Source organism: Schistocerca cancellata, chromosome 1, assembly GCF_023864275.1.
Source record: "Schistocerca cancellata isolate TAMUIC-IGC-003103 chromosome 1, iqSchCanc2.1, whole genome shotgun sequence".
In the NCBI taxonomy this organism is placed as follows: domain Eukaryota; kingdom Metazoa; phylum Arthropoda; class Insecta; order Orthoptera; family Acrididae; genus Schistocerca; species Schistocerca cancellata.
In genome coordinates, this window is record NC_064626.1 from 826938498 (window position 1) to 828052723 (window position 1114226).

Consider the following 1114226-nt stretch of genomic DNA (forward strand, 5'->3'; position numbering starts at 1 on the left):
GGACGAATTCTTTGTGCACAATTCCCTTCGTATCAAAGGAAACGATGATCATGCTCTTCACTTTGCTCTTCATTTGTCTCGCTTTTTTGGGTCATGGAGAGCCAGGGCTCTTCCACTGGACACACGCGTACGGCTTGTGCTCTGTCCACCAAATACTTGTTGAATCATTGCAAGGGTCTCCGTAGTACTTTTCCCGAGATTCGCACAGAATTTGATACACACGCGCTGTTCTGTTCGCGGATCCATCGTAAAATCGCCACACACCAAACACAGAGTATTACGGAAATCACTGTGGATGGCAGCACCAGTCCCGAAAATTTTGGATTCCACCTCGTATATATACGTGTGTGTGTGTGTGTGTGTGTGTGTGTGTGTGTGTGTGTGTGTGTGTATAAAATACAAATGCATATACACAGTTTCGTTTAAAGTTGTTGCTAGCTTAGCTAATGATAATGAATGAAGTACATAATAGGTTGTGAATGTATATTAAATTGAAATTAAAAGTGTATTCAATGGAAGTAACAAGAGACAGCAGTTTCGCTTGGATACGATGTGACTGTTCTTCCCTTTATATCTTCTGCGTGCATGGTTACATCTGCTACATATGTTGTCTTGACAGTGGTAATACTTAATTTAATGATTGATTAGTTGGGTTATAACGTGTTTCCGAACTTAAGGTAAGAGTGGAGATTGGGAGTTGATTTAAAAGGTCATCAGGTGCGAGGGCTCGGTAAAACCTCTAGCCAGTCACACCTGATGCAGCGAAAGAAGAAGAAACGTCAAATCTTCAGATAGTATTACACGCTACGAAATGGTATAAAAACAGCTACATAGAGAGCTTCATTTTCAGATTGATTCGATGTAGTGTTGTAAAAACCTCGCTTACTTTTTGTATGTTTGTATCTTTAGCTTGTTTTCACTTCCTGTGTGTGATACAACATCCGATTCCGTGTCGTCTACTATGTAGAGATGATCTGTCCGATGCTGAGACTGTCTTACTCTAGCGTACGGTCTCTCCTGTTTGTATGCCGCATATAGTGCTCGCGATACATCGTCTACGACGTTCTGTATAGAGTTCCAATCGTCTTGTCTACATATTAACTGTCCTATGTCTTAGTTTCCTAAAATCGGTGTTATGTGTTCTAGGGCACCGCAGGTGAGCACTGTGTGTTCTGTGCCATTCTCACCACAGGCACAAGTGTGAGTCTGTTTTAGACCAAACCTGCGGACATGCACAGGATACGGGCCATGGCCCGTGAGAAAGTCCAACACGCCGCGTGTTTGATTTATGTGCGTAAGTTCATCCGATCTTGTACACTGGGGAAGAAATGGTAGACTCGTCTTCCCGTATCAAATGTGTCACATTCTGTCTGCCATGTATCAGTTCTCCACTTGTTTAAAGTCCGTTTGTCGGTTAGGCTATGTCTTGTCCAGTTATTACTCTTATTTTGTCTCGTCTTCCCCTCTTCAGCAAATGGGCAGCTGCTCTGTGGCGAAATGTAATACCTACAGGGAAAACTGCCAGTACCACGCACAGTGACTCAGTCGAGGTCGTGGCGAAATCCTGTGAGAGGACGCACGTCTGGCCGCGCCTCGCAATGGTTTTATCTGTACCTAAGCATAATCGATGTACCAAAGTACTAGCTGCAAAACAAGTTATTGATTCAAAGAGTGCTATGTAACATATCCTCATTGTCTGAGGGGGTAGTATGTATCTTACAGTGTTCAGTCTTGCAAGTTTATGGATGAGTTTCGTCGCTTTGTTAATAGTCAGTCTAGCATGTTCGTTAAAGCGTAAATGTTCGTCAATATTAATGCCAAGATATCTTGTCATAGGTTTCCTTTTTATAGATATGCTGTTCATAATTGGATTTCTTTTCAGTGTGCCTTTGAGAAGTAGGTAAACAGTTTTGTTTGTTGCTGTTTGAGTTTGTTTTTCGTGCACCATTCACCGGTGATCGTGAGGAGCCCCATGGATTTACTCTCTAATTGGGATCTGGAATCTGCAGATACTATGACCATAAGGTCATCAGCGTACTCAACCACCCCGTTTGCCATGTAGTTGTCTTCTAGTGCATTCAGTAGTTGTTCAATGGCTATGTCCCAGAAAATCATTCCGCATATGGATCCTTGCGGACAACCCTGTGTTACCCTCTTTATAATCTTTTGGCGACCAGTATATAATATTTCTAAGTTTTGCAAACAGCTCCGGCCACCAAACGTTGTCGAAAGCACCAGCTATGTCAATTAGGATTGCTACTATGTATTTGTCATGTATTGACTGTTTCATTTCTACTGTCCTATTTACTGCGTGGTCGATGGATTTGTGTGGTCGAAAACCTAAATAATGTGGTCTAAGACCGAAGAGCTGCCGGTGCGACTGAAGTCTGTCGCACGGCAGTCTCTCCTGCACCTTGTCTAGAATGCTAATGAGACATATTGGTCTGTATGTCTTAGGTCGCCGGCCGCGGTGGTCTCGCGGTTCTAGGCGCGCAGTCCGGAACCGCGCGACTGCTACGGTCGCAGGTTCGAATCCTGCCTCGGGCATGGATGTGCAGTCCGGAACCGCGCGATTGCTACGGTCGCAGGTTCGAATCCTGCCTCGGGCATGGATGTGTGTGATGTCCTTAGGTTAGTTAGGTTTAAGTAGTTCTAAGTTCTAGGGGACTGATGACCACAGCTGTTAAGTCCCATAGTGCTCAGAGCCATTTGAACCATTTTGTCTTAGGTCAGTCGGGTCTTTGTCCTCCGCTTTCTTGATTATAGCTGCATTTGCCATCTTCCGTATATTCGGTATTCGTCCTTCTAGTAGAGAATCATTCAGTAAGTCCATCAGGTATGGTATACGATAAGTGGAGCAACTTGTTTGATGGTTTCGGGTTGGACGCCATCGGGGCCTGGAACCTTCTTGTCTTTATTTTATGTATTGCCAGCGCAACTTCCTCACGAGCAAAGGGGTGATACCTTTATTTTCGTATTCGTCATACAATAGTTTGCGAAAAGCGGTGTGAAGTTGGTTGTCCTGAGCATGGTCATCGTCAGGAAGCAATTTGTTGAGGAGATAGTTTGTTGTGCATCTCCAGCCTCTTTTGGTAATACCAGCTGCTTTCTTAAGTGTTGATAATACTGTAGAAGTCTTTATAAGTTCAGTCTGCAGTTTAAACGGCTCCCCCCAGACGTTGTTCTGCAAGTTTGTCCTAACATATGTGTCCCAGTGGTCTGTCCTGGTCTTATGTGGTTCGTCTTTGTATTGTGTTTTAGCGTCACGATAATGTTGAAGTCTAATTTCTCTTTCCTGTGCTGTCTTTGATTTTTGGTAATGTCGTTATCACTAGTGTCTTTTCTTAATCTTGTTTATAGTGCTGACCATGGTGCCCTTTCTTTGGGTGCAGGTATTGCTGTAGCTTGTGCTCGCTGTAAGATGTTTGTAAGAACGTGAGCTCTGTAATCTATGCTTCCTGGGGTGACACACCGAGGAAACTGTCCAATCACATGCCTTAGTTGTTTCCAGTTTGCTTTGCGTAGCAGCGACTTTGGGCGTTGCAGTGTGTCTGAGTCTGTGTTTGTTTTAGTGTGTATAATCAATGCGTTATGATCACTGAGTACTCTCTTACTGAGCACATGCCAGTTTGTTGCCTGTATTAAGGGTGAGCTGTTTTCCAGAGAAATATCTGTGTTGCTGCCTACTCCACTATTTACATGGTCAGTTGGCGGCTGGCCTAGTTTGTTTAAAACAAAAAGATTACATTCGTTTATAACGACTATTATTTTACCTCTTGCGTCCGCTCTGTCAGAGTACCAGAGGGTTGACCTAGTATTTACGTCAGTTAACATAAGTAGGCGTCTTCCATTTTCAAATCGAGCAATTTCTTTTATTACTTCAGCAAAAGGCTCTACATCAAATGAGTACTGAGCGTAGATCGATGAGACTATCAATGTTTCCCTGCTTGAAATTATTTAGTCTGTAACCATATGTTGTGTGCATAATTGTGTTGTTTGTGTTACTGTAACGTATTTTTTACTACAATTATTGCAGCCTTGGCCTTGTTCATGCCTTTGATTTGCTTATACTGCCTCGGCATGCCTGGAATTCTTCCATCTCGTGTGTTCGGTTCTTTTTAGACCTATATGCTCAGCTGGCCGATGTGGCCGAGCGGTTCTAGGCTCTTCAGTCTGGAACTGCGTGACCGCTGCGGTCGCAGGTTCGAATCCTGCCTCAGGCATGGATGTGTGTGATGTCCTTAGGTTAGTTAGGTTTAAGTAGTTCTAAGTTCTAGGGGACTGATGACCTCAGAAGTTAAGTCCCATTGTGCTCAGAGCCATTTTGAACAATATGCTCACGCGTACCTCGTTCACCAGCCTACCAAGTTCTGCGGCCGCCGTCGTGTTACCCACGCAGTTTAGTTGCAAGACTTTCGCTATGGAAATTTAGTAAAAACAAAGAACCTCGGCCTGCTCTGGTTGTAATCTAGGTACACGCGTCGATGCGCCCTTACCAGGTCCTTGTAGACATTGTCAATGTTAACGTCTTCATTTTTTCGTTCACATGATTTACGTAAAAGATTTCAGAGTTCGAGTTTATCAGTTAGTAGGTTTTCGGGTAATAGAATCATTCTGTCTGTTTGTTCAGTCGTGTGGTAGCATATAATGTCGTCCAATGGGTGATTCAGTCTTGTTGCCGGTCTTAGTGCAGTTTGAAAAACTCCTTTATTTTCTAGTCGACTTAGGTGCAAGTTCTCTTCGATGTCATTTAGTCTATTTTGTTTCTTACTTCATGGTTTTGTAACTCTGTTTGATGCACTGTGTCGCGGTGTTTATCTAGTTTCCGGTTTTGGGTGATGTGATGTCTCATCAGTTGAAGATTGTTGTGATTTTTTATTCCGAGCTTTTTGTGTGTACATGTTGTTTTTAGTATCCATATGGTGTGTGGTCACTTTTTGTTGTTAACTGTTTCTTGCAACCGAGTTTTCTTTTCGTGCTTATTGTCACTGTAGACGAATCGTAGAGTTTACATGGAGGGTTTACATTTTGATGCGTCATATTCATATTTTTCTAAAGTTGTTGTTTCATTATATGGTAACCTTGAAAGTATCTAACCAAAATTGTATCCTTTTTTATTTGTGAAAGCATCATTGATAAGAGTATTCTAAATTAATTATTCAACAAACCTGCATCTGACTGCGTCTGTGAACTTGTTTCTTGCACTCCTCCACTTTGCCAGAAATGCAACATGTATTTGACTCAGCTATCAAGTTTAAGAGAATAATGCCATTTGTGCAATGGCATTAAGGTGGTACTGGAAAATTAACTTTTGGCCCTGGTGTTTTCTTAATGAAATTATATCTTTACTTGAATAATGCCAGTTGTGCAATGGCATAAAATTATTTATTTGAAATAACTTTGCTCTGATAACGTTAGTTATATCAAAATCGATTTCAAACCATGAACTGCACATATATGTTGCATAGAGGCCTCATTTTCTTTACATACTTTCATTGGTGGGGAACTTTACTACTCATTTTCATATTAAATACAAGCAAAGGATGTGGATCGTTATTCAGGCTGTTAGATTTAAACACAATGTTGATCTCAATATATATATATATATATATATATATATATATATATATATATATATATATATATATTGTTAAAATCTTCAGTCATACACAAAACCTACCATTTCCAACATTTTTGTAGCACGAATCACTCTTACAAAAAATTTTAGAAAAACGTTTACTGTGTCAAACCTTGGACATACAAATCCTAACTCTGAACATTATCTAACAAAAACCAATTTGAAATCATATCTTCTCTCATTTACGTGCGCAGCGAGCGCGACTCCTACATTAAAGCTGTCTGCACACGTCTACTTCCTCCAGGCACCCACCTGCAACTCCCAGGTTTTTTATTGCACGCGCTCGGCTCTTAACCATCAAAGATCCTCCAACTCAAAGATATTATACTCGTTCCACCTTGCGGTTGGCAACTACCGACTTTATTTTCTGGATCTACCCTGATCAGACCTTAGCACTTACCTTTCAACCTATCCCCTGCCGAGGGAAGAATTCCCCACAAACCAAACAACTGAGGGAAGAATTACTCTGCGTTTATGTTGTGTCGGTGCGTCCGGATATACTGGTGTTATGCTTTTGTCATTATCCTGTTCTGGATGGGTTTGACAGTGTCTCGGACGTCTGTTGTCATTGTTATATACTTCTGCTAAGCGGTGTGTGTTGCGTTTAACGACTGTATCATGATCCTATTCTTTGTGGGCATGACGTACCTTGGATGTGTATCGTCATTTTTATGTTAACGTCTTCTTTACTCAGGGCTTTCTCTTCCAGTTCTTCTACTCGAAGAAAGGTCGCCGTTTGGAACGTTGCCCACAGGGAAAGTTCGTGTTTGATGTGCCTCGGCACACAGTAGTCATCCAATGACAGTTAACATACATTACTAGATATGCGCAAGGCTGCTTCTTTACCTTCTACACTCCTGGAAATTGAAATAAGAACACCGTGAATTCATTGTCCCAGGAAGGGGAAACTTTATTGACACATTCCTGGGGTCAGATACATCACATGATCACACTGACAGAACCACAGGCACATAGACACAGGCAACAGAGCATGCACAATGTCGGCACTAGTACAGTGTATATCCACCTTTCGCAGCAATGCAGGCTGCTATTCTCCCATGGAGACGATCGTAGAGATGCTGGATGTAGTCCTGTGGAACGGCTTGCCATGCCATTTCCACCTGGCGTCTCAGCTGGACCAGCGTTCGTGCTGGACGTGCAGACCGCGTGAGACGACGCTTCATCCAGTCCCAAACATGCTCAATGGGGGACAGATCCGGAGATCTTGCTGGCCAGGGTAGTTGACTTACACCTTCTAGAGCACGTTGGGTGGCACGGGATACATGCGGACGTGCATTGTCCTGTTGGAACAGCAAGTTCCCTTGCCGGTCTAGGAATGGTAGAACGATGGGTTCGATGACGGTTTGGATGTACCGTGCACTATTCAGTGTCCCCTCGACGATCACCAGTGGTGTACGGCCAGTGTAGGAGATCGCTCCCCACACCATGATGCCGGGTGTTGGCCCTGTGTGCCTCGGTCGTATGCAGTCCTGATTGTGGCGCTCACCTGCACGGCGCCAAACACGCATACGACCATCATTGGCACCAAGGCAGAAGCGACTCTCATCGCTGAAGACGACACGTCTCCATTCGTCCCTCCATTGACGCCTGTCGCGACACCACTGGAGGCGGGCTGCACGATGTTGGGGCGTGAGCGGAAGACGGCCTAACGGTGTGCGGGACCGTAGCCCAGCTTCATGGAGACGGTTGCGAATGGTCCTCGCCGATACCCCAGGAGCAACAGTGTCCCTAATTTGCTGGGAAGTGGCGGTGCGGTCCCCTACGGCACTGCGTAGGATCCTACGGTCTTGGCGTGCATCCGTGCGTCGCTGCGGTCCGGTCCCAGGTCGACGGGCACGTGCACCTTCCGCCGACCACTGGTGACAACATCGATGTACTGTGGAGACCTCACGCCCCACGTGCTGAGCAATTCGGCGGTACGTCCACCCGGCCTCCCGCATGCCCACTATACGCCCTCGCTCAAAGTCCGTCAACTGCACATACGGTTCACGTCCACGCTGTCGCGGCATGCTACCAGTGTTAAAGACTGCGATGGAGCTCCGTATGCCACGGCAAACTGGCTGACACTGACGGCGGCGGTGCACAAATGCTGCGCAGCTAGCGCCATTCGACGGCCAACACCGCGGTTCCTGGTGTGTCCGCTGTGCCGTGCGTGTGATCATTGCTTGTACAGCCCTCTCGCAGTGTCCGGAGCAAGTATGGTGGGTCTGACACACCGGTGTCAATGTGTTCTTTTTTCCATTTCCGGGAGTGTACAATAATACTCATCTTCCAGAGTCCCTACCAGAGCAGACTGCCGACACGCGCAGACTACCGTCGACTACTGCCGACTCACGCTGACTACTCTCGACTACTGCCGACTAGCGACAAGCAACAACTAACTAAATACTGCTCTCTGGTCAGAGACTCTCCTAAGTCTTGCCTGTTGCAGGCAGCGCATATAGCGCATACCTCTTACAAGGTCTATAACTGTTTCTCGGTGGATGATTTGTCTTAGCATACAGCATTACTGTTTGTGATGTTTGTTTATTACAACAAACCAACTTAATTTATTGTGTTGCTCATGTACCTAGCAGTTTCCCAGTTTCATGCATTCACAGGTGTGAATTTAAGAGCATTGGCAACACACTTTATTGTACTTAACGTTTATATTTCACAATTTTTTCCTCACCTCTTGTCAGAAAACTATCGACGAAGTTCCACACACTGCACATGATCACCAGACGACACAATTCCGCAGCTGTGATATTCGTATTCTTAAGCGACCTTGTCAAATGTTATCTTACGTCGCCTTCCGGTCACGCCCTTATTGAATTTGCCTCCTTGTCTCGCGTGTCATCTAACATACTTCGCATTCTGTCGCCCGGCTTAAGACCAAACATAAAATTGCTTCACTGGTGTCTCCTTGCATTATGGCGTCTCGCACATTTATATTAAATTACTTACCGCACTACTTCTGTCGTTGCACACAATACGGTTACATCGAATGATTCAGACGACTGTGACTTTCCGTCTGGAAATATAAGAATGGTTATAACCTTTATTTTAGCAAGGACTTTAATATTAACAGAATGAAAATAGTTGGGTTGCTAGCCTCCCTGCATCAACTGTTCTCTTAAATGTTTCCAGTTCCTCCTTGAGTAATGACAAAATAGCCACATTATCTAGTTCACTGAACAAGTTAATACACTGAATTGACAAGTCATGGGATACCGATACGCACCTGGCAGTAGTATCGAATACGCAACGTATAAAAGTCCAGTGCATTAGCGGAGCTGTCATTTTCACTCAGGCGATTCTCGTGAAAAGTTTTCCGAAGTGATTACTGCCGAGCGACGGGAAATAACAGACTTTGAATTTGTATCGGTGGTGGGAGCTAGACGCATGGGACATCCCGTTTCGGAAACCGTTAGAGAATCCACTATTCCGGGACCCACAGTGTCAAGAGTGTACCGAGAATACCAAATTTCAGGCATTACCTGTCACCAAGGACAACTCAGTGGCCGACTGCCTTCACTTAACGACCGAGAGCAGCGACGTTTGTGTAGAGTTTTCAGCGCTAATAGACAAGCAACACTGCGTAAAATAAGTGCATAAATTAATATGGGGCTTATGACGAACATATCCTTCAGTACCCCCCCATGAACCATGGACCTTGCCGTTGGTGGGGAGGCTTGCATGCCTCAGCGATACAGATAGCCGTACCGTAGGTACAACCACAACGGAGGGGTATCTGTTGAGAGGCCAGACAAACGTGTGGTTCCTGAAGAGGGGCAGCAGCCTTTTCAGTAGTTGCAAGGGCAACAGTCTGGATGATTGACTGATCTGGCCTTGTAACAATAACCAAAACGGCCTTGCTGAGCTGGTACTGCAAACGGCTGAAAGCAAGGGGAAACTACGGCCGTAATTTTTCCCGAGGGCATGCAGCTTTACTGTATGATTAAATGATGATGGCATCCTCTTGGGTAAAATATTCCGGAGGAAAAATAGTCCTCCATTCGGATCTCCGGGCGGGAACTACTCAAGAGGATGTCGTTATCAGGAGAAAGAAAACTGGCGTCATACGGATCGGAGCGTGGAATGTCAGATCCCTTAATCAGGCAGGTAGGTTAGAAAATTTAAAAAGGAAAATGGATAGGTTAAAGTTAGATATAGTGGGAATTAGTGAAGTTCGGTGGCAGGATGAACAAGACTTTTGGTCGGGCGAATACAGGGTTATAAATACAAAGTCAAATAGGGGTTATGGAGGAGTAAGTTTAATAATGAACAAAAAAATAGGAATGCGGGTAAGCTACTGCAAACAGCATAGTGAACGCATTATTGTGGCCAAGATAGATACGAAGCCCACACCTACTACAGTAGTACAAGTTTATATGCCAACTAGCTCTGCAGATGATGAAGAAATTGAAGAAATGTATGATGAAATTAAAGAAATTATTCAGATAGTGAAGGGAGACGAAAATTTAATAGTCATGGGTGACTGGAATTCGAGTGTAGGAAAAGGGAGAGAAGGAAACGTAGTAGGTGAATATGGATTGGGGCTAAGAAATGAAAGAGGAAGCTGCCTCGTAGAATTTTGCACAGAGCACAACTTAATCATAGCTAACAATTGGTTCAAGAATCATGATAGAAGGTTGTATACATGGAAGAACCCTGGAGATACTGAAAGGTATCAGATAGATCATATAATGGTAAGACAGAGATTTAGGAACCAGGTTTTAAATTGTAAGAATTTCCAGGGGCAGATGTGGACTCTGACCACAATCTATTGGTTATGAACTATAGATTAAAACTGAAGAAACTGCAAAAAGGTGGGAATTTTAGGAGATGGGACCTGGATAAACTGAAAGAACCAGAGGTTGTACAGAGTTTCAGGGAGAGCATAAGGGAACAATTGACAGGAATGAGGGAAAGAAATACAGTAGAAGAAGAATGGGTAGCTCTGAGGGATGAAGTAGTGAAGGCAGCAGAGGATCAAGTAGGTAAAAAGACGAGGGCTAGTAGAAGTCCCTGGGTAACAGAAGAAATATTGAATTTAATTGATGAAAGGAGAAAATATAAAAATGCAGTAAATGAAGCAGGCTAAAAGGAATACAAACGACTCAAAAATGAGATCGACAGGAAGTGCAAAATGGCTAAGCAGGGATGGCTAGAGGACAAATGTAAGGATGTAGAGGCTTATCTCACTAGGGGTAAGATAGATACTGCCTACAGGAAAATTAAAGAGACCTTTGGAGATAAGAGAACCACTTGTATGAACATCAAGAGCTCAGATGGAAACCCAGTTCTAAGCAAAGAAGGGAAAGCAGAAAGGTGGAAGGAGTATATAGAGGGTCTATAGAAGGGCGATGTACTTGAGGACAATATTACGGAAATGGAAGAGGATGTAGATGAAGATGAAATGGGAGATACGATACTGCGTGAAGAGTTTGACAGAGCACTGAAAGACCTGAGTGAAACAAGGCCCCCGGAGTAGACAACATTCCATTGGAACTACTGACGGCCTTGGGAGAGCCAGTCCTGTCAAAACTCTACCATCTGGAGAGCAGGATGTATGAAACAGGCGAAATACCCTCAGGCTTCAAGAAGAATATAATAATTCCAGTCCCAAAGAAAGCAGGTGTTGACAGATGTGAAAATTACCGAACAATCAGTTTAATAAGCCACAGCTGCAAAATACTAACACGAATTCTTTACAGACGAATGGAAAAACTAGTAGAAGCCGACCTCGGGGAAGATCAGTTTGGATTCCGTAGAAATACTGGAACACGTGAGGCAATACTGACCTTACGACTTATCTTAGAAGAAAGATTAAGGAAAGGCAAACCTACGTTTCTAGCATTTGTAGACTTAGAGAAAGCTTTTGACAATGTTGACTGGAATACTCTCTTTCAAATTCTAAATGTGGCAGGGGTAAAATACAGGGAGCGAAAGGCTATTTACAATTTGTACAGAAACCAGATGGCAGTTATGAGTCGAGGGACATGAAAGGGAAGCAGTGGTTGGGAATGGAGTAAGACAGGGTTGTAGCCTTTCCCCGATGTTATTCAATCTGTATATTGAGCAAGCAGTAAAGGAAACAAAAGAAAAATTCGGAGTAGGTATTAAAATCCATGGAGAAGAAATGAAAACTTCTGATGACATTGTAATTCTGTCACAGACAGCAAAGGACTTGGAAGAGCAGTTGAACGGAATGGATGGTGTCTTGAAGGGAGGATATAAGATGAACATCAACAAAAGCAAAACGAGGATAATGGAATGTAGTCGAATTAAGTCTGGGTGATGTTGAGGGTATTAGATTAGGAAATGAGACACTTAAAGTTGTAAAGGAGTTTTGCTAATTGGGGAGCAAAATAACTGATGATGGTCGAAGTAGAGAGGATATAAAATGTAAACTGGCAATGGCAAGGAAAGCGTTTCTGAAGAAGGGAAATTTGTTAACATCGAGTATAGATTTCAGTGTCAGGAAGTCATTTCTGAAAGTATTTGTATGGAGTGTAGCCATGTATGGAAGTGAAACATGGACGGTAAATAGTTTGGACAAGAAGTGAATAGAAGCTTTCGAAATGTGGTGCTACAGAAGAATGCTGAAGGTTAGATGGGTAGATCACGTAACTAATGAGGAAGTATTGAATAGGATTGGGGAGAGGAGAAGTTTGTGGCACAACTTGATCAGAAGAAGGGATCGGTTGGTAGGACATGTTCTGAGGCATCAAGGGATCACCAATTTAGTACTGGAGGGCAGCGTGGAGGGTATAAATCGTAGGGGGAGACCAAGAGATGAATACACTAAGCAGATTCAGAAGGATGTAGGCTGCAGTAGGTACTGGGAGATGAAGAAGCTTGCACAGGGTAGAGTAGCGTGGAGAGCTGCTACAAACCAGTCTCTGGACTGAAGACCACAACAACAACAACATCCTTCAGTACAGCTGCGAAATTTGGCATCAGTGGGCTATGTCAGGAGACGAGCGATGCGAGTCCCTTTACTAACAGCACGGCACGGCTTTCAGCGCCTCTCCTGGGATCGTGACCATTTCGACTGGACGCTAGACGACTGAAAAACCGTGGCCCGGACAGATGAGTTCCGATTTCGTTTGGTAAGAGCTGATGGTAGGGTCCGAGTATGGCGCAGACCCCACGAAGCCATGGACCCTGGTTGTCACCAAGTCACTGTGCAAGCTGGTGGTTGCTCCATATTGGTGTGGGCTGTGTTTACATTTACTGGTCTAGTTGAACCGATCATTTACTGAAAATGTCCGGCTTCTTGGAGACCAATTGTAGCCACTCAACGACGGAATTTTTATGGGTGATTGAATTATGGGGCATAATAGAGAGGTCAGTTCGTGCAGAAGTCCTGCACCGGCAAAACTTCTGCAATCATGGACGGCTATTGAGGTAGCCTAGCTGAATATTTCTGCAGGGGACTTCCAGCTACCTGTTGAGTCCAGGCCACGTTGTGTTGCTGCACTACGCCGGGCAAAAGGAATTCCGAGACGGTTTTAGGAAGTGTCCCGTGACTTTCGACAACTTAGTTTATTATTTTAGTTGTACGTTACTAATCACTACCTAATTGTCGCTGATACCAGATTTAACGTGGGTAGTTTCGAAAAGGTTAGGTCTGTTTGCTGCCATTGGATCTAATACATTCCCGCCATGAATGAGGTTTTGAAATACCTGTTTTAAATAGTTTTCAGAGAAAGAATTTGGTGCTGTCTTGCCGGATGCCTTGTCACGCCTGTCAACAAAACTGTAACCAACCTAACTCCTTTTTGAATGATTACAGTGCTCTTTCCCGATGAGGATGCGCTGCTGTCATACATAATATCGAATTGGGGTGAGCCGATAGAAGGATCCAGTTATGAGTTTGTGCCATCTCGAGTGGCACAGTTGATTTTCTCGCTTCCACAGAGTCATATTGTATGGCGTGTCATGCAATGGCCGCGAAAGGGCACACGGCACGGACACAGGATTGTCGTGAGGGCCGATTCCGCCGAGCTTCTAGCAAGGGCAGTAGTAGCTAAGTTGCAGCAAGTGGAACTAACATTATCTTTCGGAGGTCAGCGCCGCAGCCGCGACGCATCGTCAGAGACCGCATGAAGTGTCCGTAACTGCGGGATGGGCCTGAGGATGTTGGAGTAGGTCGCTCCACGGAGGCGAACGAGCGAGTTCTGGGCGGAGATGAGAGTGAGGGACTCGAGTAGCTGGCATGTTGCGGTTCTGTCAACTGTGTCTCATTACGGTCCGCGAGGGCGTGCCCGCCGTGTAGTGTGGCAGGCTGGTGGAGCAGTTGGTGTTCTTTCCTGGCCAGACGGACAGCGATCCCAGACAAGGAGGATAAAGTGCTTCTGTATACAGAGAGGAGCAATAACCGAGTGCTTTTGCAGCTGATGGTAGCATTCTGGTGCTTTTGTGGTTGTTACATTGCTGTGTGGTATACGACTGGTGCATTGGGTGCGTTTGCCAAACAGAAATTCAGTACAGAAGTCCATAGGAGTCGTTAGACAAGTTGTGGTTGTTTATTGATGGCTCACAAGAGTGTGAATGTGTGCACTGTGAATGAGGGCAGTTCAATTTGTGAACCATATGGTTCAAATGGTTCAAATGGCTCTGAGCACTATGGGACTTAACATCTATGGTCATCAGTCCCCTAGAACTTAGAACTACTTACACCTAACTAACCTAAGGACATCACACAACACCCAGTCATCACGAGGCAGGGAAAATTCCTGACCCCGCCGGGAATCGAACCCGGGAACCCGGGCGCGGGAAGCGAGAACGCTACCGCACGACCACGAGCTGCGGACTGTGAACCACATGTCACATGTGTGATAAATTGTATTAATCCTAAAGGGTTTGTTTGAACTATATTGTGAACGTGACTCAGTTGTTGACAAAGTTATGCTGAGAATTACCTTTGCTACTTCTTTTATGTGAATGTGTTATTACATCAGAATTGATTAAGATATATGCATAGATAGTTTGGTAGAGAGTTGTCTGTAGTTTCCTGTGACAGGTATCTGGTGGTGGTGGTGGTGGTAGTGGTGGTGGTAGATCAATCTGTAGTCGTGTGTTATAATCGCACTTGTATTTTACTGCTGATGTTGTCTCAAATATTTATATAGTTTATGGCCTAGGACTAAACATTGTAAACTGTTAATGTTGTTGTCTGGATGTGGATGTTAGGCAAATGCTGCATTTTAATTTTTCAAAGTAATGGAAAACGTTTTGTTGTACTGATTATGTGGAGCCCTCTTTAAGAATCTTGTACTGAAATATCCTGTTTTATTTTTTAAAGTACATCATTTTCGCAGTTGACTGTAGAAATTATTTCTTTAGCAATTGTAGTTATTTTGCTTCAGACCACGTCAAACTTTAAAATCGTCAGAGTGACGATTTTGTTCTATTGAAAATGTATCTAAGTTCTCTTTTTACAAATATTTTGTTATTAAATAAAATAATTGCTAAATTGAGGCCCTCATCTGCACAACCAGAAGCCTAAACCCTATTCCACATTAAACCTACATTACAAGTTTATGTCTGATATTAAGTCTTACCAAATCTTTATTGCAAGTGGGACAGATATCTATCTGAGGATTTGAGTTTCTTATCTATTAGCATGAACACACAATCTCTATTTCCTATTAGCCTGTCAATTAGAGAGGTATAATATAGAATCAGTGACAGCATGTAATTACTTTGATAATATTCTGTCTCAAATTTCGCCATAGCAGGTGGATGAATGAACAGTCACGATGTATCAAAATACTGTAACGGTTTTCACTCTGTCTATTAGTATGTTATTATGCGCTCAAGTTACACTCCTAGAAATTGAAATAAGAACACCGTGAATTCATTGTCCCAGGAAGGGGAAACTTTATTGACACATTCCTGGGGTCAGATACATCACATGATCACACTGACAGAACCACAGGCACAAAGACACAGGCAACAGAGCATGCACAATGTCGGCACTAGTACAGTGTATATCCACCTTTCGCAGCAATGCAGGCTGCTATTCTCCCATGGAGACGATCGTAGAGATGCTGGATGTAGTCCTGTGGAACGGCTTGCCATGCCATTTCCACCTGGCGCCTCAGTTGGACCAGCGTTCGTGCTGGACGTGCAGACCGCGTGAGACGACGCTTCATCCAGTCCCAAACATGCTCAATGGGGGACAGATCCGGAGATATTGCTGGCCAGGGTAGTTGACTTACACCTTCTAGAGCACGTTGGGTGGCACGGGATACATGCGGACGTGCATTGTCCTATTGGAACAGCAAGTTCCCTTGCCGGTCTAGGAATGGTAGAACGATGGGTTCGATGACGGTTTGGATGTACCGTGCACTATTCAGTGTCCCCTCGACGATCACCAGTGGTGTACGGCCAGTGTAGGAGATCGCTCCCCACACCATGATGCCGGGTGTTGGCCCTGTGTGCCTCGGTCGTATGCAGTCCTGATTGTGGCGCTCACCTGCACGGCGCCAAACACGCATACGACCATCATTGGCACCAAGGCAGAAGCGACTCTCATCGCTGAAGACGACACGTCTCCATTCGTCCCTCCATTCACGCCTGTCGCGACACCACTGGAGGCGGGCTGCACGATGTTGGGGCGTGAGCGGAAGACGGCCTAACGGTGTGCGGGACCGTAGCCCAGCTTCATGGAGACGGTTGCGAATGATCCTCGCCGATACCCCAGGAGCAACAGTGTCCCTAATTTGCTGGGAAGTGGCGGTGCGGTCCCCTACGGCACTGCGTAGGATCCTACGGTCTTGGCGTGCATCCGTGCGTCGCTGCGGTCCGGTCCCAGGTCGACGGGCACGTGCACCTTCCGCCGACCACTGGCGACAACATCGATGTACTGTGGAGACCTCACGCCCCACGTGTTGAGCAATTCGGCGATACGTCCACCCGGCCTCCCGCATGCCCACTATACGCCCTCGCTCAAAGTCCGTCAACTGCACATACGGTTCACGTCCACGCTGTCGCGGCATGCTACCAGTGTTAAAGACTGCGATGGAGCTCCGTATGCCACGGCAAACTGGCTGACACTGACGGCGGCGGTGCACAAATGCTGCGCAGCTAGCGCCATTCGACGGCCAACACCGCGGTTCCTGGTGTGTCCGCTGTGCCGTGCGTGTGATCATTGCTTGTACAGCCCTCTCGCAGTGTCCGGAGCAAGTATGGTGGGTCTGACACACCGGTGCCAATGTGTTCTTTTTTCCATTTCCAGGAGTGTATTTCTTTATTTTCGAGAAACAGTTGTTTTCTGGATATATAATACTTGCGAATGACCTATCAGGTTGAAATTGACCTGTGTTGTAACTGAATTGAACAAAACTTTTGCAGAAAAAGACATAAACATCTGAGGTGCAAACGATAACCTGTAATGAATTCATGAGCGCAGTAATACTTGTAGATCTGTACACGGAATATATCAGTCGCATTACACTTCGAATGTGGATAGTACGATCTTCTCTTACTTCTATTCTTTATTTGTTGTTTTAACAAGAATTTCCGCTGTTTTCTAAATTTAAGGTTAGTCGATACATCCTGTAAATTCTATATTTCTTTCAATGTGACATGGTATATATATGATATCAAATATCTGTATCTAACAGCCTTCTGTAAATATGGGTCATCAGCAGCTTCAGATTTCTCGAAGAAAGTTTTTGTCCTGCGTAGGATGTTTTTGTTTTTCAAAAGAACGCTTTGTGTTTTTCTTTTTCTGTCTTTTGCTATTAGCTAATTTTGCCATCTTTGGCGTTTTACAGCTAGCAGGCAGTTTCAGATTAGGTGCTTATTTAAAGAAAAAAAAAAAAACCCTACACAGAACAATGACTTCTTTCAACAGAGCTACAGCTACGTTCTACAGCCTTTTTTTTATTACAGAATTTGGCCAACTATAGACCAATTCAGAGAGAGGTAATTTTTTTTTTCTTGTTATCTTCCCAGAACGTCTTTGTGCGTTTGCAGATGGTGTGACTCTATTCATTTGACATCACCCTCCTAGATTGCGAATTGGACAGGAAATTTTGTAGTGTTGATCAGTAGCCTGAAATTTACCCTGTTCTTCTGCGACATTAATGTTTCTCAAGTTCTTCCTTGTCTCGTGCAGCCATCCCATTGTGTTTTTTAATTTGGAAAAAATTTTCTTCGTTAGCCTATAGTCATTCATTCCGTAAATACGATCGTAAAACTTTAATCTCCTCTTTCTTATTGTGTCTGTGATTGTTTCTATGTTTCTGTACAGATCTTCATTTCTCCTCTTCGTCCAGTTATTATTTTTGTTCTGTTGTGGTCCTAAAATTTTTTGAGTATTTTCCTTTATTTCTTTTCCAGTTCTTCTTCCTCACCGTTTCTATTCACTGTTAGGTATTCAGATCCATAAAGTGCTTTCGGTTTAATTACTGTTGCATAGGTTTTAATTAGTAGAAAGACTAACTGAGTTCTGTAACAAGTTTCAGCTAGTAATAGCGAATACCCTGTTCAAGAATCACAAGAGGAGGAGGTATACTTGGAAAAAGCCGGGAGATACGGGAAGATTTCAATTAGATTACATCATGGTCAGACAGAGATTCCGAAATCAGATACTGGATTGTAAGGCGTACCCAGGAGCAGATATAGACTCGAATCACAATATAGTAGGGATGAAGAGTAGGCTGAAGTTCAAGACATTACTCAGGAAGAATCAATACGCAAAGAAGTGGGATACGGAAGTACTAAGGAATGTCGAGATACGTTTGAAGTTCTCTAACGATATAGATACAGCAATAAGGAATAGCGCAATAGGCAGTACAGTTGAAGAGGAATGGATATCTCTAAAAAGGGCCATCACAGAAGTTGGGAAGGAAAACATAGGTACAAAGAAGGTAGCTGCGAAGAAACCACGGGTAACAGAAGAAATACTTCAGTTGATTGATGAAAGGAAGAAGTACAAACATGTTCCGGGAAAACCAGGAATACAGAAATACAAGTCGCTGAGGAATGAAATAAATAGGAAGTGCAGGGAAGCTAAGACGTAATGGCTGCAGGAAAAATGTGAAGACATCGAAAAAGATATGATTGTCGGAAGGACAGACTCAGCATACAGGAAAGTCAAAACAACCTTTGGTGACATTAAAAGCAACAGTGGTAACATTAAGAGTGCAACGGGAATTCCACTGTTAAATGCAGGGGAGAGAGAAGATAGGTGGAAAGAATGCATTGAAAGCCTCAATGAGGGTGAAGATTTGTCTCATGTGTTAGAAGAAGAAACAGGAGTCGACTTTGAAGAGATAGGGGATCCAGTATTAAAATCGGAATTTAAAAGAGCTTTGGAGGACTTACGGTCAAATAAGGCAGAAGGGATAGATAACATTCCATCAGAATTTCTAAAATCATTGGGGGAAGTGACAACAAAACGACTATTCACGTTGGTGTGTAGAATATATGAGTCTGGCGATATACCATCTGACTTTCGGAAAAGCATCATCCACACAATTCCGAAGACGGCAAGAGCTGACAAGTGCGAGAATTATCGCACAATCAGCTTAACAGCCCATGCATCGAAGCTGCTTACAAGAATAATATACAGAAGAATGGAAAAGAAAATTGAGAATGCGCTAGGTGACGATCAGTTTGGCTTTAGGAAAAGTAAAGGGACGAGAGAGGCAATTCTGACGTTACGGCTAATAATGGAAGCAAGGCTAAAGAAAAATCAAGACACTTTCATAGGATTTGTCGACTTGGAAAAAGCGTTCGGCCATATAACATGGTGCAAGCTGTTCGAGATTCTGATAAAAGTAGGGGTAAGCTATAGGGAGAGACGGGTCATATACAATACGTACAACAACCAAGAGGGAATAATAGGAGTGGACTATCAAGAACGAAGTGCTCGTATTAAGAAGGGTGTAAGACAAGGCTGTAGCCTTTCGCCCCTACTCTTCAATCTGTACATCGAGGAAGCAATCATGGAAATAAAAGAAAGGTTCAGGAGTGGAATTAAAATACAAGGTGAAAGGATATCAATGATACGATTCGCTGATGACATTGCTATCCTGAGTGAAAGTGAAGAAGAATTAAATGATCTGCTGAACGGAATGAACAGTCTAATGAGTACACAGTATGGTTTGAGAGTAAATCGGAGAAAGACGAAGGTAATGAGAAGTAGTAGAAATGAGAACAGCTGGAAACTTAACATCAGGATTGATGGTCACGAAGTCAATGAAGTTAAGGAATTCTGCTACCTAGGCAGTAAAATAACCAATGACGGACGGAGCAAGGAGGACATCAAAAGCAGACTCGCTATGGCAATAAAGGCATTTATGGCCAAGAGAAGTCTACTAATATCAAATACCGGCCGTAATTTGAGGAAGAAATTTCTGAGGATGTACGTCTGGAGTACAGCATTGTATGGTAGTGAAACATGCACTGTGGGAAAACCGGAACAGAAGAGAATCGAAGCATTTGAGATGTGGTGCTATAGACGAATGTTGAAAATTAGGTGGACTGATAAGGTAAGGAATGAGGAGGTTCTACGCAGAATCGGAGAGGAAAGGAATATGTGGAAAACACTGATAAGGAGAAGGGACAGGATGATAGGACATCTGCAAAGACATGAGGGAATGACTTCCATGGTACTAGAGGGAGTTGTAGAGGGCAAAAACTGTAGAGGAAGACAGAGATTGGAATACGTCAAGCAAATAATTGAGGACGTAGGTTGCAAGTGCTACTCTGAGATGAAGAGGTTAGCACAGGAAAGGAATTCGTGGCGGGCCGCATCAAACCAGTCAGTAGACTGATGACCACAAAAAAAAGGGTTTAATTTTTGCCTGGAATGACACTGGTCTTCCGTTATATCGGTTTTGGGTGAATTTGTATGCTAATTCCATTTTATTTGATCTTTCATTATTTGTGGTGTTATCTAACCTATTTGATTGTATGCATTCTCCCAAACACTTAAACTTATCAGCTCTTATGATGTTTTCGTGTTGTTTGTATATATTTTTCGCTGTTATGTTTATGTTCAGTTTATTCCGTTTTCTCTAATGATATTAGTAATCCGGTCTTAGCTGTAATTTCGTGACGTTTCCCCATAATTGTCTCCTCATATGATTCTTCCTTAGAAATTACTGCAATATCGTCAGCAAAAGCGAGACATTTCACCTCAGATCTTCCTCTTCCTTGTCCTAGATAGATTCCTTCGATGTTTTTCTCTCGTAATTCTTTATCCAACTCTGTCATGACCCTGTCTAAGACCATGTTGAAGAGTGTCGGTGAGAGCCCACCGCCCTGACGAAAAAATGGTTCAAATGGCTCTGAGCACTATGGAACTCAACATCTGACGTCATCAGCCCCTAGAACTTAGAACTACTTAAACCTAAGGACACCACACACGTCCATGCCCGAGGCAGGATTCGAGCCTGCGAGCGTAGCGGTTGCGCGGTTCCAGACTGAAGCTCCTAGAACTGCTCGGCCACATCGGCCGGCTTGCCCTGACGAACACCTGTGTTAATTCTGATGTGTTCAGAAGCTTCTCCTAGAAATTCAACTTTTGAAGTTGTCTCTGTAAGTGTGTGTTCGATCAATTTTCTGATGGTTTTGTCGATACCTACTTTGTCTACAGAATAATATGCTTTTTTTGAAAACAAGGTTCCGCATTGTTCTGATCCTGAGAATAGTTTTCAAGTTAAAAATTTGCTCTGGGCACGAGCTATTCTTTCTGAAACCTGCTTGGTACCCACCAATTGTGTGTTCTGCTTGTTCTTTTATCTTATTCAGTGAGGCTTCGGATATAATTTTGTATGTGAGTGGAAGCAGAGATGTTCCTCGCGTAATTGTTAGTACCTGTCCTGTCACCTTTCTTATGTAGCGCATGGATTATGGTCTGCTTCCAGTCGTCCGATATTCTTCCTTTCTCCCAGCAATATTTAATGACCTCACAAATAGTTGCAGCTGCCCGCTTCCTTCCCAGTTTCTCTTTCTCAGCAAATAACCATCTCCACCTGGCGCTCTGTTGCTATTCAGTTGGCCGATGTATTGTTCAGTATGTTGCAGTGACGGTTCTTCTGAAGGTGGGTTTTCCGTTTGAGGCTGTCTGAAAGTTAGGCGTTGTGTTGGTTCCTTGCAGTTTAGAAGATTTTTGAAGTATTTTGTGAGTAATTCACAGTTGTCTTTGTCGTTGGTAATCAGTTTGGCTGTTGAATCTCCTAAGTGTAGACTCATCGGCTTGTAACCTCTTATCTCTTCTTTGAAAACTTTTAAGAAGTCCCTAGTGTTGTTCTGTCTGAAATTTGTATCTATTTCCTCTAATCTTTTTTTTTGCCATATTTCTGTTTCTCTGTTCGAATAATTTTTATGTCCGTTCCTTCTGGTGTAGGGCAATATGTTCCAGTCTTATTAACACATAAGCGTAGAACTGAAAGAAATCAAGAAGACTGAAGTGAAACTGAACGAAAAAATCCACCACCACAGGACAACGGTAATAGTTTTGGAACTGCTGAAGACTGCTTACCGTGCAGTCCTCTACATCTCTTCATCTCTGCGCTAAGCTACGGCCAAATGATCCTGCTGGGCTCAGCAGCACTCGTGTCTTTATGTCACAATTTGGGTCCCGATGTCTAATATGGGCAATTTAAACAATTTCGTTCTTGATTTGACCATATATCAGTAATTAGCCTACTCATCACTATCCCATTCCGACTCTTCAACACCATAGCTGTCCAATGAGCTTCCATCTTCGTTTCCGTGTTGAGTTCGTCTCCAGATTGTTCTGCTGCTGCTACTCTTTTTGTACGGATATGCACCAGATATATGTGATCTTGATCTTCTTGGTTACCAGGTACATTTCCAAGTTCTCCCTACGTTCCCCATTGTCAAACTGGTAATACAGTGCTCTTGATATTCTATTAGCAACAGAACTAAATTAACCTCAACCCTTCAGTATCTTGATCAATTGTGTCCAGGTTCAAATCATCCCGTGCGTTCTCCCTTTCTGGTACGTGTAAATCATATTGTGGGCAGCTCCATTTCTCCTCAGTCCAAGAGAGCTGTTGTCCATCCCCCTATTTCGTGTATGTAGAGGGTAAGGATCATGTCCAGTAATTAACTGTATTGTTCCCTTATTTGGGCCGTCCAGACGCGATTGTAATCTGCCTTTGACAGTTCGGAAAAAGCTATACACAAGCTTCCGGGTGGATCTACCGTTCCGATCACGCTGCGTTTCGTCTGATGTCCAGGTCTGGAATTGTATTTTGTTATTGACATTTACACCGACAGTCAGTTGCACGCAGTCCTGTCTGCCTCAGCTTAATATCATGCGGCTCTACATCATACTTGAATGCCGATTGGGCAGATCCCCAGTACTACCAGTATAGCTTCAGTAGGTGGTGCACGAAAGGCCTTGGTAAACCTGAAGAGTATGCTCCTCTGTGCTCGTCTAAGGATGGATCTGCAGTTCTCCAGTCGCAGCCGTTGCTCATATAGCGCACCTATATGCGAAGCCAACTACGACACTGAAGATAGCGTTGCGAGACGCCTTAACCGTACGCGGCAGCTTATAATGCATGGTACTGGCTCGCACAAATATGTGTCTAATTTTTACTACGTTTTCTGTGAGTAACTTAATGTATCTCATAAAATTTCTCCTTTCATGCAACTGGACCTCCAGATATCTGCTGACCTTACTGTGTGATATGGAAGTGTTACCAATTTTAATCGTGATTTTTCTTGTTTGAGGTAGATGAATAGTCTGTAAGTAGCTGTGTGTGCTACTATGCCTAATTGAGTATTCGAACACCACCGCTGAATCAGCTCGAGTTCACCATCGGCCCTTTCCTCCATCTGTAACCGAGAGTCCGCAGATACCATTGGCAGGACGGCAGCTGCATGTGTTGTTTAGTACTTAGTGTAAAAAAGATTTAACCAGCACCTATTTTTAAGATAAGACTGAATGAATAGTTTGAAGCAACAGGGCACCATTTAATCAATCGCTTAATGAGGTAATGGCCAAACACCGACAAATGTAGCTATTTTACTTGAAATAGAACACCACTGATTATGAAACTGCTTGTGTGGTTGTCCGTGTGTCGAAATAAAAGACGGAAATAGGAAATCATACCAATATTCCTACCCCATTCAGCTACCGAAATTAAAACGTATTAATATTCTAAAATATCGTAATATATAATGATTCTTCAATCTTGAACTCTGAAATTAACGTTTTGATCAGTACCTTCTTCCTGAGTTACATGGAGACTGATAAGGATCGACGTAAGACCATGGACGGCAACAAACGAGGATGCACATTATACAACCACGCAGAAATTTATCAAGTTCTTCCTACGTGCTCTACTTAAGGAGACAACAGTGTACAATGTGGAAGCCATCCTAATTACGGAAGCAGTAAAATAAAGTAGATCTTATGTACAAAGCAGCATGGTGACATTCACAGAGTCCCTAAATACACTGAAGAGCCTAAAAGAAATGTTTTAAAAATGAAAAAGATGTGTTATCTATATTTATAGACATTGTTAAAGAAGTTGTAGCAAATAAGAAAGCGCGAATAGCATTTTGGTAACCAAACAGTAGACAGCTTAGACAAAATCCTAAATGGTTGACTACCTTACCAAGAAATGCTGAGTTTAATCAATGAAAGAACGAGAAACGACCGGCAGACGCAATATGATCAGAACAAGATTCCAAAAGCCTACAGCATATTTTATGTTGCACATTATTAAATCCTTGGTTTAACTATTGCAATAAAAGTAGACAATTCATAATATTGTTAACGCTCATGCACGTAAACCATGGACAATTGCCAACAAACCTGTTCCGAATAAGACTCAAGGAATCTCCATCGTAAGATTTACACAAGGAGGGAGACGACTTGAACCACCTACTATTTTTGTGGACGAGATACAAGACAGAACAAAATTCTTTTTATCATAGCATTTATTAAATTAGAGGATCCTCTTCTTACACCGACTGGAATGTTGCTGTCGAGCTAAAGGTGTGAAACAGTGTTAAATGTGATGTCACGCACTTAAATATATGTCACTTATCTAGGTCTACTGTGCACATGATGCATGATTTATTACGGTATAATTACTTTCTAATTACTTTTTTTACAATTACTTTAGACCGGTGCAAAACATTCAACCGAAGATGGCTGAATCGTTGTCAGTCGAAATATCGTGGCAAGTAGTCGCCATTACCTGTCTACAATCCCGAAGCTTTGTGGAATACTTTAAAGCAGCTTCTAGTGACGTCGTGTTTCATTTAATTATATCCTTTTTGTAAACTGCAGATTACGGTGTGCTCAATAGAATAGCCATTAAGACAATATGGGAATAAAGTTAAATGGGACACATTTTCTAGATGTTAAGCAAATTATTATTTATTTGATGAGGAACCGGGTTTTTTCTTCTTAAGCCATCATGAGCTCACCGCATACAAGGAGAACACGGCAAGCGTCATAACCTGATCTCCCAGAAACTTCACACTGTGGAAGAGGGCTCAAAATTAGCTAACACGTGTCTAGGCTTATCCATTCTGAGAAAACGACAGTCAAAGTTCTCGAGGTACTTTATGTGTCTTTTAGCAATTAAATAGTTCAACTTCAGCGGTGGCACAACGGTTAGCGTCGCGACTTCACACTTCTGCGCCCCGTGTTCGAAACCTGATTATTATTTTTTTTCTTGATTTACCTACCCACGTCAGTAGGAGATTACTATAGGAATTTTTCCCAATGTATATTGAAATAACTTTGTCCTTATTCGTCTATGAATTCTATATCTGATGAATGAATGAAAAAAACAAAAATGAATGAGGATTATTTGATATTGCTTTCGGTGGGATTCCTGTAGCGTATCTTGATTCATAATCAACTGTAACCGCCAGTATTAGGAATAGTGATCTGTTATGCGTGGTTTGCCGCGAAAGTATTGCCAAAGCATGAATCTTCAGCACTATTAACGAAGTTTCTTTCCCGAGTGAGATTCATACGAAGAAATATCACTGTGGCAAACTTGTCTTTGCGCGATGCTCGAGGTGTGTTCGAAATTTCTGTGTTTAGAATATTTCTAAGATTGGTATCATCCAAGAGAATGCACCTAATATTCTCGAAGAATAAACATAAGAATAAAATATAAAAATTAATAAGACTTGCTGTAAGAATGAAATATAAGAAAAATGGAACTTAAAAAGATTATAACACCTGAAAACACCCACATACATATGTATTGCGCTATAAATGTATGATATTGTGAAGATCAGTTGTAATTTTATAGCTAATATAACGCACTTGGGGTCCGTAACTTGATGAGAAACATTCGTGTAGTAATCTTCGGTGGACATGGGTAAAAAAATGGATGATAAAATAAAATTAAAGGCAATAATCGGGTTTCGAACATGGGGCGCAAAAGTGAGAGGTCACGACGCCGGCCACTGTGCCACCATTTCAACTGAAAAAAGGCATCTAAATCACGATGAAAAATTTGACCGTTGTTTTCTCAGAGATGGTCGAGTATCTCTATAGATAAGCTGAAACACGTTTTCGCTTATTTTTGACTCCTCTTCCAAGTTTCTGAGAAATGGGGTGATGGAACTTCTTGTTCTTCTCTTGAGTGTCGCAACTACGGATAAAATGACTGATTTACACAGGTATGTTTGTCTCTTTTTGCAGTACCTGGGAGGCTGTTAGGGTCCGTTTTCTTGCAGCTTAACTGCACGAGCAGTCTCTACGACTTCGTTGTGCAACACAATTCGAATAAACAGAATTTCAAAGAAGTAATCTCAAGTTAACCAAATCAAAAACCTGAACAACTTTTTTTCTCTGCCATAAAGATGGGTATTTAGAACATTGTAATTGCACAAGCCAAAGTCAGTGCCCAATGCCATAGCCAGTGCGTCGAGTCCGAGCCTGGGCTCTGCGCATAGCAGATCTACGACTTCTGTTGACAGAAGCACCCTTCGTCAATGGGCCACTTCCACACCAGGCTGTTTACCGCGAGTCAACGACCAATGGCCAGAATACTGACAAGCCTTTTGGGAGTTTCTGTGTCATTAAGAATGTTCGGCGACACGAAGGTATAGCACTAATATTCCTTCGGCACGGACAGCAGCCAGACGGCCGTATTTGTAACTCCTGAGGCCAGCGAGTCATTATCCGGAGAGGTGGGTCATGTTATGACGCCCAACCTGTGCTGTACGCTGCCTTGAAGTCAACACCGTAACTGTGATCCCGCCGCCACGACCGAGTCTCGAACCTCCGACTACTGCCTGACTGCCCAACCACTTGGCAGCTCTGCACACAGCCGTCCGGGATTTTGCTGTCTCCTCACGGGTCGAGGCACGTGAGAAGGAACGCCCAGCTCCGTCCAGTTGGGGTCCGTCAATGCCAGACGCAGCACCGCAGCTAATTAATGGTTTAGGGTTGGCCTCCCTGGCGCAGCAATGCCGGCTGTTGCGTCACTGGGACACCGGGCCACAAAGTAAGAAGTCTTTATTTGGCTGCCGCGGGCTGCCAAGCCGAGGCAAGTGCCGTACTCGATGCCGCCGCAGCAGCAGCTAGCGGTGGGTGGCATTAGCCGAGTCAGCACACTGCCTCGCAGCCGCAATGCGTACGACTCAGTGCCGCTCGCAGCGCCTGCCGCGCCAACCTTGGAACATCACTGGATAACTCCAGGCCGCAGACACGACGAGGGCGCGTACATGTTATTGTCCGAGCCCAGTGGAATAATAAAGAAATGCTATGTTCTCAGACGTTTTTGTTGCAGCCACCCTCTTCCGACTGTTCCCCCCTCAACAACATACGAACCCAGGAGGTGGAAGTGGAATGCCTCCCGACAAACACGAAGGCGTCTCCCGTCATCCAGCACCGCTCATTGCACCCTCGACCCGCTACAATACACTGCTTGAAAACTACTAAGGAACAGAGACATAGTTGGACAGGAATAATCAAAAACAGTGATGGACGAAATGGAATACAGTACATAAATAATAAATATAGAGCGGTATATTTATAACTAAAAATGGTACAAATTTCACGACATGAGAAAGCAGGATAACAGGATTTTAAGAAAATATTTAGTTACATTAAAAAAAATTATAGAAAATTTTTTGAAAATTGGCATTCCAATTCTCGGTTAGATGTAAAGAAGTATTTGCTACGGGACGAAAGTTGCTATGGAACTATCTCCACAAGAACGCAAAAGGCATAATTAACCAAAAATTTGGACTCCAGCCATCAGAATTGCTTTTTGGTTAGAAATACATTCAGAGAAGACCATGCTTATATGGCCTTAATTAGTATGAAGAGCTTAGTTGTTGCAGTTTGTGTACAACATAAAAATTCGATTAAATAAAATAAAAATCTCTGCAGGCCACACAGTCTACGTGACCGAAGGTGCAGGCGCGAAGCTAGTCCGCAATAAATTATTGTGTGGTGTTATCTTCATGCTGTGGATCGTGTTACAGCAGAGAAACGTGAATTGTAAAATTGTTTGTGCCATAGCTGACGAAGAAATAGTAAAGTCAGCAATCTAACATTGTGCATGAAAGTGAATATTCCCAGCACACTGGTCGTTTAAGGAGACGACAAAATAAACATTTCTGTTCTTAAACTAGCAGGACGAAAATAATTCTACCAATTTTCCTTATCAGTCAGTCGACCGAAATCCAAATTCAGAAACCAAATACCACACATTTTTAAAACTATCTCCTTCATAGGAGTTGGACTCCAACAAAGCTTCTAGAACACAGCGTCCAACCCTTACCTAATATCCATTCTGAAATGTACCATTCAACACAGATTTCAACACCATAGTTCCCGAAACGTAGAATTATAGGGCAGCACTTGACTCTGCCCTGAACTCAATAGTTTCTGATAGAAAAAAAGAGAGAAAATCTGTCTGCTATCATAAGAGATTTCTCAGCACTTGCAAAGAGTATCACTGAATGGGCAGTTAGCAAATTCTCCTAGTTAACAATCCAGCCATCCCAGTCGAACCCTATAACTGAAGTTCTTCTTCAGTTGTGAAAGCCGTACTAATGGCGCGAACAACAGCTGCAAATACACTACTGGCCATTAAAATTGCTACACCACGAAGATGACGTGCTACAGACTCAAAATTTAACCCACCGGAAGAAGATGCTGTGATATGCAAATGATTAGCTTTTCAGAGCATCCACACAAAGTTGTCGCCGGTGACGACACCAACAACGTGCTGTCATGAGGAAAGTTTCCAACCGATTTCTCATACACAAACAGCAGTTGACCGGCGTTGCCTGGCGAAACGTTGTTGTGATGCCTCGTGTAACGAGGAGAAATGCGCACCATCACGTTTCCGACTTTCATACAGGTCGGATTGTAGCATATCGCGATTGCGGTTTATCGTATCGCGATATTGCTACTCGCGTTGGTCGAGATCCAATGACTGTTAGCAGAATATGGAATCGCTGGGTTCAGGAGGGTAATACGGAACGCCGTGCTGGATCCCAACGGCCTCGTATCACTAGCAGTCAAGATGACAGGCATCTTATCCGCATGGCTGTAACGGATCGTGCAGCCACGTCTCGATCCCTGAGTCAACAGATGGGGACCTTTGCAAGACAACAACCATCTGGACGAACAGTTCGACGATGTTTGCAGCAGCATGGACTATCTGCTCGGAGACCATGGCTGCGGTTACCTGCATCACAGACAGGAGCGCCTGCCATGGTGTACTCAGCGACCAACCTGAGTGCACGAATGGCAAAACGTCATTTTCTCGGATGAATCCAGGTTCTGTTTACAGCATCATGATGTTTGCATCCGTGTTTGGCGACATCGCGGTGAACGCACATTGGAAGCGTGTATTCGTCATCGCCATACTGGCGTATCACCCGGTGTGATGGTATGGGGTGCCAATGGTTACACGTCTCGGTCACCTCTTGTTCGCATTGACGGCTCTTTGAACAGTGGACGTTACATTTCAGATGTGTTACGACCCGTGGCTCTACCCTTCATCCCTGCGAAACCCTACATTTCAGCAGGACAATGCACGACCGCATGTTACAAGTCCTGTACGTGCCTTTCTGGATACAGAAAATGTTCGACTGCTGCCCTGGGCAGCACATTCTCTAGATCTCTCACCAATTGAAAACGTCTGTTCAATGGTGGCCGAGCAACTGGCTCGTCACAATACGCCAGTCACTACTCTTGATGAACTGTGGTATCGTGTTGAAGCTGCATGGGCAGCTGTACCTGTACACGCCATCCAAGCTCTGTTTGACTTAATGCCCAGGCGTATCAAGGCCGTTATTACGGCCAGAGGTGGTTGTTCTGGGTACAAATTTCTCAGGATCTATGCAGGCAAATTGCGTGAAAATGTAATCACATGTCAGTTCTAGTGTAATATATTTGTCCTATGAATACCCGTTTATCATTTGCATTTCTTCTTGGTGTAGCAATTTTAATGGTCAGGGTAGTGTAGTACCAAACCTGTGATACATCGTACAATTAAGGGTAGTTCAAGGAAATAAAAACAGCTATCAATCTTATACAACCGACGCCGTGTGAAACAAGAAAGTAGTTTACAGGAACGTTGTGTACATTTTACGGCCCAAGATATTCAATCACTCAAGGCTAGAGTTGCGCTCTACCAAAACAACGGTTCAGTGGTTTTGGTACCTTACATAAATGAGTAAAAATGGTGGGATTACCAGCAGTATTGGTAGCATCGATAGAGAAAGAAATCTAAATGAATATATGAGGGAGGAACTGGGAGCCGACGACTTCTCTTTGTTTGTTTTACACACAATTAGATCCTGCACATCTTTCAGTGTTAATGCAATGTGTATTTATATTCTTACAAAATGTAAATTACATTTTATAATTAATAAAAATTAGTAGCTAGCGTAACTTCTGCGCTTTTGTATAATCAAAGCAATTACTTTTGATGCACGTACAGCTTATATGCACAAGCATAAAATATATACAGAACTATTTCTGTTATTTTGTACTCGATAGAACGTTCATCATGATCGAAGACAAGAGTTTCCTGTTAATACTGACAGGTGTGAAAGTTGTTTATGAATAACAGAAACATATTCTGTATAAGTCCAACGAAGTATTGAAATTGTTTTTTATGCTTTTGTTTTGTCTTTTTTATTTTACCTTTTTTAAGGAAATAGCGTTTTCTAGTGCTATTTGATAAATCTGTATTATTGTTTTTATTTTTCCTGAAGATTCCATGAACTACTTCATATAAACTAACAATTTTGGAATAAAACCTGAATTAAATATTGACAATTTCAATTTTGCTGTAAATACTGTTTATTTTTAAGTAACAGTCAGGAGGATAACTATGTAGAACGAAAACGTTCTGCAGGTTACGTAACCCATTATATACAGGGTGTTACAAAAAGGTATGGCCAAACTTTCAGGAAACATTCCTCACACACAAAGAAAGAAAATATGTTATGTGGACATGTGTCCGGAAACGCTTACTTTCCACGTTAGAGCTCATTTTATTACTTCTCTTCAAATCACATAAATCATGGAATGGAAACACACAGCAACAGAACGTACCAGCGTGACTTCAAACACTTTGTTACAGGAAATGTTCAAAATGTCCTCCGTTAGCGAGAACATGCATCCACCCTCCGTCGCATGGAATCCCTGATGCGCTGATGCAGCCCTGGAGAATGGCGTATTGTATCACAGCCGTCCACAATACGAGCACGAATAGTCTCTACATTTGGTACCGGGGTTGAGCAGACAAGAGCTTTCAAATGCCCCCATAAATGAAAGTCAAGAGGGTTGAGGTCAGGAGAGCGTGGAGGCCATGGAATTGGTCCGCCTCTACCAATCCATCGGTCACCGAACCTTTTGTTGAGAAGCGTATGAACACTTCGACTGAAATGTGCAGAAGCTCCATCGTGCATGAACCACATGTTGTGTCGTACTTGTAAAGGCACATGTTCTAGCAGCACAGGTAGAGTATCCCGTATAATGAGCTCTAACATGGAAATTAAGCGTTTCAAATGGTTCAAATGGCTCTGAGCACTATGGGACTTAACATCTATGGTCATCAGTCCCCTAGAACTTAGAACTACTTAAACCTAACTAACCTAAGGACATCACACACATCCATGCCCGAGGCAGGATTCGAACCTGCGACCGTAGCAGTCGCGCAGCTCCGGACTGAGCGTAGGAATTACACCACCTGGTGTTCAGGTACCGTCGTTGCTATCTTAACCGACCAACGCTACTAAGAAAACTACCGTCTGTGCCTCCTTATGATAGTATACGGTAGCCTACGCGTGCCAGAATATCGTATTGTCTCGAATTAACGATACCAGTACACTGGTTTATGCCCTATGTTTCTCAGAAAATGCGACGCTCCGAATCTGCGACATCTAGCGGTCCCAGGCCTGCTTATGTAAGCAACGCATTGATTTACGCATCGCTGCTAAACAAACATTTTTCACAGCCACGCCTTCCGGTAGCAAGAGTTTATCACAGCAGTCGACGCCTGCCTGGAACCAGTAGAGGCTGTCTCTGCTAGCGATCGAAGCTATAATGTACACACACCAGTGCTGTGCACGCTCGTTTGATTCTGAAAGAGACGTGTCTGCTTCCTCTCCCTCCCCTCTCACAATATCCGTTTGCAACTCAGTCACGATCAGGAACTCCTCCCTACTGCACCTGGCTGTAACCCAGCCATGGGTGGTACCGCAGTTCCCACCAACGTAACAAGCACCGTCACCCACTGCAGAATAAATGCTACCATGGGTAGCATTTTCTTAGACTATTCACGTTGAGCTTCAGTTGGTACGCTGAGTCCCTCAACGGACTCTCCATACTCGAAGAGAAAGCGTTACGTTTCATTTTAATCAACTCTGGAAATCGGCGCTAATACTCGCCCTCTGCATATACGCTTCTGTAATCCGCAGCAACGTACATTACCTTCCGTTTGCAAAGGAACACTGGGTTTAACAGCGCTGTTTCATTTCAGTAAAGCACTTGTCTGACGTCAACGCTATTTGAAGATCACATCCTTTTACATATAGCTCGGGACATCAGTAAGCGAATACTATGCAGGCCAATTTTCGTTACAGTGGCAACAAGAAGCAACTTTGTTATGACTACCTGATTTCAAGATTGGAGTTGCTTTTGGTTGTTGATTTCAATGCCTGTCTTCGTTATATATCATGATTTCACAACGTAGTACGTCGTCCACGCGAATAGTTGTTACTTCTGCGTGAGCAGTGACCAGATTTTACGAAGAGTTTCTTCTCATTCCTCTCCTTCGTTTCACAACAGTCGAACATATCGTGCCAGCCATCGTTATCGATAACAATCGATAATATTCTAATACGTCTCAGCACTTTCAAAACAGCTGTAGAACAAACTGAGGGTATCTTTTAGCTCTGATTAATTACAGAATAGGAGTTACTCATACAGGTGTAGATACAGGGGTTGGACAAAAATATGGAAACCCGTGAGAAATGCTTGCCTGAAAATCAATGCAGATGGTAGCCAAGGCCGGCCGTTGTGGCCGATCGGTTCTAGGCGCTTCAGTCCGGAATCGCGTTGCTGCTACGGTCGCAGGTTCGAATCCTGCCTCGGGCATGGATGTGTGTGATGTCCTTAGGTTAGGTTTAAGTAGTTCTAAGTCTAGGGGACTGATGGCCTGAGATGTTAGGTTCCATAGTGCTTAGAGCCATTTGAACGATTTTTTATGCTAGCCAAGCCCTTAAATGATGGTGTTGTATTTGACGATAGCGGCACCTGTGCTATGACCTCAGTACATTACATGTGTCAGTCGTGGTCAGAAAATAGTTGTGAGTGCATTATGTCAGAGTTAAGTACATTCGAAAGCGGGCAAATTGTTGGTGCTTTCTTAACCAAGGGAGCCGAAGTGGTTGGTGCTTCAAGTGTCACCATATCGACGAGTTGTACCGCACACAAGGAAAGCGGAAAACCATCCTCTAAGTTATAGTGCTGACGAAATAGTGTGTTGAGTGATCGTGACAGACGCTCATTGAAAAGCACTATGATAAAAAATAAGAGGAAGACAGCTGCAAAGGCCACTGCAGAAGGGAATGTCACACTCGTGAGCCCTGTCAGTACCAGAACAACACGAAGCGATCTCCGTAAGCCGCGACTTTCAGTGCGATCAGGAATTCGAAAATCACCCATTAGTGATGCAAATGTCCATAACAGGACATGGTGCCGAATCCATAAAAGCTGGACTATGGAGCAAGGGAAGCAAGTCGTTTGGTCGAGTAAGTCTTGTTCCACACTCAACTTCTGGTTGAGTTTAGGAGCCAAAAGTGAAATACGGTGGGTGTTCGTTGATTTGGGAAGCTATATCATGGTATTCCATGGGTCTCATGGGTACTCTGCATGGTCGAATTACTGCCAAGGATTGTGTAACCAGTTTGATTTACCAAGTCCACCTCACGGTACGATGTTTATTCCCAGTGGTGACGCTGTACTCCATGACGACAGGGCCCCTGTTCACACAGCTCCAGGACTACTTTTGTGAGCTCGACAATGAATTGTCACATCGCCCCTGGCCACCACAATCACGAGATCTCAGTATTGTTGAGCCTTTGCAGTGTACTTTGAAGAGAAAGGCGAGTCATCGCTATCCAGTCCCTTCATCGTTTTCTGATCTTGCTACTATTTTGCAGGACTAATGGAGTAAGATTCCCTTGAAAACCATACAGTACCGTATTTATCCATACCGAGACGGCTGGAAGCTGTTTGGAATATCAGCAGTTCTCTCAGACTATAACAGGATGGTAATTTGTTGTTGGTTGTTGGTGTTTCCACATTTTTGGCCAACCACCATAGCTGTCACACAGTTCGCCATCAGTTTGCTTTGCATATTAAACTAATTCCCGATTTTCTTTTCTCAGAACCTTTCAGTGACTAAACGGTTGGCTGCTCTCTATCTGAACCGCTGAGTACAAGTTATGGCTACGCGGACTGGCCGCGCGGTTAGAGGCGCCATGTCACTGATTGTGGGGCCGCTCCCGGGCATGGGTATGTATGCTGTTCTTAGCATAAGTTAGTTTAAGTAGTGTGTAAGTCTAGGGACCAATGACCTCAGCAGTCTGGTATTTTAGCAATTCCCACACATTTACAAGTTATGTCGAGAGGAAAGTTCTGTTAATTGGCTGTCTTATGTTGTTAGATGTACGGTATTAATGATACTCAGTTCTCTTGTGTAAATAAATCCGAAATATACCCAAGAAGCATATTTACATGAGTAGAATCGGTGGCATTACAGAAAGTGAACGTTAAAAAATGTCAATTTAGCATTTACATGCGTCAGTTTTTTCGGTGGGACATGTATCCGTATTTTCAGTTGTACACATGCAACAAGTAAGTGATTATCATCGTGTCACTAGCTCTTTACCGTCAAATTCGCATGACTGTACTTTGTTCCAAGTCTGCATTTGATGCTAATATGTTATACCTGATGATAGACGAACCCACTTTTTTTTTCTTACTAGTTTTAGCTTTTATTTATACCTTGTGTATCCCTATAGTATTCTCGGTGCCAAGTTCCATTAAAGTTCTACTTTTCATAAACTAGCCCGGAATTTGACTAACAGCTACGAACCTTATAATTAGCATCCTACCTGTTCTATTCGTAATTTTTGTACGTTAAATTTAATCAGTTATTTTGTTCTTAAATAGTGTTTTATAGACGTTGTGAATATCTGCGTTAGTAATTCTTGGAAAATAAAGCCGGACGGTGTGGCGCTTCTAGGCGCTTCAGTCTGGAACCGGGTGACCGCTACGGTCGCAGGTTCGAATCCTGCCTCAGGCATGGATGTGTGTGATGTCCTTAGGTTAGTTAGGTTTAAGTAGTTCTAAGTTCTAGGGGACTGATGACCACATATGTTAAGTCCCATAGTGCTCAGAGCCATTTTAGAAACTAAACCTACCTCTGCCACCACGTTTTCAATCCTTCTCGAAAACTGGAAGCATTATTAACAAAAGGCATTGTGGCAGAGATGGAATTTTATGTACCACACTTAAACAATGGTGGTGAAAATTCCTGTCAGGTCTTGCTCTCTCTAACTTTTGCTACCCTATAGCCTCGCTGTTTTTGCCCTCACTTCTTTTCGTGAATACTCTGCCCCTCGGGGTGCCAATATAATTCGTTTATTGTACGGAATCATTTTATTAAGGTCATTTAGTTTTAAAATTCTTTCCACTAGTAAACTAGCGTCATAACTAACATCTGTGAAGAAGTACTGTTGATTAAGCACGCAGTATTTAACGTCGTTAAACCTGTTTAACGTTAACTCTGAAACATTAAAAAAAGCCTGTAAATTGTGAATATTCAGTTTCCTCGTACTCACTAGTGTTTCTAAGATTATAGTATAGTGTAGAAGTCAGCGAAGCCGCGCGGGATTAGCCGAGCGGTCTCAGGCACTGAGTCATGGACCGTGCGGCTGGTGCCGGCGGAGGTTCGAGTCTTCCCTCGGGCATGGGTGTGTGTTTGTCCTTAGGATAATTTAGGTTAAGTGGTGTGTAAGCTTAGGGACTGATGACCTTATCAGTTAAGTTCCATAAGATTTCACACACATTTGAAAATTTTTTGAAGTCAGCGATGCCTCTCGCTTTGGTTACTAATCGCACACTACTACGAAAAACTCTCCTGTGGTAACTTTGAGGATTTGCAAGATGAAGTATGAAAACAAGTTTCGACAGTCCAGTCGATGCAGTGGAAAGATATAACTTATCAAGTTCAGTCCATGGAATGCTGTCAGGGATGCAACTATGATGATACCGCACTCTTATAGTTACCGCAGTTTACAGTACTTGAACCTGTGGCAAAGAGTTTAGTAGCCGCACGTTACGAATCTATTTAATGTAGTGGAGGATTTGTTACACTACCTAGTCACTGCAGCTAAATTATAGTTGGTTGTTGTAAGTAACGTATTCAAATGCAACGTTTTCAACCAATAAAATGAAAGCTGCAGAAATGTAATTAAGTTCAACAATAATTAGTTATTAATAGAGCTGACTTTAGTTTATGGTCGTTATGTTTCACAATATTACTTGATACTTTGAAGAGTTTACACCACCGAAACAAACATCTTTCCACCACGTACGTGAATTAAGAATCATATGTCGCTTCAATAAATAACAGGTCAGTGTATTATTTTAAGAGAAACGTAACATTGTTCAACAGTCTTTACTCTTAACAATATGTGGCCGATGAATAGGTGCCGGTTGACACTACTTTCACAATACGTGTATGACAGCAGTATTTGGTGGAGTCATGGGTTATTTTCACAAGACCTGTAACAGCAAAACCGTGTGTACGTCATATTTATACACGTAAGTCTTGACAAATGCCCGGTACAGGTTGAAGTGTGGGTAAAAACATAGGCTACAGTACCAGTACATCAAAATATCTTTTCCCTGGGGTTTTGCGAAAGTTCGCCTTGGACAAATTCTCATGTTCGATTGGCCACATCAGAGTATTCGTCTCAAATCTAATCACTTGTTGTCCACATTTGTTGCTCTTGAGTAACGTCCTCTTCTCATGCTACAAATAAATACACACTGGCAAAATATTGTTCCGTCTATAAGTATTCAATGGTGACAAAATTTTCGTTCCAATGTTCCAATGAGTCAAACATTATGCTCCTCAAACTGATTCATTGTACAAAATCAAAGCCTCTGCAGACCAAATGGAAGAACCCTTAAACTACAAAGGCATTATGGGATGCCTGCCTTAGACATTTTCTGGCGAAACACTTTCCAGTGTTTCGTTTTTCTCATACTGAATAATTACATTTTCCTCGCCATAAATATTCTTAATGGTTTGGTGCACCCTGTCACGATTTCCTCTCCTGTGTCTCTTTGGCTCGGAGTAACACATCCAACGTCGTTAATTTTATGCTGTATTCATTTCACTCTGTTTGCCTGCACAATTTTTGTCCTATGTAGCTCCCTCTACCACCATGAAAGTTAGTCCCTGACATCTTTCACAAAAGCCATTTCACTTTTGTTTCCTTGTACTCCTCATTGATTTCATTTCCAACTGACATGTTGCTGCATTCCTTGCTTTCTCTGTTTTTTTTTTCTGTTTGATCCTTCCTGAATGAAATTCTGTTGCCTCCAATTTCTTCGAAGTTACCTTTCTTATGCCTCTGTGTCTGTCCAGTTTCTGTGACTAACCTTTTTACGCATGTCCACTCTACTCAAGTGAACAGCAGTAGGCACCTCAGGAGAAGTAGCCATTAAATTTCGGTCGTGCAGCTGTATAAATTCTTTTCTCATAATATTTTGGCCGTTCACCTTTCGGGAATCTTCAGAGTGATCAGGCAGATGTAGGTTATCAGTAGGCATACGGGCACATACCAATTTTGTGAGCTATATTCAAGATCATGATGTAACTCCATAGTCGTCAAATGACATAAAATTGGAGGGAAACCCCTGTCAGTCAATGGGACCAACAAGGATCGACCACCTCCTGCACTCCATCTTTTATAACTGCGACATTTGAGCAGTTGAGCAGCGCAGAGACAGGATCAGCCTGCGTCTGTTTGTTAGTAACACATTACGTTACATCACGTCACTTGAGTTGTACTCGTTAATAACAATTTAATATTACGTCATTCGAGGCACCAACACAGACCACACCCTGGCATATATATATATATATATATATATATATATATATATATATATATATATATATATATATATATGTACTCTCATCTTTCCACAGTTTTACATGTTTTCATATTTTCCAAATTTTAAGTATGTTTCAGCCATTTTCGTATTTTCAAATTTTTCACACCTTTACGTATGTTTTCAGATTTCTCGTATTTTATGCAATTACGCAGTTTCTGACATCGGGCTAACGTCATGATGCTTTCAGGCAACCACGATGCAGTATGTGCTTGAATTAGTTATCACTGCTATGGAACCACCCCTCCCCAACTCCATCTCTTACAACTGGGGCAGACTGAAGCTGGGCAGCACGGAGGAAAGCGTTTAGGCTGTGTCTATTGTTAATTACAAATTACGCTAAGTCGTGTCACTCGAGGTCTATTTGTACTCTCATTTTTTCATATTTTCCACAGTTGTATAGATTTTACCCAGTTACTTGTGTGCTGCCCCGACGTCAACATCGCTTAGCGTCAACGTCATGACGTATCGCAGCATGATGTCGCGTCACATCACGATAACGTCGCATCGCGACGTCTCAACTTCATGATGCTTAAATAATGACGTCACGTCATATAAATGACTTCATAGCAAATTCTATAAGCACTACCAATTTCTAACCGAAGATGCTTTGTGTACAGGGAACACCACACTGACAGACCAAACCCTCCCAAACCATCACTAATTTAATACGTTTTGTGACATCATAGTAATTCTGATGCTTCCAAACAAAGATACAGCATTACACACCTAGAGAGGTGACCAATAACTGCAAAGACGTTTACCAGTGAGCCAGTTATTACCCTTTTTTTAAGGATGAAACAACATTTCTTGTGAGTACACTTCCTCTTCTATAATTCAGTAATTTCTTCACTTGTTTTCTGCTTCTCCATCCCATCAGTCAATGCTGAGTCTTGTGTCTTAAAGACTGGGGGCCATTGGCAACTTACAGTTTTACTACTTTTACCAGGAATCAGTCACAAAATGATGTCACTGAAATGTACTATTCAAAAAATGCTTAAAATACAGGATGTACATGAAGTAAAGGAACACTTTCAATTATTTATTACACAAGAACCAAAAATTGTACAGATATCATACATATGTCATTTTCAAGAGAACCCACGAAAGTTTTTTTTTCATGTGTACCGCCACAGCGTAGTTTGGTAATTTTCCGATAGTCAGAGCTAGTCGCAAACATGGCGAGTTCAAGTGCGGAGCGAGCTTTCTGTGTGGTGGAATTCGACAAAAAGAAGTGTGCTACAGCTGTTCAACGGACGTTTAGAACCAAGTACGATAAGAAGACACCCACAAAGAAGGCCATTTACCACTGGCACAACAAATTCGTTACGACGGGGTGCTTGTGCCCGGCAAAGGAAAGTAGACATCCCAGTGTGAGTGAAGGGAATGTGGAGTGCGCACGAGAAACATTCGATTACCGTAACGACGTCTGCCGGGTCACTCATGGTTCACATATCGAATGTTTGTAAAACTTTCAGAGTTTCTCTTCAAAATGCAGGATGTATGATATCTCTACAATGTTTAGTTCTTGTGCAATAAATAATTGAAAGTGTTCATGCACTTTATGTACACCCAGTGTTTTAATGCAGGCAAGCATACCATTAGCCAAGTAACTTAGTCGTTGGGCTACACTCCTGTTCGTACTATTAAACTCTAATTAATAATACGCATCAGAATTTTGCAATAATTTTATTCTTCCAAGCAGATGATATAGTTTCTATAAATATGTAAGAAAATCTAGATAAAGCGATATATCTATTACAAGTTGATTGGAATCATGCTGAAGCAATTTGGTTCCCTCGTTGCAGTACTAGCTAGACAGAGCTCGCAGCCATCGCAGCGGCCACTGCTGTCCCGCCGCCTTATTGTCATGTTCTTTTGGTGGCGCCCTCCCGGCCAGGTAGAGGGTCGAACGTCTAGACGCTGTCGTAGTCGAGTGTGCCGTCTACGTAGGCGCTGCTGAAGCGCGCATGCCGCTCCGTGTCCACGGCCTGCGCCTTCACCGCTGCGTCTTCCTTCATGGCGTCGCGCCACGCCAGCTGAAACCGTACCAAGTAATTAACTGGAGGTACTTGCAGATGCGACTACTACGAGTTATCGGCAACTATTGCAAATGAGATTCTAAAAGCTAAGCATTATGGACGATGAAATATTGTATTGTGTGTTACATAATTCTAATCGTTGAATATAATCCTGAGAGAAAATACAGAATTTAACGTAGTGAATCAAATGCTATTTTAGTTCATTTTTTAACATCTGCTAGGCATTCTCAAAATCACAAATTAAGGCAAAATATACGAGCGGTGTTCGGTAAGTACCGCAACAAATTTTTTCTCTGCCAATTTCGTTTGAAAAACTTTGGTATTTGCTGTGGGACATTTCTTGCTTCAGCCCTTATAGTTTCGTGAAGTTCCGATAGCTGGCGGCGCTATATGTAACCTTCAAAATGGCTTCTATTACGGAGGTGCGTTCCAAGCAGAGGACTATCATTGTGTTTCTTTTGGTGGAAAACCAGAGCATCACAGATATTCAGCGGCAGTTGCTAAATGTTTCCGGAGATCAGACAATGAACAAAAGCACAGCTAGTCGTTGAGCAAGGCGTCTCATCATCGCAAACAAGGTCGCACAAACTTGTCCCATGTCCCGTGTACCGGCCGGCCGCACACAGGTGTGACTCCTGCAGAGATGGAACGTGAGGTGATTGGCCTATCATTAACGCCTCTCTCCTCGACTGGAGGTCTGTTGGTAGTGCTAACTGTGGTGTCACCGCCAGACACCACACTGGCTAGATGGTAGCCTTTAAATCGGCCGCGGTCCGTTAGTATACGTCGGACCCGCGTGTCGCCACTATCAGTGATTGCAGACCGAGTGCCGCCACACGGCAGGTCTAGAGAGACTTCCTAGCACTCGCCCCAGTTGTACAACCGACTTTGCTAGCGATGGTTCTCTGACAAAATACGCTCTCATTTGCCGAGACGATAGTTAGCATAGCCTTCAGCTACGTCATTTGCTATGACCTAGCAAGGCGCCATTACCAGTTACTATTGATACTGAGTCATGTACAGTCAAGAGCGACGCTCATCATTAATGGATTAAAGTTAAGTATTCCACCAGCTACGTCCGTTTTCCTTGTCCTGTTCCAGACCTCACGTCAGCCTGCGTGAGCTAAAACGCGTGCCTTTCGGCTTCCTCTCATACCCGGTGTTGGCTCTCCTGCCAACCCACAACACTAACACTAACACGTCCACTTGTTAGGGTACTCGGACGTGTGTGCCTTCTGGGTTTCTCGCCGCCTAACTAAAGAGCGTAAAGAGCAACGTGGGATCATCTGTGCGGAATAATTGCTTATGCGTTACTAGGCTATGACTGTCAAATGTCGTCACAGACGATGAAACATGGGTTCATCACTTCGAATCGGAAAAGATGGCAACCCATGGAGCGGCGCCACACCGTCTCTCCTCTGAAGAAAAAAAATTAAAAGCCACAGTCTCGGCCGCTAAAGTCATGGCGACGATCTTTTGGGACTCTGAAGGGATTATTCTGTTTGATGTTCCCTCATAGTGCAACGATCAATTAGCCCAGTGTACTAACCTCGGGAAACTGAAGGAACTACTTCAGTTCGCCACAAAAACAGACGAACGTCTCTTTCTCCGTTAGTACGCAAGGCCTCACGTAAGTCTGCGTACCCGAGAGCAGCCCACGAAACCTCATTGAACTGTTCTTCCTCATCCACTCTGCAGCCCGGATCTCGCACCTTCAGACTTCCACCTGTCTGGCACATTGAAGGATGCTCTCCATGGGAAGCAATACGTGGATGATGTGGAGGTTATTGATGCAGCCAGGCGTTGGTTCCGCCGTCGAGTAGTGGAGTGGTAAGACGCGGCGATGCAGGCCCTCCAGTAACATGTGAGACTGTCACATTTACCGGAGACTGCATTGAAGAATAGAATTTCGTAGTCAAAAGAGGGGAGGGGGGGGGGCGAATTGTATGGTATATTGGAGTTCTGAATAAAACCTGCTTTCAGAAAAATTTTTGCATTACTTGTGCAACGCCCCTCTTAGTTACAGACAAAGTAAGTGTACTAGGTAGTTTTTTTTTGTGGTTTTAGGGCGCACAACTTCAATGGTCATTAGCGCCCTGACTACTCTAAGAATGCACCGCGAGGCACAAGTTGACAACAACAACTAAAAGGGAAAACACGATAAAAGAGACTGACAGGCATAGGATTAAAAAACAACATCATCAAATGTCCTTAGCGAGATTCGTCAAACTGATAAAACAAAGAACACGAGCAGCTGCTCGTGGGTCATCCGCTAAAATTGCATCGAAAGTATTAGGCAGTTTAAGATCGAGGCGCAGTTGGTTAAGATCTGGACAGGACATTAAAATGTGTCTAACCGTCAGCAAGTGCCCACATGGGCAGAACGGCGCAGGCGCAGCCGTCAGCAGATGGCGATGGCTGAACCGGCAGTGTCCAATTCGTAACCTTGCTAAAACGACCTCCTCCCGCCGAGAAGGGCGTGAGGAGGACGTCCAAGCCACGGGAAGAGGTTTTAAGGCCCGAAGCTTGTTGTCGGTAAGTGCAGCCCAATCGCCATGCCACAGCGACACAACGCGCCGACAAATGACCCTGCTAAAATCGGACGAAGGGACACAACAAGAAGCTGTCCGAGGCTGGAGGACCGCAGCCTTGGCCGCGGCATCTGCAGCTTCGTTCCCAGGGATACCGACATGGCCAGGAACCCACATAAAGCTAACCGGCGGACCGACGTCCACCAGCCGCTGAAGAGAGCGTTGGATCCGGTGTACGAAAGGGTGAACCGGGTACGGATCACTGAGGCTCTGGATGGCGCTCAGGGAGTCGGAGCAGATGACATAAGCAGAATGTCGGTGGCGGCAGATGTAAAGAACAGCCTGGTAGAGGGCAAAGAGCTCAGCTGTGAAGACCGAACAATGGTCATGGAGCCGGTATTTGAAACTTTGTGCCCTGACAATAAAGGAACACCCGACCCCGTCAGTGGTCTTAGAGCCATCTGTATAAATGAAAGTCATGTTGATGAACTTCGAACGAAGTTCCAAAAAACGGGAGTGGTAGACCGAACCGGGGGTGACCTCTTTTGGGAGCGAGCTGAGGTCAAGGTGAACGCGGACCTGAGCCTGGAGCCAAGGTGGCGTGCGGCTCTCGCCCACTCGAAAGGTTGCAGGGAGTGAAAAATTAAGGTGTTGAAGGAGGCGACGAAAGCGAACTCCAGGGGGTAGCAGGGCAGAGACATACAACCCGTATTGAAGGTCAAGAGAGTCGTCAAAAAAGGAACGATAAGACGGATGGTCGGGCATTGACAGTAGCCGACAGGCATACCGACAAAGCAGTATATCGCGCCGGTAAGTGAGTGGCAATTCGCCAGCGTCAGCATGAAGACTCTCTACGGGACTGGTATAAAATGCTCCGATCGCAAGTCGTAAACCCCGATGTTGTATGGAGTTGAGGCGGCGTAAGATGGATGGCCGTGCAGAGGAGTATACGAAGCTCCCATAATCCAGCTTGGAGCGGACGATCGACCGATATAGACGAAGTAGGACGGTTCGATCCGCTCCCCACGACATACCACTGAGAACACGGAGGACATTTAAAGAACGGGTACAACGGGCGGCCAAATATGACACATGTGGAGACCAGCTAAGTTTCCTGTCAAAGGTAAGGCCTAAAAATTTGGTGGTCTCCACGATTGGGAGAGCAACGGGACCAAGTCGTAAGGACGGTGCGAGAAACTCTTTGTAGCGCCAGAAGTTAATACAGACCGTCTTCTCGGCAGAAAAACGGAAGCCATTGGCGACACTCCAGGAGTAAAGACGGTCAAGAGAACGCTGAAGACAGCGCTCCAGGACACGTGTACGCTGCGCGCTGCAATAGATGGTAAAATCGTCCACAAAAAGGGAGCCTGATACATCAGCTGGGAGGCAATCCATTATTGGATTGATCGCGATGGCGAAGAGAGCGACGCTCAAAACTGAGCCCTGTGGCACCCCATTCTCCTGGCGAAAGGTGTCGGACAGGACAGAACCCACACGTACCCTGAACTGTCGATCCATTAAGAAGGAACGAATAAAAAGAGGGAGGCGACCGCGAAGGCCCCATGTATGCATGGTGCGGAGAATGCCCGCCCTCCAACAGGTGTCGTAAGCCTTCTCCAAATCAAAGAACACAGCCGCGGTCGGGCGCTTCCGCAAGAAGTTATTCATAATGAAGGTAGACAAGGTAACCAGATGGTCAACAGCAGAGCGGCGCCTACGAAATCCACATTGGACATTGGTAAGTAGGCTTCGAGACTCGAGCAGCCAAACCAATCGAGAGTTAACCATTCGCTCCATCACTTTACAGACACAGCTGGTAAGTGAGATAGGTCGATAACTGGAAGGCAAGTGCTTGTCCTTCCCCGGCTTAGGAATCGGGACAACAATAGACTCGCGCCTGCATGCGGGAACATGTCCCTCAATCCAGATGCGATTGTATGTATGAAGAAGAAAACCTTTACCCGCAGGAGAAAGGTTCTTCAGCATCTGAATATGAATAGAATCAGGCCCTGGAGCGGAGGACCGTGATCGGCCAAGTGCGGTTTCGAGTTCCCGCATGGTGAATGGGGCATTATAACTTTCACAATTCGAGGAGCAAAAGTCAGGTGGCCTAGCCTCCTCTGCCTGTTTGCGGGGGAGGAAGGCAGGGTGGTAATGAGCGGAGCTCGAAACCTCGGCGAAAAAGCGGCCGAAGGCATTGGAGACAGCCTCAGGGGCCACAAGGACTTCATTCGCGATCTTCAAGCCAGAAACTGGGGAGTGGACCTTAGTGCCAGATAGCCGGCGCAGGCTACCCCAGACAACAGAAGGAGTAAAACTGTTGAAGGTGCTTGTGAAAGCAGCCCAGCTAGCTTTCTTGCTTTCTTTGATAATACGACGACACTGAGCACGTAATCGTTTATAATTGATACAATTCGCCACTGTAGGGTGGCGTTTAAATGTGCGTAAAGCACGTCGACGAGCACGTAAAGCGTCTCTACATGCTGCGGTCCACCAGGGGACCGGTACGCGACGTGGAGAAGAAGTAGGATGAGGGATGGAATATTCAGCAGCAGCAAGAATGACTTCCGTGAGGTGTGCGACCTGACGATCACAGCTTGGGAAGGTTTGATCCTGAAAGGTCGCCCTGGAAGAGAAGAGCCCCCAGTCTGCCTTGGAGATGGTCCAACTAGAGGAGCACGGAGAGGGGGTATGCTGCAGGAGATGGATAACACACGGGAAGTGGTCGCTCGAATATGTATCAGAAAGTGCATACCACTCAAACCGGCGTGCAAGTTGGGGAGTACATATGGAGAGGTCTAAATGGGAATAGGTATGAGATGTGTCCGAAAGAAAAGTAGGGGCGCCAGTATTGAGGCAGACAAGATTGAGCTGGTTGAAAAGGTCTGCGAACAAGGAGCCCCTCGGGCAGGAGGCTGGAGAACCCCAAAGGGGATGGTGGGCATTGAAGTCTCCAGTTAACAAAAACGGTGCAGGTAGCTGAGCAATGAGTTGCATCATGTCTGCCCTGGTAACGGCAGAGGACGATGGAGTGTAAACGGTACAAAAGGAAAACGTAAAAGTGGGGAGAGTAATGCGGATGGCAACTGCCTGCAGGCCGGTGTGCAACGTGATGGGATCGTAGTAAATATCATCCCGGACCAGCAACATAACCCCTCCATGAGCTGGGATACCGACCACAGGGGGTAGGTCAAAATGCACAGAGGTGTAGTGTGCCAAGGCAATGTGATCGCATGGGCGTAGCTTCGTTTCCTGGAGGGCTACGACGAGCGGACGATGCAAGCGGAGCAGCAACTTCAAGTCCTCTCAGTTGGAGCGAATGCTGCGAATATTCCAGTGAATAAGTGCCATCGTAAGAAAAGGAAGAGGAGAGAAGGGGTCACCTCGAAGGCCGCTTAGGGCCTGGCTTCGAGCGAGCACTGCCGCCGCTATCAGTAGGCGGACAGTCATCGTCCATGGGGTCTATAGGGTCATCGGCCATCTCGGGAGGATGGCCGGGAGGGGGAGCTTCCTCCGCCGGTGAACGGCCAGATATACGGCTACCGGCGGTGCGGCCAGGCGAAACGGATGACGGCCTGGGGCGGCAACCGCTGGGTGGCGCAGGAGAAGAAATGCGCCGTGGCGGAGAAGAACTGTGCTTCCTATGCGCCTTTTTGGAAGGACGTTTGGTGGAAGTACCGGTCGAAGGCTGGGAGGTCGAGGGACGGAGGAAGTCTGCACGGGATGGTTCCTTCTTGAAGGACCGTGCATCTGACTTCGGGGTCTTCGACTTAGCAGAAGCTGAGGAAGTGGCTGGTGTCTGGTGTGATGGAAGGAAGAGGAGACGTCGACCGCGCGATCTTAGCACTGGCCGAACGGACGACCGTGGTGCTGAAGGTCAGATCGCATGTCTGGGTTGCTACCTCCCGGGTAGTCCGAGGAGAGGCGAGGACAGTACTTTATTTCCCCGCTGGGAGCAGCGTGGGCTTCCTACTAGCCAATAGCTTGCGAGCAGCCGAGGTGGACACTTTCTCTATGACCCGAATTTCTTGGATGCAACGTTCGTCCTTATAGACAGGACAGTCGCGGGAGGATGCGGCATGGTCACCCTGACAGTTCACACAACGAGGAGACGGAGGTGGACAGTCACCCTCATGGGCATCCCTGCCACAAGTGACACATTTAGCCGCATTGGAACAAGACTGTCGAGTGTGATTGAAACGCTGACACTGGTAGCAGCGCGTAGGTGTCGGGACATAGGGGCGAACAGAAATAACCTCGTAGCCTGCCTTGATGCGCGATGGCAGCTTAACACTATCGAAGGTCAAGAAAAGTGTCCGGGTCGGTACAAGGTCATTGTTGACCTTTTTCATGACCCGATGGACAGCCGTCACGCCCTGCTCAGCGAGGAAAGATTGAAGCTCCTCGTCAGTCAATCCGTCGAGGGAGCTAGTATAGACTACACCACGAGCCGAATTCAAAGTTCGGTGGGCCTCCACCCGGACAGGGAACGTGTACAGGAGGGTGGCCCGAAGCAGTTTTTGTGCCTGAAAGGCACTCTCTGTTTCTAGTAATAAGGTGCCGTTACGCAACCTGGTACAAGATTTGACAGATCCGGCTATGGCATCAACGCCCTTCTGAATAACAAAAGGGTTGACAGAGGAAAAATCCTTTCCGTCCTCAGTGCGAGAAACTACGAGGAACTGTGGGGCAGGCGGTAGTACTTTTGTCACTGTTGGCTGGTCACGTTTCCGTTTTTGGGTCGAAGTCGAGACAGATGGAGTAGAATCAATTGCGGAGGAATCCCCCATGATTGCCAGCGTCTCCGATGGCGCGCTCCTTCCTTGTGGGGACCCTCTCAGAGGGCACTCCCGCCTTAGGTGAATGTTTACACCTCAGGTCACACCTCCCGAGAAACAGACGGAGGGACCAATCGGCATGGTCAGAAGGTATCAGCTCAGGCAATCACCCCTCCCCGGGCCTGGCCTTTACCAGGGGGTACGCGCGTGCCTTACATGTCTACCCAGGGCGGGGACTTACGCGTTACCCCGTCACCGGCTACGCGTGCGAACGCGTGGGTCGGCCTTGAGACACGCACAGGGAGGAAGGAAGAGGAGGAAAAAGAAGAGAGAGAGGGAGAAAGAGGACAGACTGTCTCAAACGCCAAGGCGGAGACCAGAGAAGGCAAGGAGAAGAAGGCAATGAGAAGGCAAGGAGAGAAAGGCAATGAGAAGGCAAGGAGAGAAAGGCAATGAGAAGGCAAGGAGAGAAAGGCAATGAGAAGGCAAGGAGAGAAAGGCAATGAGAAGGCAAGGAGAGAAAGGCAATGAGAAGGCAAGGAGAGAAAGGCAATGAGAAGGCAAGGAGAGAAAGGCAATGAGAAGGCAAGGAGAGAAAGGCAATGAGAAGGCAAGGAGAGAAAGGCAATGAGAAGGCAAGGAGAGAAAGGCAATGAGAAGGCAAGGAGAGAAAGGCAATGAGAAGGCAAGGAGAGAAAGGCAATGAGAAGGCAAGGAGAGAAAGGCAATGAGAAGGCAAGGAGAGAAAGGCAATGAGAAGGCAAGGAGAGAAAGGCAATGAGAAGGCAAGGAGAGAAAGGCAATGAGAAGGCAAGGAGAGAAAGGCAATGAGAAGGCAAGGAGAGAAAGGCAATGAGAAGGCAAGGAGAGAAAGGCAATGAGAAGGCAAGGAGAGAAAGGCAATGAGAAGGCAAGGAGAGAAAGGCAATGAGAAGGCAAGGAGAGAAAGGCAATGAGAAGGCAAGGAGAAAAAGGCAATGAGAAGGCAAGGAGAAAAAGGCAATGAGAAGGCAAGGAGAAAAAGGCAATGAGAAGGCAAGGAGAAAAAGGCAATGAGAAGGCAAGGAGAAAAAGGCAATGAGAAGGCAAGGAGAAAAAGGCAATGAGAAGGCAAGGAGAAAAAGGCAATGAGAAGGCAAGGAGAAAAAGGCAATGAGAAGGCAAGGAGAAAAAGGCAATGAGAAGGCAAGGAGAAAAAGGCAATGAGAAGGCAAGGAGAAAAAGGCAATGAGAAGGCAAGGAGAAAAAGGCAATGAGAAGGCAAGGAGAAAAAGGCAATGAGAAGGCAAGGAGAAAAAGGCAATGAGAAGGCAAGGAGAAAAAGGCAATGAGAAGGCAATGAGAAAAAGGCAATGAGAAGGCAATGAGAAAAAGGCAATGAGAAGGCAAGGAGAAAAAGGCAATGAGAAGGCAAGGAGAAAAACGCAATGAGAAGGCAAGGAGAAAAACGCAATGAGAAGGCAAGGAGAAAAACGCAATGAGAAGGCAAGGAGAAAAACGCAATGAGAAGGCAAGGAGAAAAACGCAATGAGAAGGCAAGGAGAAAAACGCAATGAGAAGGCAAGGAGAAAAACGCAATGAGAAGGCAAGGAGAAAAAGGCAAGGAGAAAAAGGCAATGAGAAGGCAAGGAGAAGTCAAGGGAAAGAGTAAGGAAGACAGTGAGGTGGAGAATAGCAAAGAAAGGAACCAACAAAAGGAAGGAAGAAACGAGAAGTGAAAAACCAAAAGGACCACGATTATAGGTCGTGGAACCGTCCGTCTCCGGACGCAGGCGCTAACTACCCCCGTGAGGGGGATGGACTCCTTTTAGTCGCCTCTTACGACAGGCAGGAATACCTCGGGCCTATTCTAATCCCCGGACCCGCAGGGGGGTACTAGGTAGTGAGACAGTATTGCATGCATGCATGCATTCAGTGGCTGATTACGTAGTCAAGTGCTACGGGAGGGGAGGTGTCTATACAATATGCCAGAATCAGGCTTTGAACTTATCGCAAAGATAAGTCATTCCACACAACTAAAAAATGACTCTTAGCACTATGGAACTTATCTGAGGTAATCAGTCCCCTAGACTTAGAGCTACTTAAACCTAACTAACCTAAGGACATCACACACATCCACGCCCGAGGCAGGATTCGAGCCTGCGACCATAGCAGCAGCGCGGTTCCAGACAAGCGCCTACAGCCGCTCGGTCACAGCGGCCGGCCACACAGCTATTTGGGACACAAATGTATGGTGCTTCTTTGCGTTTGTTAAATTTTAGTGCACAGCACGTAAGGCTATGACAGACCGCCCGGTTAGCCCGGCGGTCTAACGCACTGCTTTCTGGGCGGTAAGGTTTGCCGGTCCCCGGCACGAATCCGCCCGGCGGATTAGCGTCCAGGGCCGGTGTGCCGGCCAGTCTGTGGATTGTTTTTAAGGCGGTTTTCCATCTGCCTCGGTGAATGCGGGCTAGTTCAGATTATTCCGCCTCAGTAACACTAAGTCAGCGATTGCTGCGGAAACACTTTCTCCACGTACGCGTACGCCATCATTACTCTACCAGGCTACACTCGTCTAGGGTGAGACGTTCCCGAGGGGGTCCACTGGGGGCCACGCCGTGCAATAATCCTGGGTTCGGTGTGGGGCGGCGGTGGGGTGAGTGGACTGCTGTAGCCTGTTTGGTTGTGAACCGCTGAGGGCTATGACGGGGGCGAAGCCTATCAGTTTCTGGGTCCCCAGTTCCATACCAAACAATGCAGTACAAGGCTGTGATGATTCGCGTTGTCCTATTTTTCATTCGATCCTTATTGCCAGCACGTACGACCTGAGATGGACTCTGTACCAGGACAGTATTCCATCATATATCGTACAAGCGCAATAGCTTTCCAAGGAACCTCGTACGCAAACAAAGTACAGTAAACTAGTGTCCTACAAACAAAGTAAAGTCTTGCATTTGTGTTGTATTCCAACTCTACCTAATCTGTATTCCTTAAAATATCCGGATTAACAGACTGTGGTCGATGTATGAAACTTTCTCCCAATGTTTCTCTTCAGACTCTATGAAGATGCCTCCAGCTGTCGGAGAGGAAGCTTCAGGAGAAAGTTCTGTACATCGACCATAGCCTATCAGCCCGGAAGCCTTAAGTGACGTCAGTACCAGCCGTGATAGCTTACGTTGTACGATCTATCTAATCTACACTAAACTTTCTACAACTGGTATTTTCATAACGTGTATCTCTAGTTGCGTTCCATTCATGCCTTTTAAGTCACCGACATCTTTGTGTCTCACGAGAAGTTTTACTTCATACTTCTTACATTGGTAAGTACTTTTGTATCTTTGTTGCAGGAGATCTGTCGGTATCCGACTCGATATTATTGAAATTCTCCACAGATAACTCACACATATGCCAGAGTTATGTAATTTCAACTAACAGTATCTGTTAAGCCACTAACAAATCAGCAGCAGAAAGTCTTATCACAGTTAACTGGGGAGCACTAACTTTTTAATTATGAATGCGCCTTCGCCCATGAAAATGGGCGGCGATCCGCCTATTTAACTCCTCAAACAAGTTGAAAACCTGTCTATATATCACGTGCAAAGCTTCCTTAGTAAGCCTCCATGCAGACACTGTATTACCCTGTTAGAAAATCATATTTGATCAATTAACTATACACTGCCCTGAATTAGTCGGTGGTGAACTTTCTTCCAAATCTATACACCCAGAATAAGTACGGGGATCCACCTCATTCTCCCCCTCCCTCATTTTGTTGCTACGATTATCGCCTGCCACAGTGACTGTTCATGCACATCTCAGGTACTAGGTAGAAATGCATCATCAAAAAGAGCTAAGATGGGATATTCTAATGACGACAGGAAGGATTCTTAACAGAATTTGTAAGAAGATAGCATCACTATACAATCTCAGGTCTTCTCGTATTATCTAAAAGAATTCCATTTTGGCAGCGTATCAGCTTCTCTCAGTAGTTTTAGTTAATTTATGAAGATATGCTTTGTAACGAAAGTGTGCTTCTCTCCCCTCTCCTCCCCCCCCCCCGTCCCAAAACGCAGACACGCGCACGCAAACGCGCACGCAAACACACACACACACAAACAAACACACACACACACACAAACAAACACACACACACACACAAACAAACACACACACACACACAAACAAACACACACACACACACACAAACAAACACACACACACACACACAAACAAACACACACACACACACACAAACAAACACACACACACACACAAACAAACACACACACACACACAAACAAACACACACACACACACAAACAAACACACACAAACACACACAAACACACACAAACACACACAAACACACACAAACACACACAAACACACACAAACACACACAAACACACACAAACACACACAAACACACACAAACACACACAAACACACACAAACACACACAAACACACACAAACACACACAAACACACACAAACCGCGCGCGAAGAATATCACGTCTGTGTGTCAAATGGATTGAATGGTTCAGAAGGACGGCTGTTGCGAAAATTAGTACTAAAGTTCATTTAAATTGGTGAGCATTTGTGAAACTCCTACCCGTTTGTCTGCTTAAACGGATGAGATGTTATTAGCTTTCTTATGCAGTAACGTACGTTATTAGAATCTGACGAAGTATGCGAGGGCCTAGAGAATACTATATTGCAAAAGTCATGTGACATGCTGGCTACACATCTTTCGAGAGTCGCAGAATCTATCACATCTGGAAAGATTGCTCAGTTACGTTATTTACAATAGTTCGAGGAAGTGGACAAACGGCAACAGAGCTTGCTATGAGTAAGTGAAACGAAAATATGGAATATTTCAAGTATTAAGCTGCTGGTTTAACATGTTGTGCCACTGTTTATTCGATTTAGAGCTTGCAGAAAACACTAACAGCTTTCTCGATGAGAACTGCTTGGAAATAACGACTGCGGGCACGGTGGCCACTAGTTTGCCGCATGATTTACGGAGGAGACTCGAGGTTTCAGCATACAGGATAAACTGAATGAAGCAGTGCCATTGCGCAAGCTGTCCAGACCTTCAGTTCAATGAGAGTTGTGTGCGAGTGTTTAACAGGGAGCGAGGGTGCCGCAAGTTGAGGCCAACAAAGTTTATTAGATTCAGCCGCTTTACGTGCTGATAGCGCAGATGGGGCCCATGCCCCTCTTCTCCCCCAACCCATCTGTCACTTTAGGTCGCGCGTCTGCGTTCACGAAACAGTTTCGTGTTTCAGCCAGGTGCTGCAATATCCTCTTTAATTCTGCTTCCCTCATTTTCTCCCTACGATCTTTTGGTCCAAAGCTATCAACAGTTGAAACCATTTTATAAAATTAAAGGTAGACCATTGTACAGCTTTTCGCTACGGTTTGTTGCTTCCGTAACTGCAGTAGCAAAGCGTTTCCTCGAGTCTGCCGAATTGCATACCTAAGCCCCCATCCGCTGACATCTTAGCCATACTTCACGGACCTATGAAATGGTTACTGAACATGCTCTCTATGGAGCCTATTAAGCCTCTCAAGACTCTTCTAAATCGTTCTCACTAACAGAAGCGTACCATTTTACTTTTAGTACGTAACAGTCACACAAGTTATTACGTATAGTAGTCATTTCAGAATTACCTTTTCTTACTAAGAAAAACTTATGAACATTTGTTACAGGCCCTTTCTGGGTTCTCCAGTATTGTCACGCCGCTGTTTCAAATACTTTTACATCAACGTACATTCTGGTTAGAAGGTACCAACACTTACAGAAACTGATAAACGGTAGAAGATAACACTACAGCATAATAAAGTGGGATTTCAGTGCGAGAGAGGAGCGAAAATTAAAGAAATATTCTTTCGTGGAAGACTTTGTATATAGTGAAAATGTCATACAGTAGTGAAGTTTGCCGTGAAAAACGACTTATTTGTGCCACATTCTTTCAGAAGAGTATATACAGAAAATAGACTGGCTTAAATGTAGATAAACGACGAACGGAAGAACTAAACGGAGCAAGCTTGAAAGTCGATTGAATATCATTGTAATCAGATTGTTCCATGAATATACAGAATAGAAAATAGTAGAAATTAACAGTGAAGTCATGAAAACAGCTGAATGAAATGGTAATACAAGAAATAATATCCGCCACAAACTGTTAGGTTGCCTACATAATATATATATATATATATATATATATATATATATATATATATATATAGTGAAATTGAGTTTCTGTATTTACAGTAACTCAGAAGAAGCAAAAAAGAAATTAAAAAGTTTAAATATCTATTGACAATATTTCTGAAAAGTAACTTTCCGAAGAGTCTGATGGTCTATCTCTTTGTTACTGGTCCTGGCTTATGAAATTCAGAAGCGGACTTTTAGCGCGAAAAGCGTTCAACATCTGAGGGCTACTCAGCGAGCAATACAGAGATGCAATTTTGAGAATTACTAGCAGTGACATGAAAACAGACAGGAATGGAGTTCCTATTACCCATCAAGGCGAACATGTTAATCGGCCGTAACGAGAATTAACTAGTTTAAGTCACTAGGTCACATTCCAGTTCAAATAGTGCGTGATTTTTCCTCACAGTACGAGTGCAGAAGGTGATGACGGAAAATACCTTCCTCTAGGGCCGCGACAGTAACTTTTCCTACAAGGTGTTGGACAAAGCTATGGAACCACCACGAACACCACACATTACCATGTCTAATACGATTAAGGAACACAGTATTCAAATCAACTTCAAGTCGTATTGGAATGGATAAATACAGTACCTATACTATTTTCTACAGTATTTCATACCATTCTTCCTCCAAATTAGAACAAGTTCAGGTAACGATGAAAGTGGATATCAATCATCCTCGTGCCCACAAAACAAGACCTGGGCGATACGAACTGTGATATCAGGGGCTCTATCGTCTTCGAATACAGCCTCATAATTTGGGAGCAAATGATGTTCATACGATGGCCCTGATCAGCCAAAACTTTGACAGTAATACAGCCTTACAAAGTAGCCATGGGTTCCATGGTATATGATAATATGACTGCCCAAATCACAAACACGAGCCATCTTGTACTCTTTGAACGTAAACTCTGCCATAAGGTGTAATCAGTGTAAAACAGGACACATCCAACCGCAACACTTCCCTCCATTACTCCTTAGACCTGGTTTTTTGGCTTCAGGACCACTTCCTTCGTGTTTTGGTGTTGACAGGGTTTTGCGAGTGCGACATTCAGTTTGCAGTGACTTTTGCAGCTATTGTCCTTATTTTTCCTCACAGTTCTCTTTAGTGTATGACTATCACTCAACAAGAAACACTTCGACTATCTTTGTTGCAAAAGTACGTACATGAGCACGAATTTTTTGCCACGATCGATTTCAGTTGGCTCAGACATCAGGCGCTCACGACCACGCGGAACACTGCTATGACCATGACTGACACTTGCGACGTATTGAGAACATCGCACACGTGCCGCTCGTGGTCAAATACAACAGTGCGACCTGGAGGTTTCGCTAGCATCTGTTTCGTTGATTGAGTGGGGGAGGAGGTCCAGACATTGAGGTCAGCGGTCCTACGAACTAAGGTAGCAGAAACCAAGCGAGGAACACCATACAGTCCAGTCAAGGTGTACGATAAACGGGCAAACAAAATGGTAAAAGGTACATTGGGGCAGCAGGAAGAGAAAAGGAGAGAGTGGGTGGTTAATAAGGAGAGCAGGGACATGGCAAAAACGCTGCAGATGTCGTGCCACCAGCACCGATCCTTCCTGATAACACGCACTACACGCCTGTAGGGACAACACCAGGGGCAAGAAGACAAGAAAAGGGAAAACAAAGACACAAAAGACCCAACAAAACGTAGGGGGAAAAATGGAGCGGGAAGAACCCAGCTGGTGTGGAGGCAAGACCAAGGCCTCCGCCGGGAGAGGCAGAGAGAAGGGCACCATGTGGTAGGAGTCTCCCTGCTGCAATACGTTTATCGTACACGAGGCTAGCCTCCCCACAGGTGGCCCACAATTGAGCAAAAGGGGTTTTATATAGAGTCGAAAATCCACATGTGGAGGGGTCACGAAGAACATTGGGGTAGGTGGCGGCCCACCACCAAGATAATCATCAATTTCATTAACTGAGATACTTTGGTGGCTGAGAACCCAAAGGAAATGAAATAAGTACCATCGACAAGATCAGCAAGAAGCTCGTAGATGCCACAGACCAAGAGGTAGTAGGACAGACAGTGATAGCCTGAAGGCCACCCATTAAGTAGTTATACTCTGCTGGAGTGTTTCGGAAACGAATCCCAGTTTTATTATTCTGTTTCCATTTGGTTATATCACGGTCACAACTTTCAAAAATTCCTTGCAGGGGTATAACGTTAGCAACGATTGCCATTGAAGATGGTCGGTGGTAGCGTTACACACACTCACATGCACTAAAACTAGTTAGGACGGAAGAGAGCTAATGAAATTAAAACACAGAAAACAAGACACAGAAGAACTAAAACAAAAGCACAGGGAAATGTGACTGGCTGATCACTTACAAAAATCTAGGGTGAGCCAACCATGCTTTCACACATTAAGAAAATTACCCTAAAATCTGGTTAAAAACGTTGGACAATTCACAAAACTTTAAAACCCTAACCACATTCGTTTGATCATTACATAAATTAGACGGCAAATACAACGCAGTCTGCTGCTCGGCAAATAAAATGCAGCACAATAAAATGAGGCGCACCGTGATCTCCACGCCACAAGCACCACGCATCAAATGCCTCTCGCCGGCATAAGAATCCATGTGTGATAGGGCTGTGGCTGTGCGAAGAAGAGTAAGAAGGACCTCGTCCCACCAACGTGGCTGGAAGTAAGTGCTCCACTGCCGAGTTGTGGGCTTAATGACACAGAGCTTGTTATTGGCCACTGCCAGCCACTCGTCTTCCAATCGGCACGTGACTCTGTACCTCAACAGCGAGGTGACAGCATGCAGGGGGACAGCACACTGATGTACCAGAGGCTCACGACACGCCTCCTTGGCTGCTCGATCCGCCCTTTCATTCCCCGCTATTCCAATGTGCCCAGGTACCCAGCAGAAAGACACCACCTTCCCCATTCATTTTGGTTGGAGGGCATCCTGGATATCCTGGGTTACTTTATCTGCTGGGTACGAACGGTCGAGACAGTAAAGGGTGCTCAGAGAATCTGAGCAGACGAGAAATCTAGCACCGGGACAAAGTTACCTGCTCCAGTGCTCGCAAGACCACATGTAATTCTGCGTCAAACGTGGTAAATTCTGGAGACAGTCTGACCTTGAGGACAATCCGGGAAAACGACGGAGCAACGAACAGAGTCCACCTGCTTAGACCCATTCGTAAAGACAGCTACATGGTCGTGGTACTCATAAAATGTCAGAATATCGCATTAAAAATACAAGCACGAGTGCTACCTCTCCTCCACTGCACCAAATCACTCTGGGCCTCTCCAGCAACCAGGGCGGCAGGCAGTTAAAACCCTGGATTTGGGATCGTATTGGCTCCACACCGAGTGACTCCAGCACACACTGCACGTGAAGCCCAAATGGCAGTGTGGCTCGTGGACAATTGGAAAAAAGGCGTTCCAGAGGTGGACGAGCAACAGTATGGTGTGCGGGTGAAGTTGCAGCTGTGAGGAACTTACATGCCTGACGCACCAAGAGGAGCTGGCACCGGATGGTAAGAGGCGGTTACCCACCTCAGCACAGATGCTAGGTGAGAGACTTGTCCGATAAGCAACGGTGGCCAGCCGAATCCTCACGATGGACAACGCCAATGATACACTAATAAGACGGCCTCGCTGACCCATACACCGTGCAACCATAATCCAGCTGCGAATGCACAAAAGCCCGATAAAACTGAAGGAGACTCGCCCTGTCCGCTCCCCAAGACCTGTGCCTAAGGCACTTTATGATCAGTGCCTTCAGGGTTCTGGGTTTCATGTCTCGCAGGTGTGGTAAACACGACAATCTAAAGTCAATAATGAGGCACAAGAACTCACGAGAGGAGGAACAGGAAACAGCAAAATCGTCTACACATAAGGAGCGCTGTACAGAACTCCTTACTGTAGATGTGATACTGTTGATGGCTATCACAAAGAGGGAAACACTTAAAACACTGCCCCGAGGAACACCATTCTACTGCTCAAATCGATCAGACAGCGTGTCACCAACTCAGGTCCTAAAAAACCGCTGAGACAGGAAAGACCAACTGATGGCCTTTGTAGTCTGTTCCCTTCAACGCCACAAACCAACCACAAAAACCCAGGAAATACCATATGAAGGGGGGGGGGGGGGGGTATGGCCACGAAAGTCCCATGATGCAGTTGTGTGAGAATATAGTGTCTCCAAGTAGTATCATATGTCTTACTTATATCTAAGAATATGCCGATACAGTGCTGCATACGGAGGAACGACTGCTGAATAGCCGTCTCTAGGAGGTCAGATTGTCGACAATGGGCCGAAATCTTCGGAATCCACACTCACAATGGCTAAGGATTTGCCTGTTCTAACGACCAGACCAGACGACGGTTAAACATTCGCTCCAGGGCCTTTCCTACACTGCTCGTTAAGGCAATACTCTGATAACTGCTGGTACATGCTGTCCTTTCCTGGTCTGAGGAGAGGGATCAGAATTGCCTCCCTCCACGACTTGGGGAAGTTACCTGTCTGCCACATTAGATTAAAACATTCGAGGAGAATTTTCTTTGATGAAACTGGCAAATGTCTAAACATGCAGTACCGGATTTGGTCGTGACTGGTTGCAATGTCACGAATCTCAGTCAGTGTCGATTAGAACTCCCAAATGGAGAGTTTTAGACCTCAGAACCTTTGGACCTGAAGTCGAACTTTTCCCTCTCTACAGTCGCATGACTGCGACGAAATGCCAGATCCTGGCTTACATTGTCAATAGTTTGTGCAACATGTTTGTCCAGCTTCTGTGCAGTGTCTGTGGGTTGTTTGGAGGCACCCCTGTTTCAGCACTGCTACTATCGATAAACGGCTGTATTTACTGGAAATCCTCCAGATCGCTTTTCGTACTTTTATAGAAGTGGAACGATTGATGGGGTCGAGGAGCGCTCTTTTCTTACTCTCCATAATGACGCGTCGAGACTTGGCCCTCACGACTAAAAGCCCTAAGATTGTCTGCTGTCGGTCGGCATTTAAAGTGTCTAAGAGGTGCACGCCTCTCCCAGATTGCAGAATGGCACCCATCTCTCCACCAAGGTACTGGTCACCTCCTAGGATGACCTGGGGACTGTGGGATGGAGAAGTCAGCGGCATGATGTAGTTCACCCACCCTTGGACGCTGTTGCAGTGTTCGAACAGAGCCAGCTGGCTGAAACGCATCCAGTTAGCCCTGCTGAACATCCATTTTGGGGGCTTAACTCCAAGTGCTGAGCCATATACGAGGTGAAGGAGTATTGGGAAATGGTCACTGGAATGAATAATCTCGCACAGAACAGAGTTGGCGAGGGTTGGAGAACAGAAAGAGGTTGATGGCTGAGAATGACCTAGCAGCAGTAGAGAAATGTGTGAGTACCCATGTTGAGGATGCACAGCTCGTGAGACGTCACGGTGCCCTCCGAAACACGACCCTGAGGGCAAGTATTGATCAAGCCCCACAGGACATGATGGGCATTGAAGTCTCCCAAGAGGAGTAATGATCATGGGAGTTTTGAGAGCCTCCGAGTCTAGTACATCTTGCAGAGGTAGATACAGTGAGCAAACAGGGATCCTTCGACACGCATGAATTTGAACTGCATCTGCTTGCAAGTCAATAGCCAATGGGAGAACAGGGGAGTGGTGCATATTAGTGTGAAACGCTGTGACACCTCCCTTGGTCCATTCCTCGATAGGTCATCCTTGTATAGCGTATATCCCTGTAGCGCAGGGACATCTGTATCTTTAAAAACACGTTTTTGTAAAGAATATAGCAAGAGACATGCTTGTGCTAGGAGTTTCAGTTCCTCCACTTGAGTCCTGAACCTACTCATGTTCCACTGTAGTACTGAAGCCATGTCACTGGTGTGGTTTTAATTTACCTGTATCTTTGCACTGGGGACATGTATCACTTTGAGAGCAAGGGGGAGTGGAGAGGCTACCTGGATCCAAGGCATCTAGCTCCATGATATCCTCATCGGTCAGACGGGAAGCAATGACGTCTGACAGCGCTCAGGACAGCTTTTGACCTGAATGTTTTAAGCCTTTCCCTGCACTCTGTCCTTTCGAGGATGAGGGGGAGAGGGCGCTGAGAGGCACTCAGCTGTTCTTATACCTTCTGGATACTCGCTGTGGAACTGTTGTTGGTCTTTCCTGGTGCAGCTGCTTGGATTGCTCTGTCCTTACTATTTTTCCCTTGACATGTACATGTATAAATACAGGTACCTGTGGTGAATACAGTCACACTAGGCTTCGTCTGTGTCGAAGTGTCCGCCTTGGAAATAGGTTTATGCACCATGGAAGAATCTGAGGTGGCGAAGACAGGGGATTTCGTCGCCTTATATTCTTTTTTGGCTGCAGCATAGGGGATCTCCCTGGTAGCTTTTATTTCCTGTATTTTGCATCTGTCAGCAAAAACAGGGCAGTCTTGGCTCCAGACTGGGTGGTTCCAGAGCAGCTGATGCAGGTCAACTGAGATGGGGAGTGAGTCCCAGCGTCTTGAGCAGCTTTTACGCAGTTCCCACATATTGTTTCGCCTACACAATGCATGGTTGTATGGCCGAAACGCTGGCATTTCTAGCACCACATTGGGTTTGGAATGTAAGGCCGAAAAGTAAGTCGAAGGAACCCGACCTTAGATACTCAGGCAGTCTCTGAGAATTGAATGTGACAATGGAAGGTGCAGTCTTTTCAGTTTCTCCATTATTCCTGCGCGTTTGTTGCTTCACATCTACTATTCCCTGGGATGCTCATTCTTGCTTCAGTTCTGTTATGTCCATGTCCATGATATCTCGGTATGTGACAATGCCCTTAGCGGAGTTGAGAGAGGTGTTCATTTCAACAATGATACCATAGTCACTCAATTTCTGGGATTTCTGAAGGCCTACCTACTTTGACCTGTTGGTTTCTACCAACTATGAGCCTTTATACAATCGTTTTATAGATTTTAATGTTCCAACAAGGCATTCCAAACCCTTATGGATATAAAAGGGGTACTTTTTCAAATGTCCCCTCCTTCCTCTATCACCAGAAATACTTTGTTATTCATGACTACTTGACCCCTGTTACTCCAGCCCAAAGTATTATGAGAAGGAATAGCCCCTCTCTTTTGAATGAATGTGTGTGAGGTGGTCACTGGCAATGAAATCCGCGACCCCTGTGTTACTAGCCAAGAACGCTAACCACTACAACACTTGGTCAGTTTACAAATGTTATTGCAATAGTAGCTCTTACTACTGTGACATTAGGTCCGTCCTCTTTTAGAATACTGCTGTGCGGTGTGGGATCCTTACCAGATAGGACTGGCGGAGTACATCAAAAAAGTTCAAAGAAGGGCAGCACGTTTTGTATTATCGCGAAATATTGGAGAGAGAATCGCTTAAATAATTCTGGATTTGGGCTGAATATCATTAAAAGAATGGCATTTTTCGTTGCGACGGAATCTTCTCACGAAATTCCAATCACCAACTTTCTCCTCCGAATGCGAAAATATTTTGTTGACACCTACCTACATAGGGAGAAACGATCACCACTATAAAATAAGGGAAATCAAAGCTCGTACGGAAAGATATAGGAGTTAGTTCTTTCTGCGCGCTATACGAGATTGGAATAATAGATAATTGTAATGGTGGTTCGATGAACCCTCTGGCAGGCACTTAAATATGATTTGCAGAGTAGATGTAGATGAAGAGACCAGACATGCCGTATGTCACACCAAAACATACGTCAAGACTACTGGAGTAGAGATACTTTGACAACGAGTAAACTGTAAATACAACAAATTCAATCAACGTAGCTTTGAATAAAGACACACTATCATCATGGCAAATGGGAGCTACCAGTGAAGCGTCTTGAACAGCCGATGTGAGTTTTACCATACATTTTTTTGTCGTAAATGGACATCCGCTCACGTATGAAAACGAAGATAGCTGAATAGATGTCGCTTTTGTCAAGGTTCTCTAAATGTCTTACAGCTTAAAAGCTGTTATTCTCAATGCCACCAGACATATGCCCAACTTTATGGGTTCTTAATGGTTTGTTAGATAGTGAAATGTAATATGAAGGACAGTGTACCGTATCTATCCAACTCTTACATATCTTCCATGAGAAGTGAACTGTCGGCCGTTGTGGCCGAGCGGTTCTAGGCGCTTCAGTCGGGACTGATGACCTCAGATGTTAAGTCCCACACTGCTTAGAGCCATTTGAACCATTTGAATTTGACAAGGTTACTGGTTGGTGGTTGTTTGCTACAGCAGACACTTGATGTTAGATACTCACGAGTTTTGGGAACTTGTCCTTGGGGAAGTTCATCTCCTGCTTGTTGATGATGCTGGGCACCTTGGCACGCTCTGCCCACGGCCAGATCATGTAATCCAACATACCAGGCTGGGTGCCTGCAATAAGACAATCATTGTTTCTGTTTCATCACCTTACGATCTCTTACACCTTAACTTCAGACCACTACTCATGCTACTTATACAAGGAAAACAGAAATAAGCTATAAAATCCGAACGAAGACTAATAGAGGCACGCTGTTTAAAAAATATCAATAAATCCAATTTTTATGTCCACCAAGCTAATAATTTTATCTGCATTACAGATACACAAAACAAAATGCATAGCCTACGCACATGAGAAAAAACGAAGAAATACAGATGGCCCTTCTGCAACAATTAGATGGGATGAAGGCAGTCTTAACCATCCTATCTGTTCGGCTGCGTTAATCATTTCAAAAATCCTTTCACGAAGTGATGATGAGAGCGTGTACTGACCTCCGAAAAAGGTGTTACCGCCAGCAGCCAGCTCGTCTTCGAAAGGCTGCAGAGCAGCCACGATCTCCTCCAGGTAGTCTCCCAGCGGACGCTTCTCCTTGTCATAAACTGCTTCGTGGAAGATCTTCGTTACCTGCAAATAAAAGTCTACATTATAACAAGCAGAGGATTCAACAGAAAAATGTATAGAGCACTGGGATCTATATGTAATATTGCAGATTTTGCACGAATCATCATACAAGCGCTCTTTCAGGTTTGTAAAATAGCTTTTGTCGTGCACTTCACAGTGGTTTACAGAAAACAGATATAGTTGTCACGAGAAATTTTGGTTTATAAGATCTGTTTGTAATGTATGTGGTGCAAATAAACGAGGCATTAAAGAAAATTTCTATTGGTTGGTGGGTTAAGAGACTTAACAGCGAGACAGTCAGTCCCACAGCCAAGAGTTCATCTGAAGACGTCTGATCGATTTATGAAAGTACGTGGTGATAAGATCGAGGCACTGAAAACAATAGTAGCACCAGAGCTGAGGATTGGATTGCTGCAGTTATGCGGACTAAACTATGAAGTCATCAGTCCATTCTAGATGTGTCAACCCATGGAGAGTCCTCAGAGTAAGGACACAGGAGAAATTCTGACGAACCCTATTGTAACATTCAATAAAATCCAGAGAGAATCAAGTACAAGTGAGAGAGGGATAAGAGGATAAAGGCGGGAGAGTTCTGCTCAGAAAGCAGCTGGAGGCTCTGGGACACACGTGACGGAAGATGGACACACTTCATCCGACCAATGTTTCCTCACGCTCTAGTATTAGATAAACTAGTAATGCAGGAAACTTTGTAAAATCTCAGCAAATAAACCAACGGCGATGTGAGAGGAAGCCAACAGACATAAAAGAGTAAGTATAGTTAAAGGAAGGTGGAAAGGATGGGGGCCAGGCCAGACCATTGAACAAGAGCAGCCTTTGCCTCCTGAGTTGGATCGGGTGAGAGTTCACCCCTCTAGTCCCTCAAGTGGCTGATGAGGCCAAGGTGCCCTATCTCTTGAGTAAAACGTAAAACCAGATCAGCTGTTCTGCCACCTTCCACTAGCACCAGGGCAGCGAGTCAGACAGTTCTAGTTTTTGCTTTTGCTGTAGGATGGCCGAAATAGGGCACTCCAGTAGGATGTAGGCCTGTCAGACTGGTACCAAACCAACACTGGAATGGATCCTCACATAATAGAATGTGGCCATAGGTTAGCCTTAAGTTGCCAATGTGGAGTCAGCAGAGAACGGTAGCTTCCCTTTGAGAAGCAGGGAGGGTGGACTGGTACATGGGTGATGTAGCCTTTATTGCTGACAGTTTCTTTGAAGAAACCAGGGCACACCAATATGTGTTCCAAGCCTCCAACAAGCAATGGCATAAAGCTGCCATTGATCTGGTTCTGGTACCGCCATCTTCAAAGTCAGAATACTGGTAGCCCACTTTGCCAACCAGTCAGCAAATTTTTTTAATTCTTTCCCTGGGATCTCAATGTGACCTTGTGTCGTGACGAAGACAGGCAACCCCCAGCTTTATGGAAGTCAGAAAGGAGCTCTTGGATGGTCATGACCAAGGATCTCAAGGGTAGTACTGGTTGATCGACTAAAGACTACTACTGATTAAGAACGTCTTTCTGCTGCAGTGACAAACATGATTGAGGGCTCGACTGATGGGCACCAGTTCTGCAGTAATTTTACTGTATACATTCGGTAGAGAACGTTGTTCATTGCATCCTGCATGTGTGTAGACATAACTGGTTCGTCCATTGACCAAAGAGCTGTCAGAGTATCACTTCCAAACCCATAAATGCATCAATGATGGTCAGCAACAGGCGGCGAAAAACAGTGACATGAAAAGAATCTTTCAGTCCAAAGGATACATTGAGATAGATCTGAGGAATGGGTACATAGCATAGGAGCATACATGAGTGGTTCCTGACGAGAGGCGACTGAAGAAGTTTTAGTTCAGAGCAAAGACACTGCATCTGAGCTGTGATAGTGACTCCAATTCTGGGCTGCTGTTTCAGGAAAAAGTTGCCCAGATGGGGAGCGATGGGGGTGGGGGCAGCAACTGTGTATCACAGAATTCAGCAGCATTTCTTGGCATCCTTTCTGTAGTGATGGGAACCCAGCCTATGTGAGTTGTTCACAGGGTTGGTCTGAGAGCCACTGTTTCAAGCCAGACAAGTAGTATGGAGTCCATTGCTGAACTATGTGCTGGACTACCATAATCAAAACTGGACATGATGAAAGCTTTTTACAGCTGCAGATATGTAGAGTGGTGTGCACCCCAGCTGCTGTTACTGAGGCAGTGGAGAGTATTAAGATGTAACCAACACATTCATGTAAGCTGGCCAATAAGGGAAAACCCTGTCAACTAGACAGATGACAGATTCCAAAAAGCGATAAGGCTCCACCACATTGAGGAACTGGTCATCAAGATAGAGTTACGGCTGTAGTTGACAGTACAAAAGCAACAGAAATACATGATGCATGTCTTGGTGGCTGGAAACAGGAAACCATGGGTAAGAGCCTAGGACTGCACCTTTCATATGGCGCCTTGCGGTCAGCATTCAGTAACATCCACGCTAGCAGAGCAATAGCAAATGCAAAAATCGCCAGCATACGGGGAAGGTGACACTGTAGACCTGCAGTTGCAGCTATACCACTGACAGCCATTAGAGAAAGGGGCACAATCAATAGAGCCCTGGAGGACCTCATTGTCTTGTATACAGATAAGTATTGTTGGAAGTACTAAATCTGAAAGTATGGTGTGACAGTAAGTTCCACACAACTGGGAGTGGGACCCAGAGACCCTAATCTCATAGGGTAACGAGAATGTTATGATGCCACAAGGTGTCATAAGCCTTTTGCAGGTCAAAGCTGACTGGATAGTAGATTCCAGGCACACCAAGTTGTCAGTAGTGGAATGATCCTGGGACAGACAATAACAATGTTGGTAATACACTTTTAGGTGTTTGAGCATTTGGGTGTGGATGCGATCTGGCGCTGGAGTAACATCAGGGCAAAGGGCTAGGACCACTGAGGAATTCCCACTCAAATGGTTGACCATATGGCTCTAGGTGATGTGTAGTGAAAGGTAAGTGAATTCACTCCACTCTTTTTGAGGACATCAAATGTAGGCTGACAGTTCTCAGACATACAGGCTAGAGCAAAATGCAGAGAAAAGCATTTGGCGAGAACATCTGGTTCAATGTAGACAATTCCATTCAGGGAAACACCAGTAAGATCTCTGGGGGACTTGTGCCCTTAGAGGCATCGAACCTTTCTACCCCCTCCTTTTGCGGTTTGGGCAAAGTGAAATGGTAGCAGCACACTGTTCATAATGTTATTGTTTTTGTCATTTTATTAGGTAACAAACCTTGGCACACAGTCATTAAAAGACAATAAGGTGATCCATTGATGGATGTGATTTACAGCAATGGTGAGCCCATCTTTAATGCCCACGGTGATTTCTGATCAAGTTAATGTCTTCCAATGGACATATCCCAAGAAATACGGAATCGCTAAGTCTGCTGTCAATACAATGGCTGCAATTATGCTCTGGGCAGCTACAGTGTTACTTGCTCATGGCGGAAAGCTAAGGGCAATGGCAGAGGCAAAGGCATCCTTGTCAGCAATGTTGAGAGGCCATCCAGGTTGACACCCAGGCGAGTGATACTGATGAGCGACAGGAATATAGGAAAATTAATGCCAGACAGGTCGTCACGGACTCTCCACGTGGGTATAGGAACAAGACCAGGGCTGCAAATGTGAAGACCAATGACCAAGTAATACTAATACGCACATTCAACTGTGTGGGCCCCAGTATTCAACAGAAAAGATCAAGCTCTTTTAGCACATTTTCAGTAGCGTTACTATGAGCAGTGGTCGTAGTACCACCCCAGAAAGGGTTGTGGGCATTTAAGTCACCCGAACTGGGAAAGGTTGGGCGAGATGGGAAATCCATGCAGAAATGCTGTGTGAAACTTCACTATCAGGAGGGAGACACACATTACAGACCGTAAAATGCAGAAACATCCTCACACAGACTGCCTCAGTCTCCAAAGTCATACAAAGTGGCGTGTGTTCACTGTAAACAGAGTTCAAAATGTATGTATAAATTCTGACTAACGCTCTGTCAGTGTCAAGACGAATATTAAAATAGTCCCAATAGCTGTGGAGAGTGAGGTCCGCAATGCTGGGAACCAAGTTTTCTTGAGAGCAATGTAGGAATCAGGGGAAACTCAGGGGGTAGCTCAGCCAGATGGTGGAAAAAACCGCTACAGTTCCACTGGAGGATCATGCTATCACTATCCTATGGGAATGTGAAGGGACCAAATATGTGGGTCATACAGTAGGATCTTCCAGTTGCAAGGGTATGACATCAATACACATCAGTTCTGAATAACGTCGTGTAGGGCGATCTGGTGCCACAGGGGCCACTGACAGCTGTACCTGAGGTATTGAGGTAGTATGTGTGGGGGTACAGTATCACAGGGACCATCTGTACCTCCGTCTTTGAGATATCTGCTCCTTGGATATTTTTATGTTTGTGATTGTCTGCCCTAGTTTGAGGAACATGAAGCTCTATGAACAGCACCCTGTGGCTACTTCAGTCACTTAATAGTATTTGATTTCAGATCAACCAAATCCTGGTAGGTGAGCATCCTGAATTAACCCTTTGTGGTAAGGAGATGCTAGAGGAGGAGTTGCATCTCTGGTAGCGAGTTGGGCTCGACATCCATAGCTGTCAGCAGGTGGGAAGTTAATGCTCCCAAAGTGCGTGTCAGGGAAACAATAGAAGGGGGCTCCCCAAACAGCGGAGTGGATGTAGTCAGCTGGCCCGAAGAGAACAATGTGGAAGGCATGAAGGGCGAGGGTAGCACTAATGGTGAGGGTGACATATCCATAGTGAATGTCATTGTCATTGTCACTTATAAATTGTGAAAACGACCATATTTCTTCTTGGCCTCGTGATACACTAGTTAGTCAAGAGATTTGTATAGAGGAACCGAAGGAGCGTTGGTGTGCGAGTGACATACTCAACCCCTACAGATGGGGCTTGTGTTACATTATCAAGACATGTTCTCAGACCTCGTGTGTTTGAAGCATCACATGAGAGGGGTAACGTAAGGTTTCAGAACGTATTGATGCGCCATCACCTTGACCTTTTTAGGCAGCAAGCCGCCTTCGAAGACCAGAATGAAGACACCAGTATCAACCTTATTGTCATCTGGTCCACACTGGACACAGAATGCACATCACGATGCTTCACAGTGACACTACAAAAAGAGGTCTTAGTGGAATATGGTACCCTGTACAATGCTGAGACTTATGGGGGAGAGGGGTGATGGTTGCAGAATTGTCCCACAGCTTCTTACAGGCGAGCAACATCCGCAGCTGAGCAGATGATGCCGTTCTAATCAGAACGGAAAAAGTTCATTTCAAAAATCGCTGCTGCTACTGCCTCAAACCCGTCCTCAAGGTGCTCAACAAAGAATACTGGCTCTTTGGTAAAAGAGGAGCATCCGTCAGTCCAAGAGCAAACTAAGTATTGTGGGGAGTATTTTACTCCTTGCCTCCTAGCTCAACATTCCTTCCAAGGCATTGTTGGGGAAGGAAATGTTATGGGTTCATATCCCTCCATATTACAGTTTTCCTTTGCTTCAGAAGAGACTGCTCAACTTCATTTCCCTTTAATCCGACTTGCTGCCACCTACTCCAATTAGCTGTTCTCCCCACAGGTGCCACCCAGCCACAGTAAACACAATCTGGCTGGTCAAATGTTGCCTGTGTCCACATGTCCAAGCCACGATGGGCATATGTGAAGAGTTTCCAGCTCAGGAAACAATAATGCGATCCCTGCGTGGTCATGGGGTTACAACCCTGCAGGTACTTTACGACACGCCCGCACACGCACACTCAAAACGAGAATGCAAAGATAGAAAGATACTACGTGTAGAACGAACACGGTGTTGGGCGATCTTCCTTGCACGATCTGTAATTCTGTAAAACTTGGAAATTAGGTCAAACAACAATGGGGATCATATCGCTTATTTCTTCGGCAATGCAGCAGAAGTTTCGCTAGGGAGCCTGCACGCATTCTCCGTACAGTTCCGATCTCCATGCTATTTCCGTATTTTTGGAGCTCTGGACATTCGTTGCCATCCATTTGCTTCCAACGAAAAGGCTCACGCTTGGGTATGATCATGGTTACGTAAGCAAGTGCAAACGTTTCTCCATGAGCATATCTTGCCTCACAGCGGGAACGAATGTTAACCGTTATGGCGATTACTTCTGAAATAAACAGTTTACTTTTCTTTGCGTGTGTCGTTTTTATTTAACGATCCCTTATACAGTGGAAGAACGACACTGCACACTTACTGGAAACGCCCCTACAAACAGTACGCCACCATGACAGACTTTCTGATAATTTAGGATGAAAAGGAGAAATTAGATTTTAGCGTCCCGTCGGGAACTTCTTAAATGGAGACTGCGCAAACTCATGAGCCAAGCGTAGTAAAGGGTAGCGGCCCTGTCTCTCACAGGAACCACCCTCGATTTTGTCTGCAGCTATTGAGAGAACCCGCGGAAAATCCAGAATCTGGATGGACAGAACCGCCCCTTACTCTCCTCCTCCCCCTCCTCCTCCTCCTCCTCCTCCTCCTCCTCCTCATGTACCCTAGTGTAGTATTTTAGCCTTTTCACCAACGCGGTCGGTCGTGTCAAAGGATACCCTTGCTCTTTCGTCTCCAGCGTAGAGGAATACATTTTCCAACAGCGCTACAACAATTTTCGATGGTAATAGCTCGCCGAAGCTGGGAATATGAACATGTTTGTGATTATTTACGATCCTGACGGCTCAAAATATGGCTAGCTCTACGAAGACTCAGCAGCGACAGCATTCTGAGTCGAGTGAAATATAGCTACATTTACTGTTTACAGTGGGTATTTCGCCGCCAGCGACGCGTTAAGGTGAATGCAAACTAATTTCGCTCGCAGCGTCGCGTGATATGAAGTTCCACCACCAAGCGAAAACTTCAAATGGGTGAACTTTGCTTCTCATACGCGCAGTTCTTAACTGAAACAGGCTCGTTAAATAGCTTCGAAGTTTTCAGCTTCCTATGGAAAAGCTATACTATCTCGTGAAAACTTCTCCAGCGAAGTATTACCGTTAAGCAACACTTACATCGTCACGCATTGGCACCAAGCGCCGAGAGTAAAGAAAGATATCTACGTGCTGCACACTTGAAACACTTGCTGCATCCTTAACGCATTCTACGACGCCTAAATGAAACGTGGAACCTCCAATGACTTGAGATCATAAAAAGCATGTAATTAACACGTGGGTTTTCCGACATTTAAAAGTACGAACGTGTATTTGAATTACCACAGAAGCTTGAAAAGCATTTACTCTGCCTTAAGGTTTCTGGATTATTTACACTACTGGCCATTAAAATTGCTGCACCACGAAGATGACGTACTACAGACGCGAAATTTAACTGACAGGAAAAAGATGCTGTGATGTGCAAATGATAAGCTTTTCAGAGCATTACCACAACGTTGGCGCCGGTGGCGACAACTACAACAAGCTGACATGAGGAAAGTTTCCAAGCGATTTCTCACACACAAACAGCAGTTGACCGGCGTTGCCTGGCGAAACGTAGTTGTGATACCTCGTGTAAGAAGGAGAAATGCGTACCATCACGTTTCCGACTTTGATAAAGGTCAGATTGTAGCCTATCACGATTGCGGTTTATCGTATCGCGACATTGCTGCTCGCGTTGGTCGAGATCCAATGAGTGTTAGCAGAATATGGAATCGGTGGGTTCAGGAGGGTAATACGGAACGCCGTGCTGGATCCCAACGGCCTCTTATCACTAGCAGTCGAGATGACAGGCATCTTATCCGCATGGCAGTAGCGGATCGTGCAGCCACGTCTCGATCCCTGAGTCAACAGATGGGGACGTTTGCAAGACGACAACCATCTGCACGAACGGTTACTCTTTACGCTGCATCACAGACAGGAGCGCCTGCCATGGTGTACTCAACGACGAACCTGGGTGCACGAATGGCAAAACGTCATTTTTTCGGATGAAGCTAGGTTCTGTTTACAGAATCATGATGGTCGCATCCGTGTTTGGCGACATCGCGGTGAACTCACATTGGAAGCGTGTATTCGTCATCGCCATACTGGCTTATCACCCGTCGTGATGGTATGGGGTGCCATTGGTTACACGTCTCGGTCACCATTTGTTCACATTGACGGCACATTGAATAGTGGACGTTACATTTCAGATGTGTTACGACCCGTGGCTCTACCCTTCATTCGATCCCTGCGAAACCCTACATTTCAGCAGCATGATGCAGGACCGCATGTAGCAGGTCCTGTACGGGCCTTTCTGGATACAGAAAATGTTCGACTGCTGCCCTGGCCAGCACATTCTCCAGGTCTCTCACAAATTGAAAACGTCTGGTCAATGGTGGCCGAGAAACTGGCTCGTCACAATACGCTAGTCACTACTTCTGATGAACTGAGGTATCGTGTTGAAGCTAGATGGGCAGCTGTACTCGTTCACGCCATCCAAGCTCTGTTTGACTCAATGCCCAGGGCTATCAAGGCCGTTATTACGGCCAGTGGTGGTGGTTCTGGGTACTGATTTCTCAGGATTTATGCACCCAAACTGCGTGAAAATGTAATCACATGTCAGTTCTAGTATAATATATTAGTCCGATGAATACCCGTGTATCATCTGCATTTCTTCTTGGTGTAGCAATTTTAATGGCCAGTAGTGTGTATCATGTAAAGACGAACACCGGTTTGTTAGAACAAGCCAGTGAATTATTATTCTGGTTCAGAGCGTACCGACTGAAAATGACCGAATAACAGACGGTAACAATGTGCCTCTATAAGCTTTTCCACATTGCGCAATGCGCTGGGGGGTAACAGGTGCCGTTTCAATTGTCAGAAAAATTTGGTAGCTACATGGTGAAATACTTTTCCCGCACACATCGTTAAGGTTACTGCATTCTACTGCTCACGGCTAGCAGCGTTACAGAAGCCCGTAAGAGAAAAGTAAGAAGACTAAATCATTTTCTTTCCCCAGAACTCTGTTCCCCGAATTTAAATCCGCCCGACGCGGCTTTCCTGAGTTCATAAAACACAATGATCGCAATAATTGTGGGATAGAACGAAAACTCATTGCTATTACTCTTCACATTAAAAGTGCTGTATCTTCACTTGTGTCTTAATATTATTGACAAAGGTAAGGTCTGACGCTCAACCAGTGAACGGTTCTTGGCCTGACTGCAGGCTTCAGTACAATCTTTCGTTCGCCGTAGCACTTGGAGGGGAAATTAGCGAGCCCATTGCCCTGACCATGATTTAGCCTGGGAAACATCCCGGTTATACAATTTAATAGTAGGTCGAGTGGACTTGAGGCCGTCTTGGAGAGACTAACGAGAAGTGGTAAAACATAAGCAAGAATGCGCTGACTGTCGTTTATTTCTGCATTCCTTCAAGGGAGTTTAGCTGGCAGGATACAACAGCGTACTGCCTATTCGTCCGCGCGACCGAATACACGCAGGTGAGGGAGAATGGGGCAACACTTGCTTTCAATAGTGCCAGATCGATGCAGTGCGGTTAATTTGAGTAAAGCTATCCAAGACGTGTACTCTGTTCGATACATCGATTGTCCGGAACGTTAATTACGCGGCTAGAAATGCCAGTGTCAGAATAATGGAGGAGATTTGTGCGTCACAACGTCAGGACTAACGCATGGCATCAGAAATAGCCTACCAGTTTGACACCGGATGCTAGAATTGAAATTTCTGTGGTGAGTTGCAAAACAAAGAAAAACACCTCTGCTTAATAGCCATCAAACGACTATGCAGCACAAATGTTGCCATGGTGAACATAGATCAGCAATGACTGGAAGAGGATGAAATGCGTTGCATTAGCTACTTTGCCGGCCGCGGTGGTCTAGCGGTTGCAGGTGCTCAGTACGGAACCGCGCGACTGCTACGGTCGCAGGTTCGAATCCTGCCTCGGGCATGGATGTGTGTGATGTCCTTAGGTTAGTTAGGTTTTAGTTGTTCTAAGTTCTAGGGGACTGATGACCACAGATGTTAAGTCCCATTGTGCTCAGAGCCATTTGAACCATTAGCTACGTTTTCTACTGCGAGATGTTGCTATGTTATGATTGTAACGTCAAAGCTCGGCATTGATCGCCTTCATTAGTCTCCGAAAACGCTTTACAGGCGAACATTTTTTGGATATTGTAGGTCGCTAGGCCACAGCAGTAGTGCAGACAGACATTGTCCAACTTCTGATAAATATTTTTGAGAAAGTGCGGCTTTATGAACATGTAGATGTAATTCAACACACTCCACGAAATCAGATGCTCCGAACTTTATGGAGAATATGTGTCATACGTAACACAGTGAACGATGAACTAATAGGGTATGCTCTCGAAATGGGCAATTTTTCTCTGTATTGTGACAGTGACATGGTTCAGTTCTTTATAAACAATATCGAAATTACAGCTACAGCCAGAATTCTTATTTAACAGCATGTAATTGCACAAAAAACTGTATAAAAGCTGGAAAAATGTAGTGAATGTGGTTTCCAATTACTGTATAAGGTGTCCGAAGCGTGTGGAAAGTAGTACGGTAGGAATCCATCAGATACTTCATATTAGTGACGTAACCTGTGTTTACTCAATAGGAGTTAGGAAACTTCCTTATTCAAGTAAGAGGGGAGCTGTTCTCGCGAAACAGCCATTTTGATCGTTCGCTTCTCACGAGACGACAGAATAATAAGAACACCAGACGCAATTACCTTCCTCTGTTTATTCTACAGGAGCATGAAGACACAGTTCTGGACAATATATGTGGAGGTGACATGTACGCCGAGCGGTCTAAGGCGCTGCAGTCATGGACTGTGCGGATGGTCCCGGCGGGTTCGAGTCCTCCCTCTGGCATGGGTGTGTGTGTGTGTGTGTGTGTGTGTGTGTGTGTGTGTGTGTGTGTGTGTGTGTGTGTGTGTCAAAATGGTTCAAATGACTAATTTGTATGGGACATAACATCTGATGTTATCAGTCCCCTAGACTTAAAACTTCGTAAACCTAACGAACCTAAGGACATCACAAATATCCATGCCCGAGGCAGGATTCGAACCTGCGACCGTAGCGGTCACGCGGTTCCAGACTGTAGCGCCTAGAACCGCTCTGACCACTCCGGCCGGCTCAGGATTCACAACTGCAGTTTACCTCTGACTGGCATGTAGTGTTCCGAGTTTTAGTGCTGAGATAATGGATTTCACCGAGACGACCACAGGGAAGCCTTTACTGATTCTCAACGGGAATCGGTATATGGAGGACTATACAAGCAAAAGAAACTCGCGTTGTGTAAACATTAAAAGAATAAATGCAAAGGAAGACTATACACAGAAAATTACAGTTTTAGGGTAAAGTAGCAACGTTTGCATTCCAGATGAAGCAGCAACTTAAGAGCGGAAACGTTTTGTCAGCGCAAAGAAGCGGGCAAACGAAACAGACTCTTACAATTAGTTTAAGTAAAAGTAGGGTAGTTCTTCAGCCGAGTCTTCTTGAGGAAGTGCAGTGGTACAGATATCTAATTCTAATCCAATGACTATTTCCTCGAATCTTGCTGATTGTGCTGTACAGCACCTCTGCGTCCCGTAAATTTATATATAGTCAACAGACAAAATAATTTATTTCCAACGACTGGCTGCCAATTGTTTCGCTTCAGTTTTCCTGGATATCTTGCAACTTGTTTACCCCAGTTTGAATTTATGCCAAGTCCAGAGTACATATGGTTCCGTTTGATCGTGATACCAATCTAAAATTATCGGTGGCATTTCTCAGTGTGCCACAGCTCCTTACGCAGCCCGTATTTCTAACATTTCTTAGATGTATTTTTAATTCGAATACAGCCAATTCGTCTCCGGACCTAAGAGTAAACATTCAAAAGATGTGAAATAGCCATTGAAGTTTTTCAAATCAAAGTTTTAGGGTGGAGTCACCCTTTAAAATGGAGAGTACGTGTTGTTGGTTGAGTTAGGAACTTCAAAGCGGTCAGACACATGAACACGAACGTTTCAGTGCGGGATGCTAGTCTATACGTTTCTGCTCAAAAATGTTCAAATGTGTGCGAAATGTTATGGGACTTAACTGCTAAGGTCATCAGTCCCTAAGCTTACTCACTACTTAACCTAAATTATCCTAAGGACAAACACACACACACACACACACACACACACACACACACACACACACACACACACACACACACACACACACACACACCTGACGGACGACTCTAACCTCCGCCTGGCACTACCTATCTGTGCGATGGTGTTTTGATACTCAGTGTTCTATAAACGTGCTTCAAAACCTTTATGACAACGAAAAGATTCAGTTAACAACGTTACAATAGATTCCATGCAAAAGAATAGACATGTACACTTTGAAGAATAGTGTAAAGCCGATATGAAAAAAGTGTTCATCATATGATAGCAGGGGAATAATGTCTATAATTTTCCCAACATTTTCACTATCAAAATACATTTTTGTTTTCAGGAGGATTACTCGAGCTTGTCTTAGAATACTCGGGAAGTGGCACCAGACATTCATTCTTTAGTGAAAAACAAAATAATATTCATTGACATTGTGTTTTTATGTTTAATGTTTGAATAAAAGTAAATATAAATTTTCCAATTTAAATTTCGTCCTAAAACGGCAATCATCGTAAGACTGCCACAGTCGTAAGAAATGCCACGTTTCTCACTTAGCAGCCCTTCGGTCTTTGGAACATCTAAATATTAAGAGAGATTAATTTCATTGTCAGTTCTCATATTGAATTTCATAGTCGATTCTCACTAATAGAACAGTCGTAAGAATAAATTTGGCACGAAACTCATTAATGAGCCACACTGAAGCGATACATGCTGTGCAGTGGGCACGAGCCATCTCGTACGAGCGGCTGTGCTGAACTGCTAAACGTATTAGTTTCCCTGCACCTGAGAAAAACCGGTAATTCCAGCAAGAGCCCCAGGGCACGTGCAAATGCCACTCCATGCAAGTTTCTCAACCCGATCAACATGGCACTGTTGAAGTTGGTGGTGGTAATACACTATTTACATGGCATGGACAAGGGCCCTAGTCCACCTGAACCGATATTGACTGGAAACAGTTATTCCAGGCTAGTTAGAGACCACTTACGGCCACAAACGGACTTCATGTTCTCAAACACGAAGCAGGCCACAGTTGTTTGTGATTGGTATGAAGGACATTCTGGATGATCCGAGCGAATGTTTTGGTCACCCAAATTTCCCGACATGAATCGCATCGAACGCTTATGGACGTAATCGAGAGATTTGTTCGGGCACAAAATCTTGCTCCGGCAATACTTTCGCAATTAAATACGGCCACAGAGCCAGCGTGGCTTAATATTTCTGCAGGGGAATTCCAACGACTTGGTGAGCCCACGCCTCATCGAGCTGCTGCACACCGCTGGGCAAAAGGAGGTCCGACAGAATATTAGGTAATGTCCTGTCGCTTTTAACTTCAGTGTAATTCTAATGCTAAGAAATAAACTGCAGCTGTCTACTGTATCGTGAACTAAAAATTGTCAATGTGTCGAACCACTATAAGTTACAAAAGGTATGCATCACTATCTGTTGCGTGCTTGGACAGCCAACCCAGGTTAGCCGAGTCAAACGGTGAATACAAGCGTCGCGTTGTAATTTTTCGAATTTTTAAGACTTCTGCTCGTGCACGTACCCGTAAGAAAGATTGTTAGAAGTTTTGGAAAATCGTTCTTGCGCGCACTATCTGCACAGCATGATATGTTTCAGCCTGTGAATGAGAAGAGCTCACCTTGCCAAAGTCATCGATGAGCTTCTTGTGGCGCGCCTTGGTGTCTGCGTCGGCCGGCCAGAGTGGTGGCTCGGGGAACTTTCCGTCCAGGAAGTCGGCGATGTCCAGCGACTCGATGACGATCTGGCCGCCGCCGGCGTCGAGCGCGGGCACCTTGCCCTGCGGCTGCACCGAGGTGAGCCAGTCGGGCTTGTCCAGCAGGTTGATGTTGACGATGTCGAAGGGCACGCCCTTGGCCGCCAGCGCCAGCCTGGCGCGGTGGGAGTACGGGCAGAACGCCATCGAGTACAGCCGCAGCTTCCCGCCTTCCGGCGGCGCCGGTTGCGCGTCACCTATCGACGAGTCTTACTTGACATACAGGTCTACCACTAAACCTTTTTACTACATCGAGTAACATTTGTTAATATTCTCCTTTACATGCCACAGTTCAAGATAAAACTGCTTCTCGTTTCTTTTTACAGGCTTTCGTAAAAATCCGAACAAAGGCTTAACTCCATTTCTCACTCCCACTATGAACTGCAATCGTGCTACTCGACCCTTAGAATCATAGATCACACTTTTACTCCTGGTGGGAAATACCACGTGACAATTAATGCACAATAATTTCTGACATACAAATTATCGTTATATGAACATTATCAAAAAATGGTTCAAATGGCTCTAAGCACTATGGGACTTAACATCTGAGGTCATCAGTCCCCTAAACTTAGAACTGATTGAACCTAACTAAGAAGATCACACACATCAATTCCCGAGGCAGGATTCGAACCTGCGACCGTACCAGCAGCGCGGTTCCAGACTGAAGCGCCTAGAACCGCTCGGCCACAGGGGCCAGTGAGGAACATTATCACTAACAACAATTTATGTAACGAAAATGAATTCGTAAGAATTTCACATCTGTGCGAAAAGAAATATCCGAACAAATATGAAAAGAATTTACACTCGAAATAAAGAACGGTTGGTGAATCTGAGAATAACGTCTGGTGAGAGTAGATAATTACGTATTACCTGCACCTGGTAAGGTACAACTGGCCAGATTTAATTCAACTTTTAACAGGTCGTGTAGCTCTCTTGCTGCCATCATCCCATAACTGACAACGACTTTAACGCTGATTCAGGTCTCTACGTAACAAGGATCGAATTGTTAAAAAACTTATGCCTTTCGGACATGTCCTGTCGTTAGAATACCAGTAACAAACTTCACAGAAAGTGATATTAAAATTATGCATTATGCATTATAAATATAAAAAGACCGCTGCTTGAATTGAATTTCTTCACTACAATCAGCCTACTTCGACTATAATTGCCATTATCAAGATCTAATGGTTTTTTTACTTATTTCACACAGGTGGGTACTGTCGCTTATTGTACCGGGTACTGTGTTTTTAGGCTGTATCTCTTATTAAATTGGTTTCTGTGACTGACTATTTTAGGGAATTTGTGTCAGTTTGTTGGTCCTTTTCACATCACTGGATGATGTCTAATGTTCTGTCAGAAATTCGTTGACATACGAGTATAAACCCAAATATGTTGGACAGCATCTGCTGATGTGAGAAAGGACCAACAAGATACCGCAAGTTCGCTAAAATACAAACAGTCAGACAGCAATTTAATAAGCGACAGTAGCCACCGAAGCGACATGGACGCAAAGTACAAGACTCACAATGGCAATTATAGCCGAAATAAGCTTATTGCGATAAATAAATTCAATTGAAGCACCGGATATTGTTTCATATTCAAAATGTCGTTTCAAGTCATATCACGATGCGGACCCAGAAGAACGTAAATTCACAGAAATTATCGAGTCAAGTGGTATCTCTACGACCTCTTTGAGCACCGATGTTATTAAAGTTAGCACGTGATAATATACTTTGTGTTAAGGTAGTTTCTGGTATTCTGACTAAGAGCCTTGCCCGAAACGCATCAATGAAGTTATATAACAAGTGGGCCTTTACTGTTTAGCGTCCTGAAGCGTGCTCAGCTAACTTCCGCTTTTAATTGCTGCACATCCAACGGAGTGCGTTCAGTTCCAGCTTCCACAGTATGAATTTAAGAGAAACTGCCTACTCTGCAATTTGAAAGCAACGTTTTCCAGCAGATTTACTTTCATTTCCTTAACTTTTCTAATGGTGTTATTCTCATTAAATCAGTTGCACAGATTCATTGATTACGTGTTTATTACACATTCCTGTAAAGTGAGTAACTTAATATTTTTTCTAGTCTTCAACCGAATCATACAATCGTTTAGACAGTATTTCAGCGGTCCATCTTACCACCATTTTCAGGTGAAAACGCTCTTCAGTAATATCGCCGGAAGTGATTCGTACCGCGGATGACCAATAGCGCGTGCCCCGTAACTATTCGTAGGTAATTATCTAAGACGACCTTATTACAATGAGTCCTCACGTCTGCTTTCAGGAAAGAGCCTTTATTTCATCATCACACTGCCATTGCATTTTCAATACGTAGTTTTCACTTTTCTTGTTACATTGGAGGCTTTTCGAAACAAATTCTGTTCTTTTCATTTCGTGTGTACATCAGATCTCTACTGACAGTTAATAGAGAATCATATCCAGGTACGCAGCTGATACTATTTGATAATTTCCTTCGGAACACCTACCAGATCCAGCTTCCGCCGATAAAAGACTACTCTTACAATAAAGTTGCTGCCTGCCATTGTAAATATGACAGTTTTCGATTAAAACGGATAAAAATGCTGTTCTAGGCACTGTTTCTCACTTAAATGTCCCTTTACTACTCCCAGTGAAAGATAGTTAACTGTTATTCACAGTATCTTTCAGCCCAGTCGACACATGTTAATCTTGTGTGGATAAAGCGTCAGGTACTCTACTACTACGCCGCTGCCGCCGCCGCCGCCTACTGTTACTACCTATCTCTCGCTACCTGAAGACTTGTGTAAGATGGACAATGAAGGCTACCTGCTACCACTCAGCTACGTTAATATTAATGTATCACGGAAGTATAGTGGAGGGGGTTGGCAGGAGCAGTTCTTAATGTACAGTATATCTTCTGTCACAGATGTGGCGAGTAATTCTTTAATTCCCTTAGTTCATTGAAAATACGTATAAAATGGCGTTAGTAGATCATTTACAATTAGCCTATTTGCCTTCGTGTATTCTTAATTTTATAAATTAGAGCGTTGATTTTTTTACCCTTTGCTTACCAGAAATAATTAAAATTGGACGATAGTAGAGGTCACCAACGTAACTACCACCCAAAGAGGGAGAGCGAAGAAAAGCAAACCATTATGGTACTTACTATCACTTTGGGGTATAATCACAGGTCTCCACTGTCAATTTTCCAGAACATTTTTCTTGGAGAACAGTGGGTTTTTTGCATTACTTTATGAACATGAACAGCCACGACCGCAAGTAACTTTTATGAGGTTATTGGTTTCGGTCTGATTTAGATTATCTTCACACTATGTTGGTAGACGGTGGCTACGACTCCACGAGCGCTAACTGCTCAGTGTTCGTGGAGTCGAAGCGCCTGCTCCGTTCACCGCCACCGTCTACCAACATGATGTGAGGTCTGAAGATGGTCTCAATCAGACCGAAACCGGTAACCTCATAAAAAAAAGAAGTTTCTTGCAGTTGTGACTTCATGTTCAACTGGCAATGTCAAAACATAGCTATTAATATTTCGCTTCCAGCAAAATTCATTGTTTTTCACCGGTCTGTGCTATTCAAGTCACATACGCTAATAAGGTTGCGAAGGTACTACTTCACCTACGCAATACTAGTTTTATAGAGCAGACAGCAAATTTTACGAAATTAAGTTTTTCGAAACCAAACGCGTCCACGCGTAAGACGCACAGTTAAATATACCTCCATTCTGCTATGGGACGAAGTAGAGTTGGTCCAATCGATTCCTACAGAGTGTTTTTAAAAATAAAACTGCACCTCCGCCACGAGATCAGACATCTGTCTCTTTCACGGAACGCCGGAAATGAAGTGCCACGCCCGCGACAAACGTCAAGTCGATACGGCTGCTGGTGTACCACTTTGAGCGAAACTACAGCACGCCGCAAGGAAGGTGTTCTCGGCACGAGAATTTACAGTGACTGAAATGGAAACCCTTACAACACGAATACCTTGACCGACAACTAACAGACGCTCTCATACGTTAGGGCCATGGGATGTTTATTAAATTTTCTTTGCTGTGTGAGCTTATTTTCAGTATAGAATGAATCATTTCTACGGATGAGTGGTGAGAGTCCGTGATGACTATTTGTTTTGTCTAAACTTACTGGAACTTTTCAGCTACAGATAGGAACATAGCATGTTCAGAAGATGTGCAGCATTTCCGAGGGATAGAAGATGCTGTCAAACGTCAGGTCTATTTTAGGGTCACGATTTCTTTTCAACCAATCACTAGGCGAGCTGGTAGAATGGCTTAAACATTTCGGTAGTAGACTCGCGACTATAAGTGTTGCGAAAATAGACATTTTTTCCTACGCTGTCGGTTGCCAGGAATCTCGTTTCGGTATCAGAAAAGCGGTATGAAACATCGAGATACCTACTTTAAATTGGACGTCTTACACGTAAGACTGACTCACCTCTAAAAAACATTACCTGTATGTCTATAGTACTAGCACCAATATGACAATAGAGATGCCGTGCGCTTAACGTCTAGTTTCTAGGCACAGTTACGTTTCCCTGTGGCCAATCTTTCTGTCTAGATTACATGCACAGCCACTCTAACCAATTCGCAGTGCACGTCAGACGATACTTTCTGTACCATGTATTCGTGTTTCTATGGGTTCCGGATAGGTTCCAGATGCGGAAGAACGTCAGCTGAAACACCAGTGTGTGCGCGTTGTAATTAGCAAAACCTTATCCTCGCGGGCCCTACGGGAGCGATACGTGGCTGGTCCTTTTCATGACTGCTTTTATCTACTCATCGACCTTGAAAAATTTATGTTATAAATGTTGTTTCATATTTGAAATCAATTTACGTCTTGGAAATTTTCAGACCTTGAGAAAGATCCAGTCTATTGCATTAGGAACATAAGAGCATTGTACCAACAGATCGCATGGACTGTCGGGTGTAGTGCAATGGTATTAGTCGTGACGAGAAAGACTCCGAGCAAAAATACGAGTATACCAGGAACATTAGGTATGGGTCCTTCCTGAACCACACGACGGGAACAGCGTAGAATTTTAGATGGGATCTCCCAATAGACGGATGACGACAGCTGAAATCCGCGCAGATGTTACAAGCGGAGTGTCACCACGTGTCTTTGGGAACATGTAACTAGATGTTGGGCTGAACTCTCAAGTTTCCATGCTTCTAATCACTGACACGATACCACACACAATAGAACTGCATGGTGTTGGGAGAATTAACTGTGATGTCTGGAATGGGACCCACTGGATATGACAACTAGAGTGACTGTTCAAGGAAGGGTGAATGCGCCACGGTATGTGGTAAGAATGGTAAACTGTCATACTCTAGGTCAAGCATACCCCAAAGCATATTCCATAACAAAAATGCTAGACCCTATACTGCATTTTACACCACATACGCCTTGAGGACTGACCACCTCAGTCCCCTGATTTGGTTGGTTGGCTGATGGGGGGGAGGGGGAGGGGAGGGGGTGGGGGGGAGGGGGAGGAGGAGGAGAAGGATCGAACAACGAGGTCATCAGTTACAGCCAAGAGAGTCAACTATTCAACAGAGTGCGACACCCAAAATAGAAAATTGGGAGTGGCAGAAAGGAGGCAAGTGATTAGAACAGAGTAAAAAAGAAGAAAAATTGCCGTGGTCAAGGAGGTAGGGTAGGGAATTCCCAGACCTAGCATATGGGGGGAGATGCTGCAACTTTAAACAGCATGTCCTTGGTCTGTAGGTATATTAGAAACTTGTGGCCGAGAATAAAAACCACTTCACAGAGGAAGTGGAGAACCAGTTCAATCATCCAAGAATCGTCCAGCAATATTAGAGGCAATAAGATTGGAAGCCTATACTTAGCATGAAGGGCCAAAAGGAGGGAGCGTTCCACCAAGACATGAGCAACTGTGTATGACATATCACAACCCCAATGTGGAGGTGGCTCGTTACATAAAAGGAAACTGTGGGTTAATCTAATATGAAAGATGCAGATACGACATAGTAATGTGTACACGAGAAGTAGAAGGAAAAGCACCATGCCACATTACTCTTCTTGATTGTGCAGAGTTTGTTAGGTGGAGCAGTAACCCATCGAATGCCATTCCATTTCCGAGCGAGCACAGATCTCACGCGCACTCTCAAATCTGCACCTGCAGTCGGCAAAGTTAACAGGGAGTGAGTAAGTGCTACTGTAGCCAAATGACTAGCCAGTTCATTTCTGGGATACTCACATGACTTGGAACCCACATGAAGAGTGAAGCGGAGAATATGACGAAGGTTAGTGAGAAGATCGTAAATAGCAGAAACCAAAGAGTGGCAAGAATAGCATTGGTTGTTAGCCTGGAGCCTGCTCATTGACTCTGTACATACTAAAACACGCCGGACGCGGTGGCCGTGCGGTTCTGGCGCTGCAGTCCGGAACCGCGAGACTGCTACGGTCGCAGGTTCGAATCCTGCCTCGGGCATGGGTGTGTGTGATGTCCTTAGGTTAGTTAGGTTTAAGTAGTTCTAAGTTCTAGGGGACTTATGACCTAAGATGTTGAGTCCCATAGTGCTCAGAGCCAAGCCATACTAAAACACGGTCAAGGGAGACCCACTTAATAAAATGGACGGGTCTGCTAACAGCTGTCAAATCTGCTGCAAACACACTACATGTACCCAGCAGCGAGTGGCGTTCCATATCAGGAGGAAATGTAAAAGTATGTCCTGTCTGATTCACAGTTTTAGAGCTATTGATGTAGAAGATGGTAACACCCTGGAACTCTAATTGCACATACGAGACGCTGAAAGGTCATAGGGGGGAAAGACTTTAGGACCTTGAGGAATCAAACCTTGGCAAAGAACGGTCCATGGCCTATGCATCAGCTAAGGGGGAGCGCATGAGAAAACATGGGGAGCATGGTCCATGGAGTGATGACTGATCTTGGCAGAAGAAAGCAAGGCACGTGCCAACTTATAATCCAACCTGGTACCAGGAAGACAACACCTCTCATAGGCAAAGAAAATGGTACATGTGGAGTGACCAGGGAATTTTCCAATGGCGATTGCATGAGACCAACAGTTGATACTATAGAATATGAAGAGGGAAGATCCCTGGTTTGGAAAGGAGACGTCTACTGGACTAGTCCAGCAAACACCAGTGGCCAGATGCACTCCACGAATGAGGACTGGGTGTAGCAATTTAGAGCTGAAGCAGCCACCAAGCCATAAACCTGGCAACAGTAGTGCAATTGGGACAAAACCGGGACCCACTGAAGCATTAAGCTTCTGCATGCAGATAATCTTCAACTGGCGAATATGGAGCAGTCAAGTCAGCTTTTATCAAAAAGGGGTAAAAAAAAAGACTGCTACAACATCCAGGTGCTGGATACCTAAGAGATCCAGATCAAGATGGACTATGGTATGACCGCACAATGCATCCCCCACGTTTTTTTTGAGAGAAAAATCAAACCTTGGGTAACAGGCCATGCAGAGGCCCGTCACATAGCGCATTGGAGCTGGTGTTCTGCAGAAGCTACCAAGTGGCAGTTGTACCAAATGCAAAAATTGACAACATACCATGCAGGGATGATCAGTAGTTCAGCAGTCACTAGGTCACTGGTGATGAGTGTGACATTCAACCTAGAATGCAGTGGGACACTCCTGCTGGCCCTTTTGGGAGGTGACAAGCGCCAACTGACCCAGAAAAACTAGCAGTATAAAAACTGATTAATAGTAAGTAGTAAGAGTCCTCAAAAACCCCAGTCATGGAGGGTAAGAAAAATTTAATGGTACAAAGTGGTGTCCTATGCCTCACGGATGTCAAGAAGATAGGCTATTTCTGAAGGATGACACTGTGTCTATCAGATGCGGTTTTCAAGCTAAATAGTCGGCTGTGCACAGTCCCTCCCTCCTGGGGAAAGGAATCATGGTGCACAGGTGTGTCATGAAACCCCATGTCCCACTGCCTATGAAGCACTTCAAATGTTCACACTTCAGGCATATGTCATCATGCTGCACGACAGACCCAAGATGCAGCAATTGTGGATGATCACTCCGCAAAGGCAGTCCTCGTGAACATTCAGAATTTGTGTATAACTGCGAGGATCATCACCTCCACGGTCGCCAGTTGGGCCAGTTTTCAAGAAAGAACAGAAGATCCACGAATTCAAATCTATCGACTGTGTGTTGGATACTGATGCATGGAACGAAAATGAACATCTACATCCTGTGGATATGATTAGCAATTACACTAACATCTCGACCTTTGCCCCTCCTACCTTAACCCTCCCAAACATAGATCTATCACCCTCCTCTCCTGTGGTTCCTGTGATATGTTCTTTAGAAGCTACTTTCCACACCCAGCCAGGGTCCACCGGTGAGGGCTCTCCCGAAATTACTGAACGAGCAACCCCCCCACCAATCCCCCCACCCCCAAATGGATGCCTGACACTCAAGTATCTGAAGGAGCCACAGCCTCTGGGTCCTAGCACTCAGTGCAGATTGCTCTTGAATGAATCTTTCCTGCCAAAGTGTGAGGCAGGAGGAGGCAGGAAGAGGCCGACAGGATGGTGATAATCAAGAAGAATTGGGACAGCTTCTCTGGTGCCCATAAAGGAGCCAGATCTCCGCATGCAGTCAGATTCTGCAGTAATCCTGTGGTCTGACAAACACTTATGGCCCCTTCACAGCTAACCTGACCACGAGTCACGTGATTATTTAATTGAACTGTAATTGGTACTGCAATCACCTACCTAAACTTCAATACCTTCTTTCCTCTTTCACACTTTGCATTGCTCTCCACGAACCACACTTCATTGATGACCATTCTTCAATACACCGTAGCTATTTCGCGTCCAGTCAGAACCATGCTGGTCCCGAAGAAGCATCTGGAGGGATCCATACAATGGTTCATAAAGACGTCTTCAGGGAATGGATTTCCCTTCATACATCACTGGAGGTAATAGTGCGGATGTCCCCCTCAGCAATTACTGTTTGCAGCATTTACATACCTTCGAATTGACCTGCTTCTCAGAGACCATGATCTGTCTCCTCAGTTGTGGTTCTCCTACCCACTTCATTTCCTCCTATGGGACCTTTCCAGTAAGTCATTTAATTATCTCTTCCCCAGTCTTTTGCCTTTGCTACATTGGTCACCACATGACAAGTCTACGCAGTAGTGACCACTTTCTGGTGATTCTGTCGTTTCCTTCCCACCACCAGACAGAGCCAACTGGCCTTTTTATGCCTCTGCTGTTACATTCCCCACCTCTCTGTTGGCCTGTATTGATGAAGTTGTGCAATGTGCCAGACATGATCGTCCATACCACTGGAAATAAGATTCCCTTCCTATTGATCCCCTCTGTCGCTGGTGCTTTTGGGGGGGGGGGGGCACCATAGACATTGCAACAGCTATCCGGGATTGCCAGTGAGCGCTGCAACAATTGAAACGACATCCTTCGCAGATCAACCTGATCACTTAAGCGACTTCATACTAAGGCTCGCCATTTAATCAAACATAGTACGAAGAGAAACTGGAAGTGCTATGTCCCCTCTCTGGTGATATATGCCTCTTCGTATCAATTGTGGATCAAGCTAGGTGGTCTTATGGATTGCCAATGGTCAACAGCTGTTCTAGGTCTTGTCTCGCAGGGTAGTCTTCGTATAGATTCCTGCCGAACACCTTGTGATTCACTGTGTCTTCACCGTTCCGTTACTATCTGGCTACCTTTCTACTGTAGAAGCAGCGCTTTCAGGGCATCCCCATTCCCTCCAAGGTCTATCTCTTCATGAACCCTTCACTGATATACTTTATGCATGTCTGAAAACGTATACGTTGTCACAGGAATTTCATGTGAAGCTCATCTGTTTGGCGCATGAGATTTCAGTGGAAGATAAGCTCATTAACTATGTTTAAAGTTTGTGTGGGGGCAATGGTTGCAGGTATATCACCTAGATGATCACGTGACTGAAGAGCTGTAGTAAGGCAGCTTACAAAGGTTTAATTAGTAATGAACCACTTCACATTTTCTCCAAGAACAGCTTCCGCAAACTTAATGATTTTCGACAAAGAATAATGGCTCTTTCCAGGAAGTGTCCCCATCAGTTTGAATTCAGACCAAGTATTGGGTGAAGTATTCCGCTCCCATACGCCTGGCTAGTCTCTTCTCACAACATAGCCACATATATTGTGGAATTCTCTCTGCATTGTAACAGTCTTTCACATCTGAAGCGACTGCTGGGACCTTGTGGCCACCACAGAAGAAAGTTTAATTTGCTTCATGTGCAAATCTTCCGCTATGGTGTCACTCCAAACAGGGGCTCTCCCACTGGCGCCACCCAGCCATAGCAATGGTTACCTGGCCAGTGAACCATGACCCGGAATCCCCTTACACCAGCCATGATGGGCACATACTACTTCGCTTTTTGAATTGATAACTTTATCAAAGAAACAATCTTCACCATATGGTCGACTTAAAAATTCAATACGCGTGGTCAGGAAATTACCAACGAGAACTTACCTGACGACACCCTCCTACCCCCCCCCCCCCGCCCCTCCCCCATACACACAAACGGAATCGCTGCCATAATGGGTTTTGGGCGTAGTACATCTGCAAGAAGCGAAGGGTGCAGAGAGAGGAAAGCACAAGAGGTAGAAAATACGCAACTTTCTCTGCCGTATCTGCTCTTCTGACCAGTTTGGAAAAGGAGTACAAACTCAGAGCCAAGAAGGGGGCCATGGCAGAGAAGAAGAAAAGATAGGAGGATCGACTTGCAACGCGGAAAGGGCAGCAGTGCTGCGAAGGCTGGGGCCCCGCCGTGGCCAAGCACCTACTACTTCCTACCAGCAACCTTCATAAACTGACAGTGTTTTTTTCGGGCATGACAACATATTCATCAAGTTGATATTCTTGACAGGTTGAATCCCTGTTACAACAAATACAACAGTGTATTTTGCCTGTGGGGAATCACGCCTCATTGATTATCGGTATTAATTCAGACTACAATGAAGTTTAATCATTTAATACGCCTTATGTGAAAATCATCTCCACGAAGTTTGATAAACACTATACTGGAGCTACATCGTTGTCACACCTTACATTTCCGTCACTTTATTTTCACTTTTTCTGTAGAGGCTGCCAACCCGATGCAGCACCTCAGTCAACCTTCATTAATCAATATATTTCTACTCGAGCATCTGATTTTCCTTTACCTTAATGTTCGTATTCAACAGTGAGCCGAGTAGCGTCAGACGAAGAGCAGTGGCTTGTTTTAATGTAGCTGCTTGTCTCTTTACACACATACATGGAGTAACCTACAAGTAATTTCCAGAATTATCTGAGTAACCTAGCATTAGTTACGGTTTGTTGTTAGTAGACCGCAGTGAATAAGACTACAGTGGCTGCTTCTCCCTGTTAATGCGTAACTTTTTCTACACTCCTGGAGGCTCTTCTTCATAATGTGACTAGCGACGCAGCTGGGCTTTGCTTGGGAGCATGAAGTGTCTGCGGCCACAAGACATGACTAGTGTAGTTGATTTGTTTGGGGTCACGAATAAAATGCAGAGAACAACGTTAAGTAAGTGAATATCGTCACTTTAATGTGACAAACTACTGCGTGCCACGAAAATTGTCTGAAGGCATGAATGTCATTTGTTCCATATTGAATATTGGAGAGGCCTCTTATGACAATGACAGTGGTACACCGTGATCTAAGTAGTGAATATTTGCGTGTGCGTGTACTTTCTACGTATGCAGCTCGTGTTACAGCACTCTTCTTGTAAAGCTTAACACACACTTGTGCATTGTTGAGACTGATTGCCACTGCTCTTCGTCGTTGAGTCTTTATGGTTTCTTCGCTGTGCCACAAAAATAAGCGTATCCACGTGTAAGTTTGATTCAAGAAAAGCAGAAAGCTGAAAGCTGAGTTATCTGATGCGCTGCTGGAAGAACATATGGTACGTTAACAAAGCGAAGTTGCTGAGGTATTTTCTTGGAAAGCGTTTTACTTAAAGCATAAAAATAAAACACCAAATGCTTCAAGATTGGGATCGTTTTCGCTAGGCAGTTAGTCTGGAACGATCTGAATTAGATGTCACTTAGGTGACTTGCATGTCCCTAACCAGTTACTAAAACGGTAAAAAGGGGGCTGCTGCCCGACGTTGAAATAAAACCACGTTTCATTTCTGGTGAATCTGATGATCTTTGAGAGGTGAATGATACGTTAAAAGGCACACTGAAAAAAAGACTTGTGCGTGATACGATCCTGGAGCCTTTCGGTTTCAAGCCAAATGCTCTACCAGTAGACCACGAAACCACATAGTTTGTTAACGCTTTCTGACGTTTAGGCACTGTTGTTCGTTGGGTGGCAATGGGATCGTTTCCACAACTTTTATTCATCACAATTCAGACAATTTGTACGAAACTGTTTATAAATTATATACAAAAACCTTCCTCGCGGATCATTGACTCCATTAGTGATAACCGGATCAAAATGCTTACAGTAGTTCCTAAGATAAGCCTGCACTTACCGACGAACGTTAGGAGGTAAAAAGAACCTTCTGCCAAATGCTTAAATGTTGATTGTGGAGTAGTCATGTAGACGTAGAATTGAGAAAATTAAGCTTTACATCACATGAAGTATTATCGGCACTTACGATCATCATGTGTCTTAAGTCATTTATTTATTTCCTTTAGGTTCTTCGCATACTCAATTCTTATTGTGATGCACGCTAACAATATGGTCGTTTAAATTACAATGGCAAGGTGCAAGTTTCTCGGCGCGATCAGTATTAATAAACTTTGGTCGGATCGAAATTCATTTCGTTTCTATTGTTTCTGAAAAACTCTAGTGACTTATTTACATAGCCATCTTAATAAATTACTACCTGCAACGCTTCTTTTGTTTGCTGTAACTGCCGGCCGGTGTGGCCGTGCGGTTAAAGGCGCTTCAGTCTGGAACCACGTGACCGCTACGGTCGCAGGTTCGAATCCTGCCTCGGGCATGGATGTGTGTGATGTCCTTAGTTAGGTTTAAGTAGTTCTAAGTTCTAGGGGACTTATGACCACAGATGTTGAGTCCCATAGTGCTCAGAGCCATTTGAACCATTTTTTCTGCTGTAACTACACTCCTGGAAATGGAAAAATGAACACATTGACACCGGTGTGTCAGACCCACCATACTTGCTCCGGACACTGCGAGAGGGCTGTACAAGCAATGATCACACGCACGGCACAGCGGACACACCAGGAACCGCGGTGTTGGCCGTCGAATGGCGCTAGCTGCGCAGCATTTGTGCACCGCCGCCGTCAGTGTCAACCAGTTTGCCGTGGCATACGGAGCTCCATCGCAGTCTTTAACACTGGTAGCATGCCGCGACAGCGTGGACGTGAACCGTATGTGCAGTTGACGGACTTTGAGCGAGGGCGTATAGTGGGCATGCGCGAGGCCGGGTGGACGTACCGCCGAATTGCTCAACACGTGGGGCGTGAGGTCTCCACAGTACATCGATGTTGTCGCCAGTGGTCGGCGGAAGGTGCACGTGCCCGTCGACCTGGGACCGGACCGCAGCGACGCACGGATGCACGCCAAGACCGTAGGATCCTACGCAGTGACGTAGGGGACCGCACCGCCACTTCCCAGCAAATTAGGGACACTGTTGCTCCTGGGGTATCGGCGAGGACCATTCGCAACCGTCTCCATGAAGCTGGGCTACGGTCCCGCACACCGTTAGGCCGTCTTCCGCTCACGCCCCAACATCGTGCAGCCCGCCTCCAGTGGTGTCGCGACAGGCGTGAATGGAGGGACGAATGGAGACGTGTCGTCTTCAGCGATGAGAGTCGCTTCTGCCTTGGTGCCAATGATGGTCGTATGCGTGTTTGGCGCCGTGCAGGTGAGCGCCACAATCAGGACTGCATACGACCGAGGCACACAGGGCCAACACCCGGCATCATGGTGTGGGGAGCGATCTCCTACACTGGCCGTACACCACTGGTGATCGTCGAGGGGACACAATAGTGCACGGTACATCCAAACCGTCATCGAACCCATCGTTGTACCATTCCTAGACCGGCAAGGGAACTTGCTGTTCCAACAGGACAATGCACGTCCGCATGTATCCCGTGCCACCCAACGTGCTCTAGAAGGTGTAAGTCAACTACCCTGGCCAGCAAGATCTCCGGATCTGTCCCCCATTGAGCATGTTTGGGACTGGATGAAGCGTCGTCTCACGCGGTCTGCACGTCCAGCACGAACGCTGGTCCAACTGAGGCGCCAGGTGGAAATGGCATGGCAAGCCGTTCCACAGGACTACATCTAGCATCTGTACGATCGTCTCCATGGGAGAATAGCAGCCTGCATTGCTGCGTAAGGTGGATATACACTACTAGTGCCGACATTGTGCATGCTCTGTTGCCTGTGTCTATGTGCCTGTGGTTCTGTCAGTGTGATCATGTGATGTATCTGACCCCAGGAATGTGTCAATAAAGTATCCCCTTCCTGGGACAATGAATTCACGGTGTTCTTATTTCAATTTCCAGAAGTGTAGTAGTGCTTTATTCTCCTTGAGTACTATATTTGTCTGAGATCATTTAACTCTTGTGAAAATTTGCATTGTGTCTGGTTTGTGTGTGTTTCTCGATTAGTCTATTTTATTACCTATTTCACCTTTATTGTAATTATTTAACTATGTCATGTCCAATTTTAGTTTTAACAATTACTTATTTACTGTTATTCTTATTTGCTTTAGGTGCAACGTTACGTTTTAGGCCCTTGTTTAGAAGGTTTTGCTCAGCATCATTGAAATTTATAGATGCTGAATTGGTAATTTTATCAAAGAAATAATCTTCACGAGATGATGGAATTTAAAAAACAAAATGCACCTCCAAAATTTCATAGAACTACTGTAATTTGAGAGGATATAAGTAATAATTGAAAGAAAATCCTTAATTTGCCATTAACAACATCTTTAGACCTAAATAATTAAATGTCTAACAGTATAAAATTATTTGTCCTGTGAAGTATCTTTTTACAGTAACTCCAGAAGTTTGTTGATCTGTACACACATCATGCTCTTTGGCACATCGAATCAGCAACCAATGTAAACAAATGTATCCGCCATCTTATTTAGTTCAGTCCAGTATGCAGTATCGATTGTAAAAGGAGCTCTAACATTTATCTTATGTGGCGAAGGGCTTCTCATTAAGTAAGTACAATGTATAGAGAACATGTAAGTATGAAAATATGTAATCACAAGAATTTTGTTATATTTTAGGACACAAATGCAAAACTCGCAGAAAAGTCAACGCTACCATCTGATGATGGGATCAAGCCCGAAACTCCAAATGGTACACTATTTCAAAAGAACTTATGGCCTCTGCATTATTTATCGTCTTATTCTCTAACCAAAATGTGTGGAATATGTATCTTTGCTTCATTTATACTGTTTTCGCAGAGATAACTGATTTTGGCTGACAGTTACCCCATATAAACCATGCAGTACCTCTGAAGGTTCCTTTTTCGGTTTCCTCATCAGCAGAAGCCAGTAATGTAATGATAAAAGAAACACACACACACACGCACACACGATCTTAAACTAGTCATTTTGTATCTGAAAAATTATGACAGAAAATTTTTAGGAATTGTTGAGTATCATCCCTGACATCTCCTGGGTGGAATAAACTTTATTCACTGAAGCCATAACGTTATTTGATTTGTGGGAGGGTACGCTCACTTCCTTGAGTTGGGTCAAGCTATCGATTGCGGGGGGGCGATGGGTGCGGCGCGACCATCGGAAACGAGCAGGCTGTGGGAGGGGGAGAGGGAGGGGAGGGGATGGCGAGAAAGAAAGGGAGGTAGGGGGAGCGCGGCAGGACTGTCACCAGCTAGTGCGACAACTGTCTTATTCTGTAACAAATGTTTCCTTGGACTGGCTGCCAGAGATTCACTTTAGGTGCACTGCGAAGAAAGAGACGCATTATTTCTCCAAGCTGCGAATTAATTTTAATGTTTATCTGATCAAAAAGCGAGGAGTAAACAGTAAGTTAACTGTCAACAAAAACCCTGACTTTCTCTCCTAGGTGGAAGAGCTTTCACCTAAGGTAAGCACTGGAGGCAACGAATATACGTTCGTCTGTTATTCTTTCATTACTTGCTGCCTATATTGTGCCTCCGTGCCATCTTAGAAAATGTAATACAAATAAATTTGCCTCCGAGTTAGCATACGCAACGATGGAAGTCAGCCGCTATGTTACTTAAGCAGTTTAAAGCCGAGTAACTGAAGTTATTAAGATCGCTTGAAATATTTTTAGGGAAGTATTTTCTCAATTTCACGCAAGTTTCTTGACATCGTCACCAGTTTCCCACACTGATCAGTTCGCCAGCTTGATCTGCAGTCTCCCAATGGTATCCCACGTTCTAGCGAACTGCGTGCATGTTACAGTAACGTTCTTCCTTGAAAGCAGGCAAGAGAAGGTCGCTTGGCTCCATAAGATGCTCTTTCTCCTCCTCAGAACTTTCACGCTTCTCAGAGTATGAGATGAGAGTCAGTGCAGCTTGCAATGACGAATTACTTTTAAAGCAGAGAACAACATTCTGACCTCTTACAAGACCTTTACAATTCAGAAGCGCACAACGTAATTCCTATAATATTTTCAGTGTGGTTTTGATGTTGTAACTGCTTTATTTTCACTGATGGACGTTTTAAATTACTGACTTCTTACTATATTATTAACTTTATGTTTCTAATGGCAGTTGCTATATTCTGTTTCTAATACCTTGCTTGAGTTTTGTCTGAAGTTTCTGCGATCGGCTGCCGCGGCTGTGATTGAAAGCAGGCCACACGAGCCGTCCCTTATCAACAGGTGGTGTCGCGGAGTGCTTCATTCCAAGCTCCGATGGAAAGCCCCAAAGCGATGCTTGTAGGCATCAACAAACTATAGAAAGTTTATTAACTATTCCTGATACTCCGTGCTTCCACACGAACAACTTTTAATCAGCGTCTGTACGATATTTTATCCTTATCCAAGTTGTGTGTGTGTGTGTGTGTGTGTGTGTGTGTGTGTGTGTGTAGGGGAGGAGGAGAGATTTAGAATCATAACTGCACAAAGAAGTCGTTTCTATTTGCACCAATCGCTTTCTCCCCATCAAGAAGTGGTTCTCTTTAAAATGTATCTACAAGTAAATTGTAAGCGTATGTGAACCGTCCTTGCCGCTGTGTATGGTCGATAGTATCTTTTATCTCTAAACACCGTCAACATTGCAGCCTTTCACAATTTCCACTGTATTTCCTCTACATTTCTGCACCAAAAATTCTGCATTTTTCCCTTGGTCCAGATTTGACGTACATACATTGATCAGCCAAAATAGTTACCACTGCCCGTTGCGAAACTGAATGCCACCTAATGCACATGGCCAGAAATGCGTTCCGAAAGACGTACATTCACTTTGAAATGGAAATAAAAGATCTCTAACGCAAGTTTAGTTACTTAAAGTACATATGATAACACATCAGGCACTGTATTGCACAGGTATGTCGAATTACTCGTAAATATCCTGTATAAAGGTGGGGGCCATACAGGACAGCCGAGCAAGGGCAGCCGTGAGTCCTCTGGACCACAGCACGTGAGGGGTGTCCTCCAACCCCTCAGGTGATCAATGAGGTAGCATATCAGGAAGTTTAAGATAACGCCACAAAGCAGCCAAATTTGGGCTGTCTAGCAGGATGTGAGCCACCTTTAGGCAGGCACCACACTGGCAGTAAGGTGGGTTCTCATGTCAGAATGTGGTCGTGGGTCAGACAAATATGTCGAGTGGATAGACAAAGGACAGTAGATTCCCTGCAATAAGTGCAAAGGGATGTCTGCCCCACAGTTGCGGTCGTCTTTATTGCCTTCAGGGTTATTTTAGGTAATTCACGGTGGGCCAGCCCAAGTTCCAGATCTCCAAAAAATTGATGGCGGAGACTCAACTGAAGATCTAATTTTGGGACCCCCATGTAAAACTGGCATCCTTGTAACCAACTACGCCAACAGATTTGCACCTTAATTCCCTGAGATCGCTCCATGTTCAGGGGTATAAACAAGGATGACCAGCTTTCCAGCTTGATGGCTGTCAGAAAAATTCCTGTAGAGTCGTGACTAATGTGTGACGAGAGTAGCATGGTCTATAACTCAAGGCTGTTCAGGGAGTCGCTGCATGGCTAAGGCCTCGTTTGGTGGCCAATTCTACAGTGAAGGCACCACACATTCAGCAACGAGAGAGTGGTTCACTGCACCGCGTGCGCGTGTGGTGGGCATATGTGATTGCTCCTTGAGTAAGAGGTGACAATGGTGAAGTCTGAGTTCAGAGCAGACACTTTAGTCTACCTGCATTTGTGATCCCTGTTCTTGGTCTCTGTTGTGGAAAGTGTCTTCCTATTAGGAGAAAAGGCACAGTATTCATGATGTAAAAATGCCTTTAACCATGTTTGGACTATTGTGCGGAGTTAGTCACCGGAATAGTGCCAGACTGACAAGCAAGCAATGCACATGACTGGTCCAGGGATGCCCTTTAAATCAAAATTGACCCACTCCTCGTTTTGGAGATGGCTGCAGCTTCCCTAAACTTGTCCTCTGTATTCTCTACAAAGAATAAAATCTTTGTGGCCAAAAAGGCATAACCATCTGTCCATGTATTCCTCCCACGTCATAGCCAGAGAAGGAAATATTTTCGGGTCGTATTTGCTTCTGAAGGGACAGCTGAGGCCGTACGACCGGCTAGAGAAACCATCCGCCATGGTGCCACTCATTCTGATCAGCTGCTCTCCCCGTGGGCCTCACACAGTCTCAGGAATAGTTATCTGGCAAATAGTACATTGCTCAGATTTAGCGTGCCCCAGTCACGATGGGTATGTACTCCTCAGCATACATGAGGCGGTTTCAGCTGAGTCACCAACAGTGCGATCCCTGTGTGGTTAGGGAACTACCACCATGCTGGTACTTAAAGTAGGAAAGTAGTGTTGCGAAGGGTGGGGCCCCGTGGTAGCCAAGAAAATACAAGAGTTGTGAGCCTTCTGGGCGCTATGAAAGCCCTGAACGACTCTCTAAGATCCATCTCAGGTTCAGTAACGCGTGTTAAAGTTTTTTGATGTATGTTATCGTATATTTAAAGAATAGGAGCAAGTAAATAGATTCGTTCATCCTTTTTTATTGAAAGACTCACTGTACCATACTTACTGATAACCACAATAATTTCGAATACATTCAGAAACAGTTTTTTTACAGATACGACCCTGCAAGTTCTCCTTGGCGGCGAATTTTCAACAAAAACCTAGAAATGTCTACCACTGTGACAGTACCAATAATGTTTTCAGCACTCATGAAAATTATCTAAAAATAAAATGACAGTATATTGAAAATGTGAGTGGCGTGAAAAGAAAATATTTTGTGAACATCCAAAGCACGTCGACAGTGAGACGTTTGAGTTACAAGAAGGCTGTTGCAAGGCACGTACACCATAAAGCGCCCTTCCTGCTGTCTTCTGCAGGAGGCGGTGCCACCTGCCCGGAAGCCTTCTCCGTGCGTCTCATAAATCATACAACGTCAATCGTTTTGTGGCCCGGTCATGTCCACCACGGACTTCTTATTTCTCCAACTCAAGCAGTAGTGTTACATACATAGAGATCCATAGCGTCAGATACATATACAACCCCAATGTGTTAAGTTTCAAGATCTGTCGAGCAGTTGAAAGTTCTCGTCTAGACCAAACACTGCAATTTCCATTTTTCAGCGGCAATAGGGACATCTTCGCATAAGCCATATATATTCCACCATGGCGCCATTAAATATTGGTCTTTCATCGTATATATGTCGTAGCCCTCGACATGGGAAACCTCCAGCGGGTTCAAATCCTCGGGCAACTTTGACATTGCCAAATCATTCAGGAGGGAAACCTGTCTGGGAGTGTTTCCTCTGCTTGTGCCAGCATTTCCTTTGTTACGAACGCGACGTCGACCGAGCAGTAAACTGTCATGTTCACTTCATATCGCTGTAGAAGCCTTTTTCTTCGTCTCCCAGCATTCAGCCAGATTTCAGGGAAGCGGGACACAACTGCATTCCAAATTAAGTGTGAGGCACATTCCACTGAAACATAAAACTAGCTGTCCGCAGGGTAAGATTAAGATTCCAATGTTCCGCCGTCTCTAGGGAGTCTATCTCTCTATCTCTCTATCTCTCTATCTCTCTATCTCTATCTCTCTATCTATCTCTATCTCTCTATCTATCTCTATCTCTCTATCTATCTCTATCTCTCTATCTATATCTATCTCTATCTCTATCTCTATCTCTATCTCTATCTCTATCTCTATCTCTATCTCTATCTATCTATATCTCTATCTATCTCTCTCTATCTATCTATCACATTCTTTCAATTATTTTCCCCACTTTTTATGGCGTGATTGTGTTGCAATGGTATTTAATACACTGAGTTACAGCACCTCTGCATGCAAATTCCGTACGATGGTGGAATGGTCCCATTTTATCAGATCTGCCATTGAGGAGTAATGCGTTTAAACGCATCAAACCCCGAAGATCGTCCTGGACGTGAAGAGTCACTAACGTCAAAACCATCGTCTTCAAAACGAGGAAACTATTTCCTTATTTCCTTCCCGTGCTCTGTCCAATGGTAAATGTTTCTGCCTGCCCCCGCTGCTGTCACCTCTATTGAAAAACGGAAGACTACGTCGGAAATGTTCCAATTTCCCTGTTTGGCACACCATTTCCTAGCGTCCACAGCTCCACTGTCTCCATATGGCAAAATGACAGTACGTAGACTCACAGCAACAGTGAACTAAATCCATAGCAACCGGAATACCAACATGCAAAACAAACGCTACGAAATTATGCACCAACCTAATATAATAAGGTATGAATAATCAGTCCTGGGCCTCGTTACATGCTTGATAAGTTCGCAGCGATGACCGTCCAACCTTACCTGGCACCGAGTTGATAAAATTCATATCGTGAAAGGCTCAACCATTCAATCCGCTATATTCTAGTGCTAACTGGACTAATGTACACGGCAATCGTTGACATGACCTCAAAGAAAATGTAGGGCTATTAATTTAGGCGAAAGCGCTCACAGCACAAGTCCTGCTTCACTTATCTGATGTTCGTCAAAGTCGACAGTTAGCTGTGTCACTCTTCCTTCCCCTTCACCTCTCTTGCTACAGCGATGATTGCAACTCTTTGGTGAGCACGCAATTGACAACGTATACTTCGTCTTCTGTGTCGCTAGTCCTGTCTGTGTATGGCACGTGGACCTCCTCAGGGGCGCAGCCATAAAGTTCCGCTCTCGGTACTGGCCAGCGCCGTCAGTCTTATTACTGCAACCTCTGGGAACGCTTGGGTGACCACTGTTCAGTGCCGCTGGAACGTTGTTTATCGGAGGGAACGGAAGTCTTAGCGTAACCGACAGGTGCGAGGAAGTACAAATATCGACGTTTAAAGACTTTAAACAAGAATGAAAATCTCAAGCAATATTACGAGCCGACGGAGAAGGACGCCTGTTAATAAAGTCACTAGTGGGCATCTCTGGGGAACCTGCCGCACCACAGTTTTATAAAGCTTGCCAGCAAGTCTGTCAGATGGACCTTTGTATGTCTAGCAGTTCCTAGTATCAACGCGGTCTCAGATCTGAATAAAATACTCCCAGCCGAATAGGTGTACCTTAAGGCAGGAAAAATACCTAACATGGAGTTTGAATATATATTCTAGTTAGGAATTCCTATGATGTAAGAGAACACTATTTAAAACGCGCAACGGTTCACGAAAATTAAAATTTTTTCATAACATTCTACATAAACAAAGGTAGGTAAGGTAAACTTTCGCTTTGTCAAACCCGTTAAGTGACTAAGAAATGACAAACCTAATGTAAAGTATAAAGCTGTAAGTGTTGAGCGTCAGAATTGAGCTGCACTTAATACGTAATTCAAGTGAGGGCATCATGACGTGAAAATTTACACACGGCAGGCACGAATCCAACAGAACTGCTGAAAGATGAGTTACCTTGGTATGTGATAAAGAGCTAGAATGACTGAACTGGCGAATGTGTGTTGCCTTTAAGTAGACCATTGTTACCGAAGCATCTGAAGAGGCTTCGTTCGGCAGAAAGTAAGGCTTCTTATCCCAAATTGTCCAAGGTTCTTTAAATTCCAGAGGCTTGGCCCTACTACCTTGCCATATAAAGGCGGTGAAAAGCAGATAAGTCATAAATTATATGATTGCTACCATCACGGTGCCTTAAGCGCACAGGTAAGCATCCAGTCTGCAGCTTGAATTGCCCTAAGTTTACTGAAGAAAAGAAATCCCTTAAAATTATATAAGGCGCTTATCATATGCTGAAGCACAGAAGGCCATGCAGCCTCCTACCTTTAAAACCTCATACGCGTCCGCACTTATGAACCAGCTACAGTGCAAAATCTCATGCTGGCACCATCACTTGTAAGCAAAAGTGCATGTGCAGGGTTGCATCTGTAAAGTTCCGTACTTAACGCCAACTCGATTAAGGCGACTCAAGGTACCCAACATTCGCTCACTGCTGGAAAAGAAGCGAGTGGTAATAGCGTCACTCAAGTTACAACTATACCGCTCATCACATTAGGGGGACGCTGCAGTCTCAAGTTAACCAAGTATTACGAAAGAACCAAAGCTACGGAAGTAGCTAACTCAAACAGCTTCCGAAATCGACGTAGATGTGCCAGTAACAGAACCCTCCATTCCTCCTCTCTTCTACTGATTCCTTGCCAGATGTAGCAAGAAAACCCCCTTTGAAAGATAGCACTTATTTCATTGCAATTTGGGTACACGACTCTTACAGAGGAGCTACACTACTAACAAAACTTGTCTGTATGTATACAGGAGACCCACTTCAAGCCCTCAGATTCCCGAAAGTTACGAGTTTTATAGGAAGGATGACCTTATTGGTCAAACGGTCAAGGATGGAATTGCCATGTTTCTCAGTGACTCATGCCAGTTCTCGCCTGTCTCCCAGAGCACCCCGTCTACAAGCTTCAACTATCAACTCAGGTTCCGCATGCAATCAGCGTACTGTATCTGTGCCCCCTCACAAAAACGTCGCCAAAACGTTCTTGCAATCTATGTTCAAAAAATCCCCCCGACTCATCTTGTTGACGCCTAAGTACTCCATTAGCTTCCGGGCTCGTCCAGCACCTGGCCTAGAGGTGTAGTTTTACAGAATTTACTTCTATCTCAACACACTGACAAAATATATCAGCAACACTTTGGGGTCTGTCAGACCTATCCTTGTTAGCAGTGTCTGAACGATGGCAGCCAAAAAGCTTGCTTCGTAAGGTTAACTGGACTACGTCTCGCCAGACGACTGACAGATTTCAAAAGTGGGTGATCCATATGCCAGAGGTCATTCGCAAAACCATTGTTTCATCCATTCCGAAAACAGCTGCGCTGTGAAAATTCGGATGCAGTCCATCTGGAGAAAAGCTAGGAGGGCTTCAGATAGAAATAGCTAAAGCCAGGGATATTTTTAAGTATAGCAAATAGGGATTATGGCACGAGTTCCTGTGCCGTACAAACCGTTTCACATCTACAAAAGCGGAGGAATCAATTTGCAGGAATTCAGAGGGGTCGAATTGCAACACCATTCCCCCTTTGAATTATCGAACAAACGCAAGGCTGGCTGACAGTGTTTAGTATATCTGGGATTGTAAAACAGTTAAGATCCTTGGGAGTCAGGAAGGCATCTGGCCCAGACGGTATTCTTGTAAGATTATACGCTGACTACGCTACAAATATAGGACCATTCTTATCCATCATCTATCAGATCATTGGAACAGCGGGAAGTTCCACGGGACTGGAAGAAGGCCCAGGTCGTAGAAATCTATAAAAATGATAGAAAATCAGATGCACATAATTACCGGCCAATTTCAGTGACATCCATTTGTTGTAGAATCATGGAACATATTGTGTGTTCAGACACAATGACCTTTCTAGAGTGAGAAGCTCATCTGCAGAAACCAGCACGGTTTTAGGAAAAAAACGTTCATGCGAGAGACAGCTGGTCCTCTTTGTGCATGATATACAACAGGCTCTAGATACCGGCTCCCAGGCTGATGCCATATTTCTCGACTTTCGAAAGGCGTTCGAATCAGTTCCGCGCTGTCGCTTGCTCCAAGAAGTGCGCACTTACGGTCTATACGATGACATATGCGGTTGGATAGAAAGTTTTCTAACAGACAGAGCAGTATGTGGTCCTGAATGGGGAGACTTCAACAGAAACAAGCGTAACTTCAGGTCTGCCCAGGGCAGCGTAATACGTCCGCTGCTTTTTACGATTTACATAAACGATCTGGTTAATGGTATTGACAGCGGCATTAGACTGTTTGCCGATGATGCTTTAGTCTACAGGAAATTAGTATCACACGAAAGTTGTGAACAAATCAATGAGAATTTGCAGAAAAATGCGTGGTGTAATGACAGGCAGTTATCTCTCAATGTTAGTACGTGTAACCTACTGCATACAACAATGCGAAAATCCCCATTAATGTACGAGTACAAAATAAATGACCGGTCTGTGGAAGCGGTAACATTCGTCAAGTATCTGGTGTGTGACTATTCGAAATGATATCAAATGGAGTTATCAGATTACACAAGTAATGGGTAATGCGAACTCTTGATTGCGGTTTATTGGTAGAATCCTGAAGTGATGCAGTCCTTAACAAAGGAAATTGCTTAAAACACTTTAATTCGTCCAGTCTTAGAGTACTGTTCGTCTGTATGGGACCCTTACCAGTTGGGTCTCATTCAAGAGAGGAGATTCGTGACTGGTACATTTAGCAATTACGAGAGCGTTACAAACCTCATAGAAATTTTTTAAAGAGGGATACACTTGCAGATTACGACGCGCTAAACGGAAGGGACTGCTCACTCAATTCCAAAATCCGATCTTTGCCGAGGATGTAGAGCATATATTATTACCACCAACTTTCAAATTGTGCAATGATCACTATTCAAAGATAAGGGAAATTGGAGCTCGTACTGAGGCGTTCAGACAGTTTTTCCCTCGTGCGATCCGCGAGTGGAACAGAGGGGGGAAACATGACTTTGGCGCGAATTGTGCCCTCCGCCACACACCGCTTGGTGGCCAGCTGATTATATATGTAGATGTGGAATTTCTGTAGCTAATAATAGTATTTATTCCAGAACAAGTAGCCCAGAAAAATCGCAGTAAATTCTTGCAAATAAGCTCAGCCAGCAAATATTCCATTTTCTGACTACATTGTGAAGCCGCAAAGATGATGCTCGACTTTATCCCAAGCAGAAATGTTTACAGCAGTTAAAATTGTAAGTCTGGAAGTAACTGTGCTCACCTGGGACAGAAGACTTGGTATAGCACGCTACATCCCAGTTTGTGGCGAAAAGAAACTCCCCTTGAGCTTGTCAAAGAAATTTCGCATTGCGGTAGCTACGTCTACACGTGGGGGGAAGCCATCTAAGTACCATATTTAACATACATTACGCTTCCTAGGTGGGAAGACTAACGCCCCGTTAACCGTCGTCGTGTCTGGGTTCTGGAAGTCGAGTCGAGTAGGCGGTCCAGTCCACCTGAACGCTCTTATCTCAACGACCGAAAGAAACGACATGAAAATGGGAAGAACGAGTAGTTAAACAAGAAGCAACGATCAATAAAGGCCAGTATTTGACCTTGGTGTACGTCCTCCCAACCAGAGAGACAGAAGGAAAATCTTACACTAGGTCACCGACTTATGATCCACACCCACTTTCTTAGAGGACTCAGTACTTGCCAAGTCACTTGTCTATACACCATAGTTACCAAGTGCGTTTATTTCCTAAAAATACCGTAACCACTACGGTTGCCGAGTATGTGTCTGAAATACTAGTATTTACCTAAAAGATCTAGAATTGCCAAAAATTGTAATGTTTAGCCGAGCCTCTTCCTTAATTTGTTAAGAGGGCTATTTTTGTGTGGAACAGTTACGGATTCATCCATTTCTTATCAAGCGATCAGCCAATATGCACCCCGTACATGATCCGTAACTAGAAATTCAGGTTTCGGAAAACATTACATATATTATGTGTGACTGGTCGTGGTAAGCACGAGTTTGTTTATACAGTGTCCGGCATGTTAGCAGATATTTTGATTTTCCGGCCCACATACGGTGTTTCCCAATGCTCAATATCTAGGGTATGACAGCAACAATCAGTCGAAGCAAACGAAGTCAACTAAACATGGACTCAAAATGCATACCTTCAGAGCTGTGAGCACTTTCAGTAGAATCGGAGTTTCACGGTAGTGAAGAAGAAGTACTCATAGTTTTTAGGTATTCATTTTAGAGCTCGTGTTTACTAGACTTCTTTTTGCTTCGAATAATCGTTCTTACAGTATCCCTGTTCAGTTAATGCCTTTACCGTTCAATGCAAATAGTAAATCAAGGAGCAACGATGAGAAGTAGAGATCTGTGGAATAAAGTATAATGCTGCTGTTTTGCAGTCTCCGTTATTCTTCCCGAGACATTCACACTTCCTCGGAGGGATAGAGAGTTGAGAGTTGGAAAGGACATTACAAATACAGCAAGAATCTTGGTAGCTGTAGTGGAGTTTATTGTATCCCTTAACCTACGCAAGCGCAAGGGCTGTCCCATTTTCACATGATGAGTCAATGTTCGCAGGATGGAGTGATAGTATTCCCAGAAATTAAGGCTGTCTAACATGCGAGACGGTCCCTGTACTGTGATGAACAATGTTCCTCATCAACGTTAAGATCTGCTACAGCTTTAAAAGTTTATTTCCTAAAAGAAACGCACCTGGTTTTGAAACCAGTGTCCCATTTTCAAGTCCATATAAAACGTGAGCACTTAATCTAAACAGAGGTTAAAATAGTTCCTCCTCTAACCGTAACTAGAAGGTACTCTCTGATGAACTCAGTGACTTACAATTCACACGCTGTTTGAAACTGCGAAGATTCGTGAGATATTGCTACTGATTGCCCGATAAATTGCAAACGTAATCTGTTTATAGTATTCTAAACATTCCTTCTTCGAAATTAAAATAGGTTATCGATAATCTCTTCGACATGTGGCCATTTGGAACTGAACACTCAGCTGTAGAAAAAACAAAGAATTTCATAGGCGCCTTTGTAAGAAGCTAATATATTTATGATGATTCAGGATACTCTAAGGAAACCAAAATTAGGATAGCAGGGCTGTGATTTTAATCTCTTCCTCAAGAACGGAAGTACGATGTTTTATCCATGTCTTACCAATGTCGCCATATCCCTTTCCCAGAGCATATTTATTTTAGGAGGATATGTCGTAAAACTGTGACCGTATTTCAGACACCTCATCTAAGTGTATCACACGAATAGATTCTCTAGTCAGAGAAAGCAACTTAGAGTCATTTTCAACTGGAGCTGTACCTTTTATTCTCAGATGGCTGATAGTTCTCATTAAGACACACAAAATCTGCACACAAAATAGCTCTCTGAAGTCGTCTATATACTGCGGAATATGACAAACGTTCGAGATGAAAGGTTTGCGTTAGTAGTAGGTGATGGACGACGTGCAGGTGCTAGACTTTAGCTCTTTGCTATTGATGGATGAGTTACTCAGTGTAACACTGTTGGACGCGTAGTAGAAAGTGACTGGGCGTGGCACATTCATTATCTTAACGGGTACATATCTATTACGTTAGACGGGTTTGACGTACGTCGTGAAATGCTGAAATGGGAACTGGAAGCCGTAGTGAATTAATTTATTAACAGGGAGGCATTACACACACACGCTGTGCTACTGAAGTAGCAAATCACTGAATTTAACATCTGAAACATTTTTGGGTAGATAGGTCACATTTCGTTGGTCAGTGAAAATAAAAGACGAAGAATGACCACTTCAATTTGGAGTGGCATGTACACTGTTTTAAAACATGACGTGAACTCCGTGTCCTAGAATTATATTAATTCTGACCCTTGTCTGTGATAGTCTTGCTGAGCTGCGTGGTAGCGTGCTAAGATATTAAGAGTCCAGCTTTCACATTGACATAGATTTGGCAGAATAGACAGCGAATTTTGCCTGACAATACATCTATTTCTATTAGAAGGAAAAACTTTGTTTTTCCACTTTTCATTCAGGCGACTGGTTTGATGGAGCACTCCAAGCTATTGTATTCCGTGGGAGTTTATTCGTATCTTCATAACTACAACAACCTACAAGAATTTCAACTTTCTTATAGTATTAGAGCCCTTTACTGCAATTTTTACCCCCACGCTTCCTTCCGTTGGCAAATGCCTCAGGAAAGTTTAGCCTCTGAAGGCTCTTTGGCACGTAACACCATTCGTAGCCCATAGTCTGACAGCAAAACCTTACAAACCATTGAGTTGCAATAATTCGCATTAGGACCTAAGGCATTCAGTACGTATCAGCTGCAACACTCCTTTCTGCCTCTAAGACGCTGCAATATTTAGTGTTCCACGCGTTTCTTGGTAAAATAATTGAAAGTGCATGCAGTTTCATAGCATTTTTTTAAATGGCATGACAGTTTCCAGTGTAGTCTGGTTTGCTGTCTATAAAGCAGCGAAAATATTTTACAGTGAAAAATCATTCAGCCATGTCCAAGACGGTTTACGTAATGCAGATGTGACAATCGATTACAGTATGAAACTGTGCATTTCAAACTGTTGTATAATGATGGATTTTGGGAAAGAAATTGGCTGGCACGATTCCGTACCGGAATAGCACAGCCGTCATTTTTCTTTTCAGAAAATTTTGGTTAAGCAAGAATAAATTTGAGTGTTTGAAGAATACTTGCGAGTACGAGTGTAATCAGAAGCAACTAACTTGAGGACAATAACTCAGATAAATTTAATAGATCATTTTCAGCTCTGAGCCTATGCGACTTAACATCTGACGTCATCAGTCCCCTAGAACTTTGAACTACTTAAACCTAACTAACCTAAGGACATCACACATCCATGCCCGAGGCAGGATTCGAACCTGGTAAGTAAAATTTTGTCTTGAGGACCACCTTAGAAATGAGTTATTAGAAATAGCAGCGCTAATTTTAAGGTTTATATGGAGCTGGATAATTTATTGCTGTCAGTTTTAAGTAATGCGGACGTAAATGTCTAATACATTATGTCGGACAAAATCCCCTTTTCCTCCCCTTTCTGAGAGGCGAGGAGCCATTCACTAAAGGCACTGCAATTCTAACGCACGAAGGGCGACTGCTACTCTGGGGTAATCGCTGGCAGGTCGCGTCAACTCCAACGCCATGGACGTGAACAGCAGCGCGGCGCGGCACGGCTCTAGTATAAGCTGAATCGCCGCTGACGTCACACAGTGGTCGGGCAACAAGTGTCGTCCACCACAACGAGAGGCAAAAAATAAAAAAGAGCTGTGCGAACTGGGGCGTCGGCGCCGGCGCCCGGAAAGGCTCCGGTCTAGTCCCACGGCCTGCCTCAGGCGCCTTCAGCACAAACACTAGCTCGCGACCAGCTGCCACTCGCGGACTCCTATTTCTTTCTCCGACTTCGTGCTCTGAGCTCACTGAGACCTATACCAGGGGGCTATTTATACATTGTCGTGTATGCTCCGTAAGTCACTGTATAGTGACAGGCGAAGCATACGTCTCGTACAAATAATCAGACACTTTCAGTCGTCTTTCATTTCAATACGGAGCGAAGGAATTTGCACCGCCTTTGAGCACTGATCTCTTTCTTCACCCTTCAACGAGATAGACGAGAGCAGTGGATGTATGGCACGTCTAGCACTTTTAGTTTACGCATGAGATTTTCATAACTCTGCTTTCTTCAAGACAATACCGATAAAGTTCGTTAAACATCTGTCACAAATTCCCAAGGGCTAGCGCGACCTATCACGATCCTATAACCGCGTCTCTTGTTTCGTTCGATGTCTGCTTCGTGACTATTTGATAAGGCCCCCAGACAATGGAGCAGTACTCACGAAAACTTCATACTGGCCTCTTGTCTACGGTTTCCTCCTGTTCCATAATCCTTCAAAAAACCATTCTTCCATTCTCGCATCTACTACTGATTACACCTTATTTCATCTCTACTCGTAATACTACCCTTCTACACTTAAACGATGGGATGCACTCCAGACGTTTACAACTAAAATATTAAGGTGATTTTATTGGCGCTTTTAACAATATTGTTTTCATTTATCAACCTTTAAAGAGATTAAATTCATAACACGGTTAAAATAGTTTGTCCTTCCGAATGTCATTAGAATCAACCACCGTCAATACTTTCTTGTATACAATACGGCACTGTCACTGATTGTCAGTAGTGTTGACCCAGAGTCCACTCTACATCTGGCGTAACCACTTAGTTTTCCAGCTAAACGATTCTTTAGTTGTGGGTGTAGTCTAAAGGTACCTGGAATCTGTATGGGCAAATTTCTAAATCCAATGCTCCTATAAGCAAAGCACCTTTCGGGGAAGAACACTGTTCTAGTTTATGACTAGTTTCCATGTAGTCCAGAATATTAGTGTGCTATTGTTCAGTTACTACTAGAAATTTTAGGGAAATCAATAAGAATCTTTTCAATATAACGCTGATCGTAACATTTACATTACATTAACCAACTTTGCCGACAGTCCTAAATTTAAAAAAAGTACTCTCAGATACTGTGATTCCGGTTTTGTTGCTAAAGTTAAATCATACTTTTACACTTTAATACGATCGTCCAAAACTATTGTGTGCTGTTTGTGGAGGTTTTCATTTCTGTTTGTGGATCTGAGACCTATTTCACATGAATCGCATTCAGTTAAAGTCCGAACACATTTAAGTTTACGTGCCTATTTGTTAACTGCTGAAAATAATAGCCTTCTTATGAAGCTTCACCAACAGTGGATGAATTTCCTACTTTACACAGCCGCATAAATGTAAGACTACGTAGAAATCTGAACAATGTTATTCCCAAAAATAAAAAAATTCTGGATGTGAGAAGCATCTCCATCGTCGTAGAATGTTATCTTGTGATCGTAAAACCCGTGAAAACGTATTATTTCGCACAGGCAGATGCTCATTTACATTTTCATGAAAGGAACTGATTAAAAATGTATGTTAGCAAGGAATTAGCACTCAGCCAGAATGTTAACTTTTTATTACATTACAATAATACCTTTTCCCGTTTTCAATTCCAGGAGTTATTCCTTCACATAGTGTCCTTGGAAATAGATGCTTAGTATGACCCAATTTAAATGACAATTTGCGACAGTGGACCTGTTTTTCGTTTGCTTATAGTTCCATGCAGTGGATGTAACAAGTAGTTTGAAGAAAATACTGTGAACCAACTGCTTCAATTTTGCCAAGTACGTATATTGCATTATTTAATGTACGCCACAGTGGACACAACCAGGGAACAATTAATGCAACTAACCGCTCCAAAAATACAGCTATATGTTGTACTAACGTACAACGCGAAGATATCCATACACCGGGCGACTAGATGGTTGGAAGATTCACTGACACCGTGCAATAGTCTAAAACTGATGAAGCAGAACTACACTGCTGACCATTAAAACTTCAACAGAAGGCGTGACTTATAAACGTTCTCTTGGTATGAAAGGTATTACAAGGGCGGTTCAATGATGCGCCATTTTTTTCGGCCTATTTCGGTTGAAAAAATGCGGAATTTGCTGTAGAACATCGAATACTCCCATTTCAGGTCTTGTTTGGTGAAGTTCCGGTAGGTGGCGACGCTATACGTAGCCTTCAAAAGAGCGTTTGTAACGGATGTTCGTTCCAGGCAGAGAGCTGTCGTTGAGTTTCTTTTGGCGGAAAATCAGATCATCGCAGATATTAGTAGGCGATTGCAGAATGTCTACTGAGACTTGGCAGTGATCAAAACCACTTAGTCGATGGGCGAGGCGTCTTTCATCGCAACAAGGTCGCACAACCTGTCCTATCTCCTGTGTGCCGCTCAGCCGCACAAAGCTGCGATTCCTGCAGTGTTGGAACGTGAAGACACTCATTCGAGTTGATCATCGACTCTTAAGTCCGCTCCCGGTAGCTGAGTGGTCAGCGCGACAGAATGTCAATCCTAAGGGCCCAGGTTTGATTCCCGGCTGGGTCGCAGATTTTCTCCGCTCGGGGACTGGATGTTGTCCTAATCATTTCATCCTCATTGACGAGCAAGTAGCCGAAATGGCGTCAAATCTAAAGACTTGCACCCGGCGAACGGTCTACCAGACGGGAGGCCCTAGTCACATGACATTTACAGTTATCTGACGTATCACACACACCTCGCTGCTCAATTGGGCGACTGTTGATGGTACTGACACTCACCAGCTAGAGTACCCCAAGATGTGTGTCCGGTGGGTACCTCGCCGCCTAACAAGACCATAAAGAGCAACGAATGGCCATCTGTGTGGAGTTTCTTACGAGTTACGAGACTTATCGTGGCAATTTTTTTGTCTAACATCGTCACAGGCGATGAAACATGGGTTCATAACTTCGAACTGGAAACAAAACGGCAATCCATTGCGTGGCGCCACACCACCTCTCCGAAGAGAAAGCTGAAAGCCGCACTTTCAGCCGGTAAAGACATGGCGACCGTCTCCTTGGACTCTGAACGGGTTGTTGTGTTTGAAGTCCAGCCTCATGGCGCAACGATAAACTCCGAAGTGTATTGTGCTATGCTAGGGAAATTGAAGAAACTATTTCTCCATGGAAATGCAAACCAATTTCATGACAACGCAAGGCGTCACAAGCCTGAACACCCGAGAGGAGTCCACATAACTTCATTGGACTGTTGTTCCTCATCCATCCTAAAGCTCTCGCTTCTTCCAGCTTCCATCCGTTTGGCCCAATGAAGGATGCACTTCACTGGAAGCAGTATGTGGATGATGAGGTTATTGTGCAACACGATGTTGGCTCCAACGTCGGCCAGTAGAGCGGTAGCATATGCGCATACAGGCCCTCCCAGTGAGGTTGTAAGTAGGCTGTTTAGGTTTTTATGTTGGTAACGACACGTAGCGCTCTGTATGAAAATCGGTGATTGCGCTGTGGCTCGTTGTTTGAATATTCGGTTGTGTAGTGATGAGCAGCTGGATGTGAACAGCGGGTAGTGTTGCAGTGAGCCACCAGCAGTGGTGGATGTGGGGAGAAATGCCAGAGTTAAGCGGACGATCTGGACGCGTGTCCATCAGAAAAACGAAACTTGTTTAATTGGAGATTATATATATATATATATATATATATATATATATATATATATATATATATATATATATATATATATATACTCTAGTACCTCCACGTACAATGACTACAGTGAGCCAACCATTACCATGATCAAAAGTATCATTAATGTCGATACTAAAATTAAGTCTACAACCACAGAAAACACAAGGTCCGTCGACAAGTGCAGTAGCAGCAACACTTAACTGGAATGCGGTTCTTCTTGTCTCCCGCTGTTGTGGCGAACTATGTTCTCAATGGTTTTATAAACTGTGTGCTTAGAACGGCGACGAAATCTCCTGTAAGGCATCGTGGCGGCGTTCAGTGCAGTTGCCTGTGCAGGAGCAGCGCGAATGAGCCTCTGCGCGGCTTTCGCTCGCTTATATAGTATTTGCTGTAGCTTGGACTTAGAACGAAGTATACAAAAACAGACAGTGTATAAAACGATCGAGAACATCGAGTTCGCCACAACAGCTGTAGACAAGAAGAACCGCAAACCAGTTAAGAGTGTTGCTGCTACTGCACTTGTCGACGGACCTTGTGTTTTCTGTGGTTGTGGACTTAATTTCAGTATTGACATTAATGATACTTTTTCTCATGGTAATGGTTGGCTCACTGTAGCCATTGTACGTGGAGGTACAGGAGTGCCTAACGTACCTGGACTTTAAAGCTTCGTTGATAGAGACATTATTGCCTATCGTACCTACCATATGGCAGAACTTGCAAATAAAGACTTTGGTAAATCAGCTTATATGTCTACTTCAGCATTGTCTGTATACTCGTAATAAGAGAAAAATATCTGTAAATGAGTGTATTCATTTGGGTTAAAGGTAAAGGAGTATGTGAATATGTGAAGTTTGTTGGTGACTGTACTTTGTATTTTCATATATATATATATATATATATATATATATATATATATATATATATATATATATAAGTAAATACATTGTTCTATAACAAAATCTCATTTGCAAACTATGCCTATTAGTAGTTAGTGCCTTCAGTGGTTAGAATCTTATTTAGCTGGCAGTATTGGCGCTCGCTGTATTGCAGTAGTTCGAGTAACGAAGATTTTTGTGATTCACGAAAGGGATAGGTTATTTTTAGTCTGTCATTCTTTTGTAGGGATTACTGAGAGTCAGATTGCGTTGCGCTAAAAATAGTGTCAGTTCAGTGATGACCAGAATAAGTAAAGAGAAAACTGAATACGTTGAGTTTTGCTCAGCTGTTTGAAAATCAAATAACGAAGAAGTTTACCAGCAGTGTCATTCATAATTTTTCAAGGGGGTCGTTTCAAGGTGGCTTAAGGCCGTCACATTGAATCTAGATTATCTTTAATAGAACGAACCAGCTTTCAGAAAATAAAAATTGTTGCATTACTTGTTAAACTCCCCCTCATACATGCTTGCATATGTGCATGATTAGCTTTTCAGTGCAACATGAATTAGGTAAGAGTAATGCTATATGCATTCCGTATGTAAGGAAATATTACACAGTAAGTTTATGATTCAGAAATCGTGTTATGTATCGTGTGAGAAGAAACTTCGACCAGTATATTCCAGCATTCAACAGTGAGATTCCATCAAGACTGATTAATCGGTCGGCGACGTTCCTGCTCCCATTGGTCAGGAACTCGGGATCCCACGACTGACATGCGAATATGGAGGAACACATTAAGGAGGGAGGGCATGGAGAGTTTTTTTTTTTTTGTGGTTTTAGGGCGCACAACTTCAATGGTCATTAGCGCCCTGACTACTCTAAGAATGCACCGCGAGGCACAAGTTGACAACAACAACTAAAAGGGAAAACACGATAAAAGAGACTGACAGGCATAGGATTAAAAAACAACATCATCAAATGTCCTTAGCGAGGTTCGTCAAACTGATAAAACAAAGAACACGAGCAGCTGCTCGTGGGTCATCCGCTAAAATTGCATCGAAAGTATTAGGCAGTTTAAGATCGAGGCGCAGTTGGTTAAGATCTGGACAGGACATTAAAATGTGTCTAACCGTCAGCAAGTGCCCACATGGGCAGAACGGCGCAGGCGCAGCCGTCAGCAGATGGCGATGGCTGAACCGGCAGTGTCCAATTCGTAACCTTGCTAAAACGACCTCCTCCCGCCGAGAAGGGCGTGAGGAGGACGTCCAAGCCACGGGAAGAGGTTTTAAGGCCCGAAGCTTGTTGTCGGTAAGTGCAGCCCAATCGGCATGCCACAGCGACACAACGCGCCGACAAATGACCCTGCTAAAATCGGACGAAGGGACACAACAAGAAGCTGTCCGAGGCTGGAGGACCGCAGCCTTGGCCGCGGCATCTGCAGCTTCGTTCCCAGGGATACCGACATGGCCAGGAACCCACATAAAGCTAACCGGCGGACCGACGTCCACCAGCCGCTGAAGAGAGCGTTGGATCCGGTGTACGAAAGGGTGAACCGGGTACGGATCACTGAGGCTCTGGATGGCGCTCAGAGAATCTGAGCAGATGACATAAGCAGAATGTCGGTGGCGGCAGATGTAAAGAACAGCCTGGTAGAGGGCAAAGAGCTCAGCTGTGAAGACCGAACAATGGTCATGGAGCCGGTATTTGAAACTTTGTGCCCTGACAATAAAGGAACACCCGACCCCGTCATTGGTCTTAGAGCCATCTGTATAAATGAAAGTCATGTTGATGAACTTCGAACGAAGTTCCAAAAAACGGGAGTGGTAGACCGAACCGGGGGTGACCTCTTTTGGGAGCGAGCTGAGGTCAAGGTGAACGCGGACCTGAGCCTGGAGCCAAGGTGGCGTGCGGCTCTCGCCCACTCGAAAGGTTGCAGGGAGTGAAAAATTAAGGTGTTGAAGGAGGCGACGAAAGCGAACTCCAGGGGGTAGCAGGGCAGAGACATACAACCCGTATTGAAGGTCAAGAGAGTCGTCAAAAAAGGAACGATAAGACGGATGGTCGGGCATTGACAGTAGCCGACAGGCATACCGACAAAGCAGTATATTGCGCCGGTAAGTGAGTGGCAATTCGCCAGCGTCAGCATGAAGACTCTCTACGGGACTGGTATAAAATGCTCCGATCGCAAGTCGTAAACCCCGATGTTGTATGGAGTTGAGGCGGCGTAAGATGGATGGCCGTGCAGAGGAGTATACGAAGCTCCCATAATCCAGCTTGGAGCGGACGATCGACCGATATAGACGAAGTAGGACGGTTCGATCCGCTCCCCACGACATACCACTGAGAACACGGAGGACATTTAAAGAACGGGTACAACGGGCGGCCAAATATGACACATGTGGAGACCAGCTAAGTTTCCTGTCAAAGGTAAGGCCTAAAAATTTGGTGGTCTCCACGATTGGGAGAGCAACGGGACCAAGTCGTAAGGACGGTGGGAGAAACTCTTTGTAGCGCCAGAAGTTAATACAGACCGTCTTCTCGGCAGAAAAACGGAAGCCATTGGCGACACTCCAGGAGTAAAGACGGTCAAGAGAACGCTGAAGACAGCGCTCCAGGACACGTGTACACTGCGCGCTGCAATAGATGGTAAAATCGTCCACGAAAAGGGAGCCTGATACATCAGCTGGGAGGCAATCCATTATTGGATTGATCGCGATGGCGAACAGAGCGACGCTCAAAACTGAGCCCTGTGGCACCCCATTCTCCTGGCGAAAGGTGTCGGACAGGACAGAACCCACACGTACCCTGAACTGTCGATCCATTAAAAAGGAACGAATAAAAAGAGGGAGGCGACCGCGAAGGCCCCATGTATGCATGGTGCGGAGAATGCCCGCCCTCCAACAGGTGTCGTAAGCCTTCTCCAAATCAAAGAACACAGCCGCGGTCGGGCGCTTCCGCAAGAAGTTATTCATAATGAAGGTCGACAAGGTAACCAGATGGTCAACAGCAGAGCGGCGCCTACGAAATCCACATTGGACATTGGTAAGTAGGCTTCGAGACTCGAGCAGCCAAACCAATCGAGAGTTAACCATTCGCTCCATCACTTTACAGACACAGCTGGTAAGTGAGATAGGTCGATAACTGGAAGGCAAGTGCTTGTCCTTCCCCGGCTTAGGAATCGGGACAACAATAGACTCGCGCCAGCATGCGGGAACATGTCCCTCAATCCAGATGCGATTGTATGTATGAAGAAGAAAACCTTTCCCCGCAGGAGAAAGGTTCTTCAGCATCTGAATATGAATAGAATCAGGCCCTGGAGCGGAGGACCATGATCGGCCAAGTGCGGTTTCGAGTTCCCGCATGGTGAATGGGGCATTATAACTTTCACAATTCGAGGAGCAAAAGTCAGGTGGCCTAGCCTCCTCTGCCTGTTTGCGGGGGAGGAAGGCAGGGTGGTAATGAGCGGAGCTCGAAACCTCGGCGAAAAAGCGGCCGAAGGCATTGGAGACAGCCTCAGGGGCCACAAGGACTTCATTCGCGACCTTCAAGCCAGAAACTGGGGAGTGGACCTTAGTGCCAGATAGCCGGCGCAGGCTACCCCAGACAACAGAAGAAGGAGTAAAACTGTTGAAGGTGCTTGTGAAAGCAGCCCAGCTGGCTTTCTTGCTTTCTTTAATAATACGACGACACTGAGCACGTAAACGTTTATAATTAATACAATTCGCCACTGTAGGGTGGCGTTTAAAGGTGCGTAAAGCACGTCGACGAGCACGTAAAGCGTCTCTACATGCTGCGGTCCACCAGGGGACCGGTACGCGACGTGGAGAAGAAGTAGGGTGAGGGATGGAATATTCAGCAGCAGCGAGAATGACTTCCGTGAGGTGTGCGACCTGACGATCGCAGCTTGTGAAGGTTTGATCCTGAAAGGTCGCCCTGGAAGAAAAGAGCCCCCAGTCTGCCTTGGAGATGGTCCAACTAGAGGAGCACGGAGAGGGAGTATGCTGCAGGAGATGGATAACACACGGGAAGTGGTCGCTCGAATATGTATCAGCAAGTGCATACCACTCAAACCGGCGTGCAAGTTGGGGAGTACATATGGAGAGGTCTAAATGGGAATAGGTATGAGATGTGTCCGAAAGAAAAGTAGGGGCGCCAGTATTGAGGCAGACAAGATTGAGCTGGTTGAAAAGGTCTGCGAACAAGGAGCCCCTCGGGCAGGAGGCTGGAGAACCCCAAAGGGGATGGTGGGCATTGAAGTCTCCAGTTAACAAAAACGGTGCAGGTAGCTGAGCAATAAGTTGCATCATGTCTGCCCTGGTAACGGCAGAGGACGATGGAGTGTAAACGGTACAAAAGGAAAACGTAAAAGTGGGGAGAGTAATGCGGATGGCAACTGCCTGCAGGCCGGTGTGCAACGTGATGGGATCGTAGTAAATATCATCCCGGACCAGCAACATAACCCCTCCATGAGCTGGGATACCTACCACAGGGGGTAGGTCAAAACGCACAGAGGTGTAGTGTGCCAAGGCAATGTGATCGCATGGGCGTAGCTTCGTTTCCTGGAGGGCTACGACGAGCGGACGATGCAAGCGGAGCAGCAACTTCAAGTCCTCTCGGTTGGAGCGAATGCTGCGAATATTCCAGTGAATAAGTGCCATCGTAAGAAAAGGAAGAGGAGAGAAGGGGTCACCTCGAAGGCCGCTTAGGGCCTGGCTTCGAGCGAGCACTGCCGCCGCTATCAGTAGGCGGACAGTCATCGTCCATGGGGTCTATAGGGTCATCGGCCATCTCGGGAGGATGGCCGGGAGGGGGAGCTTCCTCCGCCGGTGAACGACCAGATATACGGCTACCGGCGGTGCGGCCAGGCGAAACGGATGACGGCCTGGGGCGGCAACCGCTGGGTGGCGCAGGAGAAGAAATGCGCCGTGGCGGAGAAGGAGAACTATGCTTCCTATGCGCTTTTTTGGAAGGACGTTTGGTGGAAGTACCGGTCGAAGGCTGGGAGGTTGAGGGACGGAGGAAGTCTGCGCGGGATGGTTCCTTCTTGAAGGACCGTGCATCTGACTTCGGGGTCTTCGACTTAGCAGAAGCTGAGGAAGTGGCTGGTGTCTGTGGTGTGATGGGAGGAAGAGGAGACGTCGACCGCGCGATCTTAGCACTGGCCGAACGGACGACCGTGGTGCTGAAGGTCAGATCGCATGTCTGGGTTGCTACCTCCCGGGTAGTCCGAGGAGAGGCGAGGACAGTACTATATTTCCCCGCTGGGAGCAGCGTGGGCTTCCTACTAGCCAATAGCTTGCGAGCAGCCGAGGTGGACACTTTCTCTTTGACCCGAATTTCTTGGATGCAACGTTCGTCCTTATAGACAGGACAGTCGCGGGAGGATGCGGCATGGTCACCCTGACAGTTCACACAACGAGGAGACGGAGGTGGACAGTCACCCTCATGGGCATCCCTGCCACAAGTGACACATTTAGCCGCATTGGAACAAGACTGTCGAGTGTGATTGAAACGCTGACACTGGTAGCAGCGCGTAGGTGTCGGGACATAGGGGCGAACAGAAATAACCTCGTAGCCTGCCTTGATGCGCGATGGCAGCTTAACACTATCGAAGGTCAAGAAAAGTGTCCGGGTCGGTACAAGGTCGTTGTTGACCTTTTTCATGACCCGATGGACAGCCGTCACGCCCTGCTCAGCGAGGAAAGATTGAAGCTCCTCGTCAGTCAATCCGTCGAGGGAGCTAGTATAGACTACACCACGAGACGAATTCAAAGTTCGGTGGGCCTCCACCCGGACAGGGAACGTGTACAGGAGGGTGGCCCGAAGCAGTTTTTGTGCCTGAAAGGCACTCTCAGTTTCTAGTAATAAGGTGCCGTTACGCAACCTGGTACAAGATTTGACAGATCCGGCTATGGCATCAACGCCCTTCTGAATAACAAAAGGGTTGACAGAGGAAAAATCCTTTCCGTCCTCAGTGCGAGAAACTACGAGGAACTGTGGGGCAGGCGGTAGTACTTTTGTCACTGTTGGCTGGTCACGTTTCCGTTTTTGGGTCGAAGTCGAGACAGATGGAGTAGAATCCATTGCGGAGGAATCCCCCATGATTGCCAGCGTCTCCGATGGCGCGCTCCTTCCTTGTGGGGACCCTCTCAGAGGGCACTCCCGCCTTAGGTGAATGTTTACACCTCAGGTCACACCTCCCGAGAAACAGACGGAGGGACCAATCGGCATGGTCAGAAGGTATCAGCTCAGGCAATCACCCCTCCCCGGGCCTGGCCTTTACCAGGGGGTACGCGCGTGCCTTACATGTCTACCCAGGGCGGGGACTTACGCGTTACCCCGTCACCGGCTACGCGTGCGAACGCGTGGGTCGGCCTTCAGACACGCACAGGGAGGAAGGAAGAGGAGGAAAAAGAAGAGAGAGAGGGAGAAAGAGGACAGACTGTCTCAAACGCCAATTCGGAGACCAGAGAAGGCAAGGAGAAGAAGGCAATGAGAAGGCAAGGAGAAAAAGGCAATGAGAAGGCAAGGAGAAAAAGGCAATGAGAAGGCAAGGAGAGAAAGGCAATGAGAAGGCAAGGAGAGAAAGGCAATGAGAAGGCAAGGAGAGAAAGGCAATGAGAAGGCAAGGAGAGAAAGGCAATGAGAAGGCAAGGAGAAGTCAAGGGAAAGAGAAAGGCAATGAGAAGGCAAGGAGAGAAAGGCAATGAGAAGGCAAGGAGAAGTCAAGGGAAAGAGTAAGGAAGACAGTGAGGTGGAGAATAGCAAAGAAAGGAACCAACAAAAGGAAGGAAGAAACGAGAAGTGAAAAACCAAAAAGACCACGATTATAGGTCGTGGAACCGTCCGTCTCCGGACGCAGGCGCTAACTACCCCCGTGAGGGGGATGGACTCCTTTTAGTCGCCTCTTACGACAGGCAGGAATACCTCGGGCCTATTCTAATCCCCGGACCTGCAGGGGGGGGGGGCATGGAGAGTGAACGGCCCCCATCGCCTAGCGCCCGAGAGGACATTATCTGCTAGACAGAGCAGGATAATACAGCCACGTGACATACCTTGGGTCAGGAAATGAGCTCGTTTGCAGCAAGATATGCACATGGACAATGCAATGTCGTCTGGAGCATCACAGACTGTCAACAGTGAACTTCGTTGCGGCTTACCTCGACGTGACAGCAGAGAGAGGCGTCGATGACTAACGTAAGTTCGTCGCTAAGTTCTCTTTTCAGACAAGCTCCCGTTCTGTGTAGAGCATCACGATGGATGCATCTGTGTGGAGACTTCGAGGAGAATGTATTTTACCAGACTGCATTCGTCAGCATCAATATATCCAGGACCTGTCGTGATGAAATGGGGTGTCATTAGGTATACAACGGTTGGGAAAGCAGGCGCAACATCTGACGTATTAAGGTAGGGGGCTGCATCTATCCTCAATACTTCCGCGACATTTTTCAACAAGATACCTCAAGAGCGCATATTGCCCACAGCAAAGATGTTTGACTGGAGCCGTGGTCAGAACGTTCTCCAGATCTCTCCTGTGGAAGACCACTGGCCATATGTTTCCGAGAGTCTGGCACGCCACCACTCACCAGCCACTACCACTGAACTATGCGAGAGAGCTGAAGCAGCATGAAAGAGCGTACCTGTATCTCTTACAGGCTCAGATCGATTCCGTGCTTAGACAGGTTAGTCAACGGTTGCAGCCTGAGGTGGTAGCCCTGTGTTCTAAATGTCGTGGCCTGTATTTCCTTAGATCACCTACAAATTTTAATCGTATTCTTTCTACTCAACTACATTCGCATAATGAGTTATACTTCGATATTTACTGGCTTTCCTGGTTTTCTGCTTTTAATGTACAGCAATACGCTACGTTGAAACTTTTTCCATATACATCTACATCTTCATTATAGTCTGCACGCCACCTTAAAGTGTGTGGCTAGCACTAGGTAGGTACGTGTTTAATTATACATAGTTCTGTTACACTTAGTTGTAATTTAAATACTGCGCCGTGCGGAATATAAGTCAACACAAAAGAGGCCATATACAACAATGCAAACGCTGTTCGGTACATAAACCTATTCAAAATATGCTTTGCTTTAGAACCCACTGCCATTTCTCTGGCATCATTCACAACCTGCATCGCCAAGATAAAAACGTTCTTTCGTTTCACCCTACTTTGGGGTACGTTAAAAATCAATTTTTAATGTTCATTGCCTTTGTGTTGACCTAGTAATGTTCCTTCCTTTTTCAGAGATTTGGATTGTTCGTTTGGTTTCCATTTTGACTTTGGACCTCTCTTGCCTTTTTTTTTAAGTCCATGAGCATATTTTCTGTGATTGGAGTTCTTAAGTCCTCCGTTTACTTAAATCAGTTCGGTTGATTTTTTGTTGTGGAGGTCGTCAATTTTTTTTGTTAATCTGGATTCATTTTGAGGCCGTGTCACAAAATCAATTCTTTTCCTCATTGTGTCAGTTTTTCGTTATTTTGGTAAAGGATTGCATTTTTGATGTGAATTTGTTTTTTGGGATCAGACCAACGATTTTTCTTAGCATCTTCCTTTCTTTGCTCTCCAGCCTTTTAACCGGGCCTTGACTGGTAATGGAAAATGTTTCGGCTGCATGCAGGTCTTCCCATTTGATTACTTATTTTTGCATTCCATGACAGACTTCTTGCTATGTGTGTTTTGTTGAATGCCAGTTCAAGTTTATTTCTTCTACACTATTACCTTTTTCTCCAGAGTATTTCAACTCATCCAGTCTCCAAGATATTAGAAGTCTTTGGCGATCTCAATTTTTTCCTCTCAACTTTCCCAAGGAATCCTGAGACCTATTTTTTCAGTCTATTTTTGTAGTTAGAGGGTCTGTTCTTTAGCTTCTCCATAGGTGTGAGCTAGTAGGCCCATATCAACTGAAAAGGCCTAGACAATTGGCTTTGATGGCATTGGGTTTTGTTTCTAGTCTGATTCCACTATGGATCTGTGTTCCACTCTGACTACTTTTTTTGGTGCAGAGTTAAATAGTTTTTGATAGAGTCGATGTTCTTGCCATACACCAGTTTTTATCTCTGAAGGGTCGAAGCTCTCCCATGAATGATATGTATTCGTACGGCTTTCTCTGATTTAGTTGTTGGTTTTGCTGTCTAGGCTTAATTCTTTTAGTATAGAGATACCTGGTATATTGAATCATATGCTTTCTGAGTGTCATTGAGAGTGAAACATATGATTTTGCTCTTGATTTTTGGTATGACAAGAGGTTTTTGAGGTTTAGGATATATTCTGGACAGGATTTTCCTTTCCTGGAACCCAGTTGGTCTTCTCCAAGTTGATGGTCTAATTGAGGTTTACTAGGACTTCAGGGAATAATCTTTTATGTTATGTCTCAGTGAGATCCCTCTGTAGTGGCTGGCGGTCTGTTTTGGGCCCTTTCTTATGGAGTCAGTAGATGAGAGCCGTCTTCAGTTCAGCTGAAAATATTCAGCTTGTCCATATTTGTTCAAAGAGGTTTCTGAGAGAGTCATTGGTATTTCTGTTGATATTTTTCATAAGTTCAGCTGTGAGTTGATTTTCTCCTAAGGTTTTATAGGTTTTGAGATTTGAAATGACTAGTTCCTCAGCGTAGGATGGATCAGAGTTAATGTTGGCTATTGTTGAGTTCTTAAAGTCAGTATTTCCATAGTTTCTTCGTGGTTGAGGAGATTTCTAAAATATTCTGCCGATTTTTTCAGTTATCCCTGTTATGTCAGTATTTCTGTTTTTATCTTGGAGCTGTAGTCGGTGGTCCGTATTTGGTTTTTTTGTGTTTTTGATGTTTTCTCTTATCTACGAGAGGAATTGGTCTTGTTGGGCTTTTTATTCTTTTTTCACTAATTTTCTTCTGTTTAAGAAGTTGTCATGTTCATTTTAGTGCCCAGACTGGGAAGCATAAGAAATATAAAAAAGTTGGCAACCAACCAGCATTTAACAGAACTAACCAAAATGACATTAGATTGATAGAATTATACCAAGTACACAACATGGACCTTAATTCGACACCCTTTAAGAAGCTATCTCGAACATGGAAAACATGGGTCTCACTAAAGCCACATCTAAGTGAATTCCAACTTGATTAAGTGGCAATCGAACTTAAGTTCCACAAAGAAATACAAATTATCAAAGTCCTCAGAGGAGACAACCTAGATACTAATAACTAGATTTCTAAAATAAAATCACCCCAAAAAGGAAAAACGGAACCAACAACCCCAAAAGAAGAAACCAGGCAGGTTTTTTGGCTTTGGTTATCGGAGCTAATTGTTCGGACTTACTTATTAGGCTTTCTTTTATTTACCCTAGTTTTGGTTTTGCATGGCTTTAGCTGCGATGGGAAACTCCTTGGAGGTTATCTTTCTTGGATTAGGAAAGATAATAACCTCCAAGGAGTTTCCCATTGCAACGAAAGCCATGCAAAACCAAAACTGGGGTAAATAAAAGAAAGCCTAATAAATCCGAACAATTAGCTCCGATAACCAAAGCCAAAAAACATGGCTGGTAGGCAAAGAATGTGACACTAAGCTAAGAAAAGCACGGTAGCAGTGGTAGTTACAGAAAAATTAACTTTATTTGCAGGAACAGCGTCTCCTACGTTAACACTCAGCACTGCCTGCTTCCAAAAGAGGAACGTCTCTTGTGACTCGCCAACAGTTCGGAATAGCCCTGATAACCCCTCTTCGTGCCCAGTAGAAGTGCGTGGTACTTAAACGTCTCTCCCGTACGACCCCTGCCACTTACCACTGCTGGGAGAAACGGGGCGCGCCGCCGCCACCTGCAGTACGCAGCGCTTAACGTCTGGCCACCGCCCTACTGACTGCTAATGGCAGGCTGTGAAGGCGGCAAGCACCTGACCGTCGCCGTCGCCGCCACCGCCACCACGGGAAGCCATACGCCTTGCGTTATGACGGCTGTCCTCGCACAAATCGCGTTCCTTACGACTGACTGGCAGAACGCATCGGCGATGCGCACAAATAATCGCTAAGCAGTTTCGAAAATACTTTGCATTAGTTTTTAAAGGTTTGCGGAGCATCCAGGAGCAAGTTGAGATGTTGAGTGAGTCTTACTCAGGATGCACCAGAGCAGCAGTATTACCCGCGAGATGGTATATCACACATTCCTGGTCTTGCACACACTTTCAATAGCTCAGAAACGCTACTATCTTTTCAGCACCTAGACTCCACAAGTCACTTTATGATGTGTGGTATAGTGTACTTTGTATACCAATTTCATTTTCCCTTTCCAGTCGCGAATGGTGCCTGAAAGAATGACTGCCAGTAATCTCCCTAATTTTCCCTTCGTCTTTTCGTGAAATATACTTAAGAGGAAGAAATATTAGTTGACACTCCTAGGTACATACTCTCTCCGAACTTTAACTAAGGCACTTAGTAATGCTCTATGTCTCTCTGCCACTAGAGTTATGTGACGCTTTCTCGCTCACTGAACGAAAACTACACATGCTGCTCTTCTGTGAATGTTCACGTGTGTCCTCTCTGCTAAAATACCCAGACTAACGAGTAATACTTCATTATCTGTCAGACTAACGTTCTGTCAGTAACCGCCTTCGTGGATTGACTACATATTCTAATGAATTTACTCTCTGCGGAACTTTCGCATTGTTAACAAATGTTCGATTCCGTATAAATTCAGGGAAGAGTCTGGTTCATTTTCTTTCTTAAACTATATATTTTCTCATTCATAGATATTTCTGAACATTTTTGATTACCAAAAGCCATGTCTGTCAATGTTTTTCTTTCGTTATTCATATCAATATATTTCATAGATACTATGTTTGACCATGAAACTCAAATGATCTGAAAACAAATTTTCAGTGAATATTAATTGTGAAGTCTCAGCTTTCATACAAATTTTCTGTCTGCATTTGTAATTACTCTAATTTTACTATCAATAGCGAAATCGATTTTATAAAATAACAGCAAGCCTCTTTCGTATTGTCGAAATTTAAACCTCTTCATTAATCATTAAGCTTGTAAATGCTCTATTTTCAGAAAATGGCATACATGTTAAATCTGAAAAAACATGTGTTTCTTGAGACAGTCATGCTAGCATTAATTTGGACTATTCACTGTTCTAGAAGGTGCTGGACGCTGGAATCTTAATATGTAATGTATTTTTGGCATCAAGCGCATCACAGTTGCGCAAGAGTTGGATGAGATTATGTCAGGTAGCGTTAGAGCATTTGTAGAGTGTGATAAATGTTTGACGGATTATGTTCTTTGTATGCTGCAAGCACGTTCGACAATGTGCTTTTGAAGAGGAGTTTATTATGCAATTATAATATGTGTTCAAGAACATGCAAATATTAGAAGAAATGGTTAACAGCAACAATGTTCCAGCGACTTGTCACTTAAATGAACCCTGGACGAACTCTTTTCAGTGCGTTATACATGAACAAAGGAAGCAGCTCTGAGAAGCCAACTTTAGAAGATAAGAAATATTTATCTACAAATATGATGCACTCTCTTACAAATAATTTAAACATTTTGTAAACTGAAATAATTCGACAACGTAAGAATAAATATTCTAAACGTTCGTAATAGATTGACACCTAATTAATGGATAGCATTATAACGTACTACGGATTGTACAAAGGAATCTCTGGTACCCACCTCAGCTATGATTTGTTTCATGTGGCCGTTCCACTTTAAATCACTCCACACATATTCTCAGATCTCATGGATATGCCTGTTCCCAGCGGATGTTCGGCAACTGTGTAATCCTAAAACAACGGATCTTTCCGCCTCATACGGTATTTTATGGTAAACGTAAGTTCACAATCCCTAAGTCAAGTAACGATCCTTTGCAGGTCTCTTTCTTGCTTCGATTTTCCAGCGTTGAGGCTGCTATACATAATACGCAACATTTGCGTTCTCTTAGGCTCAGCACACAAAACATTTGCTACTCTAAGAGTTACCGCGTAATCCCGTGTAACACCGCCATTAGCCTTGATTATGTCTTCAGCTCAGCGAGTAATACATTCCACAAATGTCTTCAGGTATTCCATTTTCACCTTAACCGAATATTGAAGATTACATGCCGTACAGCTATCAAATTTCGGGGGTGCTTACTGCTACACTTCACTAGTTTTTACAGATAGTTCAGACGCTAACAGATTGAAGTCAGGTGATTTACCTCTCCACTCCAAGTGCCTGATGTTTACCAGATCATGAAGGTCTCCGTGCAGGGCTATGAACACATTTTTGAAGAGAGTAGTGTCCACAGCCTACTACTCAGTATGTGGAAGGAAGGTCAACACTCCGTCACCGAGAATGTTTAAATATTGTTATTTGACATGGTCAGACTAGATGTAAGTGATTTGTGTTTACTGGAAGCCCTGACGACGACATCGGTTGATCTTCCGCCTGGTACGATATGGGCATTTCATTTGCAGCTGCCGTGTGTCATGAGCTATCTACGTTGTTCACGTTTATATGTGGAACTTACTTGTTAATTGACTTACACGGTGAATTCGACAGTCTCGTACAGCCAATATTATACATTGTTCTGGTGGTACACCTTGAAAACAATAGTGTCAGTTGTCTTCTCGCTACTCCCATTTGGAGAATGATTGTTATGCGTGGCGGCAACGGTCTCATGAACTTTGGTAAGGACTAATCTCAACGTATACTTCCCAGTTCTGTATTCATGCACTAGCTGATAACCCCAGCGTTGCCCGGGTATTTATAGCTGTACCCGAAACTTCGTACGAGTGCATTTTTTCTTTACTTATAAAGGTTCTTTGTGTACAACGTTTGAAGTAGTACGATTGGGGACATGAACGAAGAGCTTGTTTGCATCACTAACATGGGAGGGAGCCACATAAAGCTTACCGTGCGAAAGGCAACCGACACTAGGGTTCACGCCTGCAACACAAGGTATGTGGCCTTGGGCCTTACGGTCATGCCGCAACAAGCTCAGCGGGAATTTCACACGTTTAAAGTGAAATGGTAAATTGTTAGAAATAAGCAGGATCCGGCGTACAAACCCTGGCTCGTCTACCTCACTTCCCGTCAAAAGTTCCGCTTCTATGATATGTTGAAGGTAAGTCACTTTAAGACACTGCGAGTGAAGGGTCCTGAGGAACGATATACTGCATGATGCTCTTCATTAGACTTCCGTTGCGCCTCGCTTTCGAAAGGAGTTTCCAAAGAGCGAGTTAAAGCCTGCTGTTCTCGAGCCACAGCAATTCTCAGCTTATAATTTTCATTTGACTTTAAACCACACAGTCCTCAGTCTCTCGCCTCAGTATTTATTCAGAAAGACTACCGTTTTCAAGCCATTTTCATTGTAAGCAAATCGAAATCAAAATTTAAGAGTTGTTACCGAAATAAAAGCAAACTTAAAAAATCAGTTTTTCTAGCAAAGAATATATTTAAAAACCTATCTGAAGAAACTTGTTAAGCTTTTAAGGGTAAGACTGCAGCGCTTAACTTTTTCAGTGACCTGAACCTCCGAACACACTTCTGTCACTCAAAGACTAAAAACGCCATCTATTGGTTCTTTGGTGTATTACGCAGTGATGATCAAACATCCGAAACACCAAGCTGAGTATATGGCTTTAGATAAGACTTTAAATCTAAATTCCTTTTTCCGTGATCTCATTTTGATGAAATAAAGCCTATACATTTTCTCAAGCAATGCTCAAATTACAGATGGAAACACATGAAAATTCGTCTAGTGATTTTTTAGATAAGCGTGTTCGAACAGACGACAATTTTGATCTTATCAGAATGAATATAGATACCAGCGTGATTCAAATATGTCTTAAGCAATTTTGCATCATTTATCAGATTGTATAATAAGCAATACGGCTTAAAATGATGAGTGTTCCCCGCCCCCCCCCCCCCCCCACCCCAATTAGTGATTGACATTGAACAGTTGTGGTACGTGCGATGAAATTATTTTATACTAACAGTTTATACATTATTATTTTCTTATACCCAATATTCTATTTATTATATATCTGAAGATGGATAATTTAGCTGAAACTAGTTATCAATAAAGAAATTATACTTTAGATCTTGACTGGAAGGATTTATCTGAATCCACAATTTTCAATGCTTAAATAAGCGTCCTGAACCATGTACACAGTAATTTGAACGAGTCGGGCCAAGCTATACTACGAAAAAGAAAAACACTACACGCGTCTAATCAGCTACTGTGTAATTTCTCTACGTGACCCATTGAAGACTTGCAGCTTTATCTGCTTCTGCCAGTAATGGCCTCATGCTAAGTACTGGACTTCAAATGTCCGTTCCATACTGTTTCCCTCGCAGCGTTCACTCAAACTGATGTAGATGCACTTTCACTCACTGATAGGCTTCCTAGTTTGAAAGCGATTTCACTCAAGGCGCAACAGTGACTGCCCTTGTCGACAATGGTATAAAAAAAATGAACACTGGAACCGCCTCTGGTCTGCCCTACACACTCCACACAGGTTGACCGCCTCGTCGGGTCGTCCGTGCACTAGCCGTTGCAGCATTCGGAAAGAGGCAAAATTGTGATTAAGCGGACCATCCTCTCAGCTACTGCCCAGATTAGCTGTCTGGAACACCCTAATGTCATGCAGCTTTATGACACACCGTGAGCAATGGTCTTTTCATGGGTACCCCACTCCACGTCTGTAGAAATGCAATACCCTTCGCAATGTTCGCTCGGAAAGTGGTTGAGATGAAACTGTGCGTGACAGCCGTCTCGAGACGCTTTCGGTAGGGTATTTTTACGACCACCCATTTTCCTCAATGTCACATGGCTGCGAGTGGTACACCAATCTTGTGGATACTCTGAAGTCCGTATTTAAACACCAAAACATCCACTGAGGTCATTCATTCACACGGTGGCCATTAGTATGTCTAAACATAATAGCTCCCTTATAATTCTGTCGCGGCCCCATGCCAATCCATCTCACTTCGGTTATCCGTTACAAACCACTAGTACGTTCCGACCACTACTGCAATGACTCATCTCAACAGGAGGGTCACACAGTCTGCTACCAGTTCTGCACAACCCACAGCCCTCCATAGTGGGCTACCTGTGTGCTCTTACAGGGAAGCGACCAATATTTGGTCCAGCGGCCTTACATATAATTCAACGAGACAGCTATGGTGCTGTCAGTCCATTCTGTCTACTAGTCAAGCACTTACGTCCACACATTAGTCAAGCATTTACTTCCACATACCTGTGCGATTCGAGTAGACTGAGTATACTAGAATTTTTTCAGCTTTTTTGTGATGTACTGAACAGACGGAAAAGTAATTTAAGTCACCTCTCTGATATTGTCATCTGGTCACTTCGGTGATTCTCCTGTGGCTGGAAAAAGTGTCTTTTTGAAAGCACATACTAGACGTTATTTTCCGTACAACGCATTTATTTTCAATTAAGAATTGAAGCGGAGAAAACCTTTTACATACCAGTGCTCTGGAGTGATCTTGGTTTGGCAATTTTAAAATATTAGCAACTCCTCATACTGGACAACTTTCGATATTTTTACATTAGCGCAGTTTTTCAGGTTGGCTGCGGACATCGAAGGGTTCACATATTTCAGACTACTCTAGGGTGACATTCACGAATTTCAACGCTAACAACTTAATACGTCAATAATAAAGTTTCGACTTCAGCAGGACACTCCTATGCCCCCGCCTTCTCACGCCCCGAAACGATAGCTTTTGATCAAGGAGCTAGTTAGTTAAAATGAATACCACAAAACTGATCACATGTAAGACGGATACCAAACAGATCCGTAGGAAGAATCTTCGGCAAATTTAGTTCACCCACGAAGGAAGTAGCATGCAAAACCCTCGTTCGACTACTACTTTAATACTGCTCCGCATTATGGGGTCCGGTATTGATAGAGGACATAGGAGATCCAAAGAAGAGCAGTGCGTTTCTTTACATTTTCATTCGTAAGCGCGAAAGCGTCACCGAGATACGAGTCATCTCCAGCGGCAGACGGTGCGAGACGTTCTGCATCACATCGGTGTTTACTGTGAAAGTCTCGAGAGCGTACATTCCTAGAAGGGTCAACTGATGTATTGTTTGCCCCTACGTATATCTCGCGGGAAGACCATGAAGATAAAATTAGAGGCACTCGACCTCACACGAAGCCTTACCGGCAATCGTTCGGCCAGCGAACCAAACGTGATTGGTACAGGAATAGGGACTGTGGTATACGAAGTACCTTCCGCCGAACACTGTGGTGTGCGATTCCTAATATGGCTCAGCGACCGACCACAACTGCAGAAGGCATACAACAACGCTATCTCCTTCAGTTAACAGTTTGAGTGACTTGCTAAGTAGGCCCATGTCGATTGTGACAGTCATCTGCGATTACTTTGTAAAGCATGTATTGCCATTTTGATGTCTTATTAAGATCAGGTACTTTCAGTGCAGCCTCTATAGGTCAGGCTTGAGAATGAACCAGTTGGTTCGAAACGAGTCTCAACATATGTACTGCAACTACGACAGATTAGTTAAAGAACGCTTCATGAAATATAAAAAATGCTGGTCCTGTATCAATAAAACTAAGATAGCGAAAAAAAGGAATATAAAGACACTTCGTTTAATAGCCCAAAGAGTTTTCTGTGACTCCACGAACATGGCATAATCTACAGTAAAACATTTGCTTACCTCGTAATACATCAACTATTCTCGAGCAAGCAGTCATCATGCGATTGTCTAACAGCGAACGCTTCATTTCCAGTTAGAAAATGGAGTAACATCACAGCTGCGCCAGGCAAACACTTTGGTGCGGGAAATTGAACTACTTTACTGTTACTTTCGTCCCCATACCCCATTTTTGAAATATCTCGTCAGATTATTTTCCGTAGGCGCCAACGCCAATGCCTGAATTTACAGTTTATATCCACAAGAGCCAAAAACAATTGAAAAATTTTATAACTAACGAAACAGCGATCCACCCTACTTTGGTGCTCTTATGCGAACGTGTTTTCCATAGCTGTTTTGATGGTATGCTCTACTTATGCCAATTCTCCTATGTATCCGAAATCTGATTCAGTAGATGATTGCTTCAAAATAGAAAGCAGTTTTACTGTTAATCTTCAGTATGTATCAATTGTTGATACGTAAGATTGTGGTATACGATATTCAAACTTTTTACCCACAGCTTCAACCGTGAACGCTCATGACGTATTTCGCATATATTTAACGTATTTCACATACATTCGTACGCATATTTCTCCTGTATGTGTAGCGGGCTGCGCAGCATACATACATAAATCCTTGTTCCATAGATCATAAATACGACATTTCGTAATGATGTGGAACGTCTCACTTTAACATAAGTTTTATTTACACAAATTGTTTTTTCTTTTTTCTTATTTTTTATTACAGTTACTACTGCATATTTCTTCATAGGCTCAGTGTTTATGTCTTATCTCCTGAACTGTGTCGTACAATGTGAGTCTGCAGGTACATTCAGCGAAATGTGGATGTTGGCTGCAATATATGTCGTCAGTTTAGTATTAGAGAACTAATTAACTAAAACGTCATGTCTGATGCGGCAGTTTTAGTGCATCAACGGCGAAAATTTACTGAGTGGTAAATTTTCCTTTCGCCATTTAGTGAGGGGTGTCACAAGGAGAAAATTTCAAATCTTTACAGAACTATCAAAGTCTGTTGCAAGTGACTGTTCTCATTCACAAATTTTGGATGAATAAAGTTTAGTATTTGCGGGTTGTTGGCTACATTACTTTTTCACCTCCATCCCCACCCTTTTTGTAGTTAGCTGGTCCTTAATGCCACAGCGCTTCTTCCGGACAGAACGTGATATAAGAAAGCTGTGACAAAGTCAAATACGGGGCCCAGCGACCATTTTAGTAAACATGCGTAGATCTGTAGTTAAGCTGGCTAGGTCGCATGAATAGTCGTGCAGCTGGTGAAGAATGACCATCACCAAGTATGCGTGACGCGTTTCGGAATTATTTCCATCTTCAGAAATGCAAGTGCAAAGGTAGCCCAAGGACAAGAGCGTTACTAGTTTACGTAGTATTAGATGACACTACTCATGATTTGTATACCAAGTTTACTTAAAACTGATCGTGTAGTTTAGCAGGGGATGTGGAACATACATTTTATGACATATCTAGATAGAGGTACCCCCAGCTTTCGTCTTTTACTTGTATATAACAATAGCACAGCTTCCTCTTCCCGTAGAAACGGAATAATCGCGGTAGAGTTACCAGACATCTTAAGTCGCGTAGTTCTTACAAGCGACTGCACTACTTGTGTCGCCGCGTACAACGCACCGACAGCGTTGCTGCCCGTCTTCTGGAGTTGTGATCGGTCGCTGTCGCCGTGTTCGAAATCGCACCGCACCTTGCATATGTCTTGCTGAGTACAGACGGAGATGCCGCGGCCCTACACGGTGGGCAGGGCTGCCCAGCTGCCCTGTGGCTGACAGCTCTGTGCAAGGCGTCAATTAATGCCCGACCTCCGCAACCGCTGGCGGCGCTAACGCGACAGCCACAGAGGACGTCGCAACCGCTCCGCCAGCTAAATGCCGCTCAAGGACAGGGACAGAGGGATCACAAAAAAAATCCTCGGCGAATGACTCACGAGCTTCAGTGAGATCCACTCAATTACTCGTTTGTCACGTTGTTACTATAAATTTTGGGGAAGGCGAAAGTTGAGTAACCAAAAGATTTGTCAAAAGTTACGAGTGACCGAACTGCCGGGTATTGTCCCTCCACTGACCTGACAATACTAATTTAACAGCGGACTGCATTGTATCAAGTTATTTCACACCTAATTGTTTCGCTAAAAAATTTTGTTCCCTCTTCTGAACGCAATTTGCTCTTATCCTAGCAAAATTGGTCGCACTATGGCGTCACACTGAAGATATTTTTCAACCACTGCGTGCGGTCGGGCGATTCTCCCAATGTTTCTACTGTAAATGTACCGATAAAATCAAACTTCATATACCTTGGAAGAGCCCCATGGTGGCAGGAAAACTCCAGTTACCAGTTTCTATGTTCGTCCATCCATCATACGTATATTAGCGTGCGTAAATAAGAAGACTTCGGGCCTGCAAATTGCAGAGATCTGGCTCTAGTCCGACTATAGCACATTACGTATATTTCATGTAGAAATGAAACTTACGAACTGCATTTTCGCTGGCATGCTACAAATGGTTCAAATGGCTCTGAGCATTATCGGACTTTTTCTGAGGTCATCGGTCCCCTAGAACTTAGAACTACTTAAACCTAACTAACCTAAGGACATCACACACATGCCCGAGGCAGGATTCTAACCTGTGGCCGTAGCGGTCACGCGGTTCCAGATTGTAGCGCCTAGAACCGCTCGGCCACCCCGGCCGGCTGGTATGCTACATAAATAATACTATAGTATTAGCTTTTTCGTCATATTTGTAACACCCAGTAATCAGCGAGGCAAGCCAATATAAATATATTTATGTTTGTGTTGCTTTTTATTAAACGTATCGATTTGTAACCTCCATTCTAAGAGTCATGTCGAAAGGTATACAGCAAACTTCAATGAGTATACTTCATTTCATCAGCAGGTAGTGGTAAAATTTTGATAATTTAGTACTCTTGTGTACGCTCTGAAATAAGATTCAGTCAGATAGTAGGAACAGCACTAAAGATTAAGTGAAATTTCAAATAAAATAAGAAAGTCTCGAGTGACGTTAAGAACTGAAAGACTTCATATAAATTAAAGAAATAAGCCAGCACATCTCTTATGTACTACGGCGAATACAAGTAGTGAATGTTTGCTTTGCTCCTATGGAAAACGCAAGGCTAGCTAAGGAAGCGGAACTTCCTAATGCAAGACTGGTCAGTCGTAAAATTCCAAAATTGAATAGCTAAATAACTATTTTCACGCCAGACTAAGTCTAAAGCTATCATTGAGTTTTAGCTATGCACTTACTGTCTTATTCGTTAATAAATTAGAGCAATCCAGTGGGAAAAGACCAAGTTTCTGCCTTTGTCAAGTTTCCTCCAAGTCCACGAAACTGGCAGCTCCGCGCAGTCTTACCTGCTGCTGCGGGAAATACCCAACTTCCAGACAACAGCTGCACATCCTACAGCCGATGGCCACCTGTCAGGACTCCTACTTCAGTACCTCCAGAGCTGTCCACGACAGAGTAGCGTCGACGTTGATGCTTCGACCTTGTGCGTAGTACGCGCGGTACTTAAATGGTGTTCAAGAATAAACTATCTACAAGTTTTCCGAACTGAAAAATTCCTAGAAGTTCGGATTATCTGAGTCAAGCTATATCTACACGTTGCATGATGACTACGCCGGTTTACAACATTTCGTTCTCGATATCTGGGAAACAGATCACAGACGACGAAAATAAATTAGAAAATAAGCAGTTTCCTGCCAGAAACCAACTCCACCCTAATAACTACATAAATAAATCTATACTATTATTGTAAGAAATCTCACAACTTATTTCTGCCGAATGTGTAATGTGAACTCACGCCAGCTTAGAAACACTGATAAGTGTGAGGAAAAACATGAGTTACTGTTCACTTTTGCGCTGTAGTTCCCATCAGAACCCAAGTAATCAGACGGAAAACTTCGGCGGCCAGCGTACTCACCCTTCTTGAGGTGCTTGGTGCTCATGCTCGGTGCGTCCTCGTCGGCCAGGTGCGTCGGACGATCTGCAGTGGGGTCCGCTTGCAGCTGCGACTAGCTCCACGCCACGCCGCCGCCTTCCGTTGTTATCGACCTTGGGCCGACCGGAGCGCCACTGGCGGCAAACTGCCGACGCACGGCACGCGGGTCGGCGGAGGCCTGCCGCGAGAAAATCCGCCGTGTTCCGCCGGTACCGATTTCCGTTCGCATTCAGCGACTTCGTGCCGCTGCTGCCAGTGTTGCTTCACACCACACTTTCTAGCGGCTCAACAGTACGACGACCTGCCAGAGACGTGCAATACGCCTGCAGCGAGAGGCTACACCATGGAGAGGAAATTGGTCTTTTTTTCTCCTGTTTCACCTTGGTCTCTTTGTATTCGCAGGCTCCGAACACAGAATCACACTGTCTTGCGTGCAAGTGCGGTAGTAAATACTCATGCAGCCTCACAGCAGTGATTTTCTCTTGTCGATGAACACATATCTATTCCTTGGCATTTACATTCCTCATGAAGCTTTTCATATACGTTACGAATACGAAAAATATTTCTATTTTTGTAGGGCAGCAATGTTTTTATTAAGCATTTGATGATGTGAACATTCTGACACATATCTGAGGTACTCCGCTGTGGCAATTAAGAAAAATAAAAGCTTATCTACGTCTACATCTACATCCATATTCCGCAAGCCACCTGACGGTGTGTGGCGGCGGGTACTTTGAGTACCTCTATCGGTTCTCCCTACTATTCCAGTCTCGTATTGTTCGTGGAAGGAAGGATTGTCGCTATGCTTCTGTGTGGGCTCTAATCTCTCTGATTTTATCCTCATGGTCTCTTCGCGAGATATACGTAGGAGGGAGCAATATAGTGCTTGACTCTTCCGTGAAGGTATGTTCTCGAAACTTTAACAAAAGCCCGTACCGAGCTACTGAGCGTCTCTGCTGCAGAGTCTTCCACTGGAGTTTATCTATCATCTCCGTAATGCTTTCGCGATTACTAAATGATCCTGTAACGAAGCGCGCTGCTCTCCGTTGGATCTTCTCTATATCTTCTGTCAACCCTCTGGTACGGATCCCACACTGCTGAGCAGTATTCAAGCAGTGGGCGAACAAGCGTACTGTAACCTACTTCCTTTGTTTTCGGATTGCATTTCCTTAGGATTCTTCCAATGAATCTCAGTCTGGCATTGGCTTTACCGACGATCAACTTTATATGATCATTCCATTTTAAATCACTCCTAATGAGTACTCCCAGATAATTTATGGAATTTACTGCTTCCAGTTGCTGACCTGCTATTTTGTAACTAAATGATAAGAGAACTATCTTTCTATGTATTCGCAGCACATTACACTTGTCTACATTGAGATTCAATTGCCATTTCCTGCACCATGCGTCAGTCCTCCTGCATTTTAGTACAATTTTCCATTGTTACAACCTCTCGATACACCGCAGCATCATCTGCAAAAAGCCTCAGTGAACTTCCGATGTCATCCACAAGGTCATTTATGTATATTGTGAATAGCAACGGTCCTACGACACTCCCCTGCGGCACACCTGAAATCACTCTTACTTCGGAAGACTTCTCTCCATTGAGAATGACATGCTGCGTTCTGTTATCTAAGAACTCTTCAATCCAATCACACAATTGGTCTCATAATCCATATGCTCTTACTTTGTTCATTAAACGACTGTGGGGAACTGTATCGAACGCCTTGCGGAAATCAAGAAACACGGCATCTACCTGTGAACCCGTGTCTATGGCCCTGTAAGTCTCGTGGACGAATAGCGCGAGCTGGGTTTCACATGACCGTCTTTTTCGAAACCCATCCTGATTCCAACAGAGTAGATTTCTAGTCTCCAGAAAAGTCATTATACTCGAACACAATACGTGTTCCAAAATTCTACAACTGATCGACGTTAGAGATATAGGTCTATAGTTCTGCACATCTGTTCGACGTCCCTTCTTGAAAACGGGGATGACCTGTGCCCTTTTCCAATCCTTTGGAACGCTACGCTCTTCTAGAGACCTATGGTACACCGCTGCAAGAAGGGGGGCAAGTTCCTTCGCGTACTGTGTAAAATCGAACTGGTATCCCATCAGGTCCAGCGGCCTTTCCCCTTTTGAGCGATTTTAGTTGTTTCTCTATCCCTCTGTCGTCTATTTCGATATCTACCATTTTGTCATCTGTGCGACAATCTAGAGAAGGAACTACAGTGCAGTCTTCCTCTGTGAAACAGCTTTGGAAAAAGACATTTAGTATTTCGGCCTTTAGTCTGTCATCCTCTGTTTCAGTACCATTTTGGTCACAGAGTGTCTGGACATTTTGTTTTGATCCACCTACCGCTTTGACATAAGACCAAAATTTCTTAGGATTTTCTGCCAAGTCAGTACATAGAACTTTACTTTCGAATTCATTGAACGCCTCTCGCATAGCCCTCCTCACACTACATTTCGCTTCGCGTAATTTTTGTTTGTCTGCAAGGCTTTGGCTATGTTTATGTTTGCTGTGAAGTTCCCTTTGCTTCCGCAGCAGTTTCCTAACTCGGTTGTTGTACCACGGTGGCTCTTACGATCTTGCTTGGCACATACTCATCTAACGCATGTTGTACGATGGTTTTGAACTTTGTCCACTGATGCTCAACACTATCTGTACTTGAGACAAAACTTTTGTGTTGAGCCGTCAGGTACTCTGTAATCTGCTTTTTGTCACTTTTGCTAAACAGAAAAATCTTCCTACCTTTTTTAAAATTTCTATTTACTGCTGAAATCATCGATGCAGTAACCGCTTTATGATCGCTGATTCCCTGTTCTGCGTTAACTGTTTCAAATAGTTCGGGTCTGTTTGTCACCAGAAGGTCTAATATGTTATCGCCACGAGTCGGTTCTCTGTTTAACTGCTCAAGGTAGTGTTCAGATAAAGCACTTAAAAAATTTCACTGGATTCTTTGTCCCTGCCACCCGTTATGAACGTTTGAGTCTCCCAGTCTATATCCGGCAAATTAAAATCTCCACCCAGAACTACAACATGGTGGGGAAATCTACTCGTAATATTTTCCAAATTATCCTTCAGGTGCTCAGCCACAACAACTGCTGAGCCAGGCGGCCTATAGAAACATCCAATTACCATGTCTGAGCCTGCTTTAACCGTGACCTTGACCCAAAATATTTCACGTTTCGGATCTCCGTCAATTTCCTTCGATACTATTACACTTCTTATCGCTATAAACACGCCTCCCCCTTCACTGTCCAGCCTGTCTCTGCGGTATAAATTCCAATCTGAGTTCAGGATTTCATTACTGTTTACGTCTGGTTTCAGCCAACTTTCTGTCCCTAGTGCTATATGGGCGTTGTGACCGTTTATTAATGAGAGCAGTTCTGGGACCTTTCTATAGACGCTCCTGCAGTTTACTATTAGCACATTAATATTTTATTCCCTGTTGCATATTGCCTACTCCTACCTTGCATTGTTAGTTGGGATACCCTGAGACGTAGCTTCACTTGCGTATTAGGATAGGATTTCCTTCTTCCACGCGGAGTCGCCCTTCCTACGCGGTATTGAGAGTCTTTTTTTTTTTTGTAGTGTATCTATTAAGTGTAGATAATGGGTGTCAGTGTAAGAGCCTAGCCAGAATCTGAGTTGGGAAGGAGGGGCGGAAGGCAATGACATGATTAAGATGGTGGAAGCATTCGACTGTGTTGATCTTAGTTTTCCCACTATCAAACTTTAAAAATGTACATAGGAGTAATATCTGGACAATCCTCCAGATCACATTCTTGAGCTGCAAAATCAAATGCCACTTGAATCACATTCTTGAATTCTTCAAGATGTGTGGGAGTGTTGTGCCCAGCTGCTTGTCAGGAATGTTTAAGCATAGGCTTATACGATGTTTATGAATAACGAAACTCATTTTCAATGTGAAAATTCTATTTCCTAATTTAATGTCTAAGTCACTGCGGAGAATCCATATACTCTCTTATTCCTCATGCACATATATTTTATATTGCCAGAAGAGATATACATCTAAAGGCTATTACATTTTGTTGTTTTTGGTGGAATGAATATGCAGTCAGTGTCTTTACCAGCAAATGCATCATTTACTATTGTCGTAGCCTTGTGAACACTTCATGAATAACAAAGTATTTTATACTTCTGATTATTTGCGACATTGTCATTAACGACTTTCACGGAAAAGAATTTTAAATGGTTTTTTGACATTTTCCTGCTTTCTCTAGCTTCCAAATGTATGTATGGTGGAAGATTGTCTTCAGTCGCCTTTTTAACGTTCAGGCCGAAAGTTTTTTCCTGAATACAAATATACAGTCCCTTTGTTAGGTGTCCATTTACGCCGGCCGAGGCGGCCGAGCGTTTCTAGGCGCTACAGTCTGGAACCGCGCGACCGCTACGGTCGCAGGTTCGAATCCTGCCTCGAGCATGAATGTGTGTGATGTCCTTAGGTTAGTTAGGTTTAAGTAGTTTTAAGTTCTAGGGGACTGATGACCTCAGAAGTTAAGTCCCATAGTTCTCAGAGCCATTTGTCCATTCACTGAAATTCCAACATCTATCATAGAACTATGACACGTATTGTGTACAGACTGGACGGAGGCAACTGTTGATTTTTATCCTTTTTTAGACTGTATCGCACCAGAAGTTAGTTGATAATTAAATCCACTCTGATCAGTGTTTCAAATGCAGTGTGGCTGTGTCCGGAAACTTACAGAGTTCTGATTTAGTTCTTTGTGAATGCTGGCCTCAGACTGGCGAATATCTTGGACTTTCTACATCTCTGGTTCTCATGAAAACAGTGATGTGTCTATCGCACATTCTGTATTCTTTCTTGAGACGTGCTATCAAATCTTCAGGACATTAAACGGTGTGTGCCCAATTTCTGTTACTTTTTACATTGCCTAAAATCTGTTGCTAGTAATGGATAAATTTTCTTTCATTCCTTGCTATGTGAAACTGGGAGGAATGTGTTGTTTTATCTCCTATTCTTTGATTGCTTTCTTCATTTCAAAAGGATGATCATTACGCCTTTTTCTTCACATAATCAAATTTTACTGTGATGTTCAATGTGCTTTTTGTAGTTGGATGTCTTCCTACTAATGAGCTGCACGTCGTAATTTTTTCTTGGAGATGTACGACAATCATCGTTAATCTGTTTCAAGACGTTCTCCCGAAAAATTTTTTAAATACCAACACTACTCGATTTATTTTCTGCTGAAGGTTTACAGTCAGCAAAACTATTAGCTTGTCTTTGAGGACTATCATTTCCGCCACTGCCATTGGCTCTAGAATATTCAACACTTTTAATCGAGTTATCGTCTATAGTCGTTTTCTTCATCCGCCATCCTACCCAATGTAACTTCAGTTGATCATTCAAATGAATATTAATGTTCTGAATAATGAGCTCCAACAAAAACATTGCGAAAGTGTCATTATCCTGCCCTACACCGTCTTCCGTTAGATAACGCCTTAACTTGGATGTCACAATATTTAAAGCGTTGCAAACGTTAATAGTTTCATGTAAACGTAGGCTTCCGCGGCCATTGTCACAGTCAATAAAAAAAATTTTCTGGGGTTGGGACCGCATTGTCAATATGTAAAACTACCGACCTTTCGGTCACTGTTGCAAGTGACCTTCTTCAGGATGTTTTACAGGGACCGAAATGTCGGCAGTTTTACATATTGATAATGCGGTCACAAACCCAGAAAACTTTTATTGACTTCTAATTGTTTCATTCGTTTTTTGCTGTGTATGTATGACAATACTGCCGCACGTATACTAAACACGTCACCTACTTGCTGAAGTTACTGAATGACTGGCGTGTTAACCCCCCTCCCCTCCTTCAACACTCCAAGTGCCGTTGTGTACCAACCAAAAGCAACACAGTCATGTGCTGTCGCAGGCGTGGCTAGAAATTTGAGATGGTTCTGTGTACAAATATTTAACTACAAATTCCTATTCGAGCCAGGAGACGTCCCTTGTTAGCACAGGATACATAGAAGCACTTTCACACTATTTCTTGACCGTTGCACTCTTTAGTAGCACTTGAGAAGCAAGAGCACCTAAATCTTTCCTTTACGTGTTCTGATTTGTTGTATACTATTACGATTTCGCGTTCGAAGATGAAACTTGCTGAATTAAATTTCGTGAAATGATCTCGCCGCAACGAAAAACGATTCATGGTCCAGTCAACCAAGGAAAATTAGGGGAAAAATTCATGTAGTCTCAGACCTTTGTACAGTGGTGGGAGGAAGGGGGGAGGGAAGTGTCATGAACAACATACTGAAAGTCCCTAATTGCAGGTACTGAAGGTGGAGGTGGGGGCTTCACTTATGTTGAAATATCTGAAGTTCCATAACTTCTGGGGGATCCTACTGCACAAGGAAACCACTTAAGCCTCTTCAGATGCTGGGAGAGCTGAGGCTGGTGTAATGCGTTTGATATCACTCATGCTGCGAAAAGTACTTCACCTAGTGATAGAGGAGACAATGACGTCCCCACTGCCGTATAAATATTGGTAGCATGTTACACTTGGGACAGTCTGTTCAGAGTGGTAAACAGTTGACATCTCCAGCAATAGCTCACTTAACAACAGCAAACATGTACTCATTTAACTAACTGAAAATAACTCTACCGTGCAAACACTTGTTCAGTGAAATAATTTTGTCTACTCACATAAGAGAACTGGAAAAAAAATCCTAAGGTGATATAGTCAGTCCGTAACCTAAAAAGTGAGCAGTGCTTGTTGAGGTAGGCAGCCTTTCTTGGAAGAACACTACATTCCCCGTAAGGATGACTAAGAATCAGTTTCCTTCTAGCAGGATGCAAAGATTTATATAGATTCTATTCATATGCATTTCTTGCGTTAGTATTTTTAGTAACTTACATCTGTATTCCACGTAGTATTAACGTTTTGTGGAAAATAAACATCCCCCATAGCACGTCGGCGCACTGCGTCGCCAGTGATTCATAGGCTACTCAGCAGTGTAACTTTATGAAACACACTGTAGTGGCTTCTTGTGGCGCGGTGGGGCACATAGTGGCGAATCATCTGCTCCCTCGTTAGTTTGCAGATCTATGAAGGAAGGAATTGCATGACCACATTCCGGCGATCTACCTTCCTTCGCTCTTCTACCTACCATCCTCGTGCCCCTTCACCCAGTTATACCCTCAGAACACAATTTATTCCTTAATATGTCTCTACTACAATTAGATGTGTTCTTAACCCATTTTATTTAATAATAAACATGAATTCTATACAATTAAGAAAGTATTTTAAGTAACCTGCGATAATCCCATCGTTTGCAACGCGGAAACTATTAGTTCTAGAGAAAGAAATAAATAGCGCCTTTTTTGTTGGAAATTTAATGTCGTTTTACTGGGAAAAATTTTACTAGAAGCCGCAGTTTTCGAGTTCTTCAAGAAAAACGTAAGAAAGTGATCTTTAAATGCCGCCCCCCCCCCCTCGTTGCCCCGCCACGGCAACGATCAGACCCCATAGGAGGGTATTTTTAGTATGTCGTTCATGGTACTCCCCCCCCCACCCTCACCACTGTACAAAAATTTCGTTGTATGGGCTATATTATATCGATCACATTCTGTCCCCTCTTTCGCTATGATACAAAACGAATTGCTCTTCCTTGAACTTTTTCAATGCCCTCCGTCAATCCTATCTGGCGAGGATCTCACACAACAATACTGCAGAAATTTTTACGGGAGCAGGGAGATGGGGAGAGGGGGGAAAGTATCTAAAAACTGCCATGCTTTATATAAATAAGTTGGTCAGTTTAGAGACAGAGGGGGGGGGGGGGCGGCAGGGCAGGGAGCGGTGCAAGTGCCCCCTCTCGTCCTACTTAGGGGCGCCAATCCGGTAAGCAGAATGCGGACAGGCGTAGTGTAGGCAGTCTCGTAGTAGATTTGTTGCACCTTCTAAGTGCTCAGCCGACAAAACGCAGGCTTTCGTTCGCCTTCTCCATAAAATTTTCTGCGTGATGGTTCCAGTTTCAGTTGCTAATAAATGTAATGACTAGGTATTTAGTACAATGGATAACCTTTAAATTCGTATGACTGATCGTGCAACCAAAATTTAACGGAATTTTTTTGGTGTTCACATTTTTTATTGTTCAGGGTGAATTGCCACTCCTCGACGTAACTCTATGCTTCTCAAAATTTCTGAGTTTTTTTTTGCGACCCACTTTACAGTTGATAGTTGATGGAGGAAGTTATATAGTATGCTAGAAAGATCCCACCCTTTCTTTCTCAATTTGCAGATCGTAGGTGAGGGGGAATGGGAAGAGGAGGAGGGAGGAGATTAATGTTTAACGTCCCGTGTATAACAATTCGGGAAAGATGGGAAAGGGAACCGACCGTGCCCTCTCAAAGGAATCATCCTGGCAGTTTCCTGAAGCGATTTAAGAAAATCATGGAAAACCTAAATCTGGATGGCCGGACGCGGGTTTGAACCGTCGTGCTCCCGAATTCGAGTCAAGTGCGGAAAGGGAAGAGAGAGAGAACGATTATTGCTGTCAATATGCGTAGGACGTTACTTCTCGTATCTCACCGTCATTTTTGTTACGCTAAACGAACAAGCGAGGAAATTATACTTTTTTGCTTTACATCTCAAGGTTGTCCGCTATATTTTAAGTAGTATTACTCCCCAATGGTGTTTGTTGATCTGTGACACTCTCTCGGTAACAAATCGAACCACTAATGAATGACGAAGCTCTGCTGGAATCTTCTCCATCCCATGCGTTAATCCGATTTGGTGACAGTACCGGATCAAAGAACAATACTCAACAATAGATCGGTTAATTACTCTTTATTACTTTTATTCCAGTGAGGCATAGTCCGACGTCTGCCCCTCACGTCTAAATTTATGGAGCCCACACATATTAAGCTGCTCCTGATACACACTCGTAGGTATAGTACCGTTATGGCTGGCTGTGTGATTAATCGACCGTTTAGTGAAACTATCTCGATTCTTTTCGTCTGTTTACTAACGTGACGTGTTCGTTATGTACCTTGAGCGTAAGCTGCTAACCTTCGCATGAGTCGCTCATCATTTGTGAGTGCCTCTGCTTTTCATAGCAACTTCCTAACTTCGTCGCCTTACTATATACAACTACGTCGATTCCGTAGAAAGCAAGAGAACCAGTCATTATACGTCAGCTTATTTTTTCACTGAGAAATATGTTGCTAAAATTTGTTCCGAAGATCCAGCAAAAATATTCTGTGAACGTATTTCTACCTGAAAATCTAACTCTGACGCATTTGTGTTCCGTAGCATAAAAGTGTTGTAAAATTCAGTTGGTGTTGCACTACATTAGCAATTTTTTTTTAACGAACTCACCACTCAAATTCTTAGAATGTGTCCTTTTACCTACTGTTTCCTTCTGTGATATTAATGACTGTTAATGATAAAAAAGTCTCACAGTGATCAGCCGACCGTCCATATACAAATGAAACGAGATCAGTCATATTCAAACCAAATGCTAGCCTTTTTTTTTTTTTTATACGAAGTGAAGGAGCTACTTCATGCTTAGAAGTTCCACGTCGAAAGTTGCCGAATCACATTGAGGCCGTTATCGGGTTTATTCCTGTCCCGGAATGCCACAAGGGGTGCAATGAAAAACAAGCCGACGCAACAAAAACATACCAGTCGAGAAATTACGTTTCTTTCAGTTTGTCGCTTCACTGCTCCTTGCAGCAGGCTGTGAAGTTGTCGTTCCAGACATTTCTCGCTTCCGTGGAATGCTAAATAACTAGCTTGTGTGTTTTACTTTATCTTGTACAGTAAGCTCGCTTGATTTTTCCACCTGTTCTGCTCCGCCTCTGAGGTTCTCTAAAAGGTCTTCTATGTCTTTAATTTCCTTTAGAATTCCGTTTTCCTTGTCCAGCGCACTTCTGTCGACGAAATTCAACAATTTCAGTGCTTACTGCGACGTCAAAACAAATTACGAAGAGAATATTCATCAGCCCTCACGCCCACCTCCATAAGTGGGTGGTCAGCGGGGCACAATGCTATGCGGGAGGCCTGGGTTCGATTCCCGGCCGGGTCGGATATTTTCTCCGCTCGGGGACTGGGTGTTGTGTTCATCATCATTGGCATGCAAATCGCCGAAACGGCGTCAAATATAAAGACCTGCACCAGGCGAGCGATCTATCCAACGGGAGGCCCGAGCCACACGCTCATTTCGTCAGACTCACATATGACACACAAAGTCTCCCAAGAGTACGTGTACCATTTTTCCTTGGGTATTGTGCATTTTTTATCCTAATGGATTGGGTATCTGAGAACTGCTTGGGCATATAGCGAAATTTAGAATGCATGGCAGTATGAGCTTTGGTACTTACCCCATTACTGCAGTGAGGCTGAGAACGAAGCACCAGTTACGGTTACTAAACTCCTTACTTCTCTGCTGCAGTGGGATGGAGAATGAGGCAACAATTTCGGTTATCGAACACCTTTGGCTTTTCCAATAAATCAAGTACCCTGCACTGATCAGAAGAGGTGGTGAGCTTCTGAGTGACACAAATATTGCACTGCATCCTTTATGCATAGTACGATTTTCTGAAGATAATATGAAACACAAAGGACGTTCATAGCGAAGATACACTCGTAAATTATTAGAATTAGTGCTGGACAAAGCTGTCTCATTAGCTATATTAAACTATGGTGGATAGAATTCTACCGGAGAACCGCTAGACTGTTCAGATATGTTTGTTGAGAAGTTTGATGTGAAAACCTCCTGCTACAACCGCCCAATACCAAATAATTTAGCACTGGTGTGCTAGACAAGCAATACCACGGCAACAACGACTGGGCGGATTTTGATATGAGGGTTATTTCACATACATAGCAATGTGTAACCTACAGATAATATAATGTAACAACCTTCAGTCAAATCGTATATACTTTTATTACAGTGTTGATCAGTATCAGTAACTACAAAAAAGCACTCCGTTTTCAGGCCACAAGTGGCCCATCGGGGCCATCCGACCGCCGTGTCATCCTCAGTTGAGGATGCGGATAGGAGGGGCGTGTGGTCAGGGCACCGCTCTCCTGGTCGTTCTGATGGTTTCCTTTGACCGTGATACTACAAAGAAGGTTTCTTAAAGATGATGAAGTCAATTGCCTTGATAAGAGTATAGCAACACTTCTATAGTTTGGATTCCGATACAAGCGCCTGCCAACCAGGATCTAGAAAAATTAGCCTCTTCATATGATACGATATGAACTTGATAACCTGCATCATATCTATTGTGTTGGCAGAAGAGTCAACACCGTGTTGCTAGAGGAGGCCGAAATGCACGCCTTTAAGCTCACGCAGGCTGGCGTGAGATCTGGAAAATGACAATGTAATTAATATAGCCAATAAGGTACGTTGCTGCTGGAATACTTAAATTTAATCCATAATTGGAGAACATCGCTCTTTTTGATACATTATATAATCTCAATATAAACTGGTAATGGCGCCTTGCTAGGTCATAGCAAATGACGTAGCTCAAGGCTATGCTAACTATCGTCTCGGCAAATGAGAGCGTATTGGTCAGTGTAGCCCCAAGTCGGCTGTACAACTGGGGCGAGTGCTAGGACGTCTCTCTAGACTTGCCATGTGGTGGCGCTCGGTCTGCAATCACTGACAGTGGCGACACGCGGGTCCGACGTATACTAGCGGACCGCGGCCGATTTAAAGGCTACCACCTAGCAAGTGTGGTGTCTGGCGGTGACACCACAATATCTAGCGATTGAGCTGCTGATTTACATAATCAGCAAAATCGATCTAACGTTACTCAAACATTACATCATCATATGCAAAGTTTACAGCCGCCACTTAACTTTTAGATGGTGAGTTCAGATAGTGAGATCAGATGGTTAAGTCTACCGCCGACCGGTGTGGGCGAGCTGTTCTAGGCGCTTCAGTCTGGAAGTGCGCAACCACAAAGGTCGCAGGTTCGAATCCTGCCTCGGGCATGGATGTGTGTGATGTCCTTAGTATAGTTAGTTTTAAGTAGTTGTAAGTTCTATGGGACTGATGACCTCAGAAGTTAAGTCCCATAGTCCTCAGAGCCATTTTAACCTTTTATAGTCTACCATCTATTGGCGAAAGCTCTTCCAAAATGTGTTCGAGGCGATTTGTAACAATCGTTTTATGGTTGTCTTCCACCATTATGTCAAAAATTACTATGGGCATTGTGTCCTGTACATCAAACTTGGATAACATAAACGTCGAAGATGACGTGTAGTGTATCACCTCCATCTAACAAGCGCTGTATGAGGAGTCGAGGAGTCACTGTGCCTATTCAACGTTAAAGCGCCCTGTGAGATAATATTAAGGAATTTGAAAGGATTATCTTGAAAATGAAGCTTTTGCAGTGCACATTGCTACTACAGCGATGTGTTTGTGAAAGATAAGGGCCTTGGTAGAACCGCAAAAATTCTAAAGGTGGCAAGGAATTAGGAGATGTAACTGTGTGAAGTGACGAAAGACCTTCCCCACGTTTTGGTGACACACTGCAGAAAGTGGTAAGACTGAGCATTCCTTCGTATATTAAAACAGTGGAGTGGTTGAATGAGTTACTTTGTGCAGTATATTTCTCTCACTCTAGAGAGTCTGGCTTCACTAATGGGTTCCTTAGTACTTACAGTCGCTTGTCGATTAGCAAAAATTTGAAAAATTCGATTAATCTCGTTTTCATTTATTCTACAGTGACGATTGAACACTTGTGAGACACTCTTAATACGTGAAAAAACACCATTCTACATTTCCCAGTGACATATCCAGAAAAATCACCTGATGGGATGGTCTGGAACACCACTGCATGTCGTGAGTATTTTAGTTAATACAAAATAAGAGCAACCACTAGATCGTAAATTATGTGCTGTTGACTGTGGTGTTCTTTTTATTTTGTAGTGATGTGCTGTACTTCAAAACAATATCACGCATGGTAAGAAATGCTTGCTACTCCTTGGTAGACATATGCTGATGCTTCACTTGGCACATGCTCCATTGATAAAGCCTGTGAGTTCTCTATCGTGACGCGCCTACTGTAGCCAGCGCAAACGAACATTGAACTAGACAGAAACTGTCTGATACGCAGTTTCTCAGAGACAATTTTCGATTTGGTTGGTTTGACTGATGAGATGAATAGAGGCTTTATTGATGCACCATGTAATTTAATACATCACTCTTTTTATACATGTCATATTGTATTACCGTCTCATAAAGCGAGCTCACTGTATCACTGTAGGCGGTATATGGACTAAGTTACAATATTATTATTCCAACATTCCTCCATTATGTAACTTTCATGGAAGAGCTATATTTCTGTGAGAGTGAATATTTGGCAGAATTACAAATATAAAGTGATGAGATTCAATAATTGTTAATTATTATTATTCACTATTCCTTGGGAAGTTCCCAGGAGAGGGGCCGAATTGTCGACTTTCTGCGAAGATGTTTGAAAAGGAATGTGATAAGTCCTAATCACTCAGAAGATTTTATCTTCAGTTATTAACTTACTTAAGGAACATATATTATAGTGGATGGATAACTCCTTGTGGGAAAAACTGTTACCTATTTGGAAGATATGGTGAAATGACATCCAATCCCATACACTTCCCAGCTGATTCATTATACCTTCAAGAAACGAATGATTTGAAATGAATTGAAATTGGTTTCTGAGCCATGCCACAAAAGCCGATACAGGGCAGTATTTTTGTGCTAATAGTAAATACATTTTTGCTCAATCGCTAGTTTTAGATATGTATTTGAGTAGTAAATCAATGATAGTTCTGGTGAACCTTCAAAAATCGTTTAAAATATTAAATTATAACAGTTAATTTTTAGGTTCTTAACACTTTTCAGAAATCGGTTAAAATATTAAATTAAAATAGTTAAATTTTAGGTTCTTGACAAAATATTGTTTAAAAGGTCAATTTGGAAATGTAGTCAAAATTTTAAATGCAATAGCTTCCCAACACAGGCTATTTTAACAGTCATTTGGATCAAAGATTTATAATAATGAAACAAATACGATGTTGTAGAATTTCCATTCCAAGTTTAATAAATTTATTCAGAATTTATAATTCTTTTATTTTACAATAACCATGTGTAAAGTACTTATTCCATCTTTTAATATATATTTTTTATCATCATCAGAACTTTAAACAATTTTATTACATTCAATAGTATATAATTCATATTAGAAAGATCTAATAAAATTCATTTTTCTATATTACTTTATTTTGTCATTTCAACAATTTTTGACTCCTGATAGTAATTTCATTCTGTATTACAGATTTCTTCATTCCTTTACATTTTTATATTCCTTACCATCTACTCTATGAGCATGCACTGTTGACCATAAACTACCATTTTATAATATAATGTTTCCACTATATTCATTTTCCCTAAGACTTTTTAGTGTACTTGTGGAATTTCATAAATACTGTTTTTTGTATATCACTTGTGTCAAATCTGATTATTATCAATTTCATGACTTCATAAAAATTTTCAGTTCTTATATCATAAACAAGAGAATCTGTACCCATCTCACATAAAACAATATTTCCACTGTGTTTTGGTTTCACAGTATTATAATGATAACTGTATATTTTTATTTTCAAAATATCTGAAATATTCACTCCAATATAAACTGTTTTATTGAACTGTGATGGTGTTCTTTTCAAATGAATGGCTGCTAGATGTCCATAAAATGTCACTTTATATTCATAGTTTGGTATATTTTTCTGAATCTGTTATTGTTTTACTATTCTGTCTATTTATAATATTTTCCATGGTTTTACCAAAAACGGAATTATTTTTTTAGAGTTACATAAGAGTTTTTAAAAAGTTTTGTCAAAATCTTCAGCTACATTTTTCTTGTTTCTGCATTAAAATCAGTGTATATTTTACCCAATCTGATTTGTTAAATGCTAAAATTCTACAGACTTTTCTTAATTTTAATCCAAGATTTAGACACCATTTAAGATTCCTATAATCCAAAACATACTTTCTTTATTATAAAACCACCTTTGGGTGGTTGAGATAAGTCCTTGTGTAAACTGTGCAGTTCAGTTGAGTATTTTAGTCAACCTATAAAATAAAATCATATTTATAATCATCTGGTGTTTTGAGTGTTTTTTCAATATTGCAGTTTTCCAGATCTAGCTGTTTAAAATATTTAATCAATAAAAATTAAGAAATATGCCAATTATATAAAATATTCTCATTCAAATGTGTTACATGATGTGATTCATTTCCTGAAAGAATATTTATCATATATTCATTATTAGCTTCAGTGTACCTTTTGATACTTTGAGATTTCCCCTTGAATTCCTTTTTCAATAAATAAAATCATGTCATAATCGTTTAATAAATCATATTCAATTTTAGTCATTTTGAATGTGGTACCCCAAGATAAACCTGGGGCAGTAAAATACCAAGGTGGATCGAGTTCGTAAGATTTAATGCAACTATCTCTAAAATTTTAGAAAACATGCAGAAATATAAAAAAAACAGATATTTTATACATTTTTGATTATTCTTCTAAATTTTTTATACTGAATTTTCCCAAAACTAATTTTGCATGATTATAATCTTCATCAGAAATTGTTAAGTCTTGGATAAAAACATTCTTTTTTAGGTAATTTTGTTTCTTTTAATGTTCCTTTAGAATCCATACATTTATAAGGATAAACATGTTTTTTTAATTATTAAATCTAATGGCTTACCTTTGAAACAACTTGATGTTTCTTTAATTTGTTTTTCTATTATTAGATGAAAATTTATCAAAACTTGAAGCCATAAATTTAAAAGCATCTAAAAATGTTAAAGTTCATCCATCTTCAACTGCTTTATTAGAGAAAATATATTTGCTCTTTATTTAGAATAGCATTAACTTCTTTATAATCTATTGCAAATACTTTGATTAACAAATGAACATTATAATTTGTTAAATTATGAATACAGACTTTAAAGAAAAAGGGTTTTTGTAATGAAGATTACAATCTTCATGAACTCTGTGTCAATGTTTTCCTCTAAAGTGTTAGTGATCGATTACTATTTCTTTGACAATGGTAAATTTTTCTCCAGATTTCTGAAACAGGTTTCTGAGTTTTTATTATTTATTTAATCTTCTTTAGTAATTAGTAGAGGTAAATTTTATTCATATCATGATTTATTTCACTCAATACTCTTTTTAACATTTCAACAACTTTTTGCAGCAAAATCTTTGTCAACAAACGCAACAGATAGTTCATAATTATCATTAGAAGATTTTATATAATAACTGAAATAATGGTAAATGCTTTTGATGTTTATTTATATGTCTTTTCAGGTTTTGGTTGACAAGTGCTAGCATTATATAATAAACAAACAAAATCGGTTTAAAATACATAAGGTACATATAATGACTGATTATAATTTTTAAATTTCACTTTTTACCCTTTTTTAGCATTTTGATTTTTACTTCTACATGTTTTTTACAATCATTTTCGTGATTCTCTAATTTGTGTAGCGAATAAAAAAATTCTATACATCTTGTTTATAGACTAATTAAACTAGATACATTTTCTGCCAACCACAATGTGAATTATTTTCATCTCAAATTAAAAGAAGGTTAACACGTTTTTTTATTTGTTTTGTGTGATAAAGATACTATTGAATAAATTTTTCACCATAATCATACAGAATAATGGAAACATTTGCTTCCTTTGGAATATCTGTTAACAGAACAGGAAAATTTAATTTTTCCCTTTCAGAAATTTCATCTAGTTCTAAGAATAACTTTTTATTTACTCTTTCTGAAGCATGTTTTACTGGATATTAAGCTGATTTTACTGAATATAGAAAACGTTTTTGGTCGGTATTTCTAGTATTAGTTAAAACATTTTGTCCTTCATTTCATTTAGTAAACTGATATTAGAAGAACCATAAATGGGATAGTGTCTGTCAACACTTAATTCTAAATTATTTGTAAAAGCGAAAGATCAACCAGATTTTTTCCTTTCTATTTCTTCTATTTCAGTTAATAGTTTATTCGTTGATCATTGACAATAATCTTCTCAGTTTGTTGCTTTTAATAAAACTTTGTGTGTTGTTTCAAAAGTAAATTCTTGAATTTCATTTTGTCTTTTAAAACTACAATGAAATTTCATACTAACTTTAATCGATCATCTTCATATTAAAATAATCTTAATTTAGTGATTACTTCTTCTTTAATGTGATTACAAATTCTTGTGAGTCAAAAATATTTTCTGTATTATTAAGTTTATAAATTATTATTCATAACTGAATAATGGTTAATTTGTTTAGTTGTTTTAATTCATCATTGTCAAAATTTAGAAGGTCATAACCTGGATTTTTTTGTTAAATCATTTGATATTATCCACAAGGTGTAATTTTATTTTTCAGTCCATTATCATTATTATTAGTATTATCTTCAGGATGTACCATTAATCTATCCTCAGTTTTTTCCATGCAGTCCATTAATCCCTGTATACTGAGGTCAGAAAAAATTTTTAAATTTCTTGTTTTAAAAATGCTTCAAACTTCTTTTACAGTTTTACTCTTCTATCGAGTCTCTTATCCTTTATAAGAACTCTGGGTTTGAAATCATCATTTTCCGTTTTACTTGTATAAAAAAATTAGTTTTCTAAAAATTACAACATTAACAGTTGAAATCTACATTTCAATTTTTTCCTATGACTTACAAAAAATTAGATTCTAAAAAATTAAAATGTTCACATGTTGAGTTCATATGTAAAAATGAACAAAGTTAATGTCATTAAATGCTCACACTTAATATTCTGCATCCTGAATCGCAAATTAAACTGTTTTTAACATACATAATTATATATGCAAGTGCAACATTTGGTATGTTTTCAATAAAAGACGCACATAATTTCATCATTGCCTTTTGTGAAGTTAAAACGTTCATTCATCCAGTCATATTTATTACATAGGCAGGATAATTTTCAATAAAATTGAAAGAGCTTACATTAGCATCGTTATTTAATTGTCTTACTATTTTAAAATTTCGCAAAGCATCATTAGCTTTTAAAAAGTTATTTTGTGGATCAAGATTCCACAATTCATGAGGAAAAACTGAGTTTCTTCCATTTTTAATGTAGATATATTATAATTTAATATGATCGAATAAAGAAGAAACAAGTGACCAATTATTTTTCATATACTTATAATTAATAATAGGAATAATGAAGCATATACTTGTGAAATTTTTAAGAAAGTACCTTATAAACATTCAAAATATACTCACAACTGCACTAAAAAAGGACAAAAATGTGTCAATCATCATAAACATAAAGATAAAACAATCAAAAAGTTGAATGTTGTGTGGAAAACTTGTTTGTAAAATGTATTTCAAAACACATCAAAAATTAGGTTACCATGAAAAAATGTTAAATACTGAACACATTTTAACGAATTTTTCAAAAACACTCTCTTAAGTCAAATGCCAGTTAAAACAGTCTTCAGATTGTGTAAAGATCCGTTAAAACTTAATATTTTAACCGATTTGCGAAATGAGCCTTAAGACAATCTTTTGTCTAGAACCTAATATTTAACTTTTAACAGTTAATATTTTAACCAATTTTTGAAAAATCTCAAGAACCTAAAATTTAACTAATAAAATTTAATATTTGAATCGATATTTAAATGTCTGCCAGAACTATTATTCGTTTTATTTGTGAGGCTGCTACAATGAAATAATAGTTTCCACCATTCTCTTGCTTGTTGAAAATTTGCTAGTAAAAAGTTGAGAGTTTCAAAGGAAGTATCAGCAACAACTGACTGAAAAATTGGAGTGAAATAAGCAGAAGATAAATGTGTGACTTTGAGAGTTGCAATAGTGAGGACAGCAGATGATCAAATAGGTAAAAAGAAGGTCCTGTTAGTAATCTTTGAATATCAGAGGAGATACTGAAATTAATTGACAGAAAAAGAAAACATAAAATTGCAGCCAATGAAGAAATCAAAGGGTAATACAAATGTCTGATTGTAAAGACTGAGTGAAAGTACAAAACTGTTAAACAGAAATGGTTAGAGTACAAATATAAGTCTTAGGTAAAGGTAGATACTGAAAATTTTAAGATTTTCCCAGCGAACTGACTGTTCAAACAAACTTCCTGGCAGATTAAAACTGTGTGCCGGGCCAAGACTCGAACTCGGGACCTTTGCCATTCACGGGCAAGTGCTCTAAGCATAAACGTCCTCTGTTCCGCAATATATAGTGCACTGTAATTATGCTGTGCATGCGTCGCAAATTTGATAGATCGACCACACTGCCCACCGGCAGCGCCCTCCCTGGTGGAATAGCGGAACTCAGTCGCCCTCTGCTTTGATGTTTGCAGCGGCCGTCGGTGCACTCTGTCGTCTTCGATTTGAGCAAATGGTGGAGATGATTGGATTCCATGCACCGTCCACCTGGAAGCCGCTGTCACAGTTCAACAGATTTTCCGCCAGGCGTATTTCTACAGATTCTTTAATAATGGAGTCCCAGAAAGATGTTGCTGTGGATAAAATCATTGTTTTCTCATATTCCATTGAATGTCCAGTGGAAATACAATGTTCAGCAACAGCGGACTTGCTTGGTTGCAAAGGACGGATGTACGTTGATTCACGGTGTGTGTGGTTTGACCTATATAAGCCATACCACATTGGCATGGTATCTTGTAAATTCCGACGTTTCGTAGTAACAGATTGTCCTTTAATGAACCCACAAGGTCCGTAATCTTCTATGGTGGGTAGAAAACCACTTTTACCTGAAATTTTCAGAGGATTCTTGCTATTTTAAACAAAGTGTTGCAACGAAAGTAAGAAAAGCAAAAGATTGTTCCGGCATATTCTCCTCTTTATTCACTTGCTGCTTCCTAGTTTTAACTGTTAGTGCCATGTTAATCTACCAGATAGAATACCCATTTTCGCTGAATACTGTCTTTAGATGTGCGAGTTCTTGAGGTAAGCTATCTAGGTCTGAGACAGTATGAGCTCTATGAAAAAGTGTTTTAAGCACTCTCATGGATTGCGACGGATGATGGCCACTGATGCTTGCAGGTACAAATCAGTATGAGTGGGCTTCCGATAAACTGATTGCCCTAGAGTACCATCATTCTTCCTTCGAACCAGGACATCCAAGAAGGGTAAACAACCTTCTCTATTTACATTGTGAACCAGATGTTACTATGAATGGAGTTGCAGTGATGTATAAACTCCATTAACTTGTCTTCTCAATGGGGCCACACTATGAATGTATCATCCACATACCTCCAAAAAACTGTTGGTTTCAGGGCAGCTGAGTCAAACGCTCTCCCCTCAAAATCCTCCATAAAAAGGTTGGCCACCAAGGGAGACAGGGGGCTACCCATGGTGACACCGTCAGTCTGTTCAAAATTGTCTTGATTAAACATAAAATAAGTTGAGAAAAGAGCGTGCCTATACAAAGCAGTGACATCAACAGGAAAGATGTTACCAATCAGTATCAAAGAATCTGCAACAGGAAGTTTTGTAAAAAGTGAGACCACATCAAAATTTACTAGAAGGTCTACACTGCTAAGACGAAGAGCCCCCAGTCCATTGATAAAATCGACTGAGTTTCGTATGTGATGTGAGCACTTGCCCACAAAAGGTCTCAGCAAAGAAGCGAAATGTTTTGCTACATAATATGAAGAAGCTAAAATGTTGCTCACTATTGGATGCAGAGGAAGACCCTCTTTATGAACCTTTGGAAGACCATACAGTCTTAGAGGTACACAACCATGTGGTCTTAACCTCTTGATGGTCTCTTGCGGTAAGGAGGGGGGAATCTAATAGTGCTGAAGTTTTCCATTGCACATGTCCTGTCGGATCGTAATCAATCGCCCTATAGGTAGAGTCACTTAGCAGACCACACATCTTATCTTTATACACAACACAAGGTAACAAAAAAGTTGCATTACCTTTGTCAGCTTTCACATTTAAATTTTCGGTTAGCAATAATTTTGACTTGTTACTTGAAAATAGAGAATAGCCTCAACCATTTTTTAACATAGCAGAGTGAAGAAGATTCGTAGGAACGACTGTAAGGCTAGGTCGCTAGAAAAGTCGACTAGAAAGAAAAGAATTCTGTTTCTAGCGGTAGCTGTCAGAAGACGGGTATAGACCAAATGCTTCAGGAAGATCTAGGGGTAGAATACCAGGTTATAAGTATAAAGAAACCTAGCGCCAAGCTTAGCCAATGGACAGAGAACATAGGGGCTTGATGCAGATATTTTGATGAAGGAGATCAGGTACTTACAGTAGGAGGAGCGAGAAACAGCTTGGCTAACAACTTTAAATGTAGCATTTAAGGTGACTGGAGGAAATAGGAGCAGCAACAGCACACACCAATAAGGGTACGTCACGGTTTTGCAGTGCTATGACCAACTCTGGGTCAACACATCTTGTTAGTCCTGTTACCAAAGAGCTGAGAGAGTTGTTTTTGACCAAAACAAAGTATGCCTTGAATATGTGGAAAATTCTTAAGTGATAGACACTATGTGCCTCTCTCTGCACCCTGTAACCACAGGGGTGGGGAAGGTAAATATCAGACTAGCATCATTTTCGTGTAAGGATGGAGAAAGAAGTAGTTGCAAAACATATGTGAAATTTGGACAAGAAGTCAAAAATATTGAACATATAATTTTTGTGTTGATCAGAGCCTAGCAGCATGTTTGTGAGTTGCTGCAGAATATTTCTCTTCTGGTCCAAACTTTCACCAATTCATAGAAAACCCAAATGCATTATTGAGCTATGTCACACTTCAGAAAATTGTTGAAGATTTAAATGTAAATCTCTTAAAAGATATGGACAGGAAAAATGAACTAAAATCATTATTTGGACACATCAGCCTAAGTTCAATAGTCAGTTTTCCATACCATGTGCAGTAAGATAGTAGGACACTGATTGACGACATTTTTATATATATAGTGCTCAGGCTGAAACAATTTTCACTCAATTCCTAATACACTACCCGATCATAATACACACTTAATGGAAATGAACCATATAGCGCCTTACGGCTCCAAGGCAGGTTCACACAAAGCAGTATAGGTTATTAACGAGAACAGGATATAATGTTCTATGAGTAAGGTAAAAGAGGTGGTAGGATGTGGTAGAAATATAGAAAGAGACATTACTGTCAAATTCAATTTATTCTACAATAAATTTATGTCAATATTTGAAAGTGACCCATTACAAAAAAAAACAAAAAACAAAAAAAACAAGTAAGCTGTGGTTAACTAAAGGAATTAAAATTACATGTAAAGAAAGAAGTGACATTTTGGTGAAGGCCATAATAAGTCACGATCTGACAATACTTGCAAACTTCAGAAAATATTATGTTAAGGAAGATCTTTAAAATATCAATAATCCTGACAAAATTAAAATGTGTATAGTAAGTTTAAAACTATATAGAATATTATCTGAGGGGACATGTGGCAGCCAGACAGTATTCAATATACCATAACAGTTCAAGTAAATGACAATGTTGTGACTGATAATTCACGAGTTATGAGTAGTTTTGACAAATACTTTCTAAAAGTAGCAGCAACAATGGGATTAAGTGGTTCAATTAAAGATACAAGAGAATATATTAAAAACCTCATTCCTCAAAACTTCGAGTAACTAGAACAGCCTTGCCACAGTGGAAAGACCCTTTCCTGTCAGAGCACCTACGTTAAGCACTGTCGGGCTTGGCTAGCACTTGGATGGGTTACTGTCTTGGCATTCCGCACGCTGTTGACAGGTGGGATGGGCTCAGCCTGCTGTGGCCAATTGAGGAGCTACTTGATCGAGAAGTAGTGGCACCAGTTACGAAAACTGACTACGGCCTCAATAGTGGTGTGCTGACCACATGCCCTCTCTATCCACATCCAGTGATGCCTAAGGGCTGAGGATGACATGGTGGCCAGTCACTACTGTTGGGCCTTCAAGACCTCTTGGGACAGTGGAAATGAGAAGTAGCATCATCATCCTTCACTGAAATTAACACAGTTACAAAAATTCTAAAAAACGAAAGCTCATGTGGGGTTGACCGCATTTCAAACAGAATTCTGGAAAGTTGTTGCAACTCAATAAGTAATGCCTTCAGTGATAGTTCATCACTGGTACAGAGTATATTTCCAGATAGTTAAATATATGCAGTTCTTAAACCTCTTTATAAGAAAGGTGAGAAGAAAGACTTAAACAATTATCGTCCAGTTTCCTTACTGCCATCTTTATCCAAAACGTTGGAAAAAGCAGTGTACTGAGGAGTAGTCTCACACTTAAGAAGAAACGATTTACTTAGCATATTACAGTTTGTATTTCAGAAGTTTTGGTCATCTAAGAACGCTTTTTACACATTCACTCATCAAACAGTAAAAGCTCTAAATAATAGGGCCTATATCACCAGCTGATATTTCTTTGCGATCTTTCCAAAGCGTTTTATTGGATAGGTCACTTTACTATCTAAGAAAAAATCACGTTTTATAAAACTGACGTCTTTGTGCACACCTATTTTGAATCATACTTGACAAACAGAATGCAAAACGTTGTTGTTGTTGTTGTTGTTGTTGTGGTCTTCAGTCCTGAGACTGGTTTGATGCAGCTCTCCATGCTACTCTATCCTGCGCAAGCTTCTTCATCTCCCAGTACCTACTGCAACCTACATCGTTCTGAATCTGCTTACTGTATTCATCTCTTGGTCTCCCCCTACGATTTTTACCCTCCACGCTGCCCTCCAATACTAAATTGGTGATCCCTTGATGCCTCAGAACATGTCCTACCAAACGATCCCTTCTTCTGGTCAAGTTGTGCCACAAACTCCTCTTCTCCCCAATCCTATTCAGTACCTCCTCATTAGTTATGTGATCTACCCATCTAATCTTCAGCATTCTTCTGTAGCACCACATTTCGAAAGCTTCTATTCTCTTCTTGTCCAAACTATTTATCGTCCATGTTTCACTTCCATACATGGTTACACTCCATACAAATACTTTCAGAAATGACTTCCTGACACTTAAATCTATACTCGATGTTAACAAATTTCTCTTCTTCAGAAACGCTTTCCTTGCCATTGCCAGTCTACATTTTATATCCTCTCTACATCGACCATCATCAGTTATTTTGCTCCCCAAATAGCAAAACTCCTTTACTACTTTAAGTGTCTCATTTCCTAATCTAATACCCTCAACACCACCCGACTTAATTCGACTACATTCCATTATCCTCGTTTTGCTTTTGTTGATGTTCATCTTATATCCTCCTTTCAAGACACCATCCATTCCGTGCAACTGCTCTTCCAAGTCCTTTGCTGTCTCTGACAGAATTAAAATGTCATCGGCGAACCTCAAAGTTTTTATTTCTTCTCCATGGATTTTAATACCTACTCCGAATTTTTCTTTTGTTTCCTTTACTGCTTGCTCAATATACAGATTGAATAACATCGGGTAGAGGCTACAACCCTGTCTTACTCCCTTCCCAACCACTGCTTCCCTTTCATGTCCCTCGACTCTTATAACTGCCATCTGGTTTCTGTACAAATTGTAAATAGCCTTTCGCTCCCTGTATTTTACCCCTGTCACCTTTAGAATTTGAAAGAGAGTATTCCAGTCAACATTGTCAAACGCTTTCTCTAAGTCTACAAATGCTAGAAACGTAGGTTTGCCTTTCCTTAATCTTTCTTCCAAGATAAGTTGTAAGGTCAGTATTGCCTCACGTGTTTCAGTATTTCTACGGAATCCAAACTGATCTTCCCCGAGGTCGGCTTCTACTAGTTTTTCCATTCGTCTGTAAAGAATTCGTGTTAGTATTTTGCAGCTGTGGCTTATTAAACTGATAGTTCGGTAATTTTCACATCTGTCAACACCTGCTTTCTTTGGGATTGGAATTATTATATTCTTCTTGAAGTCTGAGGGTATTTCGCCTGTCTCATACATCTTGCTCACCAGATGGTAGAGTTTTGTCAGGACTGGCTCTCCCAAGGCCGTCAGTAGTTCCAATGGAATGTTGTCTACTCCGGGGGCCTTGTTTCGACTCAGGTCTTTCAGTGCTCTGTCAAACTCTTCACGCAGTATCGTATCTCCCATTTCATCTTCATCTACATCCTCTTCCATTTCCATAATATTGTCCTCAAGTACATCGCCCTTGTATAGACCCTCTATATACTCCTTCCACCTTTCGGCTTTCCCTTCTTTGCTTAGAACTGGGTTTCCATCTGAGCTCTTGATGTTCATACAAGTGGTTCTCTTATCTCCAAAGGTCTCTTTAATTTTCCTGTAGGCAGTATCTATCTTACCCCTAGTGAGATAAGCCTCTACATCCTTACATTTGTCCTCTAGCCATCCCTGCTTAGCCATTTTGCACTTCCTGTCGATCTCATTTTTGAGACGTTTGTATTCCTTTTTGCCTGCTTCATTTACACCATTTTAATATTTTCTCCTTTCATCAATTAAATTCAGTATTTCTTCTGTTACCCAAGGATTTCTACTAGCCCTCGTCTTTTTACCTACTTGATCCTCTGCTGCCTTCACTACTTCATCCCTCAAAGCTACCCATTCTTCTTCTACTGTATTTCTTTCCCCCATTCCTGTCAATTGTTCCCTTATGCTCTCCCTGAAACTCTGTACAACCTCTGGTTCTTTCAGTTTATCCAGGTCCCATCTCCTTAAATTCCCACCTTTTTGCAGTTTCTTCAGTTTTAATCTACAGGTCATAACCAATAGATTGTGGTCAGAGTCCACATCTGCCCCTGGAAATGTCTTACAATTTAAAACCTGGTTCCTAAATCTCTGTCTTACCATTATATAATCTATCTGATACCTTTTAGTATCTCCAGGGTTCTTCCATGTATACAACCTTCTATCATGATTCTTAAACCAAGTGTTAGCTATGATTAAGTTGCGCTCTGTGCAAAATTCTACCAGGCGGCTTCCTCTTTCATTTCTTAGCCCCAATACATATTCACCTACTACGTTTCCTTCTCTCCCTTTTCCTACACTCGAATTCCAGTCACCCATGGCTATCAAATTTTCGTCTCCCTTCACTATCTGAATAATTTCTTTTATTTCATCTTACATTTCTTCAATGTCTTCGTCATCTGCAGAGCTAGTTGGCATATAAACTTGTACTACTGTAGTAGGTGTGGGCTTCGTATCTATCTTGGCCACAATAATGCGTTCACTATGCTGTTTGTAGTAGCTTACCCGCGTTCCTATTTTCCTATTCATTATTAAACCTACTCCTGCATTACCCCTATTTGACTTTGTGTTTATAACCCTGTAGTCACCTGACCAGAAGTCTTGTTCCTCCTGCCACCGAACTTCACTAATTCCCACTATATCTAACTTTAACCTATCCATTTCCCTTTTTAAATTTTCTAGGGTAATCCGTGCAGTTGTGTGAACCGCTGTGACGTGGTGGCTTAGTGGCTAACACACCTGTCTATAAGCGGGAGTCCCAGGTCCGGTTCCTGGCCTTGGTACAAATTTTCGCTTGCCGCTTCAATCTATACATACATAAATAAAATATCCGTATGACACCAGTAAAATCTCTGAAGTTGTGTCATTTCATTTGTACAAGTACCTGCTCCTGGGTTTCAGAATGGATCTCCCATTTACGTTCCGTGCTGAGGTGCTATTCCACAATCGCTGTGCCAAAGTGGCTTACTGCCTCAAAAGCACCTGCATAGCAAGCGGGAGATCAAAGTTCGATTTCCGGTCTTGGTACAAGTTTCCACTTGTCGCTTCAGGCTGTATACATAAAATCATATCTTTATGAGACCAGTAAATTCTCTGAAATCGTGTCATTTCACATTACATTCAGTTCTGTAAACAAATAGTGACACCAACACTAACAACTGATGAGCACATGATCACAGGTCAGTAAACACAGTAGAATACTCCAAATTTTTGGGTGTACACTTAGATGAAAGCTTGAACTGGAAGCACCTTCCAGTTCAAGCTAGAGTGTTACATTTTCTCTTTGTCTAAGGAATTCCTGACAGGCCTCATCAAATAGTCAGAAGCTGATGACACAAAAATATGCTAATCTTGGAAACAAACGAAATAACCTACTGACATATTATGTATGTTTCCACTCAATAACGTCTTATAGAATATTTTCCTGGATTAACTCATCACTTAGAAACTGTTGACTGCACAAAGGACAGCAGCCAGAATAATGTATGCTGTTCGCCCATGGAGGTCTTCAAGAAGTTAGCCAGTTTAACTGCGCCATCGCAGTACATATATACGCTAACGAAATTTGTCATAAGCAATCCATCACAATTTAAGAACAACAGTGAGCCAATACCTGCAACACTACAAGGAAAATCACCTTTATTACTCAGTAGCTCAGACAGGAGTTAAATATGCAGCAACAGAAACTCATAATCATTTGCCCAATAACGTAAAATATCTGTCATATAAGAAAGCAAATTTTAAATCTAGAGGTCGTTTCTCCTAGACACCACTTCCTGTTTCATGTAGGAATTTCTGTTTAAAAACTGGTGGCTTGAAAAAGGCGCGCATTTGTTTTTAAATGTAGTCGCACAAGTAGGACGAAAAAAGTATATTTTCTTTCATTATAAGACTCATCATGTATGCATAACCTGTAAACTAACAACATTTCGATAAAAGAATCGTTCGAATGATCTATAGAACGTGTAAGAAACTAACTAACTGAGAAGGATGTAATAATTTCAGTTCAACGACAACAACAAAAAACAAGTGCTGCAAGGGTCAATGTTACCGAACTATCGCTCAGTAACAATGACTGGAAAATACTTACTCGAATTATTTACAGAAGATTAGAAAACAGATAGAATGCAGTCTCAGGGAAGGTAAGTACTTTTGGGTTCTGGAGAATTGTTTGAAGACGTGAAGTAATATTGACCCTAAGACTTATATTAGAAGACAAGGTAAAAAAGGTAAGCCTACGTTTATAGCTTTTATGGCCTTAATTGAAGCTTCTGACAATGTTGATGGGAGTACAGTCTTTTAAATTCTGAAGCCAGCAGTGGTCTTGTACAATACAGGTAGCGGAAGGTTATTGTACAGAATCCAGACTGTAGTTATAACAGTCGAAGAGCATGAAAGTGAAGCAACGGTTGAGAGGGGCGGGAGACAGGGTTGTAGCCTATTCCTAAAGTTATTCAATCTGCACGCTGAGCAGGAAGACGAATAAAAATTTGGAGAAGGAATTACATTTCAAGGACAAGAAATAAAAATATTGAGGTCGACATTGTAATTCTGTCGGAGACTGTAAAGGACTTCTAAGAGTAGCTGAACGGAATGGACACTGTCTTAAAAGGAGGATATAAGATGAACATCAACAAAAGCAAAACAAGGATACTGCAATGTTGTGGAATTAGATCACCCGACGCTGAGGAAATTAGAATAGGAAATGATGCACTAAAAGTAGTTGACGAGTTTTGGTACGTGGACAGTAAAATAACTAATCATTGCCAAAACAGAGAGGATATAAAATGTGTGAGTGGCAGAGACAAGAAAAACATTTCGCAGGAAGAGAAATCTGTTAATATCGAGTATTAAGTATTAGGAAGTCTTTTCTGAAGGCATTTGTCTGGAATGTAGCCATGTATGGCAGTGAAAGATGGGCAATAAGACGTTCAGACAAGAAGAGAATAGCAGCGTTTGAAATGTGGTGCCACAGAAGAATGCTGAGGACTCGATGGGTAGATCGCTTCAATATTGACAAATTACTGAATAGAAATGAGGAGAAAAGAAATTTGACTAAAAGAACGTACCAGCTGATAGGACACATTCTGAGGCATCAAGCAATCATCATTTTAGTATTACAGAGAAGTGTGTCTGGGTGTGGGGGGGAGGGGGTAAAAATTGTGGAGGGATACTAAGAGATTAACACAGTAAATGAGTTCAAATAGCTGAGGGCTGCAGTAGTTATCCGGAGATGAGTAGCGTGGAGAGCAACGTTAAAACAGTCTTCGGACTGAATACATAAATTACAACAGAAACTGCGTAACGATTATGACAGGTACACCACAAGAATGATGTAACTCATATCGCCGACGTAGTTTTGAATATGTGTACGGAAAATTAACCTCGCGCATGTACCACGGTTTGACGGAAATCTCCGGGTACTCTTTTGTGTTGCTTTGCATTTCTCTATATTTAATGGGTTACCGTCCCATGTAAAATACTTATTTTAAACAATATCGACTATACCATTTTGTGCTCTCACTCTGAGATTAATTAACATTTATCTGCAGTTGTAACGGCTAAACACTTGTCCTAAGACTGCCATAACAACTCGTTAAAGAGTTTACATTTCATACCGAAGCGTATTTCTTAGGTGTCCAGAAGAAGTTACACAGAAATAAACAGTCTGAAAACATTTTTTGTTTCACTCACATTTACAGTACACGCGTTTCTTTCGACTATAAGTTTAAATATTTCTGTTTAATATTAATACGGGGACAAGGGAAAATTTCTGGGTCTCGTACGTCATAGTGCAAGTAGGCTGTTTATGTTTTCTTATTGGCATCGTTACGTAGCGCTCTGTATGAAAATCACTGGCTGTGCTGTGTGCAGTCAGTGGCTGGTTGGCATTGTTGTAATACTCGCCATTGTAGTGTTGGGCAGCTGGATGTGAACAGCGCATAGCGTTGCGCAGTTGGAGGTGAGCCGCCAGCAGTGGTGGATGGGGGGAGAGAGATGGCGGAGTTTTGAAATTTGTTATACTGGATATTATGAACTGCTATATATATTATGACTATTAAGGTAAGTACATTGTTTGTTCTCTATCAAAATCTTTCATTTGCTAACTATACCTATTAGTAGTTAGTGCCTTCCGTAGTTTGAATCTTTTATTTAGCTGGCAGTAGTGGCGCTCGCTGTATTGCTGTAGCTTGAGTAACGAAGATTTTTGTGAGGTAAGTGATTTGTGAAAGGTATAGGTTAATGTTAGTCAGGGCCATTCTTTTGTAGGGATTTTTGAAAGATTGCGTTGCGCTAAAAATATTGTGTGTCACTTTAGTGAATGTTTGAGTACGTTCAGTTTTGCTCAGCTGTTTGAAAAGCAAATAGTGTAAGAGGTTTATCAGCACAGTAATTTAGAAATTGTTCTAAGGGGACGTTTCAATAGGTCTCCTTGAGGAAGATTGCAGCACAGCGGTCGAAGCTCCGACTTTTGGAGCATAAGTTTGGAGTGGATTATAATGTGGCCTAATCATGTAGAAGATTTTACCTTCAGGAATCGAATATGAAAGTCTCATGTTATTGACTCTCATACATTTGATACCTCCATTTTCGCCATAGTTTCCCCTTACGTCATTTCCCTTTATACGAAGTGTTTCCAATGAATAGATTGGACTCGAACCGTTTTCCAGTGACAAATTTCTTTAGAAGTGGAAGGATTGGGAAATCAAATCGTATCTCCTGTGGCGAATAACGTGGATGTTCCGACATTTCTCCAATTGGCAAAGCACCTTTATTAGCAGGTGCATAGTCCTGATGAAAGATGGAAGGATGTTGATTTTTTTCATAGCGGCGTTTAGTTCTGATGGTCAGTAAGAAGCATTTTCCAAGTATTTCTTTTTTTTTTTCATTTGCTGGAAGTTAATGGGATTCTATTGCATGCAGGGACCGCTTGCCATAAAATTTGCGGTATAACGGTTCGACTTCGCTTTTGTTGGCGCACAGCCGCGGACTTTTGTTTTAAATCTCATTTTGTTCGTTACTGGTCGTTGTATTTGTTCGTGGCGGACGTCTCATGATGCTTGTTCAGGTTTATCGTTGATTCATTCGGTCAGTGTTTGAGAAAAAAAAAATTACAGACGGCACCTATCCCTCCTACCCAGCACGCTGAACTAGTCTTCCATTCACTGCTTTGACTTGAGCTCCGTTTCTGGTTAGAAGTGATGGACCCGCCACATATCCGCCATAAGAAAGGGGCGCACAAGGCGAGTAGACTTTTTTTACGTTTCAAATATTGCTTAATAATTCGTTTTCGCAATTTCTTCCGAATATAATCACCAAACACGAAAACCATTTTTTTTGTCTTAGTTCTTCATATAAAACTCTCCCTAAAAGCCAACAACCTCAGCTATGTCACTAATCTTTAATCACCTACATCACATTATCGAATACTGCGCAATTGTGTTTGAAGTATTCGATAGGAGGAGAGCCACGTTTGAATTCACAGGATCATTTATTTTGGTATTTAATCTGAACGAATCATACACTCAATATAAAAAAAATATCAGGTTCATGCTTGCGTTATATTACTCCACAAGATGACACAACGGAGTAACCAAGGTTTTTTTTTTTTTTTAAATCAACGCTATTTTCTTCCCACATTGACAAATTATCTCTTACTTCTCACTTTATCTTGTCCCTTTGACTTTATGATCGCCGAAATGAGGTTTTGTGTCACACCTTATACGTTTGTGTAGATCCGTAGCCGGTAGCTTTGGGATGGTTATCTGGGCGAATGTGTAGACGACGGTTGCAGCTCTGCATGCCAATTGGATAGAGTAGTCAGAAGTCAGTAACAGAGCTAGTTGAGTGGCTGGAGTGTCTCAATAGATTGTATGAAGGTCCCTTGTGTGCAGAACGAGATGATGAATGGAGCACCGGCGCAGACTAAGAGATGCCGCTGCTTGCACGTTTAGGGTCCATCAGTCCTCGTCCCAGATGACCTGCAAGTGCATTAAGTACGTGTCCCCTTCACGGAATAGCCAGCCACGTGCAGTTTCAATAGTGTACTCACAATAAGGTCCAAAGTCTCGGACAAATATACCACGGAAATTTCATTTTTGGCGCTACCCACAACGTCATGTGAATGACATGTGGGCGTCATCATTTTGCCCCCTAACAGACGTGACACAAATATGAAAAATAAAGAACAAATTTTACGAAGGCCTACCACACCGCCTGAGCTGGAGTAAAATTTGGTTATGACTTGTGAAAAGTGTATTGTGAGAGATAAATAGCAAGAGGATTCCGTCTGTCGACAAAATACGGCCGAAGTGGAATTTCACACACCATACAGAAAAGAGAGAAAGTGAAAACAGAAAAGAGATAAGCGGAAGACAGAGGCTGTAGAGAGAACAATAGGAAAAAACAGAATGAAATAAAAACAGGCAGATAATAAAGTATCGACAAATCGTCTAGCAAAATGTACAGCGATAATGTATCTCAAAATTAGATACGCAACTCTATGAGAATATGTGTAGCTTCTAAAAATTCCACAGTTACTTGTTACAGTAACTCCTTGTTCAATGGAGAATGACATTGCCACATTTACTCACTAAATATACAAGCTTTAGACAAATTTAATATTCCTTGTGATCTTTCTACAGAATATTATTGAAGATGTTACATATCCCAGGAGAGCTTAATTTTTTACAAATAGCTGGTTTAAATATGATTTAACAAAAAGAATGGTGAGTAATTCAGACGAAACGGGCATGAGATAAAACTACAGTAAGTGGGGAGAAATCACAAAGGAAGCTTTACAGAGTTAAATTTTGGATCCACTGGTGTCTTCTTGCGTATAAAAATAACCTTACATTTTACAAGCAGATTAAGTGCATTTTGCTGATAACATAATCAGTCATATTAGAAAGACAACAGAAGAAACGGAGGAGAAGGAAGTTAGGACGTACATCCACTTCCCAAATATATTTAGCAATTTTCCATTTAACCAGACTGAATCACGGCAACACTTGGCAGAGTACCACTAGTAATATATGAAAATGGAAATGTTTCCTTATAAATGGCCACCAACTAAGATGACGACTAGTATCAGCGCATAATCAACTTTACAAACGGGCACACAGAATCACATAGAATAACTAAAACAGGAAAGCGCCTCTGTAAAATATGTACACTCTACTACTGTCTCCATCCACCCTCTAGTAAACTAAGCCTAAAGGACATCACAGCTACAAAATACTGACTACTAATAGACATAGAAAATTCTGCACAACACACATTATCTTATCATTAATATACAATGATGGAATCACGTCTCTCCACGTACTGTAAAACAGAATTCTCATACACACCACGCCCCTGCTGTGTAATCGATTATCCTGCTTCGTTCACCATGGTCAAGGCCATAGGCCTCTTCCATATTCAAAGCAAATCCATCTTTTTCTTAGTCATCGTATAGATCTTGTACAGAAAGTTCTAAAATTTAAGACTTTAAAGCTAACAAACTAAGACATAAGATCAAAGATTTGGATACAGGCTAGAAATCAGAAGATTCTTCTTCTTCTTCCGTGTCCGAATGCACCAATTATATTTTCCCTTCCCAGTAATTATCAACGTAGATTGCTTTGTCATTGACTTTCAAAATATCATCTTTAGTGCATGTTATAGACATATCTGGGCAGATCAGTAGTTGGTCCAAGTCCTGTATTGCTCCGCATTCACACCTGTCGCCATCACTGTAACCCCATTTAAATAAGTTTGATTTGCACCCAGTTACTCCAGTGCGCAGCCGGTTTAATGACCTCCAAGTTGTAAAAGGTAGTTGAAATCCTGCAGGTCCCTCCTCAAGTAGTTCCATTGTGGAGTGTGGCACCATTTCTTCCCAGAGAGATAGCCGCCTTGCGGCGGGCTTGGTGGCGAGCTCTTCAGTAGTTTCAATGAAACTCCTGCGGGATTTCAGCCGGATACGTTGTTTTCGGTGCATATGCATCGGGTGTCGAGGATCATTCTTTTGTTTTGATCTTTCGATCTCGGCGGCTACTTGTCTGCGGATAGTGGGTGGTGCTATGCCTATGATGGGGTAAATGATGTCTGTGGGAGTTGGTCTGAGGCATCCTGTGGCAATACGTACAGTTTCGTTTACGGCGACGTCAACTTGCTTAGTGTGAGCAGAGTTCCTCCAAACTGGCGCCGCATATTCCGCTGCTGAGATACTCAGCACCAGACCCGTGGTGCGCAAAACATGTGGTTGAGCTCCCCACGATGAACCTGTTAGCTTCCGCAGTATGTTGTTCCTGGCACAGACCTTTTTTTTAGTGTTGTGGCAGTGCTGCTTAAAAGTAAGTGCTCTGTCCAATGTTACTCCCAGGTATTTTGGGCTGTTTGTATGTTTCAGCTCTTCCCCTTGCCACATGACTCGGAGTTTCCGTTTGGCTTGTTTGTTCCTAAGATGGAAGGCGGATACTTGAGATTTACTAGGGTTTGGTTTGAGATTATTGCCGTCGTAATAGGTAGCATGTTCTGTTAAGGCTCCTGTGAGATTCTCCTCCACTTGTTCAAAGGTTTTATCCTGTGTGGCCACTGCTGCATCATCAGCATATATGAACATCCGTGTCTGGCGGCTGATGGGAAGATCATTGGTATAGATGTTAAATAATATTGGAGCCAAGACACTACCCTGTGCAAGTCCATTTCTCTGTGTCCTCCATCGGCTGTTTTTAGATTGTAAGGTTACATAGTAGCGTCTGTTTTGTAGCAGACATTGCACGAACATAGAAAGGGTGTAGTCCTTAGTGACATTATACACTTTCTGGGTAAGCAACTTATGGTTAACTGTGTCATATGCAGCACTGAGATCCAGGAATGCGACCCCAGTTACTTCTCCTCTCTGATAGCCGTCTTCGATGTACTGTGTGAGATTAAGGATTTGGCCACAGCATGATTTTCCTGGTCGGAATCCAGCTTGTTCGTTAATGAGGGCTTTGTCCACATAATCAGCTATGCGTTTGAGGACCATTCGCTCCAGCACTTTAAATAAATGACAAAGCAGTGACACAGGCCGGAAATTTTTAGCTTCAGCTGGGTCTTTCCCTGGTTTTAGTAACGCAATAACCCGAGCTTTCCTCCACAGTTTAGGAATTTGCATTGTTGTAATACAGTTATTCATTAGCTCTAGGATCCATGCTTGTACTCCCGGTCCAAAATGTTTAATTTGCTCAGATCTCAGATCGTCGAGGCCAGCGGCCTTATTGTTTTTCAAATCATTGATGGCATCTTGTAGCTCCTGAATGAAGAACGGGCGAGCTAGGAAGCTAATCTCCTCGTTCAATTTTCTTTTAATTTTGCCATTCCTGATCTTCCTTTTAGTTTTTCCGGTCATGAGTAGTTGGTGAGCTATCTGATCAGGTGTAACTTCCCTGTAGTTTGGTTGTGGTTCTGTTGGGTCGTTGTTGAGACTTTTGACCAGTTTCCATGCCTTCCTACTGCTGTGCTTCATGTCCGTCTCTTGTAGGAGGTTGCACCACTTTTCCTTTCTCGCTTCGGAGATACCAGACATCAGTACCTCACCTGCCTGGATCGTTTCCTCTGAGAAGGGGTCCTTATTGTACAGTTCTTCATACTTTTTCAGAGCTTCCTTGCTGCTACCGTTTAGTCCAGCGATATACTGGGTGCGGCACCCTCTAGGTATGCGCCGTCGAGAGATTTTCTTGACAAGGTCTATGAAAGTTTCATATGATTGTATCTCTGGTTTAATTTCCAAGATCTCCTTATCAAGGTCCTCTGTAAAAAGTTCCCAATGAGCTTTTTTGAAATTGAAGCGTCTCTTAAAGGGCATTACATCTGATTTGATTACTGCAGTAATGCAGCAAGTTATTGCTCTGTGTTGCGATCTTGGAATTGGGTCCTCGATTTGCTTTACAGTTTGCAGGGATACCTTTTCGGAGACAAAGATGTTATCTGGATTATATCCTCGTTTCCATCTTCCGCTGTTAAATGATGCAGGCAACTTTGGGTCATGTATCAATTTCAGCTTAGCCTGGTCTGCCCAGGTCTCCAGCATTTCGCCATCGTCATTTGTCTCTTTATAACCGCATGCGAGACCGTGACAGTTAAAATCTCCTAGTACAACTTTAATGTTTTTTGAATGGAAATTTCCAGGCTCCGTAAATTTGAACCTCGCACTGGGTGGTTTGTACACGGATGTTACAGTACATGAATGTAGCTCAATAGTTAAAATTTCTATATTTTCTTCGCAGGTCAGAGCACAGGAGCATAGGTCTAAGTTCGGTTTCACAAATATAGCACTTCCGTACTTTTCGTGTGGTCTCTCGAGAACTAATTTCATGCCCTGTATTTTTGGTCTATGGCTAGTTGGTGCTCTGTGTGTTTCTTGTAACACTAAAATGTCACAGTTGTTTCGTTTGCACACGTCAGATAATAAAATTTCTTGATTTACAGATAAGCCTTCAATATTGCAGGAAGTTGTCACTAGTGATGGTCTTGATAAAGGCCTTCTTTGAGTCTCTTTGGAGAGTTGTTTTGTCATCTTTGGTTTTGGCGCTCCGGTGTTTGCAGGATTGGCCGACTAGGTCGTTTCCAGGGGACGCCCGATTGCTTGTTGTTCGAGTGGTGAACGCAATCTTCGTGGAGGCTCCTGCAGTGTCCCCCAATCAGAAGATCAAGTGTAATCGTTAAGGTGGCTCATATATCTACAAAGAAAGCCAGATTCGGGACTACGAAAACAAGATTAATGCGGTAATTCATTTGACAAAAAGCCCTCATAGCTTCACTGTGCTCCAATACCATCATCACAGACACAAGCTGACTTCAGCTATATAGGTGCACACTGCACCACTGTAATTTACTCAGCCAAATACTAGCAATGCCTGCCACTAACATAATTGGCTCAGAAAAGCACACTTTGTGCTCGGGACTGTTTAGCGGTAAATAATTTCTCCACTGTTTCTCCTCTCTGGCTGTGAGCTGCCATGTTTGTGTTGGTGTTAGACTACCAGATCTTATCATTCGCACCTTTGTACCTTTTCATATTTATGGTATGTAATGTACTGCAGATAATTAACGATCATATCACGGGTACTAGACATAATAATTAGATGTCCTCAGGTTACCAGCGTTTGCCTCATCCTTTGGTAAAATAAATAGTAAAATTTTGCTGCAGAGTATGGACTCTTATCATTCCCAGATCCCTGCATCCTATCTCAACGGTAACAGAACGAGGCTTTTTGGTAGGCGGGTAGTTTGCACACATTCTTAAAGAGCAACTGTAGTTTTTGGTAAAGTTCTGCTCGTTTTACAGAGTATATGCTCATGTGAACAACAAGTGTTCTACGACTGATGCATTTGAGGTAAGTCTTTACTTTTCGAGTGAAATATTTGTAATGAATCGGATGAGGGCAGCGTCGATGAGTTACGTCAGCACTTACGTGCTGCATTAAGTCGTTCTGCAAACACAACTGTGGGGATGGTTGGGGATGTAAGTGCCGCCTACTTTGCTTTCTGGACATTGCTTTCTGATGTATAGTAAAATGTTACTGTTAGTTGCAACTCTCCATCCGACAGTGCTCTTAAATCATGTCGCTAACAGGGTTTGTGATTTGCATGTGGTAAATGGGGAACAAAAGTTGTTGCTGGACATTCAAGCATTTCAAGAGGGAGTTCCGTTATTCTAACAATAAATTGTTTTTCTCAGTGGGTAAGCAGAGGACGAAGCAATTAACACTGGTTGCGAACAGAATCTAAATAGGATTGAGGGGCCGAATAAGAACATTGCTGCGTGTAAGGAATTTAGTGAACTAATATATCCATTGATCACAGTCATTCAGAATATTAACCGGATATCAATTGAAAACACTAGCCAAATTTTGGAATTACTGTGGTTAACTGTTAGATTGCAAAAACTGGCTGATGTATCACAAATTATGCATGGCACAGTATTCCAAGTTGACTCCCTAGGTGGGTCCTGAAAGAGAATTCTCTTAGAAAATCTAAGGATTCGTAGACAAACGAAACTCTTTGAACGCAATTTTTACAGGTTTCAGGTGGTGACTGAATCTTTAGCGGATTATATTGATAGATTGGTAGTGTAAGTCTGGCAATTATAGCGCTCTGCTTGGACATTTCTGGAGACGAGACTGCCGTTGACATTTTAGAAGGGACTGCGAATAGAAGAATTATCGGAGGTGTTGTTTAGATCTAAGGCGCACATAATTCCTGATTCAGATAAAATGGTTGTTGGCACTGAGAATTTCCGATTCTGTGATGAAAAGGGGGGTGTTGGGGGGCAGAAAGCCTTATAGAACGAGGAGCTTGCCACAGGGTACATGTTTCCGCTGTGGTAATGTGGGTCATATTGCTAAGGATTGTATGAAGTCGCGAGACTGGCGGCTAAGTTGTTGATGCCGCCGAGTTGCGCCGAGGCACGTTAGCCGCATTTTGCAGCCGAATGGCTGTCGTAGAAGAAGAAGTAAAAAGGAAGAAAAATAGAAAGGAAGGGTTGGCGCTTGACTCCGTCGTCGCACCCCCCTCGTCTAGTGGCGCGATGGCACGGCTGTCGCGCGCGCGCCCCAACAGGCCAATAAGGGCAACGTCACCGACCGGCCGCCGTGTCATCCTCAGCCCAGAGGCGTCACTGGATGCGGATTTGGAGGGGCATGCGGTCAGTATACCGCTCTCTCGGCTGTATGTCAGTTTACGACCGGAGCCGCTACTTCTCAATCAAGTAGCTCTTCAATTTGCCTCACAAGGGATGAGTGCACCCCGCTTGCCAACAGGGTTCGGCAGACAGGATGGTCACCTATCCAATAGCTAGCCCAGCCCGGCACGCTTAACATAGGTGACCTGACGGAAACCGGTGTTAACCATTGCGGCAAGTCCGTTGGCTCGTAGGGTGTGTGCCGTTGATAAAGTGCGTATCTCTTTTGTTTGCACAGCCCTCAGTTCGGAACCGGATTTTGCTTCTCTGGTTTCCCGTAATAATGTTTCTCTAAGTGATTACTGCTAGTGTTGTAGGTATCGTCAGGTGGTGAAATTTTCTACTTTGCAGAGCGTTTGCAGGAACTGCAGTACTGTTTCAGGTAATTTATGCAATGTTGCACATCAGTTTCGTATTAAATTCAGAATTGGAGACTTCAGACTTCATGAGACCTTTAAAATTTAATTTCGCCGAAGTATTTTTTGGCTGTGATTCTTTGCGTGCTGCTCACTGTGTATTGTATTCCAGACCGAAAAGAGATATGGATTACGTAGTCATATCGGGATAGCTCGTGTATTCAGTGTTTGGCTGGTGATACTAAATGCGACGTAGGTCACTTAGCTGAAATGGAGGCCAGGTGGTTATTACGTTGGCTAGATGAGTTTCCTGACGTCTTAACGGACGTATTAGGTGTTACCAACAAGATGCAATACAGCTTCAACTAACTAATCAGTTTGCGGTCTGGAGACTGTAACGGCTTTCGCTATAAAAGTTGCATAACTTACATAACATCATAAATTAGCTTTTAGACGATGGCATTATTAGACCTTCTGTCCAGTTATTGGAGATTTTAAATCGTTTTTATGTTAAATTGTATGTTTTAATCATTGCGGCTTTTAAATAAATTTCAATGCTAAATGAATTAGTGGCGCTTTTAAATATTTATTTGGGTGGTAGATTATCACATCTTTTCATTGGCGCCTTTAAACCTTTTTTTATAGCATTTGACGTATTGTAGATAATTTAAAAATCATTTCACGTGTGTTTAGCTTGACAATTAAATGTTCTGAAGTTAACAGCATGTGCCTCAAGTCTGTGATAAAATAAATTGTAAGATTTATCTGCTGAGTTTATACTCAGTCGCTTATCATTCCCAGATCCCTGCATCTTAACCATCTGAAACTGATTACTACCCATGTTTCACTTCTGTACAAGACAATACACCACACATATACTTTGAGGACGGACTTACTAACACTAAAATTTATATTCGATGTTAACAAAAACCTCTTGTTAGGGAATGCTTTACTTGCTAGAACCATACTGCACTTTATATCCTCTCTACTTTGGCAGCTCATACTGCAAAATTCATCGACTATTTTTAGTCACTTATTTCCTAGTCTAATTTCCCCAGCATCGTGACGGAACGAAACTCACAGACGTACAGGTAATTTCATGAGTACCAACAATGAAATAATAAAGGACGATTCGTGTTCACAGAATACACTGAAGCGCCAAAGAAACTGGTATAGGAAAGGGAATTCAATTATAGAGATAGGTAAACAGACAGAACATGCTGCGGTCGGCAACGCTTACATAAGAAAACAAGTGTCTGGCGCAGTTGTTAGATCAGTTACTGCTGCTACAATGGCAGTTTATCACGATTTAAATGAGTTTGAACGAGGTGTTATAGTCGGCACACGAGCGATGGGATATAGCATCTCCGAGGTAGCGATGATGTGGGGATTTTCCCGTACGATCATATCACTAGTGTAGCGTGAATACCAGGAATCCGGTAAAACATTAAATGTCTGAATCGCTGCGGCCGGAAAGAGATCCTGCAAGAACGGGACCAACGACGATTGATCGTTCAACGTGACAGAAGTGCAACCCTTTCGCAAATTGCTGCAGATTTTAATGCTGAACCATCAACAACTGTCTGCGTGCGAACCATTCAACGAAACACCATCGATATGGGCTTTCAGAGCCGGAGGCCCACTCGCGTACCCTTGATTACTGCACTACACAAAGGTTTACGCATCGCCTGGGCCCATCAAAACCGACACTGGACTGCTGATGACTGGAAACATGTTGCCTGGTCGGACGAGTCTCGTTTCAAATTGTATCGAGCGGATAGACGTGGAGACAATGTCGTGAATCCATGGACCCTTCATGTCAGCGGGGGACTGTTCAAGCTGGTGGAGGCTCTGTAACGATGTGGGCTGTGTGCAGTTGGAGTGATTTGAGACCCATGATACGTATAGATACGACTCTGACAAGTGACACGTACGTAATCATCCTGTCTGATAACCTTCATCCATTCACGTCCACTGTGCATTCCGAAAGACTTGGGCAATTCCAGCAGTACAGTGCGACACCCCAAACGTCTAGAATTGCTACAGAGTTGTTCCAGGAACACTCTTCTGAGTTTAAATACTTCCGCTGGCCAGCAGACTCCCCAGACATGAACCATGAACCTTATTTAGCGTATCTGGGATGCCTTGCAAAGTGCTGTTCAGAAGAGATCAACGTAATTTTAGTTTAGCCGTATATTCACTTTCACTTTTAATTTAGTTCTTTTTAGGGGGTCAAATATTGTCATGGGGCAATCCCATTTCTGAGATGTTTCTGGATATCGATCGATAATGTGGTACAGATCTGACACTTTTCAGAAATGTAGGAAAATGGAAACCAGTTAACTTCTTTGCACGTGGCAAGACATTGTGTTTGAAGAAAGCATTTTTTTTTTTTGCATGGGTGGTGTTTTTTGAACCCGTGGAAGTTCGAGGTAAGTTCCTTTTTCTTGGTGATTCACACGATGTTCGAGTTTAGAATATGTCCTAGGATCCTGTAAGAGACAGACTTCATATACATTTGCTAGTGTTACGAGTATTCATCCTTTCGCCCATTTGTCTAAACAGGAACGACGTGTTCCCTTTTCCCTCTACTGAACTCTTTGTTGCGAGGGACTAGCTCAGTTAAGCCGATGTAAAATCAAATAGGTAAGAGTAGGAACATGGTGCTTTTTTCCCTTTGCAGGAGTTTCTTACTGCTTCACACTGCAGCAGCACTCATATTGGAATTTGTACGGCAGTCAGACAGTACCACGATGGTAGGATCCCCATGCATGAATGCTTTTGGAAATGCAGAATTTAATAGTTTGGCTTCCGCCCTACTGTCGGAGTTTCAACACGGAAGTGATGTTAGAGACTCTGGATGGAAGGTTTCGATTCATTGGTTGGATTATGTAGCACTATAAGCCGTTGGTTTTAAGGACACAAAAGTCGCCGCAATGGTGTCCAGTTGAAAGGCTTGCTCCAGGCCTTGGTGCCACATGACATTTTCTTATAGATGATAACATTTTCCGAAAACTCTTTCGATAACAAGTGACTATAAAAATTGTTGTTGACTTACGGGGAGTTAGAATGGAATTTTTTTTCACATTTTCAGATTTTTATCTCATAAAATTTGCAATTTTCCGAATAAAATGACATATATATCACTTATAAACTCACATGCGAAGTATTTTATTTTATTTTTTTAAATATAATCTACACCGGTTGAAAATGTAAAATTTTTTACGTGCCTTACTCAGTATCTAATAAAATGGGTAATTTTTTATATAGAAGGCTGTGGATTGCTGTGTTATAAAGGTTAAATTACTTGTTCGTGTTGGCAGCACTATCAAAAAGAGTATCGTATCGTTTCATAGTAAAAACACGCGTTGAATGTCGAAGTGCTAACGTTTCTCCGAGGGAAAGTGACTAACAGATTCGTGAATTTCTCAAAAAGTAAAGTATGACGTCAAAACGAAGTGTTTTTAAGAAACGTGGGTTTCATGGTAATAGATTGTCGAATAAAGGGAAACATTTTGTTCGACATGTGGCGTGTGAAGTTACAGACAATGAAATACAGGCAGACTCGTCAGTATCCAGAGAAACACCGATTAGTGCTTCGAAAATTAAAATAAATCCTTGTGATACACAGTTTTCTCAAAACGAAACTGATGTAAATGGTAGGTTAGGTTATATTCTGATAGATTTACACCTCCTAAAAAGGGTGTTAGGTAAATGTGTGTGTTGTAAAATATGTGGAGGGCCAGTTAATTTACGTGAAGCCAGTGAGGTATCAAATGGACTAGCCAGGACACTTATCATTAATTCTGCCAGTTGTAAATATACTCATTAATTTTGGAATTCTGATAAGAGTAAAGACAATTATTTTGAAGTAAATGTTAGGTTGTTTTATGGATTGAGAGCTATTTGCAAAGGACATACTGCAGCAGATACAACGTGTGCTATGATGAATATGCCACGCCCCTCTTGTAAAATCGACAATTATGCCGAATTTATTGGAGCTGCTGTGGAATCTGTTGCATATGAGTCAATAAGGGGTGCTGCAAACAAAGCTGTTGAAATAAATGACATACCAGTAGCTTTTGATGGCACTTGGCAAATGTGTGGCTACAGTTCTAAGAATTCTGTTGCTACAGTGACCAGTGTGGATACTGGAAAGGTAATAGATTTCCAGATTTTAGCCAAACATTGTTATAAGTGAAAATCAGGGAATGGAGAAGGGCATGTCTGTGACAGAAATTATGAAGGAACAAGTGTTGGTATGGAGACCTCAGTAGCTATTGAAGTTTTTAGTCGATCTGTGAACAAAAGGAGAGTGTGTTGCACTAAGTTCTTAGGTGACAGAGACTCAAAAGCATGTAACAGTGTAGTAGTTGCTCAGCCTTATGATGAGAAGATTATCACAAAACTGGAATGTGTTGGTCATTTCCAGTAGAGGATTGGCACCAGGTTGAGAAAGTTGAAACAAAGTTTGAGATACAAGAAACTTTCTGATGGTAAAACCATAAGAGGCAGGCTGACAGACAAAATGATTGATGAACTACAGCAGTACTATGGGATGGCCATTAGAAATAATACTAAGGATTTGTAGAAAATGAAGCAGGCAGTACGGGCTACCTTCTTACACAGACTGTCAACTGATGAAAAACCAGTACACCACCTTTGTCCTCCTGGAACTGATTCTTGGTACAATTACTGTAATGCCCAGTACTCAAACATTTATACAGCCATAAACATTCCATTCCAGCAGCAGTCATGGATATCGTAAAACCCATTTACAGAGACCTGGCAAATCCTGAATTACTGAAGAATTGTCTGCATGGTCAGACTCAAAATCCCAATGAGTCGTTGAACAATCTTATATCGACTCGCTTACCAAAAAAAGTTGTTGTTTGAATGAAGACACTTAAGTGGAGCGTCAGTGATGCTGTTATTGCTTTTAATGATGGCAACATTGGTAGACTGAAAGTGCTACAGCATATGAGAATTAATCCTGGAGCAAACTGCATCAGAGAACTTGAACAGATGGACAAAGTTCTCATTCATAAAGCAGAGTATGCAGCACAGTTGGCCACTAAGGAGTCCAGAAAGAAGAAAAAAACACGAAAAAAGATCAAGAAGATGATATACAGTATAGATGAGGGTGCTTCTGAGTGACTAAAAATAAAAAATTAAACATATATTAAGTGAGTTACAGTCTTTTGAAACTTTAGAAGCCGTTCCCGAAAATTTAGATTTTCTGTTGCATTTTTCCTCAAGCCACAGAAAGTACTTCGAGCAGAGTATTCAGATTTTGAGTGAGTAATAACGTACATATCCTGAGCCTACTGAACTAAAAGAAGAACGTAATGTTAGGTATAATTAAAATTATTTAGGATAATGTACCAAAAAAGTACACAAAATTTTAACCATGTAATTAAAAAATTGTATTTTCGAAAGCAGTGGCTGAAATTCAATTATTCTATTTCAGTAGATTCAAAACATAGAGTTTAATGTCCTGTAAAAGTTCCTTGTCAATGGCTACAGTGGTTCCTGAAACACAGGGAAACCAAGTCACTAAATTTAACATTGTCAGGATAGGGCATTCCAACTCCCTTTAACGTATTGGTCTCCATAGATATGTATAAGTTGCTTTATGTTTTCTGTATCACATTCTCAGTAATTTCACTGGAAGCGAGGGATTTTTGATTTCGAAGCAGTAACCGAATGGCAGCTGTAAATCAGAATGGATCCTACAGCCTTTCAATACCTTACCTGATGTGTAGTTATTTGTGACTAATAAAGGGTATGAACCTTGTCCATTTGAACAGAGATCTTTTACCTTTGTCAGATCTGGACTAAATGTTCTCAATTTATTTTTCAATTCATATGTACTTCCTTGCATTTGTTTTTCTCTCATTACAGGATTCATATACTTGAGTTACTCCTCATGACTATTTTTGCCCCCTCAGGGGACTAGGCATTCATTTGCTCGGTACGGGCTTGGCGAACCCGGGGTCCCTGAGCTGTGGACTGGTGTGCGCCGCCAGTCCTCTGACACCGTAAGCTCTGGGCAAGCTGTAGCGACCACCGTGTGGCGCAACGCTGGAACGTTGTGTGCCGCAGGGACCGGGGATCTTGGCTTGATTGCCTGGATCGCGATGATGGTACATACCTCTATAAAAAAAAAAACCTTCAATCTTAAGGTGTGCTGCGCGCCGTTTAGATGCATGGCTGTTGAGGTGGGACAGTCTCTAGCGGGCAACCTCTGGGGCACCTGCCGCACCTCAGTTGTACAAGGCTTACCCAGGCATGCGGGGCTCTGTCTGGGCGGACGTTTAGTTCCCTAGCTGCTCGTGGGACGCACATGGCAACCACGTATTTCCCTTCACTAACTTCGCAATCAGTAAAGCGCATGAGGGAGGCTTGTCCTCCAGATACGCAGATAGAACAGAGTCATAAATGACAAGGTTTTCATCGTGATTAAGAGGAAGGAGGGCTCATTTGAAAAACGTGTCTCCTTTCTATATACATAAAGGTTTAGAAGGACTCGCAGGTACACTGAAATCTATCAAACGCCTGAGGAATAGTACCCTGTTGACACTACTAAGGCAAAGCAAGTGGAGCTGCTTCGAAAGTCAACCAAGTTAGGCGAGTATGATATTACTGTCGAGTTGCACAATTCCCTCAACTCCAGTAAAGGCGTTGTCACCTGCCGTGATTTGATGGATATCGAGGTAGAAGAGCTGAAGCAAGAAAGGGCAACACAGGGGATTGTAGACGCGGAACAGCGGACACGTAGGAATAATGGAGTTGTTGAGAAATCTGCCACCTTCATTATGACTTTCAATTCGCCTGTCTTGCCTGAATACGTTGCCATGTTTCAAATGTCAACGATTTGGCCATACAACGATGAGTTGTGGGAGTGAACCGACCTGCGGTATATGTGGCAAGGCAGCTCATGAAGCTGGGACCAACTGCACATCTCCAGCGCTGTGTATCAACTGCTCTGGAAGCCATCCCGTCTGGAGCAAAGACTGCCCCATCTTTGAGGAGGAAAGAAAAATTCAGGAGATAAAGATGACAAAGAGGATACCTCATGTGGAAGCCAAAAAAGAGTATAAGGCGACAAACCCCCCTGTCTTTGCCACATCCTATGCCTCCTTGGTGCAAAAAAGTGCGTCAAAAGTAGACGCTTCGACGCAGACCATGTCCAGCGTAGCAGTATCCTCCACCAATACCTGTACCTGCGTTTGTACCTGCCAGAGCACAACCAATAAAGACATAGCTATTCAGGCTGCTCCGACTGAACCAAATGCTGTTGCAGAGAAAGCTACAGTGAAGACTTCGAAGGCCCTCCAGAACCCGAGTGCCTCTCCACTTCCCCCATCCCTGGCTTCCACCAAGAAAAAGGGACGAGGGAAAGGGACACGACGTTTGGCGTCAAACCTGCCAAAGGCACCTCGGATGTCGTCATGGCATCCCTGACTGATGAGGAGGAAATCGTCATGGAGTTTGATACCTCTTCCCCAGAACCTGGTAGCCCCTCTGCAGCCACTCGCTCCACAATTGTCTCACCAGCGCGGCGCAAAGACAGGGGGAAATCTAAACCGAAACGCTGATATGGCTCCCATACTTCAGTGGAATCTGACTGGAATCAGAACTCGCTTTGAAGAATTGCGACTGTTAGTACAGGAAAACCCCTTTTGCATCTCTTTGCAAGAGGCACATTTTAAAGAGAATGACACGCCTGTACTTACACGATATCACTTGTACAGGAAAGACGACCTGACTGGTAATAGAGCGTAGGGTGGGGTGGCAGTGTTTATTAAGGACACATTCCACTCCTCATCTGTGCCCTTAACCACAACGCTACAAGTGGTTGCAGCTCGGATCCTGGCCCACGTTAATGTCACAGTGTGCTCCTTGTATTTACCACCCGCTGAGCTCATTGACAGTGCCTCGCACAGCTCATTGATCAGCTACCCCGTCTCTTTTTCATTTTAGGCGATTTTAATGCTCATAATGCATTATGGGGTTCAAACAAAATCTGCCCCAGAGGCCAGATGATTGAGCAGTTGATCAGGACTTCCGACATCATACTGCTGAACACAGGTCAGGCCACACATTTTAGCACCGCTTCAGGTTCGTCCTCTGCTATAGACCTCTCTATTTGTTCGCCTGTGCTTGCGGACAGTGGGTCGTAGACGACGACCTTCATGGCAGCGACCATTATCCTATCTGGCTCCATTTGCCAGTTAAATGAGTCGTGTCGCAAAGCCGCCGAAATGGTTGTTCCGGAAGAGAAACTGGACGCTCTACAGGCAGTTGGCTGTTTTTGAACAGTGTGAAGATGCCCAGGATTGGGTGGACCACATTACGGCGGTGATGCACAATGCCGCTGATGTATCCATACCAAAGTAAAAGGGAACACTTGTGAGGCAGCCTGTACCTTGGTGGAATGACGACTGTCGTACCCCAATCAGAGACAGAAGGGCGGCTTTGAGAAGATTCCATCGGTGCCCTACTGATGCGAATCTGGCAACTTTCCGAATAGCACGGGCGCGGGCGAGAAGAATCGTTAGAGAGAGTAAACGGAGGTCTTGGCGAGAGTTCCTGAACTCCATCAATAGGTCCACATCTTCAAGCAAAGCATGGGAAGCAATTAGGAGGATCTCGAGGCGATACTCTCGACCGCCAATAGCGGCTATACGTGAGCAGGGGTATCTCCTAACATCTCCAAGAGACATCGCCCGGGCAATGACAGAATCATTTCAAACACTTGCGGCCGATTCTAGTCAGAACCCATAATTTCATCGCTATCGGGGTACACAGGAGCGGGCTGGTTTTGATTTCCATTCAAACAACACTGAGGAATACAACCAGGCTTTCTCTTTGTGGGAGTTGGACTCTGCACTGTCAGTATCTCGGGATACGGCACCTGGTCCAGACCTGATATCGTATAGCATGCTGCAGCAGTTGGATCTGCGGTCAAAGGAAGTCCTCCTTCAACTTTTTAATGAAATTTGGAAGACAGCCGACTTTCCCAGTTCGTGGAAAGAATAGATTTTAATTCCACTTTTAAAACCAGGGAAGGATCGGACCGATCCCAGTAGTTATCGTAGCGTTAGTCTCACGAGCTGCGTAGGAAAGACATTTGAGCGCATGGTCAATAGGCGCCTGGTGTGGGTTCTCGAATCAAGATCCTTACTTACCCGCTGCTAGTGTGGGTTCAGGAGGTATCATTCCACCCTAGATAACCTGATCCTACTCGAAACAGCGATACAAGATGCTTTCCTACGTAATCAACGCCTTATCGGGGTTTTATTCGACCTGGAGAAGGCATACGATACTACCTGGAGGCATAACATTTTGCGGCAGGTTTCCGTGGGCGTTTACCCAGTCATCAGATCCTTTCTGTCGGAATGGTATTTTAGGTATACGGTTGGGAATGTCCTGTCTGGCCGTTTTAAGCAGGAGAACGGTGTCCCTCAAGGAAGTGTCCTCAGTGTGACCGCTTTCGCAATTGCAATCAATAGTGTTGCGTCCACGGTACGACGGCCCGTACTGTGCTCCTTGTTTGTGGACGATTTCTCCATTTTCTGTGCGTCTTCCTCCCTTACAACTGCTACACGCCAATTACAGCTGACGATCCTGCGATTGGAGGAATGGTCTAAGACCACAGGCTTTAAATTCTCTTTGGAGAAGACCGTTTGTGTAGGTTTTATCCGTTTCCGTTCTCTTTTTAACCTCCCTGTTTTAAAACTAGGAGACACAGTTCTCACCTTTATGGAAAAAGTGAAATATCTCGGGCTTATTTTTGATGAGAAGCTCACACGGTTGCCACACCTAAAGGATCTAAAGGTCCTCTGTTTCAAGGCTTTAAACGTCCTTAAATGCGTCAGTCATAGGTCATGGGGCGCTGACAGGGCACGTCTGCTCCAACTTTATAAGGCCTTTGTGCGACCTCGACTGGAATACGGATGTCAAGCTTATGGATCTGCAAGACCTCCGTACCTCAAAATGTTGGATGTGATTCACCATGAGGGTCTTAGGCTTTCAACGAGGGCTTATCGCACGAGTCCAGTTGCTAGTCTATGTGTCGAGGCTGGAGAGCCTCCGCTGTCCATTCGGCGTCTTCTCCTCGTGATACGGCAAGCATACAGGGCCAAGTCCACTCCTCTTTCGTTGGCGTCCAACACCTTTTCACAGCCGGCACTGGAACGTCTCTTCCGTCACCGTCCGAAGGCAACAAAGCCGTTTGGCATCCGTGCAAAGGAGAGTCTCGAGTCAGTACACCTGGAGGGCATTAAGGTCCTCCACCAGGGATGGAGTAGGGGATCTCCCTGGCTACTACAAAGGCCAAGATTACTTCTTGATCTGGCTGCTTACAAGAAGTATTGTACCCCGGACCATCTTTTTAAAATTAAATTTACTGAGATTTTAGACCGCCATTCAGATTTTATTACTGTTTACATAGATGGGTCTAAACAGGGGGATTTTATGGGCTGCTCTGCTGTGTTTCCCGATACTGTCCGTAGGATAGGGCTCCCAGAGCAGTTCTCAGTTTACTATGCAGAACTGTTTGCCATTCTGCAAGCATTAGAGCATATGCGATGACATCATGGCACGAAATTCATCATCTGCTCCGATTCACAAAGTGCTCTACACGCTCATGAACAGATGTACCCAGCAGATCGGATGGTGCAAGAAGTGCAGGACGCACTCCTGCTCTTGCAAAAGCAGGATAAGGATGTAATTTTCTGCTGGGATCCAGGGCACATAGGGATTCCTGGAAATGAACTTGCAGACGCGGCTGCCAAGGAGGCTTGCTCCATCCCACTTCCTGCTCGCTGTTCCGTCCCTCTGCAAGCCATAACATCATTCGTGACTCGGAAGGTCATGCGTTGGTGGGAGGCTCAGCGGCTGGAAGTGAGGGATAATGAGTTGTGAGCGGTGAAGGATTCTGTCCAACCGTGGCTCACCTTCCGACAACGACGAGCTGAGGAAGTAGCCCTTACACGGCTTAGATTAGGACATTGTCCTTTGACACATGGTTTTCTGTTGCGTCGTGAGGAGCTGAGGAAGTAGCCCTTACACGGCTTAGATTAGGACATTGTCCTTTGACACATGGTTTTCTGTTGCGTCGTGAGGAGCCACCAACGTGTCAGACATGTGGGACACAGCTGTCCGTGCGGCATATTTTAACTGCGTGTGTTTTATATGTGGGTTTGAGGGACGATTTCAGTTTCCAACCAGACCTGCCCTCTGTTTTAACTAATAATGTCGCTAGAGTTTTACGTTTTTGTGTGATGTCTGGACTTCTTCCCAAAATATTGGGATTGAGATCTTAATGTGCTGAAAGTGGTTTGGTCACCCATTATTTTTAAGTGGTCACTCAGCCACCGTTTATCATTTTTACCTGTTTTTTACTGCTATTTTATTTTTAGTTTTATCTACTTGTTTTGATGTGCTGTGTCCAATCTTGCAATTTGAACATTTCCAATTCTCGCAAAGATCGGCTCTGAATTGATCCTTGTTTAACATATCTTGGCTGCACTCGTCAACATTTCTTTTGGGAACTGGCGCTGATAACCTTGTTGTTGTGTGCCCTAAAATACTAATCATCATCATGACTATTTTTGCCACATTTCTTTATGTCCCTTTCCTGTCTGTCTGACCAGTACAAATTTTCGATTTATTTTATCTCTGAAATAGATGACAATCCAATATGCTTGCTTTCTAATCAGTTCGTTCAGCAAGAAAGCGGTTGGAATGCCTGACATGTAGGCTGTCCTGCACGACCACAGCGTGGATAGTATTGGAAAGCATTTTAGCAGTATACTTGCAGACTGACATGGCTGAGCAGAGAGAAGGCGAGGTTGAGATGGATAGTGGGAGGGAGGTAGGATAGGGTGTACATAAACATGTGAGGAGGAGATGGACAGAGATACAGGTGGAGGAGGAGATGTGTGAAATATATGTGATGTACAAGGGTGAATCCATGATTATAAGGCTATCACTGAAATAAGTATCTTATAAAGAACATAAATTAATTTTGCTTTGCTCTTTATTTTTTTAGGAAAATAAAAGCTAAACAAATTTATATATAATATTATTAAGTATAACACTATTCTATTTCAGGTATTATCAGGAGAAAGACTCAGTGAAATATAACTGGTATTTAACAAGCGTTTTCTTATAGTCTAATCGTTATGTTTAAAATCCATTGAAAATTTCGCACCCACAAGATAATGAAACAAAATATTTACATAAATAACAATTTTTAATACACCACATTTTCAAATATGCCTAAAAGTACATAATAATTTCTCCTAGCTCCAAACAGTTTCCCAACCACATACAGATAGCCGGCCGGAGAGACCGAGCGCTTCTAGGCGCTGCAGTCTGGAACCGCGTGACCGCTCTGGTCGCAGGTCCGAATCCTGGGCATGGATGTGCACGACCACAGCGTGGATAGTACTGGAAAGCATTTTAGCAGTATACTTGCAGACTGGCATGGCTGAGCAGAGAGGGGGCGAGGTTGAGATGGATAGTGGAAGGGAGATAGGATGTGTGTGATATCCTTAGGTTAGTTACGTTTAAGTAGTTCTAAGTTCTAAGGGACTTATGACCTCAGAAGTTACGTCCCATAGTGCTCAGAGCCATTTGAACCATATACAGACAGTCCTGAAAATTTGTGATAATGACTTTTTAATAGCAATAAAAGTACTTGTAACACTTACAACGAAAAAACTTGTGGCAAGTGCAAAACTGATTAATATCTCAATAGCTCACCTCCTTACTATTATTTGCTACATACCCCACACGTTTTTCAAGTTAAATTTTACAAGTATTTTCATAGCTAACAGTAAGTCCTTTGTAGAGTAAGTTTGTGATTATTGTAGTCAGGTTTTCAACATCTTCTTATTGTAGTAGCGGAACTTAGAAAAAGGAAAATTTCACGATGAGTGAGAAGTGTGGGCTTTGCCGTAGTTTCGTGAGTAGTGGATTGCGGTGTGAGACTTGTTCGAAGTATTTTCACTGGGGGGGAATGCAGTGGGGAAGCCAGTGGGCATTCTGATGAGATCCTCTCCTGGAACTGCAGGTTATGTAGCAAGAGTAAGTTGATAGAGGAGCAGGAGCGTAAGATCTGTGCCCTTCAGGTGCAGTTGAAAAACGAACAGGAGGAGCTAGATATGATGAGGAGGGAGAAGGGGGTTGGGGAATGGGAGCTGGCTGTTGGCAAGAGATCTGCTAGGAGAAGAAGATTTTCAGATAGTTTTACTATTGGTGTTTACAATAGATATGACCAACTGTCAGAGTCCAGTGGAGAGGAATCTCTAGTAGCTGTAGATGTAGGAAGTATGCAGCAGACCTCAGTAGTTACTGTGCCTAGAACAGTTGCAAAGTCGAAGAGGAAGAAGAAGGTTCTGCTGTCAGGTAGTTCTCATGGCAGAGGTGTAGGCCAGCAGTTGCAGGAAGTGCTGGGGAGTGAGTACCAGGTCACCAGCATTGTGAAGCCTAATGCAGGGTTGGCTCAGGTGACTGTTAACATAGGGGGAGTTATGTAGGGATTTTACTAAAGAGGATCAGGTAGTGATTGTGGGTGGGGCTGGTAATAGTATTGATAGGGATGGGGAGTATAACATAGAAGGTGACCTGGAAAAGATAGCCACTCAGACTGGCAACACGAATGTGCATTTCGTGGAACTGTTTCAGCGTCACGATCGGCCTCATCTTAATACAGCCGTCAGGCGTAATAACATGAGACTTCGGGGTGCGCTGATGACAGAAAGCATGGGTCACATTTCAGTGGTGTCGGTGGAGTCTATCAGCTGGACGGGTTTCACTAGACACGGCCTGCACCTCAACAGGTATGGGAAGGGGAGGTTGGCAAAGCTTATAGGTGACAACTTAGGTGGGGTTGGTGAGATCACTCATGGGAAAATTCCTGCGGTAGTGGGTGTTAGAGCTGCACCTTTTTTAGATTGAAGTCAGCTGATAGGTATTCCTGCTTAAGGGAAGTCTCTCTAACAAGGGAATCACTTTTGACAAAGCTTAGGTATCCGAGTAATGAGGGAAAGTATATTTCATCAAAATATTCAAGGTATTGGAGATAAAGTTAGTGAACTGCTTATAGATGTTGACTCTGAAATTATTGGTATATCTGAACACTTCTTAAATAAGGAGATAATTCAGAGGCTTCCTTTACCAGGATACAGGTTGGCTGGCTGCTTTTCGAGGAGCTCTTTGCGGTGTGGGGGAGTAGCCATGTATGTGAAAAACGGCATCGCATTTGAGTCAATTGATGTTTCAAAGTACTACACTGAAAAGGTGTTTGAATGTTGTGCAGGTGTGGTTAAATTTAACGGAGCTAAACTTGTAACTGTTGTTATTTATAGATCCCCAGACTCCGATTTCACAACATTTTTGCTAAAGCTAGAGGAGGTTCTTGGTTCACTTTATAGGAAATACAAAAAGTAAGTTGTATGTGGTGACTTCAATATTAATTGTATAAGTGATTGTGCAAGGAAGAGGATGCTGGTAAACCTCTTTAATTCATATAATCTTATGCAAACCGTATTCTTTCCAACGAGAGTGCACGGGAACAGTAGAACAACCATAGACAACATTTTTGTTCATTCCTCATTACTAGAAGGGCATTCTGTTAACAAAAAGGTGAATGGCCTTTCAGATCATGATGCGCAAATTTTAACTTTAAAAGATTTTTATGCTGCAACACGTGTTAAATATAGTCATCAGCTGTTCAGGAAAGCTGATCCAGTTGCTGTAGAGACCTTTGTAAACCTTATAAAGGAACAAGAGTGGCAAGATGTTTATAGCGCTCATACTGTAGACGATAAATATAATGCTTTTCTCAAGACTTTTCTCATGCTCTTTGAAAGTTGCTTTCCGTTAGAACGTTTAAAACAGGGTACTAGCACAAACAGGCAGCCTGGGTGGCTGACTAGAGGGATAAGAATATCTTGTAGAACAAAGTGGCAATTTCAAAACGTTAGAAACAGTCAAAATCTAAATGCAGTAGCCCTTTACAAACAGTATTGTAAGGTGCTTAAAAATTTTATTAGGAAGGCAAAAAGTATGTGGTATGCAGATAGAATACCTAAGTCTCAGGATAAAATTAAAACCATATGGTCAGTCGTAAAGGAAGTTGCTGGTCTGCAGAGACAGGTCGAGGATATAGAATCAGTGCGTAGTGGAAAGGTCCGTGTTACTGGTAAGTCGCATATATGTACAGTATTTAAAAATCACTTTCTGAATATAGCAGGTGCAGTAAATAGAAACCTAGTCCCAACAGGGAATCATATAGCGCTCTTAGAAAAAAGTGTTCCGAGACTGTAACCTGAAATGCTCCTCCATGATACTGACAAGAGGGAGATTGAGTTAATAATTAAATCACTAAAGACCAAGAAGTCTCATGAATATGACGGGGTATCTAGCAGAATACTGAAGTATTGTTCTATGTATGTTAGCCCAGTTCTCAGCCATATCTGTAACTTTTCCTTTAGGAGTGGTCGGTTTCCTGTCCGATTAAAGTACTCGGTAGTGAACCCACTTTATAAAAAGGGAGACATTGGTAATGTTGACAATTTTAGACCTATTTCTATGCCATCGGTGTTTGCTAAAGTTATCGAGAAGGTTGTATATTCAAGGTTACTGGAGAATTTAAATTCACATAATTTGCTGTCAAATGTTCAGTTTGGTTTTAGAAATGGTTTAACAACTAAAAATGCTATATTCTCTTTTCTCTGTGAGGTTTAGGACGGATTAAATAAAAGGTTGCGAACGCTAGGTGTTTTCTTTGATTTAACGAAGGCTTTTGACTGTGTTGACCACAAAATATCATTGCAGAAGTTGGACCATTATGGAGTAAGGGAATTAGCTTACAATTGGTTCGCCTCTTACTTTAAGAACAGAAAGCAGAGGGTAATTCACCTCAATATTGAGAGTGGAAGTGATGTTCAGTCCCAATGGGGCACTGTTAAGTGGGGCGTTCCCCAAGGGTCGGTGCTGGGGCCACTGCTGTTTCTTATCTATATAAATGATATGCCTTCTAGTATTACAGGTGATTCAAAAATATTTCTGTTTGCTGATGACACCAGCTTGATAGTGAAGGATCTTGAGTGTAATATTGAAACAATAACAAATAATGTAGTTCATGAAATAAGTTCGTGTCTTGTGGAAAATAATTTGATGCTAAATCACAGTAAAACTCAGTTTTTACAGTTTCTAACTCACAATGCTGTTTCTTATTTATATAAATGATATGCCTTCTAGTATTACAGGTGATTCAAAAATATTTCTGTTTGCTGATGACACCAGCTTGATAATGAAGGATCTTGTGTGTAATATTGAAACAGTAACAAATAATGTAGTTCATGAAATAAGTTCGTGGCTTGTGGAAAACAATCACAGTACGACTCAGTTTTTACAGTTTCTAACTCACAATTCAACAAGAACCGATATTTTGATCAGACAGAATGGGCATATTATAAGCGAGACGGAACAGTTCAAATTCCTAGGCTTTCGGATAGATAGTAAGCTGTTGTGGAAAGCCCATGTCCAGGATCTTGTTCGGAAGCTAAATGCTGCTTTATTTACCATTAGAACAGTATCTGAAATAAGTGACACTTCAACACGAAAAGTAGTCTACTTCGCATATTTTCATATGCTTATGTCGTATGGTATTATTTTTTGGGGTAATTCTTCTGATTCAAAAAGGGTATTTTTGGCTGTTCGGGCTACATGTGGTGTAAGTTCGAGAACCTCTTGTCGACCCCTATTCAAAAATCTGGGAATTCTGACATTGCCCTCACAGTATATATTTTCTTTAATGTCGTTTGTTGTTAGCAATATTAGCCTATTCCCAAGAGTTAGCAGCTTTCACTCAGTTAATACTAGGCAGAAATCAAATCTGCATGTAGAATGCACTTCCTTGACTCTTGTGCAGAAAGGAGTGCAGTATTCTGCTGCATCCATTTACAATAAGCTACCACAAGAACTCAAAAATCTTAGCAGTATCCCAAACTCTTTTAAGTCTAAACTGAAGAGTTTCCTCATGGCTCACTGTCGAGGAGCTCCTGGAAGAGCTAAAAAATTAAGCAAATTCCAGTGTTACATTGTTGATTTTCTTCATTTAAACTTACGACTTGTCACCTGAATATGTTTTTTTTTTTATATTTCATTTTATCTGTTTCTAATATCGTGTTATAATTTCATGTATTGACTCGTTCCATGACCATGGAGACTTCTCCTTAATTTGTCCCACGGAACAATAAATAAATAAATAAATAAATAATAAAAGTCACAATTAAAACTTCTTGGGAATGTTTGTATGGGATCAGGAATCTGTAATGGACTAGGATAAATTATTTTATACTTTTTAGTCTAATGTATAAACGTGTTATATTAAACATTTGTTCTTAATTAAGTACTTATTTTTGGCATCCAGAGTGGTTAACGTCTTTACCTTAGCTTTTGAGAAAAACAGATCCTCAATACTATTCCATATTTAACGTACCATAATGCACTCTGAATTGGCATAAACAGTGTTTTACATTTAACTACCCATTCTTTATACCCATATATCGAAAACCATATTTATATTACGTAATATGGTTAGTGAATGTCGACTTGAACCGGTAAGACATTGCAGAAGTTAGTATTTTTATCTCCACACTGTTTGGAAATAGTAAGTCCCCTACCAAGTATATACTCTGAGAACAAAGATACGTGACAGTTTGATAACTGTAACTTCGGTTTGACTCAGATTCCATGAATATATTCCCAGTTCGAAAATACTAAACTTTCTTGGGTCTGAGAAGCTTATGTCCACGAATCACCATGATTTTAGAAAGCATCGCTCGTGCGAAACTCAGCTTGCCCTTTTCTCACATGATATACTGCGAACTACGGATGAAGGGCAACAGGCAGATTCCATATTTCTACAATTCCGGAAAGCATTTGACTCGGTGCTCCACTGCGGGCAGTTAACGAAGGCACGAACATATCGAATAAGTTCGAAGATACGCGAGTGGCTGTCGAAGACTTCTTAAGTAATAGAACCTACTACGTTGTCCCCAACGGCAAGTGTTCATCAGTGACAAGGTATCGTCAGGAGTGCCCCAGAGAAGTGTAATAGGACCGCTGTTGTACTCTGTATACACAGATGATTTGGTGGACAGTGTGAGCAGCAATCTGCGGTTGTTTGCTGATGATGCTGTGGTGTACGGTAAGTTGTCGAAGTTGAGTGACTGTAGGAAGTTACTACATGACGACTTAGACAAAATTTGTGGCTGGTGTTATGAATAGCAGCTAGCCCTCAATGTGGAAAAATGTAAGTTAATGCGGATGAGTAGGAAGAACAAAACTGTAATGTTAGGATAGAGTGTTACTAGCGTCCTGCTGCACACAACCAAGTTGTTTAAATATCTTGGCATAACGTTGCAAAGCAATATGAAATGAAACGAGAGTGCGAAAACTGTGGTAGAGAAGGCGAATGGTGGCCTACGATTTATTGGGAGAATTTAGGAAAGAGTGATTCACCTGTAAGTGTGACTGTATATAGGACACTGGTGCGACCTATTCTTGAGTTCTGCTCGGGTGTTTGGGATCCGTACCAGGACGGATCGAAGAAAGACATTGGAGAAATTTAGAGGTGGGCTGCTAGATTTGTCACTGGTACGCCTGAAAGACACGTTTTACGGAGATGCTTCGGGAACTCAAATGGGAAGGCGACGTTCTTGTCGGGAAAACTATTGAGAAAATTTAAAGAACCGGTATTTGAAGCTGACTGCCAAACTATTCTACAGCCAGAATGAGATCTTCACTCTGCAGCGGAGTGTGCGCTGATATTAAACTTTCTGGCAGATTAAAACTGTGTGCCGGACAGAGACTCGAACTCGGGACCTTTGCCTTTCGCGGGCAAGTGCTCTACCATCTGAGTTACCCAAGCACGACTCACGCCCCGTCCTCATAGCTTTACTTCTGCCGGTGTCTCGTCTCCTGCCTTCCAAACTTCACAGAAGCTCTCCTGCGAACCTGGCAGAACTAGCACTCCTGGAAGAAAGGATATTGCGGAGGCATGGCTTAGCCATAGCCTGGGGGATGTTCCCAGAATGAGATTTTCACTCTGCGGCGGAGTGTGCGCTGATATCAAACTTCCTGGCAGATTAAAACTGTGTGCCAGACCGAGATCGAACTCGGCACCTTTGCCTTTCGCGGGCAGCCACCAACATACATTTGGCGTAAGGACTGAGAAGATAAGGTACAAGAAATTAGGGTCCATATGGAGGCATATAGATAGTCGTTTTTTCGTCGCTCTGTTTGTGAGCGGAACAGGAAAGGAAATGAATAGTAGTAGTACAGGGTATGCTCCGCCACTCACCGTACGATGGCGAAATATCTGTGTAGATGCAGATGTATATGTAGATGTAGAGGGGCAATCTAGTTAGTGGCATGGAAGATACTGAGTTATTGTATGGGAGCCTACTCAAAGGGGACGTACTGTTGACTTTGTGACGCTATTCGTCATTTACTATTAAATGGGCATGTTCAAAGGAAGCCTGTTTCGGTAAGTTTGTAATGACCAGAACTTTATTTATTATGTGGGCCTGCTCAAAGAAAGCTTGTGCCTGATACTAAGGTTATCGGTGGTAATGCAGCACATAGTGTTTATGTCTAGGAGTTCTATAGATTTTCCAGTATCAAAGTGTGTACTACTTGGTGAATATGGCGCTAATGTTGAATGAGTTAGTGAAATGGTAAATAATTAATGTAATGAAAGTGTTAGAAATGAAATTTGTCCTGAGGTAAACATGCATTCTGGAGGTGGAAATCAGTAGTATTTGGATAGATCAGAGGCAGATTAGAGTAGGTTACAAAAAAAAATAAAAAAATTAAGTAAATGTATCAGTGATGTAATGTGTTTTATTTATTGTTTATGTGCACAATTGTAAGGATGGATTATTATGTACCTTGGATATATGTAATTGTTATTTTTGGGGTTTGTTCAGTAAAACAAAGGAACTATATATATATATATATATATATATATATATATATATATATATATATATATATATATATGCTGAATATCAGATTTGTTGTATACAAGAAGATTCTGATGATGGTATTGTATGAGCGAGTATACTTGGATGTATGAAGGATGCTTATGTGGGGCGATGTATTGTTCTTAGTATGGCAAGGAAAGTTGCACCCAGGCTTGAGGCTGTTGCGTGGGGGTGGTGGTGGTTGCAAAGTGGCCAAAATTCAAGTGTTGTCTTAATAAGGGAAAATATTTGTGTCATTTGATAAAAAATAAAAAATTAAAACTTATGAGTTTAAAAAAACGTATGCAATGACCTGGAACTTTGGGCATCTGCTGAAAAAAATAGTAGATAATTTATGTGTTTAAATAAAATGTTTATCAGTTGTGAAGTCTGTGGATGCAATTAGAGTCTAAGAATGATTCATTAGGAATCTGCATTTGTTTGAAGTTTGTCTGTCCACTTTGCCCTGTGCTTTAAGATCTTTCAATTGTGAGCCAATGTAGTGGACACATGGTAAACCAGGGAGGGTTTTAGTAGCCTGATCATTGGGAAGCCATGGGGTCACAGTTACAGGCAACTGCTGATTTGGTCATTTGTTTGACGGTTGTCAGGACATGGCTTGGCTGATGAGGAGTACATTGCACTGGTAGCTGTACTTCAGTATGACTGAGGTGATCTGATCATGCAGAGATGGAGCTGGGACTCAAGGAGGAGGCCCATGCTGTGGAAGCAACTGGAAGACAGCAGTGAGGGCAAGACCAGTGAAGTGATATGTAAAGAAACAGAGAATTGAAGATAGGCAATTCTGTTCAAACTGATTTGATTTATGCACAGAAATAAAAGTTACAATTGAAAATTATAGACATGTTTAAAATGTAGACATCACTTATAGTCTTGATGTATAATTACTTTGTATTTCAATGCCGAGTTGTTCACCACATGAAGTCCTATTTACGTTGCGGCAGAGTTTTGTTTCAATTCACATTTGTTTATGTAGTACTATGGGCATGAAAATCTTGGTGCTGCTTCATGCAGCCATTACAGAGATAATGTGTTGATGAAGTGGGGATTTTGTAAGATAACGGGGTGAAGGGGGGAGGGGGAGGGGCAATGTCACATGATAATACACATCACAGTTGCGGTACATCTGCTGGAACATGTGTGTTGTGGAAAATTTCACCAAAAATTTTCTGATGAAAAAGATAAGTGATTTAGAAAAAATAGGTGCCAAGACAACTCATCCACAAAGAAACAGCTCTACTTAAATCCATATAAGATTTGACTGCGTTTTGGAAGAGTAGTTAGAAATTGATATTAAAAACAAAAAATAAAATTTAAATAACGCATTGTAGAAACGGAAATTGTAAATAAGTAAGACACTTCCAGAATGAGATTTTCACTCTGCAGCGGAGTGTGCGCTGATATGAAACTTCCTGGCAGATTAAAACTGTGTGCCCGACCGAGACTCGAACTCGGGACCTTTGCCTTTCGCGGGCAAGTGCTCTACCATCTGAGCTACCGAAGCACGACTCACGCCCGGTCTCACAGCTTTACTTCTGCCAGTATCTCGTCTCCTACCTTCCAAACTTTACAGAAGCTCTCCTGCGAACCTTGCAGAACTAGCACTCCTGAAAGAAAGGATATTGCGGAGACATGGCTTAGCCACAGCCTGGGGGATGTTTCCAGAATGAGATTTTCACTCTGCAGCGGAGTGTGCGCTGATATGAAACTTCCTGGCAGATTAAAACTGTGTGCCCGACCGAGACTCGAACTCGGGACCTTTGCCTTTCGCGGGCAAGCGCTCTACCATCTGAGCTACCGAAGCACGACTCACGCCCGGTCCTCACAGCTTTACTTCTGCCAGTATCTCGTCTCCTACCTTCCAAACTTTACAGAAGCTCTCCTGCGAACCTTGCAGAACTAGCACTCCTGAAAGAAAGGATATTGCGGAGACACGGCTTAGCCACAGCCTGGGGGATGTTTCCAGAATGAGATTTTCACTCTGCAGCGGAGTGTGCGCTGATATGAAACTTCCTGGCAGATTAAAACTGTGTGCCCGACCGAGACTCGAACTCGGGACCTTTGCCTTTCGCGGGCAAGCGCTCTACCATCTGAGCTACCGAAGCACGACTCACGCCCGGTCCTCACAGCTTTACTTCTGCCAGTATCTCGTCTCCTACCTTCCAAACTTTACAGAAGCTCTCCTGCGAACCTTGCAGAACTAGCACTCCTGAAAGAAAGGATATTGCGGAGACATGGCTTAGCCACAGCCTGGGGGATGTTTCCAGAATGAGATTTTCACTCTGCAGCGGAGTGTGCGCTGATATGAAACTTCCTGGCAGATTAAAACTGTGTGCCCAACCGAGACTCGAACTCGGGACCTTTGCCTTTCGCGGGCAAGCGCTCTACCATCTGAGCTACCGAAGCACGACTCACGCCCGGTCCTCACAGCTTTACTTCTGCCAGTATCTCGTCTCCTACCTTCCAAACTTTACAGAAGCTCTCCTGCGAACCTTGCAGAACTAGCACTCCTGAAAGAAAGGATATTGCGGAGACACGGCTTAGCCACAGCCTGGGGGATGTTTCCAGAATGAGATTTTCACTCTGCAGCGGAGTGTGCGCTGATATGAAACTTCCTGGCAGATTAAAACTGTGTGCCCGACCGAGACTCGAACTCGGGACCTTTGCCTTTCGCGGGCAAGCGCTCTACCATCTGAGCTACCGAAGCACGACTCACGCCCGGTCCTCACAGCTTTACTTCTGCCAGTATCTCGTCTCCTACCTTCCAAACTTTACAGAAGCTCTCCTGCGAACCTTGCAGAACTAGCACTCCTGAAAGAAAGGATATTGCGGAGACATGGCTTAGCCACAGCCTGGGGGATGTTTCCAGAATGAGATTTTCACTCTGCAGCGGAGTGTGCGCTGATATGAAACTTCCTGGCAGATTAAAACTGTGTGCCCGACCGAGACTCGAACTCTGCTTCTGTAAAGTTTGGAAGGTAGGAGACGAGATACTGGCAGAAGTAAAGCTGTGAGGACCGGGCGTGAGTCGTGCTTCGGTAGCTCAGATGGTAGAGCGCTTGCCCGCGAAAGGCAAAGGTCCCGAGTTCGAGTCTCGGTCGGGCACACAGTTTTAATCTGCCAGGAAGTTTCAAGTAAGACACTTGACTAGTGTACGTGGATTAAGGCGATTAACTATTTAAAAAGAGTGAATTTTATAACAATTATGAATTAAAGAATATTTAAAATTTTGTGATCAATAGTTTTAATGAATATGATTCAAATGTTAACATAAATGATTGCAACCAAATGTGGTTGGCTGCAGATAGAACTTTGACTAGAGTAGTTGTATGTGACTCGCGAAGCTGGAAGCACGCAAGCATGTTTTCGTGTCTTTTGCCGGTGGATGCTGGTCGTGTAAAGTCGTTTAGATGGCGAAGTGTCGCTTGGGTACATCAGCTGAGTACGTCATTTTGGAAGTCTGTTTTAGCATTGGGACAGAAATACACTGAAGAGTCAAAGTAACTGGTCCACGCCCTAATATTGTGTAGGGCTCCCGCGAGCACACAGAGCTGCCGCAACACAACGTGGCATGGACTCGACTAATGTCTGAAGTAGTGCTGGGGAGAACTGACACCATGAATCCTGCAGGGCTGTCCATAAATCCGTAAGAGTGCAAGGAGGTGGAGATCTATTCTGAACAGCACGTTGGAATGCATCCCAGATATGCTCAATAATGTTCCAGCACGTTACGAGGCATTCCTGATATGTTCAATAATGTTCATGCCTGGGGAGTTTGGTGGCTAGCGGACTCAGACTCAGAAGACGTGCGGCTGCCCCCGTCGGAGGTTCGAGTCCTCCCTCGGGCACGAGTGTGTGTGTTGTCCATAGTGTAAGTTAGATTAAGTAGTGTGTAGGCTTAGGAACTGATGACCTCAGCAGTTTGGTCCCATAAGACCTTACCACAAATTTCCAAACTCAGAAGAGTGTTCCTGGAGCCACTCTGTAGTTATTTTGGAAATGTGAGGTGTCGCAATGTCCTGCTGGAATTTTCCGAGTCCGTCGGAATGCACATGGACATTAATGGATGGAAGTGATCAGATAGGTTGCTTAAGTACGTTTCACCTGTCAGAGTCGTATCTAGACGTATCATGGGTAGCCGGCCGCGGTGGTCTAGCGGTTCTAGGCGCTCAGTCCGGAACCGCGCGACTGCTACGGTCGCAGGTTCGAATCCTGCCTCGGGCATGGATGTGTGTGATGTCCTTAGGTTAGTTAGGTTTAAGTAGTTCTAAGTACTAGGGGACTGATGGCCACAGATGTTAAGTCCCATAGTGCTCAGAGCCATTTTGTATCATGGGTCCCATATCACTCGAACTGCACATGCCCCACACCATTTCAGAGCCTCCACTAGCTTGAACAGTCCCCTGCTGACATAAAGTGTCAATGGACTCACTAAGTTGTCTCAAAAATACCCGTACATGTCCATCCGCTCGACACAATTTCAAATGAGTCATCGACAGTCCAGGTCGGTGTTGACGGCCCAGGCGAGGCGTAAAGCTTTGTGTCGTGCAATCATCAAGCGTTCACGAGTGGGATTTCGGCTCCGAAAACCCATATCAATCATGTTTCGTCGAATGGTTAGCACGCTTATACTTGCTGACGGCCCAGCATTGATATTTGAAGCAATTTGCGGGAAGGTTGCACTTCTGTCACGTTGAAGGATTCTCTTCAGTCGTCGTTGGATCCGTTCTCGAAGGATCTTTCTCCGGCCGCAGCGATGTCGGAGATATGATGTTTTACCGTGTTCGTGACATTGACGATACGCTCGTGAAATGGTCATAGGCGAAAATACCAACATCATCGCTACCTAAGAGATGCTGTGTCCCATCGCTCGTGAGCCGACTATGAGACCACAGGCAGCAGTAACCGATCTAAAAACTGCGCCAGACACTTGTTGCCTTATACGGGCGTTGCCGACCGCAGCGCCGTATTCTGCCTGTTTAGCTGTCTCCGTATTTGAATACGCATGTCTATACCAGTTCCTTTGGCGGTTCAGTGTATTTCAATGCTGCTAAAATACCAGTACCTGGCTGTCTATTGAGAAATACGTAACGTCTTTTTGGATTCGCATATACGTAATTTGTCACCAAATTGCTTTCCAAACACTGGCAGACACGTGACCGATTCAGTTTGTCCTTGGAATAATGATGTATTGACAAATCTTCGAATTTGAACTACTGTCATTAAATCAAGTGTTTTCGAAAGTGTTAATGTTTTTGTTTTCGTAATTCACTGACATTCATTTGGCACTTCATAAATTAATAATGTGCACATAAGGGCGTAGATGCAACCGCTCCCCTCAGTAGACGAGGCATCTGCTAATTTTAGGTTGTTCACTTGCCCTTCGGTGGGAAAGAAGCATTGATTGTTGTTATCTGAGTTTGATAGGTACGACAGGTGTTTATTAGTGTACGGTACTTCCCCGGTACGTTCTAATCTGTGTATTTATGTGTAAATAACACATCTCTGTATACTCTGGCATTGCCAAAATGTTCTCCTCCTGATACATCCTCCCTGCCCACTGCTTTAAGCGGGGAAAGGGGAAACTCAGAATACAAGTGATGTCAGGAATAATTCCGCCAACAACTCGTAAATTGTTGTTTACTCAAACACAATTGGTTTCGAGGCACAAATCCGCATCGTCAGGTGCAACCTACATAGGAAAGAACAATGTACAGTGTCACCACTTAGTGCATATTGAAATTAATAAAGGATGTCTAAAAAATACAATATTAAAATGTCATAAGCAATCCATTGCTGATAGACAAAATTTACTATTCAGTGAGCACTATGGCGAACGAAAGAAAACGAAGGTGTACTCCGTTCATTTAGGACAAGCTGCTGATATGTGAAACTTATAGTTACATAGCACTGTTTCACAATCTGTCTGCATCTAAAAAGAAAAAAGAAAAGCATTTTATATTGAGAGGAAGCTAAAAAAATTTTATGACTGGATTGGCGATAAAAAATTATCGCCACTAACATCATTAGTCGTGGCACTATGCCAATTACTGTAGGGGATGTATCAGGTGTCTTACCGGTGTGACGCCAGGGTAAACCGATGTTGGGAAAAGTGAAAGCGGCCAGCACGAGCGATTAAGAAAGACTAGCTGGCTGACGGAATGGAAGCTATCCATGTGGACAGTGTGACGTCATATACTTATCACTAGGAGCGCTGGGTCGCTACTTCTAATAGCAAGAATAATGCAGTATTTTATTACGTACTATACGCACTATCACCTAATCGTACAAACAATAAACATTAGCAAAAATACTATGGTACTTTAATTCTAATTAACAGCATACGCACGCGATGAAAGGCACAGCATGACAAGCCCTTCAAAAAATACTTACAAAAAAGAAAAAAGGCTATATTTTGATTATATTAGGGGAAGTAGAAATTTTTGGATATAAAAAGGAAAACGAACAGTTCACGTTAAATGATTAATTAACAGCTATAAATAGTTTCTGACAAAATAGAAGTGCCGGCCGCTGTGGCCGAGCGGTTCTAGGCGCCTCAGCCCGGAACCGCGCTGCTGCTACGGTCGCAGGTTCGAATCCTGCCTCGGGTATGGATGTGTGTGATGTCCTTAGATTAGTTAGGTTCAAGTACTAAGTCTAGGGGACTTATGACCTCAAATGTTAAGTCCCATACTGCTTAGAGCCATTTTAACCATTTTTGAACAATATACAAGTTTCCTTGTCTAAAAATACGTGATCCTGAGAGATGAGATTTTTTTTACCGGAACTGGCAAAGGAGCGAAAGACGCGTTTTTAAACAAAATGAAATATTGAGAAAACAGTAGGTTCTATGAATCGGGGTCATAGTGATTACCATAATCCTACGAGACCATTCCAAAGCAGACGATTCAGTTCCTCAAATACAAGGAAATAAACAAATAAAACGGTCGAGGAAAGATAGCTCTCCCGCAGGCATACATCGCCACTCTGTTGTGGCACGACCACCCGCCGTCCCACGGCTCCACTTCATTGAAGTCATTTCAACCCTCACCATACACTGTCCCTGTGTGGGTGGCCTGCAGCTAAAGTCCTGCCCTATCGCCAGTCAGTGACTAAAGATCAGTCGATCCTGAAAGAGTTTCTGAGCGCCCGTAAAGGGATCGAGTGCGTAACCGCCGCACAGAGTGGCGGCCGACGGTTAACGCAGAGACAGGGAGGGCACAGAGCACCGCAATTACGGCGGCCGCGGTGCAGGGCGGTGCCCCCTGGTCGATAGTGGCGCGTTCTGTCGGCAGTACCGGCGGTGGCATCTCGCTCTTTCCCCACAGCTGCTGGCGGCACGTGTTTTACTGAGTAAGGTCAAAGTCTCATTATCGTTTTATTTAGTCTGTCTCAGGAGCTCAATTGCGATACTCAAACCAGACAAAAGGATGTGGAACCTGAGTTCAATCTTAAGTTGTGGGTAAATATGATTCAGTACGTCTCATGAGGAATGTTCTTCCGTTTCCAACAACATTTTTACTGTTGCGTGACAGCTTGCAATTATCCTTGAAATGCATCTTTGTCATTTCTACTTTGGCTGATTTCTTGTCAGTCGTTATAATTTCCTTGCACACATTTCTCATGAGAATCAGTTTCGGGAGAGCACTAAAGTTTCAAAAATAGCTGCTCTTCACACGCGGTCCCACGTAACCTTTTACTTATCGTTGCTAGTTAGTTAAATGTTCGCTAGTCACTTGATGGTTCAGGATCTGACCAACCAACTGTCAGGGACGCTGTCCACACACGGACGGTATTTCTCTTTTAAACCAGTTGTTTGAGCCATGCATGTGGGACGTCCGTTGTTTTCTGGGAATGAATAGCATCTATTGTACATAAATTACATTACGTTCAGTTAGTTAGTTAGTTAGTTGGTTGCGTGTTCCATTGATCAGTCGCGGTATTCAAGAATTCATCTACGGTATATAGGGGGTTGTCAAGGAGATATGATTTCAGTTTATTTTTGAAGCTATTACTGCTGTCTGTCAGACATTTTATTTCATCTGGTAATTTGTCGAAAATTTTTATAGCAGAATTTTTTACCCCTTTCTGTGCCAAAGATAGGTTGAGTAAAGGATAGTGTAAGTCTTTCATTTTTCTGGTACTATAATCATGAATGTCACTGTTGTTTTCAAACTAGTCCATGTTGTTGAGAACAAATTTCATTAGTGAGAAAATGTACTGTGAGGCTGTTATAAGAATTCCCCATCTTTTAATAAATTAGCAACAGATATTCAAGCAGCCTGAGCTGATTTTCTCAACATGCTCGCTGTTATGGCTTACATCAACATCCAACATTCTCGGGCATACGAGCATTCTGTACCATAGCTGGTGACATGTACATCACACACTTTACATACCACACAAGTCAAGGAAAATCAATATTAGTGGGCTCAAATAGCAGTCGCATATCCGTGAACGTTGTGGGTAGCAGCCGGGGAGGGGGGTAGGGTCAGTTCAATCTCCGCTGCGTTTATAGCATTCCATAAGCCACACGTGACCGCTGGAGGATGTTAAATGGCGATAAACTCAAGGAGGTCAGCATTTGTGTTGTGGGCCACTACCGTTTTGGCAAGCCGAAGTTTCCTGAGTTGGGTACTGATCAGCACTTTTATAAAAGCAATGTCGGGGCACGCTTCAAAAACCACCGGTATGTTTGGTAGTTGAGCGTTGCCTGTTGCAAGCAGCTGGGTTCTATCCTCGTTGTGCGGGACGAGGGGGGGCATCTGTAGTGAGATAAAAAATAGTTCAGATGGTTCTAAGCACTATGGGACTTAACATCTGAGGTCATCAGTCCCCTAGACCTACTTAAACCTAAGGACATCACACACATCCATGCCCGAAGCAGGATTCGAACCTGCGATCGTAGCAGCAGCACGATTCCAGACTGAAGCACCTAGAACCGCTCGGCCACAACGGCCGGCGTAGTGAGATAGTTATATCAGGTATTTTCAGGCTGGAGGTATGTGTGGATAGACTTTTATTTTAGTAGCTTCTCGGGGAAACGAAAGAATCTCACCAACTCAAAAACACTGCCTGACAAAAAATGTGAAGCACCCAAGAAGAAATGGTGGGATGTCAATGTGATGTGTGGCTTTGTAAATGATTAGAATTGCGATTCTTTATGACAGGTTGAACAGTCTCCAGAGAGCATTACTGTTGTTCGTGATTAACGCTCTGCCAGACCTGGTAGCGTATATGAGGGGCAAAAACTTCATCAGATATTACATGATCACTGTCAAGGACACGGGTATGCTGCGTACTTGTGTGAACAGCATTATCAGCAACTGACAGTGAAAGGGGTCTCCATTTAGCAGGCAGGCCAGTTAGTGCTGTACTGGGGTTTGTGGGGTATTCTGTCGGTAGTACCAGCGGTGGCCTCTCGCTCTTTCCCCACAGCTGCTGACGGCATGTGTTTTACTGAATAAGATCGAAGTCTCGTTTTCGTTTTATTTAGTCTGTCTCAGGAGCAGAATTGTAGTGATTGACGGAACTCTGATGCTACAATGGTACATCAAGGGAGTCCTTCGTCCTCATGTGTTACATCTCATGTGACAGTATTGTGACGCCATTTTTCAGCAGGAAAGTGTTCACCCACACATGGCATGTGTCTTTGTGAACTGTTTGCGTGATGCTGAGATAGTCCCATGGTCAGGAAGATCCTCAGTCCTGTCACCTATAGAACAGGTGTGGGACCAGCTCGGACGTGAACTCTGGTCCCAGCGCCAGTATCCTGGATGTCAAGGAGTACTTACAACAGTTGTAGACCTGCTTGCCTCACAATAGTTTATAACAGCTATGTGGCACTCTTACCAACGGAATCGGTGCATGCATCGATGCCAGAGGGGGTACAGTGGCATACTGGTAAGTGGGCTCATACTTCTAAGCTCACTATAAATTTGACTCGATTTTGTAATCACTGCAATAACATCGCATAGCCACTCAATCGGTGTAGTTTCATTTCGTTTCCTCCTTCCATTATGGGTGCTTCATTTTCTGTATCAGGCAGTGTAAGTCATGTACAGGTGGCTTCGATATGTTATCGGCTCTCTTGCAACACAGAGACCAGGCATGTATCTCCATGATGACACAGCATCACAGTTAGAAAAAAAATGTAGTTGCAAAACGCGTCCAGCTGTTCAGAACGTGTTTATAACTGTCAAAGAACTGAAGGTATATCTCAGATATTCTCTTTACTTTATACTCAGCAATTGCTTGAGAGTATTGCTAGATTAAATTCTGTAAATACGCTGCCAAATGAAAACTCATTGAAACAGTGGCAGTTCCTAAATAAATTTACTTACTGTTAATACCCAAAGTGAATATACATAATTCTTAAAAGCACAGTGCTCTGAACATCTAATCACAAGTCTTTCTATATAGTGAGGTGACAAAAGTCATTGCATACCTCCTAACATTGTGTCGGTCCTCCTTTTGCCCAACGTAGTGCAGTAAGTCGACATGGCGTGGACTCAACAAGTCATTGGAAGTCCCCTGCAGTAATATTGAGCCACGCTGCCTCTATACCCGATCATAATTGCGAAAGTGTTGTTGGTGCGAGATATTGTCCCATAAATGTTCCATGGGTTTCATGCCGGTCGATCTGAACGGCCAAATCACTCGCTCGTATTGTCCAGAATGTTCTTCAAACGAATTGCGAACAATTGTTGGCTGGTAACATGACGCATTGTCATCCATAAAAATTTCCGTCGTTGTTTGGGAACATGAAGCCCATGAATGACTGCAAATGGTCTCCAAGTAGCCCATCATAACCATTCCCTGTCAGTGATCGATGCAGTTAGATAGAGGACACAGTCTATTCCATGTAAACGAAGCCCGCACCATTGTGCAGCCACCACCAGCTTGCAGAGTGCCTTGTTCACAGTGCAATGGCTTCGTGAGGTCTGATGGTAGGGTTCGGGACCCTACCATCAGCTTTTGCCAACCGAAATCGGGACTCATCAGGCCAGATCACGGTTTTCCAGTCGCCCAGGATCCAACCGATATGGTCACGAGCCCAGGAAAAATGCAGCAGGCTATGTTATATTGCTAGCAAAGGCACTAGCGTCGATTGTCTGCAGTAACAGCCCATTAACGCCATATTTTGCCGCCCTGTCCTAACGGATACGTCCGTCGTACGTCCAACATTGATTTCCGCGGTTATTTCACACACTGCTGCTCGTCTGCCAACACTGACAACTCTGCGCAAACACCGTTGTTCTCGATCGTTAAGTGAAGGCTGTCGGCCCCAGCGTTGTCCATGGGGAGAAGTAGTGCCGGAAACTTGGTACTTTCGTTACATTCTTGACACTGTGGATTTTACAATACTGATTTCCCTAACGATTTCCGAATCGAATGTCCCAAGCATCTAGCAATCAGTCTGTTAATTACCGTCGTGCGGCCGTAAACACGTCGGAAACATTTTTTGCGAATCATACAAGTACAAATGACTGCCTCCATCAATATTCTACCCTTTTATACATTGTGTATGCGATACTACGACCACCTGTATGTGTGCATATCACTGTCCCATTACTTTTGTCGCCCCAGTGTAGCATCAGTCACTGTCAATTCAATGGAGGATGACAATATGATCTAAGGATGAAAGCCGAGATAGTGTCTCAATTTAAACACAGCCAAGTGACTCAACAGCATACTTAGGTAAATAAGTGAGGGTATGTTAATAAGTGTATGCAACATTTTTGTAAGTGTCTTTATGTTACCAAGTGTGGTGGCGCAGTGATTAACGCACTAGACTCGCATTCGGGAGGACGACTGTTCAAACCCGCGTCCTGCCATCCAGATTTAGGTTTGCCGTGATTTCCTTAAATCGCTTGCGGCAAATATAGTTATGGTTCCTTTGAAAGAGCATGGCCGATTTTCTTCCCCATCTCTGACAGAATCAGAGCTTGCGCTCCGTCGCTAATGACCTCGATGTCTTTCCTGCTTCCTTTTGTCTTTATGTTTGCCCAGCCGCTAGATGACGTCGTTGCCTTCGCCTATGGTAGGTTGCAGTATTGTCATATCAGTCCGATTTGCGCTGTTGCGAGTAAATGTGGTGGCACCACTCTCTGCACTATAGAAGACCATCGTTTTCTGTGGCCTCAAAGACCTACGTGGAGCAGCAATTTATAGAAGGTTTTCAGCACAATATGGGGACAGTGTTTTATCGCAGCGAAGTATTTACCAATGAACTGAACAGTTCAGAAATGGTGAGACGAGTGTGACGGATGAGGAAAGAATGGGGTGTTCAACTACAGCCACAGCTGATGACAGTACCGCACAAGTCCGTGTCCTACATCTGAATAACAGGCAAGTGTCTGTTGATAATATGGGAAATCATGTGCAGACTACACTGAGATGACAAAAGTCACGGGATAGCAATATGCACATATACTCATTGAGGTATTACCTTGTCCACGAGGTACAAAATGGCAGTTCATTCGCGGAGCTGTCATTTGCCCTCAGCTGAGTCATATGAAAAAGTTTCCGACGTAATAACGGCCGCAAGACGGAATTTACCTACTCTAAAGGTGGAATGGTAGTTGGGGTTAGACGCATGGGATGTTCCATTTCGGAAATTGTTAGGGAATTCAGTATTCCGAGATCCACAGTGGCAAGAGTGTCCTGGGAACACCAAAACACAGGCGTTACCTCTCACCAAGGACAACGCAGTGGCCGACAGCCTCCACTTACCGACCGAGAGCAGCAATGTTTGCGTAGAGTTGTCGGAGCTATCAGACGAGCAACACTGCAATAACTGCAGAAATCAATGTGCGACGTACGACGAACGTATCCATTAGGACAGTGTAGCGAAATGTGGCGTAAATGGGCTACAGCAGCTGACGACCGACGCGAGTACCTTTGATAACAGCACGACGTTGTCTGCAGCACCTCTCCTGGGATCGTGACCGTATCGATTGGCCCCTAAACGACTGAAAAACCGTGGTGTGGTTAGATAAATTCCTATTTCAGTTGGTAAGGGCTGATGATAAGGTTCGAGTGTGAAGCAGACCCCATGAAGCCAAGAGTCCAAGTTGTCAACAAGGCACTGTGCAAGCTGGTGATGACTCCATAACGGTTTTCGCTGTGTTTACGTGGATCACTGACTGCAAATGGTATTGCTCAACATTTGGAGACCATTTTCAGCCATTCTTGAACTTCATGTTCTCAAACAACGATAAAGTTTGTATGGATGACAGTGCGCCTTGTCACCGGGCCACAATTGTTTGCGATTGGTTTGAAGAACATTCTGAACATTTCGAGCAAATGATATGGTCACCCTTATCGCCCAGTTAGAATCCCGTTGAACATTTGTGGGATATGATCGAAAGGTCAGTTTGTGCACAAAATCCTGCACCAGTAATAGTTTCGCAATTATGGACGGCTATAGGGGCAGCATGCCTCAGTATTTCTACACAGGACTTCCAACGACTTGTTGAGTCGAAGCCACGTCTAGTTGCTGCATTTCGCCAGACAAAAGAAGGTCCGGCACGTTATTAGGAGGTATCTCATGACTTTGTCACCTCCGAGTATGTACGGTCCACAGCATGGAATGGAAGCACCCAGAATTTCCAGGAAAAACGCAATTCAAGAGACAACCTTCTACAGGAAAAGTGTTGGTCACAGTTTTTTGGGATCAGAAGAACGAATTCTGGAATATTCCGCGGAAAATACGTCGACAGTAAGCAGGGAAGGTGTCATACATGTACGCCATTAACAATCTGAAGCCTGCAGTTTGCCGTAAATGCAGAGGTCCATTGTCGGAAGCCGTTCTTTTGTTACTTGACAATTTGCGTCCACACATCGCCACCCACATTGTTCGAACACTTCAGACTCTTGAGTTCCGGGGTGTTGGAGCATCCTGCATGCAGTGCCTCGTCGGATTACCATCTGTTTGGTCCATTTAAAGATGCTTTAAGAGATGTAGATTCAGCTCCGATCAATTGATGAAGGAAGCGGTGCATACGTGGCTTGCAGCGCGATCTAAAAAAAATTTTTTTCACAGTGTATCAGGAAGCTTGTGCAACGATACATCAGGCGCATTGAAAAGCATTGTGACTATCTTAAATAATGATATAAATAAAAATTGTATGTTCTTATAATCTCTATATGCACTGAAGAGCCAAAGAAACTGGTACACCTGCCTAGTATCGTGTAGGGCCCCCGCGAGCACGCAGAAGTGCCGCAACACGACGTGGCATGGATTCGACTAATGTCTGAATTAGTGCTGGAAGGAACTGATACCATGAATTGTGCAGGGCTGTCCGTAAATCCGTAAGAATACGAAGGGGCGGAGATCTCCTCTGAACAGCACGTTGCAAGGCATCCCAGATATGCTCAGTAACATTCATGTCTTGGGAGTTAGGTGGTCAGCGGAAGTTTTAAACTCAGAAGAGTCTTCCTGGAGCCACTCTGTAGCAGTTCTGGACGTGTGGGGTGTCGCATTGTCCTCCTGGAATTGCCCAAGCCTGTAGGAACTCAGGATGGACATGAATGAATGCAAGTGATCAGACAGTGTGTTCGAGTATAATGACTTTTCTGGAGACTAGAAATCTACTCTGTAGGAATCAGCATGGGTTTCAAAAAAGACGGTCATGTGAAACCCAGCTAGCGCTATTCGTCCACCAGACTCAGAGGGCCATAGACACGGATTCACAGGTAGATGCCGTGTTTCTTGACTTCCGCAAGGCGTTCGATACAGTTCCCCACAGTCGTTTAATGAACAAAGTAAGAGCATATGGACTATCAGACCAATTGTGTGATTGGATTGAGGAGTTCCTAGTTAACAAGACGCAGCATGTCATTCTCAATGGAGAGAAGTCTTCCGAAGTAAGAGTGATTTCAGGTGTGCCGCAGGGGAGTGTCATAGGACCGTTGCTATTCACAATATACATAAATGACCTGGTGGATGACATCGGAAGTTCACTGAGGCTTTTTGCAGATGATACTGTGGTGTATCGAGAGGTTGTAACAATGGAAAATTGTACTGAAATGCAGGAGGAATTGACGCATGGTGCAGGGAATGGCAATTGAATCTCAATGTAGACAAGTGTAATGTGCTGCGAATACATAGAAAGTAAGATCCTTTATCATTTAGCTACAAAATAGCAGGTCAACAACTGGAAGCAGTTAATTCCATAAATTATCTGGGAGTACGCATTAGGAGTGATTTAAAATGGAATGATCATATTAAGTTGATCGTCGGTAAAGCTAATGCCAGACTGAGATTCATTGGAAGAATCCTAAGGAAATGCAATCCGAAAACAAAGGAAGTAGGTTACAGTACGCTTGTTCGGCTACTGCTTGAATACTGCTCAGCAGTGTGGGATCCGTACCAGATAGGGTTGATAGAAGATATAGAGAAGATCCAACGGAGAGCAGCGCGCTTCGTTACAGGATCATTTAGTAATCGTGAAAGCGTTACGGAGATGATAGATAAACTCCAGTCGAAGACTCCGCAGGAGAGACGCTCAGTAGCTCGGTACGGGCTTTTGTCAAAGTTTCGAGAACATACCTTCACCGAAGAGTCAAGCAGTATATTGCTCCCTCCTACGTATATCTCGCGAAGAGACCATGAGGATAAAATCAGAGAGATTAGAGCCCACACAGAGGCATACCGACAATTCTTCTTTCCACGAACAATACGAGACTGGAGTAGAAGGGAGAACCGATAGAGGTACTCAAGGTACCCTCCGCCACACACCGTCAGGTGGCTTGCGGAGTATGGATGTAGATGTAGATGTAGACAGGATGCTTACGTTCGTGCCACCTATCAGAGTCCTATCTAGATGCATTAGGGGTTCCATATCACTCCAACTCCGCACGCCTCACACCATTACAGAGGCTCCACCAGCTTCGACATACCCTGCCGACGTGCAAGGTCCATGGATTGATGAATTTGTCTCCACACCTTTACACCTCCATCCGCTCAATACAATTTGAAACGAGACTCGTCCGACTAGCCAACGTGTTTTCAGTCATCAACAGACCAATGTCAGTGCTGACAGGCCCAGGCGAGGGGTAAAGATTTGTGTCGTGCAGTCATCAAGGGTACACGAGTGGACCTTCGGCTCGGAAAGCCCATGTCGATGATGTTACGGTGAATGATTCGCACACCGACACTTGTTGAAGGATCTTTTTCCGGCCGCAGCGATGTCAGAAATTTGATGTTTTACCGGATTCCTGGAATTCACGATACACTTTTGAAATGGTCGTACGGGAAAATCCTCGCTTTATCGCTACCTCGAAAATGCTGTGTCGCATCGCTCGTGTGCCGACTATAACACCACGTTCGAACTCACTTAAATCTTGATAATCTGCCACTGTAGCAAATTCGGAAATTTGTGGTAAGTTCCTATGGGACCAAACTGCTGAGGTCATCGATCCCTAGGCTTACACACTACGTAACCTAACTTCAACTAACTTACGCTAAGGACAACACACACACACACACACACACACACACACACATGCCCGAGGGAGGACTCGAACCTCCGATGGGAGTAGTCGTGCGAACTGTGACTAGGCGCCTCCTTTATTGAATTTCGATTCCCCACCAGAGGGAGGGCGGGCTGACAGCAGCTTAATATGCCGCTCTACAGCGAGTTAAAAAACATAATGAGAAGATTACAAACCATAGAAAACAGGCATTAAACGGTGACTTTTTAAAAAAAAACTATAAAATGATGGAAAGTTGTGGAAAGTTAAAATAGAAAAACAAGGGGCTGACGATGCTAATGAAGACACACAGTAAGTAGACAGGCACCATTCAAAAAACACGACGACAGTCTGGTTTCTGTTCGTAAAAGATAAAAAACGCACCAAGCGACAGTATTGTTTCTGTTCGCAACAATTAAAAAAGGGAACGCACAACAATGAACACTCACTTAAACATTGCACTATAGAGTCGTCATGAAGATAACACACCACAGTCTAAGGCAGATTGGGGGGGTGGGGGGCTTAGGGCCCGGACAAATGAGTGGAAAAAAGGGGAAGGGTCGATGGAGGGAGAGGACACATAAAAAGGGGGGTAGGGCGGAATCTAGAAGGAGTGGGGAAGGCAGAGGAGGGGAAAGCGAAAGGACTTGGGGGACAGAATGGAGTCACAGAGAGGGTAGGCGGGGACGCCACTGTAGCACACACTTGTTGTTTTACATAAGCGTTGCCGACTACAGTACCGTATTCTGCCTGTTTACAAATCTCTGTATATGAATACGCGTGCCTATTTCAGTTTCTTTGACGCTTCAGTGTATGAATGGCAATGTCCTGACTGACGGACTGACTCATCATTGCCCAGCCTAAACCGCTTGGATAGAAGCTTGAAATTTGGAAAAAGTGTGGATCCTATGCTGTAGGCGTCGTTTAAGAAGGGATTTTTCAAAATTACAAGCCTACAGTAGGGAAACAGGAGATGAAGGGTCTTTTTTTTAATGTCGTTATTAAGGCAATTTTAAAGCTAAACTTATGAAAATGGGCATTTGGTTCTCGGTCAGAAATAAAGAAATAAATGTTTCAGGATTTTTGACAATTCAACCCTTATGAAGGTGAAATGGGGGATGACAATTTTTATGGAAGTATTTCACTGTGCAAGCATTTTGAAGCTTAATCTATGAAAATTTGTATTTGGCTTCTCAGTTAGAAATAAAACATACATATGTCATGGTTTTTTTGGAAATTCAACCCCTAAGGTGATGAAATAGGGGGTAAAATGTTTTATAAAAATATTACATAGCTAAAGCATTTTTAAACTTAGTCTTTGAAAACTGGTGTTTGGCTTCTCAGTTAGAGATGAAAAAATACTGCTTTCAGTATTTCTTGAAATTCAGTCCCTAAGGGTGTGTAATAGAGGATGAAAATTGTTTATGAAAATATTTCGTTACATTAAAAAAAATTAAAGCTAAATTTATGAAATTTGGTATTTTACCTCACGATTAGATACAAGGAAGTATTTGTTAGGGGATGAAAGTGGCTATGGAAATATCTCCACAAGAAAGCAAAAGACATGATTAACAAATCTTTGGGCTCCAGCTACCAGAATCGCTGATTGGTCATAAGAACATTCGGAAAAGACCATGCTTTCATCGCCTTAATTGCTGTGAAATGCTTAGAAGGTGGTGCAATTTGTGAACAACACAAAAATTCAACTAAATAAAAACAAGAAAAATCTCTGCAGGCCATACAATTCCTTGCGAGTGAAACAGCGGCCGCTAAGCTACTAAATTATAAAAACCGATTGTACGTACTTATTGACTAACCTCGTACATGCAGCCGTAAAGGCAAAACTAACATTGATTCATTAGTTGCCTCCAGTCAATTGTCTAAGGTGCTTGAAGTGCAAGCTATATGGACATACTCATTGTGGCCTGGAAGCCCACCTTCTACATCTTTTCCAATAAAAATCAAATTCCGTAGAGAAGCAACAACAAATCAAAGGTTCAAATCCATCAGACCATATTACACTGTTCGCGCCTGCTGGGTTAGGTGAGCACTTTTTAGTATAAACTATAGACAAAAGTACCCAAAAGTGCCCCCCATTTTGTTTTTATTTTTTTAAATATATAACATCTGAAATTTACGCTTTATAAGCATTCTATATGTACTTCATTTAGCTGTCAACTTGTTTAAATGAAATTTTTAACAGTTTGAAATAATTTTCTTACTCTAAAAAAATTACAAAAAAGCTTATATTTTTTATTTTTGGAAAATTGGTGCCTAATTCGGACCCCCTTTTAAAATATTTTAATAGCAATGAAAATGAGTCACAGAGATGTCACAGTGAAATAAAACACAATTAAGGTTAGAAGTATTGCTTTACTCAAACCAAGTACGTATTTTTAGGTATCAAAAATTACAAAATGAAACAAAAATCGAACAGTTTATACATTGCGTTTAGCGGCAGAAATCACAAATGTAATCGTCTTTTTCGGCCCCTGCACACCCTGTCTGTGCTCACAAGCTGCACATCAGGCGCATGACCCACAACTCTCCTTTTGTGTCCTCCGAAAACTTCCCGGAACAGAAGATGCACTCAGTGTCTTCATCACCTTGGGAAGGCGTAACTCCTGGAATGACCTCTAATTCAGACGTTCCACTAGAGTTGCTGGCATGTTGATCTTCATTGCTGTATTTATCGTCTTCTTTCTTGAAACGAAGTCACTTTTTTACTGGTGCTTTTACTTTTCCTGGAGACGTGACTGATACGGAACCGTGACCGCAACCACGTCTGCCTTTTTGTCCTTGAACACGTCTCTTTTGGTTTGTAGCTTCTTTTTCTTCTTTAGCTTTCTGAGTTTCAACCAGTTGTGTTTTGTAGGGTGATTAAGTGATCACAGTAGAACTATAACCTTTTCGTTCCCTAATAGATATCCGCTTTTTGATATGCGAGACCGGAAATATGTCGAATGGACTTTTTTTGGTAGACGAGCTAAATTTTGGTGATGCACCACGTGGTGTTGGAGTCAACCCCTGATCTGCCAAAGATGTTGATCGCTTATTTGGACTGAATGGCTCGGGCTGAGCTGCTAAAGATGCCGATGGCTTGTTTAGATCGAATGGCTCTGCCTGGTTTGACAAACAAGTTGACGGATTGTCTGATATCAACGGTAGTCTCTTAGCGGTTTCATAAAAAGAGGTTGTTTGCTTTTTGTTTGCTTCGTCAATGAACTGAGAAAAGCGTCTTTTTCAAGGGGTATATCCCTGTAACTTTAAAACCATTGATAGGAATTTGAGCTGTTTGACATCTGACATAAGCTATGCCAAAATAGCTCCATGATGTCATAAGCACAGAGGGCCGCTGATTTTGTCTCGGCCACTGCCTGACTCCTTCGCTGTATTAGACTTTCAAAGGACTCATAAACGTCCTATACAACGGCTGCAATTTATGCGAGTTATGAGGAGGCAATGACACTATGGTAACATGGTTTGCTCTCGCCAGATCAATTAAGTCAATGTTCTGTGTATGGCTGAACTGCCCATCCACGACCAGTAGCACAGGCTTTTGCGTTGTAGGATTGGTGTTTTCGATGAAGTGTTGGAACCATTGAGTGAATAGATTGGTTTGGATCCAACCAGAAGGATTCACTGCAAATAGTGTACCTGGAAGAGCCCCTTTCTTCAACTGGTCACTCATATTTTTGCGCGGAAAAATTACCAGAGGAGGTACAAGTGAACCAGCAGCATTCATACAGCAGGCTATAGTTGTAAGAGCTCCTCTTTCTGCTGATGTTAAAGCAGCTATTTGTTTTTTCCCTTCAGGCCGATAACTTTCGCAACTTTGGATTGCACGACAGTGATCACGCTTTCGTCCACATTATAGATTTTGTCTGGGGTGAACTTTCCTTTGCCAGCCGGGGTGGCCGAGCGGTTCTAGGCGCTACAGTCTGGAACCGCACGGCCGCTACGGTCGCAGGTTCGAATCCTGCCTCGGGCATGGATTTTTGTGTTGTCCTTAGGTTAGTTAGGTTCAAGCAGTTCTAAGTTCTAGGGGACTGATGACCTCAGAAGTTAAGTCCCATAGTGCTCAGAGCCATTTGAACCATTTTTTTGAACTTCGCTTTATCGTAAACTTTCTCTAGAAGTTTGTAGAACTCGTGTGTATTTTCTTTTGTGAAACCAAAGGCCCTGCTGTAAGATGTACCAGTAGGTTTCCTCTCTGATAATTTAGCATGATGACGTTTTAAAAAAATCTAACCCACTTTCTTCCAGCGATGTCATTATTAAAAGGATGTTCAAGGGCATTGTTTTCTGCCAGCTGAACAGCCCTTTTCCTCAGGTCACTACGAGTAAGCCGGAAAAACGAAGCCTCCATTGCAAGACAATAATTCACAAGTTCATCTTCAAGGGTACTGCCTAAAACTGTACGTCTGCCCCTTTTAACATTTGCTGCTTCCTGTGGAGTGCCGTATTTCATGTTAGATAATCTCATTAGCGTAGTTTTCGGGACATTATACTGCTTACATGCTTTTTTCTAGCCCATCTTTTTACTTCTAATAGCATCTATAGTCTCTTTCATGTTGGTTCGACTCCACCCTTTCTGATTCGTTTTCAGCATTTTATTCTCTTGGATTCTGGAACAAAAATCCAAAAGAATACATTGAAAAATAAGGAGTCCGATTTGGGAACCAGAAGGGCGTTAGACTTGAGGCATCCATACTATCAGATTTATAGTTAAAATAACTTTTTAGATAAACGTCAAAATAACATAACTTAGATATAAAAATGATCCCCAATCCTTCCCATTAAAGAATGTGTATAGATATTATTACTCACCTTAGAGTATCCTAACGAAAAGCAGCAATAAGTAGCACTGTCTCAAAACTTTAATTTCATGAAAAACACGTGTTGTCATCTGAGCAAGCGGCAGCTTGAGCGGATGTCGCGAGCGCTCCATTACATAGTGGCACAAGCCTAAGCTAATGTTTAGAGGGACTTCAACAGAGTTCAGCACAATGCAGAGTCTCGAGCCCTAGGGGTCCGCTTTGGGGCCGGGGTCAGCATTTAGATACTTTCCTCTAGAAGTTTCCATGAAGGCACCAGGAAGTCCCCTTTCCACCTTTCTAGTAAGCATAGCGAGTTCTTTAACTAGGTGTTGTTAGAGATCAGCAAGTAATTTCAGCCTCAGTTTATATGCCATACAACAATACACTTCCACACACCGCTGCCAGAGGCTTAAACCTAAGTAAATCAAATAAAAAATGGTTCAAATGGCTCTGAGCACTATACGACTTAAGGTGCTCCGGAAAGGCTCAAAATCATGAAAAGTTCAATTTTTACTTTTTTGCGTTTTCTGAATCTGCAGACTATTACCTTTTAATAGATATATAATTTATTCAATTCCGAAGACTACAACTATTTTTAAATTTTTTTGAAATGTGTTCTACATGGGCGTGACCCACTGTGGCGCTGTTAAACTGCTGTCAAATGGTGTTATTAATAACGTCCGTGTTCATCAGGTACATTTTAGTGATGTGAGATAAAGTATGTGTTGTGGCTAACCTGTGATGGTTCAATATATATCGCTGGTGTGATTGTCGATTGTTTCATGTTTATTTACTCTGTCGTTATCTCGAAAATATCCGTAATTAATTCTGTTTCTTGAGTCTCTGTTTTGTTGAAGTATAATAATGAGTAAAAGTAAAGTTATTAGAAATCCTCTGAAGGCTCTTAAGAAAAGGAGAAATGTTTAAATAATAACATTCTAACATGGTACGAGCGATGCTTGCTTTAGACAAGGAACGCCTTCGGCCTGCAGACAGGGCTGTAAAGAGTCTAGAAATACAAGCAAGAGTAAACAGGAGGAGGAACAAGAGGAAGCTGGAGGAGGAGTTTGCAGAGGATGAAGATAATCCATCCTATGGACCTGGAATGCACTAAAAAGTTAATCCAATCTTTGTCACTCGATTCCCAAAACTTTTATTTTCTCATACTAATTACATGTTTTCTAAGGATCTTCCAAACATTTTTGTTTCAAACTTTCAGTAAATGTTACACAGTACCTTCTGCATAATTTAACACAGCCTTTTTCCAAAAAGCTGTATATTTTTGAATACATAAACAAAAAATTGCAAAAAAATGTTGTGAATTTTCATTACAATTGAAAAAAAATCATCTTTAATAACTGAACTAAAATTTTGTAAAATCCCTGTGTTAAGTTGTAGCCCATATTCCAATAAATAATCTGTAAAAAGTTCAACTTCCTACCTCAAATACTTTGTGAGGAAAGATGTAATTTATAAGCGTTATTTTAACATTGCAAGTATAGGGCGTCCCGGAGCCCCTTAACTTCTGAGGTCATGCCGGCCGATGTGGCCGAGCGGTTCTAGGCGCTACAGTCTGGAACCGCGCGGCCGCTACGGTCGCAGATTCGAATCCTGCCTCGGGCATGGATGTGGGTGATGTCCTTAGGTTAGTTATGTTTAAGTAGTTCTAAGTTCTAGGGGACTGATGACCTCAGAAGTTTAGTCCCATAGTGCTCAGAGCCATTTGAACCATTCTGCCATTTGAACCATTCCTGCCCGAGGCAGCATTCGAACCTGCGACCGTAGCGATCGCTCGGTTCCAGACTGTAGCGCCTAGAACCGCACGGCCACTCCGGCCGGCAAACCTAAGTAAATCCTCCAGGCCGGTAGGTTCATGCAGACGGCGCTATGAGGCTCAGTGTCACTCGCATTACGGGTCGTTTCATTAATATCTTCACGGTGGCTCGAGTGCTATGTATCCTCAACAACGGTGGCAACACCCATTCGACCATTACTTCAGAATCAGCCTCTGCCACAGATCTCTCGATCTACTCTTCAGATCTCGCAGATACTGATGATTTTCATTTCAGTGAGCACTTTCCAGTGTAGATACATCCACTAGACAGAGCAGTCGCAGAAAGAAAGCCGCTAATCTGGACGATCAGGAGAGATAAATGGACCGTCAAGACAAGGACCAAGTAGGTTGTTCACATCACAACTGTAATCCATTGTGCTCTTGTCTCATCCAGCCAAAAGTCCTCAGTTCTTTTTTGAAGTAATACACTGGTGTGCAGAACGAAAGTAATTTCCACATGATGTATCATTGCCAAGTAACATGGCTCAAAGAAACTTGGACTATACATAGGAAGAACTGCTGTAGTTTAGCACAGAAAAAATACTCAATGACACGCACGCAAATGACACTTTTATTCCAAGACAATAATTACCGCGAATTATGATGGTCCCCTGCAACGTGTTCCTATGTTGGCTACAAGACTGGTGAGGAGTTATTGCGGTAGTGCCTTCCATTCCTCCACCAGCGCTGTTGACAACTGTTGGATGTTCGTTGGTCGTTGGTGGCTGAAGTATGTCACCGCAGCGCAAGTCGAGGCAACAGGCGGGCCGTTCCATTCATCAACTATCTTCTCGTTCCAAGAGCTCTTTCACCTGTGCCGTTCGATATAGTCGTGCATTTTCATCCACAAAAATGAAGTCGGAGCCCAGTTTACCTCTGAAAAGAAGCACTTGGACTGTCACAATAACATTGACCTTTATGTGTACCGTGTTCAAAGATTTGGACGTCAATTCACCCATACAACGTTAGGTTTCCCAACACCATAGCATGTGGAATATCAAAACTATCATGTTAGACAACGGTCCAGCATGTATTACGCACCCTCATATATCAAGAGGTGGGAACACGTGTTGCCTAAATCGTTATGGTATTTGTGGCTCACATGAATTAACAAGATGGCTAAATTGACGTGTGTTTGAACAACATTGCAAAAAATAACTTTCCTGACAGTTTCACATGGTTGTATGAAGGTTCTGTGCGCTGTGATCAAGTGGAGGGACACTATGTGGAACACCTGAAGAAGTATACTGCCATCTTTACGTTTCTCTATTTCCTTTTAATCCTGTCTCGAAACTTCTTGCACTGACAGGGCAAGAAATTCAATTTCTCGGACAATACGAGTCCGGATCTACGACATTCTTTTTCTTTTTTTTTTTTCTAGGGGCCACACAAGAACAGAACTCGATGAATTTCGTGATTCATATAACGTACATAAAATGACAGTGGAAGCTAATGTTAATGCTGATTTTACAGCCACCCCGACCGATCTAATATCGAAAAGTAATACGAATGCCACGCTGAAAATTGTGTCCATATCGAAATGTATAGCAAATGTTTTCAATCAATGTTTAAAAAAAAAAAAAAAAAAATTTACGCATTTTCAGTAGCAAGTTATTATGGCGCTAATTCTGCCATTTTTCTTCGAAAGTCGTGAACTAGTCATCATAAGTAGTTTGACGTCGCGGCTCTAAACATTTTCGCATCAGTTTGCTGCCTGCGGCAGACTCGCTAGGGAGACTGTTTGGTGTGTCGGCGACTTCAGAGGGCCGTGTGTTTGTTGACACTTCAGCTCCCGCAGCCGTCCTTGCGGTACGAGAGGAGGAGACCCGAATTCCCAAAGGACGCCACCGACATCAAACTGAGAGGCCTGCCGAGTTTAATACTTCAAACAAAGAATGCTAAAAACACGAGTCAGGGAGAAGTTTTGTAAGGGTGAAAATGGTTTTAAAATCTTCCACGTCACAAAAACAAAACAAAACGTGTGTGAGTCTGTACCTTTTCATCTGCAAAGATTCCGTTTGAATGTAAAGACAAAACCATTTAATCGGAAAATTGTCAAGAAATTATGTTGCAGTTGTCAAAGCAAATGTTTCTTCAAGGAAAAAAAAGAAAACGCCAGACTAACTGAAAAAAATGGCAAACATAAAACCAAAGAATCATCACCACTCTAAAGTAACGTGTACGCTTACTAATTTAAATCCTCTACTGGCTCGCTACCATCCTCTATAGTCAGCCTCGCCTTGTAGTTAGACGGTTTGAATCGAAGTGGTGAAAAAAAAATCAGTTGTATTTGTGCAAGAGAGACGATGCACAAAAATCCTGACGGCAAAACTTTGTGTTAATGTCTGTAACATCACCACACCGATGTATAAAGGTAATAGATGTTTTTTTCTGTAAGTCCTATATTCTTGTACAATTATCATACATGTTATTGGAATTACGAACACCACTTAACAACTTTTCAACTTGTAGACGTACTTTGCTATATTTGTTACGATTTTTCCTGCTTCATGTCAGAAGACGTGGCCTTTCTTCTTTTTTTTCCTTCGGAGACATGTAAAACAAAGAGCACGGCATAGTATCGGCGCCGGCCGGTGTGGCCGAGCGGTTCTAGGCGCTTCAGTCTGGAACCGTGCGAGCGCTACGCTCGCAGGTTCGAAGCCTGCCTCGGGCATGGATGTGTGTGATGTCCTTAGGTTAGTTAGTTTTAAGTAGTCCTAAGTTCTAGGAGACTGATGACCTCAGATGTTAAGTCCCATAGTGCTCAGAGCATCAACGTTGCAGATTTTGTGAGGGTAACTGGAACCTACTGCCACTCGCATAATGAAATACTATTAGCAAAACGTAAGAATGGAAGGGGACAATCAGGTGATGTAGGCTGTTAAGCGATAATAGCTAATTAATAGAATTAAGTAGCGCTGAGCTAGAGTCGCCACTACGGTGGATCCATACGACTTTAGTTCGCGACGTCCGATACTATCATAGTAGCAGCGTCGTAAATTCTAAGACAAAACAGAGGTAGGTACAGCATACGCAACATTTCAGCTTTAAAGTACTAACAATATTCACGTTTTGTGTAACTATCTGTCTCGCGACAACACCAATCGTTATTACCTAGACTTCGATGGGCAAGGCTTGTCCGGTGTAAACCATAAGCGGCTACGAATACTTCGTGCGAAGTACCCTCATCACAGCTAGCTAACAACGTCTCTATGCATTGAAGCATAGTTGTTCCTTTCATATATGCAGGGCATCGCGGTCATGGAATTCAGCGTAGCCACCTTCCAACTTAATCGTTGACTCTTTTTCTCTGCAGGCAAAGAAGTTGGATTTTAAGATGCAGATATTTATACACTTCCTATACGGAATGGTTCATGAAATACATAGTGGTCATTGATAGTTCTGTGGGGTCGTCTGATCCCTTACATCTGAACTTGGGCTTCACCGGCTGTATATTCAGTCTACCGACGCTTTCTCACTTCTATACTGGCGTTAACTGAAGGATTTTAGGCATTGGTTGGGCATATCACAGAAATGCTATCGGTCTCTCATTACAATATTACCATTCCTTAAGATTGCACTGGGATGACGAAAAGTCATCGGATAGCGATGTGCACAAGTACAGATGGCGGTAGTACTGGTACACAAGGTATAAAAGCGCGGTGCGTCAAGGTTCAAATGGCTCTGAGCACTATGCGACTTAACTTCTGAGGTCATCAGTCGCCTAGAACTTAGAACTAATTAAACCTAACTAACCTAAGGACATCACACACATCCATGCCGGAGGCAGGCTTCGAACCTGCGACCGTGGCGGTCACGCGGTTCCAGACTGAAGCGCCTTTAACCGCACGGCCACACCGGCCGCCGTGCGTCAAGGGAGCTGTCATCTGAACACAGGTGATCCATGTGAAAAGTTTTCCGACGTGATTATGGCCGTTCGGTTGGCATTAACAGACTTTGAACGCGGAATGGTGGTTGGAGCTAGACGCATGGGTTATTCCATTATGGAAACCGTTAGGGAATTCATATTCCGAGATCCACAGTGTCAAGAGTGTGCCGAGAATACCACATTTCAGACATTATCTCTCACCACGGACAACGCAGTGGCCGGCGACCTTCACTTAACGACCGTGACTAGCGGTGTCTGCGTAAAGTTGTAAGTGCTAACAGACATGCAACATCACTTGAAATAATCGCAGAAATCAATGTGGGACGTATGACGAACGTATCCGTTAGGTCAGGGTGGCAAAATTTGGCGTTACAGGGCTATGGCTGCAGACGACCTACGCGAGTGCCATTCCTAACGGCGCGACATCAACCGCAATGACTCTCCTGCCCACGTGACCATATCAGTTGGGTCCTAGATTCTGGAAAACAGTGAACCGATGAGATGAGTCCAGATTTCAGTTGGTAAGAGCTGGTGGTGAGACTCGAGTGTGTCGCAGACCCCAAGATGCCATGGACCCATGGTGTCGACAAGGCACTGAGCAAGCTGGTGGTGGTTCCAAAATGGTATGTGCTGTATTTACTTGGAATGGAGTGAGTCTTCCGGTCCAAGTGAACCAATCATTAACTGGTTGCAGCAAACAACGATGGAATTTTTGTAGATGAGAAGACGTCATGTCATCGAGCCACAATTGTTCGCGATTGGTTTGAAGAGCATTCTGGAAAATTCGAGCGAAGGATTTGGCCACCCAGATCGCCTGACACTAATCACATCGCATATATATGGAACATAATCTAGAGGTCAATTCATGTACAACATCTTGCATGGGCAACATTTTCAAAAAATTATGAATGGCTTTAGAGACAGTATGGCTCAATATTTCTGCAGGGGACTTCCAGAGACTTGTTGTGCCCATGCCATGTCGATTCCCTGCATTATGCCGAGCAAAAGGAGGTCCGACACGATATTAGGAGGCGTTTCACGACGTCTGTCATCTCTGTATATACGGTAAGTGAACAGAAAGCCTACACAGTATTAGCTTTCACATCGTAAATCAATGATCCAGTGGTTTATCCCTTAATACAACTATGGCAGTATCCACTCATAAATATTTGTTTTACGCAAACAAAATCGTTATATACTCAGAACTTTTTCTTTTTTTCCCTAGCGTTTATCCCGTTCAGTAAGAAATTTCCTTTTTCTGGATTTGTCAAATCATATTGTTATTTAACTTTCTGCCCGGATGCCCTTCTTGACACCACAGTCGTCAAGAAAACCTAAAGAAAGGATAGTCGTGTGCGCTATTTGTCTGCGAATCGCGTAAACTTTGTTACATGTGTTATCCAATTTTTAATCGTTTCTGTGTTATAATATCTGAAGTGCAATTTGGGGTCCGGCCCTGCATTTGCCTAGACGAGCTTGGGTAACCTCTTGAAAACCACAATGCCGGTGCTCGGGCCCACCGTCGTTAATCCGCCGCGCTCATTCTTCTGGCAGTTGTGATAACCATTGTGTTCGTATGGCGTAGTGATCAGGACACCTGCCTATTGAACAGGAGACCCAGGTTCGAATCTCGGTCCGGTACAAATTTTCAACTTTCCCCATCGATGTAAATCAGTGCCTACTAGCGGCTGATGTCTTCAATACCTTTGTGTGCTGATTCATAGTGGCTGCAGGATCACGATGGTGTCTATTCTTTTGGACATGCCCGAAGGAACAGACACCACGTACGCAGGATTATACGATTCCTTCGCCCTAAATTTCAAGAACGTCCCGAGACATCGAGAAAAATCTTGACGAAAAATTGGATTCTACCTCTATTAAATCCCTGGATTGAAGTCGTCTGTCTAGGTCCTCTTTGACTATCGTGTCGCTAGAACTCTATATCACACAGTTCTGATGCAAAAAATTACAAACATAGTCAGTCCAAACTGTTTCGAGAGTAGATTAATAAAAAACAGGAAAACCTTAAAATGAAGGTTTCGGTGTTTCGCATAATCTCCGTCCACTTGAGTATAGAGCACAGAAAGTTCATAACACGATGTGGAACTGTCAGAAAAGTCTTTCTTTACGACGTTGTTCAGCTCACGTGTCACAGTGTCTTGAGTGTCGGCTGTGTCGTCAAAGCGGTGACCCATCGTGGCTTTTCTGCACTTTATCGTTTCGTGAAAGGTTCGTATTCATGTCAAGTCTCGTCATCCGTGACGATTTTTTTTCAAGAAAAGAATTGTCCGCATTTGTATTTTAATCAAGTCAGGGCACGCGTTCGCGCCTCGTTGTTTTTGGTCGGGGGTCAAAGTGTTTGGTATAAACTTGGCACACTCCTCTACTTCAAAACGTTCTGGTGAATGTCTTGAAATTTCATTTAGAGATGTTGCTCCATTGCGATTTGTAATTCAAGAATGTTGACACACTACGGCTTCATGACAATACTTAACACTGCCTGCTTACAACTGATCTCGAATGCACATCTGTTGTTTGTAGTTGTTAGTACAAGCTGCCACCGTAGTTACTGCACTGACGTCGCTTGTACGCCAGGATTAAAATCAGTGTTGGAACTTTTTGGACACAAACTGTAAAAGCAAGTTAGCCTCAACTTAAGTGAACACAACTGATTAATACACTGGATCTACAAGTGGAAGAACTAGCCACAGTTGTAGCAATAATTTGCCGGAAGAAGATGAATCAACGGAACATTCGTCGTCATTGGTATAGGACATATGCCAATACCGTTCTTAATAATGATCATAGGACAAAAGATCACTAAAGGAAATTTGCTTTGGAATTTGGGACCTTATTTTCCACCTGAATTTGAAGACTTCTTTGGGGACCGAAAAACTCCTCTGCAGAAATCACAATAGGTTTCACAGCCATCGATCGTTTAAAATGTGGCTTATTTTCCTCGTTCTCGAGATACAGAAGGGTGTAATTAGCAGAACTGATGTTAGTACCTGGTTTTCTTACTCCCAGGAAGTCTTCGATACTGTTCTACACCCTGAACTAGTAAACAAAATACGTGAGGCGGATCGTAGACTGTCTAGCAAACATAAATTCAGTATGTAATTTTAGTCGTTATATGTGCAAGTACATCGCAGAGACTACACAGAAGATTCTGTGATTAGCTGATAGCTTCATGTCGAAAATCGTGATCTGTAACACACCGTTTCGCTTGACGAGGTACGTAGTTGTGCACAACATACACTCCTGGAAATTGAAATAAGAACACCGTGAATTCATTGTCCCAGGAAGGGGAAACTTTATTGACACATTCCTGGGGTCAGATACATCACATGATCACACTGACAGAACCACAGGCACATAGACACAGGCAACAGAGCATGCACAATGTCGGCACTAGTACAGTGTATATCCACCTTTCGCAGCAATGCAGGCTGTTATTCTCCCATGGAGACGATCGTAGAGATGCTGGATGTAGTCCTGTGGAACGGCTTACCATGCCATTTCCACCTGGCGCCTCAGTTGGACCAGCGTTCGTGCTGGACGTGCAGACTGCGTGAGACGACGCTTAATCCAGTCCCAAACATGCTCAATGGGGGACAGATCCGGAGATCTTGCTGGCCAGGGTAGTTGACTTACACCTTCTAGAGCACGTTGGGTGGCACGGGATACATGCGGACGTGCATCGTCCTGTTGGAACAGCAAGTTCCCTTGCCGGTCTAGGAATGGTAGAACGATGGGTTCGATGACGGTTTGGATGTACCGTGCACTATTCAGTGTCCCCTCGACGATCACCAGTGGTGTACGGCCAGTGTAGGAGATCGCTCCCCACACCATGATGCCGGGTGTTGGCCCTGTGTGCCTCGGTCGTATGCAGTCCTGATTGTGGCGCTCACCTGCACGGCGCCAAACACGCATACCACCATCATTGGCACCAAGGCAGAAGCGACTCTCATCGCTGAAGACGACACGTCTCCATTCGTCCCTCCATTCACGCCTGTCGCGACACCACTGGAGGCGGGCTGCACGATGTTGGGGCGTGAGCGGAAGACGGCCTAACGGTGTGCGGGACCGTAGCCCAGCTTCATGGAGACGGTTGCGAATGGTCCTCGCCGATACCCCAGGAGCAACAGTGTCCCTAATTTGCTGGGAAGTGGCGGTGCGGTCCCCTACGGCACTGCGTAGGATCCTACGGTCTTGGCGTGCATCCGTGCGTCGCTGCGGTCCGGTCCCAGGTCGACGGGCACGTGCACCTTCCGCCGACCACTGGCGACAACATCGATGTACTGTGGAGACCTCACGCCCCACGTGTTGAGCAATTCGGCGGTACGTCCACCTGGCCTCCCGCATGCCCACTATACGCCCTCGCTCAAAGTCCGTCAACTGCACATACGGTTCACGTCCACGCTGTCGCGGCATGCTACCAGTGTTAAAGACTGCGATGGAGCTCCGTATGCCACGGCAAACTGGCTGACACTAACGGCGGCGGTGCACAAATGCTGCGCAGCTAGCGCCATTCGACGGCCAACACCGCGGTTCCTGGTGTGTCCGCTGTGCCGTGCGTGTGATCATTGCTTGTACAGCCCTCTCGCAGTGTCCGGAGCAAGTATGGTGGGTCTGACACACCGGTGTCAATGTGTTCTTTTTTCCATTTCCAGGAGTGTATATAAATCCAGTATACTGACAAATGCAGTCAAATGGTATCGCATTTCATGTCAGTAGTACAGTCTATAACAAGATATCAACGATTCAGATGATAGAGTGTAGAACTCAGTATAAAGGCAATTAGCTTCGTGTGGTGTTAGTGTGAGCGTATGTTCCTTTACTGCACATAGGAAACAGACAGCATTAGTGAAAGTGCATGTTGTGTACATAAACTACGATTTTGACAAGGCAACGCAGAAAAAATCATGAGATGAAAAAGCAAAAATCAGCGCGTGCAAGAAAATGGGACACACTAATCACCAAATTCCCAAGAAATTGAACAGTTCAAGTACTGCGATTGATAATTTCGTTACATTGAGTGCACGACGTGGACAGAACGAAAAATACCGCTACGGAGAAAATTATTTGAGCTATCGAAGCCGTTCCTTCTGTGCAAAGCAAGGGCAATAAACTGTTACTCTTCTTAACATGTAGCTAATTTATAGTTGTCAGTAACTGCCAGAAGTGTATGACCGTTTTGTCAAATAACAAATATCTTGCATTCACGAAATGAAAAGAAGTTTAATTAAGATAGGCCGGATGGATTCCAAATTACTGACGTGATCTGAGAAAAGAGCAGCATGTAAGAATGAGCAGAGATTTTGGTGGTGGAAGTATTTTGATTTGGGTAAGTTTCTGTGCGAAAAGTTTATAACGCTTTTCATGGCTGAGCACTAGAATGCACTCTAACATGTACATGGAGACGCTATGGACAGAATTGATTAGAATGTATGAGGACCTAGGGAACGAAAGCATAATATTTCAACAAGATAATTCGTGTCTCTAAGTTTCTGCAACAACCGAAATGTGGTTTGAGGATAAAGATATCGATGTCTTGTCCTGGCCTGCACGTATCCCGGAGAAGAACCCCATCGAAAACTTTTTGGGAATACTTGACAGGAGTGTTTTTCGCAATGGAAAGCAATTCGAGGCCGTATGCGTGCTGAAAAGTGCGACATTATAGAAGTAGATGACAATTTCACTGACGGAACTGCAAGCCCTAATAAAATCAATGCCTAAAAGAATTTTTGAGGTAATTAGGAAGATCGGAGATTGGATGAAGTACCGACATTGCGGAAACACAATACAGTGAGTGCCTTTATATCAATTCCCATCCAGGAAATGCCACCACCTTATTTCGTTACTCGTGTTATGAAAGAACCTATTTAATTCCGTCATGATTGTTTGTATCTTACATGTATCTACTATTTTCGTAATAAATTCGATGTAGTATGCTAGAGACATTGTACTGTTATTTTCATAGGAACCCTGCCTTTACACTGATTTTCATACTGTAATCAGCAACATTCTCGGAGTTAACTACGGTGCTGATGAGAGTACGATGCTGCTGCCATGGTGGATGTAATAATTCAGCGTATCGCCATACCAGTTTGTAACAGGACTGGTACAAATCGGTTCTCTATCTGCATCAGTTCAATTATATTTTATTTCATATACGAAGTGCGCAAGTGGGTAGTACTGGCTGCTGGGTGGTGGCTGAAAGGGTTCTCACGCTGAACTGCGGATTCCGGGATATCCCGTGTCAGCACGGAGACTTTATTCAAGTTGGCTGACAATTCTGGGATGGTTTCTGCTCGGGGCATTCTGAAGTTGCGGTTAATCCCAGACGCATGGCCGCAATGGTACATTAGCCCTCAAGTGCTAAAATGTCACCCTTAAATGTGTGAGAGGAAGGAAACATTTTAATTATCACTTTCGCTTGGTGAGAGTAAAATGTATAGTTTCTTTAGTTCTATCTATAATTGGGCAGTAGTACTAGTGAATTCTCAATCATACCATTGGAGCATTTAATAGTTAGGGCCTCCACCATTCATAAGAATGAAGATGAGTGAAAACTAGAAATGTCAATCACGGTTAGTTAATGTTCACATAATAACTTAGCTGCTCCACATGATGAGATACTCAACTTTGATATCCTCGGGGGTTGTTGCTTCATAAAGTCCCAGCGTTCGACGATGCTATCGTACGAATTTTTAAATAAAACACAGAGTATATCGCTTTTCTCGTTTTGTATTATGACCGATTAACAGAGCTATGATTTCAAATAATTATAATAAATAAAGCTAGTAGCTTTTCAGAAATAGGCGAGAAGTAAATTTTCAAGAATATCGGTGCAATATGGCTGCACAGTTCATATCACGAAATTTCAAAACTTGATTATTAACAAATGGTTTACTACCCTTAGTTGCTTATTTAAATCAGATAATTTATTGATGTGAAATTAGATCTGAGACAGTAAACTCACTTGAACTAATTTTTTAAAGAGTCGTTTACTACTGGAACTGGATATACACATAATAGTAGAAAGTACATAAAGTTAAAAATTCGAGCTAAATTGACCTCTTCAGAGAATGTTAACAAGAGGAAGGAATTTCAAATAGGGATGTGAAGGTAGTCCCATTTCCAGAAGGGGATATCGTGGCCAATAAATGCCATACGATAATTTCAAACTCCTCAAGAGATTTTACTAACCAAAGGTTAGTGAGATGCTCTTCTGCAATCCTGAAGGTGGAATGTAGACAATTTGGTAAAAGAATTACAGTTCAGTACCCAGAAGTAAACTATCAGATATAGTTGAATAAAAGTCTCTCGGTGTACATGTACACCGAAAGGCTTTTATTCAAGAAACACGTCGCGAAAGACTTCGCAGCCATATCAGATATAGTTGTAAAAATCAAAAATAGTGAGATACAGATGGTGTGAAGCACTAAAACATTAAATCATTAAATTATATAAGAGAAATCATGGGTAATATGTGTAACACCCAAAACATCAAAATTATAGTTAATAGTGTGTAACACTCTAGAGACAAACAATCGGAAATGCAAAAATTTACAGTGGTATGAGGTATCAATTACCACAAAACATTCTAAAAGCGTATGAGGTTCCCCTAAGGTGTGAATCAAAACAGAATCCAAAACATGTACCATAAGATTCCTGTCTAAGTAAGACAAGATTCATTTTTACATTCATCTGGAAATTTCATTTTTCTTTGTAAGCTATTTCTTCTGGTGGGATCTCCACCCTCTACAGTCCAATGTGGTACTTCAGGCAACACTGTTGTTTCAGTACCTGAAACCACATACTGTATAAGCTTCCATCCTAATGGATGACATCACATGCAATAAGCAAAAGTACTTGTCATTTATGTACATTTTGATATCGATTTACTATTTGAATTATTTTTCACTTCATAAAGTAGTTCTTGAAATGGTCATTTCACCACAATACTAGACAATACATGTAGTAAAATAATGTACAATGAAGAGCCAAAGGAACTGGCACACCTGCCTAATATCGTGTAGGGCCCCAGCGAGCACGCAAAAGTGCCCCAACACGAAGAGGCGTGGACACGACTAATATCTGAAGTAGTAATGGAGGGAAGTGACACCATGAATCCTACAGCGCTGTCCATAAATCCGTACGAGTACGAGGGGGTGGAGATCTCTTCTGAACAGCACGTTGCAGGGCATCCCAGATATGCTCAATAACGTTCGTGTCTTGGGTGTCTGATGGCCAGCGAAAGTGTTTAAACTCAGAAGAGTGTTCCTGGAGCCACTTTGTAGTAATTCTGGACGTGTGGGGTATCACATTGTCCTACTGGAATTGTCCAAGTTCGTCGGAATGCACAATGGATATGAATGGATACAGGTAATCAGACGGGATGCTTACGTACATGTCACCTGGCAAAGTCGTATCTAGACAGATCAGGGGTCCCATATCACTCCAACTCCGCATGCCCTACCACATTACAGAGCCTCCACCAGCTTGAACAGTCCCCTGCTGATATGCAGGACCCATGGATCATGAGGTTGTCTCCATACCTGTACACGTCCATCCGCTCGATAAAATTTGAAACGAGACTCGTCTGACCAGGCAACATGTTTCCAGTCATCAGCAGTCCAATGTCGGGGTTGACAGGCCCAGCCGAGGTGTAAAGCTTTGTGTCGTGCAGTCATAAAGGGTACACGGCTCCGAAAGCCCATATCGATCATGTTTCGTTGAATGTTTCGCACGCTGGCACTTGTTGATGGCCCAGCATTGAAATCTGAAGCAATTTGAGGAAGGATTGCACTTCTGTCACAATAAACGATTCAATTCAGTAGTCGTTAGTTCCATTCTTGTAGGATCTTTTTCTGACCGCAGCGATATCGGAGATATGATGTTTTACCTGATTCCTGATATTCACGGTACACTCGTGAAATGGTCGTATGGGAAAATCCCCACTTCATCACTACTTCGGAGATGCTGTGTCCCACCGCTCGTGCGCCGACTATACCACCACGTTCAAACTCACTTAAATCTTGATAGCCTGTCATTGTAGCAGCAGTAACCGATCTAACAACTGCGCCAGAGAATTGTTGTCCTATACAGGCGTTACCGACTGCAGTGCTGTATTCCGACTGTTTACATATATCTGTATTTGAATACCCATGCCTATACCAGTTTCTTTGGCGCTACAGTATATATGTTTAAGAAAGAGTACCAAAATATTGACTTCAGTAAGCATAATCATCATAATATACATCACATTAGTATCCTAAAGAGCCGCGCGGAGTGGCCGCGCGGTTACAGGCGCAATGTCACGGATTGCGCGGCCCCTCCCGCCGGAGATTCGAGTCGTCCCTCGGGCATGGGTGTGTGTGTGTTGTTCTTAGCATAAGTTATTTTAAGTAGTGTGTAAGTCAAGGGACCGATGATCTCAGCAGTTTGGTCCCTTAGAATTTCACACACATTTGAACATTTGAATATCCTAAAATTGGGTAGTTTCCTCCTCCTGTATATAAAGAATATCAAAGGCAGTAGACAATTCTAGTATGAAACCAAACCAAATAGGTAGACCAACATTAACCTCACAACGGTTCAAACAGGAAACTCTCATGAGACAAAACACTTACTCAACCTGACACCTAAGTAACATCTCAAAATGTGACATTAACCCAACAATACAGGTATGTGTAAGTTCAAAAATCATATGTAATTACTGAGTATCAAGTGTTTTGGACAAAATCATCTTTTTGTTATATGAGTACAATCTCAGTGTATGTATAATCATCTTCAATCTGCATCACAAGACCCACACCATCACAGCGTCACCTTCAAGTTTCTTGCAATATATAATTTTTTAAAAGAAAAGCTGTATGTCATAGCAATAAAGAACTTTAAATTCTAAATTTTGCAAATAGTACTTGGGATCCAGTAAGTTCATATATATTATGGTACAAAAAGTGTGAGTTCCTTGACCTAATCTTGCCCAAGTGTTTCACTCAATTAGCATGTGATTAATCAGTTACTTAGTTAAACAAGGAAAAACCATCATAGAGAGTATTCACAATATTAACGAACTTTAAGTATTAGCACTTAGCCTAAATCTGTCATGTAAAATCAGGTAAATATATACAATTCAAAGGTAATCAAGTTGCAGATTTGTTTCCTCGACCACACCTGAAATCACAGGTTGAAGTCAACATACGACACATATAATGAGAAGGATTTCAATGTCAGAAACATAAGCATAAAGAAAAGAACTAAACCGGTTTGGTGATCATTACATGAATGATGCAGTATAAAAGACAGAATAAAACTTACGGCATGTTGTGAGAGCACAAAAACAGAAAGCAGATTCCCCATATATTTCCCTGAATACCACCATTTACATCAATGAAGGTGATAACCAGTTACTGGTTTTGCCATTCAGCAACAAACAACAGCTTAAAACAAACTACCATAATAGGATGTATGATATAAGATAGACATGGAAATACAACATGAAGATTAAACAAACGAACCCTAACATGCTAGTGAAAATTATAAACAAATTTAAGTAGTCTGTGTGTTTACACTAGAAGAAAACCAAATTCTAGACATCAAAAATGGTAAGATTGAACATCCAATTCCAGACCATTATCACAATCGTAATACATAGCATAAGAAATTATTTGTTGTCATCCAAGGAGAAAACAGAAGGATGTGATTTAAGTAAATTATCTGTCATCACACTAGGACATACCAGAATTCAAACTAGTAAATTTTCTGTTGTAACACAAGGAAAAGAATAAAGATACAGTTTAGATAAATTATCTGTTGTCACAGTAGGGCAAATGAAAGCTTCAAACCAAAAAGATCAAGTCAAAGAATAATTAGGTACATTTTCTGTTGTCACGCTAAGACAATGCAGAAAACAATTATGCTTATCTCTCTATCATCATGCTAGGACAATGAAATAAACCATTAAGTAAATTTCTCTGTTGTCACACTAGGACAATGCAGAAATCTGCAAAGCATAAAAGTCAAGTCAGAGAATAATTAGAAAAATTTTCTGTTATCACACTAGAACAATGAAGAAAGCAATTATGTAAATTCTTCTGTCATCACGCTAGGACAGTGCAGCAAGCTGACATCTCATCTCTAGTAAACTTGTCTGATTGTTTATCCTCGTCAATAACAAGTTTATGAAAATTCCGATCAGTTGTATCATTACTTCACAAATCATCTGCATAGCCTCTTTCTATCTCAATGTCAAAACCATATAGTTTTATTAGCAGATGTGTCACCAGCTCTTAAGCGTGATCTAGTAAAACCAGAAAAATATCTAGAAGCATTAGAAGAATTTACTCTGAACTTAACACAGTATAATGTTATATCGTCTTTCAATTTACAGTCCTTGCCTACCAATATCTCATCATTCAGATCATTGACTATCAGGGATCCTTGCTCTAAAAGTGCACTGTCAATATGAAATGTGATTAAAGCTTGTTTGTTTACAACTTTACTAAACTTACCTATAGCATCTTTGACTCTAACTCCCATTATAGGAAAATCAATGTACTTAGAACACTGCTTAACTCTATTCCTGATTTTTTAGAAATAACAGAAATTGCACTACCTGTGTCTGTTAAACAGTAACCACACCAATCACCAACTGTGATTTTGATGTGTGAACTACCACATAAATCCTGGTGTTTATTAATATTAGTTTCTCTACACAAATCATCCTCTATATCTTGAAAATATAAATCATTCTGCAAATGGTTGTCATTATCATTAGATAATTAAATAGGACAAAGTGGTATCCATGTGCTTGATTGGACTTACAAATTGGACTTGAATAGGTGTACTCACTAGTGTTGCAAGTAAAACCTGGATGAGAATGATCAATAAACTAACTATCTGAACTGAAGCCTAACTCATCTTTGCCAGCATTTCTGAAATGCTCAATAATCCTCTTATTTACCTCACAATGCTGTGTTCTAATGTCCTGGCATTTAAGCAAAATATAATTATTGTCGACTGGAACAAATTGACTCTCCTGTGCCTCACCTCTGGCCCAGCCATGATCAATTACTTCAACATAGACCATACCGTCCATCTCTTCTAACACCACTCACCTGGGTATCACACAGTTTCACCACTACTGACTCGAGATAAGTCTCGCCCTCCTCATCACAATTAGCCACAAAAGTCCCCTGCTCAGAGTACATTAAAATACCAGTAACAATGTAATCACTATCAACATCTATATCTTCCACAGAACATTCAGAGCTAAACAATTTTACTAAAACAACTTCTTACAACATCCCAAAACTTACTTTCAAAATTAGTTGCTTTGACAGGGTAGTCACTTTCCTACTCTATATATGCGTGCACGCCTAACTTGGCGTGAATAACATCTTCAACGTTCTCCATACGCAATCAGCCTTATCGTTTACTGTTTGACTTTCAAGGGCAGCCGACTCACATAAATGACTAAGTTTTGAAAAGGAGTTCGCTTCTTGTTTCTGCGCAGCCTGAATTTTCCTTTCTATTATCTTAACAATGTCATTTAGATTAACAATACTCTTTTTACGTCATCGTTTTGACTTGTAGGTTCATCCTTTAAATCATTGTACTGAATTGTAAGCTTGTGATACAGGAGTTCAGATAAACTTTCTTAAAAACCTGAGGCCTGTTCATTTGGAGAAAATCCTTAGGGATGTGATGCCTCGGATGACTGTTGCAGGTTTGGTTTTGACAATTGAGGACGTTGAGTATATGAAACCTCTCCAACTGTATCGAGATATTCTGTGCTTGCCATATCTGAAGTTAGTATTGGGCACAAAACACGAAAATAAACGACATAACCAGATTATCATCATACGCAAATTCACAAATGGTTCAGATGGCTCTGAGCACTATGGGACTCAACTGCTGAGGTCATAAGTCCCCTAGAACATAGAACTACTTAAACCTAACTAACCTAAGGACACCACACACATCCATGCCCGAGGCAGGATTCGAACCTGTGACCGTAGCGGTCGCGCGGTTCCGGACTGTAGCGCCTAGAACCGCTTGGCCACTCCGGCCAGCTCGCAAATTCACAAGCATCATGCCTATCAACACTCATACGACAAAAGAAAATTGGAAAGATGATAATATGAGGAAAAGTAATTTTAAAATTCAGAAATTGTACTCATCTCAAATGTGGTCCAACGACGAGTTGTCACACCACACTTTCTGTCTCATCCCAACTGTTGTCCAATAACCGATTGTCACAAGTCACAATTAGACTCTGAAATGTAGTGCAAAAATTAGTACACAGACTTACACGTATCCCATCTCAAGAACTGGATATTAAAATGCCATCCTTAAATGTGTGAGAGGATGGAAGTATTTAAGTTACCATTGACGCTGAGTGAGAATAAAATATACAGTTTCTGTAGTTCTGTTTATAATTGGATAGTGGAGCAACTTAATAGTTTGGGATAGCACCATTCACAAGTATGAAGACTAGTAGAAACTAAAAAATTTCAGTCACAGTTAATAAAATTCCACATAATAACTTAACTGCTCTATATGATGAGATACTCAACTTTGATATCCGTGGGGGTTGTTGCTTCATTAAGTCCCAGTGTTCGACGTTGCCGACGTACTAATTTTTAAATGAAACAGAGTATATCACTTTTCTTATTTCCTATTATGACCGATATGGATGCAAATTGATGATGTATACATTTTTTTGTCTGACTGCTTCCAAAAGAGTGTCACCCAAACAGTTCCTGAAAGACAATAAGGCAGACTCACTGACTGGCTGGCTCTCTCACTGACCCCGACAGTCTCTTACTCCCTTACTGCCTGAGTGGCCCATGCGCCACGTTCTTCTATATAAAACTAAACAATTGAATACAATGTTAAATGTAAGATGTACAAAATAACAATTAAATGATTTTAGTTGCTTACTTCAAAAATGGGCCACGTATTGGCCTTCATTTCTGATATTCATTTTGGAAAAGTTTGCTTAATTTCCTATACAACTTCAATGAATTTTACAGTAAAACAATTTAAATTACATTTTAATTAATTATAAACAAATCACTTTCAATAAAATATTGTTAAGGGTATTTTGGACAGCTATCAAGTAGAGCTATCATTTTAAATAATCATAATGAATAAATGTCGTAGCTTTTCAGAAACGAGGGAGAAGTAAATTTTCAAGAATATGTGGTGCAACACGGCTGCACAGTTCATATCATGAAATTTCAAAGTAGGATTATTAACGAATGGCCTTTTCCCTTAGTTGCTAATTTAAATCGGGTAACATATTAATGTGAAATTTAATATGAGATAGTAAACTCATTTGTACTAATTTTTTAAAGGGCAGTTTACTAATAGAACTGGATGATGGTCATAACAGTGTAAAGTACAGAAAGTTAAATATTCGGGATAAATTTACTTCTTCAGAGGATGTTGAGATGAGGAAGGAATTTCATCAGGGACGCGAAGGTAGTGCCATTTCAGTGCCCACCTGAGATGGAGCAAGCATCTTTTCAGCGTTGTCTGTCAACAAGATTCCTGCCTTTTTGTTCCTATGAAACTTGAGAAATTTAGCTCCATCTCAACGGTATTTCTGTTTGGCCAATCGTGTGTTCAGCCTCCGGTTATAGACATTATGCGTGTACCACATTCTCCAGTTGTGGAAAATTGTTCAAACTCGGTACCAACCTAGTGTTCACGAGTTGTGACATATTCGCAATAAGATTCCAGAGCGATCCAGGAAATTTTTATTTTATTACAAATCCAGTCACAAAACATCGAAGTTTATAAATCAGATAATTAATTTTCGTCAACGATTGTCACCTCCAGATCTGAGTAAATCCAATATACTACGTAATTCGTGTCTTGAGTGTGTAGATGTTACAGTCATATTAATCAGCCATACAAGCCTCGACGCATAATATTTTTATGTAGTACCAAGGACGTCATTACACCCTACTTGTTGACGCTTTAAAGATACGAAATATGCCAAACCGAGTAATTTGTTTCTGCACATTTTTGTACACAATGTCAAGCAATCTTTTGCTTCGTTCCCCTCTATCCTCAAGCTTCGAGGCTCATTTGCGTTCGTCACTATGGCTGCAACCATTGCTGTCGCGGCTCTAACAGAGTTTGTGCTATGACGGAGTCGTTCCTGGCTGGTTCCAAGGCAGGTGGGCCAGAAATGTATTGTCCTTATTGGTGGATGCAGCATTCTTCTGCCGAGAAATTTCGAAAGTGAAGAACTGCACATGGACCCGCCCAATACGCTAAAAACATAGCCTGAGGCGACTCGCCTCCCACATAATGGACTTTTTACGATTTGTTTCTTCCGGCAGTGATATTTTTACACAGGGCACTGTGCGCTGGTAGGCGATTTCCAAAAATGGAGGTGGAGTGAAGGAAAATTTTCCATCCCACTGTCATGAAAGCTACGACATAGATGTCCTGGTAAAGACAGCTAAGATATCTAGGTCACTGAGCGCTTTCGAAAATTTGTTAAGAGGAGACTGCAAATTGGTAGTTAACTGCACAAGGCTCTAATATAGGGCCATTACCCCGTCATTCGGAACGGTGCGAGCAGGGGAACAGATGGCTGGAGAATGATTGTTAGGCAGTCCGTAATGGGAAAATATAACAAGATAAAAAAATTACACTAATTGCGCTCATTGGATGGCGATGTTTTTTCGAACGAGACTCTGAGCAAAGCAAGCACCGGAGACGCGTACTCTGATTATTCTCTTGGCAGATTTCAGTCCAGTAGCAGCTTTCTCGTGGAAGAACTCATTCGAAAAGCAGCTTTTCTCTCTGGTGGCGGACTTCAGCTCTGGCAGAACATGGCTCTTGGACGGCAGACTTTGAAGTAGAGAGACAGAGTTCACTTGCAGAGCAAACATTCACCTGCAACGCTGAATATTCGCGCCCACGTGCACATAAAGCTGAAAATATCCAGTAGTATCGGGTGGTTATGGCAGAACGGAGTTAAATATTTGCTGGCGTTTAAGTAAATTTACGCTGCGTTTTCATGAGATTAAGAGAACAGTCGTGTTGCGGCACGACCTTGCAGTCACTGGTTTCATTTCGAAGTTATGTTGTAGGCTACGGTGTTAATAAGTCAGGAACTTGATTTCCAAAATCCCTGTTTCCCTTTTAAAGCATTTCTCCTTACAGTATTTAACTCCACCTCCCATCAATTGGGATTTAATTATTTTACTTGCAATTAGTATGCAAGGTAATTTCGGGTTGTTAACTATTTTTGTATTAAAATGAAAAACAATGGCGGCAACGTTAAAAGAAACTGGAGCTTCTTTCATTAAATGACTGACTTATTCTGAACTTCTACGAAAGTTAATGCAATGTCTTCTGAAACTAGCAACGGCCCACAGTTTTGGCTTGGATAACAAATCATTTGGTAAAATTTGTTACTGACCGTAAATTGAAATGTGTTTTCTTGTGGAAATTAGTATTAAGCTGGCTATCGGACTCCGTATTATTAAAATGATTGTAGGTTTTACCGTACTTCACAAACAAAAGATTACGGCGCATCAAATGGCACACACAAACAATAATGAGCAAAAGAAATGCTTCCGTATTCAAGAAACACACGGAATTATGAATCTGTAAAGGAAGGAAAAGACTGTAAATGAAATATGGTTAAAGTATAACAGTATATTTAACGAAATAAAAGTTAGCTTACACTATTCCACACAGCAAATATCTGTTGCCTAATGTTTAAAGCAACAGATCCTGTACATGAAACATGCGACATTCAAATTCACGCACTTGATATACTGACTTTTAATAACTGTTCCAGTTCCATATAATTAAGTAACAGTCCAAGAAAAATCTCCTGTGATCATTTCATCAAATCCGCGGAATTAATCGCGTAACATGAATCAAGCTAACCAAGAGAGACAAGCACAATGGCACAAGAGTAGAGTGTAAAAATAAAAGAGCAGAGTAAAGGAGAGAGGTGCCCTTGTTGCACTCTATTTACACTAATTACACATTATAGTGTTTGTATGGGTATCGATATGTAATCCAGCAGTGTCTGGCATAGTGACAATACTTTGAGTAAATTTCGCACAAAAGTTTGGGACGTTATATGTCTCATTGTTCATTGTGACTTAGTTTCATTTTCTCATTTTTTTATAGAAGTGGCATTCAAATGAAACCCGGTCACCAGTGTAAAGTAACGGTAGTGATTTTATTAACTCAAAAATGTTGTTATACACAGTACACACACTCAAAAATAGTCGCCAAAACTGTAGGAGAATATATCCCATTGCGACACTAGCCAGTAGATTCCATCCTTGAAGAAACTAGTGGGTTGCTGTCGGAACCAGCCCTGGACCCAGTCACACACTTCATCGTCCTTTGCGAATCGATGTCCGCGAATAGCTTGTTTTAGAGGTGCAAACACATGAAAGTCACACGGTGTAAGGTCAAGACTGTACGGTAGATGTTCCAGCGTTTCCCACCGAAACTTCTGCAATGTCGTCTTCACTGCATTGGCCGTATGTGGGAGGGCATTATCATGTAGGAGTGTAACGCCATTGGACAACATGCCTTGACGTATAGACTTGATGGCTCGTTCTATGGTTCTGTGAAGAGGCTTCATAACGCTGGGCCCTTGTGGCCAAAAAAGAAAGACATCGTGACCTTGCCAGAACCGGTGTGCACGGCCTTTGATTTCTTTGGAGGTGGTGAAGTCGCATGTTTCCACTGCTTGCTCTGACGCTTGCTTTCCGGTTCAAAATGGTGACAGCATGTTTCGGCCCTGTGACAATGCACGACAGAAATGTAAGGATATTGTTATTTTACTACGTTTGATATGGTGACTGTGCTTTTGTTTAAAAAGTAGTTCCGTTTCTTTATGATGTTATGAACACACAAGTTCCCCATTGAACACCCCATCCTATCAGTAAGATATTGTACGGCATGTTCATTGCAAAATTATGTCATGTTTTAATCAACTCAAATATATAGATGAGGTTTTGCCATAATATTTTATGGTTGGTTTTTATGCCTGCCACAATACAATGTTTTTGCACTGTTTAATGTCTTTGTCATGACTTCTTCCTGAGCACCACATTTTATCTGACCCACATCAAAATGACCATAAGGTTGAAATTGCAATAGTGAATTTTTGATAAACGTACAGTCAACGTTGAACATGAAATCTGTAAAAGAATTTTGCGATGCTGTGATCGCACAGCAAATACAATTCTGTAAAATTACGACATTTCCTCCATTCAGTGCGACTTCCAAAAATAAGGGGCCATTTGGTTTGTCGCCTGTGGTATCACAAGAAATGTTAACAGACAAAGGATGCTGATGACCATCTTCACGTATCTGGAGCAAGGTTGTCACACTCTAATAATGCATGTTATGGCGATTAACATCGCCATGGTTGGTTGGTTGGTCGAAATAAGTTGTCAGAAACTAAGGAAGATACAAACAAACAGTTCAGTTTTATCGATGGGAAGGGAAAACGGGAAAACAAAGAAGCAAAAGGAGTATCAGATGAGCAGGAAGAATAAAGAACAGGACGCGGATGAAGGGGGAGCGGGGGGGGGGGGGGGGGGGGAGCAGGGAGCGCCCAAGAGGAGGTACATGCATTGCATGGGGCCCCAGCACCGCGGTTGATCCATCCTGATTCCACATCGTACCATGATCGTGACACAACACCGGGGGAAGAAGACAAAAGAAAATGGGAAACGAAATGTCAAAAATGGCTCGGCAAAACATAGGGAAAATGGGGGCAGGGAAACATGACCAGCATGCAGGCAAGGCCAAAGGCTTCCCAAATCAATTGTAATGCTAACTGAGAGACTCCAGTTCCAGCTGGAAATTCAGGTACTTAAGTCTGGGAGGACAAACCACTTTTACAATGAAAATCAAGGACAGACATAACCATGTGAGTGTCGTCCACTAACATCTGGGACAAGAAAGATGGGAAGGTGTAGTTAGCACAAACGGTGAAAAGGAGAGGGCAGTCCAGCAAAATATGGATCGCAGTGAGTGCTCCTACCCCCCCCCCCCCCCTCCCGCCACAACTACGAAGGGGTGGTGGCTCATTACAGAGTAAAAAAACCATGGGTCAGCCTGGTATGGCTGAAGATACCAGAGGATGGTTGATTCCTGCCAGGAGCGGCAGAGGGAAGAACACCACATGGTGAAAGTCCCCCTGATTGCACAAAGTTCATTAGACACGGTGTAGCCCTGCAAGAGTCAGCCCACGATTGAGAAAAAACAAATTTCATGTAAAGCTCCAAATATGCCCCCACGAAGGGTCACAGAAGAGGGGATTAGGTGACTGCTACCCCAGCCAGATAATTGGCAAGCTCATTACCTGACATACTCACGTCACTGTGAACCCAAAAAAGAAATCAACTTAACAAGCAGAACAGTCAATATGAGCGAGAAGGTTGGGGATGGTAGAGAGCAAGGGGTGGCGGGGAAAACACAGGGAAATCGGCTGAAGGCCACTCATCACGTCCATACACAACAAAACTCGGGTGAGGGATGACTGATTAATAAAGCAAGGACGCAATAGGTGGGCCTCAGTTCCGTCGTAAACACTCTAAATGTGGCAGGGAAGAGATGATCTTCAGTGCCAACAGAAGATGTGAAGGCATATTGCATGTGATCAGCGGATTTAGAGCCATCAGTGTAAAAATCAGTAGCATCCCAAAACTCCCGAGGGCAGAACAAACAATGGAACACCATCAGGGGGATGGTGGCTTTCGCACACAGGAAGAGCTGCATCTAATTTCGGACCCAAGGAACTAACCAGAAGGGGAGGGGCGTTTTGAAGAGAACGTAGGAACGAGACAAAGAGGGAAGATGGAAATAATGGTGGAGAGAAGTGAGGCGGGGCCCAACCATAAACCTATCAGAGTGTAGTCATCGGGCAGGCGACATCTCAAAGCCACGAAAAGAATAGAATAGGAGGAGTAAGCAGGGTGAGAGTGGACAGCGATGGCATAAGAAACCAGGAACTGGGACCGCTGAACCGAAAGGTGGGTTTACCAGCGTAAGTAGACTATCGACAGGGCTAGTCCGTAAGGCGGTGGTGGCGAAATGGATACCACATTTATGGACTCGATCCAAGAGGAGCATTGCGGAAGGGGTAGCTGAGCCATAAACTTGACAACCATAGTCCAGACAGAACTAAAGTCCGATAAAGGCAGAGAAGAGTCGAAAAAGCTATGGCCCATGAGGTGTGGGGAAGGTAGCGAAGGACATTAAATTTACAGAAATAGCCAACTTTCAGAAGCGGTTTTTAGGCAACCAAGTAAGCTTGTTGTCAAAAAGACCCAAGAGTCGGAATGGGCCAGAGGCCACCTAGTGAGAACTAGCCCAGATACAGAGCAGAAATGAGCAACAGCCACAATTCCATTAATAGTTATGAGGAAAAGATGGACACTTGATACAGAGCCCTGTGTAATGCCGTTCTCCTGGGCCTGAAGAGAGCTGAGAATGGTGCCAGCCTGAACACTGAACAACCAGCGTGACAGGAACTGGTGAATAAAAATCTGGAGGTGCCCCAAAGTTGCCACTCATGGAATATAAGTACGATTTGATGACGCCAAGTCATCTCATAGGCCTTACAAATATCGAAGAAATCTTTAGCAAAATGGTGGAGCTGAGAAAAGGCCTGCCAAACTATAGTTTCCAGAAGATGGTCGACTGGAGACTGTCCCTCACGAAAGCTCCACTGGTAAGGAGATCCCGGGATTCAAGGACCCAACAGAGCCGACAGCCACCATCTGTTCATATAATTTTCAGGGGATGTTGGTCAGATAGAACAGCTGATTGTCTTGGCGACAAACAGACCTGATCTTTTGAGGAAGTTAATCTACAAGAAGGTATTAGCGACCATAATGGCGTTGTGCCTCCTATGACAGTAGAAGCTGAAAAAAAAAGCGCAGAGATTTCTTGTTTGGGAAAGCAAATAAAAGTATCATTTATGAATATCTTCACAGTCAGCTCCAAGCATTCACCGCGGTACACAAAGGTATTGAGCATATTTGGTCCGAATTTAAAAGTATTGTCCACCACATGCTAGAGAAATATGTGCCTAGCAAATATATAGGGGAGGGAAAGGATCCACCTGGGTTCAGAAAACATATTAGAAAGTTGCTGAGAAAACAAAGAATTTGCACGGTCATTTTAAACGTACTCACTGCCCCACTGACAAACAGAAATTATGCGAAATGAAAGCAGCTGTCAAAAAGTCAATGAGGGATTCTTATAACGAATTTGAAAGCAATATTTTATCTATAGATTCTAAAAATAACCCCAAACAAATTTGATCGTACGTAAAATCTATGAACTCTACAAATAATTCAATACCTTCTCTTGCTGACAGTACGGGTAATGTAACGGATGATGATAAACGGAAGGCCGAAATTCTAAACCTAGCTTTCGTTTACGGTAGAGGGCTGCATCACCATTTCCCATTTCAATTATCGAACAAATGCAAGGATGGCTGACATAGTGTTTAGTGTGTCTGGGATTGTAAAACAGAGGATATTCTTAGACGCCAGGAAGGCATGTGGCCCAGACGGTATCCCCGTAAGATTATATGTTGAATATGCTACAAATATAGCACCATTCTTATCCATCACCTATCAGAGATCATTGGAACAACGGAAAGCTTCACGGAACTGGAAGAAGACCCAGTCCATAGCGATCTATAAAAAGAGGAGAAAATCGTATGCACATCGATTTGTTGTAGAATCATAGAACATATTTTGTGCTCAGACATATGACCTTTAGGACTCTGAGAAGCTCATCTGCAGAAACCAACATGGTTTTAGGAAACAGCGGTCATTCCGGGCACAGCTGGCCCTCTTTGCGCATGATGTACAACAGGCTCTAGATACCGGTTCCCAGGCTGATGCCATATTTCTCGACTTTCGAAAAGCGTTCGACTCAGTTCCGCACTGCCGCTTGCTCCAAGAAGTGCGTGCTTACGATCTATACGATGACATATGGGGTTGGATAGAATATTTTTTAACAGACAGAGAGCAGTATGTTGTCCTGAATGGGGAGATTTCAACAAAAACAAGCGTAACATCTGGTGTGCCCCAGGGCAGCGTAATAGGTCCGTTGCTTTTTACGATTTACATAAACGATCTGGTTGATGGTAATGACAGAGGCATTAGACTGTTTGCCGATGATTCTGTAGTCTACAGGAAAGTAGTATCACACGAAAGTTGTGAACAAATCAATGAGAATTTGCAGAAAATAAATGCGTGGTGTAATGACTGGCAGTTATTTCTCAATATTAGTAAGTGTAACCTACTGCGTATAACTAGGCGAAAATCCCCATTAAAGCACGAGTACAAAATAAATGCCAAGTCTTTGTAAACAGTAACATCCGTCAAGTATCTGGCTATGACTACTCGAAATGATCTCAAATGGAACGACCAGGTTGCACAAGTAACGGATAAGGCGAGCTCTAGATTGCGGTTTATTGGTAGAATCCTGAAGCGATCCTTCAACAAAAGAAAATGCTTACAATACTTTAGTTCGTCCAGTCTTAGAGTATTGTTCGTCTGTATGGGACCGTTACCAGTTGGGTCTGATTCAAGAGATTGAGAAGGTCCAAAGAAGAGCGGCAAGGTTCGTGACTGGTACATTTGGCCATCGCGAGAGCGTTACATACCTCATAGAAAGTTTGAAGTGGGACACACTTGCAGATAGACGACGTGCTAAACGGAAGGGGCTGCTCACTAAAATCTGATCTTTGCCGAGACTGTAGAGCATATATTATTACCACCAACTTTCAACTCGCGCAATGATCACCATTCAAAGATAAGGGAAATTAGAGCTCGTACTGAGGCGTTCAGATAGTCGTTTTTCCCTCACTCGATCTGCGAGTGGAACAGAGGGGGGGGGGGGGGGGGAATGAGTTTTGGCGCGAATAGCGCCCTCTACCACACACCGCTTGGTGGCTAGCGGAGTATATATGTAGATGTAGATGTACATATCGAGGGACGATTGTTCCTTACTGAGCTTAAGAAGAGGGACCACAATACTGCCCCTCCATTAAGAGGGGATACGCCTTGGAGTCAAATACAGTTAAACATCTGGAGATGAAGTGTTGAAGCAATTGGTTATGGATGGACTTGGAGATGGGCTGAATCATGAGAAGGAGTTAGGGCCAAAAGAAGTTCCCATTCAGTAAAAGGTTCATTGAAGGATTCTTCCTGACAAGGGGTACAAAATAAATGGGAAGCTTCAACCTGCTGTTTCCAAAGGAGGAATGTGGCTGCATAGAAGACTGACGCCAATGCTGTCGTTAAATGAGTGACAAGGTGATTCGCAAGAACCAACGAAGCTGTACAAAGACCACCTGGAAGGGCAAGGTCCATTGTGGAAAACAGCCATTGGCAACCTTGGAGGATACAGAGCATAGTCAACACCAATGACGAAGAAACAGAAGAACCTAGGGAGCAGACAAAGCATTCCAAGTATACCCACTTGCTTGATTAAGTAATGGACTTTGGCGTGAAGACGTTTAAAGATAATAAGACTGGCGGAGAACGAGTGCTGCTTAAGGCATCGTAAGGTGTGATAACAATCACAGATCGCAATGAAAACGGCCATGCTCCACCATAGGACTGGCCCATGGTGAATGGGGCCCAACCAGACACGTCACGGAGAACTCAATCAATATATATGTCCTGACAATGAGAGGATAAATCCGACCTAGTGAGTATATAGAGGCGAATGAGCACTATGGAAGTTCCAGTAGGGTAACCTGGCCATTGGGTAGTGGGAACGGGGTGTGAGAATCAATAGTAAGTGATCAAAATCGCAGAGTTCTTAGCGCAGTGAGCAGTGTAAGGAAAGCAGAAGAGGAGGGGAAGTAAACGAAAGATCAATGGCAGAGAAAGTGACAAAGTGGCACTAAAATGGGTAGGAAAACCATCATTAAGAATGCACAGGATATGGTTGGCAGAAGACTGGTCTATGAGTAAAGCCCAACTAGATGAAAAAGCACTGCCAGACAAGGGGCGATGAGCATTAAAATCTCCAAGCAAGAGGAAGGGAGAGAGGAGTTGCTGAAGGAGGGCAGTTAGGACAGCAGGTGTAGCTGGCCTGTCAGAAAGGAGATAGAGATTGCAAACCGTAACCATAGAATCCAAATGGTCTCGAACAGCAACTGTTTGAACTGTGGTACAAGGGGGGATGCTTTTGGTAACAAAATCGTTGAGTGATCATCAGTAAAACGTGATTCCTGGAGAATGTCGAAGCTGCGGTGTAAATGGAAATAAGGGAAGCACCAGAAGGAGAAGGTAGTGTTCATTACAGTTCTACTGAATAAGTACAAATGAAGATTCAAATGAGAGACGAATGGGCCAAAACCAGTCACACCCCCGGATCAATGTCCATCACCAACAAAGACAGGGTGACATACACAAACAAAAGGTCAGACTCAGGTTGCAATGGGGAGTTATCAGCCTGGTGGCACTGGAGGGACTTGTTACAGGACTTATGTATCATCGTCTTCTCGTTTGTAAGTCAAGGAGAGCAGGGCCTCGAGAGAGAGCAGACTTCAGCGAGATTTGGAACTGAGAAAGAGCAGACGAGTTTTGTGCACATGAACTGCATGCCCTGTTACGAACTTGTGTCAGGAGGCCTCCAGTCTGAGAAACACTGAAGGGAGGGGTCCCAGTGGGGACCCCGTCACTGGAGGACACTGAAGAAGTGGGACACTTCTCTGGCCATGAAGGGAGAGGAGAACTCAGAGAGGAGGGCGTGGGAACTGTAGGGGAGAGGGAGGAAGAGGTGAAAGTTGGCCCAGAGTAAGGATAAGGGAGAAGGGAGAAAGGACATAACAGAGGCAAAGTTAGATGTCATAGACACATGGTGAAGATGTCATATTTCTGATAAGCCTCAGTGAAAGACAAATGATCAAGGGTCTTTTACTACTGTACCTTGTTTCCCTTCCTATAAACCTGGCAGTCCGTGGAGCATGGAGAGTGATGATCATGTCAGTTAACACACACATGGGGGCTGGAACACTGGGACTCCCCATATGGAGTGGGTGTCCACATTCATTGCGTAAGGGGTCCTCTGGACAGCAGGAATATGTGCCTGAAATCCAAACAACGAAGACTCCTCATGGGTAGTGAGATACATGGCTTCACTTCACATCGATAAACCATTACCTTGACCAGCCCCTTAAATGTCAGAATAAAGGCGTTGGCATTGATCTGATTGTTCTTACAGCCTTTCTGGACACCAAAACAAAATAAACGCCCCACTGTTCCTGATTGGCCCAGTGTTCCTCATCAGTTGAAGAACGAGGGCACTATGAAAGATGACTCCCTGAACAACATTCAAAGACTGGTATGAGTAATGGACAGTGGGATGTCATTAAGATTATTACTGGTACGAAGGGCTGCAGATCGGGTAGCAGAAGGAGTTTTAATCAACAATGAACCGAAATGAATCTTACTCAGAGAGTCCACTTTCTCAAACCTGTTTTCAGCAGCTTCCCCTAAAAATAACGGCTTGGTGGTGATAAAAGTGTCTGCATCAGTCCTGGTACAGATCAGTCCTGGTACACACCAGGCGATGGGGAAGGGTTTTACCCCATGCCAGGGAGCCTGGCCCTCCCCTTAATGTATAACCGAGGAAGGGAAGGCTGCAGGGTCATAAGCAGCAGCATTAATAAGAAGATGCCCATAGAAGAATGGACAGATTCTTGAAGGTTAATGCATCTCATAAGCAAAGCGTCTGCCCTGATGCCACTCGCTCACATCAAAGGATTTCCTGTGGTTGCTATACAGCCACAGAAACGACCACCTGGCACAGTGGCTGTTTCTGGGAGTTCTGGTGCGCCAATATGACAAGCAACCACTCCTTGGCATACACGGGGAGGCAACAGTTCAGATATCAGAAGTGTGATCGCTGTGTTGTCAGGGGTCTCAACCTAAAGGGTACATAATGATCCCACCACATGGACTGGATAATGTGCTGGTTACGTAGTGTTAAATGACAACAGCTTCAAGGAAAAGATGGAAGAGACGGTAAGGCCACGCGCTGAAGATACAAAGTAAGGTGTTCTTCCCCAATTGGCACACACTAGGGAAAGAAAATTCAGAAGACGAGTTCAAACCCTAAAGGGGGATCAAAGACGCCGATAAGTAAAGATTAAAAACAAAAAGCAACAGAAAAAAAACCGGAAGGTATACCAGAAACCAGAAGCATATCCAGGCCGACGTAAGCAAGGACACTGACAGATTAGTAGGAGGGGAACGAGGGGAAGGAGCAAGGACCTGGAGGGAGAGGCACGGGAAAGGAAATGTAGCTCGGAGAGTAAGAAAGGGCCATACTATCTCTGGGATCCACGTGCGCCAGGCACAAACTCTCGAAATAGCGGTGAGCCCCTTGGTGCAGGGACATGGTTCGTAAAAGTTGACTCGTTGGAGAACATTACTCCATTACTCTACAAAAGAATTGTGAATTGTTGGTCTCTTCGTAACTGCATGAGTATCCCATTTACAAAACAACATTAGATTTTGAAAATCATCTCCATGAAGTTCTTGATGCATTAAGATATGGTATTTGTGAAATGCTTCGGTCGCCCGAACACTTGTGTGAACAATTCGAGACTGGTGAAATATTTATCGGGTATTTGTATGTGGATTATGGGCCCCTCCAACTAGTACCACAATATCATTACTGCAGTTCCCAGTTGCTCTACGTGTTCTCTGCTCTACGCGTTCTTTTGTTAGACATCATACTTTCTTTGGTAATAAATTGTTTTACCATACGATAAATAGTCATAACAGATCGTGGCCTATAGGCGACATAAAGAGCAACACCAGTGTCCAAATTTCTTGCAGCCTCGTTATAAATTTAAATTCTACATGGTGGTCCATTGATCGTGACCAGGCCAAATATCTCACGAAATAAGCGTAAAACGAAAAAACTACAAAGAACGAAACTTGTCTAGCTTGAAGGGGGAAACCAGATGGCGTTATGGTTGGCCCGCTAGATGGCACTGCCATAGCGAAAAAAATGAATCCAACTAAAACATTCATATTTCTTTACGTACTACACGAATATGTAATAAAAAATGGGGCTTCCTATTTTTAAAAACGCAGTTGATATCCGTTTGACCTATGTCAGCGCCATCTAGCGCACCAACCACAGCGCCATCTGGTTTCCCCCTTCAAGCTAGACGAGTTTCGTTCTTTGTAGTTTTTTCGTTTGATGCTTATTTCGGGAGATATTTGGGCCGGTCACTGTCAATGGACCACCCTGTATATTTCTTCTATAGGCAAAACATCCATTTCTTCAAAATAATGTGACAGAAAATGCTCGCAAAATAGAAAATCAAATAAATTTCCTAAATAATGGAAGGGCATCTAGATCCATGAAATACCGGTGAAAGAGTACAAGCATTGTAGAATAGAACTTGATCCTCTTCTAGCAGCAGTTCATCGTAGATGTCTAGGGCACCAAAGGATAACTAACGATTGGCAAAAAAGCACAGGTGAATCTAGTTTTGAAGAGGAGCCATTATCGGACAAATGTGCATAATTATAGGCCTGTTACCATCGAAATACACTTATTACAGAATTATCCGACACGTTTTATGCTCGCACTTTATGACCTGTTTAGAGAATGAAAATCTCTTTTACATAAATCGACACATGTGTCACAAATAGAGAGCTTATACAGCGTGGATAAAAATTGTGTCACGAAATTTTAACCTGGATAGCTGATTCCAGTAGGAACCAAAATTACTAGTGTTGTGTAGGTCGACAACGCACCATTTTTAAACTACGGGAACTTGGCACCACGCTCTCCGATTGGCCGTGTGATTGCCCTGTTGCCATTCGTCAGTTGAAGGGCAACGCTATGGTTGTCGGTTCACACATACAAATGTCTCTCGCCCAGTCACTGCCCCAACGTGATACGCACATGTGTCGAATAGGTCTTGCTGTTTGTCTCCACCTCACATCAGAGGCCTTCACACGTAAGCTTCGCTTCGGAGCACACACATGTCACCTGAAATTTAGTCATACAGTAAGCATGGCGGCACAGAATTCGTATGAAGAACAACGAGATATGGTTTTTGTTTATGAACTAGCCGATGGTAATTGGCATGAAGCTCGACGGTTGTATGAGGAACGGTACCCAGCAAGACGCCACCCACACCCACAAACGTTCACAGCAATTCACCGGCGACTTGGCGAAACAGGCTCGTTATCGGGATATCGTGGTGATGCTAGAAGAACCCGAACACGATGGGATGCTGCATTTGAAGAGACTGTTCTCGAGCGCTTCGAGGAAGCACCTATGACAAGTAATCGAGCGACTGGACACGACATGAGAGTCACTCATCAGTTAGTCTGGGAGGTTTTGAGCGATGACGGCCAGCATCCATTTAGTTTCTACCCTGTCCAACATCTAAATCCTGTGGCGCGCTATGAACACAGGCTAGGGTTTTGCCGGTGGTTTCTGAGACATGTTGCACGAGATCCCGTCTTCCCCGCCATTGTGTTGTTTACCGGCGAGTGCACCTTCTACCGGGATGGCCTTTACAACACTCGAAACGTTCATTACAGGGCAAGGGGAAATTCTCACGTCACGTACGCCACGGACACCAGGAACAATTTTTGCCCAACATTTGGTCAGGTATTGTGGGTGACCATCTGACTGGGCCGGTCCGTCTACCTCCTCGACTTGCCGGGGCAAATTACCTTCACTTTTTGCAAGAAACTCTACGCAGCCTGCTGGAAAATGCATGTGGTTGCAGCATGATGGAGCCCCCGCACATAACAGTCGTGCTGTGCGCGGATATTTAAATGAACTCTTCTACTACCTGGTAACTGGCAAAGGTGCTCGTAGGACACGGCCCCCGCGATCACCAGACCTCAAGCCAACGGGCTTTTTCCTGTGGGGGTTCTTTAACGTTCTAGTTCACCCACCAGGACGCGAATCACCTAGAAACGGAGAGGAATTAATGGATCGCATTCAACATACCGCCAATCACATCAGGGCAATGCCAGGAAACTTTAAAAGAGTTCGGCAAAACACCGTTCGACGTTACCAACCTTATGTTGCGTCAGAGGGTCGCCAGTTCGAGCACCTGCTTTAAGTAAACAATGTCTTAGCTACAGAAAAGGCCGTTTTCAGGGCCGACAAAGTTTGTAAAAGAATTTCTGTACGCGAACTAACAGCTGTAGATGGGTTTGCTCTCAGTACGTCGTATTATGAAACTGCAGTTCAAATGCCTCTGAGCACTATGGGACTTAATATCTGAGGTCATCAGTCCCCTAGAACTTAGAACTACTTAAACCTAACTAACCTAAGAACATCACACACATCCATGCCCGAGGTAGGATTCGAATCTGCCGCCGTAGCGGTCGCGCCTAGAACCGCTCGGCCACACCGGCTGGCTGAAACTGTGTCGCGACCCCAGCGGATTCGACCCCAGCTCCCTCAGCTGGCGCACTACTGCCGAGCGTGCGGACCGCCTTGGATACATCGCGATCTCCGGCAGGCAAAACACTGCGTTGTCCAGAGCATCCGACAACAGGACAATCCTGCGGCCAATCGGACGCGTGGTGCCAAGTTTCCAGAGTTTAAAAATTGTACGACGTCGACCTGCACGACATTAGTAATTTTGGTTCCTACTGGCATCAGCTATCCAGGGTTAAAATTTCGCGGCACAATTTTTCTTCACTCTGTGTAACTCAGCTCGCTCTGTTCATCTACGAGATACAAAACGCCGCAGGTAACGTCTCCTAGATTGATGCGCGTTTCCTTGGTTTTCAGGACGCAATTGATGCAGTTCCTCATTCACTTTTAGTGAACACAATACGGCATTAAAGAGTTCGGGGCTAAATTTGTGTCTGCATTCAGAGCCTCCTTGCAGAGAGAACTCAACACGTTCTTCTGAACATGATAACATCGATAGATATGTAGGCTCTTTCGGTGTCAGCCCAAGGCAGGTAAGGTCGCTGCTGTGTACTTTATATATAAGTGATCTAGTCGGTAATGTCCTACGCTCCGTGAGGCTTTTCGTCCAGGATTTTGTTATCTGCTGGGAGCTTGCAACTCTAGAAACTGTATTGAAATGGGGGAACACCTATAGAGGATCGACGATTGGTCAAGGTACTGTCTACTTACCATAAATTTCAATAAAAATATAATGCATTGCCCATATGTAGCAGAAGAGACCCAGCATTGTTCGATTACACGATTAGCGATACATCACTAGAAAAGTAAAAACCGTAGAATATTTAAGAACAAGCGTCCGAAATGCGCTTATGTTGCTGACATTCAATGAGAGGATCTTAAGAAAAGAATTGGCTTTCAAAACTTTTGAGCACTACTCATCCATCTGTGATCTGCATCAGGTCGGACTAATGGAAGAGATAGAGAGAATCTCACGAAGAACGGCGAGTACCTTTTGGTTGGCGCGAGGTCGTAACGTAGATGCTCAACAAACTTCAGTGACAGGCGGTACTGTTGAGATACCGAGAGGGTACGACGCAGCAAGAGACAAGCAACGTATTTCCTCTAACACTATCGCGGGAGAGGATTACGCCGAGGAAATGAGAAAATTTAGAGCCCATATTCAGACTTTGTGACAGCCGTTTGGCTCACGCGCCATTCGCGAATGGAACTAGGATGGGCGGAAACCATAGAGGTGCCGGAAGAAACGACGCAGCTTGCGGTGTACAGAGGAATCTGTAGATTTTTGTCATTCAATATACATTTTCTTGACTTAAAAATAAATAATCGTTATACATACGGACAAACGGACTAGATTTCGCTGATTAACGCTTGTTGTGTATAGCTACATACATCTGGACTTGCTTGTCTCTAGCGTAGCATTTGGGTCGGAGTGCAACACCGAACAGTGACTTGGGCCCCATATGTTCCTTTACGGAGGAATTCTAATTGTATATTTACTCTGAGATTAAACGTGAATAGCTACAGCAATTTTTCGATTCCAGTCAAATTACTTGACAGTGAAAGACGATTTTTTACCCTGAGTGTGATTCTACTTTGATTCCAATGTTTTGCGTTTATATTATTACCTACAGAGTTTCCTTGATGACAGTAAAAACTGTCGGGTATTATACGGAAGGGAAAACGTATCAGTTTGAGATAAGAACCCTTGTCCGGATAGTAAAAGTTCAAGTAGGCAAATTTTTTGCAGTAATTTGATTATACTGTTCAGCTTGCATAAGCTCCCTCATTCATAACAGTTGTTCGAGTTGGTGTCCCTCCAACTGCTATAGTACATGACGCCGTAGCAAAAAACTGTGTGACACCTTTTCGTAAAATTCCACGTTGTTTTAGCAATGTAACGTACAGAAAGAAACTTTCCCAGGAGATTCACTGCTGTCTCGGTAGATATCTCGTGGACATTACTTTTCATGTGACCCCACAAGTCGAAATCAAGTCGGTCAGTCCAGATCAACGTACTGGCTGCAAAACAGAGCCTTCTCATCGCATCGACCTTTCTGGAAAGTCTGACGTAGGTATCTACGAGAAAGTCGTGCAAATTGAGCTCATGTGCCGATGGTCGAACCACATACGTCCACTGAGATTTTCCAACGATGTTGTGCTTATGTCTCTCAACGGCACAATGTACACTGGTGCATAATACAGCTACAAATCTGATGGTGGATCACCACTGTAGCTTGTGAATTCTTTATGAATCATGACCCACATACATGGTGAAGAAAATTTCCCCCTCTCCAGCTTCACAGAGCGATTCCTTGCATTATAGCAATGGAAAAATCTGTGTAATAAAATTTCTTCCTGTGAATATATTTGTGAGAAAATGTCATTATTGAAGTCGCACGTGTGGCCTGTATATTCACTTGACACGTTAGCCAGTTAACGGAGTTGACAGAATGTGGAGATTATAAGTCTTGGTTCCAGTTACAGACGTATTTGTTATTGTTTGCTAATTTTAATCTATGTCATATGGTACATGGTTGCTTAATCATTATACAGGAATTACGGCAGGTCTTGCAAAAAACGCGCGCCATCACTAAACACTAACGCAGAATTAACTATACTCCTCGTTTTTATTATTCCATTTTTAAATACATATTCAACTTAAAGCTTTTACTCTTTTACGTTATTACGCACCATACTTTCCAAATTTTCCGATTCATTGATATCATTGCTTCGCCGATTCCCGAAAGTAAAGATCTCCGACACCAGCACCCACATTTTCGTTGTTCTTCCAGACGTGTCTCCTCCAACTATGGCGCCTTGTTTAGTGAAGTCAACAAATTCCGGTACCTCGGCTAGCTAATATCAGAAGGTCCCTCTGGACGACGAAAGAACCTTGAGAACTGGCAAGACGGCGAATCCTTTCAGGAAGTTGATCACCGTGGCCACAAAAATACTCCTCTACCAAGCACATGCGCTGAGGACCCTCTTGTATAGTTCTGAGACTGGACATCATACGCCATACTAGAACGCAAGCTCAACACCTTTCACCTGCGGCGCTTACGAAACATTCTAGGCGTATTACGGAAGGACCATGTGATGAGATGACCCTGAATACTGTGCAGGTACCGACTGTCAGTGCCACTTTAAATAACTTCACCTGCGGTGCCTATAATACTTACATAGTGTAGACTGCTCCCGTCTTCCCCAAGGCATAGTGAAAAACCGCTTGCTAAGACATATCCTGGAAGACCTGCATTGAATTTTAAAGCCTGCTCAAAGTGGGATATTAAGTGTGTGAGAAAAGTGACGGGACTGATCTTTTATCTATCAAAGTATTTACTTTTTTTCAATCAACAATATTGTCCCCTTCAAAGCAGTTCCCTTCGGCGGCTGCACACCGTCAGAGTTGTTGTTCCCAGTCTTGGTAGCACAACTGAAGGGCTTGAACTGGTACGGCCTTTAACGTAAGAGGTCCATGACTAAGGAATATATTGCTAGCGCACTCGAGCAGATGTAACTTCGATAGATTGCTCACACGCTGCCTGCAAGCTACAATAGAATCGCAAACCAGAGAGTAGTGTCGGCAGAAGTAGTAGTAGCTCGCAGTCGGGCGGTTGGGTCAGTTCGCTCGTACAGAGCAGTTGTCGAGTTGTATAGCTCACAGAGAGCACTTGTGTTCTGGAGTTCGGACAATGCAGTCTAGTAGTGGTGTTTTGTAGCTCGAGAAAGGCAGTATAGGTATGGAATTGCCAAGGCCGCTCGTGGAGAACGATGGCGGTGCCTGAGCGATGTGGTATAAGGTAAAAGCAAAATATTATTGTTCTTTATTGCCGCGCGTATATGTTAAGTGCTACAACTGATCTTTGTACTGTTGTTATATAAAATTAATTGTTGGTAAGGCGGGTGCCAGGCTGAGATTCATTGGGAGAGTCCTTAGAAAATGTAGTCCATCAACAAAGGAGGTGGCTTAGAAAACACTCGTTCGACCTATACTTGAGTATTGCTCGTCAGTGTGGGATCCGTACCAGGTCGGGTTGACGGAGGAGATAGAGAAGATCCAAAGAAGAGGGGCGCGTTTCGTCACAGGGTTATTTGGTAAGCGTGATAGCGTTACGGAGACGTTTAGCAAACTCAAGTGGCAGAGTCTGCAAGAGAGGCGCTCTGCATCGCGGTGTAGCGTGCTGTCCAGGTTTCGAGAGGGTTCGTTTCTGGATGAGGTATCGAATATATTGCTTCCTCCTGTTTATAACTCTCGAGGAGATCACGAATGTAAAATTAGACAGATTCGAGCGCGCACGGAGGCTTTCCGGCAGTCGTTCTTCCCGCGAACCATACGCGACTGGAACAGGAAAGGGAGGTAATGCAGTGGGACGTAAAGTGCCCTCCGCCACACACCGTTGGGTGACTTGCGGAGTATAAATGAAGATGTAGATGTAGAAGGTCCCATGTAAATATTTTCAAAAATCTTTCAATAATAATCTTTCTTATAAAGATAACTTTTGACAGTCATTCATCTGAAAATCAGTTTTTTTCATACATAACAAAGTCTAGTGGCCAGCACTTCACTGGGCTGTGCCAGAAAAATTTATTATAGGAGCAGATATATACGCGTTATCCGGCTACATCATTGAGGTAAGAATTTTCAGTTTATTCAGAATGATTTTTCAGGGCCATGAAGCAGCACTACTGACGTCCAGATTTACCAGTTTAGATTCACAGTCAGTTAATTATTCAAAGGTTACATTACGAGATTTCTTTTGAAAGGTTATATACGAGTCACATTTTTATTTGGAGGTTACGGTTATCTGTAGGGAGGCTACAAACTTGTCGGTCTCATTCTTTTGAATGTACTCCGGGATTAAAAATGACGTCCTTCTAAGACATTTTTCAATTTCTGGAAAAGAAAAAAACTCAAAAGAACTCATATGAAGTGAACAGGGTGGCTATGGAAGAATAGGAATGCCTTTTGAGGTCAAAAATTCCGTGGTGGACGTGGCCTCGACGTACGGTGAAAGTGTTTAACAGGTCACCCATGTCACCCATGGTCCTTATTATTAAACATCGATCTGATCTCACAGGAGAGCACACATGTTCGATGTTTTCGTCGGTTTTTGAAGCTGAAGGTCTTCCTATGCGAAGCTCATCTTCAGTGTGTTCTCTGCTTTCCCGAAAATCATTTATGTCAGCGAAAAACTTATGCTCTTCAGAAAGAATGCCCCCCTCAGGCCTGTTTCGACTTTTCAAAGGTGACACCCGCGGATTCCCCAAGTTTAACACAAAACTTGATGGCATAACATTGCTCTAAAATCGGCTATTCCATTTTTGTAACACACAACAAAAACACGCCTTCGCCAATAGGCTCTCAAAAATCACGCGATGGCTGTACGGAGCTGAAATTCGGACCGAGCATGTGGAAGGGATGAACACCCTGGTCTACAAAAGTAGAACAACACGGTGTTGCCAGATCGCTCGCAGTATTGTCAGTCTCACTATTTTTCTCGCACACCTCATATGAAAGCATTTATTATTGTATAGGACAAATGGGATGAGCTCGCCGAAGACCGCAGGAGATGGAGGAAACTCGTCAAGGATGGCAGCAAGTTCCACGACAGCACCTGCCTCAACTACATAACTGTGAAACGAGCGCGTAGACAAGCGCCTACGACGAATTCCTCGTTCGGTATGTACATATATTCTTGTCCCACATGTGGACGCCAAGCGGGGTCTCGCATTGAAATCCTGTGCCACCATCTTGAATCTTCAATTAGAAAGAGTAGGTCATTGATTAATTGATTGGTTGACTGATTCACACTGTTTCATCTGCTGTGTTCAAATTCATATTCTGGAACATCTTGAATGAACACAATTACCATCCATATAATTAATGTGTTCAGTGTTGCCACATCACCAGTTTTACGTCCATTTGATACAGAAAATATGCATAATATGAACTTTCATTTCTGACAATTTTGTACTGCTAGTATGATAGGATTCTTGTAGTGAATTTTTATTAAGGATAGTGTAACTATTGCGACGACTGAGCTTTCTGCCTCTGGCGAAACAGGCTTCACGCGAGAGAAATACGTGCCTTAGGAGAGTCACGATCCGCCATGCAGCACTATAACACCCTCGGAAAGTTTGTATCGCCACCATGAAAACTCCCTGTCTTAACTGAGACACAAAAATGTTGCTGGAATATGAAAAAAAAAAAGGATGCACCATGGAGAAATTATCCGAATCGAACGAAAATCGGTAGATGAGAAGTACATGTACAGACAAACAAATGATTACAGTTTTAGAAAAATTGAATTATTTATTCAAAAGAACGAGCTTCAGAAATTGAGCAAGTTAATAACGTGTCGGTCCATGTCTGGCCCTTACGCAATCAGTTATTATGGTTGGCGTTGATTGATAGAGTTATTGGATGTCCTCCTAATGAGATATCGTGCCAATTTCTGTCCAACTGGCGTGGTGCTTTGTCAAAATCCCGAGCTGGTTGGAAGGCTCTGCCCATGATGCTCCTGACGTTCTCAATTGGGCAGAGACCCTCGCAATGCGCGCCCGGCCATTATCTTGCTGAAGTGTAAGCCCAGGATAACTTGCCATTAAGGGCTAAGAAACGGGGCATAGAATGTCGTCGACGTACCGCTTTGCTGTAAAGGTTCCTCGGATGACAACCAAAGGGGTCTTGGTATGAAAAGAAATGGCACCCCAGACCATCTTTCCTAGCTGTCGGACTGTGTGGTGGGGGAAAGTCAGCTACGGTCGCAGGTTCGAATCCTGCCTCGGGCATGGATGTGTGTGATGTCCTTAGGTTAGTTAGGTTTAAGTAGTTCTAAGTTCTATGGGACTGATGACCTCAGATGTTAAGTCCCATAGTGCTCAGAGCCACTTGAAGCATTTGACCGCTGTCCGGGGCGGCTCCAGAGACGTCTTCGGCCAGTAATCTCATTGAATGAAGTATCATTGTCTTCAGTGACGAATCCTGCTGCGAAATGAGCCCCGATGACCCCAATGACCAGCGAATATATGTCTGGAGACGTCCTGGAGAGTTTCTACTCCGTGTCTTCGTGCTTGCGAAACCCTGTCTTGGCCAGCAATGTCGCCGGATTTCTCCATAACTGGGAACGTTTGCAGCGTTATGGGCAAGGCACTCCAACCAGCTCGGGTGTTTTAACTATCCAACTCGCCAGCTGGACAGAATTTGGCACGATATCCCTCACGAGGGCATCCAGCAATTGTATCAATCAATACCAAGTCAACCAATGCGTTATTGACTTGCTCAGTTTGCAGAGCTCTTTCCCCTGAATAAATCGACCAATTTCTCTGAAATTGTCCTGAATTGTTTGTCTTCTTCTTTTTTTTCTGCTGGTTTTTGTGATGCCAAATGATCAAACTAAAATGTGTTATGAGAGGTAGATAGGATCAGTAAATAATGCCCTTGAATATCTGAAACTAGCCTTTACAAATAGCTTCAGCTACATGAATATGTCACTCACTTCACCAAAAAAAAAAAAAAAAAAATAACTTCCATAATAAAATCTTTAAAAACATAGCATTCTAGTGGTTACGATGAAATATCAACAAAGTTAATTAAGGCATGTTCTTGTGAGTTTAGTACAATTCTAAGTTACTTGTGTAACCAGTCAATTATAACTGGGACATTTCCTGACTGGCTAAAATATGCAGATGTTAAGCCTCTATTCAAGAAAGGTGATAAAGAGATACCATGAAACTACAGACCGATTTCACTTTTGCCAGGATTCTCAAAAATTTTAGAAAAAGTAATGTACAGGCAGCCTCTCAACCATCTGACCACAGATAACTTATTATCAAGAACACAGTTTGGATTTCTGAACGGTTCTGATATTGAGAAGGCTATTTACACCTACAGAGAAAATGTACTTAATTCATTAAATAACAAGTTACAAGCAGCAGGTATTTTCTGTGGTTTGTCAAAGGCATTCGATTGTATGAACCAGAATATACTTTTAAATAAATAGAATTCTATGGTGTCACAGACAGTGCTGCAAAATGGTTCAAGTCATACCTCGCTAACAGGAAACAAAGGGTGTCAGTGCAAGGGACTAGTGAATTAAGTCATCAGTCATCATACGAATGGGAAGAAATTACATGTGGTGTCCCACAAGCATCTATCTTAGGGCCCTTGCTTTTTTTTTCTTGTGTACATTAATGATCTCTCATCAGTTACACTGCCAGAAACAGAGTTCGTTTTGTTTGCAGATGACACAAGTATTGCACTAAATAGTATGTCGAGTGTAGTTCTAGAAAGATCTGCTAATGTCATTTACATGGATATTAATAAATGGTTTAAAGCCACCTCACTGACATTAAACTTCGAAAAGACTCACTATATGCAGTTCAGAACCTGTAAGAGGTTTCCACCCAGCATATGCATAAAGTATGAAGAAGAGCTGATAGAAGAGGTTGACAGTCTTAAATTCCTGGCATTACAACTTGATAATAAATTCAGTTGGGAGGAGCACACCACAGAACTGCAGAAATGCCTTAACAAATCTGTATTTGCAATTCGAGTGTTAGCAGACATAGGCCTCATAAAAATGAAAAACCTTGCATACTTTGCCTACTTTCATTCCATAATGTCATATGGTATAATATTCTGGGGTAACTCTTCAAGTCAAACAAAAGCTTTCAGAGTCCAAAAGCGTGTAATACGTATTGTTTGTGGAGTAAATTCACGAACGTCCTGTAGAAACCTCTTCAAAGAACTGGGTATACCAACTACTGCCTCTCAGTATATTTACTCCTTAATGAAATTTGTCCTAAATAATATCTCTTTTTCCAACAAACAGCTCAGTTCATACATACAATATCAGGAACAAAAATGATCTGCACAAGGACTTAAAAGCACTTAATTTAGTTCAAAAAGTGGTTCACTTCTCAGGAACACTCATCTTCAATAATTTGCCAGCAAACATAAAAAAATTAGTTACAATTAAAGATCAGTTTAAAGGAGCCTGAAAGACTTACTAGTGGCCAACTCCTTCTACTCTATTGACGAATTTTTAAATAGAAACAAACGATGTATTGTATATATTCATACTATTAGTATTGTTATTTCAGCTTTAAAAAAAATTGACATGTTCCACATCCACGAGGATCTCCTCAGCACGGATCTGTGGAACGAAAAACTAATCTAATCTAATCTGTTTAAATTTTAAACCGTTCCGCATGGTCCCACCGAAATGCAAGGCTGCACTACCAGTACAGTTGCTCATTATTCCCAGACGCGAACGGGACGGCGTACCTCTGCAGGGGGCTAGCTCTAGTGTCGTGCAGCGGGGCCCCCTTATCGGCTGCAAGTTGCAGAGAAGCTGCCTGTGGCTGCAGGCCGCACTGCGGATCTCTGGGCGGTCCGGCGCCTCGCCTGTACTAGCCGGCTGCGTGGCCGAGCAGATAAGCTGCCGGCCGCGGTTCTGTCAGCAGAGCTGCGGAAGCCAGGAGCCGCATCAGTAATGCAGCAACGCCACCACCACAATCACCCATTTTACAGAAGGAAAATCTGTACTGCGTCATTTTCGACTCTTGAATGCTTTTCTCAAAATCGGAGGAGGTAGAAGATACAGGACAACGAATGCGGCGATTGTTGTCTTGCAACAAATGTTCAGATGATTATATATATATTTCTTGGTCACCAATTTATTTTTTTAACTTATCATGACACGTTTCGGTTACCCATCATCAAACGTTTAATACCGATGTACAGAATCTTAAAATTTATAATCATTTCATTGGAACGTCAGTGTCTAAAATGTTTTGGCACTGGAATGGAAGACCTCATATGTATGTTAGTTTATGCAGATTACATCGTAGTGGTGACGTTGTTGAAGCAATGATCTTCAAAAAAGAGACTGACATGAATGTTACAATGTTGAGGAACCTGTGACAACTGAATTATTAGAATTATTATAATGCCTGCCTAATTTGTCCATTACGATAAGCGTATAAGTAGAAATGTTTTAAAATAAAATTTGGCCAGGTGCGAGTAGGATATGTGTACTGATGTTTCAACACAAACTTAATTATGTATATCGACAGTTAATCCATTTCGGGAATTACATCGCGTAATTTTTACACATAGTCACCACCATTCGCTTTACACTTCTGCGAGCGATGAACAAGAACCTCTGACGACAACCTGCGAGTCTGGAATATGTTAACCACGTTGTCTTTTTTTAATTAATCCCTAAGCGTGGCAGTCTAATCGAGCTTACTGAGAACTGTGTGATGGACGAGTGGACAGATCAGTCAAATCTGGTAACGAGTTCCATGGGTCCATGGTCGCAAAACTGTTATGGGGCCTCGCATTGTCGTGTTGCAGGTGGATGTTTGACTTCTTCCTTAGGCTGACTTTGGAAAATAAGGGTTTCAGCTTAGTAAGTGTCATGTCGTAGTGATATGAATTTGCAGTTGCTTTAGACATTCAAAAGTAACGCGCATGCGTATCCCAGAAGACTGTGTACATTACTTTTCCTGAAAATTTCTGTGTGCTGAATTGCCTCTTCGTAGGAGAATTCACGCCACTGCGTGGACTATCTTCTGGACTCCAGCTGATAGTACTGACACGTCTCATTTTCAGAGACGATGATGTCCAGAAAATTGTTGTCTTCAGCCGCGTTTTGACCCAGTGGGTTTAGACGAACCTCCACTGCACGGTTATTTTTGTCTTGAGTATTAGCGAGACAAATCTCGCACGCATTTTGTCATAAGCAAGGTTGCGTAACATTTTGTCTATGGCATTACAGCCAACATTCAGCTAAGCAACACAATTTCTTTCTCTAAATGACACGATCGTCACGAATGAATTGATCAAGACACTTTTCGTTATTAGACATGATAGCTGAGCAGGGTCGACTAGGGTGTAGCTTGCTGTGAACATCTGTTTCACCACTAGGCCTACTGAAACACAGTACTCATGCACGTCACATTACTCACGTCTACTGAATCTTCTTCAGACACATTTAGCAGGGATCATCTGGATTTCAATTTGTTCGGCAGTGAGGAATTCAGTGACACATTTTTGTTTTATACACACTTTGAGGTCAGACGAAAATTTTGGAAAATTCCCCTGCTGCTGTTCGTTGTAAATCAGCGGAAATACACTGGGTGACAATTGCTAAGGAACAGAGATATTCTTGGACAGTAATAATCACAGGCAATAATGTACGACGTGAAACACATTACATACGCTATAGAGGTGGATTGATTTATAACGAAAAATGGTATATATTTCACCACATGGGGAAGCAGTGTAACAGATCTAAATAACGGTCACGTTTCATACAGATCAGGCTAGGGGTGTTAATAATATATCGATATTTCCATTAGTAAATATCAATATATTTCGGCAATAATTTCTTCCTCGATATATCAATGTCAAAATGGTAATATAGACTGCCGATATTTTTATTTTATATATTTTTTCGCAATTTTTGGTAAATATTTGATACTGGTCTTTTGAAATTGTAGTAGAACATAATTTTATTTTCACTGTGTCAAGGAGTCTGACAAATTTTTGAGCTTTCATCACGTCCACTCTTTCTCTCTGACTGTGTGGAACAAGAATAGATAACACAAAAGTCCGATTACACCTGGAGGGCAGGAGGGAAGAGAGGGTGACAGTGTGAATGAAATAACAAGATTTCCGATTTGAATAAGAAACACACCAGTTGTATTTAAGGATACAGGGTACTTTTCTGGCTCAATATTACGTAAAAATCAACACCTATTCCTTTCAGGCACTGTTAATAATATATATGTTGCACAGATTTTTTGTCGATACCAGATAATGCAAAACACTTTCTAAACAAATTAGAAGAATTTTGAATGTTTTTGAACCGGCTTAGGGTTATTTAAAAAATTACAAAGGAATTAATGCATTTTTTTCCAAAATGCTTCCTAAAATTAAGGTATCATTTAATCCAATATTACACATTTGAAGGAGACCAAATTTTTTTCAGATATGCATGACATGATGGCTGAGGTACTAGACCTATTTAATACCATATATTATGTATATTACAAGGATAAAAAATATCACATCTTACATTTCAATTTTTATAATTTTTTTTCTAATACAAATGTTATTTTTTCTATAATTTAGTTGATTCTGCAATAAAGCTTAGGTCTACTACATAAGTGTGGACTACTGCAAGTTACAGAAAAAAATTAGAGCAATGCTTTATACACTTAAGGAAATATTTGTACCTGAATTCTGAAAAATACAACTTGCAGGAAATTGCTAATGAAGATATGAGTCCAATTAAACCGTGCCTCAGAACATTCCTGAAGCATAGTCCTCATCCTGCAGCATTTATTCATCTTCAAGCTTCCTCTTGGCATTCCCTTCAGCACTTCTTGTTTCTTTGGTAACTTGAAGAGCGAATCTTTCAGCTTCATGCGCCTGTTGTCTGTCACACACAAGCAACTGATCTTCCATATTAGAGCCACATTGTAAGCCTAAATTTCTCAGGAATTCCAACCTCCCTATCACTCCATGATTGACACACATCACTGCATCTAGTACACCAAATTTTAATGTATTTAGTCCTACAAAAACATTCTTGGGTAATCTTTCCCATATGCAATGGCTGAAACTTTCATTTGTATTCTGAGTGCCCCCATGAAGACATTTACTAAACAAAACAGGGTCACTCAGGTCTCTAAAAATTGGTTTTATTTCTTTGATAACAGGCTAGAGAATAGAATGATTATGACGGTATATTTGACCACTTCCTTTTGATTTTTGGTAACCACACCAAGAATGTGCTCCTTTAGGACACAGTCCATGAACGGGGTGCTCATCTGTGGACAACTTATGAAAGCAGGTGGCCCATACAGTTTTTCTCATTGCTGTAACATCATTCAGAGGTACAGTTCGTCTAATGGCCAGTCCATAATAACTCTGAAGAAGATCTATTTCAGTTTGAGTCAATCTGCCTCGGCCAAACAGAGATTTTCCATCCGACAGCAACTTTCCTTTCATTTCTCTTCGTAGCTTCCTCAATCTAACACCCATCCTCTTTTGCACGTGTTCACATCACTACAGTTTTGTTACCAAGGTATTACCATAAACACTGAACTCATTAATTTTGTTGAAAGCTTTAGAGCCCCCATCGCCTAGGTACTTCGCATATCTAACGCTATAAACAGGCACCAACCTCTGAAATATTTTAGAGCTCCATCACACTCCATACCTCCACTGTATCCATCATCATTCTTACAATACTGATGTTCAGTATGTCCTTCAGTGTTACCGTGGCAGGTGTGGCAGTACTTAGATAAGAACTCAACATCAACAACTTTTCCATTCTCCAGAGAAGTAGCATTTATAGCACCATTCAAGGAATGATGTCCTCGACGTTGCCTTGTGCCATCCAGTGCAACAGCAATGACCCTGGTTCCACTAATATTTACAGCTTCTTCTACTGCACGTTTCATAGATGCTTTAGACAGAACCGTCAAGGCACCTAAAAGTATTTTTATGTACTTGCTGAACCTACTGGGAGGAGGAGGAAGGTCCGTCAAACCACAAAACGTTTGAGCAGCCTTTCTCCTTTCCCTATTGCGCACATTGCATGCACTACCTTCAAATTCACATAATATGAATTATGCACAACGTTCAATGTCATTTTCGAGCTAGATTTATTGCACGATCTACACAGAACAACTAATTTTGACGTTAAACCCATCCTGTAACTTTGTTGTTCAGTTTTTTCCAGACAGCCTACACCAACACATTGTTTACATTTCGCCACTTCCTTCATCAAAGAAGATGCCCACCAGGAGGTGTGCCATGTGGAGTTTCTTCCCTGAAGAAATAATAGATAAGTTACTTTCAACAGTTGGGCTTGCTTTGTTTGTGAACTGGTTACCGCGGAATTTTCTTTTATTGAATTTCATGATGTGTGGCATAGTTTGTATTTGTTGCACACTAAAGGATATGTACTATGTGGAGTTTCTTCCCTGAAGAAATAATAGATAAGTTACTTTCAACAGTTGGGCTTGCTTTGTTTGTGAACTGGTTACCGCGGAATTTTCTTTTATTGAATTTCATGATGTGTGGCATAGTTTGTATTTGTTGCACACTAAAGGATATGTACTTCCACAAATAATGTAGCACTTGGGCAACAAACATTCAGTAACACATGAACAAACTGCTTCAGCAAAAAAAAAGTAAATACTAGCAAAGATAATCATTTACAGACACTGCCACCAACATACACAATATACCGCACGTATAATCGCTAGAAACAGAAAGGTCACAGTTCCTTTCGAGATAATACTGGTTTCTGTAACAGAAAAAGGGGGCATGGCGGCATACATGACTGTAACTTTAAAATTTGGCAAATATAGGTCATTTTTCATTTGAAACCCTATAATGTATATATCAATGTAATCAGAAAAGAATATAGAATTTAATATAGTCATGAAAAATTCGAATTTTACACCATTTATAAGTACCCTGTATCCTTAAAAACAAATTAGAATGCAAGTAGTGTGCTATTTTTTCACACTGGCATTCTTCAAAAGCCGGCCGAAGTGGCCGTGCGGACTAGGCTGCAGTCTGGAGCCGAGCGACCGCTGTGGTCGCAGGTTCGAATCCTGCCCCGGGCATGGATGTGTGTGATGTCCTTAGGTTAGTTAGGTTTAATTAGCTCTAAGTTCTAGGCGACTGATGACCTCAGAAGTTAAGTCGCATAGTGCTCAGAGCCATTTGAGCCATTCTTCAAAAACAGTTTCTTAAAAGTATGAACAAAAATTTAAATGACAAGACTGGTCTTTGCGATGGGTGGAAACGTTTGAGGGGAAATGCTGACATAATCGGCACTCAGCGCTACCAACAGAAACTACATCGTTTATGTTCATCACTCAATTTTCCTACATCAGTATGAAAAAGAGGTTTGTTTCGACATTTAGCCAATGGCAAACTAAGAAAATAAAGTATGAGAGACTAACTGGAATGAAATATTGCATGACAAAGCACAATGTACACACTTATTAACTAACAACGCAATAGTTGACGAAAAAAGCATTATAATACAAGCTTTTCATCTGTACAAAGTCCTATAATTAATTTACAAATTTTCAGATTAACCTAATTTCTTGCAAATTCTTGCACTAAAGAGGATAGACAGGCTGCTACCTTGTTGATGTACACAATATCTAATAGTAAATCAGTACTTAAATATGCAACTCTAAAACAGGCAGTATACTTAAAATGTGCAGCCGATATTTGTAAGGCCGATATGTCGAACCTTTCTCCTCGATATATCGATACTTTCCGTCGACGTATGGTGTGCCACTAATAATACTTTTTTTTAAATATCGATTTATCGGATTCCAGATACTTTTAAAAATATCAAGTCCTAGGTCGAATACCTAACATAAAGGTCAATATCGAACTCTCAATAATGAATATGCCCTCCTCGGACACTAATGTACATTTTGCACCTGTGATTCACGCTGTTTACCAAACTAGTGAGGAGTCCTTGGGGGATATTGTCCCACTGCTCTCTCAACACGGTTTTCAGTTCTACCACTGTTTGGGAGTGGCTGTTTGTTCTCGTTTTTACTTCTGTCAATAGCATCCTAGACATGCTGTATAGGGTTTAGGTCCGGAGAGTACACAGGTCATTCCATATATTCAATTCTTCACTTTGCAGTATGTCCGTGGGCGGGCGTTGTCGCCTATAAATAGGATGTCAGGCCTTACTGCATCCCTAAACAGACGGATATGGTCCAAAATAATCTCCCTGCAATACCGCTGTGCTATAATGGTACATCGTGCAAAGATACGCAGTGGTGTTTGGCCACTGTGCATAATGCCTGCCCACGCCATAACGCCTATGCCATAATGATGACATTCTTGAATATTCTGTGGTGTGTAACATGTTATCCTCTGTCTCCACATTAACTGGTGTCCAGAATCACTTGCAATACTAAAGAGGGATTCGTCGGAGAACATCACTATGGAACAGCGTTGCTGACCCCAACCAACTTGCTTCCTGCACCAACGACCCCTTCTTCAACGATGCTGTGGTTGAAGTGGGATGCATTTAATAGGCTTCCTAGCATACAAACCAGCCTGATTCAACTGCTGTGAAATGGTTCTGGTAGAGACAGGTGCACTGGTAGCAGCTGCAAGGTCTGCAGATATCTGCCTAGGAGTGAGCCGTCTGTTTCTTTTCGCCACTAGGGCTCCATATCGATCCTCTTGTGGTGTTGCAGTCCATCTAAAACTATTGGCATGCTTCGGCATAGGATTTCCATCTTCAGTTCCCTTTTTTAATCGCAAGCTGACACTTTTTGACACAACCATTACTGTGGACACAATAGTGACACTTTGACCTGCTTCAACCCATCCAGCTGCTCGTCCCGATCGTAAGCACCAAGATGATGTCTTGCATACATTTTGCCGTACCACACAGTATGTCACACTAATCGGTTCCTTAATAACTTTTGTCAAACACCATACTGAATGAACTGTCGAATGCGTATAGAGCATTCCTGCAAAAGCTACGCTGTGGTAAACATATCCCCTCCTCTATATTTCCTTTTACTAACACTAGTCGGGTGTTCCGTAGCAACTGTTGGTTGTTTCGTAGCTCTTGTCTGTTGTTCTTTAGCAAGTGCACTAAGTGATCAAAAGTGTTCGGACACCCCCAAAAATATACGTTTTTCATATTAGGTGCATTGTGCTGTCACCTACTGCCAGGTATTCCACATCAGCGACCTCAGTAGTCATTAGACATCGTGAGAGGGCAGAATGGGGTGCTCCGCGGAACTCACGGACTTTGAATTGAATGTGGTCAGGTGATTGGGTGTCACTTGTGTCATTCGGCTGTACATGAGATTTCCACACTCATAAAGATCCCTAGGTTCACTGTTTCCGATGTGATAGTGAAGTGTATACGTGAAGAGACACGTACAGGGCAAAAGTGTACAGGCCGATCTCGTCTGTTGACTGACAGAGACCACCGACAGTTGAAGAAGGTCCTAGTGTGTATTAGACAGACATCTATCCAGACCATCACACAGGAATTCCAATCTGCATCAGGTCCACTGCAAGTACTATGACAGTTAGGCGGGAGGTAAGAAAACTTTGATTTCATGGTCGAGTGGCTGCTCTTAAGCCAGACATAACGCCGGTAAATACCAAACGATGTCTCGCTTGGTGTAAGGAGTGTAAACATTAAACGATTGAACAGTGGAAAAACGTTGTGTGGAGTGACGAATCACGATACACAGTTCGGCGATCCGATGGCAGGGTGCAGGTATGGCGAATGCCCAGTGAACGTCATCTGCCAGCGTGTGTAGTGCCAACACTAAAATTCGAAGGCGGCGGTGTTATGGTGTGGTCGTGGTTTTCATGGACGAGACTTGCACCCCTTGTTGTTTTGCGTGGCAGTATCACAGCACAGGCCTACATTGATGTTTTATGCACCTTCTTGCTTCCCAGTGTTGAAGAGCAATTCGGGGATGGAGATTACATCCTTCAACACGTTCGAGCACCTGTTCATAATGAACGCCCTATGGTGGAGTGGTTAAACTACAATAACAGACCTGTAAGACTGGTCTGCAAAGAGTCCCCGACTTCATGCCAGACCTCACCAACCGACGTCGACACCTTTCCTCAGTGCAGCATTCTGTGAAGAATAGGCTGCCGTTCCCCAAGAAACCTTCCAGCACCTGACTGAATGTGTCCCTGCGAGAGTGGAAGCTGTCATCAAGGCTAATGGTGGGCCAACACCATGTTTGAATTCTAGCATTACAGATGGAGGGCGCCACGAACTTGTACATCATTTTCAGCCAGGTGTCCGAATACTTTTGATCACATAGTGTGTCAGTTCATTAGCAATTGTGAAGAGCTGAGCAGTCTGGTTCGTAGATTCATACTCAGCACAAAGAAACAGGGTGCCGTTTCTGAATGATCTTCACACTACAAATGTGTCAGACCGTGTTCTTTGTGCTTGTTTATTTCTGTTCTTCGTTTCTTGTGCATTGCTTAGACTGCCAAGTCTGAAAAGCCATTTGAATAAATGACTGGAAGAAAAAACAGGACATGCTAAAGCCAGGTAAAAATAGAGGATGTTACTTAAGAACTAAATTAATTAATTAAAATAAAAATACATAAATATTATTCTAAAATTATTATCCTCCACAATTCGTTGGACAATTTCTCGATGTTTTTCTTCAGTTTTTCTAATTTCACATTCTAGTGGAGGTACTGACTTGTTCCTAATACTTTTCATGTGTAAGTGTCTTTGCAGTCTCTCTGAAAACAGCTGTAGAACTGGATTTCTTTTTAGGTGTCTCTTTAACTAACCACAGTGGGCTGTGTAACGCTTGAGGGCATTAAATGGGCGGGCCACCTTTGCTGCAAGAATCATGCTACCAAGAGGTGGTTATTTCCCAGTAGAACGCGTCGTCATTGAGGTCACTGAGCGACACCAGCAGCTGTAGTGACGTCACCCAATTCACATCTGTGCCACAGACGACCGCTGCGTCCATCCCAATCGCAGGTATGCTCATACTGGCAGTCTGTGTGATTCATGACACCAGTTAGAGCGGCTCACCGGAGGAAACAGGCTTCTGCTATTCTACCTGCGTTAGGCATTGGTTAGGGCACTAAAGTGGTATTCGGTACTACCGAATGCGAGTGTAGTGGCTTAATCGAGGCTGTTTATGGCTCATTCCTCTGTAGAAGTTGTTTTCTCATGCTGGAAACTCTTCTCCCGACATTCGTCAATAAACCCCAGTCGAAAAAGAGTAGACTAAAGCTCATCTTTTGTTTGGTTACCAGCAAGTACTCTCACAAAAGAAGTAGCGAATGAGTTTCCTTAAGACAGCCGAGGAACTCACTGCACAACCACTGCAAATGAGACGACAATGTTTGTAATACACATGTGTACGACATTTTATTTACAGACACTGATTTGGATGCGAGAGACACTCGTGCAATTTGTCCATCAAGCTGAAATAAATTGCTTAACATAGACGTCTTTTCTTTGGAGTTTAAAGTCTCTCATTTTCTTTACTCCAGTGACGGTTAGAAATAACGAGGACATTCTGCAGTGATCAGTAATTTACGGAGAAAAATAGTGGAAATTCTTTTTCCCAATTTTATACAGGATGGACATGTATAAGCTTCTGCAGTCCGATCATTTGTAATGGACGGCGGTGCACTTCTTTGGATATCGCAAAATAATAAGATGTGAATTGTACCCTGCAGTCAGATCTGAAAACTATACCTATTTTGCTCATAAAACTAAAAGAAAATGGACTGCGCCTATTTTCGTGGAAAGAAGATATTTATTATCGTCATGATTGTGTTTACCTTTTTAACCCATTACTGGCCATTGTCCCTTTTTTGGGACGCGTATATTTTACTTATTTCTACGTAAGCAATTGAGCTTTTAGCCTTTATTGTTGCACCTGTAGGTTCAACTAACTGCTATAATGTCTGTAAATGTAAAATAAATAACTTTTTTCTAAGTGCTTCACGTCAGGAAAATTATAAACTTGCCGAATTTTTGTTCTCGCGCTTGGCAGCACTGTATGTCTGCTGGTAGTTCCTGGACGACAATGAGCTGTGATTTAGTTGTCTGGGCGTGTTTGTTATGAACATATGGATGTCCATGTAAGATCAAGTATACTTCAGATTTTTTCAACTAAGTGCAATATCGATATATTTTATGCGTCCCAATAATGGGACAATGGCATCTTACGCTTTCATTTATTGTTGGTGTGCCCTTCTCTTGTATACACGTATTATACAGAGAAGAATTGCATTTTACGTTCTTTATATCTGTTTTTTTCATATTCTATTTGAATTTTACGATTCCAACAGGATAAAAACTTGCCGTGCGGACTTACACTAGAAGAAATTCTTGCAGAACTAGAGAACCATCAAGAGAGTGACGATGAAGATGATCATGTAGAATTGGAGATTATTCCAGGCGATGCAGATGTAATAACAGATGAAGGAGACATTGATGAAAATGTACTGAACAATGAGTCTTTTGTACAAGATGTAGCCGGTACTTTAGAGCTCATAACCAGCCGAGATGAAGCTAATGCTACAGTTGTACATCCAGAAGCCAAAAGAAGAGAAGCGTTAGAAGATGGAGCAGAAAGTGGTACGTTATCTACAAAAAAATATAAATGTTAGTGGTATAAATGTCAACCAACGTACACAAACACTAGTGAACCAGGGAAGAGCAACGAACATTATGTTGCAGAATGTCTAGCAAATACGACAGTGCCCCAGGTGTTTGCGGACTTTTTTTCTGAGAAACTAATGGATACTATTATTGAACAATGCGAAATCTATGCTTGCCAACATAACAAAATAAATGTTCTGCAAACCAAAGAAGAACTAAAATCATTGATTGGCATACTACTTCTGAGTGGTTATCATAAGCTTCCCCATGAGAATATGTACTGGGAAAGACTCGTGATGTCGGCGTTCCTTTTGTCTTCAACTCCATGTCAAGAAATAGATTTTGGGAAATAAAGAGATTCATACATCTCAATGACAACTCCAAAATAGACAGAAACGACAAGATGTACAAACTGAGGTTGTACTTTGAAATGATGAAAAAGGAATTTGGTAAATTTGGCGTATTTCATTCAGAACTCTCAATTGATGAAATGATGGTACGTTATTATGGCAAACATTCAGCTAAAATGTTTCTGAGGGGAAAGCCTATTAAATTTGTATATAAAATTTGGTGTCTTACTAGTTCCAACGGCTTTCTTTATAATTTTTCGCCATACTGTGGCAAGACTGACAACAAACAGGAGCCTTTAGGTGCAAGGGTAATAAATGAACTAACCAGCATGATTCCAGAATCAGAGTATCCGAATTATAAGCTTTTCTTTGACAACTTTTTCACCAGTGTTGACACACTGGTCACTCTTGGAAAGAGTAAAATGAAAGCTACAGGAACAATAAGAGAGACCAGAACTATTGCATGTCCTTTGACTGACTCGAAAGAATGCTAAAGAAAAGGAACGAGGATTCTATGACTACATGTTTGACAAAGAGAACGAAGTTCTGGTTGTGAAATGGAGTGATAACAAACCAGTATGTGTAGCGACAAATTACAGTATTATTTCTCCTCTGAGTTCTACTAAAAGATACTCACGGGCAAAGAAAAAGGAAATGTCTGTTACAATGACACATCTCATTGAAGAATACAGTGCCCGTATGGGATGGCGTAGATCTACTGGACAAGCAGATATCCCTTTATAGGACGAGGGTAAGGTCAAAGAAATGGTGGTGGCCATTATTCACACAGATGATAGATATCTGCGTAGTAAACACATGGCGTGCATATCAAATTGCCAACTCTAATGAGAAGCTCTCACTTTTAGATGTCCGATGGAGAATAGTGATGTTTAACCTATCAAAGAAAACAGGATCAGTACCAAAACGCAGAGGACCACAAGGAAGCAAATTGATGGGAGGACAGGTGAGCACAGATGTACGACTAGATCCAGGAAATCATTTCATTGTGCCAAGTAAAAGACAGATGAGATGTGCTTACTGCAAGAAAAAAACAACAAAAATTTGTGATAGGTGCAATGTTGGTGTGCACGAATAGTGTTTAGGTTCATTTCATACTGAATAGACATTCAATAATATTAAAACATTCTTTATTTATTGTTTGTGTTTTTTCTTACAATATTATGCATGGAGAATAAGGTTGTGAATTTGGATAGCGCATTTGGCCAATGTCCCAAAAATGGGACGGTCTGTAGGTTTTGTTCTAATAAACTGAAACACGACGAAACCCCATCCACAATCCATGCCGCATCCGACCATAGTCGTCGACGTCGACTTTTCGTCCCCAATATCACGACCTCCGACGGTATTCACCACACAACACAGGCGACAGTGGTGTCTGCCTTTGCTGAACATTATCGCCAATTTTATGATGATGGACCGATGGTAACGCCAATTCCTAATGATCTTCGTCCTTCCCCTGATCGGACCCTCACCGTAGCGGAGTCAACGCCCATGATGTCTGCAATCACCGCAGAAGAGGTGGTAGATGCGATCAACAAAGGGGCCAAGAACAAATCACCAGGACCAGATGGCCTCCCAGTGGAGAATGCCGTGACCTCATCGCACTGGCGTCGGTTTGTCGCCTTCGTTCAGCACTGGTATCCATCGATTTCACGAGTGCCTTTGATCGCGTTCGACACCCATTACTCCTCGTGGTGGTGATACGTATGGGGTTCCTATTACTTTTTGTCGATGCCATTCGCCGGTTACTACTTCCCGCGGTCTCGATGGTACAAGTCAATGGGAGGCTTGTAGGACCGATTCCTATATGCCGCTCTGTGCATCAAGGATGTCCTATGTCTGCTTTACTATATGCCATTGCACTTGAGCCCCTCATCACTGCTCTTACCTCTAGACTGCAGGGTCTCACTTTGCGTGACTACATCTTTCACTGCAGGGCTTATGCAGACGACCTCCTCTCTCTCACCTGCTCCTCCACGGAACTCAATGACGCCATCCAATGGATCCAGCAGTATGGACGTCTTTCTGGTAGCATTCTTAATGTCCGTAAATCGACTATGATGCACATTGGGCGCGGCCTCCCGGCTATGGTGCCGACCCCACTCCGTCAGTACCACCCTTCGTTACTTGGGTATCGAATTTACGAGCTCCACACACCGCACAGTGGCCCTCGCTTACCGGCGGCTTTTGCAGTCGTTTCGGCACCATGTCCGCGGTCACGTGCACCGTAACTTAAACCAACTCCAACGTGTGTCCTATGTCAACATGTATGTCGCCCCTAAACTGGTACACGTCGCCCAGATCCTCCCAATGCCGTTACTCCTTGGCCGCCGCATCCAATCAGCCTTTGGATATTTCGTGTCAGCAGGGGCACTTTTCAAAGTCCGCTACAACACTTTAACACTGCCTCCTGGAAAAGGTGGCCTTGGACTCGTCAACGTGCGGGCAGTATCTTCTGCACTTTTTGTCCACAGTATGTTGCGGCACTGGCGGGGGCCGGTCCCGTCCTTAACACGCAGTCTCTTAGATGTCCTCCGGCCAGCTTCTCTCGATCCACCGATCAATGTGGCACCTATTTCTCCATTATTGAACCACGGTGCCAACTGCTTCATAGAACTCAGCTACGTTCGGGCCGATCTTCCAGTCACCCGTCCTCCTCGTACAAAAGATTATTATTGTTTGTTTATGCTGTCCAACCCTTGCGACCCCATGGTGCTACAGCATCCTGACATTAACTGGCGAACGATTTGGGGGTGTGTGCATGCACCCTTTTTGCCGTCGTCTGTGCCTGCACTCTGGTATGTTTTAGTCTATGGCAAATTCCCGACTAATAGTCGACTTTATGGCATAGGACTGGCCACCTCCCCACTCTGCCCTGACTGTCAGCTCGAAGACACCGACGAGCACCGTCTTACGTGCCCCCTGAAATGAAACGTATGGCTCCTCATCCAACGAATCGTGGGCTTTTACCTCCGTGCCCCGTCAACGACAGTAACCTCGGATTTTCTGTTGTTGCCCCAGACATTTCACTACCCTCTTGCTAAGCACCATACCCTAATCTGGTTTCGAGGACAGGCTTTAGAATACCTCTTTCAGAGTGGTCCGCATACAATCCTTGACTTCTGGTACAAAGTTGTGACCGCACGTAGCAACCTCACCCGAAAACCATCTTACAGACAAACTTTTGCCGGTTATCTCCGCAGCGTCTTCCTTGACCCCCCTCAAAGTTGGGGTGTGCCATGCCTACTTCTCACATGATGCAACACCCTTAACCACGTTCTCATATATAGACAAAAGAACAAATAAAAAAAGGAAGAAGGCAGAATATGTTATATTTTGTTGTATTTAATGATTTTCTAATATTTTTTGTTTAACTAACAGTCATTTGTATATGTTTAAATGCTACCTCGAAGAACTCTTGCATAGTGTATATATGTGTACTTTTAGTTTGTTCAATAGAGATTATTTTTAAAAAATTCAAAAAAGGAAGAAGACAGAAAAAAAGATGGTAGAGCACTTGCCTGCGAAAGGCAAAGGTCCCAAGTTCGAGTCTCGGTCAGGCACACAGTTTTAATCTGCCAGGAAGTTTCTATTTCTGAGCTGTTTTGCGATTTTAGGCACTCTTTATGTAGTGCTATGCAGGCCCAATCTTTATGATTAATTACCTAATTAGGACCGATCTTTATTTCAGGTTCCCAACCAAAATAAATAAAGTACACTAACCTAACCTTCCTCTCCTGCATCTGGGCAGTTTTAATGTGTTTGGGGTGCACTTGGCCTTTCCATCCAGAAGGACCAGGGTTCGAGTCCCAGAAACAGACCTTCATTTCGAATTTCCCGCTAATACCCGAATGGGGGTGGGGTGGGACGACAGCACAGCCCTGGGACAAATAAATTCCCAGTAAAATTCGAAATTCCAGCCAAAATGCGAAATTCCTGTCAAATTCGAAATTTCTGTCAATAGAGTGGGGAAGGGTTGGGAATGGTTATGGGGTGGAGAACCTACATGCGGGCTGAGGAAAACACATGACGTCATTCGGGGGTGGGGGTGAGGGAGGGCGTTTGTGGGGTAAATAATTGATCGATTTAATTAATCCGCATATCAATTTGATTCCAAAATTGCACCGGAAGCCCCATCTCCCTACTGCTAAACTGTACAGAAGACTTCAGCAGAGTGGCCTTCATTGTTGGAAATCTGCTGTATCTGTACCTCTGATTCGTCTTCACAGAAGGGAACATCTAGAGCGGAGTTGACAACATGTCACCTGGGTGGTCGAACAGTGGGCCAATGTTCTCTTCACAGATGAATCCCGATTTGGTCTGGAGAGTGATTCCTGATGCATTTTCATCTGGATGGAATGTGGAACATAATTTCGGAACCCAAACATTATGGAAAGAGACCGCCATAGAGGAGGATCCCTAATGGTTGGGCAAGGATAATGCCAACCACATGAACACCTACTCATGAAATTGTATGGGTGAATCACCATTTATTTATTTATTTATATATTTGTTCCATAGATCTGTACATGTGAGCAAGTCACTCAGATGTGGAACGTGTCAATGTACATAATAAAATACATAGAATAAAGATATTGTTATAGTATTAATAACAGTGCACAAAAGTCATACTTATTAGCTTAAAAACTAGTCAACATAAATGTGAAGATAGCAGTTTCATATTTACGGCATTATTGCATCTATTTTAACCTTGAACAGTAATCAAAACTTCCCACTTTGGGTTTAAAAGTGACCCAAAAATGGAAATGAGAAAAACAGGAATTTTTACATTAGGGCATTATTACATTAGTTTAACAGTAAACAGTGTCAAAAAATTTAAAAACATCTTTCCAATCTGGGTTTTACTTATTTCTCTGAAAGAATTCCTCTAGTGAATAAAGTGAGGTCTCAAGTAAATAAATTTTCAAGCTACGTTTAAATACTGATGTACTATCCTTATACTTTTGATGCTGTTGGGTAGGGAATTGAAAATTTTCGTTCCAGCGTACTTTACCCCTTTCTGAATAAGTGTCAAGTTCTTTAACTCACAGTGGAAATCCTCTTTTCTTCTGGTGTTATGTTCATGATGTAGGCAATTCGTTTCATACAGAGTGGGGTTATTTATTATGAAGCACATCAGTGAATATATGTACTGAGATGTTGCTGTCAGTATTTCAAGTCGTTTAAAAAGATTTCGACATGAGGTTCGTGGGGGTACACCACAAATGATTCTTATTGCGCTTTTTTGTGCTGTGAGGATTTTCTTTGCGGCAGGTGTATTGCCCCAGAAGATTATGCCATAACACATGACTGAATGAAAATAGCCAAAGTAAGCTGACTTTGAGATGGTAATGTCATTGAAGCGTGACAAAATTCGTAAAGCAAATGTTGCCGACGTCAGCCATTTTAGTGTTTGTAGAACGTGATGTTTCCAGTTCAGCCTACTGTCCACGTATACGCCTAGGAATTTTGATAAGTACACTTGCTTTATCATCTGATTATTCTGTGTGATAACTATTTCTTTTGGGTTTTTGTGGGTTGCCTGGAACTGGATAAAATTGGTTTTTTTCAGGTGTATTGAAAGGGAGTTATTACTAAACCAACCCAGAACTTCTTTAAGGATATCATTGACCTCGGATTCTAAGTCAGTAGTTGACACATTATCCACCACAATGCTCGTATCATCAGCAAACATTGTAAATTTACACTGGTTATTGATGGATAAAGGCAGGTCATTAACATATATGAGGAACAGCAAGGGTCCAAGCACTGACCCCTGTGGCACTCCATGCTGCACAATTCCCCACTCAGAGTCCACTATATATTGTGATACACTATCTGAAACATCTAGAATAATCTTCTGCTTCCTATTTTCGGGGTATGATTTTAACCAGTTCCCTACAGGTCCTGTAATTCCATAATTCCATTGTTTAATGGCTGTCAGGTATCATGATGAGATCTTGGGACCTCATGTGTAGTTGTTGCCAGATGGTGTGGGCCCAGGCTTCATATTGATGGATAATAATGATCGGCCTCATAGAGCAACAGCGGTTGATGTTTTCTTGGAAGAGGAAGGTATTGCACACATGGCGTGGCCTGCTCACTCTCCCGATTTGAATCCCATAGAGATGTCTGGTTTGCACTAAGGAGACTGGTTGCATCATGTCAGCATCCACCAACCACTCTCCAAAACTTGCGAGCAGCTCTCTGTGAAGAACGGGCGTTATTGCTTAACATGAGACTGACGATATTATTCACAGTATGCCCCATCGTTGTCAGGTCTATATTGCTGCCACAGGTGGTCACACCCCATACTGAGCACATTATCCAGTTGTAGGAATGTGTGTGCAAATCCGTTCAGTTGCAAAAAACGAAGAACATTTTCGTCTACCATTATGCAGGTTGCAGTTGTCTACCTTCTGTTTTCTTTACATTGTTTCTACTTTACCACCATTTGTTTACACTGTTTCATGGCAAAATAAACTCAACCTTACAAAATTTCCGTTTGTTGCTTTAATTTTGGACACCAGTGTATAATAACTCGCCTGCACATGTCTGTGCTCGTAAAACTCTAAAAGTAATTTTGACACTACAAATCATTTGGACAATAGCATGTTTTTATATACCAATTTTTTTAAACACACACAACACACACACACACACACACACACACACACACACACACACATATATATATATATATATATATATATATATATATATATATATGGTTATAATAGAAGGAAACATTCCACATAGGAAAAATATACCTAAAAACAAAGATGATGTGACTTACCAAATGAAAGTGCTGGCAGGTCGACAGACACACAAACATACACACAAAATTCAAGCTTTCGCAACAAACTGTTGCCTCATCAGGAAAGAGGGAAGGAGAGGGAAAGACGAAAGGATGTGGGTTTTAAGGGAGAGGGTAAGGAGTCATTCCAGTCCCGGGAGCGGAAAGACTTACCTTAGGGGGAAAAAAGGACGGGTATACACTCGCGCACACACACACACACACATATCCATCCATATTTTGTGTTCGTTTGTGTGTCTGTCGACCTGCCAGCTCTTTCACTTGGTAAGTCACATCATCTTTGTTTTTAGGTATATATATATGTGTGTGTGTGTGTGTGTGTGTGTGTGTGTGTGTGTGTGTAATATATATAGGGGAAATATGATTACCAAAAACCTTAAAAAGTTCTTGACTGATTTACTTCAGATTTTTATATGATGTTCTAATGAACAATGGGACTGAAATAGACCGTATATTTTTAATGTATATGGTATTTAAAAGTTAACTGAGGTGACAAAAGTCATGAAACAGCGATATGCACATGTATAGATGGCGATAATATCATGTACACAGGGTATAAAAATGCAGTGCATTGGCGGAGCTGTCATTTCTACTGAGATGATTCATGTGAAAAGGTTTCCAACAAGATTATGGCCACATGATGGGAATTAACAGGTTTTCGAGTAGAATGGTAGTTGGAGCTAGATGTATAGGACATCCCATTTCAGAAATCGCTAGTGCATTCAATACTCTGAGATCCACAGTGTTAAGAGTGTGCAGAGAATACCAAATTTCAGGGATTATCTCCCCCCCCCCTTCCCCCCACCGGACAACACAGTGACCAATGCCCTTCGCTTAATGAACGAGAGCAGCAGTGTCTGTGTAGAGTGCAGTGAAATTTGGCCTGTATTGGCTATGGCAGCAGACGATCTATGCGAGTGCCTTTGCTATCATCACATCGTCTGCAGTGCCCTCTGTTGGGCTCATGACCATATTGACTGAACCCTAAAAGACTGGAAATCTGTGGCCTGCTCGGATGAGTCCTGATTTCATTTTATAAGAGCTGGTGGTATGGTTCTGGTGTGGTGTAGATCTCACACAGCTATTGGCCTAAGATGTCAACAAGGCACTGTGCAAGGACATGTAAAGGACTGGTTCCTCCGGTCCAACTGAACTGATCATAGACTAGGTATGGTTATGTTCTGCTAATTACCATATTTTTTTACTTTGTGATTGATGTGTTGGTTTTTTTCTGATAATATGAGTGACCACAGTTCCCATTTGAACAAGGTTTTCTTTTGTCTTGGTGCGTACAGCATCAAAATTAATAAGGGCAAGTGTGTATTTCCCAAGGAAATAGTACAGTTGTTGGGTTACCCTGTATCAAGAGACAGTATTTCTCCAACTCCTTGGGGGCTTCACATATTTTGTAGATACCCCTTCTCATCACATTCAAAGATTTATGCAGGTTTGTAGATATGGTCTGTTATTATCGGCGAGGCTTGCCGAAGTTTGTAGAAATTGCATAACCTATCAATGACCTGCTGAAGGGGAAACATGCTTCTGGTGTCAGAAAAGCCCCTGGATGTATCTGTCTGAGGAGGTTCCCAGGTCCGTGGAATTGTGTTTAGCAAAGGCTGTCTTATTGGTCTATCCCATTTCCAGTGCACAGACAGCTCTTTTTGTTGATGACAGCCAGACACTGCAGGGGTAGTAATACTCTAGTAATTAGTATCAGGAGTGTAGCCTCCACTGACATTATTTTCAAAAGTACTAGCTACATAGCAAAAAAACTGGCGTGAATTTGTCAGAGAGCTCCTTGCCATATACCTTTCTATCAAACATTTTCAACAGTAGAATGAAATTTGCACTCTGCAGCAGAGTATGTGCTGATATGAAACTTTCTGGCAGATTAACACTCTCTGTACCAGGCCTATTTTATGCACCCGTCCCTAGAAACCGGGCAATTTTACCAATATTAAAAAAATTACTGCATCAAATCTACTGTTTGGATTGTGGCAAATTTGGTACCATCTTGAAGCTGCACATTTCTACTTTAATTCTGAGTGAAAGAAACTACTTTACAATGCACAGCTTTAAGGTACAGTTATAGAAATCACTTAGATGTTTTAAGAATTTAGAAAAAGTCATACGAATAAGGGAATACAATTGTGATTTATTTTTAACCAAAATTGTGGCACTACATTACATGTTTCTGATAGTATACAGTATTACATATAAATTTCACACAGAATCATATTGTTTTTTAGTGTGGAAAATTTTAAAGCAAGGTTCCAGGCAGAGTGCAACGCCACACTGTTCACATTCGTATCGTGTCTCTTTGCGAGAAGCCTTGCCACTCTGTTTCTTGCTCCTGGAACTGCACACGTGACACACACGAGCAGCATACTTCTTAGTAGTTGCAGGTATGTGCTGCAAAAAATGTCTCTTTGTTAGCCGACCTACAGTTCCTTCATTTCTTGGAATGAATTCAAGTGTGTCGTCTTCAACAAGCTGAACTGCAAGCACTGTTATAAAGTCTGTTATTGTAATTTTCTTCCTGTGCACTGCATTGTACAGCCAAAATGCATTTGATACTCCCATAAGCAGCAAATGGAAATATAATTTTCGCCACCATTTCACAGTTCTGTGCTGGAACGGATTGTACTGCAGGCGTTGGTCTCCAATATCCACTCCAATTTTATTGAGGTTGTAATCAAGTACCTGAAGTGGTTTCAATACTACAGACCCATTTCTCTTAGTATGCGTACCAAATGTTGCTTGATGCCTTGTAGACAATGTATACACATCTCTCTTATCTTTCCACTTCATTGCCAATACATTATCTTTACGCCGAAAAGACATTTCGCCCTTTTTCAGCTTAGCAGATACTAAATCTTTAGGCAATCCTTTCCTGGATTTGTTCACAGTACCAACAGCTCCAGTGCCTTTCTCTGCCAGTTGCTGAAATAGCTCTGGACTGGAATAAAATCGATCTAAATACACAGTGTGGCCTTTGTTCAGCAAGCTGCTGTCAGACAACAATCGCAAAATAACCGCAGACGAAGAATTGTCAACAATATGCTTACCAGCATAAACTTCAAAATTTACAACATAGCCACTACTGGCTTCAGCAACAGCATATACTTTCAGTCCATACTTATGAGGCTTATTTTGCATGTAAACACGGAAACTCACACGACCTCGAAATGGGCAAATTCCTTCATCAATTGTCACTTTTTCTGAGGGACGATATGCCTGGATACATCGCTCCTTCAAATTATTATAATATGGCAAAACTTTGTAAAGTGGATGAAATCCATCTTCGCCTGGTTTTTTCTGATTTGAATTGTCAACAAGATGCAAGCATGACAGTATCTGAGTGAAACGCAAACGGCTCATGACATGGGGACAAAAGTTACAACTAAGAACAGGATTAGTGCTCCAATGGTCCGCAATTTTGGGCTTTTTCGAAACACACATGTGGAAAATAATACCCAAGAAACGCCTCATCTCACTTATAGTCACTGGCTTCCACGAACTCAAAACTGAATGGGGCTTCAGATTATTTCCTCTTCTTGTCTTCTGTATTGTCTGTGATGCATACAAATTTGTCTGTCTCTTGAGTTCATTTACGTCACTGTCAGTAAGGAACACTTTACTGCAATCCAGTACAGAACTCGACTCATCAATATCCACTAGTATCTGCCTGGGTGTCGTGTTGACAGGCAGAGGTCGGTAGGTGTCAACTGCAGTCCACTCACTGTCTTTCGGATACGGCACAGCTGCTGGATTTGAAGCAACACCTTCAACATCATTCTCGCCTTCATCTGAAGACAAACTGTCATCAATCTCGTCTTCTAAAAAGAATATCACATTATGTGTAACTACATACATCGTTTACACATGTTCAACAGATATGTGCGTACTGCACAATTACGTGGAAAATTCGGAAATACGTACCTTCAAACACACCATTGCATTCAGAATCGTCTGAATCACTCTCTACATTATCCAGAGTGTCGCTATGATTGATCAAATCCGCAATTTCTGCGTCTGATAAACCGCGCCGAAACATGATGACAAACAACTGAATGATATACAGACTGAGAACGCAAAGATAAGTTTTAACATGAATTACAGCGCTGCCGTGACATCTATGGACGCATTTTGTTAATAAACATCTGAAAAACGTATAGCGCTGGCCAAACCCGTAGAAATAACGTTGCAGTGTTTTGAATGAAATTAAATGTAGCGGCCCGTAAATTTTACGGGCTTGGTGATTTTCGCGCGATCCCAGGCCCGTAAATTTTACGGGCTTGGCGCTTAGAGTGTTAAAACTGTGTGCCGGACCGAGACTCGAACTTGGGACCTTTGCCTTTTGCAAGGCAAGTACTCGACCATCTGAGCTACCCAAGCACGACTCGCGACCCATCTTCACAGCTGCAGAGCGAAAATTTCATTCTGGAAACATCCCCCAGGCTGTGGCAAAGCCATGTCTCCACAATATCCTTTCTCCACGAGTGCTAGTTCTGCAACGTTCGCAGGGGAGAGCTTCTGTGTGGAGTTTGGAAGGTAGGAGACGAGGTACTGGTAGAATTAGTGCTGTGAGGAAGGGTCGCGAGTCGTGCTTGGGTAGCTCAAATGGTAGAGCACTTGCCCACAAAAGGCAAAGCTCCCGAGTTCGAGTCTCAGTCTGGCACACAGTTTTAATCTGTCTGGAAATTTCATTTTCAACAGTACCTGGAAGGTGTGGAATTCAAAATTTACACAGGCCACAAACCCCATAACTTGATTTTTTAAGTGAGTGACGGAATTGAGCTCCAAACATCAAAACTGTTATATGGAATTTATTGCTCAATATTCTACTGATGTCAGCCACATCTCTGGTTCTGAGAACATTGCTGTGGATTGCTTATCATGCAATTATGCATCTTTGACTTGTATCGATCGGACAGCTATCACAAAATATCAAGATTCTGATGCATTTTTACAACATGGTCAGCTTGATCCTGCATCCACTAGTCTGAAACTTGAATGTATGCCAGTACAGGCCTTCCTAATCCCGCCTATGCTGTGACACTTCTCAGAATGTTTTGCACCCATTTATTCCATTATGTTGGCAGCACATCATCTTTAATGTTTTGCACACCCTGTCACATCCTGGTGTCAATGCTTCTGTTAAGTTTATGGCCCTGGTGCTGGGAATCTAATTCCATACCATGACAGAAAAACAGAGTTGGTCAGCACATGACCTCTCTCATGGAAGTATTCCCCACACCCACAGATCGTTTTGCCCATGTTCGTGTTGACACCATAGGACACTTCCTAGCTTGGAGGGGTTTCATTATGTTGTCACCTTAACTGACAGGTTTATAAAGTGACCAGAGGCATTTCCAGTGTCCGACATTTCCGCTTTCATTGTTGCCTGAGATATCATATTTATATGGTTGCTAGGATTGGTATACCTACAGAAATTACATCTAACAGAGGCCATCAATTTAATTCCCATTATATGACAGGTTGCAACCACCTGCAAACTACGAGCTATCATCTCTGTAGCAACGGGATGGTAGAATGCATGCACTGTACTGTGAAGGGTACCATGGCAAGCCATGGAGGGGCATGGACAGCTGCTTTGCCTGTGGTTTTCTTGGGACTCAGTAGCATGTTAAAGGAGGATACTGGGGTTTCTCCACCACAATTAGTCAACAATGAAGCATTGAAGGTGCCCAGTCAATTTTTTGCTTCATCCCCTTTGAGTGACTGGGGAATGGGTGAGTATGGCCAGTTTCTGAGGCAGTTGCAAATTGCCATGTGTTTACTACACCTTCCTCCCCCAGTGCAACATGGTTCTCGACCATTCTTTTTCCCCAAAGACCTCTTCAATTGTCCTCAGGTATGGATTAGGGATGACACTGTGAGGCTGCCATTGGCTTCTATTTATTTAGGACCATTCATCATGATTTCACGTAACACAAAGGTCTCCATACTTGATAAAAATGGAAAACATGTCACAGTCTCAGTTGACTGCTTGGAACCAGCATTTACTCAGTTACCACAACCCCCTCTGACCAATCCTCCTCAGTCCCCTGTGCATCCCTCCACTCCAGCCTCTCAGACCTATACTGGCAGGTATATCAAATGCATCTACCCTGAGGTCTGGGGTGCTCCAGGTTTCCAGAGTGACAGTGTCTAATCTGTTCACGAATAGCTCTCCAAAATTGGGGAAGGGGGTCAGAGAAGGGAGAGGAGGGGTGGAGGCTGGCAGCAAATGTGGTGAGTGCAATAGTCAATGACCAAGAAGTCAAATACTATATTGTGTGTTATATCTTTTGGTCGATTACCTTGTTACCTTCTTTGTACTTCTGTTGAGCTGTAAAAATGTGCCACTGCTATGTTGTTTTGTTGGGAGGTAAATTGCAATAAATAAAGATGGATTCACTAAAGTGTACTCTTTTCATCTGTATGATCATGACCCAAATTTGGGTCCAGAAAATATGCTCACCTTAGGCTAAGAGTGTTGAAACAAAGCTAAGATTCAGATGTGGCCACTGTTTTAAGTTCTACTCTTCTTAGTTTGGAACAGCATATAATTTATTTAGTCAATCATAAAGTATCAGAAAAGACTGAATATCTTCTGGTACACTTCATTCTAATTGCAGAAACAGAGAAAATGGAGAATGAATTACTGAACTTACATACAAATAAAATACTCTATTACGGAGTTAAACGACTTGAGATTGCACATATATAAAGATTTAAGGAAAGAAGTTTGTGGTAACACAGACATAGGTAGAAATTAATTTCTGTTTTCAAGCAGGTATATGAGACTGTATGATGATTAGAAGCCTGATTACAAGAGATGTTTGAACTCTAATGAATACTTAGATAGATATTTAAATTTTGCACACATAGCTAATAATGGATATACTGAGATGTATATTGGTTTTGAGAATTGTTATGAAGGATATCTGCACCTGAATGAGTAATCAACTGTGTATGTATGCCAGTAACTCTGTGGCGTCTCTGGTGCAGAGTGCCCTGTCTTTGACTCTTATTCCTTTGAACTGCTTTTGTTTTATGTCTTCTCTTGGCACACAATGTGTGTTCTGCCATGTTGTTCTTTCTGTCTCAGTGTTCAATAAATGTATATACAATACTTAGTGTGTGTTATTACCAACCAACTATATGTGATTACCAAAATGGTGACCCCGACATCATCACCGTGTGTTTGAGAGTTATTTTGTGCTCGTTTTCGCCATTTACAAACTTTGTGTGTCAGCCCACATTGTTTCTGCCACAATGGATCTACCAGTGTCTTTCTGTGGACCTCATTAACTTTACATGTGATCACGAGGGGACAAGTTTGCCTACTCTGAATTTGGTTAAAAGTGAACAATTATTTATGCCCAGCCACGCCGGTGGCCACCTAACTGTACCTGGCACAACATGGTTACTGCCTAGTGTGGCAGCACAACAACAGCCACAACATGGACAGTTTACACTGCCTAACGACAATGCTGACGATCTTCCAGTTAAGGACTTTGTGGTTTATCCTTCATGTGCATCATTACCTTAGGGACAGTTCCAGAACTGCGAATCGAACATTTCTATGCATTGGGTAGCACATTCTAATGTACATAGCACCCCCTCTCCCCCCTGCACATCGTTTCTGTGATGCCGGTCGCGCCTCAACTGCACTGGTTTCCACAACCCTCGCATCATGGATGCACCATGACTGGCTTCCGCCCACTTTTGTAATGGTGCTAGCCATTCCATCTGCACTGGTTACCAAGTCCGCTGCCCCATGGCTCCACCATAGTGTCACAGCACTCCCCTCCACACGCCATTTCGACGTCGCCAGTCGCCTCAACTGCATCGATTTCCACGACCACCACACTGTGGTTGCACCACAGCCAACTTCCACTTGCTTTTGTCATAAAGGTGCCGGCCATTCCACCCATGCTGGTTACTGGGCCAGACCCCCTGTGGCTGCGCCATGACCCCTTCCGCCTGCTTTTGCAAAGGCACCGGCCATTACACATGTGCTGTGTTCTTTGTCAGGTATGCAGTTTGGACACACTGAGCCAACTTTTGCACCTGCACACTCCACACCATGTGCTGCATGTGGCCACCCTCCCACGCCGACCTTGGGCGATTCACTGTTCACTGCTACTGCACTTCCGGTGATGGAGACATCCTGCTCTGCTCGCACAGATCTCTGTCTGCCAGTGTTGCCTCAACATGTGTTACTCAGTAAGTTTCCTAAGCTACTTTCTTTGTTAAAAGCTAACCCAAAGACTTGGTTCGCTTTAGTGGATCATCTCTGGACATCCATGACATTTCTGACACCGTGGTTATAGGGGGTGGCCAGGTAATAGTAGTGACAGAGATCCTGGGTACAGTATACAGTGTAAACTGGCAAAGATTGCATCAGCATTGAGACATACTAGTGTTGAATTTGTATCTGTTCTTGGGTGCCATGACTGACCTCATTTGAACTGTTCTGTCAAGAGAGTTAATTTGGAGTTGGAGAGACTGCTTATGTCGGGTGCAGAGTCACACATTGGTGTGGTTCCTGTTGATTTTATCAGTAGGTGGGATTATACTAGGCATGGCCTTCACCTCAACAGGGAAGGGAAGGGTGAACTGGCTGGGAAAATAGCAGGAAATTTCAGGGGGGGGAGACACTGTCATGAGTGATAAAATACCAGTGGTTATAGGGTTCAGAAAAGACCCTTTTTTATGGTAGGGAGGACAGAAAGAAACCAAGTTTCAAGAGAGGTTAGGATTGAGACAAACCTTCAGTTTGAGAAAGAGACCAAAAAACGTAAGTCTAGCTTATTACATCAGCATAAACAGCTGTTGGTTAAAAATTTTCAACAGTCAGCAGAAATTTCAACTCTATCCAATTTTAACTCAGTCAATGTGAAATGCCAGCTATCTTTATTGCATAAAAATATTAGGACTGAGAAATAAAGTTAAAAGAATTAACTATCTGCATAGACAAATTAAAGTCCTCAAACCCAGCTGACATAATCTGCCTCTCTGAACATCATGTGACCACTGGTACAGAACTTTTTAAGTGTTACAGGGTTTAGGTTAGCATCTTACTTTTGTAGAGCAGAAATGGAGAAAGGAGGAGTAGCCACATTCGTCAGGAACTGTCATAAATTTAAGAACACAGACATTCATAAATTTTGCCTAGAACAGCATATGGAAGCATGTGCAACAGAAGTAGAATTTCACAAAAAATCCTTCATAATATTAAGTGTATATCAAGCACCTGCAGGTAACTTTAATCTGTCCATAAACCACCTTGAAGCTGTACTGGCCCATTTAACAACCAAAAACAAAGAAATAGTGGTTGCTGGTGACTTCAATGTAGATTGCCTTAAAGACTCTCCCAATATGAACTTATTTGAGATAGTAACACTATCATTCAACTTAATTCCCACTTTGAAGTTCCCCACTAGGGTAGCCAATTGCTTACAAACAGCCATTGATAATATCTTTATAGAAAAGTCCAATGCACAAAATTATATTACAAAACCAATAGTCAATGGCCTCAGACCATGCAGTTCCTTCTGTTAAATGTTAATGCTGAACAGGATATAAAATCTGTTAAATCTGAGCTCAAGAGGGTAATCAATAAGCCAAAAATTGATTATTTTAGGTCACTCCTCAGAGACAATCACTGGAGTGGTGTTTACAGTGTTCATGATATGAATCAAAAATATAACACTTTTGCTAATAAAGTGCTTACCTTATTTGAACACTGTTTCCCCCCAAAACTAACCAAGGTTAGAGTAAAGTATACAAAAGAAGTCACGGATTACTCAAGGAATAGAGGTATCTTGTAAAACAAAAAGAAAACTGTATCTGTCAGTCCTAAACAGTTCTGATGTTGATGCTATAGCACATTACCAAACCATTAAAGACTTCAATCATTAAAGACTGTAATATGGACATCAAAGTAAATATATTACAAGGAAAAGATAGTCATATCAGATAACAAAATAAAGACAATATGGGATATAGTGAAGGAGGAGACCAGTAGGACCAGACATGAAGAGGGACAAATAGCATTAAGAGTAAATGATACATTGGTGACATATGTGTATAGTGTTGCAGAACTTTTTAACAAACACTAGTATTACTAAAAAGATGGGGTTGTCAAGTTCTGTAGATGCTGCTATGGAATACCTCCGACCAGACATTTCAAGTAACTTCCATAATATGAATTGATCCTCACTACCCCAGCAGAGGTAACGTCCATCATGAAATCTTTAAAATTAAAAACATCTAGTGGGTATGATGAAAGATCAACAACATTAATTAAAGAATGTGATTTTGAGTTAAGTAACATATTAAGCTATCTGTGTAAGCAGTTGTTTATCAGTGGAATATTTCCTGAATGGTAGAAATATGCTGAAGTTAAGCCACAGTTTAAGAAGGGAGATAAAGAAATAGCATCAAATTTCCATCCAATTTCACTTTTGCCAGCATTCTCAAAAATTTTAGAAAAGGTAATGTACAATCAGCTTTATAACCATGTTATCCCAAATAACATACTATCAAAGTCACAGTTCAGATTTCTAAAGGGTTCTGATATTGAGAAGGCTATCTACACTTACAGTGAAAATGTACTTCATTTGTTAGACAAAAAATTGTAGGCGACTAATGTATTTTGTGATCTGTCAAAGGCATTTGACTGTGTAAATCAAAAGATTCTTTTAAGTAAATTAGAATATTATGGTGAAACAGGAAATGCTGCAAAATGGTCAAATCTTATATCTCTGGCAGGAAACAAATGTGTCATTAGGAAAGAGACAATCCAACTTTTGCATTGTTTCTGTAAATAAGTATTTTAGTAGTTCTATTATATGTTTATTACCTTATAAATAAAAAAAAAACAAGCATTACCTGACAACAAGCATTACCTGACAACACGCTTTGGACATTGTGGATGGTCAAAAATGCCTTCACATTTGTAACTTCATCTTCTGTCTCATGTCACCAACCCACTAAAGGTTTGTTTATGCGTGGCAGATCAGGCTTACACTATCATTCATCACCAACACCGCCTGTGACGAACGACATCTACATCACCCTCAGTTGGCACCCCTGCACCTTTGGTTCTGCACCCTGCTGGCAGAGGCCAGTGCACTCGCCTAGGTGCCTTAGCCACTACTCAGGAGCTGTCACCTAGCAGCCTGCAGGAGGTACCGCCAGCGGGCTCCCAACAGCTGCCCACCTTTCCCACGAAGCGATCCGATCAACTACTGGCCCCAACGCAATCAGCTGTGGCCCCATTCCACACTGCACTGCCCCGCCAACCAGCCTACTCCCTATTTTGGTTCCATGCTGCCTACGGGGATGCTGCCTGCAACTGCCGCATGCCTTGTGCCTACCCAAATGAGACTGGCAGGTGTTTAGGTGTCATGTCCCGCCATATTCCTTTATGGTGCCTGTTGTCTGACACTGCACCACTTGCTTCAGTGACATGACACCTCTGACACAGACATATCAACAGGCACCTGCTTTCTTGTCGACACTGGTGCCAACGTTATCATTATCCCAGCCAAGCATGCTGCCAATGCACTATCACCTTCTACCTTCACCTTGACTACCACTAATTGTTCTCCTATTGTGGTTCATGGCTACATCAAGACGTCACTTCACCTATCATCGGTTCACACCTACCCTTGGACCTTCCACGTTGGCAGCGTGGATGAACCTGTGATCAGGCTGGATTTTCTACACCATTACGAACTTTCACCAGACCTGCAGGCCACCACACTCTGCCACGCATCTGGCTCTATTGTTCCATGCTCACACGAGTTCAACACGACTCCACTCTCCACCTCGTTGGCTACGCTTTCCACATGTGTGTCCCTGGTCGAGCACATTACTACATGTGACCTGTCAGACGTGTGCTACAAATCGACAAACTCCGCACCCAGAATGATGCCTTACATACCCGCATCGCCTCTGCCTCCGCTGAATTGTCACATGCATGGTGTACCATGCATCACCTATCTGCAGACCCACAACAAGGCGGTCTATCACAAGCCTCTACAGCGTCTTTTCATCAGTCTGATCCTGTGCTGAGCTTTCCACTTGCTCTGTTGTTTCCTCACCACTGCGGACGAATCTACAAGATGCATCTGCATGCTCTACTCCTGTACTGCATCTCCTGTCACTGACTTCAGCCAATGCCCCGCCTACACTGCCCCAGTTCACCAATGTCAGTGAACCGACTTTGCTTACAGATAGCTTCTTGACACCTATTGCCAACCCTTCTACTCAGGAGTATCCACCATCACTAATGGCACTTGTCATAGGATTCACACCATTGATAGCTCACCTGTTGATTTCATGGCCAGGTGCCTTAACACTTCCTAACTTCTGTGCGTGAAGGAGATTGTTCAGGATCTGTCAGCTTCAGCCACCCTCCACCCCTCCAATAGCAACTAGTCTTCACTTATTCACCTTGTTCCTAAAAAGGACAGCACCTTATGCATATGCGAGGACTACAGGTCCCTTAATGTTCGCACCAGTATCGATAACTACCCCATTCCTCATACCCAGGATTTCACACAATTACTACATGGTTCTAAGTTTGCTTCTGTTTTAGATTGTTCCAAGTCATACCATAAAATTCCAATGCATTCACCAAATATTCTAAAGACGGCCATCATCACACCCTTCAACCTATTTGAATACTGTTACATGCCTCATGGATTGAAAAATGTTGCGCAGACATGGCAGTGGTTCATTGATTCCATTTTGCTTCCTGTGCCATTTGCTTATGCTTACTTAGATGATATACTGATCTATTCCTCCTCCACTGAGGTGCATCAAGCTCACCTCGATGCAGTCCATTTCACCCTTGCTGCCAACAGCATAGTGATCAACCATGATAAATCTCAACTGTGTTCCACATCAGTTACCATTCTAGGCCATAATGTCTCCACCAACGACCTTCGACTGACGAGTTCTCATATTGAAACTATACTTGATCTTCCTCTCTTTGAGGGTTACACTCAGCTCCATCGTTTACTGCATATGGCAAACTTTTACTGCCACCATATTCCTCAAGCTGCCTCAATCTAAATGGCCCTCACTGACACCTTTTCCAGCAAAAACACCACAGGGAAATGGAAGTTGGAGTGGACCAAACCCATGCTCGATACCTTTGGTAACCTTAGAACTGCCCTTGCCAAAGCCGTCACACTCACCCACCTTGACCCTTTGCCCCGAGTTTCAATCATGACTGATGCCAGTGTCTGAGATGTGGGCGCTGTTTTACAACAGCACACTGCTGACTGAACCCGACCACTCCACTTCTTTTTCAAGAAACTGATTAAGAGCCAGTGTAAGTGGTCAGCTTTCGACTGTGAGCTCCTCACGGTGTACGAGATGATTAAACATTTTCTCAGTGTCCTCAAGGGGTGACCTTCCACGACCTACACAGATCACAAGCCACTCATGGATGCTATTCATGACCCGGCTAAGGACCTTCCGCCAAGACGTTTCCACCATATGGACTACATCTGTCAGCAATCTTCTGACATGTGCTATATCGGTGTCATGGAGAATGTCGTGGCAGGTTATATTTCCCACATTTGTGTGCTAACCGCGTCACTGAATCTGGGAGAGCTCACCCGATTTCAGGCCGAAGACAACGATATAAAGGGAATAATATCAGACAGTGAGTCATCGCTCACTGTCTAACCCCATATCCTACGCAGGTTGACGATCCCTGTCCTTTGTGACACCTCTACAGACGCTCCCCACACCCTGGTTCCTACTGACTTCATCACAGGGTCTCTACTGCTTTGCACAGCTTGGCCCACCCAGGAACATGAGCAATGACACGGCTGATTACTGAGCGCTTTGTCTAGCCAAGCGTGAAGCATGACTGCCACATGGCTTGGCCCACCCTCGAACGCAAGCCATGATGCGGCTGCTCACTGAGTGCTCTGTCTGGCCCAGCGTGAAGCACGACTGCCGCACTTGGACCCGTGCATGCATCCCATGACAGTTCAGCAAGGTCGGTAGGCACGCTCAACCTCCATTGGGCTAGTTCAACATTCCAGCATATCCACATCGACATTGTTGGCCCCCTCCCCACTTCTGAGGGTTAGAGATACATCTTATCTATCATCAACTATATGACCCGCTGGGTCAAGGCGGTCCCTCTTATTGACATCATGGTCAAGATCATCACTCGTTCTTTTGTCTCAGTGTGAGTTGCTCAATTCAGCTGTCCCCTATCTCTCACGACCGAACATTCTTGTGGAATGCACCAAGAATCATTTCATACTTGGTGAAATGAAAGGAATAGATAATAAGCACTGCGTAAGGAAATATCAGGTCATGGCTTTCACTAAGTCAGTAACAAAACGAGTGTCTCCTGTTCTAAAACCAGCAGTGTAAGCAGATGTGATGGTATCACTGAGGGCTAAATTTAACTTAAGATGTTTGTAAGGCTGTTACTGGCTGATAGTTTTAAGAGGGAGTGGCTGTTTGTACTGTTGTAAATTTTTTCACTGGTTTATTCAAAATTTAAAGAAGGTAATTAATAGTATTAAACATTGATTTAAAACAGCAAACACAATGCTGAGAGGAAGAACATAATTTAAAAGCAAGCAACCCAAATTTTAAACTCAGTGAGATGGTGCTAACAACACTTCCAATCCCAGTTGATAATTAAAGAAAGAAATGAGCAAGTTCTTCCTTCGTTATGAAGGTCCATACAAAATTGTAGTGATTCCACAAGCAAAGGCTGTTTTCCTTATAGACCCTTTGAGTGGCAAAGGAAAAGGTCTGTAAAATACAGAAATAAAAGATATGTGTCCTGTGATCGGAATTACCAGGAGCAGGAAAATGGCATGGAACAACTAACGTCACCCATCCTTTGGACAACAAACATTTATTTTTCAACTTAACAGCAGGTCCCCTTAAAGAAAAAAAAAGGTAGGAAAATTCCAAGTTAATTTGCCAAGTTAAATTTACACATTGGAAAAATGTTCAAAATGGTGAATAACACACTTAGTGAACTACAATAATACCCTTTTACTGGCCTTAACCCTTAAATGCATGATTTTTTATTTCAAGCTGTAAAAATTACCATGTTTAGTTTATAGTGCCTACATTTCGAAATAAATATTGAAATTTTTTTTAAATTAAATTAACAAAGCACTATTGTTGAAAATCGCTTTGTAGCTGATCAGCTACATTTTGAGTTAACACCTTACAAGCCACAATAAATGTGCTTATTTTGCTCCCTCAATTTTGACCAAATCTCACGTAATTTAATTGTTGATTATGATTAAATACTTTGTATAGGAAGGGAAAAATCCTAAAATAATAAATAGGACATTAATGTTGTAAATATTGAGCATTTATTGTATATTTTATACACTTTTATATATGAACAATAAGGTATCTAGTTCCAACAGGTTTGTACCCAAGCATGTGATAATCACTTTACATGAAAAGTTTGAAAACAGTTATTTTGTTTGTGCAAACACAATGCAAGTGCACATTTATTACACTGAACCCAGGAAAATCCCTTGCATCCTGGCATTTTGCACCTCTGTCTCACTTGCAAGTACGAAGGCAGGTGACCTACTTGATCCAGCCTTACATCTTGTGGAGGTACATGTGCTGTGGGCCCCTTTGTCTTCTTAGCTTGTATTTGGTTTTCGAGTTCATTACTTGGCCTTCCACGTTTTGCTGAAGTTTGACCTGAGCGACACAAACAGTGAGAAATTTCCATTCGAAATTCGGAGAGTTTCATAGTTCTCCTAATCCCTTTGGTTTCTGCTACTCTCCTATACAACAGCCAGGAATTGACTACTCCCATGTCCAGGAGATGGTAAAACAATCTTATATACCATTTTCGACTTTTCACAAGAATTTTATGTCGACCCATTATGCTGTCAAGAAGGTCAACACCTCCCATATGTTTATTGTAGAGCTTAATTATTTGTGGACAAGGTATTGTTATTCTTGACTTTGTTTTTTTGTCATACCTCCCTGCTTCATGAATAGGCTGCTGTCCAGCAAGTGTAGAAAGCAACATCACACTCTTGTTATCTTTCCACACTACATTTGATATGTCGACACCATCCACTGTTGCGACGCGCTCTACTGATGCACCTCGTGCCATTTTCTTCAGCTCAGCTTCTGAAGGGAGCTTGCAGTCTGGCACTCTGTTTCTTCTGACTGTCCCAAGTGAGTAAATTCCTTGTTTATGTAACCATACAAGCAGTGGCAGACTTGTGTAATAATTGTCACAGTACAGTTTGTGGTTCATATTTCTTGGTAGTATCCTACTGAGTCGAACTACAACATTTGCACTTGCTCCCAAGTCTTCCTCCCCAGTCACTCTTTTTTCTGGTTCATTTTCATCTCCAGTGAAAATCTCAAAATCGTAGGCATAACCAGATATGCCACTAATAACAAATAATTTGTATCCATATTTATGAGGCTTGTTTGGCATGTATTGTTTCAAATAACTTCTAGCCTTTGTTGAACATATCTGTTCATCAACAGAAACACACTCCTCAACAGGTATTGTTTGAAACCGAGATCTCATCAATTCTATTATGGGTCTTATCTTGAAGAGTCTATCATGACCTTTTTCACCCCTGGGTATCATTGCACTGTTGTCATTGAAGTGAAGAAACTTACGTATTTGCTCATACTGATTCACTGTCATTGTTGTCTTGATCAGATGAGTACCAGTAACTTCTCCCCAGTAATCCCTCGTATTAGGTACATGAACTATTGACATTACGAGACAGATGCCTATAAATTTTTTTATGTCATCACAGAATAAATCTATTGGTCTATCAGGATTACACTGCACACTGTATCTATGAGACTCTTCGACAATTAGATCAAACAATTTAGATGGAAATATATGTTTGAAGAATTGGTATGGAGTATTTAAATTTATTACTTCTTCTGGTAACGAAGTATTGCCATGAAATTTTGACTGCAGTTCGGGAATAATCAACTGTTTATCTTTCCAAACCACACTCCTGCTGTTTTTGGTAACATTTTTGCTGCTGCATGGCAGTTTCAGAGCATTATCAGACAACTGTGACGTCGATTCCTTCATTATAACATCAGATTGTCTTGTTCCAGAAACATCTTCAGTCCTAATTACTGGTACTTGACTTTCTTCGTCACTACTGTCACTATCACAATCAACAGATTCTGGAGCAACATATGTCTCATCTTGAATGGAATCGTCAGAGAAACACTCAAGATCGTCATCACTGCTTAGTGGAATCTCTAACCATTCCATAAGCATTTCTTCTTGACTCTTTCGAGACATTTTTACGTCAGCGCCTGAAATGCAGTAAATGAAAAATGTAGCTGATAAGCTACATACACAAAAACAGGCCTCATTTCAAATCTATCGCAAAGACACTCGAATTAACTGTTTACACCATATCTACTTACGTTTTCAAAATGAAAAAGTAATTTTCAAACCCAGAAATCAGTGCACAAACACCAAAAACACACCTCAACTTTCCGCCAAAACACACACTTGGCAGTATGTCCACACAGCTCACTGTCGAACTGCTTCAGCTCGTCCTGCCATCTATGATCGCTATGAAGAACTACTAGAAACTGCAGCGGAGTGTATACACTTAGCTACATAACGAATTTGATCGAAAATGTTTCTCCATATGGAATAAATCGAAGAAATGAGGTCTGTAGCTTATCAGCTACAGTATGCATTAAAGGGTTAAACATGATGCAAGAAGGTAAAGACTTTAACAATATTTGGTCTTTAAAAAATTTAAATTTCAAAAAATTAAATAAACTGGCAAAATAATTAAAACTGGGCTTTAAATTAATTTCTGCAAGTGAGCTCAAAACCAAGACATTAGGCAGACCTCCAAAAGCTAAATATTAAATAGTTAACAACACAAAACAGTTCATCTTCACAGCTAACCCAAAGGGTTTGCACCAGATAGTTTAAAATAAAATTTAGAGAAAACATACAATATGTATTAAAAAGAACAGTCCCGTAATCTGGGATAACTTTGGCCCACTCATCTGAAAAAAGTTTAACATTTTTTCCCCACGAAAGTAACCTTGCTAACATGGAATTAATAGGACAGTATGCATTCACAATGTGAACCAAAAGACCTACAAGGCTGTGAGTTTCACAAAGTGAAATTTTGTTTTTATCGATTGTAAAAATTTTAGCGGCTTTTATATGTCCAAAACTTCTGCCTGGAGAGATCACGCCAGTTAACCTAAATATGAGGTAAGTGCAATTTTGCATTGTCTCTTTATTAGATAATATAGTGAGAAACTGTCGTTTGTGTGAAATACAATTTAGATAATATAATTAAATGTTATGTAAAATGGTGCACGTTTTTGCAGAATTTGGGGTTACTTTGGCTAACATAACCCCAAAGGATTCTATATCTGTATCTGATAGTTAATAATGCTGTGTTTATCTTTTGTTTCAGATCTTACAGTCTCAAAATGCCTAGAGAATATAAAAAAGAACTTGGATCACGAAACTACATGAATTATAAACCAGAAATTTTGGAAGAGTGCCTTGAGAAAATAATGTCAGGTGGACTTTTACAGCAAAGAGCTGCTGCTGCATTCTCAGTTCCTCACAGTACAATAAAAAATAAACTAAAAGGATGACATCAAAAACACATAGGACATCCTACAGTATTTAATGACAGTATTTAATAACGTAGAGGAACAAAGTTTTGTCCATCACTTGATACAGCTGAGTGAGTGTGCTTACCCAATCACTGAATTTGACTTTCGAATGACAGTGAAGGAGTACCTTTCAAGAAAAGGTTCTACTGTTAAACAATTTAAAAACAATGTGCAAGGTTATGAATGGTATTAATTATTTCTGAAAGACATAGTGAACTTACTACTAGAATGAGTAAAAATATTAAAAAAGTTAGAGCCACATTAGTTGAAAATGACCTAAACAAATATTTGACTCACCTACAAAGTACACTGAAAGATGTTCCTCCTGGCAACATATGAAACTTTGATGAAACTAATTTGACAACTGACCCAAGTGTTAATAAAGGGCATGAAATATGTTGAAACTGTTTGCAGCCACAGTAAATCTATGATCTCTCTAATGTTTTGTGACAGTGTTGGTGGAGAAGTACTCCCGGCATATGTTGTCTACAAAGCTGAACGTTTGTGGAGTACCTGGGTGGAGAATGGACCTCGGGGAGCACGGTATAATTGCACAAAATCAGGATGGTTTGATAGTGTAGTGTTTGATGACTGGTTTATTTCTCTTGTGTTGCCTTGCATACATCATTTACCAGGAACAAAAGTATTAATTGGAGACAATCTTTCATCTCATATAAGCCCATCAGTTTTAAGTTTGTGTCAAGAACATGACATCAAATTTATTTGCCTTTCACCAAATTCCACTCACTTGACGCAGCCACCTGATGCTGCATTCTTTTCTCCCATGAAACTGGCGTGGAGACAGATTCTCAGATCATAGAAAGACTCCTGTGACAGCGATTCCTACTCAGTCTTTCCAAAAGATGTGTTTCCTGCTATACTTTCAAAACTCCTTGGTGCACTTGAAGAAAAATAGGTTGAAAATTTGAAACCCGGTTTTAAGAAGTGTAGCATTTATCCCATAGATAAATCTCAATTTTTGTCCCGATTCATACTGTTGTCAGCTCTGTTGTGGGAGACGCATTTTTAAAGACATTGAATGACAAACGAAAAAGAGTACTGGGTGGCACATCAATAAGAAGACGTAGAAGGAAAACTGATGTTACTGCAGGGAAAAGTATAACACCAGAAGACATTGTACAGCCCTGTCATAGCAGAGATGTAGCTGATAGCATCAAAAGAGAAAGGGGAAGACCATGCAGGACTTTTTTCGACTCGGATTCTTCAGAAAATGAGGATGCAATCTTATTACTATCTGATGCTGATTCTGAAACTTTATCAGATTTGGAAAGTGACGTCTAGCAACAAACAATTTTGAAGGGAAAATTATCAGTTTGGGAATATGTTATAGTTTTGTACAATCATGAAGAACAGCATGGAATTGTGTCAGAGGTGAGTGAGGTAGGAGCTAATGTAAACTGCATGGAAAAAACAAAATCATATTACAAGTGGCCAGAACAAAAAGATGGACTATTTTATCCATGGGAGGATTTAGTGAGTATTATCAATCCATCATGACAAATCAAATGTGGCTACTTTCAGACGTCAGAGCTTTAGTTATTTATTTAATGAGTCTCAACTACATACCGTACTGTAGCTTAAATGTATGATAATCTCTTTGTAAACACTGGAGAACATTTTCTAACCTTGAAATGGAATGTAAAATGCTAAAATAGTGTATGCCATCATATTTACTGTAAATTTATTATATTTCATTATGAATAAAGTTCAGTATTTCCTGTTCTTCTCTTCAAAATTAAGTGTTTTATTTGTCCATCGTGCTCATCTTTGTCTTCTCTAGAGATATTTATTAAGGTTACTTTGATCAAATAATGTTTTACCCTTTTTTTTTAAAAAAAAAAAAAAGAAATGATTGAATGGGTCAAAGTAACCCCAAGTGCAGGTAACATTGGCCCACTTTTTTATATGGTACCACAGCTACAGATGTGAAGCATTTCATTTTATATTTGTATTAAATGATAGCTCAAGTCTTTGATAATACTAGAAAAAAGTATTTGAAATTTTCTCAACGTTACTATCCTCTGTTTTCTTGCCACATACAAAAAGACAAGCAAAAATTGAGCCAAAGTAACCCCAGTTTACGGTAACGTTAAAGGGGAAATTCCTCGTGTGAAGCCAGTTAATCAGATAAAGGTCTCTTGACTGACAGGAAAGTTTCATTTGACGTGTAAGTCAATAGGGTACTCATCTTGCGCACAGGCAGTCAAGACAAGTAATTGCAAACAAAGAGCAAGCAATACTAAGAGGTCGCCATTCTCAGGGCTGCATGTAAGACAGGCCCACACAGCAAGAAGCTGCCAGCGCAGAATGCTTTCCCGGCAACTTAGTTGGTGCTGTCAATAAACATCAAACATAAATGTCTGACTGAATTACACCCAATTGAAAGTTATTGTTTAAACACGACTGCACATATCGAACCTTTCCAATAAGGTCATATGTCCTAGGAGAAAAATGGTTCAAATGGCTCTGAGCACTATGGGACTTAACTTCTGAGGTCATCAGTCCCCTGGAACTTAGAACTACTTAAACCTAACTAACCTAAGGACATCACACACATCCATGCCCGAGGCAGGATTTGAACCTGCGACCGTAGCAGTCGCGCGGCTCCAGACTGTAGCGCCTAGAACCGCTCGGCCACTCCGGTCAGCGTCCTAGGAGATAGCCTCACTAAAAGTATAAGGTGTAAAAGAGAATTACTCAAAGGGAGCCATAAATTCTTACAGGAAGGAATATAAATAACTACTTGTTATTAGCTACAACAGGCAGTAGACGTTCATTGTTGGTGCTACAGATTTTATGATTTGGGTTAGATAAACTTGCGCTGCAGTATTGTTCTGCACCATGCCAGTATAGAAGTGTGCACAGAATTAACTAAGTGAAAAATCACTGCAATTTGCACTTTTATTTATATATATATATATAAGTCAACTTAGGAATTTTCCCTTGCGTGAGACGGCTTGTACAAGATTGTGTGTCGATTTAAAGTTCTATATTCCCATATTTTACTGTTCTCGTGGATTCTTCTGCATAATCTCTCACTGATTGTATAAATACCAATTTGTATTGTGATATATTGTGAAATTGCGAACATTCGTGAATACCGCGATAAACTAGTATTGTTACTGTCAGTTGTGAGCTTAAACGAAATTGTGCTCTTTTATAATTTTAAGGACAGTAGGCCTACCCTCATTCAAAACAATCTTTCTGTAATTTTATTGTACAATTATGTTAGCAATAGTTTAGTTTCAGAATTTTTGGGTGCTCACAAAAGTATATTTTATTAAGTTATGGTAAGAGTGTTTTGGATAAATAATGTAATTCATAGCAAATTGGCAATTGTGGTTCACAATTCATCCAAAGTATATTTTACCTCTGAACTTTGTTGTATATCAACGCAATTAAATGTGCGTTTTTGAGAATTTTCAGAAACTACCATCATCCTTTGTATAATCTATGAGCAATTTGTAACAAATTGAGGTTTGTGATTTAGTTACTGTAGCACATTTTCTAACTAACATTTTGTGTTACATCTAATTTCCCCTTAATAGGAGTAGCCCTATATATTATTTGTATTTATAATCAATTAAATCTGTTTTATAATTTGCTAACAACTATAATAAACATGAAACCACATTAGGAAACTAGTAATTTTTACCACAGGCTTTTTGTTACATTGACAGAAATCTCATTTTGTGTATTTGCTTCTATTCTTGTAGGGAATTAACATCTTTTTAGCTCTACAGATTAAAAGATAACCAACAGGTTTAATTTAAAGTTCTTTGTTCACTTCCTTAATCCAGCCCCACTATGAATGCTATTCTCCAACACAGGATGAGTTAGTTGACATTTGTAAGCATCTGGAAATCACCCTGACTACTGTCAAATGATTGACAGTTGCTGTGAATCGGTGTTGTTTTTCAAGGGTTCCCGAAAGTTGTTTACCTGTGATAGCTGTACTGGAGGTACCATATGTACTGTCCTCTCCTGTGGATTCTGTCTCCTCTGCAGAAAATATGGGATCTGTCATTGCCCATCCACTTGACTGCAAGTGGTGTGTCAGCAGTAGATCTAGGTGTCCTGTATGGGGTGGATGGGGACCAGGGAAGACTGAGGGTGTTGTACCGCTCCCTCCCTAACCAACAAGTTTGAGGTACTGGCTTACACTAAAACTGAAACTGAACCAGTGGGACTGACTTCACATGTTGTTGGGAAACCTGTTTTGTTGGCAGTTCAAACATACGGCGAATGATGGCACCCCTTAGGAAAATGGCAAAAAGGGACAGGAAAGGACACCAAGTGCACTAAGTGTGTTTGCCTGTGGGTCTCATTCAACATGTTGAAGAGGCTATTCAGGCAGCCATTGAGGGGAAAGGCTGCAACTAACTGCAGAATGTGGTGCACATTAGAACAAGTGATGCCTGTCATCTGAGCTCCAAAGTCATTCTTGGGTCATCCCAGTGACTGGCAGAGAATGTTGAGAAGAGCACTTGCAGGTGGAGTTCCAATAAAGCTCACATTTTCAGCATTGTTCTCAGAAATGATCATGGCCCTTTTGTTCTGAGTCGAGTGGAAGGACCGAACCAGAGACTTCAAAAGTTCTGTGACAAGCTGGGTTGCAACTTCCTACACTTGGGTCACAGGGTTGAGAACTATAGGGCCCCCTAAGTAGGTCAGGTGTGCACTACCCATCAGAGGTTGCTACTTACATAGCTAACTGTGTGTTGGGTGTGTACAATGGTTTTTTTAGATTAGGCACTGTCCATCCAATCCAGATAACAATAGCTATAGGAAACTCAGAAGTATCAGTGTAAGATCAAAAGAAATGCTTCCCATAGGTGAGAGTATTAAAATCCTAATGGTAAACTGCCAGAGAATTTGCAACAGAGTGTCAGAGTTTGAAGTGCTCATGAAAAGCAGTGAAGCGTATGAAATGCTGGCTGAAACCTGAAATTGATAGGAGTGAGATTTTTGGGGAAAATTTAAGTGTATATTTAAAGGACTGGCAAAAGGGGAAATGGAGTTGGTGTATTTGTCACAGTAGACAAAAAACTCAAATCCACCAAGATATAAATTGAAGCTGCATGTGAGATTCTTTGGCCAAGAGTCAGTATCAGGGGTGTGCATAAAAATATAACTGGATTCTTCTATCATCCACCAGACTCATCTCCTGATGTAACCAAAAATGTCAGTGAAAACCACTGTTCACTTGTATGTGGGTTCCCCAGTCAGTCTGTAATCATTGGTGGTGACTTTAAACATCCAACAATTAATTGGGAAAAATACAGTTTTGTTAGTGGTGGGCGAGACAAGACAACCTACGAAATTTTACTAAATGCTTCCACTGGAAACTACCTAGAACAGATAGTTAGGGACCCTACTCATGATGGATATTTACTGGATCTAATGGCAACAAATAGATCTGACCTCTTTGAGGATGTCCACATTGAAACTGGTATCAGTGACCATGACACAGATGTGGCAACTATGATTACCAAAGTGCAAAGGACAATTAAAATAAGCAGAAAGATATATATGATCAGTAAACTAGATTTTAAAAAATGTGCAGGTGTCTTATCTCAGTGAGGAACATCAAACTTTCATCACAGAGCAGGAGCATGTAGATGAATTATGTCTCAAGTTTAAAACAATAGTTGACCATGCACTGGATGAGATATGTACCCAATAGAACAGTTCACAATAGGAGGAGAACTCTATGGTATATTGTCACTGAAAGAAACTTCCAATAAACTAGAGATTACATAATAAGTGTAAAACAAAGCATAGGGCTATAGATAGAGAGATGCTAAATGAAACATGTTCAGCTGTCTAGAGAGCAATGCATAATGCCTTCAATGATTACTGTACCAGAATATTGTCAAATGACATTTCACAAAATCTAAAGAAATTCTGGTCATACGTAAAGGCTGTTAATGGCACCAAGGTTAGTGTCTAGTCCCTGCTGAATTAGACAGGAACTGAAATTGAGGGTAGCAAAGAAAAAGTTGAAATGTTTAACTCTGTTGTCAAATATCTCTTTACAACCCAGGAAAAATTCTCCAGTTTAATCCTCATACCACTGAAAAGATGAATGAAATAAGTATTAGTGTAATTGGTGTTGGGCAGCTGGTGTGGCCGTGCAGTTCTAGGTGCTTCAGTCTGGAACCTCGTGACCGCTACGGTCGCAGGTTCAAATCCTGCCTCGAGCATGGATGTGTGTGATGTCCTTAGGTTAGTTAGGTTTAAGTAGTTCTAAGTTCTGGGGGACTGATGACCCCAGATGCTATGTCCCATAGTGCTCAGAGCCATTTGAAACATTTTTAATTGGTGTTGAGAACAGCTGAAATCATTATAACTGAACAAAGCTCTAGGCCCTTTAGAATCCCAGTCACATTCTATACTGAATTTGTGGCTGAGTTAGTCCCTCTTCTCTCTATAATCTATCGTAGACCCCTCAATCAAAAATCATGCCCAGTTCCTGAAAAAGAAACAGGACATATACATCTACTAGAAGGTAACAGAAGTGATCCATAGAATGACCACGTAATGTCCTTGACATTGATTAGTTGTAGAATCTTAGAACATATTCTGAGCTCAAACATAATGAGGAATCTTGAACAAAATGGCCTCCTCAATGCCAACCAGCATGGATTTTGAAAATATCGTTGTTGTTGTTGTGGTCTTCAGTCCTGAGACTGGTTTGATGCAGCTCTCCATGCTACACTATCCTGTCCAAGCTTCTTCATCTCCCAGTACTTACTGCAACCTATGTCCTTCTGAATCTGCTTGGTAAATTCATCTCTTGGTCTCCCTCTATGATTTTTACCCTCCACACTGCCCTCCAATGCTAAATTTGTGATCCCTTGATGCCTCAGAACATGTCCTACCAACCGGTCCCTTCTTCTTGTCAAGTTGTGCCACAAACTTCTCTTCTCCCCAATTATATTCAATACCTCCTCATTAGTTATGTGATCTACCCATCTAATCTTCAGCATTCTTCTGTAGCACCACATTTTGAAAGCTTCTATTGTCTTCTTGTCCAAACTATTTATCGTCCATGTTTCACTTCCATACATGGCTGCACTCCATACAAATACTTTAAGAAACAACTTCCTGACACTTAAATCTATACTTGATGTTAACAAATTTCTCTTCTTTAGAAACGCTTTTCTTGCCATTGCCAGTCTACATTTTATATCCTCTCTACTTCAACCATTATCAGTTATTTTGCTTGCCAAATAGCAAAACTCCTTTACTACTTTAAGTGTCTCATTTCCTAATCTAATTCCCTCAGCATCACCCGACTTAATTTGACTACATTCCATTATCCTCGTTTTGTTTTTGTTGATGTTCATCTTATATCCTCCTTTCAAGTCACTGTCCATTCCATTCAACTGCTCTTCCAAGTCCTTTGCTGTCTCTAACTGAATTACAATGTCATCGGCGAACCTCAAAGTTTTTATTTCTTCTCCATGGATTTTAATACCTACTCCAAATTTTTCTTTTGTTTCCTATACTGCTTGCTCAATATACAGATTGAATAACATTGGGGAGAGGCTACAAACCTGTCTCACTCCCTTTCCAACCGCTGCTTCCCTTTCATGTCTCTTGACTCCTATAACTGCCATCTGTTTTCTGTACAAATTGTAAATAGCCTTTCGCCCCCTGTATTTTACCCCTTCCACATTTAGAATTTGAAAGAGACTATTCCAGTCAACATTGTCAAAAGCTTTCTCTAAGCCTACAAATGCTAGAAATGTAGGTTTGCCTTTCCTTAATCTTTCTTCTAAGATAAGCCGTAGGGTCAGTATTGCCTCACATGTTCCAATATTTCTATGGAATCCAAACTGATCTTCCCCAAGGTTGGCTTCTACTAGTTTTTCCATTTGTCTGCAAAGAATTCATGTCAGTATTTTGCAGCTGTGGCTTATTAAACTGATTGTTCAGTAATTTTCACATCTGTTAACACCTGCTTTCTTTGGGATTGGAATTATTATATTCTTCTTGAAGTCTGAGGGTATTTTGCCTGTCTCATACATCTTGCTCACCAGATGGTAGAGTTTTGTCAGGACTGGCTCTCCCAAGGCCGTCAGTAGTTCTAATGGAATGTTGTCTACTCCCGGGGCCTTGTTTCAACTCAGGTCTTTCAGTACTCTGTCAAACTCTTCACGCACTATCATATCTCCCATTTCATCTTCATCCACATCCTCTTTCATTTCCACAATATTGTCCTCAAGTACATCGCCCTTGTATAGACCCTCAATATACTCCTTCCACCTTTCTACTTTTCCTTCTTTGCTTAGAACTGGCTTTCCATCTGAGCTCTTGATATTCATACAAGTGGTTCTCTTTTCTCCAAAGGTCTCTTTAATTTTCCTGTAGGCAGTATCTATCTTACCCCTAGTGAGATAAGCCTCTACATCCTTACATTTGTCGTCTAGCCATCCCTGCTTAGCCATTTTGCACTTCCTGTTGATCTCATTTTTGAGGCGTTTGTATTCCTTCTTGCCTGTTTCATTTACTGCATTATTACATTTTCTCCTTTCATCAATTAAATTCAATATTTCTTCTGTTACCCAAGGATTTCTACTAGCCCTCGTCTTTTTACCTACTTGATCCTCAGCTGCCTTCACTACTTCATCCCTTAGAGCTACCCATTCTTCTTCTACTGAATTTCGTTCCCCCATTTGTGACAATTGTTCCCTTATGCCTTCCCCTCTGGTTTAATCAGTTTGTCCAGGTCCCATCTCCTTAAATTCCCTCCTTTTTGCAGTTTCTTCAGTTTTAATCTACAGCTCATAACTAGTAGATTGTGGTCAGAGTCCAGATCTGCCCCTGGAAATGTCTTACAATTTAATACCTGGTTCCTAAATCTCTGTCTAACCATTATATAATCTATCTGATACCTTCTAGTATTTCCAGGATTCTTCCATGTGTTCAACCTTCTTTTACGATTCTTGAACCAAGTGTTAGCTATGATTAAGTTATGCTCTGTGCAAAATTGTACCAGACGGCTTCCTCTTTCATTTCATTCCCCCAATCCATATTCACCTACTATGTTTTCTTCTCTCCCTTTTCTTACTCTCAAATTCCAGTCACCCATGACTATTAAGTTTTCGTCTCCCTTCACTACCTGAATAATTTATTTTATCTCATCATACATTTCATCAATTTCTTTATCATCTGCAGAGCTAGTTGGCATATAAACTTGTACTGTTGTAGTAGGTGTGGGCTTCGTGTCTATCTTGGCCACAGTAATGCGTTCACTATGCTGTTTGTAGTAGCTTACCTGCACTCCTATTTTTTTTTTATTCATTATTAAACCTATTCCTGCATTACCCCTATTTGATTTTGTATTTATAACCCTGTATTCACCTGACCAAAAGTCTTCTTCCTCCTGCCACCGAACTTCACTAATTCCCAATATATCTAACTTTAACCTATCCATTTCCCTTTTTAAGTTTTCTAACCTACCTGCCCAATTAAGGGACCTGACATTCCACGCTCCAATCTGCAGAACGCCAGTTTTCTTTCTCCTGATAATGACGTCCTCTTGAGTAGTCCCCACCCGGAGATCTGAATGGGAGACTATTTTAATGTGAAACCTAACTTGCACTTTTCTCACATGACATTCTGAAAGCTTGTGATCAAGGCAACCAGGTAGATGCAGTGTTTCTTGATTCTGGAAAAGCATTTGATTAAGTACTGCACCTGAACTTACTGGCGAAAGTACTATCATATGAGATATCGAGTGAAATTTGTGACTGGACTGAAGACTTTTTGGTAGGGTGGACACAGCATTTTATCTTGTTGGAAAGTCATTGTCAGATGTAGAAGTAACTTTGGGTGTGCCACAGGGAAGTGTGTTGGGACCCTTGCTGTTCATGTTGTATATTAATGACCCTGCAGACAATATTAACTGTAAAATCAGGCTTTTTTGCAGATGATTCAGTTATCTGTAATGACGTACTGTCTGAGAGAAGCTCCCTAATATTCAGTCAGATCTTGATAAGATTTCAACATGGTGCAGAGACTGGCAACATGCTCTAAATGTTCAGAAATGTAAAATTTTTCACAGAATGAAAAACATAATATCTTATGACTATAATATCAATGAGTCACTGTTGGAATTGGCCAATTCATGCAAGTAGGTGGGTGTAACACTTTGTAGAGATATGAAATGGGATGATCACATAGGTTCAGTTGTGGGTGAAGCAGATGGTAGGCTTCGGTTTATTGGTAGAATACTGGGGAAGTGCAGTCACTCTATGAAGGAAATTGGTTACAAATCACTTGTGTGACCCATCTTAGAATATTGCTGAAGTGTTTGTGACCTGTACCAGACAGGGCAAATGGATATTCAACATATACTGAGAGGGGCAGCACAAATGGTCACAGGTCTGTTTAATCCATCAGAGAGATAGTAAAGCAACTGAACTGACAGACTCTTGAAGACAGATGTAAACTATCCTGAGAAAATGTAGGAATAAAGTTTGAAGAACAGGCTTTAAATGATTGCTGTAGGTAGTACAATCCCCTACATATTGTTCACATTAGGATCACGTGTATAAGATCAGAATAATTATTACATGCACAGAGGCATTCAAACCATTATTCTTCCCAAGCCCCATGCATGAATGGAACAGGAAGAAACCCTAATAACTGGTACAATGGGATATACCCTCTGCCATGCACCTCACTGTGGTTTGCTGAGTATAGATGTAGATGTAGCTGTGGCTGGAGATCATAACACACAAAATTAAAAAGGCTGGATAATAATAATAATACCAGAAATCACACCAGCTTCTAAAACATAATGAAAACAAATATTAAAATTCAGAAACAATTTGTTCTCTTGCACTTAAAAACAAAGCAAACTAGATAATTCATAGGTAATTGATATAATTATGCATGAAAACTGGGCACATTACATAGTAGCACAATTCGCCGTAACAACCAGACATTACACAAGGCACCACATTTCCTTCACCAAAAAGGAACAGCTGTAACTTTGAGCAAACATGTCCACTCAACACAAATTATGGCATAAACCCTGTAGCTTAAGTCAGGGCCAAATATGATACATAGGTATTACATGAATATGTCATCACAAGATTAATTAACCATGTTAATTTTTATAGAGAAAATCAAATGGAGCAGGCATGGCAATAACTTTGTCCCAGAATCACATAGAGTCAAACAACAAAAGCATGCATGATGAATCAATAAATACAAATGTGAAACATTAGCTCAAACAGCTTGCAGAGCTGGAAATCAGTGCACAAAGATAACAGCCAGATACACATGGCATAGGCAAATCAAACCTTTTGCCTTCTACCCAGTCCTAGCAAAGAAGAGTGATTGACAATGTGGAAAAGACACCTTGTTGATCTGAACCAAGTGTCCATTGCTCCAAGCACTGCTGCTAGCTCCAGCTCCACACTAAGCAAACGCTACACATAAACTGCCTGCAGTGTGCTGTTCAAAGGCCTGTCCCGATGCTGCTCTAGTGGCCACTTTTGAAACATAGCTGGGGCAATGATAACTGCCCAAGAGGGTAATACACACCACCTGATGAGATGCCAGCTAGAAGCTATCAATAGTGGGAAAGTGAAATGAGCCACAACACCTCATTTTCTAGGAAACATGCTTCAGATAAGTTTGTGTTCTGTGAAAACTTAATGGATTAACACCTGCTAGGTATCAAGATATCTGCTCTATTTCTTCAGCTTAAATTTCTCTATAGCAGCCTCTTACCCTTTTCCTATCTGCTTTAAAACTGCAATTACTTTTAACCATCTGACACTTTATGAACAGCATGATAGAAAGCTAATGCACACACAGTATGACAATTATATGAAATGAATGATGTAGAATAACAAGCCAGGTATGAATATGGGATACAATAGGAATATGTTGTGTGTGTGTGTGTGTGTGTGTGTGTGTGTGTATACCATAAAGTGGGACTACTTTGCTCCAATAGACAGTTTTTAATGATACTTTAAAATTCCTAAGTTGAAACTAACAAATAAATTTGATAATTTCCAAGCAGTTAACTAAAGCACGAAGGAATAATGTCTGATTGAAGAGGCCTTTGGAATTTCATTTTATAATGAGTTGAACAATTTTTAAAAGTTGTGCAGGTTACTTTGTTCCATTTTCAAAATCTACATCTACATACATACTCCACAATCCACCATACGGTGCATGGCGGAGGGTACTTTGTACCACAACTAGCATCTTCTCTCCCTGTTCCACTCCCAAACAGAATGAGGGGAAAATGACTGTATGAGCCCTAATCTCTCTTATCATATCTTTGTGGTCTTCCCGCGAAATGTAAGTTGGCGGCAGTAAAATTGTACTGCAGTCAGTCTCAAATGCTGGTTCTCTAAATTTCCTCAGTAGCAATTCACGAAAAGAACACCTCCTTTCCTCTAGAGACTCCCACCCAAGTTCCTGAAGCATTTCCGTAACGCTTGCATGATGATCAAACCTACCAGTAACAAATCTAGCAACCCACCTCTGAATTGCTTCTATGTCCTCCCTCAATCCGACCTGATAGGGATCCCAAACACTTGAGCAGTACTCAAGAATAGGTCATATTAGTGTTTTATAAGCGGTCTCCTTTACAGATCAACCGCATCTTCCCAAAATTCTACCAATGAACTGAAGATGACTATCTGCCTTCCCCACAACTGCCATTACATGCTTGTTCCACTTCATATCACTCTGCAATGTTACGCCCAAATATTTTATCAACATGACTGTGTCAAGTGCTACTCTACTAATGGAGTATTCAAACATTACAGGATTCTTTTTCCTATTCATCTGCATTAATTTCATTTATCTATATTTAGAGTTAGCTGCCATTCTTTACACCAATCACAAATCCTGTCCAAGTCATCTTGTATCCTCCTACAGACACTCAACGATGACACTTTCCCGTACACCACAGCATCATCAGCAAACAGCCGCACATTGCTATCCACCCTATCCAAAAGATCATTTATGTAGATAGAAAACAACAGCAGACCTACCACACTTCCCTGGGGCACTCCAGATGATACCCTCTCCTCCGATGAACACTCACCATCGAGGACAACATACTAGGTTCTATTACTTAAGAAATCTTCGAGCCACTCACATACTTGGGAACCAATCCCATATGCTTGTACCTTAGTTAGGAGTCTGCAGTGGGGCACCAAGTCAAATGCTTTCCGGAAGTCAAGGAATATGGCATCTGTCTGATTCCCTTCATCCATGGTTCGCAAGATATCATGTGAAAAGGGGGAGTTGCATTTCGTAGGAGCGATGCTTTCTAAAGCCATGCTGATGCATGGACAGCAACTTCTCTGTCTCAAGGAAATTCATTATATCTGAACTGAGAATATGTTCGAGAATCCTGCAACAAACTGATGTTAAGGATATTGGTGTGTAATTTTGAGGATCTGTCCTTCTACCCTTCTTATATACAGGTGTCACCTGCGCTTTTTTCCAGTCAGTCAGGACTTTACATTGGGCAAGAGATTCATGATAAATGCAAGCTAAGTAAGGAGCCAATGCAATAGGGTGCTCTATGTAAAACCAAATTGGAATCCCATCAAGACCTGGTGATTTATTTATTTTCAACCCATTCATCTGCTTCACAACCCCAGGGATGTCTATCACTATGTCCTCCATATGGGAATCTGTATGAGACTCAAATGGCGGTATGTTTGTACAATCCTCCTGTGTGAAAGATTTCTCAAATGCTAAGTTTAAAATTTCAGCTTTTGTTTTGCTGTCTTCCGTTGCCAGGCCAGACTGATCAATTTAGTTCTAATGGAAAAATTATATGGAGCAACATTAGAGACACAGTAGAGTTCAATTTTAACATTTATTAAACAGAAAAAATCCATACATAAAAATACAGTTTTTATTTTTCAAAATCGCAAAATTATTCTTATAAAAAAAAATTAGATTTTCTTGGATATACCACATTCACCAAAAATACAACATGTTTATGTAATCTAGGTACCATAACCTAATTACCACACAATCCAGCCATGTCACTCAACACTACTCAGTTCAGGAATTTGGAAAAAGCCCCCTTTATTCATCTGGTTTTGATGGCCATTTCCATGATCTTTTTGATTTAGTCATAGCACTTACTGTTGCCCCAGTCTTATTAAAGTTTTGAATAACAAATGTATACAGATGATCCTCATAACAAAAAGATCACAAAAGCACTGACTTCTCTCTTTACTATTTTGATTTGTCCTTAAGAATTCTGTAAGTTTTCCTCTTCTTCTTCATGCTCTACTTCCAGAAGACATCTTTTCCTGTAAGACTCCCAGGATTCTTCATCAGAAGAGTCTTCTCTTAGAATGCCAAATTTGCTTTCTTTTACACTTTCCTGGTTAGCCTCTAGGTGTTTGTGAAGCAGTTTCTGCTGCAACACCCACATTCTCCACCATTATACTGCTGGTACTAGTTGCATGAGAGACACTTTTTGCAGGTGAGACTGGAATCTTTTCCAGGTGAGACTGGAATCTTCAGCATTACAGGGAAATATCCCACATTTCCTAAAGCCACTTTCAAGGTTCCTTTTTACATTTGGCTGCATCACATCAAGAGCCCTTTTCAGCAGAGCAGGAAACTGGTGTTTAGGAAGAACAGCACACTTCATTCCCTCAAGTGTTTGCTTCTACTCACACAGTACCTGCCACGATGCAATTTTCATGGGATTAAAGAAGACAACGTTTAAAGGTTGAGTGAGATAAGTTGAGTTTGATGGAAGACACACAAAATGAATGTCATTTTCTCTATACGTCTGCAAAATTGTGATGTTCAAATGTGTAGAGAGATTGTCACCAATCACAACTATTTTTCCTTCCAATTTCTTCAGCTTGGGCAGGAGTATGCTCTCAAACCAGTAACTGTAAGGCACTGTGTCAAACCATCCTGTACTGTAATAATTGTACCTGCATCCCTTTGTACCTCACTTTGTATGTGTGTTCCATTGCTGCCCAGACTTTTAGACAACATAGGGTGGCAAAAGTTCCCCTGCTACACTGCCACACATCATAATGGAGCAACTAGATTTAGAAAAGTTACAAATCCTTTCTGGGTATTTTGCACCTTGGTGACAGACACTCTGCTTTTACCAGGGTCATCTGTGAGATTTACCTCATCTAGATTCCAGATGTGTGATGGTGTTACATCTCTCATTACAATGAACAGATTTTCAATGTATTTACACAACTTGGTTTCATCAATAGCTGCCCTGCTGCATTTGATGTTGGTGGCAAATGTTTCAGTCAATTTAGGATGTCGCTGAAGGAAATCTTTTGTCCAATCTTTCCCTGGTATATTGTTGGAAAATGCTTTCACATTACACCCTGTTACCTCCAGATAAGATTTTATACATAATGCAGGTTAGCAGAATTTAAGGGGAAGCCATAATCACTAACCATTTCTGTATACAAAGCTAATGCTTTCTCCTCCTCTCCATTAAAAACCAGGCTTCATTTACAGGGTATTTTTGTGTTTTTGTTTAAGTTTGTTTAAAATTATACATCTTGGGTTTTTCATGTGATCTGCGGCCTTTCTGTGGTAAAATGTACTATTCTTGATACTTTCCAGGCATTGTTCTGATTGTTGTGGTGCATAATCAATGTATTGACTGGATCCTGGTTTTCTTTTATATTCATGAACCATATCTATGAGAAATAATACAGAAATATAACTAAAATACATTTTGTAGAAATGAGTGGGGTTACTTTGCTCCAATTTATGAGTGGTGCAAAGTAGCTCCACAATTGTTCAAAATGTAACCTCACTCATTTATTTTTGACTAAGAGAAAAACAAATGCAGGTAAAGTAAATTTTAGTTTAGCATTAAATTCTACAACAAAATGTTATATATTTACCTTTTCAAAGTAGCAAAATAGATGAGATTATTAAACTGTTTCATATGCTAATTTAAAGAAGTAATAATCAAAAGGCAAGTGTCTCAAGTTTTGTCTGCTATTCCTTAGGACAGGAGAAGTAAGTAACAGATGCCCAACAGAACGCCCAACAACGAAGGCTTGTTGATTGTTCAAAACATGTGGCATGGACTCCTCTGGTTTGGTGACAGTTTTATAGATGCTGAACATGTCTGATGAGGAAACTGGCCTCATAACAAGCAATGTTGTGTTTCCTATAGCAAGTTTCATGGGTCAGTATCCCATTATAGCTTTGTAAGTTTGAAAGTGTGTTTGTGTTTTGAGTGTGGTTAGTAAAGCCTGAGTCCGGGAAGAAATGTAGTTGGATAAATGAAATATGGTCAACTGTGGTCCTGAAAAGGAACAAGATGATGTTTCTGGTGTGACAGGATCAGCTGTCAGAGAAATCTGATGCTCAGGGTATGCCCAATTGCAATTTGGTCATAAATCACTGCAATCTTCATGGAGGCCCCTTTCCCTTCAACATTTATACCAACAAACAGCCATTGACCCCGGGCATGAGGGATTCTTATATGCAGATGACTTAGGCCTTGCTATGCAGAGCTCATGCTTTGAAACATTGGAAAGAAATCTGAAAACTGCACTTGGAACACTGTCAAACTACTACAATTGGAACCAACTCAGACCAAACCTTCTGAAGACACAGGTGTGTGGCTTTCACCTAAGGAATAGGGAAGCTAATAGTGAGCTACATGTTGAATGATCAGGCATCAAATTGCAGCATCATCATGCCCCTAAATAGTTGGGATCACTCTCGATAGAACTCTGGCATTCAAAAACCACTGCAAGAACACCAAAATGAAAATCTCCACTGGAAACAACCTAATTTTCAAACTAGCAGGGACACAGTGAGGTTCACATCCACAAACTTTTCACTCTTCTGCAATGGCACTGCGCTTTTATACTGTCGAATATGCTTCACCAGTCTGGTAAAGGTCATTTCATGCCAGACAAGTAGACACTGCTGTCAACAAAACCTGCAGGTTGATCACAGGTTGCTTAAGACCTATCCCAACTGATAAGCTCTATTACCTGGCTGGAATAGTGCCACCATGGGTACACAGAGCTGTGGCTGCCAACAAGGAGAGACTGAAAGTGGAACAGAACAGTGCCCATCCATTGCATGGGCATAATCCACCATAGCAAAGGCGGGCCCTTGAAAGAGCTGCCTGAGGGCATTCAAGGAGCTCACCTTTCCACCAGAGAATGCAAGGCTGGAGTTATGGAAAAGTTGAGGCCTCACCTGCATGGATGGATGCCAGAAGCTGAAGAACTACCACCAGTAGGCAATGAAAGATGGCTGATGTGAAAATCTTTGAACAGATTATGATCAGGAGTTGGATGATCCAGAGACAACCTGAAGAGAGAGGGCTTCATAACAGAAGACACATCCTGTTAGATTAGATTAGATTAGATTAGATTAGATTAGATTAGTACTTGTTCCATAGATCATGAATACGACACTTCGTAATGATGTGGAACAGATATTACATTACATAAAATATTACATGACACTTAACTTCTTCTTTTCTTTTCTTTTTTTTTTTTTTTTTTTTTTTTTTTTTTTTTTTTTTTTTTTTTTGTGGGGTTTGGGGAAATTGGGGAAATTACCCACTTACTATATCCAAAAATTCATCTAATGAGTAGAAGGAATTGCCATTAAGAAATTCTGTTAATTTCCTTTTAAATGCTATATGGATATCTGTCAGACTTTTGATGCTATTAGGTAAGTGACCAAAGAGTTTCGTGGCAGCATAATTTACCCCCTTCTGAGCCAAAGTTAGATTTAACCTTGAGTAGTGAAGCTCATCCTTTCTCCTAGTGTTGTAGCCATGTACACTGCTATTACTTCTGAATTCATTCGGATTGTTAATAACAAATTTCATAAGTGAATATATATATTGTGAGGCTACAGTGAAGATCTCTAGCTCTTTAAATAAGTGATCTTTCAAAACTCTTTGCCTTTACAAATGTCTGCTTGTGTCTGTGTATGTGTGGATGGATATGTGTGTGTGTGCGAGTGTAAACCTGTCCTTTTTTCCCCCTAAGGTAAGTCTTTCCGCTCCCGGGATTGGAATGACTCCTTACCCTCTCTCTTAAAACCCAATCCTTTTGTCTTTCCTTCTCCTTCCCTCTTTCCTGACGAGGCAACCGTTGCTTGCGAAAGCTAGAGTTTTGTGTGTATGTTTGTGTTTATTTGTGTGTCTATCGACCTGCCAGCGCTTTTGTTGGGTAAGTCTCATCATCTTTCTTTTTAAATATATTTTTCCCTCGTGGAATGTTTCCCTCTATTATATTCGTATCATGAATTCAATATTTCTTCGGTTACCCAAGGATTTCTACTAGCCCTCGTCTTTTTACCTACTTCATCCTCTGCTGCCTTCACTACTTCATCCCTCAAAGCTACCCGTTCTTCTTCTACTGTATTTCTTTCCCCCATTACTGCCATTTGTTCCCTTATGCTCTCCCTGAAACTCTGTACAACCTCTGGTTCTTTCAGTTTATCCAGGTCCCATCTCCTTAAATTCCCATCTTTTTGCAGTTTCTTCAGTTTTAATCTACAGTTCATAACCAATAGATTGTGGTCAGAGTCCAGATCTGCCCCTGGAAATGTCTTACAATTTAAAACCTGGTTCCTAAATCTCTGTCTTATCATTATATAATCTATCTGAAATCTGTCAGTATCTCCAGGCTTCTTCCATGTATACAACCTCCTTTTATGATTCTTGAACCAAGTGTTAGCTATGATTAAGTTGTGCTCTGTGCAAAATTCTACCAGGCGGCTTCCTCTTTCATTTCTTACCCCCAATCCATACCCTCCTTTTCTTACAATACAACTACACTCATACGGCTCATCTCAAACAAGTGCTCGATGTCCTTTCTATGAACGGTGTTCTTATCACGGCTGATAAGCACTGACTACAACAAATGGAAGTAACTTTTCTGGGTCATGTGGTTTCTGCTGCTGGCCTCCACAAAACGTCATAATGAATGGAACTCATCCATCAACCACCTCCTCCCTCACACATATAAGAACTACTCTCTTCCCTCGGGGTGATAAATATATGCCATTGCCATCTATTGCAAGCAGTTACCATGCAGGTCCCTGCAACAGAAGAACTAAAAGGCAAAAACACTAACAGCAAACAGAGGCTGCAGTGGACTACTAACATTCAGATAGCTTTCAAAAAACTAAAATACTACCTTGCTCAAGTGACAAGCATGGCACACCTGCTCTCTCATACACAGTTATCAGTAACCACAGATGTGAGTGACTGCAATTGGTGCAGTCCTTCAACAGGAGGTAGAGGGAATATAACAGCCCCTTAGAATCTCTTCACAAAGCTCACTACCTCACAAAGGAAATGGTCAACTTACAAATTGTGAACTCCTTGCAATCTATAAAGTAATCAACCAGTTTAAAGACTATGCTAAAGACTGGTCATTAAGAATCTACACATACCACGGGCCACTAGTGGACTCCATTCATAACTCATCAAAAGACTTATCCCCAAGATGTTTCTGACACTTCCATTACATTGATCAGTTCTTGACAGATGTACATCATCTTAATGGTACAGACAACTTTGCCACTGATTATCTGATATGCATCAATGCCATCACCACACAGATTAATCATGGCAATTTTACAGAAGCACAGGTACAAGATGAACAAATTCAAAAATTACACAGTGACACAGCCACAAACCTCAAGATTGAAAATCATTTCATTCAAGGCACTAAAAGACAAGTATTGTGTGACACCTCATAGAACAAAGCTCATCCCCTAATATCACAGAAATTTCAGAAACTTATTTCTGACCAATTATAAAACTAGTTACAGAAAATTCTGTGTGGCCACATGCCAAAAAAGAGAATGGACAAGAACATATGTACCTTGTCAGAGTAGCAAAGTTGGACAACAAGCACAACTACCTCTTACACAATTTACCACACTGAAAAGGCGTTTTCAGCACATTCACAGTGACTTGTCCTGGTGGTGCTGCTTCTCAAATCCAATGGCTACCAACATATGCTATCCATAATTGATCCACCAGGGCTTCACTGACACCTGGATTTCTTGCTGTGGATGCCCCATATCCATTACCAATGGCCAAGGTTAACAGTGTGAATCCACTTTGTTTTCTGTTATCTGCACTCTCTGTGGCAACAGCCATTACTGAACTACTGCATACCACCCATAAAGCAATGGCATCATGGAATGGTGACACCATACACTAAAGACTGCTTTAATGTGCCACTGAGATTACTGGACAGATGCATTGCCATGGGTGCTTCTAGGCATATGCACTGGACACAAGAAAGAGCTAAAAACATCCCTCATTGAACTCACACACGTCAAACTACTCCCCTCCCCAGTGATTTCATGCCTCTAGTACCGCCAATGGATACCACTGAACTTCCTGTTCTCACTACAAGAGTTAAAACCATGTTGCTCATCTCAAAATCTCATCCACACAACCTTACAGTACCCTAAAATTTTCGTCTGCAAATGTCCAGATTCCATCCACATCATGCTACAAAATGATACAGTTCGACCCACTCTGCAACCCCATTACATGGGCCTGCACAAGGTGTTAAAATGAAGCACACACACATCCAACATCATGCTCAACAGAAAACCCAACACTGTATCATTAAACCACTTGAAACCAGCATGGACACTTCCAGACAATCCATCCAGTGTTGACAAATCGAAACCCACTGATCCCTATGACAACAAGATCATGCACACCACACCTGTCACTGACTTCATAGTCACAATGGACACCAATTATTTTCAACCCAATGACCTCAATGTCAAATTAATAAACAATCTTCTTGTCATTGAAAGCAATTGCCCTGAAAGCCACATGAAAATGGGCCCGTCAGCTGCCGCTTCACCCGTTCCTATGTACTACCTACCTACACTGACATGGCAGCCATCTCATCACCCCTATCCTTCAACGGCCCCTTCACAATTATCATCCCTTGAACTATTATAGCAATGACACTGAATGAGGATGATTCACTGCAACTTGACCTCGACACAATGCCCACACCACCAATAGCTTCACAACAATCTTAATTTGGCCACATACTGTGCCCACTCACATACCTTCAGGATTTCAAACTCCATGCAGTGTGATGAGAACCTTATTTCCTGCCTCCAAATGCTGTGCATTATAAGGGGGAAATGGGAGGGCTCTGTGGGAACTCCACAGTATACATTCATGGGTTAGCACCAATGCCAATGCCAGAATGTGCTGTGTTGGCATCCGGTCAACCAGCCTTACAGACATAGCACTCCTACTCATGTCATGGCTAAGGTGCTACTGCATGTGTTGGCTGCGCCGCTAGTGCAGAACAATGCTGACTTCTCTCTCAAACACAACTTTTGGACCCCATGTAGAGTGCCAAAGGGAAGCAGCCATCTGCTGTCATTGTAGTGAGCCTTAGCTACTCTGGCTGCCCTGACCAGGACAGCTCTGCACCCGGGTGGCCATGACTTTGCTCCCCAATCCTGCCCCTGCAGATGGCAGCTTGCAGCCTGTGGGATAGTGTCACCCAGAGAGCGAAAGCCAGCAGCCCTCTTGCTCCTCACACCAGTGCAGCTCCAAGATGCAGCCCCCCCCCCCCTGCCACAGCTATGTTGCATCCATGGAGCAGACATTAGTGGTAGTTCCAGCAGGCTGGTTGGCTGCCGATATCCATCACCAGAGGTTGTCATGGTTAGCCTGCAGCTAAAACAATCATCATTTTCTCTGGTTCTAGACATGGACAGTATGGTGACATGTCTGCCTGGTTTGAGCTTCTGGGCTCGCTCATTTATATGTCTTTTACCTACACTTTTGACATAGTTACTCTGGAGGGGACAAGTGGAGTGCTCTTTAATAATTACAACATCAGCTTTCTTCACCCTGCATTGTCCCCCACATACAGGTCACTAGGCACTGTTGTAACTGCAATGTATGGGTTCTCCACAGCATGTCAGTGCCTTGTGCTACCCAGATTACTCCACACTTTCATGCAGTGCCCACCGGGCCATGCCTTCTCATCTGCGAGCAGTGTCCTAAACTTGCCTTGTAGAATCGTTTGCTAAATATCAATACTGCCTGCACCTGCCATCTGATGTAAAAGTCAGCCCCTTAACTACTACTTTCCAGCCATAGCTGCATGAAATTTACAAGAATTCCCCAAATTTGCACCTGTACTTATTCATGGCACAGCATACTTCATCCCTTCCTAGAAGATTTTTCCTGAATAATTAACATTGTACTCCTACTCAGTTACCTTAACTTTAATAATTTACATATTGAGAACAACCCCTTATTTCACCATACAGGGCTTCCACTCACTCTTTACTGCTACCATGTATCCCTTACCATACCCTTATACACTAATTAAGATGTTAAAACTAATTGCTTCCCTGACCACTGGTAATTGGTGTGTTGGCACATCCACAGCCTGTGACCTCTCGGATCTTGCACAGAAATACAGTATACAAAAGTCTGCTAGAAACAGGCCACAACTGGCGGCCAATACACTCAGCTCTAATACATTGTGCTCCTGTTCTTCCCAGGAGTGGTGTACATAATGTCACATTTGTTCTATTGAAATTCCATCTCGCTGGGACTCTATTAAGCTGTCCAAGGACTGCAAAAGCTGTGGATTGTGTCATTTAAATACATTACATTTTGAACATGTAATACCCTCAGAGATCCTTCTGGCCAGAACAATGTATTCTGTGACAATGTCATTACAGTTGAGACTGTAAGTGTAGCCAGAAGATGCCTCCTTTGTAGCAATTCAATCATTCAGTTTATGGCATGAATATACAGTACAACCAATGTGTAAACACCCTCTGGAAGTATGTTCAGGCTGGTAGAAACTCCTTCCCACAACTCATCTCATTTACTTTCCCCAGAAAAAAAACTTGCTTCACTTGCCTACATACCAGTCCATACTTGGCCACCCAGAGAGATCACAATGTTCCTTTGTAAGTACCTTTCCTACTCTACCCATGACATTACCACATGAGCCTGCCAGTCCTTTCAGACTAGCAATACTTCTCTTATTCTCACCTTCACCCACTTTCTTCTGAGAATGCACAATCCACAAAAAAACAATATCAGTAATAACTACATGAAAAACTAACAGCTCCACAAAGAAAACAATAAATATTCCTTTGGCAATAAGAATACATACTCCCTATATAGTAAAAAGAAGCCACAACAGATTGCAATCGTACAACTAACTTACATGACCTTGACCAATATGGCACATCATGCACCATACATTGCTCACCAGTTCCATGTTCCTTCTTTTTACCCTCATTTCATGGTTGGTTTCTGGCAACTGTACTATCCTCTCTTACCATTCCTTTAAAAGGTTTTATGTGGCTGACGTGTATAACAGACATTTTTGTGGGGAACTGTATCTTCATGCTGGCTGGTGAGGTCATTTTCACAACCTATTATGGTCCTTGGTACTTTGTCAAAAATTTCTTCATTTTACCCTTTGATGTATAGGGATTAGTAACCATTACTCATTGCCCCACATAGTATTGCAGCAATCTGCCCATGCATCTGTTCTGTTATTCCTGGCACTGTAGTGCCTTCTTGTTTGCCTTTGGCACATTTCTCCAAACTTCCCTAATTCTTCTGACAAACTTCCTCATCAACTCACCATCTGGTCCTAATTTAGGAATCAATATGTCAAAGGAAGATAGCAGTTTTGTGGTTTAAATTACCTCAAATGGTGACAAGTCCATTGCAGTATGAACCTTCAATTTATAGGCACAATGCACGTAAAATAAATAGGCTCCCAATCATCATGCCTGGAATGTATGTAACAGCTCAACATCATTTCAATTGTCTTGTGCAATCATTCTATTCTCTCATTGGTCTGCAGATGAGTCAGACTTGTCCATAACTTCCATATACGCAACACACAGCTTAATTGTTTAATTAAATCCGAGATAAAATTCATACCCCGGTCCATAATTATGATCTCAGTCATCCCAAACTTCAGTATCCAGTTGTTTATAAAAGGCTGCATGCACTACAGTACTAGCCCATTCATCTGGCGTTGGTACCATTGCCAAAAACTGAGAAAAATGATCAAAGATTGGGAGAACGTACATATTTCCTGTGGGTGTTTTATTAACTGGCCCGAGGACATCCAACCCTAACATAGAAAATTGACTGCATGCCTCTGGTAACCTTTGCAATGGCACTTCCTGATATGTAGTCAGCCCCCTGCACACATGGCACACAGTCCTTAACATATTGCTCCACATCACACTGCCTGCTCCTCCATCAAAACCATTCTGTCCATTGTATGTCACCCACCATGATCTGACAATATATGGTTGTGAGCTTGCTATGAAACTTCCTTTTGAAAACTGTCTGGAACCACCACAAGTGATCCATTCCTTATCTTTCTACACAACATACCCTCATGCATAACGAAATGTGACTGTGACATAAATGACTGGCACACCTTATCTCTTGCTTATGCCCATTGCCCCTCTTCAATGCCCTTCTCTAGTGCACTTAACACTGCTACCTGTGGCTTAAAGAACCTGCATTTGCATATGATCTCCCTGGCTTATCGATTACCTCATACTAAAATTCACTAAGCTTAAGTGCCCCCGATTAATCTATTAGATGGATCATTCAAACAAATTAACCATTTCAATGAGACATGGTCTATCATGACTTTATCATACAAATAACACTGAAAATATGAATACCATATATGACCTCAACAACTCTTTCGCTGTTGTTGAGTAGTTATGCCTTATTTAATTACCTTGAAGCATAAACTACTGGATGTTCCTGACCATCTACCACCTGTCCCAAAACACAGCTAACTGCCTCATTTGAAGCATCATACTGAAGGATAAAAGGATGAACTCTTTCTTGAAATCTGTGAAAACCAATATTGAATCTGAAATTAACATTTCTGTCAATTTTTGGAATGCCTCCTGACATTCCTGTGACCAATGGAATTTCATCCCCTTCTTCAGTAGCTTATTGAAGGGTCCAGCTGCTTTTGCAAAGTCCTTTAGGAACTGTCTGTAGTAATTACAGATGCCAGTGAATGACTCTACTTGCTTCATTGTTTGTGTTGTCGGATAATTTTGAACTGCATTTGTAAGGTGAGTATTGGTCTGTATGCCACAATCACTAATCATGTGCCCCACATGGTTTACCTGAGTTTGTGCAAAATGGCACTTGTCCAAACTTAATGTGCCAATGTAGTCTACAAAAGACATCCTCCAAATGTCTTACATGCTCTGGTAAATCCTTTGAATAGACAATTATATCATTGAGATAGACCAAACAAGTTTTTTCCTTTAATCTTCACAGTAGCCCATCTAACAACTGCTGAAACATTGCCAGTGTGCTCTGTAGTCCAAGTGGAAAGTTTGTAATGTAAATGTCTTGTTAGGACAGTAAACACTGTTTGCAGCCTATCTTCGAGTGCCACCTCCAATTGATGGTATCCATTCCTGAAGTCCATAGTTGTAAAGAACCAACACTGACCCAGATTATCCAAAATTTCTGTGATGTTTGAAACTGGATAAGATCTGAGGTGGTTCACATGGTTATATATCTATAGCGACAGCAAAGCCTGTGTTTCTGTGTCCTGTCTGCCGATGTCAGGATGACAATATTTGTGCCCCAGAGACTATCACTCAGTTCTATGATCCCATCCCATAGTTGTTGTTCAATAAATTCTTCTACCAACAGTTGCAGTCCCCTGTTGGTATGTGAAGTTGCATCAGTGGGGTTGCCCACTGTTCACACAAAATAAATCACTAAAACTCAAAAACACGTTCTCCATAGCCATCCACTCACTGCCCTTCAAATGACCTACTTTTCCTCATAACACTTGTAACGGAACATATTAAAGGCTTTACTGTACTGAAGTATGCGATACCCTCCAAATTCAACCAGTTTAACGAGTATTTATGATTATAGAAAAGTTATTGTGTATGTTAACAATGATTGCATAACATGTCTGCATAAACAGTCAACCCATTAAATTATACTGAATAACTGACCCACACAAAAGTTTATATCACTTGATCACTGATACAGCAAATGTCATCATGTAAAAACACTAAGTTCATCTTAAATAATTAATATGAAGTACGAAAAATAGTGGCCAACTTTGGTATTTTAGATCTCCTTAAATAAAAATTACCCAGTGAAACCTATTTGTTCACTAGGAGCGGTTTCACTCAGTATTCACGAAATCAATCCTATTTTAGACGAAAACCAATGTAATTCTTAATAATTCATGTTATTTACTTATTTATGCAAATTAGAGAAGTCAATTGACAAACTTCTAAAAAACGGCCTTTTTGTAACAAAGAATTATTCTGTCAAGTCAACAAATCTGTCTGTCATTTTAATAACATGTTAAATTATGTCACTCGATGCAAATTAATAACTTTTCTGCACAAATTATGATAACACATGTACATGTGACTTATAAACTATATCTATTTTTAGTAGTTCTTTGACAATGTTATAAATACAAGCAGCAAGAAGAGTTGGGAGGCAGTTGGAATGTCACTTTGGTAAAGTGTGTTTGTGTGTTATTGTTTGAGGTGGATAAACAATGCAAAGAACATGTAAAGGAAGTACTACTTTATGTTGTGTCATGGTCTTTGGTGGACAGTGGAATTAAGATGGTCACCAGAGTAATAAATATTTGAAGTTTACATATTTGTTGGGTTCGCTCGTACTTTATCATCAAAAGCACATAAAAAACACGGGACCTCATGTTTTTAACACTAGACAACCAGATTTAGAGCCAGCATCAGCATCGAGACACGGCAGCGATCCAGCAAGTAGCAGCGATTACCACAACACAATGTAGTTTAATGGCGCCAACCTAACATCAAGTGTTAACAAGCTCCATAAATGGGAGTGAAATAGTGCGATTATAGCAATTAGCAATATCTACGACTAGGCGACCATTACAAAAGTGGGGGCTCGTCCGGGATCTTTAAGTGCATCAATGATAATAGTGCAGCGATAAATTTCGTATGTGCTTAGCACTCCAAAAAAGTTTATTTGTGCAGTGTGGCAACAGTGAAAATATGTCAAAGAAAAAATTTAAATAAATAAAATAAAGTGTGGTAGTGCGACTACGAAAAACTACCATCACACCGCTCGGAAGATTAACGTCTGGATTATGTCAATGGAATTCATCAATCAAGACTTCAGCTTCGATAAAACCGAATAGATGTGAAGAAAGCCAACAGGAACACCGACCATGACATCATAGCATAGCTACATAAAGCAAGGTATTTTGTTGTTGTTGTTGTCATTTAAAATAACTAATAGTTAACATGTCTCTACCTGAGAGGGATGAGATCGTAGGAAATGTAAAAATTGAACCAGGGGATGGTGAACAATTAAACTTAACAGAGTGGCTAGCAGAGTTTGCAACGCAAATAAGCTCGCAACTTAAACAATCAAGTGAACAAGTAAGTTTGAAACTTAAAGAAAACCCAGATAGACTGGATAAGTTAAGTTTGAATTTTGATCTATTAAGTACTCATCTCAATGAGAAGTGTGAGGAAATTAAAACAACCCTCAGTAAGAACACTAGAGAACAGTTGATACACTTCAGAAAAGAATTTCAAGTTAAAGTTGAAAGTTTAAATGAAAACATACAAGCGAACACAGACAGCATTGCTGTCATCTACAACAGAGTAGATACTGAAGTTGAAAGATTAGATCAGAGAATAGACAAAACATCAGAAAACCTTAAACAAGAATACAACCTGTATACCACCAATGTAGATACAAAAGTAGAAAATATACACACGAAATATACACAATTGGAGGACGCATTGATGTCCAAACAAACAATTTACAATCAAAATACAATGTATGGGCACATCCAAGTGAAATGCTTTCCTGGTGAAAATCTGCACCCTATTGACTTTATTCACCAATGTAAGGATATGTTTGTTGTAGGAATGTCAGATAACATAAAAATTAAGTTAGTAAAACGGTTTCTAGAAGGGGAGGCCCTATCCTGGGAAAATGAGAATAATGATTCTTGGAATACTTTTGAAGAGTTTGAAGCTAAATTTATTTGCAAATTTTGGTCACAATCCATACAAGCCAGATTAAAGTCAGAATTTCTAAATGGACCAGTGTATAGAGGGAAAGTAGGGGGAATGCAAAAATTTTGATGACACAAATTGATGTTTTAAAAAGAAGGTTACCAGAGAGACTGCAGTGGGAATTGGTCCATGGACCAGACGATTCAATGGAAGAGTTCCTGAAATTTGTAGATAGATTAGATAGGGCCTTGGAAAGAGAAAATAACCAAAGTTTTGGCTCTGGCAACAACCAATATGGGGGGTGGAACAGGAATGTAAATAGAGATTATTATGGGAGGAGAGACTTTGAAAATTCTGGAAATATGCTCCAAATAGGAAAGATAGGAGATATGAAAATGATTTCAGAAACAATACACAGGAGGGAGGATGGAGGAGAGATAACAGGAATGATAGAAATAGGTATTGGGGAAGAGAACAAGATAGAAGGGGGTTTGTTGAAGCTAGTGAACAAAACGACAACTACAAACGGACAGACTGAGGGAACCAGCCGGGAAACGGTGAACAGTCCCACTAGATGTCCGTAGTTTTGGGGCTAGACAATATTATGACAGGACAACACATAACCGGAACTGGAAAAGGAGAGGATGCAATGTAAAGAGTAAGTACCATGAAAATACTGATGTTGTTAGAATGAATAAATTAGAATTTAATAAAAGGTTTTGGGATACTATGAGTAAAAGTGATACAGTTAATAAAAACAGTGTACAAGCACAGGTGGTTAGTGAAAGTGCAGAAGTTGAAGGTATTGCAGAGTTCCATAGTTGGGCTGAAAAAGATACTGGTGTTAATAACAAGTCAGACATACCACAAATAGAATCTATTTTGGGGGGTTTATTTGATAAGAAGGGGGATGACGAAGTGTTTAATGGAGCCAAAGAGTCAATTGCTGAGATTCAGATACATAGGGGGGAAACTGAAGATGGGGTTGTTGTGGAGGAGGAGGAAGAAGTAATAGAGGGACATTTAAATAATGATCCTAAATTGAGTGATGTTATTGATGAGAGTGTGGAGGAAGAAATAAAAGTATTTGTAGAATTGAAAAGTGATTATGTGGTAAAGGTAAGTGATGTGACAAACATGGGTAATAATGAGGTTAATTTAAGTGAAATGCAGACTAGGGAATGTGTATCTGAGGACAAGCTATTGCCAATTGGGAACTATGAAACACTAATCTATGAGAATGGTAATAATAATATTAAAGAAAATATAAAGGGATGGAATGTAAATGTGTGTTTTCAAGAAAAAGAGGAAAAGTTTTTAGAAGTTTTGTGGAACAACTATGGAAACTGTATAAACAAAGATGCCTTTTGGAAAGAATTAGCAAAGGTAAGTGCAACCTTGTATCCTACATGGTGGACAAGAATCCCTAGTGGACTTTATAAAAAATGGGGTGAAAACAGTAGTTTGTTAAGTGACAACACAGTGTTAAGAGGAACAGATGAAAACAAAGGTTTATGTTTAAATGTCAATGCTTTGCAAACAGAGAGGGATGTGTCTAAGTGTAGGAAAGAGACATTAGACTTAGGAACTAAAGAAATTGAAAATGATCTATTGTTTGAAAATACTGAAATAGACAAAGATGTTGAGCTAGGTTGTCCATATGTTAAATTAATCATTGACAAGTGGGAAGGTAGAGTGTTAGTAGACACAGGAAGTCCTGTTTCTGCCATCGCTTCTAGACTTAGAGATAAGCTCAGTAATTGTCAACATTTTCCTGAGATGCCAGTTGTTGGATTAAAAGGGAAAGGAAAAGCTACACAGTTAAAACCAAGGGACCTTGTACTCGTCAAGACACAAGAAAAATCAAAATTATTGTCAGCCGAACTTAAAAAGTTTTTTGATATTTACATTGGTCCATTTGAAATAAAAGAAAGCCCACATCCTAATGCATATAGACTTATCTTTCCCAGATCAAGACGGTTATTTGGATTAAGAAACATCACTGAATTGAAACCATATAAACATGATTAAGCACATTTCCCTGTTTGAATACAGTTACTTACCCATTTCCCATAAAGCATGTTATCAGTAAAGATTTTTACTGGGTGTGTCAAATAGCAACTACCACTCATCCTACAGACCCTGGAAAAGTTAGAGATCTCTGAGACAATGTTTTTATATTTTTATTGTCACTATTGAATATTAAATTTTGACACATCTTCTTTACTTGCAATGGGCAAGTTTAACCATGCACCCAAAGAGGTGACAAACATTTATTACTTTCTGTTTGTATTGTTGAATATGGGACATACTTGCACCAAATAAAAGACAATGTAAAAATTGTTGTGCAAGACCCATCATTTTGTTACTATTGTGTTCTTAAGCATAAGATTTGTGTACAATTTTCTACAGCTAATCAGATGTTCACCAAGTTTGATGTTTGTGTTATGTTGTGACCAATTTAAGTGTCCAATTTTAGTATTAATATGTTCTAGTACTGTCTTGACTATGTGTCGCAATGGGAGACAATATTTAAAAAAACTCTTCTTTTTTTTCAAATGCATATTATATTCATACGTGTGACTTCTCTAGTGTTTGTGTTTATATATCATGTCCATACTTATAATTATGTTCTTTGTTTTCATTTCTTTTATGTGGCTCAAAAAGAGCAGACAATTGCAATATTTTCCTATGGACATATGACCTGTCCATCTATGTAATATATTTATGTTGCTTCTATTATCTTGATTAATCTGTCTCAATGAGAACTGACTTTGAAATAATTTACATATATTTTTTATATATCTTAAAATCGTATGTGATATATTTGTGTCTGTTTTTGATCATTTTCCGTGTGGCTCACTGGGAGCAAAGATTAACATTTTTTTTTTTTTACTTTCATATATTACTAAATATTTTTATTATGCTGTCATACTGAGAGCCATAACACAAAGTGAATTTGAAACAACGCAACTAAAATATTTAACCATTTGACACATTTTTCCTAGTCAGCTAATATCATTATCGTTCTGTAAATGATATTACCCGAGGGGGCTATTGTAACGGAACATATTAAAGGCTTTACTGTACCGAAGTATGCGATACCCTCCAAATTCAACCAGTTTAATGAGTATTTATGATTATAGAAAAGTTATTGTGTATGTTAACAATGATTGCATAACATGTTTGCACAAACAGTCAACCCATTAAATTATACTGAATAACTGACCCACACAAAAGTTTATATCACTTGATCACTGATACAGCAAATGTCATCATGTAAAAACACTAAGTTCATCTTAAATAATTAATATGAAGTACGAAAAATAGTGGCCAACTTTGGTATTTTAGATCTCCTTAAATAAAAATTACCCAGTGAAACCTATTTGTTCACTAGGAGCGGTTTCACTCAGTATTCACGAAATCAATCCTATTTTAGACGAAAACCAATGTAATTCTTAATAATTCATGTTATTTACTTATTTATGCAAATTAGAGAAGTCAATTGACAAACTTCTAAAAAAACGGCCTTTTTGTAACAAAGAATTATTCTGTCAAGTCAACAAATCTGTCTGTCATTTTCATAACATGTTAAATTATGTCACTCGATGCAAATTAATAACTTTTCTGCACAAATTATGATAACACATGTACATGTGACTTATAAACTATATCTATTTTTAGTAGTTCTTTGACAATGTTATAAATACAAGCAGCAAGAAGAGTTGGGAGGCAGTTGGAATGTCACTTTGGTAAAGTGTGTTTGTGTGTTATTGTTTGAGGTGGATAAACAATGCAAAGAACATGTAAAGGAAGTACTACTTTGTGTTGTGTCATGGTCTTTGGTGGACAGTGGAATTAAGATGGCCACCAGAGTAATAAATATTTGAAGTTTACATATTTGTTGGGTTCGCTCGTACTTTATCATCAAAAGCACATAAAAAACACGGGACCTCATGTTTTTAACCCTAGACAACCAGATTTAGAGCCAGCATCAGCATCGAGACACGGCAGCGATCCAGCAAGTAGCAGCGATTACCACAACACAATGCAGTTTAATGGCGCCAACCTAACATCAAGTGCTAACAAGCTCCGTAAATGGGAGTGAAATAGTGCGATTATAGCAATTAGCAATATCTATGACTAGGCGACCATTACACACTGCTGTATCAATGATTTGCTTGTGGCTTTCCTCTAGGTTCAACTTACTAAAAATACTCATCTTCCAAGACTTCCAGAGTGGCTATTATTGCTCAGTGTCACCTCCCCTCTGTCAAAGATATCCACATTAACCAGAGTCATCTGTTCCCTATTAATGTCACTCACATGCACTGAATCTTGTGGATAAAACAACATGAAATATCCAATTCTTCCTTGCTTAAGAGCAGTTCAACCACATAAAATGTTTCCTTCAGCTAATTGGTATCCACTGAAACCCACACTACCTTTCCCATACCTGCAGGTACTTTATCCAGCTGAATGATGTTTACTGAAAATGTATGCAGTTTAGTTGGTCTCACCCCCATGACAGGTGAACCTTGTGCAATTTTCTCAGTGCATATGTTTCCCCCAGCAGAAACAAAGTCCTACTGAGTTCTACTGAATGTTGCAAAAGACCAGTCTTAGCATGGGGTTTCTTGAGAAAGACTAGCCTGAGAAACACTGAATAACCTGCACCTATGCATGGTAACACTTCCACACATTCACTGAACCTAGTTTTTCTGATCATAAAATCCAGTACTGCTGTATCCAATGATTCCACCCTACTACCACCCACCCCACAATACCCATCCTGTGGTGGTCCCAGTCTCCCCTTTCCCACATGGTCTAGACTGAAAATGTAGACATTGACACCTGTGTCCACCAAAAAACTCTGTTTCCTGCCACCCACTAAGCCCACTAAACTGCATTCCATCTGTGCACTAACTTGTGCTGTGTTATGGTCTATTGGGACTGCCTTCCAACAGTTGACACAATCCCCATTTGTGTTTAATGGCTGCTTCCCTTCCCGATGCCTCCATCCTTCCTACCTCTACGCTCAAATGCCCCGTGGCCCAGTATGCCACACTCATAGCACCCTGGTTACTTACACTTACCCCTCCTGACCATATCTGTAACACTTGAACAGCAAACATGCAGTGGTCCATTCTCTGATTTGTAGCCATATCCACCTCCTCTATAAGTGTTGCGTTCTAAGAGCTGATCCTAAGTCCTCCGGGTTCTCCATCCATGCCTTCCATGACATTCTACATCTAAGTGATTACTCTGCTATTCACAATAGAGTGCCTAGTAGAGGATTCAATGAACCACCTTCAAGCTGTCTCTCTTCCGTTCCACTTTCAAACAGTGCATGGGTAAAATGAGCACTTAAATTTTTCTGTGCGAACCCTGATTTCTCTTCTTTTATCACGATGATCATCACATAGGTGCCAACAGAATGTTGTTACAATTGGAGGAGAAAACTGGTGGTTGAAATTTCATGAGAAGATCCATTCACAACAAAAAACTCCTTTGTTTTAATGATTGCCACTCCAATTCATGTATCATGTCTGTTGCACTATCTCCCCTATTTCTCGATAATACAGAACGTGCCGCCCTTCTTTGTACTTTTTCAGTGTCATCCATCAGTCCCACATGATGCAGATGCCACACCGCACAGCAGTACTACAGAACAGGATGGACAAGTGTGGTGTAAGCAGTCTCTTTAGTTGACCCATTGCACCTTCAAAAGTGTTCTGCTAATGAATCACAGTCTTTGGTTTGCTCTACCCACAACATTATCTATGTGATCATTCCAATTTAGGTTATTTGTAATTGTAATTCCTAGGTATTTGGTTGAATTTACAGCCTTTAGATTTGTGTGACTTATTGCATAATCGAAATTTAGTGGATTTCATTTAGTACTTATGTGAATAACTTCACACTTTTCTTTACTCAGGGTCAACTGCCACTTTTTGCACCATACAGATATCTTATCTAAAGCACTTTGCATTTCATTTTGGCCATCTGATGACTTTACAGGACAGTAAATGACAGCATCATCTGCAAACAGTCTAAGATGGCTACTCAGATTGCCTCCTATGTTGTTAATATAGATCAGGAACAATAGAGGGCCTATAACACTTCCTTGGGGAACACCGGATATTACTCTTGTTTTACTCGATGACTTTTTATTGCTATGAACTGTGACCTTTCTGACAGGAAATCATGAATCCAATCACACAACTGAGGTGATATTCCATAGGCACGCAGTTTGGTTAGAAGACGCCTATTTTCTACCTTCTGTGGTGATACCCTATTGGCTTCTGCATTCTGGTTCTGTACATATGTCTTTGCATTTAGCTCATAGATTCTATCTGAGAACACATCCACAGACTCACTGCACTGCATAGACAATATACTCAAATTCTCCCAAAAACTCATGCACTGTTCTGCTTTTGGTACTGCAGGCATAATCGAGTGGTCCACTCCTGGAACATATGTGCTCTTTTCAATGGTAGACAACATATGCTTTGGTGTCCCCTGCCAAAAGATATTAGCAACATACAGAGTTACTTCATTTGACCACCCATGTGCTTCCACAGTGTCCCTAACATCCTTAATGAAAATTGTCACATCCTCAGTTTTCTTGCCTGAGAAGGGATTAATCAGTGCAACTACTGCTGAGTCATACAAAACAGAAGGCACTCTCAATCCAGCCTTACTTTCCCATGACTCTGATTGCAACTGATCATGACTCTCTTTATGAGCCTCTAATTCCTGATTAAGTTTGAAATATCTCTGGTTCACGCTCTCAAACTGCTATGTTAATGCTTGCACTCGCTGAGTTAAGGCAGAAACTGCATCTGAGGTAGTAGCACATGTTTCCACTATTTTGCATACTCTACCCCCACCTCCCCCTTCCCTGTCCCAATCCCCGAGAACTGAGGACCTTGCTGTTAGTGGGAAGGCTTGCATGCCTCAGCAATACAGATTGCCGTACCATAGGTGCAACCACAATGGAGGGGTATCTGTTGAGAGGCCAGACAAACATGTGGTACCCAAAGAGGGGCAGCAGTCTTTTCAGTAGTTGCAAGGGCAACAGTCTGGATGACTGACTGATCTGGCCTTGTAACAGTAACCCAAACAGCCTTACTGTGCAGGTACTGTGAATGGCTGAAAGCAAGGGGAAACTACAGCTGTAATTTTTCCCAAGGGCACGCAGCTTTACTGTATGGTTCAATGATGATGGCGTCTTCTTGGGTAAAATATTTCGGAGGTAAAATAGACCTCCATTCGGATCTCCAGGCAGGTCTACTCAGGAGGACATCATTATCTGGAGACAATCTGAATATTGAGATTTATGACAAAAGATAACTGAGACGAAATTGTATGATTAAAAGGGAAATATACATATATATTGCTCCTTCATACAAAAGGTGTGTATTTGACATTTGAGAATTAATGATATTCATCGATATATTGCGTAGTTGTTAATCAGAAAGGAACTTCTGAAAGACTGGATATGAACCTGCATTTAATAATCCAAGAGCTCCATCACTTCTTCGGAAGGTTAAACTTCATCAAAGCCAAATATCCGCTTGATCTGAGGTTTCCCGACTGATTATACAATGCTCCCAAAATTACGAGGTATTTTATTTGCACAGATTAGCAGACTGCCGCAAAGCACGAGCCTCCAGAGAAGAAGAATCATCGCCTGATCTCACTCTAACAAGCAAAATTTCTGAATCATTTTGAGTGATTGAGCTATCACTGTGTTTCATATCATGAATGATTGATTGCTCAAAAAAATTGAGAACTACATAATTACATAGATAGGAGGAAAAACTACAAAGGAACAAGACTTCTGGTCAGGTGAATACAGGGCTATAAATACAAAATCAAATAGGAGACTGCAGGAGTAGGTTTAGTAATGAATAAAAAAATAGAAGTGTCATTAAGCTACTATGAACAGTATAGTGTGTGCATTATTGTAGCCAAGATAGACATGAATCCCATGCCTACCACAGCAGTACAAGTTTATATGCCAACTAGCTCTGCAGATGATAAAAAGATTGAAGAAATTTGTGATGAGATAAAAGAAATTATTTAGATAGTGAAGGGAGACGAAAATTTAATAGTCATGAGGGCCTGGAATTCGATAGTAGGAAAAGGAAGAGAAGGAAAAGTAGTGGGTGAATGTGGAATAGGGGTAAGGAATGAAAGAGGAAGCCACCTGGTAGAATTTTACACAGACCAAACTTAATCATAGCTACTAGTGGTGTAACAGAAGTAACAAAATACTTCAATGATCAGGGACACAAGGTGAATGTCACCAAATCTCAACTACTGACATTTAAAACAGGCAGTTCTCATCACAACAATATGAATAGTGTGTGTAATATCTTTGCAACAGAAAATGGTAACTGTAAATTCCTGGGTGTATATGTTGATGAAAATCTGCAGTGGACTTACCACACTAATTTCGTATGCGGAAAAGTCAGTAGTGCCATATATCTCCTCAGCCCTCGCAAAGATACTTCCTAGCCAAGCACTTAAATTAGTATATTATGGAACACTATACCCCTTTCTCAATTGCGGAATTGAACTATGGGGCTGTGCAGCTGATGTACATTTAAAAAGAATACTACTACTACAGAAAAGAGCGATAAGACTTATACATGGGATGGGACATATAGAGATTCATGTCGTGAAGTGTTTGTGCAGCACAAATATCTGCCAATATATTCCCTGTACATCTTCAAAATAGTTGTATTTTTTATAAGTCAACCAACAGGAGCTGTCAAGGGCAGTGATGTACACGATCACAACACTAGAACAAAGTGTAACTATTTCCGTAACAGAACAACGTTATAAATGACTGATGTTGTTGTCGTGGTCTTCAGTCCTGAGACTGGTTTGATGCAGCTCTCCGTGCTACTCTATCCTGTGCAAGCTTCTTCGTCTCCCAGTACCTACTGCAACCTACATCCTTCTGAATCTGCTTAGTGTATCCATCTCTTGGTCTCCCCCTACGATTTTTACCCTCCACCCTGCCCTCCAATACTAAATTGGTGATCCCTTGATGCCTCAGAACATGTCCTACCAACCGATCCCTTCTTCTGGTCAAGTTGTGCCACAAACTTCTTTTCTCCCCAATCCTATTCAATACTTCCTCATTAGTTATGTGATCTACCCATCTAATTTTCAGCATTCTTCTGTAGCACCACATTTCGAAAGCTTCTATTCTCTTCTTGTCCAAACTATTTACCGTCCATGTTTCACTTTCATACATGGCTACACTCCACACAAATACTTTCAGAAATGACTTCCTGACACTTAAATCTATACTCAATGTTAACAAATTTCTCTTCTTCAGAAATGCTTTCCTGGCCATTGCCAGTCTACATTTTATATCCTCTCTACTTTGACCATCATCAGTTACTTTGCTCCCCAAATAGCAAAACTCCTTTACTACTTTAAGTGTTTCATTTCCTAATCTAATTCCCTCTACATCACCCGACTTAATCTGACTACATTCCATTATCCTCATTTTGCTTTTGTTGATGTTCATCTTACATCCTCCCTTCAAGAGACCATCCATTCCGTTCAACTGCTCTTCCAAGTCCTTTGCTGTCTCTGACAGAATTACAATGTCATCAGCGAACCTCAAAGTTTTTATTTCTTCTCCATGGATTTTAATACCTACTAAGAATTTTTCTTTTGTTTCCTTTACTGCTTGCTCAATATACAGATTGAATAACATCGGGGAGAGGCTACAAACCTGTCTTACTCCCTTTCCAACCACTGCTTCCCTTTCATGTCCCTCGACTCTTATAACTGCCATCTGGTTTCTGTACAAATTGTAAATAGCCTTTCGCTCCCTGTATTTTACCCCTGCCACCTTTAGAATTTGAAAGAGAGTATTCCAGTCAACTTTGTCAAAAGCTTTCTCTAAGTCTACAAATTCAAGAAACGTAGGTTTGTCTTTCCTTAATCTTTCTTCTAAGATAAGTGGTAAGGTCAGTATTGCCTCACGTGTTCCAGTATTTCTACGGAATCCAAACTGATCTTCCCCAAGGTTGGCTTCTACTAGTTTTTCCATTCGTCTGTAAAGAATTCGTGTTAGTATTTGGCAGCTGTGGCTTATTAAACTGATTGTTCGGTAATTTTCACATCTGTCAACACCTGCTTTCTTTGGGATTGGAATTATTATATTCTTCTTGAAGTCTGAGGGTATTTCGCCTGTTTCATACATCTTGCTCACCAGATGGTAGAGTTTTGTCAGGACTGGCTCTCCCAAGGCCGTCAGTAGTTCCAATGGAATGTTGTCTACTCTTCATGCAGTATCGTATCTCCCATTTCATCTTCATCTACATCCTCTTCCATTTCCATTATATTGTCCTCAAGTACATTGCCCTTGTATAGACCCTCTATATACTCCTTCCACCTTTCTGCTTTCCCTTCTTTGTTTAGAACTGGGTTTCCATCTGAGCTCTTGATGTTCATACAAGTGGTTCTCTTATCTCCAAAGGTCTCTTCAGTTTTCCTGTAGGCAGTATCTATCTTACCCCTAGTGAGACAAGCCTCTACATCCTTACATTTGTCCTCTAGCCATCCCTGCTTAGCCATTTTGGACTTTCTGTCGATCTCATTTTTGAGACGTTTGTATTCCTTTTTGCCTGCTTCATTTACTCCTTTTTTATATTTTCTCCTTTCATCAATCAAATTCAATATTTCTTCTGTTACCCAAGGATTTCTACTAGCCCTCGTCTTTTTACCTACTTGATCCTCTGCTGCCTTCACTACTTTATCCCTCAAAGCTACCCATTCTTCTTCTACTGTATTTCTTTCCCTTATTCCTGTCAATTGTTCCCTTATGCTCTCCCTGAAACTCTGTACAACCTCTGGTTCTTTCAGTTTATCCAGGTCCCATCTCCTTAAATTCCCACCTTTTTGCAGTTTCTTCAGTTTTAATCTACAGGTCATAACCAATATATTGTGGTCAGAGTCCACATCTGCCCCTGGAAATGTCTTACAATTTATAACCTGGTTCCTAAATCTCTGTCTTACCATTATATAATCTATCTGATACCTTTTAGTATCTCCAGGGTTCTTCCATGTATACAACCTTCTATCATGATTCTTAAACCAAGTGTTAGCTATGATTAAGTTGTGCTCTGTGCAAAATTCTACCAGGCGGCTTCCTCTTTCGTTTCTTAGCCCCAATCCATATTCACCTACTACGTTTCCTTCTCTCCGTTTACCTACACTCAAATTCCAGTCACCCATGACTATTAAATGTTCGTCTCCCTTCACTATCTGAATAATTTCTTTTATTTCATCTTACATTTCTTCAGTTTCTTCGTTATCTGCAAGCTAGTTGGCATATACACTTGTACTACTGTAGTAGGTGTGGGCTTTGTATCTATCTTGGCCACAATAATGCGTTCACTATGCTGTTTGTAGTAGCTTACCCACATTCCTATTTTCCTATTCATTATTAAACCCACTCCTGCATTACCCCTATTTGACTTTGAGTTTATAACCCTGTAGTCACCTGACTAGAAGTCTTGTTCCTCCTGCCACCGAACTTCACTAATTCCCACTATATCTAACTTTAACCTATCCATTTCCCTTTTTAAATTTTCTAACCTACCTGCCCGATTAAGGGATCTGACATTCCACGCTCTGATCCGTAGAGCGCCGGTTTTCTTTCTCCTGATAACGACATCCTCTTGAGTAGTCGCTGCCCGGAGATCCGAATGGGGGACTATTTTACCTCCGGAATATTTTACCCAAGAGGACGCCATCATCATTTAATCATACAGTAAAGCTGCATGCTGTCGGGAAAAATTACGGGCCGGCCGAAGTGGCCGTGCGGTTAAAGGCGCTGCAGTCTGGAACCGCAAGACCGCTACGGTCGCAGGTTCGAATCCTGCCTCGGGCATGGACGTTTGTGATGTCCTTAGGTTAGTTAGGTTTAACTAGTTCTAAGTTCTAGGGGACTAATGACCTCGGCAGTTGAGTCCCATAGTGCTCAGAGCCATTTGAAAAATTACGGCCGTAGTTTCCCCTTGCTTTCAGCCGTTCGCAGTACCAGCACAGCAAGGCCGTTTTGGTTATTGTTACAAGGCCAGATCAGTCAATCATCCAGACTGTTGCCCTTGCAACTACTGAAAAGGCTGCTGCCCATCTTCAGGAACCACACGTTTGTCTGGCCTCTCAACAGATACCCCTCCGTTGGGTTGCACCTACGGTACGGCTATCTGTATCGCTGAGGCATGCAAGCCTCCCCACCAATGGGCGGGGGGGGGGGGGGGGGGGGGGGGGGGAGGAAAATGACTGATAGAAGTCCATATATCAGTGGTTTGATTTGGCATAACAAGCTACCAAACTCTCTATGAACATGCACGGGAAATGTTCTTAAAACAAAATTAAAATCTTTTCTAATAGAAAAATGTTTATATTCTATCAATGAATTTAAAGATAGTGATTGTAACATGAGGCATTAGCATATCAGTTCTAATGTGATAAATGTAAAACATAGACATAAGAAGCAACAGCTACAGAATATAGTGTATTTTATAAGTATAAATATAACCATAGTATTAAATCTGACGTTTGCAAAAGCCATCATTACGATGGCTCCACGCAAAGAAAATGTAAATAAATAAACACTTGGTTTAAGAATCATGAAAGAAGACTGTACACATGGAAGAGGCCTGGAGACACTGGAAGGTTTCAAATAGATTATGTAATGGTAAGAAAGAGATTTAGGAACAAGGTTTTAAATTGAAAGACATTTCTGGGGGCATATGTGGACTCTGGCCATAATCTATTGGTTATGAACTGTAGATTAAAACTGAAGAAACTGCAAAAAGGTGGGAATTTAAGGAGATGGGATCTGGATAAACTGAAAGAACCAGATTGTTGTAGACAATTTCAGAGAGAGCATTAGGGAATGATTGACAAGAACAGGGGAAAGAAATACAATAGAAGATGAAGGGATAGCTTTGAGAGATGAAATAGTAAAGGCAGCAGAGGATCAAGTAGGTAAAAAGACAAGGGCTAGTAGAAATCTTTGGGTAACAGAAGAGATATTGAATTTAATTGATGAAAGAAAAAAATATAAAAATGCATTAAATGAAACGAGTAAAAAGGAATACAAATGTCTCAAAGATGATTTCGATAGAAAGTGCAAAATGGGTAAGCAGGGATGGCTAGAGGACCAATGTAAGGATGTAGAGGCATATATTGCATGGGGTAAGATAGATACTGACTACAGGAAAATTAAAGAGACCTTTGGACAAAAGAGAACCACCTGTATGAATATCAAGAGCTCAGTTGCAAAACCAGTTCTAAGCAAAGAAGGGAAGGCAGAAAGGTGGATGGAGTATACAGAGGGTCTATGCAAGGGTGATGAACTTGAGGGCAATATTATGGAAATGGAAGAGGACATAGATGAAGATAAAATGGAGGATACGATACTGGGTGAAGAGTTTGACAGAGCACTGAAAGACCTAAATTGAAACAAGGCCCTGGGAGCAGACAACATACCATTAGAAGTGCTGATAGCCTTGGGAGAGCCAGCTCTGACAAAACCCTTCCATCTGGTGTCCAAGATGTATGAGACATGCAAAATATCCTCAGACTTCAAGAAGAATCTAATAATTCCAATCCAAAAGAAAGCAGGTGTTGGCCTGCCCAGCTAGCCATGCAGTCCAATACGCTGCTTCCTGAGCAGGAAGGTGTGCCAGTCCCTGGCATGAATCTGCCCAGCAAATTAGTGTCAGGGTCCAGTGTGCCAGCCAGCATTTGGGTGGTTTTTAAGGCAGTTTTCCATCTGCCTTGATGAATGAAGGCTGGTTCCCCTTATTCCACCTCAGTTACACTATGTTGCCAATTGCTGCACAAACACTGTCTCCACATACATGTACACCATCATTACTACCACCCAAACATTTGGGGTTACACTCATCTGGCACAAGATGTTCCCTGGGTGAGGGGTGGTCCACTGGGCACCAAACCAAACAATAACTCTGGGTTTGGTGTGGGGCGGCGGTGGGGTGGTTGGACGACTGTGGCCTGTTGTGGGGTTGTGAACCACTGAGGGCTATGGTGGGACAAATCTTCACCATCATTTCTAGGTTCCAGTTTCAATACATAATACACAAGCAGGTGTTAACAGGTGTGAAAATTATCGAAATGTCAGTTTAATAAGTCACGGCTGCAAAATACTGACATGAAATTTCTTTACAGATGAATGGAAAAACTGGATAGAAATGTTGGAACACATGAGGCAATACTGACCCTATGACTTATCTTAGAAGATAGATTAAGGGAAGATAAACCTACATTTCTAGCATATGTAGACTTAGAGAAAGCTTTTGACAATGTTAACTGGAATACTCTCTTTCAAATTCTGAAGGTGGCAGGGGTCAAATACAGGGAGCAAAAGGCAATTTATTATTTGTACAGAAACCATATGGCAGTTATAAGAGTCGAGGGGTATGAAAGGGAAGCAGTAGTTGGGAAAGGAGTGAGACGGGGATGTAGCATATCCCAGATGTTATTCAATCTGTATATTGAGCAAGCAGTAAAGGAAACAAAAGAAAAATTTGGAGTAGGACTTAAAATACATGGAGGTAGAATAGAAGCTTTCAAAATGTGGTGCTACAGAAGAATGCTGAAGATTAGATGGGTAGATCACATAACTAATGAGGAGGTATTGACTAGAATTGGGGAGAAGAGGAATTTGTTGCACAACTTGACAAGAAAAAGGGATTGGTTGGTAGGACATGTTCTGAAGCATCAAGGGATCACCAATTTAATATTGTAGGGCAGTGTGTAGGGTAAAAATTGTAGAGGGAGACCTAGAGATGAATACACTAAGCAGATTCAGAAGGATGTAGGTTGCAGTAGGTACTTGGAGATGAAGAAGATTACACAGGATAGAGTGACATGCAGAAGTGCATCAAACCAGTCTCTGGACTGAAGATTACAACAACAACAATAACAACAACAACCCCACCTTAATTCTGCTGATTTATTAAAAAAAAAAAGAAAAAACACAAACTCCCATTCAATCCTACCAAAAAATGTAATCACAAATTACTTCATCTGGTGAATCATCACCAATCCATCCTAAGTGCAACTACTAGACAGATGACCAGTAAGCCTACATACAGAACAAACAGCTGCTACAGCTCTGGTACATGGCAACTCATTCCCAGACAAATTGCAGAATGAACGCCTTACTGGCACAAAATTATCATGTCCTTCAGTACCTCTAAACAAAGATAAGTCCATGTGTTCCTGTGGCTTCACAAAAGTAGCTGTAAGTATCATGTACCCTACCTCACACAACTAACTCTGACAATGAGAGCAGACATAAAAAATAATGTAAATAAAACTTAGACTCACCACACCACATTGTGCTGAGTTGGTACCTACATCAAGTGCCTGACTCATCATTCACCAAACCCAAGTCTCTCACCAAACTATAGTGTTGGACATGGGCAAACACTTTCTGACACAATATATTGTGTTGGAGAGCATAACAACCACTTCCTGATACCAAATTGTTACCACCCCCTCAGCTTAGGAGTTTTAATATGTCAGAATGACCAATTGGCTGGCTTGGGAGAGAGGCGTGGCTCACATTGAAGTGTTTAGAGGAACATAGGCAAGTGGGTCAATGACTTTTTTGTGTCAAAGGTACACAGCTGACCTTTCACTGATCCCAAGTGCGCATGCAGCATGCATGCATAGGTCAGTGCCAGTGCCAATGCTGGCATCTGCTGTGTTGGCATCCAGTTGCCCAGCCTTGCAGACTAGCTCTCCTACTCATGCCATAGCTAAGTGGTCACTGTGTGTGTTGCCTGTGCCAGTAGCTTGGGACTCAATTGACTTCTCCCTCAGGCACAATTTTTGGACCTCCTGTAGAGTGTCAAAGGGAAACAGCTGTCTGCCATCATTGTAGTGAGCCTTAGCAGCTCCAGCCATCCTGAGCTGGGTGGCTGGGTCAGAGAGTGCAGGCAACTCTGCATCCACGAGGCCATGAGTTCATGCCCTGTCCCTGTCCCTGCAGACAGCAGCTCACAGTCTGTGGATGAGCTTACCCAAAGAGTGGAAGCCAGCAGCCCTCTTGCTCCTCACACTGGTGCATGTCCAAGGTGTCCCCCCCCCCACAACTATGCCATGCCTTCTTGCCTGCGAGCAATGTAGTAAACTTGTATCATAAGATTATTTGCTAAATATAAATATCAACATTGCCTGTGTCTACCATCTGATGTGACAGTCAGTCCCTTAACTACTACCTTCCAGCCATAGCTGTGTGAAATTTACAAGAACTCCACAAATCCACAGCTGTACTTATTTTTGGCACAGCAGTAGTCTATGATTTCAAGTAAATCAGATGTGTTCTTTCACTGTGTAATATTTGTGAAGATAAAGTGTTGTTATTTTGCTGCACAATGTTGTTTCTCTATTATATTGTCATCTATACTGTACAGGACTACAAGCATTTACCAGCCTGATGAAGGATGACAGTCATCATAAAAAGTTTATTTAAGGAATGAATTTGTATAGCCTGCTTTTCAAATGAGTGTTTTGTTTATCAGAATGAATTCTGGAATGCTACTTACCATAAAGAAGACATGTCAAGTTGCAGACAGGTACAATTAAAACACACTCACTAATGCTTTCAGCCACAGCCTTCATCGGTATAGAGACAGACACACACAAAAACACACAGACAGACACACACACACACACACACACACACACACACACACACACACACACACACACACACAAAAGCAAGCGCACAGATGACCACCAACTCCTGCATCTTGGGCCAGAATGCAACATCATGTGGGATGCAAGCATCAATCTGGAGGGGGGGGTGAGGGGCAGGTGTGAAGGGGAAGGGGAAGGGGAAGGGGAAGGGGAAGGGGAAGGGGAAGGGATGGTAGTGTCCAGTTGAGAAGAGAGATTAATGCTGTCTGATGGAGTGTTCAGGGACTAGACTTCCGACAGGTGAAGTGCCAGGCTATATGGGAGGGACTTTTCAGTATGAAAGGGCTACTAAGGGATGGCGTATTTGCAGTGACAAAAACTCCCTTGCTCAGTATGCTGAGAGTCTCACCAAGGCCTTCACAGGAAGGCACTATCCTCCAGACCTAGTCCACAAGAAGATCTCCCATGCCATTTCCCCTCACAACCAGAATCCTCCCACCACCCCCAAAGACCAGCCACAAAGGAATGTCCTCTTTGTCACCCAGTACCGACCTGAACTGGAACAACTAAACCACATCCTTTGACAGGGCTTTGATTACCTATCATCATGCCCTGAAATGAGAGACATCCTATTTGAGATTCTTTCCACCCCTGCTAAAGTGGTGTTCCATTGTCCACTCAACCGCCACAACATCTTAGTCCACTCCTATGCCATTCCCAATCCTAACCCCTTGTCACAAGGATCATATCCCTGTGGAAGACCCAGGTGCAAAACATGCCCAATCTACCCACCCAGCACTTCCTATTCCAGTCCTGTCACGGGTTTATCTTACCCCATCAGGGACCAGGCCACCTGTGAGAGCAGCCATGTCATTTACCAGCTCTGCTGCAATCAATGCACAGCTTTTTATATTGTTATGACCACTAACCACCTGCCCATCAGGATGAACAGCCACTGCCAAACTGCGGCCAAGAGCAGAGTAGACCATCCTGTGGCACTACATGCAGCTGAACATAACACACTTGATTTCAATGGTTGCCTCACTACCGAAGCCATCTGGATCCTTCCCTTCACCATAGCTTTTCTGAACTGTGCAGGTGGGAGTTATCCTTACAATACATTCTCCATTGCCATAATTATCCCAGCCTCATCTTAGGGTAACATGCTGTCCCCATACCCTCTACCCAACAGTTTCCACCCTCACTGTCCTATCATCTCCTCCCCATTCTCATCTCGCACCTTGTTTATTAGCAGCCTTCTCCAAATGCATCTGTCCATCATACCCCACTCCTCTTCTTTCTTGTTCCTTTCTTCCCCACCTTTCTGCCCTACAACCTCCTGAAGCTGCACCTGTTGCACATTCCACCAGACACCATTCATTTCTCTCCCCACCCATACACTACTATTCCTTCCCCTTCCCTTTCTCACCACCTCCAGATAGCTGCTTGCATCCCACTTGATGTTGCATTCTGGACCGAGATGCTGAAGCTGGTAGTCATGTGTGCTTCTTGTGTGTGTGTGTGTGTGTGTATATGTGTGTGTGTGTGTGTGTGTGTGTGTGTGTGTGTGTTTGTGTGTCTCTCTCTTAACTTGGCCAAATGCTGTATGTGAGTGCCTTTTAATTGTGCCTGTCTGCAACATGATGTGTCTTCTTTACAGTAAGTAGCAATCCATCTTTTCCTACATTATTGATATTCCTACCTGGAGTTTCCATTGTTTGAGTTCTGGTACAGATGGGCACAACATATCTGCAACCTGGCATGATGACCGAAATCTTACCAAGTTCATGGTATCTGCTGATTGGATGGTTTGTTATATGTTGTCATGTTCTGCATTATTGATAACATACAAGCCATGGAAGTATTGCCTTGACAATGCCAGTGACATCACAGGAACAGGAGGAAACCTGTTACCTGTATATTCAATCGGACTCTGTTAATTATGACAGAGCATTTTAGACATGGTCCATATTAATGTATTTACAAGGTACCAAATAACAAGACACCTTTGTTGTGCATGGTATTGTAAATGAGATTACAGTGTGCAACACATTGTTTATGAGGAGACTATTTATTTCAAGAATTTGTATATTGGGTCATACTCTTTAACTTACATCAATAACTGCAGCTCTTCAAGATACCAAGTCTGACTGGAAGATATTGGAGAGTGTGAAGAAATAGCAAAGTGAGTACAATGAGTAGCAGGAAATTATAGCTCCCAATCAAGCTCTACACCATTAGTCAGCATCACTATAAAGAAGCAATGGAATTTCACAGTATTTTATGTTGGATGACAGTTTTGTGTATTCTGATGTCATAAATCTCTAAATAGCTGTATAAAATGTTAATGATAAAATTTGAAGGTTGAACTACTATTTGTTTTAATTGGATTATCCTGTCAGATATTTTCAGTAGCTGTCTGTATAATCCTGGTGAGGGGGGCAGGGGAGGGAAAAGGGTGGTGTCATAATGAAACATGGCAAGGTTGAGTTACTCCATTTGCTACCATCTGCTCTGCAGATAGATTTTTTTTCCTTTAATCTATTGGTAGTTACCTTATCATATCTACAGAATATATTGAAATTATTATTGTGATAACATTTCATAAAGACTTCAATTCCTCAGATACTGCGTGTCATATTTGACACTCAAAATTAGTAAATTTTGTATAGGCATACCTTCATTGTAATGAAAGAGATTCCTCTTTAAGTAGATTCTCATATGTCCTCTAAATGTCTATACATACTCATGCGAGTTTCAGCAGTCTAGGACATCATCTGATGAGTCTGAGCTTTGTTTCCTGAGAACATGCAACAAAAGATGGACTATGTCAAGATGTACCTATTTATGTGAACTTATTTACAATACATATTTCAGTAATGGGTTTACTATTTAAGACAATTACTTATAATTAATATTTGACCACTTGAGTACCACAAAGTAATACTTTTCTATGTGCTACAAAAGGGTTTTTACATGTTGTTGGATATGACACAACGGAATTTAAGCATATTACTATGTACACCGGAATGTATGACTCAAAAGTTATTCAGCAATAGTATGTTTAGTTTTATTATATGCAAGCAATATTTTTTGATGTAATAATTATAATTATAGATTACTGTTTCATTTAAATAAATTAAATACTTTTCCCTTCCTTAATGTCAGAAGCACAAATCCTTCAATAGCTGGAGAGACCTCTAAGGTTCACTGGAGACATCTCAGAACTTGAAGGCATATCCAGTGATAAGAATACAATGTAGATGTAGTTTTAGCACCTGAAACTGAAAATAGTGATTCAGGTGACATTAATTCATATACTGTAACTGAAAAATGTAGTGGAGAGAAATTCCCACTTATAGCCATACAGATGTGTGTGAGCCATTACCCATTTTATCGACATTTATGGGCCAAGACTTTGCATCTGTTGAGCTACTACACTGTCTCCACTTAGATGGAGGCTGTCTGGTTACAGAAATGATCCAATTTTAGCAGTCTAGGTAGGAAAACAGGGGGAATTTCACGAGGAATTTTACTATACTAGTCTTAGAAGAACAGGTTATGCTAGTTTTCAAAATAGCAGATACAGAGAAGCATGATCCATTATTTTAAAGTACACAATGCACTGAACAGCTCCCTATGTTTGTATCACTACCAAGTAAATTAATTGAGATTCATAAGGGTGAAGAAAACAGTAATGGGTAAATCATGTAAAACTGAAGCATTTTGGAAAAAATCCTAATCCTCAATAGAAAGTTTTGTGTTACTTCAGGTTAAATTCAAAGACACCACTGCAAATAAAATAAGACAAAGAAATTTATATACTAGCAGCATATTCTAGTGCTAAATATGGTTCTTCTTGTTACCAGCATGTAGTGAATTCAAAAACATTATAGATAACATAAGAATATTTTTTAATTTATTTTTTATCGGTCTTCTGATTATATTTTTTTCAGTCTGTCATGAAATTCTCTCTTCTGTCAATATCTTAATCTCACAGTAGGAGTTGCAACCTATGACCTCAATTATTTGTTGGCTGTATTCCAATCTCTGCTTTCCCCTATGGTTTCTACCATCCACAGCTCCCTCTAGTGCTCCTGATGCTTAACACATGTCCTGTCATCTGTCCCTTCTTCTTGTCAGCGTCCTCCATATGTTCCTTTCTTCACCAATTCTGCTGAGAACCCCCTCATCCCTATTAGTCCACCTAATTTTCAACATCATTATACAGCACAACATCTCAAATGCTTCAGTTCTCTTCTTTTCTGGTTATCCGAGAGTGCATGATTCATTACCACACATTTCTGTGCTCCACACACAAATTCTCAGATATTTCATCCTCAGGTTAAGGCTGGTGTTTTATACCAACAGACTTCTCTTGACCAAGAATGCCCTATTTGTCTGTGCTAATCTGTTTTTTGGGTCCTTCTTGCTTTGTCCATCATGTGTAATTTTGCTTTCAAGGCAGCAGTATTCCCCCATTTTGTCTACTTCCCCAGTGTTGATGCCAAGTTTATTGATAAATTCATTTCTGTTACTCATCACTTTTGTCTGTATTTGATTTACTGACAATGCATATTCTGTACTCATTAGACCCTTCATTCAATTCAGTTAGTCTTATAATTCTTCACTCCCCTGTGGGGATAGCAACATTATCAATTAATTTTATCACTGATATCCTTTCACCTTGAATTTTAATCCCATGCTTCAACTTTTCTTTTAACCCAGTCATTGGTTCTTTGATGTATAATTGAACAGTAGAGGTGAAAAGAATGTCTCAACATCCTTCTTAAACTGAAAACTTCATCCTTTGTCTTTTGTCATTGTTATTCTCTCTTGGTTCTTGATATACTATACAGGGTGAGTCACCTAACATTACCGCTGGATATATTTCGTAAACCACATCAAATACTGACGAATCGATTCCACAGACCAAACGTGAGGAGAGGGGCTAGTATAATTGGTTAATAAAAACCATAAAAAAATGCACGGAAGTATGTTTTTTAACACAAACCTACGTTTTTTTAAATTGAACCCCGTTAGTTTTGTTAGCACATCTGAACATATAAACAAATACGTAATCAGTGCCATTTGTTGCATTGTAAAATGTTAATTACATCCGGAGATATTGTAACCTAAAGTTGACGCTTGAGTACCATTCCTCCGCTGTTCTATCGTGTGTATCGGAGAGCACCGAATTACGTAGGGATCCAAAGGGAACAGTGATGGACCTTAGGTACAGAAGAGACTGGAACAGCACATTACGTCCACATGCTAATACCTTTTTATTTGTCTTTTTCACTGACGCACATGTACATTACCATGAGGGGTGAGGTACATTTATACATGTGGTTTCCGTTTTCAATTACGGAGTGGAATAGAGTGTGTCCCGACATGTCAGGCCAATAGATGTTCAATGTGGTGGCCAGTATTTGCTGCACACAATTGCAATCTCTGGCATAATGAATGTTGTACACGCAGCAGTACATCTGGTGTAATGTCGCCGCAGGCTGCCACAATACGTTGTTTCATATCCTCTGGGGTTGTAGGCACATCACGGTACACATTCTCCTTTAACGTACCCCACAGAAAGAAGTCCAAAGGTGTAAGATCAGGAGAACAGGCTGGCCAATTTATGCATCCTCCACGTCCTATGAAACTTAACAGTTATTTGTAGGTGTGCACTCAGTACTTGTAAAAACTTTGCTTTTAAGTCTTCGACTTTCCTGAGTTTGTATCATTTCCATTTATGAATACTGGCTGAGATTTTGAATTTTCATATGCTAACCATATTCAGGGTAGGGCAGCTATGCCAAAAAAGCAAAAAAAAAAAAAAAAAAAAAAAATTGCATGAATGGACCAGAGACGCTCACAGCCAGCCAAAGTTAGCTGCATCAAGTATCCATCAGCAAGAATAACTGGCAACAGGCAAAATTTTGGCAACATGTGTTGTGCACAGATGCAGGTCAGCAGAAAAAGCAACAGGCAGTGCAAGCTGAGCCACTGTACAATATAGATGTGTATTTCAAGAGTCTATAACTGCAATCCATGTACAAGAGCTCCCCACAGACATGTACGGAAGTTTGTTTAGTGCTCTCCATTCATTTCTGCCTTTGTTTTGTTCGTGTTCATGAAATACACAGTGCCCCGGGATTGTGGGAAAAGGTTTGTTTCATTTTGGACTCATGTCCACTGTTCTCCCGAGCTTATGCAATCAGAAAATGTGCTTGTCTCCCAGGAGTGTACAACTTCCGGGACCAGTGTTCGACTGGAACTGTTATGCAAAGACAACTATTGTGATCACCGGTTAATGGACATTGTGATCTGATTAAATTTTTGTCACTTCTTCATTTACTCACTTGGTAGGATAAATACATTTTCAGCAAGTGTACTTATCAATTTCCATTACCATACCATCACCATAGCTTACATCCTGAACAAAGTGCGTGGGTGTGACAGTAAAGTTGCCTCACATCATGACTGACACGTATGTGGTGACACCCACATGTTTCCGCTTCAATGGCTTATTTTGGGCTTGTATTTATTTGCAGCTAGTGGATCAGCCAGGAAATGTAATTATTTTTACTAGCCACAGTTGGGGCTTTCGTTTACGTTTTGAGACAACAAACAGTCAGGACTTTTATTCTTCTCCAACTGCTCCACAGTAATTTACTTTGAGCATCAGCAATCAGGACTTACAGATTTTACACTGTTGTCTATACTGTATGGGGCCTCATGAGTCTGGCGGCAGATATGTAATGCTTTCATTTTAAGCTTACTTGGTGCGGGACTCAGCTTTAAGTGCCGAGTTAGTGCCCAGTTCAGGCTTGCTGTGTGGCTGATGGATGAGAGGTAATTTCTTTGTCCTGTACTGCTGGTGCTGCAACTCATGTACAGCCTGTGAAGGAGTGAAGGCAGCACTCATTTTCTAGCAGATGAATTATTTACTTTCAAACAACCAGACTTCAGTATTTTTTAATTTATTGATAGCATTTATAATTTACCTAACACTACCAGTCACAATACCTTATAATGCAAGGACTTTTTTCTAAACTAAAAATAATAAAAATTTACCTCAGAGCAAAATTGTTGCAAAGCAAACACTGCCAAGGTGTTTATGAACATTAAAGATTGGACAGTGGTATTATGTATGTGCCTGTGTCATGTTTAAAACCAGATGACTACCATAAGTATATGTTTCAGCATTATGTGTGTGACAGCAAATAAAGACTCTACAAAAAGCGTTTTTCCTCATATCCTAAAACAAAATTTAATTTCCAATAAATTTTGAATAATAGAGCTGAATTAGCTCAGAAAAGTAACTTCAACATTAGCCAGGGACTTCAATGTAATGCTCACATACTGGGAACAGATATACTGTGGGCTCCTCTGCTTAGGAATTATAGAAGATTTAGCATTCTAGAATGAATTTTTAGTCTGCTGTGCATTGTGTGATGATATGAGGCTTCATGGCAGATTAAAAACTGTTTGCCAGATTGGGATCTGAACCCAAGACCCTTCATAGCCAAGTGCTTTAGCAACTGAGCTTCCTGAGTGTGAATCACAACCAGTCCTCGCAGCTTTACTTCTTCCATTTTCTCATCTCCTACTTCTAGAATTCACAGAATTTCTATTGCAAAACTTGTGGGGCTAGCAATTAGAAGAAAGGATGCTGCAGAGACATGCTGTAGCCACAGCCTAGGGTGTGAAACGAAGTGAGTTTGTGCTGTACAGAAGTGAGAAAGTGTGTGGATAGCAACGTGAATGATTCAAGTGCAGTACTATCTATCCCACTGGCTGATAATGAACATTATTTAGAGACCATGGAGCCTGGTCATATGTACAGAGAGGTACACTGATTTTCGTGTTATGTAGAGCAGAACTGATGGCAATGATGTTACTGCAAATACTATGGAGAATACACAGGAAGCTGTTGATGCTGATAGTTGTATTGCAGATGCTGTGGAATAAATGGTGCAAATGCATATATTTCCCATGAATTCAGATTTACCACCCCCTTTGATGGAATTTCCTCCTCATAAGCAACCCAAGCATAGGAAAAGGAAAGTGAGATGTGTGTGTGTGAAGTTCATGTTCAGATCAAAAAGATGAAAGCTTTAAAGGAGTGTATGCTTGATGTTCTGAATGTTACAGTAGCATGAGCACTAGGTCACAGCCATGCAGAGCAAGCTGCTCTGCTGACTGGCACTGCAAGCTATTTACAACACACCCACAGCCTGATGTGCATAAAGGGTTGTAGTGCTTCGAGAATTTCCACAGTTTGCTAACGACAACAAGTGTTTGCCGCTAGCACCACAGACGCTGTGTAAAAGAACATGGAGTAATTATAGGCTATTCTTTGCTGTGTTAGTGAATGTGATTATTGTAAAAAGACAGTTGATTATAGACTTTTACCTTATTTCATGTCTTAGCCCTGTATGAGGCAAGATGTATGTGATGTCCATAAATCATTTGGTTATTAGACCAATGTTATTATAAATATGTTTATTAGAGTCTAATGTTTGATGAATAAGTTGACTTGCAGAAGTTGTTGTCTGTGAAAGGCGAAAATATTTTATGTTTGAACTGAAAGTATTCTACAAGTACCCAATTATTTCAAGAATAGAGAAAGAGTCTAATTAATTCCTATAACCAGCAAAAATCTTCAGAGAAGAAGCTTTTGGGAGATCGACGTAGCTGAATATCCAGAGAAGAGGATTGGCTAGTCACATCACTTAAGTCAACTGATGAGAGTGAGGTGTGAATTGTGAATGGAATCCAGTTTCATACTGCTTCTCATGTCATCAAAACTATTAGAGGGTATGAGGAAAACCAGACAATAACCTTTCTGTCCAAACATCATGATAAAATTAACCTTTGGCGAATGGGACAGGACTCAAAGAAAATGGGAATTTTAGGATGGAAATGGGAAGAAGATATTTTGAGTTGCCATAGCAACCAGGCATAACAAGATAAGAGAACTCTTTCGAGTATTTGGATTGAGTCCAAGAAACTAAAAGGAAGAAAGTTGTGACTGCAACATAGAAAAGACTTAAGAAAGTAATAATGTCAAAGGAACAGAGAGTAGACCTCAACATTTTAGACAAAGAAGAGTTATGCCAAGAATACCTCAACTAAGAAGATTCAGTGTGGAGAGTACACAGCTCTCTCACACATTGCAACTGATGCTGATGCAGTAACCAGCAACTGACACCAATGGCGCCAGCTGCTGCTCACCAGTGCTGACTCCACATCGACTCGCCGACGCTGACACCAATGTTTGATGCCATCAGTGCCAGTGCTGTTCACCAGTGCTGAATACACATCTGCTCACCAATGCAGCTAGAACTCTATGCTGGATAAGCATAAAACAATAACTGTTTGAGTATAAAGTTGAAGGAACTGTTGAAATAGCCTGTAATATTGTAGTTATTATAAGTAGAGCAGGATTTTTTCTTTATGCTCACGAGGTCTTAAATGTGTAAAGTTACGGATCAAGAACAGCAACTAGTTTCAGAACCAACCATGGCTATTAAAGTGAGTAGGGAAATGTCAGCCTGGGCTGAGTTAGCAATTTTAATTAAAGCCCAAAGTGCAGCTTTAAGAAAAAAGATAGGCTCAGTACATTCTAGGTTAGATTTAGTAAATACTAAGTTGAATGCTAAGTTGGATGAAGAGAAGGCAGATTCAGCAACTTTAAGTGAAAAGTTCGATGCGCAGAGTGCTAATTTAAGTAGAAAAATAGGCACAGTGAATACCCAATTAAATATTAAACTAGGCGCTCAGAGTGAGGTTTTAAGTAACCAAAGTGAAACCTTGAACAGTCAAGCAACAAATATAGGTTTATTAAAGACTGAATTTGACACTTTAAATAAGAAAGTCGAAAATCTGAAGTCAGATTTAAAGAGTGAACTAACTAGTTCTTTAAATACTCATGTAAATCAACTGTTTACTGACTCTGACCAGAGACAGAATGATCAATTTCTGAATTTGACAAAGAAGCTAGAATTTAATATTAAAGACAAATATAATAATGTAGAACCTGAATTTAGTCAAAAATTAGGATTATTTCAGAGTGTAGGTAATGTTACATTTGATTATGTAAAGCAAAGATTACACACTTTAAAGGAAAGTGTTGAGAAGCAAGACAAACTAATTCCTATAGTCCAATCCCAAATTGCAGGTGTTAACACTCGAGTTAAATATGGAAAGGAATTTTAAAGAGAAACTAGCAACGTCAGACACAATACATATAAGCAGTCTGGAGGAACAAGTAGAAGAGATGATAGACAGAAAAGTTGGTGCAAGAGTAACCTTCCACAATGTATCTCCAATTTTATCTTCCGAACTTAGTGATACTAAGAAAAATGTAGATGAACTATGGAAAGAATTCAAACTTATGCAGGAAAAAGTAGAAAATAGGGTGACTTCTCCTAATGTAGTACTAACTAGTGAAGTTATAACAGATTTACAATGGGGAGCAAATTCAGGGTTATCTAGACAGTGCCCTACTTTAAGCTGGATGGGGAAGTACATCCTACTCATTTTTTGAAAAGGTTCAATCAAGCCTTCCCCAAGAATTCGTAAGATTCAAAAAAGACTGAATTTGTGGTGGGGTATCTTTTAGGAGAATCCTCAGAGTGGGGTACAGTAAACATCGAAAACTTTTGTATTTGGATAGACTTCAAGAAAAATTTAACAAGAAGTACTGGTCTGCACTTGCTCAAGTGAAGTTAATATCAAATCCATGGGATCCTGGCGGGTTCACATATGTCACCCAGGGACGTTAATGTTCTGAGTTAACGGACGGAGTGACGACCACCGGGTTCCAACTTTTTTTTGGTGTTTCTTCAAAATTAGTTTTCCTACACCAAGTTCTCTTCAAATCTTAAACTATTCTATTATCTATTAATGAATTCTTAAACTATCCTATAATTTTAGTGTATAGATAACTGGATATGACAGAAAAATAATAGACTTAAGAGAATCATGGAAAAACAGTGACCTCTAAACATGAAACGAGAGGAATAGAATATAGTATCAATGGAAAAATAATATCATGCTACTATTCAAACAGAGTGGTATTGGGATGACATAAACTGAACAGAGCATTTTATGCATGTATGAAATATAGTATAAACTAAATAACCAAACAACTATTTGATTGTAGTGTATAATTTTTATTTGGTATAGAATATTTTATACCTTTTTATGAAATGTGAAGTAAAGGGGAGGGTTTGTATTAGTTTTGGAAAGGGTGGGTACTGTTGATTAAAGCATGATTTCCCACCAATAGACAAATCAGTGCTGACATAGAACATACACCATACTTTCCAAATGACCCTCACAAACAAGTGTGACTGATTCTTCATCATTTGCCATCCCGTAGGTGTTGCTAAGATTTTCTTTGGGGACCTCAAGGGTGAAAGTGAGAATGTCTGTTCTGTAGGAGACAATTTAACACCATACCTCCTCTGGCTTCTTACTCAAGTACCGGTGTGGTTAGGGATCCTGGGGAAGGGTGGTGGGAAGGATGTCCTGTCTTTGGGGCTATCTTCTTTCACTTCTTCAATCTTACCAACCATTTCTATTTTTTTCCTTTCTTACTTCTTATTTGAGTACCTATCTATCTTTTCCTCTTTTCATATTCAATTACTTCTATCACAGAAGTCCTTCTTAATTTCCATGGTTTCCAATAATCTACAACTTATTTCATATAAGCAGGCTGAAGAATCAGGCTTCACAAACAGACATCAACATACACACAAAGATACACTTAAACACAAACATGAAAATTACAAATTAGAAACCTGAAGTGATGTCAGAAATGCCAAGGGATGTAGGGGAATAAAGATACATGTACATCTGGATAGATGCACACTTGACATTGTTTTTATGAGTCACAGCTCTACTTCGTTCCCCTTTTTTCCCCATCTCTTCTTATATACACGTATAGGTATATAAAGAAAGAAGGATAGTAATCAACCCATGTGCCTAAAGAGACAGGAGCAGGAGAGCTGAGTTAATTGTGACAACCATTTGAGAAAAGTTGGGGTAGCTAATACTTTGGTGAGTTATAGAGTAGTGGGACTTGATCATTCTGTGTAGGCATAGTATCTGCTAAGAGTTGGTTAATACAGGTAAACATAGCATCTACTATGAGTTGAACAATATGTGTAGGCATAGTATTTGCTTGTATGATAGAAGTGAGGAGTGGAAGAGGACTCTAGGGTATTAGATAGAGTATTAGAAAGTGGGGTTGAGGTGTAAAATAGATTTGTAACATTGGCAGAAAACATTTAATTATAGTGTACATAAAGATGTATACTAGGGCAATGAACCATGAGGCCTACTCATGAAGGATAAGGGGGCTGCACCCAGCATTTATTGAATATAAAAGGCAGATAGGCAGACCTAAGAAATGCTAACCTATACTGTGCGGATAGGGGCACCAAGAAGGGGATTGACCTGTACCATAGGAGAATAGAAATTAAGAGGGGCGTACCTACCAAAATGGAAGGAGGGAGTGCACACATAGGGTCAACCCATATGAAAGGTATAGTTTCTGTTCCTAAAGGGGGAAAAGGATAGTATTGTAACAGAAGTCACACGTTTTACAGGAATTGGTCTGGTAAGTTTGAATTCTATACATCACCAGTCTTATTACATTTTATGTTTAGAAGTGAAAAGAGAGAGACAGAGAGAGACAGAGAGAAGAAAAGGGAACACTTTTTTTTACCCAGACTTCCTCCAAACTACAATAAGTAATAAATAAGTACATACTTAAAAAAGGTAGTATGGAAAGTAGGAACAAACAATAAGTTACTCATGGGTCATGCACACCTGGAATTTATAATTGGAAAAGGAGCAGAAAACAGAACAATTTGCATCCTCTTGATTTGAAATATTGAAAGAGCTAACTCCAACATGGATTGAAGGGTTCACATTTTTAACTTTAGTAAAATGGAAAAAAGGAATGACCAGGCAATAAGAACAAGAGTATTTACAATTATTAATAGAAAAAGATGTATTGTTGAGAAATGTAGTGTTATCCTATGTGATATTAATGTACATGGTGATTTTGTATAAAATATAGTGTGTTGAAGCTGAGGGGAGGGATATGTAGTGCTTTCAGAATTTCTGCATAAATTCTAGAACCACTCATCCTTCTACCATGTTTAACACACAATATTTAAATTATAAGTGGGAGAGTGGAAGTGTATCTACTGCCCCACCTGTTTCTGTGTGCAGGTTGGGAGTTTGTTATGAGAAGACTGTAAAAGCGACAGTCTGCTGACGATGACAAGAGTTTGCTGTTAGCCCCACAGATGCTGTGTGAATGAACATGGAGTAATTATAGGCTATTCTTTGCTGTGTTAGTGAATGTGATTATTGTAAAAAGACAGTTGTTTATAGACTTTTACCTTACTTCATGTCTTAGCCCTGTATGAGCAAAGTTTTGTATGTGATGTCCATAAATCATTTGGTTACTAGACCAATGTTATTATAAATATATTTAATAGAGTCTAACGTTTGATGATTAAGTTGACTTGCAGAAGTTGTTGTCTATGAAAGTTGAAAATATATTATGATTGAACTGAAAGTATACTATGAGTACCCAATTATTTCAAGAATAGAGAAAGAGTCTAATTAACTCCTATAACCAGCTAAAATCTTCAGAGAAGAAGCTTTTGGGAGATCGACATAGCTGAATATCCAGAGAAGAGGATTGGCTAGTCGCATCAAGTAAGTCAACTGATGAGAGTGAGGTGTGAATTGTGAATGCAATCCAGTTTCCCACCACTTCTCGTGTCGTCAAAACTATTAGAGGGTACGAGGAAAACCAGACAATAACCTTTCTGTCCAAACATCATGATAAAATTAACCTTTGGCAAGGCACAGTGAAACTTAGGGGTATGACATTCCAGCTAAGGGATACTGTTGCCAGTAGAGTACTATTATATGGTTTGTTCACTTTAAGGGGCAAGCAAGCTAAATTGTGAATGAAACCAATAAGGCTTATCTGTGTGATATACTACCATTAGGCACCACAAAGATGCTGTATGAGAGCGGGGGTACCAGAAAGCTAGGATTTTGAGAGGAATTCAGTCTGTGACAAGCACTACAGTCAGGGGGACAAGTGGGACTACCTACCAACATACTGTGAGTGGTAGTGACCAGATGTGGTTCATGTGTGGGGATAGTTTAGAGAAGGTGGGTAAAAACAACTGGCCAAGCCAGCTAGTTAAAACAACAGAAGCTGTTACATCAACTGCAGACTCTTCAGCATCACTTACTCAATCAAATGTGGTGGAGTATACAACTCCAGTTACTGCAACACCAGGCAGCTCTGCAACTCCTCGGACTGTACGGAACAAGAAGGCACCTCAACAGCTACCTTGACAACTAGACAGACAGAAGCCAGGTTGGGTAGTAGATCGAGAAATGCAAGATCGCCAAAGAACAGGAACACTTTTAGTGCCTGGATCCAGAACTTATGTAAGTGAACCAACTCAATGCGTTTTAAAGGAATATAATCAGAGTGACCAGTTAAAAATACCCCTAAGGCTCATGCACCTAAACATACAGTACCTTAGAAATAAGCTTAATATATTACAGGTTTTTGTAAGTGAGCAGTCACCTCATATAGTTGTGTTAACTGAGCATGGATTAAAATCTGATCAAATTATTTACTGTAAACTAGAGGGCTACTCCTTAGCAAATAGTTATTGTAGACAGCAACATAAGGGTGGTGGTGTGGCAGTTTACATTAGTGAGAATCTCGAGTACAAAAATATAAACTATCTAGACCAGTACAACAAAGAAGGCTTGATTGAAGTGACAGGCATTGAAGTCCACACCAAAGAGTGTAGAGAGGTTATGAGAAAACATAAAGTTATTGGGATTTACCATCCACCAAAGGCTGATGTAGTTAGCTTCATAGACATATTTAGTAGAGTAGTGGGACGTTGTGGTCCCAGTGACCTAACTATACTTGGTGATCTGAATATTGAGGCAAAATCTTCCAGTTTGTGTAATATGAGGTTAATAGATACTCTTAACTCATATAATCTCATAAATGTAGTAAATAGCGATACCAGGGTAACAAAGTCCACATCTAGCAGAATTGATTACGTTATACTATGTAAACATATTAAAGACAGTGTTAGGTGCTGGAATATGGATTTTCACTACTCTGACCACAAATGCCAGCTTGTAGAGTATGTAAACACAAGCATCCCAAAAATGACAAAAGTTATCGAAAATAAAAGAATCCTAAAAGAGGGTAACATCCTTGCCCTAAGAAATAAATTAGCTATAGAGGACTGGGATCTAGTTTACCAGACTGAAGGATCTGAAAACAAATGGGCCAAATTCTATGATACTATGCTAAGACACTTTGACAGATGCTGCCCTGTCAAGAAAATACAAAGAGTGTTCACCCATAACCAAAGTGCAAAAACCAACAGACTGATACTTCCAGCAAATATGGTAAAACTCAGGCAAAACATCCAGGACCTGGATGTGTTACACAAGTCAACAAACCTGCAGGTTTTTAAGGCCAAGTACAATGAAGCCAAGAAAATCTTTAAGAAAGAGCTTTCAAATCTAAGAAAACAGATATACAGCAGTGAAATAGCTCAATCAGACAATATAGCCAAGACCTCATGGAGAATTATAAATCAATTTCGCAAAGCCACACCAAAGCCAGAAACTGAAAATTTATGTATAAGACATGAAGGAAACACAATTAAAGATCCTAACAAAGTCTGCAATATTTTCAATAAATACTTTATATCTGCATCTGTTAGTCCAATTAATAACACAGTTGTGAGTAGTGAGGTAAAGCTCTGCCCTTTTGAAGAGCTACCTTTTGAATTCAAACAAGTAAGTGAAAAAGAAATAGGCAGGATAATAAATAACCTAAAGAATAAGTTCTCATCTGGATGGGATGGCTTGAGCAGTATCGTGATTAAAAAATGTAATAAGTAATTAGTTAAAATAATCACCCACCTGGTAAACTGCAGTATCAGAGAACATAAATTTCCAAATGTATTGAAATGGAGCACAGTTAAACCAGTGCATTAAAAAGGATCCAAGGAAGAGGTTTCAAATTTCAGGCCCATATCATTAATACCTGTCTTCAGCAAAGTATTTGAAGTTGTGCTGCTGACACAACTTAGTGGCTATTTCTTGAAAAATAAGTTCCTAACAGAGACACAACACGGATTCCGAAAAGATCATAGCACTATCACAGCAACTACGGAATTTCTTCACAAAACGTATGGTGCCCTTGATCAAGGAATGCAAACAGCTGGCATATTTCTAGACCTTACTAAAGCCTTTGACTCGGTAAACCATGAGTTACTTTTAAGTAAACTTGAGTCATACAATGTAAATGCTGCATCCATGCAATTGCTGGCTACAAATTTTTTTAACCGCATGCAGTGTACAAAGCTGACTTACAAAATCAATAATCAGATCATTAATTTCCAGTCCAAATATGAGACAGTCACACAAGGTGTACCCCAGGGCTCAATTTTGGGCCCTTTCCTTTTCCTGGTGTACATAAATGATATAGAGCAACCTTTCAACTCCCAATTGGTAACCTATGCAGACAATACCTCACTGTTATTTCTTGGTAAACAAAATGATGAGTTAACGTTGGTAGCAACTGAGGGACTACAGCAAATAACTACTTATTTCCAAGATCAAGGTTTGAAAGTAAATATCAGTAAATCTCAGTTATTGCCATTTAAACTTACAAACTCACACCAAACCTCCATCAGTAACATAGGTGGAATTGAAGTAGTGGACACAGAAGGCTGCAGATTTCTAGGTATTCACCTAGATGAAAATCTAAGATGGGTAAACCATATCAAATTTTTATGCAATAAAATCAGCAGTTCATTACATCTAATCAGCCAGTTATCAAAAGTAGTTCCACATCAGACATTAAAAACAATTTATTATGGAACCATTTTTGCACAGATTAATTACGGGATAGAGATATGGGGTTGTGCTGCCAACATACATAAGAACAGAATATTAACCCTACATAAAAGAGCAATCAGAATTATGTATGGATTAGGGTATAGAGATTCATGCAGGGAAATCTTTGTTCATCATAAATACCTCACAGTCTACTCACTGTATCTTTACAAATTAATTATATTTTTTGTGACACATCAAAACAAAGAAACAAAGTGTTCTGATATGCATGCCTATAATACAAGAAATAAAGACTGCTACTACAGACAAAGGACAAAATTAAAAACAACAGACCATAGTCCATGCATTAGTGGTCAAATATGGTACAACAGATTACCGAGCTCTATAAGGTGCCACAAAGGGAACTTATTCAAAGTGAAACTGAGAGGCTTTTAGTGTCATTCTTAGTTTGTAAGTGAAAAGTGAAAGATAATTGTTGTGTATGTGAGCATTACAAAATGAGTAGTGATGAGAAATATGTCCTATATTAAATGTTGTATAACACTGAAGAGTGGGGTATGGGGCCACTGGGAGATGAGAATTTGTTATGTGACACATGGAGGGGTTCCATGGAAGCATCTCTAACATAAGGTGATGATAGAAGTTGTAAGCTGTGTTCTAAGATTTTATAAGGATCTGTATGCCTGTTGAAAGTGAGGGTAGAAAATGTAACCTACTAGTCATAGAGGAAGACTCAAAAAAATGGATAAGCCAGAGGGCTATAACCTATAGAGTAAAATTGTAACCTGTGGCTCTTGTGATCCAAGCTGCATAGCACATAAGAAGAAAATATTACATACTGTACACAAAGATCCACTTCTGGGAGCTGTAACCCGCTACTAGTATTCACACACTCTTTTGCACTGGTGGCACCATCCACAAGCAGCTGTGCAGTGTCTTACTGGAACATGCCACTGAGTAAGCTTTGGTATCAGCATTTCTGGGCACTGACATCATGGATGGCTCACTGACTGATAGTTAGCACCACTAGGCACCACATGCAAGCCACACCACATGGTGAGAGGGACATGGCTGGTTCACTTCAACACTAGGAGTGTACTGACATCATTCTAATGAAATGTTTGGCTTTTGAAGTTGTTTATCTCAGCTGCTGCTGGCCAGCACCATGACACGCTGCCACAATCTAACCCTTCATGAAAGTGGCCCTTTGCCCCAGGTACACTTCAAAACATAGACCTTGTGAAACCTTTTCTTGGTTTCAAGGATGGTGCTTTTTTTAAGTTAAGATCTTGTTCTGCTTGTTGAAGGCAGTTTTTGCTTGAGCATTTATACTTCTGACTTCTGTTTTGTTCCATCCATCCCTGCTGATCTTTCTTCATAAACAAGTAAATGAATCACATATGAAAATTTGGTCATTGGTTTTCTCTTCTTCATCACATGCCATCTACATCTACATCTACATCCATACTCCACAAGCCACCTGACGGTGTGTGGCGGAGGGTACCTTGAGTACCTCTATCGGTTCTCCCTTCTATTAAAGTCTTGTATTGTTTGTGGAAAGAAGGATTGTCAGTATGCCTCTGTGTGGGCTCTAATCTCTCTGATTTTATTCTCATGGTCTCTTCGCGAGATATACATAGGAGGGAGCAATATACTGCTTGACTCCTCGGTGAAGGTATGTTCTCGAAACTTCAACAAAAGCCTGTACTGAGCTACTGAGTGTCTCTCCTGCAGAGTCTTCCACTGGAGTTTGTCTATCATCTCCATAATGCTTTCGCGATTACTAAATCATCCTGTAATGAAGCACGCTGCTCTCCGTTGGATCTTCTCTATCTCTTCTATCCACCCTATCTGGTACGGATCCCACACTGTTGAGCAGTATTCAAGCAGTGGGTGAACAAGCGTACTGTAACCTACTTCCTTTGTTTTTGGATAGCATTTCCTTAGAATTCTTCCAATGAATCTCAGTCTGGCACCTGCTTTACCGATGATCAACTTTATATGATCATTCCATTTTAAATCACTCCTAATGCTTACTCCCAGATAATTTATGGAATTAACTGCTTCCAGTTCCTGACCTGCTATATTGTAGCTAATTGATAAGGGATCTTTCTTTCTATGTATTCGCAGCACATTATACTTGTCTACATTGAGATTCAATTGCCATCCCCTGCACCATGCGTCAATTCGCTGCAGATACTCCTGCATTTCAGTACAATTTTCCATTGTTACAACCTCTCGATATACCACAGCATCATCCGCAAAAAGCCTCAGTGAACTTCTGATGTCACCCACAAGGTCATTTATGTATATTGTGAATAGCAACAGTCCTACGACACTCCCCTGCGGCACACCTGAAATCACTCTTACTTCAGAAGACTTCTCTCCATTGAGAATGACATGCTGCGTTCTGTTATCTAGGAACTCTTCAATCCAATCACACAATTGGTCTGATTGTCCATATGCTCTCACTTTGTTCATTAAATGACTGTGGGGAACTGTATCGAAATGGCGATAATTCTGATTTTAGAATAAAGACAAATTTAAACAAAATTCTATTTTTATTGCTGGAAAACTCTCAGAAATATAATAGAAACAAAGATATTTGTATAGTTATAAAAATAAATGCAATAATTTTCAAAATATGCCACATCATAAGGTTTTTTCACTGAAAGACCTGAGTCAAAACAAGGCCCCCGGAGTAGACAACATTCCATTGGAACTACTGACGGCCTTGGGAGAGCCAGTCCTGACAAAACTCAACCATATGGTGAGCAAGATGTATGAAACAGGCGAAATACCCTCAGACTTCAAGAAGAATATAATAATTCCAATCCCAAAGAAAGCAGGTGTGGACAGATGTGAAAATTACCGAACAATCAGTTTAATAAGCCACAGCTGCAAAATACTAACACGAATTCTTTACAGACGAATGGAAAAACTAGTAGAAGCCGACCTCGGGGAAGATCAGTTTGGATTCCGTAGAAATACTGGAACACGTGAGGCAATACTGACCTTAAGACTTATCTTAGAAGAAATATTAAGGAAAAGCAAACCTACGTTCCTAGCATTTGTAGACTTAGAGAAAGCTTTTGACAATGTTGACTGGAATACTCTCTTTCAAATTCTAAAGGTGGCAGGGGTAAAATACAGGGAGCGAAAGGCTATTTACAATTTGTATAGAAACCAGATGGCAGTTATAAGAGTCGAGGGGCATGAAAGAGAAGCAGTGGTTGGGAAGGGAGTAAGACAGGGTTGTAGCCTCTCCCCGATGCTATTCAATCTGTATATTGAGCAAGCAGTAAAGGAAACAAAAGAAAAGTTCGGAGTAGGTATTAAAATCCATGGAGAAGAAATAAAAACGTTGAGGTTCGCCGATGACATTGTAATTCTGTCAGAGACAGCAAAGGACTTGGAAGAGCAGTTGAACGGAATGGATAGTGTCTTGAAGGGAGGATATAAGATGAACATCAACAAAAGCAAAACAAGGATAATGGAATGTAGTCGAATTAAGTCGGGTGATGTTGAGGGTATTAGATTAGGAAATGAGACACTTAAAGTAGTAAAGGAGTTTTGCTATTTGGGGACCAAAATAACTGATGATGGTCGAAGTAGACAGGATATAAAATGTAGACTGGCAATGGCAAGGAAAGCGTTTCTGAAGAAGAGAAATTTGTTAACATCGAGTATAGATTTAAGTGTCAGGAAGTCGTTTCTGAAAGTATTTGTATGGAGTGTAGCCATGTATGGAAGCGAAACATGGACGGTAAATAGTTTGGACAAGAAGAGAATAGAAGCTTTTGAAATGTGGTGCTACAGAAGAATGCTGAAGATTAGATGGGTAGATCACATAACTAATGAGGAAGTATTGAATAGGATTGGGGAGAAGAGAAGTTTGTGGCACAACTTGACCAGAAGAAGGGATCGGTTGGTAGGACATGTTCTGAGGCATCAAGGGATCACCAATTTAGTATTGGAGGGCAGCGTGGAGGGTAAAAATCATAGGGCGAGACCAAGAGATGAATACACTAAGCAGATTCAGAAAGATGTAGGTTGCAGTAGGTACTGGGAGATGAAGAAGCTTGCACAGGATAGAGTAGCATGGAGAGCTGCATCAAACCAGTCTCAGGACTGAAGACCACAACAACAACATAAGGTTTTTTATAGTTGGCTCTTACACCATGATAATTTATTTCTAAAGTTAACTATGACTTTGGAATATGAGAAAGATTATTTTTCTTATTGAGCAATAAAGGTCTTTTCAATTTGGAAAATAATCATACGCAAGTGCCATTCATTATGACTAGGCCATATGATGGATAGCCCTCTCATCGGAATCCTAGCTGACATCTTTGTAAATTCTCTGGAAAGTGCTTTCTTCAATTATAACTCAGAATTACAAAGAAACACACTTTTATGCTCCATAACAATGTCCTTGTCTCATAGTAAAATACAAAATGAAATTAATGTAATAAAAACCATTGCTACTAACAATGGATGTAAGCGCAATGTAGTAGATGATACCCTCAGTAACAAAACTACCAAAACATTTTCACTCTACAAGGTAACAGATCCACTTACAGTAAGGAGGAAAATAATAAATTCATTTCCATCCTATTTTTAGGCAGTGTGTCCTATAGGATTAAATGCTGTATGATGAATAAGTATAAATGCAAGGTAACTTTTTCTACTAATAATAACCTTAAGAAACATCTTGTGCATGCTACCAAAAATGCTGAGGATCTGTTCTCAAATTCTGGCATTTACAAAATGATCTGCAGTAATTGTCCCAGTTACTGTATTGAACAAACTTTTAGAGCAATCAAGGTGAACATAAAGAACCTATCCTGCCACCCCCCCCTCCCTTTTTTTATTTTTAGTGTGTTTTCATTCTACCTATAGAATTATGATCTCTAGGCAAATACATTGCTTAGTAAGGCTTTGTTAATTATTTTATTGGTCATTTTATAACCTTCTCCTAGTATATTTTTTCATATAGCATGGTTTATCAGTACAACAACTCCTCTGCTCCCTTACTCCTGCCCTTTCCTAATTGACATTTGTCTTTTAATATTAACAGTTTCTCTGTTACAATGAGTCCTTTTACAGTAGTCCAGTAGTCCAACAAGAATGGGGTCAACTGGATATGTTTAGTTTTGGGCTTCTTATACAGTGATAGTGTTCCTTGAAACAGTTTTGGTTTGATACTCACACTTGTTACAGTTGCGTATTCATGCACAAGTGCTTTTCGTGTGTCTTGCATATTTTGTAAAGAGTGTGCTCTGTTTACCTGAGCCTGCAGGCTCTTTATAAGCCACACTTCAATGACACACTCTTTGCCCCTCATTCCTCTCCCTCTTTCTGACTATTTAGTTAACATGCTAATTTTGTTAATAATATGTACTAGTGATACCACACACACTGCTCATTGCAGTTATGTGCATATAAGATTCGCAGGTGACTTAAGGCTAGTGCCTCTACTCTTCAGCCAATCAGTACACATTGCTCAATGTGAACATGACATAGTTAGGCTCTATAGGATCTAATGATACATTTCATATGTGTTTTATACGAATCCTTCAAGTGACATACTATATGCTGTTGTATCCAGCAACAAATAGGCGATATTTTTTAAAAAAAAGTTTAAGACAAAGCCCTAAAGTAGATGGCTTCTACTTTTATATAACATATTTTAGATGGTGATTAAATGGATGACATATACTAGACAGAGTTGATGACTCCCAAATTGGCTACAGATACTATGAGTATGTATGCTTCACCAAAAAATTTTTGTAAACACTTCCCATAATTTTGCTTATTGTAGTGTTACTATTTGTTCCACACACATTGTCATAACATTGTTAATAGGTACAATATCTTATGAGGAAGATGGTTTTAAAATTGTCAAAACCATGGTCAAGATTTAATGAACCTGTATTTTGCATTTGGTTGACTGTTATTTCTAAACCATTGAAGTTACTGCAAATCAAATTGCTGCAGCAAAATCACATCAGAAAACCATTTCCAACCTTTAACTTCCATAATATAGTTTCTGCTAGTCAAAGACTGAACAGGAGTTATTAAGACAAGAATCCCTAAAAACAACGTATACAAAATCCAAAATTACTACTTTCATAAAACCACAATACAATCATCTCAATTTATCCCTCTTTATCCAACATACCATGATCATGGAACCCAGTGGCCTTTTGATCCAGGTTAGAACCAAGTAGTTGAACACCCTTTACAGCACCATTTACAGAAATTCAGAAATCTATAATGAATACAAAATAATGCTTCCCTTCTGTTGCAGCATGCTCAGCTACTGCCATTATTCTGTCCAGTAATTCACCAGCATCGAATGTGTATACAGGACATGTTTTCCTTTTACAGAAGCAACATTACATGGAGATCATTGGCACAGACAGTGCTCTCATGTACATGGAACTCACAAATTTCTTTCAGTAACATGCAACAAGCATTTGTTACAAACTGAAAGCAACATCATTTCATCAGCTTAACAAATAATATGACAGCAACTGTAATGAGGCCAGTAATGTCAGACTGCTACAAAAACTGTCACAGAAATATCAGTCCATTACATTGGTGCCATATATGGATGCCTTTAGAGTTCCTCCTCAAAAAAATCATTGACAAATTGCAAAGTACTGACATTTCACACTGGCACATGCTTCCCTCCCCTCACACACCCACTCCCACCCCCACAGATTTCAGACATCACTGAAGCACCCATACTCATCCTGAAGACCCAGTTTTATCTGGGAAAAGTGAGGTCTAATCTCTCTGTCAGTTCGAAGGTCCCTTCAGTTCACCACAACAGGTGGAAGAAATTCAGTGATTTCCAAAGGTCCCCTGAAAAGCAGCAGCAACCTTCTAATGATCCTCTCCACTGCCTTACTGACTCCTTGATAGTTCTTAATAAACACCTGGTCTCCAATTTGATAAGTCTTCAGCTGACTCCTTTGATTATAACATTTACTCCCCTTTGCAATCACCTGATGAGAATCAATGTTTTCTGGTAACAATTAGTCAATGGATGACAAACTGCAGAGAGAGGTGGCTAATTTATAACCCAACATCAGATTGGTGGAAGCAGCCTTATGACTCTCATGCTGAGCAATATTGAAGGCCATTGTGAGCCATGGCAACAAATGGTCCCATTGACCTCAGTATACTATTAATGCAGATTTTAAATCAAGAATACTTCTCTGCACGTATGAAGGGTTAGGTTAATAGGGTGTTTATGTCAGGTGACAGCTTCTCATACCAAGGCAAAACTGTCTGGACTTGATAAACATATGGGTGGTAGCATAATACATCAACAAACACTGGGATGTGCCAGATGTTCCAAAATGCCTTGTAAATTCTGAATAACTATCTGAGTGTTAGTGGCTCTGGTTCACAACAACCAAACAAATAGCACAAATGCATCTACACATGTGAGAATAAATTTATCACTGCTAACTGATCAAGGCAGAGGACCCACATAGTCAATATACAATCATTGGAAAGATTTCTTGACTGCCTAGGATGCCATGCATCCAAACTTACTGTTCTACATCTACATCTACATCCATACTCTGCAACCTATTGTGAAGTGCATGGCAGTGAGTACATCCTATTGCACCAGTTATTAGGGCTTTTCCCCTTTCCATTAACATATGGAGCATGAGAAGAATGTTCTATTATTTTAATCTTATCCTCATTATCCCTTTTTGTGTGATACATAGAGTGTTGTAGCATTTTTGTAGAGTCATCATTGAAAGCCAGTTCTTGAAACTTTGTTAATAGACTTTAGACTTTTTCAGCATGGTTTACATCTATCTTCAGGAGTCTGTCAGTTCAGTTTCTTTGTCATCTCTGTGACACTCTCCCATGGATCAAACAAATGTGTGAACATTCGTGCTGCCCTTCTCTGTATACATTCAGTATCCCCTGTTAGTCCTATGTGGTATAGGTCCCACACACTTGAACAATATTCTAAAAATGTTCACATGGGTGATTTTTAAGCAATCTCCTTTATAGACTGATTGCACTTCCACAGTATTCTACCAATAAACTGAATTCTACCATCTGCTTTATCCATGACTGAACCTATGTGGTTATTCCATTTCATATCCCAACAAAGTGTTACAGCCAGGTATTTGCATCAGTTGGCTGACTCCAACAGTGATTTATTGATGTCATAATCATAGGATACTATTTTTTTTTTAATTTTGTGAAGCACAAAATTTTACATTGATGAAGAGTTAAAGCAGTTTGCCAATCATTGTGCCACTTTGAAATCTTATCAAGATCTGACTGATTATTAATGCAGCTTCTTTGAGATAATACTTCATTAAAGGTAACAATATCATCTGCAAAAAGCCTGATTTTACTAATAATATTGCCTGTAAGGTCATTAACAGACAATATGAAGAGCAAGGGTCCCAACAGACATCCCTGGTGCACTCCTGAATGCACTTCTACATTTGAAAAAACACACTACATGCAGTTCAGAACTTGTAAGGGTTGTCCCATGAGTATATGCCTAACATACAATGACAAGCAGATAGAACAAGTGAACAGTGTTAAATTCTTGGGATTACAGCTTGATAATAAATTCAACTGGGAGGAGCACACCACAGAACTGCTGAAGCATCTTAACAAATCTGTATTTGCAATGCGAATTGTGTAAGGACAATATAACTTCTGCACAATTTCAGTGCAATAATGTGTTCATTGTAAATAAATGTGTGTGTGTGTGTGTGTGTTGTGTGTGTGTGTGTGTGTGTGTGTGTGTGTGTGTGTGTGTGTGTGTGTGCGTGTGTGTAAGTACAATCTAAACTTCTGTGCCAGTCCAGAGCAGTAATGTGTTCATTGTAAATAAGTATTTAGTAGTTGTATTACACATTTATTACCTCATAAATAAATAAAAAACTTTTTTATTTTAAATTCGGTGCATTAGTATTTGTAAAATGATTCTTTCATATGGCGTTCATTAAAAAATGACGACCATGCCACTTGGGACCTGTGGAGTGGTACATTAGCTTATTTGTTTGAGTTGTAAATATTTGTCATGTATTGTTGTTTTTCTGACATGTTCTACAACCTGGAGGACCTCCTCACTACAGATCAATTGGAATGAAAGTAAATCTAATCTAATCTAATCTTTGACTGTGACTCTCCATCCATGATAATAAGCTGTGTCCTCCCTACCAAAATGTCCTCAATCCAGTCACAATTTCACTTGATGAACATACTTTTGACAATAATCATAGGTGCAGTACTGAGTCAAATGCTTTTTGTAAATCAAGAAACACTGCATCTACCTCCCTGCCTTGACCCAAAGCTTTCAGTATGTCATGTGAGAAAAGTACAATCTGGGTTTGACATAATCAATGTTTTAGAAATAAATGCTGGTTGTCATTGAGAAGGTCATTCTATTCAAGCTACCTGATTATGTTTAAGCTCAGAATATGTTCTAAGATTCTACAATTAATCAATGTCAAGTATACTGGATGGTAGTTTTGTGGATCACTTCTATTACCCTTCTTGTAGACAGGTGTGACCTGTGCTTTTTTCCAAGAACTGGGCACGGTTTTCTATTTGCTGAATCTGTGATTTAAAAGAGGGGCTAACTCAGCCACAAATTCAATATAGAATCTGACAGGGATTCCACCAGGCCCTGGAGCTTTGTTCAGTTTTAACGACTTCAGTTGTTTCTCAGCACCACTGATAGTAATACTTCACTCATATTTTCAGTGGTATGAAGATTAAACTTGGGCTTTTCTCCTGTGTTTTCCTTTGTAAATGAACTTTTAAAATGGAGTTGAGCATTTCAACTTTCGCTTTGATACCCTCAGTTTCAGTTCCTGTCTCATTCACTAGGAACTGGACACTAACTTTAGTGCCATTCATAGCCTTTACATATGACCAGAATTTCCCAGTGTTTTGTGAGAGATCATTTGACAATATTCTGCTACTGTAGTGACTGAAGGTTTCACATATTGCTCTCTTGACAGCCAAATGCATTCCATTTAGCGTGTCTATATCAATAGCCCTACACTTTGTTTTACGCCTATTATACTCCAGTCTCTGTTTATGTACAAGTTTCTCTGTAGTGACTGTATGCCATGTAGGGTCCCTCCCATTATGAACTGTTCTACTGGGTACATACCTATCACACGTGAGGTAAACTATTCTTTTAAACTTGAGCCATAGTTCCTTGTTTTACTTGTCCTTTGCACTTTGATAATCATTGTTGCCACAATCATGTCATGGTCACTGATATCAGTTTTCACGTGAACATCCTCAAAGAGGTCATGTCGTTTTGTTGCCGTCAGATCTAATATCTTTCTGTCATGATGGAGTTCTGAATGTATGTTTTATTAGGTAGTTTTCAGAGAAGGCATTTAGTAATGTGTCACAGGATGTCTTATTGCACCCACCACTTACAAAGCTGTAATTTTCCCAACCAACTGTTTGATGATTAAAGTCTCCACTGATGACCAGAGTGTGATTGGCTACTTACATACAAGTGAACTGATTTTTTCTCTAAGGATTTTGATTACATCAGGAGATGAGTCTAGTGAGCAATAAAAGGACCCAATTATCATTTTATGCCTACCCTTGATACTGAGTCTTGCCCACACATTCTCACATGCAGCTTCAATTTCTACCCCAGTGGATTTGAGTTGCGTGTTCACTGTGACAAATACATCACCTCCATTTCCAATTTGCCTATCCTTTCAATATTTAAATTTTCCCCAAAAATTTACTGCTATCAATTTCAGGCTTCAACCAGCTTCCTGTACTTAGTATCATGTGAGCTTCACTAATTTCAGGATTGCTTCAAACTCTGGCACTTTGTTGTGAATGCTATGACAGTTAACCACTAGGATTTTAATACTCTCACCTTTTGTATCTTACACTGGTACTTCTGGGTTTCCTATGACTATAATTATCTGGATTGGAAGGAGAGTCACCTAATCTAAAAAACCCTTCTTTGCATCCCACATACAGTCAGCTACCTGAGCAGCAGCCTCTGATGTGTGGTGCACACCTGGCCAGTTTAGGAAGCCCTACAATTCTTAACACTGCTGGCTTACTAATGGCACACAGACTGCTATTGCATTAAGGATCTCCTTATCCATTCCATTCCTAATGAAATGCTGCCTGATCTTTTCCCTGGTTTTCCAGATGCCCAAATGCATGTCCATGGGTGAGACATGAAAAAAAATTTAAAAAATTAAAAAAAAAATGGAAGAGCACTGGATGCCACTACTTAGGTGTGACAACCCTCAATTCTTTTGAGCCATGTTCTTTGCAACACACATCTCCATCCCTCAATATGCATTATTTTACCACTTTGCCCTTTCCATCTTTTCTTTGATGAGGTGTAGATCTTTGTCCTGACCCTGAAATACTCTAACATTCGAAAAAAAAAAAAAGAGACGAAATCTGAGTCAAAATAAACATCATTAGCCAAACCCTGTTCATCCACTTGTTGTTCCTCTTCTTTCGCAAATATTCAGCTCAGGTCATCACCGATCATGTTTGCCAGCTCCTTAGTATTATGCAGGTCAAATTTAAAACTCAGAGTCCCAGTGATTTACCTCACAATACATCCAGTTTTCTGGAGCCTAGCTAAGACCCAAATAAGGACTTGGTTGTTAGTTTCCAGTGAAAATCTGCTATGTTCAAGGTAACATTTAAAGCTTCTAGTCCCAAATAACAGCACTAATGCCTCCAGTTCATAAACAGAATATTTCTTCTCCAGTTCATTCCATTGCAGGGAGGCACAGGAAGTTCCCTTTCTATCCCATTCCTGCTCTTGTAACAAAACTGCCCCTAGTCCCAGAGCTGATATATTTGTTTGTAATATAAGCTCTATATTAAAAACAGATAGTAACAGCACCTGAAAAGTTTTTAAGGCTTGCTTCAAACTGGCAAACACTACCTGATGAGATGGCCTCCAGTAAAATTATGCCCTGTTTTTTTTTAATCTCACTCAATGGGGCAGCCTTCTCAGCAAATCCACCAATGAATTTCTGAAGAAAACTTATTATCCCAACAAATCAAGCTATTTCCTTTACATTGTGTAGAGTTGGGAATTCCTCAGTTGCTTGTGCACTTTTGGGATCAATACATAAACCTTCCCCCATTACAATATGTCCCAACAATTTCATAGACAATCTGGCAAATACCACCTTCATAGGATTGACTGTTAACGTATCAATTCTCAAATGTTTGAATACCTCACATGGACATTGAATGTGCTCTTGAGTAGAATGGCTAAATGAGAAGATCATCCAGATAATTGAACACATATTCAAACTTGATATCCAAAAATATCATACCTGAGAAAGTACATCCACACCTGTCACTAGGCTGAATGGGGCTTGATTAAACTCAAATAAATTCCAGTCAGTCACACAAGCAATTACTGGCTATGAAGCTTCATTGAACATTATGTGATTATAAGCCTGGTTAAGGTGGTGAATACATGAGCACTCTTAAACCACACAACTGCTGAATGGAAGTCAAGAAGAGGTACTGACCATAACATGGTCAACCACTGGCTGGTGTTCACCATTGGGCTTCAGCTCTCAAATTATAGGTGCAGCCTAAGGTGCTTTTGAGGAGTGAATGACACTCTTCTGTAACATCTTATCCACTTGCTCCTCTAAAAGCTTTGTGCTAGGTGGAGATAATCTATAAGGTGTTTTCTTTGCCAGTACTATATCTGATAATTTAATATGGTACTCTAATAATCCAGTAATCCCTAATTTACCCTTGAGAGTATCTGAATAATTGGCACACACTCCTTTGATTTTTTCCCTTAATGCCTCATCCAAGTGAGCCAGTTGTTCTTCTGACTGTTCACCCTTATATTGATCCCCTTTTTCACCCTTCTGTGCCCCACCTGTGGCAAACAAGGTGGTCTTCTGTTCATGAGGGCAAAAGGACAAAATTCTTTGGGGACACAATTTAAAATAAAACTGGACTCTAGACCAATCTCATTATAACAATCAAATTGTCTCCAAGGATACAATTGGCAGCTAAATTATCTGTCACCTTCATATTCACTTTTGGAATGTTAACTACTGGTATTCATTGCTGGACAGTACTTAACCAGGGTACCAATTCTGAGAATGTGATCTCTCAATTGTAATTTTTGTAATCATCTTCACTTTTAAATTTTCTCTTTTTGCACTCATGTTGCTCCTTGTAGTTGTGGTCCTGTTATGCAGTGCCCTCATAGCTAGCTGTATTGAACTTCTTCGTCATATGCAGGAAAGCGCTGTGATAATGGAAGATTGTGATTGCTACCCACTAGCTATGAAACAATGTAACTAGTTGTTTTCAAAATCCTTATGTATTTAACAGTCCCCATAACACTTTCAACACATCGATTAAACTTCACATTTAAGTACTTAACAAACTAACTCATTGACAGACAGATCATTAGAATCTATAAGTCAAGAAGTAAGTAAGTAATTAATTAAGTAATTCCATAAAATCTTCTTTTGTTTATCTTTTTGGAACAACAGCCATTGTCATCCTGACTTCTTCTTCTTCTTTGGCATCCAAGTCATAACACCAAGATGTAAATGGCTCCTTCCCCAACACTCACCCACCATCACCTTGTGGCTTTTCTGTGCTTACATTTGCATTTTTTACCTGCGCATAAATGAAAATGCGCACAGTATTTTGTCTTTCCTCTAGCACTAATACCATAAATTAAGAGTTTTACATGACCATGTTTCATTGGCACAGTAGAAACACTGTGGGATATGCTGCTGTCTTGAATATCAGCAAGAACCACTGAGCCTTCCAGGCAAATTCTCCAACACTGACGTTAATCTTAGCACAACTCTTCACACTTAAAATTTGTTTCATTTGCCATCCAATACTCTCTAGACTCTGCACAAAATCTTCCCCATTTGTGTATATGCTTATAATTAACTGCCAAACTAACACTTTTTAAGTTCAATAATCTACACACAGGTTTCCCATTAAGGGTGGCACATACAAGCAGCAACCACAGACCTGCCCTGTCGCAAATCACACTTGTAATCATTCCTGGAGTTTAATTAATTATTATTATGCTTGCTGCTGCCTTTGCATCTCTGCACACTCACCATTTTGTGTACCTGCTTACCATAAACCCAGCAGACCGCCTTAAAGCACTCCTTGATCCTACTCATGCAAGTGTGAATTATTCTGGTCAAACCTTCCTTTCGCTACCATGTCACTCCATTTCATGTGCGTATTCCGATTCCCACTCACTGTTTCATATCTACCCTGTGCCTCCCTTCAGCAGTACCACCTTCACCCTATAGAACTTTGATAATTTCCTCAAATGTGGCAGAAATCAAGGAGGCAGTGAGACTTACCTCCTTGGGGTCTGAAATCTACCATATTAGCGGCATATGGGTTATTTTGATGTAATGTTCCTGAGCAGTACCTTTCATTTGAATATCCCTTCCTAGCAGCTCATAGATGTTGATGAACCAGTACTTGAGATCAGTTTTCTCAAGCAGTTTGCCCTATCCTTGGATCCACCGATGGTATCCTTACTGCACCATGCTACTGGAACTTGCATTCTGGGTTTGATTGGTCATTTGACCCCCATCCTTTCACAAAATACTGACGCACTTCTGCCCACCGTCTCTGAGTGCTCTTCACTGACTGCTTTCCTTGCTTCCTTGCTGATCAAGATCACACTCAAGCACTCCAAGGCCAGTGCCCTATGTGCGCACAATGTTGAGCTGAAGCAGCTGATTGACACTGTGCTGGAGAAACTGTCGCATGGTCATCACACACTTCACTGCCTCTCCAGCTCATGGCCAACATACATTAGCAACACAACTCCTGCAGCCAATGTGCCCCTGCCGGAGCATCATACAATCATGCTCCCATCCCATGTGAGGACACATGTGTTCCTTCTGTGCACAGAAAAGATGTCCAGTTAAGTGTGATCACTAACAGTACCCATCACAGGATACCATGACAGAAGGCTCTCCACAAGGCTCAATACACCATACCTGAAAGACTACGCCACATAAAAGTGGCCTTTTAAACATGGGCATTTTACACCTATCGGACAGTAATTGATCATCACCCATTCACCTTGTGCCTGAGAAAGATGGTTTGTTTTAGTTGTGTGGTGACTATCAGAAACCAAGCACTTGCACCATTATCAACAACTACCCTATCCCCCACATCCAGAACTTAACCCAACTGTGTAATGAGTTTTTAGTGTCCTTGACTGCCTAAAAGTATACCTTCAGATCCCTGTGTTGAAATACAACATTGCTAAAATGGCCATCATTACACAATTCAGCCTATTTAAGTTCTGATTTATGCCTTACAGTCTAAAAGATAGGGCCCAGTCATGGCAAAGTTTCATCAACTCTATTTTGTACAGTCTCCCATATTCCTACTCCTACCTTGAAGATATTCTCTTATTTTTCCTCTCTGTTGAGGAAAATGAACTCCATCTCGCCAAGGTCTGGGCAGCCCTGAATGACAGAGGCATAGATATTAACCACAACAAATGTCTGTAGCTTGTGGTCTAGTGGTTAGCATTGCTGCCTCTGGATCACAGGGTCCTGGATTTGACTCCTGGCTGGGTTGGGGATTTTCTCTGTCCAGGGACTGGGTGTCTGTGCTGTCCTCATCATTTTAGCATCATCGTCCTCATTCATGATAGAGGCTTGATTGGATTGTGTAAAAATTGGGACTTTGCATGTGTGCTGATGACTGTGCAGTTGAGTGCCCCACAAACCAAACATTATCATCATCATCAACCTCAACAAATGGAAATTTGGCCACATGAGTGTAACCTTTCTCAGTCACACTGTCAGTGCTGATGGCATACACCAGACTTCTGATCACATCAAAGTCATATGCATTCACCCCCAATCTCTGACATTTTCTCAGTATGGTAAATTTCTATCTACTGCAGATATTGGCTCAATGCTACTGTACTATGGTCATACAAAATGATTCAAACATTCAGCACTCCCATGACTAAGCTGTTGAACACTGTCACACTCATGCACCCATTCCCAGACACATGTAACTCCATCTCAACTGACATTTTAATCACCGCTATCCTTTAGCAGCATGTCAGTGATTCAACCCAACCACTTTAGTTCTTCATGAAGAAACTCACAGCTTCCCAACACCAGCCCACCATTCGACCATGAGTTACTCACAGTTTATGAAGCCAGCAGATACTTTCATGAGGACATTTAAGGATGATCAATTACTTGTACAACTTTTACAGACCATAAGCCACTTGCATACTATTTGTAACCCAGAGTACAACTTGCCTCTGAGGAGATTCTCCCACACACACTTGATTAGTCAATATTTCATTGACATTCAATGCTTCCAGGGGACAGACAATGTGGTTATGGACTACCGCTAGATTTGGATGATCAGGCTCAGCAAGCAGACAGATGGTGTCAAACTTTGAAACCTGCAACAAGACCCTAGCTTGGTGCTGACCCATGAGTCCTGCCAGCTTCCACGATATTCCCTTCCTATATTATGTGATGTATCTTTGGACAGACTCTGCCCCCTCGTCCGAGGCCCTCTCCATCAGACAATTTTTTTGGCTGTCCATGAGCTTGTACACACAGGTGCTAAGGCAACAACCTCATCATGGAACAATTTGTTTGGCCTGGTGTGAAACACACCTGCTACACATGGTCATGTGCCTCCATTCCACATCAATGGAGCAAGGTTGGACATCACACATAACCACCACTAGGCGAATTCAACATACTGAAGGGATGCCTTAGATGTATGCCCCTGACATAGTAGGCCCCCTTACTCTTTCATAGGGGTACAAGTGTATTCTTTCAGCCATCAATCAGATAACCTTATGGGTCAAGGCTGTACAACATTCAGACATCATGTTTCATTCAGTCACATGTGCTTTCATCTCCATGTGGATTTCATGCTTTGAGTGTCCCTCATTTATCACCACCAGCCAGGAATGACAGTTCGAATCCTTGCCCTTTTCCAAAGTATGTACCTTGTATAGTGTTGGCATGTTTCTTACAAAAGTATACCATCTGCAGAGAAACAGTCTTGTAGAATGTTGACACTGAGCACTCAAAAATATTCTAATGTTCCATGGTGGTTCCTGGTCGGAGACCTTGTTGTGGGTATTACTTGGCATTTGCTCTGCCCATAAAGATTACTTGAATGTTCTCATTGCAGATATCCTTTACAGTGAGGCTCTAATGGTATTGACCATGTTTGTAAAATACTCCGAGCTCCTGCCTGAGGATGAGCTCCCTACTCTAGTGGACTGCATCTGCTCACATATCATGAACATACACTCCACGGATCCATGGCCACACACCCTGCCATGGGTGTTTATATACAAACAAATTGGTTCACTGCAAATTCATCATTTTACACACAACACAGTCCAGGTGGCACTGCAGCCACCATACTTAGGTCTGCACAGGATACTAGGTCATAGCACAACCATACAATTAACACCATGGGCATCTTACTCAACAGTAAAAGCCATATGTTTTTCCTCAAAAGAGTGAAACCTGCATGGACACTGGATGATGGGGCCTCCTCAGCTACTGCCACTGATTCAGAAGTGATGTTTGATGATATCTCTGCCCCTTGTGATGATGACTCCTCCCAGTGTCTAAGTGGGACAACCCCCTCACCCCCAGTGTATGCCATTACACTGACCACTCATGTGAAGCTTCCCTTGAGGAAGAAGTAGTTATGATACATAAGTGCACTTCGTGTAAACCCGCTGCCTCCCCCACCCTCTGACCCCTCCCCCGTACCCAGTGCTCCTGTGTTCACTGTCAACATTTCTGTCTTCTGCATTGAGGACCTCTCAGTCCAACTCTGCAACTTCGCCATCTTTGTGTTTGCTGCTTTGCCATCTACACTTGATGACTTGCTCACCACCCACATCGCTTTGCTTTGCTCATTCGAGATACCAGTTGACACTGACAGGGGCAACATCCTGGCCAGTACTGCCAGAGATGGCCACTTCTCCATTATGATTCTGTTGTGTGCATCTTTGCAGGATCTTGGGCACTGAATAGAGACATCCCTTTGCTGTGCATGCTGTCACCCATGACCACCTTTTTGGCTCCAAGACTTCATTGCTTCAGAATATGTGCTCTTGACCTCCACCAATCACCGAGAAACATGCCAGCTGTGCCTTTCTTTGTGACCAGCCATGATACAGCTGGCCATGCAAGCTGGCCTCCCAATGCCAACCAACCACCACAACACCCTGTGTGGATCCACAGCATAGTAGCCTCACTAGTCTCACTTCCGCTACATACTCCGCGTTACCAGGAGGAGGGGAAGGGGGGGTGAGGGGGGGAGGGGAGTGGGGGGGGGGGATCACTTGCTGGCAACTTTCAATAGTGAACTGAAAAGCTTTGACTATGGAATCAAAGGTCTTTGACTTCAATGTGGTGTTTGGCTACAAAAAAATAATTGCATTACATGGACTAGTTGGGTTTTGTGTCTATCACCGCTGAGTTTAGCACCAGAAACTGACACCGTTGTGTAATATATCACATTATAGTATGAAAACAGAACTAAATATGTCTCACAAGGGTCGCACTTGTGCAAGTGACACTTGGACAGTGGATATTAAGCAGACAGGATCCAATTAGGAATGGTGTCCCCAACCACTCACCATTTTGTGAGCCGTGTCACTGAACATCATTGTGAAGCAGTTTCACAGTAAAATAATTAACAGCAATGGAGGTCATAAGTTGATAAGTGCAATTTTAAAGGATTTGTTTTAGATGTAGAAGTTATTCCAAGCACTTTTAAACATAACTGCCATACAACTATGTTAACATGAAACAGTATTTACATACATTAATAAGCACTGCAGGTGAAGTTTACAGTGCAATGGATACTGAGTTTTTCACACTACTTCCTATTCAATGATGATATTTACATATTCTTAACTGATCTTGATTAGAGATGACATTTTTAACACTAAGTAATGATTTATCCAAGATCATCATTGTATAGAGTCATATTCTCCCAAATCTTGTTGCCACTTGATTCCTTCTGAAAACAGAAACAAAATTTAAATCAAAATTATTCTCAAAGGGGAGCCTCCCTTTAAAATAATTACCAGCTTGGTTTTCATGAGTTGTATTCACGATTCACTGTGGTATGTAATTTTAAGTGGCAAATAATACCCATACTTTTTGCAATGTTGTGGAGCTTTTAGTCCAAATATTGTAAAAAACAGTACCCCAACACACTGTTAAATACTGCCAAATATGCACCATTCGTTTTTGTCTACTCATAGTGCAGTTCAAAATTACTGAATTGAAGCAGAGCCAAATTACCCTTATTTGCACTCAGTAACAGATAAAAAATGTCTGGACTAAGATAAGTAAGGCCATTTTTGAGTAAACTGAAAAAGATGGAAAGTAAAAAATCTAGTGTTTGTGACCATTTTACCAACAAAAGCCATCCAGTTCACAACAGCAGTAAGAAAGCTCCTACAAGCCAGTAAGCGAGCGAGGTGGTACAGTGGTTAGCGCACTAGACTCTCATTCGGGAGGACAACAGTTCTAACCTGTGTCCAGCCATCCTGATTTAGGTTTTCTGTGATTTTCCCAAATCACTTGAGGCAAATACCAGGATGGTTCCTTTGAAAGGGCATGGCTGACTTTGTTGCCTAATCTGATGGGAGCAATGACCTTGCCATTCGGTCCCCTCCCCCAAATCAACCAACTAACCAAGCCAGTCAGTGCAGCAACATGGCCCTATCATGCAACAAATGTCTTCGAATGGCACAAGTGTTGTCACAAGAACTTTGTTTATTTATTTGTCTTGTGAAACTAGGACTATACAGTGTTCAAAAGGTGTTGGACCAATCCTTAACTACTACAGATATCTCATAAAATTTTTTACATTTATCAGTTTATGTAGAGGTACTATTACATGTTTTGTTATTCTATACACTTTACAAAAACAACCTTAGTTAGTGGTTAAGTTCTGTTTTTTAGATACACTCTTACTGTATAGAAGCAGTGCTTCACCAAGTAATCCTTCACTATTGATTTGAAATTTTCTATACGATATTATTTTTTTGGATTTTGGTAATGCATTATATAGTTTGATACCAGGATGGAGTATACCTTTCTGTAATAGTGGTGTATTTGTCTCTTGTACGTGTACATCATTTATTTGTGTTGTGTGTTAGCTGTGTAGAAATTCATTATGGGTTATGCATAGAGTGATACTATTTAATTCTTCTTTTGTAATAGTTACGTTTTCTAATATGTGAAGCATGGAGATGGTAGTATTTTATTTTTCCTAAATAGTGGCTTGCATGATAATCTTTGATCGACCCCTTCCATTAGTCTACTAATCTTTTTCTGTTGTCTAAATGATCTCAAACTTGCTCCACAGTTTCCCCAAAATACTACACCATATTTCAATATTGGGGAACATAAGTAAAATGTATTGCCCTGAGATTATCATATTTTTGAAAATACAGACACTAGGGAAACAGATCAATGGTTTAACACCTCTTCCTGTCTTCCTTTTTTATGTAGTGGTTCCACTTTAGGAATTTTTAGGCATGTTGGAAAGTTGCCAGTTAAGGAGGAACATTTGCAAGGTAGGTCAGTGGCTCAGAGATTAAGTCTACGCATTTTTACAGCAAACTCTGGAATGTTATCTATTCCTGTTGATCCGCTTTTGATTTTAGAAGCTTGATTTCTTGCTGTACTTCTTGTATATTAGTTGGCATGAGAAATATTGTTTTATGTACCTAATTAAATGTTGATGTCACTTGTGTGGGACTTTAACACTCCTCACATTTTCAGCATGCTTTAGTCTTGGACACATGTCTCAATCAGGTCTGTAGATGAGAAAAGTTTAGAACTCTTATGAACAAGTCAGACATGCGCTACACAAAATGCAGCTATTCAGACAGCAAGAGTAAATGGTATACACATATGCAGCCTTCTGAAGTTACACAGCCCTTTTGGCAGACCGTATGTACCAAAGATTCCAATTACAGCTGACAAACACAGGGAGAGATGGCACTACAGACTTACATTGTATGTTGCTTCCAAGATGGCAAAGCCCCAGAACATTCGCAGCCTAGTGTTTACAATTGTTTATTCTGTTTATTTCTGTTGACTGCATGCAAAAGTTGTTTTAAATAGTAAATGTTACAGTGCTTTTCTGACTGTCACAGTGCCAGGAATATCAATAATGTAGGAAAACATAGATTGCTACTTACCATAAAGATGACATGTTAAGTTGCAGACAGGCAAAATTAAAAGGCAAGTGTCAGGAAGGTATTTTAAGATGTTTTTCTGGTCTTAAATGCATATCTGATACACTATTATGATGCATTTACTCTAATTGAAGTAGCTTCCTTTTGGTTATGATTTGAGTAATCAAAATGAGAAGTATGCAATGTGAAAAGGCTGGTTTACTAATCCAGCATTTTCCTTAATACTGACTGACGAAACTGATATTCAGTCTATGCCCCTTTCCTGAAAATGCTGAAAACATACTTTGTTATATAAACGTAGGCTTTCACGGCCATTGTCACATTCAATAAAATTTTTCTGGGTTTGTGACCCCATTGTTAATATTATAAAACTACCAATGTTTCAGTCCCTGTTGCAAGTGAGCTTCTTCAGGGTGTTTTTGTTTATTGTTGAAAGAAAAAACTTTGTTTCTTACAAACCTGCAGACATGGCTGTTACCTAATTCTGATAGTCTGTTTAGGATGAAGGGGAGGAATGTTAGAAGTCTTTATTGGTGTTTTTATTATTTCTTTTCATTGGTGGAAACCCGACTTTTTGATTGGTTTTTGCATTACTGCTTGTAATTGGTGGAAATCAGTGAATGGAAAACTAGACGGCAGCTGTGACACGGCATTGTTTTCCTGCTTTCTAGTGCCGGCCGAGGTGCGTCAGTATTCTATGTACCTGTGGCTGCTGCGGACTCCCATGTACCTGCATGTGTTGCTTCACATGAGCTATCGTCCCATAGCGCTGTTATCACTGGCAGCCAAGATGTCGGTAGCCGTCTTCTCTGTTCATGTTGACCAGTCTCTTGTCTAATTCTATTGCTGCTCTAACCTTCCTCTTGAAAGTAAGAGGCAGTTTCACCAGTACACGAGCTCCATCAAAATCAATCTGTTTGCCACACTCATCCTGGTGTTCTGCCACTGCTGACTTGGTGTGCTGTCATAGTCGGATACATCTTTCATGCTCAGATATCCGTGTGCCGATTGGTCACTTGGTGCTCTAACAGTGTTCAAATGGCAGAAATTACAAGCCAAGAATCATGTCAAAAACACTAGAGATTTGAACATATTGACTGTATCTTCCCTTTACATTAAAAAATGACTTCTTAAAAAAAAAATAAAAATAACAACAGAACAGCTACCCATTCCCATGAGACTAGAAACAGAATTTACAAGACTATATAAGAAACAGCATAGTTTTAAACACACAGGAATGAAGCCATGTAACACGCTATGTCCATTGAGAAACAACTTCATAAATTTTTAGTTGATACGTACGCTTATAGTGTTAGGGAATCTGAATGTACACTGTAAATCTCTCCATCTCCAAGAATTGTTCAAATCTATCACTTGCTGTAAAAATTAAGCTAAGCAGAAAATAAAAATTCAATATTGTATATTCTTCAAACCATTAAATTGTATTCAAAAACTTCAGATTTATATTACTTACTGGGGGTATAGGATTACTCACCAATTCCAAGTGAACCCCATAAGCTTCACAGTTATATAGCAAGTTTTTAGCAATAAGATGGTAAATTATTAAATATGATGTGGAACTTGAAATGTAAAATTTTCTGTTTCAGCATATGTTAGCTAGCAACAAATAAGTATATAAATAACAATAAACAAAGGTTCTTACAGCGAGGAAATACAAAAAAGGTTCCACCCGAGCACGCCATGAAGGCCCAATGGTACCGACCAGCCGCCATGTCATCCTCATCCCACTGGATGCAGATACGGAGGGGCATGTTGTCAGCACACCGCTCAGTCTAGAATACCAAAGCTGCTACTTCTCAGTCAAGTAGCTCCTCAGTTTGCCTCACAAGGGCTGAGTGCGAGCAGCACTTGGCAGACCCGATGGTCACCCATCCAAGTGCTAGCCCAGCCTGACAGTGGTTAACTTCAGTGATCTGATGGGAACTGGTGTTGCCACTATGGCAAGGCCATTTGCTTGAGGAAATGCAAGGTGTTTCAAAATAAGTGTTGGGACTTTTAAGTCTTTGTATCATTATTACGTTCAACTTACAATTATAGATGATATGTCAAATGAAACATCAACTCAAAGCTTCGTCTGCAGTTGTTACAAGCTCTAAAGCTTGCAGACACAGTTTACATGCCAACTTTCCAAACAAAATGAAAATTTTCTGGATTGTGTCATCTTCGGTGACAAATTGACATCATGTAAGTGGAAATGTGAGCACACGTAATGTGCACATCTGGGGGTCAGCAAATCCCCGTGAGATGGTCCAGTTGCAACGAGATGTCCGTCAATTCAATGTTTTTGTGGTATGTCGCAGCATTAAGTTTAAGGGCCTTTTGTTTTCTGAGGAGCAACTATAACCCTTGTTTACTTTGATGCACAGAAGTACAGCTGAAACACTTAACTTTATTTGGCAGCAGAATGGTGCACCACTTCACTGACACAACTCAGTACACTATTGGTTAAATGATGATGTACCTGACCACTAGATTAGCTGCAAGGGACCAAATGACAGAGCTTATTCTGCATGGCCACCATGTTCATCCGATTTCACACCATGCAAATTTTACCTTTGGAGGTTCATATAGAACTGCTACCTGCTGATCTACATGACTTAAGAAACAAGATTGAAGCAGTTATTGCAACAGTTGTTCCAGACACACTGGTCAAAGTTTGGGAAGAAACTGTGTATCGGCTTGGTGTGTATTGTGTAATGAATTGTGCTCAAATTGACCACTTCTGAGAAAAATTGTTTGAGTTGTTTTTTCATTTGATGTTTTATTTAAAAACCTTAAAACCCCGATATTCATTTTGAAACTCCCAGTATAGTGAAAACTTCTGAAATATACAGTGCATTCAAAAATAAATGAGCCAGAGGCTGTAAAACAGAAACTGCTGAATGGATTGTAATGTCATTGCCTGCAGAGGAAAATGCAGTCCCTATCAGAGTCCTGTGGTCCCAAATTCACTGCTCGAGAGTGACAGGCACAAATCAGAGTGAGCATGTGCATGTGTTGACCATCCTATGCAGTTAATCATGCTTTGAACAGTGAAATGAATTATTCAACAGAGTAAAGGGTATAGTGTTTTTTCTGACAGTGGAAGGCATGTGGGGAATGGAAATTTACCAAGTTGATGGTACGCACTGCATGTCCATTGCAAGGATCGAGGTATGGCACAAGTAATTCAGGGAAGGATGGATGACGTTGACTGAAATTGTCCAGCAGGTGGATGCCCTTGTTGTTCACGATCAGTAAGTTACAGGAGCAGATAATGCTGCAGAGGCCAGAAGTGTTCATGCAATCATTAAGGACATACTGAAATTTTGCAGTTTGTGCCCAGTGGATGCCTCACAGTCTTCCAAGGGTGCAGGAAGCACACTGAATGAGACTATCTCTTAAATTTCTGCAGCATTATTTGAGGGAAGGAAATGAGTTCCTGTCACGAGTGGTCACTGGAGACGAGACATGATGCCTTTACTTCAAAACGGAGTCATAACAACAAAGTCTCCAGTGGAAGTATGCAGGGCTACCACCATCAAAATTCAGGGTTGTCCACACAAGTGTGGGAAATGTTATGGCCACCTCCATCTTTGAAAGAAACTTTCTACAGCATGGTGAATGCAGTGATACAAACCTTGACCACCATATGATCAAATCTACATGAGCAGACCAGCTCACTGCAGGTCATTCTGCTCCAAGGAACTGGAAAGCCCCAAACAGCAACACAGTGAAGGAACTCCTGCAAACGAAGGAAGTAGTTTACAAGGCACTTGTTCAACTGATTCTTGAGTAGGCATTGCACATCACGGAGAGGTTTACTATTGAGAGTATTTTCTGGGAAGATACAGACATTAGTTCCTCCTACATACATCTCATGAAATGATGAGAAAATTCAAAGAGGCCTACCAACAATCGTTCTTCCCATGCACCATTTGGGAGTGGAACAGGGTAAGACGGATCAGTTAGTGGTACCAGAAGTACCCACCACCACATACTGCTAGGTGGTTTGTGTAATATGATGGTAGATGTTGAAATGGGATGTCCTTAGTCACCCTCCATGCAATCTGGGTTTATCTCCCTATGATTGTCATTTTTGGTGGCCTAAAGACTGCCCTGAGAGGCAAACCATTTATCTTGGGTAAGGATGTGAAATAGTACGTTCGGAAATGGTTCACAACACAGCCCCAGGAATTTTGCGAGTTGTCCATTCACTGCCTTCTGTTGCAACCCTTGTACTTACCGAATATCTAGAAGGCGAATCAAATGTGTTGAATACAACAAAAGGCAATTCAAAGTGAAATAAAGTAACATACAGTAACTGGATAAGGAAAACTGACTGCCGAATTAAACATCCAAGCTTGCTTACAAATGGACATGAGGATGCCCAGTCCACCTAAATTTCCGATTAACCAACATTTGTACAACTTGATCTTGTGTATGGTGCATAACATAGTACACCAATATCAATTCACCCTCTCTCTTCTCATTGCAGATTATGCTGGGAAACTCCACTCATGTAAATTAAATTATAAAAAAATTTGTGAACTTTATGCAAGACGTATGTGGCAGAAAATATCAAATTTTTTGTCTTCATTGGATGTACCTACCTAAATTTTATGTTAAGTCTTTATGGAACACATACCACTCCTACAGCATGTTCATAACAGTAAATCAGCAGTAACATAATCCAACATTTCCCCCACGTTTACATGCTCTAAGTTTCACTCATCATATCACTTTGTGTGTCAGTTTTTTATTCCATGTGTTAGTATTCACCACCCTGTTGAGGCACCCCTTCTACTTCTGTTGTGTCCCCATTGCAAATACACTAAGCTTGGTCTGCTAGAGAAGTCTTCACTCCAGTCACATAAATACACTAATATTCTGTAAGGATTAGGTAAATATGTCTGTTTAATGACACTGAGGAAAACCACTCCATCAACTAGAGTCCAAGTGGAGACCAAAGATTCCCCCCCCCCCCCCCCAAAAAATAAAGATAACCGCAGTATCTGGATTTAATCTGTTACATTACCTTCTCACCTTACAATCTTTTGAGTCACTTTTCTGCCTTATAAAAGTGGTTTATACAGTGTAAATCAAAATACATAATATGGTTAGACTACAGATAAAAATGTTCCTCTGTTGTAGGAAATGCTGAGCCTGTTTTTAATTATACCTTTTAGTTTCAATGGCAGATGGACACCAATATTTGACTGAATATGAAAAATGAAGACGTATGGAAACAAAACATTTAAGGGAGCAAGAGTATTGTAATAATACTGTATGTTACAAAGTGAAAGGTAAAACAATAAATTGAATTTTAAATTTGGGTTCACAGTAGACACAGAAAAAAAAACACAATTTTCCTGTTTTTTAATAATTACAAAAACCTTTAATTAAATATTAGTCTGTAAATACATTACATCACAGAAAGTATTTTGGTGTTCCTCAGATGCAGTTGCAGCAGCAGTGTGCAGAATCTCAGTAAGAGAAAATTTGCATAGAACATTACAACTGTTTAACAAAGAAATTTATTAATAAGAAAAAAAGTTCAAAGCACCATATAGTTTCCAGGCACATACACTTCTTGTGAAATTATTATCACAGCAAGCACATAATGCAGTGGAAACAGGAATACTACATCACAATCTAAGCACCAGTGTTAAAGCAGCACACCTGTGAACACTTACAGTAAGAATTGTGTTACTATCGATAGTTAGCCAAATTGACAGAAGCTCTAATTAAGCAGACTAAACAATTAGTGGGCACAAACGAGGTTATGATGCCATGTTAGAAACATATTACATACTAAAGTAAGGTGTAGTTTAATCAGTTACATCAATTGTAAGTAAATATGTTAACACTATTATGGTCTTCCTTTCACCTCAAATATAAAGTTTCTAAAATAGTGAAAGTTATATTACTACAATGAAAACAGAGTAATTTTTTGTGCAACACAAGCAATCACATCAACTCCAAATGATGAGTTTTACTGTTAAATATAAATAATTTTGATCCAGATGAAATGCAGCACAACAGAGGTTGCCACTTAACTCCCAGTATATAGAAAGAGCAAACAAGAGAAGCCAGAATTTATTACTATATACCAGTAAAGTCTGCAGACATGTACAAAAGATTTTTAACAGAAAGTTCACCTAAAAACATCACAACATGCACTGCGCATGTCACCATATATAGCATAAATGATCTTTAGTTACAAAAATATCACCAAAAAGTAGAACCATTCCTTATGAGTTATGGATCCACTTGTTTTGGATTCCCTTCATGGACTACTGTTAAATGCTCTTACTACAAAGCAAAAGATTTTTAGGTCAATACCAATCACATAAATATCAATAACCTAGTTCACTTTAACAAATGAACATTTATATCTATTTCCTCTCGAATGAAAAATTTTATAAATTAAAATGCAAAAATAATAAGATAACGCAGTCATTTTACATATGCTTGGAATGAGGTTCTAGAAAAATTCTTACAGTCTTTTTAAATGCATTGAACTTTAAAGCAGATACAAGTTTTAGGCACAATAGCCAACATGATAAATAATCTGACCATTCTAAATAATACAATCATCGGCTCGTTGCACACTTCATAATGCACCCATATACATTCAAGCACCATGAACATAAGTGTGAGATTGCTTCCTATAATGTACTTTTAGAAAGCACACAAAATAAAGTAAATCATATTAAACTCCATATTTCGCACAAAACATTCATTGCACCATACATACAGCTCCATCAGATATAACAGATTTCTGAACAAAATTGTTTCTTACAAACCATGAAAATTAATTGGACTTCCTAACAAATTAATCACAACAAGAAAAATTATTAAATTTTCCTGCACCAAAGTGTGGGAAGAGCTTAATATGCATTTGTACTATAATGAAGAAAATAAAAATAAAACTTAATATCAATCAGTTACAAACACTCTGAAGGCACACATTCCAAAGAAATTTCTAGTGTTTCAAGTACATCTTGTTCCCGTTGCATTTGATACGATATTCCATCAATTGCTAACAAGCATATCATAATCAGGATACCCAGCTTTACGGCTCTGAAAGTATTTTGCATGTACTTGCGGTTCCAAGTAACTTTCCTTCACAGCTTCATCTTCTTTCATCTGGTTCCTCCATTCCATCTGGAATTATTTTGTAGAAACAGAATTGTTATAAAAACTTTTAGCAACACAAAATAGGGAAGCTATTTCAAATAATGAAGCTACTCACCAGTCTCTTAAACCTGTCCCTGGGTAGAAGAAATTGATCACCACCCAAAACCTTCATCATATCTGACCGTTCACACCAAGGCCATATCATGTAATCGAGCATTCCAGGTCTGTCACCTTAGATAGAGAGAAACATTAGAAATTAGGAAATACACAATATAAGGAATACATGGGGTACTGTCAAGACTATGGTTAAACAAAGTTTGCAGTATCGTACATCTGTGTTGTCTTGTGCGACATCATATTGGGAGGGTGTATTTGAAATGGATTGGTTATCAGAATACTCGTCGAAGTGTGCAATGGTGCTCTCTCACATTGACGCTTGATAGTGACTTATTTTGATGTGGGCAGTTATACATTTGTTTTCAAGTTTGGAATTATTAGTTCTGTGTTGTTAAGGGTGAGAGATTTAGTTTTATGTTTAATTTTTTATTAGCTAAGGATATGACAAAGTCCATGAGTAGGTTGTGCATGCCACACGGGAGATGACATGTTGACCAGTGCTAAAGTACCACAGCTATCTGGTCTAATTGCTGAGTATGTGAATTATCAAGTGTATGGAGAAGGTGTGAGGCTGAACAAAACTGCTGCATCTCAGACCAGGGATCAGTATATGTAGTATGTAGGGTATGCATGTTGATGTGCATAATTGTCTGTCTTTTGAAATTGGTATTATTGCAGCATTTTATGAATTTTGGGGTTGTGCAGGTACATGTAGGTAATAATCTTAGATTTTGATTGGCAGGTATTGAATTAGTTTGACCTACATTGGTGACATTTAGTTCTTGATATTAGATATATGAGTGAGTTAGTGTTTTCGTATTGCAGACTTCATTTCAGCTAGACAACAGAAAGTTAAAATTCCCATTTTTCTGAGGTTTTGTTGAATGTCGAGGATTTCGCCTCCTTCATTTTTGTATAAGTATTTGTTTTGGTTTATCTTCATTACAAAGGCTGTTGTATATTTGGTTTGTCTTCATCATCCAAAAACCCCTAATTCCCGTATTGTCCCATTAGTTTCATGTTATTTCTGCATTTAAATATTATTTGTGTGATTTATGTCCGCTTGTAAGTATAATGCATGAAGTCATGGCTACCATATTAGAAAAGCTGAAAACAGGGGTGTCCTGCACCCAGATGATTTCAGGTCAATACCTAAAGGAGTACCACAACCTTAAGTTGTTCTGAGCGAGCACAGGATGGAGGGAAAAAAAAAAAAATTAAATTTAAACATACGTTTTTCAAATGAAATATTTCAGTATTCATCTTCAAAGTGTTTAGGATAATCATGAAATCTACATCTGAAAGATGGGACAGGGATTTGAAACCCACTTTTCCAGAGTACATGTCCCGTGTCTTAATGTACCCATCTCAGTATAGCACGTTATAATGCAAAATTTTAGAGCTGCTCACCAGAATATGATAAAGTGAAAAAATACTAAAAAATGAAAAAGTCAATTACAACCTAATGATTCGTCTGAAGAAAGTTATAGCTTACAAAAGTCTGAATTATGTACCACAGAAATTCTTTTCTCTTACCCTAATACATATTAGATTTCTCAGTCATTCTCACAGAGACTGAAGTACTTTTAAAGACTAAATTGTCACAAATATTTCAGGACTGCTTGTTGCTTGCTGATCATCATTAACGCTGCCAAAAACAGTCAGGATTGCCCTGATGGCTCACTGCTGGTTCAGATGTCATAGCATTGGGAGTTTAGTATTGCATCACCCAAATAACTCCAATTTTTACCTCTCATAATGCTACATCCACATGAAAAACACGAAGTTATTACAGATGTGAACGAACAGTGGAAATCTGTGAGCTAAATGGCCTCCATAAAAATCCATCTTCCCAACAGGAAGAGGGCGACAGAGCTGCAATGGAGAACTTGACTCACTTTTACTGTTTCAATTAATGGGCAGAAACCACAATAAACCAAATCCTCCCAGGTAACTCTAAACAATACCATTCTGACCGTTTTTAGTAAACCAAGTGATTTGCTTCTCCTTGGAGCTTAAAGTACTCTCGAATTGCACACATTGAACTGCAGAAAAAATGTTTTGCAGAGACAGGAGAAACACAGAAATGTAGCAAAACGGCATAATAAAAATCAATGTAAGAATATTCTTGTTGGGACAGAATTGTTGCTCACAACTGCAGGAATTGCCATCATGATAAGGACACTGAAGGCAAAGAGAGAAATATGAAATTTCAATGAGATCTTTGCAGACAGAAGAAATTTGAGTTGGATAAGAATGGGGAAGGAAATCAGATGTGTCCATTTACAAACAGATTATTGTGGTATATGCCCTTGGAAAACCAAAACTTGCATCAGCCAATAGGGATCTGAATCTCATTCCACTCACTCAATAGGAATTAAAGTGCAGTTGGCTTAAAATGAGTATTAGCTACAGTAAAGCTGTCATCAGTCTGAAGGTTGTTTAGAACACCACAGTACTTTACTAAGCATGGTCCTTTTGAGAGGTAGTATGCCATTGCCTTTCTCTGATCTAAGAACTGATCTACCCAGCCAGCTATAGGGAGATCTGCAGTTTAACATGGATTCCGAAAAATGGCGCAACTCATAATTTTTCACGTCAACAAAAATTTCCAGAGTGAAAAAGTGGCAAGTGGCAAGTGACGAAGCAAAATCTTTGGATTGACAATCATTGTTACTTCAATTCTCCTCATTTATTTGTGCTTCTTATAAATTTGCATTCCTTGTCTGCACAAGGAAAACCTGTATGAAGGTGGTTGTTGCAACCCATTTGCCGTTTCCACAAACAGATGAAGAACTCCCTCCTTTTCACTCTATCACAACACAGAACTACATCTTTTTGAACCAGCAACAAAGCCTTTGCTCAACAAAACATATGTTTTGTTTTCTACTGCATACTGGAATTAAATCAGTGAACCGAGAACATCTCCAAAAATTGCCTAGAACAGTAAAGGTTGGATGCTACTGACCTCAAAGTTTGAAGCAAGTTTTAATAGATCACACACACGTAGTTTGAAGAGGCTACATCGAAGATAATAAAATATATTTATTTATTTGATCATGTCCAGTAATTTCTTGTTTTATGCTATTTACTGGACATTTTTCAACAATTAATCATTATCAATTGCCCCTGCACAAAATAATATAAGTCAAGTTCGAAACATCCATTATATGAATTAAAAGGAAACACTGCCACAAAAGTACTGAAGAGGCCATTGTTTGATGGTGTGTGTGTGTGTGTGTGTGTGTGTGTGTGTGTGTGTGTGTGTGTGTGTGTGATGGACACTTAAATGTGCACTGAACTCCTTTATTTATTTTCAGCAATCACATTTACTGCTACCTATACTGTATGAGTTCGCAAAAGTAACAACCAGTGAAACTGTCAACTTCCTTGCTTCACTCCATAACATAATACCTCCGTAGACCAACAAGTCCAAACACACAAAAAAAGCAATTTACTACCTACTGTAATGGTTGCTATAGTGTTTTGTTACATCTGAAACATTAGCAATGGTCAGAAGGAGAAAACACTATTGGCCTTGAAGTATCCCGACAAGTACCCATTTCTACCAATCCATAGGTTGGCTGCCTGGTGGTAGAAAAATCATAACTGCAAAAGCACAAATTTCAAGAACACCCATGGAGTTGCCAGTTGAGATTAAAAGCTCAAGTATGATTTGATACAAAGGAAATGTAGTCAGTTTTCCTTCATGGCAGCAGTGGAGGAGGTGGACTAGGCAGAACTCCAATAAATCACAATTTCATAGGCAACAGGGAGTGGAAGATAACAATAGTTTCAGCTTGAGATATACCTGGATAAAAATATTCTTGCACCCCAGCTTACTAAAGGTTATATTCAAACAAAAGTATGGGAATACATGAAGATGGAAGGTGAAAATTTGACTCTTTGGAACTAAGTTATGGAAAGAGATTCAGATGGAGTGATGAGAAAGTGAGAAAGGAATTCAGTTGTGGCATCAAATTAACCACCTGTTATGTGAATTACATAAACACAAATCTGGGTGGTTATGATCTCACTATCCCTGAATGCAAGTCGAGAGACTTAACCAGATCACTATTTTACTCCATAGCACATCCAACTAAATCATCAACAATCATCATCTATTAAAGTATCTAGTATATTGCCTCTTAATGATGTGATCTTTGAAATAAACGGATATGTGTAGCCACAATCACTCTGGCCATTCACTATTGTGAATTATATTTCGACTGGAGCAATTCTGTGCTCAGGTTTCTTATTATATGACACTAGTTACATAGTTAAAAAGGTGACTAACATTAAGAAATATGGAATAAAATGCAGCAAGAAAGGGGGATACAAGATTTGGTTATTATACAATACACATTTTCTGAATATGACTTGCCACTTAGTTACATTAAAAACACGTTAACATGGGGTGACAGATGTCAAACTGTTACCACTACATTTATTTCATATTTATATTTGTTACCTTCACAAATTCTCAAAATAAATGTCACTTCCCAACCTAATCTAAACCCTGGGATACATTACGTATTACACAAACACAAGCAAGATTTCAAGAGGAGAAAGAATGGCTCACTTAACTTCAGTGAATACTGAAAATACTCTAATCATGATAATAAAGTCGTTCGTTATTCACAGCCGTAACAGCAACATTTCAATGTAATACAAACAACAAGAACAACAACAAAAGTGAAGAAATAACATATGAACACCAACCTCCAAAGAATGGTTTCCCTCTCTCAACTAGTTCCCGTTCATATAAATCAAGCCCCTGAAAGAATTCTTCTAACTGATCTTCATTGAGATTGGAATTAGCTGTATGGTAATAAACTTTGAGCATTGACTGAATGACCTGCAAATAAGAACATGAATTAGTAATGAGTGTTTTATAGAGTACGGAACTTCCACAAAATAATGCATTGCACAGTCACAATACGTCATAAAAACAAGTACTACTACTTATGTTGTTACATGAAGCTCATATTACATTCAACAGCACCTGCAGTAAGTAAGGTATAACTAGCAGTCACTTTTTAATTTGTTCGGGCACACCACATCATTACACTGATATTTCCTATTCTGTATATATTGAATCACTATAAAAGATCATACTATTCTCAATGCACCAATCAACTCAAACATCATTTCTAATCTGTTTCCTTACAATTACACTTTTAATTGAATGATAAACACGTCACAAAATTCCTAAGTTATGATACAACTGGGTGCATTCTCCTCACAAAAATACCATGAAGTAGTTTCAGTTGAATCGTGTTCGAGATCAACGGATGATTTTCGGAAGAATTCACCGCAGGAAGGTAGTCAATGTATTATACATACTCAACAATACACAGGAACAGCTTTATATGTATCCCATAAATATTACATAGCTTTGGGCTGAAAGTTCAACATTAGGTATCACGATTGAAACATATTGCGCATGAGCAATAAATTTACTATGGGGCACGCACAACTGCAAGGATGAACTAATAAACGATTACATATTACCTAAGAATTATCCCCCTCGTTTTAACTGTCAATAAGTACCTACCAGTAAACAGCATTCCCTGTAAATGTGTCAATTTTTCTTAAATTCTGCGTATATAAGAATTGGAATAAAGAAAACTATTTTGAAGGGTATAACAGCTATTTTTATATTCTTTCCAACTGAGTAGATTTTCATATGGTAAACAAACCTTATTGAAATGATCGATCATTATCTTGTCCTTCGCCTTTTTGAGTGGGTCTCTTGAATACAGAGATCTGCTTGGGTATTTCTCATCAAGAAAATCACAAATTATTAAGCTTTCATAAAGTGTGTCGCCACTTTCAAGTTCAATTGCCGGCACTTTACCAAAAGGGCTCTTCTCATACAACCAATCGGGCTTTTCCGTCAAGTCAACATTAACAACGTCGTATCTGCAAAACAAAAAAAAATGAAATTCGCTATACACAGCAGTAACAGGAATTTAGAAAAATGTACATGCTTTAGAAAAACAGACATACGGAATTCTTTTCGCATCTAAAACCAAATGGACTCTCTGTGCATACGGGCAAAATCTCATACTAAAGAGTCTCAATTTTCCTTTAGGAAACGGTGGCAGTCTGGACCCTGAAACAAAGAAAATTACTGGTATTTGGACGCACAAGCAGTAATTCCAACACAATAAATAGCAAACTACGTTGATTTTACCTCTGCTTAAATGTTTTTGGCTCATTTTAGAATAAAATTGGCTTAACACACAATTCAAACAAGAAACGCCACACCCGGCAACACTACCTCACACCAAGCAATCAAGGATAACACTGCATCGGCAAAGGTATGCCCTGGCAACGGCGACCAGAGATAATAAACGAAACTTACATATTCGTGTATATTAACTAACAGAAAATAAAGCCCATTGGCTTCCTTAGTCCACAAAATACCTGTCATAAACAAATTCAGTAATTTTTTATCCACTTTGCCAAACTCTGCAGTTACAGCATTTCATAATTTTCTCATTGCCGAACATATACAGCAGAGGAATAACAAATTGTACGGCTCTTGCTGTTTAGCTAAAAACATTGATGAGTCACCGTTCATTGAACTGTCATATTTAGAATGACAATCAGAGCTTTACGCCTTAGCAACTAAAGTTAACCAGTACTGAAAATACTTCACTAAGCAAAAGAATAGATAAATGTTCGTTGAATGTTGATATTCTGCTGCAAATATCTAAGTTTATGTAAATGGTTCTTGAACTGTGATGAATAAAAAAATCATGTTTCTCCGAGTTTTTCATAAGAAGTAAACGAAAAATGTGCTGGGAAGAAGCTAATAATACATCCACACTGCATGCTTGGCTCACCGTAGATTAAAATAACTTGATAGTTGACACTTCACGCGTTGAAGCTGCCTTCTTCCAGTCAGAGCGCTCAGCATCGTGCTCGAACTGTTCGCCTTTGTGAAACTGCTGCAACAAATGGCCATTTTACTTCAATTGTTCGGTTAGTGCTGTTTGTGAAAAGTGCGTATTCCAACGGGCCAGAAATAGTGTTAAAGGACAATCGTCTGCAGGAATATTTTAGAGGGAGGCGGAAAATAAGGGACCGCTCTTAACGGTTTCCAAATTATTCGCAAGGACCACCGCCGCTGTTAAGGTTAATGAATCGACTGTAAAAACAAAGAACTGAAACAGGGCACTCTTGTCTTCATATGCAGGGCAAGAGGACAAGTATTCAGAAACGTATGACAGATCTGGATACATCCGCATGACAAGCCATTCGGTGTCATATGCTGGTTCACAGTTATAATCATAACATATAGGCTTCGTACGACAGTGCGTGAGGCCAAACTTTCTGAAGGCAGCAAATCGTCGTTGCGACTGGTTCTGCAGAGTCTCTGTTTTAAATACAAAAATATATCAGGCTGCAAAATGTTGACAGAACGAGAAGACATAGCCACATGGCGATGCACATTTTTGGGTATAATATAAGGCATCGAGGACGTTGTTTGGATAGAAACATGGGTGAAAGTATGACATACTGCTACGAAAGGCTTAAGGGGCGATAAAGGAGAAGGTATGCCACTCCCACTGGCAAAGGTGGTAGACTTATTCTTATGCATGCTGGTTTCTGCCATAGTTTTACTCCCATGTGTCAACTGCTTTTCAGCTCAAAGAAAACTTCAGAGTACAATGAGGAAACGAATCATGAAAGTTTTTAAACTGATTCGAAAATACGTTGTTACCAAGTTTAGGAAATCCATCAACAATTATTCCTGACAATGCTCCATATCATTCTCTTTTAATGATTAGACTCCAATACTGTTCTTTAGAAAGGAAGACATTATTCCGTAGTTACGACAAGTCAAAGTTATTGGAGATGATACCCAGAAAAAAGTAGAATTATTAGAACTCGTGTCGTTTCATAAGCCACAGTTCCCAACATAGCTACGTTGTCGACGAGATAGCTTATGAAGACGGATATAAAATCATAACACTAGCACTTAGGCCGACCGGGGTGGCCGAGCGGTTCTAGGCGCTACAGTCTGGAACCGCGCGACCGCTACAGTAGCAGGTTCGAATCCTGCCTCGGGCATTGATGTGTGTGATGTCCTTAGGTTCGGTTTAAGTAGTTCTTAGTTCTAGAAGACTGATGACCGCAGATGTTAAGTCCTATAGTGCTCAGAGCCATTTTGAACTTATCACTGCACTTAACGAAATTGCAGTTATTTCGGCGCAGTTGCAATGCTCGCTAAGGTAGAAAGGTTACTGTGAGTGAAGTTGATGAACTGACCATTCAGGACCTGGAAAAAGTCACCGAAATGGACTGGATGGCTGTTTGATGCTTACGAAGCTAGTAATTGATGAAGTGTGGAATAACGTGTGGAATAACGAAGTTCTCATCAAAGGTAGTGTTATGGGGGTTATAATTGCTTCCAGTTGTTCATCCACTCTGGTAAGTTCCAGTGCCTCTGAAATCAGTGGTGTCTATCCTCTTTCGGATAACGAAGCTGCCTGCGGCTAGCAATCGACGGAGATATGTACAGAAAAAAATATCTGTACTTTTAAACAGTATACTTTATTTCTACACGCCATGCCTGTGTCGTCTATAATCTGTAACACGTCAGCTCCTGAAGCCAGTGCAAGGATAGTTTTAAATAACCAATAAAGCGAAAAATTGCAGTTTCTTTTTAGTGCTGATTCCTGTCTTGAATTTGCTTCAAAGTTTAGCTTTAATCGCCGTGAACGAAATGAACATAATGAATAGTTCCGCCATAAGTTGTTGACTGCCGTTTTCTCGGATACATTGCACGTTAGGAGGTTGTGGTTTACATCTAACTCTCATCGACTGTGATTGCCTCTCTATTAACGAATTTTGCTTCTCTATTTTATGTCTCATCAACGTTAATAAACTGTCGTAAGACACAGAATTCGTACGAGAGTATTTAATAACGTCTTTTGTTTCAGTAAATTAATAAAAGACAGATCGCTCATTTTTTATAGACATTTTCGGACTTATTTCCTGTTTTTCGATGTTGCCTGTTGTCTACCAGCTATAGCTAAAATAATTCTGTCACACACTTTCCTGTTCGACATGTTAACTTTGTAAAATCGCGTTTCCATCTGACAATATCGACAAGCTTATTGATAGTGTGAGGGTCACTTCAGATTGTTGAAAGTATGATAAACCAGTGTTGTCAATAAATATCGAATGCGTACAGGCCCCTTAACAGCACTTGTAAAGTGACCCACCGTAATCGAGTGGCAGCTAGCAGCCAACGTGGAAACACTGTAATGACAAATGACAGACATCAAATATCAATTAATTTTAATCAGACTGTACTTGGAATTGGTGAATGGGTAGATCAGTTTAACGATATTGTCATGCGGATACCAACTAGAAACAATATTGTTCTAGCATGTTTTGCAATGTATAAAAAAGTTACGTTAGGGTAATGTAAGCAGTTGTGTAGGTCACAAAGGATAATGAAAATCACCTGTTAGATATTAGAATGCAAATAATTATATATTCTTCCAAGTGATTATAAGATTACAGAGTGTAACCTACCTAAATATTTGCTGGCTGTCTATTTACTTTTTATGTTACGTATAATCTTTGAAGTAAACAAAGTTATGTTTTCATTTACTTGGCAAGTACACTAAAACACATTTATTGCACAAATATAAATGATCATATATTTCGTAAATATTGTTCGAAGAACTGTCACATAGAATACAGAACTGATTTATTCGCCTTTGATCGTTTTACATGTAGTTGATATCGTCAAAATTTACGTACGACTATGAAGGTCATATAGTAAGTGAGGTCCGAATCGCTCTACCCAGTCAAATGTTCTGGAAATATTAAAAAGACATGCAAACTGACTTCTGGCATGCCTTGCTCGTCAAACGACGCCATTTGCATTGGTGTTGTCGTACTGTGTTATTTAGAGTGTCAGTTCAAACCTTTTAAAACAATTGATCACCTTGCCAACTGAAACAATTGATCAACCCGCTGACTGTGAAATATGGTCGTTGATTCGGTTTTTGACACTAAGGAACGTTGCAACGGTGGAAATTCATAGACAGGTATTGAGATGTATGGCCCCAATGCGATGAGTGACAGCAAAGTGCGTAAATGGGTGACAGCCTACGAGGACGGACAGGAAATTGTGATGAACCACATTCAGATTATCCATCAATGGTCACAGTAGGCTTGGTGAAAGTCATGGGCAAAAAGATTAGTGGATTCAAAATTTCAACTTAAGTTGTTGTTGTTGTGGTCTTCAGTCCTGAGACTGGTTTGATGCAGCTCTCCATGCTACTCTATCCTGTGCAAGCTTCTTCATCTCCCAGTACCTACTGCAGCCTACATCCTTCTGAATCTGCTTAGTGTTTTCATCTCTTGGTCTCCCTCTATGATTTTTACCCTCCACGCTGCCCTCCAATACTAAATTGGTGATCCCTTGATGCCTCAGAACATGTTCTACCAACCGATCCCTTCTTCTGGTCAAGTTGTGCCACAAACTCCTCTTCTCCCCAATTCTATTCAATACCTCCTCATTAGTTACGTGATCTACCCATCTAATCTTCAGCATTCTTCTGTAGCACCACATTTCGAAAGCTTCTATTCTCTTCTTGTCTAAACTCTTTATCGTCCATGTTTCACTTCCATACATGGCTACACTCCATACAAATACTTTCAGAAACGACTTCCTGACACTTAAATTTATACTCGATATTAACAAATTTCTCTTCTTCAGAAATGCTTTCCTTGCCATTGCCAGTCTACATTTTATATCCTCTCTACTTCGAACATCATCAGTTATTTTTCTCCCCAAATAGCAAAACTCCTTTACTACTTTAAGTGTCTCATTTCCTAATCTAATTCCCCCAGCATCACCTGACTTAATTCGACTACATTCCATTATCCTCGTTTTGCTTTTGTTAATGTTCATGTTATACCCTCCTTTCAAGACACTGTCCATTCCATTCAACTGCTCTTCCAAGTCCTTTGCTGTCTCTGACAGAATTACAATGTCATCGGCGAACCTTAAAGTTTTTATTTCTTCTCCGTGGATTTTAATACCTACTCCGAATTTTTCTTTTGTTTCCTTTACTGCTTGCTCAGTATACAGATTGAACAACATCGGGTAGAGGCAACAAACCTGTCTCACTCCCTTCCCAACCACTGCTTCCCTTTCATGTCCCTCGACTCTTATAACTGCCATCTGGTTTCTGTACAAATTGTAAATAGCCTTTCGCTCCCAGTATTTTACTCCTGTCACCTTCAGAATTTGAAAGAGAGTATTCCAGTCAACACTGTCAAAAGCTTTCTCTAAGTCTACAAATGCTAGAAACGTAGGTTTGCCTTTCCTTAATATTTCTTCTAAGATAAGTCGTTGGGTCAGTATTGCCTCACGTATTCCAACAGTACTACAGAATCCAAACTGATCTTCCCCGAGGTCGGCTTCTACCAGTTTTTCCATTCGTCTGTAAAGAATTTGCGTTAGTATTTTGCTGCTGTGACTTATTAAACTGATTGTTCGGTAATTTTCACGTCTGTCAACGCCTGCTTTCTTTGGGATTGGAATTATTATATTCTTCTTGAAGTCTGAGGGAATTTCGCCTGTCTCATACATCTTGCTCACCAAATGGTAGAGTTTTGTCAGGACTGGCTCTCCCAAGGTTGTCAGTAGTATGGATTTCCGAATGTGGGCAGACCTACTTTGCATAAAATTGTCTCTGAAATGTTGCAGTTTCACAAATGGTGGGTACGTTGGATTCCCAAACTGCTTACTAAGAAACACAAAATGGCAAGAATGGTATATGTTCTTTGCCATTATGGCAGAGGCAGCAACAATAGACAAATGATTCAATGCGTGAACAGCCTCTGTTGCAATTATGTAATTATTTTATTAATTCCAGTCACACATTTCATGTGCTTAACACATTGGTAGATTGGAACAATAAGGAAATAATTACGTCTCAAATATATGAACCTAGCGGGCAATGGAGCAAATATCACTAAAAGGGGCTTGTACTCTTGATTTTTTGGACTGATTTAATAAGGAAGGCGATCCATTTATTTGAGAATAGTGTCACAGGGGACGAGACATGGGTTTCTCACATGACTCAAGAGTTTAAACGTCAGCCGATGGGATGGTGTCGTACGACATCAGCAAACAAAAGCCAAGCACTCAGTCTCAACTTGCAAGTTTATGCAGCAAGGTACAACAATAAACACAGCTGCTTACTGCACTGCCGTGACTAATCTTCCTCCTCCTTCCCCTTCCAGCACCACCATCTCCTTACTACTCACTTCCACACCCATAGACTATGTTCTGGACATTCATGTAGTACACACATTAAGATCTACCTAGTGTGAGAGCAGCAATGGCTGACAAAACATCACCTAGGGAACAAATCCGGGCACATATTACACCTGATGTGTCAGCAGGGACCACTGGGAGCCGCCTTTTTGCAACAGGATTAATATCATGTGTGCCTCTGGCCAGGCTACCACTGACATCAGGACACCACAATGCAAGGCTGTTCCAGGGTTATGAAATCGGCTGGAGAGAGGAACGGCGCTCTGTTGTCTTCAGTGGTGAGTGTAGGTTTTGTCTGTATGTGAACGACGGACGTGTAAGTGTATGGCACAGACCTGGCGAGGGGCCTACTCCACAACACACGGGTCCCACATCAGGCTTCATGCTGTGGTGGACCATCAGCTACAGTTTGCTGTCATATTTTACGTTCCTGGGGGGTAAGGTAAAGAATGCCCACTACACTGCACAGGCTGTTCTCCACATGCTGTTGGCATTTCTTCGACAGATAGGTGACGTGCCTTTTCAGCAAGAGAGTGCACGTTCATCTGCAGCTGTAGCAACGCAACATGCTCGTCATGTTGCAGCGCAATCCGTGATATGGCGCCTCAAACAGCGCTGTCACTGTGAGCGGCGGCATGCTGATGTAATGATTTTCCAAGGCTACACAATGATTTATATTTTCTTTAGTATAGAACAGGTAGTTACAAACTTATAATCTAGGAACTATCTTAATGTTCACGTCCCGAACACATTGGAACTGACCTCAGTGATTCTGGAACGGACAGCTGGAATGCTGTTGTTAACACATTTTCCGAAAATCATAGTTTGTTGTTTCATTTGAAATGATGGAACCCACTTTATCTAAGCCTAGAAATGTTGTTATGAAATTTTAAAATCAGCAGAAATACGAAATCTTTCATTCAGTCGTATTTCTATTCTGAATAACAGCTCGTATATGCCGTTCTTATGCGGGTTTGACTGATTGTGGTATGTTTTGAAACAGTTAGGCATACATTTTCTCACCACCAGGATGTTTATCTTCAGTACGTGTTTCCCTTCAGGGTCTTATTACCATCGAATACGCTTTGCAGACACATGTTGAGTGTGGTCTTTCAGAGAACTTTTTACTACCACAACTGTTTTACGAATGTTTACTTTGGTGATACAAAATTTCAAAGGCTCTGCTACAGTGCTTTATTTTATTTATTACTTACCTGAGCATTGGTCCACATAGATACCTGGATCAATAAGGAATCATTAATGTCGCCTTCACACGACGCCACTCAGTGGCACTGCTGACCGGTCAAGCAGCAGGTTAACGCCCCATGTTAACAGTCAAAAAATGGTTCAAATGGCTCTGAGCACTATGGGACTTAACTTTTGAGGTCATCAGTCCCCTAGAACTTAGAACTACTTAAACCTAACTAACCTAAGCACATCATACACATCCATGCCCGAGGCAGGATTCGAACCTGCAACCGGAGTGGTCGCGGGGTTCCAGACTGAAGCGCCTAGAACCGCTCGGACACACCGGCCGGCAAACAACCATCGATATGCAACATGGCGTGTGAGAAATATTGAGATAAACTGAAGAAAATTAAAGTTCTAGCTTACAGAGTCAAACATTGTTCAGAGAAGACGACGATCGGCGAGGGTCACTCAAATTTCTTCAGGCTTGTTATGGTTCTGTTGACATGTTAATACTGAAGAACTTAGAGTGCCTTCCAATCAATATCTGTCTCGATCTTGAACAAAACTGTGCAACTCGCAGTAAGTTTTTATAAAATTTTCAGCAAATTCTGGGATACATTCGAAGGCCGAGCAAAAATTCTGCGCTCACGTCTTCCAGCTCGAGACTGTGTCTAAAAACTCTTTGAAAAGAAATCGTCTCCGTATTGATGCAGTAAAAAATATTGCATGCCGACATCTGAATCACCAACGATTACAAGAGGAAAGCAATGGCAGCCTTCGTACAACCGCCTGCTTTGAGGAAATTTGGTTTCATTGTCAGTTTTTGAACACAGATTAATCTGGCGGTCCTCTGTTTGCTCAATGTTAATGAACGTGAGTCAGCGGTGGATATCAGGTATGGCCAGCAACAATATTGAGACAATGAATTGTTGCTGGCATCCAATGTATAAATCCTTTAACAAATCTTCCTTTGAGACACTATTGGCCATTAAAATTGCTACACCACGAAGATGACGTACTACAGACGCGAAATTTAACCGACGGGAAGAAGATGCTGCGATTTGCAAATGATTAGCTTTTCAGAGCATTCACACAAGGTTGGCGCCGGTGGCGACACCTACAACTTGCTGACATGAGGAAAGTTTCCAACCGATTTCTCATACACGAACAGAAGCTGACCGGCGTTGCCTGGTGAAACGTTGTTGTGGTGCCTCGTGTAAGGAGGAGAAATGCGTACCATCATGTTTCCGACTTTGATAAAGGTCGGATTGTAGCCTATCGCGATTGCGGTGTATCGTATCGCGTCATTGCTGCTCGCGTTGGTCGAGATCCAATGACTGTTAGCAGAATATGGAATCGGTGGGTTCAGGAGGGTAATACGGAACCGTGCTGGATCCCAACGGCCTCGTATCACTAACAGTCGAGATGACAGGCTTCTTATCCAGATGGCTGTAACGGATAGTGCAGCCATGTCTCGATCCATGAGTCAACAGATAGGGACGTTTGCAAGACAACAACCATCTGCACGAACAGTTCGACGACGTTTGCAGCAGCATGGACTATCAGCTCGGAGACCATGGCTGCGGTTACCCTTGACGCTGTAACACAGACAGGAGCGCCTGCGATGGTGAACTCCACGACGAACCTGGGTGCACGAATGGCAAAACGTAATTTTTTCGGATGAATACAGGTTGTGTGTACAGCATCATGATGGTCGCATCCGTGTTTGGCGACAGCGCGGTGAACGCACGTTGGAAGGGTGTGTTCGTCATCGCCATACTGGCGTATCACCTGGCGTGATGGTATGGGGTGCCATTGGTTACACGTCTCGGTCATCTCTTGTTGGCATTGACGGCAGTTTGAACAGTGGACGTTACATTTCAGATGTGTTACAACCCGTGGCTCTACCCTTCATTCGATCCCTGCGAAACCCTACATTTCAGTAGGATAATGCACGACCGCATGTTGCAGATCCTGTACGGGCCTTTCTGGATATAGAAAATGTTCGACTGCTGCCCTGTCCAGCACATTCTCCAATTGAAAACGTCTGGTCAATGGTGGCCGAGCAAATTGCTCGTCACAATATGCCAGTCACTACTCTTGATGAACTGTGATATCGTGTTAAAGCTGCATGGGCAGCTGTACCTGTACACGGCATCCAAGCTCTGTTTGACTCAATGCCCAGGCGTACCAATGCCGTTATTACGGCCAGAGGTGGTTGTTCTGGGTAATGATTTCTCAGGATCTGTGCACCCAAATTGCATGAAAATGTAATCACATGTCAGTTCTGGTATAATATATATGTCCAATGAATACCCGTTTATCATCTGCATTTCTTCTTGGTGTAGCAATTTTAATGGCCAGTAGTGTAGTTTAGAGAAGAAGCGAAGAGAAACTTTCGAGATGTGGTGCTACAGAGGAATGCTGAAGATTACGTGGGTAGATCACGTAACTAATGAGGAAGTACTGAATAGAACTGGGGAGAAGAGGAGTTTGTGGCACAACTTGACCAGAAGAAGGGATCGGTCGGTAGGACATGTTCTGAGGCATCAAGGGATCACCAATTTAGTAGTGGAGGGAAGAGTGGAGGATAAAAATGCTACAGGGGGACCACGAGATGAAAACACTAAGCAGATTCAGAAGGATGTAGGTTGCAGTAGTTACTTGGGGATGAAGAAGCTTGCACAGGAGAGAGCAGTATGGAGGGCTGCATCAAACCAGTCTCTGGACCATAACAACAACAAAAAGATTTACTCTGACCATGAACTACTTGTCATGTCACTTGTCAATAAAATTGCCTTTTTCTTAAGTGTATTGCATTTTTTTTCCAGCAGCGTATAAGGAGATTTGGTGGATTACAGGTAATTCAGAATTCGAAAACTGCATGAGAGGACAATGCAAAGACCCTTCCTTATACGATCTGCATAGTTACTGGCAGACGGTAGGAGCTACAATGTAAGCTACAAAGTTCTAGGCGCTGCACGAGCGAGACTCGAATACCAGCCGTCTGACTGCCCCCGTCCAAGCCCTGCTCGACCTCCGTCTCCAATGTGTTAAAATAATTCCTACAAAATTCTAATGGTGCAAGTCTCACAACACAACTAACTGCCTTATTTAGCCATTTAAATATTGCAGAGGTTGAAAATACCTCCTCAGTTGTAAATTGCTTTTATTTTCACGCGACCGGTTTCGGACTGTTATAAGCCTATTCTCAGGTGTCGTAGCTGCGCTCGTAGGCAGCACACTGTGCCTGGTACACGAAGCGCTCAGGGACCACAGCAGAGCTACGACACCTGAGGATGGGCTTATAACAGTCCGAAACCGGTCGTGTGAAAATAAAGTAATTTACAACTGAAGCGGTATTTTCAACCCCTGCTATAATGTTCAGTTGCGGATGTCCTGTCAACAGGATTGTTTTCATTTAAATATTGTTTTTGGACCACAGGAATTTTCGCATACACTAAAGTGGCAAATGTCAGGGGGTACCTTCTAATATCGTGTCGGACCTTCTTTATCCTGGCATAGTCCAGTAATTCGACATGGCACAGGCTCAACAAGTCGGCGAAAGTCCTCTGAAGAAATATTGGGCCATGCTGCCTCTATAACCGCCCATAATTGCGGAAGTGTTACCGGTGCAGGATTTTGTGCACGAACTGACCTCTCAGTTCAGTCCCATAAATGTTCGATGGGATTCACTTTGGGCGATCTGGGTGGCCAAATGATTCGTTCTAATCGTCCAGAATATTTTTCAAACCAATCGTGAACAACTGTCCGATGACATGGCACACTGTCATCCACAAAATTGGAAACGTGAAGCCCTTGAATGGTTGCAAATGATCTCCAAGTAGTCGAACATAGCCATTTCCAGTCAATGATCGGTTCAGTTGACCAGAAGACCCATTCAGTTCCGTGTAAACACTGCCCATACCACAGTGGAGCTCAAATTCAAATGGCTCCAAGCACTATGGGCCTTAACGTCTGAGGTCATCAGTCACCTCGACTTAGAACTACTTAAACCTAACTAACCTAAGGACATTTCACAAATCCGTGCCCGAGGCAAGATTCGAACCTGCGACCGTAGCAGCCGCGTGGTTGCGGACTGAAGCGCCTAGAACCGCTCGACCACAACGGCCGGCCCATAGTGGAGCCACCACTAGGTTGCACAATGACTTGTTGACAACTTGGGTCCATGGCTTCATGAAGTGTGCCCCACACTCGAACTCTAACATCAGCTCTTTCCAACTGAAACCGGGACTTGTCTGACCAGGCCACGGTTTTCTAGTCGTCCGGGGTCCAAACGAAATTGTCACGAGCCCAAGAAAGGTGCTACAGCCGATTTCGTGTTATTAGTAAAGGCATCCATGATGATGATTGGTTTGTGGGGCGCTCAACGGCGCGATTATCGAGGTTTCTACAAATCCCCAATCTTTACATAGTCCAATCTATCCACTTTCACGAATGATGATGAAATTATGAGGACAATACAAACACCCAGTCCCCGGGTGGAGAAACTCCCCAACGCGGTCGGGAATCGAACCTGGGACCCCATGATCCAGAGGCAGCAACGCTAGCCACTAGACCACGAGATGCGGACAAAGGCACCCGTGTTAGTCGTCTGCTGCCAAAGACCATTAACGAGAAATTTCGCCGCGCTGTCCTTACTGATATGTTCGTCGCACACCGCACATTGATTTCTGTGTTCATTTCAAACAGTGCTGCTTGGCTGTTAACACTGGGAACTCCAAGTGAACGCCGCTGCTCACTGTAGTTAAATGTAGGCCGTCGGACACTACATTGTCCGTTGTGGGAGGTAATGCCTGAAATTTGGTATTCTCGGGACACTCTTGACACTGCGGAGAACGGAATATAGAATTCCCTAAACATTTCCGAAATGGAATGTCCCATGCGTCTAGCTCCAACTACTATTCCACGTTCAAAATCTGTTAATTCCCGCCCGCATCTCGTGGTCGTGCGGTAGCGTTCTCGCTTCCCACGCCCGGGTTCCCGGGTTCGATTCCCGGCGGGGTCAGGGATTTTCTCGGCCTCGTGATGGCTGGGTGTTGTGTGCTGTCCTTAGGTTAGTTAGGTTTAAGTAGTTCTAAGTTGTAGGGGACTGATGACCGTAGATGTTAAGTCCCATAGGGCTCAGAGCCATTTGAACCATTTTTTGTTAATTCCCTTTGTGCGACAATGATCATGCCTTAAACCTTTTCACGTGACTCATCTAAGTACAAATGACAGCTCCGCCAATGCACTGCCCGTGTATAGCTTGTGTACACGATGCTACCGCTATCTGTATATGTGCATATCGCTGACCCATGGATTTTGCCACGTCATTATAACAGAATTCCATGGGTAAGATGTGAATAGAACGCGAAATACGCATACAATAAGAACGTTTTGCTGAAAAGACTTCTAAGTTTGTGTGACAGATATAGGCCTAATACCTGAGAGAGTATGTTAAATACACTCCTGGAAATGGAAAAAAGAACACATTGACACCGGTGTGTCAGACCCACCATACTTGCTCCGGACACTGCGAGAGGGCTGTACAAGCAATGATCACACGCACGGCACAGCGGACACACCAGGAACCGCGATGTTGGCCGTCGAATGGCGCTAGCTGCGCAGCATTTGTGCACCGCCGCCGCCAGTGTCAGCCAGTTTGCCGTGGCATGCGGAGCTCCATCGCAGTCTTTAACACTGGTAGCATGCCGCGACAGCGTGGACGTGAACCGTATGTGCAGTTGACGGACTTTGAGCGAGGGCGTATAGTGGGCATGCGGGAGGCCGGGTGGACGTACCGCCGAATTGCTCAACACGTGGGGCGTGAGGTCTCCACAGTACATCGATGTTGTCGCCAGTGGTCGGCGGAAGGTGCACGTGCCGTCGACCTGGGACCGGACCGCAGCGACGCACGGATGCACGCCAAGACCGTAGGATCCTACGCAGTGCCGTAGGGGACCGCACCGCCACTTCCCAGCAAATTAGGGACACTGTTGCTCCTGGGGTATCGGCGAGGACCATTCGCAACCGTCTCCATGAAGCTGGGCTACGGTCCCGCACACCGTTAGGCCGTCTTCCGCTCACGCCCCAACATCGTGCAGCCCGCCTCCAGTGGTGTCGCGACAGGCGTGAATGGAGGGACGAATGGAGACGTGTCGTCTTCAGCGATGAGAGTCGCTTCTGCCTTGGTGCCAATGATGGTCGTATGCGTGTTTGGCGCCGTGCAGGTGAGCGCCACAATCAGGACTGCATACGACCGAGGCACACAGGGCCAACACCCGGCATCATGGTGTGGGGAGCGATCTCCTACACTGGCCGTACACCACTGGTGATCGTCGAGGGGACACTGAATAGTGCACGGTACATCCAAACCGTCATCGAACCCATCGTTCTACCATTCCTAGACCGGCAAGGGAACTTGCTGTTCCAACAGGACAATGCACGTCCGCATGTACCCGTGCCACCCAACGTGCTCTAGAAGGTGTAAGTCAACTACCCTAGCCAGCAAGATCTCCGGATCTGTCCCCCATTGAGCATGTTTGGGACTGGATGAAGAGTCGTCTCACGCGGTCTGCACGTCCAGCACGAACACTGGTCCAACTGAGGCGCCAAGTGGAAATGGCATGGCAAGCCGTTCCACAGGACTACATCCAGCATCTCTACGATCGTCTCCATGGGAGAATAGCAGCCTGCATTGCTGCGAAAGGTGGATATACACTGTACTAGTGCCGACATTGTGCATGCTCTGTTGCCTGTGTCTATGTGCCTGTGGTTCTGTCAGTGTGATCATGTGATGTATCTGACCCCAGGAATGTGTCAATAAAGTTTCCCCTTCCTGGGACAATGAATTCACGGTGTTCTTATTTCAATTTCCAGGAGTGTAGTTCGTCTATGTGAGTATCATACTTAAGTCTATGGTCAGTAAGGGAAGAATGAAATATCATTGACTTACTGTTGTGTCTGGATGCATTTAAACTAGATAGTATGTCTTCATTATTTTTTATGTTTTAGCTGCCATGCAGTTGCCTTAAACTACATGACGCATACGCCTGTTGCTACAGTTATATTAAGGTGTAATCTTTGCCGGCTGGTATCGTACGCAATTAGCATAGTATCATCTGCATAGAGCCCTGTTTCACAAAACAATACTGTGGCCACATCATTCAGATACGCAGGGTGTTTCAGATAAGGCATTGTTCTGTGTAACGTACAAAGTACTAAGTGTAAGGAATATTTATTTAGGCAGTTCAAAGTAAGAAATGTTATTGTTTCTGCCGAGCTATAAACATAGTTTGTTATTTCCAGAGCGATACAGCAACGAGTTATCATTTTTTAAAAATAGAACGTTGTTTTTCTCTAGATATAGCTGACGTACTTAAATGACCAGCGTGCAAATAATTTAAAGTAAAATTTATATCAGTTTTAGATAGAATGCTAGAAACTACCATAGTTTTTGGCGGTGGATGCAACATTGATTGTGTTCAGTAGGATGTTCTGGTGCATAATGTTCATTTATATGAAGTGTTCAATGCACAACACAATATGCTTTATAAACGACATGAGGACGTGATGCAAATTTTCTGGTTTCATGGAGTTACAAGCTTACCCGTTGCGCTCTTTGGAGCCGCATTCGATTAAACTACAGAAGGCTTTCTTTCACTGTCATGTACGAAGCAGGTCGGAATGCACAAACAGACGAGATTTGATCTGCAGCAGATATTGATGTGGAATAAACATGGCATACACATCCAGGATTCAACGAATACCGATACAACCGCAATGAAACGGACGTTCCTTATGCCTAGAAATATCCTGGTATCAGAGCTCCATCAGTCATTACATTCTTACGTACTGAACAAGAACTTCGAGAAACAAGTAGTTTGAGAATCTGAGGCGTAATAGGCGAAGACCACCAAGATGACAGGATATGAAGGTGTTTACTTTAGCTGCAGTACATCACAGTCCTCTTGTCGGCTTACGAGAATGCTCTGCAGTCACTCGTATCAGTCTTGAATCTGTCTGGCGATTAGCACACAGCCACAAGTCTCACTCATACCACCTGCAACTGACACAGGAGATGCTTGAGAAGCATTTTAGCAGGGGAGTTACTTTCTGCGAATGAACCTTGAATAATTTCACTCTGTAAGCTTTACAAAGTTTTATGTTACCTGATGAATACATTCACAAATTACGACGGAGCAAACCATCACAATACTCACTGCTGGATCACAGAAAATCCTAGGTTGGTACGTCATGTCGATCGACAAAGGGATGATCCATTTTTTGTTTTGTTTTTGTTTTCTTTTTGTTTTGAGTCATCAGTGTTTCGACTGGTTTGATGTAGTCTACGAATTCCTCTCCTACGCCAAACTTTTCATCGGAAAAAGAAGCATATGCAGCCTACGTCCACATTTACCCTTCCTCTATATTTTTTACACTTTTTTAGTGGCCAACAGAAAGTTCAAGTCACATTCATCCACTGGGAAAACCATACTAACAGCCTCTGGAATCTCCAGAGAATTATGTTGTTGCACATCCAGAAGAAGAGCTAATTGCGCGCTACAGTGATGACAGGGTAAACACTTGAAATCTGCCATATATATGATCACGATATCGGAGACATCTACCACAATGCTTTCTGCCTCTCCACAATAATGCACGTACTCATGTGGCTGTGTCAAGTAAGATGCACTAAGAGAGATAAACTCTGAGCTGTAGAAATCTACAATACAGTATGGATGTGGAGCTGCCAGATTTCCTCTTGTCATCGTCATGAAGTCCATTTACAGGGTCACAAGTTTTATAGGTGACCACCAGGTTGTATAGGCAGTTGGGGATGGTTACAAGTCACACAAAAACAGTTTTTTACTAGAGGGCGTCCGCAGGTTCGTGAATCGTTGATCAACTATCTTGCATTGGGCTATATCGAATAAAGAGCGAAACAACGAGATACATTACTTCTGACGTCAACATCCCTTTTTCTTAACACATACTAGTTGTACAGGGGTGAATGAAATATCTTTAGAAAGGATTTTAATCGGCTTCTAACACTGCATACCGATTTTCCACTAAAACTTTTTGTTTTTGGAAAACTTTGACATAAAAGAGACTTTTAACTATCATACGCAAAAGCACATCATGGATGTCCGGCTTTCTAGCTATATTTTAAGAAGTTAGTTTATTGATCACGGATAAGAGAGTCCATTTTCATGTTATATTATTACATATACTGTTTCATTAGTTTTAAAGTACTTATTAACTGTAAATGTCTGAAGATGGCCTTGTAAGCCGAAAACCGGTTAGCAATGAAAGTAATATTGTAGAACAAAAGCAAACTGGTGCTTTTCATTTATTTATTACTTCTTAACTGGATAATTTGTATTCGGCACTGTCACTGATAATAACCATGACCACTGCGGTAGTCCATTATCTCTGCTCATTGTACAAGTTGACTTCTCTAAAGGAATATACTTTCTGAAAAGACAAACATATTTGTAATTGTTGTCTTGAATTGATATTTACCTATTGCTACTATGGCCTAATGTGCTTACTTTAGTTGGAACTGTTTGTCGAGTTAGAGGTTATGTGGCCCTACTGACAGTCCTTGATTTCTGCCCATTGTAAAACAGGGACAAACATTCTGAACACAAAACAAATTTTTTGACACATGAAAATTTATGTATGGGGATGTATAATAAATTCATGATTATTATTTCACATCGTTCGGTTCGTTTGACAGGTACCCTTATTCCAGCGACAACACTTACTCCGAATACTGTCATTATTTGAAACTATAAAAGTTCGAAAGTTTCGCACGTGTCCTCTGTTTTTGTGAATACCCTTGTAAGACAATTGTAACTAAGTTCTTGTTATTTTACGGCATAACATAGTAAGTGGTGTTTCGAAATAACAGCGCAATCCATACGAATCTATGAAGAAGAGTAAGTTTGTTCGATTTTGTGCCACTGGATGAACCTGGAACAGTCGCGCTCTTGTGCGGCCACATTCTAGAGTGAATGTAGCGCAATTTAGACAGAGAGTGGAACAAACGTAATAGCAGTCGCACCTCTCCTAATCGAGAAGATGAGAAAGTAAGCACTTTCTACGTTTTCAAAGCGACGGGCAGAGGAAGAGAAGGTTGCGTAAATCTGAAGGCAGCCGCTCGCATCCGCGACTGGGTGTGGGCGTGGACGAAACATAACACCACAAAGGATTTAATTAAAATCTGCTCCAGCCGGGGTCTGCAGCGAGCAGCGCTCCGAAACGCAATTAGGCGACGGGCGCGCGCACCGGAAGCCGCCGCCGGGGGTGTGCGCGTCAAGACGGCGACGGTGCTGCTGCCTCGCGGCGCCGCGCTGTAATTACTGGCCCCGGGCGGCGGCTCGGCTCGCCTGTTTGTACGCTGTCCCCGTAGCGTAACGGACCGCTGTGCTGCGAGTCCGCCTTGATCAAATTGTTCACTTCGTCGGGCAAAACATAACAAATGTTTGGAGTCTTACTATGGGTCAATGTCCTCTGTCATTTTCAACTGCTGCAGTGTCACAGGCCCTACACAGAAGCTTCCGGTTATTCAGAAAAATCAAAAATACAATGGTTCGGGGACGTTTTCAGCTCGTTCGGGCGAGCTGATATGTAGCCACCAATCATAACGAGTCCCGATTGAGCCTCAGAAACAACAACAAGTAAATAATCATACAATAATATTTTAATGTTTCTACGATTATTAAGTTTCAACAGATAACTCGGTCGGATAGCCGTGGGTGTTAAGTTGCCGCTTCCGGGACGAGGGATGTGCAGGCCCCGGATCAAACACGCCTTGCGTGGTAACGACGAAGGTCGGTGTGCCGGCCAGTCTAGAAGTGGTTTTTAGGCAGTTTCCCACACCGTATTAGACGTATATCCAATTGCCACCTCAGTTACACTATTCGATATAGCTTAGAAAACTTTCGCTCACTTACATATGAATAACAATACACACAGACAGTTGAGGTACCGTACACTTACTCTATCCTGGGTGGTAACAGGGTGGTGACAAGAGAGCAATCCAAATAAAGAAACCGTGTAGTTTCGGCACAATACTTACGGCATTTCACGTCCACTACAAGCTAACACAGGACTTTCATTCCTTGGACCGTGAATCACAGAACCAATATAAAAGTTACTAGTTGTAGGTCGTATACATCGGGAGTGTATATTCTACTATGTGTTGCCACCACTCATTCAAGGACGCGGCCTAATTGGCTAACTTCAGTGATAATTAAGTTGGAAACGGCGCAACGTATCGATTTTTTTTCTTAATAGTTATTTCTCAGTACAACCTACCCTGCGATACATTACTAGCTTCTCCGATTGTTTCCCAACACTTGCAGTCCCTTCTTTGCTTCAGAATTTGTACACTTTTACTAGGCCATTAAAACAACATAATGCGGAAGAGGTAAGAGGTACTCCTCTAGCAGTTCCCAGTAAATCGTAATAGAATCTTACGTGTCTGTCATATACATCATGTACCTGTCCAAAGTAGCTGGCTGTAAGGTGTCGTTGTGATAATGTGGTTAGCATGCGCGAGTGGCAAGAGGTTCGTGGACGAGGCAAAGGTTTGTATCTAATTAACACTCATTTTTTAATCTATATTTTTTTTCATAACCGGTCTCATTATTTATTTATATGACGTTTGAGAGATTTAATGAAAAAAACCCACATGCATTTTGATGAAGTTGTTGTGAATTTCACATTTTATTTGACTATTTACTATTTGTAATTAAATTTTCAAGGACGAAGGGCATGCTTAGTAAACCCAAGTCAAACACCAATAAATAATGATGGGAATGATGTTATTCACACTTAGTAATATAGTAAGCTACAGGTTGTCATCCCAAAAGAGTAATTTAGAATTACTTCTAGGACGTGATTTCGACATCACACATTGCAGGACGTTATTTGTCATACAGACATGGAAAACATAAATTGAAACTTTAACCAAATACACGTGTTTTTTCATTATATTACCTCTCAAATATCATATAAATAAAATACTGAGACCAGTGATGAACAAAATATAGATTTTTTTAACCATCGCCTCGTCCATGAACCGTCTTTCCATGCACGAATGGTAACCACATGGCCACAATCAATTCTTCCGTCTTGCCCATTTGCTCAGATACGTGATGTACATAACAGACGCGTAAAACTTCTCTTGCGATTTTCTCGGATTTTCCAGAGCAGTGCACCTTACTTTATCTCTCAAACTACTCACTCGTCTTCTATTGTATTCCTTTTCCTGTTTCAGTCAATAGTTGTCTAATGTTCCTTTGAAGTTCTTAGCAATCTCTGTTTTTTTTCTTTTTTCTTTTCTTTTTTTTTTTTTTACCTGAATCTCATCTCCTTAGTTTCCTACTTTTCTTCAGGTGGTTAAGTTTTAATCTGCAGTTCATAATCAATAAATTGGGGTCAGTTATCTGAATCCAAGTCTCTTACATGTACAAATCTTTCTTTGATGATTCTTAAACCAAATGTCTGTAAGGATTAAATCGTTCGCTGTGCATAATTTACCGGGTTGGCTCCCTTTTACTCCTTCGCCTCTGTCCATGTTCTACTGTTTCCCTCCGCACTTTTCTTTTCTTACTATCGAATTCCAATCATCCATCACAAGTGAATTTTCGACTCCCTATATGAACTGAGTCATTCCTTTCATCTTAGTATACATATTATCAATCACATCATATGCGGAGCTAGTGAGCATATACACGTGTACTACTGTAGGTCTTCGCTTTCTGTTTGTCATGGCTGTAATAATGCTTTCACTATACTTGTAATAGTATTTTATCTGTATTCGTATTTTATTTTTCATTGTTAGACTTACGCCTACATTACACCTATTTGATTTTATGTTGATAGTTCATTGCTCACGTGACCACAAATCCTCTTCTTTCTGCTACCCCATTTCACTTATTCCCACTATAACTTCAACTTGCCCATTTCGTTTTTCAAATTCCCGAACATGCCTACCCGATTAAGAGATCTATCATTTCATGCTTTAACATGCTGAATGTCAGATATGATTTTTTTTCTTCGGCTGAAAACATCGTCCTTAATAGTCGCCGTCCAGAGATTGTAATTGGACTAGTTGTAGAGTTGTTAAAGAATGCTTTGATACCACTAGAAATTTTGTATATTACCCGATCCACAATATGTAATGCGCAGAAGTTAGAAAGTTCTGTTTTTCTTAATTCATATCAGCAAATCATACTGTATGGTTCACTTATACACCCAATCAATCATTAACATTATTTCAGATCATTTAACTGTAATTAACAGAAATTTATTCTTAGTTAGAAAGCCGGCTTAAAAACAGACTTTTGGAACATTTGTCAGTCATGTGATGCATTTAACATGACATACGCAGTTAATGTATCACATGCATAACGAAAAACCAGTTGGATCAATTATAATTGATTTTCAGTCATTTTGATACTACGGAATTATCATACAGAAATTTTGCCTGAAATTCCGTTTTGGCATTTTATGCTGTACCTCAGTTAACCTCAGGAATAAAATCCAACATGAAATTAAGATGTGATTAATGCTTTTATTATTATTATCGTAACTTCATAACCAAATTTCCATGCAATAGTCAAAAGAGCAATTTGTAGAAATTTATTCAGAATGAAACAACGTTTATTGTCTTTAAAACCACACTAACAGTTTGTTGTAAATCATTAACTTTTCGTTATAATCAGTAAATGTATATTTTTTGGCAATATGCCAAAGAACATACATTATTAAGAAGGATATATATCGAGCAGTGCAAAGCACTTGAGATCAGTCACAGTTTGGCAAGTGCAATGATGCAAGTCTGTAACAGTTGCTGTATTGTCAGTCATCTTGGTAGAAAACAGTTTATGTGTGAACATTTTTGTAAATTCTTACAAAAAATAAATCCGCTGTTAAAAGGATTCGTCAGTGTGTTAGAAAATATTGATTTAACGTCCAAGTTCTCATCACGTTCGAAATCCAGACAAAGCTGCAGTATACTAACGGATTTTATTGGTGCAGGAGATCAGACGGTTCAAAGCTAAATATTTCACTGCAAAAAATACATAACTCTCATGCTATGATGAATCTCTCACAATGAGAAGTATTTTAGCTAGAACGGCATTTGGATGAAAATTTTTTTGTCATCAGTCTTCGGACTGGTTTGATGCGCTCCGCCACTAATTCCTCTCCTGTTCTAAACTCTTCATCTCAGAGTAACACTTGCAACGTACGTCCTCAATATTTTGCTGGATGTATTCCAATCTCTGTCTTGCTCTACAGTTTTTGCCCTCTACAGCTTCCTCTAGTACCATGGAAGTCATTTCCCGATGTCTTAGTAGATGTCCTATCATCCTATCCCTTCTGCTTATCAGTGTTTTCCACATATTCCTTTCCTCTCCGATTCTGCACAGAACCTCCTCATTACTTACCTTATCAGGCCACTTAATTTTCAACATTTGTCTGATATTTGATTTTGGTAGACTTCTCTTGGCCAGGAATGTTCTTTTTTCCGTTTCTAGTCTCCTTTTGACGTCCTCCTTGCTCCGTCCGTCGTTGGTTATTTTACTGCCTAGGTAGCAGAATTCCTTACCTTCATCTACTTCGTGACCGTCAATCCTGATGTTAAGTTTCTCACTGTCTTCATTTCTACTACTTCTTTCTTCGATTTACTCTCAGTCCATACTCTGTACTCATTAGACTGTTCATTCCATTCAGCAGATCTTGTAATTCTTCTTCACTTTCACTCAAGATAGCAATGTCATCAGCGAATCGTATCGTTGATATCCTTTCACCTTGAATTTTAATTCCACTCCTGAACCTTTCTTTTATTTCCATCATTGCTTCCTCGATGTACAGATTGAACAGTCGGGTCGAAAGGCTACATCTTTGTCTTACACCCTTTTTAATATAAGCACTTCGTTCTTGGTCATCCACTCTTATTATTCCCTCTTGGCTGTAGTACATATTGTGTATGACCCCTCTCTCCCTACAGCTTACCACTACTTTTTCCAGAATTTCGAACATCTTGCACCATTTTACATTGTCGAACGCTTTTTCCAGGTCGACAAGTCCTATGAACGTCTCTTGATTTTTCTTTAGTCTTGCTTCCATTACTAACCTTAACGTCAGAATTGCCCCTCTCGTGCCTTTACCGTTTCTAAAGCCAAACTAATCGTCACCTAGCTCATCCCTAATTTTCTTTTCCATTTTTCTGTATATTATTCTCGTAATCAACTTGGATGCATGAGCTGTTAAGCTGATTGTGCGATAATTCTTGCACTAGTCAGCTCTTGCCGTCTTCGGAATTGTGTGGATGATGCTTTTCCGAAAGTCAGATGGTGTGTCGCCAGACTCATACGTTCTACACACCAACATGAATAGTCGTTTTGTTGCCACTTCCCCAAACGATTTTAGAAATTCTGATGAATGTTATTTATCTCTTCTTCCTTATTTGATCTTAAGTCCTCCATAGCTCTTTTAAATTCCGATTCTAATACTGCATCCCCTGTCTCTTCTAAATCGACTCCAGTTTCTTCTTCTATCACATCAGAGAGCTCTTCCCCCTCATACAGGATTTCAATGTATTCTTTGTACCTGCCCGCTCTCTCCTCTGCATTTATCAGTGGAATTCCCGTTGCGCTCTTAATGTTATCACCTTTCCTTTAATGTAAACGAGGGTTGTTTTGACTTTCCTGTATGCTGAGTCTGCCCTTCCGACAATCATTTCTTTTTCGATGTCTTCATATTTTTCCTGCAACCACTTCGTCTTAGCTTCCCTGCACTTTCTATATATTTCATTTCTCAGCGACTTGTGTTTTTGTCTCCTGAGTTTCCCGAAACACTTTTGTACTTCCTCCTTTCATCAATCAGTTGAAGTATTTCTTCTGTTACCCATGGTTTCTTCGCAGTTACCTTCTTTGTACCTGTGTTTTCCTTCCCGACTTCTGTAATGGCCCTTTTTAGAGATGTCCATTCCTCTTAAAATGTACTGCCTACTGAGCTATTTCTTATTGCTGTATCTATAGCCTTAGAGAATTTCAACCGTATCTCGTCATTCCTTAGTACTTCCATTTCCCACTTTTTTGCGTATTGATTCTTCCTGACTAATGTGTTAAACTTCAGCCTACTTTTCATCACTACAATACTGTGATATGAGTCTATATCTGCTCCTGGGTACATCTTACAATACAGTATCTTATTTCGGAATCTCTGTCTGAGCATGATGTAATCTAACTGAAATCTTACCGTATCACGAGGCCTTTTCCAATTATACCTCCTCCTCTTGTGATTCTTGACCAGAATATTCGCTATTACTAGCTGAAACTTTTTACAGAACTCAATTAGTCTTCCTCCTCTGTCATTTCTTTTCCCAAGCCCATATTCTCCAGTAACCTTTTCTTCTACTCTTTCCCCTACAACTGCATTCCAGTCCCCTATGACTATTAGATTTTCAACCCCCTTCACATATTGTATTACCCTATTGTATTACCCTTTCACTACCCTCATACACTTCATCTCTTTATCTTCAGCTTGCGACGTCTGCATGTGTACCTGAACTATCGTTGTCGTTGTTGGTTTACAGTCGATTCTCATAAGAACAACCCTATCACTGAACTGTTCACAGTAACACACTCTCTGCCCTACCTTCCTTTTCATAACGAATTCTACTCTCGTTATACCATTTTCTGCTGCTGTTGATATTACCATATGACCAGAAATCCTTATCTTCTTTCCATTTCACTTCACTGATCCCTACTATATCTAGATTAAGCCCCTGCATTTCCCTTTTCAGATTTTATAGTTTCCCTACGATGTTCATGCTTCTGACATTACACGCTCCGACTCGTAGAACGTTATCCTTTAGTTGATTATTCAGTCTTTTTGTCATGGTAACCTCCCCCTTGGCAGTCCCCTCCAGGAGATCCGGATGGTGGCTGTTTCGGAATCTTTTGCCAATGGAGAGACAATCATGACATCCTTCAATTACAGACCACATGTCCTGTGGATACACGCTACGTGCCTTTAATGCAGTGGTTTCCATTGCCTTTTGCATCCTCATGCCGTTGATCATTGCTGATTCTTCCGCCTTTAGGAGCAGCCTTGGGACAAGAGAGTGCCCTGAACCTGTGTCCGTTCGTCCGCCCTCTTTGACAAGGCCGTTGGTAGAAAGAGAGAGCCTTATTACGCCGGAAGTCTTCGGCCGCCAGTGCTAATTATTAATCAAAATTTAAGCAGCGCCTCTCTGACCGAATGCGCTGAGCTACCATGCCGGTTGCCCCTAGGCCACGGAATACAGAAGAACATTAGAAGATCTAAAAGGGGGACTATTTTCTTTCTGGAATATTTTACCCAAAATAATGCCATTATTAAACCGTACAGCAGAGCTGCGTGTCCTCGGGAAATTTACCAAGTGTGGTTTCCCCTTCGCTTCAGCCTTGCTGCATTACATTGGTGGAGATATGTTGGTTAACGTTACAAGACCAGATCAGTCGGTTGTCCAAGTTGTTGTTCCTTCAGATACTGAAGAGCCTGCTGGTTCTCTTCAGCATATATATGTTAATCTGGTTTTACGTCAAATGATCTTCCGATATAGTTGAAAGTGTGAGACGGCTTTCTGTACCGTTGAGACATGCAAGCCACCCCACCGAGGAAAGGCACGAGGTTCACGGCGGGAGAGAATGGTCTAAACAGTTTCATCGTGGTATCATTTACGATATTACAGTTATTGTCGTTATTAGTTAGCTTATGCAGTCATTAATAACGATCAATTATTATCACTACAACGTACATAGGAAGCACAATTCAGTGTTTAGCACTGTTTAGCGTTATTTCTGTGATTAATAATAACTGGCAAGAATGTACGCTGAACTGTGCCATGAACATATTTGATTAATTTTCCAACACCTATCAGCGAGTGATGTTTCAAAGACTGTCCATGTTTCATATTAAGGTAAACTGGGATTTTACCTAAGATGTTTCTCTCTGCAACATACAAAATAATTGGCAGAAGAAACATTTGTTTTGACCAGTAAGGATAAGGAATGTTACTTTTTACACGGAGTTAATGAACGTAGTTTAATTATTTATTTTCCAGCTAGAATTTTTTAAACAGCACATTATTTTTAACTGATGTATTTAGACCAACTGTGTACAAATCTACTTAAATCAAATTTTTGTTAATTTTATTTAAGGAGGTGGGAACGTACAAAGGTTCTGGGCTGGATGCAACATGCTGCACGTAACTTTGTTCAAATAGATGTTCTGGCGGCGGATTGTTCGTTTAACTGAGTTGTTTAAGCGAATTTCTATAACCCTGTATGTACAATCCAGTGCACCTGCTAAATGACTTGTGTGCTGGTTACAGCTGGTTGCTTACCTCTCTCGAAATAACCAAATCACTTATGTTCATAACTCTGCAGAAACACTCATCTATCTAAATAAATATTCCAATCACCTATTTTTTTGTAGGTTAACAGGGAAAGACGCCTGATCTGGAACACACTATGCAAGGGAACACCTAATTGTAAGTTTCACATTATTATAGTAGGCAAACAACTTTTATTGGATGTTGCGCTAAACTTGAAAGTGATGCAGGTACATGACACTATTCTTCACCATAGCCACCAATACTCTGTAAAGAAGGCTTGGAACGTTCTACCAGTCAGTTAATTCCCCGACGAAAGAAATTCTGTCTAGTCAGATAGCAATTCTAGAACAGTTGTGTGAAGGTCCTCATCGTTAGAAAATCTTTTTCCCTTCCAGATGTTCTTTCGGCGTGACGAAAAGTTGGGAATCGCTTCGTGCTAGATTTGGACTGTATGGCGGACGCTTCCAAACCTCCTGTCGAAAGCTGTACAGCGAGCTTTTGTCGGGTGTTGCAGAGTAGTGGAAGAAAACAAAGCCTTAGTTTAATTTCTCGCGCTCCAGGAAGACCAGGGACGCTATAAACATTGCGCCTTTGTGTGCAAATGTATTGAGATGTGCATGTGGTGAGCTACGTCTGTGCGGCCTGGTTCAAATTGTTGCCACCATTTCGTAGTCGGTGGACGTGACACTGCACTTCGTCCGCATACCGTCAAAATTCCAGGGTGAATGTCTGTGCAATGCTTTAAATTTTTGTCTACAAGGATCGTACTGCGCCACGTACTTCAACTTTGGAGGACGTTTGCCGTTGCCGCGCCATTTCACTCGCACCCTGTGATGAACCTGTTATCCGTACCGCAGCACAACTGCGTCTTTAGGGCACCTGAAACACTGTACTCTCTCCTGGCAATGCAACACTGCTGTTGCGTAATGGTCTTGCACTGAAGAGCCAAAGAAACTGGTACATCTGCCTAATATCGTGTAGGGCCCCGCGAGCACGCAGTAGTGCCTCAACACGACGTGGCATGGACTCGGCTAATGTCTGATGTATTACTGGAGGGAACTGACACAATGAAGCCGGCAGGGCTGTCTATAAACCCGTAAGATTCCGAGCGGGTGGAGGTCTCTTTTGTACAGCACGTTGCAAGGCATCCCAGATATGCTCAATAATGTTCATTTTTGGTGAGTCTGGTGGCCAGCGGAAGTTTTTAAAGTCAGAAGAGTGTTTCTGGAGCCACTATGCAGCAATTCTGGACGTGTCGGGTGTCGCATTGTCCTGCTGGAATTAATTACCCATGTCCGTCGGAATGCACAATGGACATGAATGGATGCAGGTGATCAGACAGGACGCTTACGTACGTGTCACCTGTCAGAGTCATATCTAGACGTATCAGGGGTCCCATATCACTTCAAGTGCACACGCCTCACACCACTACAGAGCCTCCACCAGCTTTAACAGTCCGCTGCTGACATGCAGGGTCTATGGATTCGTGATGTTGTCTCCATACCCGTACACGCCCATCCGCTCGATACAATTTGAAACAAGAATCGTCCGACCAGGCAACATGTTTCCAGTAATCAACAATCCAATGTCGGTGTTGACGGACCCAGGCGTAAATCTTTATGTCGTGGAGTCATCAAGTGTACACGAGTGGGCCTTCGGCTCCGAAAGTCCATATGTTTCGTTGAATGGTTCGCACGATAACACTTGCTGATGGCCCAGCACTGAAATCTGCAGCAATTTGAAGAAGGGTTGCACTTCTGTCACATTGAACGATTCTCTTCAGTCGTCATCGTTTCCGATCTTGAAGGATCTTTTCCGGCTGCACCGATGGCGGAGGTCTGATGTTTATTCGGATTCCTGATATTCACTGTACACTCGTGAAATGGTCGTATGGGAGATGATGAGTCCCATCGCTCGTGCGCCGGCTGTAACAACATGTTCAAACTCACTTAAATCCTGATAACCTGCCATTGTATCAGCATTAACCGATACAACAGCTGCGCCAAACTCATGTGGTTTCAGAACTGTACGAGGAACTGACAGCACACTGTTAAAAGCGTAATTTTAAAGAATTTTTCTGCGAGTGTCAACTTATATGTCGATCATTTAGTGCTGGAAAATTAAAAGTGTTATTTCTGCCGGTGAAGCTGCTGCATCAAATATGGTGAAACGAAATATCGCGTAGAACAAGTCATTGACGAAATGCAGTGATAGATTTGTCTATTGCTGTGCGAGGTACACTGTCTCAGAAGGTCTTTAAGGACGGAAACAAAGTTTTAAATGAAACACAGAAAACTCAGTTTCTATCAAATTTGTTGGAAGTTTAATTATTTCCCTAAACTATTACCTCAGTCAGTGGGTATTGGCACTATTTCTGTCTCTGTCGACCACAGAGTTAATTCTATGTAGATGATAATTAACTATGAGCTGTACGTCCCAGAGTTGTTACCAATATTTCAACAAAGGTTATTCAGATCAGTGGATCCAGTAATTGCAGATATGAATATCATGTTTTCGGTGTGTTTGTGTATCCGTGATAGGGTACTGTGAGGTCGAAGCACTGATTTAAAAAATGTAGGAAATATCTGTTGCGCTAACTGTAAATACTCAGTAAACGGTTACTTACTTCAAATATTTCTTTCCACGTCGAATTCAATTGCAAAATACGCTCAGAACGTATGTACGTAATAACGAAGTTTTCGCGGCGGAGCTGCTGTGTAAAACATTCTAGGACATCGTGCCGCGTCAACTCATTGTTGAACCTCAAGCTTTTGATAATTAGTTCCGTCGTCTTCGCGACGAGAAACTGTCTAAACTTCTCCTGTGGTGCAGTCAGATTGTTGCCACCATTTCGTAGTCGGTGGACGTGTCATTGCACAGCCTATAGACGGCTTGTGATTAGGTAATTACGTAACGTTATCGCAGATGGTGTCAACGACTGCATTGGTGGCGCCACTGCTCCCGTAGTATCGTAAACAATGCGACGAATATCTCTGCTTCTTCTCTTCATCAAGAGTTCGCTTACATGCACCGCAAAGATTGTATCCGCTATCACAGTTGAAGCTCTTCTCACACATTCTTATTTCTACAGCTCATTAGTAATAGTATTCCAATATGTAGAATCCGGGGCCAAAACGTTTTTTTCGTCAAACAATATTTTGTTGTGGCTTGTGAGGTTGTGCTCAGCAGCTGCGAATTTCTCCAGTTCTTGATTTTTTTTATATCGCTAATGTTCTGCACAGCGGTCTGAAACGGTAACGATGGTATAGCCGATGTAATTGCTTCCAACTCACAACGGATTTTATAAATCGCAGTGATTCCCGAGGCCGAGACTATCCTTAACAGGGTGTAATATCTCCTTGATCTTCTTTGGAGATCGGATAATAGGTCTTATTGCTCGTCTTCCCAGACTCCGCCTATTTTGCTGAATGTAGCGCCGCATAAAGGAAGAAGTGCGATCGGTGGCTCATCACGTAAATGTTCAGCATTTTCACGTTTCCTTTTCCTGGAGAGCGCTGACTTGATATCACGTGAACCGTAGCCATTCTTTGGAACACATACTTCATGAGATTAATTTCGGAATCTAAGTGGTCCCCGTCAAAAAACTTTTTGCTCTGTGTAACACAGTATTTAAAACTGCTCTCTTCTGGACTTGATGAAAACTCTGGCTGCTAAGATATCAACCAGTGTGCGTCAGCTTGCGGTACACTGAGTGGCCGAGACGTCCATACGATTTAAGTTACACAAAACACATCTAAAAATGGCAGCCTTCCTTCGTTCCCTATTTCCTCAGTGAACTGGATGTTTGGGTGCACGCCGCTCCTATGTTCAAGAGTTTCTACGCCGTGTGGCGAGCCCATAAACGTGTCGTCAACTCAGCGATAAAATGAAGATGGACGAAGGGGAGCCAAATTTAAAGCACGCTCTTCAAAATGTTCCTTGTAAAAGTTGGCCACTGCTGAAGACAATGGAGAAGCTACAGCCATCCCGTGCGTCATTTCATAAAAGTTACAGCCATACAAGAAGTAGATGGTCGTCATAACATCCCGGAACAACTTTCTCATTTCAGGAGGCACTACATCCAGCAAAATAGGCAGTGTTCTTGGAAGGTGAGGTATAGGACCTGCTTTCCGACCTCCTAAGAAGGTAAAGGAGGCTACGCGCTGTCAGGGATATTCTCGGCCTCATATTTCCTCGGATTTATAACATCCCTTGTGAGTGTGGAATCAATTATATCGTTTCCGATAGCTGTGCAGAACTAATGTTATATTAGAAACTGGAGAAATCTGCAATTGCTGACAGACTCACCAACAAACACAAAATATTGTTTGGTGAAACAAAAGTTTTGTCCCAGGCTTCTACATTCTGGGATTATGCAACAAAAGAGGCTGTAGAAATAAGAAAGTGTGAAAGAACTTCAACCGTGACAGCGGATATAATGTTTGCGGTGCATGGAAGCGAGCTCTAGATGCAGAGAAGAGGCGGAGATATTCGTGGCAGTGGTTATGCTATCACGGGAGCGGTGGCGCCACCTGCGCAGACGTTGACATCATCTGCGACAGCATTAGGTAATGATCGACCAAGCCGTCCATGGTCTATAGACCATAAAACCAATACAGCAGTAGTTTAGATAATCAGTTCGTCCTGACGAAAGCTTGAGGTTTTACCTTGAACTGACGCGCCAAGAATACGAGAATGTTTTATAGGAGGGGCGTTCTGTAAGTAATGCAACAATTTTTCTTCTGAGAGTAGGTTTCTTTTATTCAGGACTTCAATATACTATATCATTCCCCACTCTTCTGGCTACAAAATCCTACCTTTCAACGTAATTTCCGTTGAATGCGACGGCCTTACGCCATCTTACTGGGAGGGCCAGTATGCCCGAATGGTACCTACCACTCTGCCGGTCGACGTCGGAACCAACGTCTTGCTGCGTCAATAACCTCCCCATCATCCACATTCTGCCTCCCACGGAGTGCATCCTTCATTGGGCCTAAAGTATGTCGGAAGGTGAGAGATCTGGGTTGTAGGCTGGATGAGGAAGAACAGTCCAATGAAGTTGCGCAGACTTGTGTGAGGCCCTGTGTTGTCATGGGGAAGGAGAAGTTCATCTTCATTTTTGTGGCGACGAACATAATTATTCAATTTCCTGATGACAGCAGAATACACTTCCGAGTTGATCGATGGACCATGAGGGAGGATATCAAACAGAAAAACCCCTACACAGTTCCAGGTCCCAGAAGATCGTCGCCACGACCTTACCAGCTGAGGGTGCGGCTTTGAGTTTTTTCTTCGGAGAGGTGGTGTGGCGCTACTCAATGGACTGCCGTTTCGATTCCGGTTCGAAGTGATGCACCCATGTTTCATCGCCTGTGACGATATTTGACAAAAAATTGTCAGGATCAGCCTCGCAACTCGCAAGTAATTCCGCACTAATGGTCCTTCGTTGCTGTTTACGTTCTTATTTTGGGCGGCGAGGTGCGCAGCGGGCACACACCTTTGAGTATCGCAGCTGGTGGACGAGAGTGTCAGCAGTACCTACAGAGACGTGCAGTCGTGAAACGAGGTATTTGTGATCCGTCGATCACCTCGAATGAGAGTGCCCGCACGTTCCAAGTCGGCAGAAGTCAGAGCTGTGTGCGGCCGGCAGGCACGCCGGAGATCGGACAGGTATGCGCGACCTTGTTGCGATGCTGACAGACGTCTCGCCCAACGACTCACCGTACTTTCGTTCAGTGTCAGGTTTCCGTACACATTCTACAAGTGCGTTTGAATATCTGCGATTGTAGGGTTTTCCGCCAAAAGAAACTCTTTGCTTCCAACTCACCTCCATTACACACGCCATTTTGAAGTTTAGGTATAGCGCCACCACCAGTCGGAACTTCATGACACTGTAGGGGCTGCAACGGGAATATTTCACGTCTCATAACAAAGCCGCATTTTTTTTTTCAACCAAAACTGGCCGAGAAAAGAAATGTGTTGCATAACTTATTGAACGCCATTCTTACAACAGAACGTATGTGGTATATGTCAGTTTGAGACAACTTCCACTCACATAAAGTTCTTCGAGTACTACCGATAGCCGGCCGGCGTGGCCGAGTGGTTCTAGGCGCTTCAGTCTGGAACCGCGTGACCGCTATCGTTGCAAGTTTGAATCCTGCCTCGGGCATGGATGTGTGTGATGTCCTTGGGTTGGTTAGGCTTAAGTAGTTCTAAGTTTAGGGGAATGATGACCTCAGATGTTAAGTTCCATTGTGCTCAGAGCCATTTGAACCACTTGAATAGTACCGATAACGTCGACGGCTAGGTTTTTGGAGCCACAATCTTTGTTGGGTGAAGGTTCGCGAAGGAAATCAACTATGTTCTTTCCAACTGAATCATCCTGATATGCGCCTTGACCTGTTTAGGAAAACTACGGGAACACAAGTTTGCATAGCCGGGAGGGGATCTGATCGCTACGCCTCCAATATGTGATTCCGTTGTCTTTAGCTCTGCACCGTCTCGCTTGGTAACAAATTTTATCGTACTGGCTCTCAGAATAGCATAGCATTAACCGCGAAATCTGTGCTTATGACCGTAATACGATTCGCCGAACAATTTTAATACGTGATGTGATAAACCTTATTGTGCTTTAGCCATAAAGTATATGCCATTTAATAAGTACCGGCACACTGTGCGGGGTAAAAATGCAATATAAACATGCCCGTGCCATAAACAGACGTGTACGAAAAGGAAGACGAGTATATGAGATCAGTATCCTAATGTTTACTCATATGGATACTAAATTTTTTACTCTACAGCAATCCGTTGCTTTCCCTCCGTGATTCTGGGTGGACGTATTGCGTGTATGTCACACAACAATAAATATTTGCGTATATGTTTCACAATATATCTTCTGGAAAGGGAGGCAGTTTCTTCTATTTTTAAATTGCTTCATCCTTAAAATGATATCTGGATACAACGTAGCCTGCATACTTTGGAACACGCGAGGACATTGTTTATGATGATACTGTACTGCATTCTTTATCACGGAGCTGCAAGCTGCATCTTCTTCAAAAAAGTAGAGGTTGGGTTGAGTTGTTTGAGGGAGGAGACTAGACAGCGAGATCATCGGTCTCATCGGATTAGGGAAGGATGGGGAAGGATGTCGGCCGTGCCTTTTCCAAGGAACCATCCCGGCATTTGCCTTCAGCGATTTAGGGAAATCACGGAAAACCTAAATCAGGATGGCCGGACGCGGGATTGAACCGTCGTCCTCCCGAATGCAAAACCACTGTGCTAATCATTACGCCATCTCGCTCGCTTAAGTAAAGGTAAATGTCACTCTGTTCAAAGGCGAATTAATATATCAATCAATTTAGACTGTTACAGTGGTAATCGTAGCGAGAGACTGTGGAGATACGAACTTACAAGGGGAAGGCCTCAGTCACGGCCAATCGATTAGGCTCAAATTTGGCAGGTCGCTTGTGTACAACCTAAAACGAAGGAATCTAAGATATTTTGGGTCAACAACCCCGCATTTTTGAGAAAATCGCCCCTAAAGGTTATGACGAGCAATCTACTCAAAAATTGGCGGGATCGATAGATAATTGTAAATAGAGCATTTTCCATCATCAGGTATGGGGTCCGAAAACGCATACTTTTCCAGAAATCGGGGTAAGAAACTTTTACAACTGCCGCTTCTGTACCCACATGGTAAAAGCTTTTTGCGGCCAGCACCGACAGCGCAACGGCCAAGGTAATTGCCGGCACGGTAGCTCAGCGTGTTCGGCCAAGAGGGCTGCGTGCTCTCTGTAATAAGAAAAACTTGAGTCAAAGAATCAACGATGAACTTGAACGGATGTCTTGTGACGTCCGCCCAGACCAAACGCAACGAACAATATCGAACAAAATGAATTAAAAAAAAACAAAAACGTAATTGGCTGGGAATCGGAGAAACTGTGTTTGAATCTCGAAGAAACCTAGCGGATGTTCTTCGCTTCGTTTGTATTTTTCCATATCTCAATTGATAGCGATAGGAGGGTTAATAGGTAAGTAAATCAATAAGGAATGTTAATAATAAAGTAGGCAAATAAATTTCTCAAACCTCTTGGGATAGTAAACAACTAAAATGTTACTCCAGGTCACTTTACAATGGGTCTTCCAGTCACTGTTACGTGTCCTCACTTTTCTACGAACAACTAGATGGATGGTACTTGTCATATAAACATTCGAAACAAATATACTCACGGCACCAAGAACATCTAATGAATGCAATCTTTCGACAGCTGTTCCTTCCGAAGAGTCGGCGGAAAACAAACTTCGTTTACATTTAAAAATATGTCTTTTTCGGGAATTAATTTTGCTGCGTACCACGCATACGATATCATTGCCTGAAAAATCGGTGCTGAAAGTTGGTTGTGAATTATGCTGTGAATAGTTATTGCATCCGTGCGGTTGTGCAATTCCCGTTGGGTTTCCAGAAGCACACTGCAATTCTGAAGCCTGGAAATAAAGTTTGTAACCTGGCAATAGAAATAAACATCACACGGCTGGCACACAGATGTGCAGTTTGGCGGTATTGCTTTTACTGTGCACATCGGCTGACCCTCGCCATCTATAAACATTGTGTCATATATTGTAGTATTAATTTGTCCACTCCAGGAATCCAATATTAGACAAAACTTGTTATCAGAAACGTATGGTTTTAAAACATTCTCAAGAAATGTTCTGTAAATCGCATTCGTCAGTTTCCCGGATTTGGAGCAGGTAATGTAAACATTATTCAACGAGTCGGTTAAACGATTGACCTCTTCTATAACCCGAGGATCCAATGTAACATTTGTTTCTTGTCAACACATTTTTACCACCAACTGCGACAAGGGTTCATTTTTCTCCCTTATGCGATAACGTGCGTCGAATGTTCACCCGATACTCGCATCCTGTTTGGTCGGTGTTGATCACGTACCCACGATAAAAACCGGTCATAAGTGACGCCGTTTTCGTGCTGAAAAGAGCCGCCACTTTCTGTATATCTTCTACATTTTGTATCTCCTTATGAGAGACGTATTTAGTGACGTGCCGTTGACTAATTTTATGTTCCGATTTGAAATATTTTGCCCAAGATAATGATGCCCCAAATGTAAAATTCTTGTTGACCGTATATTGAAGCACTGCACCTGCAGCTCACTCCTGAAGTATTTTCGTTGTTACATTCTCGTTACGACGACAAGATTCGAAAATCTGTCGTATGTCCACTTATTTATCGCCTGGTATTTGTCGTATCTTGTCCCTCCTTTAACAATATCACTTTCCCACAATTTCAAGTCGTTCTTCCTTTTCAGGGCTGTTGTTGCTCCATTCTTTTACATTGTTTGTAAGTTTCAGTGTGGATGTTTCTTGCCTAGCGCTACCGCGTTTACTTCAAGGGGTATAGCGCTGTAGTTCAATCGTTTAGTAACCGGTTCGTAATATCAGGAACAGATGAAGCACATATTCCTAGTGACGTGGAGATTTCCAACGTGTGATGACCATTTTGCGATTCACTAGTCGGATATCTTCCACTAAATCACCTTCTGCTTCGACTCCATGATATAGCACTTCAGTATCAACGGAAGTCATTTCGTTCGTCAGCTCCAAAAATCGCTCGACGATAGCCGCTCCTATCACTCTGAAACGCCGAAAAACTGAACTGCCTGCTTCCGGTTGTGCATTTATAATGCATCTGTCTTGCGACACTTTTACAAACCAAACCACAGCGTCGGTATTTTCCCGCTTGCCATTGCCTGTGACAGGCTCCCAACCATATATTACAGCGCTAGTCGAAGGGTGTACGTCCTCCATTATTCAGATTATGCACCTGAAAGATATGACACAACAAACAATAACTAGTTACTACAGCATAAACAGACGGGCTAGTTACTACAAACTACATACAGTACTCGTCATGTATTACCTACGGAAGAACACTCTATTCATTCACAAAACGTATTTCATTCGGCGCATTAACGATGGAAAAATCACTCCATGTATCCTTGAGATTCGCGGCAGACGAATGACGGAAAACAACTCTTTCCGATTGACTTCTATAAGGCTCGTGCTGGACAACTTAAATCTTCCAGGTTCACAACTATGATATGACGAAGACGCAACCGGGACAACATAACTCTCGCCGCGTGCATTCTGTCCCGTGCCTCGCTGTAAATAAGCGTCGCGCGGTTGGCTATCTGTGATCTCTCGTGAGGAATTCGCAGCACTCTTACTCGGAGTTGTTTTCATGTGACAAGGCTTAAAAGTTTAATACTTTATTAACTCACGGCGTTTGGCAAATTAGTTTGCCTACTTATTATTATCATTCCTTATTGATTTACTTACCTTATTAACCCTCCTATCCCTATCAATTGAGGTATGGAATAACACAAACGAAAAGAATAACATCCGCTAGGTTTCTTTGAGATTCCAACCAGGTACCTTGGCCGTTGCGCTATCGCCGCTGTCGGCGGAAAGCGTATACCATGTGCGTACAGAAGCGGCAGTTGTAAAAGTTTCTTTCCTCGATTTCTGGAAAAGTTTGCGTTTGCGGACCCATACCTGATGATGAAAAATGATCTATTTACAATTATCTATCGACCCCTTCAATTTTGAGTCGATTGCTCGTCATAACCTTCAGGGGTGATTTTCTCGAAGTTTCGGGGGTGTTGACTCAAAATACCTTAGAGTCCTTCGTTTTAGGTTGTACACAAGCGACCTGCCAAATTTGAGCCGAATCGGTTGGCTGTGTCTGAGGCCTTCCCCTTGTTAGACACGTGAATTGCTGCTAGTGAAAGAATCCGCCAGCCACACACTTCGAAATAATCCTCATTATTCGCACATCCTTACGGTGTCAGTACTTAAATACCAGCATAGTGAAACAGTGTCCTATGTCACATTTTTTCACATGCGTCTCACATGCATATTGGTATACAATAATTTCCTTTAGATAGCGATGCAGGAGATGCTTGAACCAGAAAGCGAAATGAGCCACAATAAATTTCCTTCAGTTCTTATCTGTATTTTTATGAACTTCGGCAGTGCTCTGCCAGTTTCATTTAAGCAGAAAATTACTACAGAAACTGAAGTAATAACTAATTTCAGTGACTGTGATTTCGTTTCCAATACCAAGCCTCCCATAATTATTAAAAAAAAGTATCGATATTCATTCGTATCTAACGCGTTCATAGCATCAGATTTGAAGACACGCTAAAATTAAAATGCAAATAATTTTCTGTTTATTTGTACGATTTTTTCTAGTATTTCTGAATGTTTTGCATTCACCCAGAAAGTAATGGAGTCATGAAACTCCACTAATGCACTGCAGTTCAAAAAAAAAAAAATGGCTCTGAGCACTATGGGACTCAACTGCTGAGGTCATTAGTCCCCTAGAACTTAGAACTAGTTAAACCTAACTAACCTAAGCACATCACAAACATCCATGCCCGAGGCAGGATTCGAACCTGCGACCGTAGCGGTCTTGCGGTTCCAGACTGCAGCGCCTTTGACCGCACGGCCACTTCGGCCGGCATGCACTGCAGTTGACATAACGTGTAATGGACAGTTGATAAGCCCTGGTAAAACTGCGTTGTATCCGGTTATGGAATTAACAGACAAGCTCTGGGGAAGATGGCAGTTTGTAGCAGCCAAGTACCCACCTCGTAGGCCTCTGAAGGACATTGTCCAAACGTTGAAACGAAACAGGGGAATTAATATCAAAATACAACGAATGAAGACAACAATCTGTACGGACTTCCGACTTGGAAGAAGTAAAGTTTGTTCGCGTGGAAGACGAGCCCCAGTCGGCACTCAGTCAGCTGCACGTGAAGTGGGTGTGGCCGAATGTGTTTAAGTGATATGGAAACTATAGCAACATATATACCAATTCAAAAAGAGCAAGCTTACTTTAAACCTAGCGTCGTATTGAACCGATGGATGCTGCAGCTCTGTGTTACGCTGTGATACATGTTGTCGGTAGATGCAGTACGTCACTTGATCTTCGTGCACCCATGTGATGGTTTCAAGATGATGGAGCCAACACTCACTTCGCACATGTCCCTGGCAAACCTGTCTCAGACGATCCGTGCAAAGTAGACAGGGAAATGAGGTCCTATTTCGTGATTAGTTCCTTCATCTGACCTGTCCCCACTCGATTTCCTGTCTTGTGTACGACAAGGAAGTTTGGAAGATTAGGGTTTAATGTCACGTCGAGGACGATAACACTACAGACGGATGAGAAGCCCAAACTGGGGAACGAAATTGGCCTTTCCCTACCAAAGCAACCATCCCGGTACTTGCTTGGCCGATTTAGAAAAATCACGCTAAACGTAAATCAGGACAGGGAATTAAACCGACACCCTCTCGAATACGAGACCAGTGTCTTACTACTTTACCGCCGAGGTTATCCCAACTTGCACGACGGAAGCTTGTGTTTTTATGTGATGCCTGCCGGAAAACCCACCACACCGCTTGGAATAATTGTTGTACATGTAACACTTTGCACAGCTTTCGTTAGATTTATGTTTGCACATACTCGATGACAACTGTGTAGCGTTTAAATTTGCATTTCACAACTGGTAAACCTCTTAGCTAGTGTTGGGGAACTAATATTTTTGAATTTGGAATGTTCCCATTCTTGTTGATAACTAGTGTACAATTGTGAAAGAAACTGCATTGATCAGAGATATGACATTCGTCTATGTTAATGCAGGTCAGCTTACACAAAACTTAACGATTTATTGTATTGTATGGAACTGGGGACCTAGAAACGACGGAGAGACTTCGTCCCCGCCGTAGCCCTCAGTGGTTCACAACCCCACAACGGGCTACAGCAGTCCAATCATCCCTACGCCGCCCCACACCGAACCCAGGGTTATTGTGGGGTTCGGCCCCCATGGACACCCCGGGAACGTCTCACACCAGTCGAGTGTAACCCCAATGTTTGCGTGGTAGAGTAATTATGGTGTACGCGTACGTGGAGAAAATGTTTGCGCAGCAAATGTGGACATAGTGTAACTGAGGCGGAGTAAGGGGAACCAGCCCGCATTCGCCGAGGCAGATGGAAAACCGCCTTAAAAACCATCCACAGGCGGGCCAGCAAACCGCACATCGACACTACTCCGCCGGGCGGATACGTGCCGGGGACTGGCACGCCTTCCCATCCGGAAAGGAGTGCGTTAGACCGAACGGCTAACCGGGCGGGCAAAGTTAACGACAGTACATGTGCTCTGCTTTGTGACATCAGCGCAAGTGATTCAGACATTGGAACCACGTTCTACACGAACAGACCAGGGTTGTAGTAAGATTATTGACAAATGACTTGAGATCTAACAAATTTATATGTGTGGTTCCACAGTTCTTTAAGTTCTCTACAAATCAATGGAAAAGCGTATTTCCCTATCATGTTTATGTTAACAAGATTATTTCAAACACAAAAATATCTGCATTAAATTAAAAAGTACATCTGCAAACACTCGTATCTAAACAAAATTCACTCTGTGCTAACGCATCTTTTGCAGAACTTAATTACAACTTGGTAACAGGAGCGTCTATTGTCTCTGTTTACTGAAAGTAACAGAGATGGAAATGTAATGATAAACGGTAAAAACTTACGCCTAAAATTTACTCATTGGTTAAGTACAAAGGTATTTACACCAGAAAAAGCGTATAGCTAAGAGTAAATTCACTGCGTAGCATTAATGACATGCTAGCGTAATGATAATCGAAAAAGACTTATAACTAAATGAACAAAAAATTAAATTCTTAATAAAGTTAACGTGCGAGCCAAATGGCAGATGAAAAAGTTTTGCCGACCGTTGTGGCCGAGTGGTTCTAGGCGCTACAGTCTGGAACCGCGCGACCGCTACGGTCGCAGGTTCGAATCCTGCCTGGGGCATGGATGTGTGTGATGTCCTTAGGTTAGTTAGGTTTGAGTAGTTCTAAGTTCTAGGCAACTGATGACCTCCGAAGTTAAGTCCCATAGTGCTCAGAGCCATTTGACCCATTATTTTTGGTGACTAACACAATGAAACCATTTCTTCCGTATCCTGACTGTACCGCAATAAACGTCAGAGTTAATCATTGGACGATGAGGGAGGACATAAAACAGAATAAGTCCTCCAGAGTCACAAAATACCGTAACCATGACTCTTCTGGCTGAGAGTGCAGATTTGAACTTTTTCTGCGATGGAGAGGCGGTATGGCGCCACTCCGCGGATTTGTTTCTGATTCGAAGTGATTCATCACCTGAGACGATGTTTGACAACAAATTGTCACAATCAGCCTCGTAACGCGAAGTAAATTCCGCAAAGATGGTCGTTGATTGCTCTTCATGGTATTCTGTTAGGCGGCGAGGAATCGAGCAGGTGCACACCTTTGGGTACCTCAGCTCGTGGACGAGTGTATCAGCAGTGTCAGCAGAGACGTCCAGTTGAGCAGCGACGTGTTTGATTGTGATCTGTCGATCACCTCGAATGAGAGTGTCCGCACGTTCCAACACTGCAGGAGTAACAGCTGTGCGGTCGACCGGCAAGCGGGAGATCGGACAAGTTTGCGCGATCCTGTCACGATGATGACAGACGCCTCGCCCAAAAACTCACCATTCATTTGTTCACTGCCATGTCTCCGTAAATATTATGCAAGCACCTATAGTTTGTACCAAAACAAACTCAATGACAGCTCTCTGCTTGGAACGCACCTCCGAAGCAGACGCCATTTTGTAGGTTCCGTAGAGTGCCGTCACCTTTCGAAACTCCCTGAAACTGGAATTATGACGATGTCTCACAACAAATTCCGCATTACTTATTGAACGCCCTTCGTACATTGAAGTAAAATTTTTCAAAGAGAATCTAGAATTTACTAATAATATCGTGTACTATGAGAGATATGTAGACGATACAGTAGCGGCTATAAGTATTTTGATTAACACATTTTCATAAGAAAAACAACTTATTTAAAGGAATATTCTTATAACTGTTATATTATTTGATTAACAGCGCTACATCTACATCTACATGGATACTCTGCAAATCATATTTAAGTGCCTGGCAGAGGGTTCATCGAACCACCTTCACAATTCTCTATTATTCCAATCTCGTATAGCGCAGGGAAAGAATGAACACCTATATCTTTCCGTACGAGCTCTGATTTCCCTTATTTGATCATGGTAATCGTTCCGCCCTATGTAGGTCGGTGTCAACAAAATATTTTCGCATTCGGAGGAGAAAGTTGGTGATTAGAATTTCGCGAGATGATTCCGTCGCAACGAAAAACGCCTTTCTTTTAATGATTTCCGGCGCAAATCCAGTATCATTTCTGTGACACTCTCTCCCATATTTCGCGATAATACAAAACGTGCTGCCATAATATCGTAAAACAAGGGACATTGTGTACCATATCTGGCAATATCACAGACAGGTTTACAAAATCACTGTAGCTTGAGAAAAATCATGTTGCAGCTTAAAAGACTTGTGAAACTCGAATCAGTATACATAAACATTAGTACTTGGTTGCATAATCTTTCGCCTTAATTCCAGCCGCTCAGCATGATGCCATGGAGTCAACAAGGGCAGCGAAACGATGCAGGGGGACTTTCTGTCATTCTTTAACCAAAAAATGCAATAATTAATCACGGATGGAGAATTTTCGTTGTCTTAGCCTTCGATCGAGTTTCTCGCACGGGTGTTCAGTCGGGTTGAGCTCTGAGCTTTGACTAGGCCATTTAAACATCCTTACTCGCATCCTTCCCAAGGAGTCTATGTGGTGGCCAGAGGTCTGCTTAGGATCACTGTCGTGCTGAAATTCCTAATTTCGTAGCATTTTATCCTTGGCATGGTATAACATATGCGTTTAGCAGATTTCACAATATTTGAAACGACCCATACTGCCTTCAATAAGCACCAGAGGGCTAACACCTGAATGGGAGAAATATCGCCACACCACGAAGTTCCAACCACTTTGCTTAATAGTGGGTTCTTGGCACCGGACATCGTTTCTTGCATTGACCGGTCTCAGAACATATCGAATCCCGTCGGTAGAAAACAAACTAAAGTTACTATCATCGCTCCATTGGACACGTGACCACTGTTGAGGTGTTCAGTACTTACGCTCTCTGGCAGAATCAAGTCAAGCTTTCCTATTCTTTGCCAATATTAGCGCCTTTTTACTTGGGCGCCAATCATGAAGATTAGACTGCCTGAGGATCCGTTTTACTGTAATGTTCGATAATTTGCAAGTTGTGGAATTCACACAGCTCTCTGTTCATGTAAACAGCAGTATTCTATGGGTCACCTTTTGACATACTCCTTATGAGATTCTTCGTTTGGAATTTTATTTTGCTAGACTTACCTGTTCTTCTTTATTATCTATGGTCCCTGTTAATCGTTTCTTCTTATTGCAAACACTCACAGTTCGTCTGGGCAAACCAAAATTCCGAGCAACATCTGCCTGAGACTTGCCTCGCTGTAGGGCATCGATTACTGCATTTTTGAAGTCTGCTGAATACTCTGTGAACTTCGCCATGTTGCATAAAAACAAAACAAAACAAAACGTAACGTAGACCAAAGATGTTCGACGTAATATTGGCGTAAGCATTTCCTTTCCGCCAGTAAACCACAGTGTAAAATACTTTTGGACGAAACACAACAAGGCTGTCTGCGTTGCACTTACTCGCCACTGCGTTAAATCCTGATGCGTGCTGCTGCACAGTGAGCCAAGACAGGTCGGCTAGGCAATGAAGTGAGCGACGCGCACCCTAGTGGCATAAAAGTTCGTCAAAATACGTATTGTCGCTAAAGTGCGCGTCATTTATGTTGGCGGCCGAGTTTAGGTTCGTTCTGCGCATCTGACGTCACAAAACACAGTCAGCCAATGAACTGAGAACGACGTTGCCAGATCTCGACTGCAGTGCAGAGCACGGACGAGTGTCCTCAGTTTTAGAAACGTTCAGTCATAAATAAAGTAATAGAAAAAAAGCAATGTCTTGATAGCAGACTTTCTTTTATAGAATGTTTGGAAAAAGCATTCTTTATACCAATTGCTTCATATTCTATTAATTAATTAAACCAAACAAGCAATAAGACTCCTAATTCAGGCGATAGCAAGGAAAGGTGTTTGTATCAGTCTCACGAACCGCTTTTTCGCAATAAAGAACAGCGGTAATTGTTTATTTCCTATTGTACTTCGATGAAGCGTGAGTAATCCATAGTCATACCAACAGTGTTTGTCAGTATTTTGCGTGACATGTTAGAATCCTCATGGAGATCTATTGTAAGATGAGTTGCATTAGCATAATGGTTAAGGTGCTGGGCTGCTAAGCCAATGGTTACGAGTTCAACCCTTGTGCGGTGCTTAATATTTTCCTTATTTAAAAACATCACAAATTTTATTAGTTTGAATGCAGTTTTTTGAAATTTCTAGTGCTTTGTCTCTTCATTAACTCTCGTTGCTGCAGACAAGTGCTCCCCGCATTCCGCGCTGTGCGCTATTCTGTCACTGCACTCGCCCGTGCAGACACATGGTGTTCCCACTGCTTTGACACACTTATCATTCGGTTTCACAAAAACTATTTGGCCCAAAAATTTGATTTTTACACGTCTTCTTGACTGATAGCTTCCCCTATAAATGACTTAATTTTGTTTCGATATTGAACGCAGTTATTGTGCACCATTAAATGTAGTAAACCATTGCACGAAATTTTGAAGAGTTTGCAGGTGAAAGTCCACAGCGTATACTTTCCGTATGGTCGATTTTAGTCGTCACAATGTTGAGAATGAAATGTGGACAAGATACCTAAATTTCATATAAAATTTACTGTATAACAATACTCATTTAATTTAAGTACCACATAGGTGTCGTATTTAATATTGAGAAATATTCCATCTTTCGCGACTGTAATAAAAGTTTTATTTACACCAGGCGCGTTTGGCTTTATTTTAAAGCACCGCAATCAATGAAATGAATGGCACATACACAATGGTTCTCATGTTCTCTTTCTTGTTTTTGTTCCATAGTCGCAGTTTTACCAATGGCATTGAAATATATTCCTCTTCTGCAACTGTAATAAGCGACGTGTTTAGACCAGACGCGTTTCTCTCTTTTGAAGCATCTTCAGTGGACAGTATTTTGTCTCCTCCATTGCCAAGTCACCTTTCGTAGTTTTGTGCTGCGGTAACACAATATTCAACGTTTGTGTTGGCTGATCAGTGTTTTAGCAAATAAATGCTGTTTGTGAGTGCCACACACAAAATTATATTTGACATAGCTCAGAGCACTTCACTGATAGACGGTATGTTCAAGTCCTAATGTTTTTGTAAGTCCACAGTTTTGTTTAATGTATTTTGTCTACTTTGCCATATACAGGAAACCTACCGCAACTGACATCATTTTCAACGCTGCTTTTTGTCACCCAAAAAAATGTAAAGGTACTTTCGTTTTCTGAATGATCAACAGGGTAGTAAAATATCCACTGGCCGCAGATGACATTCAAAAAGATATTGCCATTTTGAAGCAAATAGAGGGGGCTAACGACTTCAGTGTAAATGAGGCTGAAATTATATTTAAGAAGTTGAAACAAAAATCCTCAGAGGCTCCTCCCGCCACTACTTCTAAATTCGTCAAAATGGTACACGTAGGTAACTTATGCGATAGAATAAATGGGGTACTCAAAATAACAGGTATATCTCAAGCGTTTTTACCAGCAAGGAACTCCAAAATAAGCTAAAACATGTAACTTATTGAAGTGTCCCACTGTGGTATAGTGCAGGCACAGAGAAGAAAGTTCTCAGGTAGCCTTGAACTGCAGTATTTATTTCTCTAAGGAAGAAACAAGATGGCATGAACAACAGAAATTGAATTTCTACGAAGAACACAAGAAATCGTCCTGATCTGATATGAGTAAGTGCCACTATATGATTACAGTTCTACAAAGGTGTAAGAGAAAGCACGCAGCCTTCCACCGTCGGTTACTGTCCAACATCGGAGTCTGTTGCGGTCACGATCAGTAGTGCTCTGTCGTCTGCGTCTGGCGTTGCTGTATGGGTGACCCGTTGTTTACTCTTCGGCAGATTCGGCGGGAGAGCTCCAGACGGCAGTCCTGTATAGGCCGCCGGGCGTATCATGCCAGGAAATGGCCGGGGTCACACTGCTTCGCGGAAGAGAAATAGTGCCGGCTGTGTCCAGTGCTAATGGCACTAACCATAACTGCAGAGGATGGTGCAGTGAAGTCGAACAGTGTCAGCTGCAGGCGTCTGGCGCGGCGGCAGCATTGCCATGTGGGGGTGAAACGTCCCCTTTGAAAAATTATACATGACTGTGCTTAAACTGACACACAATATTTTTAGCGCAACGCAATCTGATTTTCAAAAATCCCTACAAAAGAATGGCCCTGACTAACATTAACCTATACGTTTCACAAATCACTTACCTCACAAAAATCTTCATTACTCGAACTACTGCAATACAGCGAGTGCCACTACTGCCAGCTAAATAAAAGATTCAAACTACGGAAGGCACTAACTACTAATAGGCGTAGTTAGCAAATGAAAGATTTTAATAGAGAACAAACAATGTATTTACCTCAATAGTGTTCAAAAGTGATAATGTATATAGCAGTTCATGATATCCAGTATTACAAATTTCAAAACTCCGCCATCTCTCTCCCCACATCCACGGCCGGCCGCGGTGGTCTAGTGGTTCTGGCGCTGCAGTCCGGAACCGCGGCACTGCTACGGTCGCAGGTTCGAATCCTGCCTTGGGCATGGGTGTGTGTGCTGTCCTTAGGTTAGTTAGGTTTAAGTAGTTCTAAGTTCTAGGGGACTTATGACCTAAGATGTTGAGTCCCATAGTGCTCAGAGCCATTTGAACCATTTTTTCCCCACATCCACCACTGCTGGCGGCTCACCTCCAACTGCGCAACGCTACGCGCTGTTCACATCCAGCTGCCCAACACTACAATGGCAGACAACAATGCAAACTAGCCACAGACTGCACACAGCACAGCCAGTGATTTTCATACAGAGCGCTATCTGGCGTTACCAATAAAAAAAACCTATACAGTCTACTTACAGGGGGTGGGCCGGAACATCAGGCACCAGGGGTACACGGGATTCCGTTCGGAGGGAGATGGCGAAGCCATCTGGAAGTGTAGACGGTGGCCGTAGTGGAGGCTTATACTAAATCATTGTTTATTCACCATCTAATACTTAATAAACATTCAGAAAAACTTATTCAAGAGAATTTAAAAATTCTACACAAATCCCCCAAGGGGCATTTACTAAGTACAGGGTGGCGCACGAAATAATAAACTTTATTATCAGTACAATCTGAAAGGAACATATACTACTATGAAGAGCCGTCCATGGAGATTTGTTCTAACTCAGAGCATGCTCAATGTGTCCACCATTTCGTTTCCTAACTTCCTTTAAACGAACACTGAAGTTAGTGATTATCCTACGGCACATGTCTTCCGTAATTTCACTGCAAGCTTGAAGAATAAGTCTTCTGAGCTCCATTAAATTCCGCAGCTTCTTGTTACTTCCTTGCCCTTCAACACGCAGTGGTTCATGCAAGATGGAGCAAGGCCACATACTGCAAACACTGTGTTGGAGTTTTTACACGAGCATTTCGACATGCGGATCATTTCACTCAGGTTTCCAGGTCGTTTCAATGACGGACAAAACTGGCCCCCCAATAGTCCAGACTTCAATCAAATGGTTCAAATGGCTCTGAGCACTATGGGACTCAACATCTTAGGTCATAAGTCCCCTAGAACTTAGAACTACTTAAACCTAACTAACCTAAGGACATCACATACACCCATGCCCGAGGCAGGGTTCGAACCTGCGACCGTAGCAGTCCCGCGGTTCCGGACTGCAGCGCCAGAACCGCTAGACAACCGCGGCCGGCAGACTTCAATTCATGTAACTTTTTTCTTTGGGGGTACCTAAAGGAAAAAATTTTCCCGAAACGTCCATGTGATTTAATGGAGCTCAGAAGACTTATTCTTCAAGCTTGCGGCGAAATTACGGAAGACATGTGCCGTAGGGTAATCACTAACTTCAGTGTTCGTTTGAAGGAAGTTAGGAAACGAAATGGTGGACATATTGAGCATGTGCTGAGTTAGAACAAATCTCCATGGACGGCTCTTCATTGTAGTATATGTTCCTTTCAGATTGTATTGACAATAAAGTTTGTATTCAAAAACAAAGTGGTAACACATTTCGTGCGCCATCCTGTACTTTGGAACAAATTGAACTCTATACGCATTATAAGAAAGAAATGCGTAACTGGACTTTAGGATTAACATTTCTTTGATCTTTTTGATAACTTGGTGTAATGCATGTATGCTTTTTTTCTTTTTATTCTGAAATATGTTTTTAAATTACTTTTATTTTCCCGTCCTCTTTGAGCGGTGTCGGCTCGTATGAGTTTCTCTCCCGGGCGACTTTCCCCCTGCTTCATTTCTTCTCTGGTTGTCTGGTGGCGCTGCCGCCGCGCCGTGGCCGGTGGGCCGAATTTTAGCGGCGTGCGAGTCTCGTTCGGACAGGACAGGACAGGAAGTTCGGGTTCCGAGCTGAAGCGGTCGGGACGACGGTTGGCATACTGTGCAGGAAGTGATCAGAGGTTCCGTTCCACGAGAGGCTGATGGCTATTGGTTTTTCATCGAAAATGTGTTGCCGCCACTGTCCATTGTGTTGCCGTTCATTGAGGTGACCTGTTGGTAACAAGCTGTCAGTTGGCGATTCGCTTGTAGGCTTTTCCCTTGTCTGTGATTTCAGCGGGAGCGACGGTTGGTTGGTCGGTCGGTCGTCTCAGCAGACGCCGTGTATTGGGGTCTTTTCGCCGTTTCTGGGTTCTGGGCCCCTGATAACTTGCAATTCGTCCCAGTTGCTGCACAGTGACTGGTTTGAGTTGCTTGTGGTATTGTTTTTTGGTGGGTCTGTGAAGGGTCCAAGTAATAAGAGACCTAAAGGGACAAACAGAGCAATTATTGCGCCCAGTTAACTATTTTTTTTAAAATTGTGTTTTTTGGCCATCCAGTGCGGTGTCCGTTAGCTCTAGCCCCACAGGGAGATGGCTGTCACGTAGCGGACACTGTGGACTGTTGACGAATGCCCTATATTGTCACGTAGAAGACGGTGAAATTAGATGAATGACGAACTTCACTTAACGAAGGTTTATTCAGCACCTGCTCGTTCAAGAGCGCGGAGTGAACTGCCTCGGGCCAGAACACATACAGTATACATACAGCTACAGAACATTCCAGTACAATGATTCTTGACAGCCGGCCGCTGCGGCCGTGCGCTTTTAGGCGCTTCAGTCTGGAACCACGTGACCGCTGCGGTCGCAGGTTCGAATCCTGCCTCGGGAATGGATGTGTGTGATGACATTAGGTTAGTTAGGTTTAAGTAGTTTAAGTTCTAGGGGACTGCTACTCAGCTTCTGCTGCGACAATATTGATAAGGTACAGTATGTGTATCTAGTGAAACTTTTGAATGAGCAGCCAATGTTAACGCTGCCCGAGTACTGGATTTGTGGTGGTAAATTGTTGTAATTACCTTGGATTAATCTTGTGTTTAAATATTACCCTCTTGTCTAAATGTTTCAGAGTTCTGGAGACAAATAATAGTTTTATTAAAATTGCCTTTGATTATTTATTGGGCTTAAATATTATAATCTTATTTAAGTGTTCGTCATTCTTTTTGAAAAAGGAACAAATTTGCAGAAGGTTGACGTGGTGAATTATTGAATTATTCTTGTGGTTTACGTGGTTACTGTCTAAGTTGAGCCATGAACGGAGCGTCAGTTTTTGAGGCTGGGCTAGCTGACCCGACTCCTGGTTGTCTGACCGGCCAACGGTGTGCCTCACCAGACGGGCGACTTGACGACGAGAGAGGAAGCGGGGGCGGTTCTGGGCGGAAGCCAGTATTAGGACCTCACTGGAACTGCTGTTCCGTGCCGAGTTGCTGTTGCGGGTCGTCAATCACTTAAGTTCTCATGCTTGTTACGACGCTCTGTCCCGGGAGTCTTCTTAATTTTCCGTTCCTCGTTAAATTTCCTCTTTCCTGCCTTCCCCTCCCGGAATCAAGCCTCAAAACTGTGCGAATAGGAAGGTTTCAAGCCATCAGTCAGTAACTAAATTTCACATTTACTTTCTTAAACTGTTTTGGAAGAATTGTAAAATATCTTGCTCTATTTCTGTTAAAGTAGTTTTTTTTGTGAAGGGAATATTTACAAGTCTTCTGGCACTTTGTACTGAACTTGACCTTGTTGTAACACGTAAAAATTTGAAGGCAATTTCTAAGCGTTCTTATTAATTTTGATCTTGTTGTAAATTTCTTAAAGAGAGAATTTTGAAGTAAATTCTAAGCTCTGTGATTACTAATGTTGATCTTGTTATAATTTTTTAAAAAATAGGAATCAAATTTGAAAACAAATGCCGTAAGTCCTTCGGCCGCTCTGTCGTTATTGGTTGTCGTTAGCTGGGTTTAAGCTTCATTCCATTGTCAAGGGAAATTTTAATTGTTTCCACGAAATCAATCTAGATGTCAACCACAAGTGGTGGTAGACCTGGGGCTTCACGATTCCATGAATTCCTGCCGCCACCAATAAAAGATCCATTTCATTTTCCTTCTAGTTTAAATTGATATATATCTTTTTTTAGCTCATACTTTTGTATGACAGATATTAGCCCGTAAAGGTGGTAACAACATGACGTTACGCCATAAGCCTGTAACGATACATATGGTTCTTCTTCCGACTAATTGTCGATGTACTATTTATTTTAAGTGCGACCAGCTTAACATGAGTTCAGATATTTCCTCGTCGCTTATAAAATTTTAGCATCGAGTTTTAAGTTTTATGCTTCTAAAGCTGCGATACTGATCGCCATTCGTCGAACCCGGCCTCCGTGGTGACCGACGACGTTCTCCCGCGTTACATCTATGACGCGTCGTATTTCTTGTCACTGATACTGCCCATCGAGAGGGCCCACAGTCTTTACGGCAATGGTTTGCCTCTCTGTGCTTATCTTTGCTTCTACACCTCAGTTTGAACTTACATGCAATGCCCGTAGATGTCAGTTTAGCGTTTTCACAACGGATTTTATTGGTTGTTCTTGCACGTGTCTCATTATATTTTGAAAAATGTAAAGTAATTATTACAACGGCCAATTTACATTTAAGTAATCTTTCATATCGTATTTTATTTGTATTTAGATTGATATTTTAAGTTCTCACATACGTTATCATTGTATCTTAAGTCCTCTTGGCTGCCGATGAGATAACACAGCAAACGAGGGACGGAGCTTCCCCTTTATAAAGCATAACGTTTTGACGCTATTCGGCAGTTGCTAGAGGTGTCTTCCGACACTTGTCAGTGCTCCACTCGCCTTCTTAGCTTACCAACAATGGTATAAAAATCTTTCTATTTTACTATGATCGGTTATCCATATTTTACAGGGTAGACAGAGTGTATAATTGTGATACATGTTACACTCCAGAGATTTTTTTTTTTTTTTTTTTTTTTTGCTTCCCAGAGATATGACGATCTAGATATGATCTAAACCTGTTATTACTGATATGTGATTTTTAATTTTTAGTAAAAATTTCTGATTCACTCAGGATTTGCCGCCCACCTTGAGCAATGCTTTCTTGCTGTAACTCCGCAGTCTACACGTGATGTCCCGGAATCCACAATATCGCGTGAGTACCTTGCTGCCACCACACAGGTCAGAACTGCCCGCTTTGTACCTGTAGTTACATGTAACGGAATTGATTCAGGATCTGTACCAGTCATTTTACACACTGATTTACTTTTGAAAAGTCAATATAGAGACATTCGTGGCAGAACAAACTAAAAATATGATAACATTAGTAGCTACCATTTATTAATACTAGATGTAAATGACGTACAAAAAATGTAGAAAGACATAAGCTTATAAAATTTACTGAAATTGGGATATGAACTGAAGCTAGTAGGCACACCATTCGCAAACGCGCAGACCTCCCAAGCCGGCCTGCGTTATCGCAATACCCTAGTGATACTGACTTACAGCTAGGCATATTTAATAAAGGAAGGAAGGAAGATTAGAGTTTAACGCCCCCTCGACAACGAGGTCATTAGACACGGAGCTCAAACTCGGATTACGGAAGGACAGAGAAAGGAATTCGGCAGTACCCTTTCAGAAGAACCATCCAGGCATTCGCTTGGAGCAATTTAGGGAATCCACGGAAAATCTAAATCCGGACGTGGACTTCAATCATCCTCCTCCCGAATGTGTGTCCAATGCACTAAACAAATTTGTAATTTGCTTTGTCACGAAAGATCATATGCGGACGAAATTGCATTTGCGTATGGCCGTTTCTCAAATAACCAACAGTTATGTGAGATGCAGCATTGATAAAATCACTAGACTCGAATTTGACAAAAGCAACATTCTAACCTGATTGGTTTTCTTGATTTACATGGTTTCCATGGCCTTTCATAGGTTTCAGGTCGATTTTTGGACCACATCACATAAAGTGCGCCAGCTCATTAATTCACTGTCAGATTCAGTCTTCGTGACTGTACAGCGACAGCGGGAGCTTATTGCGGTTGAAGCAGTTGCTACAATGTAGTTCTGACATCTCTCAGCTGGTGCCAGCGTAGTTAAAGAAACTAATCACAAAGAGTTTTCGATTACACCTGAAGTGGTGAGCGGCTTTGGTATTTCGTGGTTAAGTGTACTGTTGATGTTACGAAAATTTTCCTGAGTGCTTCTCGTCGGGAATATGTAAGCAGCGCTTGGAAATCGGAAGTTTATGGGCAGGAAATAAACCGATTCAGCTTTCAGCTACGCTGTTCTACGAGCGCAACATTGCTGCCGTTCTGGCTAAATCTGGGACTGTCGGTTATTGTGAGCCACGATGCAGTAAGGTGTCATCATCTTTTATGTGTATGCATTTTGATAAGAGACATTTTCTGCTAATATCGCAATGCTAGTAACCTCTGCACTGAAGTGTCATGTTCAAGAAAACCCTACGTTTCGTGCTGCGTTACGTTGTCGGACATATTGTATGATTTGCTTCCTCTTGACGTCGTAGTTCGAACTGTTTGGTTTCAATTTAGCTTCTTTGTTTGTAGCGAAATGGCTGGAAAGCGACACAACAGAAATCCTGGAATTGTCAGAAAAATCTTGTTCATATTTTGACTCACATGCTTCTGCGCATAAAGGTGATGCAGATATGGAAGACACCGGGAACCATTCTTCACCTTGGTCCCCCAGTGCCTCTGTTTCAACTAATCTTTTGCAAATGGATGGTTCGGCGCAGGTATTCGACTCCAATGGTACTACTGATCCAAGAACTTCAAGTTTCTGCAGTTGATGCTGAGCTTGCTTATTCTTTCATACACTATCTGATCAAAACTATTCGGATACATCTTTGTAATGTGGAACTGAGCACAGATATCAAGTGGTATAAAAGGAAGCGGGAAATCCTGCGCTGTCACTAAGGAGGCATTAAAAGCGGTCGGGAGAATACAGTGACTTCGAACGTGGACTAGTCATTGGATGTCACCTGGGTAACAAATTCATCAGGGGCATTTCAAACCATCTAAAGCTGCACAAGTTGACTTTTGTTGATGTGCTTGTGAAGTGGAAACGAGGAAGAACGACAACAGGTAAATCAATACCAGGCACAGCTCATGTACTTACGGACAGGGCCGTCGACCATTTCCCAGGATAACTGTAAACAAGTTACGTGAAATCAGAGGAAGGAATCAAAAACGTTACGAGCAACATGGATAGCACAATGACTGTGTCTAGGCAGTTAAAAAGAATGGATTACAATGGTCGAGACGCTCCTATAAACTGCACACTTCAGTAGTTACTGCAAAGCAACGCTTGAGATGAAACTTCCTGGAAGATTAAAACTGTGTTTTGGACCGAGACTCGAACTCGGGATCTTTGCCTTCCGCAGGCAAGTGCTCTACCAGCTGAGCCTCCCAAGCATAACTCACGACCCACCTTCACAGCTTCAGTTCTGCCAGTACATCGTCTCCTACCTCCCAGACGTTACAGAAGCTCTTCTGCGAACCTTACAGAACTATCCTTTCTTCCAGGATTGCTAGTTCTGTAAGGTTCCCAGAAGATCTTCTGTGAAGTCTGGAAGGTAGGAGACGAGGTACTGGCAGAATTGAAGCTGTGAACGCGAATCGTGAGTCGTGCTGGGGTGGCTCAGTTGCCCGGGAAAGGCAAAGGTCCCGAGTTCAAGTCTCGGTCCGGCACAGTTTTAATCTGCCAGGAAGTTTCATATCAGCGCACATTCAGCTGCGGGGTGAAAATCTCATTCTGTGAGCGGTTGAGATGGTTTAAAGAGCGACGTCAGTGGACAGTGGACGAAATGAAAGGAGTGATCAGAAGTGATGAATCACACTGTACCCTGTGACAGTCTGGTGGGAGGGTTTGAGTTTGGCGTATGGCTGGAGAACGTTACCCGCCATAATGGGTAGTGCCAACAGAGAAATATGAAGGAACTTCTGAAAACACCAAATGCGGAAGGACATAAACATGTTTCATGGCATTGTGAACTGCGTATAGTAGAGGAATAGTTCTCAGACGATGATTGTATCAGCATGACGATGCACCTTGTCATAAAGGAGTACCTGTCAGGCAATGGTTTTTGGACAATAATATTCCTGAAATCAAGTAGCTCACCAGAATCCCGACCTGTACCCAATGGAACACCTTCAGGATGAGATGGAACGTCGACTTTGCTCCAAAGCCCAGCGTCCAATATCACTAACTTCTCTGGTTTCAGTTATTGAGAAAAAATGGGCTGCCAATTCCTGTACAGACATTCAGAAACGTCACTGAAAATGTCTGCAACAGTATTCAAGCCTTCATAATGGGGAAGGATGGACAAATCCCATATTAATGTGCACTAATAGGTGCACGATTACTTTTGATTACAAAGTGTGGTTCTGGTACTCACAAGGAACCCATTGAGTGCGAGCTCGCAAAAGGTCAATGATGTTTACGGCATTCGGTGCCCCACACATTGCCTACTATGCACTACAAGACTGGTTGATAATGTAAAAGGGGGACGGGACTGGAGGTGTCCAGTGGTGAGCACAGCATGAGGCTAAGGAGCCGCTTAGTCGACGAGGAACTCACAACAGTGCTCAGTGCTAGCGTTGTTGATACAAAGCAGAGCAACGATAAACAAAGCAAACATTGCAATATATCTACAACGACAGTTTCCGGAGTTAACATTTGGTCTGGAAGTAACGCAGGGAATTTCGCAGAGCGAGAAAGAATTAGCAGATGAAATATTAGTGTTTCTGCAAGATCAGTCTGTGGAATATGTAGTGTCGTGTACGCCAGTCTGTGCGCACAATGATCATCAGGAGTACAATGATGACGACAGTCCTTAATAAGTGACAGTAACACTGAAACAGGTGTGGAGCGATGTAGTTCATAAACCTTGCCGGACAGGTAGCAACAAATCTTGTCTCCAGTAAAACGTAGTAAAGGATAATCGTTGTCCAAGGAGCGGGTACTAAACATAATTACGTACATGCAAGGTCATCCGCAGTATAGTAAAAAAAACTGTTATGAACAGATTTCGATTAAGTCCGCAGAACTATGACCGTGTAGTGCTTAAGAAAAACTACTAATATTCAAGGGAGGACAAGGCGTTATCGTTACAAAAACTGGGGTTTGCACGTTTCAAGGATGCTCGATACATCTTACAGAATGTGCATAACAGTGATCTGCTAACGTTATGCACATCAATTAGCGGGCGATATAAATTACAGTGATTTCAAGGGAAGCAATGAATGGTTGCATCACTTCAAACAGTGCTGCAGAATTGGAAGGCGCAAGATAACGAACGTACAAGAAAATCGTCAACCTGACGAGACAAGTAATCTGCAGAATCGGCCCGAGAATTTTTAGATGAGCTAAAAAAACTCATCCCATCGTTCAGAAAGAAATTTATTTCCAATTGCGTCGAACTGGGATTTGAAAGGAAAATTAGAGATATCAAGAGAGTTGTATCAAGATCCACTAACATCAATGCCTTAACATATTCGTACAATTATGGCGAGTGTTAATCTGGATGGTAAATTGGCTGAAAAGTTATTTATTGGGCTGCGAGAAGTCGAAGGTGCTCTGCCCTTACGACTCTTTCTCGTGTGCGTGATCTTGCAAGGGCAGTAGGAAATATTTACGTCACAGCAAGCAAGAGTGGGCAAATGGGCGTAAGTGAACTACAGCTATCGTATGAGCACTGCTTTTGGCCAAGAACTGATCAAAATATCTTGCTTTTTCTCGATTCCTGCTCTGCGTAGAAAAATCATACTCCTTTAGAGAAAACTGTCCCTCCTGAAAAGTGTGTGACGTTGCAATTCATACAGCCTGGACAAATTCAGCCTCTGGATGTTTGTTTCTTCCGTGCCTATAAAACATATTCTTGCGCTATGCAGCTGTGCCTTAAAGGATAGCCAGTTTCACGATGACCTCCACGAGATACTGTTCCACATTCAGTTGCATGCCGTCACATTCTGTGAGTTCACATCACCCCTTTACACCAATACGATTCTATATGCGTTATTTAAGAGTGGATACCTAGCTGAAGGTCTTGCGCGGTTTGTGGCTCCCAAGGAGTTCGCCTTCGCTCTTGATGGTGCGAACCTTTGTGATCATTGTGATGCACCTTTCATTCGGTGTTCATCGTGCAAGTTAATGGTTTGGTTTGAACATTTCTTAAATGTCGACGATGTCCATTTTGTGAAGTGTAATACATATATCCCACAGAAGGTTAAGCGCTGCACCTCCCGGACACTGATTTTCTGTCGCCCTCCTGGCGTAAATGGTGAGTCAGCAGCTAATTATTTCTCCTGTCATAACTGCTAAGACATCACTTTCAAATAAGCCTTACTAAAGACTGAAGGTGCGACCTCTCACCCAAGGGGTTCCTTTTCAGTCAGACGGTGATGCAAGAACTGAGGTACATCACCAATACGGGGACAATATCGTTTAATACATGTGGAGGACAAGCGAAAAACTTCATTGTTCCTTTTGGACTAACTGCTCCAGTATTAATAGTTTTGTTACATATCAAGGATGGAAATCACAAAAAGTCCAAACATCTTATTAGTAAGAATGAATTCCGCAACACCAGTATAAAGGTCACTAGGTCGCTGGAACTGTAGCACGCAAGTCAGTAAAAGGCACTTAACGGAGGTGCACGTTGTGGAGTAAGAGAGCAAATCCTGTGAATACAGGGAGTTTGGAAATTCCCATTACAGTCGTCTAGGACTTTTAGAGGGGAATGAATACATAATATTTTGAATAGAACCCCATGTGCGTAAACATATCATTTCTGTGGTACAATCATTTGAAAACATGCTGGTAACGCAGCCATTTTTACAAGTAATTTGTCAGGTATGATCGAGTACATCACTTGTTTTACAGTTACACTCACTAATAATCAAATAAATTGCTAGTGTACTCGTTGACGGTTCTTTTCAACGTGATGCAGTACAGTCTCTTCCACTTTGGGTATTCGGCGTCTCCTTGGAGCACTACAGTCACGCCTACTGACGGTGAAGGTACCCTTGCTCGAAGTCGTTCCTCAATTGTGGCGAAAATCGTATGCTATGGATTCGTATGTTGTGGATAGCGGTCTTGATAAAGGCGACGAGAAGCTCTTCCATTAAGGCGAGCTTCGCCATATAAGCTCTCTTCTCCTTGGAGATTATATGGGTTAATTAATGATTATTATGTTACAATCCTCTTGTTGTAGTTGACCGTGTATATCGAGACTTCGTTCATTGTTAAATGCAATGGTGTGGTACTAACTGATGGAGCCGCATTAAGAACTGGTAAAATTTAATTTATTTCCTTTATCACACTGCACAAACATAAACACACTATTATTCAAAATGTGCCACTACTATTACACATAGAGATAAATCTTTCGCTATGCAACCGCCTTTGGCTCACGCAGCCTACACCTTCCACAGCCTCTCAACAACTGCCTCTGCTTGCGACTCTCTGCGTCACTGGGCACTGTCGCCCTCCAAAGCACAACCACTTACAGATACTACACCCCAGTACCCGCACAGCCATGAAGAAGGATCATGTCGCTGTATTCTAAAATGTGTAACAGCCACGTTGCCGTAACACTCAGACACGTGAATATAGCTCGAACCAGGTCAGAGAGGCAGGTTGGATGTCAAATGACTACCCTTTCGCCTAACTACCTAGCAAACGTGTTTTAAAACAGCTATCGCACTGAAACGGTACGTTTCCGGACATGAATTCCAATTCAGAATATTATGTATTCAGTACCCTGTAAAAGTCTTAGAAGTTTGTAGCGGGAATTTCCGAACATCCTTTAAAATGAGTCCTAAAATTGTTCCCGGAAAAGTAACTACAAAACATCCGAGTAAGATATGTTTCCTTAAATGGAGAACTGCATCAAACCAGTCTCAGGTCTGAAGACCACAACAACAACAACAAATGGATCGATGTAGATCTTTTGACAAAAAAAAAAAAGAGGTAACTGCTGCTATCAACAAAAGGAAGGATAGATCAACTAAGGTGCTTCCTTCAGCAATAGTTACGACGAATTTACGGACGTCCGCATGATCTACGTTTCCAATGACCTTGACGTCGTCTGCAGGCTACGCGAACTCTTTCTGCACTGCGGTGTATGTCAAGTACTGATGAGGGGAAAGTGGATCGTGCTGGGTGCTTTCCGCTTTAGCCGGCATGTCCTAACTGCCGCCCTCCTGTGTTGTCACCAGCATTATTAGATCAGAAGCGGGGAGCGGGTTATCTGGTGTAACCGCTGCGCGATGCCAGATAAGGTCGGCGGCGGGCGTGTTCTGGTCTGGGGGTCCCACCAGGTGGGCGACGTGCGGCACGCGCCCTGCTTGAGGCCGCCGTTTTCCCACGGGTGGGGCTGGGGCTGGCTGTGACTGGCCCTGCCCAGGTGCGCCTTGGCGGTCAGATGCTGGTCCCGATAACGGGCCGCACCAGCGGGGTCAAGTGCTGCCCTCACTGCCTATTGCCTCGCGTGCCGCCGAGTGACCCGCGCAGCGACCGGTGAAAGAAACCTGACCGCCAGCCGTGCGTGCGTGTGCGTGCGTGTGTGTCAGCAGGGGTGGAGAGCCGAACGGGTTCCACGGGCCCCACTACGCACTACTTTGGATTGTCCCGTGTAGATCTCCAAACAAATTTCTGCTTAATGTGAACGCTTCTTTGAAGCGTTGTGACTGCGTCTCGTGTACCAGGCATTACGTATCTCGACAGTCGTCAGTTTGCTAGAAATTATAACTGTCTAACATCTCTAAGAGAGTGAGGAAAGAAGTTCCTACTATGTGTGCAGTTACGAAGCTTAGCGCGTGAATTGTTGTATGACGTCGGTCGGGATTCGTTACGTCATATACAAAAAAATTACGTATATATATATATATATATATATATATATATATATATATATACATTAATTTATCAGCATGACTCTTTCTCTCGGGGATATTGTATTTGCCTATCACTTTTACTTACGTGCATAAGTAAATATGGAACGGGGTCTTGAAGGGCCTCAGTTATTCATGTACCAACTTTAGATTTTGAACGTGATGACTAAAATATAGTTGCAGTTAACTGAATTGAATGTAATTTTGTTAATTTCTATTTATTGACTGCAAATCAAGGCTTGAGGGAATTTCGATTGTTGCCGTGGAGCGGCCAAGATAAAACTTACTGAACTCATGGAATCTGTATAGTTTAAAAACATGAACTTTAACGTAAATTAATTATCTGTTACAATTTAAAAAGGTTCTTATAACGAAATCTCTCGCATTTACAGTTACTGTTAACACTGAAAAATAAATTAATACTTCGGCACGTAGTGGCCGACCAGAGACTGAATCGGAAGATGAGCTTCTCGCAGCGCAAATTACTGAAAAAATGCTTATTAAAAATAGTTAGCCACTGCGAGCAATTGAGGTGACAACTATTACAAACAAATTCATTTTGTAATAATATGTTTAGCCGCTCAATGGCTGCCTTCCGTATAGCGAAACAAAAGTATGTCTACCACAAAATACGTCCTTCCTCCTCGGCCGTACAATCGCGTCTCTTTCGATCCTTTTTTTATTTTCATACACATTAAATAAAGATGCTATCGCTGCATATCAGTTGTTTCAAGAACATTAACTATATCTTTTACACTAATTATATCATAAAATACTTAACTAAGGTTTACAACCGATAAAAATGTCAATATTTATGCGACGTACCGTCACAGTTGGTACGCGTCCGTACAGTTACTCCCTCGCAGGCCGTGGCTTTGTGTTGGCCTCTAACGCAACGGCCTCGGCCAACCAAACACATTAACACTTGAAACTCTAGAGGACTGTCACCAGAGTCTACCTTGAAGTAATGTTAACTGATATCAAATAGGTGATAAGGTTTATCCAAAAAGAGGAACACAAGGGTTTGCTTTCATCGTCGGTTTACTCGCCGGGTTGCTGTCCCCTTGCGGACATGACTTTGTGACGGTACAAACCCCCGTTACTAGATGAATATTTCTAGTATGCAAGGATTGCTTTGGGGACAGCGAGCGCTCTACATGGCGCGCGGTTCGCGGAAGCGCGTAGCGCGCCCGCGCGAGATTTGCAACGGTCTCCGGGCGGCCACGTGGCCTGCAGCTTGGGACATTGTTTGGTTTTTCGCGCATTACGTAAAAACTATGTAACTTACGGTGAAGAGCGATGCGGCAGTGGATTTTGGTCAGCAATATGCACCTTCTGAAAGATCGATCTTTATTTCAAAAGTTATAGTAACCTCAAAATCGGTTAATATCACGAATACTGGAAGATTAATAAAAATAGTAAATAACAACTTACAAGGATGAGCGAGCACTCATTAAAAACGTTTCGTCATATGTTAAGATTCATATATAATTAAGCCCGTAAAGAGCAATAAACAAAGTTTGAGGGGAAATTGTTTATAAAATTCAATAGAAAATTCATGACGTAAAGAACGGCACTATATAAGATTTTGGGTGGCATCACACGTGTTTTAAACTAGGTAAGTTATACTATACACTTAACTTGCAATAGTTTTCATTGTTTGCAAATTATTAAATTTATCGCCCATAATTAATTAATTATTATAGATATGAAGATTTTGAGCAGCGCAATGCGTAGATCGCTATAGATTACGTATAAAAACGGTGCTACATGCAGTTCTATGTTAAAACTTTGCAGCACAGATGTTAACAAACAAATTTGCGCTAAGTGGCGAAATTTTGCAGAAACTAAAACTTCATTTACGGGCGACAGAATTAACATAGTAAAAAAGATGTACTTTTTAGCTCGATTCCGATGGTGTACTTATTTCTGACGAGGGATTGTAAGTAGGCTGTTTATGTTTTCTCTATGTAAGTAGGCTGTTTATGTTTTCTTTATGTAAGTTTGCTGTTTATGTTTTCTTATTGGCAACGTTACGTAGCGCTCTGTATGAAAATCACTGGATGTGCTGTGTGCAGTATGTGGCTAGTTTGCATTGTTGCCTGCCATTGTTGTCATGAACTGCTATAGCTGGATGTGAACAGCGCGTAGCGTTGGCAGTTGGAGGTGAGCCGCCAGCAGTGGTGGATGTGGGGAGAGAGATGGCGGAGTTTTGATAATTTGTAATACTGGATGTCAATTATGAATATTAAGGTAAATACATTGTTTGTTCTCTATTAATATCTTTCATTTGCTAACTATCCCTATCAGTAGTTAGTGCCTTCTGTAGTTTGAATCTTTTATTTAGCTGGCAGTAGTGGCGCTCGCTGTATTGCAGTAGTTCCAGTAATTAAGATTTTTGTGAGGTAAGTTATTTGTGAAAGGTATAGTGTAATGTTACTCAGGGCCATTCCTTTGCAGGGATCTTTGATAGTCAGATTGCGTTGCGCTAAAAACATTGTGTGTCAGTTTAAGCACAGTCGTGTATAAGTTGTTCAAAGGGGACGTTTCAGGATGTATGTATCAAAATTTGTAATATTAATTGGTGGGACTGGTACTTAAATAACCAGGGGATTGGACATCCGAGCCTATATAATCGAGCGGCCATCTTGGCCAGGGTCAATCGTTGGTCAGTCGGTTTGGAGGGTGGGTGGCTTGAGGGTAGCCCATGTGGTCGTTTGAGAATTATTTTTCGCGCCAATTTATTTCGACAAAGAGTATTGTTTAAGAGTGCAAGTGTGCAAGCATATATTTGGTCAACTGGAAGTGCTACGACTATTTGTGTGAGTACGATTTACGAGGTATACATCGTCGTAAGTGAACATGTGTCGAATTGTGATTTCACGCCAAAACTGTTAGAACAAAAAGGACAGTGGGACTTGTGGTTCTGTTCGAATTGATTGAGTAATTTTAGTTTATAGCAGCCTCCATTACTGCTATTGGGGGCTCGGAGTCAAATTATTATTAAAGTAAAACTGTAAACAGTATCACCAGTGCTAATTTCATTGTGTGAAAGAAAAGAACAACGCCAATAAATAGTGATTAAACTGTGTCGTGAAAAACTGATTTTTGTATAATAATCGCCTAATTATTGTTCCCTAGCATAAACTGTACTTATGTCTGAGTGAATAATTAATTCAAAAACCATAACAAATGCGCGGGTGTGGAAGTGTACTAATGCACCAAGTGTGGAAACCATCCCCTGAAACTTACGTGAGAGCCAAAATTTGCAATAAAATTTTTAACCAACATTTGTATATGCACATTTCGTGTGAGAATGCTTCAACCGCACTTCTTTATACTTACCGCCCCGTCGCAACTTCGAGTGAAAATAAATTATGGGGCTGACTTCCTTGTAATGTCATAGGAAGTGAGAGGGAGTAGAAGGTTTCTTCAGTTACTTAAGATGGGTGAGTGCAGTGGAGAGGATTATTATTGTACTGGGTAGTATTCTGGATTTCAGAAAGTTTTTGTCTAGACAGTTCAACAATTTACTCACGTGTATATCTCACTGATAGAGGTGGCTCACAGTGGGTTCACTCTCACGGCTCCCTGCCCTAACTCCTTCAAAAGACACTTAGCTTATAGCAAACAATATTGGTTCCTAGCTACCAGAGACAAGCACTGTTTCTTAATTCGTCCTGCCTACTTTCACACTGTTCTCTTAATTAACCAGTTTTCACAGACGAGTACTATGCCATGACTCGTTCTAATTCTTTGCAGAAACACTGACAGAGACAAGTTTTGACCACTTCCACAGCTGCCGACACGGTAGCTCAGCGTGTTCAGTCGGGCGAATAAACAAAGAAACTGAGTAAAGTTCTCATCGAAGGAGCGAGAAAGACACATACAGACTCACTGACGAAAAACGGCGAAGAAAAAGAGGGAAAGAAGAAAAAAGTGGTCAGTGTGGCTGACTACCTTGCTGAAGACCTGGGTTCAGGTTCCGGTACTGCCAGGGATTTTCACATCGGTGGGAGGACTGGAACGAGGTCCACTCAGCCTCATGGTGCCAACTGAGGAGGTTCTTCAATGAAAACTAGCGGCCCAAGGGTCTGCAAAGCCGACAGCGGCCGGGAGAGCAGAGGATGACCCGGCGGTCCGTCGGTACCGACTGGCATGTCTGTGGCCAGAACGGCCTAATGGAGACGTGGGGACTGTTCTTGTTTCTCTGTTATCTGACAAATAAATAAAGACAACCAATATTTTTGTTTCCATATGCTTGTCTGTCAGCTATTCTACGAAAGTAAAATCTTTCTCACAAATTGCTTATTGGTGCACGGCATTGAACCGAGGCTTCGCTGGCGAACTCCGAGGTGTCTAGGGAAGCCTTCCGACTCTGACTTCTCCTGTACTGTGACGGCCACCGTACACCTTCTCATATTTGTGATGACCCTTAGTTTATAGCAGGGCAACGCCTGTTACCAATTTTCGTGTTCACAAGGTGTTTTGTCAAGTAGCTTCTTCTTACCATTACTGCTTTCCCAACCTCTAGAAACTTCCTACGGCGATTTGAGCGTTTTTCAAATATGTGTGGTCTTCCTAGCATATCATTTTTCAGCCTGCCTGCTTTTACTTGGAGAAATGTTATCGCAGTGCAGTGACTTCTTTGCTGAGTACTTTGCGCGTTGACGCCGCTATGTTTTCTCGCCTGAACTAATTTCTGCAGCTCCTATGTAATAAGTACCGACGGGAGACGTTCCTTATGTCAGTTAAATGACACTGATAGGTTGACTTGTATCACTCCAAGAATACAATACACTCGACTACAAACCAAGTTTAATTAACCTAAGGCTGCAATGAGCTAATGTAGTCATTATTGCTGTAGGTATTGGAATAGCAACCAGCTACATTGTACAACGTTCCTGACCCACATCTTACCAACTGCATACCTTACCATCGATGATTACTTGCAAAACATGTTTGTCTTTAGAAGGATCCTCATGAAGGGAGCAAACATGAGACGTTATCGATGTTTCCTTCCTTAGTAGAGTTCTATGGCGGACGTTCAAATACCGATAATGCTGGACGCTGATTCACAGGGAATCAGCGCACTTGGCTCGTTCGAACTCAGAGCAGGGCAGACGTTTCTGTGGTGCATTGCATGGAAAGCGCTGCTTTCAGCATCAAACGTGAAGTGGCCGTTTTCAGCCAGCCCGTGGCCTTTGAAATTTTGCGCCTTTTCCTACCACAGTGCGGGGCCTTACTCCAGCAGTGCAGTTAAACATCATAAATAATCTGGACACTCATTTTCCCCAGGAGCATTTTACGACTCGCGCTTGCCATCCACCTCCTTGTCTGACCACTTCCCCTTAATTGTGTTCCCTCTCATATGGCACAGAGATGGCATTTATATCAATGGAATTTTATTATTGTTCTGTAGACACGGGCGCGTCACATTACTCTTCAAGTACTTCATTCTCGAACCCTCTGCTGGAGTGTTCATCATGAGAAACAAAATGCAGATGCCAGGTATGCCTTTTTTGATGTAACTAACCTATTTACAAATGAACCAACTGAAGAAACAATAGACATAATCTTTGAAAACTTAATAAAACATATAAAATTGTCAATTGCAGAGATATCAGAAATCAAGGACATGTTACAGCTAATATTTTCTCACAATTTCTTTACGTTTAATGGGAGAGTTTACCAACAGAATGAGGGTCTTGCCATGGGCAGTAGCATTTCAAGTTTTCTGGCAGACATATTTCTCAATCATCTGGAAAGTAAGATCTTTAATGAAGACAATAGACTCAAAAGTAAAATAATACATTATTGGAGATATGTTGATGACACCTTGCTGCAATTTGATGGAATAAAGCATGAGCTCGGAGAACTACTAGCAGTATTCAGGTCTTTCCACAAAAACACAAAATTTCAGCAGGCAGCAGTAGCCGACAGAGACAGACCCAGCCATAGGCAAGTAACCGCATTTGTCATTTACGAGTTCCTAACCAGGAGCTAATTTTATTATATCATCTGTGTGGTTTAATAGTTCAGTTTCTTGAGTTTCTGCGTGAAAATTTCATATCTATTAGTCACAGTTGTCGCATTTTTCGTTTGCGTCGCAAAGTAAACCGATTTTGTGACATATTACAAGTTCCAAATCAAGGTCACATTATTTAGTTGCACCTGAGTTCTTCGGTAGTTAGATGTTTGAATATCTGCGTATTACTAGACACAGTTCGTGCGTTTTCGTCACGGTGTACAGTAGAGTTGCGCAGCATGTTCCAATAGTCCGTTTATCTGCATAGTTTAGTTTTCCACGGTCTTTAGTATGGACAGGGTCTGCGACTGTTGTGTGCGGATGCGAGCCGAGTTGGTGATACTTCGCTCTCAACTTCAGGCTGTGATGGCTTCGGTTACACAGCTGGAGGCTGCTGTGGATGGGCACCACTGTTGTGGGCCAGCCGTGGGGATCCAACGGACGTCCAGAACGTCGGAGTCCTCCGTTCGGTCCTCACCGGTGGCCAACCCAGTTGCTCCTCGCACTGAGGCTGACCCCTCACCTGTGGTCGAGTGGGAGGTCGCCCCGGAGCGAAGCAGGCGGCGAAAGACTTCCCAGGCGGCCGCACGTAAGGCCTCCCCGGTTTGTCTGACAAACAGGTTCCAGGTGCTGTCTGTGGCTGACACTGTCGCTGAGCCAGATGCTGTCGCCTGTCCTGTTCCAGAGGAAACCACTCAGCCTACAAGATCTGGGCAATCGCAGAGGGTGGGATTATTGGTAGCTGGGAGCTCCAACGTCAGGCGCGTTATGGGACTACTTAGGGACTTGGCTGACAATAAGGGTAAGAAATCCAATGTGCACTCCATGTGCATGCCGTGTGGAGTCATTCCAGATGTGGAACGGGTCCTCCCAGATGCTATGAAGAGCATAGGGTGCAGCCAACTGCAGGTGGTGGCTCACGTCGGTACCAATGATGTGTGTAACTTTGGATCAGAAGAGATTCTCTCTGGTTTCGAGCGGCTAACAGAAGCGGTAAAGGCTGCCAGTCTTGGTTGCAAGATGAAAGCAGAGCTGACCATTTGCACAATAGTCGACAGGACCGATTGCGGACCTCTGGTACAGAGCTGGGTGGAGGGTCTGAATCAGAGGCTCAGACGGTTCTACGACCGTGTAGGTTGCAGATTACTCGACTTGAGCCAAAGGGTGGTTGGGTTTCGGGCTCCGCTGAATAGGTCAGGTGTCCACGATACGCAGGAGGCGGCTATACGGGTAGCAGGGGCTGTGTGGCGTGGACTGGGTGGTTTTTTAGGTTAGAGGGTCTCGGGAAAACACAAGAAGGGCTTCAGTCACAAAGGGTGCAGGCTGAACACAGTAAAAATGTAGATGCAGGAACCAATGGTATAACTGTTGTAAATTGTCGTAGCTGTGTTGGGAAAGTACCAGAGCTCCAAGAACTAATAGAAAGCACTGATGCTCAAATCGTTATAGGCACTGAAAGCTGGCTAAAGCCGGATATAAGCTCAGCCGAAATTTTTGCGAAGAACCTAACGGTGCTCCGAAAGGATAGGCTAAACACGGTTGGCAGTGGCGTGTTTGTTGCTGTCAGAAGTAGTTTAACTTGTCGCGAAATTGAAGTAGATACTTCCTGTGAGTTAGTATGGGCAGAGGTCATTGTTAGCAACCGGAATAAAATAATAGCTGGATCCTTTTACCGACTTCCCAATTCAGATGATATAGTTGCTGAAAGGTTCAAAGAAAACTTGAGTTTGATTTCAAACACGTACCTGACTCATACGATAATAGTTGGTGGTGACTTTAATTTACCCTCGATATTTTGGCGAAAATACATGTTTAATTCCGGAGGTATGCATGAAATATCATCCGAAATGGTGCTAAAGGCATTCTCTGAAAATTATTTGGAGCAGTTAGTTCATTAGCCCCCGCGAATAGTAAACGGTTGTGAAAAAACATTTGACCTCTTAGCATCAAATAATCCTGAGTTAATAATGAGCATCAAAACCGATATAGGGATTAGTGAACACAGGGCTGTTGTAGCAAGATTGAATATTGTAATCCCCAAATCATCGAAAAATAAGCGAAAAATATACCTATTCAAAAAAGCAGATAAAAATTCACTTGACGCCTTCCTGAGAGACAATCTCCATTCATTCCAAATTAATAATATAAGTGTAGACCAGATGTGGCTTAAATTCAAAGAAATAGTATCGGCAGAAATTGAGAGATTTATACCAAATAAATTAAACGACGGAGCTGATCCTCCTTGGTACATAAAACGTGTTAGAACACTGTTGCAGAAACAACGAAACAAACATGCCAAATTTAAACACGCAAAATTCCCAAGATTGGCCAGATTTTACAGAAGCACGAAATTTAGCGTGGACTTCAATGCGAGTTGCCTATAACAGTTTCCACAACGAAACTTTGTCTCGAAACATGGCAGAAAATCCAAAAAGGTTCTGGTCGTATGTGAAGTATGTTAGCGACAAGAAACAATCAATGCCTTGTCTGCGCGATAACTATGGAGATACTATTGAAGACAGTGCTGCCAAAGCAGAGTTATTAAACACAACCTTCCGAAATGTCTTCACAAAAGAAGACGAAGTAAATATTCCAGAATTCGAATCGAGAACAGCTGCCAACATGAGTAACGTAGAAGTAAATATCCTCATTTAATAAAAGCAAGTCTTCTGGTCCAGACTGTATACCAATTAGGTTCCTTTCGGAGTATACTGATGCATTAACTCCATACTTAACAATCATATACAACCGTTCACTCGACGAAAGATCCGTACCCAAAGACTGGAAGGTTGCACGGGTCACACCAGTATTCAAGAAAGGTAGTAGGAGTAATCCACTAAATTACCGGCCCATATCGTCAAAGTCGATATGCAGCAGGATTTTAGAACATAATGAATTACCTCGAAGAAAACGGTCTATTGACACACAGTCAACATGGGTTTAGAAAACATCGTTCTTGTGGAAAACAACTAGCCCTTTATTCACATGAAGTGCTGAGTGCTACTGACAAGGGATTTCAGATCGACTCCGTATTTCTGGATTTCCGGAAGGCTTTTGACACTGTACCACACAAGGGGCTTGTAGTGAAATTGTGTGATTATGGAATATCGTCTCAGTTATGTGACTGGATCTGTGATTCCCTGTCAGAGAGGTCACAGTTCGTAGTAACTGACGGAAAGTCATCGAGTAAAACAGAAGCGATTTCTGGCGTTCCCCAAAGTAGTGTTGTAGCCCTTTGCTGTTCCTTATCTATATAAACTATCTGGGAGACAATCTGAGCGGCCGTCTTCGGTTGTTTGCAGATGACTAATAAAGTCATCAGAAGATCAAAACGATTTAGAACAAATATCGGAATGGTGCGAAAAGTGGCAGTTGACCTTAAATAGCAAGAAGTGCGAGGTCATCCACATGAGTGCTAAAAGGAACTCCTTAAACTTCGGTTACACGCTAAATCAGTCTAATCTAAAAGCTGTAAATTCAACTAAAGACCTAGGTATTGCAATTACGAACAACTTAAATTGGAAGGAACACATAGAAAATGTTGTGGGGAAGGAAAACCAAAGACTGCGTATTATTGGCAGGACACTTAGAAAATGTAACAGACCTACTAAGGAGACTGTCTACGCTTCGCTTGTCCGCCGTCTTTTAGAATACTGCTACGCGGTGTTGTATCCTTACCAGATAGAACTGACGGAGTATATCGAAAAAGTTCAAAGAAAGGCAGCACGTTTTGTATTATCGCGAAATATGGGAGAGAGTGTCACAGAAATGATACAAGATTTGGGATGGACGTCATTAAAAGAAAGGCGTTTTTCGTTGCGACGGAATCTTCTCACGAAATTTCAATGACCAACTTTCTCCTCTGAATGCGAAAATATTTTGTTGACACCGTCTTATATAGGGAGGAACGATCACCAAGGTAAAATAAGGGAAATCACATATTGTACGGAAAGATATAGGTGTTCATTCTTTCCGCGCGCGCGCTGTAGGAGAATGGAGTAATAGCGAATTGTGAAGGTGGTTCGATGAACCCTGTGCCAGGCACTTAAATGTGATTTGCAGAGTATCCATGTAGATGTAGATGTAGATGTAGAAAATTCACATGAGAACATGAGGACAACAAAAGCATAAACTTCCTGGGTCTTAAAATCACCAACCACCACCAAAAAACAAGTTCAGCATACACAGAAAACGCACATACACACACAACACTGAACAACTCACCATGCCTTCCCACCACACACAAACATGCTGCATTGTGTAGGTCCATGATACACAGAGTACACTCCCTTGATTTAGAAGAAAACACTGTCAAGATTGAGATAGATACAATAAAGAGCATTGACATAAGCAATAGCTACACAACCAAAACAACTGACAATTTAAGGAGACAAAAACACAAAAGCAAGACAACGACTGGAAACACAGTGAAAGAAGAGAAAATATTCGCCAGTATACCATACCTGGGGCCCATATCTCAAAAGAATGCGAAACTTTTCAGAAAAACAAATGTAACAGTTGCATTCTCAACCAATAATAAGTTAGGAAACTTACTCATCGATAACGTAAAATCAAATACACAAACATACAACAACAGCGAAAAAGTATCAAGCCCCAGTTTTCCTGCCTACTATGTAGGGAAAACAGTCAGAAACTTCAACACCCATTTTCAAGAACATGTAAATGATTCCAGGCTCAAGAATTACGAAAAATCAGTCATTGCACAACATATGTTTGAAACTAAACATCCCATCAACAGTCTAGAAAACAATTTGGTAATACTACATAACGAAGGCAATGGTAAAACCGTAAGTCTGTGAGAAGAACTGGAGATATACCTCCACAAAATCAAAAGACCAGAATCTATGTTAAATGGACAAACAGATTTCGCAAGCCATAGTTATTTCAGTATTTTTAAAGACCTATTCTAAAGTCATTTCTTGCAGATGTCAATTGTTTAATAGTTATATCTTTAACACTACGAATAAATTCATGTTTGACAACACCATGTACAAAAACATCTGTAAAGTGTTTATAAACATGTGTGTGCAAAAGTACCTCTTGAATGAAGTGACATATACTAAAAGACAGAGAGAAGGATATTTGCCGGTGCTAAAATATTAAAAACGCATTCCTTGGATTATGTGGTACGTTTACACTGTTCATTTTGCCCTATTTTGCACATGTTTTCCGCGTTCGACTTACAAGGTTCATAACCTAATATTAAACCTTTTCATGACAGGAATATGCATTTCACCTCATTCAAGAGAAGAAATAAAACATGTATTAAGACAAATTACACCTGACGATGGGCCCACAGGGTCCGAAATGCATCGTGTAGTTAATGAAACACGAAAAAGTTATAACTGAAGGCATTGTTTAATTCATACCTCCAAAATGCCGAGAATTTGTATTGAGAGGGGGGACAGTCATATTTATTTCTCGGTGAATGCCGTAATGCAAGGTGGTTGTAATTAAAGTGCAGCTACTCGCAGAGGTTGAGCGCGGGCTGTAGTTATGGTCTGGCAGCGAAACTTGGCAGATATTTTAATGTGAAACTGTTTTACGCTATAAAAAAAATTTGTTTCAATTTTGGCTACCAGGTGCAAATTTGGCTCTGTGAATGCAAGAAAGACTTAAAGAAAGGTTTCCACATGTAATGGATTAAGAACGGAACGAGGGCGGAGAAGGTCTTACAAGTGAGAAAGGCATAATGTTGCTTTCTTTATTAACCACCGCTTAGATATGAACACCGGGGACGTCGACAAGATGATGTATTCGTAAACCGACGTGATCAACGGTTGCTTCCAGCAGTTCCTGTGGAATCAGAGCATCGTATACCTTTGTACTGGTTTTCAGATCAGGTAGAGAACGTATTCCAAGTTAACTTTATTCCCACAGCCAAAAGTCACATGGATTCAGACCAAGTGATCTAGGAGGCCATGCATCTGGAAAATCCCTGGAGATAACACCAAGAAGATATTTCACTGGGCGAGCGGCATGTAGTGTTGCCCCATCTTGCATGAAAAATATTGTTTCTTAGTGTTGCGATTTTTTTCCGTCAGTGTATATCGCCCCCACGGGCCCAGGATATCATCTAGCAAGAGTAACCTGATCATGATGGCACGTTACGCCATCTCAAATTCGTTCTACAAAGATCAATCGATCCGGCTGCATGCCAGAGAGACTTCCATGCAAAATATTCGTCTAGAAAACCTACGAACTTATTCCAAATGATATACGCCTTGGCTTTGTTTCGTTACCTTTGACACAGCAACTGTGAGTCTGTATTTTTCTTCGTATTCTGTGAATTAATGCATTGACCAGAGGATAATTTCCTGAGTTTCAAAGCCCACTTCTGCCTTTCTCATTGCTTAATGTCTTGCTCTGTTTTGGGTCTGGTGAAGCGTTGGACACGGATACACATAAATGGTGGTCTATTTTATTTTTATAAAATGGAAAATTGTGCTATGGATAACTGATTGGAGTGTAGACCTGTCAGATTCGATATACCTGTTGTTATTTCCTCTATCCACATCAATTAACTTTGTGCTGAACTTTTTCGGTATTCGAGCTCTGTCAATGAGCTTCTAGTACAGGAAATTGCAAAACATGGCCTTTGTTACCCTGCATGCTATTAGAGGATGGAGATACTTCATTATATTGTCGTCATTAATAGCTCTAACTGCAAGCTATTCACGGTTTTTCCAGTACCTAAACAGTACTTTTGGAAGCTTAGTGGCTCCTCATGTTTTATTTCTTTTCACTCGTGTATGTTCCATGGTGCACCAACCAGTGGTCTTCCAGACAACTTTTGTAAAAAGCTCAGCAAATTTTTAAGAAACGAAGGAATAGAATCAAATCTTAGGAGAAGGAAAATCTACAATACAGTGTTTTATTGCGATCTTGGCTAAGAAGATTTTCTTCTCCTTAGAAAGTAAATACGGATCGCCACTTCATAATCAGTATGAGTAAACTAATAGAATCAAATCTTTTATATTGTTGTGAACCTCAGTCAGCAGACGGCAGCGCTTCACACTCGCCTATTCTGTGTAAGCCCTTTCATCTCCACACAAATACTTCGGTCTAAAACCATTTGGATCCTGTTGCTGTACTCAAGCCAAGCTCTTCTAAGTTTTTATCCCTCACACTTCCTTCTATTAACAAATTAACCATTCCTTGATGCGTCAATATGTGTACCATAAACCAAACCCTTCTTTTAGTCAGTTTTTGCTTCCCTCATTCGATTCAGTATCTTTTCATTAGTTATTTGATGTACCCACCTAAACTTAAGCCAAATTGTATTAGATGTTAGAAAATTCTTCTTGTCCAAAAATATTTTTCTTCTATTTCCCTTTTGCATTTCTACCCCCTTTACTTCGGCCATTGTAAGTTATATTGCTGCCCATACAGCGAAACTCGCCTACAACTTTTAGAGTCTCACTTCCTAATCCAATTCTCTCAACATAGGCTAATTTAATTCGATTACAGTCCTTTAAGGAGATTTTAATTTTGTTCAGGCTCATGTTGCGACCTCTTTTCAGGACATTATCGATTCCACTCAAAGGTTCTTCCAAGTCCTCTGTCATCTCTGAGAGATTGTAATCCCATCGGCAAACCTTACTTTTACTTCTTCTCCTTGAACATTAAATCCCTTTACGAATTGGGTAGCTCAGTTATTAGAGCACTTGCCCACGAAAGGCAAAGGTCCCTAGTTCGAGTCTCGGTCCGGCACACAGTTTTAATCTGCCAGAAAGTTTCACGTTGCGTTACTTATTGAAAGCCTCTGGTATGAATAGTTACGGCGACTACTTTTGAAACAACAAACAGGCGATTTACTTTCTTTCCGCCTGTCTCTTTTCCATAAGACTGCTCTTTATAGATATGTGAAACAGAATCAAACACGAGAACAATGAGAATTCAGCTTCTAGATCTTAATGTCATCGCCCCAGAGACAATGGTATGACCGAGTGCGAAGACTGTAAGGGATGTGCCAGAACGGGGAAAGCTTGTTGCAGTGTTTCTGGCCTTGCCGCGTTAGCAGACGCGTCGCAAGACGCACGCAGAGGAGCGGCGGCGCGTGAAAGAGGCGGGCGGCTACAGAGGTGGCGGCAGCGGCAGCGGTAGAGCCGAGTGGAGGCAGAAGTTGGTCCGGGCTGCTGTGCGGCGCACCAAGTTGGCGCCGCGTGAATGGGCGGGGCTGGCCATTAGGGCGGCTTTGTCCCGGCGCCGTATCGGCACACAACTTGTGCATTAAGACGGCGCGGCACACAGCCACCTGCACAAGTTGCCACCACAATACGCCGTCTCGCTGCCGCTCTTCATTCCGCTGCCGGCCGGCGATAATGCGCAAGTACTGTCGGTCGGATTTCTCCCGAGGCAGTGCGAAACAATGGCACCGTCCGCAGAGGGCCTCCGGCGGGTGCCGCACGCTTGCACACCCTCACAAGGCAAGAGCCTCCGCCGTTCGTGACAAAGCGCGAGGAAGAGCAAACGCCAGGGCTGTAAAGCAATACAAAGGCGCACGTAGCGTAACGATGTATCATAACAAATACCAGCAGTACTGAGTCATTCTTCCACCACAACTTTTTTTGTTTACATTAACACAGTCTTAATTAGCCGATATCACGGAACCCACATTCACGTTCGTAAATTTAGATGTTATTTTTTAAGACGAAACACGTAACGTATTACTGACAGGGTACTGCTGTCGTGAAATCTCAAAGCTACAGGGTGGTTATAATTATGTGCAGGCACTCACTGCAATTATCATATGACAGCGAAACTTGATAGATATACTAATGCATTAATGTGGAGCCGACTTACGCTGAAAAAAATTAGTTCCAATTTCACCACCAGGAGAAAATCTGGCGCCGATATCCACAGTGTCATTTCACGAGCCATAACATGAGTGAACAGTACGTATATCGAAACTCTTTCATGTGAACGGCACCAATTAAAGTGTTGCATTGAGAGAGTATTGCCGACTGAAAGGTCTGAGTTAAGTGAGTTAAAGTTCATGACATTAAATGGTTTAATGAAGATGATAATGAAATTCAGAAACACTGGTGAGCTTCTTATGACACCTGGAAGAGGAAGGCGTAGTATCTCGCTGGAACTTATTTACGAGGTTGCTGTTGCACTACTGAGCTTGGAGCACGTACCATGTGTAGTGCTCGTACTCCTGCAGTGTCGTGAGATTTGTCCATCTCATGGTCAACGGTAGTGACAATTTTGCAGTTTATATTACATTGGTACCGTACAAGACCTATATGGTGCAGCAAATGAAACCTCGTGATCCGCAGAAATGTTCTGAATTTGGTCTTCCGTTTCTGGCGTGGTTCGAAGTTAATGATATCTGGCCGGGCAATATTCTATAGAGTGACGAGGCAAATTTTATAATACAGGGTCAACTGAATACACAGAACTGCCGAATTAGGGGTAGTGTTAATCAGCGTGTTGTGCACTGCGCTTGCCGTATTTGGCTGTGTGGTGTGGATATACAAGCACCTTTATACTCGATCCGTTCTTCTTTGAAGGGAGTACACCCAGAGGGCCTGTCAAGCGTACCGTCACGTCTGCACTTTATCGAGTAATTAAATTTCGGGAATACGCTTGTATAGGTAACATATTTAAATGATTAACATTGCAAGATCACAGGTCAATGTAAGCGAGAGATAAGCCACTGCAAGTGTGAAATGCTGGTATATCGATGAAATTTCAGGAATACGTTTGTCTAGGTAACGTATTTAAGTGATTAACATTACAATATCACAGGTCAATGTAAGTGACAGATAAACCATTGCAAATATGAAATGCTGGTACATTAATAACCGGCGTAAGCGCCAGAATGTTGAATGTAACCATGTAAACATGCATGAATAGTATTGCACAGGTGCCGGATTTCAGTTCGTGGGATGGAGTTCCATGCCTGTTGCACTTGGTCTGTCAATACAGGGTGATTAATGTCGTTTGCAGATGACGCTGCAGTTGTCATCCAATGATGCTCCATATGTGCTCGATTGGAGGTAGAGCTGGTGATCGAAAAGACCAAGGCAAGATGTCGACACCCCGCAGGATGTTTGGTTACGACAGCGGCATGTGGGCGAGCGTTATCCTGTTGGAGAACACCACCTGGAATACTGTTCATTAATGGCAGCGCAATAAATCGAATCATCAGACTTACGTATATATTTGCAGTAAGAGTACGTGGGATAACCTCGTGGGTGCTCCTGCTGTCATACGAAATCGCGCTCCCACATCTTAACTGCAGGTGTAGGTCCAACGTGTCTAGCAACTGGCCTCCTTCTAACCAACACGCGGCCTTCACTGGCAAGGAGGCCAGAGCAGCTTTCATCAGAAAACACAACAGATCGTCCGCCTGCCCTCCGATGAACTCTCGCTTGACACCACTGAAGTGGCGAATGGCGGTGATTTGGTGTAAGTGGAATGCACGCTCCAGGGTGTCTGGCTAGGAGGTGTCCCTGCAGTAACCTATTTGTACTTGTTCGTTGTCTCATTGTGGTGCCAACTGCTGCTCAAACTGCTACTGCAGATGCAGTACGATACGCCACAGCCATGCGGCTGACACGATGGTCTTCCCTCTCAATAGTGTCACGTGACCGTTCAGAGTCTGGTCTTCTTGCTACCGTACATCGTCGTGGCCAACACTGCTAGCAGTCATGTCTGATAACGGTGGCACATTACACGGTCGAAAATTCGTTCTACGACGATCAATCAGTACGGGTGCATGCCTATGAGACTTTCAAGCAATGTTCAAATGAATGTGTCAGTTTGGTACATCAGAGGAGACATTAAATGCTTTGTATGATTAAGTAGTGCTACAATAAAATTAACACGAAAGAGGTCTCGTACAGTTAATGTTTTATTGCAGGGAGGAAGGTGAGGGATACATCAAGCTGGAACAAATGACACATTAGTATGTCTTGGTTGCTGAGACTCGAACATGCAGTATGAGCATGTAATGTGGCAGCAGCAACTATGATCAACAATGTTTGACTGGTAATCGTTCTGAATACTAATGGCAGGTAAACAGATAATAGTCGGAAAATGCTATCGGTTTTTGAATTGCCATAGTAGGGGAATACTCCTAGCGGTTTTCATTAGCACAATAAATAAGTTAATTCGCAATGTGCTGTGTACGAAATAGGGTTGGGTTAGTGAAAAAATGCTGAAGGAAGTGCTCAGGTAGCCAAACAAACCGGAAAAATTAGAGATTGCTGTCCACCTGATGTTTGAAGTCGTGATGTATTTGGCGCAATATTTGCATCGTCCTAAAATTAGCGGAAATTGTAGAAAATGTCAGTGCTACTTGAACAGCGACACCCTACCGAAAAATCAAGGCCTGTTGGCTGTCAACCAAAGTGGACAGGAGGTGCTGGAGGAGTTTTCGAGGGCTGCTTCCCTGCTATCTTAATGTAAAACAAGTGAGCTAATCGAAGTTTCTCGATTTCTAACATTACGCAGCTGACTGATTTATTCCCACTTCCTACGCCAAATTCGAATTTTCCGCTGTTTTCATTTGGTGCTTTCGCACTATTTACATACGACAATTCTGCCGTCTCGGAATTATTCACGCCAGAAGTCTGGGAACAGTCCGTAAGTTAGACGGGTAGGTGGAGGCAATATGGATGGTAACTACGCTGACTGCAGCTATAGTCGTCACATAATAAATAAATAAATATTGGGGTAAGCCAACTCTAATAGGGTCGTGCATAGTAAAATGCTGCTATATTCAGACTACCCTTAATTATAATGGTTTTATTTTACCCGTAAATTTTTGTTTTGCAATCAACTGTGTGTAAATGTTTGGCGTTGTACGATGTAATGTTTTAATTTATGTCACCGTGATTAACACAGTGCGCATTAAGTGAACTGAGTCGCGCTACAAAGATTAATGTGGAAACATTTCTTCTGAAATTTCGCTGGTGACCTGTAAATTTTCGTGTTAGAACGTGTAGTAAACGGCAGAACTTGTTTACTTGAATTTTTACAACATTTGACTAAGCATTGCACATTAAACTGTGCTACAGTGTAAAACCATTACTAGTCTTGACTCAACTGCGGTTAGTTTAAACAGATTTAAACAGATTTTCGTGTTAATGTTATATGAATTGCACTGAACATTTTGTTTGTAGTATACGTCTTGTAGAACGTCTGAAGTGAAAAAAAGAGGACGTCAACAAGTATCTAGTTCCTCTACAAAAACAATTAATTACAGAAACTGATTAGAAATGACAACTGACGAAACGCTTTTCTTCAAATAAGATCATGTAACAACACATCACTTTGGAAAAAAAATGTGTGTAACACAGCGCTTCGCAACCTAATGTAGATCTTATTATGAGTTACGCCACGATCTCCCATGCTATACAGTGCTGAAGTCCAGAGCCTTAAAGTGCTAACAGGTCGATATTAATGGGTATGAAAGAAATGCTGAGGAGTCAGATCAACACCACTAACAGAAAAATAACTGGAACTTTCATTAAACATGTAGAAGCGGTTAACAAACATTTTGAAATACGAAGGACTTTATGCTAGGTTGGACCCACCCTTCTAAATCGAAAAGAAGTGTGTATACAAAAGATTAAAGTTAGTATGGAGTGGGTGAGGGGGGGAAACAGGTAGAGAATTACGCGGGGAGAAATGGTGTCTTTTCACAGTTGAAATCTGCTGACGTTAACATAAGCCGATACCTCTGAGATCGTCTCGATATCAGGAGAGAGGACACTCAGTTTATCGAATAGGGTGTCAAGCAACGCCACCCATACAGACCACCCATTTCCCACAGTGCTGTAGTGAAGCGTCTCTCGAAATTCTATGAAAATTGCTCTGTCACAGGCAAATTGAAAACTGGACGAGAGAAATAGGCAACGGACGACGTAACATCAACCGCTGTTCTGGCATCTTTCAGTGGAAGTTCATAGCGCAGTACTCATTTCATTTCACAGGAAACTGGAGTCGGCCTACATCAGTAATGAGGATTTTTGGCACACTTAAATGGCACCCTTAGAAAATGTGAATATTACAACATCTCACCGAAGACGATACAGATCGACAGCTTCAGTCTGTGGAATGGGCGACACGGTAGATGAACGAAAACAGTCGAGTCCGCTATGATGTATTGTTTACAGATGAAGCTAATTTTTGTATGAATGTAGAGGTAAATAAACAGAAAAAAAGGTTCTGGTCAGATGTCAACTCTAGCTGAACGGATCTATCGAAACTAGGTGGTTAGGTATGGAGCTCTCGAATAGTTGGTTCTTTCTACTTTCAGGGTCTCTAAAGGCAGCCTTTTATCTGGAGTTTTTAGATAAAGACGGAACATTTCCAACTTCCTCTGATTGATTCATCGATTAATTGAGGGTGGTATGGGATTAAACGGCGAGGTCATGAGTCCGGCGATTCCAAAGTTACTCTCAGAAAAGAGAGGTTCCGCTAAAAGTGGACGGATCCAGTCAGAAGGGTCAAACTGTAAACGAGGAAGTTAAAACACACACAGTAGAAGGCATGAAAGCTGGAAAAAACAGAGGGATAAAAGAGCGGTCTTTGCACTGGGGAAAGGTCATGGGTCCCAGACGAGAAACCTTGAGGAGATGCCCCGTCGGCAACCACCATGACCCTGTTCCAGGAGTAAAGCAAAACCTCATACCTGAAAATCTAAACCACTTTCACAGAGGAAACTGAGGGACAATTCAATCAGCCGTCTGTTAATGTTAAAGATAAGAAATCTTAAGACTATACTTAGTACAAAGGGGCATAAGAATGGGAAATCCAACCAACTTACGGGATACAGTTAGTTCGGCTCCACAGCCACATTGTCGGGGAGGCTAATTAAGCAAGAGAAAACAGTGTGAGATTGGTATGACCAATGCGTGGACGGCATAAGGCTGTGGAGTCCTTCCGAGAGGAGCGGAAGGAAAGCGAAGTAATCTCCTAGTTTATTACTGAGAACAGTAGCGCGGCAGATATCATTTCACTTTTGGACAAAGAGAGATCTGATGTGGATCCTCATATCTGTGGCTGGAACCATGAAAGGGAATTGGGGGTAAGTATCTGCTTCTCTAGCCAAACGATCAGCCAATTCATTCCTTGGGATGCCCCTATGACTTGCGAGCCAGAGAAAGACAGCAGGTAGCACAGCCAAGGGCAGAGAGTAGGTCATGGTTAGGAGAGAGCAAAGGGTGACGAGAGTAGCATCTGTCTGTAGCCTGCAGTCTGATCACTGAGCCGGTACATATTAAACCATTGTGGAGGGGGAGGCTGAGTAACAAAATGGAGGGCTCTGTTAATGGCTAGAAGCTGCGCTGTGAACACACTACGTATTCCTGGCAGTAAATGGTATTATAAACCAGTAGCAGACGTGAAACCATACCCCGCCTCACCTATCGTCTTAGACCCGACTGTGTAGAGGAAGGTAGCATTTTGAAACTCTGCAAGGATAGAACGTACAAGACGCCAGGAGACAGGAGCGACAGAGACCTTAGGACCCTGGAGCAGGTCGGTCCTAATCCGTGGTCTAGGCACCATCCAAAGCGGGAGAGGGATGGAAGGAAATACACGGGGCACATTCCAGTGAGTGAAAATGGAGATCCAGACAGGGGGGAAGTGAGATGCATGCTATTTGGATATCCCATCTGGGAGCGGGTATCAGGAGGGAGATCTCCTCGTTTGCAAAGAGAACAGGGCACATTTGATGGTCAAGGAATGGCGGTTGCGTAGGAAACAGGTCGAATTTGTAGAGGGGGAATCTCCACTTTCGCGAGGAGTCTGTCAATGGGACTAGTGCGAAAACATCAATAGCCAAATGTACCCCACAATGGTGAAAAGGGTCAAGTATTTTCAGAGTGGAAGGAACCGCTGAGCCATAAATCTGACTACCACAGTATTGCTTAAAAACAGTCTTGGTTGCAATTTTATTTTTTTATTTTTCGACGACGCGTTTCGCCTTATTTAGGCATCTTCAGGTTATCTACATAGAAAACAGAGAACAAGTACCTCAATTTAAGAATCGCGATCGCGTTGTGCAGACTTGGATAACCTATAAGCATGTATAAACAACCACCTATTGAAAGAGCAAATACCTTAATTTGGTATTTCTTAGAAGAATCCTTTAGTCAGTGTAGCCAAAGGGCATCGTCAAATGTATCAGGTCAACATCGCCTTCGTTAAACTCCGTAAAAACTAGTGAACGGGAATGCGTTATGCAGATCTTGGTGCCTCTCGTGTCCATCTAGAAAATGTAATAATTTTACTATTTTATATTTCTAGTTTTTACTGAGCTTAACGAAGGCAATGTTGGCCTGATACATTTGACGATGCCCTTTGGCTACACTGACTAAAGGATTCTTCTAAGAAATACCAAATTAAGATATTTGCTCTTTCAATAGGTGATCTGTTTATACATGCTTATAGGTTATCCAAGACTGCACAACGCGATCGCGATTCTTAAATAGATGTATTTGTTCTCTGTTTTCTATGTAGATAACCTGAAGATGCCTAAATAAGGCGAAACGCGTCGTTGAAAAATAAAAAACTAAAATTGCAACCAAGACTGTTTTTAACCAATACTGTTAAGCACTGGTTTGGTGTATGCCACATATGGATTGGAAGAATTCCTGACTACCATAATCTAGTCTGCACAAAACCAGAGCACGGTAAAGATGGAGAAGAGTAGCACGCTCTGCATCCCAAGATGTGTGTGTCAGGAGGCGGAGAGCATTAAGCTTCCGTGTGCCGGTAATCTTCAGGTGGCGAATGTGGAGGAGCTACGTCAGCTTTTTATCAAAAATAAGTCCCAAGAAACGGGACTGTACTCCAACATCTAGTCGCTTTGAGCAAGATGATACCCCATCTCCTTACAGACTAGCTGTTCCAGCATAGCAGTAGATGCAGTTTCCTCGGAGTTGGATGGGTTCGTTAAGGTCCAATGGAATGGCCGTTACATTCCTCGAATTTAAATCCATTAGATTTCTATCTTTGAAGTCATATGAAGGCAGTTTTTTATGTGGTAAAGATTAGAAATTATGCAGACCTTGAGGAATGGATTGTTGATGCTTGTGCCTCGCCTTCCGGTACATGTTCTTATTATAATGTCCATGAGGATGTTGAAGCAGTTAACAGTATAACATTACAACGTGCTGCAAAACGAACTCGAGCACATTCTGTAGTCTTCGTGTTATCACTAGCACTTGCTTTGTTCTGTAAAAAAAATGCGTGATAGTTCGAGAACGAGTAAAGCTATGCTCAAATGAAAGGCACTGTTGTTCTTCTCTGGCTATTTGGTACTTCACATTACACACTTTCCATTAGAAATTTACGGTTTGCATCCAAGATGGCGACTTCCAAATTGGCCGCCACGTTTGTTAAATGGCTTCACGAGCCCTCTCCCTGCCCCGTGCTTTCCGTCTCGTATTGCTTTTCATCGACCTGTGGTAACTAGTACGATTGATAGCTGCCTGTGGCCATACTGGCTGTGTTTGGGAACCATGAGTACGTGGAATAATTACTTATTTGTGTTTTCTGCTACCAGTCAGTTTTTTTTCTTTTTAAGTTTAATTTAAGACACTGCAACACGTTTCTTGTATGTTAAGCCCATCTCCAGGAGTTTATGCATCAGAAAATTGTTACTCAAAAATTAAAGTCTTAAACTAAATTAACAGATAACTTTTTGTTTATTCTCTGTACGTCCATCTTCATACAGATGGCTGCGGGATCTCGGCTGTTCAGTGCACAATGTCGAACCGAAACATCTTTCAGCCGTCTAAACTTCAGTTATCATTCTATTGAGCAACCAGTTTCGGCAATATATCATGCCATCTGCAGGCCCCCTGACCTCTGATCCAGTCAAAATAGGGGCCAGAATTCATTGACTGGTATCCGTAGGTTTCTACTTGACACAGCAATCACTTCGATGATCACTGGCAGACTTGAGTCGGCTGGCCACTATTCTGACCGGACCATAGGTGGCAATCTTCCTACAAGCGGGTCATGGCGTAATATATCGCTGAAACTGGTTGCTCAATAAAATAAAAATTGAAACTTAGACGGCTGGAAGGTGTTTTGGTTCGTGATTATGTTTTTGTTTACTGCTCGCTGCTGTTGTGGCTGTTGGCATATATAGTGACAGAGGGCGGGGGTGGGGAGGGTGGAGAGAAAAGTGGTTGTCCAGAAGTTGATGTCCAATGATGATTTCTGCTGGTGTGAAATTGTGTCTCGTTATTATGACTGACACCACAGTCTGTGTGGGATGCAAATAGTTTTACATCAATTGTTATGATGCGAAAATCATGTGATACACTTTTTTATTTGACAGTTATTCACTTACGGATCTTTGCGACCCACAGGTTCGTTTGCCTCATTGACACATTGGCGGAGCTATTGTGCTATTTATTTTGGCACTGTTTCTCTACGTAGTTCGGTGCACAATTATTTTTAAATGTAAGTAGAAAAATCTGTACAATGAAGTTAATTGGAAATCAGTGCTAAAATAAATAGCGCAGTAGTGAAATTTCTCACAACAGCTCCGCGAGTTCGTCAGTATTGCAAATGAAGCTTTGGGACCCGAAGATTGTAAGTGAACAACTGTCAAATGAAAAGCCGGCCACGGTGGCCGAGCGGTTCTAGGCGCTTCAGTCTGGAGGCGCGCGACTGATACGGTCGCAGGTTCGAATCCTACCTCGGGCATGGATGTGTGTGATGTCCTTAGGTTAGTCAGGTTTAAGTAGTTCTAAGTTCTAGGGGACTGATGTCCTCAGAAGTTAAGTCCCATAGTGCTCAGTGCCATTTTTTTTTCAAATGAAAAGCTATATCACACGCGTTTTGCACCATAGTAACTGATGTAAAACTATCTGCATCCCGCACAGGTTGTGGTGGCAATCATAATAAACTCGGTTCCACAACAGCAGAAGACATCACTGGACCAGCCGACCGGGGTGGCCGTGCGATTCTAGGCACTACAGTCTGGAACCGAGCGACCGCTACGGTCGCAGGTTCGAATCCTGCCTCGAGCATGGATGTGTGTGATGTCCTTAGGTTGGTTAGGTTTAATTAGTTCTAAGTTCTAGGCGACTGATGACCTCAGAAGTTAAGTCGCATTGTGCTCGGAGACATTTGAACCATCACTGGACCTCAATGTATGGTCAACCACTGCCCCCCCCCCCCCTCCACCACCAAATACCACGACAAACACACCAGCAGCGAACAACAAACAAAAAGTACTATTTTAATTTAGTTCAAGACATTTTATTTTTGAGTAACAATTTTCTGCATACATAAACAACTGAAGATGGGCAGAATTTGTTCGAATCGCGTTGCAGTACGTTAAGGTTGATAGCGTCAATGTATGATTAGACCATCCTACCAGGCAGCTGGGGTGCTGTGGTTTGTGAGCGCCGCTGATCCGTCACGTGTGGACGGAGCGGGTAACGAAAGCCGCCGCGCTGTGTAGTGGGGCCGCGTAACCCCCGCGGCTGGGCGAGCCGGCATTCCGCGCCGCTCGTCACAGCGGGTCAGCCGCGGGTCACCGATCGATGGCCGACAGCTTCATTGGCGCTCATTAACGGCGGACACTCCAGCAGACACAGCCTTATTGCCTGCGCCGGCCTCATCTGTTTAACAAGCGCGGGCAAAACGTTCTTCACCGACCAGGTAGATACTAGTCGTATCTCTCCACGTGGCAGGCGAACGGTTTGCGCTTTTGATCATTTACGAAGGCAATTCATGTAAAATAAAACGAATATTGGTCTTTTTTGTGTCACCGTACATTGTTATGATGACGACGAACGAGTCGTCGCCAATCCTGACTGATGGCCAATGCTAAATAGAAACATATAAGTCACAGCAGGTTTGTCAGCAACGTCGATAAGGTGCTGGCTGCATGGTATGGATCTGCAACGACTAAAATAATTAGAAGTCGTTGGTAAAAAATAATATATATTGTACTTAACTGGTCGTACAGGATTCTTTTTGGCTGCATACATATAATTATAAACAGATAGCTATTGAGGCCTCACTTAGGCCAACGTTACTAATCGCCTTGTTAGAGGTTGCTTCCTATCAGCTGAAGGCTATGCTACTTTACTACTTGACGTCCCGAGCAAGAGTGGACGAGAGCTCGCTAGATACAAGCCGCGGAGCGGTGCTGGTCGCGACTCGCGGGTCCAACGATACTAATACGGACCGCGGTCGATAACTGCAACCCTTAACAAGTCTGATATCGAATGTTGATACCACATATATGACAGTCGCCGATAGTTTCCTCTAATTCGACGACGCAAGATCTTGGGTTCAGTCGAGGTAGCTATGAAACGTCCGGTAAATGACATTTGAGGCGTCATTCTTCAGAGATTATTGAGGAAAGCCTTGGGTAAACCTCCAGGAAAATTTAATGTTTGGAATTCATCATCTGATAAGTTTATTTCATTGCTGGCTCGTTTCTGTAAGGGACGGATAGGTACTGGAAATTTTCCCTCGGGTTTTCAGCCTGGTTCCAGTTGGTTAGCCTCACGCATGTCACGTAAGTGCCACTTAATGCCACCAATGTGTCGCAGATGTTTAATTTGCTTAGTAGACGTTCTCATCAATGGACGTGCAATACTTTCGAAAATTACCTCAAGGCTTTCATACCGTCCCCATTGCATTCAGTTGTGACGAACGACTATTTAAAATTTATTTCAGCCCTAGGTTGCAAAGCTAGGCGACATTGTGGTCTAGAGTCTAGACACAAAGATAACTTGTTTGAATCCCCATGGTGCAAAAAAGTTTCAGTATTCCCATGTGTGGTTTCTCCTACTTGTGCAGCTGCAGAGATGTAAAGATGGTCCCAGGTGGTATGACACTTCTGATGATCCTGAAACACGCTGGGAGATGCGCTTTATAGTGTTCACCTGTAATTGTTGTTGTTGTTCTTCGGATTCCTTGTTCCACTGAGAGAATGTTGCTGTTACTATTGAATCTCGCAGATAATAGCATCCTGTTCAGCAGCGACAAGAAACGAGCAATCAACAACTATCCGAGAATTCAAAGATGCTTTCCAAGCTGTAGATTTCAAAATCAACCTTCAAAAAACCAAAGCCATGAGCCCTATCAGTGCTACGGTCTCCAACGAAAACGAAACTCTTGAAGTGGCGAATGAATACATTTATCTGGAACACAAAGTCCAACATTGAAAAGATAACCAGATAACGGAGTCGTCCTATGAGCTGGTGTCATCTGGATGGAACTTGAGACACTTGGTTACATTCTCCGCAAATCAACTACCCCTTTGAACTTAAAGAGGGAGGTTTATGACACTGACATGCTGCGAGTAACAACATAAGGGTTCGAAACAATGACACATACAACAATCAGCAAAAATCCTTTCCGGGTCTGTCAGAGGGCAATAGAGAGAGCAATGCTCGGAGTGAGTCTCTGAGACAGGATCAAAAAGAGATAATGAAAATAAGGGGGGTCTGTCACGTTGTTAAGGGCGGAGCGCCGGTTATGTCAGTCTTCTAAAAATGAACAGAATCTGTAAGCGCTCAGATGATTCACGAATATCTAAGATTCTTGCTTGACGACTATGCCTTGCGGCTTAAGTGCTTTCGTTGACTGTTTGTAGTGACGTCATACATATGACCATTACTTTGCAAGGGCGAAAAATGTCAGAACGACAGTGAGATTACGTGTGAATCGGACATATTAGCTATGTCCATAAGAAATGGAAGCACGATCGTGTCAGTATATTTGTGCGCAACTAACACACACACACAAGCGTGAGCGCGCGCGCGTAAAGACAGAGAGAGAGAGAGAAAGAGAGAGAGAGAGAGAGAGAGAGAGAGAGAGAGAGAGACAGAGACAGAGAGACACACAGAGAGAGAGAGAGACAGACAGAGACAGAGAGTGAGTGACAGAGAGAGAGAGAGAGAGAGAGAGAGAGAGAGAGAGAGAGAGAGAGAGAGAGACAGAGAGAGAGAAAGGGAGGGAGAGAGAGAGAGAGAGAGAGAGAGTCACTATGCTTACGTAGCACAGTATTTTACTTCCAAGTACGTATCATAACTTTTTTTCCTACCTATTAATGAAGTCAAATTGTTAGTACCCGTGTGTACTAACCTCACCATTTAGATCTCAATCGGCAGATGTCTGGCCGGCCGGAGTGGCCGTGCGGTTCTATGCGCTACAGTCTGGAGCCGAGCGACCGCTGACGTCGCAGGTTCGAATCCTGCCGCGGGCATGGATGTGTGTGATGTCCTTAGGTTAGTTAGGTTTAAGTAGTTCTAAGTTCTAGGGGACTGATGACCACAGATGTTAAGTCCCATTGTGCTCAGAGCCATTTGAACCGGCAGACGTCTGAAGACATACAACAATAATTGTATCTTCATCAGCAGCCTCTTTCCTGCAACCCATCCGAAAAAACATTTCACTGTAGCAGCCACAACAGCATTATTCACTCACTCTGTTTCTATTTTCATATTACTGAGAGAAGCATTATCCGCATCTGTCAACGCAAAAGACCATTTCCTCCCCATTTATAATAAACATTTGTGTAACGTTTGCTCTCTGTGTCTACCTTTGCAAGTTCTCCTTGTCGTACATTGACGGTGTAATGACTTCTACGTTGATACGCTTAAGGCTGTTGGGAGCCACCAAGGGCACTCCAAGATACGAAATCAGAGACACAACGAAGAAACCAGGAAAAAGTGGTAGCGTTTATGTTAGCGGAGCTGAAGAGCAACAGTAGAGTCCTGCAAATTTCAGACGCTCTGGGCAGCTGTCCTAGGGGAGAAGTTCAGAGAATTAACTGGTAACTCCATCCACCACCTCGACATCATAGGAGAAGATAGCTGCGAAAAGGTACGTCCTAGCAGAGGCAGCAAGCCTGACACTTGTTCGTGAGAACTGCAACTCCCATACTTACCTCTGAAACAGTAATAGAAAATACCAGTAGTATGAGATGCACCACTGCTATGCACGAGCTCTAGTTAGAGGCTGCCAGTTAACAGAGGAATACATGTTTAGATGGATAATCCACCTTAATTAGCCAATTGCTGTTGAGCGGGAGGGCCGAGCCACATAAGCAACATTCACAGTTTATAACAACATCATCTCTTTGGGCAAATAAAATTTTACCTTTAAAATTCAAAATCCTTACAAGCACGGGCAGCCGCCCTATTCAAACAACAACATTAATCTTTAACCAAGCATTAAGTGACTTGCCTGTTAATTAAATTCTGTCCGCAGCTCGTGGTCGTGCCGTAGCGTTTTCGCTTCTCGCGCCCGGGTTCCCGGGTTCGATTCCCGGCGGGGTCAGGGATTTTCTCTGCCTCGTGATGACTGGGTGTTGTGTGATGTCCTTAGGTTAGTTAGGTTTAAGTAGTTCTAAATTCTAGGGGACTTAAGACTATAGATGTTGAGTCCCATAGTGCTCAGAGCCATTTGAACCATTTTTGAATTAAATTCTATACACAGTAAAGCTCCCAAAAGGAGACTACATTAATGAGATAAACTTTAACCAATAATGGATATCACAAAATGTTTTTTAACACAGAATAAAATGCAAACAGATACCCCCCTTCGTGACACATTTTCAAAACAGGTGACGTCACATAGGCACGGGCTAATTCAAGTAGCAGAAGGGGGGCCCACTGGACCCAGACCAGAGGCGGCTGGACCCAGGACCCACAGCAAGCGGGCGAGCTGGACAGGGTGCCGCACACAGTACACTATAACACACAAATATTTTATGATAATCTTTTATGAAATCTTCTACAGATCCAAATCAGTGCCGCACGACTCTATTCGGGTAATGCGGCCGAGTCCAGTTCCCACAGTGCAAGCCATATTAGGTCTTGCAAACGTGTCAAACAGACCACCACCTCTGCCTCGTACCCCTGCCTGCTCAACCACGCCCGCCTCCGATTCTCCGCGCCGCGCGGCTCTCCGGCTATCCCCTTTCTAGCCCCACACACGCGTCGCGGCCAAAAGCCACGTCAAACGGGCGAACCCAAAGATCAGATCATGCCGACCCGATCGATCAATCGATACGAACCGGCACGGCTCACATGTGAGCAGTGCGCGTCAGTAAGCAGCCCCTTTTCCTGCAGTGGCGTAGTCTTTCGTTAGCCACGCCATTGTTATTGTGCATAAATGCTGTTTACTGCGCACTTTCGGTACATGTCGAACAAGTCATAGACATTACTCTGTTAGACGGCGACAATGTTGTTCCAGCAAAATACTAAAAATGAGTAGCACGAATCTCCATTTTCCTACCTTGCTGATCGGCGGTTTCCGCTTGCTGTAAGGTAAACTGCAAGGCTGGCGAACCGCTTTCAAATACACCGAATTGAGACCTCCTTTGTCCCACTCCCAGAATGCTGAAATTTGATTTCAAACGACCGGCTAGTCTTCAGAGGCTCACCATTCGCATTTAGGTAAGAAACCGAAGATTAGAGAGAAAATAAGAAGTAAATGATTAATGAAATTTGCATCCAGGTCGGTAGCAGTAGGAAATAAAGTGCAATGACAAAAAAATGGCTCTGAGCACTATGGGACTCAACTGCTGTGGTCATCAGTCCCCTAGAACTTAGAACTACTTAAACCTAACTAACCTAAGGACATCACATACACCCATGCCCGAGGCAGGATTCGAACCTGCGACCGTAGCAACAGCGAGGCTCCGGACTGGAGCGCCTAGAACCGCACGGCCACCGCGGCCGGCTGCAATGACATTTCAGTGGTCTCCACGGAAGGGCGATGTGTATTTATAGTAAACTAGCCGAGTACTTGACATTGCCCGCTTATGTACTTATTCAGGTCTTCTATTAGTCCGTTTCTTTGTTCCCTCTCTCTCTTTCCACCTCCACCACCCTCCAGTCCCTGTCCATCTCCTCCTGCCTCTCTCTCTGTCCATCTCCTTCTTCCTCCTCTGCCTGTTAATTTGCTCCACTGTCCTGTCCATCTACTCCTTCCCCCTCTGTCATTTCTCCCACTCTCCTCTAAATCCATCTCCTCCTTTCGCTTTCTTTGTCAATCTCCTCCACCCCTCTTTTCATATCTTCTGCCCCCCTATCTCTGTTCATCTGATTCCCCTTTCTTTCTGGATCCATTACCTCCTATCCCCTCTCTCTGTCCACCTTCTCCTCCGATCCGTATCTTATCTTCTCCTTCCCCCTCGCTGTTTACCCATCTCCTCGTCCTCCCTTCTCTGTCCACAATATCACACTCACCCAAATAGGAGATTCTTACTCCTACTACTGTACTTTCCAGATTGTATCTAATACGTGTGACAGATTTGATTTAAATCTTTCCAGGGATTTAGGAAGAGCCTTTTACCAGTGGCTTTGCTCGCATACGGACATGTCAAACATATTTCACAGGAAAAAATCGCAACACCAAAAAGTAATTCATGAAGAGTAATGAAATTACGGTAATACATTTGTCTAGGTAACATATTTAAGTGATTAACATTGCAAGATCGGCGGTTTCCGCTTGCTGTAAGGTAAACTGCAAGGCTGGCGAACCGCTTTCAAATACACCGAATTGAGACCTCCTTTGTCCCACTCCCAGAATGCTGAAATTTGATTTCAAACAACCGGCTAGTCTTCAGAGGCTCACCATTCGCATTTAGGTAAGAAACCGAAGATTAGAGAGAAAATAAGAAGTAAATGATTAATGAAATTTGCATCCAGGTCGGTAGCAGTAGGAAATAAAGTGCAATGACATTTCAGTGGTCTCCACGGAAGGGCGATGTGTATTTATAGTAAACTAGCCGAGTACTTGACATTGCCCGCTTATATACTTATTCAGGTCTTCTATTAGTCCGTTTCTTTGTTCCCTCTCTCTCTTTCCACCTCCACCACCCTCCAGTCCCTGTCCATCTCCTCCTGCCTCTCTCTCTGTCCATCTCCTTCTTCCTCCTCTGCCTGTTAATTTGCTCCACTGTCCTGTCCATCTACTCCTTCCCCCTCTGTCATTTCTCCCACTCTCCTCTAAATCCATCTCCTCCTTTCGCTTTCTTTGTCAATCTCCTCCACCCCTCTTTTCATATCTTCTGCCCCCCTATCTCTGTTCATCTGATTCCCCTTTCTTTCTGGATCCATTACCTCCTATCCCCTCTCTCTGTCCACCTTCTCCTCCGATCCGTATCTTATCTTCTCCTTCCCCCTCGCTGTTTACCCATCTCCTCGTCCTCCCTTCTCTGTCCACAATATCACACTCACCCAAATAGGAGATTCTTACTCCTACTACTGTACTTTCCAGATTGTATCTAATACGTGTGACAGATTTGATTTAAATCTTTCCAGGGATTTAGGAAGAGCCTTTTACCAGTGGCTTTGCTCGCATACGGACATGTCAAACATATTTCACAGGAAAAAATCGCAACACCAAAAAGTAATTCATGAAGAGTAATGAAATTACGGTAATACATTTGTCTAGGTAACATATTTAAGTGATTAACATTGCAAGATCGCAGGTTAATGAGGGCACGAGATAAGGCATTGCAAATGTGAAATTCTGGTACATTAATAACCGGTGCAACCACCAGAAACCTGAATGCAAGCATGCAAACATGCAGACAGTGTTGTACAGATGCAGCACGTCAGTTTGTGGGATGGAGTTCCATGCCTGTAGCATTTGGTGAGTCAGTAAAGGGACGGTTAATGCTGTCAGCGCATGACACTGGAGTTGTCATCCGATAATATCCCAGATATGGTCGATTCGAGACCGATCTGGTAATCGAGCAGGTCAAGGCAATATGTCGACTTGTTGAGCTACAACAGCGGTATATGGGCAAGCGTTATCCTGCTGGGAAACACCGCCTGGAATACTGTTCTTGAACAGCAGCATGAAAGGAAGAATCACCAGACTGACGTATCGATTTACAGTCAGCGTGCGTGGCATAACCACATACATGGGATAACCATGAAAGTGCTCCTGCTGTGATGCGAAAACGCACCCCTCACCATAACTATAGGTGTAGCTGCAGTGTGTCTATCACGCAGATAGGTTGGTTGCAGGCCCTCTACTGACCTCCTTCTAGCCAACACACGGCCGTCACTGTCACCGAGGCTCTCGCTTGACACTCACTAATGAAGTAGCAAATGGTTGGTTGATTGGTTTGGGGAGGGAGACCAGACAGCGAGGTCATCGGTCTCATTGGATTAGGGAAGGACGGGGAAGGAAGTCGGCCGTGCCCTTTTAAAGGAACCATCCCGGCATTTCCCTGGAGCGATTTAGGGAAATCACGGAAAACCTAAATCAGGATGGCGGGACGCGGGATTGAACAGTCGTCCTCCCGAATGCGAGTCCAGTGTCTAACCACTGCGCCACCTCGCTCGGTAAGTAGCAAATGGCGGTGGTTTGGGGTCAGTGGGATGCACGCACTCTACAGGGCGTCTGGCTCCGAGCTGTCCTTGAGATAACCGCTTTGTAACAGTACGTAGTGTCACTGTAGTGCCAACTGCTGCAGTACGATGCGCCAGAGCCATACCCTGAACATGATGGTCTTCCCTCGCGGTAGTGGCACGTGGCCGTACGGAGTCCGGTCGTCTTGTGACCGTACATTCTCTTGACCACCGCTTCCAGCAACCTTATAGAGTGGCTACATTCCTGTCAAGTCTTTCTGCAACATCGTAGAAGGAACATCCAAGTAATTGTAGCCCTATTCCACGTCGGCGTTCAAACTCAGTGGGGTGCTGATAATGGCGTCTGACTCTTTAAAGGTATTTTTGACTGACGTCAACTCACCACTTCCAATCTCAAAGGAAACTAACGCTCACGACGGTTATAGAGCGTATTTAAAGCAAACCTGATTTGCGTCTTCACAGTGGTGCTACTAGCGGAATTCATGCGACTGGTGCGAAGTTTTAATACGTATAATTTCTGACATGGGGAAAAACGCCTACCAAGTTTACTTTATGTCGCGCAATTCCTTCTTGGTGTTGCGATTTCTTTTTCCTTCAATGTATTCAGCCGTATGTCTAGCAAATTTCACCCTGCAGTTTCATTTTCATGGAGCTCACTGTTTATGACGTGTTATGTACTGAACTAAGTGACGTACAGTGATATATTTTTGTAGGTACATTCAACGGCATAAGTGGATACTGTCTGCGAAATGTGTTGTGAATAGAATTAGTAGCAAAGAAGTAATAAATTAAAACGTCATACTTCATGTTGTAGTTTTACTGCTTGAACAGCGAAAATGTAGCAAGCGACAAACAGTTTTCCTTTCATCATTTTGTGGGGATCGTCAGCGAGAAAAAGGTTCGTAAAGATTTTAAATTATGTGTAAAGTTTGTTGGAAGTCCCCAAGTGCTCTCTTTCTCAAATACTGGATGACTAAACTACGCATATTCTCGCGTCGTGGGCTACACTGCTTTTCACTGCTTTTCATATAGGGGTGGTTCTTCCTCTCCCTCGTCTCCTGGGGTTCTTTGTAGATAGAAACGATATGTGTACCAAATTTGCTTGAAATCGGTCCAGTGGTTTAGGAGGAGATCTGGAACATACGCATGTACATACATGTATGCATACATACGTTCATACATACATATATTTCTATAATTTGTATGGATTTAGTCATCCACATAATGAGCAACAATCTGAGAATGTAGTGCAGTGAGACTGTGGTTAGCACCACTGAGTCCGTAATAGATGTTGTTGTTGTTGTGGTCTTCAGTCCTGAGACTGGTTTGATGCAGCTCTCCATGCTACTCTATCCTGTGTAAGTGGCGTGAATATAAGTAGCGTGAATAAAAGGACGGTAGGTGCAAGAAGCATGAAGCGCCCTTCGAATGTATCCTGATAGCTAAAAGAGCCACGCACACTTTGAATAAGAAAATGCTACTTGACACTGAAATCAATATAAAAGATAGGGTCGCCACCGACTCTAGCCACACGACAAGAAGAGGTAGCACTGAGTCGGAAAATTACTTAATTTATTAATAAGAAAAACTCACAAAAGAACATTCATTGTACAGTCATTGATAATGAATGGGATGTAGTTATTACGTAATATGATCCAGGCATTCTTCCCGTGAATCAAATATTGAGTAAAGTAAAGAGGTCGTGAACACCATGCGTAAGTGCAGCCTGCAGCAAGATTCGTGAAAACACGATCTATTCCAGAGCATTTGTTTCAGATAAAAAAAGGGACACTAATCACTACACCTGTGCACATGGAAACGCTATAGGTGGGCCAACAAGGAAAACTATAAGGTAAATGGCGAAGGTAACGGCGACGTAACATCGGTACACAAGATAAGATTGAAGGCAAAATTATTTATTCCTTAAAACATTGATGTAGTGCATCTATAGACTGCTGTTGCATGCTAACTATGTGTCACATGAGACAAAGAAAATTCACAAATACACAAAAATTACCAAGATCCGGAAAAGATTAGAAGCATACATACACAGATGTAGTAGGCACATAAACATTCACACTGAACCGAGGGCACTTCAACATATGCAACTCCCTTGTGCTGCGTTCCTCTCACGGATCAAAGTCAAGACTGCATTGGGAATCAAACTGAAAGTCTACAAAAGCCTTGCATTCCCTGCTGCAGCCCAGCAAGTAAATCTTTATAAGACGAAATTCGAGACCGAAAGCTAAAAGCTCCCCTCTCTATGTGAAAACGCGCCACGCGGTCAGTCCAACTCACCCTTCTTCGACTGGAGCACAGCTGTGTCCGCTTCCCGTACCGACGGCAGACTGCCTCCCGCTTCTCCAGCCTCTTCCACGCTCCGCGTGGACCGGAAAACCCCAGGATGCCATTTCCGCCACCAACCTAACGCAGGTGGATTTCTCCCAAGTAGCGGAAACCTCTTTGCCGACTTGACCACTACGAGAGTTGGCAATGAAAGGTGGCTACAGGACCCTTTCATCACCCCAAACGTCCCGGAGAAGACTGTGCCGCGAATTTTCTCGCCATGCTAGGAGATTCGCCAACAGTCTTCGAAACAAACATACCCTAACGAGTAACAATTGCAACAGTAAACAGCAGCACAAAGGAGTTGATTAATCTCTTATATCCAAGTGAGCTTTATCTGACCTTAGTCAATAATTGTGACCTCATGCGGTCCGCAAAGCAAACAGAACAAATTAAATTAAGCGTGATATACTACGCTAACATCATGTCATCTGACCTATTACGACCACAACCATGAGATATTATTTTAAAATTGCCTTAACCAACTATCAAAAGTTAACATAGAGACATAGGTGAACAGGTACATAATATATATAAATATATAAACAAATACACAAAAATTACCAAGATCCGGAAAAGATTAGAAGCATACATACACAGATGTAGTAGGCACATAAACATTCACACTGAACCGAGGGCACTTCAACATATGCAACTCCCTTGTGCTGCGTTCCTCTCACGGATCAAAGTCAAGACTGCATTGGGAATCAAACTGAAAGTCTACAAAAGCCTTGCATTCCCTGCTGCAGCCCAGCAAGTAAATCTTTATAAGACGAAATTCGAGACCGAAAGCTAAAAGCTCCCCTCTCTATGTGAAAACGCGCCACGCGGTCAGTCCAACTCACCCTTCTTCGACTGGAGCACAGCTGTGTCCGCTTCCCGTACCGACGGCAGACTGCCTCCCGCTTCTCCAGCCTCTTCCACGCTCCGCGTGGACCGGAAAACCCCAGGATGCCATTTCCGCCACCAACCTAACGCAGGTGGATTTCTCCCAAGTAGCGGAAACCTCTTTGCCGACTTGACCACTACGAGAGTTGGCAATGAAAGGTGGCTACAGGACCCTTTCACCTGTGCAAGCTTCTTCATCTCCCAGTATCTACTGCAACCTACATCCTTCTGAATCTGCTTAGTGTATTCATCTCTTGGTCTCCCTCTACGATTTTTACCCTCCACACTGCCCTCCAATGCTAAATTTGTGATCCCTTGATGCCTCAAAACATGTCAACCGATCCCTTCTTCTGGTCAAGTTGAGCCACAAACTTCTCTTCTCCCCAATCCTATTCAATACCTCCTCATTAGTTACGTGATCTACCCACCTTATCTTCAGCATTCTTCTGTAGCACCACATTTCGAAAGCTTCTATTCTCTTCTTGTCCAAACTAGTTATCGTCCATGTTTCACTTCCATACATGGCTACACTCCATACAAATACTTTCAGAAACGACTTCCTGACACTTAAATCTATACTCGATGTTAACAAATTCCTCTTCTTGTGAAACGCTTTCCTTGCCATTGCCAGTCTACATTTTATATCCTCTCTACTTGGACCATCATCGGTTATTTTACTCCTTAAATAGCAAAACTCCTTTACTACTTTAAGTGTCTCATTTCCTAATCTAATTCCCTCAGCATCACCCGACTTAATTTGACTACATTCCATTATCCTCGTTTTGCTTTTGTTGTTGTTCATCTTATATCCTCCTTTCAAGACACTGTCCATTCCGTTCAACTGCTCTTCCAAGTACTTTGATGTCTCTGACAGAATTACAATGTCATCGGCGAACCTCAAAGTTTTTACTTCTTCTCCAAGAATTTTAATACCTACTCCGAATTTTTCTTTTGTTTCCTTTACTGCTTGCTCAATATACAGATTGAATAACATCGGGGAGAGGCTACAACCCTGTCTTACTCCTTTCCAAACCACTGCTTCCCTTTCATGCCCCTCGACTCTTATAACTGCCATCTGGTTTCTGTACAAACTGTAAATAGCCTTTCGCTCCCTGTATTTTACCCCTGCCACCTTCAGAATTTGAAAGAGAGTATTCCAGTTAACATTGTCAAAAGCTTTCTCTAAGTCTACAAATGCTAGAAACGTAGGTTTGCCTTTTCTTAATCTTTCTTCTAAGATAAGTCGTAAGGTCAGTATTGCCTCACGTGTTCCAACATTTCTACGGAATCCAAACTGATCTTCCCCGAGGTCGGCTTCTACCAGTTTTTCCATTCGTCTGTAAAGAATTCGCGTTAGTATTTTGCAGCTGTGACTTATTAAACTGATAGTTCGGTAATTTTCACATCTGTCAACACCTGCTTTCTTTGGGATTGGAATTATTATATTCTTCTTGAAGTCTGAGGGTATTTCGGCTGTCTCATACATCGTGCTCACCAGATTGTAGAGTTTTGTCATGACTGGCTCTCCCGAGGCCATTAGTAGTTCAAATGGAATGTTGTCTACTCCCGGGGCCTTGTTTCGACTCAGGTCTTTCAGTGCTCTGTCAAACTCTTCACGCAGTATCTTATCTCCCATTTCGTCTTCATCTACATCCTCTTCCATTTCCATAATATTGTCCTCAAGTACATCGCCCTTGTATAAACCCTCTATATACTCCTTCCACCTTTCTACCTTCCCTTCTTTGCTTAGAACTGGGTTGCTATCTGAGCTCTTGATATTCATACAAGTGGTTCTCTTCTCTCCAATGGTCTCTTTAATTTTCCTGTAGGCAGTATCTATCTTACCCCTAGTGAGACAAGCCTCTACATCCTTACATTTGTCCTCTAGCCATCCCTGCTTAGCCATTTTGCACTTCCTGTCGATATCATTTTTGAGACGTCTGTATTCCTTTTTGCCTGCTTCATTTACTGCATTTTTGTATTTTCTCCTTTCATCAATTAAATTCAATATTTCTTCTGTTACCCAAGGATTTCTATTAGCCCTCGTCTTTTTACCTACTTGATCCTCTGCTGCCTTCACTACTTCATCCCTCAGAGCTACCCATTCTTCTTCTACGGTATTTCTTTCCCCCATTCCTGTCAATTATTCCCTTATGCTCTCCCTGAAACTCTCTACAACCTCTGGTTCTTTCAGTTTATCCAGGTCCCATCTCCTTAAATTCCCACCTTTTTGCAGTTTCTTCAGTTTCAATCTGCAGTTCATAACCAATAGATTGTGGTCAGAATCCACACCTGCCCCAGGAAATGTCTTACAATTTAAAACCTGGTTCCTAAATCTCTGTCTTACCATTATATAATCTATCTGATACCTACTAGTATCTCCAGGATTCTTCCAGGTATACAACCTTCTTTTATGATTCTTGAACCAAGTGTTGGCTATGATTAAGTTATGCTCTGTGCAAAATTCTACAAGGCGGCTTCCTCTTTCATTCCTTCCCCCCAATCCATATTCACCTACTATGTTTCCTTCTCTCCCTTTTCCTACTGACGAATTCCAGTCACCCATGACTATTAAATTTTCGTCTCCTTTCACTACCTGAATGATTTCTTTTATCTCGTCATACATTTCATCTATTTCTTCATCATCTGCAGAGATAGTTGGCATATAAACTTGTACTACTGTAGTAGGCATGGGCTTTGTGTCTATCTTGGCCGCAATAATGCGTTCACTATGCTGTTTGTAGTAGCTAACCCGCACTCCTATTTTTTTATTCATTATTAAACCTACTCCTGCATTACCCCTATTTGATTTTGTATTTATAACCCTGTAATCACCTGACCAAAAGTCTTGTTCCTCCTGCCAACGAACTTCACTAATTCCCACTATATCTAACTTTAACCTATCCATTTCCCTTTTTAAATTTTCTAACCTACCTGCCCGATTAAGGGATCTGACATTCCACGCTCCGATCCGTAGAACGCCAGTTTTCTTTCTCCTGATAACGACGTCCTCCTGAGTAGTCCCCGCCCGGAGATCCGAATGGGGGACTATTTTACCTCCGGAATATTTTACCCAAGAGGACGCCATCATCATTTAATCATACAGTAGAGCTGCATGTCCTCGGGAAAAATTACGGCTGTAGTTTCCCCTTGCTTTCAGCCGTTCGCAGTACCAGCACAGCAAGGCCGTTTTGGTTAATGTTACAAGGCCAGATCAGTCAATCATCCAGACTGTTGCCCCTGCAACTACTAAAAAGGCTGCAGCCCCTCTTCAGGAACCACATGTTTGTCTGGCCTCTCAACAGATACCCCTTCGTTGTGGTTGCCATCTGTATCGCTGAGGCACGCAAGCCTCTCCACCAGCGGCAAGGTCCATGGTGCATGGGGGCCGTAATAGATATCGTATACAAATCCGATTGAGTGCAGTTAGGCTGTGACCGACACCAAGTTGGGTGAGTGCCAGAGAGTCGTGAGCAAGTGAAATAATACAGCAACTTGCCAACCAATTCACAGCTATAATGAAAAACCAATAGAAGGGTCGTTGTATATCTGCTGACGGCATGTTACTACTGGGTTCGCGCAAACAGACGAACTTCTTACATCATGCTTCATAGAGCATAATGGGCCATTTACTGCCCCCATCTAAGTCACTTAACTGGATTTCCACATGCAGTGTCGCCGGGAACTACCACTTCGAGACGCTACGGCGAGAATTCCAATGGTACAGTACCCAGCGGGGTGGGAACTGAAGCTACTGCGCTGAAAACTATGGCAGTGAGTTATGCAAGGAATCAAGAGGAACAGAAATCACTAACTCTAGCTCGGAAGTGGATAAATGTAACAACAACCTACGTGACACCAAATACGCAGAATGCGAAGATACGTTGTTCCACTGAGCAGTCGTACTTTCTGAATATTAACAAAAGTAGAAATACACTCATTATTGCTGCCACTGAGTAGTCCGTAATACATCAAGCTGGTGTTTAGATTTCTGTGTCCCATTGACAGGAGCTTAAACATAATGTTTTTCTTTGCTTTCAAGTAAATTCACGCTTAACTCCACTTTTCTTACCTTTTGTACTTGTGACCGGATTATGCTGTCAATACCAGAATTTGAAAATGCTACCAGAAGAAACGATAGGTTCTTATTAACTATAGTAATTTAATTTTGTCCATTTTTGAAACGTACTGTGCCATTGTGAAGCGTCAAACAAACCTCCAGTTATTAATTAATGAATTATGTTGGTAACCTAAAATGTAATTTACATACAAACAGATCGGTTTGTATATAGGATGCTTCACAACTATTAGCAAAAGGTGGCACGTGTGAGAGTATAAGATAATACATTTTAAACGGAAAAACGTTCCGGTCGATCAACGAGCTGTTTGCGAGATAACTGCTAATGTATGGTACCAACCCACTCCCTCTCCCACAGACTTCGATATAGTATACAGGGTGTTACAAAAAGGTGCGGCCAAACTTTCAGGAAACATTCCTCACACACAAATAAAGAAAAGATGTTATGTGGACATGTGTCCGGAAACGCTTAATTTCCATGTTAGAGCTCATTTTAGTTTCGTCAGTATGTACTGTACTTCCTCGATTCACCGCCAGTTGACCCAATTGAACGAAGGTAATGTTGACTTCGGTGCTTGTGTTGACATGCGACTCATTGCTCTACAGTACTGGCATCAAGCACATCAGTACGTAGCATCAACGGGTTAGTGTTCATCACGAACTTGGTTTTGCAGTCAGTGCAATGTTTACAAATGCGGAGTTGGCAGATGCCCATTTGATGTATGGATTAGCACGGGTCAATAGCCGTGGCGCGGTACGTTTGTATCGAGACAGATTTCCAGAACGAAGGTGTCCCGACAGGAAGACGTTAGAAGCAATTGATCGGCGTCTTAGGGAGCACGGAACATTCCAGCCTATGACTCGCGACTGGGGAAGACCTAGAACGACGAGGACACCTGCAATGGACGAGGCAATTCTTCGTGCAGTTGACGACAACCCTAATGTCAGCGTCAGAGAAGTTGCTGCTGTACAAGGTAACGTTGACCACGTCACTGTATGGAGAGTGCTACGGGAGAACCAGTTGTTTCCGTACCATGTACAGCGTGTGCAGGCACTATAAGCAGCTGATTGGGCTCCACGGGTACACTTCTGCGAATGGTTCATCCAACAATGTGTCAATCCTCATTTCAGTGCAAATGTTCTCTTTACGGATGAGGCTTCATTCCAACGTGATCAAATTGTAAATTTTCACAATCAACATGTGTGGGCTGACGAGAATCCGCACGCAATTGTGCAATCACGTCATCAACACAGATTTTCTGTGAACGTTTGGGCAGGCATTGTTGGTGATGTCTTGATTGGGCCCCATGTTCTTCCACCTACGCTCAATGGAGCACGTTATCATGGTTTCATACGGGATACTCTACCTGTGCTGCTAGAATACGTGCCTTTACAAGTACGATACAACATGTGGTTCATACACGATGGAGCTCCTGCACATTTCAGTCGAAGTGTTCGTACGCTTCTCAACAACAGATTCGGTGACCGATGGATTGGTTGAGGCGGACCAATTCCGTGGCCTCCACGCTCTCCTGACCTCAACCCTCTTGACTTTCATTTATGAGGGCATTTGAAAGCTCTTGTCTACGCAACCCCGGTACAAAATGTAGAGACTCCTCGTGCTCGTATTGTGGACGGCTGTGATACAATACGCCACTCTCCAGGGCTGCATCAGCTCATCAGGGATTCCATGCGACGGAGGGTGGATGCACGTATCCTCGCTACCGGAGGGCATTTTGAACATTTCCTGTAACAAAGTGTTAGAAGTCACGCTGGTACGTTCTGTTGCTGTGTGTTTCCATTCCACGATTAATGTGATTTGAAGAGAAGTAATAAAATGAGCTCTAACATGGAAAGTAAGCGTTTCCGGACACATGTCCACATAACATATTTTCTTTCTTTGTGTGTGAGGAATGTTTCCTGAAAGTTTGGCCGTACCTTTTTGTAACACCCTGTAGTTAGTTCAAATGTATTTTAAATTATGGTAGCATAACATGATAATTCGGTGCAGGAGGCGGTGTAGAAATTTGCACTGTAGTCTTCTTGTGAAAACCAGTTTATTTCTCAAGATTGCTATGCGCATTGAGCTGTTGTGTATTCCCTACCACAATTTTTATTTGGCTGTAAGACTATAACCTCGGCATATTTTCTTTTTATAGATCTGCAGATGGCAATACATATTGCCGAAACTAGTAATCCAGTAACTGTGTTAACAAATAAATTGGTTTTGACAGGAAGACTATAGAGCAGGATTTTAAATGTATTGTTTTGAATTAATTCCCAGTTTAATTGGGCTGACCAATAAAACTGGAAGACCACGGAGACGGCATGCAAGAAACGTCCAATTGGCAAGATGTATACGACATGATTGGATCTGCAAACCATCAGCATCTCAATACAACTGCACGGCATCTACATTCTGTAATTACTTAAATATTACGCAGCGGTTCTCTCATTCAGAAATAACGTTTGAAAGTTGCTTGCTTGTGAGAAGATCGTTTTACGTTTCGTGTGAGAAGGAGAGACATCCATTACCACGTTTCGGAATATAACAATGGCAGGATCGTGGCCCGTCTCGAATGCTATTCATCGATCCGCGATACTGGTGCTCGTGTTGGTCGGTATCCCACGGCTGTAATGCGAATACGGAATCTACAGGAGCGCCATATTCAACGTCATGCAGGACTCAACGCGACTAGCGCTCGAGAGGACAGACACATTGTCCACTCGGCCATGCAGGAACATATTACCATGCCAGATACCTCGAGTCAGGAAAGTAATTAGACCTTTTTTATTACGCATTGAAATAAATTATGCAAATAAAAAAACGTACATTTTTGTTACTGTTTCATAGAACAATTGCCTAACCTTCGAGGGTGTACTGAAAAGCGGCGTCTCAGAATTTTTCATGTGCAAAATCTTGAAGCTTTTTACATAATGAAACCTTATTTACATTATACATCTTTATCCCTCATCACTACATACTTGCAGTCCTCTGCCGCTAGGGGGCTCCGAATTGTGACGTGTAACATGGCGATGTGTAACGTAACTACATCGGTGCGTGAGAAACTACGTGCTGTAATCGAGTTTCGAATTCGAAGAATTCGTCCACACATGAGCACTCTCTCCTTCAGCATGACAGTGCCAGACCATGCACGAGCGCTGCGACTCTCCAACAACATGACACTTCGGATTCACTGTCATCGATCATCCCACATACGGTCTCGACTTTGCTGCAACTGATTTTCATCGGTTTCTAAAGCTTAAAGAACACATTCGAGCGCTTCACTTTGATTATGATGAAGCGGTGCAAGCAAAGATCAGTTTGTGGCTCCGTCAACGAAGTCAGATATTCTACAGTGACGGTATCGACCAACTGGGCTGTTACTAATTTTTCTGATCCGCCTACTTCATTTTAACACAACAAAACGTTAGGCGGGAAAACGTATCTTAAATAGGTCAACTTCTATTGTTTAAAAAGAAGAAAGGTATACAAATATAAAGACCTCTGTATTACAGCAGTTATATTGTAAACAGTAATACCAATGTAATGTGATACACGCTGAATTCCTGAGATGAACTTTCTTTGGAATTAGCTTCTGTTAAGTGCTTCTTATTATAATTTCACCTTACGGCGGTATCATTTTGTTGTGTAGGTACTTAAAGATGTAAACTGCGCACGCCAAATATGTAGCTTGATCCGCCTGTGCTCTATTTTTATGGGGATAATGGAAAAGTTCCACTCTCGCGTCGCTAACGGATTCTCGAAGCGTCACTGTTACTGTCACTGTCACTATTGTCATTTTATAAAATTATCTCCGCCACTGAATTTTCCAAAAGAGCTTCATTCTGCCATGCTCTTTGGATGATGCTCTCCGTATGTTTGAGTGCTACCACTGCAGAGAGGATAAATTTATTATTATTCCTGGAAACGTAACCTTTCATTTGGGCCCATATTAGCTCTGTTGGGTTCAAATGGCAGTGGTAAGGTGGTAGCCTCACGACTGTATGCCCACAGTTTTTTCACAATTCGTCGATTTCGTGTAGGGGCAGCAATGGCTTATGGAGATGTTTCTTCCTTGAGCTCCACCTATCTAAGGTCGTCACTTACATCGACGTTATGACCCTGAAGCCATTCAATCATCTCCTCTTTTCGGTTTGCCATGGTATGTGCCTTGTCAACAACACCTGAATGGTAAGGATCATTATCTGGAACAATCGTTCATTGTTTTGCAAGATTTGGAGTTAGTGAATCTTCGAACCACTTTGTTAGTGAAATGTGGTTCACTTCTTCGTGACAGTCTCCTGCCGTGTGGGGTAGCCGTGCGGTCTGAGGCGCCTTGTCACGGATCGCGCGGCTTCCTCCATCGGAAGTTTGAGTCCTCCCTCGGGCATGGATGTATATGTTTTCCTTAGCTTAAGTTAGTTTAAGTTAGTTAGTGTGTAAGACTAGGGACCGATGACCTCAGCAGTTTGGTCCCATAGAACCTTACCACAAATTTCCAATCTCTTGTTTTCTTTGATTTAAAAAGCAGGAGACTGTTTGGGACAATAGCATACGAGGTACTTGCCATTGTGCCTTCAGTTGTGTGGTCTGCCCAGACCTGTTCGAGAATGTGACCAGAATTGACCCACACTTTGTCAAGCCACACCACTTCGTCTATATTTATGCTACGAATGCCCCTTGAAAATCGACATCCTCATGTAACTATATCCTCCCTCTCAATCAACAGCTTATGGGCACAAAAATGTCCATAGTGAAAGCCAAGGGTGTGTAAAACTGTGGACAAGGATGTGAGACAGCCTTTTAAAAAGTCCTGATTCTTTAAGTGTGACCAGTAACTTCCTCAGTGTCGGATTTTCCTTCCTGTAATAATAATCATAAACATGACGCCGGATCGCATCCTCTGCAAAAGAATCGATATTAGTAATCCGCTTATCGATACGACGTTTTTTCCTAGAGGTTATATGTTTCGATGGTTCATCAGCTTCCTTTTCTTTGTCGAACTTTTTCTTCCCAAACTTCACAACAGTATTTTTTTGTTTTGTTTTACATTCAAAGCTGTAGCATTTCTGTTGGTCACTTAGGTAACGGAGAGTAGTGGGCCGCCATTAAGCTTTCCATTCTCAAAGTAGGCACGTAACGCGCAAACCATTTCACTTGACTGCCCTCGTATAGCCAAGAGAACAACGTCGAACTTTTCCGCTTATAAATTTCGACGAACTTCCCGCTGACATCGTTCAGTGCCACATTACGAATAACGTATGCAACTAATAACGTATACAACTAATAACGTATACAACGAATAACGTATACCACGAATAACGGAAACAACGAATAACAGTAACAACAAATAAAAGAATAACTCCTACAACCGTAAAAACGAATACACAGAAAGTCACAGAGCACAACGATCACCCAAGAGAGCAAGCTTCCTGTAACTGAGCCCACTGAAAGCAGGAAGTGTTGTGGTGTGGGGTAAGGGTTTGGCAACTTCGGGGATTTGGTGCAGCTGCAGGTAGCGTTGCATTGGCGGAAAGTGGTCCGGGCCTGCCGCATGGGTTTCCACGCTATCACTTCCGTCCTTGCTGTCAGTCCTACAGTAATTTGGACAGACTGTAATGTACATGTTCTTTGAATATAAAGGTCCTATCTCTAGTCGTTCAAGATGTTGTATTTTTTCTTAACATGAGCATAATTACAGTGACTTGAGTTGAAACTGATCTTGACGTTGCAGAGCTATACTGGAAGATACCCCCGCGCGTGCATCGACAGGACATGTGGGAAGTAACTAAATAATAGTAATGGTAAGATATTCATCAGCAAAAGTGTCGTATTAGTCTCCCATTCGGATCTCCAGGAGGGGACTTCCCAGGGGAGCTAACGGTGAGAAAAAGATAGATTAGCATGCGGAACGGTAACATTCTACGAGGCAGACGGATATAGGGTAGTATTACCGGCAGCAGAAAATGGCATAACTGTAGCAGTAGCATTCGTTGTCAACAGAAAGGTAGGACAAACAATGAGCTCCTGTGAACAGTTCAGTGTAACTGAAAGTAAACCAAAGACAATAGCATTATTTCAGGTATTCTGGTATACATCGCAAGTGATGAAGAGATAGAGAAAGTATATGAGTATACTGAACAAGTAAATCAGTACGTAATAGGAGGTGAAAATACAGGGTGAGTCACCTAATGTTACCGCTGGATATGTTTCGTAAACCACATCAAATACTGACGAACCGATTCCACAGACCGAACGTGAGGAGAGGGGCTAGTGTAATTGTTTAATACAAACCATACAAAAATGCACGGAAGTATGTTTTTTAACACAAACCTACGTTTTTTTTAAATGGAACCCCGGTAGTTTTGTTAGCACATCTGAACGTATAAACAAATACGTAATCAGTGCCGTTTGTTGCATTGTAAAATTTTAATTACATCCGGAGATATTGTAACCTAAAGTGACGCTTGAGTACCACTCCTCCGCTGTTCGATCGTGTGTATCGGAGAGCACGGCAACATACATCGCGTTTCTGCAGAATGATCTGCCAACGTTGCTCGAAAATGTCCCACTGGAAACGCGTTGACGTATGTGGTATCAGCATGATGGTGCACCTGGACATTCCGCAATTAACACTAGGCTGACCCCTGACAAGATGTTCGACGGGCGTTTCATAGGACGTGAAGGACGCATAAATTGGCCAGCCCGTTCTCCTGATCTTACACCTCTGGACTTCTTTCTGTGGGGTACGTTAAAGGAGAATCTGTACCGTGATGTGCCTACAACCCCAGAGGATATGAAACAACGTATTGTGGCAGCCTGCGGCGACATTACACCAGATGTACTGCGGCGTGTACGACATTAATTACGCCAGAGATTGCAATTGTGTGCAGCACATTGAACATCTATTGGCCTGACATGTCGGGACACACTCTATTCCACTCCGTAATTGAAAACGGAAACCACGTGTGTACGTGTACCTCACCCCTCATGGTAATGTACACGTGCGTCAGTGAAAAAGACCAATAAAAAGGTGTTAGCATGTGGACGTAATGTGCTGTTCCAGTCTCTTCTGTACCTAAGGTCCATCACCGTTCCCTTTGGATCCCTACGTAATTCGGTGCTCTCCGATACACACGATCGAACAGCGGAGGAGTGGTACTCAAGCGTCAACTTTAGGTTACAATATCTCCGGATGTAATTAACATTTTACAATGCAACAAACCGCACTGATTACGTATTTGTTTATATGTTCAGATGTGCCAACAAAACTAAAGGGGTTCCATTTAAAAAAACGTAGGTTTGCGTTAAAAACATACTTCCGTGCATTTTTGTATGGTTTGTATTAAACAATTACACTAGCCCCTCTCCTCACGTTCGGTCTGTGGAATCGGTTCGTCAGTATTTGATGTGGTTTACGAAATATATCCAGCGGTAACGTTAGGTGACTCACCCTGTATAGTAGTCATGGATGACTCGAATGCTGTTTTAGGCGAAAGAATGGATGAAAGTGTTACGGGAGAATAAAGACTTTGTAGTAAGAATGTGAGAGGAGAAAAACTAATTGAATCCTAAAATAAATTTCAGTTATTACTAACGAATAAAATGATCAGTAATCACAAGAGGTGTTCTTGAGAAAATCCCAGAGAGGTGGGTATATCCCCCAGTAGGATTACATTGTAGTCTGACAGAAATTTCGAAATCAAATCTGGACTGTCAGTAGAACCCAGGGACACATACAGACTGAGATCACTATTTAATAACGAATGAGAGTAGACTGAAGTGTAAGAGAATCGCCCAGAAAAATCAGTGCGTAAAGATGCTGAAGTACTCAGGAATGATGAGACGCATTTGAAGTACTCGAAGCCGGTAACTATAGCGATAACGAATACCACAGGAGACGCTTCAGGTGATGAGGAATGGACATTTCTAAAAAGAACAGTCACCTGAGTTGGGCATACAACCTTGGGCACGAGGAAGGTAACTGCGAAGAAACCTTGGGTAAAAGAAGACACTTCAGTTGATAGACGAAAGAAGGAAGTACAAAAATGTTCAGGGAAACACAGGAATACAGCGATATAAATCACTTACAAATTAAACAAATAAGTGCACGACAGCCCAGGCGAAATCGCAGCAGCAAAGCTATGAAGAAATTGAAAAAGAAATGGTTGTTGGAAGAACTGACTAGAATAAGGAAAAGTCAAAAGAACACTCGGTGAAATTAAAAGCAAGGACGTCAACATTAAGAATGTTATGGAAATTCCAGTATTAAATACAGAGAGATGTGCGAATAGCCGGAAGAAGTACATTGAAGGACTCTACGCGATGAAAACTTGTCTGATGACGGGACAATGAACTGGGATTCGATACGGAAGACATAGGGGGTCCAGTATTAGAGTCGGAATGTAAAAATTTTTGGAAGGCCTGGGATCACATAAAATAGAAGAGACAAGTAACATTCCTTGCGAATTTCTAAAATCAGTGGGGAATGTGGCAACGAAACGAGTATTCAAGTTGATGTATAGAATCTATGAGACTAGATGCCGACCATTTGACTTTCAGAAAAATACCGTTCACACATTCCAAAGATAGCAAGATCAGATAAATGCGAGAAGTATTGCATACTCAGCTTAAGAGCTCATGCTTCTAAGTTGCTGATAACGTTAATATACAGAAGAATGGCGTAGAAAATGTACGAGTTACTAAATGACGATCAGTTTGGCTTTAGGAAAAGTAAAGGCACCAGAGTGACAGTTTGCGAGGTGCCGGGGCTAGCAGTGTTTTTAACACTCAATTCTTAGAGAATTTACATATGTACATGATGCTCTAAGCCCCCCCTTTTCTAACTCCAACTTTTCCTGTTGCACAAGGATAAAAAAAATACGCGAACTGACTCTAATCAACCCTGCCAGTGGAGTAGAAGAGAGTTTGGCACCTGCAATAATTTAATTTGTTAAATAAGTTAATTAAACGAAGGTTTCATTAACATAGTGAGGAATGATGGGGTTGCTCTATCTATTAACAGAATGAAAGTTCTGTCCAAAATAACAATATGATTTATTAAGACTAAACACAAAATAATAAACAACAACACATGAAACATTAACAATATATCAAATTGGCTCTAATTGGATACTTAAGCAAACGCTGTGAAATTGAAGTTGTCCCTAAACTAGATTGTGAGGATTATGACGAAGTGGTATGTGCAGCCAATTCCTAGCAACTCAATTCTTAGAGAAAACACATAGCCAACCCACCATTAATTGCTGCTACCCAAGACAGAACAAAGTTAGGACAAAAAAAGACGAACAGGCGCACTCTGCTGAGCTCTGATTGTCACCTAGGAAAATCCCTATCTGCCGGTGCTGCGGACATACATTACCAAACCGACTTCTTGACTCCCAGAACACGATCTGCCGTACCGGAGCCGTTGGCTGGTTGCTTCGACGTCCTCGACCGAAAGGCGAGAGACGACTACTCACAAGAGCACCCGTACAAAAACCGAACACAGAACATTCCCGCCCCCACGACAGTGGCCGTGGTTAAACGTTCCAATCAGCAACTCGAAAACCGGCGGAAATTCCACTCCATTGCCGGAACGCTACCATTCCACCAATGGAGATTCTTGGCGCCAATTTCTGCGCCGATCTTGCTACGTCACGGAGCTATGCCCTGAGCAAGCCAATCACAGTTACTATTTTGCAGAAAGTGCGGGAATTTTCCCGCCACAGCTGCCTGGGTACACAAGTCATTCCCACGCCTCGCTGGTAGCCCGCCAGAAAGTGTTTTCGCTAAGTTTCTGCGAAGTAACGGAACCTCTAGCCCAGCCACTACTTCAAGCTCTGCGGGCGTGCCTCTTGACAATGTCGGTGTCTGCAAAGCATTCACTCGACTTCCTCACACCCGTCGGCTTAAAGCTTTCCAGATCAGCAGAGCCCGCCTGTCACCGGACCACCCGGGTGACGAGAGACGCTGCGTGGGAAGTCCGCGCGTGAAGGAATAGCAACTTTCCACCGCATGCAATTATAGAGGAGAATCGTAAGATAGAAATATGAGAGGGGGCTCATGCCACCTCTCATAGCCCCTACGCCATTTTAGATTGTAATTGGTGAGCGGTTGGCTCACTTAGGAGCAAGGTAGTGAGTCAATCGCCCAAGAACAATCTCGCAAACTGGCTGCACATGCCGCACTCTATAAAGAAAATAACTGCAACTGAAAAATGCAGCTCATAGAGGGAGGATTATTTATGATGTAGCCAACTTCACCTTCTTAATATGGAACACTAACACTCACATCACACATCCATACCCAGGGAGCCCCTTCCAAACACCGATTCGCACAGACATTCACTCTCTAAATATGGCCCGGGCATGTGAGCCAAATATGGAGCAATTTATTCTTTACAATCAGAGTTGGAGTGCTCCGCAATTAAATGCCCAAGATGTTACAACAATTTTAATCCTTAAACTAACCTGAACTCACTCACACATGATACTATTTAAGTTAACAATCTCTTTGTGAGCTTTCAGAATCTAATTACGACCTCCGATTCATTCTGTCTCCCTGCAGCAAGAATAACCTTTACAAAATGTTCCCTGAACTGATGGTCCATTCACAATGACAGAGGTGGTATCTGCTTCAGTTTATGGGGACTTCAGGCACACTGTTTCCATACACTCAACAATAAATACAAGATAAAAAAAATGGTGTGGAGAACAATACAGTAATTTGTAATGAGAATTACAGTGTAAAACAAACACATACAAGGTATCACATACATTACAAAAACAACACTAGAGAAAGAAATTAAAAAAAAAAACAAGGTTCATGGGACATTAAGTTGTGCGTGCACATTGCACACTGTTCACGACCGTGCTGAGAATGTGGCACTAAATCACATTGTTAGAAATGTTCGAAGCACTTCACAAATTCATTAGTTTCTCTGAGGGGGTTGGTATGTTGAGTCACATGCATTGATGCACGTGGTTCCATGTCTTGAGCATTGGAGGGCGGCTTTTGGGATGGGGCCACAGTACTGACATCACATAGGGCTAAACGTCGGGTGTTGTTGCTACGTTGTTGCACCAGCAATAGGGAGTGCTGGAGCGTCTGCAGTACGCTGTTGAGATTGTAGTCAGACCCACGCATATGATCACGGCAGTACGGTAGGAAGACACAGTGATAGGCCCTCCTCACGTCGATTAATTGTCTCTGATGTCTACTTGTTGGGATACATCACTAGTCTAGGTCTCTTCTCTCGCTGGGCAGTACTTTACGTTTCCCAATATTGCAGTTCGACGAGGGATGATGGCACGTGGAGTGACTCCACAAGTGTGTGAGGTCATCCATACAGGATCGAACTAGGAGCGACGATTGCTAAAAACTGCTCTCTAATAGAGAGGAGAAGTTAGAAATGAGACCATACATTTGTTAGTGTGGCACGATACTGCTTTGTGTAAGCAGATCGGCCAATGCTAGTGAGTTGTAAAAACCCAAACAGGTGAGTATATAGCGTCCCTTTCTGTCCTGAGGCACATGAGACGCCAGTTATGACACCATATGTGATCTTCTTCGTGTACGCACGACTACGTGGTCTGCCGCAGGGAATCCCTCCAAACGGCTGCCTCGTGTGGGTCGCATGTCAGTGTCAACGGCCAGCCTCACTTTCGCTTGTGGCCCGGCGAGGATCCTCCCTAATCCCTCAGGTACACGGCCCGGTGACTGTCAGCTTGTAGGACCGGACGCCCTCGCGCCCCTCACGTCAGGTAGCGCGTCGACGCTCTCCTCCTGCAGGTAGCCGATGACCTCCGGCTGGCCTCTGCGTTGCCACTATCCCAGTCCTCTGCACAATTCTTACAAAAATCATATGCCTAACTTTTCCCCATGACCTTCTATGTTATAATAAATTTACATACCAATACATTGATGGTCTGTCATTTCAGACACTGTAATTTTAATTTTATAGTTATTTATCTGTAGCTATCATAACAAAAAATGGAAATAATTTATCTTGATATTTGTGTAGAGACCGATCTCAGTATTGTACATGGTGTGTGATAACTGATGCTATGTAATGGATGAACAACTAAATGTGCGGGCCCACACTAATATTACTATTAATTATATAGATCGACAGTAGACATGCTCAAGAATTAACTACCATTTGCCAACGATCTACATTCTATGTCTTTTAATTAAATTATGTTGTTATTCAGGTCTAAGTTTTACTGTGCTATAAAGAATATGCAACTATACTACTTTCGCTCGCCGGTCGTCCCTCCATCTCGGGTCTGTGATTTGATGACCTGAAAAATAGCATCCCAACAGGCGCGCGCCACACTTGTGGTAGAAAACCCCCACAATATTAATCTAGTTATTGTTAAATCCTACAGTTTAACTTATCCTAGTATAACTTACTTTCCCTTTTATTTATTTATTTATTTATTTATTTATTTATTTATTTTATTTATTTATTTTTGTTTACCTTATACACTACTCTTACATAATTCCTGTTACGCTGAGATATCTCGCTGCTCGCCGCTATTGACGACAGTGATGTGCGCGCCGTACGACACGGCCTCCGAGTTCTCACTACGCCTCACTGAAACTCCAGAGACTGGGTTAGCCATGGCTATACAAGACAATAAATTTATAGTTGAACTTAATTTTGTATGTGATGCAGTCTTAGCAATGAAAGCGCACCTTTCCAGAGGCAATGTAATTTGACCCAGCCAAGTCTGGTTCCTGTTGAGGATTCAGTCGCCCATCACACGCCAGCTACACAGTATGTCACGAATATCCTAGTATGAGTCACTGGTTATTCATCTGTGACAGTCGCAAGCAGCATGCTAAATCCCCAACCAGCACATTGGCATGGTAGGCTTTATGCCCGCATTTCTACCGTCTAGGCCCTAGGGCACCATTGGAGTCAAACGCTCACAGGTTCACCCCGACTTGCAAGACAACGATGCTGGCGCAGCTCTGCAAAAACTATACTGCCAATATTCATCCTCGAAATCTCGCAATATACCACAATCTTGCAGTGCACTGACGCGTGCCTGCAAGCATTGGTATGAACGTCTCACGAACTGGCTGTGGCCGCTATGGAGCGTATCACGACTTCTCAGAACGCTTCTAAGAGCACGTTCTTGTATGCGCCCGTTTGTGCGACATCTCGTCACTCATCACTATCCCTTAACATGGACACCAGATTGGAAAGCACAAAAACATTGCTCATGGAAAGGTAATGCCTCTTATCGCATTGACAGTGGAGCTTGCGAACATAAACAGAAAAAAAATAGCAGCAGTAAATTCTTATGCGAGAAAACGCAGCGTGTTAATACTTTAACAATCTTAATCTATTAATGCAACGATTATTGTTCCCCGAAGAAAGGTTCATATCTTTGCCTATTCTACTCTGTACACCACTTACACTACTACTATAGCAAGGTTCACGTATTTGCCCATTCTACTACGTACACCACTTACACTACTCTATTCCACGAACTCCTTTATGTGAGAGATGTGGTGGAGTCCTATGGACTTCTTTCCTTTCAGCGTCTCTAATTCATAAGCATTGTGGTGAGCTGCTCTCCTTATACGGTACGGCCCGTTGTAAATAGAATAGAATTTTTGGCATTTCATTTTTTGTTTGTTCGAAAGTCGGAAAGACTTAACGAGCACCTTTTGTCCAATGTGGAAGTGTCGTAGACGAGCTCCCCTGTCGGCACGTCTCTTCCTGACCTCTGCTGCAGCACGTATCCTCTTGAGAGCCAAATCCACTATGGCTTGGTGCTGCGTTCGCGCACTTGGTGGGAAGTTTACGACATCGGTTATCAAGTCCTTAGGAATCCGGTTTTTCAGTACTGTAATGGGTGCCAATTTTGTTATCCCATGGGGTGCCTCATTGATCACCTCCTGGAAGTCTTTAAGGAAAACGTCCCATGTCGTGTGCTGTTTGTTACAGTACAACCGGCACAAGTTTCCGAGTTCTTTAATAACCCGTTCTGCAGCATTCGAGCTCGGATGGTGCGAAGATATAAAAATGGGATCAATTTTACATCGACGCAACGTCTCCTTCCAAGTTTTTGACTTAAACTGTGGCCCGTTATCAGAAATAATTTTACTCACATGACCAACCTGTTGTAGGAAATCCCGGATTAGGGCTCGAGATACAGTTCGTCCTGTCGCCCTCTTCAGTGGCGTAAAGGTAACGTATTTGGACGTTAGTTCAACAAACACTAATACGTAAGTATATCCTCTTCTTGTTCTTGGCAAAGGTCCCATCAAATCTGTTGCTGCTAATTGTCTTAATTTGGTCGGTACGATTGAGTATAATGGTGCCTGCATGCTCACAGTGGTGTGCTTAGCCTTTTGGCAGTCTTTACACACCGACAGTACCCTCCGAATTCGACGCTCCATGTTTCGAAAGTAACACATGGTCCTTAGCTTGAGATTGCACTTGCGTGGTCCGAAGTGTCCATAGCTGAGGTGAGTATGCCATATAACCTTGTTTATTAGGTGTTCAGGGATGCATACCCCCCATTCAGTGTCATTGGCATAATTTCGGTGGAAAATTATGCCTTTCCGCAAGAGGTAGAACTGCCTGATGGTGGCGTGTCTTCTGTCTATCCATTTCTGTTTCAATAACACTAGGGCAGGGTCCTTGTCTTGCTCCTTCTTGATGTCATGCATACTACAGGTAATAAAATTTTCAAAGGCTACTTTCTGCATATAGAAAAGGCAGTAGTGATTTTCCTCCAGATCTTCTTCCATGTTGTGCTCAAATCCGATCGGTGACCGTGATAAGGCGTCTGCAATAATGTTCTGACTGCTGGGGATATATTCTATCGAAAAGTTGTACTGCTGCAGATATGATGCCCACCTAATGAGCCGCCTGTGATTAAGCTTTGCAGTCATCAAGAACTCGAGTGCCTTGTGGTCTGTGTAGACCCTCGTCTTGCGACCAAACAGAAGGTATCTGAATTTTTCAAACGCCCATACAATAGCCAGCGCCTCTAACTCGGTTACTGAGTAATTCCTCTCACTCTTGGCTAGTACTCTGCTACCAAACGCAATTGTCTTCCACACCCTGTTTCCTTCATGTACATAGTCTTGGAACACCATGACACCCAGACCTGAGTATGAACTGTCCGTTACTATGCAAAGCTCTTCTGCTAAGTTAGGGTGTGATAGGATGGGTGCTTGTAATAATGCGAATTTTAATGCTTTCCATTCGGATTCGGCCGCCTCATCCCATTCCCAAGGAATCTTCTTTCCTGTAAGTTGATGCAACCTAGGACTGCTCTGAGTTTTGACATGTATAAAGCGGTTGTAAAAATTTATGATCCCCAAGAACCCCCTTAACTGCTTCTTTGTCGTAGGAATGGGAAACTTTTCAATCGCTTCGATCTTTTCGGGATTTGGCGCAATGCCCTCACCCGTGATGATATGTCCCAGAAATTTGACAGAGGACGTCCCAAAATTCGATTTTTCGATATTGATAGTCACTCCGTATTCCTTGAATGTCGCAAGGAGTTCACCGAGGACCGCATTGTGCTCTCCCCAAGATTTCTCCGCGATCAGCAAATCGTCCACATAGCTGGTGACATGACGTTTCAAATTATCGCTTAGTATGCCGTCCAGCCCCCGAATGAATGCGGCAGATGAAACGTTCAAACCAAATGGTAGACGACGAAACCGGTAACATCTTCCAAATGCTAAAAAGGCTGTGTACTGTCTGCAATTTGGATGGAGCTCGATCTGCCAGAAACTCGATTTTAGATCAACTGATGAGAAGATTGATATTCCATGGAAGTTTTGTAAGAGTTCCTCTAATCGTTCCGGTCTGTCTGTTTCGGGTTCTATTATGGTATTAATTTGTCGCGAGTCCAAGACTAAACGAATACTACCATCTGCCTTCTCGACTACTCTTAACGGGTTATTATAGGCTGAAGCCGTAGGTTCTATTATTCCTTCACTCAACATTCGCGTAATTTCGGCTGCTACTTTCTGTCGATATGCCAAGGGGATTGGATAGGGTGGCACACGAAACTGATTGTGCGGACGTACACGAAATTCATATTGGAAGTTCTTTATTGATCCTGTCTTGGGAATGAAGACCTCCGCATGTTCTACTAGTAATTTATGAAGTTCTTTGCGGTGGTCGCACCTTATATTCTTTATTGCTTCCACTTTTTCTCCTATTTTCTCCTTTATTTCCCCCATTATTCTGACTTCATTCTCATCTGTGTCCGCTCCCCTACCCGCAACGTCGACCTGTTCTTCCTTTCTGTCTTTCAGACACGCATAGTTTATCCGTACACAGTTAGACGGTAGTTGAGCTGGGATCAGCTGATCGTCGAATTTAATGTGGACGGGATTCCCTTTCCTCAAAACCACTTCACCTCGTCCTAGATCAACTATCGCTTCATGTTCATTTAGGAAGTCCGTTCCTATTATCATGTCGATCGCCAGATTTGGCACAATCCAGAAGTTAGACTCTATTTTGTGTCCTTGGCAGGAGAATTCCAGTCTTGTTTGTTGGGTGACCTCCGTACATTTTCCCGCTAATGCCCCTTTTATTTTGGTTTTCTTAACCGGTAGGACAGGCCAGTCCATCTCCTGAGAGCACATCTTGTATGCTGCCTCAGATATTGCTGTTATGTAGCTTCCACTATCTATTATCGCATTCATACTCTTTTCAGCTATTGCTACTGTGATAAGAGGCTGCCGATCTTGTCGAGGAGTTGCTTTATGTTCCTCGAGCAGGATTTCTGATAAATCTTCGTAATGTATCATCCGTAGTTGGCCAGGTCCGAGATTACGTGCGAAATTCCGGCGGCCTGTGTTCGCACTAGTCTGGCGTCAATCCCTTGTTAAGCTCCCCCTCCTCTGACGTGCATTAGGATTTGCGGGTCTAGTTTCAATCTCCTGGTTCCACTGTTGTCCTTGGTTTCGCTCTCTCCAATTACGGTCGCTTTGCCGTTCGTTATTCCTCCTATCCCAGATTCCTTGTCTAGATTGACCCTGCTCCCTGACGTTCTGGTTTCCGTGTCTTTGGTTTCCATAACCTTGAATAGCGTAACCTTGACTTCCGTAACCCTGGCTTCCTAACTGACCAGTGCGATTATGCGATCTGTTGTCGTCTTCCCTTCCTGGCCCGTGGTATTTGTTACTTTGCCCCTTCTTCCTGTCCTTTGCGTCTTGTTTATCAAAGACTACTTCGAGTTCGCGCAATAGACTCTTGAATGCTTCTATGTCAGATCCACACTTGCCGACAAGTGTCTGTTGGTACCTAACTGGCAATTTGGAAAACCAAAATTTAATGATTTCTCCGTTGCTATATGGACTATCTAAAAATTGATTCTTCTTGAGTAACTCATCAAGAAATTTGGTTGCGCTCCTATACCCGGACACTTCCAGTTCAGGACAAAATATTATTTCATCTTTAATCCTGTCCTGCGTTTCCTTTGACCAGTAGGTCCGCAGGAATGCACCAACAAATTCCTGATAAGTCCGACACGTCACTGCTACACCCCGCATCTTTTCCGCGGCTTGGCCTTCGATGTGTCCACACATGAATTCTAATTTTGCCTGGGTTGGCCATGATGCCGGTAATGAATTTGTAAACTGCATCACCCAGCTCTTCGGATGCATCGACCCTCCATTTTCTTTGAACTTCTGGAATTTTAGTATCGACAGGAAATGATTCTGATCAAAATCCTGTCTGATCCTCGCACTGGTGTTGTCACTCGTTTCCGATACTTGCACGTCTGCTGAGTGTCCTGTTCTATCTTGGTGATAACTGTGATGTGCTACCTCTGTATCACAGTGGAAGTGGCACTCAGAATTCACAAGTGGGCTACAATTATTGGAGCTATTACTCGCTGTTTCTGCGTGTGCATTGTTAGTTCCGCACTCGGTCATTGGGCTAGAGCACGGCGGGCTTTTCCTCGGAGACACAATTCTGTGTACTCCATCATTGGTATCCGAACGCGCAGTGCTCGTGTGCCCGTTTTGCTCTAGTTTTGCTATCCGACTCTCTACTTCTTCCATTCGTTTCGTGTTGTTCGCAACCGCGATATTACCCTGAATTTTTAAGAACGCTAGGGATTTTGAGTGGGATTGTGTTGTACGTCGCAAGCGCCCTGCGAGTTTAGAAGTTGCTTCCGCGACTTTCATTGCCCCTATTGCTGCCGTTTTAGCCAGGCCTGCTACTTTTTGTGCAGCCATTGACATTTGTTTTACCTCTCCACATTCTTTCTTTATTGTTAGTAATTCCCCACGAATTTCCCCTATATGCGAAATTATTGCCTCAGTGTCCTTCTTACGCTGTTCGTCAGCTTCTTCCTTCTCCTTCTTACGTTGTTTCTCCTCTTCTTCCTTCTCCTTCTTACGTTGTTTCTCCTCTTCTTCCTTCTCCCTCTTACGCTGTTCGTCAGCTTCTTCCTTCTCCCTCTTACGTTGTTCGTCAGCTTCTTCTTTCATTGATCGTAGGAAGCTCAGTATTGGGTTAATGTCATCATTTTGATCCTCGTCACCCATGGGTGATGTAACTCTGGACACCTGGGCGCTAGAGCTCTGACGTGGCCGAGCTGGCCCCTGTCTGCTCTCGTTCGTTTGATTATAAACTTCTGCTACCGTCTCGACCTGTGTGACTGTCTCTGTTTCATCCTCTACTTCACTATCATAATCACGGCCGCAACGCTGCTCTGAGATCGCGTCCAAATCACCTTCCTCATCAAAGACCCTGGCGTCCTGTCCTGCTAAAAATGTGCCCATCTCATCTCCGAACCTATTCCCGTTAAACTGCCCCTTATCCATTATGCTATCCTCTTTTGTTTTAGCTTCGCTCGATAATAGTCGTGCCTTACTTCTCGTTATCATTCATGAAAAACAAATTTATCTAAAATGCACAATAAAATTAATCTACTCCATATATTTTTACACATAGACACAAAATTTCAACAACGCTGTTCCAACGCTGTAATTACAAGCACAATTTGAAGTGGTACAGAAACCGCACACAAATCCGACAAAGTGCGATGTGGTACGGACACCAGACCAACGAAACACAAAAAAACAATGAACAAAAAAACAAAACAAAACAAAATATATACACTGAAAACAAAAACTGTAATCATGCGCCGCTACTTAAAACTAAACGCGGAACTACCGGAAAAACTTGGGTATTAATCAATAAAAAAAAAGAGAGAAAAAAAATTGAATGTTCCTACTAAGAATCCTGTTTGCTTATCAGAGATTCACAGGGAAGATCCGAGGCCAAGGGTCGCCATATTATGCGAGGTGCCGGGGCTAGCAGTGTTTTTAACACTCAATTCTTAGAGAATTTACATATGTACATGATGCTCTAAGCCCCCCCTTTTCTAACTCCAACTTTTCCTGTTGCACAAGGATAAAAAAAATACGCGAACTGACTCTAATCAACCCTGCCAGTGGAGTAGAAGAGAGTTTGGCATCTGCAATAATTTAATTTGTTAAATAAGTTAATTAAACGAAGGTTTCATTAACATAGTGAGGAATGATGGGGTTGCTCTATCTATTAACAGAATGAAAGTTCTGTTCAAAATAACAATATGATTTATTAAGACTAAACACAAAATAATAAACAACAACACATGAAACATTAACAATATATCAAATTGGCTCTAATTGGATACTTAAGCAAACGCTGTGAAATTGAAGTTGTCCCTAAACTAGATTGTGAGGATTATGACGAAGTGGTATGTGCAGCCAATTCCTAGCAACTCAATTCTTAGAGAAAACACATAGCCAACCCACCATTAATTGCTGCTACCCAAGACAGAACAAAGTTAGGACAAAAAAAAGACGAACAGGCGCACTCTGCTGAGCTCTGATTGTCACCTAGGAAAATCCCTATCTGCCGGTGCTGCGGACATACATTACCAAACCGACTTCTTGACTCCCAGAACACGATCTGCCGTACCGGAGCCGTTGGCTGGTTGCTTCGACGTCCTCGACCGAAAGGCGAGAGACGACTACTCACAAGAGCACCCGTACAAAAACCGAACACAGAACATTCCCGCCCCCACGACAGTGGCCGTGGTTAAACGTTCCAATCAGCAACTCGAAAACCGGCGGAAATTCCACTCCATTGCCGGAACGCTACCATTCCACCAATGGAGATTCTTGGCGCCAATTTCTGCGCCGATCTTGCTACGTCACGGAGCTATGCCCTGAGCAAGCCAATCACAGTTACTATTTTGCAGAAAGTGCGGGAATTTTCCCGCCACAGCTGCCTGGGTACACAAGTCATTCCCACGCCTCGCTGGTAGCCCGCCAGAAAGTGTTTTCGCTCAGTTTCTGCGAAGTAACGAAACCTCTAGCCCAGCCACTACTTCAAGCTCTGCGGGCGTGCCTCTTGACAATGTCGGTGTCTGCAAAGCATTCACTCGACTTCCTCACACCCGTCGGCTTAAAGCTTTCCAGATTAGCAGAGCCCGCCTGTCACCGGACCACCCGGGTGACGAGAGACGCTGCGTGGGAAGTCCGCGCGTGAAGGAATAGCAACTTTCCACCGCATGCAATTATAGAGGAGAATCGTAAGATAGAAATATGAGAGGGGGCTCATGCCACCTCTCAAGTTCTAACATTTCTCTTAGTTATGGAACCAGCCTGAAGAAAAATAAAGACACGTCCTTGCGATCTGTCAACATAGGAAAACCGCTCGACAATCTAAAATGGTTCAACATGTTCGAAATTCTGAGAAAAATAGGAGTATTTTATAGGGAAAGACGGGTAATATAATATATGTACATGAATCACGAGGGAACAATGAGACTGGAAGACTAGGAAGGAAGTGCTCGGATTCAAAAGGGTGTAAGATAGGGAAGCAGTCTTTGGTCCCTAGTGTTCAATCTAAACACTGAGGTGAAAGCGTCATGGGACTGTGATATGCACATACATGTGGCGGTAGTATCTCGTACACGAAGTATAAAAGGGCACTGCACTGGTGGAGCTCTCATTCATACTCAGGTGGTTCATGTGAAAAGGTTTGCGACATAATTATGGCCCCACGACGGGAACTGACGGACTTTGAAGGCTGAATGGTAGTTGTAGCTAGACGCATTGGACATTCCATTTCGGAAATCGTTAGGGAAGTCAATATTCCGAAATCCACAGTGTCAAGAGTGTGCCGATAATACCAGATTTCAGGCATTATCTCTCATGAAACTCCCTGTCAGATTAAATCTGTGTGACGGACTGAGACTCGAACTCTAGACCTTTGCCTTTCGCGGGCAGGTGCTCTAACGACTGAGTTACCCAAGCGCAACTCCCGATCCGTCATCACAGCAGTACTTCCGCCAAGTACCTCGTCTCCTACCTTCCAAACTTCACAGAAGCTCTCCTGCGAACCTTGTAAGACTAACACTACTGGAAGAAAGGATATTGGAGAGACATGGCTTAGCCACAGCCTGGGGGATGTTTTCAGGATGAAATTTTCACTCTGCAGCGGAGTGTGCGCTGATATGAAACTTCCTGCCATCACGGACAACGGAGAGGCCGACGGCATTCACTGAAAGGCCGAGAGAAGCGGCGTTTGCGTAGAGTTGTCAGTTCTAACAGACAAGCAATAATGCGTGAAATAACAGCAGTAATCAATGTGAGACGTACGACGAACGTATCCCTTAGGATAGTGAGGCGAAATTTGGCACTAACGGGCACGACATCGCCTGCAGCTCCTCTCCTGCGGCCGGCCGAAGTGGCCGTGCGGTTAAAGGCGCTGCAGCTTGGAACCGCAAGACCGCTACGGTCGCAGGTTCGAATCCTGCCTCGGGCATGGCTGTTTGTGATGTTCTTAGGTTAGTTAGGTTTAATTAGTTCTAAGTTCTAGGGGACTAATGACCTCAGCAGTTGAGTCCCATAGTGCTCAGAGCCATTTGAACCATCCTCTCCTGCGCTCGCGGTCGTATCGTTTGGACCTTAGGTAACTGTAAAATCGTGACGTGATCAGATGAGTCCCTATTTCAGTTGACAAGAACTGATGGTAGGATTCGAATGTGGCGCAGACCCCACGAAGCCGTGGACCAAAGTTGTCAACACGGCGCTGTGCAAGCTGGTGGTGGCTCTATAATGGTGTGGGCTGCGTTTACATGAAATGGACAGGGTCCTCTGGTCCAACTGAACCGGTCACTGACTAGAATTTGTTCTGTTCTGCTAGTTGGAGACAGTTTACAGTCAATCGTGGACTTCATGTTCCCAAACAACGATAAAATGTTTTCGGATGACAATTCGCCATGTCACAGGGCACAGTTTTTCGCGATTGGTTTGAAGAACGCTCTGGACAATTTGAGCGAATGGGTTAGTCATCCAGATCACCCAATTGAATCCTATGGAGCAGTTATGGGACATTATTGAGAGGTCAAAATCCTGCATCGGCAACACTTTCGCAATTATGTACGGCTGTAGAGGCCAATGACTCAATATTTATGCAGGGGACTTCGAACAGCTTGCTGAGTCCATGCCACGTTGACCCGCTGCCCTACTCCGGGTAAAAGGAGGTCAGAGCTGCTGTCCTACGCTAGGTAACAGGAGGCGCCCCATGACGTTTGTCACCTTAGTGTACATTGAAGAAGCAATGGCTGAAATAAAAGCAGTTTCACGAATGCAATTAAAATTCAGGGACAAAGAGTGCCAATGATAACGTTCACTGGTGACACTGCTATCCTCAGTGAATGTGAAGAAGAATTACAGGAGCTGTCAGGGGAATGAATAGTGTGAGCAGTAACTAATATGGATTGAGAGTAAACGGAAGACAGGCGAAAGTAATGAAGAGTAACAGAAATGAGAATAGCGAAAAATTTAACATCAAAATTGGGGACTAAGAAGTAGACAAAGAAACTGTGCTACCTTGGGAGCAAAATAACACAGGACGGAGGTTGCTGGGAGCACATAAAAAGTAGGCTAGCACAGGTAAAGGGAATATTTCTGTCTGAAAGAAGTCTACTAGTATTATACCAAAGTTTCAAGTCGAGGAGGACATTTCTGAGAATGTACGTTTGCAGCACGGGACTGTATGGTAGAGCATGGTAGTGTATCATACACCGAGAAAACAGGAAAAGAAGAGAACCGAAGCGTCTGAGATACGATACTGTAGAAGAATGTTGATAATTTGCTGGCATGATAACGAATGAGGAAATTCTCCGCAGAATTGGTGAAGAAAGGTACATATGGGAAACACTGATGAGAGGAGACAGGATGATATGGCATGTGTTGAGACACCACGGAACTGCTTCCAAGGTGCTAGATCTAGCCGTAGAGGAGCCACAGCCGTGTGCTGCCGGCCTGCCGGCGCGCGGGAGGTCGAACAGATTTGCTCGATCTTGTCGCGATGATGACAGACGCCTCGCCCAACGACTCACCGTGCTTTTGTTCACTGCCAGATCTCCGTAGACATTCGGCAAGGGCCTATGAATATCTGCAATGCTCTTGTTTTACGCCAAAAGAAACTCAATCACAGCTTTCTGCATGGAACGCACCTCCACTATAGATGCCATTTTGAAGGTTAAATGTAGTGCAGTCACCTATCGGAACGTCATTAAACTATAGGGGCTGAAATCGGAATATTTCACGACGTCCCACAACAAATTATGCGTTCTTTCAACTGAAATTGGCTGAGAAAAAATATTTTGTATTACTTATTGAAAGTCCCTCGTATTTTTAAGAAATTTATGCAGCTACGCCGTCATTCATGACAATATGGCCCCCATTATTTCAGCCTACACAAGTTTCCCACACCTGCGAACACAAACCAATAACATCAACGGTTTTAAAATTGTGACTCACGTCACCCTCAGTAGAGGAATCATAAAGATATAATGGACCCTGGACAACCAAGTACTCCAGCAGGACCAGAGGATGGCCGCTGCAACAGTGACCTGCACGTCTGCCTTATTCAGTGATAGTTCTTTTACAATATGACCTGGAACCACTCACAGAAAACGTTTACGTTGACTGACTCTAGTCGTGGAAGCCTAGGTAGTTAAACAGGAAAGAAAAATTTCTGAAGCATAGGTTCCCGGGAATCACTTGGATTGAAATGAATTTAGAAAGCTGTATACCTCTTATAGCAAAGAAATATGCATAACACAGCTTCATAAAATCATATTAGATATAATGACAAACTGTAGAGCCGCCCACAAGGAAAAATAACTTCCTTCTCGCCAGCAGCTACAGATGCATTCCAATTCAAAGTAACATATGCTGATACGTCACCGTGCAAACATGAAGTGTGATAGCGGCTAATACTTTTTGTGGAGAAATTCAATAACCTGTTATAGACATTACCAAATTTAGTCATGGCACTGTCGGCTGAGATATGCTACGGTGTGGGTTCAGCTGACTGTCGGTAGGGGTGTTCCTTCTACGCGCACATTGACCCCTTCCCATGCTGATATGTGAGAACTGTGTCGTTTGTGCATTTATGGAATGTACACTCCTGGCCATTAAAATTGCCGCACCACGAAGATGACGTGCTACACACGCGAAATTTAACCGACGGGATGAAGATGCTGTGATATGCAAATGATTAGCTTTTCAGAGCATTCACACAAGGTTGGCGCCGGTGGCCACACCTACACCGTGCTAACATGAGGAAAGTTTCCAACCGATTCGTCATACACAAACAGCAGTTGACCGGCGTTGCCTGGTAAAACGTTGTGATGCCTCGAGTAAGGAGGAGAAATGTGTACCATCACGTTTCCGATTTTGATAAAGGTCCGATTGTAGCCTATCGCTATTGCGGTTTATCGTATCGCGACATTGCTGCTCGCGTTGGTCGAGATCCAATGACTGATAGCAGAATATGGAATCGGTGGGTTCAGGAGGGTAATACGGAACGCCGTGCTGGATTCCAACGGCCTCGTATCACCAGCAGTCGAGATGACAGGCATCTTATCCACATGGCTGTAACGGATCGTGCAGCCACGTCTCTATCCCTGAGTCAACAGATGGGGACGTTTGCAAGACAACAACCGTCTGCACGAACAGTTCGACGACGTTTGCAGCAGCATGGACTACCAGCTCGGAGACCATGGATGTGGTTACCCTTGACGCTGCATCACACACAGGAGCGCCTGCGGTGATGTACTCAACGACGAACCTGGGTGCACGAATGGCAAAACGTCATTTTTTCGGATGAATCCAGGTTCTGTTTACAGCATCATGATGGTCGCATCCGTATTTGTCGACATCGCGGTGAACGCACACTGGAAGTGTGTATTCGTCATCGTCATAGTGGCGTATCACCCGCGTGATGGTATGGGGTGCCATTGATTACACGTCTTTTTCGCATTGACGGCACTTTGAACAGTGGAGTTACATTTCAGATGTGTTAAGACCCGTGGCTCTACCCTTCATTCGATCCCTGCGAAACCCTACATTTCAGCAGGAAAATGCACGACCGCATGTTGCAGGTCCTGTACGGGCCTTTCTGGATACAAAAAATGTTCGACTGCTGCCCTGTCCAGCGCATTCTCCAGATCGCTCACCAATTGAAAACGTCTGGTCAATGGCGGCCGAGCAACTTGCTCGTCACAATACGCCAGTCACTACTCTTGATGAACTGTGGTGCATGGGCAGCTGTTCCTGTACGCGCCATCCAAGCTCTGTTTGACTCAATGCCCAGGCGTACCAAGGACGTTATTAAGACCAGAGGTGGTTGTTCTGGGTACTAATTTTTTAAGATCTCTGCACCCAAATTGCGTGAAAATGTAATCACATGTCAGTTCTAGTATAATATATTTGTCCAATGAATACCCGTTTATCATCTGCATTTCTTCTTGGTGTAGCAATTTTAATGGCCAGTAGTGTACTTGAGTGTCATGGACGTGTGTACAGTACAGTGCTTGTGTCGTATGATGTTGATGATGATGAAGATGATGATGATTATAAGGGAGAGGGTGAACCCTGGCGCCAGAATATAGCCTATTACTCGTGAGTAGCACCAAGGGGTCCGTCTAGCTTAAAGTAGCCATCCGACGGACGGATCACCTACAGCAGTGACACATACCCTCACTTCATGAGGGCTGGAATGTAATTCAAGGCATTGGTCATCAGAAACATTACACTACCATCTATAATCCCATCGCTGGCCAAATGGCAGCAGTTAAAGTTTAATCCACCACTACGAATCGAACCGGCATACCTCTGAATCTACCACCACTGCATAGGCGAGCGTTAGCCATCTCGACTATGGAGACGGGATTTACAGGCGATGCGAAAGAGAAAGGAGTGTTGATACTGAAGAGGAAAACAATGGAAGGCGAAAGGTAGTGGGGAGGATAGTGCTGAGTGAGTCCCAATGGTGTCTGTTGGCTCTTTTATTTTCTCACTAACTGTTGTATCTTTTTCAACATTTATAACATTTATTTTATAACTATCTCTGTGTTATTAAGCTAGTCAGCTTCAACGCGTATCGATTCTGATACATTCGTAAATTCTACGCACAATCACTACATTAAAATGTTTGTCTTTGGTGAGATGTTAGCTCTTACGTTTAATGTATAGTCACTGGAGTGTTAATACGTGTCTGGTTTTAGAGCCATATTTCATAGAGCATACTATTCTGAAGAAATTCCTGTTGCCTGATAGAGAGCTATTATGCTGAATAATTTTACGATACGCAAGATTATCGGTAAGACAATTGCAAATTATTTTATTGTGCTGAATTTTGTGCTACCATTGGAGGCCGTGACTTTCTATTCTTCCGCGCGCAAGTTCTCATTCGCGCATATTCACAAGCAGTGGTGTAGGTTGCAGAGGGTGGGAATTTTATCTAGTATCGAGAAGTTGGTTACTGCAGTATTTGTAAGTTGATTTCATTCTATTTCGTAATCATTTCCTCCATCCTGTGTTTGGGGACAAAGAAAAGGTCGGCTAGCTAAATGATATCGGACTCCAATGACGTATCCCTGATAACATCGCCATTGAGCGCCCGTACAACCCCTTCCCCCCCCCCCCCCCCCCTCCAATGATGTAAGCTTGTTTTGTACGGTTGAATATGCATACGATTACCATTGTGAACTTGTAATTTGTGTCTGGGTTTTTGGAGAGCAATATATTTTTTAACAGCATGTCTTTCCTTTATTCACGTTTTGGTTAAATGCACTGAACACAGAACGCGGCCAAATTTTTGGCCTGCGGTTACGCGAACAGTAGCCGAAAAGCAAATTATTCTGTTTAAGTTGTGCAGCAACAAGCAAGGTTGGAAATTGGTAACAGATTTTGGTACATTGTGCCTGCATGGTAGTTAGTTATTTTCAGCTATCAAATAAGGGAGGCGATGTGAGTTGTTTTTGCTGGAGATCAGGCTGTTACATGTGGTAACACTACATCAGAGAATCATATTAATTTTATGTACGAGAAATATGGATATGCTGTTGAATGGTTCTCCTTCAGATGCTTAGCTATAACATTCGCTGTGAATAGAGGAGTACATATTCGGGGAAGTAAGTCACTACTTTGGGAACGTACAAGTGTGAAGCTAACACAAGTAGTAGCGCCTGTTGCTTTCATGATTCTGTTTATTTTGTGAGATATGCATATCCTTTATTGCCCGTTTCACTTAGTTATATGAAATTGTGTGCTGTGTAACTATTTTTGAGCCGTTATTAAGAGTAAGATATCACTATAATGTCAGGGCTTCGACATCACTACTTCAGAAAGTGACTGAAGGTTACACACCACCAAACGCACCTCACGTACTGAGCTTTAAGATTAACAAAGCAACTACATTTAAAGAATCTGTTTTAAGGGTGTAGAATAAACAAATAATGTTATGTGAAGGCCAAGACATAGCTGAGAAGAGAAACGCCATAGTAGAAGAAATGAAACTTCGGAATTCAAACGACAGTGAATTCAAAATTGCCATGTGTGTGTGTGTGTGTGTGTGTGTGTGTATGTGCCTGGGGGGAGGGGGGGGGAGGGAGGGATGACTGTAGAACAAAAAGTGCTGCTGAACAACTATGTAATCGTTGCTAAGTGAGTAACACGAGTACAATGCTGCGTCCCACCGTAGCTCACACCGTTGCTGCCTCCGTCTCTCGTTTTCTGGGACGCAAACGGGATTGTGATATTGTGATGCCGATCTGTGAGTTGTCTAGTCAGACGACGTGAGACAGGCGAGAACTTGTTCCTGTAGCACATATGACGCTTTTCAGTGTCCTGAGTCGCTGGTGCTGTTACATGTTCCAAACCGTTCGTTCTACCCAATGAGCAGCACAGAAAGAATGATGATATTTGCAAGAATTTCAACTGACACTACTTTTGAGCAAACACTACAAGGACGGATGTTAGGAAATAGATTACCAGTTAATATCCATTTCTATTTTTCCGACAAGCGAAGACGTAGAAGTCTCCACGAAGTTGACCTTTTGCCACTGACATAGATACGGAGTCCATACGTTATATTAGTGAGCGGGTCCAAAGCGCTCGGTTGACTCGCTGGTACGGGCCATCGTAAAGCTGTATACCTACAAGAGCCGCCACCCGAATGACGTCAGCGAGGTCGAGTGGGATGCAGATACCGATGACATCATTGAGTGACGCCACTAACCTGCATCCACCATCTCTTAGCGTAGCTTCACCGCCGCCTGGCTGCTACAATCGCAAACATTAACAGTCTGTTTCTATTTTGGAGAGGCGCCGCAACTAACACGTGGAGGAACGGTTTCCTAAGAATAATCTGATCATCCGGCGTTACCCCTTTACTTATTTATCCCAGTATTATAATCGGTAGGAAATTTGATAGATACAGCAGCCAGCCAGCGACTGCGAAAGCTACGTGTATGGCGCCAACGGAGAGATTTTCCAATATTTTTCCCTGTCATCAACGTCTGACCTTCAACCCGACTCTTTTAGGTGCTAGGCAGTTCTCATTCCTAGTGTGCATCCTGATAGTGTTATGCTAGCCACATTTTCTTCAAGCATTCCAAAATTAAGCTTAACATGTCACCCCTGTTCCTACCCACAGTCCCACACCTAATGATACGGATCGTTCGTCATCAGGATCGTCACCAACCTCCAATACCAATCATGTATTCGTCACATTCGATTAGTTTCTATCGACCCCGCCCAAATCCTATTCCCACATCACACATAGGAGTGGCATGTAAGTGATAACTATCCCAACTTGGCCTTTTTTGTCATCAGTCTTCTGGCTGGTTGGATGCGGCGCGCTACGGTATCCTCTTCTGTGCCAACCTCTTCATCTCGGAGTAACATTTACACTCTTAGTCTTCGACTATTTGTTGAATATATTCCAACGGCTGTCTTCCCCTACAGCTCTGTAGGAACGTGCGGACACTCTCATTTGAGGTGATCGACGGATCACAATCAAATAGATCGCTGCACAGCTGGACGTCTGTGTTAGTAGACCCGATACACTAGTCCACCGCGTGGGGTACTCAGAGGTGTGTGTCCGCTGGTTCCTCGCCGCCTAGTAGAACACCAAAAAGAGCAACGAAGGAGCATTTACGCAGGACTGCTTTCACGTTACGAGGCTGATCGTGACAATTTCTTATCGAACATCGTCACAGGAGTGAAACCTCTGGTTCATCACTTCGAACTGTAAACAAAACAGCAATCCGTGGAGTGAGGCCACAACACCTCACCTCACCTCACCTCCAAAGAACTTCAAAGCCACTCCCTCAGCCGGCAAAGTCACGGTGACTGTCTTCTGGGACTTCGAAGCGGTTATTCTATTTGATTTCCTCCCGCATGGTGCAACGATAAACTCTGAAGTGTATTGTGTTACCCTCAGGAAACTAAAGAAACGGCCGGCCGGAGTGGCCGAGCGGTTCTAGGCCCTACAGTCAGGAACCGCGCGACCTATACGGTCGCAGGTTCGAATCCTGCCTCGGGCATGGATGTGTGTGATGTCCTTAAGTTAGTTAGGTTTAAGTAGTTCTACGTTCTAGGGGACTGATGACCTCAGAAGTTAAGTCCCATAGTGCTCAGAGCCATTTGAACCATTTGAACCAAACTAAGGAAACGACTGCAGGGTGGTCGTCACCACAAAAATCCAAACGTACTTGTCTTCACATAACTTCATTGGGCGGTTCTTCCTCATCCACCATGCAGCCCAGATGTCGCACCTTCCGACTTCCATCTGTCTGGCCCGCGAAGAAAGCACTCCGTTGGTAGCAATATGTCGACGATGGGGAGGTTATTGATGCAGCAAGATGTTACCTCCGACATCGACTAGTGGAATGGTATCATCCGAGCATACAGGTCCTCTCAGTAGGGTGGCGTAAGGCCGTTGCATAGAAAGGGGATTATGTTGAAATATAGGGTATCGTAACCAAATATGGTATATTGAAATCTTAAATAAAACGAATCTTCTTACAGGAAAAAATGAGTTGTATTACTTACCGAACGTCCCTTGTATTTGTTTAACAGTATCAGATTGACTTAGTCACAATTGTATTTGTTTAGCCTGCCCGCGGTCACGCTGTCGCTGAAACACTCTGTCCTTAAGTGCGGCGGATTGCTGAGGTCGTCTCCTGCCGGATGGCTCTGTGACAAAGCTGGAGAACTGCTGTTGATTGGGCCGTCTGCGTATGTCCTCAATATTCTTCACGGACAAAGAAGTTTTGAAGAAGTCACGCTCAGAACTGAATATTATATCTGGTTCTTTCAGGTGATGTCCGTATGTTTCAAGTTTTTCTAAGAGGTTCGAAAACCGTCCCTTAGGCGCCTCGTGTAAAATGTCAAGCCTCTCTCGATTACAGTTTCAGTTAGATGATCTCCAAATGCTGTCTTATTATTTTGTAATGAAGTATATTCTTTAAACTGTGTCTAAAAAGCTCTGCCATTTTGACATGTATACTATTTATGACAGTCATTTCGTTTAAGCTTAGACGCATCAGCTGCACTATATTTCAAACTTCATTTATTTATATTAATTTTAATTTAACACGAAGAGCTTATGTGTGCGAAAGCCTATTCTCAAAGCAGTTTTGCAAACAGTTGTGCTCTTGTATTTGAGTCATTTCCTCTGTACTGTATAGGTATGTATGAAGATTTTTTTACTTCATGTTCCTACTTTAACGGAACAACATCTGCTCTCTGTACGTGCCCTGTTTTAATTTTTTGAAATATTTTAGTGACTACTTCATCCTTGTAACCATTACTTACAACACCTTGCATAAGAATAGCTATTTCTCTTACCGGTAGTTTATGCAACTTGTTAATTAAGGAATGAAAATGTGTCATTTTGTATGAAATTGGATGCCATGGCTTAAAACTTATTGTAAAATATGTTGAAGTGAGTTTCCATAAATGCTGAATTTATGTATACCATATTCTTTAGCGAGACTACGTTAATGAAACTGAGTATCCAATTTCATTCATGTCCAGAATTAAATTTTGCTTTGGAGAGAAATGCACTGAGCTTTGCGGCAACGTCATTGATTTCATTTACGTTCCTGTTTAGTAATAAAATGGAATTGTGAACATATGAGTAACAGTATACTATTTTCTTAGCTAACAGTGGGCTAGAAGGAAGGTTAGAAGTTATTATCAGTAACTGGTAATAACTGGACACCAGTGCCTAAGAGTTTAATTTGTACACAACAGCACTGAAGATGATCACTAAGTGATTGAAAATCGATTTTGCTATCAATAAACCATCAATATTACGGCCAACTCTGACCTTCCTGCTAATTTCACGTATATGGTCGTTGTGCACACAGCACTCCATGGAGTCGCCAATCAGTAACACTGGGTTTTCATCAAAAAATTTCCGCTCTATGTGGTTCATGAACATTTCAGCGAGGACGATATCCATTGCTAAACTTTCTGGTTGGTGGTCACTTTTACTGACTGGCAGCTTGGCCGCGGGCGGACTCAGCCCAATGTACACAAGCAGAAAGACACACCTCAGCCACCCTCTGGTAGAAATAATGTCCACTCATTTCTTTAGTTCAATGTTTTAATGTTAAACATGAATTTTAACGAGAAGTCTCATGCATCAGTGCTACGAGCAGTGTCTAAATTACTTTTTACTTTTAAATAAATTGTATTAAACCCTCAAGGCAGTATTTCTGTTACATTTCAATAGCGTATAGTATCAGTGCTTTTCCTCTCCCCCTCCCGTCATCCTCCCACCCGCGCCTTCATCCGTGAAACATGGGTCAGTGTGATGTAAAGTGATTGTGGTGTCCCTTTTATTTTACACCTTATGAGTACGTTCGTCTTAAAGAATGTTGATTTTTCACAGCTAGTGATTAATCACGTACAAGTATTTTAAATTTTATGTATTGTCCGTCTTTGTTACCTACTTATTCAGGTACAACATTAAGATTCAAATACTTTCAGTCTATTCTTTACTGCAATAGTTATCTGTTACTGATATATTTTATTTTTAGATGTGAAGATCAGAATTAAATGTTATTGAAACTAGTTAGCAAGTGTGAGTAATTGCTGCTGAGACTATCACGAAAAAATTGTAAAATAATTTATTGGAGTGTTTTCCTTTGGTAAACGGAGAGGGGATCTAATGGTGCCTCTTACCCTTTCCAGTATGAGCCATGACTGACGGTTATCAGTAAATGGGGTCTAAAGCCCTGTTTTCCTCGGTATAAGGAAGCGTGCTTCCCCCCATGAACCATGGACCTTGCCGTTGGTGTGGAGGCTTGCGTGCCTCAGCGGTACAGGTAGCCGTACCGTAGGTGCAACCACAACGGAGGGGTATCTGTTGAGAGGCCAGACAAACGTGTGGTTCCTGAAGAGGGGCAGCAGCCTTTTCAGTAGTTACAGGGGAAACAGTCTGGATGATTGGCTGATCTGGCCTTGTAACACTAACCAAAGCGGCCTTTCTGCGCTGGTACTGCGAACGGCTGAAAGCAAAGGGAAACTACAGCCGTAACTTTTCCCGAGGGCATGCAGCTTTCTGTATGGTTAAATGATAATGGCGTCCTCTTGGGTGAAACATTCCGGAGGTAAAATAGTCCCCCATTTGGATCTCCGGGCGGGGACTACTCAGGAGGACACCGTTATCAGAAGAAAGAAAACTGGCGTTCTACGGATCGGAGCGTGGAATATCAGATCCCTTAATCGGGCAGGTAGGTTAGAAAATTTAAAAAGGGAAATGGATACGTTAAAGTTAGATATAGTGGGAATTAGTGAAGTTCGTAGGCAGGAGGAATAAGACTTCTGGTCAGCTGAATACAGGGTTATAAATACACTCCTGGAAATGGAAAAAGGAACACATTGACACCGGTGTGTCAGACCCACCATACTTGCTCCGGACACTGCGAGAGGGCTGTACAAGCAATGGTCACACGCACGGCACAGCGGACACACCAGGAACCGCGGTGTTGGCCGTCGAATGGCGCTAGCTGCGCAGCATTTGTGCACCGCCGCCGTCAGTGTCAGCCAGTTTGCCGTCGCATACGGAGCTCCATCGCAGTCTTTAACACTGGTGGCATGCCGCGACAGCGTGGACGTGAACCGTATGTGCAGTTGACGGACTTTGAGCGAGGGCGTATAGTGGGCATGCGGGAGGCCGGGTGGACGTACCGCTGAATTTCTCAACACGTGGGGCGTGAGGTCTCCACAGTACATCGATGTTGTCGCCAGTGGTCGGCGGAAGGTGCACGTGCCCGTCGACCTGGGACCGGACCGCAGCGACGCACGGATGCACGCCAAGACCGTAGGATCCTACGCAGTGCCGTAGGGGACCGCACCGCCACTTCCCAGCAAATTAGGGACACTGTTGCTCCTGGGGTATCGGCGAGGACCATTCGCAACCGTCTCCATGAAGCTGGGCTACGGTCCCGCACACCGTTAGGCCGTCTTCCGCTCATGCCCCAACATCGTGCAGCCCGCCTCCAGTGGTGTCGCGACAGGCGTGAATGGAGGGACGAATGTAGACGTGTCGTCTTCAGCGATAGGAGTCGCTTCTGCCTTGGTGCCAATGATGGTCGTATGCGTGTTTGGCGCCGTGCAGGTGAGCGCCACAATCAGGACTGCATACGACCGAGGCACACAGGGCCAACACCCGGCATCATGGTGTGGGGAGCGATCTCCTACACTGGCCGTACACCACTGGTGATCGTCGAGGGGACACGGAATAGTGCACGGTACATCCAAACCGTCATCGAACCCATCGTTCTACCATTCCTAGACCGGCAAGGGAACTTGCTGTTCCAACAGGACAATGCACGTCCGCATGTATCCCGTGCCACCCAACGTGCTCTAGAAGGTGTAAGTCAACTACCCTTGCCAGCAAGATCTCCGGATCTGTCCCCCATTGAGCATGTTTGGGACTGGATGAAGCGTCGTCTCACGCGGTCTGCACGTCCAGCACGAACGCTGGTCCAACTGAGGCGCCAGGTGGAAATGGCATGGCAAGCCGTTCCACAGGACTACATCCAGCATCTCTACGATCGTCTCCATGGGAGAATAGCAGCATGCATTGCTGCGAAAGGTGGATATACACTGTACTAGTGCCGACATTGTGCATGCTCTGTTGCCTGTGTCTATGTGCCTGTGGTTCTGTCAGTGTGATAATGTGATGTATCTGACCCCAGGAATGTGTCAATAAAGTTTCCCCTTCCTAGGAAAATGAATTCACGGTGTTCTTATTTCAATTTCCAGGAGTGTACAAAATCAAATAGGGGTAATGCAGGAGTAGGTATAATAATGAATAAAAAAATAGGAGTGCGGGTAAGCAACTACAAATAGCATAGTAAATGCATTATTGTGGCCAAGATAGACACGAAGCCCACGGCTACCACAATAGTACAAGTTTATATGCCAACTAGCTCCTCAGATGGCGAAGAGATTGATGAAATGTATGATAAAAGAAATTATTCAGATAGTGAAGGACGACGAAAATTTAATAGTCATGGGTGACTGGAATTAGATAGTAGGAAAAGGAAGAGAGGGAAACGTAGTAGGTGAATATGAAACGGGGGTAAGGAATGAAAGTGAAGCCGCCTGGTAGAATTTTGCACAGAGCATAACTTAAGGTTCAAGAATCATAAAAGAAGGTTGTATACATGGAAGAGGCCTAGATGTACTCGAAAGTTTCAGATGGATTATATAATGGTAAGACAGAGGTTTAGAAACCAGGGTTAAAATTGTAAGAATTTGCCAAGGGCAGATGTAGACTCTGACCACAATATATTGGTTATGAATTGTAGATTAAAACTGAAGAAACTACAAAAAAGCGGGAATTTAAGGAGATGGTATCTGGATAAACTGAAAGAACCAGAGGTTGTAGAGAGTTTCAGGTAGAACATTAGGGAACGATTGACAGGAATGGGGGAAAGAAATACAGTAGAAGAAGAATGGGTTGCTTTGAGGGATGAGATAGTGAAGGCAGCAGAGGATCAAGTAGGTAAAAAGACGAGGGCTAGTAGAAATCCTTGGGTAACAGAAGATATATTGAATTTAATTGATGAAAGGAGAAAATATAAAAACGCAGTAAATGAAGCAGACAAAAAGGAATACAAACGTCTCAAAAATGAGTTCGACAGGAAGTGCAAAATTGCTAAGCAGGGATGGCTAGAGAACAAATGTAAGGATGTAGAGGCACTTCTCACTAGGGGTAAGATAGATACTGCCTACACGAAAATTAAAGAGACTTTTGGAGAAAAGAGAACCACTTGTATGAATATCAAGAGCTAAGATGTAACCCTAGTTCTAAGCAAAGAAGAGAAAGCAGAAAGATGGAAGGAGTATATAGAGGGTCTGTACAAGGGTGATGTAATTCAGGACAATATTATGGAAATGGAAGAGGATGTAGATGAAGATGGAATGGGAATATGATACTGCGTGAAGAGTTTGACAGAGCATTGAAAGACCTAAGCCGAAACAAGGCCCCGGGAGTAGACAACATTCAATTAGAACTACTGATAGATAGGGAGAGCCAGCCCTGACAAAATTATACCATCTGGTGAGCAAGATGTATGAGACAGGCGAAATACCCTCAGACTTCAAGAAGAAGAATTCTAATCCCAAAGAAAGCAGGTGTTGACAGATGTGAAAATTACCAAACAATCAGTTTAATAAGCAACGGCTGCAAAATACTAACACCAATTCTTTACAGACGAATGGAAAAATGGTATAAGCCGACCTCGGGGAAGATCAGTTTGGATTCCGTAGAAATGTTGGAACACGTTTGGCAATACTAACCCTATGACTTATCTTAGAAAAAAAGGCAAACCTACGTTTCTAGCATTTGTAGACTTGTGCCAATGTTTACTGGAATATTCTCTTTCAAATTCTGAAGGCGGCAGGGGTAAAATACAGGGAGCGGAAAGCTATTTACAATTTGCACAGAAACCAGATGGCAGTTATAAGAGTCGAGGTGCATGAAAGGGAAGCAGTGGTTGGGAAGGGAGTGAGACACGGTTGTAGCCTCTACCCGATGTTATTCAATCTGTATATTGAGCAAGCAGTAAAGGAAACAAAAGAAAAATTCGGAGAAGGAATTAAAATTCATGGAGAAGAAATAAAAACTTTGAGGTTCGCCGATGACATTGTAATTCTGTCAGAGACAGCAAAGGACTTGGAAGAGCAGTTGAACGGAATGGATGGTGTCTTGAAGGGAGGATATAAGATGAACATCAACAAAAGCAAAACGAGGACAATGGAATGTAGTCGAATTAAATCGGGAGATGCCGAGGGAATTAGATTAGGAAATGAGACGCTTAAAGTAGTAAATCAGTTTTATTATTTGGGGAGCAAAATAACTGATGATCGTCGAAGTAGAGAGGATATAAAATGTAGACTGGCAATGGCAAGGAAAGTGTTTCTGAAGAAGAGAAATTTGTTAACATCGAATATAGATTTACGTGTCAGGAAGTCATTTCTGAAAGTATTTGTGTGGAGTGTGGCCATGTACGGAAGTGAAACGTGGACGATAAATAGTTTGGACAAGAAGAGAATAGAAGCTTTCGAAATGTGGTGCTACAGTAGAATGCTGAAGATTATATGGGTAGATCACATAACTAATGAGAAAGTATTGAATGGAGTTAGGGAGAAGAGAGATTTGTGGCACACCTTGGCTAGAAGAAGGGATCGGTTGGTAGGACATGTTCTAAGGCATCAAGGGATCACCAATTTAGCTTCGGAGCCCAGCGTGGGGGGTAAAAATCGTAGAGGGAGACCATGAGATGAATACACTAAGCAGATTCAGAAGGATGTAGGTTACAGTACGTACTGGGAGACGAAAGAACGTGAACAGGATAGAGTAACATGGAGAGCTGCATCAAACCAGTCTCTGGACTGAAGGCCACAACACAAGGAAGCGTGACGAAATTTTTATTGCTAGACTTGGAACTACATAGCATATTGGATGGCACACGAGGGTACAGTTTATACCGAAGCCAACATACACGGACAAATTAGCTGATCAAGTAAATGATGCTCATAATATGACACCTGATCTTAAACGCTGCCAATGGTTATAAAAATAGAATGATATGCAGAGCCCTGGAAACTAAGAAAAGAATGTAAGAGAGGCTGGATGTCAATAAAATGCAACCTATGGCGTACATATTTTGTGTGAGGGCGTACGCGACCAAAGAGGCAGAAATTTTCGCGGTGTTGATGTCAAACCCGTGTTCTAACCGTCTGTAAGATCGAGGCTCTGATAGAGGCAGATGTTCTCAACGCTGTGCGTGTGTACAAGATAGACCGAGTGTAAAGACATCAACATCGGCGAAACTTTCAGGCCCGTAGCAACACACATCCGAGAGCAAGAGAGCTATATTCGACTTTGGCACCACATCAAACCTAGGTCGCCAAACTTCAGAAAGATTGCGTCGATAATATAAAAAGATTCAATGAAATGTGCTTACTTGTAAAGCAGCAGGGAATGGTGAAGTGCAATATCAGAGGAGTCACTGAAATATTAAAACTCCTAACAATATGAATAGAGAAGACGGCTTCTAGCATGCATCATCCTTGCTTTAGGCATTTGTTACAGTGGTAGGTAGTGTGTGTGATAATCTGAGCGATTAATGTGCAGAATGACCTGTTAACACTTATCGTCTTAAAATTAAAAATTCTGAAAACCAGTATCTGACAATTTCATGCCACACAAAAGATTTATGCATAAGTTATACAGCCTGTCTCAGCAGCGTTCATTAATAAAATTAGTAATTGTATGGTCTGGATGTAATGACAATAGCTGCCTTCACTCGTATTTTTTATCGTTGCGTCTCATTTATGTACCTATATGTTTATGTACCTTCATTTGCAGTTACAACACATCACTTACATATGGTGGTTCTTCACCATCAAACCTCAATATAGCTTTCGGCAACTTGTATACACAAGTCAATCATTTTGTTTATCTGAAAAAATGAAAAAAAAACTATCGTTAGCATGGGATCAAGATAGCAATAATTACAATACATATGCATAACATACTCTGAAGGATTCGCAACTTAAATTTATTTCAAGAACTGAGTATTGTGATTTGCCGGCGCAATTCAGATACTGAACAACCATTAAAATTATATTAAGTATTAGTAAAAAAACAATACTCCACACCTGACGGTAAAAATTTAGAACAGGCACGCTAGTCAACAAATTCAAAACGATAACTCACAAAAAGAAAAAAACCACTGTAGCATGTCCAACGATTTAGATTTCAAAACCCAAGACAAAAACATCTAATATGCAATCATAGTAACGAACAATATTATCCCTCAATATGAGAGCTTGTAAAGGGGTGTATTAATATTACAGTACGGTGTGGCCGAGCGGTTCTAGGCGCTTCAGTCTGGAACCGCGCGACCGCTACGGTCGCAGGTTCGAGTCCTGTCTCGGGCATGGATGTATGTGACGTCCTTAGGTTAGTTAGGTTTAAGTAGTTCTAAGCTCTAGGGGACTGATGACCTCAGAAGTTAAGTCCCATAGTGGTCAGAGCCATTTGAACCAATATTACAGTATGTGTAAAGCCATAAGCTAAGGCTAACACAGTCTGCGGCAGGCATCACGCATTAGCAGTATAAACGCAGTCTCTTATAAAATGCCAGAGAAAAACTCACTTATAAATGCCAAAGTATAGCTCACACACGACATACACTGACAAGTTTCGCCGTAACAACTGACACCCAAAGCAGTTGCTAGATGTGACGAATGCAGCACAAACAAACTTCGCTATAAAACACTACAGTTGCTGGGCATAGGAGTAGACAAATTAGCCTATGATAACCTTCAACAAAAATGTGATACTTCGTGGGAAACTGTATTTAACCCTAACAAAACCAAGGCATTTTCCGTAACGCCCATTATCAGGAAGAGGGGGTACTTTATGCCCATCTTAAAAAAATAAAATTCGTTAATTGTTCTTGAATTATATAAACAGTACGTTTTTCAAAGAGGTACTGATGATAAAGTAGAGTCGAAAATGTGAAAATATCTTTAACACTCTTTTAGGAATGTCAATGGACTTTCAATAAAGTGTACTACCAGAAAAAAAATTAAAATGCGACTTCCGTTGATTGTAGTTAACTTTTATTCTCAACTTCTATTTTTAAGAGTCGCTGATATGCAAGTAAGGCCATGAACCTGTAAAGACTGAACACGACATTCGTTAGGGAAAGTCACGTGGACTTAAAGTAACCACCCCCTTCCCCCCACCTCCTGTAACTTTTCTTCTAAGCTAATACTTGCACAGGGAAATAGAATCAGTCGGGAAGCAAACCCCGACTGCCATACGAGGTCAAAATAAGTGGTAGTATCCGACAGCGTGGTCATTGTTTTCCTTAATCACAACTCAAGTAATTCAAAGGAAATTATTTTGGTTCAAAATGGCTCTGAGCACTATAGGACCTAACTTCCGAGGTCATCAGTACCCTAGAACTTAGAACTACTTCAAACTAACTAACCTAAGGACATCACACACACCCACGCCCGAGGCAGGATTCGAACCTGCGACCGTAGCGGTCGCGTGGTTCCAGACTGTAGCGCCCAGAACCGCTCGGCCACTCCGACCAGCGAAATTATTTTGTTTTGTCACAAAACATCACTGGCTAGAACCCAGTCTAATGAAGTGTGTGTGTGTGTGTGTGTGTGTTTTGGGGCTTACGGGCGCTCAACGTGGAGGTCATCAGCGCCCTGACACACATTAAAATAAAACGAATGTGGCCAAATTTAGTAAAACGGAAGCACACACGCAAAGAAAGCGGGAAAAGATGCAAAATGCTGTATAAGAAAATAAAACGTAGGGAAAACGAGAAAGGAGCGTCAAGGATGCCACAGGAAATTGTCACTGGAGTGTAATCTTCTCACACAGTAGTTTCGGCATCCCACCAATTCAAGTACTTGACGAGAGGGAAACCAGTTAAACAGTCTTAAAATTAACAAAGAAACAAAAAAGTATTGAGCAAAATACAACAAACAATTCAATTCACGAAGTTGTCGAGTGAACTACAATTCTCTTCATACATGTGGCCCCTTGGTAATTCATTTAGAATCGAACAGATGTAGCAAAATTTCGTTGGGATACTGTTTGGTCTAGTACATCCGCAGCGGCAGTGTTGTACACGAGTTCATGGACACATGATGATAAATTTCGCGTGCAAGTACCGAGGTAGCCAATACGGCAGGCTACCAGTGACACAGTATGCAACCGCCTTCCGTTGCAGTACAACGACACTTGCATTGTTTCCACATTTTAGCCACTATCCCAAACTCTGCTCCTTCTGCGTTAACGAGAATCTTCCCGTCCGAGAGCCGACATAAAATCAACAAGCTCCCTGCTCCACAGAAACTCGTTGGTTCGGCACAAACTGCACCACCAGGCTCAAACCAAGGATCGTCTTTACAGGGCTCAGTTGAATCGCATCAACTGTGTCTTAAACGACAATATTTTTTATAGTGGGAGATGAAACGAAGCGTCGTGTGGTTAGGGCCTCCCGTCGGGTAGATCGTTCGTCTGGTGCAAGTCTTTTTAGTGTATGCTACTTCGGCGACTTGCGTATCGATGAGGATGAAATGATGATGAAGACAACACTCAGTCTCCGAGGTTGGAAAAATCTCAGACCCAGCAGGGAATAGAACTCGGACCCCTCGCGTAGCATACTGCCATTCTGCCGCGCTGACCCCCTTTTTTTTAAATTCTTTGTTGGTCTCATTTTGTTCTATTTTGTTCGTTGTATATGATAGGGGTGGACGTCTCAAGACACCCGTTCAGGTTGTTCGTTGATCCGTTCACTCAGTTTTTTTATTACAGAGGGTACCTAACCCTCTGACCGAACACGCTGAGCTACCGTGCCGGCTAACCCCTGAGCTATAGAAGCAGAGTTAATCTAGCGTGATGATAAAGTGTCGCCTAGCGGGACACATCAGAGTCCAAATGGACGCACGAACAATTGAGAAGCGAGGATTTGTTTTAGCTAGTTCAAACTTACAAGGTGTCTGTTATTTGAAGGCATCAGTCCATCTTTTGTACAACTCCTGAGGAATTTAGTACACAAATTTCATTGACTGACGCGAGCGTTGGTAGCATGAAACTACCGCCCTGCTACTCTTGTTTCGCATGGGGAAAACTGAAACCTGCGCCCCAGATTTTCCAGTCATGGCGCATACTCTAAGGGGTAATAGGCGCCATCAGATACCTAGACCTTCCACAATAGGAAACAGATCTAATAAAGTTTCCCATTCCTCCTGCCACAGGAGAACAGTAATCTCAACGGTTTCCGAACTTGTGAAGTAATGTCATTAGAGGAGAACGAAATATAATGGACACTCGGTAACAAAGTACACCACGATCCAGAGAAAGATTGCTGCAACAGTGGCCGAAACCCCGCTTTCGTACTGCAGAGGACGAATGCGTAGCTTGAAGAGGTGAAATAACGAAAGCAGCAGAGCTCAAATAGGTAAACAGACAAGGCCTGATAGAAATCGTAGGATACAGCCTAAAGGAAAATTAAAGAAGCATTTGAAGAAAAGAGAAGCAGCTCTATGAGTATCAAGAGCTCAGACGGAAAACAGTCCTAAGCAAAAATGGAAAGCTGGAAGGTGGAAGGAGTCTACAGAAGGTCGAGACAAGGGAAGTGTACTTGAGGGGAATATTACAGAAATGGAAGAGGACGTAAATGAAGATGAGATGGGCGATACGATATTGCGAGAAGAATTTGACAGACACAACGATGGCCCGGGAGTAGACGATATTCCATCAGAACTACTGACAGCCTTAGGAGAACCAGCCATGAAAAAACTCTTCCATCTGGTGTGCCAGATGTATGAGACTAGCTAAATACCCTCAGGCTTCAAGAAGAACGTAATAATTCCAATTGCAGAGAAAGTAGTTGCTGAGAGGTGCGAAAATAACGGAATTATCATTTTAATAAGTCATATTTGCAAAATACTGACGGGAATTCTTTACAGAAGAATAGAAAAACTGGTAAAAGCCAACCTCGGGGAAGGTCACTGTGAACTTCGGAGAAATGTAGGAACATGCGAGGCAAAACTGACCCTATGACTCATTTTAGAAGATAGATTAAGCAAAGGCAAACCAGCGCTTATGACATTTGTAGATTTAGAGAAAGCTTTTGACAATGTCGGCTGGCATACTCTGAAATTGTGGGGGTAGCAGAGGTAAAATACAGGGAACAAAATGCTACCTACAACTCTACAACTTGTACGGAAACCAGGCGACAGTTATGAGAGCCGAGAACATGCAAGGGAAGCAGTAGTTGATAAGGGAATGAGACACTGGTTGTAGCCTACTTCCGATGTTATTCAATCTGTACAGTGAGCAAGCGGAAAAGGGAAACAAAGAAAAACTTGGAGCAGAAATTAAAGTCCAGAGTGAAGAAATAAAATCTTTGAAGTTTCCTGGTAACGTTGTAATTCTGTTAGAGGCAGCAAATTACTTGTAAGGGAAGTTGAGCGGAATGGACACTGTCTTTAAAGGAGGATATAAGATGAACATCAACAAAAGCAAAACGAAGATAGTGGAATTTAGTCGAATTAAATCAGGTGATGCTGAGGGAATCAGATTAGGAAATGAGACACTGAAAGTAGTAAATGAGTTTCGCTATTTGGGGAGCAAAATAACTGATAATGGTCAAAGCAGAGAGGTTATAAAATAAAGGCTGTCAATGGTTAGAAAAGCGTTTCTGAAGAATAGAAATTTGTTAACATCGAACATAGATTTAAGTGTCAGGAAGTCATTTCTGAAACTATTTGTATGGAGTGTAGCTACATATGGAACTGACACATGGACGGTAAACAGTTTAGAACAAGAAGAAAATTCAAGTTTTAGAAATGTCGTGCTACAGATGACTTCTGAAGATACGGTTGGTAGATACCGTAACTAGTAAGGAGGTACGGAACATAACTGGGGAGAAAAGAAATTTGTGGCAGAACTTGACAAGAAGGAAAATCGGTTGATAGGACACATTCTGAGACATCAAGGGATCACCACTTTAGTTCTGGAGGGAAGTATCGGCGGTAAAAATCGTAGAGGGAGACTAAAAGATGAACACAATAAGCAGATTTAGAAGGATGTAGGTTGCAGTAGTTATTCGGGGATGAAGAAGCTTGCACAAGATAGGGTAGCATGGGGGGCTGCATCAAACCAGTCTTCGGACTGAAGACCACAACAACAGACGAGGAATCTACTGATCACACACTTTGACTTGGGCGCTGAGCGGAGAATCCTGGAAGCGAAAGCTTGCAGTTGACTCGTAGCACATTGGCTGCGGAGACAAGTCCCACCTCCCTCCCCCGGCGCAGCCAGCTTACAGCTTATAAAGGCAATGAACGTGTAATAGGTTAATTGTTAATACGTTGCAGAAGTGACACTTAAGTTGATGTCGAGTCGCTACAAGGACCACGTACAACCTCTTCGTTCAATTTTTTAAATAATATTAACAGTCAGTATTCACAACGCCTCACAAGGACCAACACGATATTCACAACAGCTGCTTATAGTTACGGAGCACAATACTCTGTTACGTAGCCAATGTTGGCAGCGACCGGAAATCTTCCGGAGAGGAACGAAGTCAGCCGACTTCAACAGATCACAGGGGGGCCAAGTAAAACTGTATAATCAGTAGTGACAGATCTCTTACAATATGGCGCAGCACCAAATAAAGAAAACGGCGACTTTATTAACATTACGGTTTTCGGGATCGCAGTTTCATTCCCCATCCAGTATCACGTCCCAGCGCCGACGAAATTTGTTTCGTGGCTGCCGGGGGAAGAATTCATTTATATTGCAAGATGACCAATAGGTGAACTGTGGAACAGTGAGTGGTTTATCCACAGAAAACACAAGTGAGGTTGATTTGCCGTACTTTTGATAAAACTGCCGAATTCTAGCGCACTGGAAATGACCCACTATGCGATGTATCGTTTTCGGAATATGTTGTTTTAACTCTTCCATTTCCCAGCCTTTAAAGTTTTCGTCGTTTTTGTTGCGCGCCGGCTGCGCACTTCTTTTTGCAGTCATTTCCGAAAGTTCATTTCCGACCAGCCGAGCGTTAATGGACGTGTCGATGACAGTGGAATGGACATTTAAGCTAATTTACGGCGCGCTGATAACTTTCATTTGCCGGCCACGCCACGGCCCGCCTCGCCGCTCATTACGTGGCCCGCGCCCCGGCACAACAATGGCCGCAGTAATGGCCCAGCAGCCGGCGCTCGGCCGAGGACGATCCCGTCCCTCCCTCCAACTGGGCGAGTGCATGGCTGTCCAGCGGCTCCTCACGTGGAGCCCAAATGCGAAGCAGTCACACGCGCTGAAGTCCTCATTTCTCCATAGCAGCTATGTTCCTATTCTACATCCTACGTACATACCTCTCAAGCCACCGTAGGCTGCGTGGCGGAGCTTACCCTGTACCACTACTAACTTCCTTTCCTATTCCACTCACGAACAGACCGGGGGAAAAGTGTCTACATACATCTGTACGAGCAGCAACCTCTCTAATCTTATCTTAGTGATCCTTACACCAAATGTACGCTGGCGGCAGCAGAATAGTTCTGCAGTCAGCTTCAAATGCTGATTCTTCTAAATTTTCTCGAAAAGAACGTCGCCTTCCCTCCAGTGATCCCTTTTTGAGTTTCCGAAGCATCTCCGTAATACTTGTGTGTTAAAACATCTAGCAGACCACGTCTGACCTACTCTGATGTCTTCCTTTAATCCGACCTGGCGTGGATCCCACACACTCGAATAGTACTCAGTAGTTGGTCACAAGCTGAGGTGGCAGAAGACATAGGATACCTCATAATATTGTGTCAAATCGCCTTTTGCCAGGCCTGGTGCAGCAGCTCGACGTGGCATCGATTCAACATGTCGTTGTACGTCCCCTGTAGAAGTATTGAGCGAAAGTGTTGCCGATGCAGGATTCAATGCACGAATTGATCTTTGGATTATGTCCCATAATCGTTTGACTGGAATACTCTCTTTCAAATTCTGAAGGTGGCAGGGGTAAAATACAGGGAACGAAAGGCTATTTACAACTTGTACAGAAAGCAGATGGCAGTTATAAGAGTCGAGGGACATGAAAGGGAAGCAGTGGTTGGGAAGAGAGTGAAACAGGGTTGTAGCCTCTAACCGATGCTATTCAATCTGTATATTGAGCAAGCAGTAAAGGAAACGAAAGAAAAGTTCGGAGTAGGTATTAAAGTCCATGGAGAAGAAGTAAAACTTTAAGGTTTGCCGATGACATTGTAATTCTGTCAGAGACAGCAAAGGACTTGGAAGAGCAGTTGAACGGAATGGACAGTGCCTTGAAATGAGGGTATAAGATGAACATCAACAAAAGTAAAACGAGGATAATGGAATGTAGATGAATTAAGTCGGGTGATGCTATGGGAATTAGATTAGGAAATGAGACACTTAAAGTAATAAAGGAGTTTTGCTATTTGGGGAGCAAACTAACTGATGATGGTCGAAGTAGAGAGGATATAAAATGTAGACTGGCAATGGCAAGGAAAGCGCTTCTGAAGAAGAGAAATTTGTTAAGATCGAGTATTGATTTAAGTGTGAGGAAGTCGTTTCTGAAAGTATCTGTAAGGAGTGTAGCCACGTATGGAAGTGAAACGTGGACGATAAATAGTTTGGACGAGAAGAGAATAGAAGCTTTTGAAATGTGGTGCTACAGAAGAATGCTGAAGATTATATGGGTAGATCACATAACTAATGAGGAGGTATTGAATAGAACTGGGGAGAAGAGGAGTTTGTGGCACAACTTGACTAGAAGAAGGGATCGGTTGGTAGGACATGTTCTGAGGCATCAAGGGATCACCAATTTAGTACTGAAGGGCAGCGTGGAGGGTAAAAATCGTAGAGGGAGACCAAGAGATGAATACACTAAGCAGATTCAGAAGGATGTAGGTTGCAGTAGGTACTGGGAGATGAAGAGGCTTGCACAGGATAGAGTAGCACGGAGAGCTGCATCAAACCAGTCTCAGAACTGAAGACCACAACAACAACAACAACGTTCATGGCGAGCGAACTGGATGGCCAGATCATTTGCTCGAGATGTCTAGAATATTCTTCAAACCAGTCACGAACAACTTGGCCAGATACATGACGCATTTTCATCCATAAAAATTCCATCGTTGTTTGGGAAAATGAAGACCGTGAGTGACGGAAAACGGTCTCCAAGTAGCCGAAAAGAAACATTTACAGTCAATGATTGGTTCAGCTGGACCACAGGACCCAGTACGTTCCATCTAAGCACAGACCATACCGTATGGAGAGACCACCAGCTTGCACAATACTTTGGTGACAACTAGGGTCCGTTGCTTCGCGGCTCTGCGCGGCACACGAACCCTACCATTAGCTCTTACCTACTGAAATCAGTACTTATGTGATGATGTCACGATTTTGCAGTCGTCTAGGGTCCAACCGATCTGGTCCCGAGATCAGGAGAGGCGCTGCAGGCGATGTCGTGCAATTAACAAAGGCACTCCCAGCGGTCGTCAGCTGCTACCGCCCATTGACGCCAAATTTCAGCATTAACTTCCAGTTTTTTTTCTTTTTTTGAATTTAGAGCTAGCTATCATTCATCACACCAACTACACTACTGTCCATTAAAATTTCTACACCACGAAGATGACGTGCTACAAACCCGAAATTTAACCGACAGGACGAAGATGCTGTGATATGCAAATGATTAGCTTTTCAGAGCATTCACACAAGGTTGGCGCCGGTGGCGACACCTACAACGTGCTGACATGAGGAAAGTTTCCAACCGATTTCCCATACACAAACAGCAGGTGACCGGCGTTGCCTGGTGAAACGGTGTTGTGATGCCTCCTGTAAGGAGGAGAAATGCGTACCATCACGTTTCCGACTTTGATAAAGGTCGGATTGTAGTCTATCGCGATTGGGGTTTATCGTATCGCGACATTGCCGCTCGCGTTGGTCGAGATCCAATGACTGTTAGCAAAATGTGGAATCGGTGGGTTCAGGAGGGTAATACGGAACGCCGTGCTGGATCCCAACGGCCTCGTATCACTAGCAGTCGAGATGACAGGCATCTTATCCGCATGGCTGTAACGGATCGTGGAGCCACGTCTCGATCCCTGAGTCAACAGATGGGGACGTTTGCAAGACAACAACCTTCCGCACGAACAGTTCGACGACGTTTGCAGCAGCATAGATTATCAGCTAGGAGACCATGGCTGCGGTTACCCTTGACGCTGCGTCACAGACAGGAGCGCCAGCGATGGTGTACTCAACGACGAACCCGGGTACACGAATTTTTTCGGATGAATCCAGGTTCTATTTACAGCATCATGATGGTCGCATCCGTGTTTGGCGACATCGCGGTGAACGCACATTGAAAGCGTGTATTCGTCATCGCCATACTGGCGTATCACCCGGCGTGATGGTATGGGGTGCCATTGGTTGCACGTCTCGGTCATCTCTTGTTCGCATTGACGGCACTTTGAACAGTGGACGTTGCATTTCAGATGTGTTACGACCCGTTGTTCTACCCTTCATTGCCGGCTTGTGTGGTCGAGCGGTTCTAGGCGCTTCAGTCTGGAACCGCGTGACCGCTACGGTCGCAGGTTCGAATCCTGCCTCGAGCATGGATGTGGGTGATGTCCTTAGGTTAGTTAGGTTTAAGTAGTTCTAAGTTCGAAGGGACTGATGACCTCAGACGTTAAGTCCCATAGTGCTCAGAGCCATTTGAACCATCTACCCTTCATTAGATTCCTGCAAAACCCTACATTTCAGCAGGATAATGCACGACCGCATGTTGCAGGTCCTGTACGGGCCTTTCTGGATGCAGAAAATGTTCGACTGCTGCCCTGGCGAGCACATTCTCCAGATCTCTCACCAACTGAAAACGTCTGGTCAATGGTGGCCGAGCAACTGGCTCGTCACAATACTCCAGTCACTATTCTTGATGAACTGTGGTATTGTGTTGAAGCTGCATGGGCAGCTGTACTTGTACACGCCATCCAAGCTCTGTTTGACTCAAAGCCCAGGCGTATCAAGGCCGTTATTACGGCCAGAGGTGGTTGTTCTCGATACTGATTTCTCAGGATCTATGCACCCAAATTGCGTGAAAATGTAATCACATTTCAGTTCTAGTATAATATATTTGTCCCGTTTATCATCTGCATTTCTTCTTGGTGTAGCAATTTTAATGGCCAGTAGTGTATAAAGTTTGACTAAACATCTCCAGATCATTTACGTACGAAAATAACATCGGTGCTGTCACACTTCCCTTTGTCCCTCCTCACCATACCATTGTCTCCGATGACAGCCGCCGTCGAGGACAACGTTGTGATTCCTGTTACTTAAGAGGTCTTAGAGTCACTCAGAAACTTTGGAACCTATTCCGTACGCTTCTACCTTCGTTAACGGTCGGCAGTATGGCACCGTGTCAAATGCTTTACGGAGGTCTAGGGATAAGAAATCCGCCTGTTGCCTTTCATCCAAGGTTCGCAGAATCTCATTTGAGGCTTTTCCCTCTTATGGAAATTTATTATCTCCGAACTGAGAATATGTTCAAGGCTTCGGCAGCAAATTGATATTAAAGATATTGGTGTATAATTTTGCGGGTCCGTTTATTTCCCTCCTTATGTATAATAATCACCTGCGCTGTTTTCAAGTTGCTTGGGTCTTTGGGCTGGGCGAGAGATTCGCATTAAATGAAAGCTAAGTAAGGGGCCAATGCTGTACAGCACACTTTGTAAAACCGAATTGGGATTCCATCAGGACCTGGTGATTTACTGCTGCTGCTCGTGATCGGAGTCACTCAGGCCTGCACCTCAACGCGATACGCGAACAACGGAGCAGTTTGGTATTTTTCAAACTCAAAAGTGATTGACAGAGTCGAAAGTCAGCTGAAATGCATGATAAATTCCCTAGGTGTGGAGCTTCAAATGTTTGGAATCAATTTTTGCTTGTATGGTCCCCTGACTTTCCTTGCAAGAGACTCCATCCAAAGCACGATTGGAAACGAGGAAAGCACGAGTACTTAATAATTTATATTGGTCTCAATTGTATGAAAATATGAATGTCTTCGATTTTGTGGCCAAGACAAATCGACTAATTAATGTCGTTCTCTAAATCGCCTACGCTACGGGGTTAGAAGACCCTGATCTATTTTCCAAAAAATGGGGGTCCCCAGTCATCACTACTGACTGCAACTATGCAGAAGTGCAAACCATGCACCACTTGCTCTGTTACTGGCTTCGTCGCACGTACTGCACCTAGGGTATCTACGTCAAGCAGCTTCAAAGTGAGTTAAGTGAACAGATCGTAATTTTACGAGAGGCGAAAAAAGTTTAGCGCCCATCGCGTAAGAATATAAGGTTATTAATATGTTAAAAGAAAACAGTCTCCGTTGCAGAAGGCTTTATTGTCAATGGCGCGGTTGGCGCATTGTCCGATTATCTTAAAGCAGCGATTAAAACAGCGGTAGCTGCTTTAGTCAGGTAGTGCCAAGCCTCAATAACATAAGGTTAGATCGAAATTCGTAGTCGTCAAATTTGGACCAGAAAGGCTTCCTAGATGAAGTGGAAAGCGACGGAGAGATAGGAGGGCGATCTCAAACATGTAATATGACATGTGAACAGGCAATGCAGCGAATCGACGCAGATACCAGAGTCTCTGTCCTGTCTTGCATAATGCTTGTCAGTTCTGCGTAGTTTCTGAGATTCGTCATATAACTGAAACTATGATCTTGTTCCACTTTGTTCAGTACGCTGTAAACTTAATTTTTGAGATTTCGTCATGTAGAATACTTTGCGATTACAAGGTGGCTCAAAATTACTTAACTGTGGATTTCGGTTGAAGTACCTAACATGAAATGGTCTCCTCACGTCATAACGCAGACAGTAGAGCTCAATCAAAGTATAAAATATATGCATTTATGCAGTCTTTCCCACACGAACAATAGATCTGTTACGTCGCCATTACAAATTTCACTGTAAATGATCGTCGTGTTGTTGTTTACTTCCTTTTCACACTGTCGTTAGTTTTAGAGCTCTAATTCTTATTCTAATTCCTTTCTGTCACTCTACCACGCGCAAAGAACCCTCCATGGTGATCGCAAGTGCACATTCATGCGATCAACACCACACTGCACGCTGCAAGATGACAATAGCGACAACAGCCAACAAAAGAGCGAGCTAATATCGCACGCTCGGAAACATGTCTTTAACATAATACGTTTTGAACCACCGGTGGCGGTGAATATAAATACGATTTAATCCGATTAATGTTTTTCAGCACTAAATTACTATGGGAAAGATTTCGAAATGACCCGATCGGACTCAACAGAATTTAAGAGCATACCACAGATGGGGTGAAAAACAATCGAGATGTATTTTGGCCTCGGCTGCATTTCATGCATTTTGAAACGATGCTCCTCAAATCCTCTAAAGGTTGCCCATTTTTGGCCATTCTTGGCGTAATTTTCGTGGGCTGCCCGGTACTTTAAGCACCGGTAACTTGTTATAACTATTCAGTGATTTCTACTTTGTGTGTCGTTGTACTAATGTTTCTGAGACAAAAAAAATTCCTGGCGTAACTGAAATCGGGCTCAGTTCAGAGATGGTCACCTAGAACTCTCATAGGGAGATAACTTCATCAACAGTGTTTGGACAACAAGAGATAGTCATGATATACAGTTACTGAAAAGCAGTTTGTGCTCCACCGTTCACTGTGCACAGACGTAGCCTCAACAGAGGATATTTATATAAGCAAACACATGCCGTAGCTACGAATGAAAATTCACCAAGTGCAACCAGCTCGGATTGACGACATTACACTCAATCGTTTACAAACGCAATGCTGAGTTTGAGTACGTAAGTACTGTCTACCAATCGAGCAGAAATAACTCATATACAGAGTGTTCAGAAATTCCTGTTACAAAATTCTAGGACGTGTAGAGGGGAGTGAGTACACAATATTTTGAACAGGAACCCATATCCGGAAACGTCATTCAAAAACGCTACAGAGCGTCAGTTTTACAGGTGCCTTACAGGTTGATTCCAATATCATGTTGCTGACTTTCAGAAATAATGCAGAAGGATAAATGTATCAATTTGAGTAAGGGCCCCTGTATCGGAAACGAACGAGAAGAAATTTATAAGTGAAAACCGTTCTGATACCCCTGACATTGGGATACATGTACTGGTACTGTTGAGGATGATAGAGTAGGCAACTTCCGGCGGTGTTAGTGTGAGCCAAAACAAGAAAAAAATGTCTAGTAAACGTGGACTCCAAAATGCGTACTATTGCACTGTTAGAGGTATCAGAATGATTTTCACTTGTAATTTTCGACTTGTTGATATATTTATCCATCATCCTTGAAAGTTCGTAATATCATCACAAAAAATGGTTCAAATGGCTCTGAGTACTATGGGACTTAGCTTCTGAGGTCATCAGTCCCCTAGAACTTAGAACTACTTAAACCTAACTAACCTAAGGACATCACACACACCGATGCCCGAGGCAGGATTCGAACCTGCGACCGTAGCCGTCGCGTGGTTCCAGACTGTAGCAACTAGAACCGCTCGGCCACCCCGGCCGGCCTAACAACATCACAGAATCACCGTGTATATACATACATTTAGAGGCACCAGTGCCGATAACTTTGACTCTCTGTAGAGTTATTGAATGACGTTTCCGCATGTGGGTTCCTATTCAAAATATTATGTTCTCACTCCCCTCTATAAGCCCTAAAAGACTGTGACGGAAATTTCCGAAAGCCCTGTATATCCAGAAACAGTGAACCTTCTGAGACCAAAAGGGAAAATAACAGATATAAGGTAGAAATGCTGAATTAGATCTTCTGAAATTGTTTCACTGCGAAAAATCGTAATGCGATTCCAACTTTTAATCATCTCACTGACGTCTAAATAGCAGTTGTCAAATGTGATAGTTGAATAAAAATTCTAGTAACGACGCTGAATAATGGAAAGGCACTACAACGCTGCTACTAACTATAGCAATAACAGTTCATCTCGGATGAGACAACAATTGTAACACTACCGTGCGCATGCAATATATTATTAATACCCAGTCGAAGTCAATCAATTACTATGAAACCAGTTGACCTTAAATTTCAGAGTATCTCGTTTAATCGAAGTTGTTCTCTAACTGTTGTTATCGGAGACACTGAGGAGCAATGGGATAGCGATATGCTCATATACAGATGGCAGTAGTATCGCTTGCACAAGATATGAAAGGATAGTGCATTAGTGGAGCTGTCATTTGTACTCAGACGATTCACGTGAAAAGGTTTTCGACGTGATTCTGGCCGCACGATCGGAATTAACAGACTCTGAATACGCAGTGGAAGTCTGAGCTACGTGCATGAGACTTTCCACTTCAGAAATCGTTGGGGAATCCAACATTACGAGATCCACAGTGTCAAGATGTGTGCCACAATACCAAATTTCAGGCATTACCTCTTTATCACGAACTACGCAATGGCCGACGGTCTTCACTTGACGACAGAGACCACCAGCATTTGCTTAGAGCTTTCAGTGCTAACAGACAAGCAGAACTGCATGGAATAGTAACAGAAATCGATGCGAAACGCATGGCGTGCTGCGAAACGTGGCGTTAAAGGGGCTATGGCAGCAGACGACCGACGCGAGTGCCTCTGCTAGCAACACGACACACGCTACGCCTCTCCTCGGCTCGTGACCATATCGTTTGGACCCTGCACAGGTGAAAAACCGTGGTCTGGTCAGATAAGACCCGATATATGTTGGTAAGAGCTGATGGCTACGAGTGTGGCGCAGTCCCCACGAAACCATGGATCCACGTTGTCAACAAGCTAGCGGTAGAACCGTAATGGTGTGGGTTCTGTTTACATGGGACGGACTGGGTCACTGACTGGAAATGGTTATGTTCAGCTACTTGGAGACCATTTGCAGCCATTCATGGACTACATGTTCCCAAACAACGAATGGAATTTTAATGGAAGACAATACGCCACGTCACCAAGCCACAATTATTGTGGACAATTCATGTGGATGATTTGGTCGCCCGACGTGTATCCCATCGAACATTTATGGGGCATAATCGATAGGTCAGCACGTGCACAAAGTCCTGCATCTGCAACGCTCTCGCAGATATGGCTGGCTACAGAGGCTGCATGGCTCAGTATTTCTGCAGGAGGCTTCCAGCGACTTGTTGAGTCTATGCCACATCGAATTGATGGACTATGGCAGGCAAAAAGATGTCCGACACGATATTAGGAGATATCTCATCACTTCTGTCACCTGATATATATATATATATATATATATATATATATATATATATAAGTTTTCCATCATCCCGGTTCCCAGAACTCCTGAAGATAGACGTTGAGTGTGGATATTGTATCACAGTCCCTTTGACTGTTCAGAGATGTTACTAAACCCGCCGAAAGATGTAAACAACCATGCATGAGCAGCGCCTATTACAGGGAAGGGGTCCGACAGGCGATCAGTTCCAGTCATTTCACCAGGAAGGAGGTACACGGCTCATGTAGTCTGTTGTTCAACCAAGTGTCCAGGCGTCTCGGAGTGAGCCAAAATGATGTCCTTCGGACATGGATGAGATACAGAGAGACAGGAACTGTCGATGACATGCCTCGCTTAGGTCGCCCAAAGGCTACTACTGCAGTGGATGAACGCTACCTACGGATTATGGCTCGGAGGAACCCTGACAGCAATGCCAGTGTTCAATAATGCTGTTCGTGCAGCCACAGGGCGTCGTGTTACGACTCAAACTGTGCGCAATAGGCTGCATGATGCGCAATTTCCCTCCCGACGTCCATGGCGAGGTCCATCCTTGCAACCACGACACCACGCAGCGCGGTACAGATGGGCCCAACAACATGTTGAATGGACCGCTCAGGATTGGCATCGTATTCTTCACCGATGAGTGTCGCATATGCCTTCAACCAGACAATCGTCGGAGACGTGTTTGGAGGCAACCCGGTCAGGCTGAACGCTTAGATATACTGTCCAGCTAGTGCAGCTAGGTGGAGGGTCCCTGCTGTTTTGCGGTGGCATTATGTGGGGCTGACGTACGCCGCTGGTGGTCATGGAAGGCGCAGTAACGGCTGTACGATACGTGAATGCCATCCTCCGACCGAAAGTGCAACCATATCGGCAGCATAGTGACTTCATAGACGACAATTCAGGCTCCATCGTGCACACCTTGTGAATGACTTCCTTCAGGTTAACGACATCGCTCGACTAGAGTGACCAGCATGTTCTCCAGACATGAATACTATCGAACAAGCCTGGGATAGTTTGAGAAGGGATATTTATGGACGACGTGACCTACCAAACACTCTGAGGGATCTATGCCGAATTTCCGTTGAGGAGTGGGACAATCTGGACCAACAGTGCCTTGATAAACTTGTGAATAATATGCCACGACGAATACAGGCATGCATCAATGCAAGAGGACGCGCTACTGGGTATTAGAGGTACCGTGTGTACAGCAATCTGGACCACCACCTCTGAAGGTCTCGCTGTATGGTTGTACAACATGCAATGTGTGGTTTTTATGAGCAATAAAAAGGGCGGAAATGATGTTTATGTTGATCTCTATTCTAATTTTCTTTACAGCTTCCGTAACACTTGGAACCGAGGTGATGCAAAACTTTTTTTGGTGTGGGTATATCATATGTGTGCATTGCATGTTTACATCAGTTACAGATTTTAAACAATAATAATTTGAAATATTAATAGTTTTGTTAGTAATATGTTTATTAGCAAAGTATAAATTTTAGTGAGCTCGTCACACTATCGCAAATCAGAAGCTGTCTTTAGCTTTTCCATAGCACCTATGTAAGCAGTTTTGATATTTTCAGTGAATATACGAGGTTTTTATTTCATGAACACAGTTTGCCATATTAACCCGCTCAGCGCAAACACCGTCTGCGTCCCCGCATCACGGGGAATTCCCAGTCGCCGACTCGTTGCTACTTGCGGCACCGCACCTGGCCTGCGCTAACACTTGTTATTGTCACGATCGCACTGCCGCTCCGTACAGAGCCAAGCCTCACGTGAAGTCGCATCACTACAGTTTACCAGCCTCAAACCGTGCAATCAAATATACAGCACTCATACAACTCTTTGTGGGATAGCTACCTATAATATCACATCATCTGTTCCTGAGAATTTGTATTTTCGTTCCATCTTCTGGGGGACCATATTAAAAGTAGCTGATTAACTGTAAAATATTTTCACATTAGCTTCATGATGTTTACATTTGTCTTATTGGGATTGAAATTTAGAAAAAAAGCAGCGATTTGTAGCAAAAGAAATCTCAGTTTTTTTTCTTCCATTAGATGGAAACTTCATCCTAGAAATCTAATGCGTACCAAATTTTACAGAAAATTTTAGTTCCTTGGAGTTGCAGCCGTATCACTTCTTTTTTGTAAAATGAATAGGTTTAGTTGTGTATAGTATTTTTCACATCAGGTCTTACGTTAGCGAACACCCTCAAAATCGGATACAGAACTGATTTAATTACTTTTGGACTTTTATCTATTTTGTAATGCCTACAATAAAATATTAGATCTTTAAACTTTCTATCATATTTTATATCTACGTCTACATCTCAAGTTTTCTAATACCGAAGTTTGTTCAGAGCATTTCTTTAATGAGGCTCAAAGGACAATGGCCTACCTTCTACTTCTACATCATCAATAAGGTTCAGCCCAGAAAGTGAAGTCTGTTTTAATTAGTTAAATGTCTCATCCAGCCAGTAGCTGTCAATTACCATCTAAATGTGATGTCTTGCGCAGTTTCTTTAACAGTATACGGCAAGTAAAGCTTGTAAGTAGGCTGTTTATGTTTTCTTATTGGCAACGTTACGTAGCGCTCTATATGAAAATCACTGGCTGTGCTGTGTGCAGTCTGTGGCTAGTTTGCATTGTCTGCCATTGTGGTGTTGGGCAGCTGGATGTGAACAGCGCGTAGCGTTGCGCAGTTGGAGGTGAGCCGCCAGCAGTGGTGGATGTGGGGAGAGAGATGGCGGAGTTTTGTAATTTGTCATGAACTGCTATATATATTATGACTATTAAGGTAAATACATTGTTTGTTCTCTATTAATATCTTTCATTTGCTAACTATCCCTATCAGTAGCTAGTGCCTTCTGTAGTTTGAATCTTTTATTTAGCTGGCAATAGTGGCGCTCGCTGTATTGCAGTAGTTCGAGTAATGAAGATTTTTGTGAGGTAAGTTATTTGTGAAAGGTATAGATTAATGTTAGTCAGGGCCATTCTTTTGTAGGGATTTTTTAAAGTCAGATTGCGTTGCGCTAAAAATATTGTGTGTCCACCAATATCATATTCTCTACCAGGACTACAGTGGGTCTGCTCTGTGATGACCTACCTACCAATATTCTTCAAAACGTCGAATGACTCTGCTGTGGGTTTGCTCTGTTGTGGCCCATTACCTGTCTGCATGTCAAGAGTCAGCACTGTCTTTCCGTTGGAAGGACAACACTACTTCTTCAAGACTGCATGGAAATCCACTACTTCTGTGTGCAATTTCTTTTACTAATGAGACTTTGTGAAAAAAACTGTAATTACTATTATGATGAACAATCTGGACTGTCTTTATGGACTGTGAGAAAATTTTAGCTTTTGACCGACATTGTATAAATAAGTGTGTGCATTTGATATCTTTGTTATTGTAATTATGAAAAATTTTTTCAAATCATTATTGGCCACTGCCCAAAACGATTTGTAAAATTTTTTTGTGGGGAGCATGGGGGCTATGTAAGTAGGCTGTTTATGTTTTCTTATTGGCAACGTTACGTAGCGCTCTATATGAAAATCACTGGCTGTGCTGTGTGCAGTCTGTGGCTAGTTTGCATTGTTGTCTGCCATTGTAGTGTTGGGCAGCTGGATGTGAACAGCGCGTAGCGTTGCGCAGTTGGAGGTGAGCCGCCAGCAGTGGTGGATGTGGGGAGAGAGATGGCGGAGTTTTGTAATTTGTCATGAACTGCTATATATATTATGACTATTAAGGTAAATACATTGTTTGTTCTCTATTAATATCTTTCATTTGCTAACTATCCCTATCAGTAGTTAGTGCCTTCTGTAGTTTGAATCTTTTATTTAGCTGGCAATAGTGGCGCTCGCTGTATTGCAGTAGTTCGAGTAATGAAGATTTTTGTGAGGTAAGTTATTTGTGAAAGGTATAGTTTAATGTTAGTCAGGGCCATTCTTTTGTAGGGATTTTTGAAAGTCAGATTGCGTTGCGCTAAAAATATTGTGTGTCAGTTTAAGAACAGTCCTGTATAAATTGTTGAAAGGGGACGTTTCAAGCTGACCTACAAGACTTACAATCAGGAGATTTAACTTTTCTGTGCTGATTGTGCAGAAATCCCTGATAAATTAATGATGAGCAGAGAGAATTGCAAAGAAAAAGTCTTCTTCCAAATCAGCGGGCGCTCCTCAAAATCGAAAAGTAGAATCTTTTAAATGTGGTTTGACGAAGTATTTGATGTTGCTCATCAGCATGAACTTACAAATACGACTGAGGAACACAGACGCATTTCGTTACTTCTCAAGGAAAAGAGGTTTCCTTGTACATGAGAGACGGTGACATGAAATTTGCAAAAAGCGTAGAACAACGGGAAAAGAAACGAGCAGCCTCTAGACAGTAAGACTGCAGAAATCAAGAAAAGTGTTTTTATGTTTGAGTTTTTCACTGGTTTTCCCCCCTGTTATTTGACACTACTTGTAAGAGAGTTTGCAATTAACTAACTCTTATATTTTCGGCGAAGAATTTGTGTGACTAGTAGCTATCCCAACCTCTATAAGCACATGAGAAGAAGAGAAGCAGGTGATAAATGTATACACAGTTTTTTTCATACCCAGTGGAAACGAAATCTACACTCCTGGAAATTGAAATAAGAACACCGTGAATTCATTGTCCCAGGAAGGGGAAACTTTATTGACACATTCCTGGGGTCAGATACATCACATGATCACACTGACAGAACCACAGGCACATAGACACAGGCAACAGAGCATGCACATTGTCGGCACTAGTACAGTGTATATCCACCTTTCGCAGCAATGCAGGCTGCTATTCTCCCATGGAGACGATCGTAGAGATGCTGGATGTAGTCCTGTGGAACGGCTTGCCATGCCATTTCCACCTGGCGCCTCAGTTGGACCAGCGTTCGTGCTGGACGTGCAGACCGCGTGAGACGACGCTTCATCCAGTCCCAAACATGCTCAATGGGGGACAGATCCGGAGATCTTGCTGGCCAGGGTAGTTGACTTACACCTTCTAGAGCACGTTGGGTGGCACGGGATACATGCGGACGTGCATTGTCCTGTTGGAACAGCCGGTCTAGGAATGGTAGAACGATGGGTTCGATGACGGTTTGGATGTACCGTGCACTATTCAGTGTCCCCTCGACGATCACCAGTGGTGTACGGCCAGTGTAGGAGATCGCTCCCCACACCATGATGCCGGGTGTTGGCCCTGTGTGCCTCGGTCGTATCCAGTCCTGATTGTGGCGCTCACCTGCACGGCGCCAAACACGCATACGACCATCATTGGCACCAAGGTAGAAGCGACTCTCATCGCTGAAGACGACACGTCTCCATTCGTCCCTCCATTCACGCCTGTCGCGACACCACTGGAGGCGGGCTGCACGATGTTGGGGCGTGAGCGGAAGACGGCCTAACGGTGTGCGGGACCGTAGCCCAGCTTCATGGAGACGGTTGCGAATGGTCCTCGCCGATACCCCAGGAGCAACAGTGTCCCTAATTTGCTGGGAAGTGGCGGTGCGGTCCCCTACGGCACTGCGTAGGATCCTACGGTCTTGGCGTGCATCCGTGCGTCGCTGCGTTCCGGTCCCAGGTCGACGGGCACGTGCACCTTCCGCCGACCACTGGCGACAACATCGATGTACTGTGGCGACCTCACGCCCCACGTGTTGAGCAATTCGGCGGTACTTCCACCCGGCCTCCCGCATGCCCACTATACGCCCTCGCTCAAAGTCCGTCAACTGCACATACGGTTCACGTCCACGCTGTCGCGGCATGCTACCAGTGTTAAAGACTGCGATGGAGCTCCGTATGCCACGGCAAACTGGCTGACACTGACGGCGGCGGTGCACAAATGCTGCGCAGCTAGCGCCATTCGACGGCCAACACCACGGTTCCTGGTGTGTCCGCTGTGCCGTGCGTGTGATCATTGCTTGTACAGCCCTCTCGCAGTGTCCGGAGCAAGTATGGTGGGTCTGACACACCGGTGTCAATGTGTTCTTTTTTCCATTTCCAGGAGTGTAAGACAACGAAGTGGAGGCACCGTCGCAATACCGACGAAATGATTAGGTACTGAATATTGTGGTTTTTGTAAGACAAGCGTATCATTTCTGACAGAGAGATGGTAAGATGATAGCAGCTATGGCAGAGACGTTAGGTCATGATCCACAGTATTTAATTCTACGCAGGAGTCTCATACTACGCAGCATTCAGTAGTGCCAACAACAGATTACTGACTTTTATCAAAAATAGATTCAGGGATGCCGATTTACAGTAGGCTGTTATGGAGTGTGATAGGAAATTACTTTCTGATATTAAGTAAAGAAAATGCAGAGAGCATCGCCATCCGCATTATTTGTAAGGTTTATTTTCAGCATTAGAACAATGGGGACAGTTGCCAGATTTTACACGATGTGTTGTGGTACAACGGTAGTAAATATTGGCAGCCTGACATTTGCTAGGGCATTACTTCACTAAAACCATATACGGTTAGCATGTCGCCCATTACTTTTGAAATGTTAGAACTTTTTAGTTTAAAAATATACACAACTACAGAATCATCAACTAGATATTTTGGAATAATTCCCGAGAGTTTGGTCTAAGCTAGACGAGACTAAATACAGAATAAAAATAGCTGAAAAATAACGGTTTCAGATAGGTGAGGTACTGATTTGAGTGTGTGGTGTGAAAATCAGCATCATTTAAAAGAAAGGAAAAAGAGAACAGTTGAATTAATGATGCTGTCAAAAGGGGAAAAATTTATTCCAGATGCCAGTCGCTATTTGACAAAAGACGCCAATTCCTTTTATAAGTGGCAACTGGATGTAGAAAATTTTTTCCTATCTCGAAAACTCACAGCGTCTAAGCCATTATTACGTAAAATCAGTTTAATAATATGTATAGCGTCTAAGTTTGTAATGCACGTAAAGAAGAATTGAAGCGATATTGTTGCTTAGGGAGTGAGAGAGCAGATAGGGGTTGCTGTCTATCTGAGCCACTAACATAAGGAATGTACCTCTGCAGCTGAAAAGGTGGAGAATTAACGGTAAAATATCAAAAGTATTTTGCAACACTCGCAAGAGAGGAATATACCGAGTCATGTTGTTAGATCTGAGAAAGACGCGCTTTCCAATAGCCATGCTGGTAAGTTACAGTGCAAGTGAAGGGATCTCTATCACAGACTTTCTTGATAGACCAACATTTAACGAACTCAAAATGAGCGCTAGTAGTATGAAATGTGCGAGAAGAGTTAAATGAATTAGAAGTTGAGGTGTTACAGTAAGTTAATTAACTGAACGAAGTTTTCTGTCCACTCGCTCTGTGGTCGTACTAACTCCGAAAAGGACGGTGGCTAGGAGACGGCTGATATAGTGAACTCTGTACTCTGAACTCATACGCAATGAAGAAGACCGTAAAGAGGTTTCTCCTGCTGACGGCCATTCTAAAGTTGAAATGTTAGATACGGCAATAAACGGTCGCAGAATTGAAAAATCAACTAAATCGATCCAGATCCAATTTAGAACTTGATGCCATCTTATAGTAGTTTATCGAATGTCGCGGGAAGAAAACTCGATTCAAACTACTGAGAAACGCGAGGGCTACTTCCGAAAAGAATCCTCAGACAGATTCGTACAACTGTAGGTCCTTCACGTTTTATGTTGGCTTACTATGCCTTTTAAGGGGACTGAAAATATCTTCTGTAAATTCAGCAAGAAACATTCGTGTGCTCTCAGGCCGTGTACTCAGATCGCTCTGTTCATCTACAGGATATGAAAGAAGTAGGTAGTGGCAAACAGCTTGAAGCTGTACTAATGGACTTCAGGAAGGTATTCTGTACAGATGCAGATTGTCACCTTGAAACAAAATGCGAGCTCACAAAATATTGGACTACCTTTATGACTGGATTGAATACTTCGCAGTAAAAATCGTGAGATGCGAATGTAGTTTCCAGAATGCTGTAAGAAAGCATTACAGAAAGTTATAAACAAAAATGACGAACATAAGTATGGATAAAGTAGTAAGGTACTTAAGACTGTCGGCAAAAGATGTTTTTGTTGATAGGCGGATCGTAGCCTCAGACCTTACACAACGTATGTAGTACAGGGACTGGACAAAAATATGGGATCACCAGAAACACAACACATTACAGTGCCTAATACGATGTAGGAAAACCGTTGGCATTCAAACAACTTCCAGTCGTCTCAGAGTGGATAAATACAGGTCGTGAATGGTTTTCAACGGAATCTTATACCATCCTTCTTGCAAAATAGTATCGGCGATCACGCACCCTTCTCTCCAAAGTAGACAAAAAAGGCACAATAACATTGAGACATGGTGACCGTGGTGGCTAGAGATGGTGCGGCAATTCGTACACGTGCTCACAAAACCCGTCCTGGAAGATACAGATGTGTGAACAGAGACCATGTTGTCTTGGAACACAGCAACACCACTAGCGAACATACAGTACATTGTACCATGAGATGGACCTGATCAGCCAAAATGGTCACATAATCCTTGGCAATAGTGCAAACTTGCAGAGAAACTATGGGGCCCAGGGAATACCTCGATATGTCTGGCCAAATCACCACCCGACCATCGACTTGTTTCAATCATCAGACTTAAACTCGGATAGAAGTTAGAAACAATATGAAACAAGACTTACCCAACCAAAGTACGTTCTTCCGTAGAGCAGCTGTTTCGCCATCAAGCTCTCCGGTTACGGCTTTTACCTCACAAGTAGTCATGGAATTCCAGCTCGGCCTGCATTCAGTTCTGTAGTGACTTCTGCAGCTGTAGTCCTCTTACTTTTCGTCATAAACCTCTTCAATGACCATCCATCACGGTCACTCGACACACACTTTAGTCAGCGATGTGACTTACGGAATGATACTTTTCCGCTTTCTCTGAATGCGGTATAAATCTTCCTTGCGGCGCCTCTTGAAACAGCAAACGTTTTATGTACCTTGGTTACGGAAGCACCTAACATACGAGCACCCAGACTTTGCCCTCATTCTAATTCACTTAGCTCCGATATTATACACTCACAATTTCACAAACCGCGGTTCTGGCCCGACTGAAACTTGCAACGTATTCAGGATATTACATAGGCGCCGTTAGTGTCAGATACAACAGCAAAAGCTGCAGGCTTGGCTAGCGTCTACATTTATGTCCAAGCGTACATTTCTTGCTGTGTTTCGTATTTTTATCCACCCCTGTAGGTACAGAAACTAAAAATACAGTAATGGAAATAAGTATTCATACACTAGAGCGTGGAAAAGTAAACTGCCATTATTGACAATACGAAACCAAAAACACTAATTGGACATGCACTATACACATTGGCTAGTCGCCAATGCAGCTAAGCTGCTATATAGAACGAGAATGAACAAGCTTTTACAAAACAAAATACAAAAACGTCTGCCAAGTTCTCTACTTCGCTGGGAATTAAGTATTCATACACCAACAGAAAATGACACTTCTAACAAAGCCAGAACATGTTTAATACTTCGTATGCATACGCTTCCGATGTATTACTTCTCGCAACCTCCGTGGCATGGAATGGACCAATTTTCTTGTAGTTTCCGACGTGATACCTTCCCATTCTCGAAGGTGAGTCTCTTTCAAAGAGCCCTTACTACGGATGTCGTGTTTTCTCACTCGTGTTTCCAGCTCACTCCACAAGTGTTCGATGGGATTCAGGTCCAGACTCTGAGCTGGTGTTTAAAGAGTGTGTGGAGGGTTGTAGAGCAACCACAGCCGGTCAATTTGCGCCGTATGTTTGGGATCATTGTCCTGTTGGAAGTAATAATTTCTAGGAAGACCCAAGGCGTCAACACCCTGTTGTACGTTCTGTTTGAGAATGTTCATATACACAAATCTGTCCATGGTACCTTCCACAAACACTAATTTACCGACACCGGAGGCTGACATACAGTCCCATATCATCACTCCACCACCTCCGTGCTTCAACGTGGGTTGAATGTTGTTTCGGTCGAGGTCTGTATTCAGTCTTCTCCAGACCAAGATCCTACAACCACTGTGCACGATATTAAATTTGCTTTCATCACTAAACAATACAGTATCCCAGAAGTCAGCTGTCTTGGATACATGCTGTTTCGCGAATTCCATCCGCCACATCCTGTTCTTTTTGCTGATGTAGGGCTTTCGTCTCGGGACCCTAGCTCTGTAGCCCGAACGATTGAGAATGGTACGAACTGCCCTTGGAGTGATGTCCTTTCGGAAGTGGTCATGTACATTTGCGGATAGTGCCGACGCTGTCGTTTTTCGGGTTTTTCCTGACGATTCTTAGTAGCCTTCTGGTCTCTCTTGTTGTAAGCTTCTGTTGACGACCGTGTCGTTCACTGTTTATTACTACATGTCTGTCCTTATATCGCTTAATAGTAGATTGCACAGTCGCTCGGCCTCGTCCTATGATGTTCGCAATTTCGGCATACGACTTGTGTTGAAGATATTGGGCGACAACGATGTTTGGTTCCTTAATGGTCGTTTCCTTCCCCTTGCGACCCATTCTGCTGTTTCACGGTACCCACTTCCGACGTGCTGTTGCTTCACGGCCGCCACAAGTGTAGCATGCACTCCGGGGCAGCGTCAGTAGTCCGCTGTATGAATACATTTTGCCCTGACGTAGACCGTGCGGAGTGCAACATAATTTATTTTCCCAGAATAGATTCATCGCATTCGGGAAGCTTCATTACCAAGAACATGGTTATCTGACGCTACATCATCGTACTTACTCGTATCGGCGCTGTGGGTGATTTACTATCCCAACACACCGTTGTAGTTTGTCACCACCTACTGTATGAATACTTATTTCCATGACTGTATATCACGACCGTAGCTACATAGCGACTGGACGAGAGAGCTACTAGAAGAGGGGGTTTACAGGAATTTTGTCCTGAAGTATTTGGGGGGTATTTAGTGTTTGGTCGCAATAGGCTGGGCAGACGTTACATCAGCATTTTCACTGTCATCTCGTAGTTTAGTCTGTGACTTAAGCGCTGCGCAGTTTGTCAGTACTCGCCCTTGAACGGTCAGTTTGCGAACGGAAAGCCAGGGCAGGCGGCGCAGTTGACTGTCAACAGCCGTATCTGCGTTGTCCCTGTGCGACCTGTGACCTGCTGACCCCCGCCCGTTCCGCCGGGCGCACCCGTCTCCAGTACGCATCTGGGGTCAGCGCAGACCTTCTGACAAGATTACCACTGAACCGTTCTACGTTCATACAAGCTACAACTTTATTTATAATGATATCGATGCCAAATTGTAAATATTATTCTCTGGGACCGGAATGATTACTGGACAGTAACACGGCGCTGTTCGTTCGCAAGATGATTCGGACCAAGGATCTCGCAACGGTTTTGTTATCAAACTTTGGAGGAACGGTAACAACATACAATTTCTAGCCATTAGACTGAGCATCAGTGTCGTAGGTTAAAACTCCAATTCCTGCTTAATATCTTAGGAGTGAGCTCACAAGAAATAGGTGGAACACAAAAGGGCTCTTCTACCCTCCATTACAAGTAATGGTCACTTGTCTCTGAATCAGCGGAGAACTTATTCACCTAGGAAACCCGAACCACGGTGCAACTCATAAATAGCTAAACCAACCTTTTATACGCACCCAACCGGCCGGGATGACCAAGCGTTTCTAGGCACCACAGTCTGGAACCAAGCGACCGCTACGGTCGCAGGTTCGAATCCTGCCTCGGGCATGGATGTGTGTGATGTCCTTAGGTTAGTTAGATTTAAGTAGTTCCAAGTTCTAGGGGACTGATGACCTCAGAGCCATTTGAACCATTTTATACGCACTCACCACAAAACAATGGTCTTTGGTCAAACGTCTGAGAGGAGCGAAAACAACACTTCTTAGAAACTACATATCTTTTCCGAATTTTCATAGCCAAATGAAGACTGAGGAAGGGACAAGACGTTTCAAACTGAACGGCTTTGGATCTAGTTTTCCAAAAAACATTTAAGTGCTTGAACGTAATCAGGGTAATTAAGAAAACACTAATTAGTAATTTCAGGGAAAATTTTAATATTCAAGAAAAGTTGCTGCTAGCTACATAAATGAAGTATTAAAATATCAAATCACAGCATAAATTGAAACTTCTCTGCCTTTACATGATCTGTACAAGGTTATTAATAATAGAATTCCGATCAATATTTACATTATTCTTCGTGCTGCCTGAACAAAACGCGAAATTTAAAAGGAAAAAGAACCATCAAATGTTTTGAGACATGATATGTATAAAAATAAGAAATAAAATAGGTTAAAGAAACGTCTGACGTACGTTTGAATCATGCTCTTATTATGTACAGCAACTGAAGTGCCGACTGAGAATTTAAAGTCGAATGTTCAGCTTAGAATATGGGAATTCTAAAGACTACTAGAGCAAGAGAACTAGATGGAATTTCACTCACTTACTTACTTTTAGACAAATTATTTCACAAAACATCTGACTGTTCTTTTTTCATTTTGTTCTTAAAATTCGCTATCAGTCTTTCTACTGCTTTCCATCTTTTTCTTCTTGCTCTGATCTGTACGTAAATATTATGCAGAACGCATTCTATTGTACGTTTTTCATATTATTGCTTCGTCTGGTCCTACAATTTTTCCGTTTTACTTCTTCTTCCACCGCAAGATTAACGATTCTTGATGTCGTAGCAGATTTTGAGCCTCATTTCTTTGCGAAATGTAGAGAATGAAGTATGGATACCAATTAAAAATTGCAAGGAGGGACTGAGGAATGGATGTGGAAGCGATCACTTGTAATAAAATTTGAATTATGCTATTAATTAATAATTAGTGTAAATAGAAAGGATTAAAATTTGACTAGCCATATCAGCATCCTTCTGAGAAACTAGAGAATTATGTTACAGGTATCGGTAGAGTTGTCGTCTCGCTGTCAATTAGTTAAGATTTTAACGAAGATGGCGTACAGTTAATTTCAAAAGTTTTGTCTAATATGGACTCGCCACAAAACACTCCAAATGACCGTTGTGCATATTAATCTCTCGGTAGAAGTGGCAGCAGCCCTTTAACGATTACGGTTCTGTGGCTGTTGTATCTACCAACATTAGAAAGCAGTCTTACCACCCTTCAGTACGGAAGGGAACAAGGGCGTCAGATCTCCTGCTACTTGACAGTTGTGTTGGCATCGGAATGCAGTGGAAGGGATGACTGTTAACGTCACTTCTCCAGGACCGAGATAATGAATGGACGAATATCATTTGATTCTCTCTAATCTCGCTATTTCTTAGCGTATTTTTACCTCATTCAGTCTTAGATAACATACTTTTTGCGTGAATTCAGTCTAGCACTGTATTGGACACAAGTTCTTGCCTTCAGAAACCGCAGGAGTATCTATACGCGATCATAAGAATTAAAACGGTAAAATTCCTGGCTTACCGTGCTTCGAGGTGCGCTGCGCGCGGTAGCAGAGACTGCTCACCAGGCTTTGGCCTATCTTCGGAATCTACATGAGGTAGTGCGACCGAAAGTTAACCTTTCCATTTTCCTCGTAATTTTTTCTGTGCAAGATTTAGGCAAAAATAATCCCCTTACCCTTATGGCTAGTCGATGCTTTTTCTGATACTTGATTCATTTGTTCAGCGCGTGTATTTATTTTTCCATCCTTAACCATTATGCGGTATTGATGCGGTATAAACTGTAAAAAATTCTTGTTAATTCCTAAACAACCTATGTTATCGAATTGATAGGTAGTGGCTAACGTGTGTTCTTTCGATTGCATTCAAAGCAACAACTGGTTAGTTGTCATGAAGTGTGGAGTTACTGTTTCCATCCTTTATATGTTCTATGACACGTAATTTAGGTTTAGGAGAACGGAGCAAGATCTTTCGCTAGCGCGACAAAAAAAAAGCGGCCGAGCAGAAAGCGAACACATCAAGACGTTCCATTAATCTCTCCTTTATTCTGACACGCGTCTTCTGCAGATTGGACTATTCTTTTCACTTCTGCATTTTGTACCGTTGTCCACTTAACTATTAATATTCTTCGCCAGCATATTTAAAATATTTTCAGTTTCTTTATCTCGAGAGTTCTGATGGTGCAAGTTTCACTTCCGTGTAATGCGGTGCTCTGATATCAGTGAAGTTATTTTGTTGAAGCTACGCTTACCAGATGTCAATTGCATTTCACACAGAAAATCGAGCGTTAGGAGCCGTATACTGAAAACTTCTTGTTTTTATTTGATACTTTGTTCTTAATGACTCACCACCTAATTTCTTACGGTGGAACTGGTCACGTAGCCACTACGCTCAATGTATGGGGCCTGAGGGGCACTGGGTACTGCTCCCTCCACCACGCACATCAGAGTATACCGTTGCCCGGGTTTCACCACGTGGAGGCGGGCATCTTTGATAATCTTTTTTATTGTTTTTGTCTGCATCGTTCTTTAAAACTGAAAAATGAACGTAAATCTGAAAAAGAAACACAAATGAAATGTTAAGATTTTTAAGACAAAATAAAATAGAAGACATGATAGATGACTTAGTACCATCACCGATTGTGACTGGGGATGAGTATCGCGGAATAGTTCAAATGGTTCAAATGGCTCTGAGCAGTATGGGACCTAACATCTGAGGTCATCAGTCCCCTTTACTTAGAACTACTTAACCTAACTAACCTAACACACACATCCATGCCCGAGGCACGATTCGAACCTGCGACCGTAGTTTCGGACTGAAGGGCCTAGAACCGCTAGGTCGCAGAGGCCGGCGCGGAATAGTTCTTTCGAGTCTTGACTACCAGTCACATTTACTAATACTATGCAAGTAGTAGGTTAATGGTAGTCTAATTATTTCCTGCATTATTCTAGTATTTGTTATTATAGTATTTATAGCGAAATAGTACGCTGTAGTGTAATTTTGTTAGTCGTTCAAAGTTCAAAATTGTTTTTTAAGTTATCACTTGCTTTCTTCTGTTTCTTCTTCTTCTGCTACTTGTAATCTCTCATTATGTTGCACATAGGCTTGTCGTCTATGCGGTCGTGTTCGTTTGTAATCTTCACGCTGCATTTCGTCTTGGTGTAGCAATTTTAATGGCCAGTAGTGTAGTAATGTTCATCTTTAACATCAAGCACTGACATGAACAAATGATATATTTATATTATTCCTAGAACATATCAAGTAAAGAATTTGTTTAAAGACTAAGTTGTGCCGTATAACATGTAAGCTCTTTATTATCTTCATAATACTGAAATATACATGTAATCTGTCATTTTCTTTAAAGCTCTTAGCGTCATCTTTAAAGTGAATTAGTATCACAGTGTCAGTAGCTTGTGAGAGTTAGTTTGTTGTGATTCTCTATATAAAAGAAGTCACCTGAACCCGGTGCTATCCTTAATGTTTTAACAAAAATCTGTATACACCCTTCTCTAATTCTGCATATTAGGTCTATTCTTTTCCTGAAGTCCGAGATGTTATTGTGAAAAACAGGCAAAAAAAATCTGGGATTCAAAGTATGGGTCATCGCTGACCACTGCCGTCTCCCATCTGTCTGGCAACGTACGAATCCCGCAGTGAAAGAGCTGGACGTCTTTTTGAGGAGATCCATGAATCGGTCCAATTTTGCACTTGTTTATATGATGGGAAAAGCTGGTCACCGATCGAAAAAGTTAGTAGTCAGAGGGAGCAATGTCCGGAGAACACGGCGGGTGGGGTGGGACTTTTAAGTTCAACTTTTCCAACTGTGCTATGACGGTTTTTGCGACGTTGCGGTCGACCATTGTCATGCTGCAAAATCACCTTTTCGTATCTGTTACTGTATTGTGGCCGTTAGTCTTTCAGTGCTCGGCTCATTCGCATAAGTTGTTTTCGATAACGATCTCTAGGGATTGTTTTCATCGATTACAGTAGCTTCGAAAACCTTCTCTCTTCCACCGCCATGCCTGTTTCCTGTAATAATTGAAGATATGATGACGAACTGTGACTTCGAAATATACGTTGGCGTAGTAAAAACGCTACTGAAAAGTCGGTAGGCTGATTTTTTTCTCATTTGTCACTCTTCACTACTTTGTAAGGAATAGCCACTATGACCACCCTGAAATTTAGCTTATAGTTGTTTGTCACTTTTTCACTAAACTGTATTTCTACGCAATCAATTTTCTCCAACGAAAATAGTCGATTTGTTAGAATGTTGTGGATGACTACCGCTCAGTTTCACCTTTCGAGCGCTATTATAACGCGTTGTTCAAAGTGCAAAGAATTAGTATTGCTCGTGGTGAGGCGTGAATTTTGGCTAGAAAATGAATGTGCTGCACAAATTGTTGCAGAGAGTATCTGCATCCTTGAGACAGAAACATCACAATTATTAATCTTGGATGAGTGTAGCACTATAGCTGGAAAACAGAACGTAACAAGGAACTACGATTTCCTACATTATATACTACGGTGCCGTACGATCAGATATCAAAACATTATCTTGATGAAATACTAATCCATTGTTTTAGACACTGGCAAACAGTTGTTTCTCAAGCGTAAATTAACCATTGTTTCAAATTCATTGATAGTTACCCCAGCATTTGCTTCCTGTCAATCCTTTGGAATACACAATGGCCCCAACCAAGTAATTTAACATTTGAATCTTTCACAAACCATAAAGCATCAAACAGCTCAAAAAGAGTAGACAAGATTCTAAAAAAAGTGAGGATACAGCATGACATCCTACTCGTCACGTTGTCAGAAATCGTGTAGACGTTTCCGACGGAGAGACGCTAGTTACAGCCGTCCAAACTTTCTTTCGTGTTTTTTGTTTTTGTTTTTTTTTCTCTGCTGGCATCTTCTGATCAAGGGTTGCCGAAATATGTAGCCACGTATCTCCCACCACTACACCCATTCTACTGTCCTCCTACCGTTACTTATTTCTTCACGCCCTTGTACGCCATACTCACCTCTCCTTCCCACCTTTCCCACTTAATACGTCATTAGGCTGACCTCTCCAGTCTATAAATCATCTAACATTATATACATAATCATTTTATCAACAACCTCCAAATTCATCCATACTTTCCGTTTCAGCTGCCATTATATTAGTATGTGCAGGAGTACCATCCAAAGGGACTAGTAATTCTAAATTTATTAATTTTTTGCTGTTCACCAACCATTACCACCCAAGTCTCATTCATCGTACACTAGCACACACTTTTCTACTTCAGAAACGTACAATCTCTAAATTTCAATACCACACAACGAAATTACAAATTTGATAAATTAACCCTCACATGACAGCCGAAGTTGCAGAAACGCAAGAGTGAGAAAATACTGCAGGAAGACCGACATTAAGTTGAGATGGCTGTCTGATCTTAATACTGTCTTACGCTTCATTCCTCGCATAAAAATTGCAATATTTTATGTGTGTGGGGAGTGGGGGGGGGGGAGGGGGGAGTGGGGTAGAGGAGAATTCATCCTGTATCGCTGACAGTGGACCAGGTAATTAGGAATTATACTTCGTTACTTCTCTTATAATGTTTTCGTCTCTCTTTCTTTTCGCAGGACGGGAAGTCAATCAACTGCTGAGGAAACACGGATGTGTCAGTTAATTCAGTCCGCGAAGGAAGCAGTTTGGTCAGAATTTAACATCCCATACCCATCGAGATCGTTACAGAAAAAGCTCTCAGGTGTCGGGTGGGGGCGGGAAATCTTTTGTTCTGCTGAGCGATGCTCCGCTACGTCTTCGTGAAGTGGATTAGGAGAACTTAAATTTGGGTGGAATGACGATGAATCGCATTCTGTTTCTCCGAAACGTGAATTGTTGATCACTGCCGTCACTTACCCGACTCAGAGGTAGATAACAACGAAAATTAAGAGTTTCTTAACCGTTTCTCCACGCAAGTTACTGAACTGTGTCCAGAATGACTCTTTAGTTCTGCAGAGGGGTATGCGCTTTTTTGAAACTTCCTTGCGAAGCACAGCTACTGGTGCGGGACTGAAACCCGGAACCTTTGCGATCAGTGCTCTTATCTACTGAATTATCCAGGAACGACTCAGGACCCACCCTCACAACCTCACCTCCGCCATCACCACTCTGCTACTTCTCAAGCTTCATAGAAGCTCACTCAAATGCCTAGCTCGACTAAGAACCCTGTAAGAAATAACATTTCGGAGAAATACCTTAGCCACACAGCTAAGGAGACTGTTTTCGAGATGAATTTTTTGCTGTGCACTCTTTATGGCAGTTTAAAACTGTGTGATGAACTGTGATTCGAAACTGAAAGTTTGAGAAATTGGAGAGATGAATACTATACAAGCAAATGTATCCAGTTACCTCTAAGTAATTCGGAGTTAAAAGCCACGAGAGGCGGACCAGCTAGTACCAAGTAGGTGGGGAGGACTGTGTTGTCATTAAAAAAATCAGTAACTGGCAAATGAATCGCTCAGGAGAGCTCAGTGACTTCTAACGTGAACTAGTCACGCGAATAGGAGGGCGGGGGGGGGGGGGGGGAGGGCAAAAAGTTTCGAGCCTAACAAATGAAGAATGACAGAAATTTCATAATACAAATTTATTTTTCACTACAATACCCATGTACACTAGTACACTTGCGGGCACACTCAGATAACTTCTGCAAATCCTTCAAATAAGAGGTCTTCGATTCCGAATCCAACCAAGCGTTTACAGCATCAGTCACTGCATCATGATTGTTAAATCGTCGTCCTTTGAGGTCTTTTTTTAGGTTTTGGAAAAGAAAAAAGTCTGATGGAGCCAAATCTGGAGTATATGGAGGATGACGTAACAATTAGAACCCGCAGTCACGCTGTTTCCACTGTTGCGAGGGCTTTGTGCGCCGGTGCGGCGTTGTCCTGATGCAAAAGAACTCCGAGCGCTAATTTTCCGCGCCCTTATTTCTTTCTCTCTTCTCTCAAACGGTGCAACAAGTTGCAATACTATGATGCAATGATACTTTAACCATTTTCCAAGTAATCAAACTTAATTATCCCTTCCGCATCCCAGAAGACCGATGCTGTCGCCTTACCGGCTGATTTTTGCACCCGGAATATTTTTGAATAGGGGATGAGGGTCGTTTACATCGTTGTGAGTTTTGTCTCAGGATCAAAGTGGTGAACCCACGTTTCGTCCATCGTCACATACCTTGCAAGAAATCCGTCTAAATCCGCTTCAAATTGGAAGACGATTTTTTCACAGCACTGCACACGGTCCTGTCTCTGATCTGCGTTCAAGTCTTTCGGGACCCACCGAGATGAAACTTCCTGCATTCCCAAAATATCAACAACAATGTCATGAGCACGCCCATGGGAGATTTCAAATGTGGTTTCAATGTGCTGCAACGTTGTTCGACGATGTTACAAAATCGTATCGTGAATCGCAGTCACTGTTTCATCAGTGGCAACGGTGACAGGCCTTCCGCTCCTTGGCGCATCTTCCACACTTGTTCTTCCACGTTCGAAGTCGGACACTCAGTTTTTCACTGTTGCAGAAGACGGAGCACTGTCCTTAAGTGTATTTCGCATGTCATTCACACTTTCCTTGGGCGTCATTCCTTTCAAATGAAGATATTCAATCACAGCACGGTTCTTGATTCTCTCAATATTCACCATTTTGCTTACACTACGGTATACAACGCATCCTAGTGGCAAAACTAACGAAGCTGGAGCAGCGAAATTTGACTTGCATACCCACAAGGGATCACCACGAAAGTAGGTGTCGTCGTTTGTGAGAGACATTACGGTAAGTATCTAGGGCTAGAAACTTTTCGACCACCCCTCGTAGGAAATCCATCAGGGACATTTCGACTCTTATGAAGCTGTTGGTGATGTGAATGTGAAGTAGAAACGCGAAGGAACAACTACATTCAAATCAAGAATTGACAGACCTGTAAATACGGAGAGCGGTCTGTTGAGCACTGCGTGGGGTATAAAAAATCGCCTAAAACGAGCAATAGGAATCACTCGTGAGTTCCAAAGTGATACCAGAAATCCACTCAGCACAATGACTGTGCGTAGGGAGTTAACAAGTATGCCGTACAATGGTCGGGCGGCTGTTGATAAGCCACAGATCTGAGTGATTAGTGCTAAGCAACGCTTAAGGTGGTGTGAAGAATGATTCCATTGGACACTGCGTGGCTGGAAACGAGTGATTTGGAGTGATGAATTACGGTGTATTCTGAGGGAATCTGTTGGAAGAGTTTAGGTTTGGTCAATACCTGGAAAACTTTTCCTGACATCATGCATAGTGTAAACAGTGAAGTACGGAGAAGCTGGCATTACGATAAACGGTCTTTTTCGTGGTTGCGTTGTTGTCCCGCTAATGCGCTAACTGCCACTTTTCGCACCATTCCGATATTTCTTCTAAATAGTTTTTCAGTTTGTTTTGATCTTCTGATGACTTTATTAGTCGATAAACGACAGCGTCGTCTGCAAGCAACCGAAGACGGCTGCTCGGATTGTCTCCCAAATCATTTATAAGTAACAGCAAAGGGCCTATAACACTATCTTGGGGAACGCCAGAAATCACTTCTGTGTTACTCGATGACTTCCCGTCAATTACTACAAACTGTGATCTATCTGACAGGAAATCACAAATCCAGTCACATAACTGAGACGATATTCCATAAGCACGCAATTTCAGTGCGAGCCGCTTGTGTGGTACAGTGTCAAAAGCCTTCCGGAAATCCAAAAATACGGAATCGATCTGAAATTCCTTGCCAATAGCACTCAGGACTTCATGTGAATAAAGAGCTAGTTGTGTTTCAAACCCATGTTGACTGTGTGTCAATAGACCGTTTTCTTCTAGGTAGTTCATAATGTTCGAACACAATATATGTTCTAAAATCCTGCTGCATTTTGACGTTAATGATATGGGCCTGTAATTTAGTGGATTACTCCTACTATCTTTCTTGAATATTGGTGAGGCCTGTGCAACATTCCAGTCTTTGGGTGTGGATCTTTCGTCGAGCGAACGTTTGTATATGATTGTTAAGTATGGAGCTAATGCATCATCGTACTCCGAAAGGAACCTAATTTGTATACAGTCTGGACCAGAAGACTTGCTTTTATTAAGTGATTTAAGTTTCTTGACTACTGCGAGTATATTTACTTCTACGTCACTCATGTTGGCAGCTGTTCTTGATTCGAATTCTGGAATATTTACTTCATCTTCTTTTATGAAGGCATTACTGGGTGTCCGCATACAGTTTACTGGCAGAAGTGAAACTGTGAGAGCAGGCTTCGACTCGTGCCTTCATAGCCAAAATATCATTGAGTGCGAAAGACTCAGTTCCAGATCCGAGTCCCGGACCGGCAAACAGTTAATCGGCGATGAAGTTATTTAAGTGAGTCTCACCGAAACCCATAATCGTTTAGGCGGGAACGTCTTCTGCGCGGCAGTACGCGCGCCCTGTACCAGCAGCTATCCACGCGCTTTGCCGGAGGAGAACGCCGCGCAGTGATTCAGCGGACAGCGGCAGCCGCCGGGGCCTGGTGCGTCAGTGCAGTGCGTGAGTGCGCTCGCGTGTAGTGTCTGCCGGCACAGGCAGCCCCAGCGAGCGGCGGCCGCTGGTCGCGCCCTGGGGTGCCGCTGCCGATATAACTGAATCCGGCGTAGTTAGCCATTTCCGCGCGAATCAACCCGTCATTGTGTCCAGCCGCGCGCCGCTTTTTTCCCCGCCCCGCTCCCCTTGGCCATCAAACGACCTTTCGCTCGGGTATCGATCCCTGTCGATACATCATTCGGCCGCCTCCCGGCCTCTGCCTCTGCCCATCTCTCTCTACCCCTCTGTCTCTGTGTGTGTGTGTGCGGCCGCTCCGCGCCGCGCTGGCCAGGCTTTTATTGCGAGCCGCGAGCTGCGGCCTGCGGGCGAGACCCACCTTGCGCTCCGGCACTCGACCGCCACGCCATCCGTACGCCTCTCCGCGCTAAATGTGCGACGCCAGCGTTTTGACGCTGTCGCTGCCGCGAAAATAGGTTTACGGCCTGTTCTCTTTCTTCCCCAAAGATATAGTTGTGGCTTCCTTACCTTCTCACTCGCATAGCTCACGTTATACCAGTCCACAATCTCCTGATCCCAACCAGAATAAAATTTCCAACACTTGTAAAGAGGCTGGTAATGGAAATGCTTCAACTGATAAGAGGCCAAGAATTTTTCGATCATGTTGGAGCGCAAGTTGTTCTGCAAGCCCGTCCGTGTGTTCAAATGGCTCTGAGCACTATGGGACTCAACTGCTGAGGTCATTAGTCCCCTAGAACTTAGAACTAGTTAAACCTAACTAACCTAAGGACATCACAAACATCCATGCCCGAGGCAGGATTCGAACCTGCGACCGTAGCGGTCTTGCGGTTCCAGACTGCAGCGCCTTTAACCGCACGGCCACTTCGGCCGGCTCTGCCTTTCTCATTTTACATACTTCTACGTCTACATGTATTCTTAGAATGCCATCTTATGGTACGCGCTGGACGATACCTCTGGTACCGCTATCACCCCTCTCACTCTCCTCAATCCCTGTACATTCTCGAACAGTAGCTGGGAAGAACAGCTGTTGACTAACCACTGTATGAGTTGCAATTACTCTGATTTTCTCGTAGCGATCATTTCTAGAGATGTATGTGGAAGGGAGTGATATCTTGGCCGTTATTGAAACGTATCCATACGGAATTTTGACAGTAGACCTCTCCACGATAAATAATGTCTCTTGTAGCATTTGTCATTAGAGTTTCTTGTCCACCTCTGTAGCGCTCTCACGCTTAATAAACGGACCCCAGACGAAACTCACAGCTCTTCGTTGGATCTTCTCTATCTCTTGTATTAATCTAACCTCGTATGGGTCCCCGTGTGACGAACAATATTCAAGAAACGGTCGAACAAGTATTTTGTAAGCCATCTAGGCCATGGCACATCCTACTCTACATTTTTCTTACAGCGGAGTCTCCATTCACGTTACACATTTCTGACAGTGACTTGCCAACAATCCAAAAAGGTCAACGTTTCAGGAATACTGACGCTCTAGTCGTAAAAACAGTTTCTATTCTCTTTAGCGTCTCGGATAAATCGCTTCCCAGTGCCAATGGCAGCAGGGGGTTATCGATCGTGTGCTCGTAACTACAGGGTATCTGGGTATCTGGAACAGTCTGAAAAGCTTGTAAGGGTGTTGCAAGGGACGCTGTGCTGAGAAATAATTCGATACTTTGCGCCATATCCGCGTTATTTAGCATTCAAAATAGCCAGTCAGCCCAAATTTAAGCACCCTGCCAGAGGCGGTGTCGCCAAACGTGTTATCTGATTCGTTTCATCAAACCGTGTACACGTTGCTTTTGCTCACCTAGCTTAAAGTTATCGCTTCCGATTAACTGGTGACGAGTATTTCAACCGGTAGAACTCATGTACCCACAGATGTCTGCCCCCTATCGCATTTTAGCACCTGCAAGTGCTTGAATTTGCGCGAGCAACCATCTGATTGGCTAACTTCAATGCTAAATAACTCGGAAACGGTGCAAGGTATCGAATTATTTTTCTGAACAATTATTTATCGGGACAGCGTTCGCTGCAACAGCCTTACAATCTTTTCAGCCTGTTTCTGATCACTACGTATATGCCTATATTGCTGATGTAAATTTGTTATGGAATACCGCAAAGTATCTATCGTGTTATGACCATTTTGGAGACCGAAAATCTCCTATGTAACTATCAACGGCGATTCCGTAAACTGCGATCTTGCGGAACTAGTTTGGTCTTTTCGTCCAAGAATCAACACGGCAGTACATGACAGTGCCCAGATTAACCCCTTGTTTCTTGACTTTCGGAAGGAAATCGATACAGTTCCATACTATTACTGCCTGAAAAAAGTACGCGCTCACAGAATATCGAACCAGCTTTGCAGCCCGATTCAGGACATCCAAGCAGATATAACTGGGCGTGTCATGCTCACCGGAGTGAAATCGTCAGACATAAAAGTAACTTTGAGCATATCCTAACAGAGTGTTTACGGGATCATTACTGTTCACAATAAGATGGCTAATGTAGGCTGTTCACTGATGAAGCTCCTGTAAAAGGGAAAGTCATAACGTCAAATAAATGTAGAGAAATGCAGAGAATACATGTCTGGCACAGGGAACCACATTTAGTCCTGACATGACTAAATGTAAAGTGTTGACACAATTAGATTGAAAAATCCATGCATACTTGATTACACGAATGGGGGACCAATCACTGAAAACAATTGCAATTGTAGCTAGGAGTATGCGTCCGAAGCAATATGAAGTATACTTACCACATGTGGCTGCCTGTCGGAAAAGCGAGCAGCGCACAAATTTGCTGGCGGAATTCTAAGGAAATGCAATGCGTTCACAAAAGGGATAATTCACAAATCCCTTACATGTAACGAAACGACGACAGCGGGAAAATAAGAGAAATTGGAATTCATACGGGTGCTCGCGGCAGTTGTTCTTTCAGCATGCCACTCGCATATGGAAGAAGAACTCCTCTATCATTTTTAATAGTTACCGAGTGGACGGTTGAATTAGAACATGATTGACGGGAAGCATGGTCCAAAACTACGACCATATCCGAGTTGATGGTTGGTTGTTTTGGGGGAAGGGGCCGGACGGAGTGACCGAGCGGTTCTAGGCGCTACAGTCTGGAACCGCGCGACCGTTGCGGTCGCAGGTTCGAATCCTGCCTCGGGCATGGATGTGTGTGATGTCCTTAGGTTAGTTAGGTTTAAGTAGTTCTAAGTTCTAGGGGACTGATGACCTCAGCAGTTGAGTCCCATAGTGGTCAGAGCCATTTGAACCATTTTTGGGGGAAGGGACCATACAGCGAGGTCATTGGTCCCAACGGAAGGGAAGGATGGGGAAGGAAGTAGGGCGTGCCCTTTCAAAGGAACCATCCCGGCAACTGCCTGAAGCGATTTAGGAAAATCACGGAAAACCTAAATCACTACAGCCGGATCCGGGATTTAACCGTCGTCCTCCCGAATGCAGTCCAGTGGCTTAACGACTGCGCCACCTCTCTCGGTAATATCCGAGTAGATCGCGAGAAACACACAATACACTACTGGCTTTTTGTTATTAATTACTTTGAAATAAAATAGTACTGGCGATAACCACACAACTCCTTAGGCAAAGTGTATGAAAAGATATGCGAGAAAAGACTTCGAAGGTAAAATAGAAGAATTACATCTTTTATTGGGTAGAAGTAAAGGTTTTTGCTTTTCACTCCCATTATTGCAACGAACGTAATAAGGTGGTTGTGCGGCACATGAACCTACTCCACAAGATATTTCAAGTAATTCTCCAAGACGTCCATCTGAAGTGAAATAAATTAATCTTAGTTCTGAGATACTGTGAAACAGGTGAAATCGTTATTAAAGAATTTTAGAATTGAACTGTATTTTTTTCTGGACGATAATATCCTGTAGTTTCTAAGTGAGTCACTTATAAACTTCGACTAAATTTAACCTGGTGACCACATTAAAAAGCCGTTGTTGCATTCGTACGGTCATGGAAAAAAGGAAATATTTGTGTATGGGGAATGTAATACATTACGTACTGACTGAAAATTTTTAAACAAACTTTGCTGATATTTCATGTCGCTACATTTTTTTTTTTTTTAGTTCACCCCATTGGCTACATCAGTTTCGTATCAGAAAATTTAATTCAGCTTATATGTTAGAGTCAAAATCATTGTAATATGTAATTGAGGCTGGACGAACAGAGGAGATTGTAAAAGGATATGCAGAAACTTAATGAAAGAAGAGGAATTGTCCTAGGTATCTGCAATATATTTTTAGTTACAGAAAATACATTCTTTGAAAATCACACAAAAAGGTTATATACCTCCAAAATACTTGTAGAATTAGTGAGACATTAGCTGAACTGCATAGAGTTGGTCAAAAATTTACGAAACAGGCAACGAACCGAAAAATATACGGCCTTTCAGGTATAAATGACGATTACAGTCTATTAATGGTCAAGGATGAACATTAAAAATAAGAACAAACATAAAGTGAAGTTTTTAACGACATAACACATAACACGAAATATATTTTATGTTTTTTCATGAATTTTTAGCACAAATTCGTTAACCAGATATGTTTTGCCTATTGGTAAACTACCCTGAGTATTAATTGCACTTTACTGTTTCTGTTTGTTTTATGATAAAAAACTAATTTTCATTTCCTTATCAGCAGATGTTCAGGTTTAAAGCCTTATAGCAATTCATTATTCATTCTTTACGACTTCGGAGGCATTATTTTTCTTGGCTTGAATTTGTTCTCTATGTGTATTTCGATTTTAATTCATGAAGCGAAACGTAACATGTAATCAATTACACATTCCACTGTGATTGTATATATTTTGCACTGAGTGATGTATGAACGTACTCATTCTAGAATCAGGATTGTGTTGTTCGAATTGTCATTGGTTGCTTGGTTGGTTTCGGGGAAGGAGACCAAATTGCGAGGTCATCGGTCTCATCGCATTAGGGGAGGATGGGGAAGGAAGTCGGCCGTGCCCTTTCAGAGGAACCATTTCGGCATTTACCGGAAGCGATTTAGGGAAATCACGGAAAACGTAAATCAGGATGGCTGGACGCGGGATTGGACCGTCGTCCTCCCGAATGCAAGTCCAGTGTGCTAACCACTGCGCCACCTCGCTCGGTCGAATTGTTATTGCTCCAGGATATAATAGAACGTAAGATGAGAAAAAGGAGCAAAAATCATGTGCATTCGAAAAATTAAGTCCAAATAAGGAATTATATTACTAGGAGACACAGTCCTCTTCAGATATTGTGAATTTGGGTATTATGTGTATTCGCGACCACGATTCCAACCAACAATTCAGAACAGCCAGAAAACAACATTCATGTATCATTAAGGTTGAAGAAACGTTTTATCCACGCCTGCCAGAAGAAAGAAGTTACATGGGAATATGCAAGTGATGTAATTAAATTATTTTTGTGTCCCGCAAGCTGGCTATATTGGCGACAATACACTGCGTAGGCTTTTTACGAACTTGACGTTCTTTTACATATTTATCAACGGAATTTTGTGCTTTGTACGTATGTACGCAATTTCCATTATTTTATCTGTAATGTATTGCGACAGCTCGAGAAAATCGGTAAATTTACAATCCTTTTCAAATTCTTAGTATCGAATTACTTTTGAATTTTCAGCCCAGAATCAATATTAATACATACATTCTTTTTTAGACCAATACTCGCTTAATTCAAGTCCGGTAATTAGTCTGTGAGGCACAATCCCATTTACAGACATATGTCGAAAACCATGGGTTCAATTTGAGCGAACTAAGTTCGCGATTTGCGGTCACCATTAATGCTGAAGTGCTACTGAGACGAACCTCCATCGTTTATCGTTAAACAGATACCAAGAAGGCGGAGCTATGTCTGATTTTAATCGAGTTATTGAAGTTGAAAAACTTCATTCAGAACATTTGTTCGCGATTGCCTCCACACACCCATCATCAGTTTTAAATTAATTTTCACTCTGAAAGACACAGTATATAGTTTTAAGTTATTTTAAAATCTGTAAAATTATTGCTCGATTTAAACACGTTAAAACGATATGATGGTTGGCGACGATAAAACGGTCCGAGATTAGTGTTACAGTTCTGAAAAAAAAAAAAATGGTTCAAATGGCTCTGACCACAATGCGACTTAACTTCTGAGGTCATCAGTCACCTAGAACTTAGAACTAATTAAACCTAACTAACCTAAGGACATCACACACATCCATGCCCGAGGCAGGATTCGAACCTGCGTCCGTAGCGGACGCTCGGCTCCAGATTGTAGCGCCTAGAACCGCACGGCCACTCCAGCCGGCACAGTTCTGAAAACGATGCTCATGAAAAATAACGTTGGTGGACGACGTCTTGCTGTGAGTGGTACGGGCGTTGGCGTATTGTGGAAGGTTTGTGCTTGAGACACCGTGAGAGTTATATCTAGTTGGATAGAAACTGGGCTGTAATTACGTAGAGGGAAATATAGGGAAAGAAATGTAAGAGACAGGAACCTGGATGTTTTGATGACGTGGAGGAGTGGGGTGAATCTGATGGGGAGATTTTTGCAAAGATGCATTTAGTTCTATGGATCTCGAAATTGTGCCGGGGGGAAGATTCGGAGAAGGATAGGTATAAAGGAATGTGTTGTTGCAAGCAGACGAGCATATCGGGACTGGAAATAGAGAGAAAAACGAAAAGGATTTTGGCATCGACACTGATGGACATATTGAAAGTGGGTGGAGCATTTAATGAAGTGGTGAAGACTGTGGAGGGTAAATGGATGCGAAAACAATGATGGAGCATAAAATTACAAAGAATGTAGCAACCAGTCGTGGAAACATAATTTATTTATCTTGTTGCACATCGATTTCGACTGATATCGGTCATAATCGGTACATTTTTTTAACCGATACATTCCATAAGTGGAAGTACTGTCTGTGGCAGATTTCTTCATGATAGAAATCTGCCAAGGACAGTACTTCTACTTATGGCATGTATTGGCTAGAAAAATGTGCCGATGATGACTGATGTCAGTCGAAATCGATTTGCAGCAAGATTAATAAATTATGTTTCCGCGACTGGTTACTACATTCTTTACAATTTTATATTCCACGGTCGCTGCACAGAAAGGGAACCTTATGGAGCCCAACATCCAAATGATGGAGCAGTTCGAATTTACCAAGGGACTGAAGAAGTGAAAATACAGGTGTAGGTGAGGACAAATCTGATCAACGGTTTACAGCTGTGTGGTAGAGGAATGTATTCCCACTGTATGGACAGCTGATAAATTTAGTATATAACGAACATAATCTCCGTTCAGTGCGACAAACTTACGCCACCTTACTGGGAGGTTCTATATGCCGTCATAATACCACTCTACGGTCGACGTCGAAGACAAGGTCTTGCTTCATCATTAACCTCCCCATCATTCACGTACCGGTTCCTGCGGAGTGCGTCCGTCATTGGACCAAACAGATAAAGGTTGTGAGATCTGGGCTGTTCAGTGAATGACGAAGAACATCCCAATGAATTTTGAGTGCTCCTCTCGGATGCGCAACTTGTGTGAGGTCTTGGCTTGTCATGAAGAAGAAGTATGTTTGCTTTTATTGTGGTGATGAACACGGTGAAGTGGTTTGTTCAATTTCTTGAGGATAGCACAATACAGTTCAGGGTTGATCTTTGTACCTTGAGGGAGGACATCAGACAGAATAATCCATTCAGTGCCTCAGAAAACCGCCGCCCTTATCGGCTGATGGTGCATCTTTAACTTTTTCTTCGGAGGGACCACTCCATTGAACGTCGTTTTGTTACCTGTCCGAAGTAATGTACTCTTGTTTCATCGCCTGTGACGATGTTCGACAAAAAAAGTATCACGATCAGCCTCGTAATATGCGAGCAATTACGCAGCTCTGTATTGTCTTCTGTTAGCCAGAGGAGGAGATTACTGTTTAACCTCCCGTCGACAACGAGGTCATTAGAGACGGAGCACAAGCTCGGATTAGAGAAGGATGGGGAAGGAAATCAGCCCCGTGCCCTTTCAAAGGAACCATCCCGGTGTTTGCCTGAAGCGATTTAGGAAAATCACAGAAAACCTAGATCAGGATGGCCGGACGCAGGGTTGACCGTCGTCCTCTCGAATGCGAGCCCATTGTTCTAGCCACTGCGCTACCCCATTCGGTTTCTGTCAGAGGGCAAGGCACAACCTTTGAGTACCTCAACTGGTGAACGAGTGCGTCAGCGCTACCAACAAAGACGTCCAGTTGTGCAGCGAGATGTCTGATAGTAATCCGTTGATCACCTCGAATGAGAATGTGCACATCTTCCAACACTGCAGCAGCCTCAGCTTTATACGGCCGGCCGGCGCGAGGGAAAATGGGACGAGTTTGCGTGACCTTGTTGCGATGATGACAGACGCCTAGCCTTACGAATCACCGTGCTTTTGGCCACTGCCAGGTTTCGGCAGACATTCTGCAAGCGCCCCTGAATATCTGCGATGCTCTGGTTTTCCGCCAAGAGAAACTCAATGAGAGCTGTTTGCTTGGAATGCAGCTCCTTGATAGACGCCATTTTGAAGGCTACATGTAGCACTGCCAGCTATCAGAACTTCAGGAAATTTCAAGGACTTAAGCAGGAATATTCAGCGGTGTCCCACAACAAATTCCACATTTTTTCAAGTGAAATTGGCCGAGAAAAAATGTGATGCGTTAATTATCGAACGCCCCTCGTATATCATTGTATCAGCCGCAACAGTTGTTACCTGCGAGCCATGGGGCGAAAACATTGGATTTATATTAAAAATGAAGAAATTCCTCCAGCTGTATTTAAGTTGTCGATTTTATTTTGGCAACTAGTTTCAAGTTGTAACAACGTCTTCTTCAGACCTATACACTTGTTGACGTCAACCGCGTGCGGCTGATACTAGAAGCTGAAACGTCCCCTTAGAAAAATTATTGAATTACTGTGCTGATAAACCTCTACGTTATTTGATTTTCAAACAGCCGAGCAAAACTGGACATGCTCAGACATTTCTCTCTTTACTTATTCTGATCATCAATAAACTGACACACAATATTTTTAGCGCAAAGCAATCTGACTTTCAAAAATCCCTACAAAAGAATGGCCCTGACTAACAATACCTTTCATGAATCACTTACCTCACAAAAATCTTCGTTACTCGAACTACTGCAATCCAGCGAGCACCAATACTGCCAGCTAAATAAAAGATTCTAACTACTGAAGGCACTAACTACTGATAGGCATAGTCGGCAAATGAAAGATTTTGATAGAGAACAAACAATTTATTTACCTTAATAGCGTTCAAAAGTCATAATATATATATATATATCAGTTCATGACAGCCAGTCTTACAAATTTACTCTCCCTGATGGACACACGTCCAGATCATCCGCTCTCAAAACTCCGCCATCTCACTCCCCACATCCACCACTGCTTGCGGCTCACCTCCAACTGCGCACGCCGGCCGGAGTGGCCGAGAGGTTAAAGGCGCTATAGTCTGGAACCGCATGACCTGTACGGTCGCAGGTTCGAATCCTGCCTCGGGCATGGATGTGTGTGATGTCCTTAGGTTAGTTAGGTTTAAGTAGTTCTAAGTTCTAGGGGACTTATGACCACAGCAGTTGAGTCCCATAGCGCTCAGAGCCATTTGAACCATTTTAGCCAACTGCGCAACGCTACGCGCTGTTGACATCCAACTGCCCAACACTGCAATAGCGAATATTTCAACAATGCCAACCAGCCACAGACTGCACACAGCACAGTCAGTGATTTTCATACAGAGCACTACGTGGCGTTACCAACTTAAAAACCTAAACAGCCTACTTACAAAGTCAGTGGTGAGATATGGACGTACTCCGTGTGGAAGGTGAGTTACGAGTCACCTTCCATACGGGGTTCAAATGGTTCAAATGGCTCTGAGCACTATGCGACTTAACTTCTGAGGTCATCAGTCGCCTAGAACTTAGAACTAATTAAACCTAACTAACCTAAGGACATCACACACATCCATGCCCGAGGCAGGATTCGAACCTGCGACCGTAGCAGTCCCGCGGTTCCGGACTGAGCGCCTAGACCTTCCATACGGAGCACGTCCATATCTCATCACTGACTTCTAGTATAAGCCGCACGCAGTTGACGTCAACAAGTGTATGGGCCTGAAGACGACGTTGTTACAACCTTAAAAAGTAGTTGCCAAAATCAAATCGACACCTTAAATACAGCTGGAGGAATTTCTTCATTTATAATATAAATTTATACCAGCTGTTCTCCATTTCAACTATGGATGTACGAATATAAAACGATGGATGATTTCTCATATTTTTTACCTAGGCTAGAAATCAACGAAAACGTGAATTAGGTTGGTTAGTAATCGGTGTGAACTCCCCTTGTTGTGAATGTGAATCAGTGCTTTAACTACTGTGCCGGCTCGCTCGAGCCTTGCTGAAGAGGCAAATGGTAGCTGCTGGTATGGTCCTTGAGTAGAGGTATACAGAGAGGTATCTTTCTGTGGGGTGCGTACTGTAAGATCTTCGGTACACACACCATCAGATTATTTGACTTGTCGCTCTAGCGAAGTAGGCGAGTGTCAGCAATATGTCTCGTGGTCTTATCGTGGCGTGTTTATCTTCTGCCGTTAGGTCAGACGATAGAAATACTGTGGTGTCACCGCCAGACACCACAATTGCTAGGTGGTAGCCTTTAAATCGGCCGCGGTCCGGTAGTATACGTCGGACCCGCGTGTCGCCACTGTCAGTGATTGCAAACCGAGCGCCGCCACACGGCAGGTCTAGAGACGTCCTAGCACTCGCCCCAGTTGTACAGCCGACTTTGCTAGCGATGGTTCACTGACAAATTACGGTCTCATTTTCCGAGACGATAGTTAGCATAGCCTTCAGCTACGTCATTTGCTACGACCTAGCAAGGCGCCTTTATCATTTGCTATTTATCTTGTGATGCATGTACCGTCAGACCGATGTTCACCAATTATGAATTAAAGTTAAGTATTCCAGTAGTTACTTACGTTCTTTGCTACTATAAATTCCCTTAACTGTTCCAGACCTCACGCCAGCCTGCGTGAGCTTAAACCCGTGCCTTTCGGCTTCCTCCTCATAGTGGCTTGGCTGTCTTGCCTAGTCACAACAAATACCACTTGCACGCTTAGAGTAGCAGATTGACGGTGACCAACTTTAAACAGAACTTGATTAATTTTCACACACATTGATCAAAATAATAACAAGCATAAAATAGCTTAACTTGGTTCTGGATGCTATTTACAATTGACAATCTGAAGTTCATTTAGTCTTGGTACCTTAATCTTATTCTCACATATCTCTGATACTTGACAAAGTGTCTATTCATTTCTCTTCATGGCTATGTGCAGGAATATGATAATCTTATTAGGCGCAGACTGAAACTTGCCTGTAGATTGGTACAGACAAAATGCAGACTAATGCAGACTGACAAATCGGAGGTCTGTACACTCGTTATAAAACCTCGCGCGTTCATGTATCACTGCGCGAGTGTGATCCGCGAGCAGAAAAGGTTCTACGTTAGCAGCAATCTCATAGGCTGCGTTACATATTAATACACGGATCGGCGGAAGCAGAATTTGGTCCGTCTCTAAGACAGCGCCATCTCGTAGTGCGGAGACGGACGAGCGCGGCGCCTGTGCTGTTGTGCTTAGCGGGGCGCGCTCTAGTGGGAAAGTTGTGTACGCGCTGACTACGCGGAACTATGTACACAACACTCTCAGAGGTGCAAGTGGAGTTACGCGCCAGAAAATTTCGGAGACTCGAGACCAAAACCAATCTCCAACCTTCGGATTTGTGGCTGATATCAACCGAAGCACAGTAAACCAGTGCAAAGTGATCATACCGCAGTGCTGCAGAGGGCCGCGCCTCCACCCCGTGAGTGTTGGCCGGTAATAGGAGGCGGGTGGGTTGGGGTGCTGAAGCATGAGTGTCCCGGCGCCGCCGGTCAGGTGGGCAGCGGCAGCGGCGGCGGCGGCGGAAGCGCTGCGTGGCGCGGCGTGCTGACCTGTGCCGCGCTGCCGCCCCACACCACCCACACCACCACCACCTCTGCCGCCACCACCACCACCACCACCACCACCACCACCAGCAGCAGCAGCGCCAGCACGGGCCCCAGGCGCCGCTGGCCGGTCCATTATTTCTGCTTCCCCCGGCGCGGCGGCCAGGGCCGACAATATTCGCGCAGATCGCGCCCAGCTGCGACAAAATAAAAACGGCTCCGCACAGCGCCGCTCGGAAATGAAAGCGATTTCAGTATTAGCGCCCTTAAGTGGGCCGGCGCCACCCAGCCCTTTTTTTATTATTTTTTTTTTCGAGCGGCGGTATTAGAGATGCAACGATATTGAAAAACGTTGTTCGATATTTATATTATCTTTTTGATGATTTCGAAAATACGTATTTCCCTCGGAGTGAGGGAAATTGTGTTTGGCGGAGGTGTTAGCGGCATATCCCGTCGAGATAGGCTGCGCGGCAGTCGGGACGAGTTGTTTTTTAAGCCGTGCTGATAGGAGAACAGCCAGCCAATTATTTTGTGTCGCTCACCCCCGCGTTTCCGTTGGTACGGGAGTACAGGAATTACTAACCTGCTGCTCACTATAGGGGACTAATTGAGTTCAGATAAGCAATTGAAACCTCACGATCTACTACGTGAAATCATATCTGACCCACGTCTGTTGCATTTCCTTTTCAACTGTGACCTTCATTTAATCAGGTAAAATGCTCCTGGTATACCGTAGTCAATAGGAAACATTGACTGTTGCATGGCTATATAATTAGTTTTATCTCGTATTTCATCACTACGTTTCTAATTTCTTGAACAACTTCATCAAAAATGAGATTCTACGATTTATTGGACGTATTTCACGTATTTTGAGCGACTTAAGGGGGAATCTATACATTGGATAATGCGTATCTGTTACATGCAGGGAAGACCGCAAACTATTATTATTCAGAGGTCTGCTGGGAGTCAGCTGGATAAACGTAAGATAAACGTAAGCCACTGCTATCCGACTGTTCGTATTTTCAAAGGAAATTACGCTATTCAAATAATTTATCCATTTCGGATGCAGCAGCCTTAATATCATCATGGAACAAGATCCCGCAGATTTGAAGGCCATTAGTCGCAAATTACAATTTGTTATTTCATTACAGCTACGACCGATTTTGAAGAATATTTTGTTGTCCAGACGCATGCACATGTATGAACACGCGTATAGTAATTACGAAGATGCGTGTTGTTGGCGCTACAGCAGGCTCTGTTTACTGAGGAAAACCGCGACTTTTGGCAGGTCATTAGTTTCCCCCGTTAAGAGCCGCTAGCACATGACCAGGAAGTTTTCATACACCATGGCCTTTTACTGGTGAGAAGCGGGATCGGCGCCGTATCGAGGGGCTCTACTGCTGCTCTTACTGTGTCCGTTATTTGACAACAGTATCGTATCTGATACATGCCTTGGCGGGTTTTAACTCGTACAGAAAGCTCCTTTCTAATTACTATGTGCACAGTTGTGCACACTTGAAAGTTCTGCGCTGTATGAAATAATGCAAACGTCAACCCAAACGAAACGTTGGTGGAAAACTGTGTTTTAACTGCACCAATGGTATTGTGACGGTGCAAACTATTATAGAGATTAACAAGCCTTTGAGGCTAGCAATGGTATTCCTATACGAGTTAATTTGGTCTATAATTTCATTCGTGATTTTATGTGTGTTGTAGGGACAGACAAGGGATATCAAATAGACACCAACAAATAAACGCTCCATTCTTTAAAGGCTCGAGCTGTGATGTGTAAAACAGCTTCACACTTCTCATTACTTTACAAATTAGTTAATGTGATAAATACTTGACGTTAAACATAGAAGCGTCAGAAACTTACAGAAGGTTCGGAATTAAATCTAAACTTCGTCGGATGTTGCTAAGTGTTATTATTATGAAACATTGCTTGAATACAGTCTGGGTAATTTGCGTTCCATTTTAAGCAAAAGCTAGTTCTGCATGTATCTCAATGTTTTTGGCACCATATCCTAAATCATGTGTCAAATGGTTCAAATGACTCTGAGCACTATGCGACTTAACTTCTGAGGTCATCAGTCGCCTAGAACTTAGAACTAATTAAACCTAACTAACCTAAGGGCATCACACACATCCATGCCCGAGGCAGGATCCGAACCTGCGACCGCAGCGGTCGCTCGGCTCCAGACTGTAGCGCCCAGAACCGCACGGCCACTCCGGCCGGCAGATCATGTGTCGTACAGTGACATAATTTTGCAAGTACATTCAGTGGTATATGTGAATGCTATCTGAGAACTGCATTGTGAATACCGATAATAGTAAAGAAGTAATAACTTAAAACGTCATGCCTCATGCAGTAATCTTACTATATGAACAATGAAAATGTAGTAAGTGATAAACTTTTTCCTTTAATCACTTTGTGGGGGGTTTCAGAGAGAAAAAGTTTCTCAAAGGTATGAAATTACGTGTGAAGTTTGTTACAAGTCACCAAGTGCTCTCATTCTCGAATACTGGAGATATACAGTCTGGGTATCTGCGGTCAGTGTGTTACGCTGCTTCAAGACATACACACATTTTATAACCGGAACATTTTTCTTACTGTGTTCACGTTTTCTCTTAAGATTATACCTCTTAATGAAAATATTGTGTCAGCATTTTATATTTTTAAATTCGATTTGTCTGTTGAAAATCAAATTTTTCTTGCCTGTCGAAGCCGTTCCATATGCAATAGCGTTCCGTACCCCAGTATGGTCCCGTAAAAATATGCAGTAAATGATGTACCGGTGTAGAGGAATTGTCCATAATTTTTATTGGTGGTAATTTTCGCAAAGATGGCGTTTTCTGTTGTAACACAGCTGTTTATGCTAAGTCTGAACGGCCCTTCGGGCATGAATACGGCAGAGAAGCGTTAGATTGCGCGTGAAGAGTGGAGCCCTATGCACCGTCGGACTTTTTTTTTTATAAACGAGAGGTTTTGAGAATCGCGACAGTGCCCGCCCAGTTAGTCGAACGGTCTAACGCACGGCTTTCCGCAGCGGGAAGGAGCGTCTGGTCCCCGGCACGAATCCGCCCGGCGGACTTATGTCGAGGTCCGGTGTGCCGGCCAGTCTGTGGATGGTTTTTAGGCGGTTTTCCATCTGCCTCGTCGAATGCGGGCGGGTTCCCCTTATTCCACCTCAGCTACACTATGTCGGCGACTGCTGCGCAAACACTCTACACGTACACATACACCACCATTACTCTACCACGCAAACATAGGGGCTACACTCGTCTGGTGTGAGACGTTCCCTGGGAGAGTGGGAGGGGGGGGGGGGGGTCCACCGGAGGCCGAACCGTACAGTAACCCTCGGTTCGGTGTGGGGCGGCGGAGGGATGAAGTGGACTGCGGTAGTCGTCGTGGGGTTGTGGACCACTGCGGCTGCGGCGGGGACGGAGCCTCCCCATCGTTCCTAGGTCCCCGGTTAACATACAACATATGTACAATCCCGACGGGAAGAGCTCGAAGATTGCCATTTGGCAGGAGAATCAGTTAAAGGAGCTGTTGCTGGCTAGCTGTGACTGTCAGATCATCTGGAAATACGACGGCAACTCGTAATTACGATAGCATCCAGATCACGGAAATCTCTTTGCCGCCGCCAAGGTAATCTTCCATGTTCTGCTGCCATGTGCCACCATTAGACAGTTTCTGTCTCGTTCCCCTTAATTGCGTGTTTTATTTCTTCATTTAGTACGTGTCCACTGATTATTTGTGCGTGTGGTTTTTCTTGAAGGACCGAGCGTTGTCTCCTGGTCCAGTGATAACTGTCTCGTATAAGGCACTTTTGCCATCTCTTTCAGTGCCTTTCCATTGTTGTGTGAGCTTCATTTGATGTATTTGTTGGACTTTTATCAAAAAATAGACATATTGAAACGTCCCCTTAGAAAACTTAATGAATTACTATGCAGATAAACCTCTTACATTATTTGATTTTCAAACAGCTGAGCAGAACTGAACGTACTCAGACATTTCGCTCTTTACCTATTCTGATCAACACTAAACCGACACACAATATTTTTAGCGCAACGCAATCTGACTTTCAAAAATCCCTACAAAAGAATGGCCCTGACTAACAATAACCTATACCTTTTATGAATCACTTACCTCACAAAAATCTTCGTTACTCGAACTACTGTAATACAGCGAGCACCACTACTGCCAGCTAAATAAAAGATTCAAACTACTGAAGGCACTAGCTACTGATAGGCATAGTTAGCAAATGAAAGATTTTGATAGAGAACAAACAATGTATCTACCTTAATAGTGTTCAAAAGTCATAATACAGGGCTATTACAAATGATTGAAGCGATTTCATAAATCCACTGTAGCTCCATTCAATGACATATGGTCACGACACACTACAGATACGTAGAAAAACTCATCAAGTTTTGTTCGGCTGAGCCGGCCTAAGTGGCCGTGCGGTTAAAGGCGCTGCAGTCTGGAACCGCAAGACCGCTACGGTCGCAGGTTCGAATCCTGCCTCGGGCATGGATGTTTGTGATGTCCTTAGGTTAGTTAGGTTTAACTAGTTCTAAGTTCTAGGGGACTAATGACCTCAGCAGTTGAGTCCCATAGTGCTCAGAGCCATTTGAACCATTTTTTGTTCGGCTGAAGCCGCACTTCAGGTTTCTGCCTCCAGAGCACTCGAGAGCGCAGTGAGACAAAATAGCGACAGGAGCCGAGAAAGCGTATATCGTGCTTGAAATGCACTCACATCAGTCAGTCATAACAGTGCAATGACACTTCAGAACGAAATTCAACAAAGATCCACCAACTGCTAACTCCATTCGGCGATGGTATGCGCAGTTTAAAGCTTCTGGATGCTTCTGCAAGGGGAAATCAACGGGTCGGCCTGCAGTGAGCGAAGAAACGGTTGAACGCGTGCGGGCAAGTTTCACGCGTAGCCCGTGGAGTCGACGAATAAATTGGGAGACCGACAGCGCCGACTTCATCTTTCAACAGGATAGTGCGCCACCGCACTTCCATCATGATGTTCGGCATTTCTTAAACAGGAGATTGGAAAACCGATGGATCGGTCGTGGTGGAGATCATGATCAGCAATTCATGTCATGGCCTCCACGCTCTCCCGACTTAACCCCAGGCGATTTCTTTCTGTGGGGTTACGTGAAAGATTCAGTGTTTAAACCTCCTCTGCCAAGAAACGTGCCATTTCTCTTCCCACATCCACCACTGCTGGCGGCTAACCTCCAACTGCGCAACGCTACGTGCTGTTAACGGCCAACTGCCCAACACTACAATGGCGAATATTACTCCAACAATGCAAACCAACCACAGCCTTCACACAGCACAGTCAGTGATTTTCATATAGAGCGCTACATGGCGTTACCAACATAAAAACATAAACAGCCTACTTACAATATAATTAATTAAAATTTACATAATTAATTACAATATGCACATGTAATTGAGTGTAATCGACTCTTACTTAAGCTGTGCTGTCCCCATCTATTGTTAATGTATCGTCACGTCTGGTATGCTCTGCTGCAATTGTGAACACGAGGTCAAATCACGCCTGTAATATAAGGGGCAGTCGAACGAAAACGAGACAGAGAGGAAAAAATAAGTAAACTGTTTATTACTTCAGAAGTACTCGCCATAATTATTAATATATTTATTCTGCTGTTGCACAAGACGGTCAATGTGTTCATGGAAAGATGACTGCGGTTGCCTACGGAACCATGGCTGCACCCAGGAGGGCATCTCTTCGTCCGAAGCAAATCAACGGCCGCGAGTACGTTTCTCCAGGGCTCAAAAAACATGGAAATCGTATGGGCAGAGATCGGGACTGTACAGAAGATATGTAAGGACTTGTGGACTTCTCAGCGTAGTTTCTGCAGCATAGCTGAAACAATAGGCACGCTAGCTTCGGGAGAGTTGTGGTGACAGTTGAAACTAAGTTTTTACTTATTTTTATCATTTAAACACTGACCTACAGAATTTTCCTTGTCAAAGACGATTCAAACTAAACCTATTCATATGTTGTTGTTGTTGTGGTCTTCAGTCGTGAGACTGGTTTGATGCAGCTCTCCATGCTACTCTATCCTGTGCAAGCTTCTTCATCTCCCAGTACTTACTGCAACCTACATCCTTCTGAATCTGCTTAGTGTATTCATCTCTTGGTCTCCCTCTACGATTTTTACCCTCCACGCTGCCCTCCAATGCTAAATTTGTGATCCCTTGATGCCTCAGAACGTGCCCTACCAACCGGTCCCTTCTTCTTGTCAAGTTGTGCCACAAACTCCTCTTCTCCCCAATTCTATTCAATACCTCCTCACTAGTTACGTGATCTACCCATCTAATCTTCAGCATTCTTCTGTAGCACCACATTTCGAAAGCTTCTATTCTCTTCTTGTCCAAACTATTTATCGTCAACGTTTCACTTCCATACATGGCTACACTCCATACAAATAATTTCAGAAACGACTTCCTGACACTTAAATCTATACTCGATGTTAACAAATTCCTCTTCTTCAGAAATGCTTTCCTTGCCATTGCCAGTCTACATTTTATATCCTCTCTACTTCGACCATCATCAGTTATTTTGCTCCCCAAATAGCAAAACTCCTTTACTACTTTAAGTTCCCCATTTCCTAATCTAATTCCCTCAGCATCACCCGATTTAATTCGGCTCTATTCCATTATCCTCGTTTTGCTTTTGTTGATGTTCATCTTATATCTTCCTTTGAAGACACTATCCATTCCGTTCAACTACTCTTCCAAGTCCAAGTCATATATTACCCACAATATACAAGCCTAACGCAATCTGACTGCTATATAGTGATAACATGACTCCCAATATTTAACACGAAAGAATGGCCCTTAATTGTAAGAAATCTTAACAGTAATAAAAGTCCAAAAATATGAAATTAAAGAAATATGAAACTACCTCCAACTCTGTTAATTGCCTAAACTCATTTCAATCACGAACCCCATATTTGTTATAAGTCACTTACCTCACAGAGAATCTCTATTACACGAACTACAGCAATTACAGCAAGCAGCAACTACAGCCAGCTAAATAAAAAAAAAATTCTAACTGCTATAGATTCTTACTACTAGAAGACATGAAGGTAGCAAAAGAAAGATTTTGTTGTAGAGGAAACAATGTATTTAGAAAATTTTACCTTATTCATGTGACATCCAGTTCCAAAAATTATGCGGCTGTCAATAATTCCACACTCAAACATTACCAACAACACCCATCCTCATTTTCTTGCGTCTCTCTTTACAATGCATGTCCTACCAACACAGAGTCTCCACTAAGAAAAACATGTCCATTCACTTCTCTATCCACTCGCTAACTGCTAGTCCGTCCAACCACAGAGTCCCTTGCCGAGGGCGCAGAGCGGTGTCAGCGATATTAACACAGTCCATTGCACTGTCAACATACAAACAGGCTACTTACACCTTTTTCTTTGACCGCAAGGGCTCGCTGCTCATTGACCTCCTAGGAACAACGCCATAGTTAATGGACAGCGGTATGTGGACACTTCTTGAAGCGCACCACTAAGTCCAGACGGGCGGGATTGTTGATGGACGACGTCATTCGGTTGCAGGATAATGCCCACCTACATGTGGCCAACGTTGTTTCGACTACATTATAGAAGTTAAGTTGGGAAGTCCTTGCCCGTCCTCCATACAGTCCCAACCTCTCCCCACGCGATTTCTTATTTTTGGAGCCCTGATGTAAGACAATCGTATCCGTCCGTTTGCTTCGTGTAAAGAGGTGCACACTGGGGACAGTCATAGTTCCATACGCACCTGCAAACATTTTTCACCGCAGCATAAACGTATTAACAGTTATGGGGATTGCTTTTTCAATGTTAAACAGTTTACATACTTTTTTTCCCATATGACTGAACCTTATTAGGTATGAACTCCGTGCTTTAGGCAAGGAAATGGCAGGGAGTAAGGCAGTGGGTGCTGGCTTCGTAGCCACACAGTTGCTCAGAGCGCTATTTCAACTTTTGACAATAGGGCGGACCTTTCGCGTGAAGTACATAACACCACGTTTGCTTTTCATTCGCTCCAATTCCGTTCGGTTACTCAGCCATTCAGAGAATCCTATTTTCTTGTTTTGTCTCCACGCAACAGTGATAAAACTACTGTTGTAACATGTTAAAATATGATGGCATCCTGGTAAACACAGAAATCCAAGACTCCTTGAAGTTTTGTAAAGAAAGATTTTACTTTTTGTTCACACTTTGTGATATACTAATTTATCGTCATAACTATTGTGCAATGATAGAGAAATAAAAAAAAAAGATATCTCCGCTGGTATGCCATCCCGCCCAACCTGGTGATCCAAAACTTCAAGAGTTCCTCTTATATTGCGGCACAGGATTCTAAACTCAGTATCCTGAGATAAACAACCAACTGCCCGAAATGAATATTTCAGATAGTGCGAAATCTGGAATAAGCGATGTAAGTGGTGCGCTTTTCTGTGGACTGGTTATGTTCCGTCAGCCAGCAGCGTCATCCTTGATGACGCTTCATTGAGAAACTGTCTACAGTCGTCAGTTGTGTATAAGATGTGAAGTTTCCCGTTGTTTGCCGTTAATGACAGATTGCCGTGTCGAAGATGGTGTACTACTCTTGAGGGGGAAGATTAATCAATAAGCACCCGTCAGTTTGGTAACGAAAACACACTTGGAAGAACACAGTGTGCAGAGTACAGGTGGAGAAGCAGTCACTGCTCTGTCACAAGCAAAACACTCAGTTAGTGGTGCCACGTAACTTTGAACCCTGAGTTCAGATCTGTCAGTGGATTACCCAGCGCTATACTGCAGTGCCGAACATGCTACATTCATATTGCTCACGGAAATACCTCTTTCAAGCTTAATGTTTTCTGCTTTAGGCAGCATCGACCATTCCAACAATTAAAACAAAATGTACAGGTTTAATATGAACACTGACATTGAGCTATAGAAAGCTGACAGAATAAGCTTTGTATTGTGGACAGTACCAAATGCTAAGTAGATTTAATTGTGGTCATGCTTACATAATGTACAAATCTATTTTTAGAATGATTTCATATGAAGTATCTTAATAAAAATAGTTCGAGTTTTAGTACAAAAATAATTTAATTTAAAACAACTAATTTAATAATTTAATTTAAAATTTAAATAAAATTTAAAGTTTGGATAATTTAATTGAAAATAACTTAATTCAAGAAAGTACACAAAGACACTAAGCATTATTTTACATCTGGAGTGTTTCCATATGATTACATTAACCAAGCGGACATTCGCACGAAACGTAAATCTGTATGTAATCCTCTAATAAGTATTCCACTATCACACTGTATATATTTACATCTAGTCTGTAGAGTAAGGAAGTAACATTAATAGGTAGGAAGGACTTCTTGCAGTCACTATCCTGTCCAGTATTTCTTTTAATTGCTTGTACTTCGTACATGTCATATTGCATGCTACAGAACAGCTTCGTTACTGCGATCCTGATGACAACTTCCAGAGACCAGAACTTTTATTCTAGGTAAACCTGCAGGATAACATCTGTGTTCCACCCCAGTATGTATGTTCGAGAATTAATGGTGGCAACACTGTTTACGAAGATCATTGTGAATTATGCTGTCGTAAATAATTAAATAAGTGATCATAAACTACCTTTAAACATTTCTTCTCGTTCTAGTACCACTGAAAATGTTAAATTTCGTGTGTAGTAAGAGGAAAAGGCATGAAAGCAACATTTTTCTTCTCGCGCCTTTAGCAGCAATTTTAGGCCCAAAAGGTAAAGCTTTCTAAATTTCATCAGCCGTTTGCGTCAAGTGAGGATGTTGTGATAGATTATTTAAACAGGGAGTGTTTTCGAAAATTGTAGATTTCACTAATGTGATGTAAGGACGTGAGAATGGGATGCTCAGTGCAACTCCTCCATGGAATTGCAAGTTACCTCACAAAGATAGGAACTCGAAGAAGAGGACGGAAAGATATGTGCTCTTTACGCAGAGTGACAAAATGCGAAATATGAACTACGACAGTTGAAGAGGGAAATGAGAGAAATTGCACTAGAAAAAAAAAATGACAACCAATAGGTTGCAGAGGAAAATTTTATTGATAAATTCGAAATTCAGTGAATTAGTAGATTTCACTTGCTACCAGAATTAGAGAAGCAAGGGACTCATTCAGATGTAGAGGATTGTAGGGTGCAGCAAAACACTGCTAGCAGGTAAGTTGGTTGAAAAACAGAGCAGGCGAAAAAGGGTTCTGCTGCTCAGGTAGCTCTCATGGGAGGGGTGTTGTATGGCAGCTACAGGAAAAATTAGGTTCAGGGCACCAGGCCACCAGTTTTGTGAAACGAAGTGGTAGTTTTAGCCATGTAACAGAAAAATTAGGACAAATTTTTAAGGATTTTAGCAAACAAAATCAGATGTTGGTAGTTGGGGGAGCTGGAGACAACTTCGCTAACAAGGAAAAGTACAGTGCTGGGTGATCTTGACAAACTGGGTGCAGTTACTGAGCACACAAATAAGGGTTTTTGGAGGTTCTGTGGCGCTATGACCAGTCGTAGCTCAACTCTGAAGCAAAGTGAGTTAACGTGGAGCTGACGAGCCTCCTTTAGACAGATGCCAAATCTCATACTAGTGCCGTTCCAGTAGTTCCTACAGGGAGGTGGAGATGTACTTACGGTCTACCCCAAAAATGAGAGGGGTAAGTACAAGTTAGGAAATCTATTAGCTGAAAATATAAGGTGTCTGCCAAAAAATCGTTGTTCTTATTGGAGTCAGATGAAATACTGGTTTTAGGTCAAATTCGGAATTCATAGAGACAGTATTAAAAGAAATCAAACTGACGAAGACTCCCAGTTCATCTTATTAGAATAGAGGGAGGGGTGAAATCAACTTGCTTCTTCAGAATGTTACGTGGGGAGGAGTAACGTAAATTACTTGTTAATTTGCTTGGAAGATCTTAGCAGTTGGAAATAAACGGACGTCAGTTGTCTGTTTGAGCACAATCAGTGAGATAGAAAATTTTCACGGAAGTGCTAGTAAATTAGCTGCATATACATGTAGATATAATATGGATACAGGAGGAATTGTCAGATTCATGAAAAAGGAAAATAAATAAAAAAAACAGAATTATATAAATTCTATGTAGGTCAGTGTATAGAACTATTTGTTTATGAGTTAATACTTGATGAAATATAATATTGTGATTGTTAAGGTATATACGTTTCCACTGAGTAATTGGAAAACTACATATAAATTTTCAATGTTATGTTGCCATAGCTGCCGGATGGAAACTTTTTCTCGCTAACACCTCTCACAAAATGATGAAAGAAATAAAGTTTATCGCTTACTACTTTTTCCTTGTTCATGCAGTAAAACTTTATCATCAGAAATGAAGTTTTTATTTATCACTTCTTTAGTAGCGCCTCTATTTGCAATATATTTTGCCGACATTATTCACATATACCACTTAATGTGCCTGTAGCGGTGTGTTGTTGTACGAGACATATTAGAGCAGATATGATGTCATAAACATTCAGATGTGTGAAAGACTAGCATTTGCTTAAAATAGCGCGTGAGTTATACTATATTTATCCAGTGTTTTTCAGTGAGAGCACATAGCCACATCCAACATACTTTAAATGTGATTTCAAACCTTCTGTAAACTTTTTCTCGCTTACATGTTTAACGTCAAATATTTAACACATTAACTCATTTGTAGAGTAATCAGACCAATGAATCTGTTTTATACATCGGAGTTAGAATCTTTAAGGACACAGGGTACCTTTGAATCATGGAAAAATCATTTTTTAAAAATAGTTTATTAAATTCTGTTGGGTTTCCTGATTACATTGATACATACTTTATTAGGCTTACAACACTAAATTTTTCAGCCAAAGTCGTGTATGCTACCATGCCTCAATCATTCAAATCCATTAGTATTTCTCAAAACAACTAGAATTTTTGCTTCCAGCGATTTTTCTTGGGATATAGCGTATATGTTGGTAACACTGTTGGTTTCCAGTATGTGAAAATTATTGTATTAACTCCTTTTTATTTTTCGTTTTGATGAAGTGTTTTGTTTATATCGTACTGAAAGTATGTTGCCTATATGCTTTATATTTTATGATCCAAGATACTTCTTAACATGCAATGAATTCTAATAATACCACACACCAGAAAATTCGATAAAAGAAATTTCAAGGGCAACTAGTTTATGAACAAACTAGCCCATACTGCTGTTGGGAACTTACGTATCGTTTCTTCGGGGCTGACTCAAATTTTTCTGTTAACAATGTTCCTGTCCATAGTGGCTCTTAAACACTTCCAACTAGCATGTTATTGAGTTAATTTCAGGCAGTTTACACCGTCACACTGTGTACATTTCACTACTTCCTTTATCAAAAAAGATGCTTCGATAATAATAACGGAGTGTGTAATTGAATCACAATACACCCCTTAATTTTACATGTAACGATGAATTAAGTACAGAATTCTACTGCTAGGCACTTATAACTTCTTTTATGAAATTACATATTGTTTTATGTAAAATGCATTTATCTCCTTAGTAACCTTGTGCAACAAAAATAATTTTATAATTATTTTTTCTGAATCATATAAACATGAATATAATTAATATGTATTTCCCAATGAAGTATTAAGTACTAAAACGAATGCTAAGGTGAAGCAGATTAAAAATGCAGCAGGCTGAAGACTATGCTTAAATAATGTTCTCAGGCCCTTTTAACCTTACCGAAATCTTAATTCGAAGTTTCCTACAAGCCTCAGTTTTCAGAATTTAGGTACTCATGTGTCCTTACGGTTATAAAGCATTGCACCATTTTTGCTGTAACTTGCAATTGTCCGTTTCTGTCTAGTAGACCTAAACTTTCTGTGTATTCAACTAAATTATAGAGAAATAAAATTTTTCATAAAGAAAAATATTCTAAATATTAAAATGTAAGATATAATAATGTTTATTGTTAATATATTTAATGTACGGAATTAAGTAGGCCTAGTATCTCAGCCAAAATTTCATACGTATCTGGTACATATTTGGTCTTCATCAAATGTATTTCATTGGTTTAAATGGTACCTGAATTTGAAGAAACATTTAAAAAAACTTCTGAATCACTTATAAATTTTGATAGGCATCAAAGCATGCTAAATGGTTCAAAATACTTACAAATTGCTTGGAAAATATTTTGTATTAAATGTGATAAACTACAAAACCGTGAAACATATACAAAATAAATAGTGCATGAAAGAAGTAGGTACAGATTTTCGCAAAATATGAAGCTGTGTCCTGAAAGATTCGGGAGTTTACTAATAACATTCAATTCGAATGTTTTTATGGAATTCATAGTTCAGCACATCCTAGTTTATTTAAGAAACAGAATGCAGAAAGTTACCACGTGCTGTTCGAGTAATACAAAGAAGGACGCCACATCATCTGCATGGGGGAGTCGCACAGGATTGGATCAATGGCTCCCTAATGTTCTTGCTTTGTATTAATGACGTACCACTTTATTTGAATCAGGAGATAGAACTAGACCTTTAGCGGGTGGTACAAGCATCATTGTGAAGCAGGAGTTTTAAAAACAGATCATTATTATTTATTAATATTGTTGTTATTATTATTAGAGGTTCAATGTAAAGTTACGTTTATTATTATTTAGGCCTTTTTTATCGTTAGTCAAAGCGCGTTAATGCTGTGGATAATGAATTGCTTTTGACAGTGTTCATGTATAAGTAAACTTCCTAGAAACCTCCGCACTGATACCGAAGATCTCGTAGTTCAGCAGCAATTTAGCTAAATAAATTTCCCGGTTGCCTGTAATCTAGAAAGCTGTTTTACCTCGCCCTATAGAATCAACGGAGTCTATGTGTGCAAGCGCAGTCCATCTATAAGACTGGATTATCTTTACGGCTGCGTAACGCTTAATAAAACTCAGAAAACGTGCTAATAATGTTTTCCAACGAGTAAATGACCGCGCGAACAGATTCGGCCGTTGAAACATCCAACAAGCGTCTTTCACGCATAGTGCAATACTATAAATGTGATTAAGGAAATGGTCCCAAACATTTAGATCCCATTAAATATTGTTTAGTGATGTGTAACATACAGGACAACCTTTCCACCGGTCTGCTTCTTTCCCGGAATAGTTCTCGGCAGTAACTTTTGTCAGATTTCAGGAATAACCAAATCACAGTTGGAAGGTACGTCTACTCCGATCATCTGCTTCATTTTACTTTTGAATTTCATTTTGAGGTTTTTGAGGAATATAAATCTGTACCATGCTTTGTGATATACCAACAGTTAGTTATAAAATCGTAATGATGTGGAACAAGTCGTTTTGTGTTTCCATAATTTTTTTTGTAAATACGCCTCCATACTGATCATTTTAGTTTTTTAACTAAAGACAGACAATTAGTAATTCCTACCCATCACCATTTGCACACTACAATAATAAATAGTTTCTGCGGAATTCGAGGAGTCGTCAAAGAGAAACGTGTTCAGTTTAGTTTCGAATTTTGCTTTGCTGTCTGCCAGACATTTTATATCACTGGGTGAGCGATCAAAGCTTTGGGTTGCATCATTGTGGATCCCTGTTTGAGCTATAGAGAACCGTAATGTGACGCAATGAATGCCATTTTTTCCGTCTGGTATTGTAATTATGTTCATCATTGTCCCTGTTGAAGTTCAGCTTATTATTTACAACAACCCTCATGAGGATAAAACTATACTGTGAAGTGTGGAGCAGAATGCAGGCACGACTAAAAGAGTGTTGACATGACTTTACGGCCAAAGCATTCTTCTGAAGGAACACACACACACACACACACACACATACTCTCCTCCCTCTCTCTCTCTCTCTCTCTCTCTCTCTCTCTCAAACACACACACACACAACACGCACATTCATTAAATCATACACACAAAACTCACACACACATGACTGTTGTTACCGACTGATCTAGCCAGAATCTTTTTTAAAGAGGGGGGAAATGTGAATAATGAATAATTATTGGCGGGAGGACATTAGAGCAAGTGACGCAGCACTAACAATCAGCGTGGTCACATAGGCGTGTGTTATGCGGAGACGAGACCGTTGACACGGTGTGACTCGATGTCGGAGCGTCTTCGTCTTGAAAAGTTATGAAAAACGCAGTAAAACCATAATTCATGTGCACAAAAGAAAATATTGCTTGAACGGCTCCACTTACGAATGAAATGCAATTCGTTTAAACTGTAGATTACGATCGGATCTATTAGTACACCAAAAAAGCATTTTTTATGAAACAGCTACGTCTGCACATAATCAAAGTACCAGGTGCTATTTGGAAAATGACCACATGAGTAGATAGATACCCCCAACAGGCGTAACAGGGCACTGGCACGTCAGAGTGACATCACTGGGATGTATCACGGTGGTGAACTATGAAGGAATAAATGCAGTGAACCTAATGTAAGATGGTGGACGTCGCCGTCAGGTTAGTGACGTAATGTTAACTCCCTTCTTTTTTTACCTTCAGATGACTAACATCGACACAATGGATGATACTATAATTATCAAACGGATCAAAGAAGCTCCCACAGGGAAAACAATAAACGATGTTTTTCTTAAAGGTAACGACTAGTTTTGCACAAATGAAAAGCTTTAAATTTTGAGAAAAAAACACACAGTTAATTAAGTTATGCAGTATAAAAATATCCCATCAATACAATATCAATGTAGTTTGCCAGCCAAAAATAATAAACAAGGTAAAATGTTATAAGCTCTTGGATGTACTTAATGATCAAAGCTTAAAAACTGGAAGACCCATACGAGTGGAACAGGTCTGCGAAAATGTTTAGGTTTAGCTGTTTTTGACGTAAGAATAATTTCCAACTTTTGGGACATAGAAATCAGGAGCTTAACATATTTTGCATGTTCTCATTCACTTATATTTCACAGTAAAATATTCTTGTAGATAATGCGAGATTCCCTTTAAGAAGCTGGCAATATTAATCACAGCCTCACAGTGCCTTTATTCACTAATGAGATTTATCAGCAGTTCATATAAGTTTGAGTGTAACAGATATTCCCAAATACAATACAACACCAGAAGGAAAAATTATGTACATTATCTTTCAATGAATGTAACTTTGGCGCAGTAAGGAGAGAAATGTGTAGCAATAAAACTCTTTGACGACCTACTCCTGGAAGTAAAAGTCTGACACATAACAGAAGTGTTTTCAAATGTAGATTACAGGCGTTTCTCCTTATCAACTTCTTCTGTACCATACAGGAGCTACTGACTAGAAATAATCATTTATATAGAAAAAGCCTGTAAATGGGCAGCACGCAAATATTTTCATCTTTTTCTTTTAAATATGTCTTCTGTATTTGTTCATTTGATAAGTTCCGCATTGTAACTTTTATTGCGAATATGACCTATGGAAGAAGAAGTGGTTTATCACGGAATATGTGGGCAATTAAGTTCTACATTGCTGCCACCATAACAGTTTTTAGTCGGGCTAAAAAGCACAACAAAACCTAACAGAAGAAATAGAGCATCTAGCACAACCGACGAAGCAAACTTTTTCGCTGTTCTGTTACAAGTCAAAAGGTTGGAATTAGTTCGGATGGGCGAGACTACATTTATGATCGGAGGATTACAATCGTAATATTTACTAACAAAGTTTTCGATGCGAGTGAACAACACTATGCTTCAGCGTTGGAACCTGGCAGTCCCCACTAAACTTCTCAGGCCTCGGTACTGAGGAAAAGAACCACAACATGGCGCCTAAACTGTCGGATCACATGACCTGGAGGCTAATTATACCTATCGCAGAAATGCATGCTGAATTCTTCACGGCGCGTCGTTCCGAAAAGTGGAAGCCATTGCACTGAGGGAGCTTTTAAAAAACCTAGGCTCTCTAAGAAATGATCGATAAACCAGAGTGACACTAATTCTTATGGCCAACTTACCCGTGCTTTTGTCGCAGTTCTGGAATGACCACACCGAGTGGTTAATTTGCCAGGCATTTCCTAAAGGCCAACTTAATCTTCCAGGAGTGTTGAGGCGTGGTGCTCCTGTCTAGGGCCTGTGTATTGGGAGAATGATTCATGCGTGCACAGTGACAGCTGGTCTGAAGCGGGTTCAGTAGAATACGTAGTTCTAATTTTCATCTTCCAGAGTCCAGTAGTGCACAGAGGCATTCAAGAAACAGGTCAAGAGAATGTTTTTGTGAATTGTTCTGTTTATTTCTTGAAGGCTTTTTTGTTTTTACAGTTTTGTATATGCCTTTAGTAGTGTGAATGATGCGTGAATGTGGCCTAAAGTAAATATGTAGATCATTGTTCTACTGATAAACGCTGTACGAACTAGCGTGAGACATTTTTAAGACAGTTAGAATGCAGACGACGGGGAATTGTGTATCATAGTATGTTAAGTAAGTTGATGCTTAAAGGAAAGATAATTCGAGTGCAAATGAAAATAGTTAATAACGTTAAGTATAAAAAAATTTCACAATGTCAAATATTTATTTTGGGAAAAAATACAGTTCGAAAATGAGTTTTTTGTTGATTGGTCAGTCATGAAAAGCGAGGGCTAACGCTGGAGAATAATGTTTTTCTAGTGACCTTAAAGAAAACTGACCAACCAGAATGGAGTATTTCTTCGCGCGTCTGTTTTCTTGGAGATATAAAATGCTTACAGGAGTCTAAAGTAATCGGAGCCCAGCCATTTGATGGTACGATCGTGTGTAGTACGAGCTCCGAAGGAAGTTATAATTTGCTGGTTTTAGTCGTGCTACATATTTCAAAAGTGTTTTAAAGTGAAGACATATTTATTCCGGTGTGTTTTTTAGAAAGTACAGATTTTTAAAGCAATTTTGTGTATGATAATTCTTCTTGGCATATTGAGCATATAGGGGGCAAAAAACTTGAGTGCATTAGACACCGTTAAACTCAACAGTATGGTGAGCATTTTCATTCAAGAACAATCCGTGCGTAGTAGCTGTTCAGATTGGGGGAAATACGTTACTGTAACCTTGCTAAAATGAATGACAGGGATGTGCATGACTGTAGTAAAATTAGCACGGGCTTGGTAGTGAACGTGTACGTTATCAAGGTTCGGAATAAACTGAAATTTTGCCAATGTTTCCACCTTTCATTCAAAATTAAGACGTTTTCCAAATCCTTGGAATAGCCACGTTGTATGTAGCCTGGTGTGAGTTACAGTACGGTAGGTTTCTGCTCGGCTTTCCTACCGGCTATCTGCTATAACGAGTTCACAGGTTTAAGCCGTATACCATTACACAATTTCACAACGTGCTGAAGAATACGCTATTAATGTCAAACCACGACAACATCGAAAGCTTTCAAGCGATAGCAGTCAGGCTATCATATCCATCTGCAAAATAGCCATTGTAGTCACATACTGCTGGAAAGATCTTATGAGCATATGCCAGAAGAGTGCTACACTATGGTGCGGCAGCTCGAAACTTGATGCATGTTTTATGGGGATAATATAATGCGCATAATAGAATGCGAAACTGTGAAGGAAACTATGGCTCAGGGGACGGGGTTGTGGAGATTAAAGATGAGTTGAACCTCATTGTAATAAACGTTGATCCCCAACATTACTTCCAATATCTCACCGGTCGATTTGATACTGTGTTCAGCAAATTTCTCCTCCCTTTTTGAATGAAAAACCATTTCTTTCTCTATGTGATCTGACCATTATGCAATTATTACTTCAACCTTACCTAAAACCTCATCACAGCCTATAACAATCTATCAAATCTCACGATAACAAAGCTGATTTGTCTAAACATATGATAATGAAATAACGGATTCTAGAATTTCGTCGCATTAGACACTGAAAAAACATTTCTAACTTTTTATAGATTTTTCGAGAGATTTTATGGCACCTGAGCTACTTAAAAAATTGAAACTGCTACATAACCTGGAAGAATTTCGCGAATTACGTAATTATAGTTTGTTCATCTGTCATACAATATACAGGGTGATTATAATTAAAGTAAAACTTTCAAAACGCTGTATAAATAACACCACTGGTCAGAATGACGTCAAATTACAACGGAATAGTGTCGGAGAAGTGGAAAAACGTAGGCATGAGGAAAAAATAGTGTGAAAATTGATCAATAGATGGCGCTGTATGTGTCAGAATACGTAAATGAAAACACCTGTCATGCGCACGATCCATTGAAGTTAGTATAAAGACTCCGGGTACCCGTCTTTTCCTCCTTTCGGGACTGTGACGTTCGCCATGATTCTCAAAGCAGGATCGCGCTCTGCTTGTGAAGCAGTACTTTTTTTTTTTTTTTAACACTGTGGGACTTTACTTCTGAGGTTATCAGTCCCCTAAACTTAAAAATACTTAAACCTAACTAACCTAAGGACATCACACATACCCTTGCCCGAGGCAGGATTCGAACCTGCGACCGTAGCGGTCGCGCGGTTCCAGACTGTAGCGCCTAGAACCGCTCGGCCACCCTGGCCGGCTAAAGCAGTACTAAAACAATGATGACTGTGCACACGTCGCTCTGCAGAAGTCCCGGACACTGAAGGGTTTGAAAAAAGGCGTTGGTCCGATGACTACCGTGGGTATCGAGAAAATGATTCGGAAATTTGAAAAGACTGGTTCTTTTGGTGTGCAACCTGATAGAGGGAAGAAACGATGTGATTGGACGAAAGTGGAAATAGTGGCCACAGCAATGCAGGAGGAGACGAGTGGTGGAGTACAAACGTGTAGTGCACGGAGAATTGCCCGAACATTGGACATACCCGTGAGCAGGGTACGAAACATACTTCTTTGCTACCCATTCAAAATTATCCATGTGCACGAGTTGCTTTCTGTTGACCTGCCAGTAGGAAAGATCTTTGCTTTAGAATTTCTCGCTCGCATGGAAGTGGACAATGATTGGCCGTGGAGGATTTTGTTGATAGACGAAGCCCACTTCCATCTGACAGGACATGTCAATACACAGAATTGTCAAATATGGGCAACGGAAAATCCACACGTAAATCAACCAGTACCACTTCATCCTGAAAATATCATTATGTGGTCCGGTTTACGGCATCATTTATCATAAGACCATACTTTTTCGAAGAGACAGGATCTTCCGGTCTTGTTACCTATACCATCACAGGTAAGTGCTTTGAGTGTCTTTCGCGCAACCACGTCATTCCTGCCCTCCGAAAGCGTGGACGTGGATGGGATCATTTTTATGCAAGATGGTGCACATCCACACATTGCAAATCGAGTTTAGCAGCTGCCGAAGTGCCATTTCGGAAATGCTAGAATTAGCAGCCGCCATTTCCTTACAGCCTGGCCGTCCCGATCACCTGATCTTAATCCGTGTGACTTCTGGCTGTTGGGCTATCTGAAAGATTTTGTGTTCAGTGTTCCGATTGCATTACACAACACATTCTGAACGTGACCCCGTAAACGTCACGATCAGTTATGGAAAATGCTGTTTCTCGATTTCAACTTGTTGCAGAAAACGATGGACAGCATATTGAAGATGTTTAGCGTCAGTCACACGGAAATTAATAATTCGATTTGATTTTTGTTGATGCTTTTTATGCGGTTTTTGGCCTCAGGACAATTAAAAACCAATTTTTTCCTATGCGATGTGATATGACCTTGCCTTCGTGGATGGGCCTACTTAACTAACAGTATCACATTGAGTAGTATAGTTTGTTTAATGTCAAAGTACACCTTTGGCATTGTAGTATAAGTCATTTGTTATTTGCATAAATTATTATGCTTACAGCGCCATCAACTGTTATATTTTGTAACTATTTATTTTTCTTTTGGCATACGTTTTCCCCCTTCTCCGTTAATATTGCGTTGCAATGTGACGAGACTCCGACCAGCGGTGTTATTTCTACAGCGGTTTGAAAGTTAAACTTTAATTACAATCACCGTGTACATCGGATAGCAGGATAACTTGTTACATTCTCCTTGTGTAGTGACAAATGGCCTTCCACAAGGTGCTATATGAAGTACATTACTCTGTGCCCTGTACGTCGTAGATATAGAGACTTCACTTGATCCCAACATCAAAGTCTTTCAGCAAGTGAACGACGTACCTATATACAGCGATTCACCAAATTTTTGGTGAAAAAATTATGACTAAACGATTCATATTAAATGTTTACCAAATGAGACTTAGAAAATGGACTCACTATATCTCCCGAAAAGTCTGTAGTGCAAATACGAGGAAAGCAGTGATCACTTATCAAAAGAAGCAGGCATGGTTTGCACAGTTTTTCCGTACGGTGGCACGCTAATCTACCTGGAGTCTACTTTGAGAACTAACGTAGATTTATATTGAGTACATAATAAACAAGATAAAAAAGTTGAGAATATATTAAGATCATTTGGTAGGATTTGATGAGGAGAAGACCCGACGATGATTTTGTGTCTGTATGAGTTGTTTATTTGCTCTGCCTTCGAATGTGGAAGCTCTGTGTGCCTAGCACACATAAATCTACTTTGCAAAAACTAGAAGTTCTCCGCTGTAGCGTAATTAACCTAACCCTTGAAATTAAGAAATCAATTCCGACTAAGTGGAAGCTTTCAAAACGCCAATAAACATTCGAAAGCAGATGTTGGATAAATTTCTCATGAGTCGTTATCGATATCTGATCATAACTTCAAAAATGCAGTCTACGAGTTTTGAGACTAACTCAAGCGTATCATAGGAAAAGCATGAATCTAACTGCTCCGATATTAAGAAGATATGAAAATGGAGAAAACGCCTTCCAGTAATCCTACAGGACACAAAGTTACTTTGATTTCGGTATCCGTGGAACTGTTACTACTTGAAATTTTCTTCCACAGAGGTAACAGTGGAATTACGCAATACCATCATGTCAGCTAACATCTCTTTTTCCGTAGTAGAATAATATTGCTCTGCGTTATTCAGATGTAATGATGCTCAGAACACACCCGATCACCAAATTACTTGCATCATACGGTAAGATAAACCCGTTTTCAAAGTTCAAAAACACAAATAACGGACTTGACGTTAAAGCCTGTTTTATCGTGTCAAATGCAGTGTGACAGTCAGTAGACCAGTGAAAATTTCATTCCTTCTTCAGAAAATAGTTTAAGGGCACAGCAATTTTGGCGAAACCTGTAATGAATTTTCGATAATAGTTACAAAGACCAAGAAATGACTGAAGTGGTTTCATTGTCAGCGTCATCAAGAAATCAGATACTGTTTTCATACCCCTTTAATTGGTTACATGGCACCTATAATTCACCTCCATCACTGCAGAGCGACATTTGTCCACACTCAGTGTTAAATACTCTCTACAGGGCCCCTTGAACATCACCTAAAATCATTTTACGTGCTCTTGCATGTTGTAGAAAGCAAAATTATATCATCAGTATAAATCAGGCTCTGTTCTGAATCTTCTATGTTGTCCAACAAATAGCCTTTGGAAAGTATCTGGAACATTCTCGATACCAAACAGCATCTTATAGTATTGGTAACAACAGTATGGGACAGAAAAGTAGTCTTGGAATGATATTCCGGGACTATATTCAACGAGTGATAACCACTTTTTAAAACAATCATAGAAAAATATTTAGACTGACCTAAACTGTCGAATCTCTGTTATGCCTGGAATAAGAGATACATCAGTGACAGTTCTTGGATTCAGATACATATAGGTGCAGCAAAACCTGCAATTTTTGGCACCATACTATGACTTTTTGAGTCAGTTCCAACAAATGCTCCCCATAAGCTTTTACTACAATAATGCAATCAGTCAGCTGCTTGTTAATCAATTTTTCCATTACTGGTTGCAGGTGTTTTGGAACTCTGTATGGTTTCTTATTTACTGGAGCATTATTACCGGTTGGTATTTTGTATTGTACGACTGGTGTCGCTGGTAATGGTCTACCGGAGATTAAATCGCAGCTTCCATGGCTGCTGTGTCTCTGCCTTCCGAAGGCTTCAACTTTTCATCTGATGCAGATGCATCGATAGTTTGATTGTGGCAGATGTCTCCACTAGAAATATCCAAATCGTCCTCCAATAGGACATCTACAAGTTGGAAACTTCTAAATCTTTTGGCAGACGTGCCTCATCCATGCCAAAATTATATGTGCTCAATGAAGCCTTATAATCACCATCCGTTTCGACGCACAAGTGGCCGAAGTGGTGTCAAATCGAAAGACTTGCACCCGGCGAACGGTCTACCCGACGGGAGGCCCTCGTCACACGACATTTACATTTATTTACCATCTATTTCTCTTACACATATTGTGAATCTACGTACAAAACAATGTAAAAGAGGTAGCTTGTCATTCCAATAGTTCTAAAGCACATAATACTTCTCTTGCTAAGTTACTGACACTCATCCAGATTAACCTTCCTGTACCTCTCAGTACTTTATCATGCACATTAATCTTTAGTGCACACACCTGAAATTAATTTGGTACCACCTTCATGACTGGTAAACCAAATGGCGGTGTAGCACTTGCAGTAGTCATGCTCAGTGGAAACAATGTCCGAATGAGGTTTTCGATTTTGAACATTTTCCATTTATTGGATGGAAGTCCCCACAAAAAGACATCGAATGTCCTATTTCCTACCTCTGTAGAAAAACTTTGTCTACTTCCACATACGGTTTCAGTTAATTGGTTTCCACGTTAATGTTTCTAATCCTAACTGACAATGCCTCTACAAATTTATTACACTGTTGCGACAACCAGCTAAGTTATTCCCTAAAAATCTAACACTATTCTGTTCGCGGTGCCACTGTAAAGAATGTTAGCTAACTGTTCAAGAGTTTACGCTATATGTAATCCTTCATGGCCTATGACAGATGTGTTGGTGTCATCAATTAATTATAACTTAGCCATATGCAGGAATGTCTCATCTGACCAATTATTTAACTCAGTGGCAGCCTAAAAAATACAGGGCTATTACAAATGATTGAAGCGATTTCATAAAATCACTGTATCTCCATTCATTGACATATGGTCACGACACACTACAGATACATAGAAAAACTCATAAAGTTTTGTTCGGCTGAAGCCGCACTTCAGGTTTCTGCCGCCAGAGCGCTCGACAGCGCAGTGAGACAAAATGGCGACAGGAGCCGAGAAAGCGTATGTCGTGCTTGAAATGCACTCACATCAGTCAGTCATAACAGTGCAACGACACTTCAGGACGAAGTTCAACAAAGATCCACCAACTGACACCCGATGACAAAGTCAAACGCTTTGAATTTTCGGCGCGGTTGCAACAGCTCATGGAAGAGGATGCGTTCAGTGCGAAACTTGTTGTCAGTGATGAAGCAACATTTTTTCTTAATGGTGAAGTGAACAGACACAATGTGCGAATCTGGGCGGTAGAGAATCCTCACGCATTCGCGCAGCAAATTCGCAATTCACCAAAAGTTAACGTGTTTTGTGCAATCTCACGGTTTAAAGTTTATGGCCCCTTTTTCTTCTGCGAAAAAAACGTTACAGGACACGTGTATCTGGACATGCTGGAAAATTGGCTCATGCTACAACTGGAGACCGACAGCGCCGACTTCATCTTTCAATAGGATGGTGCTCCACCGCACTTCCATCATGATGTTCGGCATTTCTTAAACAGGAGATTGGAAAACCGATGGATCGGTCGTGGTGGAGATCATGATCAGCAATTCATGTCATGGCCTCCACGCTCTCCCGACTTAACCCCATGCAATTTCTTTCTGTGGGGTTATGTGAAAGATTCAGTGTTTAAACCTCCTCTACCGAGAAACGTGCCAGAACTGCGAGCTCACATCAACGATGCTTTCGAACTCATTGATGGGGACATGCTGCGCCGAGTGTGGGAGGAACTTGATTATCGGCTTGATGTCTGCCGAATCACTAAAGGGGCACATATCGAACATTTTTGAATGCCTAAAAAAACTTTTTGAGTTTTTGTATGTGTGTGCAAATCATTGTGAAAATATCTCAAATAATAAAGTTATTGTAGAGCTGTGAAATCGCTTCAATCATTTGTAATAACCCTGTATTAATAAACACAGACATATTCTCAGTTGATTTTCATGACGAAAGAGCCACTAAACCAGCTGCTACAGGATCAACAGAAGGTAATAGGTACATTCAACAAAGTTTTTGCCTCCGCGGACTCGGACCGTACATGACCACGCTTGGCTTGTAATTTGTCCACCTGTTTTTCTAATAACGTAACTACTTGACCCTTCGAAAACTCAACCGCACATGTTTCTGGAATTTGTGAAGTCTCTATTCGACGAATAGACGAATTATGAGAGATTACTGCTGCAAGTATACAATACAGCCAACCACTACACTTACCATGGCCCATAGAGAATTAGAAGATTGCTGTGCTTGATGGCCAACTCTTTCTACAAATATCAAACGTAACCGACACTGTCTCATAGATGGGAGCTCAAACCCAGCTAAGCTACAATATTGGAATCTAGCAGGACGTAAATACCCGTCTCTATAGTTGCTTTTAAATTGTCACAGGTCAGCAGGCTACAACGGCTTCATAAAAGTCACTGTCATGTATGGTGAATGTCTCACCTTGGGTCCATGTCCATAACACGAAAAACAAAACGCCATTAGTGCTGGACTATTAGGTGAGGCTGCAATTGTGATACTGGAACCAGCTACGCCTCGATGGCGGATCCCATGTTACGGCTAAACTCATGACGGCAAATGCAGAGCCCTGGGGGTAGGATACTGTGATGGATGGTGTATTGAGCTCAGGCTGAGGTCAGGAGGTTGACAGTGGATCCACATCCATGGCGACTCAGAAGGTAGATGCTTGTCTGACGCCTGGATGTGATTTTAAGACAGTACTGAAACATCAAACTGAAACGTCCCCTTAGAAAAATTATTTAATTACTGTGCTGGTTAACCCCTTACGTTATTTGATTTTCAAACAGCTGAGCAGAACTGAACGTACTCAGACATTCCGTTCTTTACTTATTCTGATCAACACTAATCTGACACACAATATTTTTAGCGCAACGCGATCTGACTTTCAAAAATCCCTACAAAAGAATGGCCCTGACTAACAATAACCTATACCTTTCATGAATCACTTGCCTCACAAAAATCTTCGTTACTCGAACTACTGCAATGCAGCGAGCGCCACTACTGCCAGCTAAATAAAAGATTCTAACTACTGAAGGCACTAACTACTGGTAGGCATAGTTAGCAAATTAAAGATTTTGATAGAGAACAAACAACGTATTTACCTTAATAGTGTTCAAAAGTCATAATGTATATAGCAGTTCATGACATCCAGTCTTGCAAATTTACTGTCTCTGATGGACACACATCCAGATCATCCGCTCTCAAAACTCCGCCATCTCTCTCCCCACATCCACCACTGCTGGCGGCTCACCTCCAACTGCGCAACGCTACGCTCTGTTAACAGCCAACTGCCCAACACTACAATAGCGAATTCCAACAATGTAAACCAGCCACAGACTGCACACAGCATAGTCGGTGATTTTCATATAGAGCGCTACATGGCGTCACCAACATAAAAACCTAAACAGCCTACTTACATAGCCCCCATGCTCCCCACAAAAAAATTTTACAAATTGTTTTGGGCAGTGGCCAATACAGATTTGAAATTTTTTTTTCATAATTACAATAACAAAGAAATCAAATGCACACACTTATTGATATACTGTTGGGAAAAAAGCAAAGATTTTCTCATAGTCCATAAAGACAGTCCTGATCGTTCATCACAGTAGAATTGCAGTTTTTTTTGTTCAAAGTCTGAGCAGTAACAGAAAATGCACACGGACAAAGTAGTGGATTTGCATGCAGTCTTGAAGAAGTAGTGTTGTTCTTCCAATGGAAAGACAGTGCTGACTCTTGACATGCAGACAGGTAATGGTCCACAACAGAGCAAACCCACAGCAGAGTCAGTCGAAGTTTTGAAGAATATTGGTAGGTAGGTCATCACAGAGCAGACCCACTGTAGTCCTGGTAGAGATTATGGTATTAGTGGGCCACCAGAGGTGCAGATCCACTTCAGTCCTTGTAGAGATGGCCAGCAGCCATCTGTTGCGACTGTGCACCATCGAAGAGTCTTGTACTATATAGCATGTCCATAAACCACCACTTGAGCACTCACAAACTTTTTGGTGTGTCCTTAGAACCAGCAATGCTGTTAACCAGTCCCTTGCTAAATTATCAACACATGTGCGAGGACTAACAGTCCTTTTTTTTCATATATTGTGCATATACTATGACCAACAGAATTGTGTGCACTGAAATGAATGCTTACAGGTTACTTAATTTGATAAACTGGTATCAATTACAATTTTTAAATTTACACAGTATGGTTTGAGAGTAAATCGGAGAAAGACGAAGGTAATGAGAAGTAGTAGAAATGAGAACAGCGAGAAACTTAATATCAGGATTGATGGTCACGAAGTCAATGAAGTTAAGGAATTCTGCTACCTAGGCAGTAAAATAACCAATGACGGACGGAGCAAGGAGGATATCAAAAGCAGACTCGCTATGGCAAAAAAGGCATTTCTGGCCAAGACAAGTCTACTAATAGCAAATACCCGCATTAATTTGAGGAAGAAATTTCTGAGGATATACGTCTGGAGTACAGCATTGTATGGTAGTGAAACATGGACTGTGGGAAAACCGAGACAGAAGAGAATCGAACATTTGAGATGTGGTGCTATAGACGAATGTTGAAAATTAGGTGGACTGATAAGGTAAGGAATGAGGAGGTTCTATCCAGAATCGGAGAGGAAAGGAATATGTGGAAAACACTGATAAGGAGAAGGGACAGGATGATAGGACATCTGCTAAGACATGAGGGAATGACTTCCATGATACTAGAGGGAGCTGTAGAGGGCAAAAACTGTAGAGGAAGACAGAGATTGGAATACGTCAAGCAAATAATTGAGGACGTAGGTTGCAAGTGCTACTCTGAGATGAAGAGGTTAGCACAGGAAAGGAATTCGTGGCGGGCCACATCAAACCAGTCAGTAGACTGACGACAAAAAAAGAAAAAAAAAGATTTACGACATGAGAATACAATTACAAAGGTACTGCACACAGCAGAGTCAGTGATTTTCATATAGAGCGCTACGTGGCGTCACCAACATAAAAACCTAAACAGCCTACTTACAAAAACATTTGTTGTCCACAAAACCGTAGTTGAGACGTCGACGCTTGGGAAGCCAGCACTGTTGGGGGCGGCAGTGGCGTTCCGGCTCGAATGTGCAGTCGGCACGTGGCGCACTGTTGGATGGCGCATCGGCTCAGGTACAGCGATAATACGATGACGGCGACTTCGTCTGCATGGCCAGATCTTTTTACAAATATCATAAGTAACCGACACTCCTGTAGATGGCAGTTCATGCCCAGATAAGTTACAATATTGGAATCGAAGAGGACGTAAATACGACTCTCTACAGTTGCTTTTAAATTGTGACAAGTCCGTACCAAGTGAAACTTTCAGGCGACGATAGTCTGAGGTCCAAAGACTCTATCATAGACTGCACACAAGGATGCTATCTACCATCTCTGCTCGGAGTACATGCAGTTGCTCGTAGAAGTGCTGTGGCTACCCGATAGGAGAGAGATTGGCAGCACTGAAGTCTATCACATGAAGGCATCATATACGCCTGCCATAGAACAGAGAACAGACAGCAGAAATTGCAACCCCCCCCCCCCCCCCCGATGATGGATACTGAAGATGATCTGCTCACAGGCCTTGCTAGTTAAGCCCCCGGAAGGTCTGCCAGATGGTGGTGGCGACAACTCCACATCAGTCTTGAGTCGGTAGTGTGCGTTGTAACTGACAGGACCTCAGTCCCTCCAGACAGGATTTTGCGGTCGATAGAAGCTCCAGGGCAACAAGACGAGTAAAGGGTCGACTAACACATGTTTCCCATCTTGACTGCTTGGCTGAAGACTGAAATTACTTCACAAGAACAGGAGTAGTATTTATAAAGGATGGGCTCGCGTGCTCCGCTACTGCAATGTGGCACTGATATCATTCGCCCTACTTACTTTGCTCAGTCAGCAGCTGAAAAATGTTCCTACTCTGGCTTTCTGGAGCAGTAGAGGTCGTATTCTGCAGAATCAGTACGCTAAACATGTGTTAGTGTGTCTAACTCAGTCTACCTTATAACACTTTGCCACCATTATGACTATATCTGTGCAAAATGGTTCAAATGGCTCTGAGCACTATGGGACTTAACTTCTGAGGTCATCAGTCCCTTAGAATTTAGAATTACGTAAACCTAACTAACCTAAGGACATCACACACATCCATGCCCGAGGCAGGATTCGAACCTGCGACCGTAGCGGTCGCGCGGTTCCAGACTGAAGCGCCTAGAACCGCTCGGCCACTTCTGCCGGCGACTATATCTGTCTGTCACTATGATGTTATTCTGCTACATTTTAGATTCCGCTTGGCTATTGGCCTCTGAAGCTTTTCTGGCTGCACGAAGTATACTATTCTGGTACACTACAGCACAAAGCACAAGAATGATGACAATATTAATGTTTTTTCCTGCCCTTTCACATCTGTTCTCTAGCACTGTCTTTCCCTATTTCAGGAGAAAACTTATTTCCAGTAATTACTTTTAAAACTGACCCAAGGTGAATGTTCGAAATTTTGTATTTTACAGATTTATGTCCTTTCAAATTTGAAAAAAGGTGCTCACATCGGTAAGTATTTGCAGCCATGGAATAATTTTATGCACTTCTACGACCAGAGACTGTACCGACAAAGAATTTTGTTGAGATCGATCTATTGTTTACGTTTGAATACACAGCAGTACAGTATTCTTATTCTCAAAGCCACCACCGTTACTCCACAGACCCATTTACAGTGTATTCCGATAGAAGGAGTCTAGGAAATGCCTAAGTAGAATTTCCTTTTTGCACTCTTTAGTTCTGTCATGCGGTAGTCGCCTATGAAAGTACCCATTGCTAGTCTTGTTTTATGCGCCTGTCCGTAAGATAACGAGATGTTTACGTGCCATTATATTGGCATGATGGGCTACACAAACAATCTTTAACGGCCGTGAGTTTTTCAGAAGACCACAGTATAGAAGGAACGTAGAGAGCTGCAAAATAGGTCGAAGGAGATTGTTATGTGAAAGGAGTATAAAAGTAATTTCGGAGACGTAAAAGTTGACCATATTAACCTCCGACATGTTGATAAATAAACTTCCTTAGATACAAAAAAAGCGTAGAAGTCAGCTGATAGGTATACCTGCTTAAACGAAGTCCCTCTAAGGGCTCACCTTCAGAGGATGTCATGTTTCCAAGCAGAGAAGGAATTAGTATATTTCATCAAAATATAAGAGGTATTAGAGATAAAGTTAGTGAACTGCTTACAGATGTTGACTCTAAAATTATTGGTATGTTGGAGCACCACTTAAATAATTTGACAGTTCAGAGGCTTCCTTTACCAGGATACAGATTAGGTGGCTGTATTTCAACGAGTTCCTTGCTGGGTGAGAGAGTAGCTATGTACGTGAAAAACAGTATTGCTTTTTAGTCCATAGACTTATCATGGCACTGCACTGAACATATGTTTGGATGTTGTGCAAGGGCAGTTGAATTTAATGCAACTAAACTCCTAATTGTTGTTGTTGTTTACAGGTCCCCTAACTCTGACTTCAGAGCATTTCTGCTCAAGCTAGAGAGGGCTCTTAATTCACTTAAGTACCAGAAATTATTTAGATCTGGTGACTTCAATATAAATTTTGTGTATGATGGTGCAAGAAAAAAGATGTTGGTGGATTTCTTAAATTCATATGATCTGATGCAGACTGTGTTTTTTCCAACTAGGGTGCAGGGAACAGTAGCACAGCCATAGACAATATTTTTATTCACTCTTCATTACTAGATGGGCATTCTGTTAGTAAAAGTGTGAATGGCCTTTCAGGCCGTGATACATAAATTTTAACACGAAAAGGCTTTTGTACTCAAACAAATGTCATATGTAATTACAAACAATGTAGGAAAGTTAATCCAACAGCAATAGGGTATTTTTTAAACCTTGTCAAGGAACAAGAGTGGCAGAATGTTTACAGTGCCGATAACATAGATGATAAATACGAGTATAATGCTTTCCTTAAGACATTCTCGTGCTCTTTCAGAGTTGTTCTCCATTAGAACGTTCTAAGAGGGGTAGTAGCAGTAATAGGCAGCCGAGTTGGCTGACCAGTGGAATAAGAATATCATGTAGGACAAAGCGGGAATTATATCAAAATGTTAGTAGTAGTCAAAATCAAGATGCAGTATCCCATTACAAACAGTACTGTAAGGTGCTTAAAAATGTTATTAGGAAGGCAAAGAGTACGTGGTGTGCAAAGAGCATAGCTAATTCTTTTGTATGCAGCATTGCCATAGATGATAACCGTGACCACTGCGATAGTCTATCATCTCTGTTCCTTGTAAAAGTGGACTTTTCTAAACGAATATACACTCCTGGAAATTGAAATAAGAACACCGTGAATTCATTGTCCCAGGAAGGGGAAACTTTATTGACACATTCCTGAGGTCAGATACATCACATGATCACACTGACAGAACCACAGGCACATAGACACAGGCAACAGAGCATGCACAATGTCGGCACTAGTACATTGTATATCCACCTTTCGCAGCAATGCAGGCAGCTATTCTCCCATGGAGACGATCGTAGAGATGCTGGATGTAGTCCTGTGGAACGGCTTGCCATGCCATTTCCACCTGGCGCCTCAGTTGGACCAGCGTTCGTACTGGACGTGCAGACCGCGTGAGACGACGCTTCATCCAGTCCCAAACATGCTCAATGGGGGACAGATCCGGAGATCTTGCTGGCCAGGGTAGTTGACTTACACCTTCTAGAGCACGTTGGGTGGCACGGGATACATGCGGACGTGCATTGTCCTGTTGGAGCAGCAAGTTCCCTTGCCGGTCTAGGAATGGTAGAACGATGGGTTCGATGACGGTTTGGATGTACCGTGCACTATTCAGTGTCCCCTCGACGATCACCAGTGGTGTACGGCCAGTGTAGGAGATCGCTCCCCACACCATGATGCCGGGTGTTGGCCTTGTGTGCCTCGGTCGTATGCAGTCCTGATTGTGGCGCTCACCTGAACGGCGCCAAACACGCATACGACCATCATTGGCACCAAGGCAGAAGCGACTCTCATCGCTGAAGACGACACGTCTCCATTCGTCCCTCCATTCACGCCTGTCGCGACACCACTGGAGGCGGGCTGCACGATGTTGGGGCGTGAGCGGAAGACGGCCTAACGGTGTGCGGGACCGTAGCCCAGCTTCATGGAGACGGTTGCGAATGGTCCTCGCCGATACCCCAGGAGCAATAGTGTCCCTAATTTGCTGGGAAGTGGCGGTGCGGTCCCCTACGGCACTGCGTAGGATCCTACGGTCTTGGCGTGCATCCGTGCGTCGCTGCGGTCCGGTCCCAGGTCGACGGGCACGTGCACCTTCCGTCGACCACTGGCGACAACATCGATGTAGTGTGGAGACCTCACGCCCCACGTGTTGAGCAATTCGGCGGTACGTCCACCCGGCCTCCCGCATGCCCACTATACGCCCTCGCTCAAAGTCCGTCAACTGCACATACGGTTCACGTCCACGCTGTCGCGGCATGCTACCAGTGTTAAAGACTGCGATGGAGCTCCGTATGCCACGGCAAACTGGCTGACACTGACGGCGGCGGTGCACAAATGCTGCGCAGCTAGCGCCATTCGACGGCCAACACCGCGGTTCCTGGTGTGTCCGCTGTGCCGTGCGTGTGATCATTGCTTGTACAGCCCTCTCGCAGTGTCCGGAGCAAGTATGGTGGGTCTGACACACCGGTGTCAATGTGTTTTTTTTTTCCATTTCCAGGAGTGTACATTGAGGCGATCAATAGTAATAGGAGAGCGAAATGCGTATTCACAGATGGAGTTAACAAGGCTTAAAAGTGGTATAAAAGGGCAGTGCGTTAGCGGAACTATCATTTGTACTCAGGTGATTCGTGTCCAAAAGTTTCCGAAGTATTTGTGGCCACACGACGGGAATTAACAGACATTCAACGCGGAATGGTAGTTGGGGCTAGACACATAGGACATTCCATTTCGGAAATCGTTAGGGAATTCAATGTTCCGAGAGTCACAGTGTGCAGCGAATACCGAATTTCAGGCATTACCTCCCATCACGTACAAAGCACTGGCCGACGGCCTTCACTTAAGAACCGAAAGCAGCAGTGATTGCATAGGGTTGTCAGTGCTAGCAGAAAAGCAACACTGCGTGAAATAATCGGAGACGTAAATGTGTGACTTACGATGAACGTATCTGTTTGGACAATGCCGCGAAATGTGACGTTAATGGGCTACGGCAGCAGTCAGCGGACGTGAGTGCTTTTGCTAACAGCACGACGTCGCCTGCAGCGCCTCTCCTGTACTCGTGGCCATACCGCTGGCACCCTTTGATCCTACACGACTGGAAAACCGATGCCTGGCCAGTTGAGTCCCGATTCCAACTGGTGAGAATTGATGGTAGGTTTCGAGTGTGGAACAGGCCCAACGAACCCGTGGTTCCAAGTAGTGAATAAGGCACAGTGCGAGCTGATGGTGGCTCCATAATGATGTGGACTGTGTTTACACTGAGTGGACTGGGTCCTATGGTCCAACTAAAACGCTCATTGATGGAAATGGTTATGTTCGACTACTTGGAGGCCATTTGCAGCCATTCACGGACTTCATGTTCCCAAAGAACGATGTCATGTCATCAGGCCACAATTATTCGTGACTGGTTTGAAGAACATTCTAGATAATTCGAGGGATTGATTTGGCTATCCATGTCGCCCGAAATGAGTCCCATCGAATATTTACGAGTCATAATGGAGAGGTCATTTTGTGGACAAAATCCAGCACTGGCAACACTTTCGCTATTATGGCTGGCTATAAAGGCAACACGGCTCATTATTTCTGCAGGGGACTACGAACGGGTTGTTGGGTATATGCCACGTCTGACTGCACAACGCCGGACAATAGAGGGGCCGACACGATATCAAGAGGTACCTCATGACTTTTGTCAATTCTGTGTAAATTTAGAAAAGACAAAAAAATTTGTCAGTGCCGCCTTGAATTGCGATTTACCTGTTGTCACTGTGGCCTAACGTAGTTACATTAAGTTGGAAGTGCAATTAAAATCTCAAAATATAGTTAGGGATTTTTGTGGTCTTAGTGATAACCGGGTAAGAAGCGAGTACGACGTTCCAGTCTATACATTCCGCATTTTTGTGTTTTTCATTACACTTCTCTTCAACAACGGGTAAGTGTAAATATTACGATTGAAAGTTAGAAATTACAAGCAACTGATGACAGTCAAATATTTTCATGAGGAGCAAATTACGTTTCTTTACTTTCTTATTTTCTTTTTGTATTTGTTCATTAATTGTTAACTTTCGCCAACAACAGGATGGTGTAAATACTAGTGTAATAAACAATAAATGACAACCTTAGAATGCCAAGGAGAAAAAATTAGAAGCGGTCAGTGCAAAGCGTAGCTTCAAAAGGGTGGTTGCACTTCAGACAGTTGCTCAGTAGGAAAGGCGACATTCATAAGTTTCGGAAGGGGACTCTTGATGGACAATAAGTCCGACTTCTGTCCTTTTGTGTATTACACACATCTAACTGGGCCATCACCTCCCAGGATTTTTCAGTCAATATGAAAGATAATCGTAAAGTTTCAGTCAACACCTTAAAGAAAACAAATAATTTTTTGTTTGTCTGTAGGCATGTCTGCAGTTCTCGTACACATTGCAGTCCCTGTGGGACAGTACCGTAGCACGTGACAAGAGCTGCCTAAACATAATGGCGCAGCCCACTGATGATGTGGAATATTGTCCGGTAATTCCTTTCCTGCATCAGTAATGGTACAACGTTGCAACCATCCATGCTGAGTTGTTGGAAGTGTGTGGCAACAATGTACCAACATATGGCGTAGTGGTTAGGTGATGCACACGCTTCCAGTGTGGTTAAACGTCTGACTGAAGAAGAAAGAAATGACAGACGGTCTCTTGGTGAAGAACTGGAAATTACAAGAGAAGTGAATGGCGTGGTGCTCGAAGGCTGTCTATCAGAATCGAGGGGATACTGAAAAGAGTGAAATTTAGTCACGGACTGGTTTTCAACGTCTTGCACGACATTTGGATCATGACAATGATCACTAATCCAAATGACTTCCTTAACCACCAAATCACAGTAGAAATATGCTGAGAGTATCGCTATGACCCCGGGACAAAAGAGAAAAGGAAGCAAACATGTAGAACCCTAGTGCCGAAAAAGGCGAAGATCCAGTCATCCTCGGGCAACGTGATACTGAGCTGTTTTTGGGGCTCCCGCGGTGCCGTGTAAACAGATCACGCTCATAAGCAGCAAACCGTCACTGGAGCAAACTATCTGGCGAGGTTACGGAAGGCTGTCGAGAGAAAGCTTTGTGCGACCTATTCAAAGGGATGTTTTTTCATCGTTACGGCGCCTCAGCTCATTCTACACAGGAACTACGATGCTGCTCCTTTGACATGATACCCAATGACTTCTTCCTCTTTCTTTCAGACGACGAAACCATTGTATGACATGCATTACCAGAATGATGATGAGGTTCTTTCTGGTGTGGACCTTCTCCGGAACTGCCAAACCGTGGACCTGAACGACCAAGACCTCCGCCCACCTATCTACAGCTGGAAAAATTTGTCGCACTGCAAGGTCGACGTGCAACTGTCACAAAATTTCGTCGTCTCTGCTAAATCTTTCGAAGTGATAATCAGTACTTTATAACTGCCCTTCGTCTAACAGTGGTGATACAGCGAGATAACGAGAAATAATGTCGGAATAGGCAGACCAACATCTGATTTACCAGCTCCTCGATAACAGGTTTCTTTCGCTCGAGGAAGGTCATATATATACCTTAACATAAAACATAAAATAAGACAGTAAATAATAAATTGTAGCAAAATTTAAAGATGAAGAAAAACGAAATCAATTCTATAAGTTGATAATGACTCCAAAAACAGAAAATTTTAGACGAATCGAGTCAGACGGATTACTTAAATTATTTGTTAAGCTTATCCATTAGGGATATTTTAGAACCGCTGATTGTTAATTGAATGTATATACATAAAACTGCAACCAGTCACTTTTTTGAATAGTTATTTATTATACCATGAATCGGTTTTCGAACCTTTTCAGGTTCATCTCCAGATGGTTTTCTGGAAGTTACTTCACTATTTCTCGGGTAATGCTGGGTGCATAATACTGTCGCAAGCCAGCACCCAGCGTTATGTTTGAAATATTGCTGTAACGTCAAAAATAACGATCTGAAGATGAACCTGAAAAGGTTGGAAAACCGGTTCATGCAATAATAAATAACTGTTCAAAAAGTGACTGGTTGCAGTTTTATGTATTTAACTTAAATTATTGACTTTAAGAACAGCTAATAACTGCTGTTTGGTAACACTGAGACAATTGTGGTTAGAATAGTTACTGAAATCACCTAATTATGAATAATTTTTTAGGAACTAGTGTGGGACTGTAAGGGTTCCGTGATCCCATGAACATAGATATTAGTATCCGACACCCAGGTCGATAGCAGACAGGAGTCGATTGTCGAGCGCTGCAGTAGGCAGTGAAATTAGTGTCGAGTGAAAGCAGTACTGGGAAGACTAGGGGAAAAAAAAGAAAAAAAAGGCGGTCGAGCTGAGAACGGTGTCAATGGCGGATGTGCTGAGTGAGGAGTAAATGAGTAAATTGTAAGTTCATCGGAGCGTGACAGATGAGCGCGTCCCCTTATCGTCGTGGCGTTGACCCTCATCAATACCGATTCGCGAGTGATTTGAAACCAAAAGTGACAAGTGCCGAATTACGTGTTTCGCGTCAACCGCGTCGGCCAGCAACAACCATGGATTGCAGTGAGGATTGTCGTGAATGTTAACCATCATCATTGCGTGTGACGAAGTACTTAAAATCAGCAACCAATAAGAGATATAACCGTAATTAAACGTATAAGGCGAAGATAGCAACTGCTTCAATTTGTGTGGTAATAGAAAATACATATCAGTTTGTATATCGCAAACTTTGTGATCTGTAATAATAGAAAAACTTTCAATGATTAACTATTCCGTCTGAGAACAGGCGCACTCTGTTGAAATACCCCAGAAACCACAGCAGAAAAATCGATGGCCTTTCATCCATTAAGCACACGGTCAAATATTCATAATAATTAACTGTTTAGCGGCTTCAGTAAATCACACAAACCCAATAATGAATATAACGGGGGTGTTTCAAGACACAGATATTGACTTGAATAAGACGTTCCTGGAACTGTGCGTTTTGTGGATGGCACTAAACGAATGTGAACTGCGTGTAGGAGGGAAACTGGAGACGAAGGTAGGGGACACGTTTGGATGCTGTACAATAAAGTCAGTAATTAAGTGAGTACCTAAAGTAAGCATTAAACTGAATAAATATAGACAGTAGTATACGGAAAATTCTTGCAGGTAATAGCACGTTAATGGCATAGGTGATCAGGCAGTTTGAAGCAATAAGAATATTAGTATAGGGAAAAAGCTAAAAAAATGTGAGGAATAATAAAAGTATAACAAATTATTAGGGATGTAGAGGATCCACATATTCTTATATTGGTGAAGAATAGAAAGAACGAAAGACAGCATAGAAACACTAACAGAAAAAGGCCAAAGAAAGAAAAGAAAACCACCTAAGCTATTGATCCTCAGGACACGCAAAGCCATTCTGCATCCTTCGTCCGCTCTTTGGAATGCATGCTAGAACGCTGCACTCATTGTAATATCACGATACCTACACGAAGCCGTCGCTGCAGGCCGTACAAAACTCTGCTGGTTTAAGCTAGGCCATCAGCGGCTTGGAGTCTTGTAAATCCTCTGTGGACGTATGATTCTTCACGGCCTAAAATGCGCCCTTTAAGTTAGTTGACTCATTGATCTCAGAGAGAAAATACCATCATTTTCAGGTGTACAGATATTTCATTACTGTGGCGTAGTCCTAAATAGATGAATTCTGTCAATCTGGTCTGTACTGGGCCCTGTGGGCCATCTGATGTAAAGTTTTATTGGCTAATGCGAAACATTGCCTACGCTGCGTATTCGAAGCTTTGTTTCCAAAATTTAAATGAAAAATTAAAAGTTATTTATGCATATGCAGCTACTTAATGTTCATGATGAGGGAAACAAAATTAAAATTTATCAGAACGGTGGGTACGTTTCTGTAGTAACGAAGTGCTGGTGTGCTGCTGCGTTGGAAATCGTACTCCGCTACGACTCAGAGTGCCGTTGTTGCTTCATCGTACATGGAGTTTCGGCTAATGTACATTTCGCTCGTAACTGAGGCACTGCGAATGGAACAGATAAGCGAATGGATGTAAAGCGAGAATGACAGGATGCAGAATGGTGTCAGTCTTCGGTCGTAAAACGGAAGAGCAGGGAGGCGCTGCGCATGACTCACCGGCACTGCGCGATTAAACAGGAGGGCTGGAGTAGCCTGATTGCATCAGTGCCGCCCCCAGCAGTATCTGACAGTGCACTGTTCTTCAAACTCTAGTACAAGTGTCTTATCGCAGGGGTCTTTCTGTTACAGGTGTCGTGGCGACAGTGAGCAACAAGAAATGTCTCCTGTCGTTTAGCATGCATCACAGTAGGTCTCAGAAGGAGAACAGATGGTTCCTTAATGACAGGATTTAGCTGTTTCTTGCGGGTAACTGGATAATCTGTGGGGATACATCGGTATCCACAGATCCAAAGTTTTCATCTATTGTCCGTTGGCTGTGATACTTCAAGCGAACTTGTATTTGTGTGTGGGGCAGACGGAGGTGCAGTTATGCCTTGGCCAGATAAGGATCAGTATTATTAGAAATGAACAGGAGCTACAACAAGTATTTAGTCAATTAGAGAAATACTTGGAATAAAGATTCATCTTCATAGAATGATAGCCGTCCCCAGTTATCCGATAGCAATTTTATTATTTTGTGTTGATTCAGTTGCAGTCAGGTGGGTTCATTAGTCGTTATGATGCACGATATTTACATGATTGCAGTGTTTTTGGAACATTTTAACTGAGTCTTTTACAGAATTCTTCTTTTCATTCGACTGGTGTGTAGCATTCCCGCAGCAGACAGAGACCTGAAATGACCTACGTTTGAAGAAAGACCTCTGTAGCCCGCGAAGCTAATTACAAAGTTTTAGGAATCGGTATTAAGTGCGGAATCTAGGAATTTACTACAGTGACCTGCATTTCACTCCTGTATGGACGACGAAGGCGGATTAGAGTAAATACCGCGATCTCGGGGTTGTTTTATCAGTCATGCTCCTTGCGCTGCATATGTGAAAGAGAGGGAAAGTACCGTCTGTCATGTGCCTCACAGTGGTTTGCAGAGCACAGATGTAAAGGTAAATGGATGTTCAGATAGCTTGAGACAGTCTCTGCTACGGAATATATATACAGGGTGTTACAAAAAGGTACGGCCAGACTTTTAGGAAACATTCCTCACACACAAATAAAGAAAAGATGTTATGTGTACATGTGTGCGGAAACGCTTAATTTCCACGTTAGAGCTCATTTTAGTTTCGTCAGTATGTACTGTACTTCCTCGATTCACCGCCATGATTTCATACGGCCCGCATCTCGTGGTCGTGCGGTAGCGTTCTCGCTTCCCACGCCCGGGTTCCCGGGTTCGATTCCCGGCGGGGTCAGGGATTTTCTCTGCCTCGTGATGGCTGTGTGTTGTGTGCTGTCCTTAGGTTTAAGTAGTTCTAAGTTCTAGGGGACTGATGACCATCGATGTTAAGTCCCATAGTGCTCAGAGCCATTTTTTTTTTTTTTATTTCATACGGGATACTCTACCTGTGCTGCTAGATCATGTGCCTTTACAAGTACGACACAACATGTGGTTCATACACAATGGAGCTCTTGCACATTTCAGTCGATGTGTTCGTACGCTTCTCAACAACAGATTCGGTGACCGATGGATTGGTAGAGGCGGACCAATTCCATGGCCTCCACGCTCTCCTGACCTCAACCCTCTTGACTTTCATTTATGGGGGCGTTTGAAAGCTCTTGTCTGCGCAACCCCGGTACCAAATGTAGAGACTCTTCGTGCTCGTATTGTGGACGGCTGTGATACAATACGCCATTCTCCAGGGCTGCATCAGCGCATCAGATTCCATGCGACAGAGGGTGGATGCATGTATCCTCGCTAACGGAGGACATTTTGAACATTTCCTGTAACAAAGTGTTTGAAGTCTGCTGGTACGTTCTGTTGCTGTGTGTTTCCATTCCATGATTAATGTGATTTGAAGAGAAGTAATAAAATGAGCTGTAACATGAAAGTAAGCGTTTCCGGACACATGTCCACATAACATATTTTCTTTCTTTGTGTGTGAGGAATGTGTCCTGAAAGTTTGACGGTACCTTTTTGTAACACCCTGTATATACAGCATAACTTAACGTAACGCCTTTACAGAGAAGATTGTACTGATTTCATGTTTTATTACTGAGCGCAACTGCCAGCTGAGAACAGTGAATCGTAAAAGTGAAAGGTGAATTATTATTTATTTAAGACGTAACAACACTAGGTAATACAACGAGTTCTGAGCTATAAGACACTTACGAATGCTTCGAATCATTCTTTAGCAAATGTGCTATAATCGAGATTTTTAAAAAAATCGAAGACATTTTATTCTCATTTCTGAAATGAAAGGCAATCCAAATCAAGGAAAGAGATGTTTCCGTTGCACATATCATGATACTTGCTAGGATGTCAATGTTACTTCGTACATGTATACACCATCGGTGGGTATGTATATCGTTAGAGATACATTTGTCTGCCGCGGGTAAAACGACCACCAAAGCCCATCAGTATTGTTACTGTTTAGTGTTGTTATCCAGTCTGGCAGAGTGCATCAGGTGCGAAGAGCATCAGATGTTGAGTTATCACTTTTATCAGCACCTCACAGAAGCTGACGGGGGTAATTTTGGGACTCCATTTTGGGCAGCTGGTCGAACCGTGCATTATCTAGATTTTTATGGCATTCGGAGGTGACAATGGCCTGATGATGGACTTCATGGGAATATGACGGCTGCCGTAAGGAAGTTCCGGGTGACGATGTCTGTTCGCCGGCCGGAGTGGCCGAGCGGTTAAGGGCGCTACAGTCTGGAACCGCACGACCGCTACGGTCGCAGGTTCGAATCCTGCCTCGGGCATGGATGTGTGTGATGTCCTTAGGTTAGTTAGGTTTAAGTAGTTCTAAGTTCTAGGGGACTTATGACCACAGCAGTTGAGTCCCATAGTGCTCAGAGCCATTTGATGTCTGTTCATCAGAAGGGAGGCATGTCATATTGGAGCACTAAGTACGCTGTAACCCTTCCATGATCCTGCCCGCCTTCTGAGAAGAAGTAATGGGCTGTCTGTAACGTGCTGTGTCATCCAGCACCAGGAACTGGCCGTACCATGCGCAGGCTTGCATTAACAGCGCAACACAAACGGCTACATTTTGAGTGATGCCTTGGCAGAGATACGTGGACTGCTGATGAACAGCGTCGTATTACGGTCGGCAATGAACCACATTTCTTCACTGCCCCGGGTGACCACCGTCGTCGAGTATAGCTGCGAGCTAGGGAGAAGTCTCGTTCTCTCAATGTTTTGCAGACGCACAGAGGTGTTACTCCTCGTGTAATGGTATGCTAAACCATCTGATGTGACTACAGGTCACGGTAGGTAGTGATTGAGGGAACTCTTACAGCAGAACGGAACATCTCGGACATCTTGCGTCGCCATATGCTATCACTCATTCGACGACATCGTTGTGCCATTTTCCAATGGGACAATGTTCGTCCACACATTGCACGTGTCTCTATAAACTGTCTTAATGATATTTAGGTACTCCCGTGGCCAGTAATATCTCCAGTAATATCTCCAGATTTGTCCGTCATAGAAAATGTGTGGAGCCAGGTCGGACGTCAACTCCTTTCCAATGCCAGCATCCAGGATATCAAGTACCAGGCACGACAGTTGTGGCACAGCTTTCCTCAGTAGAGGATCCAACGATTTCATGACTCCGTTCCCAACCAAACCAGAGCATGCATTCAACTCAGAGGGGCGCAGCATCATAGCGATGAGTGGGTTCATACTGCCAAATTTTTTTTAAATTTGACACGCCCTCGCAAGCATTAATGTTTCATTTAGTTTTCTCCTCCCCTCTTGGGTGCTTCATATCCTTCTCAAGTGGTGTCTTTACGGTGGTTGCAAATTATTTTATTTTTCCATTAATTTATATTTTCAGTATATCGTGTATGTGTAAAAGATAATATTATCATCTCGTACAAATTTCTGTGTTTGAACCTGAAGGGATACTATATCTCCTACATGAATATGGGTAAGTCTACGTTGGTGTTATTATGTACCATGGTAGGATTACGAACGGGTCTCAGTCGATATGTGCTTGAAAACGGGCCAGAAGACATTGTTATCGGGGTACGATGGGAATTAAAACGTCAGTTTCAGATTCGTACAACTTAGAGAAAAAAACCATTGATAAAAATTACGCTAGTGTATTGAGAAAAAAAAATGCGTCGTGCATACAGCTCTCAGTAAACTCCAACAGGATGTTGACAAATTCAGTATTGATAGAAGAGCCAAGGAAGAAGATTACATTTTACTAAACTTATTCTCAGGGCGAAGAGGAAGTTTCCTGACTATTGGTCTGGGGTAACGAGCAAAGAATACGTGCTAATGGAACATATCTGTACCATCGTCGATTTGTGGATGACATTGCATTGTTTGCCTTTGGTGAAAATAACTTCCCTAGCGAATGGAGACAGTTTGAATGTCAGCCTGAAAATGAATTATAACAAGACTAAAATGTATGAATATTGTATAATAAAAAAAATTATGTCTTTGAAGTACTTCATGAGTTTTTGTGTTTAGGTTTTTAGGGTACTTGCAGAGAATGACTCAATAGACAGGAAAAATAGAATAAAAACCACATAAGAGTAATAACTGCTAGGAGTGCTTTTTGTAAACTGAGAAGGTTTCCGAGACAAAATTTTCGATATCTCTGGAACGAAAAGTTTACTGTCTCTGCGTATTACCAGTTCTGACTAACTGGAGTGAGACACAATATTTTAATTCAAAAACCATCGAAAAACTACAGGTTGGTTATCGAGAAATGAAAAGAGTTGTACTTGGAAATTACTAGGAGATGCAAGGAAAAGAGCAGAGGAATAAGGTGAGAGATTGGACTGGAAGATATCATCATTACTGTAATGACAATGGCATTAAGGTGTGTAGAACATGTAACCAATTGAATTAATGACAGATGGAGTGACATCGTTCTTTGTTGTATTCTCAGAAGTAAGGAAAGATCGAATCGGTGACCTTGAGAAACTGCATAAATGACATTAGAATATGCGCTGAAGCAACATGCATGCATAACGGGGCAAAGTCTACAAGTCATTATCAAGCAATGGTTGCCAGAAGGCTGGTAGTAGTGATGGTGTGATGATGATGATGATGACTCCCCCAATGTGTTAATCAGAAAATGACACAAGTGGCTTCGTAAGAGATGATGTACCAGTCATCCAGTAACAGAATGCTCTGGGAAGCTAAATGCCACTGAAAATCCAGTCGACACATAAAGCGAATGTTTCGTATTGAGTGCGGACAGGCAAACCACACTGTAGTTCTCAATATCACGAATTTTCAGCAGCGATTACAGCGAACACCGTACAAATTCAGTTGCCATGCCAGTCGCAGACAAACCAGGGACTCCTAAGATACGACTTGGCAAACAAATGGTAATGAGATGGGGAGCTATTAATATAAATGGGGGCTACTCTGGGAAGAAGGTAGAGCTGGCAGAGGCTGCAAGTAAGATGGGGCTGGACGTTTTAGCTGTTAGTGACATTCGGGTAAGGGGTGAGAAAGAAGAGGAAGTGGGAGAATACAAGGTCTACCTGTCAGGAGTCAAAGCAGGTATAGCACAATTGGGTGTAGGGCTTTACATCAGGAAAGAAATGGAACCCAGCGTAGTTGCAATAAGGTATGTAAACGAACGACTGATGTGATTCTGCTCATGGGTGATTTTAACGCCAGGATTGGAAATCGAACAGAAGGGTATGAAAAGGTTATGGGTAAATTTGGAGAGGATATGGAGGCCAACAGGAACGGGAAACAAGTCTTGGATTTCTGTGCCAGTATGGGCTTAGTAATCACAAACTCCTTTTTTAAACATAAGAACATTCACCGGTATACTTGGGAAGGCAGGGGAACCAGATCTGTCATTGACTATATAATAACAGATCAGGAATTCAGGAACGCTGTGAGGGGCATTCTTTGATGACACTGATCATTATTTAATCTGCAGTGAAATTGGGATTGTGAGGCCGAAAGTGCAGGAGGTCAGGTCCATATGTAGGAGGATAAGAGTGGAGAAACTTCAGGATAAGGAAATCAGGCACAAGTACATAACAGCGATCTCAGAAAGGTACCAGTTAGTTGAATGTAGTCAATTACAGTAATTGGAAAAGGAATGGACAAGGTACAGGGACGCAGTACTAGAAGTGGCTAAAGAATGTCTTGGAACAGTAGTGTGTAAAAGTAGGATGAAGCAAACAGCTTGGTGGAATGATACAGTCAAGGCAGCCTGTAAAAGGAAAAAGAAGGCGTATCAAAAATGGCTACATACCAGAACCCAGGTAGACAGAGAAAGTTATGTTGCAGAAAGAAACAAAGCCAAACAGATAATTGCAGCATCCAAGAAGAAATCGTGGGAAGACTTTGGAAACAGGTTGGAGACTATGGGTCAAGCTGCTGGAAAACCATTCTGGAGTGTAATTAGCAGTCTTCGAAATGGAGGTAAGAAGGAAATGACAAGTATTTTGGACAGGTCAGGAAAACTGCTGGTGATTCCTGGGGATGCCTTGGGCAGATGGAGGGAATATTTTGAAGAGTTGCTCAATGTAGGTGAAAATGCGATCAGTAATGTTTCAGATTTCGAGGTAGAATGGGATAGGAATGATGATGGATATAGGATCACATTTGAGGAAGTGGAAAAAATGGTCAACAGATTGCAGTGCAATAAAGCGGCTGGGGTGGATGAAATTAAGTCGGAACTCATCAAATACAGTGGAATGTCAGGTCTTAAATGGCTACACAGGATAATTGAAATGGCCTGGGAGTCGGGACAGGTTCCATCAGACTGGACAAAAGCAGTAATCACACCAATCTTTAAACATGGAAACAGAAAAGATTGTAACAACTACAGAGGTATCTCTTTAATCAGCGTTGTGGGTAAAATCTTCTCAGGTATTGTTGAAAGGAAAGTGCGAGTATTAGTTGAGGACCAATTGGATGAAAATCAGTGTGGGTTTAGGCCTCTTAGAGGTTGTCAGGACCAGATCTTTAGCTTACGGGAAATAATGGAGAAGTGTTATGAGTGGAACAAGGAATTGTATCTATGCTTTATAGATCTAGAAAAGGCATATGACCGGGTCCCTAGGAGGAAGTTATTGTCTGTTCTACAAGATTATGGAATAGGAGGCAAACTTTTGCAAGCAATTAAAGGTCTTTACATGGATAGTCAGGCAGCAGTTAGAGTTGACGGTAAATTGAGTTCATGGTTCAGAGTAGTTTCAGGGGCAAGACAAGGCTGCAACCTGTCTCCACTGTTGTTCATATTAGTTATGGATCATATGTTGAAAACAATAGACTGGCTGGGTGAGATTAAGATATGTGAACACAAAATAAGCAGTCTTGCATATGCCGATGACTTAGTTGTGATGGCAGATTCGATTGAAAGTTTGCAAAGTAATATTTCAGAGCTAGATCAGAAATGTAAGGACTATGGTATGAAGATTAGCATCTCCAAGACGAAAGTAATGTCAGTGGGAAAGAAATATAAACGGATTGAGTGCCAAATAGGAGGAACAAAGTTAGAACAGGTGCACGGTTTCAAGTACATAGGATGCATATTCTCACAGGATGGCAACATAGTGAAAGAACTGGAAGCGAGGTGTAGCAAAGCTAATGCAGTGAGCGCTCAGCTACGATCTACTCTCTTCTGCAAGAAGGAAGTCAGTACCAAGACTAAGTTATCTGTGCACCGTTCAATCTTTCGACCAACTTTGTTGTATGGGAGCGAAAGCTGGGTGGATTCAGGCTACCTTATCAACAATGTTGATGTTACGGATATGAAAGTAGCTAGGATGATTGCAGGTACTAGTAGATGGGAACAATGGCAGAAGGGTGTCCACAATGAGGAAATCAAAGAAAAACTGGGAATGAACTCTATAGATGTAGCAGTCAGGGCGAACAGGCTTAGATGGTGGGGTCATGTTACACGCATGGGAGAAGCAAGGTTACCAAAGAGACTCATGGATTCAGCAGTAGAGGAGAAGGTACCTGGATTCGGTTAAGAATGATTTTGAAGTAATAGGTTTAACATCAGAAGAGGCACCAAAGTTAACACTGAACAGGGGATCATGGAGGAACTGTATAAGGGGGGCTATGCTCCAGAATGAACGCTGAAAGGCATAATTAGTCTTAAATGATGATGATGATGATGATGATGATGATGCCAGTCGCAGCAAATGTTCGAGCGAAGAGACAGGCGTTTTCTGAGAATTTTGTGCCATTACCGAACAGCGCAAGCAATTGCTACAACACATAGCTGTAAATGTTGAAGTAATATTTTTCATTTGGCTTGAAGAGAGCACATGTCCATATACCGGGACCGAGACTGATACTAAAAAAATAAATACGTTCTCTTTTTTCCGTTTTCTACGGCTCCTATTTGGCCCAGCTTAATCTATGCCAAGACAGAATAGCACTGGACATGCTTACAGTTTGTCACATGTTAGAACCCTCTTGCGGTTGTGTTCCATAGTTTCTACACGTTGTATGAAAGACATTCTTATAATACCACAAGCTTATCTTGAAAAAAATTTCGACTTAGCATCATCATCTTGCAGACATTACTGTCCAAAGTGCTATAAACCACGTACCATGAATACAACGTAATTCAGATGTAATTACCACTGTGGACATAAGTGGCCTGAAGTATGACATGATCACAAGCTGTGATTGTGTGCCAGACGATGTTGTGACATTTTACTGCAGGCCTACTTTCTTCAAAAGCATTCAGGCGTGGTGGATCAGCGGAAAGAGTCTGCCTTCGGCGGTGTTACGGTATGGACACACGACTATATTCTGCAGCGAAATGCAGGTAGCTGGTGTTTGTGTTTACCACAGCCATAACACCGTGCTGTCGTTCCTAACGATATATCATGGCGTGCTACTATCATAAAACGGCATGTAATTCACTTTTGCCCCGATTTCGCATGTCTCAAGATGTCCTGCACAACGAAGTGAGCTACCGCGTACTGACTTCACAGGGATCCATCTTTCCTTAGTCAGTAGTACTATGTAATAACGGTTGACGATTCAGTATGTGACAAAATTATATGAGAAGCCCTCCACAGACTACACTTCTCTCACTCTGATGGGAGTGTGGAACCTGTCACCATAGACCACACTAGTCTCGGCGCCAAATGATCATAGCTTTCCTGGAGACATCGTGATCAACGCCCTCTGAGCCTACGGTACAGTCATTGGACACTCTGCCGAAGAGTGTGCACAGTTCAGGACATATCCTGTCCTGTTCAGGAAGTTTGCACCAAACATCAGAGCCGTGTACCCTTTTACATCCGGATTAGGTATTGCGACGCCATAATTTTCTACGGTAGTTAATCACGCACATGGTCTGATTGTGAGGAAGAGGATCATGTACGGTCAGAAAGCGTTCAATGACGAGTTGTAGAACTTCCTCTCATAGATGTGCCAACCCCAAGCACCACAACTGTCCTGCTGGTGACATATGTGGCAGCACTCACTGCAGTTATGACTCTCTGTCACATGGCCATCCCAATCAGCATCATGCATTTATTTATTTGTTTTATTTACACTTCAAGTTCCGGAGGACCAAATTGAGGAGCAAATCTCCAAGGTCATGGAACGTCTCAGAACATGAATTACAACATAAAAGTAATGACAGATAAAAACAAAATGTTTATGAACCCGAAAAATGTCAAGCCATAAGTTTAAGTAAATGCAGTCAACAAGACAACAGGAATCAGCTTAATTTTTCAAGGAACTTATCGACAGAATAGAAGTAGTGATCCAAGAGGAACTCTTCAGTTTCGATTTGAAAGCGCTTAGATTACTGCTAAGATTTTTGAATTCTAGTAGTAGCTTAGTGAAAATGGATGCAGCAGTATATTGCACAACCTTCTGTACAAGATTAAAGGAAATCCGATCCAAATGCATGTTTGATTTCTACCGAGTATTAACTGAGTGAAAGCAGCTTATTCTTGGGAATAAGCTAATATTGATAACAAACAATGACAATATATAAATGGGCGGTTCGTGCAATAAGTGGTGTAAGTCCACGGAGCTCTTATCGAACCCTGTTCACGAGTTTGGGTATTTTGACATTGGCCCCTCTCTCTCTCTCTCTCTCTCTCTCTCTCTCTCTCTCTCTATATATATATATATATATATATATATATATATACTCCTGGAAATGGAAAAAAGAACACATTGACACCGGTGTGTCAGACCCACCATACTTGCTCCGGACACTGCGAGAGGGCTGTACAAGCAATGATCACACGCACGGCACAGCGGACACACCAGGAACCGCGGTGTTGCCCGTCGAATGGCGCTAGCTGCGCAGCATTTGTGCACCGCCGCCGTCAGTGTCAGCCAGTTTGCCGTGCCATACGGAGCTCCATCGCAGCCTTTAACACTGGTAGCATGCCGCGACAGCGTGGACGTGAACCGTATGTGCAGTTGACGGACTTTGAGCGAGGGCGTATAGTGGGCATGCGGGAGGCCGGGTGGACGTACCGCCGAATTGCTCAACACGTGGGGCGTGAGGTCTCCACAGTACATCGATGTTGTCGCCAGTGGTCGGCGGAAGGTGCACGTGCCCGTCGACCTGGGACCGGACCGCAGCGACGCACGGATGCACGCCAAGACCGTAGGATCCTACGCAGTGCCGTAGGGGACCGCACCGCCACTTCCCAGCAAATTAGGGACACTGTTGCTCCTGGGGTATCGGCGAGGACCATTCGCAACCGTCTCCATGAAGCTGGGCTACGGTCCCGCACACCGTTAGGCCGCCTTCCGCTCACGCCCCAACATCGTGCAGCCCGCCTCCAGTGGTGTCGCGACAGGCGTGAATGGAGGGACGAATGGAGACGTGTCGTCTTCAGCGATGAGAGTCGCTTCTGCCTTGGTGCCAATGATGGTCGTATGCGTGTTTGGCGCCGTTCAGGTGAGCGCCACAATCAGGACTGCATACGACCGAGGCACACAGGGCCAACACCCGGCATCATGGTGTGGGGAGCGATCTCCTACACTGGCCGTACACCACTGGTGATCGTCGAGGGGACACTGAATAATACATCCAAACCGTCATCGAACCCATCGTTCTACCATTCCTAGACCGGCAAGGGAACTTGCTGTTCCAACAGGACAATGCACGTCCGCATGTATCCCGTGCCACCCAACGTGCTCTAGAAGGTGTAAGTCAACTACCCTGGCCAGCAAGATCTCCGGATCTGTCCCCCATTGAGCATGTTTGGGACTGGATGAAGCGTCGTCTCACGCGGTCTGCACGTCCAGCACGAACGCTGGTCCAACTGAGGCGCCAGGTGGAAATGGCATGGCAAGCCGTTCCACAGGACTACATCCAGCATCTCTACGATCGTCTCCATGGGAGAATAGCAGCCTGCATTGCTGCGAAAGGTGGATATACACTGTACTAGTGCCGACATTGTGCATGCTCTGTTGCCTGTGTCTATGTGCCTGTCAGTGTGATCATGTGATGTATCTGACCCCAGGAATGTGTCAATAAAGTTTCCCCTTCCTGGGACAATGAATTCACGGTGTTCTTATTTCAATTTCCTGGAGTGTATTTGATATCCAGGTCAACTGTTTATACACCCCATCGGGCTCTACGCACTAAAGTCAACGGACTACGTTCTACACAGCTGAAATAGCACCCTTATTTACGGATCGAGACGATCGTTATGTCACAGGATTTCAACTGTGTTCTCCATCTGAGTGATCAGACTCCTGGCTACTCACCTTCTCCATTCTTGCGTACTTTGATGGATGATTTTCATCACATTGACGCATGAGAGACGGTACATGACGCCACCCCTGTTTACACTCATCTCACATACCATTCAGCAAGCCGACTGGATCGGATTTACGTTTCTGCAACTTTTGGGGCGGGAGTGTCATTCACGGAAACGTGGCCTCGGCCTTTTCCGACCGTTGCGCGTTCATCTGTTCTTTACTACTGCCGTTACAACCAATTTGGTGTGGTAGAGTTCCCTGGAAGCTCAATACCTCCCTGCTTGATGACCAAATTAGTCGATAACACATCGCTGCCATATGGACGTCCAGAGAGCAACGTCTTCCTCGGTACTCCTCTATGCTGCTGTGCTGGAGCACAAGCACGAGGCTGGCGATCAACAAGGAGTTCATTTGATGTGGCGGAGATGCGCTGGTGTGACACCAAGACAAATGGTTCAAATGGCTCTGAGCACTATGGGACTCAACATCTTAGGTCATAAGTCCCCTAGAACTTAGAACTACTTAAACCTAACTAACCTAAGGACATCACACACACCCATGCCCGAGGCAGGATTCGAACCTGCGACCGTAGCAGTCACGCGGTTCCGGACTGCAGCGCCAGAACCGCTAGACTACCGCGGCCGGCACACCAAGACACTATCAACTATTATTACACCGACTTACACGACCTTGGTGCCCTATGACGGTTTTCCGACATCCATTTGGAATGCTAAAGTATCAAAACCAAATTCTATCTCTTCCATGCAAAAAACCATGAGTCATGGTTGTACCGTCGCCACCAAGACACCACGGACGAGGAGCCTACATCGACGCTTCATATCACATCCGATCCCCGTCGTAAATGACGTTCCTTCTTGTGTTCCCTTATCTAACAGGTTGGCAACCATGTTAACATCGAAGGAACGGTCGTCTCAGACTTTGCTGATGATTGCGGTCTTCTCAGACTTTGCTGATGGTTGCCAACGGTGGCGGCGGCGGCAGCGGTTTCGGACGATGTCCTCCAACTCCTCAACCACACCCTTAACAATATGGAGGCGGCATCCTATGTGATGGTGATCACGGGGAACGACGTGGCGGACGCGATAGTCAGAGTCATGAAGAACTAATTCCTAGGCCCTTATGGCACTCTAGTTGAATTTTATCAGATCTTCCGCGCATTTATGCTCCCATGTTGGACCGAAAATTTTCAGGAGTTGTTCAGTCGTTTCTTCCCTATGCCACCAGACTTTGTCAACAGCATTCTCATATTGGTACCCAAACTGACAGGGGAAATGTACATCATCCACTCTCGCTCCCTCACACTATCCAAACGGATTTCAAAATCTATGTGTGTCTCTTGGTGGCTTGCATGTGTGTGGTGTTACCTGCAGTATTTCCGCAGGAACAAACATCTCGAAGCTACAGAGCCACTGTTTAGACGGCAACAGGTGAATTTCGGGATCTTATTGCGCTGGCTGTGACCTGCCACCTCCATGCGATCTGTTGTCGATAGATTACAGCAGCGCCTTCAGCCAAGTCCACCTCCACTTTTTCCTCTCTGTGGCAGAACGACTGCGGTTCTGCCCACCATTCATAGATATCATTCGCTGCTTACTTCGCAATGCCAGGTCCATGGTCCATGTGTACAGATGATTTCCTAGACCAATCTCTGTCAATCTCTGTCCACTATTTTGTATGCGATTGTTCTCGACCCTCCATAAAAGATCTCCTACCCGAACTTACATGAATTATATTGCACAGCCACACAATTCACAGCCGGGCCTATGTGGAAGACCTTCTACTTTTCTCACGCTCGCTCATGGAAATACATGGAGCCACAGCAGTCAACATCGCAGACAATCTTCGAATAGTCACATCATCGTTACCAAATCGATGATCATGAGCATCGAACGTGGACTTAAGTCAAGGGACCACTACCGTGCCCACAATACTGCGTTAACTGGGTATCGACTTTACTGGCTCCATCCAGCGTACCGTGACAAAAATGTACCGTCGGTTGCTGCAGTCCATTCGTTACCACGTTACCTCTGTGCAGCCTGAGCCCACTATAGAGAATGATTTTGTCATCACATACGTGCCGCCTGAATTGGTCCATGCCACCCAAGCAATCACCATACCGTCGATCCTGGGACGTCAACTGCAACAGCACCTGGGGTACTTTGTTTCACCTGGCACCGTCTTCTAAATCCGATACAAGACTCTCCCTCTCTCTCTTACAACAGGTGCTCCCTGTCTTGTCCATGTTCAGGTCATTGCCACTGCATTATTTACACCCAACACGTGGAGATGTTGGCAGAAGCCTTCACCATCCTTTACACACTGCATCTTGGAAATCCTCATGCCGGACTTATCTGCCCAACCGATCGACGTAGCACAGATTGTTCTGGCGCTGACTTGCATTTCCACAAATTTTGTCGTAAAACGTTAGCTACACGATGCTCTTCTGACCATGCTCTCATTGCATGCGAAAGATTTTTACAAGTGTTTGTTGATTCACACCCCTCGCAATTCAGTGGAGGCACAACTCCCGAACATCCAGTGGTCGACGTGTGGAGGACCGTCCACCCACCTTTCCTTCTGTTTGACATCAGGGCATTTTGAGACCACACTTTCAACAGCAAATAACCCAATAAACAGTGCGACTACACGATATCGGACTGGATGCATCGCCAGTTTGCATGGGCATTTGAAAGCACCGCTTCACATGCACTATGAAACGCAAGGAGACTCGTTCCTAATACAATGTATATTGATTTGCTAGCTCTGCGCACTGCCAGCAATGGTCCACCCTGTCACCCACTCCCTCCTAACACTTTTCATTTCCCTCTTGGTAAGCACCACGCTATTACGTGGTTCCGAAATGAGGCGACTGCCTACCTTCTCCACCACACTCCACACTTGGTTTTTGGGGCCATATACTGAAAGTTCAGAGTATGCTTGAATGTTTAGCTACGTACTGTAGAAACTTTTCGAGCTATCTTCACAGCGAGACCAACAATGCTCCCAATCACAGCTGGTGAGTATGCAACCACAAACATTCTTGACACACTTGCGATAATGCCCGTAACGGCGTAGCGTATTAACATGTCCAGACCAGCGACCTGAATGTTCGCAGGGGAAACTGCACGGTCTACTGTCTATTTTTTTATTTTTTTCGGAGTAAATATTCGTTCATGTGTTTGTCTGCCCGCGGTGTCACGGGCCTCGTCCCGTACGGCTCCAACCCTCTCTCCCTAGGAACGGCCAGATATACTTAGCGACCGACTCTCATGTCGTAAATACATATTAAAAAAATACATTGATAAAAATAAAAAATAAAAAAGCCATTGTTGTTAGTCAAATCAAAACTAGACATGATTGTCTTAATGGGATTTCCGTGATCGTTCTTTAAATAAAAATATGGCATTTCAGTCTTTGATCGCTATCTTTTTAGAATAAGAATAGCGATCAAAGACTAAAATGCCATATTTTTTATTGTTGTTAGTTACCTTGATCTAATTCCCTTTACACTTCCCGTCATGACACAGTTTTGTGATTATGTGAAAAATAAATAAAAATTGTTAGCATGATGGATAATGGACTCGCAGTAGGGAGGGCGATAGTTCAAACTGCCATTCTCCCATCCAAATTCTGGTTGCCTATGATTTCTCTAAGCTGATTCACGGAAATGCTGGGATGGTTCTGTTGAAGGGTTAAGACCGTTTTCCTTCCCTGTCCCTGAAACAGTTCGAACTTTTGCTCTGCCTCTAAAGATATCGATGTCCTTCATTTCCACAGTGTTAAATACATATTTGCGGTACAATGTATAAGGAGCAGTCAAAAGAAAAAGAGACAGACGGAAAAAATGTAAGTGAACTTTTTATTATTTCAAAAGTAATCACCAGAACAGTTCTTAAGTGTATCCCAATGTGAGCGAAAACGGTCAATACCTTCATGGAAAAATCTTTGCCTGCAGAACCACGATTGTAGCCGGACGTGCAGCTCTTCGTCTGAAGCTTATGGACAAACAAGAGTATTTCTCTCCAGGGATCCAAAAATATGGAAACCAATTGAGGACAGTTCGGGACTGTATGGAGGATGTATAACAGCTTCCAGCAAAACTTCTGAATCGCAGTCGATACAACCTCGGATACATGTGGGCCCTGAAAAAAGGCATTAATGACCATCAGTGTGCTTAGACGTGGACGTCTGGGTACAATCATGGTTCTGTAGGCAACCACAAACATTTTCCCATGAAGGCACTGGCTGTTCTGTCCCATATTGGTATAAACGTATTAACAGTTATTCTGGAAATAATATTTTCCATTTGTCTCGTTTTCATTTGACTATCCAGGGACATAATTCTGACTGGAGAGAAATCACATATTGGGTTCAATGTTAGATCCACCAATGTTCCTCATGTATATAAACGGAAGGAAAAGTGATGTACGTAATTACAACACCAGAACGAAAAATGATATTCATTACTCCACATTAAGGTTGTCTTTAGTACGAAGAGCGCTGCACAGCGCTGCAACAAAAATTTTTGATCGCTTGCCCAGTGACATAAAAAGTCTGAGAGACAGAAATGTAAAATCTGAAAAAAAACTGAGAAAATTTCTCCTTGACAACTTCTTCTACACTCCTGGAAATTGAAATAAGAACACCGTGAATTCATTGTCCCAGGAAGGGGAAAATTTATTGACACATTTCTGGGGTCAGATACATCACATGATCACACTGACAGAACCACAGGCACATAGACACAGGCAACACAGCATGCACAATGTCGGCACTAGTGCAGTGTATATCCACCTTTCGCAGCAATGCAGGCTGCTATTCTCCCATGGAGACGATCGTAGAGATGCTGGATGTAGTCCTGTGGAACGGCTTGCCATGCCATTTCCACCTGGCGCCTCAGTTGGACCAGCGTTCGTGCTGGACGTGCAGACCGCGTGAGACGACGCTTCATCCAGTCCCAAACATGCTCAATGGGGGACAGATCCGGAGATCTTGCTGGACAAGGTAATTGACTTACACCTTCTAGAGCACGTTGGGTGGCACGGGATACATGCGGACGTGCATTGTCCTGTTGGAACAGCAAGTTCCCTTGCCGGTCTAGGAATGGTAAAACGATGGGTTCGATGACGGTTTGGATGTACCGTGCACTATTCAGTGTCCCCTCGACGATCACCAGTGGTGTACGGCCAGTGTAGGAGATCGCTCCCCACACCATGATGCCGGGTGTTGGCCCTGTGTGCCTCGGTCGTATGCAGTCCTGATTGTGGCGCTCACCTGCACGGTGCCAAACACGCATACGACCATCATTGGCACCAAGGCAGAAGCGACTCTCATCGCTGAAGACGACACGTCTCCATTCGTCCCTCCATTCACGCCTGTCGCGACACCACTGGAGGCGGGCTGCACGATGTTGGGGCGTGAGCGGAAGACAGCCTAACGGTGTGCGGGACCGTAGACCAGCTTCATGGAGATGGTTGTGAATGGTCCTCGCCGATACACCAGGAGCAACAGTGTCCCTAATTTGCTGGGAAGTGGCGGTGCGGTCCCCTACGGCACTGCGTAGGATCCTACGGTCTTGGCGTGCATACGTGCGTCGCTGCGGTCCGGTCCCAGGTCGACGGGCACGTGCACCTTCCGCCGACCACTGGCGACAACATCGATGTACTGTGGAGACCTCACGCCCCACATGTTGAGCAATTCGGCGGTACGTCCACCCCGCCTCCCGCATGCCCACTATACGCCCTCGCTCAAAGTCCGTCAACTGCACATACGGTTCACGTCCACGCTGTCGCGGCATGCTACCAGTGTTAAAGACTGCGATGGAGCTCCGTATGCCACGGCAAACTGGCTGACACTGACGGCGGCGGTGCACAAATGCTGCGCAGCTAGCGCCATTCGACGGCCAACACCGCGGTTCCTGGTGTGTCCGCTGTGCCGTGCGTGTGATCATTGCTTGTACAGCCCTCTCGCAGTGTCCGGAGCAAGTATGGTGGGTCTGACACACCGGTGTCAATGTGTTCTTTTTTCCATTTCCAGGAGTGTATTATTTAGAAGAATTTCTATTACTGTAATGTGTAGAAGATGGATGGTAGGAATTACTAACTCACATATGTATTTTTTACTTTTTGTTATAAAAAAATATAAAAACAAGGAAAACTTAGAAACGTACAGAATGTAACCGAATGTACAAATTAATTTGTGATGTGAATGTAAAATGACTCGTTCCGCATCATTACGTTCTGTCGTGCAAAATGATCCCAGAAATGGAACACACTAACTAACCAAATAATTATGGACGTATGATTTTATCCACTTTGAGCTGTAAGTCGGTCAGGTCGTGATACATGTCGAAATTGGCAGTAGCAGCATAAATTATTATTTAAATGCTTCATAAAACATGCCGAAATGCTGGAACACATGTTTATTTTCTAACAAGGCAATGCCTTATTACGTTACCGCACGTTCGGGTGTGCTTAATATCAGCGCATTGCTAGTAGTGTATTGACCGCTTTCAATACCTTCTCCGCATATACAACCCTCTCCATTTCGAGTAACATTCGAAGCAATTTTTTTTGTAGACTGATCGCAATTTCCTATTATTTTACCAAAAACCAAAGTCTACCACCTGCTATGTGATCTTTCCATTTCGTATCCCTATAAACTGTTTCAACCACGTACTTATGTTGATATTGTAGTTGTAACATATTGCATTAATTTGGTTTGCGAAGTGCACATTTTTGCTTTTCTTAACATTTGGAGTTAGCTGCCAATTTCTTCGTCAGTTTTAATCTTATCGGAAATTTGTGCAGCATTTTGAAGAGAATACTCAGTTACCGACAAAATTTACTTTTAATATTGTCGGCCAGATCATTAACAGACAGCTTGAACGTCTAGAACTACAACACGGTTCCCTACATGTCGATGACTCTCCATCCAAAATAATGCTCTGCGTCCTCCCAAATGACAAATTCTCTATCAAGTCATAAAATTCACTTGATGCACCACACGATCGCAGTTTCAATATAGTCATACGATTGGTACTGTGTCAGATGCTTTACAAATGTCAAGAAATACTGAATCTGCTTTGTCGATGGTTCCAATAACATCATTAGAAAAGCTCGAGACCAGTTTCAGAAGACGGATGTTTCCGGAATCCATGCGTGTTTGCATGGAGAAGTTCATTTTGTTCGAGAAAGCTCTTTAAGAATCGTATGCAGTACATTTTCTAATGTTTTAAGGCTCTACAACAGACGGGTGCCAAAATACTGTACGTTATTTCTATGGATAACTTCTGCTACCCTTGTTGTGGACGGGGATGATCTTTCTCCCACTGCAAGGCCCAATATTTTGTTCGAGGGATGTTTAAAAGAGGGGCTAACTTAGTCGCAAATACTGTGAAGAATTTGATAGGGATTGGCAAATTTGAAAGTTTCTTTGCTTGGCACAAATATTGCATTAATATCAGTGGCATTGTAGTATGTATCAATATTGTGTGTCGTGATCAAGCAGATTTGTGAAACAGTTTTGTATATGCTACTGTTGTTTCATTAAAATGAATAAAGTAGAAAATCATGCCCACATAAAATACTGTGTATTGCCATCTGTAAAGAACCTGCTCCTACTTCTTCAACTGTCAATAAATGAGTGACTGAACGAAAACTTGTACGCACTTATCGGCAAGTGATACGAAAACTGAAAAAGGAACAGATGAAAACATAGATAACGTGCATTATGTGCTATAGGGAAATTAGCGACTGAAGTCGTACGAAAGTGTTGACACAACATTTCTATAAGAAAGAGGTAGCTGACCAATTAGGCATGTTAGAAGACTGACGAAGCAACATTTTACGTTAAGAATTACGAGAAAGTTTCGTGTAAGCTAGGTGGCGCATTCATTGAAAACGGACCAAATGTAAACGCGAAAACGTAGTTCTCGGCAAAAATGTTAGTGATTGTGTACTCCGATTTGTTACTGTGGATAAAACGTGGGCCCAGTCGTTCACACCAGAAACGAAACAGTAACAAAAGCAGAGAGTGAATGCTGGTGAGCTTATACTAAAAAATCCAAAGCCGATTTCAACTGCTCGAATCAGTGCACTACAGTATTTTGTAGATTGGAAAAAAAATATTCTTCGTTGTAGTTGCCACACAAAGGCTAAAGGAACTACTAGCGAATACTACTGAACTTTTTGCACCAGGCTGGGAATGTGAAAGAAAAGTAAAATATTCCATGAGAGCAACGCGTGTGCTTATAAAGTCACTTTGGTAATGGAGAAATTGAGAAAGAAATGAACTTCTGAAACATTCACTGTGTTTATTAGATTTTCATCTATATTCACATTTATAAAGAATTTGTGGCTGGACAGTGAACTGAATACAAGGAATTATAGCTGCTGTAGGGGTGTTTCGTAGAACTTCGAGAATCGCACTGCAGTGATGAAATTTGCTCACTGTATACTCAACAGACTAAGAGCACTGACTTGAGAGCTGTCTACTAGCAAGTCAGATATTTTTATTTTGCCTGTAGTCTCATGAAACCATCTAGTACAGAGATTGGGTATGGTTCCTGTACTCTGGGTAAAGTCACCGTCATCCAGCCGACACTCGTTCGAGCGTGGTAGATTGTGGCCTGTAGGGCGTCGGCAGCAGGTGGAGAGGGAGGTGTATGTAGCGTGAGCGGAGACATGTGGAGGCAGCGCGGCCAGCCGGCGCGAGGCGCGCGCCGGAAGCAATGGCGGAGGCGAGCGAAGCCGCCGCCGCACCTGCGCCCCCGGAATTGATCGGGCCAAGGGTCCCGTGATTGGCAGAGCGGCCGGGGGCCGGGGCATCGATCTCGGCACCGCACTCCGCTTATCGCCGCCTCCGCCGCCGCCGCCGCCGCCGCCCCCGGCGCCGCCTCCACCAATACCGCCACGCGCTTCCGGCGCCGGCGGAATTGACAGGCACGCGAGGACGCGCCTGCGGTCACGGACGGCGAGGGCGCGCAGCGCCAGCACTGGCAGCCGCGTGTGGTCGCAACACACGCCGGCACGTACGGAGGGCGCCACGAGGAAGCTGGCGAGCCACAACAAACGTTTGCATTTAATGTGGTGTGACCTTTCGTGCTACAACAGAGTATTGCTTTCTCCCTGCGACCGATCACGAAAAATACGTCCATGCTAATGCTAACGGAATGCTTGCCGATGTCTAGCCGAGCTGATGTTTCCCTTTTATGCACAATGCATTGAAGTGACAAAATTCATGGGGTACCGTGTCATACCGTGTCGTACCTTCTTTTTCCTAGTGTAGTGAAGCAAACGTGGCATAGACTTGACAAGTCGTGGAAGTCCTTTGCTGAAATATTGAGCCATGCCGCCTCTGTAGCCGTCCGTAGTTGCCACAGTGTTGCCGATGCAGGATATTATAACCGAACTGACCTCTCCATCACGTCCCATAAATGTTCGATGTTATTCATGTCACACTATCTGGATGACCAAACAATTCGTGGATAGCCGAGCGGTTAAGGGGACCACTCGCGTAAAGAGGGAATTTTGGTTCGAGTCCCGATCCCACATTTTCATATGTTGCTTGTAAATCGTATAGCCAGTGTACAACCGTATTTGCTATTTTCGAATACATTTCTGCCATAAGCAATACCTTTAACCTAAACATGCAATTAAATAAAACTTTACAAAAGTTTTCGAATCAGTCTTTCCTTTGCTTGTAAAATCATCAGTTTTTAAAAACAAAAACTTACGTGCCTATGTATTTCTTAATAACTATTGCCCACAATTTAAATTTACTGTTAATCACTGTCACTCTTGATCGCTGCTGTTGTTTTGTGCTTGCACTTGATGAAAGCAACCAGTTTACTTGCTTATAGGCCTCATAAGAGCGACTATAGTCCTCCTTCACTCGTTTCTGTGTACAACTAGTAGTGCCCTGTGCATCCTCTGGCCGGCCAAATCGTATCCTATGAAAATGGCAGAACAATGACCGCAGTGAGTGATCACTCAGTCAACTGACCCTATGACTCTCCAGTGACTGGGCTATAAAAGCGCTTTCTTGATTCAGCAAGTATCCAAGTATTCACTGTACTTGTGTTCAAGTAAGACTCGTTAAGGCAAGACAAATGCATAAAAATAGCATTTTAAACAGCAGCACATACCCATGAAATACCATAAATGTTCAGCATACACAATCCGAATTCTGAAAAAATTTACTACCATTCTATAAGTTACCCTCGCAATGACAAAAATTTACATTACACAGATAAACAAATTAATTCCTGATTCCCTGGATAAATAAAGAAAACCAATGTACTAAGTTAATTCCATATTCAGTACTCAACATAATTCTGATTGCAAAACCTTACAGCTACATACTAATATTGTAAGAGGTCCGAGCTGATGTAATTTCGATGTATTGCTCATGCGCTGCGTGCGATATGCAAGGTCTCTGACCAGAGAGCAGTGTTGCCTACAGTAGGAACTGTGTAGCTGTAGCAGTAAGTTGTTGCTAGTCTGGTCTGGAGTCTGTTCTGGTCTGGTATGGTGGTGTACCGTGTTGGCTGGCCCGTTCGCGGTGCAGCGATGCCGGAGCCTGAGTATTAATGTATAAGGTAAAAAAAAAGCAGCCTCGCGCATATGTAGTAATGTTATCTCAAGTCGCATGTAAATGTTTTAAAACTCTCGTAATAATAATCTTCCTCATAAAAAGTAACTTTTAACAACCATTCATTTCAATTTAAAGAGTTTACTAATTTCTCTCATGCATGATCATCCCGATTATTGCAATAGAAAAATCAGTTGCTCCCTTTCATAAATGACAGATAGGTCGGCCAGCATGGCACAGAGCTGTGCCGGAAAAATTTATTGTAAGAGCAGATATATCGGGCGACTTCGTTGAGGTAAGAATTTTTTTATTCAGAATGATCTTTCAGGGCCATGACGCAGCACTGCTGTCGTCCAAAATTTACCAGGTTAAATTCACAGTGAATTTATTGAAAAGTCATAAGCGAGCGACAATATACTTGAGAGGTTTAGGAATTTTTCTGTTGTGAGGTTAGGCAAAGTGTGAATGAATTTTGAGCTTAGATTAAATCAGAAAGAATTTTGTGTGGGAGGTCAAATGAGAACGAATTTTGTGGGGAGGTTACACTAAATTAGAATCATTAACCAATAATATTTATTTTAAATTATTGTGGGGAGGTTACACTTGGCGACAACCGGCCAGGATCGTATTTATTTGTGAATCTCTGAGAAGTAGTCATATATCTGCTCTTATTTACTTAAATGTAGTTTTGCATCTGGCGCTACGCATTTACTAATTTGTTACTTTTTTTTCACAGATCATCGGCAATTTATTGCTCTTTGTTATAATTGTTTGTTCCATTTTTTTACTTCGTCTTTGTTTCATTTTGTGCTTAATTTTGATTTGTGAAAAATTCCGCGAAAAACTGTTAACAGTACATCGCGATGTGCAATGAGTGAAATAGCCGATTCGAATAATTTGACCGATAATACTTGCGACACTCAGAGTAATAGTGATAATCCTCTAATTACAGATAATCAGTGCCTGCCGACCACTAGTATTGAGTTAAATCCTAATGATGAACAAACAAATTCAATTATGTCCACAGTAAATGTATCAATTGATGACACGGCACGTTCCGATACAATGTACGTTGCCCAGTTTGACACACCCGGTTTGCAAAATTTGAATTGTGAACAGATAAATTTTTCTCACGAAGATGAACAATGTGGTCAAAATATGTCAGATTTATTTGATTCGGAGGTAGTGACTAACAATGCACATCCGATTAGCAAACATTTTCAAGAATCAGAGGATGACCTAATGGTTACACAAAACGTGACAAATGCACATACACCATCACACAGCACAGAAAATACAGCAGCTAATTTTGGCATGGATCAAGTTATGGCATTATTACTACAACTCAATGAAAAATACGACAACCAGCACAAACAACTTAATGAAAAACTAGACAGCAATTCCAAACAGTCGAAGAAAGAACAAGACAACAATTTCAAACAACTTAGTGAACAGATTACAGCCGTTGCCGCGCAATGTCATGATACTAAAGAACAATTACGTGAGAAAATTAAGGCTTGTGCTAGGAACAGTAGTGAAGAAATTAGATCTGTGGCACAAGAATTAAGTAATACACATGCAGCCACAACTAAATTACTTAGAGATGAAATTAGTGCAGTCGCTAAACAATGCTCTGAAAACGCAACACAGTTACGCGACGATTTTAAATTAATGTCAGCAGAACTTTCACGCACACTGGATGCGAAAGTAGACGCGAAATTTACCGACAGAACAACCAAATTGACGAACGTTTTAATCACCACCTACAAAACAGTGAAACGCGTTACAGTAAATTTATACAGGAACAGAATAAAGTAAAGCGACATGTCATGGAAACAATCACTGCACAGAGACAGTAAGATAAGCGTAAATTGTTTACGAAAGCAAAAATATACGTAGACAACAATATTGCTACAGTAGCGGACGAAATCAAACAGTTGAACACCGAATTGCATGATGAAATCTCCGATCTTAAAAAAAAAACAGATACACACACATTAGAGTTTCAGACAATGACCAACAGACTTGAAAAGTTGGAACTAATACAGGATCCGGTTGCCATCAAAGCAGACGTTAAAAAATTAAACAAAAACACACGTAAATTACAAAAACAAATTAATGCTTGTGATACTAAAAACGATGATCAGGTAAAAGCACTGACTGAAAAATATGATGAATTGGCCAGTCGTATTGACGTTATCGAAAGTAATAATGACACCAAATCAGACGATACGTCACCAATTTCGTTTAATCAAACACCCGAATTCCAAAATTTACAGCAGACGATCAGTGAGATAGGTTCGTCTAATAATACATTACGTAGAAAATTGTCATCTTTACAGAACGAAGTGACGGAGATGAAAAATATTTCAGCCTTTAACACATCACAGCATACGCCACTTTCCGAACATTTGTCAGACTCACACAGCCAGTATAATTTAGGTAATTTACAGAGAGTACGTGAGTTAGATTCCGAACAGTCACCGACAAACAGATTAACATACAATCCTGAACCTGCTAAGACATACAGAGACGATAATTTTGATTATAAGCAATTTTTATCCGTAAAAAAATCTAAGTTATTTAAAAATGACAGAACACAAATACATCCTTTTGACTGGATACGACAATTTGCTTCTGTATTTTCATCAGCTTGGGCTGTAACGCAGAAACTAGAATTGGATTGGATACAACAACTTGCTTTTGAATTTTCACCAGCATTGCCAGTAACGCAGAAACTAAAATTTATTTGCAGTGCGTAATTGACCTCAGGGGATTCATTACACTTCGATGAATATGTGCCGTAGCGTGCACAGGGCCCCGAGCCGTAGTAGTGCTATTTCATCTTTAGTTTTCTGCACTGCTGCCTTCTCTTTTACTACCCTTTATATCTATCAAAACAGCTCTTCAACTATCGATCTATCTAGGATTAAGAATGATTAAAGAAATCTGATATGACGAGTTTTACCGAAAGTGACAGTTTTCATTAGACGCTCCAGAAATGACAACCACGAGAACTTTAATACCAGACAAAAATTTAATCATCAGTATGTGTAAAATTATCATCAACAGCAAACGCATTTTGGTAACAATAGAGGTTTTTCCCAACAACATCAACAAAACCAGTCGGTTAGCGTACCTAACCAACAATGTAGTCTGCAAGGTCAACCAAGCTTTAATGTTTCGCCGCCTACACGTATAGCGTCGGTTCCGCCAAATAGCAACGCACAGCAGCAAGGAAATCATTACGTACAGAAAACACACCATTTCAACTCATATCGCAATGCACCGTATAGAAATTACTATCATGACAGACGTAAAAGTAATGAGCACAGTTTTCAGCGTACGTTTAGTGACAGTCGGTCTTACCAGCAGCAGAATCATCCGCAACAACAGACTATCATGAATGAACCAGACAGTATATATCATCCCGAACGTAATACGTCAGGAAGAAATAACAGAACAGTACAAATAGTCGAAATGCCACAGCATCCTCCCGCAAATAACAGCACGTCAGAAAGAATTTGACTAGATACAGTACAGGTTGCATCTTCCAGCAACGCAAGCAATACTTTTGACACAGAGAATCATGTTCACGAAAATGTTATTACTTTTGACGACATCCGAGACACACTTTTGCATGAAAAACCAGTTATTCAAAAAACCATTTCACATCCTGTCATTGAAATAAAGATTGGATCATCCAAATTTTCAGCAGTAATCGATTCTGGATCACCTATGTCAGTTATAAATGAGGAAACTTTCAACGAATGTAATAAAGAGAATACCTATCCTACCCTTACCATTAGGCAAAACTAAAGTAAAAGGAGCAGTATCTGGTAAAGGAGTAGACATAAAATTACAGACACACTTATCATTTTGTATTGCAGGTCATACGTTCCACTCAAATTTTGGATTGTTCCGTTATTGACAACAGACGTTATTTTAGGTACGAATTTTCTGGTACAACACGACGCAATTATTGACTTTCAAAATTCGTATTTAATGTTAAAGGATGAAAATTTACAACTGGCTATAGAATTTCAGCACTCTTTATCTGCAGAAGAACAAACAATTAATCGTACAGAGGTCATTTCTGCATCACGTAACATATACTGTCATTCCACATTGTTCACAGATACGTATGTTCACAACTACAACACACCAGACGAAGCCGACTGTGACGTCATGCAAATGATTTCTGATAAAGTTAAACAGAGCAGTGCAAATACAGACGACGAACGTACTCAGCTACGCAATATTCTTTTACAGCAAGCTCCAGTTTTTGACAACATCCCTGGTACTATGTCCCGTTTTATGTATGAATTTCAAGTTAAACAGCACGACACAGATAAAGCTAAACATTATCCTATTCTGAATATCCGTACGCAAAATGTTGTGGCAGACGCACTATCCCGTTCTCTCAGCAACAATCAGTAAGATATCGCAACCAACTTCGGCCAAGCAAATTTTAGCGTCATGTATATTCAACAAGTTGCATTCGAAAATTTCATTTCGTCGTCATTACGAGACATAGCACAAGAGCAGAGTAAAGACAACGTGTGGAAAGAAATTAAACACCTTTGGCGAGATAGGAATAATGTTACCATTAGAAACCATTACACTGTACGCAATAATATTCTGTTTCGCCGCTCTCACCCTAACAGCAACAATTGGTTACTATGTATTCCTGACGAGCTTGTTAACAAATTAATTTGCTATACTCATTTAAGTTACGCAGATTATGGAGCCAGAAAATGTTTTCTTATACTGAGACAGAACTGTTATTTTGCCAACATGGAGAAACGGATTCGACGAGTTTTAGCGTCATGTAAAATCTGCCAGAAAGCTAAGTCAGACACGACTTCACATACTCCTCCGTTACATCCCATTGTACCTGTGAAATTGAGACACATGGCCGCTGTAGACATTTTTGGTCCGATTCCCAGAACTAATAGAGGTTTTTGCGACATCTTTGTCGCTGTTGAACTCATTTCAAAATTTGTAACCTTCACTCCGTTACGCAAAGCTACTGCTAAATCTGTTTCGAAAGCGTTTATAAAACATTTTTTATTTCATGTAGGGTATGTATTGAAAGTAATTTCCGACAATGGACCACAGTTTCGATCTGCTATATGGACACGTATGTTACGAGCAAGAAACATTTCTTCGATCTATATATCCAGGTATCACGCTTCTTCGAACCCTTGTGAACGACTAATGAAAGAAATTGGTAAACTATGTAGAATATACTGCTATAAAAAACATATTGATTGGGACACACACATACTGTCATTCCAGGATGTAATTAATTCCATACCAAATGAATCTACTATGCTATCTCCGACTGTTATACTGAAAAATGTTGAACCACCTAATAAAATTAAAGAATTAGTATCCTTTCCTACATCTCGTCGACTGCGACACCATGAAATAATTGACATTGCGCTGAACAACATCAAACGTGCCGCAGAGCGCCGGAGAAGACAGCAAAAACAGGTTTGTACACGCCGTGACTTTCACATTGGACAGAAGATATTAGTACGTACACACTATTTATCCAACAGAGGAAAAAGTAGATGCAGTAAATTTGAGCTTCTATACGCAGGTCCACATCGAATTCGCAGCATTCGTCACCCCAATGTAGTACACGTCGAAACTTTGAGAACCAGAAAAAGCAAAGGCAATCACCATGTCTCCAATATTAAACCCTTTATTGAATGAACATACTTTATGATTTATCACACTGTAATGCCATTTCCTGATTTTTATATGACCAATTATGCAATTATATTTATATGACTACTTACTGATGATTATCATATTTTTTCTTGGCAAGTGCCCAGCAAGGTAAGGTTAGCAGGTCGCTTTTCTTGTCGTTACACATCAGACCGTGCACATTTTTCCAGATAAACGTACATATTTTATGACCGATTATGCAATTCTATCTATGTGACTACTTATTGATTATTATCATATTTTTTCTTGGCAATTGCCTGGCAAGGTAAGGTTAGCAGGTCGCTTTTCTTGTCGTTATGTATCAGACCGTGCACATTTGCCATTTTTCGTGTCTGTATGATTGTTTTCCTGTTTTGTTTGTATGCACTACGAAATCTTTAACATATAACAAACACCAATTGACTTTAACATTTTAGCCTTATGATATCTCAATATCTTGACTATTCTACAGTTTTTGCCACTACATTATAATACTCTGTGTACATTTTTGCACCTGAACACTCTCTATGTTTTTGACATAATACGTTTTCTGTCATGCTATGCTGTATGCTTAATTATATCACTAGAAACAAGTTGTTATTTAATAAGTATATGATTTAAATGCAAGATATTAATCCTTATTCATCATTTTCAGAAAGCAATAACGTGTAAAAGAAATAAATTAAACAAACCACAGTGGATTACTATGAAGTGGAAATTTCACCTTCGGAATGAACGAAATAAAATGCAATACCTCGTCATGAAGAGTAAATGAATCAGAATTAACAAGCATTAACAAGAATGTACTATACACATCGTATGATAGCAGTCTTAATTAATTTTTTCTTTCAGAATACGAGGTGATTGATGCAGGCTGTTAGACAGAACTACACATCTTAGTTTTAGTGATGAAATATGCTAGAAATAAGAAACTCTATACTATGAATAGTTGTATGAAGTAAATGGTAATATGAATAATGAATAATGAAGTGTCTTTTTGCAGATGATAATATATGATGATGAACAGTTATATGAAGAATATGGTAATATGAATAATGAAGTTTTTCTTTGCAGGTGATGATAGTGATGAATTTTATATGGCCACTTAACGCACCACATTTAAGTTTTTCTTTGCAGATGAGAATAATGATGAAGTTTATGTATTTACTATTAGTTAAGAGATGCTATGTAGTTATTTAAGTATTTGTTGCAGTTCGTTTTGACAGTATGTCTTATGTCGCATGGTATAACGACTGAATGCTTTGGAAAGTACAGCTAGAGTACATACACATTTAGTACACGTTTCATTACCTGTTAATTCGAAGTTCACTACTTTTCAGCATAATATGCGTTTCTTCTTTCAGCTAAATAATCCATTTTGTATTTTTTCTAGGAGAAGCTATTCATGAAATTAATGTGCTATAAGCAGTTAGTCATTAAACCTGATCTAGTACTTGCATTTTTATTACCCATTTGTGTGTGTCGTTCATGAATGTGATCACATATACTCTACTTGTTTCATAACCTTGCTACAGCTGACTCATGACGAATGACGTTACTAATCCTTATTTGCAGCAATAAGTCAAAAGCAAATATTTTCATCCCCCAGCAATTAATTATCGATCCCAACGCAATGCATTGCTAGCACAAAAAAATAGACCTTGATAATAGTTACAGTGTGTTACATTTTAAATATGTCCTATGTCACTTGAATGATGAGTTCTGAGTAATACTGAATGATGTTTTCTAACCACAGACCTTGAGTAATAGTTACAGTGTGTTACATTTTAAATATGTCCTATGTCACTTGAATGATGAGTTCTGAGTAATACTGAATGAAGTTATGTAATAATGCATAAATGCTATGCCAATAATTTCTTTAAATAATATTTTTGTTATACTCTATAAATGCTATGCCAATAATTAACTCTCATTTTGAATGATGACTTTCTGAATAATACTGAATAATGTTTTATAAAACTATATGAATACTTTGTAACTGGCCAATGAATGCCACTGTTTCTTATATTTTAAATTTGTCTTATGTCACTTACATGATATCATATATGAATACCAGTAGCTTAATGCTACACTTATTAACTCTTGTTTTAAATGATCACTTCTGAATAATGCATAAAAATGGTTTGTAACTGACCAATGAGTGCCAATGATTACTATAATTAGATAAATTATGTTAATGCTACACTCATTAACTCTTGTTTTGAATGATGACTTCTGAACAACGCAAAAAAATGGTTTGTCACTGGCCAATGAATGCCAATGATTACTATAATTAGATGGATTATGTAAATACTATGCCATTAATTAACTCCTGTTTTGAATGATCACTTCTGAATAATGCATAAATATGGTTTGTAACTGGCCAATGAGTGCCAATATTTAGTGTAATCAGATGACTTATGAATAATGTTCTGTAATACTCCATACATAGTACAGAAATATTTAGTAACTAGGCAATGAGTGCCAACAATTACTCAAATCGGTTGATAGCCTAATGTAATTCTCAATGATGACTAGCATAAGACTTAATGTCCTTCACCTTCTGACCTAATTACCAGAAATTACTGCAATATCCGTTTGTCCTGTCCATCCTCATGGTCAAGGAGCACTATATTTGGATTTTGCACTAATTCTACGTTGGTGAAAAAGTATCAATTCTGCAGGAGTGTGGTGTTGACACATCATGCTGTCCACCACCTTGAACGATGGAGATGTTATTATGGTCCCACTGTTTGGTGTACCTAATGTACTACCAAAATGATAACATTGAATATTAATACGACATTTCAGTGTCTTGGCTACACTGATTAATACTTCAGGGAAGAGAACTTCAGATTGTCTCACTTGGTGTTGTGCTTCTGTAGAAAGATATGGACTTACAGTGCAGCTACGTGCAATCTACTGTGCTACAACCATGATGCAATCCTTCCCTTTCCTTTCCTAGTTCATGTAAAATGGTAAAAAATATATACAGTGCGTGTGCACTTTATGTCATTTATTAATATGTTTTGTACTCATTGCGTATCCTAGTTCTTGTAAAATGGTAAAAAATATATACAGTGTGTGTGCACTTTATGTCATTTGTTAATGTGTTTTGTACTTATTGCGTATACATTTTGTCATTGCTTGATATTTGTCATTGCTTGATATGTTCTGCACTCAGTGCGTGTGTACTCTATTTCAATTCATGTTCTGCACTTATATACACTCCTGGAAATGGAAAAAAGAACACATTGACACCGGTGTGTCAGACCCACCATACTTGCTCCGGACACTGCGAGAGGGCTGTACAAGCAATGATCACACGCACGGCACAGCGGACACACCAGGAACCGCGGTGTTGGCCGTCGAATGGCGCTAGCTGCGCAGCATTTGTGCACCGCCGCCGTCAGTGTCAGCCAGTTTTCCGTGGCATACGGAGCTCCATCGCAGTCTTTAACACTGGTAGCATGCCGCGACAGCGTGGACGTGAACCGTATGTGCAGTTGACGGACTTTGAGCGAGGGCGTATAGTGGGCATGCGGGAGGCCGGGTGGACGTACCGCCGAATTGCTCAACACGTGGGGCGTGAGGTCTCCACAGTACATCGATGTTATCGCCAGTGGTCGGCGGAAGGTGCACGTGCCCGCCGACCTGGGACCGGACCGCAGCGACGCACGGATGCACGCCAAGACCGTAGGATCCTACGCAGTGCCGTAGGGGACCGCACCGCCACTTCCCAGCAAATTAGGGACACTGTTGCTCCTGGGGTATCGGCGAGGACCATTCGCAACCGTCTCCATGAAGCTGGGCTATGGTCCCGCACACCGTTAGGCCGTCTTCCGCTCACGCCCCAACATCGTGCAGCCCGCCTCCAGTGGTGTCGCGACAGGCGTGAATGGAGGGACGAATGGAGACGTGTCGTCTTCAGCGATGAGAGTCGCTTCTGCCTTGGTGCCAATGATGGTCGTATGCGTGTTTGGCGCCGTGCAGGTGAGCGCCACAATCAGGACTGCATACGACCGAGGCACACAGGGCCAACACCCGGCATTATGATGTGGGGAGCGATCTCCTACACTGGCCGTACACCACTGGTGATCGTCGAGGGGACACTGAATAGCGCACGGTACATCCAAACCGTCATCGAACCCATCGTTCTACCATTCCTAGACCGGCAAGGGAACTTGCTGTTCCAACAGGACAATGCACGTCCGCATGTATCCCGTGCCACCCAACGTGCTCTAGAAGGTGTAAGTCAACTACCCTGGCCAGCAAGATCTCCGGATCTGTCCCCCATTGAGCATGTTTGGGACTGGATGAAGCGTCGTCTCACGCGGTCTGCACGTCCAGCACGAACGCTGGTCCAACTGAGGCGCCAGGTGGAAATGGCATGGCAAGCCGTTCCACAGGACTACATCCAGCATATCTACGATCGTCTCCATGGGAGAATAGCAGCCTGCATTGCTGCGAAAGGTGGATATACACTGTACTAGTGCCGACATTGTGCATGCTCTGTTGCCTGTGTCTATGTGCCTGTGGTTCTGTCAGTGTGATCATGTGATGTATCTGACCCCAGGAATGTGTCAATAAAGTTTCCCCTTCCTGGGACAATGAATTCACGGTGTTCTTATTTCAATTTCCAGGAGTGTATATGTGTATATACTCTGTGACTGTAAACTTAGTTAATTAAGTAGATTTTAGAAAAAATTTGTTGCTCATGGCAAGTCCAATTGACTCACCATCGCTGCCAAATTTTTGCCCCCCCCCAGTGGAGGGTTACGTAAGAGGTCCGAGCAGATGTAATTTCGATGTATTGCTCATGCGCTGCGTGCGATATGCAAGGTCTCTGACCAGAGAGCAGTGTTGCCTACAGTAGGAACTGTGTAGCTATAGCAGTAAGTTGTTGCTAGTCTGGTCTGGAGTCTGCTCTGGTCTGGTATGGTGTATCGTGTTGGCTGGCCCGGTCGCGGTGCAGTGATGTCGGAGCCTGAGTATTAATGTATAAGGTAAAAAAAAGCAGCCTCGCGCATATGTAGTAACGTTATCTCAAGTCGCATGTAAATGTTTTAAAACTCTCGTAATAATAATAATCCTCATAAAAAGTAGCTTTTAACAACCATTCATTTCAATTTAAAGAATTTACTAATTTCTCCCATCCATGATCATCCCGATTATTGCAGTAGAAAAATCAGTTGCTTCCTTTCATAAATGACAGATAGGTCGGCCAGCATGGCACAGAGCTGTGCCGGAAAAATTTATTGTAAGAGCAGATATATCGGGCGACTTCGTTGGGGTAAGAATTTTTTTATTCAGAATGATCTTTCAGGGCCATGACGGAGCACTGCTGTCGTCCAAAATTTACCAGGTTAAATTCACAGTGGATTTATTGAAAAGTCATAAGTGAGCGACAATACAATAGAGAGGTTTAGGAATTTTTCTGTAGTGAGTTAAGGCAAAGTGTGAATGAATTTTGAGCTTAGATTAAATCAGAAAGAATTTTGTGTGGGAGGTCAAATGAGAACGAATTTTGTGGGGAGGTTACACTAAATTAGAATCATTAACCAATAATATTTATTTTAAATTATTGTGGGGAGGTTACAATATGAATGAAAATAAATCAGAATACATTTCCCCTTTACCAAAATCAAATCACATTGAACTCATTCCACTAATTATCTCATCCTGGATCAGACGTAATCTCCAGTAGCCATTTCCCATGCCACATCTACTCATTAGCATAATCAATAACATTTTATTACCTGTATCTTTTGTTTATGCATTCGCAAGAAATTCCACCAAAACCCTTTATTCACATATGAAAAACACGTGCATACTGTTGCTGTACGTCAAACTCTTATCCATACTTGTCAACATACAAATCAATAATAAATTCCCCAAAATCTTCACTTACACATGATCTACAAGCACATATGCTTACGACACATTATCGTCCATGCGCATTCACGTACACATCATTAATAAATTCCTCGTAACTAATTTTCTTCTGGGTGAGCACAACAACCTCACTGAATTTAAAGGAAACACATCTCTCCACTGGGCTGTATTTAAAAATCACATTTTATTCAGCCCTACCTTCAGCATGACCCATGTTCATATGATTTGTAACAGAAGTGGATACATCATACTCCTCTCATCTTACAAAAATCGAATGCACAAATATACTGCTGAGTCAAAACAGTCTGACTACTGCTCACTGCGAGACTGAATGCCTCATGATGGTGATGCGGACACGTGACGCAGTAAGAGAAGTATGTAAGTGGAACACAGACGAATGAGGAGTCAATATAGCGAAGATACGGGCAGCAAATGCGGAAATTCACTGACATAAGCGGTTTTGACAAAGGACGTATCGTTGTAGCGATGCGGCTGGAAACGAGAATCTCTGAAACGGCGAAACTGGTCGCCTGTTGGCTTAATATTGTCGTGAGACCTATGAAAAGTGGTTGAAGGATGGTGAAATAATGAATAGGTCGTATGGTGTTGGAGGACCACGACCAGGATAGGCAGTGATCTGAGGCAGATCTGACGACAGAGTGCGATGTTGTTATAGGCACAGGTATTTCGGAGCATACCGTACAAAGGCCACTGTCGCACTACTGAAAATAGGCTTCCACATCACACGATCGATATGTGTTCCTGCGTTGAGGCAACGACATCGTCAGTTACGGTCACAGTGGGCACAGTACCACTGAATTTTCACCTGGAATCAATACAAAGATGTCCTCTGTTCGAATTAATTGCATTTCTTATTACACCAATCAATGCTTGAGTCCTTACACGCCGTCATTCAGGGGAATGGCTGCACGAACATGCACCACGTCACAGGTGCAAGCTGGCGAGGGCAGACTTATGCGTTGGGGTACACTGAGTTGGTCTTCCATGGGATCTGTAGTGGTAATCGAAGGCATCAAGACAGCAGTGAACTACGTGAACATTAAAGCAGACCACCTGCATCGCTTCATGCTGGAAGTTTCACCCTCGATGATATCTTCCAGCAGGAATGCCAGGATCGGGCTACAGTGATTTGAAGGGCATTATAGTGAACTGAAATTGATGCCTTCTCCAGCAAACACTTCTGATCTGTGCCCACTAGAACAAACATAAGGTGTCAGCTGCCTGCCTGTAAACCAACATCTGTTAATTTTCGGGAATTGCTTCACCTATGAGTAGACATCTAACACAACAAACTTCTGGAATCCTGTCAAGGACTTGTAGAATCCATGCCAAGCAGAAATTCTGTTGTGTTATGTTTTAAAAAAGGAACAACACGCTTTGAAACAGTTGGCCATTATGTTTTGGATCATTGGTGTACGCATGACATTTGATTTTTGTATGAATAGATGACGTTGATGTATCCCCATCTGTTATATATATATATATATATATATATATATATATATATATATATATATATATATATAAATTTGCAAATGGGCCACGCTCGAAAGTAGTAATGCTGAACAAAGTCCAATTTTAAAGTACAGCCTGGTAGAATGACTTCATTTACTCCCCCAAACTCCTCATTTACACATGGCTTACATGCCAACATGCTTGCTGCATATTAAATTATTCAGCGTTTTTTGTTTTCACACCCATTCAAGATGAAATTCTGATTCCTATTACTCTAGCTGCGCAAATCACGTCACACGACATACGAATGCAATCTTGACTACATCTAAGAATTTAATGACATAATGAGAACCCAAAAAATACTTATAATTATCCGCAACATACATAACAAATACAAAACTTCAGCACAAATGCGTTTGCATGTCTTTACTCCACACGAAAATGTGCCATCGTTTTACAACCCATTAACTCTCTTTTAAATCTCACCTTCTTTCTGTAGTCTCCATCATCAAACTCCAGAATAATGTTGGAACCAGAGTTCTCCAAGAAATTCATTCACAGGAAAATTTGAATGGTTGGACCAGGAGAAACAAAAGCAAGAACAAAGACAGCCATCCAAGGACCGCAACTGTTACTCTGCATGCATGTTTAAGCTTTTAGTCACTCAAGTACCACTATATCCAACAGATATATATATATATATATATATATATATATATATATATATATATAAATCATCATTTAGTTATAAACATTAATTTCACACACACACACACACACACACACACACACACACATATATATATATATATATATATATATATATATATATATATCGCCATATCTTGCGTTGTAATTTATTCCAACTGAAACTTAAAGCTAAAAACACATTTTGAAACACTGAACTACAGTTGCTTAAGGAGAGAGATTTATTGGATAATGGACTGGAATACTCATGCTGATTTTATACTGTACTTCAATGCAAAAAACTGCAGTTATGGCATACTTTGCATATAAATGTAGAAAATTGTTTATAATTGTTTACATTTCTGCATGATTGTAAAAGTAACATGTAGTCTGAATCTTCAGCATTCATATGACGTATCATAAGTGGATATTGCATGTTTGATTCATTTCTTCCAAATTTTTTAAATTGTAACAATTGAAAACATTATAACTTTTAATGCATAACATTTAGATACAATATTAAATTTGCAGTGAGCTTAATTTGGTATCTGGTATTATTGTAGCATGATGTATGTCTTAAGAACCAGCCACTTGTAATGCTGCAACTATAATGTCTAAATCTACCAAATATAAAGGCAAAATATTTCTATTTTAAAAATCAAATAAAAATTCACTTGTCATGTTCTATGACACAGTCTCCATTCTGTCTATACTGACTACATAAGTGCCAACCAAATATGGCTTAAACTCAAAGAGAAGTTGTTGATGACAACTAAGACTTGTACTCAAAGTAAATTAGTAAGAGATAGAATTCGTCCCCCATGGTACACAAAACAGGGCAGAGTGCTCTCCATAGACAATGTCAGAGTCGATATCTCGAAAATAAATAAAATTAATTATCATTGATTATGAGATTTAACACACTTTTCAAGTTTCAAATTAAATATTTGTATATCTAAATTGTCTGTATTACTTATTAAATGCACAAAAGTTGCATCACTGACAGTGTCATAACAAAAAGATAAAAAAAAAATAAATTAAACGTAAGATGCTCTCTCACTAGAACATGAAATGATGAGATTCTATTATAATTGGCTCTTGCGTTTTAATGCTAGGTTTCGGTTGGAGGATGTGTTGTTTTGCCTTTTTTTTGTGTTAATAATACAGATCATTCGGATACTTTTGAGCACATAGCCGAGATGAGGTTTAGTACTAGTCTCTGACTGGAGAAAAGGAGAGGCAGGTGGAACACTATGCAGTGTGTGTGTGTGTGTGTGTGTGTGTGTGTGTGTGTGTGTGTGTGTGTGTGTGTGTGTGTTTATGTATGTATCTTGGACCGTGGAGTAATTTTAATATTATGTCAGAGGTATATACTGTATGTACAAATCAACCATTGCATTTGACACCATTATATGCCAGATGTAAATGTATTTCGTAAATAATGAGTATCTTCGACTTTAATCTGCAGCTTACATAATTTTTACTGCACAGTTGGCACCAATCTGATTGATTGGAGATGGGAGGTGTATGTGGGAAATAGTGTAATTTGACTCCATTTAAATGTTATGCTCTGACGGGATGGGGAGGGGTGCGCATAATTGGCCTATTCCATGTAAGGAAGGGAGGGTTTTATAGTTTCCATTGACAAAATTGGACTATTTCCGCCACCTTGAGTTTTTTAAAGCCTGTGCTATGATTGGCTGGAAATAAGTAGTAGTGCACTGTGATTATTGGGAAATACAAGGAGAAGAACATGGCTTTTAATTTTACACTAATGCAATTGGGCTATTTTCTCCATCTAGGATGTTTCATTGGTTGATTCCTTTTTAAATGACATATGATAGGTTGGAGATAGGGGAGTGGAGGGTTTCCAAATTGTCCTCTTATGGAATTGGGCTGTATTAATACTGCGTTATGGTTGGCTGCGGACAAGTCGGGGCATGGCCTCCCTCTGACAAGGATGATGACATCATAAATTCTAGATCATCAGTGATACCGTGCCTCACGAGCCTGATAAGGATGATGACGTAATTTTTCATGGTAACAGTGAAACCGGAACAGCACATTGGTATTGAATATCGTCTCTGTTGTGCGACAAGATTCGTGATTTCCTCAGAAACCACACAGCTAGCAGTAACAGACGAGAAGTCATCTAGTGAAACCGAAGTGATATCTGGGCTTCTCCAGGGAAGCATTATAGGCTTTCTGCTTTTCTTAACTGATTTAGGAGACTGAACAGACCTATTAGATTTGTGATGTTGAGCGCGAAGGGTGCGGAAGTCTCTGTCAGCCGACGTGACTTCAGCAGGCTGAGCGGTGGGTACCACGGATTACCGAGGGTGATGCCACTGTCCTTATTTATAAACAATTTTTTTCTGACTTTGTCACATTTTATTATTTCTGACTGACAAAATCTTTGGTTGCGCAGCACTGCGTAGCTAAAACGGATGTATTTGGACTGACTTCGTCGTTTTTGGGACTCTGAGCTAAAGAAGGCTGTTGAAATACAAGTGGCCGATGGTCTGTTCAAAAATGTTCTGTGTGATAGGAGACAACACGTCTTCGTACAGGTCAGCGATCAGTTTTATGCACTTCTTCAGGAATTTTTCTGTCTTTGTCTCACTTTATTGTTTCTAATTACGCATTTCTGCAACCAGCAATCCGCAGATCTGTCGTTAAACAAACAGTGTATACATGGGATGCACATGCTTTACATATTACGAGAAAGATTTGTCGTAATAGAAAAAGAGGTAAACGTGCGTTACTTTGTTTCATCGATTGTAATGCATCCCTAAAAGAAAAGAAAATGAATGAAGTGAAATTTTTGGATGATGATTGTTCGAGAGCATTAACGACAGCAGGGGTATAACAAGTGTAACACGAAGCTGTAGGAATTTTAGGTGTATGCTTAAACTTCCTGCTGTGTTGAATTAAACATATTAGGTGAAATTTCATGTTCTAGTGAAGGTCATGTGCAGGAGTCCTCGTCGGAGAGCGGAAAAATTTGGTGACGTAGGACCGCAATTTGGTAAAACCGCATGACAGTTTGATTGTTGTTTGATTGTTTGTCTAGCTAACCGAGTACGCAGGATTCCTAGACACTACACCTATTTTTCCAAGAATTTCGATCATTGTAGACCATTTTATATTGACGAACACTTTTCCTAGTCTGAAACTTCCTGGCAGATTAAAACTGTGTGCCGGACCGAGACTCGCACTCGGGACCTTTGTCTTTCACGAGCAAGTGCTCTACCAACTGAGCTACCCAAGCACGACTCACGCCCCGTCCTCACAGCTTTACTTCTGCCAGTACCTCGTCTCCTACCTTCCAAGTCGTGGTTGGGTAGCTCAGTTGGTAGAGCACTTGCCCGCGAAAGGCAAAGGCCCTGAGTTCGAGTCTCGGTCCGGCACACAGTTTTAATCTGCCAGGAAGTTTCATATCAGCGCACACTCCGCTGTAGAGTGAAAATTTCATACTTTTCCTAGTCACCGAATGCTATGAGCAAGTCACAATTTTTCTTCAGTCTTGCTTCTATTATAAAGAGCACCGTGAGAACTCCCTCTCTAGTGCCTTTACTTTACTTGACGTCGAAATGATCGTCATCCAACTGGTCCTAAGCTTTCTTTTCGATTGTTTTGTATACTACTCTCATTAGCAGCTTGGCTACAATCAGCTGTTAGTATAATAGTTTTCGCAAATATCTACCGTTGCTATCTTCGGAATTATGTGAATGATATTTTTCCGAAAGTCTGATGCTATGTCGCCAGCCTCACAGATTCGACACACAAACGTGAATAGTCGTTTGTTTGCGACTTCCTCCAACGATTTTAGAAATTCCGGCGAAATGTTATCTATGTGTTCTGCATTATTTTATCGCAAATCTTCCAGAGCTCTTTTGTAATCCTGACTCTAATGATGAATCCCCTGTGTCAACACTATCGACTTCAATTTCTTCTTCTGACACGACATCAGGTATCACAAAAAAATGAAATACATGACCTCTTTCCCAGCATGTCATTTCGAGAGACTTAAGAAGGATCGAAAGAGAACTGATTACTCCAGATTAAATCGTACATCGATTATTTGAAAACAACTGATACTTGATTTTTTTTGCAAAGATTATAATATACTCTAGTATTTACGACTCGGAAAAATGACTATATCTTTGTTTTTAAATGACGATAAGTTACACCATGCAGCAGGCTGCGGCCACTCACAATGAGGTAACACGAGGCGAGGAAATATGGCTCTGAGCACTATGGGACTTGACTTCTGAGGACGTCAGTCCCCTAGAACTTAGAACTACTTAAACCTAACTAACCTAAGCACATAACACACATCCTTGCCCGAGGCAAGATTCGAACCTGCGACCGTAGCAGCAGCGCGGTTCCAAACTGAAGCGCCTAGAACCGCTCGGTCACAGCGGCCGGCACGAGGGGAAGAGTTCATAAGGCCACGCTCCACCTCTGTGGGCACGCCAGTCGCTCCGTACTACAGGCAAAAGAGCACGTCCATGACCGTGCTGGACTTTCGGTACAACTCCGGTCCACTGCTTACCTCCAAGAGCTACCGGAATGATTCTATGGCGACAGAGGAAGCTACGTTACTCGGACTTCGCTCACGGACTTTGGATTATTGGTGATTGTACTGTTGACTACTCTTAGCTACCTACTAGTTTTCGACTTGAATAGACTCAAGTTAGCGACCCTCTGTTTTCAGTCTTGTATGTTATTTATATTCTGAGCTACTGCTCTGAAGTACTGCTGAGGACCAAGACCGTGCAATGCTGTCACGTGCATTTTTATTTGTCGCCACTTTTGAGGCTTAAGTGTTTGTGTCACCGTTTATTTACTGCAAGAGCTCCTTAGTTGGTTTTGTGAGATTGGGTGTATGTAATTTCCATCTTCCTTTCTCCTAAATTGGTAGTGGCATTAAGGATCCAATTGTTCGCTTCTGAAGTCAAAGGCGATAAAAAGATGAATACAATTGGATAACAATATTGGCTGGTGGTCCCCATTGGATAATTACTGCCGCCCAATTGGAAAGGTTTGCTATGTTCTAGAGATGTTAAGAATGCGTTAAGCTATTCTGTTGAATGAAAGTGACTGGCGAGTGGATGAGGAATTGTATTTATGCCATTGACGAGAAAGAGAGAGAAAGGAGTATCGAACAGCTGGTACCGGCACTCTGCTTACTACTCTTGTATAGCACAAAGGGGGGCGCCGCGTTTAGAGAATCAACAAATCTGACAGGCGGATAACCATTAACCGAGTTGCATGACTTCACTGTATCAGACATTGTTTGTTTATTTACTAGCTGATTACTTTTAATCTATTACATAGATAATAAAACATGCCGAAAGTTGCACGTCAAGATTTTGAGTATACCACATAACATGTTTGGGGCGGAGAGTCCCCCTTTGGCCCTGTGGACGTATAGGAAATTTGTGGTAAGGACTAGGGGACTAAACTGCAGAGGTCATCGGTCCCCAGGCTTACACACTACTTAATCTAACTTAACCTAACTTACGCCAAGGACAACACACACACCCATGCTCGAGGGAGGACTGGAACGTCCGACGGAGGGAGTCGAGCGAGCCGCGACAGGACGCGGCAGACTTATTAAGGATGTTTCAAAGTCTTTGCATCAAACATGTAGGGGTCATAGATCAAATCATGAGACAAAATATTCAATGACATTTCCCATTGATGCTAGGTATCTTATTATTGGTTACGCCCCTGAGAGGCGGCAGGGTGGTAATCATTCTTCGGTGTATGTATGCCTACAGTGCAGCAGTCATCTGCTCAACATGAATGGCGTAAGTCGACCAAAATTAATGTTTCTGATTAACTTCTAAAAGTTTCTGCCGCCACTCGTTCTTAAGGTTTTCACTTTATGAAGTTACTGCGCTAGGTGGTGTGCAGAAGTAGCACACCTCTGCTAGTTCAGAGAAATGTGATCGTCCCAGAGCCAACGAATTTCTATAAACAGACACCTAGCTTCACCCGGAAGTGTAGGCGAACATTTTGTCGCTAGCAAAAGTTGTTAAGCACGACTTGATCTACCATCCGTAGATGTCTGATGCAGAGACTTTATAACACGCTTTATATGCTCATTCGGAATATGGAAGCCCTAGCTGCTGGTTACACTATGCAGCATTGGTAGATCACAGATTTTGTAACTTATAATTCCGGACTACGCTACTGTACAAATCTACACTACACAGCGCTACACTTCATAATACTACGCTACACTACTACATATATTTGGTTTCAGAACCAAGCTGTATATCTCATTTGTCTGGATGGTTAGCCCCCAGGGCGTTGAGATGCGACTCAGGATTCACTGAGGCTGTGCTACTGTGCCTCCTAAGGTGGAGAGGTTGAGAGACGATTATCAGCATCTCAGGAAATCCTTCCTGGTCCTATCCGAAACTCATCTCCTCACTCCTACCAGAAACTTGTTGTAGGTGGATTTTCTGCCTTGGGGTATCTCGTTATCGTAATGTATGGCCTCATTTTGGTTGTCTCAAAGACATGTAGGGCTGCATTTCGTAATCTGATACTTTAGATGTCATCGAGTTCATCTCCAGCCACAGTTCGTTATTCCGTATTATACGAGGAAAGTAAGGTCCGATCGGTTGCGAAATGGGAAGCACTGTGAAACTCATAAATGTGTTTTATTTGCAACACTTAGCCAAACTTCCAGCTACTTCTCTACATGGTCGCCTTTCCGACTTAAGCATTTGTCGTAGCGTTGTACAACTTTCCAATACTCCTTCCCACCAGTTCCTGGTCTACAGCTAGTTCTATGTGCCAAAATGTTGTCCTATTAGCCAGCGGTTCATGTGAGCAGAGATGAGACACAGGTGGAGCCAGTTACGGGCTGTACTGTGGGTCATCAAACACTTACCATTCAAAACGCTGTAGGAGTATCTTCATTGCACCTGCAGAGTGCGGCTGAGAAATGTCACGAAGAAGAAAATGTATGAGAGTGATGTTATCTGGGCTGTATGACATCTGGCGTAGTTTCTCACGAAACCCTAGTACTCGGCGGGAGACACTATTTATCTAGGCATCGTTAGGTGTTCACTGTGCGCTCAGAAACGGAGAGAGTGACATAATGCAATCGAAGAGCATACTAGAGACGGTGGCCAACGCATCTGTGCAAAGCTTCATCGGATTTTCACTGTGGTTTCCATTTCGCACTCCATCCGACCTTTTCTTTCGAACAGACCTCGTTTAGTAGACTGTTTGTTACCAAACGCGTCCGTATCCTGGTCTGAAGCAACTTGTCTAATGAGACATTCCCAGACGATGTACTGTCCTTAGCTTTCTGGCTTTATGAGCACAAACACTCGACCCGTAGCCCGCAATAACGAGTAAAATTGCGTTGTGGTACGTTCTTAAGGTGCTGTACCTTCACACAACCATCACCAACATACTCGGTTGACAACTGTTTTCAACTCGAAGTCTGACTTACTTTTCAACTGTTGTCAACATTTATTTGAAATCGCGAGTTTAAAAAATTAGTTGAGGGAAGTTTTGTCTGGAGCTCGTAGTTTACGGCCAATGAGCAAAAATACGGCAGAGTTTGGTGCCTGGCGCATGCGCTTTGCCATGTCGTCTGCTTTGTTTCTATCTTGTGTTTTTACAATGTCGCCTCCTGAGTGATCCACAGAAGTAATTATCCAGTTTTTATTAGAAACTAAAGTAAGAAAACATCTGTGGGATCCATCTGATTCAGGAACTTTACGAACAAATGATTTCCATTTAACTATTTTTTTACATATAGTTTTAGTCAGTGATATATACTATGTTCATTTTGGATCTTAAAATATGTTTTAGCTGTTTCCTTTCAGTGGGAAATGCTGGCAAGATAGAATGTATCTGAGTGTAGGTGCATTTATTTAAAGCGTTTCCTGCAACTTATATTTTTTACTTAAAGGTGGAAGTACGAGCCAGCTATTATGGTAATCGGATATCTTAATAATAACTTTCAGTTCCTTGTCTGCAGATACTGGGATATGTGCCGATTAGTGCTTGTGTTGATGTATTAAGAATAGAAACGAAATAGAATAACAGTACTTAGATTTTACAAAAATCCATGAGTACATTCACCGTAATCAGAACTCTAGGCACAGTTTCAGTAACCCGCTGGTGCTAATCAATGAGAATAAATGAAATTTTTAGAACTGTCACTTGTTACCAAAAATCTAAGAGTTACAAGAAGTTGTTCTGCTGGTCATATTGCAGCTCAAAAATTTGTGTCTTTCCCTTGAATATATGGTGCTACTAACCTCAAGAATTCTTCCAATTGCCTACAAGTCATTCAGACAAAACTCTAGAAAACCTTACTTGTCTTCAGTATAGAGCTCTTCCAACACCGGAGTATAAGGTCCACGCGTTTCTCTTCGTAACAAAAACACTATGCTCCACATGCGTTTCTTTGTGTCGATTTTCACGGCAAACGATGCCATGAATTATAGCACGAAGTGCTAATGCATCTTCATAGTCGTACCCCATTTTAGTTTCTGTAAAAAAAGAAAGAAAGGAAAGCTAGTCTCTGAATGTCTATGTTTACAAGAGTTTGAAACTGTTGTCAACGTTTTGTAGTAGTTGACAACAGTTGTAAGTTTGCCGAACTCACAAGAGTTGCAAGTTTGCCAAACTTACAACAGTTGTGATCTTGATCAGTTGTTGCTATTGTATTTAGGATTTTAATGCCTCTTTGGCAGATGACTTCTGCAAGTCAATGACAGTTTTGCTTTTCGTGGATGTTAATCACGGGTGGGTCATTTATTCTGACTGCGGTATTTCTCGTTCTTGATAATGTTCCTTTTAGTTATATTTAAACTGTTTTGTGTGCTGCTGTCGTTAGTTTGTTTTCTATGCAGCAGTTACTTAGTCTTTCAAGAACTACCCTATTATTTCCCTCTAATTTAACCGTTCTGTTGGCAGATACTATAAATAGCAGATCGTCTGCCTAGGCGATGCAGCATCTAGTGTTTGTTATACTCTGAATGGCTCTATGCCAACGTCGCACAACTCTAGACCAGAAACAGAGCCCTGTGGACAGCCTTTGGTGATGTCTTTCATCATTTTCTTTGCAGGACATTCACAATGAGCCTACTAAACTACACAGCACTACACCACTTTAGTACACTACTGTACTTGACGTCAGAAGTAAAACTTTTTTTTTTCCTTCATTTGGTTTGGATCGTATGCTCCAGTCGCGCCGAGGTACAACTTTGCATTCGCAGGGGCTGTGCTGCCACGCCGCCTGTGGTGTGGAGATTGGGAAATGCGTGAGACATGGAGGAGAATTCAGAAACTTAAACCACTCAGTCAGGTGAATGAAAACTGCACACCACGAACTCTGCACCCCTGTACGATCGAGCAACACCGACAGAAATTTCTTCCACCACCAGGATTCGAACCGCGTTCTGTCGGTAGGATGGCGTTAGCGACACTGCAGCTAGCTATTGCCGCTGCGCACAGCTGACGTCCGCTGCGGCAAGCTTTAGGACGGCAGCAGTGTTGTCGGCGCGACCCAGCGCCGCCCCACCAGAGAGCAGCCAGCGCTCCACCAGACGGCGGCTGTGTTTTAATAAGAGCGGCCGCTCGCCCGCCACGCGGCCCACATATGTGGCGATAAGTGTGGATCGCTGTCACTCCATTAGCCGGCCGCTGTCACAGCGGCGAGGGGCGAGGCGGGGAGCGCAAACACACGGCCCCTCCCCTCCCCCTGCCCCTGGCAGACGCGTGCACGCGAGATGGGGCGCTACCGATCACACCGCACTCCCTGCCTAAAGACGGCGCGAGTTGTGCGGAAAACACTAGTCTGTTGATCTCCAGACAAACGTGTTGGCAACAGCATTGCAGAATCACATTATAAACGGATGGATCGCGGTAGTCACCAAGGATTTGCGCGACCAGCCGAAGACGAGCAGTTAGCCGACCTCCGTCCCTTCCCGTTAAAGTAGCTGCCACGTGATTTGAAGGTCGCTAGTTCGGTCCCGTCTGCAGCAGTTAGTGTGGTCTGTGCTTGTACCGATACTGCACGATCCAGCCACATTAAAGCGACCGCCGCGCCGTCTACGTTCGACATCAACGTGGAATAACCACTCACAGATGGCAGGCGGCTGCTAGCGGTGGACTGTACATAATGCGTGTCGGTGGGAAGCGGAAGAAAATTGCAGTCGTCATAATGCAGAAACAAAGAGATTTATCTGACGTGCAGAAGGCCATGATCAATGGCTTTCGAGCCAAGGATGGAAACATTCCCGAAATGGCGAAGTGGGTAACTTTTCTCGTGCTGCTGTGGTTAAATTATATAGCACTATCTAAAACCAGCGCCGAGGCATCTGCGGTAGACAACGGGCCATAGATGACAGGGATGACAGGAATGACGGTAATGGAAATGTGTACTAGAGAACAGACGTTTCAGCTGTTGAGCAAATGACCACTCAGATGAACCATGGGACTACCAACAGGATCTCCACAACGACGGCTCAGCGACCGTAGCTGTGCTGAGCTAATAAAGAGCATCAAAACGGATTGAGAGATAAGTGAACACAGGGTTGTCGTAGCGAGACTGAATACCGTAAATACCAAATTCTCCAAAAATAAACGAAAAATATATCAAATGAAAAAAGAAAATGAAAACTCCTTTGAGGCCTTCCTGAGAGACAAGCTCCACTCCTTCCAAATTATCAATGTAGATGTAGACCAGATGTGGCGTGCATTCAAAGGAGAAGTATCGACAGCAACTCAGACATTTACACCAAATAAATTAGCAAACGACGGAGCTCATCCCCTTGGTACACAAAACTGGTCAGAACACTGCTGCAGACACAACGAAAAAAGCATGCTAAATTTGACCGAACGCAAAATCCCTAAGATGGGCGATCTTTTACACTAGCTCGAAAATTAGCGCAGGTTTCAGTGCGAGATGTTACACTAGCTTCTACAATGAGACTTCGTCTCGAAAACTGTCAGAAAATCCAAAGAAATTCTGGTCGTATGTAAAGTACGCTAGGGGAAGACACAACCATCGACTCTCTGCGCGATAGCAATGGTAGTACTATAGATGACACTGTTGCGAAAGCAGAGTTACTAAACACAGCCTTTCGAAATTTTTTTACCAAAGAAGACGAAAGAAATATTCCAGAATTCGAATAAAGAGCAACTGTCAACATGAGTAAGTTAGAAGAAGATATCTTCGGAGTAGTGAAGCAACTTAAATCACATAATGAAAGCAAGTCTTCCCGTTCAGACTGTATACGACTTGCGTTCCTTTTAGAGCATGCTGATGCAATAGCTCCACGCTTAACAGTCATATACAACTGCTCGCTCCACGATAGATCCGTATCCAAAAAATGGAAAGTTGCACAGGTCACACCAATATTCAAGAAAGGCAATAGGAGTAATTCACTAAATTACAGGTCTATTTGATAACGTCGACATGCAGCAGGGTTATTGAACTTTATTGTGTTCGAACATCGTGAATTAACTCCAAGAGAACTGTCTATTGACACAGAGTCGCCACGGATTTAAAAAAAAAACATCGTTCTTGTGAATCACAGCTAGGTCTTTACTCACGCGAAATGTTGAGTGCTATCGGCAAAGGATTTCAAATTGTTTCCGTATTTCTAGATTTCCAGAAGACTTTAGACACCGTACTTCACAAGCGGCTTGTAAACCAATTGCGTACTTACGGAATACCGTCTCAGTTATACGACTGGATTCGTGATTTCCTGTCAGAGAGGTCACAGTTCGTGGTAACTGACGGAAAGTCATCGAGAAAGACAGAAATGATTTCTGGCGTTCCCAGGGGCAGCGTTATAGGCTCTGCTGTTTCTTATCTATATAAATGATTTGGGAGACAATCTGAGCAACCGTCTTAGGTTGTTTGCAGATTAAGCTGTCGGTTATCATCTAGTGAAGTCATTACAAAGTCAAAAGCAATGGTAAAACGATTCAGAGAAGATATCAGTATGGTGCGAAAAATGACAATCACCCTTAAATAATGAAAAGTGTGAGGTCATTCATATGAGTGCCAAAAGGAGTCCGTTAAACTTCGGTTACACGATAAATCGGTCAAATCTAAAGGACGTAAATTTAACTAAATATCTAGGAATTACAATTACGAAAAACGTAAATTGGAAAGAAAACGTAGAAAATGTTGTGGGGAAGGCCAACCAAAGACTTCGATTAATTGGCAGAACACTTAGAAGATGTAACAGATCTACTAAAGAGACTGCCAACATAACTCTTGTCCGTACTCTTTTGGAGTACTGCTGCACAGTCTGGGATCCTTACCAGATAGGATTAACAGAGTTCATCGAGAAAATTCAACGAAGAACAGCACGTTTTGTACTATCGCGAAATAGAGGAGAGAGTGTCACTGAAATGATACATGGTTTGGGGTGGACATCACTAAAACAAAGGCATTTTTCGTTGCGGCAGGGTCTTCTCACGAAATTTTAATCACCAACACTCTCCACCCAATGCGAAAATATTTTCTTGACGCCGATCTACATAGGGAGGGACGATCATCATAATAAAATAGGAAAATCAGAACTCGCACGAAAAACCATTGCTGTTCGTTTCTTCCGCGCGCTGTTCGAGAGTGGAATAATAGGGATCATTGTGAAGGTGGTTTGATGAGCTCTTGCAGACACTTAAGTGTGATTTGCATAGTATCCATGTAGTTGTAGATGTATGGGCCTCTGCAGCAGGCGCCCGGTTCATGCACCCATGCTGACTACTGTTCAACGTCGACGAAGGCTGGAATTAGTGCAATACCGCAACTGGATGTCCGTTGAGTGGATTTTTCAAACGGATCACCTTTTATGCAACATCGGACAGATTACCGTCAGCGTGTACGGTGTGCAACCTTTGAAAGCAAAGGATCCAGGCAGGAGGAGGGAGCGTTATCTACATCTACGTAATTACTCTGCTATTCACAATAAAGTGCCTGGCACAGGGTTCAGAGAACCACCTTGAAGTTGTCTCTCTACCGTTCCACTCTAGAACGACGCGCAGGAAAAACGAGCACTTAAATTTTTCTGTCAGAGCTCTGCTTTCTCTTATTTTATGGTGATGATCATTTCTCCCTATGTAGATGAGTGCCAACAGAATGGTTTCGCAATCGGGGAAGAAAACTAGTGATTGAAATTTCATGAGAAGGTCCCGTCGCAACCGAAAACACCTTTGTTGTAATGATTACCACTCTAATTCACGTAACATGTATGTGGCACTATCTCTTCTATTTCGCGATAATAGAAAACGAGCCGCCCTTCTTTGTACTTTTTCGATGTCATCCGTCAGTCCCAACTGATGCGTATCCCACACCGCACAGCGATACTCCTGAATAGGATGGATAAGCATGGTGTAAGCAGTATCTTTAGTAGACCTGTTGCACCTTCTAAGTGTTCTGCCAATGAGTCGCAGTCTTTGGTTTGCTCTACCCACAACATTATCTATGTGATCGTTCCAATTTAGGTTATTTGTAACTGTAATCCCTAAGTATTTAGTTGAATTTACAGCCTTCTGATTTGTGTGACTTACAGCGTAATCGAAATTTAGTGGTTTTCTTTTAGTACTCATGTGAATAGCCTCCACTTTTCTTTAATCAGGGTCAATTGCCACTTTTCGAACCATACAGATCTTTTATCTAAATCATTTTGCAATTAGTTTTGGTCATCTGATGACATTACAAGACGCTAAATTACAGCATCGTCTGCAAACAATCTAAGACGGCTACTAAGATTGTCTCCTATATCTTTAATATAGATCAGGAGCAATAGAGGGTCTGTAACACTTCCTTGGAGAACGCCGGATATTACTTTTGTTTTACTCGAAGACATTCCTTCTATTACTACGAACTGTGACCTTTCAGACAGGAAATCATGAATCCAGTCGCACAACTGAGGCGATATTCCACAGGTACGCAGTTTGGTTAGTAGACGTTTGTTAGGAACGGTGTATAAAGCCTTCTGGAAATATAAAAAGTATGGAATCAATTTGATATCCCCTGTCGATAGCACTCATTACTTCATGGTGGTCTGGGGAATGTTGCAATGAGACTCCCTGGGTGATCTACTCACTCTGAAGGGCAGAGTAGATCAACACGAGTATGCTTTTATGCTTGGGGACCATGTCCACCCGCCGGCCGCTGTGGTCGAGCGGTTCTAGGCGCTTTAGTCCGGAACCACGCTGCTGCTACGGTCGCAGGTTCGAATCCTGCCTCGGTCGTGGATGTGCGTGATGTCCTTAGGTTAGTTAGGTTTAAGTAGTTCTAAGTCTAGGTGACTGATGACCTCAGATATTAAGTTCCATACTGCTTAGAGCCATTTGAATCATTTGAACCACGTCCACCCCTACTCGCAATTTGTTTCCCGTCGTCATGGTGATCAGCAGGCGATTGCAACCTGTCACAAAGCTACCAGTGTACGTGCGTAGTTCGTAGAGGACCTGGGCTCTAAACTCTCCAGATTTAAACCCAATCGAGGACCCGTGGGACAAACTCGATCGGGCTGTTCGTGTCATGGACCCTCAGCCGATAAACCTAGCGTAGCTGGCCACTGGACTGGAGTCGGCATGGCTCCACATGCATGTTGGTAACATCCAGAACCTCACTGACTCTCCCTGCATTCTTTGCGCTGCAAAAGGTGATAGTTCAGACTTGCAAAGGTGCTTACATTAATATGTCTGGATAGTGAATATGTTTGATTGTGTCACGAGTAGAACTGAGGCAAGAATACGTTTCTTTATCTTACGCGTGACGATTTCAAAAACATGCAGCGTATCTTTGCATTTCCCATGCAATTCATATTCTGTTCAACTGAGATGAGACCTCACGTGTGTGTAAAAGCAGAGCGCACGCACTGTGATACATGGCTCTTGCTTCAGTGAATTGACTGGCGTTGCTAACATCTTCAGGAAGGTAATTCTCGTCTTTTAATCGTTGATACAGCATACGCGACTATTTGGAAGCCCTGAATGAAATTATACTGGATTCTTACGAAAAAGTTTCCCACATCTTACAGAAAATACTACATGTTCTTACATACGACACAACTGCTGAAAGCAAGGTTGTCACGTCATGACGACAAACGATTCGTTTGTGGGAACGGGATCAGGACCCTACAATTCTAACATTATTCATTGAGTGATTGAATTTGAAGTTGGTTAATTTATTTGTAAATAGTGGTTGCGTGTGATAGTGTATGTGGATTAGTTGGATAAACCGCATGTCACAGTAGTGTGTATGAGTATACGTGAATGACCGCACACCATGTGTTTGTGTGTAAGTTATGTACACGTCTATGCACTGTGTGTATCTGTGTAAAAACTGTAAATATTTATGCGTTTGTGTGTGTGTGTGTGTGTGTGTGTGTGTGTGTGTGTGTGTGTGTGTGTGTGGTTTATCTTCATCTGCTTCTGATAGTCCCCATTTGCCATATACTGTATGTTGAAAAACGATTGACCGCATATAGAATGATCAAACATATCAGAAAGAAAATGATTGAAACGTAAATATTGCATAAAAGAGTAACAAGTGTATACAGAATGAAAAAATAATTACAAAACAAATTCAATAGGAAACGAGGTATTAAAGCTCTTCTTCTCTGTACTAGGTAGAGTGTAAACAAATGTACCTGACTCTACTGGTCTCTTATTCTTGTCCCAACGTTGAGTTCACCATGGGAGTAGAGAATGACGGTCAGTTTCCGTTCCTAGTTGTCCTAGTAAGGAGGAAGGCAGATGGCACATCCGGTCACAGCGTGTATAGGAAACCAACACACATCAACTTATATCTACAAGCTGACAGCTATCACCACCCAACACAGAAGAACGGGGAGCGCTCATAATACTTGTACACTGATTTCACCAACTGCGACATGGTTGCGTATACAAACAGTGATCGAATACTGTCATATGTTTTTTATTCCAGTCCTTGATCATAATATGAATTCTTTAGGCGATGACCGGTTTCAAAAATGGTTCAAATGGCTCTGAGCACTATGGGACTCAACTGCTGAGGTCATAAGTCCCCTAGAACTTAGAACTAGTTAAACCGAACTAACCTAAGGACATCACAAACATCCATGCCCGAGGCAGGATTCGACCGGTTTCAGTCCGTAATGACCATCTTCAGATCTTTTTTACACAATGTCCTAAAGTGTTAAGGCCATAATGGCATCGTCAAAATATATAAATACAATCAGCATAGCATCGTCATATGGATCTAAAATAAGGTGTAGAATAGGCCGCATCGTCCACACAGTCATTATTGCAACTGAAAGAAAGAATTCATATTGTGATCAAAGATTGGAATAAAAAACATTTGACTTGTACACTGAGCCAAGACACTTTCCGACCCAGACAGCTGTATAACAGTTGGAACATACACAATGAGTGTTCACAGACAACGGATATTCAACCATGTACATACTCAAAGCGTTACATCACACCTGAGGAGCTGACGCAATGAAAGAGAAACAAGAAGAAAAGGCCAGGAACGTAGCCTTTCTACTCTATGTAGGTCCTATCTCTGCTAAGACCAGCAGACTGCTAAAGAAACACAAAATCAAAAGCATGCTCTGCCTGCGCAGTAAGATCAGGGCGCACCTTGCAACGGTCAAGGATGATCTGGGGTTAACAAAACTTTGTGTTTACAGTACACCTTGTGAATCTGGTATACTTTACATCGATCGGAGCACCAGAACAGTAGACATAAGAGGTAAGGAACACCAAAATATATCAGGCTACGACAGGTCACTAAATCAGCAATAGCGAAAAGTTGCCTTAAACTTGAACGTATCATGCGTTATGACACTCTGGATTCCCCCCCCCCCCCCAGATTCAGGGATAGCGTCCAGTGAACAGTGAATCTTCTACTGAAATCAACATGGCGGAGAGAACCTGATCAACGGGAGGCAGGATGCCAGCTCAGAATACTGCTTTGGAACTACTATAGAAACGCCAGAACAAAGTTTCCTTCTCCAGCAATAACGGCCGGAGCGTAACTCACAGGATGAGACCTTATGTGTAGCACCATGTATAGCCAGAAGAGGCTGCTGCAGTGTGCATGAACATAATATGCAACTCCTGCAGCAGCCTGATTCTACAGGAAGTGCACTTTGCATGCGCATGCCGAACTGAGAAAGCCAGGAGGATGACAAGGCCATGAAAGAAATCCGCAGCTGCTGCAAACAGCACAACAAACGTTCACAGCATCTCGATAGTGCTAGGAATACTTCTGGAAGATGCCATGGGATGGCTGCCACCCTGGAAAACAGCCGCAGTGGTCCCGCGGACGGAAGAGGGAACATCTGGAGATGGATACCACCACTAGAAAGAGCCGCAGCAGGCGTGGACAGCATAGTGAACACTAGTCACCACCCAGGCATAAACAGGGGACCAGATCAGAAAAGTGACCAGTCTCAGGAAACACCTGATGAAGAAGTCAAGCTATGACGTGAAATGTCGTTTTGGGAAGACGTGTACCACTGACAGTGCACCCGATTCTATGACATAACAGTGTATCACTGGGAAAGTCTTAGAAATTATTTTCAATTCACGTTTAAGGCTTGGATGTAGATGATAGCAAGCCAAAAGAAGATGACGAGAAGCAAACTGTCAAGGTATAAGTAAAGCACAAAGTAGTTGAAATCCTCTGCTCCTTAGAATTAACCAGTCAGCACCCCAAACACGTAGATTTGTTGCTATTCTCCGAGGGCAAGAAGCATCACTACATCCAGATCAAAAACATGTCCACCCTTCTATCTTTCCAACTGTCAAAACTTAACAGTGCAAAATATTTTTCTGTAGATGTCTCAACTCTTTTACCAAATGTGAGTGACTTTAACGGCAGCTCACTGACCGCTCGAGACAGTAACCGGTGCATGCAGAAATGGCTACCAAGGATAAAAAGCTCTTAAAGGATTGATGTCCTTTCGTCGTATACGATTACTTTGAGTGCCTCCTAGCTCCTGTGGCATTCTGAATGCGACCCCAATGCCTCTCACGCCACATTCACAGAGCATCACAGTGTATTAACTTGTATGCCCATATGACAATATATGTCGGGGATAATCTTGCTACATGGTTGCTATCTGAGCTCTAAAACCTTGCATGGGAAATTGATTGCATTTAACCCAAATATTCCCATGATCAACTTGGAGGAAAATAATGCCTTATACGAGCAGTCAGATTTGTGGACTGATGTTTGATAGAATAGCGGAAACTCCACTTAGAGACCACTGTGTTCTAACTGAGAAGCTGTGTGGCGCAGCTCACAGCTTGAAGTACTCTCTGCTATGGTACGTACCTGTTTTCTTCTATAATTTCATCGGGTATGGTGATCACTTGAGTGACTTCGGCTAGAAAGATGATAAGGTCATTGTCGTACCTGACGCTGTTGAAAAGTAAATTTCATTTTCCAAGCGAATCAGCCAAAAAATAACGCTTCGCTTTCTGGATTCACTACATTTCTTGCAAGCACCTCTTCAGAACCTTGCTGAGATAATGATTCAGGTGGATATGCACTCACCAGAACTGTATATCCCGATGATGCAATGGTTTAGTCTTTGATGATGAGGGATTGGCTTTCCTTACGAATACCTGGATTCGGAGGAGAGATTACATGAAGCCACGTTGCCGCACACAGCCGTATTCTCCAGCAAAATAACAGGCACTGCCATAATGGGTGTAGAGTATAAGCACACAGTGTGTGTTCGACAGGAGTTTGCATTCTTGACTTTGAAGGAACATGCTAGATTGTACAGGAATATAGATGTTCGATTGATCGCAAACGTTTCTGAGAAATCCCAGAGTGTATGCCTAGGCACACACTCTCTGGATTCTGCCTTCCATTACGCTGTGCCGGGGCTATTGTGGGACACAAAGTTACGAACAGTATGTTTCAGCATTGAGCTATTTCCTGATGTTGACAGGCTGCTCTTCCTCGCAGGCACTTTGACATGACGAACAACCCACGAATGAGGGAGGAGGAGTACAGGCCATCTGATGATTTAAACTACATCCTTTACTTGGATGTGAACAACCTCAAGGGGCACGCCGTGAATAATCTCTGCTGTTTGGAGGGTTCCAATTGCTGTCAAAAGAGGAAATCGTCAGAATGAAAGAGGAGATTCAAAATGTGGCTGCTGGTTCTCTTGAGGATTATGTCGTGCTGGTAGAATGAACATGTCCCACCTATCTATATGACATACAGAGCCACTTCGACTGGAGCACCTATTTTCGCGAAACGGTTCTGCCCCTAGCTGATGACAACTCTGGCGAATAAGGAGGGACATATTCTGCACTGGAGAAACATCATGTAATTCTCAATTTGAGGTTGTAACTTATTAGAATCTCCTGCGGCATCTCCTTCAAGCAACATCTCTGATTGAAGGAGTACATTGATGTAAACATCGAACAGAGGGCTCTCTCGACGTGTGACTATGAAATAGATTTTTATAAACTATTTAATTGTTCAATTTTCAGGATAACAATGGGGTGCCACTAAATTCATTAGTTTGCCTTTGGGTGGCCATTTTGGGGTAAGCGATCACATCACCAGCGCAGTCTTTAAGTGGGCCACCGTGTTAATTAAAGGACTAGTCGCTGTGGAGATGGCTAAGGTTTCAGTGCAGTTCTCGAAGCATGTCTATATCAGTATTTGTATTGTGGACCTCTCCAAACTCCACACATGCCGATTCCAGAACGAGTTTGTGAAGCCAAACTTCGCTGATTCCAAATTAATTTATATGAATATAGACAGTTTCATCTACTGTGTGAAAGTCAGCAATCCATATGAAGTAATTAGGTACAATCCCAAAGTATTCGACATATATGTATAAGGGGTAAATAATTATTATCGAATAACACCTTAAAACAAGGAAGTTATCGACCTGATGACAGGCGAATAGTTTGCAGATCGTGGACTTTGCGTGGCTCAGATCGAAAATGTATGCAGACCACATACTCGTAGACGCCGGTGCTACCCAAAACTGCACTAAACGTATTTTGCAGCCTCAAAGGTGGCTCTTCGAGAGTGATAGCTCCGCTCCACGTACCGTGCGCCACCTAGTCTTCCGATCATGAAGGCGTGAAGTTCATACTCCGCTGCAGCTGAAACTAGGGCTGCCATGTCGTGACGACCAATGGTTCATCGGTGGGGATGGGATCGAAACCCTGTCGTGCTAACACTGTTCATTGAGTTATTGAGTGTGCGGCTGGTCAGTTTATTCAAAAGTGGTGGTTATATGTGTGCGAATCTAAGTGAATTGTTTGTTGTTTTTTATCTCAGCTCGTACTCTCACTAGATAACTACTACTGCATACTCCATTAAATACTGACTGCTCTCGACACAAGTGAAATGACAATGTTCGAAGTCATGTTGAAATGACAGCGATCTTCTTAAACAGTACATCAAAAACTAAAATTTATTTATTCTTGTAACCAATTTCAGTCAAACAAGACTATCTTCAGATCATCAAATGTTTGATGATGTGTTGAACCAGTACATGGAGTTGATGCAGTGCCAATAGTTACCAGTTAGTTAACAACAGGTCAGCTGCCGTGCGGTTGTTGACTGGCACCTGTTGGTACATGTAGCAGCTCCATGAATGGGCTCCACATCACCAAGGAGTTAGTGGTCTGAAGATAGTCATCTTCGACTGACATCCTTGCCAAAATAAATAAATATTAGCTACAATGTAGACTGATTGGTTTCGTACACAAGTAAAATTGCTTACATATTAACATGTATTTGTTCGCGACATTTGTCTACGGGAAGTTTTCCTAGATTTTATCAGATAAGAATGCTGTAAGGATATTAGACACATTTTCTTATAACAGCCTGTAGAATGGACGAATGATGTGAATCCGGTCACTGGTACAACATAAATTAGTACACTAAGAAACGTATATGTCATTGCTGAAACTTTCATTAGACTTTATATGAACAGTTAGAAATTTAGAATTGAAACCAGAGCAGGCAAGGATATTACATATCTAGTGCTACAGAAAGTGGGTGTCTGTTGTTGGTGTTATTAAGTTTATTGACGAGAAGAGGAGAAAAGGGGAGAGTGTCGACAGAAAAGGTAAAGGAGTGTTTTTGCAAGGTGTTGTACTGTTGTAAGGTGACTGTATGTCAAATATATCACGGTGGTGAGTGTAATTTCCAGAAATGAAGAAGAGTCTTCTACTAACTATCTCCATGAAGACGCTGTAAGGGTCACAGTTTCTTCAGTGCAATGGTGAGTGCAAGCAAATATCAATGTTGACAGTTATTACCTGCAAGAGGTATACAAGGTGGTCAAAAATGTCCGAAACGCTTGTAAGGGTGTTGCAGGGCAGGTTGTAATGAGACATAAATGTTAAAATCGATACTTTGTGCCGTTGCTGAGTTATTTAGCATTGAAGTTAACCACTCAGATCGTCGCACACTCATTTCATATTTCAGCAAACCAAACAAAGCACTCGTTGGGCGACACCGCCCCTGGCAAGCCGCTTGAATGTGAGTGAGCGACGCCCTTATTGGATAATTTCTATGGTAGGTAATTCGGAAACGGCGCAACGTATCGAATTTCTTTCTTAACATTAATGTCTCAGTACAGCCTGCCCAGCAACATCAGTACAAGCGTTTCAGTCATTTTCTGACCACCCTGTATATGACGAATAACAAAAACTTTCACATTAAAGATAGCGAAAACACAAACAAATAAATTATTGAGTTTGTGAGATAATATGGGATCATACAAACAGGCAAGAATTAACGAAACAAAGACATAATTTGGTTGCGTAAATGGTTTTTTATTATCTAAGTGTGAGAGGCAAATTGTTAATCTGGATAAGACATTGCACGGTTCGTAAATACTGGAAAGGCGACGGTATGCGATACTGTTACCAAATGAAGTGCTGTTTAATTTTTGCATCGTGGGCTAACTTCCAGTACTTAAGTATTAGGATGAAAGACGGTTTACCCACGTTCGACAGCCAGTACGTCTTTCAATATTATTTCGAATTTTGGTAACGTTTAAATTTATGATCATAATACTCCTACGCGAAGAAAGAGTCATCTTCATCTTATTTCAATTTCCAGGAGTGTATTTGATAATTCTACACTCCTGGAAATTGAAATAAGAACACCGTGAATTCATTGTCCCAGGAAGGGGAAACTTTATTGACACATTCCTGGGGTCAGATACATCACATGATCACACTGACAGAACCACAGGCACATAGACACAGGCAACAGAGTATGCACAATGTCGGCACTAGTACAGTGTATATCGACCTTTCGCAGCAATGCAGGCTGCTATTCTCCCATGGAGACGATCGTAGAGATGCTGGATGTAGTCCTGTGGAACGGCTTGCCATGCCATTTCCACCTGGCGCCTCAGTTGGACCAGCGTTTGTGCTGGACGTGCAGACCGCGTGAGACGACGCTTCATCCAGTCCCAAACATGCTCAATGGGGGACAGATCCGGAGATCTTGCTGGCCAGGGTAGTTGACTTACACCTTCTAGAGCACGTTGGGTGGCACGGGATACATGCGGACGTGCATTGTCCTGTTGGAACAGCAAGTTCCCTTGCCGGTCTAGGAATGGTAGAACGATGAGTTCGATGACGGTTTGGATGTACCGTGCACTATTCAGTGTCCCCTCGACGATCACCAGTGGTGTACGGCCAGTGTAGGAGATCGCTCACCACACCATGATGCCGGGTGTTGGCCCTGTGTGCCTCGGTCGTATGCAGTCCTGATTGTGGCGCTCACCTGCACGGCGCCAAACACGCATACGACCATCATTGGCACCAAGGCAGAAGCGACTCTCATCGCTGAAGACGACACGTCTCCATTCGTCCCTCCATTCACGCCTGTCGCGACACCACTGGAGGCGGGCTGCACGATGTTGGGGCGTGAGCGGAAGACGGCCTATCGGTGTGCGGGACCGTAGCCCAGCTTCATGGAGACGGTTGCGAATGGTCCTCGCCGATACCCCAGGAGCAACAGTGTCCCTAATTTGCTGGGAAGTGGCGGTGCGGTCCCCTACGGCACTGCGTAGGATCCTACGGTCTTGGCGTGCATCCGTGCGTCGCTGCGTTCCGGTCCCAGGTCGACGGGCACGTGCACCTTCCGCCGACCACTGGCGACAACATCGATGTACTGTGGAGACCTCACGCCCCACGTATTGAGCAATTCGGCGGTACGTCCACCCGGCCTCCCGCATGCCCACTATACGCCCTCGCTCAAAGTCCGTCAACTGCACATACGGTTCACGTCCACGCTGTCGCGGCATGCTACCAGTGTTAAAGACTGCGATGGAGCTCCGTATGCCACGGAAAACTGGCTGACACTGACGGCGGCGGTGCACAAATGCTGCGCAGCTAGCGCCATTCGACGGCCAACACCGCGGTTCCTGGTGTGTCCGCTGTGCCGTGCGTGTGATCATTGCTTGTACAGCCCTCTCGCAGTGTCCGGAGCAAGTATGGTGGGTCTGACACACCGGTGTCAATGTGTTCTTTTTTCCATTTCCAGGAGTGTAGTATCACATGTCAAACGTTGTGAAATGTACTGTATTCTGTTACACCTGCAGCTGCGTTTCCTTTATATAGGGTGTAAGGTGTATAACAGAGCATATATTTTATACGTGGTGCCTTAACATATACACACATCATTGTGTTGGTTGTTTGTTCCCTGCATCAAACAGTCCTCCACAAATACGTCACAAACTTTGCTATCTGGTGTTTTCTGCACCGCCGTAACTGCTGCACCACTAAGTGGACTACGACTGCCAGTATAGATTAACCATTTTGCGCCTACGCGTCCACACTTCAACATATGACCTGCTGTCCAGGGGAAATTACCATTAATGCCTTGCCACATGTACTTGGAGGTACTAAAACTTCTAAAAGCTGCAATTGTTAGACTTCGGATGATGTAAATATTGATGTAATATTGTTCAGTATACCGTCCTCTGTCACAAACAGAAAAATCTGCACTGATATCCTTTATACATCGTATACCTTGAACGGCTGATCACCCAGAACGGACTGCAATCTTTCTCGATACTAGCTTCTGAGGTTGAAGTTCTGATTGGTCCAACATATGGATCATTTTCAAGAGAACCACTAACACAATTTATTCTCCTATTTTTTACCTACCGAAAACGAAGAAGCGATGTCCTTAAAAGCCTTCACTAATTTCTGGTGAATCCTCATTAGAAATGGACAACCCAAAACAAAGAATTATATAATCACACGATATTTCAGTCAGTCCTTTTCAACAAAACGCTTCCCACAGCTACTTAAAAGGTTGTAGTCAAAATTGACAGTTGACTTCGTTGTTGTGCTGCACTAAATCATTTGTATTAGGTTGGTGCATAAGTTCGTAGCGTTTTTCCATAAGTTTGATAAACACAACAGGTACACGTAACAGAGACTTAAGTCGTCAATAATATTGTCTCTTTAAATACACTCCTGGAAATTGAAATAAGAACACCGTGAATTCATTGTCCCAGGAAGGGGAAACTTTATTGACACATTCCTGGGGTCAGATACATCACATGATCACACTGACAGAACCACAGGCACATAGACACAGGCAACAGAGCATGCACAATGTCGGCACTAGTACAGTGTATATCCACCTTTCGCAGCAATGCAGGCTGCTATTCTCCCATGGAGACGATCGTAGAGATGCTGGATGTAGTCCTGTGGAACGGCTTGCCATGCCATTTCCACCTGGCGCCTCAGTTGGACCAGCGTTCGTGCTGGACGTGCAGACCGCGTGAGACGACGCTTCATCCAGTCCCAAACATGCTCAATGGGGGACAGATCCGGAGATCTTGCTGGCCAGGGTAGTTGACTTACACCTTCTAGAGCACGTTGGGTGGCACGGGATACATGCGGACGTGCATTGTCCTGTTGGAACAGCAAGTTCCCTTGCCGGTCTAGGAATGGTAGAACGATGAGTTCGATGACGGTTTGGATGTACCGTGCACTATTCAGTGTCCCCTCGACGATCACCAGTGGTGTACGGCCAGTGTAGGAGATCGCTCCCCACACCATGATGCCAGGTGTTGGCCCTGTGTGCCTCGATCGTATACAGTACTGATTGTGGCGCTCACCTGCACGGCGCCAAACACGCATACGACCATCATTGGCACCAAGGCAGAAGCGACTCTCATCGCTGAAGACGACACGTCTCCATTCGTCCCTCCATTCACGCCTGTCGCGACACCACTGGAGGCGGACTGCACGATGTTGGGGCGTGAGCGGAAGACGGCCTAACGGTGTGCGGGACCGTAGCCCAGCTTCATGGAGACGGTTGGGAATGGTCCTCGCCGATACCCCAGGAGCAACAGTGTCCCTAATTTGCTGGGAAGTGGCGGTGCGGTCCCCTACGGCACTGTGTAGGATCCTACGGTCTTGGCGTGCATCCGTGCGTCGCTGCGGTCCGGTCCCAGGTCGACGGGCACGTGCACCTTCCGCCGACCACTGGCGACAACATCGATGTACTGTGGAGACCTCACGCCCCACGTGTTGAGCAATTCGGCGGTACGTCCACCCGGCCTCCCGCATGCCCACTATACGCCCTCGCTCAAAGTCCGTCAACTGCACATACGGTTCACGTCCACGCTGTCGCGGCATGCTACCAGTGTTAAAGACTGCGATGGAGCTCCGCATGCCACGGCAAACTGGTTGACACTGCCGGCGGCGGTGCACAAATGCTGCGCAGCTAGCGCCATTCGACGGCCAACACCGCGGTTCCTGGTGTGTCCGCTGTGCCGTGCGTGTGATCATTGCTTGTACAGCCCTCTCGCAGTGTCCGGAGCAAGTATGGTGGGTCTGACACACCGGTGCCAATGTGTTCTTTTTTCCATTTCCAGGAGTGTATTTACAATTGTTTGCCAACGCTGGAGTAATTTTTAGATTCTGCGACTGAAGAAATCACGTGATTTTGAGGCGAAGAACTCATCGAGCCATGTTCAGGACACATTTTCGTCTGGAAAGGAAGTTCCTTGAAGATTATTCTATAGAGACTGGAAAAGGTGAAAATCTGAAGCCGCAAGACCAGGTGAATAAGGCGGCTGCGGAATGACTTCCTGGCCAAACTCTTGTTAGTGTTTTTTGTCAGTCTAACAGAATGCGGGTAGTTGTTATCGTACAGTAGCACAACTTCATGCAGTCTTCCTGGTCGTTGTTCTTGGACTGTGTCAGCCGGAGACCTCAGTAGCCAGCATAAATGTCAGCAGTCATTGTTACGCGTCGGGGGAAGTAATCTGCATTCTACATCTACATTTATACTCCGCAAGCCACCCAACGGTGTGTGGCGGAGGGCACTTTACGTGCCACTGTCAATACTTCCCTTTCCTGTTTCAGTCGCGTATGGTTCGCTTGAAGAACGACTGCCGGAAAGCCTCCGTGCGCGCTCGAATCACTGTAATTTTACTTTCGTGATCTCTTCCGGAAGTATAAGTAGGGGGAAGCAATATATTCGATACCTCATCCAGAAACGCACCCACTCGAAACCTGGACAGCAAGTTAAACCGCGATTCGGAGCGCCTCTCTTGCAGAGTCTGCCACCTGAGTTTGCTAAACATCTCCGTAACGCTATCACGCTTACCAAATAACCCTGTGACGAAACGCGCCGCTCTTCTTTGGATCTTCTATATCTCCTCTGTCAACCCGACCTGGTACGGATCCCACACTGATGAGCAATACTCAAGTATAGGTCGAATGAGTGTTTTGTAAGCCACCTCCTTTGTTGATGGACTACATTTTCTAAGGACTTTCCCAATGAATCTCAACCTGGCACCTGCTTTACCAACAATTCATTTTATATGATCATTCCACTTCAAATCGTTCCTTTAGCATACTCCCAGATATTTTACAGAAGTAACTGCTACCAGTTTTTCTTCCGCTATCATATGATCATACAATAAAGGATCCTTCTTTCTATGTATTCGCAATACATTACAATTTTCTATGTTAAGGGTCAGTTGCCAATCCACCAAGTGCCTATTCGCTGCAGATCTTCCTGCATTTCGCTGCAATTTTCTAATGCTGCAACTTCTCTGTATACTACTGCATCATCCGCGAAAATCCGCATGGAACTTCCGACACTACCTACTAGGTCTCTTATATATATTGTGAAAAGCAATGGTCCCATAACACTCCCCTGTGGCACCCCAGAGGTTACTTTAACGTCTGTAGACGTCTCTCCATTGAGAACAACATGCTGTGTTCTGTTTGCTAAAAACTCTTCAATCCAGCCACACAGCTGGTCTGATATTCCGTAGGCTCTTACTTTGTTTATCAGGCGACAGTGCGGAACTGTATTGAACGCCTTCCGGAAGTCAAGGAAGATGGCATCTACCTGGGAGCCTGTATCTAATATTTTCTGGGTGTCATGAACAAATAAAGCGAGTTGGGTCTCACACGATCGCTGTTTCCGGAATCTATGTTGATTCCTACAGAGTAGATTCTGGATTTCCAGAAACGATATGATACGCGAGCAAAAACCATGTTCTAAAATTCTACAACAGATCGATGTCAGAGATATAGGCCTATAGTTTTGCATCTGCTCGACGACCCTTCTTGAAAACTGGAACTACCTGTGCTCTTTCCCAATCATTTGGAACCTTCCGTTCCTCTAGAGACTTGCGGTACACGGCTGTTAGAATCCGTAATACAACACACTGTCGCTGTTTCCACACCGTTGCTGTTCTACCAAATGCATAGCATTATTTTTTGTGATGCATGCAGGTCTTTATGTGGGCAGTTACTACTTTTCTGGGCTCATCCACTCTGGTCTTTTCCTTATCTTCGCACAAAGAAAACATTTCCCGTCACCAGTAAGGGACAGGAATGGTTGGCGTTGTTCACGAGCCAATTGATGAAGAGCAAGCAGAGATGCATATGCGGCCAAATGCTCATTTTTGTGATTTTGGCTTATAGCTTGCGTTACCCACACTCGATTTTTGTAGCTCCTCCATTGTTTGAAAATGTTGCACGATGATGGAATGATGACAGTTCACCATATTTGCCAGTTACGGAGCACACTGATGTGGAACATTGTGGATTAATTTACTTAAACGATCTTCATCAAACCCCCAAGGTCTTCCTGAATGTGGAGAGTCACTGATGTCAACCTCAGCAGTTGAGTCCCATATTGCTCAGAGCCATTTGAACCATTTGAACTGATGTCAAAACGATCCTCCCTGAAACGAGAAAACCATTTTCTTCCCGTGCTCTGTCCCCAGTGACATTATCCCCATACACGGTGCAGATGTCTCTGGCTGTCAGCCCTCTACTGAATTCAAACAGAAGAATGAGTCGGAAATGTTCCAATTTCGCCTCTTGGTACTCCATTTTCTAGCGTCCACAGCTACACCCACTATCTCTGAATGACAAAATGACAAAATGTAAACTCAAATATCATTAGTGAACCACAAATCAAAAATGAAAAGCGACAAACAAAACCTGTATCAATCGCAATATCAACATGCAAAACAAAAACGCTACGAAATTACGTGCCAATCTAAAATTTTCTTCATATCTCTGCACCACAAGGCTCGCCTCTGCCGCCACCAGGCCATGACCTGGACCATTCCGCTGAAGTCGATGCGCCATGGCCCCGTCGTCCCCGCAGCTAAGTGAATGCGTTTCCCAATCGCGGTCTGGCGTTTCCGGCAGCCAGCCCAGCCCAGGATAGCACCCCGTCGTTTCCATAAACGGCTCCCACGTCGCCTGACATCAGTAGAAAACTCATTACAGACAGCGTGATTCCCGGTTCCTGGCCGGAAAATGTCGTTACTCGGCGAACGGCGGCGTCCTCCGGCAGGAAACGAGATTTCCCAACCGCCGTCTTCCAGAAACCTCACCATCTCAGAGCGTGCTGGTGACGTCAGCTGCAACACGGCTCCGTCCTGCTGGAGCACTATATAGTCCTCGAGTGGGTCAGCTGCGAGCGTCTTCGTAAGTCGCCTTCCACACTGACCCACATATATCCTCTACAACCCAATGTACAATGTGTCACAAACGGTACTTTGTACGTATGAATGCATGGTTTCGCGGTGATATAAAGTAATAAAATTTTCTCTGGCTTCCAGCCGCGTCAGGTGGTTAAAATCCCACGAGCTTTCGACCGAGCTCTCCCCGGTCATTGTCAAGTGGTAAGACTGACTGCTGTGACGCCGTGACCGCGTCGTTATATGGCCGGACTGCTGGCTGTGACGTCACTGGTGCTCTCTTCCTCGCCATATATGGTAATGTTTACATTCCGCGTCCGTCGCGCCAGTTTTAACGTCGCGATAGCCGAGTCCCAGGCTGTGCTGAGCTGCAAACCTCCGTCCTTGCTTATGGTGTTTTCAGAGGTTTTTATTTCAATAGCTTCTTTTATGATGCTATCCCAAAATCCCTTCGTCGTCATAACGACAGGTGTTTCGTCGAATAGAATTCGGTGTCCATTTTCTAAGGCGTGTTCTACCACGGCTGATTTTTCTGGATAGCGTAGACGTAAGCACCTCTCGTGTTCCGTCTGGCGTTGCTCCACCGTGCGTACTGTTTGGCCGCCGTAGTAACAGCCACACTGACCTGGTATCTTGTACACTCCAGGCGTTCTATGCCGTAGATTGTCCTTGACAGGCCTCATGAGCTGACTAATTTTTGCTGATGGCCTGAACACCGACGAAATGCTATATCTCTTCAGGAGCCGGCTAATCTTTCCCGACACTGTATCACAGAAAGGCAAAAACACAAGTTTCTTGCTTTCTTCTTCGGTGGTGTTCTCTTTTCTGTTGGTGTGTTTCTTTCGTGTCACACCAGATACAGCCTGTGACACCTGTCCGTGGCTGTACTCTTTTTCTCGGAGGACTTTTGGCTCCGAAACCACTGAGGAACTTGTAATGGTTGTGGAGGCGCTTAAGTACAATTACAAAATTAATAATGAATATTCTTGATGAATTTAGCATTGTAACTAGAGTTGTAAAACTACCATAGGCTACTGTAGACTACTATAAGTAAGAGTAGACCACGGTAATTTTCCTAGTAGTTTTGGTCAGTTAAGGTCGTAACCGGATTACTTGTACATTGGGTGTGTTGCATACCTGTCGGAGTTACCGCATAACGAGTGCTTTATTTACGTATATCATCGGTGTCTTACAAGATTCCCCAAAGCGGTGAACCGTTTAGAAACAGAGTGATGAAAATGTATAAAACCTATGGAACATTTTTTTCTGCATAGTTATCCTCCTGTCAGTTAAGAATAAGCAGTATTTATAGCAAAACTGAAACTGACGATATTTAATTTAGGTTTTATTCGAAAAGTGTTGATTTGTAAGACGAAACAGAGGGATGTTGTCGTAAAAATAAAGAGAACAATTCAGATTATCACATAGGCTAGAAAACGTAATTTCCTCAACAAAAGCTAAGATAAAAAAAACACGTAATAAAAATATACAAAACAACGCTTCAATACTTCGACGAACTTGCATGAAATATATTTCTTTTATTCATAAACGACTTTCGCTTTTATCAATAATAACAGGAAAATCTTGCCTTTAATCATGGTGAAGAACTTTCCGTTGAGTTCAAAATAACAACAATAATTATATAAACTTTTCATGATTGTGCATGTAAACAGTACCTGCATCAAAAGTAATTGCTTTGTTACATAAAAGCACAGAACTTACGCGATCAACTAATTTTTTGGTTATAAAATTTAATTTTATTCTGTAAAGATGTAGAGTACACAGCAGACTAACACTGAATGATGTTTGGTTCTAATCAGGTGCAAAATAGACAACCAAACAAACAAAACACAAAGAGAAGTCAAGAATTCTTCCGGGTTGTATTACCGTGGTCTATGGAACTCTTCTATCCCTGACGTTTCGTCCAAAGCTACGTTGGACATCTTCGAAGGTGCTCCTGGTTGTGCTGAGTCAGTCGGAAAGACTCAGTACAATCAGGAGCACCTCCGAAGATGTCCAACGTAGCTTTGGACGAAACGTCAGGGATAGAAGAGTTCCGTGGACCACGGCCATACAACTCGGAAGAATTCTCTGCAGCTGAAACATCCGCTCGTGAAAGCCTTCATTGTATGACAAAGAGAAGTTGACGGTTCCCATTTTCTTCTTAGACATTCATTTATGTTTCTTTTCCTACCCATTCTACCAATACTAACGGTAATCCTACCATCTACTGTGTCATATATGTAGTGTACCAAAACTACCGAACAGTAGTTTTGGTAAAGCGCAACTCTAATTGTAACTAATAATTTCTTGGCTGCGACCACTCGCTTTTTCTATATTGTGGATGGCAGGGCCAGTCTCCAGTAGCAATGGAATGGGAGATTTTGTTCAACCTCGAGATGACGGACCGATCTCTCCATAATCCTGAGTTTTGGTCTTGCCCTGCCAGGCTCGGTTACAGTCATGTGACTTGCTCCTGACGGCAGTATTTTCCAGGATCCTTTGGAAAGGAGATTTTGAAAGGCCAGGTCTAGTATCTCCGCCTGCAGCGGGTATCGACAGTGACTCAGAGATGCTGCACTTCGCTACTGCGACAGCCGCCACCTCTGACCGCAAGAGGCAAGCTCGCGCCCTTTCTTGCCACGAGATTGGTATTGAGTTCTCGCGGTAGGGCATTTCATTCCTCACCAGTGTAGCTGCCAACTGCTAGATGGTCGTTGATGCATGTGGACGTCTTCTCACGGCATCCCACACGTGCTGGACGGGATTTAAGTCGGGGAAACGGAGGCCAGTCCATTTGCCGAATATCCTCTCGTTCCACGAGCTCCTCTGTCTGAGTTTTTCGATGCGGTCGCACACTATCACCCATAAAAATGAAGTAAGCACCAAATGCACCCCTGAGAAGAGGCCCATGTGAAAGGAACAGCATCACAATAACAATGGGGCCAGTACGTCCATGCAACATTAGGCCTCCGTACACCGTAACATCTGGATCACCAAAGCAATCATGTTCGAAAACCTCAAACCTAGCGTCATATGGAGAGAGGTGGGAACATGTGATACACCCCAAAACCTTGTAGATCATTATCGTTTTGGTGGTCCAGGTGTTAAGGTGTGGGAATGAATAATGTTGACTGAGAGTACTGTAACGCCCTAAGGACAGAAAACCCCACTTAAGAAACTTTGTGAAAACTTAAAGTAGGGAAGTGAGTCATCTTAACAGTAACAACAATTATTAGTGATAAAAAAATTACATACATTGATAATGTTTTGATTAACAACTGTAACACTTAAGTACTGAGAGTAACATACAGAACAAGAGATAAAAGGAAATGGTTGTCATGCATTATCTTTTAAACATCAATAGAATAAATTTAAATTCATATGAACGAAGGTTAAATCCAAGGAGGCAATTCGGTTAAAAATAAAATTTACTATGGAAGAGAGTTGTAGCGGCATCGAAAAGGAAATTCAATGCGCCTACAATGCAACTCGGATATGGAAATGTTTAGTTAGCTGCTCTTGAGTGGCTCTAGAGCACTATTGCGATAGTCTTCTGGAAGCAAAAGCTATTAGATTGTTTCAGTTGTAAAAGTTCGATAGTTCGGTCGAGGGAGACTAAAGCCATACTCAGTCAGTCGACTGAATAAAGTAATCTTTACCGTTATCAACGCGACGGTGATTTTAATTGAGTGATACTCATTTACTGGACTTAACCTTCGGTCTGAAGAACAGTTGCGAACGTGATAGTAATGGATCAGTGACACGAAAACTATTCGTAATCTTGAGTAGGACACAATAATACAAAGTCATCAAGGAAAACCAATACGCCGTTCAATGAAAATTTGCTGTCAACGTCACGATTACTGGACTGATGAGAAGTTAATCTTGAATGACATAGCGTTGTGTGCGCGTGATAGGGACAAACAATTAATTACAAAAAGATTAATAAACTATTAGTCAAGAGATAAATCAAATGTGTCGCCTACATAATTCAAGGAATAATATTACGTATGTTCATACTAGTGATTGAGTCTTTTAAACATTTTAAGTGACTGTGTGAGGACAGGAATAACAGACAGTGAAAGGTGAATAATACAAAAATCGGCATTACGGCGTGTTACAAGTGTAAGTAGGCTGTTTATGTTTTCTTTATGTAAGTAGGCTGTTTATGTTTTCTTATTGGCAACGTTACGTAGCGCTCTATATGAGAATCACTGGCTGTGCTGTGTGCAGTCTGTGGCTAGTTTGCACTGTTGTCTGCCATTGTAGTGTTGGGCAGCGGCAGCTGGATGTGAACAGCGCGTAGCGTTGCGCAGTTGGAGGTGAGCCGCCAGCAGTGGTGGATGTGGGGAGATAGATGGCGGAGTTTTGTAATTTGTCGTGAACTGCTATATATATATTATGACTTGTGATGATATTAAGGTAAATACATTGTTTGTTCTCTATTAATACCTTTCATTTGCTAACTATCCCTATCAGTAGTTAGTGCCTTCCGTAGTTTGAATCTTTTATTTAGCTGGCAGTAGTGGCGCTCGCTGTATTGCAGTAGTTCGAGTAACGAAGATTTTTGTGAGGTAAGTGATTTCTGAAAGGTATAGTTTAATGTTACTCAGGGCCATTCTTTTGCAGGGATCTTTGATAGTCAGATTGCGTTGCGCTAAAAATATTGTGTGTCAGTTTAAGCACAGTCTTGTATAATTTGTTCTAAAGGGGACGTTACACAAGGACGTTACTTCAACGTAAGTGATCTCTGTACTTACGTTGGACCGTTGTTAATAATTTGACGTAGCAACGGCATAGCAACAGAATTACGAACAGCAATTATTAATCCTCGCTAAGGATGATATGAAAAACGACTGTAATGATAGAATTAAGAACCAGGATTTCACTGCTCAACGAAACTAACCGGGCATAAGATAAAAGATAAAACAACTGATCAGTTAACACAAACTGATAAGACTGTTACGGACGAACAATAGGATATTTCTTAACTACTCGAGGAGCTGTGTTTTACGAGAGTTACAGGTGCTGTTCCACGTCATACCGACGAGGGCAGAAGGCGGGAGGAACGTCACAGTACTGACCTGCAAACCTTTGAACGTGGTGCTCTCACCAGCCAACCTTATCGTGGCACTGTATTTCTTCCCCACGTTCGTGTTTTCAGGGGCGCATTCGTCCCTGACTTCATTTTAATGGATGTCAGTCCGCGACTGTATCAAACAGCGCAGGTGCAGGAGTCCTTGGGACGAGAGGATACTCGGCGAATACACTTGCCTGCCCGTTCCCCAGCCTTAAATTCCATCGAGCAAGTATGGAATGCGTTGAGGAGACGTACTGCAGCATGTCCACGTGCACCAGTGACCATTCAGCAGTTGCCAACCACGCTACTGGACAACTGGAACGGCCTACCGCAAGAGCTACTTACCAGCGTTATGACTAGCATGGGAGCACGTTTCAGAACATGCACTCCCATTTGCGGTGATCAAACATCAACAATCATGTCCATTTATTAAAAGCAGGGGCCATCATGAACCACGGTGACTTCAATGTAATTATTGTCTTTCAATAAAAGTGCCATTTCTGTTCTTCCCATTGCCTATTTCTTTCAATTACCTTCTGCATTATACTGTAGCATTTCTCTCTATGTATGGTGCGAGAATCGAACTACATTGGTGTCCAAACTTAAAGCAACAAACGAATATTTTGCAATGTTGCTTTCATTTTGACGCAAACAGTATAAACAGGTGATAGCAATGTACAAGCAATGTAAAGAATACAGAAAGTAAACAACTGAAAGATGCATAACGGTAGCCAAAAATGTTCTTCGTTTTTTTCCAATTCAACATATTTGGGCACTCATTTCAACAACTGGTTAGTATGCTCAGTATGGGGCATGACCACCTCTGGCAGCAATAAAGGCCTGACAACAATGGGACGTGCTGTGAATGTCACCAGTTGAGCTGCTCGCAGTCTAGGAGAGTGGTTGGTGGATGCTGACATGATGCAACCCGTGTCCCCAGTGCATTCCAGACGTGCTCTATGGGATTCAAATTGAGAGAGCGAGCAGGCCACGCCATGCGTGCCATATCTTCCGTTTCCAGGAAAACCTCAACCACCCGTGCTCTATGAGGTCGAGCATTATTGTCCGTCAGTACGAAGTCTTGGCCCGCAGCACCTCGCAACAACTGCAGATGAGGTCCCAAGATCTTGTCACGATACCCGACAGCAGCTAAACCATGCCGATTCACCCATACAATTTCACGAAGAGGGGTTCGTATGGCAAACAGGATCCCTCCCCACACCATTAGTGATCCTACTCGATATCGGTCTCTTACCACAATGTTTGGGTCCCGAAATTGTGTTCCACGTTCCCTCCAGAAGCGAATCCGCCGAGAATCACTCTCCAGACTAAATCGCAACTCATCTGTGAAAACAATATTGGCCCACTTTTCAACCAACCAGGTGGCAAATCGGTGACTCCGCTCTAGACCTCCCTTCTGTTGATGCGTTAGAGGTACACATACAGCAGGCCTCCGACACAAAAGGCCACTCTAGAGCAGCGTTCCTCGCACATTTTTCCTCAATACAACACGTCCAGTGGATGCTGCGAGCTCATATGCTAGATGCAGTAATATGGCGGTACTTACACCCAGATAACGGCTCTTTCTTCTAAAGTCACACGTGGTTCGTCCTGCCCTGTTCTTCGGGATACAGCTTCGGTCTCGATAAACAGTTGCCACATCCGAGAAGCAACGGAACGTTTCACATTAAGCTATCGGGCCAAATTAGTTTGCGACTGTTCTGCTTCCTTTCTTCGTATGGCCCTTCACCGCAGGGAGTTCGATAGGCACCCTCTCTGTGCCACACTGCACCGTCTCTGACCGTGTACACAGCGATTGTGGATGCGGGGCTACCCGGGAAACACGCCCTCGTTTCTACATCTACATCTACATCCATACTCCGCAAGCCACCTGACGGTGTGTGGCGGAGGGTACCTTCAGTACCTCTATCGGTTCTCCCTTCTATTCCAGTCTCGTATTGTTCGTGGAAAGAAGGATTGTCGGTAAGCCTCTGTGTGGGCTCTAATCTCTCTGATTTTATCCTCATGGTCTCTTCGCGAGATATACGTAGGAGGGAGCAATATACTGCTTGACTCTTCGGTGAAGGTATGTTCTCGAAACTTCAATAAAAGCCCGTACCGAGCTACTGAGCGTCTCTCCTGCAGAGTCTTCCACTGGAGTTTATCTATCATCTCCGTAACGCTTTCGCGATTACTAAATGATCCTGTAACGAAGCGCGCTGCTCTCCGTTGGATCTTCTCTATGTCTTGTATCAACCCTATCTGGTACGGGTCCCACACTGCTGAGCAGTATTCAAGCAGTGGGCGAACAAGCGTACTGTAACCTACTTCCTTCGTTTTCGGATTGCATTTCCTTAGGATTCTTCCAATGAATCTCAGTCTGGCATCTGCTTTACCGACGATCAATATTATATGATCATTCCATTTTAAATCACTCCTAATGCGTACTCCCAGATAATTTATGGTATTAACTGCTTCCAGTTGCTGACCTGCTATTTTGTAGCTAAATGATAAAGGATCTATCTTTCTGTATATTCGCAGCACATTACACTTGTCTACATTGAGATTCAATTGCCATTCCCTGCACCATGCGTCAATTCGCTGCAGATCCTCCTGCATTTCAGTACAATTTTCCATTGTTACAACCTCTCGGTACACCACAGCAACATCTGAAAAAAGCCTCAGTGAACTTCCGATGTCATCCACAAGGTCGTTTATGTATATTGTGAATAGCAACGGTCCTATGACACTCCCCTGCGGCACACCTGAAATCACTCTTACTTCGGAAGACTTCTCTCCATTGAGAATAACATGCTGCGTCCTGTTATCAAGGAACTCCTCAATCCAATCACACAATTGGTCTGATAGTCCATATGCTCTTACTTTGTTCATTAAACGACTGTGGGGAACTGTATCGAACGCCTTGCGGAAGTCAAGAAACACGGCATCTACCTGTGAACCCGTGTCTATGGCCCTCTGAGTCTCGTGGACGAATAGCGCGAGCTGGGTTTCACATGACCGTCTTTTTCGAAACCCATGCTGATTCCTACAGAGTAGATTTCTAGTCTCCAGAAAAGTCATTATCCTCGAACACAATACGTGTTCCAAAATTCTGCAACTGATCGACGTTAGAGATATAGGTCTATAGTTGTGCACATCTGTTCGACGTCCCTTCTTGAAAACGGGGATGACCTGTGCCCTTTTCCAATCCTTTGGAACGCTACGCTCTTCTAGAGACCTACGGTACACCGCTGCAAGAAGGGGGGCAAGTTCCTTCGCGTACTCTGTGTAAAATTGAACTGGTATCCCATCAGGTCCAGAGGCCTTTCCTCTTTTGAGCGATTTTAATTGTTTCTCTATCCCTCTGTCGTCTATTTCGATATCTAGGTGACCTGAAGTCATCGTTGGCGTGGTTGTCAGTTGATCGGAATGCCTTCTTCCGTGCAGAACACGATCGTATGGACATCTGGCTGACAGTATGTATGATTATATCGTGAATTAGATACAGGACCTGGAAATATCGTTTTGTTGCTTTACCAATGACAAAATCATGCGAAAGTTACTTTCCTGATTAAGTTCTGTACACCAGTGTATAGATCCACATATCTAATGGCAATTTGACGTTTCTGCATACCACCTTCATGGCGTTGCAAATTGAATGGGCAGCAGTGTACTTTTTATCCGCATTTATTCAACTCCATTTCTTCTTAAGACCGCCGGTTTCTCAGTTTTTACGCGCTATCTTCCAGGCTCAAAAATGGTTCAAATGGCTTTAAGCACTATGGAACTTAACATCTGTCTTCCATTAGTTTCTTAACTACGGTTGGAGATGTGTAACAGTGCATTACAGAGCATTGTATTCACGATTCACCCGTAACCTACAGATATTTAACGAAGAAAATGGTTCAAATGGTTCTGAGCACTATGGGACTCAACTTCTGAGGTCATTAGTCCCCTAGAACTTAGAACTAGTTAAACATAACTAACGAAAGGACATCACACACATCCATGCCCGAGGCAGGATTCGAACCTGCGACCGTAGCGGTCTCGCGGTAGGTCATTAGTCCCCTAGACTCAGAACTACTTAAACCTAACTAACCTAAGGACATCATACACATCCATGCCCGAGACAGGATTCAAAACTGCGACCGTAACAGCAGCGGAGTTCCGGACTGAAGCGTCTAGAACCGCTCGGCCACAGCGGCCGGCTACCTTGCAGGCATTTTCATTTTTCTTCTGTCCACATTCTGCTGATTGCGTTTCTCAGCTGCTTGCCTTGCATGATTCCTTTGGTGTTATGTGCTTTCTTGTATTTCCTGCCGGCCGCTGTGGCCGAGTGGTTCTAGGCGCTTAAGTCCGGAACCGCGCTGCTGCTACGGTCGCAGGTTCGAATTCTCCCTCGGGCATGGATGTGTGTGATGTCCTTAGGTTAGTTAGTTTAAAGTAGTTCTAAGTCTAAGGGACTGATGACCTCAGATGTTAAGTTCCTTAGTTCTTGGAACCATGATTTTTTTTTTTTAAATTTCTTTCTTCCATCGTGGTCAGGAGTATTTTGCCTGTGATCCACGGCGTTTCTGCCTCCATCTTTCTTGTACCTTCTGTTGTGCATGAGAAAATAGTTTGCACGTTTCTAATGACCTACGTTTGTAGCTTATTAACGTCTATATATGAGAAATCGGGCTTCGCCTTATCATTGTTTTAGTTTTCAATTTTGCGCTGAAAAACATACGGTCTATTTATGACATTGGTAAAACAACATTCTTCAGCATTAACAGATTATGACCCTATTCGGCAGTTGCATCTGTTCCGTTTCATTTCAGCCACTATTTGACTTAAAGCACTGTTATACATCTACATAGTACAGCTGATATTTTTCTTTCCATGGTGAAGGTTGCACCTGCTACAACTTACTGAAATCAATTGCAAAATATTTCAGGCATTCCTCTATGTGGATCAGAACAGTATCAGCGTCTGCATCATGATAAAAAATTATATCTTGACTATTATGACTGGCAAGTATCAAAGACCAACACTTTCATAAACACGGGAAAGAACACATTATTACACGCTACCGATCATTCTCTCTCTCTCCCTCTCTCTCTCTCTCTCTTTTTTTTTTTTTTTTTTTTTTTTTGCGTCACGTTGCTTCGAACCCTTGGTACGCAATAGAGTAGTGTACCGGTTATCATACTTTCTACGGTTCCCGTTACTGATCACTACAGGTGATTCCGCTTTTATCGGCAGTTTCTCATTGGAAGGGAAAGAGAGAGGGGGGGGGAGGAGGCATCAGGACTTATTACGCGCTCTAGTAGAGAGACACTTGGAGGAACCGGAAAAAATTCTTAGCTGAGAAGTCTGTGGTTGGTGGAGCAGGAAATTTTTCAGAATCTTATGAATGGACAGAATACAACTGAAGACCGCGACTACAGTTCCTTACCACACAACAGCGTATAAGTTAACCGTTAATAGAGAGGCGTCGCATACATAAAAAAGAAAAAAATCTCTTTTTTGGAACAACGAAAATAGTGACGTAAATCACTCACAAGCGTATTTAGAAGCGTGTGTGTCATGGCGCTCAAACTGGTGGATTCGAGCGCCACCGAGTAAGGGGCCCAGTGGTTTAGGCACTGGGCTTGGATTAGGAGTACCAGTTCTCAAATCTCCATCCAGTCATCCAGATCTAGGTTTTCTATGCTTACCTTGAATGCACGAAGAGGAATGCTGAAATGGTTTCTTTGAAAATAAAACGACCTATTTCCTTCCCTGTCCGAGCTTGTACTTTGTGTCTAACGACGTTGTAGTCGACTGAACATTAACCCTCTTCCTAGTGATAACGAAGTTTTCTGAAAGTCATGTTGTCTGGTGAGCTTAATGTCAATACAGATATAGCCTTGTGATGGACCGCCTAGTTTGTTTTCAACAAGTCAAAAAACATTCCGAAACAAGCCCGCACGCCGGAAAATGTGGGTGCAGTTCACCAGAAAATGCTTCAGACTCCTACCAAATCAACTCGCCGCCTGTCGCAAGAGAACTGCATATTACGTAGATCATGCGGACAAATACTCCACCTGCACAAGCATCCCTACCGAGTGTCTGTTGTTCATGCATTAAAACCAGCAGGTGTTCCACAGCGCCTCCAGTTTTTTGAGTGGCTGTTCAATGAGATAACAGCGAGTGGCTTGGACATCGATCTATCTGATGAAGCCTGGTTTCATCTGATTGGTTGTGTCAATCACAGAATCACAGGTTCTGGGCAGCGAAGAATCCTCAGAACGTCCGCAAAACACTATTGCATGATCAGAGGGTTGGGATTTGGCGCGAAGTGTCTGCACGACGCATTATCGGTCCCATCGTCTTTCATGAGACGCTGAATTCAGTGCGGTGGGTTGCCAACATTTTCAAACCGTTTGTGTCAGCATTAACGGAGGAGGGAAAGATCTACAGTCATTCCCACCAGGATGGAGCGACTGCCCAAACAGCCGGCCGAACCTTCGAGTTCATTTACACAATCCTTTCGCCTGACAGAGTTGTCAGAGGTCAGTCTGGTCACGGTCCTAGCTGGCCAGATAGGTCATCTGTTCTGTCAGTGTGCAATTATTTTGTGTGGGGAACTCTCGAGTCTAAGGTGTATCGCGACAACGGTCAGAGTCTTCAAGAACTGCAGCAGAACATTTAGTATGAGACTACAGCAATTCCAGCAGTCCTTCGATCCGTCTTCGGCAACTTACTGAAAAGGACCCAAAAGTGCAAATAGATGAATGGTGGTCACTTTCCACAGTAATATAGGTTAGTACTGTATTTTCTTTCCTCTGCTGCGTTTATCTGTAACCTGGAACTCTGTTCTCCGCTCCACTTTTATTTGTCCCACTGTAACACTACTGTCCGCTACTGTTATAACATAACCTCAGAACTACAGGCAAATTGTATCACGAAGTTATTAGTCAAAGCAATTATAGTATAAAGAAGCAGAGCAGTCTCAAGATTTTAAACATGGCTGAAACAGCAACTGTTGAAATTCTTCACGGTAAATGATAGCAGCCAAACAGTTTCAGGATAAAGATTTATTAAAATTCTTGACCACGCTTTCGGTATATCTAAATATACCTTTATCAGAAGTAAAATAAACCTGAACAGGAAGACACCCTCATTAGCAAAAGCTTAGCATCGGAACTGAGAAAGAAAAAACACTATAGCTTAAGTAACCGTAAAATTTCCAGAGCATTACAAGCACAAAAACTTTTATTCACTTACTAAAACCACATCCTGCAGTGGAGATACATAAAACAATTGTGCCAAAGCCGTCGTCAGTAGTTAAAACATCATCTCCATTTATACAACATAATTATGGACAGAGGGTTAATGGGAACAAAGCATAGCTTCATCACCTCGCCTGTGAACTAGCGTGAAGAGGGTGTGAAAACCCTAGATGCGTATGTGTATGTATCCATGGGTTTTAATGTGTGCGAGTGTCTCGCGCATACCACAAGTGCCCTCGCTCGGTGAAACTGTCTGCCCTAGGGTTTTCACACCCTCTTCACGCTAGTTCACAGGCGAGGTAATGAGGCTATGCTTTGTTCACATTAACCCTCTGTCCATAATTATGTTGTATAAATGGAGATGATGTTTTAACTACTGACGACGCCTTTGGCACAAATGTTTTATGTATCTCCACTGCAGGATGTGATTTTAGTAAGTGACTAAAAGTTTTTGTGCTTGTAATACTCTGGTAATTTTACAGTTACTTAAGCTATAGTGTTTTTTTTCTTTCTCCCCCTCCCCCTTTTTATATCCATGTTCACCATGTTTTCTCCTTTGCTATTTTCAAATGTATTCTATTGTTTGCTCTATGCCTTTGACCTGAAGAGCAGCGTATATGCTGTTGCCAGCCCGCCTCGATGGGGAATTGAAATACAATAAAGGAAAAGAAAAAATTCTTTCTTGGTTCCGATGCTAAGTTTTTGCTAATGAAGGTGTCTTCCTGTTCAGGTGTATTTTACTTCTGATGAAGATATATTTAGATATACCGAAACCGTGGTCAACAATTTTAATAAATCTTTATCCTGTTTGGCTGTTATCATTTACCGTGAAGCAGAGCAGTGTTACCCTCTGGAAGGAATTTTGTTATGTTAACCGTGATGTACCTAACGGAAGTGGCTTACCGGGTGGGAAAGTCAGAATTACGTAAATGTTTAAACGGTAACAAACAAAATTTACCTATCCTCACTGTACAAATGATAAAGAAAATAGTCGCCAGCCTAATTAGGCACAAGAATGAGTAACATTCCTATTCAAGAAAATGGATATGAGTAACTTTAATGAACAAACACAACCTATACTTTGCCACACGAGAGTGCAATGAACTCTAGCACAAGCATACGTTAACGTTAAGGTTGCAGCTAATAGTCAGAGCAGAACAAACTGTTTGACTAAATACAACAGATACTGACACACACTATTGTCATCAGTGCTTAGTGAAACAGGATGATCTCAACAATATTACTATAAATATTCACCACAGAATCATAAATTGGATATCGGTTAAGTCTCTCTCAGCTGAATACATTTCTACTTAGAATAAAATTTAAATAAAATGCACTGACAAACATTCTCTCACTGACCTACGACTGAAAGCATTTACTGTGACCATAACAAATCTTCTATCTATCAATGAGCACAATGTACCAACTGTGGATCCTGTTACACTATTAATATGCACTTTCAATACACAACAGGACCAAGCATTTAGCAAGCATGAGTAATATAACTTCCCACAGTTACAGTTCTCAACCTTTACTGCAATGAGACACGAAGTTGACATTTTATGAGATACTGACTCAGCTTTTGCAATTTACAACAGGCAGCACTATAATCGTTAACTAAGCAAAACTTTATAAGCCTCGGTTTTAAGAACTTTTAAGTTTTAAACGTAACAGCAAATTATTTTAATATCTGTTTGAACTACTTTATTATTTTAAATTCTATTTTTCACTTTAGTTTTTTAGCAAGCTCACAAACTTTTAATAAGCAGTTTCAATTGCAAAATTACTTTTAGCAACATTATTTACTTTAGCACACTCTTTTGCCACATTAACTTTAACTTTCTTTTTACTATGTTCAAGAGGCATTAATTAGTAGAACACTAGGCTTTTAATATTTTTTCAATAAGGACACCCAGTAAGCACTTCAGCATGGGAAGGGCCCTAAGTGGATATGTGACAGCGGATAAACCAAGGTAAGTTTTCATAGATAGTCTTTTTGTTTACCTTATATTTGAAAACAAATAAATCATCCACATGAGCTGATCCTTCATTGTGCACTTCTACATTTCCTTGGTTCCGTTACAGTGATTTCGCAACGTGGTGGCGAGTGCATGTTGTTGGATGGAGGTGCAGGTAGACGAGTTGGACTCTGTCATTTCTTGGTGGCGAAGATAGATATTAATTTCAGAGTGTTGCCAGGATATTACTGCGTTCATCCGAGAATTTGATGCGTATTAAAACGGCACTAAAAGCCCCTCTCGGCACCACCACAAATCACAACTTATACATGAGCTGTTAGCGGTTCAGTAGCTCGTCTCCGACTGACTCTTTGTTTTACCTTTCTATCCATGCCAACCACATTTTGCACGCGCTACACAGTTCCGTTCCCGAGGGGAAACACACCAGCTTTTACACGCAAAATAACTAAAAACCCTAAGTGAGGATCAGCAACTACATAACAACTACCAAACATATTAATTAAAACAGAACATTTGCACATACTGACATTTCTACAAAAATTGTTCATACAGAAATTACAATTATATACAGTAAGTTATGTCCCCTCCAAATGAGACAAAGAATTTAAATGACAAAGACAATACGTTGCACTGTATTTTATCGAGACACGAAAGATTTTACAAAGAAAGGAGTATACAATTTTGTATTATCGATTCAATCCAACAACATTTACAGAAACTCAACGATGGAATGTTGAACAAAACAGAAAGCAAAATGAATCAACAAAAGGTATGTAGTGTCTAAGCTATGGTGTTACACCACCATGTATTAATGTTCTGGAAAATGTCGCAGAAACATTTTGTATCGGAGTGCCACGCCGCATCCTGAGGAGCTCGACGAGAGAAAAGTATCTAACCAAAGCTGCGTGAACGACGACGGCTGGCTTACTGCGTGCAGCAATATGAATCCCTTGAAATGATGACTGTACTTGTTTAATTTCATGCTTCCATCGTATCTATGAACAACAAGACTTCGGTTTAACCAACAGTGAATTTACATTAACTGGAAATACGCAGGTTAGCCAGGCGCTCAAGAGACGCAATATTGACATGGAATTAGAAAGAATGTAGTTTCTTAAGTTACAGCTTGTGATTTGTAGACTGGTGTTTGTTGAACTGATATTGTTGGCAGTGATGTCTATTTGAGTTTAGGTTTGAATACTTTATTTGCTTTGGAGGGATATTAATTACGCGTCTTCTGCAGTGCAATAATTGTTCTTAGGAATCTATCTAATTTCCATGTGGCTGTAACTTTCATCAATTGTAAGCAACAACGAGCCTTAACTTGAAGCAATTAGATAAACTTTTTTATCGGGGCTGTACTACGTATTAATTCTTGCGCGTTCGCGGGGGATTCATCTTAGGCCCCTTTATTTGGCGTTGCATCTGGTGCAGGTCTTAAAATCTTTACTCGTCCATGTTTGGGAAGGTGGAAAGTGAACAGAATAACACTGACTGTAGTGTTCAATCTCCCGATGGGCAGACTGCCACAGGTTCTCAAATCTGCTTTCAGAAGGCATTTTCCCTCATTCGTCGTGTTTTTTTTTTACGTTAAATTAATATCGAGTAACAAGATACGTAAACAACGGACTTCAGAGACATCAGTTGAGAGGCGGAGGAACAGACTAACACGCTCACTGAAATAACCTGTATGCTCCGCACGTGGTCGACATTGGAACAGACAGTGACATGACAGTTTAACGTATGCAGTCGCGACAGTCACTGCTGTGAAAATTGTTACTGTCTGACATTGGGGGCGGCAGAAACGCCCCTAGAGGCGAGAAAGCTAGCCGTAATATAACTGTTTGTTATTTACTATTTTTCTACTTAATTAACTTAACAGTCATTAAATTTTTGCGTTCAGACGTTAGTAAATCATCAAGAGACATGCATGACTGTAAAATAAAAGTATAGATAGCCGAATATCACAGATACGCATAAACTACAACTAATTCCTGAACAATATTTCCAATATGCCTATAATTGCAGCTTACTCCACTAAAAGTAAGAGAATATAAACACGTATGTCATCATGAAAAGCATATATTTCTGTTGTCCGTTCTTATTATGAGAGGCACTTACAGTTTTTGTATGGAACCTAGCAATTCGCACATTCTTACACCTCACTCGACTCTCTAATCGATGAATATTTTTGTTAACGTGTTTACTCTTGCTTCAGAAGCGATTGCGCCGAAAGTTCTTGCTGTTTGCGACACAGATATAGCAACAACTGTGGAACTGGTTTCTTCGGCGCTGTCGAACAGTTTTATTGCTTTTGAGTTTTTATTATCACATCTGTACAGTTTTCCCTTCAGTTAATGTTGTGATGGCCTACTCTGCATGTTAAATAACGTAGGTACTGCATTGCATATAGTGTTCCACATTCACTGATTTGACTGGAAGTGTAGTGAAGAAAATAGCACCTCCTTGAGTAGATATATGATGTCTTTCTGCGAAAGGTCAGGTGTTCTGCTGTTTACTATACATTTATTTATTTTTAAATGAGTTGTATTCTTTTAATGTTATTGCATCTCTGTCGTCCTATTTGAAAGGCGGAGGGGCTGTCAGCAGTAGAATATTCCACGCTTCAGCCAAGCAATATAAAAACTATAATGAGAATGGAAAAAAGACATTAGGACTGTTTTTCTACTTTGAATTAAAAATCAAAGACTGATAGCTAGATGATATTCTTCTGAGAACGAACACTGAAATACTGCACTTTTACTTAAAATTTGAACGACCTTCATTGGGTGAGAAGTATTTCGAGACGAGACAATATGTTCCATAAAGGAGTTGAGGGGTGTAGACAGAAAATACAGGGCTCAGTTAGGTAGGAAAACTATGGAGATAAAGGCAGAGGCTGGAGTGGATAGAGAGAATACAGAAGGTGGGAAAGACTGAGGGTGAGGAGGAGTTTGATGTGTGGATGCGGCAGTGGCAACAAGAGGAAAGGGGCAGGAATTCATGGAGAGGGAGAAGGAAAGAGGAGCCCTGATATAGAATGGGATAGGTGGCAAGAGTTAAAGTCGGTTAGAGGGATAAATATAGTGGCGCATCTGGAAAATGGAGTTGGCTGTAGTTTCTTTGGGCTAGGATATGGAGTGTATGTGGGCAAGGCAGTATACCAGGGTTAGTTGTGAGAAGGGAGGCAGAGGGTTTATTGGAATCTAGTCTGAGGATATTACAGGAGATGTGGTGTTCGATGTGGGTGAGAAGGGTGGGAATTTGATGAGATGGCAGAGGATCCATGTGGTGAAAGGTAAACGGATGCGGAAAGAGAAACGGAGTGCATGGCATTCAACGATTTGGAGTGACTTACAGAACATCAATGGGGCAGATATCCATGCAACATTCGCATAGCAAAGATGGGTCGAATCAGGGGTTTGAAGGTGTGGAGAATAATGGAAGGCTGCAATCCCCAAGTTCGGCCTGTTTGTACAAAGGTCTCTAAAAAAGAAATTTTTTTAGAAATCCATCTTTTATTCTACATGTTTGAAAGTTTTACAGTGTGTGGATACATCCTTCAGGAACAATATTTTTATTTCTTCATATGATTTCCATCCCTCTCAACTACCTTACGCCATATTGGAACCAGCGCCTGTATACCCGCACGGTAAAATTTTGGACCAACCTGTTGGAGCCATTGTTTGGCAGCATGCACAAGGGAGTTATCATCTTCAAACCTTGTTCCACGAAGAGAGTCTTTCAGTTTCCCAAAGAGATGGTAGTCACATGGAGCTAGGTCAGGACTGTAAGGCGGGTGTTTCAGTGTTGTCCATCCGAGTTTTGTGATCGCTTCCATGGTTTTTTGACTGACATGTGGCCGTGCATTGTCGCGCAACAGCAAAACATCCTGCTTTTGCCGATGTGGTCGAACACGACTCAGTAGAGCTTGAAGTTTCTTCAGTGTCGTCACATATGCATCAGAATTTATGGTGGTTCCACTTGGCATGATGTCCACAAGCAAGAGTCCTTCGGAATCGAAAAACACCGTGGCCATAACTTTTCCAGCAGAAGGTGTGGTTTTGAATTTTTTTTCTTGGGTGAATTTGCATTATGCCACTCCATTGATTGCCTCTTCATCTCTGGTGAAAAATGATGGAGCCATGTTTCATCACCTGTCACAATTCTACCAAGAAATTCATCTCCATCATTCTCGTACTGTTCCAAAAGTTCACTGCATACCGTTTTTCTTGTTTCTTTGTGAGCCAATGTCAACATCCTGGGAACCCACCTGGCACAAACCCTTTTTTAACGCCATGATTCTGCAAACAATTCCTTCCCCTATCCCAACGTAGCATGACCGTTCACTGTGATGCGTCTATCAGCAGTCACCAACTCGTTAACTCTCTGTACATTGTCTGGAGTGTGTGCAGTACGAGGCCTGCTGCTGCGAGGACAATCCTCAATATTGCCATGCCCGCTTTCATCACGTAACCTGCTTGCCCACCGACTAACTGTGCTGCGATCGACAGCAGCATCTCCATACACCTTTTTCAACCTCTTGTGGATGTTTCACACTGTCTCGTTTTCACAGCACAGGAATTCTATGGCAGCACGTTGCTTCTGACGAACGTAGCAACCATCTTGAAGGTGTGCTGTGACAACGCCTCTCACGGGAACAGGTTGCACTATGTTTGAAAACAAGCGGGAAGGATGTATCTACACACTGTAAAACTTTCACACATGCACAATGAAAACTGTATTTTTACAAAAATAGTGTGCATTTCTTTTGGAGTGAGCCTCGTAGTTTTTAAAAGAAAACGAGATTCTTCGTTAAAGCCGGCCGGAGTGGCCGTGCGGTTCTAGGCGCTACAGTCTGGAACCGCGCGACTGCTACGGTCGCAGGTTCTAATCCTGCCTCGGGCAGGATGTGATGTCCTTAGGTTAGTTAGGTGTAAGTAGTTCTAAGTTCTAGGGGACTGATGACCACAGCAGTTAAGTCCCATACTGCTCAGACCATTTGAACCATTTTCTTCGTTAAATATCTGTAGGTTATCGGTGAATCGTGAATAGAATGCTCTGTAATGCACTGTTTCACATCTCCCACCGTAGTTAAGAAACTAATGAAAGACAAACGTGGTGTAGTTTTTTAGTTATTTCCGATATTTACGGTACTAAATGCGCTCCTTATCCTAAGAAACTATGTTACAAATCAGTATAAGCGATGCTTTTGCACTCATCTGATATCGTATTCCGAAGTGTAGCTTTCTATTCCCTTGGAGCGTTGTCGTCGCAGTGAGTAACAAAAATGTGCAGGAGTTTCGTGACTGTGTGGGTTAGACCAAAGCCTTCTAGATACAAGGCCTATGTACAGCGGCCATATTGGCACGTGACGTCACAAACTGTTGGCCATCTTATCTGTAGTCGGCAGTCCTGTTGGCGTGTATTTTGTGTTGAAAGTGTGTGCCAAGTGAAAGTGCTATATATTTCATAAAGTATTCGCCTACAGTTCTTCGAAGTATGGGATACAAGTGTTGCGTTCCCTTTTGCCAGGGAAATTATAAATCCCAAAAAGGCATGAAAGTGCACATGTTCCGATTTCCCAAATGTGTGAAGTTGAGAAATCGCTGGATTGCAGCAATTCCCAGACAGGAATTTGTGTCTACGCATCATGCAAGGGTAAGTAAATGACAAAAAATTTATAGCGTGTTATTTGTTTCTATTGCACCACATTCGCCAATTGTTTTTAAAAGCAATTATGTACCATGTACCAGTATAATTTGTTTCTTAATTCTGGACCATTGCTGCGAGGTTAATACGAAGCAACTATTGTCACACAGAATAGTTATATTAATTAGTGTGGCTCGAAAATGTTTAGTATTCCTTATCATTCCTACCAGATTATTGAGTTTGCAGTACTTTTATTTGGAAGAGCTACAGAATGATTTTGTTCAGTTTTACATGTACAGCTATTCGGAAATAATTTCAATTTGAGTGAACTACCTTAGAAAATTGCTTTAATGAATTCAGTGTTCGACACATTAAGCAGTATAGAAAGCAGAATTTCGATGTAAGTGCATTGTGATTAAATCAACAACACTATGTGACACGAATTTCAGTCAAGGATAGAGGAGAAACGATCTTTCAATGTTTAAGGTTCTAAAGTTCTGGAGAAGCTGGGAAATAAAATATTTTATCGGGTTTTTTGATTTATTAAACATTACGTCAGGAGGTGCTCCATTTCGTCGAATGATTTGAGTTTCGTGTGAGGTCAGCAAATTTTGAAGTGGAGAAGAAAATTTACGAAAATAACCAGGGAAACAAATTCTTCAATTTTGTAGGAGCTCCAGCTGCTTGATTTAAAACCGAAAACGTCTGCTTGTTATTGCATATTGCCGATTTTTTATTGCAAGAAAACATAGCTCCTGAGGTAAAAGACAGAATTTAAAATTACAGTTTGTATTCGAGCCTAGAAACGCGTATTTAAGGCAAATCGTCGAAATAATTTTACATCTTGAAATATCATAGGGCAGTTTTGTTCAGTTACTTTAAGCAATTAAGTAAATTTGCATACTTTCATTAGAAGGCTATGTAAAAGAGGAAGCACGAGAATCCCTATGCGGTCTCAACTCTAAAACTCGTAAAGTTCGTATACCTGCAGAGTGCTTAACAGGAGCGTTCCGATACAGACCCAGTCAAAGGTATGTGACGTCACAAGTGTGCGCGCAGGCCTGTAGTCTAGGTTGCCGGCACGGTAGCTCAGCGTGTTCGGTCAGAGGGTTAGCAGCCCTCTGTAATAACAAAAAAAACTGAGTTAAGCAATCAAAGACGAACTTCAACGGATGTCGTATGACGTCCGCCCCGAGGACATACAACGAACAAAATGAGAATTAAAAAAAAAAAAAAAGGTGGTGTTGGTTAGACTGCGGTGGCACGCTGTGTGTTGCGGGTCGGCTTACTTGGCTGCCGCGCCTGGTCGCTGCAGCCGGGAGGCGGCCGCTCGCGCTGTTTATTAGCAGGGGCCGGCAGGCCGGGCAGATCTCCTTAACTGTCGTTTCCCGTCCCGGCCCCTTCCTTGCCAGGGATGGGGAGGGGGAGGGGACGCCGGCTAACGTCGCTTCCGAAATGTTAATAGAAACAGGAAAGTTTCATATTCACTGAATGGCCGGCGCGAAATTAAAAACACTTTGCTCTATTACGACGCGTCCTTCTGGCACGGTTAACAAAAGAATTCCCGCTGCGCCGCCGGTACCCCGGCCCCGGCGCGGCGTTTCTCTCGCGCAAAACGGTCCTCGTCTTTGTTGCGAAGCCAAGTTGAGAGCGCGAGAAAAAAAGAGGAGGGGGTGGGAAAAGGTGCGGGGAAGTGGGTGGGGGCAGGGTAGAAGGGAGGGGCCTTTTCCAACTCAAAGCGAGGAGTGACAGGGCAGCGGCGACGCCCATTACGGCGTTAAGTTCGGCGCAAAAATGCCAGCGGCTGGCGGCCCCGGAAATCCTACATGCCCATTACGGTGGCCCGAGAGGTTAAACTTCTTTTCTTTCTTCTTTCTTTCTGGAGACGCGCGTGACGTGCCGGCGTAATGGCGGCGTCGGTGCAGTCGGGGGATTAGCCGGGAGGAGCCGCCCGCTCCTTCTTCATTATGCGCTCAATTGGGAAAGAACAAGGACAGTGGCTGTGGCGGCGCCTGCGGAAGAGGGACGGTGGAAGCATTGGGCTGGGGGGGAGGGGGCGGGGGAGAGAGGTGAGGGGGAGTATTTAACAGAGCCCTTCCCACTCCGGGCGGCGCGGTGCAGTGGCGCGCACGTACGAGCTCGTACGCGCGTCAGAGGAAGACGTACGGCGCCGCGGCGGGCCGTAATGACGCCAGGAAGCGGCGGCGCTGCCTAACCGGGCATCACTGCCGCGCCGTAGTGGCACGCCGTTAAAGCCTGCGGCCGTCGTTAAGGACTTATGAATATGGAAGCGGCCTTTTGTCTCTAATAAGTCGCCGCGACTGCAGCCTCCTGCGGCCCGTGCGCTGATTAATGACGGGGGTGGACGCCGGAAGTGGCGGGCGACGCCGGCGGTGGCGACGACGACGACGCCGCCGACGCCTCGGGCACGGCGTCAGGGGGGACGCCGCCGCTCGTCCGTCACTTTTTCACTGCTCGGGGAGCGTTCTTAAAGAGGAGCGAGTCTGTCTCGCCGGGACCACGCCTCACGCTAGTTGTCTTACCAACACCTCTACTCGTCTTTCAGGACTTCGGCGACAAGCTCTGACAGACGATAGCTCATAGAGGCACTTTTTTTCTCGCCATTTTCTTAAGCGTTACGTCAGTTTTAACATGTCCTTAATGAGTTATGCATATACGAAATGCTCGTTGGTATAAGGGGAGACCGAAAAGTTTCTGTTCTAGGGCTGTACAGTCCAGAATCGGTATGCAAATCAAGCAAAATCTTCGTCAGCACTGAGCCAATCATTTCACCTATGCACCAGGTTGAAGATACCTGTTTGGTGGAACACCGTGTCCTGCTGCGTGAAAAAGTCATTAACTGCCTGTTGCACATCTTCGTGTGGCAGGTTTATCGACTATTGAAGGTCTTTTTTATGGAACCGAAGGCGTGATAATCACTTGGGAAGGGATCGGGACTAAAGGCCAGGAGCGTGAGTGTCTCTCACTTCAGTGGCTGTTGTCCATAATGGATGAGGCTTGCCTCCCAGATCGACCAACGTCTTACATTGAATTGTGACAAGAATGGAACTTGGCGCACCATTCCACAACGGCTGTTTCTCTCCATTCTCTGATGCATGATATCGGTGTTAGTCCTCTGGCAGTCAAGAAAAGAATACCAGAAATTTGCTCTTGTTTGGATGCGTTTGGTAATAACAATGCATAGTTCAAGTTTCCACATTTACCGAACGCCTGTCTTAAAGATACGAATGCCCCACTATACTTGTTTTCACCCTTCGCAGGCGGCTCAAGGTCACTCATTCCACACTCCGCACCTCACGTGACCACTCGCTCCACAAGGGCTTTTCTTCTCTCTTCCAGCCCTTCTGGAGCTATACAACAAAAGTGCGGAAGTGAATCTACGCATTTACCTTTAAACAGCGCATAATGTCGAATCTGAGTGGTATTAGATGACAGTCCCTAGACATTTGTAAAAGTATATAATTTCTTTAACGCTCTGGAAAACTATCAAGAAAAGGTTTGTGATATTTTTCAGAGCAACGCAATAAACAACCACAGAAGCACGTCAGGTTTCGGTAAAGGCAGTGCAACGGCTCTGTGAGGAAGCCAATAAAAGTGTAATCGAAAATAAAGATATCCTCAGACCAAGGTTTTCCTCTTCAAGAAAAAAAATTACACGCCAAAAACCTGTCACAGGTTTAGATGGTAGGGAAAGGATCAAGTCTGATAATCTGTCATGCCGGATGGGCAAATACAGTTTTATAGAGGAGCCAGAATTTGTGTTTCAATCTAAATGTGGGGTTGATTATCACTAAGAGATGAATAATGTAGTATTTAAGGAAAGGCTTAGCGAGCTCCTTCGAAGCCTGGAAGAAGGATGTGTGATAAAAAATGAAATGAGCGTTTGGCATTGTTGACCGGGAGGCCCTATCTGGGGAAGTACGGTCGCCGAGAGGAAGTCTTATTTCAGTCGACGCCACAGTGGGTGACTTGCGTGCCGGTGATGAGGATGAAATTATGATAAAGGCAACACAACACCCAGTCCATGAGCGGAGAAAATCTCCAACCCGGCCGGGAATCGAACCTGGGCCCGCTGCACGGGGGGCAAGCTAAGCAGACGGACAGGATGTGCTATAGCCATGGACAATGCAGACTACCATTCCATGCTTAACGAAACATTATCAAGACAGATTCCAAGAAAACTGACGTTTCAGAATGTCTGCAAAGCAAAAGTTTACCTATAGATACAACACGCAATAGCCGAACCGCTTTGCATCGTTAGGCAACACATCAGAAATTATAGGCAATATGAGCTTGATGGTCTAGCTACAGAAATGGGACTTAAAGTTATACAGCTTCCCCCAGTCAGCATAATCACACTGAACTGATATGGGTTCAAATTAAGCGAGAGATAGAAGACAATAAATCTTTATTTAAAATTAGAGACGTGAGAAAATTAGTGGAGGACACCATTAAACCCGTGACAATAGAAGACTGGCAGAAATGCGTTGCCCGTGCGGAATGACTGAAGGAAGAATACTTCGTGAAGAAAGGACTTCGAGATGAACGCATTCAGTACATTACATTAAAGATGGTGACGACAGTTCCAGTCATGACAATGGCATCTGCAGATGATGCCACCCGCTGTAATTTCTATTTGGTGGGCTAAAATTAAACTTATCCTTTCCTTCCCCCTTAATTAATATAATTATTTTAGTGTAATAATATCTAGAGTTGGGTAAAACAATATTGAAAGGGGCGAAACAAAGTTCATTAAAGTGCAATAAATTAATTCTAAAAAACGGCAATGTTTATTATTGTTGGCATCTTGTTTAAGCGGCAATAGTTGTTGAGAGTGCAGTCTGCTCACGACGAGGTAGGGAGTGAAGATAAAGCGACGTGACCTTGAAGAGCCTGGGTGGAGTGAGAAGAGTATATTTCCCTTACCTAAATGTCGGTGTTTTTATACCGGTATCGCTGACGCGCTACACTGCATGTACGCTGCAGCAACGCTCTCAGGCGGAAACTTTTTGATCGCCGATTATCTTCTACACTTACATTGTAACGTTTCTGGTTTACTTTTGCTGTTCAAGGAATGTGATGTGAGCTCTTTTCATTCGATTTCATACTTCATATCTCTACTCTCGACACTTTCAAACAAAAGTTTTCAATAATCGATACGTTACGCCAGAGAGGTTCTCTTTAGAAACAGTGTGATCTTTAGCTGTCACTGACATAGCCGTCGCAGTAGCATTCTAAGAGAAGCTAGTGGCGGAATCGGGTGTTGGGTGTGTTAGTTGTGAAGTAGTTATCGGAGTACAGGTAGAAGGATACAGATGATATTGAACTTTGGAAAATGATTTAGTAAAGATTAATTCAAGAAGCGAAGATCATCAGGTACTGTTATTGCCGCACTGCTTGCTTGGGCATAATTTATGATGTGTTTGGAAGAGGGAAATTTTAGGTGGGATTTTGCTTTATTGGTTTGTGCAAGCTACTTTCATTGTTCAGACGTGATTAAGTAAAGCTATCCGTCACATGGTTATGATTTACCACTACTTTACCATTTCAATAATTGAACGCTATGGTAGAGTAATATTATTAAATAAGAAGTAATTTTTGTTCAGATGATAATAATAGTCAAAGAATGAGTTTTATTGGCCTATTCACAATACAGTTTCTTCCAAAATTAGTTTCTTTTAATCATTTAGAAAGTTTAAATTCCTCCAACGTCTCCTCACGAAATTTAGATTTTCAAGGAAATGTCGCTGCATTACACTGAGCGGAACGTAGTTGCTTAAAAGTGAAGCAGGATACTTAGAATAGCTGCAGATAATTTCATTACACTTACGCAAGGCTCCCTTCCTTTCCTGTAGCTAGCTTGCTGCCGCACCGCAGTTTTTCCTGTTCATCGCTCCGGACAGTACCGAGTTGTCTTTGCCACAGGTAACCGATAAAAATTAGTTAGGGCCAGTTTTGCATTACAGTCAAGTTAGTTACATCATTCACAGTTAGCTTTCCTTTTCAAAATTATTATCAGCTTCAATTTAAGTAAGGTTTAGTTCAGATTACATTTCTTATGCAGACAGTTTTATTCTCACAATGCGATTTTATATTCGCGTGTGTATTATTCAATGTTTTAAATTACATTTAGTCACTTTGCATGCGTAAATCAACAGGGAAACGTTTTTGGTTATTTATTATTCGAAATTTAATTTTTAATTTTATATGGAATTTTTACTCTGTTAGTTTTGTGTATTAGAATTTAGAATTGCTAGTCTAGTAGTGTGACATCACGTATTGCAGCAGTATTCACTGCGGTGGACAATAAAGAGTTTCACAATTCAGATAATTTAGTTTACAGTTTTAGTTTTCTAATTAGTTTGGTAGAAGGTAATTGCAGTACCAGTATGCAGTTGTACAGTTTCACATAGTTTGGCGACTCAACTTTAAGAGACAGCGTTTCGTAATGACACCACTTGCGCTGTTCAGGACAACAACACAGATACACGCCAAAGTTAAAGATAGGAGTCCAGTCCAGATTTACTTCACAACAAATAAACATTTTGACTTACAGGGTGACAATTATTGAACTATACAAAAAAAGTAAATTATTTACAATCTAAGGCATGCACATACTTTATTCAACATGTAAACGTCACAATAGGTATTCGGATTTAGGTTATGACGTGTTCGATGTGCCTGTCATCATAGGTGTTGATGTGGCGCGGACGAATACATAATTCTGCATTCCCCGCTGAACTATCGATGACCTCCTGAATGGTTGTCTTCAGCTCAGCAACGGTTTGGGGTTATCGCTGTACGCCTTGCCTTTAATATAGAAAAGTGACAACGTATACAGTGGCTTCTGTAACCAACAAGCCATCGTGCGGTTTGTGGCCGAGGGTACACACAGCATCAGTTTCGGCCCTTCCCTCTTCTTTCCTCTGCTATTCCATTAACGGATAGTGTAACTTTTATGCGCAACTTTTACGTGTAAATATACGGGCACTGGACAAGAAAACGGAAACACCGCGGGAAATTCATTTTTGAACACTATCTAACAGGCAAATACTCTCCACCACCAATCAATACAAAGAAGAAGAAACGCACATTTTCGAAAGAATATCTACATTTTCATTATATTATTAAGTTTCTTTATAAACAATTTTTTAAAATTAGTGTAAATTATTTCGGTTCATGGTTCACTCAAAAAAGATTATTCATATGTTATTACTTTAAAAATTGTTTTATTAAATAGTATATTCGCTATTAATATGTACGGTGCAAAAATAACATATGCACAATTCGTATAGGTAGAGGGCACTTTTTACTGTTACCAATCAGGTTTCTCCAAAACTGCGATATAAGGTTTTAACAGATGAAAATTTACTTTAGTTATGACAGTGAACCAATAGTTCTGTACTGACAAGTTACTCTGTAACTGCAATATATGGTCTGTTGGCATTTAATACATTCCAAAATTTCTTTTGTAAACTAAGATATTCTATCAGTAACTGTATCTGTCTCGTTAATTATATTTTTAACTTTGTCTAACAGATCTGAAGATGAGCAGCTAGCCTGAAACCGGTCATTGAAAATAAAAAATAGCGATCAAAGACTGAAATGCCATATTTTCATATTTTTACTATCTAACAGGTTGCGCTTTTGTATTCGATCACATTGCAAGTGTCAGCCGTGGTCAAAACAGTGTTCTGTGTAGTTGTGTGTGCGTTATGTCGGAATTAAGTGATGTTGGAGCGTGGGAGAATTGTTGGAGCTCGTATATTGCGTGCTTCTGTGACTCGGACAGCCTAAGTGTTCGGTGTGTCAAAAGGCACCATGTCTAACATTTATACCCCACGAAGGCAATGCGGGGAAAGATAGGCCGGTCACAAAGCGGACGAAAGTGTGCTTTGAGTGATTGTGACAGACGGTCATTGAAGAGGATTGTGATGGAAAGTAAGGAGACGACAAATGCAAAAGTCACTACAGAATTCGCGAACCCTGTCAGCTCCAAAACAACATGAAGAAGGCACCATAACAAGAAACTCGCAGGGAAAAGTGGTGCCGAAGCAAAAATGATTCAAAGGGCTCTAAGCACTATGGGACTTAACATCTGAGATCATCAATCCCCTACACTTAGAACTGCTTAAACCTAACTAACCTTAGGACATCACACACATCCATGCCCGAGGCAGGATTCGAACTTGCGCGGTTCCAGACTGTAGCGCCTAGAACCGCTCGGCCACTCAGGCCGGCCTACCAAGACAAAGATTAGCTATTCGTGGTTTAGTCTCCACGTAACTACTCACAGCATGAATAATTTTCTGTAAGAACGTTAACATGAATATTAGCGTTCACAGCAAAAGCAAAGGCATTGACCCATATTACCTCATTCAGTACTTCACAAACGTGGAACGACAGTGCCCTGAAAGCCGGTCTCTACATACTACAACCGCCAGCTGCACAATCTACTTCGCCGGCAAGAAGCCCGTGGTATCAGCTATTCCTAAAAACTATGGTTACCAAAGAGATCAACACCACTAATGTGCTCAGGTACGAGACACTTCGTGTAAATATAATGACAACTACAGCTGCCTCTCAATAATAAGCCGGACAGAAGACTGTTGGTGCTCCTCCCAATGGTCTCGAATTTGAGTTTGGCTTTGAGTTCACTACATCACGTGTGTGTTCAGAAGCAGTACGTTTCTTGATCGACTCTGGAAAATAGACTCTCAGTTTTACGAGTGGGGCTTTTCGCGATTTGTCTCGTCTCTCTTGTAACGTCTCCCAAGAGAATTTTATAGAGCATTAGCGCAAATCTCTCATGCTAAGTGAAGAGACCTGTGACGAATCATGCAAATCTTCTTTGGATCTATTCCATCCCTTTCATTAATATAACATGAAAAGCATCCCAGACTGACTTACAACTCTTAAGAACTGGCTGAGTATTTTTCTAAGCGACCTCTTTCGTTTGTAAATCATACTTCGTTAGGATTCTTTCAGTAAATACAAGTCTTGCATCTGCCTTCTCCACAGGTATATTTACGGGGTCATTCCACCTTATATCGCTTCGTATAGAAATTGCTAGATGCTTCAAGGTTGTGACTGTTCTCAGTGTATGATATCCGATCGCTTAGTCAGAAGAACTTTTTGTCCATTTATGAGTGTTACAGGACTATGCTCATGTTTACAGTCAGCTACCATATTTGCAGCACGCGCTGACCATCTTTTGGCCCGTAAAGCAGTTTCTAATAACAGGTCGTTCATACAGGTGTTTTTTTTTTTAAAGAAAACATCGTGAAGGTAGTACGTCTATTGGTCAAAGCTAAAAGCAAAGTTTCTATGTGTCTGGAAACCAATACCTGTTGAGCCTGGGGCCGATCGTCTCCTCTGTTTTTTACGTAGAAGCAGACACTATAAACAGTGCTGCGTGCGGTTACTACGTCCTGATACGTCTTTCACACTATCTTCACTTTATTTCAGATACACTTGGCTCCATTCGCTTTGCGTCATATGCAGCGATCACATGTTCCTATAACTTCTGCGCATTGTCGATGGATAAAGCATACCCCAATGCCTTTAAATGTTTCGTAGCTATAAATCCAACGAATTCGGGTCCGGTGAACGGGGCGGCCATGAATCCTACGGGACCTCCACTACCAACACATCGCCCTTAAAACGTTGCCGTAAAGTATTGGTGCAACATGCATAGTAAATGGGGTGATGACTCGTCGTGCATAAACCACAATCGTTGTCTTTCTACAAGGGTAACGTTCTCCAATAACGCTGGTAATTCATCGCGCAGAAATGGGTGATACACAACACTTGTTAATCTGTTTGGTATAGTTTATGGCCCCAATGCTGGGCCATAAAAAAGTGTGAACTTGCGAACCATTCAACGAAACAACATCTATATGGGCTTGCGGAGCCGAAGGCCCACTCGTGTATCCTTGATGACTGCACGACACAAAGCTTTACGTCTCACCTGGGTCCGTAGGCACCGACATTGGACTGTTGATGACTGGAAACATGTTACCTGTTCGGAAGAGTCTCGTTTCAAATTATGTCGAGTGGATGTACGTGTACAGGCATGGAGACAACCTCATGAATCCATGGACCCCGCTTGTTAGCAGGGGACCGTTCAAGCTGGTGAAAGCTCTGTAATGATGTAGGGCGTGTGCAGTTGGAGTGATATGGGACCCCTGATACGTCTAGATATGACTCTGACAGGTGAAACGTAAGTCACCATCCTGTTTGATCAGCTGCATACATTCTTGTCCATTGTGCATAACGACGGACTTGGGACAGCAGGACAATGCAACACCCCACACGTCCATAATTGGTAGTGAGTGGCTCCGGGAACACTCTCCTGAGTTTAAACACTTCCGCGGGCCGCCAGACTCCCCAGACATGAATATTAATGCGTATACCTGGGAGGCCTTGCAACGTGCTGTTGAGAAGACATGTCCACCCCTTCATACTCTTTCGGATTTATGGTCAGCCCTGCAGGATTAATGGTGTCAGTTCCCTCCAGCACTACATCAGACATTAGTCGAGTCCATGCCTCGTCGTACTACGGCACTTCTGCTTGTTCGCAGGGCCCCTACACCGTATTAGGTAGGTGTACCAGTTTCTTTGGCTCTTCATTGTGTTTGGACAGTCTTGTTAGCAGACGGCATTGCGCTTCAAATGATCACATGAGCAAACTCTTCTGTGTTGCATCGATTCAGAGTCGAAGGCAAAAACACCGTTTATGATGGAAAGAGGCCTATGGCTCAACCAGTAACACATTGGACAGACTCGCTGCATAGTGGCCCAATTTAACTCGGCACAGAGCAAAACCGTGTAAAACGGAGATAACGAATTCAATTAGCGGATCCTACAACAGGGCGCGACAAAAACTCAAGAAATTAATGAGAGATAGTAAATAGCTAGAAATAGGAGGAGAGAGGAATTAAAAATAACTCGAAACGAAATTCACACCCACTGGGCAATCATGTAGTTTGTTCGCTATCGCCAATAATTAGATCGTCAGACCAGTAAGGACTCAGAACTGACCAGTGTCGTGTTATAACGAGTGCAATCACACATACTGGAAAGTTCGAAACAAGTTGTAATCAAACAATTACTGACGTTGCTACTGTTTAAAAGTTGCTACGCTACGGCTGCTTTCAACGACTCCCCATCATGGTAATGCAGGATATCCTCTAAATGTCATTTGACGGAATAACTGCTTTACAGATGGACGCGCATTAACACCCGTATAATGCGGGAAAAAAAGTGTTCCGCTGACCAGCGGAATTTTTTGTGGCTGCAGCGTTCCGTGAGGCACTGTACACAAATGTCGCGCACACGCCGCCATTGCGAAGCTCATTGAAAACCGCTGCGCAAAAATTACTGCGAGAAGCGGGCGCCATAGCTATCGATAATTACCGTTCATTTTTACGCATTTACGAGCCGCATTCGCGCTGTTCGAAAAATCACACAAACGTTGCAGTTTAAATATGATTATTCCGTAACATATTTAAATATGACTCATTAGCATAGGAGCTGCGGCTTTAATTTAGCTACGGGGCGATAAAAAAAATATATCGCGTTTTTGTGTGTCCAATTTCACGGCAGTCGCGGCGTCTGCGCCCTGTAGCGAGCTAGGGTAGCCGAACGGTGAGCGGTAAAAAAAACAACAAAAAACAAAAAAAGGAAAAAAAGAGCAAACTCGGTACCCGGGGGCCAATTAGCGGCGACCGCGGCCATCGGCTGCAAATCAAAAACGAGCTATCGAGCGGAGCACAGCGCGGGTCGAGAGGTCGAACAGCTCTCCACGCAGAGGCCCGATAACTGCGAACCACTCTGACTCTGAACAGCGCGCTGGCACCACACACGGCATACAAAACGCTTTGTCGCGTAATGGAAAACATCTGATAGATCTAAAATTTAGCAATTGAGTTCTGGAAATTTTTAGTCTGTATCAAAAATCATTCGGATTACAGATGTTTGATAATCTGTTACACAATGACGATTGGAAACAACTAACTAAATATGTTTCATTTTAACTTAATCAGCTGTGGGTTCTTGGTGAAACATTGTAAATTAACTAAACAAACATTGTTTTTTGCCTTGTTTTACAAATTTCGTTACGATTACTGCACAACTTAAGTTTCTGATAATAAGAACATTTTCAAGTACGATACTGATTCCAAAGATAAGGCAAAGATAAACATCTCAATCTGTTAAAGTATCAATCCTTGGCTTAATGTAAAATTATTTCATCGTCTGTTTTTTGACTAATTACATACGGAATTACACAAGCAGGTTCCAAATTTCTAGATTTCCGGAAAGCTTTAAATTTTGACATGGTGCCCCATTGCAGGCTATTTACGAAGGTACGAGTATGTGATGTAAATTCGCAGATATGTGAGTGGCTCGAAGACTTCTTAAGTAACGCAACTCAGTATGTCGTCCTCAACGGCGAGTGTTCATCAGAGACAAGACTATCGTCAGGAGAGCCCCAGGGAAGAGTGATATGACCGCTATTGTTCTCTGCACACACAAATGATTCGGCGGGCAGTGTGGGTAGCAATCAGCTGTTGTGTGCTGATGATCCCGAGGTATATGGTAAGGTGTCGAAGTTGCGTGACCGTAGGAAGATACAAGACAGACAAAATTTCCAGTACGTGTGATGAGTGGCAGCTAGCTCTAAATGTGGAAAAATGTAAGTTAATGCACATGAGTAGGAAGATTAAACCTATAGACTGTTGAGCGCGCAACGACCATATGATAAATAAAATTAGAAGGAAGGTCAGACACCAGTGCCTACGAGCTATAATTTGTACGCTAAAGGTATGTTCTTACCAACAGTTGGTTTATACTCAGGTACTTTTGTGGTCTTTTGTTCCTTATTCACTAATCGCTATGTGAAAATTTTTAACTTCCAGCATTGAAGATGATCATAATGTGATCGAAAATCGATTTTGCTGTTAATAAATCATCAAAATTACGGCAAACGCTGTCCTTCCTTCTAATTTTAAGATCAAACCTCTAATGTTACGATATGTTCTGATACTGATTACTAGAGTCTTGCTCGACACAGTCAAGTCGATTAAATATCTGGACATAACGTTGCAAAGCGATATGAGGTGGTGAGAACTGTGGTAGGGAAAGTGAATGGTCGACTTCGTTTATTGGAAGAATTTGAGGAAAGTGTGGTTCATATGTAAAGGAGACGGCATATAGGATCCTGGTGCGACCTATTCTTGAGTACTGCTCGAGTGTTTGGGATCCGTACCAGATGGTATTGAAGGAAGACATACAAGCAATTCAGAGGAGGACTGCTAGATTTGCTACTGGTAGATTCGAACAACACTTAAGTGTTACGGAGATGCTTTGGGAAATCAAATGGGAATCCCTGGAGGGAAGATGCCGTTCTTTTCGAGAAACACTGTTGAAAAAATTTAGAGAATCGGTATTCGAACCTGATTGCCGGACGTTTCTACTGCCGCCGACTTACATTGCACGCAAGGCTCGCGAAGATAAGATACGAGAAATTAGGACTCATGCGGAGGCGAACAGACAGTCGTTTTCCCCTTGATCTATTTTTCAGTGGAACAGGAAAGGAAATGACAAGTAGTGGTACAGGGTACCCTCCGCCACGCACCGTGCGGTGGCTTGCGGAGTATCCATGTAGATGTAGATTTAGATAAAGCTGTGCATCAGCCTAGAACTTTTTTCTATTGATGGATTGAAGCCCAAAGTTTTACTTCTATCTAGGAGTTGTGGTATCTTCCAAATGAAGTGATGAATTGAATTGGGCTTGAAACTTCCTGGCAGATTAAAACTGTGTGCCGGACCGAGACTAGAACTCGGGACCTTTGCCTTTCGTGGTAGAGCACTTGTAGTGAAAGGCAAAGGTCCCGAGTTCGAGTCTCGGTCCGGCACACAGGAAGTTTCACATCAGCGCACCCTCCACTGTAGAGTCAAAATTTCATTCCTGAATTGGGTTTGTTCATTTCGTAATAAGTATGAGGATATACATATTTGTTTTTTTTTTAACTATAGAATTTATAACTGGGCGAGTTTTGCTCCATGTGTTGAGCAGTAACCATAATAAAATTTGTGAAAGAAGGCAAAAAACAGTGTTCGCTCAGTTAAATCTGTTTCAGTAATACAATAAATTACACCGACTAATTCTAATTGGTTTCCAATAGAATACAAAGGATTTGCAGATCCATACTGCTCGATATCTGAAAATAAGGTAACAGATATTTTCCTCTCAGAAAGCAGTTCCAAGGTGCGGTTAAATGAGCTCTAAATCTGTATCTACCGTCCACAAGCCCCGATTTGGTGCCTGACGAAGAGAAGCTTCTAGTACCACTATCACTTCGCCTCTTCCCTATTCCATTCGTGATGCAGCGTGTGAAGAACAGTTGCCGCTAAGCCCTCGTATGAACTCTAATATCTCTGATTTTCTTGCCGTGAACATTTCGCAGGACGTATAGGGTACTTAATATACGTGGTCTGACTCCTCTTAGATTTTCCACAGAAAATTCTTTAATCATGCTCAACATCTCTCCTGCAGGGTCTGTCACTTGTGTTCGTTGAGCATTCCCGCGACACTCTCCTCTTAACAGCTGATTCCGCATCCTCCATTAATCCTACCTCGTAAAGGTCCCATAGTGACGACCAGCATTAAATGGTCGTGCGAACGAGTGTTTTGTAATCCACTTATTTCGAGAGTGAATTACTAGCAAAACCGTTGGCATTCAACGCAGTTTCCTGTCGTCTCGGAATGGATAATGAAGATGATGCATGGTTTTCAAGGGAATTTTGTACCATTCTTTCTGGAAGATAGTGGCAAGTTCAGGTAGCGCTGATGGAAGTGAATAGATATCAGGCATCCTTCTCTCAAAAGTAGATGGCAAAGGCTCAATGATACTGAGATCTGGTGAGTATTGTGACCAGGGGAGATGCGACAGTTCATCCTTGTATTCACAAAACCAGTCTTGGGCGATGAGATCTGTGCAGACAGGGGTCCAGTCCTCTTGAGACATATCACCACAATTGGGGAACGTGTATTGTACCATGGGATTGACCCGATCAGCCACAACATTCACATCATCCGTGATAGTACTGCTACCTTGCAGACTAACCATGGCGTCCATGAAATACCACGATATGGGTGCTGAAATCTTCACCGAACTCACCCTGCGTTTCACGCTTGGAACGTAAACTGAGGCAGAAGTTGGAAACAGTGCGCAGCAAGGCTCTTCCGTCCAAATCACATTCTTTCATTGCAGTATAGTCCAGATTATATGGATTTGGCACCACGTTTTCCTGTTACGGACATGTGCGTCATTGATGAGTGGTTTTTTCAATTCCAGGTCACCCTGCAATTCTTTATTTATGGACCACGGTTCGTGTTGTTTTGGTGCTGACAGGTTTCGCGAGTGCGAGATTCAGCTCTGCAGTGACTTTAGCAGCAGTTGTGTCCTCATTTTTCATCACACTACTCATCAATGACTGTCTATCACGATCACTCAACAAACCATTTCGTCCGCGTTGTGACTTAGCATATAATGTTTATCTTCCTTCCCTGTATGTGGTACAAACCTCTTGAAACACCAAATACTCCGGCCACCATACGAGCACCAACTCTCTCTCCACGTGCGGGTTGAACTAGCTCCGAAATAATGCACTCACGACTACACAGAACACTATTCTGACCACGACTGACACTTGAAACCTATTTTAGGGCATTTCCCAGGTGCCGTTCGTGGTCAAATTGGACAGCTCAACCTACAGGCTTGGGTAGCATCTGCATTTATTTTCAGTCATGCATATCTCACGGTGTTTCCATGTTCTTGCCCAACACCTGTATATTTCCTTAGGATTTTTCCGATCCATTTCAACTTGGCACCTGCTTTTCCTACAAATACTTTAATTGATTGTACCATTTTTATCCAGCTCGGGATGGTTACTTCTATGTACGATGTGGCAGTTACTTTTACCAGTGATTTATCTTGATTGTAGTAATCGAACAGTAATGGGACTTTCCCCTGTTTATGCACATTACGTTGAATCTACACTACTTGCCATTAAAATTGCTACACCACGAAGATGACGTGCTACAGACGCGAAATTTAACCGACAGGAAGAAGATGCTGTGATATGCAAATGATTACCATTCCAGAGCATTCACACAAGGTTGGCGCCGGTGGCGACACCTACAACGTGCTGACATGAGGAAAGTTTCCAACCGATTTCTCATACACGAACAGCAGTTGACCGGCGTTGCCTGGTGAAATGTTGTTGTGATGCCTCGTGTAAGGAGGAGAAATGCGTACCATCACGTTTCCGACTTTGATAAAGGTAGGATTGTAACATATCGCGATTGCGGTTTATCGTATCGCGACATTGCTCTTCGCGTTGGTCGACATCCAATGACTGTTAGCAGAATATGGAATTGGTGGGTTCAGGAGGGTAATACGGAACGCCGTGCTGGATGCCAACGGCCTCGTATCACTAGCAGTCGACAGGCATCTTTTCCGCATGTCTGTAACGGATCGTGCAGCCACGTCTCGACCCCTGAGTTAACAGATGGGGACGTTTGCAAGACAACAACCATCTGCACGAACAGTTCGACGACGTTTGCAACAGCATGAACTATCAGCTCGGAGACCATGGCTGCGGTTACCCTTGACGCTGCATCACAGACAGGAGTGCCTGTGATGGTGTACTCAACGACGAACCTGGGGGCACGAATGGCAAAACGTCATTTTTTCGGATGAATCCAGGTTCTGTTTACAACATCATGATGATCACGTCTGTGTTTGGCGACATCGCGGTGAACGCACATTGGAAGCGTGTATTCGTAGTCGTCATAGTGGCGTATCACCCGGCGTGATGGTATGGGGTGCCATTGGTTACATGTCTCGGTCACCGCATTGACGGCATTTTGAACAGTGGACGTTACATTTCAGATGTGTTACGATCCGTGGGTCTACCCTTCAGTTGATCCCTGCGAAACCCTACATTTCAGCAGGATAATGCACGACCGCATGTTGCAGGTCCTGTACGGGTCTTTCTGGATACAGAAAATGTTCGACTGCTGCCCTGGCGAGCACATTCTCCAGATCTCTCACCAACTGAAAACGTCTGGTCAATGGTGGCCGAGCAACTGGCTCGTCACAATACGCCAGTCACTACTCTTGATGAACTGTGGTATCGTGTGAAGCTGCATGGGCAGCTGTACCTGTACACGCCATCCAAGCTCAGTTTGACTCAATGACCAGGCGTATCAAAACTGTTATTACGGCCAGAGGTGGTTGTTCTGGGTACTGATTTCTCAGGATCTAAGCACCCAAATTGCGTGAAAATGTAATCACATGTCAGTTCTAGTATAATATATTTGTCCAATGAATACCCGTTTATCATCTGCGTTTCTTCTTGGTGCTGCAACTTTAATGGCCGGTAATGTAGTTTCGTTGTGGGTCATCTGCCACTCTCTTGTGTCAGTCGACGATCCCCTGCAGGTCTGGTAGACGTTCGACGAAGAAATTTGGGTCAATCTGTTATTGTTACACCTGCTTCTGTCAATATATTCGTTACAAAGGTATCGGGATCATTTTTGTTATTTTTTTCTGTTATTTTCTAGCGTACTATCAGTCATTCCAAATTTAGAATATTAGACTGAGGTTTATGCCACGAATACTCAGAAAGTGTAATTAATCCACGAAAGAAATTATAGTATGGCTGTAAACTGAAGATCAAGAAACACTCGTGGTTATTAAGTTGCTTATCTCGGAAGAACGCTACACCTATAGTACAGTGTCACCAAAAATCACATTTGCGGTTTGTAGAGTGTTGTTGCGTAGCAGTTACGTTGTCTGATAAAAATTTGAAACACCCAGAAGACATGGTCGGATGGCAATGTAATTTCGTACACGCACATACCATCTCTAGGTACGTAAATCATTAGAGCTGCAATTTTCTGTGGATAGTAGAACAGCTTCCAGAGTGCACTTGTGATATTCGTGACGTTACCAGGTCTGGTGGGGTATACAAGGGCCACGAACAGCGTCAGATGTTGACTGGTCACTATGAAGAACACGGACATTACGCATACATGTGTGGAACAGCGTTACCAGGGCCTCCCTGCAACATTCCGTGTCGACTAGGAAACTACCGTAGGCTGCCGTTAACACCACAACACAAACGGCTGCGTTTGTCCAAATGGTTCAAATGGCTTCGGGCACTATGGGACTTGACATCTGAGGTCACCAGTCCCCTAGACTTAGAACTAAATAAACCTAACTAACCTAAGGACATCACACACATCCATGTCCGAGGCAGGATTCGAACCTGCAGCGCGGTTCCGGACTGAAGCTTCTGGCACCTCTCGGCCAGAGCGGCCGGTGGCTGAGTTTTGGAATGGTTCCGTGACCGAGGAGGATGGACTGTGGATGAATTACGGTGAACAGAGATTCTGCGCTACCCCAGAAGACCATCATCGGCGACCAGGGGAGAGGTCGCATTCTTCCAATGTTTTGGTGACACAGCCATCTGGCGTCCTCATGTGTTACCTCTGACATGATAGAACGTGATGCGGTTTATCATAAGGACAGTGATCATCCATACACGGGACGTGTCTCTATGAACTGTCTGGGCGACGTGACTGCACTCTCGTTGACAGTAAGATTTCCAGATCTGTCACCGACAGAACATGTGTGGGACTAACTCGAATGTCTACTCCGTCCCAGTGCCAGTGTCCGGGATACGAAGGAGCAGTTACATCGATTGTGGGCTAGCTTGCCTCCGGAGAAGCTTCAAGTCTCCCTTCCCAACATAATCAGCGCATGCATGCGCACCAACTTCACACTGATCAGTGCCCATCCTGCCACATTATTTGAAAATTTGACTCTTTTCGTTTCCTCATCCGCTTCTTTTTGTCAGGCAGAATCTTTAAGTTCTTAGTGTCACATAGTTCCATTTACATACCTAATCAATTACCTGTTTAGCTATCACTATTTTCACAAAATCAGTACTTTTTTATAAACGTCATAATCAGTTTGATTTACATTTTACAGGGTAGAATGTGTTCCACACATGCATAACATTTGCTCTTTATGAAAACTTCGGATGTCGTTTCGAACTTAGTGAAAAGGGCTCTGGAGTTGCATGAACACTTCTGAAGTGATTCTGTAACAAAATATCTCGGTGTTTATTCAACTGGTTCTCAGCAGTAGTGTGCAAAACCATTTCGCATATTGCTGGAATTTCCATCGAAACCCGTACGCAGAGTTATCTGCATAAGAATCTGAGAAGGTGTGAGAATTCTTTCTTTTCCACTGAACTAGTCAGACAACTCAACCGATGTTGGTGGTGTTGAGACAGCAACCAGCCACAAATTTATTTTAAGTTGCTTTATTCAAAGGGTACCGTTACCGGTTTCGAATCATTACGATTCATCGTCTGACGGCTCTCATGCTTTCATTGCAACATGTGCTGCGCTTTTTACTGATTAGTTATCCTAAAATATAAATAATACATAATTATAAGCACGTCACAAAGATGGTTGAGTTACAGATTTGCGTTGGGACGTGACTCACGTGAAATGTCGGTTTGGAGTACTTGTGTTCATAGTTTTCGTCCAGCAGGCCACGTTTGTAGTTTTCGCCGCATTCACATCAATGATGCTACTGGGTATTTGAGGTACCGGTGTTTACAGCAATCTGGACCACCACCACTGAAGGTCTCGCTGTATGGTGGTACAACATGCAATGTGTGGTTTTCACGAGCAATAAAAAGGGCGAAAATGATGTTTATGTTGACCTCCATTCCAATTTTCTGTACAGGTTCTGGAACTCCCGGAACAGAGGTGATGCAAATCTGTTTTTGATGTGCGTACATTATGCCCCCTGCGTACTATGGAACAAATAGTGTTGAAGTACGGATTAAAAACATGAAGTTAAATGAAACAACAAGTTCACTGTTACCAGTCACCGTTTTATTTATTTCCACGACGCGTTTCGAAGGTTTAAACCTCCATCATCGGGTGGATTTACATTAGTAAGTATTACATTTGTGTGTGTGTTGTGTTACGATTTTTGGAGGAACTTGTGGCACTGCCTAGTGGAGAAACGAAACGCTATTTCAGAATATGGTTTAGGATTAATTTTGACGAAAAATTAAACTGATATCTAATGGTAAACATTAAATAAGTAAACTACAGTACCTTCAGTGATCACAGGTTCCTTTTGCTGTCGTAACACATCACATGTATACTGCCACATTTGTAAACAAATATGGCGTCTGGAATCAGCTGGGTGCAAGGTTCGTATAGCAGAAGTGAAGACATAATCGCAAAGTGCAAAGAATATACATCATAACAATATTATTACAGAATAATTGCTTTAAGCATTTAGCGGTGTTTGATTATGTGTGTGTACTTCAGGTGGTATATAAATCCAATTCTGACAAGTTAAAACAGCAAACATTCGTACTCGTTTGTACAATCACGTGAAATGTTAAAATGGCTTAAACTTCATACTTATTGATAACAATTAAGTGAAATGTTACAGACTATAATTACAATGATCATATTGGCTACAACAGTAAAATCATACATACATTACACTCTTTGATTGGGGTTAATAAACAGATGTGAAGTGAGGGGATGGAGTCAGAAGGAGAGGTAGAGAGAGAGAAAAAGTGTGTGTGTGTGTGTGTGTGTGAGTGAAAGGGAGAGGGAGAGAGGGAGAGGGGGAGAGGGAGAGAGAGAGAGAGAGAGAGAGAGAGGGAGAGAGGAAAGAGTGATTATATGGGAGGAAACATTTACATGGCAAGGAGTCTTAAGATTGCATGTTGCATATATTACCTGCCTAAAAGGTTGGGGTAATACATTGGTTAATGCTATAAACTATGCAGATAGATATACATTTGTGCCAGTAGTTGATGTACATACAGTTTTAAGCTGACAAGGGGCACAAGCTGTTGGTGTGATGAATTATCTGTGAGTGAGGTCAATCTCTTGTAGTCTTGGCAGCTGTCAATATTTATGGTAAATATTAGGTGTGTGTGTGTGTGTGTGTGTGTGTGTGTGTGTGTGCATTTTATGAGTGTAGGCAGTTGCTGAAAACAGAGATGATACTATTGTAAATATTGTCATTTTTGTCATTTAAGATAGATTCTGGTTGTTCCATTTGATGTTTGTATATTTGGAGTGTTTCAAGGATGTCTAGTTTTCTGCCTTTTGGTTGGATGTGTAAGATGCTAATACTTGTGTTGTTAATATGGTGTTTTGTTTCATGCAGGTGGGTAGCTATTGCTGATGTGTGATATTTTTTTGTTTTTTAGTGCTGCCATGTGTTCCTTGAACCTAATCTCAAATGATCTGCCTCTCTGGCCTATGTAGAAGCAGTCACAGTCCAAACATTCAATTTTTTACACACCTGTGTGATGAAGTGGGTGTCATGTGCCGATGTTGTGGGGTAACTTCTGTCCAATCTTGTTATCTGTTGTAAAGGATATGCTTATGCCTTTCTGTTTGAAGACATTGGCAATCTGGTATGAAATGTTACCCAGAAAGGGGATTGTATGGAAGATGTTATTTTCTTTTTGTTTTTTGTGTTGTGATTCCTTTGCCATTATTGAGTGTTTTAGGGTGTCTACTATGGAGCTGTTATAACCATTTTCAATAGCTGCTTGTTTTATTATTTCAATTTCTTGATCACATTTATCAAGAAATTGAAATAATAAAACAAGCAGCTATTGAAAATGGTTATAACAGCTCCATAGTAGACACCCTAAAACACTCAATAATGGCAAAGGAATCACAACACAAAAAACAAAAAGAAAATAACATCTTCCATACAATCCCCTTTCTGGGTAACATTTCATACCAGATTGCCAATGTCTTCAAACAGAAAGGCATAAGCATATCCTTTACAACAGATAACAAGATTGGACAGAAGTTACCCCACAACATCGGCACATGACACCCACTTCATCACACAGGTGTGTAAAAAATTGAATGTTTGGACTGTGACTGCTTCTACATAGGCCAGAGAGGCAGATCATTTGAGATTAGGTTCAAGGAACACATGGCAGCACTAAAAAACAAAAAAATATCACACATCAGCAATAGCTACCCACCTGCATGAAACAAAACACCATATTAACAACACAAGTATTAGCATCTTACACATCCAACCAAAAGGCAGAAAACTAGACATCCTTGAAACACTCCAAATATACAAACATCAAATGGAACAACCAGAATCTATCTTAAATGACAAAAATGACAATATTTACAATAGTATCATCTCTGTTTTCAGCAACTGCCTACACTCATAAAATGCACACACACACACACACACACACACACACACACACACCTAATATTTACCATAAATATTGACAGCTGCCAAGACTACAAGAGATTGACCTCACTCACAGATAATTCATCACACCAACAGCTTGTGCCCCTTGTCAGCTTAAAACTGTATGTACATCAACTACTGGCACAAATGTATATCTATCTGCATAGTTTATAGCATTAACCAATGTATTACCCCAACCTTTTAGGCAGGTAATATATGCAACATGCAATCTTAAGACTCCTTGCCATGTAAATGTTTCCTCCCATATAATCACTCTTTCCTCTCTCCCTCTCTCTCTCTCTCTCTCTCTCTCTCCCTCTCCCCCTCTCCCTCTCTCCCTCTCCCTTTCACTCACACACACACACACACACACACACTTTTTCTCTCTCTCTACCTCTCCTTCTGACTCCATCCCCTCACTTCACATCTGTTTATTAACCCCAATCAAAGAGTGTAATGTATGTATGATTTTACTGTTGTAGCCAATATGATCATTGTAATTATAGTCTGTAACATTTCACTTAATTGTTATCAATAAGTATGAAGTTTAAGCCATTTTAACATTTCACGTGATTGTACAAACGAGTACGAATGTTTGCTGTTTTAACTTGTCAGAATTGGATTTATATACCACCTGAAGTACACACACATAATCAAACACCGCTAAATGCTTAAAGCAATTATTCTGTAATAATATTGTTATGATGTATATTCTTTGCACTTTGCGATTATGTCTTCACTTCTGCTATACGAACCTTGCACCCAGCTGATTCCAGACGCCATATTTGTTTACAAATGTGGCAGTATACATGTGATGTGTTACGACAGCAAAAGGAACCTGTGATCACTGAAGGTACTGTAGTTTACTTATTTAATGTTTACCATTAGATATCAGTTTAATTTTTCGTCAAAATTAATCCTAAACCATATTCTGAAATAGCGTTTCGTTTCTCCACTAGGCAGTGCCACAAGTTCCTCCAAAAATCGTAACACAACACACACACAAATGTAATACTTACTAATGTAAATCCACCCGATGATGGAGGTTTAAACCTTCGAAACGCGTCGTGGAAATAAATAAAACGGTGACTGGTAACAGTGAACTTGTTGTGTCATTTAATGTCAGTAACAGTCACGGTAAAGCCTAACCTAAAAATGTTCGCATTTAAAAAAAAAAACATGAAGACTGAATAAGCAATGTATTCATTACTTTGAATCGTATCACGTAGCACATATCAACTAAGAAAAGCATTTTCACAAACATGATAAAGTTCAAAATTCAAAGTGTAAATAGCTTTTTCAAAGTAAATATATTTATCCCTATTCGCATAATTTTCTTCAAATCAATAAGCACCACGTACTGCACACGTTCTGAAGTTGCTTATGTTCTTCCTCAGGCATCGAGCTATCTCCTCATCAGTTTTCATTGAAATCAGTTGAGCAGGTTACTAAACGTCATACACGATGCGGCAAGTTATTACGCATCTAAATGTGTATGACATCACGCACGCTTAACTGTGTGTCGTACAGATACATTCAGTGGTATATGTGAACATTGTCAGCAAAATGTGTTGTGAATACAGTTAGTATTAAAGAAGAAAAAAAAGATGTGATATTCCATAAAGTTTTTTTCCTTTCATCATTATGTGCGGGCTGTCAGCGAGAAAAAGTTTCGTATAAATTTGAAATTATATATTTAAGTTTGTTGCAAATCACTAAGTGCTCTCGTTCTCAAATACCAATTGAATAAAATATAGGCATTCGGGCGTCGTGATCTACACTTCTTTTTTGCGCCGCCACACTACCCTTGAGAGGTATATGTTTCTTACCCTCACGACGATTCTTCCCAGACGGCAAGTGATATCGTACCAAGTATGGTTGAAATGCGTTGAGTGGTTTCGGAGGAAATGTGAAGCTTAAAAGCATACATACATTTTTATAATATGTAGAAATATCTTTTTTCTGTTGCTGAAGTTACCAGTGAAAACCCAATAAAGATCTGTCTAGTAGTTTTGGAAAGTAGCGTGTTCAGGCAGACAGGAAAGTTTAAGTAAAACTTCAAATCACGATATCTTTTTCGTGATCTGATTCTGATGAACAAAAGACTACGAGCCGAACTATGCTCAAGTTACCTGCGAAAGTCCTGTGAAAATCCTTCTGGCAGTTTTGGAGATTAGCCTGTTCAAAGAAGAATAGACAGTCACAACGATTTTAGAGACCGTTTATTAGTGTAGACAATAGAGTCGAAATATTTGGAATAATTGCAATATACTGCGTTGAAAATCCTGCTGAAGTGTTTCCATCCGTTTAGGAGCAGACGGTGGACTTTCAAGATCTATATTGTAGCAGATTTATATATCTTTTTATCACTTCTGCCAGTCATATGGCTTTTGTTCGTAAGTGAATATAATTTATAATATTACGATTGGAAAAAAAGAAAAAGAATCATGATTTCAGCTGGTACAGCGTTAACTCGATTAGCGAGAAATAATCGCTCTTCGGTCGTGTCTCCACATTGCGTGGGCACGGTGCGGAAGGGCCGGTATAATTTCGGGAAACAAACTTTGGTGGCTACTTGAGACGTAAGAGAGAGGGTATTCGCCTGCTCGCTCTTGGCCTATAGACAGGCCGTAAGCATGTAACTCTCGTACGATAGCCTAATGATGTTTGGTTTGTGAGGCTCTCAACAACGCGGTTATCAGCCCCCGTACAGAGCCCCAGTTGTTACACAGTCCAATTTTTTCACAGTCCACTTATAACACTCCTGTCTGCTACTACTGTACCATAACATCAATGCTAGAAACAGGTTGTGACATAAAACTATTTTGTAAAAGCAACTATGGCACAAAGCAACAGAACAGTGTTACCCTCTGAGAGGAATTTTGATAGGTTGACCGTGTTGTTCCTAACGGAGGTGGCTTATCGGAAATGAAAGTCAGAATTACGTAAATATTTGAATAGTAACAAACAAAATTTTGCCTAGCTATACTGTTTATAGAATAAGGGAAACGGTCGCCAGCCTAATTAGGCAAGAGAAAGATTAACGTTCTCGTTTAAGAAAGCAGGTATAAGTAACTAAAACGGACAAACACAACCTAGACTTAGCCACACGCGAGTACAATAAACTCTGGAACACACATATGTTTTAAGATTGAAGCTAACAGTTAGAGCAGCACAAACTATTTGCAAAATTATAACATAAACCGAAACACACTATTACTTTCAGGACTTATACAAAGTGAATGGTCTTTATAACATTACTATTAATATGCACTTCTAATACACAAGAGAGACAAACACTTAGCAATCATGAACATATAGTTTACTACTATTGCAGTTTCCTACTTTTACTACAGTGAAAAACAATGTTGACAAAATTGCAAGAAACTGACTCACCTTTTAGAATTTATTACAGAGAATAATGTGATCATTTGCCTTATAAGCCTAAGTCTTAAGAACTTTTAATTTTGAAGTTGGCAACAGCACTTTAAGAAGCAGTTTTAATAGGAATATTTTCAGCAAACAACATTTACTTTAACTCACTCTCTTGTCACATTAACTTTCTTTTTACTATGTTGAAGAGGCATTAATGAGCAAAATACTGGGCTTTAATGTTCTTTTAGTAAGGACACTCGGATATCACTTTAGCTCAAACGGAGAGGAACCTGAGAGGTGTTATGATGAGGAGAAAAATCAAGGTAGGTACATAAATTCAGATACAAATTACCTTATATTTCAGCACATTAGTACGTCCATTAAGCTGATCCTTCACTGTACATCATTATAGTATTACGTTGCAATGATTGCGCAATGTGGTGGCAACTGCATGTCGGTAGGTGGAATTGTAGGCAGAATTGCTGAACTCTGTCATTTCTTGGTGGCGATGATAGATACAAACTCCAGAATAGTTCCAGCTATTGATCCATCCATCCGAAGCCTTGGAAAGAAGCAGGAAAAGCCTCTCTCGGAATCAGCGCAATATGCATCTTTTACATGGCAGTGCACGGACTCGTAGCTCGTCCCCGACACGTAGCTCGTCTCCGACTGACTATCAGTTCCACCTTTTCCACCTAAGCCAAACACAATTTGCGCGCGCTACACAGTTCCGTTCCCGAGGGGAACCACTACACCTTTTACATACAGAATAACTAAGAGCCCTAAGTGAGGATCAGCAGTTTACATAACAGCAAACAAATATATTAAATAAAACAGAACATTTACACATATTGACATCTCTACAAAAAATTATTCACACAAAATTACAATCATATACAGTAAGTTTTGTTCCCTCCAAATGGGACAAAGCATTTACAGTACAGATACACTACTTTGCATTGAACCAAACCATGACACCAAAGTTTGTACAAAGAAAGGAGTATACAATTCTGTGTTATCTATTCAATCAAACACATTTACAGGAGCTTACCGATGTAATATTAAATGAAAAAAAAGCAAAATAAATCAGTAGAGTACTAGAGTTATGGTGTTACACACTCTAGCCACTGCCACAAATTATGATGATGATGATGATGATGAAATGATGAGGACAACACGAACACCCAGTCTGCAGGCAGAGAAAATCTCCAACCCGGCCGAGAATCGAAGTCGGAACCCAGAGATCGAGAGGCAGCAACGTCAGCCACAAGACCACAAGCTGCGGACGTACGAAAGCTTCTCAAGCTGGCGGATTACAACTGTGTGCGGACAGTAATTCAAACCTGTAAAATTAATGAAACTGTGAACGTACAGCTGGTGTTCTCAGTTTAGTAATGATTTCAAAAGCTAACTGTGATGAAAATCTAAGATTGCTATCAGTCAAATTTCATATCTCGGAAAAAAATCTTGCTTTAGGCGGAGAATCTTACTAATATTGTTTCGAATAGACTCGAAGGATATGGTAGACTTGTTACTCATTTACTGACTGTGGAACAGTTGATGTGAACACCGCTGTTACTAACAAAGCTGATGGATTGCAGATCGGTAACAGAGTAACGGCGATCGTGAAACTATTGGACACTGAAGTATAAATCAGCGAGGTTTTATTCATGCTCCAATAGTGCAAGCGCTGAGAACAAGTAATATCTACGTTAGTATCTTGAAATCAGTTCGATAGTCGTTATTGGGGTTGTGGTGGATGTGCTTACAGCGTGTGCAGTAACTTTCGAAGCCCACAGTTGTTTCCTGTGCTGCTGTTGTAGTCGTTTTCCACGTCTGGAAACGGTATAGAAGTACTATTGACAGTTAAAAAAAATTTCTGTTCGCCAGTTGGACTACGTCTCCCAATCTTTGTGACCCACAATACATACAGAGCAGTTAGAGCAAACCCAGCAATTCGTGTTGTGTCCTGCTTATGATAAAGTGTAACGCAGTAGGTACAAATTTCCAAGTTACCGTTGGAAATGAACAAATACAATAAAATACACATAATCTGCTAGCTCATAGCTAGAGAACTATCGTAATTAAAGATTCTGCAAATCTCAACGTAGAAACATGTAACACGATATTTTTAAATTTACGTTTCTCCATTACGATTGGTATCCTGATATGAAATATTGAGTAATGTAGCTATGTACAAGTCTCTGAATGAGGCGTGATCTCCATAAAGGAAACAGCAAAAGGAATTTCTGGTCTTGCAAGCTGTGCAGCACAACAATGACACAAATCATTGCGAACGCAGTGCTGATCAATATCTCTTGTTTCCATGTGTTCCCCCTCCAAAATTCTCCTGCCCCAACCTTCTACGTCAAATAATCCACTCTGTGGCTCTGGTAGGCGAACTTTAATCGCCAGTACTTGGCTTAAGGGCAGTGCTTTACTGGAACAAAGAGAGTTACTCCGAGCCATAATACGAGTATGAGCCCTCTTGACGATCGAGTATTATTCCCTTCTGAGAGTGGAATTTTATGAGTCAGGTAAAAGCTTGCCCAGAAGTAGGTACAGTAATGATGATAACAAAGACCTGAGCAAGTACTGAGGAAATTTTTTAGCGAAAATAGTGAAAGTACACAAGTTTATCTTCTGCTTTTTGAAAATAACTGGCGTGACCAACACACACGTCTAGAGAGGATCAACAGGCAGTGCTGTGACTGTCGAGGAATTATAGAGCATTCAGTTCACATGATTTTACAGCAGTTTTTGATCTGAGCTCTACAGACCATATTCATTTTTATGAGAAATATGCTGGCACTCGAAATGCAAAGCAAAACTAAAGTACAAGTCTCATGTCTTATTTTGATAATCTACAAGGAAAGGTACTTTTTTTCGCTTTATCACCCGACGTGAAGAAACAGATGTGTGATTCGAAAAAATAGATTTACTTTCGTAGTAATTACTTACGTATTAACGATGTAACAATGGTGCAAGAGGGTAATAGGAGTTTCTGCGAATATACTCAATTGTTGTATTGAGTGCCACAAAAACTTCAGATAGTGCGCCATTTTATTTGGTGAATTTAATGCCTTAATGGTATCTGCTGTATCATATCGTTAATTCACGATATAAATATAGAACTTCACCACTATTACGTTGACCGCCCCCGATAGCCGAGTGGTGCCGGCACGGTAGCTCAGCGTGTCCGGTCAGAGGGTTAGCTACCCTCTGTAATAAAAAAAACTGAGCTAATCGATCAACAACGAACTTAAACGGATGTCTTACGACATCCGCCCCGAGCAGATGCAACGAACAAAAGCGAACAAAATGAGATTAAAAAAAAAAAAGTGGTCAGCGCGACAGAATGTCAATCTTAACGGTCCGGGTTCGATTCCCGGCTTGGTCGGAGATTTTTTCCACTTAGGGGCTGTGTGTTGTGTTGTCCTAATCATCATGATTTCATCACCATCGACGCGCAAGTCACCGAAGTGGCGTAAAATCGAAAGACTTGCACCCGGCGAACCGTCTACACGACGGGAGGGCCTAGTCACACGACATTTTACTATTACGTGTCTATATGCTACACTATGTATATACCATACTATCTACTATAGTATACTATATATTGTGGTATATACTACAGTATATACTGGTATGTATAATATCCTATAAACAATACTGTTTCATGTCGTTCATCAGTGTCCGTGATTATTCCCGTACAATAATGTTTCTTTTCTTTAGGAATTGTTAAGCAGTGTAATAAGTTACTGGAATTCAGTAAAAGATTGTCACAATCACAATGTAATATATTTCATCATTGACTATAATCATGTGCCGCCCATTAGTTGCAGCCAACTGATCTGAGAACGCAGGAACAAGCTTCGAAATTGTGTTTAGAAAATATTTTCTGTGTGCACAGAACAAAACTATGGAACATAGTCGTACACAGCAAGACACGGAGCGCCATTTTATTTGGTGAATTTAATGAAATGTGGTTTTTACTGTGCTAACAGCAATAAAATACGTAATATGGTTAGGTTCGTCAGATGTAATATATGAGGAGTACAAATATGGATGCCATTTTTTTCGTAACTTTGATTAATGTCTGTCGGACTCTGTGGCTAAAATAATATTTGTACGTTTATTATGTTCCTCGATCTACCAGGACAAAACATCGTAAGCTATTCTCGTGATGCAGTCCTTCTGGAAGGACTACATCACGCGGCCTTTTGGCCATTATGTCGTTCTACACCCATTTCCCCATTGTGAAACTGCGTTTCAATCTGGCGTCTGTAACTTGGCGGTTAATCCATTGGAATAGCTGTCTGCGCAGTCTGATGTAAGAAGCTGTAGAGGGGGCGAGCTGATGTGATGTAAGGCTCTGCCCTGGAACTACAGCAGGGGCTAGTAACCATATGTCCAGCCTCGACACTGCTGCTACGGTTGGAATACAGTCGACATATCCGGCATCCCCCAAGGAAGTGTTATAGGCCCTCTATTGTTCCTGATCTATAGTAACGACATAGGGAACAATCTGAGTTGCCGTCAGACTGTCTCCAGATGATGCTGTCATTTATCGTCTTGTAAAGTCATAAGATGACCAAAACGAATTGCAAAATTAGATAAGATATCTGTATGGTGCGAAAATTGACCCTGAATAAAGAAAAGTGTGAAGTTAATCACACGAGTACTAAAAGAAAGCAGCTAAATTTCGATTACGCGATAAGTAACTGCCGGCCGGAGTGGCCGAGCGGTTCAAGGCGCTCCAGTCTGGAACAGCGCGACCGCTACGGTCGCAGGTTCGAATCCTGCCTCGGGCATGGGTGTGTGTGATGTCCTTAGGTTAGTTAGGTTCAAGTAGTTCTAAGTTCTAGGGGACTGATGACCTCAGAAGTTAAGTCCCATAGTGCTCAGAGCCATTTTTGATAAGTAACTCAAATCTGAAGGCTGTAAATTCAGCTAAATACTTAGGGATTATAATTACAAATAATCTACATTGGAACGATCAAATAGATAACATTGTGGGTAGAGCAAACCAAAGACTGCGATTCGTTGGCAGAATACTAAAGAGACTACTAAAGAGACTGCTTACACCACGCTTGTCCGCCCTATTCTGGAGTATTGCTGTGACTTGTGGGATCCGCATCAGGTGGGACTGACGGATGACATCGAAAAAGTACAAAAAAGGGCAGCTCAGTTTGTATTATCGCGAAATAGGAGAGATAGTGTCACAGAATTGGAGTGACAATCATTAAAACGAAGGCGTTTTTGGTTGCGACGGGATCTTCTCATGAAATTTCAATCACCAGTTTTCTCCTCCGATTGCGAAAACATTCTGTTGGCACCCACCCACATAGGGAGAAATGATCATCACCATAAAATAAGAGAAATCAGGGCTCGCACCGAAAAATTTAAGTGCTCGTTTTTCCCGCGTGCCGTTCGAGAGTGGATCGGTAGAGAGACAGCTTGGTTCATTGAACCCTCTGCCAGGCACTTTATTGTAAATAGCAGAGTAATCACGTAGACGTACATGTAGATGTAGACGTATTAAAGTACGGAGCCCAGGCTGTCTTTCTGGTGACGTGGACTGTCACACGTCCGAGCCTTGCACTGCGCTATTTCCTTTACCTAAATGAGATAGAATGATGTCCTGCCATAACAGGGAGGTACTCGACGACAGTCGTCGACCTGATGTGGATCATTGAACTACTGGTACTAGCCGCCGTATCTGGTAGCTGGTGTCTCCAGGACCTGAACTGATAACTGATGCTTTCCAGCGGGGGAGGTGGGGGAGGCATCTGCTGGTTCACTTCTACCGATTACAGGGCGCCTACCGAGGGATCCATAGTTCGCATTTGGGTCTGACTCACCGTCGAATCGGAGCGTGTTTGCCGCCTGCCCGGGTCCGAAGCAGTACCGCACTCGCAAAGGTGGTGACAACGTAACTTCGTCAATATTGCCATCCGCCTGGCGCGGCTTCTCTTTGCACCGGCGTCTCTGGAGGCCTCGTGCTGAGCTAAGCACGTTACAGACCAAGGGCAGCGTGGGCCCCTGGGGCCAGTCGCGGCAAGACAACATTTCGAGTGCTGTACTGTACGCCACGAATAGATAAACTATTGTTTCTCATTGCTTCTAGACTTTATGACGGCCGTTCAGTGACTCTGCATACCTGCTGTCTCACCAAAAATCCTGCCTCATCATCGCAATCCGCAACGGGATAAATAAACACTCCGCCTATAATATTACAGATGAACGCTTTGCAGCACTACAGCAAAATGTTTGTGCGATCTGTCAGTATGGTGCTCTCATGATACTCAAGTGAGTGGTTGGACCTTTCTCGAAGGGTGAAAGATGGCGATAAGCTGCAGGTGCACGTTGTTTGTACATGCTGGGTTGCGAATGGCTTTGTTTTGTATGAAAATAACATCCCTTCAGTATGAAATTCCAATAAATGTATACCACAAACTTGGGAATACTGGAATGTCAGTTTGCCACCGTTCAACCAAGGTACTCATTATGTTACAACTTCCACTGCATAAAGGAGTAGTGCTTGTGTAAGTACTCGCTTATGTGCAAGCTTTTCTTTAATTTTTCATTGTCTGTTCCAAATAGCAGAGTAGATTCATTGAGATTTGGCTCCTCATGGAATCGCAGTCCTTATCAGTTACTTTCTAGGAGATCTGATTGTAGGACACAGGAAAAAAATAGTTGTAGGTTTGAAAATACATGAAATCTATAAAAACCACAAATTACAGGGAAAGACAACTACAGCCGAATACTAAGGTAAGAGGTGCAAAGATAATTCGCGTCCGTAACAGAATACTGGATAACGTTAAATGAACTAGCACGACAGGTACCGGACAATTGTTGCGATTCCTTCGCACTTACGTCATACATCATGACCGAGTTTGGAAAAAAAAGTAGCATGGTGTTTGCCAGTTCATCCAGTTGCCTTACAACCACGGGAAATCTCTCCCGAAAGCCGTTCTCGGAACCGGAGGATTGGTACTACATTTTTATACCTGTGTGTGCTGCGCTGTGTGTGTGTGTGTGTGTGTGTGTGTGTGTGTGTAGCTGTGCTGCTACATTAACTTTCTATGTTTTTGTCTCCTGGGCGTCATTGGCGCACTACGTACATACAATCCTGCACTTCCAATGAAACTTATGCAGATCTCTAAAATTCATATAAACTTTGATACCTGTCGTGTTAGTCAAAGTCTCTAAGGCAAGTCGCTCGCTTACACTTGGCTTCAAGTTCCCCTCTGTGAATTCTGGTGGATTTTTTGTCGCCAGCATTTGGCTGGTAGGTGGAGGATGGGTTGTAAATTTCCTGGTTACTAGACCTTGCATGAGTGACGCACGCTCAAATTCTAAATATCTGTACAGTGTCTCTTCGAGCGACAGCATGTGTCATTGTTGATGGTTATCCACCCGTCGCATTGAGGCGTTTAGCTCGAAGGATCCATTGGTACTATTCGAGAAGAGGAGATTGTGTTCAGATGGTACTAGTTTTCAAATATTTCCTTCATATCACCAACAACAGAAACACGGCTCTAAAAAGCTCCACCTAAGATCAACACTCTCACCCACACTCCACAGACATAATGAAGATACAACTCTCAATTCGCGATAAGTATGCTACTGTCCGCAAAAGAAGAAACTTCTCCAATTATGCAGTTGAACGTAGCCCTCGAGGTCTATCAGTCTCTAGTTCCATACGGCTTTACCAGTTTAAGCATATTTGGTATTAGCTGGTGGACGGTTTTCCTCCCGCTATGGGCAGAGAGTCTCTGTAGACGCGTCACTCAGTGACGACATGTCGTTAAGTTGTGCAGTTTTCAAAAGCGTGTAAACTCGAGAATATTTTTGTCGCGTCATGATCAGTTCATTATTTATCTAGTTGATTTCATTTCATTGTTTTTCTTTCAAGGACCAAGCGATTCACCTATTCCATTCGCGGAAAAACATGCTGCCAACGTTCCCTTGGTCTTACCATGTAAATTATTCGGAAAATTGAGGAATAGTTACCGAGCTAGGTGGAACAATGGTAAGACGCTGGACTCCGAGAGGGAGGCGATTCCGGGTTCCCGGGTTCGATTCCCGGCGGGGTCAGGGATTTTCTCTGCCTCGTGATGGCTGGGTGTTGTGTGCTGTTCTTAAGTTAGTTAGGTTTAAGTAGTTCTAAGTTCTAGGGGACTGATGACCATAGATGTTAAGTCCCATAGTGCTCAGAGCCATTTGAACCATTTTTGGAGGCGATTCAAACACTTCTCTGTCGATCCAGATTTAGGCTATCTGTCACTTCCATAAATCACCTCAAGAAAAAGCTGAGATGATTCCTTTGAAAAGTCACAGCCGATTTCCTTCCCCGACCTTTCCCAATCCAATCACGTGCAACTTTATAGTTGACAGCGTATTGAATCCTGATTTTGGTTGCTCCCGTAGAATAATGTTTGTCAGGGGCAGTAACACGATTGTACCGCAAGTTCCTGTTGAGCCTAAAATAGCGTCTTTTCCTACTAGCAGCTGGACTGTGTATAAAGAATATAATGAGCAAGGAAAAAAGGTAATTGAATCCAGAGTACCATGCCACTAACCAATTGTGCGTAGAATAGTGCCCACTGCAACCTGAGGAGTCATTAGAAGCGGTTACAGTGTATGCTCGCTGTTATCTCGCAACAGAACTGCGCGTCCAGAGGGGCATTAGCAGCTGGTCATTTCTGGCGAAAGGGTCGGGTCAGGGCGGGCGCCAGGCGACGCTTCTTGACCCGCGGCCGGCAAAAAACAGCCCTTGAGTCATCAGGTGCGGGGGCGAGCCGCGGCGGCGCAGTCGTTAGCCGGCACGTGGCGGCGCGCGCGATATGCTAATGTCACGTCACCTCCCGTCACGTGTCACGTGCCGGCCCCGCACCATACACACGCCACGCCACGACACGCCACGCCGTGATTTTTCAGCTGCGGCGCAATCGTCATTGTACTAACGTTCCACCCACTCAGCTGCTGCTTTCTTGTAGTCGAAGTGAGTAATGTTCAACGGCGCGCGTTAGAAGCACATCGAACAGAAAATTAGTCAGTCTCAGGAGACGTCGCGGTGATATCAGGTGACACACGCTCTAGCTTTGATAATGTTCTTGATCTGGAGAGGAAGAGAATCCGCAACTTTCTTTAGGCAGCATGTGCCCTATCCGTGTGACACTAGTCATTGATGATTAGATCCTTGCTGGCCGCTGTGGCCGAGCGGGTCTAGGCGCTTCAGTCCGGAAACGCGCTGCTGCTATGGTCACAGGTCGAATCCTGCCTCAGGCATGGATGTGTGTCATGTCCTTAGGTTAGTTAGGTTTAAGTAGTTCTAACTCTAGCGGACTGATGACCTCAAGTGTTAAGTCCCATAGTGCTTAGAGCCATTTGAACCATTTGATTAGATCCTGCAGAGCTATCGAACTGTGCGGACGTTGAATGCTATGTTTCGCCAGCTATTCCGAATAGTCACTGACATTTTCTACAGGGTTACGATCGGGTCATTCAGCGGGGTAGTCACGGTGCGTTACGACGCCAAGTGTTCGTCAGACCAGTAACGTGTCCGTAAGAGATAGGAAACGGAGCGAATACGAATCCAGTGGTACGGGTTGCATACTTGACAAGTAAAGGCGCCGCTGTTACATCAGTGCTATGCCTGCTTCCATTGTTCCCGCAGTAGATCCGAAAGTATGACGAGTCTGAGAACCAGGGCGCTGCCGTCGCTTACTGATGTACGCAAGAGTGTAAGATTAGTCATGACTTACTGTTACTATGGAAAATCAGTACATATGGTGCTACTGTATAGTAGCACTGATAAGGCGAAATGATTGATTGTCAGAGCAGATGGCCTTTAGCGAAGCTGTATTTTTTGAGGCTGTGGAGGGTGTAAGACGCAAATTAATTGATGCCAATATACTATTGCAAATGTGTATTATTAAAGGCGGAGTCATATCTAGAATAAGTTTCATGTCCTAGTCCACGCTTCACAAAAAAAAAAACATACAGATTCCGTCCAACGCAAACGAAATGGTTGTATTCTTGTTTATTCCATCTTCACCATGAGAAAAATATGTACTATGTGCAATTAAAACTGGGAACAGAGCGATGTCACTGTTAGATTTATGCGACAAGAAAGCACACTATTTCTGTATTCATTTGGTGATGGCAACTTGTGTTTATTGACTAATAGCGATCTGTGTATCTTATGGTTCATTCAGAGACAACACTTCATCCTGACGTCGCGTTTCTGCTACTGTAGTTACAGATTCGGTAACGCCTCTAAAGTGTGCCTATGTCAACATAATTGAACAGATATTAAATATTAAATAAGTTTACAGCAGTCTTCGAAAACGTTTTATCGTATAAATGTACGTATAAAGAGAACACTTTTCACTGCTAGCCTATCAGTCGTTATATTGATGTGTAACTTAATTCTGTCATTTGGGCAGATAGGACAGTTTGTGATACGTCAACTTGCACTTGAGAATGGCTACAAAGCCACGATAATGCTGCGCAGTGCCGATGGTACTGTTACCGACGACTGTGCCGCTAAAGCGGAGTTATTGAACGCAATTTTCCGAAATTCCTGCACCAGGGAAGACGAATGGAATATTCCAGAATTTGAAACACGAACAGCTGCTAGCATGAGTTTCTTAGAAGTAGATACCTTAGGGGTTGCGAAGCAACTCAAATCGCTTGTGCGGGCAAGTCCTCAGGTCCAGATTGTATACCAATTAGGTTCCTTTCAGATTACGCTGATACAATAGCTCCCTACTTAGCAATCGTATACAACCGCTCGCTCAACGATAGATCTGTACCTACAGATTGGAAAATTGCGCATGTCGCACCAGTGTTTAAGAAGGGTAGTAGGAGTAATCCATCGAACTACAGACCTATATCATTGACGTCGGTTTGCAGTAGGGTTTTGGAACATATACTGTATTCAAACATTATGAATCACCTCGAAGGGAACGATCTGTTGATACATAATCAGCATGGTTTCAGAAAACATCGTTCTTGTGTAACGCAGCTAGCTATTTATTCGCACGAAGTAATGGCCGCTATCGACAGGGGATCTCAAGTTGATTCCGTATTTCTAGATTTCCGGAAAGCTTTTGACACCGTTCCTCACAAGCGACTTCTAATGAAGCTGCGGGCGTATGGGATATCGTCTCAGTTGTGCGACTGGATTCATGATTTCCTGTCAGGAAGGTCGCAGTTCGTAGTAATAGACGGCAAAATCATCGAGTAAAACTGAAGTGATATTAGATGTTCCCCAGGGAAGCGTCCTGGGACCTCTGCTGTTCCTGATCTATGTAAATGACCTGGGTGACAATCTGAGCAGTTCTCTTAGATTGTTCGCAGATGATGCTGTAATTTACCGTCTAGTAAGGTCATCCGAAGACCAGTATCAGTTGCAAAGCGATTTAGAAAAGATTGCTGTATGGTGTGGCAGGTGGCAGTTGACGCTAAATAACGAAAAGTGTGAGGTGATCCACATGAATTCCAAAAGAAATCCGTTGGTATTCGATTACTCGATAAATAGTACAATTCTCAAGGCTGTCAATTCAACTAAGTACCTGGGTGTTAAAATTACGAACAACTTCAGTTGGAAAGACCACATAGATAATATTGTGGGGAAGGCGAGCCAAAGGTTGCGTTTCATTGGCAGGACACTTAGCAGATGCAACAAGTCCACTAAAGAGACAGCTTACACTACACTCGTTCGTCCTCTGTTAGAATATTGCTGTGCGGTGTGGGATCCTTACCGGGTGGGATTGACGGAGGACATCGAAGGTGCAAAAAAGGGCAGCTCGTTTTGTATTATCACGTAATAGGGGAGAGAGTGTGGCAAATACGATACGCGAATTGGGATGGAAGTCATTAAAGCAAAGACGTTTTTCGTCGCGGCGAGATCTACTTACGAAATTTCAGTCACCAACTTTCTCTTCCGAATGCAAAAATATTTTGTTGAGCCCACCCTACATAGGTAGGAATGATCATCAAAATAAAATAAGAGAAATCAGAGCTCGAACAGAAAGGTTTAGGTGTTCGTTTTTCCCGCGCGCTTTTCGGGAGAGGAATGATAGAGAGATAGTATGATTGTGGTTCGATGAACCCTCTGCCAAGCACTTAAATGTGAATTGCAGAGTAGTCATGTAGATGTAGATGTAGATGTAGATTTAGAAAAATGTTTATATGAAATAAATGAATAGTAATTTACAGTTTAATTTCTTTCAAAATGTTTGCATATGCAACGGGAATGCTGCTAGTCCGCGGTTACACTTGCGGACTCGTGTGCTCCCTCTCCTGTCTGAGCCAGTCGGGTCCACTCAGACTCAGGTGACGAGTGGGCTGCGGTAGAGACTCACGAGCGAGTCCAGTGTACGGGCAGAAGGAGACTGCGAGCTCGGAGATGACGTCACAGGATTCGCTGGCGAGTTTAAAGCGAATAAGCAGAGCTGCTTTTTAGTATGCGCACATCTCTGTAAACACGGAAGTTGTGATTTTAGTAGCGGGAGTGTTCATAGCATTGTCATTATGAGACTGCAGGAAGAAGGGCAACAGTTGTCACAGAGAATGTTTAAGTAAATACCTCGCTTCACTTTCGCCGTAACCTGAATGAGTGTACCAGAGTCGTTGTACGAAAAACACCCTCCAGAAACACCTCATAATCACCTCCATCCAGAGCTACAGTCTCCACATACTAGGAACCGCGTGACCGCTACGGTCGCAGGTTCGAATCCTGCCTCGGGCATGGATGTGTGTGATGTCCTTAGGTTAGTTAGGTTTAAGTAGTTCTAAGTTCTAGGGGGCTGATGACCTCAGATGTTAAGTCCTATAGTGCTCCGAGCCATTTGAACCATTCACAAAAAATGGTTCAAATGGCTCTGAGCACTATGGGACTCAACATCTTAGGTCATAAGTCCCCTAGAACTTAGAACTACTTAAACCTAACTAACCTAAGGACATCACACACACCCATGCCCGAGGCAGGATTCGAAACTGCGACCGTAGCAGTCCCGCGGTTCCGGACTGCAGCGCCAGAACCGCTAGACCACCGCGGCCGGCGAACCATCCACATACTGGGCTGTTGATACCTATGTTGTTTAGCCTATTGAACACACGTAACTTTATGTGCTACTGTGAGCAACCGTCTTCTGCTTGCCACTGGACTGAAAATGTTCACTTCATGCAGTTCCCTTCGCAGCACTTTGTCTGAACCGGGTAGAGATGGACCTGCACTAACTTGAGAAATTCCTATTAGGTTTGAAAGCGACGGACATTAACAAAGTGAGACATACATCTACTGTCTCTGTCAGTTAGGACATTTTTAGGACCATTGAGGGACAGATAATGATACGCCAACAAAGCAAGTAAATTCATTGCCTATATGGACCTCTCTGCCGTTCTGTAACTTCTGCATTTCAATCCACTTTGCTGCGCTGAAACCACGCCGTCGACCGGAAAACACCACTTCAGTCTCCTGACTTGCGTCAGCGATGGAGAGTCACATAACCATTAGCATCAGTTTTCTGCTGAATCCTTGAATATATTCTCAGTTCGAAGGTAATAAATATTCTTGAGACCGAGAAGCTTATGTCCGCGAATCAACAGTGTTTTAGAAAGCATCCCTTGCGCGAACTCAGCTTTCGCTTTTCTCACACGATCTACTGCGTACTATGGAGAAGAACAACAGGCAGACTCCATAATTCTAGATTTCAAATGGTTCAAATGGCTCTAAGCACTATGGGACTTAACATCAGAGGTCATCAGTCCCCTAGAACTTAGAACTACTTAAACCTAACTAACCTAAGGACATCACACAAATCCATGTCCGACGTAGGATTCGAATCTGCGATCTTAGCAGCAGCGTGGTTCCGGACAGAAGCATCCAGAACCGCTCGGCCACAACGGCCGGCAATTCTAGATTGCCGGAATGCATTTGACGCGGTGTCCCACTGCAGACTGTTAACTAAGGTTCGGGAATACGGATAGGTCCCAGATATAAGAGTGGTTCGAAGACTTCTTAAGTAATAAAACCTAGTATTTTGTTCTCGACACGAGTGTTTATCAGAGGCAAGGGTATCGTCCGCAGTGCTCGAGGGAAGTGTGACGGGACCGTTATTATTCTCTGTATACATAAATGACAAGGCCGATGAGGTGGGCAGCAATCTGCGGTTGTTTGCTGGGGTTTGCTGTGGTGTACAGTAAAGCGTCGAAGTTGAGTGACTGTTGGAAGATACAATATGACTTAAACAAAATGCTGTTTGGTGTGATAAATGGCGGCTAGCTATAAATGTAGAACAATGTAAGTTAATGCGGATGACTAAGAAAAACAAACTCATGATGTTCGGATGAAGCATTAGTAGTGGGCTGCTTGACACATTCCCGTCATTTAAATATCTGGGAGTAGCGTTGCGAAACGAAACGAGCATTGAGGACCGCGATAGGAGAGCGAATGGTCGACTTGGTATACTGGGAGAATTTTGGGTAATTGTGATTCATCTGTAAAGGTGACTACATATAGAACGCTAGTGCGACCTATTCTCGAGACTGCTTGAATGTTTGGGGTCCGTACCAGGTAGGATTAAATGAAGACATCGAAGCAAATTCAAAAGCGCGCTGCTAGATTTGTTATCAGTAGGTTCGAACAACACGCAAGTGTTACGGAGATTCTTCGGATACTCAAATGGGAATCCCTGAAGGGAAGGCGACTTTTTTTTTCGTGGAACATTATACACTCCTGGAAATTGAAATAAGAACACCGTGAATTCATTGTCCCAGGAAGGGGAAACTTTATTGACACATTCCTGGGGTCAGATACATCACATGATCACACTGACAGAACCACAGGCACATAGACATAGGCAACAGAGCATGCACAATGTCGGCACTAGTACAGTGTATATCCACCTTTCGCAGCAATGCAGGCTGCTATTCTCCCATGGAGACGATCGTAGAGATGCTGGATGTAGTCCTGTGGAACGGCTTGCCATGCCATTTCCACCTGGCGCCTCAGTTGGACCAGCGTTCGTGCTGGACGTGCAGACCGCGTGAGACGACGCTTCATCCAGTCCCAAACATGCTCAATGGGGGACAGATCCGGAGATCTTGCTGGCCAGGGTAGTTGACTTACACCTTCTAGAGCACGTTGGGTGGCACGGGATACATGCGAACGTGCATTGTCCTGTTGGAACAGCAAGTTCCCTTGCCGGTCTAGGAATGGTAGAACGATGGGTTCGATGACGGTTTGGATGTATCGTGCACTATTCAGTGTCCCGTCGACGATCACCAGTGGTGTACGGCCAGTGTAGGAGATCGCTCCCCACACCATGATGCCGGGTGTTGGCCCTGTGTGCCTCGGTCGTATGCAGTCCTGATTGTGGCGCTCACCTGCACGGCGCCAAACACGCATACGACCATCATTGGCACCAAGGCAGAAGCGACTCTCATCGCTGAAGACGACACGTCTCCATTCGTCCCTCCATTCACGCCTGTCGCGACACCACTGGAGGCGGGCTGCACGATGTTGGAGTGTGAGCGGAAGACGGCCTAACGGTGTGCGGGACCGTAGCCCAGCTTCATGGAGACGGTTGCGAATGGTCCTCGCCGATACCCCAGGAGCAACAGTGTCCCTAATTTGCTGGGAAGTGGCGGTGCGGTCCCCTACGGCACTGCGTAGGATCCTACGGTCTTGGCGTGCATCCGTGCGTCGCTGCGGTCCGGTCCCAGGTCGACGGGCACGTGCACCTTCCGCCGACCACTGGCGACAACATCGATGTACTGTGGAGACCTCACGCCCCACGTGTTGAGCAATTCGGCGGTACGTCCACCCGGCCTCCCGCATGCCCACTATACGCCCTCGCTCAAAGTCCGTCAACTGCACATACGGTTCACGTCCACGCTGTCGCGGCATGCTACCAGTGTTAAAGACTGCGATGGAGCTCCGTATGCCACGGCAAACTGGCTGACACTGACGGCGGCGGTGCACAAATGCTGCGCAGCTAGCGCCATTCGACGGCCAACACCGCGGTTCCTGGTGTGTCCGCTGTGCCGTGCGTGTGATCATTGCTTGTACAGCCCTCTCGCAGTGTCCGGAGCAAGTATGGTGGGTCTGACACACCGGTGTCAATGTGTTCTTTTTTCCATTTCCAGGAGTGTAGATATAATTTAGAGAATTGGCATTTGAAGCTGACTGTATACGATTCTTCTGCCGACAATACACACTGCGAGTAAGAACCTCGCAGATAAGAAAAATTAGGGTCATACAAAGGCATGCTCTGTTTTCCAGTGGAACAGGAAAGTTAATAGCAAGTAGCGGTGCAAGGCACCCTCCGCCAGGTGCCGGGCGGTGGCTTGCGGAGTATGTCTGTAGACGTACGTGTAGCTTAAGGCGATAATTCATGTTTTATCCACTGAGCATGTGCCATCCGTTTAAATGTCTCCTTGGCAGAGCTGACCTGAGCTAATATAAGGCACGCGAGATGGAAGAAATAATTATTATCAAAATTTAATTTGGTAGAGGAAGGAAGATGGTGGCTTATGGCATTGTACTTCACATTCCTCTTTCAAATTTAAAGTTCTTTCTCGATGACTTATACATGGACGCACACCACGTCCTTGATGGTGAGCTATCTGGAAAGTGGTGGCGTCTTGAACAGATTCCCCATTGCATTCATCGAAAGAGTTGTGTCTCGTTAAAGGAGCCCATGCAGAGACGACTCAGAAAAAGGTCTGCGCCGCCTTCATGACTTGTATAGGTCGTTTGTGTTTCCTGTTTCAGTTTTGGTTGGAAATACGATTCTTAATACTGTTTTGACAGTACGAGCATCACCTGTGTAGTGGTTTTACGATCTGTTAAGTCAGAGCGTGGTCGGCATTACACACAGAGGCAAACAATTTCACCGTAGTTCTTTTAGGAATATTGGTCCTTCATGGAGTGACACTACAGCATTAGTTTACTTTTAATTCTTGACTGATATACACAAGAAGAGACATAAGTGCAGCTTATTTTAATATATTGTAAAATATTTTAAGATAAATCTGGACTCGGCAATCGCCTTCCAAATAAACCCATCTGAGAACCTGTCTGCCTCACTCCCAGCTCGCTGCGATGTGGCTGAGAAGTACCGAATCAGATCTGAGATAGCCCGCCCTAGCTTTGGCCGGCGAATGAAATGAGGAAAAATACACTTCAGTTGGACAGAAAGGGTGAAAGTGAACTTTGTCTCTAACGGAAGTGCTGAGCGCGCTAGCACAGTGCTGGAGAGTGCTGGACACGCATTTGTCAGAAGGAAAATGGCAGTACGCTTTCTTTGGAAAGAACATGATCCCCAGACCTGTTCTTATCTGCGCTCCCTTTCTAACCGCCATATCGTCGAATAAAGCTTTCCTTCATTTTCTCCAAATGGCAGGAATGCGGTGAGAAGAGACAGTAGTACTTGGTTACACATCAGCAGAAGTTTTCGATTTGCGTTTCCTTGTCATTAACATGCTACTCATTCGAAGGCGGCGACAGAAAATCTTGTCACCATCAGAATTTGGACATTTCAACATTTCCACTACACTTCATTGCGAAGTACAATATTTAAAGTACATCACATTTGTTTGCATATGATATTTTATATAATTTTGGAGGCAACATTCCATTTCTATGAAGAAGCTGTAGCACGTTGATCATCTACTCTTCACCTTTGTCGTGGCTATACTTCAGTTATTTGGCAGAAATAATTTAAGGTACAATTATCTGCGTCTTTCACTTTTTCAATTGATTACGAAAATTCGTGAGTTGTTAATATTCACTTATTCAAATTCTTGTGAAGAGCAGTTAAGGTATCATTGGTTTAAGAACAGCATAATACATTGCGCAAAAGAAAGAAAATACCTTTTTAGAAACAACATAATTGTCTCCCATTATGACGCATAAGCTTCAATTTGGCTCAAAGGTACCTACAACCTTCGTCTGTAATGCAGCAAAAGTGTGACTCCCTGCAACGTCTCCCTAGGGCTCCACGACACTTCCAACAAGAATGCGTCGCCACATGCGAAAAAAGGGTCAGAAGTTCTGTGAGACGTAAGGTGGTCACACCCTCTCTTATCTATCATTGGAGTGTAGTGTGACCGCAGTATGTGCTTTGGTATAGGGAGTGGAACCATTAGAGGCGGTTCAAAACCATTCGACGAAATTTGAACGTAATCCGAAGGCTGTTTATGCTATTTCAGCCCTCCTCTCTCGCGCTCTTCTGTGTTGTGGTCGCAGAAGGTTGAAACACTGACATGTCCGCGAATAAAATTGCTAAGGGCCCCTCCAATGCTCCCAGTTTGGCATCAAGCTTTGTCGAGCACGTTAAGAATGTATCCACCAGAGACTTCGACACCAGCCGGCCGAAGTGGCCGTGCGGTTAAAGGCGCTGCAGTCTGGAACCGCAAGACCGCTACGGTCGCAGGTTCGAATCCTGCCTCAGGCATGGATGTTTGTGATGTCTTTAGGTTAGTTAGGTTTAACTAGTTCTAAGTTCTAGGGGACTAATGACCTCAGCAGTTGAGTCCCATAGTGCTCAGAGCCATTTGAACCAGACTTCGACACCGATTCAGCTAAGTGGTGACCCTGGGCTGCTCTAGAGCCAGAGGGCAACCAACCTCACATAAGGGGCGTCGAAGGATTCTTTGTCCTCAGGTGGTAGAGCAGCCGCGAAACACAACTTAGCTGAATGAGTGTCGAAGTCTGTGATGGGTACATTTTTAACGTGCTCAACAAAGGTACGTGGATGGCGCCGAGGGTGTTGCCTAACTGAGAGCATTGGAGGGGCACTTCGCCATTTCATTCGCGCATACGTCGGTGTTTCATCCTTCCGTGACCATATAATAGGACGGTGCGAGACAGGAGGGCTGAAAAAGCATAAACACACTTTTCTGCATCGGATCACATTCAGATTTGGTCGAATGGTTTTGAACTGTCCATAGAGCTTCCACTCTGTACACCGCTCTGTATACTCAGTGGGGTTCCGGCCCTCCGGTGTTCTTAAAATAGGGCAGAATTGTCCAGAGGGTGTCAGCAGTGTCGAACGCAGTCTATAATGTTGTCCTGTCGCTCATCGCACTGCGAACTGTCATTTTCGACCGCGAAATGCGTAGGAATCAACGCCCCAACAGAAGAGGTGGTTTCATCGACGCTCTTTAGGCCACTTCCTCAGGGATCTTCATGTCGATTCTGAGCGGTGCCTGAAACGTTTCTCTCGCCCATCCATAATAAAATCGCCTGATTTCAAATCTTTGTGTCGTGGTCCTGTCCTCTATCGCAGAGACATCAAAAAAAGAGGTGAAATATGGACAAGAGAGGGAGTGAGGACCTTCCCGTCGTGTGTCTCGCCCACGATCACGTTGGGCAGAACTGCGGTGATATTTGGTGCCAATGTACACAGCCATTAAAATTGCTACACGAAGAAGAAATGCGGATGATGAACGGGTATTCATTGGAAAGATATATTATGCTAGAACTGACATGTCATTACATTTTCACGCAATTTGGGTGCATAGATCCTGAGAAATCAGTACCCAGAACAACCACCTCTGGCCGTAATAACAGCCTCGATACACCTGGGCATTGAGTCAAACAGAGCTTGGATGGCATGTACAGGTACAGCTGCCCATGCAGCTTCAACACGATACCACAGTTCATCAAGAGTATTAACTGGCGTATGGTGACGAGCCAGTTGCTCGGCCACCATTGACCAGACGTTTTCAATTGGTGAGAGATCTGGAGAATGTGCTGGCCAGGGCAGCAGTCGAACATTTTCTCCATCCAGAAAGGCTCGTACAGGACCTGCAACATGCGGTCGTGCATTATCCTGCTGAAATGTAGGGTACCGCAAGTGGTTCGAATAAAGGGTAGAGTCACGGGTCGTAACACATCTGAAATGTAATGTCCACCATTCAAAGTGCTGTCAATGCGAACAAGAGGTGACCGAGACGTGTAACCAATGGCAACCCATACTATCACGCCGGGTGATACGCCAGTATGGCGATGACGAATACACGCTCCAATGTGCGTCCACCGCGATGTCGCCAAACACGGACGCGACCATCATGATGCTGTAAGCTGAACCTGCATTCATCCAAAAAAATGACGTTTTGCCATTCGTGCACCCAGATTCGTCGTTGAGTACACCATCGCAGGCGCTCCTGTCTGTGATGCAGCGTCAAGGGTAACCGCAGCCATTGTCTCCAAGCCGATAGTCCATGCTGCTGCAAACGTCGTCGAACTGTTCGTGCAGGTGGTTGTTGTAGTTTTGCAAACGTCCCCATCTGTTGACTCAGGGATCGAGACGTGGCTGCACAATCCGTTACAGCCATGCGGATTAAGATGCCTGTCATCTCGACTGCCAGTGATACGAGACCGTTGGGATCCAGCACGGCATTCGGTATTACTCTCCTGAAACCACCGATTCCATATTCTGCTACTAGTCATTGGATCTCGATCAGCGCGAGCAGCAATGTCGCGAAACGATAAACAGCAATCGCGATAGCCTACAATCCGACCTTTATCAAAGTCGGAAACGTGATGGTACGCATTTCTTCTCCTTACACGAGACATCACAACAACGTTTCACCAGGCAACAGCGGTCAACTGCTGTTTGTGTATGAGAAAGCGATTGGAAACTTTCCTCGTGTTAGCACGTTGTAGGTGTCGCCACCGGCGCCAACCTTGTGTGAATGCTCTGAAAAGCTAATCATTTGTAAATCACAGCATCTTCTTCCTGTCGGTTAAATTTCGCGTCTGTAGCACGTCATCTTCGTGGTGTAGCAATTTTAATGGCCAGTAGTGTAACTTCATCAGTCCAACTTGCACATGTCATGAACTTGTGACCTGTGGAAATTTTTTTCGTATGTGTCTGTCTACACGTAGCTGTTTAAAGCGTCGCTGCGCCCGAGTTTGATGTCACAGAGCGCCACGCTTTACCACCAGTACAGATGACAGTTGGAGGCACATTCGAGCCAAATTTGAATATTCGTCACTACAGGAGAGAATTACTGTGTCTCGAAACAATGATATATTTTTGCGCTGTGTATTTTCAGGTATTCTTACGTGTTAGTGCTTTTAACAATGGAAGTAGTTTCTGATGACAAAGGCCGGGTGCCACTTACGTGTTTATTGCGATCTGGTGTGTAAAATCCTTATCGTTTTGGCTGGAGAATAAAAGCGGCTTGTCCTAATGGCTTATTGAAACTGTGGGCTAAAGCAATGTGTTTGTAGCTGAGGTAATTCAATCAAGTTTCACCAATACTCCGTCTTGAGGCCACAAGAAACTGATGGAAACACCGTGGTTGTCAAATAAATAATACGTGCTCCGCACAACTGCACTATTGCGGTCGTGTACCAGATTTTATCTGTGGTAACGTAATACTGTTTGTTGTCACTTAGTTTACGCATTATGGTGGTTTAGATATAAATGTAAGATGAAGATATTCATGGAATACCAATATCTCATATTCTACATAGTGTTCAAAACTATTTATCTTTTTACTAACAAACAACTCTTACCAGACTGTAATATATTCTTAGTTATTTAAGACTACAGCTCAGGTTACATGCTCATGCATATCGGCCACGATTCTACAGTACGAGGTCTTGTGAATATTTCAGTTCTTTATCAAAGAGGCATTCGTTTTACTGTGCAGGTACATCGGTAGTACTGAGCGATTTCGCAGGCGAGCCTTTTATGAGCTCTGATGAGAGTTAGTACTTATCCCTCTAAAGGGATGAAACTTGCAGACTATAATTATTATGTAGTTTCTGTGTTTAACGATCTTCATGATTTACTTTTCAGTAGGATCAGTGCAGTTTACAATACTCAATAATGGACAGTTACAATAAAGTAGTTGAGCTGTGAAATGGCCTTCATAGTCTTCAGTATGAGAACGTGTTATCTTGGATGTAGCTTCTGGCACTAGGAATAAATGAGATATCTCATGTATGTAATTAGCTTTAATGTTTATTTTGTGTGGTATGAAAAATTTTGTTGTATATAAATTTGTTTGTATTGTCATTACAAATTATCGCACTACTGAAGAGCAATGACGTAGAAGATAATTTAATTGAAGTGGAACCTAGCAGCTTCTATTGAAAAAAATTGATCATCTTACAGCTGAAAGTTATTATAGATTTTTAGAGATAGAAAGTGCACACTGTTCCGCACCCATATAACATTAAACTCTGCTGCTGGTAACGTTCAACGCCGAGTTGCTACATGCCATGCCATACGAGGGGTGTTCCAGCCACGGCGCACCGTAAACATAAGCTGGTTCCTAGCACAAACGGATGATTCCTGCCTCCTAAAGAGAGGTACAAGTGTTTATGAGATGAGTGATGTGTGATCATGCGTTATTGTTTTGAAAGAGATACCCATCGCCAAAGTTTTGACTGTAAGTATGAACAAGAGACTGGAGGAACCTGTCCTGTTACTGCAGTGCCCTGATCTCGGTAGCGATGAAAGGCGTTCGACGTCTTTACGCCATGATTCCGACACGGAACAAGACTGACGCATCACCCCACAGAAACCATTGGGCTGCGTGCCTGAGAAGTACTTTGATGTCAATTTTAAAATTTTCCCGGCGAATTGACTCTTCAAACAAATTTCGGGCTTGCAGCCGGTCGTCGTTCAATACTTCGCACGATATTTCAACTGGGCACCTGCCAGTCATCTTCAGGTGAGCCGTCGCAGACTGCCATTCTGCGACGACTCACCTGAAGATGACTGGCAGGTGCCCAGTTGAAATATCGTGCGAAGTATTGAACTACGACCGGCTGCAAGCCTGAAATTTGTTTGAACAAGTACTTTGATGTAGGACCTGTCCACAATCTGGTACGCTGATCACCAGGTGTCAGACAAATCCTGCATTTGTCGGTGAGGAGAACCTTCCGTCACTGATTCAGGTCCATTCCAGAAGTTCCTTGTCCACTTGTTTCGCGCATCACGCCATAATGTACTCAGTCTGGATCGACACGGGACTCCCAGTCGTCTTCAGCATCGCAGCGTGGCCTTCTATTACATTGTCTTCCGCGTACCACGACCTGTTGACCTGTTGCCAGCATCTGTTGCTGACTGCAGGAGGCAATTACGAGACAGATCTCTACGTTTTGTTTCTCCCGATTGATACTGATGGTTCAGATGGTCTCAGTGTGCTGTACGTCATTTCGGCGAGCAACTTCCTGTGCCGACAACAATTCGTGCGTAGAGTTAGCACTGTGTTAGCTTTGAATGACCCTTTAGGATATCCCGGCAGACTGAACAGCGTGCACACGCCGCATAGTCCGGTGCATGACTGGAGACACAGCGCGCTCTGCTGATCAACACTTAGGATGCACGTCTACATTTAGCTCCATCGTACAAATGGCTATATGTATCGATTTCCTGTTGTCAAAAAGTACTGAAAAAGTGATTTCCGATTTTAAAAAAATACGAATTATGCAAACAATGAGGGTGATGCAAACCTTTTTAGAATGCATCTAATGTTGCGCTGCATTGCTGTTGACTCGTTATTCTGCAGGTCAAGAATCGCTCTGAGCTTATGGCACCTCAGTCAGCCAATAATAATAATAATAATAATAATAATAACTGTCGAAGCACAACAAGGGCCATGTGGTTTAAACCTACTGTATACATATGGCATGCCCATCATATCAGTTGGCTGATGTCTTTCTTGGACTCATAAACCACGTAAGAGGTGAAAATAGTTACTGAAGGCTGTGAGTACACTTATGAGTACGTTGTTCCGCAATGTTGCAAATATACTCTTTTCTGGTGTATTTTGTTGTGTTATCCATTTGTTTCTTTATTTATCATGACATATGTACCTTCATTACGAATATCTAAGGGTATGATGTTTTAAGAGGGGAATTTCATGTTCAGTGGTAGTACCAAACGTATTGACAATGGTTGAACGAGAACGTTCTCATTAGTTATTTGCTGTTTGTCTAGTTACATACACAGTGTTGTCTCCTTGCAGACTTTGAATCAGTCAGACGATAGTAGCTCCTTTTTAAGTTTCTAAACTAGGTACATATCTATCTTTATAAAGGAAACTAGATCCAAAGAATTAGTATGTAACTTGATGTAGTCAAAAGAGCCACAAACTTAAAAAATCTTCCATATTTCCATATTCTGTGCGATATATGTCATCTATCAATTGATTGCACGGATAAATTCCCCGACTGTTCGATCTGCTGGTGAGGGCTGTTTGGTTGAACATCACCATCTCTTCTGCTGGTCTGGTTGTTAGAATTTCTACTCTTACTTTATTCCAAAGATTTTGTCTGTATAATTTGAGCTGCAGATCTGTGAACCACCCACAGTTATGTGAGTTAGTAAAACGTACCAAAAACAATGTTTCCGATACCTGAATTCACCCATAAGTTCAGTTCCTTATTCACATGAGAAGGAATTATCTTTGATTTCTTGAAACGGTGTTCGATGTCAGTAATACGGTTTTGTCTAAATTGGCCATCAGCTGACATTTTGTAGCATCTTAACATACGATTGGTTATTCAAAAAGGTTCATCTTCAAGGAACTATATTATATTCGTTAAATAACTGATACTTTCTCGGTATAAATACAATCTTCTCCACCCTTGTAGTTTTTGCTTTTTTTTTTAAATTTAGTATGGTGGGTGTCAAAGTGATTTATTATGACCAAATCACGTAATGTCACATGCAAACGAAAAGAAAAAATGATTTAAAACAGCGTGTGATGTTTGTTTACAATAATATAGGGAAAAAATCAACATTCCTACGGATCGCAGGCAGCTGTTTACAGTAATTAACGTTGTCAGTTCTTGGTTGCGAGGAAATTAATTTCTTTAAGGTAAATTCCCATTACCATGAACAACATAAGTGATGTGGGATCTTATGTCTTGGAGCTATTCTTTATATACATCTCCAGTTTAGCTCTAGTGAATTTATTCTCAGTCCATTTAGGGCGGTAATATTCCAGGGTATGCTTGGAGTCGCATATTCGCCGCCAGGAGCCAGTATTTCCTGCCCTTCCCTGGGAGCGACCGTCATAGCGAAACATTTTGACATGTTGCAAAATCATTGATTAAAAAACGACTTTTATTATACCAGTTATGGCACTTAACTGTTTTTTTTTTTTTTTTTTTTTTTTTTGGGGGGGGGGGGGGTGATCCTTGAACTGTCGACAGCTTATTTCGTCACATTTCGATACTAAGACTTTTTCTACGTCTAAATCTACATCTTTATCCAGCAAGCCACCTCAGGGTGTATGGCGATGGGCACTTGGCGTAGCAGTCTCGTTACTCTACTTCCCTTTTCCAGTCACGAGTGGTAAAAGGAAAGAGCTACTGCTGGTAAATCTCCATAAGAACTAAAGTCTTTCTGATTACAATTTCTTGACTTTTCGCGAGACTAGCTATATTGGTTGATTCTTGCAGAAACGTACTTTTTCGAAATTTTGACTAGACTTTTCCGTGACAGAAAACGACTGCCTTGTTACGTCTGTCACTGAAGTTGAATGAGGATCTCTGGAGGCTTTCTCCCTTTTTAATGAACCTGTGACAAGTATACTGTTTTCTACCCGGTAAGGATTCCACACTCATGAACAGTACTCAATACTCGGTAGAATGAAGGCTTTGGAGGCTATCTCATTAGTGGGCGCACTGCTTAAGAGTTCTTCCAATGTATCTCACCCTGGCATATGAATTTCTTGCGATCGGGGTTGTGTGGTAATTGTACTTTCAAACAATTTGGACGCATCCTCACAGATACTTAATGGATGTGAGTGATTTGTCTGCTTATTCGCCAATGGTGTAGTCAAACAATAACAGTGCTTTCCACTTATTTATGCACAGTACGTTTCGTTTGTTATGTTGAGGGCCAACTCACCAATTCTTGAACCAAGTGTCAATCCTTTGTAGGTAATCCCGTATTTTGTAGCTTTGAGATATCGCTGTTGCAGCAACATCATTCACGAGTAGCCTCATAGAGCTTCTCATGTTACCCACTGAGCCATTTGAATATGTTGTGAAGAGTGGTGGTCACATAACACTCCTTTGTAGTATCTGCAAAGCTATGTCTACGTCTCAAGATTTCTATCCATTAAAAACAATATGTTCAATGAAATTAGACAGGGTCAGACTGGAGCATTTGAACTATTTCAAGCACACTTTTGACAAATGTCCTGAACGCTTATGGTGGATTTGTGACAGTTAACCAATTTCGACTGTAATGAGTCATCACCAGAACCAGTATCTTGTTACGAATGTTATAGGTAAAGTCAACTGTAGCTCACGGCACTCGCTTAAAATCAACTCTACTTGACTTTTGAGTTACACTTTTAACTGCGGAGTTCCATTTTTTAAAATTCTCTTTTAATGGATTTATTTGTACTGACAGGACTGTTGTCACAATTTTCATAGGTTCTTTTCAGTGAATACTGTTGAATGTATTATTAGAAATAGGATAAGAAATAGTCCCATATAGTTGCACAATATATTCAGACTATTAATAAAGTGACTCCCCTGCACGACGCATATGATGCAATTAAGTGCCGAATTGATTAGTAGTGTATGAAAAAGCAGATCTCCATCTTCTCAGTTCTGTCTGTCGGTGCTTACATGCTGTGTCACTTTTTTGATCTTAGTTCCTGCTTCTTTCGCTCCGCACAATATCTTTATAGCTGTAGTTCTTACGTCTATTTTCTATTTAGTTCGTGAATCGAGTGTGTACTTCTATCTGTAATTTTATGCGTTTGATACAGTTTGACCCATTCCACGTGTTCGTGTTTTAAGTGACATCAACGGAATTTACTTACTTCGATACGTCATTGTTCTGACTGCGTATCCCTTTTGCAAGCAATTCCTGCCTTAACGGTGTTAATTTGTCTGACTGCAGTGGGATGGGAACTAATGTCCCGACGGCGCAGCTGGTTTCACAAAAATACTCCGTATCGCATTATTTCACACTATGTGAGATACGTCCTGCCGTGCGTTACCAGCTCACTTAAGTCTGCAGGCAGTGAACGGTGAAGATGCCCTCTGATTTATCGAAACATACATAATCACATCTCTTTTCGTATATTAAATATTTCGCAATGCTACCCAGTCTGAAAAACCATGCTATCAGTTAGACAGGTTTCGTGCTTGTCCACAGACGAGGGATCATCGAGAGTGGGCCGTGGATTATTAGAAAAGTGGCGACTGGTCGAACGAGTAATGTTTCTTGTTGCGCCTGATACACCGTCATCCGGGTGAACGCCTGCTCGAAACATGCGTCACTCCACGTGTAAAGGCTGGTGGGCGCCGTGTTACATTCATCTGAGCGTCCTTAGGACCAGACGTCGTAACTAAAAGGGTCATGACAGCTTTGACTACATTAACATTGTAGCGGTCATGACAGCTATTACTACATTAACATTGTAGCGGACCACCTGATTCCGTTTATGCTTGATGTTATCCTCTACGGCGACAGCATCTTCCAGCAAGATAATTGTCAGTGATGCAAGGCCAAAATGGTGCTAAGGTGGTTCGTAGGGCATGATAGTGAACTCTCGTTGACACCTCGAGTACCAAATACTTCTTATCTGAACCAGATGGAACATATCCGAGCCGGTGTCGATTGGCAGCTCCGCAGACACGAAACACCGGCCCGTAATTTAAGGTAATTGGGTAGCCTGTGTGTAGACATCTGGGACAAATTACTGGGTTTTCCTTGGTTTGACAAGACATGCTCCGGCCTCTACTTTTAATATAGTGACGTATGTATATCACTAGGGGTAAGATAGATACTGCCTACCAGAAAAACCTTTGGAGAAAAGACAACCACTTGTAGGAATATCAAGAGCTCGGATGAAAACCCAGTTCTAAGCAAAGAAGGGAAAGCAGAAAGGCGGAAGGAGTATATAGAGGTCCTATACATGGGCGATGTACTTGAGGACAATATTATGGAAATGGAAGAGCATGTAGATGAAGATGAAATGGGAGATATGATACTGCGTGAAGAGTTTGACAGAGCACTGAAAGATCTAAATCGAAACAAGGCCCCGGGAGTAGACAATATTCCATTAGAACTACTGATAACCCCGGGAGAGTCAACCCTGACAAAACTCTACCGTCTGGTGAACAAGATATATAAGACAGGCGAAAGACCCTCAGACTTCAAGAAGAATATAATAATTCCAATTCCAAAGAAAGCAGGCGTTGACAGACGTGAAAATTACTGAACTATCAGTTTAATCACTCACCGCTGCAAAATACTAATACGAATTCCTTACAGACTAATGGAAAAACTGGTAGAAGCCGACCTCGGGGAAGATCAGTTTGGATTCCGTAGAAATGTTGGAACACGTGAGGCAATACTGACCCTTCTACTTATGTTAGAAAATAGATTAAAGAAAGGCAAACCTACGTTTCTTGTATTTGTAGACTTAGAGAAAGCTTTTGACAATGTTGACTGCAATACTCTCTTTCAAATTCTGAAGGTGGCAGGGGTAAAATACAGGAATCGAAAGGATATTTACAATTTGTACAGAAACCAGATGGCAGTTATAAGAGTCGAGGCGCATGAAATGGAAGCAGTGGTTGGGAAGGGAGTGAGGCAGGGTTGTAGCCTCTCCCTGATGTTATTCAATCTGTATATTGAGCAAGCAGCAAAGGAAAGAAAAGAAAAATTCGGAGTAGGAATTAAAATCCATGGAGAAGAAATAAAAACTTTGTGGTTCACCGATGACATTGTAATTCTGTCAGAGACAGCAAAGGATCTGGAAGAGCAGTTGAACGGAATGGACAGTGTCTTGAAAGGAGGATATAATATGAACATCAACAAAAGGAAAACGTAATGTAGTTGAATTAAATCAGGTGAAGCTGAGGGAGTTAGATTAGGAAATGAGACACTTAAAGTAGTAAATGAATTTTGCTATTTGGGAAGCAAAATAACTGATGATGGTCGAAGTAGAGAGAATATAAAATGTATACTGGCAATGGCGAGAAAAGCATTTCTAAAGAAATTTGTTAACATCGAGTATAGATTTAAATGTCAGGAAATCGTTTCTGAAAGTATTTGTGTGGAGCGTAGCCATGTACGGAAGTGAAACGTGTTCGATAAATAGCTTAGACAAGGAGAGAATAGAAGCTTTCGAAATGTGGTGCGACAGAAGAATGCTGAAGATTAGATGGGTATATCACATAACTAATGAGGACGTATTGAATAGAAATGGCGAGAAGAGAAATTTGTGGCACAACTTGACTAGAAGAAGGGATCGGTTGGTAGGACATTTTCTGAGGCATCAAGGGATCACCAATTTAGTATTGGAGGGCTGCGTGGAGGGTAAAAATCGTAGAGGGAGACCAAGAGATGAATGCACTAAGCAGATTCAGAAAGATGTAGGTTGCAGTAGGTACTGGGCGATGAAGAAGCTTGCACAGGATAGAGTAGCATGGAGAGCTACATCAAACCAGTCTCTGAACTGAAGACCGTAACAATAACATACGCAACATTGTCCTTGGAGATATACAAGTCCATCACATCATGCAGTTTTTATGAAAGTCAACTTGAGTCTTCAGAGACGGAAGCGCTGGTCGTTGTCTCGTACAGAACTGGCGGAGGTAGTCCTGTCATGATGATATTTGGAAGAAATCCTTAACTACGGGGTGGAGTGCAGTAAATTGCTTTTTTAATGTCCACGTTGTGGCGGCACTGTTTGTCGAATGGAGGGCAGAGTGGCCGTGGTTTGTAGTGACAGACGGCAGGTTTGTATTCAATTGTTGTTCAGTTGCGATAATTGCAGTGGACGTGTGAGCAGCTCTCATTTTGTGTTGAATTGTATTTCTCGAATCCCCACTCGATCATTTGAGTGCAGCGTGCTTTTCGTTTGAGATTTCCTGTAACCCCACGCGTACGTGTTCCTGGCCGGCAATCAATTTTAAATTGCGTAAATGCATTCAGAATAACAGGGGATGTGTCATGTGTACGAAGAGGATCTGAGAGAAGCGTTACAACACCGAAAAATGTCGAAAGAGCTAGAGCAGCAGTACTGCAATCTCCAATACGATCAACTCGGAAACATGCACTTGTTCCTGGCATTTCAGGACGTTCTCTCCCCGGATTCTTCATAATGAACTGAATTTTCACCCGTATAAAATGTGCGTGGTCAAGCAATTGCCAGTGCGGGATTATGTAACATGAAGAGCATCTTGTGAAGACTTGCTTGCAACCATACCCCGTGACGCAAATGTGTTCTTTTCTGATGATCACATTTTCACCTCAGTGAGTGTGTAAACAAACAGAATATGCGGTACAGGAGCGAGAGGAAGCCCACGCAAATTCACCAGAGACCCCTGCACTCAGACCGTGTGACTGTGTAATGCCCCATATCACGAGTAGGCATCATTGGTCCTTACTTTTTCCAGGAAAATAGTAGTGCTTATCTGTGAATTCCGATCGTTACTTAACTATACTGCGTGAGTTTTTCCAGCCGGCTTTCAAGGGAATGCAATTACTACCTGGTTTCAACAAGACGGTGCCACTGCACACCCAGCAGGCAGTACTATGACTTTTTTGAGCCAAACGTTTCCTGGAAGGCTTATCTCTCGGATGGGAGATAACTGGCCCGCACGATAACCGGACTTAGCCCCATGTGATTTTTTTTCTTTGGAGTGCCTGAAGTCAAAGGTGTACTGCAACCGTCTCAATACCTTGGAAGACCTACTGAACAATATTAAGGCTGAAATTGCAAGAATACCGGAAGACATGCTTGAAAGACTGCATGAGAATTTAAAAAATGACTGCGGCAAGTTTGTGGATTGTGAAGATAAATATTTGCCAGATGTACTGTTAAACCATGTGTTTGAAACATCCATTATTATCCAATATGAGAAAAATAAATATGTAAGTTTCTAAGTGTTCATTATTTTTTATTTCATTCCCAAATCAGCAATTTCCCGCGCTCAGCCCTGTGCTTGAATTTCAGTAAAGAGCACGCAGTTTCACTTTTTTAAGGGATGCCATTTAATGATTCTTTCGGTTATTCACATCGCAGCCACAGTACAATTACCATGTTACACAACACCACGTATCAATTTCAGTCAGTAATCGTAGGCAGATTACACTTACGACACTTTACTTTCGACACGCTTTACGCAACCGCACGATTGATCGAGCAGTGACTACGGAATTATGAACATTGTTTTTAACGATATTTCTAACAACTGACGAAAGCCACCATCGATACGTCCGTTTCTAGTGGCCTGCTATTTCCGAATGCTTTTATCATGCAATCATTAACATAACTGGCAACGATCACTATTGATACGCCCCTTTACGGTGGGCCCCTCTGCCACACTGCCGTTACCAGCACCACCTTCACGCCTGCTTAAACAAGGGAGCCTCTGCGTTAGCCAAAATCATAAACGGAAATTTCGTTTTATTACAAATATTGTGGCCTAACGCCGCCAATCACAAGTTTCTAGCGTATCTACCCAGGTGCCACACTGGAGTCTCCACGTGATTCTGTACCATGTTGTCGTTCTATGTAGACAGTAGCCCTTACTGGGTACTGCAGAGTCTTACGCAATCACAGATACCTGTTATCTAATATAAGTGTTACAATATACCTCAGGAAACCTACCAAGAACATGTCAAGTCCGATCCACGCAGAATCGTGGAGTATTGCGTCTCCAAAGTGGACCAACACATTGTTAAGCAGGTGGTCATAATCAGTCCTTGTGTGTATGTATTTTTCAGTTTTCTACATACTACATACTCTAAAAATTTTAGTAACCTGGGAAGATTATAGAAATTTTTGCTCTCTGTTTTACTCAGATACAAAGAGATATTAGACATCTAAAATCTAATTCGGTGCCATGGGGAACATTACACTTATTTTCTTTATTTTTACATTCTTGCATACCAAGTACGCATGTAAAAAAACAAATTTACTGCTACATGTGATGAGTATATCGATATTTATATTTTACTTTATTTCATCTGTGTATATAAACAAAAATTTTCTTCTTTAATACATTCTCAATAAAAAAATTAAATTGTTTCATTTGTACCATGTAGTACAGTCATAAACACGTTAAGTCTTGTTAAATATGTAAGTTTTCATGCAAGGAAAAGATGAACATTTTGTGACCAAATGAAAGCAATCACTAATGAAATTGATTTGTTGGTTAGTTTGATCCGAGACGCTTTCCTCGTATAACCAGGAACTGGTAGTTTTGTTACTGCTAATTATTTAACTGATACAGATTTTATGTCCAAGAACATCAACCTGGTGTTTGGGTACTCCTAAATCCATTGATCTAAACAGAGAAACAAAATTTTGTGATCGAATACGGCGTATTGCTAGTAAAAATATCCCCCATCCCATAAGCCAGTCACGGGGAAAATACGTGTTAAGGTGTTCTTAAAGTGAGCAAACATTTTAAGACCGCTGGGGCGTCTAAAAGTCACATGTGTAGCACTTCCAGCATAGCATGTTCTATGTATTCTAAATAACTTTGTAAAGAAATTTTTACGATGCGTGGAGAACCGGTAAGTATACTTGAACACAATGAAATACCACACCTTAAAAGCAATAGCTGCAAATTTTATAGGGCATGTTTTATTGTGTACATGTTAAGCTGGCTGAATAGCTGACAACGTTGTTTAGTCTCTCCCTTCTGCATCTACATAGGTATTCCGCAATACACCTTACCGTGTGTGGCGGAGGGCACTTTTGGTATCAGGTACGTCTATCGTTTCCTCTCTGTCCTGTCCATTCATGGACGTTTGGGAAAGATGATTGTTAGTGAAGCTCCTTATGAGCTCCAATATATCTGATTTTCCTGTCGTTAGAGGAAACTAACCTTACAACATTCAGTTTAACACAATGACTGGGTGCAGCAGGTATTGCAAAATAGGGATATTAAATTACAAATATCCACTTCATCTTCAATCTGGAAATCCTTTATTTCACGGCTTGTTCAATACACTGAATTCATTTACAACTGATAACCTACGAAGTGAAAGCATCGTTGATTATATAATTCCTTCGTATCTTTCTAGATTACTTTCTGTACGGATTAATAGAATATACAAATGTTACCATAAGTTGCTGTTTATTTTGACGTAGTTTAAATCATATTTTCTGCTTAGAAATAATACTGAATTGCTTACAAATACTTCAGTTTTCCAGATGTACTTCGATTCTTCGATCTGGTATGCAGTGTTCCTTTAAATTATGATGCTGGATTTAGTTAGGTCATCTTAATATTTTCCTCACATGTATTTTGTTAGCATCGGAAATATATTTTCAATAATGTATTACGTATTTACTTAAGATCAGTCCATTTTAATTATTTGTCAATATCATTTTACTGTTACTCTATCATATGGTTCTGACGAATATTTTCCTATTATGCAGGTAAGCACTTGCATGAGGTTAATGTCTGCTGTTGCGAAACAAAGAAATCCTAAGGTGAATTGTTGTTACCTAGTATTTATAAACTCATCTTTATTTCATATCAGCCACAACAGAAGATTAAGTATGGTGGAAATCTTCCACTCTACTCCTATCAATTGGCATTGTCCCCTAACTACCCAGTAACTGTCTTATCTGTTGGTTGGTTCCTCCGCTAATGTATGCTAACGTAACTGTAATTTTGATATTATTCAGTCTTTTCAAACGAAGACTCACTACATTCCTTTTCAAAATAAATCTTTCAAAAGCTGGTATACAACTGCTATATTCAAACAAACTTTTTTGCATTTATTATATCAACTCTCTCGTAGTAACAACAAAATATCTTTTCTTACAATCCAACAAAAAATATGCTAACGACTGATTACATGTAAGTATATTAGTTAGTTTTATGTCTTAACGTATCGTCATAATTAGATATTAACAGTAGGAAGCTGCTAAGTGCAAACTGATCTAAAGAAGTTGTTTTACATAATTACATATAATTCAGAGTTTTCGAAATTTGTTCTCCTAACTTCAGTGGCAAGTACATTAACAGTGAAACTAAACTTTAAAATTAATGAAACGTCTAATATTCTATATAACTATCGTAGGTACCATATTGTTTTTTGTTTCTGCTTGGTACTTGGGGAACCGTGGCTGTTCAGAACTTTTACAATTTATTTGTGCCGTAGATTTAAAACATCTCACATGTTTCCCTTTCTTGACAACTTACGATCAACATAAGTTTTTGAGCATTAAATTACCTAATCACAAGTCATAAGCGGTAATAACATCGGAAATTTTCAGATATTTGGTGTGCTAAGGAGCACAATTTGAATCTTAAGAATTGTTTAACTGAATTTAAATGTTTTAAATATCTGATCTTCACATTCGTTAGTCTAACTACTTTAATTATGTATTTTTCACGTTTAAAACGTGTGATGTATTCCTTGCTTTAGTGTTGTTCTAATATTTTTTTAATTGCCTTATGCACTTTGGGATAATGAAGTTGCTACAAGTTATGGATTTCTTTGGAAGATCGATACTTACATGTTGATTGTCTTTGCTACATAGATTTCTTCTACCTCGCCAAATGTTGTTGGAACTTGAGGAGTGTTGCACAATACAATTTAGTTGTAGATTTGAACTGAACACTTTCCAAACACTGATGCCGTTGGTACTTACTCGTTTTACGAGAACTGTTAGCTACTTGTCAACGAAGGAACGTTTGGTGTACGTATGGCGATGGAGTGTTAATCACATTCTGATAACATGTTCGCCGTGGCTATTTTGTGATCATGATTGTTTTATTGGTTTTGTCTTTCTTCTATAATGAATTAAGAATTAAATTACGCCGTGACAGTTTCAATTTATGTTTGACTACAAACATTTTGGAGATTAAAATTTTTAAAGCAGATGTGAACTTACAGCGGCTGGTTGGAGATATAATGGTCATTTCCAATTTGGTGATGAATGCTAGCGTGTAAGTATGCTTAGACAATAGTTTCTGTAAGTACCAATAAGCGTATGATATATTACATCTCGCACATGTAGATAAATCTTTCGGTTCTGAAGAGTATAGTTTACGAAATAAACTGGTAAACAAAATGAAACAAAATCAGATGATGGAAATTCCATGTTGGAATCAACAATATTAGAAAAAGGATGGATTGATACTCACCACAGAGATGACCCACTGACTTGGAGACAAGCACAAAGAACTGACTGTTACGCATTGATACCGTTCGCCCAAGGCCTTCTTCAGCAAAGGACGCAAACACTCTCACACAGATCAGCACACCTCGAACACACATGACAGCTACCACCGGAAATGATTCTTCATAGTTGCTGTCGGTGGTTCCTATATGAATTTCTTAAAACGGTAACTTCAGGTTGCCAAAATATTGTTAGAAGCGAGATGTTAAGGCGTCATAAAAGTTCTAATTTTGTCAAATACAGTAAAATAAGAAAAACTTATAATTAATACTTAATACGACTGCACCGGACAAAATATTAGTCACCCCATCAAAACAGCACCCTTGTAACTTCGGGACACCGTTGATGGTACAGTACTGTTAACGGCTGGTCGTCTTACCCTTCACATCGGGCGAAAGTCATGGCAGTGAAGTGGTATATGCACTAGTCGGTGCTATGGAATGAACGCAGTAAAATGTGTTGGAGTGGTTACGAGACGGAATATGAGAAAGGAGCTATCGTGTTTAAACGTGTTCCGAAGCACACTGTGAATGAAGCTGCACGATTTCTTGATGAATCGACGTGGACCGTACACCGTCTCTAGAAGGAATGGTGTACTACGGGTAGCAATGTGACATTAGTGGTAAAAGTGTCTTAACTAATAGGTTCTAGGAAAGAGTGTCACGACTTGTCAATGAAAATCGGTTGAAAGCTCATCACGAATTCCTGTTTTCAGTGAACGCCAGTCCGTCTCAGTTTCTGAGCGGACAATGCGAAGGAAACTGCATGCGATGGGCATTTGTAATTGAATATCTCGCAGAATGCCATTCCTGACAGCAGCACGTAAGGTCGTACGTCTTCAGTGGACAAAAGAACACAGAAAGTGGATAACAGCTGACTGGAGGCTAGTAGCGTGGTCCGACAAGTCATGATTTTTTCTCTTTACAGGTTATGGAAGGCGTCGAGTGCAGTGACGGCCCACGGAAGCCTTTAAGCCACAGCGTCTAAAGGTCACAGCACAGGCTGTAGGTTCTTCAGTGACGTTGCCGGTGTGGGCCTGTACATCAGGTTACCTTGAACATGAACTTGGATTTTTATTCCAATATTTTCGACCCCTAAGTGCTGCTCTTTCTTCGACATGTTCCCGACAAGCAGGCTGTAGACATTCCCGTCTTCCAGCTGTGTTCACAGAAATTCAAAGTTACGTTCCTGGTTTGCCGAGCACCCTGGCCTCATAAAACACCCGATCTTAATCGCACAGAAAATGTCTGGAATTACTTTGAGCAGCAAGTGAAACGTTGCGCTCAACCTCTCGCAGTTGCAGCTCTACGGGATCCAGTCATACACAGAAGTATACAAAAAGGAAACACACCATGACCAATACGGTGTAGAAAAACCGTTGGCATTCAAAATAACTTCCACTGGCCTCGGAATGGACAAAGATAGGGGCTGTATGGTTTTTACGGGATTGTTATACAATACTACCTGGTAAATAGCGGCAATTTCAGCTAACGATGATGGAGATGGATAGCGATCACGCACTCATTTCTCCATTATAGACCAGAAACGCTCAATAATATTGAGAGTTACTGATTGTGATGGCCAGGGGAGATGCGGCAATTCGTCTCATGCTCACAAAACCAGTCTTGAGCTGTGAGAACAGCGGCCTTGTCTTACATAGAACACAGCATCACCAATGGGGAGCAAATATTGATCCACGGTATGGAGCTGATCAGCAGATATCATCACACAATCCTTGGCAGTAATGCCACGTTGCAGTGTAACCAAGGGGCCCACGGAATACTACGATATGCCTGCCCAAAACATCACCGAACCCCTGCCATGTTTCTCTCTATGGACGTAAACTCGGCAAGAAGTTGTAAACAGAGTGAAACAAGACTCATGTGATCAAACGGCTTTCTTCTATTGGTCCGTAGTCTGGATTTTATCGCTTCGGCACCATGGCCATTTACATAACTCATGAGTAGTTTCCGGATCCAGTCTCGCTGTGCGAGACCCTGCTTATGGGGCCCCTTTCGTGCTGACAGGAGTGCGACCCACCAGATTAGCCGAGAGCGCTAATGCGCTGCTTCCTGGACTTGGGTAGGCGTGCCAGCCCCAGATGGAATCCGCCCGGTGGATTAGCGACGAGGGCCGGTTACCCAGCCAGCCTGGAGGTGGTTTTTAGGCAGTTTTCCACATCCCAATAGGTGAATACCTGGCTGGTCCCGAACGTCCCGCCTCAGTTGCACGACTCACAGACATTTGACACACTTTCGAACTATTTCATGATTTACACTAGATGCAGACAGGTGGGGTGCACTGATTCCGTCAAGAACGAGGGGGGTAGGGGGTAAGGGGTGGCGGCAGGAAGGGCATGCAGCCAGCCCTTCAGATTAACCTTGTCAAATCCGATTGTAACCACACCGGCCCCGCGAAAACTGCAGGACAAAGACGTATGCAAAAGAAGAAGGATTCGGGAGTATGACATCCAGTTCTGCAGTAACTTTTGCAGCTGGGGCTTCTTGCTTTTCGTTACGATTCTCTTGAGTGACTGTTTGACGCGATCACTCAGCACACATCTTCGTCGGTGTTGTGGCTTAGCGGATGATGTTATTCCGCTTTTCCTGTATTTTATATAAATCTTTGATACTCTGTCTCTTGAAACAGCATGTACTTCGGCTACCTAGGTTACGGAAGCACCCACCACACAAGCACAAATAACTTGCCCATGCTCGAAGTCAGTTAGCTCCGACGTAATGCACTCACAACTTCGTAGAACAATGTTCGTACGCGGCTGACATTTGCAAAGTACTGAGGACATTTCGCAGGACCCGTTCGAAGACACATACAACAGCGCAAAGTGCAGGTTTGGCTAGCATATGCGATTATGTTCAATCATGCAATTCTCGCTACGTTCCCATATTTTTTTCCAACCCCTGTATGAGTGGCTTCAGCTGGAGATGGCATACCTAAAGAAACATATGAGCTCCCTTCCTCGCAAAAGTGTGGCGAGTATCAAGTGTTATCCGATATTAGCGTGATGTCTCCTGGGTGTGGGGTGTGACTAATATTTTGTTCACTCTGCTTACTGTGTCTGTCACCCTTATTTGTTAAGAGTGAAGTTTTTGGTCTTGTATTTGGAAGGTGGCTGAGGAGCACCGTTTATATTTGAATCTCGTATCAAAATAGAAGGACTCGTCTTAGCAACTGACGGAGTTTCGTGCATGAGTTTTTTCAAATGTTCAATTATGTTGGTAGAATTATGTGAAAGATGACTTGTTAAAATGTAATAAAAGGAAACATGACCTCAATTTATCAAATATAAAAATAAATAAAAATAAAAAACCTGTTTTACGTAATACTTAACTGGACTTGAATAGGGTCCGCTAAATTTTGAAACCACACAGCTATGCGAAGGAATGGTGTAGAGTGGTGCGAGTTGTGTGATTCAGTTGCTGTGCATGTACCATTGTCAGTGCCAGCCGAGGCCTTATCAGGTGAGCATCGTGCCTACATAGTCAAGGAGTTTATTAAAAATCGCGGATCACCAATAGCAACGGAGCTATATTTCCGCGTCCACTATGCGCTTGATCAATATGACCCTGTTAGGCATAAGAAAATGATTTCATACGGATCCGGTATTTTAGAGAAAAAGGTTCTGCTTTAAAAATGACACCTCCTAGCCGCCATCGCTTTGCAACAGGACCGGAAAATGTGCCTTCAGTAATGCATTGAGTCCAGTAATTTTCACGGCGCTCAGCACGAAAGCGCGCGACAGCCCTACACTTATCGGAACGAAGAGCTCGCAGAATTCTTCAGCGAGATTAAAAGATTTATTCTTATAAGGCTGTGATGACTCAAGAATTGAGTGACAGGGACTTTGAAACCCAAACGAGATTATTCCCAGACATTCTTCGAAAAGTGCGCTGGACAGATCTTACTCTCTTTACAGACGAAACCACTTTTCATCTTTCTAGTGCAGTAAATAAACAAAATTTCATATATTGATCTGAAAAACCCACCGAAAATGTCAGCAGTATCCACTTCATAGGCAGAAAGTAACAGTGTGATGTGTTTTTTTCGTTTGGTGTGTTGGGTCCCTGCCTTCTTGAAGAAGACGGTGTGACAGTTACAGTGAGTAGCAATCGTTATTGTGCGATGTTGCAAAACTTTCTCCGGCCAAAAGGTGCGTGTATTATTAATGAACAGGGACCGGAAAACTTTGAGCTTCAGTAAAATGGCAACATCCCACACATTTAGTACTTCACTTAAAATCCTGAGAGATTTGTTTCCTGGCACGTTGTGTCCTTTCGAGATATTGTGTTGCCTCCACGCTCACCCGACTTGTCACCTTGCGACTTTTTCCTGTGGAGGTATCTAACATCCAAGACGTTTCAGTGTTGCCTCATAGCGCTGGAAGCTCTTAAGGAAGTATTAACAAATGAGGGTGCTGCCATTCATCCCAAGATGACTCTCAGAATCGTGGAAAACTTCCGAGGGAGGTTCAGTCAGTGTATCAACAATGGAAGCCCCCATCTGAGTGATGTATTGATCATAATCCAGCCGGCCGCTGTGGCCGAGCGGTTCTAGGCACTTCAGTCCGGAACCGTGCTGCTGTTACAGTCGTAGGCTCGAATCCTGCCTCTGGCATGGATGTGTGTGATGTCCTTAGGTTAGTTAGGTTTAAGTAGTTCTAAGTCTAGGGGACTGATGACCTCAGATGTTAAATCCCACTGTGCTTACAGCCATTTTTGATCGTAATCCGTTGATGGAAGCTTTTACAGTAAATTGCATTTTGTTCACTTTATTTCAGTTAAAGTATTTGTTGGTATTGTTACGTCTGCCACAGACGACCCCTGCCAGGCAGACTACACTCAAGACACCTCTGTGTACCATATAACATACACAAGCACTTGCAGGCGAAACCAAGAGGAAAACATTTCTTCAAAACAAACAGAACTTGCTAGAGACTAATGCGAACTTTTTACTGCAGAGTACTCCGCCGGCCTCCGCTGGCTTTATAAGGCCAGCGCAGCAGCAGTACAGCCAGTTCCTCGCCGAGCTCCGACCAGCTCCGACGGACCTTACCGACGCTCTTGATGAATGGTCGTCTACAAGTTATTTGTTTTTGTGTGTATATAGTGATTGTTCGAGAAGTGTAGTTCAGTTTCAATAAACGACATTATATTGAGTGTCCTACAATACTGAGTATTCTCCAGGTATCTCATAAGGTTTTGTTTCTATTTGTTCTTTTTGCACACCTGATATTAGATGAATTACAAGAAACAGGAAGACAGCTTTACTACAGTTTCGTAGTTTCATGTTTGCCTATAGTAATGTGGAAGTAGGATAACGTTCAAATGAAACACGGTTAAGTAAATAAAACACACTGTATTTTACAAAACCAAATAATGCTGGTTTTTTATGGTTATTTCTATGCCAATTTCTTTGGTTAACAGCATATACATAACATTTACACATTAAAAATCACAAAGATACTATTGGGTTATGTACAGCGTATACGCCGGTTGAGGCCACCGCGTGACCTGAGTCGTGCAGACAGCGGGCAGCGGCGTCTTGCCTGGCAGCGCCCCGGCGCTCTGCTGCGACAGACACCTGCTACCCGCGGGCGACCGCTGGCCAGCTGTCCTTCGCCCGCCTCCCCACGGACAGAACAGGAGTCCTGCGACGCTGCTGCCCGCTTACGTCTCGCCAGTATTCGCAGTTGCAGCGACTCCCACCGTTCTCATCTTCAGGAGAAACTGTAGGGTCCAGACACACGCCTCTGTATGGAGGCGTGCGTGATCGCTGCACAACACTTGAGACGGGCAAACCACACTGGAGTATAGCATATAATACTGAAGAGACAAACTAATGACTGTAATGCTTCTTTGGCTATTATCAGATAAACACGAGGAACTCAATACGATGCAGGATACTGACGGCAATCGAGACTAAATGGAAATGCGGCACCTAAATTACAGACAAATAAGGTAACACGGCTTGTACCACAAATGATTATGCACGCGAAACGGTCTGCTGATTTGACGCTAGTATGGGGACTGTACATTGGGCATACAGTAAAGGAAGACAAAGAAATATTTGGAGAAGGAATTGAAGTCCGCTGAGAAGAAATAAAAACTTTGAGGTTTGCTGACGGTGTTGTAAAGATGCCAGAGACAGCAAAGGATATGGGAGTGCAGCTGAACCGAATGGATCGTGTCTTGAACTACGGATATAAGATGAACATTAACAAAAGCAAAACAAGGGTAAGGATATGTAGTCGAATTAAGTCAGACGGTGTTGAGGGAATTACATTAGGAAATGGCACACTAAAAGTATTGCAAGACTTTTACAATGTGAACAATAAAATAACTGATGATGCCCGAAGTATGGAGGACGTAAACGGCAAAGGCAAGAAAAGTGTTTCTGAAGAAGAACAGTTTTTAATAGCGCATGTAAATCTAAGTGTTTGGAAGTCTTTTTCAGAAAACGTTTGTCTGGAGTGTAGGGAGAATATAAGCTATTGGAATGTGACGTTACAGAAAAATGCTGAAGATTAGAAGGTATATCGTGTGACTAACGACAAGGTACTGAATAAATTGGAGATAAAAAAAAAATGTGTCAATTGACTAAAAGGAGGGATCGGTTAATATAACACATTCTCAGACATCAAGGAATCATCAATTTATCAATTTAGTATTTGGGAGAAGTGTGTGTGTGTGTGTGTGTGTGGTGCTGGGAGGGGAGGGGTAAAAATTGCAGAGGGAGAGCAAGAGACGAATATAGTAAGTTCAATAGGGTGTTAATTGTAGTAGTTATTCGGAGCTGAAGGGCTTCCGCAAGATGGAATAGCGGGAAGAGCGGCATCAAAGTACTCTTTGGACTGAAGACCACAATAACAACACTGTGACGTCTTTGTTTTTTTTGTTGTTTTTTTTTTTTGCAAATGTGACTCGGTGATGGTTGATGGTGAAGATCCGTAAATAATCCAAGGAGGTAAGAGGATCGGAATGGATGTCACTTGTGAGGGACTATAGACAACAAAAGAGTTGGACAATAGATAGAATTTAGAAAATACGATAGTAGCAAATTGCAAGAAGATGGCTACTGTAAAATGAATGGCTTTTTTGGTGATAGGAAAGACAATGATTGGAATAAAGTGCGGTTGTCACGTAAGATGAAAATGTAACACCTGATTCACTAAAGAGTTGGCAAGTGGATAAAACCTGCAAGAATAACGACGTAAAGAGTCAGAGAGAATGCAAACAAAAGGCTGTGGTGAGGTTTTAAGGGACTTTACAGATACTTAGTTTGTTTTACAGTATTGTGTAACAGAAAGATACGAACAATAAAGAGTAAGGTATCTCAAGCTTAGTGAGAGAAATTAGTTAAGTTCGAATGTTCTCATCCACCACGAACGAAAAAAAAAAAACTTTTGTTTTGTGGCTGTTGAAGAGTCTTATTCACAGTGAATGATATATGACGGGTAGTCAAATTTATAATTAATACCTCGAGGAAATAAAGTTACGTTATAAGCTGTTACTTTATTCGCAGGAACAAGTCAGCATTCCCGGCGCACTTTGAAATCCCCTGTATCGAGCGGAAATGCTAGAACTGCCTCAGGCCAAACCAAATGGATAAAGAAGTCATCTGGATTGCCCTGACACAGTTCCAGCATTTCCACTGCTGCCGAAGACGAATTAGCACGCGATACACCACCAGTAACAGAAAAAGAAAAATAGTGTATACAAGCAGCAGAGATGAATTTTATGAGAGAGGTAAGAGGATGGAATGAAATGGATAAAATAAGGAAGGAAACAATAAGATCAGATAAAAAAATCGTTTCAGTTAATGACAATACAGAATAGAATGAAATGGGAGGGCGACATTGATAGAATGATAGAAAACAGATTCCCAAAACGATAATGAAATATCGGTCGCCTGGAAAGAGAGAACTGGGTTGACCTCGTAAGAGATGGATGGATGACAGACAAAAGTGATTACAACACCTAACCCTTGAAACGAGATAATGGTAATGATGATGATACATCACTCTATTGCTGGGCAGCACCAAGTTGGTTTCGTTCCTCTAGTGGCGTACAACGGCAATATGTCGCGGGAATTTTAATGTGTACCAGAAATGCTGATCTGTTTCTGCATATGAACAAAAATATAATAACCTAAATATTTTTTCGAGTTGATAATCAAAGCTTTGTGAGTGCCCCTCGCATGGGGAGCAACTTGTAGAAGTCAGCGGAAGTAGAATGCTACGAGAAATAATTAATGCTCTTGCCCTAACCACCAGAACGCATCATCTTCTTATTTGTAAAATGGAAAGATAAAACATTGAGGGGAAGAAGGAAGTTCACAGGCGAGGCCAAGGTATGGAGGATGAGAGAGTAAAGAGACTTGTACAGATTTGGGAAAAAGTTGCAGGGCTCACAAACTGTGCAATAAAGAGAAAAAGAGTAAAGACAGGAAATTAACGTAAACCTGTTACTTATCGAATTTTTACTGGTACGCTACGCACGTTGAAACTGTGTGTGTGTATTTGGCAGTTGTTAACTACGGACCTCCACGGCACGGAGCTGTGGTCCGTGTGAAGGGTTTAAAGAAGCGGGCAGCCCGGACAGCGGGCGCGGGCGCAGTGATGTGATGTGTGGGCGGGCGGCGATTTCCGCGGAGCTTTAACGCGCCGATCCGGCCGGCGGAAGCCGCAACAGCGTGTCGCGGTCGCGCCGCCTACCAGCCACATCCCGCATCCCGCATCCCACATCCCGGGCCCGGGCAAACACGCGGCCTATCGTTCTGACACGCGACGCCATCGCGTGGGCGAAACTTGCGACGCGAAGTAATGAAAGGGAATGGCCAGCTACCCGCATCCACAAAGAGAACACTGTCTACTTTCAAAGGAACCATTAAAAAAAAAAAAAAAAAAAGAAGAAAGCACTGATATATCGCGAATACATGACGGAGGTTGACAGAACACCACTGCAAATACGGGAGACGAAATGCTCCAGTTGGAGTGAGCCTCACAAGTATTGATCTCTGTAGGTAGAGCCTCAGTGTTAGAGAGAGTAACCTTTCACTCCTTCGCTGAAATAGCAAAGACTGGAGCTTCGAAATATCACCATCGATTTGTAGCACTGGATTTCGAAATTTAGCGAATACAAAGTACATTCACTTACAGTAAATTCTGTACACACGATAATTCACTATCGGTTTTGATACCTTTACTGTATAGGAAGTCCTGAACACCGTGGTCCCTTTCATTAAAACATCTTACCTTGTAAAAGTTCGTCGAGTACCCCGTGTCTGAGCTGGTGTTGCTAACAAAAACCTAAATAGTGGAGATTTCGGTGTATGGGTGCTATCATGGCTCCTTCCGCTAACTATTCACGTTCTCTGCAGCTTTTTGTATATTGAGGAAAAGAAGAAAGCCTTACCACGCGCTAATGCGACTTTAGATCTTATTATAAAGGAACAGTTTCGTTTTCTCAGCAGTCACCGTTTCACGTCTTCAGTGACACGAACGTGCTCTAAGACTTCATACGTCGTTGCGAGAACTAACTATAGCTACTTAAAGCTACCTCATAAGGACGAGAAACTCTATTAGTAGTTTTGAATCATTTTTCAGTATTTCTATGAAAATTTCTTGTGTAAAAAAAATGGACGATCTGTCCATGTCATTTGTGAAATAGCTGTCAAAAACTCTTCCTCTGACACTTAGCATTCATATCGATATATTTACGAACGGGTCTATCAAACTATTACTAAATTAAATGCGGCACCCCACAGGTTAAAACTCCTAGCCCCGTAAACCATGATCGCAACATTCTCTTTTGGATAAAACTCTTACAGAAGATTGCACTTGACAGGTTAAGAGTGGGCTCAAATCCTACTTTTGCATAAAGTCTAAATATTTCAAGGAAGATCATGCCAGCAACACACTCATGAGTAGAGAGAACTTTTCTTTCTGGAACGCAGTGAAACGTCTTGTATATTACGGGACTCTAGTTACAGCGTCACGTGCAAAATAGCAATATTGTGGGTGTCGACTGCCAAAATATTATCACTCTTTGGATATATTTTGGGAAAAGGAGTCTCAGTCAGCAAAAAAACATTCTCTTAGCGCACTTTTCGGTCTTTTCTGAAATATGGTAAGACTGAGTTGAAAGGTATGACGATATGCAGATGCTTCAAAAGAGCTCTCCGTCTAATGGGAAAGCAACTGCCGATTAAATATTGCCCGGATAGGACGTGGACGCGTTACTAGAAAATCGGTAATAAAAATAAGTTACCAAATGCCCAGTACTTTTCTTCCTCTGGGGGCATTTGCTGCAAACCAAAAATAACACGAGGAAGTGCGATGATGTCCGTAGAAGCTCTTACTGCCTCTTAATTTCTTTTCAGGTACGACATGAATGTCAAAGGAGCGAAAGGAGGTGAGTTTAGTACCAGGACATATGTGGTGAAGAAGCAGCGACATACCTAGGCATGTGGTTATCGAAACTATATTATTTTATTGTAAACGAATTTTAAAAACAGGGCGCTTAATCGGAAGGTTGAGGAACACTTAAAATTAAATAAGTTCGTAGTACATAAAAATAAACCACAAAAGGTGAGGCGTTCGACGTACAGTTTGACGTGTCTGGGACTAAATAAAATCTCAACAATTCAACTTCAGGTTTCCGTGATTAATCAGGATACTGCCACGAAAACGGTGTTTCAGTGGTGCGATGATACAGTACGTCCTCATACAGACGACATGTTCTTTATTATCTTCAACCTAGTCATAAATTACTAAACGATTAACAAATGAAGACTTTTGCTCGAGTTTATTTGTACCGCATTTCCATTTATCAGCCGTCTGTTAACAAATAATTAAAAAAATAAGCGTTTAGATGACTAGAATAGAGTGAAAGACAGGAATGTGTCGACGATGTAACTCAGTGTTACACATTATTTACAATTAAATCATAAAAATGAGATCACAAAGGACTAGTTGCTTCTAGAACAGCATGTAGACAGCAGTCAGATGTCAGTCCAGTCTCTGGAGGTAAATACAAGGAATAACTCATTCTATTAGTCCTGAAAACAAATGACGAACAGAAATCTCACTGGAAGATTAGGTATCATCAATCTGGAAGGACACAGAGACATTTCATTGACTGACTGCTCCTACATTAAATAAAAACATTCATTGAGAGTCACTAGAAAATGAAATGATCTTCCCTCCTGTTAGTTTTACATTCCTTCTTTGATTCGTTTTAAATCTACATCACAATTCTATCGGCGTGTAACAAGTATCCATGGAGGATTTACTTTTCTTTAGCGGTCTGCGCATGCGCAAAAAGCGTCGTGAGGGGTTTCTGTGTTTACAGTACTGGGTACAGGGCAAACAATGAGCACGCTACAACACCGATACGACCCAACATCAAGAACACACGACCGTCTTACTTGCTCGTGTGCTCCTGAGTATTTGTCGGAATGTATGTACAATTTTTCTCTAAATATATATAATATATACATGGCAACAGTTAGCGTTGACAATGAATGAGATCCTTCTAGACACTTTTTCACACAAGCAGCTTTTTGTGTGTAGGGTGACTGTGAACTTGTGGAACAGACAGGGTATTAAGTCACTAGAATGCCACTGATTCACTGGCAGTGTCACTACAAACAGCTGGAAGATCAAGACACACAGAATATCACAAAACTGATACAAAGTACATTTCTTCTCGCTGTAACAGCACACACGTCCACAATATTGTTGTAATGTTCTTGGGAAATGTGCGGCACCAGTGTCTATATCACAACATGACTAGAGTATTTTCACTTTTACAATACCCTTCGGGTCGTGCGGAGATCCTAATACAGTCATACCGTTCAACATTACCTCAGTTACAAATGTTCTTTACACAAAATAACCGTGAACGTATGTACATTTCTCAGCATTATAATACAAAACAGGTTTCTAATCTCATACGTGCGCGTAGTTATACTGAACTTAGGTTAACGTTTGCATTTCAGTTGCATACGATGTGGGTGAAACCAGGAGGCCTCACCCCAAAGTCAGATTTAGGTAATTTTAGTCTCACTCGATCAGTTATTTTAAACATGTTGATAGCAACTAGTTTCTGGTAACAATAGTTACACTGTTGATCATCTGATGTAAATTACACAGATTTATAGTGTTTAAGGAAACCCATCAATTCCTGAGTTTCGGTAGAGTCTGAAGAAACTGCATTGCTTTATGTGTTCGAATACTTGGTGTAGAAGGTGTTACAACAATAGTATATCGTAACTCCAGTACAATGATGTAGAGTTTACATTGCAGTTTACTACTTTCTTGTATCGTTAAGGTAACTGAATTATTTTAATTACTATGTTAGATATAGTGATTGCGAAAACCAAACAACCTGAATTCGATGGGAAAATTCGGTCATGTCGGTTTTGCTAACATGTCCACCTAAAAGATGTGCTGCACGGCAAATATGAGGCACTGCAGTGCATGTTGCAAAGAAAAATACATACACGTTACTGAATCAATTTCGTATTTTCTCCAAGTGGAGACATTGATATAGATACCTCGATCGTTCTCAGAGTTCAAAAATTATTCCTGTGTTACAGTATAACAATCAACCGAACTGCCATAAAATCGAGGTGGGAAACGGAGATAGCTTATCCTACAAAACTGAGTATTGTCTTCGAGATCCCATGTAAGCTACACCCTTAAGCATGACATAATTTTCCATTTATTGATGCCTAAAAACCAGCAAGCACACAAGAACTTTGCAAGCAGCGTTACTGAATCAATTGGTTTGGTGTTGGGCGTGATTTAAAAACGCGACTACCTGCTTTGCTGATATAAATTTCCACAAATGGATGTTTGAAAGTTGATTTTTACAAAATAAGAGGACAAAGTGCAAAAATATTCGTAATTTGTTGCTCGCAGTGAATGAGCTAGACCAGTCACTCAAGTTCAGAATAAGGAAAATTTCACGACTCGGAGCAGTGTGTAAGTGGCTTCAAGAATTGTTACTAAGTAGTTTAATTAGCATATGCGGACAGTTTTACGTGTCTGATTACAAGGAAAATGTCGGCTTCCGTCTTAAAATGTGCCATCCTCTGCGTTAACATAGCTAAAATCTTTTAGGAGAACATGACGACTATGCCTAGAAATGATTTAGTACGTACAGGAAATTAATTTGGTGTATTCGACAAGTAGTATAATGCAATGACTTCTTTCTATGTCTTAGGTTCGCAGAAAGGTTATAGACCTTCTTACGCTTTGGGGCACTCTTCAATGTCTCGCTCTATACGGAAAATACACGAAACTGAGTAATTAAGCACCACAGAGAGTAGTTCCAACCACTGTGGGGCGGGTGATGACTGTCCCGCCAGATGCGCACAGTGCGCGGCTGCGGCACGGTCGCTTCATAGTTTGGCGTCTGTCTGTGAGACGGCCATCATTCTAGCCACGGGCACCGCCTCGGTCGGCGAGAAGGCGTTCCCCGCGAGCCCGGCGATGATGTGCATGCCCAGCGGCAGGTGCGCCGGCTGGACGCAGTCCGGCAGCAGGGACGCGGGCGGCGCCTCTGGAGCCTCCAGCTGGCCGTCCAGCTGCCGGCGGCGGTGGCTGCCGGAGTCTGGAGCCGCGTCTGGCGGCGCGTGGCAGTGGGTGCTGCCGGCGGCGGCGGCAGCGGCGGGGGCCGGCTACATGGCGAGCCGGCGGTACTCGCGGCCCCACGCCGGGTCGGGTCATGCGTAGTGCGGGTACGAGCCCAGGTGGCCAGGGTGGTGCGTCATCGTGTGGCCCGACGCCGCCGCAATGTTCGAGTACAGGTTGGCGCCCGGGTTGCTCCAGTACGAACCCGGCGACGGGAAGATGCTCGCTGCGAACAAAGATCATCGTCACCATTAACCACTCGCTGCGTACGCCAGCAACTAGTACTCAGCAGTAAGGGAAACACACTGAAGCGACAAAGAAATTGGTATAGGTATGCGTATTCAAATACATAGATATGTAAACAGGCAGAATACAGCGCCGCAGACGGCAACGTCTATATAAGACAACAAGTGTCTGACGCAGTTGTATGGTTGGTACTGCTGCTGCAATGCCTGGTTATCAAGATTTAAGATGGGTTTGAACGTTGTGTTACAGTCGGCGCATGAGCGATGGGACACAGCATCTCCGAGATAGCGATGAGGTAGGAAATTTTCCAGTACGACCATTTCACGAGTGTACCGTGAATATCAGGAATCCGGCAAAGTATAAAATTTCCGACATCGCTGCGAGGGAAAAAGATCCTGCAATAACTGGACCAACAACGACTGAAGAGAATTGTTCAACGTGACAGAAGTGCTACCCTTCCGCAAACTGCTGCAAATTTCAGTGCTGGGCCATCAACAAGTGTCAGCGTGCGAATCATTCAACGAAACATCGTCGGTATGGGCTTTCGGAGCCGAGGGCCCACTCTTGTAGCCTTGATGACTGCACGACACAAAGCTTTACGCTTCGCCTTCGTCCGTCAACACTGACATTGAACTGTTGATGAGTCGAAACATGTTACCTGGTCGAAAGACTCTCGTTTCAGATTGTGTCGAGCGGATGGACTTGTACTGGTGCGGAGACAACCTCATGAATCCATGGACCCTGCGTGTTAAAGGGGACTGTTCAAGCTGGAGGAAACTCTGTAATGGTGTGGGGCTTGTGGAGTTGGAGTGATATGGGACTTCTGATACGTCTAGATACGACTCCGACAGGTGACACGTTCGTAAGCATCCTGCCTGATCACTGCATCCATTCATGTCCACTGTGCATTCCGACGGACTTGGACAATTCCAGCAGGACAATACGACACTCCAGATGTCCAGAATTGCTACAGAATGGTTGTAGGAACACTCTTCTGATATTAAACACTTCCGTTGGGCACCAAAATCCCCAGACATGGACATTATTGGGCATATCTGGGGTGCCTTGCAACGTGCTGTTCAGAAGAGATTTCCACCCCCTTGTACTCTTTAGGACTTACGGGCAGTCTTGCAGGATTCATGGTGTCAGTTTCCTCCAGCACTACTTCAGAGATGGGTGGAGTCCATGCCATGTCGTGTTGAGCACTTCTGCGTGTCGCTGGGGTCCTACATGATATTAGGCAGGTGTACTAGTTTCTTTGGCTCTTCAGTGTAATAATCACTTGGCTGCTCCTGTGAATTATTTAACGGCCGGTTTTGTAGTTTAGAAACCACATGATGAGGTTAGATATATTAAATCACGACACTGAACTGCGACATGGACCGGACCGAACATTCCGTGTCTGTCAATAAACACGCAGTTGGCGATTCGTCGGGTAAGCAGAAACCATGGGTCCGCGTGTCATGAAGCACGGAAGGACGACAGTAAGCCGAACATAACCCGGCATCAAAATTCCCAAAAAACAGCGATGCTGCTGTGTGCTGTATTTATGGGACTCAAGATGGATTGTGACCGTCGAAGAATGATTAAACGCAAAATCTTGTAAATGGCTGCACTTTCAGAGACCGTGAATAGTTACAATTGAAAGAAAATCAGCCCTCGGTCACTATTTTTAACAAATTAACCTGGTCTCGACACTGCTAGGAGTGTCTTCCTCAGAATTTAAAACAAAGAATGGTCTATATTCTATAACATGGTCACAGAATTATGATTAAAAATGTATGATAGCGTAAAAGTACGGAAAGACTGGCAGTACTTATATGTCATTTATACAATAATAAATATGCCAAAAGGGCATTAGCCACAAAGATATTTAAGATAAAGAAAACTGTGATGGCGAGCCACTAAGGGCTGCTCGTTACTTGTATAGTGCAGGTTGCGAAACGGACGTTTCGCCAGTCTTTCACGATGATTCCGTACTTATACCCTATCATACGTTTTTAGTCATAATTCTGTGACCATTTTATAGAATATAGACCATTCTTTGATTTAAATTCTGAGGAAGACACGCCTAGCAGTGTTGAAACCAGTTTAATTTGTTAAAAATAGTGACCGAAGGCTGCTTTTCTTTCAGTTGCAACTATTCACGGTCTCTGAACGTGCAGCAATGTACAAAATTTTGCATTGTATGTTTCTCGCGACTGTGTTCGTAGTAGCTACTGCGAACGCTTGTAAGGCATAGGAGTAGTGCACTGTATTGACGCTGCATCCTCCGCGAGTGCAAAGCACAGCGCGGTGATCTAGCCTGCCGAGGAGACGCCCTGCGTAAAATGCTCCACCCTGCCGCCGCCCTTTAGTGGCCCTAAAGCGCGAGCAGCGGCGCTGTTGTTAAGGCAGACGTCTGCCCCGCAGCCTCCACCCACTCCCTCGTCGCTTCTCGGCGGAGCACTCCGACTAGCCCTTAACGTTACGATCGCAGGGTCGTAAGTATGAGGTAGATGTTGACTGTAGCAAGAAAGTGATGGGGAACATCTGATCACGATGCAATGGAAACAGTTACTGGCTATGTTAAATCAGCACTGAATTTTAAAGAACAGGCGAACCCGTTGTATGAGATGAGAGTGGAGTGACAAACGTGTCTTCTTTTGTGTGGTGCGTCGTACAAAAAACGTTTCAAATGACTCTGAGCACTATGGGACTTAACTACTGTGGTCATCAGTCCCCTAGAACTTAGAACTACTTAAACCTAACTAACCTAAGGACATCACACACATCTATGCGCGAGGCAGGATTCGAAACTGCGACCGCAGCAGTCGCGCGGTTCCGGACTGCAGCGCCTAGAACCGCTAGACCACCGTGGCCGGCTGCGTCGTACCCTTTTGGCGACATATATATATTGAAGTGACAAAGAAACTGGTACTCCTGCCTAATATCGTGTACGGCGCCCGCGAGCACGCAGAAGTGCCGCAAACCAACACGACGTGAAATGTACTGAACTCTGGACGTGTAGGGTGTCGCATTGTCCTGCTGGAATTGCCAAAGTCCGTCGGAATTCACAATGGACATGAATGGACGCAGTGATCAGGCAGGATGCTTACCTACGTGTCACCTATCAAAGTCGTATCTAGACGTATCAGGGGTCCCATATAACTCCAACACACACGCCCCACACAATTACAGAGCTTCCACCAGCTTGAACATTCTACTGCAGACATGCAGGGTCCATGGATTCATGAGGTTGTCTCCATAGCCACACACGTCCATCCGCTACATACAATTTGAAACGAGACTCGCCAAACCAGGCAACGTGTTAACAGCCATCAACAGTCCAATGTCGGTGTTGACGGGTCCAGGCGAAATGTAAAGCTTTGTGTCGTGCAGTCATTAAGGTACACGAGTGGACCTCCGGCTTCGAATGCCCATATCGAGGGTGTTTTCTTGAATGGTTCGCACACTGACACTTGTTGTTGGCCCATCACTGAAATGTGCGGAAGGGTTGCACTTCTGTCACGTTGAATGACTCTCTTCAGTCGTCGTTAATCCCGTTATTGCAGGATCGTTTTCCGGCCGCAGCGATGTCGGAGAACTGATGTTTTACAGGATTACTGATAATTACGGTACACTCGTGAAATGGTTGTACTGGAAGATCCCCATTTCATCGCTACCTCGGAGATGGTGTGTCCCATCGCTCATGCGGCACCTATAACATGTTCTGCCCATGTACAGCCACCCAATGAGAACATGATCCATTGCCCTTCCTGTGGCAGTGAGATCATCGTTGATCATGTCCGTCCAACGCGTTATGGGTTTCCCATAGGATGTTTTCCTTCCACCTCTCCTACCAAATTCATTCAAGCTCTTCTTTTAGGCTGCAGCCTGACTGAATGACCGTACCACCACAGTGTGCATGTGCTGGTTCTGTGTAAAAGGAATTTCGTGAGCCTGCAGTTCTTCCTCACCACCTCATTCCTTAACTCATCCACCTTGGACTTTTGGATGATGGATCTAAGGAATCTCATTTATGTGTCTGGAGTCTTGATGACGCTCTCTTTGTGAGGATGCATACTTCAGTACCATGAAATAACTACTGAATGTCACTGATTTTGCATTTTCTGGACTCATGTAGTTCCATAAAAGGGTTCTTACTTGTTGACAGAGCTTAGAATCTTTTTGCAAACTGTCGGTAATCTTCAGTCTAAGCGAATTATCTCTGGAGATTATATTTCCGAGGTCCAGAAAAATGTCCAACCTTTGCAGTTGGTGGCTCTTCGTTTTACACTTGCGGGATCCAAGTCACTGTTGAGTGCCATCACTTCTGTCTTGGTCTCGCTATAGTGAAGGTCTTACAGCTGTAACTGGATCTGACAAAAAAAAAGTGAAGCACCCAGATATGTAGGAGACAACGAAATACAGCTGTTGCTCCTGGCTCAGCACAATGCCATGCCATTGGTCAGCAGCCTATATTCCCGATTACGTCACCATCCCAAACGAAGCCGTACGTGTTGTGATGTTAACAGCAGATTACACATGGGACGGCAATTCCTCAAACGGCTTCTGCTAGTCTTCCACAAATGATGAAGCGGTATGACGCAGAATGTTGCAAAGAGTCCATTACTTGTTCTCAGATGGCGCTGATGTGAAGGGGTTACGACATTTGTGGTGCACAAAACGATAATCCTTCCTTGTGGTGGTCTAATACGGTGTACCGGAAACTTGGCGATGGATATGTCTGCCATCGCGTTCCCATGCAGTCCAACATCGGGCCATTGTCACATCCGAAGGACCCAGAAATCTGGATAATGTGTGACTCGATCAGCCAGCCAAATGGATGCTCCATTGAAACTGTCACCTGCTCATAACTCAGTCTCACACGAGTAGATGACATCCTTGTGCCCTTCATAATGGTCACTGAACATCTGACAGCGTTCATGCCCCTTAAATACCGTACCAAACCTGGTAACCACACAAAACGTAGACAACACCTGAGTGCACTCTCGTAGCTGTTTTACCAGTGAAAGAGAATTGCAACTCTAATCATTTACATACTCACCACTGCCGTGTTCGTGTACCAAGGTACGAGGGGCGTTCAGTAAGTGTGCAAAACATTTTTTCTCCGTCAGTTTCTATTGAAATAACGCGGATTTTCTTGTGGGAGATTGTGGAATACTGCCGTTTCAGCTTCTTGAAGTACCGTTAAGTGGCGGCGCTACATGTACCTTCAAAATGGCGTCGGTAACGAAAGTGAGTTTCAAGCAAAGAGCTGTCATTGAGTTCCTTTTGGTCGAAAACCAAAGCATTTCAGATATTGACAGGAGTTTGCAGAATGTGTACTGAAACCTGGAAGTGAACAAAAGCAAGGCGAGTCGTTGGGCGAGTTGTCTATAATCATCGTAAGAAAGTCAAGCAAACCTGTCAGATCTCCGCGTGCCATCCGGCACCACTTAGACGATCGACGCATTACACTCAAACACGTCACTGATAAACTGGACGTCTCTGTTGGGAGTGCTAACATACTAGTCCATCAGTTGAGGTACTCAAAAGTGTGTGGCCGTTGGTTTTCTCGCCGCCTAACACACGACCATAAAGAGCAACGAAAGGCCATCTGTGAGGAATTGCTTGCACGTTACGAAGCTCGTCGTTACAAGTTTTTGTCAAACATAGGCACAGGCGATGAAACATGGGTTCATCACTTCGAACCAGAGACAAATTGGCAATCCATAGAGTAGTGCCACACCAACTCTCCTCTGAAGAACAAGTTCAAAGATGCACCCTCAGCCGATAAAGTCACGGCGGCGGTCCTCCAGCACTCTGAAGGGGGTTTGATGTCCTCCGTCATGATGCAACGATCTGTTTAATGTCGTCCCTCATGGTGCAACGATCAACTCTGAAGTGTATTGTGTTACCCTCAGGAAATGAAGAAACGAGTTCAGAGTGTTCGTTGCCAGAAAAATACAAACGAACTTCTGCTTCTCCATGACAACGCAAGTCCTCACACAAATCTTTGCACCAGAGAGGAGCTCACAAAACTTCACTGGGCTGTTCTTCCTCATCCATCCTAGAGTCCAAATCTCGCATTATCCAACTTCCATTAGACCAGCCCAATGAAGGATGCTCTCCGCGGTATGAAGATTATGGGAAGGCGATTGATGCAGCAACACTTTGGCTCCCTCGTCGACTAGCAGAATGATACCTCGTGGGCGTACAGGACCTCCCTGTAAGGCGGCGTAAGGCTGCTGCACTGAACGCAGATTATGGCGAAAAATAGGGTTTTGTAGCCAAAACAGTGAAGACTAATATAATGTATTCGAATGCTAAATAAAACCAATCTGCTGTCAGGAAAAAAGTGTTGTATTACTTATTCAACGGCCCCCTGTACATTTCAACTGACCATATTTTGTGGGGGCTTCACTTCTTTTTTCCGCAGATCACATCGACACGATCTTGTGATAAGAGCGATGTCTACCAATCCAGCAAAATATACACTACTGGCCATTGAAATTGCTACACCACAAAGATGACGTGCTACAGACGCGAAATTTAACCGACAGGAAGAAGATGCTGCGATATGCAAATGATTATCCTTTCAGAGCATTCACACAAGATTGGCGCTGGTGGCGACACCTACAACGTGCTGACAGGAGGAAAGTTTCCAACCGATTTCTCATACAAAAACAGCAGTTGACCGGCATTGCCAGGTAAAACCTTGTAATGCCTCGTGTAAGGACGAGAAATGTGTACCATCACGTTTCCGACTTCGATAATTATCGGATTGTAGCCTATCGCGATTGCGGTTTATCGTTTCGCGACATTGCTGCTCGCGTTGGTCGACATCCAATGACTGTTAGGAGAATATGGAATCGGTGGGTTCAGAAGGGGAAATACGGAATGCCGTGCTGGATCCCAACCGGCTCGTATCACTAGCAGTCGAGATGACAGGCATCTTATCCGCATGGCTGTATCGGATCGTGCAGCCACGTCTCGATCCCTGAGTCACAGATGGGGACGTTTGCAACACAACAACCATCTGCACGAACAGTTCGACGACGTTTGCAGCAGCATGGACTATCAGCTCGGAGACCACGGCTGCGGTTACCCATGGCGCAGCATCACAGATAGGAGCGCCTGCGATGGTGTACTCAACGACAAACCTGGGTGCACGAATGGCAAAACCTCATTTTTTCGGATGAGTCCAGGTTCCGTTTACAGCATCATGATGGTGGCATGCGTGTTTGGCGACATGTCGGTGAACGCACATTGGAAGCGTGTATTCGTCATCGCCATACTGGCGTATCACCCTGCGAGATGGTATGGGGTGCCATTGGTTACATGTCTCGGTCACCTCTTGTTCGCATTGACGGCACTTTGAACAGTGGACGTTACATTTCAGATGTGTTACGACCCGTGGCTCTACGCTTCATTCGATCCCTGTGAAACCCTACATTTGAGCAGGATAATGCACGACCGCATGTTGCAGATCCTGTACGGGCCTTTCTGGATACAGAAAATGTTCGACTGCTGCCCTGGCCAGCACGTTCTCCAGATCTCTCACCAATTGAAAAGGTCTGGTGAATGGTGGCCGTGCAACTGGCTCGTCACAATACGCCAGTCACTACTCTGGATGAACTGTGGTATAGTGTTGAAGCTGCATGGGCAGTTGTAGCTCCACACGTCATCCAAGCTCTGTTTGACTCAAGGCCGTTATTACGGCCAGAGGTGGTTGTTCTGGCTACTGATTTCTCTGGATCTATGCACCCAAATTGCGTGAAAATATACTCACATGTCAGTTCTAGTATAATATATTTGTCCAATGAATACCCGTTTATCATCTCCATTTCTTCGTGGTCTATCAATTTTAGTGTACTTTAACTGACGTCAACACGGTTACTGTACCAGGTCGAGCAAATTTCACCTCGCCCACATAATGAACATTTCCATTTATTAACTGATACTTGTATTGATGCAGCTGTGTCCCTCCATTCGGGACCATAACTGGCACTCTGACATCAGTTACACCTTCGTTAGCGTCTCCTCTGCGAGGATAAAGCGACGGTTACGCCTATTTGTCCCTCCTCCTGGGAGCGTATACGATATTTCTTGGCAAATCGCATTTCTGCACGGTTCCGCTGGACGACACAAAAGACCGCCGAGGGGAGCCGCGAGGGGGAGCGCGTGTGCAGCGGCGGCCAGCTCAGGCGCATCAGCCCTCGTTTGGAGCGCAGTTTGCGCGGGGGGTGTGATGCGCGGCCTTAATGCTCGACTAAAAGTCAAAGGTTTCCCTTTTATTTTCGAAATGGGTGTTTTTCTTCTGAGCCATTTGGCGGGCTCCCCCGGTCGGCCGCTGGCCGCGGGCCGCCGGCTGATGACCCAGCGCCCTCACCTCGCTCTAAATTGCAAATTATCGATTGACAAGTGGGCGGCGGCGGGCTGAGTGCCCCCCCCCCCCTCTTCTCGCCACGCTGCTCTGGACTGCCTGCCTGCCCTGCTCTCTATTCGTCGCTCCCCGCGCCCTGGCCGCTGGTCATTAGGGACGCCCTCGCACTGCCAAACACCCACGTACCTCTCCATTTCCAAGCACTTAAACTCGCTCTGTACGGCTGAAGCCAATACCCGGCGTTAAAATTGTTAATATCTGAACCGGCATTCCCTCACCCCGCTAACCTGTTGTACTCTCTTTTTACAAAGCACTTGCTTCAGGAAAACAAAAAACCTTTGTACTCATGTGCTAAGGCAAATATTTTGTTAACAGCCTTCATCAGACTGTAGTCTCACAAGAAGGTTGCAGATGCACGCCATGCCAGCCCTGACTATAAGATACGCAAGTGTAGTGGCTCTCCGCAGGAGCTGGTCGCTTTAAATGCACTTTCATAGTTGTACGCTGAGGACTGAGGTCACCTCACGATTGTGACGGTAGGCACAAACGAGGTGTGGCTATAGAATAACGGGACTGGTGCTGTCACACAGTCAGTACGCATGCATCAAAGATGCCGTGCGATCTAGAGCGCCTTGCCACCCACAGTTTGCGCGGCTCCCCCCCCCCCCCCCCCCCCCCGGGAGATTCGAGTCCTCCCTCGGACGTGGATGTGTGTGTTGTCCTTAGCGTAAATTAGTTTAAGTTACGTAAGTAGCGTGTAAGCCTAGAGACCGATAAGTTAGTGCCATGTGACTAGGGCCTCCCCTTGGGTAGACCGTTCGCCGGGTGCAAGTCTTTCGATTTGAAGCCACTTCGGCGACTTGCGCGTCGATGGGGATGAAATGATGATGATTAGGACAACACAGCACCCAGTCCCTGACCGGAAAAAAAATCTCCGACCCAGCCGGGAATCGAACCCGGGCCATTAGGATTGACATTCTGTCGCGCTGACCACTCAAATACCAGGCGCGGACTAGGGACCGATGACCTCAGCAGTTTGGTCACATAGAAACTTACCATCATGCATCAAAGATAAAGGGCCAATAGCTGTGGAGGTTGAAGCCTTCTCAGGCGAAAGCAGCATCTCTGGTGTCTGTAGCCAAGTCAGCGTGGCCGTGGCCTTCGTTTGTGTAAGAGCTGTTGTTTTCTTTTGTCGAAAGAATGATAACAGTAATAACAGAGCAACGAATTGGCGTGACGTTTCACATGAAACTTCGAAAAAGTGCCGCTGAAACCCATCTGTTACTAAAAAAAGTGTATGTTGAAGGCTGATATGAGACATGCGAGTTATTGATTGGAGCCGGCCGCTGTGGCCAAGCGGTTCTAGGCGCTTCAGTTAGGAAAAGCGCTGCTGCTACGGTCGCAGGTTCGAATCCTGCCTCGAGCATGGATGTGTCTGATGTCCTTAGGTTAGTTAGGTTTAAGTAGTTCTACGTCTAGGGGACTGATTACCTCAGATGTTAAGTCCCATAGTGCTTAGAACCATTTGAATCATTTTTTGATTCGTTCAAGCATTTACATGACGGCCGAAAAGAAGTTGAAGATGACTCACACGAGGGACGCCCTGATACATCAAACACGGAATAAAAATGTCGAAAAAATGGATAATCTGATTAGACCTGACCATCGATTGTGTTTTCGATCGATTGCTGACACTGTGGGAATTGACAGAGGATGTGTAAAGCAAATTTTACATAACCAGTTTAAGTTGAGAAAAGTGGGTGCGAAACTGGTGGCTAAAATTCTCACGATCGAACGTAGAGAAGCTCGTTAAAACGCTTGTACTGACACTGAGGCTATTGAAAATGATCGTAATTTCTTGGCAAGCGTGATAGGATGTGGCGAATCTCGGTTTTTTACGCATGATTCGGAAACTATGCGCCAGTCCCGGCACTGGAAGGGCCAAACTTCACCGAAACAAAAAAGCTCGAATCAGCAAATCAAGATTCAAAGCGATGATTACATTTTTTTTTTCGCTGTCATGGAACTGTGAATCTTCACTGGATTCCTAAAGGTCAAACTATTAATCAACATTAGTACCTTTAGGTTCTTGCTCAACTCAGACACAAAATAAGAAAAAAAGGACCAGAATTGTGGAAGAAAAAGTCATCGGATTTCTACATCTACATCTACATCTACATCCATACTCCGCAAGCCACCTGACGGTGTGTGGCGGAGGGTACCTTCAGTACCTCTATCGGTTCTCCCTTCTATTCCAGTCTCGTATTGTTCGTGGAAAGAAGGATTGTCGGTATGCCTCTGTGTGGGCTCTAATCTCTCTGATTTTATACTCATGGTCTCTTCGCGAGAGATACGTAGGAGGGAGCAATATACTGCTTGACTCTTCGGTGAAGGTATGTTCTCGAAACTTTGACAAAAGCCCGTACCGAGCTACTGAGCGTCTCTCCTGCAGAGTCTTCCACTGGAGTTTATCTATCATCTCCGTAACGCTTTCGCGATTACTAAATGATCCTGTAACGAAGCGCGCTGCTCTCCGTTGGATCTTCTCTATGTCTTGTATCAACCCTATCTGGTACGGATCCCACACTGCTGAGCAGCATTCAAGCAGTGGGCGAACAAGCGTACTGTAACCTACTTCCTTTGTTTTCGGATTGCATTTCCTTAGGATTCTTCCAATGAATCTCAGTCTGGCATCTGCTTTACCGACAATCAACATTATATGATCATTCCATTTTAAATCACTCCTAATGCGTAACCCCAGATAATTTATAGTATTAACTGCTTCCAGTTGCTGACCTGCTATTTTGTAGCTAAATGATAAAGGATCTATCTTTCTGTGTATTCGCAGCACATTACACTTGTCTACATTGAGATTCAGTTGCCATTCCCTGCACCATGCGTCAATTCGCTGCAGATCCTCCTGCATTTCAGTACAATTTTCCATTGTTACAACCTCTCGATACACCACAGCATCATCTGCAAAAAGCCTCAGTGAACTTCCGATGTCATCCACCAGGTCATTTATGTATATTGTGAATAGCAACGGTCCTATGACACTCCCCTGCGGCACACCTGAAATTACTCTTACTTCGGAAGACTTCTCTCCATTGAGAATAACATGCTGCGTCCTGTTATCTAGGAACTCCTCAATCCAATCACACAATTGGTCTGATAGTCCATATGCTCTTACTTTGTTCAATAAACGACTGTGGGGAACTGTATCGAACGCCTTGCGGAAGTCAAGAAACACGGCATCTACCTGTGAACCCGTGTCTATGGCCCTCTGAGTCTCGTGGACGAATAGCGCGAGCTGGGTTTCACATGACCGTCTTTTTCGAAACCCATGCTGATTCCTACAGAGTAGATTTCTAGTCTCCAGAAAAGTCATTATACTCGAACACAATACGTGTTCCAAAATTCTACAACTGATCGACGTTAGAGATATAGGTCTATAGTTCTGCACATCTGTTCGACGTCCCTTCTTGAAAACGGGGATGACCTGTGCCCTTTTCCCATCCTTTGGAACGCTACGCTCTTCTAGAGACCTACGGTACACCGCTGCAAGAAGGGGGGCAAGTTCCTTCGCGTACTCTGTGTAAAATTGAACTGGTATCCCATCAGGTCCAGAGGCCTTTCCTCTTTTGAGCGATTTTAATTGTTTCTCTATCCCTCTGTCGTCTATTTCGATATCTACCATTTTGTCATCTGTGCGACAATCTAGAGAAGGAACTACAGTGCAATCTTCCTCTGTGAAACAACTTTGGAAAAAGACATTTAGTATTTCGGCCTTTAGTCTGTCATCCTCTGTTTCAGTACCATTTTGGTCACAGAGTGTCTGGACATTTTGTTTTGATCCACCTACCGCTTTGACATAAGACCAAAATTTCTTAGGATTTGCATCAAGACAACGCACCGGCACGTAGCGCGTTGTCCGTTAATAGGTTTTTAGCAAAATACAGCGTCCCAGTGTTAGACCACTCACCTTATTCGCCTGACCTAGCACCATGTGACTTATCTATTCCCCAAGGACAAATCTGCTTTGTAAGGAACAAGATTTCAGTCGACTGAATCAGCGAAAGAAAAAGCAGCACGTGATATCGAGGAGTTCACAGAGGAATATTTCCAGCACTATTTCCATCAGTGAAAAATTCGCATAGAGCGTTGTTGGTGAGGGTCATAGTAATATGTATGTTTGTTAAATAAAATATTTTACAGCAATGGTCCCATTATTCTGTACCCACACGTTGTAGTTTACCGCCAATATCCAATATCCTCCCCTCCCCTCCCAACCACTCCCCACGTCTGCAGTTACGATCATGAATTACTATCCCAAATATCTGCTGATATCCTGATAAGATTGCAAAGTGGTGCGGAAACCGGCTTCTTGCTTCAAATTTTAATGAATGTAAAACTGTTCGATTCACAAAACTCAGAAAAGTAGTGTCATATGCTTACAACGTCAGTGTGTCACAAATGGAATCAGGCAAATCACACACATATCTGGAAGTAATAATTTGTAGGGATGCGAGATGTACTGATTACGTGATCGTAGGTAAGGTATATAGCAGACTTTGGTTGAATGACAGAATACTGGACAAATGCAATCGTTCTGCAGAAGGAACTTCTCACAAAACACTAGTGTCTTTCAAGTTAGATAATTCCTCAATTATCGATCGAGGTGAAGCAGTGGTTAGCACACTGGACTCGTATTCGGGAGGACGACTGTTCAAACCCGCGTCCGGCCATCCCGATTTAGGTTTTCCGTGATTTCCTTAAATCGCTTTAGGCAAATTGTGGGATCGTCGCTTTGAAAGGGTACGGCAGACTTCCTTCAATATCCTTCACTAATCAGATGGGGCCGATCAGCTCGCTGTTTGGATCCCTTGCCCCCCCCCCCCCCCCCCCCAACTAACTAATTCCTCAATTGTATCGGACCCATAGCAAGCGGGGCTAGCATTTCATATGCAATGTTCTGAAATTTAGGGAACCGGAATTTGAAGGTGGCTGCCGAACGATTCTACTTCTGTCAACATACATTGCACGTAAGGATAATCAAGATAACATACGAGAAATTAGGCGTATAGATAGCTTGCGGAGTGTCTGTGTAGACGTAGACATATATTATCTGGACAAAAATATCCGGACCCCTACCAGTAGGCACTAATATGGTGAGCGTCCATCATTTACCTTTATGGCGGTTTAAACTTTGCTGAGGACTTTCAACGAGGTCTCCGAATGTCTGCGGAGGACTGTCAGCCTATTATTCCTCAAGAACTGAAGCTAGTGTCTGGAGCGAAGTCGACGTTCTAACTCATCCTGTATTCCATTAGGTTTAACTTTGCATTCTAGGCAGGCTAGTTCATTTCAGGCATGTTGTTATCGACAGACCATTGCCTCGAAAATGCTGCTTCACAGCACGGTGCACTGCCTTGCTGATACAATCATCGTCCACAAAATGTCCCGCTATTGTAAGCTATCCACAGTGTTGTAAAATGCACTCATATCCTTCTGAATATATCATTTTCTTGAGCGCAATAAGAATACAACTCACTACCATCGAAAACCACTATCTTACCCTTAATACAGCCTCCTCCGTAACCCACTGTTCCTACTACACACGATGCCGTGTAATGTTCTTCAGCCATTCGACAAACCCAAACCATTCCATCGGCTTACCACAGGATATAAAGTGATCCATCGCTCCAAATCACCCGTTTCCAGTCATCCACTGTCCATTGGCGTCGTTTTCCACACCACGTTAAGCGTCGCTTGGCACTGACCAGAGAAATGTGTTGCTTGTGAGAAGTCGCTCCACCACTGTAACCCATTTTGTAAGTCCCTACGCATACTCATTGTGTTAGTTGGACTTCTGGCTGCACCTTGGAACACACGAGTGTTTCATTCCGCTGATTTGATGCCATCTTTTTACAACCACCCTCCGGAAAGCTCGATGGTGCCTGTCCGTCAGCACACCAGGTATGTCTGGTCTCGGTTTGGCTGTGGCTGTTCCTTCGCATCTTCACAGACACATGAGGAACAGTCGACTTGGGCAGCTTTAGAAGGACATAAATGTCACCCGTGCATTTGTTACTCGGCATGATATAAAGTGATTAGTTCACGCTGGAAGTGACTGCAGTCTTCTGTTCTACCCGTTCCGCTGTTACTACCTCTCTGCCATAATACAATAGCCCGGCGTCCTTTTACACTATCGAGTTGGCTTCTCGTGTCGTCTATTGGCCAAGTCCGCATCTCATAGCGTGCCCGCACACTCTTGGTCAGGTAGCGCATATGCAGTGAGACGGTATACGGGTTTGTTTGATTGGGAGAACAGCGTATCAGATACGAGTATTTAGTTAAGAATCTAGATGTATTCTTCAGTCCTCTTCGTATCGTTCCTGTAGGGATTGTGAACTCAATATTCAAATTAATTACGGCGCTCACAAAGCGGTCATTCTTAGCGCGCTCTAAGCGCGGTTGGAGCAGGAGGGACCCCAACATGGCGTAGAATGATTAACATCCTCTACCACCCACTTCACAGTGGTTTACAGGCGTATGTATGTAGATTTGTGCTGGAATGCAGCGCAGGAGAACCGGATGTCTGTAAACCTATGTGTAGTCTACTATTTCTCTAGTTTTAGACTCAGTCATTTCCTGCGATAGCTCTTTCGTAGTTTCCCAGCTGGATTAACGTGGATTGTGAGGTGATTTTCTTGAAAAAGACACAACCGACTTACTTTTCTATCCTCGTCGTACCCGTCCTTGTGTTGCGTTTATACGGATGTAATTCTCTAAAGGCCATTAAACCCAAATATCCGTCATGTGTTGGCGAATCCATAATGAAATGACTAGTTCTTTCTTAAATATTTTTTATTTCCTATATCAATACAATGTGGTAAGTGTCCCAGTGTAATAAAGAGTTCTAAAGAATCTATCAAACGGAGGTTTAGTAAGCTGCTTGTTTAGTGGATGAATTATATTTTCGTAAGAGTCATTCAGTGAATCTCAGTCTAGCGCCTGCCTTTTCTACAATTAGGCGTCGGGTTCGTTTCAAGTTATACCACTCTTGACACATGGTCCTACAAATTTTACGGTTGAAAATGTTTCCAAAAAATTCGTCGTGGATGATGCAACTGCCATTCAGCAGACTTGTGCTCAAGGCATCATATTTGTTACAATTAGTCAACTGCGAGTTTGCAATACTAATCGTCCAACCCTCTGCGGTTCTACCTTTTTCAGTACAATTTTCTGACGTTGGGACTATTGTGTACAGAAATGTATCGCACGAGAAAACGCTCATGGTGTTTTCGATGTCACTCACAAATATATTTTTAAATACTGTGAACAGTAACTGCTTACTCGACAAACGTCCGAGGTTAGTTTCGTATCTAAAAGCTTCTTCGCTTCAGAGCGATGTCCTCAGTTCTGCTTGCTACCATATCTTCGATTCAGTGTTACTGCTGGTCTTATAATCCAGCTTCCTCACTAAGAAAAACTAAAGAAATACCTTTAGCCGGTGCACCCGGATAGCGGCTTATGCAGCCTTATTGATCTATTGACGAACGTAGCGAACTGAGTCGCACACTATGGCTGCAGAGGAAATTTTAGGGACTTATAAAACCATAATATGGAAGCATCTACATCTGCATATACATGCATACTCGGCAAGCACCCGTACTGTGCGGAGCGGAGATCCCCATTAACTTACACCTTTCTACATATAGAGCCAGCTTTCATACAGCCTATCAACTAGACAATGTGTCCAACTCATCTTGTATCATCCTACAGTTACTCGTATTTGACTCTTTCCCGTACACTGCAGCATCATTAGCAAGCTAACGCAAATTGCTGGCCACACTGTCCACCAGATCATTTAAGTATATAGAAAATAATAGCAGTCACATCACAGTTCCCTGGGGCACTCCTGACGGTACCCTTGTTTCTGATGAAACCTTGTTCAAATCGAAACGATCAGTGTATTTTTTTTCAATCGTATGGTATGTGTATATTCCAGCGATCTATCACAAAATGTTACTAAAACGGGCGTTACTTGTATGGTTGACGTAGGATAGAACAGGTATCATACCGGCTTTAATAACCTCTCCTGTATTGGTCTGTTGTAATTGAATCCTGAGTGTCGACGTAAATTTTTATTAAAAGTATTTTCCTGTAAAGTACAACTAGAAAGAAAAATAAACCAACTGGCAGTATAAGGACTGGAGGTGAACAATTGAAGAAGGTGGAAAGTGTTAAGTATTTGGAAGTATGAGAGAGAAAAATGGAAGAAACGCGAGAGAGATCAGTGAACATGGAAGACTGGCGGAAGCACTCCTACGAAATGTTAGGAGCCTGGTTTGGAACAAATACGTCATACAAAACAGCAAAGAGTGATATATAGAAATCTTACATCCCAGTATTGATCTGTGCATCTGAAACATGATTAATGAAGAAAAGAGACGTAAGCAGGTTACAGGAGTGTGAAATGAATTTCGCCGGAAGTAGGTTAGGAGTAATAAGGAGAGATAGGATGAGGAATGAAAGGGCAAAGAAAATAGTAAAAGAAGAAGCCTTGCCGAGCAGGATAGAAACATCAAAGCCAAAATGGTATAGACACTTAAAGAGAATAGAAAACAAGAGACTTTCAAAGAAGAAACACGAAATGGAGATGCGAAGGAAATCACCAAGAGGAAGACCAAGGGAAGGATGGCTGAAAGTTGTGAAGGAGTGTGTTGCAAAAAGAGGCGAGGACTGGACCAGAGTGAATACAGAAAAACTGTGGGAGAAGAGTATTAGATGGCGAGTTTTGTGATCCAAACAGACACAGCTGTGTCAAGATGATGATGTTGATGATGATTTCAGCTGTAAAGCGACCGTGTTGTAAGAAATGGTGGAAAGACTAGGGTACGATGTCCCTTCGAGGACGAGGAAACAGCCACCTCGCTTGCTGCACGGGAAATACTTCGTATAATTATATCCCGAACTTCAAAATTAAAAATGCTTTCGTAATATAGTCATTAAGAGATGAAATATTATGCCAGAGATTTAACATAACAAGATAATGTATTATCTTGTAGAAACTGCATGTAGGGTGAGTGGGGAGGAAAGGTACATGCTTTGAGGGATGATAATATTGGTGATTCTGAGCAAAAGGCATCATATGGACGTATATCCTGTCCCGAATGGATTCCGAGGGAGAACACGTTTAATGGACATTGTTATTTATTTTCTGTGTTACTCAATACGTTGTCACTGTTTAAAATACACCACAGTAGTGTAATGAAATTCAGGATGAAAAATATGATGCAGGACTCTTGTGGTCCATCAACTCGGGAAACTACCTCAAATTGGCCTACAAAAGCTGCGTAAGCTAGAGCGCATGCGCGTAGCGCAAGATTTTCAACATTCTATCGCTCTCTTAGGGCGAAATACTAGCCCAAGAAGAAATGAAGAGGGCCTTTTTTGTAGTAAATTTAATGTACCTTAATTTCGTAATGCAACATCTTTTCGCTAAAGGGTGAGGTTTTCGATTTGTTAAATAAAAAAAGTACAAAACTGCCATTAAAGATGTTCTGGCTCAGAACATATATCTTTCATATGAAATTTTTTGTTCAGTATCATTAATACTATCACCTCTCAAAGTATGTACCTTCAACCTGTATGGTTTGAGAAAATGTAACTCTTGACACGCCAAAAACTCATTTGGAGAGTAATCGGAGTTATGAGTCTGTTTTATGTACGAGGCTTCGGTTTTGTAAGGAATCGATCTTCTTCTCGAGTACTGGATGAACGTAATCCGGCAAATTTGCCCACAATGATTCACGCTGCACAATACATGCAAACAGATTCTAAATTTAATATCTGACTTTCGTTTCAAATCTTTAATGTAAGATCTGATGTATTATTGAAGTGTATGACAGCATTTCAAATATTTAAATTCGATCAGTAATTATATGAAAGAGTGAAAATGAAATGCTTTTTTTTTTGCCTCTGGATGCTGTTAGATAGGTAGCCTATAACTGGGACCATGCACCGCATTAACCGTCTAGTGATACAGTCAAGGCCGTCCGCTGTGGCCAAGCGGTTCTAGGTGCTTCAATCCGGAACCGCTCTGCTGCTACGGTCGCAGGTTCGTATCCTGCGTCGGGCATAGATGTGTGTGATGTCCTTAGGTTAGTTAAGTTTAAGTAGTTCTAAGTCTAGGAGACTGATGACCTCAGATGATAAGTCCCATAGTGCTTAGAGCCATTTGAACCATTTGATACAGTGAAGCCTCTAAGTTTGAATTTCTTATGGACTCAGAGCACTATGTATAACTGTAAGTTTTGCTAATTACGATTGATTTCTATACATGATTTCGATATACACTGTGCAGTCACATTCATGCGATCGCCAGTCAAAAGCCTGAATAACCATCTTTTGCATCGCGAACCGCTGTGAGATGCGTCGGAAGAGTGTCAGTGAGATTCTGGACTGTGCCAACAGGGATGTGGAGCCATCTTGATTTCAGTTCCGTGGTCACCTGCGCAAGATTTCTCGGTTGATGGTCCATGGCGCGAATAAGCCTATCAACGGGATTCACAAATCCTCCATTTGGTTTAAATGCGGGAAGTTTTGTGACCAGGGGAGTACGGTAAATTAATCCTGGTGGTCTTCGAACCACGCACGTACACTGTAAGGTGTGTGAGACACGGTTCGTTGTCCTGGTGGTAGATGCCACTCGTGCCGAGTAAAAACAAACTGCATATAGGGGTGGGCATGGTCCACGAGGACATATGCATACTTGTGATGATCCACTGCGTCTTCCAGAGAGACAAGATCACCAAGAAAATATCACGAAAACAATACCCAGACCATAACGCCCCCTCCTCTGACCTGGTCCCTTCCAACGATCTAACGGCCATCTGTCCGGTGGAGCACAAAGCATGATTCTTCTGAAAAGGCCACCTGTCGCTACACAGTGGACGTCGAGTGGCGGTACTGAGGTGCACAGTCCAGCTTTCGTCGCCGACGAACAGCAGTGAGCATGAAACAACTGCCTGCTGCGCAAGCCTACACACGGCAACGTTCGCTGAACGGTCGTTGAGGTGGTCACAGGCTCAACTGTTGCATCTCTATGAACAGCACCTTTCTGTAGGAAATTTAATGTAGTTAAATTTTGTGCTGGGATATGATTTAAGAGTGCAGTGTATAAGATTTGCAGACGACATGGTTGTGATGGCAGAGAGTGTGTAGGGAAACAGCCTACTCACACCGTAAAAAATTCACATCAGTCTTTCCATTGTGTGCCAGCCAGTCCGCTGTAACTAGCTCTGACGTCATAAATGTTGCGCAATACTTTAAAAATCAAGTAAATAACCTGAAACGTTTCTAGCATGTCAGGAGTAATACTAAATCAATATGTGTTGAATATCAGTTCAATAACTTTAACCATTTTAGAAATTTGGATGTTTTTCTGTAAAAATCATTGGTGCAACAGAAAAGAGCTAGAAACTTAAAAATTTTTCATAATAATTTAGTAGAAACAGTATTCTGGATCTCACAAATTAAAATTTTCGTTGAAATTAATGATTTTCTGGTTTTTGTCTTAAAAATTAAGTAAGCAAGATAGATTAAGTAGGCGAATAAATAAAGCTAGGATGTTTAAATTTAAGTAGAAGGGAGATCCGCTATAATCATAAAGATGTGAGAAGTTTCAACCGAATAACTATAAAACTATAGCGATAGCGTGTCTCCAAAGGGCAAGCTGAGAGCTCGTCTACTGCGTGTAGTGTAATTAAATTAATTCTCTCGCCCAAAATATTTGACTTAGCCACGTCAGACTTTTATTATCATTACTTACCCATCTGCTGATTGCACATTTAAATTGAGAGGTTCATCGGCCATCAGCAAAGGAAGCAATAATTTATTCAATAGCTTAAAGTGGTGCATTACTAGCCCAGCGGCTAGTCGGGAGAGCGGATTTGATCAGGCGTTCCCTTAGCCGTCCGCACCGCGGCTTTATATATAAGAACGCTGCGCGAGAGAAAAAAAGGCCCCAGTTCTCTCCAGACGCTGATTAGTGCACCACCTGTGCCGGGAGTCGCGTCGCGTCGGTATCATTGCTATAAACAGCCTTAGATGCCGTAATAAGTTACTCGGGATACGCGTAACCATATTATAGTAGAGAGCCAGTGTTGAGAACAGCAAACTACAGCATTAAATAAATAAATAGTAGGAACATTTTAATAACAATAATTCCACCCTCTGCCCCACAAGTGCAACAGACATGGAACAAATGTTAGATTATCTAATCACAAAATTAGAAGAATATGGCATGAAGATTAACAAGAAGAAAACGAAATGCATGGTAATTGGAGGAAAGGGGAGAAAATGCTGTATGAAAATAGGGGGAGAGGAAATAGAGCAAGTGAATAACTTCAATTACTTGGGAAGTGAAATAATGGATGATATGTATTGCTCAACAGAAATTAGGAAAAGATTTGCAATGGCAAAAGGAGAATTCAAGAGGAAACAGAAATTACAAAATCTTGTACATGGCTACACAATCAGAGACCGTGAATAGTTACAATTGAAAGAAAATCAGCCCTCGGTCACTATTTTTAGCAAATTAACCTGTTTAACTCCTAGCAGTGTCGAAACCAGGTTAATTTGTTAAAAATAGTGACTGAGTACTGATTTCCCTTCAATTGAAACAGAAATTACTTTGTGAATCACTAAACAAAGATCTGAGGAAAAGACTTGCCATATGTTACATCTGGAGCACTGCACTATATGGTGTGGAGACCTGGACGTTGAGGAAGGAAGATGAAAGAGGAATGGAGGCACCAGAGATATGAATATGGAGAAGAATGGAAAAAGTGAAACAGGAAGACTGAGTAAGGAATGAAGAAGTATTAAGAAGAGTTGGAGAAGAAAGAAACATGCTGAAAGTCATCAGAAAGAGAAAACGGAACTGGATTGGACATTGTTTGCGGAGGGACTGTTTATTGAAGGAAGGAATAGAAGGAATGGTGGAGGGAAGAGAAAAAAGAAGATATCAAATGCTGGACAATATCAAAGGAGGCAAATATTCAGAAATTAAAAGACTGGCTATGGACAGACTAAAGTGGAAGAGGCTTAACCCATGACAAGGCCCGCTGTAAGGCAGAATACCATACTACTACTATATGATTTAGCTTGAGGCCATGGTTTTCGAGTTATTGAAGAAAAACGCATTTTAAGGTTGCTTTTATAATTTTTTTTAAGAATTAGAATATTATGGCTCTAGTGTAAAGTATCCTAGTACAAAATTTAGCTACATTATTTCTGAAAGTAAAGATACAATGGCTCACAGTCCTTAAATAGAACAATTATTTAGAAAACTTCAGTTACATGTTATTAACTGGATTATTTGTAATTTTTCGACATAATCACCACCGTTATCCAAACATTTGTTAAATTGGTGCACAAGCTTTTGTATCCCACAGTCATAGAAGGTTGCCGCCTGTTGTCTTAACCAGATTTCTACTTCATCTTTGATCTCTTCATCGCCGTGGAATGATTTTCCACCAAGATGTGACTTCAGGTAATGGAAGGCATGGAAGTCGGTGGGCGCAAGGTCCGGGCTGTATGGCGGATGGTCCAATACGTCCCATTTGAATTGTTTGAGTGGTGCTGTGGTTACGAGCGCTGTGTGAGGCCCAGCGTTGTCATGAAGCAGGCAGACTCCACTTGTCAGCATTCCCCTGCGTTTGTTTTGAATTGCCCTTCGAAGACGTTTCAATGCAGCAGCATTAATTGTCGTTCTAGGAGGCATAAATTCCAACAGAAGAATGCCTTGTCTGTCCAAAAAGTCATGATTTTCTTCATTGAAATCGACGTTTTGCATTTCTTAGTTTTTGGTGAATTCGAATAGCGCCATTGCATTGATTTTTGCTTGGATTCAGCTGTATGGTGATAAACCCATATCTCGTCACCTGTCACAATGTGATCGAGGAACTCATCACCTGCTTCAGCATAGCGTGTGAGGAAGTCGAGTGCAAAGCCCATCATTTTCTTTTTGTGTTCTTCCGTTAAAAGTTTTGGAACCCAGTGCGCACACAATTTCCTGTACCCTAACTTGACAGTCACAACGTCATAAAGAGTTGTCATTGACAGGTCCGGTATGATCTGATGCAATTCTTTCAATGTGAGACATCTATTCGCACGAATTGCTTCCTCCGTTCTCCGAAGAAGGGCATCAAAGATCACAGATGGCCGTCCTGTTCTTTGTTCGTCATGAACATCGGTCCTACCTTCAGATAAATGACGTCACCATTTCGTTACATTTTGTGGATTCATAATGTTCCCATAAACAGAAACTTTTGCATGAAGAAAACGTATGACGGAGCGCACTTCGCATTTGGCGGGATTCTGAATCGGCGCAGCCATTTTAAACACGACCTACTCCAACCAGAAGCAACGTTCAACTGCCGAACGACCTCGAGGAGAAAGCTAACGGTTCAAGGTTAACACCAGTGTTGCCAACTTGCTCGGCAAAACTCTTCTGTTTCTCTGGTGTACGGTGTATCTTTACTTTCCGGAATACCCTCGTATTTCCTAGAAAAATGTCATTTTTCAGTAGGAATAATAGTTTGCATGAAGCGAGTGAGAGAACACGAAAATTCGGAGCGTGGTATTTGAATATGTTGTGGATTGCGTAAAACCCATAGGTATGGAAGCTGAGTCGCCCTGTATACCCTCCACTGCTAGTGGTGCCACCTGTCATCTATGAATGGGTATTACATGTAGATGTCGAACATAGGTAGTGGTCGCTTTAATGTGGATGGGCATAATATTGATGCCATTCGGGACGAAGAACGAGTAATGTCTCATAATGCTCTCGTTAATGCACGGGGGGACGAGGGAATACGTTTGTCTGTTGTTGCGTCGATATTCGTTAGCACGGTGGCTTTTCCGACTTCTCAGTACAGGATGTGTGTGGTACTTGTGAGTAACGACTGCAGGAGTGCTGAGATGTACGCACTTAGCGCCCGCACGTTTGGAGACCAGCACAAGCGAAAGGGGCTGACACACACGACTGCGCAAACAAGCAGGCTGGGCGCAGCTGTCTGCGGGGAAGTGGCGGGCGTCACCGGCAGAGGCGCTGGCGGCGGCTTGCTTGTTAATGCACGTATCAGCGCCGTAATGGCCGCGCACCGGCTGGTTTTGCTAATCCCCGGCGCACAATGACGGCGAGCAGAGTGCGCGCCGCGCCTGTCACGGCCAGAAAGCGCGGCCGCGGCGGAGGGGCTCTCGCGCCGGTGCTGCGCCGCGCGGCCAATAGCGCAGCGCGCCCGGCCTCGCGGCTGAGAGGCCTTTTAGCGGCGCGGGCGCCACCTGCGACGCTAATTGCTCGTTCTGGAGAATAAACAGGAAGCTCCGCCGCGCAGGCCCTCCACGCTCCCACTACACGCCGGCAGCGGCGGCGACTGCCGCTGCGACGCGCCTCGACGCCCGCACAGATACTCATCACTCTTCTTCTTCCTCTCTGTGTTCCAGCTTCTGGAGTGTGCCTGCAACTTCACATTTTGTCGTTCAATTTTGGTGTTCTCTACCACTTCACCAGGCAATCCTGACAGCAGGAAACATTACACGGAGATTTCTGCAAATCCAGAGGCGACTGCTGTACCTAAACATCAGTCCCATCACCGAACTAAATACACGTAACCTACCCAACCTCTCGATTAAGATCAGGAGATAGCGCGAACCTCATTGATCGTTACCTCATCTTCTACTCTAAACTAAAACTGCACGGCAGAAATAGAGGGGCCTCTGATCAGACACTGGACTCGCATTCGGGAGGACGACGGTTCAATCCCGCGTCCGGCCATCCTGATTTAGATTTTCCGTGATTTCCCTAAATCGCTCCAGGCAAACGCCGGGATGTTTCCTTTGAAAGGGCACGGCCGACTTCCTTCCCCATCCTTCCCTAATCCGATGAGACCGATGACCTCGCTGTCTGGTCTCCTTCCCCAAAAAACCCCCACCCCTCTCTGATCAGAATATCCATCTGCCCATCGGCCGAAGTGGCCGTGCGGTTAAAGGCGCTGCAGTCTGGAACCGCAAGACCGCTACGGTCGCAGGTTCGAATCCTGCCTCGGGCATGACTGTTTGTGATGTCCTTAGGTTAGTTAGGTTTAACTAGTTCTAAGTTCTAGGGGACTAATGACCTCAGAAGTTGAGTCCCATAGTGCTCAGAGCCATTTGAATCATCTGCCCATCTCCCAGTCATTAACATCCTAAGGTAATAAAATTATAAACAGCCGACCAGTTGCAATGGATAAAGAAATTCTTTACCTAGGTTTCGACAAATATAAATTTGTCTTCTTCAGAAGGTAACAATTTCACGTTAGTAAGGACTAATGTACCATCGCCTTTCTTACAATTTTCGGCATAGATCCACGTGTCAAAAATAAAATAAAGCCCTAGAATTTGGGTTTGTCTAGGGCTATATTTTATTTTTGAGACGTGGATCTATGCCGAAAATGGTGATGTGGGGATTTTTCCGTAGGACCATTTCGCGAGTATACCATGAATATCAGGAATCCGGTAAAACATCCAATCTCCGACATCGCTGCTGCCGAAAAAAGATCCTGCAAGAACGGGACCATCGACGACTGAAGAGAATCGTACAACGTGATAGAAGAGCAGCCCTTCCACAGATCGCTGCAGAATTAAATGATGGGCGACCAGCAAGTGTCAGAGTAAGAACAGTTCAACGGAACATCATCGATATGGGCTTTCGGAGCCGAAGGCCCACTCGTGTATCCTTCATGACTGCGCGACACAAATCTTTACGCCTCACCTGGGCACGTCAACACCTACATTGGACTGTTGATGACTGGAAACATGTTGCCTGGTCGGAAGAGTCTCGTTTCAAATTGTATCAAGTGGATGGACGTATACGGCTATGGAGACAAGCCCATGAATCCCTGGAACCTGCATGTTAGCAGGGAATTGTTCAAGCTAGTGGAAGCTCTGTAATGGTGTGGAGTGTGTGCAGTTGGAGTGATGTGGGATTCCTGATACGTCCATGTAAACATGTCCAGTAAACATGTGGTGCGTAGTAGACATCTTTTCAGTGACAAATCTAAAGTGTTCAGTGAGAAAAATTTACGTTGCAACAATAAGAATGCAGTGTGAATGTAGCCACATCTGTTGGACGAATGTTATGAAAACAAATACTCCAAATCGACATTTCACGTAAGTTACATCCAACGAAAATTTGTAACGCATCCATCTGTGTTTGGCGTGCTTATAATTGTGTATTATTTATATTTGAGGACAATTAATCTGTAAAAAACGCACCACATTTTATAAGGAAACCGTGTAAACCGTCTGAAGATGAATCATAACGATTCGAAACCGGTAACGGTACCCTTTGAATAAAGGAACTGAAAGTAAATTTGTGACTGGTTGCTGTCCCAACACCATCTTCAAATAACAGCCACGGTCTCCAACCATGTCATCATATGACAAAATTGCAGTAAACATGTGCTGTAAAATGCATACCTTAAGAGCTATGACCACTGGTTCATCTTCGCTACTTCAAACACCAACTCTTCTAATGAGTAAGAGCTCCTAACATTTCAGTTATACATTTTAGAGCACATGTTTAGTGGACACTTTGTTCTTGTTTTGGTCCACACTACCACTTCCCAAAATATGGAAAGCAAAGAGCTTGCAGTAGAAGAGAGTTGTTTCACAGTCTCCAGGATCAATTTGGAAATTTTGATTAAGATCTCATGGGACCAAACTGCGGAGGTCTTCGGTCCCTAAGACTACACACTACTTAAACTAACTTACACTACGGACAACACACACACCCATGCCCGAGGGAGGACTCGAACCTCAGACGGGGGGGGATGGGAGCCGCACGGACCGTGACAAGGCACCTAAGGCCCCGTGGCTACCCCGCGATGCAGTCTCCAGGATCAAACAAGAATGGCTCATAGCTCTTAAATGGTTCAAATGCCTCTGAGCACTATGGGACTTAACTTCTCAGGTCATCAGTCCCGTAAAACTTAGAACTACTTAAAGCTAACTAATCTAAGGACATCACACACATCCATGCCCTAGGCAGGATTCGAACCTGCGACCGTAGCGGTCGCGCGGCTCCAGTCTGTAGCGCCTAGAACCGCTCGGCCACTCCGGCCGGCATAGCTCTTAAGGTATGCGTCTTAAAGCCCATGTTTATTTGACTTTTTTGCCCAGAATGATCATATTCCTGAATATTGGTGATCACTTCTGAAACACCCTGTATGCACTGAGACTGGCGGTCTTCGCTTTGAACAAGTACTATGAGCTACAGTGTTGTTATGCGGTGTACGCTGTGTGTCCACAATACACTAAACATGCATTTCCGACCATTGGTTCCCTATCTCAATATAATCGGTTGTCGATCCACTATCACGTGTCTTGATTTGACCCAAAAGGATTGTAATACACCGTATATTTTAGGAACGCATTAACGAATAGCGCTGGCCGGTGTGGCCGAGCGGTTCTAGGCGCTTCAGTCTGAAGCCGCGCGACCGCTACGGTCGCAGGTTCGAATCCTGCCTCGGGCATGGATGTGTGTGATGTCCTTAGGTTAGTTATGTTCAAGTAATTCTAAGTTCTAGGAGACGGATGACCTCAGAAGTTAAGTCCCATAGTGCTCAGAGCCATTTTGAACACGAATAGCGGGAGCCTTTTGTAAGTAAACTGTCGCCTTAATACGTAGTGGCCAGCCAGGCAGAGAATCAGAAGTGCTAATGTCTCTAGACGTGGAAGTGAGTATTTCAGAAGATGTTAATATCATTCGCTCAGCGTGCGGAATAACTTATTCGTCGCAGCTTCAGTGAGACTGGGACTGATGGCTGTACAAATATGGAAAGGAGAGTTGGCGGAAACAGTCGTGTGTGAGGCCGGCGTACATTCCGGGGCGCTCGTTGTGTGCGAGATACAGTGAGTCCGCGAGCAGCGCCAACTTGAGGGCGGCGCTCTCCCACAGCTGCCGGTACTAAATCACACCGCCCGTCACGCGGTAAACTTCGATAAGCTAAGTAAAGGCGAAAAATAATTTGAAATCCATTTCGCTACCGGGGCTGGAAAAGGAAAAGAGCAGAGCCCAGAGTCGTAAAGAACGCAGCCAGTGCATACGCTCAATGACAACGATAACTCCGGCCGTAACTTTTTTTTGATGTTTTTAAAGTGCAGTCTTTATCTGGGAGTCGCTTTAGAGCGGCCGGGAGCATAAACTTTACATCCCTTTCAAGTTATTCACTGCCGCGCGGGAGGCGCGCCCCACAAAGGCCGGCACGCGATAATTTCGCGCGCTCGCCGCGCCGGCGCTGGCGTCGCCTCCGCAAACAAGAGACGAGCGCGGCGAAGCGACTCGCGCCCGCCCGCCACGCCGCTCCCCCCGCAATTAATTTGCTATCATATCTCTGGTGATCGCTGACTGAACTTAATTAAGCAGTTATGGAAGCGCCCATGCTCTCCCCCTCCCCCATTTTTTTTGTTTCTGTCGTGTCACAATCACCGCTGTTTCACAGAAGCAATTAAAATTGAAAATTACTTTTTCTGAATAATTGAAGCAAGAAAGCTGTCCTTTATGTGTACTTTTGGAGCCACTTTTTTATAATCACTCCTTAAATTTCTGTAGAACATCTCTGTCGACAACGAACGCAACTTCATACGGCAGCACCCGTGATACAGTATTTCGATCAATACCCAAAGGACGGTGTGGCACGTGTCGGTGACTTTCACACAAAGTTTTAGGGCTGTACGATCAAATGAAGAGCAGAGGGACCCATTTGTGCAAGCGTCACCACATATTACATATCTTTCGTGAAACTGTTATGTATGTAGAGCAGCACGCTATGATCGTATCAGAAGGGTATGCGGAGCTATGTTCAAGAAGGGTGTGTCGGCAGTTTTCACTTGTTTAAGGAAGGAGATTATGAATGGTTTCAGATCTTTCAGCCTTCTTCTTTCTTTCGCCGACTAGTTTCTTCCAGCGATACCATTCGTTGAAATCCTATGGACAACAGTTCTCTTTAAATTCTTTTTTTCACTAACAAAGATACTATTATTTGCCTCTGTATCTGCTGCCCGCGGGTAGTATGCAAGGGTGAGACACTGTAAATAAAACCGGACACTTGCGTTTAGAACTTGCTCTCCGAGGATTCCGTACAAACTTAATTATGTACGAGGGACGTTCAATAAATAATGCTACACTTTTATCTGAAAGCAGGTTGGTTTTATTCAAGATTCCAATACATCGTATTATTTCCCACTCTTTTCTCTTCAAAACCCCATTTTTAAACAGAATCTCTGCTCAATGCGACGACACCCCACCTTATATAGAGGGCCTGTATGCCCTCATGTTAACATTCTACTGGTTGACGTTGGAGCCAAAGTACTGCTGCATCAACAACCTCCCCATCACCCACGCACACTTTCCCGTGGAGTGCTTCTTTCGTTGGGACAAACAGATGGAAGTCAGAAGGTACGAGATCCGGGCTGTAGGGTGGATGTGGAAGAACAGCTCTGTGAGTTCCTCTTGGGTGCTCAGACTTGCGTGAGGCCCTTGTGTTGTCATGGAGAAAGAAAAGTTTGGGTTTTTGTGGTGACGAACACTCTGAAGTCGTTTCTTCAATTTTCTGAGCGTAGTAACAGCGGCGGCTGCTGTGTAAGAGCACAAGAGCATGTGAACACCGTGACTTTTGACACGTTGCTGATTTGTTGGTTATTTTTTTGAATGATATTAAACACAACATACACGGCACTAAATCTACCGTGCTAGGTATTGCTACTCCTCTAGCCTTTGTGAAAATTGGCGTCAGGGTCGCGAGCCCATCTTCAGTTGTGCAAATTTGAAGGAGCTTTTACGTATGCGCAACTGGCGTGACGTCATTGCCTTATGGCTCAAATACATACGGATTTGATAAACAACGTGCACGGTTCAGGGCGCGCACAGATATCCCAGTTCGCTCGGCGTAAATCGCGCTACACGGTAGCGCGCTCCTCAAATATGACAATTTACACACTATATAGTAAAATTGGATCGGACGTCGGTATATATTATAGTTATACTGAGAGAAAAACCTCTTTGTGCGTTTCTGAATCAGTTATGGTATATAAAGCTTTGGATATTATCATACAGTAATCCTTTTGTGGCAGTAAGAACGGTAATGGCCCAAAGCACATCAGCGTCAACAGTGAGACTGTGACATTTACTCACGCTTATGATATCTATTGATCCTACATCTCCATCTACGTCTACAGCTACGTGATTACTCTGCTGTTCACAATAAAGTGCCTGGCAGAGGATTCAATGAACCACCTTCATGCTGTCTCTCTACCGTTCCACTCTCGAAGGCACGCGGTAAAAACGAGCATTTAAATTTTTTTCCGTGCGAGCCCTGATTTCTCTTATGTTATCGTGATGATCATTTCTCTCTATGTAGGTAGGTGCCAACAGAATTTTTTCGCAATTGGAGGAGAAAACTGGCGATTGAAATTTCATGACAAGATCCCGTCGCAACGAAAAACGCCCTTGTTTTAATGATTGCCACTGCAATTTATGTATCATGTCTATGACACTATCTCCCCTATTTCGCGATAATACAAAACGAGCTGCCATTTTTTGTACTTTTTCGATGTCATTCGTCAGTCCCACCTGATGCGGATCACACACCGCATAGGAGTACTCCAGAATAGAGCATACAAGCGTAATGTAAGCAGTCTCTTTGGTAGACCTGTTGCACCTTCTAAGAGTTCTGCCAATGAATCGCAGTCTTTGGTTTGCTGTACCCACAATATTATCTACGTGATCGTTCCAATTTAGGTTATTTGTAATTGTAATCCCTAAGTATTTAGTTGAATTTACAATCCTCAGATTTGTGTGACTTATCGCGTAATCCTATGGTGAGTGAGGTTTGTCTGTGTTGTAGGACCAAACTGTATGCAAAGAGACTCACAAAAAGTTGTCTCACGGGTTTTTCTGATATTCACTTAAATATGGGATCAACCACGTTGTGCTTAGGTCCTTATTGTCCCCAGCGCCTCATTTGTACTCCAGTCAAGTGACCATGTTGATAGACATTACCACTTGAATTTTATCATTTCCATAAACGACAGTTTTTGTTCAAATGGCTCTGAGCACTATGGGGCTTAACATCTGAGGTCATCAGTCACCTAGAACTTAGAACTGCTTAAACCTAATTAACCCAAGGACATCACGCACATCCATGCCCGAGGCAGGATTCGAACCTGCGACTGTAGCAGTCGCACGGTTCTATAATGAAGTGCTAAGAACCGCTCGACCACAGTGACCGGTGCAGTTTTTGTTCGAATTTGGTTGTTCACTGTGCAGGAATCGGCTTTCGTGTGCAATGTCAACATAAGCTCTGTTGAATCTGTTTTTAAGTGCTAACAGAAAAGAGGACTACCAGGAAAAATTAGCCGCAATGGAACTAGAGCCTCTCAGACCAGATCCATTGATGGAGAAAGTGACGAAATCAAATAAGCGTCAGTACAAGCGAACATTTAACAGAGAAGTATACAACAGTGTAAGTTGTTGTGTTGGTGCAAGCTAAGAAAGTCTGAATTTCAGCCCAGAAGTTAATTCATGGACTAATACATGTGTTACAGATCTTGTACATTTGTCCAAAAAAACACAAAAAAGCACGAAAACTACCACTTACACAAAAATTCGATTATTTCGTCCCTGCTCTAAACTGTACTTATTTTGTACCAAACAACAAAATTCGACAAAAAGAATTCTTCATTTCGTTAGGCAAGCTATGCATATTATTGTTACTCTTACTGTTGTTATTATTATAGGCAGTGGCTGTAATTGTGTGAACTTGGTGGTAAGCATACAGCAGCTGCTATTAATTTCACACTCTCAAATTTGTCTGAATCTAAAAATTTGTGAGCCACCCAGAATGTATACTGACGAGACGCCACTGTGTAACACAGCTGTGTGCTGCCGGCACGCGAAATACCTGACCGATTTGCTCGACTTTGTTGCGATGATTACAGTCGCGTCTCCTCACAGTGCTTTCGTTCGCTGTCAGATCTCCGTAGACATCCTGCAAGCGCCCGTGACAATCCGCGATGCTCTGCTTTTCTGCTAAAATCAACTCAATGGCAGCTGTATGCCTGGGACGTACCTCCGTCACAGATGCCATTTCGAAGGCTACATATAGTGCCATCACTTACCGGAAGTTCATGAAACCAAAGGGGCAGAAAGAGCCGAAGCAGGAACATACCACAATGTCCGACAACAAACTGCCCATGTTTTCAATCGAACGTGGGCGACAAGAACAATATGTTGCATTGTTTACTGAACACCCCTCTCAGCACATATTGTGAGTCACATTAGTTATCGGCTAGTATTCAGTTAGTGATGCACTCGTAAATCTACGTACGTACTCCACAAACAACCGTTTGGGTCGTGGTGGAGGGAACACAGTTGTGCCAATGGCACTTTACTCCTAGCTCTGTTCCATCGCAGGTGATAATCTGGATGAATGACTATTTGTACAATTGCCGGTAAGTCCCATTGTCCCTTCTTTTGCCTTCATGGCCATGATAAGAGATGCGTGTGCGATATGTGTATATTGGCCCATCTACAACGTACGTTATTGCTATTTTAAAATGGAAGCAAATTTCTTTAGAAAGCCGGACGGATTCATAAATACACACAGACTCTGCTAACCGTGAGAAGGTAGACCATAATTTATCGGCACTTTTAATATACAGCCTCTTCCTGACCTTGGACTAGATGAACTACCTTTCTGGCAACATTATTTAGAGATTCTGTCACTGTGTTAATGACGTATGGTTACGAAATAAAGTGACCACCTTTAGAATTTTATAATATTTTTGTCTTTAGTTAACTCATCAGAAGTTTCACGCTCTTCAGCAGCCTATACCCAAATGTGATGCAGTAGATGATACAATCTGTGACAGTAGCTACATGTCTGCTGGTTCACTGTAGTGTTGGAGTCATATTCGATGCATAGCAATGAAACATACTGATAAGCAAGGTAAAGGCACTTTATATCAAAGAGGTTCCCAGTTGGCAAGAAGGAAAAAAAGAACAGTGTGTGCGTTGATGCCCTAAACCAGCCGTACTGTCAAGAAAGAAATTAATTTCATTAGAGAGTGACTGTTGGCGTTACATTTCATAGCACTATTCGTTTACAAGTCGCTTGAATTTGTACGATTTGACGTAACGATTCAGCTATGATGTAATCTGTCTCTATGCAGTGCTGCAGGAGCATCATTCCCACGAGACACCTGACACTCTCTGATCGAAACTATACAAACATTTATTAGCGGACATTAATGTGACGTGTGCCCACTTACACGCTTTATGATTTGGACCCTGCTGAGGACATTTTTAATGAGATGGCTGTATACCTGGGAAAAAATGGCAGGCTATTCTTCTCCAACAGCCAAAACCAGAGAACGTTGTGATGCTGGACGGTGGAGTCCGGAGCCAAGTCGGCTGTCTAAATCATCCCAAATGTGCTTCGTGGTTTTTCTGTCGGATCTCTGGGTAGGCCAGTCCATTTTAGGGATGTTATTGTCCACAAAGTACAGCCTCAAAGATGCTGGTTGATGACAAGGGCACATTGTCTTGCTATACAAACAAAAACAGTCTTCTAAGTGTTCCTCTACTGTGTGTAGTATACAACGCTGTAAAAAAATGTCATATCCCTTTGCACTCTAGCGTTTTAATCAGCGTAATAGGCAGACCTCAGGCTAACCAGGAGAAACACCTAACACCAATTCCTTTGGTCTTCACTGTTGGCACTACACATGACGCCATTTTTAGAGACGTCCATTCCTCTTCAACTGCAGTGCCTACTGAGCTATTCCTTATTTTTGTGGCGGCGTTCGTAGCGACAAACACTTCGTTGTAGAAACGGCTTACGAAGTCACCGCCACACTTTTAATAGCGGGCCGACCGGTCCGCTGGATCAGTGAACAGAAAGATGAAAACCCAAACACTCTGATTAAATAAAAGTCGATACTTATCTTTATTAACGAAGATACAGAAACACAGTAGTGAACTCCGTGTCTACAGAAATCTGTCTAGTTCGAGTCGGAGCGGCTAGGTCAGCGTCGGCTGACGACAAACAACAACTCTGCTGCGATGAACACACAACTGACTATCAAGTACACAAATCGGTGGCGAGTATACAACTGAGCGGCGAATACAGAACTGTCCTAGCGCTCGCGACTCCAGCGCTTAAGGAGCCAGAAGCCAGCGGTGGCGCGCGCAGACTTGCGGCGATTTCCTGTATCGCTGGCGCTGCTTATGCGGACGGCGTCCGGACTTTGATGCTGCCAACCTTTTGGCAGCGGGCTCGGTTGGCATTACTGGCTAGGATATAACACTTATTGGTGTATCTATAGTCTTAGAGAACTTCAAGTGTATCTCGTCATTCCTTAGTACTTCCGTACCCCACTTCTTTTGCGTATTGATTCTTCCTGACTAATGTCTTAAACTTCAGCATACTCTTCATCACAACTATATTGTGATCTGAGTCTATATCTGCTCCTGGGTTCACCTTACAATCCAGATTTCGGAATCTCTGTCTGACCATGACGTAATCTAACTGAAATCTTCCCGTGTCGCCCGGATTTCTCCACGTATACCTCCTCCTCCTGTGATTCTTGAACAGGGTATTCGCTATTACTAGCTGAAACTTGTTACAGAACTCAATTAGTCTTTCTCCTCTCTCATTCCTTGTCCCAAGCCCATATTCTCCTGTAAGCTTTTCTTCTACTCCTTCCCCTACAACTACTGTATTACCCATTCAATATCCTCATACACATTCTCTATCTTGCGACGTCGGCATGTATACCTGCACTGTCGATGTCGGTGTTGGTTTGCTGTCGATTATGATAAGAACTAACCTGTCACTGAACTGTTCACAGAAACACACTCTCTGCCTTACCTTCTTATTCATAACTAATCCTACTCCTGTTACACAGTTTTCTGCTGCTGTTGATATTACCTTACTACATCTAGATTGAGCCTTTCCATTTCAATTTTCAGATTTTCTAGCTTAGCTACCACGTTCAAGCTTCTGACATTCCACGCTCCGCCTCGTAGAACGTTATCCTTCCGTTTATTAGTCAATCTTTTTCTCATGGATATTCTGTAATGTCATTAATAGATGAAGAAGGATGCGTTGACTGATTTTGTTACAGAGCCATTTTCGGTTATTACTTCGATTTCTCCGGCCACTTGATGCCGGATAACAGGTCTTCTTACACAGTTCTTAATGTCTGTAATTTGTTATTCCTTAAGGGATTGGGAGGGAGGGGAAGGGGGAGAAGGTGGTCATCAGTCTTCTGGCTGGTTTGATGGGTCCCCCTACGAATTATGTTGTTTTGCCAACCTCTACTTTCGAGAACGGCAGGAATCGGCTCCGGCCCATAAAACAGTACGGTGATTTACTTTCAGTGATTTCAGGAAACAAAAGTATAAGTGCGATACTGCGATTTAACTACACTAATGGAAATGGAAAAAAGAACACATTGACACCGGTGTGTCAGACCCACCATACTTGCTACGGACACTGCGAGAGGGCTGTACAAGCAATGATCACACGCACGGCACAGCGGACACACCAGGAACCGCGGTGTTGGCCGTCGAATGGTGCTAGCTGCGCAGCATTTGTGCACCGCCGCCGTCAGTGTCAGCCAGTTTGCCGTGGCATACGGAGCTCCATCGCAGTCTTTAACACTGGTAGCATGCCGCGACAGCGTGGACGTGAACCGTATGTGCAGTTGACGGACTTTGAGCGAGGGCGTATAGTGGGCATGCGGGAGGCCGGGTGGACGTACCGCCGAATTGCTCAACACGTGGGGCGTGAGGTCTCCACAGTACATCGATGTTGTCGCCAGTCGTCGGCGGAAGGTGCACGTGCCCGTCGACCTGGGACCGGACCGCAGCGACGCACGGATGCACGCCAAGACCGTAGGATCCTACGCAGTGCCGTAGGGGACCGCACCGCCACTTCCCAGCAAATTAGGGACACTGTTGCTCCTGGGGTATCGGCGAGGACCATTCGCAACCGTCTCCATGAAGCTGGGCTACGGTCCCGCACACCGTTAGGCCGTCTTCCGCTCACGCCCCAACATCGTGCAGCCCGCCTCCAGTGGTGTCGCGACAGGCGTGAATGGAGGGACGAATGGAGACGTGTCGTCTTCAGCGATGAGAGTCGCTTCTGCCTTGGTGCCAATGATGGTCGTATGCGTGTTTGGCGCCGTGCAGGTGAGCGCCACAATCAGGACTGCATACGACCGAGGCATACAGGGCCAACACCCGGCATCATGGTGTGGGGAGCGATCTCCTACACTTGCCGTACACCACTGGTGATCGTCGAGGGGACACTGAATAGTGCACGGTACATCCAAACCGTCATCGAACCCATCGTTCTACCATTCCTAGACCGGCAAGGGAACTTGCTGTTCCAACAGGACAATGCACGTCCGCATGTATCCCGTGCCACCCAACGTGCTCTAGAAGGTGTAAGTCAACTACGCTGGCCAGCAAGATCTCCGGATCTGTCCCCCATTGAGCATGTTTGGGACTGGATGAAGCGTCGTCTCACGCGGTCTGCACGTCCAGCACGAACGCTGGTCCAACTGATGCGCCAGGTGGAAATGGCATGGCAAGCCGTTCCACAGGACTACATCCAGCATCTCTACGATCGTCTCCATGGGAGAATAGCAGCCTGCATTGCTGCGAAAGGTGGATATACACTGTACTAGTGCCGACATTGTGCATGCTCTGTTGCCTGTGTCTATGTGCCTGTGGTTCTGTCAGTGTGATCATGTGATGTATCTGACCCCAGGAATGTGTCAATAAAGTTTCCCCTTCCTGGGACAATGAATTCACGGTGTTCTTATTTCAATTTCCAGGAGTGTAGTAACTCACTTAGCTTGTACCTACGTCGTCAGTTATTTGTTGGATGTTTTTCAATCTCTGACTTCTCAAACGATTTTTTATCCTCTAGCACAATGAAAATTATTCCCTGATGTCTTCTCGCATGACTTATCATCCTGGCCCTGCTTCTTGTCAGTGTCCTTCATATGTTCCTTTCCGCAGCGATCCTGCGGAGATCTTGCTCATTTCTTATCTTATCGCTCCTCATAATTGTCATCACACCATAGCACCACATCGGAAGAGATTCTGCTGTCTTCTTTTCTTCAGTCCGTGATTCCCTTCCATACGATGGTTATTCCCTTGGAACGTATGATCTCAGAAATTTCTTTCTCGAACTAAGGCCAAGGTTTGAGACTAGCAGGTTGTCTTCGGTCAGGGATGCCATTTTTGCCTGCGATGCTCTGGTTTTTAGGTTCTTCTTGGTTCCAGGATAGGAGAATCTACCTTATCAACTTCGTAGACACCAATTTTAGATTAGTTGGATAGCTTCAAAAAACAGCCAGCCGGTTGAAAAACAAAAGTTCATTCGGACTCTTGACCTAGATTTCGTCCATATTAAAACTATTTTCCTCAGGAGGTGAAATGGACCTTGTTACAACAGATAGTGATTAGGTACATAAATAAAGCCAAACGGCTCTCTTAATATTCGATATCCCTCTTAATAGAACATTATTTGTACTTGACGGCTTTATTTAATGTACTAAATCAGCACCTGATGTAACAAGGTCCATTACACGTTCTGAAGAAGTTTTAAAATGGTCGAAAACTAGGTCAAGGGTTCGAATAAACAGTTTTTTGCAACTGGGTGGCTGATTCATTCAGTCTCTCCAAGTTTACTGTCACACAGTTGCTGAAGCTGCAACTGTGTTTAAGATTTTATAGTTTTAGTTTAGTTCGTCGCTTATGTCATTTCTGCAACTATGACTGTAGAAACGTAATAAAAAAGATCTCTGATATCGAGTTTATGTTGATCTAAACTCAACTGAAACCACCATAGGATGATGTAGATTGTCGTATCGAGTCGCAGGTGGACCGTCGAAAACATGGGGGTTGCCGGCCGTTGTGGCCGTGCGGTTGTAGGCGCTTCAGTCTGGAACCGCGTGACCGCTACGGTCGCAGGTTCGAATCCTGCCTCGGGCATGAATGTGTGTGATGTCCTTAGGTTAGTTAGGTTTAAGTAGTTCTAAGTTCTAGGGGACTGATGACCACAGATGTTAGGTCCCATAGTGCTAAGAACCATTTGAACCATTTTGAACATGGGGGTTTGGGTTGGGGTTGGGTTATTTGGGGAAGTAGACCAGACAGCGAGGTCATCGGTCTCATCGGATTAGGGAAGGACGGAGAAGGAAGTCGGCCGCGCCCTTTCAAAGGAACCATCCCGGCATTTGCCTGGAGCGATTTAGGGAAATCACGGAAAACCTAAATCAGGATGGCCGCACGCGGGGTTGAACCGTCGTCCTCCCGAATGCGAGTCCAGTGTCTAACCACTGCGCCACCTCGCTCCGTCGAAAACATGTGAGATGCAATTGCAGACACGATGGCTCCAGATACCGGTGGCGCCTAGTTTTATCACAGTCATTTCGCCTGGCTAGTGAGTGTGCTGTAAACGGCGCTTACCCTGGGTATTAACGGGTGCGAGTAATAACGAGGCTCGACAGAGTACGCGGAAGAGTGCTCGGTGCTTCGTCTTAATACCCCCGCAAGGTGACAGGTGACGGGCCGCGTCCGTATCGCGGGACTTACTGCGGAGCAGACGCGCCAGTTTCCGCTTAATACGATGCAGCGGGAGTCATTCGCTTTAATGTGACCGAACCGGAGCGGCGCATCCGCGGCGGCCGAGTGCGTCAGAGCGGGAAGGAGCCGCGTCAGGATCGGAGATGCGGCGGCCATTCGGCGGGAAATCGACGGCGCGTGGGAGGAAGTTAGGGGCGGCGCGCTTATCCGGCGCCAGCAGGTGCCGTGAAGTACTGCGATGGCCCGGCCCGCTGTTTAACGGCGCCGCCTCATTACGCGGCCGCGATACGCCGCGAGTTACTGCAAAGCGCCGCGCCGGGCCGCGCAGCGCCGCCGACAGACGCGGCCTAGCGGCAAAGTTGGGCGCTTTTGTTATCCGCCGAGTGGAGAGGCGGCGGGCCGGGGGCAGTTATATATGGGGGCGGGTAATGGCGGCCGCCCCATACGGCCCATTGTTCTGCCGCTCAATTGTGTGTGCGCGTATTTTCCAGCGGCTGGCGGCCGTAGCGGCCCGCGATTTATGCCTCGTCGTCCGATGCTGGCGGCAGCGGCCGTGGCAGTCGCGGCGGCAGCGCCTCGCTTCCCCAGAAAGGCGTCGCCGAGCGCGACAACGAGCTGCAGGCGCGGCTCTCCCCCGCCAGCAACATCGGCTCGCCCCACGCACCGGGCAGGCTGTGTCTGACTGGCTCAGGGCTAAGCTAATTCCTTACGGTAACAACATCAACATTTTCCATACTGTTAACGAAGGGAACACTGCAAGTGCAATAACCAGATTACCCAGAAACCTCACTCAATGGAAAAGGAGAATAAAATAACGCATGTTTCAGCTTATCCGTAGACACTCGACCGTTTCTGAGAAAACGACGGTCAAAGTTTTCATCGTAATTTACACTGAAGCGCCAAAGAAATTGGTATAGGCAAGCGTACTCAAATAGATATGTAAACAGGCATAACACGGCGTTGCAGTCGGCAGCTCCTACATGAGACAGCAAGTGTCTGACGCAGTTGTTAGATCGGTTACTACTGCTAAAATCGCAGGTTATAAAGATTTAACGGGGGTAGGACGTCAAACGGGCCGACTTGAAGTAGCATAGGCAACACAGGACATTTTAATTTATACTGTCTCTACTTTTACAAATAAATTCGTAGAACTTTGTCAGCATGCCCAGGAAGGATTGAGGACTCACAGTCATAGCAGTGGAAGTTCAAAACCGTAGCAAAATACCTTTTTTTACATGTGAAATTTCGTCATTTTTTTCACTTACTGCTGGCTGCATTTGTTTCTGTAGGTACACTTTTCTTCCTAAGTAAGAGAGATTCTTCTATGAATTTTGCACAGCATACAAGCAGTACTTACAGGTGTATGAAACTCTAGAATTTTCCAAATCTATTAAAAACTGTGGTAAAAATTGAGATAATTAACTATAAAATTTGAGTTTTTTCTAAACATGAATTTTTAATGTAACAGTTCATTCATTTTTTCATAAATTTACACATGTAACTATAGTTTGTGTGCTGTGAAAAATTCATCGAAGAATCTCTCTTACCTATAGCAACAAATGCAACCAGTACTAAGTGAAAAAATGATGAAATTTCACATGTAAAAAAATGTATTTTGTTACGTTTTTTAACTTCCACTGCTATGAGCATGAATCCTGAATCCTTCCTGATCATTGCTTCAAAGTTTTATGAATTTATTTGTAAAAGTATAGACAGTGGAAATTAAAATGTCCTGTGGTGCCTCTCCTGCTCCAAGTCGGCCCGTTTGATGTCCTAGCCCCCTTAAGTAAGTTTGAACGCGGTGTTATAGTAGGTGCCCGAGCGACGGGACACGGCATCTCCGAGGTAGCGATGAATTGTCCCGTACTACCATATAACGAGTGTACCGTGAATATCTGGAATCTGGTAAAACATCAGTTCTCCGACATCGCTGCGGCCGGAAAATGATCCTGCAAGAACGGCACCAACGGCAACTGAAGAGAATCGTTCAACGTGAGAGTACTATCCTTCTGCAAATTGCTGCAGATTTCAATGCTGTGCCATTAACAAGTGTCAGCTTCCGAACCATTCAACGAAACATCATAGTTATGGACTTTCGGAATCGAAAACCTACTCATGTGTCTGTCCTTCATGACTGCACGACACAAAGCTTTACGCCCCGCCTGGGTCCGTCAACACCGACATTGGACTGTTGATGACTGGAAACATGTTGCATGGTCGGACGAGTCCCGTTTTAAATTGTATCGAGCTGATGGTCCTGTACGGGTTTGGAGACAACCTCACGAATCCATGAGCCCTGCATGTCAGCAGGGGACTGTTAAAGCTGGTGGATTCTCTGTAATGATGTGGGGCGTGTGCAGTTGGAGTGATGTGGGACCCCTGATACGTCCAGATACGACTCTGACAGCTGACACGTTCGTAAGCATTCTGTCTGGTCACCTGCATCCATTTATTGTCCATTGTGCATTCCGACGGACTTAGGCAATTCCAGCAGGACAAAGTGACACTCCACATGTCAAAAGTCGTTACAAAATGTCTCCAGGAACACTCTTCAAAGTTTAACCACTTCCGCTGTCTACCAAACTCCTCAGTTATAAATATTATTGGGTATATCTTAGATGCCTTGCAACGTGCTGTTCAGAAAAGATCTCCACCCCCTCGTACTCTTACGGATTTATGGACAGCCTTGCAGGATTCATGGTGGCAGTTCCCTACAGCGTTACGTCAGACGTTACTCGAGTCCATTCTACCTGTGTTGTGGCAGTTCTGCGTGTTCACGTGTGCCGTACACGATATTATGCAGGTGTAACAGTTTCTTTGGCTCTTCAGTCTAGATGCCTATTAGAGCGCGATAATTTCAGCCGAAATGGTGCCATATTGACTAGCAATTCGGTTCCTCATTTCTACGTCCCGTATTCGAAATTCGATTATTCCTCTTAATATTTTTTTTTCATTTGTCGACGCATGTCCGTAGTAGGTCACTACACGAATGTTTCGTATCAAGTTAGGGGAAAATGGTTCAAATGGCTCTGAGCACTATGCGACTCAACTTCTGGGGTCATCAGTCGCCTAGAACATATAACTAATTAAACTTCACTAACCTAAGGACATCACACACATTCATGCCCGAGGCAGGATTCGAACCTGCGACCGCAGCGGTCGCTCGGTTCCAGACTGTAGCGCCTAGAACCGCACGGCCACTACGGCCGGCAAGTTAGGGGAGACAAGAGTACTATATTAATCGTAAAATAACAGCTAGGTTTCACAATAAGCGTTATATGTTTATTACTTAATACCAACGTGTGTATTGTATTTTCAGGAGTTACAATCTTTTTAAATTCTCATATTATTGTATTTCATTCATATATCAGTTCTTACAATAATTCTTATACACTACTGGCCATTAAATTGGCTACACCAAGAAGAAATGCAGATGATGAACGAGTATTCGTTGGACAAATATATTATACTAGAACCGACATGTGATTACATTTTCACGCGATTTGGGTGCATAGATCCTGAGAAATCAGTACTCAGAACAACCACCTCTGGCGGTAATAACGGCCTTGATACGCCTGGGCATTGAGTCAAACAGAGCTTGGATGACGTGTACAGGTACAGCTGCCCATGCAACATCAACACGATACCACAGTTCATCAAGAGTAGTGACTGGTGTATAGTGACGAGCAAGTTGCTCGGCCACCATTGATCAGACGTTTTCAGTTGGTGAGAGATCTGGAGAATGTGCTGGCCAGGGCAGCAGTCGAACATTTTCTGCATCCAGAAAGGTCCGTACAGGACCTGCAACATGCGGTCCTGCATTATCCTACTGAAATGTAGGGTTTCGCAGGGATCGAATGAAGGGTAGAGCCACGGGTCGTAACACATCTGAAATATAACGTCCACTGTTCAAAGTGCCTTCAATGCGAAAAAGAGGTGACCGAGACGTGTAACTAATGGCACCCCATACCCTCACGCCGGGTAATACGCCAGTATGGAGATGACGAATACACGCTTCCAATGTGCGTTCACCGCGATGTCGTCAGACACGGATGCGACCATCATGATGCTGTATACAGAACCTGGATTCAACCGAAAAAATGACGTTTCGCCATTCGTGCACCTAGGTTCGTTGTTGAGTACACCATCGCAGGCGCTCCTGTCTGTAATGCAGCGTCAAGGGTAACCGCAGCCATGGTCTCCGAGCCGATAGTCCATGCTGCTGCAAACGTCGTCTAACTGTTCGTGCAGATGGTTGTTGTAGTTTTGCAAACTTCCCCATCTGTTGACTCAGGGATCGAGACGTGGCTGCACGATCCGTTACAGCATGCGGATAAGATGCCTGTCATCTCGACTGCTAGTGATACGAGGCCGTTGGGATCCAGCACGGCGTTCCGTATTACACTCCTAAACGCACGGATCCCATATTCTGCTAACAGTCATTGGCTCTCGAGCAACGCGAGCAGCAATGTCGCGATACGATAAATCGCAATCGCGATAGGCTACAATCCGACCTTTATCAAAGTCGGTAACGTGATGGTACGCATTTCTTCTCCTTACAAGAGGCATCACAACAACGTTTCGCCAGGCAAGTGTATGAGAATTCGGTTGGAAACTTTCCTCATGTCAGCACGTTGTAGGTGTCGCCACCAGCGCCAACCTTGTGTGAATGCTCTGAAAAGCTAATCATTTGCATATCACAGCATCTTCTTCCTGTCGGTTTAATTTCGCGTCTGTAGCACGTCATCTTCGTGGTGTGGCAATTTTAATGTCCAGTAGTGTATTCATTGCGAGTGAAAGGATATGAAAACGTTGCACGTGGTTATTGAAGGTGTTCTGAGTTGCATAAAACCCATTGGTGTGAACAGCTGCCAGTGGAAGGTTTCGTTTCTAATAGAAAATAGGAAACAATGGAAGTATGAATTAAAAAACGCCTTCAGCTACAAACTTTCGTGTCTCACCACGATATAATTTTGTAGGTGCATGTGTGAATACTGTCTGCGAAATTTATTGTGAATTGAGTTAGTAGCACCGAAGCAATAAATTTAAACCTCATGTATGATGTGGCAGTTTTTTACGCATTTTATTGTTCATGACGCCTGAATTATAATAGGTATGTGGTTCTTACCCCTACGGCAATTGTTGATTGATTGTAAGGGATATGTTGTGCAAAGTTTGTTTGAAATCGTTCATGGGTTTTAGGAGGAGATGTGGAACATGCGCACACACACACACACACACACACACACACACACACACGCACGCACACACAAACACACACACACAATTCCATTTTTATAATAGGTATAGATGTATTAAGAAAAATCAAGATCGCTGTCAACGACGGAGGTGGACTGTCGTCGGTCTGTTCATGGGCTGGACGAAGTGATCAGTAGACAGCAATAAAAAAGTAAATGGGAATACCGAAGATGCACGTGGAGGCAGAAAGGGAAAGAGGGCCCTAAACGGACAGCCTAGCTTTGGCGGACGACAAAGCGACAGTGAGACGGAACAGGACGCAAACACACAAATGGACAACCTAAGAAAGATAGCCAGAGTATCATGTATAACAAGAAAATTATACTGAATGGATCGGAAAATACCAGAAGGCGCGATGCGAAAGGTGGACCAATTTGAATATCTGACAGAGTATAGATCGTGTTTCAAAGTCTTTGCATCAAATGGCTAGAAGTGATAGATTAACTTTTGTTAGAGACAAAATGTCCCCTGGCGATGCCCAGCGTCATCATGCCTCTTTTTATTGAATTCACCGACCCTGGGACGATAATATTTCACTGAGAAGTAGTGAGAGTTGCATGCCTAAGCCTAGGGAAGAACTGTACGAGAGCGACAGGATAGCATCGGTTGAAATATGTCTGAAAAGTGCAAGATTATCAGGACATGTGACCAAGATGAAACTGAATAGTATCACCAAAAGAATATGGGAAACATCCGGTAGGGCAAGAGGGAAGAGAGGCATCAAGTCGGTTGTTGAAGTCAAGCAGGATTAATTGAAATTGGCGATCATTGTCGAAGGGAAGGAAAACTGGAGAAGCAAGTACACGCTGACAACCGGAGATAAACGACATAGAAACATACAGCGTGTCACCAGTGGAGCAGGCAAGAGACGATAGAAGATATCGAGAGGAAAATGGGAGAGGAGAAGTGAAAGAATGAACATGTTTTGGGGTAGTGGAGGAAATGCAATCCACGAAAGAGTTCAAATGTTGTCTGAAAGAGTAGATAGCTTTGCAAATTATTAAGCACATATATTAGTTTCGGTCTTTTATGCAACAGGGTGATAATTGCAGTTTTTACTTATACAGTTATAGGTTCCAACTGTGCACAACAGTCATGTTTAGAGCCAGGTTGCAGCGTAAGGAGCCTTGTAACTACATTATACCAATACAGCACATGTATGTATGTAGATTGAAGCAACGACTGAAAATTTGTACCAAGGCCGGGATTCGAACCGGGGTCTTCTGCTCGCTAGGCGTGTATCGGTATTTGAACTAAGGAGGGAGGCATGCTAGAGTGCTCTATGCAGTTGTGCAAAGCCACTGTGCCAGCGTGGCGTAGTGGTTGGCGCATCTGCTTAGTGGGCAGGAGGCCCAGCTTCAAATCCTTACCTTGGTACAAGTTTTCACTCCTCACTTCAGTCTGCAAGTATCGACCAAAGATGTCTAGGACTTGAACAAGTCTCTGGAACCATATACTGTCATTTGACGGCACATGTGCCTGTACATTACAAGGTTTCTTATGCTGCAACTCTGGATCTGAACATGACTGTAGATTACAGTTGAAACAGGTAATAGTCGTCGTGCCAAGTGAAGAAAAAAGTGGTGTTATTAATTACGGCACTCTCCATCACTAAAATAGCGTCGTATTGCACAAAACTTACATTGCTGACCAAAAATGTACGATTTACATAATAAATACATGCTGCCGTCTGAGGATGAGTTTAGGCCATAAACTAGTTACGGAGGAATAAACTGTTCATTTGAAGGAAACGTGGTTGGTTCAAGTGATTTTCTTGTTGTTTCCTTCGTGAATTCCTAAACAGCCACGGACTTGAGATTTTGAGATCATTAGAGACGGGGCACTGTCTCAGAAGGACGCGCCAGGAATCCGCTCCTGCGCATAAAACAGTACGGTGATTTACTTTCAGTGATTTCAGGAAACAAAAGTATAAGTGCGATACTGCGATTTAACTAATAACTCACTTCGCTTGGCGTTGCCTATCCGGACGGCAATGTGCTCATTGATCATGTGGGTGTTGCTGCTAGTAACGTGTTCAGAAAAGTCACAAAAGAAATATTGTAGTGAAATTAGTGACAACAAGAGAGAAAGATTCAGAAATTGTTAATGTTTAGGGCTTTTACAGGATTATCTGAAACTCATGGAGCTGATGCTGCAGTGATTCGGACACCGGAGATATATTGGGGAGGCCGTCAGGTTTCCCTAGTTTTCCTATGCGATTCAAATGAATACTTGGATGATTCCTTCATCAAGAGCACATCCAATATCCTGCTTGTGATTCTCCGAGTGAGTCTCACTGTGCCCCTTCTAACGTTGTTCATCCTAATCGTACTTCTTCCTACGGACCACTGGTGAATGTTACCAGTGTTACCTGGAATGCTAAGAGCTTGAACCACCTTTCGAGTTGGCCATTAGTCACTATTAAAGGATCGCATGCCGCACTTTTTTTCAATGTAAGCTAATGTGCTTTACGTTTTGTACTTTATAAATACTTCGATGCATGTAGAAAATTTAACGGTCACCGATCTACCGTTACTACGACTAGGCAAGAGAAATATGCTGTCAGGTGAGGTGGGCTGCAGGTAGATCCCAGCCCGTCATTCTTCTAGCCCACGTGTCACAGGAGAGGCTGTGGTTAGAAGCTCACATGGCTCAAGTGTCGAATGTAGAATGTCTAATGCAGAATTCTGCACCACATATGGGAGTAGTAATTTCAGAATCCAATAAGTGTTGTCATCCATTGCCATTTGCGCGAATTCGATCTCGCAATACGTACTGTTGCTCATCCTCCGAAGCTAAATTTAATGCTGGATCAAAGGTGAAAACTTTATCGTTACCCGAAGTGATGAAACATCTTTGGTCGCGAATAACCATGGTGAACACTCATTACTGCACACCTAAAAAAAGAGAATACACGCATAAAAGGGAATACAATCATAATAAGGAATACAACCATTCGCACTTGAGCTGTTACACCTACAACCAAGATCTGTTATAATAGATATCTGAACTACATTTCTTCACTTGGCTTTACCGGTATTGTATTTTTCATAACGCAATAAACTAAAATACTAAGAATCCTTTTTCACACACTCTGCAAAAGTGGAAACAATCTGACCACTTCATTCCATACGAAAAGTTAGCAGAAACAGTTTTCATGAATAGTTTCAACCTTAAAGTGTATCAAGTAGAAAAGTTTGCATCATGAATCCAGTGGACAGATTTTTTCGGATACATCTGTCGCAAGAAGAGACTGTAAGTACCTAACGCTAGCATTCCATAGCAGAGCCAGTTGGCGAACTGTTCTGTATGCTGTCTCAACCAGTCATATGAGGTCAACCATGTAAACTACTATCTATCACCGTAGTTTAAATAAAAAGTATAACTAAACTGTCCCACATGTAAATCTACTATAATGTGAAAGAAAGGATTATATTGTTATATATTTACTTTTCTAAATGTTTATGTCAGTTTGTATACTTGTTCATATCGTTACAAATCTCTGGAGACGCCTTTTGGTCATTAAAGTGACAGACGGCTGTTAAGTACGACAGATAGTTTTCCAGTTAGTTTACTACATTATTCTCTATTGAGGAAAGATAAAGCTGATATAATTTCAGACTAAAAAATAACAAGTAATTGGCTTTGACTTGTAGAAACAGAATCCTTCATAACTTAAAATGATGACCGCATTTTAATTCAACATTCTGTAATGTTATGGTGCAGGCCTTACAGTTTTCTAACTAACGAAAATGAAATTCCTCCTTCGAAGTGATACGACCTCTAATTTACATGGAGACTGGTGGAAGCATTCGGCCGACGTAATATGGTTCCGGACAAATGAAAAAGAATGAGTTGTGTGCACATTAGCAAGAATATTCCAGACATGGCCTCTCTCCAAAGCAGATGCAGCATCTGTTCTGCTGTAGCGTGTTGAGTGATCGTCGGAAATGCAGGCATAATTGAATTCTTGGCACGCGACACCATTACTATTCGGCGGACGTATTAAATGCTCCTGGGACGACTCCCGCGAGTAATAGATAGTATAGTCCAAAAAATAGCCGATTATGGATAGCCGGAGGGAGAAATGACACGACATATTAGCTATTTACCATAAATAGTTTCTAAAGTATGCTTATTCAGCCCCATTGCAGAATTTTTCTTGGTTAGTAAACAACAGTCACAGAGCTTGTATACTGCGTCCAACCACATGCACACTTCTTGAGAGTCAGCAAAGAAAAAGCAGTTTCTCGCAGCTTTAAGACAGGGAATGACAGATCACTGTACGGGAAATGAACAGTTTTTCATTTGAGGTGCAATTTCCTCAACACAGTGTGAGTCGAAAGCTGTAAGTGGAAATTTCTGATTCACTATTATTCTGTATACGATAATGAAAATTCAAGTAGACACATTTCTATTTACCTACATAACCTGTACGAGGAGCTACATTAATAACAGTTGATAAAGTGGCGTCCCTCATTGTCTGTGAATGCATGAGACCGTCACTCAGAGTTCTGTCGTACCCACTGAAACAACCCCGGTTTCTTGAAACAGCGTCAAAAGCTGCTATAATTATCGCCAGATGATTCACTTTAGTCTCATGAGATGCCTTGTACAGTGGGCCAGCCACACGACCACACAGGACGAAAATAAATGTTCCCAGAAGGGGTCAACGAGTTTGTCACTAAACTGGACCACCTCTTCGTATCCACCCTTCACAATGATACTGAGAACAATTTTAGTAACGATAAGCATGCTGAGAGCTGTATTCATCACGAAATCAATGCCTGAATTTCAATATAACAGTGATAGATTTATTTGAAAAAAATTGCTTTTATTAAAGCATTTTCATTACTAAAACACTGCTTAGCATCACCTATCTTTTTTGGTATTGCATCATAAAGAAACACTTATACACGGTGTAACGAGTAGAAGCGCCGCTATTTCTGTTGGTGAGTGAGGAGATTGTACTGAACAACATTAATCAGTATATACGTTATTTGCAGGCTAATAATTATGACTATTACAAGTCATATGTTTTTAGGTTGGGTAGTAGTCTACATCCAAGAACGTGTGATACCAGCAAGCCATTAATACTGATTTTCCCCTGGGTGGCAGGTAAGGTGTTGAATTCTGGATCCATGGTCGCAAAATGGTTTGTCTATACTGACAGGCGTAGTCCATTTAGTGGTGTACTTACGGCCCTGCAGAAAACCTTAGGTCATAATTTTGAACATAGCTGCTAAGGTTCAGTGACCGTATCAGAATTATATTGGAACAAATAAGCCCTCGGTCACAAATATTAAGTCAAAATTGACCTGGTTTCGACGCTACTATGAGCGTAGTCTTTAGAATTAGACTAACTGTTCTAAAACATATTAGGTATATAGTACGTTAATAAAATTAAAGTTTGTACTGACTGGAAAAGGTGCAGTACTTACAAGTCACATATTAAAAAAGATCTGAGCCGGAAGGGTGACGTCATGAACAGTTGTGAGATGGCGAGCCGCTAAGGGCTGCTCGTACGAGTGACTTGTAAGTACTGCATCTTTTCCAGTCAGTACAAACTTTAATTTTATTAATGTACTATGTACCTAATATGTTTTAGAACAGTTAGTCTAATTCTGAAGACGACGCTCATAGTAGCGTCGAAACCAGGTCAATTTTGACTTAATATTTGTGACCGAGGGCTTATTTGTTCCAATATAACTTAGGTCATAATGTTTGTGACGTGTTTGAGGGATGACTGTTCGACGCAGAGGAAAAACAACCATCAAGTGATGTGTGTAGATATTCCAGAATGAGATTTACACTCTGCAGTGGAGTGTGCGCTGATATGAAACTCCCTGATAGATTAAAACCGTGTGCCGGACCGAGACTCGAACTCGGGACCTCTGCCTTTCGCGGGCAAGTGCTCTACCAACTCTGTAGATATTAATGAACCACAAGTAAAAATATCTACACTAACATCAGGTAAACCCTTTATATCACGAAATGGTTGCAGTTCAGAGCCACCTCTACACTTAATTACTCACTACTTGTAAGATGGTCTAAAGGAAGAAGGAAGAGTAGGCTTTTAACGTCCCGTCAACGGGAAGACGGAACACAAGAAAATCGGCTGTGTCCTTATCAAAGTAACTGGGCGAGCAGCTGCCCAAAGCGATTTAGGAAAACTACGGCAAATCTAAATCGGATTGGCTGGAAGGAGGTCTGAGCAGCAACACTCCATAATGCGAGTCCACTCCCACCGATTGGCGCTACAGACTGTAGATACGTTTATCGTGTCGAGAATGGTTTTTATAAGTGCTCCTTAGTGGCTAAAAGAGACAGTCTTGGCATTGTGTCTTTGTTTTCCAGCTTTTTATCTCATAGCTTTTGTGGTGGTTAGTAGCTGCCTTATCTTTCATTCACTGGGACAAGTATTAAGTGCTGTCCAGCTTCTGTAGAGCCAATTTCAGCCTTCTGGATACGCCGCAATACAAGCAGAGCTGATTGTGATATTCAAATTTAGTTTTAATTATCACCTTGGAAAGAAAGTTACACAATTAATGTTTTTTTGTTTCTAATTATACGTCTGCAGTCCTGATAAGCACTTGAAACCCACGCTACAGCACGCAGGTCGAAGCGACAAAACAAATTGAGGTAATCCTTTGATTAAGTGGGGTATTCTTCAGTAATTCCTTTTATACATCTGGGAACAACGCTGCGACAGTCTCTGCTGATTTAGTCTAAGTATACGCAACAAAAATTGGTTCAAATGGCTCTGAGCACTATGGGACTTAACTTCTGAGGTCATCAGTCCCCTAGAACTTAGTACTACTTAAACCTAACTAACCTAAGGACATCACGCACAACCATGCCCGAGGCAGGATTCAAACCTGCGACCGTAGCGGTCGCGCGGTTCCAGACTGTAGAGCCTAGAACCGCTCGGCCACTCTGGTCGGCAAGCGCACGCAACACAGCAACATAATGTGAGACGATGGTTAAGAGAAACAGACGTTTCCAGTGTGGTGAATCTTGTCCAAACGACGGGAACTAAGTGCAGGACCTCTCTGCGATGCACCGCTACAGGAAGGGGATTGGAAGCCTTAGTGTTCTAAATGGTTCAAATGGCTCTGAGCACTATGGGACTTAACATCTATGGTCATCAGTCACCTAGAACTTAGAACTACTTAAACCTAAGTAACCTAAAGGCATCACACAACACCTAGTCATCACGAGGCAGAGAAACCTTAGTGTTCTAAGACCGGCATATCAAAACAAAAGCGATAATGAAAAATAGAGAAAAATTAGTCATGGACCGGTTTTCAGCATCTTGCACGACATTTTGGACAAGGTAAACATCGCTGCCTGCTGGGTGCAGCGACTGTTCGCACTCTTTCGAAGAATCCGCCGTAAGGAACCAGCAGAGGCCATTACAGGGGACTTCCTCATCCCGCCTAATGATCGTGGGCGAATTCCAGGTGTTTCGACATGACCACAAGAGAAAGTAACAAAGCAATCAGTGGAAACATGCGCCGAAAATGACGACAAGCCAACCATCATCGGATGAGCTGATACAGAGAGCTTTTTTGGGGGGAGGGGGGGACAGCTATAGCGCAATGCCAACAGATTACAGTGTTGGAGGTCAAACTGTCACAGGAGCATATTTGCGAAATCTTCTGACGAGCTCGCAGGAAGCTTTCAAGACCCAGAGTGGCGGGAGGCTGTCTAAGGAATGTTTTTGCTCCACGACAACCTGCTGCTCACTCTGCACAGTTACACAGGCAGTTCTATTTTGCCTCAGCCCCTGTATCCTCCTGACACACACCTAGTGATTCCTTCCCCTTCCCATTCGCAGCAAGTATTTCCAAAATGATGACATAGTGTCTGTCGGGGTGGAACATTTTTTGAGCAGCCGAAATGCAGACTTCTAGACCTTAAGTATTCGCCAAGTCATCCATTGTTGAGAAAAATGTGTCACGTTACAGGATGAATAAACAGAGAAGGACCGACACCATTAATACGTTTCATGGTCGAAGCCTGACGTTTTAGATGTGATAATAAAAAATTTACGGATTGGTCTCCTAAAATATCAACCAAAACAAAAATTACTTGTACTTATTATAATCGTACCTAACAGCAATACTGGTGACTGATATCCTCGAAGACTCGCTTGTGCCTCGGAGTGAGCGGATTGGCAAGTGGCTGGGCTCCCGGGACCTGTTGTGATACGGTGGGTTGCCTCCCTTTCTACGCGAGGCTTTGAGCTGAGCGGCGCGCAGTGCGCTGCGGGCTGCCTACCCACCGCATCGATCGGGCGCCGGGTCCGCGGCTTCCTTCCTTCCGAGCCGCGCGCTCACCCGGCTTAACACCGGGCCGCGTCTCTGTGTGCAAGAGGCTGTCTGGGGTCCTCTGCGTCATTTCTCCAGCGGCTTTGTACGCACCACAACCGCAGCCGCACTACTTCTTCACTGTTTTATTTTATTGTTCGTCGCTCATATTAATGTTTTAAACGATATATCAAATAATTTTCTTTATTTTTAGGAAGTTGTATATCTCTGATGAAGTTGTTGAGCTCTACTTGTCATCTTGTACATCGAGAAAAATGTGCTCGGATAGAAGATTACATCTCTAAATTCGATGATTTTACAGTTCCAGTTGACATTCATTAGAGCACACAGAAACCATTCCTAGAGGTTCAGGAACAGGACTTTCTTTGCACCGAGGTATAGGGCGAATTCTACAGACTATATTAGAGTCTCTACTTCTTGGTTTGTTTCTTAATGGAGACTCATTTGTTCATAGGAAGGACCATACAGAAATAATGACTCTCTGCAACCGTCTACAGTCGAAATGGCACAAACCTCTGTTTTCAAGTCACCCTCCAATACTGTTAATACGCGCTACAGAGCACTGGTGGTAACAATAATTTTTGTCCCGAACACCTGGCAAAAACTGAAAATGTAAAACATGCTTTTTTTAAAATGTAGAGGGCGTAATTGAACATTGCCGAAGTCACTGTCACTTCACCGCATTTGTAGCTAAAGCTATCTGCATTACTGACACATTTATAAGGCATTGCTTTATGTACTTGTTAATATCTGGTTTTCTGGTAGAAGTAAATCCCGATACAGCTCTCGTAAAAAAAAAAAAAACTTCGAGACGTTTTAAAACACGACCACTTGAACTGTCACAATTCTTAAGAAGTGGAGACTGTTATCTTGCCATAACGACACTGATCACGTGACGAATACGAGCAGAAGATGTATCGGATTACGTTATGATACCGTGTTATGTTATTTACGATTGAGCAATGCAGTGTTGCTAACTGCTTATACAGGGTGGTCCCGAATTCATGGTACAAACTTTAATGGTAGGTGCAGGACATTGTAACAAGGATATATTGTATAGGAATGTATAGTCCCAGGTGACGCGGTGAGGCGTAAACAGGGGAAATAACGGCCGAAAGGAAAACGAAAGATTTTATTGAAATCGTTGTTGACAAGTGTCATGTTTACAGTAAGTGTTCAAAATTGCGTCCACCATGAGCGATACATGCTTGACAGCGTCGGTGCAGCGATTGGCGTACACGTTCAAAGATGCCTGGTATTTCACGCACACCTGCAGCAGCTACAGATATGCGAGCAACGAGATCCTCATCTGAGTCAACTGGAGTCTCATAAACAAGACTCTTAAGATGTCCCCATAAAAAGTAATCGAGGCAAGAGAAATCAGGAGATCGGGGTGGCCAAGGGACTGGTCCACCACGCCCAATCCATCTAGCACCAAACGTGGCATTCAGGTAATTCCGTACAGCAGTGCTGAAGTGTGCTGGCGCTCCATCGTGCTGAAACCACATGCGGTTACGAATGGCGAGCGGAACATCTTGCAGCAGTTCTGGTAACACTTCTTGCAGAAAAATAAGATAGCTTTCGCCACAGAGTCGCGTGGGTAGTAAGTATGGCCCAATCAAAAAGTCGTTCACAATACCAGCCCACACATTAATACCGAAACGTTGTTGATACGCATGTGGACGCGTTGCATGTGGATTATCTGTTGCCCACACATGGGAATTGTGCGCATTAAAGACACCCTCGCGTGAAAATGTCGCTTCATCTGTAAATAGCACATGACCTACGAAATCCGGCTGCAACGCACATTGCTGCAACAACCACTGGCAGAAGTTCACGCGAAGAGGATAATCTGCCGGATTCAATGCTTGTACTTTTTGAAAATGGAAGGGGTGTAAGCGATTTTCATTTAACACTCTGCATACAGTCTGATGACTCACATGTACGTCACGCGCAACAGTTCTTGTGCTTGACTCGGGTCTATCAGCCACTATGTTCAAGATGCGTTCTTCCAGTCTTGGAGTGCGTACAGCTCTTAATCGACCAGCGTCATGTCTGTTGACGTCGAACGTACCTGTTTCACAAAGTTGACGATGTAACCGTTGAAAAATTCTATGATCCGGCATTCGTCGATTAGGATACTCCGCGCGATACATTCGTAACGCAGCTCTGGCGTTACCATTTGTACGGCCGTACATGTAATGCATGTCTGCTTTTTCTGCATACGTAAAGTCACCCATCGTCTACGGCAGCACAATTGTGAATGGCGCTTGTCCCTACTGCGATACATCATGTTCATCTACTGCCCTCTACCGGCAGTGACACCAACCGATCACTCCATTTCTCTTTCCCCTGTTTACGCCTCACCGCGTCACCTGCGGCTATACATTCCTATACAATAAATCCTTGTTACAATGTCCTGTACCTACCATTAAAGTTTGTACCATGAATTCGGGACCACCCTGTATGTGAGGTGCGAATTTTGTGACAAAAGAGCAATTTCTAATAATTGATGCAATTCGGAAAACAGAGCTAATATTAGAATTGTAACGTCAGTTTCGAACTCGGTGGCACCAAATTAACAGAGTCTACTTTATTTTGGAGGTCATGTATTTTTAATGTGAAACTATGGAACTGAGTTCGCGATCGTCACCATTTGACGATTTGGATAGACAATCCAATGTTTTGCTCTCATATAGCGGTACCGGGGCGAACTCGACGCTCATTATCCCAAGTATCACGTTAGTTCAACCCATGACGGAATGTCGTTAATCTGTTTCTCGTACTTTTGAACAATACGCGGTACCATTAAAGTTGGCAACAATGTGCTGACGGAGGGGAAGGACTTTGTCTCGTCGAAAAGAAGGTCGTAAGAGGCATACCAAATGGTGGAAATCTGCCTCATGATATTTGAGAGGAAATACGAAACGCGAATTTGAGTGTAGCCTTTAGGGGCCGAATTAATGTTGCCTTTACAAAGCGGCTTCCAAATAGTTCTATCAATACACCAGTATGGTACCACTTTTATATGTATGTAGATATGTATGCATGCGCACGTGGCTTTGCGTGTGTGTGTGTGTGTGTGTGTGTGTGTGTGAGTGAGTGCGTGTGTATGTCTGTGTCTGTGTGTCTGTGTTTACTTGCCATAATCCTTGCTTAACTGAGGACTTCATATGAATAATGTAATCAAAATTATGAAAAATAACGTAAAGTTGTTGGCACACAGAGATTTGGTTTCGAAGGAAGTTCACACACTACCTGAAGGCTACCCTTCTGTATAATAGACGAAAGGAGAATAAAATATTTTCATGAAAACAATGGTACGTATTAGCAAAAAATTCTACCAGTATCTGACCCGTAAGCGAGATAAAACCGGTGTGGATTTCGAGTGATAAAACAAGTGTAGTCCAGTTTTAATCGCATATTTTTTTATCTAATAGACCCCATATGAAGTATTATGTTGATACTGTTTTAGAAAGTTCCTGGGCAACCCTTTTCAAAATAGAAAAGCATCGTCCCAAAACATTGCTTTGCGAACTGATTTTGGGTATTAGCTTTTACTATAGTATTTACACAATAATTATATATACTACAGATTAATCTGTCGTCTACAAACTTCACCATTTGTCGACGGGCGGGTACCTAAGAACCGCCAATATGTGGTACAGAACGTCTTTAACAGAATTTGAACAATACAGACACTTCGCGCTTTTGTTCCTAAAATAGTCTTTTCCTGTTTGAAACGCATTCATACTGGACACTGTGTGGTACGTTTAATGGAGATGGAACAGAATAAACATGAGCGATATTTGTTCGTACATGTGTAAATTTACAAGCATATGCTATATCACATTACCAGAACAATATATGTCATTTTTCAGCGTCGTGTAAGATAAATAAATGACATTGTCATTTTGGAATGAGAGGCCAGTATCGTCTAGAGGAAGAGATCAGAAATTACTGGGTGTATTGATAATGCTATAATTTCACCAGAACTCAACGTAAGGCTATAATCTTCCAAACATCTCAGAAATGAGGCTGCTAAAAATTTGTTATATCACCTTCAGGTGCAATCGATGCGAATTGCACGGCTAATAAGAGAAATGTATGGCTGGCAGTCGTACTTTGGTATACCTTTCTTAGACTAGTCTTCTGCGATATTGCAGGTGGTAATGCAGGGAATTATCACTGAAAAATGGGGAAATGTAATCGTCTATAGCCGAGAATTGAATAGGAAGTGGTAGTGTTGGCTTAGGGATAACGTCCGTATTCCAAAGTGATGATGCCTCGTACGCCTGGTATAGGATCCCCTGGTCATTTTCTCCTCCATGAGCTGTAATATTAAACAATTTCCGACATACGAGGTGTGGCTAGAAAAAAACCGGACTAGTACTGGTGAAACAATAAAATGAATGCAATAAGGCTGAAAGTCGCATGGCCTGTCACGTGACTCTCGCTCCGCCTACTGCTCGAGTTTCATCTGCCTCCTGCACTCAGTCTGCCCGTGGCGTCTGTTTTAAGTAGTTGACGTTTTGTCTGTGCGTCGGAAAATGTTGAGTGTACAGAATGAACAGCGTGTTAACATCAAATTTTGTTTCAAACTAGGAAAATCTGCAAGTGAAACGTTTGTAATGTTACAACAAGTGTACGGCGATGATTGTTTATCGCGAACACAAGTGTTTGAGTGGTTTAAACGATTTAAAGATGGCCGCGAAGACACCAGTGATGACACTCGCACACTTTGTTCATGTTGAAACTTTCATGAAGAATCTGCCTAACACTTTCCTTGTCAACTCCTGTTAACTGAGACACTGCTCTGATTGTTAAACGGCGATCTTGTCGAACAAGTTTACCGATTTTTTCAATGTTTGCATCAGTTTTTGCTGACAATGGTCTGCCAGTGCGAGTGTCATCACTGGTGTCTTCGCGGCCATCTTTAAATCGTTTAAACCACTCAAACACTTGTGTTCGCGATAAACAATCATCGCCGTACACTTGTTGTAACATTACAAACGTTTCACTTGCAGATTTTCCTAGTTTGAAACAAAATTTGATGTTAACACGCTGTTCTTTCTGTACACTCAACATTTTCCGACGCACAGACAAAACGTCAACTACTTAAAACAGACGCCACGGGCAGACTGAGTGCAGGAGGCAGATGAAACTCGAGCAGTAGGCGGAGCGAGAGTCACGTGACAGGCCACGCGACTTTCAGCCTTATTGCATTCGTTTTATTGTTTCACCAGTACTAGTCCGGTTTTTTTCTAGCCACACCTCGTATGCAGGTGTATACAGTGAGGTGAAAAAAGTCATGGAATACCTCCTAATATGGTGTCGGACCTCCTTCTGCCAGGAGTTGTGCAGCAGCTCCACGTGGCATGTACTCAACAAGTTGCTGGGAGTCCTCTGCAGTAATAGAGAGCCTGCTGCGTCTATAGCCGTCCGTAATCGCGAGAGTGTTGCTGGTAAAGGATGAAGTGACCTGGCCGCGTGGGATTAGCCGAGCAGTCTAAGGCGCTGCAATCATGGACTGTGCGGCTGGTCCCGGCGGAGTTTAGAGTCCTCCCTCGGGCATGGGTGTGTGTGTTTGTCCTTAGGATAATTTAGGTTAAGTAGTGTGTAAGCTTAGGGACTGATGACGTTAGCAGTTAAGTCCCATAAGATTTCACACACATATACATGAAGTGACCTGGGCGACAAAATCATTTGCCCGAATTGTCCAGGATGTTCTTTAAACCAATCTTGAACAAATTTTGGCCCAGTGACATGGCGCATTGTCATCCTTTAAGAAATTCATCTTAGTTCTGGAACATAACCATTCCCAATCAATCATCGGTTCAGTTGAATCAGAGGGCCCAGCCCATTCCATGAAAAAAAAAAAAAAAGCCACATCGTTATGGAGCTACCACCAGCATGCGCAGTGCGTGGTTGACAATTTTGGTCCGTTGCTTCGTGGGGTCTGCGCCACACTCGAACCCCTCCCCCCCCCTCCCTATTACCGACTGAAATCGGGACTCATATGGCCAGGCCACGGTTTCCCAATCGTTCAGGGTCCAACCAATATGGTCATGAACCCATGAAAGGCGCTGCAGGAGTTGTCCTGCTGCTAGCAAAGGCATTCGCGTCGGTCGTCTGTGCCGTAGCCCATTAAAGCCAAATTTCGCCGCCCGTCCTAACAGGTACGTTCGTCAAACTTCCCACATTGGTTTATGCTGTTATTTCCCGCATTGTTGCTTGTCTGTTGTTCTGACAATTCTACGAAAACGCCGTTGCTCTCGGTCGTTAAGTGAAGGCCGTCGGCCACTGCGTTGTCCATGGTGAAAGGTAATGCCTGAAATTTGATATTCTCGGTACACTCTTGACACTGTGGATCGCGAAAAATTCCGAAATGGAATGTCCCATGCGTTAATCTCCAAGAATCATTCCGCATTCAACTGGTTCAAATGGCTCTGAGCACTATGCGACTTAACTTCTGAGGTCATCAGTCGCCTAGAACTTAGAACTAATTAAACCTAACTAACCTAAGGACATCACACACATCCATGCCCAAGGCAGGATTCGAACCTGCGACCGTAGCGGTCGCTCGGCTCCAGACTGTAGCGCCTAGAACCGCACGGCCACTCCGGCCAGCATTCCGCATTCAAAGTCTGTTAATTCCCTTCGTGTGGTCATGATCACCTCAGTACAAATGACAGCTCCGCCAATGCACTGTCCCATTATACCCTGTGAGTGTGATGTTACCGCCATTTGTATATGTGCATTTCGCTATCCCATGAATTTTGTCTACTCAGTGTATATCCGTTGATAGTTATCTCAGTGAAAAAAATATGTGCAAAACGCAAGTTATTTACAAGTGGCGAAATTCAGTACCTCGGATTCCCATAAACGGACAGTGTGCCAAGTAATATTTTGAGGGAAATTCTATGCCACTTCATCACTCAAAATGACTCGTTTGGCCAAAGGACGGTACAGCTCTTTAACGGTCATAACATTCTCCCAAAATTGTCGTGTTATTCGCAAGTGGAAGTTTGAATATGATCTCCTTCCGTAGACGCCATCTCACAGTGAATTCTGATAATTTAAAAATTATCGTTTGCTTCCACATACTGATTTAGATCGACTCTGCAGGAATCTTTATCGACGGAATCTTCATTTACTCTTGGACTCCTTTTCCTGAGTGACAGATGCATCCGCCGCCACTAAATTATTTTTTCTATTTTCGTAATGGAGTAGGACACGAAAGACGTCAAAATTGTCTTTAAAAAGCAGAAGTTTAAAAACACAGTCTTTCCTAGCGTATTTAACAACAAGTACCCGCGGTAAATACGTAACGCTCTCCAATAACAACAACGGACTTTTTCCCCGCTAGATGGACAGTGCGATCAAATTTCAGAGTACAGACCTCTTAAAGGTGGCATGACTACCATGTATCCGCGTTTAATTGATAGGATTAGAAATCTCAGAAAAAACGCATTGTTGTCAGCAGAGATATTGTAAAAAAGAATCTCTCGCATGAGAATTGAAAAACGACACGATATTCTCACAGGAGAGTGAGGAAAACCACAGAAAAGCTGCAAGATCAGAGGACTGCAAACTGGTCTCCGATGGGTTTACGTCCCACCGCTCCCTCCAGTGACACGCCCCACTGACAGCACGTTTACGCTGCTGCGGCCACCTCACCTCGGGCTGCCTGAAGCGCGGCGAGCGCTCCCGTGACGCAGCCCGCAGCCAGAAGAATTATAGTCATTTCGTGGAGCCGCGCCCGCTACAAAGCTATCGTGCTCCCTCGTCCCTGAATAAGGCGTAATGACGGGGAAGATTACAGCGGCGGCGGCGGCGGCGGCGGCCGTGGAATCGGGACACGCCAGCAGATATCGGCTGCCGACTCCCGCCTGCCACCGCCCCGTAGGCTCAGCTTCAAGCGAAAGCGACGAGATGCAGTGCTGCAGACTACGCTCAGCTTCGTCAGTCGCCAGGCCGCGCTTTAGTATTCCACATATCCAGATCTTGAAGCTCCACATGTCAAAAGTAATAGCAGGAACACAGTTCTAGAAACTAGCATTAATATCTCAGCTCTGCTTTCCGCCATTCGATTACAAGACGTTCAATTTCTTTTATCAGCTGTGTTCTATGGCGGTAAATCATACCTACAACCAAAAATAAACATCTAATTTCTGAAGCTTGTTTTCTGACTTCTCGTAATGCATTGGCGTCACCTGCTCTCTCCCTCTCCTTCTCTCTTTCTCTCTTTCTTCACTTGATATCTCTGAATGTAGTCAGAGAAGCCAGTACGCAGGTATTTGTATTGATCTGCCACCATGTTCAACTTTACTGGCTTCAAAATAAACGAAAGAGTTCAAGGAAGAATTCTAGATACTATACATAAGAGGGTGAGTCAAATGAAAATCTTAAATTTGTAAAAACAAATAGAAATTTGGCGTCGTTATCCTGTAAGTTGGTAAGTGTGCTACAAACAGCGTGCAGAATGGCCTGTAGGTGGCAGCATAGTGCAGATGCACACATACCGTCGCAGTATCAGTATAACGATGGCCGCCCCACTTCCGACTTGCACCTGGGAAGGACAGCGTTCTGTTATTCGGTTTTTGCGAAGTGAAGGTGTGAAACCTAATGAAATTCATCGACGAATGAGGGTTCAGTACGGTGATGATGTTTGTCACAGCAGTAAGTCTAGGAGTGGAGTAGGAAGGTGTGACTTCAGTGGAAGATGCTCCTCGTCCAGGTCAGGCACAACGAGTTGTGACTCCACAGAACATTGCAGCAGTTGAATCCATAGTGAAGGAAAACCGCCGAGTGACACTGAATGACATTGCAGCATGTTTACATATTAGTCATGGATCAGCACACCACATTGTGTATGATGTGTTCCAGATTCACAAAGTGTCTGCAAGGTAGGTGCCACGGCAGCTGACTCCTGAAATGAGCGAACGACATGAAGAACTTCTTGCCCCAAGTGATTTCCATATGTTTGGACCACTCAAAGACGCAATGGGAGGAAAGAAGTTCCGCTCTCATGAAGAGGTCCGCCACGCGGTGCACGAGTGGCTGCGCGGGCTACCAAAAGAATTTATTTCTAAAGGAATTTATGCACTTTGTAAGCGCTGGAGAACTTGCATTGAACGTGGGGGACATTATGTTGAAAAGTGATACAGTTTTGTACCACTTCTGCACAATAAATAATATTGCAAAAAATATTTAAGGTTTTCATTTGACTCACCCTCGTATAACAGTGAAAAAACCTTTTTTTCTGTTTTTCGGTCATCTGTTTCCTAATTGCTTTGATGTCGCCCACTACGAATTTATCTCCTGTTCCAACCTCTTAATCTCAGAATAGCACGTGAACTCAACGTCTCAAACATGTGTTGCATGAATTTTAGTCTCTATCTTCCCCCACTGTTATAGCCCTCTACAGCTCAAGTATCAATGAAGTTATTCCTTAACCTCTTAACACGTGTCCTATTGTCCAGTTTTCTTGTGTATATTTTCGACATCTTCCTTTTCTTGCCCATTCTGTGGAGAATTTCCTCACTTCTTATCCGTCCACCTAATTTTAATATCGATTTATAGCAACACATTAAAAACGTTTCGATTCTCTTCATTTCCGATTTTCCCACAGTCCATGATTCAATTCCATATAAACCTGTGCTGCAAACGTAAATTGTCAGAAATTTGTTCCTAAAACTGAAACCAATATAGGGCAGTAGGAGATTTACTTTGGGCAGAAATGCCCTATTTGTCTGTGCTGCTACTTATATCTTTCATGCGTCCACTTTTTGGTACTGGAGCGCATTTCCTGAACAACTGACCAGTAGAACCGAGTAATGTGACCTGAAAACGAATTTTTACATTTTCACTGACGGCAACACGTGCGTACAGCACCGGCGGAAGGGTATATCTAATTCTCTTCCTCCAGTTGCTAAATATGATGTAGCCTGTGCAGTAGTTTGGCGAGACTTAATGTGATTTTCAGTGCATCGGTAGTCGAGGTCGCTAACTCGAGGTCGACTCGGATGTAGCAGGTTCCAGCTCTGATGGTGGAAAGATCTGCACCGTCAGCATACTTGAGAGGACAGACGGAAGCGTAACATTACTCAACATCAGACTTTGCACCTGCGGGCTGAGACTGAATCCAAATGTCTAAAGTCTCTCCTGTGGTACAGTTGAATATCTATTGCAGGGTACTAACTTTCCAGCTTGACTCCCACGATAATGCTGCTTTCGAGGAGTAGGCGGTCTGCTAGTAACGGGTTTAAGCTTCCTGTTACTGTCTCATGATAATGACCGTTCATTTAGTCTGTTTAAGAATCATCATGAACGGCAGGTACACAACAGTACACTCCACACTTCATCACATCCATACACAGTGTCATATCTGACGCGCTGCAAATGCAAGCCTCTGAAATGAAGACGAGTTGAAAGATTTTCACTGAACAATGAACTAAAGGTAAACTAAGTAAGCGGTTTCCATCGTCACAATGAATACAGGGATAAATGTTAGTAACGATACTACCTGTTTACTTAAACGCGTCCACTTAAACATGTTCATTAAACGATAAACGTATTCTTCGCAGGAAGGAACTGTATCTTGAAAGCTGACAATAACTTCAATAAAATGTTTGCAAACATTCAAAAGTTGTATAATGAGTACGAGAAAGAGTGTAACTTCCACTAACATGCGTATTTGTCACCTCTTATGAATATTACTAAGAAGTTGCGCCCTCTACCGAAAAAAAATGCGCTCTTATACCCCACTGCAGCGACTTTCAACTAAATTAAAATTAACATTTGCAAGAAATCGTATAAATTACCATTGTACCAAATAGGCGTACTTGAAGAGTATCCTCATTTTCTTGAGCAGTAGCTCTGGATGCGATCATTTCATTTGAGTTTAAAATCTGTATCTATTTCTGTGCTACACTGTCCAGCTTATGGCGTGTGACAGGGGGTATTTTGTGTACCACTGTCACACCCCTCCCCCCCTCTCCCTTCCTCTCACACCCTTTCCGATTCCAATCGTGAATATACCGTCAAGAACTGTAAGAACTGCATTATGCAACACAGTTGATGGATCCTTTTTCTAAATGCCGCAACTATCTCCCATTGCGGCATAGAGAATTTAAGTTTGTCCCAAAGCTATCTACAGCCTTCTGCTGTAACGGTGCAAAAGAGTCGCGGCATGCCCATCACGCTCGGGCTCGGCGGCGCTTCATACAGCAAGATGTTGACACATCCGATAAAAAGACCAGAGCCCAAAAGTTCATGTGACGTGTTAGGTGGGTTAACGCTGTCACATTCGCACCAAATTTCACCACAATTCTGTTCAACGCCACAGTGAACGTGTCACACTACGAGAAGGTCTTCACACCCACTCTAACCCATATCTCACTTCACAACCCGCCTCCCTCCCCCCCTCCCCCCCTCCCCACCCTCTCCCCACTGGGCACCTCTTTTGACGCCTCTGTGATGGAGGTTAGAAACGCGACGCCTAGCGTTGAAATCGATTTTCTATTGGGTGGTTGAGTATAACGTTTCAGACACTCTGCTGCTCAGAATCGACACGAAAGAGTCCTTCGGGGATGGCATAAAGGGCATTACTGAAACCATCCTTTTCGTTGGGGCGTTGATTACTACACATTTCGCGGGCGGAAACGACAGTTAGCAGTGCGCTGAGCAAGAGGGCGACCTTTGACACTACTAACGCCCCCCCCTCACCGTCCCCCTCCCCCCCTGCCCCTCCCCCCTCTCGGACGATTCATCCCTTCTGTAAGGACATTGTGTACTAAAAACTCGACCTCGTAATGTAATTAATTCCAGATAATTCCCTAGTTCAGTATTTAGTTATTTCGATACTTCTCCTATCACGTATACACAACAACCTCTCATAAATGCTACATATTATCGTTGTCCGCCCCCGGTAGCTGAGTTGTCAGCGCGACAGAATGTCAATCCTAAGGGCCGGGTTCGATTCCTGGCTGGGTCGGAGATTTTCTTCGCTCAGGGACTGGGTGTTGTGTTGTCCTAATCATCATCATTTCATCCCCATCGACGCGCAAGTCGCCGAAGTGGCGTCAAATAGAAAGACTTGCACCCGTCGAACGGTCTACCGAAATGTCACACGACATTTCCATCACATATAATCGCTAAGAATTGCATGCTATCTTATGATGAGTCTCCAAGCGACATAAAACCGGTAATGGTAAAACCAAAAAATTCTTTCTCACAAAAGGCGACTGGTTGCAGTCATTTCTGAAAACGTTTACTCATCCCAGTAGCAGAGTTCCACGTCCCTAATGGGGACGGCCAGCGGTACTCATCAGTTCGGTACAGGGTGTCAAATCAAACACCTTTCAGCCGTTTAGTTTCCAAACCTTTTTTATTTGGCTACCAGTTTCGGTGATTTACTACGCCGTCTTCAGTATTGCTGGCTCCTGTTTTGACCAGAACCGAGGTGGAATATTCCTACACTTCGGTCACGGTCCTGAAGATAGCGTAGTAAATCGCCAAAACTGGTAGCCAAATAAAATAATTTTGGAAACTAGAGTGCCGAAAGGTGTTTGATTTGAGATTCTAGTGGATAAACATTTTCAGAAAATCTGGAGCATCTTTTGCGCCCGAGACTGTTGCGGTACTGTGGCGATGTGGTACGCACTGCAGTGCTGCACGGTACCTGAGGCAGTGTGACAGCGGCAGGCGCAGGAGGAGGCGGCTGAGCGGTCGCGAGCGGCGGCGGCGGCCCGGCCGCTGTCGCTTCCTCGCCAGATAGGATCGCGGCGCGGCTGCTGGCTGCAGCTAGCGAGCGAGACAATTTCCGGAGCGCGCGTGATGAGCGCCAGATTGAAAGGCCCGCAGTATAAGTTAGGCGCCGCGCAGCGCTGCCCCGTTAGCGCCGCCCCTACCGCCCCCGCCGCCCTCGGCTCTCAGATAAGGCGCCGCCGCAAGAATGGCGCCCCCGGCATTATCGCCTCGTGAAAAACTGCCGTCGCCTTAGCCGCCGAATTTGCCGCGTCGAGTTCGCGAAAAATTGCCCGAGCGCCATGCCGCCGGGTTATTTACACGTTTTTGGAAATGGGCTGTAACTGCGACGAGACACTGAAAAGAGCGCACTCTAACTTCTGTTAATACTGCATAAAAGTACGGCAGTCCTAAAGCAAAGGCTGTTTTGAAGATGTAGTGACTAGCCATGCCGAGTCGTTGGGAGACAAAGCTTTTTCGTGGAAGAATACCGCTGCAGACGGACACAACTCGCTGATATAGCCGGCCGGTGTGGCCGTGCGGTTCTAGGCGCTTCAGTCTGCAACCGCGCGACCGCTACGGTCGCAGGTTCGAATGCTACCTCAGGCTTGGATGTGTGTGATGTCCTTAGGTTAGTTAGGTTTAAGTATTTTAGGGGACTGATGACCTCAGATGTTAAGTCCCATAGTGCTTAGAGCCATTTGAACCATTTTTTTGACTAGACTATAGCGCTGTGGGTGCCTTTCGGTAGGCCGCTAGAGTTTCAGGTCCAAGGAGCCCGACCCAAGTCTTGCCCTATTGGCGACAGCCGTACAGTGAAGGCTGCCGAAGCCAACTGAAAAGTTGAACACCAAAGAGGTCACGGACGTTTGCAGATACTTGCAAAGTAAAAGTACTCAAGATTTTGCTCGAAACTTTGTAGAGGAACATTCTTGGCGAGTGTATTCGGTTTAGACCCGAAAAGAGTGCGTCACGAAATTTCAACAAAAGTTGGCGAAACGAAACAGCCGAGCTGACCAAAATGTTTATGAACACATCCGTAGCAAATTAGAGAGGTCCGAGAGTGAGACGTTCATACTGAGGAACATGAGGGGCACTTCTACTATTAAGTCTTACATGGCGTGCCTCAGCTATTGCTCGGTGGTCACTCAAGACTTCTCTTCTGAGCACAGGGACAATCAGTGAGTCATAGTTGGTAGACTCGTGGCCCAGTTCGGATATGTTGCCGTCTCAAGTGCACGGTGCCATGAGTCCTTGTCTGTGGCAGATCACAGACATCCTCTGGCAATGACACACGTTAGAAGACTGCAGTAAAAGTCCGCCTGCCAATCTTCCGTTTGTCTCAACACAATAATCAAAATCCAAAAAATTTCCATCAATACATACGTAAAGTTTTTTTTTTAAATTACGGCTACCAGTCACAAACTTTGTCAACTATTGTATTACGTATTTATTTTGCGACATGTTTCGAGGGTTATACCTCATCTTCAGGCTAAATGGAATTACAAAACAAGTTTACAATAAGGTCATACTGATGTTACTCAGTCTTTTCGTAAATGCTGTGGTCGTCCTGTGGAAGAAGAGTGAACTTAATAAGAGGCGATGTCACTATGGAAGCTGGACTGATATTTGCACGAAAATGTTTTGTTACGGTCACTCACTTTGTTCTTCTGGCGTGGCAGTCTCGTTGTGATGCGTTGGGGTGAATGGAAAGACCTCAACGCATCACATGGAGACCGCCACGATAGAAGAACAAAGTGAGTGACTGTTACAAAACATTTTCATGCGAACATCAGTCCAGCTTCCAAAGTGACATAGCCTCTTACTAAGTTCTCTCTTCTTCCACAGGACGACCACAGCATTTACGAAAAGACTGTGTAACATCAGTATGACCTTATTGTAAATTTGTTTTTGTAATGCCATTTAGCCTGAAGATGAGGTATAACCTTCGAAACATGTCGCTAAATAAATAAGTAATACAATAGTTGATAAAGTTTGTGACTGGTAGCGGTAATTAAAAAAAAAAAAAACTTTACGTATTTCTTGAGACATTCACGGTCGAAAAGTAGTCAAAATGGCTTTAAATTCTTCCATCAATACGATGGTCGTATTATCGTTTTATTTTTTAATGGTATTGTCTGACGGAAAAATTTAATTGTTTCCCAATATTTTTTGCAAAAGAGCAGCCGTAGTCTGCTCAGCCCTCGTCCAAATAGATATATTTAGCTGAAACAAAGGCAAGACATTAAACGTGCTCTATTTATATTCTTTACAGCTGGCACCTTACTTTTTATATCTGTTATTAGGTGAAATAATTCACATAAGTTAACTTCAAATGAGGGCTGGCCTTTTCAAACACTGTAAACGTCTCAGCGTGTTTATAAATATCGTCTCATTGTGGACAGTTGACATTTGCTCTCCTCTGATGAACGAATAGGCTCACAGGCCATTTATGAAGGGATTATAGATTAAGAAGGTGCGAAAGATGCGATGCACCCTACCAGTATTCACATCCAAACTCATCAACAGTGTTGAAAGTAACATTCAGTGGCTGGACACAGTATCAGGATCGAACTCCAAACTTTTCGATTTGTTTGACATGTAACAATTCACCCAGAAATCTGTATTCTATTTATTGTCTAACCATACCGGCTGTTTTTCGGCCACTAATGTTTAATGAAATTGATAAATATCATTTAGTAGTCACTGTTAGTAAATTCATTCAATTTGTAACATAATTTTGTAAATGTAACACGTTTCGAACAGTGTTAAGCTATACCTCTAGCCAACGAGGATGTTAAGTAGGGACGGGAGCACTAGCTCTGAGTACAGACGGAGGAAAAGCTTTTTGAAATGACCCATGGAAGCATATTTTATTTAAACGAAGGGAAACTTACATTTGGATGGCTGAACGGGGATTTCAGCCCCGCAGCATAATCATCAGTCTTCCAATAATAAGCAAAAATTATTTTAACTTATTTCCTGTTAAGAGTATTGTTTCAAAAGTTGATTAGGAAAACATCTGCGGAGAAAGTTTCATGTCGAGTGTTTAAGAGAGTATTTCTTCAAGAACAAAACAGTGGTTAAAAGTGCGGGGAAGGGGGGGGGGGGGACATTATTCCAATAAACCAAGTAACGGTCACTGAATGCTGCACTAAATTTCAAATTGACAAAGGTAGATGACAGTATTTTTAAACACACTTACCAAGTCTCTGTAAGGAAGGCAAGGAAAGTTCTACCGATCGTTCAATTGCTCCACAGTAGAAATCCGCTCTTTGGTGAAGCAGTTATTCGACAAGCACTGTGTGAATGTTCTGATCGTTGGAAAATCTCCTTTCCCTTAGATGTTATTTCAACTTGATGGACAGACGTAAATCGCGTGGTGCAAGACCTTCCTTCCCGATCAGTATCATTCACAAATGGTTCAAATGCCTCTGAGCACTATGGGACTTAACAAATGGTTCAAATGGCTCTGAGCACTATGGGACTCAACTGCCGTGGTCATCAGTCCCCTAGAACTCAGAACTACTTAAACCTAACTAACCTAAGGACATCACACACACCCATGCCCGAGGCAGGATTCGAACCTGCGACCGTAGCAGCAGCGCGGCTCCGGACTGGAGCGCCTAGAACCGCACGGCTACCGCGGCCGGCGGGACTTAACATCTGAGATCATCCGTCGCCTAGAACTTAAAACTACTTAAACCTAACTAACCTAAGGGCATCACACACATCCATGCCCGAGGCAGGATTCGAACCTGCTACCGTAGCGGTCGCGCGGTTCCAGACTGAAGCGCCTAGAACCGCTCGGTCAAATCGGCCGGCAGTATCACTCACATCTTGACACAATTTCACTACGGCTCGACGGCGACACTGCATTTGGTCCACACACCGCCAGAATTCCAATGTACGCTCGTGTGCAATTTAGACATTTTGTTCACAAAAATCGCACTCTCTTGTGCACTTGCGCTGAGGAGTAGTTCGCACTTATCGCGCTGTTCCACTCGCTCACCATGGAGTGCTTGTTATCTATACCACAGCAGAAGTGTGTCTGCACGAAACCCAAAACATCTACTCTCCTATGACAGTGCGGCCTCTTGTTACGCAATGATCTGCCAAAGGAGCCATCCCGACATTTTCCTGAAGCGACTGAGGGAAATCACGGAAAACCTAAATCGGGATGGACGAATGCGGATCTTTAAGAAGGTGCCGGCAGATCAAGTTCAGATGCTCTGAACACTTTTTAGGTTGGTGGCTCTTATGCAGAGTAAATGATGTGAGATACTAAATTATCCGCTATCGTCTGTAGTAAGTCAATCAATGTAACTGCTAAATTAATGAACTGCGGGCAGTTCGCATCGCTAGCATTCAATACTGTATTCCTTTAACTCGCCCACTCCACATTCGTAATTGCAGATCTTCACTTTATTTTACGGTTCACTTTACATAATATTAGATGTCGTGTTATTGTCAACCGTAGAATTTTCCTACATCCGTGAAGAAGCAAATAAAACTAGGGCCTAGGAATCACATTCATACGATGCACCGCATGATTCATTTACCTAGAGCTATCTCAAAATAAGCATCAGTTTCTTTCAGATGAATCATAAAGGTCTACTACTGAGATTTTCTTTGGTGTTTTATAACACGTCTGATTACTATCCAAGGACCAGGGGTAACCGCAACAGCTTATACGCGTTATATTGCGATGATGGTTATGGCTCATTCACCGCAAGCCTTTTAACCGAAGCTTATTGCACTGAAGTAGGTCAAGCGGCAAATGACGTGAGCAAAAGCAGTTCAGGCGTGCCTGGATCGCTGCATATGCTTCTACCACAGGTGAAGCGAACAAATTACGTGACGTGTAATGAAAAAAATGCAGAAAAACGCTTAGCTACATTTCTTGCATGTTACTTCTTAGCCAATGTTAGTTACACGTCATTTTTGTTAAACAACCAGACATATGACTGAGGGATACGTGAGTGTTGCAGTAGTTAATATAACTATGAATTTATGATGCAATGAGAATGAGGAAGAATGGTTAAAACACGTATGAGATAGAGTACAAGAGAGTTCAAGAAGAAATTGGCAGAGAGTTATTTGAGGTTTACTTCCATAATTCGGGTAAGCTGATTTCGGGAAACTTCGGAAAACCTAAATGATAGTGCCTTTAACCACGGGGCCTTCTCGCTTGCTTGTAATGGGTGAGTCTTGTACTGGTTACTTCCTGTCGAACATACGCGGACACTTAATAGTATTTGAAATTAACTGCAGAACAGAAAGAGGAAAAATTCGCATAGCCATCTCTAGTATTCTGCTATTGGCTGAAGCTTGCAAAAGCATCAAAAATCCGTAACAAATAATAGTGAACAATGAACCTGTCTTTGCGCTCTAATATGAGCTAAGGACACTTCACCCACTCGTAAATAATACAAACATAATTTAGTAAAATCAGGAGAAACAGATATGAGAATGGGGAGATGTTAAACAAACGTCGCAGTGCTGAACTTCGGAGAATAAAAAAAAAAGTGGACAAATAAGAATAATAATATCTGAAAGAAGAAAACCTCGTCTCTCTGAATTTATTTTTACAATTCTAGCATATTTATATTAATTATGGGAAGAATAAAACTGCATCAATGTCTCTATTATCTAAGTCATAAAAATTTTTAGTAGAAAACGTTGACAGTTGTAAATGGTAGAATAACAACATACGGGCGTAACTCCAAGAAAACCATGTAAAGTTTCAAGCTGTGGTGTCTAAGGTGCAACCTGTGTGTGAAAGGAATGGTGTAGTCTTAGTCGAACTCTTCAAATGTACCCTGTCTATCAGTCATTTCTTGAGGATAATATCGCTAGCTTGACGCAGTCACAAGCACAAAAGGTTCGGGAATAACTCGATCAATACGAAACGATATTTTTCAAATCAGTCTTGTTAGCAAAGAAGCTGAGTAAATGGCACGGTGTATTGAAGACGTTTTAAATCGTAAATTAGTCTTCAATTTCCAATAGCGAAAGGCTGTGTGTCAACGGTATGTGATGACAAGATCGTGCACCTCTCTTTTCCTATCTGTGCTCGTACCCCACAGATTCAAATTTGTGAACTGTGCAGTTCGCAGTCTTTAATTTATTTGTAACAGATAACCGAATTTGGCTGTAAAGCCATCATCAAATTTTTAAAAAAATTTGCGGTGCAGAGTCCTGTGTGCGAAAGTGACCTCATTTAATGATCAGATCTGTAGTTTGCCTGAAGCGCACATCTGCGTCTGTTACTTCATCTACGAGACTATCGGAAATGAAATTGCACTTGCGCTCCTATCACATAGAATGAATATTTGAAATATTTGACGCAGACTTGTTCTTTTCTTTATTCTTCATTAAGAAAACGTTTGACTGTAAAAATTGTATTCAAAAAATTTTATTGTTTTTGTAGGTGCCAACGATATTATTCAGACTGTGTGTGGCAGAAAACAAGCCGGCAATGCTGTTCCCAGAAGTTGTTGTGTGAATATATTTGGCTGAGCCTTGGTTTCAGTAAGGGGGAGAAATCTTGTATTTAAAAATTCCTAACTGTCCTTTTGTCTACCGGAGATGGTTCCTCAGTGGCTGTGGTGCACTAAGGAAGAGGATAACGTCTTTCTTACTCTGATTACACCAATTCAATGACTCTGTATGCCGATTATTGAGAAAGAAAGCCTTATCATTCATGACTATGTGGAAGTACGTATGGCAGGAATGTCAGCTTAATGCAGTCGACAGAATAAAGAAGAATCTAATCTAATAAGACCAATGTTATGTACATTAAGTCTATTCCTAACCACAACCGCTATAACTTTTCAATTTATGGTATTAGGTAATAATTCTAAAAGAAAACAGTAGTATTCGTTTTGTAAATAAAAACCGCCTTTTATTGTTACAATGTATCTCTTCCAAACGCGTTTCGCCTTTTAATGTAAAGCATCTTTAGTGGAATCTAGAATAATACAGTTTTGTTTTGATATGTGATATTTGTAGAGTATAAAACAGTCCTGTATTATACTCTACAAAAGTCCTGTTTTTTACGTAAATAAGTGATTACTTACAGTTGCCCGCGGTTTGGCTGGAATCTGTGTTTCCTGTCACCTAGTCACATGCCGGAGGTCGCACCATAACTTCACTTACGAAACATAAGCATGTTTTCATGTTACGAACTTTTCCCTTCACAATTTGCGTATTGTTTTCGCAAATCTCTGTGCAGCCCTGTTAGGCTTATGTCACTAGTTGTAGATATTTTACCGAAAAATGTGATTTAAAAAGTGAATAACTGCAAATAATCACTTATTTAAGTAAAAAAAGCAAGACGTGAACTGTTTTGTAATCTACAAATATCGCATATCAAACAAAACTGTATCATTCTAGATTCCACTGAAGATGGCTTGCAGTAAATGGCCAAACGTTTAGCAAGAAAAAAGTAGTTTTTATTTACAAAACGAATATTTCTTGATTGCTGCGGATGATGTCCATGCAAATAAATAAATAATTGTGTGGAAAACAGACTATGATTATTTTCCAACCTAGAGTTTTTTCTTTTTGAAATAACTTTGTACAGTTACTAAGGTGCATTCACATACAACAGAAGTATTCAGAGACGCGAGCTACGGTAACGAGTTACAGAGTTCGTGACGCTGTGAAGCGGCGAGCGTACGTACCCGAGGAGGAAGGTATGGCGGCGTGCGGGCTCATGAAGTTGAGCTTGGTGCTGTGGTGGTAGCTGGACATGAAGAGGTCCGACTGGTACTTGTAGGCCGCGGGGTCGGCCGTCGCCGGCTGCGTCGCTGCCGCCAGGCCCTGGAAGTCGAACTTGTAGGCGTACCGCTTCCCGTGCACCTTCGTCATGATGTTCTTGTCGTAGTAGTACCTGCCGACACCACACGGGCAACACGCTGTCACTCGCAGTTACTGCTGTGCAGTCCAACAACAATAGGCAGGACTGTCTTACTGTCGGTGACATCGTGCGATATCTGAATTCTTCACGGACAAAAATAAATCTGAAATTACTGTAAGAGTGGAGAAGAAGCATTGGAGAAAGGTTCGTTTCAATTATCCTGTGATGTTATACAGGGTAGAGGAAAAGGACCTGGTAAAAATGCCGGACCAGGTTACAGGACATAGAATGGAGGCACTGCCAAAGGACAACAGTCAATCAGCTATGAGCGCACGGGCGTTTGACCAAGAGAGCCTGTTCGGTTGTGTCTTAGCAGTTGTAAGTAGGCTCTGTAAGTTTTTTTATTGGTAACGCCACTTAGCGCTCTGAATGAAAATCACTGGCTATGCTGTGTGCAGTCTGTGGCTGGTTTGCATTGTTGTCGGCTATTGTAGTGTTGGGCAGCTGGATGTGAACAGCGCGTAGCGTTGCGCAGTTGGAGGTGAGCCGCCAGCAGTGGTGGATGTGGGGAAGTGAGATGGCGCATTTTTTGAGAGCGGATGATCTGGACGTGTGTCCATCAGAAACAGTAGATTTGTAAGAATGGCTGTCATGAACTGCTGTATATATATTATCTTTTTTGAACACTATTGAGGTAAATACAATGTTTGTTCTCTATCAAAATCTTTCATTTGCTAACTATGCCTATCAGTAGTTAGTGCCTTCAGTAGTTTGAATCTTTTATTTAGCTGGCAGTAGTGGCGCTCGCTGTATTGCAGTATTTCGAGTAACGAAGACTTTTGTGAGGTAAGTGATTTGTGAAACGTATAGGTTAATGTTAGTCAGGGCCATTCTTTTGTAGGGATTACTGAAAGTCAGATTGCGTTGCGCCAAAAATATTGCGTGTCAGTTTAAGCACAGTCTTGTACAATTTTTCTAAGGGGACGTTTCACAGTGTGAGGTAGTTTGGGTGCGGTGGTGTCCAAGGATGGAGTCCCTGTTTGCCCGATTCAGCTCCACTGGGCTCTTGTGTGTGCGGTTCTATGAAATCCGCATTTAACAGACATCAGTACCCGTGAAGGGCTGATATTAAGAGCTTTAGACCACGAATATTTGCTAGGAATTTTCGAAGGGCTGTGATAATCGTTTTGTAGTAAATGGTTAACTTTGTGACGGTAATGGAGTCAAAAACTTCGAGAATTTTCTGTAAAAATATGATTTGCATTAAAAAAGAAAGTTTAAATTTTACTTTGTTCCTTTCTTTTTCACCTTCGTATGAGGTGAAATACAAGATCATTCGTCCTCTCTGTACATTATCAAAAATTAAAAACGTTGAGCTATTCTAGGTAATTATTTCACGTTTCTTATCCATAGCCCTTCGTGGCTGATGAAAAAAAGGAGCCTTTAGGAACAATGTGTTTTTCATGAATTCCTGAATTAACTAGGTAGAGATAATCACTCCAAAGTTTCAGAAAATCGTAGAAGGATTATCAGTAAAACAGCACTAATCGAAGAAAGTGTCATGAGTAATGTTAATTTTTCTAATCGGCTAGAAAATCCGCTGAAGACTATCCGGGTACTGAGCAGCCATCAACAATTTCTGACGTCATGGAAAGAATTCTCTTTACAGTGCACTAAACTCAGTTATCACCCACGTAACAGCAGAGACAGGATCCATTCATTCGAGTGTGCCAGAAAAACTTAAAATGCGTCGGATTCGCACAAAATTTTGTGCCATCGTTGCTGGAAGATGATGGGGACAAATGGACGCTTCAATCAATGAACATCTATCGAACTAAACTAACGGATATAACAGCTTCCTCAAATACGTATCAAATGGGAATGAAAGATAAGCATGCTAGAATGATGTGGAAAACGATGTAAAGTCGTACAGTAAGACGGAAAATTATTGGTGTCTAGACCGAATGGAGCTCATCAAACATTCTCACAAGCGATAGTGATATCTGTCCCATTTGTCTGACTGCAGTCGTGCTGTTCACGTAAAAAAGGAAAACAATGATAATGAGATTTATTCAGGAGGGGTTTGATGCTCACGGAGGAGAAATTGGGGAAGAGACCGCAAACAATTTCCACCAACTGCTGGCTGTTCCGTTAGAACAATGCTCACGTAAAGCCACCGACTTTTTTCGGTGGTGTTTTGGTAGGATGGCTGTAATTTACGTGCTTAGGTTGCGAAATTTAACACTATTTGGCACAGTCAGGCTTTATTTTAATTAGTTAATTACGTTTGAAATCACCGTCGGAGGACGCTGATACAGACCGTAGGTGTAATTAAGCAAATATCGCTGCATGTACCTTGTGACCATCCGACGACAGATGTGGCGCGCATTCCAACATTGCAGACACCGCTGGAAGCGATGTATAATCTCTGTTGGCTCTTTTTTTGAACGGAATAAAACTGATTACTTTTCATAATCTGCTGAATTGTTTGGTCGCTTAATTCCTCCACCTTCAACTTTCCATGTTTCGATACCACGGTTACAATCTTCCGTAGAAACATTCATATATCTGTCCCTAGTTCTTAGGCCCGCATCTCAGGTATAACAACCAACCAAAGGTGCTTCAGCATGACTTACAGTCTCTTCTCCATACGATTCATCGTGCTGGACTACAGCAATAACAGTGGCCGCACAATGACAGCGTGGAGTATATTATCCACTTACATCTTTCTGGTTTAAAAGATCCTCTTTGTAGGCAGAGACGTGAAAATGTTATTTTCCACAGAGAGCGGCAGTATGAAGAATAGTGTTTTCTGAAGAAGGTCCCGGCAGTTGGATTGAAACATTAACTGCTGAAAACGGTCAAATGACACGGAAAAGCAACTCCGTAGATATTACGTGGACTGAAACACCCACCAGAATTAATGTGCTTATACAATATAATTCAGCATATATACTCCAAAAATCCTCGTGCAGTGCATGACGTAGACTAAAATTAACCAATGTTATCGATGAAACTTCCTGGCAGATTAAAACTGTGTGGCAGACCGAGTTTCGAACTCGGGACCTTTATCTTTCGCGGACAAGTGCTCCACCAACTGAGCTACTCAAGCATGAGTCACGACCGTTCCTCGATTTACTTTCGTCAGTTTCTCCTTTCTTGCACGTGAAAGTAAAGGGCGTGATTCGAATCTCGGTCGGGTACACAGTTTTAATCTGCTACGAAGTTTCATATCAGTGCAGAGTGAAAATTCGTCCTGGAATGTTATCGATTTTCTTTCCTGTTCCATTCACGTGTTTGGCAAGGGAAAATGACTATCTGTAAGCGCTATATGGCTCTGTACGTGTTCTGATCTTGCTTACTTTATTGTCATCGTCCCTATGCGAGACATACTATCTTGGCAGCATAACAGCAGAACTAATACTCGTCTTTCTTCCAAGGATTTTCATTTATGTTTCCCATCCATTTCTGTTACTCTTTTGAACAGAACTGTACGGATCCTAACAGCTCATCTCCGAATTCTTTCGATGGCTGTTGTGATGCTTACTTCATTTTTATTTATTTATCGTATGTCGTTTACAGAGGTAATCAATTTCATACATTCAAGTATAAAACGTATTAACAATTATAGTAAATGAGCAAAAATAGACTTTTATTGTAAATAGAACGCAAATATATTGAGTGTTTCATGGTGATTAGAATATTTAAACATTAATTAAAATATATCTTCCATAGAGTATTTCAGTTCACAGTGGGTGTCTGCTACAGTGCGCTGTCCAGTGAATTGAGCCTTTCAGTTGCATCAGCTCTTGCTGCTAGCAGATCGTTCTGCGTCCCATGGGATCGTCGACACTCCGATACTATGTGCTGTATTGTTTGTCCCGGAGTGCCACAGTCACATTTAGGGTTTTCAGACATGTTCCACTTAAAGAGAACAACTTCCGTTCTGGTATGGCCCGTTCACATTCCGTTGAGACACCTCCATGCTTTCCGAGGCATACGCATCCCTGGAAGTGGTTTCGTTGTATCTGTGTAGGCCGTGTAGTTGTGGTTCTGAAAGGATGCCCATCCTGATCTCCACTGCTCTTTCGAGTCATATGTAGGTGGAATGTGGTTCCAGATAGATTTCCTAGATTATGGGGTACGGAGCTCAGTGTATTATTTATTGACAGATCTTTGGCGACTGTGATATGGCTGATATTGCTCCACTCTTGAGTCACCTGTAGTTGTCACTATGGTGAGGAGGAGCAATATTCAAGAGAACAAATAACTAAGGAAGAGTGTGGATTTGAGTGTTCCAGATATTAGCTTCATTCTACCGTTAATTAGTACATCTGCCTCTTTGACCTAGCAATTTCTATTCCATACAGGAGAGCAATGATCAGCAGGGGAATATACAATTGTTGTGCTGCTATGTGTAGTGCCTTTGTGTGTGCTTCCCAGCAGTTTATCTAACGAAGCCATTTGTGGTTATCAGTTTTTGTTGTATGATTTCGAGATGCTTCTTAAAGATGAGGCAGCGATCTAGATATACTCCAAGACATTTTGGGAACAGATTGTCTTTTACACTTCTACAATAAATACGTTTAGTTCTGGAAACCGCACACTTCTACATTTGCATCTACATCTACATTTATACTCCGCAAACCACCCAACGGTGTGTGGAGGAGGGCACTTTACGTGCCACTGTCATTACCTCCCTTTCCTGCTCCAGTCGCGTATGGTTTGCGGGAAGAACGACTGCCGGAAAGCCCCCGTGCGCCATCGAATCTCCCCAATTTTACATTCGTGATCTCCTCTGGAGGTATACGTAGAGGGAAGCAATATATTCGATACCTCATCCAGAAACGCACCCTCTAGAAACCCTGACAGCAAGCTACACCGCGATGCAGAACGCTTCTCTTGCAGAGTCTGCCACTTGAGTTTGCTAAACATCTCCGTAACGCTATCACGCTTACCAAATAACCCTGTGACGAAACGCGCCGCTCTTCTTTGGATCTTCTCTATCTCCTCTAGTAACCCGACTTGGTAAGGATCCCACACTGATGAGCAATACTCAAGTATAGGTCGAACGAATGTTTTGTAAGCCACCTCATTTGTTGATGGCCTACATTTTCTAAGGAATCTCCCAATGAATCCTCAACCTGGCACCCGCCTTTCCAACAATTAATGTTATATGATCATTCCACTTCAAATCGTTCCGTACGCATACTCCCAGAATATTTTACAGAAGTATCTGCTACCAGTGTTTGTTCCGTTATCATATAATCATACAATAAAGGATCCTTCTTTCTATGTATTCGCAATACATTACGTTTGTCTATGTTAAGGGTCAGTTTCCACTCCCCGCACCAAGTGCCTAACCGCTGCAGATCTTCCTGCATTTCGCTGCAATTTTCCAATTTTATAATGCTGCAACTTCTCTGTATACTACAGCATCATCCGCGAAAAGCCGCATTGAACTTCCGACACTATCTACTAGGTCATTTATATATATTGTGAAAAGCAATGATCCCATAACACTCCCCTGTGGCACGCTAGAGGTTACTTTAACGTCTGTAGCCGTCTCTCCATTTAGAATAACATGCTGTGTTCTGTTTCCTAAAAACTATTCAATCCAGCCACACAGCTGGTCTGATATTCCGTAGGCTCTTATTTTGTTTATCAGTCGAGAGTGCGGAACAGTATCGAACGCCTTCCGGAAGTCAAGGAAAATGGCATCTACCTGGGAGGCTGTATCTAATATTTTCTGGGTCTCATGAACAAATAAAGCGAGTTGTGTCTCACACGTTCGCTGTATCCTGAATCCATGTTGATTCCTACAGAGTAGATTCTGGGTTTCCAGAAATGACATGATACGCGAGCAAAAAACATGTTCTAAAATTTTACAACAGATCGATGTCAGAGTATAGGCCTATAGTTTTGCGCATCTGCTCGACGACCCTTTTTGAAAACTGGAACCACTTGTGCTCTTTTCCAATCATTTGGAACCTTCCGTTCCTCTAGAGACTTGCGGTACACGGCTGTTAGCGGGGGGGCAAGTTCTTTCGCGTACTCTGTGTAGAATCGAACTGGTATCCCGTCAGGACCAGTGGACTTTCCTCTGTTGAATGATTTCAGTTGCTTTTTTTATTCCTTGGACACTTAATTCGACCATTTTTTCGTTCGTGCGAGGATTTAAAGAAGGAACTGCAGTGCGGTCTTCCTCCGTGAAACAGCTTTGGAAAAAGTGGTTTAGTATTTCAGCTTTACGAGTGTCATCCTCTGTTTCAATGCCATTATCATCTCAGAGTGTCCCGATATACTTCAGTTTTCTGAGTGTTGATTCATAACCTCCACTGATTATGATATTACTCAGGGGTCCTAGATTATTACTGAGTATTCGGTCGCCTTGCTCACAGTCCTTAGATTGTGTGGCTATCGCCATGTCATCGGCGTAAGAGAATTTTTCGCTGGAACGTCACTTGTACATTGACTGAAGAGAAGTGGAGCTAGTACCGATCCGTGCGGTAATTCGTTCTTAATGCTGAAGGATTTGCTAGTGTCATCTGTATTTGTGACTTTGAAGCAGCAGTTTTTCTGCATATTCTCCAACAAAATTTATCATTTTGAGAGTGGAACACTTTTGTTCGTTTTTAGAATCAGGCTAACATACCATAAGGTTAACCTACTGGTTAGTAAATAAAAGCCGCAGAGGTTTCCAGTTGTTTCTGGAAGCCGGCTTCATTATATAAGGTTAGGATCAGAACTTCCTCACAACAGCTACGCACTATGAGGAACTCTGCCTTGTAGGAAGGGACAGCCCGATCAGTATATTGGTAAATTCTGTTACACATTAGCATTTCTAGCAGCTTATAGTAGACATTTAGCAGTATTATAGTGCAATAGCTTTCTGAATCATCTTGTGGTTTTATGGGTTTTAGAATGGCAAGCGTTTTCGATATCTTCAGCTGCGTAGTAACATGGCTGGTGCTCAAAGCATCCAGGTAGAACTGTAGCGGTTTTGTAACCTTTTCTATTTCGGTTCCTGTGAATGTAACAGAGACACTGGTGTCTTCCTTGGTTTGAGTATACACTTCATTTATTTTTCGCTTTACCTTATCTTTGAAGTTAGGGACCAGGAGAACCTTCTCTGCTTGTGTTTATTTTATGTACAGTAGCTCTCAAAAGTATTTTGCTGAGAGCAGTAGTTACAATTACATAAAGATAAATGTGAAGCAGAAAAAAACTGCCAATGGATAACTGAAAACTAAGTAATTATAATTCTATTAGTACAAAACTACATTTAGTTCAAACGAGGTCATCATATATCATAACAGTAATGACAATTCTTCTCGCTCAAAAGTAATTTTTAGGTCTAAGTGCGTAAGAACAAAACAAAACCATTTTGGAATCTGAAGAAATAATCAGTATTTTGATGCATGCCCATGGGCTTTGACCACAACAGCACATCTATCTGTCATTGAATCCACAAGCTTTCGTAATACATTAATTAAGAATTTTAACCAATCGTCCAATAAGCCAGCAGCAAACCTATCTTTATTTGAGTAGCATCTACGACGAACACGTCGATCCAATGCATCCCAGAGGTGTTCAACGGGATTTAGATCCGGGAGAGCAGTTACCTGCAGCACTCACAGGTTACCAAAATTTTGTGAAATACACTGACAGGAAAAAAATCTCAACATCAAGAAGGAGATGGCGCGTCATAAACGAAAGCTGGTAAGCGTGTTTCTGCATCTGAAAGACGATGTCTCTTCAAATTTCGAGGCAGTCGCGTAAGAGTGGCACTGGTAGTACCATTATGAGGATTGACATAAGGGTTTGTTTTAAATACACGCCGTAACAGTCGTGAGCATTAGTTACCTTTGAGGTTGCACGTGGTGAGTTGATGATAATAAAGAGTGCCTTTAAGGGGACAAAGAAGCCATTATCAGCACCTCACTGAGTATGAACGAGGTCGTGTAACAGGAGTACGAGAAGTTGGATATTCATTCTGCGATACTGCAGGAAGACTTGGCAGGAATGTAGCCACTGTACATGATCGCTGGCAGCGGTGGTCACGAGAAGGTACGATCACAAGAAGACTGGGCTCTAGACGGCCGCGTGGCACTAACAAGAGGGAAGACTATCGTGTTTGGCGTAAGGCTCTGGCCCATCGAGCTGCATCTGCAGCAGCAATCTGACAAGGGAACTTCCCCATCGCACCCCCCTCAGATTTAGTTATAAGTTGGCACAGTGAATAGGCCTTGAAAACACAGATCAATCGAGAAAACAGGAAAAAGTTGTGTGGACCTATGAAAAAAATAAGCAAAATATGCAAACTGAGTAGTCCATGTGCAAGATAGGCAACAACAAGGTTGATCTCAGCTCAGGAGCGTCGTGGTCCAGTGGTTAGCGTGAGCAGCTGCGGAGCAAGAGGTCCTTGCTTCAAGTCTTCCCTCAAGTGAAATTTTTTGGTTCAAATGGTTCAAATGGCTCTGAGCACTATGGGACTCAACTGCTGAGGTCATTAGTCCCCTAGAACTTAGAACTAGTTAAACCTAACTAACCTAAGGACATCACAAATATCCATGCCCGAGGCAGGATTCGAACCTGCGACCGTAGCGGTCTTGCGGTTCCAGACTGCAGCGCCTTTAACCGCACGGCCACTTCGACCGGCCTGTGAAATTTTTTATTTTCAGACAATTATCAAAGTTCAGGCACTCACTCATAATCAACTTCGCTCTCCAAAATTCCAGGACATGTTCAGATTTGCTTGGACATATGCAGGATTTGACGGTCTACACACGGAAAAATGTGAAAACGTTAAAAACATATGTTTTGACAGGGCACAGGGAAAACTGTGCGACTGTGAAACTGTTGCATTCATCTGTTGCAGTTTATGTGACAAACTCTTATGTTTTCATCACTTTTTTGGGAGTGATTATCACATCCACAAGAAAACCTAAATCGGGCACGGTAGAATAATCTTTTTACCCATTCGCGAAGTGTGGGTTCACAACATATTCCTCTCATGTGACGCACATGCCGTCACCAGTGTCGAATATAATATATCAGACGTGTTTTCCTGTGGAGGAATCGGTTGACCTATGACCCTGCAATCAAATGTTTTAGGTTCCCATTGGAGAGGCACGTCCTTTCGTCTACTAATCGCACCGTTTTGCGGTGCGGTCGCAAAACACAGACACTAAACTTATTACAGTGAACAGAGACGTCAATGAACGAACGGACAGATCATAACTTTGCTAAAATATAGAAATTAAGATTTTTACGCGAGGGAAGACTTGAAACGAGGACCTCTAGCTCCGCAGCTGCTCACGCTAACCACGGTATCACGGCGCTCCTGAGCTGAGATCAACCTTGTTGTTGCCTATCTTGCACATGGACTACTCAGTTAGCATATTTTGCTTATTTTTTTCATAGTTCCACACAACTTCATCCTGTTTTCTCGAGTGATCTGTGTTTCCAAGGCCTATCCACTGTGCCAACTTATAATTAAATCTGAGGGGGGTGCAATGGGGAGGTTCCCTTGTGAGCAGAAGTTGACACCACAGTGACGTGAGGAACTGTCAAAAATCGGTTACTTCAAGGACAGCTCCAACACAACCGCCCTGTAACGTGCATTCTAGCGTCCCCAAGCCACCACCATTTGCAACTTCAGTGGTGTCAAGAGGGGGCTCATTGGAGGCCACGGTGGAGGTCTGTCGTGTATTCTGATGAAAGCTGGTTTTGCGTCTGTGCCACCGATGGCCGTTTGCTGGTTAGAAGAAGGGTAATTGAGGGCCTGCAACGAACCTGTCTTTGTGCTAGGTATACTTGGGCTAAGCTTGGAGTCATGGTCTGCGGTGCGATTTCTTATGACAACAGAAGCGAGCGCATGGTTATGCCACCCATCCTGACTGCAAACTTGTACGTCAATTCGGTAATACGACCTGTTGTACTGCCATTCACGAACAGCGTTCCAGAGGATGTTTTCCAACAGGAATACGCCCGCCCACATATCACTGTTGACCCAAAATGCTCTACAGAGTGTCGACATGTCCCTTGGTATGTTCTATCACCAGATCTGTCTTCAATCGAGCACACATGGGACATCATCGGACGATAACTCTGGCATCAACCAAACCAGCATTAATCGTCGCTGTGTTGAGGGCTAAGTGTAACTGTCATGGTACCCCATCCCGCAAACTGACATCTCGTACCTGTAAAGCACAATGCATGCACGTTTGCGTGCTTGCATTCAACATACGGAAGATTACACCGGTTATTAATGTACTACAATTTCACATTTGAAATGGGTTATATGTTTACATTGAAACGGTACTATATGTACCGTTCCATGTTTAAATTCGATGTTTTGCAATCGTACCTTCTTAAAAGGACAGCATCATCGATAGATATTCACGGGTGCGGCCACTTGCCGTTTTTCTCTCTATCGTAACGCGGCCCCACCGCGGGCGAAATGAAACTCCCATGATGTAGGATGGAACGTTGATTTATTATGTTGTAGAATATTTATTTAATGTTAATATGTTCACGCACGTGAAGTATCCTTTACAACCTATTCACATCTTTCCTGAAGCGATGTCAGCCATTAGTTTAGAAGCAGACAACTCTTGGTAGAGTGTAGTAGTGCTAACTTTGTTTCCTTGGGCTTGAGTGGCAGAGATCGACCACAGGCAAAACTTTGTCAAAGAGAATGTGAGAACATAGGGTTTAGCGGGGAGAGGTTGGTCAGGCTACCTCGTCCACCGAATATCAGAGGCTCTGAGGAGCTCCGCCATGGTAAGTGGCTGTTCTGCGAAGAAAGTAAGCGAGTGGACGTGCCTTCCGAATGTCCGTCTCGGTTGGTAATGGAAAAAGGTATTGGAATACTAGATATTTGTGACTAACCTACTCTTTTTCAGCCCAGCGTTGAATAGGCAAACCAATGATTCCGCTCATGGTTATTTTGATTATTTTCTGTTGTATGATTTTTGTGTATTGAGAGTGATATGTGTATGTCTTTGTGTTCACGCCATGTGATAGGCAACGTTAGGCTTGGATAGCGAAATTGTCCATCTATACGATAGAGTTAGGTAACAAACCGTGTGTCTTTCAATTTATTTATGTGTGTTAGGAATTTTGGAAGGGTTTATTGACTTTTAATGTGTGTTTTCTGTGTAATACGAATAGGGGCCACTTGATCCACGTGTGACGAACTAGTAACAAAGCCTATAGAGAAACTCGAGTAGAAGCAATAGATTGTTTAAATAAACTGCTACCGACTCACGGTACAGGCATTTACACAGTTTCAACCGTTTGGTTCAAATCTTGTAAGCATGTGGAAAGCCAGTTTGAATCCACGTGGTCATAGCCACCACGTGCACATGCAGTATCCTTTGATACTGGCTAAATTATAACTGAAGTTGCTATACAGTACAGAACAGGAGTATGGAAAAGAAAGCTTTATCGTCTGAATTCTAAGCCGATCTCTGTGCTCACCCCATATCATGCTAGTATTGAATCTGTGCACGAGGTGCAAGTTTGAGCTCTTGTCTATCCTGTCCCATGTGTTTTAATATTAAAGTAGCGGGAAAATTACTAGTGGCTGATGAGATGCAATCCCGTCTGTTAAGAATTCCACCATTCCCAGAAATAGCATGTTACGTGCAGTTGTGTAAAATAATAAGAGGCCTCACCTCCACCTAACATTATTTTAAATTATGAAAGAAATAAAGCAAATTTATTCAGAATAGCTTCTTGAATGCTTGAACAAACCCGATACCCCTTTAACAATTATAAATATTAACGACACAGACTGCCAATAGGTATGCTGCGTTCTATGACGGAAAACTCCTTCACTGATCCCTCCAAAAGAATCCGTTGCGCATTATTCGTGTTCAATATCCACACCCGTAGAGGGCTGTAATACAGATGAAGGAGGTTTCTGAGAACCTATGACAGAAAAAAGTAAAATATCCCTAAACATACCTATAACTAAGAATAGATAATTTCCCCACAAACAGATAACTTTTAATGAAGGCTACTTCTGCCAGAATCTGTTTCAAGTAATATACCCCAAGTGACGTTCCCTTTTGAACATTAACCTGTGATCTTGCAATGTTAAGCACTTAAATATGTTACATAGACAAGCGTATTCCAGAAATCTCATACTCTACATCAGCTGTTTCTCGGCGTTGTGATTTGTTTTCGTCAGTGCGCTTGTTCAGTGCTACGCCACTACGTCCAGCTACCGGGTGCCATCGCCGTCGCTCCGTCGCGGGCTGATAAAGACACGCGCCTCCACCGGCGGCCGCGCGGCCGTGGGCCTACGGAAGACGCGCGCGGCTGGCCCGTTGTGCCGGCGGCGTATCGGCGTATGCAGCGGAGCAATTTCCTGGCGGCGTCGCTTCCGTCGCAATTAGGCGGCCACCGACACCAGGGCAGGGCCGGCCAATCACGGCCGCTAACGAGCGCGCCGTATTTTTCGCGCCGCGGCTTGTTTATCTGCAGTTGGCGCGCGCCGCCCCCGGGAACGGCCGCTTCAATCCGATTAGCCCGGCTAATGGGCAATCAAGCGGGGCGCGGCCTGCGTCGGACTGCGCCAGGTCCTACGCCCCCGCGCCGTGTGCAGCCGGGGCAGCGCCCGCGCCGTGATGGACTTTTAAGTGCCACCTCGCGCTGCCACGCCACCGCTCGGCCGCGCGACTTATTTCGAGAGCACGTGTCGCACAGGCAACTTTTAAGCCTTCGAGTGCCCCTTGCTCGACCGCTGAGACTAATAGCATCCGGATGCGACTGCTTCGTTCCCCGACCGGCGCTGGCAGCGGACGATTGGATGTCCACCCTTTTAACTTTTCCCCCACGGAGCTTTTTTCCCCTTCATCTCCTCCATCTGTTGAGCATTCGTATCTACAACATCCGCTTCGCCTCATTGCTACTTCTTATACTGCTCTCTCAGGCTCCAGGAGACTTGTATAAGAAATGAAACACGTTATGTATCTCAAAACGATTTCGAATTTCGAGGGGTATTCAATAAGCAATGCAACATATTTTATTCTCGGCGAGTTTCGGTTCAAAAATGCATAATTTGTTGTGGAACACATTAAATACTCCCGCCTCAGCCCCTACAGTTTCATGAAGTTCCGATAGGTAGCAGACCTATGCGTAGCGTTCAAAATGGCGTCCGTAACGGAAGTGTGTCCCAAGCTCAGAGCTGTCATTGAGCTCCTTTTGGCGGAAAATCAGAGCATCTCAAAGGTACTTGCAGAATGTCTATGGAGACCTGCCAGTGAACAAAAGCACGGCGAGTCGTTGGGGAAAGCATCTGTCAACGTCGCAACAGGGTAGCGCAAACCTGTCCGATCTCCCACGTGCACGCCAGCCACACACAGCTCCTACTCCTGTGATGCTGGAAGGTGTGGACACTTTCATTCGAGGTGGTAGATGCATCACAATCAAACACCTCACTGCTCAGCTGCACGTTTCTGTTGGTAGTGCTGACACATTCGTCCTCCAGTTGCGGTACACAAAGGTGTTTGCCCGTTGGTTTCCTCGGCGCCTAACATAAGACCATAAGAGCAATGAAGGACCATCTGTGAGGAGTTGCTTGCGCGTTTCGAGGTGGATTGTGACAATTTTTGTCGAACATCGTCACATGCGTTCATCACTTCGAACAGGGAACAAAACGGCAAGCAATGGAGGTGGCGCCACACCACCTCTCCTCCGAAGGAAACGTTCAAAGCCACACACTCAGTCGATAAAGCCATGGCGAAGTTCTTCTGGGACTCGGGAAGGGTTGTTCTGTTTGATGATCTCAATCATAGTGCGATGATCAATTCTGAAGTGTATTGTGGTACCCTCGGGAAATTGAAGAAACGACTTCAGCGTGTTCGTCGTCACAAATATGCAAAAGAACTTCTCATTCTCCATGACAACACAAGGTCTTACACAAATCTTCACACCCGATAGGAGCTCACGACAGTTAATTGGACTGTTCAGCCACATCTACAGTCAGGACCTCGCACGTTCCTACTTCCATCTGTTTGAGCCAATGAAACATGTGGGATGAGGAAAGCAGCACGTGGATGATTGTCAGGTTATTGATGCAGCAAGATGTTGCCCCCGAAGTCACCCAGTAGAATGATGCAAGGCGGTCATACAGGCCTTCCCAGTAACGTAACCTAAGACTGTCGCATTGATCGGAGGTTATGTTGAAATACAGGGTCTTGTAACCAAAAGAGTAAGGAATAATATAGTGTTTTGGGATCATGAATGAAACCAACTTGCTTTCAATAAAATTTTTGTTGCATCACTTATTAAATGCTCCTCGAATTTATGAGTCAAATGCGTCATTAATTAGCCACTTGGGCTGCTTTGTTTCCCTAGTCCAAGCAAATCGCTAAAAACCGTTTTGCATCACCTTCATTCCTGCGAATATATGCCACATTATATTCAAGGGGAGCAAGAAACGAAACATAGAATTTACTGTGAAGTAAAAACAAAACAATAACCAAAACGATGGGATTCTGTTCGAAAGTGTGCATATGTGAAACCTAAATCTAGGACTTTTTGGTAACATTCCGCAACGTGTTTCTCCAGCCGGTGCCGTGCAGTATCCGACGTTCCTTGTTGTCGACGATGACTTTCCTCAGGACATCCAGTATCTGAGAGGAGCTCGTGCGACGACGCTCTCAGAGTTCCAACTGTTCCGGAGAATGATCAGTCCCTTGCACGTTCCACAATTGGAGACAGGTGTTCACGAGCTGGGCGCTGTGTATTTGTGCATTATCGCCTTGAAAGACGAACTCGTAGTCAAAATGTTGATTTCAGGGCTGGACAGTATGTTGGAGGATCCTGTCCTGGTACTGCATAGCCATCAAATTACCCTCGATAGCGTTGAGGGGCATAGGATACAAATATTAACTGACTCAACATACTGCAGAAACCACGCAACTTCATGCCTCGACACTCTTCTACGACGATCGTCAGATGTCAGATAAATATTGCAAATACTGCAATGTCAGTGATCCAGGTTCAGTTTTACAGTTTACTTTACCTGCCTTGTTCGCGTCCTTTGTGCTGGGCGATTTGTACCGCTGTTCGTAACAAGCGACTGGTACCTGAGCGTATCATGTAGAGACGATTTCGTACTGTCTGACTCGACACAGCCCTCCCAGTTGCCACGAAAAGGCAGAGTGCAATACTGTTGAATTCTTCTCGGGGTGTCTATCAGCCGTGTTTATAGGCAGCAGCCATCAACTGGTTTTGTAAACCTCAGGCGGCCACTACCAAGCAATTCTTCAGAGTTTTGCATAGAACAACATCTACTGAATGTTCAAATTTCGTCGCTTTGGTGTACGCCAATTCGTCGACTGCCAACTTCCCATGCTGGAACTGCAGTGTGACGCAGTCTGTGCCTGAAGTGGCCCATCGAGTTATGTTGACAGACCGTAGGGTGTACCAAGCTCCATTGTGCCGTCGACGGTTGGAGACAAAAGTGCTCCATTAAAATGCACTGAGGATGCAGATTCAGTTTCAGTTCGACTACGCATGTCGCTGAACGTAGCTATTTTCTGTGGTCAAGCGAGTGTTGTGTAAGAGGTTTCCGATTTTAAAAAATGCACACACATATAAACTATGCTGTTCATAATGCTGACACAAAACGCTTTTTCAGCAGTTTACGTACCGTCTTAACTGATGTAGGAAAACTGGCAATCTCGATCTCTCTGCTACCTCTTTTCACTATCGAGTGTATGCACTAGGCACGATACTGAAACTGCACCAATGACACTGTCACATTTCAGTGAACAACAGTCAATAAAACGCGTTCACGACTATCATAATGTTGCGCTACTGGCATTATTCTGCTCAGTGGATTGAATCTGTGTCTGACTGCCAGTACAAATGAAGACTACCCCACTAACTTAATGGTGTACTATGACGTGGAATGAATCTTCCCCTCTGCAGCAGAACCTACGTTGCTCCAAAGCTACCTACCAGATTAAAACTGTGTGATGGACTGGTACACGATACCTGAAACTTGACGTTTGAGGAGAAATTCTGAAACTGGTAGAAGTGAAGCTATGAGAACTGATCGTGAGTCTCACTTGGACAGCTCAGTCGGTAAGATCATTGCCTGCAGTGGCGTAGCGTGGTGGAAAGTTTGGGGAGACTTTGCAGTTATTATAGGGAGACAAAATAGTACAATAAACAATAATTTAAACAAATGAAACAAAACGCATCAAATAAAACAACAACAACAACTACTACTACTACTACTACTACTACTACCACCACTACCACCGCCACAAATAATAATAACTAACTTGTTCAAGAAACGATGACAAATTTGTACACCTCCAGCAGCACGAGAAGAAGCACTCATATTTTCTTGTACACAAGTGCAATGCGCCTGTCTTTTCTTTCCACGAATAAATCTATAACTCGGTCTACAAAGATCTGATCACTGGATAGCTCTCCAAGTAGTGACTTTTCTATTGCTAACGTGCTCAAACACGACAGCCGGATGTTGGACATTGAATTCCTTAAATAATTCTTCACTCGTTTAAGAGTACTCATGCTTCGTTCACTGCTTACTGTAGTTGCGGGTAGCGTCAAAACCAAACGCAGAAACTTCTTTGTTTCTTCATGAACGGAATCTAAATCATTTTTGACGACGTACTTTAAAAGGATTCTTGGAGTTAAGTGTTTTTTCTGGTGAGCGTATATGTTACACAGTTCATTTTCAACTTGTCCTTGTTTGAAAAACGGGTACTGTTCTAATAACTGAAGCAGTTTCAACTTTGGGAATTCTTTTTGATAGTTCGGGAAACACTTTTCGTTCAAAAGTTCAACAAACTGAATTTAGGGAAAGTCTTGAAACATTCTTTCCATCAGTACCATTTACAAATCCAGTATCTCGTAAGTTAGCGACCTGAGAGAAGCCTTTTGACTGTCACAGAATGATAAGTTTTCATTCAAATGCAAGCTGCATTTAATGCGTTCATCAATGAATGTTTCCGTTCTTAACTGTCATAAGTTTCTCAAAACAGTTCTTATTTCATCGTGGCAAGCAGTTATACTGACAGATTTTGACTGAATAACATTAAAGAGATGATCAACATAAACAAAGCACCCTCTGTAGAAGCAAAGCAAGTAGACAAACGTAGGATCATCCATCCATCGTTTCATTCCCAAAGCACAGCTCAAAGATTCTGGGTCCCACTGAGAGTCTGTATCATCAAATATATAATTAAAAACACTATATAGCTCTGATAAATGACTATATGTTGAAACTGCCCTGGAACGAAAGTTCCAGCGAGTGTTGCTTGCACGTGGCAGTTTAAATCCTGTCTCAGTTAGCAATACAGTTCGTTTTGATAATTTGCTGCAAAACGAATGGAATGCAGTAAGATCACTTACAAACATGCGTACTTGTCGTATGATTTTGGAGGCATGTAACAGTACCACATTCAGTTGGTGTGAGTTACAATGAAGAAACAGCGCATAGAGACAGAACTGCTTCACCAATTGTTGTAGTCCTCTTTCTCTGCCCGTCATTACTGAAGCGCCATCATATGTTTGACTAACCACTTTTCCTTCCACATTCCATTCTTTCAATACTGCATGAACAATGTTTGATAAACCTTCAGCAGTTTTATCTCCAGAAACATCGTAAAACCCAACGAGTCTTTCCTCAATTTTGTCTGCAATACAGTACCTTAATATTATACTCATTTGACTCTTACATGATACGTCTAATGTTTCATCAGCCTAAATCGAAATGAAATTGCAGTTCTGAATTTCAGATTTTATTTTCTCATCAACTGCCAGAGTTATCATTTCTATTACATCATTCTGTATATCTGGAGACGTTCCTTTAAAGGTTGAAGACGATGACAGATGGTCTTGGATTAACTGCTCTCCTTCAGGTAGTAAATCCAACAATTCCAGGTAGTTACCTTTGTTGCTGGAGGATTCGTCTTCTCGATGACCGCGAAAGGCTAGTTCTTGTTTACAAAGAAATACAATTGCCTGAATAAGACGAGCCAATACTCTCCTGCTGGACGCATCTTGTTCGTTGTATTTTATTGCTGTCAGGCGAGCGGCTTCAGAAAGGGCGTGCTCAATTCCACCTTTGCCCAATAACTAAAATGATTCTTTGTTCTGCAGGTGACGTTTTGATGTCTGATGTTTTTGTGCTTTCCTGTCAACGTTCTTTATTGAGCAAATGCCCTCATTGCATCATTCCTTTTCACCACCAAACAGAAGACATTCGCAGTCAGCCAAGCACACTTTTCGTACCAGGCTGTTTGAAAAGTGCGTTTTTGTTTGGCTTCACTTAAAACTACATTGAGTGTAGGAATAGGTCGTTTTTCCTTCAATTCGCACCTTTTTTCGTACGTTAATGTAGAAAAAGGCGTTTTTAATAAAAATTCTATAAGGTATACAGTTGCTGGCTCACTCATGTTGGCGACACAACGAAAATATGCACTAAAATCACCTAAGAATGACTGTGAACACAAACCGCAAGACTGTTCACTTCCGTGTTAAAAGCCATCATCGAAGCGGCAGAGACTAGTCTCGATACCTGCTAGCAAGTGCAGCGCGCCGGCCTTCGTGGAAGAGGGGAAGTGGAGGGGAGCCGAGAACGCTCAGACGCACACAGCCAGGTAAGGGAAGGGAGGCGGAGACAGAGGGCAGTCGAGTCTCAAGCAGGCAGATACACCAATACTCAGGGTGCGGCGGCGCAGGCTACAAAACTGATGCCTTCGCACATTTAGTGCTTTTAGTAGAAAGTTGTTTATATTTTTGTTATGAATTACTCTTGCACCTTTTTTAAGCACGAATACAGGGGAGACTAAGTCTCAAAGTCTCCCCTCACGCTACGCCACTGATTGTCTGTGATAGGTAAGGTTCTGGATTCATATCCCAGTCCGGCACACAGTAATATGACGTAGTTTGGAGAAGTTAGCACACGAAAAGAATGATGTTTGATTTTGTGAAGTACGTTCACCAACTTTAAACATTATATTACAACTACCTTTTTCCCCAAGACTTTGCCAGCATATGCGGCTGAACACACCTCCCTCTGTCCCCTTCTCGATGTTCATTTCCTCCTTCCTTCCCTCCTGTGTCTGTCCATCTCATCCTCCCACTGTTGTCTGTGTATCTCCTTCTCCCCATTCTCTCTGTCTCTTCATCTCCCCCTCCCATTCTCCTCCCCCTCTTCGTTCCCGTCTCCTCTTCCTTTTCCAACTGCTCTCTACCTCTTTACACTTTCCACCTGCCCCATACATCTCTCCCTCCTCCCCCTCTGTCCATTTCCTCCTCCCCCTCGCTCTGTTCATCTTCTCTTCTGTCCATCTCAATCTGTCTCCAGCTATGCTCGTTGGTATGTGTAGCCTCTGCAATACAGTTCAGTAAAGCAGGCTGACACTACTCCCACAACGTGCCTACCACGCATGGTAGGCTAAACACCAAGGACTTGAAAAAAATCACTTATATGCCCCTGACATACAGGCTGCCATACAATGCAGAAAGATAAAGCAGGCTAAAATTGCTCCAACAAAACATATGTATCATGGGGGCAGCCTACATGTCAGTGCCCAGGAAACCATTTCTTGCCACTGATATGTAGGCTACCATGCAAAGCACATTGATTTGGTAGGCCAATACTGTTCCCACACAACATGCCTGTCATGCAAGGCAGCCTATATGCCCACAAAAAAAAAAAGAAACACATTTTTGCCCATATCTTCCTCCTTATTGGAGATAGGAGGTTACAATCTCCACAATGCTGATATGCATGAGGCCTGATCCTTCCTTGTTGATATCGACCCAGGGGTTTTGGAGGAGATCCTGGACATACACACATATACTGTGCTTTATATATATGACTGATTATAGCTGCAAGTTGGAAATCTTTTTGTTTAGTTTGAATCCCATTTTATTTTAAATCGTAATGTGCTACTGGAAATGTTTCAGCAACATCATTCAACCTTGTCATTAGTTATGACACATATATGAAGAAGTTTCGTTGAAGGTTTGTAGACATACTAAATTGATGGTTATGAAGGCTCATTCATCCAAAGCATATCATGTAAAGTTAAGTTTAATCCCAAAGTTTCCTGTTCAGTATACTGATCTACAGACTACAGTGAATGGAACACAGTCAGTATATAGAAAACGTGGTATATTAAAAAAACCTTATCGACCTGTGTCACCGTTTAAGGACGTAGGAAATGAAGAAAAGAAGGTACCTCCTTCCTAGAGGAGAGAATTCTTTAAGCAACGGACATGTTTCTTGAAACCTAATAGACATCCTGAATATATTTTATTGCCAAGCACGAATGTCATAGTCAGAATGCTTAGAAAGATGTGCCAGCAGTCTGTGGTCTAGTGGCTAGCGTTGCTGTCTCTGGACCACAGGGTCACGGGTTCGATTCCCGGCCGGGTTGAGGATATTCTACAGGGACTGGGTGTTTGTGCTGTCCTCATAATCATCGTCATCATCATTATTCGTGACAGTGGCTAGACTGGATTGTGAAAAAAATTGTACTGTGTAAAAATTGTGACTTGGTACAGGTGCTGATGACTTCGCAGTTGAGCGCCCCACAAACCAAACATCATCATCGTCATCACATAGAAGGATGTACTACAGTTCTTCCTGTATTGAAATTCTAAGAGCTGAACCAGTGCACTGAAGTAATAGCTATAAGTAATTTCCAGATAGTTTGTCAATAATAACTGTAAAAATGGAGCTACCTCATGGGCGTCTCTCTCAGTCGCTCGTTCTGACAAACTCATCGGCCACAGAAAACAGTCCCTCAGGGCGCAGGTATAACGAGTCACAAAACAACGGTAATGATGAAAGAACTCGGTCGGCCATCGGTACCCTAGCATCCACTAGGCAGTAGTGAAAGCAACTGCACGAAATTCAGAAAATAAGCAGAATATTTTTCTTATTCATATGTGTGCATTGTATCATATATTCTTTCATTTAATGAAGACACTCAGTAATGAAGGTGATGGGTTAACCTCATTCCAATCACAATTTGGGGGTAATGAGGCAGGAAATTGTGAGAAAAAGACTTTCACTCTAATGGTCATTACATTAATGAGATCGGTAACGAGAACTTTTAGAATTTTTAATGAATGGCTCTGCTTTGGTCATTATGGAAACTTTTTTTCTTTCAGGTGCCTTATGCGTATTCAGTGGATAAAAGGAGCAACTCAGTTTTGAAAGGATTATTTAAAATCTCTAATCAGAACTTCGGATTTCCATACAAATCAATAAGCTTTTAGTGTTTACTGCGACACAGTGGAATATGTATTTTGCAGCAAGATGCAGTATTACGTACATCATACTGCACGTCAGTGATTTGTTTCAAATTTAAATTAAGAGCTGTAGACATAAACTTCCACTAAATTAACGCGCTAATGATGACGACGACGTCTTTGCACTCCCGACTGAGAAAAACGGTGACTATTAGTGACTAGTGCTACGAACTCAAGGCATAGGTAAAGCAATATCTTCCCGTTGTTTCTTATAATTACTTACCTATGACTATAAAGGCAATGGTGTCGTTCATTCTGCGGTAACAGAGACAGTATCCTTGGACACGCAAGAAACTGTTTGGCGTAAGGTCTTTAGGAACCTTTAGGCTTTGGTGTGACAGTGCAGCAGGTCAGGAATTTTAAAATGATAGCCTATTTAATTTTCAATGACAGCTGAGTTTTACATAACGTGGAGAAAATTCTCTGGAGCTTGCAGCCAATTCAAGTGGTTTAAGACGCAAAATCTTTCGGCTGGGTATTCCTCCGTCATTGTCAAATGTCTTGTGGCTGTAGCTGACGTCCTTAGATAGGGTAAACATTAAGAAAACCGACAAACTGCAAGGACGGATTCCTGACTGGAAATTGAGGGGAAAAGGTCCTATGTATATGTGTCTGGAAATCCATCGATGGCGCTGCCGAATAAAAATTCCACGTGCGGTGTATTCCTTGTGAGTTGCAGGCTGTGTGACTAATGCAGCGTACTGTAAGCGGCAGAATGGTCCGGTATTCATGTCGGGAAAAAGTTGAGATGGTATTTGCGTACGGCCAAGCAGATGGAAACAATCGGGAGGGAGCACGAGTACATCAAAGCAAGTACTCTCATAGACACCAGCCACATGAGACAACATTTGACTCCCGTTGTGGGCGTTTATTTGATGATGAGGCCTTTCAGGCAGATGAACGTGCAGGGAGGCGGCGGACTGTGCGTATACCACAGGTTCAAAATGGTTCAAATGGCTCTGAGGACTATGGGACTTAACATCTATGGTCATCAGTCCCCTAGAACTTAGAACTACTTAAACCTAACTAACCTAAAGACATCACACACATCCATGCCCGAGGCAGGATTCAAACCTGCGACCGTAGCGGTCGCGCGGTTCCAGACTGTAGCGCCTAGAACCTCTCGGCCACCATGGCCGGCGGGCAGGGATTCTTGGCGATTACATACCTGCACCGGTCATTATTCCACAACGCCTCGACGGAGGGTCCTGGACTTCCTGTGGAATGCACTGCCTGGGCTGCTTGAGAATGTGCCTTTGGCAACACGACAGGTTACGTTGTTTCTGCATGATAGAGGACCAGCCCACTTCCGCATTACAGTGCGCCGACAACTTGACATCATCTTCCCCAGACATTTGATAGACGCTGTAGCATGGCTTGCTACATCACCGGACTCAAGCTCTTTGGATTTTTACCTCTGTGGCACATGGAAAACGTTGTGTATGTTGAATCATTTCCTGATGTGCAGGCCCTTCAGCAACGTGTTCACCATACCTGTGACGCCATTCAGAGAGGCGCCGAAATGTGTGAAAGTGCGGCAATCCATGATGCGAGGTGTGAACGCGTACATTGCATCCTATCGAGGTCACTTCGATCGCCTGTTGTGAAGTGGACGAGGTGCAGCTCTGGACTGTGTTCCGGGACGATTTGTTGTCATTGCACGCATACCGTGCATTTCCAGACCCATGTACATAGGACATTTGTTTTCGTCATTAGTGAGGAATCGGTCTCTGCAGGTTGTCGGTTTTATTAATGATTCCTCAAGACACCTCTCTTGATCCATACGGCACTGTTCAATAGTGCGCACAATGTGTCCATCATAAAACTGTCCACAGCCATACCATAATTCGTATATTCTTGTCGTCTGTGGTCTACGTCATCTTTCATCGACATCATGAGCTGTGAACCTTTTGCTGGAAGCCTGAATCGCTTTTATGCCCCTTTAGGAGCTGGCTAATCTTTCCGATTGGATATGAAAACGATTATCATTTCAGCGCAACCCACTTACGAGTAATTCCACCTACATTCTGAAAATACGGCAAGATTATTGTGTGGGTCTCTCATTCAGAAATCGTGTTTTAATCTTGTTTGTGAGAAAACCTCGTGTGAGATGGAGAAACGTCTACCAGCAGTTGTTGGCATTCGACGACGGTGGGATTGTGGCCTGTCTAGAACGCAGTTAATCGCTCCGCGGTATTGCTACTCCATTGGTTTCAGATGTGTAACAGATGGGTTCAGGAGTGCTGTACTCAATGCGATGCAGGATTTTAACTCCCCCATGCGACTACCGCCCGCGATGACAGACATGTGAGGACTATTCGCAAAGTAAGGTACGATCAGCCGCCAAGTGGAAACCACTGTGAAAATCAAGAATGTTTTATTTGCAACAGACAGTTACACCTTCCAGCTATGTCGCCGCTCCGACTTAGACATTTGTCATAGCGCTCTACCAGCTTTCCAGTACCCTCGTCAGAGAAGGCAGCCAACTGTGCTTCCCGCCAGTTCTCTATACTGGTCTGCAACTCGTTGTCTGTGCCAAAATGTTGTCTTCCTAGTCATCGGTTCACGTAGGCAAAGATGAAACTCAGGTGAAGCCAATTACGGGGAGTGTTGTAGGTGATCAAACACTTGCCATCGAAAACGCTGCAGAAGCATCTTCACTGGCCTTGTAGAGTGCGTCTGAGAATTGCCATGAAGAAGGAAACGCACAACAGTTATTTTAAGTGGGCTGCATGACATCAGGCAAAATCTCTCACAACGCCCACCTACTTGGTGGGAAATATCATTTTCTAGGCATCTTCAAGTGTTCATTGTGCACTTAAAATTGAAATTAGCAACTTAACGTTAACAAAGGGCGCACCACCCAAAGAATCTGTGCGAAGTTTCATTGGATTTTCAGTGTGGTTTCCATTTCGCGCCCGATTGGACCTTGATTGAAATGGCTCTGAGCAATACGGGACTTAACATCTAAGGTCATCAGTCCCCTAGAACTTAGAACTACTTAAACCTAACCTAAGGACAACACACACATCCATGCCCGAGGCAGGATTCGAATCTGAGACCTTAGCGGTCGCGTGGTTCCAGACTGAAGCGCCTAGAACCGCTCGGCCACAAGGGCCGGCGATCGGATCTTACTTTCCGTATAATATTCGTACGTTCGCTGGATCATGGAGGATCGTAGCTTGAATTGAGAAAATGGGTTTGTATGCAGCAAAACAAATATGCACATAAGAGGTGCAACAACGTCCAGAGTATCATGAACTGTCAGGATGGGGACCATTGTTGAGAAGTAGCACATCGACATTTCACATAAGTCCTGTTTCGGCGAGAAGCATCACGATGGAGGAACCCATCTGTGGACGCTCCAGTGACAAGGAATGTTTCTGGATTGTATTCGCCATCGTCATATTCGACCGTCAACTGGAATGATGGTATGCGGTGCCGTTGGGTACACAACACGATCGACTTCGGTTCATGTAGCTAGTAATTAGGGCAACAGTCATTGTATTTCTGGCGTATTAGAGCTGGCTACTGTGCTCTTCGAGGTGTCCTCGAAGTTATCTTGCAAGAATATTACGCAAGATTTCAAATTACCTGTGTTGTCCTGATCTATCTAGATACAGAGGGTGTTGGAGACATTTTCGACCTCTCTCATCCATTGAAAGCACATGACCATTGGTTACCGAGAGGCTGGCACACCATCACTCAGCAGCCACTATGGTTGGTAAACTCTGTTATAAAGTTCAAGCAGCATGGAATGATGCACCTGCATCTGTCATCCAAGCTCAGTTCGATTCGATGCCCAACCGGCGCAGAACTATGGTTGCTGGCAGAGTCTGCGTACCAAATTTCGCACCCTGTGTACCTCCAAAACAACTGCAAATTTAACCACGTACTCTTGCTACTATACTGTTTATTCACAATAGGTGATATTTCGCAATCTGCAATACTTCCTGGCGTCGCAATTTTAATGGCCAGTAGTGTCTCGTGAGCAAAGTGATGACGCGACAACGTAGTGAGTGTCCCGCAGCATGCGTTAGAAGAGCAGCGTCGCCGCATGTGGCGCAGCAACAAGTGGAGCCCCCAGGGCCCTTCTCGGTCTGGATCAGCGCACCCTGCCGCCACACCGCATACCAATGCCGGTTGCTCTTCGCTGCGTCCTCCGCTTCTCTGCAGAGAGCTGCAAATTCACGTTCCTGTTCTACACACCCTCATACTAGATGGTAACCATAAGGGCTTCATTGTGCACATGTGGTGGTCCATAGGCATTTCGGTGTACACTCCCTTACACACAAGACGAAAATATGAAACTCTAATAAGAAAGTAAATAGCTTATAAACGTATGACGCCGTGCGTTTGTTTTCACCCCTCAGCAGAGTATGCGCTCATTTGAAACTGCTTGTCAGATTAAAACTGGGACTAAAACCTGGGACCTCTGCCTGCAGCGGGAAAGTTCTCTACCGACTAAAATATCCAAACACGACTAGCGACCGGTCCTCACAGCAATACTTCCGGTAGTGCCTATAATCAGTAAACACTCCACTGCAGGGTGGAAACTCATACTGGAAACGACATAAATGACAGTTTTGTTCAAAGACATTAATTACAGTGCAGTCACCGCATTTATAAAGGTCCCCTGGACATGAAAAAAGACAGGACATACTTCTTAATAGAGTAGCCACGGACAGCAACGATGCTCTGCAAGTGTTCTCTTGCTGGCCACATGGTAAGGAGTTCTTGTGGTTGGGCGTTCCATTCCTCCACCAGAGCGGTTGACAACTGCTGTACCGCTCTTGGTGTATTTGGATGTGCTGTAATATGTCTCTTCACCACATTCCACACGTGCGCGGTGGGATTTAAGTTGGGGGAACGGGCAGATCAGTCCACTCGCCTAACATCTGGTTCCTAGAGCTCCTACAACTGCGCTGTCCGATGTGGTACTCATTGACATCCATAAAAATGAAACTGCCGAATGGAAATCTGGAAAGACGCCCCTGTGGAAGGAGTACAGTGTCATAATAACGTTGACCGGTTCGTGTGCCGTGTTCAAAGTTTTGCAGATCAGTGCTTCCATATAACATTATGCATCCACACACCATAACACCAGACCAGTAAAACAATCATGTTCTACAGTGCCTGTGGCTGCATTTCGTGTTCCCACGTTTCACCATATGAGGATACATCAGAATGACTAGTCAGACTGAATCTGTTCTCATCCGAGAAGAGTACACAACGCCACTTCTCGTTAGTCCAGTCGCTACGCTCTTGGCAACACCACAGACGCTACCGCTAATGTGCTGGTGTCAACGGAACACAACGCGCTGATCGTCAGGCGAAGAGACCACCCCCATGCAGTCGTCGTGCCACTTTGGCGAGCGAGATTGCGTGCTTTGCAGCCCTGTAAAATGTGGTTGCAATTGCACCTGTTGTTTAATGTGGATCTCTTCTTATCCGTTGCGCCGTGTAGTGGTCATCTGTGGTCCACAATATCTTCTCCTTCAGGCATCAGTGACCGCTGTCCTCAGTGCTTCCCACGCAAGTGAAACAGTGCTGCGAGCAACACCAAACTCTTCGTCATACTATGTTCTTCGTCTGTTTTCCCGATGTCTCTTTCCATGGTAAGGCATCCAAATGTTGCCTCCGGGCCAATTTGGAATGACGTACACCACCATAGTGCATCGTAACTCCTCGCTGACTGATACATACTATCTTTTCCCGTTTCCTCAGCTGCCTCATATTGCGAGGCCAATCCCATTTGGCTATGCGATGTCCAACTATCTTTGCACGACTGGAGACCTCTAGCAACAAGCTCCAGCACTTTCATTCATTTCGACTAAGTGGTTGGTATTTTAGGTTACATTATCTATCCATACCTTAATTTTTGCATAACAGAGTATTAATGTGTCACTGAGAACAGTAAGACACGTTGCTCTAAGCCGCAGAGCTGAAGATTTAAGGGTATTGTACTGTAGGAAGAAATTAAATCTGTAATGTTTGGTGATGGCTCGGTATTTCTGTTAAAGACGATAAAGGATTTGGAAGATAATGTGAATCGAATGGATCGTGTCTCAAAGAAAGGTTAAAAGATAAATATAAATAAAAGTAAAACGAACGTAACATGGAATGTATACGGCTTAAGACAGGCACTGATGACGGAATTGGTTTAGAAAATGAGACGCTGAAATTAAAGAATTTTGTTAACAGAACAGTAAAATGATGGCGGTAGAAGTAAAGGAGATATAAAATGGAAATCGGGAAACACAATAAAATCAGAAAGAGAAATTTGTTAAATTCTAATGTATATTTAAAGGTTATGGAGTCTTCTGAAAGTTTTGTGCAGAAGTGAAAAGTGTGTGATAAGTACCAGAGACAGAAGGAGTGTGGAAGTTATTGTAATGTGGCGAAAAAGAAGAATAGTGATTATATGGATAGACTCAGTAAGTGATAAAGTGGTACGACATCGAACTGGGGAGAAAATGCCTTTATGGCTCAATTTGCCTGTAAGGAAGGATACTTTGATAGGAGGCATTCTGTGGCATCAGCCTGTTGTTGATTTGGTAATGGATGGAAGCCGCGCGGGATTAGCCGAGCGGTTATGGACAGTGCGGCTGGTCCCGGCGGAGGTTCAAGTCCTCCCTCGGGCATGGGTGTTTAGGTTAAGTAGTGTGTAAGCTTAGGGACTGATGACCTTAGCAGTTAAGTCCCATAAGATTTCACACACATTTGAACATTTGAATGGATGGAAGGATGGAGAGTAAATATTATAGAGAGAGTCTAAGGCTTGAATATACTTGGCAGGTCGAAATGGAAAGTATGTGAACACGTAAGACTTATACAAGGTAGAGTTGCGACGAGAGCTGGGTCAAACCAATCTTTGGATGGAAATCGTAACAAAAACAAGAAAAACAACAGCAACAATGACAATAAACAAGCAGAAGAAGAAAGGCTGGGTGCGGGTGCTGACCTGAGCGCGCGGCTCAGCTTGTCGTAGTTCATGTTGGGCTTGCTCTTGCGCTCGCCCCAGCGGCGCGCCACCTCGTCCGGGTCGGTGAGCTTGAACTCGCCGTTGGTGCCCTCCCACGTGATGCAGTTGGCGTTGCTCGAGTCGGACAGCAGCTCCAGCAGGAATTGCCACAGCTGGATCTGCCCGGAGCCTGCAACAGCGGCGAGCGCTCAAAGCTGCCGTCCACTGCCGCCACCTACTCGACTGTAAATTTATGGACAAACTGATACGCAAGTAAAAGAAAAGCTCAAGTCGAGGACTTCTGATTTCGCATAACCTAAGCCTCTGTAATTTTTTTCCATTCATTCCTACTTTTTCGCCATTTCCTAATTTCTTAATTTATTGCTATTTCAAGCAGATCTACACTGTTGAATCCTAAGTGCAGGTACTTAAAAATTAAGGTGCGCTGTATTCTAATGCAGGATTGTTCAAATTAAAATAACGAACTTATTTTGAGAAAGGAAAATGCCAATACAACATAATGAGTACAATAAAACTATATGAAATGAAATTAGTATTAAACCACCGCAAACTACAATACAGAGAGTGAACCTCTTCTATATACTACTATTTTATTTCTATGCTTTTATCGTTTCGGGACTGTTTCGCAAAGACTTCGAGTTTCTTGTCGCTCATTGTAACTTAAATAACTCCTGCTATATCTTGTCCACATTGTCTCCGGTACTACAACCGTCTTCATAAGTATGGGTTGGCGCAATTCTGATGCTGAATGCTACATATTATTTATAAAGCACTAAACAAATAAATACGTATTGTTGACATTTAAATACAAGTTGACAAGTGTCTATGGCAGCACATTGGCAAAGGAAGTTCCAGAGTTATGTTTTCGTGTAGTTGTGCCGTAGCTCTGGTCCTATAACAAAATTATATCATATTCGCTTTCAACCAGGCGCTATGTTAACAGAAAATATTAAAGAATTATTTGTCGTGAAAGAAGCAGACTGTTTTTCTCATATTTTCTGCCTTGAATTTAGTTTATTTGTGCTGTATATATGCAGACTGAAGCGATGAATGAAAATTTATACCAAGACCGGGATTTAACCCGGCTCCCTCGCACAGTATAGAGATGCACCAACCTCTACGCCTCCCTGACACAGAGGCTTTGTTACCCTTGCGTGCCTATCTCCTCAAACTGAATTCCCATTCATTCCTCAGCCCACTTGGCATTCCTCCTAAACTCGGACAGCACTACAGAGGCTCTCCAAGTATATTGGAATAGTACCTCAGTATCGAACGAAACGGGAAACCCTGCCTGAAACCCACGCATAGGTGCTACAATCAAATGAAACTATATGGTCCCAGATACCCTTCCAAGTCTCAAACATCTATGACTGATATATGCAGACTGAAGTCATGAACAAGGAATTGTATCAAGGCCAGGATTCGAACCAAAGTCTCCTGCTCACTAAGCAGATGTGCTAACCACTACGCCAGCCTGACACAGATGCTTCGCACAAGTGTACGGACTACCCTAACACACCTTCCTCCTGAATCCAAACATCCATTCACGCCTCAGCCCATTTGGTCTCAGAATCTGGAATGTGGAGTGAGCCAGAGGGACAAAGCGGATTACGACCATTGTCAGCAGGCGTGTGGATGACAATACACATACGAAATGATTACACTTTCATCTCTGACAGACCAATATTTATTGTGCTGTATGGCCATAAAACGTACGTGTTAGTGCAGCGTCGTTCCCATGGTTCTGAAAACAAGCACCCAGACATCGCGCCATGGAATTGTCTCGGATGTAGTCCCGAAAACATGCTGCTTGCATCTGAGCCCGCAGTTTCCACAGATTGTTGGGTACAGGTGGAGTCCTGATGGAATCATCCGTGGCACTCTACACATTCTTTATCAGGGAGAGATCGGGCGATGTTAACCATGAGAGAGTATCCGCAGCTGCAAAGCGCGCTCCAGTGGTGACAGTGGTATGTGGTCGAGAACTGTCCTGCTGAAATAGCGGATAAGTGTGGACATTCACGAACATTCAGAGTCAGTGGTTTCAGGACATCCTCAGCGTACCGTGTAGCTGTCGCGGAGCGTGTTAGAAACACTAATGGTGCATGGACACCACAGCATATCGCCCCCTACACTATAACACTAGGATAACGGGACGTGTGATGGAAATCCACAAACCGCTCCTCGTGTCGCCATCCATTGCGCCCCCAGACAGGGACCTGCCTCCAAGGCAAAAGCGGGACTCGTCACCAAAGGTGGCCCGTTGCCGGTCTACTGAGTACCATGTCCGCCGTTGCGAGTCAGGCTCTACCCAGCATGTCTGTGAGTGAGGCGTCGTAACGGTGTGCCCTGCGATATCCAACAGCTCGCCAATGGTACTAGCACTTACGAGATGTTGCACTGAAGGTGCGACATCCCATTGAGTAGCCCCTGCCATTACCGTTGGATATGTTTGCACGTGGCAGGCAGTCCGTCAATTCTCTCTCCTTGTGGTGTGTGTGTGTGTGTGTGTGTGTGTGTGTGTCAGACGTCCAGCTCCTTCATGTCATGCACGCACGTCTTCCTTGTGTCTATTTACACCAACAACAGACGTTGGTGGTGTCTGTGCGACCAGCGTAGTGCGCGATACGACAATAGGTCCACCCAGCCTCCCACAACCCCACGATGCGGCCCTCCCGGGCGTCATCTACACTCCTGGAAATGGAAAAAAGAACACATTGACACCGGTGTGTCAGACCCACCATACTTGCTCCGGACACTGCGAGAGGGCTGTACAAGCAATGATCACACGCACGGCACAGCGGACTCACCAGGAACCGCGGTGTTGGCCGTCGAATGGCGCTAGCTGCGCAGCATTTGTGCACCGCCGCCGTCAGTGTCAGCCAGTTTGCCGTGACATACGGAGCTCCATCGCAGTCTTTAACACTGGTAGCATGCCGCGACAGCGTGGACGTGAACCGTATGTGCAGTTGACGGACTTTGAGCGAGGGCGTATAGTGGGCATGCGGGAGGCCGGGTGGACGTACCGCCGAATTGCTCAACACGTGGGGCGTGAGGTCTCCACAGTACATCGATGTTGTCGCCAGTGGCCGGCGGAAGGTGCACGTGCCCGTCGACCTGGGACCGGACCGCAGCGACGCACGGATGCACGCCAAGACCGTAGGATCCTACGCAGTGCCGTAGGGGACCGCACCGCCACTTCCCAGCAAATTAGGGACACTGTTGCTCCTGGGGTATCGGCGAGGACCATTCGCAACCGTCTCCATGAAGCTGGGCTACGGTCCCGCACACCGTTAGGCCGTCTTCCGCTCACGCCCCAACATCGTGCAGCCCGCCTCCAGTGGTGTCGCGACAGGCGTGAATGGAGGGACGAATGGAGACGTGTCGTCTTCAGCGATGAGAGTCGCTTCTGCCTTGGTGCCAATGATGGTCGTATGCGTGTTTGGCGCCGTCCAGGAGAGCGCCACAATCAGGACTGCATACGACCGAGGCACACAGGGCCAACACCCGGCATCATGGTGTGGGGAGCGATCTCCTACACTGGCCGTACACCACTGGTGATCGTCGAGGGGACACTGAATAGTGCACGGTACATCCAAACCGTCATCGAACCCATCGTTCTACCATTCCTAGACCGGCAAGGGAACTTGCTGTTCCAACAGGACAATGCACGTCCGCATGTATCCCGTGCCACCCAACGTGCTCTAGAAGGTGTAAGTCAACTACCCTGGCCAGCAAGATCTCCGGATCTGTCCCCCATTGAGCGTCCAGCACGAACGCTGGTCCAACTGAGGCGCCAGGTGGAAATGGCATGGCAAGCCGTTCCACAGGACTACATCCAGCATCTCTACGATCGTCTCCATGGGAGAATAGCAGCCTGCATTGCTGCGAAAGGTGGATATACACTGTACTAGTGCCGACATTGTGCATGCTCTATTGCCTGTGTCTATGTGCCTGTGGTTCTGTCAGTGTGATCATGTGATGTATCTGACCCCAGGAATGTGTCAATAAAGTTTCCCCTTCCTGGGACAATGAATTCACGGTGTTCTTATTTCAATTTCCATGAGTGTAGCTGGACAACCTATTGTTAAAGATGTCGCCTGGTTATGAAGCACATTCAGGTGTGGCTATTATTGATATCCACTGCCGTACTGGCTGACCTGCCGTTTGAGGCCGTGTTACAAAAACTGATGGGCACATCACGGCCCCACTCCATGAGTACACAACCGTCCGTGCGAAAGTAATCATTGTCATAGTTGATGGTGTGTAAAATACGCACCCAGTTTCTACTGGATCAGTTTGGTGCTTCTGGGTTGAGCTTTTTCTCATGAATACCAGTGTAATTTTGACATTCTGTTGTAGGACGTAACATAATATTTTGTTGTCTCTTTTAGCTTACGTTAAAGATTTTAGAGCACCTTTGTTTTGGCAACTTCTTGTCAGTTATAACGTGCTGCATTCAACCTGTGGAGTCTGTCCTCATTTCTTTGTGACTAATGATACATAAATAAATTGCCATTTAAAAATCACCCGAACATTTGCAAAATATTTTTTTTTTAATCTTTGAAGCCTGGCCAACCGCACTGACAAATAGGTAATACAGAAGTTAGCGGTACACGTTAACAAACGACGGTCTTAGCGCAAGAGCGATCGGCGTTCTCATCGTACGACGAGAGTGTTTCACAGTACCTGCGCTTCCACTGTTCCGTTAACTCCTTAGGTGAGGCACGCTATGGGTCACCTTAGGCCAAAACAGAAGAAGATAAAACTCGCGATGAATCGGGAAGGGAAGCAGTTAACAACTTCTATTGCATGCTCCTTATATCATAAACCTGCTATGGAATCTCTTGTGGGCAACGAAAGGGCTTGAGAACAGATGTGGTGCAGCGCCTTTCCGAATCTCTGCGAGATTCATGGCAGATATGTGAGCTGCCGTCGATTCCTCCCCACGCGACATCAGCGCGGGCGGGCACACTCATCGATGTCTCCACAGTCAGACGCCCCCGCAGTAAGGGGACGGTCGGTCAGGCTTCGGCGAGGACAATGGCTTCACGGGACCGGCAAAGAGGCTGTTGCTAAGCTAATGGACGGCGCGCCGGGGGCCGACAAAGCGACGCCCAGGCCAATGACTTTTTTCCCAACTTTTCCCTCCGCAACCCTCGCTTTCCGGCGACCCCTCGGGGCGGGCCCGGCGCCCTCCCCTCCTGTCACGTTACTGTTTGACGCTATGATGGAGTGTAAAATAGCAGAAATGATTGATCTTTTACGTGGGCACAAATTCTTACTAGTCCCATCTACTCGCTACCCAAAAGGCGTGCCTGGAATACGTTCGCCACTGTTTGCTGGTATTTCTGTCCCTCAGTTTCTTCAGAGCCCCTCAAAAAATCGACATTTCCTAAACACCCTACAAAAGTTTTGCCTTTTATGGTGCTAATTATTTCGACGTAGAGTGCTACAAACGGAAAACTTTTGTCGGAACACGAAAGGAAAATTCGCTATGCATCCGTAAGGATAATTGTGTTTGAAGATTATGCCTTACATATAGCTCCTTCTTCGCATACGCTTGCCCGTTGGTTCCAATTTTCTCGCTTTCACCTTTTGAGCTGTGGCAGCGGCCGACGTTTTCAGTCTTGTTCCCTTCGCCGACACGGGTATATCTGACTTTCATCTTCACAAGGAAAAGTCACAAACTGACAGATTCAATTACGTCGTTGGTCATGAAAATATCACAGAATTCTGAGACAGGAAGGTTACCAGACGTGTTTTGCACAGCTACCAGTAAGTGATTTTTCGGTCTGTACTTGTAGCATTGCACCATTTTGTTGAATCACTCTTTGTAAAGTTTAGAAACTTGTGCAGCATACATGCAGAAAACGAATACATCATTGAATCGTAATGATTCAAAATCATTCTCATTGTGATGTCTTCGTGCCTGAAAAAGTGGAACCCAGGTACCGCGTGAGACGAAACTACACAGTAATGTGTCACCTTGCAGCTCTGTAGAGGGCGTTAATAAACTCCATTGCGGTTGCTCATTATCGTAACGAAAATTTTGCCCGTTCTCCTAACATGAAAATGAGTTCCTTAACGCCCACGACTATTCCAGAAATCATTCCCTGCGTTTGTAATAATAATTATCTGTTGACAGAATGCTCAGTATTACCGGTGAACGTTGGTTGTCAGTTCTTGTACGACCTTCGGCTTCTACTGATAGAAGTTCATTCTAATACCCAAAACGTGGAAGAGGTGGGTGTGTCTCATGGCAGATGCTTGCTTAAAAATTTGACACTGTGCCTTGGGCACAATATTTTGCTGATTACATGCACTTATGGGTCGTAGAACCTAACTCACGCACCTTGTACGCTTCGCAAAATTTTCATTCCTTACATCTGCATGAAGAGATAGGACTGATAGTTGTGTTAACATTAGATTGGCTTACCTGAACTGGCGAGGCGGCTGCTTGTAGGCCCGAACATCTGATACGGGTCTGCAAAAGAAGGAGACAGTAGCTATTAGTGCCTCATTAGAGTTAAATATGATACGTGATAAAGTTCAGGGAATTTGAGAAAATTTTTACCTTGATAAGTTAAATTTTCCTCATTAAGTTGTTCATAGCGAAAATTTAAAATTGTGTACCACCACTGAGACTCGAACTCTGACCTCTGCCTTTAACAGGCAGTGATGTTCTCTCTTTGAATGGCAGCACATGTAAGCCCCTCACAGACCTGCCTCCACAAAGCTCTGTTTCGGGCAGGGTAACTTGCTCGCTCCAAGCTCATTCTGGTCAGGCTCTTAATTTAGTCTATCCACCGCAGTGGTGAGCATGCGTCATTTAGGTCTTCAGTCGCCGACTTTTCCTCTATGATTGTTCTTTCCATTGCCTCTTGCCTTCTGACAATGTGACCACAATATTTTAACTGATTTTGGTAGACAAGAGTCGCTGTCTTGTTCTGACCTCGGGGCCGACTCATTGGTTCGACTTGCTGTCGATGGTGTTCGAAGTAATCTTCTACAGGACGAAATTTCCAGAGCATCAGTCCTGCAACTATCCGCTTTCTTCATCGTCCAAGTTTCTGCTGCATAGGTCACGTACAGAAGATTAGAGTTCGGACGAGGGTGAACTTTGTTTTGGCAGGGATTGGTGAGTCCTTCCAGATGCGAGGAAGTTTTTCTGTAGAATTTGTCGCAATCGAAATTCGCCTATGTATCTCAAGCTTGCAATCTCCAGCATCAGAAAATCTTGTGATGTAAGGTCTGTTGTCATTATGGCGATCTGCAATTATCACTTTGGTCTTTGTGTAGTTGATTTCAAGACCGTATTCTCTGTTTTGTTCGGTAAACTTTCGCATGATGGTTTCCAGTTGAAGCTAGTCTGTTGCAATTTTAGAGTCATCTGCATACCTAAGATGTTAATTTTTTTGCCAACTACAACGATGCTGTCATACCAGTCCTCGAGATCCACCCCGACGACGTTTTCATTAAATGCACTGAACAATACTGGAGACGAATGCAACCTTGTCTCACGCTAGCATTGGTAGAAAAGATGTCTCTTCAGAATGAGATATTCACTCTGCAGCGGAGTGTGCGATGATATGAAACTTCCTAGCAGATTAAAACTGTGTGCCAGACCGAGGCTCGAACTCGAGACCTTTGCCTTTCGCGGGCAAGTGCTCTATCAGCTGAGCTACCCAAGCACGACTCACTCCCCGTCCTCACAGCTTTACTTCCGCCGACGAAGTGACGAAGCGACGAAGCGTCATTAACCAACAGTGGTAACGTAAACCGGCGTAATATGCTATATTGGGCAACGGAAAATCCACGATGGCTGCGACAAGTGGAACATCAGCGACCTTGACGGGTTAATGTATGGTGCGGCATTACGGGAGGAAGGATAATTGGCCACCATTTTATCGATGGCAATCTAAATGGTGCAATGTATTCTGATTTCCTGCGTAATGGTCTACCGATGTTACTACAAGATGTTTCACTGCATGACAGAATGGCGATGTACTTCCTACGTGATGGATGTCCGGCACATAGCTCACATGCGGTTGAAGCGGTATTGAGTAGCATATTTCATGACAGATGGATTGGTCGTCGAAGCACCATACCATGGCCCGCACATTCACCGGATCTGACGTCCCCGGATTTCTTTCTGTGGGGAAAGTTGAAGGATATTTGCTATCGTGATCCACCGACAACGCCTGACAACCTGCGTTAGCGCATTGTCAGTGCATGTGCGAACATTACCGGAAGGCGAACTACTTGCTGTTGAGAGGAATGCCGTTACACGTATTGCCAAATGCATTGAGGTTGACGGACACCATTTTGAGCATTTATTGCATTAATGTGGTATTTAAGATAATCACGCTGTAACAGCATGCGTTCTCAGAAATTATAAGTTCACATTGGAAAAACCGAAATAAAATGTTCAAACGTACCTAATTTCTGTATTTTAATTTAAAAAGCCTACCTGTTACCAACTGTTTGTCTAAAATTGTGAGCCATATACACTCCTGGAAATTGAAATAAGAACACCGTGAATTCATTGTCCCAGGAAGGGGAAACTTTATTGACACATTCCTGGGGTCAGATACGTCACATGATCACACTGACAGAACCACAGGCACATAAACACAGGCAACAGAGCATGCACAATGTCGGCACTAGTACAGTGTATATCCACCTTTCGCAGCAATGCAGGCTGCTATTCTCCCATGGAGACGATCGTAGAGATGCTGGATGTAGTCCTGTGGAACGGCTTGCCATGCCATTTCCACCTGGCGCCTCAGTTGGACCAGCGTTCGTGCTGGACGTGCAGACCGCGTGAGACGACGCTTCATCCAGTCCCAAACATGCTCAATGGGGGACAGATCCGGAGATCTTGCTGGCCAGGGTAGTTGACTTACACCTTCTAGAGCACGTTGGGTGGCACGGGATACATGCGGACGTGCATTGTCCTGTTGGAACAGCAAGTTCCCTTGCCGGTCTAGGAATGGTAGAACGATGGGTTCGATGACGGTTTGGATGTACCGTGCACTATTCAGTGTCCCCTCGACGATCACCAGTGGTGTACGGCCAGTGTAGGAGATCGCTCCCCACACCATGATGCCGGGTGTTGGCCCTGTGTGCCTCGGTCGTATGCAGTCCTGATTGTGGCGCTCACCTGCACGGCGCCAAACACGCATACGACCATCATTGGCACCAAGGCAGAAGCGACTCTCATCGCTGAAGACGACACGTCTCCATTCGTCCCTCCATTCACGCCTGTCGCGACACCACTGGAGGCGGGCTGCACGATGTTGGGGCGTGAGCGGAAGACGGCCTAATGGTGTGCGGGACCGTAGCCCAGCTTCATGGAGACGGTTGCGAATGGTCCTCGCCGATACCCCAGGAGCATCAGTGTCCCTAATTTGCTGGGTAGTGGCGGTGCGGTCCCCTACGGCACTGCGTAGGATCCTACGGTCTTGGCGTGCATCCGTGCGTCGCTGCGGTCCGGTCCCAGGTCGACGGGCACGTGCACCTTCCGCCGACCACTGGCGACAACATCGATGTACTGTGGAGACCTCACGCCCCACGTGTTGAGCAATTCGGCGGTACGTCCACCCGGCCTCCCGCATGCCCACTATACGTCCGTCAACTGCACATACGATTCACGTCCACGCAGTCGCGGCATGCTACCAGTGTTAAAGACTGCGATGGAGCTCCGTATGCCACGGCAAACTGGCTGACACTGACGGCGGCGGTGCACAAATGCTGCGCAGCTAGCGCCATTGGACGGCCAACACCGTGGTTCCTGGTGTGTCCGCTGTGCCGTGCGTGTGATCATTGCTTGTACAGCCCTCACGCAGTGTCCGGAGCAAGTATGGTGGGTCTGACACACCGGTGTCAATGTGTTCTTTTTTCCATTTCCAGGAGTGTATTTGTGACTATTACAGCTTCATCTATCACAAAGCGATAAAAGTGGTCCAACTAAAACATTCATATTTCTTTACGTACTACACGAATATGTAATAAAAAAATGGGGGTTCCTATTTTCTAAAAAAACGCAGTTGATATCCGTTTGACCTATGGCAGTGCGATCTAGCGGGCCAACCATAGCGCCATCTGGTTTCTCCCTTCAAGCCAGACATGTTTCGTTCCTTGTAGTTTTTTCGTTTGACGCTTATTTCGTGAGATATTTGGCCCGGTCACGATCAATGGACCACTCTGTATACGAAGCAGTTATTGTGGTTTTGACGGCTGAATAAACATTTCTAACTCAGTGATTACGTGTGTGTGTGTGAAAGTGTAAGTGGGTGTCCGGCGGCTGGCGGCCCACGTGCGTGGAGCTCACATGTGGTTGCGGCGAGCGGGCGGGCGGAAGGCGGGCGACAGCCAGTGTCTCCCCACGTCAGACGCACGCGTCGTCGGCAAACACGCAGAGTGCCGCCTCCGTATGCTAAGCGAGCCAACAGCGGCAGGGCTGCGAGCGTCACGTCCCGTCACTCGACACGCGGAGACGCGGCCTCCGAAAAATACTCCAGCCTTCTGCTTTCCAGCTTTCCAGACAAGTGAACTGGAGCTTCGTTGAAGTTCTTTATTTTGTAACGTCTTTCAGTTATCACGGCAGGACACAAACTTTCTCTGAACCGACCTTTCCACACAAAGATGGTCCTGTGCTAGTGTTCGTCGCTCTAACAATGGATAAACACTATGTGTACATACGCTGGTCTTACGGCAGAGAAACGTTTAGCGTAACTGTGAGAGTGATCCAGCGGGGTACCGACAAAAAAGTAATCTGCGATGAGACAAAAAATAAATAATCAGGAATGCTGTTAGCGCTGCATTGGAAAAAACGTTAATCAGTTACAATTTTGCACTTTAAAAATGTATCACCGAGTGTTTAAATTCACACAAGTGCGTCACATTTCCAAAATTATATAAGTTTGTCTTTGTGGTGTCACCGCCAGACACCACACTTGCTAGGTGGTAGCCTTTAAATCGGCCGCGGTCCGTTAGTATACGTAGGACCCGCGTGTCGCCACTATCAGTGATTGCAGACCGAGCGGTGCCACACGGCAGATCTAGTCTAGAGAGACTCCCTAGCACTCGCCCAAGTTGTACAGCCGACTTTGCTAGCGATGGTTCACTGACTACATACGCTCTCATTTGCAGAGACGACAGTTTAGCATAGCCTTCTGCTACGTCACTTGCTACGACCTAGCAAGCAGCCATATTCTTCAAGAATGTATTCTGAACTGATAATATTGTGAATCATGTACCGTCAAGAGCGACGTTCATCATTAATGGATTAAAGTTAAGCATAAAACTAATTACGTCCGCTTTCTGAATTCTAATTCCTTGTCATGTCAGTACAGTTCTTCCTTCCTCATGCCAGCCTGCGTGAGCTAAAACGCGTGCATTTCGGTCTCCTCTAGTAACACGGTGTTGGCTCTTCTGCCAACACAACAGTCTTCATAAACATTTAGACACTGATCAGCCAAAACATTACGACAATCTCATTAATGGCTTGTTGGTCCACCTCTGGAGCGCAGCACAGTAGCGATTGTGCTTGGCATGGATTCCAGAAGTACTTGGTACATGACCGGAAGTAACTGACATATGTCTATACACGTATCACGCGATTTCTCGGAAATACGCCCGGTCGTTTCTTGGCACCTAGCTGGCGTCTGATTGCGCCAGATAAGTATCCTCGGGTTCAAATTAGGAGAATTTTATGGTCAATATGTCAACATCAGTTCACTATCATGCAACTCAAAGTACTGTAGTACGATTCTGGCATTGTGGCAAGCACAGTTATTCTGCTGGAAGATGTAATGCCTCCCGGGGAAGACAGCAAGCATGAAGACCAGCGTGGTCCGCAACAGTCTTCACGTTATCTACCTCAGCTCTCATGGAAGCCCATGAGAACGTCTCGTGGAGCGGTACGTGTTTGGAGCATTGGTTCGTCTGGATGACGGAGTAACAGGACTCGATCATCGACGTGGTGTAACAAGAAAGGTGTATAAGTGTAACGTAAGTGAAAGAAAGCATAATCAGTTTTGTGACCGTAGAGTTCTAAAATAATATAATAGAGCATAATAGCCACAATCTTTTTGATATCTACGTTTATTTGCATGGCAATCTTCCACAGCACCTATTAAAATCAGTTTATTATTGGTTTCTCGTCTTGAGCTTATTGCAATTTAATTAATTCTCTTTAATTAAATTGCAGTAAGCTCAAAACGGAAAACCAATAATAACTGATTTTGACAGCTGCTGGGAAGATGGCAATGCAAACAAACGTACCCGCTACGGTCGCAGGTTCGAATCCTACCTCGGGCATGGATGTGTGTGATATCCTTAGGTTAGGTAGGTTTAAGTAGTTCTACGTTCCAGGGTACTGATGACCTCAGCTGTTAAGTCCCATAGTGCTCAGAGCCATTTGAACCATTTTTGAAACAAAAGTATTATGGACACCTTGTCATGCATTTCCAAATGGCTTCTGCGTGAAGTTTGGAGGGATATATCTCAATCTTCATGGTGCAATTCTCTTTAATTGCAGTAAGCTCAAGGCGAAAACCAATAGTAACTAATTTTTATTTCTACTTTTTTTTTCATCAGTCTTGAAACTATCTATCTACGCTAGAGGAGTTGAACATGTAACAGGCACATGGGAGCGCTGAATGGGAATGTACTTTCATTTCCATTCGTCATTTCGTGACCGCCATACTGACGGCTGGCGAGATTCTAAGTATGCAAATCTTTGGTCGGCACGCTTCGACAGCTAGAGATGACATTCAGTTTAGTTACGATTATTGAATTTGTCAGATGGAATGTGCGCATAGGCGGAATATTGTCAGTACGTATTTATACGAATTTTAGAGCTTCAGTGTTGTACGCTATATGATCAAAAGCATTCGGCCACCACTATGTAAAGCCAAATCGGTACCATCAGTGGTGGACCTGCCTGTACAAAAAGAGGCGGGAATTATAATGTTGGCAGGAGAAAAGCAGTAAGAGTTGAACAGTTCGGTAAGGAAAACTCATCGACTTCGAATGTGGATTGGTCATTGGAGGTCACCGAGTAACACCTCCATCAGGGACATTTCAACCTAAAATTTTGTACATGGCTGCACGTTCAGAGACCGTGAATAGTTACAACTGAAAGAAAAACAAACTATTTTTAACAAATTAACCGGGTTTCAACACTGCTAGGCGTGTCTTCCTCAGAATTTAAATAAAAGACTGGTCTACACTACTGGCCATTAAAATTGCTACACCAAGAAGAAATGCATATGATAAACGGGTGCTCATTCGACAAATATATGATACTAGAACTGACATGTGATTACATTTTCACGCAATTTGGGTGCATAGATCCTGAGAAATCAGTACCCAGAACAACTACCTCTGGCCGTAATAACGGCTTTCATACGCCTGGGCATTGAGTCAAACAGAGCTTGGATGGCGTGTACAGGTAAGCTTCCCATGCAGCTTCAACACGATACCATAGTTCATCAAGTGTAGTGATTGGCGTATTGTGACGAGCCAGTTGCTCGGCCACCATTGACCAGACGTTTTCAATTGGTGGGAGATCTGTGCTGGCCAGGGCAATAGTCGAACATTTTCTGTATCCAGAAAGGCCCTTACAGGACCTGCAACATGTGGTTGTGCATTATCCTGCTGAAATGTTGGGTTTCACAGGGATCGAATGAAGGGTAGAGCCACGGGTTGTAACACATCTGAAATGTAACGTCCACTGTTCAAAGTGTCGTCAATGCGAACAAGAGGTGACCGAGACGTGTAAAGAATGGTACCCTATACTATCACGGCGGGTGATACGCCAGTATGGCGATGTCAAATGCACACTTCCAATGTGGGTTCACCGCGATGTCGTCAAACACGGATGCGACCATCATGAGGCTGTAAACAGAACCTGGATTCATGCGAAAAAACGTGCACCCAGGCTCGTCGTTGAGTACACCATCGCAATCGCTCCTGTCTGTGATGCAACATCATGGGTAGTCGCAGCCATGTTCTCCAAGCTGATAGTCCATGCTGCTGCAAACGTCGTCGAACTGTTAGTGCAGATGGTTGTTGTCTTGCAAACGTCCCCAGCTCTTGACTCAGGGATCGAGACGTGGCTGCACGATCCGTTACAGCCATGCGGATTAAGATGCCTGTCATCTCGACTGCTAGTGATACGAGGCCATTGGGGTCCAGCACGGCATTCGGTATTACCCTCCTGAAACCACCGATTCCATATTCTGCTACTAGTCATTGGATCTCGACCAGCACGAGCAGCAATGCCGCGAAACGATGAACAGCCATCGCGATAGTCTACAATCCGACCTTTATCAAAGTCGGAAATGTGATGGTACGCATTTCTCCTCTTTACAGGAGACATCACAACAACGTTTCACCAGGCAACGCCGGTCAACTGCTGTTTGGGTATGAGAAATCGGTTGGAAGCTTTCCTCATGTCAGCACGCTGTAGGTGATGCCACCGGCGCCTACCTTGTGTGAATGCTGTGAAAAGCCAATCATTTGAATATCACAGTATCATCTTCCTGTCGGTTAAATTTCGCGTCCGTAGTACGTCATCTTCGTGGTGTACCAATTTTAATGGTTAGTTGTGAATTTTTTCAATAACATGGTCACAGAATTATGACTAAAAACGTATGATAGATGATTCCGTACTTTACCATACGTTTTAGTCATAATTCTGTGACCATGTTATAGAATATAGACCATTCTTTTATTTAAATTCTGAGGAAGACACTGCTAGCAATGTTGGAACCCAGTTAATTCGTTAAAAATAGCGACCGAGGGCTGTTTTTCTGTCAATTGTAACATTTCAACCCCTCTTAAACTGCCCAAGTCGACTGTCGGTTATGTGAAGTGGAAACACGAAGGAACAACCACAACTAAGCCAAGATCAGGAAGACCTCGTGTACACACGGAAAGGAACCGTCGAGCGTTGCCGAGGATGGTTGTAAAACATCGCATGAAATTAACGAAAGGTTCCAAAGTGCTATTAGCAGCGCAGCTAGCACAACCGCTGCGTACAGGGAGATAAAAATAAGGGGTACAATGGTCGGGCAGCTCCTCACAATCCACATATTTATGTTGTGAGTGCCAAACGATGCTTGAGATAATGGCAACAGCGGCACCACTGGACGGTGAACGTGTGAAAACGAGAGACTGGAAGTGATGGATTACCCTACACCCTATGGCAAGACGCGGAAGAGTTTGGCTTCGGCAAATGACTGGAGAACATTATCTGTCATCACGTGTAGTGCTAGGAGTGAAGTACTGAGGAGGTGGTGCGGTTTTCGTGGTTGAGATATGGTCCTCCCATTACTCTTAAGAAGCCGCTAAATGCGTTTGGATACGAACACGTTTTCAGCACTGTGTACTGCGGTCAGTAGAGGAACAGTTGGGAGACAATGATAGTATCAGCGTGACAATGCGCAGTGTTATAAACCAGCACATTTGAGGCAATGGTCTGACGTATCCAGAGTCTGGAGTTGAGTCCAGTGGAACACCTCTGGAAAGAATTGGAACGTCGACTCCGCTGCATGCCCCAACAAATGGTTCAAATGGCTCTGAGCACTATGGGACTTAACAGCTGTGGTCATCAGTCCCCTATAACTTAGAACTACTTAAACCTAACTAACCTAAGGACATCACACACATCCATGCCCGAGGCAGGATTCGAACCTGCGACCGTAGCAGTCCCGCGGTTCCGGACTGAGCGCCTAGAACCGCTAGACCACCGCGGCCGGCCATGCCTCAACGTCCGGCGTCATTTTGTTATCTGGTTTCGGCTCCCATTCGTCAACAGAAATGCAGGTATCTCATGGAAAACGTCCCAAGCAGAGTTCAAGCCATCACAGAACCCAAGGGTGGGGACGCTTAGTATTTATGTCGACTAACAGGTGTCCGGATACTTTTAATCAGATATTTCGTGGTGGTAAGAATAGTTTTTCCAAACATTTTTGAATCGGGCTCTGTAAAGCAATGTTTTACCGAAGCTGAATGATACGTACGGGCATTAAATACCATTCATAGTACAGGGAGAGTCAAAAAGGACTTCACAACTTTGGAATGATATAGAAATTTATTGAGATAACTAACAGAATCAGTAGATGTGTCATTTTGTAGCATACAACCTCAAGTTTGACTCGCGTAGTGTAACACTACCCATTCCGATAGCAGAAGCGCCAGCGTATTGGACAGTTAAAATACCTACTTTCACTGATGCGAAGGGTGCTCCTTGTGTGTTTCGCTTTCCTGAAACGAACTCTGAAACAATTGTTCTGCGTAAGCGGGACATAGGGCAGAGAAAATCCACATGCAAACCTGGAACACGTTCTTGACAGTCCCAAAGTTAATGCGTTTTGTGCACTTGGAAAACTTCTTGGCAAAATTATGACTGGTACTGTGTACCTGGATATATTTGAAAACTTTTTAATTCCACATATCGATGAAGATGACCGAGATGGGATGGTTTACTACCCGAAAGATGGTGCAACGCATCATTTCCTCACGGGAGTTCGAGATGTCCTCGACAGCCGCTACCCCAGGTCGATGGATTGGCCGTGTAGGGCCAATCGCATGGCTACCTCGCTTCCCAGACTTGACACCACTGGACTTCTTTCTCTGTGATTTCATTAAAGATCGTGTGTATGTTGCTAACCTACCGTACAATTTAGCCGACTTGAAAAATCGAATCTACGCTGCCGATGCACACGTTAAGCCCGATTTCCTGCAACGAGTGCGCGAAGCAATTGATTACCGGTGGAATGTTTGCCGCATCACAAATCGTAGTCACATCGAATCAAAATTACATTCGACACTTATGTGTGAAACTTGAGGTTGTTTGCCACAAAATGACACATACGAGTCAGTTTGCCAATTCCGTAAGTTATCTCAATACATTTCCACATCATACCAAAGATGTAAAGTCGTTTTCGTCTCACTCTGTATTAGCGCTCGGGACAGGGTTATGAGAGCAATACAAGGTATTAGCGCTGACGTCGTTAGGTGTGTGGTGACGACGCAGAGGAGCACGTGTGATTGTCGGGTATCGGCGGGCGCTGGGTGGCGGTCCGCGGCCATCAGTCTCGGCGACACAAAGGGCGGCCCGGCCGTCAGCGCCGCCTCCGCCGCCCCCGCCGCCCCCGCCGCCTCCCGTTGATTAACGAGCCCGCCACGCGCCGCCAGTCGCCACCGGCCACACGCGCGCCAAAACACACACGCCGGGGGCCCGGCAGGCACCACTGACAGCGGGCTGCCACTGTTCAACTTGCCATGCCTCACATCATATTCACAAACGCGCGTTTTTGCTTGTCTTTCAGTACGGTAAAACAGTGAGGAGACGCTAGCACATCGAAAATCACTACTGAGTGTTTCGCTTCGATGGTAATAGCTAGGAACTACTCTGGTGAGCTACTCTTTGGGTATGCAGAGTATCCACGCAATGTAACAGCCATGGCTGTATGCATTAGACTGTTTTTTACTGATCCTTTGGAGGGAATAAAGTCGGAGATTTGGTGAAAATAGATGGGAAAATGAACGAAAAGTATTATCATGCCATTCTCCAGCGATATGCTAAGACATCTGGTTTGCGTCTGATTGGGAAATGGTTTGTTTTGCAGCAAGACAACGACCTGAAACATACATCTCGCTTGTGTCAGAACTATGCGAAGTCTCTAGAGGTTCGTAAAATATTGAAAAACATGGAATGGCAGCCCCAATCCCCTGATTGTAACCCAATCGAGCTGCTATGCTATGAATTGGACAGGAAAATCTGAAAACGGGAAATCATGAGTGTGTCACAATTGTGGGAGGCTCTGCAGCAAGAATGGAACTTGTCAAAAGCGGCTGCTGAGAGTGTGCAAGGCAATGATGAAAGCAAAGGGTAGCTATTTTGAGGGATCGAAACTTTAAGTGTTTCATCTTCCTGTGTATTATTTGACCTTAATAAACATTTGGAAAACAACAAAATGCATTCATTTTTATGCTGTATTTCCTTTCCATTGTCTATAATTACTAGGTGTTTCCAAACATATGGAGGGTAGTGTATGTTTACCAATGTTTGTCATTCCACAAGCAAGTTACAGAATGCTGCTTGTAACGGGTGGCTTGCCTTTTCAGTTTTATGGTTCACTACGGGTCTGTCTCCTGTCGGAAATGTACGAAACTTCACACTCAGAAGAAACATAGAATTTTAAGCACCTAAAGGACATTGTCCTGTATGTACTCGTATTAAGCGTTATAGAAAATGTTGATGTATTATTTATTAAACGACCCTTGTTTATGTATTTAAAGATATAGCGCGATAGCTTGGCCCTTAGTATGTACAAGATATTCGTTAGGCGTAGATAGTAACCGCCTCTAACATTTCGCAACCATGACTGAAATAAATAAGCAACAATACACTGAGAACCTTCACCTGTAACTTTCCAAGGTGAATCCTGTACGTTTGGAACATTCAGTAAACTTGTAATTACCACTGTCAACACTGTAAGGGGTCCGTAGGCCCTTACTATAAGTTTGCACTTGGCACAGGTCGACAGGGCAAACTATCGATTAGTGTGTCGTGTTGCGAGAGCGAGTGGAGAGTTGACTGGGTAGGTCCCGTGTGGCGGGCCGAGCTGTGCAGAAGCCAGCAGTTGTTGTAATGCAAGGTTTACCGACAAAGGGAGTGACCATCGCCGCGGTTTAACCCCTTTGTGTTAGAATAATACGGGAAAGTGATAAAGTATAATTACGAGAGTGATCAGTGATATTTCTGTGCCGTTATTTTGATTTCGCGTCTACCGCGCCGGCATTATTTTGGATTTGCAGTGTTGCCTTGCAGTGTTGGATTGCAGTGATTGTATCAACGTGTGACGAATATGAATAACGAAGAAGCCTGTGCTGAGATTAGCCGTTATTAAAAGTGTATGACGAAGGCAATGACTGTCTCGTTTTTCTTGTGTTTTGAGACGAATATAGTTCCTGATTAGTGAAGCTGTGTTGGTGTTCTTCTTGTTACCAGACATTTCATTATTGCAGCATTTGAGGACAAAATGGAATGTAACAACTCCGTAGCAGTCCATTCCGATTGCCAGCCCCATTAGGTACACGGTCACATTAATTAACTATTATTTGGGCTGATATTCAAATCCCGATCGAGCGGGATATATAAAATACGGACGTGTTACAACACGCACGAAGTGTGTGACATTTTTTAATTCCAGAGATAATCACTGGACGAAGGAAATAAATCCAAACAGAAGAAATACTTAAGAGTAATAAAATTACGGGAACACTTTTGTATAGGTAACATATTTGATTAACGTTGCTGGTACACGGGTACATGTAAGCGCAGGAAAAGCCATGGCAATGGTAAAATGCTGGTATATTAATAACCGGTGTGACCACCAAAAAGTTGAATGTAAGTATGAAAACGTACGTGCATTATGTTGTACAGATCGCGGATGTCAGTTTGTGGGTTGGAAATCCGTGCCTGTTGCACTTGCTCGGTCAGTACAGAGACGGTTGGACGAAGCTGGACATATTGACCGATGATGTCTCAAATGTGCTAAATTGAAGACAGATCTGGTGATCGAGTAAGCCAAGGTAACATGCCGACATTCTGTAGAGCACGTTGGGTTACAACAGCGGTGTGTGGGCGAGCGTTATCCCGTCGAAAAACATCCTCTGGAATGCTGTTCATGGATGGCAGCACAACAGATCGAATCACCAGAGTGAGGTTCAAATTTGCAGTCAGAGTGCGTGGGAGAACCACGAGAGTGCTCCCGTTGTCATACGAATTGCGCGCCACGTCATAGCTCCAGGTGCAGGTCTAGTGTGTCTAGGACGCAGACAAGTTGGCTGCAGGCCCTCAGCTGGTCTCCTCCTAACCACCACAGGGGCATCACTGGCACGGAGGGAGAACCAGCTTTTATCAGTAAATACAACAGTTTTTCACCCAGCCCTCCAGAATGCACTACAGGGCGTCTGGCTCGGAGCTGTCCTTCAAGTAAGCGACTGGCGACAGTTCGTTGTGTAGCCGTGGTGCCAACTGATGCTCAAATTGCTGCTGCCCTCAGTACCATGCGCCAGAATCATACGCCGATCACGATAGTATTTCCTCAGGGTAGTGCCACACGACCGTCTGGACCTGGATTTTTTGCTGCCATCAATCACGTGGCTACATTCCTACCAAGTCTTTCTGCAATATCGCGAAAGGAATATCCACCTTCTCATAATCCTATTACACGACCTTGTTCAAAGGCATCCTTGACTCACATCAATGTACTCAAACCTGATTCGCATTCTTATATTGGCGCTAGTAGCACCAATTTTATGTGATTGGCAAGAAATCTGAATAGACGTCATGTTCCGTTTATCTCGCAAAACTCCTTCTTGGTGATCAGATTTTTTCCTGGCAGTGTTGAAGAAACTATGATTTTTAATATAACCGTGGGTTTGGTGTGGGGCGGCCGTGGGGTTGATGGACTCCTGTGGCCTGTTGTGGGGTTGTGAACCACTGAGGGCTACGGCGGGACGAAGCCTCTCTGTCGTTTCTAGGTCCCCGGTTTGATACACAATACATGCAGAACGATTTTTAATGGTATGTAAGACCTATTCAGTGTTGGGATACGGTGATATTTTTCTTATTGTTAGATGGGAATGAGGTTTCTCGCGACTGCTCTCCTGAGTAAAACATTCTCGAACTTCTTCCGCTTCAATTCTGGGTAAAACATCAGATTTCGGCGATTATCACCATCGTCTTTGTCAGGAGCAACTGGCACTTTATAGATTTTATTTTATAACCGTCGCAGCCCCATTGAAATCACTCTGCTATAGCACGTCTTTCACTATCTTCTTCATAATTTTCGGAGGACATGATTGTTTGCCGTTGCATGCCTGAAAACCGAACTTTTTTCTTTCAGATGACGTCCAGACTGAAACGTTACGTGCTTGCGAATAAATAATCTAGCATTTTTGGCCAGCTGTATAATTACACTGTGCACTAATTCGTATTTTATAGCAATATCCGATGAAGTATCAAGCAGCGGCATGTCCATTGGTTTTGAGGGCGTCACACACATATACACAGTACGAGACGAAATGTCGGGCATAAAACTCTCACTTGACCACGGCGTAATTTGCAGAAAACCGATATCATCGAGGATGCAGATATTTTATTTGTGAGGGGCAGCATTGCACTGTTAGTGCAAAATGAGATTCAATGCGAAAATTAGTATCGTTAAGCCTGAGAGTAGAACCGCGGAAGCTGCGCTCTGGTTAAGGTCATGGAGTCAAAATTCGGGCCGGCCCTTGTGGCCGAGCGGTTCTAGGAGCTTCAGTCAGGATCCGCGCTGCTGCTACGGTCGCAGGTTCGAATCCTGCCTCGGGCATGGATGTGTGTGATGTCCTTAGGTTAGTTAGGTTTAAGTAGTTCCAAGTCTAGGGGACTGATGACCTCAGATGTTAAGCCCCATAGTGCTTAGACCCATTTGAACCATTTTCAAAATTCGGCTGGAACGGTTCCACCCGGCGGCTAGGTTCTGTTTTTCTGAATCGATGAAGACAAACACGCAAAGGTTCCTTTGAAAACTATTTGTCCAATCTAAGCCCATGCTACGACGATAACTGCCTCATCGTCGTGTGGTAAACATTGCACATTTTAATAGTTGCCGATGCTCCCATTTAAGACGAATGTATCTCAGAAATTAATAGTGATGCAGTTAGCTCGTGACACAATCAGCGTGTCAGCCGCCGATATTATCTCCTCCGAAGCGTACGAACCATCTCGGCCCAGGCCGCATAATGGGATGCTACGCTCTATTATATTCCGGTACGGCAAAGTACGACATATAACCTCCGTCACCTAGCCCGGTTATCAGGAAGCTACACCCTCTCGCCGCTGTCCTCAAAGGTACTGCTTGGGACTACTTCAGGGTCGCACTTGTCGACGCCACCCTAGTGTTGAATTCCATGTAGCACGATGGGATTCTCTACATCCAGCTTTCAAGTTTCAGAAGAAATAAACTGTTTTTAGGAGATACTGTGTGATTGACGACTGGTTTGGTAGGAACTAATATATTCAGGTCGACATAAAAATACTTTACAATAAAAACGCCGTGGTAGGTAGGTTAATAAATAAAACGTCATAGCCAAGTTAACACTTCAAAGGCTCGATCAACATCTTCTGAACTTCTGCTATATGTTATCTAGATCACATAAGCACATAGATCTGTCACAGCTGTACGACGCACATCAACGAGTTTGACATTTACAGAATTTTCACGTAAACTTGAAAATGTTACTTCCTACCAGAGCTAGTCGTCAATAAATCTTTATTCAGTTTATGGCGATAACGTGAACTTTCTTTTTAAAATACTATCAGAGCTGTAAGACACGTTTCTCAAGAAAAAAAAGAAGAAATGTTTTCCTGTGTCACATGTGTGCTTCTTCAAGTTCTTTCTGGGAGAAGGCCCTTCCACGTTACAACACGACGAGTATTTGCAAACGAGATGTCTTCAGTCGGCAAGCATCAATCGTCGGTGCTCGGCCCACTGCTGTCTGTTTAGCACTCAGTAATCCTGCAGAATTGGCATGAGGGAAGGCAACGAGATACCCTTTCATCATGTTTCCCAAGAAACACATGAGTATCATACAATGAAGGCTTTCACGACCGGATGTTTTAGCTGCCGAGAATTCTTCCGGGTTGTATGGCCGTGGTCCAAGGAACTCTTCTATCCCTGACGTTTCATCCAAAGCTACGTTAGACACCTTCGGAGGTACTCCTGGTTGCGATATTAAGCACAGGCTTTTGAGAAGAATGGGTACTCTAGTAAGGAAATAAGTAGAGTTTTGCGACCGAATAGCAGGAGGCCTAAGGACAACGATAGGACACAGCGAAACAAGAACAAAGTTTCTCTACCATTCATCAAAAAGTAACGGATGAAATCGGTAAGATTTTAAGGAATCATAACGTTCGACCGATTTTCAGCCCAACTAAGAAAATAGACCAAGCACTTCGTTCCGTTAAGGATAAACGTCCCCCTCTGCCTGCAGGTGGCGTATACAAGATTCCGTGTACATGTGATAGGGTCTACATTGGAACTACAAAGAGAAGTGTGAATAGAAGGTTGAAGGAACATAAAAGTCTTTGGCAACTAGGGAAAATTGACAAGTCAGCCGTGGCGGAAAATTCTCTTCTGTCGGGTGACCACGTAGTGAAATGTTCGGAATCTGAAGTTTTATGTACTACGACGAACTGTTATCCACGGCTATATAGAGCAGCCATCGAAATATATAAACATGGGGATAATTTTAACAGAAAAGAAGAAGCTATGAAACTCAGCGATACATGGACAGTGGCGCTACAGAATCGATGAGATCACGTACTGTGATCGATAGTTATATTTTATCCTTGACAAAGTTTATCTCTGCTCTCAGGTGAAATCCAGACCACGCCCACTTTCCACGGTATTTAGGCCGTTCTTCGACGTCCAGACTCAGCACAACCAGGAGCACTTCCGAAGATGCCCAACGTAGCTTTGGACGAAACGTCAGGGAAAGAAGAGTTCCATGGACCACGGCCACACAACTCGGAAGAATTCTCGGCAGCTGACCCATGAGTATACTTCATACTTCACTTCTCACTATTTAATCAGCATAACCTCATCCTTTACTTAAAAATTGTGCAGCCTACTGGTAAAATCTGAACCTTCGGGTCTACATTGTATTTACTCTCTTCAACTTATTTTCGGTTTCCTTGAAGACAATCTCAATTTCCCTTTCAATTTCTTTGCCATTAGGCTATCCGAGCACGCTCAATAGCCAGAGCCATCGTCAACCATGCGGCTGCACACTGCACTCTAACATCCATTACAATGCAGATATTTTAATTGAAAGTTGTTTACCGCTTGTCGGCAGATTAATACGAAATAGCAGTGCCCGTGTTGTTCAGAGGTACGATGCAATGTTTCATCGGACATGCATTTATATCTGAAGGAACAGCCACTGCGACGAATACAGCTGTTATGCGATATATTAAATGTATACGTAGTTGCAAATATGGACAACCACCAGCTGTATAAAGGAATGACGAGAACGAAAATTTGCGGCAGACCGGGACGCGAACCTGGATTTCCCAGTTTTCGCGAGCGCTCGCCTTACTACACTCCTGGAAATGGAAAAATGAACACATTGACACCGGTGTGTCAGACCCACCATACTTGCTCCGGACACTGCGAGAGGGCTGTACAAGCAATGATCACACGCACGGCACAGCGGACACACCAGGATTTCCCAGTTTTCGCGAGCGCTCGCCTTACTACACTCCTGGAAATGGAAAAATGAACACATTGACACCGGTGTGTCAGACCCACCATACTTGCTCCGGACACTGCGAGAGGGCTGTACAAGCAATGATCACACGCACGACACAGCGGACACACCAGGAACCGCGGTGTTGGCCGTCGAATGGCGCTAGCTGCGCAGCATTTGTGCACCGCCGCCGTCACTGTCAGCCAGTTTGCCGTGGCATACGGAGCTCCATCGCAGTCTTTAACACTGGTAGCATGCCGCGACAGCATGGACGTGAACCGTATGTGCAGTTGACGGACTTTGGGCGAGGGCGTATAGTGGGCATGCGGGAGGCCGGGTGGACGTACTGCCGAATTGCTCAACACGTGGGGCGTGAGGTCTCCACAGTACATCGATGTTGTCTCCAGTGGTCGGCGGAAGGTGCACATGCCCGTCGACCTGGGACCGGTCCGCAGCGACGCACGGATGCACGCCAAGACCGTAGGATCCTACGCAGTGCCGTAGGGGACCGCACCGCCACTTCCCAGCAAATTAGGGACACTGTTGCTCCTGGGGTATCGGCGAGGACCATTCGCAACCGTCTCCATGAAGCTGGGCTACGGTCCCGCACACCGTTAGGCCGTCTTCCGCTCACGCCCCAACATTGTGCAGTCCGCCTCCAGTGGTGTCGCGACAGGCGTGAATGGAGGGACGAATGGAGACGTGTCGTCTTCAGCGATGAGAGTCGCTTCTGCCTTGGTGCCAATGATGGTCGTATGCGTGTTTGGCGCCGTGCAGGTGAGCGCCACAATCAGGACTGCATACGACCGAGGCACACAGGGCCAACACCCGCCATCATGGTGTGGGGAGCGATCTCCTACACTGGCCGTACACCACTGGTGATCGTCGAGGGGACACTGAATAGTGCACGGTACATCCAAACCGTCATCGAACCCATCGTTCTACCATTCCTAGACCGGCAAGGGAACTTGCTGTTCCAACAGGACAATGCACGTCCGCATGTATCCCGTGCCACCCAACGTGCTCTAGAAGGTGTAAGTCAACTACCCTGGCCAGCAAGATCTCCGGATCTGTCCCCCATTGAGCATGTTTGGGACTGGATGAAGCGTCGTCTCACGCGGTCTGCACGTCCAGCACGAACGCTGGTCCAACTGAGGCGCCAGGTGGAAATGGCATGGCAAGCCGTTCCACAGGACTACATCCAGCATCTCTACGATCGTCTCCATGGGAGAATAGCAGCCTGCATTGCTGCGAAAGGTGGATATACACTGTACTAGTGCCGACATTGTGCATGCTCTGTTGCCTGTGTCTATGTGCCTGTGGTTCTGTCAGTGTGATCATGTGATGTATCTGACCCCAGGAATGTGTCAATAAAGTTTCCCCTTCCTGGGACAATGAATTCACGGTGTTCTTATTTCAATTTCCAGGAGTGTATTAGGCTCTCCGGATATGACTCAGGCGAGAACCAAAGTTCCGCATATCATCAACCATATGTCCACAACGTGCACTCGTACATCCGTTACGTTTATTCTGACACAGTGGAGACATATTAAATGGAAGTCGCTTGGTGTAAATTGTAAGTTAATGCTGATGCGTATATTTATTTCGGATAACAAATAATTCTATTCTTCTGATAAGTTGTTTATTTCGGTGACAGTTGAAATGTGATTTAATTTCGTCATTAATATTCCTAACTTACATCAAAGAATTCGCTTTTCAATAGCAAAGATGAAAATTGTCGAACTATCTTTTTCGTGACAAAATCACCGTTCGCCATGGTGCCAGCATTACGACGAAAGTTCTGTTATCTTTTTCCCTTGAAAAGAGATCCTTTGGCGGTTCATGTCTGTACGGTTTGCTTTGGAGCGGACTCCTGCCGGCAGCTGCCGCAAAATCCGGAGCGACTGTAAACACTGAATGTCAGTGGCCCCTCACTTGCGGACAGGAAAGCGAGCCACTTTGCGTGAAATGTGTTTGAAAGTCGTCTTCCCCGCGGGGTATCGTGTTCAGGAGATCAATCACCGGCCAGCAGGCAGTAGGAGGGGGGGGGGGGGAGGAGGGGAGTGGTGGCGCCGCTCGCTGCTGAGGCAGCCTCAGTCGTTTCTGGTGACCGTGGGCAGGCGCGAGGGATAGGCGCATCGCTGGCGCATACAGCCGTATCTCAACACAGCCACTGTTCGAATGCACGTACATGAAATTGGACTTCTTTTTATCTGAAGCTAATGAGGTTCAAATGGTTCAAAAATGGTTCAAATGGCTCTGAGCACTATGTGACTTAACTTCTGAGGTCATCAGTCTCCTAGAACTTGGAACTAATTAAACCTAACTAACCTAAGGACGTCACACACATCCATGCCCGAGGCAGGATTCGAACCTGCGACCGTAGCGGTCGATCCGCTCCAGACTGTAGCGCCTAGAACCGCACGGCCACTCCGGCCGGCTTCACATGGTTCAAATGGCTCTAAGCACTATGGGACTTAACATCTGAGGTCATCAGTCTCCTAGAACATAGAACTACTTAAACCTAACTAACCTAAGGACGTCACACACAACCATGTCCGAGGCAGGTTTCGGACCAGCGACCGTAGCAGCTGCGTGGTTCCGCACTGAAGCGCCTAGAACCGCTCGGCCACAGTGGCCGGCTAATGAGGTTCCACGGTGACGTTATTATAGGTGGAACAAGCACGGAAAAGAACAGCAACAAATATACGCCGACATCTTTTTGCATTGAGAATCGGTTGTCTCAACGATTTTGTAAACAGTCCAAAAACCTACATCAGTACTGCCAGTTTGCTTTCTAGTTCAACTCCTTCCAAATCAAAATGTGTTCCGCAGCACTTGACCAAATGGACGTAGGTTGGAGTTCAAGACCCAGTCGATATAGAGGTCTTCAGAGATGAAGCACAAGTTGTGTAGTGAAAGAACGGGGGAAAGGGACCGGAAATGATCCAGTGACGCAGCCATCACACAGTTTTTCTGAAGTGAGTTAGAAAAACCGAGGGAATCTAAATGCAACCAGAGCAGTGTTGATTTGAACTCCGATGCCTCAGAATGTGAATGCAGTACCTTAAACATTATGGAGCCTTGTTCGGTTCTTAGAGCGAAGTGCACAATTAGTAGCAGATTCATCAGTTTCTTCCAAACACGAGATTTCTTGACATAAAGAGTCGAGGAGAGCAAATAATGTTCCCAATACCGGGTGATCAAAAAGTCAGTATAAATTTGAAAACTTAATAAACCACGGAATAATGTAGATAGACGGATGGCGCTGGACAGCAATACTGCTATCGTGACGGGTGAGAGGTACGCCGATATGTTACAGAATCGCATCATCCCCAGCCTGGCTGATAAACATCTGCTGGAACGTACGATGTTTATGGAGGATGGTGCTCCACCCCACATTGCTAGACGCGTGAAAGATCTCTTGCGCGCGTCGTTTGGTGATGGTCGTGTGCTCAGCCGCCACTTTTGTCATGTTTGGCCTCCCAGGTCCCCAGACCTCAGTCCGTGCGATTATTGGCTTTGCGGTTACCTGAAGTCGCAAGTGTATCGTGATCGACCGACATCTCTAGGGATGCTGAAAGACAACATCTGACGCCAATGCCTCACCATAACTCTGGACATGCTTTACAGTGCTGTTCAGAACATTATTCCTCGACTACAGCTATTGTTGGGGAATGATAGTGGACATATTGAGCATTTCCTGTAAAGAACGTCATCTTTGCTTTGTCTTACTTTGTTATGCTAATTATTGCTATTCTGATCAGATGAAACGCCATCTGTCGGACATTTTTTGAAATTTGTATTTTTTTGGTTCTAATAAAACCCCATGTCATTCCTAGCATGTGTGTCAATTTGTACCTCTCTATCTACATTATTCCGTGATTTATTCAGTTTTCAAATTTATACTGACTTTTTGATCACCCGGTATTTGCAGCCATTACTCCTCAGCTACTACTTCACTACTCCAGACATGGTTGTTTTGAGAATTTTTCAACTTCATCTGTGTGGGATGCAGAGAGTTCTGGCCTGGCAATGGCGTCTGTTCTGAGACGACAAACAACAAATTTGCCGATGTCTTCCGGACATCTTGTACGGGTGCTAAGAAATTTGAAATTGTTGACATCTGTCTTATCTTAGACAGAGGATACAAACTCTGATAACTACTCGAAGAGTTGCTGTAAATTCTATAACTACAGTTGTTCATTGATGTAACTTTCTTAGTAGACTTTGGTCTTCAGTACGAAGAGTGGTTTGATTTTGTCCTCCAGGGTAATCTCTTCTATGCAAATCACTTTACCTCTTCATAAGTGATTCAGAAAACGTCCATTTGAACCTGCTTGCTGTATTCAAACTTGGTATTCCTCTACAAGTTATACCCACCACGCTTCCTTAAATTACCAAACTCGATTTCCTTGTTGCAGCTGGATGTATACCATCAACCGATTCCTTTTTTTTTAGTCAAGTTGTGTCATAAATTTCTTTTTTCCCCAGTTATATTTCGCACTCTTCGCTCGTTATTGGATTTACCCATCGAATCTTCAGCATTTTCTATGGCATTAAATTTCAAAAACTACTTTCTTATCTGCGTAGTTTCTGTTCCACAACTGACTTCCCTACAAATATTTTCATAAAAGACTTCCTAACATATAAATTTAACTTCGATGTCAACAAATTTCTCTTTTCCAGAAAACTTTTTGTTGCTAATGGCACTCTTCTTTTTATATTCTCTCCCTTTAGGCTGTCGTCAGTTATTTTGGTAACCAGTTAGAGAAACTGACTTCCTCTTCCAGTTCTCTGAGCATCATCTGATTTGATTCGACTACATTTCGTTTTACTTTTGTTGATGTTGGTCTTATAACCTCTTTTGAAGAAATTATTCAGTCCGTTCAGTTTCTCTTCCAGTTCCCTTTTTATTTCTTCTCTCTGTACTTTAATTCCCGTTCCATGTTCTCACTGGGTTTCTTTACGACCTGTTTAATGTACAGATTAAATACCACCAGGAGAGGTCAGAACCATGTCTCGCTCTCTTTTCAACCAACGATTCCCTCTCAGGTCCTTCGAATGTCGTTACTCACAAAACAAAACAAAAAAAAAAAACTTTCAGTTCTCTGTATGTTATCACTGCTACCTTTAGAATTTTAAAGGACACGTTAGAGTCAAACATTGTCAAAAGTGGGAGATAAGTGATCGTTAAAACTGACTGTAAATTATTTGAAATTCTGTAGTATTATTCTCTAGCTCGACTTTTCGAGTATGCAGACATTTCTTTTCCCTCATCCAGCGGTGTCCTACGGTATTGTGGCACGGGTAATTGAATATGTACCACGGATGCAAAACTGTAGTTAGAAATGAACGAGAAATAAACTTCGTAGCTTTAATATTTGGAAGTGATAATTTAAACTTTGCCACCACACCTCGTAAACCTTTCCGTGATGCACAAAGCCTCTGTTGTGGACTTGACTGTACGTTTCCATTACTCCTTCGCGCTCACGAAACGAATCCATGACCATTACATACTGCTTTTCTTTTAAAATTCTCTCTTTCCTCTAAAGATCTTGTCTGGTAAGAGTTCCACCCAAAGCAGAAATACTCAAGCACTGGTCGAAGGAGAGTTTCGTAGCCGACCGGTGTGGCCGAGTGGTTCTAGGCGCTTCAGTCTGGAACCACGCGACCGCTACGGTTGTAGGTTCGAATCCTGCTTCGGGCATGGATGTGTGTGATGTCCTTAGGTTAGTTAGGTTTAAGTAGTTCTAAGTTCTAGGGGACTGATGACTTGAGATGTTAAGTCCCATAATGCTTAGAGCCATTTGAACCATTTTTAGAGTTTCGTAAACCACCTTCTCCGTCGGTAGACTACACTTTTTGAGGACTCTTCCAATCTATCTCACTCTATCATTTGCCTTTTGAGTCTTCAGGAACGTATTGTTGATTATTGGGTGACAGCTATGGATGCATCGTGTTGGTGATATTAGCAAATAATTTTGACGGGTATTGCTCAGGTCGAGAGGTGTACGTCATCACTTCAGATATTCTTATAGAATTCTTTACTCCTTGATACGTACTGATGACGTAGCGTACCAGTGACAGCACAGAGCAACGAGGCCTGCCTAGGCGATTCTCTCGTTCGTCTGTTGTGTGTTCCGGATTAATGTGCTGGAATTTGACGGTGTTTGACCACGCCGCCCACGACGCCATTGATCCCTCCGGCGGCCGGCCGAAGTGGCCGTGCGGTTAAAGGCGCTGCAGTCTGGAACCGCAAGACCGCTACGGTCGCAGGTTCGAATCCTGCCTCGGGCATGGATGTTTGTGATGTCCTTAGGTTAGTTAGGTTTAACTAGTTCTAAGTTCTAGGGGACTAATGACCACAGCAGTTGAGTCCCATAGTGCTCAGAGCCATTTTGATCCCTCCGGCGAAAACGATAGTACTGCGATCCCTGACGAGCCGCTGCTAACGAGCGCGCCTCGGCGAGGCTGCGGTGAGTGGGTCTCGTATAGCGCGTCAACATGCGGAGCGCCGGACACTAGACCTGTTGATCTGTTTGGGCAGCGAAGCCGCGGCCCGAGCAGCACAATTAAAAGCGGTTCTGGTCCGGCGCGCGGTCGCTCGCGTCCAAACAGCAGGCTCTGCGCTTCGCGGCGTGTTTGCCGACCCGGGCGGCGCGGCGCAGCGGGGCCGGGGATTACTGGTACAGTGGCGGCCGGCGCGCCGAGCTCTCAGGTTACTCCGCCCGCCGCCAGGGGCGCTCCCTGCGGAGAGGGTGGACTCGCCCGCAGCGTAGCTGGGGAGGCGCACAATTATGTCCTCTATATTGAGTGAGGGTGAGCAAACCTAGGGACGGGGATCCATAACAAAGTGAACAATTGGCGGCGATTCGGCCGGCCGGGCAGCACGCGCGTCCACCCGGGGAGCGATAATGCGCGCCGCCGCCGGCTGCACGTCAATGCCGCGCATTGTGCGACCGCTAAGTGGCCCGCGCTTTCTTAAACGTCGCCGCGGATTACTCATGCCCTCGAGCTGCAGCCGGCACTGACATTCTTCGACGCAAATGTGGCGTAATCGCAGGTTAGTAACTCGTAAAGTCGGACGTTCAAATGATACCAAATAGTAGTATTAAAACATTCCACCATCCCCAAAGCATTGCTTGTAAAATTTCAGTTCAAGATGGCTTCAGGAAACTTGTCGTACAGCGTAAGACTGAAGCGGTAGTTTCAGAGACATGAAGTTGAGCCATATGTGCTTTCACGAACTCTTCCGTCCTCCTGCTAGCGCTGAAACTACGCACCTTGGTGAGTTCTTCAGAAGTACGGCTCGCCCTGAGGCGACACGTACAATGTCCCGCAGCTGAAAAAACTTTAAAACTAGCTGCACTACACACGTCAGTAGGGTACAGAGACTTCTCAAACTGTCTTATAGACGTAAAGCGAGTTAATTTCATTTAGTCCCGGCTGTAGATTAGATGGGTAGATCACATAACTACTGAAGAGGTATTGAACAGAATTAGGGAGAAGAGAAATTTGTGGCACAACTTGACTAGAGGAAGGGATCGGTTGGTAGGACATGTTCTGAGGCATCAAGGTATCACCAGCTTAGTACTGGAGGGCAGCGTGGAGGGTACAAATCGTAGAGGGAGACCAAGAGATAAATACACTAAGCATATTCAGAAGGATGTAGGTTGCAGTAGGTACTGGGAGATGAAGAAGCTTGCACAGGATAGAGTAGCATACAGAGCTGAATCAAACCAATCTCTGGACTGAAGACCACAACGACTGGCTGTAACTGCCAAATCAAGAAAAGTCTTCTGTAGTGAGGCGCAACACCTGCAGTGCAGGCAACCAACATCATACCAGCGCTACAAAGATTTCTAACCGACAGGGGAGAATTTTCCGGAAGACAATTTTCCGGAAGACACACGGCCATGCTCCGACCGTCCATCAGGAGGCGACCCAACGGCCGCTAGAGGCCGCAGACCGCTTGGAGGTATCCTCTTTTGCAAGAGACTTGATCGAAAATGGTCCCAGCTGTTTCCTAATGGTGAATAGCATTTATTGCAGCACTCAGGCCAGACGGGGCAGTTCGTCCATAGTGGGTTTTCCCGGCCCAGGCATTGATTTCACAAGGATTCCATCGATCAGGATACACACTCCAGAGTTGCCTCCACGATATCGCTGCTGTTCTCGTCTGACTTCGCAACCCTGGGAGATGCCAACTGTCGAGTTAGGCTGTTTGTAGCCTCGTCGCCAAAGAAACAGGGCCGGCCGGAGTGGCCTTGCGGATCTAGGCGCTACAGTCTGGAACCGAGCGACCACTACGGTCGCAGGTTCGAATCCTGCCTCGGCCATGGATGTGTGTGATGTCCTTAGGTTGGTTAGGTTTAATTAGTTCTAGGCGACTGATGACCTCAGAAGTTAAGTCGCATAGTGCTCAGAGCCATTTGAACCATTTGAAAGAAACAGTGGGCTCTGTTATCATGAACGTGTAAATTTATTCATGTTTAACTTTCAAATGGCTACATGCTGGACTTAGACAATTTTGCTTCCTACGGGAATTAAACTTTGTTCATGGAATTTGTACGTTAACACCAAGGGCACTACGGGACTTGGACTTTCATAAAATGTGTGACGAAGCTACTTAGACTCAGTGACAATCTAACTGTGTAAGTAGCCTGTTTAGGTTTTTATTTTGGTAACGCAAAGTAGCGCTCGGTATGAAAATCACTGACTGTGCTGTGTGCAGTCTGTGGCTGGTTGACATTGTTGGAATATTCTATAGAAGTGTGTCCGTTAGAAAAAGGAAATTTATTTAACTGGATGTATATATATATATATATATATATATATATATATATATATATATATATATAATTTTGTGATATCTAATTAAACAAATTTCCTTTTGTGACATCCAATTAAACAAATTTCCTTTTTCTGACGAACACACTTTCACACTTTCAGATCGTCCGCTCCGCTCAAAACTCTGACATCTCTCTCCCCACATCCACATCCACCACTGCTGGCGGCTCACCTCCAACTGCACAACGCTACCCACTGTTCACATCCAACTGCCCAACACTACAATAGCAAATATTCCAACAATGCCAACCAGCCACAGGCTGCACACACACACACACACACACACACACACACACACACACACATATATATATATATATATATACAGGGTGAGTCACCTAACGTTACCGCTGGATATATTTCGTAACCCACATCAAATACTGACGAAACGATTCCACAGACCGAACGTGAGGAGAGGGGCTAGTGTAATTGTTTAATAAAACCATAAAAAAACGCACGGAAGTATGTTTTTTAACACAAACCTACGTTTTTTTTAAATGGAACCACGTTAGTTTTGTTAGCACATCTGAACATATAAACAAATACGTAATCAGTGCCGTTTGTTGCATTGTAAAATGTTAATTACATCCGGAGATATTGTACCTAAAGTTGACGCTTGAAACCTCCGACGTTCAGTTGCGTGTTGTAACAAACACGGGCCACGGTCGGCGAGCAGCATCTGCAGGGACATGTTTACGATGACGACCGTGTTTACGAGTGTGGATGTAGTGCACTGTTGTGGTTTGGTCTAGTTATCGCAGTGTCCGCATGTAGCGCTTGCTGCTATTGTTATTCTGCATTCGTCTCCACACGCAGACCAACTGTAGTACACCGTGTTACCAGACGTCTGTGATAGTGTAGTGTTGTGGGAACTGTGACCATAGTGTATTCGAACTCTGAAAAGGCGGAGATGATACTTATCTATGGCGACTGTCGACGAAATGCAGCTGAAGCCTGCAGGGTGTATGCAGAACGGTACCCGGACAGAGAGCATCCAACGTGCCGCACATTTCAAAACATCTACCGCCAACTGTATGCAACAGGTATGGTCGTAGCACGCAAACGGGTCCGTAACAGGCCCGTCAAAGGAGAAGCGGGTGCAGTTGGTGTGTTAGCTGCTGTTGCCATGAACCCACACATGAGTACACGGGACATTGCGAGAGCCGGTGGACTGAGTCAAAGTAGTGTCATGCGCATACTGCATCGTCACCGCTTTCACCCGTTTCATGTGTCGCTACATCAGGAATTACATGGTGATGACTTTAATCATCGAGTGCAATTCTGTCAATGGGCATTAACAGAGAATGCGTTGCAGTTCTACCTGTTTACCGATGAAGCGGGTTTCACAATCCACGGGGCAGTGAATCTACGGAACATGCATTACTGCTCCGTGGACAATCCTCGCTGGCTCAAACAGGTAGAGCTACAACGACCGTGGACTGTCAATGTATGGTGTGGAATCATTGGCGACCACCTCATTGGTCCTCACTTCATTGCAGGGGCCCAAACAGCTGCAACATACGTCGCGTTTCTAAAGAATGATCTGTCAACGTTGCTCGAAAATGTCCCACTGGAAACGCGTCGACGTATGTGGTATCAGCATGATGGTGCACCTGCACATTCCGCAATTAACACTAGGCTGACCCTTGACAGGGTGTTCGACCGGCGTTTCATAGGACGTGGAGGACGCATAAATTGGCCAGCCCGTTCTCCTGATCTTACACCTCTGGACTTCTTTCTGTGGGGTACGTTAAAGGAGAATGTGTACCGTGATGTGCCTACAACCCCAGAGGATATGAAACAACGTATTGTGGCAGCCTGTGGCGACATTACACCAGATGTACTGCGGCGTGTACGACATTCATTACGCCAGAGATTGCAATTGTGTGCAGGAAATGATGGCCACCACATTGAACATCTATTGGCCTGACATGTCGGGACACACTCTATTCCACTCCGTAATTGAAAACGGAAACCACGTGTGTACGTGTACCTCACCCCTCATGGTAATGTACATGTGCATCAGTGAAAAAGACCAATAAAAAGGTGTTAGCATGTGGACGTAATGTGCTGTTCCAGTCTATTCTGTACATATTGTCCATCACCGTTCCCTTTGGATCCCTACGTAATTCGGTGCTCTCCGATACACACGATCGAACAGCGGAGGAGTGGTACTCAAGCGTCAACTTTAGGTTACAATATCTCCGGATGTAATTAACATTTTACAATGCAACAAACGGCACTGATTACGTATTTGTTTATATGTTCAGATGTGCTAACAAAACTAACGTGGTTCCATTTAAAAAAAACGTAGGTTTGTGTTAAAAAACATACTTCCGTGCATTTTTTTTATGGTTTGTATTGACCAATTACACTAGCCCCTCTCCTCACGTTCGGTCTGTGGAATCGATTCGTCAGTATTTGATCTGGTTTACGAAATATATCCAGCGGTAATGTTAGGTGACTCACCCTATATATATATATATATATATATATATATATATATATATATATATATATATATATATATATGACTTTTGAACGCTGTTAAGGTAAATACGTTGTTTGTTCTCTATTAAAATCTTTCATTTCTTTGTATCAAATAAGGTAGAAGTTTACCACCACAGTCATTCATAATTTCTTTCTAAGGGGACGTTTCAACTGGCCTTCAGACGCCAGAAGTATTATTGCTCTTGTTCAAGAAGTGACTTATTTTACGTTTGTTTCAGTACTTATTAGAGTAGATGTGCTGTGAAGATTTGATAAATAAACTTGTTCGATCATTGCTATATGGGAATTTTTCGTACTGCAGTTGGTGGTAATATTAAATTCATTGCATTAAATACGTGTTCTGTATGGTCATTTTGAATACAGAAATTTTGCTACCAAGTCCATCCTAGCACACAGTTGCTGAAACGAAACAACGAATACAAGCATAGTTTGTACTAATCACACACACACACACACACACACACACACACACACACACACACGCGCGCGCGCGCTCGCGCTTGTAGCGATCTTAAGATTTGAACTCAGGACCTGTTTTTGATAAAACTAAACTTTTCATCTGTTAACAAGTAGTTTTGAAGGTTTTACATATTACTTTGATTCTTCACTTCAAAAGTGACTAAAGATCCGGGCAACATGAGCTCACATCACGAGATCTCACCACCGCCTCCAGACTCACTCGCGAAACTCCTCTCCCTGTTCCAAAGCGCGAGAAACATATTTTCTCTGATTGGCTGACAAATATACCGGCTAACCAGCTTCCTAATATAATTCAGACAACCCAATACTCGTCTCTTTTGACCAGTCCCAGCTGCAAACCAGTTTACACGAAAATGTAAGGGACGATCAAAAAGTTTCCGTTTGAGGGCGTTGCCACAGCGTATATGCCACGTAGCACGACTCCAGTGCACGTATAGAAGCTCCAACATGTAGGCAAGCGACTAGTGTAGCATTCGTCTCTTTCGGACGTGCGTGCAGTGAATGGGGAAACGTGGAATTTAGCGATGTTAGTACCAAATGTCTCCAAACACGACCAACGCGCTGTTATTCTTTTCTTGGCTGCCGAAGGACAAACACCGGTAGATGCCCATCGAAGAATGAAGAATTTGCACGGGGCAGCGTGTCTGCCAGATGCCACCGTCCGAGAGAACTGCGGCAAGGGGTGCTGCTGCTTCGTGATAACGTGCGTCGCCGCATCGCAAATGTCGTAACACAGAAGTTACGCCAAAACAAATGGAAGAGACTCGAGCATCTGCCCTATAGTCCTGGTCTCTCCACATGGTATTACCACGGCGTCGGTTCCTTAAAAAAGACGTTGAAGAGTCGGCGATTCCTAAGAGGATGTACAGCAGGTAGTTACGGACTTCTCCATGCTGCAGGGTACAGTGTTCTTACCAAACTGGTGTGTCGATGGGGTGATCGTCTCAACATTCACGGCGATTCGCCTGATTGGCACATCGATTCTCGAATGCACGGCCTTCGAATGGAAACTTTTTGATCACTCTAATTACAGACCAGCGTATTCCATGAAGCAAAACACATTAAAATAACCTCATCTTTAACCGTCCCAAGGACCCAAGTAAATATTATACTTTTGAAGTAACGAAAATTGCCTACTTCACGATTATGTATTTTTCACATACGACTCACATAAAGGTTGCACAATTTGTTAACCAAAGTCACTCATTTTAGTTATTAACAATTTCAACGACTCACATTACACATACATTCCACATTCACTCTCTCATTGACTCAGACAACACAATGAACGAAAATAATATTATGCAAGTGATGAAATTACAGCAGCTGTCTGAAACTGAAGCTATTACATACATTTCAGTTTTTTTATCAAAATACTGTTTACTCAATTATTTAATTATCAAGTATATAGTTAAAGCTATCCAGTTACTTTTACACAAAACATATTGGGATGACAGTAACTTATTTGTCATAGAAATTCATAAACTCTGCGTTTGAGGTAATTTTATGCGTTCAAAAATTTACCTTAAATATTTAGCTGAAATTCATACGGGCGTTAACTATTACCAGTACAAAAGGCTACACAAAGCTTCTGAACAGTTGCGTTACTAGAAATTTCTTTCATAATTCCCGAATTCCAATCACGAACAACTGCGAAGATGAGAAACGTGGAAGTAGATAACCTCGGTGTAGCAAAGCAGCTTAAATCACTTAATAAAGGCAAGGCTTCCGGTCCAGATGGTATACCAGTCAGGTTCCTTTCAGAGTATGCAGACGCAATAGCTCCATATTTAGAAATTATATACAACCACTCGCTCATAGAAAGTTTCGTACCTAAAGACTGGAAAGTTGCTCAAGTCACACCAATACCCATAAAGGGAAGTAGGAGTAATCCGCCGAATTACAAGCCCATATCACTAACGTCAATTTGCAGTAGGCTTTTGGAACATATACTGTATTCGAACATTAAGAAGTACCTCGAAAAATACAAAAAAATAAATAAAAACAAACGATGTACTGACACATAGACATCCAGGATTCAGAAAATATCGTGCTTGCGGAACACAGTTAGCTCTTTTATACTCATGAAGTATAAGTGCTATCGACAGGGGATGTCAAATTTACTCCATATTTTTAGATTTTCAGAAGGCTTTCGACTCCGTTCCTCACAAGCGTCTTCTAACCAAACTGCGTGCCTATGGAATATCGCCTCAGTTGTGCGACTGGATTCGTGATTTCCTGTCAGAAAGGTCACAGTTCGTAATAATAGACGAAAAGTCATCGAGTAATACAGAAGTAATGCCTGGCGTTGCTCAAGGCCCTCTATTGTTCCTGATCTATATTAACGACATGGGAGACAATCTGAGTAGCCCTCTTAGATTATTTGCAGATCATTCTGTCATATACCGTCTTGTAAAGTCATATTGTTGACAAAGGGAATCATGCAGTCTAAGACCGAACTGCTGCAGAAATTTACACATAGGAAGCTGTTAAATTATAGATATTCTGTGAAAACCTGTTACAGTTTCCTGACATGTTCTACCCTGGAGAATCTCCTCTGTATGGACCCCACTGGAAAGAATAGCACATCTAATCTAATTTATGAAGAACAGCAGCTGCATCAGGATAGGATAAGATCTGGGTCACTGGAAACTTTCCTGTCCATTACATAATAGTAACACAGAGACTTCGAAGCCATATTGTAAACTGTAAGACATTTCAGGGGCGGAGTAGGACTATGACAATAATATATTGGCTATAAACTGTAGGTAAAAACTTAAGTAATCACAAAGACGTAGGAAATCAAGGCGATGGGGCCTGGATAAACTGAACGAAACAGAGACTGTCGAAAGTTTAGTGGGAGCTTTAGGCAATGTTGAATGAAACAGGGGAAAGGACTACAATAGAAGACGAATGGGTTGATTTGAGAGATGAAATAAGACAGGCACCAGAAGATCACGTAGGTAATAGGACGTGACGTAGTAGAAATCGTTGGATAACACAAGAGTTATTAAATTTAACTGACGAAAGAAGAAAATATAAAAATGCAGTACATGAAGCAGAGAAAAGGAATAGAGAGATCTAAAGAACGAGACTGACAGAAAAAGCAAAATACATGGAGAACAAATGCAAGACTGTAGAAACATGCATGACTAGGGGAGAAATAGACACCGTATATAGAAAAATTAAAGATAACTTGGAGAAAAAAAAGTGGCTGTACAAATTTCAAGAGCTCAGATTTCATGCGAGTACTAAGGAAAGAAGGGAAAGCCGAATGTTAGGAGGTGTGTTCCCATACACGTGAAACACCCATGAGGACAATATTATATAGAGAGAAGAGGAAGGATTTGAAGAGGAGATAGAGCACTGAAAGATGTAAGTGGAAATATGGCATTTGGAATAGATGACATTCCCTCAGATTTACTGAGATCCTTGGGAAAGCAAGTTATGACCAGATTTTCTCCATGATGTGCAAGCTATATGAGACAAGGGCAATAGTGTCAGACTTCAAGAAGGATGTAGAGAAGAAGTTTTTGAAATGTGGTGTTATAGAAGAATGGGATATATGGGTAGATCGAATAACTAAAGAGGAGGTACTGAATCGAAATGGGAAGAGAAGAAATTTATGGCACAACTGGACTAAACGAAACATTAGCTGACAGGACACGTCCTGAGGCATCAATGAATAGTCAGTGTGGCAATGAGGAGAAGTGTGGAGGCAAAAATTTTAGGGATGGACGAAGGCTTGAAGACAGTAAGCAGGATCAAATGGATGTAGACTGCAGCAGTTATTCAGAAATGAAGAGGCTTGCCCAGGACAGACTACCATGGAGAGCTGCATTAAACCAGGCTTTGGACTGAAGACCACAACAGCAACAGAAATCCACCCAGTATTTTTTCCCCTCGTTCGACAGAGCAGTTGGCCCTTTTCGGATTGAGAATGAGATATTTTAAAATAAAGTTAAGTAATGATCCATGTTGAAACAGCCTAGTGTTTCTAATGTTGAATTTCCTTGCATATTGAAATCTTCTATAAGAACACAATAAATAAATCATACTTTTCGTTTCCAAAACACACAAAAGATACTTTAAATGTATGTCAAAAACAGTAGTCAGTTTTGTAAGAGGCCAAGTCCAGAGATTATTTCTTCAAAATCTGGAAAAGTTAATCTTACTTTTTGTTATGTACATGGTGCAAAAAATTTTGTTACAGACTTCGAGATGGTATAGAGGGCGTCTTGACGAACAAATTGAGGATAGGACTCATGTTCGGGAAGGTCATCCAATGACGCTACAGAGCGTCTTAGATATAGGCGCCAGCGCATGCTACTAGGCCGCCCCTTCGGCCAACCGCGACTGGTTGCCAAGATCACCAGTTTGGAAGATGGAGCTGGGTTCTGCGGAGAAAGGCCTTTTCTCCTACGAATGCGATGCTCTGTTGCCTTGGAAGATGACGTTTTTGGACACGGATTTTCAAAATCAAATGGCTCCAAGCACTATGGGACTTAACATCTGAGGTCATCAGTCCCCTAGACTTAGAACTACTTAAACCTAACTAACCTAAGAACATCCCACACATCCATGCTCGAGGCAGGATTCGAACCTGCGACCGCAGCAGCAGCGCGGTTCCGGACTGAAGCGCCTTGAATCGCTCGGTCATAGAGCCCGGCACCGATTTTCATCTGCAGTTTATTTTCCTCCTGAGACCCACTAAGATCTCCTTTGTTTTTCTGTATACAAGAGAAAAATGAACTGCAAGTGGAAGACCGTGTCGTAAACCGTCATCGACCAAGGCAGCAGAGCATCGCATTCGTAGTAGGAAAGGCCTTTCTACGCAGCAGTTAGCTGCAACTCCTCCACTGGTGATCGTTGCAGTCAGTCGCAATCACTGAATAAGGAACAGCACTGCGAGACTTTCTCTCTACGGTCCGTCAGCATAAAAACTCACGATCGCTTCCGAAGTAGTGGTATAGTGGCAGGCGCCAGCGACTGTAACTGTAGCGTCGTTAGATGACGATTGCAGTCACGGTTTCCTATCCTCGATTTGTTCCTCAAGACATCGTCTACCACCCCTAGAAGTTTTTCGCAACATTTCTGGTACACCCTATATCCAAACAACTCTTCCAAAACGTTCATGTCAGATATTTTGTAAACAATTTCAAATATAATACTTATGTTTTTACCCAAATGAACTCTAAACAACCTTCACTTGACGACATATAGTCTCATTTCACAGCTATACTAATTACAGAGGTGACGGAATCAACCTCACTTTTTCAAATGGAACTACAGTAATTTCCGCTGCTAGTATTATAAATGTAAAAGAGAAGAACTCAACGGCGTTTAAATTTTAAAAATACGATTACTGTTTTCGGAGAAATTACAATAGTTGAAACTTAGGATGTATCTATTCTGAATATGAAAGTGATTGCTGTCTTAGGCGGAAGTTCTTGCTGTCATACGGAACTGTCACACCAGGCTGTTGCGACGCTTAAGCTTGGCACAGGTACGAGAGTCTGCTTACTGAAAGAGAATAGTGGGGCGAACTTTAACTTAAAACTGTACTAATCACACTTGGATACATGTGGTTGGACAGACACATCAACTGGAAGGCAAAGGACGGGGAATCTAACAATGATTTACGAGTTAAGTATGGTGACAGTTCTGTTCTTGTTTCTGCCAGAGTCTTGAAAGTTAGGTGCACTTCAAATATTGAATGGATTTTTGAATCGTGATAAAGATACAAGCGAATGTGGTCGTAAACACCTCCGAGAAGTTCCATTCACGTCAACAAGTGTTCCAATGCCCCCCCCCCCCTTTTACTTCAGTACACGTTTGCAGTGGCTGATCCGAGGACTTATAGGCAGAATAAAGTGATTCATTCGATATCGTTTCATGTGGTGCAACAATGTAATATTTTAAATCCTCTTCAGGCGTTGAACTTATACATAGACTTCATCTTTCAATTTATCCCAGCAAAAAATTACGATTGGTGTCAATTCAGGCGAAAGTGCATTCCATCTGATAACGCCTGGACGTTCTATCCAGCTATCAGGAAAGAGGTGGGTGAGCGCCTTCCTACCCACAAGTGAGTAATGAGGCGGGCACTCATCGTGCTGGTACCACGCATATCCAAGCTTTTCTTGCGAAACTTCATCTTGCAGGGGCGGTAGCGTCTTCGGTAAGAAACTGTCCGTGCCTTTTACCCATTAAGGTTTCTTCAGTGACGTTAGGGCGAATCACGTATTCCTTAATAATCCCGGACCAAACGTTCATACACCGCCGCCTCCAATTTTCAACTCGCCTCACACAGTGCAGATCGTCGGAGGCCTCATAATGAATATTTCTTACATTCAGCTTTCCATGATTTGTAAAGGTAAATTCATCGATGAAGACAGTTCTTTGAAGAAAGAAAGAATTGTGCTGATGTCGCACCTGAACCGAGCAACAGAATTCTATGCCTCGTCTGCAGTCCCAATAGTTAATCTGCTAGTAAAATGACATATGGTACGGATAGAAGCTATCTGTGTGCAAAATACGAATAAAGCTGGGCGGACGTGTTCTAGAGTCATTTGCAGTGTCTCTGGATGTAACACGTGTATTATGAGCAACAGACATCGGAACATTTTGTTCGGTCCGCTTCTGCATAGTATTTCAGGTCCCTTAGGAAAACATTGTTTTGCCTATTTGGTAAACTGTCATTCTTGTTGAATACCGTCTGTCACGATACCTTCGTATGTAAGATGTTCTCTTCATGCTCCCTCTGTATTCTCCGTAAGGAGGTAGCGTATATTGTGTCTCTTGGTTTGTGAAAGTCCTTTATTTTTTTAAACGAACCAGTACTCGACTCACTGGAAAGACAGACAGAATGAAAGTTACATTTCGTCTGTGCCCTTTTTATGTTGGTATCGTGGAAGTGCAACTCTCTGTTTCCACCTTATCTGACGTGAGGTATTTCCTTACTTGGGTATGAAATCATGAACTTCCGCATAAGACAGCAAGGTTTTGTATTCAAAACAGATAAATCCTAAGTTCTAAATACTGTAATTACTCCGAAAACAGTAATCACATTTTGAAGAATGAAACGCCATTCGAGTGGTGTCATTTAGAATTATGATACTAGAATGAGAAATACTATGGTTCCATTTGAAAAAAATCTAAGTTGATTATTATATCTCTGCAACTGATATAGCTAAGGCAATAAACTGCATGTCTTTTAATGAAAATCTTTTCTCAATTCATCTGGGTGAAAAAGACTTACGATGTCTTAAACGATTCCGGGAATATTTGAGGTGAAGAGTTTAGTTGAATCATCCTATACACGAAACTAGTGTTCCATTTCATTACCACATATTTTCTAAATAAAAAAAATTGAGATAGTAGCCACTGGGAATCCTTCGACAATACAATTAATCGGAAAATCAGTAAACTGTTTTTCTGTGGACCGTGACTGGTGATTATGTAAGTCGGTCTGAATTGCGCTGAAGGAGTGACGAAGGTACAGAGTCCACACGGGAATACTACATATACCCAACAAAGAGAAAAAAAAACATGGCATTGATGAGACATTTGAGGCAAATGAGCATTTAGCTAAAACCCCCATCCGGTTCTGAATGATCAGTTACAGCTGGTCTCATCCTCACTTTTAAGCTTCACACAATGCAGTTAATCAGCCACACAGTCCTAAACTTCAATTCCTGATATGGCATTCATATCCACAAAACTGTACTGCAGTAGAATTGTCATATAACTTACTTTGTTATTCATAAAATCTTTAGTGTTATATTCATACCAGCTGTTGTCTTTTCGTTATTTACTCTACTGTGTTTGATACTATTCATTTTGTAAATTGCAGTTTAATACTGTAGTGCATTCACGAAAGGTGGAGCACTTCTTTTTACTATGATGAAACTACAAAGTGAATAACTGTTTGTTAATAGTCGTCTCTGAAACACGACCTTAGGGCGTTTATTCCATAAAGCAGTTGGAGTTAAATGCTTTTAGTATTAAGAGGCTTCTTGCCTATCTACATTCTGATAGCGTGATACACAGGTTTTCCGTGTGAACAAATGCTTGAAATTTTATGTGTAATTCATTAGTAACATTGCAGCTAAGTCAATTACGTGAAAACTCCTAAAGCTTTTTTAAATAAAATATCGTTATTAACATACTACAGCTCTATTCTTCATGCCTTTATTTCTCAACATAATCATCCTGGTAACGAACACATTTCTCTCAAAGAGAGTTTGTTGATACCATCAATGTAGAATACATGACTTTCTTGACGGAATCAGAAGCTTACTTGCTTTCACCGAATCACCTCTATCAAAGTGAAGTCATCGAAAGATTTCTTTAAGTTTTGGAAACAGATGAAACTGATGAAGTCAAATCGGGACCGTATGGAGACGATCGATGACAGTGAACCCTGGACGTCGGACTGTCGCAAATGTAGCAGCGCTTGTGTGTGGTCTGGCACTCTCATGCTGGAGGAAAGGGCGCTCCATTCCATGTGTGGACGAACTCTTCAAATTTGAACTCATAAGAGCACGCTGTTTCCCACTCTCCGGCATGCTTACGTTACATACCACCATGTTAAACGCTATAATTCGGAGCCCTCTAGCAGAAGAGAGCTGCAAATATGCAGACACGAAAAAGAAAGATGTACAATGTCAGTAACGTTTGATAAATTTAAAAAGTTTTAAGAGCTTTCACAAAAAGAATTCTGAGGCATCACTTTCCAGGAAGGCCTCGTAATTGACAGAGATTTTTTTTAATGTGAGCCCAGGTAGGTGGATTTCACTTTCCTGTTTCTCCTATGAAGAGTCCTCGTCAGATGCAAAAATTCGCCAGGTGCGACTAGGAGAAGCGCTCAGAGCGTTCCGTAAAGACACCTCAACTATTTCAGGAATCGAGAATCACTACTATTTTTGCCAGTTATCGACGCTGATACTGAGAAGGTATCTGTCCCGGGAATTCCAGGACATTCGAGAACGTTTTAATTTTACGTTTGAAGTCAGATAACAAAGTGAAAAAGAAATGTTTCTTTATATGATACAATTTCAGATTAACAATCTTCCGATTTTTTCTCTTACTTCTACCGTGAAACCTTGCTCCTTGCCAAATTTCCTCTTTCTATGTCATCCATCAGGCTTTAATGAGTGAGTTTGCGAGTATCAAAATACCTGACATAAATGGCCGTATCTTTTGATTTCATTGAGTTAGAAGCTTACATTTATTACAACACTGAGAGGCTGTATACCTTACTATGTGGCACAAATTTCAACTTGGTACTTCTGTCTGTTTCAAAGGAGAAAAGGTCTGTATAGACGGAGAGACTCAGTCGCGTAAAAAATGAAATTTTTTTTCGTGTGGTATAATTACGAATTAACAGTTTTCCGATCTCTTCACTGTGAAACCCTGCTTCTGGCCAGATTTCACTGTTGTAGGTCAATGGAAAGAATCCTGTAGGTTTTGATGAGTGAGCAGATAACCTTGTAGGTAGGGCAAGCACAGCCATGAGTATTCATCTTGGGTATTAATAACCGCTTCATCTGTATTTGGCCCTTTATTACTGGATCACTACCAGATTCGTTGCGCTAAAAGCCACATCTTCAGGAGTATATAAGATTAAAACATTAGAGCGGAAAAACTCGGAATCGTTTTACCCAACATTCGTTGCCCGTCAGAACAGAAGTCGTGTGGCTACGGCCTCCCGTCAGGTAGACCGTTCGCCTGGTGCAAGTCTTTCTATTTGACGCCACTTCGGCGACTTGCGCGTCGATGGAGATGAAATGATGATTATTAGGACAACACAGAACAGCCAGTCGCTGAGCGGAGAAAATCTCCGACTCAGCCGGGAATCGAACCTGGGCGGTTAGGATTGACATTCTGTCGCTCTGACCAATCAGCTACCGGGGGCGGACGCCCGTCAAAACAAAACACCGCAAAAAGATAATCTATGACATATCGTCTTTTACAATATGTTTTTAGAAGATGTGACTTTTAGCGCCATGAAACCTGTAGTGATTCAGTAATAAAGGACCAAATACAACTAAAGCGGTCATTAATACCCAAGATGTTTGAAGAGTGAGTTTGCGAATATGAGAATATGCGACATAAATGGCCATATCTTTTGACTGCACTGACTTGAAAGCTTCAGTTTCTTACACCGCTTTACACCGTAGACTTTGTAAGTGACATAAATTTCAACTTGATACATGTATTCGTTCCTCAGAAACAGGGGCTTTGACAGTCGGATAGACAGACAGACAGACGGGCAACTAAGTGATCCAATAAGGGTTCCGTTTTTACCGACTGAGGTACGGTATCCTAAAAATGGTTACTGACGCAACTCGGTAGTCGATTCCTTCATTTATGGTCTTGGCGTCTCCCGCGCAGTGACTATATCAGTTTACAGTGGTTGTTAAGCTTTCAGATTGAGAAATCAAAGAAAGAAACGTAGGGTGGAGGAGGAGGGGACGGTGGGGGGGGGGGGGTTAGCGCAAATAAAACTGGATGATCGTCGAAGCAAACAGACGTTTCGGTGTAGACGCCCTGGACGGTGGCGCACGGACCGCTGCGCAAACCCGCGCCGAGTTGCCTCCTGCCTGCCGGCGTGCTCGTCCCCCTGTGGGCGGGCGGGCGGGCCACTCACCGCGCCGCCAGGAATTCTATTTCCTGGATGAGCTGTCTTTCTGCTGCAATATCATTGTTGTGCGGGGCCCCTTTCCCCGCGGCTAACTTCGCTCCCCCGCCGGCTTTTTGTTCTTTATCTCGTTATTTTAACCTCCATCCCAGGTTTTCGGAACGCGGCGGTGCGCGGGCGAGATGGCCGGCGCAGATTGCGGCGAGTGACGCCGTCATCCCGTGTCACGCGGCGCGCCGCCTGAAAGGCGAGTGCGCATAAATTTGAAACGAAGCGCCGTGTATGGCGCGGGGGTTTTACAGTCGCCGTGAAAGCGCGGGATGCGCCGTCACGCCTTATCGTTTTATTTGGAGCAGGATGTCTGGCCACTGGCCACAGAGCGCCTGTCAGGCCGCGCGGCGCCACTGTCAGATACGCCAGAGAATCGGATAGCTTAATGAACTCGCGCCACAAAGAGCGCCGCGCGCCAGACCGACCGAAATGATGGAAATTAGCCGCTGCCGCTGTCACCGCCGCCCACCACTGGCGCCGGGTGGCTCCGGCGCAAGTGCATTACTTGTGCTAGTAAAACCACCGTAATGCTAACAACTGGTCGCGCTTCCCTGTCCGGGCACTTGTTGATCTCAGCTGAGTTCAGTTTCTGCGACTGTGCAACAAGGTGGATAAGTAATATGCAAAATAAAACGAACAAGGGAAAGTCCAGACTGGAATAATGACAATATTATGGAAAGAATAGATTGCGACTCACCATATAGCGGAGATGTTGAGTTGCAGACAGGCAAATAAAAAGAGCACTGAACATTTACGCTTTCGACCAGAAGGCTTTCTTCCGAAATAGACAACAAAAAACACACACACACATTCACGCAAACGCAGCTCATCCACACGTCCCCACTACTGTCTCTGTATGTCGGGGCCAGACCTTGCAAAATAAAATAAGCTTCTTGTTGTAGGTAGTCATTTTAAAGTACAATGAGTGTTTCAAAGGTCGTGCTATCGTTATCTACATCCATACTCCGCAAGCCACCTGCCGCTGTGTGGCGGAGGGTACTTTGAGTACCTCTATCGGTTCTCCCCTCTATTCCAGTCTCGTATTGTTCGTGGAAACAAAGATTATCGGTATGCCTCTGTGTGGGCTCTAATCTCTCTGATTTTATCCTCGTGGTCTCTTCGCGAGATATACGTTGGAGGGACCAATATACTGCTTGACTCCTCAATGAAGGTATGTTCTCGAAACTTCAACAAAAGCCCGTACCGAGCTACTGAGCGTCTCTCCTGCGAAGTCTTCCACTGGAGTTTATCTATCAATCTCCGTAACGCTTTCGCGATTACTAAATGATCCTGTAACGAAGCGCGCTGCTCTCCGTTGGATTATCAAATGGTTTCCATTCAAACGGCTCTAGGCACTTTGGGGCTTAACATCTGAAGTCATCAGTCTCCTAAACGTAGACCTACTTAAACCTAATTAACCTAAGGACATCACACACATCCATGCCCAAGACAGGATTCGAACCTGCGACCGTAGCAGCAGCACGGTTCCGGACTGAAGCACCTAGAACCGCTCGGGCACAACGTCCGGCGGAGTGGCCAAGAGGTTCTAGGCGCTACAGCCTGGAACCGCTTGCCTGCTACGGTCGCAGGTTCGAATCCTGCCTCGTTCATGGATGTGTGTGATGTCCTTAGGTTAGGTAGGTTTAAGTAGTTCTAAGTCTAGGGGACTGATGACCTCAGATGTTAAATCCCATAGTGCTTAGAGCCATTTGAACCATTTGAACCACAGCGGCCGGACGTTTCATTATTTCGTCGTATCTAATGTAACATGTGCATGTTTTGTCTGTTTGGCAGACGTCAATGTAAACAGAATGAAATCAAATCTTAGTACGTCCATCTTCATAGAACATGATGGTTGGGACATCGTCTGATCATTCTGATGTAGACAGCAGTACACCTTCAGCAGTAAATTTTGAATTCTTTACTAAGTTACCGGTTTCGATGATACATTACATCGTCATCAGGCACCTTGACGAAAGTAGATCGCACAAAATCCAATTGCGTGTAGTCATTGTAAGAGCCGTAATAAGGGAACTGGAGTCCACAGATCTCTGAGACGTTAGACGTGATGAGTTCGTGCATCTACCGACAACCTGCTGTCGGTAGATGCACGATGTGATCACGTCCTTCATATTATCAATGACTTATTTCGCATTTTGTCCGCCCCGATAGATGAATGGTATGTAATAAAAAAAGTGAGTTAATGGCTTAACGACGAACAGAAACGGGTGTCTTGAGACGTCCGCCCCGAGCAGATACAACGAACGAAAACGAAAAATGAGATTATAAAAAAAAAATGGTCAGCGTGACGGTCTGCCGTCCTAAGGGGCCCGGGTTCGCTTCCCGGGTGGGTCGGGGCTTTTCTCCGCTCAGGGACTGTGTGTTGAGTTGTCTTCATCATCATTCCATCCCAATCTGGCGCGCAGGTCGCCCAATGTGGCGTCGAATGTAATAAGACCTGCACCAAGGCGTCCGGACCTGCCCCGTAAGGGGCGTCCCGGCCTATGACGCCAAACGCTCATTTCCATTTTTTTCCATTTCGTTGTCTCACAAAAATGCAAGTTCTTGTTTTCTTATTATAGGTGATGTCTATTATTTCTTCCTTTGAGAAATTTTGTCAAAAACAAAATATACTCTCCTATGCAGTATCGGCCTGGAAAATAGAAGTATTTATATTACCTTATTATTCCAACGCTTATGTGAAATGTACAGAATTACAGGCATTAAAGATGCTTCTTTTGGCTAAAGCAAATAAAAGTTGCAGTTTTGTTTCTGGAGAAGAGGGGTTCAAAGCGTTACGGGATCATTCTGGCTTAGATTAGACACGCTTTCATAAGGTGACTACAAAGGAGCGATTCCTTGAGCGCGTCTCGCCGATTTCTTTCCACAGCTTTCCTTCCGGACATTTCATATACAGGGTGAAGACTAATAAAACCCACAAACGGATTCTGGCAAGAAATGGAGGAAAATAGATCCTGTAACATGAGTCCGGAAGTGGGCGATGTGCATACGACAACAACAAAACACACCGGAACACGGTACAGAGCTGCGTAGGCTCGACATCACAACATATGTTAAAAGTGGCCTCCATGTGATTACAGGTGATAGGGATAGTAGTGGTTGTGATGCAGGATACACACAATCGAACTTTGGCCTAGACCTTATTGGCGGGACATTTGCCTTTAGCTTATGCTAGGGGTCGTCTCAGTATCCTGTAGAGCCTGCTCCTCCAAAATCTGGTGTTCGCACAGTCGGCCGCCTCTCTGCACGTTCGTCTGTCTGAGACACCCATGGTCACACAAACGCCCAAATAGGGCTTGAAATATTGTGTGATGTGGTTGGTGTCTGTTAGGGTATTTGCATTGGTACAGCATTGCTTCCTCTTGACCATTTCCATTTGCCTGGCCGTACTCAAAGAGCACGTCGGCTTGTTCCCGACATGAATACCGGACCATTCAGCTGCTTACAGCAGCAGCCTGCAACAAATAAGGAACATACAGCACGTGTTCAGAGGAATTGTTATTCGTCAGCGCCATCTACCATGGCAACGATGCAATTTCGGACACATGTTCATAGCACCTTAATTCCTCCATTTCCATTCAGGAATCCGTCCCCGCAGTTTATGGCTCTAAGCACTATGGGACTTAACATCTGAGCTCATCAGTCCCATAGAACTTAGAACTACTTAAACCTAACTAACCTAAGGACATCACACACATCCATGCCCGAGGCAGGATTCGAACCTGCGACCGCCGCAGCAGCGCGGTTCCGAACTGAAGCGCCTAGAACTGCTCGGCCACAGCGTCCGGCCCCCGCAGTTTGTCGCTTGTATTAATTTTCACTCTGTATACTGCATTGTGAACAAAACCAGACCGAGTTTCAAAATTTCACCTCAGTTTTGAAGAAGAACTGTTTTGATCCATGGAATGCATCCATACTGGACAAGACGATAAGGCTGAAAAGATTAGGAACTATTCTGAAATACAGTTTCCAGTACGTTAACAGCGGCTGCTTGGAACTGAGCTGTGGCGGACGTCGCTAGGTTGTACCGCTGGAGTGGCAGACGCGGGCACGTCGGAAGCCGATACGTGGGCGGCGCGCTGATGTCAGCTGTGAGAGGGCCTCACCGTGCTCTAGTGACGTCATACGGCACCCACGCCGACTCGCGGTCGATGGTTGCCACCAGGCGGCAGCACCGCTTGTCGTACCACTGCCACTTGCTTCCAGCATCCAGTGACCACATCGCGATTGACCGCGTATCTGATAACATACCTGAATTCGTTTGAGGCGTAAAGGTTGCAAATGCCGTCCTCCTCCACTACACATTTTTGTTTCCGTAGTCGTGTGCTCGGACGGAACTGTAACTGGGTAAGGAAGACACATACATCCGGAGGCATGGCACAGGCAGTGCATCTCACAGCTGAATGAGAATTCTCACAAACGGTAAGCTGGCTTCAGTAACTGGAAATCAGGAGCTAGAATCGTAATTTAATGCTTGACGGTACCCTTCCAACTACCGTTAAAGTGTGATATGTCTTTTTCGGTAGATGTCATGCCTCGGATGGCACTTCATGTGTGTCGATAAAACGAGCCGTGGTCAAATATGTCGTGCATGCCTTCCAGTACTGGTGTTCTTTGGCTGGCACTAGGTCTGCTCTTAACATCAATCAGATCGGAGAGGAAAAATGTTACTCCGTGAAGTGAATGAAGATATGATTGCCACTGGGGAACAACTAGAATAAGAACGTGGTTATCTGCAAACTGAATAAGGGACATTCACTGAAAATAGCACAAGTTATTAGTATTATCTTTTTCATGAGTCTTCTGCCTGATTTGATGTGCCCCATCACAACATCCACCACTTTGTCAACTTCTTCATCTCAGAATAACACATTTAATTTTCTCAGTTATTTATTGACAGTATTCAGACTTCTGCCTAGCCTTCTCCTACAGTTAATGATCTCTAATCCTCCTATAGAACCTTAGAAATTACTCCCTGATGTCTTAGGAAAAGTCATATTATGCTGTCCCACTACCTTAAGAAATGCAAAATTGTGGGAAATCTCATACTATAAACCGCCAAACAAACACATACTTAAATAATGCATTGTTCTTCACACTGTCTTAACAAACAAATGTAACTCAACAGATTCACGAAATATTAATAACAAAAATCTAAAGGTAACTCCATAATCAACTCATCACCTTCACAGACTGCAACCAGAACAAATCTTTACCACTCATAACTTGGTAAGCAAGTGGCAGAATGTTCAAGTATAAAATCCTTATTCCCTGGACAGCAGAAAGTGCTTAAAATTCGACAATTAGCATTCATGTTCTCTCATTTGATTCTTGGTCACATTTATTTCATAAACAAGATACTACGTAGTGAAATGGAGACTGCTAATCCGTAATGGCGATAGATAAGTGCGAGAATCTTTCTCGTCAACCGTTGCTGCTTGGCAATTGTAAGGAACAGAGACATTGTTGGACAGGAATAATCACAGACAATGATGGACGACCTGAAACATAGGACATACTTAGTAGATGTGGAGTGGTACATTTAAAACGAGAATTGGTACAGACGTTATCACATGGGAAAGCAGGATAACAGACATAAATCATGTTCATATTTGATACAGGTCAGACTCCCAACAAAAATGTAGATATCGGACTCTCAATAAGGAATATGCCCTCCTCTGCCACTAATGCATATTTTTCACCTGTTATTCAAGCTGGCTACCAAACAGTTGAGGATTTCTTGGGGGATTTTGTCCCACTCCTCTCTCAAGCCTGTTTTCAGTTCTTTCATAGTTTAGGAGAGCGATGTTCGTTGAGAATTACGTCTGCCACGAGCATCCCAGACAGACCATTTCTTACGGTCAATATCTTTATTTCCTGTGTGTCCGACACATCAGCTGTCCAGTTAGAAAATCGAGATCTACCGCACTACTAAACAGACCGGCATGATACAGAATAATCTCCCTGCAATATCACTGTGCTGTAATGGTACCTCACTCAATGGTATGCAGTAGTGTTTGGCCATGATGCATAGTGCCTGACCACACCATAAAACCTAGGACATACCGATGACGTTCACGAACATTCTGTGGTACGTAACGTGTAACGTGTACCCCTCTCGCTACACATTAACTGGTGGGCAGAATCAGTTTTGCAATAGTTAAACGAGATTCGTCACAGAACATGACTCTGGACGACTGCTTCTGAACCCCACAAAATCACTCCCTCCACCAACGAACTCTTTCTCGAAGGCAGCGTGCAGTTGGTGTGTTAGCTGCTGTTTCCGTGAACCCACACGAGGCAATGCAATGAGTCAAAGTAGTGTAATGTGCATACTTCATCATCACAAATTTCACCCATATTATGTGTTGCTGCATCAGCAATTACATGGAGATGACTTTAATAATTGAGTGAATTTTTCTCAGTGGGCATTAACAGAGAATGCGTTGCAGTTCTACCTGTTTACCAATGAAGCAGATTTTACAAACCACAGTGCAGTGAATTTGCGAAACATGTATTACTGGTCCGTGGACAATACTCGCAATACAAGTGAGAAGCGTCTACGAGCGCCAATATGCTTTCTCATCGCACTTCCGCTTCCAGTGGCCTTTTTAATCGTGAGATGTCACAACAGTGACACTTTGACCGGATTTCAGCCGTACAGCGGCTCGTCCACAATGGTTAACAATCAAATGATGTGTTGCAGACATGTTACCGTTCCACACGAATGCCGCACTAATCGTTTCCACCACAACCTTCTTCAAACACCACACTGCATGAACTGTGTTCAGAGCGGTCATTCACAGGCTTCGCTGCAGTAAACACGTCCGCCCTCTAAATTTCCTTTTACTATCATTGGTCGGGTGTACCGCAGCAGCAGCTGGTAATTGTTCCTTAACAAGTGTCACTTGTTCCTTAGCAGTTGTCAAGCAGTGTAATTTACTAATGTGTTATTAACAGCGTTCCGATGGCTGCAGATGCAGATCGTCCATGGCCGTTGTGTGTGAATGCATTGTCTGTGGGAGAGAGAGGCAAGATCAGCACCACCCCTAACGGCTTTTTTCACTTACACTAAACAAAAGAATGTAACAGCGGCTTGGGAACTCTAAAAAAATGTTCAAATGTGTGTGAAATCTTATCAGGCTTAACTGCTAAGGTCAGCAGTCCCTAAGCTTACACACTACTTAACCTAAATTATCCTAAGGACGAACACACACACCCATACCCGAGGGAGGACTCGAACCTCCGCCGGGACCAGCCGCACAGTCCATGACTGCAGCGCGGCTTTGGGCACTCTCCGCCACTGGGCCGCGCTGTGGTTCTCATAACTGAGACAACTAAACACTTGTCGTATCGGCACAGAGTTACAATTGATACTTCACAGTGCGTCGATCTACACGATGAAGCACGAAATTATACTAATCAGTGAAAGTAACCCTTTGTTAATAGTTCCAGTTTCAATATGTCGAATGCGTCTGAACTCTTTTTTTTTTTGTCTAGCGACCATCGGATTTCTGAGGAGCCGAATACGCATAGGACCGAACCACAGAAGTGAAGTTGAATGTATGGTTCCTTGCTTCGTATCGAATGTGAGCGATTCGCCAGAAGCGAGCCGTCAACCATCGCACAAATTTGCAGATTATGTTCGTAGATGCTCCAAATATTGTATATGAAGGTAGTATCTGTTCCCGAAAGAACATACCATTGATGACCGTGCAGCTTCACTAGAATGAAATGATAATTAAGTCGACACCCTAGCTGCAAACAGGCGTTGATATACATCAGTGGGGACATGATGAAAATGTGTACCCCTACCGGAACTCGAATCCGGGATCTCCTGCTTACATGGCAGACGCACTATCCATCTGAGGTACCGAGGGCACAGAGGAAAGTGCGCCTGCAAGGATTTATCCCTTGCAGGAGATCGTGGGTTCGAGTCCCGGTCGGGGCACACATTTTCATATCCCCAATGATGTATATCAATGCCTGTTTGCAGCTAGGTTGTCGATTTAATTATCATTTCATTCTAGAGAAGCTGCACGGTCATCAATGATATCCCTTCTTTCGGGAACAGATACTACCTTCATATAGAGTTAAAATATGGCTACCCGGCCATTGACCTTGTGCGAACGCACACGCTATGCCTCAACTCGTACGGGACTTGGTAGATTACTCTGCCACGAGTAATGAGTGTGATGGGCAAACATCTATTAGGCGCACTACGAATGTAGTGGTGTAGACATGTTGGGAATGTGAGTCTCACGGGGAGCGTGCAAGGGATAAGGCTCCGCAGGCGCACTATCCTCTGTGTCCTCGGTGGTTCCGATGGATTGCCGGCACGGTAGCTCAGCTTGTTCGGTCAGAGGGTTAGCTACCTCTGTAATAGAAAAAACTGAGTGAACGGAACAACGAAGATCCTGAACTGGTGTCATCGGACATCAGCCCCGAACAAATTCAACGAGCAATATAGAACAAAATGAGATCAACAACAAAAAATAAAGGATGGATAGAGCGTATGCCATGTAAGCAGGAGATAGCGGGTTCGAGTCCTGGTCGGGACACAATTAGTGCAAGCGAACAGAATTAATGGCATTCTTCACTCAAAAGCCCAGATTTATTTACGTCTTCAATTTAACTGCAACAGCAGTAAATATTGATTCTGTAGAGGACCTAAGGCAAGAGGTATGTGTTCCACGTGTTTGAACTTCAGTGGGCAGTGCGAAATTAAAAATGCGGTTTCCGAAGCTAATCTTCTCAGCAATAAAACTAGTAAATCTGCTGGAAGTCATTACTGTAACAATTTCCCTCTGAAAAGTGAAGTAACTATTTTGTATGTGTTGACCGCGCCTATTTAACTCAAGAAAAATGTAAAGTAAAAGAAACAAAGAGACCAACTGGCTTAAAACGGCAGGAAAAGTATTGCATCAGCGGAAACATTGGGTTAGATCAATTTGACAAAGAAAGATGAAGAAACTTTAAGTGATCTTATTAACGCCGTACTGATTTAAGGCAATCCACAACTGCTAGTGCAGTCCGAAGTTTGGATAACAAAAACGCCGGTTGAAGACAATGCTAAAACACAAGGTAAGACAAGAGGCGCTCGTTTCATAATTACATTGGCTCCTTTTTCTCTACATTACGTATCACCATGTCAGAGTACTGAAATCCAAGTAATACAGACTATTCTCCGACAATAGTGCCTCTCCTATCAGTTGCGCATCAAACAAAATAAGATAAAATTGTCATACAATATATTTAGACGCTTATCTAAGGCTCATATTCCACACAGCCTTGATAGTTTTCGCCTAGGATGCAAACTGTTCTCTGAAAACCAGCCAACAGTAGCTTGATACGCCAGCGATAGTCGGGAAAATACTGCGATTGGAACAGCATCCAAGAGCAGGTGATTATATCTTAAATAACAATGTGGAGCCGACACCGAACCTTCGTGACTTTGTCTAAAAATTTATGTGTTACTATCATAAAGTACTCCGTGCTAGTACTCACGGAATTTAACTTGTATAGTGTCTTATTTCATTGCGACGACGAACATGGTTAATGGAAGACGCTGGAAACGTTGAGAATCTGTGCTGATTCGTGGTCACCTAATAGTCCTCTACTGCTTGCGGAGACGGATCAGAACAATATCCTAAGTACGCGCATCTCTGACACCACCACCGATCTGGTCAGTGAAGTTAGGTGACTTCATGGTCGTAGTGTGGTCGTCAAACCCATTTATTACAACTCGGGTGTCGTGAAATAGCGCAACGTTGTCTTACATGTTAGGTATCGAGAGTGATTTTTATAGGCTTTTAATTTCATGACCAAACAAGCATTCATCACACAGGTCTTTAAACACATGTCTCAAGTAATATCTATACACGATTTTGCGAGCACAGTTACATAAAATACGTACTACTATTATTCCAAGAAAGTGAACAGAGTGCCACTAAAATTCACTTAGAATGAAATGATTACTATACATGTAAGAGTAACTGATGTCAGTAGTCGGGAAAGTACTTGTGAAGAAGGGTGTTCTTATCATTCTGGTTTGGCTGCCTACTGACACAAATTTCGTAGAGTCGACACACTCGCATATGGCCTTGTTTAGCAGGACTTCCCAACATCCATGCACTATGGACCTTGCCGTCGGTGGGGTGGTTTGCGTTCCTCGTCGATAAAGGTAGCCGTACTGTAGGTACATTCCCAAAGGAGAGGTATCTGCTGACAGGCCAAAAAAACGCGTGGTTTCTGAAGGCGGGCAGCAGACTTTTCAGTAGTTGCAGGGGCAACAATCTGGAAGATTGACTGATCTGACCTTGTTACATCAACCAAAACTGCCTTGCTGTGCTGGTGCTGTGAAAGGTCGAAAGTAAGGGGAAACAATAGGCATAATTTTTCCCGAGGACATGCAGCTCTACTGTAAGGGTAAATGATGATGGCGCCCTCTTAGATAAAATATTCCGGAGGTTAAATAGTCACCCATTCGGATACTCGGGCGGGAACTACTCAGGAGCATGTCGTCATCAGGACAAGCAAAACTGGAATTTTGCGGATAGGAACGTGTAATATTAGATCCCTTAATCGGGCAGGTAGGTTAGAAAATTTAAAAAGGAAAATGGATACATTGAAGTTAGATATAGTGTGAATTAGTGAAGTTCGGTGGCAGGAGAAACAGGACTTCTTGTCAGGTGAATACAAGGTTATAAATACAAAATCAAATGGGGGTAATGTAAGAGTGGGTTTAATATTGAATAAGAAAATATGAATGCGGGTAAGCTACCATGAACAGCATAGGGTACTCATTATCGTAGCCAAGATAGACACGTAGCTAACGCCTACGATAGTAGTACGACTTTACCTGCCAACTAGCTCCGCAGATGATGAGGAGATTGAAGGATTGTATCATGAGATAAAAGAAATTATTCAGGTAGCTAAAGGAGACGAAAATTTAATCGTGATGGGTGACTGGAATTCGATAGTATGCAAAGGAAGAGAAGGAAAAATAGCAGGTGAATATGGACTGGGTGAAAGGAATGAAAAAGGAAACCGCCTGGTAGAATTCTGCATGGAACATAATTTAATCATCGCTAACACATGGTTTAAGAATCATAAAAGAAGGTAGTATACGTGGAAGGGACCTGAAGACACCGGAAGATTTGAGATTGGTTATATAATGATTATACAGAGTTCTAGGAACGAGATTTTAAATTGTAAGACATTTCCAGGGGCAGATGTGGACTCTGACCACAATTATTGATTATGAACTGTAAATCAAAATTGAAGAAATTGCAAAAAAAATTAAGAAATTAGGGAGATGGGACCTGGATAAATTGAAAGAACCAGAGATTGATGGGAGCTTCAAAGGAGCATTATACAATGGTTGACTAGAGAAAGGGAAAGGAATACAAAAGAAGACGAATTGGTAGCTTTAAGGGATGAAATAGTGAAAGCAGTAGAGGATCAAGTAGGTAAAAAGGCAAGACCTAGTAGGAATTCTTGGATTACACAAGAGATACTGAATTTAACGATAAGGTGAGAAAATCTAAAAATGCAGCAAATGAAGCACGCCAAAGCGAATACCAACGTTTAAAAAATTAGACTGATAGGAAGTGCAAAATGGCTATCCAGGAATGGCTAGATGACAAATGTAAGGGTTTAGGAGAATATTTCGCTAGGGGAAAGATAGGTACTGCTTACACTAAAGTAAAATGGCTTTTGGTGAAAAGAGAAGCAGCTGTATGAATGTCAACAGCTCGGATGGTAAACCAGTCCTATGCAAAGAAGGGAAAAGTGAGAGGAGGAAGGAATATATAGTGCGTCCATATAAGGGAGATGAACTTGAAAGTAATATTGTAGAAAGGGAAGTGAGCGTAGATGAAGAACACACGGGAGATACGATACGGCGAGAAGAATTTGACAAATCTCTGAAAGCTCTAAGTCGAAACAAGGCCCTGGAGTACACGACATTCCGTCAGAATTACTGATAGCCTTGGGAGAGCCAGCCATGACAAAACTCTTCCATCTGGCGCGCAAAATGTATGAGAAAAGTGAAATACCCTCAGTTTTCAAGAAGAATGTAGTAATTTCAATACAAAGAAAGCAGTTGCTGACAGGTGTGAAAATTATCGGACAGTCACTATAATAAGTCACGGTTGGAAAATACTAACATGAATTCTTTGCAGAAGGATGGAAAAACTGATAGAAGCAGACCTCGGGTAAGATCAGTTTGGATTCCGGAGAAATATAGAAACACTCGAGGCAGTACTAACCACACGCCTTGTCTTAGAAGATAGGTTAAGGAAAAGCAAACCTACGTTTATAGATTTTATGGAGTTGGAGAAAGCTTTTGACAATGTTGATTGAAACACTCTCTATGAAAGTCTGAAGGTAGCAGGGGTAAAATACAGGGAACGAAACGCTATTTACAATTTGTACAGAAACCAGACGGCAATTGTAAGAGCCGAGGGACATGAAAGGGGAGCAGTGGTTGAGAAGGAAGTCAGACAGATTTGTAACGTAACGCCGACGTTATTCATTATGTACAATGAACAAGCAGTAAAGCAAAACAAAGAAAAATTTTGAGTTATGATTAAAGTTCATGGAAAAGAAATAAAAACTTTGAGGTTTACCGATGATATTGTAATTTTGTATGAGTGGACAAGTGACTTGGAAGAGCAGCTGAATGGAATGGCCAGTGTTTTGAAAGGAGAATATAAGATGAACATCATAAAAAGCAAGACAAGGACAATGGCATGCAATCGAATTAAATCAGGCTAAGGGAATTAGATTAGGAAACAAGACGCTTAAAGTACTAGATGAATTTTGCTATTTGGGCAGCAAAATAACTGATGAAGGCCGAAGTAGAGAGGATATAGAATGAAGACTGGCAATGGCAAGAAAAGAATTTCTAAAGAAGAGAGATTTGTCGACATCGAAATAGAAGTGTTAGGAAGTCTTTTGTGGAAGTTCTTGTCTGGAGCGTAGCCATGTGTGGAAATAAAACATGGACGATAAGTAGTTTAGATCAAAAGAAGCTTTCGAAATGTGATGATACAGAAGATTGCTGAAGATTAGATTGTACGATCTTGTAACTAATGACGAGGTACTGCATGGAAATGGGGAGACAAGGAATTTGTGGCAAAACTCGACCAAAAGAAGGGATCGGCTGATAGGACACATTTTGAGACATCAAGGGATCACCAATTTAGTATTGGAGGGAAATGTGGGTGGCAAAAATCGTATAGGGAGACCAAGAGACGAATACAGTAAGCTGATTCAGAAAGATGTAGGTTGCAGTAGTTATGCGGAGCTGAAGAGGCTCGCACAGGATCGAGTAGCTTGGAGAGCTGCATCATACCAGTCTTCGGGTTGAAGATCACAACAACAGCGGGACTTCTTTGATTTGTTAGTTGTTCCGCTTGCAGCATATAGATATGACAGATAACTATGAACAGTTACTCGTGCATTCTGGTCCTTTTGTTCTCGACAACGTGATAACACAATGGGGTTTCATTCATTCCGTAACACACAGTCATTTTAGTATTTGATCTGATGTGGCTTTCTTTTCTTCATACCCTAAGATATCCGTCGCAGACCATGTATGTGCGTACTCCTTACGACATATAATGAACGAAATTGGTACGCTGGTACAAATGTAGTCCGTTCGGGCCTGCGCTAAGATATTCAAAAATTGCTCAAATGGCTCTGAGCACTATGGGACTTAACATCTAAGGTTATCAGTCCCCTAGAACTTAGAACTACTTAAACATAACTAAGCTAAGGACATCACACACATCCATGCCCGAGGCAGGATTCGAACCTGCGACAGGAGTTGTTCCGCGGTTCCGGACTGTAGTGCCTAGAACCGCTCGATCACAGCTGCCGACGCTAAGACGTGCCTTTAGTGCATCGGATGATCGCGACATTCCGGTGGACCTTATTCTAACTTTTTTTGGTCATCGTTATCGAGCCGTCCAGAAACTAATTTCGCAACTTTCATTCAATCGACGATTCCTGAAGTGAATATGCTTTGTTTTCATTTTTTAGAATCGTACGCGAGTGGTCCTTCGACTCCAAAAACCCATATCGGTGATGTTTAGTTGAACGGTTCGCACACTGACACTTGTTGATGGTCAAGCGCCCGCATCTCGTGGTCGTGTGGTAGCGTTCTCGCTTCCCACGCACGGGTTCCCGGGTTCGATCCCCGGCGGGGTCAGGGATTTTCTCTTCCTCGTGATGGCTGGGTGTTGTGTGCTGTCCTTAGGTTAGTTAGGTTTAAGTAGTTCTAAGTTCTAGGGGACTGATGACCATAGATGTTAAGTCCCACAGTGCTCAGAGCCATTTGAACCATTTTGATGGTCAAGCATTGAAATCTGCAGCAATTTGCGGAAAGATTGTACTCTGTCACGTTGAACGATTCTCTTCAGTCGTCGTTGGCCCGTTCTTGTAGGATCTTCTTCCAGCCGCAGCGATGTCGGAGATTTGATGTTTTACCCTATTCCCGATATTCACGGTACACTCGTGGAATGGTAGTACGGGAAAATCCCCACTTTGTCGCTACCTCGGAGATGTTGTGTCCCATGGCTTGTGCACCGACTGTAGTACAACGTTCAAACTCACTTAAATCTTGATAACATTCCACTTTTGCTGCAGTAACCTATCTAACACATGCCTCAGACACTTGATGTATTATATAGGCGTTGCCGACCGCAGCATCGTATTCTGCCTGTTTAAATATCTCTGTATTTGAATACGCATGGCTATTAACAGTTTCTTTGTTCGTCTCACTGTGAAGACGTTTCATTGCAAAGTAGGTGTCAAACCTTATCTTTAATTACTAATTGTGAGAGTACTTTGACCTTTGATTATTATTGTTGATATACGAGAACTGCACTCTGTTCGTTTTTGATGTGCTGAAGACTGGTCCCAGAGGGAAAAATAAAGTTAAACATAACGTTTTTCTTTCACAGTTCCAAATTGAAAAACCCATCATATTTCAAGATGGTTATCATCACTGTGCATCGGCTATGTTGACATGCTAGCTGCTGCCAGTGGTCTCCGTGGCCAACATACTTCGTAAGTCCATCTCCCCGTACCACATTTGCGCACCGTCTTCAAAGTGGCGCATGTGGAACTCGCTCCCTCTCGTGACGCGCAGAGGAATTCAGACAATAAAAGTCAAGGCACCTACTCTGGCTTAGAGTATCGGTATGAATGCGGCAGCATGCGTACCTAATATGTAGCAAAACACCACGCACATAATCGCGATTTTCCGTTGCTCATATCTCGGGTCCTATTTGAGATGAAAAGGCAGGGTCAAGTGTTTTGGGCAGCCTTTGCGCTCGGGACCATTTATATGTCCAACAGACGGATCGTCTCAGTGTCACTATCCTACAGCACAGGGTCAAAGTATGAATATTACACATTTCCTCCTGCTTAGGCGAATGGAGCAAATCGGTTGGTTATTTTTACATTTCACCGTCATCAGAGGACCAAAATCCGGCCGAAGATCCCAAGACTGCTATGTAAATCAAACGCCTGAAATTTTTACGTCATGTTCCTACGATTCGGATATATTTCTCCTTCTTCAACATACAATGTTATCTTACTTCTACACTTAAAATCTGATATAAAGCGAAATCTAAGTCATAAATAACCGCGGAAAACTGCTCAGATTTTAATGGTGTATTCTCTAGACATTTATCTAGACGAGCCATCTCTCTGTTTCCTAAAATCTTTATTCGTTATCGATAAACACCCCAAAAACATGTTTTCCGGGTACCAAAACCCAGCCGTAGATTCCGAGACGGCTACGTACAGCAAATGACTGCAATTATTACGATGTATTCCTTGTATCCCGATATCGAACAACCTTCAAAATTTTCTTCATATTTTTATCCGGGATACAGAGATTCAAATTTACACTACTTGCATACGTAAAATATGCACGTATAATCCAGTGTGAGGTGAAGACGTAGTTTATAAAATGACGTAGCACAGAGAAATGTGCTTTAACGTGTGTCTGTTATCATCTGGCAACTCCGTATTGTAGTACTGAAGCACAAGAAAAATTTTTTTACACGTAAAATCCGGTATGAGGTATAAAATCAGTTTTTTTTCGTTTCAGCTTCACATAAGTAAACCATCTAAATTTTGCTGACCAATAATTTGATTTTCATATGAGTTACATGGCCTGCCGCAGCAGCCAATAAACGCTCCTATCGGAGCACAAAAATTGCGAATATATTCCTCTTCGTGTAAAAGACTTTGACTGAGAAGAGAGATACTAGCTGCCCGAAGGGGAGGAATAAACAGAAAGAGAAAGTTAAATTAGGTGACAGCCAAGCCAGCCATAATGAGAGCTAGAAAATATGACAATGACAACGAGGAGCAGAGGGATAGTGACAGTGAGAAGAGACAGCAGCAGTGGCAAGGACTGAATGAGGCAGAAGCAGTAAGAGAGAGCAAGAGGGGACAGTGACATTAAGAGATGACTGTAGTAATAGGACAGAACAAAGGAGACTGTGGCTGTGACACAGGAGACAATGACAGAGGGACACGAAGAGATAATGACAATGAATTGCGCTAAATGAGTGAGTGAGAAAGGGTAACTGGGAGTAGATGCGTATGGGCGATTTACAGCGATGGTCTAGTGGATGTGAGTGAGTTACAGTTATGGGACCTTGTGCAAGTTTGAGATGCGTTGCATGTTAAAAAGAGCGCGAATATGTTCGCATGCCAAAATTTTTGGGAAAATGTTTCAATTTGCTGGAGGTGGAATGATCCAGCTGGTACCCCACTTTTCAGTCAGTATTTTTAAATAAACAGGAAGGTATTAGCACTTTTTGTGCATTTTTCCGCTGCTGTCGATTCATTCATTCATTACGGGCCTGTCATATTTAAGTCCTCTTCGGTGTTGAATCACGTATGGTTATCAGGCTTCAAGGAGCCTGTAATGTTCACTCGGCCCTCCAGCTGTCTTATCGGAAAATGGAGAGTGAACTAGAAGTTGTATCTCAGTGTCACGTCGGTGCGCCAGCGACGCGACGAACAATGTTGTCTGCCGTGACGTGCTCCCCTTTGACTGTTGCTCTCACACACGTCGCACAGCTGGGCTGGTGGCAACTCGCGCCGCCTTTGTGGCCGGCGGTCCCTGTGAAGTGGCGACGCGGTGTCGGCAAGTGTAATTATCGATTTTCCGGCGGCCGTGCTTCAATGGGGACAAAAGCGCACGCGGCGCACAGTGCGAGCGACCGCTTATCTCAGCAGTACTTTCTGGCTGTGCTCGGTCCACTCCGCCGGAAGCTGCAGCTCGCTGCCGGCTCCCCCATGCGGCGGCCCGGCGGCTTCGCCTCTATCCAGATCCCGGCCGCGTGTGCGCCACCAAGTTAGACTACACGCGCGTCTTACTGCCCCCACATTGTGTCAGCGGCTTATCGAGACCGATAAGATCTCGCGGCGTACAAGCAACTTTACCGTGATCGTATCAATAATTCAAATCCGTGCTGATTTGACGTGAACGTACTGGCGCGAGGAAACTATCAGATAAAAAACCATATAATCTGATTAATTTAACTCTCACGGAAAACAGCCGAGACAGATATCCAAACTGCTAACTGAATTTGTATTAGGGGAAGGTTGCTATCGACACGTCACCTAAATAAAATGTCTAATAATATCCTTTGATATTGTTTTAAATATTTTGTATTCTATATAACGTGATCATCATATTTTGTATTTCGCTACAGTAGATACAGAAGCCAAAAATAGGCATGTTTCATGAAATTTTTGGAAAATGTGTCTTCGGCCCAATGAAGATGATGGGTTTCCTTCATTACGGCAGGCATTTTCCATTAATTGCCTAGAGTGTAACAGCTATTAAATACTGTACACACGTGTCAAATATATTTCATATATATTTTTTTTTAATTTTAGGATTTTTTGTTGGTGTCTGAAACCGAATAACGTGTATTCGAAACCAAGGAAGCTAAAAGTAGGAATGTGACCTTCGAAGGTAGAGTAATCAGATACGAATGATTATCAAATCTCTTACGAACTACACTGAAGTGCCAAAGAAACTGGTATAGGAATGCGTATTCAAATACAGAGATATGTAAACGCCTATATACGACAAATGTCTGGCGCAGTTGTTAGATGGGTTACTGCTGCTATAATGGCAGGTTATCAAGATTTAGGTGAGATTGAATGTGGTGTTATAGTCGGCGCACGAGCGATGGGTATAGCATCTCCGAGGTAGCGAAGGAGTAGGGATTTTCCCGCACGATCATTTCATGAGTGTACCATGAGTATCAGGAATCCGGTAAAACATCAAATCTACGACATCGCTGTGGCCGAAAAAAGACCCTGTAAGAATGGGACCAACGACGACTGAAGAGAATCGTTCAAAGGGACAGAAGTGCAACCCTTCCGCAAATTGCTACAGATTTCAGTGCTGCGCCATCGAGAAGTGTCAGCGCGCTAACCGTTCAACGAAACATCATCGATATGGGCTTTCGGAGCCGAAGGTCCACTCGTGTACCCTTCTTGACTGCACGACACAGAGCCTTACCCTCGTCTGGGCCCGTCAACACCGACATTGGACAGTTGAAGACCGTAAACATGCTGCCTGGTCGGACGAGTCTCATTCCAAATTGAATAGAGCGGATGGACGTGTACGGGTACGAAGAAAACCTCATGAATCCGTGGACCCTGCATTTCAGCAGGGGACTGTTCAAGCTGGTGGAGGTTCCGAAATGGTGTGGGGCGTGTGCAGTTGGAGTCATATGGGCCTCGAGATAGGTATAGACACAACTCTGACAGGTAACACGGAAGTAAGCATCCTGTTTGATCACCTGCATCCATTCACAACTATTATGCATTCCAACGGACTTTGACCAATTCCAACAGGAATAAATTCCACGTCCAGAATGCTACAGAGTGGCTCCAGGAACACTCTTCTGAGTTCAAACGCTTCCGCTAGCCACCAAACTTTCCAGAGATGAGCATTATTGAGCATATCTGGGATGCATTGCAACGTGCTGTTCAGAAGAGATCTCCACCCTCTGAACTCTTAAGGATTGACGGACAGCCCTTCAGGATTTATGGTGTCTGTTCCCTCCAGCACTACTGCAGACATTAGTCCAGTCCATGCCCCGTCGTGTTGCGGCACTTCTGTGAGCTCGCGGGGGCCCTACACAGTATTAGGCAGATGTACCAGTTTTTCTGGCTATTCAGTCTATAAGAAAAAATGTAATGAAAAGCTTTACTTAAATTTTGGTCATAGTGGACTACTTAGGGATAACACCAAACAAAATTCGACGTGATTCATTCAAGGCAACGCGCACGGTATCTACACTCCTGGAAATTGAAATAAGAACACCGTGAATTCATTGTCCCAGGAAGGGGAAACTTTATTGACACATTCCTGGGGTCAGATACATCACATGATCACGCTGACAGAACCACAGGCACATAGACACAGGCAACAGAGCATGCACAATGTCGGCACTAGTACAGTGTATATCCACCTTTCGCAGCAATGCAGGCTGCTATTCTCCCATGGAGACGATCGTAGAGATGCTGGATGTAGTCCTGTGGAACGGCTTGCCATGCCATTTCCACTTGGCGCCTCAATTGGACCAGCGTTCGTGCTGGACGTGCAGACCGCGTGAGACGACGCTTCATCCAGTCCCAAACATGCTCAATGGGGGACAGGTCCGGAGATCTTGCTGGCCAGGGTAGTTGACTTACACTTTCTAGAGCACGTTGGGTGGCACGGGATACATGCGGACGTGCATTGTCCTGTTGGAACAGCAAGTTCCCTTGCCGGTCTAGGAATGGTAGAACGATGGGTTCGATGACGGTTTGGATGTACCGTGCACTATTCAGTGTCCCCTCGACGATCACCAGTGGTGTACGGCCAGTGTAGGAGATCGCTCCCCACACCATGAAGCCGGGTGTTGGCCCTGTGTGCCTCGGTCGTATGCAGTCCTGATTGTGGCGCTCACCTGCACGGCGCCAAACACGCATACGACCATCATTGGCACCAAGGCAGAAGCGACTCTCATCGCTGAAGACGACACGTCTCCATTCGTCCCTCCATTCACTCCTGTCGCGACACAACTGGAGGCGGGCTTCACGATGTTGGGGCGTGAGCGGAAGACGGCCTAACGGTGTGCGGGACCGTAGCCCAGCTTCATGGAGACGGTTGCGAATGGTCCTCGCCGATACCCCAGGAGCAACAGTGTCCCTAATTTGCTGGGAAGTGGCGGTGCGGTCCCCTACGGCACTGCGTAGGATCCTACGGTCTTGGCGTGCATCCGTGCGTCGCTGCGGTCCGGTCCCGGGTCGACGGGCACGTGCACCTTCCGCCGACCACTGGCGACAACATCGATGTACTGTGGAGACCTCACGCCCCACGTGTTGAGCAATTCGGCGGTACGTCCACCCGGCCTCCCGCGTGCCCACTATACGCCCTCGCTCAAAGTCCGTCAACTGCACATACGGTTCACGTCCACGCTGTCGCGGCATGCTACCAGTGTTAAAGACTGCGATGGAGCTCCGTATGCCACGGCAAACTGGCTGACACTGACGGCGGCGGTGCACAAATGCTGCGCAGCTAGCGCCATTCGACGGCCAACACCGCGGTTCCTGGCGTGTCCGCTGTGCCGTACGTGTGACCATTGCTTGTACAGCCCTCTCGCAGTGTCCGGAGCAAGTATGGTGGGTCTGACACACCGGTGTCAATGTGTTCTTTTTTCCATTTCCAGGAGTGTATTAACAACCTTATATAGTGAATATGACAAAATGGAGTGAACTGCTCGTATTTTCCATTGGTGGATGCAGAAGTTGATCACTGTTGACATATAACACCGTTTCAGTCGTTAATATTAGTCATTTGCAAGAATGTAGTGGAAATCTTACCTCAGTTCGCTGTTACTTAGTCTCTTTCGGAAAAAAACAGACCACGGGGGTGGTTAACCTTTGGCAGCACGGGGTACTCTTATTGACCACTCCAATGCATATATTGTCAGTATCCGCAGAGAAATCGAGCCGGCCAGTCGGTAGCAACCTGCCCCTATTGTGGTAGGCTACATGTGGATCCTGAGCTGTGACTAAAATTGGAATTGCTAAATGTAGTCTAGACACTAGAATTTTTTTAAATCGGTAGCGCATATACAGAGAGGTACATTTACAATTTTTCTTGTCGCAATAGGTGAAAGACTACAGATCTCAAAGGCTGCGCATTCAATCTTCAATTAGTTCTATGACTTTGTCACTTGTTGCTTATTTCACCTCTGACATTGATTTTTAAATTTGTGAAAACACACTAGTGCGCTGCGATTCGGCGTGCCTTTAAAGTTTAGTTGTTCCTGTAATTGGGTAGACAAATCAGTCCAAGTTCGGAGAGAGACAAGAACGTAGCACCTCTAGTACCTCCATGCCTTTCAAAGCACTGTGGTGTTTAAATTGACCTACTGGCTTTGGTTACTACACATACGAATAAGACATATTGACATATTCTAAAGGTTCCTTTGGAACGTCAGCGAACTGCTTAATAAAGAAAAGAATCTCATACGTAATCTCCATTAGCCACAATATACTTGAGGTAATATTCACAAACCTGCTGGAAACCGCCAGTTGAATCCTTATTTTGGAATCGATTTCAACAATGATATCCCACACTATTGATAAGCCATTGCAAGTTGGTGCAGACGACTAATTTCCAGTAACTAAGACATCTGGCTCAGGGACAGTCATGGACTTTGTGCCAGTATGTGTCACTCTTGCTCTAAGTTGACCATTATACTAGCCGACACTGACGCGAGCGCGACCTGACATCCGTGGTTTCCCTTCCATTCCGCTCTTGAATCGCTTTGACTAGTCGTACAAAATAAATAAATAAATATTGACGAGAATGAGCATCACAAATTGAGCAAGTCAGTAACGCAGTAGCGCGTTGGTGTGCCTCTGGCCCTAGTGCAATCATTGACAGAGTTGTTGGAGGTCCTTATGAGGGATATCATGCCAAATTCTGTCTAATTGGCGCGTTAGGTCGTCAAAGTCTAGAGTTGGTTGGAAGGCCCTGCCCATAATGCTCAGTTGGTGAGAGAGCTGACGACCTTGCTTGCTGAAATAGGTTTTGGCAAGCACGAAGACAAGCAGTAGAAACTCTCGCCGTGTGCGGGCGGGCATTATCTTGCTGAAATTTAAGCCACGAATGGCCTATTATGAGTGGAAACAAAACGGACAGTAGAATGTCGGCGACGTACCGCTGTGCAGTAAGGGTGTTGCAGATGACAACCAAAAGTCACCACAGAACATCACTTCTGATTGTTGGCCTTACGGCTGGCGACAGTCAGTTTGGTATGTCACAGCCGCCCGGAGCATCTACATACACGTATTCACTGGGCATCGGGGCTCAGTTCGAAACTGGACTCATCACTAAAGACAATTCTGCTCTAGTCAATGAGATTCTAGGAGGAATGTGCCCGATACCACTGCAAACGTCCACGTTGGGGTACACCTATCAGTAGTGAGGTCTGAATGCCTCTTTGACGATTACTCCATCCATGCTTAATGTCATCTCTCTAGGTCGACTGCTTTTTTATTACTACTGCGTTCGACCACGGTTCAAACATTGCTGCCAACATCGTCGAATAGTGGCATCGCTACTTTTCAAATATCAAGCGATTCGCTGATTACTCCAACCGACTTTTTTGAGCCCAACTATACGTCCTCTTACGAACGATGACATATCGTATACTGCTTACGCGCCTGTCTGCGATACTTTGTTACTCCCAACTGAAATTCGCAAAGAATTTATGCCCGGTCATCGTCAGGTTCTTTGTTTATTTTCTACAGCTTCTGTTCCGCACACTTCTGTCAGTGTCTCAATTACTGTTTACCTCTGTTTATGACGACGTTTGATGTTTATGCGTTACGGCACTGCACTGTCGTAACAACATTCACACTCGCTATATTGTACTGTCGTGAATAGGTAAGCAATTCTCAGCGTAATATCTTCTATTCTACGTGAGACTTCTCGATGTGTCTATCCTTGGGCGCTCGTATTTGCGCGTTCTTAACACCCGTAGCCGCTACATATCGGTCCAATCGTCGAATACTTTTGACGCACTTTGTAGTTTTTAAGTTGCCAGCTGGACCCATTGTTTTCACATTTCATTCTGTACGCAGACTGGGGAGAGTAAGTAGCTCTACAAGAAGGACACCAACAGGGTGAAGCGGATTTTTCCAGACTATAAATAAGGAAAGGAAGAGTAATGTATACTGCATGATCGCGAATCATTCTCTGTCACTGTAGAGGTCACTCGTAACGTGCTCTGTTTGTACAGTCGAGTATCTATCCTTGCTTCAATTGAGAGACGCGTTTAGCTGTGAACTGTACGAGAACACAGCGAAGTATGGTCTTCTGACGGTTTTGTTTATAACAAAACATGTATTACACGACACGAAAAATCTCACCAGACTAGTTTGTAACCAGCGCCGCTTGTACCTTCTCACCACGCCCGATTATTAAGGAAGAAAATAAATATTACGCCAGAGTAGATATCTGTTATAATATTATACACTGCAAGGAAGCTTGGTGAAAGCGTCAAACCGAGACACCTTCTCAAGTGTATTATTACGTTTGCGGTTCTGTAGAAACCGACTAAAAATGAAGTCTGACATAAATCATACCAGTTTACTAAATATATTAACCAAAACACGCTGATGTTCATCAGTATATTTGAACGTAATGAAGGAACTCAAACTAAAATAAATCTTTGAAAGGACCTTCACATGTAAACAGGAGTACGTTTGGCTTATAACAAGAGCACGTAAACAGATACTGATATTCAAAATACATTTCCTGCCATGTAACATTTTATTAAGGAAAACCATCTGTAAATTCATATGCGTGGTGGGTTGATGTTCTCCAGTCAGTGTGTACAGTAACTGTTTTCTTTCTACTGCCTCCAGGAGTACTGTGACGTCAGTGCCGTGCTTCCATGCGCGCTCCTGAGTATTTCTCGGAATGCCACCCCTCCACCCCCACCCCACAAAATCATTCTGAGTGACAGAGAAAACTCTCTATGCACGGCAGAGAAATAAATGATAAGGCGCTGGATACCTACAGCGTCACAGAAGACCCTTTCATATAAGGCGATAATTAAAATGATTTCCTCTAACTGGCACACCAAATACAAAGAGCGAAACATATAATTCGCTAGATAGAGCTATTTCTCTTCGAGAATCTGGAAATTACGGCACTTGATTACTGATTTATAATGAGATGTCCTGCTAAGCACTCGTCTAGTTGATTTCAAAGCAAGGAGAACGAGGAGTCTGGTTTCAAAATAGTACACGTGAGAGGTTAGTGAAGAAATTAATGAAAGCCGACCGCGGTAGCCGTGCGGTTCTACGCGCTCCAGTCCGGAGCCGCGCTGCTGCTACGGTCGCAGGTTCGAATCCTGCCTCGGGCATGGATGTGTGTGATGTCCTTAGGTTAGGTAGGTTTAAGTAGTTCTAAGTTCTAGGGGACTGATGACCACAGCAGTTGAGTCCCATAGTGCTCAGAGCCAAATTAATGAAAGCTGCCAGGAAATATAGTTCCATTTGAATCGTGATAATATATGGCTGCAAAGCAAAGCTGCAAATATCGGAAACAACTAAATGTTCGAGATTCTAATTGGGACTGTAATCTGCTTGCTGTTAATCCTGTCCATACAAAACGTAGAATTTCGCGTCATCAGTATGCCGAAAGTAGTAGAACCAGTTAAGAATTTGCCATGTTGTTTCCTAAGAAACATTCTTGCTGGCTACGAAACTTTTTATTAGCTTGCTGTAATGTGCCAAGGAATTTAATAAAGGAGGCGGAAGGGTGGCACACTGCGAAGGCCTGCACTACGATAAACGACTTAAATTATTTGTGAAGCAAAGGAAGGGTTAAATCTGGTTCCCCAGAAAATAAATGACAATTCTCCCACGAATATGGACTTACTGTTTTATTGCTGCGCTGCCTTCCTCGCTTAAAATGAAGCTTTTCGAGTGACCTATAAGCTGGGGAGGATTAGCTACTTATCATGTTATGCATGAACCCCAGCAGAAAAGAATTTCATCTAGTTACATTTGAGTTTACAAGGGTACCATCAGATCTGTTATTCACGGATTTTGATGAGTCTTATATACGTTGCATAGATACTTATCCTGAGTACCTGGCTAGCGGATTCTCAAGCGACGGAGTCTAGTTTCTAAGAAAATCGATGTTCAAGTTTTACCTGTACCTGTGACGTTAGTTGTGTTTCGGCTGTTAGTAGCGCAGCGGCTAAGGTTCAAAAAATGGTTCAAATTGCTCTGAGCACTATGGGACTTGACATCTGAAGTAATCAGTCCCCTAGAACTCAGAACTACTTGAAACCTAACTAACCTAAGGGCATCACACACATCCATGCCCGAGGCAGGATTCGAACCTGCGACAGTAGCAGTCGCGCGGTTCCAGACTGAAGAGCCTGGAACCGCTCGGCCACAATGGCCGGCTAAGGTTCAAGTCCTGGCCGTTTTCATTTCTCTTTTAATTTCATTGTACAGACAAACATTAAATAGTATAGTCATGCAATATTATTGAAAATAGTCATTTTCACCGTTGTAATTTCATTAATAATTCAATCTTCACAGCATGGTTTCTTAAAATGTGTATACATTATAGAATCGTCTTACCCGCTATCGCTTTCATCTCTTGCTGTGCTAGAAAGGAATTCCTAGTGGTATCTGTTGTGGAGGTAACCAAAATACACATTTAATGAAAGATACTGCCTTGCTACAGTCTTTTAGAAGCGACACCGGGAAAGCACAGTTCGTTTGGATTCAAAAAGATTTTTCTTCCTTCGATCAACTTCGATGCGAACCACGAGTGTCTGAACATCCCTGTGAAAGCAGGGCACTAAACTTATGCAGAATTAAAGAAAGTACTTTTATGAAATCTTCACAGGAAGTTATTTCTAGTCTGTAGGAAGTTGGGGGCATTTTGAATGTCTTTCTTGAAAATTTTTACTTCCGTGTAAAAATAAACATCACAATGTTGTCAATATGGTGTACGTTTCGGCGAGATCATTATTACATCTACAAAGAGCTTATCGTAAAGTTCCTGATCCACCTTCCCTCCCCACCAATAAGGCGGTCTTGTACAGATATTTGGGATTTTAATAGAAAAACCACACTCGGAATAAACATTTAAAAAATGTTTGCTTAAATGATTGACTTATTAACAAAATTACAATGGCAAAAATGACAATTATCGAATAATCTTGCATGACATGTACTATTTAATAATATTCTGTAAGATGAAATTGAAAAACAAGAGCACACGGGCATGATTTTAATCCGTACCGTCAGTTGGACAGCCTGGAACCTCAGCCACTGCTGTACTTCTGTGTGGTCGAAATGTGTCTAACTTTACAGCTACAGGAGCATAAAACTTCAACATCGATTTTCTCGGAAACTGGGGGCTGTAGCGTGAAAAGGCGCTAGCAGGGGTCCGTCAACAACACAGCTAAGACTCATATAAATCAGTGATTAACAGGTGTGATGGTCCCCTTGTTAATTTATTTGTTCAGCCTTCTACGCTCCTCTAACGCCGTCGACCCCTACTTCAGAGGAAAGCGAAATGCGTCACGTGCCTGTTGAGGGAAGACGTTTGTTGGTGAAAAAAATTGACCTGCAGCGTCCAATAACAGTCGTCAGCACTCAATGGCTAGATGATGTGATTATTGCCAAGGGCTACTAAAGAGAAGCGGAGGATACCATAATGCGGCTGAGGCTCTAGATACAATCCTGTCAGAAAGAAAACGACAAGCTAGAAGAATGTAGGATAAGAAGACGATGGAGCTGTTTCTAATAAACTGGCACACTTGGTCACAGACACCAAACGTGGTACTGATGGCACAAGCCACTACAGAGATGAGGACCGTTGAGTTGGTGAGCAGTAGGATGCTCGAGCTGGTGATATCTCCTCTCCTCTGTGCCACAACAGTGGCGGAGCCGTATGGACACCGGGAGGCACTCTTCGGCCAGGGCGCGCCCCTGCCGGCGGCTCCTGGAAGGGGAGCCTGAGCAAACACGGGGCCGGCCCTCGTAATTGTGCTCGGCCGGCGACGACAAGTCATCAGCGCCGCGACACGAGATTTGCTGCCCCCGGCGGGGTCCTAATGCACTGACTCCTCTCTCAATGTGCTGGCCCGGCGGCAATACGGGCTATTCGTGGGACCAGCGACCCTCCGATGTGGGGCTCAGCTTACCGTCACGGCTGAAACACTGACATGTTAATCAAAAGATACTATCAACTGACTGAGCTACGCAAGAAGTTCCGAGTACTTTATTTCAAAACTCCAGAGATTCGATTTGTATACTACTTTTTTGAGTCATCAGTCTTTTAACGTCGATCAGTTGTAGAATTTTTGGAACACGTATTGTGTTCGAGTATAATGACTTTTCTGGAGACTAGAAATCTACTCTGTAGGAATCAGCATGGGTTTCGAAAAAGACGGTCATGTGAAACCCAGCTCGCGCTATTCGTCCACGAGACTCAAGGGCCATAGACACGGGTTCACAAGTAGATGCCGTGTTTCTTGACTTCCGCAAGGCGTTCGATACACTTAATGAACAAAGTAAGAGCATATGGACTATCAGACCAATTGTGTCATTGGATTGAGGAGTTCCTAGATAACAGGACGCAGCATGTCATTCTCAATGGAGAGAAGTCCTCCGAAGTAAGAGTGATTTCAGGTGTGCCGCAGGGGAGTGTCATAGGACCGTTGCTATTCACAATATACATAAATGACCTGGTGGATGACATCGGAAGTTCACTGAGGCTTTTTGCAGATGATGCTGTGGTGTATCGAGAGGTTGTAACAATGGAAAATTGTACTGAAATGCAGGAGGATCTGCAGCGAATTGACGCATGGTGCAGGGAATGGCAATTGAATCTCAATGTAGACAAGTGTAATGTGCTGCGAATACACAGAAAGATAGATCCTTTATCATTTAGCTACAAAATAGCAGGTCAGCAACTGGAAGCAGTTAGTACCATAAATTATCTGGGAGTACGCATTAGGAGTGATTTAAAATGGAATGATCATATAATGTTGATCGTCGATAAAGCAGATGCCAGACTGAGATTCATTGGAAGAATCCTAAGGAAATGCAATCCGAAAACAAAGGAAGTAAGTTACAGTACGCTTGTTCGCCCACTGCTTGAATACTGCTCAGCAGTGTGGGATCCTTACCAGATAGGGTTGATAGAATATATAGAGAAGATCCAACGAAGGGCAGCGCGCTTCGTTACAGGATCATTTAGTAATCGCGAAAGCGTTACGGAGATGATAGATAAACTCCAGTGGAAGACTCTGCAGGAGAGACGCTCAGTAGCTCGGTACGGGCTTTTGTTAAAGTTTCGAGAACATACCTTTACCGAAGAGTCAAGCAGTATATTGCTCCCTCCTACGTATATCTCGCGAAGAGACCATGAGGATAAAATAAGAGAGATTAGAGCCCACGCAGAGGCATACCGACAATCCTTCGATCCACGAACAATACGAGACTGGAATAGAAGGGAGAACCGATAGAGGTACACAAGGTACCCTCCGCCACACACCGTCAGGTGGCTTGCGGAGTATGGATGTAGATGTAGATGTAGATGTTTATCGCGGACCGCCACAAATTCCTCTCCTGTGCCAAAATTATCATCTTCGAGTAGTACTTGTACTGTACTTCCTCAATTATTCCTATATGCACTCCGATCTCTGTCTTCCTCTGATGTTTTTAACCTCTACAGCTCCCTCTAGTAACTAGCAAGCTATTTCCTGATATCTTAACAGATGTCCTATCATCCGGTCCCCTCTTCTTGTCAGCGTTTTCCATATATTCTTTACCTAATTTTCAGCATTCTTCTGTAACACCACATCTCAAAAAATCGATTCTGATCTGTTCCAGTTTTCACACAGTGCATGTTTCACAACCATATAATTCTTTGTTCCAAAGGTACATTCTTAGAAGTTGCTACATCAAATTAAAGTCTGTATTTGATACTACTAGATTTTTCTTTCCCAGGAATGTCCTTTTTGCCAGTGCTAGTTTGCTCCGTCCAACGTGGGTTATTTTGCTCCCTAGGTAGCAGAATTCCGTAACTTCACCTACTTCGTGATGACCAATCGTGATGTTAACTTTCTCACTGTTCTCATTTCTGCTACGTCTCATACTTGCGTCCTTCTGCGATCTACTATCAATCTACGTTCTGTACACATCAGCCTGTTCATTCCATTCAACAGATCCTGTAATTCTTCTTCACTATCACTGAGAATATCAATGTCATCAACGAATCTTATCGCTGATTTCCTTTCACTTTGAATTTTAATCCTACTCCTGAATCTTTCCTTCATTTCCGTCATTGCTTCTTCGTTGTTTAGATCGAGCAGTAGGGGTGAAAGACCACATTCCTGTCTTTCACCCTATTGAACCGAGCACTTCGTTCTTGGTCTTCCAGTCTTATTGATCCCTCTCGGTCATTGTACATATTGTACCCAGTTTTCTATACAACTTACTCCAATTTTTCTCAGGATTTCGTACATCTTGCACCACTTTACATTGTTTCTAGGTCGACGAATCCTATGACCGTGTCGTGATCCTTCTGTAGCCTTGCTTTCATTATCATGAGCGTGACAACCGCCTCTTTCTAGAAGCCAAATTGATCGTCATCTAAGTGACCTTCAGTTGTCTTTTCCATTCTTCTGTATATTAATCTTGTCAGCAACTTAGATTTATGGGCCGTTAAGCTCATTGTGCGAAAATTCTTGCAATTCCGAATTGTGTGGATGACATTTTTCCAAAAGTCTGAGGATGTATCGCCAGTTTCATACATTATTCAGACCAATGTGAATAATCGCTCTGTTGCGTTTTCCTCCATTTTTTTAGAAATTCCGATGAATTGTTTTCTACCCTTGCCGCTTTATTTGACCAAAGTCGTCCACACTTCTGCAAAATTCTGGATTCCCCATCTCTTTCCTGTCGACTTCTGCTTCTTATTCTATCAAGTCATCGGACGTGTCCTCCTCCTTGTCTGGATAAGAATCCAAAATGCACCTCCATCAACCGGAGGAGGCTCAACCCTTGCGTGTCGGCTCGCACTTACCATGTAACTTACATGATTTCCCGAATATTCTTTGCTCTGACCGTTACCTATTCAGTCAATTTTTCCTCAGACAGCGATGTTATAAATCTGCAACTACATAAATATCCTGCAGTCCACTGCACAGTGCATGGTGGAGGGTACATCTTCTTTCCTATCACATCCGCGTTTTGAGCGAGGGAAGAAACATTCTCTATATGCCTATGTACTCGCCCTAATTTCTCTTATCTTATTCTCATGATCCCTGCTCGAGATATGCGTCGGCTGCAACATAATGCTCTTACAATCAACTTCACCTACAGGAGTTCACGAGAAATATGTCATCTTTCCTCCAAGGATTACCATTTAAGTCCCCGGAGCAATTTTGTTACACTTTGGTATGAGCTGTAACGACTTGCTACCGTCCTAACAGCAAGTCTGTGAATTCGTTAGGTGTCTTTTTTCATGCATAGTTGATACGAACTCCATACACTGGAAAAACACTCTAGTATCGCTTGCATTAGTGTCTTGTGTATAACGTTCTTTACAGTTGAACCGCACTTTCCCAGAACTCTTCCAACGAATATAAATATAGGACAGACAGAAGATTACCATCGGTCGTAATATCATGTGTATTTCATTACAGATCTCTGCTAGATTTCAGCTAGTAGCGAATTTATGATAAGTGCGTTATATGTACTCATGTAGACTCAGCATAATTATAACGCCACATATTACAATGTACACTCCTGGAAATTGAAATAAGAACACCGTGAATTCATTGTCCCAGGAAGGGGAAACTTTATTGACACATTCCTGGGGTCAGATACATCACATGATCACACTGACAGAACCACAGGCACATAGACACAGGCAACAGAGCATGCACAATGTCGGCACTAGTACAGTGTATATCCACCTTTCGCAGCAATGCAGGCTGCTATTCTCCCATGGAGACGATCGTAGAGATGCTGGATGTAGTCCTGTGGAACGGCTTGCCATGCCATTTCCACCTGGCGCCTCAGTTGGACCAGCGTTCGTGCGGGACGTGCAGACCGCGTGAGACGACGCTTCATCCAGTCCCAAACATGCTCAATGGGGGACAGATCCGGAGATCTTGCTGGCCAGGGTAGTTGACACACCTTCTAGAGCACGTTGGGTGGCACGGGATACATGCGGACGTGCATTCTCCTGTTGGAACAGCAAGTTCCCTTGCCGGTCTAGGAATGGTAGAACGATGGGTTCGATGAAGGTTTGGATGTACCGCGCACTATTCAGTGTCCCCTCGACGATCACCAGTGGTGTACGGCCAGTGTAGGAGATCGCTCCCCACACCATGATGCCGGGTGTTCGCCCTGTGTGCCTCATCGCTGAAGACGACACGTCTCCATTCGTCCCTCCATTCACGCCTGTCGCGACACCACTGGAGGCGGGCTGCACGATGTTGGGGCGTGAGCGGAAGACGGCCTAACGGTGTGCGGGACCGTGGCCCAGCTTCATGGAGACGGTTGCGAATGGTCCTCGCCGATACCCCAGGAGCAACAGTGTCCCTAATTTGCTGGGAAGTGGCGGTGCGGTCCCCTACGGCACTGCGTAGGATCCTACGGTCTTGGCGTGCATCCGTGCGTCGCTGCGGTCCGGTCCCAGGTCGACGGGCACGTGCACCTTCCGCCGACCACTGGCGACAACATCGATGTACTGTGGAGACCTCACGCCCCACGTGTTGAGCAATTCGGCGGTACGTCCACCCGGCCTCCCGCATGCCCACTATACGCCCTCGCTCAAAGTCCGTTAACTGCACATATGGTTCACGTCCACGCTGTCGCGGCATGCTACCAGTGTTAAAGACTGCGATGGAGCTCCGTATGCCACGGCAAACTGGCTGACACTGACGGCGGCGGTGCACAAATGCTGCGCAGCTAGCGCCATTCGACGGCCAACACCGCGGTTCCTGGTGTGTCCGCTGTGGCGTGCGTGTGATCATTGCTTGTACAGCCCTCTCGCAGTGTCCGGAGCAAGAATGGTGGGTCTGACACACCGGTGTCAATGTGTTCTTTTTTCCATTTCCAGGAGTGTAACTTCGGCGTGTACGAGAATCAGTTAGTTTGAATGTGCTGAGTCTACTTGACTGCCTGCAATGCACTCATGCTAGCCGCGCTGTTAGCGAAGGTCTAGATCTGTAATAAAATGCAGATGATGATTACGGCCGATGCTGACTTTCTGTCCTGGAGGTCGTGGGGCACAATTATTCTCATAGAATCAAACCTAATGAAAAATCTAAGTCTTACATTCATCTTCTCTTATACTGAATTAATTGATCGTCCCATTTCATATCGCATCTAAGTATTTAATTAACTCGTGTTGGGAGCATATAGACTACATAGGATTCTATATATTTACAACTTGGGCAGAAATGTTTATCAGCCAGGAAACAGTGACATAGCACAAGTACGGATCACCTGGGTTTGAGCGTCCTAACTAATATCAACAATTTTTCGGATTACTTTGTTTCGGGCTGATATCTTATTTTTGGTATTAAGGAAGTTCCTCCGGTAAAAGAGTGATTTATACAGAATAACTTGAGGTATTACCAATAAATATTATGCGATGTGGCGTGCTCAAGATGTTCACCTCCAATCTTGTGAACGGATGCTATGCAGCTCTTTCTCTTTCTTACATGCATTGTCATATGTTTATCCACATTTAAGGATAGCTGCCATTCATAACACCAACTCGAAATGTTGTCCGAATTTTTTGCTGTTCCTCACGGTCGTCCAACGACGATACTTTCCTGTACGCATCTCCATCGTTAGCAAACCATTTTATAGTACTGCTGATATTGTTCGATCTGTTACGATAAATAAATGATAATTAGACTGTGAAGTCTCGTCGACGATGACGTTGCTAGAGACGTAGCAGAAACTCAGAATAAGGAAGAATTTGCAGTGAATTTCAGGACTAGGACAAATTTATAAAATATGCCACTTCAGCTGAAGATGACTATCAGAAATATTGCGTGCATAGCTGTCCAATTGAAAGATAGGTAAATCATATTCTAATTACGCAGCAGCAAACTACGTTGTTTACGATCACGTTCTCGAGAGTACTGCTCGGAGACTCCCACAACGATGAACCGAAAATAACGAACAAATTATGCTTCTGTAGTAGGGTAACCGACCACAGAGACAAAAAACTAAATACGAAGGTCGAATTCTCTGCCGCTGCACCTTTAAACAGAGTGACGTAGCAAATTATTTGATCGTGGACTCGTATTAAATGTTAACGAACTTCAAACCCCCACGGGTCATCTTGATTTAAGTTTTAAGCGATTTGCCCAAATCACGTCTATGTCTACTACATCTACATAGATACTCCGCGAGCCACCGTACGGCGCTTGGCGGAGGGCACCCTGTACCACTACTTGTCATTTCCCTTCCTGTTCCTCTCGCAAATAAACTGAGAGAAAAACGATTGTGTGTACGCCTCCACATGAGCCCTAATTTCTCGTATCTTATCTTCGTGATCCTTAGGCGAGGTGTATGTTGGCGGCAGTAGAATCGTGTAGCAGTCAGCTTCAAATGCAGGTTCTCTAAATTTTCTCAATAGTGTTTCTTGAAAAGAACGTCGCCTTCCCTCCAGGGATTCCCATCTGAGTTCCCGAAGCATCGCCATAGCACTTGCGTGTTGTTAGAACCTAACGGTAACAAATCTAGCAGCCCGCCTCTGAATTGCTTCTGTGTCTTCCTTCAATCCGACCTGGTGCGGATCCCAAACGCTCGAGCAGTACTGAAGAATAGTTCGCACCAGCGTCCCATATGCGGTCTCTTTTACAAGTGAACCACTCTTTTCTAAAATTCTCCCAATAAACCGAAGTCGACCATTATCCTTCCCTAACACAGCTTTCACATGCTCGTTCCAACTCATATAACTTTGCAACGTTAAGCCCAGATATTTAAACGACTTGACTGTGTCAGGCAGAGCACTAGCAACACTGTATCCGAACATTACAGGTTTCTTCTTCCCACTCATCCATCACTAAGTAACATTTCTGTACATTTTGGGCTACAACTGGAAATTTTGTCTATGTCGTCTTGTATCTTCCTACAGTCACTCAACTTCGACACCTTACCGTACACCACTGAATCTGCCAAATCATTTATGTATATAGAGAACAAGAGTGGTCCTGTCACACTTCCCGGGGTCACTCCTGGAGATACCCTTGTCTCTAACGAACACTGGCCGTCGAGGACAACATACTGGGTTCTATTATTTAAGAGATCTTCGAGCCACTCACATATCTGTGAACATACTCCACATGCTCGCACCTTCGTTAACAGCCTACAATGCAACACCGTATCAAATGCTTTCCGGAGATATAGTAATATGGAATCTGCCTGTTGCCCTTCATCCATAGTTCACAGTACATCACGTGAGAACAGAGCAAATTGAGTTTTGCACTAGCGATGCTTTCTAAAACCACGCTAATTGGTGGACATAAGCTTCTCAGTCTCAAGATTATTATATTCGACCTTCATATGATGTCCGGGACAGTCTCCTAGCCTAATGTGTCTAAGTTGATGCTATGTCTAATGATATCCATGTCATTAGAATTCCATCAGTCCTTCATTCCAGTTTTGTGAAACAGTTGTCTATCTACCCTATTCGTAATATCTAAGAAAGTTCTTGAGTCAGGTTCTGATTTCGATTCATCACTACTCATAAGGAAAAAGAAAAAAATGTTTGGTATAATTGTGGCTGCTATTTTCACTTTCTGTTACAAAGAACTTATTTTTAAGCACATTGACTACGAATCAAGGCTTCGTTAAATGTCGCATGTATGTTTTTACTGAGTTACGACTCTGACTGCGACAGGCAGACGACAGTTACCGAAATATATGAAAGCTGGAACATAGCAAGGGGCTGTCGCCAGTATGGATCTGTACCTGAGGTGTTCTTTAATAGTGTTGAAGTATCTTTGAGTCGCTAGTAAACCTTTTCTTCCTACTGTTTTAGTTGTTTTCTTTTAGCAGAAGGAAGAAATGTAATTTGCGCGCGGCATGGTTTTTAAGGAAAGCTTTTACCACAAACTTTGTAGCTAGGCTCTCCTAGTCGCTTTTCATAACGTCAATAATAACAAATTTATGTAAAGTGGTGAAATCTGAACTTCTGATAATGTACCACGAGCAGAGGGATTGCGGCGAACGAATGCGAGATTTTAGAAGTGCTTTAAACTGTGAGAAATATCAACACTGAACAGAAACACTGGTTTATTAGCCCGTGTGAGCAACTGAGCGAAAGAGAAGAAAAATAGACGAACGTTGAGATAACTGTTAAATGAGACAATACATAAAGGAAGATAGGATAATCTTTCGCAAAAACTGATTGTTTCACAAAGTGTCTCTTTGTTATAAGGAACTCTTAGATGCTCGTAAATTCTTCCAAAGAGACAGGTAGAACTTTTTTTAACCCAAATGAAACAAGTTTACTTCTAGAGAGAATACCTTACCCTTCTTCTTCGATTTGCTTTAATGATCAGTTGAGTTTCCCAAAATTTTTTGTTAAAAAGTTGAAGACAGCATACCGAAACACTTCCTTCAGCATAATATATGTGCAGTTTCTCAACAACATATAGTATGTGTATTTAGTAACTCTCCCTTAGGGAAATCCGTTATGACCAGAGACGTCACGAAGGAACATTTGGGGTGAGCATTGTGATGGGCCGATCTCTTCAGTCCCGAGGTCAAGAATACCGAACTGCAGAGGCAAATCGAATTACAGTGAAGATGAGACTATGGGGGAGCAAGTATAGGCTTTTCCACTTCGATCGACGGGGAGTTTTCTCGCTCCGTAAGTCTTACTGTGCAAGCTTATACGCACGAGCCAGCAGCACACAGCGGCTTATGAGGTGTGGCGTCATACCAACGTGTACACCGTTGTAGCACTGTGCATTTATGTTTAATGTCAGTCTGTCAAGGATGTTTAGGATGTTTTCTCAGCATCTTTTGATGAAATGCGCATTAATATTTTAGAAGTTATTAGTGCTTATCAACTTTTAAGGCCTCTCGGTATGACGCAGACATATTTTAAATTTGATCAGGGAATGTATTTTTATATACAAACACCTTCCTGAGACTACATTATGATATATCAAACGAATGAAAAGTTATTTTAATTTCTATTTATTTTTCGCTGGCATGAGCCCGAGCTGGTCAACAGTTTGTACTTCTTATTGTCAGTCTACAATTATTAATTTTTGGTACAGTAGCTGCGTCAGCGATGGCCTCTACTTTTTACAAAATTAAACACTTACTGCTGTACCGGACCCTGTAATCGCAATGTTTTCATTCATCTACGAATGCGGAGAAGAAAAAGAAATCTGTGGTACCTCTTTTACGGTCTTTTGAGTGTCAGTATCAAGGTCGCATCAAACAGACAAGGAAAAAGGAAGGAACCGGATGTGCTATGCTGTGACAATCAAGAAATACTTAACTTAGCATTGTGGTATTGATGCAGGAGTTATGTCTGTCAGGAACGCTTGTCCAGAGGTTTATCGCTATTTGTTTTGTATGATGTTTTGGCACTGTCTAGCTACCTAACCAATAATTAGGAAGAGCTGTTCAAACGATCGACGGAAGGCGGCAAGTATCTACATCTACATCTACATCGACTTTTATACTCCGCAAGCCACCCAACGAGATCGCGGGAAGAACGACTGCCGGAAAGTCTCTGTGCGTGCTCGAATCTCTCTAATTTTACATTCGTGATCTCCTCGGGAAGTATAAGTAGGGGGAAGCAATATATTCGATACCTCATCCAGAAACGCACCCTCTCGAAGCCTGGACAGCAAGCTACACCGCGATGCAGAGCGCCTCTCTTGCAGAGTCTGCCACTTGAGTTTGCTAAACATCTCCGTAACGCTATAACGATTACCAAATAACCCTGTGACGAAACGTGCCGCTCTTCTTTGGATCTTCTCTATCTCCTCTGTCAACGCGACCTGGTACGGATCCCACACTGATGAGCAATACTCAAGTATAGATCGAACGAGTGTTTTGTAAGCCACCTCCTTTGTTGATGGACTTGTGCGTGCTCGTAGTTTAATTGCAGCGACCTACAAAATTCCATTCGCCTTAGATCTATTAAAACCTCGAAGGATACAATTCAAGCTGTATTCATTTACAATCTATAACACATTAATACCCGTGATTTTGTTGCGGACTCAAAATAAATGCTGGGGACTAGAAGTTGAAAGACTTTTTGCTCCGAGAAATAACCTGCACCGGAGCTGTAAGATTTCACTTAAGTTCTTACCAGAGCCCTGACACTCCCCCCTCTGACGGTATAGCAGGACCCAGAGCGCACGCTGAGTCACTGTACGGAAGCCGGAGGTACCAGAAATCCGCTCTTTCGGACAAACTTTCTTTATGCTGCGAAAATTGCAACGTAATCGTGCTGTTAAGTAATTTTCTATAATGACCGCCCGCCGGAGCTAAATAGACGCCCCTCCTCCAATTAGGAGCAATACAGCGAGCGCCCCGCCGCGCGCGCTGTGGCACTGGGGAGACCATCTGCAGTCTCCCTGCCACCGGGCACTGGCACAGCGCCACCCCACGGTCGTGCGACAGCAAGTTGCTCCCTCACGTATCGATTCAGTACACAGTCATAGTTCAATATAAAATCAATAGTCGAACTTACAAACTATCCCAAAATTTCATTCCGAATAAGACAAAACTTTTCCCTCATTATGAAATACACTGAAGAGCATATTGCGCATACCCCAATGGGCTGACGAAGCAAAGTTGGTATTGTTACCTGACACTCTAGACCTACACTACTGGCCATTAAAATTGCTACACCACGAAGTTGACGCGCTACAGACGTGAAATTTAACCGACAGGAAGAAGATGCTGTGATATGCAAATGATTAGTTTTCCAGAGCATTCATACAAGTTTAGCGCCGGTGGCTACACCTCCAACGTGCTAACATGAGAAAAGTTTCCAACCGATTTCTCATACACAAACAGCAGTCGACCGGCGTTGCCTGGTGAAGCGTTGTTGCGATGCCTCGTGTAAAGAGGAGAAATGCGTACCATCACGTTTCCGACTTTCATAAAGGTCGGATTGTAACCTATCGCGATTGTGGTTTATCGTATCGCTATATTGCTGCTCGCGTTGGTCGAGATCCAATGACTGTTAGCATAATATTGAATCGGTGGGTTCATGAGGGTAACACGGAACGCGTACTTCTCATGCGTTATTGAGAAAATGGCAAGATAATTTCGGTCGTCCAATATATACCTGCGCGTGGCCATTTTTACCATGAAAGTGCGGCAGCTGAGTGGTTAGCGTTCAAGCACCGTTATCGCTGGATCGAGTCCCGATCCTCAGTTTTTTATTTTTTTATTTTCAACACAGTCATTTTCTTTACTATTTATATTACAATTGATATAATGGGAAAAATACGTGTAATCGGATGAACTTTTATTAAATTTACAATGTTATTTGGCAGACGACAAATTTTTAGTGTCACAAATAATATAATATTCATAACTTTATGTTTTCCATGTTTTGACGAAATATACCATCCTGCAACTTGTAATGTCGAAAGCGACAATTAAATGCACATCTATCGAAAGCCGTGTGTGCCAGTCAAAACTTGCAGGTAACTGGTAGTTTCGGGCTCCTTCCAGGCATAAGGGATTTCTCAAATCAGGGACAAGCATACATTTTCAGTATCACTTTATGCGTTTGGTCGTTTACTAGTCGATAGTTATGAATATTACATTATTTGTGATAATACAGCCAAATAACACTGTAAATTTAACAAAGGTTTATCCGATTACCCGTATTTTTCCCATTATATCAATTGTAATATAAATAGTAAAGAAAATGACTGTGTTGAAAATAAAAAAAGAAACTGACGAACGGGACTCAATCCATCAATCCAGCGATTACGGGGCTTGAACGCTAACCACTTTTTTTATCTAATTTTGTTCTATGTTGTTCGTTGAATTTGTTTTGGGCGGACGTCCGAAGACACCCATTTATTTTCTTCGTTGATCAATTCAGTCAGTTTTTTTTTTTTTTTTTTTTTTTTTTTTTTTTTTTTTGTGACAGAGGGCAGCTAACGCTCTGACCGAACACGCTGAGCTACCGTGCCGGCACCACTCGGCTGCCGCCGCTTCATGGTAAAAATGGCCACGCACAGGTATATATTTGACGACCGAAATTATCTTGCCATTTTCTCAATAACGCATGAGAAGTACGCGCTACTGCTTACACATTTTGTGGTCCTCATGGAGTACTACGAGTGTACGAAGTTTGCAGTAAATCCGCGTTCCAAACGTCGTGACCTCCCCTTTTAAGTCCCTGCTTGGCATACTCTGAATAATTATGGCGATTGCCGCAACAACTAAGTTATGGTGAGGGCTCGCTAGTACAATTAAGGTGGACACCCTATCTATTGATTTGGAGCACAAGCTCGCACTTCGCACCATTACTCAATAAATTTAAGAAACACGACAGATGCACATAATAGAGACTTTAATCATCAATAATATATTCTCCTTCACTATTTACGACACTTTATCGACGCTGAGGTAACTTTTCGGTTCGTCGACTGTAGAAATCACGTGGTCTTGAGGTGAAGAACTCATTGAGCCGTGTTCAGAGCTAATTGTCATCCGAAAGGAACTTCCTTAAAGATAGTTCGGTAGAGAGCGGAAAAGAAGAAAATCTGATGACGCAAGTTCAATTGATAAGGTGGGTGCGGAATGAGTTTCCAATCCAACGCCTGAATAGAGTTTTTTGTCTGTCTATCAGAATGTGGGCGGAGTTACCGTGACGTAGCACACTTCACGTAGTGTTCCTGGTCGTTGATGTTGGAATGCATCTGGAATACGTCTCAGTTGTTGACAAAAAAGTCAGCAGTGATGGTTACACCTCGGGGGAGCAGTCTGTAGTACACCACACCGTCGCTGTTCCACCAGCTGCAAATCATTATCTTCTGCAAATACACGCAAGTGTTTGTACGTGGGGTTGCTGCTTCGTTGGGGCACAAGCATGCCTTTCTTTCCCTTACGTTACCGTAAAGATACTATCTGTCGTCACCAGTAACGATACATGATAGGAATGGTTGGTGTTCTTCAAGAACCAATTGATGACAAGCAAGAAAAAATGTACGTACAACCACCAGCTGATTTTTGTGATTTTGGCTTAGAGCATGTTGTACAAATACACCCAATTTCACCCAGTTTTTGAGCCCTCCCCATTGCTTGCAAATGTCGCACGCTGGTGGGAAGATAACAGTTCGTCACATTTTCCTGTTCTCGATTACAATGCCATGGATCATTGTGGATCAATGCATTTAAACGATCTTTGCCAAACCACGAAGTTCTTCCTGGACGCGCAGAGTCTCTAAGGTCAAAACGATCCTCCTTAAAACGAGAAACCCATTTTCCTGCCGTGCTCTCTATCCCTCAACATTGTCCCTATACACGGCGCAGATGTTTCTGGCTGACTCCGGTGCTGGTGCCCTTCTACTGAACTCAGACAGAATAGCATGTCGTGAATATTCCGATTTATCCACTTGTCACTCCATTTTCTAGCGTTCACGGCTTCTCTCCCTGTCGCAAAATGAAAAATGACAATATGCAAACTCAAGGGAATAAAAAAAATACTATCTATACATAAACTCATAGCAACCGGAATACCAACATGCAAAACAAAGAGGCTACGTACTTACGCACCAATCTACTACTAAATGAAAATCAGTGATCTAACAATATTAATTTATTTATAAAAGGGCAAGAAAACAAGATCGCTACAAGCAACAAACACGCTTGAAAGAAAAAAAAATACATTGAATTTTATAACGCAAGAAATGACACAACGTTAACAACAAATAAACACACGACCTATATTTTTGTGAAATCTGTGGAGGGGAGAACATAGTGGTTATGGTTAACAAAACGAATTCAAATATCCCTCATGACTCAACGACACGTAATGACCCTACTTTTACTGTTAAAATGAGTGATTACTCGACTCAAACAGTTCAAGTGGAAAAGTCCAAAAGATAATTAACTACAAGCCTAAGCTCTGTGATCCACACAAATACGTATTACTTTTAATATAATCCCGACACTGCTTAACCTGAAATCTAAATGTTCTGCTGCTCGCTGCTGACTCAATACTTCGCATTGCACTCCGTTTAACTGTAGGTGGGTCGATGGCTGGGACTGCAGACGATGGAATGCGGTTTCATGACGAGCCTTCGATTCATTTGTGAGTAACGTATGTAGATGAATTGCTACTCAAGAATGCCTCCGCAAGCCATCGTCTGTGATGGTCGAAGTCCAGTGTCGGATGGAAGACTTTTATCTCAGATCATGGTAAGCTACTGTGCACTGAAAACTTCCCGACTATGGAGATGAGCGACCGCACCCTACAAACAGGACTGTGCTCTATGAGTTGTCACTGCGGAATCCACTTAAGTCACTCTTCGTGGCTCGCCAGCCGAGTTCATAGCATTTCATCCGTTCCTCCGCCACAACCAGTCACGAGGCAGACACAAGACTCCGCTCCGAGTCAAAAGAACTGGCAATAATATTTAACTCGCACCAGCAAAGTCACCACAGAGGATTCAATCGAATGCTCTCCCACCTGAGGCAGTTCCGCGTTTAAACTCACCCCTCTAAATTCTCACGCAGGCGTCAAGTTCCTACCCCTCAAGAATGCTAGTCAAAATCCAAACATGTAACTTTAAGCTCCCTATGCTTTCACAGGACTGGAAATAATGTTATCTATCCTGAAACATTCTGCCACCACATTCTTAAGCGTCAAGATTTTGACCAAGCCAAGTTTCCTGGCCTCCCTTCGACTGGCTGAACACCGATTCACTTCCAGTTTCTAAAGAAAAAAAGTCCCCTTTCGAGTCTGCAGACTATAAGCAAAGCAACACTCCCCTCGCCACAGTGCCCCAGCAAGTGGCCTGGCGAAACGCAGCCAGCTTCCCTGCCACACGCGTTCAGCACTGCAGGTCCACAATCAGGCAGCTTGTCCTGAATTCCTCTCATCCCATTAATGCAGCACAACAGAACATTTGTCAGACGCTAGCCTGTTGCCTACAGTACCACATGCACTGGTGCCGTATTAAGTGCAAGACAGAAGTCAACAGAGGAACCTCCACAATATGAACTTAGTAATTTCTCTAAGCATGTCCGACGTTACCTGAATGACACCACTCGAGGACGTTGGAATGGAAGAGGAGGAACAGTAGCGTCCCAGGTCTCCAGACCTCACACCTTGTGGCATTTATCTCTGGGGTTACGTAAAAGACCGCGTCTTTTTTCCCCCTATGCCTGACGCTCTTGAAACTCTACGACATCGCATTGTTGAAGATGCAAATTGGGTAAATGTGTGGCAGGAAACGAGCCACCGTTTTGATATTTGTCGTCTAACATGGTGATCACATTTACTGCATAAAAATTTGAACTTTTCTCCTTCCAGGAACATCGGAATTGTCTTCCTTTCTTCTGTAGTTTGGAAGCAATGAATGTTCGAAATCTGTTCCTTCTTTTCGAGTAGCGTGTACATTGTTTTGGGGATACATAAGAAGTACCTTCTGAAACTTTTTGGCTCAGAGAATTTTTAATTGATGGATTGCAATGTGTTACAGTAGACAGCAAAACTTCAACACAAACAAAAGCTACACTGTGCCGAAGAAAATACAATACGACTGCTAATGTCCTCAATATACCTGAATGATTTACCAGATTAATCCATCAGCCATCTCAGGGTCTTCTATGACGATGCTCTTATCTGCAGAAAAATCAGCGTAAGGCAATTTGGAGCTACTTAAAGATTATTTCCGTATCATAAGCCGAATGCTAAACGTATTTTAATATGGATAATTAAAAGAAAATGTACGTAAGCAAGAGAAATAACTCGATTTTATCGATTACAATATTAGTGGTAACGTTATAAAGTCTAAAAATGGTTCAACTGGCTCTGAGCACTATGGGACTTAACATCTATGGTCATCAGTCCCCTAGAACTTAGAACTACTTAAACCTAACGAACACCCAGCCATCACGAGGCAGAGAAAATCCCTGACCCCGCAGGGAATCGAACCCGGGAACCCGGGCGTGGGAAGCGAGAACGCTACCGCACGACCACGAGATGCGGGCATATAAAGTCTACCACAGTGTATAAATACCTAGGACTAATAGTACCAGTTGACATGAACATGTGAAATCATTGGTAGCGCGGGTTAATGGATGTCATAGATTTGTTAGGTGGATGGTAACGTCCGTCTGTTAAGAAGAAAGATCACATACAAGATACTAGTGTTCCAATATTTGCGATCCTTGTTATTTTAAGCTGAGAGAATATGCCGAAGTAGGTCAGAGAAATAACATCGGAGACATACTGTTAGGATTTAACACATCGACCAAGTTCGTACAAAAATATAACAGCGATGCTCAGGCAACTTAAACGGATATATTTGGAGAAACTGTGATGTTTTTTTCACATAATGCTCCCGGATAAATTAAGAGAATCATTCGCAAAGTTGTCTAACATGGCGATCATGAAAATAAGCTAAGGGAAATTACGATATTTACAGAAAAGTGTAGTCTTTTTATTTCGTGCGTGCCGTTCTATTCTCCTAAACAAACTATCAAGCGAAACAGGCCGTCCTGCATATGTCTGCTTACTGGAAAATGTGTGCACCAAGTAGTCTGTGGTAGAAAGTTGTGATACCTAAGACCTCTATCACTAGGTCGTGTGTCGTGCAAAATGCATTCCAGTGGTATCGGGCCATAGGACAACCAGAGGCATTTTGCACTCATCAATGAATTCGTGCAAGCACTAGTATTTCCACGGTAGTCCAGTTTGTTTTGAATGATGAAAAGAGTTGTGCCAATACTTACTCGGGCAGTTTTCAGCAACTTCTCCAAATGTGAGTCGTCGGCCTTCTTGGATAAGTTAATCAATACGAGGTTGCTGGGCGGAGGTCGATACCCTTACTAGACGCCCAGTGCTGTGCTCGTCGGCTATTCTTTTGTGGCCACTCGCACGGTTCATGCAAGTACCGCTGAATTATTTGTTGATATGAGAGAACATTTCTGACGATTGTACACTTTCCGAAAGTAAAAGTCAGATCACAGAACGCTGTTCTTCAAGTGTAGTTTCTTCAGCCGACACGCCATCCTAAGTAAGACTTAAGGCGTTACATTTGCGTAAATATTAATTTAACTAGTAAGTAAAACTCTTCCCAAGGTTGGCAACTAACGCTTAAAAAGTTTCAGTTCTACGAATTAGGCATTGTATTTACCACATATGCTTCTTTTTTAACTCATTGTATAACCCTCGTATATAAGCGGAGCGGAGACGAACGAGGAATCGTTCTAGAGGCGATGCGGCCAGCGAATGGATTTGTACTCTACCATAAGCGACTTCAACATCTTATATTGTCCCGACGCCTAGGAAGGAGCACCTCGGAAACGCCGAATCTTGCCAGCTGTACGCGCGCTGTTGTCTGAACATTTATTACAGAAAGTGGTTAAGGACGGTAAAACCACGAATAGGCAGCAAAGAGCTGGAAGTCAACGTATCATCTCACTACGTGAAAGATGAAGGTTTGTCACCTCTGTAAAGCAGGGTAGGTGATGATTTTGGCACGTCTGACGACGAAGTAAATGCTGGCGTAGGCAACACACCGTTCAACGCACGTTGTTGAATATGCAGAGGACTTCCACAATCACGTGCACTATGTGATCAAAAGTATCCGGACACCCCCAAAAGCATACGTTTTTCATATTAGGTACATTGTGCTGCCACCTACAGCCAGGTATTCCATATGAGCGACGTCAACATCCATTAGACATCGTGAGAGAGCAGAATACGGCGCCCCGTGGAACTCACGGACTTTGAGTCAGGTGACTGCGTGTAGCTTGTGTCATACGCCTGTATGCGAGATTTACACACTCCTAAACATCCCAAGAATAGTGAAATGGAAACGGGAAGGTACACGTACAGCATAAAACCGTACAGGCCGACCTCGTCTGTTGACTGACAGAGACCGCCGACAGATGAAGTGGGTCGTAATGTGTAATAGGGAGACAACTATCCAGACAATGACACAGGAATTCCAAACTGCATCAGGATCCACTGCAAGTACTGTGACAGTTAGGCAGGAGGTGAGAAAACTTTGATTTCATGGTCGAGGGGGTGCTCATAAGCCACACATCACGCCGGTAAAAGCCAAACGATGCCTCGCATGGTGTAAGGAGCGTAAACTTTGGACGATTGAACAGTGGAAAAACGTTGTGTCGAGTGACGAATCACGCTACACAATTTGGTGATCCGATGACAGGGTGTGGGCATGGCGAATGCTCGGTGAACGTCATCTGCCAGCGTGTGTAGTGACAAATTCGGAGGTGGTGGTGTTACGGTGTGGTGGTGTTTTTCATGGAGGAGGTTTTCTCCCCTTGTTGTTTCGCGTGGCCTACATTGATGTTTTAAGCACCTTATTGCTTCCCACTGTTGAAGAGCAATTCGAGGATGGCGACTGCATCTTTCAACAAGATCGAGCACATGTTCATAATGCACGGCCTGTGGCGGAGTGGTTACACTACAATAACATCCTTTAATGGACTGGCTTGCACAGAGTCCTGACCTGAATCTTATCCAACACCTTTGGGTCGTTTTGGAAAGCTGACTTCGTGTTAGGCCTCACCACCGACATTGATACCTGTCCTCAGTGCAGCACTCCGTGAATAATGGGCTGCTATTCACAAAGAAACCTTCAAGCACATGACTGAACGTATGCCTGCGGGAGTGAATTCCAGCATTCCACAACTTGTAAGTCATCTTCAGCCAGGTGTCCGAATACTTTTGATCATTTAGTGTATGTTGACACAAATACATCGTCGCTTCCGATTATAGAAGACACGTTATCATCGATAATGGACCGTGTTTCAATGTAAATGAGTCGCCTGAATTACATTTGTTGTTACACCATATCTATGCTTGTGTCCGGATATGCATATATCCCGGCGAACGGCAACTCGAAAACGCATTGGTCTTAGGACATAGGCTGATAGGGGTAGTATTTTGTGATGGGGAAGATTCACTTGGGCGGTCTTGGGACCAGTATTAGTAACCGAAGGTAAATGATAGCTGCTGACCCTGTGTACATTATTACGGGCCACCTGAATCTCTCCTTGATGACTTCGCCGACGGCGATGGCAACTGCAAGGAGGGAAACTGTCGCTACGACAAGGCTAGTGGTTTGGAAGTACGCGATAAGGAACTCTCGTTGATGGCTTAACCAACAAATTCGCCTGATTTGAGTCCGATGGACGTATCTGGCACGCTGCCAGTGGCCAGCACCGCTTCCCCAAAACAACGGCCTACAATTACGAGTATTGCGCCACATCTGGAGCCTGCGAAAGCCTGTCAAGAACATGAGAAATCTGTGCCACGTAGAATCGTTGCTGTTTTGCGTTCCGAAGGTGGACCAAAGCGCTGTTTAGCATTTGGTCATTATATTTTGGCTCATCAGTGTGTTTGACTAAATAGTGTTGTGCACAAGCGTTTAATTACTAATTTGCTTATCAGACATAACTTACCGGGCTGCCTGAGATGTGAGTGCGGGTCCAGGGACGACTTGGACATGCTGCTCAGCGAGTTGCTGCCGTAACCTGCAACAATGCACATCACACTGCATTAACACTGCCGCTGAGAAAAACAGATCATTTTCTACATCATCATGCTCGCACGAAAATAATTACAGTCCTAGATTTTTTAGAACTTAACTGAATTACGGTTGAATTCTGGTTGTATACGGGATATGGAGGACAGTTCATTAATACACGTGCACTATGAGCCTTTAATTCTTACTCTCTTGACATTTTAGAAAAAACTAGGTAATATTTAAATATATATGGGATGTGGATATGCCAATGTACACTTTCGCAGCATATTTTCTTGTCCCTCCTAACGTTTTCTCATTTTCAAGAAATTTATTTTGTGTGATGATTCGGCAGCAGTTTTAATTTTAGTTTCCCAGCTGCCACCGCTGAAATTTAACCCACAGGAGGGCCAACTGTCTGTAAAACCTGTAAACTTAATTGCTAACTTGATGTGTACCCGATTTCCTGACACAGATTAATGTCGCATATTGCTATGTAATGTTGTTTCATTCCTGTGACTGTTTTGTGGTTAATTTTATCTGGAGTGTACTGGGTACATTTACTAGGAACAAAGCTTTGCAACTTTCGCGCTGGTAAGGTGGACTTCCAGTGTCTCTTTGTGTCCTCTTTGTAGGCAGAAGGCAGTCGGTGGACCTCATTAGGAGGGCAGCGGTCCCCCAGGAGACAGGCAGTTTTCGCGAAAATAAGACATTAGTCTACGTGCCTTTGGGAGCGAAGCTGGCACCTGGCCTAGCTGAGGACAGCTGATGCTGTGCCACCACTACCGTCCCCAGAGAGTAATTGATTGTGTCAGTTTTGCCTTTTCTGTACGAACATCAAAGAGTGAGACACGGTGATACCACACTGCCAGTGGGAGAATGACGACTGATTTCGCTCCATAGTTTCGATTACCCTGTCGAACTGAGTCGCCTTACCGCCGTGCTTGGTGTAAGGAGGCTGACCAATGGAGTAGACACTGCCACATCCCAGTACTAACATCGTGTTTTTTAATGTGCGTTTTTCATGCCACGATTGGAAAGTTTCAGCTGCATTCCCCTGTTTTTTTCAGGAATTAAGGGAGATTCTTGTTCTTCACAGTGGCAATAGTAGTTGGTCGTCCCCTCCACATAACATTTTTTTTTTAAATTATACAAATTAGGGCAGTAAACTAAGATTCTGGGCTATTCTGGTACTATTTAATGATAATCTATACGATGGAAACTGAAAGAAAAATTTCATGGGTAGCGTCTGAACCAGTTCCGCCAACATAGTAGACATGAACTTGAGCCGCTGCGCTTCACTCGCTTGGTCGAACTCTGAGTAACCTTACGAGTCTAGGACTTACGCACAAAACTTCAACATCGATTCTCTGGGAAACTGGGGGCCTTCGCATGGAAAGCTGCTAGGAAGCACAGGTCCCCATACAACACACCAAAAACTCATCAAAATTCGTGATCAACAGGTCTGATGCTCCCGTTGGTAGACTAGAACAAATCATTATTCCGCACTATGTCAAGTCATTTTCAAGTAAAATTTAAACGAACACAAAATCCTCAAGATTAGCGATCTTTTACAGAAGCTCGAAATTTAGCGCGGGCTTCATTGCAAGATTCTTACAATAGTTTCCACAGTGAAACTTTGTCTCGAAACGTGCCAGAAAATCCGAAGAGATTCTAGTAAAGTATGCTGTCAGCAAAACACAATCAGTGCTTTCTCTGCACAATAGCAATGGAAATACTACCGATGGCAGTGCTGCTAAAGCAATGTTTCTAAACACAGCCTTCCGGAATTCCTTCACCAAAGAAGACGAGGTAAATATTCCATATCTCGAATCGAGAACAGCTGCCAACACTAACCTAGAAGCAGATATCCTCGGGATAGTGAAGCAACTTAAGTAACTTAATAAGAGCAAGTCTTCCGGTCCAGACTATATACTAATTAGGTTCCTTTCAGAGTATGCTGATGCAACAGCTCAGTACTTAAAAATCATATACAACAGCTCGCTCGACGACAGATCATTACCCACAGACCGAAAAGTTGCACAGGTCACACCAACATTCAAGAAAGGCAATAAGAATAATCCACTAAATTACAGGTCCATATCATCAATGTTCATACGTAGCAGGACCTTGGAACATACATTATGTTCGAACATTATGAATTACCTCGAAGATAACGATCTATTGACACACAGTCAACACGGACTTAGAAAACATCGTTCTTGTAAAATACAACTGGCTCTTTACTCACACGAAATATCGAGTGCTATCGTCAAGCAGTTTCCAATTGATTCCGTATTTCTACATTTCCAGAAAGCTTTTGAGACTACCTCACAAGTGGCTTGTAATCAAATTGCATGTTCATGGAATATCGTCTCAGTTATGCGAATGTATTCTTGATTTCCTATCAGAGAGATCACAGTTCGTAGTTATTGACGGAAAGGTATCGAATAAAGTAGAAGTGATTTCTGGCGTTCCCGAAATAGTGTTAGAGGTCTTTAGCTGTTCCACATCTATATAAACTGTTTAGGAGACAATCTGGGCAACCGTCTTAGGTTGTTCGCAGATGGTGCTTTCGCTTATCGTGTAGTAAAGTTATCAGAAGATCGAAACAAATTGCAAAACGAGTTAGAAAAGATATATGTACGGTGCGAAAACTGGAAAATTGACCCTAAATAATGAAAAGTGTGAGGTCATCCACATGAGTGCTAAAAGGAATATGTTTAATTTCGATTACACTATAAAACAACCAAATATAAAGGCCACCACTTTAACTAAATACCTAGGAATTATAATTATAAACAACTTAAATTGAAAAGAACACATTGACAATGTTATGACGTAGGCGAGACAAAGACTGTAACTTTATTGGCAGGACACTTAGAAGACGCAACAGATCTACTTGAGACACTGCATACACTATACTTGTCCGTCCTCTTATTTAGTGTTGCTGCACCGTGTGGGATCATTACTAGATAGGGTTAATGGAGTAAATCGAGAAAATACAAAAAAGAGCAGCACGTTTTCTACTACTGAGAAATAGGAAACAGAGTGTCACAGATGAGATACAGGATTTGGAGTGGACAACAGTAGAAAAAAAGGCGCTTTTCGTTGCGGCGGGATCTTCTCACGAAATATGAATCACCATCTTTCTCCTCAAATGCGAAATATTTTGTTGACGTCGATGTACATAGGGAGAAACGATCATCGTAATAAAAGAAGGGTAATCCGAGCTCGCACGGAGAGATACAGGTGTTCGTTATTTAACGCGCGCTGTTCGACAGTGAAATAATGAAGAAATAGTGTGAAGGTGGTTCGATGAACCCTCAGCCAGGCACTTATGTGTGATCTGCAGAGTATTCATGTAGATGTAGATGTAGATGCAAACGTAATTGATAAATACGTGGACATTAGAGGCTTTCTGCTTTCTCGAAAGACTTTTTCACTGGGTCAGCTAATCTATAAAAGACTAATTCTTACTTAGACGGATGATCATGTTAGTCAACAAATTAGTCACTTCCTTGTCATGCAATGGTCAGATTCCAAATTACAGCAAATGTAACTGTACGAAGATAAAGAACTATGGAATTAACAGCCCCAAATTTAGGTAGAGGAAAAGCTATAGTTCTATCAAGTGGCTGGTTTGTAGAATATTTGAGGCAAATTTTGAACAACAAAGCATCAATATCTACTCTATAAGGAACCTGGGTAGACTCCTACAGAAGATATTTGGAGTAAAAGCAAATAATGCTGATAACAGAATCTGAATCATTATTATACTGAACGTTGTAGCTTCAGGTTAATAAAAAGATGTAAGTAATGGTGCTCTGAATGCTGAAACGTTGAGGACGAAATAATGTTACAGCTTCCAACGCTACTTATTATCTGGCTTCTCAGATCTGGTGCAAATATCTCCATATCCAGAACTGTAATTGTACAAGGCCACAACTAATCGGTACTGGAAAGACTCCAACAGTAAACGATTAGCTTTAAGGGATCATCTGAATATGCTCTAGACCTAGACATTTATGAATTTTTCTTCTCACAATCAGCAGTACCTGGAGCAGATTCCATTCCCGAGATAAACAGGATAGGGCAAATTACAAAGCGTGTAAGAAAAACCATGCAACTTTGTCAAAGTTACGTACGAGTTTCGTCGGAGCTTTAGTGTAAGTGGACAAATCAGTTCAGATGCAATGTATAACAAAACGATACCGTAAGTTTTCGAGGGGTTGTAAAGAAGATCTTGAGGATAAGAACCAGTGTACGTAAATGTCATAAAATGGCGCTACAAAGCGCTGACACTGCGGGATCCAATGCCTGCCACTAGGCCGCCAGTTCAGCAGCAAATCACACAAAGTACTCTATGTGATCACAAGTATCCGGACACCTGGCTGAAAATGACTTATAAGTTCGTGGCGCCATCCATCGGTAATGCTGGAATTCAGTATGGTGTTGGCCTACCCTCAGCCTTGATGACAGCGTCCACTCTCGCAGGCTTACGTTCAATCAGGTGCTGGAAGGTTTCTTGGCGAATAGCAGCCCATTCTTCACGGAGTGCTGCACTGAGGAGAGGTATCGATGTCGGTGGTAAGGCCTGACACGAAGTCGGCGTTCCAAAACATCCCAAAGGTGTTCTATAGGATTCAGGACAGGATTCTTTGCAGGCCAGTTCATTACAGGGATGTTATTGTCATGTAACCACTCCGCCACAGGCCGTGCCTTATAAGCAGGTGCTCGATCGTGTTGAAAGATACAGTCGCCATCACCGAATTGCTCTTCAACAGTGGGAAGCAAGAAGGTGCTTAATGTTGTGGGTTTGGCAAGACAGCCAATCCACTATGACAGGAAGCCGAAAGGCACGCGTTTAAGCTCACGCAGGCTGGCGTGAGGTCTGGAACAGGACAAGGTATTTAGACTTCAGAAAAAAGGAGGTAACTGGTAGAATACTTAACTTTAATCCATTATTGATGAACATCGCTCTTGACGGTACATGTTTTACAGCATCAATAGTAACTGGTAATGGCGCCTTGCTAGGTCGTAGCAAATGACGTAGCTGAAGGCTATGCTAACTATCGTCTCGGCAAATGAGAGCGTATTTTGTCAGTGAACCATCGCTATCAAAGTCGGCTGTACAACTGGGGCGAGTGCTAGGAAGTCTCTCTAGACCTGCCGTGTGGCGGCGCTCGGTCTGCAATCACTGATAGTGACGACACGCGGGTCCGACGTATACTAACGGACCGCGGCCGATTTAAAGGCTACCATCTAGCAAGTGTGGCGTCTGGCGGTGACACCACACTTAAAACATCAATGAAGGCCATGCAAAACAACAAGGGGTGAAAATCCCCTCCGTGAAAAACACGACCACACCATAACATCACCCCTTCCGAATTTGTCACTACACACGCTGCCAGATGACGTACACCGGGCATTAGCCATAACCACACCCCGGATTGCCACATTGTGTACTGTGATTCGTCACTCCACACAACGTTTTTCCACTGTTCAATCGTCCAATGTTTACGCTCGTTACACCAAGCGAGGCGTCGTTTGGCATTTACCGGCGTTATGTGTGGCTTATAAGCAGCCGCTCGACCATGAAATCCAAGTTTTCTGACCTCCTGCCTGTCATAGTAGGTCAGAGTTTGAGAGTTTTAATAACTTCGCTCGAAGAAGTAGTTAGAGTCGATGAAATATCTTCGAAGTTACTGAAATCTGCGAGAAATAAAAGAACCAGATGATTATTTTAATTGGAGTCAGAAAAAATGAAACGGACTATCTACTACGAGATTTTAAGAAAATCATGCCTTCACATTACCAAAGAAGGAAGAGAAGCGAAAGGAAGACTTAGCACAGAGCTAAATCTAACATTGCTGAACAAAATTCAGTATACTTTCGCAGTATTTTGTGATCCACATAAATAATTCAACAGTGTGTTGTAAAATGAGAATACTGTGTGTAAATTACAGACAGACGAAAAGTCTACATCATATACAAAACCTAGACGAGAGTAATTAAAGTGGAATACAAAGAAAGAAAAGTTCTTGTCAAGAAAGACATAACACCGAGATGAAGCATATCACACCTATTCTTTAGTTTGTGCGTCGTAGAAGCAACGATGGAATGAAAAGTACGGAAGAGGAGTAAAAGTGAAAGGGGAACAGAGCCAATACTGAGGACCGCCGAAGACACTGCCAGTCAGGTGAACGGACTGCAAACATTATACTAAAATTGGCTTAACGGTAAACAAAACGAAGACAAAACTCGTGATAAGTAGTAGAAAGGAGAATATTGATTTGCTCAAAATACAAATTGAGATCGACGAAGTAACGGAATGAAACAATTCCCCCAGCTAGCAAGCAAGTTCACTCCGGTTGGCCGAAGCCTTGAAATACGAAAGATATTTTGGAATAGGCAAAGAAGGGTTTCTGAGCGTTTCAGATACTGATACGTAAATAAAGTTCCTGAGAGCGTACATCTGGAACACAACACTGTATATAAGTAAAACTAGGACCATCGGACATTTAGACAAGAACGAACTGGAGTAATTCGAAACGTGGCAAATCGAAGCATGTTAAAAGTTAGGTGGGTAGGGAAAGTACGAATTGAAGAAATAAAAGAAAGGAAAGAAGTCTATGAACGAGTATTATTAACAGAAGGAAGGACAGGTTCATGGGGCATCCGCTATGACATCCAGGAATGGCACTTCACTGATAGCATCAAAAGATGGGAATATTTATTTGAATAAAAAATAAACTTTTAATATATACATTTGTAAATCAGCGTAAAAAGTATAACATAGTTGCTCGTAGTGCCATACTGATTCCTAACCCCACGCACATAGTCCTAAAAATTCGTGATTCTGAATTTTAATATCTATGAAAATATTTGTGAGGTTTTTAACGATAAACATGGGCTGCAGGTAATAGATAATAGGTAGGAGCTGAACTATTGAAGCTTCAGTTACGTGTCGTAAGCACCCAAAGTTTTCATTATAATTCTTTAAGGTATTTTCATACTTATTAAATATTCATTCTCTCTCTGTTCATCTCTCTGTCCATATCTTCATATCCTCTCTCTCTCTGTCCACCTCCTCCTCTACCCTGTCTTTGTCCATCTTCTCCTCTCCGTTGTCCATTTCCTCCTCTCTCTGTCTGTTCATCTCCTCCTGCTCCCTCTTCTCCTCCTCCCTTAGACGAGCTCGACTGTATGTATCCCCTCTAGAATGCATTCTGGTACTACCGTGCTACCGATACAAGATGTTCGTCTTCCAGGGCAACCTAGATATTAGGCATTACGGAACTCTTTCAACGCCGCCCTTACCCTTTCCTAAGACACCGGCAAGCAAGGTGACTTAATCTAGCACTGTCATCCAGTTCTGACATATATTTAAAATTTGAAGTCTCTTGCTCGTCGTGAAGATAGTTCAAAATCAAGTGTAAATTTTGCCCTGAACAGATGGACAGATAAGAAAGTAACCTAATGAAAATTTGCCAAAAATAATGGTGTAGGTAGGCAAAGATTAGAATACTGATACCAAGTTATAGAAGATGTTGAGTACAGTGGTGGCGGTATGAAAACAGTCGAAAGAATAAATAGTAAAAATGAAAAAAAAAGAAACGATGTATTATCGAAGTTAATAATGTGTACATTATATCTTTAATGTAAGTTCCTGTTTAAAATTCTTCGTTGTTGGTCTTGTAATAAAAGTGTTAAAAAAAGTAATCTTTCCAGAAGCGTGCAATCTCGATGCGGCGTTGTTTGGCCGCTGGCGAGAGGTGCTAGTTTGAAGGCGGCCAGGCCCGGCGGTGTCGATGGAGACGGTCCGGGCGGACGGCAGTGCGCATGCGCGGCTGGGCGCTGCGCGGCGCGGCGTGGGCCCCGCCCCCGACGCTGCGGCCACACCGGAAACAGGCGAGCGCCGGCGGCCGGACGCGAACACCACCCAGCAGGAAGGAAGGAAGGAAGGAAGGAAGGCGACGCCGGCCGGCCGGCCTCTCGCCGCGCCGCCACCGCATGCTCTCCACCTCGCCGAGGCTCACGTACACGCCGCCCCCGCCTCCAGTGTTACCAACACCAGCGCCCAGCCAAAAAGCCCACCCAGCGCCGTTCGCGTGCTTCCGCTCGCCGCGTTACGGCTGTTGCTCATGCAATATGCTTGGACACAGATGCACGGCGGCTGGCCCGTTCTTAAAACAGTACCTTGTACACTGCGTTTTGGTAAATTTGGAGATTGCAAAGGAAGGAAATCGAAACACCTTTCTACGAAGAACTTATGGCCGGAAATGAGAAATAAAGCTTCTACAGCACTGTGCACCTTCTACATTGGTAGGTTAAGCGAAACGCCTGCCTCATGTAGTTCGGAAAACTCGTATTGACAAAACAGTACAGTACAATCACATACCGTGAAACGAATGTGTGGCGTCGATACTTTGAGTATATGGTCAACGTAAAATTTCAAGCTCTGCACTGATTATATCAAACGCTGCTCAGATACACTCAATAAGCTGAGGTACTGTTCCTAATGGTGTTGGAGACTACAGTTGTAAAACTACTGTAGGCTACTGTAGACTATCACAAGTAAACGTAGACTCGATCAGTTATGATTGTATTCGTTTTACTTCACCGGTAGGTGTGTTGCATACCTGTCGGGTGTTACATCATGACGATTACTCGCTTTACGTGTTCGAACAGTGTCATACTAGATTCCCCTACCGACCGGAAGGAATTAGGATATATGAAAGGCCAGGTACACTATGGGACATTTTCGTTCTTCATAGTAACCCTCTTGTCTGCTACTTGAAAGTAAACAGTATTTTCTAATGTACTACTGTACTGGAGCTGAAGAGGTAGCTTCAAAAACATCAGGCAGCCAGTAAGAAACGACTTTAGTGCTCAAATTGCTCACATGATGCATTTAGGATTTATTTCGATCAACAGATGGAAACCGAAATGCGTCAAGTGAGCAATTTGAGTAATACAGATATATTTCACCGTCTGAATGATTTTTTTGAAGCGACCTATTCAGCTCCAATACAGTGCTACATTATAATACAGCCATGGTCGCCTGCCCCCTACGAGATTTCATGTCTCAACTATATTTAAACAGTCCTTATTGCGAAATTGAAATTATTCATGTTCAATTTAGGTTTCATTCAAAAATTGTTGATTCGTAACGTAAAGCACAGGGATGTTATAGTAAAATTAAAGAAAACAATTCAAATTTATCATACAGCGCTAGAAAATGCAATTTCCTCAACAAAAAGAATGTTTAAATGTGTGTGAAATCTTATGGGACTTAACTGCTAAGGTCATCAGTCCCTAAGCTTACATACTACATTACCTAAATTATCCTAAGGACAAACACAGACACGCATGCCCGAGGGAGGACCAGTCGCACTCCTCAACAAAAATGTAATATAAAAAACCGCAAAACAAAAAACGAAAATACCTCAAACATCGCTCCAATACTTCGTCGGACTTATGTAGAACATGTTACTGTTATTCATAAACAATTTTCGCATTTATCAATAATGACAGGAAACTCTTGCCTCTGATGTTCTATTTTTGTACAAAATGACAAGTGCATGTAAATTGTATTTGCTTCAAAAGTAATTGCTTTGCTTATCTAAAAGCCCAGAAGTTACGTGCTCACTAATTTTTATTACTTACCAAATGTGATTTATATTCTGTAAGGATATAAAATACACAGTGCACTAACACTGAATAATGTGTGGGCCTAATTATATGTTAACTAAACAATCTGACAAACTAAAAAAAAAAAAAGAAGTCGCCGCCTCCCAGTTTCTCTCAAACACATTCATTTATCTTTCTTTCTCTACCAATGTTACGAAATACTACCGGTAATCCTACCATTTACTACGTCATTTATGTAATGTACCAAAACTACCGAACCGTGGTTTTGGTAGGATGCAGCTCTCTTGAGTGCATAAGGGACTTAGCCTACCACCAAAAAGAAAAGTCGAGAAGGTTGAAGTCAGAGAGGGGTGCAGGTTAAGAGACTGGGCATCTCCTTCCGATTATTTTCCATGAGAAGTTGTCTGTGAGATACGCCCTTGCTCAACGATCAAAGTGTGCTGAAGCACCGTCGTGCTGAAACCACAAGCTAGCACAAAGTTGCAAATGAACATTCTCCAGAAGTTCAGGCAATTCTCCAGAAAATTGAGATACTACTTCTGATACGGGTAATGCGAGGATTTTTAACAGCTGATTGGTGACTATTGCGGGAGTTAAAAATATCCTCGCTACTAAAAACTGATTCGTCAGTAAACAGCACGAGGTGTGGAAAACCAGGGACAGAGGTACACTGACGAGACAACCACTATGACAATCGTTGCCATGGTTCAAAACCAGGCAGTCACATTGTTTGAAATGAATGACCCTGGTGTCGATGAAAGTGCACTCCCTGCAAAAGACGCCATACACTCATGTGATTTATGTGCATTTCACGGGGAAATGCGCGAGTGCTTGTCTTTGGATTGGCAGCTACATGTTCCATAACGTCTTCTTCAAATTCGCCTTGAAAGGAGTCACGCCATGAAGGTTTGCCTCCTTTCAGTATTAATTAATTCAGTATGCGAGGGGCGTTTGAAAAGTCCGTGCGTAGTCCGACAGATGGCACCACAGGTGCGTATCGAGGACATGTTTAGTTAGTAACCTCTTTGGAAGGAACGCACAACAAGTTTCAGCCATATTGGTCTATTTCTTTGTGTTTGGCATTCGTCTGAATCAAGGAAGTCGAGTGATTGTCAAAAAATGGACGAAAAAGAATTTCGTGTGGTAGTTAAACAGTACTTTATGAAAGACAAAACGCCTCAGGAGACTAAAGACAAGCTTGATAAACATGACTCTGCACCTTCGATTAGAACAGTTTATAAGCAGTTTCAAAATTTTCGGAGTGGCCATATGGGCACAAGTGATGCTGAACGTTCTGGACGCCCTGTGGAGGTTACGGCTCCAGAAATCATTGATAAAATCCATGATATGGTGATGGATGACAGAAGAGTTAAGGTGCGTGAGATTGCTAGTACTGTGGGCATCTCAAATGAAAGGATACATAATATTTTGCATAAAGATTTGGACATGAGAAAGTCATCCGCAAGATGGGTTCCGCAATTGCTCACGATTGACCAAAAACGGAATCTTGTGAAGCGTTACAAGGATGATTTGCAGCTGTTCAGGAAGAATCCGCAGGAGTTTAAGCGCCGTTTCGTCATTGTGGATGAAACATGGATACATACGATACTCCTGAGACCAAAAACCAATCTAACCAATGGGTTACCAAGGGAGAATCTGCACCAAAAAAGGCGAAGACCATTCTTTCGGCCGGAAAGGTTATGGCGACTGTCTTTTGGGAATCGCAAGGGCTAATACTCATCGACTAACTGGAAACGGATAAAACTATTACGGGTGAATATTATTCATCACTATTGGACCGTCTGAAAACCGAGCTGCAAGAAAAACGCCGGCGATTGGGCCTCAAAACAGTCATTTTCCAAAACGACAATGCACCAGCATACACCTCAGCTGTTGTGGTCGCAAAATTAATGGAAACAGGACTCTCACTCGTTTCACATCCCCTCTGTTCTCCAGACTTGGCTGCCTCGCACTACTATTTGTTCCCCAATTTGAAGAAATGGCTGGCAGGAGAAAGATTTTATTCAAACGTGAAGGTGATTGCAGCAACTAAGAGCTATTTTGTAGACTTGGACAATTCATATTATTCTGAAAGGATCAACAAATTAGAACAGCGTTGGACGAAGTGTATAAGTTTAAAAGGAGACTGTGTCGAAAAATAAAAAAAGGTTTACCCCAAACACGTAAGTAGTTTTTATTGTTGCACGGACTTTTCAAACGCCCTCGTATAAACATTTAATGCACGCTTATGTGAATACGAAGGCAGTAGGACATTATGACATTGGGTGGAAAGTCATTGTGTACTGCTTACTACGCCATCTAGTTGCTCTTGGTAATTAGATGCGACAGAACTTCCTTTCTTGAGAAGCGTTTGTTTTGGCACTGTGAGGGGCGAAACACGCTACTCGGAGAGTCACCGCAGGGACGCCCTAACAGGCCGCAATTCTGCGAAGGCGGAAACAGAAGGATCAGGAAAATCGCCAGGGGCAGTGCGGGAACTGGTCGCTCCTTAGCATCACGAGGGTGACTGGCAGAAGATCCGTGCCGACGGGGAGTCGGCCAGTCCCCGAGGAACGTCTTGCACTACCGCACACTGTTCCTGGTGCTAGCTGCAGGGCTATTTTACAGCTTTCAGGCCTTAGCGCACGACGACCAGTGCCCAGAAAATTGTTCTCTGTGAGCAGAAAGAGCTTCTTTGGAATTTGCCGGTATTTGCGGTCTTGTTTTCAGACGAGCCTTTTTTTTTTCAGAGAAGCTTGTTCGACTTGTAAAACGTTACTCCTCATAGTCCGAAGTAGCGTAACGCTGCTGGGTGCCCCACACTGTCTCCGTGAGACGGTACATCCCGAAATTGCCTGAGAAAAACCTAACAACAGACGTGGCCGCGCACGCACGTCCTGTCATAACACTAACAGCCGAGTCGGCGGGTGCTGAGACAGCCAGGAGAGCGTGATATGACAGCTGTGGGCCATGGTGGCACACCTTTGAGGCGCAATGATTGTCCCCGCCTAAAAGTATGACGCTCTGAACACGAGGCGGGGAAAACCTGACAGTTTGAATGAATTGCGGAGGGTAGCCTACCTTGCTGAACTAACTGAATGAATACGAAATAAGGGACACTCGAAATAAAAATTGAGCAAACCAGTGACAGAGAAACCAGTCACATGGTTTTAAAGACAAAAATCCGAAGAGTGCGTGAGTGAAGACATGCCTCCGTTATGAGATTTAATTTAAAAGTTATTAAATAATATTAAAAATTAATAATCCACAAATTCCTAAAGTGATTCAGTGTCAATGGATAGGATTCAGTGAGCACTATCGAAATTTTCTAATAGATTTTCTGTGAATATTGTGTATTTCAAATTGCAGCACCTGACGTATACTTTGCACATGAAAAAGTGATTTTTCTAGCAAATAAAACATGTAAAAATGAAAATAGCGGCATAATTAATAAACAGAGTTAGCTAGAGATCTATGACTAGTCTTTATTAGCGATAAAGCAGTGTTAATTGGCGTCTTTAGGTGCGAAAACACTATTTGAAAACTAAGAGCGGCATATATATATATATATATATATATATATATATATTATTTATGGTTTATTTTTAGAAAATCTGTAGCACTTAAGCTGACTCATGTTCAGTTCGAGGTTATAAGTATAGGCGGTCATTTTCATGGACGTAAATATTTCTCAAGTGTTGATCACAAAGATTTTGAAACATTGTTCAGCGTTTGAGCTCTCAACAATTTTTGGTTAGGTGACTGTCTAAACATCTATGAACTGTTCTGCAGTTGCAGTTGACGGTAATTTGCAATTAAAAATATCGTTAGGTCCTGATTACAGGAACTTCAACTAGGAAGTGAGATGAAGCACTTTGAATAATTTTAGTGGATTTTCTATAAGTTAAGCGAACACGTGATGCTCGCACTGACAAATATTATTTTAATAATGAAGTATTGTGAACAGTGTGAAAGGATATTTCGTTTGTTTTTCTGGAATGAAATTCAGTGTCTGAAATGCGAGAAGTGAATATTATTTCATTGAAAATATCTGCCTGCAATTTTATTTATCTTGTGTGTGCTTTCATTTAGGACTAAACGCGATGGATGCATTGGTTGGCCCGTGTACAATGACGAAGCCAATATTTTGAAATCCAAACACACATTGAGAAGCTCCATGAAAAGGTTTTTTTTTTTTTTTTGCTTTATTTAAATTTTTTTTGTGCTGACGCACGTGAGATCTCATAAGCCAAACTCTGGTGACAGAAACAGTTAATAACTTCACCATTAGTCACTTAATTTTTCATTAAGTAAGCAGCAAGATGTACAGAATATTTTTAAATCAAACATTTTCTCCCCTGAATGTATTACCCCTTCTAAAGTCGCAGCCAGCGCAGCCAGTATATTTTTTTAGAGTTCCTCTGTCTCTCACGCCAAACGATTTCCCGTCCAAGCAAAAAATAAGCATCGTGATTGAAATTAGATGCTGATGTAAGAAGACTATCGTGGGTGTCTGTAACTTTTAGGGCGACAAGCCTCTGTGTTGGGGGTGCAACCCGGCACGTTAGGTATTTCCCAAGTGTGCTATCACCTTCTACAGCGTGTTGCTTAGTTAATGCGTGTACCATACTCTTACTATTCAGTGGTTCACACTGACTATCGATCAATACAGAAACAATCAGATAGCATTAATGTTGATACTCGAAAAAGGAAAGGCGTCTTGCAGAGGTTTCAACCCCTTTGTGCCAACTCTGTCAACCTCATTGGTACTTATATAGCTAATTTTGATATAGATGTGTTTCAGTTCCAGATGTGTTCTTTTTTTGTTTTGCTTTTTTGTTTAAATGTCAAATTACATCCACCACTTGTTCAATAAATCCATTGTCACGACGAATAGCGTTTCAGTTCGTATAAGTTAGTATAGCTTGATCACTTAGCAAATTTTGTTATTTATTCCTGTCGGATATAAACATTATTTATTGTTTTATCACAAGTTTGCCAACTTATAGTTCGATACTAGGACCAGACACTTTATTGTTCGCGTTTATATGCTGTAGTTCGTTGTGCATAGATTACAATACTGTTTCTTAACAGTAATTCTGAGTCAAGCGTAATTCCGCGGCATTCATTAATCACAAGCAATTTCCATATTACCATACCACCAGGCATCTTGTAACCTTCTCCTTGTACTGGTCTGATCTATATAATCCGTTCCGGTTCCTTTCTCCCTCAGTCGACGATCAACACTGGTTAATAATGGGAACCTAGCAAGTCGTCAGTTTGGGCACCTAACTGTGTGCAACGAGCAAGCTGCAATGGCATTCCTGATAACTTCTCCAGAACACAAATGAATATCAGCAAGCTCTCCAAATGTCTAATCACCCTCCACGAAATCAGAACTTAACTACAGTACGTACAGCACGGTAAGCGTACAACTATACTCTGACTCACGTTGACCAGCTGTGTGTTTACAGCACAGCAGAAGTGCATGGAATAGGTAAACCAAAGGACGACAAGCACTAAATAGACAATCTCCTGTATGCAGGCTTAAGTAGACTTAAGTAGTCGTGTGTTTACAATTTTTCATCCGCAGGAACAACCTAAGGTCAGGGAATGGAAGGGTAGCTATCCAAGTCATAGGAGATCAAACACATCCTATTCAAATAGAAACTTCATTTCCCATTTTTGGCTACAAGTTCCTTATTTCATTCTCTACAATCTCCCAACTTTTCAAAACAACATTCTACACTCCTGGAAATGGAAAAAAGAACACATTGACACCGGTGTGTCAGACCCACCATACTTGCTCCGAACACTGCGAGAGGGCTGTACAAGCAATGATCACACGCACGGCACAGCGGACACAACAGGAACCGCGGTGTTGGCCGTCGAATGGCGCTAGCTGCGCAGCATTTGTGCACCGCCGCCGTCAGTAGAGTTGGACAACACGATTCTTTTTCCCGATTCGATTCCTACGATTCAATCTCACGGTGCGAATCGATTCCTACGATTCGTTCACGATTCATTCTAGTCTACGATGGCACGATTCTTACGGAATGCAAAAAGTTCTACATCTTACTCACAGATGGCAGGACATGTCTGAAATTGTCAGTGGGGTTAGAATCGAACTGTGTCATGATAATATATGCCATAAATAGTTTATTTATGAGTAAACATACAAATTACGTTACAAGTGTGATTCTCGATTTATACGTCACGTTTGATTTGATTTCATCTATTGTTTTATTTCAGTATGCCAGGAAAGAGGAGTCGATTTGTGCGAAAGGTGGTGCAAAATTACGTGGTATCCTAGTTTGGTTGTGTGGCTTGAACGTATCTAACTACGGACGTCTGTTTTATAGTAACAAAATCTAGCAGTGAGGCAGACGTGATTTGGCTCATATCATCCTATGTTTTTTCTGTGCTAAGATGTCTTTCCAAGTCCACATCACTCTTGCAATTCATAACACAGCTGACAGCCCTTCCACAAGCAAATTTAGCTTAACTTTCATTTCCTCTAAATACGAAGCATAGGTATTTTGCTTTTAATTTGTCTGAGAACTTGCCACTGGCACAACTATTTACATGAGAAGACGACACTGCCAAGTGTCAGCTTGGTTTTCACGCGTAATATTACGGCCCACGAACTTCGTTTGTTCGTTTCGAGCTTCCTTTGTTGCCACGCGTCTTCCACTTGACTGCCATCTGGCGGCCGTAGTCATTCGGCACGACTCGGCATGATTCGGAAGTTGCCTTCGAAGCATAGCGTACCAAGAATCGATGAATCGTTGGAACTTGGAATCGTCACGACTCGGAAACACACAATCGTTGTTACGATTCTTTTGAACGACGATTCGTCAGTATCACGATTCGATTCTTACGATTCTTTGTTTAGAGTCGTTCAAATGAACGACTCATTCACGAATCGCCACAACTCTAGCCGTCAGTGTCAGCCAGTTTGCCGTGGCATACGGAGCTCCATCGCAGTCTTTAACACTGGTAGCATGCCGCGACAGCGTGGACGTGAACCGTATGTGCAGTTGACGGACTTTGAGCGAGGGCGTATAGTGGGCATGCGGGAGGACGGGTGGACGTACCGCCGAATTGCTCAACACGTGGGGCGTGAGGTCTCCACAGTACATTGATGTTGTCGCCAGTGGTCGGCGGAAGGTGCACGTGCCCGTCGACCTGGGACCGGACCGCAGCGACGCACGGATGCACGCCAAGACCGTAGGATCCTATGCAGTGCCGTAGGGGACTGCACCGCCACTTCCCAGCAAATTAGGGACACTGTTGCTCCTGGGGTATCGGCGAGGACCATTCGCAACCGTCTCCATGAAGCTGGGCTACGGTCCCGCTCACGCCCCAACATTGTGCAGCCCGCCTCCAGTGGTGTCGCGACAGGCGTGAATGGAGGGACGAATGGAGACGTGTCGTCTTCAGCGATGAGAGTCGCTTCTGCCTTGGTGCCAATGATGGTCGTATGCGTGTTTGGCGCCGTGCAGGTGAGCGCCACAATCAGGACTGCATACGACCGAGGCACACAGGGCCAACACCCGGCATCATGGTGTGGGGAGCGATCTCCTACACTGGCCGTACACCACTGGTGATCGTTGAGGGGACACTGAATAGTGCACGGTACATCCAAACCGTCATCGAACCCATCGTTCTACCATTCCTAGACCGGCAAGGGAACTTGCTGTTCCAACAGGACAATGCACGTCCGCATGTATCCCGTGCCACCCAACGTGCTCTAGAAGGTGTAAGTCAACTACCCTGGCCAGCAAGATCTCCGGATCTGTCCCCCATTGAGCATGTTTGGGACTGGATGAAGCGTCGTCTCACGCGGTCTGCACGTCCAGCACGAACGCTGGTCCAACTGAGGCGCCAGGTGGAAATGGCATGGCAAGCCGTTCCACAGGACTACATCCAGCATCTCTACGATCGTCTCCAAGGGAGAATAGCAGCCTGCATTGCTGCGAAAGGTGGATATACACTGTACTAGTGCCGACATTGTGCATGCTCTGTTGCCTGTGTCTATGTGCCTGTGGTTCTGTCAGTGTGATCATGTGATGTATCTGACCCCAGGAATGTGTCAATAAAGTTTCCCCTTCCTGGGACAATGAATTCACGGTGTTCTTATTTCAATTTCCAGGAGTGTATAACACACTGTGTAAGAAACAACCAGCACTCTGCTCTGCTAGGTGGTTTTCCGTATTTCCAAAAGTAATTATTCTGTACGCGTAACATCTACACTGGTGTCCAAAATTAAAGCAACAAACGGAAATTTTGCAAGCTTGATCTATTTGCCAGAAAACATTATAAACAGGTGATAGCAAAGTAGAAACAATGAAAAGAATACAGAACGTAAACAACTGAAACTTGCATAACGGTAGATAAAAATGTTCTTCGTTTCCAACTTAACGGATTTGCACACATTTTCCGACAGCTGATTACTGTGGGCAGTATGGGTTGTGACCACCTCTGGCAGTAACACGAGCCTGAAAACGACGGGACATGCAGTGAATAATGTCATAAATCTCACGTTGAGTCAATAACGCCCACTCTTCCTGCAAAACTGCTCGCAGGTCATGTTGAGTGGTTGGTGGGTGCTGACGTGATGCACCCCATCTCCGCAGAGCATTCAGACATGTTGTAAGAGGTCCGAGCAGATGTAATTTCGATGTATTGCACATGCGCTGCCTGCGATATGCAAGGTATAAGAGAATCGCTGACCAGAGAGCCGTGTTGACTGCAGTAGGAACCGTGTAGCTGTAGCAGTAAGTTGTTGCTAGTCTGGAGTCTGCTCTGGTCTGGTATGGTGTATCGTGTTGGCTGGCCGGTCGCGGTGCAGCGATGCCGGAGCCTGAGTATTATTGTATCAGGTAAAAAGCAGCCTCGCGCATATGTAGTAATGTTATCTCAAGTCGCATGTAAATGTTTTAAAACTCTCGTAATAATAATCTTCCTCATAAAAAGTAACTTTTAACAACCATTCATTTCAATTTAAAGAATTTACTAATTTCTCCCATCCAGGATCATCCCGATTATTGCAATAGAAAAATCAGTTGCTCCCTTTCATAAATGACCGATAGGTCGGCCAGCATTGCACAGAGCTGTGCCGGAAAAATTTATTGTAAGAGCAGATATATCCGGTGACTTCATTGAGGTAAGAATGTTTCCTTTTTTATTCGGAATGATCTTTCAGGGCCAGGCAGCACTGCTGTCGTCCAAAATTTACCAGGTTAGATCTTTCAGGGCAATGACGCAGCACTGCTGTCGTCCAAAATTTACCAGGTTAAATTCACAGTGAATTATTGAAAAGTCATAAGTGAGCGTCAATTTAATTGAGAGGTTTGTTACATTGTTGTATTACCAGGTTACTGATTTTTTTTTTAATTGGGATGTTATACTGAATGTGAACGACATAATTATAATTTTTACGGTTGATAGGTTTAGGAATTTTTCTGTTGTGAGGTTACGCTAAATGTGAATGAATTTTGAGCTTAGATTAAATCAGAAAGAATTTTGTAGGGAGGTTATAAATGAGAAAGAATTTTGTGGGGAGTTTACACTAAATCAGAATCATTATCCATAGTATTTATTTAAATATTTTGTGCGGAGGTTACAATGTTCTATGGGATTCAAATCGGAATAGCAACCTGGCCACGCCATGCGTGCAGTGTCTTCCGTTTTCAAGAAAACATCAAACACTCGGTCTCTATGAGGTCGAGCGTTATTGTCCATCAATACGAAGTCTGGGAGCACAGCACCTCACAACGACCACACATAACGTCCCAAACTCTTTCCACGATACCTGGCAGAAATTAAACCTTGCCGATTCACCCGTAAAATTTCATGAAGAGCTGTTCGAGTGGTCATCATAACTCCTGTGCTCACCATCAGTGATACTCCTCGATATCGGTCCCTTTCCACAATGTTTGTGTCCAGAAATCGTCTTCCACGTTTCCTCCAGTTGCGAATCCGTCGAGAATCACGCTCCATACCAAATCGAGGCTCATCCGTGAAAAGAACATTGGCCCACTGTTCGACTGTGCAGGTGGCATGTTCAGGATCCCACTCTAGAAGTTCCCTTCTGAGAAGACGTGTCAGATGTAAGCAGGCAGCTAGTCTCTGACAGCAGACGCCACTCTGCTGAAGCCTTCTCTACACAATGCCTCGATGCAACAAGTCCAATGGGTGCTGCGAAGTCAGATGCCGGTTGCCGTGCAGTACTGAGGCGGTACCGTCGTGCCATTACAGCCAAATAACGGTTCGTTCTTTCTGATGTCACACGTGTTCGGCCCTGCCCTGGTCTTTGGGATAGAGTTTCGGTCTCTACAAACTGTCGCCACATCCGAGAAAAACAGAGCGATTCACAGTAAGCCATCTGGCCACATCAGTTTCCGACTGTCCAGCTTCCATTCTTTCTATGGCTCTCCACTGCAGATAGTCTGGTATGCGTCTTCTCTGTGTCATACTGCACCGCCTGTGACAGTGTACACAGCGAGTGTGGATGTGGGACTACCCGATACATTCTTCCACGTTTGATGGGTGCCCTGACCTCATTGTTGGCATGGTTGTCCGTTGACCGGAATGCCATCTACCGTTAGGAGCACAATCGTACGGACATCTACTGACAGTTTGCATGATTATATGTTGGATTAGAAACAGGAAGCGGATATAGCGGTGTGTTGTTTTAATTTTGGACACCAATGTATATATCCAGACTGACGCTCCCGTCACAAGAAATTATTGGCTACTTTCAGAATTTGTGATTTAATCCTCGTGCAAGTTACTCTTCCCATATAGCGTTAATATTAGATACAACAGCTATTTATACAGCTAACTACAGAAACTGCAGAATCGTGAAGGAATTATCTAGAAACTCGTAATTAATGCCGCCTGTTGATCAAGGTAATGTAAGATGGTTCAAATGGCTCTGAGCACTATGGGACTTAACATCTATGGTCATCAGTCCCCTAGAACTTAGAACTACTTAAACCTAACTAACCTAAGGACAGCACACAACACCCAGCCATCACGAGACAGAGAAAATCCCTGACCCCGGGAACCCGGGCGTGGGAAGCGCGGTAATGTAAGACGCTGAAGAGGAACATAAATATTTTATCGTCGAAATAATTTTAGTGGAAAACAAATACATCATTACGCAAAATAAATATTTTTGTGTAATGAGAGAAGAAGAGGCGCTAAACTGTTTCTACGGTATTGGTTGCCGTGTGGCGAGGGCCTCCCGTCGGGTACACCGTTAGCCTAGTGCAAGTCTTTCGAGTTGACGCCACTGCGGCGACTTGCGTGTCGATGGGGATAAAATGATGATGATAAGGACAACACAACACCCAATCACGGAGCGGAGAAAATCTCCGACGCAGCCGGGAATCGAACCCGGGCCGTTAGGCATGACATTCCGTCGCGCTGGCCACTCAGCTACCAGGGGCGGACCAAGGTATTGCTTAACCGCTTGCTTTAATCATAATCGAATTTCTTCACCTATAGGCGTAGATCAGTGAGAAGACAACAGCAGAATTGCCATGACCTATACAAGTCTTGCTGTGAGCATGTAAGACAAATCAACAGGTCAAGTATGTTGTGTTGTAGAACTGCAGAGAAGAGGTGTAAATTTTACCCAGAAAGGGGTGGACGTTATAACGTCGAGACTTTCGGGTGTAATTCTGGTATGGAGAATTACTAGTTTTTCTCTTATCAGCTATGTAAAGGATATTCCCTTACTAGTTTTTCTATTATCAGCTATGTTACCACGCCAAATTATGCTGGAGTACATTAGCAGCATATACTTCCGATGGCATATCAGATCGATTACAACGCTAATGTACCTGAAGATAATGCTTAGAAATTGATATGAAGTAAATAAAAAAGAGCTGAGAGTAGAAAAAAATAGTATGGGAATAGCCTTTATGCTACATAACAAAATATTTAACACCTGGATCACCAGTTTCAAACGCTGTAGAAACGACATTTAAAATCTAAAGTAACTGTTTAATTTCGGCATCTGCAAGGTAGCACACGGAGTGAAATCTGCTGGAAATGTACATCACTCGTAATCACGTGTGTAGTTCGTTCTTTATCGGGCTGTAAACCACAGATTGGCCGTAGACAAGTAACACTGCCAGACGAATGCAACTAGTGTCAGGGACACCATACGTTTCGTAGAATCATTTGTAGACCTGTTGAAGTACCGTCATTAATGTGTAATAGTAACGGATGAGAAGGTGCAGAGACGGACTCATCCCTTTTCATCATCATACGTCTGAGTCTCTATAACGGCAGTATAATGTATAAAATACTGGCTGAGTACCCGGCGTTGGCTAGGTATGCATTTATTCCAATTTTCTCTTAGCCCGTCTCTTCCTTACCCATCTCTTCCTTAGCCAATCTCTGTTCACCTCCTCTGTCCCTCTCTTCCATCTCCCCATCTCTGCCCCCCCCCCCCCTCCCCTCTCTTTCTGTCCACCTTCTCCATACCACACTGTCTGTTCCTGCCCCTCTTTTAGTCCATCTCCTCCTTTCTCTTTCCTCTCTCTGTCCATCTACTCTTCTTTCCATTCTCTGTCCATCTCCTCCACTCCCCCACTCTCTGTCCACCTCCTCTTCCCCTTCTCCCTGTCCATATCCTCCTCCCCCTCTCTATGTCCATCTCCTACTCCCTGGTGTCTCTGACCATTCGCTCCTCCTTCCTCTCTTTGCCCATCTGCTCTTCTCTAATCTCTGTGTCCACCCCTTCCTCTTCCCTTTCTGTCCATGTACCACTCCCCTCTCTGCGTCCATCTCGTCCTCCCCTATCTGTGTCCATGTCCTCCTAACCACTCTCTGTCCATCACCTTCTTCCCTTCTCTATCTGTCCATCTTTTCCTCCCCTCTCCTCTTTCCACATTATCACCCCTTCCCAGTAGGTTGTCGCTGGCTCTTACCCCCACAGTGTCTCTTTTCCAGACAGTAAGTAATGTGACAAGTTTCGCTGAAAACAGTAAAGGCATTTATGAACAGCTGTTTACCCGTAGCTTTCCCACATACGCATATGTCACACACATTTAACACATATTTCACATGTATCTCTAGCGAATTTCACACTGCAGTTTCGTTGTCACACAACTAAATGTTTATGACGTTATTTCTTCTGAACGATGAGTCGTACAATGACACAGTTTTGGAGGTACATTTATTGGTATATTTGAATACTGTTTGTACAACACATTGAAAATAACGTTAGGAATAAAGAAGTAATAAAATAAAATTTCATATCTTATGCGGCAGCTTTACTGCATGCACAGCGAAAATGTAATAAACGATACACTTATTTCCTTGCCCGCATCTCGTGGTCGTGCGGTAGCGTTCTCGCTTCCCACGCCCGGGTTCCCGGGTTCGATTCCCGGCGGGGTCAGGGATTTTCTCTGCCTCGTGATGTCTGGGTGTTGTGTGCTGTCCTTGGGTTAGTTAGGTTTAAGTAGTTCTAAGTTCTAGGGGACTGATGACCATAGATGTTAAGTCCCATAGTGCTCAGAGCCATTTGAACCATTTTGAACTTCTTTCCTTTCAGTGTTTTGTGTGGGGTGTAATCGAGAAAAGTCTCGTAAAGCTGGTTGCAATCACTAAGCGCTGTTGTTCTCAAATACTGGAAGAATGTTGTCTGGCAATATGCGCGTCGTCAACTATGCTGCTTTTTCATGCCCACCCCCACCCCTTTGAGAGGTAAGTGGTTCTCACTGCCAGACAGTAAGTGAGATGTGCACCAAGTTTGGTCAAATGGATCCAGTGGTTTAGGAGTAGGCGTAGAACACATACATACATACATACATACACTTTTATGACACGTATGGAGTACGGACTTCCTTGATGGTGGTTCAAAGACAATGTTGGTGTTTAACAAGAGGTCAAGGCGACGAAAAAAAAGGGAAGCTTTTAGATTATCAGTGATTGGTGTAATATTTGGCTGATGGCCCTCAGCATAAATGAATGAAACGATGACACGGAATTCTCGTAAATAATAATAAAACTCAGACACCGTTCAAATCTATGCTAGGTGACGAGTCCCTGAAATCAGTCGCTACCGTCATATATTTAGAAGTTTCTGTCTGGGCTTATGTAAGATTGAATGACCAAATAAACCTAGCAGTAGGCAAGGCAGATGCTATAATGAGATTTATTGGAAGTAAGTGTCCAAAATTCTCGTTCTACAATTTACTGAACATAATTCATCGGTGCAGTTAAATAGTTACACAAACTCAAGAGACAGAGAAGATTCAAAGAGGTATTGTGGCTTCATTACAGGTTTGTTTGGTCAGCGCGAGAGACTGTCAGCACTGTTCAAAAATTTCCAGTGGTAGACACGACAACAAGGACCTACCTTTTGCATCGCAGGCTGCTACACTTCCGAAATTTGAGGTGTGTATCTCCCATAGTACCACTTTCTCCAATTGACATACCGCTAAAGTTCACACGAAGCGACAATCGGTCCTCCTGCGTACCATTTGAAACAGCAGGACGTTGCGGGTAAGGTAGTGACTACGAACGCCGACACACATTGTATCATGGCTAACAGAGTATACATGTTGATGTTGTAATAGATAAGAACGTCAAGCTCTCCACAGTAAGCGGCTCCTTGAAAAAAAAATACATTGACTGCCATTTTCGATCAGTTATGATCGGTTTCATAACAAAACCTGCTTGTTCATTTTTGGTACATTGTTGGCTGAGAGTAACAGTGAGCACCTTGTGTTTCACTGCAGTTTTTATTACGGTTTATGTCAGTCGGTATGGCCTTTAGTCTGAAGATGGTTTGATGCAGCTTTCCAATTCATCGTTTCTGGCAAGCCAACGCAACTTACATCCATACGAACGTTTTTCCTCTATTCATATCTTGGTGTCTCCCACAATTCCTTCCCCCTCCACACTCACCCACCCATCCACACACATACGCGCACACACACACACACACACACACACACACACACACACACACACACACACACATATACACACACACTCACGGACGCACACTTCCCCACATTACCGAACTGACGGTCCCTTGACACCTCAGAATATGCCTTATCATATAGTTCCTTTTAGTCAGGTTGTGGCACACAGTTATCATTTTCCCAATTCGATGAAGTACCTCCTCATTTGCATCTCGTTTACCCATCTAATCTTCAGCATTCTTCGGTAGCTCTGTATTTCAAAAGGTTCCAATCCCTTCTTGTCCCAACTGCTTACACTAAAGTTTACAATTTCTTGCAATGTCAATAAAGATAAATACGCTTACCTTCACAAAAGACTTCCTAGCATTCAAATTTACACACATAAATAAAGTTTTGCATCACGCCGGTTCCCAGAACTCTAGAAGATAGAGGTTGACTGTGGATATTATATAACACAGACACAGTGCCTTTGACTGTTCAGATATAACACTAAACCCGCCCAAAGATGTAAACAACCATGCATGAGCAACGCCTATTAGACGGAGGGGGTCCGACAGCCGATCAGTTCCCGTCATTCCACCAGGAAGGAGGTTCACGGCTCGTGTTGTCTGCAGTTCAACCGTACCTAGACCGTCAATACCGCTGTTCGATCGCGTCCGCATTGTTACTTTGTACAAGGAACGGCTCTCAACAAGGGTAGTGTGCAGGTGTTTTGGAGTGAACCAAAGCGATGTTGTTCGGACATGGAGGAGATACACAGAGACAGGAAATGTCGATGACAGGCCTCGCTCAGGTATCTCAAAGGCTACTAATGCAGTGAATGACCACTACCTACAGATTACGGCTCGTAGGAACCCTGACAGCAACGCCACCACGTTGAATAATGTTTTTCGTACAGCCACAAGACGTCGTGTTACGACTCAAACTGTGCGCAGTAGGCTGCATAATGCACACCTTCACTCCCGATTGCCATGGTGAGGTCTATCTTTGCAACCACGACCCCATGCAGCGCGGTACAGATGGGCCCAGCAACAAGGCGAATGGATCACTTAGGATTAGCATCACGTTCTTTTCACCGATGAGTGTCGCATATGCTCTCAACCAGACAATCGTCGGAGACGTGTTTCGAGGCAACCGGGTCAGGCTGAACTCCCACACTGTCGATCGATTGCAGCAAGGTGGAGGTTCCCTGCAGTTTTGGGTTGGCATTATGTGATGCCGACGTAAGCCGCTGGTGGTCATGGAAGGCGCCGTAACGGCTGTACGATACGTGAATGCTATCCTCCGACCGATACTGCAACCATGTTGGCAACATATTGGAGAGGCAATCGTCCTCATGGATGACAATTCGCGGCCCCATCGTGCACATCTTGTGAATGACTTCCTTCAGGATAACGACATCGCTCGACTAGAGTGGCCAGCATGTTCTCCAGACGTAAATTCTGTGGTAAAAGTCATTTCAGTGCACTTATCATGGGCAACAATGAAAAGAAATCAATAATAAAATTTAATCTGAGTGGTTCTCTTCTACCAATGTCCAATAGAAAACAAGATATCACAGGTGTAAATGTATATAGTCAGTCAGACGTATTTTGTTCACTATTGCTATGACGCCATATGTTTCTCTATTGGATACGATTGCTAAAGAATCGCTCAGACCGTTGACTTACCTACTTACAAAATTCTGTGGGACCATGCGAACCAAAGCTATGTGGTCATGGAACGAGGCAGCAGATCTATATAGTATACAGAACTGTGAATAGACAATTTGTATACTAATGAATTAAAAACACAAAGATATTTGCAAGAACATACGAATAAATAACACATTACGGAGAAAACGTCGCAACTGCCACGAGGAGCTCCCATACATTGACTTGATTTTGTACGGACAAGATGACGATCTGTGTGATCGCAAATCATAGTAAGTAGACACCCCAGTTGTCATAAAGTTCTTTAAATGTTTACAAACCGTGGTGCGTCACATATGTAAAAGTAGTGGCTGTGCTGTCTCTTAATGTAACATGAAATGCTCTGTGGCGTCAAGTTCATAAAATCCTGTACGATGGCGAGGGGACACGTTCGTAGATCAAGAATACGCATAATTTTCTGTGTGTGCATTTCGGATCCGAAGATTTTTTAAAAAATCTCCGGAATCAAATTATAAGAAATGTTTCGTATTAATATGTAATTTAATTTTCAATCTGTTTAATATATTAGTTACACAGTATAGCATTATGTTTAAGGAAAAATAAATCATAAATCTGGACTATCGGTGGCCACTGTATGCAGGATGGACCACCTACATCACCGCTTTGCACTTTTTTTCTATTTTATTTTTTTCTTCCCCTACGCTGCGGTAGGTAGGCTTTGTGGATTACTTTGAATGCGAGCTTTCCTCGCAAGCGCTTCACAGTGACACCCGAATCAATATCCTAGCTAAACACGTTTCCACGCTACACCAATTTATAAGTTCACGCAGAGACAATTCGTAACCGTCAAACTCGCGCACCTAGATTACTATGATGACATCACAGGCAAACAAACCAGCAGAATAATTCGCCTAACGTAGCACAAAAAATTTGAATATGTTCAAGTCTGTTTAAAAGCCTCTGACTAAAAAATGGGGTACCAGCTGCTTCATTTCAGCACCTTCTAAAATTTTACCGAAAATGTGGGCATGCGAACATATTCATGCTTTTTGGTACCACGCAACTCACCTCAACCTCCCTCAACCCCCTTAACTCATTCAAACCCACTATTCACTGCTGTAAGTCGTTCATACCCATCCAGTCCCTGCCGCCTATTCTCACTCACTCATTCAGCCTAACACTTTGTCATTATCTTGTTGTAGCTCTCTAATCGTCACTATCTCCCGTGTCACAGCCCAAGTCTCCTACGTTCTGTCCTACTACTATAGTCTCTTCTCACTGTCACTGTTTTCCTTTTGCACTCTCTCACTGCTACTCTCTCAACACTTCATTCCTTCTGCTGCTGTCTCTTCTCATTTGTCACTACCTCTCGTTTCCTTGTTGTCATTGGCATATACTCTGTCATTCATTACTACTGGTTGTCACCCACATCGACTTTCTCTTTCTCTCTATTCCTCCTTCCTCCTTCACTCTTTTCCTTGCACTATTCTGTCATTGTCAACTATATTCCATTGCCACTGTGTCCCTCTCTTTGTCTCGCACTACCATTGTCTCCTTCTATTTTTCTACAACACAACCGCTGTCTAATATCTTCCAGTATTTATTACTTTCTCGAGTCTTTGCCACTGCCACAGTGAATATGTTCGCGTACCAAAAGTTTAGGGAAAATTTTTAATGACCTGAGGAAAGTAGAATGAGGCAACTGGTACCCACTTTTCACTCAATCTTTTAAATAAGCATGAACATATTCCTATTTTTGTGCTCCGTTAGGAGCATTTTTCCTATGGTTTCCATCTTTTCCTTACTCCAGCGGGGCATGTAACTCATATTAAAAGAAATGTATTGGTTAGTGAAATTTAAATAGTTTACTGATACAAAATAGATAACACGCAAAACTAATTTTACGCACCAGACCGCATTTTACGTGCAGAAATGTTTTTCATGTGCTGCAGTACTACAGCATGGGGTCGCCAGTGATAACGGAGATACTAACAGTATATTTCTCTGTGCTGTGTCACTTTATAAACTTCGTTCTCGCCTCACACTGGATTTTACTTGTGTATTTAGGTGTGAAAGTAAAGTAACTTTGAACCCTTATACCTCGGGAGCTGATGAAGAAATGAAGAAAATTTTCATTGTTGTTCGAGATCGGTATCTTAAGAATACATCGCAAAAGTTACAGCCATTTGCTGCGCATAGACGTCTCGGCTGGGTTTTGGTCTACTGGTGACCGCGAAATTAATATTTTTGTGGGGTTTTCCGAGGAACCACGCATTAACTAATGGTGTCTTTATAAGCCCCATTAAGCCCACCGTATACACATCAACTTCAAAAAGGTCCAGCCGATTTTCTCCATTTGCCTAAGTACGAGGAAGTGTGCTATATTCATAATTTGACCTTGTACCATAGGATAGTGACACTAAGACGATCCTTCTGTTGGGTATGCAAATGGTCGCTAGCCCAAGGCTTATCCAGAACATTTGATCATAACTTTTTATCACCAATAGGCCGGCCGTTGTGGCCGAGCCGTTATAGGTGCTTCACTCTGGAACCGCGCTACCGCTACGGTCGCAGGTTCGAATCTGCCTCGGTCATGGATGCGTGTGATGTCCTTAGGTTAGGTAGGTTTACGTAATTTTAAGTTCTAGCGGACTGATGACCTGAGATGTTAAGTCCCATAGTGCTCAGAGCCATTTGAAACAACACCAATAGAACCCGAGGTATCAGCACCGGGAAATACCGTTTTTATGCGCGGTGTTTTGGAAGATATTAGGTAAGCATGTTGTCGCATGCATACAGATACTACGCGTCAGTGGGTTCAATCGCCGGCCACAGTGGCTCTTCAGTCTGGAACCGCGAGACCGCTACGGACGCAGGTTCGATTCCTGCCTCGGGCATGGATGTGTGTGATGTCCTTAGGTTAGTTGGGTTTAAGTAGTTCTACGTTCTAGGGGACTGATGAAAAAAATGGTTAAAATGGTTCTGAGTACTATGGGACTTAACATCTGAGGTCATCAGTCTCCTAGAATGGCTCTGAGCACTATGGGACTTAACATCTATGGTCATCAGTCCCCTAGAACTTAGAACTACTTAAACCTAAGTAACCTAAGGACATCACACAACACCCAGTCATCACGAGGCAGAGAAAGTCTCCTAGAACTTAGAACTACTTAAAGCTAACCAACCTAAGGACATCACACACATCTATGCCCGAGGCAGGATTCGAACCTGCGTCCGTAGCGGTCTCGCGGTTCCAGACTCAAGGGACTGATGTCCTCAGACGTTAAGTCCCATAGTGCTCAGAGTCATTTGAACTATTTGTGGGTTCAGTCGTTGTTTATGCATTTGCAATTATTAGGAAGTCAAGTCTGAAGTGATTTTTTCACATATGAAATTTTCGAACGACGAGAAAACAGACGTTTTTGCTCCAAAAATAAACAAAAAAGCGATCGCAATATTCCATCGGCTGAGACAGCTTCCAGAGGCTCCGTTTGTGCCGTGTGAGAGAGAAACACAGAGAGAGAGACCGTGGGGGAGGGGGCAGGGAAGAGAGATAGGAAGAGGAGGAGGAGGAGGAGACGGTGAGAGAGAAGGAAAGCAGTGGGGAAGATTTAAATCCGAGCCTTCCGTTGCGCTCCGTTTCGCCAGGGCGGGGCGGGGCGAGTATGTGGGTCAGGCGCGGTATCAGCCCCCTGTTCACACATGGCGGCACCGGCGGCCGCCTCGCACAAAAGACGGCCGCTGCTCCCTCTGTATATCTGTTTTAATAGTTGAGGGAGCAGGCAGGCGCGACCGGCAGGGGTGGCGGGGCGGGGGGGACTGGAAAGTAAATTTAACAAGTTCCGAGTGAATTTCCCCACGAGCGAGCGCGCCGTAATCTGGCCAGCGGGCGGCCCGCGCCGCGTCACAAACGAGCGCAGAGCGGCGGCGGCGGCGGCGGCGCCCCCTGGGGCCAATGGCGGCCACGCCGGCCTCTGTGCAAATCCAATCTGGCGGCGGCGCGCCGCAGACAGTGTTGTGACAAGAGGTGCGCGGCGGGCACTTTGCGGCGCTTTGAGGCGGCCGCCCGCGGCGCTGCGGCGCGGCGCCCTTTGATCCCGGCGCCGGTGCGCGTCGCGGCGGCTCGCGCTTCACGCGCCGCGGAGCACAGTTTCATTACGGCGCCTAATGAGCGTCGCGCCAGCTGACACAGCGCGGCGCCGCCGCGGGCGAGACAGCGCCACTGCCGGCGCTCTGATTTCGCTTTGCGGACACTCCTCCGCCGCTATTTGCATTCTGCCCTGCCACTGTTTCTGACGGCGACGCCTCTTGGTTACCGACGCTCTGTCTGCTCGCGAGAGGAGGCCGCAATCCGCTTTAGACGAGATCCTACGTACTAGATGCACAAGAAAAGTAGTTCGTTTAGATTAAGACGCTTCTGTTTTTTCCGGAAGACACGACATAGAATTTAATAACGCAGGATACACTTGGGACCAAGGAAAATTCAAAGATAACTGAAAATAAGTAATTACAGGGTGAAGCAAAAAAAAAAAGTTCAAATGGCTCTGAGCACTATGGGACTTAACTTCTGACGTCATCAGTCCCCTAGAACTTAGAACTACTTAAACCTAACTAACCTAACGACACCACACACATCCATGCCCGAAGCAGGATTCGAACCTGCGACCGTAGCCGTCGCGCGGTTCCAGACTGTAGCGCCTAGAACCGCTCAACCACTCCGACCGGCAGAGTGAAGCAAAAAGATGTCAATATCAAGTGTCTGTTCTGTTTCTTCGCAGATCAAACCATGATGTCCCGATATACCATTGAGGAACTAAGGAAGGTAGCTGTCTGGATGGAGGTCTTTCAGTAGAAAAATTGAATGTCTGGACCGGACGGGACGCACCATCGTGCTTGACAATTGGTAGTATGTACGGGCTGTTTGCAAGGACGCGGTCCATTCAAGACGACTGCAAGGGAAACAGCGGTAAAAAGAGCTCTCCCAACTCAAAAGAAAATCATCCCCATCAAGCGAACGATGGTAGCTAGCCCACAAGCCCCCACGCAGACTTTCTCTAAAGACGAACATTTCGCAAAAGTCAGTGGCTAGAATTTATCCATGATTCAGGAATGAAGCCACACCACTTGCATGCTGCACAACTTACCTTTGAAAGGGTGCACACGAAGCCTGACATTCTGTTCCATGTTTCCTGACATAGCAACATTCCTCAGCAGAGGTCCTAAGAACAAGCACAACGTCGTCGTCTCGGCAACCGTGCAACCCCTGCAAGTTCTAGAGCATCCGGGATCCTCCAAAGATCAACGTTTGATGTGCTGTGAGCATACTTGGAGTCACTAAACCCTTCTTTTTTGAAGACCTCCAGGGGAGAGATTTACCTTCCCACGCTCAGCACACTCATGCAGGAGAATCCTCCACTTGCCATTCTCTAGAGACAGTACTTTCGGCGTTTTTCCGCTTCCCCCGCCCGAGTTCCCGGGTTCGATTCCCGGCGGGGTCAGGGATCTTCTCTGCCTCGTGATGACTGCGTGTTGTGTGGTGTCCTTAGGTTAGATAGGTTTAAGTAGTTCTAAGTTCTAGGGGACTGATGACCATAGATGTTAAGTCCCATAGTGCTCAGAGCCATTTTTAGTACTTTCTGAAAGATGGCACCCCTGCCCATTGCAATCACGGATTATCTAAACCACACGTTCGGTAAACGTGGCATTGATAGCGATGGTTCTTTCCCATGACCAGCACGTTCACCCGACCTGACACCATGTGATATTTGACTGAGAGGCAGGTCAAGGATCGCACCTATGTCGACATACCTAGGAGTTTTGCCACATGAATCACCGCATCGCTGACGTCATCCCTTCTATTCCTGCCCAAATGGTGCAGTGGACCTTTCAATCGACAATGGATAGACTCTACAAGTGCATTGAGCGTGATGCAAGCACTATGTCTTCAGGCCACAAGTGGCCCATCTGGACCATCCGACCGCCGTGTCATCCTCAGATGAGTATGCGGATAGGAGGGGCGTGTGGTCAGCACACCGCTCTCCCTGTCGTTATGATGGTTTTCTTTGACCGGAGCCGCTATTATTCGGTCGAGTACCTCTTCAGTTGGCATCACGAGGCTGAGTGCACCGCGAATAATGGAAACAGCGCATGGCAGCCCGGAATGTCACTCAATTGAGTAGGATGGGTGCCACACTGAATTCCTGCAACCAGATCGCTGCCTTGTAGTTTCATGTAATTAAACACCTATTTAATGTTAACAACTTTTTGCCTCACCATGTATAATTTTGCTGTTACACGAAAATTTGTCTAAACTGGAATTCGAAACCAAGTTTCTTGCTCGTCCCGGGGGTCACCTTAACCACTCAGCTATCCGTACACACTCCCACGACCGATCCAAACCACCATATTCCTCAGTGTCTAGTGTTCGTAACCTCAACAGGGTTAATGACAGAAACATGTCTGACGTTAGCGGTATCGCTATTTTTGCACGTCTAGGCTGCTATATTTATTTTTACTATGTATGTTCCTTCAGACATGCGTGCAGGTTCGAAGGAACAGACGTTGTAAAAATAAGTAAGTTTTACTTCACGTGTCTGGTCGGTAACGGAACAGCTTCAGAGAAACCGCAGAATTTGTTACTTCTATCTTGCGCCGCTTGCGGAGTTACTGATGCTACCTGTGACCATGGCATGACATCGGAAGGAAAACAGTCACCAAGGCTATACACTATCTTATCCGATCGCGGTATTATTGCACTTGGCCTCCCCTGGCCATTGTCGAGGCCGAGCGGTTTTAGGCGCTTCAGCCCGGAACCGCGTTGCTGCTACGGTCGCACGATCGAATCCGGCCTCGGGCATGGATGTGTGTGATGTCCTTAGGTTAGTTAGGTTTAAGTAGTTCTAGGGGACTGATGACCTCAGATGGAGGAGATTAGTGTTTAACGTCCCGTCGACAACGAGGTCATTAGAGACGGAGCGCAAGCTCGGGTGAGGGAAGGATGGGGAAGGAAATCGGCCATGCCCTTTCAAAGGAACCATCCCGGCATTTGCCTGAAGCGATTTAGGGAAATCACGGAAAACCTAAATCAGGATGGCCGGAGACGACCTCAAATGTCCCATAGTGCTTAGAGCCATTTTTATCATTTGAACCAAACATACGAGGTGCATTCAAGTTCTAAGGACTCCCATTTTTTTCTCTCTGGAAAGAGATAGAAACATGCGCAGTGTTTTAAAATGAGGCCGCGTTCATTGTTAATACGTCCCAGAGATGGCAGCACCGTATGGCAGATGGAATTTTACCGCCAGCGGCGAGAATGAGAACTGTTTTAAATACTTAAAATGGCGACGTTTTCCTTACTTGAACAGCGTGCAATCATTCGTTTTCTGAATTTGCGTGGTGTAAAACCAATTGAAATTCATCGACAGTTGAAGGAGACATGTGGTGATGGAGCTATGGACGTGTCTAAAGTGCGTTCGTGGGTGCGACAGTTTAATGAAGGCAGAACATCGTGTGACAACAAACCGAAACAACCTCGGGCTCGCACAAGCCGGTCTGACGACATGATCGAGAAAGTGGAGAGAATTGTTTTAGTGGTTCGCCGAATGACTGTTGAACAGATCGCCACCAGAGTTGGCATTTCTGTGGGTTCTGTGCACACAATCCTGCATGACGACCTGAAAATGCGAAAAGTGTCATCCAGGTGGGTGCCACGAATGCTGACGGACGACCACATGGCTGCCCGTGTGGCATGTTGCCAAGCAATGTTGACGCGCAACGACCGGATGAATGGGACTTTCTTTTCGTCGGTTGTGACAATGGATTAGACGTGGATGCCATTTTTCAATCCAGAAACAAAGCGCCAGTCAGCTCAATGGAAGCACACAGATTCACCGCCACCAAAAAAATTTCGGGTAACCGCCAGTGCTGAAAAAATGATGGTGTCCATGTTCTGGGACAGCGAGGGCGTAATCCTTACCCATTGCGTTCCAAAGGGCACTACAGCAACAGGTGCATCCTACGAAAATGTTTTGAAGAGCAAATTCCTTCCTGCACTGCAACAAAAACGTCCGGGAAGGGCTGCGCGTGTGCTGTTTCACCAAGACAACGCACCCGCACTTCGAGCTAACGTTACGTAACAGTTTCTTCGTGATAACAACTTTGAAGTGATTCCTCATGCTCCCTACTCACCTAACCTGGCTCCTAGTGACTTTTGGCTTTTTTCCAACTATGAAAGACACTCTCCGTGGCCGCATATTCACCAGCCGTGCTGCTATTGCTTCAACGATTTTCCAGTGGTCAAAACAGACTCCTAAATAAGCCTTCGCCTCTGCCATGGAATCATGGCGTCAGCGTTGTGAAAAATATGTACGTCTGCAGGGCGTTTACGTCGAAAAGTAACGGCAGTTTCATCGATTTCGGGTGAGTAGTTAATTAGAAAAAAATCGGAGGCCTTAGAACTTGAATGCACCTCGTATTACAGATAAAGACTTCATTAGATGAAGGCAGAAGAAACTGAGTGTGCACAGAGTTTTTGAAGTGATAATTAAATATTTCTTTTACACGATGAACCGTACGTCCGTTTCTGTGGGACTCATTGCGTTGGAGAATTACCGCAAAAAGTGAAAAAATATGAATTGACAGCAAACTAAAACATTTTTTGAGTTTTCATTACGAGACAATTATCTACATTAGATTTTCTGTCTCATATCAGCTCTTTCTTTGAATACTCCTTATGGTATCAAAAGAAGAGAGAGGCGACTCGTTAAGAAATGAGTAAATTTCTCAGCTAGGAAGTGACTGCATGTAAAATTATCTTTATTCTGGTAGATATGATCAGAGAAGACAAAAAGAAGAGCTACAGAAGAAAAAACGAAAGATATACATTACACCGATATGTAGTGCAGGTGTGTTTCTATTACGAATTTTCCTGTACCCATCGAAATGTCATCCCTGAAGTTGTTTATAAACAAACATTGAGATCTACCTGCGGGTACAACGCCGCACTCGAATGTATTGCAACATTTCAGTTTACAGTAAAGCACCAGTTGGGACGCATCAGAGACGGCTGTGGAACATCAGAGTGAACATTCACCATGGCACGAAACCAACGGCGTTAAATGATCGGGTCCGTATTACCACGTCACTCGCATAAGGCTTGTCAACCAGGGAAGTTACTTGACGTGTGCACCGGAGTCAAGGTAATGTAATGTACTGTGGACATGGAATTGCTCCCTATCGACAGGCAGTGTTGGGGATTTACAGTGCGAGGCCAGGTTCGAGAGCTATACAGGATAATCGATATCTACGACTTTTAAGTCAAATGATCCGTGAGCTGAGTACTCCGGAACTGAATTCGGCGTTCGAAGAGGCTACAGAGCGTCATTTATCGTGTCATCCTGTTATGAGACGATTGTCTGATGCGAATTTTCACTTCCAACTACAATGGCGAGCTGGCGATCACCACGCCGTACACCACGACACGGTGGACTCTGTTACAGACGGGAAAGAAATCATGTACAATGGGCGCCCCAGCGTTTATGTCTGCTGCTGTTTACGGCTAGAGCCTGTTTGTACCCTGATAATCGCAGGCAGCAGGTCTGGAGACAACCCAGCAATATCGAACGCCTCCGAGACTGTGTCCCATATGAGCAACAAGGTTGTAGCGGCGTGATGTTCTGGGATGGGATCACGTGGGGCCACTCAGTCTTACTGCTCTAAGGAAGAGGGACGAGTTTCTGCAACCAGTAGTGCAACCGTATCCACAACATTTTAGTGAAAAATTCATCTTATTGGATGATCACTCGCGTGCTCACCGTGCTGTTCTCGTGAACGCGTTCTTGCTTGTTCCTCGAACATGAATCCAATCGAACATGTGTGAGACCGACTGAAACGAACTGTTTTTGGACGTCGCCAACGACCACGCACTCTGATCGTCTTACGCAGAATTGCCATTGAAGAGTGGGCCAGTTGCGACCGGGATAGACTTGATGATCTCATCTTTGGAGTCACGACGGATTCAAGCCTGCGTTCGAGCAGGGGTCGTTCCACCACGTATCAACGTTGATCGGGAGCGCTGCGAAGGGAAACAGACGATTTTGTCGCTGCGCAAATGTATGTTTTTTTCTGTTTGATGATCTGGACACATTGCAAATGAGTGTATACGCATGCCTGAGACTCAGTTTTGTTTCTTTATCACGAACTTAGAAATAAAGGGTGATGTAAGATGTTTGTTGATGTGTGTATGTTAAAATATGACGTATCTTCAAAGGGCAAGGAAAGGATTGTGTACTGGACAGCCAATCCTCCAAAATCTACTTTGCTTAACACAGCTGAGATTCGGCTCTGATGTACTGTAGCAGTAAAATCGATGGGGTGTCGCGGCAGCCACTGTTGGATCGTGCCGCCCCAAGAGCCCCTACTCGACGGGGAGGTGGCTGGACAGGTCGATACGCCTATCCCCACTACAACAGGAGACCTGATGGAGATCTGACGAGGCCGGAGGTCGCGGTTCCGTTTGACCAGCGAGATAGGCCGCACGCGAAGCGCCAATTCCTGCGGTGGCTGTGCTTCGTGCTTCAGTGCCGCGACGTCTCTGGCATTAAGCGAATATTGGGGGGGAAAAAACTGTGACGGCTTCTGTCTAATTACGAAGCCGGTTTAAAATCCATTATGTCAATTACTTTTATTCTAATATATGACCTTAAATAGTCACAAAAATTGTGACTGCAGTCTGACGTAATAGAGGTTTTACAGATATGAATGACAAAATAGGAATGTCCGATGAATTATAATGGTAACGTACACACTGGACTAAAATTTGTTCCGAACTTGGAATCATAGACTCATTGGAATGAATCTTTTCCTTTAAAACAAATAAGGGTGAAAATTTGTTGGATTATCAAGGAACAGTTTTATATATATATATATATATATATATATATATATATATATATATATATAATGTGTATGTGTACATATCGGCTGCTATTCTCACTATATACTAGTGTCTTGCCACAGTGTTACAGATGGTGGTCCAGAGAGCTTCGTCAAGAAAAGAGGCAGAGGCAAAATGCTATACAACCAGATTTTATCAGTGTCTTCTATGATGTAATGTAAATTTTGCCCCATGAATAATTACGTGACAAAGTTTAGTTACAGAATGCAAAAAGGTATATGTGTTTCACTCAATGACTTAATCTGTCTTTATGAGAGGCTTACATGAACGATGATGATAGGGGAAGGAAGTCGGAAGTAATAGTTTTTATTAAATTGCACTGTAGGAAATGCTGCAACCAGCCAACAGCTGCGGTGTTCTCTAACCAAAATGGAAAAAAATAGGACTTAACATCTGAGAACATCAATCCCCTAGAACTTAGAACTACTTAAACCTTACTAACATAAGGACATCACACACATCCATGCCCGAGGCAGGATTCGAACCTGCGACAGTAGTGGTAGCGCGGTTCCAGACTGAAGCGCCTAGAACTGCTCGGTCACAACGGCCGGCTAACCAAAATGGATAAAATAATAGTTTTTATTCAGTTTCATGCTCCAAGGAAAGATATAAATTTTTATATTACTTTGATGAGTAGTTTAAATATCTGAGGGATAATGGCGTATCAGATTCACAGGTATTTGTGATCTGGAGGAGGCCAATTGAGGCCACAGTAGATTGGACATGAGGCCTGCATAACGGATCATCGCATACTGACGTATGAAAAACCTAACGTGTGGCGGCTACTATTCGGACGTCAGGATAAGAAGTGCAATGACATCCTCAAAGCTAACCTAAAGCAACATCATTACTAACAACTGGGAAACGTGTGAAACAAAGCGCCCAAGCTGAAGAATACAACACTAAATAACACCCTTCGTAGAACATGAACGTTGGCAGTAGCGGAAAAAACGTACGAAAAAAAATTATCGTGTATCCTGAAATAAAATAGCAAATTTATTTATGAACAGTGTGACAGAATGTGTGAAACACGGATCGTACTGACAAGGCACACGGGTCTTGCTGAAGAGGCGCGCAAAATCTCACCAGTAGCAAAAGACACACTAGTCCGCAAGTGATGCCAAATGGTAGTAGCGGTAGTCACTGCCCTGAGCGAATAGCGGTATTACGTCCGCAGAGGAAAAAGTACAAGACCTCAGACTATGTTTTTCACGTCCCAGACCACTTCAACGTGACAGAAATAGTTGTCTGACATATATTACTGTATAATAATTTATTGCGTCATGATCGCTTAAATATACACAAAATATAATTGCATAGGCTTCCCTTGACCAGAATCAAATGACATAAAATTTTTCAGAGAATGGAACCCCGTCATTATGTAAAAACTGTACTTGAGAAAACAGCGTTTCAGACACGGTTGCAATGGCCTTCTTCTGAGTCGAGTAGACCCAGAAGATGGCCACTGTAACCGTGACCGGAACGTTGGCTTCTCCATTACACTTTTTACGTTATGAGGCAGTATTATATACACAAAACTTATATGTCCTATACAAAACATTCACATTACCGATTTCTGCAAGTAGTTGCCATCTTCAGACGTCTTTAATCTACTATAACAAATATAAAAAAAGAAAAAACATTGAGTCATTTAAAACATTTCAATGAATGTAAATTATCCACAGGTGACGATATGATGTATATTCATTGAAATATTTTAGATAACTTAACTGTATTTGTTACATAAATATAAGATTTTTAGTGGATTATGTACATGTAAAGATGGAAATTACTTGCCGAACCCGGGAATGCCAATATTCTATATACATGGTGAAACAGAGCTCCAACAAACTTTCAGAGGTGGTAGTATGGATCGAAACAAGCCAAACTGTTTCGTAAACATGAACTGTAAATGCACACCTTTAGAACACTGTGCATTTGTTCAATAGTAGAGATGTGTTTCATAGGAACGTAGATGAAGAAGTGCTCACAGCTCTTAAGGTCACCACATTAAAGCCCATGTTTATTAGAATTTTTTTCGTTCTGGCCCATGCCATCATCTCTAAAAGTTTGACGGCGGAGTTCTACTTCACCCTGTATATCTAAGCGTTCGTAACGCAATAAATTAATATAGAGACATTTACAATGGTCGCCCACTTCCACTTGCCAATATTCCAATCTTAAAAAAAAATAGGTACTGATATTCTCATTCTTAAGTTCTAACCTCTGGACAAATGTTAAAGATTAAAACCAATGTTGCTCTAGGATTACGAATATTTTTAAAAAAAACGAAAACGTGAGCTCAGTTACCTCAATTAGTTTCAAGTTATACACGTACACTTAATAACATGTAGAAGCGTTCTCACAGGCGAAAACTATCTATTCGTGATATCTCAATAAGTTTTTCGTTATTGACAAATAGTTTTGTCTTATTCTGAGATAGAATAACGGCTGTGTTACTTCAGATAAGGAAAGTTCCTAGGCAAATGTGTTCAATCACAAACCGTAAAGCCGGCCGCGGTGGTCTAGCGGTTCTGGCGCTGCAGTCCGGCACCGCGGGACTGCTACGGTCGCAGGTTCGAATCCTCGAATCCTGCCTCGGGCATGGGTGTGTGTGATGTCCTTAGGTTAGGTTTAAGTAGTTCTAAGTTCTAGGGGACTTATGACCTAAGATGTTGAGTCCCATAGTGCTCAGAGCCATTTGAACCATTTGAACCAAACCGTAAACGATGGAAATAGGACAGTATAGGAGAGTCAGTAAATTTTCCCTCAGTCACTGACGTATTGAAGATTCAGATTTTGGTTGAGTTTATGATATAGTACATGAACGAACAGAAATGGGGTGATAAACAACACAAAAAGAATTAGAAGGGATAAGGAAAGGAAATCTCTCTATGACATCGTCATTGTCCAAAAAAACTGAGAATCTACGAGGAAGTTTCATACATTTTTGTGACATTGCGAGAATATTCTTGACATTATTGGTCAAGCGTTTTAATTTCGTATCCCTAAGCTGTCCACGTCTCAATCTCATGTACAATTTAAAATGGATTGAAAACAGTCTCGACCACAGTAAAACATTTATTTACAGTGGTTACTAGTTTCAGTCAGTATGCGTCATGAACTGCTCAGCATTTGACGTTCGTGGAGTCATAACACCTGTTCCGTTCAACGCAACCGTCAGCCATCATGGTATAAATAGTCTGAACATGGTCACATTCTGAGCGAAAACGCTAGCCATTGGAAATAAACGGTTTATTGCGCTCGAGACTGTTTTTATCCAATTTTTAAGTACTTTTAGCCAGACCGCTGTTACTGCAGGAGAAATATTCTCAAAAATTACTCATATAAGAATGTCGGAAGTACAGCGGGTATGTACACTAGGAACCTCAAGAGACTGAAGATTGAGATTTTGGATAAGTTTATGACATAGTACATGAACGAACAGAAATGGGGTGATAAACAACACAAAAATCATTAGAAGGGACGAGGAAGGGAAATCTCTCTATGACATCGTCATTGTTCAGCGGGTATGAACACTAGGAACCTCAAGAGACGTTGACACCACGTCTGCACATTCTTACTGGCAGCGTCCAAAATGCTTTACCAGCACATTTGATACGGTGTTGGACGCAACTATCAATCCCGACTTGTACAGATGTCACTTGCCAAGCACGGTAAGCAGCCGAAATTCTGGATGGCTTATTTGATAACACTGCATAATCGGTCGTGAGTCGCTGGAGGTATCTGCTATAAATCTGACTACCGATGAGACACAGAGAAACTGAAGACAGAGGACTTATCTGTGGTAGTACTTGCACTTTGTCTACATGAGTTCGCATTCATTTTTAAGAAATTTGAATAATGGGAGCACGTGAAAACTGTGCTACGGGCAATGACGTGGGAGAATTGTAAAAAGCTTTACCTTTCCATGACTACGGGCAGGTGAGATATCCGAGAAATTAAGGAATGCAGAATGATTTGTACAATCTCAGGTCGACATATCAAGGGTCCAATTCGCAAGACTAAAACCTCTGATAAAGACGGTCGTTAAGCCGATACACCGAAAATAGGCGCGTCGTTGCTTATCGCGCGCCAATTGATTATAGATTTATGCAGGGTAAGTTTCCAGAAGCGGCGCCGGAGGCGCGGAAAGTCGCCCGCGACACGCGAGGGCGCACCTGAGCGTAAATATGGGGCAATTTCAGGGCGGTGCATGGCGGTGGAGGTGTTTGATCGGGGAACATATACGGCAATTTGCATGTGTCAACAGGAGCCGGTGCGGCGAGCGGCGAGCGGGGCTGTTTTATATTGGCGGCGGATGGGTGCGGGGGCGGCGGCGGCGGCTGCGGCGCGGGCTGAATATGCAAGCAGCCGCCCAGCCACCCAGCCGCCCCCGCCCTGCCACGGCTGGTGTGGCGTGCTCTGGGCCGCCGCCGCTGCCGCTGCCGCCGCCCCCGCTCGATACGGCGCGAGAAGCCAACAGCGCGCCCTCCGTGGCCTGCGCTGGCGGGGCCGACAGGCTACGGCGAAGGATGGGAAAAACCGATCGGTTAAAGGCGATACCGGTATTTTTCGGTATTTGCTTGACCTCGGTTTATAATAGGGTTTTATTTTTCGTTTACTAATAACCAGGTAAAAAACCGAAATATCCACTAGCCATAGCAGCACTGCTAAAATTGTTGGTATTTACATATATCTGTTAAAAACAGTAATTCATAAAATTTCCGTTGCTTTGAAATATTGCGTCATTATACACCACTGGCCATTAAAATTGCTACACCACGGAAGATGACGTGATATAGACGCGAAATTTAACCGACAGGCAGAAGATGCTGTGATATGCAAATGATTAGCTTTTCAGAGCATTCGCACAAGGTTGGCGACGGTGGCGACACCTACAACGTGCTGACATGAGGAAAGTTTCCAACAGATTTCTCGTACACAAACAGCAGTTGACCGGCGTTGCCTGGTGAAACGATGTTGTGATGCCTCGTGTAACGAGGAGAAATGCGTACCATCACGTTTACGACTTTGATAAAGGTCGGATTGTAGCCTAATGCGATTGCGGTTTATCGTATCGCGACATTGCTGCTCGCGTTGGTCGATATCCAATGACTGTTAGCAGAATACGGAATCGTGGATTCAGGAGGGTAATACGGAACACCGTGCTGGATCCCAACGGCCTCGTATCACTAGCAGTCGAGATGACAGGCATCTTATCCGCATGGCTGTAACGGATCGTGCAGCCACGTCTCGATCCCTGAGTCAACAGATAGGGACGTTTGCAAGACAACAACCATCTGCACGAACAGTTCGACGACGTTTCCAGCAGCATGGACTATCAGCTCGGAGACCATGGCTTCGGTTACCCTTGACGCTGCATCACAGACAGGAACGCCTGCGATAGTGTACTCAACGACGAACCTGGGTGCACGAATGGCAAAACGTCATTTTTTCGGATGAATCCAGTTTCTGTTTACAGCATCATGATGGTCGCATCCGTGTTAGGCGACATCGCGGTGAACGCACATTGGAAGCGTGTATTCGTCATCGCCGTAGTGGCGTATCACCCGGCGTGATGGTATTGGGTGCCATTGGTTACACGTCTCGGTCACCTCTAGTTCGCATTGACGGCACTTTGAACAGTGGGCGTTACATTTCAGATGTGTTACGACCCGTGGCTCTACCCTTCATTCGATCCCTGCGAAATCCTACATTTCAGCAGGATAATGCACGACCGTATGTTGCAGGTTCTGTACGGGCCTTTCTGGAGATAGAAAATGTTCGACTGCTGCCCTGGCCAGCACATTCTACAAATCTCTCACCAATTGAAAACGTCTGGTCAATGGTGGCCAAGCAACTGGTTCGTCACAATACGCCAGTCACTACTCTTGATGAACAGTGGTATCGTGTTGAAGCTGCATGGGCAGCTGTACCTGTGCACTCCATCCAAGCTCTGTTTGACTCAATGCGCAGGCGTATCAAGGCCGTTATTACGGCCAGAGGTGGTTGTTCTGAGTACTGATTTCTCAGGATCTATGCACCCCAATTGCGTGAAAATGTAATCACATGTCAGTTCTAGTATAATGTATTTGTCCATTGAATACCCGTCTATCAACTGCATTTCTTCTTGGTGTAACAATTTTAATGGCCAGTAGTGTACATAACGGGAAAAGCCATCGATGCTATTGCAATAAAAATCCCGACAGGAACGAGCAACAAACACATTGTCTAAGAATTGGTACAGCACTGCTGGGACAATAATGTACTTGTTACCATGTGGCGTGGCCTACTGGATGCCAGGTATTTGCATGTAGTATGCGAAACTTGTAATGGTAATTTCTCGCTGTAGTCGTCCGACATCAGTTCTATTACAGTATAACACCATCCATTGTCTGGAAGTATTATATGAAGTGGGGTATCATTGAAGTAATCAATGCACCATTTGCTTTAAAAAATTAAGAACTGGAGGAACGACAACAAACATGCGACATCATAGACGAAAAATATTTACATCTTAACAATTCGTCCATAGTATACAGTGAGACATGAAATTAGCTGATATGTTGCCTGTGTGTACATAATATGCCTTTATCTACTTCTCTCCCTTGAAAACCGACAAATTAAGACAAAAAATTGAGTTCACGAAATTCAGTTTTCACCCTTTAGGACCGACTATTGGTAATACCCAAATAGTGGTATGATCCTCGATTACAAGATTTTTCAGTAGACTTTCAAAAAATTAGAAGCAAGAGGAGACTGTTGGTGAGTTTTTGTAATATTCAAACGCTTATCATTTTTAGAGAAGAACTACGTTTTCTTTTATTTGTCTGTTTAATTTAAACTAAGGAAGTCAACATTTTTCACTTTTCGTTCGATTTCTACGTTTATTACAGAAAACAACAGCAATAAAAAAACCGGATATTGGTTATTTTACAAACAGGTTAATCTGAGCTGCTACAACACTTAGGTTAAAATGGCGTTGAAAAGAAAACCGATGTATCTGACAACCGGTTCCTTCGGTGATAACTGCCATCCCTAGAACACTCTGCTCTAAACGTATAAATTTCGTAGCTTGGTTCCGCAGCCATGTGTACCATGTTGTCATCTCTTTCCTCCACGGGTGTTGTAAGCCACCAGTCCTCTCGAGATCGTACTAACATCAAGCCGTCCTCACACGGGACGTAGTAGAAAACGTACACCTACAGCTGCTCGAGTTTTATGACGTCATAATGTGGAATAACACACTGCGAAGTACTTTGCAATATTGGCCCCATACTATGCTACCATTTGAATCTCTAACCCAGTGGAAAGTCCAGACCGACTGCAGTAAAAGCGAAGGCGACTCTCGTGTGTAAGAAAGGTAAAGTACAGCCCAGCAAAATTACAGGCCAATATCCTTAACGTCGATTTTCTGCAGAATTCTTCAGCATATTCTAAATTAGAATGTCAGTAAGATTCCTTGAGAGAAAGAAGTTTCTGTCCATAAATCAACATGGGTTTAGAAACTATCGCTCACGTAAAACTCAGTTTGCCCTTTTCTATCACTATATCACGCGGACCATCGGTGAAGAAGAAAAGGCGGACTCCACAGTTTTTCCGGAAAGCGTCTGATACAGCGCCACACTGCGGATTGTTGACGAGGACACGAGCATACGGAGTACACGCTCAGACAAATGAGTAGCACGAAGACTTTGAAATAATAGAACTGAGTACGTTGTCATGGACTGTACATCGGAGACAAAATTACCGAAGGTGTGCCCCAGGTAATTGTAACAGAATCGCTCTTTCTCTCTCTCTATACGTAAACGATCTGATGGACAGGGTCAGAAGTAATCTGCTCCTGTTGCCGATGATATTGCAGTGTTTGGGAAAGTGTTTTTCTTGAGTGATTGTAGGACGATACCTAGACAGAATTACTATTTCGTGCGACAAGTGGCAGTTTGCTCCGGATGTAGAAAAATGTAGGCCAATACAGATTTGTATGAGAAACAATCCCGTAATGTTCGAATCCAGAGTTAGTGGAGTGCTCCTTGACACAGTCATTCGATTAAATATCTAGGCTTACTTTGTAGCGCAGTATGAAATAGAACAAGCACGTAAGAATAGTAGTAACTTTATCGGTAAAATGTCGAAGAATTGTTAAGAAAGTTCCCGAAGTTGCTGCCCTCCCCAGAAATTTCTCGCGCGTAAATAATTTAGCGATTTTTGTAACGAATGTCGAAAAGACAGATTAGACGCCATAGGAGGGGGAATGTATATTGCAGTTGACAAAAATATTGTCTCTATTGAGGTCGAGTTTGAGTGTGACAGTAAATTTACCTGCTCGCATATAACAGGTCTAGCCGAAATCAAGTTAATTGTTGGGTGTTTTATCGGCCACACAACTCCACGGTGACGGTTTATGAGTCATTCAAAGAAAAATCTACTGTCTCTATCACGGAAATACCCAGATCATGTAATACTAGTTGCAGGCGACTTTAAGCTACCGGGTATGGACTGGGACGCTTATGGATTCATTGCAGGCGGTACAGAGAGATAGCCTTGCGAAGTATTTTTGACAACGTTTCCCTAAAACTACCTTGAGTAGCTACTAGATAGCCCATACACAACGGAAATATTTTAGAATTTGTACCTACAAACAGGCTTGACCTTACTGACGGCGTCATTATAGAGACTGGGATTAGTGACCATGATGTAATCATGGCGACTATGGTTACTAAAGTTAATAAATCACTCACGAAAGTTACGGGAGCATTTCCCATAGAAAGAGCGGATAAGCAGTTGCTAGAATTCAATTTTGACAGTGAACTGACATAGTTTAGTACCATTATGGTGGACGTAGAGCAATTATGGGAAAAGTCTAAATGGAATGTAAATTTTGCTCTGCAGGAGTACGTGTAGAGTAAGTGGATTAAGATCGGAAAAAACCCACCGTGGTTTAACAGCGAAATTCGGAAAATGCTGAGGAAGCAAAGGCTGTTGCACTCTTGGCTCAAAAGGGAGCACGCAAAAGACAAAAGGAAAAAAATTTACAAACGGTTGTGACTGTAAAAAGATCGATGTGCGAAGCACAGAGCAAGTACCACCGCCGTACCTCAGCAGAAGATCTAGCAGAGAACCCGAGTAAACTGGGGTGCGACGTATAATTGCTAAGCGGGTTTAAGGCTTACATCCAGTCACTCGTTGACCAGTCTGAGGTGGTGGTAGAAGATAGGAAAAAGAAAGCGGAAGTTTTAAGTTTCGGATTTAAGAAATAGTTCATGCAGGAGAATAGTACAAACATACCGTCGTTTGACCGTCGCACAGGCTGCAGTATTGTAGAACATAGTGATAAGCATCCTGGCGTAGAGAAACAACTTAAATAGTTGAAAGGAAATAAATTGCCAGGTCCGAATGGATTCCCAGTTCGGTTTTACGATCAGTACTCAGCGACACTGACACCTTTCTTAGTTTGCATTTATCACAAATTATTCTCTCAGTGCAAAGCTGCAAGAGGTGGCAAAAACCCCAGGTGACTCCTGCGTATAAGAAGGGTAGAAGAACGGACCCGAAGAATTGCAGATCCATATCCTCAACATCAGTTTACTGCAGAATTATTGAACATATTCAGAATTCAAATATAATAAATTTCCTTGAGACGGAAAAGCTTCTATCCACGAATTAGCACGGTTTTGAAAACCATCATTTATGCGAAGCTGAACTTACCCTTTTCTCAGATTTTATCCTGCGAAACATGGGTGACAGTCAACAGGCTGGTCGCGTATCCCTAGATTCCCGAAAAGCTTTCAACACGGTGCCCCACTTCACTCTGCTAACGAAGGTACGAGCTTACGGAATAGATTCCCAGATATGTGAGTAGTTCGGAAACTTCTTAAGTAAGAGAACCCAGTACGTTTTCCTCGACGGCGAGTGTTCATCAGAGACAAGGGTATCGTGAGGAGGCCCCAGGAAGTGTGACAGGACTGCTGTTATTTTGTACAGACATAAATGACGTGGCGGACAGAATGGGCAGCCACCTGCGATTGTTTATTAATGATGCTGTGGTGTACGGGAAACGGGAATTTGTCGTCGTTGAGTGGCTGTGGAAGGATTCCAGATGACTTTGACACAATTCCTAGTGGGTGTGATAAATGGGAGCTTGCACAGAATACAGGTTAATGTGGATTAGTAGGAAAAACGATCCTGTAAACTTCGAACACAGTATTAGCTATGTGCTGTTTGACACAATCATTCGATTAAATATCTAGGTGTAAAGGTGAAAAGCGGTAAGAGATGGAACGAGAACGTAAGATCGGTGTTAGGGAAGGTGAACGGTCGTCTTCGCTTTATTGGGAGAATTTTAGCGAAGTGAGGTTCATCGATAAACAAGACCAAGTATAGAACACTAGCACGACTCATTCTTGAGTTCTGCTCGATTCTTTGGAGTCCCCATCAGATAGGATTAAAGGAAGACTTGGGAGTCTACCAGGTATCAAACCATAATCCTCCAACACTACAGACTTACCGAAGGCCTTTACGCCATGCCGGCCGAAGTGGCCGTGCGGTTAAAGGCGCTGCAGTCTGGAACCGCAAGACCGCTACGGTCGCAGGTTCGAATCCTGCCTCGGGCATGGATGTTTGTGATGTCCTTAGGTTAGTTAGGTTTAACTAGTTCTAAGTTATAGGGGACTAATGACCTCAGCAGTTGAGTCCCATAGTGCTCAGAGCATTTACGCCATGTAGTTCCCAACAACAATTGCTGCAGGTAAAGTGGCCAAAATCAAAAGTTCAAACACTGGTCTTTAATACTTGGGTGTACGACAGTAGTATCAAACGTATTCGAAACAATTTAGTGACGTGCTGCCAGATTTGTTACCAGTAAGTTAGGTCGTGAAGTCAAATGGAAATCCTTGAAGGAAAGACGACGTTCTTTTCGCGAAACACTACTGAGTAAATTCAGAGAAGCTGGATTTGTGGCAGACTTCAGAACGATTCTACTGCCACCAGTTCCACATTTCGCGCGGAAATTACGGCTCATACGAAAGTGTGAAGACAGTCGTTTCTCCCTCGCTCCATTTGCGAGTGTGGAAAGGGAGTGGCTCGTAGTGGTACAAGATAGCCTCCGCCACGCACCGTATGGTGGTTTGCAGAGTATATATTTAGATGTAGAGGTAGAAATGATTTAGCTGCAAGGAAAAATAAGAAGGCAGAAGTCGTCGCTCACAGAAATTTTATCGAATAAGTTAGGTTTAATGTTACAATCCATTGGTCATTTTTGAACTGAGAGTATAGTAGGCGTGTAAGTGGTGGAAGAAGCACTCGAGGCTCGCTACGACCTTTCGCTCCCCACAGTCCTACGGCAGCGCTGCCGGCCGATGCGGCGGATGGAGGCGTGCTCGGGCCCACTCGCCTATGGTAATCGCCCTCCAATGAGCAGAGCCAGCCAATAGCTGGTCTCCACGGAGGCCGCCGGCTGGGATATGGAAAACGGGGGCGCAGTCTCGCCGGGTTCTCATTACGGAGCACGCCGGCCCGGTTCGAGGCCTTCCACCTCAGGTTTCAATGGCAACCGGGCACGCTATCACATAGCCACCGTTCCTCTCAGTGCAGAATCGCCGAATTTGATTGATCTTGTCCTCACTTCTCCTTCTACACCCGAGAAAAGAGCAGGTTTGGCTACTGCTTCACCAATGAAAAATACTGCGTGACTGCTGAAAATCGTCACATTGTCTTCCTGAGTTTGATGGACAGACAAGCACCTAAGCGTCTTACTAACCGTTAAAAACAAAAACATTTCATATGAGAGGAAAATATGGCACAGTTGCTTAACATTAGGAACAAGCAGGATTTAAATTAAGGCAATGATTTCGCCTATAGTTAGTTACTTAGTCGGATTTCAATACGGCTACTTCAAACAGCTCATGATCGAGTGATTAGTTAGTTTATACCTACAGGGTGTTTCAAAAATGACCGGTATATTTGAAACGGCAATAAAAACTAAACGAGCAGCGATAGAAATACACCGTTTGTTGCAATATGCTTGGGACAACAGTACATTTTCAGGCGGCCAAACTTTCGAAATTACAGTAGTTACAATTTTCAACAACAGATGGCGCTGCAAGTGATGTGAAAGATATAGAAGACAACGCAGTCTGTGAGTGCGCCATTCTGTACGTCGTCTTTCTGCTGTAAGCGTGTGCTGTTCACAACATGCAAGTGTGCTGTAGACAACATGGTTTATTCCTTAGAACAGAGGATTTTTCTGGTGTTGGAATTCCACCGCCTAGAACACAGTGTTGTTGCAACAAGACGAAGTTTTCAACGGAGGTTTAATGTAACCAAAGGACCGAAAAGCGATACAATAAAGGATCTGTTTGAAAAATTTCAACGGACTGGGAACGTGACGGATGAACGTGCTGGAAAGGTAGGGCGACCGCATACGGCAACCACAGAGGGCAACGCGCAGCTAGTGCAGCAGGTGATCCAACAGCGGCCTCGCGTTTCCGTTCGCCGTGTTGCAGCTGCGGTCCAAATGACGCCAACGTCCACGTATCGTCTCATGCGCCAGAGTTTACACCTCTATCCATACAAAATTCAAACGCGGCAACCCCTCAGCGCCGTTACTATTTCTGCACGAGAGACATTCGCTAACGATATAGTGCACAGGATTGATGACTGCGATATGCATGTGGGCAGCATTTGGTTTACTGACGAAGCTTATTTTTACCTGGACGGCTTCGTCAATAAACAGAACTGGCGCATATGGGGAACCGAAAAGCCCCATGTTGCAGTCCCATCGTCCCGGCATCCTCAAAAAGTACTGGTCTGGGCCGCCATTTCTTCCAAAGGAATCATTGGCCCATTTTTCAGATCTGAAACGATTACTGCATCACGCTATCTGGACATTCTTCGTGAATTTGTGGCGGTACAAACTGCCTTAGACGACACTGCGAACACCTCGTGGTTTATGCAAGATGGTGCCCGGCCACATCGCACGGCCGACGTCTTTAATTTCCTGAATAAATATTTCGATGATCGTGTGATTGCTTTGGGCTATCCGAAACATACAGGAGGCGGCGTGGATTGGCCTCCCTATTCGCCAGACATGAACCCCTGTGACTTCTTTCTGTGGGGACACTTGAAAGACCAGGTGTACCGCCAGAATCCAGAAACAATTGAACAGCTGAAGCAGTACATCTCATCTGCATGTGAAGCCATTCCGCCAGACACGTTGTCAAAGGTTTCGGGTAATTTCATTCAGAGACTACGCCATATTATTGCTACGCATGGTGGATATGTGGAAAACATCGTACTATAGAGTTTCCCAGACCGCAGCGCCATCTGTTGTTGACAATTGTAACTACTGTAATTTCGAAAGTTTGTCTGCCTGAAAATGTACTGTTGTCCCAAGCATATTGCAACAAACGGTGTATTTCTATTGCTGCTCGTTTAGTTTTTATTGCCGTTTCAAATATACCGGTCATTTTTGAAACACCCTGTAGTTACACTTCAGTTAATATTAATTTATAACTGCAGATTGCAATGGTGGATGGCAGTGTTGCTGAAGTACAGCCAGCGTGCTCTGCATGCATGTGCACAGCAGACAATACTACGACCACGTGGCGCTTGAGAAACAACAACAATTGGCTGCCAGCTGGCTCCTACCCTATGGCTCGCTGAAATGTCAATTACAAAGTTATTTTAATCAAACTATAGTATTTCATCTTCCACCACACTGGAGTCTACCAGGTATCAAACCATACTCCTAATGGACACAGTTCTCCAAAAAGCTTATCGAAAGCTTTTACGGCTGCTGCATGTAAACATAAAGTGGGCAAATTCGAAAGTTCAAACCGTTGTCTTTAATATGTGGTTGTATGACAGTAACGTGAAACGTATTCGTCCTGCCAAAGCGATGCCGTCCATGTTAATGAGCTTTTGTTTTACTTATAGTGGTACGTGATGAAAAACAACGTAAGTCAGCTATCAACTTTACGCATAGAAAAGTTTAATTCTGAGGATTTTTAAGGGAATTATATTGTGTATATTTCGTTCAGATTGATGGAATGAAATACTAAGGATTCGTATTTATGGCAACGGCACTCATTTAGCGTTAATGAAGATTTATGTGGCGTATGCTTCTTCTCAGGAACTTCATCATGATTGAAAGTCCACGGGGCTGCACATAAACTCCTCTTTACTTATCTTACCAATCACCTAATTTTCAACATCCTTTGTAACACCACATCTCAGACTCTTTGATTTTCTTCTTTTCCGGTTTTCACACAGTCCATGATTCACTTCCATACAATGTTATATTGCAAACGTACATCCTCAGAAATTTCGTCCTCAAACTGAAGTCTGAGCTTGATTTTCGTAGGCCTCTTTTGGCCACGAGTGTCGTATTTGCCTGCGTTAGTCTGCTTTTTCTGCGCTCCTTGCTTCGTACGTCATGCATTATCTACTTCCGAGGTAGCAGAATTCCATTGCTTCGTCTACTTTGTGGTCCTGCATATTGCGGCACTGTTATGGCATCGTCACTTGGGTTTTATTCTTTATTACCAAGAGAATATTAAGAGTTGCTGGAACAACTGCATTGTTTGTTTGGTATACAAAAATTGCTGTAATGACAAACTATGAAGTAATGGTAATAATTATTAACATTACTTCCGGAATAAATAATAAAATACCACTACCGATGGTACAGTAATGAGAAATAATTTTAGACATAACGTACACCAAAGTGAATTTGGCTTAAGACAGATCCAACAACTGAAAAAATTACTTTTCGTTAAGGCTAACAATTTCTTTCAGTTTATTCCTTTGGCGTTCGTTAAAACTCTTAGTGACACTGTCTTTCTGAAGATGTTCCGTGTAGTCACCAATATATGTCGTGCTTCTGTTAGGACACTCGAGTCGTATTCTTGAGGACGAAGGTCGGATCCTCGCTCAGAAAATATAATTAAATTTACTGCGATTTTCTCAAACCATTTAAGTTTAATGCTGAGACGGTTCCGTTAAAATATAAGGGGCAGACATTAATACAAAGGAAATCGCCTAATCGCCGTATCTGTTAATACATTTAGTCCACTTTGGGACAAGTCGACCAACGCCTTCTTGGAAAAATGTTCGCGGTTACCTAGAGAACCAAGATTGTACCCAGGAGTGCATCTCTTCTTCCTAAGCAAAGGGACGACGACGAATGTCTTTCTTCACACGCTACCAAGGTTGTTTCGGCTACGCAGCAGAGATTTCGCTGAGGCGCCCTTACACATCCACCATACGATCTCTCTCCATGCGATTTACATATTTTTTGAGCCCTGAAGGAAGATGTTGGTGTCCATATATCTACTTCGGAGGAGGAGGTGCACGCACGATAATGGTTCCGTAGGCGACTGCAAACATCTTTCCATGAAGGCATTGACCATCTTGCCTCACAGCACGATAAATGTATTAACAGTTACAGCCATTACTTTTGAAATGATAAACAGTTAACTTCTTTTTTCCCATCTCTCTCGTTTTCATTTGATTCCCCGTTAGTCGGCCGCGGTGGCCGAGCGGTTCTAGGCGCTTCAGTCCGTAACCACGTGACTGCTACGGTCGCAGGTTCGAATCCTGCCTCGGGCATGGATGTGTGTTATGTCCTTAGGTTAGTTAGGTTTACGTAGTTCTAAGTCTAGGGGACTGATGACCTCAGATGTTAACTCCCATAGTGCTCAGAGCCATTTGAACCATTTTTGGCCCCCGTTACAAAAATGGTTCAAATGGCTCTGAGCACTATGGGACTCAACTGCTGAGGTCATTAGTCCCCTGGAACTTAGAACTAGTTAAACCTAACTAACCTAAGGACATCACAAACATCCATGCACGAGGCAGGATTCGAACCTGCGACCGTAGCGGTCTTGCGGTTCCAGACTGCAGCGCCTTTAACCGCACGGCCACTTCGGCTGGCCGGCCCCCGTTACAGCTTTGGTTAGGAACCCGTCCTCTTACAGTTAAACTAAAGCCTCCTCTATGATGATTTTGACATCGAATTTGCTTTAAACTAACCGAACTTTCCTCTGTGTGTGTGTGTGTGTGTGTGTGTGTGTGTGTGTATTTTCCGTGTCGTCCAATACCTCTTAGACGCTATACCTGTTCTAGTACCGCAGTTGCTTCCATGGAAAATGGCAGAGCTGTTCCTTGTATCATCTCTATGTCCACTGTTCTCTCTCACTTTTGTTTGAACGAGAGGTACATATATTACCGAGAAATCGAGCAAAATATTTATCTTTTGAAAGTCGTTCTGCGTATTTATCACCAAAGCGAAGAACCTAGCCAACTTATGGAAATCCTTCAAAAACATAAACAACTATAACCAACATCACAACAACATTGTATGATTGGTATACAGTCAGAAGCATATTGGAATTTCAGCAACGGAATGCAGAACAATTACTGCACAAAATCGCCAGTGCTTATGACTAATAACCACCACGTAAGAGACGTCTGATGATGATGGTTAACCGTCGAAACGCTTATTGTATGAAATAAAAATTCGTCACTGGAAGTAGAAACACATTTTTTCTCGACGTTCTTTGACGGTGATCAGATGTCGTAGAAACTCGTACTTGGAAACGGCTATTATTTTCGCTATAGTTGTGTCTGAAGTATAAAAGGAACCGCTGCGATGGACGTGGCAGGACTCGCCGGTTGGCGCCCTCCTCACGTAGCAGCCGCAGGCCGAGGAAACCAGCCACTTATAGTGCGGCGCTAACAAGCAGCAGCTACATCAAAAGTCTGCGCTCGCCTCCTTGCATGACAACGGCCAAACGAGCTTTTCCGCGCGATCTGCTCGGCCGCCTGATTGGTCACTGCAGGAGGCGACCGGGCGCTGATTGCAAACTGAGTTTGGGCGGCTGGTGGCGCGGATCAAACGGCGCAAATCCCGTTACTGGCGGCCCCAGGACTCCAGCCGGCAGCCCCGGGCGCCTCGCCAGCCTGCCTCGTGCCTCTCCCAAGACCGCCCTCTCGCTCGGATGGGGCCCAGCCTCAAAGGTACCGACGCGCCGCAAGCCGGAGGCGTACAAATGGAGGATTTAATACTTGCACAAAAGAGAAGTAAACGAAGGCGTTCTTCCTGTGGAAGACAAATATACACAAAAAACAAGACTGCAAATATTTCCAACAAAGTCTTCCCCTACTCCTGTCGCCGCGACATACGAAGGGAAATCCCAACTCGAGCCTGTAAATAGGGACATATACTCATTTATAATGTTTTATTTAAGGTACTGTTTAGTACCCTCCTTTCAACAACCCAAATACTCTACCTTGTAAAGGATTTTATACTCATTATTTTGAGGTAATAGCTGTCTGATGAATCGAAATAAATATTGTTCATACCCTTGTCCATGCATACTAATTAAGAGTTATGAGGTTTGCTTTTTTACGTGGCAGAATTTTCTGGAAACAGTGATATAACGTACGCAAATTCATATTTAGAGACCCATTTCATAGGAATATTTAATTGACGCTGAGGAATATAATAAACAGCACCACTAGTTTCTAGAATGAAATTTTCACTCTACAGCGGAGTGTGCGCTGATATAAAAGTTCCTGGCAGATCAAAACTGTTTGCCGGACCGAGACTCGAACTCAGGACCTTTGCCTTTCGCGGGCAAGTACTCTACCAAATTTTTTTTTTTCGGACGCGTGATTTATTTATGTTATTTATTTATTTATTTTGCATTATTGCTCTACCAACTTTTTTACATGAAGAACAAATACCTATTACATGAGCAAAGTTGCAGGTAATGAGAAAACAAATAAAAACCTCTAGTGTATGAAAATAAAAGACAACGGGGGAGCACAGGAGAAAGAAAACAAATAGGCTGCAGATAGAGATCTATGCGTGAAAAGGATAAACATGTGTAAGGGGGAAAAAGTCAGAAGAGGAGAAGAAACGAGAAGTGAAATAAATTAGGAATACTTTCCGCGCCATGCTCCACTGTGGCGCGCCATCAGAACAAAGTGCATTCTATCATTGACCATTAAAGGGGAACGTGGGATCGTCCAGTCTTGGCTGGCACGGCTCGTTGAGATTCCAGCTTCGAGGAGGGTTGGCGAAAATACTCTGTAAATGGCTCGCGAAAGTGGCCCGGTAGTGTCGATGTCGGCGAAGGGTGTGGTGGTGTACTTGGAGGCGTGTCCAAAAGTCCGCCAGATCGACGATGTCGTCCCGGAAGAGATAGTTGACAGCCATGCCACTGATCCATGTGATGGCGTGCCACTTAGACGATGAAAAGCAGGCCGTGTCGGGATATATCATCATGGTAGGAGAAACGTGATGTGGTGGTACTCGGAGGTAGAAAGCCACAATCTTCTGTACGAGGGTCCAGACAACTGCTGCTGGCCCACACTCAAAACGATGTACCAGCTGAGCTACCCAAGCACGACTCACGGCCCGTCCTCACAGCTTTAATTCCGCTAGTACCTCGTCTCCTACCTTCCAAACTTCACAGAAGCTCTCCTGCATCCCCCAGGCTGAGGCTAAGTCATGTCTCCGCAGTATCATTTTATCCAGAAGTGCCAGTTCTGCAAGGTTCGCAGGAGAGCTTCTGTGAAGTTTGGAAGGTAGGAGACGAGGTACTGGCAGAAGTAAAGCTGTGAGGACGGGGCATGAGTCGTGCTTGGGTAGCTCAGTTGGTAGAGCACTTGCCCAGGAAAGGCAAAGATCCCGAGTTCGGAGAGGCGAGATTCAATAGTTCATTGCTTTTTTACGGCCTTAATGGGACATACAGCTTTGTTCTGAAGGAACACATATACGATATCCCATGGCGCTAAGGCCTGGTGAAAATATTTTACAACCTGGGAGTGGAATGAGAAGGTCCGCTTTTTAGCGGAAGGCACTATCGCGCTCAAATGTAGGAAGTTGACAGTTTTTCCAAAAACCACCAGACACCAGAGATAAACTTCTGGAAGACATAATGGAGTCTCATAGCTTAGGGCATTTGAAAATATGAGAGACCACTGAATGTGCTGAACCTCATTGGTGACAAAGAGAGAGAGAGAGAACCGACTTCTTTCTGTGGAAGATGGTAGCATGAATGTTTCTAAGGGTCATTTTTATCGGTCAGCACTCGGAAGATCTGGGGGCCAGTCAATCTGAATTTAGTGACAGATGCAAAATGCGGCAATGTGATGTTTTCTTTTAATTCACATTTGATCAGAAATCACTTGATCTTCAGGAGCCTCCACCACCAGATTTCCACACTGAGGGCCTCTGTCGACTCCACCGGCTTGCTGCGTCATATGAGTCAATGTATTTGAGACATAGACTGGCAGGCTGATCTGCACTTAGCCGATGGCGAGGGTCGTTGTTTCTGCCAATGAATGATTCAGCAGCCAGTACTATGGTGAGATCTAAACGCAACCGTGAGGCGACGTACAGGAGTATTAAAGTCATGTCATAGTAACTCAGTTACTGCAGGCTCATTCTGAGGGTTGGTATTGTTGCGGCCACATGTAGTAAGCGTTGCTTCACGCAGTGGAGAATGGCAAAACAGAGGCACGCCAGCGACCAAGGCGTTGCGAAGTAGGCAGGCAGAGATAGCCATGCTGACAGCAGCAGTCTACCAGCAGGCTGACGCAAGGATGCACACAGACCGAGCGCCGAGCGAAGCCTGGAGAGTGCTGAGTAAGGGGAAGTGAGGCCAGCACGTAAGTTACGCTGCAATATACTGTGGGAGTAATAACAAAAAGCTGCCCTGCCGGATATAAACAGTGGAGCGCAGGCAGCAATAGACATAAGCCATTAGGAAGCAGTTCGGATCTGAGGACGGACGTGGTCCGTGTCTGAATGTTCAATCTTCGTAGGTGACGATTCAGGAAGTCTGTTCCAGCTCGCAGGAGTCATCCGTTCGCCGCCAGATGTCAACTTCAGCACTGGAGGTCGGCCCGAGTTCGGTCGGCACCACGGCTGACTAACTACAGCGAGAACTTCCAGCAGGACCGGCCGAAGCGTGGTCTTGGCCGGGGACTGACGCCCGGACTTCACGGCAACTCAGCCCCACAGCGCATGGTCCGTCCATGACGGGACCTCGCGGACATCGCGACTGACGGCTTCCCAGCCGCCAGTGCAGCAGGCGTCGGCAGCTGACCTCACGGCGACGAGTTCATCTGAACCACAGGGCATCCTGGCTTCAGCAGAGCACTCGGTGGCCTGAGGCTCCCAAGTGCGATCAGCGGCGCGCGTTGCACGCATTGTCGGAGAATCTACACAGCAGCAGCCAGGCGGAGGGATCCGCAGGGCCGGGCAGCGACGACGAGGGAGAAATTGTAAAGAAAGTTCAATAAATAATTGTAAAACTCCACGCCGTCTCAGTCTTTGGCGCAGCCACTGTGTCTGCTGCTAACAAGTGGTGCAGAAGGCGTAACCAGTCTGGAACCGCGCGACCGCTACGTTCGCAGGTTCGAATCCTGCCTCGGGCATGGGTGTGTGTGATGTCCTTAGGTTAGTTAGGTTTACGTAATTCTAAGTTCTAGCGGACTGATGACCTCAGAGCCATTTGAACCATTTTTAGAAGGCGTATCTTAACACCAATCAACAGCCTGCTTTTAACTAAGACAACAGGCGCGATGTATTTCCTTCTGTAGTATTATCTGTTTTCAATTAACATTACAACAATCACTGGTCACTATGCGATTACTCAACTCACTTGCTTGATTATTAGCATCTATCTCCCCCAACGTCTGAATTCTTGTGAGCTCCCTTCCGGAACATAGTTAGGTATTCGAGTCCATCTTCTGGACTACCCAGAGCTTGTACTGCAGCGTTGAAGGTATACTAAATTTTAAGATGTCCGTTGGTTCATAGGGCACGTTCGGATAGCTCTCTCAGTTGGAAGAGCTCTTGTTTTCGATATGTCTATATCGTTGTTCAATACCCAGAGAGTCACCATTGCTTGTATAGGCCTAGTTGTGAATCAGCCTGTGCACTCGCTTTAGACACATTGAAGCAAATTTCGTAGTGTCACAATAAGTGTTGGCGTTCGTGGTAGCATTACACAGCCATCTGAAATACACCTTGCCTTTCCAAAGGCACAGAGGACAGAAGCTTTCGAATGGTAAAAACCATCCTCGCATTGGTACGTATGGTACATACGTACCTAAACTCCACTCCCTCTCACGTTTCTTGCAGCATTCATGTTTCATCTCCACTATGTGATAAAAAAGCCAGTTAACCTTCTCACTCGCTACTTTGGGCAATCTTCTGATAGTTAACAGCTGCTCCTGTGAGTATACAGTTTGCGTACCTCCATTAGTCCAGCACAAGTTCACGGAGCAATTTGTGGGAAAAGCAAAGGCAGAGATATCCGGTAAACAGCTTTATTCTAAGGCATTGAACAATTAGTCTTTCACCAGAGCCTCACACCGCATTTTTTATAATGCAGTTTATGCCAAACTTTGTTCAACTGCCGCACCCATTTCCGTACCGTACAATGCACTCACTCATGATTTTTCTGCCATTCCAAAAATTCCGTGGTGATTTCCAGCCACTGGTAGATTATACTGACAAGCCAAAACATCACCACCACCTGCTTAATAGCTTGTTTCTCTGTCTGTGGAACGAAAGACAAGACCGATTCTGCGCATTTGGGAACCTACAGATTGTTGGTAGGTTTGTGGAGGTATGTGGCATTAAATGTCTACGCACAGGTCATGAAATTCGCGTAAATGACGGTCCGCTGATTTGCGTACGCGGGGTGGCGCCCGACAGCGACCCAGATGGGTTCCTTAGGAGTTACATCAGGGGAATTTGGTCGCCGTGACATCAACGTGAGTCCATTATAATGCTCCTCAAACCGCTGTAGCTCGGTTCTGGCTGTGACACATAGAGAGTTATACTGCTGAAAGATGACACTGCTGTCGAGGAAGACATCAAGCATGAGGGGATGAAAGTGATTCGCAGCTGTCAGCGTGTCTTCGATTACTACCACAGGTCCCACGGAAGCGCACCAGAACGTCTCCCATAGCATAATACTGGTCCCACCAGCCCGAGCTCGTGGCGCGCTGCACTTTTCGAACCGCCGTTCGCCACGATGACGGCGTTTGTGGAGCCGACGATCGACCTAGTGTAGCAAAAATCCGTTTTACTCAAAGAACTGATACGTTTGCATTGATCGACTGTCGTATCTCGATGGTCCCGTGCCCACTGCAATCATAACTGACGATGTCGTTGGGTCAACATGTGCGCACATGAGGATAGTCTGTGCGGAGCTCCATGTTCAACAATCCACGATGAATGGTGTTCTCCGAAACACTTGTGCGTCCGCCTGTACTGCGCTTTTACGGCAGAGATGCCATAGATCACCATCTGTCCTACTTTACCGAGCAGACAAGCCTCTTCTGTGAAGCGTCGTGGAACATGAACAATTTAGTGCTTAGCGGTAGTTTCATCTACATCTACATCTACATTTATACTCCGCAAGCCACCCAACGGTGTGTGGCGGAGGGCACTTTACGTGCCACTGTCATTACCTCCCTTTCCTGTTCCAGTCGCGTATGGTTCGCGGGAAGAACGACTACCGGAAAGCCTCCGTGCGCGCTCTAATCTCTCTAATTTTACATTCGTGATCTCCTCTTTACATTCGTGACCTCATCCAGAAACGCACCCTCTCGAAACCTGGCAAGCAAGCTACACCGCGATGCAGAGCGCCTCTCTTGCAGAGTCTGCCACTTGAGTTTGTTAAACATCTCCGTAACGCTATCACGGTTACCAAATAACCCTGTGACGAAACGCGCCGCTCTTCTTTGGATCTTCTCTATCTCCTCCGTCAACCCGATCTGGTATGGATCCCACACTGATGAGCAATACTCAAGTATAGTTCGAACGAGTGTTTTGTAAGCCACCTCCTTTGTTGATGGACTACATTTTCTAAGGACTCTCCCAATGAATCTCAACCTGGTACCCGCCTTACCAACAATTAATTTTATATGATCGTTCCACTTCAAATCGTTCCGCACGCATGCCATATATTTCAATGTCTTTCTACCTCTTTCCGTAGATGCTCGCTACAGCAGAACATGAACATTCGAACATCTTCGCCATTTTTGAGATATTCGTTCACAGTCTCTGCGTTATAGCAATTTGCTGTTTGTCAAAGTCGCTTATCTCAATGGATTTCCCCATTTGTAGCCCATCTGTTCGGTAGGGTGGTCCCCCGTCCGTGTCTGCTCTGCTTACGTACTTTGGTTACTGCATGACTTGCCCGCAACGCCACCAGGCGGACTCCAACGTCACGGTGGGCAGTGGTCATAACGTATTGGCTGACCAGTGTATGTGTACTCAGTAACATGGTACCTGAATGCACTTCACGCTTCGGGCATATCGATTTTCCGCAACACTATTTTAATCCAAAAGAGGCTGTGTTGCTATCGTCAGGTACAAATCTTACCACTAACTGCTCCCACTAGTCCACATACACGCACACTCTTGGAATAAAGCAACACAGCAGCGCCCTAAACTGGAAACAAAAATTTCTTTTTGCGTACGAGCCCTAAATGCTGACTTCGGTCGCATTAGGCCACTATGTAGGTAGGCACCATTGGGCAACAGCATTATCTGATGCCGTGGACATGCTCTGACAGTTACAACTAATGAATTTCAATCAGTCCAGTTGGTAAGATGTGATCCGCCACGATTTCCTCCCTTGTGCGAGTATTTCCGTCTGAGAATAGCGCCTTCACGCAAATCCTAAAACTATTTGTTCTGTATATTCCAATCTCTAATTCCGTTACAACTTTTGCTGCTTCTAGTACCATGCTAGTTACTCCTTAATGTCTTAGCACACGTGATATCGTTCTTTCACTTCATCTAGTCAGAATTTTTCGTATACGCTACACGATAAAAAGTATCCCGACACCTATCAGTGGACATTAATATGGAGTGTTTCCACCATTCGCCCTTGTGACAGATGTAAATCTGGTAGGGCACTGTATGAACGTCTCTAGAGGAATGGCAGTTCATTCTTTCTCAAGAGCCAAAACCAGGAAGGTAGTCACATTGAGCGCTAGGATCTGGAGAGTAGTCGACGTTTTAATGCATCCCAAAGATATAAGAATTTTTAGCATATTGCTGTAACTGGGTAACCTCTTTTGATGCTAGTCAATTGTCAGGATGAGCATTACTGCAAAGGGCATTTGATTCTAAGGGATTATGTCAGGGTGAAAAACACTAAATAAATTATTTTTTCTCTCTTAACAACATGTGGGCAGTGTGGGTTCTTCCTTGGCTCGGGTATGAGGTAGAATGAAACAGCATTTTTACATAAGATAACTTTTATTGAAGATTTGTACAATGGTTTCCATACTGGAGTGTTCTGGCTGGGAGAGCGGCAGCTGTGTCGTTTGCGAAGCCTTCTGCTGCGTGGGCGGCGGCGTCTGATTACGCCTGGCGGTGTATATCTCGTGTCGCTGTTTCGCCCAGTTGACTGGAGACGCGCATCATGAGGTAGCCCGTTTACTTATTGAGATCGAAGTCGTGAATCAGATGTGGCGTCCCAGTGTTTCTCTTTTCTATGCAGCCGCGTGTGTCAGTGTTGTGCGTCGGCAAGCGGAGCGGCGCGGCGGGGGAAGGCCAGTGTCCTGGACTCGAACAATGGACTCCAGCTTGCCAGTCTTCGGCTGTCAGATCTTCATCACCAGCTCACAGGTGACTGCTGATGTGAGGCCCTCTCCTTCCCATCTTCACGAGTCACCCGGGTATGTAAAAATCAGTCTTCAAATACCATCTAACTTCTGTCTACTGGCGGCGAGGCTGCTGCTTGCTATTCCATTACAGTGGCGGACTTGGTGCTTCTGTGTACGATGTAGTCTCTTCCTGCATGACGGTCTTCAGCAGCAACTGAGCTGTACTGGAACTGAACTGAAAACTACTGTTTGGCCCACTGCGTCTCGCGTATTTATTTACTTCAGTTCACTGGAGGTGAACGACTTCACGGTCATTGCCTCTTCTGTCACGTTGAAAAGCTTCTCTAAGAATCTTCTTAACATCGGTGATTGGCTCTTGGAATATAGGCGAGGGCGTTTGATCACATGTGACAATTGAGAAACACGTGAGCCAGTTGGGCGATGCCCTGACGGCTGAATTGACAGCTTCCGCTTATGTGGGGAGGGCGATGGCTTCTCCTGAACGTGCTGACTTGCAAGCGCCGGCCGTTGCCACCGCTGCTCTGTCCGCTGTTTGCCAGTGTGTAACTAAGTTTTTCATTTATTTTCTAATTTCTACTTCACTTCACATTGATTTTACTAATTCATTTACCTATCTTAAGTACCACTCTACACTGCAGACCTTTCAGCAACTGTGATAGAGTAATATTTTGAAGACCAGAAAATTTGTGCAACAGAGGCTGATTCTTCAAAATATTCAGCCTATAAATGTTCCATTGGGTTCAGGACTGCTTTCTGGAGAGGCTAGTCCAGTTTAGGAATGTTATTATCCTCATATCATTTCCTTACAGACGCAGCTTCATGACAAGGTGCATTGTCATGATGATAGAAACAATAGTCGCCTCCGAACTGCTCCTCTACTGAACACAACGCTGTTGTGTTAATATTTCCTCCGCATTTCGCGTTTTCTTAAACACAATAAGGGGTGAGGAGAACACCCTAATCGTGCAAAGCGCCCCCCACACGGTAAACCCAAATTGGTTCAAATGGCTCTGAGCACTATGGGACTCAACATCTTAGGTCATAAGTCCCATAGAACTTAGAACTACTTAAACCTAACTAACCTAAGGACATCACACTCACCCATGCCCGAGGCAGGATTCGAACCTGCGACCGTAGCGGTCCCGCGGTTCCGGACTGCAGCGCCAGAACCGCACGGCCACCGCGGCCGGCGGTAAACCCACTTCCGTCGTACTTCATTGTTTACACTACACATAATGGCACGTAATATTTTAGACGAATTTGCCAAACCCAAATATTTGCATCGGATTGCTGCAGGATACATCATGGTTCATCATTGTAAATCACTCGTTTGCAGTCAAACACTGTCCAGTAGGCACCACCAACAGTTGACTTGGGCAGCTGTGGAAGGGTTGGATTTGTCATTCACGTGTCATCCAATGCATAGTCCATGTTCGAAGTAATTGTGCTCTCTTGACCGACACATTCTGCTTTTCTACTGAAAACAGATTACTTCCCACCTTTTTTATTCACTGGTGATTTCGCCTCTCGTGATATCTAGTCGCCAATTCCGCATTGCATAGGGGTATCCAGATATTTTTGGACAGATCACCTAATGTATATTCCTTTCGTGTCGAATTTGCGGCCACCCTGACAATAAACTGCTTTAAAATTCAAGGTACATTGTGTCCTTATTTCGTAGTGAGAATACATGTCGGTAATTTTAACAAAGAGGTGATAAGACATTCTTTACGACATGTAATCTTCAGCAACTGAGTTTGTAATGTTGTGAAACCGACTGGCAGGTTAAAAGTATGCGCCAGACCGAGACCAAACTGGACATTTGCCTTTGGCGGACAGTGCTGCTTCCAGCTGAGCCCTCAGGCATGAGTCACGACCAGACCGGTAAAGTAAAACTGCTGGTACATCGCTCCTCCGCAGTATTCTTCCTGACACAAGTGCTAGTTCGGCAAGCTGTCCGAGTGCCAAGATGAATCAGCTGGTAAGGGTGTTTACCACGAAGAGCAAGAGTACAGACACGAATTCTGTATGTGTCCACAGTTTTAAATTTTCAGGAAATTTATTCATCCGCGACACAGTGCGAACAGCCATGCATGTGAGTACACGTAAGGTGAGGGTGACGGGGAGATGTGGCGAGCAGTGATTCTGCGTGGCGTGGAGGCGGCCAGCGTCTGGAGGCGTGGGCGCGGCGCGGCCAGCTGGTAATGAGGGGCTGATTGGGCGCGCAGATTGGCACGGGGTGAGGCGGGGGTGGAGGGAGGGGCCGCGAGCGCCTGGGGTTCCCCGCGCTGCCGGGGCAAATTTCCTGTCGTTACCCGGCAGGCCCGCGCAATCTCGGAAATGCGGCCCACATCAGTCAATTTGGCTCCGGCCGGCGGCAACCTCGTTTTCTCTTGGGGCAATGCAATTTTCTTACGCATCCTGAACTAATCTGCAAGCCGACGCGTAACGAGCACCCTTGAACAAGGAACATGCCACCTACTTTCTCCTCGACATCTGCTCGTCATTCTTTCAGCATGAAATTCTCTTCCTCATTTCCTTTTCAGGATCCTGGTTATTTCTTACAAAATTAAAACAACTGTCTTTTGAGTATTTACATCTTTGCTTCGTCTACCAGTAACTTGGTTCAAATGGCTCTGAGCACTATGGGACTTAACTTCTGAGGTCATCAGTCCCCTAGAACTTTTAGAACTACTTAAACCTAAATAACCTAAGGACATCACACACATCCACGCCCGAGGCAGGATTCGAACCTGCGACCGTAGCGGGCGCTCGGCTCCAGACTGTAGCGCCTAGAACCGCACGGCCACTCCGGCCGGCCGCGAGGTTCCAGACTGAAGCGTCTGGAACCGCCCGGCTACTTCGGCCGGCCTACCAGTAACTGTTAGAAGCTCTAGGGAAGAGCAATACGAACAGCAAGGCTCTCCTGCGAGCGATCTAGACGTTGTTTAGGATTTCAGATCAGAAGTTAGAAAGGTAGAAGAGGTCAAGGACGGTATTGTTTACTTTTGTTCAAATTCGCCCGTAAACGTAACTGACGCAGTCTACCATTGCTCGACTCTCTACAGGAAGACTGAGAAGTTCGTACATTCTCCGACGTATATAAAGACACCACGCGACGGACACAAACATACAGTGGCTCACCTAAAGGAGTCCCTTTCCCAGCTGATTCTGGTTTCTGTATAAATTAAAACATGGAAATTGCCTTTGAAAAAAAAATGTCTCTGAGAACTATGGGACTTAACTGCTGAGGTCATCAGTCCCTTAGAACTTAGAACTACTTAAACCTAACTAACCTACGGACATCACACACATCCATGCCCGAGGCAGGATTCGAACCTGCGACCGGAGCGTTCGCGCGGTTCCAAACAATTGCCTTTGAAGAAAACAGTGTACCACTCGTATGCACTGCAGTTTATAAGTTGGTGTCGCAACCGCACACGCTTCCTTCTCTGAGGGAAGGAGAGCGGCAAACACGGGACTGGCTGCCTCGCATATGCAGGCTTTCTCATATAACGTATTTTTGTCTCTGTAACTTAAAAAAATAACTGAAAGGAATATTTATTTACATGTGCAAACATAACAAACCCTAGAACTAGATTTTCACTCTGCAGCGGAGTGTGCGCTAGTATGAAACTTCCTGGCAGATTAATACTGTGTGCCGGAACGAGACTCGAACTCGGGACCATTGTCTTTCGCGGGAAAGTGCTCTACCAACTGAGCTACCCAAGCACGACTCACGTCCCGTCCTCACAGCTTTACTTCCGCAGTATCTCGTCTCCTACCTTCCAAACTTCACAGAAGCTCTCCTGCGAACCCGAATTCGAGTCTCGGTCCGGCACACAGTTTTATTCTGCACAGGAAGTTTCATCTACATCTACATGGATATTCTGCAAATCACATTTAAGTGCCTGGCGTAACAAACCCTACTCTTCCTGAGCAGTTATGGACACCATTTGTTTCGTTATTTTCCAAATAGTTACGACAAAGAGCTACATTTAAAAAAATATAACATTAGGTAAGTATTGTATCTCATGTACAGGAGTTGGACAACAATAAGGAAACACCGCGAGAAACGTATGCTTCAACATAAATGCAGATGATAGGAGAACCGGCAGATTGCGCTCTTGTATTGGACCAGCTGTGTAACGTCACAATACGTTGCAAGTGTCAATCGTGGTCAGAAAAGTGTCCTGTGTAGGTGTGAGTGCTTATGTCGGAGCTTAGTGCACTCGAACTAGGACAAATTGTTGGCTTTGGTATGGTGGGTACTTACATAACCAAGGAAGCCGAAGTGTTTGGTGTTACCATATCGAATATTTATACTGCATACAGGATTAAAGCGGAACAACGTGGACGAAAGTGTTTGTTGAGTGATCGTGACAGACGGTCATTGAGGAGAATTCTGACGAAAGATAAGAGGACAAAAGCTGTAAAAGTCACTGCACTGCACAACCGAACGTCGCCCTATTGAAACCTGCTGGGACCAAAAGAATACGCAGTGAGTTCCATAAGATGCAAACTTCACGGCGATTTCGATTTCCACAACCGCTCATTAATGATACAAATGCCCATAAAAGGAAAATATGGTGCCGAAACCATAAAACCTGGGCTATGGAGCAGTGAGAGAATCTCATTTGGTCTTATTAGTCTTCCAACTTACGGCTGATTTTACGACCCAAAGAGTGATACATGGTGGCGGGCACCCATATCGTTATATTCCCTGTGCCCCATGGCTACTTTGCGAGGCCATAGTACTGTGAGGGATTACGTGCCTATTTTGGCAGATCAGGTCCATCCCATTCCCCAATGGTGATGCGTTGTTCCAAGACGGCAGGCCCCTGTTCACATGGACCGCATCGCCCAGGAGAACGAGGAAGCACTATCTCATCTCCTCTGTGCCAACAGTCACCATATCTCCTTATTATTGAGATTTTGTCGTTTGTTTTGGAGAGCAGGGTGGGTGGTCGCTATCTACCTCTGTCATCGCTGTCTGAACTTGCCACTGCTTTGCAGAAAGAACATAAAAAGATTCCTTGATGATGATGATGTTGGGTTTGTGGGGAACTAAACTGCGCGGTCATCAGCGCCCGTACAAAGTCCCAATTTTTTCACAGTCCAGTTTGTACACAATCCAAACTACCCACTGTTACGACTGGTGATGATGATGAAACGATGAGGACAACACAAACACCCAGTCCCCGGGCAGAGGAAATCTCCATCCAGGCCGGGAATCGAACCCAGCAACCCGTGATCCAGAGGCAGCAACGCTAACCGCTAGACCACGACCTGCACACATATGATTACTTGAAACCATACAAGGGCTGCGTTTGTCCATTCCGAGACGATTGGAAGTTGTTTTGAACGCCAACGGTTTTCTACAAAGTATTAGGCATGGTAATGTGTTGCATTTTTGATGTTTCCATATTCCTGTCCACCACCTGTAGCCACCAGCTTAATAAGCTTGAATAAAATTTATATCAATTTCAGTTTGGGAACTAGAAAATATCTGAGTTTTAGAGCTGTATGCAACATGCTGTACAAAACTGCATCGCCGGCCGTTGTGGCCGAGCGGTTCTAGGCGCTTCAATCCGGATCCACGCGGCTGCTACGGTCGCAGGTTCGAATCCTGCCTCGGGCGTGGCTGTGTGTGATGTCCTTAGGTTAGTTAGGTTTTAAGTAGTTCTAAGTCCCATAGTGCTTAGAGCCATTTTAACAATTTTTTGAAAACTACATCTGATCAACGGGATGTTCTGGTGGCGGAATATTTGCTTAAGTGATGTTGTCAAAGGAGTGCCTATTTTAATTAATGGACAACTCAATGTGTCTTACAAACGACCTGCGGACGAGTTGTAAAGTTGCTGGTGTCACACAGCTGAAAGCTTCCTTAATGCGCTGTTTGAAGTCATCTCGAGTTGTGGGTTCGCTGGAATAAACACGATTATTCAGATATCCCCAAAGAAAGAAAGACATATACGGCCTCTACTGTCCTTACTAACATTTTGTAGGAGAGGATCCAATTTATCGACGATAAAATTTCGACGCGTCTCACCTGTCACAGTACCATCGAAGTAGTGAGGACCAATGGCTTTAGTTCTAAGAATTAACCACCACACATTAATATACTACCGCGTTTGACGACCTACATGACGTACCCACCTAGGACTTTCTGTGGCCCAGTAATGCGTATTACGATGGTGCATCGCACAATAATTCGTGAATGTGTGTTCATTAAAGAACATAACATTTAGCAAGTTGTGTGGAATGAAATTATTCACAGGCAGTTTGCAGAAAGAAACTCTTCAATCTAAACCGTTCCAACGCAGCTCCTGTGTAAATGACAGGTTGTACGGGTAAAACCTCTGACCGTCCAATATTCGCCAATCAGCTGTAAGACTGATGCCAGTGACTGCAGCAACCTTCTCGCAAGTTGACATCAGGATCGTGGTGTACTGCAGCTAAAACTGACACTTTCACATTATCGCTTCTTGCGGGTTGTCATCTATTAGCGGACGTCTTTTCTAACAATTTGTTTCTCGAAGTCTTTTCTCAGTGCGTAATAAAGTAATGACTGAAGAAGCCCTTCCATCTGGAAATATTACGCTAAAAGCCGTGGGTGCGTCACTGACATCGTGTCGACATTCGCCAAGCATTAGCAACATGTCAACGTATTCGTTGGATGGGTATGCCACTTTTATTCAACGTCATTGTCCACATCAGACCGAACGTTGTTTGTTTGTGCATTCAGATTTGCCTTGCATACGGCAGTGTAAGGATGTATTATGCAATTTAATCGAACATTATTTCAAACAACGCATCGAGGAAGCTTCACACCGTAACACCGTAAACTTCTAAGTCTCCTCCGCAGGTGGTTTAGAAGTCACCCTGAGTTGTGCAGGTGAATGGGTACAGATATGAACATCTCACTTGATGAATAATGCGCCACCAGCACATCCACCAGAACTCAGCCAATTATGTACAGTATGTTGCATCAGCCACCAAAACTTTAAACATTTCTAACTACATAAATAAGACTCGTAAAGATTAGATTAAAATAGATATATATACAGTTGGTTTAAATACATTACCTAAATAATAGAAAAATATAATATTCAATTTAAAAAATTGTAACTCTTCGCTTTAACTCTCTGGAAAATAGGTAAAAAAACGGTCCATAAGTCCGCAGAAAGAATAACTTTTCTTGTATGTCTCTATCTACATAAATATTGCTTTCACTTATTTCATGAATTACAGAGGAGAAAAATCCTTTTCTGAAACGCTCCTTTTACCACTTTCTTGAAACCTTGTGTGGTCAGTAACCGATGGTACCCACTACCTGTGGCAGAAGAACTGGAAGAACGTAGGTGGGGGAGAATACTGTCCTCATTTTTTGGCTAAAATACTTCATCGGCGTGCGTCCTAAGCCGTAACCCTCCTCCAATAAATTCTTTCAAACTAGAAGTGTTGAAAAAAACAATGAGAGAGAAATGGACGACCATTTAACCATATGGTCAGCTCTGTCTGCCTACGGCAGCAACTGCGTTCCTATGGTCACACATCAAGTTGCCTTATTGTACAGATGGCTTAAGCGGACTATAGGCACAATGGATTCAACGTTGTGGTTTCATGCAGCGCTCTACTAATGACAGCTTCCACAACTTTCGATCAGTTCCTAAATATATTCTCGGCTTATCCATGTTTTTGTAAGTTCTCCCAAATTTATGTAAGGCTGTGACAACGATTTCAGGCTTGGTAACAATAGAAATTAAACAGAAACAAAACTGGTAAGTCCCAACATACACACATAAAAAAAAAGTTTTGGTAACCAAGGTTCCAAGAACTTCTGAAGACAGACGTTGACTCTGGATATTGTATCACATACACAGTCCCTATGGCTGTTCAGAGATTTCACTAAATCCGTCCAAAGATGTAAACAACCATGCATGAGCAGTGCCTGTTAGATGGCGGGCGTCCGACAGCCAATCACTTCCAGTCATTCCACCAGGAATGAGGTACACGGCTCGTGTTGCCTGTAGTTCAACAATGCCTAGACGGTCAATACCGCGGTTCGATCGCGTCCGCATTGTTACTTTGTGCCAGGAAGGGCTCTGAACAAGAGATGTGTCCAGGCGTCTCGGAGAGAACTTAGGCGATGTTGTTTGGACATGGAGGAGATACAGAGAGACAGGAACTGTCGATGACATGTCTCGCTCAGGCCGCCCAAGGGCTCCTACTGCATTGGATAACCGCTACCCACGGATTATGGCTCTGGGGAACCCTGGCAGCAATGCCACCATGTTGAATAATGCTTTTCGTGCAGCCACAGGACGTCGTGTTACGTCTCAAACTGTGCGCAATAGGCTGCACGAGGCGGAACTTCACTCCTGACATCCATGGCGAGGTCTCTCTTTGCAACCATGACACCATGTAGCGCGGTACAGATGGGCCAAACAAAATGCCGAACTGACCGCTCAGGATTAGCTTCACGTTCTCTTCAGCGATGAGTGTCGCATATGCCTTCAACCAGACAATCGTCGGAGACGTGTTTGGAGCAGGGCGGTTACGCTGAACGCCTTAGACACACTGTCCAGCGGGTGCAGCAAGGTGGAGGTTCCCTGTTGTTTTGGGGTGGCATTATGTGGGGCCGACGTACACCGCTGGTGGTCATGAAGGCGCCGTAACGGCTGTACGACACGTGAATGCCATCCTCCGGCCGATAGTGCAACCTTATTGGCAGCATGTTGGCGACGCATTCGTCTTCATAGACGACAATTCGACCGCCCCCCTCCCCCCCCCCCAATCGTGCACATCAGGATAACGACATACATCGCTCGATTAGAGTGTCCAGCATGGTCTCCAGATATGAACCCTATCGAACATGCCTGGGATAGATTGAAAAGGGCTGTTTATGGACGATGTGACCCACCAACCACTCTGAGGGATCTTCGCCGAATCGCCGTTGAGGAGTGAGACAGTCTGGACCAACAGTGTCTTGATGAACTTGTGGATAGTATGCCACGACGAATACAGGCATGCATGAATGCAAGAGGACGTGATACTGGGTATTAGAAGTACCGGTGTGTACAGCAATCTGGACCATCACCTCTGAAGGTCTCGCTGTATGGTGGTACAACATGCAATGTGTGGTTTTCATGAGCAACGAAAAAGGCGGAAATGATGTTTATATCGATCTATATTCCAATTTTCTGTACAGGTTCCGAAACTCTCGGAACCGAGGTGATGCAAAACTTTTTTTTATGTGTGTATAAAAATTATTGTGTGAAAAATTTAAGGATGAAAGCAACTTTCGCATGAAGTTTCACTGTCTAGTAACGTAGCTCGATGAAACTTGGACCATACATAGAAATAACTGCTACCCCCCCCCCCCCCTTTCAGTTATTTCTACCGAGTAGTTAATGCCTTGTGGTACTTTATCTATCTCGTCCTTAAGTTATCCAGAGCAGTGTATGTAAGCTACCGGCAATTTTGTAGTAAGTGCATTTGTCGAAATGTATTGCATCCTAGATCAACTGATAACCTTGAACGCAGTGACAGTTATTTAGATGGCCGAGCGGTTCTAGGCGCTACAGTCTGGAACCGTGCGACCGATACGGTCGCAAGTTCGGATCCTGCCTCGGGCATGGATGTGTGTGATGTCCTTAGGTTAGTTAGGTTTAAGTAGTTCTAAGTTCTAGGGGACTGATGACCTTAGCAGTTAAGTCTCATAGTGCTCAGAGCCATTTGAACCATTTGAACCGAGATATTTATACTTCGACAGAAATTTACATCACACAATTATTATTAAAATTTTGCTCAACATAATGTACCAAAGCTTGCAATTTTTTTCTACAAAGCACATAGGCCCCATGCAAATTTCCGCAGTTTACGCAACCATATATTGCACTCCGTCTTCAGGCCACAAGTGGCCCATAGGGACCATCCAACCGCAGTGTCATCCTCAGCTGAGGATGCGGATATGAGGGGCGTGTGGTCAGCACACCGCTCTCCCGGTCGTTATGGTGGTTTTCTTTGACCGGAGCCGCCACTATTCGGTCGAGTAGCTCCTCAATTGCCATCACGAGGCTGAGTGCACCCCGAGAAATGGCAACAGCGCGTGGCTGCCCAGATGGTCACCCATCCAAGTGCCGGCCACCCCCGTCAGCGCTTAACTTCGGTGATCTGACGGCAACCGGCGTATCCACTGCGGCAAGGCCGTTGCCCGAAACCATATATTGCTAATAATATATTTCTTCAGAGTGTGTGATTCTTATTTTGATAATAAAGTGAGCCGCATGTGGCTTGGGAAAAAAAATTGGAAAAATGTTCTGTTTTAGAATGGCCTCATGCAAACACGGGGAGAGTGAGCGAGAAGTCGCCAATAAGGAAATCAAAAATTTTATTGCATATTTTAGGTTTTGTGCAAGATTGTAATGTCGGTAGAAAAGCTAAGATTTTAGTAAAATGATCCTTGGTAATGACAAAGGAAGCAGCGTAGTGTGACACGAGTGTGTGTGTGTGTGTGTGTGTGTGTGTGTGTGTGTGTGCGTGTGTGCGTGTGAGCCTGTGTCGCTGTCCATTAGAGCTTCTTGACATGAGCCGCTGTTATACAAGAGTTGTTAGAAACGGAACACGATGAGTGCGTCATTACTGGGAATCTAGTGTGTCTAGCGCGGCCGCCGAGCCTCTGCCCTGGCAGCCTACCAGATCACGATGCCGTAAAACGACGCCGCGAGCGCCGGCCGCGCTCGTTCAGAGTGAGTTACGTGGGAGGGCAGGGAGAGGGGGCCAGTATGCAAGCAGCAGCCGACGAGGCACCGAACATGTTTTTCACCACATCCAGCGAGGCATCCAGGCGCAGCTTCACGAGGCCATCTCATTCCACTGGAAGCGACTGACCTAGCTGAAGAGTGTGGCTCATCGGTTATACAAGGATTTCATTAATTTTATTACCTGTTGGTACCACTAAAGAGCTGTCAACAAATAATCCAATGTGACTCTAGGTATTAGGTAAAACTGCCTTACTTGGAGCAAAGATGAGTGAGTTTCAGTTTATTACGTTTTTCACTGACTGCTAATCCCTGTACACGCGTCATGAAATAGTCACCGTTATGAAAACCCGTCAGGATTGTGACAGTACTGATGGCTTTAAGCCTCCATGAGCTACCGGTTTCACAGACGACAATAGAAAGACTCTGATTCGCAATATATCAGCGGATTCCCCCTTGACTCTAAAGCTGTCATGGGAGTTAACAACAACAAAGAACGATTTTCAGGATATCTGTAAGTTCGATTCCTACGACTGAGTCTGCTCCAATATAATTTGGTGCTTCATAAAGGCTGGTCAGAAACAGTCTCAAAAGCTTGTAAGGGTGTTTCAGGGCAGGTTGCGCTGAGAGATAATTGTTAAGAAAAAAATAGATACGTTGCACAGTTTCAGAATTAATTAATATTGAAGTTGGCCAATCAGGCTGTTGGGCGCGCTAATTCAAGCGGCCCGCCACATACAGAAAGTGTCAGTTGTCATCGTAGCGTAGATGACAGCGCGCGAGACTGCTCAGCCTTTTGATCGCATTCGGTAGACTACTACCTTCCTATATTCAATTTTTATATTGGTCCCATGTTCGGTTTTAGGAAACCAAAGGAAGAACACGTTTGGTGATACCATCTCTGGCAGACCGCTTGAATTTGCGCGCCCAAAGGCCTGATCGGCAAATTTCAGTGCTAATTAACTCGGAAACGGCGAAACGTATAAATTTTTTCTTAACAGTTATTTCTCAGCTCACCCTTACAAACTTTTGAGACTGTTTCTGACCACTCTCCATATAATACTTACGAGGCTCTTATAATGATTTTACCCCGATTTGTATTCTGCTTCCAGTTATTATTGCCTGTCCGGGTTTATTTCTTACGTTACGCATCTCATGCAGACAGCTGTAGTCCGATTCTGGCAATCATTAACCTTTGCGCTTCACCCACTGAACTTTTGACACCATTCTGAAGTTATATATCGTTCAACGTAGGGCTCAGAGCGCTTCTACAAAATACATTTTATATGTTTCTGTTAAATTTTCGCTACATTACTGAATTTTCTAATTTTATAGTTGTAAGTAATTTGTTAATGACCCTTCATGTTTTCCCTGTCTTGTGTCTGATATATTGCTAAACTTAATGGCTCAATAGAATAATATACCGATATGCTTTCTTTATGCATTTGGATACTTCTAAAAATATTACTCCTACTGCACTCACATTTTGCACGCATTCATTGAGTTTTACGCAACAGATAGCTGCAATGGAATCTCAACTCAAGAAGCAGTGAACTATCACATTCGAACAAATATACTTTTAAAAATATTTTTCATTATTCCGAGAGAAACCAGTGGAGCACCACGATTGATGCGTGTATAATCTACTGCAAGAATCTGATATCTATGAAACTCATTTTAAATTTGCTACGAGACTAAAGAATGCTGAAGATTAGATGGGTAGATCACATAACTAATGAGGAAGTATTGAATAGGATTGGGGAGAAGAGAAGTTTGTGGCACAACTTGACCAGAAGAAGGGATCGGTTGGTAGGACATGTTCTGAGGCATCAAGGGATCACCAATTTAGTATTGGAGGGCAGTGTGGAGGGTAAAAATCGTAGGGGGAGACCAAGAGATGAATACACTAAGCAGATTCAGAAGGATGTAGGTTGCAGTAGGTTGCAGTGGGAGATGAAGAAGCTTGCACAGGATAGAGTAGCGTGGAGAGCTGCATCAAACCAGTCTCAGGACTGAAGACCACAACAACAACAACAACAACGAGACTAAAGTTATCCAACATTCGCATGAAAACTAAAAAAAAAAAATAATAAATTTACTTTGACCACCGAAGTTTACTTGAATACGATGAGCTGAGTTAACTGTAATCAAAGATACGCGGGAGAAAATGAGAGTTAGAGAGAGACAACGGAAGGGAAAGAAGACATGACTTCAAGTCAGATTTTTAGTGGGACGAAGTAAATGCAATATTCAATTTTATTCCTCACTCACAATTGTCGAACGATGGTTATTCGCAGAAACACAGAACCTGATTCACTATGTAGTAGCATAATATTTGCTACATTCGACACAAGTACTGACAAAATTGAAAGTCAATGAACATGCTTTTGAAACGATTGTCACTAACCGAAATACATATCTTCTTATGCCCAGTCATAAAAATATTGCTACTAAAAAACGAAGGAAGAAAGATTAAGGCTCAACGACCCGTCGACATCGAGGTCGTTAGAGAGGGATTGTTTCAAAGATGAGGAAGGAATTCGTCTGTGTCCTTTCAAAGTGAACCATCCTTGCATTTGCCTGGAGCGATTTAGCGAAATCACAGAAAACCGAACACTAGCTGGTCGGAAGCGTATTTGAACCATCGTTCTCCGGAATGAGAGTCATGTGTGCTAACCATTGCGCCAACCTCGATCCCCAGACTGCTATTTAATAAGACTGGAATTGCCACACAAAGGTGAATGCGAAAACAGTACCAGAAACGGTGGAGAAATTTGAACATCTTTCCCATATGCGACTGAAATATTCTACGTGACGTGTAGGAAAACTGTTGGTACTCAAAGCAGCTACCAGACCTCCTGGAATGGAGAAACACAGGTCCTGTGTGGTTACCAAGGAAATCTTATACCGTTCTTCCAGCAAAATAGTAGCAATTTCAGGTAACGATGATGGAAGTTGATAGCGATTATTCACCCTTATCTCTAAAGCAAACCACAAATGCATGGTATTGAGATCCAGTGACTGTGGCGGCCGTCCTCGTGCTCACAAATCCAGTCCTGCGCGATGCGAAACGTGTCAGCAGGGACCCTGTCGTTTTGGGATACAGCAATGCAATTGAAAACAAACGTTGTACCACGGGGTGGGCCTGATCAGCCAAAAGGCTGAGTTTAGCTGTGATGCGAGCTTGCAGAGTAACCACCGGGCTCATGGAATCCCATGAAATCGATTCCAAATCATAATCGAAGCCCCGGCTTGTTTCACTCTTGGGACTTAAACTCCACCAGAAGTTGGAAACAGAGTGAAACAAGACTAAACGCACGAAATGACTTCCTTATTTCGCTCCATTGCCCAGATTTTAGGGCCGGCCGTGGTAGCCGAGCGGTTCTAGGCCCTTCAGTCCGGAACCGCGCGACTACTACGGTCGCAGGTTCGAATCCTGCCTCGGGCATGGATGTGTGTGATGTCCTTGGGTTAGTTAGGTTTAAGTAGTTCTAAGTTCTAGGGGACGGATGACCTCAGCTGTTACGTCCCATAGTGCTCAGAGCCATTTGAACCAGATTTTAGGGCTTCGGCACCACATGTCCTCTGACGGGCATTTTCATCACTGATGAACGGTTTGGAATGGTAGCCCGACCTGCAAATTCCAGATTATGGACCTCTTTTCGCGTTATTCAGGTGATGACAGTATTGAAGAGGGCGACATTCAGTTCTACAGTGACTGTTACAGTTGCCGTTCTCTTATTTTTCGTGACAATCCTCTTCAGGGAGAAATTACAATGAAATCAATACCATTAGCTGCTGACGGGCGTTGATATACATCAACGGGGACAGATGAAAATGTGTGCCCCGACCGGGACTCGAACCCGGGAGCTCCTACTTATATGGCAGACGCTCTATCGATCTGAGCCACCGAGGGCACAGTGGATAGTGCGACTGCAGGGATTTATAAACGGCACGCTCCCCGTGAGACCCACATCCTCAACGTATAGTCTACATACTACATTCGTAGTGTCCCTGCCATTATACCCATTACTCGCGGCAAATAATCCACCGAGTCCCGTAAGAGTTCAGACAAATCGTGTGCATCCGCTCTGAAGAAGGTCATCAGCCGGTTATCCTTAAACGATATGAAGATGGCATCTGTTCTTTCGGAGATGTCATCTTCAAGGAGAGTCCGTCAAGATCTGTCAACACCCCCGCGGACGACGATTACAGCTTTCCCTGTATGCTGTATAAATGTGCCGCTTCAAAAAGAACACACTTCGGCTGCCTTGGTGACGGAAATCCCAACATATCAGTTCCAACAATTAGCCCACGTTCGAATGCACTGAACTACTACATGAAACCCTCACAATTACACAGATCACAGACCACAACTGACACGACGAATTATAAATATTGCACAGGTCCCGATCGTGGTCAATTATAACGGTGCAACCTTTGAAGCTTGTCTAGCATGTTCAAGCGCCCATCTCCCGCGTTGTTCCTACATTTTTGCACAGCTTCTGTATAGTGTTAGCCATGTTTTTGTCACATGGTAACGTCATCCCATAACCACGCTGATAGGGATAAGGGATTGAAAACGCTAAACTTTGAAGGGTACTGAGCAAGCCATTCGTGACGCCTCTGTGTCAGCTACTGAAGTAGACCTCCGTTGCGGCTTCGGTGCAGAGGTCAACGAAATAATGATCGATCTAGAGGCGGCGGTATCCTGTTTTCGTGGCCAGACTACCTTCCAGAAGTCACCGGCTACGAGAACACTCAGAGAGGGCCAAAGGCGCTTCATACGTCTGTGGAGCAGTGGGCGAAATAAATATGAATTGACGAGACACGAAACAGCATGCGTGAATGGGTATGGCGAATACTTGGCAAAGCTAGTATAATGTGGGGACAGAGATGTCCGGTAGATGTTGCGTGTTGAACTGGACTGTTTGCCATGGCCTGGATTCAGAGCATTAGTTTTGGTGGATGTGTTCATGAAAACAGTTTAGACGGTAGAATGATTTCTGTACAGTCGCTCTTTAACTGTACAATTGCGATATTGCTGAAGCGCTCAAAACACGTACAACTACGTGCTTGCCCTAAGAATATGAGTTAGATTTACCTGACTGATCCGGTCAAAGCAACGACCTGATACCTCTCTAAATCTTTAGGTTGAGTAGAGCGATGGTCGTGTATGAGTGCAGTTTCAAGTGCTTCAGAACATAGTGGAATACCTTCTCCGTAAAGTTCCCACCTATCAGTTCCGGCAGACTCTATCTTTGTGTCGTGGGCCTGTGGTAGCCGAGAGATCACGAGGAGTAAGTTCAGACGCCCATTTCAGAAGTGTTTTCTCCTCAGCACTCAATTGCCCGATTCCTCGTGGTGTATGAAGATTGTGTCGTAAGTGTGTTACGTATAGTTGACCGTATATACCGGGTGATCAAAAAGTCAGTATAAATGTGAAAACTTAACAAACCACGGAATTATGTAGATAGAGAGGTAAAAATTGACACACATGCTTGGAACGACATGGGGTTTTATTAGAAAAAAAAAAAAACTCGCCATATTGCTAGACGCGTGAAAGATGTCTTGCGCGCGTCGTTTGGTGTTGATCGTGTGCTCAGCCGTCACTTTCGTCATGCTTGGCCTCACAGATCCCCAGACCTCAGTCCGTGTGATTATTGGCTTTGGGGTTACCTGAAGTCGCAAGTGCATCGTGATCGACCGACATCACTAGGGATGCTGAAAGACAACATCCGACGCCAATGCCTCACCATAACTCCGGAAATGCTTTACAGTGCTGTTCACAACATTAGTTGAGGAGTGATGGTGGACATATTGAGCATTTCCTGTAAAGAACATCATCTTTGCTTTGTCTTACTTTGTTATACTAATTATTGCTATTCTGATCAGATCAAGCGCCATCTGTCGGACATTTTTTGAACGTTTGTATTTTTTTGGTTCTAATAAAACCCCATGTCGTTCCAAGCATGTGTGTCAATTTGTACCTCTCTATCTACATTATTCCGTGATTTATTCAGTTTTCACATTTATACTGACTTTTTGATCACCCGGTATGACGTGTTTAGTGTGGTGACTGAGTTGTATGAAAGCGAAAGAACGAAGAGGATGTTACCTGGTGCTGGCGCAAGGCCTACGCATCTGCAGTAGTGCCAAGAGAACAGCCGAGGTTAATACCTCATCCAACGGACAAATCACCATGAAAAGTTTCACATGACCTCTATTGTAAGACATGGCGGTGTGGCGTAATCCGAAGTCCCTGCGAAAGTCTGTTCAAAAGGGAATTTGCGCTACCTCATCTCCTCCCCTTGCTGGCCAAACACGGCTAGCGAAAATTTCTCTGCCGCCAGGACTCGAGCCTGTTATTTCCGTGTCAGCTGAGACGTACGTCATCAGACTCGGATACAGAGGAAGTTATCTCCTCCGTGCATTAATCGCTGCAACAGCAGCACAAGGCGTCATTGGAACTACATCAACCGCGATCCGAAGACTTTTGCTCGTGTACGTAGTTGGTAGGAGATAAATGGTAAAAAAGAAGCAGAAAAGCAAGCGTGGATTTATATCCTCTATACAGAGTTCGATATTGATTTACTACTACTTTAAATGTAAAGAGACAGAAGTAGCTGTTGTTGGTTTACGTCTGGACGAGTAGAATTATTATGGATACTAGAACAAAGTACATTCCTAGGCACTTGCACCAACGTCAACAGTCTCGTCGGAATTAGGACGGGAAAAGTGCCAGCTTTGTCAAACAAAAAGTCAAATCAGTGGTCGCCGTGGAAGCAATCTGCGCCGGAATACGGTCTGTGAAAGGATGGCGCCTGGGAGGAAATTGGGGAGGCAAATTAGCGCGTGTCCCGGGGACACGCAGGCGCTGGGCGTTGCGTGACAGTCGCGCGTCCAGGCCACAGCCCACGCCGTGTTTCGGCGTCGCGGTTACTGTTGTTGTCACGAGAGGTCTGCTGCTCGCGGGAGGCGCTTTTTATCGCCGCTTTAGCGCACTGAGCGAAACGAAACACAGCCGCACACTTCATTAACATATCCGGATGCAATGTTTAATGCATAAAGAAAACTGTTGCGCCCTAAGAGAAACGCTGAATGAATTGTTCGAGCGGTGCCAGATTATGCTTGACAGTAAACCCAGCAGCACGTACTCTTACATCATGTGGGCGATTACAGACCACGCTAAATATCTCGCAGCATTGCAACACAGTGCACTGCATCCGCTGCTCCCGCCCCCCTTCATCCCCTGAAACATATCTACCAGCAGCGTTTACACCTTTAAATTCTTTGAATGAAACGTCCTGCAAGATTAAAAGTGTGTGCCGGATCGGGACTCGAACACGGGAGTATGGCCTTTCGCGAAAACTATTCTACCGACTGAGCTAGCCCAGCAAGATTTATCAGAACCTGTTCTCACAGCTTTACTCCCTCCAGCACCTTGTCTCCTACGTTCCAAACTTCACAAAACTTGAGTATCTCACAGGACTAACGCTCCTGGACCAAACGATATTGTGGACACACGGCTTAACCACAGCTTTAGGGCGCTTCGACAAAGAATTTTTCACTCTGCAGCGGAGTTGCACTGATATGAGAAGACTAAATACTTTATCAACGTAAAAACAATGCCTAATTTCACCAAGATTTTTCAGCACTCGTGAATGTTTCATAATACACTACTGGCCATTAAAATTCCTACACCACGAAGATGACGTGCTACAGACGCGAAATTTAACAGACAGGAATAAAATGCTGTGATATGCAAATGATTAGCTTTTCAGAGCATTCACACAAGGTTGGCGCCGGTAGTGACACCTACAACGTGCTCACATGAGAAAAGTTTCCAACCGATTTCTCATACACAAACAGCTGTTGACAGCTGTTGCCTGGTGAAACTTTGTTGTGATGTCTCGTGTAAGGAGGAGAAATGCGTACCATCACGTTTCCGACTTTGATAAAGGTCGGATTGTAGCCTATCGCGATTGCTGTTTATCGTATCGCGACATTGCTGCTCGCGTTGGTCGAGATCCAATTACTGTTAGCAGAATATGGAATCGGTGGGTTCAGGAGGGTAATACGGAACTCCGTGCTGGATCCCAACGGCCTCGTATCACTAGCAGTCGAGATGACAGGCATCTTATCCGCATGGCTGTAACGGATCGTGCAGCCACGACTCGATCCCTGCGTCAACAGATGGCGATGTTTGTAAGACAACAACCATCTGCACGAACAGTTCGACGACGTTTCCAGCAGCATGGACTATCAGCTCGGTAGACCATGGCTGCTGTTAGCCTTGACGCTGCCTCACAGACAGGAGTGCCTGCGATGGTGTACTCAACGACAACCTGGGTGCACGAATGGCAAAACGTTATTTTTTCGGATGAATCCAGGTTCTGTTTACAGCATCATTATGGTCGCATCCGTGTTTGGCGACATCACGGTGAATGCACATTGGAAGCGTGTATTCGTCATCGCCATACTGGCGTATCACCCAGCGTGATGGTATGGGGTGCCATGGGTTACACGTTGTAAGTAGGTTGTTTAGGTTCTCATATTGGTCTAAGGGGACGTTTCAACGTCTCGGTCACCTCTTGTTCGCACTGACGGCACTTTGAACAGTGGACGTTACATTTCAGATGTGTTACGACCCGTGGCTCTACCCTTCATCCGATCCCTGCGAAATCCTACATTTCAGCAGGATAATGCACGACCGCATGTTTCAGGTCCTGTACGGGCCTTTCTGGATACAGAAAATGTTCGACTGCTGCCCAGGCCAACACATTCTCCAGATCTCTCATCAATTGAAAACGTCTGGTCAATGGTGGCCGAGCAAATGGCTCGTCACAATACGCCAGTCACTACTCTTGTGTAAGCTGCATGGGCAGCTGTACCTGTACACGTCATCCAAGCTCTGTTTGACTCAATGCCCAGGCGTATCAAGGCCGTTATTAAGGCCAGAGGTGATTGTTCTGGGTACTGGTTTCTCAGGATCTATGCACCCAAATTGCGTGAAAATGTAATCACATGTCAGTTCTAGTATAATATATTTGTCCATTGAATATCCGTTTATCATTTGCATTTCTTCTTGGTGTAGCAATTTTAATGGCCAGAAGTGTATGATAAAACTGCCTAGATCAATATCGCTAGCAGTAGTAGCCGAAAAGTCGGTAGTTTTATCATACCATGATAAGGTCGCACATCCAGAACGATTGAAACCGACTCCCCCTCGCATCCCCCCCCCCCCCCCTTCCGCGTAAGATTACGCTCATACAATTCCTAAACTTTGAATACCAGATTTAATCCTGTGGAAATCATAAGTAACTAAAATAGCTCGGAGAAATTATTGAACAGAACATCGCTCCGTGGGCATCCCGCTCGACATCCGGAAGTGGTATTGGTTCCAAATCCTGACACAGCAAAGACTGTCACCTCCGGAAAACGAAAACACATTTCATGTTCAGAGAATATAACCAAGATTGTGATATTCAGTATGTAACTAAGAAAACTGCTGGTGTCTGGGCATTAGCTCGAACAGCGCAATCATGGGAAAGGAAACAGGACATGCAATTTTCGAAGCGACCACCCTAGCATCGGTTTTAATCGATTTTCACAAATCACAGGAAAGAAAATCTCGATTGCTTGGTGGGTATTGGTTCTCAGATCAAGGAAAATGTTACAGTGGCTAACTTTGGAGTCCCCACATAGTTACAAGAATGGATTTTATCGATTTTTCACGATTGGGTGACTAGTGCCTTAGTCGCAACGTCTCCTCTGTCAGTAAGGTAAAAAAATATCCAAAGTTAATTCTCATAAGGAAAACGACTGGAAAATGAGGTAAAATGTTAGTGCATATGCTCTTCCAACGGCTTTCATCCGAATGAGTGGTATAATGAGATTACTACTAGTGTCAGCGTTTACTTATACATTTTACCATGTATTATTTCTTTGCTGTATAAGCACTGAGCTGTCTATGACAGCGATGTCTTCCGAACAGGTGCTGGAAGGTCCAACGGGACCGACCGACCGCCGTGTCATCCTCAACCACAGACGTCACTGAATGCGGATATGGAGGGGCATGTTGTCTGCTCACCGCTCTTCCCCAGCTGAATGTAAGTTTACGAGACCGTAGCAGCTACTTCTCAATCAAGTAGCTCCTCAGTTTGCCTCAGAAGCGCTGAGGGCATCCCGCTTGTCAACAGCGGTCGGCAGACCAGATGATCACCCATCCAACTGCTAGCCCAGCCCGAAAGCGCTTAATTTCGGTGATCTGACGGGAACCGGTGTTATCAATGGGGCAAGGCCGTTGGCACAGCGATGTCTTGAATGTCATTTACACCTGTTTGCCGCCGCAGCTACTGTTATAAGCTTATTCTTCTGTAAGAGATTGTATACCATCCTTTAATCAAAGAACTATTCCACAGTTCCCCATAATGTATTTCCATATTTACATTACATTTTAGACCTTCATATCAGTAATTTAGCCGTGTGCAGTATTCCTCAGAAACAATTAAACCTGAGACGTTGTGTTTCGTCCAGAAATAGTGGAGAACGAAACTTGACATTCACAAGGTACGGAAATAGAATCATATGTAGTATCAAGACTGGATTCAAGATTTCTTGATAGGGACGACACATCATGTTATCTTGGATGGAAAGTGATCGACAGAAGTAGAAGTACCTTCAGGCGTGCCCAAGAGAAGTGTACTGGAATCTTTGCTATTGCCTGTATTGTATATTAATTACTTTTCAAGCAAGATTAGTAGCAACCGAACACCTGATACGCATAATGTTTTCTACTGAAGTATTATCTGAAAAAACTGCACATATGTCCAGTCACTTCCTGACACGATTTTAAAGTGGTGCCAAAATTGGCAACTTGCTTTAAATGTTCATAAATGTAAATCTGTGCATTTCTTTCAGAAGAAGCAGAAATACCGTGTTATATGACAACAATACCAGTTAGTCACAAAACGAGTCAGTCAAGTCATACACATATCAGCTTGTAACAATTTGTGTGTATATGAAATGAAATGATTACGTCGGTTCCATTGTAGGCTTCGGTTCATTGGGAGAGTGCTGAGAGAAGGCAACCAGTCCACAACGAAGATTGCTTACAAAGCACTTGTGGGACTTATCCTGGTATACTGCTCAAGTAAGTGGTACTCGTACCAGATAGGAATAAACGGCGATGTTGAACGCATTCAAAGAAGAATAGCGCGAATGACCACAATTGTTTTTGACTCAAGGGTTCCCTTGATAGCGTTACGCAGATGCTGGAGAATCTGAACTGGCAGACGAGTAAACATGCTATCTGTGCCGCGGAAGCCAATTTATAATATTTCAAGAACCAGTACTAAGCTAGGAATGCAGAAGTATGTTACAGTTGCCTCACGTATCGACCCTGTATGAGTCACGTAGACAAGATTAGGCTAATTACAGCGCGTTCGAAAGCATTTAAGAAGCCATTGTTCCCACGACGCAACCGAAAATGGGCCGGGAAGAAACCATAATATGTGGCGAAATTGGAAATAGACTTTGCCGTTCACTTCACAGTGGTTTTTTAGTGAATGATTGTAGGCACAGATTATCTTAATTAGGCTGTTCAATAGAGACAGAGATGAGTTACAGTTAACAAAATAATTCTACGAAGTATTTCGCTGATCACTTTCAAGATTGTCTTTTGAAATTCGCAGTATACGAGGGTTGGTACTTTAATAGTGGCAGCTATCTATTTACAGCTCGTACAAAATAGACACGTGTTTCAAAGTTTTACTGACCTTCAAAGTAGTCACCAGCATTGTGTATAGCCCGTTGCCAGCGATGATGAAGTCGTAGGATACTCCTAGCAGTGGCAGTTGTGTTGACAGTTGGAGCGGCGCGGTCTATTGTCCGACGAATTTGTAGCAGTTCTGAAGCGAATGCCGTGAAGTGTTTCCTTCAGTTTGGAAATCGAGTTGAACTCACGAGGGCTTAAGTCAGGGGAGTGCAGTAGGTGGTATAGCACTCAGCAGCCCCATCATTCAAAAAAATAACTAACAGCTTGCACTGTACGTGCTTGAGCATTGTCCTTCATAATGATGGACAGATCGTGCAGAAAGTGTCATCACTTCTGTCTCTAAGCTGCTCGTAGTAGCTTGTGTTCCAAAATGAACAGCATAGAGACAGAAGTGATGATACTTTCTGCAGGACATGACCATCCTTTGCAGGACAATGCTCAAGCACGTACAGTGTAAGCTGTTACTGATTTGTTTGGCTGATGGGGCTGCTAAGTGCTATACCACCTACTGAACTCCCCTGACTTACGCCTTCAACACGATTTCTAAACCGAAGGAAACACTTCACGGCATTCGCTTCAGAACTGTTACAAATTCTTCGGGCAATAAACCGCGCCGCTCGAACTGTCAATAAACTGCCACTGCTAAGGACATCCTACGACTGCCACATCGCTGGTGACTACTTTCAAGGTCAGTAAAACTTTGAAACACATATCTATTTTGTACGAACTATAAATAAATAGTTGGCACTATTTAAGTTTACCCTTGTATTTTCCTGGATAGTATCCGTCAGGCTGTGATATTCTGAGTGTTTAAATGAACGAACAGACATTTCAGTGTTAGCAACAACACGTAGATGGTTCTTCCCATCTTCTCCCTGCTTCGCTGAAGGTTTCACAGTTGGACAAGTATGACAGCATTCGGAAGAAAAATTACCCATCATCTTTTTAAGAAGGGCCTCTTCTAAACTTACGAACCCGTGCTTGGTCCTGTCGCAGGCGAAGAAGTATACAAGTAGCAAATGGAGACTGAAACGGAGCGTTTTCACATAAAAAATTCAGAGAGTTTAGTTTTCAACACGCCTTGTATTTAAATGACAGGCGCATATGTTGCGAGTAACCACCAAAAATGGCACGTCACAGAAATCAGCTGGTCGCGCGAGGTGGACAACTGCGGTCGTAATACAGTGGAGATGGAAAACGGATATTGTCTTTTAATAAATTTGTGGCTTTGTCGCTCTATATGAAAACAACATATTGAAAGTACAAAATTATTTCCAATGTCAAGTTTCACTTTTGACGAATTATAATTGCAGTCCCCTGCTAACTTTGCAATAATTTGCAAAGGGCAGACGATGAGACACACGGTGGAGATTTACGAGGGGACATCTGAAAGAGAAAAACCGTGGCGACCATATTTGGGATAGCAGTTGCTCGGTTCAGCAAATTGCACCGGATGTTATACCCCGATCGCTGAAATAAAAGGCGACCGAGGTCCTTTTTTTGTCTCTCGCGTCTATTTTTGAGGCTATTAACGGGCGACGCGGGGCGCCGGGCACACATATTGGCGCTGCAATCCAGTTAGGGTGACGCGGGAGCTGGCGCCAGCGCCGCCGCCCAGCGCTCACCGCGCACCGCGCGCTGGCGCCAATTCGCAGTCGATTTCCCGGCGGCGGCGACAGAGAGCGCCCGCTTAACCGTGTTACCACGCCCCCGCCCGGCGCGCGGCGCACGGCATTACAAACATAAACCAATCAATTACCATCACAAATAAAGCTCACGGCAGTTATTAACGTTTCATTACGCCCGCTGTGCGGGGAAGCGCCCGGCCACGCCCGACACATTTGCATGGGCCGAGCGCGTCGCACCGAGCCGTGGAATGCGCTGCGGCCGCCCCTGCTGGCGCCTTAACACTATCTCATTTTTCATGCAGTCACCATCAAAGGCTGTCATTAGTTCATTTATAAAGACCAAGGTAGAAATTGCGAGTGAAGGTAATGCAGTGCCGTGAGAGCTGTTTACAGTATCATATGCAGCATGTCTCATTCACCTTGACCACTAAAACAACTTTTAGTCCAAAAGCAAAATTAAAAAAAAAATCGAGCAGATGATGTTAAGTTAGCCTGGAGCCACTAACCATCATTACTACCTTTTTTGTCACTTTCTCTGTTACGAAGATAGGAACAGCAGTGCGTCTTCTTCTTTTCTAAACAGTACCTTACACATTTTTTTTTATTCCGCAGTCCATTTCCTCTCATCAAGACCTGTTAAAAACATATCACAATGTAGTATTCATGTAAAAGAAAACTTGAAAACGTAACATAAAACTGAACTGAGTGTGCCGGCCGGAGTGGCCGAGTGGTTCTAGGCACTACAGTCTGGAACCGCGTGACCGCTACGGTCGCAGGTTCGAATCCTTCCTCGGGCATGGATGTGTGTGATGTCCTTAGGTTAGTTAGGTTTAAGTAGTTCTAAGTTCTAGGGGACTGATGACCACAGCAGTTAAGTCCCATAGTGCTCAGAGCCATTTGAACCATCACCCATCCAAGTGCTAGCCAAGCACTGTATTACCACTTACACCAAGCTTGCATAGGAATTATCTCCAGAATATAATAACTTCTGTTCTGTCAGTGGACATAACAACAAATCATCGTCAAGTAGAACTTCTTTTCTGATGTTTCGTTACCCATGAATCTCTCTTTTCAATCAACTGCTAGGTATTTTGCAGTTGTTACTGTTTCCAGATATTTATCATCCGTAGTATAATCGAACATTTATAGCTCCCTTCGCCTATTTGTGCGCAATACACCACACTCATTTACGTTGGCGGTCGACTGTCAGCTTCTGCAGCAGTTATCAATGTTCTGTTCGTCTTATTGTGTTTCGGTACGGTCTGCTGGCGTTGCTATCTTACTCGTCTGCGATATGCTTTTAGTATCTTCCGGCATTGTCCACTATATCATTTGTATGGACTGTAATCCATAACAACCTTATAATTCTCCATCGCAGTTCTCTCGAAATTACATTTAAATCTGCCGGACGACGTTTCCCATCATATCAAAGTTTTTACTTCCCTAGTGGCTTGATACTTCTTCAAATTTCCGGGTGCTTATCGTGCCTGTCCTCAAATAGCAGTATCTACGGTAAAACCATGTCATACTTCCTCTAGTACTGTCCTGTCTGTTTTCTTCTTCGTCCGTGCACGTTGAATGGAAGAAACAGTACGATCTTACGTGACTCCAGATTACACAACAGTTGCTTGGAGTTATTGCTTGTTGCAAATATTAATATAATTCCGTAATAGTGATGCATGACTGAAGGGACCAGTGAGTATCAGAGAACTAAATTAAAAACAAATCTAACCAAGCAATATGTGCAGCAGAGCACCACTTGCCCTCTTGGGACTTGTGAGGTGGTGGTATGTGTAATGACATGATAGTGAAAGCTACCTTTTCGTAGGCTGAATATATTTCTTAGTTTGATTAGTGTGCAATATTGATGCAAGTAGCTGTTTTTAAATGCATTCCCAGTCGGTGCTCATCGTCTAATGCAGATGGCCTACCTACAGAACGGTATAGCGACCTGAACAGAAAACTAGTAGCATAGGATGTGGTGCTTGAAGGTCGCTGAGTGATGATAAACTTGGATGCTCAATGCACTGACTAGGAGATATTACAGAGCTGTGATTCGGTATTGGAGACAGGTACCAACGTGGACATCGTATCTTCAACTTCATTTGTCGTTTGATTTCATGGAACAGGCACAAAGCAGAACACTTACAGGAAGACGAAGGGAAATTACAGAGTTTGACCAAACGAAGGAGATGCAACAATGAGAACCAAACGAATAAGGAATTCTACACCAAATCTGCGGACAAATTCAAGGATATTGATCCACCGGCTCAGCTCTTGCTGTGAAGACGGTTCTCGGAGCGCTACTTTCCACCGGTAACTCAGCGCTCTATCAATGCCGTTTCAAGTCTCTCACTAGTCGTAGTGTCTTGGACCAGGTATAGAAAGTACACGTGACTAGAGCTGACTTTGAAAGCTTTAGTATGGGGAACATGTTCTCTGAGTCTAAAAGGAATTAATTTTTTAGTGAAGCGGTTATGTGAATCATCTGGTGCCAGTTTTTAATACCAGCGCCATAGTTAAAGATTTGACGTAAGTGACTGAATAAGTATATTAATAGCATTCTACACTACATGACAGTTGCTAGCGAACAGAGACATTATTGGACGGGAATAATCATAGACAATGATGGATGACATGGAACAAAGTACACACGTAATACAAGTGGAGTTGTGTATTTATATCAAAAATTGTTCCGATTTCACCCCACGGACAGCAGGATAACAAACATAAATGACATTCGTGTCTGGCAAATGTCACGCTCCCAGTATACAGGGTGTTACAAAAAGGTACGGCCAATCTTTCAGGAAACATTCCTCACACACAAAGAAAGAAAATATGTTATGTGGACATGTGTCCGGAAACGCTTACTTTCCATGTTAGAGCTCATTTTAGTTTCGTCAGTATGTTCTTCCACCTACGCTCAATGGAACACGTTATCATGATTTCATACGGCGTTAAAATGATTAAGAAAAATTAACATACACGTTTCATCACCGAAAATAGAGGAACTACAGCGTCCCTGTTGGATCTGAAAAACCAGTGTATAAAACAAACTATTTTGCATGATCGACGGTATCACGATTCGTCAGCAAGCTAGAGTGGACTCGAAGTCGCTGACAAAACGCTGCAGCTGGCAACAGACTTTACTTTCTAGAAAGTATAAACGTTCGTTTTCATGTTTTTCCAGTGCATCACCTTGAACCAGGAGGCTACTTCACGTGAAAAGGAATGCACTTACTCGGATTGCGGCTACGCTGATATCGCGAGATAAACCGAATTTAGTACAGAGCACGTTACTAAATCGGCCCTGTTTTCGACGCCTCAACCGCAGTAATAAATATACGAAACGTATGGAGACAGCAACTGTACATTTTGAAGCACGAGCCAGTGGGTTGGGAAGTGTCTGGGGCGCGGGGGGTGAATCAGAGTGTGAGGTCACGACGCGGTGCGCCGGTAAGGCGGGCAGCGGACACGCAAGGCGTCGCCGTTAATCAGGGACAGCCAGGGTGCTGGAGCGGCGCGGGGGTGAGGAGAGAGGGGGGTGCGGGGGAGGTAAGAAGTAGTGCCGCTATCTGGCGCCGCATCGGCCTGTGGGGAGCCACTGGCGGCGCGCCCCTCTCAGGGAAACGCTCAACTTCTCCACTTCACTTCACCGGGGACGCGGCAAACAGCTGTTTTGTCGGCTTTACTGTCCAAACATTGCAACTTCATACTAGCTACGGGGGCGGCAGCTACACTGCGGCTGCTCCACCTGAAACCGTATTGGAATAACGGGTAAAACGCCCTGTAAACTGTACTGCTTGAGACGCTATGAAGATCCTCGTGAGACTGACTGCAAAGGCAAAGGCGAAGCTAGCTGTGGAAATCGCGAGAATTTTATTCGAAATTACACGGCTTGAATACGGAGATTTTATTACGAGGCGCGTTTTTTAAGTAAGTACCGTTTTGAAATAAAAAAAAGAGGTGCTGAGATATCTCAATAATTTTATTTTTACATGAAAGCCTATACCTTAACCTACTTTTCTATATAATTTCCGTCAATATTGAGGCACTTGACATAACGTTGTACCAGTTTTTGAATACCCTCCTCATAGAAGTCTGCCGCCTGACTTGTTAACCACTGCATCACCACTGTTTTGACTTCGTCTTCGTCTTGAAGATGCTGACCGCCCAGGTGTTTCTTCAAGATGAAACACGGGTGGCCTACGTCACACCAGTCGGTGGATTCAGATTCAGCTAGAAAAGTGAAGTTTAAGCAAACAATTTATGCCCTGAAAATCATGTGCACAGTTTTTTGGGGCAGAAAAGGAGTATTGCTTGTGGAATTTCTGCCTCGTAATGAGACAATCAATGCAGAAGCTTGCTGTAAAACGTTGCACAATCTGCGCCGTTCAATTCAGAACAAAAGACGTGGCAAGTTGAGAGCAAGGGCATCGTTTTCCTGCAAGACAATGCCCGCCGGCATGTGGCGAATCAGACCAAAGATCTCATCACATCTTTTCGATGAGAAACTTTAGATCATCCTTCGTACAGCCCCGATCTTGCACCCAGTGACTACCAACTGTTCCTGCACTTGAAAAAACACCTGGGCAGTCAGCATCTTCAAGACGAAGTCAAAACAGTGGTGATGCAGTGGTTAACAAGTTAGGCGGCAGACTTCTATGAGGAGGGTATTCAAAAACTGGTGCAACGTTATGACAAGTGCCTCAATATTGACGGAAATTATGTAGAAAAGTAGGTTAAGGTACAGGCTTTCATGTAAAAATTAAATTATCGAGATATCTTACCACGTCCTTTTTTTAATTTCAAAACGGTACTTACTTTAAAAAAAAACACACCTCTTATGATGTGTCATCTTATAGTCTCGGCAGAAACATATGCGCTGTGAAAACTTGCAAGTATGCCATATTAACAGTTTCGCGTTTGACGTAAGATTGCTTTTTGATGGTAGCTGTCTGTCGCGCCTATCACCCCAACCCAGGCTCTCACGCCGGTGTGGCTCCTTGTCTATGTGCGTGACTTTAACCCGCGGGTCTCAGTTCTCTAGTCTTGCGTCTGGCAGGCAGCATTTTTTTTCATTGCTTTAGACAGTTATGTGTTTACATTGGGGTAAGATTTAGTACTTTATTACCGGTCTCGCGGTCTCCGTTGGTTTATTGCAAAGTACGACACAACAAAAACAGCCGTATTGCGTCACAAGTAAATGAGTACAAGCTTCCGAATTGCGTCCTTACCAAAACATGCCCTACGGTTCCTGTACTAAACAATTTCTGTAAACAAGAAAAGAAAGACCAAATGGAAAGAAACACAAAATAAGAACAGCTTTTACTTGGTCGCAGCGAGGACAATAATTTTGCAACTTCTACGTTTACAACAGACCACGCTGACAAACCGTGCTCGAAATTTGCACCGTTTGCTCGAATGCAAGTATTTCATAGCTCAGTCGTCCGTACACGGCCAACCCCAACCGCTGCACGTCGTCCGGCGACGTCAGATGTTCAACATTTCTCATCCATTTTCTGGAGTATTACCCGGCATTTGTGACCCTATGTGTCTCTTATTAAATTACTTGTCTCAGCGTCATCTAAGCCGCTTCGGGGTTTTTTATACGTTAGTAAGAATCACCCTGTTAGTAGAATACTGTCCTAAAGTTTTAACCTATGTCAGGCCGTCCAACGTACAATTAAATCAACGATAGAAGTTATGGGTGGGACTGCGTTACATAAAATATGACTTTCTGATGTTTTGAAGCATCTTTGAGGTGTTCTATATTGCACGATGTACTTTTTACATTCAGTCGTTATTGACAAGGCGGCTACAGATATGCACCGCTTGGTAGTGTGTAAATTAGCATTCCACAAGAAAACCGCAAAATGTTGCAGTCTGAGGAAATATTTGGAAGTACAAGGCCTCAGTTTTAAGCTTATTTTTTCTTTGTTTTTGTGATTTGTGTGTTAACAGTCAGTGAAGACTCTTATATCCTCCTCTGTAACCGAGAGGTCACCGTTTCTGACTACCATGTGGAGGACCCAAAAACTGCCAGGGATTTTTCCTTAGTGGAGCGAACTGGAACGAGATGCGCTTTGCCTTGCAGTGCCATTTGAGGAGCCTTTTAATCGTAAGAATCCAAGATCTGGAAAGTTGACAACGGAAGTAAGGTGTACTCATCCAATGCCCCTCCATACAGCATCCAGATGACGTCATATGGCAAAGGATGACACACATCACGTCCAACTCTGAGTTTTTTTTGTTTTTTTTTTTTACATCTGTTATCAATATATTTCTCACGTTTAGAGCTATCAAATAAATTACTCAAGAACAGTATACTGAAAGGAAAACTGGCAATTGTTGAATATGTTACCAGATAACAAGTTAACAGTGCTAACCATGGAGTGTAATATTTTCTCTCTGGCGTACTTCTACTTCGCGATAACATGCTATCAATACATGAACCATTTCGTCGCGTTAAATGCCCACTTGACATGGATACATCCTATCTGTTACGAGGAACGAAAAGAGATGTTAAGTTGAATGAGGAGATCAACAGTAACGGAATACCCTAAATCTGAAACTGTTTGATGTGTATTATAAGGAACGTTCGTGTGCAAGAAGCATGTCTTCAAATTTATATCAGCATTGATACTAATAATAATTTGCAGGAAAGGGGCAAAGGAGAATGTAGAACACCGTGAATTTTTCCTATTTGTTATTTCCAAAAGTTCCTAATGGTCGTGTATAAAAATGACAAAGAATATGTTCTTCATAAATAGATATTGAACCATTACATAATCTTGCAGTAACACACTGATTAAGGAGTTTCGTTTTTTTCTATAATCTCTTGAATAGACACTGAAGCATGGTCAGTAATATTTAGCGCGTCATATTATTTTTCGAATGTGTCAGTGAAAAAACTAGCAAAACAACCATTCAGACAACTTTGAAACGACCGTCGCCTTATTATCTCTCTTACGAGAGAATAGTTACTGGATGAATATATATCAATAAACCGGTAAGCGAAATGGTGGAAATCGATCCCAGTATGCTATTCAGCAATTCACAACATTTGAAAGACGCCAGCCACTGCAAGAAGAGTAAGCACAAAACTAAAAAATGCTCTGTGTTCAAAGACTCTTCTTCATTGTTAGCGATTCGTGACTCACAGAATGTATCGCTAAAACTTGTGCTGTGCTTATACTGAAAGCAGTTAAAATTCAATTTATAAGTATACTGCTGTTGAAAGAGAATTCTTGTGGGACTTACGAATCCAAAGAAAATCTCTTACATTTTACATATTCTTGGAAAGCAGTTGGCAGAGTAGATAAGGATTTTATTTTCAGGTGTGGGATGGAACCAAACAAAGACGGTTCTACTCATTGTACGCTGAAAGTATAAGGCAAAATGTCTACGGAAGTCCCAACGTATACCTTAAAAAGTTCCTCAGTTCTACACATTAGTAACTGCAGGTACACAACCAAGGGCAGCCCGTCAGTTGTGGGAAGCTTGGTGTATGCTTACCTTGAGTCTGCGCTGCCGAATGCGTCGTCCATGATCCCTTGTACGTCGTGTCTGCAAAACAATAACAAGTAGTTACGGCTGCGCTCACATACTGTCCATTTTCATGGAGCAATGAGCAATACTATCTGTAAAATATAATGGCACTTATTCCAGCTTACAATACTCCAGGTTCATGGAGCAACAAATTATTATTGCCAAAGAGAAAACATGCATTCCTTGTCGAAATAATCTCTGGGTCTGCATCATCTTTGGCAAGACTAAAACGTAATCCAAGTGTTCATCAGTCAACTTTATTCAAAAGATACTCCTGTGACTTTTCAATCCTACGTCAGATCCATGAATAATTAAAATTTTAATTCAGAACTTAAGAACTTAGAGGGTATTAGCTCCTTTGTGTTTTTTTCGTTCGGAGTCCAAGTTTTACAGCTTTATTTCACATGGTCCATCCCGAACTCCGGCATAATGAGACAAACTGACTGCCGTATGCAATATAAATTAGGTTATTTTTTGTACTTGTGATCTCAAGTGAAACAATGCGGGATTATGAGTTGTAAGAGGGAAATAGATAACTACGATATTTCGCAAAGTGAAATATAAAGGGAATTAACTGCCGGATCGCTGGTTTTTTGTGTCATAAAATTAACGTCTTTTACTAATATTAGATATCATGCACCTTGCTACAGTATTCAAGCCTCTTTATGAATAAGAAAACTAAATTATGTCATGTATAAAGGGCAATACTGTTTCTGAGTCATTTCTATGCCACAAGGGGTATTTACCCTTTGCAGTAGTTAGTGCATCATTTGATATTATACAAGAGACTTCTGTTAAAACGTAAAATTAGTCAATTAGTCACTAATAAGTTACGATAGTGATTAAATTCAAAATCATAGGTATGATTACACGCGAAAACTATTTTAAAGAAGCATGAAAAAGGCGTTCCTGGTAAAAGGAAATACTCTTGACTGTTTCACTTAAAGTCTCTCATTGCTCCATGAATTTGGATACTGTGAGCAGTTGCATTAAATTCACTTACCATGATGTCGATGTCACCATTCCATAAGGAGCAGCAATAACGTAATAGTGAGCTGACAGAGGTTTCAGCAAATGTTTGTGACACTATTGATTTCTTGAGTGTAAGAAATAGACGAAAAAGCCTTGCTTTCTCTGTCTCGGCATACCCTCTAGAGTGACAGCCGTTATTAACTGAATGGAAGACTTTTTTTATCAAATCAAAAGAAAAAACTAAAGAAAATGTCTATGTTAGACGAAATTTGTAGTTTCGATAGTTGAGTATCCGTTTGTTTATATTCCTTGGAGGTAGTATAAGTCATTATGAAATCATGTGAGGTATCTAGGAGAACCTAATTAACAATACTTATCTCGCTTATAGTAGCGTGTATCCATTGATCGATGCCAAATCATGTAATGAAAATATGAAATTTTGTTACTACATTACAGCAGGAGCTCAAGGGAGCGTTTATATCTCATTTGTCAGAGCTGAATTTTTGAATGGTCTATCAACAACAAAGGTTTCGTACTTCCGTTCGATTTTCACATTTCCTCTTCCCTTTGAGCTGACGAACAACGCAGCTGTCGGACAGAAATAAGACCAGCAGAGTATCAAATAGTTAACTTTTTACACCCAATAAATTTCATTTTCTGCAACGCGGCGTCCAGGTGACACAAACTATGAAGAGGTGTGTATTTGTAGGGATTTATTTATTTCAGCTATGCGATTTCTACTAATGACTGCATGTATTTTCCTTTTTATGTTTTCGTTACCGTACATGCGTCTCGAAATTTTTTTGTCACCTTACTTTATTGACGGCAATACGGTTTTGTACGAAACTGCAGAATAATTGTTTTAACGCATTCTGAAAGTAAGCCAGCACTTTAGTGAATAAAATCCTTCGTTCCCCCCTCTTCCTTACACGTAGCGCACCAATGGCGGATAACATTTCATTTACCAACATACAAATCTTAACGATATTTAGTTGTGTGCGGAGAGGCCACGTCGTTAGAAAGTGGTTATAAACTGCAGGAAAACTTGCGGATAGTTAGCACTTGGTACAACAACCGGAAACTGACAAACATAAATAGCCGTTACGTAATGCGCGTAATTATAAGGAAAGAGCTGGCATCTTTTCACTACGCTATCGGCTATTACGTATTCCTTTCGGCGGTGCATATAGGCCCAACAGTGAGTCACGGGAATCAGCCACAGCTATTAAATGTTTAGGAGTATCGGCGAGGGGAAATTTCAGATAGCACAACCACACAAATCTGATAACGTGTTAGGTAGATAGCAGAATGAGACTGATAAATTAATACACTCGGAATAAGACAGATGGTTACCGACAATCCTTCTTCCTATGTGACATCTGCTAACGGAACAGGCATAACGGGTTAAGGGAGGTGAAGGGAGAAGAAATATAGGGCATTACGTACCCACCTCCATGCACCATACGAGGGTTACGTGTGATGGATGTCGACGATGACGATATAGACGTTGCTGTTCGACAAGTTCAAATTATCAAGGCCTGCCGTACACAGTTTGTCGCTTTGTGTTTTCAATCCCGTATCGTAAACTTCGGAAAGCGTTTGATTTTTTGGATCCACTAGGTAAAAATGTCGCGAAGAAAGAATATATTCTGGTTCTAGTGGTTTGGTCTGCATTGTGAACTGGGCACCAGGATTAATAGGAGGCGTAGCAAAAAGTAAGGCCCATTGAGTAATAAAAAACATGTTTATTAGAAAAGGATTTTATTAGTGGTTTTAGTTTGCTGTAAATCTACTTCAGTTTTCCAAGTACTGGTCGTTCACTTCTAAGCACTTTTTGTAAGGTCTCACTTGTTTATTCAGCCCTTCTCCATAAGTATGCGTCATCTGCAACTGTAGCTACATTTTTCAGCACATTTGTGCTATAGACATTGGCTATTCTCCATTCAGTTCTAAATTTTTCTACATTATTTGGTTAAGTAGGACCCTCTAGACATTACTGGACATTGGCAGCTTGTCGGTAGTTCCTAATTATTCCTTCTCATTTACATTCTCATCTGTTGTTGAAATCCACACGTAAACAGCACACATATTTTGCTCAACTTCACTCGCAAATAACACTTTTTCACTTCGCAAAACATAGTGTTGATGTTTCTGCCGTGTCAAGATGGACTGGACACACAGGAGCAATATAAACAGTGTGTTTTCTAAAGATAAAATTGTTATATATTTGTGTTTATGCAATAAAAAATAAAATAATATAAAAAACAAGTTTCCGTAATAGGTGGAGCTGATGTCCAGAAACCTCTGCATAAGAGTTCTCCGCCCGGAGAATCAAACCAGTTGACAACGATAGTCTTGAGTTTCTCATTATCTTACAACAGTCGTCCATCGAGTCATTGTCCCAAGTACAAGGTAAGGTGTTACATGGAGTGGGTCCAAACAGAAAAAGTTTGGAATCTATCCCAGCTACATAAGTTCATATATGATACATTCTACGATAGAAAAACAACGCACCACGAATGAGTTATGCAAATTGGTCGCAAATACATATTCATTCTGGTATCGAAGGAAAATGCAAAATTGTAAACTTTGACTGCGGATGGACGAAGGTGGGCGTTCCTGCGCAGTTTCGTGACGCAGCTGGCACGGATAGTAAACAGGAGACATGTCGATACCAGGGCATAAAGGCTACGTGAATCTCATTCCGTGTACTCAGCTGGGCAGTAACTATGCGTCTCAGATAGAAGCATGAAAAATACACTCAGATGTCAGCATCTGAGAGAGGACATGTAGTTGGGCTGAAAGAAGTCGGTAAGAGTAACTGCCAAATCGCTCGACATTCGAACATGAGCGATGCCACTATTCGTCGAGGTTGATAGAAATGGGTGAACCAAGGCGGAACAGAGTGTCAAGAAGGAAGCGGTAGACTTAGAGAGACGACAGAAAGTGAGGACCGGGCACCCGTCAGAGGGGCTCAAAAATGGCTCTGAGCACAATGGGACTTAACATATGAGGTCATCAGGCCCCTAGAACGTAGAACTACTTAAACCTAACTAACATAAGGACACCACACACATCCATGCCCGAGGCAGGATTCGAACCTGCGACCGTAGCGGTCGCGCAGTTCCGGAATGAAGCGCCTAGAACCGCTCGGCCACCGGGGCCGGCCTAAGAGTGGCACTCAGAGCCATTATCATCATCGGCCCAACGTGCATCTGATGCTTCAGTGACCACAATGGCGATTAATAGGCGATTCACAGAAAGTGGGCTGAGCTCACGGTGCCCCTAGCGCCGGCTGCCATTGACATCTGTTTACCATGAAGCACGTTTTGCAATAGTGCTGGGCACATGCAGCCTGGAATGTCAATAACGAGAGTAGATGTGTCTTCAGTGATCAGTCAAACTGAGCCCCGATAATCAGTGAAGACATATCTGGATACGCTCCAGACAGTGGTGGCATACCAAACTGACTGTCCGCCGTCATATAGCCCAACAGCCAGCAGCACCGTTTTGGTTGTTACCTTTGGCTCCCTTCCAGCACAGCGGTACGTCAACGACATTCTACAGCCCGCTTTCTTGCCCTTCATGGCAAGCCATCCTGGGCTTGCATTTCAGCAAGATAATGCCCACCCTCAGTCGGCGAAAGTTTCTACTGCTTCTCTTGGTGCTTGCCGAACAGTTAATTGCCCAGCAAGGTCGCCGCAACTCTCCCCATATGAAAACGTTTGGAGCATTATCGGCAGGGCCCTCCGAACATCTCGGGATTTTGACAGTCTGAGGGGCCAGTTGGACAGAATCTGGCACGATATCACTCGGGAGGATATCAACTCTGCCAGTCAGTGCCAAGCCGAATAGCTGACTGCCTAAGAGCCAGAGGTGGACCAACGCGTTATGACGTACTCTATAAGTGAAGCTCTTTCTCTTGCGTGAATCACACTTTTTTTCTGAAATCGTAATTATTTGTTTGATGTGCGTCACATCTATTGATCTCCATCCCATTTGGATAATTCGTTCGTAGTGCGTGGTGGTTTCTTTCCCCCTCTCTTAGAGTGTATTATGACAGCTGTATGTGACGCTTCAAACCAGGTAAAAGTATTCACTGTGGAAGTTATGTCTGCGCATTTTTATGTTGCCCTTGGAATGGTGATAGGTAGTTAAGTGTGATACCAAGAGCACACATTAAGCTTTGAGTAAAGGCTGCAAGAGAGAGAGCCAGCTGTCACCAGCAGGTGAGTGGTGCGGTCCACGCGCGCCCGCTAGGCGCCGCCTCATAGCTGTGTCACGACAAGCGGCCTCTGTAGTGCCGGCACCTTGTTCAAGGCCCCCCACGGACCGCTGACAACGTACCGCTCTACACTAGCAAAGAACGGATCTCATTTCTCAACCGCCTCGCGACTCACGTTAATCTGTTGCTCCATGGAGAGGTGTTACACGGAGGGGAACAAACAACAAAGAGCATGCTATCTATCCCAACCTCCACCTAAACCACAGAGAATTTACCTAATACTGACAGATTTAATTTCTCCACGGCCTCGCGAATCACATTCATCTGATGGTTCGTGACTTCTCGAAGTTCATTTATCCAGATACACAGAAAGGTATTACACAAAATCGGACCAGATAAGTTTGCATACTCCTTCCAACTAGACACATTGCCATTTCTTCTCAATAAGGCCGTACAATTCACGGTCCACCACGACTTCACACGTAACGGGGGGCCAGTTTAACAATTATAAGTGGTTCGACAAACTGAAACCTGAAGCGGATACACAAATATTTTTCACTGTATTTTATTGGTTTACTTTTTTCACATACAGAGACATTGAACACTTTTTATTGAAATAATATCGTTTTTCCCTAGGAGCCTTCTACAGCTCTTGAAATGAGAAGTACACAAATATTATGGTTGTTAAGGCTTTAATTACAAATTTTCTTCCTCGATTGCCGAATAATGTGCTACAGTTACAGAATATGGCCGCCGCCACAGCGCAGTTTCACCTGCAGTGTCATGTAAATATCGCATAACAAACCTAAAATTGCACTTTTCCGATATCTTTAGCTCTCTTTCAACACATTTCCCATTTATTTTGCGCGATCTTTGCTACATACTTTAACAAGTCGATGTACTACCTTTTCCAGAACTTCCGAATACTTTTGAAAACCTAAACAAATTATTTTATTTTATTTACTCGTGTCAGAAATCTATATTTACAATAATAACCATTATACACAGTTATATACAAATCATACGACGTTTCTCCAAAATAGAGCCATATCTAGGGCACTATCGATTTGGAGAATAAGTTCATGTGTTTAACAGGTAAATAGACAAGGAGGACAATGGCACAGGTGTTCCATAGTTTGTTATTCTGGCACTTACACTTGCTATCCTGAAGCCCCATAACTTAAGGGAACACATTTCCCTACAGACACCAGTTCTTCAGAGGTTAAGGGGCCTCCAAACATCCCACTCCTCGTTGCGACCGGGTCGAACGCATCTTACAGTTTTGTAACAACTCATTTAGAATAACTGATACATCGGTAGATAGAGAAGATAAGACAGTTAACAATAATTGAAAATACAATATATGATTTTAAAACGGCTTAGACGCTGATACTTATCTACGAAGAAGACTACTTTCAAAATATCTGGCTGCTAATTTTTAAAATAGTCACGTGATTCTTCACAGCAGCGCCGAGAAGATACTCAACGATCCAGTAAGAAACATCACAACAAAGACGCGTGCTTCATGGAAAGAACTGTTCTTAAAATTCTCTCCAGAGGTTATCGAACTTTTTATTATTGCCCACTTACTTGTCTCATAGAAACCAGACTTTATAACTCACATAGGTGCACAAAAGCAATTGCGTCTCATATATGCAGTTCATGGGTTGTTGAAGGACAGACTGCTTGCTCTGATGAATCATGAACCATCTACCACAGGTTCCCCTGTGGTACTCTTAGAGTCCAAATGGAGATGCGCCGTGTAACATGGTAAAAGATACCGTAACCGTGCGTGCATCACAGGTTTTGAGATCTCCATTTACATGTGAAGTGGCACGTAGCTTCGCTCGCTTCATGCGTATGATGTGAATATAGGCATCACTGAGTCGAACATACCTTACATGGAGGTCGTTTTCAGCTATCATGCATACTCTCTTGAAATAACTAAGACTTGTTCAAAAAGGTCAGTCACCGAACTGAAGTACGGTACGAGATCCTTTGTAAACTGACCGCTCTGGTTCAGGTTAAACCTGGCCTTTACGGGATTTATCTACGAGGGGCGTTGAATAAGTAAAGCAACACATTTTTATCAGTTAATTCCGGCTGAAAAACGAGGAATTTGTCGTGGGACATCGTGGAATATTCCCACTTCAAACATTATAGATACATGAATTTCTGGTAGGTGTAGGCGCTGTATCTAGCTTTCAAAATGGCGTCCGTAAGAAGGTGCGTTCCAAGCAGAGAGCTGTCACTGAATTTCTTTTGGCAGAAAGACAGATCATCGTATACACTCATAGGCTCTTGCACAATGTCTACTGAGACCTGGCAGTGAACAAAAGCACGGTGAGTCATTGGCCGAGGCGTCTGTCGTCATCGCAAAAAGATCGCGACAACGCGTCGGATCTCCAGCGTGTCGGCCGTCCGCACACAGGTGTGACTCTTGGAATGTTGCAATTTGCAAACTCTCTCATTCGAGGTGATCCATGGATCACAAGCAATCACCTCGCTGCACAACTGAATGTCTCTGTTGATAGTGCTGACACACTTGTCGACCAGTTGGGGTTCTCAATTGAGTGTTACCCGCCTAACAAAGACCATAGATAGCAAAGAATGATCGTCTATGCGGAATAATTGCTTGCGCGTTACATGGCAGATCGTGGCATTTTTTTCTGAAAATCCTCACAGAAGATGAATCAAGAGTTCATCATTTCGAACCGGAAACAAAACGGCAATCTATGGAGGGGGTCCACACCATCTCTCCTCGGAAGAAAAAGTTCAAAGTCGTATCCCCATCCAGTAAAATCATGGCAATGGCCTTCTGGAACTCTGAAGGGGTTATTCTGTTTGATATTCTCTATTATGGTCCAGTGATCAACTCTCAAGCGTATTGTGATACCCTCAGTAAACTGAAGAAACGACTGTGTCTTCGTCGCCACAAAAATGGAAACGAATTTCTCCTTGTTCATGTCAACGCAAGGCTTCACCCAAGTCTGAGGACCCGAGAAGATCTTACCAAACGTCGATGGACTTTTCTTCCTCATCCATCACACAGCATCTTCCGACTTCTATCTGTTTGGCCCAATGACGGATGTACTCTGCGGGAAAAAGGGACGTGGACGCCGGGGAACTTCCTGATGCAGCAAGGCGTTGGCTCCGGTGTTGACCAATAGAATGGTACCGTGCAGGCATAAGGCCCTCCCAGTAAGGTGGCGTAAGGCCGTCGCATTGAACGGAGATTATATTGACACCAACCTACTTTCACAAAAAGTGTTGCATTACTTACTGAATGCCCCTCATATTTACTCGTGTCAAAGGCCTATCTTTACGGTATACAGTATTCACAAAATAGAAATTTTGAGCAATATCGTGTTACAAACATACAAATCAGATGACATTTGCCAAAACCTGAGTCACACCTCGAGCACTATCGTTTTCAAGCATAAGCTCCTGCGTTGAACAGGTAAATGGACAAGGAGGGCAACGGCACGGGTGTTGAACAGTTTGCTCTTCTACCACTCACAATGGCTGACCCAAAGCCCAATATTTTAAAGGAGAGCTTCCCCTTACCGACACCAGTTCTTCAGCTGTTAAAGGACCTACAAACACCCCACACCTCGTTGCGACATGGCAGAACATGTCTGCTTCACAACTCATTTAAAACGAACACAGGAATTTTACAGCCAACCGGTTGCAAATATCTGTTTGGTACAATTGACTTAGTTTCGACACCTACTAAGCGTACCTTCACCAGAATGAAATTTTGGAGAATCGCTAAATTACATTGTAAAAAAGCAGTCGGAATCCAGAGCAACTATGCTGAAGATAAAATTAAAATAAAATACGTTCCAGCCTTAGCACGTATGCCTAGCGAGGAAAAAAATCTGTTAAAATTCTAAGAGCCCTTCTCTCGATAGGTTAGCGAACATATCACTGCTGCTTACTTACAAGTCTCATAGTGAACAAACGGTAAGTTTAAAGCTAATACAGATCCAAACAAACAACTATTTCTCTCATACACACTTCACGAATGGAAGGACAGACTGTTTGTTCTGACGAATCACAAACCATCTGCGACATATGCCCCTGTGGCATTTGGAGTCAAAATGTAGCTGACGGGTGCTACATGGTAAAAGACACTGTATATCTGCGTGCATCAGTAAGTTTGAGATCTCCCTTGACATGTGAATTGGTAAGCATCGTCGCTGCCTTCAGAGAGGTAGTCTGAGTGTTCACACCACTGAGTCGAGTATTCCATATGTGGAATAGTTTTCAGCTGCCGTGCATACTTTCCTGAGTCATGCTTCGATTCCTCTCCGTGGTGAAAGTACCGAAGACTTGTTCAAAACGTTCATTTACTCAAGTAAAGCATAGTGTGGGATCCTTTGTACTCTAGCGTCTCTATTCAGGTTAAACCTAACCTTCACGTGATTTATCTGATTGCGTAGATGGTGTGATTCGTGAAAGGTTAAAAAACTTTGAATCATAGAGTGGTGAGTTTACCTACTTATTGGATAAAATTCCGATTGCACAATCGTCATTTTACGAAGTTTTATGTGCTTCCTTTGGCTTTCCTTAAATAGATAACTTTTAGTGCTCCTTAAAATCCAGCTATTTATGACTCGGTAAGATACTGACCAAAGGGGCCAAATGTATGAGTGGGAAAACGCTTCATTGGTGTAGGATGTACTACTGCAGATGATACGCTCTTGGCGAGGAGGGTAAGAGATGATTGCTGCGGCATCGCCTCCATATGACTCGATGGAAATGAAAAGGAAAAAGAACAGGTACTTCATTTTCCTGTCGGCACCGCTCCGTGGGCAAGGGGATTTCCATGGGCATTTTGGGGAGAAGATTAAAGCCTTCACATAGTTAGACTCGTCCCGACTCATCAGACAATGTTCACTTGTCTACAGTATTAGATGTTGGGTTGCATATGATATTAAAGGTACTAAAGGTATGCGGAAAATTTCTTTTTTAAGTCACATGCTAAAAGACGGTAGATGATCTTTCGCTTTGGATATCCACAAATAACAATGATGCCGACAACTTAGCAAACCAAGCCACACGTGTGACTTGTGGACCTTTCTACACTCCATTAATTTTGCTATGCTCAGTTTGTGTAATTAAATGTGGAAAAATTTGCAGAGGAATCTTTTGGGTGCCTCATGAACACATAAGAGCTTCTTAACATGATGGAATGTACTGCGCCTCAAAACTCGATCTAGCTTTTGTTGTATATGAGACTTCACTGTAATTTGCTTTTAGTAACGAAATTAAATTGTTTAGTTATTGTTTAATAAATAGCATTACGTTTGTTCGTTTATGCATTTAAATGTAACGAACATGCGTGACAAGTGAGCTTAGTGGCACATAAAGTGCGACTCACTATGAAAGACGAAATACAATTACCGGAGATAGTTTATGGAATGGTAAACATCTCTGCCTTTGTGGAATAGAATAGCACCTTAGTGAATAAATTCATTACAATGGAAGCACATTGTCCTGTTGGATGGGAACAGAGCAGATGCTTGAACTACGTATTCATGTTCAAAGTGGCATATTCTTGAGCTAATGTCGTGAATGCGTTAATGTATAATCGACTTGAAGCTTGTATATTTCCTTCAGAATGAAACACAAATTATAATAAGCGTTGTAGTGTCAGATAGTAGGACTGAAAGATGTCAGTGAGTTTGAGACTAATTCCCCAAAGTGATGGATCCCCGTAGACATGTTCTCGATATCTGACAGAAAACACTCGATGTATAATACTGTTAACGTGTCTCATCATCAGATGGAATGTAAATGAAATCTATAAATTATCTGTGAAGATACTGTGGAACATTTTCTCTGTTTTATCAGTGGATGATCTTATGATGGTATACAGTCCATTTATCATAAACATGTCGCCGTATTATTTTGTCGACTTGACTTGGCATTTTACAACAGGGTCAGAAATCTCAAATAATTCGCGTTTCATCAGTTTAGACGGTTTGTCGCGTCTTATTGTAACATTGAGAACAAAGGTAACCGCACGTATCACACTCTATAAAACTGTAACTAGTGTAATACAAAGTTCTAGTGCTGTTACAACAATATGGGGAGCACAAAGAAAACATGCAGTTATATGACTACCGAAAATACAAGTTTTGACTTATTGTAGCTTCACGTCTAAGCTGCGTGAATAGGTTCTCTGAATCAAGTCTGTTGCTTTTTGATTTATACCGTCCCAGTATTTCAGACCGTGGAGTCATACTTTTCTGATAGATAACACTAAACTAAGAACATCAACCAGTGCGGAGCTATTAACTCTGTGACAACGTGAACGAGGAAATATTAAAAAATCCTGAGTGGTTGAGAAGTACTGTGTGTTTCTCGACAGAAATCCACTTAATTTTCACATTGTTAAGTTTTAGCTCATTGTATATTATCCTACTTTTCCAAGTTAGATTATCCCATTAATGAGTCAGATTTTCAAAAGGGTCTAGGGTTTTCGACTGTGGCTGTCATAATCTCTTTATTACATTTTAATATCAGCAGGTCCTAAATTTCGTCAAATGCTGATGTAGGTGGAATTTTGTAGGCAAATCTGGCAAATAGGTCGAATTTCCAACAATATGTCATGAACCCCTGGGGCAGGGGCGTTATTCCGATGGTTTTCGTTGTAATGCGGACGTCTTACCACTTTTTTTTTCTTCCACTCGATCCAGATGACTTGCGCAGTTGTCAGTTACTATTTTAATCTTTACAGAGTAATCAATAACAAGAATCCCTTTTGAAGCAGACAGAGGAAATCGACTTTAATCTTTGTACAGTCAAATGATTTCCACCGACTATTTGGCTGTTATTACGTTACTGTTGTTGGGTGGTAGACCCACGTCTCATCCACAGAATTAAATAGGAACACAACATCCATTAGATTATTTTTTAAATATTCCAGACATTTCGGAATGAGATCCACATTTTCTTGTTATCAATATTCATTAAATGTGGCAGAAATGTTGCAGAAACTTTTGTTATAGTTAATAATGTACGGTACTCTCTCTTATTATATAGTTATGATATTAGCTATTTCATATATGTTTATGCGCCTATCATTCTATACCGTACTTTGCACTTCCTTCAAGTTTTGATCTGTTTTTACGCATGTGGGACGGCCTTAAGAGATTTATAGTCAAGAGAAGTAAGTTTAGGGTAATTTTAAACTGTCCGTGTTCCAACTGTCGGGAATGATGAAACAAGTTCATAAACCATCACCAATTGCGGTTAACGTTTCGTTGGCAATAAAGCGCCTAAAAGATAGGGGTTTATGTCAGCATCCTATTTAGTTTATCCATTTGAGAGAAGGAAGTTCATTACCATTAATTTAAAAAGCACTAGGAAGAAAAGTAGTTCACAAATCATTATGACTCTTGAGCTCATAGTGGAACGTATACTTGCATAACAAAGACAAAATATATAATTTGTACCAGCAATATCTCTGAGGTTGGCCAAGGATATCTCACGTTGATCTAGTAAGAGCCCCTCATTCAAGGACGGATTGCAGCAATCCGTGACTATGTCGCACGATCTGTCCACAGCGCAAGTGTGGGCAAACTGCAGATCGCAGCTGACGATCGCAGATCTCTCAAAATTCCTAACGCGACGCGTGACAATATGGACTCGCTTGTCTAGGCATTAAGTGTGGTTGTGTACTACCGTTTCATTTCTCTGTGGTCATGTAGACCTAAAACATCATGCTAGAATTTGTAGTTATTGAATGAGCACAGTCACACTGAAAGGTGAAGTTGAAGGTGACTTTCCCACTTATATTAAAAAGGAACAGAAATATGAAAAAATTGATGACCTCAGACTTTACAGTGATTAGCATTTTGATGCTTGTGCTTCGGAAGTAGAAATCAGTGGTAAGCTCAAAGGAATATCCACCTTGTACAGGGCTGCATGTGATCATTTTGAACTCCTCATGAAACAACTAAAAGATTAATGTTTTATCTTTGAAACTGTAAGAGATAATGTTAAATGTACATCTTAACCTAGATGTGTAGGGCATACCCGTTCTACAACTCTACTTAAGTCCCTTGTCATTTGATATAATCTAACTCTCCGGCGTACAATTCAGTACAAGAGCTACGGAAACCAACAATGGAACATTCGATAACATTTCTAAAGGAACATCAAGATTTCAAAATCACTGTGTAAATACTTGCAGTTTTACTAAAAGACTACTAAATGAAAGAGAAACTGGCGAGTTTAAGATTCCTTTGCGAACTACAGATTGGGAATATGTACACAACCATGTCTGACATCGCTGAACAATGTAATGTATTCCCTAATTAGAAAAGGTTTGTTGTATATGAAAACTTCCTGGCGGATTAAAACTGTGTACCGGACCGAGTCTCGAACTCGGGACCGTTGCCTTTCGCGGGCAAGTGCTCTGTGAAGTTTGGAAGGTAGGATACGAGGTACTGGAAGAAATGAAGTTGTGAGGGTGGGTCGTGAGTCGTGCTTGGGTAGCTCAGTTGATAGAGCACTTGCCTGCGAAAGGCAAAGATCCCGAGGTCAAGTCTCGGTCTGGCACACAGTTTTATCTGCCAGAAAGTTTTATATTAGCGCACACTCCACTGCAGAGTGAAAATCTCATTCAGGTTTGTTGTAAGTTGCTGAGTGCTCTCATTATCAAATCCAATTCCTGGTAATCTGAGCTCCGACTTAAGCGCAATGTAGATTTCGTGCATCTCAATGTTTATGTTGTCATATTTCCTAAACTATGTATCGCACACTGATATAATTTTGCAGGTATCTTCAGTGGTACAAGTGAATACTGCGTGGAAAACATGTTGCATATAGAGTTAGTAGTGAAGAAATAATAAATTTAAACGTCATGCCCGATACTGAAGTTTTACTGCAGAGACAGCGAAGATATAATAAGCGATAAACTTTTCCCTTTCATCCTTTTGTGGTATGCGGATTTGAAAGATAAAAAGTTTCATAAAGTTTGAAATTACTTGTAAAATTTCCTGAATGTTGTTAACTGTTCTCAACCCCAAATAGTGGATGAATACAAACTTGCTATTTGCGCATGGTGCGTTACGCTGCGCCTAGACATATACACAGTTTCTAACAGTTTCTAACTTTAATACTTCTCTCATTGTGTTAAACTTTTAACATAAGATTATGTCAGTTGAATAGATTATGATTTCATCTTAAATTTTTAAATTCGAACTATAATTATATGAAATTCTGAAAATCAAATTTTGTTGCACTTTAGAAGTGGTTCGGTAGGCAACCAACAATTGGACCCGGGTGGCCGTGCACCGTGTTAGTCGTTTATTAATATAGATAGCCAACAGTTCCCAACAAAATCGTTTCAAAAGCAGTTTTGTAGATACCATTTGCGTTATTTTATTAATCTGTCGCGCATGTGTGGGGCCCCTAATATCTTCTCCAAAAAAATATAAAATCAAGACGTACGTTGCTCCCTCAACATCACATCATTTCACAAGTTAAGGTGTGTTCATCAGAACAGAGGTTTTGGGCCATGCACAAGCTGCAGGTCTGGCGTGTGAGGGACTGTTTAGGGGTGGAGTGGCTGCCAGCGGTCGCGAGCAGCGGGCGAGCATAAGCGGCCCCTGCTGGCGTGGCTGTGCGTGTCGGCCGCAGGTGGCGCCTCGGCCGCGACCCCAGCTTGTTCCGACCACGCCTCGCTCGCCCCACTTGTTCGCCACACCTTTCCTCCTCAATGGCCGCCCCACACCTCACTACACAGGCCGCTCACGCCCATAGAGCTCAGCGCCCGAGATTGCAGAACACCTAAGACTTGTGCAGCAATGCAACAAACCTTCATGTTTTATAACTGCGAGTAATCTCGGTCTTTTGCGACAACTACGCTTCTTACATCGACACCACCTCTTCCACAATACAATTTCTCATATATTCAGTTCGAATTTCAGTCCTATAGAGATGAGCTACTCTGATCAAATCCCGAGATTTCGCTGAAAGACCAAAATATACATTCTGTTGGCAATAGCTTCTTGATTCAAATGCTTACTGCTTTCTCGAGGTAAACGGGAACCACAGGGCTTGGGAAGATACTGTTACTAACAAGGCCAAAATCACACGCCGTCATTTTGAATGGTCCTACACATTATCGTTTTGCAGTCTTACAGGTTATCGTTTCTGTGCCCCTCCAGTCAGTGTTAAATGTCCAACAGTGGAGAGTAGAAGAGGTGATGAACGTACAACACATTCATTATTCCATTGGTATGAGGAACTTTAGTTGTATTTTAAATTGATAGCATATGTGGGTATAATATCCAACCATTTGCTTTTTTGAGCTGATACGTTTCATTGTACCATAACCACTAGTTTTCGAGCCACTACCAACTCATTATCTGATGGAGGCGCAGGTAGACGCTAGAGCCGCGATTCTGGCGGAAGTAACAGAAATTTAGTGAATGGCATGTTCACGAAACGAGAAGATCATTATGTTTTAGGATACTTATATTGCACTGGCTTACATACAAACACACGATCTCTCTCTCTCTCTCTCTCTCTCTCTCTCTCTCTCTCACACACACACACACACACACACACACACACACACACATTCAAGCGCGCGATGGCGCACATAGACACACGCACATGCACAAACGCACCAGAACACAGCATTTAGATGCACTTGGTTTCATTCAGAGTAAACAAACACTGAACGTATGTACAAAGAGTATGACGATGCATAATATCACGATCTTTGATATGAGACATTTGTAAGTAATTTATATCGTAATTTAAGACACATATATCATGTCAAACATCGCGAAGTGTCAAAGTACGACATCTCGCATCTTCATACACATTGTGTTTGAGTTAAGCGTGTTTATTATAAACCCTATTGTTCTTAAATAGCGTGGAAGATGCGGGATGTCATACTTTGACAAGTCATGATGTTTGACATTATACACGTATCTTAAATTACGAATAAATTATTTACAAGTGTCTCATATCAAAGATCGTGACATCATAAATCGTCATACACACATTCAGTATTTTTTTTACGATGAATCAAACCAAGTACATTAAATCCATGTTCTAGCGTGTATGTGTGCGAGCGCGTGCTTGTGTATGTTTGTGTGTGTGTGTGTGTGTGTGTGTGTGTGTGTGTGTGTGTGTGTGTGTGTGTATGGGTGGGAGGGTGGGCAGGCTGGTGGCTGTGTAACCTGGTAAAATGTACATTAACGGAATGAATTTCTTAGGGATACCAAAAGGCAGCGCAATGTAAGTATCCCAAACATATTATAGTTACGTAAGCCACCAATGTATGTTGGGTGCAATATTTCCATCATATTATAATGGAGGGAAGTAGCTGCATGTCCTCAACAGTCAGCTACTAAATTCCGTTGGTGATAAATTACCAAACTTTTATGGTCAAAAATAACAGTTTTACAGGTTCAAATGGCTCTGAGCACTATTGGACTTAACATCTGTGGTCATCAGTCCCCTAGAACTTAGAACTACTTAAACCTAACTAACCTAAGAACATCACACACATCCATGCCCGAGGCAGGATTCGAACCTGCGACCGTAGCGGTCACGCGGTTCCAGACTGAAGCGCCTAGAACTACACGGCCACACCGGCCGGCTAACAGTTTTACAGTTTAGCAACCACAACCACGGAATTTTGCAAATGTATAATAAAAAGATGAAATGAATTTCGCATCATATATGAGTAACTGCGCTTGCTCCGTGGTTAATCCCTCTAATTCAGTGATGCTTCTTGTCTGTTGATGCTTTTCACACTGGTGGTGAAAATGTGATCAGCAAGGGCAGGAAACGTAGTGGCGAAGAGCTCCATAGCACGAGATTATGCTATTGATCATCAGGCCTTATGTCAATGTCATGGGTCTATGCTTCTCCTCCATCTCTCATGGTCCACACGATACAGATACTTACTTGACACTACAATAAGGAGAGGAACTGTACATGAGTGTTTCATTCACAATCATGGTGACAACATTCTGGTAATAACTAATTACTAAAACATAATTATAAAGAACTGATACTTTTGTAATTGAGTCGGTCAATCACTGTTAAGGCGTTTGTGTGAATTTTAGTATTTTATCTGTATACCGTATGTCTGCGTTATAGATTATCTTATATTATGGTCACAGATATTTGTAATACAGACCCAAATACTAAGGGAGCCTAGCGGAAAGTAAGATTCTGCGGTAGTCCCTAGAGCAAAAGGTTACATAAGGAAAGTGCTAGCAGAAGAAAATAATTTCAGAAGGAACGCTTTGTCTACTTTCCCCTTTACTACATGGCCTAATTAACACTATTTGAAACTTTTTATTTTGTATTTGAATGCTTTCCTTCCGATGTTGAAAGTAAGTGACTCATTCAGATTTCTCTCCGGTGATTACAATCTTCCATTTATCAAATCAGTTGTTATAATGTTTGGTTGGTCTTTTTATCAGTTAAGCATACCCATCCACGAGGACGTCTTTTTCGCGCTATTCAGCTTTCAGTTTTCACTTGTAGGATGATTTTCTCTAAGAGGACACCTTCCCTCCAAATTTGGTGATAAGTTAACTTTAGAATGATTCGATAGCACATTATCAACAGTCCCATTTCACCCTTTCATTCTTTTAGAATTCAGACATTAGTTTCTTTTCTTCTTTTTAAATCCACTAAATTCGCAAACATCTCCGATCTTTATAATCTTAATTTTGTCTGATTATCAGTAGCAAGGTGTTGCTTTTCTCGTAAATGGTATTATTTTTTTATTTTCTAGATATAGTTGCGATCCTTACAGACAGCGGACCCAAGGTAAATGAAACGAACAGGTATTTCGTATTTTGCTACACCATCTGCTTGCAGTAGAAATTCATCACGGTGTTCTGTCTTAATTTTGACTTGCTTTTGATTAGTGTTAAGCTAAATTTATTGCTTTCCTGATCCACTCACTCAAACAGTTCGTTCATGTTAGGATTTGAAGATCAACTTGTTAAGGAAGTAAACTAAGACCCAACAAAATCAAGATGTACTAAGAAGCAGATCAATACCTGAGAGTAAAGGTCTAGAAACAAGCTGTCAAACTGGATTTTTATTACGAAACCCTTGCTGATCTGAAAATGAATGACGAATTTCCTGGAACCTGAGTGCTGAATTTACACAAAGTAGTTTCATGTATTTCATACACAAAATTTACAAAATGACTGAGCGAATTTATGAGCATTCAGAATGTTGTTTTGTTTGCTTCATAGAGGGAAAGTATTCTAAATATTGACAAAATTTATATTTAGGCGCTACAAAAATTATGTTTTGTAGTCGTAACTGCGCACACAGGACAGACTACTAAGCTCAGTGTGAATCAGGTGACGTATTCATATTATTGAAAAATTACTTCAGTAAAGAAACAATAACGATATACTGCTAGATCGATCCTATTTATGGGTAAACATTTGCATGAATTACATATGCTTATTCAAAATTATTGAGTTCTAATTCCCAGTATATTTACACTATCGTATTTTATACACAAAATCCAAAGTCCAAAATCGGCGTTCAGATTTGTCAAATATAAATCAGAACTGTCCAACATTTTCAGGAGGCAAGAAGTTCACACTGGTAAACATAATACCAAAATTATGAAAGGTTTTGGTGGTCTAAGGTTCATGTGACAGTGACAAGCTGAGACTAATAATGAACCGTCTACCAAATCTTCTGAAGCTGATCGCCTGATGGAATAAGCGGCTTTAATTCTTGTTGTCGTGGCTCCATAAACTAAACTTCGCTGAATCGTCTTTATGTTTACTTCATGGAACCGGGTCGCTTTACATAGTCGAACAATTTGGGGACACAGATTTTAACTATTACACTTCAGAGAGCAAAGACATCTACCAACCTTCTTGAACTCTGATGTTCAAAGTCGACAACATAAGAAGACGAATGCATACTAGAGGAGCTACTACAAACAAAACACACCCTTCGTGCTATTTGCACTTAGCCTAATACATTTACACGGGAGTTGTGATACTGCAGAGTTTTTAACATTCCAGATAGTAGGCAAATCGAACTGTACAATAAAAGAAAAAGTATTTTCCTGTTTAAGTATTAGCAGACATAGGGTTTCATAGTAACTAAGCAGAGTATTCATTTGAGGGAACTGTTGATGCATGTAAACTACTCAGAGTTCGCCAAGTACGTGTTTCACTCGAAATTGGTCGTTGAGTCGCTGTAAGCCGTAGATAGTATAGTGTTTTCTCCAGTCTAAATAACAACATCAACGGAAATGTTCAGGAGCTTCTGTGTATAGACAAACGTGGAAAACTGCTGACGACAAAAGAAATTAAATCACTATTTAGCAATAGATTCTCTGTCGCCTATATCTTCATTCGAACTGAAAACCTTTTATCTTGCTTCCATTTAAAGTAAACCACTTAAGAATGATTTCAAGAAAATCAGCATTTCGCAGAAATTCGGAATGTTCTTAAGAAAATCACTTCAGTGTTATATACATAATCTACTTTTGGAGAGTAATCTTTGTATGCAACAGTTCGAGTATTGTACCTTTAAATGATTGTTAAGGATACTTATTTCAGTGTTATCTGCTTTTCGATTTCTGCTTTACCTGCCGTTGTGAGGTACTAAACATTGTAAATGAAATTAATCCTCTCGTATTTGGTTTCTTGTTGGCTGTGGCACATTTGGTATCTTGAGAGAACGGTGGTAGTCACTTCATCCGTCATCCATAGGTCCTTATTTACTCATGGACAATGTGATTCCGGAAACAAGGTGAAGAATTTGAGCCTGGGGTTGACATTCTGAGAATGTATCTTTCGTGTAACTAGCAAAATGAATGAGTAATTCACCATTACATCAGGTTCTAGAATTATGTGACCTTAGTATCAAAGGAAATTTCTCTGTTCGCTCTAACATTTATTTGGTTTCTTACTCTCTTCGTCCCATTTGGGAGCTTGAGTGAACGATGGTACTCACTTTACTTTTACTGTGAGCGAAATTACTGGTCATTTAGTCAAGATTAAGTGGAAGTCTTTTCACTGTTCTACGAGACTACATTTGCTGTAACCAACACCAGCAATGCAGCTCTCTCTCCCCCTTTCCTAACGAACTGGGAGTTGTTGAGAATAGCATAGATATTTTTCTCTGGTCTACAAGCACACAGAGCTGGAGTCCTTTGTCATCAATATTACGAAACTGAAGCAGAGGTGCTGAACTGTAAGGAAGAAGAAATAAGACTATGAGACCCACGAGGAGAATTATATATTTTCCTCAGAATGTTAAGTCGTTAGTTGCATCAGTCAGCTGAACTCGTTTGTACGCGACACCTAGTTCGATGTGAGGTCTTCTAGGACTGTTGACGATCAGCCGCGGAGATTGATGAACTGTTTTTGCTAAATGTGACTCTCATATCCACAATTCCCCCACATTATTCACGGACAATGTGCCTCGGAAGTAGGGTGGTGAATTTGTGCCCGAGGTTGACAATTTAAGAATAGTGTAATTAGCAAAATAAATGAATACCTCCAGTTTAGAAATTGTGTGACTGTTGCTTACTGACAAGACAAACTTCAGGTTCACGGCTAGTTTGAAAATAAAAGTATGAATGCGTGTTTCGAAGATTGAGTATTGCCATACAACTGGAGTAACATATTTTTTGGCAATATTATAATTACTTTTGTATCTTATAAGAAGGTAAACTTTTTTGTGTTGTTTCCTGAAGGTTAGTGTAGAATACCGTCATGTGCGGGAGAAGATTCCGCTACTCTCGAACATAAATTTGTAAAAATACAGACGTGCATATCATAGCACAGAATAACGAAGAAAGAAAGTACAGCATGTATGATGTATTATGTTTTTCCTTCATCTGCATTTCACTTCATAGGAGAAAAATGCGGAACATAGTTTTTAGCTTCGGTGTTTCAACAAATGTTATCGCGATTGCAAAGGCGGGTGTAAACTATGAAAATAGAGAAAATTTTGCACTAGTGGGAGTAGTTACATAATGTATGTAACGGAACACACGCCCATTAACAATTACGGAACTACATTATCCAATTGCTCTACTAAAGCGACCGTTTGGGTGATTTAATGAGTAAAAGACATTAATTATTCTATACTCGCTCTCGCTCTTGCTGCTGCACAGCTTTCGAGAACTACCCCGAGGTGAATGCTTTCTGCTCTAGTTAACAACATTAAAAAATAGCAAATGTGTATCGTGAAACAAGGGGCAAATTCACAGTCGTTGAAACAGCTTCACACAGCCACTAATATGCTGCTGTAAAATTCAAGCAAACTAGCAACGTTGATAGTGTGAACACATGCCATATTCTTCTCTCCAAATGCTGTTTTCTTTCTTTTATTTTTTTTATTTCCGCTTTAGACAACCTCTGTTGTACGGCTGTCCATTCTTAAGTTATAAAAAGAGTCTCACTGAGAAAACCCAATAGAAGACAACTGTGTTAGTCATAATGCCATCGAAGAGGTACGACCCAAAGAAGGTGGAAATGACCTTCCTTCGGACTGGCACTGATGATATTTTGCAGTTTTGCTGCACGAAGGTGATTGGCCAGAAAACGGCGGGTCGAGCAGGTCGCCAGTCACGGCAAAGAGCACCTGTCGGCGGAGCGCAGCGATATTTACCGGCAGCGAAGAGCATGGAGAAGTTGGTGAAGGTGCCCGCGGCTGTGCGCGACAGGTAGTCGGCGGACGTCTTGATGTCGAGCATGACGGCTGCCGGCTGCTGGCTTCGGCTGCGCTCGGCTCGGCTCGGCTCGGCTGGCCTATGCTCGCGCTACCCTCGTCACCACCGGGAGACGACTGCGGCGCCTCCGTTCGCGGCACATCGCACGCGGCAAGTGCCGGCGCGGCGGCCAGCGCCGCGAGGCGAGCGCCGCCGGCTGGGGGAGGGGGCGCGGGGGTGGGGGGCGGGGCCGGTGGCGCACGGGCCAATGGCAGCGCGCGGCGCCATGCTGACGCCCCCACCCCCGTCCTGCGAAGGCGGAGAGCGCACGCTGCGGGGGAAACGAGCGACAAACGGCGCCCCGCCGCCACCCGCCGCTCGCTGGCCTCGGCGCGCCGTGTTATGGAGATAGCGGACCTTTCCTTTCCTTCCTCGGCCCTCCAGAGATAGGAAACGGCAGTGTCCCCGCCTGTTCACCCCTCAAACACAGCTCCCGCCCACACTCTCTCGCTGGCATCGATCAGCTGCAAGAAACCGACGACCTGCGTCCCCTCCGCCCAAAGAGTTAATCACCTCCGAGCCGAAGCCGACGCCGCATCACGCCACGCACCTCCGTGACGTGTTGCGTGTCGGCCCGAGGCGTGGTTAGACATTTCCCCAATCCCTGTTCCCATTACTTTCTTTTTTCTTACATCAGCTACAACCGCCTTCACGCAATCGATATTATTATAGCCACAGAAAATTAACTTTGAAAAAAAGTTTTTGCGTTCTCCACAGGATACAGTAGTTTTTAATCACAAAGCAATTAATGCAATGGTAAGTATAAAATTGTAAGAATAGTACTTTCTGAGAAGAATCAATTACTATGGTGAATCTGTAATTAGGCAATAAGAACAAAATTCAATATCTTGTTCAAAGATAAATAAAAAAAAAGAAATGGAGAATCAGCCACATACGACGCATGCAAATTGAACAATAGATAAAAGTAGTTTTGGAAGATGAAGGAAAGGCTCAGCTCTAGTCTGGACTAGGCCAACTCATGAAATATGTAACAATAAATACTACGCCATCATAGAAAGTGTGAAATCTTCATATCTGTAATTTCATTCTCTTTAGAAAAGCCAAAACTTGCTAATTCAGCATGGCTGTTACAGAGTAATTGTGTTACTAAATAATAATAAATCATTCAATAAGTCTTAATAATTATTGTTACATTCTCTAATAAAGGTCCCGTGTCAACATAATTTTGTGTGAAATTTCGATCTCTTCCACTGTGATAGATATCCAAATTTTTTCAGACATCCAGATGTACTTTTCATTTTGCACATTGTCCCTGTCAGGTGTTATAACCACAACAAAGTTTATTATTGTCACAACGAAATGAGGATATTTAGGATATATGTTCAGATGGTACGACAAACGATTTTAGAAACCCAGCCAGGTGTAAAAATACTTTTTTTATACGCTGCCATGTTCATATGAGATTTTTTCCCGCGCAAATCGTTTCAGTAGAAGAGGATATTTTTGTAAATAAGTTACAAAAAATGCAACCAGTTACTTTTTTGAATAATTATGCTTTATTCCATGAACCGGTTTTCGGACCTCTTCAGGTTCATTTCCAGATGGTTTCTGGAGATTACATCATTATTTTTAGCATAATGCTGGGTGCTAGCTTTCGACAGTATCGGCGGCTTTTTCCGTTAGTGTCCGTATGTCTGCCTCCATTTTGATGGTCAGTATGTATGTAACTTCTCACACTTTAACACAATATATTTTAATTTACACTCTGACAGCGAAACTTTGCCAGCATCCAGCATGTGCTGTACAACTGACCATCAAAATGGAGGCAGATATATGGACACTAACGAAAAAAGCCGCCCATACTGTCGCAAGCCAGCAAGCAGCATTATGCTTAAAATAATGACGTAACCTCCAGAAACCATCTGAAGATAAACCTGAAAAGGTTCGAAAACCGGTTCATGGAATAAAACATAATTATTCACAAAAGTGACTGATTGCAGTTTTATATAACTTATTTACATTCAATTTACAGTCACGGGTTCTAAAATAACCTTAATGGATAAGCTTAATCAGACGATATTTTAATTTCCGCCAAAATAAAGTGCCTACGTTGTGATCGATTATTACTGTGTTGTTACGCCAAGCATTTCTTGCTGTTACTGAACAGGAGCATACCCAACTCTGTTCTTGTATTGACACTTCGTCAGTAACCCTATAATTGCTGTATGTTTGCGAATTATTACTCGTCTCAGTTTTTGTGCGCTAATACAAGTTAAATTATAAGCTGATTAAGTGATGTTATACATTTGTCATCGTTTTCTTTTTCCTTTTTTTTTCATTAGAGGAGTATTCATACAGCTACTGCAGTTGTTAGCGTTTATGTAGAAACACCTTTTATGAATTTTGTAGCTTCCAGTCTGTAGGTCCAGTTTAAATGACTAGGCTTTACGTCTAGATTGGAGCTGATTTTGCAACCGAAACTCAGTTTTGGTGCGCTAATACAAGTTAAATTATAAGCTGATTAAGTGATGTTATTCACTTGTTATCGTTTTCTTTTTCTTTTCTCTTTTTTTCATTAGAGGAGTATTCATACAGCTACTGCAGTTGTTAGCGTTTATGTAGAAACACCTTTTATGAATTTTTGTAGCTTCCAGTCTGTAGGTCCAGTTTAAATGACTAGGCTTTACGTCTAGATTGGAGCTGATTTTGCAACCGAAACTGGTCCGTTTAATTTGAGAAAATGTGCTTGTTTCCTTTCAAAATATCACAGGTGCTCACTGAAAGAATCAAACGCCTTAATGAAGGGCGTTGGGGGAGATACATTTAATTGTAGTGAGTTTTAAACAGTTCCATACGGACCCTCATGCGCTGCACTAGAGACTATTTCAGGGTATGGTTACATTATTTTGCTCTGTAGTGATCGTACTTACGTATCGCTACGCGAAGAATACACGTTCAAAGCAGTTTTAGGCACACAGCTCTTAGATGAGTCATGTCCAACGGGGATTTTTGTGTCGTATTTAAAACGGTGTGGTATCTTCTTTTATAATTTTAAGTGTTTTTATACGTCGCCAGGGCAGTGCTACCGCCATCGCTGAAAACTTGTACCGACTTTAGACCTTGCATTAGCTGCGGATGTGTACCGAGGCGACCTGCCTGAGGTGGATCAGGGCGTGCTTTCCCGAATGCCAATCAAAGCTGCAGTAAGCTCTTTGTTTCTGAACTGATGTAGACATATTTTATTTCTTTTCTAATTCAGCTGCTGTGACATTTTACGAAGTTGAGAAAGAGCATTCTTCCAGACGTTCCGTTATTTCCCAAGTACGTGGAGCTACCTGACACACCACCCTCGTTCCGTCCTCCCACCGCTCCCGGAGGCATCGAGAGGCGGCTGTCGCGCTAGAAGAGTCCGCGGCTTCCGCGCTAGAGGATACTGTTTTCGGAGAAAAGTGCCTGCCAATTAAGCTGGGCGCCCCAGTCTCGATCGAAGGCAATTTGTCGGCTTCAGGCCAACTGCCGCAACAGGCGGAGCCGCGGCGCACGCCACCGCCGTGCCACTGGCTCTCTGTGGGACGACGCGCATCCAGCGGACAAGCAACCGCTTTCGGAGTGAAGTCACGTCTCAAGGGACTCAATCCCGTACGTAGACAACCACACACACACACACACACACACACACACACACATCCAAAAAATTACCAAACTATAATTTCGAACCACCAGCGCATTTGTAATAAAGCATTCGAAGAAAAATCACCGACGTTTTCACAAATTAGACTTCAGGAAATTTGTTGTTGGACAGGGGAATGGGTTGCTCTTCAGAGACTGTTCAATGACGTAGGTTCTTTTGATATCAGGAGCCGGCCGCTGTGGCCGAGCGGTTCTGGCGCTTCAGTCTGGAACAGCGCGAGCGCTGCGGTCGCAGGTTCGAATCCTGCCTCGGGCATGGATGTCTGTGCTGTCCTTAGGTTAGTTAGGTTTAAGTACTTCTAAGTTCTAGGGGACTGATGATTCAAATGGTTCAAATGACTCTGAGCACTATGGGACTCAACATCTGAGGTCATAAGTCCCCTAGAACTTAGAACTGCTTAAACCTAACTAACCTAAGGACATCACACACATCCATGCCCGAGGCAGGATTCGAATCTGCGACCGTAGCAGTCACGCGGTTCCGGACTGAAGTGCCTAGAACCGCACACCCGGGACTGATGACCTCAGATGTTAAGTCCCATAGTGCTCAGAGCCATTTGAACCATTTTGATACCAGGAACTTCGCTGTTCCTATCGAGTAATTTGAGCAAACTTTCCCCTATGTATGTAGCAAACTAGTTACGCCCTACTCTTGATATACAAATGGCGGCTGCCACAATTTCGATAGCGTCTGAAGACGTGCGTCCCACTGCAAAATTTTACGACATGATCTATCGTCTATCACGACCTGCTCGTACAATGTAATGCGCAGCTCCTGGCTTGCGAAACAATAAGGAGAGCCAGACCTAAATCGAATCTGATCTAGGTATTAGCGACTGTGGTCGGTGCACCAGCCAGCCTGAGTTTGGGTTTAGGCGGTTTCCCACGCTTGTTACGGCGAATGCTGGGTTAGTCCCCAACTTCAGCCTCATAAGATACGATACATAGACAGTTAAAACGGGATCACATACAGGACAGTGTTTAGACAAATCACAGACAACTGACGCACACGACTCCCCTCCCTGAGGTGACTGCGGCCACAGGAAGGGCATCCGGCCACGAAATTCAATACAAATCTTTTAAAATAGTCAAACCTTAAGTACAGTGGAACATCTGATAAACATTATTAATGGAAATTAAAAGAAAATGAAAAAAAATTATCGTCCATTGTAGCTCGTTGTGTAGTTTATTGAGACCAGAGTCGCAGTTCTGGACAAATAATGTAAAATACTCCCGTCAAGTAATTAATACGTTATGCCTTACGACTCATCGGCCATAAATCGATGAATACAAAATTTTGAGAACTTTATTCATTAATTACTACATAGGAAGTTATGGTAAACTTGAGTACCGTCGTTTAAAAGAAGATACACAGTGAAAACCTAGTATACTTTCCCTTAACGGGCAATACGCATCGCCGGTCGGTGTGTCCGAGAGGTTCTAGGCGCTTCAGTCTGGAACCGCGCGACCGCTACTGTCGGAGGTTCGAATCCTGCCTCGGGCATGGATGTGTGTGATGTCCTTAGGTTAGTTAGCTTTAAGTAGTTCTAAGTTCTAGGTGACTGATGACCTCAGATGTTAAGTCCCATAGTGCTCAGAGCCATTTGAACCATTTTGAAGCAATACGCATCGCGGAATGAGTAGATCACTCACAATGCACGATCAATAAACTGCCATATGAAATTAAAGACTAATCCGTTGAGAGACATACAGAAAATTTGGAAATTTGTTGTAATGAATATGGGACCAAATTGCTGAAATCATCGATCCCTAGGCTTACGCACCATTTAATCTAACTTAAACTAACTTATGCTATGGACAACACACACCCCCATGCCCGAGGAAGGATTCGAATCTCCGACGGGGGCAGCCGCACAAACCATGACAAGACGCCCTAGACTGCACGGCTACCCCGCGCGGCAGACATACAGAAAACATCGCTTTACACTCGAATTCATAGCGCTTATTTGTCGTCAGCCTATTATATAACTCTATGGAAACTAGGATATATTGAGCAATTGGCACGAAGTGTATGTTGACCGAGTGAAATAAAAAGAGAGAGAAGCTGATAGACTACACAATCTTTTCAGAAGATACCGAAATGTTGATACGATGAGCTTTTGTGACAAAGTTAGAGATTTAATTCATTTCCATGTATTGTTTATAGGGGTCGGTATGTTTAGTGTACCATACCTTCTTTAAGCGCAAGTATTTGTTTCACTACAGGAAACGATACGTGACAGCTGCCTCCGAAAGGAAACGCCGCATGAGAAAGGGCCAAAGTAAGGGGCGTGCTGCAACCCGGAGCACACATTCTCTCTGCTCTGCTTTCGGCTGCCAGTTCTGCCAGTGTGTCTGGAACCACCAGCTCCTAATCCAACACCGTAAAATTTCAGAACTTACCAAATTTCTGCGACATTTCGGCTAATAACTGAAGATCTCTTAAGAACTTCGACGGATGAGTCTATTAATAATCAGTTCACCATTTCAGAGCCGTTTTGTTTTTAGTATGGTGAGTAGCAGAATCAAAAAATAACTCAGTATGAATGATCCTAGGTAACCTAAGTCACTCGTTTATGTTCGCAGATAAAAATATTTTAAATCACGCATCTTGAAACAGATTAGATCTTCTCGAGAGAGTCAAAACTGACAGAGAGATCAGCGACCATTACGATTCTACAGGAGCGATGGTATCTACATGCAAAACGCTGATTAAGTTAGCTAGGAAAACACTAACAAACTATTTAAAAGACGATCTGAGAACATTTACTTCATATCTGGCAAATGCAGAGCAATTGCGGATAAAGCTGAAATGGGTTAGATAAATACGTAACAATGATAGTAATAAAAGACGACAAAAATTCACCTTGGTTTAACGGTATCATTCGGAGAACGTTGTGAACGGAGACTACAACGCGGTAGTTACAAATGTGACTGTAGGTAAACTTACAGAGAAAACTTAATAACAACTCGTGCATCTGTAAGAAGATCCAACAAGAAGACGCCAAAAATATTTACAGTCAGACCCCGCAGAAATATCTACAACAAAATCCTAGGAAGTCTCTATCGTCTGTAAGGTCTCCCGTTCACTCTATTTTGACTCTGCCCAGTGTTGAAATTGAAAATAGCAGACAAAAAGCTGAACTATCGAATTTCGCTTTTAAGAAGGTCGTTACGCATGAGGATACTACCTTACTGATGCTTGGAGGATGCATAGACTGAAAAATGATCCTCAGTCTTGTATTGGAAAATAATTAACACTTCTCAAAACGAAGAAGGTACCATACCACATCGGTATTCCAGGTAGATTTAAGATTGTACACGAAGCGTAATTAGTCCCTTTACTTATTGCAATTCATCTAGAACCTCTTCAGCTGTGAATAGATCGCGTGACTGTAAAAAGACTGCGAGTCACTCCTGTTTACAAAAGAACAACAAAAAAATTATGTCACTGCCTGCAGTCTGTTGCTGGGTCTAGAGCACATTCTAAACTCAAACATTATGAAGTTGCCGGAGGAAAATAAGCTTCTCGCAGAGGAAAAACCACTCTTGTGAAACAAACCTTATGTTATTCATGCTTGATATATTACAAAAAGTTGATGCAGATGAACGTGTAGATACCACCTTCCTATATTTTCAACATCCATTCGATACTGTAGTACATCGTATTTGTAGTTACTTGATTTGTTCGATAAATATTTGACTAATGAGACCCACTGTGTTTTACAGAACAGCGAATGTACAATAGGAACGAAAGTAATATCGGATGCTACCCAAAGAAGAATAACAGGATATTCGATGTTATCAGTATGCAGCATATTTCAAAGCCTTTGCATAAAACATCTACGGATAATAGATCACAATCTTTGAAAGAGACAAAAATTAACTTACGCTTACCGCTGACGCTAGGCGTTCTTTTGTATAAGTTATGCACTTGAGTGGTGGCAGAGCGTAGGGAATCTGCTGCGTGCCTACAACCTGTTCCTTGTGGAAGTGGGTAGGTCCAGAAAAATTAAACCTCTTGAATCGCTTCTAAAATATCTTTCTTCGCTTGTAAAAACTCATTCGTGAGGTTTCCTTTAAAATTACTGAATCAGTTTACTGTGGTAGGAGGTATGCCCCACACCTGGTTAGTGGACCGAGGTATATCGGTGAAATCTCGTCGTCCCAGAGCTGGCCAATAGTACAGGGCGCCTAGCCTCGCTGGAAAGCATCAGCGAACATTTTGTCTCTGACAGGAGTTGTTCCGTATGACGTGATCTATCGCCCTCAGACGTTTGATGCAAAGACTTTGAAACACCCTGTATATACACTATTTATCAGATAATATCAGGAGCAACTTAAGATGGTTTGCCGACTTTGCTCATGTCTGCAGGAAAGTACCGTCTTTGGACCATCACAAGGTAACGTAGAAAATTTAACTTGGTACAATGAGTCGCAGCTGTCTTTAAATGTGGATAAATGCAGGATAATATCTATAACGAAGAGAACGAACGTGACATGAACACAGAAAAACTGAACATTGCAGCTTACAGCTTAGCAGGGAAGGTAGGGGGAGGGAGTGTATATGTGTACCATGGACACTGACAAACTGGGTATTGCAATGTATAGATTTACCAAATAAGACTCTACAACGTATATGTAAATCATTCATTTTAATGGTTCAAATAGCTCTAAGCACTATGGGACTTAACATCTGAGGTCATCAGTCCCCTAGACTTAGACCAACTTAAACCTAACTAACCTAAGGACATCACACACATCCATGACCGAGGCAGTATTCGAACCTGCGACCGTAGCAGCAGCGTGGTTCCAGACTGAAGCGCCTAGAACCGCTCGGCCACAGCAGTCGACCTGTATCATCGGATGTACTTGGTATGTCGTAAACGGCGTCTTTCAGCTTTCCCCACAGAAAAAACTCGACAGGCATCAAATCTGGGGAGCGTGCCATTCAAGGTTCAGATCCTCTGTGTCCAACCTAACGATTTGGAAACAATTCGTGAAGACCTGCTGCAGTACTTCGTGCACTATGGGCTGAACAGCTATCGTGTTGGTACCACAGATTCCTCCCAGTCTGCAGTGGAACTTAGTCTAGCATCTGTAGAAGATGTTCTGCTAGAAGGCTAAGATACCTCTACCTGTTCAGTGTTCCGTCTATGAAAAACGGGCCAATAAGTTCATGGTTCACTATTCCACATCACACGTTTACGCTCCATGGAAGCTGACGTTCCCCTTCACGAAACCAATGGGGATTGTCAGCAGACTAATAGTGCGTATTTCGGCGGTTTCCTGGCCATGATTGGTAAATGTGCTTCATCCCTAAACAAGATACATGATACATCTGCAGCATCTTGTCTCAACGCCCATGTACAGAAGTTACCACGATAACCGTTTCCATACAGCTCTTGATGAAGAGAGATGTAATAGATACGGAATCTATGTCGATGGGGATTGTGTAGGGTACTTGCCTGCCTCATGCCACTTCCTCGTGCGATTGTGCGGGAGCTAACGTGCGGATCAACTGCAACAGCAGCAAGAACATCTATTTCCCCCTCCTATATCGTCACTTGTTTCCTTTTGTTACATTGTCTAGGTATTACGCTACCACTTCCACGTAACTGGTTAAAGAGACTGATAAATAATTGCCGAGATGTCTGACGTCTATTGGGATATCTTGCAGCATATACTGTACAACTGCATCTTCCTACCCTCTCCGTACTCCGTGAGCTCGTCCGCTTTTTCTGTATTGGTAAATCCCATAGTCCACTCACGACATACTGATGACTAGCAGGTCGCAATGCACTCAAAGCACACACATGATGTTTTATTTAATCGTGTCTGAGCTACATCTGTAATTAATTAATACGCTATATATACTAGATTACAAATACAAGTAAATGATAGTTATTCATTCATATGTACATTCATGATCTTCACATATTATAAGTCGTCATTATTGTCTAAAGCAAGGCTCATATCTCTCTCCAGTGTTCGGCACACTTCACTGCAGCGTCGTTGGCCAACCACAGGTCTTGAAAAGTGCATAGGGCCAGCAAAGATGGACAGGTCAGCAGGTGTGTCATGGTTTGTTTTCCTCCACATTGGCAGGGCTCTTCTTCGGCGTATCCCCACTTGATCAGGTTATCCTGTGATCTTCCCATTTGACATCTAAGTCTATTTAGGCTCTTCCAGACCCTCCATTCCAATTGTGATCCAGCAGGAAGTTTTTCTTTAATGTTCAAACTTTTCAGACTGCCTTTATCCAATTTCTGTTTCCACATTGACTCTCTAGTTGTAGACTGACTTTCGGTTAGTGGACGTTCAACTTTTATGAAGTCTTTCCTAGATTTTTGCCTCCGCTGGCTGATGTGCGTACAGGGGATGTCTTCTATCTTCGCACTGCCTGCTTCGTTCGGCCATCGCCAACGTTTGCCGTCTGATCTGTGTGTGTGTGTGGGGGGGGGGGGGGGCTATTCCAGAACACATATAAAGGAGATAACGGTTTGTAGGCTTCAGGCATCCCGTGATTAATCGACATGAGGCATTCAGTGCTGCGTCTAGCTTCTGAGCATGTGTCGATCTTCTCCAGACGGGGCATGCATATTCAGCTAGAGCAAAGCACAATGCCAGGGATGATGCACGTAGAATTTCAGGGTTTGCTCCCCAATGTGAGTTGGTAAGTTTACGGATTATGCCGTTCCGTGTGTTGACTTTCGCTCTAGTTTTTCTACGTGTTTCTTATAAGACAATGTTCGATCTAACATGACTCCAAGATAAACTGGGTTTGGGCAGTGTTGAAGTTTAACTGAGATCCATTCCAATTGTAATTCCCTGTTTGCTTCCTTGTTGTTTAGATGAAATAAACAAATCTGCGTCTTTGGTGGATTAGGTCGAAGCTGGTTCCCGTTGTAATTTTCAGTTAGTACTTCTAAAGCATCTGTTAGGTTTCTCTCAATCTGTTTGATTAATCTAGATTGGCATGCAATGGCTACATTATCAGCATAGATAAAGCTTCTTGTCGTCGGTCCAGCTGGTTGGTCATTTGTATACAGATTAAAAAGTAGGGGGGACAAAACACTACCTTGTGGGAGCCCGTTCTTCTGGTTCCTCCAGCGACTTCTTTGTTCTTGAAATTCCACATAGTATCTTCTGTTGGAGATCAGTGATCTCACAACTTCAGTAAGGTGGTAGTTTCCCGTCATTTTGAAAATTTTTCCCAGGAGGATTTTGTGGTTTATCGTGTCGTAAGCTGCTGATAAGTCGACAAACACCACGCCAGTTTCTTCTCCCTTCTCAAAACCGTCCTCTATGTATTGTGTTGGGCAGAGGACCTGGCCAGTGCAAGATTTACCTGGTCTGAATCCTGCTTGTTGTGGAATGATTTGCCTTTCTAGTTGTGGTGCTATTTTATTCAAGATAAGACGTTCATATAGCTTGAAAGGGCAGCACAGCAGCGATATTGGATGATAGTTCTTAGCATCTTCTCTTGGTTTACCTGGCTTTGGGATAGCTACTACCTTGGCCTTCAACCATAGCTTAGGTATCGTCTTGTTTGACCAGCAGAGATTATAGAGTTCTAAAAGCCATTCCTTAGCTATGGGCCCTAGGTTCTGTATAAATTCATTAATGACGTCATCGGGACCCGCGGCCTTCCTGGGTTTCAAGGAACTGATAGCAGCTTCCAGTTCTGTTGAAGTGAAGTATGGCTCAGGTGGTATTTCAGTCACTTGTGGCCTCTTATATGAGGTGGCAGTCTTACTGTTCCTGGTTGGTTTACCATTCAAAAGGAGCTGATGTGCGATTTGGTTAGCTGTTACGGAAACCTGATCCTAGGAGCTGCCGGGTCGCTGGACAATCGCTTTATGAGGTTCCAAGCTCTTCTGCTACTGTGCTTCACGTCAAGACTCTCCAACGTATGTTTCCAGGACTCTAGTCTGTCTTTGCTTATAGTTTCAATGAGCTCATCCCCAAGTTTTATGGTTTCTTCACTGAAAGGGTATATGCTGTACTGCTCCAGGTATTCGTTATATATTTGTTTCATGTCGTTGGAAACTCCAGGAATGTAGAGTGTTCTGCAGCCTCTAGGTATGCTGAATCTTGCTGATCTTTTAACAGCTTGGACGAACTTTCCGTAGTTTTCAGTGTTTGATGGTAAATTTACGATTTCCATGTCTAAGGTGTCCGCAAATTTTTTCCAGTTGGCCCTTTTGAAGTTAAAACGTCTTTTAAAGGGTACTTTTTGTGGCAGTATTACTGGTCTAAACTTTAGCATGATTGGTCTGTGTTGGGTCTTTGGGATAGGGTTGAGAACGAATTTGTTGCATGACCCGGACAAGGTTTTGGAAACAAATATGAGGTCTGGGTTATACCCTCTCTTCCATCTTGCACTGCTGAATGACGCAGGCTGTTTCTGATCATGGGTGAGATTCAGCTCGTGTTCTTCTGCCCAGCTTTCCAGTAGTTCTCCATCCTCATTTGTGTCTTGATAGCCCCACACTCTATTGTGACAGTTAAAGTCTCCCATTATTAGCTGTGGGTGACAGACATGTTGGCTGAAAGAAAACCTTTCCCCTGGCGGTTTATATATTGATGACACCGTAATGCTTCCGATAGTAACAGAAATGATTTCCGTGTTGTTAACGGTGTAAACTTGAATGTTGGATACTTTCATTCCAGGACGAATAAACAGAGCACTTCCATATTGGTCGTGAGGGCACTCCTTCACCTAGGTCATCCCAGGAATATTTGGACGGCGTTGTGATGGCCCTCTATGTGTCTCCTGGAGGCACAGGACGTCGCAGGAATGAAGTTTACATGTGTTGGATATAAGTTCTTCTTTTTCAGATGATATGCCCCCGATGTTGAGAGATATGACTGTCAAACATGGCTCTGAAAAGGGCCTTTTCTTCGTTTTAGATTCTGAATACATGTCGTTTTAGACGTAGCTCAGTGTGTGGAAGGATCTGCCGGTATTTACCGTTGCCCAGGGGACGCCCGACTGTACTTGTACAATCTTCTGGGAGGCTCCTTCACATGATGTGAACACCGCACATCAAGAGCACTTTGCATTTCCATAATATTTGCGGTGCAAGTTATAGGTGAATAGTGACACCGTTGAAACAAAATACGGTTCAAAATTGAAAGTATAAATTTGCCTTCTCCCTGAACATCTCTAAACTCACAAAAAGGTATTACAAACAGGAACAAATAATACTTTGCTTTGAAGGCCAGATGTATAGACATCCACATCAGAGTAATTGGCACAGTAACTGCCAGTAGTGCATATTTTTCGTTTAAAATGCACACCTGTTGTTACCAACATTTAAAAAAAAGTGCACTCCATGTTTGGGTACACTTATGTACATCCAGCCTCCACAGCAGAGTATTATTGGTGCCTAGCTATTTACGTAGAAACAAGAAGTACAATTGGATAGAGCCGAACTCACAACTTTCAGGTCACGAGATTTGAATGTCAATTGCGAATAGGCATATATGTGTGTGTCATAAGGCCAAACAACACGAATTGTTCAGAATGTACCTGATTTTATCTTAGGTGCTGACTATGTTTATCATAAATATAGTGTTGATGGAAAGAATATGATAAAGAAATCGGTCATCGCATTCGTACTGACAAACACCAGCAGCAGCAGTAAATCAGTGGTTCTAAATAGAAGAAACTGTATTGATATTAAACACTGACGTGATTCAGACGTGTTCGGGACTGCGCTGGACACCATAACCATCTGATCTGTGGTTCGAACACTGTCCCTGAGGAGAAAATACGCCACCAGGTACTTTAATTATTCCTTTGTTATTGTTGTTCACCAGAACGGAAAAAACTTAGGTGTTAATTTCGCACCTTAATCTGAAAAAATAATCGACTTAATGACTGTATAGTTAGGATATTAGTTAACTATAGCGTTTAATAGGAGGAAAAACACTTGGAGATCTCCTAACGAAATATACTGAAGACTAACAGAATGACCAGGACATTTTATCAGCACTTATGATGAAACTATTAGTTGTAGCAATCTTTGCTAGTCTGTGAAAGAAGTTCAATATGAAATTAGACTCCAAACTTGCGATGATGACGAAAAAGATGTTTGTATTAATTATCTTAATGATGTATTACCTTGTGGCGGCTCAATACACTTTCACAAACTATTGAAGGATGGGGCCATTTAATTTAATAAGAAGTTCCTGACATGGAACCAATTACCCTAAGAGTCGCTTTCAACTGGCATGAAATCTTCATATTACAGTTTCAATTAATTTCTGTCGTTCTTAGTCGTCAATTTAGCAGCGTAAATTAAGCAGTATTAAGCTGTTAGCTCCTGTAACTATTTTTAGCAGCTGTGAAGTGACTTTCACTCATCATTTGAATTTTCACTCGAGCCTCCGCATAACTGCCTTTATAAGACAGTTATGCGATCGTAAGAAGACAAGGTTACATACTTTTCAATAGCACCAATGCCTAGTACAATGTTGTGGTGCTCAAGACAAATATTTGGGCTCATTAATTGTGGCTTGGTAGTAAATGAATGTGAACTGTATACAACATGTATGAGATGGTAGGCAATATGAGGACCTACCTACTGAACAACGTAGTCTACATACATGGTTGGACCCAATAGAAACTATACAACATCGCCTACGCAACAGAGTGCTATAGCATGGTCTTTGACAAGTAACGTGCAACACATCACCATTTCCATGGAAACGGCTTTTAATCGAAGAACCAAAAAGGATCAAAAGCTGATGTTCAACGTTCGCACAACCTTCTTTTATTGGTGCATTTGTATTTAAAGTTTATTTAAGGTTATGTAATTTTATTAATGACCTGCACTGTTTAGTTAAGCAACAGCTCTTGTGCAAGGATACACATACAACAGTACTGTTAGTTAATGCTTTATCTGCGTGTCATAAATATTTTCACGTATAGGAAGACCCCACTGGCTGTAGCTGACATAATGGAGCAAACTGGGGCGCTATCAAGCACTGTTTAACGCGTGACAGTTCAGCCACTAGCAGCAGTTATCGTCTTGACAACACGCAGCTGCTCAGCACGTCGCCAGCTGTAGCAATTGACTAAAACATCATGCTTTTTTAGTTTAATCTCTGTACATTTTATACAATACTGACTTCCCTAAAAACTTTTATAATCCATACAGTGCAGTCAATCTGAAGATAGCCTACTCTATGTGGCGAAACAGGTGATTTTAAATAAATGATATTTTGCTATCGTGACTTAATTATCACAAGCAAGATCGCTGACCCTCCCAACCATGCAACATGTGGATAAAAGAGCAAGAAGATTACATATGTTTGCCGACATGAGGGTCTACCACCTCACCTATTTAAAATAAATTGTATCAGGAATAGAGGATGTCTCCTACAGGAAGTCTTCCACTTAAATTGAAAGTTTTTAAAATTTAATCCGCTGTAGCTAATACTTCTATGAAAGCTGAACCAGGAGGTTTAGTAATTGCTTGACAGTGTGATGCGATCTGGAGGTGTCAGTAAGTTACTTCGTTTTAAATCCATCAATATAACGGTAGTGCAAGATGATTTTGAATTTACTTTCAAAAGTAGGTTGCACTACCACATTTGAGAACAGAGCTGTTATTCATATTCCCAAAGACTCCTGCTGCCTCCATTGGACTATCTACGAACAGTTGTGAACAAACCAAGTCATTTGTACTGTTATTTAGCTCTTGCCTAACTGAAGAGCAGCGCTAATGACGCAGGAATAGAAAAAAAGCCATTAAACACTTTTGAAAATCATAAGGGCAAAATTTTGAATCAAGCTTTTGTCATCTGAAAAAGCACTACGTGGTCAAAAATATGCGGAAACCTATTCGTGGACATTAATATGCAGAGCTTCCATCCCTTGCTTTTGTGACGATTTGAACTCTTCTGGGGACACTTTCAGGGAGGTCTCTGATTGTTTATGGAGGAATGGCAGTCCATTCTTCCTCCGAAGCCAGAAGTTATTGATGTTACACTCTGGGGGCTTGAACGATGCCGACGATCTAACTCATCCCAGATGTGTTCTATTGAGTTCAGGTAGGGACTCGAGCGGGACAGATAATTTCAGAGGTGTTGTTATCAACAAACCATTGCCTCACAGATGCTGCTTCATGACAACATTGACTGTCATGTTGATTCAAACCACCACCGTCTCGGCTCTGTACATCTGCTCTGCACGATACACACTGCGGTAAAAGGTTGTCATATCCTTCCGCATGCAGCGTTTTTTTAAGCGCAGTAAGGGGACCACACCCAAACCACGAAAAACACCCCCACACCTTGACACCACCTCCTCTGCACTTCCCTGTTGACACTACACATGACGACTTCAGATCTCCAGGCATTCGCCAAATCAGACACTTCCTTCTTGTTGCCACAGCTTACAGCGCAATTTGTGACTCCAGATCACTCGTTTCCAGTCATCCGCTGTCCAGTGGTGTCGCTTTTTACCCCATCATCGCTTAACATTGGCCACAGAAATGTGCGACTCATCAGTAGCTGCTCAACAGTTGTATCCTTTGTAACTCACGAGTGATTCTTTCTGCTGGTATCGTGTGATTCTGTACAACCACGCTATGCAGCGTTCGACGCTCCCAGTACATGAAGTCTGCCTGGCCTTGATTGTGGTTCGTGTTTCCACTTCACACACAGTGACATCACGAACAGTCGATTGGGGAGCGTCAGAAGGCCTGAAACGTCCTTCGTGCATTTGTTACTCAGGTGACATCCAGTGACCGGTCCACTTCCGAAGTCACTAAGCTCTCCTGAGCGACCCATTCTGGTGTTAACTGCTCCTCTGCTGACAACGCGATGATCCGCACCTCCTTTTATAATGCCGTGTCCGCGTCTCCTGACATTCAGTGGTCAATTCTGCATTAAACAGAAGCGTCCTGATACTCCTGATAAGCTAGTGTATTAAGTTGACCGAATCAACCATCAGCGGCATATTATTCAAAGAAGAGCAATTTGCACGATAAGTACCAACAGTGACAGAAAAAATTAGACTGCAAATTCCAAATAAAAGTGAATATTAGGAACATTTCTTTATATGCCACCCCTAGGCACATAATTTGCACAGTTCACATCCATGTAGTTGTGTAACACCTCTTTTTGCCATATCTATGTCTTTGGTGTAAGGAAGAAAGCAATCAGAGAAAAGTGGAAAATGGGGTTCCGTGATTATTTTCTGCCATGTTAAATCCAGTTGTGTGACTATCCCCGGTAGATAGCAGACATGCTGTACTAAAGGGTTTGCCCCTAACGAGTGCCAGGGAGTCTAACACTGTTAGGTGGCAACTGCATTTCCCCTTACATGTGTCCATTTAACGTGACTATAATCCCTTTGCGAGCACTTTAGGTCAATAAAAACGACTGACAGCGGCGCAGTCGCTTTGTAGATAATTAGTTGTTGTTTGTTATAGTAACAGTCTCCATTACGGTGTATGAAATGTCTGTGGAAACGCATTGGCACGCTGGCTATGTAATACAGGGAAAGTTACGCGATTTTGTAATTATCAGATTTTGCGTCAATGCATTATATGCAAGGCACCAGGGATACCGCTCGTCCAGCACCTCTCCAAGTGTGTAACATCAAGTGTTTACAAACAGAGCAGTGGCTTGTTCGGTGTGCTCTCACCTACATTCCACTAATTTTGCACCCTTGAGTAATTGAAGTGGGGCAGGCCAGTGGCTTGCTGGGCGTGCTCTCGCCTACGTTCCACTAATTTTACGCCTTCGAGTAATTGAAGCGGGGCAGGCCAGGAGTCCATTAGGAAGTAAAAATTCCGGAAAAATTGTTGTTGCCCGCAGCTGTGGATCTTCCCAGGTAGCTTGGGCGGAGTTTAGTCGTGAAATTTGGTAGAAAGGGAAGAATTGTGGAAAATAGTTCGATTCCGAGGCTGTACATTGGTCGGTACTGGGAAACTGGGTATTTTGAGCCTTTCTAGGGATGTGATTCGCTCGGTAAAGTTTTGGTGGGGAAAACAGAGGCGAAGAGCGATCTTGCTCGACTCTCTGTCGAGGTCTTCCGCCTTCGGCTTTCGTTCTGAGAGGATGTGAGCTGTGTCAGCTCATTGCTGATGAGAAGATTGTCGCAATTAGAGAAGTTTACGGACAGCAGTCTGTTGTCCAAGTCTAACAGCCGTGTACCGCAAGTCTCTAGAGGAACGGAAGGTTCCAAATGATTGGAAAAGAGCACAGGTTGTCCCAGTCTTCAAGAAGGGTCGTCGAGCAGATGCGCAAAACTATAGACCTATATCTCTGACGTCGATCTGTTGTAGAATTTTAGAACATGTTTTTTGCTCGAGTATCATGTCGTTTTTGGAAACTCAGAATCTACTATGTAGGAATCAACATGGATTTCGGAAACAGCGATCGTGTGAGACCCAACTCGCTTTATTTGTTCATGAGACCCAGAAAATATTAGATACAGGCTCCCAGGTAGATGCTATTTTTCTTGACTTCCGGAAGGCGTTCGATACAGTTCCGCACTGTCGCCTGATAAACAAAGTAAGAGCCTACGGAATATCAGACCAGCTGTGTGGCTGGATTGAAGAGTTTTTAGCAAACAGAACACAGCATGTTGTTATCAACGGAGAGACGTCTACAGACGTTAAAGTAACCTCTGGCGTGCCACAGACGAGTGTTATGGGACCATTGCTTTTCACAATATATATAAATGGCCTAGTAGATAGTGTCGGAAGTTCCATGCGGCTTTTCGCGGATGATGCTGTAATATACAGAGAAGTTGCAGCATTAGAAAATTGTAGCGAAATGCAGGAAGATCTGCAGCGGATAGGCACTTGGTGCAGGGAGTGGCAACTGACCCTTAACATAGACAAATGTAATGTATTGCGAATACATAGAAAGAAGGATCCGTTATTGTATGATTATATGATAGCGGAACAAACACTGGTAGCAGTTACTTCTGTAAAATATCTGGGAGTATGCGTGCGGAACGATTTGAAGTGGAATGATCATATAAAATTAATTGTTGGTAAGGCGGGTACCAGGTTGAGATTCATTGGGAGAGTCCTCAGAAAATGTAGTCCATCAACAAAGGAGGTGGCTTACAAAACACTCGTTCGACCTATACTTGAGTATTGCTCATCAGTGTGGGATCCGTACCAGATCGGGTTGACGGAGGAGATAGAGAAGATCCAAAGAAGAGCGGCGCGTTTCGTCACAGGGTTATTTGGTAACCGTGATAGCGTTACGGAGATGTTTAACAAACTCAAGTGGCAGACTCTGCAAGAGAGGCGCTCTGCATCGCGGTGTAGCTTGCTCGCCAGGTTTCGAGAGGGTGCGTTTCTGGATGAGGTATCGAATATATTGCTTTCCCCTACTTATACCTGCCGAGGAGATCACGAATGTAAAATTAGAGAGATTAGAGCGCGCACAGAGGCTTTCAGACAGTCGTTCTTCCCGCGAACCATACGCGAGTGGATCAGGAAAGGGAGGTAATGACAGTGGCACATAAAGTGCCCTCCGCCACACACCGTTGAGTGGCTTGCGGAGTATAAATGTAGATGTAGATGTAGATGTATTGTAGGAGTGTAATTTCCGAGGTGCCACACCCGGGTTCCACGCCCGAGCCGTCGCCCCCCGGAAACCGCAGCCACAGCAAAAGTAGTACGGTGAGACCTCTCCCGCTTCGGCCTGTGTTAGGAGTAGCGTTTAACAGCTGGATCACGTGCAGTTGCTGTTTCCACTGAGGTTTCACGATACTTTGCGGTGTAGTGATTCTTGTTATTTTTCGTTTTGTGTAAATATCATTCAGTCAGCCAATAAGAGATCGCGTTTTGTACCGATTCTGGCACTGTTAACTGCCAATCCCAGCTAGGAGGTAATTTGTAAAGGTTTCATTAGTGTTTTTATTCAGCATTGGTCTGAAGTTGATAATAAATTTATTGATTCAGTAGAACTTTTACTTTCAGTAATTTGATCCTGATTTCAACCTTTGTTTTATTTTATTTCTGTGTAATTGTTTGATATCTTTGAACCCCCCAAAGTATTCGTTATGGTTCATGTTCGGAATTAAAAATAGGTGTGATTTATCGTCAACACTACCACTGCAGATTAATTAGGGGTGACAGGGCGACATTTAAATCTAGCGTTATCCATTCTTGCGTACATTTCCACTCCCGATTTCTCTCTAAGTTGTTTGACAGGGGCGAACACATGTAAAATCCAGACAAGCTACAGGTGAGGTGTTACAATACGATGAAATGTAGCCTGAATAACACGGTTGCTATAGCACGTGAATTTTCGCGCCACTACGACAGACCCAAAGTCGGGAGGCTCTGTATACGGGAACTCCCAGAGTGTAGCCCAATGATAATGTCCTCGAAGTTTTGCAAGGAAAGAGAACATCTACACCAGTCGCAAGGCTGTTTTCAAGAATTCCGAGACAAACATTCGGGTGGCGCTAACGTAAGAAGTAGGGAACAGGTGGTTAGTTGTTCAAGGAGAACAACAAAAGAGACGTGAGAGACAGACAGGACGTGACAGTAGCCTGGTGTGTACTGTGGCAGTGAGGGAACAGAAACATGAAAGGGAGTTGGGGAGGGAGGAAGTACGCAGAACAGTGGAGGGATGGTCAGCGAGCAGCCACCCGGTGAAAGCGAAATTGTACTAGGCCAGTGTGATTCGTTGGAAAGTACTCAGACATTCCGGTGCAGTTCACATCTTGAGTTCTCGTAGCTTTCTCGTAATCCTCGCGAAAACTTATTATCTTTGCTAATTCAGTTCACTGAAAGTGAATAAAAGTTGTTTTGTGGTTCTTTCTCTTGTCGTAAGTTTCCGTCCGTTATATTTCGAGCACCATGATTTACAATCCACGCTATACAATCGAGCACCCCCACCCCTCGCACATACAAACACACCCTAACTTTTCCGGGTAAGTCAATTCAAAGGTCGGCAGAAGAGGTGGACAGGACACTTCAACTCCTACTAAAGCACTGTAGTGTTCAAACAAACCGTCCTATTGAAGACAGCGTTATAATTCCCCTATGTTATTTCTATGTAAAATAAACTGTGTCTGTGACATGTGAGGACTTGCGAGTTTGACTGGTACGTGTCGACAACACCTCCACTGGCTTACGATACATACCGCAGTATTTTGCCAGTGTGCTGTCAGTTAGCATGGAGTTACCACTACAAAGTGTGTCCGTTTGCGAGCCGCACTCTGTCATTCGTTTCCTTGCAGTATATCAACTATCCGCTGTTCGTATCCGTCAGGATTTAACTTCAGTCTATGGGGAAAGCTGCAAGAGAATTCAAATCGGAATGATACCTGGTTTCATCAGTCGACCCCTAAGAGAAAAAGTCAGAACATGGTGAGGAAAAAATCTGGCAAAAGTACCCCAAACAGGCAAATGTGACACGTTCGACAGGGGCAGTAATGTCAACCGTCTTTTCGTACTGTCAAAGGTTGTTACTCATTCACTAATTGCCTCGCAACACCGCAATGAATGTAGAGAGGGACTGTAATGTCTTGACGAATCTGTGAGCTGCCGTCAAAGAAAATGTCCTGGACTTTTGTCCCGCGAAGTTCTCTTTCTTCATGACAATGTTCGGCCTCGCGCACCTCGAATGATCCAGGTAGGGCTCGGAAGGTTCAACTGGGAAGTACTCTGGCATCCTTCATATTTATCAGATCTTACCCCGAGTGATTTTCACGTGCTCCCTCAATTCAAATATCATCTTTGAGGTAAGCACTGCAACACAGATTACAAAGTCACGTCAACAATGAACACCTGCTTACGACCACAGGACCCGGCCTCGTACAACACTGGTTCGGAAAAACTTGTAACGTTACCGAAAATGCTCGGAAAAACTTAGCGACTATATAGACAGATAACACAAGCACTGTACAACGGCAATAAAATTAGTGCAATAAAGAGCTTATTTCAAGTTTCTTTAATTCGGATATAGTTAAGTGCAAAACCACAGCGCTGAGCGAAATAGCTTAATCCTGATTATTTTGTAACGCAGTTTACCACCTGGTGATGGTCATATGTTTCAAAAGGTCTTAATCAAGTAATTGCAACACAACAGCAACTCAGGTGCTACCAGCAGATTCTGAATGTAATTATAATTTAATTTATAGGGTGAAAAGTATTTAAACGCAAAAACTCTGTTTTGGAGGTTGTATGGGGCATCAAAACAAATATTTTCCCCTAATTTCATTTTTTTTCCAATGAGGATTATTTAACCCGGTGGAGGCCGTATTGCGCTCTTCAGTTGTTAGAGGGCGCATTACGCTCTTCAGTTGTAGGCAGTTGCTGCCCACCAGTGTAGTAGTGCATTGTCTCTGTTTACTAATGGAGCGATACACCTGGAGTGAGTGCACTGATATGGTTGGTGCGTACTACGTAGCGCACCACAACGGACGAGCTGCACAGCGGGTTTATCAACAACAATATCCTAATCGCCGTATCCCGCATCATACGACCTTTGCTGCTGTGTACCAACGTCTGCGTGAGACCGGGTCACATAGCAGATTACCTGGACAGGGACGTCGTCGCACGGTAAGAACGCTGCAATTCGAGGAAGCTGTCCTGCAGTGTGTGCAGCGGGATCCTTCAATCAGCACTCGTGCAATTGCACTTAACATGGGGACGAATCAGACGAATGTAAGAACAGTCCTTCGAGAGCAATTGTTACGTCCATTTCACTTACAGCGTATCCACAACCTGGAACCAGTTGATTATCCACCCAGAGCACAGTTTTCGCAGTGGTACCTGGAACAGTATGAAATGCATCCTACATTTCCATCTTGTGTTTTGTTTACCGATGAAACAACTTTCGGGCGTGATGGAGTCTTCAAGATGCACAATTCGCCTGTTTAGAGTGAGGATAACCCGCATGCCACAGTTACTAGCACTAGCACTAGCACTCTAGTGAGGTTCTTCGTTAATGTGTGGGTCGGTGTTGTTGGGGACTGTTTAATTCGGCCGTATCTGCTACCTAGGCCATTAAATGGCAGGCACTATTACAATTTTTTCGCCAGAGCATTGCCAGAATTGTTGGAAGATGCCCCGCTCCCTACAAGACAACGCATGTAGTGCCAACATTACGGGGTGACGGCACATTTCAGTCATCGTGTGCGGTGATTCCTGGACCGACGGTTCGCAGAAACGTAGATTGGCAGATGTGGTCCTGCACAATGGCCTGCTCGATCCCCAGATATGTCCCCTCTGGCTTTTTTTGTGTGGGGAGAGATGGGCAACCTTGTTTACGCAACCCCTGTCGCATCAGAAGAGGATCTGGTTGCCCGGATAGTAGCAGCAGCAGTAACAATTCAAGATACTCCTGGGGTTTTTGCCCGCGTCAGACAGAACATGATCTGACGGTATAACCTTTATTTACATGTCAATGGAGGCATTTTTGAAAATCTACTGTAACTGAAATTGGCTTGTGTTAATGTGTTGTCTCTTCGACATAAAAAAAAAATGGAAAAGTGTTTGTTGGTTTAATTAATCTGCCGCCAGAGAAATCTTCCTCTACCGGTTTAAATATTCCTCATAGGAAAAAATGACATTAGGGAGAAATATTTGTTTTGATGTCCCCTACAACCTCCCAGAGTTTGTCGGTTTAAATGCTTTTCACCCTGTATAAATACTTGAAAGAATGAAAATTTTCCTCAAAATTTGAGAACGACGTTTTGTGGAGACTCGTGTGTTGTAGTTTATATTCCCAAAAGGCAATAAGCTATTACGTCACGGTTGGTAGCCTCCTCGCCGTTGTATGGATTTAATAATAACTGTTACGGAGATATTAAATGTGTCGCAGCAGCTGGTAGCACAATAGTTATTCAATAGGAGCACTTGAAATGCAAATAGAAGTGTCAGAAGGCTGCAAACATTGCGTGTATGTTAATGCGGCGCGTGGCGTGCGACCGGGGTCTCGGTCGGGGTGCCGCGCCTGGGAACCTGGGGGGACGGCGACTCGCCTCACCTCAGCACACGTCACGGCTTGGCACTCCATTGTGCGGCCCGCCCCTTCCACAGCACAGCGGCAGGTCCCGCCAAGGAGTCCACAGGCGCGCTGCACCACCACAAGCGCAGCGCAACAGGAGGTACTCGACAAAGACACGCCACAAAAGACACGGCTCAAGAATTGTTCTCTAAATTCTACTGCGGACGTCTCAGAAATTGTTTCTTGAAGCTTTCTTGTCAACAAAAATGATTTAAGCCGAGAGAATATGTTGCTATTATACCAATTTGGTGACGCGCAGACGCGTTTTGTAAAGCTTCAGAATATTGTTGTCTCTCGGGTGCGCTGCAGTATTACCGGTATGTACAGCAGACTTTTAATGCTGCCCATTACTTTTTGCTATTCTTTCTTTCTTTCTTTCTTTCTTTTCGTCTGCCTTATGCTACAGAGCGTCTGTTCCCTCCTACATATAAATACATACTACGGAAGCCACCGTATGGTGCGTGGCAGAGTGTGCCTTGTGTTGTGAATTGGCAGGAGCCAATTCACGGAGTTTGGAGGAAGCCGAAAGGCACGCGATTAAGCTCACGCAGGCTGGCGTGAGGTCTGGAACAGGTCAGAGAAATAAGACTAGCAAAACAAGAGTAACTGGTAGAATACTTAACTTTAATCCATAATTGGAGTACATCGGTCTGATGGTTCATGCTTCATTAGATACATAGCAAAGGATAAATGGCGCCTTGCTAGGTCGTAGCAAATGACGTAGCTGAAGGCTATGCTAACTATCGTCTCGGCAAATGAGAGCGTATTTGTCAGTGTAGCTTCGCTAGCAAAGTCGGCTGTACAACTGGGGCGAGAGCTAGGACGTATCTCTAGACCTGCCGTGTGGCGGCGCTCGGTCTGCAATCACTGACAGTGGCGACACGCGGGTCCGTCGTATACTAGCGGACCGCGGCCGATTTAAAAGCTACCACCTAGCAAGTGTGGTGTCTGGCGGTGACACCACACCTTGAACCACTATTAGTCATTTCCTTTCTTGACATGTGCCGTGCGGGCTAGCCGCGTGGTGTGGGGCGCCTTGTCACGGTACACGCGGCTCCCTCCGTCGGAGGTTTGAGTCCTTCCACAGGCGTGGGTGTGTGTATTGTCCGTAGCGTAAATCTGTTTAAGTTAGCTTACATAGTGAGTAAGCTTAGGGACCGATGACCTCAGCAGAGTGGTCCCATAAGACCTTACCACAAATTTCCAAAATTTCTTAACGTGTATTCGCAGTTTCGAATACAAAGAACCATCAGCTGTGTAAGGGAATGATGACAATGAAAATTACAAAATACATTTCATGTGTTTCACAACGGCTGTAGAAGGCGCAGCACCTGTTCCTTGGGACATGCAAGCCTATCCGAAGGAAATTTTATTGTTCTTCTTAACAACGCCGGAACTGCAATATCGTAGTGTTATTTCCTTTCCTGTTGTAAGTAGGCTGTTTAGGTTTTTATGTTGGTAACGCCACTTAGCGCTCTGTATAAAAATCACTGGCTGTGCTGTGTGCAGTCTATGGCTGGTTAGCATTGTTGTAATATTCGCTATCGTAGTGTTGGGCAGTTGGCTGTTAACAGCGCGTAACGTTGCGCAGTTGGAGGTGAGCCGCCAGCAGTGGTAGATGTGGGGAGAGAGATGGCGGAGTTTTGAGAGTGGATGATCTGGACGTGTGTAAATTTGTAAGACTGGACGTCATGAACTGATATATATATTATGACTTTTGAACACTGTTAAGGTAAATACATTGTTTGTTCTTTATCAAAATCTTTCATTTGCTAACTATGCCTATTACTAGTTAGTGACTTCAGTAGTTAGAATCTTTTATTTAGCTGGGAGTATTAGTGCTCGCCGTATTGCAGTAGTTCGAGTAACGAAAATTTTCGTGAGGTAAGTGATTCATGAAAGGTATAGGTTATTCTTAGTCAGGGCCATTCTTTTGTAGGGATTATTAAAAGTCAGATTGCGTTGCGCTAAAAATATTGTGTGTCAGTTTAGTGTTGATCAGAATAGGTAAAGAGCGAAATGTCTGAGTACGTTCAGTTCTGCTCAGCTGTTTGAAAAGCAAATAATGTAAGAGGTTTATCAGCACAGTCATTCATAAATTTTTCTAAGGGGACGTTTCATATGCCACCTAAATAAAAGATTCTAACTGCTGAAGTCACTACATACTGATAGGCATAGTTAGCAAATGAAAGATTTTGATAAAGAACAAACAATGTATTTACCTTAACAGTGTTCAAAAGTCATAATATATATATCAGTTCATGACATCTAGTCTTATAAATTTACTGTCTCTGATGGACACACGTCCAGATCATCCGTTCTCAAAACTCCGCCATCTCTCTCCCCACATCGACCACTGCTGGAGGCTCACCTCCAACTGCGCAGCGTTACGCGCTGTTAACAGCCAACTGCCCAACACTACAATAGCGAATATTACAACAATGCTAACCAGCCACAGATTGCACACAGCACAGCCAGTGATTTTTATACAGAGCGCTACGTGGCGTTACCAACATAAAAACCTAAACAGCCTACTTACACTGTGCCACTCGGAAACAGAGCGAGGGAATAATTACTTTCTATACGCCCCCATACGATCACTAGTTTCCCTATCTTTCTTCGTGGTCCTTACTCGAAATGTACATTGGCGGCAATAAAATCATTCTGATGTCAGCTTCAAATGCCGGCTTTCTGATTTTTCTCAATAGTGGCCCTCGAATAGAACGTCGTCTTCCATCCAGGAATTCCTGTCTGAGATCCCGAAGCATCTCCGCAATACTAGCGTGTTGGTCGAATCTACCGGTAACAAATCTTGCATCCCACATCTCAATTGCTTCGATGTCTTCCTTTAATCCAAGCTGGTGGGGATCCCAATCACTCGAGCAGTACTCAAAAATGGGTCGCGTAAGTGTTCCACAGGCCGTCTCCTTTACAGATGAACCACACCTTCCTAAAATTCTCCCAATAAACCGAAGGCGACCATTTGTCTTCCCAACTACAATCCTTACATGCTCGTTCCATTTCATATCGCTTTGCGTTACGCCTAGATATTTAATCGACGTGACACTGTGCAGCAGCACACTGTTAAAGCTGTATCCGAATATTACGTAATTGTTTTATCTACTCATCTGCATTACTTACATTTTTCTACATTTAGAGCTAGTTACCATTCATAGCACTAATTACAAATTTTGTCTAAGTCATCTTGTATCCTGCTTCAGTCACTCAACGACAAAACCTTTTCGTACACCCTTCATTAGCAAACAGCTGCAAATCGCTGCTCATACTGTCCGTCAGATCATTGATGTATGTTGTTGTTGTTGTGGTCTTCAGACTTGAGACTGGTTTGATCGCGCGACCGCTACGGTCGCAGGTTCGAATCCTGCCTCGGGCATGGATGTGTGTTATGTCCTTAGATTAGTTAGGTTTAAGTCTGTATCTTGTCGAACTAAAATGAATTTTTCCAACTCTAACAGAACTTATTATCACTTACGGAAGAGAATTACGACATAAAATGACGTAAGGTAGAGCTGCTATCAACTTGAAAACTGGTTTGAACACCACAGCGCTCTCCTATGCATGGTCTTATTGGGGGTGATATCCCGTTGCCTTCATCAGAACCTTGAACTGACGCTCCCAGCGATTACAGAGGGACCTACAGTTAACGTGAATTCCGAAGCATGGTGCAAATAGGCATTTTTCACGTTGACCAATGTTTCCTAAAGTGAAAGAAGAAAAAATCGACAGATAATTATCCTAGGAATGATTGGAGGTTGCAGAGGAGACCTTATGAAATATATGTTCCCCATTCTGTCTTTTCCTCATTTACACTGTATTTCCCTACGAGAATTTTTTTCACACTATCCGTCTCTTACGTCTGCCACTGTAGCTGAGTGATCAGCGTAGGTGGCTGTCATGCAGAGGACCCAGATTCGATTCCCGGTACTGCCAATGATTTTTCCTAGGTGAGAGGACAGGTACGGGGTACAATCAGCCATGTGTTGCCAATCCAAGAGCTACTGAGTGAGTAGTAAGGGCTCCACGGACTGTAGAAACTGCTAAACGGCCGTGAGAACGGTGTGCCGACCACATGATCCTCCACAGCATCTTTGAAACGCTGATGTGATGTTGGTTGTTGACAGTGCAGGCGTTAAGCTTCGACACAGCAGTAATTGTCAATGTACAAGGCGTATTCGGAAAGTAAAGTTCGATTAGGAGCGAAACGGAAACCACTGTGAAAATCCGATGGAACTTTGCGCAGGTGTATTGGGCAGCGTCTTTAGTGTGCCTGTCGATTGCTTCACGTCGCTCTTTTCAGTCCAGAGCGCAAAGTGATCATCGTAGAAATGTCTGAAACAACAGTTTCTCCCGCCAAGTACAGGGCTCTGGTGAGAGATTTCGCCTGAAGCTAAGCAGCCCTGATAACATAACAGTCATGCGTTTCTTTCTTCAAGACAATATTCAGCCACATTCTGCAGGGGCAATGAAGACGCTCCTGCAGCGTTTTCGACGGGAAGCGTTTGATCAGCCGCAATACAGCCCTTAATTGGCTTCCTCCGCTGGTCATCTCTGCTCACATAAACCACTGACAACGAAGACAACATTTTGGCACAAACAACGAAAGGCAGACCAGTGTAGGGAATTGACGGAAAGCACAGACGGCTGGTTTCTGTGACAAGGGTACTGGAAAGTTTGTATAACGCCATGACAAATGTCTGAGTCGGAGCGGCGACAATTTAGAGACGTAGTTGGAAGGTGTGGCTAACGGTTGCGAAAAAAATTTTATTTTCACTGTGATTTTCATTTAGCGACCGATCGGACCTTACTTTCCGAACAGCTTTCGTACACTTAAGCGCCAAATAAACTGGTCTAGGCATGGGTATTCAAATACAGAGATACGTAAACAGCCAGAATACAACGCCTATATAAGACAACAACACCTCATTTTGTTATATACATATATATATATATATCTTTGGTATACGGAAGGAAGCAATCAGAGGAAAGCAGTTGTTAGATCGGTTACTGCTACTATAACGGGAGGTTATCAAGCTTTAAGTGAGTCTGAACGTGGTGTTATAGTCGCCTCACGAGCGATGCGACACAGCATCTCCGAGGTAGCGCTGAAGGGTGGATTTTCCCGTACGACGGTTTCACCAGTATACCGTGAATATCAGGAACACGGTAAAACATTAAATCTCCGACATCGCTGTGGCCACAAAAAGATCCTGCAAGAACGGGACGAAGGTCGACTGAAGAGAATCGCCCAGCGTGACAGAAATGCAGCCCTTCCGCAGATTGCTGCAGATTTCAGTGCTGGGCCAGCGTTCAAAGCATCGAACGAAACACCATCGATATGGGCTTTCGGGGTCGAAGGCCCAATTGTGTCACGACGACTGCACGACACGGAGCTTTACGCCTCGCCTGGGCCCGTCATCACCGACACTGGACTATTGACTACTGGATACATGTTGCCCGGTCGGACGAGTCTCTTTTGATATTGCATCAAAAATGGTTCAAATGGCTCTGAGCACTATGGGACTTAACTTCTGAGGTCATCGGTCCCCTAGAACGTAGAACTACTTAAACCTAACTAACCTAAGGACACCACAAACATCCATGCCCGAGGCAGCATTCGAACCTGCGACCGTAGCGGCCGCGCGGTTCTAGACTGTAGCGCCTAGAACCGCTCGGCCATCCCGGCCGGCTCAAACTGTATCGAGCGGATGGATGTGTACGTGTATGGAGATAACCTAATGAATCCATGGACCCTGCATGTCAGCAGGGGACTGTTCAAGCCGGTGGAGGCTCTGTAATGCGGTGGGGCGTGTGGAATTCGAGTGATATGGGACCCCTGATACGTCTAGATACGGCTTTGACTGGTGACTCGTAGGTAAGCATCGTGTCTGATCATCTGCATCCCGTCATGTCCGTTGTGTATTCTGACGGACTTGGTCAACTACAAGAGGACGATGAGACACCTAGACGTCAGAATTGCTACATAGTGGCTCCAGGAACACTCTTCTGAGGTTAAACACTTCCGCTGGGCACCAAACTCCCCAGACATGAACATTATTGAGCATACCTGGGATGCCTTGCGAGGTGCTGTTCAGAAGATATCTCCACCCCGTCGTACCCTTATGGATTTATGGACAGACCTGCAGGATTCATGGTGTCAATTCCCTCCAGCACTACTACAGGCGTTAGTCGAGTCCATGCCACGTCGTGTTGCGGCACTTCTGCTTGCTCGCGGGGGCGATACACGATGTTAGGCAGGTGTACCAGTATCTTTGCCTCTTCAGTGTATTTATCCCACTGTGTGAGAAGATTGTGAATCCCTTAATGAAAAAATGTTTGCGGTTGCCTACAGAGCCATAATCATATCCAGTTGTTCAACTCTTCTTCCGATAGCAAATTGGCGCCGACAATCGTCTTTTTCTCGGGGCTCTGAAAA

General features: G+C 42.9%; 3 protein-coding genes across 3 annotated transcripts; all 3 read right to left on the reverse strand.

Moving 5' to 3' along the window:
• Nucleotides 1-40031: 40031 nt before the first annotated feature.
• Nucleotides 40032-612691, reverse strand: LOC126188615 (pyrimidodiazepine synthase-like). The gene is made up of 6 exons (XM_049930220.1): nt 612686-612691; nt 132450-132486; nt 76605-76936; nt 62679-62811; nt 62185-62300; nt 40032-40396 (listed from the first exon to the last, which is right to left on the reverse strand). Exons 2-6 carry the CDS (start codon nt 132472-132474, stop codon nt 40274-40276), a joined length of 729 nt encoding a protein of 242 aa, XP_049786177.1. The 5' UTR covers nt 132475-132486; nt 612686-612691; the 3' UTR covers nt 40032-40273.
• Nucleotides 382411-390647, reverse strand: LOC126188604 (pyrimidodiazepine synthase-like). The gene is made up of 6 exons (XM_049930209.1): nt 390503-390647; nt 390316-390421; nt 390006-390228; nt 389026-389161; nt 384302-384417; nt 382411-384213 (listed from the first exon to the last, which is right to left on the reverse strand). Exons 1-6 carry the CDS (start codon nt 390525-390527, stop codon nt 384082-384084), a joined length of 738 nt encoding a protein of 245 aa, XP_049786166.1. The 5' UTR covers nt 390528-390647; the 3' UTR covers nt 382411-384081.
• Nucleotides 612692-774033: 161342 nt separating the features above from the next.
• Nucleotides 774034-1084096, reverse strand: LOC126162412 (transcriptional regulator ERG homolog). The gene is made up of 7 exons (XM_049918914.1): nt 1084012-1084096; nt 1062123-1062173; nt 968478-968549; nt 881232-881279; nt 874772-874961; nt 846305-846513; nt 774034-774167 (listed from the first exon to the last, which is right to left on the reverse strand). The coding sequence occupies exons 1-7, from the start codon at nt 1084094-1084096 to the stop codon at nt 774034-774036; spliced, it is 789 nt and encodes a 262-aa protein (XP_049774871.1).
• Nucleotides 1084097-1114226: the final 30130 nt, after the last annotated feature.

What these genes read in the sequence shown, in the direction of transcription:
- LOC126188604 (XM_049930209.1), bottom strand. Translation starts at nt 390,527, where the DNA reads ATGAGCCAAAAACATTTAAGCAGAG. An exon ending in TGATCGATCATTTCAATAAG is followed by an intron (nt 389,162 to 390,005) that starts GTTTGTTTACCA and finishes TCTTATTTGCAG; the next exon opens with GTCATTCAGTCAATGCTCAA. An exon ending in GGGACAGGTTTAAGAGACTG is followed by an intron (nt 384,214 to 384,301) that starts GTGAGTAGCTTC and finishes AAATAATTCCAG; the next exon opens with ATGGAATGGAGGAACCAGAT.
- LOC126188615 (XM_049930220.1), bottom strand. Translation starts at nt 132,474, where the DNA reads ATGAGCACCAAGCACCTCAAGAAGG. An exon ending in CACCAAGCACCTCAAGAAGG is followed by an intron (nt 76,937 to 132,449) that starts GTGAGTACGCTG and finishes ACTCGTCGATAG; the next exon opens with GTGACGCGCAACCGGCGCCG. An exon ending in AGGACAAGTTCCCAAAACTC is followed by an intron (nt 40,397 to 62,184) that starts GTGAGTATCTAA and finishes GTACGGTTTCAG; the next exon opens with CTGGCGTGGCGCGACGCCAT.
- LOC126162412 (XM_049918914.1), bottom strand. Translation starts at nt 1,084,096, where the DNA reads ATGCTCGACATCAAGACGTCCGCCGACTACCTGTCGCGCACAGCCGCG. An exon ending in AAGCTGAGCCGCGCGCTCAG is followed by an intron (nt 846,514 to 874,771) that starts GTCAGCACCCGC and finishes TGGTGTCGGCAG; the next exon opens with GTACTACTACGACAAGAACA. An exon ending in CGCCATACCTTCCTCCTCGG is followed by an intron (nt 774,168 to 846,304) that starts GTACGTACGCTC and finishes CTTTGTTCGCAG; the next exon opens with CGAGCATCTTCCCGTCGCCG.